General features: G+C 38.9%; 6 protein-coding genes and 4 pseudogenes across 13 annotated transcripts; 5 read left to right on the top strand and 5 right to left on the bottom strand.

The window, feature by feature from the left end:
* Positions 1-9,009: 9,009 nt before the first annotated feature.
* On the bottom strand, positions 9,010-148,940 carry ANTXR2 (ANTXR cell adhesion molecule 2). 2 transcript variants are annotated; one of them, XM_079771032.1, is made up of 17 exons: positions 148,027-148,933; positions 147,326-147,397; positions 145,184-145,255; positions 130,393-130,474; positions 129,815-129,922; positions 129,628-129,696; positions 128,800-128,880; positions 114,314-114,374; positions 112,283-112,381; positions 109,190-109,259; positions 96,526-96,604; positions 86,980-87,075; positions 73,975-74,019; positions 72,502-72,594; positions 65,659-65,826; positions 65,266-65,346; positions 9,010-12,286 (listed from the first exon to the last, which is right to left on the bottom strand). In XM_079771032.1, exons 1-17 carry the CDS (start codon positions 148,176-148,178, stop codon positions 12,248-12,250), a joined length of 1,467 nt encoding a protein of 488 aa, XP_079627158.1. In that variant the 5' UTR covers positions 148,179-148,933; the 3' UTR covers positions 9,010-12,247. The 2 variants fall into 2 exon arrangements, with proteins under 2 accessions (XP_079627158.1, XP_079627157.1); XM_079771031.1 differs by lacking the exon at positions 9,010-12,286 and having other exon boundaries at positions 64,783-65,346; positions 148,027-148,940.
* A 113,619-nt stretch (positions 148,941-262,559) lies between these two features.
* Positions 262,560-268,522, top strand: PRDM8 (PR/SET domain 8). The gene is made up of 4 exons (XM_079769877.1): positions 262,560-262,680; positions 264,960-265,180; positions 266,292-266,523; positions 266,925-268,522. Exons 2-4 carry the CDS (start codon positions 264,962-264,964, stop codon positions 268,511-268,513), a joined length of 2,040 nt encoding a protein of 679 aa, XP_079626003.1. The 5' UTR covers positions 262,560-262,680; positions 264,960-264,961; the 3' UTR covers positions 268,514-268,522.
* A 68,186-nt stretch (positions 268,523-336,708) lies between these two features.
* On the top strand, positions 336,709-357,808 carry FGF5 (fibroblast growth factor 5; the record flags this gene model as incomplete). The annotated part of the gene is made up of 3 exons (XM_079776317.1): positions 336,709-337,054; positions 344,684-344,787; positions 357,458-357,808. The coding sequence occupies 3 exons, from the start codon at positions 336,709-336,711 to the stop codon at positions 357,806-357,808; spliced, it is 801 nt and encodes a 266-aa protein (XP_079632443.1).
* LOC307102209 (large ribosomal subunit protein uL23-like) lies at positions 351,199-351,719 on the bottom strand (annotated as a pseudogene). Its single transcript has 2 exons — positions 351,619-351,719; positions 351,199-351,574 (listed from the first exon to the last, which is right to left on the bottom strand). The product of its transcript is annotated as a large ribosomal subunit protein uL23-like (transcript).
* A 40,316-nt stretch (positions 357,809-398,124) lies between the features above and the next one.
* Positions 398,125-945,464, top strand: CFAP299 (cilia and flagella associated protein 299; the record flags this gene model as incomplete). Of its 2 annotated transcripts, XM_079774104.1 has the most annotated exons (7): positions 398,125-398,235; positions 415,287-415,417; positions 609,515-609,605; positions 639,057-639,107; positions 873,789-873,931; positions 929,648-929,777; positions 945,369-945,464. In XM_079774104.1, the coding sequence occupies 7 exons, from the start codon at positions 398,125-398,127 to the stop codon at positions 945,462-945,464; spliced, it is 753 nt and encodes a 250-aa protein (XP_079630230.1). The 2 variants fall into 2 exon arrangements, with proteins under 2 accessions (XP_079630230.1, XP_079630231.1); XM_079774105.1 differs by lacking the exon at positions 639,057-639,107.
* On the top strand, positions 429,525-455,468 carry LOC307102200 (prostaglandin E synthase 3-like; annotated as a pseudogene). The gene is made up of 3 exons: positions 429,525-429,540; positions 454,989-455,269; positions 455,360-455,468. The product of its transcript is annotated as a prostaglandin E synthase 3-like (transcript).
* LOC307103351 (small ribosomal subunit protein eS26-like) lies at positions 468,459-468,806 on the bottom strand (annotated as a pseudogene). Its single transcript has one exon. The product of its transcript is annotated as a small ribosomal subunit protein eS26-like (transcript).
* Positions 945,465-1,002,416: 56,952 nt separating the features above from the next.
* Positions 1,002,417-1,031,957, top strand: BMP3 (bone morphogenetic protein 3). Its single transcript, XM_079769086.1, has 3 exons — positions 1,002,417-1,003,049; positions 1,020,227-1,021,137; positions 1,027,747-1,031,957. Exons 1-3 carry the CDS (start codon positions 1,002,728-1,002,730, stop codon positions 1,027,936-1,027,938), a joined length of 1,425 nt encoding a protein of 474 aa, XP_079625212.1. The 5' UTR covers positions 1,002,417-1,002,727; the 3' UTR covers positions 1,027,939-1,031,957.
* Positions 1,031,958-1,037,437: 5,480 nt separating this feature from the next.
* LOC307104318 (pre-B-cell leukemia transcription factor 2-like) lies at positions 1,037,438-1,038,730 on the bottom strand (annotated as a pseudogene). Its single transcript has one exon. The product of its transcript is annotated as a pre-B-cell leukemia transcription factor 2-like (transcript).
* Positions 1,038,731-1,057,493: 18,763 nt separating this feature from the next.
* On the bottom strand, positions 1,057,494-1,149,039 carry PRKG2 (protein kinase cGMP-dependent 2). Of its 2 annotated transcripts, XM_079776301.1 has the most exons (19): positions 1,148,751-1,149,039; positions 1,138,354-1,138,827; positions 1,121,979-1,122,145; positions 1,117,472-1,117,585; positions 1,115,956-1,116,061; positions 1,112,425-1,112,488; positions 1,103,548-1,103,625; positions 1,101,894-1,101,988; positions 1,098,982-1,099,050; positions 1,097,269-1,097,367; positions 1,095,787-1,095,940; positions 1,093,794-1,093,930; positions 1,091,521-1,091,610; positions 1,088,651-1,088,792; positions 1,076,146-1,076,309; positions 1,072,768-1,072,890; positions 1,067,042-1,067,104; positions 1,061,421-1,061,487; positions 1,057,494-1,059,595 (listed from the first exon to the last, which is right to left on the bottom strand). In XM_079776301.1, the coding sequence occupies exons 2-19, from the start codon at positions 1,138,812-1,138,814 to the stop codon at positions 1,059,500-1,059,502; spliced, it is 2,289 nt and encodes a 762-aa protein (XP_079632427.1). In that variant the 5' UTR covers positions 1,138,815-1,138,827; positions 1,148,751-1,149,039; the 3' UTR covers positions 1,057,494-1,059,499. The 2 variants fall into 2 exon arrangements, with proteins under 2 accessions (XP_079632427.1, XP_079632428.1); XM_079776302.1 differs by lacking the exons at positions 1,097,269-1,097,367; positions 1,098,982-1,099,050; positions 1,101,894-1,101,988; ... (5 more) ...; positions 1,138,354-1,138,827; positions 1,148,751-1,149,039 and having other exon boundaries at positions 1,095,810-1,095,931.
* Positions 1,149,040-1,153,433: the final 4,394 nt, after the last annotated feature.

The following is a 1,153,433-nucleotide window of genomic DNA, read 5'->3' as shown; positions in this document are numbered from 1 at the left end:
TCACCTCTGTCATATGTCCTTCAGCTGGCCCTGAAAACAATCTCCTCCAGAAGCCCCCCTTTTCCCTAGGAATCCTGTCAAACGTCTTAACCTCATCATTTTTATGGCACTCTGTTTTGTTTTGTTTTATTTTCCCTTAGGGAACACTACATTTTTATGCGCTTAACTGACCTGTGAGTTAGATCAAAGTAATGTTTTGCAACAAATAGAATGATTTAAAAGTATTTTGCTTCCTCGGAAAGGCTGTTAATATACATGGAAAATGATGTGGCAGCAAAATGAGGTACTCTCAGCAGTAGAGTTTATCTAGGGTTGCCCATATAAAACAGGCCTCATTTAGCATTAAATCTCATTTTATGTGATCAGGGTTATTTCCAAATGAGCCACTCAGGATTCATGCTGTACAACTTTTTTTTATTTTATTTTTTTCTGAGTAAAGTAAAGGCCATGTCTTCTAACTTCCACCTACACCCTTACAGCACAATTTTATAATAGACTAGAGGCCTAGTGCATGAAATTCGTGCACAGGGGGTGCAGTGGGGGGGATGTCCCTCAGCCCAGCCTGCAATGACGACAGCATCCCTCACCCCGGCCTCTAGCCAGAGGTTCCCCGCCTCCTTCCAAGCAGCCTCTGGGAAGATGCTTGTCCTGGGGCCTCCTCAGGGACCCAGCCCAGGACACCAGCAGCTCGGGTACTCGGGGGGGGTGGGGGGGAGGCGGGCCTTGGGCTCTCAGGTCCAGCTTCCCACCTGGCTTGGTGCGCATCAGCTGCCATGGGAACCCTGCCTCAGGAGTCACCCCCTTGGACCATACTACTTGCGAGTGCGGCGGGGGGGGGGGGGGGAAGGGGAGGGTGCGTGGCCATGGCAGCAGTGATTTGATGTCTGTAGCGTGCCCGCCAGATACCCCCTCGCTGTGGTGCCATGCTGGCCGCATCTGCACTGCGGGCAGGGGGCTTCCAGTCTGCAACTGGGGCTGCCGGGTTGCAGCTGGGGGCTGCAGGCTGAGGACCCCGGCACCCATAGGGCTCTGTCAGCATCAGGAACTGGAAAGATCCATTTTTCTGGGTCCTCCCCTCCCTCCATGCAGAGCAGCCGGGGCGGGGACACCAGGCTCGCATCCCCAGAGGCCCCTCCCCTCCCTCCACGGCCAAGGAGCAGACGCTGGGCTCTCATTGCCGGAGAGACACCACCAGAGTCTGCTTTGAGCGCCGCCATTTTTGTCGCAGAGTGATGGTTAATTTGCATATTACTCTTTTATTAGATTGGATTTGCCTAGGTTTGGGTCAAATTAGCACTGCATACATAATATGTAGCCAGTACATGTTTATTAAATAAAAATAATAAATAATACATGTGGAAGTACTTTGAAAAGTTATAAAATGATATATATAGTAAATGCAAGTTATTAATGTTAGCAGATTATTTTTATATGTCAAATTGCTTCAGGGATATCCTTGGGCCTGTTAAATGCATAAAAGTTCATATTATGAGTCATTCATAGCATTTTTGAAATAATTATACATCCTAGAAAGAAGTGTGTGTGTGTGTAGCTATATAAAGTAACAAAAGATATGACAGACATAAACACTATTCTTATTGCATGTATAGAATTTAATAATTTGTTCCCAAGAACTCAAGGACCATTGGCATAAGGCATTATATTTTAGGGGAAATTTAACGGGAGAACGTTATCCCTTTTTTTTATTATTTTAGAGTTTATTAATTTTATTTTTTATTTATTTATTTTTAAAAATACATACTGATTTTTTACAGAGAGGAAGGGGGAGGGATAGAGAGTTAGAAACATTGATGAGAGAGAAACATCGATCAGCTGCCTCCTGCACACCTCCTACTGGGGATGTGCCCGCAACCAAGGTACATGCCCTTGACCTGAATCAAACCTGGGACCCTTCAGTCCATAGGTCAATGCTCTATCCACTGAGCCAAACCAGTTAGGGCATGTTTATTTATTTTTAAAAGTTAATTAAGTTTATTAATGTCTTGCTTAAGATTATTACTTGAACAATGTTTGAAGTAGATGTTTGTCAGACATCCTCTGAGGGGTCCCAGACTGGAGAGGGTGCAGGCCGGGCTGAGGGACCCCCACCCCCGTGCACGAATTTCATGCACTGGGCCTGTAGTTATAACATAATTATAAGTAGGGTATTTTTTTTTGTCCCAGTTGCAGCAGAAGCCCCCCAAATCAAGAGTAACATAGTAAGGGTGACACTGTAATGTGCATTGTGCTAGCTCTTTTGGAAGGGACATCCCAATATTGTCAAACTGGTTGTACTAGCATGAGCAGGTCGCCCTCTGCCAATGCGAGGGCAAAGCTGGAAATTTCAGAGCAGCAATAGGACACCTGGGTAGAGGTCAGATCTAGGCACAGGGGTGAGAAATCCCATGGAGATGGGGATGGGGATAGGGGTGGGGACAAGGGGGAGGGTTGGTCCTATGGGCCCAATTATTCAAAATAGTACTCCTCCTGAGTAAGTAACAGAAAAAAATGCAATTGTGAAGCAAGAATGACTAATTCTAACTTTAAACACATGGCATCTGTTTAAAACTGAGGGGAATATGTTTTAATTGAGGTAATGGAAAATAAATGCTCCCATAATTCAAAGGGACTTTAAATTATGACAAACACAGAAATATAACATCCACATAATGCAAACTGAGACTTAGAGATCTGTTGATCTGTAATACGCCCTTTCCTCTATGGTTTCCCCTCTAACCTGTGATTGCTTCAAAATGTCAACCTGATAATATTGCTCTCCTGCGTTAGCCCTTCAAACACTTATTGAATGACTTCTTTTTAATCCTGAAGATAGTTAGAAATAGTGAAATTTCTGATCCTTGCACTTTCTGATCCCTTCTTACACTATCCTGTCCCATCTGTTTTCACTCTTCCTGGCTCTCCATTCTGTAATTCATCTCTCTCGGTCCTCAGATAACCTCAGGTTTTATTAATCCCAGGGCATGACTTCCCACTCTCTACAACATTTTTCTTTTCTCCTCCCTTTGTGTTCTTACCTTTCCAAGATTTTGCATCTAATACTTTCTCCCTGAATCCCTAGACCTGGTTAAATCTTCTTATTATATGCAACCATAGCACTTACACATTCAGCATGCTCATTCTACTTGTTACCAATTTGCTTCAAGTCTTTTCTTCTCTGCTAGAATGTACATTCAACTTATTCATTACCATTTCCTTAGTGATCCACATATTGCCTAACCCTTACTTAGTAGGCATTTAATAATAATTTATTGAATTTTCTGTTGTGGAAATGTATGTTCTGGAATATACATCATACATGAAACTAAATATTTATATATATAGTCCCAGTTATATATGTAGTCCTAATCATATAGTTTGGCCATATATATATATACACACACACACACACACACACACACACACACTCTAGAGTGGCCCGGTGCACAAAATTTGTCCACGGGGGGGGGGGGTGTTCCTCAGCCCAGCCTGCACCCTTTCCAATCTTGGACCTCTCGAAGGATGTCCTACTGCCAGTTTACAGGGATCGGGCCTAAACCGGCATTCGGACATCCCTCTCACAATCTGGGACTGCTGGCTCCAGCTGCTCACCTGCCTGCCTGCCTGCCTAATTGCCCCTAACCACTCTACCTGCCGGCCTGCTCGCCCCTAACTGCCCCCTCTGCTGGCCTGCTCGCCCCCACCTCCCCTCCCCACTGGCCTGCTCGCCCCCAACTGCCCACCTGCTGGCCTGCTCACTCCAAACTGTCCCCCTGCTGTCCTGCTCATCCCCAACTGGCCCCTCTGCTGGTCTGCTTACCCCCAACGGCCCTGCCCCCCACCAGCCTGATCACCAATAACTGCCATCCCATCCTGGCCTGATCACCCCTCTGGCGACCCAAGTTCCCAGCCCCTCCTTTTTTCTTTTTTTTTTTCAGTGCCTCCTTGAGCAGAGGCCAGGGCCGGCTGGAAGCAAGTATCTGGGATTTATTTATCGTCTATAATTGAAACTTTGTAGTCTTGAGCAGAGGCCAGGGCCAGCCAGGGCGGGCGGGAAGCTTGGCTTCCTCCATCGCCAGGGCAACCCAAGCCTCCTGCTCACTCCAGCTCCGTGGCCACCACCATCTTGGTTGGGTTAATTTGCATACTCACTCCTGATTGGCTGGTGGGTGTGGCTTATGGGCATAGTGGAGGTATGGTCAATTTGCATGTTTCTCTTTTATTAGTGTAGATATGTATAATATCTCCTCATGAATGATTAGTAAGATGGGAATGAATGAATGAATGAGCTGGGTAAAGCACAGGGTATGCCATAGGTAAATGCCACATGATTTAGGACAAAATAGTTAATACAATAATTTAAGAAATGTTTATCAAGTTCTTTTTTATATGTCTACTAGAGGCCTGCTGCATGAAAATTCGTGCACTCGTGTGGGGTCCCTCAGCCCAGCTTGCACCCTCTCACAATGCGGGACCCCTCGGGTATGGTCCCTAGGCCTGGCCTGAGATCAGGGCCTATCGGGGCTTTTCTTCCTTGGCCTCAGGCAGCTGGCCCCACCGCCACCGCTACCACTGCTTGCCATCTGTGCAGCGCTGCCCCCCTCCCCTGCCACCAGTGGCCTCCCTCTGCAGGTGACAGGCTGGGGTGCAATGGCTTGGCTGGCCTGGGCCTCCCTCTTTCTTTGCTGGGGGGCGGGGCCAGCCCTGTGAGGGGCTGTCTGCCTACCTGATAGCCCCTAACTGCTCACCTACCTACCTTTCTGATCACCCCTAACCACTGGTCTGCCTACCTGATCACTCCTAACCCCTCTGCCTGCCTGCCTGCCTGATTGCCCCTAACCACTTGCTTGTGGGTAGGGCCAGCCCTGTGAGGGGCTGTCTGCCTACCTGATCTCGCCCAACCACTTGCCTGCCTACCTGATCACACCTAACTGCTGGTCTGCCCACCTGATCACCCCTAACCACTCTGCCTGCCTGCCTGACTGCCCCTAATGCTTGCTTGGGGGTGGGGCCAGCACTGACTTCTGGTTGGTCAGCCCTGGTCGTTAGGATCCAGGGTTTTTATATATTAGGATTGCTGATGTTAGCACTAGAACATCAATGATTTTTGTCCTTTGTCTCTAGTGATATTTCAGTACTGGCTAAACAGATTTTCAGTGTGATAGCAGAAAGTATTACAGGCACTAAATCTAGGTTAACTTCTGGGCTTCTGCGGATAGGCCAGGTAAAAACTCCAGAGGCAACAAAAGACCTGCCCATATGCTTCTCAGCCTTGTTCAAGGTTTATCATCTGGCAAAAATCTTCCAAGAAATTATCCTCTGGCATTTTTCCTTTGCTGAGAAAAAATCTCAAGTAAAATATGCAGCAGTAGAATGGGAACAAATGGAATTCCTCCCAAACTATAATCACCTTGTGTGATGACAATATCAAAAGAATTTGGGAAAGCAAAGATTTAATGGAGTTGAACTCAACTTGTATATTCTCTTATTGAATCAGGTACAAGGAAAATATGTGGTGAAAGGAAAATTATTATAACCTATGTGGTAGGCTATGTCCTCCTTCCCAGAACCTGTGACTGTGACCTTACATAATAAAGAGACTTAGCTTAATGATTATGCCAAGGATTTGAGATGAGGACTTTGTCCAGGATTATCAGATCAGGCCCAGTGCAACCACAATGGTCCTTATAAGGAGGAAGGAGGTCATGGAGAAAATAGGTGATCTGGTGACTGAGCAGAGGATGAAGTGATGATACACTTTGAAGCTAGGAGAAGGGGCCACAAGCCAAGGAATACAGGTGTCCAATAGAAGCTGAAAAAAGGCGAGGAAACAGATTCTCATCTCAGAGCCCCCAAAAGGAACCAACCCGGTTCAAACCTTAATTTTTTCTCTCAATGAAACTGATTTTGAACATCTGACCTCCAGGTCTGTAAGGGAAAAGAGCTTCATGTTTTAAGTCACAAAGTTTGTGATAATTTATTGTAGAAGCAATAGAAAGCAAATGCAAGCCCTCTCTCCTCAATTTAATTGATGTGTCTTTTTAAAGTTAGAAATTATAAACATATGCATTAATGACCTTGGATTGAGATTTACTGGACGAATATTTAAAGGGTTGAAAAAATATTTTTTAAAACAAAGGAATGCCTTCCATTTTTCCATGATTTTAAAATAATAATTTGAGGGTATACTATTTTTACAGCTCACTAGATTTAATTTTGAAATCACCTCGGAATTGGCCACTATCATTTTGAATTAGAATATTTTAAATTATTTATATAAATACCTCATTCAGTACTTTCTGGTTGGTGACAGGAACACAGAGTTAATGAACAATTATTAATGCCATGATAATTTTCTTTTGCTTTTAGTGTTGTGTTATATTAAACTATCTATACCAATCAATATGCCTTAAGATGAGAAAAAGTACACTGAATATTCCAGGGCATATTTAGTCTTTGATATCCTTTTAAAATTATTTAAAATCCTTTCAAACATTCTGAAATATCCAGTTCCCTATAAAGAATCCCAAGATGTTAATTACAAAAGTCCTGGAATTTTCTCCCATTTTTTGTTAAACATTAAGAATTTGTTGAAGATTTTTTACACTTGAACATATTGTTTAAAATATAATCTTTCTTCCTATGTGACAGCCTCACACAAACAAAGTATTTAAAGAAGATGAAGTTCTGTCATTGCTGTTTAATTAACAGACTTTTGGAATTAGAGGTTGTTAAAAAATAACTCAAAAAAGAAAACTTTAGTGTGGTGATGACAATCATCTCATTTCACATCAGAATTTCAACTAGTAAAAATTCCATTCACAGGTGTCATCTTCTTGAACTAGTGGATCTTACTTTATATTGTCAGCTTTTCTTTCCCCAGTGACATATACAAATCAGATGGTGGAGTGCGAAGCATGCTGAGAGGTCAGATTTGCTTTGAATTTAGTACATGATGTAACAATTTCTTTTTTATCATCTGACTTTGGTTGCTCTCAGTTCCTTTGTTCTATATCTAAATTGTTCAAAATCACCTTGCCTTCTAGTGGATAAAGGCAGCATATATCATTTTGTTAGTCTACATTTTAGAAGATTAACTTTTGTTGTTTCTATCAAATTGAAATCTACTTAAATATACATTTTAATAACTTTTACAACTTATTTTGGATTATCCACTGACACTGATACAACCTTGCAAACCTAGTTCATCTAAGATACAAATAATTTTACAGTAATTTGGCAACAATGTTAAGGATACTTTTTTTTTTTTAATTTCTACTTTCAGGTTTTTTTTATTCCTACAGTATGATGATGGTAACTTTGTGAAAGGTTAGCAATTCCAACATATTATATGTCTGTCCTAAGCTGTATTCAAATTAATAAATACTGAATACTTCCTATGGGAAATATAGGCATAGTGCTTGTAATTAAGATCCCCCCTCAATTTTGACTAAAAAAAATAAAAATTTAATGATTTAAATTTCTGCAGGGTACAAAGCACCTCGATCAATAAAACTGGTGGCATATATATCTGTACATTGTTATATATGCCTTTGAGACACTTGTTAAGACTGTAATGTCAGATTGAAATACACAAATCTGTTTCTCAAGTTTACTCATCTTTTGAGAGATTTCATCAGATATAAACTTTATTATCAGTTGCTCTTTGACAAATTCTAGTTATAGGAAATTAACTGAGAAATTACTCTATTATGGCTAATTATCAAATTATGGATTATGAGTTCAATGTATTGTTCATAACTAAATAGCAGTTTACAAAGCTAATATTGCCATGCCCTACAAATAAACCAAGTTATTAAAAATATGAAATACATAAATACGAAAGCCTCCAATGTGACAATATTCACTGACATGCTGTCAGAGCTGGAACAGACTTTAAATGTCTCCGATGCATTTCCAGCCTATGGTTGAGAAGCTGATCTGTTCAACGTTAGCAAGCTAGCTGTGGTGAGGTCTATGGTCTAGGCCCTCCATCACTAGATTCTTCACACACACACAGTCACACACACTTTATCTTAATATAGTTCTTGCAAAGCAAGCTGAATGAGCACGTTTTAATAAATGTGCATGTTATATTGTATACTTCCTTATCAGCATTTTCTTTTGGCAGAAGAGCACAAAAATAAAAATTTGCACTGGGCTTTGTTAGTCTACATTCTTTATGAGAAAGAATTTTTTCTTTATCAAATTGACATAATTATATCCTTGTAAGTGTAGAGGTATATTAAAATTAAAGTATTCTCAGAAATATGCCATAAACATTCACTAAGAGAAATATTAATCTAACTCGGAGGCTAGAATACATGGTTACGCTCACTTTATTACCAGCAAACAGACAACGTTCTCCAACCTCACCTGCAAGTTTCTTTCCTTAAACACACAGCAGATGTACCAAGTTGTTCTATGGTTCTAGATCAGGGGTCCTCAAACTTTTTAAACAGGGGCCAGTTCACTGTCCCTCAGACCGTTGGAGGGCTGGACTATAGTTTAAAAAAAACTATGAACAAATTCCTATGCACACTGCACATATCTTATTTTGTAGTAAAAAAACAAAATGGCAAAAACACCCGCATGTGGCCCGCAGGCCGTAGTTTGAGGACGCCTGTTCTAGATTATACATTTCCATTCACATTAAAATAAAAATGTATGCATTTCTCTCCTGTGCACTTACACCCACCAAAAATTACCAGTAGCAATAAAACACTAATAAATTTCCTAACAATGTGATGCTGTACAAAATCTAGAAGTTAACCCAAGGCTTGGTGATGAAAAAATACTTGATTTACAATACTTATAAATGTGATCTAATTATATTTTGTCTTTTTAAAAATTAAATAATATATGTAAGCTGCTCAATCAAAAATATTTTAGATACCTTGTTGGCCATAATATTGTGTTTTAATTTTTAAAATAAACCAATACATTGCCTCTGAGCAGTAAACAATGGTCATTGATATTAGATAAAGTTATTAAGTTCACAGGGACACCAGATCTTATACCCAGTATAGATTTATTTGAAAAACAATTATTGAATAATTTATTATTTAAAGTGGTTAGAATAAAGTGCAAGAGAAATATAAGCAAATCATTTCTTCTCTAACAATCTGAAATACAGGAGGCTTAAACCTTATATATTTTTGTCAAAGTAGTAATTATCCATAGTGACAGATGCTGCTCCCAGTTGATGGCGGGTCTCACATTTTACTCTGCATCTCATTGGGAAGGAAATATAAAATGTTAAAATAGAAGTAACTTGGGGGAAGGCATCAGTGATGCAACTCTTAGCACCAAATGTCTTTTCTTGGAGCACCAAATGCTTTAAGGAAAACATTCCAAGTATCAAAGTTTTCAGATAGATAAATATTTATGGATCAAATCCATAAAGAACAGACATTGTTATGAAATATATATAGATGCCTTCAAAACTTTCTTTCCAGGCAGAGTAGACACATAAGTTAGGAGTCATTTCCCACCTAATTGTTTTTGCAACCTTATGCAACACAAATGGATTATGGCTAAAGGCTTACTCATTTATTCACAGAAAAGAAATCTTGACTGAACTTAAGTTCAAAAAAAATTAAACAGGAACTTTTTCTCTACATAAAATATAAAATGTTATTAAACGTATGGAAATGGCTTTTTGTTACCCTTTTATTTTCCTGGTTGAAAGGTCTAGAGGTTTTCAATGTAGTGAGAAAACAGTACTCATTAAAGCAAAGTCCTCTCATTTGCTACTTAGCCTGATTAGAGCAAGTCGTAACATAAAGCTGACTCATATCTTTCAGTGCAATGAAATTCATCTGTCTTTAAACATTATGAACGTTACTTTTTTAGAGTACATATAGACCAATGCCTCCTTGTCATCACTGAGACTTCTTCATAGTGGTATTAGAACTGCAAAGTCATTTGCATGACAATCCACTGAAAGCTACTTTGCCATTTAAAGGCAGAAGTCTACTTACAGTGCTCATGTAGCAAATGCCATATGATACTAGAGAAATTCAAAGTCACTACCAAAGCAAAAGCCTTAGCTTCTAAGCATCCTTGATACTCATAAATGCCATTTAGGAATGTGCACTGATCAGAAATGAAGTGCCAATTTAAAGAAAATAGGGATAAGCCCTGTCCCAGATGCAAATGTAGAACAAAGGTCTACAAGAACTCAATGGGTGTATATCTGGCTTCCAAGTCACACTTGCACACATGGATAATTACTGCCAATGGTATCACTTGTGAACACAGGGGACATTTGGGGACGCAATATAATTCTGCCCCCGAAACTAACCAGGACAATGATATATTCAACCAAACAAGGCTTGAGTTTATGTAGGCTTAAAGAAAATGGTAGCAGAGGCACAGGTAAAATTTTATTTATGAATATGTAGACACATGACGTTGGATCCAGCCAGCCAGTGACATAAATAAACTTGAGCAAAAGATTCAAGCTAGAAGATATACATGTACATACATATTTGTGTGTGTGAGTCAGGCTTCTCGGAGCAGCGCCACAAATCTGGATACCAACCCAGAGAATCACTCCCGTCCTTTGAAATTGCCATGAAGAGCACAATGGGGGTAATTATACTGGGTTGCTCCAGATCGCTCTTTCCATCTTGTGCACTCACATGCCCGCCAAACATGAAATGTTCGCCTTCTCCCTTCCAACGTGATGGTTGTTGAACTTATTTTTAGTGTCATTTGATAAGCCTTTGTGCTCGCAGAGAGACATCCCACTGACCCAGCCACTGGTCATTGTCTATACCAGTTCACATCAAAGCTGGCGTACTTTGTCAGGTTTCGCGTCGAATATCCATTTCGCATCTGAAATACAGTATCGAAAGTGACTAGATCATTTGAGCTTTTCTCTTCAGCTGCTGCCTTCTTCCTCCCCCACCGTGTTTCCGCTCACGCTAACATAATTTGGCATCGTCGACATGACACGATGGTGGTTTTTCTAAAAAAATTCTAATACATACATTTTCGATGTTTTGTGGTGGCCGATCCTCCTGAACATTTAATTTTCAAATTGGTGAGTGGAGGTCTTTTCTTCTCTACTGAATCACATCCAAGATAAAGTGCCCCTCAAAATCCAAGTAATGTGCATACAGTAATAGGTCATTCAATGTCAAAAGGCATAAAAAAGATGAGCAAAATCTTCACAGGCTGCTGCTTGCTGTTGCCTTTAATTATATTAATTAAACTTTGAAATTTTCATGCAAAGAGAGTTGCTGGCTTGTGACGCTGAGGAGCCCTTGGAGACTTGGAGGAAGAAAAAACCCTGAGCGGAAGCTTTGTGGTTACTGCTTCCATTAAATTAAAAGCAAACAAAACTCCTTGGTATGTTTACAGATATTGATGCTTTCCGCACTACTAAACCCTAAACATAGAAAGAGGGGTGAGTCTACCAATCACAAGGGCAAGTTCTCAAATCATGAGTCCCTCACACTCCACTCAAGACCTCTGGGTAGAGGCTGTCTTCCTGTGTAATAATGCTCTATTAATTGTCTTCTTTCCCGAGAGCATAATGAAAGAAAGGTGTCTTGAAAAACTATAGGGCAAAATCTTGCTTGCTACCAATACCCGGGGGCATACTGTCTACATTTTGTCATGCGTGTGCACTTTTCAGTGTTAGAATGACAAGATTTTCCAGGCAGAAGCTTCCCATAGGCACATTGTGGTAGGGGACGTAGAAGAATTTTGTGATCTGACAGAGCTTTAAGGCAATAGACTCCTTTATTTGCTGAGCCTGGCAGGAAATCTCATCCCCTGCCTGTGGATACACAGTCTTGCCATGTGAAAACACGAGAGACATGTTACCATGTTCAACACTCCTTTCTTCATTAAAGATCCATCACGGCCAGTAGTTTTGTGGTCTCCGTTTTGATATCATCTTCATGCTGTTTTTTTTTTTTTTATTGTTTTCCTTTTCTACACATTCATGCAAACTTTTGTGTAAGTCATGGCATGTAGGTTAATGGTCCTTTTCATTTTCAATGCCATGAATCATGAGTTACCACTGGGCTTCATCAACTCCCAGGTGGATGGCAGAACAAGTGTTTGAAAATGTCTGGTGCAAGCAAAGCAGAAGGCAGAGAAAACATTTCCCGACTGAGAGGAATAAAGCTGCTCTTCCAAAAACTTGTAAGATGCACTTATTGTTTTTCATTTGGTTGGAAATCAGCAGTGTGAAGATGTACCATCTTCATACCTTCTTGGTCTTTCTTTCTTTTTACTGAGACGAAACTCGGGAGAAGTTTATGCACCGGCCCTAGAAGAGAAACAAATCCTTATTGAAATATTAAAGCAATTATAAAAAAGCATAAGAATGCCTATTTTTTCTACCATAATATAATAAACAATCACCTAAGGTAAGGTCAATGTTAAGATAACACAGGAAACCATAATTTTTTTTTTCCCTTGAGTCAAAGCATGATGGCTCATTGAGATATTTTCCACAGCGACTTCATCTACACAATGGTATGGTAAAATTAGAGTGGAAAAATTCTATGGAAAAGGGAAATATTTTATTGCTATTTAAAGTATAGTGTTACTATCCTAGCAATAAGAATATCAAAGCCACAACTTTGTATGTTTCTTTCTATAATGAATTCAGATGAAAGTATTCCTTTATGCAATATGGTGCTTCTAAAACTGATATAAAGTTAGTGCTTCTAAAATGTATACATGAGGAGTGCATTTACGTAGTAAGAGATTGAAGATAAGGAGTCTGGGAGAAAGGGAGGAGATGCCATCTCTTTGTTATTCTCTCTTTTTTTTCTTCTCTTTTATAAAAGGCTTTTGCAGGAGATTTATTAGTGACCTTGTCTATTGTTGTTGACCAGTGCCCACAGTGCACACCACCATTATGTGTGCTCTCCAAATGGTGACTATTTATTTGTATTGCACATTTCCAAAGAGACTTTGCCATTCCGATTCCTTAGCAATTCACATGATGGCTGTGGAGACACATAGTTTCATATGTAATTGTAAACAATCTAAAATTCATTTGAAAACCAAGTTTCCAATCAGTGATAAAGGGTCCCACCACCTTCCCTCTGTTTGGTATGACACTGCTGATTCACTGTATTACATAAATCATGTACAGATTCCTCAAAAACTAGCATACTGCTCTCTACTTTAGGGTCAACATTATCACCCTGTCAAGATTTTTCTATTTTTCATAATACATGCTTTCTAATTTCAGATATTAGAACACCTTTATTCCCTCTAAGTTTGAACAATATATTCATTTATGATATTCAAAAGAAACAACAAGTGTTGGAGAAGAAAACTTGGAACATAAGACCAGGATTTTAGTCCATTTTCCTTTCAAAAAATGACTACTCAATAAATTTGGGAATTTCAGAAATGAATGAAATAGCCCAAAGCATAAAAGCAAACTTGTTTCCATTAGCTTTTTGATTAAAAGGAAAACAGTCATCAAATTATCTATTTCTAAATGTTTTTGGAAGCAACCTGTTACTGTAATTGTCAATTTTATTACTACTTTCTACAAATAATATGTGTGCAAAAGAAAGTGGGAGACAAGCATAAAGAAAAGCACTTTAGAATGAGGTCAAAATGTGTTGGTAAATTCAATGGTCATAGACTGTGCACTCAGACTGTATTTCTGTGTTATCTAGAATCTTCAAACAAGATCTATAAAACGAGTATTAAGTGAATTATATACTCTCCTGCAGATTAGCTAATAATGACACCAAATGCCAAGAAATCATTAAAGATATTATCTTCATGATATATCTTTTTTTAAACTTTTGTTTCAAGGGAGACAGGTAGGAACATTATGTAATGAATGAATATTTGATCAAAGCAATAAAGCAGTTTTTCTAAGCCACAACAATGTATGCAATGACTATGCAATTACAACAGGGATGAACATTAAAAATATTACCTTCTGGCAATTTTCCAGACTCAAACAAATGTATGAGAAATGATATTATAATGTCAATGATGTGAATTAATGACATTTTTCTTGTGTATTTATGAACCAAACAAGTTAGTTTCTCTCTTCTGCATTATTTGGAAAAGAAGATATCATGAATCTCTACTTTTACTTGAGTTTCATTGCTAATTAACTAGCTGTAGATATAAGGCTGGCCACTTCTGTTCTGACCACCTTTTTTTTTTTTTTTCATATGGAACCTGGTTTATTTGTATCTTCCCCACCTACCTCAGATACAGAAGTGAAAACTTGAAAAGTAACACATGCTTATTAAATACAATGCATTAGCCCAGCCTGCATGGCTCAGTGGTTGAGCATCAACCTATGAACCAGGAAGTCATGGTTCGATTGCTGGCCAAGACACATGCCCAGGTTACCGGCTCGATCCCCAGTGTGGGGCGGGCAGAAGGCAGCTGATCAATGACTCTCTCTCATCACTGATGTCTCTATCTCCCTCCCTCTTCATTCCTCTCTGACATGAAAATATATTAAAAAAAATAAATACAGTGCATTAGCACTACTATTACTACCACTTTCTAAGCTTACAGTTGTTCTGACCACTTCTGTTCTCATCCCAGATTAATCTTGGTGACCCTGATTCATTTACTTTAAACAATTGGATAGATTAAAAAGTGAGATTGATAGTTCACCTGAATTTTCAAAATAACTTCAACACCTAAAACATTCCAGACCTAAATTCTGTGGTTTAATTAAAGGCACAGAAGTGCGAGTGAAGAAAACCCTATTGATTTTGACCCTGAGGTCCTTACTTCAATTCTTCCAAAGTTTGGCATTAAGTATTGATTAACAGCTGCCAAATGTCTATTGATTCAAGTACCTCAAAACCCCTCCTAAATGCTGTCTACACCTTTGTGTTTTATACACCTACTAGTAGCCCTGTGCATGAATACGTGCACCAGTAGCTCTCTGCAGGGCCTGGCCGCTCTGCACCCACTGCCCAGAGGCTCTCCACAGCCCAGAGGCCCATCCTTGGCTGCGGCGACAAAGCAAACATTCCACCAGGCCGCTCACGCTGCCCACTCTCAGCGGCCACCCCTCCCCCACACACACACCAGGGACTGGGGGACTCTGGTGGGGATGAGAGGACTGGGCGCCGCCATCTTGTGGCTATGGGCACCACCATCTTTGTGATGGAGTGATGGTTAATTTGCATATTATCCTTTTATTAGATAGGATTAACAAAAACAACCAAATGTCTTCTCCCCTCCTAATCATGGACTTAGAGTGTTTCACTTTTATCAAGACCTGATAATGTCTGGGTGTACTTTCATTTTACACAAACTGAAAAGTTGGAAACTTGGAGGAGTTCTGTTAAGCACTGCCTAGTTCTCCCAGTCATGGGACTCATTTCCCCAAAGGTCCCACTGCATGTCCTCTGCAGCCAAACCTCATCATACCACTCTGACACTCATTAACTGTGTGACCATGGGCAACATTTACCTACTGTGTGGTTGTTTCTTCATAAGTAAAATGATGATTAAAAGTTGGACCTAGCCCTACTTGGTTTGGCTCAGTGGATAGAGCATCAGCCTGTGGACTAAAGGCTCCCAGGTTCGATTCCGGCCAAGGGCATATGTCTGGGTTGCAGGCTCGATCCCCCCAGTAGGGGGCGTGCAGAAGGCAGCCAATCAATGATTCTCTCTCATCATTGATGTTTCTATCTATCCCTCTCCCTTCCTCTCTGAAATCAATAAAAATATTAAAAAAATAATAATAATAAATTGGACCTATTCTTAGGACTGTTATAAGGATTAAATCTGTTAATATATATAAAGCACTTAGAGCAGTGCCTGGCATAGAGTATACTCTCAGTAAAGAAATAGGAACTTATTATCCATCTTCCCTCTAATTGCTTCTGCAAAGTGTCTAACATGGAGCAGACTTGTAATAAGTAATCACTTAGAAACAAATGCATGATGAATGTATAAAGGAATGAATACTAAATGACTAAACCTCCACTGGGGGAGAAGCCAGACCTCAAAAATGCAAATACAGAATAAGTATGAATTTGAGAGAGAAAAAGAGAATTACAAAAGAGAAGAATACAATGGTGGAAAAGGAGAGAAGAAAATGTGGAGAAACAGAAGAGGGTAGCAGTAAAGAGAAGATAGAAAAGGTATAATCAAGAAAAATAGAAGCTATTGGCCAGAAGGAAAGTTTTATTCAGTATTCTTTTAGACATCTCACTCCCAGGGGATAATTTCAGCCTAGCAGCTAACATCAATTTCCTGGAATTTTCTTAAATCAAGGTAATACACACTGGTTGTAAGTGACTGTGATTAGGTGTCTGTGGCCCTTCAAAGACTATTCAATGCTATCTTACAAAACACATCGTGATAATGCTAATTATGTTCAAGGTCACGAATGTTTGGGCTGCCACTGATAATATGGCAAGCAGTCTATGCCAGAACACTGCAGAGCAGTTTTCATTTATAGGAAATGGGATATGACAAGGTTTAAAAGAATTCATATCTTATGCTTGTAATGCCTACATAATAAAGGTATGTTATCAGGGTAACACGCAAAGCAGTATAAAATAGGTAGAACATACAACTCATTAAAGAATAGTACAGAATACAGAATAGTATTAGTTACTAGTGCTCATTTTTCTGAGACTATTTCACTTTAATGATGAATAGAAGAAATGCTGAAAATATTTTAAAGTTAATTAAATTGCTTAATTGAAGTCTATTTAATATAAACTAAATATATAGAACTACACATAGAGATATATATTTATAATTGTAATACCTTATTCTCCATGTAGAGTAATACTAGGATCAGACAGGACTATTCAGTCTTTACAATAAACAATTAAAATTTGTAATATGCTAATAGATGAACACAAGATTTCTGCTAGCAAGAGTTAAACAAATGTGTAATATAAATGCTTGTTATATTTTACAAAATAATTTTAAAAGTTTGAACTCAAGTGGCATAAGTACAAAATAATATAACGTAATATTATACTATAAATTAAAATTATTAAATGAAAAAATAACATGAAGTTAACTTTTTATTTTTTGAATTTTTAATTCAATATTTTTTTCTAAATTTTATTGATTTTGACATAAAATCATGCATCTAAATGATGGATAAAATCAGATATACTGTTTTTATGAGGCTTTAGGCAACACCCATACTTTTGCCCAATTTTTTCAATTAGGTAATCAATACAACCAATTTGAGTTTACTATATTGCTTTATAAGTCATTAGGTCATAAACTTCAACAATAACAACATATAGTCAATATAAAATCGAATTACGTTAGTATCTGAGGATTACATTTAAAAAAATGAACTATGAATGTATACCATTCTTTTGCCTTGGGAATACAACATACCTTGGATGCAATGAAATAATTACTAAATTTATTCCTTTTGCATGACATAAGAGATTACGAATAAAACTTCTTAATATTTAAAGAAATTAAGGTTTAGGCAGAACAAATAGAATTTAACTACTGACTTTAGATTATAGCCAAACACATTTAAGGAAAGTTAATTTAAAAACTGATAATTTAGATATTGACTGACTCGGTTATAGTTTATATTCTCAGTAAATAATCAGTTAGGTAACTTAACTGTAAACAAGATTACTATGGGCAAGTTTACCAACTTAAAATAAAATTTTTGTAACATGTTAGAAATGCATTTATATATTACAAATTGATGTCACTGTATTATGATCTTGATATGCAACATTTTATCTAATAAAAGTATGGTTTAAAACTGCCTCTCTTTTAAAGTATACCATCTTACATAATCTTATATTGATCACATTACCTAATTCTATGGCAAGAAAAGAACTTACACGTATTGCTAGTGAAAGCATAAATAGGTAAAAACTATATGGTAAGCAGTGTATATAGTAATAGTTTTAAAAACTTATATTCCTTGCCTAAGTGATTTCATGTTGGGATTCAGGCCAATAAAATATCTATACAAAGATTTTTTAAAGTTACCGTAAGATTTTTTATTATAACAAAAAATGTAATCAGTCCATTTATATTTATTTCTGTCTAACAATCAGAAAATAGTTAAATTATGATTAGCCTATCTAAGTAAATATTTTATAGCCATTAAAATAGAAACTTAAAGATATATGGAAATGGTAAGTAAAAAACATGTCAAGTTGTATGTATATATACATAACTGTGATTATGCAATATATGTGTAAAGAATAAAATACAACTAATGGACGGTACACCAACATGCTATGAGTAGTGGCATTGTATATTATTTCTTACATTATACTTTATACCTTTTCTGTACATTCATGTATTTGATGGTTTAAAAACAGTTTTCAAAGAGTGAACTTAATCAGGAAAATGAATCCTTTCTAGACATCTATATGTTTTCATTTATTTTTATTTTTCATTTTTATTGATTTTAGAGAGGGAGAGGGAGAGATAGAAACATCAATGATGAGAGAGAATCACCGATTAGCTGCCTCCTGCACACCCCACACTGGGAATCGATCCCGCAACCTGGCATGTGCCCTGACGTTCAACCACTGAGCCACGCCGTTCAGGCTGGACATCTGTGTTTTTAAAAGCCAGCTTAGGAACTTGATCATTACCAGAAATCACCACCAACTACCAAATATGTCACATTTTTTCAGCACTCAATGTTCTCATAGCTCAATGCCCAGCATCTAGGGCATATATTTCTCTATTTAATTAACAACTACAAATATTTATACTTCATTCACTTATCAGTAATAACTCTGGAATCTTTTATCTCCAGATCAGTTGGCAAACTATCTTTGAGAAGGAAGTTCTAAGTGAAATCTTAGCCTGTTTCTCTAGTTCAGTGTTTTGTTTATACGGCAGTCCACACAGTCCTGTGGGCTCCCCATGGTGCCTCAGGGGCATATGGCTGGAGTGGCATGCAAGGAGGGAGCCTCTCAATCTTAATTTGACCCAAGGAGCTCCACTCTCACCTACCCTTTAAGACTGCAATTGGGTATAAGATTTGTTTTTGTTTGCACTATATTCATGCCTATGGTAAGCCAGATCACCAGTAATCTGTTTACCTAGACTTGATTTCTTTACTTCTTTTTAGAAATGCCTCCCTAGGTTTATGACACCATTACAGCGTTCTCTTCATGGAATTTTGCATTTTGAAAAATTGTTATTGAGGAAGCTGATATTAAGGGATGAATTCTTAAGAGTTCAGAGCTTCCCTTTTATTATATAATGGCAACAATATAACTCAGTCTTTCTCTTTGTGCATTTGCTTTCAAAAAGCTCATATTTACATGATGTTCTAAAAGCAACGGCTACCCTCCGCGTATATTTTCTGGTGTAGCTCTATATTCACTTTGGCCCATGATTATTTCTCCATTTTTATTCTGAAGTTTTATTGTGTATTTTTCTCAGTACTTCTTTAGAAATAGACTAGGTATAAGTAAATGTAAACCGATATATATGTCTTCCTTAATTCTCAATTTTCTTAATCATAAAAACTCCAAATTCATCAAAACCTCTAAAACCCTCCAACAAATATATTGCCTCAGCCTCTACTTCAAACAAAAAGATCAGATCATGTCTATTTCCCTTCTCTGTTTCCTTTTCTAATTGTGGTAGGACTCTAATCAAGTACTTTGCAGATAGCTGATTTCAAATGATGATAAAATTGAACTTCAGTTAACATAGATGCTAACTTAACTTGAAAATATAAACTTGAAGTTTATACATGAAACCATGTTGAAACTATACTATTCTTAAAATCCCAAAGTTCTTTTATAAAAATAAATCCCTTAGATCTGAAGATGGGATGCTGAACTTCATTTTCTTTAGCTGCTAGGATAAAAATAAGCACCCTACTATTCTTTATAAACTAGACATGTATTAATTCCAGTTCATCTCCTGAAGCAGAGCTCTGTGTGGAAGCTTTACTCCATTCCCCACTTTCCCTCAGTATAGGGAGAAACAGAATGTACCAAAGGTAAATCACAAACAAAACTTTGGTCATAACAAAGGCTAAATTCACAATGAGAATATTCAGCTTTAACTTCACTTAACCGATTTTCAGGCAATAGCAAGTTTCTATTAGAATAAGAAATTTATTGCTATTTCTTTAGAAACTGTTGTCGGCAATAACCTCTCTTGGGTATCATAGTAAGTAGGATTAGAAGTTGATGCCCGAAATAAAACTGTCTGAGTCTATGTTACTGCTCTGTAGTTAACTCAACCAAAAGAACAAGACAATACTAGAAAATGACATATTATAGACTCCAGTTCTATCGCAGTATCTATAAAAAGCTGATTTCACCCGTTCCTTTTCACGGTAGCCAGTAAGAGCAGCATTAACCAGAGCAAGTGTCGAGTTTCCCATCTCTTGAGCATTAAAATTCTGCTGGCATTAACACTTCAAGCCCCTTTACTAGCTATCTGTGCAGGATATATTTCACTGCCAGAACCTTTATAGGATCATACTCACCTCATAAATATCCATGGACAAGCTGAAGCATACAACTGCACTTTAGTTTAGACTTTTCAAACAAAGATGATTTATTTATATTCTCACCTCAAAAAGAGTTTACTAAACCTTCATGTTTTGTACAACAGCAAATAGTGATTCAAATTTAAAACTGTATACAAAGCACAGGCATACATAGAAACACATACAAGATAATTTAAGAGGTCCAGGAAAACCTGAATGTCAGGGACAGGGAGGAATGCCGACTCAAGGACACAACAGGCTCTTTGAGTGGAGATTTCATGTAGCAGCCGAAGAGAGAACACATACTATCATCTGTCCCACTCCTATACATAATATAACATATATGAGAGGCCTATCAGTGTATGTGAGGTATAAAGAGATTTATGTATATATTATTATATGTAATATGAGAGAAATTGTGCCAACCTCTGCTAGAAATAAAACTGCAAGATTTTGAGCTGAAGTATAAATCCCATACACTCTTTTCTAATGGAAGTCCAATATATAAATGTCCCATTTTACAGTGGAGACCACACACCATATAGATATTCAGTAGATGTCGTGAAGGGAAATACTGAGTTTGCCTGACAAATTAGACTGGATATAGCAGGACAAAAAATCATTAAACTTGAAGGTAGGAGAACAGAAACTATTCAAATTGAAAAACAAAAAGAAAAAAATGACTAAAGAGAATCTGAGATTTGTGGGACAATATATAATAGTCTGTCATATGAGTAATTGATGTCCCAGAAGGAGAAGAGAAAGAATGGAGCAGAAGAAAAATTGAAAAAATAATCACTCAGAACTTTCCAGAATGATAAAAGGTATGAACACATAGGTCAAAAAAGTTAGTGATTCTCAAGCAGAATAAATACATAGAAAACCATATATCAGATTATATATACAGGATGTCCCCCCAGAATGTATACACACTTTAACAGCTGATGGCTCATTTTGAAAATGAAATGTATTTTAACAAACACTGCTTTTATAATTTTTCAAAATTATAAAAGCAGTGTTTGTTAAAATACATTTTTTGGACACCATAAAATAAAACATATGAAAACCAAAGACTATCATAAAAGCATACCTCTCTGTCCTTCATCACCATACCCCCAATTTATAGTGGAGTTATGTTCTAATAAACCCATTGTAAGTTGTAAATATCATAAGTGAAAAATACATTTAATATACCTAACTATTGAACATCATAGCTTACCATAGCCTATATTAAATTTGTTCAGAACACTCACATTAGCCTACAGTTAGGCAAAATTCTCTGAAACAATAAATACACTGTAAAGTGTCAGTGGTTTACCCTTATGATGATGTAGCTGACTAGGAGCTGCTGCTCACTGCCACTGCCTAGAATCATGACAGAGTTTTGTGCTGCATATCACTAGCCCAGCAAAAGAGAAAAATTCAAAGTACAGTTTCTACTGAATGCATATTGCTTTTGCATCACCACAAAGTCAAAAAATCATTAATTGAACCACTGTAAACTGGGGACTATCTGTATACAGAGAAAACATTCATAAGCATGACAGCCAACTTTTTGTCAGAAACAATGAAAAATGCAAGGCAATGGAACTCTCTAAAATGCTAAATTGGCAGGGGAAGTCAACCTATATTTCCATCCTATATAATAAAAGGCTAATATGCAAATAGACCGAATGGTGGAACAACTGAACAACCTGTCGCTATGAGGTTTGCTGACCACCAGTGGGTGCGCGTGGAACATGGCTGGCTTCGGCTGCAGCGGGATGGTGGAGCAGGTGAGCAGGTACACCAGGCCAAGGCGGGGTGCCGGTCGCTGTCATCAGGGCAAGCCTCTGGTGGTTCCTGAAAATTCTTTGCTCCTGCGCACCGAAGTCCTGCCCGGCACTTGCACCTGCTGCCGATGTTGGCCCTGCTTGCACCTGCTGCTGGTACTAGAGCCACCACTCGCACCTGCTGCCAGCACCCAGTGCTGCTCCTGATGGCTCAGCGCCATCAACGAGTGTGAGCGGCAGCTACCAGCCCTGGTCACCCCTAAGGGCTTTTCCACCCACCCCCTGCTCCTGAGGGGCGATATGGGCATCAGCCGCTGCTCCCACCCACTGACAGCACCAGCCCTGCTTGCTGTAATCCCCAAAACTTATAGGAAACTCATACAACTTAACAAAAGGAAGGTAAACAATCCAATAAAAACATGGGTAAAGGACCTAAATAGACAATTTTCAAAAAAGGACATAAGGAAGGACAAGAAACATATGAAAACATGCTCAAAGTCACTAATCATCTGGGAGATGCAAATCAAAATGACAATGAGGTACCAACTCACACCTGTCGGAATGGCTATCATCAACAAATCAACAAACGACAAGTGCTGGCTAGGATTCAAAGAAAAGGGAACCTTCTTGCACTGCTAATGGGAATGCACACTGGTGCAGCCACTGTGGAGAACAGTATGGAGTTTCCTCAAAAAACTAAAAATGGAACTTCCATTTGACCCACTAATCCCATTTCTAGGAATATATCCCAAGAAAACAGAAACACCAATCAGAAAGGATATATGCATCCCTATGATCATAGCAGCACAATTTACCATAGCTAAGATTTGGAAACAGCCTAAGTGCCTACCAGCAGATGAGTGGATTAGAAAACTGTGGCACATCTACACAATGGAATACTGTGCTGCTGTAAAAAAAAAAAAAAAAAGGAATTCTTACCATATGCAACAGCATGGATGGAACTGGAGAGCATTATGCTAAGTAAAATAAGCCAGTCAGAGAAAGATAAATATCACATGATCTCACTCATTTGTGGAATATAATGAACAACATAAACTGATGAACAAAAATAGAACCAGAGACAGAGAAGTATTGAACAGACTATCCAACCTATGAGGGGATAAGAGATCAACCAAAGGACTTGTGTGCATGCATATGAGCATAACCAATGGACACAGACAGTAGGGGGATGAGGGTATGTGCTGGGGGTGGGAGCGGCCAGGGAGAGGTCAATGGGGAAAAAGGAGACTCATGTAATACTTTAAACAATAAAGAATTTTTTAAAATGGTAATATTATATTATTGAATTCATAAAATATGTAAAAGTAAAATATCTATCTATAATGATAAAAGGGTAATATGCTAATTCCACCGCAAGTCCTTCTGGACATCATTCTGGATGAAGCCGGGCCTGGAGGGAAGCCAGCCCAGGTCCCCGGTGCCTGCCAGCAGCCAGAATGAAGCCAGTCGGGGTCCCGGGTGCCTGCCAGCGGCCAGAGGGAAGCCAGCCCGGGTCTGGGTGCCTGCCGGCGGTGGGAGGGAAGCCCAGATCTCGGGTGCCAGAGAGAAGCCAGTGCCGACAGCTGGGGGAAGGAAGGCCTACTCTTGCATGAATGTCAAGCATCGGGCCTGTAGTCTATACTAATAAAAGGGTAATATGATAATTAGACCAGGCATCTTCTGGATGACCTTCTGGATGTCCTTCCTGACAAAGTTGGGCCCAGGCGAAGCTGCCTGTGGTCCCAGGTGCCTGCAGCTGCGACCATACCGGGCGAAGCCACTCCTGGTCCCCTGCTGGTCTGGTCTCCCCCAACTGCCCTCCTCTGCTGACCCGGTCACCCCTAACTGCCCTCCTGCTGGCCTGATTGCCCACAACTGCCCTCCCCTGCAGGTTCACCCCCAACTGTCCTCCCCTGCAGACCTGGGTCCCCCCCCAATAGTCCTCCACTGCAGGCCTAGTCCCCCCCCATCTGCCCTCCCCTGCAGGCCTGGTCCCCCCCAACTACCCTCCCCTGCAGGCCTGGTCCCCCCCCAACTGCCCTCTCCTGCAGGCCTGGTCCCCCCAACTGCCCTCCCCTGCAGGCCTGGTCCTCCCCAACTGTCCTCCCCTGCAGGAGTGGGTACCCCTCAACTGCCCTCCCTTGCTGGCCTGGTCTGCCCTAACTGCCCTCTCCTGCTGGCCTGGTCACCCCTAATTGCCCTCCCCTGCAGGCCATCTTGTGGTGGCCATCTTGTGTCCACATGAGGGCAGCCATCTTTGACCACCTGGGGGCAGCCATCTTGTGTCTTGGAGTGATGGTCAATTTGCATACTACTCTTTTATTAGATAGGATAGATTTGTGTGTGTGTGTGTGTGTGTGTGCACGTGTGTGTGTCTCACACACACGTGCACACACACACTCCCATAAAATATCAGAATAAAGAACCCAAACTCCAACCATTAGGTCAAATAATGGCTAATTAAAAACTCAATCCCTATTTAAATTATGCATTTAGGAAAATGTTAGAAAAATCTAAATGAAAGGCTTATTACATTACTACTGTTTAATCAAGTGGGAAATAGAATAAATTAATTTACTCGGTATGAAAGAATGCTGCTTGAAAACACTAATTTTTTCACTAGATACTTTCTAGGCTTAAAACTTTAACCTCAAGTATTAACACCATAGAGCAAACTTTTTTTAGGCAATTCATGTATTTCCCTCTAGAAAATTAGGCATTGAGATAATTGGTCTTAACAAACTGCTTTTGGTACATTTAAGGAGAAATCCTGAAAACTTATATATCATTAGCACTGAAAAATATTTATTGAGAGATTTTCCTAATATATATGAACCTAAGGATGAAATGATTTATCCATAAGTTTCTAAGAATTAAACCCTCACTTTTAGGACCCCAAAATAGTATATGTTGTCTCAGTCAAAAAATTAATAACTATGAGTTATTAATAAAAATGTGTTGATGAATTCACTCTATACTTCATACAGATTTTCATTATCTGTCTCTACTGAAAAGTATCCATAGAAATATGGGTCATTTGTCAGATGGCTAAATTCCCAGATAACTCTACTTTTATGTGCAGATACAAGTCTAAACACTCATTTCATACTTAACCACAGGTATTTATATTGCAAGGATAGATGCCACTGTAACCCAGAGGTTATTTCACTGATCAGTGAGCATACAATGGCATTTAATGGGAATCCCTTGCTCACTGTTTGAAAAGAAACTAAACATGCATTAATTTTGTCCTGAAATCAATACAGGAATTCTTATCTAAAAAAAACATATAAACTAACAAGATTCTTAAAACAACTGTGAAAATACTAAATCATCTCTAGAAATATAATTAATCTCCCCCAATGGAAAGAATAAACTCAAAGTGTAAACATTTATACCTGTACTAGCATATAGATACATTCAAATAAGTAAACAAACATGATTGTGATAGTGTCTCAGAATACTAATTACTTACTCATGTGTACTAAGTTACTTCTATGTACAAAGGATAATTTGCTTTTTGGTCCATAGAACTCAAAAATACTAAAGACATGCACATTTAAGAGTCATATAACAAAAAGTTATTGCCTTTGGTTACTTAATCTTCATTTAATTGTCTATATGTAATTATTCAGCATAAATCCCATAACCAGAAACTGGAATTGTCTATCTGCAAGTCAAGTATTGCATCTGGTATTAGTGCAAAATAGATTATTTATAGATCGATAGGTGATGATAGATAGATAGATAGATGATAGATAGATAGAATGATAGACATGGATATAAAGAGTCCATCTTTCAGTTAGCTTAGAAAAACACATTTTGATTGTCTATAGTCAAAGACAAAATGATTTTCTAAACCGAAAATATAATAAACTTAATATTCTACTTTAAAAATATAATCAGACTCTAAATAATAAAGTTTGTTCAGCATTATAACAACTCGTCTAATTTTTTAACAAAGATATCTAAGCATCTGTTCAAACTCTGTCTTCTGTCCTAGACTATAATCTCCATGATGTTGTTTTCACTACCACTGCAAATGCAGTGCTCACTCTACAGTTCAAGTGCTTAAAAACATTCGCCAAATTAATAACTACTGGATTTGAAACATTGAATTTTACTCATGCAGCTAATATAGCTCTGAAACATATAACTGATATTTATATTGATATTTATATAAATATTGATAGTTCAATCCAATAACACAATGATTAGTAAGCTATAAAATAAAATAAGTGGTTCACTTGTCTAAACTTACAAACACAAAAGCAGGAAACTATACTTTAGTTTTTACTAACTGACCTGTAGTTCAGCAATAGTGGCAATCATTCCATGGGCAAAAGTCTTCCTGGTTTATTTTGTGATATGAATATTCAAGCACTACTAGATGTGTCATTTCTTATATGTTGGTTCAATGGCTAGGCATAATAGGTAACGGCTGACCTGCAGGATAGAAGTGTTCTAAGCTGGGAAACAAGCAGGCATCAGAGAGGAACTGAACTTGATGTCAATTTTAAATAGAGAGCAGATGGTTCGAAATGAAGTCTGTTTCGTGCTTGAAACCACCAACATTCAGAGTAGAGATAAAAGTATATAGTCTAAGTCCATTATGCTTCTTATATCTAAATACAACACATGTTTTGACAAGCAGGAAGTGATCATTATGAGCAACCTAACCACAGGTAAACATATCATGCAGTAGTGAAACATTACATCAGTGCCCAATTAATTGATTCCGTGGGTGTTTATTTTCCTTGTTGCTTCTGCTATTCCCTGTCAAAGACATCAATATTCTTTCTTCAGCTCTAACCGGTTTGGCTCAGTGGATAGAGCATCGGCCTGCAGACTGGAAGGTCCCAGGTTTGATTCCAGTCAAGGGCATGTACATTGGTTGCGGGCACATCCCCAGTGGGAGGTGTGCAGGAGGCAGCTGATCGATGTTTATCTCTCATAGATGTTTCTAACTCTCTATCCCTCTCCCTTCCTCTCTGTAAAAAATCAATAAAATATATTTTTAAAAAATATATTCTTTCTTCACACAAGTGGCATACCGCTTGCTATTCTATGTATGTCAATAAAATTCCAGAGACCAAGTTATGCATCAAGGAGGAATCATTCTACTTTTGTTCATTAATAGCATCATTAAATTTGAAAACAATATAACATAATTCATGCAGCTTTACCAAAACACATGTTCTTTAAATGCTCTCAAGATTGATGGCACTTAATGACAAGTGTGAAAGTTTAAGATTTAGTTGATACTAAGTCTGGACTCTTTATCAACAAGTAAGGATTGAGGCTTAAAAAGAATGAAAACGTTCTTTAAAAGAATAAAATATAACTTGATAAATCAATTTCTCTTAATACATATTTTTTAAATTAATGAAAAGGTCTTTAATCTGCAATGCATTGTTGTTCTTCTTTTGGTGAGAGATTATAAGATGAATTATTAATTCCAGAACATTCTTCAGAGTCAGGAACAAGAAATGAAAAGATAAGAAACTGCCTTTTTCAATTGCAAAAAATTTAATGTTCATAAAGCTTGCTTTCTTTAAAACTGCAGTAATGCAGCTTTTGGTACACTTGTTTTTTTAAATGACAACAAAAATTCCATTTCAAAACCTCATTGCCTAAAACTATCTCTTTGACGGAAACAAAAGGGAAGTGCTCACAGCCAGGCCTGGGTACAACGCCACAATAAAAGCTGTGCGGACCTGTCGTACCGTAACCCAGCAGCCAGAAAGGCTATGTGAGGTGACAGGGTACTGTGGTGTCTGAATGGCATCCCTCAGAAAAATTCAACAGCAGCAGCACCGTTTTAGATTTCAGTATCAATGATTGGTCATTCCAAATAGGTATCATTGTATTTTTTCATCAACATCAACACCTGTATGTGGAATTAGAGTAGACTAAATGAATACAATATTCTTCTACTGGCAAACCCCAAACCTGGACAATCATATCAGCATTTTTATTCAGTCTTTTCTGACCTCAGTGCACCTTGTGAAAAGAAAGCCAGATGTTCAATCTATTTGGTGCTATTAAAAGTCTGTTTTACAGACATGTTATATTCAGTGTTTGTTTTTTCCAAATGATGATGGCATTGAAGTCTTAGATAATGAAGAAAAGATATTTTAATGTGGGCTTTTCGGTACTATTAGCCTTAAATATACAACTTAACATATGTTTAAAACAGAACATATGAAAATAAGACAAAGCAAATCTGAGTTCCAGGCACAAATATTGGTTCAAAAGCTACTTTATAGTAATTTTGAATAATTCAGACTCAAATCTCTTGAGACTCAGAACTAACAGAAACAGAATCTCTTTGTTGTAATCATACTAACCTTCAGGACTTCAAGTTGCCACAGTTGATATCTCATTGTTCAGGTTTTAAAAATATTTATTCCCAGATTTTAAAAGGATTATATCAAAAGAGTCCTTCACTTTGTATGACTTGGGGTCGTTTCTCATTGAGCAATATTAAAAATAACACCTTTATAAAGCAGCCAGCGAATAAATTAATTAGCAGTTACTGATAGGGTAACAACATCCATCTATCCACTTAACTGTGTTCTTTGCCTTCGAAAGATTGTATAATAAAATTAACTCAAAAAATAATGGCTTTGGAAAACTTTCAAGAATGCCAAGGGTCAGCTGAATTACTCATGATTACTATATGTTGAAGAAAACAATATTTTTGAATGAGAGTTTGAATCTAATTTCTTTCAGAAGTAATCATCTATAAAGATTTGTTTGTTTTATGTATGTTTCTGATATAATTTCATTGAATATTAAACTTACCTAACACAGCAATACCAATCATGTCTATAAAAAAACAGTTTATTATACCATGTTTTCAGAGAGATAGGAAATATGTTTAACTCTATTTTAAAAGGTTCTAGTTCTAACCTTCCCATTTTACAAACCACAGGTCAACATCCCACCTAGAAGGTTGTGTTAGCTTATGTGTCTGGAAAGAAGACATGGTTTCCACATTGAAGCAAACAAAGACATTTGATTTTAAGTTTAGAATAAAAGCTGAGAATTTATAAAGCTCTGTAAAGACCTTCATGTTTTAAAGTAACTTATTTTTAAAATAAGTCAATTTCACCAAATGTGGAGATAGCTGAATATAACACATTTTAGATATTTTTAATGAACTAAGAAGTCCAACTATAGTTCTTATATTAGAAGGCTGCTATGAGGTTACCATAATTTATCATATAAATATTTTATCTTTCTATTCCTATGTCAAGCAACATGCCTAAGTTGTAATGCATACTATCTGTTTACAAATGGAAAAAAAAAACGTAGAAAAGTACATGCTAAAAAACCTGTCCCCATCCCACTTCACTTCCATTATGTTAGCTAGTATCAAAAATTTGATAAATAATTAAACAGCAAATAAAAAGTTTTGGAGAAACTAGAATCCTCATGCATTCCTGGGAGAATTATAAAATGGTGCAGCAACTGTGGAAGACAGTACAGTGGTTTTTCAAAAAATTAAACATAGCATTTCACATGATCCAGCAATTCCACTTTGGGTATAGTATACCCAAATTATTGAAAGCAGGGACTCAAAAGGACACTTTAAATCCATGTTGAGAGTAGCATTATTTGCAATAGCCAAAAAGTGGAAACAACCCAAATGTCCATGGGCAGAAGAATAGATAAACAAATGTGGTATAGACACATAACAGAATATTATTCAAGCTTAAAAAAACATTTTTGATGCATGCTACATTATGGATGAGCTTTGAAAACACTATGCTATCACTAAACATTCAAAGAAGAACCAAAACCTATCCTCCTCAGACTATTCCAAAAAATTCAAGAGGAAGGCACACCTCCAAGCTCTTTCTATGAAGCCAGCATTACCCTAATCCCAAAACCAGATAAAGACAACACAATGAAAGAGAATTACAGGCCAATATCCCTCATGAACATAGATGCCAACATACTCAACAAAATTCTAGCAAATCGAATCCAACATTGCATCAGAAAGATCATACACCATGACCAAGTGGGATTTATCCCAGGGATGCAAGGATGGTAAAATATCCACAAATCAATACACTTGATACATCACGTAAACAAATTGAGAGATAAAAATCACATAGTCATATCAATTGATGCAGAAAAAGCATTTGACAAAATCCAACATTTATTCTTGATAAAAATCCTCAGAAAAGTAGGAATAGAGGGATAATACCTCAACATAATAAAAGCCATATATGACAAACCTACAGACAATATCATACTCAATGGGCAAAAACTAAAACCATTTCACCTAAGAACAGGAATAAGACAGGGATGCCCACTGTCACCACTCCTGTTCGACACAGTACTGGAGGTGCTAGCCATAGCGATTAGACAAAAAGAAGAAATAAAAGGTATCCAAATTGGAAAAGAAGAAGTAAATTTGTCATTATTCTCAGATGACATGATACTATAAATAGAAAACCCTAAAGACTCCATCAAAAAATTATTAGACTTACTAAATGAATTTTGCAATGTAGCAGGATACAAAATTAATGCCCAGAAATCTATGGCTTTTTTTATACACCAATAGTGAACTTACAGAAAGAGAGATTAAAAAAAAGAATCCCATTTACCATTGCACACAAAAAAATTAAGATACCTGGTATAAGGAGGTAAAAGACCTGTACTCAGAAAACTACAGGACACTGAAAAAAGAGATAGAGTAAGACATAAACAGATGAAAGAACATACCGTGCTCCTAGATTGGTAGAATCAATATCATTAAAATGTCCATACTACCCAAAGCAATCTACAGATTCAATGCAATCCCCATTAAAATACCAACGGCATATTTCACAGACTTAGAATGAACTCTCCAAAAATTCATCTGGAATAAAAAAAGACCCCGAATAGCTTCAGCAATCCTGAGAAAGAACAGAGTATGTGGGATCTCAATACCAGATATCAAGGTATTTTACAAAGCCACTGTTCTCAAAACTGCCTGGTACTGGTACAAGAACAGACATATAGACCAGATGGTATAGAATAGAGAACCCAGAAATCAACCCAAACCACTATGCTCAACTAATATTTGACAAAGGAGGCAAGAGCATACAATGGAGTCAAGACAGTCTCTTCAATAAATGGTGTTGGGAAAATTGAACAGATACGTGCAAAAAAATGAAAGTAGGCCACCAACTTACACCATACACAAAAATAAACTCAAAATGGATAAAGGACTTAAATGTAAGAAGGGAGACCATAAAAATCTTAGAGGAGCCGAAACCGGTTTGGCTCAGTGGATGGAGCGTTGGTCTGCGGACTGAAGGGTCCCGGGTTCGATTCCGGTCAAGGGCATGTACATTGGTTGCGGGCACATCCCTGGTAGGGGGTGTGCAGGAGGTGGCTGGTCAATGTTTCTCTCTCATTGATGTTTCTAGCTCTCTATCCCTCTCCCTTCCTCTCTATAAAAAAAAAAAATCAATAAAATATTTTTTTAAAAAAATCTTAGAGGAATCCACAGGCAGCAAAATCTCAGACATATACCGAAGCAATATCTTCACCGATACAGCTCCTAGGCCAATGGAAACTAAAGAGAAAATAAACAAATGGGACTACATCAAAATAAAAAGCTTTTGTACAGCAAAAGAAACCATCAACAAAACAACAGGAAAGCCCACTGCATGGGAGAACGTATTTACCAATGTTATCTCTGATAAGGATTTAATCTCCAAAACTTACAGGGAACTCATATAACTTAACAAAAGGAAGGTAGACAATCCAATAAAAAAATGGGGAAAGGACCTAAATAGACACTTTTTGAAAGAGGATATACAGAAGGCCAAGAGACATATGAAAACATGCTCAAAGTCACTAATCTGAGAGATGCAAATCAAAACAACAAAGAGGTACCACCTCACACCTGTCAAAATGGCTATCATCAACAAATGACAAGTGCTGGCAAGGATGCGGAGGTGCAGCCACTGTGGAGAACATTATGGAGTTTTCTTAAAAAACTAAAAATGGAACTCCCATTTGACCCAGTAATCCCACTTCTAGGAATATATCCCAAGAAACTAGAAACACCAATCAGAAAGGATATATGCACCCCTATGTTCATAGCAGCACAATTTACCATAGCTAAGGTTTGGAAACAGCCTAAGTGCCCATCAGATGAGTGGATTAGAAAACTGTGGTACATCTACTAAGAAAACTGTGGAATACTAAGCTGCTGTAAAAAGGAAGGAACAGCATGGATGGAACCGGAGAGCATTATGCCCAGCGAAATAAGCCAGTCAGAGAAAGTTAAATATCACATGATCTCACTCATTGGTGGAATATAATGAACAACATAAACTGATGAACAAAAACAGATCCAGAGACAGAGAAGCATCAATCAGACCGTCAAACCTCAGAGGGAAGGCAGGGGAGGGTGGGGGTAAGGGGGAGAGATCAACCAAAGGACTTGTATGCCTGGGGGGGTGAGGAAACTAGCTGGGGGGTGGAGGGCAATGGAGGGATAAAGGCACATATGTAATACCTTAATCAATAAAGAAAAAATAAATAAAAAAAGAACACTATACTAAGTAAAATAAGCCAGACAAAAAAAGCTCAAATATTGTATGATTCCACTTTTATGTGGTACATAGAATAATCCAATTCAGAGACAGAAAATTAATGATTGCCAGGGGCTAGGAGGGAGAGGAGAATGGGGATTTATTGCTTAATGGGTGTAGAATTTCAGTCTGGGATGATCAAAACACTCTGGAGATGCATGGGGGTGATAGTTGCACACCATCAATGTACTTAATGCTCCTAAATTGTATACTTAAAATGGCTAAGATTGTAAATTTTATGTTATATATATATATATTTTACCCAATAAAATTACAATTTATAGGAGTTTAAAATCAATTCAAATATTATCATATTTTATAGAAATCACTGATAAGGTGAATATAAGACACACACAAAAAAGCAAAAAGTCCCCATATTACAGTAATTATTGTTAGAAATATTGAGAAATCATGTTTAAATAAAACATTTATTATTAATTTATTTTAATATATAATAGATTTTCTTATAAGTTACTAATATGTGGTTCTCTCTATGTATATCTTTATCGTAATTATTTTATATACCAAGCTAGTCAATCAGTTTTAATGATATAAAACTAATGATGGCACATAGCAAAAAATAATTATTATTGCTTAATATGTATTTTTTGTAAGACACATAGTAAAATATAGTTGACATTTCAAATATTAATTCAAAATTCTTTTTAGATTTATTACTATCTGAAACTCAATAGAAGGGTAACAGTCAAAATCTTAATTTATGCAATAGTTTGGAATAAGTAATTCAGAGTGAAAAAATTATCCTGATAATTGAGGGTCTCTGTTCCGTCCCCTTAGCCATTAGAGTGGCCCTCATAGAGGTCTTCTTCTCTACTGCCTACCATCTGGTGGATGTAGCTGACCACTACTGAGCTCACAGAATCAATCATCAAAGGCAAAAATGTAAAGATTCTAGCTGGTGTTAATGAAAGAATGAAGTTCTCACCAGCTGTTCTTTTTTTTTAAAGTTTTCTTTTTAAAAAATATATTTGTAATTGATTTTAGAAAGAGAAGACGGAAGAGGGAGAAAAAGAGAAACAGATTAGAAACAGAAACATCGACCAGCGACCTCTCAGTGCCTGGGACAACACTCAACCAACTGAACCACAGTGGCCAGGGCTGGGTAGCTGTTCCTAATGCTTCTGCCACATGGAGTTTCTTCAACTGAGACAGGCCCCAGGGCCCAGGGCAGGAGCAATTGCTGTGGTATTTCTTTCTTGTAGTGCTAACATGGCAGAATCACTGTGATTCTCAAGATCTGTCCAAATTGATACATAGTCAAAAAATAATAAAATGCAGGGAATCAGTTATAATCATTTTTAAAGATATACCGTATTTTCCAGTGTATAAGACGACTTTTTAACCCAGGAAAATCTTCTTTAAGCCCAGTCGTTTTATATGCCGGAAAATACGGTAATTTGAATTTGAACCACAACCAACTATAGTCCGCATGTACATAATTAATGGTTTTCTTGACAACAACAGCAATACTAATACTTACTAACCAGCCATTAAACAATTTAGTCCTTATTATATGCCAGGTGCTTTCCTAAGGGTTTTGTAAGCATTAGAATTATTTAATCATCACAGTGATCCTGTAGGGCAAGTATTAGTTTTCTGAATATACAGATGAGGAAACTGATGCTTGGAGAAGACCAAGGCATTTACTCAAAATGCCATCACAAGTAAATGGCAGCTCCAAGATTTGGAGCCAGGAGAGTCAATCTCCACCACCCATAATCATTAAATTCTGTATCTTAGGTATTTGTATAAATCTTTCAAAACCACATTAGAGATAATAAAATATTATTGGCTGGGAATACAAGGGAAAATGCCTACCTTCATTAAACAATCCAGTTGGAATACATAAATTAAATACATTATAAATTAGGTCTGAAGAACATTATAAAAGGAATATAAAACATTATTAGGGGAACATATAGAAAAGAGACCATACCTCTAAAACTATAGAAAGTGAACTTTCTCTGGATGTCTAGAACTTAAAAGCTCAATACAGGCTAGTACATAAGTTTAACTGTAGATTAAATACATTAAGTCCTACAACTGCATAGATTTTCCATTTTGAATGGGACTCCTTTCAAGAATGTATTCACATTTCCATCTTCCTTATCTGAGTTGTCTGCACATGTTCTCATATCAAAGACAAAGCTTTATAATGATGGCTATTGATCATCATGCCAGGATATAGCCCAGCAATATTCTCAGGGCCCTCTAGGGAATATGAAGTGTTTTCTTCTTACATTAAATGATCCCAGACTGCAGTGTTTGTCCAGGTCTTGTGTCTCGGTTCTCTCATTTTCTTCCTTGTAACTCTTAATTCTCAGTACTGTGCTCCATCCATCTTTCACAGTCCCTCTGCCCCAATTCTATTGAACTTCTTCTAATTAGCCATATGGAAATAAGATAAGCCCACTAAGAGTAGGTATAAAAAATATATGCAGCCCAGCTGGTGTGGCTCAATGATTGAGCATCGACCATGAGCTAAGAGATCACCAGTTCGATTCCTAGACAGGGCATACAGCCGCAGGTGGGGGCCTGATCAATGTTTCTATCTCTCTCCCTTCCTGCCTCTCTAAAGTAAATAAAAACATATTTAATAATACATATGTAGATAATAGTATAAATAAGCTGAAACTCTTCATATATATTTTTATTGATCAGAGAGTTATTTATCTTGTATTCCCAATTACTACTCTAGAGTGTATTTTAGGTATGGAAGTTGCTGATCTATTTTGCAATACCTTATAGTTTAAAACAATATAATTGCATAAAGATTCTACAGAATAAATTCAGTACTAATTATACATGTAATATAGAACCATACTTTTCCTACACATGATTGTAATATTCGTAAGTCTACATTTCAATACATTTACCAAAATAGAGTCCAATTCAAGCAGTCTACCAAATCTAAACAACGAAACCCAACTCACATTATGTATATTCACTGTCACTTAAGAAGTGCACACATATTCGAATTGTACATGATTTTTCTCAACTTGAAGATTTTGCAAATGTTTTGCTGTATTTCCTTATTTAAAGAGTTGAACTTCTTTTGCATATCCCAGGCTAAAAGTAAATAGCTATTCTAATATACATTTTTAAGAGAAGCAAATTAATAGAGCTAACTTCATAAGGGTTAAAGTCAGGGACATCAGCTGCAAATATTTTATGCTTACCGATGTGTCTCTTTCCTAAATTCCACTTGTGCCAACAATGAGTAAAATAAATTCCCTAGGATCTCTCTCATTCATATTTTCAACCTCTGTCCCCCCACCCTCTCTTTACTCAAACCTCCCCTTCTCTCTCCTCTCCCTCTCCTTCCAGATAAATGCCAGTCATTTGGCCAGGGCTAACTCACAGAAGGTACGGCGGGCACAGATGGCACTAATGCATAAATGTAATCTAGCAAAAGAATGCCCATGCCAACCCAGAAAAGGTTCCAAATAACTGCAGTGCACTTACAGGAAGTCTGTGATTGGCAAGGTTGAAGCTGCAACTGTGAACGCTCGCTGTTTCTTCCCAGATCGACAATAGGAACTCTTGAGCAAGTGAGCATATTTAATTTGTTTTATTTGCCACAAATGTATTAATTTAGATGGTGTTTAGATCAATGACATATCCTTACAAATAATACTAAATGAGGATAATCTGATTTGTGCAATGTCTGAACGCATTCACAAGTCCATATGTATCCGATGACCTGGAGACTTTTTCCCACCTGTTCTCTGTTTCCTTACCTCATCACAGTATCCTGGTGTAATTCAAATTTATGGCAAACTGCTGATATCATGTTACTTTGAGGATAGTTAATATTTTCTCTCTTCTTTTTTTTTTACCAAGTGATATCACCATACTCTAAATTCGAAATGCCCACAAAATATCCATGATGTAGGTAAATTTAGTAAGGCTTTTAATATTCATATTTAGTTCAATTTTAAATTCAAGCAAAATACTAATGAAAGTAACTATGTTTATAATCCTACCTGTATGTGCCTACCCCATAGTTAAGTTTGTTTCATGAAGAATGTCACCAAGAAGAGAAAAGGGTTAAACATTTAATGTGTGATCCAGTCTGAGCAGGAGTGGAGGAGGCAGTCCAGGAGGGGAGGGGAGAGCAGCACTGCAGAAAGGATTTCCTTGTGTAATTCTCTAAACGGCTCACCACAACTCTTAATGATTTTCCTTGGGAAAAGATATTCCTTTCTAATTCTTCATTATAAACCTATCTATTTTCTCCTCGATTAAACCCAAATTGGAATAAAAGTGATCATTGCTGCATTAGTTATAATGGTGCCCTTCCCATCAAGAAAACATATATTAAATATCCAAACACAGAGGATTCCTAAATTGACTGTAGGAAGATGCAAAGAACTCTCAGACATGGATAAACAACAGTGTGGTGATGGTAGGGAGAGGGGGTTAGGGATCGGTAGAGGAGAGTATGAGGGATAAATGGCGATAGAAAAAGATAAAAAAATAATAATTTTATGTGACTGTTATCTTGAAATTTAATTTAAAAATGATGATATAATTTTAAATAATAGAAATTAGTATTTATATAGTAAATTTCAATTACATTTTTAAAAACAGGCTCAGAAAAAACTCAGAAAACTGGTTGATGTGATATAAGAAGATACTTTTTTCTTCTTTGTCCTGAAACTTTTGCAACTTTCTTTAATAGGTACATATTTATTTTTGTAATAAGATAAATTAAAAAAACAACAACTTACCACCTTATTTATTTATTTTAGCCCACCTCTTCTACACACACACAAAAATGAAGTTACTTTTCCTCAATTATAATCTTATCATTGAATCAAATTCCTGGAAGAAACTAAATAGGTGTTAATAATTTTGAGTTTTCTCTCAAATATAAACTGTGTATGAAAAAAGCAGTAGAATAGACTTTCTGTGGTAACAGCAGCAGCAAATAACCATCAATGCAATAAAATAAGACGAAAGAGGTGGTCAGGAATGTGGGTTCTTTTTGTCTTTGAAAACAAAATCTATCATTTGAGGGTCATCTGACTTGAAGCACTGTATCTTTTCCATCTTATTTTCCTCATTTGTAAAATGTAGCACTGCCTCATAGAGATAGTGGGAGAACTGTGGAGATGTACCTACATGATAAACTCTAGTAAGTGTCATCTATTCCTATAGACATGAACTGGCAAATAGTTTGATTTACAGATTTTGTTTTCAATAAAACTGCAAAATAAATACTGAGGGGGAGAGGGTCAAGAACAAAAACAAAAACAAAAAAACCCTTCATTAATCAAGTTCCAAACCAAACAACTATCTATTCAGCAGTTCTTTTCATGACACATACATTCTAGTCGGAGTGCGATCGTGTATGCTTTCAGAGGACTGACTCTGTGCATTCTATCAAGAAAAAACTAAACAGTGCTGGCCGTTACTAAGAATGGTGAGGTTTGTAACATGCTCCTAAAATTAAAGTGTATGCCATCTACCAATGTAAAAAATTTAAAATTTTTATGTTCCCTTAAAAAAAAAAGCACCTTCTTTGCTGGTTAGAACAAGCACCCTTTCCGCCAGGCTGACTCAGCAGGACCGGCACAGAGTGAGCTGGATCCAGTGAACACCCCCACCACTCTGTTCCCACCCTATGCAGGCCACAATGTGCTCAACTAGAAACTGCGTTCCTGAAATTACACGTGACCTGGGATGGTTCATCATGGACAGCGACTGTGAAATTAAAGTAGTGATGAAGAGTTGCGGGGAGAGTAGATTGTAGGGGAAGAAATAATGAACAGAAAAAGAGAAATTCAAAGGCCAGCTGGATGGGAAAAAGGGAACCTAAACCGAGGCCCCAGGGGAAATACCAGAAGGAACAGTAACTAGGGTGAAGCCTAGATCAAAAACTAAGATGAGGAAGCAAAGTAGAAACCAAAGTGCAAGACAGTACATTACTGACTTGCGTGCCTAAGGTACATGGAATAAGAGAAGGAAGTCTTATTTCTTTTGGCTACAGTTACTGCAATGTGAAGACATCTTAAGACATGTTTAGAATTCAAGAAAAGAACTTGGAATTCGAAGGTGAAATGGAGATGAGTACCCACATGTGTGTCCGTTGGCTACTTGTTTTTGCAAGGAACCTTTGCTATTTCACATTCCCTGCAATGCTATGTAGTACATTTCTACTGCAGTCCAGTTGTTGGAGAGCCACATTAAAGAGTGACACTTAGTTAATATATGCTCAAGAGATGACTTAGCTTCCAATGGGATCTATTACTTAAACTATAATTGCCTCTTCCACAAAAAAGCACCAAGAATTTTGGTCCTATTCTAAAGTTGTAAGAAAAATGTGTTGTTTTTTTAATCCTCACCAGAGGATATTTTTCCATTGATTTTTAGAGAAGTGCAAGGAAGAGGGTAAGACAGAGAGAAATATCGATGTGAGAGAAACACATTGATTGGTTGCCTCCAGCACGTGCCCCGACCAAGGAGAAGCCTGCAACTGAGGCATGTGCTCTTGACCGGAATCGATCTGGGACCCTTTGGTCCGAAGGCTAATGCTCTATCCACAGAGCCAAACCGGCTAGGGCAGAAAATGGGATTTATCAGGATGTGCCATGTGTACAACCTGATTACAGATCACATGTTCTAATATTATTCATAGTTCTAAATGTAGGGAGTACCTCACAGCATTGCCAGTATCATTCTGATGCTACTTTTGAAAGTTCAGTTGTTTCAAACACCACTCTTCAATAAGAACTACAAATTATATCATTATCTTTTGCTGAATTTTTAAGCAATCTCTAGTCACATAAGCTTTAAATTGATATAATGCTATTCCACTATGCTATCTTCAGATCATCTCTCAGCAGAACTTGGCTATTCTCTTTCTTTTTCTTAAAATTTCTTTATTGATTAAAGTATTACATATGTGTCCCTATGCCCCCATTACTCCCCCAACCCTCCCACTCATGCCCTCACCCCCCTGTTGTCTGTGTCCATTGGTTAGGCTTATATGCATGCATTCAAGTCCTTTGGTTGATTTCAAAACTATTGCCATTCTCTTACCTAAATCAGCACTATAACTGGTAGTGCTACTTTAGAACCCTGCATTGAGGCTTCCCATACAAGAAGTTTTCTCCTTAATGTCACATCCACAATCCAAGTCAGGCGTCCTCAAACTACGGCCCACGGGCCTCATGCGGGTGTTTTTGCCGTTTTGTTTTTCTACTTCAAAATAAGATATGTGCAGTGTGCATAGGAATTTGTTCATAGTTTTTTTTAAACTATAGTCCGGCCCTCCAACGGTCTGAGGGACATTGAACTGGGCCCCCGTTTAAAAAGTTTGAGGACCCCTGATCTAAGCGAACAGCTAGAATGTTGTCACAATTTTCTAATTCTATCAAGGTTTCTCTTCCTTTTAAGATAATTTATTTTCTCATAAAAGTTCAGGTATAATCAATCGCTGAGAGAAGGAAATAGTGAAATATTTCAACACTATTCAAGTTGGTCACAGAGACTGAAGAATGATGCAAAAGAAATAAAAATCCTTTACTAAATGTAAAAGATAGTGAAGGAGAAAGAACTAACATGAAATAGTTAGAAAGCAATTAATTTTAAAATTATTGCACAACATTTAAAGTATTTCATTTCAGGCTCTGGTTATATATTGCACAATGGATTATAGTGACCTTTACACTTATAATCATTCCTACCTAGTACTACACAAAGACAACAACTATGCTTACATTTTCCATCTCTTGCACAATTTTAGACCCAAAGTCAGCAAGCAATGAAAAGTTTGCTTATGTATTCACTCAATCATTTGAAGGTATTTCTCATTTTAATCTTTGTTACAAAGAAGAAAAATAGTGTATTGCTGATAACCTTTTTGCTTTACTCTTACAAAAGTAAAAAATAAATTAGTCTTAATTTTATACAGTTTAAGAACACACCCATAAACTTAATTAAGCTTTTAATTCAGCTATAAAGAATAGGAGCCAATCACTATAGTCTCAACAGTAGCATTAAGAAAACAAGATGCCCATTTCAGTTTCTTAATGAGGCAATTACCAGTAACAAGAAAATCTCAAAAGATTCATATTTTGCTCAATTAAGTTCCTTGAAAACCAGTCTCATATAACCATCTAAAACAGCATCAAATAGGGCAGAAGAAAAAGTTTTCTGCAAGACTGTTTGCCAGATTCATAAATGTTTAGGTATCTTCCTTTAAATTCTCACTCTAATACACCCACAGAAAAGTATCTGCAAGTAATTTTTTTTTCTGGCACTCACTTGAGCTACTAACTCCCAACTCTAATTTATACCTACTCTGATAGAGATACTGACTAGATTATACCATTCTCAAAAAACAGATTTTTGTTTCATTATCTGTCCTAGAAATAAAGAAATCATAAAATGTTGTGCATCACTAACAAAGTACAACCTGAACAATTAAATATCCATTGAGCCAAATATTTATACTGAGCATCAACCATGTACCTAGCACTGTACGAGTGTTTTTAAAACCCACTAACGGTATTTTGCTTTTCAGTAAAAACAAGAAATGTATTGTGACATCTGCTTACTATTTTATCCTAGTTTTTACTAGTAAATAACTGGCTTACCCATTCCCCACTTTTAGGAATTTGTTTCAACTCTTTGCAAAAGCTTTCCTGCGGTGGATTATAAACAGTACTATTGTCCATGCAGATAGAGGAGTTCAGAAGCAAGACCACTAAACGCAGTGGCAAGTTCTCTAGCTAGGTCTGAAAGCAGACTTCATTCATTTCTGAGTTTGAATCAAGCTAATTAAACCTGCCAGAGGCTTTGCAAAGCCTAACAGCACTGGTAGTGCTCGTCATACAAATTGCAAAATATTTTACTCCAGAGGATGTCTTTGTGAGCTGCAGAAGAGTGATGGGAACGCAGGAAAAAGAAGAGAACTGCAGAATTCATGCCCATTAAATGTATCCAAAATGTGTCAGCATTTTCATGCCAACCTCTCTATAACCAATTCAGTCCCTACAGAAAAATTTAAATAATGCTGAAAAAGTAGTACATTACATTAAGTACTACTACTGTGTTATCCATGGTGGTTAATATATCGCATTATATATAGGGATAATTACTACTATCATACTCATTAAAAACCACTAAATCACAAGACCATTTTAAACTGCTGCAGTAGGAGAAAGACGGTCAGATTTTACAATATCATATTCTGGCACCACACCAAAAAAATAATGTACTGTCCTGCTTGGGATGGGGTTGGGGTGTAAACATGAGTTCTTGTCTTTAAGTGTATATTTGCATTTAAGTGACAAATAAAAGGTATTTTTTTTTTCAGCCTTCACAATAAAAAAGGCCTAATCTATGCCTGTCACAACACAAAAGCACGCCATTGGCCTAAGCTGTAGCCCATATGGTTGTTACACATGCGTTTGTGAATCTGGTGTAACATGCTTTGTGTTGGCAATTTAAATCTCAATAGCCTATTCATCTTTTAAACACATTTAAGCATGTCCACCACGGCTGCCAGGCTCTCCTGCCCCTTGCATTCTCCTTCCGTCCAGCCAGTGTTTTCTCCCTAGAGCTCAAGGTTTCAGCAGAGTGACTCCTGGCAACAGGAAGACAAAGAAATTCAATGAAAATTATAGTTCTTTTATAACTGCCTAATGACACCACACTTTTCTATTCTCCAGCTTCTTAAAATTAAGTATAAATGCTTCTCAAGCAGATAATCCTTGATTTTTAAAACATGACCTGAATTATTTAACTCATGAATCCAGGCTTAGTTTCAAGTAGCTTTAATGGAGACAGATTCGTCCCCAAGGAGCTCCTGAAGTGATGAGTGTGAGGTGCTCTCACTCTCCTGCCTTCTGAAGGAGATGATTAGAAAGCAAATATGCGGAAAGTTCTTGTCCAGTTAGAAGACAACTTACTATGTTAAGCAATATGTACAAAAGTCTAAGGTGGAAATCTCTCTTCAATAATATACCCCAAAGTATTTTTTTATATTGCAGTAATTAACCTAAATATGGAATAATCTTACTCATCAAAATTCCCATTACAATTTCAGCTTCCAGATTTCCATGTCAATCATCATTCATCTTACATCCTTTTGTTGGAAGAAATGTACTGATCTATGTATTGTTATCGATGGCTAAAAGATTTAACACTTATTCAGCATTTACTGTATGCCCAGGAAGTATTCTAAGCATTTCAGATGTATTAACTCATACAATCTTCACAAAAATGAAGCATTGTATTTATATGACATAAAATAAATATAGGGAGGCAATTTTTATGAGTTGTTTGTGTGTGTGTGTGTGTGTGTGTGTGTGTGTGTGTGTGTGTTGCATTAAAATGCCTACAATTATAGGGCCAGTGTGGCTCAATGGTTGAGCATCTACTTATGAACAAGGAGGTCACAGTTCCATTCCTGGTCAGGGCACATGCCTGGGTTGTGGGCTAAATCCCCAGTGTGGAGCATGCAGGTGGCAGCCAATCAATGATTCTCTTTCATCACTGATGTCTCTCTCTCTCTCTCTCTCTCTCTCTCTCTCTCTCTCTCTCTCTCTCCCTTCCTCTCTGAAATAAATAAAAATATATTAAGAAAAAAAGAAGCCTACAATCTACTGATCTGAGATCCCTAATATAAATTGAAACCCAAATACTCAGTTCTCATTATTTATCAGTGCACCTCAGCCATTCAAGTTCATTGTAGGTGTTCAGGTAGCATTCCTCCAGATTCAGGCCTCCCACCTCTGGTACAAGGAGAATGGATGAAGGAGCTCATGCAGTCAACAACAAGAGCTGAATTACACTATGGGGAGCCTGAATTACATTTATTTTGGGCATCACAGATAGGCCCTACTTTAATATATTTGTTCTTACATGTCAATATATATCCTAGATTTGCCCACTTCATAATGATCTAAAATTTTTAAAAATTTAATAAGCTGAAAGCAGAGAAATTGAGCTTTTTTTCCTAAGTGGAATATCCTATATAATAAAGAGCTAATATGCTAATGGTCATCACACCATCATGACCAACCAGCAGGAGGCTGTGTGCGTAGCAAGGCACGCAAGGGTGGCCGCTCGAGGAGGCAGGAGGCGGGGCGCCTCCTCGCGTGGCTGGGCCTCTAGTATAAAATGATAAAATGTAGAGTGAGCATGAAATTGAGAGATAGAGACTACCAGTGTTGGAAATATAACTTAAAATGTGGTAAAATAATAATAGCAAATATTTATTAAGAACTTTCTGAGTTACAGTCACTAAGCTATGTGTTTTACTATCTCAGTCTTCAAACAACCCTGTGTGGTAAGTGCAATTATAATACAATTTCCATTTTAAATGCTAAGAAAAAGATAATGAGTTTTAGCCTAAGAATGTACTTAAGGGCACAGAGTTAGTAAACAGTACAGTCAGGAATGGAACTGAGGTATTACAGGATAGTGAAGGGTTACTAAGTTATGTTGTATGCTCCTGTAAGCACTCTCAGGTGAACATTTTTGTGCAAAATATTTATTAGGGAGTGCTTTCAGAAACAACCTGTTTCTGTGAAGGAGTTAGGATTGGGCAAAGAAAGAATTTACACCTTGTCGAATTCTCAAGAGAGGCCTCAACCAATCCCATGGGGACCTCTGAAGCTGCAATGGCCCCTCGAGGTGTTCTGAATGGAGGCAGAGAGCCAAGCCTTGGGACCTCACATCAATCAATCATTGAATGTGGGCTGCCCTAATCCATTCCTGTGGAACCAGCAGAGGAAATACAGTTTTCCTATAGCTTTCATGAAATGCCCAGTTGAAAGGAGAAGAAAGAAAGAATAGGTGATGAGCCACAAAACCCTCCCTGTTCTGGTTAGTTAATAGAAGACATTTATTATATTAGGATGGCCAATGCTATCTGAACCTGTATGCTAGATAATTTACATTCTATAAGTCCTAATCCTAAAACCTTAGGATCTAGACACAATTCAAAATAAAAAGGATTAATGCTTTATTTCTCTTCTTACTAACATGAGTATTTATATAGTCACACAGACAGCATTCCAAATTACTATGAAGCCCTTCCTATGTAAGATGCCTGATTCTTCTGGCCAGAAGCAAATAGAAACCTACCATAGCTGAATTGTAACTCCTACCTCGCAGCCAGATGGGGTTGTTCTTTGACCACTGAGAACAGCTACCCCAAGGTTTTCAGCTCTTGCCATTAGGAATGTTTTCTTTCCTTCAGATTTCAAGCTAAGAGGATCATTTACATTTGTCTTATTTTAAACCAGCATATGTAGACAGGGAAGACAGTTCTCATTAGCAAAAGATAAGACTGGGAGAAAAAAATAATAATTATGCTACTCTGCATTGCTGCCTCTTCTTATAATCAAATCTGCCCTTGCATATTGGTTCAATTAGGTAAATCTGATTATTAGGGTAGCAAAGTCCTATTTACAACAAGGATTGGCTTGGACCATCACTCATAGATTTTTTTTGTTTTTAATCCTCACCTGATGATACTTTTTCCATTGACTGAAAGAGAGAGAAAGAGAGAGAGAGAGAGAGAGAGAGAGAGAGAGAGAGAGAGAAACATCGACATGAGAGAGACACATTGGTAGCTTCCTGCATGCTCCCCTACCAGCGCTGAGGAACCTGCAACTGATGTATATGCCCTTGACTGGAATTGAACATGCAACCCTTCAGATTGCAGGCCGACTAACCATTGAGCAACCGGCCAGGACCATCATTCATGTTTTAAGTGCTATAAAGACTAAACAAGCAATCTAAGGTCATAATATAAGCAACAATGTAAAACTGTTTATTTTGTTCCAGCAGAATATTTTCTAACCTACAACTTCTAATCAGCCTATACCGTGGTGGGCAACGTCAAAAACACTTATTGTATAAGCAGAGATCTGTGTTTCCTTTGCCACAGACAATAAATCTTTAGTGTCTTCTCCCGATACACATCACTCCATGTGCTCTCAAGAGGCCCCATATGTCTCTCTTGCCTTCCCTTCCCTATCAAGGTCACTTTTGAGTGACAATAAAACTTATGGTAAAAACATATAGTCATGCATAATTATTATCTATGGTTAAGTTTCTTGTCAGTGGATATTCAAACTCTAAAAAAGGCTGCATTCCAAATATAACATAATGTATACAGAAATTTAATATCACAAATATATAATAGAATAAGCCCATCTAAAAACAGATTTCTCTTCTCACCATTCATTGCTGTTATAAAATTATACTTTATCCAGAATGTACATATTTAAGAAATTAAATTTAGCTTCAGAGAAATCTCCTTTTTACTGAGTAATAATCTGGGAACTAAAGAAAATAAATTACTAGTTGACTGCATTCACTTTGGCTTGAAAAATCAAAGCATTATTCTCAACTAATGAGAAAAATAGTGGTAAAATATCTAAAGTGGAAATACCTTTTAAATCCTCATTGGCCTTTCACAACCAGGGTTAAATGAATACATTAAAACTGTTGAAGGCTCTATTGTATATGATAAAGTAACTTCACATGCAAGCCATATGCTAGTTGTATAACATACTTGGGAGAATGAGAAAATAGTCCCTTATATTATTTTTTTCTGTTCTGTGATTCAGATAAAAGCCTCAGCTGGAAAATTTTGCTTCAGGAAAAAAAAAGAAGTTCAGAGAGGTTATATAACTTGCTCAAGGCCAATCAGCTGATGAATGCAAAAGATTATATTGAACTTGGATTTCTGACAATAAAGCGGGGTAGATCACATACTGAATAGAAGGCATGTGTTATTCCAAATTTCAGGCATGACTTATTTTGTTTTCTTAAAGTGTCAAATTAAGATACACAGAAATTCAGTAGCACATTTTAGATTAACTCTCCTAAGTAAAATAAACCATAACAGAAGCCTATGAGTAGGGCCTTAAGCAAAACAAAGATAATACAAGTCTATTAAAAAAAATCACAATCTTCACTCTCTGGGACAGTTATTTCTAAACCCAGTTAACAGATATGCAACAACATTATGATGACTTAAAATCATGGTGGAGGTTCCGTTTCAATAATATAGTGAATCCCCTGTGTTTCTTTCCCTAAAACTAAATGAAAGAAAGAAGGAGAGAGGAAAAAGTCCTTGGGAGTCACTCAGATCTGTAAATTAAAATGAAGTGTTTAATATAGGCATAGTGCCCTCCGTACATGATTTATGTCATTTGGATGTGGTCATCATCCTTTCCTTGAGTCAGCACTACTATTCCTTTCTCTGATTTCTACTTCAGCTCACCAGTATTTTTAGCAGGACGAAGAGAGACTCTAAATCCATTGACCATGCTTTATGTTCAAAAAATATTATCCCTTAATAAATGTTTGGCTATTATCTAAAAATGAAGGAGCCTAACCCTTTCAGTATCAGCAATAAACTAAAATTGCTTCAATTTAGGTATAAAATGTATTTGAACATTGTGGGGGAAAAAAAGGAAAGAGAGGACACAGGAACCCACAAACAGGCTGAGAACACAGGAACTAGCATGGGTTTGGTACATTATCACGTGACATTTGCATGTCTGGGATGACTAAGAGCTGTCTGTTAAATAGAGGATGACAGGTCATAATTATTCTAATGCAATACATTGTACATTAAACAAGGATGGCTGGGATAAAGTGTCAAATGCAGGCCATTAATGATGACAAGGGCTGGATTCAGCTGCAGCAGCTGTCACCATCCCAGGTGGTGACCATACTGCCATAATGCTTACCTCTGTGGAGGTCTTCCTGAGAAAATGGAGGCCAATACACCCAGTTAAAATATACAAATAATAATTAATGTATAGAGAAATGCACATAAAACCTCAGGGTCCGCAATGCCCCAAGAATTTACTCATTGGTAAACTGTATCTTTACAAGTCAGTAATTCCAGTGTAATGTACTAGTAAGTGAAGCTTTGGTGACATTAAATTCTGAGTTTAAATTTCATCACTTACCAATTGTTGACCTTTGTTAACCTCCTTTGTGCATATAGTGATGCCTATGCCATTTAAATGGTTTACTAATAATTCCCATTAATTTCATTGTTTATATTCATGAGACTATAAATTACCACTAAAACCATACTAAACTGTGGTGCATTTTCTGTATATTTGTCCAATTAATTGTGAAACATAAATTAAAGTAGAATTTAAGCGGCTAACTAAAATTTCCAATAAGCTATTTAAAGCTCAAAGTTAATACATTCACTCACCATCTATCTGCAGGATCCTGGACTTTCCGAGCCTCAGTTTCCTTATCCATAAAATGGGGATAAAAGCCCTTTGCCATGAGTTGTTTTGAGAATTAGAGTAACATATGTAAGATAACCAGTACAGTGTGTGGCACATAGCTACTGCATTATAGATTATGTTGGTTTTTTATCATTAGTGATTATGTAAATAATGATTGTAATGTATGCTGACTTCCATAAACTTATATTCTAAATTTTTTAGTTAAGTATATCCCTCAGGTTTTGACTTTCTATGCTGGCTGTCACAGTTTTGGTTCCTGACACTGTCCCAACATCACTATAGTTAGCTAAAGAACAGAGTTAGCTAAGGTATATAGTTATCTTCTAAGGTATAAGGTATTTGCTAGATCCTTGTATTTCCCAATAACAGGTTTCTATTTCCATCAACATTGTATTTGTAATGAAATATTTCTCATAGACATTTGAAATATTAATGGTCTAAGAATTTGTGATTAAAATAATAATTCAAATATTTTATATTTATAAATAATAGCTAAAAGATACTTTTAACTAATTGATCAACATTAAGACAATTCTAATGTAAAATTAAAATTATGATCAGGCCATAGACCTTCAAGGTTTATGTTAAAAGCATTCAAAGGCTAGAGGTCACTGCAAGTGTTACTTGTCATCCATAGGAAAAACAAACAAACACTTAATAAAAAGAGTGTATTTAGCTGACTTACAAAGTGATTGATTTTCATTTAGCAATTGTCTACTATTTCTAGCCCAACTTGGAAAATCGATTCCAAAGTGGCCTAATGGGAGGACAGTTCCATGGAGCTATATGCACTTAATGATGGGAACACATTAGAACTCCACTGCTTACACTAGTATTAAATAAAAGAAACTGCTTTTAAATTCTTTTGCAGTTGTGACACTAGGCAGCAAGTTGCAACACATCAAAATGACAGTGGAAATAATCAAATATCACGCATTAATATCTTCTCTTTTTTTTGAAAGAAGAAAAGCAGCAAGAAGTAGATGTCTTATAAAGACAAAACTGGCATAGAATTTAAATATACTGTTCTCTTAAATCTGTATCCTCTTTATTTTCTTCCATATGCAGTATTTTCCATTTATTTTAAACTATTGGTAGCCAAATACTCATTATGGATATTTTGCATATTTGTTATAACATTCAAACATGTTCCAGAATATTGTGAGAAATATATGCCACTTTTTAATTCTTATAGTAACTTGTAAAATGTTTATATGCATTTATTAATTATTGGTGGCCTCATGAAATGTCTAATTACTAAAAAAGTGTGAATTTAAACAGACTTGTAAACAACGAACCTAACTTTCTATCTACAAAAATTCTTTTACTCTTCAAAGATTATTGAAGCCTACTGGCTGGGAGGCAAAGTGCAAGGTCCTGGGTTATCCTAGTCAACATGACTGAAAAAGTTCTATCTTCATAGAGCTGGTCTGGTTGGAATGGGATGACAAACATGATTGCTAAAATTCAAAAGTATCTTTGTGATAATTTCTTCCTCTATATACAAATGAGAAAACTTAGGACCAAAGAGATGAGGAAATTTATGCTCGGTTTCAAGATGATCAATTACGGTATAGAGATGCCAAGTTTAATGACTCCAAATGTAGTGATCTTTTTTTTTGTATTTTTTCTTTTATATTTATTTTTTATTATTTTTTATTATTTTACTAGAGGCCCGGTGCACGAAATTCGTGCACTGGGGGAGGGTGTCCCTCAGCCCAACCTGCACAGTCTCCAATCTGGGACCCCTTGGGGGATGTCTGACTGCCTCTTTAGGCCCGACAGGGATCGGACCTAAAGAGGCAGTCAGACATCCCTTTCACAATCCGGGACTGCTGGCTCCCAACTGCTCGCCTGCCTGCCTGATTGCCCCTAACCACTTCTGCCTGCCAGCCTGATCACCCCCTAACCCAGTGATGGGCAACCTTTTGAGCTTAGTGTGTCAAACTTTGCCAAAAAACTGAGCATAACTCGGGTAGTGTGTCACTTTGAGGAAAAAACTAACTCCAAGACTCTAGTCGCAAATGTTTCATCCTCAGGAGCAGCAAATGTTTCATCCTCGGCATGCTGCCGCGTGTCATCAGAAATGGCTACGCGTGTCAGTGCTGACACGCGTGTCATAGGTTCACCATCACTGCCCTAACCACTCCCCTGCCAGCCTGATCGACGCCTAACTGCTCCCCTGCCAGCCAGATCATCTCCAACTGTTCTCCCCTGACAGCCCGGTCACCCCCAAATGCCCTCCCCTGCATATTCTCTCTTTATTAGATAGGGTTTTTTCTTTAACATATTGGACAGCTCTAACTGGTTTGGCTCAGTGGATGGAGTGTCGGCCTGCAGACTCAGGGTCCCGGGTTCGATTCTGGTCAAGGGCATGTACCTTGGTTGGGGGCACATACTGCAGGAGGCAGCTGATCAATGTTTCTCTCTCATAGATGTTTCTAACCTCTATCCTTTTCCCTTCCTCTCTGTAAAAAAATCAATAAAATTTATTTTAAAAAAACATATTGGACAGTGTACCTGCTGTGGTCTTGACAAAACAGTAAAAATGTAAACCCAAACTAAAAGAGTCATAAAATAAACTCCTTAAACAGGAATTTCATGAGACTTGGAAAGGTGATATCCTGTGGTTGTTTCTTCCTTTTTTTCTTCTCTTTCTTTTTCTTGATGTTTCATCTTTTGTCCTTTCTTACTTTTCTCCTTCTATTCCTTTTCTATCCTCTCTTTCTCTAAACTTTTCCTTTGGTAGAATCATCAGTACTTGACACGCTCCCTGGGGGGCGCGGGTGCCTCGCAGCCAGACACCTAGGGCTGCCTCTGGGAGGGGTTGGTGGCGTGGGGTTGAGGGCGCCTCCCATCCAGACACCCCGGGCTGCCTCTGGGAGGGGATGGCAGCGTGGGGTACTGGGCGCCTCCTATCCAGACACCCCGTGCTGCCTCTGGGAGGGGATGGCAGTGTGGGGTCGTGGGCGCCTCCAGGAGGGGATGGCAGCATGGGGTTGAGGGCGCCTCCTATCCAGACACCCCGTGCTGCCTCTGGGAGGGGATGGCAGTGTGGGGTCGTGGGCGCCTCCCATCCAGACACCCCGGGCTGCCTCTGGGAGGGGATGGCAGTGTGGGGTCCTGGGCACCTCCTATCCAGACACCCCATGCTGCCTCTGGGAGGGGATGGCGGTGTGGGGGCGCGGATGCCTCCCATCCAGACACCCCGTGCTGCCTCTGTGAGGGGTTGGCTGCGTGGGGTCGCGGGCGCCTCCCATCCAGACACCCGGGGCTGCCTCTGGGAGGGGATGGCAGTGTGGGGTCCTGGGCGCCTCCCAGCCGGACACCCTGAGCTGCCTCTGGGAGGCGTTGGCGGTGTGGGGTCGCGGGCGCCTCCCAGCCGGACACCCCGGGCTGCCTCTGGGAGGGGATGGCGGTGTGGGGGCACGGACGCCTCCAATCCAGACACCCGGGGCTGCCTCTGGGAGGAGTTGGCGGCGTGGGGGCGCGGATGCCTCCCAGCCAGACACCCCGTGGGGCCTCTGGGAGGAGTTGGCAGCGTGGGGGCGCAGATGCCTCCCAGCCAGACACCCCGGGCTGCCTCTGGGAGGGGTTGGCGGTGTGGGGTCATGGACGCCTCCCAGCCGGACACCCCGGGCTGCCTCTGGGAGGGGTTGGCGGTGTGGGGTCACGGATGCCTCCAATCCAGACACCCGGGGCTGCCTCTGGGAGGGGTTGGCGGCGTGGGGGCACGGACGCCTCCCAGCTGGACACTTGAGGCTTCCTCTGGGAGGGGTTGGCGGCGTGGGGTCGCCGGCACCTCCCAGCCGGACTTCCCCCCACCCCGGGCTGCCTCTGGGAGGGCTTGGTGGTGTGGGGTCATGGGCGCCTCCCAGATGGACACCCCGTGCTGCCTCTGGGAGGCGATGGCGGCATGGGGTACAGACGCCTCCCAGCCTGACACCGGGGGCTGCTTCTGGGAGGGGATGGTAGCATGGGGTCCCCGGCACCTCCCAGCCGGACACCCGGGCTGCCCAGCTCTCAGTGGCAGCCCTCCCTGGGACTGGGGAACTCCGGCGGGGCTGAGCATACTGGTCGCCGCCATCTTGTGGCTATGTGGCCGCCATTTTGTCGCGGAGGTACGGTTAATTTGCATACTACTCTATTATTAGATAGGATTTTTTCTTTATTGATTAAAGTATTACATATGTGTCCTTACCCCCCCCCCATTGCCCCCCACTCATGCCCTCACCCCCCTGGTTGACTGTGTCCATTGGTTAGGCTTATATGCATGCATACAAGTCCTTTGGTTGTGATCTTACCAATATGCAACCAAGGACTTTAGGAATATCTGTAATTCTGCCTTCTTCCCATAACTTACTTCCCAACTACCAGACTCGTACTCCAGCCTAGAAAAGTACTTGTAATTCCTGGAATGTACAAGTTACATCACCCTTCTTATTCCTTCAAATCTGCTTTTCCTTCTGAGGCACAGAGTTAAAGAAAGGGTGGAAGTTTACAGTATAGCAAGGGGTTGAATTATGCTACTTTTAAGATGCAAATGAATTTTCTGCGGAATTTATTGCCATTTCTAAATATTGCCTTTTACTTATATATGCATGCAGAATTAAATATATATCATATGAAATTAATATTATATATAAAATTAAATGTTATATATAACAGAGTAATATGCATACATTCTGAAGACCTGCTGAAATGATTTATTGGTATGTTGGTACAGACATAGACACAAAATTGATCATTTCATCACAGAAGAATCAAATTCAAAACTGAAATTTTAAAAGTACTTCTCTACCTTTATAATAGCCTCAATTCAATCAGTTATTGACTGAATGGGGAGCGGAATACAGTGTCACACTGTAAAATGACAGCATTCACTGAACTGGGAATTTAAACAACTTGAGTTTGAATCTAGGCTCAGTTACTTTTTAGCAATGTAACCTTGCTAAATTCACAAAACATCTCGGTCTCACATTCTTCATCTGCAAAATGGGAGGAATATCACACCTAACTTTTAATACTGTTAAGAACTGAACATACCTAAATAATAGTAGATACTCAATAACTGTTATCTGAATTTGAGTTCTAAATCATCCCTATAAATTGTTTGCTTTTTTCCTGAAATTATGAGTGCCTTTAACAAGTACAATGCTCTGTCCCCCACATTAGACACATAAACAACCCCCACATATACATGCATGCACACACATGTAAACACACACATGCATCCACATGCATCTGTATAGTAAGCCTGAGCTTGTTGTCTATCTAAATATCTCTAAGAAGCAAAAAGACGACCCCTGACAAATCAAGAAAATATATCTGAAGCCATACATTTCTGACTGTTCTTAAAAAAAAAAAAAAAAAAAAGAAAAAGAAGAAGAAGAAGAGGGGGTGGGATGGGATTTCTACTGGAAAAAAAAATTGCTTTATCCAAGAAATGACTTGACAACATGATAATCCACCAGACCTGCTACATCATAATTTTATGTGATTTTTTGTGTGACTCATGATAAGAGACTACTTACAAAGATAAACACATTGATACTGGGCTAGGATATACAGAAAACCACATATTCTCTCCACTCCTGTCACAAATTTATTTGCAAGCTTTCCAAGAGCCTAATTCTAATTTCACTTGATCATATTGTTGCTCAACTCCAAAACTTTACTGTCTCCCCTGCCTATAAATTAAAATCCAAACTTTTGACATCTGCAGACTGGATTTTTTTTAGTCTCTCCAATAATCAGTTACTATATGAAAAAATAAAGAGGTGGATAAGTAAAATAAATGAACACTATTTCATGCTTTTTCTATTTACATTTAAAGTTGACCATAAAAGAAACAAAAAATTGCTGTAAAAAAGAAATATATATCTCAGAGTCAAAGCTATAATTTTAAATTTGTAGACAATACTATTCAAGCCACTGACTCTGACTACTGAAATTCAGGTTACAGTAATCAGATATAAGATATACATGTAAAAACTAAATTTGAAATTCAGTAAAACCTAAATTAATTTACTGTGCTGTATGTTTTCATTACAGACCTTTTCTTTTTAGTTTGTCCAAATGTATGGAGAACATGGGACAATCCTGAAATCATATTTCTGAAATTTGAGCTTTATCTGTTTTTAAAAGATTTCTCCATGAAGAATTACAAGACATTTTTCCATAGCCAAAATGGTTATAATTAACACAGTTAGGTGCAACTGCACATTGAAAAGTATCTCAGAATAATAACAGAGTCAATGGTGAAAGGAGTTTAACCCCAAAAATACATTCATGGAACAGTTACCAGGGGAGAGAGGGGAAAAGAGATTTTAAGAAGAGATTTCGTAGTCATTTCAAGGTTCCGTTTGTTTAACTCCAAATGATTAGGGTATCAGCAGCAGTGAAATATGAACCTTACAGATATAAGAATAATATCTTTTCCCCATTTTTCATTTCGTTCTCTTTGTTCCTCCCTTCATTTCTTCTTTCTAGCTCTTGATTCTCCCTCTTTCTATTTCACATTTCCTCTTCAGTGAAGTATTTTGTATTTTGGTAAACATGAAAGTAATATTACTCAGATTTACTGCTGTTGCTATGCCCAGGGATTTTATTTGGATTTATTGTTACTTGTCTATAATTCCTAACTGTTTCACAGTAACTGTTAAAGGTGAAGGCCTGAATATTAAGCCAGGGGAATCTTTGAAAGATGTAAATGAAAATATTTATGTAAAACACACATACACACATACCTCTCCCTCCTAAATCTCTTATCTCATAATACAGCATCTGATGCCAAAGCATGAACAGTATATTAATGGCTTATATTCAGTATTAATAACTCAAATTGAAAACTCTTGGCAATTAATTAAGATTAATGACAGAAGTTACCCCCTTTTCCCCAATGTAACACTTCCTGCCATCTCTTCAAGCCCCTCTCCCTCCACCCTCTCATCCTCCTTTCAGGCTATAAAAACCCGAGGTCCTGAAACTCTGATCCCGTTATCTGCTGCCTTTTGTATCAGAGATTAACGAAGTAAACATTAGCAAATTTATAACCAACAGCTCAGACAGCTGCCCTACTTTAAGTAGTTAATGAAAGAGGAACTGATCTAGTTAAGAGCATACGACTAGTCTATAAATCTGGATTCAGAGGACAGGTAAAGCCATGCCACTCCTTGTGGAGAGTAGGAACTGAACTTAAGATTCAGTCTTCTTCTCACTGTTTGTTGCGAAGAGCCAGCACTTCTATAAACTGGACTAAGCTGCTGCACAGAAAATGATGATGCAATAGGTTGACATTATAATGTATGATTTCACTGGAATAAATACAGATATCACAAGAATTTCCATCCCTGAAAACTCTTCTTCAATCGTCTATGAAACTAGTATTAAATCTGCTTTAGAAAAAAAAAAATGAGAAGAATGCAACTGCAAGCAACAAAATAAACATATCCTGATAAAGGGAATTAAAAAGTATGAGCCTTCATCTACTCAGAATTCAACCTAAGGGAAAAGAATTGTGTCACGCATTTATAACTCTGAAAATTTTAATAGATTTAATTATAAATTTAAAATTAATCATCATCCAAAATTGATAAATCGTCACCCAATATAAATAACACTTTTATGCAGCAGCATCCTCAGCTATCCTATATAATAAAAGGCTAATATGCAAATCGACCAAACGGCAGAACGACTGGTTGCTATGATGTGCACTGACCACCAGGGGCAGATGCTAACGCAGGAGCTGCCCCCTGGTGGTCAGTGCACTCCCACAGGGGGAGCATTGCTCAGCCAGAAGCCGGGCTCACAGGCTGGCGAGTGCAGCGGCAGTGGCGGGAGCCTCTCCCGCCTCTGCAGCAGTGTTAACCTTTTGCACTCGGATGTCGAGTGTGACTCAACATGGTTAGCATTAGAATAAAGGAATCGAGAAAAAAGCAAGCAAGTGCAAAGGGTTAAGGATGTACAATTGACGGCTTAGCTGTCAGTTGGACATCCCCCAAGGGCTCCCGGACTGCAAGAGGGCGCAGGCCGGACTGAAGGACCTTCTTCCCCCATCCCACCGAGTATACAAATTTCATGCACCGGGCCTCTAGTATCTTTATAAGAAATAATTCAAATTTGTCCACTTGAGAATTGCACTGATATCTTAATTTTCTCAAGTAGCTTAGTTTCAGGGTAGAATCATGAAGGTAAAATTATAAGTCCTGATAACAAAAGCATTTAAATCCTACAATGTTAAAATGATGTCTCTCTTAAGAATCAGTAGAGTCTAATGCATATATTTATCAATAGCTCATTTTTATTCAATTATAATAAAATGAAGAGGGGCATTAATAGACACAATTCTTTTCATTGAATCAATATCTTGTGATCATTATAGGGAAATATTGTGACTTGTTGACATAGGACATCATACTCTGAATTAGGAAGTTAAAGTCTTTACTCCCCTCATTGAGTGTGTGAACCATAAGGGCTGCTGGGCCTTAGCTTAGATACATCAGGTGAAGGACAGAGAGAACAACAGAGAAAAGTTAAAATTTGAAAGCTATACACAGGGAATATGGTAGGTCCAGGTAAACACAGATAATGTTGTGACAATAGACTATCCAAGAGGAAAATTCATATAAGCTCACAGAGACATGCAAGCAAAATTCAGGAGGGAGGATAGATTTTCAAAAAATGACATGCCTAATGATGATAGCGACACAGCGAAAATCTGTGTGCTCTCTAGAAAAGTAGGATGAGAAAAAAACATAAGATCAAGGGTTAAATCTTAGGAATCAACCAACGTTAAGAGGTAGGAAAAAGGGGATAAACGAGGGTCAGAGAAAGATAACCAAAAAGTAAATGCTCATAACTATAGAACGTTTTATGCCATGTATATAAATGTATTATTTAAATATTTATTAAAACACTAAAGGCCTGGTGCATGAAATTTGTGCACGGGGGTGGGGGGGTGTCCCTCAGCCCGGCCTGCACCCTCTCACAATTCGGGATCCCTCTCACAATCCGGGACCGCTGGCTCCTAACCGCTCGCCTGCCTGCCTGCCTGATCTCCCCTAACTACTCTGCCTGCCTGCCTGATTGCCTCTAACCACTCTGCCTGCCTGCCTAATCACCCCTAACTGCTCACCTGCCTGATTGATCATCCCTAACTCCTCACCTGCCAGCCTGATCGCCCCTAACCACTGGCCTGCCTGCCTGATCGCCCCTAACTACCTCTGCCTCGGTTCCCACACCCAGAACCCAGGCTTCCCTCCTTCTGGCCGGCAGCAGGCACCCGGAACCTGGGCCGGCTTCGCCTGGGCTGGCCACAGGCTCCCAGGACCCCAGGCTGGCTTCGCCTGGGCAGGCACATGGGACCCTGGGTCAGCTTCGCCCAGGCCCCAGCTTTGTCAGGAAGGACGTCCAGAATGATGTCTGGAAGATGTCCAGTGTATCCAGTCTGATTAGCATATTACCCTTTTATTAGTATAGACTAGAGGCCTGGTGCATCCATGCACCGGTGGGGTCTCTCAGCCTGGCCTGCAGGGATCAGGCTCTCCGACATCCCCTGAGGGGTCCTGGATTACGAGAGAGTGATTCTTGGGTAATCGGGCTTCCTCCTTTCTGGTTCTGGGTGTGTCAACCAAGAACTGCAGCTGCCAAGTCTCAAAAGCTCCTGCGTTGAGCGTCTGCCCCCTGATGGTCACTGTGTATCATAGCTATGGCATGGTCAGATGGTTGGCAGGTTGGCCAGTTGGCCGGTCACTTAGGCTTTTATATATATAGATGTTTTACAAATTTTCTTACTAACTCTGTTAGGCAATTAAAATATTATGTGATATATTACGTATGTGTGTAATTGCAAACCCATAGAATCCTGTGTATATGTGTGTGTGCACACTGTTCTCACTGGGGTTATTAATGTTAATTGAATGAAATATACTGAATTCACTCTCCATTAAATCCTTAGTGTCAGAAAATGGCTTTAGTAGAAAAATTTATTGTAAGTAAGAAATAATGCTTCATTTAAAAAAAATGTTAGAAATCTCTTATTTTGATTCAAACTAAAATTGTGCTTCATACTGGACAAGCAGGTTGATGATCAATTTCAACCAAGAAAAATCTTTACCTATACTTATAAGTTAGTACATAAAATGTATATGATGAGACTAAATACAAATTATGTCTGGACCAGGACAGTAAAAAGACAATTCACTCTCCAAGTTCTACTTGTATTTTCTTTGAACAAATAAATTTTTTGGTAATTTAAGTATATTCTATATTTCCCATTAGGGAACCAAACTAAGTCAACACTTTTGCCAGCTAGTATGTATAATAAAGAAATGGTTTATTTAAGCTAAGAAGTTGTATGGAAAAGTACTCTAATAAATTTGTTATTTTCCATTGAAACAGACATTACTTGATGACATACACACTGAGAAAAACATGTTCTATAGAAATATATACATATATTTATGTTAATCATGTTATGCACACCCATATACAGTAGACACACATCTACCAGTCAGTGGGATTGTAATAAGAATGGCATGTTCATGATATGGGTTATTTTAGTAAAAATTTATCTTTCAAATATGTATGATCCAAAGATAATAATTACTTCTACTAATTTAAACAGGGTATTTAAGGTATCTTAACTTTGCACTCGCTTGCTTTTTTCTCGATTCCTTTATTCTAATGCTAACCATGTCGAGTCACACTCGACATCCCAGTGCAAAAGGTTAAGGATGCCAGGAAATATAAAGACAAGAAATAATAAGAATGAAAGGTACTACTGGTAGCATAAAGGATAGGAAGGTCTAGTGGTACTTTTTCTCAGTGATGAAACATCATAATTGGCCTAAAGAACCATATAAAATTTTAAATCTTACAGAAATGAAAGGTAAGCAATCACTTTATTGTTTTTTTTAATTGATATTTTTTCTCTACTATTTCATTTAAGTATACAAAAAATGGAAGGCATGCCAGGCTGGTATGGCTCAGTGGTTGAGCATCAACCTATGAACCAGGAGGTCACGGGTCAATTCCTGGTCAGAGCATATGTCTGGGTTGTGGGCTCAATCCCCAGTGTGGGGCATGCAGGAGGCAGCCAATCAATGTTTCTCTCTCATCACTGATATTACTATTTCTCTTTCCCTCTCCCTTCCTATCTGAAATCAATAAAAATATTTTTTTATGAATAGGAAAGGTATGAAAGTACTGTGGGCATTTTGTGTACAATTATACTGACTCATGCTAAAACAAAGGGTTTCCTTACAGTCCCTAAGATCTATTATGACACAACATACAAGGTGGGGCAAAAGTAGTTTCAGTTGTTCTTATGGAAAATAATACAATAATGAATAAACCCTATATAATAAAGAGGTAATAAGCAAATTGACTGTCACACCCTCACACAAGATGGCCACCCCCATGTGGTCACAAGATGGCTGCACCCATGTCATCACAAGGTGGCTGCCACAAGATGGCCAGCAGGGGAGGGCAAGGCCAGTTTGATTTGAGCATGAGAATTCAAGAGCAGGACAGTCAGAGGAGTGAACATAAATCTAGAACAAGAGATGTAAACAGGAGAACCAGTCTTAAACCCTGTGCCTCTGAGGCTATCAGTTACTCTGGTGCCTTTTCAATGAACCTGCCCTATGTTCAGATTTGTTTTGGTAGATTTTTTAAAATTGAAGACTAACATTGAGTTCTGTCAGAATGGACTGTTTGTTAAGCAGCTACCATTATTTCAGAATATTAAAATTGTATTTGCATAAATAACAAAAGTCATCTCAACAAAATAAATTTAGCTCAGCTGGAAATTCACCATGCACTTATGATGCTTATTTCACCACTAACTGATGAAAACTGCTACACACTAGCATCTGTCCCCAGACCATTGTTCCCTGGCTACTCCCACTCCAAAGGATGCCTTTAGGTCAGCACCTGTCCTTCATCTCAAATGGTCATGCAGAGGGTTCCTCAGGTGAGGGAGCTTACATTTCATTTTTTTTAAATATATTATTTTTATTGATTTCAGAGAGGAAGGGAGAGGGAGAGAGATATAGAAACATCAATGATGAGAATCATCGATTCTCTGCCTCTTGCACGCCCCACACTGAGGATCAAGCCCACACAGCTCGGGCATGTGTACTGACTGGGGATCAACTGTGATCTCCTGGTTCATAGGTCATGTTCAACCACTGAGCCACACGGGCTGGCCTAAATTTTCTTAATTATAATAATTTACATTACTATAGAGTCTTTATTATCTTACCATACCCTGGGGATTTACTTAACTATTTTAAACAATTCTTTATGTCATATATCTGTGTGTGCACAATTGTGAGTTTTGCCATATTCCCATAGAAAATTACACAATTTTTTTTTTCTGGCTGAACCTAGATGGTAGAGGGGGAAACCCCCTCAGAAAAGAAAAATGCTGCCTTTAACATGAAGTTCTTACTTTTGACTTAAAATCTTATTTTTAATATCCAAATATAGGCATGGAGCCTTTATAAAGAGGAAGAAAATTAAAGTCCAAGCAATTTTCCTAACTTCACTTTACTAAAAGAGTGCACCCATCAGAAAAAATCAAGTTATATTTCACCTCCATGTCATAAGAAGCCCCGTGATGTAAGTTTAAAAAACCAACAGTGGCCCCGCTGGCATGGCTCAGTGATGTTTCTCTCTCTCTCTCTCCCCCTCTTTGAAATCAATAAAAATATGTTGAAAAAATAAATAAAAACCATCAGTGGGTGTACATCACGGGCGTTACTATTACTAGGAGCCTTCCAGGGCAGTATACAAATTTACCTCTGCTTACTGGTGCACGAGGGGTGGCAGCCTGAAGGTGAACATAACCTCAGCTACAGCCAAGAAGCTCCGTGGGGCTTTACTGGGTTTGTGGAACAACTCCAAAAACCGGTGCTGTGCTTTCTTCTTTCTTTGCCTTTTCTGCTTCTCTAACTCTCCCTTTTCAAATTGAAGAAAAAAAGGGGGGGGGGGGGGAGAACGCGTGGTAATGCATCATTTATAAGTTACCTTGTTATTGCAAAAACAAAACACCGCTTTGAAAACCAAACAAACTCCTGCTGCGTGTTTGATGGAGGCCCTACAAAGGAGTCCCTGGCTGAGTGGCGGCTGTTTCCGCGGAGGCTGGGACCGGTACCTGCTGTCCCCCGTCACTCCCCGGGAACCGGGCGGCAGATGTTGCAGCGCGCAGTTGTCTCTGAAGTGGCTTTCGGTCCCGGCCTCCCCGCCGCCCTGGAGTCAAACTGCATTAGATCGCTTTATTTGCGCCTGAGGCGAGTGTGGGAGCGCAGCTGTGTCCACCCCTGCTCCTACCTTTGGTGTTTCGGGCCTCCAGGCAGCGGGAGAGACCAAAACGGTCCAGCCGCTCTCAGCCACCTCCGCTGGCAAGGCGGCCGCTGCCGCCGCTGCAAACAGCTGTCGGGGACAACCTGCTCGCTCGCCCCTGGCCGCGGCCCTCACCTCGCGCCGGCGCTGAAACATTCATGACTCCGAGGAGCTGCGGCCCCGATCAAAGCCCGCAGCCCGCGGACCGCCGCCTCCGCAGGAGCGGGCGGCGCGGAGAGGGAGCGGGAGCGAGGGACGCAGAGGTGGCTCGCGCCGCTTTGATACTTTGTGCCTGAACTTCAGTGACTTGATCAAGGACTTCAGTGCAGCCGTGGATTCTGCAAATGAGCCCAGGGCGGCCTCTGAGTCAGGAAAGGAGGGTATTTGACTTGCAGAGTAAGTGTGCGTGACTCTGGGTTTAGTTCTACGGTCCCTGGTTTGTTTATTAAACTAAACTCACAGGAGGCAGAATCTGCAGTCAACGATTTATAAATAAATGACACGATTGTTTTCTAAGGTAGAAAACGTGCCGCTGACTTGGCAGAGGTTCCGTTATATTGGAGCCATCAGCCGCAGCCTGAAAACAATTGCGTTTTACTGTTTCTTAAACATCATAAAATTTGTTCCTTTTCCCTTTTCAAGAAAAAAGACTACTACTTCCTTTAAAAATTCGGAAATGAAAGCATTCTCGTTTGTTTCCTGACAATATAAAACACGCTGCATTCAATTCCAACTATAATATTTTTCCAAAAGCCTACCTAATTCCTATAACACACAAATTGCTTTATATTTACACACACACACACACACACACACCCCTCCTACACCATTAAACAAATACTTCATAAGAAGTATATTCAGTAGTAAACACACACCAGCTTTTGAGTACAGGAAAATAACAAAATTATTTGCAAACGTTATTCACCAATTTATATGAAAAAAAATGCAATCAAAACAACTCCAAGACTAATCTTCTCATTCAATGATTACGTCCTGGCTACCCACACAGAGGGCCGGAGCAGAGGGCCCTGCCCCTGGGACAACCTAGCCTCCTACATTTAAACTGTTCTCTGCCCCAGGTAATCCTAAGAAACAAATACAGAAGCAAATTTGGTGAGAACCATGGAGTTCAGGCAGTTTAGTTTTTGAGGGCTTCACCAACTGGACACGGTAAGTAGGAGGTAATGGTGAACCACGGTCTCCTTCTCATGCACAGGTTAAGCCTACCAAAGCACAGCACCCCATTTTTCCCATCCAGCAAAACTAGCTGTGCCTGGCGTGCTCCACTCCCTGGGTCTCTCTGGACCTCTGGAGCCGCATTTCCTACTGGGAAAAGTACTTCGGGTTTCTCAAATCAAAAACACTCCAAAGCAAAGAGTACTGGAATATAAGAAATATTATATGCTCTTGTTTTATAAAATAAAATTTGTAAGATGTTGGAGTCTTGGTAGATTCATACCATTGCACCATGCAATTATGATCACAAATAATTAAATATTACTGTTTTGGATAATAATATTTGATGTAGTTCAGTTCTTGTAAATATTTTTAAATAAAATCCACTAAAATATTTACTATGATTACGTGTCCTCTGGTGCAGATTCGTTTTGGCACAACTATCACCAAGTCACATGGTAGGCCTCGTCAATAACAGTATTTACTGTACTCTTGAAGATAAGAATAGAGCAACTGAAAGTCTTCAGTCTCTCAAATGAAGCCAAAAAGAAAATTAGCATAGCATGTAAGAAATGCATGAACTTGTATAAGAAATTAGCAAACCTGAAGGTGAAAGTATAGTGGACATAAATGTGAGGAAGGGAAGGGGAGGGGAGGGGAAGGGAGGGGAGGGGAAGGGAGGGGAGAGGAGGGAAGGGGAGGGGAGAGGAGGGGAGGGGAGAGGAGAGGAGAGGAGGGGAGGGGAGGGGAGGGGAGGGGAGGGGAGGGGAGGGGAGGGGAGGGGAGGGGAGAGGAGAGGAGGGGAGGGGAGGGGAGAGAAGGGGAGGGGAGGGGAGGGGAGGGGAGGGAAGGGCTGAAGACCATGTAACCAAAGTAGTATGATGGCTTTCTGAAACATAATGTAAACATATTGGAACTCTTCTGTTATTCTAAATTATTAAGATACAGAACACTAATTCTGCTAAGTATTGAAATGATACTTGCTAATTTAATCACTTAATATCTGAAAAAGTACAGGTTATAGTTATGAATGTATATGGGATCAAAAGTTTACATTGGAATTAATTCTATCAAATAAAGAGGACCTGGTTGATGATGTGGAGTTGAGAGAAACATATTCTTAATAATCCTTGTGAAACATGAAAATGGGAGATGGGAAATAAGTAAAGGAGGAAGGAGGGGAAAGACTTCTCAGGTTGTCTAAAGGGAAAAGAATATATGCTGATACCTACAAACTTCATATCAAACCCAGCCTAAAAAAAATAATAAATATTATAAAAGATAACTAGCAAGAAGCAAAAGAGCAACTCATGTCAAACTTACCTGATTTCTGTGATCAAATAATTTTGCATCATTGGTTGGTTGAATGGGGGAGTATATAAATAAACATTATACCTTAAATCCAGCAAATAATTTAACAAAATTTATAAAATAACCTTGTGAATAAAATGATAATCTGAAATGGTACTGTTGGGTGATTCCCAGCTTTCCCATACTAACGTCAGTTAACTGTGGAGTGTTCCTATATGTTGTTGCAGAAGCAGAACTCCAAATCATGCGTCCATTTAAACAGAGGTACCATTAAATATAACCACAGCGGTCCGGTAATGAAAAAGTCTGCTTCAAACACTACCTCGTTCTCTCTACCTGTGGTACTAGCAAAGGGTAAGTGATCTGCTGGGAATATTCCAGGAATATTTTCTCAGATTGGATTTCCTAAATGGTTGAACTCAGATATTTCTGAAATGACCCTCATCTCATAGAAGTAAAATCATAAGATTTAGACATTTTTGTCTTTTAAATACCATGACAGAAAATAGCTTATTGCGCCTGAATGAACCCGAAGTCCTCTGAAGCTGAAGTGAATGGTGTTCACGGTCGTGCTGACACATGATGAAAACATTGTTGTTACCACTAACAGTGGTGTGTTTCTCAACAAAACTCGCTATTGTTACATATCAAAAGGCTTTAAACAATTTTTCTTACATTGATACAATAGCAAATAGTGCTAATATATTAAAGAAATTATAAAACTGGAGTATTTCTAGACAAATTTCCAAAAACAAAAAAGCTTCAAATAGGCTTACTTGGTAGAGAAAACGAATACACATGTGTATTTATATATTTCTATACATATGTGTATGTATATATATATTTCTATAATGCTTTCAAAGACACTTTCATATATTTAAGAAATTAGATTCATTAAATGTTGGAGGCAGGGAAATAACATATTTACATCAAGAAATAGAGGCTCTGAGGCGTGCTCTCCAGTCCGCATTGCTAGTCAATGCTAGAGAAAGACTTCAGTTCCTAACCCGGAGTCTGTCTCCCCATTGGGTGAAACCTCAGAACATGATGTCATCCAAGTCAAAGGCTGAAGCAAAGAGTGTGCTCATTAAAGCCAGTGTACAATGAGCCATAATTTCTTAATGTATTACTTGAAAAGGAACTTATTAAACTGCATCTTGAAGATGTATTCTAACAACAGATAATTGATTAAGCACCGTATGTAATAGGAGATGGTAATTCCTTCCTCCAGTGTACTGAGGGCTTTAAATTCTTTTTGATTATTATTTCACCTTCATTATACAGACCCAAGCAGTCAGCTCTTTCCCAACACATCCTCGCATACAAACCTCATCTCCTTCCTGAGGTCGCATCAAGGAAACCCGGTCGTACTGCCGCCGCAGCAAAGCCCAGAGCGCATCCAGCCGACCCTAAAGGGAACATGATTTGTTCATTCCTAAGGAACACACTCAACCTCTGTTGGCTGAACACGTGAGTTAAAATGAAGATGGTACAGCCTATTCTCTACTCTCACTCTTTTCATAAATTAAAACAAAGAATAAGTAAGTAATAAGAAGAGGAGGTCCTTGTTGCTGAGAAAATATTCAGTTGCTATAATGCAGACGGCTTGTCTGCTATGGGATGGACCTGGGTCCTCCTTCAGAGACTTGGGTGGGGAGGACAAAAGGAGGTACAGTGTCTGTGGGAAATTTCAGTTAAATGACACAAAACTTGGGCAGTACCTTAATTGGTGTGTACCACTTTGTCTGAGGAGACTGGTACGAGGGTCTGGGTCGAGGTGGCCTAGGCCTGATGGGTTCCTCCGTTTCTTCAGGGATTTTCACCACAGCATTTTTGGCTTTCTCTAGCCTTGCACCTTCCTCAGTAGATCCTTTATCACCCCAGCGAACCTTTCAAACAAAGGGGGAAAAATTATCTCAGACATACAGTGTCTTGGAAAAATAGGTTCTGATTTAACCAATGGTCCTTCAGTTCACCACCTCAGAGGAAAAAGGAGATGTATAGGCAGACTAACTGTAAATTTCTCCTCTTCTGAGATTTAATAGGTTTATCACCATTACTTATGTACTTAACATTAAGATCCCAGAAAAAAAAATAAAAGACCCTTTGTATAAATCTGGAGTTAATTAAAATTTGAAGCAACCATTTCTCCATTGTTTCAAATAAGGAGTTAATTGATAGTTCATAATGCATGATAGTCTGTAATCCTATTCTTTAATCAGATAGGGTCCTCTTCCAGCTAAACACATACCTCTATATACTGATGGCACTGAGGGAAATAGATGATAATAATGATAATTAGAATTTATTGAATGCTTACTATGTGCCGATCTGCATTTAGTCCATAGGAAAATGCAATGAGATACTGTATTTTGCCTTCCAGATGAGGGAACTGAGACCCAGAGAGGTTAAGTGACATACCCAAAGCCACACAGCTAGTAAGTAGCAGGGCAGGGATTTTAATGCAGATAGTCTGAAATAGGTTAATAAATTTCAAATAGGTTTGAATTTTATAAATGTATTTTACACAAAGGAGTTCATTGTTCCTTCCAAACTCTTCATAAAGTTTGATTGAGGCAAAATGTACGATTTAAACATTTAGTCTTCAGAAGTAAAATAATTATATATGTCTTTTCCTTACTTTTATAAAGCTTGATTTTATAAAGTATCTTTCGGTCTTTAGTTCCTGTTCTGATCTTCTCATCTGAGTATGGTTACTTGATATAACAGTTTTTCATTGAGGAAGACAAAGCTGATAAAAAGCCTCTGTTATGGAAAGAACATTTAAGAAACACCAGGGATTTTCACAAATTTTAGGGAATTTAATTCTCTGAAAATTCTGGACATTGAAAAACCACAGGGTCAACCAATTGTTTTCTCTGTTTTAAAATGAACAAGAAATAAGAGCTAAATCTGAGCTCAACTTTTTCATGTACAAGCATGGAACAAGATACAGCCCAAGGACATTACCAAAGACGACAGAGGTAACATCAATGAAGCTCTAAAAAGAAATAGGAAGGCCTGTCCAGGGCACACCGACTCAGCAGAGTTAAGTGATTTCTACAAAGAAAAAATTGTTAAATCCATTTAAAGCATTTTAATGACCTTAGTGTGTGGGAATACAGATAATCCCTATTTATAGAAAGAACTATTCGCAGCTTTTTGGTAAGGCTTACTTAGGTGTTTTTAGCCATTTTTTAATATAGTTTTAGAATAGGCTTTCAATTTCAATTGGGCCCTATTGACTCATTAAAAATGTATCTGTATCTCTCAGTGTGATCAGTGGTACTAGAATGTTCTTTATGAGGGTGTTAAAATTGCTTTAAACACCATTAAACCTTTAGAACTAGATAGCTGGCTCTCCTTCCAGAGAAATGACCTTCTCTTTCAAATCACAGCATCTTCACCTAGATAAACTAAGACTTCTAAAATCTTTAGATACAGCTAAATTGAACTACAAACCCTAAAATCAGGATACATATCCTTGCAGTTGTAAAGTCTCAATTTTAAGGGGAAAAACAAAAAATGGAAAAAGATGCACAGTTAAGTAAACATATAAGTATCATAACTCAGAAAATAATTCAGAATAGAAACATAAGAAGATACATTTTAGATCTATTTAGAAATGACAGATTTTAACATATACAGCTCCTCGGCCTAACCTTCACAGCTGGTATCACAAAGGTCATGGAAATCATATTTTCCCTCCAAGTTTCACTGAAAAACCATTCTCAGATAAAGAACCCAAAGCTAGTTAAACTAGAGTTCTGACCCAATGTGGCATTTCCAGGAACTCAACTATCAAGACATTACACTTATGAAATATGGTTGCTGAGTTCTAAAGGAAATTCGTTAAGTAAATCTACTAGTGTTAGTTCATGAAGTAGCTGTTTCATCATCATCACCATCCGACAAACAAAACAAACGCTCTCACTTCATCTCAAAGTCTAACTTTATAGTTTTCTTAAAACTCTTCAAAGTAGTGGAATATATACACAAGTATATGTATACATTTTAATATTTTAGTTGGACCACATTGAGATGGTCACAAATGATAAAAGAATAACAAGACTAGATCACCAAAGGGAGACTTAGCAGAGTTCATATACATGGATATTTTTTCTGTGGGGGTGTGGCGGGAGGGAGTCAGCACAAGCTAGATAATTAAGTTCTTCCAACTCTGCTTGACTTTCGTGATTAACAATAATATTCCATAATTTTCAGAGCATATTTGGATGACTAGGTGGTTATATTATAAAGGAGCAATTTCAGAATCAAGAAAAGAAACAAAAACAGTTTCACGCTGCATTGGCAGAAACACACTGGAAGTCATTAGGTATTATGGATCAGCTGTGCTAACAGCTGTTATTAACATCAGCTCAATTCCAGTTTTCTGCAAATTTCCATTACCATAGTCCTAAGTAAAATCCCTATACCGGCTTAAAATAGCATTAGTTATGAAGATTTGTTCCGTAATTCAGATGTGGTCATAATTTCTAGAATTCCTTTTACTTTCCCCAGTTCAATTTATTTTTTTAAAGAAAATGCTTTCCAGGTTTGAATAGGCAAAATTTTAAAGCAGATTATGTATTCTGTTTTCCCTCTCCAACTTTAAGTAAATTCATGTTTGAGAAAGTTTAATGATGTTTAATGATCACTTCAATTTTTATTATGTATTTTTAGGTATTGCATTTCCCCTTTGTAATGTCCACATTTAATTTTTCATTTTTTTGTCATCCTCATTCCCACTTCCATCTTCTTGATGGAATACACCATAAAATGTAGCCAGAATTATCTAAAGCTAAAATGGACCTCAATTATTAAAAGTGGGTGAGTCCTTATCATAAATTTTTCTCAACTGAATAGAAACAGGCAATGTAATTTCACGTTAAGAGAATAATGCTTAAAACTTAAAATACAAGTTATTAAAAAATGTGTGTGAATCCTTGGCTTTCTTGAGCATAAGCCAATAATATACCCTTTAACTTAGGACCCATTCAGCTCATGCCTATGCTTTTCTTTACAAAGAGATCTCAATCTTTGGGACACTGAAATATTGAACTAGCAAAAATCTGGCATAATTCCTAGAGTTTTAACAAGAACATTATTTACTCATCAAAAATATGCTAACATATTACATACTAACACATCCGTTATCTTGTTGTTATGAGGTATTTTACAAGTGTAGATTTCAAAATGGAATTAAATTTATTATTCTGAATACAGGGTTGGGAAAAAGTAGATTTATAGTTGTTTGTATAGAAAATAATACAATAACTAGTAAATAATAATACAATAATAAATTATTTCACATACTCAGAACTATAAACCTACTTTTACCTCACCCTTATAAGTTCAATGTCAAATAAATTAGGAAATAATGGAGAAATATACAGCACAAATTGAAAATCACTCCATGCAGAGAAAACTATTCTAACATTTTGTGGTATATCATGTCAAAACTTTTTTTCCCTTCGCAAACATCTTTTTACACATTCATTTTGAAATGAGGCTAACTAAACTAAAATAAGTTGTGATATCATACAAAGACTAGAAGCCCGGTGCATGAAATTCGTGCACGGCAGGGGGTTTTCCCTCAGCCCAGCCTGTACCCTCTCCAATCTGGGACTCCTGGAGGGATGTCCGACTGCCCGTTTAGGCCCGATCCTGGTGGGATCGGGCCTAAACGGGCAGTCGGACATCCCTCTCACAATCCAGGACTGCTGGCTCCCAACTGCTTGCCTGCCTGCCTTCCTGATTGCCCCTAACCACTTCTGCCTGCCAGCCTGATCACCCCCTAACCACTCTGCTGCCAGCCTGGTTGATGCTTAACTGCTCCCCTGCCAGCCTGTTTGCCCCCAACTTCCCTCCTCTGCCAGCCTGGTCACCCCTAACTGCCCTCTCCTGCAGGGTTGATCACCTCCAACTGCCCTCCCTTGCAAGCCTGGTCCCTTGCAACTGCCCTCCCTTGCAGGCCGGGTGCCTCCCAACTGCCCTCTCCTGCTGGCCATCTTGTGGTGGCCATCTTGTGTCCACATGGGGGCAGGATCTTTGACCACATGGGGGCAGCTATATTGTGTGTTGCAGTGATGATCAATATGTATATTACTCTTTTATTAGATAGGATAGAGGCCTGGTACAGGGGTGGGGGCCAGCTGGTTTGCCCTGAAGGTTGTCACAGATAAGGGTGGGGGTTCCCTTGGGGTGTGGGGCGGCCTGAGCGAGGGGCCTGTGGTGGTTTGCAGGCCGGCCACGCTCCCTGGCAACCCAAAGGGAGGCCCTGGTATTTAGAATTTATTTTCCTTCTACAATTGAAACTTTGTAGCCTGGAGCGGAGCCAAGCCTGGGGTTCCGGCAGCCATTTCTGTGGCAGTTAATTCACCTTCTACAATTGAAACTTTGTTGCCTTAAGCGGGTGGGCCCGGCCAGGGTGTGTGGAAAGCTTTGCTTCCCCTGTTGCCGCCGGCAACCCTGGCCTGCTCTCTCAAGCTCCATTCTGCCGCCATTTGTTTGAATTTGTTTACCTTCTATAATTGAAACTTTGTAGCTTGAGTGGAGGCTTAGGCCTGCAACGGCTATGGAAAGCTTGGCTTCCTCTGTTACCTGGGAAACCTTGCTCTCTGTGGCTGTAGCCATCTTGGATTGGGGTTAATTTGCATACTCGCCCTGATTGGCTGGTGGGCGTGGCTTGGCTGGTGGGTGTGGCTTATGTAGCGGAGTGATGGTTAATTTGCATATTACCATTTTATAGAGAGGATATCCAAATGTAAGACTTTTATTTATAAGTGTATTTTTTATATGCAAAGGAATATCTAATCCACTCTTTCCCACCCCTCCTAGGCTAGAATGGCATAGCAAAGTTAGGCTGAAGGAAAATGACCTTCCTTCTGTATCAAGCAACAAGAGCTAGCCCAGCTAAGCTCTTCATACTACTTGATATTCCCAATTACCCACAGGCAAACACAGATGCAATCTTCTCTCCAAAAGACAAACTTAATAGATTTTAGCACTTGCCTTTTCCATGGCTTATTGGCAATGGGGTACTTGTCTCAGAAGATATTTCAACAATACAGTGGCAAGCTTTTATGGATAATGTGCATTATTTTAACATGTAATGTGCTCAAGAAAGTGACAATCACGATCAGATGACTTGAATAACCATTTCGATAATGACAACCATGTTAAGTACGCCTAGGCTTTTTTTGAAAACTACTGAAATTTATTCTAAAGAGAGGCAACTTTTATTGGGAATCTGAAATTTATTGAAGTGTATAAAAAAGAAAATTGCAAGTTTTGAGGTTGTTAGTTAGCTAATTGACTTCTGCGGGCAGTGATGGGACAAAGCAGATATGACAGAAGACATGTGCCATGACTGCACAACATAAAAAAAATTCCTTATCAAGAAGTAAAATTAAAGGATAACCAATAAGGAGAAAAAGTGAAGATCTGTGTTTAATAATAACGGCAGTATATCAATGAAAAATTCTTTCAATTCTCGTTGGGGTGAGATGCTGGCCTATTTGAACTAGTTAAGGGCTCAGTGCTGGCAATTATTGCATATTATTAATTAACTAGAGGCCTGGTGCATGAAATTCATGTATGGGGGGTGGGGGGAGGGGTCCCTCAGCCCAGCCTGTGCCCTAATAAGCCAGCAATCAGACATCCCTCTTACAGCAGTCCGGGACCCCTCGCTCCTTACCACCCACCTGCAGCAGAGGCAGGAGAGGCTCCCGCCACCGCAGCTGCTCTAGCCAGCCATGAGCCCGGCTTCTGGCTGAGTGGCGCTCCCACAGGGGGAGCGCACTGGCCAACGGGGGCAGCTCCTGCGTTGAGCGTCTGCCCCTGGTGGTCAGTGCACATCATAGCAACTGGTCGTTCTGCCAGTTGCTCCACTGTTTGGTCAATTTGCATATTAGGGGTTTATTATATAAGATTAATCACTTTGAAGAATATTTATGTGGTGGTAAGAAGACCTCATTTAATTTTTAAAATATAATATTAAACTTCAATTCATTCCACAATTTGAGTCAGTCAAAAAGTTCAATGCATTCTAATAAAAGCTAATTGATATTATGATTGTTCATAAGTGGTAACTAAAAGCTGTATTTTAAAAATGCCTTACATGTGTTTCCTCTACATTTGTGATAAGGTCATATCCATACTATTGAATATTTTAACATTTTTCTCCTCAAATAGTACATAGCTATTAGATCTTTTCAAAGATGAGTATTGTTGCAATTTTAAGTGGCTGGCTTCTTTAAAATTGATGTTCTCTGCAGTAATTTTTTCCAAAATAGTGAGAAAAACCCTAACTTTGTTTCGCCCTTTAGAATTCAGACATGGTATCAATGCTGTTCTTTGACTAATGAAGTTAGTTCTTCTTGGAGAGTTTTGAAATGGCTAAGATGATTCCATAGAAAAAGAATATCTGCAAAAGACCCAGTGTTAAGTAAAAAATGGATGTATTGTGATATTGAATTATAAAAAGTACAGTTTCCATGGCTTAATAGTTCTAGAAATTCATATTCCAAATTAGTGGCTTCTATTTTTTTAAAGATACCAACCTCCATTCTTTTAATTCCTCCAACCCCTCGACCGCCATAATAGGAAGCATCCACAGTTGGCCATTTCTTGTTTGGCAGAGGATCCTCTTCTTCCTATTTAGATACAATTTTTAAAAATTGGTTCAATTACATTCTTAAAATATTGCTTAGTCAGTACTGGTTCACATTGAACCATTTTTCTGAATAATGCAATTCATGTGTAAGAAACACAGTACAAGTTATACTATATGAGACAAATTTCCCCTGGAGTTCCAGAGCATAGAAGGACTCCTTCCTTTCCACAACTTTAGGAATCTCCCTTATTCACTAAGTTACCAAAAGTTGCTAAGAGCATCATTTGTGTGTGTTTTTTTCTATTCATCACTTGATATTTAAAAAGATAAAACATTAAAATTTGGGATAGCATTTAAATAGTCATGTAAAGCGTCCAAGTATGTGTATGTTTGAGTTCTGTGAAGTTTGTACTAAAAAGATAGGTAGTTGAGAAGCTTTAAAAATGCACAAGGCAGTACATTCTGTATTTCATGTTTCTAACACAATTTTGGCTAGCAAACAGTTATTTATAGTGCAACAGCCCGCTTTTAGCTTTTATCCCCTCCAAAACCCCCATTGGATGCCTGAAATTGTGGATATTACCAAACCTAATATATATGATGTATTTTCTATACATACATACCTATGATATAGTTTAATTTATAAATTAGGAAAATTCATGTTGTTCTTACTGTAGATCTTAGCAACCTCGGCATTTTTTTCTTTTCTTTTCTTATTGAGAACTTTCACGTTTTCACACAAAGGAAGCACTTTGCAGCTTCTCTTTGACATTTCCAAACTGCCAGCATCACTACTCTTGCACTGTGGGGCCATTACTAAATAAAATAAGGGTTGTGTGAACACAAGCACTGCAACACTGAGACAGCAGTTTGGTAACCGAGGCGGCTACTGCGTGACTAATAGGCGGGTATACAGCAGGGATACACTGGACAAAGGCATCCGGCAGGACAGAATGGGGTGGTGTGGACTTCATCACCCTGTTCAGAATGACATGTAAACTAAAACTTTTAATTGCTTATTTCTGGAATTTTTCATTTAATATTTTCAGACCTCAGCTGACCACAGTTGACCACTGGTAACTGAAACTACATAAAGAGAAATCACGAATAAGAGAGACTACTGTATTAATCATTTTGAAGAAAGTAATAACATCTTGGAACTGCCAGTTTGTAGTTTTGAACTTTTTTAAAACAAAATAAGTGACATCAGAACTACTGATATATTTCTATAAGAAGTAAATTAAATCTCTGTACTGTTGATCTCGTTTAGCACATGCAAGAAATTGTTAGAGGACAAACAATATTTTCATGATTCAAAAGTCAATACATGGGTATCATAGTTACCTAATAATAATGTAATTGGTCAAATTTGGAGATAATATCTAAAAACACTGACATCACTTATTAAGCACTCATTTACCTCTACTGGTGCAGGGGGTGGTGGTGGAGGAGGATCCTTGATAACCTGTCCAGAAACAAAAAAATTAAATGTAAAAACTTTCGTGTCATAGAGAGGAAACAGTAAAGATGTATAAAATAATTAGATTAGTAAAATACTGTGTTAGCACCAATGATGTCCCCAGTGATCCTTAACACCTCATCCCACCCCCTCCACCCCCCCACTATCCAATATGTATGCTCCTCCCTGTGAATCTGGACTTTCCTGTAACTAGCTTTTGACTAGCATGAGGTAGAAGTGATACCATGTGACCTCTGAGGCTAGGTCAAAAGAAGTGTTTCACTTCCCCTGCCATCTTTGGAACACTCATTCTAGGGGGAGCCTGCTGTCATGTCATGTCTACCCTGAAACCATCAAGCTGTGAGGAAGCCCAGGATAACCTTATGGCATGGCTAGGTGGTGAGAGACAGGCACATGGCCAGCCCCCAGCTGTGCCAGCCTTCCCAGCTGAGGTGCCAGAATGTGAGGGAAGAACCTCTCTTGGACAGAGAGCCTCTTTAACTTTCTGATGCCTCCAGCCCAGCTGCCACCTGACCGCAATCACATGAAAGAACAAGTGAGAACCTCCTGGTTGAGCCAGTCTCCACAGAACCGTGAAGACACTAAATTATTGTCTGAGGACACAAGGTTGTGGAGTCATTTGTTAGGCAAAATAGGTAAAAAGCACCTAAAATCCACAAAACTCCTCCACACACATTCATTCATTCTATCTTTATGGTATAAATATGTTATTAGCTTCATATGCCACATGAATAACAAGAACAAAAATTGTCCAATACTTTGCACAAACCTTCACTAAGTGGTTTTTCTAATGTCAAAACACAAACTTTTTTTTCCCCCTAGGTTACAGTATGTCCCCTCAGACAGAGTAGGGACTGACTTGAAAAATCTCCCTGCTATGACTTGTTGACTTTTTCATAGGCTGGCAACACAAAACAGCTTGCTCTGGGCGAGTTGACAGGGAAATTAACATATTCTTTCCCCAGCCTTTAACCTAGAAACAAACCAACTTTTTAGCCAACATTCCTTTTTCTGTGAATAATTACTTAATATATTATTTCATGATAGTTAATTCTTTAAATGAGAGAAATAGACCCCTCCATCTAATTTAAATGACCTTTTCTGGTTGGAGTATCTGGATTTTGTACAACCATGCTAGAAAATTATTGACCAAGTGCCAGGGGCTTCTGATCATTCAGGTACATATCCAAGTCTCTATACTAACTAATAAGATATTGATGACATTGATTGATAAGTCTTTAATTACCATTGCTTTATTTTTGTCATCAATGTCTACATTCTCTTCAACTTAAATTAGACATCTAGCTTGTTTACCTATCTCTAATCCATCCCTCATTCTAACATATGTAGTCAGGTAAATATTTTTTCTAATAGAAACTTAATTGATCAAAAGTTTAAAATAATAAGTTTGAAAATTAAAACCATCAAGGAATCATTATTATTTAGGTGTATTACTATTATCTTGGATATGTTTTTCAAAGACTGCTTGCCCTTTTAAGATATATACTACAATTTTTCCAAGTTAAATAATATACTTCTGATACTTTCACCAAAATAATCTGGGTTTAGGGTCAGCCAGAAATTGAAACTGAGTGAAGGAGAAAAGGGTGATTCATTATTTTAATCTTTCTTTGTGTACATATGAAACTTTCCTTAATGAAAGGTTTTTTTAAAAAAATTAATGTTATTGTTTAGTGGTTGAGCACCAACCTATGAATCAGGAGGTCACTGTTCGATACCCAGTCAGGGCACGGGCCCAGGTTGCAGGCTCAATCCGCAGTGGGGGGCATGCAGGAGGCAACCAATCATTGATTTTCTTTCATCATTAATGTCTTTCTCTCTCTCTCTCTGTCTCTTTCTCTCTCTCTCTTTCTCTCCTCTTCCTCTCTAAAATCAATAAAAAATATTTTTTAAAAATTAATGTTATTGATAATGTGGAGAGAACTGACTCCATTTTTATGTATAATATTTTCATCATTCAAATTTTAGTTTAGATGTAAATCTCAGGAAAAAATACACAGTAATTACAACCCCACAGATATAATTGAATCTCAAACTAACTCATTATTATTATTTTTTAATGCTACAAGAAAAGCTGTTGTTTCTATTGAACCCTTTTATTTAATTCATTTTTATTTTATCAATAAAATTAAATTCCAGTTCTTTTTGGTAATTTTGAAAGATAAAAACCTGTGAGTTTTTACAGTTAGACCTGAAATAAATGCCAGCAGAGGATTAAAATTTAAAATGATGCTGTGATAAAATAAAAAAGTTAAGGTTATCAAGCTATAGGTGAATTTCCTTTATAACAAAGAAGCACTTCATAGAATTATCAACCTACATGTCCAAAAGCAACCAATGAAAACCAGATCCATTAACATTTCACATTCAAGAGTCAAAAGCAACCTAAACATTTTCATTTAAAAGCCAACTCTTCTTCCTATTTTCTGTTTCTTTCAAGTAAATCATTCTTTCTAGTTGCAGCTCCAAATTTTTCACATACTCTATAATTTCTTCTTCTCTTCTAGGTGACGTCACCAAATCATTTACCATGTCCAATAGATTCTTTGAAAAATCCGCCCCCCTTGCGAATTCCCCCAATTTTCCCAAAGCAGACAGATTCCCTTCATATTTACAGATGCCTATTTGTTTTTCCCTAGCATTTATCAGAGTTGGTAACATTTCTTAGCTCCAAAAAACTGAAACTTCCATAAGGGTGTTTGTTTGTTTTTTGTCTTCTTTGTTCCTCACTGTATTCCCAGTACTTAGTTAAGTTTCTATTTTGTAAGAGAGAAGAAAGAAAGGGCGGGGGGCGGGGGGGGGGGGGGGGCGGGGAGGGGGAGGAAGTTAGAAGGACAGGAAAGGAGAAAGGTGGGAAAGGTAGTAAAGAGGAGGGAGGAAGGGACAAAGAGAGAGAAAGGAAGTAGGAGAGGGGAGAGGAGGGGAAGGGAAGGGAAAAAAAGGGAGGAGAGGGGAAGGGAGGGATAGGAAGGGGAGGAGGGAACCAGGGAAGAAGGGCAGATTCTTTGCATTCTGTTCCCACTTTCACTACCTAAAATCATAAACTCAATATTCTCTGGACCTGACAAATATCTAGTACAATATTTTTCACAATCAACCAAAACTTCAATATTGTGAAAAATTCCCACCAAGTTGTAGCCCAACTATGTTTGAATTCCTGCAATAAAGAGAAACTCACTACCTCACAAAACAATTCATTTCATTGGCAAAAAACTCAAATCATTTGAAAGTGTGTTCCCCCAAAGGAGCCAAAGCCTCCCTCTCTGTAGATGCCACTCTTTAGTCCTGATCCTAGGATGTGGAAATATACAGGCACACAACTAATTTTTCTTCCAGAAGAGAGCAGTTCTTAATTTTGAATACTAGGATGATAACCATGTATCTATTGAACTTATTCATCTCAAAGCTAAATATCACAGCCATTTCTCATGCAATGGCTCTGAGTTATGTGCTCATCTTGGTCAGTTTCATTAGTATATATTCATTTGATCAATATGTCCAAGTGAGGTTTCCAGAACTGCTAATAGCTCTTTAAGTGTGGCATACCCATTATCAGTAAATGAATGGTGCTCAGAGGAAAGAGATGCACCCCATCAGTCCTCACTCCCATTTTATGCATTTTAACTAATAAGATATTGATGACATTGATTGATAAGTCTTTAATTACCATTGCTTTTTTTTTTTTTGTCATCAATGTCTACATTCTCTTCAACTTAAATTAGACATCTAGCTTGTTTACCTATCTCTAATCCATCCCTCATTCTAACATATGTAGTCAGGTAAATATTTTTTCTAATAGAAACTTAATTGATCATTTCTCTGGTCAAAATGGGTCAATGGTTACAATGACCACAATTGAAATCAATGAATTACTGAAATTTATTGGAACACCCTTACAAATCATGCTTCCACTCTTAATTTTGCAAATTACCATGAAGTGTTGTCTAAACTTCTTTCACTAGAAAAGGACCAAGGTACATCCTTCATTCCACTAAGTCTGAGTATAATATAGCTAAACTCATTTTCATTTCCTTGTGAGGATCTAAAATTTACTCTGCTTATTACCTGTACATCTTGCACAGGGATATAAATTTCTGAGGACATAAATGGTATCCACAACCTTGTTCTATAGACCTTCCAAGAATTACTGGACATCCCTCTCCATGATTCTGCCATTTTTAATGTCATACTCATTATCCTGCATAGTACTGATGCAAACAAAAATCCAATCCTTATATGATCACTGCTGACAAACTCACAAAAGGATAGTAAGAGGTGTCTTTGCATTCATTCACCTTACTGGAGACCCTTTATTTGGTATCATAAGCCACAATCTGGAAAACCAAAGCTCTTTCTCAATACATTTACATGAGCCCAGACTTCTATTCTCCTTGTTCAAATGCCTCAGCACAGTGTGGTTCCATCCTAATCCCCGATTTACAAATACCCCTTTACATGTCCCTCTACTCCAAGCAGACCAAAGATCCCTTTGCTTCCCCCAAATAAAATGACTGTTTCCATGTTAAATCTTATCCAGCATTCACAGACTAGTCCACCAACTTACTATTGCTTTATCTGGAAGCTTTAAAACTTTTAAAACTATATTTTGCTGTTCAGTTGAACTATTATGCTTCATTAACTTGGGTTTATATGTTTATTTTTGAATTTTTCAATTACTCTTTAAGACTGTAGATTTCTTCAGGGCAATAATCATTTCCCCTTCTTTATAAATATCTCTAGTGTCTAATAAAGTGCTCTGCAAGCAGCAGGTAATAGAAACATGAATGAAAAGTAAACTGAAGGAAATAGCTGAGAACATTCTAAAAGGCTCATAGCCAACCTCTAAATTTATGAGAAAAATAGGAAGGAAAAATAAATAAATAATAAACAGAGATGATTTCCATGAAACTAAAATATTGCTTGTTCCAAAGAAAACAGAGCATCACATTTCTTTTAACCAATAAATTCAGAGAACTAAGGAACTCAATGGTGCTCAGACGAAAGGTAGGTGGGAAGATGTAAGACTACCCTAAGTTTCTTCATCTAGAAAATTAATTCAATTAATTGTAGCCCTTTCCAAGATGAAAATTCCAATAGAATGTTAAAAAAACAAACAAACAAATCATAATGTTTCCACCATAGACTTTTGCTTCTATGCCTTTCCATAATTAAGTAGGCCATATGTCTAAAGCATTTGTATTCACCTTATTATAGAAAAGAACATTAGGGTTTGTTTTTCCAATAGCATGTAATTAATCTTACAAATGACTAAATGCATGACTTATTATAAATTTAAATTGATTCTGAAATCCTGGCAGATACGTTTTCTACATTGTTAACAATAGGCACAACAGCCTTAAAACTCTGCCTAAGTCAACTTTCGACCTAGTAAATTAAGAGACACAACCATCACCACAAAAAATAACACTACCTTCAGAAACTGAGTCAGTGCTATGGCTCATCTGTGTATTAATATTACTACCACCATTTATTGGTTCTGTCATATAACCCTATGCAGTTACTATGCTTCTCTCCATTTAAATATACGGAGACTCCAACTTCAATAACTTGCTCAAGGATATACAAAGAGAAAACATTAGTATTAGAATTCAAACCCAGGACCCAGGCCCATCTACCTTCAAACTCTGAGTTCAACTTCTTCTGCCATATGACATCCTTTCAAAATAAGTTTGGACTGCAAAGGGAAAGAGTGTAGAAGAAAAGGCTTAAGATTTGTTGAGTAATTGTTACTGGCTAGGATGCATAGAAGAATGGACAGATAGACGGATGGATGAATGGATTTAAAAAGTAGGCAGATAGATATAATTTAATTTTTATGGTAACTATGTGGAAAAAGTTTATCATCCCCATTTTATTGAGAGATAACTTGATAATTCACATACTTCACATCCCTAACCTAGACATGATGGAACTGAAAATAAAATGTTCCTTATGTGTCTGATGTTTCAAAATGCTCCCTCTCTTCACTCTACCACGTGGCCTCATAAGTAACAGAGGGGGGAAATTATATGAAGCCATTCTGCCCAAAAGCCAAAAATGGCAAAATCTGTGTCCAACTGATATCCCTACATTTCAGTCAAACTAGTGCAGGAGAACAGGAAACCTTACTGTTAGTCCAAATACATTAAAAATAACAGTCATGAGAATCTCATTCTTGTATTAAATAGTGCAAGAGCACATGCATTTCAGAAAAAGATGTATTCATATGCACCATATTTTATGAGAATTTGCAGATTTTAAAAGGCATAATATTGCCTAGTTGCCAGGATTTTTTTCCACTTAGCATCCTTTAGCTCAGTATTGAAGATTCTGGAAAACACTTTCACCACTTTATGAACCATATGCAGAGTTTGATTCTTCTCCAATTTTTTTTTTATTTGTTATTATCATCATCGGGGAGGATTACATCTCATCTACTTAGCTGCTAGAATGAAGATTTCAGTTTGGAGGAGAGCCGATTTCTTAGGGGGAAAAAAAAGTTAGCTGCTTCAGGCAACAGTCCTTTTGATCTGCTCATTAACACTTTTCAAATGCTCGAGTGATGTGGGCATTCTTTGCGCTAGAAAATGTCAGCACTGGAGCCTGCAGCCAGCTTGATGCAATCATATGTTCTGATATTCAGAAAAGAGTGAAAAGAACTGTCAACAGTGAACTGCACTGAATTAAAAAAGATACTGTACAACAACTGTAGATCAAGAACTATTTCAGAACTGATTCTTGCCAATGACAAAAACAAATGCCCAGTTTATCAGCAATGTCATCTAAGTGTCTATGAGCCCACAGACAATAGAGAAATCATTCTTACTGGCTACAAAAATTTGTTTAAAAGTATAGGTGGGTCTTCCTTTCATTCTCCCTTCTCTTTTTAATAAGATCAGAGAGCAAGTGTAGTTCCTCTCTGAAGTGCAAAAGCACAAAGTCTCTTACATTGCTGTTTGGGAAGTCCTTTTCTGAATCTCACAAAATTAGATGCTTTCAACATCCAGACCAAAATACGATCTGAGTTACCTCATCCTGCCTTTCCTTTTCTTTCCTTTCCTCTTTGACAGACTCATCAATGGTCAGAGATTGATTGGTCTGGCTCAGTTGGTTGGGCATTATCGCGTGCAATGGAAAGGTTGTTGGTTCAATTCCCAGTCAGGGCACGTGCCTGGGTTTCTGGCTCAATCCCCAGTAGGGGGCGTGAAATAGACAAGCCAATCAATGTTTGTCTCACAGTGATGTTTCTCTCTCCCTCTCTCTTTCTCTCTCTCTCTAAAAATCAATAAATATCTTTAATAAGAAAAGGATTCTTACTATTAACAAATAACTGGTAGGAAGTCTGGTCAATGAATAGTCATTTAAAAGTGCCAAATGAGGACTGGAAAGAACAGTGTGAAAGTTTATTCTGCCAGGAGTTAAGTAAAGGTACTGCTGTCAAGGCAAATAAACTAGGACCAAGAAGAGTTTGATACCCTGCTTTGCAAATGATGCTCTGTTGAAAAACATCACCATGGAAGCAATGAGTACTAACATCACACTCTATTTCAAGGAGGCAACCAAACATAAATCATTTTAATTAATGGTGCAAGGAAGGCATATTAAAATTTAAATTACTTCTACTTTATTGTGCATTCCAAAAAAAAATTATCAAGCTGCTCTCAAAGTAACTCAATAAAGGCACCAAGAGCCCTCCTCAATAATAAAAAACAAGTGAATGTGGAAGCATTATTACTATTTAGAAAAAACAGCACAGCTGTTGCTGGCTAAGAAAATGATTCCTTAGAGCTCCAGTCAGATATATCCTCGTCATGAAAGCTCAACTTACTTATAAACAAATTGGGCTTTAAAAAGATAACTTTTAAAATGGTTTTTTAAATTAAGATTTATGAAATCTTTATGTGATGTCTTAAATGCACTAAGGGAAATGAGAATTCCCTTGAGGATGGAGAACTTTGGCCAAGGAAAGTAGAGCAGAGTGAACATTGATCATTTCCAGTATATTCAGATATTTGCAGCTGTATAACACACTCTAATTGACAACACTCCAGAAAGCCTTTGTTTGCCACCTCATTAGCCTTACATCTGTAATTCTGTGGAGTGTCTGGTTATTCCAAACGATGCAACTATAGGACTGTCATTTCTGCTATCCTGATAGTACAACGAATCTGCCGTAAACCCAACATGTCTTATAAGTTAAACAATGATGAAAACATCTACATTTTCTATTATCTCACTCATGATTCAATACATAAGTTTATTTTTAATCTTTCCTGTCCCATTTTTTTTTTAATTTAAGGAAAAAGAAAGGATGCTGTTGATGTTTTTGTTAAAGAAAAGCAGTTGTAAAAGAGGATGTGAGGATACTCAATGAGCAGGATACAGACTCTTAACAGATGGTGAGAAATAACTTCATACAAAAATGAGAACTTTTCCCCTTATGGAATAGTTTGCAAACTCAACACACTCCATAATTCACTATTGGTAGTGCCCAAAAATGTCAGCTTTGCGTGAGGACTCTTTTGTTATGATTATTACTAGATAAAGTTCTCCAAATATCATTGATTTAGATTTCTGTTTGTCATGGAAAGCCCAGGCACAGAAAAGACACTATTCTGCAACATTCTAAGTGATATCACTTCTCTTTTAGTCTTGAAAATACTCATTAAAATAAACTGAAAGATTTAAAATTTTAAAATAGTCTCATATTAAAAGCACCTTGGGTGTCCAGATTCTATTGCATGTTTTGTTTCGTTTTCTTAACCTTTTTCATCCTAAGCCCCTCAGAGGCAATCTAGTGAACCTATGGAACCCCTTCTCATAATAATTAAGCTAAATTAAAATATACAGAGTTTAAAGAAACCCAATTATATTAAAATATAATTATCAGATGTGTAAAAAAAAACACCACCTAAATCTGTGATATAGACATATATGTTTCTTTATTCATCCATTAAATAATGAACTACAATGGTTGATCTAGGAACCCACCTAAGTCACTCTGGAAAAATCTCCCTATCTCAAGAACCTTAATTTAATCCCATCTACAAAGTCCCTTTCGAAAGGAAGCTAACATTCGGTGTACAGGGATTAAGACCCAGATAACTTCAGAGATCATTAGCCAGCCTCCCACACAGGGCTTTCCAAACTGCACTGATCCCCTAGTTGTCTCAGCCCCCCTTCCCCTCAGGGAGAATGGCCATGACTGAAATCTGACAGCCACTGTTCTAGGAGCCCTCAGGCATGAGAAAACAAACAAACTGAGAATCACGGTCTAAGATATAAGTAACGCTGTCATATTTCAGCCATTATTCTACATGAAACTGTAATTTTTAAACAATGAATGATCAAATCATTTCATAAGACATTTCCATAAAATATGAAACCATTGAATGAAGAAATGTGTGACAAATATTGAGGCCTTTGTTCAGGGCTTTTCCCCCAGGCTCTCTATCCTGATAAGAGTTTCTGAACATGTGACTCCCTAAGAGGTGAATCACAGACATGATCTAAACATGCCCAGAGAACAGACATACCTTTAAATCTCTACCACTGATACTTAAAACACACTCAACCAAAAAGAAAGCTGTACAACACCAAGCTGAGAGAAATGCATTTCTTTTCCCGTTAAAAAGTAATATCACTGCTAACAATAGATAATCAAAGTCAAACTGATCCCTGATAAGTTAATGCTAAGAATTATTTAAATAACCACATTCTAATTCCAGCATTGCACATATATGGTATATTCTGTAAAAGGAACAAAGTAAAATAAAGTTCCCGTAGTTATACTACACCACCTGTTACACTCAACATTTTTTTTCACAAGGTTAGTCTCCTCTGCCCCTTGTTTTCCCATCACCTCTCCCTTTTTCTCTAGCTCGCTTAGCCTCTATGTTGTTCTCCAACTCTCCACACTTCCTCAGAGATACTTTGTTCCAACCATTTCTAAGATGCACTACCTGTCACTGGCTTTCCATTTCAATTGTTGATGGAACTGCGCGGATGCAGACTTAACCCCCTGAGGACCAGACCTCTAACCAAGCAGCAAGCAAAGCTCCTTTCAGGGCATTATACTGATCAAACCTCTCCGGTGGCTTCTCCTCAAGCCCAGGGTGAGTTCAAACTTCCTAAAACACAGAGGAGGCCGCCCTAATGGGGTTCATGCCTACATCCCAAACCATCCTTCACCCCTCCCGGCCACTGGCACCCGAGGCCTCCGCCTAGGCCTTCCCAAAGCATGCCAGAATAACTAGTAATTCTGCACACACTTCATCGGAAATGTTCCCCATCAACTGCCAACAATGTATTCATTATTCAAAACTCAGTTTGGAGTCAGCAGCTTAGTCAGGTTCCTCTAAAATAGTCCCTTAACTCTAGCAAATCCCTCTTCCCTTGTGTTCTCACTATTAACACCTGTTGCTACTGAGGTACTTTAGACCCTCCATTGACATTTTACCCACAGTTTTGTGTTTTCATATTAAAATATGTTTTCATATCATATTATAATCATTTTTGTACAGACACCGGCCAGTTCCCAGCACAATGCTGGCACATACTAGATTGCTAAGAGCTGAATACAGAAATTTGCCTTTACCTTCTCTCTGCTTTTAAAACTTACTTTGGGAAATATTAGCTGTGATTCATTTATACCTAGATCTAAGTATCAGCTCATACACAGGGCTAGCTGCTCTCTAAATCTATATTTCTAAACGTAAAATAAAACCGGTTGTCCCTGTTAAATAAGCTCCAGAAAGTAGCAAGCTTTCACATCCTGAAAACATACCTTAAAGGTGCCCTAAGCCTGGCAGAAGGAAATACACCATGTGATTTGCAATCTGCAGAGTCTCAGGGTCAAAATAGACCCTATTTTCACGACCAGAATGATAGAGGAGACCTCATTTGAGCACATCCAGCAAGCTCCCAAAGAAGCCTGCTTCAGTTTTAGCAAGTGTCTTTAAAAAACATATACTTTAACACTGTTGAGCCCTCTGGCCAATAATGGATGAAATTGCAAAGTAATGAAGGAAGGAGATCCAGCATCGCAAAGTTTAAAATAAAAAAGCAAGGAGTACAAATCACTTTAGGGCACATTTTTGCTTTTTAAATTTGAGACTCAAGAATGCTAGCCACCCTACAATCGTCGTATCTAGGAAAATCAAGATTAAAACAGGAAGCCGTTTGTGCATAAATCGCTATGGCAGGAAACTGATTAGTTCAGCAAAGAGACAGGATGCTTCTTGTCTCCACTGTTGTTTAATTCTGTATCTCCTCCATGGGCCAACTGCTCTGGGATAAAGGATTGTAAAGTTGCCTCCTGAAAGCAGACTGAAGTACAATGAATAATGAATGCAGGACTAATACAAAAAGCACTGGCGGATGTTGCAAGGAAACTGAAATCAGTCAGCAGAGATGAGAGGGAAAGGCAGTCTAGTAATATTACCTAAAACAATACTGTGATCCATGGAATACCAAGTTCTAAATGATGTGCTCCTAATAAAAGGAACACTATCAAAATAAGTAGTAGGCATGCTTTGAAAAAGTGCTTTTCAGGATAATCTTTTCTATGAAGCCTGAAGAATCCAAATTGGATTGCTTAAAATCTGCCAAGATTTATCACTCAACATTCCACCCTGTGGTAGGCAGAATTTCAGCCCCACAACGATGTCCACACTCTAATTCCCTGGAACTGTGACTAAATTGCCTTACAAGGCAAAAGGAACTTTGCAGATGTGATTAAGGTTAAAGACCTTGAGATGGGAGATTATCCTGGATTATCCTAATGTCCAACCTAATCACATGGTTCCTTAACATTGGAGGTACCATCCCAGCTGGGTGTAGAGAGAGGGAGAGGTGACTACAGAAAAGATGCATCATTGCTGGCTTTGAAGATGGGGGAGGGGGATCCCTAATCAATGAATGTGGGTGGCCTCTGGAAGCTGGAAAAGGTGAGGGAACAGACTCTCCTCTGGAGCACTAAGGGAGGAATGTATCCATGCTGATACCTTTTAGCCCAGGGAGACCCATGCTGGATCTGTGATTACGTCGTGGTTAAATAATAAATATGCATTGTTTTAAGCTAAGCCACCCAATGTGAGGCAATTTAATACAGTAGCAGTAGAAAACTATTTTACATCCAGATTCTTTCAGAGGTTTTACTCAATCATAAAACACGATACAAACGAAAACCAACTGGCATAACCTCAGAAGTGACTGTCTAACAGATCCCCTAACATTTGCACATGACTTATTTCTAAACTGCTTTTCTGAGAAGCAAACAGAGAAGGTTCTGAAATAGTAGATTTTTCAAAGAGGTAATGAAAGATTCAATATGAACTTAAAAAAACACCTGACAACCCGGCCTGCATGGCTCAATGGTTGAAATCAACCTATGAACCAGGAGGTCACGGTTCGATTCCCGGTCAGGGCACATGCCTGGGTTATAGGCTTGATCCCCAGTGTGGGCCGTGTGGGAGGCAGCCAGTCAGTGATTTTCTCTCATCCTTGATGTTTCTACCTCTCTCTCCCTCTCTCTTCATCTCTAAAATCAATAAAGATAAATTAAAAAAAAAACCTGATAGATGATCAACTTCTTCCAATAAATCCAGTAAAAAATACCATTTAATGTACTTAAAATTCTTTTGTACTTAGTACAAAAGCCTTTATCTCTATGACCTCCTCTACCTTCCTCTTCCCTTCTTCCTCCACACCTGATTTTGAAATAGTTTTTAGATGAAGTTTTATAATAAATATTTATTGGCATACATGTTTTCTAGAATTTATTATAGTGATAAAAATGATTGAAGTTCAATTTGCTAATTGAAACGTTGCTGTTGGTGAACAATGTAGCACTGATTCACATTCCAAGCCTTATTTATATCTCACTGGTTAAATAAGGAGTAGCTAAAAATCCTTCTTACTCACCACTTTGCAGCAAAGGGGCCAAAACCACCACATCAAACCGATGCCCAAGAGCAGCAGTAACACCAAAATGGCAATGATGGCTGCAATCCCATTAGACTGGAGGAGGAAGAAAACAAAAACAAGATGGTCAGCGAAGCTAATGGTCAAGTCCTTGTGCATGAAATGGGGCCACATACTAAGCGCATGGGAGGCCTGCGTGATGAGCCTTGCAAACTCAGAGACTGAGAGTAACCACACAGGATGGTCTGAACATAAAAATCCTAAGTAAAAACAGGTCAAGGCCGGCAGTCACGTCCTAGGACTGTACCTTCCTTGACAAAGGCCAACCTTTATCTTAAGTGAGCCTGTCTATTCTTACTATTAATTATCGTGTGTCTCTGTTTTATCCAGTCCGAGATTTCCGTTTTGCTTTCTCCTGCCCCCTTAATCTACCAACAATGGATTTCACGGAACTGTCCTTAGGTCACCTCCTTTGATACGTTTTTGTTTGTTTGTTGTGGCATTTTTGTTTGTTGTTTGTGTGAAAAATTCTAGTGAATGTTTCCCCCCCCCCCTTTTTTTTTTTCAGAGAGAGGAAGGGAGAGAAATGTGAATTTGCTGTTCCACTTATTTACGCATTCATTGGTTAATTCTTATATGTGCCCTGACTGGGGACCAAACCCAAAACCTTGGTGTATCAGAACAATGCTCTAAGCTACCTGGCAGGGCCTTTGATTCTAATGTATAAAATACACTGCGAAACAGGCATTCTCTCAATCTGTTGAGATTTTGCTTCCCATCAATGTCAGTTTGGCTCAAATAAACTCTTAAAAATTCTCAACAGCTTTGCCCTGGTCAGGTGGCTCAGTTGGGTGGAGAGTCATCCCACCAAAAAGGCTGCAGGCTTGATTCCAGGTCAGGGCACAGACCTAGGTTGCGAGTTTGATCCCCAGTCAGGGGGCATACTAGAGGCAATCGATTGATGTTTCTCACATCCATGCTTCTCAATATCTTTCTCTCCCTTCCTCTCTCTCTAAAAATCAATAAAAACATATGCTCGGGTGAGGATTAAAAATATTCTCAGCAGGTATGAATAATTCTTGTCTACACCCAATCCACATTTTTTTAGGAAATGCCAGAAACCAATACAGGAAGCATAATAATGTCAAAGCAGATTTCTATTCCTTTAAATTCTTTAAGGTATATAAATTGCTTTATATTCTATTTCATATATGTTATTATAAGGCAAGTAATAATAAATATAAAATCTTCCAACGTGCTAGAGATTGTTTTAAATGATGCCTTAAAGGAATTGTAGAAAAGAATCACTATTTGGGTTACAGAATGGTCCCTATGATCCTTATCTTTCGTCTCTGGGAAAGGATTGTTACAAGCATGATTACCTCCAGGCAGAATGTATGCAGAATTTCCCCAGACTTCTTGAGGATGGAATACTATTTACTTTATATATTTAATGATAGAAGAGATGAATATCAAAAATCACCAAGGTGAAAAGTTAACAACAGCGGTTCTTGTTGGCAAATGGTAACACCAAACTCAAGAATGCACCAACTCAAGAATGCAATCTCGTGCATTCATGTATCAGACAATCTCACACGGCAGCTGGAACGCTCTCCCCACAAAAGCCACAGCAGTGTTCTTTTACTTTCTAGGGTAGCGTTCCTCCAGGCCAAAGGCCCTTCGCTGGGCTCTGCCTCTAACCCCCTTCCTCTAGCAACCACCTGTTCATCCTTCACAGCGAAACTGAAGCCACGACCCCAGGAAGCCTTCACTGTGAACGCTAGGAAGCAGGGGCTGGGTCCAGCCCACTTACCAGTGGATACCCCATGCTCGGCTATTTACTGAGAGAATGGCCTCCAAAGAAATAAGATTGCACAATCCACAAACACAGAGAATACTGTTGACTGAATTTTTAGTGTAAAGCTAAAGATTCCAAGGGGGCAAGGTGTCTCTACCTAACCCATTCTGTGGGATCCCCAGTAATAATGTTTCTTTTTTTTTTTTAAGGGAAAGAACTCAGGGAGGAAGAAGAATAAATCCATACACTGTCTGGAGGAAAACATTATAAGGCACTTTATAAGACAGGTTTTCAGAGATACATTTTCTGGCATTCCAAACAAAGCAGTAGAAGCTCAGAAGTCAGGGTGAGAGCCACATTTATCCCAACAGCTGATAGACCGAGAGGTTGGGGGGTAGGGCAGAGAACCTACCAGTATGGGTCTTAGGGTGTCATTGTATTAAAAGAACTGAAAAATAGAGGCCCAGAGAAATTAAAGTTTGCTTAAAATTAGACCTTTATACTAATCCATCAATTAAGAAAGCCAGTTGTTCCTGAAGCAAGAAACTCTGTGGAAAAGCCAGACTATTATATCTCTCTTAGAAAATTACTTTGCCCATTAACATGTATAAGCTCTGAATGGGTTTGCAGTAAAAAAAAAAAAAAAAGTCCAATTTAATATCAGCACAGAAGCCTTTGTTTTTTCTCATAAGGTTTTCACTACCTACAGGTCCAGGAATTCCTAGAATCCACTTTGGAAAATGTTAGCATTGATCAAATAGAGACTTTCTGATGTTTAAGCGAGAATGGTAGTAGCATTTAATTAGAACACTTTATAATGGAATTGGAAGTGTATTACATAGTGACCTATGCACAAAAAGAGATAATAATCTTTATGCGAACAGTTATTTGCAAATAACTGGAAAAAAAGAAGAAAAGGTAGTTTTCAAAAGTATTAGCAAGGAAGTGCTAGTACAATATACTTGGTTCAGTTAACCTGAAAAATCTTGAAACGTGTCATTTCCTGATCATCTGTTAATATCACAGTGAAAAGCAAAGCAAACAAGATTCTAGATAGTGGCTTGGAAACCATTCCAAAACAAATCAATTTTCAAAGGTATTTATTATTAGCAGGCTTTCAGTTTCAATAAATCCACTACAAAATAACTTTTAAAACAATTCTCTGGGGAGCTGGGTGAAAAACGTGAAATGGTTAAGAAATACAAATCGGTAGCTGCAAAACAGTCACAGGGATGTCAAGTATGGCATAGGGAATAGAGTCAATAATATTGTAATAACTATGTATGGGGTCAGGTGGGTACTGGAAATAACAGTAGGATCATTTTGTAAAGAATATGATTGTCTAACCACTATGCTGTACATTGAAACTAATAATACAAAACAATGTTTAATGTAAACTGCAATTAAAAATAATTTTTAAAACAATTGTCAGCATACACCATAAACCATTAATTAACTTCAGAAATTTTCAGAAAAAGATTTAGAATCAAGTACGGGTGAACTTTTAAAGCTGTCATTTGTTTTCTAATTTTTTCATCTGGATGGAAGAGGGAATAACCATGGAAGCTACTTCTATAACTGATATTAGGTTACAAATGAACCAAAACAGACACCATCAAAGTATCACTTAGAATCCCTGATCATTTCATTTAATTTCTCTTTCAGAAAACAAAAATAACTAGAAAAATGTCACACCCACACTGTCTTCACAGAGCTTTTCCATCTACTATCAAAGCATTCTTAAGGCACTCAAAAATGTTGTTACATGATATTTACCATAAAAATAATTTAGCATAATAAATAAAAAGGCATCTACACATCTAGCAACTTATTCATGTAGAGTTAGGGAGAATGAAAATATAAGCTCCACATTTGGCCATTGATGTATCCTAAACATCTAAATAAGCATCTTGCACATAGAAAGAGGTGTGTGTGGGGGGGGGAGTTTGGGGGGGAAGATAAGTACGTTATAGAAATTTTCCAGGCAAATATTGAAGTTCTTTTTAAACCAAATAAAATAATTCAAATATACATCAGGCTATTTAGGAAAATACTCAAAGTACATCTTTATACACAGAATTCTAAACATTCATGAAAAATCATGCAACTCTTTACAGGTTTGATTATGCTCAGCTCGAAAATCTAGCAAACAGAAAAACAATGTCAAAGAAATACATAAAAACTGTGACACCCTATGGAAGAAGTGCTATACAGCTTTCAAAAGTATTCTCTGAACATCTGGCTTCCTTTCTTAGAATTCAAACCTTGTGTTCAGAAATAAGGATATGCAACCAGAGGGTATGGACCTGCTAAAAGTTTAGTGGTTAGTTTTTTCTTTCTATGAATGTGTTATGAGTAGGAAATTTGGAAAATGATGCTGACAGAATCTGAAGTAGATGGGCTGGGCATGATAGGCAATTAAAATTCTTGATTTTTCCTAAAAATAAATGTCCCTATAAGGAACAATTGACAAAACACTATGCATGTCTAGATGCAATATACATTTAGTATGACAGTATTATCTCAACTGATTCCAAAGATTTGTCTACAATAAATTAAAACAAAAATACACTCTTTCTAAAGATCTGCAGACCTATCCTTTTTTCATATTTAAGCTAAGCATGATAGAACATTGGTCAGAGAAAGTACAGAATTTAAGACAACCTGGACTTGCTGTAAATGTATGAAACCCAGCTCTGGATGCCTGGTCCCAGACATTAGCTCAGTTAACTGTATACAAGTTCAGACGTTCCCAGTTCCTTTGTTTTGATTTTCCAGAGCCACTATCAGTGCATAAAAGACTTCAATCATGAAAGGGAAATCATTTCATTGTTCACATACTTTATAAACAAATTAAGGAGAGGTCAAATACATAGACTTCAGTCCTATGAGCAGATAACATGCTGCAAACTGAAGAGTTAGAGTCAGATGGAACTAGATATGATAACACAGATTTATATCATACACAGAACCTAAACGCCTTTCACTTCTGGTTAGGCATGCTTCTGTTTCAATGGTACGTGGCTAAACAGGTACCAAAGTTATAAAGTTAGACAAGTCTTCATGAAGCCCACAGGTTAGTTGGAGAGACAGACCTTGAAAAAAAATCATTACAATTGTGAGTAGTATATAAGGAAACTACAATAGAAACATGTCAAACTGGGAGCTAACCTGGTCTAAGGTTCTGAGAGGACCTCCTTGAGGAATTATAAGAAAGCCCAGGGAGGGAGTGAGGGAAGAATTAATGGATTTTTGCAAAAACAAGATAAAGACAACTTTGGCTAAAGCACAGAGTTTGAGGGACCTGCTAGCACCTGAAAAAGCTGAAGAAGAGATATGAAACACAAATTTCTAAAAAGTAGTAATTCCTTTTATTACAGAAGGAATTGGTCATTTGTTCAATGACCTTTCAATTGGCCATTTGTTAGAACAATTCTTTCTAACTACTAGTATAGTTTTGAACAAGTAGAATTTTCAGATGTCTAAAAAGATTAGGGTATACAAGTTAACTGAGGAGTCCAGTCAGCAACTTAGTACCCAGATGTTGGTCAAGGCCATGAGGCTAAAACTCTTTTACTGGTTAACTGGAACTATATCAGAATATTGAACTTGATCTTAGGGTAGAAGAAATAGGTTTTCTAGTCATCCAGGATACATTACGTTTTTTTAACTTTCTCTGCATCGAATTTCCTTTACTTCATTAAAAGCAAGTTATAATGTACAAGTCAAAAACTTTGCCAAATATAACTGAAATTCTAGCTAAGAGAATCACAGAAACATAAAAACAAACCGGAGTCACTACTACACCTTCAAAATAACTATGGGAAAGAGGAATCAGTCAAAAAATTCAAAATTGCATGAATAGCATGTTTTAATCTATCTAGAAAATAATCACAGCAACCTTTTTAAAAATAAAACAGACACAGAAAGGGGGAAATGGGTCTCCACAATTTTATTTCCATGAACTTAGAATTTGGGGGTGTGGGGGAATCATGGAGTAGGTGAAAATTTCATTTACTTATTCTTTTGGAATATTCCATATGAGGAATTAGCAAACTGTGACCCAAAGGTTAAATCAACTCATCTATTTCATAAGATCTCTGACAAACTAGAATTATTTTTACATTATTACATAGCTGAAAAAATCAAAAGAATGTTTCATGAAATTCAAATTTCAATGTGCATATTTGTATTGAACACAGCAATGCCCATTTGTTTATAGAAGTCTATAGCTGCTTTTGCACAACATGGCAGAGTTGAGTAGAAGTGACAAAAACAGTTACAGCCCCAAAACCTGAAATGCTAACTATCTGACTTTACACACACACACACACACACACACACACACACACACACACACACTCATTACCAACCTGTTTTATAAAAATCCATTTGGGACCTGGCTACAAATGGCAGGTAGTGCAGGTGTTCAGCCTGGGAGGAAGACAGACTTGGGTTCAAGTCTCACTTCTAGCCTTTACTCAACTGGGAAACTGACCAAGTAATTTAATCTCCAGAGCCTCTAGGTTCCAAGCCCGCCCTCTCTCGGCACAGTGGGGGCAGAAATCAGCACATGTTCTGTGCATCAAACTATGTACCCTTGCTGAGGGTTGGGTCCACCTAACAGAAAAAGTACCTTCTAACATGTTTATGTAAATGTGCACTAACAGTTGAAGGTGGCTCTTTGTTCCTCAGTTTTCTCATCTGTAAAATTAAAGTAATAACCAATAGCCTCTTCTTGAATTTTGAGTATCACATGAAGTCATGAAGGGATTAACTCATATATAGTGCTGAGCACAATGTCTTGCATTTAATACATGCTCAGAAAACTCATTCTTGGTATTGTTATTCCAAGTGATTCAGAAAAAGAGCAGTGGTCCAAGGAGGATGTGGGGAGAAGGGAAGGAAGAAAACTTTAACTGTATTTTTTCAAATAGAGACACATTAAGGAGATCTTCTGAGATAGAAGAGAAATGACTGCCCAAATACCCTCCTCAGGCTCTAATCTTCAATCTTTTCCATCTAAACCTTAGATTTCCCACATTTAAACTAGATATACGGCTCCTTTCATTCATTCGTTGAACAAATAATTTTGGAGAATGAGTCCTGTGCAAGGGAGGGGGCAATAAGCAAGGCACAAGCTCTGCCATCAACATCTCAAGACTGCTGAGAAAGGCCAGGCGTAAACAGGAAATGACAGTTCAGTGACATAAGTGCCTTAACAGGATTAAGCCCGGATGTTCTTGGAACGCAGAGAGAGGCTTCTGTGTGTGTGGGGTTGCCACAAGAACTAATCAGTTGCTAAAGTAATGGTGTTTTCTTCTGTTTGGTTTTCAAATGCCTGTAAAACCCACAGTATCACCTTATAATGAGTAACATCACTAAGTGCATCTCACCTAATTATCACATCTGAATATGCTGGAAAGACTGGATATCAATTAAATACAATGCCCGGGTATTTTTCATAATACTACCCACTGTCCTCTTCCAAAAATTACTCAACCTGAAGACAACTCACCCTAGTTGCTCAGATGAAAAAGCGCGAAAGTATTCTTAATGTCTTTTTCTCATACCCACATCTAATCTGTCTAGGCATCCATTCCATGAGCATCACCTTTAAAATATACTTAAATCCAACGCAACAACTTCTCACCATCTCCATCGCCATCTCCATTGTGCAGCCACACTCCCTTTGCCTAGAATTGAATTACTGAAACAGCCACAGAATGGGTCTCCATGTTTCCACTTTGGACCCTCCCTGCAAAGTATATTTTTACGTAAGAGCTGGAATGATCCTTTGAAAACATTGCCATAACAAGTCACCTTTCAATGGCTCCCTGTTTCACTCAGAAGAAAAACTCAAGTCTTTACAATGACTTACAAAACCGTACATAATCTGCCTCCTTCCCTCCACTCCCTCCTACTCATCTCAAGACTCCTACTCCCCGCAACTGCCTCCGCTCCAGGAAACCGGCCACCTTGCTCTTCTTTAACTTGCCAGGCCCAGTCCCACCGCAGGCTTTGTTCTAGCTGCTCCCTCTGCATGAAACACTTGAGTGATTTTCAGGGCTCGCTCCCTTACCTTCTTTAAGTATTTTCTCAACTCTCTTTTCCATGAAAATCACTTTGATCCTTTATGTAATATTACAGCTTGTGCCTTCACTCTCCATCTATGACACAACCAATGTCCCTTTTTCTGAAATCACCTCACTCTTAAACCACTTTAAGTCACATTATGTTTTCCTGAGAACTAGCAAGATATAGAAAGACTGCCTTAAGACATCTAACTTATAAATTCCAGATGAGTCATTTAGCCTCAGCATCCATGCACACTGCAATCATGCCTGGTTACAGGATACAGAAAAGATTTGTTTTCCTGCTTGTGTGGAAAAGAGGTGAAAAAAAGACGGCTGGAGATGCAGAATAGGAAGAAGGATGGAGAAAGAATGTCATTTCAGTGAGCTTAACAGTGAGCTATACCACAAGTGTTTGTAATCTCAACCACATCCGGAGGGACCAGAAGACTTACAAATTGCAACATCCACCAAACCTACAAATTACAACATGAATTATAGGTAAAAAGGGGAATAAAACTAGCTATTTTCAAAATAGAAACAGGTACTTATAGAGCTATTCAGAGACCTTCATAGCGACCAAGAGCCCATATGGATGCTTGTTTTCCCTTTTGCTTTAATTTACATGTTTTTAGGAAAAAAATATACTTGTAAAAATAATAGCCATGTGATCAGTCCATTTTTGTGTTCTGTTTCCATGTACAACAATCTAATACAAAATTTTCCATTATTATCAAGCTATCAAAATCAAATTCCTTACTCATATGAGAAAGCACCAACAGTAAAATGGATAAAATAATAGCTCATTCTATTAAGATGCATAAATAATTTCAAAAACAGGATAAATGTCTTAGATGCTATATCGCAACCTTCATTACAAAAAAGCTTTCTTTTCATGTGTTTAATATTTCAAGAAGAAATGCTTCATTTGGAAATCATTCTCATAGCTTATTTTTATTTTAAATATGAATTGAATTTTATAAATATCAAAATAAAATGTATACTACCTGAAAATTCCCTTTAAACGCAGCCACAGGGAAAAAAAATAACTTAAACTCTATACAAATTTTTCCTTGTAATGATCTCATTTATTACATACTAGAGGCCCAGTGAATGAAAATTCATGCACTGGAGGGGGGTCCCTCAGCCCGGCCTGCCCCCGCTCACAGTCCAGAAGCCCTCAGGGGCAGGAGGTGACCCAGCGATCAGGGGAAGGCAACGCCCACATCACACCTCTGCTGCTGCCACTGCCGGTAACGCAAGCCTCCACCGGCCCTGGTTACCTGAGCCTCTGGCGGCCCTGGGCAGCTGAGGGGCTGAGGGGACTGGGGGACTCCAGAGGCAGGCTCACAGAGCAGCCGGATCCGCCTGGGGGCGGGCCCAGCTGTGCCATGTGCCTGCTGCCCTGGCGGGGCTGAGGGTACTGGGCACCACCGTCTTGTGGCTGTGGGTGCCGCCATCTTTGAAGGTGTGACAGTCAATTAGCATATTCCCTCCTTATTGGCCGTGGTGCCACCAGCCATCTTTGTGAGGGTGTGACAGTCAATTAACATATTCCCTCTTTATTAGATAGGATACCTTCTTTACTATAGTATGCTCAACACCGAGGACCCGGAAGTTACTTCTGGTTAGAACTATTTTTAAAAGGCAACTTTATGCAAACTTTGTACTTACACATTCTGTGGCTGTGACTACTAATGAGCTCGAGATGACAGATTTTCCTCCGTTAAAACTCACTGAAACATCAAGAGTTCTGAAACAAAATGAAGAAACAAAAATTAAAAATAAATTTAAAGCTAGAATATTGTGGGATATTTTTACTTCCTTACATAATTCAAAACTGACCGGAAAGTCTACTTAAAAAGTCCAAGCTTTTGATCAGCTATTCCAGCTTTTTTATTTCTTAGTTCCAGTTCCTACTGGACTAGCCAGAGGCAAATTCTGTAAGTGATCTAATTGTTCCTAAAAGTATTAACATAAGTAGAAACATTTAGAAATCCCTGTTATTTTTTACAATAATCCTCTCTTTATCTGAGTTTTTACTTAGATAAGTCTATAGTCAACTATGGTCTGAAAATATTAAATGGAGAATTCCAGAAATTTAAAAAAAATGATAAATTTTAAATTGTATGCTGTTTTGAGTAGCATGATGAATTTCTTACCATCCTGCTCTGTCCTACCCAGGAGGACCCAGTCATCCCTTTGCCCACCTTATCCATGCTATAAATGCTCTCTGCCCTTTAGTCACTTAGCCCTCTCCATTATCAGATTGACTATCAACGTAGCTCAGTGCTTGTGTTCATGTAACCCTTACTTTATATAATAATGGCCCCAAAGTGCAAAAGTAGTGTTTTGGATATGCCAAAAGATAAGTGGCAAAGTGCTCCTTTAGGTGAAAGGTATGTATGTACAGAAAAAACGGATTATATATAGGTTTTGGTACTATCCCTGGTTTTATGCAGCCACTGGGAATCTTGGAATGTATTCCCCATGGATAAGGAGAAACTACTGTAGTTTAAATAAATTAGAAAAAAATTCCTTAATCTGCAAAAATGATGATATTCAGGTTCAAAAAATCTAAAAAGAGATAAAATATCCTTAATCTCCATTTAGCTTATTTCCCCTATCTCTAAACATTACTATCATCATGAGATTCATGAAAACAAATGTACTAGGTAACATTTTGTTAATCTGGCTCCTATAAAGTGCTATGCTCCAATCCTCATAAAATATTCTAAATTCCAAAAAGTAATAGCCAGAAACTATGCCTTAATTACTCTGAATTAGTAGAATTTTGCTAGATTTAAAAGATTTCTTCTCTACACCTTGAATCAAGTGACAAATATGTTAGTTAAGGAGAGTGAGGATTAAACAGAAACAACCTCAAGGTACTGGTAAAATTTTAGTAAGATGCCAGAGAGGAGAGATAAGAGGTATTATTTAGTGCCAGCTATGTGCCAGATGCTATCATGGGCATTTTACAGACATTATCTCATTTAATCCTTACAATAACTCTTCAAGTAAGAAGTAGTTCCACAGTTTACAGATGGGGTACATGAGGCCCAGAAATGTTCATTACCATGCTGAAAGTGGTAAAACTAAGACTCTAACAAATTTTGAACTCTTTCCATTATACTACACATGCTTGATGAAACAAAAGTTCTTAATGTGTTTCTTTTCTCAATGTGAACTTAGTTTGGATTTGTACAGAGAAAAGAATCACCAGGAAAGTGACTACTAGCAAACTTCTTCAAAATTTGCCTTCAAAATTCAGGAATACTCCTATTAATAATATTTCTTGTAAAATATTCTCTTCAAAACATTTTGTGTTTAAAACAAAGCTTAGTTAAATCCACAAGAGAATGAGAACTTAGGGTGTTTATATCAACTTAAGTGAACTTCTGAACTATTCCAACATAGAACGCCAAGTGGCTTACTTAAAAAAGAAAACTTAAACCTAATTGCTTATTCTGCAAAACTGAATGCCATTTTTTATTTTGTTGAAGACTAAGCACAGTTGAATCCAAAAATAATCTTTCCTAGTTCTTAATTTCTCTACTTTAAAGCACGTACCAGGAAGCATGTGACATGACATGGTTTTAGTTTGGGGGAAGATTATTTGATTTATAATAAAGTATGATTATTGCAGGTAATCTTATTGATTCAGTTTTTGAGGGGTCAGTAGAACAGTTTTTGTTTTACAAGAAAGTTCACTCTTTCCTATGGTAGAAATGTATGCTGATGAGATCTTGTAGGCAACCAAAATAACTGCACATTATCCTCCAAATCTCAGTCTAGTATAATGTGGCTGCTGTCAAATAAAACTGACCTAAGACTCCACAGACCTGGAGGCCTTGCTGGTATGGCTCAGAGGGTTGGAACATAGTCCTTTACACCAAAAGCTTTTGGGTTAGACTCCTAGTCTGGGCATGTATAGAAAGTGACCAATCAATGTTCTCCCTCACCTCTCTTGGACATTTATTGGTTGTAGGTGAGGAAGAAGGACTAAAGATGACTTCATAGGTTCCATCTTGCACAAGTGGGTGGATAAATTTACACAGAAAACATAGGAAAAGAAGCAGGTTTGAACAGAAATACATGAGTTTAACTTGGGAACTTTAAGTGTAAGGTGACTATGGGAAATCTAAGTGAGTTAGTAGACATCTGGATAGTGGACATTTGAATAGTGGGTTTTGCGCTAAGGAAAAGATCTTGTCTGGAGATGTGGAGCTCATCAGCAAGAAAAGGAAGCAGGAAAGATGTGTTTGTGGGTCAGAAATGCAATCATGATGAAAACTGAGAGTTAAAGGACTGCAAGAAGAAGAGCCTGAGGTGGCGTCTGAGAAGAAACAGCCAGGCAGGTGAGAGAGTGAAGTCATGAAACACAAGGAAGAACCTTCTGAGACAGGACCGGCCCATAGGACAGATAACACATGGTGGTCTGGGAAGATAAGGCTGAGAGCTAACAGCTCTTTCAAGTTCCTTTTCTATAAATTGGTTCTACATTGTTTAGAATTGCTTCCACTCTTTGCTCCATACTTAAAAAAAATTTTCCCACGTAGATGGATAGAAGAAGCCCAAACAATCTAACATAACAAAAAGATTGTTTGAAGTGCATTTTAACATCAATTGGTACTCAATTAATTGTGATAAAACTAAACTTATTCCATATGAGAAAATATTAAATAGTATTGTGATATATAATTAATTAAATAAAATTTAATAAGGCCTAATGGTCAAAGTGCTTTTATTTAATTTTTAAAGATGTATGACAATTCCAAAACAGGGGAATAGTTCAGTGCCATATGTCAGAGCTACTCTGATCTGAGAAATTTCATACTCCATGAAATATGATTGACATTTCAATCCATAGTAACCTATCTGCAAGGTATTCATTTGCTACTGACTTTATGCATATCCAATAAAAGACTGCCATTTTATGATCCATTAAAAAGGGTGAAAAAATTAAATAAAATTGTGAAAGACATTTGCTGGAAGTAATAAATAATTTACCTCCAATTTGCACATACTGAAAATTAAACTGGCAACTACTCAAAAAGTTATTAAAATTAAGGTGACTTAAGGTATTTTGAAATTAAGTGCTACTATTAAATACTCTGCAGAGCTTTTTAAAAGTTAGCTTTATGCATAATAAAGATTACAAGTTGAAAAATGAAGTTTCATATTTGTGAATACTTTGAAGAATTTATATAAATTAATGTTTTGTCTAAAATATTTTCTTCAATATGATTAAAACATTCTTAAATAAAGTAATTTCTTTTTGACTTATCTCAAAATATAACTAAAACAAAGATTACAGTCAGGAAGATTGCTAGATTTCAGAAGAAAAACAAAGCTATATTCAGAGATGTATGGCACATAACAGCTATGTTGTATAGTAAATGTTTTCAGTATTACACTGAAAATAACCTCTTTTTTAACTGATTTGTATCCTATATAATAAAAGGGTAATATGCAAATTCACCCAAACAGCAGAAGGACCAGAACAACCACTAGACCAGTTATTATGAGGGGCATTGACACCTCTCGGTCCCTTTCCCTGGCCAGTGGGTTCCGATCACCTGATGACAAACAGGGAACTGGGGGTGGGTGGTGACCACACACAGGTCAACCACAGTGGGGGCGGGGCCAGTGAGCAGGCAAGAACAGCCGACCTCTCGGTCCCTTCCCCTGGCCATCAGGCACCGATCACTGATGGCGAACAGGGAACCGGGGGTGGGTGGCGGCGGGAGGCGTGGCCAGCTGCGGGCAGCCGAGGAAGATGGCCCTGATCACAGGCCAGGCCTAGGGTCCGTACCTGAGCACAAATTTCGTGCACCAGGCCTCTAGTATTTTAATAAAATACAAAAAAAAGGCACTTAGAAATAATCACTCAATTTTAGTGCCTTTCGTCTAAAATATGTCAAATGTCTTAGTAATAGCAAAAGCTTCAATAATATAAAACTTAGAAGCAGATACATAAGAGGTTTTGCATACATATTTAAGGATATCTTCTACCTCATTACATAGCTGTCCCTCTTTGAACACTTTAGTTACCAACACTCTCTAAATAATTCTAATTGTTAGAAAGATTTCCCAATATTGAACTGAAATGTGCCTCCTTTTACCTTCCACTCTTCCTTTCTCCTTTACTTGGGGCAATAAAGAATAAGTCAAATCTATCTCTTACATGACAGACCAGACCTGATGTTTGCACAGAGCTGATGTGTCACTCCTAAATCCAACTTTGCCAGAATTTTAAAGTTCATCCTATTTAATATTTCCATACTTGGCAACATCTTGTTGGCCACCCATAGATTGGCTTAAATTGTTATCCCTCTTAAAAGACAATTTCCAGAATGGAACATAATATTTAAAATAGAAATACAATGCAGATTAGGTAAACTTATCACATTTTTATATGTAATGAGAAAGGAATACACCATGTAGAAGAAAAGATAGAAGTTCCACCACTGAAGGGCAGGTAGCGAAATAAAGAAACAGAGAGGGTCCTCAGCCTTAATGCATCAATGTCTATATCCAAAATAAAGACAAAGAATGTCCTGGTATCCATGATAAAAATAAATAAATCGAAGTCTCATTCATCAGAGAAAACAGAAGAATCTAGTTGGTACTGTATCACCGCCTACTGAGACAATGGAGTGAGAGATTATATAGATATACATACAAAGGTATATTGAAAAGAAGTGTTCATGTAAGAAGGTAGGTTAAAGGCTGAATTTGTCCAACCAAGAAAGAGTAATGAAATTAATCAATTTATTCCAAGAAAATTGATTATATTAGAAACATAACAATGTGGAGGAAAATACAAAAAAACAAAAAAAGATTCTATTATCAACTCAGGCTCTAATCCCAAGTCTACCACACCATTCATCTCAATGACTCAAAGTCTCATTCATCAGAGAAAACAGAAGAATCTAGTTGGTACTGTATCACCGCCTACTGAGACAATGGAGTGAGAGATTATATAGATATACATACAAAGGTATATTGAAAAGAAGTGTTCATGTAAGAAGGTAGGTTAAAGGCTGAATTTGTCCAACCAAGAAAGAGTAATGAAATTAATCAATTTATTCCAAGAAAATTGATTATATTAGAAACATAACAATGTGGAGGAAAATACAAAAAAACAAAAAAAGATTCTATTATCAACTCAGGCTCTAATCCCAAGTCTACCACACCATTCATCTCAATGACTCATCAGCACCAGATGATTAAAATTTTCCACATCCACTGATATTCCTCCACTTCTTACTAAAAACACTCTGTCAAGTGTCTTCCCACACTGCCTTTTAAGAGAACTAATACTATCAGTTTCATCTGATTTCGATATTTATTTCATATTTGCCAGAAGATTCTGGCCAACATTTTTGAAAGCACATTTAACTATACCATATGCCTCCTTAAATAATCTCTATCAAACAAGCTGTAGGATAAGGCTCCAGTTCATTCTGTTCTGTTTTTCTTTCTTCACAATGTGTTTATGTATATTTACCCAATTTGCTCTGTTCTTCTTGCCAAATTACAGGTTTGAGATCTCAACTATTGCAGAGCAGCTGTGTTATTGCTGGTGTCTCACTAAACAAGGGTCAGAGAATAAGCCCATCGTGAAAATACTGCTAACACCTGCACTGTACACCACAAGGCGCCTGCCCTGGAATGGGGAGGATTCAAAGACCTTCACAGAGTCCTTTCTATTCAAACATAAGACATTTTGGTGCAAATGAACCATTGGCAGAAAAAAGCTTCCAAACTATCTACAGTGTTTTCTTGGTAAGACAATTTGTTTAATCATGTGACATTTTAAAATTAAACAGTGTCCAATGAAAGAAATCAAAAAGAACAACCTCACTATTAACACCTTCACATACCTTCTGTTTAAATATTGAGAATTTCTTCAACTCAGTCTAAAAATTTCTATCAAATAAAGACATTTAATAAAAGATTTTTCTCAAAGAAAGTACTTCAAAGAACCACTTCAACAAGGCTAACTGGTGATATACCTGCATAAGATTTGCCCAGGTGGTTTTAACTTTTGTTCACTCCACATCAAATTCGGAATGCAAATATATGTCCTAACTACTCTGCTACATCCTTCGTTCTCATCTCCAAGTCAACAATTTCATGTTAACCCTCTTTCAACCCAAAATTCATGAGCCCTGGGTTTTCAATAAATAATCCTCAAACAAATGTAATTCAGGAAATATAACATAAAGATGAGAAAGGAACTGTTAGAGTAGGCTAATGAGATGAGGCACATGCCCATGATCCAGCTCTAAGACTACACATCTGGCTCTGAGACTGTCTGTCTAAGGTTACTTCACCAGCCTGTTGTTAATTATTTAAGTGAGGGAACAGAGGGAACCATCACCACATCTGTCACCCTCACACAGGAAAAACTTTCATTCATTGCTGGGCCAGATGTGTTCATTTGAAATATAGACTAACTAGCTACTTAATGGGTTTGAAACCTTAGCCAAAAGATAATTAAGCAAGCATATTAAGCATCCGTCACCTTACAGGGCTAAAGTGTTTCAGCTGTGTTGATTTTAATCCAATCTCAGAAGAGAGCTACAAAAGCATTTGAAGAAAAGTCCAGGCAAAGGAAAGCTCCAAATTACTTGCAACATACTTAGTAGAAAAAATAATGATGTCCCTAAATACCTAATACACTCACAAAACATCTTCTCAAGTTTTGCCTCAGTGGCATCATGTACTTGATTTCAAAAAAAGGAAAAGAAGATCAAAAGTAATTATTTTAGACAAAGCTTCTTCCCAAAACAATCTCAGTTTGCTTGTAGGTGAAATATTAGTGTCACAAGCCAAACAGAGGATGGCCTGTCATGTCTGATATATATTATACTCTACATGATCTTTAAAAATCACATCTCCTACCACGAGAACACCTGAGAATGTCTTTCCTACCATGCTAGCAGTCATCAGCTGTACGGTAATATTAACTGGGGCTAAAGGGGAAGTATTTTGGACTTAGGTTCTTGACCCTTCATGGGTTGTAGCCATTAGATGGGCTGACCCCCCGCCTAATGTTGTCACCAATAATACCAAATACCTTGGTAATCAAGGGGGACCATGGGTGGGGCAAGGAAGTATAATTACACAGGGGTCACCACCCAGCTTCCCTTTTGTATGACACAAAATCAAACCACTGCTCCTTTGTGTGTAAAATTAAAGAGAGGTTTCTGGCTTGCGTGGACACCAAAGGAAGGGACTATCACTACTTGCTCCTGGGAGAGGTGCAGAAAATATAACTAAGACCTTGTCTATAGAAAAAGAAACTGACAGCCAGTTTGAAATGGAATTGCCATGCCCTAGAGCAAAGAATATCCTTACATGATATTATTTTACAATGTCATTATAATTTGCCCCAGATTTGTGTTAGCCCCATTACCTATAATAGTACCTCGCACCCTTGGGAATCAATAAAAAATCATCTTTTTGGTGATTGGAGACAAAGGTAACACATCTCTTGATAATTTAGAATTACAACAGCATAATGTACAATTATCCCAAACAAACTTACAAACCAATTCTTTGAATGTCTGGCAGCAATTTAAAAACGACGTGAAAGGATTTAATCCCTTCCACTGTGCAGAGGGCCACCTGGGAAGGCACCTGAGCATTCTATATTGGCACCTCTTGCCCTTTTGGCCAAGAGGGACCCTCTTCTTGTGGTCCAGTTGCCCACAGCTGTTGCCTGAGCTTTCAGTTCATGCCGAAGTTGAAGCATCATGGTAGCTGGTACCATGGATCTGTTTCTCGCCTAGTGGGGTGAGCTGGGCCCTCCCTGGAAAAGAAACCTGGGTTCCCCAAGATATGTGATCAATGCCAGGGCCTCGCCAGCAGGCGAGGGGATCCCAAGGCAGGTGCTGGGCGTGGAAGCCACGGGGGCATAAGATACCAAGGAGACAGAACTGAACCTCACATCACCCTGCTTGGCCCAGAGGATGGCTGGTTAGCCAGAGACGGGTAAGATTCCTCAGGGAAGGAACAACCTAAGACAAGCACAGTCACAGAGGGGCCATCAGGAGAGAACTTGGGGGTCAACAAAGGTGGGGCACAGACCCTTGCCCCTCCCCCAACTTTGCAGAGCCTGAACCTTCACCCCTTCTGAGGGAGGTCTCCTGCCCCCATGGCTGCTTCGCTTCCCATGCACAGCTCAAATCGGGACCCAGGTAACAAACAGAGACTTGGCCAACAGCAGATGCCCTCTCACTGCAACAAGACTTGTTTGAGATGCCTTGTAGCCATGGTGTGGGGAAGTGGGGTTTTTGATATCCAAATCCAGCCTAGAACCAGGAATGCTCAGGGCCTACTCAAGAAGGCAAATAATCCTTTCCACTAATATACACAGGGTAAAATAAGATTGTTGTTAAGAGTGTTGAATTTGACAGTAGAATAGTAGTCAAGTTTTCAGAGTAATTTAAATTGGCTAATTGAAACAAGCGAATATTCTAGAAAAATTGAATGTACCGTACAAAAACCTGTTCTTAAAGTGTTAACAAAAATTTTGATTGGCAATTCATCTCATGGTAAAACTGTGTAACATGTAATGAACCTAAAGCAGTCATATTTTAGTGCAAAAAATTAAAATGTAAAAGCTATTAAGACTACATTATAAAATTCCCAAAAGCCTCCTAATATTTAAATTTAAAAAAGGGGGTGATAGTAGAAGAATATCATGTAAGGAAAAATATCCTGTAAGTAAATTACATCTAGAAAATTTTTACTTTAGAAAATTAAGTTTCATTTGTAATGCTAACAGCAAGAAACCCATGAAAAACACGCATGGTGTCAAAACAAGCCAGAGGAAAAACATTTGGGCAAAAAATGAAAAAGGACCCCAAGTCAAATTTATAGAAAATATTCCTTTACTAACTTTTGGTCAAGAATATGTTTGTATATTTTCAGAAAATAACATTCAGAGGGCACATCTGGGGGTACTGCATCCATTCTCCTGGCAGGAGGGAGAAGGGATTCGCACACAGAAAGCACAGATTAGAAAATGTACTGATGGTCATTTGGTTCAGGTGAGTCAAGGGTCCTGCACTGTCCAGAGGGATGACAGTTTCTCCAGAGCGTATCCATGGCATACAGAGTGTGCTCCATTCATATTTAATAGTCTGTCTGCAATCAGCTTAATTGTCAGGCCACGCCACCAAGAGGAAACTTGACCTATATGGTAATCTCAGGGTGTCTGAACACAAAATGCATCGCAGAAATCACCATGCACTTGAACTGTACACAGTCATTCTAAGCAGTTTGTCAGCTTCTTTCCCGTGGTTTATGGACGAGGTAGGTCATCCGCAAAAAGGAACAGAAGAAACACCTGTCACTACAGCCTATCGCTTTGCAAAAGAGGCACTCTGGACAAGGACAGTCGGCATCCTCTCCCGAGGCAGCTCTGGGCTTGGCAAGAGGCAAATAAATACAACAAACTATTCTGAGCTCCTTGTTACTCAATGAAATATAAACAGGGTTTTTTTTCTTGTGTGTGTTTCAATTATCTGTAGCTGTCGTTGCTTCCTAGAGCAGCAGTATTGAGCTGGCACAGACCTGGTTTCATACTTTCAAGGACAGAAGCACCTTGGCTCCTAAACTGACCAACTCTGGGATCCTGTACCCAACAGGAGTAACTCATCATTTCTCACCAGAACTGTTGCCTTTGTGCATGATCTGCTGGGTTTTTTATTTGGCTTGGCCAAGAATCTTGCCAAGGTTTTAATCTAGGCCACCTGTTCTACATGAATTCTTGAGAATGAATTCCCAAGCATTGTTTTTTGGACTCGTATGATTAAAAATAATACACAAAACAAAAACAGAAGAACTTAATTTTTAAAGTTGTGTTGCTTTAAAAGAAGCTTGATAACAAGGGTGGGGGTGAAGAGGAGGCCACCTGGACTCTGAAACCTGTGGCTCTTTGCTCCTGAAGTCAGGGGAGGGAGGAAGAATAAGGAAGTTTTCTTACTTTGTCCTTTACCAGGATCCTCATATTGGTCTCTCTCCCTCAGCCCCCATGATCTTGCAACAATGTGCTTTATCAGTTGTGAGTTTACAGGCAAAGCAAGCTCCCAAATAAATGGATATAAATGTTCAAAAGAAATCCAAGATAGTTTTCTGCTTTCTTAAATGGCATTCCTTCCAAAATAGGAATCTGATCATTTTTCTCTGACCCGATAGAGGCCCTGCCCCCAGCAACCAAATGCGCTCTTTTAACTGTTTATATAAGTAGTAAATCAAAGTATTGGAGAAAAATGAATTCATCCTTCAGGTAACAAACATTTAGCGAATCTACTGTAGGTTAGGCATGTGTAAGGTGCTAGAGATACAGCGAGAAACAAGGCAAACAAAATTCACCCTAGCAAGGAGACACAATAAGACTGTATAATTACATGAGGTGACCAAGAAGAGCTTACTAAGAAGAAGGCCTCTGAATAAGACGAAGAAGGTGAGAGAGTGAACCATGTGGGGAAGAGCATTTCGAGCTGAGGGAACAGCAAGTGTAAAAGTACTGGTATGGGAGTAAGCTGACGTGGTTAAGTAATAGCAAAGAGGCCAGTGTGACCATAATGGAAAGGGCAAAAGGAAAATGAAGTCTGAGACATAGGAGGGGCCAGATCCTGTAGAACCTTGTAAAACATTGCAGTGACTCGACTTTCACTGTGAGTGGAATGGGGAACTCATTATGGACGATTTTAAGTGCTTTAACAGGATCACTCCTGCCAAGAACAGAAGCAGAAAAGCCAGTGGAGAGGCTAATAAACCAAGAAAGAGATGAAAGTAGCTAGGTCTAGGATGGTATCAGTAGAGGAGGTGGGGAAGGATTGGACTCCGAACATATTTTGGAATTAGAGCTAATGAGCTTCTTTAATGGCCTGCATGTACGAGACATCATTAATGAATCAAAGGTTTCTGACCTGAACCACAAAAAAGGTGGAGCTGCCAATGACTAAGACAGAAAAGACAGCTACGGTAGCAGATGGAGGAGAATGATCAGGAGAATCAATATGGAATTACAGATTTGTTAAAATAGATCCAAACATAAAGTCCATACATGTATCACTGCTAACACAGATATGATTACTCAGAAAGTTGTGGAGTCTCACTGTGAACTTGGGGATAAGCTGGCTCTAGGAAAAATGGATCTGCTTCAAATTCCAAGACACAGTCTGATACAACCATGAGCATGTTATCCATAAAACTAGATTATTACATAACGAAAATATAACTATTTTTTATAGAAAGAAAAAATGAGTCTGATAGTCTTGCACTCCTTCAATCAATTTAAAAGAGACAGCTGATACTGCCCAAATTTATTTAGGTGACCCAAAGTGATGTTCAATAGATATCTTGAATAGTTATACATCCACAGAAGATAAGTGCTCAAGTAAACTTCAAACTACTAGCATGGTTCTCTTGGGTTCCATAGAGAAAAATATAATCTTCATTATTTGAACACTAATCCAGAATTTGGGTTGGGGCCTTGTATATTTTACTTTCCTCTACTCTAGGTTCAAGATCTGTTGAAAGTGATCCTAAAAAATACAAAAAACAAAACAAAACTGTATCCTATTCATTATCATAAGCATATTGTACCCAGTACTATTGGGCTAGGGAATATTTGAAATGTTTCCAATCATTTCCTTCTTAATAGAGAGGATATAAAAAATCATAAGTGGAAATAATAAATTACTAGTAAAATTACTTGTGTATAGGTGATTCAAATAAAGGTCTTCTCCCAAATTAAGTATCCCTTCTTTTAACTGAAGAATGTAAGAATATAGACTTTCACAGGACGGAGAAACAAATTAAAGCAAAAGTATTTCCTAGTCTGAGGTGTGCCTTATTAAGCCATTTTCATTTTTATCTGTAATCTTAATATTTAAAAACTGTAACAATTAGTTAAAATCTCACTTTGGAACTTGTGTGTCTGTGTGTGTGTGTGTCTGTGTGTGTGTGTGTGTGTGTGTGTGTGCGCGCGCGCACATGCACATGGGTAAATTAAATACTCTGAAGTTCAAAATAATGGCTGTGGATCTGATTTTTTTAAAGGCTCTAACAATAGTTCTCAAAACCACCCAGATAAATATTTATAGAGTTTTTTAATCAATAGTTAAGAAATAAGATATAACAGACTTTATTAAACTAAGAGTATAGGTGAAGTACTAATCAGAGTGGTTTGTTTAGGGTTTACTATTTCATCTTCAAACTATACATAAAATAACCAATGCACATCTGTCACCATTCCCTAATAATTGGTAGCTTAAATGTTTTAAAATGTTTTTAATGAAGTACTTACTCTCCAACTTTATTCAGGCTAGGTGCAGGACAAAGCACAGAATTACCCTCCACGCTTACTGGCTTTACACCTGGAAAATAAAATGCCATAGCCTTGGTAAAGGGCTTTATGAATCTCAGTTTTATTAATAATATGAAGGGCAAAGACAATTAGAGTTCAAGTATGGAACGTTAGACATACTAGTATGAAAAAACAAACAGACACTCATCTATAGAAAGAGGAGAAGAAAAAAGGAATTAAAAATAGAGGTTATATACTTCATTGATACATAGCATCAGTAAATTATAAATCATGACATTCTTACTTAGACTAAGTTCACATACATTTGTAGACCCCATGAAATTATCATCTACCCCCCAATTTGTCAAATACCTTAGATTTTTTAAATAAATGGTATATATATTTAAAAACAGAATTTAGAAATGATGGGAAAACAAAGATGAATGTTCAAAAGAAAATGAATTTAAGAGTTTAATAAAACAGTTGTGTCTATAATATAAAACCTATATTTTATAAAGCTGCATGCTTAAGTTTCCCTTGTAATTTTAACAATATGTGAGGAAATGACCTAGACCCGTGGTGGGCAAACTGCGGCTTGTGAGTCACATGCGGCTCTTTGGCCCCTTGAGTGTGGCTCTTCCACAAATACCATGGCCTGGATGAGTCTATTTTGAAGAAGTGGCATTAGAAGAAGTTTAAGTTTAAAAAATTTGGCTCTCAAAAGAAATTTCAATCGTTGTACTGTCGATATTTGGCTCTGTTGACTAATGAGTTTGCCAACCACTGACCTAGACTATAAATATCCACACATTACATGATCAAATGGATAATCCTAGAATGGGAATGATGAAAATACAATATATCTCTACTTATTTGTTTGAATACTTACTTTAATACATGTAATCTTATGTAGCTAAGTATCCTATCTAATAAAAGAGTAATATGCAAATTGACTGTCACTCCAACACACAATATGGCCGCCCTCATGTGGTCAAAGATGGTTGCCCCCACGTGGACACAAGATGGCCACCACAAGATAGCTGGCACGGGAGAGCAGTTGTGGGCAATCAGGCCAGCAGGGGAGGGCAGTTGGGAGGGACCAGGCCTGCAAGGGAGGGCAGTTGAGGGCAATCAGGCCTGCAGGGCAGGGCAGTAAGGGGTGACCGGGTTAGCAGAGGAGGGCAGTTAGGGGTGACCGGGCCGGCAGAAGAGGGCAGTTGGGGGTGACCAGGCCTGCAGGAGAGGACAGTTGGGGAGGACCAGGCCTGCAGGAGAGGATAGTTGGAGACCAGGCCTACAGGAGAGGGGATTTGGGGGGGACCAGGCCTACAGGGGAGGGCAGTTAGGGGCGACCAGGCCTGCAGGGGAGGGCAGTTGGGGGCGACCAGGCCTGCAGGGGAGGGCAGTTGGGGGCGACCAGGCTGTCAAGGGAGGGCAGTTAGGGGTGACTGGGCCAGCAGGAAGGGCAGTTGGGGGCAATAGGGACAGCAGGGGAGCAGTTATGTGTCAATCAGGCTGGCAGGGGAGTGGTTAGGGGGTGATCGGGCTGGCAGGCAGGAGAGCAGTTGGGAGCCAGCAGGGATCAGGCCTAAACGGGCAGTCAAACATCCCTCGAGGGGTCCCAGATTGGAGAGGGTGCAGGCTGGGCTGAGGGACACATCCCCCCTCCCATGCATGAATTTCATGCACCGGGCCTCTAGTAAAATATGTTTATAGTAAAATCAATTCAGGTATGTAATCAAAAGGAGTTAGATAAAGCTAATGCTTAGGTTTAGAAGACTACTGAATAAAAATAAAATCATTTGTCCTCCTCAATTTTGGGACCTACTACAAAGAGAATTTGTTAAAAAATGTTATTGTCTTGCCTTACCAAAATGATGATCATAATAGAAAAGAAAGTAATTCATTATGACATTTATCATGCTGAGATCATCACCACTTTAATTCAACAAACACATATTGAACAGTTAGTTACTGTGTGTGCAGCCAAAGCTGTGCTAATTGAAGTGTTTAGTACCATCAGATAAACTGCAAAATTGCAGATGAACCTCTCAAGAAATAATTCTACCAGTGTTCAGAGTTGTAGCATATGCCTTCCAGTATAAATTTTAGAAGAATCTATAATCATCAAAGAGGAAAAAATGTCTTAACAGAAACCCAAAATGCTCAGAATACTAAGATCATGTAAGTGGAGTATTTATCAGAATGAAGATAAAAACATTATACTCATCTGCTTTTTTAAAAGCCAAGCTAGGAAAAATAAGACTTATTCCATAAATACGATAATTATCAATAAACACTATGCTGGGTGGGCACTACAGATATAAAATATCTATAAGACAAAAAGCCTATCTCAAAAACCTAATTGACAAATTATTGGGAAATTGGAAAAAGAAAACAAGTGACAGCCCTAACTGGTTTGGCTCAGTGGATAGAGCGTTGGCCTGCAGACTGAAGGGTCCCAGGTTCGATTCCGGTCAAGGGCATGTACCTTGGTTGCGGGAACATCCCCAGTAGGGGGTGTGCAGGAGGTAGCTGATCGATGTTTCTCTCTCATCGATGTTTCTAACTCTCTATCCCTCTCTTCCTCTCTGTAAAAAATCAATAAAATATATTCCAAAAAAAAAAAAAAAAAAAAGAAAACAAGTGACAATAAGTAGTAGAGTAGTCCAAGTGAGTTAGATTTTCAAGCAAGAGTGATAAGAAATAAATCTAGAAAAAGAGGCATTTAAATCAGGCAGTTGATGTAGTCACTACAGAGCACAGACAGGAAAACTGGGTTGAACTCTCAGCTCTGCCCATTATTGACTGTGTCACCAGAGGCAAGTTATTTGACTCTTTCAGCCACAAGTCCATCGTCTGTATAATGAGGCTACTCAGAATGGCATCCAACATTTATGAAGCTATGAACAAACATTGCCTTCATTAAATAACAATTAAATAATTATTACTATTTCTATTATCATGGGACTTCATTTCTCTTTCCTTTGTTAAAAAATATAGGACTGTTGGTTTCAGTTGGGGAAAAGAGGAAAACATCTGATGCTGACTTGCTCAGCAGATATTAAAGCAACACAGGTGATGGGAACCTACTCTTGGTGTAGGTGTCATTTACTGTGTAAGTACAGAGAACACTGCCATTGCGACTGCCCAAGTTGAATCCTCTTCCATTCAAAACGATTTGAAATTCCTCTAGAAGTAAAAAAAAATAAATAAACATTTTAATCACTGCTTTATAAAAAGAAAAGACATAATTTGAAAATATCAAGGTAGAAAGAATGAATTTCTTCACACTATTCAGCCAACTAATAACAAAGAAGACATGGCTCTATTTCCAACTCTCCTTGCTTTCTTAGACCCTTTAGGGAAGAAGTGGAGATATTATATACCATACAAACTTCCCCAAATTCTCTGCTTAGGAAAATATGAGAAGAAATAAACCTCTGCCGAAACCGGTTTGGCTCAGTGGATAGAGTGTTGGCCTGCGGACTCAAGAGTCCCAGGTTCGATTCTGGTCAAGGGCATGTACCTTGGTTGCGGGCACATCCCCAGTGGGGGGTGTGCAAGAGGCAGCTGATCGATGTTTCTCTCTCATCGATGTTTCTAACTCTCTATCCCTCTCTCTTCCTCTCTGTAAAAAATCAATAAAATAAAATAAAATAAAATAAAAAAGAAATAAACCTCTGTTTTTCTCTATTTTCAGGTATGGGAATGTAAAGAACATTAATGATTCCTGTGCTTTGGCTCTTAGAACTATCACATGTTGTGTTTTCTTTAATCTATGTATGACACACCATACAGAGTTCTTGAACAGCTTCGTCACATTACTAAACCCACATTCATTTTTTTGTTGCATACAAATTTATAACTCACTGGAGGTAAAGTATTTTGGACTACAGAGAATCCATGGCCAGTCACTAAATTAAGTTGACTTAACTTATTGTACTCTATGTATATGACAGGAGCAGTCACTCAATGTTAGAGAGTGAAATAACATGCTAGAAAAAAAGTTAACATCTAAAATCTTGATTGGCAAATAAATGTGTGCTGCTTAGCTGCAAGATGATATATTATAACTGTTTTAATAGTGTTTGGCTCTCAATCCCCTCAGACACCTCCTATCTAACACATAATCTAACACATACATAATAAGTAACTATGGAAGAAAATACTGCCATCTCACAGGCCATTAAATATGTTATAAAAAGAATTTTACTCATAAGTTAAAATAAAATGCAGGTAATAATTAAAATATGACTCAGTAAAAAGAGGACATGGGTTTTAGAGTCAGTCAGACAAAGGGGTCTAATAAGACAATTAGTAATAGCAAATACAAAACCTGTCTCTGCCTGTTTCCCCATCTGTGAATCAGGAATTATAAAACTGCTGGGATGGTCCAATGCACTATTCCTCGTAAACATCTCAGAAATCGTTAGTTAAGGAGACTAGAAGGTGCAAAAGTCAACACCATGTCCTGCTGTTGGGAGGCCGATGGTCAACGTCACAGCACATTTCCTCCCCCACCAAATTATTTTTCCTTTTCTAAGTAAAGTCAGGTTAAAATGAACTCCAGGCCAGATGTGAATGAGAAATAGAATAGGCCAAAGAGACTCATGCTCTGGGTAAGGATGGCTTTGATGTGTTAAAACCTGAGTCTGTACTTAGCACCAGCTAAAGAAGCCACCTGCTTCCTTCCTGCCATCAAGAACTAAGTCACTTCCTTATGTGCCCTGAGCTGGTGGAATACTGGCCTTTGGCCTGGTTATCAAAGCATGGAGCTAAAAATCTACAGATCCGTGACAGTCTGTATAATCAGATAAAAGACAAAATTTCATATTTTATTTTACTTGTCATAGGAAAGGTCTCAAACATGAACTAAATATACAGAAGACTCCAAAAGCCTGTCACACAATATGTTCATTATTTAAAATAACACTCCAGTCTTAAAAATTTGAATTTAAAATAGAAATATTTCAAGGAATTATTTAAAAATTCTTACAGACAAAGATGCCAAAAAAGTTAATTTTGCTATTCTCTTTCCAACATGAGTTTCAAATCATATATTTTAACTAGGGAAAAAAAATACATTTTCTTACATGATATTTTTAAATTCTAACCACTTACCCCCCACACATACACTTGAGGGATGCAATTCCAGGATTTCAGTGCATGACCGAGCTAGTATCTAAAAAGGAAACAGAGAAGACCAAGATATAGAACTAAATTATAACATGTGAAGTGAATTATAAGACTACTAATAAGCTTGAGTCCTCCCCTTAATTTCACCAGATGGCAGAGAAAAATCTATTAACTATCACATACACAGTTACCAAGCTCTTAGGAAATTTGTATTGTTTTTCAGTACATATTCTAAGACTTTATTTTGTAAAGCTTCAATTCCTATGAATACTGATACTGCTTATATGTATCAGACATGACACTTGCAGAACACTGGCCCCTTGTATGAGCCAAATATTATTCTCAGAAACACAGACTCTGTGCACCCGCATTCCCGGAGCAAAGACACAGAATGGCTCTTCTTAGCTTGCTCTGAAAAATAGAAACCTCCATACAAGGCACAAGGCTACAAGTGAAAAACAACAATGATGAAATAGGCTGCTCTTAATGGACACAACAATCCTGTCTTTATTTTTAGAACTGCTCTGCACTACATTATCAAAGTCAGACAAACTCCAGATGATCTTTGCACAACATTCCTTTCGTGACGGGAGTTGAAAACAGATAATGCATGTACAGTGGTTTCTAGCATCTCCTGTTCATAACTAGAACAGGAAGGAAGGACTGTAGCAGGAAATAACATTTTCAGTGCTTTCTTTAACAACAGTGAAAATATAAACTGTCAGACTCTAAAAATCAGCTGGTTCAACTGAGGGAATTTTTGTTGCTGACTATGCATCTCTGAATGTGGGCAACTGTTTTTAGACAGTTTCCCAGTGAATCCATTTTTCACCTAGTGATTAGGAAACATATGTAGTAAAATTTAATATCTGAGAAATTCTAGATGAAGTCTATTTAAATGCAGAAATGACCAAAGAGATTCCATAGCACCCCAAAAAACTTTCCATACCCAAATACCTCCTCTGGGTCTGCTATTTTATCTTATCCACTGAGGAGGGAGTACCATTGTTCGATTAAGAATTGAGTTAAGCCCGGCTAGCATGGTTCAGTGGTTGAGCATTGACCTATGAACCAGGAGGTCATGGTTCAATTCCTGGTCAGGGCACATGCCCAGATTGCAGGGTCGATCCTCAGTGTGGGGCAGGCAGAAGGCAGCCAATCAATGATTCTCTCCCATCTTTGATGTTTCTATTTCTCTCTTCCTCTCCCTTCCTCTCTGAAGTCAATAAAAATATATTTTCTTTAAAAAGAATTAAGAATTGAAGACTTCTGTCAAAGGTTAAAGTGTACTCTAGTATGGGAAGTATCTTAAATCACTAATATCTTTACATATTTTGACATAATCCAGATAACAAGACTATAAAGGAAAAAAATATAAACTTTTGCTAAAGGAATACAGAGCTAAAAATGTTCCAACTTAAAAAACAACAATGCATTATAGCTCTAGCTTTGGTGGATCTGAAATGAAAGTGAGAACAGTGAGCCACCAAAATGGAAGGTCAAAGAAAAACACAAAGCCCTCAAATCTGTTTTCTCTGCCAGCAGTTCTGTAAGAACTTATTTTAAAACAGATCTTATTACGGACTTCACCAAGTGTACAATCTCTTTATTGGTTTTTAGCCACACCTCTGTTAGAATCACTGAAAAACGATTCAATCATCAAGGAGAAGTATGAGAGTAGTTTAAAGATTTAGTCTATTGAAAATAGAAATTTGTTAAAAAAATATTTCTTAGAACAAGGTAAATCAAAAAGTTATAAAGAGATTTTACAAAGGCCATGTCAAAGAATATGTATCCCAGAGTGACCTGTGTGAATTTCTGAAATTATGTTGGTTTTCTCTCTCCTACCAAATTGACCATAATTAAATCAGATCTTGTAATATTTAAGACAAATGTGCATGTTGACTTCCACCTTTATTTGATGTAATTTATCAAAGCATTTTTAAAATGATAATTTCAATAACAAGATTAAATGAACAATTCTTAAAGAGCTCTCTGAAGATTAAATACCTTCAAGTACCACTGATGGTCTATATCTCTGAAACTAGACTCTATTAATGCCCTGTAAAGTATTTGATTTTAAACAATAAGTTCAGGATCATTTAGCAATTTATGTTACACTCAGATCTGAAATTTTTTAAAAAAATCAAGTTACATTAAGCTGGGATGAATAGTTAAAGGTTGGTTATATCTTGCAATAATTTGTAAAATATATATTTATACACAAGAATACACAATGCATTTGAATTTCCCACAGACCAACCTGCCTTTCTCTAAAGTTTATTTTCATTTTTTAAAATTTCTTGGGACTTTATATCATATTATTTGAGTGGATGAATCACTTCCTTGTTCAGAAGACAAACTCTGAGTATAGAAACAGAATCACACTACACTGCTCAACCCTTTCTGGACTGGCACATTGTTTTTTACATTCAGTACAACCAATAAACACTTATGGAACACAGACTGAATGCATGAAGTAATGAGACTATGTATTAAGAACGTCTATCTAGTAAGCAAAGCAACAATCATATTAGGACTGAGATAAAGCAAAATAAAGTTAATTTATATGAAAAAGCATCTCCCCTTCCAATCAATTGTGAATGTTGGAAAGCCAGGAACCCATAATTTGTAGCTAAGTTCACCAAAACCATTTCCAAATAAAAAATAACCAAAGACAAAGAGAGAATGTGGTAGGGAAGAAAAGAGAAAGATGAAAATATATAAATACTTAGAAAATAATACTTATCCTAACTGTGATTTTTCTATCTGGAGTTTACCATATTCCTATTTATAAGAAAACAACCAGAAATTGAACTAATTTAACGTTTGTGTGCAAAAGTTTACATCATTACATTTTTTAAAATAATCAGTTAGATAAATACAAAATAGTTCATAACCTATTCTCACTAAGTAATTGCACAAGATCAAATGTTCAAGATTTCAAAATGAATCTACTATTAAAATTGTCATCACTAAATGATAATGGGCAGAGAGTGACAAATACTTTAAACACTCTGGTTAATTTTTATCAAATTAAATACTGTTATTGATTGATTGAACATTGGATTAGGTGTCTCAATTGTCATAACTGATGCATTATCTTTCATACTCTTTACTTCCATGATTTGTACAACAGAGGATCTTGTAAGAATATTTCTTCAAATATGTGTTTCTATTTGTCTTCATTATATCTCAATAGAAACAGAAAATAGTTTCAAATAAAGGAGGTTGACTTTACTTGACTTTACAGAGAGAGCCAATAGCACCATCAACCAAATTTAAAAACAAGCCAAATACCATTAATAAAATCAGGGCACTTGAAGTCTTGCACATACTACATGCAAAATTGCATATTTAAGATTTTGGAATATAAAATATATATAAATTGACAATGAACATAAAGCTCACCATGAAAAGTATACTACTGGAGCACCTGTTCACTCAAAAGCATCAGTTCACTTAAAAAGTGATATTAGTATTAAGGAATATTTACAAATGCATGTAATATTTGTATCATTACCTAATCCTTACTTTTAAATCCTCAAATATTAATATGGATGACAACAGTCAACTTTCTAAATTAAATACAAATATAACTAGTCAAAAATTCAAACAAATTACTAACAATGATAATCATAATTATCACTTTTTTTTGGTTGTGCAGTCATTATGTTCCAGAAACTGTGTTAGGCACTTTATCTGAATTTCTTCAGTTAATCCTCCCAAGTCTTATGAATACATACTCTTTTTATAATAATTTTACAGATGAGAAAACTGGGGCTTACAGAGATTTTTTAAAAGCTGCCCTTGAATAACTAATTTTGAAAGAGTAGAGCCAGATGCATGTCTGATTGAGTCCAAAGCCCATTCTTCTAACCAGTGCACTCTACCACCCATTTTGATGGTCTAATCATTATAAATCCTAATATCTAACAAACTAGTGAAATTTAGTTGCCTGTTTTCCTGGACTCCTTTTATATTACCAAAAGCAATCTAAAATCTGGTTTCTTTCCTATCTTCAAATGAATGTCACTAAACTTTGACTTTCATTTGTTGAGGATTTTATAGGTTTGTTTTAAAATTCCCAATACCACTGACTTTGAATAAATTAAAATTTTAGATCATTCTCTGAATAATATAGAGAACTAGAGGCCCAGTACACAAAATTCGTGCACTGGGGGAGAGTGTTCCTCAGCCCAGTCTGCACCCTCTCCAATTTGGGACCCCCTCAGGGGATGTCCGACTGCCTGTTTAGGCCCGATCCCCTGTGGGATCGGGCCTAAACGGGCAGTCGGACATCCCTCTCACAATCCAGGACTGCTGGCTCCCAACTGTTAGCCTGCCTGCCTTCCCTCCCTGTGGGATCGGGCCTAAATGGGCAGTCGGACATCCCTCTCACAATCTCAGGACTGCTGGCTCCCAACTGCTCGCCTGCCTGCCTTCCTGATTGCCCCTAACTGCTTCTGCCTGCCAGCCTGATCACCCCCTAACCACTCCCCTGCCAGCCTGATTGATGCCTAACTGCTCCCCTGCCAGCCTGATTGCCCCTAACTACCCTCCCCTGCAGGCCTGGTCACCCCTAACTGCTCTCCCCTGCAGGCCTGGTCCCTCTCAACTGCCCTCCCCTGCTAGCCTGATCACCCACAACTGCCCTTCCTTGGAGACCTGGTCCCTCCCAACTTCCCTCCCCTGCTGGCCATCTTGTGGCAGCCATCTTGTGTCCACATGGGGGCAGCCATCTTTGACCAAAAGGGGGGCAGCCATCTTGTATGTTGGAGTGATGGTCAATTTGCATATTACAATTTGCATATTTTATTAGATAGGATTAGAGGCCTGGTGCACGGGTGGGGGCCGAATGGTTTGCCCTGAAGGGTGCCCCGGATCAGGTTGGGGGTTCCCTTGGGGCATGGAGTGGTCTGGGTGAGGGGCCTGTGGTGGTTTGCAGGCTGGCCACGCCCCCCGGCAACCCAAGCGGAAACCCTGGTATCTGGGATTTATTTATCTTCTATAATTGAAACTGTATAGCCTTTAGCAGAGGCCAGGGCAGGCCAGGGGGGTAGGAAAGCTTGGCTTCCTCCATTGTCGGAGAAACCCAAGCCTCCTACTCACTCCATGGCTGCAGCCATTTTTGTTGGGATTTATTTATCTTCTATAATTGAAACTTTGTAGCCTTGAGTGGAGTTCAGGGCCGGGCAGGGTGTGCGGGAAGCTTGGCTTCCTCCATTGCCAGGGAAACCCAAGCCTCCTGCTCACTCCGTGGCCGCAGCCATCTTGGTTGGGTTAATTTGCATACTTGCTCCTGATTGGCTGTTGGACATGGCTTGTGAGTGTAGCAGAGGTATGGTCAATTTGCATATCACTCTTTTATTAGATAGGATTATTAGAGTAAGGTGACCAGATCGTCCCGCTTTTGGTGGGACAGTCCCGATTTTTAACAATTTGTCCCGTGTCCCACGGCGTTTTAAAAAAGTCCCTATTCAAATTGTTAAAAATCGGGACTGTCCCACCAAAAGCGGGACGATCTGGTCACCTTATACTAGAGGCCCAGTGAATGAATTTTCCTCAGCCCAGCCTGCCCCCTCACAGTCCAGGAGCCCTCAGGGGTGGGAGGCGACCCGGCAATCAGGGGAAGGCAAAACCCCATCACACCTCTGCTGCTGCCACTGCCAGCAGTGCAAGCCTGAGTGGGCCCTGGTTACCTGAGCCTCAGGCAGCCCTGGGCGGCTGGGCAGCCACCATCTGAGGCTTGCCTGTGCCTTGTGCCGGCCCTGGGCAGTTGGGGGCTGAGAGGACTGGGCACCACCATCTTGTACCTGTGGGCACCATCATCTTTGAGGGCGGGGCAGTCAATTAGCATATTCCCTCCTTATTGACTGTGGGCACTGCCATCTTTGAGGGTGGGGCAGTCAATTAGCATATTCCCTCCTTATTGACTGTGGGCACTGCTATCTTTGAGGGCGGGGCAGTCAATTAGCATATTCCCTCCTTATTGGCTGTGGGCGCCACCATCTTTGAGGGTGGGGCGGTCAATTAGCATATTCCCTCCTTATTGGCTGTGGGCGCCGCCATCTTTGCAATGGCATGAGGGTCATTTAGTATACTCCCTCTTTATTAGATAGGATTTTCCATACAAACAGTAAACCTCCTTTTCCCACCCTATATGTACATCTGAATATGTGAACTGATTATCCTTCAAACAACTAGATAGGATTACACCTAGGAAAAATGAAGAGGATGTTTTTAGCCATAAAAATCCTAAACATGGAAATCCAGGCAGCAGAACCAAGAGTAAGGCAAGAAATGCAAGCAGCGTGAGGGAAAATGTTTTCTGAAACAGAATGCCAACATTGGAAAACAAGGTCTGCCTACATGTGTGCCCGAAGAAGGTCTGTCCTCTGTTGTTCTTTTTCTTAGTTTCTCTCCCTCCTATGTGTTTGAACCACAGGGTCTTAAACCTTTTTCACCTGCAGTTGCACACATAGGGCACAGGTTGGGTAGAAGCTAAAGGTGTGGACTTCCAAGAGAAAGAGGTCTAGACAGAGTAGCTATTGGTATACACAAGACCATCTGCAAAATTTGTGTTTATAAGCGAGTAAAAATAAATCTATAATAGAAAAGATGTTAAAATACATAGAATTCTAAGTTCTGGTACTTCGTGTAAAAATTCTACATTCCAGCATGTTGTTGCAAACTGTGAATAAAATGCATAAAGATGGTTTTATATGTTTACTCTCTGTAATAACAGTCACTGTCCTCCTCATCAAAACTTTCTGTCCTATTTAAAATGTATTTGTCTTGAAAGCTTCCTTTAAAATGTACGATGAAAAGCCTGCCACATATTAACACAAGAAAGTTAAAAGCCAAATATTTTCTTGTACTTAAATTCAATACCTAAACATCTCCAACACTTTAAAAACTTTATTAAAATTCAAAATATTCACCATAGCAATCATTTTCTAACATTGACTCTGGGCATATAACACCACTTACAACAGAACATTGCAGGTAGTGTACAAGCACCGTAGGTGTGCCCTTAACAGATAGAAATTGCTAATTTCTATGACATGTAGCATGTCAGAAACTGTCAGTAAAGATAATAATAAAGTCTAAAAGGCAGACTTTTTTTCTGACTTACTGGGCAGCTTTAAGCACTATAGAAGCTCATCTCAAATATAAAGGATTCCAATTTTAAATCTTATAAGAAAAAAGTCACCAAACAGCATTAGTTCTAAAGCTCCCAACAGAATGAAGCTTTAGTAATTAGTCATATATGTGCATAAAATAAGCAGCTAAGACAACTGGAAAGATGTTTCTCACAATCTTTCCTTGTTTGCCTTTTACCTTTCAATATACAGATTTATACTTTTTATTTCCTCTCTGGCTACCGAATATATTTTTATCTAAGAGGTAATAGTTCAACGAAAAGCAATTGTAATTTGTAATCACATGTTTTGGTTGAGTTCATTTAAAAAAAATGCTTGAAGATTCAAAACACCAGTTGCTCAATACAGCGTGTTCTGCACCGACCATTTCTAAATATGGAGTCTCCCTTCCTCTGCACGTGAGCCAGTAGTACAAGCACAAGTGACAAATTTCTAAACACACTTTTACCCGAAGAAAACTAGGAAGGAATGTAAGTTGTAATCATTGCCTTTTACTCTTCTCAGCTCCAAACACAACAAATGCAGAGTGCTGATTATACTGTTGGTGAAAATATGTCTGTATCATAGAAATATGCCAAAAATGAACTGATTTGAAACAAGAGTTTATCTGCCTCTACTTTCTGTTTTTCTTTTCTTTTGATCAGCACAAACTCAGAACAATCATTTAATGTTTTCTTACAGCGTGAAGACTTTCCACAAAAAGCACATGGAAATTATGGGATAAAGTAATAATAAATGTACTATCTGTTTAAGAATCTAAAGAAATTGCATCCCAGCATGTTTCTCACTCTGCTGCATATATTATTTCATATTAGTCCTATTTGCCCATTCTCTTGTTTTATTAATTGAAACATGAAATAGATCTGCCAAGCATTCTAACTTTACACTTGTTCCAATTTGATTTTTCAAAATCTAGAGTGACAAATAAAACATTTCTTGTCCAACAAGAATAGAAAAAAAGCTTTATCAGTTTTTCTATTAATTTTACAATCAAACACATATGCCTAAAAACTGTTAGCTCAGAAAAGTCAGGGGTACCATATCCATGTTTGTAACCCAACACCCAGAAAAGTACCTTGAACATAGTAGATATTCAATAAGTGCTTCTGAATGAATTAGGAATTACAACATTGGGGGAAAATAAGATCTAAATGAGAAATCATGCATTTTACCCATTACAATTTACACTGATGATACAGTTAGTCATAAATCGTAACCATTATTTCCTCTTTTTCAATGGCCTCCTACTTTAACAGATAGAAATTAGCAATTTCTATCTGTTAAAGGCACACCTACGGTGCTTGTACACTACCTGCAATGTTCTGTTGTAGGTGGTGTTATATGCCCAGAGTCAATGTTAGAAAATGATTGCTCTGGTGAATATTTTGAATTTTAATAAAGTTTTAAAGTTTTATTCTTGAATCTGCTTTTTCAAGAATAGGAAAGCCTCTAGCTATCATCTCCTTTTGCAGCCCAACAGATAAATGCTAAGAAATAAACACTGGACACTAATTTTGGCTATGTAAACCCATGTTACCGGTTTAGTTTACTCACAAAGCTGTAATTATTTATTCAAAGTAATTTGATTTCCTTAACCTATGATCCCAACCAACTAAAAGAAAAGAAATGACTAATGTTAGTATTAAGTAAAATGATTGTGCAAATGCAAATAGGGCACTGGACAATGAACGTCAAGATAACATTGTAAAATTTCAGTAAATAAAATGTATAATTTAAAGCAAATTTTCTATTTTTATTTTTTATTAATTGGAATTTAGAAGAAACGGAATACCTTATTAGAATATATGTCAAAAAAATTTAAATTTAGTTGAATATATTGGACTGGACTGAAATAGCTATTGACTTTTTTTTCCTACCCAAGTACACTTTCTCATCTTTAACATGTCTATGAACGGAGTTCCTGTTTCTATTGGGGAAACTGTTCTCCATGCATGTGTCCTAGTGAGGCTATGGATCAGGATGCCTTCTCCCTCTCCACCTAACTCCCAACCTCTACGGAAACAGGCAGGCTACCCGGGCTAGTCCACATACCGTCCACAAGGTAATCAGTACAGAATGAGCACTTGACCCAACTGAGTCCATCAGAGTCTTTATCTGCAGCCAAATAGACTGATGCCCAGATGCTCTTTCTTTTCAACAGATTTGCTAACTGAAGACCCTGTAAGCCTGACAATTTCCTCCTCGGGACCACCCTATAATATTCCAATAACTTCCTTTATTTCCCTTAAGCTATTATGAACTTGGATTTTATCAGTTGTAACCAAAAATCTTAATAGAGTGGAGTATATATAAGAGGATGAAATCTAAGTTATATAGAACCAGAATAAAGCATTTTCTGGCAACAACAATAAAAAAAGTTTTCGCTTTTCTTAATGCTTAAATACACCATAACTATGTTATGAAAATACAAAAATAATTTCAGGAGGCATGGATTTTATTGACTTGTTCATTTATAAATTTTAATTAAGCAATGACTGCTTACTCAATGCTAATTAGACACTAGGCATAAAAAGGAGGAGGAAAATATAGTCCCAACCTTCCTACGAATAATATGAAAGATGTCCTGATGAGACTCCTCATCTCTATTCAGTACTGAAGATCCTTGGATAAACAGAAGCCCAGAAGAATCTGATTTATAGTGAGCCTTACACTATAGCCAGTCCTTTTTAAAAAGAGTCGTAGACACTGATTTCCAATTTTGAGTAAGTCCTGACAGTTTTGTTTTTTCCCCTGTGCACATATCTTTATAGTTAGCTCAGACTTTAGGCTTTTTATGCAACCACAATTTTATGAATAAAGATTTCCACAACTAACCAGTCAACCTTCGTAGTAGAACCTGCTAAAATCACTTAAGCTAAGGTCTTATCAGAATGTTTATTATGTACCCTCTTCTATGGAAATGTTTTACCTGAAGAGGAAATGATTTTGCAATGTTTTATCATTCCATTAAAACATAGTTTAGACACCTTTCTTAGATACTTTTAAATAAAAAAACAAAACACCTAACAACAACAATAGACATTACTGAAATAATTTAGCTCTAAAGGTCCAAGGAAGCTTCTATTTTCAGCACTAGGAATGAAGTTACTTTTTAAATGTATGTTGCACTTTTTTCCCTTTATAAAGAATGTATTAGAGTTTTATTTAAATTTCCTACACGTGTGAGCAATCATTCCCTTCCTATTTACCTTCCTGTGCCTCCCCATTAGGTACTTAGGAACTGGGACAGTAGCTGCCATTACCCGGGATGCAGAGCTCTTAATTCTTCTTGATGAGGGCTATTTATACAACCAGCTTCACAAGTGATTCATCTCTTCTGTTTACTACTTTCTGAGGTACTCTATCAAAAAAATTATGGAAATAATTGCAAAGAGAAAAACATCCCATGGTCTTGTTTTTAGGGGGGGGGGGGAGTAAAAAGGAGGGGGGTTTTCCACAGAGCATTTTGATTTTTATTCTTTCCATATTTTTTCAGCAATCCTAGATTTTCAAAAGTTTTAATGTGTTCTTCCACAGCACTGCATTATGAAACACTAAACTAGAAACCACGTGGTACTCACATGTCAGTCTGACTTATACTGGTTTAAATATTTCACTTTTAAATAAAAGTCTTGCCCTCACTTTTCCAAGAAACCAAAAATAAATGTCACTCTAAAGTGGAAAATAGAAAAGAATTATACCCTTGTGTTTGTGGGCGATGGGAGAGAAGAAAGAACAAGAGAAGGAGCAATGACTAAAATTCTGAAGTTTTCCCACTTGAACATTTCACTGGACCTCCACTTCCTGAAGGAACATCTCCCACCAGGATTTCTCCTGAGGCCCAATTCAACATCTCTCTCTGCCCTTCTACCCAACTCCACCTTGTCTTCTAACACTCTCTAAAAAGAGCTTTCCTTCTCACTGTTTCTAGTTAGTTGTCTTAGTTAGGACAAGAATGCCCAAGGGAGCATGTGAGTCCCTCTCTGTCCTTTGCATCATATATCCAATGAGCTCTCAAGTCCTACTAACTTTTTAAAGCTTACCACATTTACCTTTTTATTTCTGCCATGACAGTAACAACAGCAATTAACAGCTGCCAGCTAATATTTGCCAGAGCCTGACTCAAGCAAGAAAAACGTTTCATACCTAGAGTTCAGTCTGACCCTGTCTACTGATAAGATTCTGACAGGGCAGAGTTTATTAGTCATTTCCCTTGAGGTTCTCCACCTAGGTTTATTGCAAAAGACCTAGCATCCCAGTGCCTGAAATAAGCCCTGAGGAAATGTGGTCCATCAGGGATCCTGTTTCCTCCTTAAAAACGAGGCTTCTGCTCTGCATCACTAATTCGCACTACAGGGTCCCCCACAAGAATGGTGGCTCTTTTCCGAATGCAGGGTCCTGAAATTCCACATAGTTTTTGTCTTGGGAAGACTGAATCCCCTTCCCCAGTTATTGACTGGTTCCCTCGTCCCATGGCCTAAGGATTTAGAACTAAGGCATGGCCAAATACTTGACTATGGGTAACAACATCATCTAGCACTCTTCGTTATTATGACCCACTTGCTAGATTTGATCCTCTCACCTATCAATACCGTGCCCTTTTAGGCCTAAATCGTTGATTGTTTAGAATGCTGGCTTCTCTCTCAGGGGACTCCTCTCCTACACAGTCCCAGCTTCACACCATTCCTCGCTTCCTACCAGCCCTTCTGAGCTAGATCATCCTTAATCATCATCTCATTTAATTCACAAAACAACCCAATGAAACAGATGTTAATATCCCCATTGGGCTGATGAGAATTTTAAAACTCAGGTTACATTAGAGAACATATACAGGCCACTTGGCAGTGGTATGGTTGGAATTCAGTCAGGTCATTCTATTTCCAACCATAGTGTCTCCACTATATTAAGTTTCCTTTCTCCATGTCTCACAAAAATTATTACAAGAGACTTATAATACACCTTTCCACCTTCCAAATCATCCTCTACATTATCATAAAAGTATTCTTTCTAAACATTCACTGCTATCATATACATTTCATACTCTAAATTAATCTTTCATGATTCCCCAATTATTTATGAGATAAGTGCAAATTCTCCATCCAAGCATTTGAAGGCCTCCATAATCTGGACCCAGCCTACAGGTCAATGTTTATCCCCCATATCCCTCCATGATCCAGGCCAAGCCACACTCCCTCCTACGCCTCAGCCACTATGCCCAGGCTGTTCCTAAAAGTCTATGTTCTTTGTTTCTAATTCAATCTACTCCAATTATCACAGTACAATCCAATCTCTACCACAAAAAGCTTCCACGACTTCACATATCAAACTTAACCCATACTTCTGGCAACTTTACCCTAGCCATATTGTCATTTTAACATAAATTACATTATAGGATTCTTTTTATCACATAGGGTGGCTCACTGAAATTTCCCACCTCTAAATCCCCACACTTCATAATTCTTGCAGGGGATCACCATATTCCAAAACTCAACTTATCATTATTTTCAAGCCCCTTCAGAGAAGATAAGTTGTCTTACTTAAGTAGATACCTAGAAGAAAGATTTGCCTACCCACTAGAAGTACTAATATATGATAAGGCCAAATCACATGTCTTCTCTGAAAAGAGATGGAGGCTCTATTCTCAATTTTTTGAGGCATCTCCATACTGCTTTCCACAGTGGCTGTTTACATTCCCACCAGCAGTGAATGAGGGTTCCTTTTTCTCCACTTCTGCTCCAACATATGCTAAGTCTTTCAACACAATTTACTCAAGCTAAAGTCCATCAAGAACTTCAGGAAAGAAAGACTATAGTTAGAAATTCCATTCTAAAGTTTCCCAAATACAAATTTTAAAAAATGAAATTTAACAAATAAACATAACTAGGCAATAACAATAATATTATCTCCTCTGGTAGTTAACTATTAATTTCTTGAAGGAGAAATCTGTAATCATAACCCATAAAGTTTTGAAAAGGAAATTAGTCATGTGGAGAATTTTGAATTAAGTTTTTTATATACAGAATAAAATATTCCAAAGGGAATAACTCAGTATGGTCTTTTCTCTCTGCCAGTATAATTATTAAAAATAATTATAAATTCCCAAGCACAATAAAATTTTATTTAAAATACAATCCATTGATTGATTGATTTATAGGGTCAAATTATCCTCTATTTTGCAATGTCCACCCATATTCCTATATTTTAAAGCAAATCACAGTTGTAGAGTATTTATCTTATATCCAGCTATAAAAATATTGCAATTTTTCATAAAACTAATAATGTATGTAAACTCCTAAAATATTTAAATCTCTGTTCTATTCTGCATCTACATTTTGCCTGTCCACTAGAAGTACTAATATGTGATAAGGCCAAATTACATGTCTTCTCTGAAAAGCTCATTAAATAAGAAAAAGACCTTACATGATACTAAAACCAAATTCAATAAATATCACTCTGTGTTTCTGAAAAACATGATCTTTAAAGAAAAAATTTAAATGCCAGAGCCCAATGTCAGAAGAAACTACAATATTTCCCCCTTCAATAAATACCTAAAGATTAAAGGAAAGCTTTGACTTAGAGAATATTATATTATCCACTTCCATTTTAGGATGATGTTTACCAAAATATCATAAATACTTAATAGCAACTGTTCCTAGTGCTTCTAGCAAAAGGCAGTAAAACGAAACATAAACCTCAGCTGTGAAAGCCCAGGAGTTTTGCTTTGCATTTCATCACTCCACTTCCCCATACCCTGTTTAGGATAGCCCAGATTCTAATGATCACCAGAGACAGCTCCGCTGAATTCGAAACAGAAATATTATGAGTTCCAGTGAAACTATTAATCATTAAAATGGAAAGAACAAGAGCAGTCAAATATTCAGCCGGTGGTTCAAGTTGCCTGACTGATAGCTAGGAAATACCATATTGGAAAGAGAGTAATCACACATTCCAATCCAAATTTTTATTTAACATTGCTTCTATAAAGCCTATAAAACTCTCCAGCTATCAAGATGCTGAGGAACGCCATGCTCAAAGGGTAGAAGTGTCTAAGATTGTTTATGAAAATCTTAAACTTGAAATCACAAACCCAATCTCACAGAGCTCAATTTGCAAAAAATTAATACCAAATCTGACAAACAAAATCTAGATCTTTAGAATTACATGGTGTTTGCAATGCCGAACAAACTTCCTCCTTAATCTCTTTCTTCAAGATAATGACCACCTGATCTGGATATCACGTTACTTCTTACAGTTTAAAATGTATCTAAAATTATGAGCCTTTCCTGCCCCCAGAGAAATACTCACAGAATTAATTATTCCTTTAAGAGCTTGAAATCCACCTTTGACAGGAAAAACTTGTTCCTTGGAATCAGCAATTCTTTCGAGCTTTAGAAAGAGGAGAAAAATTTAATTAAGAGGTGGCTGAGACATATAACATTTTATAAACTTCATTACATTTTAATTATGTTCTTCTGAAGAATTACACCACAAGATTTATCCCCTCCTGTAGCCTGTCAGAAACTGCGCTAGGGATACTCTAAATGCATCACAATGAAATGAACTGAGATCAGCTTTACGTTGGCCTCAAGTTTCAATTTCAAAACAGTACAGAAATCTACTAGCTGTAAATGTCCTGAGACAGGAGTCCTAATTAGTCATACTCAACCAAAAATTTAAATGCAAAATCACTTTGTGAGCGTAAAAAAAATTTTAAATATATAAAGCCTTAAAACTTCATGGAAAAAAAATTTTTTTAAAGAAAATTATTAAAGATTTCTCATAAGCAAATTTCCTAAATCCCTGAACTCCTATGGGTCTAGTTTTAAATCAAAATAAAACACTTAAATAAGGCTGTAATAATAATCTTGTCAGTTGAGTTAAAGAACAGAAGTACTTATATTATTTTAACCCAAATGTTTGTCCTTAGTTCTTCTAAAACAAATAAATGTTCAATAAATTTTGAGTTCTGTTTTTCAGTAATGAAACCTATTAAGATCAGACATTATTAATCAAGATATACAAGAATATGCTCATTTTTATAGATTATCTTTAGCATCAGTGAAAGGAATTTAAAAACTATCCTTAAGACAATTATATGATTTAGGTTAAAGTTTACATATCTGCTCTACTCACCTGAGCTGGTACAAAGTCAAGGACACCAACACAATAAACTCTAGCCCCAAATGACCTGGCTAATTTTGCCTATGGAGAGAAATAGAGATAGAGGCAGAGGGAGATAGAGAGAGAGGTTAATTACTCAAATATCAGACTATCGATGAATACACTGGGGTGTAAAGAACAGTTTTAGTTCAATACTCACCTCTTTCTCTGCATATGATGGCACCAGACCTTCCAACTTACCATCTGTCAGAGCAATTATGATACTGGAGGTTTTTAAGCCTCCTGCTTTCTCAATTTGTTCATTTGCCTGAAAATGAAGAATAATTATCCAACTCACAATTTAATCTTAACTTTGAACTGGCATGTTCTATTCAAGCTGAATTTATAAGTGTGACAAAATCAAGATATTAGGGACTGGCTTTTAAAATAGAGTATTTGTGTTAAATATTTTATTGAAATATACATATATTTACTTTATAAAGTAGTTACTATTGGGTTTAAATGACATAGATTTTTAGCTTTGGTTGGCTACTCCGAATATAACAATAGAGAAAATAAAATAAAAAATTCTTAAAAGGCAAAATACTATCCAAATTTTTCTTAATACCATGATAAGTAATGTTTTCTATCAGCCTCATTCCTAAAACAACTAAACAAATTTAATTTTTTCTGATACATATGTAATGGGATCTTTTAGTTTGACTAGAGAGCTACAAATTATTTCATCACAGCATAAGAAAACATCTCTCCCGTATGCATAAATGTCAAAAAACTTACTTTCTTTAGTCCTTCATGGATGAATGTCTCTCCTACTGGAATGACAGCTTTTAAGTCCTTCAAGCCTTGATTGATTTTGCCTCTGAAAATAATGTTTTATAATATTAAAGTAAACAAAAATGAGCAGAGATCACAATAAGCACTTCTCAAAACACATGGCAGCATTGCAACTAAGCTTTCTTCAGTAAGAAAAGGAAAGAGCATGAGCTTTGAGGGCAGATAGCTCTTCATACTTTTTGTCATTTTAATGAGTATATAATAATATTTGTGTTTTAACTACAAAAAAATTAACAACGTGAAATATCTTGAAAATCTAAGCATAAACTAATTTTGAGTTGAGAAATTCTACCTTCAATCATATTTAATTTTGAGTTGAAAACATCTATCTTCAATCATATTTATTTTACTAAATGCTAAGGAGTAAAATAAGTTACTTCATAAAAAAAGAAAAACCACCAAGGACTGAGTAGGTCAGCTTAACTGAAAGAATATTTCTGAAGCACTTAACCCACCTCCCTACAAGTTGGAAATTTTCCTTGTTATCTGCAAATTCCTAAAATGTGTTACTTAGTGATGTTACTTATGAAAATTAACATTTTCTACTTTTGTCTCCCAGAGTCATAAGTCTCGTGATGTAGGCAATTTTATAGCACCTTCTCACCCATCCAGACACCAGTTCATTCTCTTGAATGTTGTGGATATTTAATATGTATTTGGTGAACAAATAAAAGAATAAATGGAGATGAACAAATAAAAAATAAATGGATGGATGGGTGGATGGATGGATGGATGGATGGATGACAATGGATTATTCAGAATAGTATGAATTAAAAAGAGAAAGAGCCATAGGATATTTTTTCATAATGACTAATTAGTTGTCCCAATGGAGTACGTTGAAATAAAGTATGACTATAATAGTAAGAGGTATTTTGTGTGTATGAGTAAGAGAAGACACATTTTTCAGTTGTTGTTTGTTTTTTTTTATTATAGATTCCCAAGACTCTTTTAAAAAGAAAAAGAAGAAAAAAAAAAAACACTTCAAGAATCTTAAGAGATAAATACTTTAATGTTGCAAAATAACCCGAAATAAACTCAAAACTAATTTTAAAAATTTTAAACTTAAAAGATCAGAAGAGAGATCTTAATATACTGCTTTGGGAATTTTAGTTTTTAAACAGAAGCAAAGAAAAATACCTTTTTAAATAAAAGTCTTGAAATATTAAACTTAAGTATAATGCTTTCAATAAGCATGAAGAGCAGTTACACTACTGAGGATGATAGATAACTGATGAGAGAACTGAAATTCAAGTTTTCAGATTATCTGAAAATCAAGGAATTTACTGGGGTCATACACAATATGTATATATACTATATTACCTCATATACTATTAAAACACATGACAAAAATAATTAAAAATTTATTATTTTGTCATGCTGCAATGTTGTGTTTCAAATACTTTCAATAAATGAGTCATTCATAAGAGCCTCATTCACATTTTAAAAGTAAGTTATTGATTACATTTTAATATTGTAATGAAAGTTATTATCAGATAAGTTCTCTCTCTCAAGAAGTTTCCCCAAAAGAGAAGACAACTTTCAAAATATGATCTTAATCTTTCTCCTTCCTGATTTAGTTATCTCTAATAACATATGCTGTCTTTTTTGATACTTGGTTTAAAATCTACCTATTCTGAACCTATCTCTAACTTCATTACATTCTCTTTCTATGGTACCCCAAAATTATGAATGTTTAGTTTTCACTACAATAAATAACTGTCTCTTAAAAACATTCTACTTTAAAATAATTTAAAATATTAATTTCACTTAATATTTTCACTTCTCAACAAGACTGGAAGTTTACAGTGGGCTACCCCGATGTGTGGTATGTATAATGTATCCCCCTACTCTGCACTTATTACTCATTGTAATGTCTTTTACAAAGTAAGTGTTCAATAAATTTTTCAACCTACCCTAGGAAAAAAATTCATAATTCCACAGATGATAGAGTAAATTACATAATTTATAAACGTGTTTAATCTAAATATTTATGTGTAGTATCTACAGAAACAACTTGAAACTGATTCTGTCTGAGTCTCACAGATAAAAAACAAATATTTGGTGCTTTCCAGAAATGAGTGGCAGAGTGTCCTCAAGCATTAATGTTTGCTGTCAAAAAGAAAATGAAAAAGACAACTGAAATTCAAGTTTACCCAAACAGATTCTGATTGGCAAAAATTGCTTTCTCCATTCAGTTCAGATTCAGCTCCCCATCACCCCCGAGGACCAGACAACACCAGCAGAAGACTCTAAGCTAAAATAAATAAAACTCGCCAAATGTGGAATTCAGAGTCTTTGGGGAAGGTAGGTCTCTGCTAGTTTATTTCATTGGAAGAAGCAGAGGATCTCTCGCTTTTCTACCCACACTCATGCCTGCCACCGTAATATTCTAGGTGGCACTAAACCCCCCATTACTTTTGCAGCTGCATAGTCATCCGAGGAAAGGTGTTCCTTGCCCATTGCCAATACCCTAAACACAGGTGAGTCCTGGTCTCACTACCTTCTAGACAGACAACACAGTCTAGTCTGCCAGCCTCTCCTTCATCAATAAATGTCACTTTAAGGAAAAAGAAAGCCAAAACAAGGTAGGGCAGATCTCAAGCCTTTGAAGAATCCCAAGCAACCAAATATAGGTAATAAATTTATTGGTAAACAGATAACTGGGGAAAAGCAAAATTACATAGCGGACTAAAAACAGAAGTCATTCATCTATACTTTGACTTAAAGAAATCTCTAATGAAAAGCAAGGAGGAAATGATAAAGGTCAACATAGAAAAAAATGGATACATTGTAAAGATCAGCTAAAATCCAACATCTCAACCTTAGAAGATCAACCTTACTGAGCTGGGCTTTAACATTATGTCTTCAACTACAAGGAACAGCAATATTGAAACTACTTGCTATGAAGCTGTAGTCAAGGGCGTGTGCTGCTTTCCTGACACACAATGTCACCTATAAGGTCCCAAAGCGGAAGTTTCTTGTCATCCCTGAGTAATCGCTACACACTTCCTCCTTTTTGCTAACTACATCATGTCAACTTTCTTCTCCTCTTACTGGGAAGCCCACGTAAATTTCTTACTCATTCACAAAATTATGCAAAGCTCCTACGGTTATCATAATGCTGCATCCTCTTTTCCAAGATCTTTACTTTTATTTTATTTTTATGGTTTTTTTTTTATTGCTTTCAGAGAGGGAGAGGGAGAGAGGGATAGAAACATCAATGATGAGAGTCATTGGCTGCCTCCTGCACACCCCCCACCAGGGACCTAGCCCGCAACCCAGGCATGTGGCCTTGACCAGAATCAAACCTGGGACCCTTCAGTCCACAGGCAGACACTCTATCCACTGAGCCAAACAGGTTAGGGCTACTTTTATTTTTACATGTTGTTAATTTTCTGCAATGTTCTGTGCAGCTTCAGATACTTTTTGGAAAGAGGAAAAATTTAAACAAATGGTATATTTAACCGGTGTTTTTTTTGTTTTTGTTTTTATGAGAACTGGAGACCAAACTCTATAATCAACTATAAGGATTGACCCTTTTTTAATCTATAAAATTAACATATCCATCTCTATTAGTACTTCTCAAATTTCTCTGCTGAGTAGGGAAAGGAAGAGATTAAAAAGGGATGAGGCCGTAGCCGGTTTGGCTCAGTGGATAGAGCATCGATCTGCGGACCGAAGGGTCCCAAGTTTGATTCCTTGTCAAGGGCACATGCCCGGGTTGTGGCTCAATCCCCAGTAGGGGGCAAGCAGGAGGCAGCCGATCAATTATTCTCTCTCATCATTGACGTTTCTATCTCTCCCTCCCTCTCCCTTCCTCTCTGCAGTCAATAAAAATATATTAAAAAATAAAAAGGGAAGGGGAGAATAAAAAGACAAGAGAAGGAATGGAAGGGAAGGAAACACAGCAACGACAGCTGCCAGGCACTGTGTCACGTCCACGGCTTTCCTCCATCCCTATCACACTTTGAACTGTGGAAGGTGTTCGTGGTGTCATAACTAAAATAAAGATGCACTTTTACAAATAGTGCCATAAAAAAAGGGTTGGCAGAGAATTCTAAATTTCCCAACTAACAGAATTAAGGCACAATTTTAAGTACCTCTACTTATGCTGAAGGATGTGCATTGACTAGTATACAATTTATCTCTATAGAACTTGAACTTTTCAATGCACATTATCTTAACGTTCCAGATCTCAAAGCTTTTTCCAGGTTTCAATCAACCAACCTACACACATCTGTTGCACACACACCCCACATTAACACTGTGATTCCGATGTGAGAACAGCTCACACATGGACCATGGCTATTCCCACATACCTCTCCACAGGTGCAGCATAGTTCTCCACCCAGGCTGTGCCCTGTAATCACCTAACGGGCTTTTTAAAATATCGCTTCTGTGCCTTCATTAAAAGATTCTAATTTACCTTATTTACCTAAAATTCTATTTCTAATTGCTTTGTAATAGGGACGGGGTATTTTTTGGAAATAATAACCAAGAACCTCGGGTCTAATTTCATTTAAAAACCTTTCCATGTTGTTGGAATGCTCTTTTCCTTACCTGTTTTGCCAGTCAGTCCTACTGAAGGGATTTGGGAGTGACTAGGATATTCTTTTAAACTAAAAAGTACAGTTTCTGACATAGTATGGCATATAGCCACAGAGAAGAGAGGTTTATTCTAAGCCCTATCTTGTTTCCTCATCTATAAAATAGGGATGAAAATATCCACCCTGTGGGGGCATTGTGAGGATTAGATGGCCCATAATAGTAAGTGCAGAGTAAGTTGCAGCTACTATTGTTATTTGTTGACATCAGTCACTCCCCTGCTGGTAGGATTTTGTTCACTCGGTTAACATAAAATGGTCATCTCTGCGTCAGCCTCCAATAACAATTTGCCACTGCTCTTCCAGTTTTACTCTCAGTCTCCTCAAGGTCCCTCAGCTTCCCACAATTTCTATTGTGGTTATCTATTGCTGTATAATAAACTACCCAGAAATTGGTGGTATAAACACATTTTATTGTTTCTCATAATACTGTGCATTGAATGGGCAGCTATGCTTCACAGGTTGTGAGCTGGGAAGCTGGAATGGCTAGGAGAGCAGAAATGATCTCCATCACGCGGTTGGCAAGTTGATGCTGGTGCTGATGCTGGCTATTGCCTTTAAGCCCAGCTAGGACTGCTGACCAGAGTCTTTATTTTCTACATGTGACTTGTGCATGTGGCTCAGCGAGGTTTCCTCCTACCATGGGGGTCTCATGGTTGTCAAAGTTTTCATATGGCAGCTGGCTACCAAGACCACAAGAAAAGGAAACGCCCATGCCTTATTAAGTCTTAGACCTGAAACTGGTACAGTTTCATGTTTCATGTGTATGTCTGTCACAATCTTGACTAAAGTAAGCAATAGGGTCAGCCCAGATTTTTTAAATTACATAGTTAAATGAATATATTTATTTTATATATACATGTACTTTATATATTACACATATATATGTACGTATGTAGTCTGTGCTTCATTGGAGGTCACAAAAGAACAATCTACCACAAAAGCTAAAAGCTACAAGCATCTATGCTACACAATGCCAATTTGGATAACGGCATAAGCATAAATGTATAGGTGTTTATATCATAGGTTGATTCTGTTATGTATCCTTAAGATGTTATTAATCAGGGGCATTAGTCTTTAAAATAAATGGTAACTGCAAACAAAACGTGGCAAAACCTGAGAATTTTATCATAATAACCCATTTATATAATATAATAAAATGTTTAATTTATAAGTAAACCTTAGTAGATTGAGTAGAATATGAAATAAAACAATGTTCTCAAATTTTATTTTTTTCTGTATAAAATTATTAATTATCCACTTAGCATTGTACTTTACCTGAACTCTCTATAATAAAATAATAAAAGAGTAATATGTTAATTAGATCCACGTCTTCCGGATGTCATTTTGGACATCCTTCCTGACAAAGCTGGGGCCAGAGGGAAGCCAGCCTGGGTCCCGGGTGCCTTCAGGCGGCCCGGGGGAAGCCAGCCTTGGTCCCGGGTACCAGAGGGAAGCCAGTGCTGTCAGCTGGGGGAAGGAAGGCCTACTCTTGCATGAATTTTCATGCATCGGGCCTCTACTCCATAATAATAAAAGCGTAATATGCTAATTAGACCAGATGTCCTTCTGGACGACCTTCTGATGAAGCAGGGGCTGTGAGGGAAGCCCGGGTCCCAGGTGCCAGAGGGAATCCAGTGACAGCAGCCAGGGGAAGGCCTACTCTTGCACAAATTTTGTGCATCAGGCCTCTAGTTATATATAAAGCATTTAACAAAATGTCTGATACATAGTAAGTGCTCAATGAACCTTATCTATTTTTATTGTCTCCTTCCATTAATAAGCCACAATATTCACCAGACTGACAGAAATAAAATAAAAAATATGAGGGGAAATCTGTTCATTCATTCACACATACTCCTCCAATTATCTACTTAATTGTGTTATTATATTCTGCTATACTACATACTGCATGAATGATAAATTGCAGAAAATTATTTTCTTATTTGCTCTTCAACTTAAAAAAATGTTTTAAGGTTTCCAAACAGTGAAAGATTATTTTCTAAACACAAACATTGCTAATATATTCTATTATCTAAGTTTAGCTATTTCTTTATATACAAACATGATTATTATTTATTTAACATGTCACTCTAAGGCCTACATATGCCCAAGTCTCTGTGCTCCAGTCCAAACCAGTGACCCCAAGGTAGCAGTCCTGACTCAAACGTCTCTGCTTACAAAATGCTCCACACAATCCGGGTTTTGTGAAAGATTGTTCTCCAACTTATTCTACACTAACCAACGTGTGGTGCACAGATCACACCTGAAGTCCATCACTGCACTTTGTACATTTTTATTCCATTTCCCCGTTCGATGCCTTCCTGGGCCATGAGAAGTGGACCTCTGCATTCTACCTCTTCAGGGGGCCAGGGCTGCCTCACGGGCATGAGTAACAGTGCATTTAATTATCTAGAACACACTCACAAAACAGATGTATAATTTCACTGAAAGTAAGTACTAACATATCCAGGACCAGGATCTGAGCTGCTGCCATGCCCAGAGCCCTCAGGATTAGTACAGTGTGTGGCCAAAACTGGCTTTTCTAAACAGGAGTCACGACTTCCCTATTAGAGTTTTTTTTAAACCCTAGAGTCACTTCCTTTCATCACATCACTGGTTTTCAACATAACAGAATGAATTCAGAGGATGACTATGTCTTTGAATTATGACAAATTCTGACTAATTGTGAAAGCTGGTGAAGGGGGAACACAGAGTCTCAGGCAGTGCGGCAGGTAAGGGTTCACGTTTGGGGTCAGACCTGAGAGGGAATTCTGGGTCTAGCTACTCAGCGGTGTCACCCTGACCAAATCACTTCAGTTATAATCCTGACACAGCACGTTGAAAATGATAATAATGGTGTACACTGATAACCCCCAAATCTCATTTCCACATTAGCCTCCTTCCCACCCAGTCATCAAGGAGGCCTTCTCACACATTATATGTGTTTATTGTCCCAACGTCACTATATGGTAGGGATGCTAAGCTCCTTCTAACAGGCAAGGGGCTTGGGCAACAAGAGGCGGAGTAACTTGTCCAAGGTCACACAGCTCCCGTGTAGCTCCTGTGTCTGTTTACCAAGGTGTAGTCCTGGTGCTGTCATTTTAACAAGAAGACTTCAGGACCCTCCAGTACAAGAGCTAATATGCTCTATTCCTAGTGCTCACTCTTTCAAACCCCTGGCTTCATTCTGATTTCAAGAGAGCTATCTCTAGCTGCAGAAAAAGTCAGTAACAATTCTTTTTAATTTAAGCATTTGCTTAATTTTTACATGATACATTATTGTCGAAATAAAGTTGAATAGCCTACGTGCATGGAAATTAAAACACAAAGACTTTCCCCGCATTGAATCTCACAGTAACATTGTTAACAGTTTGTTGCAGATCTTCCAGCCTTTTTTCTATAATCACACACACACACACACACACACACACACACACACACACTCACAAAACAAAAACTATAAAAACAGATTTAAAGATTTTGTTTTTATTTTAAAAAATAAAATCATACGTAACAGAGTGTTTGGCAACTTTCCTTTCTCAATTAATGTATCTTAGATATATTTTCATGTCAATATATAGGAATTTTCCAATTCTTTCAATGGCTGCATAGTATCTGTTCTATGTATATAGTCTAAGTACAGTATCAATTTATAGGCATTTATATTGAATACAGTTTTTCACTATTATGGACAAAGCTGCAATGTCTAATTTTGCACATGCCTATCTTTGCACTCTGGTGCTAGTATTTCAGTGAGACATAGCCCCTAAAAAGGAGAACTGCTAATTGGAACCTTCTAAACATTTAGAGACTGTCATATGTCCCTACAAAATGAATGAGTCAATTGTAAGTGAACAACTCTTAAAAGGACTATCTTGTCACAAGTACATTTTTAATTCAGATTATAAGGAATTAGAATAAATTCTCTCAAATAATAGAAATGCATATATTATCTACACTTAATGACTTCTCTTCAATTTCCAACAAGTCAGGCCAAGGAATATTTTTTTCCTAATTGTGTTCAGATCAAATAAATACAACTTTTTAAATCTTGGGACAAGTATATTGAAAACAGAATTGAAAATATGTATAACTGATCTATACGAATAGGAATGAGAACACTGGCAAATATGTCATCCTTTATCATTTTTCAAAGAGAGAGAAAACATTAGGACAATTAATAACTAAGGTTCTAGAGTCAGGCAAACAACCATTCACTCAACAAATATTTATTGAGCATCCACTGTGTGCCATGCTCTGTTCTGGGTGTTGGATATATGGGTGAACAAGACAAAGAAGACCCCTCTGCTCTCATGTACTTTACATTAGAGTCATGGAGATAAAAATAAATTGATTAGTTAATAGAATAATTTCAAAAAGTGATAACCAAATAGAGTATTGTGAGAAATTACTGAGGAGGCAGGTCAGGGTTCCCTCAGACTTGATGGCCAAGCAAGGCCTCTCAGAGGAAGTGACACATGAGATAAGGACAAAATGACAAAAATGACCTGTCCTGGACAAGATCTGGGGCAGAGAAAGAGCGAACTTCCTAATGTGGAAACAAGCTTGGCCTTTTTAGGGAATGGAAAGGTGGCTAGTGGGCTCGCCTATGGCATCCAATGTTGTAACAGAGGACTGGGTGAGGCAATCAGGTAGGAGTTTTAGGCCTCTGGGAGACGTGTTCTTCTATACCACGCCATTAGACTGTGTTTGGCATGAGAGTAGCACGATCTACTTTATACATTAAGGTACCATTCTGGCTGATATACTGATCACCACTTATTAACTAAGTATCCTTGGACAAGCTTCATTACTTTTCTTAGCTTCAGTTCCCTCATTTGTAAAGATGAGATAATAATAGTATGTATCACATGGAGTTGATATGAGGATTAAATGAGGTAATGAATGGAAAGCATTTTGCACACTGCCTAGCACCTAGTAATTGTTCACTAAATGATTTCAACTAAATCACTTTTATATCATTAAGACCATACTAAACACAACTGAGCATAATTCACTCTCCCCAATTATATACCATAAAAACTAAAAATATCCTTTAAAATCAGTCCTCTTTTAAATTCTCTAATATTAAAAGGCTGGATATTTCCATATTGAAAAACACTCAGCACTTTCTTCTTACCTGATGCTGTAATACTGCCCTGAACTATTGATGTATATGTGCACACCCCTTATTTTCACACACACTAGATTACACATCTTTGTGTTACTCCCAGAGCCCACAATGCTCAATAAATCTTATAAGGAAGGCATGCAGGTAGGTGGAAAAAATGGACTAACAGATATATGGAGGATAAAAATCATGAGGACAAGAGAACAGAAGGGAGTGTTTTGAATTGAAATATGTAAAAGAATAAAGTTTCTAAGTGATGAGTCTATGAAATGTATAACTGGTCATTTCTTGCCATGTGTATGATTCTATTCGTGCATTTGCATAGCACCAGATGTTATGCTGAAACCCTAACAGAAGACACTGCCCTACCGTAAGGACGTACTGCCTTCCAATCTTGCTTCATCTCTACTGAAAATATTTAGCAACACTCTGAGAAACATGAAAGAGGTACTTCTCATATTCACCACAGTACTGAAGAATTATGAGTGATAGAACCAAAATTGTGAAACCTGCTGTACTTAACTTTTGTGTTGCTCATGCATGCAGATCTGTTTGTCAGTCTGATATACGCCATCAAGAAAGTTGATACATAGAATACCCATTTCTAGGCTTTGACACAAAGATCCACAATAGTTGTGGAAACATTTGTTCAGTGATCTTGCATCTAAATATGCAAATTGTTTCTACACACTTGAAAGTATGTGATGGATGAAAAATGATCTTATAATATCCAAATGTAGAGGACCATAGAAATTTAAAAAGTTACTGACTTAATTAAATAAAATTAGTATAAAAATAACTAGAAGCAGAAAACAATATCCTTTACTGGAGACTATTCTGTGATATACAAAGTACTTTTCTATGCACTGCCTTATTTTGATCTTCGTAACATCTCTCTTAAGAAAACTTGATAGTTTATTTCTGTAATTTATACATATAAAAAGTAACGCACTGAGTATATACTTGGTCCAAGTCTCCAAGTCAGGAAATAGCAAAACCAGAACTCTAACCCAGACCTTCTTAGTGTTCTTTCTGCCATCCCAAACTAATTCAACATGCCACAAATAGTTAAATTCAATAAAAATAAATGTATATTCATTTCCAAGAGACAGACAAGCAAAATAAGTTGCAAGTAGCATTATTAAAATCTGCCTGGAGTATTATAAAATCCTTTCAAAAGGGCAATAATCTCTTTATATAAACACAATTCTTCCCTGATCATTAAATACTACATATTCCCTAGCTCCAGGTAACAACAACAAAGCTTTCACCTCTTGAATACGTATGTGCCAGATTCTGTCGTATATTCTCCTCACTCACTGACTTCAATTCTTACAACAATCTCATGAGGTAGTTATTGTTATCATCATCATCACTGTCGTCAGTATGTAGATGGGAAAAAAAGGAGGCATAAAGAGGTGAAGTGTCCTGGCCAATGTGGCTCAGTTGGTTGGGCGTCATCCCTTGCACTGAACGTTTGCAGTTTTGATTCCTGGCCAGGGCACATGCCCGGTTGCAGGCTTGATTCCCAGGCAGGAGGCAGCCTGTCTATGTTTGGCTCTCACATCAATGATTCTGTCTCTCTCCCTCTCCCTTCCTCTTTCTCTAAAAATCAATTTAAAAAAATTTTTTTTAAAAAAAAAAGAGGTTAAGTAACTCGTCCATGACCATTTTGCTAGATACCGGTTCAGTGGCTCTTAACAACAATGTTATGCTGTCTCTTCAAGTAGAAGCCTCTTTAATCCATTCCAATCTCTCCCTTATTAGATCCAACCAAGAGAAGGGAAGAACCTCTAATTCAAATTAATGACTTAAACTCTGCATGCGCATATCTAAGCAATATCAACTTGGAGACCACTGATTACACTTCATCTTCAAAGTGCTGGAGGACCCATATGTAAATGTCTGACAGAGCACCTGGCACAACATACGCAGGTGACAATTACTGAGAGTCTACTATATGTCTGACATTATGCTAAGTGCTTTTCTACATATATGCCATTATTCTTTTATTTTCTCCTAGAGAATAGACTAGATCCAAATCCGTTTATTTGGAAATTAAGCTGGGCAGTGAAGAAAATTTATTCCCATGAAGGCAAGGACTATCACATCACTGAGTGTAGAAAGATGTTGCATATCCTACCTAATAAAATGGTAATATCTAAATTACCATCACTCCGCTACGCCCACGATTGGGCCAGAGGGAGTCGCAGGGGGCAGGACTCGGGGTGGCCGGGGTAGCTGATTGGGCCGGCAGGACGCTGAGCCATGGCTGTGCTGTGGAACAGAAGGGGCCTCTGGGGCAGCGAGCTCACGTCCCGCCACGGACCATCAAAAGTGGGGAAGCTGGGTGCCTGTCTGCTCCAGCACCAGGCCTTTCAGAAGCCAGACAGGCACCCAGCTCCCCCGCGATCGAAAGCAAAAGCGTGTAGGGGACCCTACACGTGCATGATTCAATCATGCACTGGGCCTCTAGTGGGTTATAAGGGACTGCTATTGCTCTGGCCCTTGAAGAAACCCAGGTGCACGTAAAAAAGTATGGAAGGGAAGTATCGGTGAGAAGACTGAGGTTGTATGCCAGAACCCCCCTCCCCCCATCTACAGACTTCCTCTCCAGGAAAAGTAATACTTAAAGCACAAATAAATTTAAAGTTTATATAAGTTCTCTCCCTGAATCCTTTTAAATACTACGCTTTCTTGACATTTTTTAAATAAAAATAATTTATAAAAGAAACCTGTATTCACACATAACTCCTGAGAAATCAACATATTATGCAAAACAAACTCCACCAGCCTCCCCTGCTAAAACTACAGTTTGGAGAAATTTGATTTCAAAATAATGCTAACTCATTCATTAATTCAACAAGAATTGAGCAAGAGCTATCATGCATACCTTGTATTAAATGAAGTAGATAAAAAACAAAGAACTCAGAGTCTAGTAAACAAAACTGATCCCATGGAAACTAGCCATTCTTTAAAATATAGTGATGACTATTTCCAACTTGCCACAGTGGGTTCAAATGATATAGAATTGGTCATATGAAATACTGTGACATCGGCTTAGAAAAAGCCATACCTTTTACAAAAGATTTCTGTATTTGTGTGTGAGTGTGTGTGTGTGTGTGTGTGTGTGTGTGTAGAGACACATACATATATATTACATATGTCTTATAAAAATGTGAGCTAGCCGAAACCGGTTTGGCTCAGTGGATAGAGCGTCGGCCTGCGGACTGAAGGGTCCCAGGTTCGATTCTGGTCAAGGGCATGTACCTTGGTTGTGGGCACATCCCCAGTGGGGGGTTTGCAAGAGGCAGCTGATCGATGTTTCTCTCTCATCGATGTTTCTAACTTTCTATCCCTCTCCCTTCCTCTCTGTAAAAAATCAATAAAATATATTTTAAAAAAGTGAGCTATATAGATGTATTTTATATGTGTGTTATATATACACCTATACATACTAATCCTATCTAATAAAAGAGTAAAATGCAAATTAACCATCACTCCGTGACAAAATGGCAGCACCCATAGCCACAAGATGGCGGCGCCCAGTCCTCTCAGCCCCACCGGAGGCCCCCACTCCCAGGGAGGGCTGCCGCTGAGAGCCGGTAGAATAAGCAGCCTGGCAGAATGCTACCCAGAGGCCCTCCTGACCCTTTATAAAAAACAAAAACAAATTCACTCCCCACAGAGTGATCCCCCCCACACACACACACTTGCAGCCTCAGGTCTTAGCCTTGGAGGCGCCCGTAACCCCATGGAGTGATCCCCTCCCAGCGGCAGCCTGGAGTCTCAGCCTGGGAGGCGCGCACACCCCCACGAAGCGATCCCCTCCCAGCGGTAGCCGGGGGTCTCAACCACTGAGTCACACCAGCCAAGCAGATATGGAGGAACCTTAAATGTTTCTTTTTTTTTTTTTAATATATTTTATTGATTTTTTACAGAGAGGAAGGGAAAAGGATAGAGAGCTAAAAACATCTATGAGAGAGAACATCGATCAGCTGCCTCCTGCACACTCCCCACTGGGTATGTGCCCCCAACTAAGGTACATGCCCTTGACCGGAATCGAACCTGGGACCCTTGTGTCTGCAGGCCGACGCTCCATCCACTGAGCCAAACCAGTTAGGGCTGTCCAATATGTTAGAGAAAAAACCCTATCTAATAAAGAGGGAATATGCAGGGGAGGGCATTTGGGGGTGATCGGGTTGTCAGGGGAGGGCAGTTGGGGATGATTGGGCCAGCAGGGGAGCAGTTAGGCGTCGATCAGGCTGGCAGGGGAGTGGTTAGGGGGTGATCAGGCTGGCAGGCAGAAGTGGTTAGGGGCAATCAGGTAGGTAGGCGAGCAGTTGGGAGCCAGCAGTCCCGGATTGTGAAAAGGATGTCCGACTGCCTGTTTAGGCCCATCCTAAACAGGCAGTAGGACATCCCCCGAGGGGTGTCAGATTGGAGAGGGTGCAGGTTGGGCTGAGGGACACCCCCCCCCCCCCGCAGTGCATGAATTTCGTGCACCGGGCCTCTAGTATAATATAAAGCAAGTTCCTTTACAAAAGTAAACATATTCGGCACCAGTGCACCTCAGAGTGCACTGAGATCCGGGATGTCTGCTGAATCTAGTGAATTATCCAAATAGATCCATAGCTTTCCCTCCCTAATGTTCTTCAAACTCCTAGTTGATTAATATATTACATCTAAACAAGAAAGATGTAGAACTACTTACAGTAACAGAGAAGGGAAAAGGTGGGAGGTAGTGAATATACAAGTAGGCAGAGTTCTGGGTTTCATTGTACATTCCCCAGCCAATATGAATGATATTGATTTTCAGATTATCCGCTCTTTTATATTACTCATACGTCCTTTCCCCTCTATTAATGAAGAGAACCCAATTGTCTGTACATTTGCTTGGTTCCAGGGAGAGGCCTGAATCACCACTTGGAATATCAATCATTCTTTTAAGATTAGTCTCTGCTAAAAGCCTGCAGTGACATGATAATGCACTAACCTGTCTCCAGTTAATGGCAAAATAGTGGTTGCTTGAGAAGAAAACACAATGAAAGATACTCTCATCTGAGGGCTGCAAAATAAGAAGAGAGGCAGTTAAAACATGTTTCAAAGAAAGATTGATACAATACAGATATATAGCTAGGGAGACTCATTTGAAATCAGTCTCACTGAATAGTCCAGGCTTCTTTTAAATGGAACCCCCTAAGTAGATACACTAACTCTGCTTAACGTTACTGCGTAAGTCATTTTGGATTCAGGCAGTGCTTCTCAGCACTCAAACACTCCTCTATGCCCTTTGGGGCAGTTTAGGAAGAGACTTACTAGAAAGATAAATTCTAGGTCCATGAAAAATTCTTTTGAGAAACTGCTTGATGTTCTACCCCATCTCCTTAAAGGAGACCAAACCCTGCAGAGAGACTATGGCTAGCAATATCGAGGGCTGGAGAGTAGCCAGTTTGACTTAATTACAACTATATTATGAATTTCATAAAAAGTTATCCTGAAGTAAGAATACTTAAAGAGTGCCATGGACAATGTGAAAGAGACCAACAAATCCCAATTTGATTAGGCATCTTCAATTTTCTAAGTCTCAAAGGTCATATTTCCAACTGTCAACAACTGCCCCAGTGAGCTGCATCTTTTAAGCTTTAGGCATTTATACCACCGAATGGTTCCTGTTTCCAAGACACTCTTTGCAACTATTACTCAGATTGCAAACTGAAGATATGAATCTAAAACCCACAGACCGGAGATCGGAGTGATGTCCCATGCATATTTTGAAAGTCATTCTCCTCAGTAGTCACGCTTTATTCACTTCCTACACTGTATCGTTGGTAACGGAGCAACCAAACTTGAGCCAGAAAACTGTGTATTACCGAAGTCCAACTTGCAAAGCAGACGGAATGAGTAAGAACCTCACTTCTTGAAAAATGTTGTATTGAAATGATCCATGGCTCTCAATCAAAACCTATGTGACACCCTGCACACGCTTTGGCTAAATCAGAAAATGTATAAACAACGTTCCTCTGCCTTTGACATTTAAGGACAGAGGGCCCTGCTTATTTTTCTTTCTTAGACGGTTTTACCTCTGACACTGTCCAGAAATGAGTGCTATACTTGATTTCTGATGCAGGAGACTGAGGATGGAACATGGACAAGCATACATTTTTATAGGGATAACTTTATGGCTGCCAATAACTGAAAGCAAGGATTGCCTAGGCCTCTACAGATTGTTGAAGTTACTTGCAACATGACTTTCAAAATGTTTTGATCATCCAAGCCTGTTTTACAGACAACATTTGGGCTAACGAGACTGAAAGAAGCAATATTTAATGATACAGCTCCTTTTTGTGTCCTTTCCATTATCTTGATAAACTTGCATTTTGCTCATTGCATATTTTTCCTTAAAAAAGAAAAATGAAAGGGGAAAAAAAGCCTCAAAAGCCGGGTGTCTGGGGGCCATTTTCAAGTAGGGATGCCACTAATTCCTAGTTACCTCTAAGTAAGAGAGTGAGCTGGATTGCATAGTAGTTCTGCTTTTTATAGGAGTCTTTCCTAGTAAGGCTTATTGCGTATATAGAACAGTTAAATTTTAAACGCACCACACACCCACCCACACATTTTGTAAACACAAGTCATTTCTTTAAACATCCACACAAGTGCCTTTTCTGGTAGTAGGTTATTAACACATGTTCATTTGAAGTTTACCAACACTTTTTTTTTTTTTAATGAGGACCTCTACAATGCTAAGAATCGTGTGGAAAGGAAAATATATTATGAAGACTATTAGCATAAAAAATTTACTGTGATAAATTATGAGAAAGCATAACTGAAATTCATAACAGATGAAAATTCAAAAAGGAAAAGACATGTGGAATAGTATTTGAAGATGCTTCCCCGGAGCCTGAGCCAAGTTTCTGGGGTCCAGATGACATAAGCCCTCAACCAGTGAAGGTCTGTCCTAATAAGAGCATGTGAGTAATAATGATCTTGGGGAGGCTCTTTAACATCCACATTTCACTGAAGGCTTTTCCTGCAAAAGGTTTCAAAAAAAAGGGGGGTGATGGGGATACCCTACATGTTGGTCTACTTCCCTCAACTTCACACTCCAGTCGCTAGAAAAGTAAAGTGGGAGAAATACCTCACAAATCGTTCTGTAAGTTGCTTGACAAAATCGTAAATTTCAAGCCAGTTATTGGCCACACTCCAAGACCTGAAAAAAAAAGACAAGGAAAGAAATAGAACGGATCAGAAAAACAAACATGCACATGGGGCCGCTTCTAGAATCAAAGTCACAATACCAGTAATGAAACTTAGGTGCTACAAGAATTGAGAAAGTCAACCCATCTTTGGGGACCACCTGCCTGCTAATAGTTTGGAGCCGGACCCCCGCTCTTTAAAACAAACACAGCCCACTTCCCAGGAAATGCAAACCGCACAGGGCTGGTTAACCCTAGGCATTTCCTGGGATAAAACCAAGCAAACTTTAGCCAGAGGGACGGGGTGAGGACAGGGAGGCTGACAAACAGTCTGGTCTGGGTTCCAGGGGCACAGAAGGCTACCCCCAGTGGCCGCATTGCCATTTCCCAGGAGGCCCTTGGACTGGCAAGCAGGGACTACCCCACTTTCCCGGAGTCCAGCGCCTCTGGACGACTCCTATCACCACCCCCGAGCCAGCAAAGATCCCAAAGCGCTGGCCCTCTGCCCGGCAATAGCAACAAGGTAGCCATCCCCGGGTTTCTCACTCCTCTCCCCAGGGCGCGCACACATCTGGGCTTCCCCAGCCACCACTCACCCCAGGCCACCCGCCCCACAAGACACTGGACCCCCTCTGGCACTCACTTGTCCAGGACAAAGTAGAGATCGAAGGCACCTCTGCAGCTGGGCTGCTCCTGGGCGCTCAGCAGCCCCCCGGGACCGCCGAGCGCCAGCAGCCACAGCCCCGGGACCAGCCAGCTCCCCGGACTGCGCGCCAGCGACCGCCGCGCCACCATCCTGCGGCGGGGGCCTGCGGCTCCGTCAGCTCACGGCCCCCTCGGCTGGGCTCCCCGGGACGCGGCGGGGGCAGGAGCCACCCAGGACCCCGGGGCGGGAGGACGACGAGCAGCGAGGGCGCCGGCGCCTGGAGCCGCGGAACCCACTCCCTGACAGAGGGAGGGAGACGGGCTGGGAGGGAGGTCCACAGAGGACAAAGGGAGACTCTGCAGCCGCAGCCGCAGCTGCTGCGGCCGCCGGAATCCAGACGAACCCCGGCGGAGAGCAATCAGTCCTTTCCCAGCGGATCCGGAGAGTTTCTGCAGACAAGGAGGGCCCGGGCGACAGCGCGCGGAAGAAGTTCCTCCCCGGCCTCCAGACCGGCCTCCAGACCGGCCTCCAGCTCCCTCCTAGGACCGGACCCCGAGTCCCATGCCTCGGGGTGGCCCGAAGCCCGGCGGCGGCAGTGCGCGGCGGGCAGCCGCCCCCCGGACGCCACGACGGCTGCACAAACTCGGAGCGGAGGTCCGGGTCCCCCGGTTCCTTCCCTTCCTCCGGCGGCCCAACTCCCCCGGGCACTGCAAACTTTCTTCCCTGTGCTCGGCGGCCCCGGCGCGGCGCAGCCGGGCGGTCCCCTTTAGGGGAGGAGGCTGAGCGGCCCCGGGCGAGAGGCTCCGAGTAGCCACTCCAACCAAAGCCAAGAGCGCGACCGGGCCAAGTCCCGGCTCCGCGTGGGCGGGGCCTGATCTGAAGCCCGCAGCCACACCAGCACACTTGTGCGTTCTTGCCTAGTTGAAAATGACTAATGCTTGCCAAATTTTGGGAAGAGGAGGAGTTTAGAAAAACAAATGTCCTGCAGACGCTGAGCATACCCATGTATCCTGCAGGCCTGGTCTATTTCAGCAGCTGGAGTCGCTGAGATCGAAGACCAAAGACTAACAATTGCAAAGGGGGGGCGATAGACTCTTCCGCCCCACCCCCACTACCACAAGCACACACACTCTTTTTACTTCCCCAGCTCTCCACCTAGGAAGGCAACTTCTTCTTTTTCTATTATAAACCTACTTTGTAGTTTCATCTCTCCAAGCCAAGGAAAGATGTGTATGTGTGTGTGTGTGGGCGGGGGGGGGGGGGGGGGAGGGGGGGTGGGATCTCTAGGAGTGAAAAATTGTACTTCAAAATATTTTTTTTCACTGTCATTTATTTACCCCAATCTCCAAATATTAAGAATTTCATCTTGGGGCAAGACAGGCTGCCTTTCCAAACTAGTGCAGGAGCTGAAGTTTGCTACATTCAAATTCTCTGGGTAGTCCATCTACACTCCCTCCGGCCCCCTCCTTTCTCCTTTCCACCACTTCCACCTAAGTCTTCTGCCTTCTCCTGGTTGAAACTGGCTTTTAGAACTTATAATGATTGACAGTAATATGATGTGTCACCTCCTCCTTTGTGTTTTAACTAAAGCAATGCTCTGTGATAAAAAGTTCACATAGTATTTAATTGCACATTGCCTTTTACTATCTCTTCTGTTTGTTGTCATGTGTACGCAACTTCTCATTGAAGTTATTTTTTTATATACAACCGGATTTGTTTATAAGCATTTTGAGAATAGAAACCAGTCACTTTAACAAAGATTTACTATCAATTATCTATTAGTACTTGCAGTTAAAGCACAGAACAAGGTGACAAGCACCTGCTTTCACCAAGCTTAAGGTCTGGTCAAGGAAGAAAAACAGACAAAAATAAATAAATACATGTCCATATTAAAAGGTGGTTTGCAGAGATTTAAAATATTTTAATATCATAGAGAATAATTGACTAGATGAGGAACCAAAAGAAGGCAGTTATTCCAGGAGCTGAAAGAGGACACATTCCCAGCTCCTGCAACTCTCCATAGGCATTAACTTAACACATTCAAGAAGCAGAAAGACAGTCATGTGGCTGGAGCTGCATGGGTAAGATGAAGTAAGAGTGGTAGGCAGAGGCCACATTATGTGATGCTTTGTAAACTGTGATAAAGATTTCAGATATTTTATATTAGGTGTGCTAAGAACCCATTAGATAATTTTAACCCAGAGGGTAGGATAGGGGGTAAAGTAATAAAATCTATGTTTTTCAAAGATTATTCGTGTTGATAGGATACAATGGACTTGGAGGAACAAGAATGAAAGGAAGGAGACCAGTTAGGAGACTATATCATCCTACAGCAGCTAAACCGAGAAAAATGAACGGATAAGAGCTTCAATAAATACAGATGGACCCTCAGTTTTGAAATATCTGCCACTTGAAGACAAAAATTCTAGTACCACCCACTCGAGCCACCACTTCTTAATTGATGGGTCGGGGAAGGTATTGATGGGGCTATGGTAGTCAGGTAGGCAGATATGAGCAGAGCATGGACAATGGGCCAAGTACAAAAGGCCACTAAGATGGGATCTCATCCGCAGTGTGACCTTTCTTCCCTAGCGGTAGCATCTAGGCCTCCATTGCATTTCAGCTCTAGGCCCAGAAAAGCAGCAAAACCAGATAAACAATGAGACTCCAGGGCTGACCTCGGGACCAGCTGCATTGAATAATGACTATCTGCCTGCGACAGATCCTCATGATGAAGTATTGTAAACTCACATTTATTGGCTTTCTTTTCCCCTAGCTTCTTGACTCTTTGCTCATCTTCTGGGACTCCACAAACTGACCTCAGAAACTATCTTCTTTTAGTCCCAAAGTAAAACAGAATACTTTAAAATTTGTCCTTTCTCCAATTCCCAGGCCCTAGTCAAGTCCTCCCACTCAGTTCCTCTTTCCTGAAGACAAAGCCAGTAGAGGTGATTGATATGCTGAAGTTTCTCACTATTCTTTTGTTTGTTCGGGTAATTAGTTCAGCCCAGTTCTGAAACTCTTTTCATGTTATTCATTGGCACATATAAGAGTCTCAGCAAAGCAGGGACGTGGCCTCTCCGGGCACAGACCAATAATTAATCGATAATTATATAATTATCAGAATCACTTTCACCTAATAAAAATCGGTGGGAAATGCATTAGTTACTGTCCTGATCTGTTCCAGATGAAGGGTGTTTAGGGTAAGGTGACCAGATTTTAACATTGGTAAAGCGGGACACTATTGACCAGGGCGGGGGGGGGGGGGGGGGGGGTTCTTTTTTTTTTTTTTTAATATATTTTATTGAGTTTTTACAGAGAGGAAGAGAGAGGGATAGAGAGTTAGAAACATCGATCAGCTGCCTCTTGCACACCCCCTACCCGGGATGTGCCCACAACCAAGGTACATGCCCTTGACCGGAATCGAACCTGGGACCCTTGAGTCCACAGGCCGACGCTCTATCCACTGAGCCAAACCGGTTTTGGCCCGGGGGGCGGGGGGGAAGAGGGTGGTTCTTGATTAAAAATTTGGTCTATATTGTAATCACTTTTGGTTTTTTTAATAAAAGGAAATTCACTTCTTAGATCATCGTTGAATTTGCATCCTCTTTTCTTACTCATTATGTTAAAAATCTGAAAAAATAATTTAAAATTGTATTATAAATTATTATATACATATTGCTTAAAAACACAGTAAGTAGGTACATAATTACATGAACATATTTTATTGTTAGTTTATAAATTAAATTAATTTGATTGTTATAAAGTAACTATATTTTAAAAATTATTTTAATCCTATATTTCTTTCTAAATAATAACAATACTAACTTGTATTATTTTTCCTCTGAATTCACCGTAAGGTAAGTCGTAAGTGTCACTTTCGTGGGGCTAGACTGAATTATTCAGATAAATAAATCTAAAATATTTTTTATCAAATTATCTAGATTTTTGCTGAAGTATTTTGTTTCACAATCCATACAAGGCCGGCGCTAGACTTTTTGCTGCCACTATAAAATATAAATAATACGAGTACTGTCTGCTAAATTCAAGAAAATTTATGTATTTATGAAATAAATAAATAAATTACTTACCTAAATTATCTGAATAGCTGATTTGTAATGACATCACTTGTTTAACTAGCTTACTAGCACGCAGTATGATCTGTATCGTCTGAGAGACAGTTACAAAATGTTTTTGTCGTTGCCAATCCCAAAAAATGCCATTGTTCATTAAGTCCAAACAATGTTGGTCGAATTCTAACAACTGATCAACAATGCGAACTTTGATAAGCAGTTCTCGATAATCATTTCTCAACAATTATTTGTTATTATTAAAGTTTAACATTATAAAATTAACAAAAATAATATAAAACTCATATCCTGGCTAAATAGCCACATGGCCACCGAAAACCGTATATTCCCTTCCCGTTCTCCCGCCGTTCCCTAGCTTGTCGTGCATTCTTTCCAAAAATCGGGACTTTTTTAAAACGCCGCGGTACGCGGGACAAATTGTTTAAAATCGGGACTGTCCCACCAAAAGAGGGACGTCTGGTCACCTTCGTCTAGGGAGAGAGGACCCTCAGTGCTAAAACTGGGGCAGTCCCTGGGATAGTCCTTGGTGAAGGAGGCTGTTGGTCTCCGAATTCCCAAACAATAATGAGGGCAGACTTGGGATCTCACCAAGCCAAGTAGGAGCAGTAACAATAGCAACACCTTCTCTTTTCCACTATCAGGTATGAGGACTGGGGCATTGCAACAGCTAGACACTAGCCAGGTTAAGGTTTCAAATTACTTTTTCACCATAGCAGACATTCTGGAACTCCGTTTAACTTTCAGTTTTAAATCAAGAATGGGATAGGGAATGCAGATTTTTAAGCAGAGAGAGAGAAAACGAAAGGGGATATTAGAGAGAGAAAGCAGAGAGGAAGAGAGAGACGTGGGGCTAGACTGAATTATTCAGATAAATAAATCTAAAATATGTTTTTATCAAATTATCTAGATTTCTGCTGAAGTATTTTGCTTCACAATCCATACAAGTCCCTACTCTTTGAAAATTATTCTTTGTATCAAACCAAACTTCAAATTCAATGTTAGAATTTATCACCTCAATATAAAAAATATGCTACTGAGTACGGAACCCTTTTAAGCCTGGTTTTACATACTTACTAGTAGAGTAGCTTGAGGTTGACACCTGATGACCAAAAGTGTTCACGAGGCCCTCTCCCACCTGCAGAGCTCCCATGGGCTTCTTGTTCAATTTTATTTAATCATTTCTCTACTAGCTTTTATTTAACAAATATTTGGTACCTACTATGTATCTGACAATCTTCTAAGCACTTATTTTATACCCACTCCTCTCAGGAATTCACCTCTCCAACATCCTATCCTTAATTTATTTCTATGTCTCCCACCCAGACAAACAATAAACAGGAGGGGCAAATAAACAACAATAATAAACATAGGAAAGTGAAATAAATGTATCCTTTCTGTGTAAAAAAAAATCATGTGATCTATATTATTTACAAGTAGATATCTTTGTGTTACATCCGCAACAACAAACACGACTCTCCTGGAAGTGAAGAACCACACTGGAAGTGAATCATCGTCACATCGCATGCAGAGTGATTCATTACACAGCTCCAGTGATTCAGAGGAAGAAAATAAATCCTCAGTGCCCATAGGTGACAAAGCTTATTTAAACTTTTATCAGGTACAGTCATTAAAGAGCTAGACTTCCCCAATGTCTGAACTAGTTCCTGAAAGGGAACAAAATGATTCTACCTCAAAATTAATATCTCCATGTATGACAACAGAGGATGTCAACCAGTGACAGAATGATTACCAACATCTGCGTTTGGGATTGAATGCGTTTTACATCTAGTTTTCCAGAAATAGACCTGCGACTCTGAGCTTGGCATGCAGGAGGTGTATTGGAGCATGCTCTCAGGAGCAAACACTATGACAGGTGCGAGAAGCAGGAATGTTCAGAGGGAAAGTTGAACATGATGAAGTTGCAAAGGAGGCCTCAGCCAACCTCAGGGGTAGCTCCTGGAGTTGAAATGGTCTTTCATAGTTGTCCTGATTTCAGTGACACAGTGAGGCCAGGGTTTTGTGTCCCCTCCTGGACCATTCATTCAATGTGGCTGCCCCTGTAGAGGGAGCATAACCAGGGACAAGGCAGCTTCCTTTGACTCAAGGCAATTTTAAGGAGGAACTCAATAGTGAGCTGACAGCAGCCAAACTCCTGGCTTTGGGGAATGAGTGCCTCAGTCTTGATGAAGGAATCTAGGTGATGCAACTATAGCATCTAGAACGCCCACGAAAATCCAAGCCACCTGGCAGCTTGTTTGATGAAAGTCACATCTCACGTGCAATGTCAGACCTTCACAAACCAGGTCAGACTCAGAATGGCATTCTGGAATGATAAAATCTATACCTGCCCTCTAACTGCATCCCTTCCTCTCATGCCCTCTATCATAGACCTGGTCCAGGTCAGTTTCTCAATTCTCAGTGGAATTATTCTAATAGTATTCTGTCTCCCATACCTTTTACACACTACAATGTGACTTATTTCTGAAGTATAAAAGCCAATCACTTACCTAATAACTGCCAAAGAAATCTCATTCCCTGACAATTTAAGTCCCTCCACAGTAGCATCACAAATTAGCTCTATTATCACCGCTAACAAGTCCCCTTATGTACTCTGTGTCCCTCGTATACATACACAATTATACCTTTGGTCTTATCTCATTTTGTACCCCCATTTCTCTGATACCACATTCCACACATCAAATCCTATCTCTGATTTATCTGCTCTTCTATTCCCTTAATGAACAATTCAGGTCAAAAGCCACTCGGTAGGGGCAAGAAATGGTGTCAGGGAAAAGAGGAGCTCAAATGGTCCTACACAGGGTGTCCAAGGCCAAGCAGATGGAGGAGTGTCCCCTGGTGCAGGGAGGGGCATCCTGGCATGGGGTATTGGAGCCAAGAAGGGTAAGAGAGATGTCCACATGCAAAGGCTGTGGCTCAACATGAAGAGTCAAAGAACAAGCCAGGCGAGGAGGTTATGTGTGCATGCGACATGTATGTGGAGGCTGCACTGCCCAATGTGTGGTTTCTGAGCCTACGGGAGGGGAGGAGGACTTCTTTATGGGGGAAGCTCATCGTGGAGGAGATGGAGCACCAGCATGGGCTTCTGTACAGGAGTGTCACCCCACTGCAGGGTGTTAGAGCACGAACAGGAAGGGAGAGAGACTAGAAGATGAGTTGTCCATAATGTGGAGCAGGAGTGGGGCAAGCAGGGGGAAAGGACTTCAGAACAAGGAGCAGCCAGGCATGGGAGATGAAAACTCATGTAATGGAGGGGAGATTCTTTTCAGGGATCACTCTCCCCCATAAGTTGTCGGAAAATCTGGGGATGGGCTGTAGAAAGTGCCCTGGCAGAGTGGCAGCCACGTGGGGAGTTTAACAGCCTGGGTGGCGGTGCAGGCTGGTGGTGGGGTCAGCTCCTGCAGGTTGAGGCTCACAGTGGTGATGAGAAATTGTTACAGACGGGAGATTGATAAATTAAGTAAGCATAGATCGTGGGAGCCATGTTTTCACCACCAGAGAAGGAAGTTACACGTAAGGAAATGGGGAAATAGTTATGTTTCTCATTGGTCTTTGATGCATGTTGACACAACTTGATTCCTAAACCAGCTTTCAAATTCGAATCATGTTGCTGTTTATCAGCATTCCACCTGGGGGAGAGGTGGAAATCAAAGAAGAGAGAAAACAAAAGTTGCCTGGCATGGTGGACCCTGTGGGTAAACCCAACACTGATCCAACTCCCCTTTAACACGTCCTTCTGCACATTAGAAAAAGCTTAAAATAGACATCTCCTAGACTCCCCTACAGGCGGGGTTCCTCAGGATTTGGAATCTGGCCGTACAGGATTAGGCCAGACTCTGAATTAGAACTGAATCCCATGGGGAGAGAGGCAGGACATGGGGTGTCCTTTTTGCTAGTACGGGTCCTGACAGAGGCAGCCTGCAGGAGGCAGCAGTTGGGGGCCCATTCGATGGATCTGGGGTTCATCTCCTCCCTGATCACAGCAGAGAGCAGCTCCCTTGCAGCTCGTGCTGGGGTGTGCTCTGGGAGTTGTTGATGGGAGCTCAGCCTTCCCTCTCCTTCTTCAGCAATCCAAATGCCTCTGGGAGCTATTTACACCCTTCGCACGCCCCTTTCGCTTAAAGGAGCTAGAGCAGATTCTGTTTTCAAAGGCATTGACAAGTCCTAACACTCTATCGTCTCTATAAACCTTAAATCAGTCATTTTGTTGGCATTTATAATTAAAAGGTTATACCTGAAAAAAAGGTAAGAAATTGTGAAGTTTTAAATTATCCATGGCACTCATTTGATATTATTCCTCCTCCAAGGGAAACATAGATACCCTAGAGGAAAAAGAGAAATAGATTTAAAAAAAGAAGATCCAATCTACTTATTTCAGAATACTGCAAGACGAGTACAAATCCTTTAAGCTACCTATGGAAACAGAGGTAGAAATTATAAATAACAAAATTCAAAGATTAGGAGTGAATATAAATAGAAGCAGACAATTCAGAAGGGAAATGAAGCAAGTTGAAGCAAGCACTTAAAACCTGTATCACTTTGTGAAACAATGTCACCCCAATAAATTCAATTTAAAAATTGCAAAGGACATAAGCAGTCTTTCAATCTGCCACTCCCAAATTATTTTAAACAAATAAATGGCATATTTATACCTACTTCTAAGAGATTACAATGTACAATAGCTTAGAAGAATTTAAATTACTATTGCAATCTTTATTTCATAGTGTGTTGTGATAACATAAAACTTAAAAATAACAATAGAAACAAATTTGAATGGCAAGTTATAGATTTTAGTGCTTCTGTCTACATTGTCTTTTTGATTAAAAAAAACACTTTTATTTTACAATCAGCTGGCTTTAAACACTGGGTGCATTAAAAATTAACAGTATTCAATCTCAATTCCTCCTTACCTATCACTTTCCTCAAAAGAAACAAACAAACCAACAACAACAACAACAACAAAAACTGGCTTATCCTGGGTCTGACACCTAAATCAGGATGTTCTCAGCCAGCACTTTCAGCTAAGAGACTTCAGATTTGGCTAGTCTCACTCTCTTGCCTGTAATCTGCTGTGGGAGAGAAAGGGGAACCCTATACCTGTGTCTCCACCATTCTCAAAAAGTAAAAAAAAAAAAAAAAAAAATAAAATATATATATATATATTGCTTTTAAGCTAAGCACTAATTTAAATACTTTGCAGGCAACACGAAAGAGAAAACTTTCTTTTGCTTGCTTCAAACTTGTTTTATAACAGTTTAAACAGCCACAGTGTTTTTGCTCCAGGATATTTAAGCTTTGGTACAAACTAGTTTTTTAGATAAAAAAAAGTTTGAAATGTAATTTTGCTATTTGGAGTGCTTACCATAAGTCCTACAATTAAAACGATTTTTCATATTTTGGAGGCCTTGCGTTTCTCATGGAAACCGCTTGATTAGTGCATATCCAACTTTATTTTAACAGCACATATGGCACATAGATTATCTATCCCAGTTTTCTTAAGAAGTTCTTTGAAAGGAGCAGTAGGAGAGTTGTCAATCCCCAAATGGCCAGTGGGTTTCATATGGAGCGAATTTGGCTAGCAAAAATGCCAACTTCCGTTCAGCAACCCTGGACCACAGTGCCTGAGGATATTTTTTAAAGATTAGTAAACCAGAGGTTTGCTTTTGACCTTGATCTTTATATGGAGTTAACACTTCTTCATCAAATAAAGGGAGCTTCAATGTGAAGAAATCCATCTTTATAAGTATTAAAAAATTATTTATCAAATAACTTTCTAATGCCTATTCTCTGCAAAGCACTGATCTGTGGTCTTTAGGATACACAGTCTATTGCCAGAGATACTCTAGGTAGATAATCTATTTATTAAACTAAAATACTTTAAAAATAACCATGATGCAGGTTTATGGTTATTTTTTAACCATATGTGATGTGATGGGGTATAATCCCAAAGAGGGAGAAATTACTGCTAGTTGGAGAGATAAGAGTTGGTAAAGGACAGAACATTCAACCTGCAACTTGAAAAAGAAAATTGAGCCCTAATCGGTTTGGCTCAGTGGATAGAGCGTCAGCCTGTGGACTGAAGGGTCCCAGGTTCGATTCCGGTCAAGGGCATGTACCTTGGTTGCGGGCACATCCCCAGTTGGGGGTGTGCAGGAGGCAACTGATCAATGTTTCCCTCTCGTTGATGTTTCTAGCTTTCTATCCCTCTCCCTTCCTCTCTGTAAAAAATAAATAAAATATATTTAAAAAAAGAAAATTGAAGAAAGAAAGGCATAGCCAGCTTCTATATCTGAGGGTAGGGTCTGGCATCATTAATTAAGATGGGGAGAAGAGCAAGCATATTAAAAAAAAAAAATGGGAGGGGGCCCTAGCCGGTTGGTTCAGTGGATAGAGCATAGGTGGGCAGACTGAAGGGTCCCTAGTTCAATTCCGGTCAAGGGCACATACCTCAGTTGCAGGTTCCCCAGCCCTGGTCAGGGTGCATGCAGTAGGCAACCAATTGATGTGCCCCTCTCACATGGATGTTTCTCTCTCTGTCTCTCACTCTCCCTTCCACTTGCTCTAAAAAATCAATGGAAAAATATCCTCGGATAAAGTGTAACCAAAAAAAAAGGCACAAATCTATGACTAGCTCTTTACCTATTTCATAGTATTACCTGTATCCTGATATTAGCACTGAGTTTTAGTCATATATTTTATCATGCTATCTTCAGAATATTGTCATCATCCTCTTAACCAGTAATAAGACTATATATTACCTTAAAGTTGATGCAAAGGCACCTCTTGTGGAAAATGGGCTTGGAGAAACAACTGTCTCCCTCTGCCCCATCCCTGCCCTCATCCTAGGGAACAGAAGCATTGAGTAGTGAGTGAACAGAGTATCTCCTGGGCACAGAAAGAAATATAATGTCAGTAGAGCCCTGAGTGTGTGAAGGGATGGAGTACAAAGCCAAGTGACAGAGCTGGCTGAGATCCAATATGAAGAAGGCTTTAGGTCAATCCCACATACGATCTGTTTTGTGGATAAGGTTTTGTCCGACACAGCCGTGCCCATTTGCTTGAATATTACCTGTGACTATTTCTGTTACCACAGCAAAGTTGAATGGTTGAGACAGAAGCTATATAGTCCACAAGCCTAAAATATTTACTATCTCACCTTTAACGACAAGGTTTGCCAGACTTTGCCTTAAAAGTCATTTTAAGTGTGAGCATTTTCGAGTAGACAAAATGGAGACAATAATAAATTTTAAACATCAGAGGGGTCCAATTCAATAGTGCTACACTTTTAGAAGGATAACCAGGTGCTGTGGCAAGATTAATTGGAGAGGAAAGATACCGAGAAGCTGAGAGCGCTTAAAACTATTTTCAAAATAAATAAAACTTACTATTATTGTATTGCTTTTTATCTTGTGTTCAATGAAATATTAAAGTCTAGATTGACTCAAAACTGTAAATTTAACAGTAAATCAGAAGAAAGGCACTCCTAGGGGTGGGAAGGTAAGGGCCTCAGAGAAATACATGTATTTTGAAGGTAAGAGATGCTGGGAAAGAAGTTGGAGATTGGGCACCTGTGCATGAGACTGTGGGTGAGAAGGCTCAAAGGAAACAGCACATGGGATATCTCATTGTTGGAACAGGGTCCCAGAAGGTTTTGACAATAATAAGCCTGCATTTACAAACTAAAGTCTTGAATCCAATCCATTGGGTTCACTCCAAGGAAGAAGTAAACTAGGTAAAGACAAAAGGAAGCATTACTAAGCTCCAGAGTGTCTCACAGAGTGTCTCAAAAATTCTACTTATACCCAAGTTCTCTGGGGGTTACCTCAACTACTATCTCCCTTGCTCCCATTCAAGTACATTCTTCCATTTCTTGTCTAGACAAACAAGCTCTTCAAGGTTTCCTCATAAAAAGAGAACAATCTGAAAAAAAATCACACTAATATATGCATCACTAATAAATATTGAATGCATTACCTTTCCTAATACTCCAACTCCACGCTGACCAGCAGTATTTGCATGTTTGCCTTAATCTCAAAGAATAAGCATCTAATGGCAGAATGCCAGGCATCTGTTGCAGGTGGCTTACTGTCAGGTGTTGTTAACCATGTAGGCTCAAAGGTCTGCAGTTAAGGGGAGGGAGTGTTGCCAGAGCTGCATTTCAAAGCTACTTTTAAAGCACCTCACTCACCTTTTACTTTGAATCTGGCTGGTGATATAAGCACCTAATAGATAAAAATTTGATAGGTAATGTTAGACAATAGTAAAAGAATGTACTCTAATGGAAAGTTCCAAAAAGCGTTTTCTATTTTGGATGCTTATATATGATCTCCAAGTCTAAGCACATGGGCAGTTTGCTTAACTGAAAAAAAAAAAAAAAAACTCAAAGAGATAATATAGTCAAATATTTTTCAATTAACGTATTTTTGTTATTCTGTGTAAATACTTATCTTCCGGTTTAATATGAATGCAAGAAGTCTTATGTACATTTCAATTAAATAAAATACAAATTTAAAAAATATAACCATTTAAAATTTTCCTATGGACTTAAAAAAAATAGACACATTGAAGAGGATTGGTAATTAGATTGTCTGTACATTATCAAATAATAACCCAAATAAAAATATGCTTCCAGACATGTACAGATGGCTGTTTTATAATCACTGGAACCTAAGAAATGATGAAATATGGCTGGCCTTTAGGTTTCCTGGATAAAGTCTATTACAGCATGATTTAGCATCTGAGGATCCAGAGGATATATAACAAGTGTTATCACCAAAATAATGTTGGATAAAGTCTTGAGCTTAGCAGGAATAAGAAAGCAGCCTGGGGCCTTGGCACCCTTCTGTCTGGCCCGTGGCACCGTTATCTGCCGCAGTATCTAGCCTGTACAGAAACCTTATTTTAATTTCACTTGGGATCCATATGTTTGCACTGACCTTTCTTTACAAAGATGATGTCTTTCCCACATTTTGCTATTTTCTGCTTTCTAAGCATGTGGGTATTTTTTTTTAAGTTCTTTTGGTTTTGTTGAAGTGACATTTCACTAGCTAAGACAAACAAAGCTTCTAACGTAAGGATAGTGATTAAAAGAGTTTAATTGCCATGACCAGCATGCTCAGTGGTTAGAGCATCAGCCTGTGCACCAAAGGGTGGAGGGCTTGATTCCAGTTGAGGGCATGTACCCGGGTTGCAGGTTCGATCCCCACCCCAGTTGGGGCACCTGCGGGAGGCAACCAATCCATGTGTCTCTCTCACATCAATGTTTCTCCCCTGCCCCTCCTCCCCCACCCTTCCCTCTCACACCTCTCTCTCTCTCTCTCTCCTTTCCACACTCTCTGAAAATCAATGGAAAACATATCCTCAGGTGAGGGTTGAAAAAAAAAAAGAGTTTGATAGTATTTTAAAGGTACACACAATATAAAGAATTTCACTGACTGTGCAGTCTATATTCTGACACTGGCACCTATGCTTCCATTAATAAATACTATATTTATTAATCCAATAGATAAATCACCTTTAGCTTCATTCTTATCAAAATGAACTCAAGTTCATTTTAGTTAATTTGGGGGGTTATTTTTAATGCACTTATAAGAATATTTTAAAAAGCCATATGGACATGTTAGTCATTGTTAATCCCTACAGAATCTGGGCTTTTTCATTGTAATTTAAAATATGTAATATTCATCAAGAAGACATGCCTGGAATGTGACTTGATATAAAAGAAGGCTCTAACCTACCCAGCTATACTGAAATACAGCCAGAGAGAAAGTATCACCAGATGATCTACATAAAGTCAAAGAATACAATTCTGTCAGCATACTCTCAGCACCACCCAGAGATGAAGGTGACTTGGCCAGCTAACATGGACATTCTGGTGGCTTGGAAAATACAGACTTACAGTATATTGGGGGACATCAGCTGCCATAATCTGATTATATCAGCCCTTAAAATAATTCCCTAAGTATGTTTTGATTGAATTTCTACCAACCAATTTGAGTTTCCATGGAACTATTTTTTATAGGGGGGAGAATGTGCAAACCAGGTGATGTCAGTATTTTGATTCACTTGGCAGTTGTACTTCTCACTGAAATTTAATAAACTAATTGTCACACTGAGTTATAACATAGGCACCTATAACAAAGTTATTCTCTCTATGTTGCTTCTATATCTATGCTAATATTTAGGCAACTTCTATAGTTTCCTTTTATTTTCACCACTCTTTCCCAATTCCTACCTCCTAAGAAAGCCAACTAGAAAGTGTTACCCTGACTATTTTACAGGGCAACTATAAAAATAAAGTGGAAGCATAAAAGCGCAAGTACTTTTACTAAATACAATGACTATACAATTTTATAACTGAAATTAGTACACGTACTTTGCACATTGTAAGTACTCAGTAAATCCTTTGGATATATTTATATGTCACCTTGTTCCACAAAGCAGAGTTAAGGTGAGTCAACAGAAGATTATTAGGAACTTTATCTCTCCACATCTTTCTAACTAGAATTGGCTGTTTCTTTTAATCTGGTTCTTTTAACTTAAACATCAAGGACAAATAGAACTGTCCCTTATAGTGTGCTTATCCCTCATTCACTCCTCCTTCTGTTTATATACTGTGTGTGTGTTTACATGTCTGTGCCTATGTGTGTGTATTCACAGTCAAATACTTATTCCTGTTCTTACTCTGAGTTGATTTTCTTCCCATCTTTCCACAAAGCATTGTCATAATAGTATTAGTTAGGCTTTATTGAGTATTATACTAAGTATTTAAATATATTATTTCATTGAATATTCAAAATAACCCTAAGATATTATTTACTGAATGCTTGCTATGTGCTTAGTCCATCCCCACACACACACACCCCGACTCATTCACTAAGGAGAGAACTGAGTTTCAGAAAATTTAAGCAACATGACCAAGGTCACAGAGCTCACAGGTAGAAAAGGTGGATTCAGATATGTTTGACTCCATGGCACTATATTGATTGTCTTTATATATTTTCTTATTTTTATAAAGTAATACATTTCTCGCTGCACTCCTAAACCTTGATAGGAGAAACAAAATGGATAAATCCATTTTCAAATACTTTAGCAGCATCTTCTGAAGTTATCTCTATATTTCTAATACTATGTAAAAACAACTAACATGCTTATTGTGATATATCTTGATTTCTCACTAAATGACTACATGCTAAAAAATTACAGGATTTAACTCCCTTATACCACTGCCTCACATGCAGACATTTCCTTCCCCCTCCCCCGCATCTTCCTAGAAGAGCTATATTACTGACAATATCTATAGGTCCTTTTTTATGGCCCACATTCCTCCAGAGAAAAATCCTACAATCTCCTGCCTGAAGAATATAACTTGGACCTGCAGTATTCCGGATATTAAGAACCCCATGGAAAAGGGTTCTCAGGGTCTCATTTTTAGATTGTAGGCTTGCACATTTTCTCATTTTTATGATGATATCTCCATAACTGCTCTTAACTGGATCTGGTATCTCCAAGAACAGAACATTTTTGGTTCAACCAGTTCACCTGCAGGCTTCTGCTTGGGGCAAAGTGAGAGTAAGGAGGAGTGGGAGATCCTCAGGCAACACTGTCAGCCTATTCTGCTCTCAGCCCTACCCTGCATTCTCACCTCTGGAAGCACCTTGTGGTTTAAACTTGAGAGCATTTCCAGGATTCAGCAGTTTTAGTTAGCTTACATTTCAACTTTCCTAGATCTTCTAAGTCAGTTACCATTCATCCATCTGCTTGGCAGCTTCTAAAACTATCCATTGTCCCAAAAATGTACTGGAACGTTGAGTAAGTAATTGAGAGGTGAGATCTTATACTTTGACTTAGCAAGCCAGATCAACCAATGAGAACTCACTTGTCCATGGTGCTCTCAGTATCCTGATATTACCAATAATTTAATTTCCACTTGAATCTATCTGATCAAATAAATTTATGTGAAAATTACTTGTAAGAACCACATTCCCATCAGCCCTATTTCACATAGAATTTTAGCTTGTCTGCTTGCATACAGTCCCTCCCCCTGGACTATGTACGCTTCTTATCAGTATATGCCCAGTGTGAGGCATGCTGCCTGACATATAATTGGTGCTCAGTCAATGTATGTTGAAAGAATAAATACAAAGGTCTATCCCTCAGGTAGAGATTTAGTTTAATTCAGTGAGAAAATTTTAGGGTTTATTGTCATTGTTTTCAAACAGAGTTATATTGTATCAATACTGGTTTTATGATTATGGAGAACAGCAGCAAACTCTTCACTGTACTTCCTTGTACTTCCTTATTCACAAGTATTGCAAGAATAAGAATCTTTCTTAAAATATTCTAAAGTCTAATTTGGATAGAAATGAGAAATTCAATTGGAAAAAATATATAATATATGTATGTTTTACATTTTAATCTCATCTGCAAACTCAGATGTTCAAGAATTTAATATTATTTCCTTTGTTCTGACAACTAAATTTCAACTTGAGTAGAAAGTCCTTGAAGTAAGTAAGCAATCTCAGCCTATCCCAGTGACTCCCACTCCCTTTTCCAGGATGCATCTCCAATCAGAGAAGCTCTTCAATACCAAAGTGGGGGAAGGAGTGGTAAAATCTGGTTCTCAGTGTTATCTGCCCACACATGTGCCAACCAAGTTCAGTCTGCAAAGGGGAAGGGGTGGAGGATAAGCTCAGGAGGAAGGATAGTGAGAATGAAAAATGTCAGGAAAAGTTGATTCATATCCCAAAAATGTTATCCCATCTTCTCCAGTTGGAATCCCATGCGATTGATCTACTCCAGTTTTTATTTTAATACTTCTCTGTCCACACTTCTTCTTTGTTCAAGCTCTCTGCACCCCCCGCTCCCACATTCCCCCAGTGGTCTATTTCACCAGGCCCAGGCTGTTGTTTCTGTCTCACAGTTGTGCGGCCTCCAATAGGGTGGGATAACCAGGCTAAGCCAAGCTATCCAGATAACGTCACTCCTGGCAGGAAGAGAGATTTGCAACATTAACGCACATTGCAACCTCCTCACATTCCGGACACTCCCAGGAATCCTGGGGCCCACTTATACAAAACTGGCTCTCGGCTTCATTCATCTGGCAGCCAAGACCCATAAACTAAATCTGGTTTCCAGCAACAGCAGTGGTAACAACAATATCAAAACTGGTTTGGGCCATTCCACAAATGTAAAAATGTGTTTTTTATTGGCTTTGACAAATATTCCTGTAATTTCTGGAGACCACCAACAACCATTATTTTTACTGAGAACTTGACTTTTTATGACTCATAACAACAATAACAACTGACATACAGTGAACCCTTTTCTAAGCTTAGGCTAAATGGTTTAAATAAACTATCTCACTAAATCATCATCATAGAATTATAGAGAGGAGCCAGATTACTTGTCTAAAGTCACAAAATTTGTAAATACTGAGTCCAGAATTAACCAAGAATCATACCAGAACCTTAACTCTTAACCACTATCATATTCAGCCAACCAAACTGACATAAGAATTTTAAACTAATCTGTAACTTAAAAGATACAACCATGGAGGGACCTGGAGAGTATCATGCTAAGTGAAATAAGTCAGTTAGAGAAAGACAAGTACCACATGATCCCACCCATATATGGAATCTAATTAACAAAATAAATTGATGAACAGAGTGGATCCAGAGATAGGGAAGCATGGAACAGTGTGGAATCTTGGAGGGAAAGTGGGGGAGGGTGGGTGGGTGGGAGGTAATCAACCAAAGACCTTATATGCATAACCCATGGGCACCGACAATAGGGTAGTGAAGTCTTGGGGCAGGGAAGAGGTGGATGGGGCCCAGACTGGAAGGGGTCAATGGGGGGGTTGGGGGGAAACATATGTAATACTTTCAACAATAAATATTTTTTTTAAAAAAGATAGTACCAGAAAGTTAAATGTCATTAGGAAAAAATAGAAATTCAGACTCGTGTTAACTGTACTAGGTTAAAACAATTTTTATTTCTCAATTAAAATACTAGCACAGATATATAATTAAAATCAAAATGTATTTTGAAGAAAGCAACAATAAATATGTCCACTTTGTAAATTTTAGAAGCACATTCATAACTATCACAATGGTGAAACCACTAACTAGAACATCAAAAACAAAACAAAATAAAGAAATTTATCCCATTCCATTTCTGCCTCTATTCCTTTTTTTAAAAAACTTTCTTCTCCTGATACTTGAATATAAAATACTATGGAAACATACACTTCTTTATCCTCATGTTATGAAAAAGCAGCTGAGATAACTGAACCATCACAAAACCAGGATCAGAAACTATATTTAGTACAAACTCCACCACTAACCAGCCATGAGAACTTAGTAAATGTGTTTCTTAATCTCTATACCTTAAAGAAACATTCTGTAAAATAAGAAGGCTGGACTGAATAAACTTGCAGATTCTTTCCAGCTAGAACATTCTATTATTTTAATGATGCAGCTCAAATAAACAATTTTTTTTAAACTAGAAGCCTCAAAGGGGGCTTTTGACAAAGAAAAAATATAACAGGAAATGAAAAATAATTAAGGATCTATCATTACAGACAAACCCAAAGTTCCATATTTCTAAAGGTAAGTAATCCTATCTTCTCAATGATTATATTATATAAATACAGTTAAAAATGACCCAATAATAGCATTTTTGTGCCATAGGAAAACTTCTATCTTAAATACTACTCCACCTCTTTGTTTCACTGCTACCTTTTTTCATTTTATTTATCTTTATTGTTGAGAGTATTATAGATGTCCCCCATGTTTCCCCCATTGCTCCCCTTAACCTGGTTCCCAACCCACTCCAGGCCTTCATCACACTATTGTCTGTCTCCATGTGCGATGCATATATAGGGTATCTCCAAAAAATGTATATACACACTTGGAATAACTATAAAGGCAGTGTTTATTAAAATATATTGCTTTTTCAAAATTAAGCCAATCAGGTGTTAAAGTGTGAATACATTTTTCGGGACACCCTGTATGTGTATAAGTTCTTTGGTTAATCTCTTCCCACCCACCCCCATCCCCCTTCCCTCTGAGATCAGTCAGTCTGTGCCATGCTTCCATACCTCTGGACCTATTTTGTTTATCAAATTATTTTGTTAATTACTGCTAATTATTATTCTAGGTTTCACCTTATACATAATTTGCTCCAAGAACTTTTCCCTGACTCCCTCTGGAGAAAAATAAATGTACCCTCTATGTATCCTAGTACTCTATGCATTTCCTAATAGAGACTTTTTATAATTTATTGTGATTGTTTAAATTGACTCTTCTTCCAATAATATCATAAGTTCCAACTGAGCATTTATCTCTCTTACTCATCAGCAGGCCTTTTTAATGTTAATTTCTTTAGGTTGAAGAAAGTCTTATGACCCAATATGACAGAAGAATTCATTGAAAAGAAGGGACTGTAATCAAACTATGTAAAGCTCACTGAAAAGTTTAAAATAAGCACTTTACACAGACAACCTCACTCAATCTAGCATTCCTATATACACATAATTAATCTCACAACTGATAGCCAATAATTCATAATCTGTAGGTATATTAATGTAAGTCAAAGTGGGAGAATTGATTAGGAGCTATCTTATATGTTCCTAGTTTGAAGCTTCTCTCTTATTTGCAAATTGTTGAAAATTTGCCTCTTTCTAATGCCTTTGGGAAGAAAAATAAACATACCGTTCCCATGTAAACCCCCCTCAATTATCTACACTAATAAAAGAGAAACATGAAAATTGACCATCCCTCCGCTACTCCCACCAGCCAATCAGGAGTGAGTATGCAAATTAACTCAACAAAGACGGTGGTGGCCATGGAGCTGGAGTGAGCAGGAGGCTTGGGTTGCCACCGGCGATGGAGGAAGCCAAGTTTCCCTCCCACCCTGGCCACCACTGAAGGAGTGGCTGGGGGCCTGGGTCGTCGCTGGGGGCGAGCCAGCCTTCCAGCCTGCCCTGGCCTCCACTCAAGGATGGGCTGGGGGCCTGGGTCACTGTGGGGTGTGGCTAGCCTGAAGATGGCCCTCAGCCCCTTACCCAGGCTGGCCACACCCCCATGGGGTGAGGGTCCCCACTGGGGGGCTTGGCCACCCTGAAAACAGCTCTCAGTCCCTCACCCAGGCTGGCAAGGCACCCCAGCAGGACCCCCCACTCTGAAAGGGGTGTGGCCAGCCTGAAAACGGCCCTGAGCCCCTTACCCAGGCTGGCCATGCCCCCATGAAGTAAGAGTCCCTGCTTGGGGCCGTGGCCAGCCTACAAACCACCACAGGCCCCTCGCCCAGGTTGCCCCACACGCCAATGAAACCCCCACCCTGATCTGGGACACCCTTCAGGGCAAACCAGCCAGCCCCCACCCATGCACCAAGATAGGCCTCCATCTATACTAATAAAAGGGTAATATGCTAATTAGACTGGGAGACCTTCCAGGAGACCTTCCAGACATTCTTCTGGACAAAGCCATGGTGGCGGGGCCAAGGTAGAGTTGGTTAGAGGCCAAGAGGGGAGGGCAATTGTGGGTGATCAGGCCAGGATGGGATGGCAGTCGTGGGTGATCAAGCTGGTGGAGGGGCCATTGGGGGTGATCAGGCCGGCGGGGGGGAGGCAGTTGTGGGTGAGCAGACCAGCAGGGGGGCCAGTTGGGGGTGAGCAGGCCATCAGTGGGGGTCAGTTGTGGTGATCAGGACAGCAGGGGGGAGGCAGTTGGAGGAAAGCAGGCTGGTGGGGGGCATTTGGGGGCAAGCAGGCTGGCAGGCAGAGTGGTTAGGGGCAATCAGGCAGGCAGGCAGGTGAGCGGTTAGAAGCCAGCAGTCTTGGATTGCGAGAGGGATGTCCGACTGCTGGTTTAGGCCTGATCCCTGTAAACCAGCAGTAGGACATCCTTTGAGGGGGTTCCAGATTGGAGAGGGTGCAGGCTGGGCTGAGGGACACCCCCCCCATGCACAAATTTCATGCACCGGGCCACTAGTTTTGTTATAAAAACATAATTACACCACCCTCGAATGTACAAATCCCAAGCTCACTAGAAATGCCAGTAAGGCTGAATCAAAGACCAAGAGCTAATAATAACATAGAACAAATATGCCTTCTGCATCGAAGAGTCCTTATACATATTCAGAATAATATAAAATACTTTACCTGTCCCAATTTAACTGCTATTAATAAAACTTATAGCCCTGGCATGTATGGCTCAGTTTGCTGGTCATTGTTCCATGCACTGAAAGGTCGCTGGTTCAATACCTGGTTAGGGCACATGCCCAGGTTGCAGGCTCAATCTCCCATAGGGGTGCCTGTAGGAGGCAACCAATCAATTTTCTTTCTCACATGGACGTTTCTCTCTCTCTCTCTTTCTCCCTCCCTTCCTCTCTCTCTAAAAATCATTAAAAACATATTTTTTAAAAATAAAAAATATCGGAAAAAAGATGGTGACCAACAAGAAGGTAGGAAGGGAGAGTGTGTGAGAGAGTGAGGGAGCAATAGAGGAGTGTGTGGATGTGTGGTGTGTGTGTGTGTGTGTGTGTGTGTGTGTGTGTGTGTGTGTGAGCTAGGGACAGTTAGATCCTGCAGGTCTTCCAAGGGGCTGCAAAAATGGGCAGTCTTAGACAGCAAAACCCCGCTGCCACCACGGACACTCCAGGGGAAGCCAACGCGGGCACAGAGACCACGCCATCTTGAAAAACAGAACTGCTTGACACTAGCCTCACCACCACCCAATCTGGTCTCAGACGCAAACCAGGACCCTACAGCCACTAGGGACAAAGACCTGCCACCACAGCTGCATATCCACAGACACCAAGAATCCAGACATCCCAGCCATGGATTTCTGTGAGTCACAGAGCCCATCACCCTCCCTGTAGCCTCGCTGCAGCACCATAGGAACTGCTGGTCCCACCCCACACAAGCAGGCCCACCCACACAGGGCAGCTCCAGCTCCGCTACCCGAATTTGAGCCTGGGCACACAAACACTGGGAACCTGCTTCCCGCAGAGACCAGACCCCACACCCACACAGGGCGGCTCTGGCCCTGCTGCTCGAATTTGAGCCTGGGTGTGTGAACACTGGGAACCTGCTTGCTGCAGAGACCAAAACCCAAGCCAACACAGGGAAGCTCCGCCCCACTGCCCAAATTTGAGCCTGGACACACGAACACTGGGAACCTGCTTGCCGAAGAGACCAGAGCCCATGCCCACACAGGGTGGCTCCAGCTCCACTGCCTGACTTTGAGCCTGGGCGTGCGAGCACTGGGAACCTGATTCCCGCAGAGTGCAAGTGCTTGCTACTGGACCCCATGCCCACACAGGGCAGCAGTGCCACCTGACTTTGATACTGGGAAAGCGCACACAGAAGTCTGTTTTTCACAGCACAGGAGTGGACCTCCTGCTGACAGGGCGGCTGTGCAACCCAGTCTCCCAAGCAGACTAGGGACCCTGATTCTATGCGTGAGAGGCAGCACTGAGGACCAGTGACTTGACTCTGTTTCTCATTGCGCACGCCTGGGATTCCTGATTCCCAGTGCATGCATACTAAGAGCCAGTGACTCCTACTCTCGGCGCATGCACACCAGGGACCCTGATTCTCAGCGCAAGGCCACACCAAGCAACAGAGACTCCAATACTTGATTCTCAGCGCGGGAACAGGGGGACTATGACTCCTGGCATGAGCTAGAGGACTCTGATTTTTGGCACACACCAGAGGGATCTCTTTATCAGCATGGCACAGGTGGGTTTCCTGATTTTAGGTGCATGCACGAGGCAGTTCTGAGTGCCAGTGACTCTGATCCTGGGCAAGTATGGTTCCCACCAACCCACGGCAGCCACATGTCTTGGTGTCAGAGCTTCTCAGTGACACTCGGGTGGCGCGAAGCTCCCACTGCACACAACCCAGGCCCCCACAACTCGATGGTTGAACCTTCTGGTGATAGTCAGAATAGGGAGACAATGAAACAATCCTTAGAGGATAGAAAAAAAGGAATCACCAAGAAAGGAAATAAGTGAAAGTGAGGCATGCAACATGACAGAAAAAGAATTCAGAGTAATGGTCATACAGTTCATACACCAGATGGACGAGAAAATCAACAACCTATGCAAAAATCAGGAAGAAATCAAAAATGATATAGCTACAATCAAAAACACTATGAAAAGTTTCAATAGTACACTAGAAGAAGCAGAGTACAGAATAAGTGAGTTAGAAGATAAGGTAGAGAAATAAGCCCAATCTAAACAGCAACTGGAGAAAATAATTAAAAAGCAAAAGGAGAGCCTAAGGGAGCTTTGGGACAACACAAAATGAAGCAAAATACATATAATAGGGCTTCCAGAAGGACAAGAAGAGCAGCAAGGATTAGAAAATCTATTTGAAGAAATTATGACAGAAAACTTCCCTGATTTGGGGAAGAAAAAAGCCACACAAGTACATAGAGTCCCAAGCAAGATGAATTCCAAAAGACCCACACCAAGACACATCATAATTACAATGGCAAATGTTAACAACAAAGAGAGAATCTTAAAGGTTGCAAGAGAGAGACATAGAGTTACCTACAAAGGATCCCCCATCAAATTATCAAATGATTTCTCAACAGAAACACATCAAACTAGAAGGGAATGGAAGGAAGTATACAAAGTGATGCAAAGCAAAGGGCTGAGTCCAAGAATACTCTATCCAGCAAGGCTATCAATCAAAATTGAAAGGGAAATCAGGAGCTTCTCAGACAAAAAAAAAGGCTAAGGGAGTTTATCACTACCAAGCCAGCAATGCAAGAATTGCTAAAGGGAATGCTGTAAAAAGAAGAAATAGAAAGGGAGGAAGGAACACAGGCATAAAGTAAAGAAAGGGCTACAAACAAGTATCTATCAATAATAACATTAAATGTAAATGGATTAAATGCTCCAATCAAAAGACATTGAGTGAATGATTGGATAAGAAAACATGACCCATATATATGTTTTCTACAGGAGACCCACCTCAGAACAGGGGACTCACACAGACTGAAAGTGAAGGGATGGAAAAATATCTACCAGGCAAATGGAAATGAAAAAAAAAGCTGGGGTAGCAATACTTATATCTGAAAAAATAGACCTCAAATTGAAGACCATAACAAGAGACAAGAAAGGTCACTTCATAATTCTAAAAGGATAGATACAACAAGAGGATATAACTCTGGTAAACATTTAGGTACCCAATGCAGGAGCACCAAATACATAAAAAAAAAAAAAAAAAAAAAAAACTTCTGGAAGATATCAGGGGAGAGATTGACAGCAACACAATCATAGTAGGAGACTTTAATACCCCATTAACATCACTGGATAAAAAATTAGACAAAAAATTACCAAAAAAAATCAATCCTAAATGACTCACTAAATCAGATGGACTTAATCAACATCTTTAGAACATTCCACCCCAAAAACTACAGAATATACATTCTTCTCAAGCACACATTTTTAAAGAAAGACCACATATTGGGACACAGGCAAAGTCTCTCCAAGTTCAAAAGGATTGAAATCATATCAAGCATCTTCTCAGATCACAATGGCATAAAATTAGAAGTCAACTAGAGTAAAAACAACCACAAAAATTCAAACACATGGAGGCTGAATAAGAAACTATTAAACAACGAGTGGGTCACCAAAGAGATCAAAGAAGAAATAAAAAAAACATCCTGGAAACAAGCGACAATGAAAACACAATAATCCAAAATTTTGGGGACACAGTGAAAGCAATCCTGAGAGGGAAATTCATAACATTACAGGCCTACCTCAAAAAAACAAGAAATACTGGTAATAAAACATCTAACTCTGTAACTTGAAGAGTTAAAAAGAGAACAACAAGGAAAGCCCAGTGTGAGCAGAAGGAAGGAAATAATAAAGGTCAGAGAGGAAATAAATGACATAGTGACAAAACAAAACAAAAACAAAATAAAACAAAACAAAACAAAAACAACAACAAAACAATACAAAAGCTCAATGAAACGAAGAGCTGGTTCTTTGAAAGGATAAACAAGATTGATGAACTTCTAGCCAGGTTCACCAAGAAGCAAAGAGAGAGGACCCAAATAAACAAAATCAGAAATGAAAGAGGTGAAATAACAGTAGACCCCACAAAAATACGAAGCACCATTAAAAAATACTATGAGCAACTCTACTCCAACAAATTGGTTAACCTAGAAGAAATGGATATATTCCTAGAAAAATATGACCTTCCAAAACTCAACCAGGAGGAATAAAAAAAATCTGAATAGGCCAATAACTATGGAGGAAATTGAAGCAATAATAAAAAACAACTTCCAACAAACAAAAGCCCTGGACCAGACAGCTTCACAGGGGAGTTTTATCAAATATTCAAAGAAGAAATAAAACCTATCCTCCTCAGACTATTCAAAAAAATTCATGAGGAAGGAGCACTTCCAAGCTCTTTCTATGAAGCCAGCATTAACCTAATCCCAAAACCAGATAAAGACAACACAATGAAAGAGAACTACAGGACAATATCCCTCATGAACATAGATGCCAAAATCCCTAACAAAATTCTAGTAAATCATATTCAGCATTACATTAGAAAGATCATACACCATGAAGTGAGATTTATTCTGTGGATGTAAGGATGGTACAATATCCACAAAGCAATAAATGTGATACACCACATAAATAAACTGAGAGATAAAAAACATAATCATATCCATTGATGCAGAAAAAGCATTTGACAAAATCCAACATTCTTTCTTGATAAAAAAAACTCTCAGCAAAATGGAATAGAAGGATCATACCTCAACATAATAAAACCCATATATGACAAACCCACAGCCAACATCATACTCAATGGGCAAAAACTAAAACCATTTCCCCTAAGAACAGGAACAAGACAGGGATGCCCACTCTCACCACTCCTGTTCGACATAGTAAGTAATGGAAGTACTAGCCATTGATCAGACAAGAAGAAGAAATAAAAGGCATCCAAATTGGAAAAGAAGTAAAACTGTCCTTATTCGCAGATGAAATGGTATTGTACATAGAAAACCCCAAAGACTCCAGCAAAAACTACTAGACTTAATAAATGAATTTGGCAATGTAGCAGGATACAAAATTAACACCCAGAAGTCTATGGCTTTTTTATAAACCAATAATGAACTCACAGAAAGAGAAATTTAAAAAGCAATCCCATTTACCATTGCAACAAAAAAATTAAGACACCTAGGAATAAACTTAACCAAGGAGACAAAGGACTTGTACTCAGAAAATGTCAGGACACTAAAAAAAAGAGATAGAAGAAGACATGAACAAATTGAAGAATATACCATGTTCATGGATTGGTAGAATCAACATCATTAAAATGTCCATACTGCCCAAAGCAATCTATAAATTCAATGCAATCCCCATTAAAATACCAATGACATACTTCGAAGACCTAGAACAAATTCTCTAAAAATTCATCTGGAATAAAAAAAGACCTCAAATAGCTGCAGCAATCTTGAGAAAGAAGAACAATGTTGGAGGGGTCATAATACCAGATATCAAGTTGTACTACAAAGCCACTGTTCTGGCACAAAAACAGACATATAGACCAGTGGAACAGAACAGAGAACCCAGAAATTGACAGAAGCCAGTATGCTCAATTAATATTTGACAAAGGAGGCAAGAGCATACAATGGAGACAAGACAGTCTCTTTAATAAATGGTGTTGGGAAAACTGGACAGATATTTGCAAAAAAAAAAAAAAATGAAACTAGACCACCAACTTACACCAAAAATACACCAAACTTACACAAAAATAAACTCAAAATGGATAAAGGACTCAAATGTAAGATGGGAAACCATAAAAATCTTAGAATAATCCATAGGCAGCAAAATAGCAGATATTTGTCATACTAATATTTTTACTGATATAGCTCCTAGGGCAATGGAAACTAAAGAGAAAATAAACAAATGGAAGTACATCAAAATATAAAGCTTCTGCACAGCAAAAAACCATCAACAAAACAACAAGAAAGCCCACTGTATGGGAGAACATATTTGCAAATGTTAACTCCAATAAGGGTTTAATCTCCAAATTTTACAGGGAGTACTATGCTGCTATAAAAAGAAGGAATCCTTACCATTTGCAGCAGCATGGATGGACCTGGAGAGCATCATGTTAAGTGAAATAAGCCAGGCAATGAAAGAAAAATACCACATGATCTCACTCATTTATGGAAAATAAAGAACATTATAACCTGATGAACAAAAAGATAGATACTGAGGCAGTAAATCACCGAACAGACTGGCAAATTACAGCGGGAAGGCTGGGAGTGTTGGGGAGTGGGGGAAAGAGATCAACCAAAGGACTTGTATGCATGCATATAAGCACAACCAGTGGACACAAGACATTGAGGGGCGGGGAGGGGGGGGAATGAGGTCATGTGACAGGGGATAGGGGAGGCTGGGGGAAGGTCAATGGGGGAAAAAGGAGACATATGTAGTACTATTTGTAATACTTTAAACAATAAAATAAAATTTAAAAAATAAAAATAAATAAAACTTACATTAATAAAAATAGGACTTGTGCACCTTGGTAAAGCAGACCAATAGGGAAAATAGAATAGATGATATAGTATATTTTTAATTGTTTTTTTAAAGTATAAAATATGGCCGAGACCGGTTTGGCTCAGTGGATAGAGTGTCGGCCTGCAGACTCAAGGGTCCCAGGTTCGATTCCGGTCAAGGGCATGTACCTTGGTTGCGGGCACATCCCTGGTGGGGGATGTGCAGGAGGCAGCTGATCGATGTTTCTCTCTCATCGATGTTTCTAGCTCTCTATCCCTCTCTCTTCCTCTCTGTAAAAAATTAATAAAATATATATTAAAAAATAAAAATAAATAAATAAAGTATAAAATATGTGTTATTTAAAATATATGTAGTTTTGGCTCAGTGGATAGAGCACCCACCTATGGACTGAAGGGTCCCAGGTTTGATTCTGGCTAAGGGCACAAGCCCAGGTTGCAGGCTTGATCCCTAGTGGGGGGGCGTGCAGGAGGCAGCCAATCAATGATTCCCTCTCATCATTGATGTTTCTATCTCTCTTTCCCTCTCTTCTTCTCTGAAATCAATAAATATATTTTTTAAAAGAAAAGTCTAAGAAAAAAAAAAGGCACATGTAGTTCCAACAATGTAAAACAAAACATCAAAACTAGAGGAGACAAAAGAGATCCTTTAGCTCATTTTAACAGAAAGGAAACTATCAGAATTATTAAATGACTAAAAGTGAAGGAACTCTTCAACCAGTGTTTCCCTAGAAGACTATTTAAACCTTAATAATTAAAAAAAATGGGTGTATGGTATGTTGCTTCTTCAAGGCTATGCTGATCTACCTCAGCTAATTTGACCTTCTGTTCTTTATTCATCTAAAACCTGGAGTGAATTCTGTCTCCAACTTCTCTCTTGTCCCTCTGCTTTGCATTCCCCACAGCTGGTTTGGGTCTAGTTCTTCTTTGTGTATGTTAAGAAAAATACACCTAATGAAAGGTACTGCTACCACTTCATTCATTTTATAAAACTCTCAGGTTCCAAGATTTTCCTCTAAACTTCTCTTAAAGAAAGAAAAATCCTTACTTAGAATAACAAGGGGTCACTCCTTCACCCGGACTAGGGATGGAAAGAAATAATAACCAAGGGAGAAAAAGTGATTTTTTTTTAAAAAAAAACTGCTTTTAGTGGTGTTTGGAGAAAATTATGTAAATATTTATGCAAAGACAGCTTTGCAGAACACATCGAGCTGCATCAGAACCGCTTGCTCCAGCGCACACAGGCAGCCGCACAGTTGGATCAACAGCCTGAAAAGCAGATGTGCCAATTTCCTGTATTTGATTATGATGATTCCTAATTATGCCAAAGCTGTGGCAATGTCCTTCCCTAGAATGACTCTTAATTTTGTTTTGCTAAACCACACACAACCTGTTTTGGATGTGTAATTCATTGTCACGTTAAGTCTATGAAATACTCATTCGCTTGCCTATAGTTCTGGGGACAATGGCTCACATGGATGCTGCTTTCTTTTTAATTTGGCATTCTCAAGCACGCAGGGGGGGAGAAAGGAAATGTGCACGGTGATGGAGCCATGCTGCTCAACATCAGCGAGGCTCAGGCTTTTCCTCCAACGTCTACAAATGAAAAGAATACTTTTATGTAGCTGTTCCTAAAAGGGCAGTTTTCTTGCTTTACTTATGTTTACATTCACAGTGTCATTATCAACAAAAAACTCAGCACTATTAACAATTAGGCAGGGACAATAAGCCACAGAAAGCTGGTAATACCTGTATCAAATTTAACAAAATTAACAAATAGCTTGGCCATCGAAGTGCTTAACCTAATTGTATGATGGTTGGAGGGGGAAAGGGGAAATACAACTGATTCAATAGTCATGGAACCTTCCATTGAGCTTTGCACTTCTCTAGCGTATACATCTAAAAGAACATGTGCTAACCTGGACTTTTATAGATACACTCTTTTGCATTTCTGACACCACAATTGATATTCATATTGGCTTTTTAATTTAAATTGTATTTTTCACTTACAGTCCTTTATTTACAATGCACAACAATTCTATGAGGTCATTATTATTATTATCCTTATTTATAGACTAGAGGCCCAGTGCATGAAATTTGTGCACGGGGGGGCGGGGGGAGGAGGGGAATTGTCCCTCAGCCCAGCCTGCACCCTCTCCAATCTGGGACCCCTCAAGGGATGTCCGACTGCCCGTTTAGGCATGATCTTACTGGGACATCCCTCTCACAATCTAGGACTGCTGGCTCCCAACTGCTCACCTGCCTGCCTTCCTGATTGCCCCTAACTGCTTCTGCCTGCCAGCCTAATCACCCCCTAACCACTCCCCTGCCAGCCTGATTGATGCCTAACTGCTCCCCTGCCAGCCTGATTGCCCCTAACTGCCCACCCCTGCAGTCCTGGGTCCCCCACAACTGCCCTTCCCTGCAGGCCCACTCGCCCCCAACTTCCCTCCTCTGCTGGCCTGGTCACCCCTAACTGCCCTCCTTTGCAGGCTTGATCGCCCCCAACTGCCCTCCCTTGCAGGCCTGTTCCCTCCCAACTGCCCTCCCTTGCAGGCCTGGTCCCTCCCAACTGCCCTTCCCTGCTGGCCATCTTGTGACAGCCATCTTGTGTCCACATGGGGGAAGCCATCTTTGACCACATGGGGGCAGCCATCTTGTGTGTTGGAATGATGGTCAATTTGCATATTACTCTTTTATTAGATAGGATAGAGGCCTGGTGCATGGGTGGGGGCCAGCTAGTTTGTCCTGAAAGGTGTCCCAGATCAGGGTGGGGGTTCTCTTGGGGTGTGGGGCGGCCTGGGCAAGGGGCCTGTGGTGGTTTGCAGACTGGCCATGCCCCCCCTCCAGTGACCCAAGCGGAGGCCCTGGTATCTGGGATTTATTTATCTTCTATAATTAAAACTTTGTAGCCTTGAATGGAGGCCAGGGCAGGCCAGGGCTGCGGGAAGTGTGGCTTCCTCCATCGCTGGGTGCAACTCAAGCCTCCTGATCTCTCCAGCTCCGTGGCTGCTGCCATTTTTGTTGGGATTTATTTATCTTCTATAATTGAAACTTTGTAGCCTTGAGTGGAGTTCAGGGCCGGGCAGAGCAGGTGGGAAGCTTGGCTTCCTCCATTGCCAGGGAAACCCAAGCCTCCTGCTCTCTCCATGGCCGCAGCCATCTTGGTTGGGTTAATTTGCATACTCGCTCCTGATTGGCTGGTGGGCGTGCCTTGTGGGCATAGCAGAGGTATGGTCAATTTGCATGTTTCTCTTTTATTAGTGTAGATGTAGAAAACAGTACAGAGAAGTTAAATTAGGTGTTCAAAGTGTGCAGTAGAATGAGCTAGTACTTAACCTTCAATTTGTACATGAATCAAAAATTATTTATTAAGCACCTATTTATTAATTAGGCTTTAACCTTTTGAAAAATAGTGACATAGGCAAAGCTTGAGTTTGGCCCTTTCCAGTCTCAAACTTTAACAAATTGTAACTATGTCTCTCTCCCTCTAAGACTCTACTGGCTTCCTGCTTCTCTGTGTATGAGGAATCAACACCAGCTCCTCTACCTCAGATTCTGGATCTTTCTCTTCAATATTCTCTCAAAACTTATCTACTGGGAGAACCAAGATGGCATAATAGGTAAACACCTGTATTTGCTGCCTCTTACAACCACATCAAAATTACAACTAAAAGACAGAACAACTAACATCCAGAATCACGGGAAAGTGGAAGTACTACAACCAGAGAGGTAAAGAAGAAAGCTCATTGAGACTGGTAGGAGGTGCATAAGCACAGAACGGGCTGGCAACCGGATGCACTGCTTTTTTAATTGGGAGGGAGATACAAGCTCCCGCTTTCTCTGAACTCCAGTTCCAGGCAAGACTCTGGGGGACCCAGACACATATAGGGAGAAACTGGACTGTCTAGCATCAGGGCAGGAATGCGAGGGTGGCTTTCTTTAAGATGGAGGTGCTCGCAGTGGTCATTGTTCCTACGCTGGGAACTCTCTGGTACAGGGCTGACTTGCAGCCATTGCTGTTTGCTCCACCTTGGTGATTCCCTGAGATCCCGCCCCACCCAATTTACAACCCCACCCAAGCTTTTGCAGTGGCTTTTGCATATGAATGGCCTGTCCTTTCTCAGCCTAAAACCTATCAAACAGGCAGCAGCTGGGTCAGGGAGCCCCAAAGCTATCAAAAGAAGTCCTAAGGCTGGCAGCAGCAGTCTTCTTTGCTTCACAGCTGGGCCTCATCTGGGCATTTCCAAATCTGATACAAAGAGGAGGAATCTGCACATCTCTCTGTAGCTCCTGCTGGGTGGCCCCAGGCAGTGGCTGACTTTGCACCTCCTTCAAGATCCAAAAGCCAGTATATCCAGTGGACAGTGTGAGACCATACCAGATTACAACTCCTCACATCCATAAGTGACACACTCAAGGGGAAGACTCAGTGAGCACCAAAGCCCCACTGAAGCAAGTCCTACCCCATAAGGGTGTCTCCTGCACAGCAGCTCTTCCATTGTAGACACAGCTGGTCTTCACAGCCAATTGGCCTGGAGGTCAATTCCTCCCAGTGATACCAACAGCAATCAAGACTTAACTACAATAAGACTGTGTACACAGCCCATAAAGGGGTGCACCAAGAGTGTCCACCTCAGGTGATTGGGGAGGCTGAGACACTGGTCCCTATAGGAAACCTACCACACAAGGCCACTCTATCAACTCAAAGAGACTTAGCAGCTCTACCCAATAGATAGAAACAAACACAGGGAAGCAGCCAAAATGCAGAGACAAAGAAACACATCACAAATGAAAGAAATGGAAGAAAGCAAAATACTGGATATAGAGTTCAAAACCACAGTTAAAAGGTTACTCAAGAATCTTCTAGAAACCTCCAGGGAATTTAGTGAGACCTTAAAGGATCTTAGTGAGAATGCCAAAAAAAAAAAAAAAAAAAAAGGAAAAGACCAGTCAGAAATTAAGCATACACTGACTTAAATAAAGAATAATATACAAAGATTCAACAGTAGATTAGAGCAGTGGTTGGCAAACTGAGGCTCGCAAGCCACATACGGCTCGTGAGCCGCAGTTTGCTGCTCTGTTTGCCGACCACTGGACTAGAGGATCCTAAGAATCAAGTCAAAGATTGAAAATACGAGGAAGCAAAAACCACCCATCCAGAAGAGCAAAAAGAAAAAAGAATCCAAAAATATGAAGATAGTGTAAGGAGCCTCTGGGACAACTTCAAGTGTATCCACATCTGAATTTTTGGAGTGCCAGAAGAAGAGAGAGAGCAAAATGTTGAAAACCTATTTGAAGAAATAATGACAGAAAACTACCCTTACCTGTCAAAAGAAATAGACTTACAAGTCCAGCAAGCACAGAGAACCCTAAACAAGAGGAATCCAAAGAGGACCACACCAAAACACATAATTAAAGTACCAAGGGCAAAAGACAAAGAGAGAATCTTAAAAGCAGCAAGAGAAAAATAGTTAGTTACCTACAAGGGAGTACCCATAAGACTGTCAGCTGATTTCTCAACAGAAACTATGCAGGCCAGAAGGGAGTGGCAAGAAATATTCAAAGTGATGAACTGCAAGAACCTACAACCAAGATTACTCTACCCAGTAAAGTTATAATTTAGAATTGAAGGTCAGATAAAGAGTTTCACAGACAAGAAAAAGCTAAAGGAGTTCATCACCACCAAACCAGTATTATATGAAATGCTGAAGGGTATTCTTTAAGAAGAGGAAGAAGAAAGAAAAGGTAAAGATAAAACATTATGAACAACAAAGTGACAATACATATCTATCAACAAGTGAATCTAAAAATCAAATGAATAAAAAATCTGATGAACAGAATAAACTGGTGAATGTAATAGAATCAGGGGCTTGGTAATGGAGCAGACTAACAATTCTCATGGGGACGAGAGTGTGGGGGTGCGGGAAGAGATTGGACAAGTATCTTACACCTATGGATGAGGACAGTTCGGGGGGCGGTAAGGGCCTGGTGGGTGGAGGGAGCTATGGGGCGGGGGGAAAGAGGAACATCTGTAATAATCTGAACAATAAAGATTAAAAAAAAACTTATCTACTTTACCTCTTTACAAAACTAATCCAGATTCACTAACTATGGAAAACCTTTGAGACTTGATTGTGATTTGCACTACAACATAAGATAGATGAAGAAAGTGTTTGTCTGTTTCCTTTGTTTTGCATTCCCAGTAAAACCCTGAAAGGTGCCAGGAACAATGTAGGTCTCAATAAATATTTGTTAAATGAATACAGTTGTAGCCCATCCTTAAACTCATAAAGGAACTACCTAACTATCTCAATTTGGATTCCCCCCAAACAGAGGATCAGACAAGGACTTAGATTGTTGTAGTTAATTTGGAACTTGAGCCCTGGAAACAGGAATGATGGAGTCAGGGTAATGAATTAGGGCAGGAGAAAAAGATAATGTAAGGTTTCATAATGAAGGATGCTTTCTAAGTAATAGGAGCCCCGAACCCCTTCACTGTGCACAGCACATTTGCAGAACTGTCCCCTTGAGAAATAGGAGGCAGAAGCATTTATCTGTGGGCTCTGTGATTGAGGGCCAGCCTGGGAGCATCAATACCCCCACACTTCCAAGAAGCGCCAATAGATTCCCATGGCTTTGGAGAAGGTTCTGAGGAAGAAAGTAGAAAGATCCAGGATAGTAGATGATATCAGCATGAGGTGAGTTGGAACTCACACATAACTAAATGTGAGAGCAACAGCTAAAATTAGTGGGCAGAGGGGATATGGAACAAAACAAAAAAACAAAAAACACAAAGCATCTGCTCCATCAACACAAATTGGGAAAAATAGATATTTATTCTATGTCAGAAACTAGAAGAATTTCTGGAATTTTAGAAATTCTGGAAGATCATCTTCTGGTGACTTTATTAATCGATATCTCAAACACTGCAATTTCTCTTTCAGTTATTCAGCAAAGTTGAAAGGCACTTAAAATGCAGTTCAAACTTATAAAGATGCCACAAGCTGAATGATAAGATTCTTAACCATATGTTCAAATAGAAAAAAGCAGTCCAGTGTATATTGTTAAGTTAACTTCCACCTGAAGATTGAAATAGCCCTTTTAGAAGGAATTCCCACATTACTTAAATATGATAAAGGTTGTTTCAGGCTAAATATGCACCCAGGATTAATGGCCTTACCAGATTTTAAGAAAACAATGCAGGCTTAAAATAGATTTGTATTATTCAAGCAACAGCTATATATATAACTATTAGATATAAAAATTTTTGGATGATGTAGATATAATGAGGTCAGATAGTCAAAGTACCTACAATAAGGAAGTCAACCTATATTATCAATGCATTATACTTGCTAAATAAAAGGTGAGGCAAACAATGCTATGAGCTTGTTGTAAAAGGTGGTTTCATAAAGAAGATAAAATCTGGAGTAGGCCCAGAAGGTGGAAAAGATAATGATTTGGAAGACAGATGTAAGCATTTCGGGCAGGAAAATGCTGGCATAGAAATGATAAAGTGGAAGAGTATATCCCTGGGGCACTAGATAAATTCGTTTCACAAAATAGAAATAAATTTTGAGGAATAATGGAAGATAAGAATGAAAAAGTAGACGGGTCATTTTTAAAAGAACTATAAATTACCAACACTGTACTTTAGACTCTTAAAATCTGAACAATGGATAGCCATTGAAAATTTGGGAAAGGTGGTAGAGTGAGGATTAAAATATTGTTTTCAGAATACTAGAGCAATGTCAATGATGGCTGAAGGGAAAATAGGTGTTTTGTAGTCCATCTTCAATATCCCAATCCCTGACTGAATTAAAGGTATAGAAGAGTGCTCCTAAAGCTGAGAACCCAGTGCAAAATCTTTCTAAAGAAAGGTGCTCTTAGGCTTCATATTTTCTTTACAGTGTTCCATATCCAAGTAAGATATGCAATCCAAATTAGAGAGGAATAGAGAATACAAAACAACCTGATCAAAACTAAGGAAAATATAAATAGAGGCCCGGTGCACCGATTCGTGCACTGGTGGGGTCCCTCTGCCTGGTCAGCGGGGATCGGGCCAAAACCGGCAGTCCAATATCCCCCGAGGGGTCCCAGATTGTGAGAGGGTGCAGGCCAGGCCAAGGGACCCCAATGGTGCATGAATCTGTGCACCTGGCCTCTAGTATGCATATAAGATCTTTGTTTAATCTCTTCCTGCCCTCCCCCTTCCCCCTTCCTTCTGAGATTCATCAGTCTGTTTCATGTTTCCATGCCTGTGCGTTGAGCGTCTGCCCCCTGGTGGTCAGTGCATATCATGGTTACCAGTCAAACAGTCAAACGGTCTCTTAGGTTTATATATATAGAGATAAGAGAGAGCCACAAGGATGTCAACAGCAACTTTAAAATAACTATGCTTGAAATGTTAAAGAATTTTTATAGAGGGCTAAATAAACTACAGTCTAGAAAGGAAAAAAATACAATAACACAAATTAGAAACTCAATGTAAGGGTTTATGAATAGATTAAGTAAGGTAAAGAGATAATTATTGAACTTGAAAGTGAGTCAGAGGAAAAGATTCAGACAAAGTATAAAGAGACAAAAGTATGGAAAATAGAAAATAAACATTAAAGATATGGAAGGTTTATTGAAGAAAAATCTAATGTGTATCTTGAGAACCAAGAAGGCAAGAAGAGAGAGACCTGAGAAGGATGAATAGAAATGACAGAAGCCAGAAGACCATGGAATAACTTCAAATTGTTAAAAGAAAATAACTGCCAACTTGGAATTTGTCACTGAGGGAAAATATCTTCCAAAAACTAAGAAGAAATAAAATTATTTTAAGACAAATATAAACAGAGAATTGGTTGGTTTCAAACCCACATTGAAGGAAATTCTAAAGCATATTCTTCAAGTTGGGGAACTATGAACCCAGATAGAAGTACAGATTCCAGAACAAAATAGAAGTTAAAAAAAACAACAACAACAACAACAACACAAAACTAGTAATTATGTGTGCAATTCTATATAAATGTTGACTGTATAAAATATATCAATGATGTCTTATAAACTTTAAGATTTACTAAGAACTAAAATACATGGCTACAATGTCGTAAAATTGAGAGGGGGATTAATGGAGTTAAAGTGTGCTAAGGTCTTTGTAGCATCAAAAAAAAGACAACAATACTAATTTACATTACTTTGAGAATTTAAGGACACATGCCTTAATCTCTAGTTCAATTACTAAAAGAATAATAAAAAAAAGTATGACTACCAAGATAATAGAGGAAATTTAAAAAAAATAAGAAATACTGACTCAACCCAAAGGAAAAAATTAAACAGGTAAAAAGAAAAATATAAATTATTTGGGATTAATAGAAAGCAGATAGAAATATGGTAGATTTAAATTCAAATATATCAGCAATAGCATTAAATATGAATGGCTTAAGTGTTCCAATTAAAAGACAAAGAGTGGTCAGAGAGGAATTAAAAAAACAAAACTCAACTATTTTCTACCTACAAGAGAAACAATTAAAAATAAAAAGATAAATGAAAAACATATATATGTACTGCAAAATATTAACCAAAAGAAAGCTAGGATAGCCATATTAATATTAAACCAAGTAGATTTTAAGGCAAAAAACATTACTAGGGTTCAACAGGTCATTTCATAATGATAAAAGGCTCAATTCACCAGGAAGATACAACAATTCTAAACAAGGAAAACAAAAATTAAGAGAACCTAAAGTAGAAACAAGTAAATCTACAACCATAGCAATATTATTATAACATATGTCTCTCAGAAACTAATAAAATAAGTAAACAAAAGATTAGCAAAGATATGTAAGATTTTATCAATATAGTTGACAAATATAACCTATCTATATATATATATAAGCCAAGTGAATGGAAAGACCAGTCGCTATGGTGTGCACTGAGGCTGGCCAACTGGCCAGATTGGGAGTGGGGCTGGCTGGCCAACCTCCCATGGCCCCTCCCCCTGGCCGGTCTGGCCCCAATAGGCCCTGATTGGGGTGGGCTGGCCCGACCCCACTAGTGCACAAATTCGTGCACCAGGCCTCTAATAGTCATATAACAGGCATTGCATCCAAAACTGTAAAATACACATTATTTTTGGATGCCCACAGGACTCTGACAAAAACTGACAATATGTTGGGACATTAATTGAAATTGCATACAAAGAATGTGCAAAGCAGAACCACAATGAAAATAAACTAAAACCAATAATTTAAAAAAGCACAAATTGTATTTGAAAATATAAATGTAATTTTAAATAATCAAAGGGTGAAAGAAAAAATGACAACCTTGAAGTTAAAAATATATTTAAATGAATAATAGTAAAAACACCACTTACCAAAATTTGTAGAATACAGCTAAAGATGAGATTATAACATTAAATGAACATACAAAAGAAAGCAAGGCTAAAATTGAATTACCTGAGCATCTATTTTAATTTTTAAAAATGGCCCAAAGAAAGTAGAAAATAAGAAGAAAAGAAAACATTTAAGAAAAATTAATGAAATGAAAAATAAACATGCAGTAAGGATAATCAACCAAGACAAAAAACTGGTTCTTTAAAAATAAGCCACAAATAAATTAGGCAAATAGCAAAAAGTAGAAAATTGGGGATAAATAAATGTTTTATGATTAAATGACCTGTAATGCTGCCAAAAAATATCTTTATCTTCACATTTTTAATCTCTACATTTTATATTCTTGTTTCTAGTCTAATATCCTTCTCTGGTCTAACTTCTATCTTTCCATCTCATTGTTGCCAATGTAAAAATGGAAATATTTGCTGGGCAAATGAATAAATGTTGCTGACACATGAGAATAACTTATCCTGAGGATATTCATACTTGTGATTCGGAGTAGTGAACCACTGCACATGCAAATCACTCTATATTGCCCAAGCTTCCTCAATCCCTCCGAGGTTACTTCTCTTGCAACAGACAGGCCTTATTTGGACCATGAAGTTTGATCTCAGACTCTTCTGCTCCAAACCCATTTTGTTTCCACTTCAAGCTTAGTATAACCTATTGTCTTTGGCTTCTAGTCCTCTGGGTCTTTGGGAGATTAAAATAGTTTAATCTTTGCACTATATAAAACCACGGAGAGCTGACTTAGGTAGAAGCCACAATCCTGCCATGACCATTTCCACTACAACTGGAGACATCAGTGTCCCTCTACCCAAAATGGACAGATGTAGCAGGAAGAAAATCAGTAAGGACATAGTTGAACTCAACAACTTCATCAACCAATTGACAGCGATAGACTACTTCATTCAGTGACAGCAGCATCACATCCTTCTCAGGCTCACATGGAACATTCACCAAGTTAGGCCAAAAATCAAATTTAACAAATCTAAAAGAATATAAATCAAACCATAGGCGGTAGAATCTTGGACATTTCTCATAGCAATATTTTTTATACATCTCCTCAGGCAAGGGAAACAAACAAACAAAATTTTTTTTTAAATGGGACTACATCAAAATGGGACTTCAGTTCAGCAAAGGAAACTACAAAATGAAAATACAACCCACTGAATGGAAGAACAGATTCACCAATAATACATCTGATAAGGAGTTAATATCCAAAATTTATAAAGAACTCAAGCAGCCGAAACCGGTTTGGCTCAGTGGATAGAGCGTTGACCTGCGGACGAAAAGGTCCCAGGTTCGATTCCGGTCAGGGGCATGTACATTGGTTGCGGGCACGTCCCCAGTGGCGGGTGTGCAGGAGGCAGCTGGTCGATGTTTCTCTCTCATCGATGTTTCTAGCTCTCTATCCCTCTCCCTTCCTCTCTGTAAAAAATCAATAAAAATATATTTAAAAAAAAAAAAAAGAACTCAAGCAATTGAACACCAAAAATCAAACAATACAAATAAAAAATGGGCAAAAGACCTGAATAGACACTTCTCCAAAGAGGACATACAGATGGCCAATAGACATATGAATAGATAGGCAATGTCATTAATTATCATAGAAATTCAAATTAAAACCACAATGAGATATCACCTCATACCTATCAGAATGGTCATCATCAATAAATCCACAAATGACAAGTATTGGCAAGGATGTGGAGAAAAGGGAATCCTTGTGCATTGTTGATGGGAATGCAGATTGGTGCAGCCACTATGAAAAAAAGCATGGAATTTCCTCACATCATTAAAATGGAACTGCCTTATGACCCACAGATTCTACTTCTGGGAATATATCTGAAGAAAACCGAAACACTGATTCAAAAGAATATATACACTTCTATGTTCATTGCAACACTATTTACAATAGCTAAGATTTGGAAGTAGCCCAAATGCCCAACAATAAATGAGTGGATAAAAAAGCTGTAGTACATTTTTTACAATGGAATACTACTCAGCTGTACAAAAGAAGGAAATCATCTTTTTTTACAACATTGGTAGACTTAGAGGGTATTATGCTAAGTGAAATAAGCCAGTCAGAAAAAGAAAAATACCATATGATTTCCTTTATGTGTGAAATCTGATGAACAAAGTAGAAACAGACTCATAGATACGGAGAACAGACTGACAGCTGTAAGGAGATACGGAGAACAGACTGACAGCTGGGAGGAAGCTAGGGGGCTGGCTGAAATAGGTGAAGGGAGTAAGCCAAAAGAAAATAAATAAATAAACTCATGGACACAGAAAATAGTATGGTAATAATTACCAGAGGAAAGGGGATGAAGGGAGTTGAAAGAGGGTAAATGGGGAATAAACGATAATGAATGGAGGCTAGATTTTGAATGGTGAGTGTACAATGCACTGTGCAGATAATATATTGCAGAATTGTACACTTGAAACCTATATAATTTTATTGACCAATGTAACCCCAATAAATTCAATTAAAAAGTACACATTTCCATTAGCCATAACATATTGAGCTCTTAGGAAATGGCATATCCATGAAAAGCAGTTTAAAAATGAGATCTTGTGTAAATTTTAAAAAGTAAAAAAATATATATTAAGTGGCAATTTGTTAGCAAGAGGAATCCTATATAATAAAGAGGTAATATGCAAATTGACCATCACTCCAACACACAAGTAGGCTGCCCCCATCTGGTCAAAGATGGCTGTTCCTATGTGGACACAAGATGGCCACCACAAGATGGCCAGCAGGGAAGGGCAGTTGTGGGTGATCAGGACAGCAGGGGAGGACAGTTAGGGGTGACCAGGCCAGCAGAGGAGGGCAGTTGGGAGTGACAATGCCTACAGGGGAGGGCAGTTGGGGGGGGACCAGGCCTGCAGGGGAGGGCAGTTGAAAGGGACAAGGCCTGTAGGGGAGGACAGTTAGGGGTGACCAGTCCAGCAGGGGAGGGCAGTTAGGGGCAATCAGGCCAGCAGGGGAGCAGTTAGGCGTCAATCAGGCTGACAGGGGTGTGGTTAGGGGGTGATCAGGCTGGCAGGCAGAAGCAATTAGGGGCAATCAGGAAGGCAGGCAGGTGAGCAGTTGGGAGCCAGAAGTCCTGGATATTGAGAGGGATCCCAGATTGGAGAGGATGCAGGCTGGGCTGAGGGACACACACCATCCCATGCATGAATTTCGTGCACCAGGCTTCTAGTCTTTTACAATAAAGTAAAATTATGGTTTTACTATTAAGTAATAATACCCTACCAAGGCAAAGTGTTGTGTTATACAGTTAATGTGGAATTAAAATGTCTGTAAGCTTTTAAAAAATAAAAATAAAAAATAAAAAGAATATAAATCATTCAATGTCTCCTCTCAGACCACAATGAAATCAATGTAGAAATCAATTATGAAAAGATAACTAGAATATCCCAAAATACATGGAGAATAAACAACATACTTCTAAATAACACATTGGTCACAGAAGAAATCCCAAGAGTAATTTTAAAATATTTTGAACTAAATAAAAATAAAACATTAAAATGTGTGGGATGTATTAAACATGGTGCGTAGATGGAAATTTATAGCACTAAATTAATATATTACAAAAGAAAAAACTCTAAATTCAATAATCTATGTTTTCACCTAGAAAACTATAAAAAAAAGAGCAAATTAAATCCAAAGTAAGCAGAAGGAAAAAGTACTGAAAGTTTAGAGCAGAAATCAATGGCATTGATAACAAGAAATCAATAAAGAAGATCAACAAACCCAAAAGGTAGTTTAGTAAAAAGATCAATAAAAACAATGAGTCTCTGTCTAGACAAAAAACAAACAAACAAACAAACAAAAACAGAGAGCAAGCAGATGCAAATTACTAATTTTGGAAATGAAAGGGGATTTCACTACAGATCCTATGGACATTCAAAGGATAATAAAGGAATACTGTAAACAATTCTATGCCCACAATTTGCCAAAATTCACACATAAAAAAACAGAAAATTTGACTGGGCTTATATCTATTAATGATATTGAATCAATAATTGATAACTTTCCAAAACAGAAAGCATCAGGTATAGCTTGGCTCAATGACAAACTCTGCCAAACATTTAAGAAAGATACCAAATCTCTAGAATCTCTTCAGAGGATAGAAGCGGAGGAAATACTTCCTAATTCATTCTATGAGGCCAGGATTATCCTAATACCCAAACTAAACAAAGACATAAGAAGAAAAGAAATCTACAGACCAATATCATTCATGAGTGTACATATAAAAATCCTCAACAAAATATTTAGAAATCAAATACAACAATGTATAAAAATAATTATGCACCACAACCAAGTAAGATTTATCCAAGGTATGCAAGGCTGGTTCAACATTTAAAAATTAATTAATGTAGTCAACATCGCATCAATAAGCTATAAAAGAAAAATCATGTGATAATAGCAATAGATGCAGCAAAAGCATTTGACAAAATTCAGTACCCATTCATGATAAAAAAAAAAAAAAAAACCACTGAGCAAACTAAGAAAGAGGGGAATTTCCTCAACTTGACAAAGAATATCTACAAAAAAACCTTTCCAGCTAACATCACAAACATCACACTTCATGATGAGAAAATCAAAGTTTTCACACTAAGATCAGGCACAAGACAAGGCTCCTTTCACTATCCTTTTTCAACATCAGACTAAGTTCTAGCTAATGCAATAGGACAAGGCAAGAAAAGGTATACAGATTAGGAAGACATAAAACTCTCTTTGGTTGCAAATGACATGGTCATCTATGTAGAAAATCTAAAAGAATCAACATTAAAAACCTCTCTAGGCCCAGAAAAGCAGCAAAACCAGACAAGCAATGTTTCCACTGACCTCAGGACCAGCTACATTGAATAATGACCCCCTACTCTGGTGCCAACCAATCATTCAGGGGAGACCCAGACCCTGAAAAGACACACCTGGAAAGTTACTGAATATTCTATTACTAGGGAACCCAGTGCACAAATTCGTGCACCTTGAAAGGAACTGTGGGCCACGAGGCTGCAGTGGACACAGGGGTGGGTCTCAGCCCATCCTGCAAGTCCCCAACCAGCCCTTCCTGCCACAGCCCCTGGTCCCCTGTCTGCTTGCAGTCCCGCTCCCGCCGCCACATGCGCTGATGGTGCCAGCCCCGCTCACACCCGCTGACAGTGCAGAGTAATTGGGGCCTGCGCCAGCAGTGGGTGTGAGTGGTGGCTGCTGCCCTGATCACCCCTCAGGAGCAGGAGGAGGTGGAGAAGCCCTCAGGGGCAATTGGGGTCAGCAGCCACTGCTTGCACCCACTGATGGCACCAAGCAATCAGGACCTGCGCCAGGCACAGGCAGTGGGTGCAAGCAGTGGCTCTGGCGCTGGCAGCAGGTGTGAGTGGGGCCAGCGACAGCAGCAAGTGCAAGTGCCCAGTGGAACTGCAGCGTGCAAGAGCAAAGAATTTTCAGTAACCACCGGAGGCTCACCCCGATGACAGAACCGGTGCTGGCGCCCCTGTTCACCTGCTCCACCATCCCGCTGCAGCCAATGCCTGTCATGTTCCATGCTCTGCCACCTGCTGCTGATGCCTGTCATGTTCCGCATGTGCCCCCTGGTGGTCAGTGCACATTATAGCGACCAGTTGTTCGGTTGTTCTGCTGTTTGGTCTATTTGTATATTAGGGTTTTATATAGATAGATGATCTTCCCCTGGTGCCTTCCCTAAGATCTCCACCCTTAAAACCCTTAGGATGGAGGACCCCATGGGCTCTTCCTCCCAGGAGAATGCCCTGAGCCTTCCTCTTCTGCCTCCTCCTTCCCCCAGGCATGTCACCTTTACCTTCCTCACTTCTAAGCTCCCAAGGGCACTCCTTTACTTATATAACTTGTTTCCTAAGCCCATTTCTTCTATGAATTACTTCTTCTACCTCTGTGATTTTTTCCAAATAAATGTTGTCTTATAGTTTGAGTTTTGGCTCTGAATTCTTTCCTTGCTAGACTCAAGCACCGAGGTTGCTAAACCCAGGTCTGGTCTGACCCCACTGGTCTAACACCTGGTGCTGTTCTCAGGGCCTCCAGTAGAACAAGCAAAACTATGAAGACTATAAAAAGTTCAGTAGTTGTCAGGGGTTGGGGAGGAAGGGGTGAACATAGGTGAAGTACAGAGGATTTTCAGGACAGTGAAAATACTCTAAATAATACCATTATGATGGATACATGCCATTATATATTTGTCCAAACCCATAGATTGTATAATATCTATGTCACCAGAAAAGGGGATTTTGTCCCCCAAGATAGAAATCAGGAGATGAAGCAAAACAGATTCCAAAATAGAGGTTTACTGAAAACGAGGTGGAGGGAAAGGAGAAAAGGGCGGGAGCTTAATGCACCAAGAAAAGATCATACTCTAAGACAACATGGCTCCCTTCCCCCGCCCCCGACCCCCCCACCCTGACTGCTGCTGGGGTCTGGCTTATTTAGGGCAAGACTATTCACACAGGCAGAGTGAAGTTCTCTGTTTTCTAGGAGCTCTTTGCTTTCCAGGTTCCCACTGTTGGCTGGTATCCACCAGCACAGACTCAGAGCTCTTAGCCTGAAGATAACTTTAAACTTATCTGGAGAGGCTTAAAATAATAATAATTGTAGAGTATTTCCATCCATTTAAGAGAGACTCAGCCTGTGTCACCATGAGCAAACCCTAATTTAAATTATGAACTTTTGGTAATTATAATGTGTCAGTATAGGTTCATCCATCGTAACAAATGTGCCACTCTGGTGAGGGATATTAATAATAGAGGCTATGAACATTGGAGATAGAGTGGGGACAGGGGTATATGGGAAATCTCTACCTTCCCTGCAATTTTTCTGTGAACCTAAAACTGATTTAAAAAAAATAAAGTCAAGCCCTAGCTGGTTTGGCTCAGTGGATAGAGCGTCAGCCTATGGACTAAAGGGTCCCAGGTTTGATTCTGGCCAAGGGCACATGCCCAGGTTGCGGGCTCAGTCCCCAGTGGGGGGCGTGCAGGAGGCAGCCGATCAATGACTCTCTCTCATCATTGATGTTTCGATCTCTCTCTCCCTCTCCCTTCCTCTCTGAAATCAATAAAAATATTTAAAAAGTATATAAAGTCAAGCCCAGCTGGCATGGCTCACTGCTTGAGCATCAACCTATGAACCAGGAGGTCACAGTTTGATTCCATGGGTTGCAAGCTCGATTCCCAGTGGGCAGCGGATCAATGATTCTCTATCATCATTGATGTTTCTATCTCTCTCTTCCTCTCCTTTCCTCAATAAAAAATCAATTAATAATATCAAAAATAAAGTCAAAAGAAGTAAAAAATAAAGTGAAATATTAGCATTGTATGGCTGGACTGACTTCACATTCCAGCTTTAACACTCACTAACTATGTAACCTAGAGCAGAGTAGTTAACCTTTTAGTGCCTCCGTTTCCTTATGTTTAAAATGAGGATAATAGTAGTACCTCCCTCATAGGATTGTTGTGATTAATAATACATAGAAAACTCTATGAACACTACCTGGAACATAAGTGCTTGATAAATATAGCTGTGGTTATTATCAGTTGGAATATTAGGGTCATCATAATATTTTTGGAATCCTTAAATTACCAGTATTTAGAGTTTCTACTATCTTCTGAATATCTACAAATACAATAATTAAAAAATTTACTAGAGATGTCCAACATATTTCTCAGTGATATTGAATGTTACTATCTCACTAAGAATGTGCTAATGAAAATTCAGCAAAACAAGTATTTTAACAACTTGTACAAATGTGCTGAAACACCCAGAAAAAAAAAATCTAACTGCATTTGGTACTGGATTTAATATATCTATTTTAGAATATCTAGGTACTATATATCCTAGAGGCAGGACCTCCAGTTTTAAATACCAGGAGAGGTCAGGGGAAACTCAAAAGCCCATGTATTAAGTACATTTCACAGAGAGCTAACCCAAAATTCCAGCAGGTGTGTCTACCTATCTCAGATACCTGAGAGTAAACAAAGAAGATAACTAGTCCTGCCTTTTGAACCAACATAAAAGTTCTGATCAAAAAGATCTCCTCATCAGATGTTCACAAATTCAAAGGTTTGCCCCATTCCATAATGTGTTGACATGTTTACCATGATTTGCTAAGAGGCAGGGGTGACTTTTTCCCACTTAACAGGAGGCTTCTACAATCAGGCTCCTGAAGGTTTTAGCAGTTCAAGCAGGTTCCTGACGAAGGGGGTTACAATCAACAGGAAATAGAAGCTAGATGTGCAACTTCTCCCACCCACCCCTCCCTTATAAAATATTGCACATTAAAATGCTAAAATGCTGAACTTCAGAAAATACTTACAGCCCAGTGACACGTTTTCAAGCTGTTATTAACAACTAGTCAAACACCCAATATTGTCTTGCTTTGTGTGACTTAAAGACTGAAGAACCTGAGCACTTTCATTTTCATTGTCATCTGATTCTGTCATCTTGTAATAGTTGGGGCAGAGGAGGAGAATTCATGAAATGGAAGACATGATATTATAGAAAGAAAATGAACTGTATTTTTGCCATTAAAAATATTAAGACAGCGTCTGGCCAGCGTGGCTCAGTGGTTGAGCGTTGAACTATGAACCAGGAGGTCATGGATCGATTTCCGGTCAGGGCACATGCCTGGGTTGCAGGCTCCATACCCAATGGGCAGCCAGTCAATGATTCTCTCTCATCATTGATGTTTCTATCCCTATCTCCCTCTCCCTCCCTCTCTGAAATCAATAAAATATTTTTTAAAAACCAAGTTGTTACTGATACCATTGTAATTAGCCAATAGGAAAGGAACAAAGGGAAGGCCAGATATTATAGGCATGTTCCCTGTAAAACATTTGGGACAGGGACTGGACAAAGGGAAGATAGATGCATGCCCAGTAAAGTTGGACATGGGAAAGGTACGTGTACAGTATGTCAGTCTCACCTAGGAACAAAGGTCATTGACCAGAATAGGTGTGGCCACTGCAAGCACTTGAAGATTTGGAATAGTTAATCCCCTGAACAAAGGAATTTGCTCTCTTGTGCTTTCGGGACCCTTGGAACTCTTGTTCTTGGGGCATGCTCTGCTGCATTCTCCCATGTGGCCCACAGCCATCCGGACCCCCCCGCACAATGGACTAATGGACTGCAGTTAGCCTGATGCTGTACTGGACTGGGCTGCAACATGGAACAGAAACTCCCAACTCTGGCTTTGCTTCTAGCTTTCCTGGAACCCCAGCTACACTTCTTCTATGACCAGAGAAAGGAAAATGGGACTTTAGAAACCCAGGAATATAATTCCTTGAAAATAAAACTTTCTACCACATCTCATCCTGTTTTCTTGAGATATTGCAAGAACTCCACCCCCAGCAGCACCCAGTGGGAAAGAGGACCTCCCATACACACTTCATCTAGTAACATTACCACTTTGAAAAACAATTTGGTAATATTAAAGTTAAACATACATGACTCAGCAATTCCACTCCTAGGTACTTGCCCAAGAGAAATTAAAACACAGAGTCTTATACACAGTATTCATAGCCTCCTTATTCTTAACAGCCAAAAACTGATAGCAGTTCCTCAACAGGTGAATAGATAAACAAAGTTATGATATATCCATACAGTGGAATACTACAGCAGACCAATAAAAAGAAATGAACTACTGATTCTCACAACATCCTGGATGAATGTCTAAAACATTATGCTGGCTGAAGCCTGGAACAAAAATGTACATACTATACAATTCCACTTTTGTAAGTCCTGTCAAAGGTAAAATTAATCTAAAGTGATAGAAATCAGATCAGTGGTTGCCTAGGAATGTGGGGGCATAGGTGGGGAAAGGAAATGTTTTATTTTTATTCTGGTGGTGAAAATATAGGTGTGTAAATGTAACACAACTCCTTAAAGTGTCCTGGTAAACCAATGGCTATATTTAACATCTTAAAAATGTGAGTCTAAATTAGAGCCTTAAATCCATGTACATTCCAAATGTTTCCACCTGATTTCCAGAAAATAAAATGGGGATGTTGCATGAACAAATATTTATCTGATAAATTGCAAGTGGTATTGTTGTGAAATGTAAGGTGATATTCAAAATATATAAAACATAAAAGAATTGCTGTTTTAAAAAGTATCTGTATTTGGATTGATGTTATTCCTTTGAGGTAGTCCTATACATGAGGTTGAATCATGTGAAATTACCCTCTGTATAGGTTAATAATAATTTTTATATCAGCAATTTCATATAATCCAATCTAATGAAAAGCCAATTTTTCAACCAGCTCTACTTCATATGCAAGTATTAAAAAAACAAAAACACTAAGATATCCACTCTTTTCTAACAAAGTAAAAAAAGTGTATCTTTGAGTAAATATTTTCTTGCTATGTATACTTTAAAAATTAGAATAGAATGATTGCTATTGTTTTAATCTCTGTCAATTGAATTTCAAATATAGAATATATTTTTAAAGTATTTTTACATAAAAAAGTGCTGTCAGTTTAAAATACTCTGCATATATTTACATTCCAAATCAGTGTCACTTTCATCATATGTTACCACAGTGGAGTGTTTCTTCTGTAAAGCATTTTTTAAAAAGAGCAAAAAACACGGTATTCTTAAGCAAACAGACTTTGACAAGCTGCTCTGCAAATCTTAAGTACATGTTTTGATTACTTCAGGTATCTATAATTATCTAAAAAGCAATATAGAAACAAGCAATTTTAATCCAATGCAGGTCATTCTTTCAAGTCTTCCTGCCTCTACTTATTGAGTAAAATAATGATCTCATTATGTTTGGAAACTACTGTCTTATGAGTGAGTTGGGGAATAGAGATAAAATGAAAACCTATTGTAAAATTAAACTTTAAAGTCAGATATCTGTGCTGTCTACTTCTATTTGGTGGTAGTAACCATAATTGACCTGGATGAGGAGAGTTCTGAGAAAAATCTCTAACTGTGTCTTCTGCTTTCTCTATCATTGAATTAAAAATAAATAAGTATAAATATATATATAATAATCCTATATAATAAAGAGATAATATGCAAATTGACCCTCACACCCTCACACAAGATGGCCACCCCCATGTGGTCAAAGATGGCTGCCACAAGATGGCCAACAGGGGAGGGTAGTTGTGGGCGATCAGGCCAGCAGGGTAGGGCAGTTGGGGGCAACTGGGCCTGCAGGGGAGGGAGGGCAGTTGGGAGTGACCAGACCTGCAGGGAAGGGCAGTTGGGGGCAACCAGGCCTGTAGGGGAGGGCAGTTGGGGGCGACCAGGCCGGCAGGAGAGGGCAGTTAGGTATGATCGGGCCAGCAGGGGAGGGCAGTTGGGGCGACCAGGCCAGCAGGGGAGGGCAGTTAGGAGTGACCAAGCCAACAGGGGAAGGCAGTTGGGGGGGACCAGGCCTGCAGGGGTGGGCAGTTGGGGGCAACCAGTCCAGCAGGGGAGGGCAGATAGGGGCAACTAGACCGGCAGGGGAGGGGAGTTAGGCGTGACCAGGCTGGCAGGGGAGGGCAATTGGGGGTGATCAGGCCAGCAGGGGAGCAGTTAGGTGTTGATCAGGTTGATGCAGGAGGTTAGGGGGTGATCAGGCAGGCAGGCAGGAGAGTGGTTGGGAGCCAGCAGTCCCAGATTGGAGAGGGGGCAGGCTGGGCTAAGGGACACCCCCACAGTGCACGAATTTTGTGCACTGGGCCTCTAGTATACACTGAGTGGCCAGATTATTATGATCTCTGAACGCGTTCAGAGATCATAATAATCTGGCCACTCAGTATATATCCTATATAATAAAAGGCTAATATGCAAATTGTCTCATTGACCAGGAGTTCGACCAGCAGGCAGGCTGGCCAACCGCCCATGTCCCCTCCCCCTTGCCAGGCTGGCCGGACTCCACCCATGCACAAATTCATGCACCAGGCCTCTAATATATATATACACACTGAGTGGTCAGATTATTATACATTCAGAGATCATAATAATCTGGCCACTCAGTGTGTATATCCTATCTAATATTAGACAAATATGCAAATTGACCATACCTCCAACACACCCACAAGCCACGCCCACCATCCAATCAGAGCGATTATGCAAATTAACCCAAACCAAGATGGCTACAGCCACAGAGAGCAAGGTTTCCTAGGTAACAGAGGAAGCCAAGCTTTCTGCCTGCCCTTGCCAGGCCTAAGCCTCCACTCAAGCTACAAAGTTTCAATTATAGAAGGTAAACAAATTCAAACAAATGGCGGCAGAATGGAGCTTGAGAGAGCAGGCTAGGGTTGCCGCCGGCAACAGGGAAAGCAAAGCTTTCCACACACCCTGGCCGGGCCCACCCGCTTAAGGCAACAAAGTTTCAATTATAACCCCAACACAAATGGCTGCCTGCCTCGGAGGGAGCCCCAGGCTTGGTTCCGCTCCAGGCTACAAAGTTTCAATTGTAGAAGGAAAATAAATCCCAGATACCAGGGCCTCGCTTGGTTTGCCAGGGGTCGTGGTCAGCCTGCAAACTACCACAGGCACCTCGCTCAGGCCGCCCCACACCCCAAGGGAACCCCCACCTGATCCGGGATGCCCTTCAGGGCAAACCAGCTGGCCCCCACCCCTGTACCAGGCCTCTATCCTATCTAATAAAAGAGTAATATGCAGATTGATCATCACTGCAACACACAATATAGCTGCCCCCATGTGGTCAAAGATCCTGCCCCCATGTGGACACAAGATGGCCACCACAAGATGGCTAGCAGGAGAGGGCAGTTGAGAGGGACCAAGCCTGCAAGGGAGGGCAGTTGGAGGTGATCAACCCTGCAGGAGAGGGCAGTTAGGGGTGACCAGGCCGGCAGAGGAGGGAAGTTGGGGGCAAACAGGCTGGCAGCAGAGTCATTAGGGGGTCATAGGCTGGCAGGCAGAAGTGGTTAGGAAGGCAGGCAGGCAAGCAGTTGGGAGCCAGCAGTCCTGGATTGTGAGAGGGATGTCCGACTGCCTGTTTAGGCCCAATCCCGGTGGGATTGGGCCTAAACAGGCAGTCGGACATCCCTCAAGGGGTCCCATATTGGAGAGGGTACAGGCTGGGCTGAGGGACAACCCCCCTCAGTGCACGAATTTCGTGCACCGGGCCTCTAATATATATATATATATATATATATATATATATATATATATATTAGAGGCCCGGTGCACGAATTCATGCACCAGTGGGGTCCCTCAGCCTGGCCTGCAGGATCGGGCCAAAACTGGCTCTCTGACATCCCCCAAGGGGTCCCGGATTGTGAGAGGGCACAGGCCAGGCCGAGGGACCCCACTGATGCACGATTGGGGCCAGGGAGGGATGCGGGAGGTTGGCCAGCTGGGGAGGGACCGCAGGAGGACTCCAGGGCATGTCCAGCCCATGTCACTCAGTCCCAATTGGCCAAACCCCAGCAGCAAGCTAACCTACTCGTTGAAGCATCTGCCCCCTGGTGGTCAGTGCACATCATAGCAAGCAGTTGAGCAGCCTTAGCATATCATTAGCATATTACGCTTTAATTGGTTGAATGGCCGACCAGCCGATCAGACACTTAGCATATTAGGCTTTTATTATATAGGATATATATACCGGTATATATATATATGGACTATTTTAGGCTTTTTGGAAGAACATTAAGGGGTTTAAGTTTGGAATCACAAAAGATGATTTATCTTATTAAGATGGAGGATTTCATGCCAGGAGAAAGGCCTTACAAAATTCTGCTTTTCCTTATTGAATAATACCTAATGTGCTAAATATGAAACAAAGAGAGGTGATACAACCACCAGAACATGCATTTCCCCCCTTGGATATTTAGGAAGTATCTAAAACACATTTTCCTCTATTCTTAAACTCAGAAAAAAAATTAAAATGCCATTAATATTTTGACCTTAATTTTTTTTCAAAAATTATTTTCATCTTTGGGAACCCTAGATAGTATTTCATAGAATTTTGAAAGTGTTTTTCCTCAAAGTAATGAGTTTCTCTCTTCAAAGTAATGCATTTCTTCCTTTCCCAGTAAGTCCAAACTTTCAACTCCACTACAATTCCAAAATAACAAAAGACACAATTCTTCAGTGTGTTTTTATATTTTTGCAGGTGTAGCCAAGTCCACATATAATCTAGTGACTGGAAAGAACTATGGGGATAAGAAGAGATATTTCAAATACTTACTTTTGAAGATGAAAATGAAAGCCTCTTGAATTGTAACAGTCATACTTTTAACCTTCTGTTTTCCAGATGGAGGAACTAAATATCTACTTAACATGAATATGCTACCTAACTAGGTTAGTTTGAGTCGTAACAGGAAGAAAAATAGAAATGTCATTTGTCTAGGCTTTCAAAAAAAAAGTATGCTTTTTATTTTCTTCTCATTTGTCTGACTCTGAGACAGTGAATACTTATTATAAAAGACACATTGGTGCACCCAACTTCAGTCCATTTCATCCATCTGGGTAGAGAAAGTATGACAGGCGTGCGTGGGTGTGGATGTGTGTTGTGAGAATGTATAAGCAGGAATACAGGCTTGAGAGAGCGAGAAAGTGAGAGCAAGAAAATGGACTGTGAAAATTTAAGTCTACCCTAAATCCTGATGAACAAGTCTGTTATTTAATCTTCATTTATCTTAACTCATTTCGTAGTCAGAGCACACGAGTGTCACTTGTTTCAAGGAAGCTTTCCCTGATTAAAAATGCAGGCCCAATAGAACTATGCGCTATTATTTGAAATGCTTGCCTGGTCCTTATCTTTGGGTGCCTGTCAGAAAATACAGATACAAATGGGAAGGTCTCAAGTGTATTAACCGAATCAAAGTGAAGACGACAAAATGGTCACACTGGTAATGAGGACAGATAAGCCCAGAGCTGCAAGTTTTCTATTTAGTGCTTTGCCTGCAGACTCTGTTATTTACTTTGAACTAGACCTACTTTCATTAACTTGGCCTTTTGAATTCTTTTCCCCACTAAATTCCCACTGTTGGCCCTATTTCAGTTTTGCCCCTTGACTTACCTTTCATCTTCCACTTCTTTTATTTCTCTATTTTCCTGCCCCTTGACAATTTTTTTTTCTTAAAGACATAGTATCATTTATATCAGCTACTATAACTTCTCTTTTTATTTTCTGATTTACAAATATTAGGGTTTATTTTCTCTTTGAGTGTACATTTCCTAAAACCTTATGATTCATGGGTAATTTAATTATTTTAGTGAAGTAGATTTGATTGCCAGATTCTCCTTGGATTAATCCACATCTCATTTAGGGACAGTACACAGATTAATTAGCCTGTGAAGATATTCAGACAAAAAAATGACACCTGTTAACCAATGACCCAAGATAATGGTAGCAGTAACTGTTACTGTAGTTAAGTGTTTATAGCTGATTTTTACAAAATCCTTCTCGTTAATATTATCTCAATTAATTCTCACAATTAAACATTCTTATGGTCTAATTTTATAAAGGAAGAACGAAGCCCTTTGCTAACGGTCACACAAGTAGTGAGGAGAAGAACAGGCCTTGAACCAAGGACCTTGGGCTGCAAATCCCATACTCTTTTCAACACAAAAGCCTGGGCAGAGCATTTGTGCTTAAAAATAAAGGCCTACGCGGTACACATATTCAACTCAAGAGGATTCCTGTGAAATATATGCTTTAATTTAATGTCTTTGGAAAGGTTGTATGAGTTATGTTTCATTAATATCAACCACCCCTTAGTTTTAATGTCAGCTGACCTACAAGTCAAACCGGGCCTGGTGCCCATTTGTGGAAGTAAAGTTTCATTGGAACAAATAGCCTCACTTCCTTATTTGTCTGTGTATTGTTTTGGTCTGTCTTTGTGCCACAATGATAGAGTTGAGTAATTGTAACACAGGCCATATGGTCCAGAGAGCCTGTAATGTTTTTCTGGATCTTTTCAAAAAATGTTTGTTGACACCTGCCTTCAATAATTTTTCCACTATTGTTCATCGTTAGAAATCTTCAGACAAATGAGAATATATTATAGCCACCAATTTATCACTTCCTTGGAAGTGCATGGCTGTCAAATAACCATTCTCGGGTTGTTTTTGAATAGCATCTAGTGCCAGTCACACTATTGTCGACTGATGCTACCTCAGGGTACTCTTAATTACTGAAAATCAACAGAACTGAAACAATTATGGTTACAGTCTAGTTACTTTATTTATTGTATATATATATATATATATATATATATATATATATATATATATATATATATTTGATTTCAGAGAGGAAGGGAAAGGGAGGGAGAGAGAGACAGAAACATCAATGATGAAAGAATAATTAATTGGCTGAGTCCTGCACGCTCCACACTGGGGACTGAGCTTCAACATGTGCCTCGACTGGGAGTCAAACCATGACCTCCTGGTTCATAGGCTGATGCTCAACCCCTGAGCCACTGGCTGGGTGGTCCAGTTACTTTAAACCAGGGGGTCCTCAAACTTTTTAAACAGGGGGCCAGTTCACTGTCCCTCAGACCATTGGAGGGCCGGACTATAGTTTAAAAAAACTATGAACAAATTCCTATGCACACTACATATATCTTATTTTGAAGTAAAAAAACAAAACGGCAAAAACACCCGCATGTAGCCCGTGGGCCGTTGTTTGAGGACGCCTGCTTTAAACCATAAACTCAAATCACAAAGAAATTCCTAAATTTTCAGATTATTTCAGCAGGGATTTTGCTCATATTGGCTAGGCTCCCCCAGGTGAGAATTCATTAATTTGCTTAAGAAATTGTTGAGAAACGTTTCTGTTTTATAAATATTAAATCTGTTAGATGTTCACTGCCTTGTCTCAATAGTAACTAAACAATATGATGTGACAGATGTTAGAGAAACTCATGTACTAATTATACAGCTCCATTTTCAACTTCTCAATTCATGAAACTACTGGTCAGGAAGAGCTGCTTTTGTTGTTTTTTTCTTGTCTCTGATGAATGCCAAAGGATAGGTGACAAGAATATTCAGCTTAAAAGCTAGAAATAAATATACAATCATTTTCCCTCCTTAAAGAACAACTTAAATGCATACTAGAAGGGTTTATTAAATTCTATTTGGAAATTCTACTTTCATGAGGAACAATCTCTCCAGGAAATGAGTTTCATAAATCTACTCTCTACTGAATCTGTCACACAGAAATGCCTTTGGATTTTGTCTTTGTTTGAGCTCTTAAAAGAGAGTTAGTCTTTACTTATAAAATAGACTCCTTAAGGACTCTGAAAGTTTTGGTTCTATTTTCTCTCAAACTCTGTTATTTTATGGAGTTTCTATCTTTTTTTATTATTTTAATTTGTTTTTTTAATCCTAACCTGAGGATATTTTTCAGTTGATTTTTAGGGAGAGTGGAAGAGAAAGGGAAAGACAGAAAAAAAACATTGATGTGAGAGAAACACATGATTGGTTTCCTCCTGCACAAGCCCTGACCAGGGCCTGGGCCAGGAAGGAGCCTGCAATCAAGGTACGTGCCCTTGACCAGAATCAAACCCAGGACCATTTGGTCTGCAAGCCAATGCTCTATCCACTGAGCCAAACCAGCTAGGGCTTGGAATTTATTTCTTAGTCTACATTTACATGACAGTATTGCCAGTCTTCATTGTTTCAGATATCCTACCCTTTAATGTTTATTTTATTTTGTTTTGTTTTGCATTATATTCTTGAATATGGGGACCAGATGTATAAATAACAGGCACATATGCACCATGATTTTCTGTAACAGGAGGCTGCAATGTTTTATTTTGTTTCTCTTCCCTTCCTGGTGATTGTAGAATTTTATCAGCCTTTAGTAGACAGGTCTCTGTCCTCAGAGAAGAGTCTACAGTGATCTCTGAGTTATAATGGATAATCCCAAGGCCATTACGTTGCAAGTATAGTTTGGGTTATTTTCTTCCTAAATGCATTGACTCATCTTTTTCTTGCCCTCTCTGAGGGTCACATATCAACTTTCTGTCCACTAATGCACCTTGATGAAGTCTTCCTGCAGTTTATCTCATATCAGCTTGGCATTTTAATAACCAGAGGAACTTGGGGTCATTGGCAAACTTGGAAATTATATTGTGAACACTTCCTTTTCCACATTGTTTTTAAAGATGTTAATAAGACCAGCCTCTGACCCAATCCTTAATGCTAAGTAGTTGAAGAGGTCACTAAAATAAAATAGTTTATGGCGAAGAATTAAACCCTATATTTGTTGTCAGTGCAAGAGACAGTTTCAAATCGATGTGTTTTAGAAATGAAGTAAATTAACTGTTGTATATGGTGAAACAATATTTAAGGAGACCCTTAACTATTCATAGTAAGACACTGTAGGAAGCAACTATCTTCTCCTTTTTTTAATTGATTTTGGAGAGAAAGTAAAGGGAGCTAGAGAAACATGGATGTGAAAGAAACATTGATCGGCTGCCTTCTGCACTCCCCCTACTGGGGATCAAGCCCACAATCCAGGCATGTGCCCTGATGGGGAACTGAACCTGTGACCTTCTGGTACATGGCATGATGCTCAGCCAACTGAGCCACATCAGCCAGAGCACATGCCTTCCCTTCTTTAACAAAAGACAAAGAAGGGAAAGTCTCCACAGTATAGATTGGACACTCTTCTTAAAGATTCCCTTTCTTACAAACCATCAACGGGACACAAGATGTGGAGCTTATTTTCCCTAACACTAAGGGCCAATTGTAAACACCAAAACTTTTACATAATAGCCATGAGCACAACAGAGAATAAACTAAGAATTTCAACAAGATTTTATTTCATAACAGAGGACAACAAAAGAAAATTACAGAAAGAGAAACTGAACCTAGAGAATCTGGATTATAAATTATGGAATTTCCCCCCCGAAACTGAAGTTGTTTATCCAATCCAGATTCTGGATGAGTTCCAAAAGAGAGGTGCTCTTCCGTACCCACCTTTACCCACCACTCAATAACCTGTTTTCAAGTTCAGTTTCCTCCCTGGGGACTGCCTTCTTTCCTTGTCAATCACATCATTAAAGAAGGAATGCACTTTGTGACCGGGAAACCCTGACTTCACTCCTATAAAGTAAGTCGTAATAGGATAACCATCATCTTGAAATCACAAGACAATCCCAACTTTTGTACCAGAGTTACACACATATAAGTGCAAGGAGGAGAGTTGGAAACCAAGATGGCGGCATAGGTAAACACCTGAAATTGCTGCCTCACACAACCACTTCAAAACTACAACTAAAAGACAAAACAGACATCATCCAGAACCACAGGAAGGCTGGCTGAGTGGAAATTCTACAACTAGAAGGGAAGAGAAAAGCACACTGAGACTCACAGGAGGTGTGGAAGTAAAGTGCAGAGGTATGGAGGTGTGCGTGAGGAAAGGGCTGGCAACTGAGTATGCAGCTGTCTTTTTCAATTGGGAGGGAGACAAGCTCCCAACTGCTCTGAACTCCAGTTCCGGGAAAGACTCTGGGGACCCAGACTCATACGGGGAGAAAATGGACTGTCTGGCTTCAGGTGGAACTCGAGGGCGGCTTTCTCTCAGAGGTGCTTGCAGCGATTACCGAGGGACACTGATACCTGGGGGCCTCTTAGGGTAGGGCTGAAGGTCAGCCATTGCTGTTTGCTCTGCCCTGAGACCCCGCCTCACCCAAGCTGTGCGCAGAGGCTTTTGCATATGAATGGCCTGGCCCTTTGCAACCTAAAATTACCTAACAAACTGCAACTGGGTCAGAGATCCCCAGAGCCGCCAAAAGAAGGCCCAAGGCCCCACAACAGCTTGCATTGCTGCATAGCTGGGCCTCATTTGGGCACTTCTAAACCCCAAACAAAGAAGAGGAATCTGCAGATTTATCTGTAGCTCCTGCTGGGTGGCCTCAGGCAGAGGCTAAATTTGCACTTCTTGGATCTCCCAGTGGTCAGAGTGGGACCATCCAGATTACAACTCCTCAGATCCATAAGGGACACACTCAGGGGGGCAGACTCAGTGAGCACCAAAGCCCCACTGAAGCAAGTCTTGTCTCATAAGGTGTCTCCAGCAAAGAAGTTCTCCCAGTGTAGACACAGCTGATCCTCACAGCCAACTGGCCTGGAGGTCAATTCCTCCCAGTGATACCAACAACAATCAAGGCTTAACTACAAAAATAATGTGCACACAGCCCACAAAGGGGTGCACCAAGAGTGTCCACCTCAGGTAGTGGGGGAGGCTGAGCCACTGGACCCTATAGGACACGTAGCACACAAAGCCACTCTATCAACACAGGGAAGCAGCCAAAATGTGGAGACAAAGAAACACATCACAAATGAAAGAAATGGAGGAAAGCAAATGACTGGATATAGAGATCAAAACCACAGTTATAAGGTTTTTTCAAGAATCTTCTAGAAACTGCAGATAAATTTAGTGAGACCCTAGAGAATATGAAAAGGGGCCAACTAGAAATTAAGCATAGACTGACTGAAATAAAGAATAATATACAGAGATCCAACAGCAGACTAGAGGATCCCAAGAATCAAGTCAAAGATTTGAAATACAAAGAAGCAAAAAACACTCAACTGGAAAAGCAAAAAGAAAAAAGAATCCAAAAATATGAAGATAGTGTAAGGAGCCTCTGGGACAACTTCAAGCATACCAACATCCGAATTATGGGGGTGCTAGAAGAAGAGAGAGAGCAAGATATTGAAAACCTATTTGAAGAAATAATGACAGAAAACTTCCCCCACCTTGTGAAAGAAATAGACTTACAAGTCGAGGAAGCTCAGAGAACCCCAAACAAAAGGAATCCAAAGAGGACCACACCAAGACACATCATAATTAAAGTGCCAAGGGCAAAAGACAAAGAGAGAATCTTAAAAGCAGCAAGAGAAAAACAGTTAGTTACCTACAAGGGAGTACCCATAAGACTGTCAGCTGATTTCTCAACAGAAACTATGCAGGCCAGACAGGAGTGGCAAGAAATATTCAAAGTGATGAATAGCAAGAACCTACAACCAAGATTACTCTACCCAGTGAAGCTATCATTTAGAATTGAAGGTCAGATAAAGAGCTTCACAGATAAGAAAAAGCTAAAGGAGTTCATCACCACCAAACCAGTATTATATGAAATGCTGAAAGATACTCTTTAAGAAGAAGAAGAAGAAGAAAAAAGTAAAGATAAAAATTATGAACAACAAATACATATCTATCAACAAGTGAATCTAAAAATCAAGTGAATAAAAAATTTGATGAACAGAATCAACTGGTGAATATAATAGAATCAGAGGCATCAAAAGGGAGTGGACTGACAATTCTCAGGGTGAAAGGGGTGTGGGAGTGCAGGAAGAGACTGGACAAAAATCGTACACCTATGGATGAGGACAGTGGGGTGGGGATAAGGGCAGAGGGTGGGTTGGGAACCGGGTGGAGGGGAGCTATGGGGGGAAAAAGAGGAACAATTGTAATAATCTGAAAAATAAAGACTTATTTTAAAAAATAAAAATATAAATGCAAGGAGGAGCAATTTCCTTAGAAAAACCAATTACTTAACTGTCAATTAATGCTATTTAAGTATTAATATCAATACATAATTATTCCAGTAATACATATCATTATCTCAAAGTCAGTGCAAGATAATGGAAGTCATGACTGGTTCAATGAAAAGATAGATGGATAGATAGATGGATAGATAGATAGATAGATAGATAGATAGATAGATAGATAGATAGATAGATATAAATATATAGATATATCTGACTGCTCTGGAATTTGGAAGGACTCAAAACAACTTAACTTGAGCCCTCGCCGGCTTGGCTCAGTGGATAGAGCGTCAGCCTGTGGACTGGAGAGTCCCAGGTTCGATTCCAGCCAAGGGCACATGCCTGGGCTGCTGGCTCAATCCCCAGTAGGGGGCGTGCAAGACGCAGCCCATCAATGATTCTCTCTCATCATTGATGTTTCTCTCTCTCCTTCTCCCTTCCTCTCTGAAATCAATAAAGAAATATATTAAAAAACAACAACAATAACAACTCAACTTGAATTTGTGAAAAAACAAACAATTGTTTAGCCATACCAGGTCCACAGTTAAAGTGCTGATTGATGGGATGAATTTATCCAATGGCTGCTCTCTTTTGAACATTTTGTGGGTAGATACTTTTCTGGGTAATACTTGAAGCAGACACTTTTAGAGCCCTGCATCACTTCCCTTCAGCTCATCTTGGCCTTAAGCTGTAGCTGTGGGGGACAGATCCTGTGCAGGCTGCTAGTTTCTCACACCTCCAAATCCCTGCTGTGTCAGTCCACCGTTCTTCATTCTGCTTGCACAGGGGGCGGCCCAGAAGCAGGAAGCGGTTAATTATCCCAAGGACAACGCCCAACCAATTGAAGAGGAGAGTAACTGGACAAATGACCTGGCGTCCGGATCTCCAGTCCTTTGGAGGGATAATTCTGAGTACATTCTACATGATTCCTCAGAGGATCCCAGCAGGATTCTGCTTCTGTTGCACATGTAGAAATCAACTCAGTACGATGCCCTCCATAGACTTGCCTTCTTTTCCTATCTCTATGCTCCTAATTTCTAACCAGAATCCTTCCCACCCACAGCCAAATAAACTAATTGCATCCAAAGTGCTTGTTTCAGTCTCTGCTTCAAGGTTACCTCAAACTAGCACAGTGTCTGTATATCAGATTTATCAACACACTTGTCATTAAACAGTCCATTTTAATACCTGAAGAAAAGACAATCTGTCATAACATGTAGCAAAGTTAACCATGGGCAGCATGGATGTTATTAACAAATAAAAGAAAAAGAACCCTGGCTGGTGTGGCTCAATTGGTTGGAGCATTGTCCAGTGCCTCAAAGGGTCTTGGGTTCCATTCCTGGTCAGGGCACATACTCAGGTTTTGGGTTCAATGCCCTGTCAGGGCACTTCTCTCACATCAATGTCTCTATCTCACTCCCTCTCCCTTTCTCTCTCTAAAATCAATTAATAAAAAAAGCCACACATACCCTCAAATAAGGATTAAAAAAGAAAAAAGAACTTTTGTCCATTAAAAGTAATTTTGTGAAGTAAAATTATAGAAGAATTACAAAAATATATCACAGTTCTAGAAAAGTTGTGGAAACATATGCCTGATTTGGTAAAAAATAATAATAATAATAATAAAAGCAAATGTAGCTGTAGATGGAAGATTTGTGGAAGAGAACTACACTCATGACAAGAAGTTGAATAACATTGCAATTGTCATTATTTGTAAGTAACTATATACAAAAAGGAAAGTCTGTTAAGAAATTTCAAATTTCCTATGACTTGAAGATAGGACAATGGTGGGGTGGAAATAATAGCACCCTTCTTTTCATGACCACATTTTGGACTGATTAAGAGAAAAACAAGGGGGAATCAAGCAGACAAATCAAAATACCACTTTTATTACCTAGACTTGTTCATAGGCCAGGGACTTTCCTCATACTTACTCACTCAATCACTGGGAACAATTTATTACCACAGGCATCCCCAAGTGGAGTGGCATGCTCTGTAAAACTTATGGCAGGAGAAGTGAAACCCTATGTGTATTTTCTCTGTACAGCTAAATGTCAAGAGAAATGGTAGATAAGAGGAATAAACTACACTTGACAAGTTTCTCAACTATCAGATGAATTGCTAAACCCAACTATCAAATAAGTTGCTCTTACCACTTTAAGTGAAGAGTAAGGGCATGGGCAGGGGGTGTGAATATTACACTAATTAAATGCCTTCCACATGGAAGAGACATCGGAGTGGGGGAAAGCAAAATATTCACCCCCAACAGATTGGGAATAAGTTTCTTTGGATCTGTCACTATCTGGACTATCACACAATCCCCTATGACCCTTGCCATTGTCTACTTCTTGTTTCTGTGAGGAAAAGAATTTATTTGGCAAAGTGAATTTGAATATAACATGGGAGATTACAAAGTAAATACAGACCACAAATATCTACCTAAAAATTACTCAAGAATGAGTTATTCTGAATTCTTTCATTTGAATTAGAGTTCTTTGCATACATTTAAACTAGAGTTACTGGGTAGCTAGAAGTGCAAGGATTTCCAAGAGCAACCTACACATGCATGTTGGTATGTAATATTTCATACATACTGGTACTTTCTGGGGCAAACATTGCTGTTTGACCAAGTCAATATCCACTTCTCTCCCCTTCTCTCTTGTTGCTTCCCATTATAGCAGGTAGGGAAACTAAATATTCACTTAGATAGTCATGAATATAATAAGGCCATGTACTGGCAATTCCAGACAATGCTAAATCTACCTGCAATTGAATCCTTGTCTTAGAATATTCTTCTAGAGGAACAGTAGTGAGAAGGTGGTAATTCCTATACTACTGTAGCAACATAATAACAGTTTTACCCATGGTGAATTGGGATGGGATCGATGTGGAAGAGGAACATTGGTTGATGCAACATCTCTGGGTTTTGAGAGGCAAGGGGCAGTGCCAATGACAACTGTGAAGATGTCTGGGTGTTGTACCCTTAAAGGGATGAAGGAAGAAAATCACATGATTATATCAAAAGGCAGACTGTGCTGAAAATCAGGCTACGGATCTTATAGGAAGTGTAGCAGTTACAAATAAAAGCTCAATTTACAATCCCCTGGCAAGTCCCTCTGCTAAATTCATGGCCCTAATAGGAACTGAAATCTGAAAAAAGAACATCTGGGTACAGGCACATAAGAATCTTGAACCGTCCAGCTGGTGTATCTCAGTGGTTGAGTGACTACCTATGAACCAGGAGGTCATGGTTTGATTCCTGATCAGGGCACATGCCTGGGTTGTGGGCTCAATCCCCAGTGTGGGTTCTGCAGGAGGCAGCCGATCAATGATACTCTCTAATCATTGATGTTTCTATCTCTCTCTCCCTTCCTCTCTAAAATCAATAAAAAAAATATTTTTTTTAAAAAGAATCTTGAATCACTAAGTCATCTAAAACTCTGTAGCAAAAGCAACTCTCTCCTTGCTAGAGGATCATAGATTCCTCTTACCATGAAAAGTCATCACTTAAGGTAGATGCCCCATAAGATGTTGTCTGCATTTCTGAGTATCTGTTGCTACTTCTGCTAATGGCTTCTAGACAAGTGTTTACTATGCATCAGCATCACCTGGAATGCTTGTTAAATCACAGATTATTGAGCCACCACCCCTAGTTTCTGATTCAGTAGGATCCAAGATGGGACTTTACAATTTTCATTTCTAAAAAATTCCATGTATTACTAATGCCACTGGTCTGGAAACCACACTTTCTGAACCAGTTTTAGAACAATAATCATAAACAACTCTCAGGCCAGTCCAGATTAAGGAAGTACAGTCTCTGTTGGGAAGAAAGATGTTATTTACTAAAAAAGCCACAGAACCTGACTAATTTGCATCAGTAGGAACCAATAAATCATCCCCAAGAATGGATCTGAGGGTAGAGGATGAGAGAGGACCAGCTATAAAGCAGCTCTGAGTTTGTTGATCTGCAGCCACACCCCCAGGACACTAGGGACCAAGAGGCTTTGAGTCCATTCAAACATGCTGCTGGGATAGCTTCTTGAAATGTAGAGATGATAGTGGTCTGCAGCAAATGAGATAGAATTGCTTTGGCAAAGTATGGATAATGGAATTCAGGGAATTCTACTGAAGCACCTCTTAGTGTTTGCATGCCTGATGACAATTATAAATATTTCTCTCTTTTCCATGACCAGCATGGCTAGAGAGTGGACAGGAGTCCTGAGTAGGGGCGATGGGAGATTGAGAAAATGAAAGAGACAGACACAAAGACAGTAGGGAATGCTGGGACTGGGTGGACAGCTATCCTCTGTTAGAGAGACAGGGACCCAGAGCTGATACAGCGTGTTTATTTTATACAGTAAGGTACCAGGAAGTTTTACTAAGGTTTAAGATAAAGAAAATATGTGCCTTCTTGTGGCTTCTTTGTAATTGTCACTTCTGGGTGGGCCCAGATAATTGTGTTTGTTCCTGGTGCCTGGCTGGATTTAGATAATGAAATCCACCCCCTGGCCTCTGAGCTAAAGGTCAAACTAACAACACACTTGCCTCTGGCAAGGTATGTTTCCAGGGCATGGCTCTGCCAGGCTCCACTGGATTCAGATGACAATCAGCTCAGGGGCCTTTCCCAGGTGCTCTATACAGACAATCAGAAATAAAAAAAAAAGTGATAACTTACAGGAATCTAAGCCAGACAAAGATATAGTAAGTAGGAGCTTAGAACTCTCTGGGTGAAGGTTTAAGATACTTGAGTGAGCAAATTAGAAGAGCAAGTGCTGTCTATGGCTGAGGAAAATCTGCAATATGTGATGGAGGAGGAAAATTAATGGATTTCAGTTATAACCACATTAACTACAGAAGTGGGATCTGTAATTTGTCCCACTATCCCTCTTGTGATAGTTTATTTGAGGTTTTAGTATTGTTTTTTTGTGGGTTTTTTTTTTTTTTTTTTTGAAGTTCTGACCAAGCACAAATTTGAAGAAGCAGTGACTGAACAGGATAAACTCATGTTGGGTCATGAGTCTAAGTGGAGCCAGGTGTGGACTATCGCAGATGCTGCTGAAGCCCAGCCATATCCCATCAGCCCTTACCATGTGTGCATGCCAGCATGAATTCCAACAGCAGCACCTTCATCTCTCTGCCTGATACTTTCTATGGGCACCAAAGCCTGCTCTGCCACCACACACAACATACAGTGTTCTTGAATATGAATGCCCCCAAGATCAACCCTCAATCCAAGACTGGTAGGGATGGTTAGAAATATCCCAACTCAGTGCTCCCTTGAACAGAATAACTCTGAGACTTATGTTCTACCCTATTTCAAACCACATCATAAGTTGCTTGATGATGCACTCTGTTAACGAAAAAACCATTGAAACCTGTGAAGAATTTTAGTGAGTTTATTTGAGCCAAACTGTCGACATATGCCGGGAAGCAGAACCTCAACGAATTGAGATTATGCTCCGAAGAATGGTGGGTTACATCTGTATTTATGCATTGCCATCAAAGGAGGGACATAGGTGGGCTACATGAAATTCATTGGATAAAGTCAAATGGTGGGAAACTCCTGGGATTGGACAAAAGTAAAATGATGGACACATGCTTAGGTGGGTACAGGAACAATTAACAGGATAATGAAGGAATTTGAGGCATCTGTCCTGGCGCCCACCACATTTGGTTGTGCCCCAGGGGCTCCAGCAAAAGAAGGAAGTTACAAGTTACCCAGACATCTCACAGATATGTTATCTTAGAGGCGAAAAGGCAAATGGGCTCAGGAAAGAAGATCTAAGTTGATCTTTGTCAGGGAAGGTATCAGCTTAGGAATGACTGCCCACTATAACCTGTTTGTAGTTAAATATTTAATTTTCAAACCATCCTTTGTGGTTATTCCAGGTCTCTGAGTTTGCAAGACTGCCACGCAGGCCTCCCCTGAGCTTGTCAGGTTAGCATGTGGCTCCTTTCGTCCACACATTCCCCTTTTGGTCATAAATCAATCCAAAGGATGCATTGATGACCAACCTTTTGGTTGGATAATGGAGTCCCACGGTGCTAGGAAGGCTCATTCCTAGGATGTCTCAGTGTCAGCATGTCTTGCTGAACAGGTGGACCACTGGGGATGGGGCAAGACCATAACCTTAGATGGCATTTAAGGTCGAATTATATATTTTAAAAAGGCAGGTAAATGGGAGGCAGTCAAATCCTATATGTCCTTGTTAAAAAGTATTCTGGATCATTTCTAATTTTGAGCCACCATGATCCGAGTCTTTTTGCTGTTTGTCTTACGTTTTGCTTTTCTGCATCTAATATAACATTTACATATCAAGAACAAAAGTAACAATAGTAAACCAATAACACTGATTAGGAACAGAAAATGTCTAATACTAGACAAGGAAAATTCTAAGGGGAACAAGCATCACAGCTAACCAAAAAACCCTTTACATGTATTATCATAATCTTTTATTAAGCTAATTATGCTTTCCTCCTTCATCCACTGTCATTTGTACCTTATGATATGTTTGGCCAAATGAATTAAGACTCTACTATTTCATTATCTAGAAGCTCTAATTTTCTTCTGGCCAAATAATTCCCATAAAAATGGCTTCATGGGGAGGAGTTCAATTTCCCAATACATTGGTTTTTCAGTATCAATATTATCACAGATTTTATGAACACCAGGCAAAGTCATTCTGACTATAATTTCAGTATTACACCATATTCTAGTATTATTTAATGTAAACTTGGTGATATTACAGTAAAGATTGCTTTTAACCCTTCCCAGCAAAAACGCCCCTTTCCTATATACTATATTGTTATTTGTTGGGGTAGATACAATAAGCCAGGACTGGGTGAATTCAGTATTCCATATGGATTGAGGGCATAACCATTCACTTTTCCAATTTTCAGACAGTGAGATGGGTTCACATTGTTTATTATTTTTTTTTTTTTTTTTTTTTTTTTTTTTTTTTTTTTAAATATATTTTATTGAATTCTTACAGAGAGGAAGGGAGAGGGATAGAGAGCTAGAAACATCGATGAGAGAGAAACATCGATCAGCTGCCTCCTGCACACCCCCTACCGGGGATGTGCCCGCAACCAATGTACATGCCCTTGACCGGAATCGAACCTGGGACCTTTCAGTCCGCAGGCTGACGCTCTATCCACTGAGCCAAACCGGTTTCGGCTGTTTATTATTTTTAAATATGGCCCATCTACTTCCCATTGGAAGTATTCTAGTATTATTGAGGATGGTCCCTATGCCGGCCAGTTGAACTACTGGGAATTTAAGCCTAGGATTTAACTCGCACCTGGGCTTTTAAAAACACAATATTGTAGATCACATTTCCCATTTAAATTTTCCAAATTCCTGGGGAACCATATGAGTCCCATAAGTGTCTGGCCTGGGCTTTTGCAGCCATTATAGTTGGCCATTGTTTCATAGCCACTTCAGATTCCATTTGCATTAGCATAGACAACAGGCCCAGTTGAATTAGGGCACAAGCACATTCCTATTGTTGGGTTTGGACATGAGTTTAGTCTGTCGAGCCTGTTCTATCCATTAAACTAAGGCTTTATTATCTTTCCATGCTGCTTCCCACTGTTTTTCCTTCTTCCAAAAACAGCATTCCCTCTATGTGACCTATTTGAGATAAAAATCTTTTTCTAATGAATGACATTCTTCATTAGCTACATACAACTTCAGCTTGTCCCGGATACCAAGGCCAGCCCCTACTGCTCCAAGTATTCCCCTTTTGCTTCTTTTAGGGGGACCAATGTTGTTGGATCCACCAGGAATGTTGTTGCCATTGGGTAGCTATGGCTTGGGAGCAGTTAGGGTATACTGAGTGGAGCCCAAAATGTTGAGTTTCCCATGCCATAGTTAAATGGGTAGAGGTGACCCCCAAATGAGCTAGAGTTTGAGTATTCATAGGGCTCCTCAAACGTCCAGGACACAAGGACAGTGGGGTAATTATAAACATATCTACCCACCAAGTGATGTCAATAATTTCTGAAATAGGGACCCATTGATTTCTTTCTTGCTTCACAGACATCCAGCCACAAGAGCATGGCTGGTGAGTCCGAGGACATGGTATGCTATGACAGATAGGACAGGCTGCTGCAAGCCTTTGGCCATCATATCCAGGTGTTTTTCTTAGTTATTCATCACCCATCTCTATAGCCATACAATATTCATCCAGATTACATCCATATACAATTCTACCAGTGGAATTATCAGGGAGATATTCTTGGAGGTATTTGCCTAAGGTGGGTCCTTTATAATAGATAGAGCTAGAAAACAACAACAACAACAACCAAAGCTTATATTGATAGCAGAAGACCAATGTGTGGCTAACAAGGCATTAATTTCACTATCATACCTGATAACCAGAACATCATTGTATAGTAGGTAGGAAAGGTTAGCAGGTATCTAAGTTAAATTTTTCATATCTAATAAAGAAAGAGGTCTGGGGGGGGGGGTAGACATTGTTTCCACTAGGGAACCATAAGGATGATAATAATATGAAAATCATTTTATGTACATTCAATCAGTATCAATCAGATGATATAAAAACAAGCAATATCAGTTTGTGAGTATACAGGCCTTGTTGACGTCATCTTGGGATAGCTGTCTGCCTCCGTGGTCAGCGACTTCTCGTCCTTGAAAAGTCTGTGATCTCCGCTGCAGACGGAAATGGTGTCAGAGATGGGAGTAGATGTCCATTCACAGTCAGATGCCTTTTTTAAATGAGAAATGTGAATCCATGAGCTAACTCCTTTAAGCTTAGCTGCACATGGGTTAGTTAGTAATACCTGGTAAGGTCCCCTCCAATGAGGTTGGAGAGTTTTTTATTTGGTGTCTTTTCCAAGACAGCAAATCTCCTGGTTGTAAGCCATGATCTTTGAACGCTTCGTCTCCCGGGACCGCACTGTGAAATGAATCTGTTACCAATTTGTTAGTTCCTATAATGCAGAATGTCTGCTCTTTACTTTTCCCTATATTCAGGAAACAAGAGATTTAAGAGTCAACAATATTTTAAATAGAATCATAAGAATAATTATCTTCAATTCATTTAGTCCCATAGTTGTTTTTGTTTATTTATTCCTTGAAGTTCTATAAATCTTCATCCAGTTCAAAATATGACCTGCTTAGAAGCCTGCAAGTTAGAGTAAATCTGAGTCCTTTTCATGGATTTTTCTAGACATATATACCTACAAATGCATCAGAATAAAGCTGTCCACAAATGACAAAAATTTAAAAGTGGCATGGTTATAGATTTGATAAAAACTTTGCTTTTCTATAAAATATAACATTCCATGACAACAACTTCTTGGTAAGTAATAATCCCTGTAAAATGACATAGAGAATAATATAAAATTTGTATACCTTTAGATTCAATTATAATTTCAACATATAAAGAATAATATGTAAGAGTTTAAAATGAGGCACATGGCTTATTGCAAGCAGTGTATTGAGCATTGAAAATAATACATAAACTCCCAATATGTGAAACGCAAATACCCAGAGTATCACTGGCAGACGCCCCCACAGGGAATCATGACTCTTGGCTTGCCAGTGTCCCTGACTGGACACATGCTACCCTCCTAAAGTTTCCTGTTTGAACTTAGCTCTGAGAATTTTTGCAAGTTTCTTTCTGAAGCAGAGTGCCTTAACAATGCACGTGACCTGTCCTTGCTCTTGATTGGAGCTCAGGCACACGGTCTTTCCCGATTGGCTAATTCAAAGGGAGGGGTTGGCCCTTGCTCTTTCAAGGGGAGCAGCAAGCCATGCGGCCAACATGGCGGCTGCCAAGTCAAAGTCCAAAATGGAGGCTGTCTAAACTATTCTTTGACAGAGAAGATGATTTGTTTATTCTCACAACAAATAAGGAAAGAGCAAACCAAATCCCTAAAAGATAGACAGCCACAATTATATTTTCAGACAAACAGACAGAAATCTCACTAGCTGTTTCTGGAGGCTGAACCCTGAGAGGGAGAGCAAGAAGAGCCCCCAAGATTAATAAGAATTCTTGGCAGCTGCTGGGACGTTCTTGCAATCTCTCTCACGCCTTCAACCCCACCACACACAACTAGGCTTCCCCAAAGCGGAAGTTGCCTCTTCTTTCAACAAATTAAACAACAACAAAGAGACACAAAAACATCAACACTCTTATACAGGCGCGCAGAAAACACACTAAGAATTTACACCAGAGAATGTCTAGCATTAAAATTACCAAAGCAGTGTCTTTTGTCCCCGGTTCGGGAACTGCCTCTCTCTAGAATTTCAGTACATTCCCAAAGGACTATTCAAAAATGGCTGTAGACATTTGTTAACTTCAAAATAGTTCTGAAACAGTCTCTGAAAATCTTTTTTATTAATTTCCATCTTATTGGAAGAAAATTTTTCTTAGAAGCTTCTAGTTTCCAAATCAAGATACGCTTCCCATATACTCATTCACTTTAATTTCAGAGCCGGCGTTTTTTTTTTTTCCTGCATGCAAAATATTAACATAGGTACCCCAAACAAACTGCATTTTTTTTCTTTCTTTTTTCTAGCCATTCCTCAGTTAATATTTTCTAGTTAAATTTTCTCATTTCTGTTAAGTACTTGCAAGTAAAGGCTTCTTATCAGGAGTATTAAATGAGGGCTGGGGTCTTGGGAGCTTCTAGCCTTGGAGGCACAATTTCCCATGTTAAATTTTTTATTTTTGGATATCTGTAGTCTGAGCAAACTTTAGATATGTTATGTAGTAGGTCAAATGTGGCCTCAGTTTCTCTCCCGGCTGTCTAAAACCACAAAAAAAGTTTTGGGGCCCGGGCAGACCAAACCTTATGGTGGCCCCCTAGAAAAGCCATTTAGCAGTTGTGTCGGAACTTCCAGATGGGGCTCCTGCATTTCTGACACTTCCACAAAATTCTTAGTCACCTAAGAACACCTCAGAATCGGACTATTCTTTAAAAATAAAGAAAATGTTGCCCCTTTATCTTCGGAGCTGAATGAGTTCAGCTCATTTATACGGCGAAAGTTACTTTTGCTCAGACTCTCAGCAATTCCAATTGAAAAGCCAAAATCAAAACCAGCCACCCATTTTTTTTTCTCCAGTCCCGCCTTAGCCTGGGTTCTGCCAACCCTTAACCTGGGGTTCTGTCAACCCTGGTTCCACCTCGAGGATTTTAAAACAGCTCAAATAAAGTCAGACCCTCTACCAAAGCGAGGGAAGGTCCTGGATCCAAGAGACGACTCACCCACGTTCACCCAATGGGCGGAGAACCGGTGGGCTCAAGGGGCCCTTTGCTGGATCCTAGCTCCAAGTCCAAGTCCATAGGATGATCCTGGGTGAGTTTTCTTTGGAATCCTGCCACGACTACGCCAAGTAATGTTAACGAAAAAACCATTGAAACCTGTAAAGAATTTTAGTGAGTTTATTTGAGCCAAACTGTCGACATATGCCGGGAAGCAGAACCTCAACGAATTGAGATTATGCTCCGAAGAATGGTGGGTTACATCTGTATTTATGCATTGCCATCAAAGGAGGGACATAGGTGGGCTACATGAAATTCATTGGATAAAGTCAAATGGTGGGAAACTCCTGGGATTGGACAAAAGTACAATGATGGACACATGCTTAGGTGGGTACAGGAACAATTAACAGGATAATGAAGGAATTTGAGGCATCTGTCCTGGCGCCCACCACATTTGGTTGTGCCCCAGGGGCTCCAGCAAAAGAAGGAAGTTACAAGTTACCCAGACATCTCACAGATATGTTATCTTAGAGGCGAAAAGGCAAATGGGCTCAGGAAAGAAGATCTAAGTTGATCTTTGTCAGGGAAGGTATCAGCTTAGGAATGACTGCCCACTATAACCTGTTTGTAGTTAAATATTTAATTTTCAAACCATCCTTTGTGGTTATTCCAGGTCTCTGAGTTTGCAAGACTGCCACGCAGGCCTCCCCTGAGCTTGTCAGGTTAGCATGTGGCTCCTTTCGTCCACAACTCTTTATTGGCTTTTTCCCTTCCTGATCTCACTTTCCCACTCCCCTAGTGGTGTTTCCACAGATCCTCTCCAAAATATACACATTCAAATATTTGTTTCTGGGCTGCTTCTGGGAAGAAATTCATAGTAAGATATACAAGTAAACAGAATGGGAAGTAAAAAGTTTCTTCCCTTTCTTATTTGGAATTCTAGAAGATCATTACCTACGTTGCCCATCATCAACATAGGATATCTGATGGATGTTAGAAACTGTCATGTGACACTTGGGGACAAAAAAAAAGGGGGCAAGAAATAATGCCTTCTCAGTCTTTCTGTGTAAGGTTTGTAAGAGATTTAGAAACTGAGGTGACATAACTGAGTCAAGAGCCAGGAGACTTGCAAAACTCTTAGGCACCTTAGACCTGAAGAACTTCAGTCAGAGGAATAAATATATATATATATATATATATATATATATATATATATATATATATATATATATATATTGTCTTAACACAGAAAACAAAAGAGAGAAAAATATGGGGATCTTAGAGAGTAACTTGTCCATACAATTGTTAGTGTAAACTTCAAATCCACATCAATATTAATCAAAATGCCTTAAATTATGACTCTATAGAATACCTATAAACAAGAGTATTATTATTGTAAATCTAAAACAGAAAAAACAATACAACTTATAAAATTTATTTTACAGACTCAATCTGCTCATTGGTATGAGAAAAAGAAAATATGAGGATGGATTAGGTCTTCCATATGTCTGAGAAGTAGGAGAGATGTCAATGATGAGGGAATGTGAGCACCACTAATGCCTCTGTTAAGGAAGCAGTGAAGTTTGGCTTTGACACCAGATGGGCTTGGATTTTAATCCCAGCTCTGCCACATGCTACCTTTAGCAATTTATTTAACCTTTCTGATAATTAACTGGACGTTGTATCAATGAACTGAGATCATAAAATGTTTCAGGAAAATCATAGATGCCCAATAACTGTTAATCTTCCCACCCTATCCAAAGCTATATTCTTTCCACATCTAAGAGAGGGAAGGAGTGAAACCTCAGGTAAATAACACCAAATTTACAAAGAAAGAAGAAAAACAGAGATCCAGACAAAAGAGCAAAAAAGAAGAGTGAATGACAAAATACTTTATGTACTTGATTTTCTAGCACATGCACCCTGATAAATCCAAGTAAATTATTATGTCTAGTCTGAGAAGCCAAGTATTCACATCATTATAACACCAACTGGGTCATCCCTGATCTCCTCAAAATCCTCTGTAATCTATCTGATATCAGTGTCCAGCTGGGGGAACTTGCTAAAATTCTGATTCCCCAGCACTATGTTCAGAGGTTTTGATTCAATATATCCTTCTGTATTTTCACAAAATAGGCTAATATTTTGAGATAACAACTGAGATTTATCTACTCACTTATTACCCCATTATTAAATTTTCTTGTTGCTCTTCCCCTATTCAGTCAGAAGCAGCATTACCTTAGTACAAAAAGTAATAACAAGAATCTAATATCACTGTTCAACAGAAAGCTTAATTCCACAGAGCCTACAACTTTGAAAGGGGAAAAAAGCTTATTTTGAACAGCAAAATACAAGGATTATACCATAGACAATGAATATGAAAAAGACTCCAACCACCCTGGCCCAAGAAGAGTTGGAACTTGCCCAACTAGAGGAAAAGGAACCTTGCAGATGGAGAGTAGAATTATGTCATGTGAAATTCTGGGACAGCAAAGATTAAAAAATCTTAGAGGACAGTTGAGACCAAATGTCTAATGCTGTGGAACCATTAAAATATAACATTTTATATTTAGATACAACCCCAGGAAAAGGGGGTACAACAGTGTGGAATCCCTTGTCACGTCCCGCGTGTTTCAGGGTTCCTGTTCAGGTCCGGTTTCTGGAGAAGGCCGCAATCAAAATGAAGAGAAGCTAGAAAAGAATCAATTTGGGTAAATGGGGGGCCAGGCCGGAGCCCACCTCTAGTGGGAGGACTACTCACTGCTCTGGCCTTTGCCATCCCTTTTATTGGGGTACTGAGATACACCCATATCCTTTAGGCAGGAAATTCCAATAATAGACAATCAGCAAAAATTTACATATGATTAACAGGTGAGAGTTGCTTTAACTACCAATGTCTCAACTAAACAATGAGTGACTAGCTCTGACCATTCAGAGCGATTAAGGTTGACCAAAGCATTCTGGATTCCCTTTTCACATTTAACTTCCAATGTCTCAATGTTTGGTTTCCGGCACAACAGAACTATGAATTTGAATTAATTTAAACCTACAATGACAGAATAATCCATAAATTCCTGGGTTTAACTGAATGTCAGTAGGTTAATGTTTCTATCATCAATTGGGAACAGTGGCTCTAGGCAAAAGTTAAATTCGGTTACATAAAAATTTTATTAAATTATAAAAATTATACTTTCCCACATATTTTGGAAATTGTGCTACCTGCTACATGTAGTTCTTCTGATGCAGCTGACCTGGAAACTACACTTGAAAAATTCAGTGAACTCTACCAAGTAATTCTAGGTCTCCTTCAATGGATCATCCTCTCCTGTAAAATGGTCCCTACTTCCTAGGGTTAAGGCAATGATTTAATGAAATAATACCTGGTACTTGGCATATAGAAGTTACCAATACCTATTACTATTATTAAGAAACAGATAATTCTGATATTTTCTTCCATATTGAGAAATCTTAGTGTAACTGCTGATGTTGTTCACACGACTTTATCTGCCCCAAGAAGTGAAATGACTTACCTGTTTGGTAGATTTGAGAAGAATAAACCGGGGCATTGTTAGCACAGCTCTTTCCTGTTTCTTCCTGGGAACATGCCACCATTACTCCTCCAGACTCAGAGCCCGTGCCTATGGTAATGTTCAGCCTGGTCCAGCATTATCTATACTTGGGCAATTCTATTCACCCTGGCTCAGTTAGCAGGCACATTTAGCTTTCACATCATATAACTTACCTTCTCTAGGCAACAAGAATCTACTTGGCCTACAGATGCATTCCTTTGTATTATGCGTCAGTTTGTCTAAAAACCAGATAGTAAAGAAGACTGTTATTTAATAAGTTGCTAAGAAATCTCAGCACTTATTTTAAATGAGATCATTGCCATACAGTTTACCCCAAAAGTCTTGGTTTTCATACCCTTTGTTCCAGAAATTTTATCTAAAAATATTTAACAAGTGTGAAAACATGAATGAATAATAATTTTCATAATATTTAGACATAATATTATTTTACAATTGGAAAAATGTAAATGTCAAACAGGTAACTAGTTAAATTGAATATTATACAGAATTAAAAATAATGTTATAGACTTCAAATTATGACCAGATGAAGTAACAGAGATAAGATATACTCTTCCACTTTAAACAATTAAAAATGCATGCAAATATCTGAAGGAACAATTTTCAGACATAGGACAACAGTAGCACAGGACTGTGATCCCTGAGAGATGGGAAACAAATCACAAGCTGAGCGCTACGTTTTCACCAGCTTATTGCTCGAAGACTGTTCCAGGCCACAGAACAGGAAGAAAGAACCCCAACAAAGATCATTAGTATTGCCTATCTGAGGAGACAGAGATGGAGTTCAAGGCAGCTATAATTTACAGGGCAAAGTAATGAAAAGGAGTGAGTTCTATAAAGAGCTCCATAGCTCTAGGTGGATCTCACTGAGTCTTTGGCTGAGTACTGATCTCCACTTGTCTGAGAAAAAAACTATGCAAGGCCAGGGGTGGCAAAGTACACAAGAGGAATAGGCAAAAACAATTCTGGATCTCTCAAGAGAAAGTTTGTCTTCCCCCTACTCAGAGTGAAAAGATCTCATAATACACTAGGGGCCCAGTGCACGAATTCGTGCACCTTGAAAGGAACTGTGGGCCGTGAAGCTGCACTGGGCACAGGGACTGGTCTCAGCCCATTCTCCATGCCCCCACCTGGCCTCTCCCACTGTAGCCCCCAGTCCCCCGTCTGCTGGCAGCTCCACTCCCACTGCCACCGCCCCCACAACTGACAGTGCCGGCCCAACTCACACCTGCTGACAGCGCAAAGCGATTGGGGCTGGCACCAGAAGCAGATGCAAGCGGAGCTGAATCCATCAGCAGGTGTGAGCAGCGGCTGCTGCCCCAATCACCCCTCAGGAGCAGGGGGAGGTGGAGAAGCCCTCAGGAGCGATTGGGGCCAGCAGCTGCCACTCACAACTGCTGACGGCACTGAGTGATCAGGGCCAGTGCCAGGCGCTGGCAGTGGGTGTGAACGGTGGCTCCAGCACCAGCTGCGGGTGTGAGTGGGGCCAGTGCTGGCAGCAGGTGCGAGCACCAGGCGGGACTGTGGTGCACAGAAGCAAAGAATTTTCAGTAACCACCAGAGGCTTGCCCCAATGACAGCGCCCAGCGCCCAGCCTTGGTCTGGTGTCCCTGCTCACCTGCTCTACCATCCCACCGTGGCACACCATGTTCTGCACTCTGCCGCCTGCTGCCGATGCCCACCATATTCCCACATGCCCCATGGTGATCAGTGCACGTCATAGTGACCAGTTGTTCAGTTGTTTCACCGTTTGGTCTATTTGCATATTAGCTTTTTATTATATAGGATGGTCATCAGATGAAATTCTCAGAAGGGCATCACCTTAGTAGTGGGGCTAAATTAGTCCCAGACTATAGGGTTTTCTATCCTTGGTCTATTTGCATATTAGCCTTTTATTATATAGGATGGTCATCAGATGAAATTCTCAGAAGGGCATCACCTTAGTAGTGGAGCTAAATTAGTCCCAGACTATAGGGTTTTCTATCCTTACAAACAAGATTAAACATTGAAAGAATGCAACTGATTCACTGTGCACCTGAACAAAATCTGACATTACTTAAAAGAATAAATCAAAATTCATCCATCAACATAAATTCACAATGTCTGGTACTAATCAAAAACTACAATACATGGACATAAATAAGAAAATATGATATATTAACCAACATAAAAGTAAAACTATAGAAACACACAGAGAAATGACATAAATGATGGAACTAGCAGATAGGAATATTAAAATAGTTAATATAAATAAGCTCCATATGTTTAAGAAGGCAAAGAAAAACATGGCCATGATTAGGAGAGAAAAGGAAAAAATTATATGTATATATTTGTACTACTAGAGATGCAAAATATCAAATCTGAAAAGGAAAACATGAAAGACATTGGAGAAGAAAATTCAATGAATTTGAAGACATGATATTAACTTTCTAAAATGAAAGACAAAAGGGAAAAATACTGAAAAGTAAGTAGGCAGAGCATTAGTAATAAAATTAAACATACAAGAGGTTAGATCCCCAAAAGGAGAGGAGAAGACAGAAAACAATATTTTTAAAAAATATGGATGAAAATTTGCCAAATTTGATTGAAATACTAAAACTATAAATCTAACAAACTCAATTAAACCAAAGCAGCAAAAACTTGAAGAAAAACATGCTAGGACACAAAATAATCAAATTGCTGAAATTATTATTTCAATAGATTTTTTTTAAATGGTTGACTAAATTCAACACTGATTTGTGATCAAACTTTCTGTACTACAAATAGAAAGGAACTTCCTCAACCTAAAAGATATTTATGAAAAATCAATTGTCAGTAGAATCCATAGTGGTGAATAATTTATTATTCAACCTATAAGATTTGGAATAAGGCAAGAACAATCACTCTCAGCACTTTCATTCAACAATGCCCTGGAGATCCTAGCCATTGAAGTGAGGCAATAAAAGTAAATAAAATTAACTCTATTGAAAAGAAATAAATTTTATTTTTTTTTTTAATTTCTTTATTGATTAAGGTGTCACATATTTGTCCTCATCCTCCCATTCCCATCCCACACCCCTCCCCACGGATGCCCCAACCCCCTGTTGAACTTAACCATTGGCTAGGCTCATATGCATGCACACAAGTCCTTTGGTTGATCTCTCCCCGCTTCCCCCACCCTCCCCTATCCTCCTTCTGAGGCCTGATAGTCCGATCGATGCCTCCTTGTTTCTGGTTCTGTTCTTGTTCATCAGTCTATGTTGTTCATCATTTCCCCTAGATGAGCGAGATCATGTGTCACTAGAGATATACTTATAAGAACTGAATGTGAGACGAGCAATAATAGTTATGCTGACAGGCAAATGAATCAGTCTGTAGTGAGTTTCCTTCTGGACCAACAGTTTTTTGAGACCCAATATCAATGTCCACCAGTTCTTTATGTGTACATGTCGGCACTGACAGCTCAGCTCTGGATGGTGGACAAATGGTGGTAATGCAGGTCCGACTCCCTCTGGTTTGGTCTCGGCCGGACCCAGGGGCACGGCTTCACCCGGACCCAGGGGCACGTGGCCTCACCTGGATCCAGGGGGTGCGTGGCCTCACCTGGACCCAGGTGTGCACGGCTTCACCCAGACCCGGGACCCAGCCTCACCCGGATCCAGGGGCATGCAGCCTCACCCGGACCCGGGATCCAGCTTCCCCAGGACCCAGGGGCACGTGGCCTCACCCGGACCCAGGGGCGCGTGGCCTCACCCGGACCCAGGGGCGCACGGCCTCACCCGGACCCGGGATCCAGCTTCACCCGGACGCAGGGGCGCGAGGCCTCACCCGGATCCAGGGGCGCGTGGCCTCACCCGGACCCAGGTGCGCGCGGCCTCACCTGGACCCGGGACCCAGCCTCACCTGGATCCAGGGGCACACGGCTTCACCTGGACCCGGGATCCAGCTTCACCCGGACCCAGGGGCGCGTGGCCTCACCCGGACCCAGGGGCGCGTGGCCTCTCCCAGACCCAGGGGCGTGTGGCCTCACCCGGATCCAGGGGCGCGTGGCCTCTTCCAGACCCAGGGGCGTGTGGCCTCACCCGGACCCGGGATACAGCTTCACCTGGACCCAGGGGCACGCGGCCTCTCCCAGACCCAGGGGCGTGGCGTCACCTGGAGCCAGGGGCGTGACCTCACCCGGGGCCCGTGACCCAGCCTCACCCGGACCCAGGGCCGTGCGGCCTCTCCCGGACCCGGGAACCAGCCTTACCCAGACCCAGGGGCGTGAGGCCTCACCTAGACCCAGGGGCGTGTGACCACACCCGAGCCCAGGGGCGCGAAGCCTCTCCCGGACCCAGGGGCGTATGGCCTCACCCGGACCGGGGATCCAGCTTCACCCGGACCCAGGGGCGTGTGGCCTCACCTGGACCCTGGACCCAGCCTCACCCTGACCCAGTTCCCAGCCTCACCCGGACCCAGGGGCACGCGGCCTCACCTGGACCCGGGACCCAGCGGGGTTTCGTCTTCTTGATCCCAATTCCTGTTGGTCAATTCCCTCACAGCAATTCCTTCAGCCATTTTCTCAGAGCTCCAGGGCGGCTGCCGCAGAACTCGTTGGGCGGCGGACTCGGCGAAGCTCCGGTGTGCCCGGTGCGCAGCGGCGGGCTGGTCCGGGGTGGCTGCATCGGCCCTTGGGTCTGCAGCGGTGGCCATTCGCCAATCGTGCGCACCTGGCCGCTTCCGGGGCGTTGATATTCTTGAAGGACTTGGAGGTCAGCAAGCGCGGAGTCTCCCACCCCATGTCTCCCAGGGGCTCGTCTGTCCGTGCTCGGCAGCGAGTGGAGCCATCCCCTCAACCAGAGACCGCCGGGGGAACTGCGCCGAGCACGTTCCAGGCCGCCATTGTGTCGCCTGAGCTGTAGTTCTTAAAGTGTGATCTTTGGGTCACCGGCATCAGCATCATCCCGCGTACCCCTCTTTTTTATTCTAGTTGTAGAGCATCTGCTCAGCCAGCCCTCCAGTGGTTCTGGATGGTGTCTGCTCTGCTCTCCCATCGTAGTCTCAAAATTGTCAAGAAATAAATTTTAAAAGTTTCTTTTTTATAGAGGACACAGAGCCCTTGTAGAAAATTCCAAGGAATCTACAAAAAAGCCCCTAATTCTAATAAGTGAATTAAGCAAAGTCATAGGATACAAGGTCAATCTACAAATATCAACTTTATTTCTGTATTCTAGCAATACACATTTGGAAATTAAAATTAGGTATTTGTCAACTTTAAATATTATTGTAATTTCTGCCCTGGCAAAGTGACTTAGTTGCTTGGAGCATCATCCCATACACCAAAAGGTTGTGGGTTTGATCCCCAGTTGGAGTGCTCACAGTAGGCAACCAATTGATGTTTTTTTTTCTCTCTCTCTCTAAAATCAATAAACATCACCCTGGCTGGTTTTGCTCAGTGGATAGAGCATCAGCCTGCGGACTGAGGAGTCCCGGGTTCTATTCCAGTCAGGGGCACATGCTTGGGTTGTGGGCTTGATCCCCAGTGTGGGACATGCAGGAGGCAGCTGATCAATGATTCTCTCTCATTATTGACTAGAGGCCCGGTGGACGAAATTTGTGCAAGGGGGGAGGGTGGGTGTCCCTCAGCCCAGCCTGCACCCTCTCCAATCTGGGACGCCTCGAGGGATGTCCGACTGCCCGTTTAGGCCCAATCCCCGGGATCGGGCCTAAACAGGCAGTCAGACATCCCTCTCATAATCCAGGACTGCTGGCTCCCAACTGCTCGCCTGCCTGCCTTCCTGATTGCCCCTAACCACTTCTGCCTGCTAGCCTGATCACCCCCTAACCACTTCCCTGCCAGCCTGATTGATGCCTAACTGCTCCCCTGCCAGTCTGTTTGCCCCTAACTGCCCTCCCCTGCAGGCCTGGTCACCCCTAACTGCCCTCCCCTGTAGGCCTGGTCACCCCTAACTGCCCTCCCCTGCAGGCCTGGGTCCCCCCAACTGCTCTCCCCTGCAGGCCTTTGTCCCCCTCAACAGCCCTTCCCTGCAGGCCCGGTCACCCACAACTTCCCTCCTCTGCCGGCCTGGTCACCCTAACTGCCCTCCCCTGTAGGCTTGATCGCCCCCAACTGCCCTCCCTTGCAGGCCTGGTCCCTCCCATCTGCCCTCCCTTGCTGGCCATCTTGTGGTGGCCATCTTGTGTCCACATGGGGGCAGGATCTTTGACCACATGGGGGACAGCCATCTTGTATGTTGGAATGATGGTCAATCTGCATATTACTCTTTTATTAGATAGGATAGAGGCCTGGTGCATGGGGGGAGGGCAGCTGGTTTGCCCTGAAGGGTGTCCCGGATGAGGGTGGGGTTTCCCTTGGGGCATGGGGTGGCCTGGGTGAGGGGCCTGTGGTGGTTTTCAGGCCAGCCACACCCCCCGGCAACCCAAGCGGAGGCCCTGGTATCTGGGATTTATTTATCTTTTACAATTGAAACTTTGTAGTCTGGAGCAGAGTCAAGCTTTCTGCTGGCTCCGTGGTGGCAGCCATTTTGTTGGGATTTATTTATGTCCTATAATTGAAACTTTGTAGCTTGGAGTGGAGGCCTGGGCTGGCCAGGGTGTGCAGAAAGCTTGGCTTCCTCCATCGCCGGCAAAACCCAAGCCTCCCTCCTGTTCTCTTCGTGGCCGCAGCCATCTTGGTTGGGTTAATTTGCATACTCGCTCCTGATTGGTTGGTGGGCATGGCTTGTGGGTGTAGCGGAGTGATGGTTCATTTGCATGTTACTCTTTTATTAGATAGGATGTTTCTATCTCTCCCTCTCTCTTACTCTATGAAATCAATAAAAATATATTTTTTAAAGAATTTAAAAATAAACAAATAAATAAATAAAATCAATAAACATCCTTGGGTAAGGATAAAAATAATAAACAAAAAAACAAATAAATAAATAAAATTATTGCAATTTCTGATTTCTTTCTAAATAAATGTTTGCTATTGTACTTAATTTTCTATTCATTTTATATTCTTGTTCTTCATGAAGTTCTTCAAAATTCTACAAGCTTCAAGCCCAACCAATCCTGGGTACTTCCATAGGGTCTACTTAAATAAAGTCTTATTATATCCCACTGTAATGTGGAGCACACTTAAGAGACAATTAAACTTACTAATGCAATATCCTGTATGCTTCCTTCCAGCAGAATAGTTCTGAATTATCAATGAGATCACTGATGGAAAGCACTCTAAAAAGTAGTAAGTGCTATACCAGTGCAAGCTATTATTTTTATTACCCTTTTAAATGCAAGCATCTGGAGCTCTCAACATTTGTTTGATCATTATTTTGTGATCTTCCAGTGGTAAGTGCATGATACTCCTAGGGCTGTGGAGGTACAAAAATGAAATACATTGAATACCTGCCTTCAGGGAGTTTTCAGTCTCCAGCGTGAAAATACTGTATACTCAAAACAAAATAAGATATAAACTCTGTTAGAGCTATAAGCTGAATTGTGTCCCCCCAGAATTCTTATGTTGAACCCCTAACCCCCAATATGATGGTATTTGGAAAAAAGGCCTGTGGGAGGTAATGAGATTTAGATGAGATCACGGGGATGGGACCCTCATGATGAGATTAGTGCCATTATAAATAGAGCTTACTCTCTACCTCCCATCACCACTCAAGGAAGGCAGCTGTCTGCAAGCCAAGGAGACGGTTCTCACCAGACTCCACCCATGCTGCACCCTGATCTCTTACTTCCAGCCTCCACAACTGAGAAAATAAATGTATGTTTTTTTAAGAACCCAGTCAACTGTATTTTGTCATGAATAGTTGGGCGGACTAATACAGTCAGCAAATTTCAACCTTTTAAAGTTACAATCCACATTACAAAGTGGAAATTATAATCCAATACACATACACACACACACTCACACAAAAACAATCTTTCCACTTACTATACCCTATATACACTCTCTCATCGTTTTCTATTCTACTTTATTTTGTAAAATCTGATCACAACTCTCTCCAAATGGATCACAACCTATCACTTGAAAATTACTGTTCTATATGACTCTTTTTTCTGAAGATGAGGACTAAAATATCCATTAATATAACCTCAGTGAAAATCTGTATTAGCGCTAATAAATTTGAACTCTAATGAGTAGGGAAAAAATAACATTGAAATGCTAACAGACCCCTTCTGCCAATTATTCACTTACAGGGATGGGCAAAATAAGTTTACAACCATAATACAAATAAATAATACAATAATCAATGAATAGTAATACAAAAATAAGCTCTGGGTTCCACGTACTCATAACTATAAACCTACTTTTGCCAATCCCTGTTTATGTCATTAGGGCAAAGACCTCAGCTGTCCCTCTATATACATACATAGACACACATGCACAATAGCATATACACACAAACACACACACACACACACACACACACACACACACACACACACACACACACATGCCTTCTCTCCCTGCATCTATATGTTAAGTTTGGTTGCTTTTTCACAGTGACAACTGCAATGAAAGCTCCCTGCAGGGAATCACAGGAGTCTGAGTGAAGGGGTTATTTCAGTGGTTCTTCGCCATCTGAGAACTGCATTGAGCCACAAGAACTTTTTGACAGGACTTGGCAAGCTTTGTATTACATTCAAGATTGTTTATTCTGTTGGGAAATTTGTCAGGAAGGAGTTTGGCACTTTTCTAAAATACATTTTATGTGTGCATGTACCTATATGTACACATAAATTTCTATAAAATACACAGCTATAGATAGATATATAGAAATATTTTCTTAATTCTCTAATGACAGTATTTATACCTGAGTTATTATAATGCCATTATAATGATAAATAATTACTAGTACTTACTTAGAAAATACATCATGTTAATAGTATAACAATGAGCTCCTACCTCCTTTGAACAGTACTTATCTCTATTTAAAATGCATTTTCCATACTGGCAATTTGTACTTCTTAATCCCTTTCACCTTTTTCACCCATCCTCCCAACCCCCCTCCCATCTGGCAATATAAATGTCTAATTACTATGTTGTACACCTAAAACTAATATAATATTGTATGTCAACTGTAATTGAAAAGTAAATAAATAAAATTCTTTTTCCTGCATTAACTCTGCATGTCTTTAGAGATGAGCCACAAGAATAGGTACAGTCATAGGGTAAACAGAAAATATGTTTTAAAGTGCAAGAATATTAATGAGCTTTTATTGTTCCAGTAGATAAACAAAAGGTTTACTTAATTCATTTCTCTCCCTTCTTCTTTGGATTTTCCCTTCATCAGAATTCACCAGCAGATTTGCTCCCTTTGGTCATTTCAAGAATGGGTAAAATCCGGCCAAAATAAGTGCATGACCAGCAATTTTGGGGAATCCAAGAAATGTCCTTGATGTAACTCCTGAGTGATACAAAACCGTCTGTGATAAAATTATTCACTCTCAAACCCCTAGCTGTTTAACCATGCCACAGTACCATAGAGATTAGCTACAGAGACATTTAGTGAGGTGAGGGCCACGGGATGGCGGGAATGAAGGGATGAGAAAATCTAGAATTACAGACATATGACTTACCTGTTATCATTTGGGAGTGTGCCCAATTTATGCCAATTTTAAACCTTATGCTTTGCACCTACTAGCATACTGATCACAATAACTGGACCATCAATAATTTCCTTATTCTGTAAATTACTAATAAAATCTAGTTACTGCATTTCCAAGCTCCCAGTCTCTATTTTTTCTTTATCTCCCTAGTTTATCCTATATAATAAAAGCCCAGTGACCAAACAGCGGAACAACCAGAATGACCAGAATGACCAGAATGTCGACCAGTTGACCAGTTGCTATAATGCACACTGACCACCAGGGGGCAGACGCTCAATGCAGGAGCTGCCCCTGGTGGTCAGTGCACTACCACAATGGGCATGCCGCTCGGCTGACCAGGATGAGTGGCTGCTCCTGCTGTGAATCCCGGGCTGACGGGCAGGAACCCGGGCTGCTGCGATTGTCGCCTCCTCACCTCAGGCACCTCCTCCTTGCTCCCTGCCACCACCTCCCAACACCTGCAGGTTGTGCAGCACTGCCGCCAGGCTCACAGAGTTGACCCTGGAGGCTGGGAGGCAGGTTCGTGGCCACCACGGGACTGAGGTCTACTCTGCCGCCTCTCAGTGCTATTGTCCCTGGACCCAGCCCGACCGGGTTCCCTGGAGAGGCAAGTGCTCCGGCTCCACTGAAGATGCCAGACCAGGGAGCAGCTGCTCAGAGGGTGGATCCACAGCCGTTCGGCTGACCAGGATGAGTGGCGCTCCCACAGCAGGCTGATCCCTGCAGGCCACGCCCCCCACCAGTGCCAGAATTCCCTGCACTGGGCCTCTATTCTTTTATATACCCCACTAGAGGCCCAGTGCACAAAACTCATGCATGGGAGAGGAAGGGGTCCCTCAGCCTGGCCTGCACCCTCTTGAAATCTGGGCCCCCTCAGGGGATGTCCAACTGCTGGTTTAGGCCCAATCCTGCAGGGATCCAGATTGGGCCTAAACCGGCAGTCAGGCATCCCTCTTGCAATCCAGGACCGCTGGCCCCTAACTGCTCACCTGCCTGCCTGATCACCCCTAACCACTTGCCTACCTGTCTGATCGCCCCTAACTGCCTCTGCCTGCCTGATTGCTCCTAACCACCTCTGCATGCCTTATCACCCCTAACCACTCTGCCTGCCTGCCTGATCGCCCCTAACTGCCTCTGCCTGCCTGATTGCTCCTAACCACTCTCCTTGCCTCCCTGATCACCCCTAACTGCTTGCCTACATGCCTGATCACACCTAACCACTTGCTGGGGGGGCAGCCGGCAGGGATAAGGGGCCATGGTCATTCTGGTCTCTGGTTGTTCTGGTCATTCTGCCGTTTCAGTCACTGGGCTTTTATTATATAGGATATTTTCAATAAATCCCAATCTTTTATTTCCTGTTCTTTCCAATATAATTCTTTCAGTCCTTCTAAATCTGCTATGTGCTATTTCCTCTGGCTGTATTGTCTTACCTCCCTTTCTGGCAGGCTCCTATTCATCTCTCAAAATCAATCTCAGCTAAATCTCCTTCTTTGAAGCCTTCTCTGGCAGATTCAAACAAAATGAATCACTTCCTGCCTCATACCACAGCAATAATGAGTCTCACATAGGTTTTTTGTTTTTTTTAATCTTTCTCTTTTTCCTCTTTATTAGACTAAAAACTGAGGGTTGAGACTACATCATACTTATATTCTAGCCTGTGTCTCATAGAATCTGGTTTTAGGGTATTAAATTGATTAATTGATTGACTGATCTATTGACTAATGTGTCTGTCCTGTGTTAATGTGTCTGCTGTTCTTGGGAGCCCTACTTTGTTACAAAGCACTTTTCTCTGTCCATTCTGAATTTCTCAAAATGTATTTGTTAGAAGTTGATGAAGGTACTCACTTTGGCAGCACATATACTAGAAATTCATGACGGTAGGTTGAGCTTCTTTTGAAGGCTGACTTCTTTACCTAAGATTTAAGCAAGTATCATGACCAAATCTCACTTGAAAAGTTATCATCAAAGGTGGATGATGCTATACTCTGGAATAAGTCTTCATTATGTTGGTTCCTTCTAATGATCAGAGGCAAGATATTTTGAGCTTTCATCACCACTTTTACTTTTTTCTGATTGAAGAAGTTCTCCAGTACAGCAGATATACCTAACAAGTTCATGGTCAATGATAAAATTAGGATAGTAGCCCTAGCTGGGTTGTCACAGTGGATAGAGCATTGGACTGTGGACTGAAGGATCCCAGGTCCAATTCCAGTCAAGGGCACATGCTCAGGTTGCATGCTCGATCCTCAGTGGAGGGCATGCAGGGGGCAGTCAATCAATGATACTCTCTCATCATTGATGTTTCTGTCTCTGTCTCTCTCTCTCCCTCTCCCTTCCTCTCTGAAATCAATAAAAATATATTTTAAAAATTTAGGATAGTAGTATGTCAAAGTTTTTGCTGAATTTGAGTATGCTATTCTTTCTAAGCCAGACATCTGTCTGAAGATAAAAAATGTTAAAAAGTGTTGGTGGTCCCAGCATTGGCATTATTTCCTCAGTAACTGGAGCCCAGTGATAGAGGGATGACTTGTTCCTAATTGCTGATTCTCTGCATGTCTGCCCAATATGTCATAACTATTATTTTTTTCAGGCAGAAATTTTGAACTATTTCACCTGTGATGGGACTCAACTGTAACTTTCTTTTGTCTTCCTTGGAATTCAGAACCAAGGTTTTTCTTATTTTATATGTGGATATATACATATCAAAATACTAATCCAGTAAAATCCCTAAGCAAAAGAAGCTTTTTAAAGGGGATATTGTTCATTTTTTTTCTTTCAATCCAGTGATGAGACTTTTCAAAAAAAAGAGCTCAGCAACCTTAAGCTACCTTGTTTAAAAAATAGCCACAATTACCAGTTTTATCTGTACCCATGGGAAGAAAAAGTTATTACTACATTATTCCAGGGACCCTAAGTCTCATTTGGGAATTGTCCTAAGGGGTTCCCTGTAACATCACTCCATCTGCTTTTCTTGTAGATAGTCTAACACAATTTTCAACCTATAGGCAAGATGAGGTTTATCCCCCAAGCTGAATGGCTGACAGTGAGACTATGGTAGTTTTAATAACTTTTCCAATACAAGTTCTCTTACTTTATCCCAGAGCTCCTTGATCCTTAATCTTATCTTCCTCTTTGGAACAGCTCTTAGCACCTATTTCTTAAGCATTTAGTTTCTCCTCTCAACTTTCAATTAATGTTCATAACAATTCTTCACAATTATATCTTGGGTCTCAGATTAAGCCTAGAGACAGTTTTCTGATCCTGCAGACGACATTCCCACTGCCTTTCCCAATGCTCTCAAATTATTATTTCTCCTGCCACAGAGAATTAATAGGTTAAATATTACATAGAAGAATATTTCAATAAGCTAAACAAATGAAGATCTGGGCTGAGGGTAAGCAGTAGAAATGAAAGGTTCATATTTGAGAGGCATTTCAGAGTTACAATCAAAATACTTGGGTGACTAATTGGAGGTGATATAAAGGAAAGAAGCTATAAAGCAGAAATGGAGATCAGAATGCTCTTCCAGTTACTAGTTACTTCTTAAAAAGAAAGGATGGAAGTGTGTGTGTGTGTGTGTGTGTGTGTGTGTGTGTGTGTGTGAGAGAGAGAGAGAGAGAGAGAGATGTGTGTATGTGTGTGTGTGTGTGTGTGTGTGTGTGTGTGTGTGTTATCACGGGGAATCCACAAAATAGCTACCAAATGCAATTTCTTATATTAGACCACTTTTGACTTATATAATGTCAATTTCTCTTGATTCAACCTAAAAGAATTCAACCCAGAAGGAGTCATTTTCATTGCTGACCATCTTACCGGCATGTTCACAATTTTCCATTTCTAATATTTCTTCTAGGTATTTTTTGTATACAGAAAAGTACTCAGTGGTAAGTAGAACAAGCATTCTTAGGTCTCTGAACCACCAGAAATTCTACACATGCTTTCTTTTTAATAATAATAATGCTAGATAAGTGCACTTCCACAAAGATTATATCCTATTATCCTCACAATAATATCCCCTGGGAAGATATTATCCTCATCCTACATATGGAAACAGGCTCAAAGAGGTAAAAATGGCTTGTGTGGTGACAAATGGAAAGTATTGACCTCTTAGTGTTCTGGCTGCTAGTCTGCTCTTCTCTCCACTTTGTGTGGATTGCCCATCTATGAAATAGAAAGCATGAGATTAGGTGTGCTTCCCATCAGCTATGTCTAAATCAACAGGAAAAAAAAGAAAGGAAAAAAAACAATGCAACAAAACAAGGTCAATTTTGATTCTCTAAATTGAGATCATTTTACATGTGCTTGAATGCTTGCAGCAGCTTAAAAGTCCTAAAATGATCATTATTTCCATTTTTGAAGTAATTATATCTACAGACCTCCTCTCACTTTATATCCTACAGAACTTCACTGTTGGGAAGACCACTGAACAGCCTCACAATACAGAAACGGTTCTGTTCTACTTTCCACATTTGCCTTTCCCAGTGTTCGCTGCTTTCCCCTAATGACTACGTGTTGTCTAGAGAACATGCCTAATGTGTTTTCTTTGTTTGAAGAAAGGCCTGCAGGAGACTTTGGATTTTAATTTTTATAAAATAAATAAATGCCCTTGAAAAAAGATGAATGTATTCCCCTAGGCCTCTTTCATTAATATCAGTTGCATGAAATGCAGAGTTCAGTGGTGGGATTCAAGGTTAGAGGCAGAAGACCACACAAACTTGGAGAAGCCTTAAAAAATAAGAGAGAAAAATGTGGCTTATTAGTTATACTAGTTACAGAATGAACAGCATATTGTATGTGCTGTGTTAGAGGTATGTTATGAATAACAAAAGCCCTGGAGCATTTACATATTTGTTTTCAGCAATCCTGGCAGTTGGATTTCACCATTCTATGCCTCTTTGCCAGAATCACTAAACACTGGTACATATGGCATCTGAAGTACCATATGCCATAGAAAATGTTAGCTGATGCCTATACTTCTATATTATATTTTTATTTCAGATTTTTGCAGTTTGAACAAAGAATAGTAGAAAAAACAAAATATTGGACAAGAAGTAAACAGTAAAGTGAAAAAAAATGCCTTCAGAGAAAGCAAATAAAGGAAATGAATCTATCATGAGTTAACATGGCTACATGGTAATGAATCAGATCAGATATGAGAAGTAATTGTTTGCATGAATAAATTTAGATAGCCTTTCATCCTATTATTTCTGAACTAAAGGCTGAAACATGAAGAGTGAGGATTGACATTTTTCTTACCTTATTCTTTCTAATATTTCTTACTAAAATATAGTCTCCATTTGATTGAACTGAATTAACATAAATCTATAGTCAGTGACATTGAAAATACAGATTAAAACAAAAATTCAAGTACCAGGAATTATTTTACAATATATGTTTACATTTTTAACTGAGATTTTCAGCTGGTATCTAGGTTTCCTGTTTTTGTGCTTAGACACAGGAAGACTCTATAATAAAAAACATCATAACTAAATATTTAACTTTCTCAAAACAAAGAAACAAACAAAAATCCCATAGCCAATGGGTTAGCAGTAAGATAAACATCAAAATAACTGGATGGTTCTGGTATGCAGCAGGTAACTGCTAGCCCACTGGGAATGACTCGGTGAATATTAATTGCAGGAGAAAACTGCTTATTTACAATTTTTGAAAGGCAGCTTACTCTCAAAAACTGGACACAAAATTCTTAGTCTGAATTTGGCCTGGAATAGGTAAAAGATCCAAAATGTAGAAACTGATAAAAGTTTGGCTACCCGACTCAGTGACTGAATAAGTGAGCCTAATGGAATAAGGAGTGGGAAGAAAGAAAAAAAAAAAACATACACACACACACAAAAAAAAAAAAAAAAACACAAAAAAAAAAAACACTGGACAATGTAAAGCATAAAGGTTGTGATCTTTTGACTTAAATTCTTCTAAGAAAATTAGTAGGTCTAAAGTAGATTTGTGTAGTGTATTTGTCAGGATTCTCCAGAGAAACAGAACTAAAACCAAGATGATAAATAGATATATAAGTAAGTAGATAGATAGATAGATAGATAATAGATAGACAGATAGATGATAGATAGACAGATAGACAGATAGATAGATAATAGATAGATAATGAAGAAATGATACACATGATATCAAGAAGTTCCACAGTCTACCATCTGCAAACTGGAGACTCTGGAAAGCTGGTGGTATAATTCCAGTCCTAGTGGGAAGGCCTAAGAACCAGAGGACCTGCTAGCGTAATCCTAGCCCAAGGGTTGGAAAAGACTGATGTCCCAGCTGAAGCAGGCAGTCAGGAAGGGAACAAATTCTCCTTTCCTCTGCTTTTTGTTCTGTTCAGGCCTTCAATGGATTGGATGCTGCCCATCCACAGTTGAGAGAGAGATCTACTTTACTGAGCCCACTGATTCAGATGCTAATCTCATCCAGAAACACTCTCACAGACATACCATGGCTCGGTCAAATGGACACAAAAAATGAACCATCCCAAGAACTGCTCGCATCTTTTAAAGCACATTCACATTCTTTCATAAATCGACGCTCAACCACTGAGCCACATCAGCCAGGCTACATTCTTTCTCATTTTAAAAAAAAAAATCAATAATTCCCCAGTTAGATAGTGTTTCCCATTTCACAGATGAGAAAACCAGCTCAGAAAGGTTGCTCTCTTGTCCTTATGGCTGAACTATATATTGGAATTACATCCTATTCTAGATGTAATTCCATCACAAACTAGAAGGAAATTGAAAACAAAATAACTTTTTTAGAGGAAATGCATATTGTTCAATAAGATGCAAAATTGTAAGTGACACAGAATCTTAAGCTATTCCTAAGAGTTTGCTCTGCACAGGGAGTATGAAGGCATCTGTGTAAACTTAGGGCTGTATTTTCCATGTTCCAATCATTCCAGAACCAAGAATCCTAGGGTCTTACAAGTTATACAAAGAAACCAAATGCATATGAGGGCTCTTAGCTAATGCTAGTAATCCTCCCTTGAAAGAGCTCTAAATCTAAAATCATTATAAGACAGGTATATTTCCTAGGGAAGCCATAACACACTAATATTAACTCTCAGTGGCTTTAAACAACAGAAATGAGTTCTCTCATAGTTCTTGAGGCTGGAAGTCCAAAATAAAAGTGTTGCTTTCTGAAACTCTGAGGAAGAAAACATCCTTCTGCACAGCAAAAGAAATCATCAACAAAATGAAAAGGGAGCCCACTATATGGGCCATTTTCAGGGATTTTAAATAAGTGGTTTCATAAACATATAGTTTTCACTAGTTTCAATGGGGAATGGGTCAACAGAGCTCCCTTTGCTGTCATGGCATAAGTTGATCTAATTCAGTTGCATTTATTTTTTAGTTGTAGGTAGCCTTTCCAAAAGTATTCATCTTTGCTTCTTCCTCCTACCTTTAACATTTCCTATAGTTAATTTACTTCTCCATTAAAACAGTGACTGCTAATTTTATATCAGTCCTCTCAAAGTTTCAAACTCTTAGTTTCTAGGAGATTCAGAAATTGGGTTTTTGTTGTGCTAATATTTAGAGTGAACACTGATATTAGTTATAATTTTTATCTAAAATGAGGAAAGAGAACATCTTTCTTTGTGATAGGCAGTTAGACAGACATGAACAGAGCAAGCATGATGGGCCAGGTACAGAGGTCACCAGGGTAGAAAGCCCCAGGTACCTAGCAAAGGACAATACTAGGGTGGGGCCTTGCCCCCAGGGTGACCTTTCCTCCCCTAGCATATCACTGGTCATGCCTTTTGGAGCCCCCCTGACCTTTCCTTCCTAAAGATAACATCTAGGCCTCAGTTGTATTTCAGCTCCTGGCCCAGAAAAGCAGCAGTGCCAGGCTGCCCTCAGGACCAGCTGCATTGAAAAATGACCCCCTGACCTGGCTCCAACCAATCAATCAGTGGAGACCCAGACCCTGAAAGGACACATCAGAAAAGCTCTGAATATTCTATTAAGATCTTCCCCTGGGACCCTTGAAACCCATAGGATGGAGGATCCAATGCATTCTTTCTCGTGGGAGCATGCCTGTGCCTTTCCCTCTCTCTCTTCCCCCTCCTTTCCCCTGCCCCCAGGGTCATTACCATTATTCCCAAGCCCCTAGCCACCCACTTTTTTTGCCTTTATAACTTGTTTCCTAAGCCCATCTCTTCTATGAATTACTCCTTCTACCTCTGTAATTTTCCAAATAAATGTTCTCTTATAGTTTAAGTGCTGGCTATGAATTCTTTCCTGGCCAGAACTCAAGTACCGAGGTTGTTGAACCCAGACCCCACAGATTTAATACTTGGTGACATTCCTGCTACCTACATCTCCACTATTTGTCATTTTGTCTATGGGTTAGTTCAAGTTCAGGAGAAAAGGATAGGTATAGCAAAGTTGAAAAGAGGAAAAATGACATTAATCTGAAGTCCACACAGACTCTAAACTCAAGGAAAGGCATTAATAGGATTTCTTGTTGCTATGAGGTTGATTTGTTATGAGGTAGTCATCTTTTGCTGAAGCTTGGCTGGCTTCCTTGAAAATAGTCAGCAAGTGACTAACTAGGCATAGTAAGACTAATCCTGACACAGGAAGCCACAGAATGATGAGAGACCTGGGGATGCCCAGAGGAAGTCAACAGGGTATACTCTCAAATTCTTCCAGGTCTGGCTTGCAGGTCTTGGCAAAGCCTGCCAAGACCTCTGGAAATCTTTCATGAGTGCTAGTAGGAACCTTTCAGCCACAAGGCTCATAGAGATCATTCTTAAAAATGTGGATGCTTAGGTTTACAATACCTATTTCCTTCCTATATTTTAACTCTTTATTGTTGAGAGTATTATAGATGCCCTCCCCCATAGTCTCCCTTCACCTGCTTCCCACCCCAACCCAGGCCTCACTACCCTATTTATTGTCTGTGTCCATGAGTAATGCATGTAGCATATAAGTTCTTTGGTGAATCTCTTCTAGCACCCGCTCCCTTTGAAATTTGTCAGTCTGTTCTGTTTCCATGCCTCTGGTTCTATTTTATTCAGTTTATTTTTGTAGATTCCTTGTTTGTTTATTTTGATTTTTAGATTCAATTGTTGATAGATATGTATATATTGTTCATATTTTTTTCTTTAAATTTTATTTTATTGTTTAAAAGTATTACAAATAGTAGTACATATGTCTCCTTTATTTTTCCCATTGTATTGGTCATCTTTTTTATCTCTTTTTTCCTCTCTTCTTTTTCTTAAGGAAGACCCTTTTGTAGAGAGCACCTGAGAAGGCACATGAGCTGATTGTCAGCTGAGTCCAGTGGCGTCGGCAGAGCCACATCCTGGAAACATACCTTGTCAGAGGTAGGTATGTTGTCAGCCTGATCTTTAGCTCAGGTGCCAGGGGATGGGTTTCATCATCTAAATTCAGCCAGGCACCAGGAATGGATACAATTATTCGGGCTCAGCCAGGAGTGACAATTACAAAGAAGCCACAAGAATAAAGAATTGCAGCTTGATCTTTAACCATGATTTCACATAATTTCCTTTGTCTTAAACTCTAGTAAAACTTCCTGGTATCATGCTATATATAACAAACACACTGCACTAGCTCTGGGTCACTGTCTCCATCCGAGAATAGTGTCCCACCTGGTCCCAGCTTTCCCTACTGTCTCTGTGTCTGTCTCTTTCCTTTTCCCAATCCCCCATCACCCTTACTCAGGACTCGTCAGCTCTCTAGCCATGTGGGTTGCAGCAAAGAGAGAACACGTATACCTTTTAATATTTCATGTAATTCTGGTTTGGTGATGATGAACTCCTTTAGCTTTTTCTTGTCTGGGAAGCTCTTTATCTGACTTTCAATTTTAAATGATAGCTTTGCTGAGTAGAATAATCTTGGTTGTAGGTCCTTGCTTTTTATCACTTTGAATATTTCTTGCCACTTCCTTCTGGCCTGCAAAGTTTCTGTTGAGAAATCAGCAACCATCTTATGAGCACTCCCTTGTAGGTAACTACCTGCTTTTCTCTTACTGTTTTCAAGATTTTCTCTTTATCTTTAACCTTTGGTATTTTAATTATGATGTGTCTTGTTTTGGTGTTCTTTGGGTTCATCTTGTTTGCCACATGTGCTTCCTGGAGTTGTATGTCTATTTCCTTCTCCTTCTTCTTCTTCTCCTTCTCCTTCTCCTTCTCCTTCTCCTTCTCCTTCTCCTTCTCCTTCTCCTTCTCCTTCTCCTTCTCCTTCTCCTTCTCCTTCTCCTTCTCCTTCTCCTTCTCCTTCTCCTTCTCCTTCTCCTTCTCCTTCTCCTTCTCCTTCTCCTTCCTTTTGTATGTCTATTTCTTTCACCAGGTAAGGGAAGTTTTCTGTCCTTATTTTTTCAAATACGTTTTCAATTTCTGGCTCCCTCTCTTCTCCTTCTGGCACCCATGATGTGAATGGTGGTACACTTGGAGTTGTCCCATAAGCTCCTTATACTATCTTCATATGTTTTATTCTTTTTTCTCTTTGCTCTTCTGATTGGATATTTTTTGCTTCCTTATATCTCAAATCGCTGATTTAATCCTCAGCCATCCTCTTCTCTACTGTTGATTCTTGTAAATTATTCTTCATTTCAGTTAGTGTATCCTTCATTACTAACTGGTCCTTTTTTATGTCATTGATGATCTCACTAAGTGCCTTGAAGTCATTAAGTTTCTTGAGCATCCTTATAATCATTGTTTTTGGTAGTTTGCTTGCTTCCATTTCATTTAGTTCTTTTTCTGGAGATTCCTTCTGTTCTTTCATATGTGACCTGTTTCTTTGTCTCTGCATTTTGGCTGCTTTACTGTGCTTGTTTATATGTATTATGTAGAGCTGCTATGTCTCCTGGAATTGGTTGAGTGGCCTTATGTAGTAGGTGGCCTGTAGAACCTAGTGGCTTAGCTTCCCCAGTCACCTGAACTGGGCATTCTAGGTGCACCTCTGTGTGGGCTGTGTGTACTGTCCTGCTATAGTTGAGCCTTGATTGCTGTTGATATCACTGGGAGGGATTGACCCCTATGCCAATTGGCTGTGAGGACCAGCTGCAACTGCAGCAGAAGAGCTGTTATGCAGGAGATGCCCCCATGGAGCAGGATTTGCTTCAGTGGGGCTGTGGTGATCACTGAATCTGCCCCTCGAATGTGTTGCTTGTGGATGTGGTAGAGTTGTAATTCTGCATAGTCTGAAGTTGACCACTGTGTGACCTGGTTCTGGGGCCTCCCAGCAGGTACAACATCAGCCACTGCCTATGCTCTGTCTAGGGCCATCCAGCACAAGCTACAAAGTGATCTGCAAGATGGCTGCTATTTGTGTTGGTCTTGGAAGTGCCCAGGAGAGGCCAACCTGTGAACCAAGGCAGGCTGCTGTTAGTGCCAGGCCTGGGGCCACTTAGCGAGAGATGGGGTACACCAATGCCAGCTGCTGCTTGTTTGAGATATTTTTAAAAAGTCTGAAGCCTGAGCCAGGACAGACCATTCATATGAAAAAGCCCCTGCAAACAGCTTGGATGCAGTTGCAAATTGGGTGGGTCTGGGTCTCAGGAAGTCACCAGGGTGGGGTGAACAGTGTGAGCCAGGCTGATGGAGACTCAGATGTGGTGACTGCCTGTAGGCACTGTGGAGAGGAGGTCCAGGCAAAGGAACAATGACCTCTGCCAGTACTTTTGTCTGGAAGAAAGCTGCCCCCTAGTTCTTGCTCTGATGCCAGACAATTTCTTTCCTCCCCTTTTGTCTGTGGAGCCTTTTAAGCTTCTGCCCCAGTGCTAGAGCTCAGAGGAAGTGAGTCCAAGTAAATCTATGCATGGGCCCTTTAACATTAACTGCCTGGGACTCCAGCAGCCCTTGTCACTCGGCCACAATTCCCGCACTGGTACCCTGGGCTGAGGGGTCTGATGTAGGGCTGGGACCCCTTGCTACTCATGGGGGAGGAGGGTCTCTCAAGCAAAGGTATCTCTCTCTGTTAAAGAAATGCCACATGTGGGTATCAGACTGTACCACCACCCCTCCTACCAATTTCAATGTGGCTTCTTCTTAAATTCTCTAGTTGTAGGGCTTCCATTCAGCCAGATTTCAGGCAGTTCTGAATGATGGTTGTTCTGTGGTTTAGTTGTAATTTTGATGTGGTTGTGGAAGGAGGTGAATACTACATTTACCTACACCACCATCTTGGTCCTCTCCTACCTGTTAACTTTTTACTTCCAGTTGGAATTGTTCCTCAAAAAGATGTTTGCAGAAAGGATTTTCTCAGAATCTTATTTGTGAATAATAGTTATGTGATATTCTCCATTTGTCACCTATCCTTCTATGCTTGGCTCTTTGTCCTCTGAAACTGACCCATGCAGATTTACTGCCATGCTCCAACACCTTGCTGACTACTTTCCAGCTGGTTTTGGCCAAGGTAAGATATCAACATGAAGTTGAAGTGTGTGAGAAGATAAAGATTGGGGTGTTTCTCCACTGCTCCCTCCTTACTATACTACTGACTCTCTGGCAGTAGCTGTGTTCCTATGACTCTCAATATTGGGCCCCTCCTCCAAGGATCCTATCCTGAAACATGAATTTCTCTCCTAAGAACTCCTTGCTATGCTGTTCAGTGTGCTCTATCATCTCACTTTTTCCCATAACCATGCCCACATCTTTTTAAGTAGTCTCTTCATCTAATCCATTTAAACTGAATTCTGTTTCCTGCTTGGTCCCTAATAATTACATTTAAAACCCACATGTGTCATGATTTCTAAGCCTCATCATAGCCCTACAAAGCATCATTAACATTATGCTAGAGGCCCAGTGCACAAATTCATGCACCAGTGGGGTCCCTCGGCCTGGCCTCTGGGATTGGGCTGAAACTGCTTTCTGACATCCCCTGAGGGGTCTCGGATTGTAAGAGGATGTAGACCAGGCTGGGAGACTCCACCGGTGCACAATTGGGGCCGGGGAGGAATGCGGGAGGGCTCCAGACCCCAGCAGCAAGCTAACCTACCGGTCGGAGCGTCTGCCCCCTGGTGGTTAGTGCATGTCATAGTGACTGGTCGACCAGTCAACTGTCTGCCCCCTGGTGGTCAGTGCACATTATAGCAAGTGGTTGAGCAGCCTTATCATATCATTAGCATATTATGCTTTGATTGGTTGAATGGACGACCAGACGACTGGACACTTAGCATATTAGGCTTTTATTATATATGACTTACAGATGAACAAATATGATTTAGATGAGTAACATCCCCCAAGTCACACATCATCTAGTGCAGGCGTCCTCAAACTATGGCCCGTGGGCCACATGCGGGTGTTTTATGTGCAGTGTGCATAGGAATTTGTTCATGGTTTTCTTTAAACTATAGTCCAGCCCTCCAACGGTCTGAGGGACAGTGAACTGGCCCCCTGTTTAAAAAGTTTGAGGACTCCTGATCTAGTGAGTCACAAAGTTGGGATTAAAACTCTTGTCCTTCTAACAAAAGCCATTTTCCTTGTTTTATTTAAATTTGTAAACAGGTTCTCCTTCCAAAGACTAATTTTATTCAAATATAAATCAGATTTTTATGTCAGCTGTCTTATGAGCATATTAATTAAGTGTAAGACCTTATTTTAAAATAGAATTATTGAAATTCACAAAGAAATTGCTAAATTCAAGTACAGGATCTCTGACTGATAAGTTTTAGTGACTATAGTGAAAACAAAAGATTTCCTTTAAAACAATGATAAAACTTGATAAACTGCTCTTGCCTGATGCTAACATTGTCTTCATTTTTTTAGCAGATACCCTTGGTTGCAACTCAACAACCATTTCCAATTCTGTATCCTATATTTTTACACTTTAATAGCTGGTTCTCCCAGACTCCTTCACAAGTGCCAATGGCCTAGGGACCAGTCTGGCTAATGAAAAGTATTTCCTTCACTGATAAAATGAAAGAATGACTTTCCTTTGCCCCATCCCTTTCTTCATGATTAGAACAATGGTATGATGCCTGGAATTATAATAGTCATCTTGTAACAATGAGCTGATATATGTATGTCCCAAATCTTTCACAAAACTATATGCCTATACTAAAAAGCTTTATACATAATATATTTGTATGAATATATTCAATAAAGAGCTGTTAGACTCAAACAGTGATCCTGCAAACCCTTAGACCTCTGAGTTTTGTTAATTGTTTTATTAAATATTGAATGGATAAAAAGAATATTTCTAAAATATGTGTATGGCATAAAAAAACAACAATACAGTGACCACCTAGGTAACCATGGCCCAGCCTAAGAAAAAGAATGCCAGAGACAACCTCTATTCTAGATTTCGTGTTTATCCATCCTTTGCCATTTTTAAAATTCCTTTGCTTTCCTCTGTTCATCTTAATCCCTTTGTAAGGCTAGGGATTGAAATAAGAATTTTACCTTTTTTTTTTTTCATTCATGTTGTTAATATATGCAACACCTTAGTCCCAATACCCTTTACCTTTTCAAAAGCAGTAAAGATTTGATGCAATAAAGCCTGACAGCTTCCCTCCCTCCTCAAATTACAAGGTGAAGAGACTGGTGCAACATTAAAAACAGTAAGGTGCTCTTTCTATTGGTAATCACAAAGCTAGGGGAGGACAGAGAAGCTCATCTTTTCAGAGCTAGAGATAAGAAGTACAGGGAGGGGGTGGGGGGTGTCTTAGAGTTAGGGAGCTTAGGTCTTGGTGTGTTTTTAGAGTTTCAACTTGAAGGTTTCTGAAGGGGTTCCCCTGCCTCTCCTTCAGCTCAGTCCTAGGCAGACAGGCCCCTGCCCCAGCCTTCCTCCTGAGATCCTGCATATGCTTTCTCGCTAAATGACTATTCGCACCGTTATCTCCTCACGGGATACATCTGCTGGGTGCCTCACATCCCCAGCTCCACGTTCATCTCTTCGAATCTCAACACATTGTTTCCCCCAGTCCCCGCGCCAGGGTGGAAGGGAGCCATCCCGCTCAGCCGCGCTCTGGGATTGGCAGCGAATGAATGATTGGCAGCGGGCATCTCTGTCAGGGCTTTGGCATGCTGCAGAGTAGAAGCCCTGTGCTAATGAATGCCATCTACACCTACCAGATGTGCCACTGGGTGACATGCCAGATCTTTTACATAATGCATTCTGCCGGACGCGAGACAGCTGAGGAGGGGGGGGGGGGCGTCTTTTAATGCCTCAGGGTGGGAGTGGGCCTGCCTTGCTTTTCTTTTTTAATTCAGACCTCCCGCCACCACCCCATACACCCAATCAGCTCCCCTGGCATTCATCTAAAACCTCGGCTGAGGACATCTCCCTTAGCTCTCCCCCTTTTTCCTTCCTTGAGTGTACTCCCCGCCTCCCACCAAACTCAAGGAAGGGGGATGATTTTCTTGAAGTTAAAGAGAGGAAAACATTGGAAGAATCTGAGATGAAAGGAGGGGCGTGGAGAAACCACACTTCTTATCCCCCTGCCCATTATTCTCTCCGTCTTTGCGCTAAATGTGCCAGGATGAGTTTCCCTCAGCCCATCTACTGCCTTTTCCACTGTCCATCGGAAACTTTAGTATTTTTCCCAAGGGTGCTCTCCTGTCGGTGCCTGTCCCGCCCGCGATCTAGCTGAAGTCGCTGTCGTAGCGTGGAGGTGTCCAAACACCCATGCCTTTGGAGAGGCATGTTTCCTGCAGTGGGATGGACCCGGTGGGAGGAGAGGGAAATGAGAAAACCACTTTAGACCGACAGTGGGTGCGTGCGCCTGTCGGGAGGGTTTTGGCCCCCACCCTCCCCGCTCTCCGCTTCTTGAGGGCTAGTGGGGGTTGGGGGAAGCGGACTCCAAAGCGGGTACCAGGCTCTTTCGCGAGACCTGCCCGTCAGGACTGCCCGGAATTCTGGGGACTTACTAGTAAGAAGGGGCGGCCTCTGCTCCTCCTCCCCGGGGGCCACACGCCCCCTCCCACACACACTCCCCCACCGCGCGCTCCACACTCCGGCCCTGGGGCCCCGCCAGGCGCGGCTCCCACGCTCAGACCCTGCCCTCCGCGCGCCGCGGGCCCCGCCGCCGGGCCCCTTCCCCAGCACCCGCTCCCCCGCCCGTCGCCGACGCTCCAGATGGCAGCTCCTCCAGCTCGGCTCGCGGCCCCCAGACGCCGCCCGCAGCAGCCGGCGGTCGCTCCCTCCCTCCCAGCTGCTGCGGCGAGCCCCGCGCCGGGCGAGGAGGGCGAGCTCCCCCGCAAACCTCGGAGGGGGCGGGAGCCGGCCCCCGGGGAGCGCGCCGAGGCCGCGGTCACGGGGAAGGAGCCCGCGGGCACCAGGTGAGAAGGCCGCGGAGGAGCTCGCCGGGAGGGGACCGTGGGACTGCTCCCTGCCACCCGCACACCCCGCTCCGACCCCCGCCCTTTCTGTCCGCGCCAGCACCACGCCCCCACGCCTGGGGCTGGGCCTCCACTGGGCTGGAGCGCCCTCGGGACCGCGGGGAACCGCTGCGCAGCCTCCAGGAGGGGGCGCCCTACACCCCGGAGCGGGCAGGAGGGCGGACTCCGCCGGGGCGTCCCGCCCCCGCCCATGGAAAGGCGGTCTCGGCCTGAAAGCTGCCCCCTACTGCCGGAGAGCGGTAATGCCCACCAGCTGCGACACCACCTTTTCTCTTTCTTCTGCCCACCCTCTCCTTTCTCACTTCCCATCGGCTTCTTTTTATTTTATTTTTTTCCCCTCTTGCTTGCTTTTCTTTTCCCCGCCTCCTCCGTGCATCCTGAAACTTTCTTCTCCAGCTCTGTCCCTTCACCCGCTCGCTTGCCGGCCCGCTGGGGTGGTGGGAAGGGGGATGTATTCGGTGCCTAGGCTCTGGCCTCTTCACGGGTGCCTCCCCCCCGGAGAAGGGCAGGCTCGCGGGCATGCGGTCTTTCTCCTCCTGGCCGGGGCCCGGAGGCTCTTTGATTTGGGGGTGAGTGGTACGTTTGGGAGCAGCGATTGCCCTGAACGCGGAACTCGGCTCTCCCCTTTCTGGGTGGGCGTCTGAAGCTCGGGGGCTTGATACTGAGCCCCTTTCTCCCACTCAAAAGTAAGGACACCTGAGGGCATCTTCCCCTAGAACACCGAAGCCCGCCCCTGGGGCAGTCCTCACTGCAGCGCTCCGAAGCAGGGGTGCTGGCGTGGGGTACAGGGAGGAAGACGCTAAAAGGCCACTGCGCCTGGCGCCCCGAGCCCCTCCTAATCCCTCCGGGATCGGCACGTGCCCACAGACCCTCTGCCTGTCCCTGCACTGCAGCCTTTGGGCATTAGACCCCCAGGAGTATGTCTCGTAAGCTCCCAGCACAAATCCCCTCGGGAAACATTAATCACAACCTCCAGGGAATGTAAAACGTGTGCCCATGCCGTGTCTGCCTTTTAATCCCGGACGTAATTCTGGAGAGCAGCCTCAGACAGGCGCTCCATTAATCCCTTGCACGGGGCAAATGCAGCCTCTGACCTACTAGACTCTTTTCTTGCAGTTTCAGGAGGAGTTAGCCTCGCTAGGGGAGTGTTCAGAGACAGACGTGCGCGTGTGAGCGCAATAATGGGGTGCGCTTCAATGCAAAGGCGCTCCTGAAGGGAGTGGAACCCCTGGCCAGGAGTCCTGAAATCCCGCGGGAGCTGTGGGGCGTGCGGTGGGAGGGCGGGGGGGGGGGGGGCGCAGGTGCCGAGTAAGGTTGGGGGGTCCTAGAGGAAGTCCAGTTCTCCCTCCTCCAAAGGCTTCCACACAAGTGACCTAATTTGGAGACTGGCCCCTTGGGATAGGAGCGGCCCACCCGCAACAGGGAGGGGTCCGGGTTGGACCCCCTGAGGTCTGTGCATCCTACTTGAGATTTCACTGTCATGTCCAGTCATATTCCCATTCTCCCATGGTATTCAAAACCGTCCTCGGGTTTCCTCGTGATCATCATTTGCACCATTGCCTGTTATCTTTGATTAATTAGGAAATCGGCAAAGATAATGAAAGGTCGGGCCAACAACTTAGGCCGAGGAACTGGCGGAAGGGAGTCTGGGGCTGCTGCGTGGGTGGGCACTGCCCCGAGGCTGCCGGGGGGGGGGGGGGGGGGGGCCCGCAGCCTGCTTCGAGCTCAGGGGCTAAGTGGGGAGATCCGCTCCTGAGCAAACCCAGGGGCGAAAGCCAAGCCTTCTCACCCTGCTAAGTGGAGAGCCTCCGGTGGGTTTTAGCTTCTCCTGTGTGAGTCTAGAAAAGAGGGGAGGAGCGGTCTGGGGTAGGGTTTCTTTCAAACAGGCCTCCCTTCTAGCGGGTGAAGAGGTTTAAAACCCTATGTTTTTAGGCCAGGGGCTTTTTCTTCAGGGGATGGGAAGTCAGGTTTACTTTTTTTTTTTTTTTCAACTTCCCACTTGCCTACCAGTATGAAGGAGGGTGGGAGGTAGAGAGAGGAAGAGGAAGAGAAGGAAAGAAATGGATTCTGTTGTGCCTATCAAATCCCCTGGTCAAGGAGGAGAAAGCTAGGGACACGGAGTTGCTCCCTCCCCTCGCAGAGGTGCGAGTGGGTTCTGGATTCTTCTTTTCTCCCCCCTCCCCCCTCCCTTCACTCCCCCACCCACCCCCACCCCCAGTGAAATCGATCAGGCCTCCCAGACGCTGAGGGAGAGCACTGGGCCACTCTTCGCCGTTTGCCCAGCCTCTTTAGCTTTCCATTGGAAACCAATTAAAGGTTCCTATAAATCTGTTCGCTCCCCTTTTATCCGGAGACCCCTGATGCATGCGATAGTGCCCTTTCGATGCCTCTTCCGTGTTTTGTTTTACAATTGTTGTACCGCTACAATGCGGCCTTTCTTCGCCCGTCTCTGTAGATGCAGAGACACAGGGGAAGCCAAAGCCATTCAGCCCCTCGTTTGTCCAGCCGTCTCGCGGCCCTGCCCTTTCTCCACCGCGGCTTTCCCCGCTTCGGAGCAGCAGTTCTGGGAGAAGCAGATGGCTGCGGACTGGGGGAGCTTTGTGGCTCTTAACACTGAATACTTTATGGAAAAGGGCTTCATCGTGCTCCGCTGGGCAGAGGAACCGGGGAGGAGATTTATGGCCAGGAAAAGGAAACCTTTCCCAAGTTGTGGCTCTTTCTCACTGGTTTTCTCCTTTGCCCGGGGCTCAAAGCATTGAGGAGTTGGCTTTATTTTATTGCACCCTCCTTGCCGTTAGCAGCACCTTTTAGTCAGGGTCTGGGAGAAGAGGAGATTAAAAGCCAGAAGTTCATGAAATACCTTAGATCGGCGATTCTTCAACCTGTATGCTACAAGAGGCACACTGGTGTGCGGCAAGATTCTTAAAACATGCAGTTCCTGACTATTTAGTCAGGGGCACTGACCTCTTTTCCCTTAGACTGTCAAATTAAAAAATGACAACAGCCAACACAACAATAGCTGTTTGGTGTGAATGAATAAAAATTATGCTTATGTTTTGGTCAGATTGGCATATGTGTGTGTGTGTGTGTGTGTGTGTGTGTGTGTGTGTGATGTGTGTGTGTGCTGCAGAATTTTAGTACGTAGTTTATATATGTATGCCATCAGATGAAAAAGGTTGGAAATTGCTGCTTTAGGTTGTTGTTGCTGCATCAGCAATCTCTGCCCTGGGGTTGGGGGGAGCAGAAGGGTAAGGTCTTGAACACTGTTTGGGTCCATGTCTTCCCGGATGTCCTGCCAGTTGCTGAGTAAAACATCATTCTCCACTATCCTATTATCTATAGAGAACAAAAGACAGATGTAAGTGCTCCCATCTGAAAAGTCAGAGGCAGACACCGGTATTGAAGGAGTGGGGCAGTGAGGAGGCACATGGTGGTGTAGGTATGGGGCCTACTCTGCAAGGGCCTGAGCTGTAAGGATGATGAAGGGGTGTCTGTGGATGTAAGTTTGGACTCCAAATTGAATTTTCATGCTTTGAGGAATATACAGATTCCAACCTTCCACTGGAGGCCTAATTCACTCCAAAAGAATTCACCCTTATATCTTTTCTTCCTCTTGCCTGAGTTTTACTTCTTTTTAAAAAATATTTTTATTGATTTCAGAGAGGAAGGGAGAGAGGGAGAGATATAGAAACATCAATGATGAGAATCATTGATTGGCTGCCTCCTACACACCCCCCACTAGGGATCAAGCCTGCAACCAGGGTGTGTACCCTGACTGGGAATTGAACCTGGGACCTCCTGGTCCATGGGACAATGCTCAATCCACTGAGCCAACACAGCCGGGCCTCAGTTTTACTTCTTGAATCAAGTATGTTCTCTGCCACAGGGATATATCTCTTCTCCATATGCAAGGGAAGGCACCCCATTGCCCCTCCTGTCCCCAAACCTGTTTCCCTAAAGCAATGCCACCCTCCCTTCATCTCTCCCCTGAGATCTTTCCCTCCCAGGGGCCATGACACAGACACATAGAAATGCTCCCAACATGCCACCCGGCAGCCAAGCACAGAAATGGAAGCCGATCCAATGCTGTGCCTTCCGTTCTACTTCACACAGACTCCCTGTCTCCTTAATATATAAAATGCCATTTTGGACAGAAGAAACGTGTTCTTCTGTCATATTCTAAGCTCCTTTGTTCTGCCTTTCCTATTCTTTTACCTTGTCCCTAGAAATTGGGAGAGGAAAGGCCAGGAGAGGCATGGAGCTTCCAGAATTGGCACCTAACTTTCTGCCCCAAGCTACTCTTCCCAATTCGGAGTGCACACATACTGACATGCATCTTTGCACTTGGTTTCTCTCTGAAGAAGAGAAAAAATGGAGCAGGAGAGGTAAGGTTTAAAAATTATATTTACCCAGCATTTCAGAGTGGCAGGCACTAAGATGCTTTAAATAATTAACGATCCCGGCTCTCACTGTGTGCTAGGCTGAGTGCACTGCCACGCTTACCCATTTAACTCTTAGGGCCTTTTGCGTTAAGTGTTATTATCCCTAGTTCACAGGTCCACTTCCTTCACAGGAAGCAGGAGCACAGAGTTGCTAACTAACCCAAGCAAGCAGCCCAGCCGAGATCTGGACCCAGGCTTGCCCTTTTATATAATCACAGCCACCCTGTGAGATCCATGTTTTTGCTATTTTCCAAATGAGGATACTGAAAAATTCAGAGACATTTGGTGATTTGCTCAAAGACACACAGCTAATAGATTGCAGACCTGGGTTCAAACGCGTTTCAGACCCCACATTTTGAGTTCTTAACCACTGCCTCTGGGATCCTTCTCAGAAGCTCAGTGAGGAGCGCACAGCTGACCTCTGCCACGAGGCTCCTGCCTGGGCGGAGGGTCACCGAGCCTGAGACTGCGGCATCTCGCTCAGGGCTGGCCTGCATCTAAGTGACTTGGAGTCTGGTCCCTGGGCACTTCCCAGACGTGGGTGTGTGGGGGGCGAGGCTGCCCACCCTGCCTCAGAGCCCTCCTGCCTGAGCCTTTTTCTGAGCCCTGGCTCGCCACGCGGAGGCCCCAGCCCGGTCAGAGCGGGCTCAGGGTCCCCCAGGTTTCTCAGCCCCCCAGGCCTCCGCTCTCTGGCCTTGGCACTTGAGTTCCCCAGCGATGCGCTCACATGCTCCTGCGCTCACCCAGTGGAGATGCCTCCGCCCTTGCCAACTTGAAGAGAGGACTCCAGGACGGGCCTGGGGGTAGAAGCTGATGCACAGTCTTGCACAGTCTCGGGGCAGGAATCGCTGGCTCTCCCATAGAGCGGGGGCGGCGGGGGGGGGGGGGGGGCGGGGTTGTGGCCTGTGGTGGGAACATTCGGGCTTCCTGGGAGCGGATTCCTCCTGCCTGCCTTCTCCTCCAGCATCTCCTAGCTCCGCGGAATCATGGCGAAATCTGCAGCCTTCACCGCGTGGCTTTGAAAGGCTTTGAAAGCGGGAGCACAATACAACTCCCACGTTTTGTAGCGGAGAAGCCAGGAAGGTGTGTAACTGCTCACAGTAACCACACCAGCGCTGAAATGCGGGTTAGGCAGTTGCTCTCTGCGCTTGCTGAACACCCACGCGGCCCTCCCAAAAGCCGCCTGGAGAGGGTTTCCCGAGGTACCGTCCGTTCACAGCGGAAGTCCAGGAGCACAGGCAGGTTCAGTCACCTGCCCAGCCTCCGGAGGCAGGATTCGAACCCCGGCCATCTACTGCTTCTGATGGGAGCTGTGGCCTGAGCCTGAGTTGTTGATCCTTTTTGGTCAGTTCTCCAGACTTCTAACGAAGGAGAATGTTTCCTAATGAAGGCAACAGACACCTCTCTGGGATGTCCAAGGCCGAAATGAAAGTAACCCCAGCTCTTGGAAGCAGTCCCTTACCATCTGCTCAGCAACTGGCTTTCTAAAGGGCGCTTGCCCTGGTTCCCCTGCTGAGTCCTCACGGGGACCAGGGAGGCAGCTCTCGCCAGCCTTAGTGTGCCTGAGGAGGAAAAGCAGGGCTGGGAGAGCTCGCTGTCTGCTCACATAGTAAGGGGTGGGAAAGCAGGCCAGTGCCCTGTGACAGGCGGCCGGGCCCTGCCCGGTGAGGCCATGCAGTGGGGGTGAGGGGTAGGGCTGGTGCAAAGGAACTTAGCTGTTCCTGAAAGCCCAGCCATGGCAGGTCGCCTTTCCTAGGGGCAAGTGGTCGCCTAGCAGGAGGCAAGTATTGGCATTAATCCCAGGGAGGAGAGAGGAGGCTGGACAACATGGCTGGCCCTTAAGTGTGCTTGGTCGCTGCTTGGGCCTTGGAGGGTCCTGGAGTGCCCGGAGCACACTACTGGGTGGTCTCTTTCTGCCCCTCGTTGATGGTTTGCACGTGCTGCTTCTGAAAGAGCTATACCCAGCTGAAGATGGCTTGTCTTGTTCTGCTCAGTGCCCCCCCCCCCGCACCCCCCCAAACCCCGCCAGGGCTCTGCACTCTTGGTGAGTCCTCCCCAATGTAGTCTGAGCAGTGTCTGTGTCTTCCTGATGCGCTGGGGTAGTGCCCTCCCTGGGTCTCTACCAGAGACCTTACTAGCCTACATGGAAGCCCTTCTTTGTCATTTGACCTTGACTGCATACTTCACGCTGTGGTCGTGCCCTTTATTAAGTCATGGACACCACAGAATTCAGACAGGAATTTTCTGGGTCTGGCAGGTACTTCCTTGCCTTGCCTTGCCACCCAAACATTGAACCCAAACGCAGCTGTGAGTGGCTTGGGGGACAGAGCACCTAATTCAGCCCCCCAGGTAAGAAATGGAACCTGCTGCACTCTCTCAGTGCACTGCTTTCCCCAGGACCTCTCCACAAGTTCAGAGGATCCCCACTTGTCTGGAAACATTAACTTCCTGGGGTCTAACTAAGGTAAACTGATTCTAGAATGTAGATAATGCTAAGAGGGATCTCACCACAGCACCAGCCCTGGCCAGTGTGGCTCAGCTGGTTGGGCATTGTCCTGTGTGCACCAACCAAAAGGTTGTAGGTTCGATTCACAGTCAAGGCACATGCCTGGGTTGTGGCTTGATCCTTGGTAGAGGGCATGCAGGAGGCAGCCATCCATCATGTTTCTCTCTCATATCAATGCTCCTCTCTCTCTCTCTCTCTCTCTCTCTCTCTCTCTCTCTCTCTCTCTCTCTCCCTCCCTCCCTCTTCCTTCCTCTCTCTCTCTCTCTCTCTAAAAATCAGTAAGAAATCTTTAGAAAAATGTTCCATAGAACTCTACTCAGTTTTGCTTCTCCAGGACCAGTTGCTCTCCTATGACTTCACACAAACTATTTTATCAAAACCATCTTACAAAAAAAAATGCAAAAGGGAGCACTGCCTACTTTATAGGCATGCAGCCAAGAAAAATGACACCGTCCAGAAAGTTTTTTTTAATTGCTACCCTTAAAAATATTCACCCAAACCTGCTTAAACACACACACACACACACACACACACACACACGACATTGTCTGATCAGATATAAACTTGTTCTGACCTAAATTCAATTCTAGGCCTTCAAAAAAAAAAAAAAAAACTCAACATGCAGGTCTTTATATTTAATATGTTTATTCTTATTACGAATTTGTGAATGATTTATTTGACAATTCTGGATATTTATTCTTAAAATATAGGTTTTCCATAAAACTTAAAGGAAATTATGACTATCTTGGTTACCTTTATATTACACTAGCGGAGTAGCTTGCCTCAGCTGGCTGCCCACCCACCGTTGCTGTAGCTTCCTCCCCCTTTCCCCCTCCCCCTCTTACTCGTAGCTCACTGCCCTGCCCTCCTGGTGATCGGTAGTTAAGCATCACAGCATAAGGACCATTTGCATATTATCTCTTTATTATATAGAATTAACAGATGACTACCAAATCCATCTGGGAATTTGCTTCTCAATCTCCAAGTTCAAAAGAACAAATATGTATGAATCCCTCTTCCTATTATTTCTGCCACATTAAAATATAGGTAAGGGCCCTGACTGGTGTAGTTCAGTTGGTTGGGCATCAACCTGTTCACAGAGAGGTTGCCAATTTGATTCCCCATCAGGGCACAAGCCTAGGTTATGTGCTTGATCCCCAGTAGGGGGCATGCAGGAGGTCACTGATCCATGTTTCACTCTCACATCAATGTTTCTCTCTCCGTCTCCCCTCCTTCTCTCTCTAAAAAGAAGTCAATAAAAATTTTAATAAAAAATAGATCATAGCTTAAATATATATATATAGGTGCAGGGTAGGGGAGGGTAAAGGGTAAAGAAGGACAAATATGTGGTGATAAAAGAAGATTTGAATTTGGGTGATAGGCACACAATGCAATATACAGATCATGTATCATAGAAATGTACACTTGAAACACATATGACCCTGTGAACCAATGTCACCCCAATAAATTTAACAAAATAAATAAAATAAAATAGAGGTACAATAGTGTTTATAGTAGTCATTCTGTTACTATTGTTTATGACAAGTTGATCTTGAAATTAAGAGACCATTTCTCCAAGTATTAGAATTGAAGAAAGACTTAATTTAAAACTTGGTAGTTTTTAATTGCTTATGAAAATCTGTTAAAAGTTATTGGCTTTCTGGACAATGTTTGGGGAGACATTCTCCCATCAATGCTAAAATAATACCTCTGGATTAAGTAAGGAAACACCTGCAATTCATTTGAATTGAAATAATGAAAGATGGTTTTCACTCAAACATTCCAATTTGCAATTGAGTAGGAGAGCACTTTGGGTATGAGAACATAGATTGTGAAGAAATAAACTATATTTCTAAGGCTCTAACAAAGCAATGTGTAGCATCACTGTTGTGGTTACTAATTGATATCTACTCCCCCAAATACTTTTCACTTCTTTTCTTTTTTGCTTCTCATTTTCCATGGAGAATATCAGATGTCTGTCTCTCCTCAGGCTTCAGGGAAGTTTGCCATGGACAGATTCCAAGCTTGAATGTCCTTGGCATGTTGTGCTCTGCCTAGACCCTCTTCCTGGGAAAGGAATGGTTTGAGCCACTCTTCCCCCAGTAGTCCAATTTACAATCTAAGTCCACATTCAGAGGGCTAGCTGGGATCAGGTGCCAGGGCATATGCTCAGTATGTACCCAATGCATGTCAATAAGCATCTCTCTTTTTAACTCAGGAATTACAGCCTAAAAGAGAGAGGAAATGAGGTGGAACTCAAATCCTGAGTGTTGGGATAATGTCCCTTTTCCTGGTTGTGCAAAGAAATTCTAGGTAGAGCTTCTCAACTTGGTGACATTCCTAAGGTCTAGAGTCCATCTTCGCAAAATCTGATGCTCTCTCCCATGTGAGATGGCTGGACACACCTTGGTCCCCAGTCTGCCTGGAAAGCCTGGCCCAGAGGATAAGGAGGCCCAGCGTGGCTGACTGTGGCCCTGCCTACACTTCCTTCCTCCAACCTTCCTCCTACTAATGAGGTCTGTGCAAGATTGCAGCCTCTGACCCTCAAAAACCTTTATAACCTGCAGATTTTGCTGGAAACTAGGATATTCCTTGTCAGCTCTGTAGATATTCATTTGGCAAGGCATATAAAAGCTGGGAGAACCCAGGTGGTCAGGATGCTGAGTACTGGATCTGAGTCACAGTTCACACACAGGTGACCATGAGGCATTGATTTCAGATCTGTGGTGGTGCCTTTATCACCTCAGTTGCTAGCCCTGCTGGAAGTCATACTCAGAAGCCATTAAGCCAGCTGACTACAACCCAGATCTAGGAGAGGAAATGAATTAATTACACAAAGTCCTCAAAGCTTATCCAGCTCACTGCTGAACTCCAACAGAATGGCAAATGGAACTTGAGATACCTTGGTTTTAAACTTGAGAAATGACAGGAGTAGTTGTAGAAGTAGCAGCAGCAGCAGCAGCAGCAGCAGCAGCAGAGGCATTAAAAACAGCTATCATTTATTGAGAAAGAGGAAATGCTGAAGAGATAAAAATGTGAGTCAGGAATTGGGAGCCTAGGGTCTATCACAGGTTACAAAATTATCCATCTTTTCCTTATGTTTTTTGCTCTGCCAGGACCAGCCTGGGAAACATTCGCTGATTTCTCACCTGTTGAACCAACTGCAATACTTAGTGTAAGGAATAGACCCAAACTGAGATTGCCATGTATACTTTAAAAAACTAAAAACAAATAATAAAAAAAGTGTCCCCCATCCAGCTCAGCAAGTCTTCCTCTTCTTGCCTCGAAGTGATTCCTTAGAAACTTCCATATTCTCCATTGTGAGGCGATGAAGTTCCTTTTCCTGCCTTCCCCAACTCTCACAGCCCCTTCCAGAGAGCTTTCTGTGGGAAAATAATAAACCAGGGAAAAAGTTTCCATTGTCTGCTTTCTTGGCATCCGTCTTGTCTTCCGGTATGTTTTTCCTTCACCATGAATTGCTATATATTTTTTGACAACTAAACCTTTGCTGGTGTAGAGCTTTGGAAATAGAATTTTAGTGGGGGATGAACCAGGACCTAGAAAAGGATAAAGAAAAACAATGTATTTTCATTCTTTTAGGGTAACAATCCTTCTAAGTGAGTTATCCTTAGAGATTTTACCTGCCTCCTATCACAGAAGTTGAGATATTTGGGGCCCCATTTCTCTACCCTGGGGAGAGAAACAACATGTACATTGTAATACTCTTTAAGAATCAGATTTCCTTTCTTACCTTTTCTCCATCCTCTCACTTGGGTTGGAAAAGGCTCCACTTCAGGAATCATTCATTCACTGGCCTCTCTCCAGCCTCCTTTCCCCAAACAATACTGCAGTTGTCTACACATGTATCTTTACCATAACTGCTGGGAGCCTTGCTGAGGTGGAGCTAGGTGAACACATCCTCACTCTTCATTGTCATCCCTCTAATTATGAAATTGGAAATAACATCCAGGGCAAAGAGCTCCAAATATATGCATAAACTCATTGTTCCATGTGAATTAGATAAAACTGTTGACCAAGATGCACTTTTTATAGCACTCTTTAAGGCTGAATAAATGCCTCAAGCCTTCATTTAGTGTCAGTGAATTCCAGGGAGTAATAATGTAGAGTGATTTCAAAGTAGTTTATGCACCACCCATGCATTTCCAGAGAAATAAACATAACTTGTAGATTTTCTTTACCTCCTTTCAATGATGGCCATGTGGACCATTTATATTACCAAGCAAATATGTACCCCTTAAAATACTGGAAAACCTTCAAAATAGGAATTTATAGCTTCATCTTACCCATATTTGCTTTTTTGTTATGTCAGTCATTTAATACATAAGACAAAGAATTGGTTGGATTTGTGAAATGTCAGAAATTATTTTCTTTGGGGTATCCCCCCCCCCCTCCTGAGATCAATAGGGGAAATCTAATTAGGGGACAGAAAGATGAAACTGAGAGGAAATATCATCTGATGGCCAGATTCTCAATACATCTCTCCCCTCCTTGATAAATCTTAGCTATTTTCTGCTTGAGATTTGGAAGGTCAAGATCCCTTACCCCCAACTTAAGTACCAGAAACATTATTTCATGCAAACTGGAATCTAGGTTTTAGTACTTCAAAGGAGTTATAGTCTAAGATATGTCCTTTTTATTTAAGAAAAGAAAGGCCAGGCAAAAGAAAAATGCCTTCCATTTAGAGTTTAAGGTTTTCCAGAATGTCCACATCCTGGAATAGATGCTTTTATATTTAGAACATGTAATAGATTTTTTTTTAATGGCTCGCATGGGCAGATGCTTTTTCTTGGGAAAGGCAAACTTCCTGTTCTCTAAATAACAGCGAAAGAAGGGTCTAAGGAATGTTCTGCTCAACAGTTTAATGGAATTAGGTTTGAGGACACTGTCCCCAAACCACTCACACACCTTCCTTCTCTTTATCTGACTATAGTTTCTAAGGGACCACAACTCTCTTGTGGCAACTTCTTCATCTTAATTTGCTCTTGTTTATACTGGTGTCTCTTTATCCTTTTAGTCTCCTCTGAATTCACGTAAATGTCTGGGGACTAGTTTTTCACGTTGTGGGTTATTTTTGAGGTGTTTAAGGCAATTCTTTTGACATTTCTAATCCCTACCCTTTCTTTAAACAAGTGATGGGGGGGCTGAGAGAGAGAGAGAGAGAGAGAGAGAGAGAGAGAGAGAGAGAGATTAATGGAGCATCCAGTCATAAGACAATTGGAGGCTATATACAGTGATTCTCATACATGGACCTGTGAGAACCCTCAGCATTGAGCCTTGGTCATTACATGAGTTGCCCTTAGCCAAAGTATTTAAAAGTGTGCACACGTGCATAAAGAGAAATGATAAGTTAAAACACGACTGCAGTTTGAGAAGCTTTCTTTGAAGAAATCAGTGGCTAAATTAGAAATTAAGGGAGAATTCCCCCCCCCTCTTTACCCCCAAATACATGGGGATTTCTCAACCCTGAACCCCAGCTTAATCCTAGGTGACAGCTCCTTCTGATGGGAAGTTATGTGGGGACTGACCAGGGCCCGGTGAAAAGAGAAGGGAACACAGAGAGAAAGACCAAGGAGAAAAGAACTCACTTTGTGGAAAATTCCTCGCACATTTTATTTTTCTCCTTCTTCTCCTCAGCAAAATCCTTTTCTGGCCTCCTTGGACCGCAGGCGCCGGGAGGAGAGGCGTTCAGAGCCTCGCTGCCTCACTGGGTTCCGGAGGGAGGGAGGTCCCAGAGCTGCGAGAGCGACTCAGACTAACACCTAGCGCACCTTTCCCCTAAAGCGGCTCTTCCCAACCCCCAACCCACCGCCTGGTTCCAACGCGGGATAAACCGGGGCTGTTTCCTCTCCTCGGGTCGCGGTTCTGCTGTGCCCACTTTGGCCGGCTACACAGCCGATGTATCTAAAGCTCACAGATTGCCCTCTTCAATGCAGTGGTGCTGGGGGAGCGGGGGCGGGGGGGAGGCCTGAGGGAGTGGGACCGTCTATCCCACTCAAATGCCTTTCTTCCCTTAGGAGCAGAGAGTTGAACTGCGAGAGAGAACCCCAGAATCCCCGGCGAAAATGCGAGGCGGCCCCTGTGGAAGGAGTCAACTTTCAGGCTGTTAAAGACCTCAAGTCATTAGCATCAGCTGCCGCCCTAAAGGGGCCAGCCAGCGCCTCTAAGTGGCTCAGCGCACAAACGAGCTCCCGCGGCCGCCGCGGCCACTCCACCCACTCTTCCGCCACCGGCTGGACGGCAACATCCCTCCGGAGCGCATCTCGGTAATAATTTTTACTTTGGCTCCCCTCTCTTCCCCCCCTCCCCCCCCACACACACCCGGAGGTCTTAGAATGAGGGCCGACCCCTACGTGGGACCCCCTCAGGGACTATGCAGAATGGAACAGCGGGAATAGCTTGAGTACTATAAGCTGGGTTCATCCCACCTATCTTCTCCTCCCCCCTCCCCCGACCCGGGGACTGGCGTCCCGGGACCCGAAGAACCCTGCAAATCCCCTTAGGCCTGGCAGCATCGCCACGCGATCTGCCTTGCCCCGTCTCCCGCTCCACAGAGAGAGTGGGCCAAATGCTCACCAAGGCGCACCCTTTCTGACGCTTGCTAGGAAGAGCTTGGTGGGGTGCGCGCTCCTGGAGAGAGCTGGGGCTGGTTTATCACCCCCAGGCAACTAGCTGCGCGAACCAGGGCCGGCTCAGTGGCCAGAGAATCCCTCGGGCTAATCCGCGACCCCCCTTCCCCGGCACAGAACTCCGACTCCAGGGAATGCGCGCGGGTCGGTGCGGCGCCGAGGGTCCCTCTTTCTGTCAGGGGTTCTCCAAGTGCCAAGGGAAACGGGGAAAGGCCCTTTCCAGTTCTGTTGGTACTTCCCTTTAGGACCCCCCCCCCCCCCAACTGATTTCCCTTCCTACCGGTCCCAGAGGGGTGATGCTTTAGGAGGAGGCGGGCCGGCCGTGCGCAGAGAGGCGCTGCCACTTGGGGAAGGCAGGCCCGAGAGATGGCTTGCAGGCAGACAGCGCCGGAGGGAGCGCCCAGCCCAGCAAAGAGTTAAAGGGAGGGGACGTGGGCTGTCACGCGTCATTGGGCAGATTATGTGCAGCAAACAAAAAGTGTGTGTCTGCGTGCCAGTCAGTCACTGCATCGGGTCCATCTGTACAACTCTCATTCTCTCTCTCTCTCTCTCTCTCTCTCTCTCTCTCTCTCTCTCTCTCTCCTCTTACTCTCCCATCATTTCACTCTCCCCACCTCTCCAGTTCTCTTCCCTCTCTTTAGGCAGAGCCTCCTAGACAGCAATACTCACACCCCTTGACATGGAAACACACTGATACAATAGGCGAAAGAAACACTCGATAGCATCTCCGGGTTCCAGGTGGCGTTTTTGGCCGTTGCATCCCGACCTTATTACTGGTAAGTCTATTCGCACGGATGTGGCAGGGGGAGGGGAGGCAGGCAGGTTTGGTGGGGAGAGTGGAAAATTTCGTCCCTCCGTTTCCTCAGTATCCAGAGGGGGGGGGGGGGACATAATTGTAGAGGGGCTCTCTGCTGCCAATAAGATTATACAAAGGGAGGAGCTGGTAGAGAGCACTTTGCCCGAGAAGCGAGCGACTGGGGAGCGCGCGGCCGCCAGACAATGCCTGCCTCCGGGGGAGGGCGAGCGGCCGGCGGCAGCGCGGGCTGCCCAGCCAGCCCAGGCGGCTCGGGAAAGGATGCTCGGGCGAGTGAGGCCCCGGGGCCTGGAGGAGGGTGCGGAGCTGGGGGAGGCTGGGTGGCAAAGCCCGCCGCGCGCGGAGGAGCCAGACCGGGCTCTCCCCTCGCCCAGCGCTGACGGTGACCCGCCGGGTGCTCCCGGCGGCGGCGCGGACCCCCATCAGCGCGGCGCCGCGAGGGTCTTTTCGCCGTATTGTTCGGGGGAACTGCATTTTAATGATTGTGCCCCTGCTGTTGCCCGACGTGACGGGGCGACCTCCAGGCACAATGAAACGCCTGTGTGAAAGAGACTTTTAAAAGGAGAAATTGGGGCATAAAACGCTGAGTTGGGAAAACTGAAAAGGAGAGAGAACACGATTTCGTTGAAAAGGGAGACGAGAGGTTCTGGAGGATTTTTAAACATATATATATATATATTTAAGTTTTCAGTTGGAGGTTAGAAAGACTACTTTGTGTGGGGTAAACATGCCCAGAGATAGATGCTGTAGCATAAAGTAAGTTTCTCCTTTATGGCAATTTCTCTTATTTCTGCCTGGCAGACACAGCCCTATACTTGACATTTGGGGGGTGCGGCAGCGTGAATGAAAAAAAAGAGGCTGGCCAAAGTTTCAAGCTCTGTTAACTGGGAAGGGGGAAAAAGCACTACCTTGTAATCACATTCGCAAGATTAATTGGTTAATAGACATTAAGATAAAAATGGACATCACCAATATCCCGAAATGAACAGCTTCTCAGGAAAAGAATTAAGTCTACACTTTCCCGCTACTTAAATTATACAAAACATACATCAATGACTGCCTATGGTGGGTGGCATTCTGAGGGAAAAACCAACTTGGGGGAAATCTTTGAATCAATCAGAAAGAGTGAACAATGCAGTTAGTTCAAAGCTAGTTTACATTTTAAACACCAGCTCTATTTATGTTTCTTAAATGATAAATCTTGTAGGCAGTGTCCAGTGGCAAAGGAAGAAAAATGTCAGATGACAGCTTAATAGAGAGCCCTCCATCCGGGCATTACTTTCTCAATTGCTGCGGATGAGACAGCTGGAGAGTCCACCCACGGCTACTCTAGCGGGGCTGCGCCCTCTTGCTCAGAAAGGGTCTATCTGGGGGAGCGAGAATTCACCAGTCATGACCCACGCGGTATTTCAAACGGGGGACACTTCTGGTCTGCCCTGTACCTTCTCACTTCATGAGGCACATGCGACTCAATCCACCCCCTTGTATAACAAGGTAACTGGGATTCGCCCTCGTCCATAAAGAAGCATGTCGAGAGAAAAATAATTACCTCTGCTTGCTGCTTTTGATTAAAGCCTCGGAGGGACAGTGCTGGATTATGGTAATGAGCAGGCACACGTCCCCCGCTCGCAGGCTGCAGAGAAAGGTTAGCTGACGCGGAATCAGTGGCCCTGACACTCTACTTGAAATCCATTCGCCATGCTCGGCTGTCTCCACCTGTTCGCTAATGCTGCTCCCCTCTTCGGAAGAAAATGAAATAAAATCAGCCCGGGAGGAAGGGAGAGGAGCTTTCTCCCCAAGAGTTAGAAGTTTCTTTCAGTCAAGAAAGTCTGTAAAAAAATACTATTATTCTCCTCTGCCTTCACCCTTCCCCAATCCTGCCCCATCCACCCCCAAGTTACTGAAAAAAATCTCTCTCTCTCTCTTTCTCTCTCCCTCTCCCTCCCTCCCTCTCTCTCTCTCTCTCTCTCTCTCTCTCTCTCTCTCTCTCTCTCTCTCTCTCTCTCTCCCCTGAGCTCCCACTATTCCAATATCTTCTTAAAAGGAAAGTATTCCTTAGTTGGCATCTTCACAATATGCAGGATTTAATATGCTATTGGCTTTATTTCTGAAATAAGAGCTATACAAAATATCAGGCAAATTCAAGAAAAATCTGTCGAGTAGTTAAAACGCTCTGTCTGGATTCATAAAGGCAAAAGGAGTAATGTAACTCCGTTTGGTGTCCTGTGTATTTGTCTCCAGTGATGGAGGATTCAGGCATCCAGCGAGGCATCTGGGATGGAGATGCCAAGGCTGTCCAACAGTGTCTGACAGATATTTTCACCAGCGTTTACACCACCTGCGACATTCCTGAGAATGCTATATTCGGTCCCTGCGTCCTGAGCCATACTTCCCTGTACGACAGCATAGCTTTCATAGCCCTCAAGTCCACCGACAAAAGAACAGTTCCTTATATCTTCCGGGTAAGTCTTGGCCAATGCTGCCTAGGGTAGGGGGGTCATGTCCTGTTGCAAGCACACTGGAATGGTTCTAATGACAAGCTCAGAGGTTCTGAAGGTAGACATTGAAGTAATGCAAGTCATTCTATTTTTCACACCAAAAAATTGAAAAGGAAACTTAAACTCAAGTTATTGTCAACTGATTTTCTGGAACAAAGGACAACATTTTATTTGAAATACCAGGTATATCTAAAGCAGTGCCTTAATTCTGGGCTTTCCTAGTGATTACCTTAGCTCTGGGAGTTTTCAGAAGATTGAGGCTATTTGCATAATAAGTACTTTCTGTAAGTATTTTTATCCTAAGTATTAGGGACATTTGCCTTCCAACATAGCAGGCCTTCTGTTCCCCTAAATAATATTACCCCTTCTGGAAAAGATAGCTAGTGCCCGGAGTTTGTATTTACATAAAAAAATGTTAAAGAAATATTTTTTAAATCCTCACCTGAGGATATTTTCCAATTGATTTTAGAGAGAGTGGAAGAGAGGAAAAGACAGAGAGAAACATCGATGTGAGAGAAACACACTGATTAGTTGCCTCCTGCACATATGGTTTGACAATAAAATTACATTTAATCCATATGTTTGTTTAGAGAAAAAAGCCCTCTTACTTCCCATTTGTTCTCTACAAATATTGTTTAAGCCCAAATTAGGAAGATGAGTGAAGCCAGACAATAATACCTGAGATCTCACCTTTTTATTTCCAAAACAAACCAAATTCCCCCACATTTTTGTAATATGGGATAATTTAGAAGTAAATTCTCAAGGGGTTAACACTAATTTGAATTGGAAGAAAATTTCCTCATTTGATATTCAAGCAATATGTGAAAAAGACTACTTAAATAACCTATGATTGGTGCAGACTTCCAAAGGACGACTCTCTTGCCTGCTGGTTACATGCATGAGGGTGGGTGCCAACTTGGGTCCAGTTTTTGGAATCTTGATCTCCGATAATTCTTGGGAAAAGAATGACATACAGGAAATGGCCCTGGTTCCTCTGGCTTCACTCTCTCACAAGAGTCTCCCTCCCCAAACCCCTTCCTTCTTGTATTCTTTCTTTTTTTTTTCTAAACTGTAGGTAGACACCTCAGCGGCAAGTGGTTCCTCGGAAGGCCTCATGTGGCTGCGTCTGGTCCAATCAGCCAGGGATAAAGAGGAGCAGAACCTGGAGGCCTATATAAAAAACGGACAGCTGTTTTACCGCTCTCTCCGCAGGATTGCCAAAGACGAGGAGTTACTAGTTTGGTACGGGAAAGAACTGACTGAGTTACTCTTGCTCTGCCCCTCTAGACCCCACAGCAAAATGAATGGTAGGTTGGCTCCAGACCTGCGTGGGGGCCCCTAGCTAACCGGGGAGCAAAGCGGGGAGCAGCGGGGGCTCACTCTGACGCCTGTGCGTCCCTCTCCTCCCTTTGGGCGTCGGAGATGTAGTTTGTAATGAAGCTGGGGCAGACAGGTGAGGGAAAGTCGGGGTGGAGGGTGGTGGTGGGTGGGTGGCACTTGGCTTAATTACTGCACTCCCCCCAAATCTGGAGGGAAAGTTAGATCAGTCGCAAAGGATCTTCTTATTTCAGGCACCCAGGCCCTGAGACATGAAGGTGGATTTGTGAAGGGGGTGATGATAAACTGGAGACGATGCTGAGTAATCATTTGGGGTGTGTGTGTGTGTGTGTGTGTGTGTGTGTGTGTGTGGTGTTTGCTCTCTAAGCAGGGTCGTCCCCTTACACATGCCTGGAATGCAGCCAACGTTTTCAGTTTGAATTTCCCTACGTGGCGCATCTGCGCTTCCGCTGCCCCAAGAGAATTCACAGCGCGGACCGGAGCCCCCAAGACGAGCAAGGCGGCGGCGTGGGCGCCAAGGACCACGGGGGCGGCGGCGGCAAGGACCAGCAGCGGCAGCAACAGGAGGCGCCCTTGGGCCCGGGCCCCAAGTTCTGCAAAGCCGGCCCCATCCACCACTACCCGGCCCCCTCCCCCGAGGGCAGTAACCCTCCCGCGCCTGGCGGCGGCGGCACCAAGCCATCCACGGACTTTCACAACCTGGCCCGGGAGCTGGAAAACTCCGGGGGCGGCGGCAGCGGCTCCCCGGTCCGGAGCCTGAGCAGCGGCGGCGGCGGCCACCAGGAGGCGGAGCTGAGTCCCGACGGCCACGCCGCCAGCGCGGGCAAAGGGAAGAGGAAATTCCCCGAGGAGGCGGCCGAGGGCGGCGGCGCGGGGCCAGTGGGGGGCCGCGGCCGCCTCGCCGAGCGGCCCCCGCCCGCCTCCAAGGAGGACCTGGTGTGCACGCCGCAGCAGTACCGCGCCGCGGGCAGCTACTTCGGCCTGGAAGAGAACGGGCGCCTCTTCGCGCCGCCCAGCCCCGAGACGGGCGAGGCGAAGCGCAGCGCCTTCGTGGAGGTGAAGAAGGCGGCCCGCGCGGCCGGACTGCAGGAGGAGGCGGCCGCGGACGGCGGGGTCACGGCCGCCGACGACCAGGATGCGGGCGGCGGCGGCGGCGGCGGCGGCTCCTCCACGCCCGTGGCCAACTCGCCGGCCGGTGCGGAGAAGCTGCTGGCCCCGCGGCCAGGGGGCCCGCTGCCCGGCCGGTTGGAGGGCGGCAGCCCGGCCCGGGGCAGCGCCTTCACCTCCGTGCCGCAGCTGGGGGGCGGCGGCGGCGCGGGCGGGGCGGGCGGTGCGGGCGGGGCGGGCGGCGGCCCGGGCGCGGCGTCGGACGAGCGCAAAAGTGCCTTCTCGCAGCCGGCGCGCTCCTTCGCGCAGCTGTCCCCGCTGGTGCTGGGCCAGAAGCTGAGCGCGCTGGAGCCGTGCCACCCCGGCGACGGCGTGGGCCCCGCCAGACTCTACCCCGCCGCCAGCGACCCCCTGGCCGTGAAGCTCCAGGGAGCCGCCGACCTGAGCGCGGGCTGCGCGGCCCTGCCGGGCGGCGGCGGCGGCGGCGGCCTCCCCAAGCAGAGCCCCTTCCTCTACGCCACCGCCTTCTGGCCCAAGAGCTCGGCGGCCGCGGCGGCGGCGGCGGCGGCGGCGGCGGGGCCCCTGCAGCTGCAGCTGCCCTCGGCGCTCACGCTGCTGCCGCCGTCCTTCACGTCGCTGTGTCTGCCCGCGCAGAACTGGTGTGCCAAGTGCAACGCCTCCTTCCGCATGACCTCTGACCTGGTGTACCACATGAGGTCGCATCACAAGAAGGAGTATGCCATGGAGCCCTTGGTGAAGCGACGGCGGGAGGAGAAACTCAAGTGCCCCATTTGCAACGAGTCCTTCAGGGAGCGCCACCACCTCTCCAGGCACATGACCTCCCATAATTGACCTGGAAGGGACCCCCCGCTTTCCACGCGGCGCGTACACGCACAGTCAAGCCACCTGTAGGAACAAGCACGTGAGGGCATCCACCACCTCCCTGTGACCTGAAACATTGCACCCAGAGAGACATCTCACACAAAACACACTCTCTCTCTCCCTCTCCCTTTCTCTCTCTCTCTCTCCCCCTCCAGTCATCTCATTCAAATGTTTACCTTCGACCTACACTTCACACACACACACACACACACACACACACACACACACACACAGGAGACAGGATGGTGGAGTTTTGATTGGGTGGGTTGTTTGAGGGGTTTTCTTTTAAATGCACGCATTTTCACTTTCCCCAAAACAAGGATACATTTTTAAAATGTCATATATTGCAGCATATTGATGCATTTGTCATACGTTTCTACTTAAATTATTAAGCACTTACAGTTTAGATGTAATAATTATATGTAAGGGCAAATTTTATTTTAGATATAAAGTAAAGGAGGAGGGTGGGATGCTTTCGGCATTTATTGATGACAGTTTGTGTTCTTATACAAAGGCCGCCACCATTCCATTTACGTTTTCAGGGGGAAGTGCATGTATCATGAAATGACTATGGACTTCAATGAAGAATGTCATCATTATGTAAATATGTATTTCCTTTTAATACAAAGTGTAACTTTTGTGCCAGTGAAATGGAGTCTGAATAGTTACGTGTTTCTTTTATCCCTGGAAAGATTTATTAAACTTTATAGATTATCCGGGTATGTTGGATGCTTTGACAATAAATGACTATTTTCTTCAGAGCAATTATTTGGAAAGTGTTTTAAAGTGTATTTTTGTAGCCAAGAGCTACACGCGGAGTAGATACCATCTATTTTTCACCGAGTCCCTGAAAGGAAGAGCTAGCAGGGGAGGGATGCTAAGCCCTGCCCCACTTGCATTTATTTACTCTAAGAGCCTAAAAGAGAAAGGACAAGGTTTGATTCTTATTTGGAAAATCTTTAGCTGGATCAAAGGACAAAGCATTTAAACAAAGATGCCTGCCATGAAGCTAACCTGTCATTAGGATGTCAGCATTCTTTTCAGCAGCAGGATAATTAGCATCTTTAAAAGGGACCACAGATAATTTTCAGGCCTGGACCAGGGAAACCAGATGAAAGGCCCATTAAGGTTCTATTGGTGATGCCTATGTGGAAGAGTATCTCGTCCTATAGACCCCGTTAGCATTCTGTCACTACCCACTAAGAGACCCTATGGAGAGTTTCTTCACAAACCAAGGTGAAAGTACCACAGGCGTCTGTATGGCAGGGCCCAGCTTTCCTTCTAAAGACTTTGAGCAGCTTCTGGAAAAACAAAACAAAAACCAAACTAGTTCTGGAGCATTACCATAACTTTCCTCCTCTCCCTGCCTTGCCTCTTATGAAAAGTCCCTCTATAATCTTCATAGACTGACAACAAATCTTAGTTAAATAGCGTGTATGTGAGTGTGTGTGGTATATCCAGCAACCATTGGATGCAAAACCAAATGGATGATGATCCTTTAGGTCTTAGGATGGCATGAACTTAGTCCATGGGCATCTTGAGAGTCCCTCTATGCATGTTTTAGTCACAGACATGACACTGGTTTATCTGTCAGAGGTGTTCCCTTCCACTCCCCCCTTCCTTCACATCTTGCCGACCCTCCCCTGTCAGAAGGAGGACACTTATGAAAAGGCCTGACATGGGAAACTTGCACATGATCTCCTTGTAGACATTCAAAGCTTTCACTGAAAGGACTGTAAAGGCTTTATCATGTTAAGGTGATTGCAGAACAAGTTAGGATTAGGGCAGGGGACAGGTAAAGTCTGGGGGTAGGGCAAACAGATGTAATGTGACTCAGATTGGTAAAAAAGATGGTTGACTTTCTTAGATCATCCAAGTACTTTCACGTTGTTGAGGCCTGCTCTCTGTTTTGCTAGGCAACGTTGGATGATCTGAAACACTAACCCCCAGCAAAGTGTGATGAGAAGAGCAGTCCCAAATTCCAGTTCCAACTGCTATTCATGACTAGGATGACCACGGGGCACTAATGGATCTCAGAAAAAAATATTTAAAAACAAACACACCCCAGGATGCTTGGGGCCTAACTTTAAAAAAATAAATAAAACTTGGACGCCCCTTCCTTATGCCCTATCCTTCCAGAATCTTTTTCACTATGATGGCTTTATGACTTGTTGGGGGTTCAGAGATGAACTTAGGTTTAAAAAAGGTAAGCAACTGCTGCTTGGAAAACGGCTTCCTCCTAGTCAGGAATCCTATTTTTTGAAGGATACATGGAGACATTCCCAGAGCTTCCCCCGCGTTTTCTTTTGTATGGTCATGAACTTAATCATACACTCAGGGAGAAAGCCCAGGGTATGAGTAGCTCTTGGCTGAGCTACTGTGCAGGCGATCCAGGTAGGTGTGTTCATGTCAGACACTTTAGGGCTGGGCAGCTATACCGATCAATCTGCCCACAAGACCTTTTTTGGCGGGAAGCAGTAAGGGAAGGGTGCCCAGAGGTAGTTTTGCCCTCAGCCAAGGCAAACTGAGAAATGTTTCATTTTAATCCTCCATTTTCCAGCTTTCGGATCTAAACTCTCTCGGTGTCTGAATTTTCTCAGATGAGAGTTTCTAAATTCCATAACCCCACCTGCCTGCCGAGTTAACTCAGGTCGCTGGCTGAGGCCATGGGCATACATGTCTGCACACAGCTGCAGAAGGAACAAGGTCACACACAGGGTCATGCAGACTTGGAGCTAGGAGGCCCTATGAAATCCAGGCAGGTGGCCTGAGCTCCCTGTGCGGAGTCCACAGGTCCTAAAGAGTGAGGAATGGGAAGACCAACCGGCTGTTGCACCAGCATTGATTGTGTCCTAGTTAGGAGCAGAATGCCTGAATGGACGTGGCGCCTCTGAGCGCGCTCTGGAGCGGATTCTCAATGCTCCTCATTTGGCGCTTGGAGTGTTGGGGAGGGGACGCCGGTATCTCCCACGAGGTGCTTGCAGGATACGGGCGTGCGGGACCCAGAGGACGCACACACATCTCTGCACAGTCCGGAGAGCCGAGACCGAAACCGGGCCCACCTGGCGAACGTTCCTACGGTCCCGGGCCCACTCCTAGGCCCTGCGGCCCTCCGGGGCCCAGAGTCGCAGCTGTTGCAGGTGCAGCCGCACGCGGGTTAGTTGCGAGCACGGATATTCCATCCGCCGCCGCCGTGGGACGCCAAGGAGGGCAGGGTAGGGTGGGGGGTGGTGACAGGTGTCCAGCCGGCGTTCGCACTTCCCCCCTCCATCCTGGCGCACCGCCTTTTGTGTCTTCTACTAGGTTTCCCCTCCACGCAGCTTCCCTCCTAAGGAGCGTGACCGATGAGTGTGACCCTGAGCGGGAAACCTTGGGAACCTGGGACCAGTCAAATCCAGTACACTTGCCAGGAAGTGCGCCCCCTCCCACCCCGGACGGATTCCGAGGGCTCGCCTCGCGGGCCCGAGGTTTCCCGTTTCGTTCTCCACCCTCTACCCACCAGACCCCGCACGGCCAGAGGACGGTGCTGCGGCTCAGGCGGAGGAGTGCGCGCCTGCAGGGCCAGGGCAAGCGAGGTGGCGAGGCGAGGGCGCCCCTCCAGGCGCAGCCCTGGGGCCCCCGCGCAGACAGGCTGGTAAGCGACCCGCCGCTGACAGACGGAGCGCGGAGCGCGGGCCACACGGGGCGAGCAAGGATTCGCCTCGAGGTTTTCGATTTTTTCTCGAGGTTTTAGATTTTCTTTCTGTATTCTCCCCTGGCCCAAACCCATGTTCTGAAATCCATTTGGCTCTTTCTGTGATATCTCCCGGTTTCTCTTCCCTGAATCCTTCTGCACTCCATGCTCTTTTCTATTTTTAAGGACTTCTGGAGATTTGAGATCCTTCCAGGAGTTTTAGGAGGACCCGCACCCCCACCCTTGATGATTCTCAGCCATCCAGGCTACTCCTATGACATTCGAACCGGCCCAGCAGGAAACTGCACTGTCAGTCACTGGGTATTGAGGACTACCCCACACCCCACCCACGATTCAAAGAGGGGGGCAAGTGCCATCCCCGCCCCCCATACGAGCACGTGTGTGTGTGTGTGTGTGTGTGTGTACGCGCATGCACACCCCACCCCCTCCCAACCCCCCATTCCCTCCCCCGCACCCCCCCACACACACACCCCACTTGAACAGTTCCTCAGAGAACAGGAAGTACCCGGTCTGGCTTTTGAACTGATGTGCTTTTGACCTTCCTTGGAAATGTCCTCTTCCCCTAGAGATGCAAAAATACCTCCAAGAGATGCAGAAGATTTAGCCTGCTCAGAAGCTGAACTGGGAATGAAGTGAGAAGCTGGGATACCTCCTTTTCCTCTTCCAAATGCACGAGGCCTAGCACGTTGAGGCAGAAACATATGTCCTACTGGTGGGCAGGGATGCCTCCTGGCAATGTAGTCTGACTGGCCAGGGAGCCGGGATGCTCTCTGCCTCTCTGCTTCACGATCATATTGCCAAGGCAATCTTTGCTTTCCTTACTCTAAATCGAGACTTAAAAGTTTTCAGATACATGTCTGTTCTTCAAAAGTAGTAGGTGAAGACACTGAAACAAAAGTTCTTTAAAAATTTTGTCTCTTTTTTAATCTCTAAGGTTAGAGGTATAGTAAAGTGTCCTACTTGATTAGCTAACCTGGTCATGGTATATAATCATTATTTCCTCATCCCTTTTCAAGTTGTGTTTGTGTGTGTGTGTGTGTGTGTGTGGCTGTGCATGCACTGGACTATATATGTACGCATGTTTGCACACAGGGCATATGTCCATATGTTTGTATGTATATATAGACATATATATGTATGTATATATACATATGGACATATATTTACATATACAAATGTACATATCTATTTTAGTACACACAAATATAGGAACACAACTGGCAGACACTATTCTAAGTATTTTTCACATGTTGACTTGGTTTAATTCTCACAACCTACCCAAGAGGAAGACTATGAAGGATTCCACTCCAACATGTTTTAGGATTATGTGTTAGTATGGCTGTCATGTTGGAACAGTAGGACGAGATTTAATGGGAGTGTAATGGAAAGACCAGTGGCTCCTAAGTCAGAAGGCATGCTCCAAACTTTATGAGTTTTCCATCTATGTGTCTCAGTTTACTGTACTTGAACTTGTGAATAATACCACCTTTGGGCTTATCACAGAGCTGTGTCTTGAAAAGCAAATAAAATCATACATGTAGAAGCTTTCATACTATTATATATGATTGCCTTTCCTGTTGGTGAAATAGATATCCTTTTAGCTGCAACTTATCTTCCTCAGGTGGTCTGGATGCTCTAGTACCTCCATAAGAAATCTTTTTGTGACCTTGACTTCCTTTAATGATCTTATCTCATTTTTAAACAGAGGTGGGAATTACAGCTGGTTTGAGTTTGTGGATGTGTATTTAACTTCTCAGAGCTTCTTCCTAATATCCCAAACTTACAGAAGGGTCACTGAAGAAAATATTTGAAAATAAAATCAAGCAAACCTATAGATCTATTCAAATAAATGCAGTTTTAATGGATTTACCTATAATAATCCTAAGTACAGTGTGTTCCCAGTGCTTAAAAATTATAAGCCAGCATAGCACTAAGAATGAAAAGGGTTAGGAGTCCTAACTATAATTTGTCCTGCTGTGGAAAAATGGTCGCTATGCCGAAGAGCAGCCCCTTTTCCTTCCTAGATGCCATGTAACAAATGACACGTTGCTTAGAAAGCTTTTCTGTGATCAGTGCTTAATGAAGACAACTCTGGGTGTACAGACCATGGTACTTCGTGAATGACACTCATCATCAGATAATGTCATTGGAAGGGACCCCTGATTCCAACTCAAGTTTTTTTTTAGTGTTTTTTCAATGGACCTTGAGCTATAAATGCATTATTTTATCATACATTTCCACTCTTACAATGGAGATTTGAAGAATACATACAATATCTTCTTCTTTTCCCCACATTCTTGAGGGAATGAATTCTTTGGGGGACTATGAAGATCCTTTGTAACCCCCAAGCAAAGGAATAAGATTTGAAAGAAAAGGATCATGGGACAAAACAATTAACTCTATCACTTCCTTGGCTCCTCACTTCTCTGCAGATGTGCAGGCATCAATTCCAATTTCCTCTCATCACTTGTTTTGCATTTTCTCTGGAGAAAAACAGGATTGTGGATGTAAGGGGAGAAATTCAGAAATCATTCCTACCCTTGACTGGGACCCCAGAGCACACCTGCTATGAGAGTTGAAATCGGGAAAACTGTAGCATGATTCCAGTTTTCTCTGGGACTGCATCTCCAGAGGGGTGTGCTGGTGTTACCCCGTGGCTTGTGGACCTTGAAGTAGCTTTTTCTGTCTTTAGTTACTTTTCTGTGAAGTGTGATACTTAAAAAAAAAAAAAAAGAATTTGATGACTTCTTTTCTCCCAAACAAATAAATGTTTCCCCCCTGGCAAGATTTCACCGGGTCTTTGAGAAAAGCAAACACAGCCAAACAGCGACACCCAGCCCAGAAAACGATGCAAGCCACCCGGTTAGAAAAATCTTAGTATCCGTACTGTTCTTTAGGCCCAGGGGTCCAGAGTAGGAGCTAACCGAGGGTGGAGGAGAGAACATAAAGGGATATTACTGCAGGGTCCTCCTGGAAAGAAGGGTAACTGTTAGAATGCTTTTGGAGGGAGTGCAAGTTTTAGCAGGGCTAGACGGAGGTAAACAGTGAATGCCAGGAACTTATCTCTGTGGGCATTCAGTCTGCTCTCAGAATTCCCCCTCGAAACCTCTCCTCTTCAGTTGCCTTTTGACCTTAGGCTTTCTTACAGCAGAGTGGTGGTTGGTATACAAAGTTGCTACTGGTATGCATATATAGCAAGAAAAAAAGTTTGAACTTGCAGGAAGGTATTTTCCCCTCCATTTGCTTCTTATTAAATCTTAATTTCTAATTTTGGAACAATCTAAGGAAAGATGAGGCATTGGTGTGCAGAGGTACTTTTCCTCCTGGGGTGATAATGCCTAAAATGGTTTTGAAATTAGAGGTCTTTGATTTTGAGGCTGCATTTGAAAAAGTGTTTATTAAGCCTCCAAACATGCCTAAACTTAAAGCCAGGGAGATATTTAGGAAACCTACCATTCAAAAATCTAATTCCGTGCATAGTAAAGATAATAGCATGGTAGAACAAGTCTCATCAAGTTATATGATTGCCAGCAGCTTACATCTGAATTTCTTAAGTCCTTTAAATATTCAGAATACATTCATTTTGGTATTTCGCCAATTTTGTAACAGCTCAGAAATAGGGACTTGAGATTTCAGAGAGCACAAATTTCTTCTCTGGAATGGTAGCTTGCCTTTGAACACATTGCAATGTGTTCAAAGGAGAAGAAATTTCGAGTTTAATATGCACAGTTTCTAAGTCCTCAGGCTTATCAATGCTTTACAACAGCCAGCTCAGGGGCCCAGGAACAAGGTCACCTTTCAAATCAGATAAATATACTGGAAAAAAAAGAAAAAGAGAGAGAACCTCTGATAATGACTTCACAATTTCATTGACTCAGTAATGGAACAACTCAAAAAGAAGGTAATTTCCCCCAAACTCCCATTCTCAGAAATCGTCACTAAAAATGATAGATATTAAGTAATCTTACAGAGGAGAAGAAAGTAATAATATCTATGGGACATTATAGGGATTTCCTGAAGTCATCCAGAAGCTGTTAAAAATGCAGATTCCCAGACATACCTACAGAGATCTTATGAGGGGCCCAGAATTTGCATCTCAAGTCATCCTCCCAGGTTATTCTAGAGCAGGAGTTTCTTTTTTATTAAATCCTCACCTGAGGATATTTTTCCATTGATTTTTAGAGAGAGTGGAAGAGAGAGGGAAAGACAAGAGAAATATTGACGTGAAAGAAACACATCAATTGGTTGCCTTCTGCATGCGCCTCCAGCCAGGGGCCTGGCCTGGGAGGAGCCTGCAACCAATGTACATGCCTTTGACCAGAATTGAACTGGGGACCCTTCGGTCCGCAGGCCAAAGCTCTATCCACTGAGCCAAACTGGGTAGGGCTAGAGCAGGAATTTCTTGATCCACATTTTGAGAAATACTGTGATGGATTTAGAACAGTATAACCAGCCCTAAGGAGACTTAAATTATCTAGTACCTCAAACTAGAAAATTGCTATATGTCTGACATGTTGAGGCTCAAATGAATTATAGTGTTATAAATTTACACAAATTGTTTTAAAATCTTCAGTAGTGCTGTATTTCACATCAATTTTCAATTTCTGATTATTTGTATCACCCCAACATTTTACTCTTCCTTTCCCACTCAAATCTGGGTCATTACTGTGAACAAAGAAACATGAATGCACAAAAAGTCCCTGTTTTAGGAAACCTTTAAGCTAAATGTTTAAGGACAAATACTAAAATGTTCATGGATCATCGCTCCCTGAGGGGTTTGCTTTTTTAGTTTTTGGAAATCGATACATTAGGTTTTCTAAAATTGTGTCACGACTTATTTGTATGTGTGTGTTCACGACCTTCTCCAACTAACTCTCTGACACTAAGCTCCCAAGAGGTCTCTTACCCATGTGTTTTTGAATGTATAAAAGCAGCAGAATTGAGAATCTCTCGGGCTGCCAGCTTGCTCTCTGTCCCAGCTCACCAGTCAATCACTGGTGCCTCTCTGCCAGTCGATGCCTACACAGAGGCTGCCATTCTCTAAGCCAACTCTGGCTGCAGAAGGTACTGGTACCAGGAAGACAGACTCCCATGGCTTCATTTCACTGAATCTGCTAACTGGTTACTACAGTCTTCTTCTGTCTACCTAAGGGCTTGGGCTCAATCTGAGGAGCCGAGGCCAGGAGAGCCTGCAGCACCAGGGGCAATGCAGTAGTTCGAAAGCCCCCAACTGTTCCCATGACCCCATTACCCTGAACACAGAGGGGCTCCTGAAATGCATTTAAAAATATTTCTATTGACTTCAGAGATGAAGAGAGAGGGAGAGAGAGAGAGAGAGAGAAACGTCAATGATGAGAGAGAATCATTGATTGGCTGCCTCCTGCATGCCCCCTGCATGCCCCCTACTGGGGATCAGGCCCACAATCTGAGCACTTGTCTTTGACTGGAACCTTACAGTCCACAGGCTGACTGATGCTCTATCCACTAAGCCAAACCGGCTAAGGCTGAAATGCATGTTTAATGTAAACATAGCTGTGATGGTTCTGCCCTACTAGGCTTTTAGAATTGTCAGGACATGTCTGAACTCAAGAGTAGATGCAATCTATATCTAGGGCCAGAACTACAAGATCATTTTAAAGTCCACAGAGTTCTTCATTAGCACAGGGAATCTGCTGAAAAATGGACTGGATGTCAGAAGTTCTAACTCTGTCTGGCTCTGCCATTTTGTAGCTGTGTGACCTTGGATGAAATAACCTCTAAACCTCGATCTTCTCACTTGTAAAATGAGAGGATTAGACTCTGTTAGGTCTTCTCATACTTTAGGGCTCATGGTAGTTACTGAGAGGCTTGATAAATAGACTCTGCTCTGTTTCCGAAGATTATAATGAAGGTGCAGTGGCCAATGTATTGGAATCCATTTTTTAAAAATTTCTTTATTGATTAAGGTATTATATATGTGTCCTCATCCCCCCATTACCTTCCCAACCCTCCCCCCCCATTCATGCCCTCACCCCTCTGATGTCTGTGTGGAATCCATTTTAATAAATCTTTGGAAAATACTTGTTTAGATCAGTGGTTTCCACTCTGGCTTCATATTAGAAACATATGGAAGGCTTCAAAAAAAATACTAATGTCTGCTCGCACTCCAGATTAAATAATCAGAATATTTGGGTGTGAGGCCAGGGCATTGATGTGCTTTAAAAGTTCTTTTTTTTTTTTTTTTCAGTAAGGAGTGATAATCAGTGGATTAGATTGTGTCTAAGATCTTTCCTTAGCTCTAGAACTCTGACTTCCAATCTAGAGTTCTTCGTTCCATACCACAATAGCTCGGTTTGGAAATATGGAGCACTCTGTGTAGACAGATTTACTAGTTGCTATGGGCTGAATTATGTTCCCCTCAAATTTATATGTTGAATTCCTAACCCCTGGTACCTCAGAATGAGCCTGTAGTTGGAGATAGACTCTTTAAAGAGGCAATGAAGGAAAAATGAGGTTGTACCAGGGGCCCTAATTCAGGATGACTGGCATCCTTGTGAGAAGAGGAGATTAGGACACATGCAGCTTGTCAGGATGAACATGTCAGTGCACAGCGAGCAGGTGGCCGCCTGCAAACCTAAGAGAGAAGCCTCACAAGGAACCCACCTCGCCAACAGATTGTGAGGAGATACGTTTCTGTTGTTTAAGCCCCCACGTCTGTGGTGTTTTGTCACAACAGTCCGAGCAAACTAGTATATTCGTCCAATTGTTTATTGAAACCTTTCTGACTTCAAAGAAAATATTATCTATCTTATTAATAGTCCAGAACCAACTTAGCTCTAAGTATGGACACTAATAAACTTAAAAAACAGCTTTAAATATATGAAAAAAAGAATATGTTTTAATGGGTATTTTTTTTCAAAGTCCTGGTTGAAGAAAGGGTATAAAAATAAGTAATGCAGTTTAAAATACTGTGACCTAATCTTGAGGATGATGTTTTAAGTCACAGGACTAAGAAAATTTTCAGTGATTTTTGCTACCAATTATAAATAAACCTAATCTCATTTTAATAAATCGTTTAAAACCACAAATGACTATCATTTTAAAAATGTGGTCATATAAATTTAATCTAAATTTTAAATGTGAGTGTACGTGAAGCAGAATTTATGACTTTTATTTTAATTCTGGGTTTTATAAGAGAACCCTGTCTCTTAACCTAATAAGTCCCTTATTGCTCATGTCCCTTTCTTAAGATTTTCTTAACCTTAATTTTCAATTAGGTCTACTCAAAGAGAAACTACTTAAAGAAGTTTTTTCATCATACCCTGGAAAAACACATTTAGATTATAAAGAAAAAAGATATATTGCCACCTAGTGGAAAACAGGCAGAATCATCTGGTGATAATTCAGTTTTTGAACCTCAAAATGTTTAGTATAAGAAATGTTTAAAATGTTTTTGGATGATAAATAATTATAATTTGTTACTTAAATGATGTTTGCCATATTTAGCTGCTATATCACTTTTGACTTTTAAGTTAAATATTCTTTATTTTTATTTAGCAACTATTTATATTCTCATATATTATTGCTACATGCTTGCTGGTGATAAATTTAACATAATTTTTCCTCAATGACATTTAGCTAAAGTGACAAAAAATGTGCAGGTAAATATGAAGTATATTAACTACCCACAGAAGGTCAGTAGTATAGTAAATACCCAATGTAAATACAGCTGACTTAGAGAAGTCACAGCTTTGGGCTTGAAAACATGGGGGTGAACTACAAGATTATAAGATACTTTCAATTCTAATTTGATCAGATTATATACCTATTTAGAGGCCCGGTGCACAAAATTCTTGTACTGGTAGGATATCTAGGCCTGACTGGTGATCAGGGCCAATCTGTGGGGTGACCAGCGGGGCAATCAGGGTCCCCCGCTGGTATCTGCCTTGTCTGGCCTGGGGCCTGCGGGCTGGGGGCAGCTCCTGTGTTGAGTGTCTGCCTCCTGGTGGTCAGTGTGCATCATAGCGACTGGTCGTTCTGCCATTTAGTCAATTTGCATATTAGGCTTTTATTGTATGGGATAATACATGCACATAGTTAGTAAGCTCAGGGTCTTTTTAATAATTAGGTGAGTGTCCAAGCTAGATTTAGGATGCAGTGTTGGTGAGTTAATAGGTGTATGTCTTTGGAATAACATTTCATCACAGAACTAAAAGAAGCTTACGAATGGGAAGGAAGTCCCTATCTATTTATCTGGTTGCCAGGATCCCAGGGATTTTTTTTCCCATCAGAGTAAGGTGACCTGGCTAATTTTAACTTCAGCAATTACATTCTATCCTTCTAAGTTATCCTTGCAGCTTCTATTTGGATATAGCATCCTTTATTGTTTCCTGTCCTAAACTTTTAGGAAGTTGCTATGAACTGATTTACTGTTGCTGACCTTTAACAAACATGACGGATGATATTCACTACTTGGAAATTCTGTAAGGCTTTCTTAGCAAAGGCGAGGGAAGGAAAGGAGAGTTTAAAGAGACTTCCCTTTTAATAGCCCTTGGTATGTCCCAAGAATGTCACAGTCCTTAATTAGTTAACCCTACTATGTGTATGCCCTGCGAAAAGATCCTATTTCAGATGATGTAATTCAGGGCGCTTAAGTTATCAAGTTGTTTTGGCTCAAATTGTTGGATACATTTTTTTTTCTCTACAGCATTAAGATAGAAGTATCTATCACCGAAAATTTTTCCCTTTCAAATAGGCTAGGCTTAATGTGAAAATATCTATATGTCTATGGAAAATAAAGAAGTATGCTAAGTTAGTAGGTGTTATGACATACTATAGGTAGGTAGTTTGCTATAATCACTCAACTTTTAAATAATTAGTTATGAGTAACTGCATTTATGTGAACATTGATAAAACAGAGGACATAGGAAAGATTGATATAGTATCAAACTTCTATTTGAGGTTTTATCTAGAGGCAAGTACTTAAGAGTGCTAATTATAATGTTTCTAATAACTTCTCTTGCTTCTCCCTTCTTCTATTCCATCTCCACACACACACACACAAAAAAAAAAAAAAAAAAAAGAGAGAGAGAGAGAGAAAGAAGAAAGGAGAATAAACAAGAAAGATAGAAGTGGTTAATTTTTTAGACTATATTTATTCTGAATAACATCTAGAAAAGTTGCTTCTAACAGCTGAGGAGAACAGAAAAGACATTGAGGGTCTCACTTTCCCCCCCTAGATTGATTATAGAGAGAAAGAAAGGAAGGAGAGAGAGAGAGAGAGAGAGAGAGAGAGAGAGAGAGAGAGAGAGAGAGAGAAACATCAAAGAAAGAGAAACATTGATTGGATCCTCCTGTACCTGCCACTTCCCACCACTGGGGATGGAGCCCACAACCTGGGCATGTGCCCTGACCTGGAATCCAACCAGCGACCTCCTGGTGCATGGGAGAATGGTCAACTAACTGAGCCACACTGGCATTGGCTGGGCTTGGGTGTTCTCTTTAGTAATAATTGATCCTTAGGTGGATTGTATGGCATTTGTTACCCATTTTACCTATTATCTTTTAAATAAGAAAAAACACACAACAAAAATGATGTTCTAAGTCCTAAATATGAAGCTGCAAGCCCTCTGCCTTTTTAGAATGCATAACTGATTCTCCTCTATTCCTCTTTCTATAGAAATAATTTAGTAACCAGATTCACCTAGTTTCAGAGTAATAATGTGAAACTCTCTTTATTCTATCAGATTATATGACTGCTTCTCATCACTTTCATTATAAATATCACCAGCCTATTCCATATATTCTAAATTCTTAATTATATAGGTAGATTCAGCAGAAAATGTGGAAGATGGGTACTGCATGCCTGAAAGAACAGTTAGATGTGACAAGGACAAATTAAAGGTCATGACATGTCATTAGGGAAGCAATTTCTTTAGGTTTGAAAAAAAAATCTCAGATGAAACTATGACTTAAATTTCAATATAATTTAATATATCACTTCCTTGAATAGAACATCTGTCAACTGATTACCATTATTATTTTGTTCAAGGTAATACTTTTCCCTGCATTGTAGTGGAGCAGTACTTAATAACATGCATTATGATGAGATGATTCCCATCTAGTAATCTATAATTAAAGTATTTCAGTTAAAGAAGACATAGTAGCCTGGCCAGTGTGGCTCAGTGGTTGAGCAGCGATCTATGAACTAGGAGGTCATGGTTCTATTTCTAGTCGGGGCACTTACCTGGTTTTCAGGCTTAATCCCCAGTAGTGGGAATGCAGGAGACAATCAATGATTTTCTCTCATCATTGACATTTCTATCTCTCTTTCCCTCTCCCTTTCTCTCTGAAATCAACAAAAACATATTCAAAACAAAAAAGAAGAAGGCATCCTAAGTGCAAATCCAAGAAATGAGGACTTTATCAGCTAATTTTGTTTTAACTGCATTTATTTATTTATTTTTTAAAATATATTTTATTGATTTTTTACAGAGAGGAAGGGAGAGGGATAGAGAGTTAGAAACATCGAAGAGAAACATCGATTCAGCTGCCTCCTGCACACCCCCCTACTGGGGATGTGCCTGTAACCAAGGTACATGCCCTTGACCGGAATCGAACCCGGGACCCTTGAGTCCACAGGCCAACGCTCTGTCCACTGAGCCAAACTGGCTAGGGCTAACTGCATTTATTTTTTATTTTTATCCTCATCTGAGGATATGTTTATTGATTTTAGAGAGAGAAGAAGAGAGAGAGAAACACCCATCAGTTGCCTCCCCAACCACGATCAAACCCACAAACTACATATGTGCCCTGACCAGAATCAAACCTGAAATCTTTTGGTGTATGGGACAATGCTCCAACCAACTGAGTCACCCAATCAAGGATAATTGCATTTATTTATTTTTATTATTCAAATACACATCATTCTAGAAAAGCTAAGTTAAGAAATTAAAGAGCCTTGGCTGGGTAGCTCAGTTGGTTAAAGCATTGTCCTGATACATCAAGGTTTTGGGTTCCATCCTGGGTCAGGCACATACAAGAATCAACTAATGAATGCATAAATAAGTGGAACAGCAAATCTCTCTTCATTTCCCTAAAATCAATAAATAAGCATAAATAAAGTTAAGGGTCTTTGTCATAATAAATGAGAAGAGATTTCTGAAGTCATACATGTCAATTTCTAGGCATTTTCCATGGCATCTTTAGAAAGATGTTGTTATATAATGAAACACAAAATTCTTGTAAGAATAGGCCTTCTTTCCCCCGGCTGCCAGCACCAGCTCCCCTCTGGCACCCGGGACCCAGGCTTCCCTCACAGCCACAGCTTTGTCTGGAAGGTTGTCTGGAAGGTCATCTGGAAGGACATTGGGTCTAATAAGCATATTACGCTTTTATTGTTATAGACTAGAGGCCCGGTGCATGAAAATACATGCACTGGAGGGGGGTACCTCAGCCCAGCCTGCCCCCTCTCAAAGTCCAGGATCCCTCAGGGGCAGGAGGTGACCCAGCGATCAGGGGAAGGCGATGCCCCATCAAACCTCTGCTGCTGCCACTGCCAGCAGCGCAAGCCTTGGCCAGCCCTGGTTACCTGAGCTTCGGGAGGCCCTGGGCAGCTGGGCAGCTGACATCTGAGGCTTGCCTGTGCCTTGGGCAGGCCCTAGGCGGCTGGGCAGCTGACATCTAAGGCTTGCCTGTGCCTCAGGCTGGTCCTGGGCGGTTGGGGGGCTGAGGGGACTGGGGGACTCCGGAGGCAGGTGTACGGAGCGGCTGGACCTGCCTGGGGGTGGGCCCAGCTGTGCCTCATGCCTGCCGCTCCAGTGGGGCTAAGAGGACTGGGTGCCGCCATCTTTGAGGGCGTGATAGTCAATTAGCATATTCCCTCCTTATTGGCTGTGGGTGCTGCCATATTTGTGAGGGTGTGATGGTCAATTAGTATATTCCCTCTTTATTAGATAGGATAATTTAGAAATACTGCTGATATTTAGAATTCAGAGTATGTTAAGATGGAAAAATGTCCTTGAAACAGACAAAACTGACAATGGTTCTTTCTAATGAAATATCATCTGCTTCGCTATAAACTATTTTATTGTACACATTTACACGTGCATGATAATAAACTTATTTATATTCAACTAAATTTTTATTTGGCAAGCAGCCTAGAATATTCTAGTGTTCTAAGCGTCAAACAAATGCCTCAGAGATTCAAAGTCTGCATTTCTTTTCAATATCTCAAATAAAAGTAATTATCTGTCCTTTTGATGCTGCACTCAAATAAGTATATTAATGGTCAGGCTACATAAGCTGCCTAACTACTTTCTATTTCTAAATTTAGAGTTAGAGCCTTCATTGTGGGATTGTATCTGATAACTTTAATACCTCTGTGTACTTGGGGGGATGTATTTGGTTTCTAAGTGGCCCGAGAAAAGTCACAAGTTTTTGTTTTATTTTGTTTTGTTATTCATTTATTTTTTTTACACTGTTAATTCAGGGTAAAGAATTATTAACTAGGCAGATAAATAGAATAATTATTCAGATATTGAGATTGCTTAAGGAATGACAACTGCCCTTTCTAGCTTTCTCACACTGTGCTGGGAGGTGGAGCAAAACCGGTATTGGAGTCAGCCCTTGGCGTTACCACTGGGTAGTATCCTGTTGCAATGTGTACTGTTGGCAAGTCAGCAAACTTTTCTGAACCTCAGCTTTCTCCCCTGAAAACTGGAATATCAGAAACCATGTGCGGTTGTTGTAAAGACTGGAGATAAAGTATGAAAGTCCAAGTCACATAGTAGGTACCAGATACGTAAAAATTAGTATTTTCATAATTCCCCTGTATGGGTCTTTGTGGATTTTTTTTTTCTTGTGTGTGTGTGTGTGTGTGTGTGTGTGTGTGTGTGTGTGTGTGTGTGGTTTCTCAACTTTAGGACTAGAAACTCTTTTCTCCCTTTAGTGAATGAAGGGAGGCATTTCCTAAACTCTTTCTCCACAAAGAGGAGGATGCTGCTGGGAACTATGAAAGGAGATGTCCCGGGATACAGACTATTCCTTTTCTTGAGAATTGTAAATGGGAAGCTAAGACATACAAAGTTGGAGTCTGAACCATGGACTCCTCTACTTCTCAGAGGTGAGTCCTTATCTCCACTAACCATCTTGGGTAAAAATCCACTCCCCCAGACTCCTTTGGAAGTTCACCACTCCAGAGAGCTCCCTTCCCCGGTGGTCTGGTGGAGCCCAGGAATGCTGGCCTTTAGGGCACACCGGCCAGACCTGTTTGCTCACTCACGCTTGGAGTGAGCAGCATGGGAGGTCTTGATAAGCTGGCTACTTAAGGACAGAAGGTGTCTTGTGAGCACCCATATACATAAGCTGGTTGCTGGTGAGACAGATTGGCAAGTGGTCACGAAGAAGTCCTTATTCAAAAAAGAAGAAGAAAAGCATGAGTGTTATTACAATTTTATCCTAATAGACCCTAAAATGATTCTTTGTAGAATATTTTCAAATATCTATACCTCTGATGTTGGAAAAGAATTATCCTCTTTATTAAATTTTTTTTAATTGATTTCAGAGGAGAAGGGAGAGGGAGAGATAGAAATATCAATAATGAGAATCATTGATCAGCTGCCTCCTGCACACCCCCCACCGGGGACTGAGCCTGCAACCTGGCCATGTAACCTGACCAGAACCGTGACCTTCTAGTTCATAGGTCAATGCTCAACCACTGAGCTACATTATTATATCTCTTTAAATAGCCTCTCACCTCCCCCCAACCCCCCCAAAAAAAACCTAGATGCTAAGAATTTAAAACAACGAAGATGAAATGTTCACGTACTGTAGTTTCTATTCTAAGAGAGTGAAGTAAAAAAGAACAAGAAACAAAACACAGGTCAGAGGGTAAAATTCAGTCCTTGTTTAATTTAGCCTCAACCCAAATTAAGTTTGAAATATGTATGAAAAATAGACAAGAGTAATAAGCTGATATACCCCATTGCATCCGCCCCCCCATTGCATTTTAATATACTTCTGAATGTGTGTGGGGTTGAGCTGTTCCCAACAGTTACTGAAGCCTCAAGATGTTGAATTATATTATATTAGTTGAAGAAGGCCTATAAAGTTCTATGTCTAAAAATCTCCTAACCATGAAATGATTACTGATTTGACAGTTTTCCTGAATTAGAAAGAGTAAAATGGTCATTCTGGGAATTTTCATAAGCGCTTTGGAACTTGCACAGAATTTTTGTTTACTTGGATATATAATTTCTGAATACATTTTCTTTTTATCCCATACATTTCAGTTTAATATTTTTTTTACCGTTTGGAAACACGGCTACCAATCCTTTTTAAAGATACATTGTATGGTGCTTTTTGAAGAGAAATTTTAACTCCACCAGGACTCCCACTTGACTATTTCGCCACACTACTGCAGACCAGTATCTTGTCTCCAAGGTGTGCTTTTTTAACAAATTCCCTTCAAGATCCGGGAGCCAGGAACTAACTGGTGCTGGTTGTGGCACTTGTTCAGCAGAGGCTCTGGGCGCCTGCAGAGGATTAGCCTTATTTTAGAAGGTGAGAAGCCAGCAAGTGCCGCGGGTCCGTGCTGTGGAGGTGTGTCATTGACGGGCAGTGTGGGCCGTAAAAGGAAGAAGCATCAGGCCCACAGGCGCCTCTGCGGATGACATCCTGTCACTCATTTGTCACGAATCTGCACTGTCTGTCCTAGCCCTGCTGGAAACGCAACTTTGGCTCATAAACACGATTCCACATGTGAACAGTGTTCTTTAAAGTTTGCATCATTTTAAATGTATTTGGTTATACCAGGAGGATTTATGAACTCATTTTGAAGTAATGATTTTAAAATTTTGAAAACAAAATAATACATTAGTTACTAAATCTGTTTTTTTATATGTTATCCAGATTCTATGTCCTCAGCAAATTATAGTCATTATGAATATTAAAAAAATGCTTTTTTTTCAAAGTAAAAGTCAGTCTTATACATGAAGCTAAGAGTCCACTAGAGGTCACTTTTCAACTTATTTCCCTTAAAAATGAAAAAAGAGCAGCCTTAATTCTTACCATTCATTGAACACTTTGTACAGACCTTTATATATACGGTGTTGGAATTTTGTTTCCTCCCAGAAAACTTTCTGCTATCTCTCAAACTTCTTTTTTAATGAAATCTTTCTGATATTGGGGTTATTTATTCTTACATTTCAACTATGTTTTTTATTGTGACCTTTTTTAAAGACTTCTTAGATACCTAATTAAGGCTGTGCTGGTTTTGATTATATAATGTTACCACTTGAATACTAACAAAATGAGTTTACCTCCTAAAGCTTTAACAGACTTTATGATGCTATGTTAGTGTGAACCAACCAGTGAGGTACAGCCTTCTTAAGGCTTAGAAGCGGCCATGCACTTTCTGCTCCTTGCCACAAGCACTAGTAATGATGAAATACATCCAGGATTAGCCGTTGAATTGAATTTCTAGATTTCAGCAGTCTTTATTTAATTTTCCTAGTGATCCATGATAACTATATTTTGAACCACTTTTTTTTTAAAAGTAATGACTCTAAAATGTGAATGCCTGATGCAATTTTATTTATCTAACTAAGACATTTTATCTTTTTTCCTTATGCTTGAGACTTTGACTAGTATGAAAATGTCCACAATTTGCTATCATTTTGTTAGTACTGCTACTTCTGCATAAAAGGTAACATTACAGTTATATATAGCGAAAGTCTTGTGGATTTTAGTCTTGTGTAATATAGTCTCATAATATTTTCTATTAAGCCACCTGGCCAATTTCCTGGCTTCCCGTTGTCCACCATATCTCTCCTATATCCATAACTATATTGATTTAAAACATTTTTTCAGTTATTCTTAAAATTTATCCCAAGTAAGCAGTTTAGAAACAGTGCAAGATCTAATTTCTCTATGAAACAGACACATTTATAGGGAAATCACATACAGAGATCTGTTCTTGCCTTCCAAAAGAATGCCTATTGCTTTACAGTATAATCCATCAATACTCACTTATCTAAATACGCTATAATAGAGGCCACTTTAATTTCTACTCCATCTGAAAAACATTTCATTGAAGAAAATATTTAATATCTGAAATAAAAGAGTTTAAACATTAAGTGTGCTTTAAAGCATTATATTTACTAATTTTAATAGTATTACTTATTAAAATTATTTTCATGCATGAATATACAAATAATTTCCCCATGTAAAATACTGAACTATTGCAGATAAGCTGCAGCCTTCATTGTTTACTAGCCCTAATCTCCAAACCTTCCCAAAGGTAAGTCCTTTGTGTATTCCTCCAGAATATACACCATACTATTTTTTATGTACGAGTGTATTTTTTAAATAAATGCTATGTAGCATTGAACAAATTGTCTTGTCATTTCTGTGTTTAATCTTTATTTAATAATAGATGTTGGAGTTATTTACATGCTGGTTTCTTTAAGTCTCAATTTTTTTTAACTACAGCATTGTGTCTTTGAGAATGGACATAATGCATAGTTTAATTACTCATTTTCCAGAGGAAGTATAGTTAGTTAGCTTCTATCTTTTCCTTCTTAGAAAAGATATGTCTGTGTATACCCTCCAACAGTATTCCACTACAGTGGATATTGTAAACAGAATGGCTCAGATCATAGGAGAGAGGCATTAAACATTTTAATATGTACTCCAAATAGCTCTTTTAGTGTCTACACCAATGTCTTCTCAACTAACAACAATTGGAGGATACACACTGGTCAGCATTTAGTATCAAACTTTACATTTTTTGTCATTTCTATGCTATATTTTTTGTCATATCTATGTTATATTTGTCTGGTTATTAGTACTATTTACCTACATCATCTTTCCATACATTTATTGGGTATTTGTCTTTCCTCTTCTGTGAATTCCTTATTCATATTTTTGCCCATCTTTTTATCACATCATTTGCTTTTTCTTACTAATTTCTAGGATATTTTATATGTTTTGAATATCAAATGCTTATTGATTATAGTCACGCAAATATTTTTTCAGTCTATCCTTTAATTTTTAACTTTGTTTATGATTTCTGTCATAAGGCATTTTTAATTTTTATATATCAATTCTTTCCCTTATGACTTTAATTTTAGTATCTTGCTTAAGAAAACTACCCCTATCCTCAAAACAAATGAGTTTCTTATAAATTTATCTTTACCTTGTATTGTCTCCTAATTCTTTTATAGTTTTATTGTTACAATTATTGTCTTCAGATTTTCTGGGGATTATTTTTATGTGTGAAGTACAAATCTCACTTTATTCTTTTCCTCAAATGGATAACAAATATTTCTAACATCATTTGATAAATATTTCATATCTTCCTACTCACTTAAGATGCTAATTTTATAATAATATAAATTTTCTTATGTTCATGGAGTTAATTCTGGGTGCTTTACTATTAATTTATTATTATTATTTGTGTATTCATATTTAACACCACATTTTAAAAACTAGCACATGATTTGCTGTCATGTCAAACCCTTTTTAAATTTTTTTGTTAAAATTATTTTTTCTGTTCTTGCTCATTTATCTTCTCATATTAACTTCAGAATTGGCTTGTGAAGTTCTATTGAAAGTGAAAACTGCACTGAATTCACATATTTATCTGGGGAGTAATGGCATATCGAGTCTTCTCATCAATGCATATATGTTATCCCTAAAATTTTTATGTCATATATGTCCTTTGGTTAACATATTTATCTAATAGATTGATCTTGCCAGGTTTATTCACAGTAATACTATTGTTATTGTTAATGGAACATCTTATTTTCCTGCTACTTGTGGTGATTGCTTGTGTAAAAGAAAGCTACAGATTTTTGAAGATTGATCTTGTGTCTATCTACTTGAATGGATTAATTCTAATTATTAGTTCTAATAGTTTATCAAGTGCTCCTCTTGGATGGCTTTTATATTAGCCATCATATCATCAAATAATCACAGTTTTGTTTCTTCCTTTCTAAGATATATGCCCCTTGTTTTCTTGGTTTATTGCAGTAACTAAAATATTTAAAATGTTGAATGGTAGGAATACTGGGTGTTTATGTCTTCTATTATCTTTAATTGAAAAAAAATTTTAATATGTCATCATTATGATTTTGCTGAAGTTTTTGACAGCCACCCTTTATTAAGTTAGGGAACACACTATTAATATTAAATTTCCATGTAACATGATAAAATAGTATTCTTGTTAAACAGGGTCATTACTATTTTGAAAGTTCTAAACTATAATGGATTATTTTGTTAGGCCATATTCTTAAAAATTACATAAAATATGCATTAGCTTATTAGACATCTGATGTGAGTGAAACTAGGGTTAATTCTAGAAAAATATTCAGAGGCAGCTAGACTAGATAACCTTTAGGTGTTCTCTTAAATTATTTTTTAAAGGCTGCTTGTCAGTGAAATCTGTAGCCAAAGATATAAAGAATATGCCACTGGTGTTGATTAAAATATCAAATGTAATGCAATTTTAAACTACATAGTGAATACTTTATTCATTTTTTTCTAAGAACACTGGTGCTTAAGATTTACCAACTAATAGTCCAATATTGGCCTTGACTTTGTTATAATAGATATTTCTGAACAAATGACAGTATAGGGAGTCTATAATTTATTCAACAAACATTTAAAGAATGTTTATTTTGTGCCGAGCATAGAAAATGAATATCAGAAGTTGGAGGAATATGATGTCTCCAAAAATCTGAGAATTTGATTCAATTGTCATTCCCATATTCTAGAAGTAGAAACAGACTTTGGAACTTAAATATGTACCAATGGTGTATAGCAGCAGTTCTGAAAGTTCGGAGAACCCCAAGATACTTTTGGGAGTCTGCAATGCAATGTCAACGCTGTCTCAGATAATCTCAATTTCTCACACTGGATTGGAGTATTTTAGAGGCTACAGGATTTGTGCTATCTCCACAAATTGCATGCAGATACGAGTCTCCAGCTCTCTTTTATTACAGATATAAAAGAGATTTACACACATGTTAAACACTGCTCTCTTTCTACTGTTATTTTTTGGTCTTGGAAAATATGATTATTCTTCATAAATGTATGCAGTTTTATTATTACAATTTCTTATGCTAAAACCATGATGTTGCCCTCAATTCTTCTATTTTTCTCCTCTTCCACATGCAATTTACCAGTAAATCCTGTTGGCTCTACATCAAAATGTATCATAATCCGATAAACATATTATCTTTGCCACTGCTAACCTGCCTGGTTCAAGTCGTGATGATCTCAAGCTTGAATTATTTTAATAACCTTCTACTACTTTGCTAAAACCCCTCTTCACCTTCAGTAACTTGATCTGACTTAAATTTTTAAATAATTACTCTAGCAGCTATGCTGAGGATAGACTGCAGAGAAGGCAAGAGTGGGATCAGCGGGATCAATTATGAGATATTCCAACAATTCAGGTGAGAGGTGGTTGTGGCTGTCTACCTGGGCTAGTGGTGGTAGAGTTAGTGGCAGTAAATGATTAAATTCTGGATGCTTTTCATTACAGGAAATTTCACACATAGAGATGTTGAAAGAATAGAATAATGAACCTATATGTAACTATTTCACAAACTTCAACAATGATTAACTCTGCTTTAATATATTATTTTAAAGAAAAATCCAGAGAGTAAACAATTTTATTTATAAATATTTCAGTATATAATAGTAAAAGGGAAGGTATCTTTTTAAAACAAAAAATCTCATTTTTAAAATTAAAAATAATGTTTAACATCATCAAATATCAACTCAGTGTTCAAATTTTCCTGATTGTCTAATACTGATTTTACAATCTGTTTGAATTGCAAATTCAATTGATTTATGTCTCTAAAACCTTTTTAAACCTACAAAGATTTTCCCCCCTGAAATTTATATCATTAAAAAAAACTTGGGCGATTTGTCATATAAAATTTTCCACATCCTAGATTTTTCTGATTGCATTATTGCAGTATCATTAAACCATATGTCTCTGTCACCTTTATTTCTCATAAGCTGGCAGAGATCAAGTTTCAAGATCTCTAGAAACTTTATCAGAATTCTTCGTAGATGGTACGGTGAACATGCATCAGGAGTCACCTGTGTGGTTGTTTTATTTAGAAATGATAATGACCATTGATGGTCAGTGGCTTGATTCATTCCTTCATTAAATGTTGGAAAAATGGTGGCATTCTAATTTTAGCATTTCCTCTTCAATTATTAACTGGAATTATTCTGTCTTATCCTAGAGACGGTGGGTTGAGAAGGTGAAAAGAAGACAACTGAGATGCTAATCAAAGGAGATAAAATAGTCAATAAATATTTTAAAATAAAATTATTTATTTCTGGATTAGTAGATTTTTTACCTATAATACAGAAAGAAAGAACAGAGTAATAAAGACTATTAGGGGACCATAAAAGATAATATAATGGAATATTTATCCAAGTTAATTTTTCTGAAAATTGTCATAAAACACCCAAATTCATTTTATTCCTCTAAATCAATTAAATATAGGAACTATAATTTCCAGCAACTTCAAAATTTCAAGTGTAACTGTAACTTTAATGACTCGATTCTTTTTCAGAATGTTACTTTGCATTGAAATGGTTATTTTGGACTTGACAAATTTCTTCCTCACATATCTCATTTAAACCTCAGAATAACAGTGAGTTAGTCTGGTTAAGTGGCATTGCTCTATATTATAAATGAGGGATGAAAAAATATTTTTCACAGTTTTACAAAGTTAACTCATAAGTATAGCTGTTTGACTTAGCCACACATAACTATTGCATTGCCAGTGTTCACAGTTGTGTTGCTGTGGACACAAGGAATGAATGAGTCAAACAATATGTGTGGGCAGCATCACATAATCATTGCTAATTTGGCTCACCTGAAAATTCTGAGTATCAACTTGTCAGGATTGGGCCACAATTTATGGCGCTGGGGTGGGAATGAGCAAGCAGAAATAATTATCAGTGTATATATAATACAAGAAGTCTAAAACCTAGAAGTGTTCCTGACTTGCTTTGAGAATTTAGGCAAGCACTCCCCTCTGCCTTCAGTTACCCACTAGACCAAATGAAGAAATTGTGAATGTATTTAAAATAAAAGTTTAGCTTTTCCAGTTATATTTTGCATTGATTATAGGATTGAGAGACTAGAAGGAAATCCAACTCATCAACACTCTAAGGAAATTAACTTAGGAAATCAATACAATTAGTTTGGACTGGTCCACAAAGGACATATTTTAGAAATATAAATGAAACAATTGTAGGATTAGAGAATTTCTTTAATATTAGAAAAGAGTATCAACCACAGTCTTGCCATTCAATACGTTCAAAATGACAACAGCTAGTATTCGAATTAATTTTAAAAGTTTCTAGGGTTACATGAATATATGCATAAAATGAATACTATAAAATATTTAAAAATATATATAGATTTCACATTTAATTTTGAATGATTTATATATATTTTCATTTTAACTGTTATTCAAAACTTTAAAATTTTGTAATTTTATCATCAAGAATGTAGTTCATTTCACCTTGTCCTTTGATTCATAATTTCTCACCTATGATGGCTAGAGTGAAATAAAAGTATGAGTTTCCTTCTCTAAAGTTACTTACAGCTTAACTTTGAACTTTTTACTTATAATTTAATTGTCTATCTAAAAATATTTTATTTTTATTTTCTGTTACAGTGGAAAGAGTATATGGTCTTTGTTGGCACCAAAACCTAGGTTCAAAACCTTACCACTTCATGAACAGTATCCCTTCAATTTGCTTAATCTAACATGACAACTTCACTTCATGAGCATTGGGTGAGATAGTATCGGAATAGAATGAAATATGCCTAGCACAGCAGGTAACGCTTTCTATCCCTTCTTCTTCCTTAATCTTCTACTAGACTCTTTTATTCATAGAGCTGGTCCTGCAGTTCATCCTTCCCATTTCAAATATCAGGGACTTTTTCTCCAGTGATCTCAAAAATCTGTACCTGTTAATTATGGGTTCCTTTGGACTTGAAGCAGCCTTGCAGATAGATAGTTTAATCCCATTTTACAGTTGAGGAAATCAAGACCCAGGAAATGTAAGTTCCCCAGATACCCATGGCGATAGTGCCAGAACTCCATCCACCTCTCTTTTTTAGTAAAATCCACTGCTCTTCTGTATTCCACTTCTTTGACCATTGTAAGCTTCTTAGTCATTGTTCAATGGTAAGTTTTGTGTGATTTTAACAGAAATTGAGGCCCTAGTAAGTGGAAGGGAATTTGAAGTGGTGGTTGGGAACTGGGAGTTCCAAACGGGTATGTCTACATAATTCCACAGCTCAGTGCAAAATGACTGTGTGGAGCCTCTTCAAAAAGCAGAAAAAGAGTGATGTTAACCCTTTGCACTCGCTTGTTTTTTTTTCGATTCCTTTATTCTACTCGGGATTTAATTTTTTAAATACCCCAGATTTTACAAAGCGCGACAGTAGAATAAAAAACTGGAGTTTCGCCGAAACTGGTTTGGCTCAGTGGATAGAGGGTCGGTCTGTGGACTGGAAGGTCCAAGGTTCGATTCCGGTCAAGGGCATGTACATTGGTTGTGGGCACGTCCCCCGGTGGGGGGTGTGCAGGAGGCAGCTGGTCGATGTCTCTCTCTCATCGATGTTTCTAGCTCTCTATCCCTCTCCCTTCCTCTCTGTGAAAAATCAATAAAATATATTAAAAAACAAACAAACAAACAAAAAACTGGAGTTTCTTTTCATACAAACTTATTTATTTGGATTTTTTTATATTTCAAATTATTGATACATTCAAAGAGTATAAAAAGAGAAGCTACCAATGCTAACCGTGTCGAGTCACACTCGACATCCGAGTGCAAAAGGTTAAAGGCACTAAATAGACAAGTTTTTTTTTCCTTTTCTTCTGCTTCTCTTTCTCAGTTTGTCATGCTGATTCTCACTAGCTATTTAAGGCTATTCTAAGTAAAGTTAAAAATTTATACTATTGCATAATGTTACTGTTTACCTTCCTATTGTGCAATGCCACTTTTAAAGCCTATCTAATAAAAGAGTAATATGCAAATTGACCATACCTCCTCTACACCACAAGCCACACCCACCAGCCAATCAGGAGTGAGTATGCAAATTAACCCAACCCAGATGGCTGCGGCCATGGAGCTGCAGCAAGCAGGAAGCTTGGGTTTCCCCGGCAATGGAGGAAGCAAAGCTTCCCTGCCACCCTGGCTGGCCCAGGCCTACACTCAAGGCTACAAAGTTTCAATTATAGAAGATAAATAAATCCCAACAAAAATGGCAGCTGCCATGGAGCTGGAGAGAGCAGGAGGCTTGAGTTGCCCCCTGTGATGGAGGAAGCCAAGCTCCTGCAGCCCTGGCCTGCCTTGGCCTCTGCTACAAAGTTTCAATTATAGAAGATAAATAAACCTCACATACCAGGGCCTCCTCTTGGGTCGCTGGGGTGTGTGGCTGGCCTGCAAACCACCACAGGCCCCTCACCCAGGCCATCCCATGCCCCAAGGGAACCCCACCCTGATCCGGGACACCCTTCAGGGCAAACCAGCTGGCCCCCACCCCTGCAACAGGCCTCTATCCTCCTATCTAATAAAAGAGTAATATGCAAATTGACCATCACTCCAACACAAGATGGCTACCCCATGTGGTCAAAGATGGCTTCCCCCATGTGGACACAAGATGGCCGTGACAAGATGACCAGCAAGGGATGGCAGTTGGGAAGGACCAGGTCTGCAAAGGAGGGCAGTTGTGGGTGATCAGGCCATCAGGGGAGAGCAGTTGGGAGAAACCAGGCCTGCAAGGGAGGGCAGTTGTGGGTGATCAAGCCTGCAGGGGAGGGCAGTTAGGAGTGACCAGGCCTGCAGAGAAGTGAAGTTGGGGGTGACCAGGCCTGCAGGGGAGGGCAGTTAGGGGCAATCAGGCTGGCAGGGGAGCAGTTAGGTGTCAATCAGGCTGTCAGGGGAGTGGTTAGGTTGTGATCAGGCTGGCAGGCAGAATCGATTAGTGGCAATCAGGAAGGCAGGCAGGCAAGCAGTTGGGAGCCAGCAGTCCTGGATTGTGAGAGGGATGTCCGACTGCCCGTTTAGGCCCGATTCTACCTGGATCAGGCCTAAACGGGCAGTCGGACATCCCTTGAGGGGTCCCAGATTGGAGAGGGTGCAGGCTGGGCTGAGGGACACACTCCCCCGCCCCCCCCCCCCCCCGTGCACGGATTTCGTGCACCAGGCCTCTAGTGTAAATATAAAAATGTTTACTAGTACGCTGAACCAGCCACTAAAATTACACCATCTAGTTTGTACCTCATATATGTGAATATATGTATTTTGTTCTTACAGGAACAGTGGCAATCTGCACAAAACTCAACTCTTTTTATTTCCTTTCTTGATAGACAAACATTCTACCAACACTCCCTATGTTTGTCTTACTTACAAGTAAGGAAGGACTGAAAGAAAAAGGAGTTGTGGAAGGTCCTATCTTTCCATTTTCTTCAATGTCATTATATTCAGCACAGGTGGGTGGCTAATGTGGGAGAGCGGCATACCATCACTGATTCTTTCTGCATCCACAGCAAGTTCTGTCACCCTGGAAGTGGGTCTCTCTCAGCATGCCAGAAAGGCCCCCTCACCCCTAGACTTACTTAGCCTTAGAGGTAACAGACTTACCTGTGCTGGCTTTGAGCCTCACTGAACTTCGAGCCATCATGGGTCCTCTGGAATTCTATGCTCATGGGGCATCACAAACACTACATGTGAATGGGGCAGACATTCATATTGGGCATATCTCCTCTGCTCTTGCTCATGCTCCATTGTCCTGCTAGACTTCATTTCCAACATAATTGCAACGATGAAATTATTAAACATTTAAAAAATTTCAAGGTGGCAAGAGCAGAGCAGTAAACCCAACAAAGTCTTTTGGAGTCCAGATATGTGACTTGTTGATGTAGTGGGACCAACTGGTTTTCTTTTGTGTCACCTCTTGCCTTCTTTCCTCTTTCTTTCAAGTAGCTTTTTATCCAGAAACTCTCCCTTCATTCCTTACACTCATCTTCTACAGAGTTTATGTTGCTTATTGGCCCTTTATTTTATACTAGCGTTCCCATTGCAGGAAGAATCCTGCAATAGGGTTTCCTGCTGCACTCTACCCCGCCCCGCCTGCTTTTCTCCCTTCTCCGCCAGCCCGCCTGCTTTTCTCCCTTTTACCCCTGCCCTGCCTTCTCTGCCGGCCTGCCTGCTCTCCTTCCTTCTCCCCAGCCCCGCCTCTGCTCCTCCCTTCTCCCCCCGCCCGGCTTGCTTGCTTCTCCACAGCTTTGCTCCCTTCTGCAGCTCTTGGCTTCTTTCTACGCTGTCTTGATATGCAAATTAACTGCCATCTTGGTTGGGGTAATTTGCATACTCATCCTGATTGGTTGGTGGGTGTGGCTTGGCTGGTGGGCGTGGCTTGGGTGTAGTGAAGGTGCGGTCAATTTGCATATTTGTCTATTATTGGGTAGGATTGTTTCGGTTGTAATTCAACTTATCTTTATATGCGAGTCAAATAAATTAATAATCTGAGTCCCTATGTCTTTTTACCAATCTTCCCCATCTTTACAAAAACATTTATTATTAACATCGCTTATTGCAACAAAACTGTTGTTTGTCTACTGATTCTTTCTGAAATGGGTCCTACAAATACAAGGTATTTCTATGCATTTTTTTGCCCATGAGTAAATCTAGTAAGTTTCCAAGCTGAGAGGGCGATTGTCTCCTTATAACAGTAACAGTAGTAAATGCTTTGCCCCTTTAAGCCTAGGTCAACATTCCTTGATTTTCTCTTTTAAATATTTGTAGTATCTTCCAAATTTATTTTCTGTAAATGTGCAGGGACTAAATTATCTTTCTTCAGATGTATTTTATTATGTAATGTTTTCACTTAGTGTAACTATCAGTAATGCACATTTACAATGACTTTCATTTCAGGAGAAATATAGATAATAGAGTGCATTCCTTTAGTATTTTATACTTACAAAAGCATTTTTGCATATATTTTTCATTTAATCTTCATGAAAACCATGGGAATGGTCCACAAATATATGTTTAGTCTTAAAAATTAATACATCATGTTTGAAATAGCATGTTAACATACTTATTTCTCCCATTCTGAGATTTAAACTTTTACAAGAACTTCTTTGGAAATTACAAATCAGCCTCCTTTGCCTTGCCCCTCCCCCAAAAAAAGTCTCCAATAGAAAATATGAGGCCATCATGGCAAACAAATAAAACAGCTATTTTGGAGTCTATTAGTTGGGCTGGTTGACTACTACAGTCGGTCACGGTCTAAAAGCACAATAGAATAACTTATAAATAATTCTTTATTCCAATACATTTTTATTTTTATTTATTTATTTGAAATATTTTTAATATATTTTTTAATTGATTTCAGAGAGGAAGGGAGAGGGAGAGAGAAATATCAATGATGAAAGAGAATCATTGATTGGCTGCCTCCTGCAAGCCCCCTACTGGGGACAGGGCCGGCAACCTGGGCATGTGCCCTTGACCAAAATTGAACCTGGGACCCTTCAGACCGCAAGCTGATGCTCTATCCACTGAGCCAAACTGGCAAGGGCCTAATACATTTTTAAATTTGTTCTCTAGGTCAGATGTATTGTATAGTAAAAGAGGAGGCTGAGAAATCATGCCTGATCCCTTGTAGCAGCCTCTGGCGTTAAACAGAACTCAGCATTTCATTGCATCAAAACATGGGTGAAAACATATCCTAAAACCACACCCAAGCCCCAATTTCCTTGAAAATATTATGTATGTTATGTTTCCTCCCTTAAAATTTAAATGACATATATTCATTCTTGAAATAGAATTGCAGCAAAATATCTTTTCATTTTTTATTTTATTTTTAATTTTTTTTTACTATAGCAACATTTAAGGGGAATTTGGAAAAATCACTCAATGTTAACTGCTGGTCAAATGAATCAACATTCCCAGTTCAGGGGCAGTATGCTTAGTAGAATTCTAACCATTCTGACTATATCCCTATTCTGACTATATCACCTGTTTAACTCTCTTGGAAATTATTTTTACATAATATATGATATTTATAATTGTGCAACATGTAATACATAATATGTAAATATAGCTCTGGAGTTATATTTATAGTTCTTTTTTAGAGTCTCTAAGCTATCTATTCTTAGGTAAGTTTTAACAAAGTTCTCATGGCTAGCTGCCTTCTTTAAATTGTGTTCTGATGACCCAGCTCTATTTTAAATTCAGATTTAATACTTGGAATACCTTTTAACACTCACACTTCCTCTCTTCATGGTGTCACTTTTCTTCCTTTTCCTTTCTCAGGTGTTCAGTTTCCCTCTTCAGGTCCTTCCATACCCTCCCCTCTGCACTCCTCCCTTCTGGTTGGCAGAGCTGACCAGGAGCTGTCCGATCCCCCAAAAGGAGAAAGCATGTTCATGTCCTATACTTTTTTGGCTACTTTCTTGCTTTTGTTCCTCCTCTACCCCACTCCCTTTTCAGTGGTTATTAACTTATTTTCTAACAGATTCTCCCCATTCTTTCCTCCTTTGGCAATTTCTTGTAACTGCTGCTTGAATTCTTTCAATCATTACTTACTTCTCTTTATCCTTCCAGGTACTAGTTATCATGTGACAACTAGTAAAGAATAAAGGTAAAAAGATACATTGAGTGTTAAAAAGAAGAAACACCAGTTATTTAAGTCACCAAGTAAGGGTCACACTGAAAGTATTAGAGTTTGTACTATCGACTGGTGTCCCCACTCCCAGGCAGTTCTGGGTTCTCGCATACTTCTTTAATATCATGATAATTATAGCGGGTTCTGGCTTGCCACTGCCAAAATCCACACCAAAGGGAGTGCCCTGCATTTGGAGAAAGGCCAGTGATATATATTTAAGATAAGTATGCATTTGTGAAAGAAACAAAATTGTAGCTATTGTCAGTGCCTTAAGAGACATGTCTGTAGGCCCTGGCTGGGTAGTTCAGTTGGTTAGAGCCTCATCCCCATACACCAAGGTTGCTGATTCAATTCCGGGTCAGGGCACATACAAGAAACAACTGATGAATGCATAAATAAATGGAGCAACAAATCATTGCTTTCTCTCTCTAAATGAATAAATTTTTAAAAAAGAGAGAGACATGTCTGTTGAGCACTTAAAGAAGCCCTAAGGATGTACTAGTATATATATTCTCGATTACAGTCACACAGAAGTGAAGACACCTTCGATATTTTTCTCCAGGGCCCCCATGAAAATGATTCACAAGAAAAATCTAGCAGCATGTAAAGTAGGATGATGGAATTTGGAATGATTACCTCAAAAAGAGGAAGAACTAGAAGGGACATGATAACTGTCTTCAAATAGCTGAAGTGTTATTAAATGGAATAGCAGTTAAATAAATAATTACATTTGTTTCCAGAGGATGATAATTAGACTAAAAGTGGCAGCACACTTTTACTGTATAAAGAAAGTGAGGGATTTTGGGGGGCCTAATTATACATTTCTCCTTTATTTGGGTTATATCCTTTTTCTATGGCTTAGCTACTCTAGGTAAAAGGAAGTATCTTCTTCATCCTACAGAAAATTCTATCATGTGAGTCCTTCAGACCTGATGATATATTAAACAGAACTAAAAGGAATTTATTAAATCTTCTCTCAGAGGGGTTCTCAACTACAGGTGTGCTTTTTTCCTCTACAAGATATTTGGCAGCATCTGGGGAAATTTTTGATGTTATACTTGAGGTGGGGTGCAGCTGGGGAGAAACCAGGGAAGTTATTAAACTTCCTACAATGCACAGGATAGTCCCCCTAACAAAGAAACATTGCTGAGGTTGAGAAAGCCTGGTCTATCAAGACAATAGACTGGTTTGCAAAGCTATCCCTATATAGTCCTGCTGTGTAATTCTAGTTAGCTTATCAGAAGTGAAATATTACTTCATTCTTTCCCTTAATGTTCTACAACAAATGCTTTTTAAAAAATTTAATAAATCTTTATTGTTCAGATTATTACAATTGTTCCTCTTTTTTCCCCCCAATAGCTCCTCTCTACCCGGTTCCCACCCCATCCTCTGCCCTTACCACCCCGTCACTGTCCTCATCTATAGGTGTACGGTTTTTGTCCAGTCTCTTCCCGCACCCCCCCAAACTCCTTTCCCCCTGAGAATTGTCAGTCCACTCCCTTTCTATGCACCTGATTCTACTATATTCACCAGATTATTCTGTTCATCAGATTTTTTTATTCACTTGATTTTTAGATTCACTTGTTGATAGATATGTATTTGTTGTTCATAATTTTTATCTTTACCTTTTTCTTCTTCTTCCTCTTCTTAAAGAATACCTTTCAGCATTTCATATAATACTGGTTTGGCAGTGATGAACTCCTTTAGCTTTTTCTTATCTGTGAAGCTCTTTATCTGACCTTCAGTTCTGAATGATAGCTTTGCTGGGTAGAGTAATCTTGGTTGTAGGTTCTTGCTATTCATCACTTTGAATATTTCTTGCCACTCCTGTCTGGCCTGCATAGTTTCTGTTGAGAAATCAGCTGACAATCGTATGGATGCTCCCTTGTAGGTAACTAAATGTTTTTCTCTTGCGGCTTTTAATATTCTCTCTTTGTCTTTTGCTCTTGTCATTTTAATTATGATGTGTCTTGGTGTGGTCCTCTTTGGATTCCTTTTTTTGGGGGTTCTGTGTGCTTCCTGGACTTGTAAGTCTATTTCTTTCACCAGGTGGGGGAAGTTTTCTGTCATTATTTCTTCAAATAGGTTTTCAGTATCTTGCTCTCTCTCTTCTTCTGTCACTCCCATAATTCGGATGTTGGTACGCTTGAAGTTGTCCCAGAGGCTCCTTACACTATCTTCATATTTTTGGATTCTTTTTTCTTTTCTGGTTGGGTGTTTTTTGCTTCTTTGTATTTCAAATCTTTGACTTGATTCTTGGGATCCTCTAGTCTGCTGTTGTATCTCTGTATATTATTTTTTATTTCAGTGAGTGTATGCTTAATTTCTAGTTGGTCCTTTTTCATATCCTTGAAGGTCTCACTAGATTTATCGGCCTTTTCTAGAATATTCTTGAAAAACCTTTTAACCGTGGTTTTGAACTCTATATCCAGTAGTTTGCTTTCCTCCATTTATTTCATTTGTTGTTTCTTTGTCTCCACATTTTGGTTGCTTCTCTGAGTTGATAGAGTGTCTTTGTGTGCTAGGTGTCTTATATGGCCCAGTGGCTCAGCCTCCCCAACTACCTGAGGTGGACACTCTTGGTGCACCCCTTTGTGGGCTGTTTACACAGTCTTGTTGTAGTTAAGCCTTGATTGTTATTGGTATCACTGGGAGTAATTGACCTCCAGGCCAATTGGCTGTGAGGATCAGCTGTGTCTACGATGGGAGAACTTCTGTGCTGGAGACACCTTATGAGGCAAGACTTGCTTCAGTGGGGCTTTGGTGTTCACTGAGTCTGCTCCCTGAGTGTGTCCCTTATGGATCTGAGGAGTTGTAATCTGGATGGTCCTACTCTGACCCCTGGGTACACTGGCTCTTGGATCTCCTAGGACACTGGTCAGCAAACCGTGGCTCATGAGCCACATGCGGCTCTTTGGCCCCTTGAGTGTTCTAATGCCACTTCATCAAAATAGACTCGCCCAGGCCAAAAACTGACTTCTGCACATGGGCCACGAATTTTCAATCGCACTGTACGTGCATGCCCGCATGTGATAGTTTGTGGAAGAGCCACACTCAAGGGGCCAAAGAGCTGCGTGTGTCTCGCGAGCTGTGGTTTGCCAACCACTGTCCTAGGAGGTGCTAATTTAGCCTCTGCCTCAGGCCACCCAGCAGGAGCTACAGAGAGATCTGCAGATTCTTCTTCTTTGTTTGGGTTTTGGAGGCACCCAGATGAGGCCCAGCTGTGAAGCAATGTAAGCTGCTCTGGGGTCTTGGGCCTTCTTTTGGATGTTCTGGGTCTCTCTGACTCAGCTGCAGTTTGTAAGGTAAGTTTAGATTTCAAAGGACCAGGCCATTCATATGCAAAAGCCTCTGCACACAGCTTGGATGGGGCGGAGTCTCAGGGCAGAGCACACAGCAATGGCTTCCTGTCAGCCCTGCCCTAAGAGGCCCCCTGGTCTCAGTATCCCTTGGTAATCGTGGCAAGCACCTCTGAGAGAAAGCTGCCCTCGAGTTCCGCCTGCTGCCAGACAGTCCAGTTTCTCCCTGTATGAGTCTGGGTCCCCAGAGACTCGCCTGGAACTGGAGTTCAGAGCAGTTGGGAGCTTGTGTTTCCCTGGGGATTGAAAAAGCCAGCCGCGTACTCAGTTGCCAGCCCGTTCCAGGCGCGCACCTCCGTACCTCTGCACTTTACTTCCACAGCTCCTCTGAGTCTCAGTGTGCTTTTCTCTTCCCTTCTAGTTGTAGAATTTCCACTCAGCCAGCCTTCCTGTGGTTCTGGATGATGTCCATTTTGTCTTTTAGTTGTAGTTTTGAAGTGATTGTGCGAGGCAGTAAGCTCAGGTGTTTATCTATGCATCCATCTTGGTTTCTTGTCATTTTTAAAAAAATATTTTATTGATTTTTTACAGAGAGGAACAGAGAGGGATAGAGAGTTAGAAACATTGATGAGAGAGAAACATTGATCAGCTGCCTCCTGCACACCCCACACTGGGGATGTGCCCACAACCAAGATGCATGCCTTTGACTGGAATCGAAGCCGGGACCCTTGAGTCCACAGGCTGATGCTCTATCCACTGAGCTAAACCAGTTAGGGCTGATAAATGTCTTATACTAAAAAAGATGAAGGAGAAAACTATATTTATAATTTTCAAAATATAACCCTTGTTAGAGGTGTCAATGAGAAGTATTCATGGATGGCTTCTTAATATGACAGGATAATATTTTGAGCTGCTAATTTTATCCTTTTATCCCCTTATCTATGTATTTTCACTTTCCATTATTTCCATTCATTGTGCCATTGGGCCAGAATTGAGGTAAATGTTTTTCCAGACCAATTATATATATGGCCTAGCTTTTAATGATTTTCATATATATATTATACATCCTTCAGTATCCTTGCCTCTCAGTCCCTTGATCTCCTTTCCTCTAATGATCTTGTCCTTCACCACAACCATAGTTTATTTAAATTCATTACCACTAGCTTTAGCATTCTCAGGCAATCAAAGAAGCACATTTCTGTAGATCATTCACCTTCCCATTCTTCCAAATGCTGCTCCTCTATCCAATTTCCAGTGCATTCTTTCCCTTCACATTCTCAGATGAAACAGAGTCAATCAGAAGTAACTCCTCATATTTGCCCTATCACATCTTGAAGATTATCTGAATCCATGACTATTTACTCTGCCTTTCCTCTTGCTACTATAGATGAACTGTCTGTACTCTTACCTAGGACCAAGTCCTTCATCAGTGGTTCTCAGTGATTTTGACCCCCAGGGGGCATTTGACAAAGTCTAGAGACATTTTTGATCATCACAACTTGACTTTGGGTGAGAGGTGCTTCTGGCATCTAATGGGTACAGACCAAGGATGCTGCTAAACTTTTTACAATATGTAAGAGAGTCCCCACAACAAGGAATTGTCTGGATCAATATGTCAGAGTTGCCAAAGTTGGGAAATCCTGGGCATCAAATCCCATACAATACCTTTCCCCTTCCTCTTTTACATCAGGTTGTTTCTCTTACTTGACCATCTCCATCTTCATACGAACACTCTCCCATCTTAAAGTATCTCTTATCTTAAAAACTTTTTTCCTCATTCCCACATTCCCTTTTATCTGCCTTCCCATTTCTATGGTCCCCTGAACAACAAAATTCATAATGGAGTGAAAGAATTTCCTCTTTTGTCATTCTCTCTTGACTTAATTGTAGTCAAGATTTTTTCTCACCATTCACAAATATAGTATTTAGCAAGGTCACTTATGAGTAGAAGGCTGTAAAATTCAATGGTCAATTCTTTTTTTTTTTAAAGAATACCATTAATTATATATATATATATAATTGATTTCAGAGAGGAAGGGAGAGGGAGAGATTGAAACATCAATAATGAGAAAGAATCATTGATTGGCTGCCTCTTGCACACCCATACTGGGGATTGAGCCTGCAATCCGGGCATGTGCCCTTGACCAGAATTGAACCCAGGACTCTTTAGTCCACAGGCCCATGCTCTACCCACTGAGCAAAACCAGCTAGGGCTAATGGTCAATTCTTAGATCTCTTCTGACTTAACTACCAACATTTAACATTATTGATCACTTCCTCCTTTTAAAAATAATTTATTCTCTTGTTTTCTGGCCACCTCTCTCAGTTTTTCTTTTGCTGCACTAAAGGTTTCAGGCCTCTTTTGTTTTCTTTTTATTCATAGCTTAATGGAGAAGTCTTTAGACCTCTTTCCTACCTACACTAATTTCCTGGGTAACCTCATCTGGTCACAGGGATTTAAATTCATCTTAAATGCCCATGGCCTTTGAATTTACATCTTGAGCTGATTTCTCCCTAACTCCAGACTTTTATAATTAATATGTATTTAATATCTTCATGTAGTTACCTAATAGATAGCCCAAACAGAACTCCTTATTTCCTCCCCAAAACTTACTCTTCCAGTAGTCTTCCCTATCTCAGTTAATGGCTATCCATTCTGCTAAGTTGTTCAGTTAAAAAATCTTGGTGCCTTTTCTGGCTTCCCCTGTTTCCCTTGTACTTGACACATTCTTTCCTGTTTCTCTATCTTCAAAAGCTATCCAGCATACAACCATTTCAATTCCTTTCAATGCAAACACAGTAGTCTAAATCACATCATCTTAGGACTGGATTGTTTCAATAGCCTCCAAACAGAACTTCCAGCTTTGACCTTTGTGTCCATTACAGTCTATTGTCTACTCAACAGGCAGAGTAATCTTTTGGAAAATTAATTCATACCATATAATTTTGCTCAGAGCCCTTCAACAGTTTCTCTTATCTCGTAGAATAAACTTCGCAATCTTTGCCTTCGTGTATAAGGTTACATATGATAAGCATCCTCCTTCTTTTTGACCTCTTCTCATTCTCTCTCACTCTGTTTCAACCACATTGGGAAAGAGGTTCTTCCTGAGTGCACCAAACATGTTTTTTCCTAGAATATTTTTCCTCTCTACAACTGCACAGCTTGCTTCCTCACTTTTTATGTCTCTGTCCAATGGCAAAAATGTCTCTCTTGACCACTCTATGTACAAAAATAACATTCTGTCTTCCAACCTAATATCTTCAACCTGCTTACTCTGTTCAATATATTGTAGTGGTTTATCACTCGCCTGCATTCACTTCATGGTTGGTTTTGTGTTGTTGTTTACTATGACATCTCTGGCACTTAAAACAACATCCAGTACAAAGTAAGCACAAAGGAAACCTTTTTGAATGAATAGACCACTTTTGTCATTGTTACAGTTGACGTTTTTGAAATCAACACTTTTAAAATTATTATGGGGTATATCAGAAAATAATGTATTCTGAGGTACTGAAATGAACTCTGCTTTGCAACTCTACTCTTCCCTGAGCAGGACTGACACTTTTGAATACTACTGTCTTCCTAGAGGAATATCTTCCTGTGTGAGACAATTTGTAAAGTAAACATAATAAAATATTGATGGAGTTCCATCACATTGAATTAAAATGTCTTCACACTGTATAGTTGCATTGTGTCAAGGCTGTATCCAAATGCAGCCGAGCAGCAGTCCTCAGTGACTCTTTTTTTTTATAGAATTTTTTATGCGGTAATCTGGCATCCGTAAATATTTACTCGATAGACTCATCTGAGGGAAGTATTTTACAACCATGTATAATTAGCCATCTTGATGCGTAGTCTCAACATGGCTATAGAGCAGATAGAATTGAGGTTATAACAAGATGTTTACTCTCTGGTTCCAACGTAAGACTTCTGGATTCTCAGAACATTTAGGGATGCGAGATGGTTCTCTAAAATCATTATTTCTTGAGTGGATACAAAGCAAAGCATCACCAATAAATGGAAAATAAAGTATCACTACGTTTCCTTTCTCTTTGTTTTTATCTCTCCACAGTGGCTGCCCGGTAGGGGCTGCCTTCTGACAAGTGAGCGCTGGGTGACTTGCGCACCTGCTGGAGGACCGCAGGCTTCCCTGCTTTCACCGTGTTATCCTCCCAAGCCACTTTGGGGCTGCAGGGCACCACTTCCCCTCTCATCATGGTCCCTGTTTGTGCTCGTTCAGGGGGTACCTGTCATCCTGCGATGACAGTCTGTTCTGCCCTGCTCCTCCATCCCGTGCCACCATCTCTGCATTTCCTCTGCTCTCAGTAGTTCCTGAACTCTGGCTACCGACAGCTTGCCAACAGCACACTCGGTGCCCTTGTCATCTCTCGCCGATCACACCTGCTGCTGCCACCTGTTCCGGTACCTTGCCAACATCTCCCCTACCGCCTTCGGTGCTGGCCATGCTCCTTCAGGGGAGAAAGGATTTTTTTTCTAATCAGTGCTGCTGGACAGTGACACAACGAAACAGTGACATCTGGGAAATATCATGTCATCTGTCCTTGAGATGGTTTACTCCTCTCATTGCTGCCAAGATATGCAACCACCCAGTTGTGAGGTGCGTGGTGTGTGGTGTTGACTGCTCTAAGAACACTTCCGTTTCCTGGCTTTCTAAGAACTGCAAGCTCTACGGAAATAAAGTCTGTTAATTCAAACGACTCCATTACGCTTGTTTTTAAAGTCTTTAATTTTCACATAAAATTTTAGTTTGTGGGAGACAAAGAGAGGGATATGTTGTAATCTGGTTCAAGCATCACTGACATTAGCTAGAGTAATAAAAATAAGTCTTAATCAAATTGTCCTATTATGTCTATAGGCAAGTTGAATTAAACTTATAGTTTTTAAAGTGAATATCATTAGTTAGTATATGATCTGTAAAAGATAAATAATTAGGATATTGATGACTATACCACATACTTCTGGATGAATGATGTGCCCCATAATATTCAGTTTTTCCAAATGCCAAAGAGAAAACTGGGGGGTGGGAGAGAGAGAGGATGGGGAATGAGAGAATATATTTGGGGTTAATATAAATTTTCAGAAAATAAGATTTTTAAAGAACTTGCATCACTATAGAAGAATAGATTAATGGAGATCCAAAGTTATGAATGGGTTATGTAAATAGTAAGCTATTTTGCAAACATAAGGATTGTTTTTAGTCAGGTCATATCCAAAGCACAGTTTCTAGAAACAGTAAACTGATTTCTCAATAATACAGTTTATTTCATTTATAAACAGCTCTTATTGCTAGAAAAATTATACCAAGTCAAAAGCTGACTTCATTTATACTAATTAGTTCTGTGCTCTAGAATGATACAAAACAGTCCAATCTCATTATCAAATAAGTAATTAAATATATTTTTACAAAAATGTAAACTCTAGAATAGCCATATTCCTATAGAAGTGGAGAGTCAGATTTCCATGCAATGTTTTTTTTTTTTTTTGGGGGGGGGTCTGTGGAGAACTATACTTTTTGAAAAGTAATCTAGAAAATTTATTCAAATAAAAATTGCACATAACTTTTGACCCAGCTATCCTAGTTTGTGCAATCTTATCTCACAGAAATAAAATCATAGGTACATTAGAATGTTTTGCATTATAAATAATCATAGTAAAAAATACTGGAAACAACTTAAATAATAATAAAAAGAATATATGTTTATTGTATATGATTCTATGAAATATAAAATATTTAATATAATAAATTTTATATATATATATATATATATATATATATATATATATATATATATATATTAATCTAGTCCAAGAGGACTCCATTTGGTATATTTTTATGTGAGGGACACACAAGCATGTGTGTCAAAAATCTCATTTCTTGCCCTAACCGGTTTGGCTCAGTGGATAGAGCATCAGCCTGCGGACTCAAGGGTCCCAGGTTTGATTCCGGTCAAGGGCATGTACCTTGGTTGCAGGCACATCCCCAGTGGGGAGTGTGTAGGATGCAGCTGATCAATGTTTCTCTCTCATTGATGTTTCTAACTCTCTATCCCTCTCCCTTCCTCTCTGTAAAAAATCAATAAAATATATTTTTTAAAAAATCTCATTTCTTAAAGCAAACAAAAACAACTCAAATATATACCAGAGGATAAATGTTGGAAATACCATAGGAAAAGGCATGGAATAATATACAACACATCAACATTGATTTTATATATATATATATATATATATATATATATATATATATATATATATTTATATTTTGTTTGAATAAATTTTTATTCCTGTTAAATTTAAATTATTTGATGTCTAAAACAAAACATATTTTTAAAAGTAAAGCTCAATCTATGCTCTTCTTATACCTGTAACATGATACTGAAGTTGCTTCTAGGATTTCTTCTGGTTTGCAAATTATACATACTTTCCCAGTCAACTTTATTCTTATGGGACCCTGGGTTTTCAAACAGGAATCATTAAAATCCTGGTCATAGTTGTTCAACTCTAATAAAGTTATGATAATAAGGCCTTTATTATTTTTAAGTACTCACTTTTATATTTGCGTTGAAATTGGGAATACATCCAAGTAATTGTCAAAAAGTTATTACTAAAAACAAGGGCATGATCTTCCCAATTCTATTTCCTACGCTAAACATTCCCAGATCTTCCTTTCAAATGATAGTATTCTCAGATATTTTACACTATATTGGTTGTAATTCTCTGGTTCTGTTTTAAGATAAGTTTTTCTGCTTTGGAAAAATTGATATTTTACTTAAAGTACCCCAATATTGCAACTGATTTTTAGAAGCCTTATCTCAACAGAGATTTACACAGAGATCATGGCAAACTAACATCCCCAGATCTTTTACTTGTGTATTGTATTTGTGAATGTTTTAGCTCAAACTGTATTGGATCCTCTATATCTTGTACTTAAGCAATATTTTTTAGCCTATGTGTAGGACTTTGTCATTATCCATGTGAAAATAAAAAGGAACTACCTTGTACATAAAGTATGATTACAACTATGTGAAAAATATACCTACTTGTTAAAAGAAATAAAAAAACAGACAAAAATTATTGATTACAAATATGTTTAGGTGTTAGAATCCTAAGTAATTTACCCTTCTCTTTTTGATAGTCTTCTAATTTCTTTTAATGATATATGAAATGTTATAGTATTTCAAACAAAAATGTTTAAAATTTTTATTGGATTTAATGCAGTGACATAGGTTAATAAAATTATATAGGTTTCATGTGTATAATTCTATAATATCTCATCTATACATTGTATTGTGTGTTCACCACCCAAAGTCAAGTCTTCTTTCATTACCATTTATCTCCCCTTTACCTTTTGCTACTCCCTGCTCTTCCCCCCTGCCCCCCCCCCCACCCCCCCACCCCCCGCCCCGCCACTTCCCTCTGGTAATCACCATACTGTTGTCTCTGTCTATGAGGTTGCTTTTGTTTGTTTGTTTACTTCCTTCACCTTTTATACCCAGCCTCCCAGTCTCCCTGCTCTCTGACAACTGTCAGTCTGTTCTCTGTATCTGAGTCTGTTTCTATTTTGTTTGTTTATTTTGTTCACTAGATTACACATATAGGTGAAATCATATGGTATTTGTCTTTCTCTGACTGGCTTATTTCACTTAATACACAGCTCCCCAGGTTCATCCATGCTGTTGAAAAAGGTAAGATTTCCTTCTTTCTTATGGCTGAGTAGTATTCCATTGTGTAAATTTATCACAGCCTTTTAATACATTCATCTACTGATGGGGACTTGGGATGCTTCCAAATCTTGGCTATTGTAAGTAATGCTGCAATGAATATTGGAGAGCATGTATTCTTTCAAATCAGTGTTGTGGGTTTCTTTAGGTATATTCCCAGAAGTGGAATTGCTGGGTCATGTGGCAGTTTTATTTTTAATTTTTTTAACGAAACTCCATACTGTTTTCCTCAATGGCTGCGCCAATCTGCATTCGTACATGAAGGTTCACTTTTCTCCACATCCTCACCAACATTCATTTGTGGACTTATTGATGCTAGAGTCATTCTGACAGGGGTGAGAAGATACCTTATTGTGGTTTTAATTTGTATTTCTCTGATGATTAGTGACTTTGAACATCTTGTCATATGTCTATTGGCCATCTGTATGCCCTTTTTGGAGAAGTATCTGTTTAGATATTTTGCCCATTTTTAAATTGAATTGTTTGGTGTGGGTTTTTTTGGTGTTGAATTTTATAAATTCTTTATAAATTTTGTATATTAACTCCTTATCAGATGTATCATGGGTGAATATGTTCTCCCATACAGTGTGTTGTCTTTTCATTTTCTTGGTGGTTTCCTTTGCTGTGCAAAAACTTTTTGATATATAGTTCCATTCGTTTATTTTTTCTTTTTGTTTCCTTTGCCCAAGGAGATTTAGTGGCAAAAATATTACTAAGAGAAATGTCCGAGATTTTACTGCCTATGTTTTCTTCTAGGATTTTTATGGTATCAAGTCTTACATTTAAATCTTTAATCCATTTTGAGTTTATTCTTGTATATGGTGTAAGAAGGCTGTCTAGCTTCATTCCTTTGTGCATATCTGTCCAATTTTCCCAACACCATTTATTGAATAGATTTTCTTTACCCCATTGTATGTTCTTGCCTTCTTTGTCAAGTATTAGCTGACTATAAAGGCGTGGGTTTATTTCTGGGCCCTCTATTCTGTTCCATAGACCTATGACTGTTTTGATTATTATGGCCTTGAAGTTTTGACTATTATGGCTTTGTAGTATAGTTTGATATCAGGCATCATGATTTCTCCAACTTTGTTTTCTTTCTCAATTTGAGGTCTTTTGTGGTTCCATATACTTTTGGATTATTTGTTCTAGTTCTGTGATATATGCCACTGGTATTTTGATAGGAATTACATTGAATCTATAGATTGCTTTGGATAGTATGGACACTTTAACAATGGTAAGTCTTTCTGCCCATGAGCACGGTATATACTTCCATTTATTTGTATCTTCTTCAATTTCTTTCTTCAGTTCTTATAATTTTCTGAGTACAGGACTTTTGTTTTAATTTTAAACAAAAAAATTAAAATGACCATCTTGTTTGTTTGAACAAACTGCTATATATCTGTTACCAGAGGAAATAGGTTCTTCTGTGGTGTCCTGGGGAAAGAATTTCATGGACAGTCACATAGGAGGAGTTTTAAATGATAGTGGCAAGGTTTTCTAAAGGGAAAGTGACAGTACACTCTCGGAGAGACAGAGAGCGGGCAGGAACAAACTGTTATATATCCAAGGATGACATAAGAAAGAGAATTTGGGTGTGAAAAGATTAACCAAAGAACTTACATGCATTTATGCATAACCCATGGATACAGACAGTAGTGTGGTAAAGTCCTGGGGGTGAGGGGCAGATGCTGGCTGGAGGGAGTCATTAATGGGAGGGGAAGGGAAACATCTGTAATACTTTCAACAATAAAGATTAAAAAAATAAAAGAAAGAGAACTTGAGAACATTTAATTGTGGAGTAGCAAGACTTACTTGTTGATAGGATCTTGGGTGCTGATATTGTTACAGAATTTACCAGGCGACAAGAACATACACACACAGGAGTACCCGGAGACACAGGAAAAACCCATCTATTTCCAGATGTACTAGTACTGTGACTCAGAGGAGCCTGTTTCCAAATCCTGAGCACCCCAATATGGAGGAAGCTTTCTCTTTATACCCTTTGGTTTCTTGGTCCCCCAAATAAGGATCAGACTTTCGGACCTTTCACAGGCTTTGCAAAAAGCCCCGTGTGTTGGGATGGGGACGTGAGACCACACCTAAAGGCCTGGCCTGGCACCAGCGCTGATAACCCCCTCCGGAGGTTGTGTATTTTCATGGTTTATGGCCTCTGTAAAATGTGAGTATTTAGGTAAATAGGTCCCACAAGACCAGATAATCAAGGAAGGGGCAGTGACCAGACCATAGGCCAACAGGAATGTTCACTAGGGATACTGATTAACTAGGCACAGAGTCAGGCCACTGGTCTCCCCCCAAAAAATGTCCTATTTTCCTCATAATATGGCCTGTTCCCCCTCTAAAGGTATAAAAGCCAAAGGGAAAAGGGAGTTGTTTAATGGGCATAAAGTTTTAGTTTTGCAAAATGAAAAATTTCTGGAAGTCTGTTTTACAACAATGTGCCTATACCTAACACTACTGAACTAATACTACTTAAAAGTGATTAAGATGGTGAAGGTATTGCCAGAGGAATTAATGATCCAGATTTCCCAGACACGAGTGGGAGTGGGGTCCTTGGGGTGTTGGGGGGCAGGAGAATGAAATGTGGTAAAAGGCTTTATTTGCATGGAGTTACATTTCTCGGGTTACAAATCCCATGCCCTTGAAACCAGTCCTGAAAGAGTGGCAGCTGGGGTTCCAGTGGAGCCAAAAGGAGGGCCAGTGTCCAGAGCTTCCGTTCATGTTGCAGGTGGGTCCAGTTCCGCATCCAAGCTAATTAAAGCCCAGTCGTCCATTGTGTGGAGTCCCACGTGACTGTGAGCACCCCCTGCAACAAGAGTCAGGAGCCCAGTGTGTGGGAGAGAGTAATAACCAAGAGAGTGTGCTCCTTTATTTAGAAGTTTAAATATTCAGGTTTCCGTGCATACAGTGGCCACATCTATTCTGGCCACTGACTTTTTCCCCAGGTGTGATTGACAGTCAGGTAGGCACCTTCCTACATCACTCAGACCTTACTGGGCATATGTTCAAACTGCCTCTGTCCAGTCCCTTCACCCATCGGCCATTGGGGAACAGATATGGACAGTATTAAATGAACAAAGCTGTATAAATGGCATGCCTATATTACCTAGTCTTTCTTATAATCGTATCAAAGGGACCAAAATTTTGCCATTCTGAAGCTGCCCTTTTGATATTGACTTTAAGCTATTTATTTAAAAAAACAAGACTCAGAGGGAGTCATTGACTCTCCCCTTTCCTGCCCAAGAGATTTAGACAGAAAAACCTGCTGTAGGAAGGAGATCTTTGGATGTTCCTCTAGCCTTCCTTTGTAAGGGTGGTAAACAGGAGGCCTTCAGGGAGGCACTTGTTAGCTGGATACCCCCTGAGTCCCATTGTTTCTGAGTTGCTTAGCAAAGATTTTCCTACAATGTATTCGCTCTTGCTCAACTACTTGTAAATCGCTCATTCTCACTTCTAAAATCAAATACTCAGCCCCTTCCCCCCCTCCCCCCCCCCCACGCCTTTCTCCTTTGTCCAAAATACCTTATGTACCCAAAGTTGCCTCACTGTCTTTGGAATGTTCATGCCTATGTGAATTCCCCATGTGCAAATATTACAAACTTGATTTTCTCCTTTAATCAGTCTTTGTTAATTTGATATTTAGCCAGAAGAACTTAGAAGATAGGAGGAAATGTATAAATTTTTAGCCCCCAGAATGGTAAGTTTTATGTTATGTGTGTTTTACCACATTTAAAAAAATGTGTAGAAAGAGCAAAACTTTTCAATATTAGATATGGTGGATGAAAATGTATTTGATCACTCAAAGCATTCTGGATTGGGCAACTTGGTAGGAGGTGATTGCATTAATGGAAAATGTGAATATATGTGAGGAGGAGCAATTTGGAGTGGAGCTATTAATAGACACTCTGATGCTTTGCACCATCTCTTCTTTTCCCAAAGAATTTCAGCACCGATGGAGTACGCACTTTCCATGTGTGTAGCCAGGGCCTCTACTGAATTGGGAACAGTTGCACCTCTCTGCTTTTCTGCCTCAAGGCTTTCTTCTAGAGCATCAGTGCCTTCAACCAGCGCATGGTTGCAGTCTGGAAATGGTAGGAAGAGGAATCCATGGATAATTGTTCCAACTTCCCCACCCTTCTGTGAGACAATTTGAGGCAGGTTCTACAGGGTGGCTACCATGTCCCCAGTCGGCCCAGTTACTGGTGCTGGTATAAGCAGTACAATAATCTATTTCCCCACTTTTTTTTTCTTTACCTGTTTCTTTAGGGGCTAAAAATATACTTTTCCTTCTACCTTCTAAATTCTATCTAAGCTAATAATGAATTAATAGAGATAGATTAACAGGAGGAAATGGATGTACATGCTGGAGGTGTCATAAGATATAAGAAAGCATTGGGCAGTTGAGGAATATATGCCATTATGGACAAAGGAGACAATGGGTAGGGTTCTGAAATTTTGAAGGAAATGGGCAATTCGCAGGTAGCTGAGGAAGCACAGAATACATATGGCATGAAAAATGGGATGGGGTGGGAGATTATAGAATCTAAGTACCAGGCCCCTGTGTGGAGTCTTCCTATCTAATGCAAAGGTGATTATATAAGATTTGCTTCCTGAAGCAGGCCTTTCCTTCTAAATCTCATAGGCAGGAAAGGGGGAAAATCAAAGATTCTTTCTGAGTCTTTTGTTTCTTAATAACCAGCTTAAAATCAATATCCTAAAAGGCACATTTTTGGGATGCAAAACTTTGGTCCACTTCAAATCCCTCTTTTCTGCTTCCTAGGATCGATCATCTTACAAAACATCTACACATATTGCTAGTCTCGGGCTCTGACCAACACTAAGATAAAGATATTGAATGATATTTAGGGCATAAAATTTTAGGATTCTTTAGGAGATTAATTGAAGATGTCCCTTAGAAAGTTAGAAATTAACTAGCATCATCTTAAAAAGAAGTATTTTTTATTGTCATTTTTCTCTTCATCTTCCAAAAAATTGTTCTTTCTGTCACTATTTACAAATATCCTTGTACTTGTATTTTACTGTTGTTGTTGTTTTTTTTTAAGCTTGAAATTTTAAGAAATTTACTCAACAAGAAGTTTGTTTAAAATGCCTCACCTCTTGCCCTAACCCATTTGGCTCAGTGGATAGAGTGTCACCCTGCAGGCTGAAAGGTCCCAGGTTCGATTCCGGTCAAGGGCATGTACCTTGGTTGCGGGCACATCCCCAGTAGGTGTGCAGGAGGCAGCTGATCAATGTTTCTAACTCTCTATCCCTCTCCCTTTCTCTCTGTAAAAATCAATAAAACATATTTAAAAAAATGAAATGCCTCACCTCTTACTTTCTGGAATGCAGGTCTAGTTTCTTTTCAGTCTGCTGTCCCTCTTAAGAATCTGGCCATAGGGCCACACCTAATTTTTTGTCAGTCTAATTGCTCCGGATACAGGCACATTCCCTACCATCTCTGTGCCTTTATTTCATCAAGTGCAATTTACTGTCCTTTTAAAAATGTGAAAGAATACAATAAAATATATTTGACCCTGCCTGATTTTATCAGTCTAAGATTTACTTTTGTAATAAAGAGTGAGTTTTCTTTTCTTTTCTTTTTTAAAATACCTCTAGGAAACGATTATGTCCATGTGTCATATCTTATTGGATACACAGTGTCAGAAATGTGGTTGAAATGTGGAGAAGTGGAGAAGTCCAGGATCTTTGGCACTTTTCCAAGGCCAAACGAAATCTTTACAGAAATGAAAGCTGTTCGTGTCCTCGGAGAAGTAAACTTTTTCTGCTTGAATCAAAATAATTGTTTCAAAGAGAACAACAATAACAATAACAACAAAAAAAAGAAAGAAAGAAAGAAAGAAAGAAAAGAAAAGTTTGGGAGATGAAATGGTGATTAATCCACTCTTGTAAACTAGAGCCCTCTTCTTTATCCCGTGGCAAGCATGCTGTGATCATGTTTCCTTATCTTATGCTTCTCCAGCACAATGGCCTCCATTGCTTAGAATGTCCTCTTTCCCCTATGCTTTGTTTCTCCCTGTTTTATACCTACTCTATATTGTCTTTTTTAGAAATAAAATTTTCCATGATATTTATTCTCTTCATAGGTTAATAGAACTTCTTGATTTGACTTCAGTTTAAAAAGAATTGGAAATTGGGCATTTAAAAGACATTCATTCAAGGATTTTCTCTCTCTCTCTCTCTCTCTCTCACACACACACACACACACACACACACACACACACACATAAAAGAGCAACTTTAAACAAAACATATGAGCTTAACTAGAAAAAGCACATATTGGTGATAATAAAGGTCAGAAATGGTCCTTTTCTTCTCCTAAGTTTATATATAAGAAAATGCAAGTCCATGCAGCTTAATGACATAACAAAGCCACATATTGACAGTCAGAACCACCAGGACCAGCACATAAACTGCCTGCCATTTAATGTAGTATAGTTAAAATATGGTTAGAAAAGATTAGGAGTAGAGATAAGTAACTTTTTCCTGTTGATCTTATATTTATAATTGTCTTGTTTTTAAAGAATCTTAGTGATTGTCTAATCTAATGACTTTTACATTTCGGAGTGCAGAAAGCCTGATACCTGGAGAAAGCAACTTCATAAATGATGTGGTTAATCAATGGCAGAGCCAGAACCAGAACCCATTCATTCATCCCTTCACTCATACAATGAATATTTTCTGGTGCATTCTCAGTTGCAGGCACCATGCTAGGGAATAGGGACTCAAGTAGTGACCACAACAGACACAGTTTCTGCTCTCATGGAGTCCATGGTAGGACATGGCTGAGCTGCTATAAATCCAATGAGGGCATAAGAAAGAGAACTTGGGAATATTTTAATTGTGGAATAGCAAGAGTTCTTAATTGGTAAGATATTGGCTGCTAATATGGCTGGTTCCCTCAGCCTTGAAGCATAAAAGGCGGTGGGCTTATGGTTTTTCTGCTCCTCTTAAGCCAATTGTTGGTTCTTTCAAGGATGGAATAAACCAATGCATTTTGCATACACTAGTGTGCACAACTGAGAAGTAATCGGTCACATATACTTCCTTGTAAACTCTTGGGGTGCATAACCTTTATTCTGCTTAATTGTTGTTGTTTTTAAAAAATATGTTTTTATTAATTTTAGAGAGAGAGAAGGGAGATGGAGAGATAGAAACATCGAGGAGAGAGAAACATTGATCGGCTGCCTCCTGCACACCCCCTATTGGGCATTGAGCCCGAAACAGGCATGTGCCCTGACTGGGAATCGAACCAGTGTCCTCTTGGTGCATTGAGCAACAATGGCTGGGCTAATTGTTGATTTTGTAATAAAGCAACATGAAAGCAATATTTGCTAGCACCTATGTTGCCCTTTTTTGTCAGTATTTGAACCCAGATCAACTTTGTGATCAGCCTGGCTTAAAGCTCATTGTCCAGGGAAAGCTACTAAAAAATATAGCTAACTCTGGAGTTTAACCCTGGGAGGAGGTCGACTGGTGGCAGGTCTTGTGCCACTTGTTGGTTGGAAACAAGTTCATACCAAAAAGCTTCCACATTTAGCTCCATTTATATACTTTATAAACCACACTGTTGATTTTCAGTTGTGCACACTGATCTTTACTTCCATACAGCTTTTTTTAAAAAAAAATCTCACCTGAGGATATGTTTTTATTGATTTTAGAGAGAGGAAGGGGGAGAGAGAGAGACATTGATGTGAGAGAAAAACATAGATCCATTGTCTCCCATACATTCCCCCACTGAGGATTGAACCCGAAACTTAGATATGTGCCCTGACTGGGAATCGAACCAGTGTCCTCTTGGTGCATGGATCCACGCTCAACCACTGAGCAACAATGGCTGGGCTAATTGTTGATTTTGTAATAAAGCAACATGAAAGCAATATTTGCTAGCTTTTGGGAATCTACTAGTAAACCTCAACCTTTTGCTGCACAAGATGATGCTCCAACCAACTGAGCCATCTGGCCAGGACTCATACAGCTTTTATCTAACCATTAGAGGCAAGTTGGTAGATGTAGTTAAGAATTTAATGAAAGAATTATGCTTAGCTAATGCCTGAAGAAGATTATTGAAACAAATGCCATTTTAGGAAAGACTATTAGGACCAATCACACACTCAACTCCTTTCTTTAGCTTAGGCTGTGCAGGGGAAGACAGACATTAAGTATTCCATAAAAATCAACATAGAAAAAAGGCTGTATAAGTATGTGATAAGTATGGATACTTTGAAAAGAACGGGATACTCTGAAAGCAAAACACATCGTGGGAAGATCTTACCTAGATTTGGGGTGGGAGATGGGTTAGGGAAAGCAGCTGTTAAGCTGAAATATTTAAAAAATAAAGAAATAACAGAGAATAAATTAGTCAAGGAGAATTATGGGAAGTGGAGGGTTCATTTTAGAAGACAGAAGCCCCTGTTCCTCTCCTCTAAAATTTTCCCCAGTTTTTCATATTTTCCATTTAAAGGACTGAATCACTTATACTTTATCATTTATATTGCACTAGAGGCCCAGTACACGAAATCGTGCATGGGGGTGGTGTGTGTGTGTGTGTGTGTGTGTGTGTGTGTGTGTGTGTGTGGTTCCTCAGCCCAGCCTGCACTCTCGACAATCAGGGACCCCTTGGGGGATGTCCGACTGCTGGTTTAGGTCCGATCCCACAGGCCTAAACCTCTCGCAATCTGGGACCACTGGCTCCTAACCACTTGCCTGCCTGCCTGATTGCCCCCTAACTGCCCTTTGGCGGCCTGCCTGGTTGCCCCCCAACTGCCCCCCAGCCAGCCTGGTTGCCCCCCAACTGTCCCCCCTGCTAGCCTGGTCATCCCCCAACTGCCCCCCTGCTGGCCTGGCTGCCCCCCAACTGCCCCCCTGGTGGCCTGGTCCCCCCCAACTGCCCCCCTGCCAGCCTGGCTGACCCCAGCTGCCCTTCGGTGGCCTGCCTGGTTGCCTCCAAACTGCCCCCCTGCCGGCCTGCCTGGCTGCCCCCCAACTGCCTCCCCCTGCTGGCCTGGTCACCACCAACTGCCCTCCTGCCAGCCTGGCCGCCCCCCAACTGCCCCCCTGCCAGCCTAGTCACCCCCTAGCTGTCCTCCTGCCGGCCTGGTTGCCCCCAACTGTCCAGAAGGAAGTCGGACGTTTGGGAGATGTCCGGTCACCTGGTCTGATTAGCATATTATGCTTTTATTAGTATATATTACACACATCTCAGAGCCAATCAACAACAAATTAAGATTTGATTGTGGTGATGGTTTCATGTCTGTGCATTTATCAAAACATAGACCAACACACACACACACACACACACACACACACACACACACACACACAAGAATTTTACTGCATGTAAAATTTAAAAGAAATACAATAAAAATAAAACAAAACACAACTTGGAGAACCAAGATAGTGGCATAGGTAAATACCTGTACCTGCTGCCTCCCACAACCATATCAAAATTACAACTAAAATACAGAACAACTATCATCCAGAACCGTGGGAAAGCAGGCTGAGTGGAAGTACTACAACTAGAGAAGTAAAGAAGAAAGCATACTGAGACTGGTAGGAGGTGTGGAGGCATGGAACGGGCTGGCACCCAGGTGTGCCACTTTTTTAATCAGGAAGGAGATACAAGCTCCTGCTTGCTCTGAGATCCAGTGCAGGATGAGACTCTGGGGGACCCAGACACATACAGGGAGAAGCTGAATTGTCTGACATTGGCGCAGGAATGCAGGGGCAGCTTTCTTCCAGACGGAGGTGCTTGCAACGGTCATTGTTCCTGTGCAGGGACCTCCGTGGTGCTGGGCTGACTGGCAGCCATTGCTATTTTCTCTGCCCTGGAGATTCCCTGAGACCCCGCCCCACCCAATTTATAACCACACCCAAGCTGTGCACAGCGGCTTTTGCATATGAATGGCCTGTCTTTTCTCCACATAAAACCTGTCAAACAAGCTGCAGCTGGGTCAGGGAGCCCCAAAGCTATCAAAAGAAGGCCCAAGGCCAACTCCAGCAGCAGCCTGCCTTGCTTCATAGCTGGTCCTCATCTGGGCACTTCCAAACCCCATACAAAGAGGAGGAATCTGCAGATCTCTCTGTAGCTTCTGCTGGGTGGTCCCATACAGTGGCTGACTTTGCACCTCCTTGGAGATCCAAGAGCCAGTGTACCCAGTGGTCAGTGTGAGAGCATACCAGATTACAACTCTTCACATCCATAAGTGACACACTTAAGGGGTAGATTCAGTGAGCACCAAAGTCCCACTGAAGCAAGTCCTGCCCTATAAGGGTGTCTTCTGCACAATAGCTCTTCCATTGTAGACACAGCTGATCCTCACAGCCAATTGGCCTGAAGGTCAATTCCTCCCAGTGATACCAACAGCAATCAAGGCTACAACAAGACTGTGCATACAGCCCACAAAGGGGTACACCAAGAGTATCCACCTCAGGTGATTGAGGAGGCTGAACCACTGGACCTAATAGGACACCTACTACACAAGGCCACTCTATCAACTCAAGGAGACTTAGCAGCTACCCAATACATAGAAACAAACAGAGGGAAGCAGCCAAAATGCAGAGACAAATAAACGTGTCACAAATGAAAGAAATGGAACAAAGCAAACTACTGGATAAAGAGTTCAAAACCATAGTTATAAGGTTACTCAATAACCTTCTAGAAACCTCTGAGGAACTTAGTGAGACCTTCAAGGATCTTAGTGAGAATGCCCCCCGCCAAAAAAAAAAAAAAAAAATGGAAAAGGACCAGTCAGAAATTAAGCATACACTGACTGAAATAAAGAATAATATATAGAGATTCAACAGTAGCCTAGAGGATCTCAAGAATCAAGTCAAAGATTTGAAATACGAGGAAGCAAAAAACACCCAACCAGAAGAGCAAAAATAATAAAAAAATATGAAGATAGTGTAAGGAGCCTCTGGGACAACTTCAAGCGTACCAAATCCGAATTATGGGGGTGCCAGAAGAAGAGAGAGAGCAAGATATTGAAAACCTATTTGAAGAAATAATGACAGAAAACTTCCCCTACCTGGTGAAAGAAATAGACTTACAAGTCCAGAAAATGCAGAGAACCCCAAACAAGAGAAATCCAAAGAGGAAAACACCAAGACACATCATAATTAAAATGCCAAGGGCAAAAGACAAAGAGAGAATCTTAAAAGCAGCAAGAGAAAAACAGTTAGTTACCTACAAGGGAGTACCCATACGACTGTCAGCTGATTTCTCAACAGAAACTATGCAGGCCAGAAGGGAGTGGCAAGAAATATTCAAAGTGATGAATAGCAAGGATCTACAACCAAGATTACTCTACCCAGTAAAGCTATCATTTAGAATTGAAGGTCAGATAAAAAGTTTCACAGACAAGAAAAAGCTAAAGGAGTTCATCACCACAAAACCAGTATAATATGAAGGGTATTCTTTAAGAAGAGGAAGAAGAAGAAAAAGGTAAAGATAAAAAATTATGAACAACAAAGTGACAACAAATACATATCTATCAACAAGTGAATCCAAAAATCAAACAAATAAAAAATCTGATAAACAGAATAAACTGGTGAATGTAATGGAATCAGGGGCATGGAAATGGAGCAGATTGACAATTCTCAGGGGGAAGCAGATGTGGGAAGAGATTGGACAAAGGTCTTATATGCATGTATGCAGTACCTATGGACGTGGACAGTGGGGTGGTGAGGGGCTGTGTTGGGGTGGGAACCAGGTGGAGGGGAGCTATGGAGGGGGAAGTGGGACATCTGTAATAATCTGAACAATTAATATTAAAAAAACACACAACTTAAATATAGCATATACCACGGTGGTCCAGTTGTACCTTTGGCCTCATGTTGAAAAGCAACAAGTAACTGCTAAGTGCACACAGAATTACATGTGCTTCCTGGGGATGGTGCTCTTCCCCACGTCAATGGAATGTTTGCTCTTGCTTTTGTCTGAGTGCTTTATGTTTCTAACACAAGAAGGACTCTTTGTTATGGCTGTGATATGTAGACAGGCTGGGAAAATCTCTAGAAGAAAAATATATTTGATAGCATAGTGATTTGACAAATGGAGTGTCATTTGAAGGCTTGATTCTGGCATTACGTGACAGGTGTCTTTGTTATCTAGAAGAGGTATGGCTGCACTCACTGATAGAACACATGCCCAAATGTCATCACTCCGTTAATGGGAAGACATGAAAGATCATTATTTCATATCCTGCAAATCTTGTGCACCATTTTGTTAAGTTGGAGGCCTGTCATTTATCTAAGTGTCGTATGATGACATAGCCTCTAATATTTATGACAATGGATATCCCAACTGATTGGTACCATTCAGGTTAAATAGTGTTTTCTTGGCCTTTCACAGATTTAAAGAAAGCTGACTTAAAAAAAAGGAAAGTCTATTTAGATACACTGTTGATTTGCATCAAAATATAAATCCCCCTCTCCTCCAACATGATTTTCTCAAAAACCCGTGAGAGGAAAAAGAGGGATTATATTTTGATGGTTATCCCAAAGTGCTGGAAAGGACAGTACTGCTTCATTTATGTGTATTAGCTCCTTAGATTTCACACCCGTAATCAAAACAACACTCAGAGGCAGAGGTTATTACTGTTCTGTTATGCAAAGGAGGAGGATGGGGCCCAGAGAGATTAAGAAGCTTGCTCCAGGTTGCAGAGCTTGGAAGTGTCCTTATCCTTGTGCCTGTGGCAGAGAACTGTGTGTTTTACGTGCCAAGGTCAGGTGTGCTGTGGAGCGGAGCAACGCTGAATAATTCACTCAGGCAGCCTCTACTGCTGATGTTGAGGTGCATGCATATTCCCTCCCCTCAGATGCCTGCATCTGTGTCAATTCCTCAGTACTTCCTAGTTCCCAGCATTTTCATAGACGGCAGTGTCCTGTGATTCCCTCTAAGAAGCTATAACCAGAGTCCTCCAAGATTCTGCTTCATTAACCATCTCATTTTCAATGGCAATAGATCAAGTGTGAAATAATTGCAAAGGAAAGTGCAAGAGTTTCCCGTCTCCTTATTAATAAATGCAAAGGCTAGATTTTAATAACAATGTTAAATGTTTCAAATGCTTTGCCATTGAAAGAGGCAATTCCTTCATTTTTTCTTAAGACATCAACCCTAAACATGTTTTCATCTTAGATGTGCACCAAATGCTGTGCTACATTAAACATAACTTTTAAAATTAGTCAAAGATGAGAAAAACTCTTACAGCTGGCAGTTTTATTTATCAGTTTTACTAATGGAGAAAACGAGGTAAGAATGGGTTAGAGCTTGTTCCAAGTGTGGGAGTTCGGATGAGTGTCTCCGGAACGTGGCACCCTGGCATGCAAACAATTACAGCCCAACAAACTCAGGAAAAGGTTTTCTTCTTCTTCTTTTTTTAACTTCTCCTTTTCCTTCTTAAAGAGATTTAGATAGAAAACAAACAAACAAGCAAACAAAAAACCCTGCTGCAAGAAGGGACCTTGGTACATTTGAATTAAGTGAGGTCGAGGGAAGGATCCAAGCAAAAATCTGTTCACTAGATTCCCTCTGTTCCATTGTTTCTGAGTTGCCTAGCACAGACTTGTCTGCCACTGTGTCTGCAACCTGTGAATGTCTATTTCCCCTTTGATATCCCAGACCTTCCCGCCCCCCTTTTTACCTTTGTTTTGTATCACTCATTTTGCCTCTGTCTTTGAAATTTTTATGCTTATGTGAATTCGCCAAGTACATATATTAAAAATGATTTTCTCCTGTTAACCTGCTGTATGTGGTTTAAATTACTCAACCAGCCAGGAGATTGGAAGGGGGAAGGGGGAAGTCTCCCGGCCCAACACAAGTGATCTTCTCTAGCACTCAGGCACTGCGAGATTATTTGATTTTAAGACACATAGTTGTAACTACCACAGCATTAGGGTGGCTGCTCTAAAGGTATTCATTCAGATGTGGAACTCTGAAGAGAAACCCCTTTCTTTTACAGAATGATCAAGTTATCTGGAAAGATTTTCATATCCTGCGAGGTCCTGGAGGCCTGAAAGTCAGAAGAGCTGACACACCAGTGACTCTGGCTGCCTTTCTAGTTCTGGCAATAAAAAAGATCTCTATTCGAAGAAGGCAGTTGAAAATGCAGATGGGCTTCTTTACTTTGACTATCTTCCTTTCCTTTAGTGTTCTTCAAAACAAGGCAGATACATCTCATTCACCCTGTAACTCACACATGTTCACTGGAGTCATCTTTCAGTGACTGAAATATCTGTAGGGAATCGTAACCCAGCCTTGTAAAAGCTGCTGGACCAGGCTCTTCTGCTATAAATTATGGCACACAAGGGCATTAATTTTATTTAGTTTACTATCTACATCTCTCCAAAGGCAAGATGAACTGATTAAAATGTTTTATACTCATACATTAGATAGACATTTTTGTATATTAAGGAAGTAGTACATTATTTTGACAAATTTAACACAAACAAGTAGAGTTTTAATTATAACTTTAATTTGTGCAACGATTTCACATTCATAGTCATGCCTATGTTCTTGTTTACTTCTCAGAACAAAGGACAGTGGAACAGAAATTATTACCCTTATTTTTACAGAGAACATAAATGAGGTCGTGCGGTTGACCAGGGCTACTGTGTGTGTGTGTGTGTGTGTGTGTGTGTGTGTGTGTGTGTTCTTTTGTGCAGGTAAGCTGTAGAATTTAGAATTCAGGTGCACTGGGTTTCATTAGGCAGGGTTTTTTGTTTTGTTATTTTTTTACCACTCCCCCAGCTGAGCGAAGTTGGGAATCATTGCAGACTTCCACTTTGCTGTGCTGCAATTTTAAGAAATCTGGATTATGAGGTTTGCTTTGTTTTGTCTTCAAGTATGGGTACCACAATGAACCAGAGGCATTTCTGCCACATAGTCCCCACTTTCTGACTCCAGAACCTGTATATTGTCTTTATTACAAATTTCTTACAGGAAATAAAGTTTAAAGGCCTACTAGTGTTTGGTTTGTGTGTAAGAACAAGAGTGAGCCATCGCTTTCTCCTTTCCTTACTTATTCTCAAATCTACCAACTCCAAATATGGGGTGGCTAGGGGTGGGTGGAGTTGTAAAGAAAACTTAAAGAGAAAACAAAACCAGAGGGAAATAATGCTGGGAGAACGTTTGTGCTGCTCACCCAAACCATGCCCTCAAACCTGGCTGGAAAGACTACAAGAATTCTTCTAGAGATCAACAACTCCGAGCTGCTGCACGTGCCAGAGTCCCCGAGTCTCCAGCTCCGAGGTGGATGAAGCTGTGGTGGTGTTACAGGCTCATCATGCCAAGAAAGAAGCTGCCCAGACGGTGGGTGCTGTTGCTGCTACTACCTCTTAGACAAGGAAAAAAATCGATTCAAAAGCCAAATAACTGCTCCTGGATTTCAGCTCAAGATTTGAAGACTTTCTAGCTTGTCCTATGGACCTCACCACCAAGAACCACAAATTGCAAACTTAATAGGTCATTTTGTATCAAAAGGTGAATTTTGAAGCACCTAGAATTATTAACTTTTTTTTTCTAATGTGGGTTTTGATCCTTCCCCCAGAAATTGGTTTTATTTGATGTACTCAAGTCAAAGTTTCTCAATAAAGAAAAAATCTCCATTAAAAAAGGGAAATAAAAGCATCAAACTAAAGGGGTCCATTTGCCTGTACTCATCAAAACTCAATAGACAGGAATAGGAGCTTGCAGCAAAGAAAATAAGGGGTTATTAGTTGAGGAAGTGGCCCACATCTGGAGTCACAGGTGAGCAATGCACAAAGACCCAGCTCTCCAATGGCTTCCAAGGGAAGGGAAAAAAATCACTAATCATGGCGACGAAGAAAGTTAGGGTCATGGTTAGGGTTGTGGTGTTTATTGATTGGTCAGTGCTAGGGCAGGGAGTAGTTGATCGCTACATCTGGTTCTGATGTCAGCCATGGCATTGTTCTGTCTGGTTTGCAAGGATTTGGTCAGTGGGATATTCCATTTTCCTGGGTCCAGAGCTGAAACATAACTGAGGCCTAGATGTTATCTTCCTCTGTGGTCACTAAACTTAAAAGCAAAAAGGTTTTGCTTTAAAGATGGTTTAATGATGAAGTGGTTGTGCAAGAGGGAAGGACGTAGGTGAGTCAGGGTGCTAGATAAGGCCAGTTTGAATAAAAAGGAAAGAAAGGAGAATAGTCCATACTAAAGAAATGAAGTTTATGCACAACTACAGCATCTCTAAAGCAGTTTCAGGCATTCAAAAATTACAGGGTGAAATAACATATATGAACCAGAATGCTGTTTCTCCTCATTCTTTGCCACATGAAGCCTCATAACAGATACACCTATGTCCCTGAGAAGTGGATGTTGTGGTAACGAGTCTAAAATTATGTATCTCAAGATGGGGTGAGAGCAGACTATCAATCATCAAGTTCATGGGTTCATACAGCAAATATTTATTGGACACCCACAATGTGCCAAGCATCATTCTTGATGCTTGGTAAATATTTGTGAACAGAGGAAAGATCCTTACCCTCATAGAGTTTACATGCTAACAGGCAAAACACACAAATAACAATAAACATAATGCAAGAAATATACCCTATAGTACAAATGCAACAAATCAGAGTTACAAGAGCATTGCTCCTGAAATCACACTTTCCGAGTTTGAACCTCAGCTCCACCACTTCCTAGCTTTGTGACTTAGGTAAGTTACTTAGCCTCTCTGTGCTTCAGTTTTCTTCTGACTTATTAAAGATGCAAGACAGCAGTACCTTCTCCATAAGGTTGCTATATGCAGTAGATGAATTAACACCTGTCTAGAATGCCTGGATTATAGTAAGGGCTATGTAACTGTTCATTAAATAAATCATTGCTGTGAAAAATAATTTAAAGCTACATGCATGCCAGGGAGTATGTGGAGCAGGTAATTTTCCATGAGGTTGGTCAGGAAACATTTGAGAAGAAAAAACATGAGCAAAGCCTTGAAGAAGAGTTAGCCAGACCAAAAATATATTGGTTAAGAGCAGTCCAGCGACCTTTTTGAATGTCCAAAGCTAAGCATGTGACTGCTGAGTTGGGAGAACTGTGGCTTGTATGGAGTGAGCCTGGGTATCAGGTGGGAGTTTGAGGACCACTGGGAGGTTGCTAGCTTTTATTTTGAGTGAAATGAGAAGTGACTGATAATTTTAAGAAGAGGAGTGGTACAAACTGGCTTTTATCTTTAAAACAATTATTTTGCTGCATTGAAAATAAATTGTAAGGCAACAAGCCAAAAGCAGGGAGACCAGTCATCCGTGTGAAAGATGATGATGGCTTAACTCTGAACGTTGCAGGGGAGATGGTAAGAACTGTTTGGATTCTGCATGTATTTGGAAGCTAAAGCCAAAAGGAGCTCCAGATGGGTTGCATAGAATGGGCACAGGAACGAGAAAAATCCAGGCTAGATGTAAAACGAAGTGTTCTCTCTCTCCTTTCGCTGCAAAAAGCTTTATTGTTTCCATTTGGTGAAATGTTCTCTTAATGATTACTCCTGTCTGCCCTCCTTCCTACGTACAATTTTATTCATCTGCCCCCATTTTATTTTTGCATGTAATGCCAAGAAAGCTCCCAAGTCTAAGAAAAATCTTAATGTAAGCCAAGGAGAGTGGATTTGTGAGAAACAGTGGGACAGAGGAGAGAAGCATGGCCCATTTGGAGGAAGCATTCAGGCCGGCAGCCCCTCCCACAGGATATCGTGGAGGACAGCTCCAACCTGAAAGAGGTGCGGATGGAAAGGCTCTGTGGCCCCATCCTGGTAGTGCCCAGCTCTGTGGGTAATCTGTCACAGGATGAGGCAGGCTCGAGAAATGTCTCTGAGCTGGCATGGATTTCTTTAAGTCTCCATTTGGGGAACAAAAAGATTAGGGAACCTAAAAATAAATATGGGTGCTATCTTTGAAAAAAGTGGGCTTTTTATCTCCCCTTCCCAGTCCTTTTTGTCATCTCATCCTCTTCCTTCTCCAGGGGTGGGAATAAGCCATATATAAATATCTAAATTGTCAAAGAATAATAGATTTTTCAGGAATTGATACTGACTTTTTCCAATGATGCCTATTAGACTAGAATAACCATTGCTACATAGAACCAGCCCAGGATCTCCAAAGCACTCAAAATGGTGATTTTCTGAAGAAGATTATCATGTGGAAAACATCTTCTTTGTCCTGTTTTCCAGGCTCTCCCAGTGTTTGTTTGCACTCTCTCTCCTTTCGTCTTGCTTCCCTTTCTCCACTCTGACCAGCTAAATATTCATCCATAAAAGCCATTTAGAGTTTAATGCCTCAAAGCCTTGTATATATTTAATCTACAATCCTCTTTAAAAAGGAATTTTTTTCCTGGAATCTGACCACATTCATTCACTCATTAACAGATGTTGCAGCCCCAGGCTGCATTTCTCTGGAGTAGGCAGAGGAAGGAAATGGATTCATGACATCTTCTGTCAGAAGTCAATAAGCTATCATTCAGCCCTCCTGGGCCCTGGGCAGGTGCTCCTTCCTATCTTTTGACAATAGCAAAGGTTCCCAAGACCCAGGATGACAGCCCCTGTGTTAGTACTTAGTGGCTCTGCTGACAGGTGTTTCTCTGTACACACAGACAACAGGTGTTTGTCTGGTGCCTCCTGCCAAAAGCCAAAGAGCCAGAGTAGAAAACAAAGCCCATTTGCGAAAATGATTGCTGTAATTAAGAGCAATGGTAATGCAAACGATGAAAACATATACATACTCACACTCACACTTTCCCAAATCCTGCGTCCCCTTGATAGAGGAAATGACAGACACATTACCAAGCATTACAATGTACTTTTTTCATGTTTTCTTCCTTTTATTAAAAAAATATAGTTGACAGACATGCAACGTACTTTTAATGGCTAAAGATATCACTTCTTTTGGGTAGAAATTTAAATAATTATTAAGCTATCTTTTGAAACCATTCTTCACAAGGACTCTCAATTAGGAATTACACTTTGTTGTGCATTTGGGGATTACAAGGCAGTGTATGCTGAAAGAAGTCTGCCTTTGAGGAGCTTCTGATTTATTAGAGACCATACATACCCATAAGAAAAGTGAAATAGCCAAGCAGTAATCAAGTCACAATACTTTTGGTGGTGACCCTCATCACAGTTCCATTGTGTGCCCACCCCTCTGGCTCCCGGCAGGAAATTGCCTCAATTACAACCAAGAAAAGTCCTGATGGTAATATGCTTTATGCTCCTCAATCCCTCCCTTAAGGATCATGCAGGAGCTTCAAAGATAGGGCACATAGCATAGTGGTTTGCATAAGACAAATTCTTCTTTTTTAAAAAAAGCTGTGAACAGGAATTAGTCACTCATTTTTCTTTTTATTCTATGAGCTAAGGATCCTCTCACTGCTCTGATATGAACCAGCTACTGGAATGAAAAGCAAAGGATGGTGTGGGCCAAAGGAGAAGACACAGATAGTTCAGAAGTCATAGACATTGTCAACATGATTTTCATATTGTGTATATAGGATCATAATATTCAAAGTAAATTCTGTGTTGGGTCCCTCTGCTCCATTTTAAATCCTCTTGTATATGTTTCATGGGAGCTGAGGGGATAGTCACATAGGTTGTTAAATTCTTTTTTATATATATTTTTATTGATTTCAGAGAGGAAAAGAGAGGGAGAGAGAGATAGAAACATCAATGATGAGAAAGAATCATTGGTTGGCTGCTTCCTGAATGCCCCCTACTGGGGATCGAGCCGGCAACCCCGGCTCGTGCCCTTAACAGAACCCAGGACCCTTCAGTCTGCTGGCGGATGCTGAGCCAAACCAGCTAGGGCGATTGTTAAATTCTTGCTGTTGTATACTGTGATTATCGAATGGTTCAGGATTTTTGAGCTAGCAAATTTGCAATGGAAGAAGGAGGAGGAGAAGGAGGAGGAGGAGGAGGAGGAGGAGGAGGAGGAGGAGGAGGAGAAGGAGGAGAAGGAGAAGGAGGAGGAGGAGGTGGAGGAGGAGGAGGAGGAGGAGGAGGAGAAGGAGGAGGAGGAAACAAAAAGGACTGTTCACAAATAATTCTCCTTTGAGGGGCCACAGGAATGGGTGCTGTTTTGTTTTGTTTTTTAATTTTTGGTTAAGCCAAAATCACTTTTTGTACTTCTCAGAAATTTTCTCATTTTAGAAAATGTATGCAAAGAGTATTTCTCTAGAAGGTGAAACCTAAACTTTTCTTGGGAAAAAAAAAATTAAATGGAAACAAAACATTCACTTGCTGTTGTTGAAGATATCTTTAAAATTTTGTATACTTGCCCACCAACAGTTGCATCTCCAATTTTGGTCCCTCTACCCTTTTAACAATGAAAGAAAATAAGCATCTTATTATGTGGAAAAGGAATACATAGTCTGTATGGACTGGCTCTCAGACTTAGTCTGAGAAACCAGCTTTGAACCAATTACTTCCTGAACAAATGGCCTTTGACTGGGTTGGTGAATGAATAGCTCAGGCACCCTGGGTTTTAGCAGCTTCCTATCTGTTTATCGCTGGTACCAGGCTTGGTCTCACTTCTGTTCTCCTCCCTCCTCTCACTTGGCACAAGACGGACGTGTTAGAAGAGGACACTGTGCTTCCTTTCTCTCTCTCTCCCCACCCTCATTTTTCTTGAGTGAGTGCCCATTTGCCTATGGCCTGCGTCTCTGATACAACCCAAACATCCAGAAGGCTAGAGCTATTCCAATAGCAGCAATTCTAATTTACCCTCTTTCTCTCTCATAGATGAGGGAAGTCTCTGATTCTCCACTCTTGTTATAAGGAATTAAGGCTGGAGGTACCACATGTTTCCACCTGTACCCAGAATGACCTCTCTAGACATTATTATATACAGACGTGCCAGGAACAGAACCCATTACAAAGGACAGAGTGGGGGAAAGGGATGATGACATGATCTTTAAAAATAACTCTTGCACTCAGTGTAACAAGCCCAAGGAACTGCACCCTCCATCTTCTTTGCCTGGCCACAGCCAGGGGAAGGGGCTTCTAGCAGCACTTTAATAGTGGTTACTTTCCCGCACTTGGATAGTGCGTGCTGGGATAACTGGGGGCCTGTAGTGCTTTGGGAATCAGTGCATGGATCTACCAGAAGCTAGTTGGCAAGCACCTGAGTTGAGCTTCATTGATGAACTTTCAGTTACTTTTTTTTTTTTTTAAGTAACTGATTTCATTGAGTCAATTCATGTCACAAAACCTTTTCTACTAGAAGACATTGCTTTGCTTTCTGACTCCAGAGATATAGAGAAGACCAGCTGACTGTGGCCATTTCAAAACACATGCCTTCTCAGAGGGAAGTAATAGAACCGGGAGAAAGAGGAAGAGATCTAACCACAGGACCTGCAGAATTTCTAATCACACCATCCTCACCCTGCATGTACATGCTTAGTCTTTGTTTCCTTCTCACAGTCGGCCCTTCCTACCCTCTCAGCCTGCTCAGTGCTTCTTTAGCCACAGGCTATTGGTTATGTGTTTGCTGCCAACTTGGCTGGTGAGCAGCCAGGCCTGGAGGAAATAGAGGGTCCTGGCAAGAACACCAACTGAAGGCCCCAAGAGGGGCAGCTCCTGATTCCTCCCACAATACAACCGTGCCTCCATGCAACAGCGATGGGACTAGAGGCCACTCTGGAGTCCCCAGGGACCTGGTTAGCAAAAAAGTGGTCCTGCTCTCTGGGTCCAGCCTCTGAGTGTGTGGCAGGAATGGACAGGGAGGGCCACAGGGTCTTTTAGGGACAGGTTCAAGCAACTCGCTTAGGAGAACATTCTAAAAACCTCTGGGCTCTTGTCTGCTTGCATCAAACAAAGAAAATCCATCCTTGTTTTCCAGGGTAACGAACCTCAGACCAGGCAAACCTCATGGACTGTGGCCGCCTCCAGGAGCTGAGATTTGGTGGGACTGACCGAGGCTCTCTGAACAAATGCGTGTGCGAGGTCCACTGGCAGCGTAGTTCCTGGCTTGGAGAGTCTCCACGGACTGTGTCTTGTCTTGCACTGTCCAGGGTTGCCCATCGTATCCTACTAGCTACCTCCTTGCCTTCCCTCAGTCCCAGCATGATGCCCCGTGGGGCGGACCAGGCCCTGGAGGCCTTGCCGTGGGAGCACAGGCCTCAGGGAGGTCTGGTGTCTGTGTGCAACCAGAGGAAGCTTGTGCATGGAGAGCTTGTCCCGTCAGTGAAGGGAGGCGTGTGCATAGACTTCTTCTCCCTCACCTCTCTCTCTCCTTAGGCTGTTGGGTGCCAGCCTGAGGAAACAGGTTTTGAGTTGATTCCTGTAGCTAGTGACTGACTGGATCATACCTATAGCTACTCACTCCCCTCCCTCTCCGTTTCTCGCGCAGAACTGGGGGAAGCAGCAGGAAAGAAGGCTCAGATGCTGGGTCTGGGAAAGGTGAGCCTGAGGTGGTGGGGCTTCCGAACTTGTCCAAAGGGTTGAGGAGCTGCGGATGGTGAGTCCCAGGGGCCTCCCGCCCGCCCGCCCGGAGCTAACGCAGGCACTCGGAGCCTGGCTCCTAGGTGGCTGGTGGGAAGCATTAACCTGTTAGTTTTTCTGTCCCCTCTCCGGTGGCGAGGGCTGAGAACTAGTCTTTGGGAACCTTTCCCTTTCTCTCTGCAGGTAGCCAGGAGCGTGCACCTTCTCCCCAACCTTGCTTCCCGGCTGGGAGAGCGTGGGAATTAAGAACACCGCCACCCACCTATCCTGGCGGCTTTGACTTAGACTCTGCGACTTGTGAATGGACCAGGGTAACGTCTACAGCCAGGGGGCTATTGATTACAACCACGGAAAACAAAACGTGGTAAAGGCTTGCACTCTCTGTCGAGTGGAGTGTATTGAATAGAGCCCGGGATAGCCCAGACGATGAAATGAAATTTTCCCCGAAGGCCGGTTTTTCCGACACCGGCTCAGCTGAGATGCAGTGCGCGGAGGCGTAGAGGGCGCGCCAGCCAGGGCGGGCGCAGCTCAGGAGCGCGCAGCGACCAGCTCCTCTCTGGCGGAGCTGCGGGGGACGGGGCTGGGGGGCTCAGCAGCAGAATGCGCCCAGTGTTGTCATCTTTCACAATTCAGTGTTTGCAGGCCTTTAAAAAAAATCCAAATACATAACACTCTTGTTACAGATTTTTCAAGTTTAGTGGCATCCACCCTATTTGCTTCCCCACACTATGCCAATGCGGTTCTAAGAGCGCACATTCTTTTTTTTTTTTAAACCCCCAGTACCCAGGAGAGTTGAGAAGGGGCCTTGGGGTCTGATTTGCTACATTCAATCACTGCCCACAAGGACCGGTCATTTCTTGCCCTTAGCAAGCGCCCAGCTCTTCCTAAAGCCTCACCCTGGGACCCCAGAGGAAGTGGGAGTGCGCCTTTGCCATCCTTCAGGTGGAAATGGACTAAAGCCCAAGCAGGTGTCTTGGCCTGCCTGGGTCACTCCTAGACAAAATTTGATCTCCAACTGGAATCTGGCAGGAAGCAGAGATACAAGAACGGCTGTTTCAGTAGAGGTGGGGCTTGAGAGCTGAAACAAAGAAGAAATAAGAGGCGGAATCTCCGCTCCAGAAGCTTGGCCCCAGAGTGGTCTCCCCCACCCCCTCCGGTTTGGGGAGGGGACTGGCAGTGTGTCAGAGGCAGGATCCACTCTCCTGCTCTTTCAGCAGATAAGGGGCCCTGGGGGAAATAGACAACTAGATTTGCGTTGGAAAATCTTTGCCACTGGAGGCACCAGCGGTAGGTAGACTGAGTGGCATGCAGGAAAACGTGCTGGTGGCATTCAGCAGCACCATCAGGCCTTAGACCATGACAGCTTTGTCACAGACCCAAGGGCATCCCTTGCAGAAGGCACAGCGTTCAGTCTCAGGATCTCACAATTAATTCACCCTGGAAAGAGGTCAAGGGAACCATTCCGGGCGACCAGGTGTCTGCTTTCAAGGTCCAGGATTGCTTTGCCTACTTACTAGTTAAGTAGTAAGCACAGAGCTCGAGCCCCCGTGGGAAGAGAAGGGGTGTTCAGCCCAGGACAGCATCTTATATAGTCTCAGGGGCATTGTGCCCAGCTATGCACATCTATGAGTGGTGTGCTCTTTTTTCTCCCCAGCGGCTTTGCTAAGTTGTCAAGGTGACTTCCTTTTACAGCTGCCTTGATATTATGCATTCTAGCCGTGGACGATTTCCAGTCCCGAAAAAATCTACATGCCTTTTATATGCTCTTCATTATGGAAATGGGAATCCTTAAGTGGGTACTCCATAACGGATAATGCCATAGCTTAGCGTCAAGCTTGGCTTATGTGAATTGGCCTTATCGGTTAAAATCACAGCCTTTTCATTAAAATGACCAATGCATAATGTATCAGAGCGTAGTTCAAAGCTTCAAATGTGTTTTCAGACAGAAATATTCCAAGAATGCAAGTCAGGTATATTTCTCAGATAAATGACAGTAGGGGCCTTGCATACACTGAAATTCTCGGTTCTCAGGTTTCCTGAAACCCAGCGCGCTCATCATTAATCATTCATTGGGGTCGGCCCTTCAAGTCAATGGCAGCTCTGAGTAAGCTGAAGCGAGCTGTTAGCTAATCCTTCCTGCCAAGAGGATCCCGGGGTGAGAGAGGACAACTGGATAGTCAGTCACATGTGCTGGTGCCCAGACGCTGCCCCTGCCGCCCGGCTCCGAGCGAGCGAGTGAGCGTGGGTGTGCGTGTGCGCTCACCCTCTCGGACACATATCCAAGACTTCCCAGAAGGAAAAACAAATTTGGCCTAATATTGAGCGCGACTAGAGTTTCCAACAGAGAGCAGCTCGAGTTGTGGCGCAATGGCTCAAGGTGGCCCTCTAAACGCTGAATAAACCCAATTCCTTAGCTCTTTCATAAAGCAGTAAGCACCACCATCACAACGAGAACGGTCTTCTCCCACCAAAGGCGCCACTCAAGTTGGGCTGCGAGTCCTGGCTAGGTTCCCCGCGGAAGCCCTGGAAGGCGTGGGATCTCCCAGCGGGACTCACTTCCCCGGGAATTCCCGGCGGCGCCGGGCGGTGAGAGCGGAGTCTGCGGGCCCTAAGGAAGGGAACCTGGACATTGGGTCCCGCCCGCGCAGGCAAGAGTGCTCGGCCGGGGCGCAGGCGTGCGGCAGCGGCGGAGAGGACGAGAACTCACTTCCACGCGTTAAGCCCCTGTTTCCGTCGCGGCCCCGGGGGACTGAGCTGCACGCGCGCAGCTGAATTCCGCGCAGCCTTGGCTCCGGTCCCGGGGTGGCCGTGGGGCGCGTGGGAACCAGCTGGGATGCGTGGCCCCGGCGCGCGCGCGCGCCCCGCGTCGGGGTGTAGCTCCTCTCCACCTGGCTTCTCCACCCCCTCACTCGGTCTCATCCCCTCCCTCCTCCACACCCCCGCCCCCGGGACCGCCCGGCGCCCTCCTCGCACCGGCCGGAGAGTCTACCCAGCGGCGGGTGAGGGGAAGCCTCGCAGGCGTGCGCCGAGCAGTGAGATCACTGGCGTTATAAATATCCCAGTGCCAGCGCCGAGATCCGTTCGGGTGGCCTCTCTCTCTCCCCTTCTCCCTCTCTCTCCCCCGAGGCTATGTCCACCCGGCGCGGCGAGGGGGGCAGCGCCAGAGGCACGCAGCCGCGCGGGGGCTACAGAGCCCGGAGCCAGCCCTACAAGATGCACTTAGGACCCCCGCGGCTGGAAGAATGAGCTTGTCCTTCCTCCTCCTCTTCCTCAGCCACCTGATCCTCAGCGCCTGGGCTCAAGGGGAGAAGCGCCTCGCCCCCAAAGGGCACCTCGGACCGGCTGCGACGGGTAAGATCCCGGGAGGCTCCAGCAGCCGCCGGAACAGCAGTAGCGCGACGTCTTCCTCCGCCTCCTCCCCCGCGACCTCTCCGGGCAGCCAAGGCAGCGGCTCGGAGCAGAGCAGTTTCCAGTGGACGCCCTCCGGACGCCGGACCGGCAGCCTCTACTGCAGAGTGGGCATCGGTTTCCATCTGCAGATCTACCCGGATGGCAAAGTCAATGGCTCCCACGAAGCCAATATGTTAAGTAAGTTGCTCGCTCTGCTCGCTCTCTAGAAAGCCCTGTCCTAAGCGGGTGGCCGGACATTGGGGAGGGACAACCGGTCATTCCCAGGGCCACCGGCTCCCCTGCCGAAGCCCCCGGGGCCGAGGACACAGCCTGGCGGGTGGGGTAGAGATGCGTTTGTAGGGCGTGCACACACGCACCCCACTCGTGGGTAAGGAATGGCGATTCCTGAAGTGGAGGCTCCCTGGAGGCTGGTGCACAGAGATAGTACCTTGTTTCCAGTTTGCCTGTGCCTGGAAAAAACCCCCAGAAATCTCCCTCTTTCTCCTCCTTCAGCTTCTCTTTACTTTCTGCGTCTGTTTACGAGGCTAGCATTTTTTCAATAGGCATCCAAGTGTGTCCCTTTTCCTTACCCAGGACTTGTTATTTTTTTAGAAGAATGAAACTGACATATCCCCTGAACCACCACCATAAACCCCCAAAGAATATCAATATCAATATATATATATATATATATATATATATATATATATATATATATAGTATTTAACATATATGCATAGGTATATCTATGGTGTATACATATGTGCACGTTATACACATAAAGAATAATGTATATGTATATTCTAGGGGAGACTAGGTATCCCTGTTTGGAAGAAGATAGTGATCTGGCAAACTGGGCACGTTTAGAAAGGGCATCGTGGTGGACATTTGCATTTTAGCTCTAGCGTTGGGTTTAGTAGCGTTTAGTATCTTGAGAGGAAGACAACACCTTTAGAAAGAGCGGCTAGTCTTTGGTCCCCAAGGACAATTAGGGTAAAGTCCTTTATTTTAAAAGAAATTCAGAGGAGGTTCAATTCGGTACAGGTGCAAATTGTGTAGGTTTTTTTTTTAAAGCCAGGTTTTACATTTTCTTTCTGAGTTTTCTCTTTAGCTCTTTCTTTCGCGAATTTCTCCTTTCTCTTGTCTTCCCCCACCATCAGCATTTCCAGATACCACCTCCCTCCTCCGCTTCCTCTCACTGCCCCAGGCAGCTGGGGGTGTGCGCTGACGGGGCGGTCCCGCGGCTTTTCCTCGCTTGGGCCAGATCGCTCTTCCCGCGGGGTTAGTCCATCAGGTTGGCCCCCAGCTCCAGCCGACGCCGCAGACAGGGGCAAGGTGGCCCGGACACAGCGCTGCTGTCACGGCTCACGAGCGTCAGCCTGGTCGCTCCCAGGTGTGCTTCAATCTCCACCCTCGGAAAGTTTCATTGTGTCGGCCACTTACTATTTTCCTTCTGCCGAGAGCAGTGCCTGGCCCTCGGAAATTGCTCCCTTCATCTGTTGAGCGTCTACATTCCTCACTGAAGGATGAGGAAACCGGCTGGTAACTTGCCCCGGCTCAAACCCAGGACCATGCAGGCCACTGAGCTTCTGGTCCTCCAGGCTCTGGAGGAGCGCGGGTGCCACAGGGGGACTGACCTCCAGAGGGGAGGTGTCCACGACGGTGGGGGGTACCGGCCGGCCAGCCTCTGGCCTGGCGCTCAGAAGGCGGGGTGAAAAAGATCTCCCCGCGGCGGAGGTTCGCTCTGGAAGGGGGGCGGGTCGACGCCCACCCCCTGCCACAGGCTGGCGGCTCCGGCTGTGCAGCTCCAGCTGGCTGTGCTGCACGTGGTGGCGGGTGGCTTGGGCACACCGGAGCGAGGCCCTCCACATGCGCCTCCCCAAGTCCCAGGGACTCCCACACGCTTCTTAGAGGAGCCCATTTCTATGTTGTAAGGTTCATGTCACCATTATAAAACAACTCACCACCTTTGGTGATAGGGTGAAGGGGAATTTTCTGAGATTTCAGGAGCAGGAAAGTTAGGTCTCTTTCAGTAATTTCATTTATCCTTATTTAAACCCTTTACTCCATCAGACATCGGGCTCATTGCCCACTGCTAGGACTCTTTCCTCCTTTATCTTACGTGAAAACCTTTTTTATTCTGTTCTTGTAGTTAACCCAAAGTTAGCATGCAACAAACAGCAGCTTGGATCCCAGCGAATTAAAGAGTGTCTGGGGTGTGTTTTGTGTGCTAGGAATCTCTGAAAAACAGACTTAGTCCCAAGACATTCACCCCCTTCTCTTGGATAGAACCATAAAAAAAAAAAAAATTCAGCTTAGGCCTTGCCCAAGGGAAGTTGTAGAAAAGTATAGGAAGGAAAAAGAGAACAGCTCAACAAAGAATATTTTCAGCTCAGAAGACATTGACCAATATTTTATTTCTAAGATCTAATTTATTTTAAAATTCACTTTGAAAAATGCCTACAAAAGAACAGGGATGTTTTCTAAACAGTGACTAAAAGAACTTTTTTTAAACTAACACTTGCCTAATTAATTCCAATTTACCATAGCCTTACAGAGTTTAGTCTGTGTGTTTCACATGGCATGTGATCATTCATTCATCCATTCATTCATGCACCCAATATAGGATACCTATTTCACCCAGCCTGATATTTTGGTTACTATTGGGCTCATTGTGGGGTATCTTTTTGTTTTTGACTTCCATAGGTTTTTGTCACAGAGGGAACAATAACTAAAGGGTTCAAATCCTGGTGACTTTTCTGCTTTGTGATGCCTGGAGTGGCCAATACTACTTCATAAGATTTCGCTACCATTGATTCATGAAGAGAAGAGTGTATGGAACATGTCATATTTACTAGAATGGCATGCAATTTGGAAATTTAAAATGAGTCTCTGCCCTTAAGTAGCTGTGAAAGAGAAACAGAAGCCTGGTCATTACAGTTGGTCACATACCCCTTTGAAGGCACAGCACTTGATGGTTTCCTGACATATGCCAACTAAGGCATTGGTCATGGACTGTTGGTTACAGTCCAAGAGGAAGCATTTGTCTAAGTCTCACAAGAGACATTGAAAGAGCTGGTATCATAGAGGACAATAGAGGATACATCAGAATTTTACCTCATCACCTAATTCTACTGTCTGTGAGTGAGCAATGACAGAAAACATTTTTGTGTGTGTGTGTGTGTCACAGCTTGCTACTTCAGAAAAGAGTCAAAACTTTGCTATGAAGCTGCAATCTAACAGGTTCTTTTAAACTCAATAATTTTCTGTGATATTTGTGAGATCAAACATATATATGTATTTCCCAACTATCATGTGACATAAAATTTTTTGCAACTGTGAATGTTTTCTAGTTTCACTGTGAGAAGTACACACTGGCCATAGATTTTTGAAATACTATTTGTTGAGCTAAAATATACCACTTAATATACTCTTAATTTCTCTTATATAATAGTTAGCCCAAGTTTTGAAGACAGAGAAAAGAATCAAGCTTATTGCCCATCTACTCTTATTATGGGGGAATACCAGGGAAGGATTAAGAAAGATGGGACAAAAATAGATGATGAAATCCAATTATTGAATAGAAACAAAGGCTTTGCTTTAATTTATATTGATTAAAGTTAGTTTCAATACAAGGCTTCTGCTGTCTTATCTTGGGCTATTAAAGCATAGGCAATTATGTACTTCTCAATTTAGGGACCAAAAGTTTAAGACTATAACCATAGAAAATCAAAGTCTTCATATAAAATATGAAAATTCCAATCATATATTTTGGTTAAACTGAACCCTTAATTTTACTGGTCTTCAGAAATCTGAATTCACTATCAATTTTGATGTCATGTAGAATCAATCTTTATATTGTCCCCAAGCCTAGATAAAGCAGAATCTGTATTTATTGCATAGAAAAACTCAATTAGTTTGTGTTACTAATCTAATCAATGAAAACAGATAAACTGGATATTTAAGACTCAGACTTTATAATGACACAGCACATCTGTTGCTGTGTGAACAAAAATAGAGAAACTTCAGTTTTAAATTATTTTTCTTTGGGATTTTCAGATGGGGTATTGAAGGCTTTATATGGAGTATCTGCGTCTTATTAGGAATAGAGAGAAAAGAAAGAAGCCTATATAATTATTTAGTTGTCTCTACTAGAGTCCTATTGTTTTAAAAAATCTGGAGCAGACTAAAAAATCTAGGTATATATTTTCTTCCTGAAATACACTTATTTTGCATTGCATGCCTATGCTTGTAAGTAAGTGGATTAAACAGTGTGTGTATAATCTGAGAGACACCAAATGTTTGCCTCCTTCAACCTAGATGTCAACCCCAAAATTCCTGTATGAAAATTCCTTCTGTGAGCACTACACTTTTCCTTTGTTCCTCTTAAATGTGACTACCCTAGGAAAGATAACACCGTGTTGCTAGCACTCTAATGTGAATTCATTTATACTGACTGCCATTCCCTTGCTCCACTCCCCAAGCAAGAGAGGGCCAAAATAGCAGGAGAGTGCTAAAATATGGATGTGTGCATGTGGGTGTCCTGAAAAGGGAAAGAGGGCCAAAGAACACAATCCAACTTAGGGAACATTCATTGACTATCTATGATCTGTGAGACACACTTTGCCTTACACACTTTTGCTTAAGGATACCATCCCGGCATCCACAATATACATTGCAAATTTCCATCAAATTTATTATTACTGACTCACAATAAGAGTCAGGAAATTACTGAAATTAAAAAAGAATCCATTTTTGAGAAATGTTTCTTGGGATTTATATATGTATGATTTAAAATACATAGATTTATTATATAGTATATTATGCAAAAAAAACACACAAACCTTTAGTGAGTTACTGAGATTTAGCATAGTAAAATCATAGTAATCTCTTGGGGTGGCAGGAAGTTGAATTATAGGGCTTATAGAATCTGCTCTGATATTTTAGAAAAAGAGACTGAAATTACTTTTGAATTTCTGATTTTAACAACATTCACAATATTATGCCACAATTACATTAGGACTTAGAAGGTGATATCAAAGTTGCCTATGTGAAAAAACTATTATTTTATTGAATCTCATGTCTCCCCCTATAGTCCTCATAATTTTAAGTAGAATGATATATGTAAAAGTATTTTTTAAGCTTTCAATTAGATATAATTTTCTTAAAATGATAAAAATCCTTTCATTCTCAGACAATCTATAATTTCAGTACTGGAACTTACAAGAAAAGAAACCATGCACTATGTAATAAAATAATAACAATTCACATATATTATGAACTTCATCTTCCTCATATATAAAATTCATTATAATGAAAATTTTACATAACATATATCCACACAGAATGTACAGTTGTAGAAAAGAAGTTAAATGTGTAAAAATGGGTCTTTCTTAAAAAATAGAACATGTTAGTTGTTGAAACCAATAGTTTACATAGTCAATGTTTCCACTAAACAAATGTTTTTGGAGCCCTTTTATTTTGACCTCTTAAATGTTAGCCTGCAAATACTTAGTGACATTTTTATCTTTTATGCTACCATGTATTTTTTTCACTAGTACACAATACATTTGCATTTACAAAACCAGGTAATTTTCCAGAGAATGGAATAAAACACCTCTAACAATGCAGAACCGTGGATAAATTGGGGGAAAACATGCAACCAGTCTCTTCTATGCACTCCATATTGTCTCCTTTGCAGCTATCATTCACACCTAGAGACAGTTTCTCATGGTCTCTCTGTCTCACTTTGTAACATATTTACACAGTATTCACAATTCCATTCCCCATCTCTCAGATATCTAAAATTACTAATACCCTTTGCAAGATCATCCTGTAATTTTGATAGAAATATAACTTTGCATCAGATATCTATTTATGCTTTATTAAACCTGCTACATCCTATAGTGTTTTTAACTTTACAAAATATTCTGTGTACTTTGTTACTATTTGATAAAATGATAATGCTTCTAAATCTTTGGATGTGCATCAAAGTCAATTTATATAGCAAAATCTATTAGAAATAGCATTTTGAACACATTTTGCAATAAAGAATTTGAGATAGCAGTTTCTTTCTAAAAGCAAAAGAAGTTTCTTTTAAATAGTTTTTGGGTGTTTTTTTTTTTCCTTCTAAAGAAACATCTACTACAAAATTGGTAGCTGCAGTTTTCTTGAGATGTGTTTTTTTTTATTCTGGGTTAAGAACATTTATAACAAAAATAATAGTTCTGCTACTCCTCCCCCCCCCCATAAGCTTTCTGATCAAGTATTATTCAGCAGTTGAGTTTAATAAATAAGCAGCTGTATTTGCTGCAATTCTAAGTATTAGCTCACATTGTGCAACATAAGTGCTCAATAAAGATATTCATATGTATTTATAAATATGTATGCATATCCACAATATACCACTTTTTTGTAAATTGAATAAATTTGTATGTATTTAAAATACTCCAGGGGGAGATTATTTCGAGAAAATCAGGTGAATTTTTCTATTCAGCAGAGTCTTATTGAGATCTTAATCAGTTATATGCTCAAAATATTAAATATTGAAAAGTTGAAATTTTTTCCCTTGTCATTCCCATCTTGTTTCCTTCATTTCTTCCTAAGACAGGTCCCTTTGTTGCACCAATGAACTATATTATTATTTTATTTTATTTATTTTTTTATTTTTACAATTTGATGTAGGCAATTAACAAAAAGCACCATGCTTTTCTTGTGTTCATATAACACAGAAAAACAGGCAGGAATTCCAATTACATAGAGATTGAGTCTCATTTTTTAAAATGCTCTGTGAACTGTGGTGTGTGATTTTCTTGACCAAGTAGATGTGGGCTTTCAAATTATTATAGGAGACAGAGGGACTTTGACTTGATAATATTAACTATGAAATAGCAAATATAAGCATTAACAAAATAAAATACCTCATTAAATTTTTTTCCAGAAAAATCATTCAAAATACAAGTTGTCTCAAACCATAATCCATTAAACACCTCATTGAGCCAATAATCCCGTGAGTTACACTGCCTTTAGTATCTTGTTATGTGTAATCTTTAAATAAGCTGCTCACTAAATGATCGAGTTGGTATATATGGATTTGTACTTTTATAATTATGGTGGTTTGAGAGGATGGTTTTCTTTTATGTAAAAAAGTATTGTTTTTATGTTTTTAAGACTTTCACGAGTTTATGCTCATCTTCAGTACAGACGTTATGTGCTTTAATTTTAAATAGTTCATTGTCTGATAGAAAAACAATGCATGAGAATCATTTTGAAAAATAGTTTTCGAAGTCCTTCAATTTCTTTTTTTTTTTTTAAATATATTTTATTGATTTTTTACAGAGAGGAAGGGAGAAGGATAGAGAGCTAGAAACATCGATGAGAGAGAATCATCGACCAGCTGCCTCCTGCACACCCCCTACCAGGGATGTGCCCGCAGCCAATGTACATGCCCTGGACCGGAATCGAACCTGGGACCTTTCAGTCCGCAGACCGACGCTCTATCCAGAGAGCCAAACCGGTTTCTGCCTTCAATTTCTTTAGAACTTGAAAAGATTATATTGTCAACCATTATTTACTAAAAGTGACTGTAGGAAAAAAAAAAGAATTACTAAGGAAGTTGAACTACACTTTTGAATCTTGAAATCTATCATTTTAAATGAACATTTGATTGCTAGCCTCTTTTTAAATAATGAGTATAACAAAAACTGTTAAATACTTTTTCAAAAAATCACATTAATAAAGAATGGAAAGGATTTATGTAGAAATTTAATTCTTCACAATGGTATATGGAGGACTCTGTGTTTTATTTTGGGATTTCTGTCATCCTAGGTATTTTGGAAATATTTGCTGTGTCTCAGGGGATTGTAGGAATACGAGGAGTTTTCAGCAACAAATTTTTAGCGATGTCAAAAAAAGGAAAACTCCATGCAAGTGTAAGTAGAACCACTTTATATTTGTCGAAGGTGTTACAGAGATTTTACATTTGTACAATGGAATGAAGTGACTTTCTAAATTAATAAGTAGGTAGGAAAATTTGCCCCAAGAACTTAATGTATATTGTTTTTGTAAAATTATATGTACATTTAACCAAAACATTGTATGTGTTTTTGTAAGTGCTCATGTAAATATTTTATTTACTTGAAAAGATAGAGTCCTCAAAAATTTTAAGGATAATTGCATTTAAAAATTACATTCTCCAAGTGATTGCCATTATTTATTGTTTAAATGTTGTCCATGTGAGATAAATATTATGAAAATAACATATTATATAACATTTTAAATTTATATATTTATGATGATTATGTGTGTTTAGTTGATCAGGTTCTTTTTTAATTTTACAAGTTATTCATGATGTCAAAAATCGGGTCACGGTAATATAACATATTTTTATTTTAATAAGTATGGAGGGGAAAAAGCAATAATTAGACCACTTTGACCTTATATAGAGAAATTTTATTTGATCCATTTGTGAAATACTCATCTTACATTTTTGTTGCATCAAAAACAATTTTTAAAACTATAAAGACTTAATTTTGCACTCATAAACATTTCTTCAGGCCATATACATTTTGTAAGCAATTTATAAGTTATAAATTGCTTTGCTTTGTTCTGAAAATGTTGATTACTTGAGAAGCATTAACACATTTTAAAGGTGATAAAATATGTTTAGCTTAGTTTTCCTACACAAAGATTCTGTTAATTTCTATTAGTATATATGCACAGCACTTAAAAGTGATTTGTGCTTTTTCTATAGTATACTAAGTTTTGTCACATTTAAGTCATTTGAAAAAGCAAGTCTTTAATGATAGTCCTTTAATCCTTATTCCCTTTCATTTGTATTACATGAATTAGAGAAAGATCACTTTTCCAGTTTTCAAAATATATAGGAAGTTTTAATTGAGTGCAATCAATTGAAATTTACTATTTATGATTTCTACTTTACAGACCTTTAAAAAACTCAACGAGAACTCCATTTGATTCAGTGTGTAAGACTTCCCCTACCATCTAAATGTGATTTGTTAAATACCACTTGGAGGAGGCAATAGAATTCAAGAGATTTCTACAGTTATTTGAGGATTAAAGGAGATAACACATGTAAAGCTTTTAGATCAGTGTTTGGTACATTGTAAGTGCTCAACAAATATTACTTATTAGTATATGATGTTCTAAATATAATAATCTACTGAAACTTCAGTTTATTAAGATAAATGAAAAACCTTTATTACCTTTTTAATCACCCAACACCAGAATTATAAAATGATTTACCTAGTTTGTTTTCTGAGCTGGTTATTATATTCTAGCAAGCTATAATATAGTATTCATAAAATAATTGCTTTTTGATTTTCTAAATTATTTTAAGGGGCAGATTTCTGCTTGCTTTGGAAATGCCACTTTATTTTTAAAATTTTGATTTTGAAAAATCCACATATAGAATAGAAAACAATGACCAAACATCTGCATGGAATAACTTCTCCTCATTCAACTTCAAGCTTATAAAAGATTGAAACACCTTCAAAATCCATCAGAACAATATGCAGTGCATGTATAAAAACTTTCTCTTACTAGTTTGTTTTGGGTGAAAATATTGATTTTTTTTCATATTCATGCTCTAGTACATGAAAAAAAAATAGGCTAAACTTAGGCCAGCTTAAGGATAATTGCCACAGAAAGCAAAGTATTACAAATGGATGCCAATTAGAAAGGTCAAACTGAGAGGTTAGGATACATGATTCCTCTGTCAAAAGCAAGTAACAAATTTCCAGAAATTTGACCCAAATGTCTAAGGATGGCTGGCTGAAATAATGCAGATAATGCAAAAACAGCATCTGTTATTCTTTCTCATTTTGGCAGGCTAAAGTTATTTCATGGAATAATGACTTTTAAACAGTACAAAGCAAGTCTTGCTCTTGTCACTCACGGAAACCCTTTGATATAAAAGTCATTCTGATGACTTTGAGCTGAATTGTAGATAAAAAATTAAGCCCCATGATTATGCGGATTCTTTTTAAACCAATTGTCTAAGCCCACTTTTTCTTATCAGAGCTTTTATTAGCACTTTTTTCCCCCCTCGCTGGAAACCTAATTAAATTATAAAGTGATTCATTTTGAAAGAAGTTGAATTTAGAAATAGTATTAATCCTAGCAATTATCCGTTTTAATCCCAGATGTTTTCTTTCCTGTTATCAATTTCTACTTAAACATGTTGAAAAATTGTTAGTGTAACTTTAATATACTTACAGTACTTGAATTAGTTGTCTTATAAAATTGTATGAAAATTAAAAAGGCAAAAAAACCTTATATTTTTAGGATTAAATGTGTAATTTGTGATTTGTTTCAAACTAATAATTGTGTAGAGGCATATAGTGAGTATCTTTATAATCATTTTGACACACACACACACACACACACACACACACACACACTAAGTCCTCACTTAATGTCATCAAGAATTTCTTGGAAACTGCAAATTTAAGCAAAACTATGTATAAGGAAACCCATTTTACCATAGGCTAATTGATATAAACACAAGTTAATTACTATGGCATATCTCATCACAAATCATCACAAAACTTCTAAATAAAGACCCCAAACATTTGTAATATTAAACATGGAAAGAAATGTGAGCTATACAGATATTTAAGAAAGATTAATAAGAACAAGTAAGATAATTCTTCTACAAGCCGCTTATTCAGTTCAGGGTCGCAACAGCTCAGGGCACCGGATGGGAACACATCATGGCCTGGACACCCTTCCATTGAGGGTGCAGTCATACACACCCACACTCACTCACACTGGAATAATTTAGACATGCCAGTTCAGTTCGTCTCAAGTGCACATGGTTGGGATGTGGGGAGACACTGTAGTCCCCAGAGAAAACTCATGCAGACATTATGAGAATGTGCAAACTCCACACAGACAGTGGACCCAGCCCAAAATAGATTTTTTTTTCTCAGCAGTGCTATAATAAAATGGTGTTGAAGGAAATAACATTATTCGAGGACCTGCTCTATGTATAAAGTCATCACGTACATCTTAAACTTACACAATGTTATATGCCAATTATGTCTCAATAAGATTGGAAACAATTTAAAAATTAATAAAGATTACGTTTAGAGTTTTACCTATAAAGTAAATTTGAAATAAACAATGTAAAGTGTTCATATAATTATGGGGAAAGTAAATCAATAGTCTGTTGAGAAACATTCATGGAAAATTGTAGATTCTCAACCTGGTTTTTATATTAACAATCAGAATATTAAATATCAGTTACTAGACAAAGATAATGTATTTTCAGAATTCTTTAAAAGCTCTTTGACTCACAGTATCTCATTACATAATTAGAGGAAGAGTCTCAGAGATATTTAAATATTTCCCTAAGTTAACACAGTTAAGTGATTGAACTAGACCTATATCCTTTTAAAATTCTGTCTTTCTCTTTTCAGGCTATAATGCTTGATAGGTAAAAGTTAGTTTACAAGAAGATATTATGTTTTATTTGGAACTAATTACATTGTTTTCACCTATTATTTTATAGAAATTAATAATTTCATGATTTAATAATACTTTTTATATTACATTTTAAAGAACAAATACTGTGGTTTATCTTTAGAATATTTTGCTTTTCCATCCCCAATTCTCCACCCCCACACCCAACTCTTTCTCTCTCTCTCTCTCCCTCTGTCTGTCTGTCTGTCTCTCTCATTCCAAGCTCTTTTTGAAATATTTTTTTTACCCCATCTACTTCTGTGTTTCCTCAATGCTTGCTTTTAAAATCTGGAAAAAGGGGGATGTGTTTGCCACAGAACTTATCACTGAGTTTGACAAATGTTGGTTATTCAATGTGATGATGACTTTCTTAGGGAACCCCCGTTAAGATGAACTTTCAAAACAGAGAAGAGATCTGTGCTGTCCACAGAAAATCTTCATTTAGAAAATGCATCATTGTCAATGGACACAAAGATGGGAAATAGAGATATCAGCCTAGAATGGTTAGACTTGGGCAACATTTACTCCGATTTCTTTTGTGTGCTAAGTTTGTTAACTCTGTTAGAAGTTTTCTTTGAACTTCAGCCATCTTAGTACACATTGCTCCTTGCACTCATTCAATGTACATACTCTAACTAATCTACATGCAGCTCTCCTTAAAACCTCTGCTACTATAATCTAAATATACAATGCAATCAAATCCTACCATGCAGTTTTTTTCAGCATTCTTTACAAGGATGAAAATGTATGGTCTTCTCAAAGTGCACTGGAAATCAGAAAGAGTAGGAGTAGAAAATTGCATCGCAAAGAGTCGTGAGGGTTAGTCAGAGCCCTCGCTGTGACCTCTTTCTGAACTCATCATTCCCAGCCTGGGATCCCTTATAGAACTGAGCTTCCTTCTCTCTCTGCCTCTATCTTTTTGTCTGTCTGTTCCTGCTCCTTCTTGACACTGTTCCTGCTCTCTCCTCAGGTTTGTTGTGTTTATCGAAAGTCCAATAGAGAGCCTTTCTGCATTTATCTGAGATGGGTCCAGATGTAAGAGGCCTTGAGCATCGTGGTTCAGAGCACAATTAGACTGTGTAATTCTACTTAACTTAAACTGTATCATTATGTTTAATTTTTCTATTCCTTGGTTTTATCAAGGTTGAAAGTAGGAAAATTCAAGTTACAATCTATTGTGATAGTTTGTGCATGTAAAACACTTAGACTAGTGTCTGGAAACTATATCAGCATTTCATGTTAAAAACAAACTTGAATTGCTCTCAGGCAGCTGTTTGATGACCCTCAATCTCCTCTCTTAGAAGACTTTCTGATTTGGGGGTCAGGCAGCTGTGACCCCTCAGATATTTAGACCATTCCCAAATCCTATTTATTATTGACTCCTTTTTTTTTCCTTGAGGTCCAAACTTTTCATGTATTGAGTAGCCCTTATCTCCTGGGTTTTTCTTTTTCCAAGGAACCTAATTTGAAAGCAAAATTCCCAGGTTCAAGCTCTTAATGAGACAAGGATTTCCAATGCTCATAGTCATAATTCTTTCAGAGTCCGATTGTGCACTTCGTTTTTCTTTTCCTTCCAAAAATGTAAATCCCAGAAAAGGTGGTTATCAGATATTCTTCAGTCTAAAGTATGCATGACAGCTCATTGCCTATTGGAGAAAAACATTTCAGTTTATTTTAAAGATCCAGAGAGAAGCATGTGGTGGTATTATTTTTGTTTCTCGGGGTTTTAGGGGATCATGTTTGGAAGGAAAGCTAATTGCAGAGTTTACGAAACAGGCCTGGAATGTGTGCTTGATCAGCCCTAAGCAAGGACGAGAACGTCCTCCTTTCCCGGTTTTGGAGGGTGCCAGCTGGCTTGCCTGGGATAAGAGTCTGAACTGGACTTCCTGTGCTGGGGGCAGAGTGAGGAGGAGTGGGCAGTCCCTAGAGCTGGGCATGTTCACTGCAAAGGTGAAATGGAGGCTTAAGCAATAGTTATCATCATTAAAACAATAACTTATTAAGCATTCTCCTCTTCCAGTCAAAACCATGAGCTTAATAAAGACACTGAATAGAAACTTCCGTTGTCTTCTAAGAGCTTTCCATTTAGAGAGTAAAGTTGAATGTGTAGTAATTCAAGCTCAAAAATGGGTTCAGGACTCTGTTTTTGCAGTAAAGATCAGTGTTCCCTCTTTTTACACTGTGTGCATCTGGTTAGAAGGCCTATTTTACTGAGAAAATTTGGTTGTGAGGATGTGACTTGTAGCTTCAGAAATCCATTTTAGCATAAGGCATGAGCTGGTGTTATATTTCTCTGATGGCTTGGGGAGTGGCATTTGGTTTTCATCAGTATTTTACCATGAAACAACTTCAGGGCAGGTGAAACTATAAAAGCCTAGGAGATGCCCGTGGGTTGTGTGGTGTTATGGAAAGAGCTTGAATCTAGGAATCAGAAGATCTGAGATTGAAGTCACAGGCCTACCCTGGCACTTGATGAATGTGGGGCTTTAGATGAATCATTTTCCTTACATCTCTGACTGGAAAATCAGATAAGAACATTCTAATAGTTATGGAATTATTGTGAGAATTAAATAATATATGTAAAACACCTCAATAGCCCAGCTTTATTGAGTGATTAAGAGCATTAGAAAGAAAAATTCTATCTTATGTTTCTCCAAGTGTGGCCTTCACTTCACCCGCATCAGAATCTCAGGGGATGCTGGTTAATGATACAAATCCAGGGTCTCACCTCAGACTTACTAAAACACCATTTCTGGACATAGCACCTGGGGAATCCACATTTGGAATCAGCTCCATGGGTAATTTTTTTTTTACAGTCTAAAATTTTTTGTATTTAGAATTAGGCAGCTGGACTCAGTTTAGATGATCCCAATTTTGTTGACAACATCCAAAGCATCATAGTCAGGAGCCAGTCTAACATATGCCTTCTTCTCTCCATCAGGCCTGATCAAGGTTTTGATCTTGGCTACTTCAATGTCAAAGAGCATTTTCACAGCTTCTTTGATCTGGTGCTTGTTGGCCTTGACATCCACAGGGTACACAAGTCTATGGTTGCCTTCTATCTTCTTCATGGCTGACTTGGTAGTCAAGGGGACTTTGATGATAGCATAGTGGTCAAGCTTGTTTCGACTTGGGGTGGTTTTCCAAGGATATTTAGGTGTTTTCTAAGCAATAGATTCTTCTGCTGTGGGAAGGTGGGTGACCTATGGTTCTTCTTTCTGCCATGGGAAGGTGTGTGTGTGTGTGTGTGTGTGTGTGTGTGTGTGTGTGTGTGTGTATGTGGCTGTGGACACCTTTTAAAATTGCTTTCTTGGCCTTCAAAGCCTTTAGCTTTGGCTTTGGGAGGGGCAGGGGCTTCCATCTTCCCTTTCAGTGCCATCTTCTTTAAAAAAAAGTCCCTGAGTAATTTTAAGTCAATTCATGAAATTTGGACTAGAAATCCTATGGTTGGCATTCTTCACTACATGACTTCAGGTTAGTTTATTATTAAACCAACTTGTATGTTCCCTTGGTTGTTGAGTAGGAAGAACTGAGATATATAATGGACAGTTGGGCAGGGCTAAGCAGGAAATGTGGCCATGTCCTGGAGAGAGCATTGTATGGCTACACAGTAAAGAGTAAAAGGCCGCCTCTCTGTGAGAATGGAGCCCTGTTCTGGGGTACTTGGCTTGGGAGCAATTGGAGCAGGGCCTGGTTTTCAGCCTTCACTCATCATCAAAAGCAGGTGCCTCTGTGCTGGGAACATCCTACACAACCATGCAAAACAGCTCAGGTTAAGGGCACCTGTCAGGGGCAGCCCACTAGTAGGAGTGGGGATGGGAACCAAGAAGCACTTCAAGGAAGCAAGGGAACGAGAAGTAGAAATGCATACAGCAAGGAAACTGCTTAGAGCACAATTGGTCTGTAATTGTTTTTTATTATAGTCTATAATAATATTTTAATTATTTAATAATATTACAGCCTATAAAACATTTTAATTACTTATATTTGGTTATTTCTTAACTTTATAAGGTTTAAGGGAAAGAGGTGAATTAAATAAAACAAAATACAATAAAGAATTAAAATTGATTAAATAACCAGCAAATATCAAGGTTTATGCAGGTGCCAGTCTGAGTTCACTTCTATACCTCTTTCACAAATTGCACATTTACTTCTACAGTTCACTTAATAAGAATAGGTATTTGTTTGAATAGCTTCACTTCATTCGTTACAAGATCCTTAATTATCATACCACATGATATTTACTAAGAAACAAAACTATCTTAAAAGGGTTTAGAAATACTTTTAAAATACAACTTCAGAAAGCATTTTGTTTGATTTAATTGACCCTCAGATTTCAATTATTATTTTTTTTGGAATATCCCAGTTAATCAAAGTTTTACCTTCTTTGAACTAAATTTGATCTTTCTTCTAACTATCCATGTATCCTTACTGTGTGCAGAGATGAGTATAATCAGTAAAGTGTTCCTCTAATCCCAAAGTTCTTGTTTTCCTTAACACCACCAGGTTTTCCTTCTGAATAATTCAGCTATTCAAGCAAAAAAATAGTTTAATAAGTTTTATTTGTTTTGTTAATTAGGACTATATTAAATTACATAGAAATTAGCTGATTTGAACATTTATTTTTAATTTTGCAATTATGGCTTATAAATGTAACTTTTTGCTAACCTAGTTACTATTTTTTAAATTTCTTTTTAATAATAGTTGACATACAGTGTTAAATTATTTTCTGGTGTACAACAGAGTAATTCAACATATATACCTTGAAAAATGACCTCTACAATAAGTCTAGTACCCCTCTGACACTGTACATGGTTATACTGATATTAATGACTCTGTTCCCTATGTTGTACGTTATATCCCCATGATTTATTTTATAACTGGGTGTTTGTAGTTCTTAATCCCTTTTTTCTTTTCTGCCCAACATCCTACCCTCTATGTCTCTGACAACCATCAGTTTGTTCTCTGTACCTATGAGTTTGCTTCTTTTTCATTTGTTTTGTTTTTCAGATTCCACATAAAAGTAACATCACATGGTATTTGTCTTTTTTTGTCCAACTTAATTCACTTAACATAATACTGTCTAGCTCCATCCTTGTCATAATCACAAGATTGTATTCCTTTTTTATGGCTAACTAATATTCCATTGAATGTAACTTGTTTTTACACTTGCAAGATCAAGGACAAATTAAAGAGAAAAACATAGATAATTTAGGTCAACAAAGAATTTGGGCAGGACAATGTGTATATTGTTTTTCCTTGTAAAAGTGGCGACTAGCACAGTGTTTGGCATGTAATATAGTCAACAACCATCTGTAGAATAAATTTGTGGGGGGAAAAAAGAATTTGAAACATAGAGGTTCTTTATGAACCCCTTAATAATTGGTTTTGTTGTAGTGGCCAATGGAGGTAGGGCAATGAGGTGATGGAGGTCTTGTTTTCAATAGCTTATTTGAAACTTGATTCACCTGTCCACTTCACAGCTTAACTGTAGAAAAAGGTCTTTGTATCAACTTCACTATTATTTCCTAGGGAAATAATACAGTTATATTATTCAAAAAGTACTATTTTGCTGAAGGACTTCTTATAATTCAAAGGAGATTTTAAAGGTAGCCCAGAAAACTTATTATCCAAAATTGTGTCATGGTAAATGTACATGCATTTAAATTCCTGTAGCTGAGACCTATGCTGCTTACTGACTCTGCTATAAGGATGCTCTGCTCAGGGTCACAATCTTGTCTGAAAAAGAACTCACAGGAGCAGTCGGTACCTCAAGAAGAAACTAGATCTCCTGATGAAAAAACTCCCTACAATGTTTGTTTCAAATGGTTCTGTTCCATCATAGCTGGATGAATTTTTCAGACAAAACATTAAATGAGAAGTCAATTAAGAAAGCCAAAACAGTCTGACCACTGTACTCCTGTCTTAATGTGGGATTTAGAAGGACTGAGTGACTGCTAGTAGTGTGTGGTCCTCAGGTTCTGAATACTTCTACCCCGGGTGACAATTAGGTGACCCTGGAAAAATCCAGAGCCCGAACAGCCATCTTTTCTCTTAAGAAAGATCTTCAGAACATGAATCTTGAGGAGGAAAAGAGAAAGTTTTTAGATGAAATAATTTTAGTGGGTGGAATCGGTGGGCTCTCACTCATGTGAAGACCTTAAGGTGGAATTGCTACAGGTTTCATTCAATGTGGTGTGTGTGTGTGTGTGTGTGTGTGTGTGTGTGTGTGTACCACACCACTAAAAATGACATGCCTTTCCTTTATTTTCTTTGACAATGTCAGGGTAAAAAATAGGTTACATAAATGCAGTACATTTAAACCTATCTGTGAAAACTGGATAAAGCAATCACAGCTATCGTTATTTTAGGAAAATGGATTTCTGTGAAACAGTAGTAGAAGTCAGGTCAAGGTATAATGTATTATTTACTTTTAAAAATGTTTTAAAAATGTATTTTGAGAAAAAAATGTTAGCCACGATAATTATACCGCTACTTTAAAAAAATGAAATCCCTCACAACTTTCTACTGCCTATCCTTTTATGTAGCAGATAACATTCCAAATGGCTGTCTATAGCTTTTATTTTGAAATAAAGCTTTGGGATTATCTAATTGAGTGAAAGAGCATTCAAGTACTTTTAAGAGCTAGGCACCTATAGACAAATGTAGATTTGATTTGTAAAAAAAGTCTTTTTAATTAAAAAAATAATAGGAGCAATAAATGAGCTCTTCTAAAGTGATGTCAGCACAGCACCCTTGGCCTAGACATAGGCTGTAGGTTATAGGATGAGAGAAAAACACCTGCTTCCGTCTACTAGAGGTCAAATCCAGAGAATCACAGTAGCCTTGCGGACGTTCCAGATATATAGCCACATGGCCCCCAAACTAAGAGCTTTATTGATTGAACTACACTTGAGTGTAAAATGTCACACATAAGGTAAATGTGCTGTTGGAGATGCTCTGGAATTATTTTTTTTCTGTTGTCCGTGTTTTGCACAAACAACATTCCATGTGGCCATATCAACAGATCTGTGTAGATGGCCTTGCAATGTTTAGACTTTCAGATTGGTGTTGTGATCTACACTGCAGAAAAAAAGTTTGGCATAATTAGAAAAATCAAGGACTTTGAATTTCAGTGTAGAACATCTTGGTCTGACATAGAAAAAGTGTATCATATACAGCAGGTCTTCAAATAACATCACTTTGTTCAATGTCATTTCATTATAACATTGACGAGGAAAAAATATTGAATCCTGGCCAGCATCACTGTCTGTGTGGTATCTGCCATTGTTCCATGTCTGTGTGGGTTTTCTCTGGGGATTCTCGTTTCCCCCTGCATCCCAAAGATACACACATGAGCTGAACTGGTGTGTCTAATTGTCCTTGGCTGCCCTTGACCCTGAACTACAATAAGGGGTTAGAAGGGAATTCTCTTACTTGTTTTCATTAATCTTTCTTAAATGTCTGTATAGCTCACATTTCTTTCCAAGCTTAGTATTAGAAGGATTTGGTTCTTTATTTAGAAGTTTGTGATGTTTTTGTGATGAGAAAATATGTCAAAGAACTTACCTTGTGCTTATAGCAATTAACCTATGGCAACATTGGTTCCTTTATATTCCCTTTCACTTAAATTCTCATTGTCCAAGAACCTATTGATAATGTTAAGTGAGGACTTACTGTACATATATATAGTGTTTTTATATATAGGCATCAACTATTGGGTATTTCCAAGCCCAGGAATTCTATACAAATGGCGCTCCCTGAAATTGTGAAACCTGGTGGTCTGGTTTAGGATAGGAATTATAATTCTTTTGGGGGTTATGGACTCATGTTTGATGAAAGGTACAGATCTTTTCCCTAGAAAAATATATTTTGATTCTCCCACTACTAGCCCTATGCGTGTAAGGATTGTGAATATAAGGACCTTAAGCTAAGACCTCATTTGACGGAATTGGTCTTTGATCACATGTTTGTCTGACTCCATGCTCAGCCTCTTCCCCCACACCATATTCCTTCTGTTTCCACTACTAAGCCATTGCCGAGCTCATGCTGGCCTACTTTGTCAGCCTCATCTCTTGCTCCTTCTCCCGTGCATCCTGAGTGGAAGTCACACTGCATTACTCACAGTAGTGTCATGCTGACCTGTGAACATGCTGTTCCCGCTGCTCCCTGAACATCCCTCATCACCTGCCTCACTACCTTAAGTCTCAGCTCAAAGGTCACCTTTTTTAAGAAGACTTTCCAGCTCTCTTTCCTGCTATCTCATTCTCTTAGATTCCCCTCCTTTACACTATCATTGTTCTCTCTGCATTTCGCTGTCATAATTCCATTTACCAAGCTGCACTGTAATAGATGCCAACTTGTCTACTTTTTCTACTATTTCAATGGCAGATAGTGTGTGTGTGTGTGTGTGTGTGTGTGTGTGTGTGTGTGTGTGTGAGAGAGAGAGAGAGAGAGAGAGAGAGAGAGAGAGAGAGAGAGATTGAGAGAGAGAGAGAGAGATTTGGCTGAAGTATTGCTAGTGATTCAAAAGAGTAATTTTTTTCTTCCCGGCATCAGATATAGCCTCTTGTATCACAGTGTGAAGATATATTTTTCTCCTAAAGAAATCTAACACATGCAATATTAATAGAGCCATATGCTAGCCCTCTCTCAGTACCATGGTTCCCACTGATAACACTGAAAAATGTATTATTGTTTCAAAGGAATAACATGACCGCATTTCTCTGATCATGAATTCATGTTTTACTATGCAATTGTTTCTTAGTAATACAGTTCTATTTTCTTGATGGCTTAAGAGGGGAACATCTTATAAGTTAATTTTTTAACTACAAATTTCAAAGTAACTTAAAAGCAGTACCAGAATTTAAATATAATAATAATTCCTGTTATCTTTTATATATATTGATATTATTTTACTAAGTACATAATAAACAGAAATCAGCATTATAGAGATGAATAAAGACTGTTAAACAAGCAAGTATTTCTTTATAAAAGAGAATGTAGTAGGAGGGCAGGGGTCGATGGAAGATTTGTTTTTTCCTTTATTGTACAAGATCTCATTTTATCACACACTGAAAATATTATTGCTACTTAAATGTCTGTTTCCTCCCCCAGGCCAAATTTACAGATGACTGCAAGTTCAGGGAGCGATTTCAAGAAAACAGCTATAACACGTATGCCTCAGCAATACATAGAACTGAAAACACGGGACGTGAGTGGTACGTGGCCCTCAACAAGAGGGGGAAAGCGAAACGAGGCTGCAGCCCCAGGGTGAAACCTCAGCACATCTCTACCCACTTCCTGCCAAGATTCAAGCAGTCTGAGCAGCCAGAACTCTCTTTCACAGTTACTGTTCCTGAGAAGAAGAAGCCACCTAATCCTGCCAAGCCAAAGGTCCCGACCCTTTCTGCACCCCGGAAAAGTCCCAACACAGTGAAATACAGACTCAAGTTTCGTTTTGGATAATGTTCATCTTGGCCTTGTGAGAAGCCACAGGCCCCCCTCAGGAGTTTCCACAGGTGTCTTTACAGCTCTGGAGAAAAATTTGGACACAGCTTCAGCTCCACTACACCGCAGTGAAGTCAGGGCATTTGTTTCAGTGGGACTGAAACAAAAATGTTTGCTGGTAGGAACTGAACTGGAATTCTTTGTACGGATACAGGGAGCACACTGCCTCAGTTCAGTAAGACATGAAGCTTTTTGCCTAATGCTTAGTGCATACTAGGACTCTGTTTTCAAGAAGTTAAACAGTGTGGACTATGTATTTTTTTGACTTTTACAGATCAACCCAAAAGAACATACATGACATGTGTTTTTTTTTGTTTGTTTGTTTCCAAAGAATATTTTGATGCAGATAAAATATTTTATTAACTTTTGTTTTTTGTGTTTTTTAAAAAAGTACCTCTGCATTGAGCATATTTTCTTACTTTTATTATTTTAATTAATATGACACAACCATTTTAATGAATTATAAGTGTGTTTATAGCCCATATGTAACATGTGAATTTCTTTTTCATTTTCCTTGTTCATTGCACTTTTTATTTTTATTATATATTTTTACCATACCTCAGATAATGTAAGTTTAGTTCTACATCTTAAAATGTTTAAATTCTCTTCAGTACACCAAAGACTCAGCTTGAATTTGTGTGTGTGTGTGTGTGTGTGTACTCGTGCGTGTGTGCATACATAAATTCATGACATGTGAAATTGTGGCGGGGCTATAATGGGTTAGAAATAAGGACATTTTGACGGGATTAATAGTTGGAGATAAGGAAGAGGATTAGAGGTACAAGTATACTAAGTTTGCAGTATTTATTGAGATCTAATTCTGCCCTGCCTTTATTTCTCCTTTCATCTACTCCCTGCCCTCATTCTTGAGCAGCTGGAGGAAAACATTTCATTCTGTCCATCAAGCATACACTATGAAACCGGAGTACTTAAAACACCTCTTCTATGACCCTCTGCCGTCCCCACTGTATAGATCCACGGGGAGCAACCCACTTACCGGAAACACAGGGAGAGCTGAAGGAGATGAATCGTGTGACAGTCACCCAGGTCCAGTCCCATTGTCAAAAACATTCTTATTACTCAGTAGAACACCCTTTGAGTTTCCTGTCCTAATGGAAATCATTCCAGTGAATAGATTTCCTCTTTTATAAGGAAAATTTCTGATGTATATTTTTAAAAAGACAGCTGTGTGATATGGGGAACTTAATTTAGGAATTTGATAAATTGAAAAATGGCATTTAATTGTCAAGCCAAATACTAAATGTTGGGCATAAATCAGAAAATTTGACTTAAGAGAGTTTACATTATTTATTTATTTTCTTAGGTAATCATTTTTATGGAGTTCTATGATATACAAGTGTTTAGCTTCCAAAATATTGCAATAAAAAGCTAATGTTTAGAAGAATGTCTTTTATAGAAAGAGCAAGAGTTCATAGGAGGTTTGTGGTTTCTATTTAAGCATGCTTCTTTTCTTTTAAAGAATACTGATAATCTTTCTAAAAAACAGAGCATACTTTATTTTGGGTGGAAATTTGTCAAAATTGAACTTACTACAATTTAAGCAGCTTGCTTTGTTTTAATAAAAACAAACTATACCCACATGTGTATAATATAAATAATTGTATACAAAATCCATCCATCAACTAAAACATCATGCATATACTCTAGTATAGTGTTTTATTATAAAGCCAATAATTTAATTTAACATTCTCTGCATTTAATGCATGATTTTAAAAAATATAAAATGAATTACCAAACTTTATATTAAAATTCTCCTGGGTTAAATGAAACAATGGAAATTTGCAAACAAAGATATGTCCAACTCTTATCCAACTTCCATATCACTTTATATCACAGTATAAAGCTAAAAATAATACTCTAGTTTATTTCAATGTATTGTCAAGAATGTGCACTGTATATCGAGTTCTTAGTACACATAAAAATTAACATTGTAGAGCAGGAGAACAGTAGACAAGATGATATTAATGATGATTAATAACCAAGTAAATTAATGCAAGCCATATATTGCATTAGGCTAATGTTGCTGATAGTTTATGTTAACTAAAAAATAATAGCTTATCTTGCACCCCTAGTTTGATTTGATTAGTAAATGAAGGTTAAAGTAAGATAGCTACCACATATATATTATGCAAGTCAGGACTCATTAATTTCAAAATTTAGCGCCAAGCTAAAAATTAAAAAAAAAAAACACCTTTAAATTATACTTACCTTTAATTTACTGGCCATACACAATTACATTTAATTAAAGCTCATTGAAGCAAAAAGTACCTAAATTAATTAATTGAATGAACTCATCATGTACAGAAAACATGTAGAAATATAATTCCTTACTAATACCTAGAACTTTCTAAGGGGATCCTTACTTATGTGGTTTTTGATAAATTTTTAAAGTAACTGGACCCATCTAATATCAAATAAAGTTGTTTAATTGTGATTATGTTCATCTAAAAATGTCAATGAATTTTACATTAAAATTTAGGTACCTAATTTGCCTAGAAGATAGATGAGAATCACTTTCACACTGATGTTTCAATTTAATTATATTATGTTTAAGTTATGATATTCTTTATTTGGAACACCAGTAGAGGCAAGTAAGATTTTTAATAAGATATATAACACTGTGGTTTTTATTTCACAAAATATACAATCACTTCCTTCTACTAATTTGAGAGTGTGGATATATAAAAATTAACTTTGTTCTTTTAGCTGAGTTTTAGAGGCCTAGCAGTTCAAAATCATGTGACAACAATAGAGGATCCTAACAAAAGTTATTTCCAGATTTAATAATTATATCATCTTAGATGCATTTATTTCATGTGATAGAAAATAAAACCATAAATCTGATTGATACATTTCTATAAAATTGATCTTGAAATAAAAACCTGAACAATTTTCTTACTTTAACATTTTTTAGTCTTCCAAAGGAGACAGTAACCAAGCTACGATGTCCCACATTTTCAATAACAAAATGAAAATATTGCACTAAACCAAAACTTGAATTCTGGCCCCATTTTTTCATCTGCAGAAAGTTGCACAGTAAATTTGAAAAATAAAAGCAATATTATAGAAATGGCTGTAATGGGAAATAAACAAAAATAACTTGTCAAAGGAATTCTCCTTTAAGATTTACTTCATTGCTACATTAAAATTTTAATCATGTAAAATCAATTTTAAGCCAATTGATCTTTTAAAATCTTTTGAAAGAAACTTTTAGATAAATGAACATGCTCCATATTTTCTTTTTTAGAAGTCAGTCCAATTGCAATGAGCAGTGTTTGAAATAAGATTATCAGATGATTAGGTGTCGAAGAAGTTACCTCCTACATCTTATTCTCTGGGAGAAAAGGGAGGAGAACCCAGCCTGAGCTGAGTCAGTGGGGGCATTTTTACATCTAAGAATCATATACAACACTCAGACATACCATCAGACAATTGAGCTACAAGTCATCCATCAGTATTTCAGCAATTTTTTGTAATAAAAATATTAAATTAGATATCAAGAGTCCTTACTTTTTATTTTATTGTGCTGTGTCCTGATTCTGCCATATAATTATCACAAGTCACTTTTTAGGTCTCGTTTTCTCCTTCACCATATGATCTCCAATGTCAATTCCAGCTTTGTCATCAGTGACAGCATGAGTCATGAGTCTCCGAATGTTGAGGTATCCAAAAATGGACATTATTTGTCTTCAGGTGAAACTGGATAACCACATGAAAAAAATTGTCAATGAAGCAATAAATATATTTGTAAAGCCTTGTCGTATATTGAAAAAATTAGGTAAGTGTGAGATTATATCAAAAGATTTTAAAAATGAGGCCCAATTCCAGGCTTAACATTTTATGAGGGACTTAATATAGTTGAGTTAATCTGGAGGGGAATGGTCAGAGTAATATCATTATTGACAACAGTTCTAGAACCTTAGTTAAACATGAAATTTTTGACCATCTCTGTTTTGACTGAGATCCCACTCTCTCCATAAGCCTCCTAGAAATTCATTAAAGAAATATCAGTAATCTCATCTTGACACACTCCAAATAAGGATAGCTATAACATAACTTTCCACCACCATTCCCTTACCTTTCCAATAATTCAGTATTTTCAGAGTTCTTGCTCTGCACAAGGCACTCAACTAGTGAAACATTCCTTTATTCACTCAGTAACTTGTTCACTCCATTCTTTGTGCATGTTAACATCAACGTACTCTCAGATTTTGAAATTCCAGAGGAAATATAGCTGTCCTCATTGCACATTGCCCAAACCAGGCTCAAGCTAATAAAAGGAACTTATGAGCCCTAACCGGTTTGGCTCAGTGGATAGAGCATCGGCCTGTGGACTGAAAGGTCCCAGGTTCGATTCCGGTCAAGGGCATGTACCTTGGTTGCGGGCACATACCCAGTAGGGAGTGTGCAGGAGGCAGCTGATTGATGTTTCTCTCTCATCGATGTTTCTAACTATCCCTTTCCCTTCCTCTCTGTAAAAAATAAATAAAATACATTTAAAAAAATTAAAAAAGACAACCTTTTTTAAAAAAAGGAACTTATGAAATGCTCTTCGCTGATAGTAATTTTGAATGTATTCCTCTGACTTAAACACTTAGTGGAGGTATTGGATATGCTCCTAATTCACAGAACTGGGTATGTAATTATATTTATAGGTCCCTAGGATATTTTAGGTGCTCCAAAATGCTTATAGTATGGCTATTGGTGTTGAATAAAACTCATTTGAAGATGATGATTAAGAGAATTTCATGTAAGATATGAAATGGCTCCTACAACAAGAATAAGAAGACCAGGTAACCTCGCCACCGTATTTGGACTTCTCAAATTCTGAGTCCAAATTAAAAATTTCAGGCACTCATATTTTTGCAAACTGCATTTAAGTATCAATAAATTAGTCATCTTATGAAACTTCAATTTCATTTTCAATCTTAAAAATAGGTGACTATGCAAATCCTGATGATTTTGTTATTTGTAAGCCAAACGAGCAGTCCAGTGGGATGTCGGTAGATCTGAATGGGAAAGTGAAGACATTTCTGTTTGGTGATATTTTTCTAGATGTGTTTTTTTCCTTTTCTTCAGATAAACTCTCTCAGGGAAGACTGCCTTTTTCTGTACCCTACAGAGAGATTAGTGAATGCATAATCACACAGTAACAGGTCCGGTTCCAAGGCGTTTCTCATTAAATTCTCTGTCATTCCCTCTGTGGGAAACTGGGAAACTTATCAGATTTTCATTTAGGGAGGTGAATTTCTGCTGAGGAGGCAACACAATGGCTTTTACTCTCCGAAGCGCAATTACAGCTGCTTTCCCAACAGTGCTTCCTTTTACCATAGGGCTCTCTCTGTAGGATGTATGTGTTCCATAACCTGACACAGCTTATATATTCACATTTTTTAAAGTTCACTAGTTGTCGTACATGCTCCTCAATAAAGAGACCCTGAGAGTAAGCAGAATTGATAATTGTACTAGAATATTAAATGTACCAGAAGAATATACAAAGATCTCCCTAACAGTCACCATGCAAATGGAGCATGGGACAGAATGGGTTTCAATTTTAAAAACAAAAAGCTGCATGAAAGTTGTACATTCTCAGTCTTTTTCTTTTTTGTATAAGTGTGCATTACAAAGGAGTAAAATGTTTTCGATTTAAGTAATGAAAGAATAAGTCATCACAATGCCAACTATAAATCCCCACGGAGGCCTGCAGTTCTTGCAAATTATGATTAGAGGGGAAAGTCATGCCCATTTATGTTGCTACCTTAGTTGTATCACTGGGTAATAAAATTGGGTCAGCCTGAGAGAGAGAGTTTGTTTTCACCTTAGAAATCATGTTGCTTAAGATCCTCAGCTTTTACCAATGATGAGCAAGAGACCAGATGAGAAAAAGACACAAATTCCAGCTTGCTGGCACAGAGCACAAACCGCAAGATCTCTCTACGAGTCAAGAGAGTTTAATGTTTAATGATTCAACACAGTGTAGCAAATTCCAAGGAGCCTACACAAACTGAAAGAATTATGATTTCTTGGTTGCTAATAATTTATGGCAGAAATCTCTAATAAATTTCTAATAAAAAACATTTAGTGTTTACTTACCCCTTACAGCAGTGATGGCGAACCTCTGACACGCATGTCAGTGCCATTTCTGATGACACGCGGCCCCTGAGGCGGCCGCATGCCAAGGATGAAACATTTATGTTATTTAAACTATAAATACCACGAAATAATGTTTTTTCCTCAAAGTGACACACTACCCGAATTATGCTCAGTTTTTTGGCGAAGTTTGACACACCTAGTTCAAAAGGTTGCCCATCACTGCCTTACAGTATAGTGGTGCTGTGCTGGGTCTTGGGAATAGAAATAAACATGGCACCTGTTTGAGGGAAAACTTACATTCTTGCTTATATTATCAGAGATGTGGATCATATCTTTTGAGTGTTATATCCAGTTCTCAGTGAAAATGACACTTAATCTTGCCAAAGGAATTTAATGTCAGGATAGTATTTGCAGCAATAGACCCAAAAGCTTAAATTAGGTTACATTATACACTGTGCAAGTGCTTCACAAATTCCTTTGGTGCTCCATTTGGGAAGTTATGGCATACTTTCCATTGGTTGACCAAATGCAAAATTATTCTAGCCTCATTAAAAGATAATTAGGGGCCCAATAGAACATAGAAAAAAAAAAAGGGATGTAGGCTATTCTAGGGAGACTTCAAATTCTGTTAACCAATACGCACTTGATAGCTGGGATTGGAAGATCAATGGCCATCTAATTTCAGAGTTGCTCAGAAATGGGAAAACTGATGTGTGCTTCTCAGTCTGATTTATTTCTCAAGACAAAGATGTCTACGGGATAGAAAGACGTGTGTGGATTGAAAAATCAAGATGTGAATTTAGCTCTTTTTCTACCTGCTTGCAGAAAGCTATAACGTTGTTAACAATTTAGCTTTTTTTAAAAAAATAAACTAAAACACAACCTCCCACTGTTGGTCTTAAACAAAAGACACTATCAGACTCCTTTGAGAACAGCTGCTGCTTTTCCGAGCAGCTAGGATTAGTGCACACACACCTCCCCCAGGAGATTTGAGGGGGTTGGCAGATGTTGCCGTGTCTACCTTGGGTGTTACAGAGGCACACTCACCATGGTTTCAGCCAGAGTTCCTGTAACATTGGCCTGCAGTCAATAAATATTTCATGTTTTTTGCCCAAGGGTGTGCTCAGAGGACCACCCTGCAAGTGTCTGCCTCTGTAGTCACAGCTTGGTGCTGTGGGCGTAAAGGTGGGTATGGAGCCAGAGGCAGGATGTGCAGGCAGGATCCGATGCGGTTAAAATTTGGGATCACTGGTCTGGCTGCAGGGGAACTGGAGATTTCTTCATGTCAACACTCATTCTGGAAGGAGAGGCATGTCCACCAGGGGATTATCATCAAGCATCAGCATGACTCACTCAAGGGTTAATGGAAACATTCATAAGAGGTGAGGTTGCAGGTTAAGAGAGAAATAGAGGCCTCTAGTACTTCTCTCCAGGCTTTCATGGCTAGGGCGAAGGAAGGGAACTTCTAAATTTCCAAATGGCAGGGACCCAAGGGTAAAAGGGCCCATGTCTCATTAACTCTTTAAAACATGTCAAGACTCGTACATCAAAACAATAATATCAATGAACTGAATGATTCGGGGTTTGATTAATGTTGTAATTGCCTAATAAAGAGACTCAAAGACCAGACGAGGTAGAACCAGTTTTGCATCCCAAAGAAAATGAAAGGAAAAGTGCAAATGATGTCTCACATTGATTTTTGGGCCTAAAATCAGCTTTGCTCCACTGCAGTGAAGGTTGGGTCTTGCTGTTGTAAATGATAACTTAGATGGCTTGCTTATTTATTTCCTACCTGTGTGTTTTTCACAGACATTGGTTGAGTGACTACTGTATGCTATGCCTAATACAGTACTAAATATTGGGTACACAGAGATAAATAAGACATGGTTTCTTCCCTCAAGAAGTTTATAGTCTAGCCGAAACCAGTTTGGCTCAGTGGATAAAGCATCGGCCTGCGGACTCAAGGGTCCCAGGTTCAATTCCGGTCAAGGGCATGTACCTTGGTTGCGGGCACATTCCCAGTAGGGGGTGTGCAAGGGGCAGCTGATCGATGTTTCTCTCTCATCGATGTTTCTAACTCTCTATCCCTCTCTGTAAAAAATCAATAAAATATATTTAAAAAAAAGAGAAGTTTATAGTCTAGATGGGAGGATGAACAATTAAATAAATAAGCCCCACCCTGGCCAGTGTGGCTCAGTTGGTTGGGCATTGTCCTGTGCACCAGGGGGTTGCTAATTGATTCCCATAGGGCACATGCCTGGATAGCAGACTTGATCCCAGGTAGGGGGCAGGCAGGAGGCAGCCAATCGATGTTTTACTCTCACATCAAAGTTTCTCTCTCCCGCTTTCCCTCCCTCTCTCTCTAAAAATAAATAAAAAATCTTAAAAAAGAAAAGGTATTATGGTCAGTAAACACTAAGGAGTACCCTGGACTGCAAAGGAAAACACAGAAGGAAACAAGAAAAGTATCTAGGAAGATCTCTTTCCACATTTTGGAGGAACGTATTTCAACATTCTTATGGGCATAAAGACCTTTACACTCATAAGCAATGCCAAAGTCATAAATTTCAATGGCTACTTAACCCTAAACTATTATTTTCCCAAAGTGTAATCTCTAGGCATTAATTCTTCACTCCACCATACAAGAAATTAGCTGTTATATTTATTACACCAATATACATGCACTGTATTTTTCTAAAATTATATAGGAAAGTTAATCAGTTTGTGACTTATTGCCAAGATATTGAAAGTCTCTTAAAATTAAAAGCTGATCACGCCCTCCTTCTTGAAATTATTATTCAAAGTTCCACATAGTCCCAATCTTCCTGGCAGCGCAGTGGCAGCTCTTTCCCCATCTCTTTGCTGAACTCCTCTTCTATCTAACCTCTAAATGGTGCAGGACTCCAGGACTTAGTTTTTGGCTTTCTATTCTCTGTCTAAACTCACTCCCTATGTGATCTCACCTCTGCTTAAATATCATCTGTATGCTGATGACTCCCAAATTTAAATCTCCAGCCCCAACCTCTCCTCGAGCTCCAGGTTCACACAATCAGCTGCCTACTCTACCTTGTTACTTGGCTGTCTAACAGGAATCACAAACCGAGCATGTCCAAAACTCACTTCTTGTTCCCAGACCGGTTAAGCTTCCTGACTTCCATAGTTTAATAAACAGTGTGATGATTTATTCAATGATGTGAGCCAAAAAACTAGGAATACTTCTGGTGCCTTCTCTTTCTCTCATAACTTTCATCCAATATTCTAGTAACTCCTTTTGCCAAACCTTCAAAATGAAACCTGCATCTTATTGCTTCTCTCTATCTTTACTCCACACCTTAGTCCAGTCTACCCTCATATGTAGTTTGATCTATCGCTTTTTCTTCAGATAATTTTTCACATTCCTTAATTATCTTGTATACTTCTGTTTCACTGGTTTCCCTAGGGGAATGTAAATACTCTGTCTCTCTCTCCCCGCCTCCTTCCCCAGTAGTATGTAAGTACCTGCAGCATGCAATATTTATTGATTGAATGAATGGATGTAGTCAGTTCTGCTACTACTTTTGTTTTGAAAACACTATGTTAAAAAACAAAATTCAACTGAGTAAATTAGAAGATATAATTGGCTTTATTCAGCAATCCATAATTTGGGCAGCATCCCAACAAGCAACTAGAAGGGTGCACCAAGGGGTTGGGCAAAATGAAAGGTTTTTATGGGAAGGAAGGTGAGGAAAAGTGGTTATTAGCAACAACAAAAAATAATAATAATACAGGAATATTTTGGGGCCCAGACATCTTTTTTGGGGGGATAGTGAGAGAAGGAAGGGGTTTTATTATGCAGATTGCCTCTTTTTTTCTATAGGGGACAAAGAGGGCCTACATGACAGATTAATTTACTGGTGCTTGACCAGAAAATTCTGGACTGGTTAATTAAAATTACATTTCTGGGAGAGGTTGAAACTGCAATTAGGTGAGATTTAAATCTAAGTTTGGTATCATGGGCTTTTAGCATAAGATCTGAGATTTTAGACCTGTGGTTTCTTTTCTTTAACAACTAATTTGTTCCAACCTAATTGATATATGAGAATAATTTGAGCATAAAGTGAATTTTGGATTTATTTTGTGCAACTTCATCTGTGAGAAACCCTAGGTATTTCAGCTCAACCAAGTTGTATAGAAATATACAATATATACTATACATAAAGTTTTTTGGAATCAATAATTCCAATGTGTGTGTGTGTGTGTGTGTGTGTGTGTGTGTGTGTGTGTGTGTGTAGGGGGTTTCCACACCAACAAGCAATTCTCTGACACCAGCTGGGGTATCCTACAATTCAAATTGCATCCATACATCTCTATCTATCTATCTGACTATCCTATCCTATCCTATCCTATCCTATCCTATCCTATCCTATCCTGGCCTTCAATGGATTGTATGATGTCCTTCCACATTAGGGAGGGTAACCTTTTTTATTCAGTCTACCTATTCAAATGCTTCTCTTTCAGAAACATCATCACAGACACAACCTAAAATTATGTTTCATCAGTTATCTAAGCATCCCTTAGCCCAGACAAGTTGACATGTAAAAGTAACCATCACAGCTGGGTTTTTTCCTGCTTATCCTCCAGCCCTGCTTCCACATTGGCTCATTTAGAGATGAACCTTGTGTTAAGACTGTAAATGGTATCATGGAGAACTCTTTATTCCTTCAGCAAAAATCTACAAACCTCTGCACGTTCCCTGTAGAAAGGCTCGAGTGGGTAGGCAGGAATAAGAAAGTCTTCTCTACAAACACATAGTGCTTGAAACTTTTGAACATGGTACACTCAGAAATGACCAATTTAACAGTTACAGGGTGGAGAGGATTCCAATAAGAGCTGATTAGTTTAATCAGGACAGTTAATTGAATGAATAAAGAAAACCACAACAGACTTTTCTTTATTTTCTTTGCTGGTGTTGGCCAGCTCTCATAGGTCTTTCAACATTATTCTATTACTTTGGAGTAGAAGGAGTTGATAAGATTCTTTTAATTTAGTGGTAACCAAAACCTTTAATTCTCCTACTAGATTTAAATCTTGTTTTCAATAACCATCCTCAAATAGATCACACTTCCTAATGTAGCTCCTATCAATCCACTGATACATAAGCTCATTTATCTTTTAAGACTCTTTTATTGTTTCTTAGAGTTAATTATCTCCAAATGAAAAGAGAGAGAGAAAATTTAACAGTTATAAACACAACCATGACAAAAAAGCAAGGCAAAGATAGAAATGTATACACTGAGATACAGAAAGCTGGACTCAATTGCTTCTAAAGCACTATCCAAATCTAAGCTTTTTAAAAATGTACAAAACTTACTAGTTAGAAACTTATTGATTGACCAGTAACTATATTAATTATAATTTAAGTCCTTTGTTCAAAATATCACTGAAGAAAAAAACTCTGGTAATAGCCCCCATAGGAACTGACCTTAAGATGTGCTTAAATATTCCAGCAATAAACCACACATTCAATAGTGATGCACTCATTTCGAAAGCTTGAGATCTTGTCTCTGAGAAGGTTGAAGAGATTATTTTTCCACATATCTTGACTGGGAGAAATGAGAACACAAATGTTACCAAGAACAACAAAAAATGAGCAGCCTGCTGAATTCTACAAAAGATGGTCTGTTTTGTCCTAAAAAATACAGTAGGGGGCAAAGGATAGGTCATTTTAATAAAAATGACATGCATATTTTTAGCAGAAGTTATGACCACTCATGTGATTCAACATAAAATATGTCACATCCACATAATAGCTTCATGCTTGCTATTGTGCTAATTGAACTATGTGCTTTTGATGCATTCCCTATTCATGTTAAAGTGTGGGGAACGAATGATGGAAGTCGACAGTCACGGCAATTGGACACAGTGAAAATCTTTCTTCTATGACTGAGTCAATCTCCTCAGTGGATTACTAAACACATTCCAGAAATCTCATAAGTTACTACTGGTCTAAAAATGGATATAATTAAATATGAGTAAACCTACCGCAGAGCTTGATGTAATCTTTTAGAGTAATTAACTCAAGCTATTTACAATGAACTTTTTTCTACTTTTCTAAAGATTGCATATATGTTACTACAAGTTCATATACCTTATCATTACAAAAAGTGACCCCCTCCCTAACGTATTTATACAAAACCAAGAGATGTCTGCCCTGTAACAGTTCTGAAAGGGATAGATCCAGTAACTATGTCTGTAACTTTTACCAAAACCAGGCTAAGATCTTGGAATTCTTCATGAATTTCATTCGTTAAGGATTTATCAGGAGATATCTTTGGGGTTGGGAATACCATGATTTGGAGCAATAACTTCCAATGCCTAAGATCTGATAGTCCCAATGAGGGACTATCCACCAGCTGCTTTTCAAGGTCAGGGGAGAGATGATTCATTCCTAAAATTCTTCTTTTCAGGTCTGACGGAGTGTTATTAAATTATAGAAAACTAGAGGCCCGATGCATGGAAATTCGTGCAAGAGCAGGCCTTCCCTCCTCCGGCCACCGGCAGGCACCTGGGACCAGGGATGGCTTCCCTCCGGCCCTGGCTTCATCAGGAAGGGCGTCTGGAATGATGTCTGGAAGATGCCCTGTCTAATTAGAATATTACCCTTTTATTATTATAGATAAGGCTCCTCTTCTTGCTGTTCCCTAGTTTTATGTTAACTCAGACACTAACTTTCCGTAGTAAGACTTTCCATCACATGTGGACTTACTAAAAGACCCATGCAAGGTAGGACATTTCTCGATAATTTGTTGTTTCTTTTCATTCATATTTGACCATTACTTCTTACACTAGATACTGTGCTGAGTGCTTGCACCTTATCTCTTTAGCCCTCACAACCACTGCATGTGAATGAGCAATTTCTCCCTTTTCAGGATGAAGAAACAAAGGCTGAAAGATTATATAAATCTCCTAGGGTCAAAAGGCAAAGCTGAGAGTCAAATTGCATTTTTACCCCTTGTTTTCCAAGGTTTAGTTTAGTTTAGTTTATGTTCATCCTTGAAACTCTGCTATATACAGTATTACATCATTCAAAACCTAAACTTTTCCTTCTCTATTGAGGCAGCCATGGAGAATGCATGAATTCGTGTGCTGGTGTGATAGATGCACCAAGCACTGAGGGATAAAAAGAGGCTGAATATGGATTCCATATATTGAATCTGATCTGCCTTAGTCACTTATACATCTAGAGGGGCCCGCTGATCTTTTGGTGTATTGAATTTCTTTTACTTGTTAATTCTTTGAAGAATAACACAAAATTTTTCTTTCTGTAAGTTACATCTAGAGTAATGCCTAGATGTGATTTGCTATCAGGAATTAAAATCACCTTTTATTTATTTTTTTACTTTTTTTTTTTTTTACATCAAAGAACCTGAAAACAAATTGCAGGACCCAATTGTCACAAAATCCAGGACCCAAACCGACCTTTGAGATATCTTAGTCTCATAATAATTTGACCTGATCATTGCTTAGGAGTAACTGAGGATATTTCCCTTTTTCTAAGCTGTCAAAATTCAGTTGATACATCACAGATCCCTAAAGCTATGTAGGGAACTCTTCCCTTAATTCCACCCACTTTAATTCTAAGCATCTGTAATAGTCACGGCTGGGTTCAGTGAGAGTTCTGCTTGCCATGAGTGTTGAGATCATGCCCTAAGTAATTACAGTGAGCGTGCAATGAAAATATGTGGTGAGTATAATGTCAGGAAATCATGCAAATTTTATTATTGGCGGTGAAGTGGTGGCTGGTGGAGAACTTGTCAGCATTTGCAACTTGAAGCCTCTAATTACCCTGATTTACTTGTAGTCCCATTCATAACCTGCTGCTGTGCTATTCCTGACAGCACTTTTGCATTTTACAAGAAAGGAATAATGCCACGTAAATAATTTAGAAACAATAAATCATTTAGAGTGGCTTTAAACCAAAACATAATGCAGTAGCTGGCTGAGTACTTGCTACGCTTGACAGGTAGCTGGCATGCAGAATTCATCTATGCATCGTAAGTATTTACTTCTAAAATCCACCAATCCTAAACAGGCAGACTGGAGCAAAATTGAGACTGAAGTCTCCTCCATTCTGAATAGTCCATTTCACCTTTTTGAGGAGAAATGGGAAGTAGAGGAATTAAGTCCTACATAGGCTCGCTCTACTTGAAACACAGATTTGCTGAGTTATGCTAGGTAAGTGACTAATTAAGAATGATTCTCCACGCAGAGCTGGCTGAGTGTTGGAGTATATAAACAAGCCTGCGGCGGCACCCCACCCCCACCCACGCAAGGGCTGGAGGGGAAAGACTGGAAAGGTTGGGGAGCAGGATGAGCAAATGAGCTGATATGTAACCAGTTCCCACCTATTCTCTGGGGAAGGACGAAGCTCTCTCTCTGGGGTCATTTCTATTCACACAAGACAAAGCAGATAATGAAAAGCAAAAACCCATAGAGAAAAGCTTCTACTTAAGAAGAAAGGTAGGACTACTTCCATAATGCCGGAGGGAGAGCTGGGTCTGCCAGCTGTCTTTGGACAATTGGGTTCCTACTGGGTGCCAAGCATGTCATTATCTCTTTTAATCCTCACAATTCTCTGAGGTAGGTATGATTATCCCCTTTTACAGATAAGGACAAAACCTGAGTTAGATTAAGTAATTTGCCTGAGATCACCAGCTAGGAAGTGACTATCAGAATTATGTAGGAATTTGTCTGACTCAGGCAGCTCTTACCTTCTATTCCTTGCTTTGTCCCCCCGCCATCTCTCCCCACAAACCTGATTCCTTTCCTAACTCTACCTATAAATTCATTAATATTTTCACTCTGTTTGTGAGGCAGTCCTGTGAACATTCAGAATAGAGGACTCCCTGGGGTGAGCGGGTGCTGTAAGCCAGGCGATTCTGAAAGCACCCTTCTCCAGAAGGCATCCTCTAGCATATATGGCCTGAGCACCCACCATAGAGTCATAGGGTGCACATGCAGCTTGCTTGAAGTGACAGCTTCATATCTTCTCTATGCATTGCTCCTGCCACCTCCCACCTCGGGGCCATTCTCTCCCCAAAGTTCCCAGCTACCTTGGTTCCCATCTAGGTATTTCTCATTCAGAGGAGACCCCACCAGACCTGGTAAAACCTTATTTTTTCCCCCTCTAAAATACCAACATTCTAATATTTCTTTTCTTAGATCAGTGGTTCTCAAATGTTAGTCTGCATGAGAATCACTTGGGGACTTGCTAAAACACAGATGGCTGTCTTACACTGTGTACTGCTCATGGTAGGGTCTCTATACATGTCAGTTCCTTTTTCACTCTAAATGTTAAATGCTCCTCGTCTTCCTGATTTAAGTGTATGCTGGCGTTTCCCAGACTTTAGGTATCAGTTTCCATTTCGTAGCAGCATGTTCCTTGAATTAAGTTGTACTGTGTGTGAAGAAGCAAAACGTAACACACTTGTGTCCGCTCATGTTTACACGGCACCGACAAAGACCTTGTAGAATAATCAGTCGGGCTGCATCTAAGCGAAAACATCATGGCTTTAGAAAATTTCTCTGTTCAAGTGTATTTGAAATGTTTCAAGGAAAAGAGGGTTGTTCTTTAAGAACTGAAAGCCGATGGTGGAGTCCAGCTGGTAAAATCAGTTAAAGGCTTACTAAAGCTACTGAGAGGGAAACCCATTTACAGAAGTCCAGGCAGGATCAGAGGGAGACTCAGGAGAGTTTTGTCAAAGAATCTTACCTTCCCTGGGAAAGATCAGTATGGAAGAAGGGTCATTAGGGTGGGCTTTTACCAAATGCTCAGAGAAGTGCTTCTCAAAGCGTGGTCCTTGGACTGGCAGCGCCAGCATCACCTGGAAATGTTCTGGTCTTATCGCAGATTCACTGAATCAGAAACCCTGGGTGGGGGGAGGGGGGCAGAAATCTGTTTTAGCAAGACTTTGGAGATTCTGACGAATAGGGAAGTTTGAGAACACTGTCCTAGAGCAATTTTCCTAAAGAAAGGAACAAAAGGGGTGGAAAGAACGTTGACCTAAGATTTTAGCTGTGACTGTCGTCTGTCACTCCCGCTGCTCAAGAGAATTGCTTGAAAGGCACTTTTTTTTTAATCCTCACCTCATGAAGGATATGTTTTTCATTGATTCTAGAGCGAGGAAAGGAGAGAGAGAGAGAGAGAGAGGGAGAGAGAGAGAGAGAGAGAGAGAGAGAGAGAGAGAGGAGAGAGAAATCAATATGAGAGAGAAACATTGATCACCCCGACCTGGGATCGAACCCATGACAACCTGGGTATGTGCTCTGACCAGGAAACAAACCTGCAACCCTCTGGTGCACGAAATGACGCTCTAGCCAGGGCTGGGAGGCACTTTTAAAAATGCCATTCCAAGGTTTTATACTACCCAAAACCCCCACCTTGGGCTACCTCCTAAGGATTCTTATTTCATTGTCCTGAGGTGGGGTCCCCAGTTTCCATCATTTTAATGGTTCCTGAGATGACTCTAATATGACGTAGGTAGAGACCCACTATTGTAGAGACTTGAAGTTTGAACAATGCAAAACTTAAAATATCATGAGAGAAAGTTAATGATAGTTTCTTAAAGCACAATTTAATTAAGTACTGGATGACAGCTACCAGTTTGCTGAGTTATCAGAGCTCCTGTCACAATTCAGAGACTGTCTAGATTGCAATGCCACTGGCTTTGCTCCTACTTTGACGCGTTAGCAGCCTTTACAGGACTGTGGGATTCATGCACAAGTAGAGTTATACACTCCTTGTTTTTTGTTAGTCCTCACCCAGGGATATTTTCCCCATTGGTATTTTTAGAGAGAGTGGAAGGGAGGGGGAGAGACAAAGAGAGAGAAACATTGATATGAGAGAGACTCATTGATTGGTTGCCTCCCACACACACCCTGACAGGGGTCAGGGACTGAGTCTGCAGCCTAGGTATGTGTCCTTGACCGGAATCAAGCCATAGACCCTTCAGTCTGAGGGCTGACGCTCTAACCACTGAGACAAACGGGCTCGTATGAGTTGCACACTCTTAAACCAAGTCCACTGCCTTTTTTTGCAAACATCCTCTATGGGAGGGGACAGCAGTAAAGCTCATGGAAAGAGCTTGGTCCCAGAGAGAGCACATCTGCATGGGAGCACCTGCCTTGCCCCCAACAATCTCTATAATGAGGTCTCATAGTTTAAATGCTCTGTACCTGTTTCTTCATCTGTGCTATTCAACATGCTTCGTCTTAGCCCTAAAATAAAAGCTTTACTCACAGTTTCTTTTTTTAAAAAAAAAATATTTTATTGATTTTTTACAGAGAGGAAGGGAGAGGGATAGAGAGTTAGAAACATCGATGAGAGAGAAACATCAGTCAGCTGCCTTCTGCACACTCCCAACTGGGTATGTGCCCGCAACTAAGGTACATGCCCTTGACTGGAATTGAACCTGGGACCCTTGAGTCCGCAGGCCGACGCTCTATCCACTGAGCCAAACTGGTAAGGGCACTCACAGTTTCTTTTGTTTCATGCAAAGTGGACATTTGTACATTTACATATTATTAAGAGACAACATAGTCTGATGCCTCAGAGACCTCAATCCTTGAGTCTGATTCCTTTGGCTTTCTTATTTATTGAAGTTAACATTTCACTTTTTAATAAAAAAATAAAAGATGGATGCTCTAAGGCAGTGGTTCTCAACCTTTCTAATACCACGACCCTTTAATACAGTTCCTCATGTTGTGGTGACCCCCAACTGTAGAGGGCCCCCTGGGAAGACACATGGACATACTTTAGATTGCTAAGCCCAAGATATTTGACAGAGTCATGTCAGTTGCACCCCGGCCCAGGAGTGCAGAGGTGTTGTCATTTCCTGGCTTACCTTTGTCTAGGTTCCGGAAGAGGGCTTTGAGATGTGGAACCAGTCTAGCACCGGAAAAGAGGAAATGAAATAGACCTAGGCCCTCCCAAGCTCCTTTAATCTTAAGTTTTCCAGTGAACCCCCCTTGTATATGGGAGTATAAATAAATGTGCTGTGTGGCTCAGGGAGTCGTCTGTCTCTCCAGCAGAAGAGGTCAGCGACCCACCCGGCACCCAGCTTGCATCTACTTCTGTGTCTCTTTAGTTCTTTATTTCTCAATCCCTGGACGCCTCTATCAAGAACCAGTTTCATCTCTCTCCGTGCTGGCCACGGAAAAGGGAGATCCCCGCCGCATCAGGCCCCCGCATAGTGACGCCCAACGAGAGGCAAGAGGCAAGGGATCGCTCCTAGAAGTGTGCGCGCACCACAGACTTAAGGTAAGGAGTGGATTGTTGAAAAATTTGAATTAGCCGGGTGTAAAACGTGGGTAATCCTTAAAAATGCTTTAAACTATGCTCATAGCTCAAAGATGCTGTTAAGCATAGTCAGATTCTTGATTTCTTTCTTAAGTTTTGTTGATGAAACCTGGGAAAAGGTTAGAAAGCAGTTGTGTGACCAATACTCAGCAAAAGTCCAAAAAAAATTCCTATTTCAATTGGTGATGGCCTTGATTCAGCACAGGAGAGCTTAAGAATGTCTATGTGGGGTGCAATGGAAGGGTGCAAGTCTCTAAGAATACCATCTGCACCTCCTCTGCCTCCATTTGTAAACTACTTGTAACCAGGTATAAAAGGATAAAAGGAACTTCTCAGCAACTGCTAATAATTCTTTTATCTTAACACTCTTTTTCTTTCCTTAAAAAATAAAAATATATAAAAATTGAAAAAGTAAAAAAAATAAAAACAGTAGATGCCAGACCATTACTGAAACTTCCCCTGAAGAAACAAGGAGGTGGGGGAAAGGCCACTTTGCGAGGCCTCATCTTCGCCATCCTTATTTATTTTCCAGCTAATGACTTAAAGCTTTTACAAATTCATAAATGCATCCGGGATTTCTGTGCACATGTAAAGGGAAAAGGCCAGTTTAGAAACAAGTGCGCATAGTTTTGAGCTGAACTTGACTTTTTGCTGTGTACAGAATAAAAACCCGAGACTGTTTTGGCCTTAAAAATGGCAAAGATGAACCGGAGAAAGAAATACAGGCCAGTTTCCCAAGACATCTAAAGTAACTCTTGAAATTTCCCACCAGAGGCAAGTAAATAGCAGGAAGAAAATAGTCAAGTTTACATATGAATGACTGAGAGTTTGCTTCTTGACTTCCCCAGCAGGAAAATTGTGACCGTTTTGAAATTTAGAGGCTGGGCCAGGCCTATTGGCTGGAAATTTTAAAAGAACTTGGAAGTTTACTAAATCAAATGATAAATTTAAATGATCTAACTGTATTGAATTGTTATAATACTGAAATGTTGATCTGAGTATGCATTGCATGAAACCTAGAGATCAGAATTGAAGCTCTTAATTGATTATGTCTTGTATTTATTCTTAGAAATATAAAGTGTTACTGTGTTATTAATCTAGGACATGCTAAAAATATTTGACTGGCCAACTCTAAAAGTTTAAATTTGATATATTAAGATAATTATAAAAAAGTATTATAATCTTTAAATCATATACGGATATATATATATATATATATATATATATATATATATATATATTTGATGGTTTTTTTACCATGTTAAAATTTCAAGGTCTTAACAGAGATGATTCTTGGAAAGCTCCAAGGGCCCGGAGTAATACAAGAAATTTATCCTCTCTTCTTAAAGGAAATCCTTTTTAAAAAAGACCTAATATACTTGAAATTGCATGGAAAGCCTTATCAAATAAAAATTAATAAATATACTTTAAATGTTATGAAGGTTTTGGCCCTCAAAATGGCAAAACGGAGTAACTAAATAATTGACAGCCAGTTTGAAATTGGATTGCCATGGCCTAGAGCAAAGGATATCCTTACATGATATTTTTCTACAATGTCATTATAATTTTTGATATTTTACAACAGCATATACCAAACAAACTTACAAACTAATTCTTTGAATGATTGGCAGCAATTTAAAAAAGGACATGAAAGGATTTAATCCCTTCCACTGTGTGGAAGGCCCCCTTGGGAAGGCAATTGAGCATTCTATATTGGTCCCTCTTGCCCTTTTTGCCAAGAGGGACCCTCCCACAGCTGTTGCCTGAGTTTTCAGTTCCTGCTGAGGTTGAAGCCTCATGATGGCTGGTACCACGGATCTGTCTCTCGCACAATGGCATGAGCTGGGCCCTCCATGGAGAAGAAACCTGGGTTCCCCAAGATATGTGGATCAATGCCAGGGCCCCGCCAGCAGGCAAGGGGATCCCAAGGCAGGTGCTGGGCATGGAGGCCATAGGGGCATAGGCTACCAAGGAGACAGAACTGAACCTCACATCGCCCTGCTTGGCCCCGGAGGATGGCTGGTTAGTCAAAGACGGGTAAGATTCCTCAAGGGAGGAACAACCTAAGACAGGCACAGTCGCAAGGGGCCATCAGGAGAGAATTTGGGGGTCAACAGAGGTGGGGCACAGAACCTCACCCCCCCAACATTACAGGGGCCTGAACACTCGCCCCTTCTGAGGGAGGGCTCCTGCCCCATGGCTGCTTTGCGCTTCCCATGCCCAGCTCAGATCGGGACCCAGGCAACATACACAGACTTGGCCCAGCTCAAATCGGAAAGAGACCCAGATAACAGAGAGACATGGCCCAGCTTGGATTGGGACCCAGGCAACAGAGAGTTGGCCCATGGCAGCTGCCCTATGTCTAAATCCAGCCTAAATCCAGGAGTGCTCAGGGCTTTATCAAGGATGCAAATAAACCTTTCCATTAACATTTACAGGATAAACTAAGATTGTTGTTAAGAGTATTAAAATTTTAACAGTAAAATAGTCAAATTATCAGATTAAATTGGCTAAATGGAATAATTGAATATTCAAGAAAATTTAATTGTGCAAAAGGCTGTTCGTAAAGTATTAACTAAAATTTCTATTGGTAGTTCATTTCATGGTAAAATTACTTAACATGTAATGAACCTAAAAGCAGTCATATTTTTGTGCAAAAAAAAAAAAATTAAAACTTAAAGTGATCAAGACTGCATTATAAAAATTTTGCAAAAGCCTCCTAATAATTAAATCAAAAACAAAGGGGGGATAGTGGAAAAATATTATGTAAGAAAAATATCCAGAAAAATTTTACTTTGAAAACTAATTTTCATTTATAATACTAAGAGCAGGACACCTATGAAAAAACACACTTGGTATCAGAATAAGCCAAAGGAAAATCATTTTGGGCAAAAAAAATGAAAAAGATCCCAAGTCAAATCTATAGAAAGGATTGCTTTATTAACTTTTGGTCGAGAATATGTTTGTATATTTTCAGAAAACAACTCCAAGACCATGTGGATTCCTGCAGGAGAGGAGTTGTCAGGTCTGCTCCAACCATGAAGACAAGAGGAGAAACAGTCGAGGGATGGAAGACGCTGATGACACCTTGCCATGCTAGCAGTCAGCAGCAGTGCGTCACTGCAGGATGCCCAGGACCAAACCAGAGATGGTCGGGCCTGCATCGCCACCATTTGTCCACCATCCAGATATCATTGCTGACATGTACACATGAGGAATTATTGGACATTGAAATTGGGACTCAAACATTTTTCATTCTTATATGTTTATTTCTGGTCTGTAAATGCAAGATTTTTATTAAAAAATTAAAAATGGGGGAGATGTAGAGGGCCCCCTGGGAAGACACATGGACATACTTTAGATTGCTAAGCCCAAGATATTTGACAGAGTCATGTCAGTTGCACCCCGGCCCAGGAGTGCAGAGGTGTTGTCATTTCCTGGCTTACCTTTGTCTAGGTTCCGGAAGAGGGCTTTGAGATGTGGAACCAGTCTAGCACCGGAAAAGAGGAAATGAAATAGACCTAGGCCCTCCCAAGCTCCTTTAATCTTAAGTTTTCCAGTGAACCCCCCTTGTATATGGGAGTATAAATAAATGTGCTGTGTGGCTCAGGGAGTCGTCTGTCTCTCCAGCAGAAGAGGTCAGCGACCCACCCGGCACCCAGCTTGCATCTACTTCTGTGTCTCTTTAGTTCTTTATTTCTCAATCCCTGGACGCCTCTATCAAGAACCAGTTTCATCTCTCTCCGTGCTGGCCACGGAAAAGGGAGATCCCCGCCGCATCAGGCCCCCGCACCCAACCATAAAGTTATTTTCGTTGCTACTTCATAACTGTAATTTTGCTACTGTTATGAATCATAATGTAAATATCTGTGTTTTCCGATGGTCTTAGGCTCTACAGCAGTGGTTTTCAACCTGTGGGTTGCTACCCACAGGTTGAGAACCGCTAGCAGGGTCACCTAAGACGATCGGAAAACACAGATATTTACATTACGATTCATAACAGTAGCAAAATTACAGTTATGAAGTAGCAACGAAAATAATTTTATGGTTGGGGGTCACCACAACATGAGGAACTGTATTAAAGGGTCGTGGTATTAGAAAGGTTGAGAACCACTGCTCTAAGGGAAACACAGATATTGCCAGAATTATATTCACACAATGAATTGAGAGTGTCCAGTTTACCTCTTCCGACTGTAAAATCATGAAAGCTGGAAAAGAGGAAGCTTCCCTGCCTTCCTTTTAGACTGCTGCTAGCGGCACTTCCATTGGATTTCATGATTCTTTTTTATTATGAAGCCAACTTAAAAGCTCAGACTGAGAAGGGTTTAGCTACAGTGCATTCCTTTCCTCTCATAAATGTTGCTCCTGATAGCATGCGATTCTGAGAGGTACCATATGAAGAATATCACTCAATTATTACGGTCCATTCATCATGCTTGGTTTCAACCGCTGGGTTTGGAAACCAGACAAGGATCAGATTCTAAATGGAGTACTTAGGAAGGAGACTGATACAACCACTCTGTTTATTGCTCTTATACTCTATCCTTCTTACATTTTAATGTTGTAAATATCCCTCTTGCTGTAGCATAAAAGATCTTTCTTTTTTCCCATTTTTCTCTCTCTCTCTGACCTTCCCTCTTTCCCTCTTACTCTAACATATCTCCAAATACTATTAAATCAGAAAAGCTCAGTTGCAAATTTCGTGTAAACTTTTGTTTTTGTTGTGGCACAAGTCAATGGATAAATGCCAATTTTCATTCACATGTTTTTAATAAGCCTCGATACACATATATGTGTACGGATACATATCTGTTGTGAAGTATTCAACATATTAAAAGTTGGACAAGTAGAACTACTTTGATGATATAATTTGTAGGTACCTATGAGATTTAGGGAATTAGATGCCTAAGAGGCTTCTCACAATCCATTTCATGCCCATTGATAATCATACCTTCTGTTGTCCTCACTTCCATCACATCTGGATGTAAAAAAAAAAAAAAAAAATTCAGGTGAGAAAAATTTCAAGCAAAAAAAAAAAAAAAAAGGGGGCTGGATCAATAGGTAGATAGATGAGAAATATTTTAGCAACCCATCTCCCCCCAAAGTTCCCATACTTTAAAAAAATCAACCCTATTAATAAAAATTATTTAAATTTTATAGATTTATAAGTTGCATAAAAGTACAATTGTACCTCCAATAAATGATCAATATGTAGTAAAACATAGTAAAACATTTTATATTGACTTAGGGTATATTGAATGGGACATTTTTCTTGTATTATTTAGCTTTTTAATCTACCTATCATCTTCCCCTATCTTTCATCAGGTGTGGGATGTAGTTTTGTTCACTGAATACTTTTTGAGCTCCTACTATTTCCTAGGTCCTATGCTAACATCTTTAGGTGATACATAGATGAAATGGGCTTGTCATATCTCATCTAGTGTTTGCCTAGTGCCTCTGAAATGGACATACTCTAGACACAATAGCAGCTATTGTATTAATGTGGATGTCTGGTTCCATGTGAGCTGTGGTTTGGTATTTGCTAGTTCCCCATCCAGAAAGTACTACCTTCCTGGAAGTAAAAGAGGTAATAAATGGAATGCTAAGATGGAAAAGTTGCAAAATTTTACTTACATATATACATACTATATACAGTATATATGTGTATATAGCATACTATATATAGCTTCATATCTGTTCTATATGTAGTTGTTGCTTCAAATCTGTGGCTTCTGCATCTGCAAATTCAATCAACCACAGATCATAAATATTCAGGGGGGAAAAGTTATGTTGTTGTTGAAGTGCACTTTGCAGTTAGGTCTATTTCAACAATACAATCCAATATAATAACTATTTACATAATGTCTACATTGTATTAGGAATTATAAGCAATTTAGAGATGATTTAAAATATATAGGAAGATGTGTGCAGATTATATGCAAACACTGACATTTTGAGGACTTGGATATCCTCAGGGTTCCCTATGAATTCCCTATGCATTCTAAGGGGGTGACTGTATATAAATATACTAGGGGCCCAGTGCACGAATTTGTGCACCTTGACAGGAACTATGGGCCTCAAGGCTGTGGTGGGCACAGGGGTGGGTCTTGGCCCATGCTCCACGCCCCCGCCTGGCCCCTCCCACCACGCCCCCCCCCCCCCCCCCGTCCCCTCTCTGCTGGCAGCCCTGCTCCCACTGCTGCTGCTCCCACAACAGTGCAGAGCGATTGGGGCCGGAGCCGGCAGCAGATGTGAGCGGTGGCTCAGGCGCTGGCTGTGGGTGTGAGTGGGGCTGGCACTGGCAGCAGATGTGAGTGCCGGGTGGGACTACGGTGTGTGGGAGCAAAGAATTTTCAGTAACCACCAGAGGCTCGCCCTGTTGACAGCTACTGGTGCCCTGCCATCACCTGCTTCACCATCCCACCATGGCGGATGCCCGCCATGTTCCGCACATGCCCCCTGGTGGTCAGCACATGTCATAGCAACTAGTTGTTTGGCTGTTCGGTTGTTCCACAGTTCAGTCTATTTGCATATCAGGGTTTATATATATAGACAGATATGCTTTACATATAGTTTATGTAGTATATATATATTTTAAAATTTAAAGTGTTTTATTAATATCTATTACAAAGAGTATCAATGCCGAGGTTATAAATGAGGAAATTATAGTCTATTGTAATTAGCTCTCAATTATAATTAAAATAAATATGAGTATAAGACATAAATTACTAGTTAAGATCTTCAGATAAGTAGGCTAAGAACAGTAATAGTATTCAAAGTCAATTTGAGAACTTATTATGTGCCAATTATTGTGCTAAATTTTTCTATGTGCATCTTCTCATTTCATCTTTTTTTTATTAAGGTATTATATGTGTACATATCTTACCATTGCCCCCCCACACCCCACTCCCATATATGCCCTCACCCCCCAGAGTTTTGCATCCATTGGTTATGCTTATATGCATGCATACAAGTCCTTTGATTGATCTCTTATCTCCCCCACCTCTCCCTAACCTTCCCCCTGTAATTTGACAGTCTGTTTGATGCTTTACTTTCTCTGTATCTATCTTTTTTGTTCAAGTTTATAATGTTCTTTATTATCCATAAATGAGTGAGATCATGTGGTATTTTTCTTTCATTGACTGACTTATTTCATCTTTTAAAATACCTTATAAGCTTTATTTTAGTTTACCAATAAAAGAATAGGCTTATGAGAAATTTTGTGACTTACCCAATATGATATAGCCACAAAAGGGTAGATCCAAGATGAAAATTCCGAACATTCTGGTTATTAGCTAAGGCTCTGGAGTCAATTCTAGATTGATTTTCCTACCTCTTCACTAATAAGGATGCTCCATTGTTTCACTGAGATGAAAATCAACAGCATTCAAATACAGTTTATGGGAGCATGTTCTGACAGGTCACTTGTATGTAAGCATTCTTGTGGGTTTGCTTTATTATGATTTAATGATAACTTGGGCTATCAACTCTGCCAAATTTTAGTATGTATTCAATAACTATTTTTATAACAGTTAAAGCTTGGTCTTAAAAAATGTCTGAGTGGGTAATGGTTAAAAACATGAAATACAACTAGCCAGACTAGAGGACTAACTTCTTAAACCTTCCCTGTGATTATATGTATTTTCTTTATCAAAGCACAAATACAAAATATCTCAGAACTGAGATGAAGTTATATCACAGGTTAATCTATTTCCTTCTGATGAGGGGTTTTAATCTCACACTACATGCAGCATTTCTGTCTCTCTTTCTCTGTGTGTCTCTCTCCTAACTTCCAGATAAAACTTCTTAAAAGAAATATTTTCTGGGAGAAACTTCATTGCCGGCCACCCTCCTTGTAATATACCTTGGTTCTGGAGGCCACATCGGGGGTCATGGAGTTGCCTCTGAACTCAGTCCCCTCTTTGGTAACACACTAACGTATCAGCTGAGTTACTTAATGAGTGCCTTAGAAACATCATTCTAATGAAGACAGCCATAGGTGGATGATAGATGGGTTTTGGACAGAGACGGAGAGACATGTTGAAGCCTCACAGTGTTCCCAGGATCAGTTATATAATTCTTGACTAATTCTTATTGCCTTGCTATCAGTCTTGTGCCAGATGCTGGTAGTTTTCCGATCCACTGTGTTGCAAAGTAATTGCAAGGGCAGTTCTATCTGTAGAGGGGAAAAGAAACCACAGTGGCAGGTATGTACATTTTGTGATGGAGACACATATATTAAACATTTAATTGGACTTTTGTGGACAGACATTCTCTTTGCCTTATTTCTATTACTACACACTTACTGCCACAGTGAGTGACGTTGCTACTCTGTACTTTCAATTAATGTGTAAAATCATTTTATAAAGAAATTTGTCTTATTTTTGTTAAGTCAAAGACGATTGACCCTGTGATTAATTTAGGCTATGCAACCCTTTAAGAGTAAAATGATAGTAACAACTTTATTTTTGCAGAAAGGTAGCAGTTTTATTCTGGGGAAGTAAAGTGGTCAGAGGAAACAATTGTCCAAGCAATTTATACTAAAGAACAGAAAACAAAAAGAGGAGAAAAGTTTTTATCTGAGATAATCAAGTATTAGTGAAAAATAGATTTTTGACAAAACTGAGAAATCCAAATAATTGTCTAAGTTCTCACTACTGGAAATAACACTGTTTCACTTAAAACTAAAATGTAAATTATTATTTGAAAAGCATTACTAAGAACTATCTTTATTTAGATTACATGATCTTACATATAGAAAATACTAAGAAAATTTCACTAAAATTATTAGAATTAATGAATAAATACAGTCAGGTTGTGGCATACAAGATTGATATATAATGTAACAATCTATATATTACTTCTACATATAAGAGTATATATTATATACTCTTGCAATGATCCAAAAATGAAATTAAAAAAACAATTTTATTCAGAATAACATAAAAAATAATCTACAAAATATTGTTGAAAGAAACTAATGACCTAAGTAAATAGGAAGACATCCTGTTCATGGATTGGAAAATTTAATTTTGTAAAGATGGCAATATTTCCCAAACTGATCTATAGGTTCAACAAAATCCCTATCAGAATCCCAGCTGGCTTCTTTGCCATGCTGATCCTAAATGCCTATAGAAACTCAAAGTACCCCAAACAGCCAAAGCAATTTGGAAAAAGAACAAAGTTGGGGGACTCACATTTCCTAATTTCAAAACTTATTACAAATCAACAGTAATTAAGACAGCATGTCTGCCCTAAGGATAGACATATATATCAATAGACTAGAACTGATATTTATGGTTGACCGATTTTCTTTTTTTCTAAGTAATTGTTTAATAAGCTATTATGAGGAGACATAATTTTATGGCAGCTACCTTACTTCTGATTTTCAGTAAGGGTGCCAGAACACTCAATGAAGAAAGAAGAGTCTTTTTGGTAAATGGCACTGTATCAACTGGATTTCCACCTTGACAAGAATAAAGTAGGCCTACTGCCCCATGTGGCATGTGAACATTAACTTGAAATGTATGTAAGGCAAATACAAAAATTAAAGCTCAATAAAGGAAATATAGGGATAAATCTTTATGACCCTGGCTTTGGCAATGTTTGCTTAGATACACACCAAAACTTTGAGCAACAAAAGAGAAAAAATAGGTTAAATGGACTTTATCATAATTAAAAACTGTTGTGCTTCAAAAGATACTATGAAAAGAGTGAAAAGACAATTCTCAGAATGGGAGCAATTATTTGCAAATCACATATCTGTTTAAGGGCATCATATCAAGGATATAGGAAGGACTACTACAACTCAATACTAAAAAGAAAAATAATCTAACTTAAAAAATAGGCAAAGGATATAAATAGACATTTCCCCAAAGAAGATATATAAATGGTCAATAGGCACATGAGAAGATGTCATATTATAAGCCATCAGGGAAATGCAAATCAAAACCACAATGAGATACCACTTTAAATCACTAGGGTGGCTGTATCAAAAAGTCAGATAATAAGTGTTGGCGAGGATGTGAAGAAACTAGAATCCTCATACACTGCTGGTGGCAATGGAAAATGGGGCAGCCACTTTGGAAAGCAGTGTGGCAGTCCCCCAAAGTTATACATGTGTTTACAATGTTTAAACCCATGGACTCAACAATTCCACTCCTAGGTATATGCAGTCAGGATAAATGAAAACATATACATAAAAAGGCATCTACACCAATTTTCATAGCAACATTATGCATAATAGCCAGGGGGTCAAAACAGTCTAAATGTATATCAACTAATAAATGGATAAACAAAATGTATTATATCCATATCGTGAAATGTTATTTAGCCAAAAATAGGTACGAAATACTGATACATGCTACAACAGATGAACCATAACATGTTATGCTAAGAGAAACAAGTCAGTCACAAAATAGCACATATTATGAGATTTATATAAAATACTCAGAATAAATAAATCTACAGAAACAGAAAATAAATTAGTGGTTGTCTAGCAGTGGGGATGGGAGTCTGGTGGTTGGAGAGTGGTAGCTAGCGGGCACAGGGTTTCTTTTGGGAGTGATAAAATGTTCTAAAACTGATTATGTCGATTGGTTGCACAATTGTGAATATACCATTTTTATATTACATTACATTAAACCACTTTTACATTCAAACACTTTAAATTAGTGAATCCTATTTGTATGTGAATTATATTTCAATAAAGCTGGTTCTAAGAAAGTATTGTTTCCTAAGCAACAATCATACACTTATAACATTAAGCATCCAGCCTTTCAGCATGAGTTTTCCAGTTATACTGGTGAAAAATAAGGAAACACTTTAGACTGTTTTCTAAACAGAACTTTGTTTGGTCTGGATGAATAAACATTGAATATACTTCCCAATACAGATTCATTTAAACTTTGGGTTGTCACTTATTAGCATTGTGAAGTTAATGGTTGAAAAGGTCAAGGGATGTGAAATAGGAGAACAAATTCTTTAGACTTTTTTTTCTTTTCTAAACAGGTGCATCCTATCCAGAGAAACAGTTGGTGTAAACCTTATATCTATTTTTTTTGTTGATATCTCAGTACAAAACACTATTTTCAGAAAGTATTATCTTGGCAATGAATTCTACATTTGCATCCTATCATTCTTGCCCAGCTATGAAAATAATCTTAGGGCCTGACACCAGAATCCTGAAGAGCTGGTGCAAGAGCCAATTCTGTTTGCCTCTTGTCTCTCTTTGGCCTCTGAGCCTTTCTTCTTAATAAATCTGAAAAAAATGTATTAGTCACAGTGGTTTTGGATTCTGCTTTCCTAAAGCTCTGTTCTAAGTGAGCTGTCTCACTTGTGAACTAAAATTTCCCTGCTCTTTGCCATCTTTCACCCTGTGCTTTTCCAGATCTAAAATGTCAAAGTATCAAGCAGATGGAATTACATTTGGAACATTGGTTTGGTGGGGGAATGACTCCATGCTTTTAGCAGATCTGTAGTTGTATTATTTTAAAAAACAATGGACTGTTAATAAAAGACTCACTGAATCCAGTTCTATGTCTTAAGAAACTAATGTATTTAGATAAAATATTTTATACTATGAAATAAAATCAGCATAGGTCATTTGCTGAGGTACCTAGGAAGTGATAGTAGGTCAGATTTTTGTTGAATTCTTTAGAGAAATAAAGGGTTTTAAGTACACTTGAATAGACATCAGTACTGTCTGTGTATATCTGTGCTAAAGCAGCTAAAACACTTCTAAAGCCATCTGAGCAGAAGGTTAGAATGGCTTCCTTTTTGCCAGAGTCTTATGCCCATGGAGCATAAGGCAAGGACATTTTGTTATAGCCCTTGAAAGAACCGGCACTATGTTCCCTTAAAGAAGTGTACAAAGACGCATTTCTGTATCTGGAAGTGCATTTTGTTGTTGTGAGATTTTTGTGTGCGTGTGGGTGTGGATGTGTGCATTTTTTTGTTTGCTTTTCCCTCTCCCTTTACATATTAGATTTTGGACATATATGACTATGATTATGTTTTTTAAATATATTTTATTAATTTTTTTACAGAGAGTTAGGGAGAGGGATAGAGAGTTAGAAACATCGATGAGAGAGAAACATCAATCAGCTGCCTCCTGCACACTCCCAACTGGGGATGTGCCCACCACCAAGGTACATGCCCTTGACTGGAATCAAACCTGGGACCCTTCAGTCCGCAGGCCGACACTCTATTCACTGAGCCAAACTGGTTAGGGCTGATTATGTTTTTAAAAATAAATTTTTATTGATTTCAGAGAGGAAGGGAGAGGGAGAGAGAGATAGAAATATCAATGATGAGAGAGAATCATTGATCAGCTGTCTCCTGCACGCCCCCACTGGGGCATGTGCACTGATGGGGAATCAAACCGTGATGTGACCTCCTGGTTCATAGGTTGGCACTCAACCATCGAGCCACACCAACCGGACTTGATTATGTCTTAATGCCTGGATGAATATGGGTAGGGAAAATGTGAAGATGAGTACTGAAGAAACAGTAGACCAAGAATCAGGAGTCCTTCTGGCTTCTAACACTGGCTCTGTCACTATTTCTGATTGGGTCATTCAACAAATATTTATAAGCATGTACCATACAGGGTACTATCTTGATTTCTAAACCTGAATTTCAGTTTTCTCATCTGTAAAATGAAATATGACCTTTAATCTGTAAACTCAACTATTCTCCTATGATCCAGAGATCAGAAGTTAACACATTTGATCTTTCTTCAAAGAAATCAAAATTTTTACCCATATTTTCACACTTAATAAAACTGATTCTCACTGAGATTTCCTTATTTTTCTACATGGTGTTGATAAAGTCTCATGCATCTTGAATTGAAAGTCACTTTAAATGAAAATTGTGTGTGTGTATGTATACCGCACTACAATAGGTTACAACTGGAAATGTGATACTGGACCACTTAAGGTGTAGTGTCATAATTCTAAAATGATTGGAAATTCCTTCCAATTTGAATAGTGAGATGATAAGATATTTTATCATAAAGAACATATGCACCCCTATGTTCATAGCTAGCTAAGATCTGGAACTAGCCCAAGTGCCCATCAGTAGAAGAGAGGATAAAAAAGCTGTGGTACATTTGTACCATGGCATGCTATGCAGGAATAATAAAGAAGGATCTCTTATCTTTTGAACAGCATTGAGAGACATGAAGAGTATTATGCTAAACGAAATAGGCCAGTCAGAGAAAGACAAGTATCACATGATCTCACTCATATGTGGAATTTAATGAACAAAATAATCTGATGAACAAAATAGATCTAGAGACATAGAAGCATAGAACAGACTTCAGAATCTCAGAGGGAAGGCAGGAGAGGGTGGGTGGGTGGGAAGAGATCAACCAAAGAACGTGTATGCATGTATGCATAACCCATGGACACAGACAATAGTGTGGTGAAGGCCTGGGGTAGGGGGTGGGAGTGGGTTAGAAGGGGTCAATGGGGGAAAATCGGGACATATTTAATACTTTCAACAATAAAGATTTAATTAAAAACACACAAAATATTTTGTCATGCTTGAGAGACTATTTGATTCTAGTCCACTTGCTCTTTTATTTTTTTTCCCCTTTTCAAGAAAAAAACAGCAACAAAACAACCAAACGTGCATGAGGAACGATGTGGTTGTAGCCCAGTAAGGTTGGCAAATGTTCTTAGTCACCTCATGAACATGGATCGTTTTAAGAACTGCTCTTTGGTGCTTCAGCCCTGCTCACTGTCAGTCTGCTTCCTCGTGGTCGGTAGGGAGGAAGAGGCTGAAGCCTGGCCCCATAATTTTAAGTGTACCCTCCTGACCCTTCCCACTTGAGGAGTTAAGTGGTCAATAGAACACATCTACCTGGACCGGGTCCATCCCTTTTAGACTAGGCTTTGGGTACCTGGGATTCCAGAATTCCCTGTTGACAAAGCCTCCACACTGCAGGAGTATGGCCTTGGCCTGAGTGGTGGTCAGTCCAGATTAATCCTTTGGGCTGTGTATATTAGGGTGAGAGGAGAAGGAAGAGTGGGCTCTAGGCCATGCAAATATTGAGGGTGGGCCTGGGGGTAGATACGAACTCTTCTTTAGAAAACATCTGTGTGTATCTTTCCATGGTTCTCTCTCTTCTGCAAGAAGCACACATTTGCAGAACAATTGAACTGTAACCCTGGGCAAGATGGTAAAGTTGGTTAAGATCTCCCTTTGTTTGCCTTTGCTCCCCCTTTATGCATCCCTCAGGCATGTTGGTGATTTCTTCCCAACACCCCATCACACCGTATTCCCATGTTGATCCCTGGCTGCTCTTAATCTCCAATCACAACAGGTTACCTCACCTGGACCAAGTTCTCTCCTTTGATTCACCTTCTCTCCCTACCCCAAATCAACATGGCTAAGTTGTCATACGTTCCAGGAAGTGCTGTCTTGTATAACTAGCTTAAATAATCAATTAAATATATCTCTGATGATCTAGTTACTAACTGATGTGTTCTTTCCCCCAGGAAACAAAAGGCTTAGTCTTGTTAAAATCTACCACTGCTCAGAAGGCATTTCGAACAACGCCCCCCACCCCAGTTAAACAAAAACTCAGAACATCCTAAGTTTTAGGAAGTAGAATCACCTGTGAGGATCAGTCTGGATACTGTTTCCTGTGTCCTCTTGGATTTTTATCATTTTTGTTGCAGTTTCATCACTCCTGTTACCATCATCCCTGGGCCAGTCTCCTCTTCTTTGCACACCAATCTCTTGTCCTTAGTGATGAGGCAAACCCCCCTTAAAATACTTTTTCCCCCTTTTAAATACTAAGTAGAATAAAAGGGAGTAAATTGATTATAAGAAACAAAAATCTTGCTTACCAAGCACCATCTGTTCTACTATAACACAATTGTTGAAATCTTAAGAAACCTTGAGTTCTCAATAATAATGTAGGAAAAACAATTATTTCAATGGGAAAAGGTAGAAGTGGGGGCTAGGAGGATTCAGATTCAAAACAACAGCCTTATTTTAAGGTGCAACACTAATGATCCTGGAATTCCAGGTAGGCTGCCAGGGAAGTTTTTGGCTGGCATGTCTGATGCCCTTCAAACTACACCATGTTATGGCCTTCATCTGGGAGTAAAGCTGTTCCTGCAGGGCACCACAGGCAGACGCAGAAGTAGCCAGAGGATCGCTTTCAGGCCGGGGAGACGCAGGCAAGAGCGCCACCCACAGGAGGTTGGGCTAAAAATGCATTACTCAGAGGAAGATGAACAAAATAGATCCAGAACATAGAAACGTGGAACAGACTAACCAGTCTCAGAGGGAAGGTGGGGTGAGGGATGTGGGGAGAGATTAACCAAAGAATTTATATGCATATATCATAACCCATGGGCACAGACAATAGTGTGGTGAAGGTGGCAGGGGGTGGTGGTGGCGGGGGCGCCATGGAGGGGGTCAGTGGGGAAAAAAAGGACATCTGTAATACTTTCAACAATAGACACTTAAAAAAAAAATCCATCTTCAGGCCAGAGCAATGGCCAAGGTCATAACTGGGAAGGAAGAGTAAAATAATAGGGCACAAAAGCAAAGTTAGATTGTAAATGGAAGAATGACAAACCCTCATCAGTAATGGAAAGAAAGGTCCGATGGTTGGAGCATGGTGTAGAGGTTCAGGGCAATAGGTTCTGGACCAAGAAACTGATTGGAAGCCAGCTGTCATCTGATTTCCTGGGTGCAGACCTCATGAATTGAAGAGCTCATGACTTAAAATGAAGAGCAGAGAAGATGGTTTTGGTTTCATGTAGCTCATTTCTCTCAATTAACCTCACTGATTAACTGTGACTTGAAGGAAGTTGTAATTTATCATCGTCTCTCAATAGAGTAAGATAAAAAGAAGTTATAGCACTTGATTATGGTTTCTAATTAAATAAACATAATTGGACCTTGATTTTTCTAAAACCTAAATTAGCACTATGTCTATTAAATGTTGGCTTCTCAGGAAAATTGTCTTAAATACTTTTTCTTAACCTTTCAGAAGGCTTAATTACTTTTTTTTGTTAGTATTTAAAGACCTACATAAAAATTACATTTGCCTAAAAAAAGCTATTAATTAAGATTGATTAACATGTGGAGGAACAAATTAGTCATGTAATCATGTATATTATAATGGTCAATAAATTTTCATAAAAATAATATAATTCTTCACTCTTGAATAATTATTCAGGCCAAACTTCCAGAAACCAGTATGAGTTTTAATTTTATATTTAATTTACTTAGCATCTTTTTAGTCTGTTTTAGATTAAAGATCAGATTTTCACTGTGTATTAATAATTATTTGAAAATTTTGGGTGGTTTAAATTAATTAGAATGATTGCCAATAGTCACATTGCTCTTGTTAGCTGCCATTGCAGTAATGCTTCAAGGCAAACACTAGATTTTTAATCAAAGTAAGGAACAGTATGCTTAAACTACATTTTTTTTTTAAATTCAGGAATTTACTGTATGCTACATGTACATATGCTCTTTCTGGAATATGTAATCTACTGGGAAACATTACGAAAGAACATGGAGTAAAAAACTATCTGCTCTCCAGATTGCTTATTCTGAAAGGTTCTCAGTGTACTTTGCATTCAATTTTTATCAGCAGCCCTTTATAAAACCCCTCAAAATCCAATAATTGACTCATAAACTAATAGTAAACGGAAAGGGAAAAATTAGAAGTATGGTGCATTGTACATGGTATCATAAACAGGACTAAATGCATTATTGATGCATTTGGTGATTGATAAGCATATGTTAGAGCCACATTTTACAGACTCGCTCACAGCTCACAGCCATTCCAGTCCCCTCGCAGGCTTCACCTCCTGTGCCTCAGTGTTTTATAATGCAAATCAGAGACACCGGCACTGATGTTAGTGACTGAGAATAGCAATAATTTGGAAAAAAGTAGATGGACGTGGGCTAGCACTTATAGATCGGAATATTCATATGACAGTAGATATTCTGAATGGACAGGGAAAATAAGTTTTCAGAGAAAGGTAAAAAGAATCTCAACAATAAAAATGCTAATGAGGTCCTGATAGAAAATGTGATAACTGGGGATTCTTTTGTTGTTGTTGTTGTTGTTGTTGTTAATCCTCACCAGAGAGTATATTTTTCTATTGATTTTTAGAGAGAGTAGAAGCCTGGCCAGGCAACAAACCTGCAACCCAGGTACATGCCTCTAATGGTGTGTGAGCCGGCCTATGCTCTACCACTGAGCCATACTGGCCGAGGCCAACAAGTACACATTTCTGTTATGTTCATTAAAATAAGTTTACATTTAAATTCTCATTGCTAAGACACAGTGGTTGCCACAAATATCCGCTCTTAGTTATTGAAATAAATATTTTTGTGCTCCTTTGGCTAATATTAATCACATAATTTTGAAAAATGTTAACAGTGTCCATTTATAAAAACTTTTGACTTTTCTTCATAAATACATTCCAAGATATTAATTTATTCTAAGCACAATGGTGGCCATCCATTCATGTGTGGTGTTTTCTGAGAGTGTTGGCCCACGCAGGGAAGTGGTGTTTTAGGGCAGAGCCTGATTTCCATGTAGGCAAGGAGGTTGAGGGAATTTTCAGTGAAACTGTAAGAAAAACAGTATTGAGCCCTGAGAGAGCCCACGATTTCCTCTGTTCAAGAGAGATGGTTGTGGCAATTAGATCCATCCTCTATAGCACAGTAATAGCTTTCAACCTTTAGCAGCTGCTGACACCTGCCAACCCCACTCCTGGGAGCCGTTCCATCTCATACTTGTCTTTCTTCTGGGTCCTTCCTGTTATACTGTCAGATAAAGGAGGAGAAAATGAATGAGTTACAACACGTGAACACAGGTGTCTCCGTGACAGAGAAGCTGTGGAACCAGAACTTCAGCAATTTAGAAGAACTGAGATGGTGGGGAAGTCCAGTGATCTCATCACAAGAAACACCTTCAATAAATTCAGTGTCATCATCATTACAAAGCGCAAAAGAGCTCTCCTTGGCTGATGATTAGGCAATAGTCCTCACCTGCAACCCACAGAAACTGAAGGAATTGGGCAACATCAGACACAAATCTCTTATCTTACTCCAGTGTGCATATGTTTTTCTTTCTTACAATATGGTAATGTATTATTAATCCATTTTAATGGAGCCTCAAGTTCTTACTCAGAGTATTTAGCATCTTATTAGCAAAATAACCAAGGCATTCCCCTTCCTATCATGTCAACAATGCCAAAAGGATGCTTGCTACTCACTTCCCCAGACATCATGGTATATTGCTGAATATTTGAAAATAAAAAAGTGCAGAGATTTGAAATTCTTTTATATACCTCCACCAGGTAAGTACAGTACCAAAGTCTATTTATTTCAGAGATGCTTATGCTTAGATTTTGCCTACATTCCTACATTGTGCCCCACCCCCCCGTTTGTTTTTTTTTACTCAGTCACATATATTTTGCTATTCTTACATAGCATGTGTTTCTTCTCTCTCACATTTTGTAGTTTTGTTGTAAATATATATAATACTTGCTGATTCTTTTGCAAAGAATAGAATTTCTTTGGGATTGGGTACTAAATTCCAGGTTTCAATCTTTTAAAAAATCCTAGACTTTAAGTAGGGATGCGTGTTATCCAAAACAAAGTATCTCCCAATCATAACAGACTTTGCAACAGGAAACATAGACTTACTGAAGCTCATTAATTTCTTTGTTGCCATCCTTTCATGTAATTTATCAGACACAGGTCTGAAAGTGAAAAGAAAAACCATTGAATTAGGCCTATTATCATTCAAGTATTTTTGTAAGCAACAAGTCTAAATTTATAAATTGTTTTGCTTTCAATATTTATGGAGAAACCGATTTGTTGAAAATCACTCAGTGTTTTTAGTTGAAAGATCTTGCTAAACTGAAAATATTTCTGTGTTTGTTTAAATTTAGACACTTTAGAGATTACTTCATCAAAAAGCTGTTGGCCAAATGGCAGATTTAATGAGATTTCCACAACCACAATGAGTCATAATAGAATGATACATAGGCTAACAATAGCCTAACCTTTTATTAACATATAGGTCCTTGTCATTGAAGTGCTACAGTTCAATGGACCCAAAGAGTCCCTAGATGCTTTGCTATTTCTTGAAAGTGATAAGATTCTGGTGGAGGAGAACTAGAAGGCAAATGTAGTAAATGCAATTAGTGCTTACATTTAGCAGTGAGATACTTTCTTTCAGGAGTGCACGATCAGCAATCAAACTCATTTTCATTGTGTCCCTCTCTCTTATTCAAGGCTATGATTACCACCTTATGCAAAGCTAGCATTTGAAGTCTTTCTACTAGTTTTCCTCCTCCAGTCAGCTTCTTTTCTTTTTCTCTCTTTACTGGGCCCCTCACAGCTGTGAAAATAATGTACACTTTTCCCTACACAGGCCCTGATCTTCCTTGCCTCCACACCTCATAATATACCATCCCTTTTGATCCTTTTGTTTGTGTCAATCCATGTTCCCATTCACAATTTGACATATATTGTTTTCTAATAAACAAAAAGCAACTTTCATAATTAGTTCCATGTGGCTCTTCAAACCTCTATTTACCTCTGCTTTCTTTTTGTGGAAAATTGGGAATAATAAACTACGTTGCTATTTTTTATCTTTAAAACTTTGGCCAGCCCTAGCTGGTTTGGCTCAGTGGATAGAGTGTCAGCCTGCGGACTGAAAGGTCCTAGGTTCGATTTGGGTCGAGGGCACATGCCCAGGTTGTGGGCTCAATCCCCAATAGGGGCACAGGTGGCAGCTAATCCATGATTCTCTGTCATCATTGATATTTCTATCTCTCCCTCTCCCTTCCTCTCTGAAATCAATAAAAATATATTTAAAAACAAAAAAACTTTGGCCAATTCATTTAGGCTCATTCTGTATTTAGAGAGTAATGCTTATGCTACTTTCTTAGTTGATTTATCATCATGATTAAATAAAATAATATATGTAAAAGTATTTAGAACAGAGTTGGCATGTGGTAAATAAATAATAAAGCAAATGTTTATGATTCCTGAACAAACTAAGTGGTTGAAACTTTTCTAAGTCCTTTCTTGTATTTAGTTAGCCCAGAATAATGCCTCTTTCAGGAGGGACTTATAAAACTGAGACATATGTCTTCTATCAGAATGTCTCAAGTAAAATGAACTTCTTCTCATTCTTGGACTACTTACATTTTCATATCTTTTAAAATATTAGATGAAGTCAAATTGTTTGTGACCAATAATTTTAGCACAAACACTAACAAGGGTTGTAATCCATTGTTGGCACTTAGGACAGTGCGTGGCATGCAGGAAGCACTCAATAAATGCTTTTGTTGTTGTTGCTGTCATGTTTGAGTGCCCAGGGTTTCTCTCTCCTTTCTTTCTCTTCACCTAAATTCAATCATTAAATTTCATTTTAAAACAATGTCCAAAATGCCCTTGAAAAATTTCAGAACATATTCATTAATTAAAAAACAAGTCATTGATATCCTAGAGATTATTGTGTCTATATTACTTAACATTTGTACATTTGTGACATCCTAATTATTGAGATGACCTTTGTAAGGGAAAGCTAACTAAAAGTGAAGTATCTTACTAGATGCTTTCATTGAAATGAAACTTTTTTTAGATCGTCTGTGAAGATCTTCAAAATCAATTCAGTGGGTACTTAACCAAATTACAACTACCACAGGCTCACCATTGTAATATGTGTTAATTCCTAAAGATGATGTGAAGAATATTAAAATCCAAAACAATAGATTCCAAAAGCCATGTTGGATTACATTAATTCATGTTTTAAATATGCAAAACTTTGTTCTAGAGGAAAAGTCTTGATTGTAAAACTTGACTTTCTAAGTTTCCACAGATCTTTCACCCTTTAAAAAAGGCAGCTTCACGCGGCAGGGGTGGCTCAGTGGCCGAGTGTGGAGCCATGAACCAAGAGGTTGCGGGTTCAAATCCTGGTCAGGGCACGGGGCAGGGGGTTGCAGGCTCCATCCCTAGTGGGGAACATGCAGGAGGCAGTGGATAAATGTTTCTCTCTCATTGATGTTTCTGTCTTTCTGTCTCTAACCCTCTTCCTCTCTCTCTAAATATCAATAAAATTATATATATATATATATATATATATATATATATATACTTAAAAGGCAGCTTCAACAAGCCAAGATCTTTCATTGTGTACTTATTGAAACTTACAAAGTAAAAAGTTTATAAAACAAGCACTTAGTGCCAAAAGAAGTCTTCAAATATATTTTCTTCAAGCTTCTTTCCTTTGGGAAATTCATAAATTCTTCCTCATACTCAAAACACTAGCAATAATTTGCTTTTAAGTTATAACTTTTCAAATAATTGGGTTCGGTCACAGACCATTACCCGAGACTTCTGTTTTGAGATAGTCTCTTTACAGAAAAATGCATAGAGAGATCTTCCGTTACCAGAGCACTAACCTCGATATTTCTGTCCTGCATAACATTGTTTTAGGGTGAGATTGGAAGCGCTGATCTATAATATTTTGTGTGATATCCTGGCAGTCTTATAATTTTTGATTTTGAATTGCACTTTGCCTCTCTCTCTGGCTCCACATTTCACCCAAGTCTGAGTCAGTTGGGGTGTCAGACCTGGACCTGGAGTGTGTGCTGTGAGGTGCTGCCAGGAATGAGGCGGAAGCCCCCACCGGCAACCACCCCCGGGGGCGGGGGCGGGGGCGGGATTAACGTCCACAGCTCCCAACTGCTGGTGGGGAACGAAGTGGGTGGAACCTTCTGCCTGCGTTGCTAGGGACGCTTCAGCCAAGGCAACCGCAATGGATCAGGAAGAGGGGCTGACGGCGGTGGACAACATAGTCACTCAGTTCAACACCTATGAAGATTTCCTCGACTCGCAGATCACGACCGTAGACTTGTTCTACCTGGAGGTAAGGGCGACAGCGCCGCGGAGGGGCCCTCGCCTGCCAGTAGTCCTTCGGTCCCTCCGAGGCCCCGCTTCGTGGGGTGCTCGCCCCCTGGCGGTGAACGTCCGGCCGCGCAGTTTCCCGGTGGCGGCGGTGGATCTCGGCGTCCTTCCTGCCCGGCGAGGCCTCGGTCAGTTCAGAACCTGGGCTCTTAGTGTCACCCACGGCAGAAACCCGCGCGTGTGCTCGGGGTGTCTTGAACCTCCGTAGCTCGGCCTCACGGGCCACCCCCCCGGGCTGCTCCCCTGTCCCCTTCATTCTCCTGCAACTGGTGCCTGCAGTCGGAGGCCTGCTGAGTCTCTGCTGTACCTCAGGTCTGACACCCTGTTTCTCTTCCCTTTGCCAATCTGTACTAAAGAATAGAAGCCGACAGAGGCAGTAAAGCACCGAACAGACCGTCAAATTACAGCGGGAAGGCTGGGGAGTGTTGGGGAGGGAGGGAAGAGATCAACCAAAGGACTTGTATGCATGCATATAAGCACATCAATGGACACAAGACACTGGGGGGTGGGGGTGGGATGAGGGCATGCGACAGGGGGTAGGGGAGGCTGGGGGGAGGTCAATGGGGGAAAAAAGGAGATATATGTACTAATATATGTAATACTTTAAACAATAAAAAAAAATTGAAGAAAAAAAAAAAGAATAGAAGCTGACAACGCTCACCTGGTGTATCTGGTGTTGTATTGGGCATTTGGACCCATAAACTTCCAGCTTAGGCTCGTTGGTTCAGAAGGCCCTTTAATTACGGGTAGGTACTCAGGTCGCTGTGCCTGCATGCTACTGACTCATGTTTATCAAATTGATGATCACAGCTAATGTTGATAGAAAAAAAGAAAAAGAAAAGAAAGCTTGCAACACAGCAAAATCGGAAGTGATGAGATTGGCTGCTGTCTTCTACCCAGCAACCATGCCCCTCCCAGTTTCTTAAAGGTGTGTGTGTGTGTGTGTGTGTGTGTGTGTGTGTGTGTGTGTGTTTGATGGGGTATTGATTGGGGGAAGGGCTGAGCGGAGATAGTTTTTGTCCCCTCAAGGAGAACCCAGATGGACAGGAAAATAATAGGCCACCGGTCCTAAGAAGCGGGAGGTGGAGGGTGGGTCCCCATAGCCCTGGCATATTCCCAAAACTGGTCAATGAAATGGTTCTGCTCTTCTGGACAAGCCCCAGAACCCCAAATTGGCCCCTTCTTCTTTAGTCAGACAGAAAGACCACCACTAACCCACACCCGAATTTGAAAAGGATTTGTATCCTGCAGCCAACTTCCCAAACTCCTTATCTGCAACAACGTAATTAAGCATTTTAGTGGATTGAAATATTTGGAATCCAAATGTCGTATTAAGCGAGATTTTGCTTAAAGTGAACTCCAACATTTGAATAGTGCTTATTCTCCAAAACATATTCATGTGCTAGATATGAACATATTTTGAATAGAAACATCGAATTTTAGTTCTAGCTCTGCCACAAACCAGTTGTGTGACCTCGGACAAGTAATTTGATCTTTCTGGAATTATGTTGAAAACTGAATCCAAGTAATATTTCCAACATGGCTTCTGGCTTGAAAAATAAGCTTTTAAATTTTTATACAGGTAATATGTTTAAAGTCATGAAATTGAGCTTTATACCTTGCATCTAAATCACTGAAATGAAGGGGGAAAATAATGGTGCTAAACAGTGTCTGCATTTAATTTTTGAATGTTTAAAAAGAATGAAATACAGACAATAAACATCCCAATAGAATAAAATTATCTTTATAGCACATGTGGAAAACTGCCAAGCATAAGCCTAGTATCGTTAAGAAGGGTTTCATTTTTTTTAAGGCAGGGTTTTTCATATGAGTAGAAAACTAAAATTATTAATGTTGATTAGGAGTGAGAAATTGATACTTTGTGTTTCATTAATCAGAACTTTAAAGGTCTTCAAAATGGAAAATGGTGATTATATTTGGGGGAATGATAAATTTACTTTTAAATTTGGAATTGATTAAGCTTATTCTTATTATCTATACTAATAAAAGGGTAATATGCTAATTAGACCAGGAGACCTTCCGGACATCCTTCCAGAAAAAGCCATGGTGGCGGGGCCGAGGCAGAGGCAGTTAGGGGTGATCAGGCCAGGAGGGGAGGGCAGTTGGGGGTGAGCAGGCCAGCAGGGGGGGCAGTTGCGGGTGATCAGGCCAGTGAGGGAGGCAGTTGTGGGCAATCAGGCTGGTGGGGGGGGCAGTTGGGAGTGAGCAGGCAGGCAGGGAGGCAGTTGGGGGTGAGCAGGCTGGCAGGGGGAGGCAGTTGGGGGTGAGAAGGCCGGCAGGGAGGCAGTTGGGGGAGAGCAGGCCGGCAGGGGGGGCAGTTGGGGGTGAGAAGGCTGGCGGGGGGCAGTTGGGGGCAAGCAGGCCAGCAGGCAGAGTGTTATGGGTGAACAGGCAGGCAGGTGAGCTGTTAGGAGCCAGCAGTCCTGGATTGTGAGAGGGATGTCCCAGATTGGAGAGGGTGCAGGCCAGGCTGAGGGACAACCCCCCCATGCACAAATTTCATGCACCAGGCCACTAGTACTTGCATAAAAAACAAGATGAAGATTTGGTTGAATGATGATATTAAGACAAATATGTATATATTATTGAGTTGTGACAATTTTTAAGTGCCATTAGATCTATGGACCTATATTCTCAAATACTTACTGAGGATGCAGGTTACTTGCCCATATAGATTGCAAAGAGACAAGTGGGCTCCTCAGAATTGTTTCAGGATATGGCTAGTGTGGCAGGCATGTGTCAGGGGTCATGGAACATTCTTTTTTTTGGGGGGGGGGGTATGATCATCAGTTATTGACTTTGGTTTGAATGGAGCATTTTTTAAATTGTAAATGAGAGATAGCATATTAAAGTTAGAAGATCCTAGAGTTATGAAATTTGGGTTTTAATTCTATATTATTGTATTTTAAGCCAGTTTGAAATTCCATTAATTTACCTGAAAAATGAAGGAGTTGGACTAGATTGTATTCAAGGGCTTTCATGTCTATAAACTTTTATGAGTCATCTATACATCCATCTGTCCATGCATGCATCCATGTATTCATCCAACTATCTGTTTAATTAATAAACCTTCACCAAGAAGCTATGGGAGTAGATATTGCCTTAATTGCTAGTAATTTCAGTAAGAATCAGTTCTAGACTTGATCTCAGTCACCTAACTTTAGTATAGGGCTTATAGTCCAACCTAAGTTTTATTTAATCGGCAAACATTTTGCAAGTATATCTTTCAGGTACTCTTTTATTGTGACATATACTAAGTGACCAGATTATTATGATCTCGGAACGCATAATAATCTGGCCACTCAGTGTATATCCTATATAATAAAAGGCTAATATGCAAATTGTCCCCTCGACCAGGAGTTCGACCAGCAGGCAGGCCAGCCAACCACCCATGTCCCCTCCCCCTGGCCAGGCTGGCCAGAGCCCACCCATGTATGAATTTATGCACCAGGCCTTATATATATATATATATATATATATATATATATATATATATATATATATATACTGAGTGGCCAGATTATTTATTATGCGCTCAGAGGTCATAATAATCTGGCCACTCAGTGTATATTGTTCTACTGCCAAACGTTTTCTATTAATTTCAATAAAAATTAGTATCAATGATTCACATACAAAATGGCCATACTACTTTAGCTGGATTCATTCTCTACCCTTCTCCACTCTATTTTTATTATTATTTTTTAATCTTTATTATTGAGATTATTACAGATGTCTCTCTTTTTTTCCCTTATAACTCCTGCCCTGCACCAGGCCTTTGCCACCCTATTATCTGTGTCCATAGATAATGCATATATGCATATAAGATCTTTGTTTAATCCCTCTGAGAATCGTCAGTCTGTTCCATTTCCATGCCTCTGATTCTATTTTATTCACCAGTTTATTCTGTTCATTAGATTTCTTATTTGTTTATTTTTATTTATTTTTATATTTCTTTATTGATTTCGGAGAGGAAAGGAGAATGAGAGAGAGATAGAAACATCAATGATGAGAGAGAATCATCGATCGGCTGCCTCCTGGGGATGAAGCCCATAACCCAGGCATGTGCCCTTGGCCAGAATTGAACCTGGGGCCCTTCAGTCCACAGGCTGATGCTCTATCCACTGAGCCAAGCCGACTAGGGCTATTTTGATTTTTAGATTCAATTGTTGATAGATATGCATTTGTTACCATTTTGTTGTTCATATTTTTGATCTTCTTCTTCTTCTTCTTCTTCTTCAAAAATACCCTTTAACATTTTATATAATACTGGTTTTGTGGTGATGAACTCCTTTAGCTTTTTCTTGTCTGTGAAGCTCTTTATCTGACCTTCAATTCTAAATGATAGCTTTGTTGAGTAGAGTCATCTTGGTTGTAGGTCCTTGCTATTCATCACTTGAAATATTTCTTGCCACTCCCTTTTGGCCTGCATAGTTTCTGTTGAGAAATCAGCTGACAGTCGTATGGACACTTTCTTGTAGGTAACTAACTGCTTTTCTCTTGCTGCTTTTAAGATTCTCTCTTTGTCTTTTGCCCTTGACATTTTAATTATGATGTGTCTTGGTGTGGTCCTCTTTGAGTTCCTTTTCTTAGGGACTCTTCGCACTTCCTGGACTTGTAAGCTATTTCTTTCACCAGGTAGGGGTAGTTTTCTGTCATTATTTCTTCAAGTAGGTTTTTAATATCTTGCTCTCTCTCTTTTTCTGGCACCCCCATAATGCAGATGTTGGTACGCTTGAAGTTGTCCCAGAGGCTCCTTATACTATCTTCATGTTTTTGGATTCTTTTTTCTTTTTGCTCTTCTGGTTGGGTGTTTTTTCCTTTCTCATATTTCAAATCATTGATTCAATTCTTGGGATCCTCTAGTCTTCTGTTGAATCCCTGCATATTATCCTTTATTTCAGTCAGTGTATGCTTAATTTCTGACTGTTCCTTTTCCATTGTTTTTTTTTTTTTTTTTTTTTTTTTTTTTGGCATTCTTACTAAGATCCCTGAAAGTCTCACTAAGTTCCTTGGAGGTTTCTAAAAGATTCTTGAGTAACCTTATAATGGTGATTTTGAACTCTATATCCAGTAATTTGCTTTCTCCTATTTCTTTCACTTGTGACATGTTTCTTTGTCTCCGCATTTTGCCTACTTCCCTGTATGTGTTTCTATGTGTTGGGTAGAGCTGCTATGTCTCCTTGAGTTGATAGAATGGACTTGTATGGTAGGTGTCCTATGGGGCCCAGTGGCTCAACCTCCCCAATCACCTGAGGTGGACTCTCTAGGTACACTCCTTTGTGGGCTGTGTGCACAGTCTTGTTGTAGTTGAGACTTGATTGCTGTTGATGTCACTGGGAGGAATTGACTGCCAGGCCAATTGGCTGTGAGGACCAGCTGTGACTACAGTGGGAAAGCTGCTGTGCAGGAGACACCCTATGGAGAAAGACTTGCTTCGGTGGGGTTTTGGTGCTCACTGAGTCTGCCCCTTGAGTGTGTCACTTGTGGATGTGTAAAGTTGTAATCTGGTATGGTCTGACACTGACCACTGGGTACACTGGTCTTGGGTCTCCAAGGAGGAGAGATGTCAGCCACTGCCTGGGGCCACCCAGCAGGAACTATAGAGATATCTGTAGATTCCTCCTCTTTGTATCAGATTTAGAAGTGCCCAGACGAGGCCCAGCTGTGAAGCAAGGCAGGCTGGAGCTGGTGCCAGGTCTTGGGCCTTTTATTGATAGGTTTGTGGCTCGCTGACCCAGCTTCAGCTTTTTGAGAGATTTTAGCCTGAGCAAGGACAGGCCCATCATATAAAAATCAGATGCACACAGGTTGGATGGGGTTGCAAATTGGATGGGGTGGGGTCTCTGGGAATCACCAGGGTGGAGCAAACAGAAATGACAGCCAGTCAGCCCTGTGACTGGGAAGGTCCCAGCATAGGAATAATGATCCTTGTGAGCACCTCTGTCTGGGAGAAAGCTGCCCCGAGTTCCTGTCCTGATGCCAGACAATCCAGTTCCTCCTCGTATGTATCTGTGTCCCCCAGAGCCTCACCCTGGCACTGGAGCTTGGAGGAAGTGGGACCTTGTAAGTTCAGTTTGTGTGCCAGCCTTTTAAGGGGAGCAGCTGGGTCTCTAGCAGCCTCTGTGTCATTGAGCCCCAATTTTCACTGTTTTTTACAGCTCGTAGTTACAGGCACTTCTTTGCCCAGCTCTGGGACTCTGGGCTGTGACTCTGGTGTGGAGCTGGGACCCCTTGCTCCTCCGGGTGGCCTCCACAGAGACAATCTCCCTCTTAATTAAAAAGCAGCACATGTGGGTGCCAGCCCAGCCCGTTCTGTGCCTCCCCACCTCCTACCAGTCTCTGTGTGCTTTCCTCTTTACTTCTCTACTTGTAGACTTCCATTCAGCCAGCTTTCCAGCAGTTCTGGATGATGGTTGTTCTGTATTTTAGTTGTAAGTTTGATGTGGTTGTGGGAGGCGGTGAGTACAGGCATTTGCCTACGCCAACATCTTGGTCTCTCCTTCTTCACTCTTATTTGTACTCCCAGGAGTTATTCTCTGAGGTCATTAATCAGGCTTTTTTTTGGCTTTGGGTTGGTTTCAGCCAATAGGAGACCAGAGGGCTGGAAGAGAGTAGTCAGAGGATTTATTTCCTGTCATCTTCCTCCTGGTTGTGGTTTGGTTGCCACTTAATTCATTCTTAGATTTGGCCAACTTCTCATTTCATCAGCTACAGCACTCTTTTCAGGTGCTGGCTTCACTCCCTGTTGTAGGAACTGTTTCCTCTCCAATCTCCTTTTAGTTCTAATGGTATTAAGGACTTCCCACTGTTGCTAGTCCAAGGATGCTTCACCATCCCATGATGGTTTCCGTGAATCCTGCCCATATCTTTGTAAATTGTACTTTTATTCTTCTAATCATCTCTTTTGAATTTGCTTGTCATGACCCTAACCTCTATATTATCATTTAACATCTCAGATCACTATAAGTATATAGTAGTGTATGAATATAATGACCACAATACTTTTTATATGATGCTTGATTAGAAAGGAAAGGAAGTAGGAGAAAAAATGAAGTGTGACACCAGTTAACTATCTGATGAGCTGGAGAGATAAAGGTGGTTAAGGAGGATAAAAGATGCTCCTCATTCTATGTCTATCATGCTCTCATTTTACTAGATACCTATACACTATCAAAATAAATTTATAGCAGCATCAACAGTTAGATTTATATCTGCTAACCCAAATAACAATATTTGCTTTGGGAGTTGATATTATCTTACCCAATTAAACCAATCCCCTAAAGCAATACATGAATCTTTAAAAGTTTTGACAATATTTTTTTCCCCCTGTGGTTTCCCAGATTCTTTCTTGGTAATTCTTCTACATTAAATAAACACAGTACCTTCATTTCAATGGCTGTCTGTGACCACTGGACAACTAAAAGTCATACATTAATTGCTTTTCTCAGATAACAAATCAAGGGGTATTATTAGAATCATTTTAAAATTTCTCTGATGAATGGATCCCCATTATGGCTAAATTATGTATAGAGATTAGCAATGTGGAAGTTTTATTTGGAGATTATCTTTCCGTTATTTAGAAAATAAAAATAAATAAATCATACAAATTAAACATTTTGGATATAATCTTAAAATTATTTGTCAGGTATTGACTAAGATTCTAGGAAATAGCTTAGTAACATAAAGTACCATGATTAAACACTAAGTCAAGTAACAAGCAACGATTGTAGTTTTTTCCCATTATTTATTGCATCAAGGTATAGAGTAAATATGGTTCTTTATTAAATATCTTAATTAACATATTTCAGAATCAGCTATACTCTTTTGTTTAGTCAATAGAAAAATAATGGCATAAATTAGCTTCTCTCTGCCTAAGAAGAGTCATATATTTTTCTTTCAGTAAGTTCACAGAAGTATTTCTCCCCAAGTAAAAAGCTGTAGTTTCCGCAAGGACATGAATTCTGATGACCAGAGAGGGAAACTGAACCAAGAATGCCATATGCACGACACTTCAAACACTTTCTCATAATGATACCATTAGAATGCCAAGATCCTGATATCATCCCCAGTGTCTCAAACAATCCTCTAAAATATGTATTCTGTGTATATAAAGTATGTTCCATTCAATTTTTATTCATAGTGACTTCAAAAGCTGCTGCTGGGAGGAGACAAGAGTAGAGGCAGGGATATAACCCAGGAGAGTGCATAGAGTGAGACAAAACAGGGGGCTGAAGACAATATGTGGGAGAACAACCATTTCTTAAGGCATGGGCAGGGAGATGGTACTGATAAATGGAAATATGAAAGGGGGTTAGAAAGGTAGGGGGGAATAAGAGAAGAGGATGATCCAGAAGCCAAGGACACCTGGATAGAAAACCATAGCAAAACATTGACGCAAGTAGTTGAGGGTTATTCCTGTGAACCCCAACATAAAAGCAGATGGGGAGAAACCATCATAGCCATGACACTAAGGAGGTATTACTACCCATGGGTGAGAAAAGCAGAGAAAACAATGGGGCATCTAAAAGACCCCAAAAGAAGAACTGCAAAATAGTCAATAGGTAATCACTGGAAGTGGAGTGGTCCAATTTGAGAACAGCTGCTGAAATTGGGAAGGGTTTTATGGCCAGTGGTTGAGATCCCTCAGGAATGGGGGTCTGGTTCATGCCACTAGATAGGCTACCAAGACCGGCAGAGGTATTAGTTGAGAGTGAGGGGAATCTAGACTGCATGGTAGCAGTAGGGGATGATAAGTATTTGTTGTTCTGAGCCTAGATGCAACAGCAAGAAATGAGCTTCACCACAATATCTTTCCTCTTCTTGCATACATATGAGTAGTCCTCAAAAATAATATATATTTTATTATATATAAATATTTTCATTATACGTGAATATATATTATTCTTAGTTATTTTCTACATAAACGGTAATATCCATATTATTCTGTAACTGAAAAAAATCTAACATTAAATTTTGGAAACATTTTAATGTCACTCTGCAGAGCTCTCCTTATTCTTTATGTTGTTGCATTGATTCCATTGTTTGCTTAGGTTGGTTCTTTAGAAATTCATTTTCCTTATAAAGTTTTCAGAAACAACAGTCAAATGAACATCTTTGGTCCATCCTCCTTGTGTGCAGTTGTAAATATATTAAAATGTGGAATCGATGCCTGTAATAGACGAGGTCAAGTGCTCTATGGAGTAGGCATTTACTCTCCCACTAGCAGTGTATGAGACACCTTTTGTTTGCAAAAAAAATCTCATTGTTTTAATTTTAATTTCCTTGAATATTAGTAAGGTTGATCATCTACTTTAATATTTCTTGGCCATTTGCATTTCTTTTGTGAATTGCCTGTTGATGACCTTTGCTCCCCCCACCCCAGCACACACACACCCACCAACTTTTTAAAACTATCTTTACTCTCTTTACACTTCTGACTGGTTAGTAGATGACCTCACCTCCTAAAGTCAACAAAGAAAAGTTAATCCAGGCTGGAACCCTCTTCAGTTTTCTACCATGAAATTTATAAAATCACCTTAATTTCTGCCCACCCTCCTTTCCTTCCACCATCAAGCTTGTCAAAGTTATCTATTTTATTGGTTTGTTTGTTTATTTATTTATTTTTTTAATCCTCACCAGAGGATATTTTTTTCCCATTGATTTTTAGAGCGGAGAAGGGAGGAACGGGGGGGGGGGGGGGGGAAAGAGGGGGGAGAGAGAGAGAGAGAGAGAGAGAGAGAGAGAGAGAGAGAGAGAGACGTTGATTCCTTGCCTTCCACATGTGCCCTGACAGGTTGGGGATGGAACCTGCAACCCAGGCGACCTTGACTTGGAATCTAGCTTGAAATTCTTAGGTGCATGGGCCAACGCTCTAACCATTAAACACACCAGCCAGGGCTATTTTTTTTTTTTTTTAAAGAACACATTCTTGGCTTTCATATACAGAGCTTACTGGATTTGTATATTTTCATTTCTATTTTATTCATTTTCTTGTTTTAATAATTTTTTCCTTCTATATTATTTAGGTGGATTTCAGTCTTCTTTCTCTACTTTCTTTAGTTGAATGGTTAGTTTATTTTCAAACTTTATTTTTTTCTAGTAAGTGCATTGATGCAGTGTTTTCTATGTACTTTCTTAAGGTTTGATATGTAATTTCCTGGCCAAAAATTTTAATTTTTGTATGACAAAATATATCATAAATAAGTCAAAAGATAAGAAATTGCCTGAGAATACATATTTGCAAAATGTGTAATCTACTTGCTATCTAGAATACTGCCCTATAAATCAATAAGAAATAGATAAAATTCAATAGAAAAATTAGCAAATATAACAAACAAGCAATTCTTTTAAATGGGCACTAAAATAATCAGTATTTGTATGAGAAGGCTGCATATGTGTATAGCACAATAGAAATCATTTATGGAAAAAGCTCTTAAAGATTATGAAACTGTACCAAATACTTTCTCCTTTCATGACCGGAATGATCTATGTAACTAACCTGCTGCTAAGTGGCCTGCTTATACCCAAGCCCTGAGCTCCTCATTTTCTTCCTTTAAGGCTTTTGGCACACTTACATTTCTTTTTTTTTTATTAAATATATTTTATTGATTTTTTACAGAGAGGAAGGGAGAGGGATAGAGAGTCAGAAACATGGATGAGGGAGAAATATCGATCAGCTGCCTCCTGCACACCTCCCACCAGGGATGTGCCCGCAACCAAGGTACATTCCCTTGACCAGAATCGAACCTGGGAACTTTCAGTCCTCAGGCCCATGCTCTACCCACTGAGCAAAACCGGTTAGGGCTCTTACATTTCTTATTGGCCCTAAAATGTCTTCTGGCAGCCAACACTTGGGTACCCAAAGCCTTGTCTTCATTGCAGATATCTAGAGGTGATAAGTAACTTTTGCCTCTAAATTCCATGGATTACAGTGTACTCTTTACCACTGTAAACAGGGCTCTTAATGTGTTTAATAAGCTCAGAGAACTAATTCCAGGTAACCTAGGGCCAGTTTAGAGAACCCATCCTTAAATTTCTATTGCTCTAGAACCATTACCAGTAGCCAATTGTGAATCATTCAGGGTTCGATCAGAGAAGCCGAATACACCTACACACATATATGTGTGTGTCACATGTATGTATTTTTACAGAGATTTGATCTGACATAATGAGAACTGTTTAAATAGTCTAAGCAAGCTGTTTCTTTGGTGTCCGGTGTTGGAGCTGAAAGTCATAGGACAGAGAGCCAGGAGGGAAAGGTGCATGAGAAGTGGGGGAAGCAAGATCAAACTGAGATCTGCAAGGAAGAGCTAGAATTCACAGGACAAACTGGAACTTGTATCAGGCCCTCCCTCCTCCACCTCCAACTTTGATGATGTGGGTGATCTGCAGGACATGCTGCCAGGTTTAGTCACAGAGCTGGACATGCACAGGCATCTGGGCCAGGAGTAGGGGAAGCTGAAGGAGAAGGTCCTACAAGAGCTAGATTAATGTGGCTGCTTCTTCTCTTCTGCCTTCCCAATCTATTGCCAGTGTCTCTTGAGGCCCAACCTCACCTGAAACGATCTAATGAAATGTTGATGGGAAACTAAGTTCTAGCTTAGCTAAGTTGACACCATACAAATTGACTATATCTGCCATGTTTTAATTTTCACAAGCAGAATTATTTATGTCTGATTTAATTAAAAAGAAAAGGATGTAATTTTAATTTTCTTAAATCATTTTATCAGACTTGTGTAATCCTGACCTCAATTCAGAAAAGTATAGCATAAAATAAAAAGCTAAAGATGAATTTTACTTACAAACTGAATGAAAAGAAATCTAAAATGAACCCAGTAATATATTAAGAAATACTAAATTACAGTAAGAATAGTGTGATTTATCACAGGATGAGCTTATGAAATTAATAAATTAAAAAAGAAAATAACCTGATAATATCTATAGATGCAGAAAAAACATAGGATAATTTTCTAAACTTCCTAATTTAACTTGATAAAGAGTATATAGAAAACAGTTGTAGTAAACTTCTTATTTAGTGGTTAAACATTTCAGCATTTGAATCAGCATCTTATTTTTTTATTGACAATCTGACCAAAACAATGCTAGAAAAATGTCATAAATACTTGGAAGGAGTCAGAATATTGTTAGTTACTAGAGGCCTGGTGCAAGAAATTCGTGCACAGTGGGGGTGGGAGGGTGTCCCTCAGCCCAGCCTGCACCCTCTCCAATCTGGGATCCCTCTCACAATCCAGGACTGCTGGCTCCCAACCACTTGCCTGCCTGCCTGCCTGATTGCCCCTAATCGCTTCTGCCTGCCAGCCTGATCACCCACTAACCACTCCCCTGCCAGCCTGATCAACACCTAACTTCTCCCCTGCCAGCCCAATTGCCCCTAACTGCCCTTCCCTGCCCACCTGGTCACCCCTAACTGCTCTCCCCTGCTGGCCTGGTCACCCCTAACTGCCCTCCCCTGTCAGGCTGGTCCCCCCAACTGCCCTCCCCTGCAGTCCTGGTTCCCCCCAACTGCCTTCCCCTGCTGGCCCAGTCACCCCTATCTGCCCTTCCTTGCCAGCCTGGTCACCCCTAACTGCCCTCCCCTGCTGGCCATCTAGTGGTGGCCATCTTTGACCACATGGGGGCAGCCATCTTGTGTGTTGGAGTGATGGTCAATTTGCATATTACCTCTTTATTATATAGGATAGGCAGTACGATTGCCATGAAAATGCAAGAAAATTAACTGGAACCCTATTAGAACAAATCAGCAAGTTTAGTACAGAAATCCAAGACTGAGCTATAACTGTTCTCCAGCAATAAACAACATAACAAATGACACAAATAAAAACAACAACTGAACCCAGCAGCCCGTGGGGCAATGTCAAGTGTTCCAGTGGCCACAAGCATTTTCTTTTTTTCTTCTTCAGATGAGAAACACCTGGCTATCCCAGTTCCCCCCTATCCCAGACTCCTCCGTGAGCAAACCCCAATCCTGGTCTACCCTCACATTGTGTGTGTGTTTGTGTGTGTGGTACAGCCAGAAACCAGTACAAGGAGTGAACTGTACAGACATAGCCACTAATCTATAGCTTTCCAGGAATGTGTAGAGCTGGGGCAGTGACCTGCTGGCTTCTGATGAGGAACTGTCTGCCGAGGTCCAAAGTCAGAGCAACCCAAAGGCACCGTTCTATTGCACATCCTTAGGGCTAGGTGTTTCTTCCAGCAGCTGGGAGGTTTCTGAAATTGTCCCAGTAGAATATAGCCATCTATTCAGAATGAAGTCTTCCACATTTGCTGCCCACTTGGTGGGGCCTGGCATTGCCACATGTTTTACAGCTCGTATAGAGTAACGAAGCCTTCTCTTCAGGGTGTCTGTCTCTGGGTTTTGTTTTGCATGATGCCTTCCCATAGCTAAAACTCCCAAACCTCAAACATCTAAATGTTAATGACTCATGATCACATGAGAAATAAAAACACATTAACATTAGTAAAAGATTATTGCCTTGTTTACATACTTTGTCTAACAAGTAATCACTTGATTTTACTAAGATGAACTATTAGATTTAATAAAAAAAATGATATGCTTTCCTTCCAAAAAACCTCCCACAAAAACATAAGTATAACCCCAGAAAAATCAGAGGGAAGTAGGGAATAAAATATATTGGAAAAACAAATGACTAAAGGTTTCAAATTTTGTGAAAACTATAAATTCATAGGACCAAGGAGTACTAAGCATTCCAAGCAGAATAAATGAATAAACACAAAGAAATCACTTCAAGGAATATCTTAAAACTGCTGAAAATCAGTAATAAATAGAAAATCTTAAAGGATTGTAAAGTAGGACACATCCTATATAATGAAAGGGTAATATGCAAATTGACCGAATGGTGGAATAACCGGAATGCCTCCAGCCCCACCCCAGAGCAGGCACCCCACCCCGATCAGGGGCAGGGCCAGCCCACAAACTGCCTGTGGCCCCTCACCCTGGCTGACCCTGCCCATGGCCCCTCACCCCAGCCGGCCCGCCCCTGTTGACCCCCATCAGGGGTGGGCCGGCTGGACCCCACCAGTGCACAAATTCGTCACCAGGCCTCTATCCTATATAATAAAACCCTAATATGCAAATCAACCAAATGGTAGAACAACCAGTCGCTATGATGCACACTGACCACCAGGGGGCAGATGCTCAATGCAGGAGCTGCTCCCTGGTTGTCTGTGCACTCCCACAGGGGGAGTGCTGCTCAGCCAGAAGCTGGGCTCACAGCTGGCAAGCACAGCAGTGGTGGTGGGAGCCTCTCCCGCCTCCGCAGTAGCACTAAGGTAAGGAGCAGCGAGCAGGCGAGCGGTAAGGAGTAAGGGGTCCCGGACTGCAAGAGGGATGTCCGACTGCTGACTTAGGCCTCCTCCCCGGGGAGTGGACCTAAGCTGTCAGTTGGACATCCCCCAAGGGCTCCCGGACTGCGAGAGGGCACAGGCCGGGCTGAGGAACCCCCCCCGCCTCAGGGCACAATTTTCATGCACTGGGCTTCTAGTGTAGAATAAAGAAAGACAGGAGAGACTGAACACTTCTCTTCAGAAATAGCCCTGGCTAGTGTGGCTCAGTTGGTTGAGCATCGACCAGTGCACCAAAAGGTCACCAGATTGAATCCAGTCAGGGCAGATGCCCAGGCTGTGAGTCAGTGGGTGGTGAATGGACAGTTGGGGTGCATATGGAAAGCAACCCATGTTTCTCTCTCTCTTCTTCTTTTCTCTCTCTCTAAAAAATAAACACACACATATTTTTTAAAAATACCAGCCATGGGACAATGGGATGACATCTTTAAAGTGTTGAAAAATAAAAAGTCAACCTGCAGCACTAATAATCCAGCAAATATGTCTTTCAAAAATTAAGGTGAAATAAACATGTGTCTTTTTCAGTCAAACAAAAGCCAAGATAATTTGTTGTTAGCAGATCTGAACTATAAGAAATGTTAAACAAAGATTTTTAGGTGGGAGGAAAATCATATGTCATAGGAGACCTGGATCTACACAAAGGAATAAAAAGCCCCAGAAATGCTAAGTATGTAAATCAATAAAAATATTTTATTTCTCAATTTTTTTAAAGGTAGTTAAGCATTTAAACCGGAGAGATGACTCATGATTCTACCAGTTAGGGCAATTAAGTGAGGCAACCAAGTTCAACTCTACTTGTTTTCTAAGTAGATCACACCATTTGTTGCAATATACGTTAGTGGAGATGAGTGCAGAACTACCCAAATAATTTTGTGTGGCCCATGTAAAGCACCCAGGAATGCATAATTCACTACCCACAAAATTAATACAGCAACTTTCAAATGGTCTTTGCTATATAAAATACTCTATTGACCACAAGCCACTTCTATTCTGCTGGAAGACCCTCAGAGTCGCACAGAGCTGAGTTCTTCCCATAAGCTCACTTTTAGTAATATATTTAAGAATATTTGCACACAAATCATCAAAATTTTGTATTGAGGCATTCATATTTAATTGCTTTTTCTATTAAATATGAATTCCACTAGGTGGAGACATTTGCTCAGTTTTGTGGTTCACACTGAAGGGGCTAGGGAAGGCAAGTATGGAAAGCAGGGGAACAAGTCAGAAAGAAGGCAAACAGCCTGGACAAGGCCTGGTGCTTTGCGTTATATTAGCTTGGCAAATGTATCCACATTACTACACAGAGTGCAGTATTTGCTTTTAATGTTTAGCAAAGAAAAGTAGCAAGTTTTCTAGGTTGATAGTATAATTTTTTTTTTTGGTTTTGCTCCAATAATTTGAACTTTAAAATAGCCATTATGGGTTGAATAGATTATTAACCATGCATGTTATACTTTTTCATTTAATCCTATTTGATAGTTCTTACATTCAACAGTGATGTATTAAGTAAGGGTCTTTAACAATGGTATATATCCTGTTTTCACTGTATTTCAGGTATTTTATATTTAATTAAGATGATCATATAAGGACTATTATTACACTATACATATTTTTATGTAATACTTTAGTCTTTTTGATTTTTAAATCCTTATCCGAGGATATGTTTTTACTGGTTTTTGAGAAAGAAGAAGGGGTTGTGGGGGGGGTGAGGACGAAAGAGGGAGAGAGAGAGAAAGAGAGAGAAGCATCGATCGGTTGTCTCTGCCTGAACCAGGGATCGACTGAGAATCCTGGGGATTGAACCCCACAACCTGGGTATGTGCCCTGACCAAGAAAGGGACCTATGCACCGATGGGTTCCTTTCCAACTCCCACCAACTGAACCACACAGGCCAGGGCTACTTGAGTCTTTATATTAGTAACTTCAGATAAATTGACACCTCTTCAACTTATGGAAAACAATATGTTTTAATATGCTATGCAAGTGACAAATATGTGTGAGATAATTCTCAAAGTAACTAAAATATAAAGGCCCAATGTATTGTGGGAAAATTTTTTTTTTTTTTTCAGTTTGAAGCCTTTGTGGTCATCTTGTGTTTCTACTTTTCTGTTTTTATTGGTGCCAACATTATATGGAAACAATATCTTTTTACTTAAATAGGAAATTCATCTGCTCTTTATTTTGTGTTTGAAGTCATAATGCCCTGTGTCATCAGTTAATTTACTTCAAGGAAGTCTCTGAAATGTTGAATTTTCTGAAAGCAACCCAATTCTATTGTCTCTAATTTTATTGTTTTAAAGATTCTCTATTAATTATCTACAGCTGTTCTCATAAATTGATTAAAAACACAACAGACATTTGTCTTCTAATCCCTTTGAGAAAATTTAGTGATTTATTTTTCATTTTACATCTGTGGGAAAAGGATGACAAATTAGATGTTTATAAAAGTATAGTATTGTTAGAATTCTAATTTTTCATATCTAACAGATCTTATATAGTTTTGAAGTGATGCATTTGATATTTCATTTAAAACAGTCAGTCAGTGTGCACTGGATAAAATAAGCTGTCTAGTTCTCCCACAAATCTAACAATTAGTATTCTCTTTAGGATGAAGGCCTGGCCCGCCAGCTGGTGGAGCTGGGCTACCGAGGGACTGGAGAGGTGGTGAAAAGGGAAGATTTTGAATCAAGGAAGGCAGCGATAGAGATTGCAAGGCTGGCTGAGCGAACTCAGAAAAAGTAAGTGTCCATGTTCCAAATCTAGATTTTATAGTCAGTGTAGAGCCCCTGGAAAAACTCATTTTGTTGTCGTTGTAATTTGAAAGCACTAGTTGTGGCGGGTCAAAGTTGAAATATCCTAAAGTGTGTTATGAGTGACTTTTGCCTTAGAATTCGTTGTACTTCTGAGACCTGTAGAGATTTGGCATCATTATGTTCTCACATTTTTGTAAACATTGATTTATTCAACTCTATTGATGATCACTGGCTTTTGTTACTGTGACTAAGATATGGTTATATAAAACATGAGTCTAATAAAATATATTGAATGTATTATGAAAGAGAGATACACCTAAAGTGAACTGTACAAAACTGGTAAAACAATTTTATAAAGACTTGACAAAGTGTTATCTATTTCCTTTTAAAAATGAATGCTAAAGTTGTAAATGTTGGAGAGGATAATTACTTAGAAATAGGTATATTGTTCCTAGATAACATTTAAGAAATATCCAGTAATTATGAGTAGCAATCATCCATTTATTTACTATAAAAAATAGCATTTGGTAGTGGAATATAAATTGGTTCTGGGAATGTACAGTTTTAATTGATTGCTCTAGTGGTTATTGTAGTTCAGAACCATAGAATATTGGAATTTAATATACTGATATTTGGTAATATATTAAATGTTATTGCTGCCATAGCACAGTATTACAAACAGTAGCTTAAAAGAACACAACTATTTATTTATTCATAGCTCTGTAGGTCAGAATTCAGAGTATAGTGGCTCAGATGGGTTCTCTGCTCAATATATCAAGGTTGAAATCCTGATTCTGGCTGGACAGAGTTCTTGCCTGGAGGCTCTGAGAATGAGTCTGTTTCCACACCCATTCAGGTGGCTGGCCAAATTTAGCTCCTTGTGAGTATAGGATTGGGATCCAGTTTCCTTGTCAGCTGTCATTTGGGCACTGGTCTTTGCTCCTACAGGCTTCCCATTCCTTCTTATGCTTTCCACGTGGTCCCCCACCATCAAGAATGGGTCATGATTTCCTCGCCCTTCAGATCTCTCTGACTTCCCCTCTGCAGCATCTTTCCTGACTCCAGCCAGAGGAAGATCTCTCCTTGTAAAAGTTCATGTGATCACTCAGGGTCTGTCTAGATAATCCAGGATAGTCTCCCTATTTTCAAGTCTGTGATCTTCATTACATCTGCAACTCTATTGCCATGTAATGTAACATTTTAACAGGTTCTAAGGATTCACGGGCATCCTTGGAGGGGGGCAGTCTATTTACCACAGGTAATTTATTTAAAGCTTCAATAATTTATCCCACAGAATTAGACTCAACTTTTATTCTTACAAAATTGAAATGATGCAAAGTACATGTGTATAATGTAATATGTCTTACATAAAACATCAAGGAAGTCTTCTGTAAATATCAATAAATGTTTATTAGTCAGGGGAAGAAGATATTTCTGAGATTTTATGAGGAATTAGTATATATTCATATTTTATTAGAGATGTATCCTATTTCATATCAAGATGAGTTTTGTCATGTTTAAAATGTGAATTTTATCCATGTACATGTCCATTTTGTGTTTGAGGATCAAAGTGGATGTTTATGCAATAGACTCTTTAACTGGCCAGAGCTGGAAGTCATTAGAGGACTTAAGTGCCAGTCATGGGAGATTAATCCCCACCCAGAGCTGCTAGAATTGGAAGGCCCTTTCATCTGCAGATCTTCTCAGCCTCCCTCTGTAATGGGTGGGCTCCATATGTTTCCTCTTGCCCCATGTGGGAGTCACTTTGTTCCCTTCCCTGCCAGATCTATTGTATGTTATTGGCAGCCGGGCCAGTAGAGCGTGTTCTAGAGCCACACATGTCCTGTGCCTGTATTTGCTAGAGGATCACTTTGAAACTATGCAGGAACATGTGACTGCTTACCAACCGGTACCGACTTGGAAATACTTGATTCTGCTATTGGATTATCTTACATTAACTTCTCTAATGTGTAAGGAGCAGCCTCAACTAGATAACATCTGTTCTAGCACTCAGAGAGCACCCATTTCATGAAGTGCTGGCACCTAAGAGTATGTCATTACTTATAATAGTTTGATAGAGGAAAGAGTCTGGATAGATGAAAGTTAGAGATATCAAGAAGGGGTATTTTGATAATTACTTTTCTAGAAGAAAGCATAAAGCAAAGAAAATTATTCTGGGCTATTTAGTAATGCACTTCACAAATACTCATAGACAACCATACTGCATTAGGCACTATGTTAGGTGCTGGGGATACTCAAACACACGACTTAAGTCCTACTCTCAAGAAATTTGAGGGTTAGATAAATGAAAGTTACATTGCTGGTGGAATATAAAATGGAAAACAGTTTGACAGTTCTTCAAAAAGTTAGACAATAGAGTTGCCATGTGACCCCGCAATTGCACTCTTAGGTATGTACCCAAGGGAACTGAAAACATAGATTCACTTAAAAACTTAGACACCAATGATCATAGCAACATTATTCATAGTGGCCATAAAGTGAAACAATATAAGTATCAACTGATGAATGGATTAAAAAATGTGGTATATAGATCCAATGAAGTACTATTCAGCCATAAAAAGCAGTGAATTACTGCCCTAGCCAATTTGGCTCAGTGGATAGAGCGTCGGCCTGTGGACTGAAGGGTCCCAGGTTTGATTCTGGCCAAGGGCACATGCCTAGGTTGCAGGCTTGATCCCCAGTAGGGGGCATGCAGGAGGCAGCCAATCAATGATTCTCTCTCATCGTTGATGTTTCTATCTCTATCCCTCTCCCTTCCTCTTTGAAATCAATAAAAACATATTTTTAAAAAAAGCAGTGAATTACTGTTACATGCTACAACATGGATAACCTTGAACACATTAGACTAAGCAAAGGAAGCCAGACAAAAAGGCTATGTATTATATAGTTCCTTTTATATAAAATGTCCAGAATAAGTAAATTTCTATAGACAGAAAGTGGATTTGTGGTTTGAAGGAAGAGTGAACAGAGAATGACTGTTACCAGGTATGGGGATTCTTTTGGAGATGATAAAATGTTCTGGAATTAGATATTAATGATGATTTCACAACTTTGTAAATATACTAGGAACCATTGTATACCTTAAAAGTTTGAATTTTATGGTAGGTGAATTACATCTCAATAAAAAGGCAATTCCAACAGAAAATAATAGATGTTTTCATAGGTGCTGTGGTGGCCCCCTGAAGTAGTACTATATCAGGATTTGGGGTGCTGTGAAGAGCAGAGAAGGCTCGCTGTAGGGCATGCCTGCTAAATTTACTCTTCAAGAATAAGTAAGAGTTAATCAGACAGAAAGGAGTATGAAGATGGACACATCCATTTTGCCTCAATTCTATGATACTTCCCTCACAAATCATTCTCCCTATCTGTTTTAATTTGCACTTGTTCCCTTGCTGAAGTTTTTGTCTCTGTGCCAGCTAGAAGCCACTCATTTCCATAGTTACTTGGTTGTTGTTGTTCGTGGTGGTGGCCAGGTTCTTCATTCTCCTGTTCCCTCAACCTTTGCTTCATAACCATCTCTGTTTTCACTATGATGTAAACCTCATCTCTCATCTCTCCTCCACTGAGGTTCATGCCAGCTGGGTGTAGTAGCCACAAGGCAGAGGCTATAAAGGTGGAAAGAAGGGATGGGAGTAGTTTAGCTGCTGATACTTTTGTCAAGACTGTCAGTGTAGTTGCCTACTGACTGAGGATGCTTAGCATCCTTTTATGTATATAAAAGCCTAAGGAATCATCCAACCATTCAACCGTCCGACTGGTAGCTATGACATGCAATGACCACGAGGGGGCAGACACTCTGACCGGTAGCTATGATGCACACTGACCACCAAGGGGAACATGCTCAATGTAGGAGCTGCTGAGCTGTGGTGACTTGGCAGCTGCGGTTCTCAGGTGACAAATCCGGAACCAGAGAGGAGGGAGCCCAATTCTGGGGTGCGTCACCCAAGAACCGCCCTCTCACAGTCTGGGACCCCTTGGGGGATGTCACAGAGCCGGTTTTGGCCCAATCCCCACAGGCCAGGCCAAGGGACCCCGCAGCTGCACAAATCTGTGCACTGGGCCTCTAGTTTGCCATCATACTTCTTCTTTGGTGAAATGTCTTCTTATAATTATACTAGAGGCCTGGTGCATGAAATTTATGCATGGGGGGTGTCCTTCAGCCCAGCCTGCACCCTCTCCAATCTGGGACCCCTGTGGGATCGGGCCTAAACCAGCAGTCGGACATCCCTCTCACAATCTGGGACTGCTGGCTCCTAACCACTCGCCTGCCTGCTTGCCTGATTGCCCCTAACCACTCTGCTGCCAGCCTGATAGCCCCCTAACCGCTACCCTGGCAGCCTGATTGACACCTAACTGCTCCCTTGCTGGCCCAATCACCTCCAACTGCTTTCCCCTGCAGGGCTGAGGGGACTGGGGGACTGAGGCTAGATGAGGCTGGATGCTGCAGGGACTGGGTGAGACGGGGCTGAGGGGACTGGGGGACTGAGGCTGGATGAGGTGGGGCTGAGAGGACTGGGCACCGCCATCTTGTGGCTGTGGGTGCCACCATCTTATGAGGGCATGACAGTCAATTAGCATATCCCCTCTTTATTAGATAGGAAGTTCTCTCTGTATATTCTAATTACAAGTTCTTTGCCCAATACACATTTTGCAAATATTTTATTCCTCTCTGTGCAGTGTTATTTAAAAAAATTTTCTTAACACTGTATTTCAAATAGTAGAAAATTGTAATTATGATGATATTCAACTTATCAATTTTTCTTTATCATTCAGTTTTGTGTGTGTATTATAAGATTTTTTTGAATATTCCAAGATCACACATAACTTTTCTTTTTATTTTCTTCTAAGACTTTTGAGTTTTAGGTTTTATATTTAGATATATAATTCATTTGAATTATATTTTGTGTATTTTGCAAGGTAAGAGTGAAAGGTTTTTATTTTAAATTTGGATTTCCAGTTGTTGACATTTATTTGTTGAAAGACCATCTTTTCTCCATTGGATTTTGAAGTACTTTTGTCAATAACCAATTGTCCATATATGTGTGGGTCTGTGTCTTATGGATTTTCTATTTTCTATTCATTCTATTCCATTGACCTATGGGTCTATCATTTTGTGAACAACACATTGTTATTAGGTTTTAAAAATAGGTAATATGAGTCCTCCAACTTTGTTTTTCTTTTAAAAAAATGTTTTGAAGTTTAAATTTTTTTATTTTTATTTTTAATATATATTTTTGTATTAGCCTTGCATTCCTGGGATAAACTCAAATTCCATAGATAGATAGATAGATATGTATCTACATATATCTCTATCTCTATCTCTATCTCTATATCTATATCTATCTATGGATTTAATTTGCCAATATTTTCTTCAAGATATTTGCTTCCATTTTTATGAAGTGTATTTGTCTTCAGTGTTCTTTGCTTGTAATGTCTTTTTCTCATTTCATATCAGGGTGATTTTTGGTCTCATAAAATGCTTTGTGAAGTTTTAATTAATCTTTCAAACATTCTGAAAGTATTTGTGTTGAGTTAATATTATTTTTCCTTAATTGTTTGGTAGAGGTTACCAGTGAAACCTTCTAATCCTGGAGTTTTCAACCAGTGAGAAGGTTAACTACAAATTTAATTCCTTAACGATATAATAGGGAAATTCAAGTTATATTTTTTCTTTCTGAATAAGCTTTGATAGTTTGTATCTTTCAAAGAATTTGTTCATTTAATTGTTTATCAAATATATAGGCATAATAAATTCATAATATTTTGTTATATCATTTAAATATATGTAGGATCCATAAGGATATTCCCTTTTTCATACTAGTAAATTGATCTTAATCTAACTATATAAGATTTAGTAATTTTATTGACCTTTTCAAAAACCATCTTTGGGACTTAATGATTTTTCTATAGTGTTTTTCTGTTTTCTGCTCTTAACTTTATTTCCTTCAGATTGCATTTGTTTTTAGTTTTTTCTTTTTCTAGTGTCTTAAGGTAGAACCTTAGATATTGACTTTAGACATTTCCTCTTTTCTACTATAAACTTTTAATGCAGTATATTTCCCTCTCAGTACTGTTTTAGGTGATTTCAGAAATTTTGATGTTTGTTTTGTATTCAATTCAAAAGATTTAAAAAAAATTTTTGTGACCCATACATTATTTTGAAGTTGTTAATTCCCAAATATTATAGATTTTTAAAATATCTTTTTGATATTGATTTCTAGTGAAATTCTTTTTATGGAATGAGAATATGTTCTATATGATTTCATTCTTTTGACATTTGTTGAGATCTGTATTTTATCCCAGTTTATGGTCTATGTTGGTAAATGTTCTAAGTGCAATTAAAAATAATGTGTATTCTGCTGTTTTAGGTGGAATATTCTAAAAAAGTCAATTAGGTCAAGTTGCTTGATAGTGTTTCTGGGCTTTCTGCATCCTTACTGATTTTGTGTCTACTTGTTTTGTGTTACTTAGAGATGAGTGTTGCCACCTCCAATATAATTAATTTTCTGTACATCTTTTCAGTTTATCTATTTTTGCTTTATGCATTTTGATGCTCTAATGTTAGATGCATAAACTTTATAATTTATAGCTTCTTGAAGAATTGACCCCTTTATCATTTATTTAAAAAATTTTTTATCATTTATTTAACATCTTCTTTTATTCCTGGTAATAATTCATTTTTCAGAAGTTTACTTCTTTTGTTATTTAGATAGTCACTTGAGCTTTTAAATAGTATTTGCATGGTATATTTCCAAACATTTTACTTTTAGTTTACTTATATTAATATATTTATGTTGGATTTCTGTATAGACAGCATATATTTAATCTTGTTTTCCTGGCTCTACTGCGCCTGCTGCCGCTTGGTAGGCTTGCTGCCGCTCCACTGTAGTCTCCAGGCTATGGCGGCCAGCTGTGAAGCCTGCATCTGGTGCCCCTCAGTCAGCTGATTGGCGCTCCCACTGTGGGAGCCCACTGACCACCAGGGGGCAGCTCCTGCATTGACTGTCTGCCCCCTGGTGGTCAGTGCACATCATAGAGACCAGTTGACATCATTTGATCATTTGGTTGTTCGGTCATTTAGGCTTTTATATATATATAGATAAATGATTAAAAAATATTTCTTTATTGATTTCAGAGAGGAAGGGAGAGGGAGAGATAGAAACATCAATGATGAGAGAGAATCATAGATTGGCTGCCTCCTGCACGCCCCCTAGTGGGGATCGAGCCCACAACTTGGGCATGTGCCCTTGGCTGGAATTGAACCCAGGACCCCCCAGTCTGCAGGCCAATGCTCCATCTACTGAGCCAAACCACCTAGGGATAAATGATTTTTTATTGTTGAGACCATTCCCCCTTTGCCTTTCTCCACCAAGTATATATGTGATTTAAATCTACCATCTTGCTATCTGTTTTCTATTTGTCTAAATTGGCTTTTTCCTGCCTTCCTTTAAGTTTAGTTTTTTTAGAATGATTCCATTTTATCTTCATGATTGTCTTATTTATACTTCTTTAAACTATTTTTAGTGATTGCTTTTTAAAAAAAATTAGTGTTTGCTTGAGTTTGTAATATTTCTCTTTAGCTTAGAATAGTGTACTTTATAATAATATAACCTTTTCAGATAGTGTTTAAGCATTTTACCCTAGCTCCACTCACTCTTTCCATTTTATTCTATTCATGTCATACATTTATTTCGAAGTATGTTACAAATTCTAAAATGTAGTGCTAATATTTCACTTAAGACACTCATCTTTACAAGTGATTCCAAATAAAAATATATTCTTTTACATTTTTAAAAATTTCTTTATTGATTAAGGTATTACATATGTGTCCTTATCCCCCTACTACTCCCCAACCCCCCCACCCCCCGCTCATGCCCTCACCCCCCTGTTGTCTGTGTCCATTGGTTAGGCTTATATGGATTCATACAAGTCCTTTGGTTGATCTCTCCCTCTTACCCTCACCCTCCTCTACCTTCCCTCTGAGGTTTGATGGTCTGATCGATGCTTCTTTGTCTCTGGATCTGTTTTTGTTCATCAGTTTATGTTGTGCATTATATTCCACAAATGAGTGAGATCATGTGATATTTATCTTTCTCTGACTGGCTTATTTCACTTAGCATAATGCTCTCCAGTTCCATCCATGCTGTTGTAAATGGTAAGAATTCCTTCTTTTTTATCGCAGCGTAGTATTCCATTGTGTAGATGTACCACTGTTTTTTAATCCACTCATCTACTGATGGGAACTTAGGGTGATTCCAAATCTTAGCTATGGTGAATTGTGCTGCTATGAACATAGGGGTGCATATATCCTTTCTAATTGGTGTTTCTAGTTTCTTGGAATATATTCCTAGAAGTGGGATCACTGGGTCAAATGGGAGTTCCCTTTTTAGTTTTTTGAGAAAATGCTATTTTCTCATTTTTAGCATTCTTCATTTCTTTGTGTAGGAGAAATTTTCTATTTGGGAGTACAGTTCTTCTAACTGAATACTTTTTTGACTTTTTTAAAAAAATTTTTATAGTGCAGGTCCTTTAGTAATGAATTTCCTCACTTATCATTTGTTGACAAAAGTATTTTTGCTTTTATTTTTGAAAAATATTTGTGCTGGGTATAGAATTCAGGAGTCAGATCTTCCTTCAACTATCAGCAAACCCTGCACATATGTGCCTTTGTAGTGGGAGTGGGTGTCCTTTCTCTCCATGCTCTAGCTCTTTTCTAAGCTGCAGCTCATCTTTGTATCTGCCATAGGACTGCAATTCAATGTTGGTTGGCTTAGTTTTTGTTCTGACAGTTTCCATTTCCTGCTTCTTTAGCTTAATCAAGATGATCATCTTTTATGCTTTCATCTAGAAAGACGAATTATTTCTATCTCTTTGATTTATAGGCAGTAAGTACTACAAGTGATGGCCTGCTACTCTATGCATATAATGTACAGTTTATTTAGCTTACTAATTTTAAGAGCAGTATTTTCCAATCTCTTAAGTTTCTGTATCCAATTAAATAAGTATGAATAATGTCAGTTGAAATTTTCTCTTTATAAGTTCTTTTCTATTTTTTTATGATGTACTTGATTTTGTTTCATGTTTATTAGAATTATAACTCTTCTAAATAAATATTTGTGTGAAAATTATTGAGAAACATTTCAAATGCAACATTTTCCAAGTAAAATCCATGTACAAAAATACTGGATGGAGCTCTTCTTTCATGTACTTAAGGGTGTGACCAAATAAAAATATTATTTCAGATACACTCACTGAGTCTACAAATTATATATTGGTAAGTGCTCATTGGTAAATATTCAACTAGTTGAATATTGTAATATAACTGAATTTTTTTCTTCCTTCCTCCCTTTTTCCTTTCTTCTCCCTCTATTCCTTTCTCACTCTTCTTCTCTCTTTTACTCCAACAAACAAGTAATTAAATGGTATTGATATTTTCAAGGATCATCATTATCTATCTATCTATCTATCTATCTATCTATCTATCTATCATCTATCTATCATCTACCTATCAACAAATGTACAGTCAACCCTTGAATAACATAGGTTTGAACTGAGCAGAACCACTTGTATGTGGATATCTATATATATAAAAGCCTAAGTGACCATTTGACCGTTTGACCAATAGCTATGATGCACAATGACCACCAGGGGGCAGACACTCCTACTGGTAGGTTACCTTGCTGGTGGGGTCCGGTTGAATGGGACTGGGCAAGATGGGCCAGGCACACCCTGGAGCCCTCCCGCAGTCCCCCCCCCCCGGCCCCAATCATGCACTGGTGGGGTCCCTCGGCCTGGCCTGCACCCTATTGCAATCCAGGACCCCTCCAGGGGTGTCAGAGAGCCACAGGCCAGGCGCAGGGACCCCACCGGTGCACGAATTCTTGCACTGGGCCTCTAGTTTTTCAATAAATAGAGTATGTTTTGTCTTCTGTATGATTTTTCTTAATAACATTTGCTTTTCTCTAGCATATTTTATTGTAAGAATACAGTATATAATACATATAATATACAAAATATGTGTTATTAACTATTTATATCATCGCTCAGGCTTCCAGTCCTTAATAGGCTATAAGTAATTAAGGTTTTGGAGGGTCAAAAGTTATACACAGATTTTCGACTGTGTGGGGTGTTTGTACCCCTAAACCTGGTGTTGCTAAAGGGTCAACTATATATTCTTCTTCTGTTGATTACTTATTTGTATTCTTTTGTTAATACTTACAATTAATTCTAACTCAGAGAGTAAATGGACACATTGCTGAGATGAATTATTTTTTTATTTAACATATTCTTACCATTGCCACTTTTAGTTATAGACGTTAGCCTCTTTGAGCTTCAAATACATCTGGTCCTAGTCAGTTTGTCTCTGTGATTAGAGTGTTGGCCTGTAGAATGAAGGGTTGTGAGTTTGATTCCAGTCAAGGGCAGTAACTCGATTGTAGGCTCGATCCCCACCCTGGTCAGGATGCGTGTGGGAGGCAACCAACTGATGTTTCTCTCTCACATTGCTTTCTCTCTGTCTCTCCCCATCCCTTGCACTCTCTCTAAAAATCAATGGGAAAAATATCCTTGGGTGAGGATTAAGTAAAATAAATAAATAAGTAAATCTAAAAAGAGTCAAGGAGAAAACTATTTAGACAAAATTGAATATTGATGATAGTTTAGCTAATGATTAATCAAAAGGCAAATAAAATTTACATGTTTAAAACTTTTTTATCCCTTTTCTTCAGATTATGATTTAGATCCTGTTTTTTTTTTCTTTTCTTTTTTTGCTCTTAATTTAGCTTTTGCCTTAAATTTTGTTGATTGATTTAATAGTCATTCATAACCACTTTGTAGGCAGAATCAAGGATCTCCTCTCTGATTCACCTGACTTATTTTACCTGTGCTGATGTCTTTGATAGCAATCGCAGATAATCCATGTCTTGAAATACTCCCTTCTTTTGACTTTTATTGCCTTGTAACCTCTCATTTTTCTTCTATGTTTGCTATTGTCTACTATCTTTGCTGTATTTTCTTCCTTTTCCTTATTAATTTGGATCTCTCCGAAAGGACAGGTTTGTTGTTTTTTTCCCCACCTCTTTTGTATTCCACTATTTTCACATCTCAAATACTTCTATATTTGTAGTCATCCCAAGTTGGATCTCTAACCCTGACCTCTCCCCTGGGCTTTTAGTTCCATGTCTTTTTTAAAAAATATTAAGTTGTCAAACCATTAATAAAATACTCCCAAAAAAGATCTCATTATTTTTCTCTTATAGATGTGCTCCCCATACAAAAATACCATTTTTAAAAATTTTATATGCAGGTGATAATTTTTCCCCTTTACTTTATAGGCTTATATTTTAGAATATCTTCAAATCTACTTGATGAGCAATTCTAAAAGGCAATTAACAGTAGATTTCTGTTGATTCTTTTGCTAGTACTTGGTCTTTCATTCATACAGTTTTCACTCAGCTACATTGCTAATCCAGTTTTTCTTCAGATCGACTTGGTTTATTGTAATGTCTTACCTGATTGCTCAATATCAATTTTTTTCATTCTCTAACAACATGCTGCCAGAACATGCATAGCTTCCAAAACATCTCCTTCCTCCCATCTTTTCCCCTTTCCATTCCTTCCTCTATCAACTATTGAAATCTACATTCCTACAAAAGAATTTAAGGAGGTTTACAAAAAGAATATGAATACCTCATGGCAATGAAATTTTATAAGGTGGAGAGAAGGACAAGTAAAGGTTGTAGAAATGCAATGAAACTGAGATTGCGGTTAGTGTCCAAAATCCATGCCAGATTTGGGAAGATAATGCAAAGAGGAAAATATTTACATTAAATAGTTTATCATGTCCACCTGGAACAACAAAACCACTGACCAGAAGCACTAAGAGCTGAAGGGGAGGAAAACTTTTCCTTGACCCTCTTAGGGTCCCTGACTGGGTTTGAAAATTAAACTGAAATACAGATTAACAAAAAGAAAGGATATAGATTTATTTGATATACGTTTTACATGACACAGGAGCCTTCATGAGGAAATAAAGACACAACGAAACAGACCTGAGTACTTTATGCTAGGTTTATGAAGATTACACAGTCATGGAGGAATATAAGAGGTTAAGGAATATGAGGCAATTGTTGTAAACTGGAGAAAACATAGCAAGACCTGTTCATGCAGATTCTTCTTTGTGTCCTTTTGTCTTCAGAGAAAAGGATGTTCCCTTCCTCTGGGTATAGGGATGGGTCCTTCTCTGACTTGTTTCAGGGAAGAAGAATGAGTAGGGAAGAGATGAGAATGACTCTCTTGTTCTTGCTTAAAATATTCAATATGCCCCATATTTTGGGATAATGTATCCTGAGCCCCATCAGAGCTGAGATACATTTTCCTCTAAGAAGTCATGTAATGAGAGCCAACCTAGTATGGCAGAGTGAACTATATCACCATCAACATTTTATAACGATAATACCAAGTTTTACAGAAAAAAAAGTATTTAATTCTTGCCCTGTAGGATCAATAGGAAATTTTATCCCTTCCATGTAAAACCCTATCAAATTACCTAATTTTATCTACCAAAATTTATCTTTTTACTACTTATTAAGCAAATATGTTGAGCAATTGTCTTAAGTTAATATTAGCCATCATGAATGTTGCTGTTTGTTCTTCTGTTCATCCAAATTATTGTTTTTCCTGGTTTTATTTACCTCATTAGAATTCAAGAAGACATAGATTTTGTCTCAAAAAATGACATTGCTCTTGTGTTGTTTTGTATATCTACTTGGTTCTGCTCTAGTGAGACATTCAATATAATGTAGTAGATCTTAGCAAGGTTCTCATAATATAATAGGTTTCGGCCGATTTCATTCTTTAAGCCACTGTCACCTTCTAGAGGACATTTTTGGATGTTATTCCACTCAGAAGTGTCATGCATAGAAATATGAGATTGTGTCTCTCAATGTGACAATTATGTTTTTGATTCCGAAGTCACAGTCATTTTGATTTCTTCACCAATACCGGCCTCACATGCTTCAACACCTTCACCATCTACTTGTTTGCTACTCTCCTGCTTTGCAAGACTGTCCTCTGGAGTAGATGGTACTTTATTCCCAGGAGTTATTTCCAGGGATAACACAGGAGCATTATCTGGGAAGGCAGGAGTGAGGGTGGACCTCCCACAGTCCCGGGGAGACTTTGGGTTCACAGCTACCATTAGCTTAGAGCCTTCGACAGTATTTTGGTCTGTAAGAGAATCACAGGTAAATACGTTTTCCTTTTGGGAACTGTTCCCCAAACCTGATCCTTGTCCTCCATCTCTGCACAGTTCTAACCATCCTGACCACTGTGGCCGAGGCACTCGGTGAAGTATGATGGGCAAAGGCCTCCTTCTTCTCTATGGATCTTCTCGCCTTTATGTATCTTTTGGATAATTTAGACAACAGGCTTCCCAAAGAAATGACTTTGACGTTCTGAGATCTCAGCTCATTACCTTGGTTTGGCACACCAGGTCATCAGCCCTTTTAAAGTAGGGACTGATCTGCTTTTGTAAGCCCGTTCCAGCTGAGTCGCTTTGGTCAGGGGTTAAGTTTGTCTTGGATGGTGACGACCTCTCTGGTGTTACGTCTTCTAAGGCAGTATCGGTTACTTCTATGGGGGACACATTTGCATTTATGAAGCCGCAGTGCCCGGGGCCACTGGAGTGATGTCATCGTGGTTAGCACACATGTCATTGAGGTGCCGGTTTAAGTCATAGAGGGGCACCATTTTACACACCCAGCAGGCAAGTTTAGCGGGTGGCACATTGTTGGAAAACAAAACAATGGACTTCGATTCATTTTTTTTTTTTTTTTTAGTTCTGCTTCTTGACAGACTTCTATGGGGTCTTTTCCTCAAGGGCAATTTCCCTCCTGGCATCATGAGTATTGGAAAAGCTGGGTGTCTCAGGAAATAAAACAAAGGATATCCCTGAGGGAAGACAGTGATGGTTTGCTTTTTCTTCCCTGACTCGACATAAGAAAAAGTGGGCTTCTATTGGACTTCATATTACTTGTTGAATCAATTTCCGCTAACTGCAAATAAAGCACGCATGGATTCAAACAGCGGTAAAGTGAGCTCTAAAGCATGCATAGCAGCAGCATCTCGTGGCAAGAAAAATCCTGCACTTGGGACAGGAGGCCCAGTCTCCCCGTGCAACCACAGTGTGACCCCAGCCCTAAGTGACAGCTTTTAGACTTGGCTCGAATGACTTCCCAGACCTCACTTCAAGCCCTAGAATTATCAATTTTTAAAAAGGGACAATGTGACTACACCAGATCCTTTTTAAAGACCATTGCATCAGTAACTGTTTCCAGGAGAGAGAATGGCCTGGGTCACTCCTGCCTGCACAGCGCAGCAGCTGCCGCCACCGAACCCAGGGTGCGGGGTGAGCCTAGCCCTTCCCCAGGGACCGCATCCGCACACCTGGGTGCACACCTGGGTCTCCACCACCGAGCCAGGGCCTCCCGCCCTTCCGCCTCCCTCCCTCCCCCCTTTCCTTCCTCTCTCCCTCCCCCCTTTCCTCCTTCCCTCCCTCCCTCCCTCCTTCCCTCCTTCTCTCCAGTCCCAGCCGCCTCACACAGCCCGCTTCCCTCCCTCCCTGCCCTGCTGACTTATTTACATTTTTAAAAAGGGGTGACACTGGTTAAGAAAAATCTCACAGGTTTCAGGTGCACAATTCTACAACACATCATGTGTGCAATGTATTTTGTGCTCACAACCCAAAGTCAAGTCTTTATCCATCACCATTTATCCCCCCATACCCTTCTCAACTGCCAGCCCCTGCAATCACCGCACTGTTGTCTGTGTCAATGAGTTTGTTCCCTTTCTTTTTTTCTTTTATTTTTTGCTCAATAATCCCCTACCCCTAGCCCCCTCCACCCGGACAGCTGTCAGCCTGCTGTCTATTATGAGTCTGTCTCTGTTTTGCTTGTTAGTTCATTTTGTTCATTAGATTCCACATATGAGTGAAATCATATGGTACTTGTCTTTGACTGGCTTATTTCACTTAGCATAATGCTCTCCAGGTCCATTCCTTGCAATCTCTCTACCCCAGACAAACACACACACACACACACACACACACACACACACACACACACCAAACACATATATCTTTTCTATTACCCAGGACATACACCGTAAAGAATGCCTACTAGGCGTAGGGACATATGCTGTTGTTTTTTTGTTTTTTTGTTTTGTTTTTGTTGTTGTTTGTTGTTTTTTTGTTTTTCTTTCTGGTGAGGATTATGATGAAAATTAAAAGCAAAATTATTCAGTAGTTTTTATGTTACTCATAAGTTTTTGAATGATGTTGATTTTGGAAAACCAGTGTTGACTTTGTAAAGAGTCTGGCATTCAATTCGCAATGTTTTATTCACAATCTGTTGGTGCCTCAGAGCTCCTTTTGTCTGCATTTTTAACTATTGCAATCTTCTGAATGCTGGTGAGCTTGAAAGAAGTCCACTGGCTGTAGTAATCATATTAAGAGATGAGAAGAAGAACACAAATCTAGTGGTCAATCAGGACAAAAAGTTTCATACATGATTTAGGAGATGTGATGAAGGGAGGGAAGGAAATTCTTTAAAAAATTAATACATGAGCCAAGAATGTTGAAGGTATTTGTTTCAGAAAACAAACTTGATGACTTGCCTCCCACTCCCTTTTAAATCTGAAGACCTCAGGAACATAGAGTTGAGTTGATTGTACTCCTCATTGCATAGAATGCTATTGCCATCAGTGCCTTCAAGACTCCTCATTTGTTAAAAAGTTTTATAGGTTTGAGTCAAACTGACCACATATGCTGGGGAGCAAAGATCTCAAATGCTCCCTGGGCTCCTCTTTAATGAAAAACAATTTTTAGTGTTTTCCTTTTTTATTATCCCATTTTCAATCACCCTTGTCTTCTCCCTCATACACCTATCTCAGAATATTTATTTCCCTTGCTTTCTTCCTCTCATACATTTATTTAAACATACACTTTCTAGAAAAATCATTGTGTAGTAGATTATTTGGGGGTGTGGGATTTTAATGTAGATAACTCTATCATTTGAAAATAATAATAATTTATTATCTTTCAATTATTTTGATTACAATTTTTATTGTCTTTGTGAGGCACTCCAGTATATGGGTGGCTGGAAGTGCTGATAGTGAGCTTTCTTGTGTTGCTCCTCATTTTGAAAGGATAGTGTCCACTGTTTTCTCACTTACAGTAGTGTGAGTGTATGTGTGTGTGTGTGAGTGTACATGTGTGTGCATGTGTGTGTGTTTGTGCTTGACATGGAAAGAGACTATATTCAATTTACTGAGATAGATGATTATACAATCCCCCTCCCCATTAAAGTGGTGAAAGATATTTAAGGAATCTATACTAATAATAGAGGAATATGCAAATTGTCCAGGACTCTGTCACAGTAACAACCGAACAGCAGGCTGCCTGGGGTGACAAGGCCGGCAGGGGAGTTAGTGAGGGACAACCAAATGACTGAGCAGATGGCTGCATGGGGCAACCAGGCTGGCAGGGGGGACAGTTGGGGGTGACCAGTCCGGTGGGGGGGCAGTTGGGGACAACCAGGCCAGCAGGGGGGAAGTAAGGGGCAACCAGGCCGGTGGGGGGGGGCAGTTAAAGGTGACCAGGCTGGCAGTGGGGAGGAAGTTGGGGGCAACCAGGCCAGTGGTGGTGCGGGAAGTTAGGGGCAATCAGGCAGGCAGGCAAGTGAGCAGTTAGGAGCCAGCGGTCTTGGATTGTGAGAGGGATGTCCGACTGCCGGTTTAGGCCGTATCCCGTGGATCCCGGGGATCAGGCCTAAACCAGCAGTCAGACATCCACCGAGGGGTCCCGGATTGAAGAGGGTGCAGGCTGGGCTGAGGGGACCCTCCTGTGCATGAATTTCATGCACCAGGCTTCTAGTTTCTAATAATGAACTACCCATGCATTCCTGGGGTAAGCTCAACTTGGTCATGTTTATTATCTTAAGTATTCATTCTTGGATTCAGTTTGGTAACTTTTATGGGTTCTCTCTCTCTCTCTCTCTCTCTCTCTCTCTCTCTCTCTCTCTCTTTTTTTTTTTTTAACAAATATTATCTGTTAACCACTTTTACCTGATATCACCATAACAAACAACTCTGTTTAGAACTTTATGTTCTAACTACCTTCCCCATTCAAGTCTCCTACTTCACCTCAGGGGTTAAATCAGCCTCTTATAAGCCCCATTTTAAGAGTCTAAAGATTTATTAAAACACACTCCATTATCATACAGTCCATTATCATTAGGAGTGGAACTAAAACACAAGGCAAATCCCCAGCTGTTTCTAAATTTGTAGTCTAGGCATGAGACCTGTGGTTAGAGTGGCCAAAAACTAGAGCAGAAACTCAACAGTATCTCAGGAATGAAGGTAAGTGGAATACAGGTGCCAAGGTATCAGGGATGAGTAGAATAACAAGACTCTGGTGAACATGTTTATGTGAGAGCGAAGAGTTTGATTCTGTCCTTGAGAAATCAAGACCTATTGTCTGGGTAACTCATATTCTGGTACCACATTGGCTGAGTTGGTTAGAGGCAATTTTACTTTATGCCTCCATTGTTGAAATGATAACAAAAATTACTAACATTACTGAACACATATTAAATTTCAGACATTTAGTACTAAAATTTGTAGGATTTTTTTTTTTTGGTATTTACTTATTTAGTTATATTTTATATATCCTCAATCATGTAAGTCATATGACCAAGCACATAGTAAAGTGAAATCATAAGCACTGAATATTACCTGATAATATTGAGTTTGGAAAGGAAGTCTTGAAATGCAGATTTATCTTTATCAGAATCCAAATAGCTTTTTTTCTCATTCACTATAAGTACTAAATTGGGCAGTAGAACTTTTTGATGACTAAACATTCATGTCCTTAATATGTTTACTTTAACACAATATTAAATCAGTTCTGAAAAGGTGCAGGTGTGTTTGGGTAGCTTTTCTCTCTTAAGTAGTGAATTTGTAACATTAGCAAAAATGTTTTTGCACCTGGATTTAGACAGCAATAACAAACTTTCTCCACCTAAGAATAAATTTGTACTCCTTTAAATTTTTTCTGTGATTTTAAAATATTCTAATTCTAAATGGTTTTGGAAAAGCCAACAGCAATAAATAAATAAATGCAATTTATTTACATAGGCGCAACAAACCATTCCACTTTAATAGTTGTTGCTCCTTGTAACAAGTTAATAATCTTCAAACAAAAGGGGCTAGAGTAGAAGCAATGATTTGTTTGTGGAATCCAAAGCCTTTATGGATAGGTTCAAAATGATTCTACTGTTTTCAATCCTTTTCCTCTTTTTTTTTTTTCAATATTAACCAATAGTTCTGATTTTTTTCCTTTGTGAACACGAATATTGTTCTTGTCATAGACTCTGCACTGACTGTTCTTTTAGTTTGGAAAATTCTTCTGCCTGATCATTTTGTGGTTGGTGCCCTTTTTGTCATTCAGACCTCAGTGCATATGTCAACTCTCAATAGAGGTATCCCTAGACGGGCAGTCAAAACCAGCCACCAGTCACTGGCCATAACATTGCTCTATTTTTTTCCCCCACTGAGGTCTTATTTTTGTTTGTATTGATTGATTGATTGATTGATTGGTAAATATATTCAGTCTTTTTCCTCAGCTCCATGTCAGCTTCATATGAGCAGGTATCCTTTTTCTCTTGCTCACCCCTGTCTCATCAGAGTCAATCATAGTGCCTGATAAATAGTAGGTTCTCAACTACTAGTTCAATATATGGATTTTTGATTCAGGATTTAAGAGTGTTGGATGTACTGTGGACAAGGTAGTAGTAATATAATTTGTCATTCAATTTGCAACACTAATGTTTATCCAGCGTTGACAATGAACCCTAGGTATGAAACCCAGGGCCTTACCTGAGCACTGTGACTTAACTCACGCAATTTGAACCTGCATTATTTTTAAAAAATTACATCACCAAAATCTATACCTGCATGTATCTTTTAAAAACTTACTTCTATGTGTAATTATATACTTAGGCATTTAAATCAAGCAGGTATTTTTAAAAAATGTATGTTTAATGTGTATTATTATAAAGTGGACTGTAGATCAAAATTGCAAAACTCATTTAAAACGTACTAAGGACTCACCATTTTCACAAATTCATTGATAAATTCTTTTTAAAATTTAACCTTTTCATTTTTTGTTATTATTTGTTTACACAATACTGCTATAAAGTCTGTCAGATTATATCATTCTTACTTAAGAAGAAACTGAATTTCTACATACATATGAAGAAAACATGTTTTCAAAATGTCATCAAGACATAAAGGTTGCTGGTTATTTTGTGGATTGTGTGAATTTTGATATTGTTTTCACAGCTTTTCTATTTTAGTTTTATAGAAGGTAGAAAAATGTTCTGAAGCTGTTTGCTTCTAAATTTGGCCCTTACTCACAGGGATGGATTATTTGAAGCACCTGAAATCTGATATGAGCCTTGGAGAAAGGTACCACAAGATGATAGTATATATGATTACAAAGCAAAGAGGATTAGAAAGAGCAATATATTTTTGGAAAAAAAGGGCAAGCACACCACTTGGAATGTTTTATCAAGAGAGGGATACAGAAGTGAAAAGTAATCCTTCTGCTTTATTTGGCATTATTGCTGTGTTCGATTTTGGTCTTTTCATTTGGCAATGAATACATGGAGACTCTGGAGAAGGTCCAGCGAAGATCAGCAAAAGTGATGTAAGGAATGGGGACTAGCTCCTAAGAGAGGGCTCAGTGGGATCAGAACTGTTTAACTTGGAGAAGGAAAGGCCAAGGGGTGATTTAACTGTCTTCAAGTATTTGAAAGGTTATTATATGAAAGATGCAGAACAGATGTTTTTTACTTCCACAGGAGACCAAATAAAAGGAAATACTTTTAAATTGTAGCAAGAGAAATAGTTCAGTTGGTCATAAAGATGGACATAACTATAAAGTAGGGATTAAACATTGAAACAGGTAACCAAGGAACAGGGGGGAGTTTGATCCTTAGAGATATTTAACACCATCTGCCTTGAGTGGTTGTCTGTCCACCTCCGTGCAGGGACCTTCTCTATATCTCTTCTTGAAACTCTTCTAACTCTGAGATTCTATGCATGTCGTTTCCACTCTTTTGGAGTTGCCGAGAAGGTAGTCAGGAGTGTCTATCCAAGGATGGAAGTTAGGATTCAGCAGAGGCCGAGATCAAAGGGCTACCCGGTGTTCCCCTGAGTATCTCTGGTCTCCTAAATCCATAAGAATTAGTGACATGTGGTCTTTCTGTTCTGAGCTTTCTGAATCTATAATGATAATTCAGGAAATTATCCTAGCTACTGTTATATGGTTAGTCATGGAACTAAATTATCTCAATCACAGGAAGGTGGAGGGTTTCTATTTTCACAGATAAAGAAACCGAGACTTTAGTTATTAGTGTAAATTCCTTCAGTGAGTTAGTGACAAAGGCAGAAACAAACCTTGACCTTCTTGGCTCCTTTTTTGTATTGTAAGGAGAAGTTTTATACATTTAGAAGTATTTTCCATTGAGACTGGCAGATTTTGTTAATGTTAGGAATTAGAATGAGCTCCAAAAAGTAATAATCTCCACTAGGAAAACAAGGGAATATGTGTTACATGAATGAGGACCAGGTTTACGGTAAAATTTGGTGATGTTTTGGAATATGTGTCATAATTAAGTTGCTCTCCTCTGCCAGAGCAGCACAGGATAATTATTTCCTTTGGCCATTTAATCCATAATTAGGACAATTGAGTGGTGGCTTCATGAATCTTAAAAGCTTTACAATTCAAGTAAGTTTTTGAGTTTGAGCATCTAGACTAATGAAAGGCCTGTAGATATTGAAAATTTCTACAATCAAGGTAATCATAAAATGATAATATAACTATAGGAAATTTGCATAGCAACTTATATGAATAATTTGGTGCTTAATTCACTGATTCTTAACTGTTCTCAATCATTACTTATTTAATTTTATCACTGCTTAAATTTGTTTAGAGTTAACTTAATCTGAATCTTTGTCTTTTTAATAAAAATAATTCTGGGAATATCCAGATAGATAAATGGGATATAAAATATTTTAAAATTAAAATTAGCAATTAACATGCTACAGCATTTATCTGATTTTTAGGAACATGGTACATTTCTTACTTGTTTATTCAAAGAAAAGTATTTTAAGAATCTGGATTACGTACTATGCACTTTTAATTTGTCAGGGTAGTAGAAATATGACTTCTTTCACCATTTTTTTTGTTACTGTTTTGTTGCTATGAAGTCATCTGATTCTTGGAAAGCTTATCAAGCAAAGATGTGTTGAACCTTTGAGCGTTATTTTCTAGGATAAAATTTCTCTTTGCCTAGTTTCTCTTTAGCATTATATAATTTAGACTTCTTTTACTTCATAGTAAAGAGTAAGAGAGAGCAGCTATATGTTGAATTAATAATAATTCACTATCAGTTTATGGTGTATTCTGTGCAGTGGTTTGCTTTCTGTATGACAATATGACAGGTATTAAAATAAATGCTATGCAGGTATTATCTCATCTATTCTTCATAAATCATCCTGTGAGTTTTAAGGGCTGTATTAGACCCCTTATATGGAATAAGAAAGTTAGTCATAGAGAGGTTAAGCAACTCACCCAGCTGGGAAATGGAAGAGTTAGGATCCACATCCAGGCAATCTAGTGACAATGCTTTAAGTCTCATACTGAGCTGCCTCTCTATTTGAGACCACTTGCCTATGCAGAATCTCCTAATGGTCATTTCAGTTGTCCCAAGTTTTCTGCACCTTATTTCTGATTAATAGTCTGAATCAACATACAGTTCTTACTCTTTGCTTATTAAACACTAATTATAACACCTTTACAATTCAAATCCTACCTAATAAAAGAGTAAGATGCAAATTGACCCTAACTCCACTACACCCACAAGCCACTCCCACAAGCCACACCCACCAGCCAATCAGGAGCAGATATGCAAACAAACCCAACCAAGATGGCTACAGCCACAGAGAGCAAGGTTTCCCAGACAACGGAGGAAGTCAAGCTTTCCGCCTGCCCTTGCAGGCCTAAGCCTCCACTCAAGCTACAGAGTTTCAATTATAGAAGGTAAACAAATCCAAACAGAAATGGAGGCAGACATGGAGCTGGAGAGAGCAGGCCAGGGTTGCCCCCGGCAACGGAGGAAGCCAAGCTTTCAACCTGCCCTGGCTGGCCTAGGCCTCCACTCCAGGCTACAAAGTTTCAATTATAGAAGGTGAATTAACCCCAATAGAAATGGCTGCCGGCCATGGAGTGAGCAGGAGACTTGGCTCCACTCCAGGCTACAAAATTTCAATTGTAGAAGGTAAATAAATTCCAGACACCAGGGCCTCCACTTGGGTTGCCCGGGGGTGTGGCTGGCCTGCAAACCACCACAGGCCCCTTGCTCAGGCCACCCCACACCCCAAGGGAAGCCCCATCCTGATCCAGGACACCCTTCAGGGCAAACCAGCTGGCCCCCACCCCTGCACCAAGCCTCTATCCTATCTAATAAAAGTGTAATATGCAGATTGACCATCACTCCAACACACAATATGGCTGCCCCCATGTGGTCAAAGATCCTGCCCCCATGTGGACACAAGATGGCCACCACAAGATGGCCAGCAGGGGAGGGCAGTTGGGAGGCACCAGGCCTGCAAGGGAGGGCAGTTGGGGGCAATCAAGCCTTCAGGGGAGGGCAGTTAGGAGTGACCAGGCTGGCAGAGGAGGGAAGTTGGGGGTGACCGGGCCTGCAGGGAAGGGCAGTTGGGGGGCACACAGGCCTGCAGGGGAGAGCAGTTTGGGGGGACCAGGCCTGCAGTGGAGGGCAGTTAGGGGCAATAAGGCTGGCAGGGGAGCAGTTAGGCATCAATCAGGCTGGCAGGGGAGTGGTTAGGGAGTGATCAGGCTGGCAGGCAGAAGCGGTTAGGGGCAATCAGGAAGGCAGGCAGGCGAGCAGTTGGGAGCCAGCAGTCCTGGATTGTGAGAGGGATGTCTGACTGCCCGTTGAGGCCTGATCCCCTAGGATCCTGGGGGATCGGGCCTAAACGGGCAGTTGAACATCCCTCGAGGGGTCCCAGATTGGAGAGGGTACAGGCTGGGCTGAGGGACACCCCCTCTCCGTGCACGAATTTCGTGCACCTGGCCTCTAGTAAATATATGTTTGTTATAAGCTACTACTAAGTGAATGTATTTTGCATGACACGTGTTGGGATAAAAGTTAAATGTGAAAAATCCCTTTGTTAAGGAACTTACAATACAGAGAGGAGAGTAACTCATAAATTCAAATAAATCTATTGCATAAAGCAGAATGTGCCAACTGGTACAAGAGAAATATAAACAACATATTCCAGAAGCACAGAGGAGAGAGAGACTCATATTGATTTGGCAAGTATGGTGCTATGGACCTTGCTTATGGAGCGAGAGCTAAAGGATTTGTATTAAATAGAATAACTATGAGATGTGTGGGCACAGACAGTGTGCAGAATGGGAAATAGGGACTTGTTTTCCAGTAGCTGTTGCCCATGGAGATTCAGTAACATGTGGATATATAGCTCAGTTATATGGTGGATTATGAACATCAAGAAACAGCACCTTGATACATGCACTTATCCACCCATCTGTTTATTCACTCTTTTATCAAATACCTAGTTAAAGTCATCTCAGTTAATTGGGATGATGATTGTCTTCCTTAATGGATATGCATTTCCCAACCTCAAGAAGATTTAAAATGGAGTATTAAAGTGTTTAAGAGTCAAATATATATATATATATATATATATATATATATATATATATATATATATATATATATATATAAAGGCTAATATGCAAATTGTCCCATTGGGAGTTCGACCAGGAGACCAGGAGTTTGATATCTTGCTATGATGTGCAATGACTACCAGGGGGCAGCACAGAACAAAGGAAGGCCCCGGCCAGCAGCCGGCAGCTGTGGAAGAGAGGCCCCAGTCAGCAGCCAGAAGGCCCCAATCGGCCCTGATCACCAGCCAAGCCTAGGGACCCTACCCATGCAAGAATTTCGTGCACCGGGCCATTAGTAGTGTTAATATTTGTGTGTTAAAGAATACACTCTTCATATTTAGTACTTTTTTGCTTAAAATGAGTAATTTCAGCCTTTGGAATAATAGCTTAGTAACTTCAAATGAAAGTGTATAATTGAGTGATTGGTTTCAACTTGTGATTAAAAATGTTTAAAAAAATTAAATTTATTGGGGGTAACATTGGTTAATAACATCATATAATTTTCAGGTATACATTGTAATATGACATTGGTGTACTCACTACCCAAAGTCTAGTTTCCTTCAGTCACCTTTTATTTGGCCCCTTTACCCATTTATCTCTTCCCCATCACATTTCCCCTCTGGTAACCACCATTCTGTTGTCTGTATCTATGAGTTTTTTCTTTTATTAGTTTGTTTGTTACTTTTTGTTTTATAGTCCACATGAGTGAAAACATGCAGTTTTTGTCCTTTTTCTTCTGACTTACTAGGTGTACTGGGTAATAATGGCGGATTTTATAATTAAAGAAAACATGATAATTTCAAGAGAAACATCAAAAGTGCTTTATTCAAAGTAATGTCCATAGCTAGCTACACATTTCTCCCATCTTTCAGGTAAATTGTGGATACCGTTCCAATAGAACTTTTCTTCTTTTGAGGCAAACCATTCAGAGACCCAATTTTCCACTTCTACGTATGTTTTGAAGTGCTGCTCAGAAAGTGCATGTGCCATCGATTGGAACAAGTGGTAATCTGGAGCAAGGTCTGGTGAATACGGCGGGTGGGTTAATTCTTCCCAGGCAAGATCTTTTAACGTGTCTTTAACTGGTTTTGAAGTGTGATGGTGTGTTATCATGAAACAAAATTACTTTGCCGTGTCTTCTGGCACATTCTGGTTGTTTCACGATCAAAGAGCGATTCAAATTGATTGTTGTCGGTAGTAATCAGTATTAATGGTTTCACCTGGTTTTAGGAGCTCATAATACACCACACCTTCCTGATCCCACCAAACGCAGAGCATTGTCTTCTTTCCGAAGCGAATTGGCCTTGCAGTTGATGTTGATGGTTGACCTGGATCAACCCATGCTTTTGGGCATTTGGGATTCTCAAAATAAATCCACTTTTCATCACCAGTCACAATTCGATGCAAAAAAGACTTTCATGCCAATGAAGCAACATTTTACTGATGACTTTTCGGTTTTCCATTTGTCTTTCGTTCAGTTGATGTGGCACCCATTTTCTTTCTTTTAAAATCTTTCCCATTGCTTGTAGACTATCAGAAATTGTTTGCTGAGCAACGTTTAATCTTTCTGCAAGTTATTTTTGAGTTTGACATGCATCTTCATCCAATAATGCTTGTAATTGTTGGTCTTCAAACTTTTTCGATTGACCTGGACGTTCTTTGTCTTTCACATAGAAATCATCACTTTTAAAGCATTTAAGCCAGCGTTCACAAGTATCTTGAGATGGAGCATGTTCACCATAAGCTTCCCCAAGTATTTGTTAACTTTCAGCAGCACTTTTCTTCAAAATAAAGTAATGAATCAATACTTCCCACAAATGCTCTTTTTTTTGGCACAAAATTTGACATTTTTAAGTGTAAAAATATCTATGATGTTAACACCTTCAGCAAATTTGACATATGAAGTTTTGAAGCTTGCTGTCAATACAACAAGATAGCATACATATCAAATCACATATATATCAACATATGTGTAACTCCATCTATTGAAAAAAAATCCACATTATTAATTGTTATACCTAGTATTTCACTTAGCATAATACTCTATTAGGTGTGTATTTTCTGTATTCTAATAGGTGTGTAGTGGTATCCTATTGTTGTTGTAACTTGCATTTTCCTATGATATATGATGTGGAGCATCATTTCATATGTCATCTGTTTAATTTCTTTGGAGAAGTATCTGTTAAGATATCTGGATCATTTTTTAAATGCCAGGTTGTTTGTTTTCTTGTTATTTAGTTTGAAGAGTTCTCTGTATGTTTTGTAAAATAGTTCTTTATCAGATGTGCTTTTTGCAAATGTTTTCTTCAAGTCCATGGCTTCTTCTCATTCTCTCTCTATTGGCTTTTTGAAAAACATTCTTTTCTCCAAAGGTTGCTGAAAGCAAGTACAAATTATTGCTAGTATAAAGGCTAGACAACCAGTTAATATCCACATTTTAGGAAACCTGACACCCCAGAGTTATTAAAAAAGTTATATAAGAAACAGCTTAATTATGGGGTATCTTTTGACGTTCCATTTGACTTTGCCATTTAAAATTCTGGGCCCTAACCGGTTTGGCTCAGTGGATAGAGTGTCGGCCTGGGGACTGAAGGGTCCCAGGTTTGATTCTGGTCAAGGACATGTACCTTGGTTGCGGGCACATCCCCAGTAGGGGGTGTGCAGGAGGCAGCTGATCGATGTTTCTCTCTCATTGATGTTTCTAACTCTCTATCCCTCTCCCTTTCTCTCTGTAAAAAACCAATAAAAATATATTTAAAAAAATAAAATTTTGGTTGTGTTACATATGTCAAGACTCTGTGTTTTGATTATAATTTACTATATATATATATATGTATATATATATATATAATTTTCATTTTTACTTTTTTTGTTAGGTTTTGATAAAGTATGTACTATCCTTTTTTTTTTGACGATTTATAATATTGGATATATAGTTGAAAACATGTTAAAAGTAGGCATAGATATTATAGAATCTCACTGTAAGTATAAGTGGCAGGATTATTCATTTAAATGACATTTTAAATCTATACATTTTTGCCCATCTCTCTATATATAAGCCTAAATGACCAAATGACCGGTCAGTATGATGCATACTGACCACCAGGGGGCAGACGCTCAATGCAGAAGCTGCCCCCTGGTGGTCAGTGCACTCCCACAGAGGGAGTGTCGCTCAGCTGACTGACTCATTTGCGGTCCACCAGCCCGACAGCAGCCACTTACTCCCTCAGTATTCCTACAGGTCCAATCTCTAGAGAATGGGCCAGGCGCCAACAGGCCTGTGCCTCTGGCCTCCTGGAAGTCAGCCTCAGGCACCATGGCTGCTTCCCCTCCCTAGATGCTCCGCAAGGAAGAAACGATATAAAAGCAGCCACCAGGTGGCTCCCCACAACCAGCGCGAATGTCAGCAGATGGATCTGGATCCTGTGCTGGCAAGGGCATCACACACACCCCCCCCCCCCCCCCTTGGGATGGGTGCCAGATGCAGGGCTCACAGCTGGCAAGGCAAGCACTGCTGTGGTGGCACGAGCCTCTCCCAATCAGGACTGACTGGGCGCAGCAGGCGGTGTAGGACTGCTGGTTTCAGCCCAATCCCCTCAGGCCACGCCGAGGGACCCCAATCCGTGCACAATTCATGCACCAGGCCTCTAGTCAGAAATAAAAGAAATATAGCAAGTTTCTCTATGACATTTCAAGATCTTTCCATATAGTTTATCTACCAATTACTGATTTGAGTAAAATGAAGACAATTCTCAAAAGATGCTATTATAATGAGCAAACCAGATAATATGTCAAGACATTTTATAAATTGCATCATTGTGTTGTAATTATTGACTTAAAGATTAATTTATAGTGATTTCCCATGTAGAGAAGTTACAGCCTGGGGATTTGGTAGAGGCTCAAAACATTGACTTTTGGGAAAGGAAAGCATGGGGGCAGGACTTCTGTCATAGCAACAGGAAAGTAGCCCCAAACTGGGATGTGAGATCAAGGGTAAGTGCTCTGATGTCATAGTGATGGCTCTTTCCTCCAGGTGGTAGTGTGTGTCTGTGTGTGTGTGCGTGTGCGTGCGTTTCTATTTTGACACTATAGGTCATTTTTACTATTGTAGAAGGATTAGTTTCACATTTGGGTGGAAATTGGAAATCCAATTGTGTTTCATATTCTATTACATTAAAGGGTGTTTCTAGTACTTCACACCCAAAGTGCAGGGCGATGCATTGTGATGTAGGAAATGGTTATGTGCCCCACAATTCTGTGGCTCCTAACACTTGTCTCTGCCCTTAGATTTTCATGTCCTGTTTTTGTCTCACTAAAACACAGCTCTAGTGTGGCTTCTGTCTAGCTTCTCATCACCCATTGCTCCAGCCTACTTTTCTTAATTCCCCACAACCTCCCTTCGTATTCACATTCACCCACATGAACTGCTCCCTGTACCTCCCATGGGCTATGGACTGGCTTGCTTCTATGCCTTTTCATATGCCTGTTTGTTCATTTGCTGTGTAACTATGTGTTGGGACCTGCTCTGTGCCAGGCACAGCTTTGCTCTCACTAAAATGACCTCTCTCTTAATCTCCCTACATATAGTCCTGTCCATTATTCAAAGCCCATCTGAAATATTTGTTTTTTCTATTTAATTTTATTATTATTTTTAAATTTTTCAATTATAGTTTACATTCAGTGCTACTCTATATTGGTTTCAGATGTACTGCATAGTGGTTAGATAATCATATACTTTATAGAGTGGTCTCCCTGATATTTCAAGTACCCACCTGGCCCCATAAATACTTATTGCAATATTATTGACTATATTTCCAATGCTGTAATTTACATCTCTGTGACTAGTCCGTAACTACCAGTTGGTACACACAATGGAATAATACTAGGTCATAAGAAAGAATGAAATCTTGCTTTTGTGATAGTGTGGATGGACTAAAAGGTATTATGCTAAGTGAAATAAGTCTGACAAAGACAAATACCATGTGATTTCACTTGTATGTATAATCTAAAGGACAAAATAAACAAATAAAATAGAAAGAAACTCAGAGATACTGAAACACTTCTTGAAGCCTTTCTTGATATACCTTGATAGTGCTTTTCTTCTGGGATCTCAAGACATAATATTATTACTTGTTTAAAGATATATTTTTATTGACTTCAGAGAGGAAGGGAGAAGGAGAGAGATATAGAAATATCAATGACGAGAGAGAATCATTGATAGGCAGTTTCCCATACACCCCCTACTGAGGCTGGAGCCTGCAACCCAGGCTTGTGCCTTGTCCGGGAATTCAACCTTGAACTCCTGGTTCACAGGTCCACACTCAATCACTGAGCCACACCAACGGGTGACATAATATTATTTTATCTGTATTTTTTTAAATAATAAGTCACATTCAGTTTTGCATTGTCATTACTTATGTAAAGTTTTTAGAACTTTTATTAGATTACAGTCTCCTTGAGAACACAGGCTATGTTTTAGTTTCCTGTTTTAGTCCCCTCCTAATCCTTAGCATGGTACTTTATATATTGTCAAAAGCAATTGTGGAATAAATAACTAAAGTTAGATTTTAAACCAGTTTAAATTCAAACTGATTTCTATGTTGAGAAATTAGGAAACCAATATATCTAGTACCTTTATGACATTTTGTGGTCTTGGTACAGCAGCTTTCTAAATAATTAACATTTACTGATAATTTATCTAATATTTTTGAAAACATTATTTTAAGAAATATTCTATATTATAAACTAACATTTGACAAGAATACCTAGTGGAGAAAAGATAGTTTCTTTAGTAAATGATGCTGGGAAAATTGGATATTCACTTATAAAAAATGAAACTAGACTCCTATCTTATATCACTCATAAAAATGAATTCAAATGGATTAAAGAGCAGAAACCATAAAACTCCTAGTATAAAACATGGAAAAAAAACACTTCTTGAGGTTTTGGCAATGATTTTGGATATGACACCTGAAGCACAAGCAAAAATAAAAATAAAGAAGTGGGACTACATCTAACTAAAAAACTTCTGCAGAGCAGAAGAAACAATCATCAAAATAAAAAGGCAACCTACAATGGGAAAAATTATTTGCAAATCATATATCTGGTAAGGGGTTGATGTCTAAAATATATAAAGAACTCATACAACTCAATAGCAATAAAGCAAATAATCCAATTAAAACTTGAGCAAAGGATTTGAACAGACATTTTTCCACGTACGATATATGAATGGCCAACAGTACATGAAGAGGTATTCAACATTATTAATCATTGGGGAGATGCAAATCAAAACCACAATGAGATATCATCTCGTGCCTTTTGGGATGACTATCAAAAAAAAAGACAAGTGATAACAAATGTTGGTGAGGATGTGGAGAAAAGGGAATCCTGAACACTGTTGGTGCGATTGTAAATTGATACAGACACCATGCAAAGCAGTATGGCAGTTCGTAAAAAGAAAACAAAAAAAAACTAGACATAGAACTATCATATGATCCAGCAATTCTACTTTTGGGAATATATCCAAAGAAAACAAAAACACTATGTCGAAGAGATATATTTGCACCCCCATGTTCATTGCAGCATTATTTACAATAGCCACGGCATAGAAACAACCTAAGTATTTATCGACAGATGAGTGGATAAAGAAAAAAGTAGTTCATACATATTGTCAGGGAAAGGGGAGAATTTTCCCCTTCTTAAATTTTTATGGCTGAACTAATAATAAAATTGACACAAGATCAAATTAACAGGAGGAAAAAAAATATAATGTGTACACATAGGAGAATCATCAATAATGCTCCGAGAAATGAGAAACGATGAACTAGTCAGCCAGCAGTTGATACTTTTTTAGACAAAGAAACAATACTTTTGTGAAGAATTGACAGGACAAAAAAAAAATTAGTGCTCATTAGAAAGGAATCTAAGGTTTAGATATTCATTAGTGAGGAATCCAAACAAAGTTTGGCCTAAGTAGTAAATTAATAAAGAGACAAGGTTTGTTTATACAGGCTCCTGGGCCATGGATCTCTTAGCTCTAGTGAGGAGGTTGACTCTGGGCACCTTTCAGAGGGGAGATTTATTTCCTGCATTCAAAGAGACAAGGGAGGGTTAATGTACTCTTCTTATACTGCCTGTCAAATAACTTTAATTCAGGTAATGATATGTCATTGTGGGATATTTTGGTGTGGCCTGCTCTGGGCCCTGATAATATAAAATAGAATATTATTGAGCCATAAAAAGGAAGAAAATTCTGCCATTTGTGACAACATGGATGGACCTTGAGGGCATTATGCTAAGTGAAATAAATCAGACAAAGACAAATTCTGTGTGATTTCACTTATATGTGGAATCTCAATAAAAAATAAGAAAGAAAAGAAAAAAAATTATTAAAAAAAAAATAGATCACATTCGTGGTTACCAGAGGTGGGAGGGAGGGAAATTGGAGGAAGGTGATCAAAAGTACAAACTTCCAGTTATAAGATAAATAAGTACTGGGGATATAATGTACAACAAGATGATTATAGTTAGCACTGCTGTATGGTGTATTTGAAAGTTATTAAGAAAATAAATCCTAAGACTTCTTGTCATAAGGAAAAACATTTTTCCCTTTTTTGTATCTATATAAGATAATAGATATTAACTAAACTTATTGTGGTAATCATTTCACAATATGTGCAAGTCAGTCCATTATACTCTATACCTTAAACTTTTACAACACTGTTATGTCAATTGTATCTCAGTAAAATGGGGGGGGGGGTGGCGAATAAGTCAGAAAACAGTAGAAAAAGTAAAGAGCACAGTGTCAGGCAAGAAGAAATTTTCAACAAATATTTGCTGAACAAATGAATGAAAGGAAAAAAGGAAACCTGAAAAGGAACCCTGGTTCGTCTTAAGCCAGGTCGGAAGAGAGGGGGACATTCCTTGCTCCAGAGCGCTCTTCTCTCTCTCTGCCCATGGCTCTTTCCCTTATCTGCCCACTTGTGGTGGCGTGTGGAAAATGGGGTTGCAGTTTTAACATGAAAGATCACATTCTAGGAATGCAGAGATGACAGCCTGAGGAGTTGAAGAAGAGGCATTATTGGAAGATGTTTGTTCTGCATTATAAAATCCCAAAGATAGATTTCACAAGACCAGAAAGGGAATTATCATTCACACTTTCCCAGGCTCTGGGTAAGACTTGCTTTTTTGTTTATCACCAATACAGCACAATGTCATCTTTTGAGAGTCATTGTAAACTAGCATGCCTGGGTGGCACCAAGGATGAGGCAGCTTCCTAAGGAAAGATGGATTCAGCATGAAAGAATTTGTATTAGCCTGGCTGGCATGGCTCAGTGGTTGTACATCAACGTATGAACCAGGAGGTCACGGTTCAATTCCCCAACAGGGCACATGCCCATGTTGTGGACTTGATCCCCAGTAGGGGGTTGCAGGAGTGTGGGCATACAGAAGACAGATGATCAATGATTCTCTCTCATCATTGATGTTTCTATCTCTCTCTCCCTTCTTCTCTGGAATCAATAAAAATATACTTAAAAAATGTGGTTTTGAGAAACTTTAAAGTGAACTCAATTCTATAACCAAGTCCATGTAGAATATTAAGTCAAATAAGGCAGGTAAAAAATTCAGTAAGTAAATTAAATTAAATAGGGTAGGTGAAAAACATTAATGATAAGATAGTATTATATGGTAAAAAGGAATTTAATTTTGAATTGTTTTTCTTTTTCTTTTTTAAATATATTTTTATTGATTTCATAGAGGAAAGAAGAGGGAGAGAGAGATAGAAACATCAATGATGTGAGAGAATCATTGATTGGCTGCCTCTTGCACATCCCTCACTGGGGATCGAGCTTGCAACCCGGGCATGTGCCCTTGACTGGAATTGAACCCAGGACCCTTCTGTCAGCACACCGACGCTCTGGTCACTGATCCAAACCAGCTTGGGCTGAATCTGAATTGTTTTTAAGAAATTTAATATTGTAATAATTTGTTGTGTGAGAATAATATAATATGTGCACAGGTGTTCTAAGTCTTTATCTGTTAGAGATAAGTATGAAATGATATGACATGAGATTTCCTTTAACATAGGAGGGGAGGGGAAGAACGAGATGACAGATAAAATGATTGGCAGAAAACATGGATAATTGTGGAAACTGGGTGATGGTTGCTTGAGGACTTAATGTACTATTCTCACTCTTTGGGTGTTTAAATTTTTTAATTAAAAAAGAAAAGAAAAATATTCAAACAAGTGAGTTGGGATAGGCTAGTGTCAGGCATAAGGAAGACACTCTACAAGCTTTTACTGCATCAGTGTACCTCTCTTTACTTCTCTTTGAATTGTCATAGTTTTGGGGATTATTTTGGGTAGCTGGTGTTTAGTATGCCTTGTATTAGTAACTGGATTACAGGCTGTACTTAGCATTTTTATTTTCTATGTCATTTTTTTTTACATCTTGCAAGGCCTATCCCATAATTTCTCATGATTTTTTTTCATTGTATACCATATGGTAGGCTCTCAATAAATATTTGTTGAATGAATAATAGGTACTTAATACATACCTGTTGAATTGAAAAGGATAACTATATAACAAATGACACAGAGCAAATTCTTAATTCTTGCTCCTGGTAACTATTTCTCCATTAGGGGCTAATAAAAATATTTTCCCCTTATAATCTAATGCATTTATTACTACACATAAAGTTTTGAGAACACACGCATCTCTGGGGATACCTTTGCTAGATACAAGGATTTTTCTCCTTCCTTTCTTTGGGGGAAGGACTGATTTAGGCTTCTGTGAAGACAATGTTTAGTGTTATTTCTTGTTCCATTATCTGTTCCTAGGTCTTTTCATTTAGAATCTTTGTAAACACAGGTGTATAAACAGAATTGTTTTCAATGAAAGGGAACTTTGCCCTTAGCAAGCCTCTGAACAGTTGTGTTCTGCACCTGCAGTAGTAAAATGTGAAAGAGATAATGTATTGAATTTTAATCACATGTTGCCTTGTTACATATTCACTGTTTAAAAACATTTCCTTTATTGTGGAGTTGTTTGTAAAAAAAAAGCACACACACACACACACACAAGAAAAACAACAACACAGTGTTAAATGGTCTGAATAGTGATTTTACACTGGGGGATGATTATAGTCTTGTGTAAAAATAGCAGACTCTTAAGTTAAAGTGAAAATGTCTGGTAATCAAGCTGAAAGAAAGTTGCTCTCCGTAGAAATGCTGTGTGTGTGTGTGTGTGTGTGTGTGTGTGTGTGTGTGTGTAAATTTATAGATGACGTTGTATTTTTGTCCAAATACAGAGAAAAGGATCATTTAGTCAACAGCTATATATATTAAAATTTTTATAATATCAGTATGTTTAACAAAATTGACCAGTGAAGGGGAACATAATTTGCTACCCCAAATACACCTCTTTGGTATAAGGAGTATTGTGAGCTGATTATTTTTTAAGAAGCAGCAAATGCCTGAAAAGCTCTGAACAATTAGTAGAAGCTACCCTTTTGTCAGGGATATTTACATTTATAAGGGAAATCTCTTATTTGTTAAGGGTGTCTCCCTCTCCATAACAGGAAGAGGAGGAGGGTTAAATCTCCAGAAACTCTCATCAATGGAGAGGCAATGAGCTAAGTCTGAATAACATTCTTATCCTTGTTTACCTTGCTTTGTCTGATAACCTCCCATAACTGACCCCCCCCCACCACAACATCTTATTTTATCTGTAGCTGGAGATGGTATTTAAAGTGGTGGCTTGGGCATTACTCAGTTTTCTTGAGTCCAACTCTTATATATAGGAGGTATACAGAATATTGAACTTTTGTTTATTTTTCTCCTGTTAATATGTTTTTTATTACATGGGGGGGGGGGGGGGGTCTCAGCCAAGAATCTAGGAGGATAGAGGGAAAATTCTTCTTCTTCACCAACAGCATCCAGGACAGTTAACAGAGTTCCTAGAGCTTTATTATTTTTTAATTTGATTTTTTAGAAACATTAGTTTGACATTTAACATGTTAACTGTTTCCATATTTGTTTACCTAAATATATTCAATAATTATTTAATAGAGATTACTTATGTTATTTTTAAAGCAAATTATGAAAGGAAAAAATTGTTATTCTTATTAGCCTTTATTTTTCTTTCTTTATTTTTTAATTTTTAAAAAAATATGTTTTTACTGATTTCAGAGAGAGGAAGGTAGAGGCAGAGAGGGATAGAAACATCAATGATGAGAAAGAATCATTGATTGGCTGCCTCCTACACTCCTGCTACGGGGGATCAAGCCTGCAACCCTGACTGGGAATTGAACCATGACCTCCTGGTTCATGGGTTGATGCTCAGCCAGGGAGCCACACTGGCTGGGCTACTCTGTGTGTGTGTGTGTGTTTATGTTTAATATGACCATTATATTATGTTTTGCTATGTTTTTTGGAAGACTGTGGATATGGAGTTCACTAACAATTTTCTAAAAGGTGGAAAATATAAAAAGATTAAAGACTATCTGCTATTCTTCATCTTTATAAAAAAAGTAAATCTAAAAGCCATAATATATGAATTTAGGTTACATATTATATTAGCATTTAGGTTACATTTATGTTATAATTTTTAGGGATTCAGCATAGCATAGTGTGGGATTTCCCAAACTTGCCTATTCATAGTATCTTCTTGGAGGTTCCCTTGCTTAGTAGATTTTTGGGTCCTCCAGGCCTGCCGAATCGGAATCTCCAGGGGAAGGGGCCTGGAGTGTTTATTAAACATAGAAACAGTGGGTCACAAATGGTTAAGAACAGGCATTTGGGCCTAGAGTATCTGAGTTAGCATCTTGCTTTCACTTAATAACAGGATATCAATGGGGAAGCTCTAAGTGTCGATTTTCTCATATATAGAATGGGGGCAATGGGTATCTGTATGGATAAAATGAAATGGTACACTATGTTAATTAGCATAAGTGACCTTAGACATAATTTTTCATTGATGAAATAGGAACTTTCAAGATAGGTGGGTTGGGTAGAAACTGTCCAAGCACCACTACTTTGTGTGGCTGGGGTAGGAAAAGTAGGGGCATCCAACAGCTTAATCCCTTTAGATTGACACAGATCTGTAGACTTTCTTCAGTCTTTATTTTACTGCATAAAGGAGGGGGACACTGAGGTCAGCTAATCCTGCCCCCAGACTGCTGTTTGTCTCTGAATCCACCTTTAACATGAGGTTCTTGTTGGAGAGCCCAAGGGCTAGTTTACAGAACTATACATGTTTATACATCTGGCAGAAGCACTGTGAAGCTAACTTTATTTTTACATACTCCGGTAGTGAGTTGCAGGCTAGGATGCTTTTACTACTCACTGGCCTTTAATCATTAGAGGCAATGAAACAAGAAATACTGAGAAAAAGACATTGACCAATTTTGAGGGACTACTGTTAAGAGATAAACTGAGGCATATTAAAAATTTTAACAGTTTATTTGAGCAAAAAAAATTGATTTGAATTGGGCAGTGCCAAACCAGAAGTGGTTAGCATTTTTACCTTAGCCTATTTGAAGTATGGTAGACAAAGAAGGATCCCTGTGAAAACCTGTCCTGCTGCAGGCTGCTCTGTCGCATTGTCGTTTTCATGTCTACCTGTGACTTGCCTACTTCCCCTTTGAAATCCCAGATCTCCATTCCTTCCTTTTCCTTTGTCCAAAATGGCATATAAACCTCAACTTCCAATGTGTTTGGGGGTCTCATATCTTGTGGCACCCCTGGCGTATACATCCATAATAAACGTTATATAGTTTTTCCTGTTAATGTATCTCTGTTAATTTTATTATTAGCCCAGCCAGAAGAACTTACAAGGTGGGAGGAAAAATTATTCTTTTAGCCCCTCCAACAGCATATAATTAGTCCATGGTGTTTAATTCACTTTGCCATTCTTTGTCTTTTAACTGGTATATTTAGGTCATATATATATATTTACTGCTCCAGTCAATGAAAGGACAACTTTATTGAAGCCCCAGGACCACGGGGTTCATGCACGGGACCTCCCTGTGGGCCAAGGAGGTGATAGAGGGGCCTTATTTGACCTATAAAGTGATGTGGGCAGGATTTAGGCCATAGGGTGTAATTTTAATAATTTAAGTGATCTGCATGGGAATGGGTATAGAATCAGAAACCTTGACCTTAGTAGCATCATGTCTTAACCATCTGAATTAATTACTCTAAGAAAATAATGTTCAAATGTAGTAATATATGAAGACAATGTTTCCTTGGGAGAGAAACGAACTAATTATGGTAAAAATATTTCAGCAGAAACAACACTGCATTCTTTTAAAGTGAAGTCATGAATTGAGGTAAACTAATATTTCCAAAATTATTGACACTCTATACACAAAGTGTGTATTTTTCTTGGCCTTAAACACTTTTTTTCCACTAAATCAGATTCATTGCATTTGGCAAGATTTTCAGAAAGAGCATGAGGTTATTTGTGGGCTGAGTATTTGACAAGTTCACACAATGTACAGTTCAGAGTTCAAAGTTGAAATCACAGTACTGTTTTTCTTGACAAGAATTCTCTCTGGCAAAGAGCCTAGGAAAATTCTGGTAGATTTCCATGCATCCCACCCAAAATTCAACTAATATTATAAAATCAGTCATCAGCTGGGACTAACTAATTGCTCTAGAGTTATTTATCTGAACAAGATGACTCTTTATTAGCTTTGCTGAAACAATAGGGCATATTTCATTGAAAGACTCACAGACTCTTTTGCCTAAAATTTGGTGAGAAAGTAGAAATGTATCTTTGAGAATATAAAAATCTTAGACAACTATATTAATGGTAAAATATTGTAAAGGAAACACCTAATCTATATATCTCAGTATAAAATCTAAGTAGGAACTTCCTAGAAATGTTTCTGCTTTAAATTTATTTAATGATATGTTATGGTTGTATTCTTACCAGGCCATCAGCATTCTTCACTTGTTAATTTATTTTGCTGACTGTGGTGCTGAAATTTTATGTAATTTTCAACTATAAACTCTTCTTTATGAAAACTTACACCACATTCACATAGTACAAACTTATATTGAGCGTAAAATTTGATTTTTAAGAGTAGGACCATGCTATGAAATGTTGCATAACTAATGTGAATCCAGTGGACTTCATCAATGCTTTTTAATATAATTAAATATTATTTTTAAATGAGTTGATTTGGGATTAAGAGCTGTAATTTATAACGTGTCATTGCAAAACTTTATGTAAAATGGCCATATTTGTAAATCAATAAAGGAAGGAATATCTGAATCTCACTTATAAATATATATATAGAAAAATCTAAAAGCAAATAAAGATGGAAACTATTTTATGATGATAAAATATTGGGAATCAGCACTTAGTTTTCTTTCATTCATTTCATTTATGTTATTTCTAAAGGAAAGTCTACTTTTTGGCATGAGGTTTCCAGTATTCATATAATGTTTAACCTATCTTTTATGTACTTTTGTTCATGTTAATGTGAATCTGGAGTTGGACGGAGGGGAATAAGATACCTAACTTGATATCTTTCCCAGATTATTTTCAGCAACATGTATTTTTTTTGACATATAAACACATACTTTATTTTTTTCTTTCATCTTTTTGTCTTCTTTCTTTATTGATTAAGGTATTACATATGTGTCCTTATCCCCCCATTGCCATCTCCCCCTCCCCCGTGCTCATGCCCTCACCCCCCTGGTGTCTGTGTCCATTGGTTATGCTTATATGCATGCATACAAGTCCTTTGGTTGATCTCTCCCCTTTACCCCCACCCTCCCATATTTCTCATCTTTGTTACTTATTTTGTATGCCCAGTAGAGCACTAAATGACTGCTCTCAAAGAACAAAAAATTTACTCTCATCAAAGAGGCTTTAAAAAATGGTGTGGCATAGCAGATAATGAGCAATTGTTTTTCTGTGCCTATTGTCCTTAATTTATTTTGTTCCAAATCTGTTAATTCCCAAATATCCAAAACTGTGGAGAGAAAAGGGATATGAAAAGCTTTATAAAGATGTGTAATTTCTCCTAAGGTGTTATTTTGTGGAAACAATATGGCTGTGTCATGTACCTGAGTGATTAAACCAAGCATTTTACTACAGCCATGTATTCCTAAAAAAGGGCTGTGGTGAAAGCTAAATTCTGCTTCTCAGATGGAAGGATAGAAGAGAGAAACATTTGTGGGAAAATGAGAACACTTTACCTTAAAAAAGTACTGCTTCAAGTTTGCTTTCCTCAAAACTATAAACACATTATTTTATTCTTCATACGAATGCACAAATGGCTTCGATGCTTGTAAACAAATAGTTCACTTCTTTCTTATTGATTAAATTACTTGAAAACATTTTAACTTTAATTATTTGTCACAATTTTGTTCTAAATGTTTCATTACTTTTCATTAAAAGTTTAAGTATAGAGTATTTATTTGCTATAATGTAAAAATTACATAAAAATACCAGTTAAGTTCACCAGCCCCAGCTCCCACGCACACCTCATTCCCACGCTCACACACAGTTCATTTTCTGTCCTCATTACCTATTTATACACTTCCTCTTCCCCTTGACATGAGTGGCGCTCTCCCTGGGCCCCAGTGCTGAGGGAGGTGAGAAGGGGCCAACGCCGAGTCACCATGTGAGTGGAGTCACTGCCCACCCACACACTCACCACAAACCCAGGCCCTGTTCACAGTGCAGCCTGCTTTTGCAAAGTGGTACAATCACCCGAAGGAACTATGTCTTCATTGAATTTTGTGTTGAAGACAGTAAAGATGTTAATGTAAATTTGGAAAAATCCCAACTATATTCAATTGTCTTGGAGAAAGTGATAATTTTAATGAAATTGATATTTTTTTTTACCGTATTTATCCAAGTGATTCCAAGCACAAAAGAACTGAGAGATCAAGTTTATGTTGTTTAGGAAAAGGAGAAGCTGCCCAATCATGGCCAAGGTTAACAAAAAAAAGGGCAAAGCTTAATTGGCTTAGTGTGGTCTTGAATAATTGGAAAGACTGGTAAGATGATTCAGATGAAGACATGTCTAATTTTTATTGTTTCTCTGAGATGAGGGACAACATGTGTGGTGATAAAGATGTAGATTTACCAGAAGTAGATGGAGCAGATAATGATTCACAAGATAGGGATGATGAGAAAAATGCCAGAGCTAAAGTAAGGAATGTTGTCCTCACCGGAACTTGAGATAGAAAAATAACTTCCCTGCAAGATTTCCTAATTGAGAGGATTCCTGAGTTAATAGCTCTGAAGGGAGATGCTGCATTTGCCTCCTTTAACCTATTTTTCAACCTGTTTGTTTTCTTAAAGAATTCATTAAGGGTTGATATTTACCACTGTAAGGGACAGTTTTAAGTCAGCTAAAGCAATAATCTTATGCATGAAACATTTCTCTGACTTTCATGACACTGCCAAGGTCTTAGGCATTTGTGATATAAAAAAAAAACATGTCACCTAAGTCTCATTTTCTTCATAACATACATACTGACATGCTAGGAAGCTCTTGAACTACAGAATGATAACTAAGTTTTACATTTTAGAACATGGATTCAAACTGGCTGAAACCAATTGGTTGATAACTTAACTAGTAACATATTGTTCCTCTGGTATATTCTTCAGGATTGTTTCACTAAAGTTTTATTTTTCAAAAAATTTACTTCATGTTAGTGTACGTAAGTGATCACTTGTCATTGTTCCAAATGCATCTTGGCTAAAACTAGTAAATGCTGTAGGATGGTTTTTAAAGCCTGTACATTTGATATTGTTTGATCCTTAAACTTTTATACCTCTTAGCATGGAGAACAAAGAAAGGCTGTACATTGTTGCTTGAGAATCTGTATGTTTTGGCTAAATTTGTATTGGCACTTTCAATATGGCAAATGAGTGAAAAAATGTTAATATACTATTAGATTTTGTATTTCTTCTCCTCCTCCTTCTCCTCCTCCTCCTTCTCCTCCTCCTCCTTTTTCTTTCCTTCCTTCTTTCCTTCCTTCCTTCCTTCTTTCCTTCTTTCCTTCCTTCCTTCCTTCCTTCCTTCCTTCCTTCCTTCCTTCCTTCCTTCCTTCCTTCCTTCCTTCCTTCCTTCCTTCCTTCCTTCTTTCTTTCTTTCTTTCTTTCTTTCTTTCTTTCTTTCTTTCTTTCTTTCTTTCTTTTTCTTTTTTTGATCCACCTTGTACAAGGGCTGAAAACCTCAATTTATGTTCATGACCATGGGGATTTTTTTTTAATGCCTACAATTCTTTCTAATAAACTATTGGAAGACTTAAAAAAAGTACCAATTAATTCATTTGCCCTTTGAGTAACTGTCACTATTCAGAGAAAGTTAAAAAGAGGATATCTAAGTGTTGTATTTTATTTGAAATTTTAAAGTTATTTTAAGAACATTTTTCAAATTTAGAAAAGCATTATTTTCTAGACAGGCATTGGATATTTAAAAAAAGTATTGATTATTATATTTATTATTTATACACTATTATTATTATATTGATTATTTGTATATTATTATTTTATACTTTTATTAGATGTATTTAACACTTTCACCAGTATCATCAAGTAAAATGCTGCCAAATTCTTCTATTATGGGAACATATGTCATACTTTTTTAAAAACATCTCTTTGGTGTCTAACAGTTATTATGGTCTCAGCAAGTTCTCAGTAAGTATTTGTTAATTGGTCAGTTCATTCTTTCATTCAACAACTATCTATCAAATGCCTAGCATGTAAAAAGTAAACTGTAAATTTGTATCTATTTATATCAAAATTTATATTTTGGATGTTATACCTTGTAAAATTTTTTGTAATTATTATTAGGCCAACAGCTGTTCTTAAAATAATTTCTAGTCAACTTCATTTTTATTGTTATAAATATTGGTTCACAAGACCCTTGATATCTTAGATCTAAATAAATGATGCCACTTGTTTTGAGTTTGTAGCCAGGACTATTTTTTGTCCCCTGATCACCATGCTCTTCCTGTTCTCCTATAATGAACGGACTCTTGTTTTGTAGAGGACATGTGACTAAAATGTAAAGACTACATTTCCCAAGTTCCCTTGGAGGTGAAGCTTCCAGACCTTTCTTAAAGAGAGGAAGGGATGCCCCTCTGCCATCTTTCCCCAGCCTGCTGCTTTGAAAAGTGTGGTGATAAGTTACGAAGCACCATGTGGATAAGAGCAATATCTGACAGATGACAGGGCCATATGATAGAAAGGCCTGGGTGCCCTGGACCTCCAAGGACTTCAATGTGACAGGACTAAACCTCTAATTCCTTTATGTATTACATTTGAGTCTCTGTTACACATTCCAAACCAACATCCTAATTAAAATAGAATTTGATACCAGAAGTGGGGTGCATGAAGTGGCATGACCTACATATGTGGCTTTATATGTTTAGCAGTTGGGAAGCAGGAGGCAGGAAGCAGAGGCATAGATATTGGAGGTTAAAGCTGATTGAACTCTGATATGCTGAGACAAAGCGTTGATACAATAGTTGCTTGCTTTATTTTAGAAGACAGGCCACATGGTAACTGAGACCCTAAATAACATTAGGGGAAATCATAGGAAGGCTGATGTGTGTTGGCTGCTTCATGCTCTCCCAGCAAAATCCTTTGACAGAGATGAACTCAGGCTAGAGTTAGCCAGTCTGCAAGCAGAGGCGGAAAGGAATACAATTCTGTTAAGAGAGGCTCTTTGTGTCAGGTTAGCAAAATAATTTCTCTGTGAGTCCTATAATTTGAGGCCTTTAAGGTTTGAAAAAGTCAACTCATTCTGTACTCCAAACCAAAGCAATTATAATTGGTAGCTTCAAAGCCACTGCCTTAGTAGGAGATAAGCTCAATGCCTTGCCAAATTTGGGAGCCAGACCAGAGGCAAAATCAAATTAAGGGTATTGATTTTCCACCCAAACAAAATTATTCCGATAGCCTGGATGTACCTTCCATCCAGAAAGGGGGTAAGCAAGCCACACAGGGTAATAAGGAAAAGACAAGCATCTTCAGTCTTAAAGACTACATCTAGATTAGATCTTTGGCTATAGTTACTTACATATGGAGTTAATCCAAAACAAATTGCCTGGAAGCTTGCTAAGGTTTTGAGGGAATTGTATGGGTAAAGAACAACAGCATAGCCTGGAAAAGCCTGTAATTATTTAACCCCCTAGGAAATTCCTGGGCTGCCAAATCCAGACCAGCAAAAACATTGCAGTCTCTAAGAAGAGCAGTCCCTGTAATACCTACCGGATTCATTGCAAGCGAGGACAAAAGATAGTAAAGCACCTTTCATGGGGTAGAAATAAGGGTTTTGGAGAAAAATGCATATTTCTTTCCAGAAAGCAGAATCAAGGGCTTCCAATGAGGCCAACCCAAAGGAATTACCTTATTGTTGGGTCAGGGAATATTTGTAACTCCTACTAATAGGATTTGGTTATTGCCATGACCCAGTGACTATTGTATGCTTCCCAATCCTCCTTGCTCAGTAGGGTCAGTGTAGTTTGCTATATTCACCTTTTTCACACGCCTTGATTATTGAGAGTGTTGGGGACGCATAAACATGTTTTGTGTGTAGGGTGCCAAACCATGAGGCTCCACATCCATGTTTAATGGAATGCGTCATACATCCAGAAGGGAGAGACTTTTAGTTGGGTACAGTAACCAGTAGGGTTTCGGAATTTTCTCCCTTGTGGAGGTGATCAAAATATCTTATGAGAAGGAGAGAGGTTCTCAGAATATTAGGGTTTCCATATGAATGAATGGCTAATGCTAGTTGTACTAGTTTTTATTCTCTCCTTTAAGAGAGATATAGCTACTGATTTTTAACTATATAAGGAACTTTTCTTATCTTCCTTTCAGTTAGGTGTGACCACATGACTAATATCTGGCCAATGGCATATAAGGAGGCCAGGTGGGTACAAAACCTGGGATGTATTTAAAAGGAAAGTATATTGCATTGATCACCCTTTCTCTATTCCATTTTTTGGGACACAAGTGAGATAGTGAGCCATTTTGGAATGATAAGAATGGTTTTAGGGGGAAGGTAGAACAATGAGATGGCAGGAGCTTTTGTCCTTGGGTAATATTGTGTAACTGAGCCACAACACTAGCCCTATATTGCCTCCCTCAAGAATATTGCACAAGGGAGAAATAATCTTTTATGACATGGACAGTGGTGATAGTCTGGGTCTTGTATCAGCCAACTATTGCTACACAACAATATAAAAACTTCAGTGGCATAAAAAATAAGCACTTATTTTTCTTTTTGCTCATGTTTTAATGGGTTAGTTGGAACAGCTATGTTTTGTATTTCAGGTAATATGGTAAATTCTGCTTTCCATATCTCTCATTCTTCTGCTGAGATCATATGCCTAGCCAGAGTAAGTCTATTGCTTGCAGCTAGGAGTTGTGATAGCCAGGTAAATGACTATAGTGGACTTCCCTACATAAATGTTATGCATTTATGAATATCGTTTAGGTGAAAGAAGTTGAATGATGTTTTAAGATGTAATTTAGTATTGTATTGAGTGGAAATAAATGACTATTATTGCTAATGCTAGTGTATCTGTACAAAATCATGTTATTTTGGCATTTCTCAATCTAGAATTGTAAAAAGGTATTGGATTTTACCATACCTGCACACTAATAAATTAGCCTGCTATAGTTTTATAGATGCTGACAGGAGACTAAGACTCCTGGGTCAGAGATAAAGGAAAATGTATTATTCACAGTATTTGCAGCAACCAGAGCATCAACATTTTTTACACCTGTTCCCCAAGCCCCAATTCTCAAGAACACAAAGAGGGGCCCTGTTGTTATCTGTACACTGAGTGGATGGCATCACAAGAGAAAACTTCAGAGCACAGAGAGCCCAATCCTATATAATAAAAGGGTAATATGCAAATAGACCAAACAGCAGAAAGAGGGTAGCTATGATGTGTACTGACCACCAGGGTGCAGATGCTCAATGCAGGAGCTGGCCCCTGGAGTTGGTGTGCTCCCAGAGGGGGAGCACTGCTCAGCCAGAAGCCCTGAACCCTGAACTGGGCTCCCGGCTGGCGAGCATAGCGGTGGTGGCAGGAGTCTCTCCTGCAGGGCTAAGGATGTCCCACTGCCACTTAGACCTGCTCCCCATGGGGCATCCCCTGAGGGCTCCCAGACTGCTAAAGGGCGCAGGCCAGGCTGAGGGACCCACATCCCCTCGAGTGCACGAATGTCGTGCACTGGGCCTCTAGTTTTTTTGTTTTGTTTTGTTTTTTTGTTTTGTTTTTTGTTTTGTTTTTATAATGGGCAGTAAGCATGCCTGCATGTTTCTCCAGATGAGAGTCACTATCTTGATCTTCCAAAGTTGTAAGCAAACCTGTCTTTTGCTCCAGAGTTAAATACTCTATCTGCTAAGTCTGTTCACTATACAGGTACACTTGGTTACATTTTGGAATAAAGGACTGTTAGTATCTCTGCTAGTAAAACATGTAGAAATGAGAGAACCATGGAGAATTGTCTCCCAAACTATTCTGCCAAAAAGTCATTAATGATGACATTCTGATTTTTATCTGTTTGTCTAACTTGGTCTCTTACAGCTTACAGCACTATTGTCATTTTCCCCATTCTGACTTTTTAATTACAACTTTTTTCTCTAGGCTTTTTATCCCTTAGACCTTTTAAAAAACTATATATTTTTATTGATTTTTAGAGAGGAAGGGAGAGGGAGAGAGAGAGAGAGAGAAACATCAATGATGAGAGAGAATCATTGATCGGCTGCCTCTTGCACTCCCCACACTGGGGATCAAGCCTGCAGTTTGAGCATGTGCCCTCGTAGAGGGCCTCCTGGGAAGGCACATGGACATTTTTTAAATTTTCAGCTGAGCCCAGGCACTGGCAGAGTCCGTGTCTGGGTCACACCCACCCTCCCCCCACCCCCAAAGAAGGCAGGGGGTGTGGTCAGTTCTGACTTACCTTTGTCCAGGTGTCAGCAGGGGCGGGATTAGATATGTAAATCTAGGCCTATAAAATAAACGCGCTGCGTGGCTTGAGTCATCGTTGTTGCAGCCTCTCCATCAGAGAGGAAAGATGGCGTCCCACCCAGTTCCCAGCTTCAAATCTATCTCTGTGTCTTCTCTCTTTATTTCTAATATTTCTCAATCCCTGGCCGCCTCCATTTAGAACCGGTTCGTTCATCTCTCTTTCTGCGAGGGACTCGGAAAAGGGAGATCCCTGCCATGTTTGGCCCCCGCCGCATCAGGCCCTGGCATTCTGGCGACCAACGCAGGCCCCGAAATGTTACAAAAGTCTATTCTCTCTTAAAAGAAATATATTTTGTAATTAAACCAATTGATACTTGAAATCGTATGGAAAGCTTTATCAAATAAAAATTAATTAATATATTTTACTTATATACATATATATTAAATGTTATGAAGGTTTTCGCCTGTAAGAAGGGCAAAAACAATATATTTCTTAAATATAGCCAAAATTTTCAACAGCAGTAAAATTTCAAGAAAAACAAGCCCCAAGCAGCCTCCATTTCTAATGGGCTGGGGGTAGGACACTGTTTATGCTTTTAAATCAGACCAATAAAGTATCAAACCTATAAGTTTTACTGAATAAGTTTCTTTGCTTTTTAATTAAAGATACTTATTTAAGTTACCTTATAAATTAGATTTTTAAAATATAATCAAGGTCTTATATAAATTAAGTTACATGAGAAGCCAATGTTTTTATAAGTAATTGAATCCAAGTAAAATCTAAGAACAGATTAGAAGCCACCATTTACTGTCTGACATGATAGCTTCCTGCATTCTTAATTAAGCTAGAGGCGGGGCAACATTTGCGGCTTGTGGATTAGACAGCCACCATCTTGCCTGCCCCTCTGGCCGAGTGGCTTGGGGGCTGCCATCTTGAAATAAAGGCCAACCCCCTTCCTTTAAATAAGCCAATGTCTTTGTAAGCAATTTAAATAAGTCTTCTAAGAAAGTTACTGAAGGCTTCCCATGATCCCTCTGTATATGCAAATTAGCTAACAGGAATACTCTTAAAAAATAAATTTCTAGCTTAATAAAAAAGGAGAAATTTTAAAATTTTGAAATCTCTTTCACTGGTATTACAGGATAAACTGAGGATTGTTATTAAAATATTAAATCTAATCCATACTAGTGGTCACCATAACCTTAAGAGAAATTGTTTCATGTGGCAAAGATTTTTAAATGAAACTCTGTAGCCTGAGAATTATTTTGGAAGGAAATAAAGAGAGGTTTCCTTCAAATATAATAGGGATTATAATTGATAACCAATGCATTAGGCCTCAGAAGATGGAGATAAGAAAACATTGTCTTAACACTTTAAATGACTTTCAGAAATTATTAGGGGACATTAACTGGTTAAGACCTTGTCTATACAAAAAGAAATTGACAGCCAATTTGAAATTGAATTGCCATGGCCTAGAGCAAAGAATATCCTTACATGATATTATTCTATAATTTCATTATAATTTTTGATATTTTACAACAGCATATTGTACAATTATCCCAAACAAACTTAAAAATCTAATTTTTTGAATGTTTGGCAGCAATTTAAAAAGGACATGAAAGAATTTAATCCTTTCCACGGTGTGGAAGGCCCCCTGGGGAGGCACTAGAGCATTCTATATTGGCCCTTCTTGCCCTTTTTGCCAAGAGGGACCCTCCCACAGCTGTTGCCTGAGCTTTCTGTTCATGCTGAGGTTGAAGCCTCATGGTGGCTGGTACCATGGATCTGTCTCTCACCCAGTGGTGTGAACTGGGCCCTCCTTGGAGAAGAAACCTGGGTTCCCCAAGATATGTGATCAGTGCCGGGGTCCAGCCAGCCAGCGAGGGGATACCAAGGCACATGCTGGGCATGGAGGCCACGGGGGCATAGGCTACCAAGGAGACAAAACTGAACCTCACATCACCCTGCTTGGCCCCAGAGGATGGCTGGTTAGCCAGAGACGGGTAAGATTCCTCAAGGAAGGAACAACCTAAGACAGGCACAGTCGCATAGGGGCCATCAGGAGAGAACTTGGGGGTCAACAGAGGTGGGGCATAGATCCTCACCCCCCCAACATTGCAGGGGCTTGAACCTTCGCCCCTTCTATGGAGGTCTCCTGCCCCATGGCTGCTTCGCTTCCCACGCCCAGCTCAGATCGGGACCCAGGCAACAGACAGAGACTTGGCCCAGCTCAAATCGGGACCGAGGCAACAGAGACATGGCCGACAGCAGCTGCTCTATATCTAAATCCAGCCTAGCACCAGGAATGCTCAGGGCCTACCCAAGAATGAAAATAATCCTTTCCACTAATATTTACATGGTAAACTAAGATTGTTGTTAGAGTATTAAATTTGACAGTAAAATAGTAATTAAGTTTTCAGATTAATTTAATTGGCTAATTGAAATAAGTAAATATTCAAGAAAATTTAATTGTACTGGACAAAAAGCTGTTCCTAAAGTATTAACTAAAATTTCTATTGCTAGTTCATCTCATGGTAAAATTGCTTAACATGCGATGAACCTATTTTTGTGCAAAAAAAATAAAATTTAAAGTTATCAAGACTGCATTAAAAATGTTTTTTTACAAAAGTCTCATAATAATTAAATCAAAAAAGGATAGTAGAATAATATCTTGTAAGAAATATCCTGGAATTAAATTACATCATGCCTTAATTGCTTTAAAAATTTTTACTCTAAAATTAATTTTCATTTATAATGCTGATAACTAGGCACCCATAAAAAATCTTATGGTGTCAAAATAAGCCAAAGGAAAATTATTTGGACAAAAATCAAAAGGATCCCAAGTCTAATTTATAGAAAAGATTTCTTTATTAACCTTTGGTCGAGAATATGTTTATATTTCCAGAAAACTCCAAGACCATATGGATTCCTGCAACAACGGATCCCAGAGAGGACCTGATAGAACTAAATGTTCCAGCCACAGAATAAGCAGTGGCCCACAAGAACAGAGGAGAAATATTCCATAAATAAAAATAGTGAAGACACCTTGCCATGCTAGCAGTCAGCACCTGTGCATTGCTTCAGGTTGCCCAGGACCAAAGGCAAGGAAGGTCGGTGTGCGCACTTCCAGACAATGTGTGCACACCTTCTGCATAGAAGTCAAAATGTTTGATGTTTTGTGTTCTACCAGGACCCCTGACTGAGGCGCTTGCCTTATTTCTAACACAGGGAATGGTATTAACTGCCACATTAAAAAAGATCTTATACCTCAGGCATTAACCATTTTACAGATGGATCTAGTTATGGAAAGGCTTGATCTACTGCAGCAGGGAGGTAAAGGTCCTTCAAACCCCTTATATTTCAGTAAAAATACAAGCTCTTATTTATGCCTTAACAGATTTTGCTACGGAACCCATCAACCTATAGTAATAGTGCTTATGTGGTAAGTATGGCCAAAATCATTGTAACAGCTACTATAGGGCACACAATTCAGAGGAACTTTTCATTTAATTTTCAGCCTTTAAATTTTATTAGAGAAGGACAATGTCCATGTTTTATTGGAAGCAATGTCCTCAGTGTGATATCCACCTCCCTGTGCCAACTTTAGGGGTAAATCCCCAAGGACTTAAACCTAATCAATCTGGTAAAATGGATGTCACTCAATAGTGGATAGAGCCAATCGTACTCTTAAAATCATTTATTAAAACAAAAAGGGGGAGACAGATGTTATGTGTCACTTCAAGAGAGGCTCAGTCATGCTCTTTATATTTTAAAATTTTTGAATTGTGATGCAGAGGTTCCTACAGCAGGTGAAAGGCATCAGGCCTCCTGTATAATAGCCTCCACTGAGTTAGCTAGGTGAAAGGAAGCACAAACCAGACAAGAGTTTTATCAGATTCAGTAATAATGTGGGGAAGAGGTTGTGTTTTATATCTTTCCAGAAGGAGCAATGCACCAATTCGGGTGCCAGAGCGTTACGTGTGTCACCACAATGGACCCAGAGAAGCTCCTGTGTCTCTTCACTCAAAAGGACTGAGATGCCCCATGACAGCAAAGCGGAAGAAGAAGAAAACTGAAAGCTACGCAAGGGACTGAGGTGCCAACATGGAGTCATCTGAAGAAGTTAGTGACTGAAGCACAGCGGATTGTGGAAAAGCAAGAAGTTGAAGCTACTTCTTCAACCATGTTCCTGCTTATGCTAGCATCTATTAGCTGCCAGACTTCTGCAAAGTCTTCTGCAAAGTCTTGCGCAGCCAAGTCCAAGGACTCTGAGTAAATATACACCAGCAGCAAAAGAGACTTTCTTTCATTTAGTAGCTAAAAATGTTAACATGTCCATAGTTCTGATTTCTCATATTGTTGTTTTGCATTGGCACTGCTTTGTTATTATTTAATAGCCAGAGTTTTGCTCTTGACATTCAAGTTTTGAAAATGATAACATGTATGTAGTTTAGTTTTTGCATTGGCACTGTTTGCAATTGTTTTAATTTAGAGTTTTATCATTAATGTTTAAATTTTTACTTTTATTATAGTAGCTTAAAAAACAAAAAAGGGGGGGAGATGTAGAGGGCCTCCTGGGAAGGCACATGGACATTCTTTAAATTGTCAGCTGAGCCCCAGGCACTGGCAGAGTCCGTGTCTGGGTCACACACCCCCCTCCCCACCCCCCACCTCGCGCCCAAGAAGGCAGGGGGTGTGGTCAGTTCTGACTTATCTTTGTCCAGGTGTCAGCAGGGGCAGGACTAGATATGTAAATCTAGGCCTATAAAATAAACGCGCTGCGTGGCTTGGGTCTTCGTCGTCGTCGTCGTTGCAGCCTCTCTATCAGAGAGGAAAGATGGCATCCCACCCAGTTCCCAGCTTCAAATCTATCTCTGTGTCTTCTCTCTTTATTTCTAATATTTCTCAATCCCTGGTGGCCTCCATTTAGAACAGGTTCGTTCATCTCTCTTTCCGCGAGGGATGCGGAAAAGGGAGATCCCCGCAATGTTTGGCCCCCGCCGCATCAGGCCCCCGCATGCCCTGACTGGGAATTATTGAACTGTAACCTCCTAGTTTATAGGTTGATGCTCAACTACTGAGCCATACCAGCTGGGCTACTCCTTTGATCTTTTAAAAAAATTCATTCTTTCCTTCCTTCATGCTCCAGGTAGTTTTGTAGGTGCTGACAAGTGAAACACACAGAAAAAGTGTTGTTGCTTTTATAAAGCTTACAGGTTAGTTGGGGAAGTTAGACAATAAGTAAGACAAATAAATAAAATACTATATGTTAGATGATGACAAGTGCTAAGAAAAAAAATTACTGCAGGAAAAAGGAATAGGGAAAAAGGGAGATTAGAGTGTATTGCAATTTTAGAACTAAGAAGATAACATTTGAATGAAAATATGAATGACATGGAAAACCTTGAGGCTACTTGGGGCAGGGTGGGTAGGAGAAGTCTAGGAAAAGCCAAGGGAAATGCAAGGTTTTGAAGTTGGAGTGGGCCTCCTGTGTCTGAGGAATAGTCAGAAGGCTGCTGTTACTTATCTGTTTTATGTCCAATTTCCAAAGGTCATCTCAACTCTGACAATATAAATTTCATTATTTTTCTGATACAAATTTATGGTTTGATGTGATGTGTGTGTGTGTGTGTGTGTGTGTGTGTGTGTGTGTGTGTGTAAGTGTTCCATGCTTTATTCATTTGTAAGCGTTAAGGTAGATAATTTTCCAAAAGTTTATGTAGTTTTCTAAGATAATTTTGTTGAGTAATATCTTTTTTCTCCACTGATTTGAAATGTTACCTCTGTCATAAAATAAATTCTTATCTGACTTAGGTTTTTATTTACTTATTTATTTTACTTTTTTCTGTTCTATTCATATTTGTCTTTTTAATTGATTTTTAAATTTATTAATGAGCTATTATGAGTTCTCTTTAGAAATTCTAGACTCTCCCCCTTATTTTTTCAATCAAAATGTACAGTTCTCATGCCTAATTTCATATCTCCTAGGTATTTTAATTTATATGGCACTCCATGCATGATAGGTACATACATGTGGCAAGTCATTCTATACATAAGTATGGTTTGTTTATTAATTTATTTAAATATTATTTTCTGTTCTTCAATAAATAAGGTATAATAATGTGTACTTTTGGTTATTGGGTTTATATTAGGTCTTTTTTTTCTTTTCAATTTCTATTTTAAATGAAATTATTTTTTTATTTTATAATGCTTTAATGTTAGTTTTGTGTATTAATTTTGTAATTTACTACCATGTAAGATAGATTTCAGGCAGTTTTTCTGGGTCACCTTGGTAAAGAACTATACTATTTGCAATTTAAAATTTGTCTTTTCCCTTCCAATATTTATATGACTTACGTTTTTCTATCATCTACCTCTGTTTTGATTAGTACATTGATAACAATATCAAATTATGGTGATGATCTTGATCTTTTTCCTTACTCTAAAGAGAATGTTTTTGCATAATGAGGATATTTTTATAAAGTTAAGAAAATATTTACTCTGCTACTATTACTGAACCAAACCAAACTAGGACCTGCTCGCCTGATGCACAGCAAAGATGAACACTGAGCATCAGGGTTTGCAATGGAGGAAGTAAAACCTTTTTATTTGCAGGGTACCAATCAAGGAGAACAGGAAGTTACCCCTTAAATCCAGAACTTTCCGATGGATTTCAATCAAGAATTTTTAAAGGCAAAGATTGAAGATTAGAGGTTAGGAGAACAGAATGGTATGTGGAAGCATGGGCAGTGCAGGTTTCGAGTGGGGAACGTTGGGACTTGGCTGTTTATGGTAAGACATGGTAAGGAGCTTCAGCACCACATCTTCCTGCACAGCAGACACTTGTCGTGTCCAGGTCCTTTGGTTCCAGGAAAGGGCAAGGCTTTGGTTCCAGGTGCAGCTGGTGGTCAAATTTCTCTCCTTTGCACATGCTTTAGCTGCGTGACTTGTGGTTTTGGTCTGTAGTCTCTAAAAAGGCAACTCTTATCCTCCCTTCCTTCCTCCCTCCCTTCCTTCCTCCCTTCCTTCCTTCCTCCCTTCCTTCCTCTTTCCCTCCCTCCCTCCCTTCCTTCCTTCCTTCCTTCCTTCCTTCCTTCCTTCCTTCCTTCCTTCCTTCCTTCCTTCCTTCCTTCCTTGAAGTACAATTTCCATTTATTTTCCCTCCAGAGAACTTTTCTTCACTCTTTAAAGTCTTAGCTCCTTACATGGACTTTGGTGCAGGTCGTGGGGCAGCACCCACAAGTCTAAATCAGGGTGGGGGTGTTTGGTCCTTCCGGGCTTCACCAGAATGATTCCTGACTACCTTGCTGTGAATGGCCCAGCTCACACAGTAATGCAGCTTCACATACAGCTTGGGAAGCACATAGGCATTAAAGACACTTGCTTCGGAGATGTCCCTAACGGTTGTGGCCTCTACTATGTTTCAAATGACAAACTTCTTAATGGCCTTGTCCTTGGGAACGCACCGGGTGCAGTTGGTGAAACGAATAGGCTGCACATGGCCTTGGACTTTTTTGGCACGACTGTTATTCCTTCTTTTCTTGGTCATCTTGGAAACGAGGACCTGAGAGAGAGAGAGAGAGAACTCAGATTCTTGTTAAAAACAGGACAGGACCAATTTTGAGCTGGTTTTGGCCCGGTGCATGAATTTGTGCATGGATGGGGCCCGGCCAGCCTGGCCAGGGGGAGGGGACATGGGCGGTTGGCTGGCCTGCCAGCTGGTCGAACTCCTGGTTCAGGGGACAATATGCATATTGGCCTTTTATTATATAGGATATACACTGAGTGGCCAGATTATTATGATATCTGAACGCATAATAATCTGGCCACTCAGTGTATACTACTAAGAGTTTGAAGATTCAATAATAGAAGTTGTATTTTGTTAAACATGCTTGTGGGCATCTCTTGAGATTATATGATTTCTTGGATATAGTTAATAATGTTTATTACACTAATATAGTTGCCATTACTGAGCCATCATTGTATTCCAAACTTGAGTTTTTGTGAGTATGGTGTTAAGTTGGCATCTTTAAAAATGTTCAAGTCTTTTGTTCTTCAACTCTGCTGGATGTTTTAAATGGCATGACTCCCTTCAATGTCTGTGTTGCAGGTTGGAGTTCTCAGGAGAGACTTTGAGATAGAGATTAGCATGCTGGGCATGTATTAGGGAGGGAATCACTTGGGAACAGTACTGTGGAAGGGGGGATAAGGAAGCAAATGGGAATGGACAAAGAGTGGATGAAGATGTGATGTAGATCAGTGAAGGGTTCAGCCTACCCTTTGTAGGTCTCTGAAGTTGTCCATGGTCATGTGTTTTGTGGGGATGACCATGTACTTTCATATTTGCAAAGGGTTTTGTGATCCAGAGAAAGGATTAAGCATCATGGTGCAGAAATGTCTCCTTTTATATAGCCTCACCAAGTTCTATTAATTCTACAGTAGGGGTTCAGAACAAGCCACCCCAAGATGTGCCTCATTGTTATACAGAAGAATATTTTGAGCCACAGGCAACCCTGTGGGCTCAAGAGAAAGTTCTGTTCCTCTCTAACTATCTAGAAGAATTTAACTTAGGAGCCTGGCCCATGATAAGAAATAACACTTACCTATGTATGTGACAAGCAGGGTAAACTAATGATTACTGAACATGTGCTTTTTTCTGCAATTACCTTCTGAAGGCCCAAGGTGCATTACCTCATCCCTAGCTCTGTTACAGAATTTACCAGGCGACCGAAAAATATGCAGGAGTACCGGAGGCACAGGAAAAACCCATTTATTTTCAGATGTTTCACATGTACCAGTACAGTGACTCAGGGGAGTCTGTCTCTCTCCAAATCCTGAGCAAGCCAATATGGAGGAAGCTTTCCATTTATACCCTTTGGTTTCTTTGTCCCCCAGATAAGGATGATACTTCTGGACCTTTTGCGGGCTTCGCAAAAAGCCCCATGTGCTGGGAGGGGGCGGTGAGACCACATCTCAAGGCCGGGTCTGGTGCCAGCACTGATCTGGGGGTTGTGTATTGTTCATGGTTTATGGCCTCTCTAAAATGGAAGTGGTACTTAAGTAAACAAGTCTTGCAGGACCAGATAGTTAAAGGGGCAGTGACTAGACCAGGCGTCCTCAAACTATGGCCCGCGGGCCACATGCGGGTGTTTTAGCCGTTTTGTTTTTTTTTACTTCAAAATAAGATATGTGCAGTGTGCATAGGAATTTGTTCATAGTTTTTTTTTTAAACTATAGTCCGGCCCTCCAACGGTCTGAGGGACAGTGAACTGGCCCCCTGTTTAAAAAGTTTGAGGACCCCTGGACTAGACTATAGGCTAACAAGAATGTGCATTATTAGGTTACTGGCACAGATTCAGATTGCTAGCCCCCCCCCCCCCCAAAAAAAAATGTCTCATTTTCCCCATCAACTCAAAATGTCTTATGTACCTCATAAGTTTCCCTTTCTGTTTCCGAACCTCTCATGTATGTGGAGTCTCTGACTCCCTCATGTGTGTGGGGTTTCTATACATATGTATGTAATTAAATTTCATCATTTTCTCTTGCCAGTCAATTTTATGTCTATTTGATTATTAGAGCAGCCAAAAGAACCATAAGGGTAGAGAAAAGTTTCTTCCCCCACACTATCTGCTATTTTTTTTTTCTATGAAAAACTTCACCTCCTTTTTAATTAGGCACTTACCCTCTCTTATGTTGGTTAGTGACCAGTTTCATTAAGATCAGTTAATAAGCTCCTTTTAGTTTTAACATTATCCTCCCAGTGCATACCCTTCCCCACTTTCCTGGTCTTTACATTCTACACTCTTGCCAATGTCAATTAAAAAAAAGTTTAGTCGCAATAAAGAATAAAGGGCATTTATTTGAGCAAGGGATTGCAACCTGGGAGGCACAGATTTAGGTAGCAGACCAAATTGTGCCCCAGGGAAGACAAAGTCAGAGCTTATAAAGGCAAAATACTACATATTGTAACAAAATAAACTTTTCCTATTGGCTATCCAGCATGGTGTGATGACTCTTCAAACAAGATCGGTCAGGTCTGCCTGGTGAGGCTCTGAGCTAAGCAAGTTCTAGGATGTGCTTTAGTGGCAAGCATGGAAGTCCAAGAGTTCCAACCTCTTTTAGGTCCTCCAAGCAAATGAAGGATGCTGACTGGTGAAATGGATTGCCTCCTTTCAGGTAAACAGTGCAGATGATCTGGTTGCCATGGTGAGAAGTAAGGTAAAGTTCAGGATGTGAACCAAGGCTGGTTCAAAATTTCTTAAGGGGGGCGGGGTGGGCGGAGCATAAGACAAACTTTTTCATGGTCTCCCAGCTCCAATTTAGTTCTCTTGACATAAATGACTATCGTGGCAATTTCCATTCATACCAGTTTAATTTTTTTTAGAGTGCAAATTATACTAGGATGTTTCCCTAATTTAATTAAATCAATGGTTTATCTGGATAAGTTCTAGCTCCTTAATCTGGCATACATGACCTAATCTTCATGACCTAATATTTACTGATCTTTGATTCACATGCTATTACTTAATCCTCATATTTTAGGTATATGTAGGGTGTATCTATATACTTGCTGTGTGTCTGTAGTTTTGGCCATGCTATTCTCTCAGTCTGCACCACCTTGTCCATGATCATGCTCAGGTAATATTTGTTGAGTAAATGGGGTTGTATTATTTTGCTGGGGCTACCAAAACAAAATACCACAGACTGGGTGGCTTCAAAAACAGAAGTTTATTTTCTCATAGTTCTGGGGACTAGAAGTCCAAGATCAACGAGTCAGCAGGTTTATTTTCTTCTAAGACGTCTCTCCTTGGCTTGTGGATGGTGGCCTTCTACTGTGCAGGCATCCCTGGTGTCACTGTGTGTGTCCAAACTTTCTCTTATTAGAAGGATACCCATATAACCTTATTTTACCTTAATTATCTGTTTAAAAGTCCTATCTCCAAGTACAGTTACATCCTGAAGTACTGTGGGGTTAGGACCTCAACATATGAATTTGTGGGGGGCATAATCAGCTCATAATAGGGGTCTAACAGTATAATTGATTGAGTTTATATTTTTCAAGGTAGGAATGAGTTTCATGTTATTCAGTAATGATAAGTGAAACATAGTTCTGTCTGGGACACAATGCAGTATCTACAGAAATAACTACTTTAATTTAAATAACTTTCTTTTTAATACTTGATTTAGAGTTTCTTTTAAATTTTTGACAACATAATTGATTCATTTCCTTCCCTCTATTGACTGTGTTATATAGCTGAAATTAATTTAGTTGCTTTCATACCTTTACTCATTACTTTAAAATTATATGATATAGAGAAGATGAAGACTAATTTAAAATTGATCTGATCATTACTCAGTCACACCAGTAGTCTACTAATATTTAAAGCTCATGTCTGTTATCTGGAAAATTGTTCCTAGGAAACTGACAAGGTCCTGAGGCCAACACTCAGAAATGTGCTAGGGTTAACTTAGGTCTATGGACACAAGAATAGCTGATGAGGATAGAAAGTATAAATCCACTAGAATAAATATAAATGCACTTTCTAGAAGGCCTCAGTAGATCTTCACCCCAAAGAGACATTATCCTGGTGATAGATGTTTTGTGGGGCCTTAACACAGGAAAAACTGCCCTCTACTTGGCAGTGTTGTCACATTGTGATTGATGTATCTAGTAAGCTGTATGTAGTGACCTGAATTCTTTCCTTACATTAAAAGAACATGTAGCCTTTTCATGGCTCTGTGAGTATATTTTAGTCAGTTACATCATCCTGTTGGGCCAATCATGTGCTCAGCTATTTATTTATTTCTCATTTGTTCCTCTTGATACCCAGGAAACCCCAACAGAATAATTCCTAGACATGTGAATCCAAATTAGTTTTCTCTGGCTACTGCCATTTCTGCAAGGGAGAAGAAGATAAGATTACTTTTAGAATTTCTTCTGAGAATTTGTTGGTCTCTTAGGTTTGTAAAGGCCATGGGTATCCTGTATGGAACTAGCTAAGTTATGTTAACATGCTGCTGTTTGGGTAAAGACTATTGTAAAATACATCTGATGGTTGGTTTATTGTAAGTGACAGAAATTTAATGCCTTTGGAGCTAAAGCTATTATTGTTAATATTTTTAACATTAAAAAATTGTCAAAGCTGAATGAGAACAATGTGTTAAAACAATAAGTTTGTAAAACAATGCAATTAAATGATTATATTTTACTTGATTACTTGTTAAGCAGAAGTTGTGGGGGTAGATTATGGGATTTGTTTGAAGGGATGTAACACATTTCCCCAAATGAAAACATCTGTCCACATTGGTGTTTTCCATTAGTCATCTTCAGAGATGTTCATTTAACTTAAAAAAATTCACACTACTCTGTTGATGATTAATTTTAAAATGATGTTTGCATTATTAGTTGAAGTCAGCAATACCCTGAGAAATGGTAGTAAGAACAGATGGCCATGATGATGCATTTGGTACTTAGAATGTTGACATGAAATCAGCCCCCAGTGTTTGTATAGAGACTGAGAGCAGAGGAGAAACTAAAATTGGCACGGTTTATTCACATGCCTGGCTCAGGCAGTTAATGTAAACCCTGAGTAGGTCTCATAGAAACTGCGGTCTTATCAAGTTTCATGTGAATGACAAAACATGCACTCACCTATTATTCTATAGGGCTGTATAGTAAACAGTGAGAGCATACTTCCTTTTCTTTATTTAAATTTAAGAAAATGTTTTAAAATCATAAAATCTATTAGAAGAGACCATTCTTTTGTCTTCTGAACCTTGCATGTCCCAAACATTTCAATTATTAATAGGCAACAGAGTTTTCTGACAGAGACAGTATTCGGGAAGTGGAATTTAAACTCAGTTAAGAGAATTCAAACTGCAAGATGAACACTCATATCTCATCCTTTTAATTCATTTGTTCTCAAATTTTTGTGTGCATGTATCCTGTTCTATAAATCTTAATTTAATTAGTCTGTGGTGTGACCCAGTAATCTAAGTTTTAAACAAGCTTTCTAAATGCTCTAAAAATAGTCTTAAATTTTTCTTATACATCCATACTTCAAATTATCCTGTAAAATAATTCCACAAGCCTCATGTTTATTTTTATATACCTAGCTATTTTTCTAGCATTTAGCTGTAGGGCAGTTTAAAAGGGCAGAGAAGATTTTTGGTTCACAATGGCACGCTGATCATTGGGTGACCCTGTGTCCTTTCCATCTCAGACCGCTCAGTTAAAGAGATGTAAACATTCAAACATATCACGGCGAAAGTAACAGGAGATGACAATCAGTGGGTGACAATCTTCAACAATTTTCTGGCAAACAGGAAGCAGTTGGGGGAGAGGTATTGAAAGAAGCCAGGCCCTGAAAAGGGAGTAGATCTTCCCTGCTGAATGCTGAAGAGGCTCAACACTCAGGAATGCCAGGTCTGATGAAACACTGGAATGAGGAGTGAGTTGAAAAACAAGAGCTTTAGAGATCTACATATGGAAGGTCACAACAATCTTATACTTCACATGGTGGACAGAATACCTAACAATGAGCATTAACCCATGTAGGCAAAATATTGGAGGGCTCTTCCCTATAGAAATAAGTGACTGACTGGGTTTCATGAGGACAGCTGGTGCAGGAGTTGGTACCCAGAGCAAAGATGTCAGCATTTTGGGACATAGGAAGTCTTAAGCATAGGGCCAACTCATCACCAAAAAAATTCCACCAACACCCACACACACATTCCCAGATAATGAAGTTATTTATTGCCTCATTCCTGAATGTGAAAAGACAACTAATGTTCGAAAGACATTTGAGGAATCTTGAAAAATAAGAAAGAAAAATGAAGATAAAGATATTTTTTTAAATCCTCATAAATGTACACATGGGCATAAATGAAACAAATACTTGTTCAAATTATGTGAAAATGTTAGTGAACTCTCCCACTACTCACTCATATATACTTTAATATTCTGTTCAGTATTTTTTTTAAAAAAAAAAACAGCAACAAGAATATAATGCTATGCAAAAACAATACTTGGAGAATAAGAACGATTAAAAATAAGATAGATGAAAAAAAATTTCAAAAGTAGGATGAGTAGCCCAGCCGGTGTGGCTCATTGGTTGAATGTTGACCTATGAACCAGAATGTCATGGTCCAATTCCCAGTCAGGGTACTTGACCGGGTTGCAGGCTTGATCCCCACTTGGGGGTGTTCAGGAGGCATCTGATCAATGATTTTCTCTCATCGATGTTTTTCTCTCCCTCTGTGAAATCAATAAAAATATATACTTAAAAATAGTAGGATGTGTAAAGTTGAGGAAAATTCCTAGAGATTAAAAAAAATATATACTGAGTGACCTATTTCATTTTGTAACATGTAACCCAAAGAAATAAACACCTCCTTGAAATACCTTTAACCTTTTGCACTCGGATGTCGAGTGTGACTCGACACGGTTAGCATCGGTAGCAGCTTGATGAAAAAAAGCAAGCGAGTGCAAAGGGTTAAAATTTTAAAGTTAATATTTTCAGATATAAATTTTGGTAGTTATAAGTATATAATATTCAGTTTTCACATATTAATGAAGTATGCTTTATTCATTTATTAGCTGATATTGATTGAGCATCTACTATGTATGTCATTACTTCAAGCCCCAACTAGTCACCAATACAATGATTAAAACATACAAAAATATCTGTTTCCACAAAATTTATGATTTAGTTGGGGAAGAAAGATAATAAACAAAAAACAAAAATATGTGATAAGTGGATGTGAGTGCTTTGGAAAATATAAAGCAGGAAAAGGAGATAGGAAGGTGCTAAGTGTGAGATTAGAGTTTTAAAAAGGATGATTAAGAAAGACCTCATTTAGAAGATGATGCAAACAAAACACTGAAGGAAACAAGGTAGCAAGCTAAGGGTAGATAGGGAAAGATACTTCCATACATAGGTAGAACCAAGTCAATAACCTAAGACTAGCAAAGTAGGCGTGCTTGGGCATAGCAAAGAGGCCAGGGTGGCTGGAGTGGAGTGATTTAAAGGTAAATGAGGTCAGAGAAGAAAATGGGGGTGGGGCAGACTGATGACAGGCAATAATGTAGACTGGCTTTCACTTTTGTGATATGAAACCATTGGAGGGCTTTGTTCGCAGGAACGATAAAATCTGGTATGAAGGCTCTCTCTCTAGTTGGAATAAGAATAGAGTAGTAGGAAAAAGAGTAGAAGCAGAGATAGCAGGTAAGACTATTGTAATAAGCCAAGCAGGAGATAATGCCATTTGGACCAGGATGGTAATGGTAGAGTTGGTGAGTTGTCTCTTTTGGATGTATTTTGAAGATAGGAAAAAAATAGACTTTTCTGATGATTGGTTATAAGGTGTGATGAAAAGGACAATTTCAAGTGTCTTGCATGAATATATAGAAGGATGACACAGCCTTTCAATTAGATAGAAAAGATGGTGGGAGGAGGCTTTTCTGGAGGGTTGGATTCTGTAGTTTGTGTTTTAGACACATTGAGTCAGAGATGCCATGTAGAAATCCAAGTGGAGATGGAGAGGGCAGCTGCATAAGCATTTTGGAGTTCAATGGAGAGATCTGGGTTGGAAATATTAATTTGTGAGTCCTGCAAATATAGTGATATTTAAAACCATGCAAATTGATAAGCTAGAGAAGAGTTATTTACAGCGAAGGAGATCTGCAGCACTCCAACATGTAGTGGTTTGGCTGGTGAGGAAGAGCACATTAGTAGAGGCAGAGAAGGGTTAGTCAGAAAGAGAACAAAGGGAGTATGTTGTTCTGGATAGCAAGAGAGGAAACTATTTTGAGGAGAAGGCAGTGATCAATCATTCCAAATGCTTTCATAAAAATGTTTTCATGTACAAATGGATAGTGTTAGTGCTCTTATTATTATTTTATGAGGCTACAAGAGTATGTAAGAATGGAAGAGTTATACTGCACAAGTACCAGTTTGCATTATACCAAAATGTAGCCACTTCAAATACAACTTTGAAGTAAGCAGAGTAGAAAGAAATTACTCAGTTCACCACTGAATTAAAAGGCCAGGGTCGTACTATTTGATGATCCCCAGGCAGCATTTTTCCTACCATCACTAGTAAATCACATGGGCGATTGAGTAATTGTCTTTGTTATTTGCCTGTGTCCAAATTGCATCCGTGAAACCTAAAATCATTATGGGAGCATGTTGGCAAGTTGTTTTTGGTAGTTTCCAGAGTTTAGGGAAGAGAGTCAAAGAGGCTGCCATGTTGGTGGCATATTCTTTTCAGTTTTCACACTTATGCAAAATTAAATGTGGTGACAGATGTTTATCCACTGAATCCCTTTGGCTTGGATGGATTGGCAGAGTAGCAGGAAATATTCTTGCGTTCAATATAGTCTTTGAGTACCTAGAGTGATGTTAATACTTCATTTATTAGAAACATATCATTATGTGGTAAATGAACATGTTGAGATATTTTTTGTTGGTCCTTTGCATTTCCTTACCACATTTATTTTGCTAAGGCTTCTGCTTGGAGTCGTGAATGAGAAGAGCCCAGCCTTTACAGATTCCTTCCTGATTCAGTAGGATAGAGGTGGTCCGATCTTCTAAATGGCAAGGGATCCATCTCCGCCTCAGAGCAGTACCCTGCAAATGGAGGGTCTCAGCCACACGATATCCTGTGCTTCAGGTTTGACATGGGACAGCCTTCAGCTTCCAGGGCCTATGTGGCAAGAAGCAACAAATGCCATTCTTCTGTGCCCTTCAGGAGGCACAGGAACAAATTTATGTTCCATGTAATACCATCATCCTTCTCATTCTTGATCTTGATTCCTGTGCTACTGCTCAAAACTTGCAGGTTTTGTAGCCACAGTTTTTCTCCTGAGCACCACTATTTTGCTGTTTTCCCCCTGCCCCGTGGTGCATTTTCAGATGTCTTCCAGCCCTTCTCTAACCACATTCTGCAGTAGCACTTATTGTTCATAGAATGCTTTGTGCAACATCTTGTCCTAACTGACAGTAAGCCCTCTTGCTGCAGACATGGTTTCCCTGGCAACCATCTTCATAGAGACTACTTATTTGTCCCATGTTTCACTGGGCTTGTAGCTCCTTGTTGATTTTCTGGACTATTTCCTGCATCTTCCAGTAAAATATCCTCCTTCTATTTTGAGGCTTATTCCTGACACCCATTTCCATGCTCTGTGGCATATTAATTCATCTCTTGTGTTTGTCAAGGACTTTGGCACCTAGGTTCAATTTTACTTGTCCCTGAAAATGCTGTTATTTTTCCACCATTACTTCCTGTGGTTCATGCAGTTCTGAAAATTCAGTTTTTTTTCAGTAACCCGCTTTTAGTAACATGCTGGACTCTCTTGTTCCCAGGATTTCTCTCTGTCTTTGGACTTAAAATTTCTACTATCCTAACTCTGGTCACAATATCCAATATTTCTAGCTTTCTCACTCCTGCTTTTCAATCTTAATCTCCAGTCCCTTACCTGCTTATACTTCAAGTTTCTGCTTCCCCTCTGGCTTAACTTCATCTTCTATTACTACTAAAATCTTCCTTTGCCTGTGTTCTCAACTTCTTAGTCTGTCTATCTTTTCCTCTTTCAGATTTTTCTTCCTCCCTCCCTCCTTCCTTTCCTCCCTCAACTGTCATCTATCTATCTATCTATCATCTATCTATCTATCTATCTATCTATCTATCTATCTATCTATCATCTATCTATCTTCTATCATTTATCTAATCTACCTGTCTGTCTCTTCATCCACCTATTGTCAACCCATCTATCCATCAATTCATCCTAACTTCTTGAAACCTTCACCCGACCCCATGTCAGAAACTAGCTATCTGTTCACCAAAACCTTTCTTCTTCTTAGCATATAGGCTTGCAGTTAAGTTTGGGCACATGCCTAAGATTTGACTGATGGGCTGTGAGTGAGTGGAAATGATGTATACCAGTGGTCGGCAAACTGCGGCTCTCGAGCCACATGCGGCTCTTTGGCCCCTTGAGTGTGGCTCTTCCACAAAATACCACGTGCAGGTGTGCACGTACAGTGCGATTGAAACTTCGCGGCCCATGCGCACAAGTCAGTTTTTGGCTCTCAAAAGAAATTTCAATCATTGTACTGTTGATATTTGGCTCTGTTGACTAATGAGTTTGCTGACCACTGACGTATACCAGTTCTAGATCTGGCCTGGTTTTACCTCTGGCATGACTCTCCTCCTTTTCTCTTGCCCCCATCTGCTGGTTGGATGACAATGCCTAAGGTATTCTGGGAAGTTGCATGCTGAAAATTGAATGTGTCTTCACTACCTTGACTCCCTAAATAACTTTATGAATAAACCCTCACTTCTATTCTGAAGAATTTTAAATGAAAGAGAAATAAGCTTTTATTGTGTTAAACCATTGAAATTTCTAAATTATAATTACAGCAGCTAGTATTATCATAACCAAAGATAAATCCATACTTCTGCCTTTTCTCTCTCCATATTTGGTCTGCCACTTACTGAGTGCTACTGGAGAAAGTCACACCACCATGTGGATTTATGCCGAAATCTACCACCTTCAATTTAGCTGGATTATCTTCTGCTCTGTGATAATCCTGTGTAACAAGTTGCTTCTTTTTCTCATTTCCTTCAATAATTATTTTAAGTCTTTACTATGAATATCCCTATTTGGATATACGATTTGCACACTATGTTATAGAAATAAGAAAGACCTTGAAATATGAACTTCAAACTCTTATTCTGTTCCCTCCATCTACAAATATGTCTGCATTCATCAAGCCCACTTTACTCCACTTCTATGAAATAATTGATTCTTCTTTCTGAGGCTAATGGCTCTCCTTGGATTCTAATATTATTTACCTTTTTAGAATCTTTGGTGCATCTTAGATTCACAACAGGGAAGCAGCCATGCTTCTTTAACCCATGCCTGGATCCCCCATAGGAAGCACAGTATGTGGCACATATGGGTGTTCAAAACAAACTTCTTGACTGAGAAAATAAATGTTCTTTCTTGTGTTTTCAACATCATTCTCTTTACTGACACTTTTAATTCACAAATAGTCAATTCTGTCCCTATGAAAAATAAAAGAAGTAAAGAAAACTTTATCAACCTTTAAATTCCTCTAGCAACTGCTCTATTTCTCGTCTCTTCTTGAGCAGCCTTTCTGGAGGGTCATCTATATCTACTCTCCTCCTCAACTCACTCTAGCTACACTTCTGTCTCCATTGCCCACTAAGCTGTTTTTGCTAAGGTCAACAAAGACTTTGTAGTGTTTTTTTTTTTTAATTAAAAGCAAATCAACACTCTTCAGGATGTAGTTTCCTTGATTTCTGTGCTGAATTTCCCATTATTGTCAATCTCCAACTTTCACTCAGCATGCTTCTCTGACACACAATTTTGGTTTACGTCTTATCTCTCTGCCCTTGGCCTCCCACCATCAAGTTATCTATTAAATGCTGGTGGTACTTATTTACTCTCTTCTCTCTTTACAGACTTGATGTGATCCCAATGCCATCCACGCTCTCCCAATTTCCAATAGCCCCAGTCTCCAGAGTATTTATTGAAGGTCTCTGACTGGATGATCCATAGATGCTTCAGACTCAACATGTCCCAGAGTGCACTCATCAGCCTAACCCCCCACAGAACATCCTCCTCTTCCTAAATCCCTCCTCAGTGGATAACAAAGTCCTAATAGCAGTGGGTACTGGAAGTTTTAAGTTTTTTTTTCTTTTTTTTTTTCAATATACTACTTCACCCTGGAGCATTGGAGAATGAGGTAGTGAGAGCAGAAGTTGACTCCTAGGGACAACAGAATAGAACTAGGTTAGCATCTGGGCAAAACCAGAAACAGAATAGGAGCTGCATACATCAGGTTGTTCTGAAGTTGGAGAGCTGAGGAAAGCTGTTCTCCCAGCTTTCCTCAACGGTGAGTGGGACAGGGACCATCTTCAAAACCTATTTCTAGGCAACACTAAGTTTGAATAAAATGATGGAAACTTTAAAAAAAGTATTAATACAACATTTATTAAAACTTTTATAAAACAAAGGAAGAGAAACATCAGACTAAACACTCAGAAGAAAACCAAGTCTGAAAATTTCTTATAGCAAATTCTATTTTAAAAACACTATCACCAGAATGAATTAATTAGGAATGAGTGCTAGAAAATTATATACAGAGAGAACATAAGATACCATCAAAGGAACTTCAGTAAAGAATTTTAGGAATAAAAGGAAATGACCTTAAGGAGATGAAATACAAATATTTAGTTTAAATCATTCTAGGTCCTTCCAGTTTTTCATCTATTATATGTATTAGCCTGCTTGAGCTGCCATAAAAAAATACCACAGGCTGGGTGACATAAACAACAGAAATTATTTTCTCACAGTTCTAGAGGCTGAAAAGTCCAAGATCAAGGTGCCATCAGGATTGGCTTCTGTTAAGGCCTCTCTTCTGGCTTCTATCTGTGTCCTCATGAGGCCTCTCTTCAGTGCACATGCTGAGAGTTCAGGTGTCTCTTTCCCTTCTCCTAAGTACACCAGTTTTATCAGATTTGGGCCCCACCCTTGTGGCCTCCTTTAACCTTAATTACCTTCCTAAGGACCTTATCACCAAACACAGTCCCCTGGGCTTTAAAGCTTTAACATATGAATTTGGAGGGTGCACAATTCAGTTCAAACATTATACTACATAGAGTAGAGGTTCACTGAATGGATGTTTTGCTTACTTGGTCATATTATTACTCTATGCACAGGTTCACGTGCACAAACATTAATGCTCTGCCAATCAGACCTGGTCTCCATTACCCACAAATGTCTGCAATGTTTCATATTTAAAGTTAAAACTGATTTTACATAAAAGGATCTACATTCAGCCAAGTTTTTGTTATTTTTGGCCAACTTTGACCAAATAACAAGAAAACTAATTTTGAATATTTTGTAAGTTAAAAAAAAATTACACAAACCAATCAAGAACATGCATGCCAAGTTTAAGCCTGGAGCCAATGTTAAGACCAAATTATAACTCCCCCCAAATGTGGGAGGTTGCTAGGTCCTTACCATCATTGTGCTGCCAATTGCTCACCATAATATTTACTTACATTACTAGTACTTAAGCTAAAGGAACTGAATGCAGCTGCATAATTCAAGACATGTGAAACTATGTGCTGTATTTTCTGTGCATTTTAATCTTTTCAGCATTCACTAAGAAAATGGATGGTTTTAACTGAGAAGTGAAAAAAAGGTGACATTCATTGGCCACTCAAAACATTGCTATGCTAAATGCTACACCCATGGTGTGTGATGCAGAACTTTAAAAACAATGAGTGTCTTTCAATTTTCCAATATTTAAAATTGACTTCCCAACATTTTAGAGCTTTACAGATGAGGTTTATCATCCAGATTCCTAACTTTAAAGGCTTAAGAAATAAACTGCAAACTAGCAAACTTTTTGTTTTTGTTTTACTTCTGTTATTTTTCTAACCTTTCCCTTTAAACACACTTTTTCTTGAATTTGCCATTTGCAGATAAAGTTGGTGGCACCAAAATAATTCATTTTAAATAAATTATAGGTGTGTTAAGCTTTCTCTGAGTTGGACAAAAATGACATAAAAACTGTAAACTCCAGAAATTTTATAGCTTCTTCTACCTTGTCATAATATTTTGACACCTTCTAATGAGTGTCATATTAAAAAGGTACCTGAAATATTATTGGTTAATAAGAAAACAAGGATCCCTTAAACTGCAGAGAATACTGTTATGTCTTTTACTTTTTCATTTATTTAATTTTCTACTCTGGAAAGATTAAACGGACAAGTATTTTTTCCTCTTCTATGTTGAGCATAAATATTTTACTAAGAATGGTATTCAAATTATTACATCATTCCAGTTAAAATTTATTTCCCCATGGCTGAGTTGTTTAAGGTATCGATCAAGATTTATTTATAATCAAGAGGAATAATGGGTGTGTGTGGAACCTAAATGATCCAGATTATTTTGTTAAATTACTACTCATTGTATGTACTAGACCTTACTTTGCAGCCCACAAAAGTCAAGAAAAGACAAAAATACCATTTGACATTTCTATTTTGTATGATACTCCAATTTAGAGAATTCAAGTGAAAACGCTAGAAAACCCGTAAGTAAAAAAAACAACACAAAAACAAAATAAAATCCTGGTTAAGTTGACAGGAGAGGAAGGAGATGATGTTGAGGGGTCTTAGTTCCCTGTAACAGGAGGAAAAGGAAGGGGCAAAGTTTACACTGAATTAGAAAAGAGGTGGTAGAGGGTTGCAGAGGCCCACAGATGCTGGGGGTGACCTGTGGTTGGTTATATGGGCTTATGAGGAGGGAACCAATTGCCTCAACTTTCTGTATCCTTCACTGGCCCTGCATTTTTTCCACATTCTAAAAGCTGTTGCTATATGATGAGGAAATTAAAACAGATCCCTGCCCACTGACTCTCCCTACCTTGGGAGAGTGAAAAGGAAGGAGAACCCAGAGAAGAAATAGAGTGACACAGAATAAAAACCAAACCAAACCAAACCAGCAACAAACATAAATCACAGCCTTCCAACACATTTTGGAGCTTTTCCTCAAAGTCTTCACCCTCTTCGGCTGTTCTTTCCTTGAACATACATGAGCAGGGCTTCTGAGACAGGCAGTCCCAAAGAAAACAAAAAGGGAACACCTAATGAATAAACACTTCGTGTGATTAACATTCACAACCTTGAGGACTGCCGCCAGGCAGCGCAAGCTGTATTTCACACAGCGAGGGCAGTAAGCTCCTCTTTCATTCAGCAGCCATCACTTCTGGGAAAAGACGGATCCTCCCTGAGGTGCAGAGGAGAGCAACAATTTCCAGGTTTTGAGGTCCCCAGTTGCAATTTTTTTTTTTTAATTTTATGAGGATGCCTGAAAATAATTTAGGGTACCTTAAAAATCCCAGATTATTTTTGATCATTTAAAATGCATATGAGCTAACAATAGAGGAAATAATATCTAGTTTTTATGTAATGTCATCTCAGACCTAGATAACATCTACTTAAATCTTAAAGAAAAAAGAAAAGAAAAGAAAAGAAAAAACAAGAAATGACACAAAGTATTCATCAGAAGCCCCTTTTGAGCCAAAATCTTTCTAGAATCTTTCTGAGAAAATGAATAATAAGTGTAAATAATGGAAATACCACCACAAATATTTGTTACATTCTTTCAAACCAAAGGAACCAAGTATTTTAAGGTTCTAAAAATTCTATGTGAATTGCTGATAAATGTTTGAAGAAAGGACTTATATGAAGGTTTCTCTCAAAGTATTTAAAAGAAAATAGGCATAGCTATCTAAAATAGGTCAAAATATCTAGAACCAGGTTTCAAAATGTGTAACTAGAGGGCTCAGCTTTGAGGGAAGGTCCTTTTCTGGGTGGTTTGTCAGCACTAGAACTATGTACGAGTATGGTAAGCAGTCATTGGGCCTTCTGTTCCTGGGGCAACTGCTTTCCTTCTAGTTCCCTTGAAACCAACTGTGGTAGAGAGGCTTACTCACCTCGCCAGCCCGCCCCAAGCCACAGGAGTCAGCTGAAGGCAGCGTTTTTCATTCCTCAGACCCTGCATTCTGTTGTCACTGATCTGGCCCCCTGTAACTAACTTACACCCATCAAATGCTCTCTTACCCCAGGCTGCTGCAGTTTTGCATCATCTCAGACTCTTGCACTGCAGTGTATATGTAGCGATGAGAGCAGCCATGTATGAGAAATGCATGACAGTACCAAAAGATGAAATAACTACATGCTAAGGCTTTGTTCAGATCCTTGAAAGAGGGTAATCCTGTGTCTCTCTATCAAGTACAGTGAAAGTATGGTTCTTATTCTGCCTAGGAGGTTTTTAAGTTTAACATTCTAGCTGAAGGCTATGGAGAAGACTGTAGAGCTATTTTCTTGAAGCTGTGTTTGAATAGCAAGTCCAACATTTTTCTCTTAGATTGTGTTTCATCAAGGTGGGTTTAGTGTTGAAGTCAGCTTTCATAAGCTAGCAAGTCAGTGGGCACTTCTCTTCCCAGGTAGGCCAACTGTTGGGTACATATGGGTAATGACTGCCAAATGATATCAACCAGGGCCTTTTCCTTCCCCTAAGAGTGGGGGAGGGGATATTGATGGTGATTGAAGCAGAGCAGCTGGAACCATTCTATGCCAATACCTCGGTACCACTTTCTTATTTTCTCTCATCTTCCATTTTGTTCAAGATTTCCTCTCCAGACTATTCCACCCTCTCACTCTCCAACTTTCCCCCCTCTACCTTCATTGTAAATTCATCTGTCTCCTGAGTCTCTTACCCCTCAAAGTTCCCCAATCCCTTGCCTTATCTCAAGCTGGCAGGCTTCTGAGTCCACAACTTTACCTGTCACTGCATCCCTCTTGTTCACCACGTGGGAGAATATTTTCTGCTCATGTGCCTTCTAACTCTAGAACAGGCGTCCTCAAACTACGGCCCGCGGGCCACATGCGGGTGTTTTTGCCGTTTTGTTTTTTTACTTCAAAATAAGATATGTGCAGTGTGCATAGGAATTTGTTCATAGTTTTTTTTAAACTATAGTCCGGCTCTCCAACGGTCTGAGGACAGTGAACTGGACCCTGCTTAAAAAGTTTGAGGTCCCCTGCTGTAGAATATGTAACGCAGACTAAGTAATATAGAGCCAAGTGATATAAGTGCGGATGAGAGTCAACTCACAGAGAGAAAAAATTAATACCACGTAGGCATAAAGTTACATGGTTTGTTTTTTTAGCTGTTATATGTAATCTAGATATTTCAGTTATGAAATAAGATTGAACAAAGGAAATAATGTGAACATTGTAGATGTCTTTAATAAATGAAGGCAGTGAGAACTAAAGTGAGCATAGGTTCATTGGTTGGCTTTAGAGATCCCATTGGTAAACATAGTTTAAAAATAGTTTAGGAAGGGATCATGTTTCTAGATATCACCTGGGAAATCTCTCCCACTATTCTTTATCTCAGTGATGAACCTACATTGCCAAATAAATATGAATGACTGTGAAAGAGCAATCAGCAAAAATACTCTATTAAGTGTGGTATATATTTAGAAGCGTTAAAATCCTAGCCCAGCAATTCTCAATCTGTGGTTCCTGACCTGCAGCATCAGTCTCCTGTGGGAGCTTGTTAGAAATGCAAATTACGAGGCTGTCCCTCAGATCTACGGAATCAGAAACTCAGAGGGAGGGGCCCTGTAACCTGAGTTCTCACGAGCACTCCAGGACTCTGATTGCTGCTGGCATTTAGAGAACCACTGTTCTAAGCCTTGGCCATGGTGCTGTCTGCCATTCCAATGCCATCTTTTTATCTGAAAAGAAAATGTGGGATTTTGATTAACAAGATCTGTATGAGTATTGATGAGTAAGCTGCATGAGTATTTACTAGTTATGTGAGGAAGGGAAGCCATTAAGTTTTTTATTTGTACAAATGTTTTCTCATCTGTTAAGCAGGGATAACAGTACCTAATTCACAAGATAGTCTGTGTGAAAACACATAAAATTGGTATTATTATACACAATAGAGACCTGGTGCACAAAATATGTGCACGGGTAGGGTCCCTACGCCTAGCCGGTGATCAGGGCTGATCTGCGGGGCCACTGGTGGGGCAATCGGGGGGCCCCTGCTGGCACCTGCCTTGGCTGGCCTGGCGCTGCCCGCTAGCCAGCCTCGCTCTCTGCCATACCCAGTCGGGGCCTGTGGGCTGGGGGCAGCTCCTGCATTGAGTGTCTGCCCCCTGGTGGCCAGTGCATGTCATAGCAAACGGTCATTCCCCCATTTGGTTGATTTGCATATTAGCCTCTTATTATATAGGATAATATTAATAATAGTATTGACAACAGCTAACAATATATAAAAGGATGCTGGGTTAGGATGTTAGGAGAGAGCATCATTTTTTAAAAATATATTTTATTGATTTTTTACAGAGAGGAAGGGAGAGGGAGAGAGTTAGAAACATGGATGAAAGAGAAACATCAATCAGCTGCCTCCTGCACACCCCCTACTGGAGATGTGCCCACAACCAAGGTACATGCCCTTGACCGGAATCAAACCTGGGACCCTTGAGTCCGCAGGCCGATGCTCTATCCACTGAGCCAAACTGGTTAGGGCGAGGGCATCATTTAATATATTATCCATGAGTATCCAATCAAAGAGACCAAGCAAGAAATTTCCTTTAAAAGTGTAATACCAAGAAAGAAAATCTTTTTTTCCTTAAAAATAAGTCTTTATTTTTGTTTCTGCTAACCTATACTAGTAAGAGCCTAGGTGGCCCTCATGCCCTCGCACGATGCTCTCATGTCATCATAAGATGACCACCCCCACGTTGTCACAAGATGGCCTCCCCCACGTCATCACAAGATGGCCACCACAAGATGGCTGCCACAAGATGGCCAGCAGGGGAGGGCAGTTGTGGGAGATCATGCTGGCAGGGGAGCAGTTAGGCATCAGCAGGGGAGCGGTTAGGGGGTGATCAGGTTGGCAGGCAGAAGCGGTTAGGGGCAATCAGGCAGTCAGTCACGCGAGCGGTTAGGAGCCAGCAGTCCTGGATTGTGAGAAGGATGTCCGACTGCCGGTTGAGGCCCCCCAAACTGGTGGTCGGACATCCCCCAAGGGGTCCCAGATTGGAGAGGGTGCAGGCCAGGCTGAGGGACACCCCCCCCCCATACACAAATTTCGTGCACCAGGCCTCTAGTCTATATATATAAAAGCCTAAGCGACCGGAATGACCGGAATGACTGGAGCCAACCTCCCACGGTCCCTCCCCAGAGCTGGCAGGCCCTGATCGCTTGATCGAGGCTGGCCCCTGGGCTGGGATAAGGAACCGGGGTGGGTGGCAGCAGATGCAGCCCCTTTCCCAGTGGGGCCAGGGGCTGGCTCCCTTCTTGGGCCAGTGGCCAACCTCCCATGTCCTGTACCGCCCCCCCCTGCCAGCAGGCCCCGATTGGCCCACTGCCTGCCTGTCATGGTGGCAGCGCAGTGGCGAGGGAAGGAGGAGGGGGGAAGGAAGGGAACGGCGCAGTGGCAGAGCACCAACGATGGCAGTGTTGGTGTCCAGTATCCGTTCCTTCCACGCCCGGCCCAGCAACTGTCGCCTCCTCTCCAGCCTGGCCCTGATCTGCCTGGCCCCAATGGGCCCTGATTGCTGGCCAGGCCTAGGGACCCCACCTGTGCACAAAATTTCTGCACTGGGCCTCTAGTGGGAATTATAGAGTGTTTCATGTGTTCATTTTTACTTTGGCTGCTAGGATACTCAGGGCCAAATTTGATACTCAGTTGCATCAATTATGTAAGGCTTTTGTGTAACATATTTCTTCCTCTTTTCCCTGGTTCTCGTCATTTAAAAAAAAATTACCTTATGTAAGTCTCTAATTATAAACTGCCTCACACCTTTTTTTGTGTGTGTGTGGGTAAAAAGTAAATGAGAGAAAGAAGACAAAAGCCAGGAGTATCATTTGATTTAGCCAAAGAACTTTGCTTAAGACTTTTAGGAACACCAGGGAAGGTTCCATCCTGAAGGCAGGCCTCTCTGTTCTTTCCTTAGTCATGAGCTTTCTCAAGCTCAGCCTCTTCTTTGCATAATGAAAACTGCTTCTCTAGTATCACACAGTGAAGAGAGCACTAGACAGTATTCAGGAAAACCAGTCCCAAACTTATGCCACCTTAAACATGTCACATGTTCAGTTCCCTCATCTCTTAAATGGGTTATGATAACCAAATAAGAAAATGTATGTAAACGTGCTTGGTAAATAATGAAACACAATACAAGTTGAAGAAGTTATATATAAAATTTTGGTCACATAGATACTATTTGTTAAATATGTGAATGAACAATGAATGAATGGATTCTCAGTCTACCTTCTCTTTCTCTCTTACTAGTGTTTTACCTGAGTATATTGGCTTCCAGAACAAAGTTTAGGGCAATGTTTGAATTAATCTAATTATTGCTATAATTAAGAATATGGTATTCATTTCATGTAGATATCAACTCATATGGAAATATGATACTTTCAAATACCTCACACACATGTAATTGTTATTTACATGTATCATTACTGAGTCACTTGATGTCATTTAATGGTTCATACTTGTTTTTGTTTTCTTCAGCTTCAATTGGGGATATGAAATCATCTCTTAAATTTTGTCAGTTATTTTGTGATTCAGGCATGTTAGTAATGATATCCTAGGATGCATTCTCATAGTTTTTACCAGAGTGTCATCCTTCATCCAGCAGAACATGGCCTCAGGAGAAATGTTTATATATGAGGAAATAGAGTAAGATAGGGGAGAGTGACTATATTGTAGGAGAGAAACTAATAATACATACTAGTATATTTAGTTGCATTTTGCAGTCAATCATGTCATATAATTAAGCAGTTTGGAAACCATATCAAATGAAGTTGAATTTGAAACGGAATAAGCTGATACTAATAACAAAGTGGCGATAATGACAGTAACAATTAATTTTTACTATTACTAGGCATTGTTCTAAGGGCTTTCTGTGTATTGACTCATTTAAGTCACAATATAACTTTCCACAGGGAGATATCACAATTATCTCTATGTTACAAAGGAAGACCTGAGGCTTGAGAATTTACAATCATCCGCTCAAGCCTGATAGAAGTAGGTTGTTCAGCTGAAATATGAACCCGGAGTGTCTGCCTTCAAAACCCATGTTCATAACCGTTGCCTACCCTAAGGTTATTGTACACTATTTTAACACTATCTATATATATAAAAGCCTAAGCAACTGGCCAACTGGTCAGCAGCTATGATGCGCACTGACCACCAGGGGCCAGACGCTCAACCCTGGAGCTGCCAAGCTGTGGTGACTTGGCAGCTGCGGTTCTTGGGTGTCGCACCTGGAACCAGAGAGGAGGGAGTCTGATTCTGGAGTGCATCACCCAAGAACCGCCCTCTCGCAATCCAGGACCCCTCGGGGAATGTCAGAGAGCTGGTTTTGGCCTGATCCCCACAGGCCAGGCTGAGGGACTTGGCCACTGCATGAATCCATGCACCAGGCCTCTAGTTTTTTATAAGAATAGACAGATATATCAGTAAACTAAACCAACCCCTCCTCTCACAAAACCAAAAATAAAACAACTACAAAAAACCAAAACCCTAAAAATGAAAACAAATTCTCCCAAATCTACTAACAAATGTTATTATTATTGATCAATTTATTAATAATGTATAGCATATTCATGATATATCTAAAAAGCCCTGCTATGCCATTTAACAGACTTTGGCAGGAAAATTCCTCTTGTGGCATTAATTCCATGCAACCATAAAAAGAATCGTTGGTAAATGCCAGCAAATGAGGTGGTAATAACTTCGGACTACTTTACTCAGCAGGGAGAAGCTCGGCAGGCAGGGGGCGGGGGGGGAGGTCTGCTTTCCAATCGCTTAGTTTTTCAATATAAAACAACGATATGAGGGTCAGGTGTGCTTCACGAACCATTTAAGTTGAGGATGTATTAACATGCAAAATTAGATGTTTCAATTTCACAAAAACAATCCATTTCCAAAATTGAGCATCCAGACTCCACGGTGTGACTGCCAGTGTTTCCTTAGCTGCTGGATGGGAGAGCCCTTGCGTGGCTTCCCACACACCTGTGTTTACATTGAGGCCTTGGCAGCACACGACCCCCCACAGCCATCCTTCACTCACAGCTTTTGGTCTGCTTTCAGCCATGGCAGGCCACACTGTCCCTGCACTTTCACTAGCTAGCACTGTTAGAGTGTTGACTTAGGAGTCCTAAGCTTGGAATTTAATATAAATCAGTTTGTCGAATCTCACTCATTTTAGAATGTTACATAGACATTTTCTTAAGTCCTACACTGGAATCAGGTCTTGTAAATACTGTTGAACTTTAAAAAGGTGCAGGGGTGAGGGAGGGAGTTGTTTTCCTGTAACTTTGCTTTTATATGGATTTAAGATATCCCTCCCCCTCCCCCGCCAAGGCATCGCTTGGGAAATAGGAATCATGAACTAAAAATGCTTTATTTAGTAACGTAGGTAGCAAGGGGGGAGGGGCATAATGTGTTTCTGAGGCTTCTTCAGGTATATTATATTAAAGCAAAAGAAGTCTATAGTAGCATACCTTTGCAGGGACAGTTAAATGTTGTGGACGCTATCTTTTAAATGAAAAATTGATGCATAATCAATAGTTTCATCAAAATAGATGCCATTGAGGTTAGAACCTGATGAATGAATCAATAGGAGAGTGCATTGACCTCTGGGTTTCTTGGGAAATAATGGGTACTCTGGCTATATTAAAGTGTGAGTGTGACTGAAGTGATTAATTGGTACTCAATTCATTGATTCATAAAACTCTCTCTCTCACACACACGCACACACACACACACACACACACACACACAAACACACACACACCTACAATGCTTTGTGACAGATACTTGGCAAAAGAAGGTAATCAGCTCCTGCCGACAGAGCTTAAAATTGATTAGGGGCTAGAGTCAAGCAAATAGACCATTATAATCCTATATTATAAGGAGGTAATATGCAAATTGACCATCACACCATCACAAGATGCCGGCGCCCACAGTGGGCACAGGGCCGGCTGCACTGTGCGCCTGCTGCCGGAGTCCCCTCGGCCCCGCCGGAGGCCTCGGGTCCTTCTGCACCTCCCACTGACTGACAGCTTGCCCAGGTTCCTCCAACGATCTGCCCGTTCCTCTCTTCCTCCCTCCCCCGAAGCTGAAGCCTGACTGTGGTGTCCAACAAATTGGAAGTTATAACTCATGTTGTTGAGAGTATCCTCCATTCTGCGCGTTGGCCGCCAGAGTCCCCTCAGCCCCACCGGGTGCCTCAGGTTCTCCTGTACCCCTCACTGACTGAGGCTCAGGCAAGCAGGGCCGGCCCAAAGCTCAGGTAACCAGGGCCGGTCGAGGCCTGTGCTGCTGGCCATGGCAGCAGCAGAGGTGTGATAGGGGTGTCACCTTCCCCTGATCGTCAGATCGCCTCCCACTCCTGAGGGCTCCCGGACTGTGAGAGGGGGCAGGCCGGGCTGAGGGACACCCCCCTCCAGTGCATGAATTTTCATGTACCGGGCCTCTAGTCTATAATAATCTATAATAATAAAAGGGTAATATGCTAATTAGACCGGACAGTCAAACGACCTTCTGGACGTCCTTCCGGACGACCTTCGGGACGAAGCTGGGGCTGTGAGGGCCAAGGCAGCCGCCGCAGCTGCGAGGGGCTGTGAGGGCCGGCCAAGGCTGCGAGGAGCTGCAAGAGCCGAATTTCGTGCATCGGGCTTCTAGTATGATATAAATACAAAAGGGAAGTGCAGAGTGCCCTGGGAATCCACAGGAGGGATCCCTAACCCAGGTGCTGTGGGGCCAGGAAGGCCCAGCATAGAGGGAGACACAGCCAAGCTGAGACCTAACAGGTGCCAGCCAGGTAAGGACAGGGTTAAGAGTATCCTAGGCACAAGGCAGAGCATGTGTGAATTTCCCAAACCCAAATCACAGTTCTACAAAAAAATTGAGTAAAATGAGTGTGAGGGCCAGTATCATTAATGCTTCAAAAGTGGTTCTAATGTTTAAAATATTATACCTTTTGATATGTTCAAATGGCCCAGTGCTTTAAAAAAATTCAATGTGTAACTTTTTTAGATAGGTGGCCCATCCCCCCTGGACTATCTGTTCTATTTAGAGAATCTTTGCCCTTTTTGAGTAAAACAAAAAGAGCACAACCTGTTTAAAAATAATTGAAATTTCATTTTAGTCAAAAAAACTACCAAAAGAGGTTGATTATAAACTGCATTGAATCTAAAGATCTCTATGCCAGTTAAAAATTTCTATAATTAAACATTTTATTATCAATAATACTTTTTAGTATTTAAACTCTATTTTAACCATTTGAAATCATGATTTTATAATTGAAATTAAAGTAATTTAATGAATAAATTTAATTATAAGTAAATTTAATTTAATGGATTGATTTAATGAATGATTTTAAATTTAATTAATGAGTAAGTTCTGAACTCTAAGGTACACATAGTAATTATAGTTAGTAAGACTATATTGTATACTGCAATGTTGCTATGAGAGTAAATCTTAAATGTTTTCATCACCAAAAAGAAATGAAAATTACATGAGTGCCTGTGTTAGTTAATGCTATCATGGAAATAATTTTACAATATATAATTGTATCAAATCAACATGTTATACACCTTAAACTTGTCCAATGTTATACTCAATTATCTATACTAATAAAGGAGTAGTATTCTAATTAGACTGGGAGACCTTCCGGATGACCATCCTGACATCCTTCCTGACAAAGCCAGCTGGGTGAAGCTCCCTGGAAGCAGTCCCAGGCACCAGTGCTTGCAGCTGGCTGTGGCCTGGGAGACAAAGAAGCCACCTGCCCTGTGGTCCTGGGCCACAGCCAGCTGGAGAAGCCGACCGTCCTGTGGTCCTGGGTGCCAGCATCTGCGGCCCAGGCAAAGCCACTTGCCCACCATCCCCTGTGGCTGCAGCTGGCCCAGGCAAAGATGGCCTGGGTCCTGGTGGCTGTGGCTGGCCAGAGGGAGGGAAGCCCAGGTCCCGGGTGCAGGCCTAAACTGACAGTCGGACATCCCTCAAGGGGTCCCAGATTGGAGAGGGTGCAGGCCAGGCTGAGGGACACCCCCCATGCACAAATTTCGTGCACTGGGCCACTAGTATGTATATGTATGTGTGTGTGTGTGTGTGTGTGTGTGTGTGTGTGTGTGTATATATATATATATAAAAGCCTAAGTAACTGGACGACCGAATAACCAAATGACCAGTCAACTGGTCGCTATGATGCGCACTGACCACCAGGGGGCATATGCTCAATGTAGGAGCTGCTCCCTGGTGGTCAGTGCACTCCCACAGCCAACCTCCCGTGGCCCCTTCCCCTGGCCAGCCAACCTCTCGTGGCCTCTCCCCCTGCCCCGGCCGGCCGGCCCAATGGCCCCAATCAGGGTGGCCAACCTCTTGAGGCCCCTCTCCCCAGACAACCTCCTATTGCCCTGATCAGCCCTGATTGCTGGCCAGGCCGAGGGACCCCACCCATGCACGAATTTGTGCACCAGGCCTCTAGTATTTCAATAAAGCTGGAGAAAAATAAATTTAATTTTTATTATGTTATATTTGTGTCTCGGGTTTCTTTAATTTTGTATTATAGTGTTTTCATTAAATACAGTAATATGCTAAGTAATAAGGACAAAAAATAATGTGTTTATTTGAACAATAATGTTTGGGTACATGTTTTATCTGATAAATATTATTTTATACTAGAGGTCCTATGCACGAAATTAGTGCAAGAGTAGGCTTCCTAAAAGAAAAAAAAAAGAAAAAAAAAAGGTCTATGGGGGCGAAAAAAAAAAGGAGATATATGTACTACTATATGTAATACTTTAAACAATAAAATAAAATTTTTTAAAAAAAGAGTAGGCCTTCCTTCCCCCAGCTGCTGGTACTGGCTTCCCTTGGGCACCCAGGACCCAGGCTTCCCTCCAGCCACTGGCAGGCACCCGGGACCCGGGCTTCCCTCCAGCCCCGGCGTCATCTGGAAGGACGTCTGGAATGACATCCAGTCTAATTAGCATATTATACTTTTATTATTATAGATGTATTCTTATTGAATATGAATTTTTTGAAAAAGCTGAGAAGTGAGGTTACTGACATGACAAATAATACTCCTAATTTTAAAAATGGAAATAAGAAAATGAATATACAAGGTAGGGCAAAAAAAGTAGGTCTACAGTTGTGATTATGCAAAACTTTATTCTTGTATTATTATTTACTGTATTATTTTTCATACAAATCACTGTAAAACTACTTTTGCCAATCCTGTAATTAGAACTTAGCTTTTCTACATGGAAATTTCTTGGGTGGGAGAATAAATTTAAAGTCAGTAAATTTGAACACCAAAAGGTTAATAACATCTGTATATATAAAGCCTAAGCAACCTTTATGACGGGTCGATCGAACGACCGGTGGACAGGTTGCTATGATGTGCACTGACCTCCAGGAGGCAGACACTCAATGCAGGAGCTGCCCCCTGGTGGTCAGTGCACTCCCACAGCCAACCTCCCATGGTCCCTCCCCCAGGCCGGCTGGCCCCGATCGACCCCAATCGGCTGCAATCACCGGCCAGGCCCAGGGATCCCACCCGTGCATGAATTCATGCACTGGGCCTCTAGTATTAAATAATTGCCTTCTTCATTTATTAAAAATAATTTAAAACAATTTAATTTTCCTTATTTGACATAGTGGGGTGGGATGGAGAATACATACATATATTTGAATTTGACTTTAAAATAATTTTCTGCATCTCACCATCTCTATATTATGACAACTATTTAAAAATGATTTTAGAAAGAAAGGGAAGATTGGCAGAAGATGGCAGCCGGCAGGATGGCAGTGAGGGAGAGAGTATGAGTGAGTGAGGGAGTGAAAAGGGAGTGTGTGTATGTGTGTGGTGTGTGTGGATGTGAGTGAGGGGCAGTTAGATCCTGCAGGACGTTTGGCGGCTGGCGGACCAGGCTCTCCTAGATGGAGAGCCTCTGCTACCACTGAAATCATTCCTGGGCAGCAGGCTATAACAGAAACCATGGATCTTGAAGGGGAAAGCTGCTGTGACTAGGAGCCCAGTCTTTCCACCATCCAGACTGGCCTCAGATGCCATCCCAGACCCTATAGTCACTCAGCCAAACACCTGTACCTCAGCTGCAGACCCACAGACACTAGGACTCTAGCCTCCCTGTAGCAGGCTCCTGTGGGTCCCAGAGTGCGCCACCCCTCCCACGTCATTCCTGGGCATCCCTCTTGTGAGTCTCGAACTGTGCCCCCACCCGCCAAGCCCCCTTGCCCCGCGCATCCTGCAAGCGAACTTCTGACTGCTGCATTCCCTGCCTGCCAAGCCCCTGGCATGGGCCCCCACTGGTGAGCCAATCAAAAGACATCAAGTTGCTGAATGGATGAGAAAACAAGACCCATATATATGCTGTCTACAAGAGACCCACCTCAGAACAAGGGACTCACACAGACTGACAGTGAAGGGATGGAAAAATACCTTTCAGGCAAATGGAAATGAAAAAAAAGGTGGATCGATGCTTCCTTGTGCATAGATCAGACTGTCGGACCTCAGAGGGAAGGTAGGGGAGGGTGGGGATAAGGGGGAGAGATCAACCAAAGGACTTGTGTGCATCCATATGAGCCTAACCAGTGGTCACAGACAACAGGGGGGTGGGGGCATACGTGGGGAGGTGTTTGGGATGGAAATGGGTGGATGAGGACAAATATGTTATACCTTAATCAATAAAGAAATTTTTTTAAAAAAGAGAAAAAAGCTGGATAGCAATACTTATATCTGACAAAATAGACCTCAAAGTGCAGGCCATAACAAGAGATAAGGAGGGCCACTTCATAATACTAAAGGGATCGATACAAAAGAGGATATAAACCTGGTAAACATATATGCACACAATGCAGGAGCACCTAAATACATCAAAAAACTTCTGGAAGACATCAAAGAAGAGATCAACAGCAATACAATCAAGTAGGGGAATTTAATATCCCATTGACATTACTGGATAAATCCTCTAGACAAAAAATCAGCAAAGAAATAGCAATCCTAAATGACTCACTAGATCGATGAATTTAATTGACATCTTCAGAACATTCCACCCCCAAGCTACAGAATATATATTTTTCTCAAGTGCACATGGGACATTTTCAAAGATAGACCACATATCAGGACACAAGCAGAGTCTCTCCAAATTCAAGATTGAAATCATATCAAGCATCTTCTCAGACCACAATGGCATAATATTAGAAATCAACTACAATAAAAACAATCAAAATATTCAAACACTTTGGAGGCTAAATAGCATGCTATTAAACAATGATTGGGTGACCAAAGAGATCAAAGAAGAAATTAAAAACATCCTGGAAACAAATGACAATGAAAACACAACAATCCAAAATCTATGGGACACAGTGGAAGCAGTTCTGAGAGGGTAGCACTACAGGTCTACCTCAAAAAACAAGAAAAACTTGTAATAAATTATCTAACCCTACAACTTAAAGTATTAGAAAGAGAGCAGCAAGAAAAGCCCAGAGTGAGCAGAAGGAAGGAAATAATAAAGATCAGAGCAGAAATAAATGACATAGAGACCAAAAAAACACACAAAACAAAAGATCAATAAAACCAAAAGCTGGTTCTTTGAAAGGATAAACAAGATTGATGAACCTCTAGCCAGGCTCACCAAGAAGCAAAGAGAGAGGACCCAAATAAACAAAATGAGAAATGCAAGGGGCAAAATAACAACAAGCCCCACAGAAATACAAAGGATTGTAAAAAAAAATACTATGAACAACTCTATTCCAACAAACTGGTCAACCTAGAAGAAATGGACATATTCCTAGAAAAATACAACCTTCCAAAACTCAATCAGGAAGAATAAAAAGATCTGAATAGGCCAATAACTATGGAGGAAATTGAAGCAGTCATCAAAAAGCTTCCAGCAAACAAAAGCCCTGGGAGAGACAGCTTCACAGGAGAGTTTTACCAAGCATTCAAAGAAGAACTAAAACCTATCCTCCTCAGACTATTCCAAAAAATCCAAGAGGAAGGAACACTTCCAAGCTCATTCTATGAAGCCAGCATTACCCTAATCCCAAAACCAGGTAAAGACACCGCAAAGAAAGAGAATTACAGGCCAATATCTCTGATGAATATAGATGCTAAAATCCTCAACAAAATCCTAGCAAATCAGATCCAGCATTACATTAGAAAGTTCATACACCATGACCAAGTGGGATTTATTCTGGTGATGCAAGGATGGTACAATATCCTCAAATCAATGAATGTGATACATCACATAAACAAATTGAGAGATAAAAATCACATAGTCATATCAATTGTTGCAGAAAAGACAAAATCCAACATCCTTTCTTCATAAAACCCTCAGCAAAGTGGGAATAGAGAGGTCATACCTCAACATAATAAAAGCCTTATATGACAACCTACAGCCAACATCATACTCAATGGGCAAAAACTAAAACCATTTCTCATAACAACAGGAACAAGACAAGGTTGCCCACTCTCACCACTCCTGTTTGACATAGTACTGGAAGTGCTAGCCACAGTAATTATACAAGAAGAAGAAATAAAGGAATACAAATTGGAAAAGAAGTAAAACTGTCATTATTCGCAGATGACAGGATATTGTACATAGAAAACCCTAAAGACTCTATAAAAATACTACTAGAATTAATAAATGAATTCGGCAATGTAGCAGGATAAAAAATTAACACCCAGAAATCTATGGCTTTTTTTATACAGCAATAATGTACCCACAGAAAGAGAAAATTAAAAAAAATCCCATTTACCATTGCACCAAAAAAAAAATTAAGATACCTAGGAATAAACTTAACTAAGGAGGTAAAAGACCTGTATTTGGAAAACTATAGGACATTTAAAAAAGAGATAGAGGAAGACATAAATAAATGGAAGAATATACCGTGTTCATGGGTTGGTAGAATCAACATCATTAAAATGTCCATACTACCCAAAGCAATCTATAGATTCAATGCAATCCCCATTGAAATACCAACGGCATATTTCACAGACCTAAAACGAACTTTCCAAAAATTCATCTGGAATAAAAAAAGACCCCGAATAGGTGCAGCAATCCTGAGAAAGAAGAACAAAGTAGGAGGGATCCAATACCAGATATCAAGCTATATTATAAGGCCACTGTCCTCAAAACTGCCTTGTACTGGCACAAAAACAGACATGTAAACCAAAGGAACAGAACAGAGAACCCAGAAATTGACCCAAGCCAGTATGCTCAGTTAATATTTGACAAAGGAGGCAAGAGCATACAATGGAGTCAAGACAGTCTCTTCAATAAATTATGTTGGGAAAATTGGACAGATATATGCAAAAAAATGAAACCTGACCACCAACTTACACCATACACAAAAATAAACTCAAAATGGATAAAGGACTTAAATGTTAAGGTGAGAAACCATAAAAATCTTAGAGGAAACCATAGGCAGCAAAATATCAGACATATGTCAGAGCAATATCTTTACTGATACAGCTCCTAGAGCAATGGAAATGAAGGAGAAAATAAAAAAAAATGGGACTACATCAAAATAAAAATCTTCTGCACAGCAAAAGAAATCATCAGCAAAACAACAAGAAAAACCAGTGCAAGGGAGGACATATATGCCAATGTTATATCCAATAAGGGTTCAATCTTCAAAATTTACAGGGAACTTATACAACTTAACAAAAGGAAGATAAACAATTCAATCAAAAAATGGGCAAAGGACCTAAATAGATACCATTCAAAAGAGGACATACAGAAGGCCACAAACATATTAAAACATGCTCAAAGTCACTAATCATCTGAGAGATGCAAGTCAAATCCACAGTGAGGTACCATCTCAAACCTGTCAGAATGACGATCATTAACAAATCAACAAATGACAAGTGCTGGTGAGGATGTGGAGAAAAAGGAACCCTTGTGCCCTGATGGTGGGAATGCAGACTGGTGCAGCCATTGTGGAGAACAGTATGGAGTTTCCTCAAAAAATTAAAAATGAAACTCCATTTGACCCAGTAATCCCACTTCTAGGAATATATCCCAAGAAATGAGAAACACCAATCAGAAAGGATATATGCACCCCTATGTTTATAGCAGCACAATTTACACTAGCTCAGATTTGGAAACAGCCTAAGTGCCCAACAGCTGATGAATGGATTAGAAAACTGTGGTACATCTACACAGTGGAATACTATGCTGGTATAAAAAAGAAGGAATTCTTACCATTTGCAACAGCATGGATGGAACTGGAGAGCGTTATGTTAAGCAAAATATACCAGCCAGAGAAAGATAAATATCACATTAAGTCACTCATTTGTGGAATATAATGAACAACATAAACTTAGGAACCAAAATAGAACCAGAGTCATAGAAGCATCGAATAGACTGTCCAACCTATGAGGGAAGGCGAGGGGTGAGGGGGTAAGAGATCAACCAAAGGACTTGTATGCATGCATATAAGAAAAACCAATGGACACAGATGGGGGTGTGGTGAGGGCACGTGCTGGGGGTGGGAGTGGCCAGGGAGAGATCAATGGGGGAAATAAATAATATTGTAGTAGCTATGTACGGGCGGGGGGGTGTTCCTTGAAATATCAGGGGGACCACTCTGTAGGGTATATGATTGTCTAACCACTATGTTGCACACCTGAAACTAATATAGAATAATGTTGGACAAAATGATTTTATGTCATATAATAGGCTGTAGGAGATAGGTCAGTTTAGAAATATATTGTAGGATGCAAAGAAGAATCTAACTGAGTTGTGTAAGTCCATAGATGTTGAGTTTAGTATTTAAAGCAACAAGAAAATAATGAGAGTGTAAATACTATATTTATAAATTGGCCATTAATTCATTCATCAATTAATTCAGCAATATTATTTGTTGATGGAACTATTCTAGGTTTGGGGGATACAGGGATGAAAAAGATAGACATGGTCCCTGTGGTTCATAGGGCTTATATTCTAGTGAGGAAGACAGGTATTAAGTAAACCAATCCATTAGAAATGCAGTTTCAAGTTGTATTAGATACTATGAAAAAATGCAGTAGAATAAGGTGATGGGGTTGACTTAATGTGATACAGGCTATTTTCTCATTGTGTGTTCAGAGGTGTCCCATCAGAGGCTTGAAACTGAGATCAGGCCCTGCAAGGATGTTGGAGGGTCCCTGCAAAGGACCCTGGGGGTGTTGGTTAGCAAATGTAGGGAACAGTAAGAAGGCCTGCAGGCTGGAGTGAGGGCCAGAGGAGTGGAAGCTAAAGAGGTAAGCAGGTGCCTGTGTAGCCTGGAACTTGGAAGCCTTATGGACTATGGGAAGCACTTAGCTCAGAACTAAAACATGGTTGTAGAGGTGAACACATTTGCCTTTTTAAAAAAATCGCTGTTTTGGCTGTTGTGTTGAGGGCAGATTATAGTAGTAAACAGATGCAGGCAGACACCAGTTAATAGGTACTGTAATAGCCCACCCAAGAAATTATTGAGGCTTGTTGTGGGGAGGTGATAGAGTATAACAGGATTAGGAATCATTTGTTTGTTTGTTTTAATAGAGTGGCAGGATATACTGATGGATTTGATATGCAGAGTGCATATCAAATGAAAGAGAAGAATCAAATGAAACTCCTAAATTATGTTTGGCCTGAGCAACTGGGTAAATTGTTCTTATCACCACAAGAAATGAAAATTGCATTTTACCAATTATTCAAATTAGTAAAGCAATAAAGAACAAAGCAGTAGAGAATATATGAAGGAAAACAGTATCAATCCTGGGCAGACATTTGAAGAGGTAGCAAATAGCATATTGTTTTCAATAATCTAACCATCTTAGCTAGTGTTTTTGAAGGACTTACAATACTGAGTTCCACTCTTTTATACAATTGCCTAATTGTGTCCACTAGTTACCTTTATCATCACAATCATGTGAAGTAATTTTCTTTGCATTTCTTAGGTGAGGAAAGCATTACTTTGATAATTTCAAAAGATGCTCAATAGCCACTATGTGCTGAAGCTGAAATTTGAATAAATTCTTTCTCTGAACACTAGCTCAGTAAAAATAATGTCACTTCAACTTCTGTCTTTTAAGTATATTTAGTAGTGTACACTGAATGGCCAGATTATTATGATCTCTGAACGCATAATAATCTGGCCACTCAGTGTATTTGTATCTCAAATGGGTACCAAAAGTATTCTAGACTTTTGCTGGAGATCAACCACCTATTTGCCCTGAGCTTTTTATCAGCCAGTGCAAAGGGGAAAACTGATCAGGTGCACGATTTATAGTATCTTTGATATCAAATGAATGAGGTACTCAAGAGATGTACACTGAGTGGCCAGATTATTATGCGTTCAGAGATCATAATAATCTGGCCACTCAGTGTGTATGTAAATTCCAAAGCAGGGACTTCAAAGCAAACTGAAGTGCAGTAAGCAAAATAAAGGGCCCCCAAGATGTCCTAATCCCTGGGACCTGTGAATATGTTACTGTGGAGCAAAGGGCAAATAAAGCTGTAGATGGAAGTGACATTGCTAATCAGCTGGCATTAAAGGAATAAGGTTATCCTAGATTATTCCAGTGGGCCCAATGTAAATCACAGGGTCTTTGAAATTGGAAGAGGGAGGCAGCAAAGGAGGTCTTGTATTTGCCTAGATATGTATTATCTCCTATGTAGTATACCATTCTAGTAAACAGAGCATACTTCTTTAATGCCAAGTCCCAAGTATGTTTTGGCATTTTCTATGGATTGGCCTCTTTCCCGCCCCCCCCCCCCCACATTTCTAACTGCTGCTATTGGGTAGTGTTATTTCAATTATATCAATTGTCTGGAAAAATGTACAGAACTTTTATTGCGAGTACCCCACGTTGGGCTGCCAGTTGCGGGTGTGCCCCCTCACGTCCCACGTGGGATTCAGGTCCAGGGTTCGGGCTCTGGAGGAGGTCGCACACAAATGAAAGAGACAAGACAAGAAAATATTAATTTGGGAATTGGGGGCCAGGCAGAAGCCCAAGAGAGGACTACACTTTGCTCTGGCCTTGTGATCCCTTTTATTCAGGTTTGGGACACACCCACAGCCCTTAGGCAGGCAGTAACAGCTGGATGATAGCCCATCAGCAAGGATTTACATGAGACTTAAAGGTGGAAGCTGCTTCAGCTCCCTTTGTCTCCATCAGACAGTGGGTGCATGGCTTTGACCTTTCAGAGCTCAAGGTTGACCAGCCTTAAGGGTTCCTTGTCCATACCTCTCTGCTAGTGAAGGCAATGGGCAGCTTCCAACATTTTATCACCAAAGAACCTGCAAAATAATTGAGTAATATCAAGCTATTATTTACTGTACTATTTTAGCAATAATGGAAGGTGCATTCAATGTTTAAAAAACTTTATTAACAATGACCTTTGTGAACTATGATAATTTAGATCTAAAAAATAATATAAATTCTATTTTAGTTTTTCCTGACATTTCTCTTTTTGTTCTACTTAACATCTCTATGTGAAATTTCAATGTAATCTACCCAGCTCAGGGATTTCTGGGGAAAGTCCTAAGGGTCTCTTCATCCTCTTAGTATTTCTTACATTTGAGTGTGTGGCTATCTTTCTGGGTTGGGCAGATGAGAGGCCCTATCACCAGAGGGTTTTAGAATCCTTAATTCTCATTTGGACTCTTCTAAACTTTAGCCTGTTTGGCACTTGGTCTTTCTGTTTCAGCCTGCTGATATTGCCTTAAAGAGCCTCCTGACTGGTTTCCAAGTCACCACCCACTTTTGTTCTGCTTTATCAACCCTCATACCATCTATACTAATCTATACTAATAAAAGAGAAACATGCAAATTAACCATCACTCCACTACATCCACAAGCCATGCCCACCAGCCAATCAGGAGCGAATATGCAAATTAACCCAAACAAGATGGTGGCTGGCCACGGAACTGGAGCAAGCAGGAGGCTTGGGTTGCCCCTGGCGACGGAGGAAGCCAAGCTCTCGACCTGGCCAGCCCTGGCCTCCGCTCAAGGCTACAAAGTTTCAATTATAGAAGATAAATAAATCCTAGATACTTGCTGCCAGCCGGCCCTGGCCTCCACTCAAGGAGGCACTGAAAAAAAAAAAGAAAAAGAAAAAAAAAGGAGGGGCTGGGACCTTGGGTCTCTGGGGAGTGATCAGGCCAGGATGGGACAGCAGGGGCTGTTGGGAGTAAGCAGACCAGCAGGGGGGCCAGTTGGGGGTGAGCAGGCCATCAGTGGGGGTCAGTTGGAGGTGATCAGGACAGTGGGGGGGGGCAGTTTGGAGTGAGCAGGCCAGCAGGGGGGCAATTGGGGGTGAGCAGGCCAGTGGGGAGGAAAGGTGAGGGCAAGCAAGCCAGCATGGGGTCAGTTGGGGGTGATCTGGCTGGTGGGGGGGAATTTGGGGGTGAGCAGGCCGGCAGTGGGGGGCAGTTGCGGGCGAGCAGGCCAGGAGGCAGAGTGGTTAGGGGCAATCAGGCAGGCAGGCAAGCAGGTGAGCGGCTGGAGCCAGCAGTCCTGGATTGTGAGAGGGATGTCCGAATGCCGGTTTAGGCCCAATGCCTGTAAACCGGCTGTAGGACATCCTTCAAGGGGTCCCAGATTGGAGAGGGTGCAGGCCAGGCTGAGGAACACGCCCCCTCCCCCATGTACGAATTTTGTGCACCGGGCCACTAGTCTTATATAATAAAAGCCTAATATGCAAATTGACAATACGGCGGAACAACCGGTGGAACGACCAGTTGCTATGATGCTCACTGACCACCAGGGGGCAGATGCTCAATGCAGGAGCTGCCCCCAGCCCGCAGGCCCCAGGCCAGCCAAGGCAGGTGCCAGCAGGGACCCCCCCAATCACCCCGCTGGTTACCCCACAGATCAGCCTTGATTGCCAGCCAGGCCTAAGGATCCTACCCATGCATGAATTTCGTGCACTGGGTCTCTAGTAGAGTGTAAGATCCATATGTGAAGAAACCTCCTGTTTTGTTCATTATGAAATTCTAGTGTCCACAAGAATTGCTAGATAATAAAGATGTTACATATTGAATAAAAGCTGAACCAAGTAGGTTTATTATCCTATTCTTCTTCTAGAAATAGTATAATTTTTATATTTTGTGAATTCCCAATTTATATTCTTCATGCTTACCAAAACTTTTCTAAATTTTTTTTTTGTTTAAATTAGCACTTTAAAAAAACCAAATACAAATATTTGTATTGCGATCCCATGGTTTGAAATTCAGTGCATTAAATAGTCATCATATATGAAATTTAAACCATTATAACTATCCAATAACACTAAAATGTTCTGTAGGAGGAATTTATTGCCCTTTTAAAGATATAATTTCATCTATAACTTTGTATTTTCTGTAGTATTTCTATAAAGAGGTGGGGTTTTTTTAGTTAATCAATCTTATTTATCTCTCTATTTTAGGAAAGGCAAATGTTTTAGTTTTAACAGTGCCTGCATAGCTTGTCAATCTCCTAGCAAAAAGTTCAATTTAGTGTTTTACAATATTTGCCAAGAGTAAAAATATTCTGACATGAAATGCTCTGTTTAATATGTTTAATTTTGTCTACTATGAATGCATTAAGCTGTGAATCAAAATTATTTAACTATAATAAAATAATTGTAATATGTTTTTCATGAAGGACCACATGTTTTATGTAATGATTGTTTTAATGAGCAAGATTTTAAAAAATTCTAAGGATAATTCCATGGTTTAAAAATAGAATAAATATAGGCTGGACACCAGGTTTTCTGTAAATTTAATATGTTCACATAAAAATGGAGGTAATAAATTGGACTTAGAATTCTGAATGCCAATTGATAAAAACACTTAAACACATAATAAACTTAGTTCAGGTTTTAAGAAAGAACTCATCTAGAAAATATTGTATGTAGGATAACACACATAATATGGAGACAGATAGTGAACATTCATAAACAGGACATAAGAGTGATCTAACCATTTTCTTTCTCTATTTGAGGAACTGTTTTGTCATCTTTAGGGTAAATAGTATTACACATCCCATAACTATAATAATAAAAGTGTAATATGCTAATTAGGCTGGACAGCCAAAAGACCTTCCAGATGTAATTCTGGATGAAGCCGCGGCAGTGGGGGCCGAGGCAGAGATGGTTAGGGGCAATCAGACAGGCAGGTGAGCAGTTAGGGGTGGTCACGCAGGCAGGCACAATTGTTAGAGGTGATCAGGGAGGCAGGCAGAGTAGTTAGGGGTGATCAGGCAGGCAGGCAGGCAAGTTGTTAGGGGCAATCAGGCAGGTAGGTAGGTGAGAGGTTAGGAGCCAGTGGTCCCAGATTGCAAGAAGGTGCAGGCCGGGCTGAGGGAACCCCCTCCCACACACGAATTTCATGCACCAGGCCTCTAGTATGTGTATAATAACTTTGAGAAACTTACTTTTCTGTTCCTTCTCACCAAATTTTATAGGTTAATATATTTTACAGTCCAGTATCAAGAAAAATTAATGACAAGGGTGTTTGTGAAAAGTAAATAAACATACAGTGGCTCATAAAAAACTAGATGTTTGGTAGATCCAGGGAAAGTAGTTGTGACCAGTAGGGGTCAAAGGCAGAGAGTTGTATCTGTGTGTGTGTGTGTGTGTTTTCATTTACCCTTATTATTGAAAGTATTTCAAATGTTTTCCCCTTCTTTTCCCCCATTAACATCCTCCTTCCTGCTCCTACCCCCTCCACACTATTGTCTGTGTCCATAAAGCTATTATGGAGGAGAAAGTGGAGGAACTTGAAAGTACATATGTGTAGTCCATCCAGCATGGCTCAGTCGTTGAGCATTGACCTATGAACTAAGAGGACATGGTTCTATTCCAAGGTCAGCACACATGCCCACGGTTGTGGGCTCAATCCCCAGTGAGCAGTTAGAGGGCGATCAGGCTATCAGGGAAGGGCAGTTAGGGGACAATCAGGCCAGGAGGGGAGCAGTTAGGGCGTGATCAGGTCGACAGGCAGAGGTGGTTAGGGGCAATCAGGCAGGCAGGCAGGCAGGCAGGCAAGCAGTTAGGAGCCAGTGGTACAGGTTGCGAGATGGATATCTGACTGCCAGTTTAGGCCTCCAAAACCAGCAGTTGGACATTCCCTGAGGGATCCCGAATTGGAGAGGGTGCAGGAAGGGCTAAGGGATCCCGAATTGGAGAGGGTGCAGGAAGGGCTCTCAAAAGAAATTTCAATCGTTGTACTGTTGATATTTGGCTCTGTTGACTAATGAGTTTGCCGACCACTGGGCTAGTCCAAGGAGGGGGCTGCCTCTCCACATGTTTGGCCAGGCCCCAGAGTCCTAACATCAGAATAAAGTTATGCTTAATACAATTTCTTGCCCAGCCTTTAGGTGAATATAGTATATACTAGAGGCCCGATGCATTAAATTTGTGCAGGAGTAGGCCTTCGCAGCCACTGTGGCTGCCTAGATCCTTCCCTCGCAGCCATGGCGGCTGCCTTGATCCTGCGGCTGCAGCCCTGGTTTTCTCCTGGAAGGATGTCTGGTCTAATTAGCATATTATGCTTTTATTATTATAGATAACTAGAGGCCTGGTGCACGAAATTTGTGCACTGGGTGAGTGTCCCTCAGCCCAACCTGCACCCTCTTCAATCCGGGACATCCCTCTCATAATCCTGGACTGCTGGCTCCCAACTGCTTGCCTGCCTGCCAGCCTGATTACCCCCTAACCACTCCCCTGCCAGTCTGATCAATTTCTAACTGCTCCCTTGCCAGCCCGATTGCCCCCAACTGCCCTCCCCTGCTGGCCATCTTGTGCCGGCCATCTTTGACCACATGGGAGTGGCCATCTTAACACATGGGGGCGGCCATCTTGTGCGAGGGTGTGAGGGTCAATTTGCATATTACCTCTTTATTATATAAGATTATTTTCTCTACTGCTTGCATTATACACTCCCATAGCTTTAAAACTTATGATATGCTGATGACTGTTTTATGTAAATCCAGCTCTGATCTCTCTATGAGCTTGAGGCTGGTATATCTAACAGTCTCTTCTACATCTCATACATGGTTGCATAATATTCTTGAAGTTAACAACTTGCTTGATACCATTTTCATCTAAATATGCCCCTTTTCCTTTATCCCCTGCTCCACTATCCTAGACCAAGTCATCATCAAAGTCCCTAACTATGCCTACTTTTTGCTCTCCTACAATACGATTTAAAAAACAACACACATATTTTTGATCAGATGACTTCCTTACTTAAAACCTCTGCTTTACACATAAAATCCCTATATGTAAAATCCAAAGTCCTGACTTATCAGTCCCCACATGATCTGACAGTTGCCCAGCTTTCTAGCTGTAGCTCATAGCACTCTACCTGTGCTCTAATACTCATGACCCTCTGGCTATCCTAGTTTCCTTCCTGTGCCTCACACCCCAAGTGCATTCCCATTGTGCTAACCTGCTTTTCCATTTGCTTGGATTGCTCTGCTGCATGTTCTGCATTTGTGACTCCTTCTCCTCCTTCCTGTTTAGCTCAAGTGTCAATTGGGTTGAGCAGTCTTCCTTGACCACTTGAGTTCACTAAGTCATCCTCTGATCCTTAACTCTATGTCAGTTTTATTTCCTTCACAGGTTTTTTAAACCACCCTTTAGAATTATCTTTAGTTATCCATGTTCTTGTTATTGTCTTTCATGCCACTGAGATAAAACCCTCAAGAGGGCTGGGACCTAGTTTGCCTGTCTCTCTCTTTCTCATTACTTTAATTTCACTCCTATATTCTAGTGACTAGTATATGTACATTGTCAATATTTGTGGAATAAATCAATATATTAATGAATGTGGCCAATGCAGAAAATTTAAAGTGACCATCTATGGCAATTAAAAGTCTTAATTCCAGTGTATCTGACTCTAAGTCCAGTACTTTCTCACATTATGTTTAAAAAAAACAATCATAGTTTATGTGTTAAATTTTATTTCATTTTGTTAAAGTATATAAAGCAGGCTTGATTTTATGGATTAGGTGTTCCTCCACAATGCTAAAATTCAGTATTAATTTATGTTTTACAATGAAGGTAGCAAGAGGAGGGAGAAGAAAAAACTATTTAATTTGGCTGAAACTATAATTTCCTTCCTGAAATGTATACTTATATGGCTTACTTTCCTAGCAAAAAGGATCTGCAGCAAGAACAAATTTTACCTATATAGTTAAAATAACATTTTAAGAAATTATATAAAAAATTTTACAGACACATATGCTGCACCAATTCTTGGTCATTGTGACATTTTTAATGTGGGTAAAAGAACTGAATTATAGTTAATTTATCTTCATTTTGAAGAAAATTTTCATTTCCTACTCAAGTAATTATATAATTCATATCAATTTTTTTCTTTTGTTAAAATTTCTCAAAGCATTAGGCAGTTTTGTTAATTAACAAGTGGCTTTTGTCTTTTTTTTTTAAATTAATCTTCACCTGAGGATATTTTTCCATTGATTTTTTTAGAGAGAGTGGAAGGGAGAGGGAGAGACAGAGAGAGAGAGAAACATCAATGACAGGAAGTCACATAAATTGGTTACATACACCCCGACCAGGGCCAGGGGAGCCTGCAACCAAGGTACATGCCTTTGACTGGAATTGAACCCAGGACCCTTCAGTCCATGGTCAGCACTTAATCCACTAAGCCAAACTGGATAGGGCTTGTCTTTTGTTTTGATGTAGATTTCCTTATTTGGCTTTGATAAATGAGATTCTTGAAATAAAATAGAAATGTGATTATTTTAAAGTTAAGGAATAGAGTATCAAGATAATGTTAATACTCATTAGGTAACCTTTTATAAAAGTGATATACATTTGCTATAAAAATAAATAAGTGATTCTGCTAACTGGGTTTGGTATTTTGATATACTTCTTTCCCTTCATTGTTTTCATGTGTGAATCTATAACTTATACTACTTAAATTTTTTATTATACCATACTTTCTATTTGAAACTTGCTTTTTAACCTAATATAATCTTATATAATAAAAGCCTAATATGCAAATCGACTGAGTGGCAGAACGACTGGTGGAACGACCCATTGCTATGGTGCGCACTGACCACTAAGGGCAGACGCTCAATGCAGGAACTGCCCCAAGCTCACAGGCCCCGACTGGCAGCAGTGGCCCAAGCGAGTGCCAGTGGAGGCCCCCTGATCGCCCCGCCAGCCGCCCACAGATTGGCCCTGATCGCCGGCCAGGCTTAGAGACCCTATCTGTGCACAAATTTCATGTACCAGGCCTCTAGTCTATATGTAAAAGGCTAAGCAACTGTCTGACTGGTATCTATGATGCGCACTGACCACTAGGGGACAGATGCTCAACATAGGAGCTGCCAAGCTGCATTGACTTGGCAGGGTTGGCTCTCGGGTAATGCACCACTGAATCAGAGAGGAGGGAGCCCGATTATGGGGTGTGTCATCTGAGAACAGCCCTCTCACAATCTGGGACCCCTCGGGGGATGTCAGAGAGCTTGTTTTGGCACAATCCCCACAGGCCAGGCTGAGGGACCCCACCTGCTGGAGGTATCCTGCTCACTCCGCAGACACTCTTCAAGCCTCGGAGCTGCCCCAGGTGTGGCCGGCTGGGGAGGGACCATGGGAGGTTGGCTCCACGGCATGTCTGGCCCATCTCATCCATTCCTGCCCTGCCAGCCACTTTCTAATTAATTTTCTTTCAATGTGCATGAGTCCATGCACTGGGGCACTAGTATCCTATCTAATAAAGAGAGAATATGCTAATTGACCCTCACACTGTTGCAAAGATGGTGGCACCCACAGCCAATAAGGAGGGAATATGATAATTGACTTCCCCGCCCTCAAAGATGGCAGTGCCCACAGCCACAAAATGGTGGCACCCAGTCCCTTTAGCCCCACCAGGGCGGCAGGTACGTGGAAAAGCCGGGCCCGCCTCCGGCCGCTCCGAGTGCCTGCCTCTGGAGTCCCCTAGTCCCCTCAGCACCCCAGCCACCCAGGGCCAGCCCAAGGTGCACACAAGCCTTGGATGGTGGCTGCCCAGCCGCCCAGGGCTGCCGAGGCTCAGTTAAGCAGGGCTGGTGGAGGTTTGCGCTGCCAGCAGTGGCAGCAGAAGAGGTGTGATGGGGATGTCGCCTTCCCCTGATTGCCGGGTTGCCTCCCAACCCTGAGGGCTCCTGGACTGTGAGAGGGGGCAGGCTGGGCTGAGGGATCCCCCTCCAGTACATGAATTTTCATGCACTGGGCCTCTAGTTATACACTGAGTGGCCAGATTATTATGATCTCTGAATGCATAATAATCTGGCCTCTCAGTGTATATCTTATATAATAAAAGGCTAATATGCAAATTGTACCCTCAACCAGGAGTTCGACGAGCAGGCAGGCCGGCCAACCGCTCATGTACCCTCCCCCTGGCCAGGCTGGGCCTCTAGTGTATGTATATATATATATATATATATATATATATATATATATATATTAGAGGCCGAGTGCATGAATTCGTGCATGGGGTGGAGGGGGGTGTCCCTCAGCCCAGCCTGTACCCTCTCCAATCTGGGACCCCTCAAGGAATGTCCCGGGATCGGGCCTAAACAGGCAGTCGGACATTCCTCTCACAATCCAGGACTGCTGGCTCCCAACTGCTCACCTGCCTGCCTTCCTGATTGCCCCTAACTTCTTCTGCCTGCCTGCCTAATAACTCCCTAACCACTCCCCTGCCAGCCTGATTGATGTCTAACTGCTCCCTGCCAGCCTGTTTGCCCCCAACTTCCCTCCTCTGCCGGCCTGGTCACCCCTAACTGCCCTCCCCTGCAGGCTTGATCGCCCCCAACTGCCCTCCCTTGCAGGCCTGGTCCCTCAAAACTGCCCTCCCCTGCTGGCCATCTTGTGCTGGCCATCTTGTGTCCACATGGGGGCAGGATCTTTGACCACATGGGGGCAGCCATCTTGTGTGTTGGAGTGATGGTCAATTTACATATTACTCTTTTATTAGATAGGATAGAGGCCTGGTGCATGGGTGGGGGCCAGCTGGTTTGCCCTGAAGGGTGTCCCGGATCAGGGTGGGGGTTCCCTTGGGGCATGGGGTGGCCTGGGCGAGGGGCCTGAGGTAGTTTGCAGGCTGGCCACGACCCCTGACAACCCAAGTGGAGGCCCTGGTATCTGGGATTTATTTATCTTCTACAATTGAAACTTTGTAGCCTGGAGTGGAGCCAAGCCTTCTGCTCCCTCCATGGAGGCAGCCATTTCTGTTGGGATTTATTTATCTTCTATAATTGAAACTTTGTAGCCTTAAGCGGAGGCCTGGGCTGGCCAGGGTGTGCGGAAAGCTTGGCTTCCTCCATCGCCAGGGCAACCCTAGCCTCCTGCTCTCTCGAGCTCTGTGGCTGCCGTCATTTTTGTTGGGATTTATTTATCTTCTATAATTGAAACTTTGTAGCCTTAAGTGGAGGCTTGGACTGGCCAGGGTGTGCGGAAAGCTTGGCTTCCTCCATTGCCAGGGAAACCCAATCCTCCCTCCTGCTCTCTCCGTGGCCGCAGCCATCTTGGTTGGGGTTAATTTGCATACTCGCTCCTTATTGGCTAATGGGCATGGCTTGTTGGTGTAGTGGAGTGATGGTTAATTTGCATATTACTCTTTTATTAGATTATATATATATATATATATATATATATATATACACACACACACACACACACACACACACACACACACACTGAGTGGCCAGATTATTATGCATTCAGAGATTATAATAATCTTGCCACTCAGTGTATGTATTGTCCAAAGTCATTGAATATTTTTCTGTTACTTAATTGTTTATTTATAAAATATATATTTAATAAGAAATTGTATATATTTAAGTTATAATACATGATGATTTGATATATCTAATGCATTGTGAAAGGATCCCCACCGTCAAGTTAACTAACACATCTATCTTTTTGTGTGAGAATACTTAAGTTCTGCTCTCTTAGCAAATTCAATTATTTAGTAGAGTATTACCAACTGTAGTCTCTATGTTACACATTTATCTTATAATAGAAAGGTTTTATCCTTTTACCAGCCTCTATTTCCTCCACACCTTAGCCATTGGCAACCACTAATTCTACTCTGTTTCTATGAGTTTGACTTCTTTTATTTTTATTCCATATATAAGTGACACCATTTGTATTTGTTTTTCTCTGTTCGACTTATTTCATTTAGCATATTGCCCTTCAGGTTCATCTATGTTGTTGTAAATATCAGGATTTCAATAGTTTTTTTTTTTAAATTAAGACTGAGTAATTGTCCATTGTATATATAAACCACATTTTCTTTATCCATTCATCTGCTGAAGGACACTAAGGATGTTTTCATATTTTGGTTATTGTGAGTAATGCTTCAGTGAACACAGAAGTATAGATAACTCTTTAGGGTAGGGACTTTACGTAACATAACTTAAAAAATATATATATATTTTATTGATTTCAGAGAGGAAGAAGAGGGAGAGAGAGAGATCAAAACGTCAATGATGAGAGAGAATCATTGATTGGCTGCCTCTTATACTCCCCACACTGGGGATGGAGCCTGCAACCTGGGCATGTGCCCTGACCAGGAATTGAACTATGACCTCCTAGTTCATAGATCAGTGCTCAACCACTGAGTCATGCCAGCCTGGCTGTAACATAACTTTTAATGATATCCCATTGTATCCCATTGTATGCATGTGTATATACCACAATTCCTTTATGCATCTATCATTGGACACTTAGGTTGTTTTCTCTATCTCCTCTTGATAGCTTTCTTTTTAAGATAAATAATAAGCACAAAATCAGTATTTCTCTGATTAAAACCTCCATTCTAGGGGATGGTGACAAAATATCATTAATAGATAGATAAGCTCTAAGGAATTTAGAAACACTTATTTTCTTGACTTCATTAATTTTTGTGTTTTAATGACAGCCCTATGCATATGTGTTTTGCAATAAGTTCATCTTTTGGGAGGGAACTCTTATCTAAACTTCCATCTAATCTTCAGACCACTGCAGTCTGGACTGAACTCCCATCTCAACAAAAATTGCCCTTGCAGCATCGCCAGTGACTTCTAATTAACCAATCAATTTGGTCATCTCTTTGAAACATTTGGCATTAGTGAAAAAGGATTCCCAGAATATAGTGGGAAACCATGAGAGAATAGTGTCCTAAGGGCAGTCTCCCTTGGGTGGCCTTCTTCCATTGCATGGAAAGTAGTTTCATTCAGGGTTCAATCTTTGACTCGGTTCTCTTCTGACTTAATAATTTCTCCTTGGGAGAGCTCATTTAAAAGCTGTTTCCTAATTTTTCATGTATAGAGTCTGATGTATTTTACTACAATAAAATCCTTACATTTAAATTTTTGGAGGTTATACTATACTTATAAAATTAAACTGTATCAAACTATCATATTTTAAATTGCAATAATTTCAGTAGTTCGGTATACTCAATCTTCTCATTTATTGGAATAGCCAGCTATTTTGTTGAAACTGTTGTCAAAGCAATAGTAAATTTATTCTAAAAACGGTTTAATATTTGTAGTATTTGGCAGTATATTTCATAAGCCTTTAATTACATCTGATAAAAATACAAATTCCATCTGTCCCACATGTGCGTCCTACTCAAAGCATGGCATCCGTGCAAGTCTGTTTCCGATGCTCATAAATAAGATACCAACAAACCCACAATATTGGTACAGACTATTCTGGACTAGGTTCTAAAACTTTAACCACAGGAAGTGATTTTAGATCTTTTTTTAAAACCTTTTTTCCCCCCCTTCCACCAGGCCGCCTACGTGCTCATTGTGGCACTTTTGATTTCCTGGATCTTCTAAGTACTCAAAATTACTGGAATAACCAAATGAAAGGTGATATTATTTACTTAAATAACATGTGGATAAACAAATAAAATGAATCTGTGCCTGATTGCTGTGTAGCAGGGGGTTTTAATAACATCCATTGACGCTTGTGAAATATGTGACCCCAGCAAAAACAGATCAGGGTTTTAATGGTAAAACATCCTGAAAATTTGTAAGATCACCTGAGTCGTCATTACTCTAGGTTATCTTATCACTGTTCTTGAACATTTGTATTTTAAATATGTTATTGCTTATTGAATTTTAAATTATTTTGAATGGGAACAAAAGCATTAAAAATGGAATTGGTGCATTGTGCTTAATATTACACTCAATTTTTCTCAGTACGTGCTTACTTTTATAATTAAAATAATGCAGTCATCACTAATTTCAATTTATATGCAATATAAATAAATATAAGTATATAAAAATTGCAACTAATTTATTAAAATTAACAATTTAAAAATATTCATATAACATTGACTAGGGTTCTAAGAGTTTTCTTAACAGTTTGAACTTGTGTCAACATTATTAAACACAGAGAAAAGTATCTACAGTGTCCAATATGGCACTGTTTTTGATGTAATATTTATCACCTTTATTTTTTTATTTATAACATAACAGAGAAAACAAAGCATATAAAGTATAGTAGTTTGGAAAATATTGTTTTTCATTTTTTCAGGATGAATTTTAAGTATTCTGAATATTTTGCTAAGGTTATAATTCAGTGAGTGGTTCTGCTTACTTCTGCCCAACTGCCCAATATTTTACAACATGGTAAATAATTTAAAATACTTTCATGTTGTGGGTAGTTCATTTTAATTATTCTTTATCAAGGATAACTGATTTTAGAAAAGACTATGATATAATTATATTATTAAATGCTTAGGTGTATGAATAAAATTTGTATGGTGTGGGCAGATCACAATTGTATTCTAGTCCATTGTGAATCAGAATTTAATTTTGTCAGCATTTGGAACTTGTTTTGAAAATATCAGTTCAAAAAGTGATTTGTTAAATAAAATAAGGGAAAATAAAATAGTAATGCTTCATATTTTAATTGATGATCTGAGATAGAAATCACCCACCTCCATGATTTTTATCTCATATTGAAAACCAAAGCTGTAGGCAGGGCCACATTGTCCATTAAATACTTTACATTAATGCTATAAAAGGCAAGTCAATTTTAAACTGATACTTTCTTTTCTTTTCTTTTTCCTGATACTTTCTTTAAGTTTTGCACCACATACTTACTTATAAGATGACTAAAAATTGCAAATTTCCTTCACTCAGGTGGTTCTTCTCTTTTCTAGATAGAAGCAGGCAAATAAGAGATGCTGACTAAATGCTCTTCATATACTGAGAATTTCATCTGGTGCACAATTGATAAAGCTTTAGTGCGAAGCATGAGTTTAGGGAGTGAAGTGAACAATGGAGAGGGGGGGAAGCATAAATAAGTATTGTTAACTTCCTGAAGGGGGTATGTATGAGAGAAAATGTGAGGTCAAAGATCTTTCTGTAGGGGCTGGCTGGCATGGCTCCATGATTGAGCATTGAACTATGAACCAGGTCAAGGTTCAATTCCCAGTCAGGGCATATACCTGGGTTGTGGGCTTGTTCCCCAGTAGGGGTCCTGCAGGAGGCAGCCAATCAACGATTCTCTTTTGTCATTGATGTTTCTATCTCTTTCTCCCTCTCCCTTCCTCTGAGATCAACCAAAGGACTTGTATACATGCAAATAAGCATAACCAATGGACACAGACACCAGTGGGGTGAGGGCATGAGTGGGGGGGTGTCAATGGAGGGATAAGGACACATATGTAATACCTTAATCAAGAAAGAAAGAAAGAAAGAAAGAAAGAAAGAAAGAAAGAAAGAAAGAAAGAAAGAAAGAAGAAGGAAGGAAGGAAGGAAGGAAGGAAGGAAGGAAGGAAGGAAGGAAGGAAGGAAGGAAGGAAGGAAGAAAGAAAGAAAAAAGAAAGAGAGAGAGAGAGAGAGAGAGAGAGAGAGAGAGAGAGAGAGAGAAAGGAAGGAAGGAAGGAAGGAAGGAAGGAAGGAAGGAAGGAAGGAAGGAAGGAAGGAAGGAAGGAAGGAAGGAAGGAAGAAAAAAGATCTTTCTGTAGGATTTTGAAAGACTCCCTCCCTCCCACCCATGGTAGGAAATATTACACTGAATTATCACAGAAAACCTGAGGAATCACCCAATGGGGCACTGAGCTTGTTCTCCCTTAGTGTCTGAGCAAGCGTACTCTCCACTGATCGAACGCTGATGGTGCTCTTTTCCACGGAGTTATCTTTAAGATGTACTCTGCATTTGGTGATTTTCCTTCTCAATCTGTAAATATCTATCTGATTTCCTTGTGCCATTTTATTGGAGTTCTGGAAAAGGCCAAATCCACTGCTGTTTTTATCTTCATCTTACCTGATCTTTGCTTAGCATTTGTCACTCAAGACTAACACCTGCTTGATATCATCTGAATTCTTGCCTGCCATGTGGCACCTCTCTCCTAGTTTACCTTCTGCCTCCATGGATCCTTTTGGGGGCTATTTCTCCTGGATCTACTACTTCTGCCTAAGCTTACTATGGTGGTATCATACTAATACTTCATGTCCTCTTCTTTGTTCTCCATTTTGGCCTTTCTTTGTCCATCTCATTTATTCTTATGGCTTTAATCACTGAGGACTCCTAGTTTTATATGCGTATAAACCCTTACATAGCTCATGACCTTGGATCACCTATGAAACATATGTACAAGCTGTAGTAGGTGTTAGGATAAAACTCCACAGAAGCTGTGAGAATCAATAAATAATATAAAAAGGAGAATATGACCTCACTGGAGAAAGGTGGTTAGGGAAGGCTTCCCGGAGGAACTAACTGATAGTTAAGGTGGAATATGAAGGCAATGGTGGACATGATGTCATGAAGAGGCAGAAAAACAAGTAAGATTCTTGCATCCTCTCTAAAACTAAATTTGTCAAACATCATTCTCATAATAGTAATACCTGATTAAAATCATTCACTACTATATTATCACCTATAAAATACATTAAAAATCCTTTAGCTTAGCGCTCAAAGTCTTTCATATCCTTGCCTCAAGCTGATTTTCATCTGATTTCTACCACTCCCTCTCACCTCTCAGTTGGTCCCTAAATATAAGTGCACATTTAAGGCTTTGTCATTTGTTTTTTAGTATTCTCTTTACCTGAATTGTCCTCCTCCTCCCATATTTTTTTTTTCTCCTGGAGATCATATGTTACTCATTCAGAGCCCAATGAAATATTTTCTTCTGCAAGTTTCCTAACTAACGGGATTTTGTAGAACTTTTTACAGGACTTTATTTTGCTCTTATATCATTCTAACAAAAGGCAGCATTATATTGATGCTAAGGGCAATAGCTCTGGACACAGACCACCTGGAGTCAGGATCAGATGCCTCCATTTATTATCTGTGTGATCCTGTGAAAGTTAATGATAGTGCCTCCCTCACAGGGTTGTTGTAAGGGTCATATGTATTTATTTTTTAGAACAGTGGCTGCCTTGTATTAAGCAGTCAGATTCTTTGTTGTCAATTTTTTATTATACATCATTCAGCACTTTCAGGCTCCAAGCTCCTTGGGAGTAGAAGCCATCTTATTCACCTTTGTACTGGCCACAAAATAAAATAAAATAAAATAAAATAAAATAAAATAAAATAAAATAAAATAAAATAAATTGTTAGATTGAGTTGAAAGAGATACCAAAGCATTAAAGCTAGTTAGTTAGTTGATGTGGTGGTATTTATGATTATGCATCTGAACCATTTATTCATTCAACAAATACTTATGGAGCACCTATTTGGTGTCAGGCACAATGCTAGAAACTAGGGATGACTTGCTGAGCAAAGGAACAAGTTTTTTTGCCCTTGTGAATTTGCAGAATATCAGTTAAAAATGTATTATCAAGTAATTAGGTAAATAGATGTATATTTCATACTGAGTCTAGTGCTATGGCGGGGTGAAGAGAAAGATGAAGAAGGGTTATATCTATCTATGTGACATTTCTTGTGCTTACCATGTGGAGGAGGACTTGGTTTGGGAGGTAATGAATGGCTTCCCAGAGGAAGTGGTAGATGTTCTGAGATGAAGTAGATGAGGAAATATTAAGTTGGTGGTAGGGATGCTCTGGAAAGATGCTAGTGTGGCTGGGACAGAGGGAGTAAGGGAGGGCATGGTGGGAGAGGGGGACTGGAGGTAGGTCTTTGTAGGGTAGGAGTATGTTTTGTATTGTGAGAATAATGGAAAACCATTTTATGTACTGGTTGTTATTAGTTTAGCACTTGGAGAAAAACTAATTTTCTGCATGCAATGTGGAGAGCAGATGGAATGGCCTAGGAAGGATATAAACTGGTATCTTAGGAAGCCGATGATCTGTTTCTATTAGTTTGATGATGGTTATATAAGGTTGGGTAAATGGAGAGACTTGGATGGATTTGAAATAAAATGAAAGTATCACATAGGATATAGGAAAAGGTCCTTCCCAGAGCGTTCCCTTCCAGGGAAAGCCTTAAAAACATACAAAGTAGACAAGCATTTATTACTTAAATTTTGTACGTTTTAAAACTTACATTTAATTTTCACTTCAATATTTGCTTAAATTACACTTAAAATCCCACTATTATAGATTTTCCTTTCTTTTGGAAGAATGGAATGAACCATCTCTTCTTCAAATTTCATTGGGAGAATAAAATTAAGCTTTCCTTTTTAAACATGTACTACTAGGGTGGCAAGAACATTAAACTATTTTAGTTTTAGTTTACTAAGATCTCAGTTTTTTAGATTTTTGGGGAGTTTGTGGAGAATAGGAGACAAAAAGTCACTGTAGAAGTGAAAGATTATGTCGTGTTGTTTAGCAAGGTCAAGGTAAGTGGGCTCTGAGAAAAACGCAGCATGTGGTTACCAAGGCCTAAAAGGGACAGGAGTGAAGAGAAAGATGAAGAAGGGTTATATCTATCTATCTACCTGTCTTTTTATCTATCTATCTATCTATCTATCTATCTATCTATCTATCTATCATCTATCTATCTATCATCTATCTATCTAGACACTACACACACACACACACACACACACACACACACACACACACACACACTAGAGGCCCGGTGCATGAAATGTGTGCACTGGGCGGAGGGTGGGGGTGGGAGAGGGGGCCCTCAGCCCGGCCTGTGCCCTCTTGCAGTCCGGGACCCCTTGGGAGATGTCCGACTACCGATTTAGGCCCAATCCCCCAGGGATCCGGGATCCCTCTCGCAGTTCGGGATCCCTCTTGCAGTCTGGGACCCCTCACTCCTTACCGCCCGCCTGCTCACTAATCCTTACTGCTCGGCTTGCTGCTCCTTAGCGCTGCCGCAGAGGTGGGAGAGGCTCCCACCACCACCCCTGCCACTGTGCTCACCAGCCCTGAGCCCAGCTTCTGGCTGAGCGGCACTCCCCCTGTGGTAGCACACTGACCACCAGGGGGCAGCTCCTGCATTGAGCGTCTGCCCTCTGGTGGTCAGTGCACATCATAGTGACCAGTCATTTCTCCAGTCATTCTGCTGTTCAGTCAATTTGCATATTAGGATTTTATTATATAGGATATGAAATATATATGAAGGATATATATCAAGCATGTGAAACTCGTGGCCCACAGGCCACATGTGGCCCACAACGAATATTTTTGTAGCTCAGCCAATATAACGGTATATAAGAAACGTTTTAATAAAAATTCCGTAACTTAATTTTTACAATATCCTGTTATATGTAATTATTAATAATGCACTACAACATTCGCTAATGACTGATTACTATAATCATGTTGCATTCATTTCCCTTATGGCCCTTATGCGCAGGCACACCATTTCTCTCCACTAATACTAGCAGCGAATATTTTAGCAGCTGATTGCCACGTCATTAGTCTTGGACTGACTTGTTTGCTGTACGCAACAGGAAATATTTCACTTTTGGAGAACAAGAAAAATAGGTTTATTGCATTATTCTTATTAATTTGTGCAGTTATTCAATGTCTGGTAAGTTAATGTTCAAGAAAAAATATTAATTTTTATTAAAATGTTCTATTAATTTATGTTAACAATTATTCATTTATTTCAGCCCTTTGTATTCAGCATGTTTCTATCAAAAGAAACCTATGTTTCTATGAAAATTGAAGCTTTTGTTTTTTGTGTGGCCCACATAAATTTAAACCTTGTTTATTTGGCCCATGTTAGCCTTTGAGTTTGACATGCTTGATATATATGATGAAGAAGGGAGATATATATAATGATATGTATGTATATAGGATATGTATCTGATGTAGAAGGGATATATATGTATATATGTGTGTTCATATGTATATAAAAGGAAGGGAGGTACATCTTAACTTTTACACAATGTTTTCTAGAGCAGTAATTGATTAAGAACTTAGAACTTGCAACTTTTATTTCTTTTATACTTCTTGAGAAATATTGAAATGTACTACTAAGATATATGTGTAGAGACCACAATTTAATCGAGCTCTTTCCTGAATGACGGAACTGACTTAGTGCATTTTAAATGTTTTCCTCTTTAATTTACATGTGTAGGTGCTAATGGATTTATGAAATGTATCCTATTCTTACAGGGGAGTGACATAAGCTTTCATCACCTTCCGTCATGTGCACTTGTATTTGTTTTGACCAAGGCTAGGAATGATACAATAAAACTGTTAAAGCTAGTAATGCAAAAATGACTGTTACCTTAAAAAAATTAAAAGTGAAAGCCATTTTATATAATATTAACACCATTATGAATGACAACAAAAAAAGTTCAACCATCCTCTCCTTTTTCCAGCCAAGACACTTGGATACTAAGCAATACAAGAAGGCTGCCTATATAAGCATGTATAGATATACAAATGTATATAAAGGCAATGAATGTATATAAATGTAATGCATGTATATAAATATTTGAACTGAAAATAGTTTCTTTTTTGTTGTTGTTAATCCTCACTTGAGGATATTTTTCCATTGATTTTTAGAGAGAGTGGGAATGAGGTAGGGAGGGTGGGAGGGAGGGAAGGAGGCGGAAGAAGAGGAGAAGAGAAACATCAATATGACAGAGACATCAATTGGTTGCCTCTTGCACACACCCCGATCAGGGATCGAACCCACAACCTAGGCATGTGCCCTGACTGGGAATTAGCACAAAACCTATGGGTGACCTTCCAGTGCATGGGACGATGCTCCAACCAACTGAGTCGCAGCGGCCAGGGCTATTTCTTAAATAATTTTAAGGCCAATTTCATGTCGTTCTATTATTTCCTGCTATAGAGATTTCAATTCTTCAGTACCTTATATATGTTTACATACTTTCATGGAGGTTTATTTTTTTATGTTTATGGTAAGCATATACTAGTATGTATTTGTTGTGGGTAATTTGGGAAGGAGCTGTCCATATGGCTCAGGTCATCATGCTGCTACAGATGCAGAAGGCATTGCTAATAGCAAAATTCAGAAAACAACCCTTGGGCAGTGTGATAGGAGGGACATTTTTTGGGATATCACATGGTCTTCCTACTCCAACTGCTACTAAGGTGATCCTGATTATACTTATTTGAAAATAGTATTAGTAAATTTGAGAGCCTTTAGGAACTGTATCCTATAAAAAGAATTGAGGAGATTTTTTTCAAGTAGTGCTTTCAGAGTGTTGCATTAATTTTTATAATACTAGATTTAGAAGCATTGCTTTCTTGAATCTTTTACAAGTCTTCTTTTGGAAGATTCAAATTTCATTGAAATCTCATCTATCAAATCATGTTGATTCCACTTTAAACCAAGATCTTCAATCATTGACACCTGCCCGTTTTCAGGGCCATGACTCCGGTCACATCACATAATTTCCTCCATAGACAGCCCCCATGTTGGCCTTCTACCTGTCTGGGTGCTCACACATCTGCTCTTTTTCTCCAAAGGCCACCTGTGTGTTTCCACAACAGACACACACACCATGAGTACCAAACTTCAAACCTCAGCACCTTGGTTCCTTAAGAGGTGAACTCTTAGGTTCCAGAAGCTCCACTGATTGGGGATTTATGTTGTATTTCCTTGATTCAAAAGAAATCAGATACAACTGAATTCTATGGAAAGACAGATGACACTTTAAAAATAACAGTTTTTGTCTTCATAGCATACACTATAATTAGACCAAAATAACTTTAATTATACTAGCTAGATACATTTTTTTTAAATTGGTCTCAGCTGGTGTACAAGAATAATACATAATTGAGACCTTAAAAATTATGCCATGTCTGTAGCATCCTATGAAACAACAACATAAAAAAATAACCCCACCTATATTTAGATTGTACTGAGAAAGGAACAGTTAGTATGAATTTGATTGAATCCCACTCATCCTATCTAATAAAAGAGTAATATGCAAATTAACCATCACTCCATCACAAAGATGGCGGCATCCATAGCCACAAGATGGCAGTGCCTAGTCCTCTCAGCCCCGCCAGAGTCCCCCAGTCCCAGGGGGGCGGTCACTGAGAGTGGGCAGCATAAGCAGCCTGGCAGAATGCTTGCTTCGTTGCCGTGGCAACAAGGCAAGAGTTCCACCCCTGCCCCGGAGGGCCCTGGGCAGCGGGCATGGAGTGACCTGGGGGGAGGGGAATGCTTGCGTTGTCACCCTGGCAATAAGGCAAGCGTTCCACGTCCGGCCGTGGATGGGCCTCTAGGCTGTGGAGAGCCTCTGGGCAGTGGGCATGGAGCGGCCAGGCCCCGCAGAGAGCTACTGGAGCACAGACTCGTGCGCAGGGCTACTAGTTTACTTATATTCTGAAATTTGCCACAGTTTTTCTGTTTTCATATTAATATCCAAATAAATCGACCATTCATGCAATAAATTGCTTCACAGAGGATTGTGTAATGAGACTATTCTGTGATATGCTTCTGTATATCACAATTGTTTTTCTATCATGTGGTAAAAAGAGATAAATTCTTTTACTACAACCAATTATGTGGAATAGATGGTTCCATACAAGAAATTTTCCTGTTTTGATTTGTTTTATGCCCAATATTTTATATAATAAAAGGCTAATATGCAAATCAGCAGGATGACTGGTTGCTATGACGTGCACTGGCCACCAGGGGGCAGACGCTCAATGCAGAAGCTGCCCCCCCATAATCAGTGCACTCCCACAGGAGGAAGTGCCGCCATCCAGAAACCGGGCTCACAGCTGGTGCGCGCTTGTAGCAGCAGCGGGAGCCTCTCCCGCTTCCACGGCAGTGCTAAGGATGTCTGACTGCTGGCTTAGGCATGGGGAGCAAGCCTAAGCCATCAGTTGGACATGCCCGGAGGGCTCCTGGACTGTATGAGGGTGCAGGCCAGGCTGAGGGACCCCGTCCCCGAGTTCACAAATTTCGTGCACTGGGCCTCTAGTAATAAAATAAGGAAGGAAATTTTGGAAGAACTTAGTTGTGTAAATCTTGTAATGCCTCTGATCTGCTATCAAGTGTATTTTGTCTTCAGAGTCTTTTTATCTTTTCAATTTTAATCAATTCAATTGACTACCCAAAGTAAATGGGAATTACAATACTGAGAGAGAGAGAGAGGGAGAGAGAGAGAGAGAGAGAGAGAGAGAGAGAGAGAGAGAGAGAGAGAGAAGAAAGAAAGGGACTAAGAAACTAGAACTAGGGAGTGAGAGTAAGAGTGATGTGAATTATCATTAAACTAGAGGCCCGGTGCACGAAATTCGTGCACGGGGTTGGGGTGTCCCTCAGCCCAGCCTGCACCCTCTCCAATCTGGGACCCCTCAAGGGATGTCCGACTGCCCGTTTAGGCCCGATCCTAGGATCGGGCCTAAACGGGCAGTCGGACATCCCTCTCACAATCCAGGATTGCTGGCTCCGAACTGCTTGCCTGCCTGCCAGCCTGATCACCCCCTAACCACTCTCCTGCCAGCCTGATCAATGCCTAACTGTTCCCCTGCCAGCCCAGTCATCCCCAACTGCCTTCCCCTGACAGTCCGGTCACCCCCAAATGCTCTCCCCTCCTATTACCTCTTTAGTAGATAGGGTTTTTTTCTTTAACATATTGGACTGTGTACCTGCCGTGGTCTTCACAAACCAGTAAAAAATGTAAACCCAAACTAAAAGTGTCATAAAATAAACTTAAACAGGAATTTCATGAGACCTTAGAAAGGTGATATGATGTGGTTGTTTCTTTCTTTTTTCTTTCTTTCTTTTTCTTGATGTTTCAACTTTTGTCCTTTCTTTCTTTTTTCCTTTTATTCCTTTTCTGTCCTCTCTTTCTCTTAACTTTTCCGTTGGTAGAATTGTCAGTACTTGAATCTGTCTTGCTTCCAGAAGACAAAGAAGAGGGAAACACACAGTCATCTGAAGAAAAAGATGATCTATGATGGGATTGGTGGTGTTTCTGGTTTTGCTCTTTTCCCGGTTTGATTGTCATTTCTGCCGGCCCCGGCATCTTCAGGACTTGTGCATGGGCACTTCTTATTCATGTCTACAAAACCTCCCTGCCTTGGTGAAAACTGTAGGGGAAAAGGCCTTCCTGGGTGGGCTCAAGCCCTGCCCAAGGTGCTGAGGAACCAGGGTGGGGAGCACTCTGCACCACCTCTGCAGAGCCAACCTCCGGACCTCGGGGTACTCTCCAGTAATGTAACTGTAATGTCCAGGTTTGCCTTCAGAAATTAGTTGTAAGTTACTTCTGATGTGAAACCCTATCTCAGACATTTCCATGTGGTTCCTAAAGATTTTAAACAAAACCCATTTACCTCCCTAACCTGGTCAGAACTTTCTACCCAATGGGAGAGGTTTGCTGGGCAGCATCGCCCAGATTACTAACCCCCTCCCTCTCCAATCACTCGGCTGGCGGCAAGGGAAGTTCCAAGGCTATAGTGTGTGTGGGGGATCACTCCATGGGGGTGCACCCTGACACCCCAGGCTGCCTCTTGGAGGGAATAGCTCTGGGGGGCACGGCTGCCTCCCAGGCCTACACCCCCCAGCTGCAGATGGGAGCTGATCTCAGAGGGGGCAGGGTGGGGGGGGGTGGGAGGGAGGTGTATAGGCAGCCTGGGTCTCCCAGGCCCACAGCCCAGGCTGGGACAGGCAGCAGACGGCTCCTGCCATGCACTGGAACCTCACAGGCCCAATGCCCAGGCCACTGTGGGCAGCTGATCGCGCCGGCCTTGTGCAGTCGCCTCCCAGACCCACGGCCCGGGTCGCGGAGGGCAGCTGATCAAGGCAGCTGGTCTCGGAGGGCAGATGATGGAGGCAGCCGGTCTAGGAGGGCAGCCTATGGAGGCGGCCCAGCGCGGGCGCCTACCAGACCCACGGCCCAGGTCTGGGCAGGCAGCTGATGGAGGCTGGCGTGCGCAGGCGCCTCCCAGACCCACGGCCCGGGTCACGGAGGGCAGCTGATCCAGGCAGCCTGTCTCTGAGGTCAGCCGATGGAGGCGGCCGTGCGCGGGCTCCTCCCGGACCCACGGCCCGGGTCCGGGAGGGCAGCCGATGGAGGCGGCCGTGCGCGGGCGCCTCCCGGACCCACGGACCGGGTCCGGGAGGGCAGCCGATGGAGGCGGCCGTGCGCGGGCTCCTCCCGGACCCAGGGCCCGGGTCGCGGAGGTCAGCCGATGGAGGCGGCCGTGCGCGGGCTCCTCCCGGACCCACGGACCGGGTCCGGGAGGGCAGCCGATGGAGGCGGCCGTGCGCGGGCGCCTCCCGGACCCACGGCCCGGGTCTGGGAGGGCAGCCGATGGAGGCGGCCGTGCGCGGGCTCCTCCCGGACCCAGGGCCCGGGTCCGGGAGGGCAGCCGATGGAGGCGGCCGTGCGCGGGCGCCTCCCGGACCCACGGCCCGGGTCCGGGAGGGCAGCCGATGGAGGCGGCCGTGCGCGGGCGCCTCCAGGACCCACGGCCCGGGTCGCGGAGGGCAGCCGATGGAGGCGGCCGTGCGCGGGCTCCTCCCAGACCCACGGACCGGGTCCGGGAGGGCAGCCGATGGAGGCGGCCGTGCGCGGGCTCCTCTCAGACCCACGGACCGGGTCCGGGAGGGCAGCCGATGGAGGCGGCCGTGCGCGGGCTCCTCCCGGACCCAGGGCCCGGGTCGCGGAGGGCAGCCGATGGAGGCGGCCGTGCGCGGGCGCCTCCCGGACCCACGGACCGGGTCCGGGAGGGCAGCCGATGGAGGCGGCCGTGCGCCGGCGCCTCCAGACCCACGGCCCGGGTTGGGCATGAAGCTGATCATGGCGGCCGAGCGTGGGCGCCTCCCCGACCCACGGCCAGTTTCAGGGCTAGAAGAGGATCTGGCTGGAGGGCAAAGCCGCCTCCTAGGCCAACAGGCTGGGCTGCTCGCTGCCTTCTCTCAGCGGCAGCCTTCCCTGGGACTGGGGGACTCCTGCGGGCCTGGGCGCCGCCATCTTGTGTCTATGGGCGCCGCCATTTTTGTCGCGGAGTGATGGTTAATTTGCATACTACTCTATTATTAGATAGGATTTCAAGCTTTTTTGTATAATAAAATATCATTTTACATATTAATTCAACAGATTGCAGCTGGAAATCATCTATACTTTGATAGACAGTGGTTCCAGACAGAAGATTGTGGTTTATATGAGTTTCTATAAAACATTTCTAGGTGATTTTGGTATTTTTCTCTAACCCAATGTATCATATCTTTAGTTGGCTTTTTCTCTTCAAATTATGTCATCTTCCACTCTACCACTGTCCCTCAATCTGAATGTCACAATCTAGACCCAATCATTATTGGTAACTTCAACCTATCTTTAATCTTACTTTCAAGGAGACCACTCTTCAACTACCATGTATGTCTTCAGTTCACTTCCACAAGGACACCAATTCCAAAGATTCCTCAAACTCACCAGAACTCCAATTTCCTCATTTTTGCCTTGTCACTTTCTACTCGTTTTCTCACGTTTTAACTCATGTTCTCAGTTGCCAGTAATCCACTCAAATTCCATGGCCCATCACTATAACCACTCATTGGCAGACTCAACTGTTTATTCCCTTACCCCTTTCTCACTCTCATATTCACCCAGACTTGGTAAAGTGCAATCTTCTGCTTAATATGTATTTGTATCTGTGGAGCTGAACATGTCTGGAAAACAATGCATGCTATGTTGAAATTCACTCTAAATTCATGATCACTAAACCAGGTGTCTTGTTAGTGCTTCCAGGCAATCCTATTACATTTACCTAATCCATTTGCTCTCCTACTCTCCTAGATGACTTTTTCATACTTTCCATCTGTTCAAAACCCCCACCCCACCCCCATTATCCTCACTCTAAGGAGAAAATAGAAATATTCAAAGCAAATTAGAAAAGCTACTATCACTGCAGCAACTCATCCACTGATTCTGTATCTGTATATTTTGACTTGCCTCCTGTTTTTATCAATGAACGGACTGTACTTCAATTAAAAGCTAATCATTCCACTGATAGACTAAATCCCATCCCCTTTTGCCAACTGAAAGATATGCTTCAGCCACTCTCTCTACTTTCAACATAATCTTTTTTACTCACTATTAGATTATTCACATCGGTGGAAAAATATGCTATAGTTTTTCTCATTTTATAAATCCCTATCTTGAGACCATATTTAACTGTAGGTATTATCTCATTTCTTTCTTCCCTTTTACAACAGAACTACTTGAGATAGTTATGCTTTTTGAACCTAAGTTCTTTCCTCTTATTTTATTTTTCACTTTAGGGAAAATTCTATTCAAATGTATTGATCAGCACCATGTAGTATAAAATAATATGTTTTATTTTTTTCATGGTTTCTGAACTAATGAGTTTCATCTAATTTTTTCATTTAACATATTAAACACTTTTTTTTTGCTTTCTATAATTTTTAAAAACATGGTTACTAATAAAGTATCCCTTTACTAAATTCCCAATGAAAGATACTTAAATGTGACATTTCACTCTAAAAAATCCATGAGACATTTTGTAGCTACTTTTACAATGAGAATTTGCATTTTATCTTGGAGTTGACTGTAATTCGCTAGCAAGAAAAGTAGGTCATTAGCAGTGCTCTCTGGCAGGTAATGCAGGATGCTATGACTAGAAACACATGCCATTGCTTTTCCTATCATAAAGCTTCAATGCCTTATTGAATCCACTCTAATCAGGCTTCCTTCCATCTCCACTTCTCCACTGAATCTGCTCTTTCAGGCCACCATTTATTTGATGAATAAGTGAATTACATTTGTCATTCATTTAATATTTTCTTGAGGATTATCTTCATTGTAAACTAAGATGATTTCAAAGCTCTTCTTAAATGTGAACCATATAACAGTATGCTAGTTCCCTTTGAATTAAATTTAAAAACATTTGTTGTCAATCTTGACAACTTGATTATTATAAAGTAATTAGTAAATATTTTTAATAATTAAAAAAACTATATTTTCTATATCTCAGGGAATTAAGTACTGATTGATTGCCCATTGTCAGATTGAAGTTTTAGGTGAAATACAAGTTCAATGCTTTCCGTAATCTCTATTAGTGTTATGATCTGTATTTTGACATCTTGTTTCTCTTTGGAGGAAGGAATTCAAGTAAGTTACTTTAGATGATCCTAACTTCTTATAACACTTCCTTAGGTACCAACTGGCTTCGTATAACTTTGGTATAAAGATGAAAACCAAATGCTGACTGCCTTATGGTAAAGTTAAAGCGAAGTAAAAATTAATTTTCATTTCATTCCTGAAACCATATACAACATAATATCATTTTAACATAGTGCAGTTGTTTAACATTCTTTTGGATATTTTAAAAGTCTCATAATGTCTCCAAACAGACCACCGAACATTGCATACATTTATTGGAATTTTGCTGGTCTGGAATAAGAATGTCAGTTCTGCAATCCATATCATATTTATTGTTCACAGATTAAACTTTATAATAAATTATCAAGATCTAAACATTTTTGAATCACCATGGGTATTTTGAAAACATTTTAGAAGACATCTTTATGCATACTAATTTCTTTATTTAAAAAGGAGTAAAATATATAAATGTATGTTAGAAGACCTTTATAAAATTGTTAAAAACTTGATTTGTAAATGTTTACAGTCACTTTGGCTATCTGAAAAATGTGTATAAATAGTGCTATTATTTCTTGATAATGTTGCGTATAGGAAGTATCATTTCACACTTTTATTCTAGTTAAATATACAATACAGAATAATAAATATTTTTTGTTAATCCTTACCCGAGGATATTTTTCATTGATTTTTAGGAAGAGTAGAAGAGAGAGGGAAAGACAGAGAGAAACATCAGTGTGAGAGAAACACATTGATTGGTTGCCTCCTGCATGAGCCCTGACCAAGGCCCGGGCTGGGGAGGAGCCTACAACCAAGGAATGTGCCCTTGACTGGAATTGAACCCAGGACCCTTTGGCCCGAAGGCTGACACTCTATCCACTGAGCCAAACCGGCTAGGGCGAAATGGCTATGTATCATCTCTAAGCAGACTGTCCTGTGGCAGAACCATAACTTTCCCATAGATCACCATACTCTGCAGTGACTAAAAATCCTCAGGCACCAAAAGGGTTATGAAAATGGCAGAGAGAGTTGCTGATAGGACCTAATGAATGAGAATTAGGATTGACAGAGTTGTAAACTTCTGTAGATTAACTTCCACAGATGAGATAAGATTCAGAGGGTATGAGCATGGACAGATGACCCCAAGGAGCAACCCCAACCCTGTGTTTTAACACTACGTAAGGCCCTTAGAACCTAGACTCAGTCCTGAGCAAAATCACCTGGAGTTGGAATGAGTTTAGAAATTAAATTGTTATAGAAAAATAAAGTTTCCACCCCCCAGCCCCACACTGAATTTTTGGATGGAGATTCTTACCTGCTTCACACATTTCTTTTTTCAAACATATTGAATGCTTAAACTAGCATCTATAATAATCTATAATAATAAAAGCGTAATATGCTAATTAGACTGAACAGCCGAATGACCTTCCGGACATCCTTCTGGACGAAGCCAGGGCTGCAAGGGCTGAGCCCCTTGCATGAATTTCATGCATCGAGCCTCTAGTCAATAGATAACCACAATCACATGATGACAGCTACCAATTGCTTACTTAGTTATATTCCTTACAAAGCATGGCTGGCACATGCCATGCTTTGTAAGGCCCTAATTGACAAAGATAATTTCTACAGAGACTCTAAAATTGAGATTAGCCTGACTTTGAGGACATTTGAGATCTGTACAAGAGGAGAATCCACACAGTCTCTATCATATATACAAAGGCACCATGAGTAAATAAGTTCCCATCTGTGGCATCCTAAGAATAAGCTGATAAAGGCCACACTCAGAGATTTTCAGGCTTCCAGATCAATGTTGAGTGATTCCCAAATTCATGGTAGAATTGCCTCTTCCCCTCATTGTTTTTGGGTTTATTCTGGAACACAATCTCCAGACACCAGAACAAGCCAAATGACAAGTTTCCAACAGAGAAATATGGAGAACAGCTCTAGAAACTTAGCGTTTCTTGGATATAAATCCTGAAGATAATTTCATGACCTCAGATGTCTCCATGCTGATCTTGGTGACTAGTGAGGGGAATGAGGGAAGAATATTTTTTATAAGGGGGGGGGGGAAGAGAGAGAGAGAGAGAGAGAGAGAAAGAGAGAGAGAGAGAGAGAGAGAAACATCAGTGATGAGAATCATTGATTGGCTGCCTGCCTCCTGCATGCCCCCTACTGGGAATTGAGCCCACAACCTGGGCATGTGCCCTTGATCAGAATTGAACCGGGGACCCTTCAGTCTGCAGACTGATGCTCTATCCATGGAATCAAACCAGATAAGGCGAGGGAAGAAGATTTTTAAATCACATGATATAGTGTTTGGCATAGATGCCTAAGTATGACTGATGGAAATTAAATATTAAACATACTTTCCCACATACTCTACATATGTGAAATATGTAATTTAAGTTTTAAACACCTTATAAAATTAACAATGTGGCACTATATTTTATTAGCTTATAACATGCTAAAATTAATTGTTAAATCTTTAATTTATGTGAAAGGATTCTAGAACAAGCTTGAGTAGAGAAGGTGGAATTAAACGTATTCAGAGACAATAGTACTCTGCATACAGAGTAAACAATGCTTTAAGATGTATTTGCTTTTACATGAAGAAGACTTCATTAAAATGAAATGAAAGCTGAATGTAGTTTATAGTAAAAAATAGATTGTTATATTCACTCAGTAGTTTTTCAAGGCCAAGTCTTCCATCTTGACTTCTGAGTGTGAATATTGGAACTCCATATTGTGCACTTATAAAGTTGCCTATTTCCGAAAAAATAGTAACTAGCAACAGGATTTATCAGGAGATAAATAATTTGAAGAACATTATGCATTAGAACATTATCCATTAGAGACATACAATTATTATTTCTCCATGTAGAATTGACTATTACAGATGTTAGAATTAATTAATCAGCAACAGATAATCTGACATGTTGAAAATTAAACATTTTGCTTATTAAGATAAATGATGAGGCAACTAAATTGACTAGAAAACACCATGGATTTATCACAACACTGACTCTCTTCCTCTCTGCTTCCAGAAATTACTTTTAAAAATACAGATTAGAGCTCATAACTCATCTCCTTCGAGTCCTGTTGGTTCCCTATTGTTCAGATTCCTCACCATCAGAGCCAGCTTCATGGGTGAGCAACTTTTGCAATTGTGGAGCCTCACATTTAGAGAGGCCCTGTGCTTGGTTATTAATCATGTTGAACAAGGTGCCCACATTTCACTTTCCACTGGGTCCCACAAGTTATGTGGGAAGCCTTCTTCAGCTTCCCCAGTCAGAATTTATTCTTTTCTCCTCTTTGTTCTTATACTTTTTTTTTGGTACCTGTTTCAACTATGATAGCAGTTTACACTATAATTTGATTATCATTTACTTTCTTTCCCAGAGAGCTATAGTAGACACTGTTGGTACCCACCCAGATGTCTTTTACCAGCCAGTTCACCCATCTCCTAGTTGCTGTAAGCGCTGGCTGCTAATGGCCGCCATTAGCTTTCTTCAGAGAATTCTGCTATTACAGAGATACAAACAGTCTATCCTTTGCCTTAAGGTGGGAGCACTCTGTCATGTCATTCATATTGCAGAGCTCCCACTAGTCTCCCTTAGGACCAGACTACAGGAGACTATAGCTGAGCCCACATCGTCGCCTAGCTTCATCCTCTAACCTATTTTGGTCCCCTCACTGCTTTTCTCCTTTGAGCATTCTCTCAACAGTACACAAGTACTTGCAACCTTGTGCCAGGCTCTGCTTCTAGGTACTCCTGTCTTAGCCAGTCATGAATCAGGACACGGAAGTTTGCCAGTCATGTCGGCATTCCATCCCCTAGCACAGATCTTGGCACACTGTAGGTGCCCTACATTATTTGAATAAAAGGCCTTTGAGGATGGTTCACTTGAGTAATGTATTTCTTTCAATTTAGTATTGTTCAAGATGTAATTGTAGAGGTTACTAATTTTGCTTTATTATTCCTCTATAGATACACACTTCCCTCTATCTTCCTAGTGTGGTGTTTCCTGGCAGGACCCCAGCTCTGGATCGTCACCTCTGTCTTCTCTCTCAGATCTCTTTAAATATATATTTTACTACTTCTTTGGAATGTTTTGAATTCATAGAATATGAAAATTAGAGGATATTTAGAGACTATCCAGAAGTAAATAATAAAAGAAAAAATTGTGGAGGCTGAGGAACCAAGAAGAAACAATGGAAAGATCAGAAATACGGGTACCTATCATGGACTATCCTCTTCCTCATGAGTTTAATAAATCATATTATGATGATTGTAACAAAATTATAATATCATCTATAACACAAGATAATGATATTTAAAAGTGAGGAAGATTAAAGGACTTAAATAGCAGTTATGTATCCTGACTTAACTAGAAGTGGTAAAATTGTTGATACCAGTAGTCACATATGTATACTGTAAAACTCAAAGCATCACTACAAAAACCATACAAAGAGATACATTCAAAAACGTTATAAATAAGTCAAGATGGAATCCAAAAAATGTTCAAGTATTGCATGAGGCAATGAAAGAGAAACAAAAGAATGAATTTTAAGGGAACAAACACAAAGAAAAACAAAATGGCAGACTTTAGTTCTAACATAACAATAATATTGATATCAGTGATACCAATAAAAATGTACCAATCAAAAGACAAATTGGTAGAGTGGATAAAAAATAACAAAACCATATGTTCCATATAAGAAACTCACTTCAAATTCAGTGACATAGGTAGGTTGAAAGTAAACAATGGGAAAAGAATATATATGAAAACATTAATTTAAATGAGAAGCAGGAGTAACTATGTTACTATCTGATAAAGTAGACATCTGAGCCAAAATAATTACTAGAGGCAGAAAGCATTGTAAAAAGATAAATTTACCAAAAAGATAAAATTATCCTAAATGTACGCACAACAAAAAATGAAGTTTCAAAATTCAAGAAAACAACAATATAGAGATAAAGTATAAATAGACAAATTTACAATAATAGTGGGTGACTTTAACACCACCCTCTTATCAACAGAAATATTAGACAAAAAATCAGCTAGCATTAAAAAAATCTGAACAACATACTTAAATCACCAGAATCTAATTGACACATACAGAACACTACACCTAACAATAACAACAAAATAATACTACTTTTATTCCATTTATAGAGCATTTTTGAAATGACAACATTTTAGAAATGGAGGACAGATTAGTGGATGTTCCAGGTTAGGGACAAGGAAGGGAAGGGTTGGGGATGGAAATGAGATAGGTATGTCTACAAAAGGGCAACAGAAACCCTGGCCAGGTAGTTCAGTTGGCTAGAGAATCGTTCTGATACAACTAAAGTTGTGGGTTTGATCCTGGTCAGGGCACATACAAGAATCAACCAATGAATGCATAAATTGGTTGGAACAACAAATCTCTCTCTCTCTCTGTCTCTCTCTCTCTCTCTCTTTCTCTCTCTCCCCTCTCTCCTTTCTTCTCTCACTCTAAATTTTTATTTTAAAAATAAACAAATACATAAATGTAAAAGGGGCAATAGGAACTATTCAGTGCCTTGACTAGATGGAGCATACAGGAACCTACATATGTGATAAAATTGTATAGAACTAAATACACACACAAATGAACACAAGTAAACAGGAAAAACTGAATAATATTGGTGGGTTGTATCCATGTTAATATTCTGATTGTGATATTATACTATAGTTGTACACAATGTTACTATTGGGAGAAACTGGATAAAGTGAACACAGGATCTTTCTGTACTGTTTCCTACAACTGCATGTGAATCTATACTTTCCTCAATAAAAAATCAATTAAAAAGTTATCTCAGTGATATACCAGAAGAAATTCAAAGTATAGTACTCTCATTATAAATTTAAATATTTTTTGTTTACAGTCCTATTGGATATATAAGGTAGCATTAACATTTAATTTATTAACTTCTACAGAGTTTATTTTTTCCTTTGGGAACTGGATGTTGATGCTTCCTTATAAGATATTCCTTTTTCTTTAATCCTCACCTGAGGATATGTTTTGTTTATTGATTCTAAAGAAAAGGAAAGGAGATGGAGGGAGAGAGAGAGGGAGAATGTGAGTGAGAAACATCATTCAGTTGCCTCCTATACTCACTCCAACCAGGGATTGAACTGTAACTTGAGTATATGCTCTGGACTGGGAATCAAACCCTTGACCTTTTTGTGCATGGGACAACAATCTAACCACTGAGCAATCAGCCAGGGCATAAGAAATTTCTTCATGTTCATCTCATTATAAGATATAAAATATATTTAATATTTTTGTAATTGGTGATTTTTCCTTCCAACACAAACCAATTCTGACAATGAGTGTCCTCCAACTCAATTTAATTCTGACACTAACTACCTGGAGTTAGAGTCAGACTTCTCAGGTTTAAGGTACCACATATTTCCCTCACCTCAGACATTAGTCATAAATGGGGTACCCAGGTTTACCCACATTTATTGCCTGTTTGAGTATGAATTTTGGAATTCCAGTGAACCCTCCCAAGGTTTAATAATTCACTAGAACAATTCACAGAACTCAGGAAAGTGCGTTACCTACTATTGCCAGCTTATTAGAAAGAATACAACTTGAGATATAAGGAATTTCTATAGGAGCAAATAAGCTAACATAGTGATGCTCATCCTATTTAATAAAGAGGTAATATGCAAATTGACCCACACACCCTCACAAGATGGCTGCCTATGACCAGGCCAGCAGGAGGGTTAGTGAGGGATGACCAAATGACTGAACAAGCAGACTGCATGGGTGACAAGGCCAGCAGTGGGGGTTAGAGAGGGATGACCAAATAAATGAACAAGCAGGTTGCGTGGGGTGACCAGGCTGGCGGGGGGGGGGGGGGGGGGGACAGTGAGAGGCAACTAGGCCAGCAGGGGGGCAGTTGGGGGTGACCAGGCTGGCGGGGGGGCAGTTAGGGGTGACCAGGCCGGCGGGGGGTGGGGGGGGAAGTTGGGGGCAACCTGGCTGGCAGGGGAGGCAGTAAGGGGTGATCCTGCCAGCAGGGGTGGGGAAGTTAGGATTGACCAGGCCGGCAGGGAGGGGGCAGTTGGGGGCAACCTGGCCGGTAGCGGGGGGCAGTTAGGGGTGACCAGGCACGCAGGAAGGTGAGCAATTAGGAGCCAGCAGTCCAGGATTGTGAGAGATATGTCTGACTGCCGGTTTAGGCCTGGTTCCTGGGTTTGGGCCTAAACAGTCAGTCAGACATCCCCCAAGGGGTCCCGGATTGGAGAAAGTGCAGGCTGGGCTGAGGGGACACCCCCTATGCATGAATTTCTTGAATCGGGCCTCTAGTATTACCTAAAATCTTCAATTTTTAGTCCTGTAGTTATGTCTATTTTCCTGTTAGCTTTGCCAACAGTAGTTTTCTATACAATGCTATTTTAGGCCCAGTCCAAAGGTTATTTTTCATAGGAGAAATGTGTACAAGGCAGTCCCTCTGGGATGGATGTTCTGACATTGTTTTTTTTTGTTTTGTTTTGTTTTTTACTTTGTTTTGAAGTAGCTCTATTTATATATATTTCACAATTACCTTGTATAATCTAATTAACCTCTGTGTGCCCCTTATCTATAGTAAAAGTCACTACCTACTTCATGGATGAACTAAATTAATATACAAACAGATTAGAACAGGGAACACATAGGAAGCATTATATTAATTTGGTGATGGTTACTATTTTTTTATTTTTAAGTATTTTTTTGTTGTTGATAGTATTACAGATATCTCCCACTTCCTACCTCCCTTTTACCCTTCTACTCCCAGCCACTACCCACCCTCCCAGATCTTCACTACCCTATTGCCCATGTCCATTGGTGATGATTACCTTACTATTGACAAGATATACAGGAGATGCCAGTAGCATCTAATAATTTCTGTAATAATTCCAGGTCACCTATTTGCTGGCTGTAGCTATAGTCAATGATGATAGGCAAATGAAATTTACTGAACATATAAAATGATTATATGTCTTAATTTGGCTAACCTTTCCTATGAGGAAATAAAACCATGGTTTAATATAACTAATATATTGAAATATTAAAAACTACTTGTTTATATTTTTCACTAAAAATATATGATTGCTATTTAATTATTGTCAATACTAGCAATGAAGGTAGCGGCTGTGGAAGTGATAATGAAGTTGGTCGTTGTGCAGCACTTAGGGTGTGGTTAGTTTCCTTGAATGTTATTAAGGACCAGAATCTTCAAACAGACCCTATTGCAGCATTCATAAAGCTACTGACCCCAGGCCCATTACATGACCTAAAGGATGATTAAAGAGAATCTCTATATATTGTAATGGCATGTTCAATAACTATGGTCAAACCAAGCATAAAATGACAGGTTCTTTTCTCTTTAAAGTTATATTAACTCGGGAATTGCCTTAAAGCTAATTTCTCTTAGGATTATTGTAGAAATCACCAAGTTAAGACTAAGATTTCATATGAAATACTGATTCATAGAGGCCTAAAAGTTGATATTTTAAAATTCTTCAGTTGGGTAAATTATTGATCTCTGAATGCATAATAATCTGGCCACTCAGTATATATATATATATATATATATATATATATATATATATATATATATATATATATATTAGAGGATTAGAGGCCCGGTGCATGAATTCGTGCATGGGTGGGGTCCAGCCTGCCTGGCCAGGGGGAGGACACATGGGCGGCTGGCTGGCATGCCTGCTGGTTAAACTCCTGGTCGAGGGGACAATTTGCATATTAGCCTTTTATTATATAGGATATACACTGAGTGGCCAGATTATTATACATTCAGAGATCATAATAATCTGGCCACTCAGTATATATCTATCTACATCTATCTATCTATCTATCTATCTATCTATCTATCTATCTATCTATTCTTTTTTTAAATAAGAGAGGGTCCCCTTTTAGTGTTTTCACCAACTGAGACAAATCAAATTGTTCAACTCTAACTCCTAACACTTTTATATGTATGAAATAATATTAAAATGAAGATTAAGTGCAACCATCAAAGAGGAAAATAATGAAAAGGTCAATTCTATATGCTAATACCTTAGGAATAGATCGGAGCTCCATCTTTACCCGTCAGACATCTGAAAACATCTCTATTGGTAGTACTCAGTATAGGGACACCTATTTTGGGTCCAGATGAGGATGCAGTCCTCAGGGAATTTAGTGAATAAGTTACATCTGTGAGCTGCCTAATAAGACAACTAGAGCCATTTATTATTGAGGTTGTATAGTAAAGGAGCTGCCCGTGAAGCTCAAGAAGTCACACTGCCTGGATTCAAATCCCCGCTCTACAATTTTCCAGCTGTGGAGTCTTGTGTGAGTTCATTGAATTGTCACTACCTGTGTATTATCATCTGAAACATGGGAATAATTCTAATTACCTGCTGGGCTGTTATAGGGATTAAGTGAATTATTATACTTAGAACAATGCCTACCACTCAGTAAATGATATTTTTAAATTGGATAATTTAGTAATAAACTCTCTATAGGATTCAAGAAAAACATTTTCCTATTTTGATTTCTACTTTGTGAGTGATTAGTATTGTTAAAATGTTTAAGGATCCCTTGCCTTTTGGTAACTCTTTTCTTCATTTATTATTACAGTATTTTAAAATGGGGAATTTTAAATGTTTTGTAATCTCTATTATTTTTAGATATAATTTTGTCTGTGTACCTATATCAGGTAGAAAATATATTAATAAGCACAACTGTAAAAATCTAATTTAGCTCATTTTGTCATTAATGTATCTTTGAAGACTGAAGAATTATAAACAGGAATCAGATTTTATGAATATTTAACATACAGTTTTATCACCAAGGCTAACCTAAATGTAATCACAAATTACATTTTCTAACCTAAATGTAATCACAAATATTTAATATGGTTTAATTAAAAAGGTGCATGCTTAAGTAAAGTAAAATACTCAGTGTAATTACACATTTGAAGTTATCTATAATAATAAAAGCCTAGGCGACCATCGCAACCAAACGGACGACTGAACAGCCTGCGTGGGGCGACTAGGCCGGCAGGGAGTTAGTGAGGGGCGACCAAACGACTAAGCAGCAGGCTGTGTGGGGTGACCTGGCCAGCAGGGGGTTTAGTGAAGGGTGACCAAATGACTGAGCAGCAGGCTGCATGGGGCAACCAGGCCGGCAGGGGGGTTAGTGAGGGGCGACCAAATGACCGAACAGCAGGCTGTGTGGGGTGACTAGGCCGGTGTGTGTGTGTGGGGCAGTTAAGGGCGACCAGACCAGTGGGTGGGGGGGGAGGGGCAGTTAGGGGCGATCAGGCAGGCAGGCAGGTGAGCAGTTAGGAGCCAGTGGTCCCTGATTGTGAGAGGGATGCAGGCTGGGCTGTGGGGGACAGCCCCCCACCCCTGTGCACAAATTTTATGCACCGGGCCTCTAGTAGTTTATAAAGCACAAAATTGAAAATTAAAATTTGGATTTAAATGCTAATAGCTTGCACATATCTGTACCTTTCTCACAGCCCCTACCACCACTCCTATAGATTATCATAGTGGTCAGGAGCCCAGACACCAAGGCCAGACTGTAAGGCAGGGGTCCTCAAACTTTTTAAACAGGGGGCCGATTTACTGTCCCTCAGACCGTTGGAGGGCTGGACTATAGTTTAAAAAAAACTATGAACAAATTCCTATGCACACTGCACATATCTTATTTTGAAGTAAAAAACCAAAACGGCAAAAACACCCGCATGTGGCCCGCAGGCCATAGTTTGAGGACGCCTGCTGTAAGGGTTCAAATCCCAGGTCATCTATTTGCTGACTGTGTGACTTTGACTTTGGGGAAATTATTTATTACTTCTGTGCCGCAGTTTCATCATCTCTGAAACAAATTATGCTAGTACCAACTTCATTGGGTTTATGTGAGTATTAAAGATATATAGATATAGATACATGTACACAGGTATATGAATACACACACACACATACATATATATTTGGACCCAGTTGTCTATATGATAGACACATGTTCATATATATGTTGTGTCAATATGTGTGTTTATATGTATACACATACTCACACACCAAGTGCATATCTGAAGAATCTTTATGCCCCCATATCTGGTTTCTTCCTAAACCACTAATACTCTTGAGCCTTTCTTTATATATAGAAGCTAGATTGTTCAATGACGCCTTTACTGACATGGCCTGGGAAAAATACTGAAGTTGTTTAAATTTATTTTACATCACCCCTTGTCCTTTTCTGTGCTCTTGTTTCTTTTCCAGCACTTGATACTCTCCTTTCAGCCACTCATAAATATAATGCCTTTCAGCTGCCTACACTGGTTGTCTGAAGCCCTTCTCTCTAGTACTTTCCTCATGTCTTTCCTTTTACAAAGTGTTAAAATAATAACTGCTTAGCCTCTTGGTTCCTCCTACCTGTCCCATCAATTCCAAGCTCTTTATTTCTTCTGTCATCAGCACTTGGGACCATATTCCATAAACAAATGCACACTTAGGTGTGATTGACCAGTAGCCTTAACTGAGACTGGTGCAGCCACTGTGGAGAACAGTATGGAGTTTCCTCAAAAAACTGAAAATGGAACTCCCATTTGACCCAGTAATCCCACTCGTGGGAATATATCCGAAGAAACTAGAAACACCAATCAGAAAGGATATATGCACCCCTATGTTCATAGCAGCACAATTTACAATAGCTAAGATTTGGAAACAACCTAGGTGCCCATCAGCAGATGACTGGATCAGAAAACTGTGGTACATCTACACAATGGAATACTATGCTGCCATAAAAAAGAAGGAATTCTCATAATTTGCAGCAACCTGGATGGAATTGGAGAACATTATGCTAAGTGAAATAAGCCAGTCAATGAAAGAAAATACCACATAATCTCACTCATTTATGGATAATAAAGAACATTATAAACTGATGAACAAAAAGATACAGAGACAGTAAAGCATCAAACAGACTGTCAAATTACAGGGGGAAGGTTAGGGAGAGGTGGGGGAGATAAGAGATCAACCGAAGGACTTGTATGCATGCATATAAGCATAACCAATGGACACAAAACTCTGGGGGGTGAGGGCATGTATGGGTGTGGGGTGGGGGGGGGACAATGGTAAGATATGTACACATATAATACCTAAATAAAAAAAAGTGGAAAAAAAACACACACACAAAAAACCTGTGTACCTTCACAGCAGTAGTGAAATTGGAATTGTGTTTGATTTACATTAGTGGGTGTGAATAATTAAAGAGGGACTTGACACCTTTTTGGGGTGAAGCTTACGTTAAAGAGAAGGTGATAGCCTTGGTGATAATATTTAGTAAAGTGAGTGTCATTAAAAGGTATTGAGAAACTAAGATAGGGAAACATTATTGGTTTTTATTTAGAGTCACTATCTCTCACTAAGAGTTACTGTTTATTCCCTAAGCCACTATCTAAAATTACTTTGTGTATTTGAATACAAAATTGAGGAGAGGAGAGGAGAAATGAGAACAGACCTTGTGGGTTTTGTTTACCCTCTGTGTCTCCCAGGGTAGGTGCTAAATAAATGTATGGAGAATATAAGAAATAGAAATGGGCCTGTTTAATTTTACTTTTCCCCCCTACTTGCTTCAATGGAGGTTGTTGGGTGGTGTTTTTCTTTTAATATAAAAGTTGAATTTTTGGTGATTTTTAAATGGCAATTGATAATGAATAAGACAGGTTTTCAAAATCTGCTCAAACACAACTTCTGTATTTTCAAAACTACGAAAATACACATGTGAGCAATTGTAGCTGCATTATTCCTGAGGCCAATGATGCTAACACCTCTGTGTCTGATAGCAAAGCCAGAACAATTCTTATCCTTTTCCACCAGCTTTCCTCTCCCTCTCCCAGAGGAGTTTCATTGGCCTTTTATTGGGGGATAGCCAGGCCAAGGAAGTACTTACAGCTCCTTTGAAGAGTCCTCAGAATACAGCCTGGTCTGTGTGGCTGAGTGGTTGAGCATCGACCAGGGTTCAATTCCCAGTCAGGGCACAAGTCCGGGTTGCTGGCTCGATCCCCAGTATATTACTATATATATTTAAAAAGAGTCCTCAGAATATAACCTCATTACAAGAACTATTTTGGGAGGAGATAATTGGGCTATAATATTTCAATAAATAAACAAATTCAAGCAAGTGTTGTAATGTAACTTTCTAACAAGTGCCTTTAGTCAATTCTCAACTGTATATGTTAACTAACTCCTCATTATCCAGTTGCAAAGAAATTAGAGCCTTTGTACAAAAAAAAAAAGATATCAAGACTAAGGAAGTTTAGTAAAATGTATTTGGTGGTTAAGTAATAATAATATTCAGGAAAACAATACATTGTACTTACCTCTATAGGATTATCTTCAATTAGATATAGTCCCATAGTTGCCATTTTTAGAATTATTTTTTAATCTTATTTTCTCGCTATAGAGACACATAAATGATTAATAATAATGATTAAAATAAATTATATGTAACATGTTTTTAAAGTAATTTTGTTAAAGGTATAAAGTAACTAGTAGATCAAGAATATTTCCAATTATAACCTAAGCTGAGTTCAAATTGTAAGATAGCTGAATTTTCATTTAAATGAAAATATATCTTCTTTTTTTCCTTTATGGTAAGGAAACCATATTCATGTGACTTTGGATAGTCTCAAATTATGTCAGTTGTCCCAGCATAATAATTCATAACAGTCTCTTTGACTGTGAAAAATATTGTGCTTTAGTTAATAAAGCATAGGCATATCCTACCTAGTGCAAAGAATTTGCTTGTGAAGTACTATTAAAACCTAAAACAATTCTGGAACTATAATCAATCCTATATAATAAAAGGCTAATATGCAAATCAACCAAACAGAATAATCACTATGATGCACACTGACCACCAGGAGGCAAACGCTTAATGCAGGAGCTGCCCCTGGTGGTCAGTGCGCTCCCACAGGGGTGGGGGGTGCTTCTCAGCCAGAAGCCAGGCTAAGGGCTGGCGAGCACAGTGGCGGTGGTGGGACCCTCTCCCACCTCTGCGGCAGTGCTAAGGATGTCCGACTGCAAGGCTTCCAGACTGGGAGAGGGCGCTGGCTGGGCTGAGAGACACCCTCCTCCTCGAGTGCACAAATTTCGTGCACTGAGCCTCTAGTAATATAAAAACTTTGTATGGTGACAGATTGTTATTAGAAATGGTGTGGTGATCACCTTGTTAGTTATATAAAAGTCAAATCACTATGTTGTACACTTGAAACTAATAATAATATCATATGCTAACTATACTTTGATACACTTTTTTAAAAAAATTGTGGAACTTTTCCAGCAACAGGTGAGTCACAAGTAGTGGCAAAAATTATATCCAGTCATAGCAAAGGTCATTTCTGCCTGCTCATTCTTGCTGCTCATTCTTGATACATTGCTCCAAATATTTTTCAGTACATATTCTTTAAAGTTAAAAATGTTTTACTTCTTTCTAGCACATTTTACTGGAACAATAGTATAAAATGCAAGTTCACTTTTTTTCACGACATTTTATTTCTGTTGGTTTTAATTTGTGCAGTACTCAAGCGTTTGTTTTATTATTTAGTAGAGAAAGAATTTTTGGAAAGCTATACCTTTGTAATTCCATCCCTATATAAATTCTTGGCTTCTGGAAGGGCCTCCCCTAGATGTAGCATAATGTCCACTATGTAGTAGTCATCTAGCTAATAGATATGTATTAAATGAGTGAATGGGGCCCTAACTGGTTTGGCTCGGTGGATAGAGCATCGGCCTGCAGACTCAAGGGTCCCGGGTTCGATTCTGGTCAAGGGCATGTACCTTGGTTTTGGGCATATCCCCAGTAGGGGGTGTGCAGGAGGCAGCTGATTGATGTTTCTCTCTCATCGATGTTTCTAACTCTCTCTCTCCCTTCCTCTCTGTAAAAAATCAATAAAATGTTTGTTTGTTTTTAAATGAGTGAATGGGTAGCAATGATAGTTTTTTTTAACTTTTTAAAAAATATTAATTTATATTAAGTTAACAGCATTTTTTAAGTCATCCAAGCTACAGTAAAATAATAAAATTATTACTTGAATAGTATCCGAGCATTATTATGTACATTTATTAGGTTAAATACATGCACACTAAAGGATAATTAATCAAATTATCCCATGTAAGATATTAAATTAGAAACTCTAACTCATATATGTTTAAAGATGAAGGAGGAAAAGAGACAATATGCAAGAGAGAGTACCATGAAATAATTGAATTTCTTGTCGTGATGAATTGTTGCATTGAATTTCTACTATAAAATTACTGTTGAAAGCCTATAAATCATTGTGGATCCCTTAAACATATATTTTATGTTATGTTACAAATTTCTTTTAGGTCAGAGATATGGCTTGTGATTTCAGCCTAATGCATTATCTTATAGAGAAGGAGAGCTTGGGACACCTGGAGGCCATGAACTTTTCAGACGTAACTTGAAACCAAAATTTGAGAATTGAATTTTAAGGGATGGGCTTTGCTCTTTGATCATGTTATTAATCTTTCAGGAATTTAATAACACTTAAGCTAATTTGATAATTTAACTTAGAGGTAGCCAATAATTACAATAAACTTTAAGTGTTCATAATAGCACAATGGGGAAAAAGAAGGCCAATGATAGAGTAGATCAGAATTTTAGAAGTCTTAAATTCTTCAAGTCAATAAGAAGAGAACTAATGGCATAAAAATGGGCTAATTCAGGCAAATCACTAAAAGATGACTACCAAAGTAAGATGATTGTATAAAGCCCACTGGTCCCTTGATGCTTCAATGGAAGTACATCAAAACCTTAAGCTGATAGCTTCTTGTTATTGTAACCACAACTGGTGATTCTTTCCCTACCTTCCCACTTCTTCCTCTTGATTTCACCTATCTATATGAATAGATTCTATATGTTAAAAAGCATATCATTTGATGTCCTTTTGAAAAAAAACAACTAACGGAGATAAAAGGATGTCCACTTTAACATTTAATAATTACATATTGAAATTTCTGGACTAAGTAAAAAAATAGAAATTTAATATCTCACATTACTGTATTGAAAACTAATTTGTCTTATTTCCAAATTTAATTCCATGAGAATCATTTTCTTAATACAAAGGCTACAAAATATTAATAAATTGCCTCAACCCCCCCCTCCGTGGACTATTTCTATTCTAATAGGACAAGACCTGCAAAGCAAATTCCCTAGATTCAATGTTTCTTAATGTAAAACTCAAATATCAAAAACTTTAAGCAGTAATTTTAGTATCTTATTCCACAGAGAAAGAAAAATGACCTAAATTTATTTCTTTAGAACCATTTATTTCAACTTTAACACCCAAAGAAATGATTTTAATCAGACATCAGTTGTTGTGATGTCCCCAGCAAGTTCCTCCCTATTAAACAAGATTTTTTAAAGATGCAAATATTAGGAAATTAAATGTTTCATGCAAATATTAAAAATGAAATTATGGTAAAAGCTGAGATGATTGTTGAAATAAATGGTCCTTCACATTGTATTGTTGTGGAAAGGCCCAACATTATTATCGAAGTTGTCTGTCTTAATTGATCTTAAATTCCTAGATAATTGCTATACTCTCCATTTCACTTTGTCTATAATAGGCACAATCTTTCTCTTAAAGCCAAAAACTTAGCATCATTTAGAATACCCTGCCTAAGTCTTTGAAAAGTTTCATATTTCCATACTCTTTTCTTGATCAGAAAGCTTATGATTAGTGTATGTGCCAGCAATTAAGACACACAAACTTTAACTTTATTTTTTTAACTTTCTAATTAGAACTAAAAGAAAATATGATGTCTCAGGGAGTTAGGAGAACAAGCTGTGATAACTTAAATCATATAAATGGTTCTTTTTGCCTCATGGAATCGATAGAATTTTTCTTTCTTTTTGGGTGGGGTAATTGTGAACTTAGTGCAAAATCATTATTCTTGTGCTGACACACGTATCCATTTATCTGATTATCTGTTCACTTAACAATATTTTAGAAATCTTGTGTGTGTAAGGCTCTGGGATATAGTCAGAGAACAAAAGGAGAATTTAATATAAAGCCTGGCCTGAAGGAACTTATTATGGCTAAGTGTGAGTGACAGATAATTTACATGAACATAGTACAAGTAAGAAGGTAAAGATAAAAGTATGTGTATTACTATAGGGGAGCAAGGTATGATTTCTAGTGCACAAATAGGGGATTTCTGATATTCAAGAAAATAGTTACCATCTTAAAGCTAGTAAGGTACTCTGGTTACAAGTTTTAAAAGTCACTTGGAAAGTTTGTGTAAAGAAATTCTTTCAGGAAGTGTAGCTCTCAGTATGTAGTTAGCATATTATCAGAGTGAGCAATTAGAATTCATATTCAAAAGGGAAGCACCTGTGTTTATTTCTTAGAACTCTATCTTCAGCACTTAGTTCATGGTCTTGATGTGAGGGCTCAATAAATATTTATTGAATGAATGAGTGGATTGAGACAAAGAGTTTTCATTGGATTTGGCAACAAAAAATTATTTGTGATTTTGGTGAGATCTGATTTGTTTTTAGTGACATGTCTAGTTTCCTATTTTGTTGAGTAAATGAGAGGTGTCTGAATGTAAGCCTGCATGCAGCTACACTTAAAAAATTTTGATAGTGGAGTAGGAAGAAAACAAATTTGAGTAAAGATTTCTGTTGTTTTATATCAGAAATATCTATGTTGAAATGCTTGTGAAAAACCTCCTGAAGAAAGACAACATAATCCACAGAACTAGGTCCACCAGAAGCTGTTAAAGATATGATCTACACCATGGGAAGTGAACTTACCCTCATCTGGGTGGCCAAACCCCTCTCCCACTGTAACAGATGCATGTATATGCGGCTAAGTTTGTAGATCTGATGGCAGTACACTGAGGGAATTCTGTTGACTTTAATTGTTGTGTAATGTTTAGTTATTATTTTACGTTGAACAAGGTTGTATTCAGAGCTTTGCGATGAGTGGAGACACTGTGAAATGGCTGCAAGGGGAATGGGAAGAGCATTCTTAGACAGCAGTGAATGAGCTGATGTTGGAGGCCACAGACCTATAGTACTGACATGCACGTCTTGTTTTCTTTGGCAAGGTTCAGCTGTGGGCATATAGGGCCTGTGAGGTGGGCTCTGATGGCTTTCTCAATTTAAACCATGGGTTGTGAAAGAATTCACAAGAGAAGAGTAACTGAGCAAAAAAAGGTTTATTCTAGATATGGTCGCATCCTGCCAGAGGAACAGATCATGCTGTACATCTGGATCCAGCTGATGCTGGACCACCCCAGAGCCCCCTCCTTAGCCTACCTTGGTCAGGCGAGCCAGAGGCAGCTATGGGCTCCATCCCAGAGCCCCTCACCTTAAACTTTAAACAGTCCTTAAAAACGGCAGTCCCTCACAGAAATAGGGTCGTTAGCTCTCTATAGCTCTCAGCCCCTTTCCTCTGGCAGGATGCGGCCATATCTAGAATAGACTTAAAGTTGGATGGTATGAGTGGTGGAAATTTACTGTGGGTTAAGTAAAAGTTTTCTATGAGTTCTATATGAATAGATTTTTACTTGTGAGTTCTATATGGAAAAACCTTGTGAATTAAGGCAAAGACATAAGGCAAGTGAGGATTTTCAGAATGCAGAACAGTTTATTTCTCATAAATTGTTTTGCTTTAAATTAAAAAAAAATATTTATTTCAGAGAGACAGAAGGGGGAGGGGGAAAAAGATAGAAACATCAGTGATGAGAGAGAATCATTGATCAGCTGCCTCTTGCACACTGGGGATTCAGCCCGAAACCCAGACATGTGCCCTGACCAGGAATCAAACCATGACCTCCTGGTTCATAGGTCAATACTCCACCAGTGAGCCACACCAGTCAGGATGCTTTAATGATTTAAGAGACAGGAAGACACTGAAATGCTGGGTCAGATGAGAGAAATTACAGAACAGTATGGTGATATTAATTGTAGAGAGATAATATGACTGAAGAAGCTTAACCTTGGGTGGTGACCAAGGAAAGATAACAGGATTGTGTGAGACATGCTGGCTTAACCTGGCCATCATGTTTCCTTGCCTTGGTGAATGGAAGTCTGATACCCCCAGGCTGCTCCGAATTAGTTAACTATGGCTGAAGTTGGCATTTAAGGTAGGTCTCGATAAAATGACAAAATTGCTTAGAGAAGAGGTATGGGCGGGGGTGGCAGGGGTGGTATAACAGGCAGAAGGAATAGCACACATTAAGAAATACAAGTTTGAAAGTACCTGTCAAGTAAAGTGAGCTGAAAAGTTCAGTATGGAGAGAGCAACGAGATATGTGGGCTGGAGTAGTAAATCATCAGGCTTGATTTTAAAGGAGTAAAAAATTTTTTTTTACCAGTACTGGTGATTAAATAAAATTCAATTTTGTCTTTTTCATCTCTGTAACCCCACTCCCTACCATCGTTACTAGCACATGGAAAGCGCTCTGATAATATTTGTTGAACAAATACATTTGCAGTGACCTAAAGCCCTGAGGAATATTTAACACATTTGTATTAGAATTCAAAAAATTTGAGGACAGACTGGAATGGGCCAAAAACAATGAGATACAATTTAATATAGGCATCAATGTACAATCTTAGCCTCATGTTCAAGAAGTCAACCACCTAAGTGTAGAATAGAAATGGTGTGTGGTGGTAAGCCAGGCTGAAGAGCAGTTCAAGACTAGAAAATATAGGCGTTTTAGTTGACCATAGCCAAATATATGTCAACACTATCACACACTGCCAAAAATTGTGGGCCCACAAATGTATGTCGCATAGTGGAAGTTACAAAAGCAAAGTGCATAAGAGCCCTGTAACCTACACGTCAGTTCACACCTGGAGCCTCATTTGAGTTCTGGGCACATAACTTTGTAATTCATATAGTGTCAGGACTGCAGTTAGAGTGTTGGGATGGGCCAGGACAGAGAGCTACCCCTCCCTGGGCCCCTCCCCTTCCCCATCTCCATTCTAAGCAACCACTAGTTTGGGGTCTCTGGATAGCCGGAAACAGATATTTGGAGACAGCATGAAAGAAACACATGTTGACTTTTAAAGTTCTTTAAAACTCTTTATTTAGATTTCTATGTGTTTACACTGTTTTGAGTACTTAATATGTTTAATTGTCTAATTGTATCATGTAGCACATCCAGACAGAAATAACCCTAGCTAAAACACTCTTCTGGGAGGGGCATTTCTGAACTAATTTTATCTCCTCGGAGCACCAAAATATTGACTGTACCAGCTAGGTGGGGTATATCCTGTTCTCTATCAGCATTCTTTTTGTGATAACCTTCTCTGACAAGCTAGAAAGGGTTATATTGACAAGCTAGAAAGGGTTATATTTTACTGTAGTGGTCCAAAAGAATCTACTTATTAAGATTCTTGTTTTCCTTAAAGTCCCCTCCTTTATCTTTAATACGGAAGTGTCAAAACATTCTCTAAGGAGGTAGTGACATCAGCATCATGGCAGCATAAGATGTCCCTCGATTTTGTCCCCTCCCCAACAACAAATATTTAGCATTTATTCATGAATAAAGTGACTCTGTGTGAGTTGGGGGATTTAGTACCATATGCAAAGGACCCAGAAAGAGTCTTGCCCACCCATGTAACGAGTAATAGGCTGACAGAATTCAATACCAGCTGTGGAACCTGCAGTAGCCTGTGAACCAGTTCCAGCCCCTCTTGGCAGTGGTCCGGAGCACCTGGTGAACACTGACTTGGGCAGTCACCCACGGAGGGACAAGAGAGCTTTTGTGGAAGTCCAGGTTTCCAGAGGAGAAGTTCCAGCACTCTGATGGAGGGGAAAAAAAAATGAATTTGGAGAAATTGGAGTGGGTTAAAGAACAGTTTAATGTTGCCTGCATTACTTCTCCCCTAAGGTAGCACAGCGTAGAGCTAAGTGAGACCTGTTTGGCCTGAGATTTTTTTCCATGGAGGAAAGGGAGATCTGGTGAATGAGCCCCTGGCTTCTCCAGTTGTATGGGACACTGCCAGAGACTCATTTCTCACTCATGGCATTCAAAGTCCTAAATTAGAAGCTCCATGAATCAAGGGAGGAAGGAGATTGGGAAAATAGCTGATAAAATTATAAGAAAACAGCATAAAAGGGATGTTGTTATTGCTGATTGCCTCATGGACTCCATTAGAAAGCCTGCTCAGGTGTGTCTCAGGAAGGCTCGGCAAGCCTCATGCGTGTATTCCCCCACTGGCCCATGGGCATTTCCAGCACCTGCATGCCTTACCTACACCTTTTGCTGCTAGCTCCCCATGCTTGCTCCGGAGAGTTAGCTTTGGTAGAAAGCTAGTGAGCATATGCAGAAAGCAGCCAGGGTGTGCAGGCCAGGAGGAAACCACATACTTGAGCTGTAGGGTTACCTTTAAGAAAACAAAGGAGAGGCTATTAGTGCATTGTAGGATTGAAAGAAGACATACAGGCTTAAGAATTGTGTCACAAGTGGGAACAAGAAGTGTGGAGTAGGTATATTCATACAAGATCTGAGAAAGCCCAAACAGGATTGATGTGAGGTATTTCTACCCTACAGGCAGTTAGTAAAGATTAATGGAGGTGAATGCTATCTTAAATGTGAAGACAAAAACACAGAACTCCAAGGAACAAAAAATAGCCAAAAGTTATATGAAAAGGTACTCAACATCTCCAATCAACAGGGAAATGCAAATCAAAATCACAATGAGATATCATATGAAACCTTTTAGAATGGCTATTAACAAAAACACAATAAATAAGTGTTGGTGAGATGTAGAGCAAATGGAAACTTTGTGAACTATTGATGGGAATGTAAATTGGTGCAGCCACTATGGAAAATAGTGGAGAGCTTCATCACAAAATGAAAAATAGAAATTCATATGATCTAGCCATTCCACTTCTGGGTATGTATTCAAAGGAAATGAAAACATGATCTCAATGAGATATCTGTACTCCCATGTTCACTGCAGCATTATTCACAATAGTCAAGATATGGGAACAATTCATGTGTCCATCAACCAATCTATACTAATAAAAGGCTAATATGCAAATTGGTCAGTACGCCCTCATAGTAATGACTGAACAGCAGGCTGCATGGGGCAACAAGGCCGGCAGGGGGGTTAGTGAGGGATGACCAAATGACCGAACAGCAGGCTGCGTGGGGTGACCAGGCCAGCAGGGGGGGCAGTGAGGGGTGACCAGGTCAGCAGAGGAGGACAGTGAGGGGCCACCAGACTAGCAGAAGAGAGAGTGAGGGGCAACCAGGCTGACAGGGGGCAATTGGCAGTGACCAGGCCAGCAGGGGGGCAGGGAGGGGTAATCAGGCCAGTGGGGGGGCAGTTAGGGGTGACCAGGCCAGTAGAGGGGGGCAGTTGGGGGCAACCAGGCCAGCGGGGGGGGGGGGGGCAGTTAGGGGTGATCAGGCTGGCAGGCAGAGGCAGTTAGGGGTGATCAGACTGGCAGGGGGGACAGTTAGGGGCAATCAGGCAGGCAGGCAGGTGAGCAGTTAGGAGCCAGCAGTCCCAGATTCTGAGAGTGATGTCTGACTGCCGGTTTAGGCCCGATCCCACAGGGGTCGGACATCCCCCAAGGGGTCCCAGATTGGAGAGGGTGCAGGCTGGGCTGAGGGGACCCCCCCTCCCATGCATGAATTTCGTGCACTGGGCCTCTAGTGAATGGATAAAGATGTTATGGTATACAATGGACACAGACACTAGGGGGGGGTGAGGGCATGTGCTGGGGGATGGGAATGGCCAGGTAGAGGTCAATAGGGGAAAAAGGAGACATGTAATACTTTAACCAATAAAGAATTTTAAAAAATAGTGTAATAGCTGTGTATGGGCTGGGGGAGGGGGTACTTGAAATATCAGGGGGACCACTCTGTAAAGTATGCAATTGTCTAACCACTATGTTGTATACCTGAAACTAATACAGAATAATATTGAATGTGAACTATAATTGAAAAAAGATGGCAAATTTGTATGTTATGTTTTTCATCACAATAAAAAATTTAAAAAAAGATATACACAACAGGGAAAGAGAAACCCAGACAGGGGACTGATCAAAGAAAGTGAGATCAGGTTTGCAGTAAAATGGCTCTTGTCCAAGGCTGCTGGAGCTCTGGACCATCGCCTCTATCTGACAGAGGGATTACCTCTCCCGTGGTTTAAAAAAAAATGCTTTCCATAACTAAACAGGCTCATTTTATTTTTCAAATTCTCATGTTTACTTTTTAATAAAAGTTGAAGTTTGAAAACAAAAAGATGTTAGGGTATATATGTAAACAATGGAATATTATTCAGCCACGAGAAAGAAGGAAATTCTGCTATTCCAGACACTATTGATGGGTCTTGAGGGTAATATATGAGGTGAAATAAGTCAGACATAAAAAATAAATACTGTGTGATATCACTTATATGTGGAATTTTAAAATGCCAAACTTGTAGAAACGGAGAATAGAATAGTTACCAGGAACTGGGAGATGGGGAAAATGGGAAGATGTAACCAAAGGGTACAAACTTTCAATTGAAGATGAATAAGTTCTGGGTATCTAATATATAGCATGGTGACTATAGTTAATAGTACTGTGTTGTGTACTTGAAAGTTGCTAAGAGATTAGTTCTTAAATGATTTTATAACAAAAAAAAAATAGTAATCATATGACATGGTAGAAGTGTTAACACTACAGTGGTAATCATTTTACACTATATTGGCATATCAAATCACATGCTGTACATTGTACATCTAAACTTACACAATGTTATATGTCAACTTTATCCCAGTAAAGGTAGAAAAATATTTCCCAGGTGTCATCATTAAGCATTCTCCACAATTAATAGCTCAACTACCAGTATAATAGAGCTTCACCAAATTATGCCTCAATAACATGCAAGTTCACAAGGTACTGAGGTCAGCCTTGGATGTTGGAAGATGAGACCTTTATTATCTCCGTCTAATCAGGCATAAATGGTTGGGCTAGCATAAAACTCCAAATCATACATGCTTCTAAAAAAGTAAGTTTAAAAAAGATAGTAACATTAAGAACAAGTTTCATAAAATTTAAACTACAGATATATTTATGCACATTTAAGAAGACTTCCTGCTGGTTTTAGAAATTACAAATAAATTATATTCTAACTTATTCCACAAGTGATTTAAGGTACCTTATAGCAAGCAATATAAATTAGAAACATGAATAAAAAATGAAGTTAAATTAAGCTAGAACTGTGACTCCTATGAAAACACATAACACAGAGTTCTATGCATGTGAATAGCAAACCACCAGTTTAAGTTTTTTGTTGGGCAATGAAAAAAAGAATTCTGTAAGTAAAGAAACAAATAGAAAAAAAATTGCCATTAAAGCAATGAAATGAATTACGTAGATAAAAGAAAAACTTAGGATCACTGGAAAACTTACAAATAATACAAAAAAGTTCAATATTAAGACCTGAAATGATAGAGATTTTAGGTTAATTCCTGAAGAGTTAAATTGATTTAAAACAAAAGTCTCTTCTATATTTTGTTCTAAGTAACACCCACACCAACTGATATCAGATTGGGTACGGATCTTCCCTAGGCACAATAAAAGATAAATTTTATTAAGTTCTTACATGACTATCACACATGTGATGTTCACTGGTAAATATTTTTCTATTTGATTTGAATTGCAGTGGTTTCTATTTCTGTTATATGAAACTAATGTTTTATACTTTAAATTAATTGTATGACATACAGCCTTTGGCTATGACAAAGGTAAGAGAATGGTCTTAAGATGAATATAATTTCTGGTTCTATGCCAAATGTTTAAAAATTTTTCTGAAAATGGTGTTACTTAAATAAAATATTCAAGAGTTATTTTACCACTTTCAGAACTTTTCCTGACTAAAAGGTAAATACTTAACAAGTAAGCGATGTAATAAATTTAGGGAAAAGTTTCACAAATAGTCTAGTGTTTGCAGAACAGGACCCTAAAAATTTGAATCTTATGCCCATTTGTTTTTTTATCACAGTATCCTCTTGAACAAATTCATACTACATGGGCTATAATTTATGCTCATACAATGGAAATCCATCTTGCCTATCATGATATTTTCAAAGGAGAGAATGAGAAAAACACCAATTATGCTAATGAAGCTAGAGACTATTCATCATTTTAAATAAACTACAAGGAATTCTCTGTCATTGTAGAAGCAGCTGAAATTCATCCAAAATGAATAAGACAGCAGATAATTTGCTGACCCAGTCCTTTATTAGACAGTGTAACCTTGAAAACAAAGCCATTCATTTAACAAACGTTTAATAAATGTCTGCTTGTCCAAAGCACTGTGCTATTTTTGGTGCCAAAAATAAAATTACAGGTGACAGAGTCAGCCCTCAGGGAGGTTACGATCTAATAGTAGAAATTAGACTAATATAAATGCATTAAATAAGATTAAAGTAAGCACAGGAAGTAATAGGAGTTGGAGAAGGCAGAATATTAGTATGAAGAGCTTTTTAAACAGACAAACTGAGTTTTAACATCTAGTATATGAGCTGAAGACTGCCAATAGATACCACTTAACCCAAAATGACTCCTTCACTAAAACTTTAGGTCTTAAAGGCCTTTATGTTATTAACACTTAAATGCCAGTTTAATAAACACTAATGTCTCAGACATTGAACATCTTAAGAGCTAATGATTTTTATAGTTTTATTTTTGGCCCCTAGTAAGTGAAGAACCTTGGGGTGATGGGAGGAAGGATATAACATTGAAGAACAGAAGAGCACATAAAACAGACTCTAAGAGCTAAATTCCTATGCTGATATTCTTCTCAGTACACATTTTTCCCAACCTGAGGTCCTGCTTTCTGGGCCAAAGATAGGATGCCAGCACTGGAACCTGAATCTTAAGGCATTGCTTTCCAGAACACATTAAGCTCTCCCACTAGAGATCGCTGCCTGCCTGTCTGCCAGCACTATGGTGATATTATTGTTAAGACCCTCATTCAATCGCCCCAAAATGGTGACTCCACTGGACACTCACCACCTTTCCAGTGTTCCCAGAATTTATTTTCGGAATCTCCTAACTTTACCTTAACAATACTTAAATGCATTGAAAATTTAACACATGTCCCCCTTGAAATAGATTCTTTAACATAATAATAAATAATTCTTATATTATTTGGGTTCACCTTTATCTCCCATGAAAGCTGGGAGTCACCCTGGACTTGTCCCATAGCCTCACTACCAATTTCCGGCCAATTGCCAATATCTGCAATTTTATCTCAGAAATATTTCCAGAATGCAATTTCTCCTGTCCATCTTTAATGTTATTTTCCTAATTCTGTTCTTCTATACCACTGCTCTGACCTACTTTATTTGCTTACTTATTGCTGTCTTAATAAGGACCATAAATTGAGTGGCTTAAAACCACAGAAATTTATTCTCTCCCAGTTCTGTAGGCCAGGATTCTTGAAATTAAAGTATCCATGGGGTTAGTTCCTTCTGAGGGTTCCACACCTGCTCCCTGGCTTCTGGTGATGGCTAGCAGTTTGGCATTCCTTGGTTTGTAGTTGCATTACTCTAATCCCTGTCTTCACCTGGTGTTCTCTCTCTTTTACAAGGACACCAGTCACACTAGAGTAAGAGCCTATCTCACTCCAGTATGACCTCATTTTATTTTTATATATGCCTCGAATATACTAGAGGCCTGGTGCACAAATTCATGCATGGGTGGGGTCCCTCGGCCTGGCCAGAGATCAGGGTCCATTGGGGCTGTCTCGCCCAGTCCTGATTAGGGCCGATCGAGGCCGGCCAGCCAGGGGGAGGGACCACGGGAGGTTGGCCGGCCAAGGGAGTTTGGCTGTGGAAGCACACTGACCACCAGGGTGCAGCTCTTGTGTTGAGCATCTGCCCCCTGGTGGTCAGTGTGTGTCATAGCTACCAGCCGGTTGTCCGGTTGTCCGGTCGTAATGGTTAATTAGGCTTTTATATATATGTATATATATAGATTGATTTCAGAGCAGAAGGAAGAGAGAGTGAGAGACAGAAACATCAATGATGAGAGAGAATCATTGATTGGCTGCCTCCTGCATGCCCTGCACTAGGGATCCAGCTTGCAACCTGGGCATGTGCCCTGACCAGGAATTGAACTGTGATCTCCTGGTTCATAGGTTGACACACAACCACTGAGCCACACTGGCTGGGCCAGTAAGACCTCATCTTAATTTAACTAATTAAATTTATAAAGACACTATTTCCAAATAAGGCCACATTCTGAGGCACTGGTGGTTAGGACCTCATCATATGCTTTGGAGGGACACAATCCAACCCATCCAGCTCCTAACTGAAATTCCTGCCTCCAGGCTTGCTGTCTTTAGGTAGAACTTCTGTGTAACTGCCAAAATAGCTTTCTAAACGGAAACTATGCCCTGTCAGTTTGTTTCTTAATGATATTTTAAACATCTCTGTCAGATATATAGTAAAATTCAAATTTCTTTAATGGGGCCTAAAAGTGTTCCCTAGTCTCTCCAATTCAACTCTTATTTTCTTAAACTTTAGAAATTCCCAACTGCCGTGTTTCCTTGGATATATTATATTTTTCTTGTCTCTGTTATTGTGTGCTATCACCTGTATTCAGAAGTTCCTTTTTCCTGGTTCCTGTTTACTTGGTTTTAAGAAAATCTCAGGTATCACATCTCCAGCAAGTCTTTTTGAGCCCTTTCCCTTCCCCCCATTCAAGTTTAGAGTTCTCATTATAATTGATCCCATATTTCTCAGTATTTCTGTCACTGATGGAGGAAGTCTTTAAACAAAGTAAGAGCCAAGCATGGGCAAGAATTTTACAGACCTAGAGCAATATGGTTCCATAAATTTTATTTAACTCTAGTTTATATTATAAAGCTCAAGCTCATATATGATTATAGCAAATTGGATCTTGGCTTTTTGTTTAGTCCATATGGTCTGTGTTCCTTGAGTCTCAGAGCCATTATTTATTGCTTTGATTTGGTCAATTTCTCCATGTGAGCTCCTAGAAACACTGGTAAAACTGGGTGGGAAGAAAGAAACATTCAGTCGGCACCTGAAGGGTTCTGTTTATTATGGATGGGTGCTGTATCTGCAAGCGAGGACTGAGTTTACACATTTCCTCTTCGCTACAATAATGTGGCACTTATTTGACATGCCTCCATATTTTACATTTTGAACTTTAATGTGTGACAATGTAATGTAACTGCTGTGGATATGGTTGACTGCAATGATATTTGCTTGACTAACATAATGAAAATAAACATGACATTTTATTAAAATATTCCCATATTATTGAAAAAGAAAATACCAATTAAAAATGTAACTCATAAATTTCTCTTAGTTTCACTTAGGGAGAAATCTGCTTTTGCCCCAGGCATGTGTTGAAAACTCTACTCCACTACAGATTTTTTTTTTTTGGCGTTATGTCTACAATTCAGGCCCCCAAGATCCTGCTTTGCAAACTACCTCATAAGCATCTCTTTACTTAAAAAACAAACAAATAAAAAAACACATTGTATTTTTCTAATACTCCTTTCTTTGTTCTGGTTTCTATTTTGCCCTACAACCATATTTGAGTCCTTTTAAAGAAAATTATTTTAAAATTCATTAAATTTACTATATTATTTTCCATGTGTCATTCATATTAGAAAGTTTATGTTGTTAAATTTTTTGAGGAAAGTTTTATTAGATATGCATATCTATAGAGATAATAGGATTAATCTGTTTTGGAAACTAGCACTATTTACTGGAATTTTTCAGGTTGAAGTTATTGCCATTTTTTATTAAAGGTTTTGATAAATAACATATCTGATAAGGGATTAATATCCAAAATATATAAAGAAGTTATACAACTTGTCCTAACCAGTTTGGCTCAGTGGATAGAGCATTGGCCTGTGGACTGAAGGGTCCCTGGTTCCATTCTGGTCAAGGGCATGTACCTTGGTTGCAGGCAAATCACATCCCCAGTAGGGGGTGTGCAGGAGGCAGCTGATGGATGTTTCTCTCTCATCGGTGTTTCTAGCTCTCTATCCCTCTCCCTTCCTCTCTGTAAAAAATCAATAAAATATATTAAAAAAATAAAGAAGTTATACAACTTAACATAAAAAAAAAACAATTGGATTAAAAAAGGGCAGAGGGCCTGTACAGACACTTCTCAAAAGAGGACATACAGATGGCCAACAGACACATGAAAAGGTGCTCAATGCTGCTAATCATCAGGGTAACGCAAATCAGAATCACAGTGAGATATCACCTCACATCTGTTTGAATGGCTATCATCAAAAAATCAAACTGATGGTGGACAGGGGTTGGGAGAAGGATGGGTGAAAAACAGTGAAGGGGAATAAGAGTTACAAACTTACAGTTATAAAATACACAGCACAGGGAATCCTATCTAATAAAGAGGGAATATGCTAATCGACTCTCACGCCATTGCAAAGATGGTGGCTCCCACAGCCAATAAGGAGGGAATATGCTAATTGACTGCCCCACCCTCAAAGATGGCAGCAGCCACAGCCAATAAGGAGATAATATGCTAATTGACTGCCCCGCCCTCAAAGATGGCGGAGCCCACAGCCACAAGATGGCAGCGCCCAGTCACCTCAGCCTCACCGGGGCGGCAGGTGTGCGGCAAGGCACTCTGCACACCTGACTCCAAAGTCCCCCAGTCCCCTCAGCCCCCCAGCCACCCAGGGCCAGCCCAAGGCGCAGGCAAGCCTTGGATGGCGGCTGCCCAGCCTCCCAGGGCCGCCTGAGGCTCAGGTAACCAGGGCCAGCTGAGGCTTGCACTGCCAGCAGTGGCAGCAGCAGAGATGTGATGGGGTGTCGCCTTCCCCTGATCGCCAGGTTGCCTCCTGCCCCTGAGAGCTTCTGGACTGTGAGAGGGGGCAGGCTGGGCTGAGGGACACCCCCCTCCAGTGCATGAATTTTCATGCACCGGGCCTCTAGTATACTCAATAATATTACAATAACTGTACAATGACAGATGATTTCTAGGCTTACAGTGGTTATCACAGTATAAGGCATATAAAAGTAGAATCACTATGCTGTAATACTGACACTAATATATTGTGTGTAAATTACCCTTTAATAAAAGAAAAAAAGTTTTTGTGGCATAGTTTTTCTAAATTGTTATTACAAAAATAATATATTTATATAAAAATTTAGAATATAAAATTGTGCAAAATAAAAAGTAAAATACCCTCTGTTAACACCCCTAATCCACTCCTGGGATTACGCTACTGAAAATATTATGATATATCCAACATTCTTTCAGACATTTTCTTTTTATAGAAAATGTATATAGTTTTTATATGTATTTTTAAAGTATTGTGGCCTTTTAAAATTATTTACCAATATATTTTGAATATTACTTTGTGTTGATAGATATAGATTTACCTCATTACTTTTATATATGGACTAGAGGCCCAGTGCACCGGCAGTCGGACATCCCTTTCACAATCCGGGACCGCTGGCTTTTAATCACTCACCTGCCTGCTTGCCTGATTGCCCCTAACTCTGCCTGTCGGCCTGATGCCCCTAACTGCTCCCCTGCTGGCATGATAACCCCTACCTGCCTCTGCCTGCTGGCCTATTCACCCCTAACTGCACCCCTGCTGGCCTGATCGCCCCTAACTTCCTCTGCCTGCCTGCCTGATCTCACCACTAACTGCTTACTCCCCCATGCCAGCCTGATCTCATCCCAACTGCTTGCTCCCCCACACGGCCTGATCTTGCCCCTAATTGCTTGCTCCCCCATGCTGGCCTGATGGCCCCTAACTGCTCTCCCCTGCCAGCCTGATCACCCCTATCTGCCTCTGCCTGCCTGCCTGATCTCACCCCTAAGTGCTTGCTCCCCCACCAGCCTGATCGCCCCCTAACTGCTTGCTCCCCTGTGCAGGCCTGATGGCCCCTAACCACCTCTGCCTCAGCCCCGCCATCGTGGCTTTGTTCGGAAGGACGTCGGACGTCCGTCCAGAAGATGTCTAGTTGATCTGGTCTAATTAGCATGTTACCCTTTTATTAGTATAGATCCGTGGTCAGCAAACTGCGGCTCGCGAGCCACATGCGGCTCTTTGGCCCCTTGAGTGTGGCTCTTCCACAAAATACCACGGCCTGGGCGAGTCTATTTTGAAGAAGTAGTGTTAGAAGAAGTTTAAGTTTAAAAAATTTGGCTCTCAAAAGAAATTTCAATCATTGTACTGTTGATATTTGGCTCTGTTGACTAATGAGTTTGCCGACCACTGGTATAGATGATCTATGACTTATTTAACCAGATTTTATTGGTAGACTTTTAGATTTTTTTCTAATTATTTACCTTTATCAAAATATTCTATTGAGCCCTAGCCAGTTTGACTCTTGGGTTTGATTCTAGTCAAGGGCACATGCCTGGGTTAAGACTCCTTCCCTAGTGGGGGGGCATGCAGGAGGCAGCCGATCAATGAGTCTCTCTCATCATTGATATTTCTATCTCTATCTCTCTTTCCCTTCCTCTCTGAAATCATTAAAAATATATTTAGAAAATATTCCATTGAATATCCTTATATAATATCTCTGCTCTCTTCTATTAATATACTTGTTTGGTAAACTCCAAGAAGTAGATTCCTGGGCTAAACTATATATATATTTTTTATTTTAATAGATGTTTCCAAATAGTCCTGTAAAAAATTTTACCAATATATGTTCCTATTAAAGGGCTATGAGATTTACTATACTTAACCACCATGGGATATTATTAATCTTCTTTTTTTTAATTTTATTTTTTTATTGATTTCAGAGAGGAAGGGAGAGGGAGGGAAAGATAGAAACATCAATGATAAGAGAAAATCATTGATTGTTTACCTCCTGCACACCTCACACTGGGATTGAGCCAGAAACCTGGGTATGTGCCCTGATGGGGAATCGAACCATACCTCCTGGTTCATAGGTTGATGCTCAACCAATGAGCCATGCCAGTTGGGCTATCTATCTTTTTATAATAAATATTTTCAAATTCTCAATGAAAAATTGGTATCTCACTATATTTTTACTTGTATTTAGTTAATTTTGAGTGAGACTGAGCACCTTTTCACATATTTACTCATGGAAAGAAACTTGATCAACTCGTTAGAATTACTGCAGTCATTAAGACCACTAAAATTCAAGGATATCTTTAGATCTCCAGGAGACTTTCTTTTTATTTTTGCCTGGAAAATTTTGTTTGAGCACCCTTTAAGATATGAAAGAAGAATGATATTTATGCCATTTGAGAACAGATGAATTACTTTACATTTATATTGGACAAGCAAAGACTGAGAGCAGAATTAATATACATTTCTAAGACCATGGACACTATGATAAATTGAGCTTAAACTTATTCACTAATGATGAAATGCTATAATGTGTTCATTATTGAGTGAATGCTTTTATTGGCCAACCCATGGATTGAAATAAACTGGGGTGATTTTTAAAATATAATCCACAGATATCTGAGAATACAGCAATAGGAATCAAATCATGCACCATTGAGTTTTACAACAGCCAAGCCTTGGGAATAACCTGGGAACACTCACTGCTCTTGAAACTCAATAGTGGATGAGATCACTAAAGGAGAATAAAGCCTAGACAAGAAAATACCTAGGACAAACTCTGGAAGAACTCAAAGCTTTATGTAATGCAGTATTTACTCTCTCTTCTACCTTTCTTGCAACTCCAACTTTGTTTCCTTTGCAGGTTAATCTTTCTCTATCCATGCATAAAATTTTGACCTTTCTGAAGGCTTAATCCTAGGTTGTCTTGACTTTTCATGTTCTGCTTTTTCTAGACACTTTAATCCATGGCCATTGACTCATACATCATCTACACAAAAATGCATATATTTATATCTCTAGACCAAAGTTTCTCATTGTTAGCATTATTGACATTTTTTGGGGGGTGGGGTGGGGGAGGAAAGAAGCCTGGAGATCTATTCTGTGCATTATAGGATTTATGGCAGAATTCTTGGCTTTTTCCACTAGATGCCAGTAGTAACCCCAAGTTGTGACAATTAAAATGTGTTCGAGGGGCAAAATTAACATTTATCTAGCCTAAGGCTTCTCTTGAGATCCAGCCCCATATTTACATGCCCCTTGGGTGTTGTAAGAAATCTCCCAAATTTAACATGCCCAAAACCAAACTCATGGAACTGCTGCCTCTAAACCTGGGTGTTTACCATAGTTTGCTCACTCATTGAAAATAACTACACCCTCTGGCTATGCAAGCCAGAGCCTAGCTATCATCTTCTTTATTCTGTATATATTAGTTTTTATTGACCTGTAAAAAAGTATCAGCTTGAAACAGCATACATTTATTAGCATACATTTATTAGAAAAAATAAATGTATGCTGTTTCATTTATTGAAACAGCATACATTTATTTTTCTGTGGGTCAGGAGTCTGGCACAGCTTATCTGGTTTCTTTGCTGACATTTTCACAAGGCTGCAATCAGGGGTCAGCAGGACTTGATTCACATCTGAGGGTTTCACTGGGATAAAATTTACTTCGGGCACATTTTGGTTGTTGGTAAAGTTGATTTCCTTGTGACTGTATGACTTAGGGCCCTGGCTGTTTGCTGGCTATTGGTAGGAGGCTATCCTCAGGTCCTAGAGGCCTTCCCCAGTTTCCTGCAGCCCTCTCTGTGGCATTTGCTTCTTCAAGGGCAGCTCAAGCATCTCTCTCTCTCTCTCTCTCTCTCTCTCAATGTCTCTTTAAGATAGAGTCATCTTTGATATAATGTAATCAAGACAATGAAATTCCCATATCTTTGTGGTATTCTGTTGGTTAGAAGCAAGTTAGGTCCCATCTGTAGAGGAGATTATACAAGAGCATAAATCTCTGGGGATCACTTTAGTGTGTTATTGCCCCACTGCAAAAATCAATCTATCACCAAAACCTTTAAATTTCACCTTAACATATTCTTAAAAATATTTTTTATTGATTTCAGATAGGAAGAGAGAGGGAGAGAGAAGTAGAAATATCAATGATGAGAGAAAATCATTAATGGGCTGCCTCCTGCATGCCTTCTACTTGAGACAAAGCCTGAAACCAGGGCATGTGCCCTGACTGGGAATCAAACTGTGACCTCCTGCTTCATAAGTTGAAGCTCAATGGAGCAACACTGGCTGGGCTCACCTTAACATATATATCTATATCTATCAGCATCTATTTCTCTCCTCTTCTACCTTTATCATGAATCTATTTCAACTTGTCATCATATATCTGGATGGTTGCAGTATCTCTTTTAATGAGTTTGTCTAGATCTACCTTGGCTCTCTCAAATCTATTCTCCACCATAGGGGGAAGGTGATCTCTTTGGAATGCAAATATGTTTATGTCTCCTGCTTCCTTAAATCTTTCCAGAGGCTTTCCAGAGCTCTTGGGAATGTCATTAAACTTTTTGTCAAAATTTACAAGGCCCCCTGCATAACCTGTTCATTAAATCACCAATTTCTTCCCTCACTGCTCCCCTTCACTGTCTCTGCTGCAGTCACTTTGGCTTCTTTCAGATCCTTTGCTTCCCCTGCCACAGGGTCTGGATGCACCTAGAAAGACATTACCTCTCTATGAATATAAATTCTAATTATGCCAAGTTTCTCCTCTTAGAATTTATAGCAATACCAATGTTATAAGTGAACGTATGATACATTGAATAATCTCTGTCCTCCACTAGACAACAAGCTTTATGAAGGCAGGGACTATTTGGTTTTGCTCACTGTTCAGCGTGAAGCACTATGCTTGGCATATAGTACACATTTAATATTTTTTTGTCTTTATAGATGAATAATTAATCAGAGATTAAATCCAGGGAATTGTAGTCATATAGAACATTAAGATTGGATTTTAATATAAAAAAATGACTCTATCCCTAGCCAGTTTGGATCAATGGATAGATAGAGCCATGGCCTGCAGCCTGAAGGGTCACAGGTTTGATTCCTGTCAACGGCACGTACCCAGGTTGCAGGCTCCATCCCCAGTAAGGGCATGCAGGAAGCAGCCAGTCAATGATTCTCTGTCATCGTTGATGTGTCTATCTCTATCTCCCTCTCCTTTTCTCTCTGAAATCAATAAAAAATGTATTGGGGAAAAAAGGATTCTGAAATGAGGAACCACGTCTATAGGCACTACTTGGCAGTTAGGTATCCTAGTTTCTGTAGGTTAGTGGTCTGGGCTTAGTTTAGCTTGGTTCTCTGCTTGGGGTCTGCTATGGTTTGAATGTTTTCTGTTCCTCAAAATTCATATGTTGAAATCCTAACCCCGAAAGATGATGGTATTAGGAGGTGGGGCCTTTGGGAACTGCTTATGTCATGAGGGTGGAGCCCTCATGAATGGGATTTGTATCTGATAAAAGAGGCTTCAGAGAGATCCCTAGTCCCTCCCACCAGGTAGGACACAGTGAGAAGGCACAGGCTGTGACCCAGGAAGGGGATCCTCACCAGAGAACGCTACCATACTGGCACCTTGATCTTGGACTTTGAGGACCCAGATCTATGAGAAATACATTTCTGTTGTGTATAAACTACCCAGGGTACCACAGACCTCTGTTTATATTTTTATAGCTGTTCAAATAGATTAAAACCGGCTGCAATTAGTACTCAGAATACTAACTAAGATGAATCGCTCAGCAATTTTGACCAAGAAATTAAGAAAATATATTCACTTGGAAAGTAGCTTGAAAGACTACATAGTGGCATAGAAAGCAGAAAATTCATTATATAAAAGAAAAAGAAGTTCAAATGGAAAATAATTCTCTATTCCCTTAGGGCCCCAAATCTTTCATGCAAATTCTACTAATACATACTAATTATAGTCATAAACCTCTAGAGACCAGTGACACAGTTTTTACTATTTATGCTAATGTGTGTTTATTAAAGAGTAAATTTCAATTTAAAAATCTACGTTTTATCTTCAATATCATGTTGTCTTAAAATTTAAAAGGGAAGTAAAACCTACATATTCTGATGATTTTTAATGACATTGATTTTCATATTTGTACAACCTTACATTTTTAAATTATAACATTAAAATCAAGGACGTTTTCCCACTATTTAATTGGAATTTTTACCTGTGTTTTTCAGTAAATAAGGTTATTCTACAGTTTGTAAGGCATATGCCATGATTCTACTTAAAATAACCAATAATCATAAACAACTTGCCATATAGGCATAGAAAAATGGATTCACTTAGCTCCTTATCATGTCTTATATCCTTTTAATTTTCCTTTGTAACACTTTATGATGAGAGCCTAATGTCTAGTTTTTAAATAAAGATATATATAATAGGGATTTTATTTTAAGATGTTATAATTAACTAGAGGCCCGGTGCACAGATTCATGTGCCAGTGGGGTTCCTTGGCCTGGCCTGCAATCTGGGACCCCTCTGTGGATGTCGGACTGCTGGTTTCAATACTGTCCCTGCAGGCCAGGCTGACGGACCCCACAGATGCACAAATCCATGCACTGGGCCTCTAGTATGCATATAAAATCTTTGGTTAATCTCTTTCCACCCTCCCCTTTCCCCCATTCCCTCTGAGATTCATCAGTCTTTTCCATGTTTCCATGCCTGTGCATTGAGCATCTGCCCCCTGGTGGTCAGTGCACATCATAGTTACCGGTTGAACAGTTGAATGATCAAACGGTTGCTTAGGCTTTTATATATATAGATTAGGCCCAACATATAATTTGATCTTTTCCCATCTCTTTGTAAGGTGTAGTTTATGAGAACAAGACACCAACTGTGTGACCTGGGGCAGTTACTAAATTTTTCAAGCTACAGTTTGCTTACTCAGTACCTACTTCATCTACTATTTTGAAGATAAAATGAGATAATGCACACAGTGTTTAATAAAAGGCCTAAATCATACTAAGCATATTCAGACAACATTAGCAATTATTATTTACTCTTTATGTAAAGTTATAATCATCTTTCAGAAATGTGTTCTTTAGTGTCATGTCATGTTTGCTGGGGACCTGCTTGTAAGAATTTTTAATCTTAACAGTAACATTTTTTTCTGTTAAAGGTATTATTCTACTCATATGGAAGCAGTTTTCATAAAAATGTGGGTGGATAGAAACAGGAAATTAATATAATAATTTGTTATCTTTTTTTGTCTACTGCATCTTCCCCTCACCATGTTTGTGTGTCAGTGTTGGCAATGAAAAAGCCAAAGAAGGGCCTAGGACCTTACTATTCATCCTAAAATACCAGTTTCATCATTCATCTACCCTTTACCAAAGCTCTTAATGATGTTTTGTTGTTAAGAGGGCAGTATGCAAAACCAGAACCAGCAAGTTAAGGTGCCTCTATAATCAGGCCTTTCCCCACCTTTTATCAAATGTACTGCCCCAGAAGGAGTGGTCTGCTCTCAATTTCACTAAAGCTGCATGGCCATTCTCACCTCTGCACCTCCATTTATGCCTTCCTCCTTGCCTGGTGTGACTCTTGTGTTTCAGAATGTTTTAGGCCTTTGTGGCTTCTTTTGATTGCTTTGCCAAAATTGTGTATGATTGAAAATAAGGCATACTCTATGATGTTGCTATATAAAGAAAATAATTGATTGATGAAAGGTTATAATGGGCTTAGCCACCTCAGACCCCGAAGAAGAGAATGATTGCTGTTTTCCTGGTTGGTAAATCATGTAATCTCTACATTAAACTTATAAGTGGTAGTAGATGGGTATCACCCCAAACTTCTTGGTCCTGTTTGGTCCTGTTTCCTGATTCAGAGCCACCCATTTACATTTTGATTAGTGGGAAGTTCTTTGAGTTTGGTAGGTTATTGATCAAGATTCTTAGTTTTAAGTGTAGTTGCTTTTTCTACTCGTTTGTTATTCTCATAAGTTAATGGAAGAGGATAAAGCAGAAGTTGCTGGGTGGTTTTTATCTTAATGGAAGACCTTCCATCTTTGCATTTAATTCTAACCCTTAGAATTCTTCTAACCCTCTTTTGAGTCCATTTGACCATTTCTTCTATATTTTTGATATCATTCTGTTTGATGGATCTTTCGCTACACATGCTAACGCCACTATGAGGAGAAAAATGCAATTTGTTTCCTATATCTCCCTTTAGCCCTATTCTTTTTTGTTTGTTTGTTTCTTCTAGATTTTTTTAAAAAAAATACATCTTTATTGATTCAGAGAGGAAGGAAAAGGGAAAGAGAGATAGAAACATCAATGATGAGAGAGAATCATTGATTTGCTCTCTCCTGCACATCCCCTACTTGGGATCAAGCCTGCAACCCAGGCATGTGCCCTTGACCAAAATCAAACTAGGACCCTTCCGTCCACAGGCTGACACTCTATCCACTGAGCCAAACCAGCTAGGGCTACTTCTAGATTTTTATTAAATTTCTCAAGAGAATAAACATTTTGTGTGTGAGAACACCTAAGTACCACTTTCTCTAGGAAACAAAATGGAGGAAGGATACTTGCTGCTCTTTGTACAATATTACATATTGCATGGTTAAATTTACGCTGAAAACAAAATGATAAAAAGGCATTAATTGAAAGACATACAATAAATAGGTAGTCTAAGGTGCCCAATAAAATGAAAGCTTTTTTAGAATACTGTTGTTTTCTCTTAAAATATTTAATTTTACAAGGCCTAAAGACATCTGATGAGATTAAAATATAAAAGTCATGTATTTGTAATGTACTATTTATTTATTTATTTATTTAAGTTTCTATGAAAATGTTCCATTTTTTTTTTATAATTCTTTATTGTTGAAAGTATTACATATGTCTGTCCTTTTCCCGCATTGACCTCCTCCAGCCTGCCCTTACCCCCAGGCCCTCACTGCCCCATTGTCTGTATCCATGGGCCATGCATATATGCATACAATGTCCTTGTCCTTGGTTGATTACCTCCCTCCTACCCTCCACCCTCTCTCGACATTAGCCTTTATTCTTTATAGTCATGGTTGATGGACCATGTTATGCCTAATGTCTTGGTGCCTTGATTTGTAGTAGACATCATGAGGAGATTGTTAGATCCTTGTCTTAGTCTTTTTGGGCTACTATAACAAAAATACCATCAACTGGGTGGCTTATTAAAATACATATTTAGTTCTCACAGTTCTGGAGGCTGGGAAGCCCAAGCTCAAGGCAATGGAAGATTTGGTGTCTGTTGAGAACCTGCTTCATGGTTCATGGAAGGCTGTCTTCTACTTTGTCCTTACTTGGTGGAAGGAGTAGGGATCTCTCCAGAATCGCTTTTGTAAAGCACTAGTACCATTCATGAGGCCCTTACCATTATGTCCTAATCACCTCACAAGGCCTCACTTCCAACTACTATAACATTTGGCATTATATTTGAACATATGAACTTGGGGGGACACAAACATTTAGCTTAAAGCCTATCAAGGCCCCTTTTCTCCAGCTGCCAGGAGAGTATTGGTTGCCATAGCCTCACAGTTGAGTTCCTCTTCTGAAATTGTCTTGAAGAAGGAAGATGCCTATCTCAAGGTTAACACTTACCTCCCAGCCCTACCACCCAGGCCTCAGGAGCAGCCCACATCTAATAATAATAACATTAGGATATACACATCAATTCTTGCCTCAAACTAAACAATTTTGAAGAGCTAAACCAGCTCTGTGAGACCCCTGTTACACCCACACTGTATTTAAACTTTTCCTTTTTGCCCAATCCTGCTTTGCTCATTGCTTTACAGGAGTTCTGAGACTACTCACTAGTAAGCCTCTTGCATATAAATCTCAGAAGCTCAAAGTCTGATTTTTAGAGAATTCAACCTACTACTCTTGACAGTATTTCTTTAGAAAAACTCTCTCTTGTTTTCAGCTGATAATTATTAAGTTCTGCTGTTCCTGCCACTCTGCTCCCTTATACCATATTTTAGAGCCATACCTAGTTATTTCTACTTCCAGAAACACAACATGCTGTTCCCTGCCTCCCATTCCCTGTCTTTGAACATGTTCTTTTTCTTCCCTCTGAAATGCCACATCTCTCCATATTATGTTGAAGTTCTTACTATTTTTCAGTTTTCAAATCACTACCAACTCCTATCTCTAAAAATTTGAATTTATATCCTCTCTTGTGTAATATTGTGTTTTTAAATCACAGTGCACCATATTGTATTATAATTATTTCCATTTCTGTCTTTTTCACTATAGTGTGTTTGTTGATTTATCTTGGCATTCCCAGTTCCTATTATGGTATCTGGCATGTAGTAGAGTTAATGAAAGCTTGTTGAATGAGTGAATCATTGAGTGCAGTGGCAGAGAGTGGCTGAGGGGAGGAGATAAAATCAAGAGATAATTTAGGTCCTAGATTTGATGAAATTTCTTAACTACACAGGTGTAAGAGAGGAGCCATCTATCAAGGATACTTGTGTGATAGTCAGGTAGAGATATCTAGAAAAATAAAAGAATTATGGGAATAAAACCTGTAAGAGAAATGTTGAACCCCAACATATAGATTTGAGAGACTTTTATGTATTAACCCCTTTCTCCTGTGATTTCCTGACACTTAGATGCTAGAGTTCCTTTCTTCTTAGGCTCTCATGACCTTAATTGCTGTAACCAAGAACCACCAAATCTATATTTTGAGTATACTCACATCTCCAACTGTCTATTGGATATCTCCTCTCAAATTCATTCAAAAATATTGATTGAGCACCTTCTATATACCAGAAAGTTTTCTAAGTGATCAAAACAGATCAACTTTTTTTTTTCATTTTTTCATTCCATAGAAGGGTACAGACAATTGACACATAAATAAACACATAATATAATTTCAGATAATGGATAAGTATTATGAAAAAAAGTAAGGATGATTAAACAGATAGAAGAAGTCAGGGCGATACTTAAGGTTCATCAGGGAAGACCGACCTCCCTAATAAGGTGACTCAGTACAGGTGAGAGCTATGCAGATATCTGGCAGCAGAATGTTCCAGGCAGAAGGAGGAACACTTACAGAGCCCAGGAGATGGGAGCATGTTTGTATTGTTTGAGGAATGGCAAGGAGGACACCGGGGGGAGCATAGTCAGAGATCCAGACAGACAGTCAGGAGTGGAGAGCAAGACCTTGAAGGCCATGCTAAGCACTGGATTTTATTCTGTGAGTTATGGGAGATCTTGGAGGGTTTTGAGCCAAGTAATGACACAATCTGACTTAAGTTTAAAAATATCATTCTGGCTCCTACATTGAAAATTCTATTGTAAAGGGACAAGGGAGAAATCAAGGAGGCCATTTAGGAGACTGTTGCAATAATCTCAGAGAGAGATGGGAGTAGCTTGGACTAGGATAAGAGCAGAGGGAATTGTGAGAAATGGTCAGTTCAGATTCTGGATATATTTTGAATTTAAAAGCAATAGGATTTTATCATGGGTGAAAAGAAACAAAGATTCTTCTTTGGTTTTGGCCTTCAATTTCCTATAGTAACCTCTAAGTCAACAGATCCTAAGCTAACCTCATCCTATTCTCTTCATATCCCACTCTTCCCTTGGTGTGTCAGTGAATGACATCACCACATCTGTCCAGTGTCCCAAGGAAAAGGCCATTATCTCTCCCTATTCTTAACATTTTTCCCTTTCTGGGACTACCAAGACTATTCCTAAGCCCTCCTACGTTTACCATATCATTGATCCCAAATGTATTCACTTCTATTCAACTATAGTATTTCAGGCCATAGAACTATCTTGACTGGATTATTACTATAACCTTCTTTACTTGCCTTCATAATATCTCCATTTCAATTTACTCTCCACCTGTAGTAAAAAGAATCTTCGAAAAAAACTCAGTGAAACATTTTAGACCATTCTAGACCCTTTTTGACCTGGCAGCAGCTTGCTTTCTCTGTTGCTGAATTCATCAAGCCCCAGGCACTCACTTGCACCTTGACCTGCATCATAGTCTATGTCCAGTCCTTTGCATGTGCTGCTTCCTCTGCCCCATGGGCTCTCTTACCTGGGAATAAATATGACATATCTCAGGTCTCCGTTTAGCCATGTAAATAGTTTGAGAAGCCTTAGTTCGTTCATTTTTAGACTATATAGAATATAGTGCATTATATAAGACCAGTTATGTCCTTATTTTCTAAACATCAACTAGTACAGTATGGATTTTCCAAAAAAGTACTAAAGTTAGATTGTTTATTTCTTCTCAATCTGTGCTGATAGTTTTACTCATTTATGGTAGACTTAATTGGCATTTGAATCTCACTAATGAGGTTTAATCATTGCTAAAATACAGTCCCATCTTATTTAGAAAACAGTAGTTGAAGACAGTGAAGGAAAAATAAATGTTACCTGAGGGAAGAAACTGTATAAATCACCAAGCTGAAATATTTTTCCTTACAGACTATAAATACTAATTTTTTAAATATATGTGAGTTATCAAAGCAGGTCACACATTCACCAGTTTGGTGAAAATATTTACATGAAGTACACAAGGGATTTGAACTTTTAGATGGATGCTTTGGAATGTGATTGTAATGGCATCACAGAAATATTTGAAAATATATCTGAAACTATGATCCTAGTGTTTCAAAATTTGAAATGCTAAGATTTGCAAAATATCTGATATTAACATTGGAGATTTCTTTTAGAAATAATATGTATTTTATTTGTAAGGTACAAATACTTTCTGAAACAGTCACGTGAAATGATTTTAAGGTACTTTAAAATAATATGGGTACTCGACTACCAAGAAGATATTTTCTGGTGAATATCAGTTGTAGAAATTTTAGACAAAAAAGAAAGACAAGTCATAATCCACTTTTTTCCTATTTCTGAACTATAAGGCTTTTTATCTCTTTATATTAAAATGGTGATTAAGCCAATCAAGAAATATTTAATGAGTATCTCCCATTGGCCAACAATGTTCCAGGCACAAGGTTTCAGTAGTTAACAAAGTAAAGTCCCTGCTTTCATGTAGATGACTCTAGAGGAGAGAGACAGACAATCAACAAGTAACAAGACAGTGTGTTGTATGTGACATGATAAGTAGTGAAGAGAAAGAAAGCAAAAGAGGGAAATGAGTGTTAGAAAAGAGGCCATGTGTTCTCGCTTTCCACAGTATTGCCAGGCAATGCCTCCTCATCCATAGGATAGTTAAGAAGAGATGAAAGGAAAATGCAGAAGAAAGGAAAGCAAATTTGGGAGAGAAAGTACTACAAGTAGAGTGAGAGCATGTACAAAGAGCCTGTGATGGACAAGTGCTTCAAGGAGTGGCTAGAGTGGATAAGTGAGAGCTGATGGGAAGAGATTCAGGATCTGTGGTGTGTGGGGTAGATGATGGCATGGAACACAGCCTTGTGTGCTAATATACAAACTTGGAGTTTTGTTCTGAAAAAAATTGGAATTTTATAGATGGTTTACAGCAGTGGCAAATATACATTTTAAAAATATGGCTGTGGCTGCTGTGTTGAGAGGTAAAAGAGGAAGTGGGGATACTGTTTAAAAGACTAATTTTATAATCTAAGCAAGAGATGAGGATGACTCAGACCATGATGTTCAGAGGCCTAAACAGGAAGTATCACCATACTGCAAACATATTTTGAAGGTAACTTTGAAAGAATTACTGATATATTGGATCTAAAATGTTAGTGAAATAAAGAAATCATGAATTATTTAAAATGCTTACCTTTATATTTTAGCTTACACATTTCTTTTTAATGTTTAAAATATAATTTCAAATGTTCTTAATGTATGAAACAAAGTGTTTGTTCATTTTTTTAGTTCTTAATATTTTTGCTGTGATTTGAAGATTAGTTTCTATCTGTCTCTCTAGAATACCAGGAACCACCTGCAGCTGATATAATTTTTTAGTTTAGATTATAATTTTAATTATAATGTTAAATTATAGCCTTTTATCATCTATCCAAATCTACAAAGAAAAGAGACAGAAAGACTGTTCTAGTCTATAAGAAGCAACTGGTAGTGACTTATTGAATATTCATTCTCTTCTTCATTAAAAATAGATCTCTGATTTGGTTTAAGAAGGCAATGTGCACAATTAAAAATTCTGACTTCTTCAGCCTTCATGCAACTAGATGTGGCCATGTGACAATTCTGACCATTAAGATGTAAGAGGCAAGCATAGGCACACAGATTCAATTAAAGACTTTTTAAAGAGACATAGATATGATGCTTTAAAGATCTATCAACCTTTTCCTCTTCTTGCTACTTAGACTTGAGCCATCTTAAAATCTCAATTGAGTACTTAACACCTTGGGTGTATGGCTATTTGTGAATATCTTTTCTCAGTTTAATACTTCTATTTTTAAATATGAGACATCATCATAAGGAAGAACATGTCACTAAGTGTTGGGAAGAGGTCTGTCAGAAGGGAACATGATATTAAAAAGTAATAATGAGTTCATATCAACTCCTTGACTTTTTGCTCATTTCTTTGCAACGTTCTGGCATGTAGGATTGAAGAGCCATAATTTATCCTGCTTCTTCTCTGAAGTGTCAAGCAGAGTTAGGATTGTCTCCTGCTCTGTCCCTTAATCATGATGGGGCCTTGGGCCAGCACAGCTCAGTTTGCTCATTTGCAAAATAACATTAGTTGTTGTTTTCTCATTATTGGTTGTGAGGATTAAGTGGCATACTATAGGTAAATTGTACGAATCCCCTGAAATTCCGTCACTTAATGCGCGCAGTAAGAGCCAATTAATTACATGATAACTGCCATATTGTTGCTGTTATCATTTCCATTGATATTCAGAGATCTATCTGTTACTTTCAATGAATATTTTTGCAAATAAAGTTTAAGTTGAACACAGGATTTATAAAGCAGGAAGAAACTCCACAGCTAGAGGGACCACAGATCTGAAAGAGCTGCACTCAGGGTGGCTGCCGAGAGGGCACAAAGGACCTCCCAGAGGGAGAAGCCCTGTGGACAGCTAAGCACTGTTCTTTACCCTTTTCTCCTCATTACGTTAATGTCACTGGACAAAGCATCTCAATACTAACAAACATCTTCATAATTTATTATACTTTTGTTGTGTCTATTTCGCATCTGACAATGTCTAAACCTTATGTATACTAGGCCTTATTGAATTCCTTGAATGCATTGTCTCCATTTGAAAAGCTTTTCACCTGCTCTACTGTAATCTGAGTGGAGCAATCTCACATGCTTGTCTGTAGAACAGGATTTAAGAACTCATTAGAAATATTAAATCCAGAGGCAAGCACAGGTGCACAACTTCTGGCTTCAGTTTCATTTGCATAATAGTAGCTGGGTAATTGAAGCTGCCAGTGGTTACCTGGCTAAACACAAAAGCTAAAAACATTGTTTTCAAGCATGGTTCCTTAAATCTGTCTACCTTTTACTCTTTACAAAGTTGAGTGAATGTTGTTAACTTTTATTAGTATGCACAGGTGTGGAATTTTAGGATTCCTATTTATAAATTCTTTTACAGGAATGTCCCAGTCTCCTCTTTAAAACTTATTTTTGACTCCTTTAGCTAAGAAAGGAAGTTTTTTGCCACTAAATACTTTTTCTTTTCAGCGTGGGTGCCTTTTGCAATTTTTAATTATACAAGAGCCTTAACTGTTGGCAAAACAAAGGTACTGGGGTTTCTTGCTCAGAGAAACATTAAAAAAGGGTCAGAGAAGATTCTATAGGCTAAATATGTAAGATACAGTCATTTCTCACAGAATTTCAATATTTAAAACAAAATAAAATATTTCAAAAGCCATCTAACAGCAACTTAGCAATATGTATCAGAAGCGTTTTAATGCAAATGAATCCCACACCATATGCACACAGGATTCCAGGATGTTTTGTCATAGAGTTATTTATATGACAAACTACCTGGGAAGCTTCCACAGTAAAATATAGAGCATACATATGATTGAATACTAACCTGTCCTTTAAGGTGATATTGTAAAAAGCACTTCATGACCTGGGAATATGTTCTTGACTTCTTAAGAAAGAAAAACAGCAAATATGTTGTGTAGTATTATATACAAATAATGGAAATGTACATAAGGTTGAGTGATTCAGTACTGTGCTCAGAAGAACTGTGAAGCAAACATTATGTTCACTGGGATAGAATACCATGGTTAATTATTGATATCTGCCCTGGGTAAAGGGAAGGATACTAACATCCTGAATGGTATGTATTTAAAATTCTTGCCCAAAACAGTAAAGGTAATAATTTCTGGGAGGTTGGATTAAAGAGGATTTTCTTTTTCTATTTTGTTTATCTCTGGATTTCAAACCTTTGAGGAAATACATTTTTAATTTTTATAAATTGAAAGAAAACAGCAAAATATATTTTCAGAATCTGTCTTTAAGCACATAAATTATCCACAAATTAAATAGAAAACTTATTTTATAAATAAGTCAACCAAAGTTTTCTTTTAAAAAAATTTTATATGTATTTATTGATTTCAGAGAGAGGAAAGGAGAGGGAGAGATAGAAACATCAATGATGAGAGAGAATCATCAATCAGCTGTCCCCTACTGGGGATCAAGCCCACATCCCAGGCATGTGCCCTGACCAGGAATTGAACTCAATCTCCTTGTTCATAGATCAACTTTCAACCACTGAGTCACACTGGCCGGGCACCAAAGTTTTCTTGTTATAGTTTGTTAAGGTTTAGAAAATTGAGATAACTTTAATAAAATTTCTGTATGAGGTAATTCCATCCCAACTAGCTTCTGGCAATTTAAACTGGTTTGCTTTTAGTAGTTAAATGTACTTAAATACAATGCACCATTAGTCTTGATAATTAGAAACAGAAAATTATCTCTGAAAATTTTGATGATTTTCTTAAAGTTTAACAAATTTACTTTTGTTCTCTTTACTTAAAAAGCTGACTTAGTATAGTGTTAAGGGAAAAATCTCCATAGACAATTTACTGATCCAGTTGGCTTTTATTTAATGCTTCATGAATCAAGAAGGATGTAGTTTAGGAAATAGAAAAGAATTTTAAAAAGTTGTACTAGGTGAGATAGTTTTACAGACTAAAGTGAGCAGTAACTATAGAGTTATATTAGGCATTTGCTGTTTGGATAAAGCAGAGTTAGTTTTTGTATAGGGAGCAAAGGAAAGTCTTGTAGCTGGTTCAGGTAACTTGTGCTGAGCAGGAAAGTTTTGAATGGTTGACTTAATCCTTCCTTTTCTGTGAGAACCGAGCATAGAAACCTTAGTAAGTTTTGGTTTGCTGACACAGGGTTTAGTGTGAATGACTCCATTTGGGGGCTAACCTAGTATGTTAGTAGCAACAAACAGTTGAATATAAAAAATAAGATTTTCAATTTTATAGTTTTATTTCTGTAAAGACATGTTCTTCTTGTTTCAAAAAGGAAAGCATGAATTCATGTAAAAATATCACTAAAGTATTTTCTTTTACCAACACATTTATAGGAAAAAGATATTTTTAGTCACACTGGAAAATTTATGAAAGACATTCTCCAATTTACAAAAAATAAATCAATTTTCTTATTCATTAATATTTTTAATTGAACATGTATTGTTTAAATGTAAGAATGATTGGAGCCATTGTGAAACCATTGTAGTAATCCTGTTAATATTTAACAGAAAAGGAGTAAAGTGGAAACTAGATAATGTAGACATGCCATTTATATAGCTTTGACAGGAAGCTGTGATTAACATTTTCCAAGTCTATTCCCTGCTGATCAATGGGGGAAGGGACTGGACAAAGGCAGTATAGACACATGCGCAGTAAGGTCTCAGTGACATGGGAAGGTGTTTACCTGTTAGTCACACATGGGAACAAGTCAATGGCAGAATAGTGGCCACTACAAGGGCGCAAAACCTGAATATTTAAACTCCTAGACAAAGGGAATTCTCTCTCTTTGGCTCTTAGCTGTTAGCTTTCTAGCTCTCTTGGGACTCCTGTTGCAGGGGGCACATTGCCATGCATTTGCACACATACCCAGGGCCATGTAGACTTCACACAATGGATTAATGGACTTTAGCCTGATGCTGAACTGGCCCAGGCTGCAACATAGACCAGAAGCTCTGGGCACTGGCCCTGCTTTGGGCTCTGTTGGAACTCCAGCTGTACCTCTTTCAAGACTGGTTTAAGGGACATGGAACTTTGGAACCCGAGGAATGTAACGCCACACAAATAAAGTCTTTTACCACATCTCATTCTCCTGTGGGGGCTTATTTCAGTGGTGCCCCAAGAACCCCACTCCCACAAATGACAGGGAAATCTGGTCCACTAATTTCTCCAGCAACAATTGGACAATACAAATAATCAGAAGTGAATATATAAGCATATAAAGAAATCTTTTTTTAAAATTATAGATTCATCAGAGTTTTATATTTAATTTCTGAACAATAAAAATAATAAGCATTAAAAGAGAAGTTCCACCTCGTCCCTGTGCCAGTCATGGATGAGATGATGTGATATACCTACATGGCAGAGGAAAGAAACTCATAGTTTAGCTAATTTGTGTGTGTGTGCCTATTCTATTAAAGAAAGCCATCTTCAGCCTGTATAGAGCAAAGCACACATCATAAAAATATAAGAGTGAAACATATGTTCTAATTCCCACTTCTTGGCTCCACAACTCACATGTTAGGAGGCTCAAAAGAATAGTCATTTTCAGAGTCATCTCTAAGAATGAGAGACCTAAAAGGGGAACAACGCTTCCCAAGGTATTTTCCCCCTAAATATGTTTTTATTAATTTTTTAGAGAGAGAGGGATAGAGAGATAGAAACATCGTTGAGAAACATCATCTTTTGGCTGCCTCTTGCACTGACCCATATTGGAGATCAAGCCTGCAACTGGGGCATGTGCCCTGACCGGGAACTGAACCAGTAACATCTTGGTTCCTGGGTTGATGCTCAACCACTGAGCCACACTGGCTGGGCATTCCCCAGTTTTATTTCAAGTGAGGAAAAGGGTTCAGTTTTAGACAATCTAGACTTAGGAACTTTATGTCAACCCCTAACCATGTTTTGGAATAAACAACTGATTGGTGAACACTTAGTGGAGACAATAACAGTAGATAGAAGAGAACTTTGATTCCTAGGAACAGGAATCTTAACAAACTCTTTTCCTATTTTTGATAAATTTATTAGCTTGGCAGTCAGTTATTTAGCCTTGAGCTTAATGGGGCATGACTGAACCTTGCAAATATCTTGGTCAATTGGTTAAAAGTGACTCCAGGGTTTGTGAAGATCAGTATGTGTCAAAAGCATGATGTAAGTCAAGCATGTCAAACTCACAGCCCGTGGGCCTCATGCCTGAGTATGACATACTTGATGTAAGTGCTTACAAGTGCAGAGTGCAACTGGTCTCCTGATGTACCCTCTGTTAGCCACCTGGAGAGCAGAGTTCTGAATTGTGGGACTTGATTTTGCAGGAAATACTTATAAATTGGAGGTCATCCATAGAAGGGTCAGCCATCAAGCTAATACGAGCTCTAGAACTATTTTGTATGTTGAAGGTGTTAAGGAATTGGTGATATTTAGCATAAAGAAGTAAGATCTAAGGTAGTCTCATAAAAGTTTTCCTCAAATAGTTGTAGATATGCCTGATGAATAGACATAATTGTGAGGCTGAGGAAAACAAAACTGAAGCAGTGGGTGGTAGTTACAGGCAGGAAACTTTCATCTCAGTGTAAGGAACCATTTTCCAATCATTAGAACTGCTCAATAGTGGGATAAATTGCCTTTTCAGAATTTCTTGCCTTTGAAAATATTGCAGCAGAATCTGAATTTCTGCCTTTCAAGGATGTCACTAAATGGATTCCTACACTGGGTGGGAACCCTTGGATTCTATGATTTTATGATACTGTAGTTTTGTTCTATATATACAAACCTGCATAATTATTCTATCAGGTAACTCTAAATCATGACATATATTTATCATTTAAAATTTTTGTTTGTTTACATTTATTTACTAATAATTCTGTATTGTTGAAAGTATTACATATACCCCCATTCCCCCCCCATTGACCCCCTTCAGCTTGCTCCCATACCCCCCCACCCCAGGTCTTCACCACCCTATTGTCTGTGCCCATGGATTATGCATATATGCATAAAGGGTCTTTGATTGATTACTTCCCTCCCACCCATCCTCCCACAATTTCCTCTGAGATTGTTTTTAAATATTTTTCTCTCATTTTTCCTTTTTCTTTTCTTTATTCATTAAGGTATTACATATGTATCCTTATCCCCCCTGGTCCCCCCCCACTCATGTCCTCACCCCCCTGGTGTCTGTGTCCATTGGTTATGCTTATATGCATGCATACAAGTCCTTTGGTTGATCTCCCCCACTTACCCCACCCTCCCCTACCTTCCCTCTGAGGTTTGAGCATCTGATTGACGTTTCTCTGTCTCTGGATTTGTTTTTGTTCATCGGTTTATGTTGTTCATTATATTCCACAAATGAGTGAGATCATGTGATATTTATCTTTCTCTGACTGACTTATTTCGGTTAGCATAATGCTCTCCAGATCCATTCATGCTGTTGCAAATGGTAAGAGTTCCTTCTTCATTTTTACAGCAGCACAATATTCCATTTTGTAGATGAACCACAGTTTTTTAATCTGATGATGGGCACTTAGACTGTTTCCAAATCTTAGCTATTGTAAATTGTGCTGCTATGAACATAGGGGTGCATATATCTTTTCTGATTGGTGTTTCTAGATTCTTAGGATATATTCCTAGAAGTGGGATCACTGGGTCAAATGGGAGTTCCATTTTTAGTTTTTTGAGGAAACTCCATACTGTCTTCCACAATGGCTGCACCAGTCTGCATTCCCACAAGGGTTGCTTTTTCTCCACATCCTCACCAGTACTTGTCATTTGTTGATTTGTTGATGATAGCCATTCTGACAGGTGTGAGATGGTACCTCATTGTCGTTTTGATTTGCATCTCTTGGATGATTAGTGACTGTGAGCATGTTTTCCTATGTCTTTTGGCCTTCTGTATGTCCTCTTTTAAAAAGTGTCTATTTAGGTCCATAGCCCATTTTTTGATTGAGTTATCTTCTCTTTGTTAAATTATATGAGTTCCCTATAAATGTTGGAGATTAAACCTTTATCAGAGATAACACTAGCAAATATGTTCTCCCACGCAGTAGGCTTTCTTATTGTTTTGTTGATGGTTTTTTTTTGCTGTGCAGAAGCTTTTTATTTTGATGTAGTCCCATTTGTTTATTTTCTCTTTAGTTTCTATTGCCATAGGAGCTGTATTGGTGAAGATATTGCTTTGGCATATGTCTGAGATTTTGCTGCCTGTGGATTCCTCTAAGATTTTTTATGGTTTCCTGTCTTACGTTTAAGTCCTTTATCCATTTTGAGTTTATTTTTGTGTATGGTATAAATTGGTGTTCTAGTTTCATTTTTTTTTTTGCATGTATCTGTCCAATTTTCCCAACACCATTTATTGAAGAGTCTGTCATGCCTCCTTTGTCAAATATTAATTAAGCATAGTGGTTTGGGTCAATATATGGGATCCCTATTCTATTCCATTGGTGTATATGTCTGTTCTTGTGCCAGTACCAGGCAGTTTTGAGAACAGTGGCTTTGTAATACAGCTTGATATCTGGTATTGAGATCCCTCCTACTTTGTTCTTCTTTCTCAGGATTGCTGCAGCTATTCGGGGTCTTTTTTTTTTTTATTCCAGATGAATTTTTGGAGAGTTCATTCTAGGTATATGAAGTATGCTGTTGGTATTTTAATGGGGAGCATATTGAATCTATAGATTGCTTTGGGTAGTATGGACATTTTAATGATGCTGATTCTACCAATCCATGTACATGAAATGTTCTTCCATCTGTTTATGTCTTCCTCTATCTCTTTTTTCAGTGTCTTGTAGTTTTCCAAGTACAGGTCTTTTACTTCCTTAGTTAAGTTTATTCCTAGGTATCTTAATTTTTTTGGTGCAATGGCAAATGGAATTGTTTTTTAAATATCTCTTTCTGTAAGTTCACTATTGGTGTATAAAAATGCCATAGATTTCTTGGCATTAATTTTATATCTTGCTACATAGCCGAATTTATTTATTAAGTTTAGTAGTTTTTTGATGGAGTCTTTAGGGTATTCTATGTACAATATCATGTCATCTGCAAATATTGACAGTTTTACATCTTCTTTTCCAATTTGGATACCTTTTACTTCTTCTTCTTGTCTAATTGCTATAGCTAGCACTTCCAGTACTATGTTGAACAGGAGTGGTGAAAGTGGGCATCCCTGTCTTGTTCCTGTTCTTAGGTGAAAGAGTTTTAGTTTTTTCCCTTTGAGTATGATGTTAGAAGTAGGTTTGTCATATAAGGCTTTTATTATGTTGTGGTATTATGCCTCTATTACCACTTTGCTGAGGGTTTTTATCAAGAAAGGGTGTTGGATTTTGTCAAATGATTTTTCTGTATCAATTGATATGATTATGTGATTTTTATCTCTCAATTTGTTTATGGGATATATCACATTTATTGATTTGCAGATATTATACCATCCTTGCATCCCTGGGATAAATCCTACTTGGTCATGATGTATGATCTTTCTGATGTAATGCTGGATCCAATTTGCTAGAATTTTGTTGAGGATTTTGGCATCTATGTTCATGAAGGATGATGGCCTGTAATTCTCTTTCTTTGTGTTGTCTTTATCTAGTTTTGGTATTAGGGTGATGCTGGCTTCATAGAAGGATCTTGGAAGTGTTCCTTCCTCTTGAAATTTTTTGGAATAGTCTGAGGAGAATAGGTTTTAGTTCTTCTTTAAATGTTTGGTAAAACTACCCTATGAAGCCATCTGGCCCTGGGATTTTGTTTGCTGGAAGCTTTTTGATGACTGCTTCAATTTCCTCCATAGTTATTGGCCTATTGAGATTTTTAGATTCTTCCTAGTTGAGTTTTGGGAGGTTGTATTTTTCTAGGAATATGTCCATTTCCTCTAGGTTGTCTAGTTGGAATAGAGTTTTTCATAGTATTTTTTAACAATCCTTTGTATTTCTGTGGGGTCCGTTGATATTTTGCCTCTTTCATTTCTGATTTTGTTTATTTGGGTATTCTCTCTTTGCTTCTTGGTGAGCCTGACTAGAGGTTCATCAATCTTATTTATCCTTTCAAAGAACCAGCTCTTGGTTTCATTGATCTTTTGTATTGTATTGTTGTTTTTTTTTGTTTTGTTTTTTTCTTTGGTCTCTATGTCATTTATTTCTGCTCTGATCTTTATTATCTCCTTCCTTCTGCTCACTCTGGGCTTTTCTTGTTGCTCTCTTTCTAATTCTTTAAATTGTAGAGTTAGATGATTTATTACCATTTTTTCTTTTTTTTAGGTAGGCCTGTAGAGCTATAAACTTCCCTCTCAAAACTGCTTTCACTGTGTCCCATAGATTTTTGGATTGTTGTGTTTTCATTGTCATTTGTTTCCAGGATGTTTTTAATTTCTTCTTTGATCTCTTTGGTAACTCAATCATTGTTTAATAACATGCTATTCAGCTTCCAAGTGTTTGAATTTTTTTCTATTGTTTTTATTGTAGTTGATTTCTAATATTTTGCCATTGTGGTCTGAGAAGATGCTTGATATGATTTCAATCTTCTTGAATTTGGAGAGACTTTGCTTGTGACTCAACATGTGGTCTATCTTTGAAAATGTCCCATGTGCACTTGAGACAAATGTATATTCCATGGCTTTGGAGTGAAATGCTCTGAGGATATCAATTAAGGCCATCTGTTCTAGTGAGTCATTTAGGATTGCTGTTTCATTGCTGATTTTTTTGTCTAAAGAATTTATCCAGTGATGCCAGTGGGGTATTAAAGTCCCTACTATGATTGTATTGTTATAGATCTCTCCCTTGATATCTTCCAGGAGTGTTTTTTTATGTATATGGATGCTCCTGCATTGGGTGCATATATGTTTACATGGGTTGTATCCTCTTGTTGTATCAATCCCTTTAGTATTATGAAGTGGCCTTCCTTATCTCTTGTTGTGGCCTTCACTTTGAGGTCTATTTTGTCAGATATAAGTATTGCTACCCGTTTTTTTTTTTATTTCCATTTGCCTGGAAGATATTTTTCCATCCCTTCACTTTCAGTCTGTGTGAGTCCCTTGTTCTGAGGTGGGTCTCTTGTAGAAAGCACATATATGAGTCATATTTTCTTATCCATTCAGCCACTGATGTCTTTTGATTGGAGCATTTAGTCCATTTACATTTAAAGTTATTACTGAAAGGTACACATTTGTAGCCATTTTTATTTTTTGTGTCTGTGTTCCTTCTTCCTTTTTTATTTCTTCTTTTTACACCAGTCTCTTTAGCATTTCTTGCATTGCTCGCTTGGTGGTGATAAACTCCCTTATCCTTTTTTAAAAATCTATGTAAGCTCCTTATTTCCCCTTCAATTTTGAATGATAATCTTGCTGCATAGAGTATTCTTGGATTCAGTCCCTTGCTTTGCATCACTTTGTAAATTTCCTTCCATTCCTTTCTGGCCTGATATGTTTCTGTTCAGAAATCATTTGATAATCTAATGGGAGATCCCCTGTATGTAACTTTCTGTCTCTCCCTTGCAGCCTTTAAGATTCTCTCTTTGTCCTGAATGTTTGCCATCATAATTATGACTTGTCTTGGTGTGGGTCTTTTCAGGTTAATATTGTTTGGGATTTTCTGTGCTTGTGTGACTTTTTTCCCCCCACTTCAGGGAAGTTTTCTGACATTATTTCTTCAAATATGTTTTCTAACCCTTGTTGCTCTTCTGTCATTCTGGAACCCCTATTATTCATATGTTGCCTCATTTCATTTTGTTCCAAAGCTCCCTTAGGCTCTCCTCCTCTCTTTTAATTGTTTTCTCCAATTGCAGTTCAGTTTGGGTGTGTTTTGCTTCCCTGTCTTCTAATTTGCTAATTCGGTCCTCCACTCTTGCTAGTCTACTGTTGAAACTTTCCATAGTGCTTTTTATTGCAGCTATATCACTCCTTATTTCTTCTTGAGTCTTACATAAGTTGTTGATTTTTTCATCCATTCGGTTTACGAACTGTATCACCCTTATTTTGAATTATTTTTCTGACATATTGCATGCCTCCATTTCACTTAGCTCCTTTTTCTGGTGATTCCTCCTTTTGTTTCCTTTGGGAGTTTCTTTGTCTCCCCATTTTTGCTTTCACCGAAGGATCTAAGTGTCAAGTTGTGAAGAGGCTGCTCCTTAGGGTTAGCAGCAGCTCCTCTGGTGGGCGCTGCTCATGTGGCTGCTCACAGTAGTGGTGGCTCCTCTGACTGGTGGGGGTGGGCTGCTCATGCGGCTGCTGCTCCTGGGATGGGGGCGGGCTGCTCACCAGGCTGCTGTTCCTCAGACAGGGGTGGGCTGCATGTGGCTGCTGCTTGTTGAATGGGGGCAGGCAGCTCATGTAGCTGCTGCTCCTCAGGGCGCAGTGAGGCGGTGGACTGCTTGTGTGGCTGCTGCTCCTTGGATGGGACAGGCTGCGCATAACTACTGCTCCTCAGGTGGGTGGGTGCAAGCTGCTTACATGGCTTCTGCTCCTTGGAAGGGAGCAGGCTGCTCACATGGCTGCTTTTCCTTGGACGGGGTGGGCTGCTCACAAGGCTACTGCTCTTCAGATGGGGGCGGGCTGCATGCGGCTGTCCCTCTGATATTTTGCACTCTGTTCTTTGCTTTCATGTAGAACTGTGAGAGTCATCAAATTAATATTTTATTAACAGAAACTAATAAAAGAGTGCTAGATCTCCCACTAATCTTAGATTAAGGTACTTTAAAATGTGTTGTGTGAAAAGTAGAGTTCACATTTTCCTATTGTGAATTGTATAATAGGTTTTCAGTCAATATCACCTTCAAATCAAGGACAAATTTAAAGGATATATTGGTGGTTTTCCAGGGAAATATCCTAAATTGAAATTTGTCCATGGTTTCTGTCACTAAATTTAATTAACTGAAAAACTTTCTACTACTAAAATAATCTCATTTACCAATTAGATATGCTGGTCATTTATCTTACTTGTGCCTATACAACATCTTTGGAACTCCTGTTCCTTATTTTGGACAGTTCCCTGGATTATATGCTTTGGACTCCTGTTCTAAAATTTGTAAACTGGATTTTGTTTTAATTAGGTCTGGTAAAGTGACAGACATGAAGACAACTGCCTTTGAAAGAAGAAATTATTGCTTGTATTTCCTAAGAGAAAGGAGCATGACATGCCATGCAGGGCCACATGGAGAAGCACCTGGTTTTGACAAGAGGCAGAAGCCAAGTGAGGAGGAGATCATGAACCACAGTCTATTATTGTCCTTGAGAAAGGCAAATCAGGCCAAAGGAAACAATTTAGGATTGGCTAATTTGAATAATGTCAGCAGGTTGCTAAGCAATAGGAGCATTCTCTAGTTGTTTGTTACCTGGCTCTGAGTGATTTAGGGTAGGATAAATACTGGCTTGGCATGTGAGAGTTAAGGTGATGGTTGGGAGTATGGAGTCACAATTGGTTGGGCATATGATCTTCATATGCCTTTGACAGCTGGATTACAGGAGAGATGTAAACAATTTTGATTTTTAATTTGACCCTCTGATTAATGGGTAACAAATAGACAAACACAGAATTTAAGAAAACAAAAAAATTCCCCAAAGTAGAAGCCAGAAATCCCTTTCCTTGCTTTCTTGCTGATGGGGTATAAATGTATGATTTCAGCTTGGCTAATTAGTTCATTTGCAAGTGATTTGGATTTGCAGTGGTCCAAGGTGAGGAGAGTAAGAACATAGGGAATATGCCTTTTGGTGAGTAAAGCATCTAGTTCTTTGGGCAGCAAAGAATCTTTAGTGAAGAATCTTCTCTTAGTAATTTTATAAAAGCTATAGAGTCTGCAAAAGCTGTAATTTCTTGGCCAACTTCAGAGGCAACGGTATTTGTGCCAAACCTATCATTTCAGTGTGATTGGGCATTTTCCAATAGCGTCTGAGTCTGGATTTCTGATCTTATTTAAAGGTCTGCGAACTCCTTAAGATCCTTTGATAAAGTTCATTTGTGCTTAACCCAATCAGAGTGGATTCTGTTGTTTGCAACTAAGGACAATCAGATATAAGGTGCATTTCTAGGACCCTATGATTTCCTGAATTTCTCTGAGTAAATAGAGAACACAAACAGAAATAGTTGGAAATTTGTTTAACTATTTTAATTACATATGATTACTAATAAAATAATTCTGGTTTGAAGGATAAGTAGCTACTGTACCATATGATAAAATGGAGAAATTGTAGGCAGGTCAAGTAAATAACATGTTAAAAGATGATATAATTCCAACTCCAAATAAAGACAGAAAAAAAGAAAGCAAATTAACCTGTAAACTTCAATTATAAATATGTACTTTTATAAGTATTTTGATGATACAAAGAGGTTTAGAGGAAAGTGACTCTTTATAATCAGCAACTTTAGCTAGAAACCAAAACAAAGTCTGTTTGTGTATAACAGAGAGGAAAGACCGAATTGATGATCACACTTTGGAATATCCATCACACCCCTAGACATGGATACAAGCTAAAAACCCCTGATTCAAATAAGAAGGGTAAAGTGTATATTTTATCTGTAAGTCATTGTTTTTTATTTCCATGATGTAAATATTGTATACTTGAAACTCAGAAATAATGAGTTCTTAATATGCCACAAATGGCCCCAAGTAAATTTTTTTTTCCTATGCCATGTAAGAAACCTTTGTAGTTATTAGCAGGGATCTATTGAACAAACCCTTTCAACTTTTGCAAAACTCTCATATGTTCCTTTGATGGGGATTTTTATTCTTGATAATTATCAGAGCTGCTCACCACAGAGAAGGATCAGAGAAGCAGATGATTCAGTTCTTGCTCTGATCTTTGTGCCCCAATCAAATTAAAAGCTTGTTATAAAAGAAATTTGCTCTCTCTAAGACATTTAGAAATATATTTTGCTTTTTCCAAGAAACATGATGGAGATAGTATGTGATTTAAACATAATATGAACAGAAAGTAAATGTTTCATATGACATGAAGGATAATTGTGAGAAATAATATACATGTAGTTTTTCTAACTCCCTTTAGATATTGCAGCAATATAATTTTTCTGTTTATGTATATTCCATATAAACATGGTTAAGTTTACTTGTTGCTTTGTTTCCATGCAGCTTCATTGTGGTTAGTAGTTCTGACCAGTATAAGAATTAAATATTTCTTCAAAGAAACAGATGGGTTAGTTCAATCAACATTATAAATGTATTAAAGATATATATGAGGATTTTCCTTCTTAACATTATATGTTAGTAAAGAGAACTTTAGAATATTTTTGATGTAGTATTATATTCTATTGCCATATGCTTATTTGGTGCTCATTATATCACACAGCTTTTATCAAACTCTTTTAATTATTTGTTTAATGTTCTATCTTTCTTTACTGCATTTATAACTGTTTAAGGGAAGGGACTATATGTTATCACATTTCTTTTTCTAGTTCTTTCTTTAACTATATTTTTATTGATTTCAGAGAGGAAGGGAGAGGGAGAGATAGAAACATTAATGATGAGAGAGAATCACATCCTTCACGTCCCCCACTGGGGATCAAGCCTGCAACCCACGAAAGTACCCTGACCAGGAATCGAACTGTGACCACCTGGTTCATAGGTCGATGCTCAACCACTAAGCCATGCAGACTGGGCATCTTCTTCTAGTTCTTATCAGAGTAACCTAACTGATGCAGTAGGTAATTCATATAATAATTCATTCAGTTTATAGACATTTATTGAAGCATTCTGCTACTTATTGGATATGCTGAATTAAGCAAAATGGGTAAGGTTCTTGGTCTCGCTAGATTCAGCTCAATGAGGGAAATAACCATCTGACAGTTAAACACATAAATAACTGTTACCAGTGCTATAGAGAAAAATAAAAGGATTCTAAGTTGATTTATGGGAACATAATGTGGTAGGAATTTCAAGGAGTTTACTTATTACCATGGTACTAGGTCACTTTGAGACACAGGCCAAGATGAATAAGGGATCAAGGATAAAAGGTGCATTCATAAGAGAAAGCTATTGTAATGCATGAGAGCTAGGCTCTAAAAATATCCATTTACATAATTAATTATGGAAAGTCTAAGCTATGAGGCTCAGGCTGTATGGCTGCAGTGTGTTTTGTCTTATCGCCATGAGAGGAACTGAGGCTCTATCATCTCCTCTCACTTTGTGAGTTTGTGTGAATTAGAACTCTGATCAAGATATGATGATTTGCTTAACTCATTCTCTACCTAGTATTAATATCTTATGTCATATAATTTTAACTTTTATCTGCTGCATTTTTAAGTGCTGTAATGATCTTCCACTGAAACTGTGTAATAGTACACTATGTGACCTAAATTAGAATGGAGGTCAGGGAGGGCTCTCTGAGGATACGACATTTAAGCTGATCTGTTATAGATAAGCAGGAATTAAAGAGACAAAAACAATCCTAGCTACTATTTTCAGTAAAGGAAACATTGTATAGGGAGACCTGAGGTAGGGAACAGCATCCTGTTTCAAGAACTATACATATGGCCAGTGTGGTCAGAGAGCAGTGAGAGGAGGAGAATGGCAAGAGAAATCTTGCAAAGTCTTTCAGAACAGATTTATGATTTTTACATTTTATTCTAAGTTCTACAGGAAACACAGATGCTTAATCAAGCAATAAACATATACACATACATTTTTTAGGGTACTCTGGCCTCTCTAAGGAAAATGGTTTGGAGAGTAAAATTGGAAACGCCAGCTCAGAAGCTATTGCAATGAACATAGATGATGATGATGAGTTGGGTTTTGGGTAACGTCAAAGAAGGTAAAGGAAATTGAATGGATTCTAGACATGTTACAGAAGGAGACTTAACAAGACTTGGTGAAGAGAGATGGAGTTAAGCTACTGAAATGTTTACAACAGCATTTCCAAGAACATGTTAAATATGTTTGTGTGTATACTTGTTACATATATGCTAATAGATGTTCTTTGAAATTACAAAAAGAGATTCTGTGGTCAAATAAATTTGGAAACACTGAGTTTAGGCCAAGTTAAAGAGGATTCTTTCTTATAAGTCTTTTCAGTGCCTTTAATATGCTAATGTGCATTGTGTATTTTCAGCAGAGTGACAATGGAAACTTGTTTTTGATGAAATTCTTGTAGGCTTAGTCTTACCGAACACACCATTTGATTTGCTACTTAAAGGAGTCAATAAACTCTCATAGAAATTTATATAATTATTCATAATTTTTAGGTTTACAATTTTATTTTTAATTCTTCAATTAAACTGTATTTTAATGAAGTATTTTAGTTAATTGAAAGTACTTATGTGTTCTAGGAATTGAGAGGAAAAGGTATTTTGGAAAACAGTTATTGGAAGCAGAATGTAATTTTTGATAAGTTTATCAAACTGAAAGAAGTTTGTATGTTATAAAATCCACTTTCTTATTGCTACAAGGTCAAAGGAAAAATATGAACATTTATCTACACAAATTATTCATTGCCAAACTCTTTAAGCTTTACCAGTTTATTAAATAACATCTTCATTTTTATGTTATACAGAGTTATAACATAACATTTTTATTTTATGCTGTTATAATTTTATTATTATGTATGAATATAGGAGTAAAAAATACAGCTACTTAAAGTTTCACACAATATTGCATTAATCTGCCCATCACAATTTTATTTATCAATTCAACTATCATTGATTGAGCTCAAACCTATGCTAATCACGTGTGGCTTGTAATATTATGGATAAGACTTGACAATTATGTTATATCCAGGAAACATTTAGTCCATATTAATGTAATCAGTGAATCCTACTCTTTCTTTCCTACATTTCAATATACATTTATCTACATATGCTTGGCTGATCTGCTATAGATAAATTCTACTTTTTTTTGGAGCCAATTTAATGCACAAATGTCTTTAGATCCTTGGTTGGATAATAATATATTCTTGTTTAAGAGGTTAAAAATAGATTCCATTTTATTGTTTACTATTACTAATTATTTACTATTATTAATTGAAAATGATGTCAGAGTTTGACCCTGATACCTCATCTTTTAATTCCTATTCTTTTTATCCTAATCTTAACATTGTCTGTAACTTAACGTCTTATATGACTCAGGGTGTAGCAATGTCTATAACTTATAATAATATTTTCTAAATATTTGAAAGTATCACTCAACACAAACAATACACACAGACACACGTACTTCTAAATTTGAAATTTGGAGTAAAAAAAATTACCTCTTCCTACATACTGAACTATGCTATTACCACATAAGGAGAGCGTCTCAGTTACATTTTTTTTTCTCTCTGGAAAAAAGGTTTTACAAACTTAGCAGAAAGCTGATAAAGTAACTTTAAAATATATACATTGTTAATGCTGGATAAGTGACATGGGCCATGCCGCTGGTAGCTCTGTTAACTGTTTGAGACATTAGTGCCAATATTTGGTCAGGTGTGGACTTCCAGTGTAAGCCAAAACCCTGATAACCATGGAAACTGTTCAACTGAAGTATGTGAGCAATAATAATATTAAAAAAATCATTCACTCTGTGGAGTTTAATATCATATAGTAAGTGTAGTTTTTACAATTACTTGTTCATTTTATTAAACAATAAAATATGTGGTATTAAGGTTGTTACAAAGGCATTTCCTGTACATTAGATTATGTAAGTAGCAATCAAATTTTTATAGTAGATTTTTCAGCTGACAATATGCCAACAAAGTCAAAATGAATAACAGTCTAAAATGACTTCCTAATCCAATTATTTTTTGTAAAGGACAGCACAGTTTTAAAGTATCTTTAACTTAGAAATAAAATACATGATAGAAAGATAGGGTCTACATAAATAAAATATATTTATTCTTATAACATATAAATTGTTATTTCTAATTCATATATATATTCTAAGTCCAGATATCAACTAAACATGCTATAAATAATATCTTGTGTTAAAATCATTTTTTTCTTAGAATGGGTTTTAGTTTTATACATAAAAATTTATGTGTACAATTAATCCACTATTAAACCTACTATTTCTTCACATGACTAATATCTGAATTTTGTGTATGAAAGCTTTTAATATGAAATATATCTACTAATATTTTTAAAGAAGCTGAAACCATTTATTTATGATAAAAACATGGCATTTTGTGTCTTTCTTGGAAGTATGCAGGTATCATTAGAATGATAGGATCAGTTTTGTTTAATTGTGGCAACATAAATGCTGTCTGGGACATCAATTAACAAGAGGTATTAAAATATTGCTGCTTTAAATTGGAAATATGGTGCTAGTTAACTCAGGTTACCACACTCAATAACTTTTATAATTGGGAAAATATAAATAGATTCTACTTTGCTGAAGTAGAGAGTGCCCTCAAATGGAAATGAAAAGAAAAATATCTTTTCCCTGAGCCTGACCTGTTAAATGTTTTCATAGCACATATATAATTGTGCCACCAACTCTGAGCCAGCCATGTGAATTTTCAACCAGAATATCATGGGTCATAATGCTTTTTATTGGAAATGAGTGGTTTATTTTATTATCTACACTTTAAAGTCTTCTAATATGTCTTCTAAGTATTTGTATGGTCCAGCGTATTACAAAGGAAACTATAGAGAGCAAAAGAATTATAGAAAAAGGGAACTATTTTGCTAACTTGAAAGCTGACTTTATGAAGATTTAAATATATTTGAACAAGAGTTTATTACTACATCCAGTGGTTTGATTCTTCAAGTATGTATGAATGAATAGCTAGTTATGAATGATGGACAATTTTATGAAATAAAAGGTAAAATGTGGCTTTCCATTCATTGCACGTGAAAATTCTTCATTTTGAGCATAAAGATAAAGGCTTATAATATTTTTTCTCATAGGAAATAAATTTCATTCCACATCTTCTAAGTGATTTTTTTTTCTGGCTATCTATTTCTACAGAACATACCACAGCTTCATTTATTTATAATTGTTTAAGTTTTTATTTTATTTTTCCCCATCACCATTTATACCTTCTCTATTTTGTTTTGCTTACATTTCTGTGGGTCAAGACTTCAGGGAGGCCTTGGCTGGGCAGCTGGTCCCTATTCAGTGGGTGACGTCTGAGGGGCTGCAGGTGGAGGGTCCACTAACAAGCTGCTTCCTCGCTCCCTTGTTTAGGGCCTCAGTGCTTTCTCCTAGTGTCTCTGTCTCCCTTCTTCCCCACGTGGCAGCTCATTCTCCAGGGTTTCTCCGTATGGCTTGGGCTTTTCACAGCATGGTGGTCTCAGTCTTGTCAGTTTTCCTTAGATTGCAGATGGCTTCTAAGACTGCGCATTCCAAAAAAGAGAGAGAAAAGATGCCGGTTTAACTGCAAGCCTGGGCCAGAACTGGCACTGTGTTATTTCCCTGTATCCTAATCTTCAAAGTCATCTGATTCAAGGAGGAAGAGAGAGAAAAAAAGACTACTCCTCTTGCTGGGAGGATGGCAAGGGCACAGTGCATAAGAGCATGTAGGATGGGAGACATTACTGCTGCCATTTTGGAAAACATGATCTAGCTCAATGTCAAATAAAGCTGGTAAAGCAGTGGTCTAGACCCGTGGTCGGCAAACTGTGGCTCGCGAGCCACATGGGGCTCTTTGGCCCCTTGAGTGTGGCTCTTCCACAAAATACCATGGCCTGGGCGAGTCTATTTTGAAGAAGTGGCATTAGAAGAAGTTTAAGTTTAAAAAATTTGGCTCTCAAAAGAAATTTCAATCGTTGTATTGTTGATATTTGGCTCTGTTAACTAATGAGTTTGCCGACCACTGGTCTAAATGGACAGTTTAAGATTAGCCTATTTGGGTCGCCCATACATCTCCTCAAAAGGGACTCAATATTTAAATGTCAAAGTATATAACCCAAAATTTTGTTATACCAGCTATCTCTGTTTCTCTGTTTGATTTTCCATCAGACGATGGTAATGATAATCATAATGATAACAAAAAGAGTTTTATCTGCTGAGCACCTTTTATGTGCCAGATGATGTGCTAACGGCCTCCTTGCATGAATTATCTCAAATCCCACAACAACCCTATGGATTATGTACTATTGTTATTGATGGTATTTTAAAAATTCTAGATTTCTTCTGGGATGCCAAGAATTACTAAAAGGCAGTGATCAGACATTTTTGTTAATGTTGCATTTGCCCAATGTTTTTTACTTTTTTTTTTTTTAACTTGGATGTGACATCAATGAAAGTGAGTTCACCTTGTACATAGTTCAGTCTTATAGACAAAGATAATTAAAAAACTTGGATTCTTCTTGTTATTAAATTAAGAAAGCTAACAAAACATAGGAACAGTTAGAAAGAAAAATACATTTGTTAAATGAAGAATAAACTGGAAAGAACATAGGTGTGACTAAAAGCCATGCACAATGCTTTAGGAGGAATAGGAGATAAAAAGAAGAAAAACATTAAAAATTACATAGAATGAAGTGTTCAAAAGGACGTGAAAGTAATGTTATATATATACATGAGCCCAGCAACTGAATGGCAGAATGACCACAATGGCCGGTCGACCAGTCACTATGACACACACTGACCACCGGGGGGCAGGCACTCAATGCAGGTCAGTGTGCTCCCACAGTGGGAGCACCACTCGACTGACCGGCATGAGTGGTGCTCCCGCAGCGGCCAATCCCTGCAGGCCACACCCTCCCACTAGTGCACGAATCCGTGTACCAGGCCTCTAGTAGAAGATAAAGACTGTATGACAGGATAAAGAACATGGATATCATACATATACAATACTGTACTATTCACTGGGGAAGAAAAAACAAAGCAATAACACAAAATGAAAATTAAGCATTAAACTCCAAGGAAACTGAAATAAAAGGCTTGAAATTATACATTAGAAAGTCATAGTAACTATCTGGGAAAAAATATAGAATAGCCAACAATAAGACATGGATTAGAAAAATGAAATTTAAGGGTGGGGGAAAGGATTCTGGGAACATAGGCAAAAAGGCCAGATTTATAAGGGAAAGAAACTTGATTGTCATGAGATTTTTCAGTGTTTTATGCCAGCAAATAATAGAGTAATATTTAAGGGACTCAAAGAAAATATAGCCCAAGGATTTTATATCAAGCCAAACTAAACTTTGTGAATAAAGGCTGCAAACACACCATCACGAGTACGCAAGAACTCAGGGAATATTGTTCCCATGAGCCTTTCTGAGGAATTAACTAGAGAACACACTTCAGAACACCAAAATGACCAGGAAGACATAAACCAAAGGACTTGTGGTAAACACCAAATATATATTTATCTGTAACACTAAGAATAAATGGAACATGAGGGAGACAACATAGTATGAAATTATTATATGCACTGACAACACAGATAAAGTGACTATCAAAAAAGGGAAAGTATAGGAAAATAGAGTAAGTTCAGTAAAAGGTATGTTGTTTTAAGTTAAATGTTTAGGTATAAGAAAGAGTGGGAGGGAAAATGCTGCTAGTTAATTTCAATATATTTCTTAGTAGGAACAAGGAATATTAACTTACAAAAGGGAGAGAACAAGAGTTTTATATAAAGGTCTTCATATAAAGATCTTCATATATTGCCGAAACCGGTTTGTCTCAGTGGATAGAGCGTCGGCCTGCGGACTAAAAGGTCCCAGGTTCGATTCCGGTCAAGGGCACGTATCTTGGTTGCGGGCACATCCCCAATAGGGGGTGTGCAAGAGGCAGCTGATAGATGTCTCTCTCTCATCGATGTTTCTAACTCTCTATCCCTCTCCCTACCTCTCTGTAAAAAATCAATAAAATATAAAGATCTTCATATAAAGGTAATAATTTGAATAAAATACTAACCTTCCTTAATGCCAGAAAATATATAAAGAAAGAGATTTGACAGAGTAGTAACTCTGTAATTTCATAGTAAAAAACTGTGTGTGTTTGTGTGTGTGTGTGCGCATGAGGCAATATGAATTAATATGTCACATAAAGCCATATGATAAAAACTAAGGCCAAATTTATTAATCACATCAATATATGTAAATGAACACTCATAAAAACAAAATGTTCCATATTTCATATAAAGTCATCTAAATTAAAGAAATACAGAAATGTAAAAATAAATAAATAAAAGAACATAAGTATTCTAGACAAGAGAGGAAGAGTTAACAATTTTGATATTTAACAAATTAGTATTCAAAAAAGCATTAATGGACAACAAAGGACAAATTTTAATTATTTTTTAAAATATATTTTATTGATTTTTTTTTTACAGAGAGGAAGGAAGAGGGAGAGTTAGAAACATCGATGAGAGAGAAACATCAATCAGCTGCCTCCTGCACACCCCCTATTGGGGATGTGCCTGCAACCAAGGTACATGCCCTTGACCGGAATCGAACCTGGGACCCTTCAGTCCGCAGGCCGACGCTCTATCCACTGAGCCAAACTGGTTAGGGCAATATATGAGGTATTACTTAGAGTATTTCAGAACACTGAAAAAGAAGGAAAGATTCCAAATTCATTTCATGAAGTGTTTAACATCTGTTTTCAAATCTTATAAAGTTTATACCTAAATAAGACATATGACTAGTCTTGCTTTTGAATATGCTACAAAAATATTAAATAAAATCCAACAATACATTGAAAATAATACATCATGATAAAGTGCAGTTCATCTTAAGAATTCAAGGGTGATTCAACAGAGGGAGACAAGAAACAATATAATCCATCATGTAAGTAGCGCTAAAGAGAAAAATCTTGATAATTTCTCTTGTGGTTATTTTATTGTTACAAATCAAATCACCCTAAAACTCAGTGGTTGAAAATAATAATCATCCTTTATTTATTTGCTCATGATTTTTCAGTTTGAGCAGTTCTTGCTGGGGATAAGTTATTATTTTATGTGGTATCTTTTGGGGCTAGAATATCCAAGAAGGCTTCTTCAGTTGCATGTATTTTCTGTTGGGATGGCTGAAATAATTGGGGGCTGGCCCAACACCCCTCTTTCTTCATGAGAACTTTCCATGTAGCTAGCTTCGGCTTCCACATAACATTACAGATTCAGGATAGCTGTGTTTCTTACATGGTAGGTGGCTTCCCCAAAGACCAAAAGTAGAAGCCTTCAGGCTTTTTAAATGTCACCCTTTAATGTCACTTCTGCCATATAATATAGGTCAAAGAGAGGAGAAGTCAATCCCACCTCTTAAAGAGGAGAGCAAAACTCACTTTACAAAATAACATGTGAGATGGAAGATATTGTTAAAATCATCTTTAGAAACATAAGCCATGACATTTAGAAATAATCCTGGTAAATGATGATCAGTGTTTTGTTTTGTTTTTTTGTTTTTTATGTGTGTGTGTGTGTGTATGTTTTGGAACTAGACAACTTAATTATAAAATTTATTTGGAAAAAGCAAACAAGTATATCCACAAAAAATCTTGGAACTAATTTGACCAGATATTAAAACATATAACTTCTATAGTCAAGATAGATTGGTACTGATACATGAACAGACAAAGCAGAAAATAGAAAACAGAAATAGACTCAAGTATATAAGGAAATTCACTATGAAGAATTATAAAGACATCTCCTCAAATCAGTGTCGAAAACAAAAATGGAGTTTTAAATAATTACTGTTGGGACAGCTGAATAGCCAAGTAGAAATGTTAAATTGCATCAATTTATCAGACAGAACATCAGGGTAAATTCCAAGGAATTCAAGATATAAATGTTAAAACAAATAAAAAAAGGAACCTTTAAAGTTCTAGAAGAAAATGTGCATGAATTCCTTTATAATTTTTAAATGATTCAAAGTCCATAGTTAGTAAGTGTAAGATTGGTCATTTTAATAACATAAAAATGAAACAGTGTCTTGGTAAAATGGCCTATAAGCAATGTATAGTGCCAAATGAAAATCTGCTAAAAAAATTTACAACATGTATCACTTCTCTATATTAGGAAGGAGCTAAATTTTTTCATGTTTAAAGAAGAAAATATAAAAGAGGCCAGCAATATTATTTTAAAATAGGTATTAGTGTTCACAGAAAAAGAAATGTAAATAGTCTGAACATATGAAAATATGTTCACTTTTGTTTTTAATATGATAAATACAAAAGTACACTGAGCTACAGTTTCTCACCTATCAGATCAGCAAAAATGGAATAGCTTTGTACCATACTTTGTTGATGAGACTGTGGAGAAACTAGCATGCTTATAAACTGTGGGGAGGACTGCAAAATGGCCCAAACTCACTGAAGGGGAATTTGATAATATTTAACAAATATTCCTGCACTCATTGACCAAGAATTCAATATCTAGGAATTTATTTTAAAAATATATTGGCAAAAATATGAAATGACCTATACACAAAGCTATATACTAAAACTAATATATGTGATAGCAAACAACAGGGAACAACTGAAATGACCATTAGTAGCTAAGTGACTAAATTATGATATATTTCTACTATGCAACACAAAAGTAGTGAAAATGTCTCTTACTACTATGGCATAATTCCCTGAATATAATGCTAAGTGAAAAAGCAAGTTTGAGATAAATGTGTATAGGATGCTACTATTTCCATAAATAAGTGCATAACTAACTAGCTAGATGATGGATAGGTAGATATGCTTATACTAAATATAATAGTTTAAAAAAGCAATATAAGGCAAATTCTTTTTATAAATGGCCTATATTAAAGGGAAGGAATCTATACTAATAAAGGGTAATATGCAAATTGGTCAGGACACCCTCACAGTAACCATCAAACATAAGGCTGCGTGGGGCGACCAGGCCAGTAGAGGGGGGCAGTGAAGGGTGGCCAGGTCGGCAGGGGGGTAGTTGGGGGCTACCAGGCTGGTGGGGGGGGCAGTTAGGGGCAATCAGGCAGGCAGGCAGGTAAGCAGTTAGGAGCCAGCGGTCCTGGATTGTGAGAGGGAAGTCCATCTGCTGGTTTAGGCCTGATCCCTGGGGTCAGGCCTAAACCAAATGTCGGACATCCCCCGAGGGGTCCTGGATTGGAGAGGGTGCAGGCTGGGCTAAGGGGACCCCCCATACATGAATTTCATGCACCGGGCCTCTAGTCTATAATAATCTAAATAATAAAAGCATAATATGCTAATTAGACCGGACGTCCTTCCAGACTACCTTCTGGATGAAGCCGGGGCTGCGAGGGAAGCCTGGGTCCTGAGTGCCTGCCTGCGGCTGGAGGGAATCTGGTGTTGGCAGCCAGGGGAAGGAAGGCCTACTTTTGCACAAATTTCATGCATCGGGCCTCTAGTAGAATAGAGAAGAGGGAACTGAGGGAGATAAAAGCTAGACTTCTTTAAATCTCTAAATCATAGATTTGATTTTAGAATTCTATAAATATTTTATATAATTATACATTGAAATTTAAAATATATCAAAAATTGGAATAAAATCAACAAATGAGCCTAATTGTTCATATAGCTGGTATCCTATCTATAAAGAAAGGTCCTTTTCCAGATTTAGTGACTTTAAAACAGAGTAACTTGGCCATACATCCTAAGGGGAAAAAAAAAATCTGCAAAGAGTCTTAAAGTGTTTCCAATAAATTTATTGTTGATGATAATATTGGCAATTTTATTTTGAGAGTATATTTGTGATAAAGCAAGGGATTTATGATCTTGGTGTTTTTGAACCTCAGGATTTTTTTTTTTGATGAAGGGAGATTGTGGTTGTCAGGAGAATGCATCTCCTGTAGGAATTGTGATTAAGTGAGGGCCCCGTCAGATGCTCTTTGAAACCTATTGTAAGTTTGTCCCCAGGCCACACCTCCCATGGGCTTCTTTTCCCCCGTGACTGAATGTGGCAGGGATATTAAGATGGATCCATTTCAGGGAGCCATAACTCTATTGGCTAGCTTTGTTTCAAGGGCCTTCCAAACAGTCTTCTTTAGGCATCTTTCTGCCCAAAGTCCCACAACAATACGCCTCTTCCTCCATGTAGTCCCTCCCCTCATCTGCCTACTCTTCTGCTCTGAGCACTCAGGTGCCCATCATTCCTGATGCATGACAATCCCCACAGTTACTGAGAAATGCAGTGTGCTTCTGCTTTGACTGCTTTTCTCTGGTGAGGAGTTGCTCCCTGGAATTTCATGGTATCACATTCTCTTCCTCCTTATATAGATCCTTTCAAAAGTTAACTGAAAATACACACATAGAGACGAGGTGGATAGAGACTTTGAGCCTGGATACCCTCACCTTTCTAAAGCCACATCTGCTTGCAGTGGTTCTCCACCTTTCTAATGCCGCGGCCCTTTAATACAGTTCCTCATGTTGTGGTGACCCCCAGCCATAAAATTATTTTCGTTGCTACTTCATAACTGTAATTTTGCTACTGTTAATGAATCATAATGTAAATATCTGTGTTTTCCGATGGTCTTAGGCTCTACAGCAGCGGTTCTCAACCTGTGTGTCGCTGCTAGCAGGGTTGCCTAAGACCATTGGAAAACACAGATATTTAAGTTACGAAGTAGCAACGAAAATAATTTTATGGTTGGGGGTCACCACAACATGAGGAACTGTATTAAAGGGTCGCGGCATTAGAAAGGTTGAGAACCACTGGCTTAGGGTGTTAGGCATGACCCACCTCAATGTGCTGTGGAGCAGTAAGGCTGGTTCCCACAGACAGAGAGAACTTTGGAGGCAAGCATATCAAACCCACAGTTCCTTTCCTTGCTTTTTATTTTCTTATTGGCTTGCACTGTATAAATATAAACCAGAAGATCAGGAAGTATATTTCAAATCAGATAAAAGACTTAGCTGCCTTCCAGAAGAGAGTAAAAGTTACATTTTAATGTGTTTTCAGAATAAAATCGAACACATTCAGAGATTAAGAACATTTATTTCCTCTCTAAGCAACCTTTTTCACCCCTCAAAATGTGAGAACATCTTAACCTACGATATTTAAGAATCAACTGAAAATATATGCCAAATGAACACAAAAACTCAGAGTTCAGAGACATCTTCTCACACAGAAGCCAACCCATTTTGTCCCCTCAAAGTTCTCCTCCAGGGGGGAGGGGGGTGGAATTTGCCTGATGGGAGAGACCACAGTTTCCAGGACTCCCACGTGGGTTTCCTTTAAAATAGAAAAGAAAAGAAACAGCTGTCCAGTGTGCATGTTAGCACTCTGAGTCTTTCTTGTGTGTGCTTCTGACAGTTGAAGTTTTTTCCCAGAGATGCTGATAGCTTTCCTGAACATTTGATAATTTAAACACTATTTCACATAGAAAAGGGTGGGGAAAGTGGGGCCATTTATCTTCTCAATGGAAATTTGATCCTCATTCCTTCTTACCAACAAATGAATCTAATTTCTCAAGTAGTGTTCTTTTCTGAGAGTTATTAGAATATAAATTGATGACCTCCTGGAAATTCCATGGAAATCACAGTATGTAGTGTGAGAGTTTCTAAACCATAAATCTCTCTAAAAGTAATCCTGATGGACCTGACTCCTAAGGAACATTGTTTCAATCACTTTTTTTTTTAAAGGAAAAAAAGAAAGGCCACCTAGAATAGCTTACAAGACAAAACATGAGACTCAAATACCACACATTGGATTTACCTTCATGATTTTCTCCTCTTAGATTTTTAAAATATCCCCCAGATATTTAAGGTAGATTCTCCTACTGAATTTATGCTCAGGGAAAAAACAAAACAAAACTTGAAATTGTTCTCTGATTGCTTTTTTTCATCTATCCAATTTCTGATATTCATCGAGCTTTCAGAGGACAGGCAATTCAGACATAAAAAGGATGTACATTCAAAACATAAAAATAATTGGTACTGCAAATTAAAAACATGTTGACAGATTAATACACACACACTGAGCTGCTTGATATTAAGAAGCTCTAAAATATAATGTATTGGAAATGTGAGGAGCAAAAGGAACTTCCATGTTCTGATAGTGGGGGTGTAATTGGTTCAACCATTTTGGAAACAAGTTGGCATTATTTTGTAAAGTTGAAGTTACAAATATCCTATAACACAGCTATCCCATTGCTAGCTACAGACCTTCGAGAAATTTATTCTGAGGATACATGTAATGGAAATTCTAGCAGCATGTTTATAATAGACCCAGATGAGAAACAATCAGAGGTCTATAACAATAGAAAGGAGAAATACAAGAGAATACAGTGAAAATGAGGTACAGCCATTTGAGGCAAATCCTTATGGTCTAAGTCATTTGGGTATTTCTGTCAGCTGGCTTGAAATCATTTGCACCTTGCTAAGAGCTGGGGAGAAACAAATAGATGACCTCGGTACCATAATAGTCTATCTCAAGAGGTGAAAACTTGTTAATTTTCTCAAATGTGAAATTGCTCAAAGTTGTACAAAAGAGTTGATAAGGCAAGCGAGACAGAATATGGCAAGAAAAATAAAATGTGAGAAATGAGTTCTGAAGGGAGGAGCATGCTATAGGCAGAATTGTGTCCCCCACCCCCAAATTCATATGTTGAAACTCATAATCCCCAGTGTGATGTTATTTGAAAATGGGCCTTTGGAAGGTAATTTTGTTTAGGTGAGATTATGATGCTGGGGCCCTCACAATAGGATTAGTGCCATATGAGAAGAGACACCAGAAAGCTTGTTCTTGCTCTCTCTCTGCCCTGTGAGGACACAGTGAGAAGATCGCCATCTGCAAGCCAAGAAGAGAGTTCTCACTAGAAACAGACTGTGCTGATACCCAGCTTTGGACTTACAGTCTCCAGAACTGTTGTGTAAAGCCATACAATCTTCAGTATTTTTTTTTAATGGTAGGTTAACCTGACTAATACAGAGCAAATATACAAGAATACATTAAGAAAAGCTTTACCTGCCTTTTTGAAAGGAGGGACAGGCTCTGCTTTGTAAACTATATGTGTAGAGTCAGCAACTGTTTCCAACTGTCATAATTGATGCAATGTATTCTTATGGTCCAAGGCAGGTATAAAATCTGAATTGTAATAAACTATTCTTAATGATTTTAAATATACAAGAATACATTAAGAACATCCAGGCTGATGTTCTTCCATGAATGTGAATATTTCAATGCCTGTTTTATTATGTGTGTATTGTTCTTATTTCTGTAGCTAAAGAACTCTAGAAAGCAAAAGGAAAAGAAAAGTGCAGACTTACCAGTGTCAGAGATATTTATAAAACATTTTATTTGGGGGAAAATAAGATTATTTTCTTTCTAATTTATGGAAAGGACAAAACAAAAAAGGTACTGTGTTGTCCTGGAGAAAATCATTATACAAGATCATCTCTCTCTGACAAACCATCAGGTGTTCTACATCAAAGTACTATAAGAACATATCTTCCATAGTTAACGCTCAAATTAATTGTTTAAACATACATACATTGTTTTATATAAAATTATATTTTTATCAAACTTGCAAACAATTTTCCAATTGGGCCTCTAAAAACTCAAATTTATATTATTTGAGACCAAATAAATACAGATACATATAAATTGTTTTGTCAGTAAACTTATCATAGGACATAAGGCCATTTCTGTCTGAAAACTGATTTCTCATAGATAAGTGTGCTTGTATCTTAAGAAGATAACACCATAGAGTTTTTATAATAAACTTTTACTCATCAAGTATTTATTACTTTACTCTCCACTAAATTTTTTCAAACTGAGTAGATAAAAACATCACTTTATCTGAGGCACAAAGAGGTTGAAGTATATATTCAAACAAGTGCTAATGAGTAGAATGTAAACTCTAGAACTGTGAATTTTAGGCTACATCTGAGTTCACTGGCTTTAAAAGAAATCAACATTCACTCTGAACAGACCAGCTGATCAGAATTTCAGTCTAGACTTGAATGGTGATTTGAACAGTGATTATGGCTGATTAGCTTTCCATAGAGGTCTCAAGACCAGACTCTGATAACTCCCAGGAGCACTCCCAAGGTGAAGATTGCATACCTATCCTCACCCCTGATCCTGCCACCAGGTTTCTTCTCCCCAGTGCATTCTCATTGCTTTCCTGATGTGAAAATATGTTATATAGATATGATGTTTTGATATATTGTGAGGCTTCACTATGGAAGAATAAAGCCTTGGGAATGATGATGTCTAGATTAAAGACTGAATTCCTGCTGATTACAATAATCTTTAAAGTAAAAATAAACATATCCTCCTTTAGGGCTTGATTTGAGGATAATTGAAATTGTTTCAAAATACAGCATAGAGACTAGTACATAGACTTCCAAATAGATAAAAAAGTATTGTGTTAAAATAGATATAATCTCAGATTTGATGTAGTGATTATTCAGAAATTGCTTATTGGAATACATCACAATGATGAATCAAACCTTCCTATTAGAATACTCACAATCATACATTTAAAATACTAAGGTGATTAATGTCCTAAGTATTTAATGACAGACTTTATTATATTTAAAATAAGTGAACTCTTATGAAAATAATTCTTGATAATAAGCTTCTATCTTAACAGTTTTCCTTTTTTTTTTTTCTGAGAGCATGATCATTTTAAATCTTTCCCCTTAAATGTTAGTCTGGTAAAGAAACTATGTGTGGGACACAAACAATGTAATTAAATCATAAAACCAGTAGCCTAGTTGTTGAGGATTGGAAATATATTTATAGTCTCTCATGTAGGATTATATAAACATGTTTAGCTAATGATTAAGCAAGGTTGTTAAAAATTAACTCATCCATGTAACTTTTACCCCATTTTGAAAGTGGTGGAGTGTGAACAACAAAGCTGAGTATTTGTCTTTATAAAATGTATAACCCTAAGATTTTGTAACAGACCTACTTCACTTCATGAGGAAGTAACTCTTTTCGTAATATTTATTTAGGCAAGGTTTCTCAAGTCAGTGTTAAATAAATCTAGTTAAGTAAGAGTAATGCATGTTAAAGATTTAAGAATTCCTAACCACACACTCTACATTAACTTTATTTTCTAATATTTCCCCTTGCTGAAAAGTTTCAGGTTCTCAGATGCAGAATGGTATAATAATTGATTACTTATATAACTTTTTTACTATGCTGCAAATAGTTAAGGGGTTATAGATTTAACCTTTTTATTTCCAATGTATGTAACAAAATACTTTTATCTTCCTCATCGATGTTATATGGAATAATGTAAGTCTGTGTATGTAAGACTTGAGTAGTAGTAAAAGAGGAACAGTATATTCTTAAAGTATTGTCAGTATAATGTCACATTTCTTAGACTGGTTATAAATTAATATGATTGGCGATTGATGATAGAGCATGATCATTTTCAATTACAAGTTTTACTGCTGCTAGGGACTTAGAAATTGTTGAGCCCATCAGAAGAATGTAGTGAGTTGGTAAATAAACAGGTATTAAAGACGGATGTCCCATCTTATATTTCAGTTTAATTCCCATTATTTCATGTTTCCATTTAAAATTTTTAACTTTATGGCTATTTTAAAAATAACTAATTTTAGTTATGTAAGTAATATAGTCTCCTGGGGAATCCTTACAATATTACAGATAAGGTTCAAGTCCACTTTGATTACCAAGTCAATTCCACAACAGCACCATTTTTTGAAGGGTGAGCAAATTTCACATGGTGAATGTACCTGCTTAGATTAGATTTAGTTAAAAATACTAGAAATAAACAAAAGCACAGTAGCTGAAACAAAATTTAAACTCTTTTCAGTCCTGTATTCCAGAAATGCATATGGTGTCAATCAAGGACTGGTTGATGCTTCGAGGTGTCGGGAATCCACTATTATCCATAATAGCGACCTCCAATTTAAGTCAAGGTGGCAGCTGGAGCAACAGTCATTATATTGCATTCTAACTCTAGGAAGAAGGGTACCCTTCCCTTTTAAGTACACTTCCTAGAAGTTATAAATCATTTTCACTAAGATACCATTGTGGAAAAGTTAGTCATATGGACATAAATAGCTGCAAGGCAGGATAGGAAATGTAGTCTTTATTCCAGAAAGCTACATGTCCAGATAAAAAAAATGGAACTTCCATTTTCATGAAAGAAAGAAAAACAGGGTCTGTTGTAGTCCAGAGGCAGCAAGAATTCTACTGCTTTTACTTCCTTTTCCTCTTTTGCCAGATATTTCTTAAAAACCTCAGCCATTGGTGAGTGAGCCAGGCCTGGCAGCATAGTAGGAGTTTCTTCCCTATTAGTGAATGGTACTTAGAAATCTGTTCGTTTGGCTTTTCATGTCTAATATCCCTGGGGATGATTTTGACCTTCCCCTAATAAATGATTCCCAGGAACAATAACAACAATGCAATGAAACAGTAAGCTACAAATTATGTAATGAAGTGAAGAACCAAATAATGCTATATATGTTTTTATGGGTACACAAACATATATATGTAAACTGTAGAAAATAACCTTGGTGGATGCATGCAAAGCTGATATTGATGGTTACCTTTGGTGTTATGGGATTGTGGTTGGTGATAAAATTGGACTTTAACTTATCTGCAACGTTCTAAAGATTTACAATAAAACAAGGTGTGTTTGGAGGTGGGGTGGGTAAGGGATTGATTTGCTCTATGGAAACCTTTAAGAACTCTGAAGTATCTTAACTGAATAACCACTGTATCAGTTTTGGTTTTGTTTGTGAGCAGTAGAAGCCAATTCTTATGAACTGAATAAAAAAAGGAATTTATTGGAGGAGCACCGATTATCACAGGTTTGAAGAAAAAGTTGGATGGGAAGGCTGTGTAGTAGGAATGAAGGCCAGTAGCTTTTTATCCTGAGTCTCTGAAGCTGTATATTCTCATAAAGTAAAGTAACATTGGTCAAGCTGAGTCATATTCATTAGCTGAGGTTTAGGGATTAAGAGCTGTGAGTAAGCAGTTACCTTGATTGACTGTTCTACTAAGTTATAGAATGTGGGAAGGAGCATTGCCCAAATAAATATAAGGGTTCTATTACCAATAAAAATGGAGGGATGTTGGGGTGGCAAAAAACAACAGGTGTCTACCACTGTCAGAGAAGACCACATACCAAAGTATATTTTATTCTTCCAACCATAATTTTAGATTGTTTTAGGTCTTTAAGGGAACATTGTGTTTGAGGGGTATAATTAGTTATTTTTATTTTCACACGGGTCTTTATTTGGTTATATTGCAATGAACCACATTATTTAACAAGTTTCTGTACTTTTAAATTTCACTCAAGAAGTGTTTTCCTTATTCATCTTGTTTACTTAGCTAACTACTATCAAGTAAGGGGTACATAGACTATATATAAATATTGCTACTCTGCCTTGAGCAGGATTATGCTTTCCCATCCCATTGATTTCAGGCTTGGCTATGGCACTTACTTTGGGCAATACAATTTGAGTGGGAGTGACTGACATGTTTCTATCTTTTTTTTTAAATATATTTTATTGATTTTTTACAGAGAGGAAGGGAGAGGGATAGAGAGCTAGAAACATCGATGAGAGAGAAACATCGACCAGCTGCCTCCTGCACACCCCCTACCGGGGATGTGCCCGCAACCAATGTACATGCCCTTGACCGGAATCGAACCGGGGACCTTTCAGTCCGCAGACCGACGCTCTATCCTCTGAGCCAAACCGGTTTCGGCTGACATGTTTCTCTTACAAGCAATTGTTCTAAGGGCCAGTGTGTGGCCAGATCCTCTTTTTCCCTCCACACACTAATCATAGATGTGTCAGATAAAGGCTATTTTATTAGCCTATCTGAACATTCCTCCAAGTTAAAGAGCCACAGTCAACCTGCTATTGATGCAGAGCATTATTGAGAAACAAGTCTTTGTAACTGTCAACCAGTGAGGTTTGGACCATTTGTTACTATAGCATAACCTAACCAGTCCTGACTGATGCACTTGTAAAACTAATTCTCTGTACAAACTTCACAGAGAATTTCTAACTGATTCTGGTTTGAAATGTAGACCATAAGCAGAAAATCAGGTAGAAACTGACCAAGTGATGAGGTTATCCTGTGAGCAATGAAGACACAATATGTTTTTTTGGCGCCAAGTAACTGACAACATAAATTTGATATCTTAGAGATTTAATATCAAAACAGTGTATGGGTATATTGTAATATGGATGACTCACTTTTGCACAGAACAATGAGTTGAAAAACGTCTCAAATATCTGATTCTCTTCATTGGTACCGATTTTTATGTGTAGTCAGAGGTTTGGGTTATTAGTTGGTATTAACACCAAACTAAGGCATGTAAAGCTAAAAACAAAACAAACTAAAGCTGACAAGTTATGATCAATGTAAAGTGTTGCATTTCTAGATCAACAAAATAATTAGTAAGTTACATATTGTACATGTCTATATTGAGTTAATGAAAGCTGATAGCCATTTCTCTTTAATTCTTCACAAAAAGAAATAACCAGGTCCATTTTAGCTCTTAAATATTTTTCACACACCTATCCCTTCCTATCCTTACCACCACCACCACTTTCAATCAGGTCTGCATCTCAGTAAGGCTTAGTAACAGCCCCCTAACTAATCCTTCTAGTGTAACTGTCCTCCAGGCTATATTTCTCATAGCTACTGAATATTCTTTCTAAAACACAAACTTGACATTTTAAATTCCTTGCATAAGATCTTCGTGGTTCAGCATCTTCTGGAAGACAAGGTTCACTGTCCTTAAAGTAGCTTCCAGGCCTTTGTGGAAGGGCAGCATACCCTGTGGTTATGAGAATGAGCTCTAGAACCAGACCGCCTAGGTTTGAATACAGGTTCTGCTCCTGCCAGCTGTGTGGCCTTAACTAAATGCTTACAGCAGTATGTCTTTCAAAATGTTAGCTTTCATTAATATTACGTAGTTTCTCCCTCACTTCCCTCACTTACTTTCTGACTGCTTTGTGATTACTTAGGGGCTCCCTGCAGTTTTGTGTGTCTATTTTTTCTTTCCTTTGTAGTTACTGATACCACTCTTTCTCTGCTACCCCCCTTCCTGCCCCAACCTGGCTAATTTTGTCTCATCTTTTTTAAAAAAAATACATTTTCATTGATTTCAGAGAGGAAGGGAGAGGAAGAGACAGATAGAAACATCAATGATGAAAGAGAATCATCAATTGGCTGCCTCTTGCATGCCTCACATTGGGGATCGAGCCTGAAACCCAGGCATGTGTCCTGACCAGGAATCAAACCGTGATCTCCTGGTTCACAGGTCTACGCTCAGTCACTGAGCCACACTGGCTTGGTGTGTCTCATCTTTTAGCATTTAGTTTAATAGTTACTTTAAAGTTTAAGATTAAGTGACTTTTGCTTGAATAGGTAGTATATATCTCTTAACTCCTCTGATACATATGCATATCTCTATTATAGTTATCTCATAGTGTGACATTATAATGTTTATGTATCCGGCACCTCTATGAGACCACAGGCACTGTGAGCACAGGAATTATGAATTATATTTCTCTCATTCATCTTAGTGTCTGTCATAATTCCTGGTACATAGTAGTCAAATAACAAAAAGATTTGTTGAATATCTGGGAACCTGCGATATAAGGGAAGGATTGTTATGTTGTAAATCACTCTTGGACTCACTCTTCATTATGTGGTTCAGTGCTGCTGGATTCAGACTTTTGTGATAAATTTCCTTTAAAATTTACTTCTAGAGAAAGACATTTCTATCTTACATTCTTAATGCTTCTGTTTATATGACAGAGATAATTCAACCTAGTTTTCTTTCTTGCCTTGATTATCTTTATCATAGAGCTAAACTTAATACTCAGTTCCAGTGACTGAATTGGCTTAGGTGTGTAGTATTTTAATTTTCTTATAGTGAATAAATAAAGTGTACTTACATTATAATAAATATAAAATTACTGTAGTTAAAAATAAAATTATTGTGGTTACCATGTGAAGTGTAAATGTATTGCCTTTTCATGTTGTGACAAAAAAAAATGAAAAGAGCATATAAATGAAATTCACTGTATCTGGCATGAGTAATGATGAGAGAGAATCATGCCCATAATATACATGATATGGGCATGTATATTACTTGTAGACTTCATTGCAATTACTCATAAATGAAGGCTATAACTGTATGAAATTAAATTGAGAAATCTAGATTATAATAATTGTGTCTGGGTTATAATGACTATATATAACATGTTTATATAGTATTAGTATTATAAGAAAATTCTCATTTGAATGAAGAAGCATAATTTTTGTCCCCAGAGTGTTCTAAATATATTTGTTATCTAATATATTATAATCGGAGACCTGCTTTTTCTAGGACATTAACAAGTGCTGGTAAAAACCTGCAAGAAAATTTTCTGAAAGCTCTGGCAGTGAGAGAAGAAGACAATCGCAATGGGAAAGTGAGCGTGAGTACATTCATCCAACAAGTAAAAAATGTGTACACGAATGGCATAGTTAGTATATAACATACAGTTAGTTAATAAGAGAACTTTTAATATCTTCCCCAAAGGTAATCCATGAGGGCTATAATATGGCTTTTTATTATTTATGTATTATAGGCATATATGTAGAACATTTTTATTCTAATTTATATCTGTCCAAGTAGCCAAATTGTGAAAAAAAAAAGATTCTATACATCTATTGCAGATAAAATACCTATACTTGGCAGACGGTTGTCACCCCCAACTCTGTGTTAATCCTTCATTGAAATTCCCTACTGCTTTTCTGCTCAACCACCTAGTAGGCTTCTCCAAGTCATATCATCCACTGGTTCCCATGTTGTGCCCCCACCTACTTGATTTCATGTTACCTCTAGAAGATAGTCCTAGAGTCTGCCCCATAGTCCCACCTTGGGGGCTGTGATAGAAACCATGTAATGAGTGACATGATTTTGAATAATTCAAGGAGAACATGCTCTTGCTTTATTAAAACATTTGCCAGTTTCAAATATGTCAAGTTGCTAATATTATTTAGAATATGTATTTACTTTTATTCATTGTTAATATATTAATGATAAGTCTTCTAAGAGTCTTAAAATGCTCTAAGTCAAGAATATGGTTGTATGCTGAAACTGTTATAAGTGACTTACAGAAAAATAATCATAGTAGCATGATGAAACATTTAGAGCAACGGGAAAAATATATGTGAATATGGAGGTCTGGTTTACCAAAGTGTTCCCACTAAAAAAGTTGGAATTTTTCTTAGGACCCTTGAAAATATTACATACAGAAAAAATTGTCAAGCTACTTTACAAAGAAAAACATTGTGTCTTAGCTATATAATTGTATAGAATTAATCTGGACTTGAAATCTGGGAAAGCTTCTTGAAAGAAGAGGGCTGAGTGAGGTTTAAACATGTGAAGTTGGAAATATAGTCAGAGACTGGACTCTGGAGAGCCTTGTAATCACAATAGAAAAATTTGGAATTTATCTAACTCTAAATAGTAAGATAAGCCAGAAAGATGAGAAGAAAGGCAGAAAAATGTAGTGTCACAGGAATCCATGATAATGACTATCAAGAGGGAGCAAATGATCATTAATGATTAAGCAGGATAAGGACTGAAAAAAAATCTATGGTGTTTGGCAATATATATATATATATATATATATATATATATATATATATATATATATATATTTTTTTTTTTTTTTGAAAATCTAGTCAGGGATGTAAAGTACAGCATAGGGAATATAGCAAAAAATATTATAACAACTATGTATGCTATCAGGTGGGTACTAGAAATGTTGGAGTGTTCCCCTCATAAGTTATATAAATGTCTAATCACTATATTATACATCTGAAACTGATTCAATATTGTATATCAACTGTAATTGAAAAGTTAAAATAATTTTTAAAAATTATTATTATTTTTTTATTTTTGTTAATCCTCACCTGAGGATATTTTTTTCCCATTGCTTTTCAGAGAAAGTAGAAGGAAGGGAGGGGCAGAGAGAGAGGGAGAAACAGGATGAAAGAAAGAAACATCAGTGTGAGAGAGACATATCGACTGGTTGCCTTTCACACACGTCCCAACCATGGGTGGGGAGTGAATCTGCAACCCAATGCATGCCTTTGACCAAGAACTGAACCCGCTAACCTTAAGTGGGAAGGCCGGCACTCTAACCATGGGGCAACACTGGCCAGGGCAGTTAAAATAATTTTTAAAAAGTATTTGACAAGTACAAATTCCATTCATAATAAGGATGGAAATCAGATTCTATAGGTTTGAAAAAAAAAATGGTTCATGTTAGACACTAGTACCAACAAGTGCAAACAGCTTTAGCGAGTGTAAACCCGTGGGGGTTTTTTTTGTTGTTGTTTGTTTGTTTGTTTTACCACAATAGTATACTTCCTATCTAGTTCTCCTAAATATAAGTCAAATCACTTCACTTTTCACCATTTCAACTATAATTTAATTGATTAAAATCCCTATTATATCTTAAATAAATTACTATAACAGCCTCCTAAATGATATACTTATGCATTTTCTTGCTCAACTTTCACCCATTTTTCAATCACTCAACAGATATTTCTTGTGCACCTGCTGGAGCACTGCAGATTTTATGACCTTAAAGAGTTTATATTCTAGAAAGGAAGACAGAAAACAAGTAAGCGAAATAAACGTGGAACAATTGATTTCAGCTCTGAAAAGATGCTTTGGAGAACATTAAATTAGAAAATGAAATAGAGAGTCATTGAATTGTGTATTTCGTTGCTTTAACTACTGTATACAGAAAAATCACTTTGAGGAGGTAACATCTGATAGGACTTGAATGGAGAAGATAGCCATGGAATTTGAAGGGAGAAACACCTTACACTGATAAATATTTTAGAGGAATGGTGTATTAAACTCTCCTAAGATAAAAGAAATCATGGCATATTCAAGAGATGGTAAGAAGACCAGAATGGCCGAAACCGGTTTGGCTCAGTGGATAGAGCATCAGCCTGCGGACTCAAGGGTCCCGGGTTCGATTCCGGTCAAGGGCATGTACCTTGGTTGCGGGCACATCCCCAGTGGGGAGTGTGCAGGAGGCAGCTGATCGATGTTTCTCTCTCATTGATGTTTCTAACTCTCTATCCCTCTCTCTTCCTCTCTGTAAAAAATCAATAAAATATATGTAAAAAAAAGAAGACCAGAATGGCTGGAATATAGTTATTGAAGGGAATGATAAAGACAGATGCAATCAGAGAGGGGTCAGCAGCCAGATCTTATAGGTTCTAAGAAATTTTGATTCTGTTATTTAAATTTAATTTTTATATTTATTATTTTATTATTGTAATAGAGAGTCAATGGATGGTCTTAAGTGAAGAAGTGACCTGATCTTGTTTACACTGCCAAAAGATTGATCTCCCAGCTGCCAGGTGGGACTGAGATGTAGGAAAGAGAATTAGAGCAGAGGCAGGAGAAGTTAGAAAGCTCTTGTAATCAGCCAGCAAGAGATGATGTTTAAAACAGGATGGTAATGGTTGAAATAGAAGGAAACATCATGTCTATGTTTTGGAAGAAGATCAGACAGGACTCACTGATGGATTGCATATGAAATATTAAAGAGGACATCAGGATGATTTTTAGGTTTTGGCTTGAACAAGCAGGTGGATGGATGATGGTGACACTTTGGCAGGGGAACTCTGGAGGAGTGCTGATTTTAGGAATCAATAATGAAATACTTCTGCTTTGGCTATATTATTTTTTGATGCCTATTTGATATCCAAGTGAAGAAGTTGATTGGTCATTTACATATATTGGTCTGGACCCTAGGGGAGAAGTCTTGGTTGGAATATAAATCTAAATAGAAAGTTCTCATTGTCTAAATGGTAAAGTCATGGACTTGCAAAAGTTTACTAGGCAGAGAATATAGGTAAAAAGGTTGAAGTCCTATGAAAAATCTTTAGGACATTCCAACATTTCGAGATCTGGAATGTGTGGAAGAGACAGACAACGATACTGGGAAGTAGTAGGTATGAGGAAAATCAAATGAGAGTGATGCTACAAATATGGGAAAAGAAAAAAATTCAAAAGAATGAATGCTCAGCATCTCAAATGCTGCCGACAGGTTAAGTATGATGATATGCAGTTTCCCATGGCTGCCATAACCACTTACCACAAACTGGGTGGTTTAAAACAAAGGAAATTTATTGTCTCACAGTTCTGGAGTCTAGAAGTGGGAAATCAATGTGTCAGCAGAACCATGCTCTCTCCGAAGGACCTAGGAGAGAATCGGTCCTATGCTTTTGCCTTAGCTTTGCCAGCAATCACTGGGATTTTTTGGTTTATAGAAACATCATTCTCATCTCTGCCTCCATCATTACATGGCATTCTCCCTGTGCATTTGGGTGTCAGTCTTCTGCTCTTAAAAAGAAGAGCATATTGGATGACCGCCCCCCCCCCAAAATTTTTGAATAAGAATCAATCTTAATTTTATTACATGTACAAAGAGCTATTTCCAAATAAGTTTATATTCACAGGTTCCAGGAGTTAAGACCTCAACATCTCTTTTGGGGTTACACAATTCAACCCACCAAAATTGATTTGCTATTGTTTATGGCTCGATAAACCATGGTGAGTGGATGGATGTGGTTAAATGTTCCATTGGAGTAGGTAGAGAAAACAAAAAAAATGTTTAAATGAAGATAAGGAGAAGCAATTATTTTTGAGGAATTTTGCAATGAAGTGTAGCTTAAACACTGTGCAACAGCTGGTGTAGGGCTTGGACTCCAGGAAGTTGTTTTGTTGTGTTTTAAGAAGGACTCATATTAGCCTGTGTCTTCCATTAATGAGAATGATCAAGTAGACAGAGAGGTATTGATGGTATAGGAGAGAAAGGGAAAGCTTTATGGAGAGAATTCCTTAAAAGGAGGGTGGGATCCAGAGCACTGTGAAAGGGTTTGCCTTTGAGGGAAAGAGAAGCTTCTAGTGTGATTGCAGCTGGAGAGAAGAAGGTGATAGGCACTTCTGCTAAGTAGGCTGGTGGATCTGGATTTGGAAAGATGAGATAGCTCAGTGGCAAGTTTATATCTATTTTCAATGCATTGTCCCTTCAAATGTTTAAATACATCCTCATGATTTTTTTTTAACCCCCAGAGAAGGCCCTAAATTTAACTTTTATTCAGAATGCTAAATAGTTACCATCTAATGTTGGGTGTATAGTCACTGATTGGGAAACTGGAATCTTGTCCGTCTCATAGCTTGCTAATTTTAAATATAATATACTAGAGGCCCGGTGCATGAAATTTGTGCACAGGGGCAGGAGGGTGTTTCTCAGCCCAGCCTGTACCCTCTTCAATCTGGAACCCCTCGAGGGATGTCCGACTGCCCGTTTAGGCCCAATTCATGAGATCAGGCCTAAACGGGCAGTCGGACATCCCTCTCGCAATCCAGGACTGATGGCTCCCAACTGTTCACCTGCCTGATTGCCCCTAACTGCCCTTCCCTGCAGGCCTGGTCCCCCCCAACTGCTCTCCCCTGCAGGCTGGTTGCTCCTAACTGCCCTCGCCTGCTGGCCTTATCACCCACAACTGCCCTCCCCTACCAGCCATCTTGTGGTGGCCATCTTGTATTCACCTGGGGGCAACCATCTTTGACCACTTGGGGGTGGCCATCTTGTGTATTGGAGTGATGGTCAATTTGCATATTACTCTTTTATTAGATAGGATAGCCATTTTAATGGCCTTTGAATTTGGTGTATTATTATAATCAGCAGAATACACATCTTTGTATCAAAGGCAGCATTTCAAGCTTAATTTTCTATTTCCTACTCTTGTATCAAAACCGACCCCAAGTGGTTTTATAGTAAACTATAACACAATACAACATATTTTAGAAAGATCTAATTATTAGGATCATAATCTTACATAAAAGCCATTTACTAAATGGATATGCCTTTTTTAAAGCAGTCCTATCAAATATGCAATATTCATGAAATTTGAATTTATATTAATTTGCTGTCAGCAAAAATTATATGTGAAATTTATGAGGTCCAAACTCTCCAAGGGAAGTGACTATTTCCTAAGCACTAGGGCTTCTCTACATAATGTGTGAGTGCCAAATAAGTGGAGAACTTCTACCCAGAGGCACATTCGCTGCTCTTTTTAATTCATCTCATTAAGAATACATGCTAAAAAGATTATGATATGGTTTCAGAACTGACGTAGTTGACCTGCGTGACCAATAAGGCTTGAAGGACTAATTCAATAATATTCCCAGGTAATGTTCTTTAAATGTAGCTAGGAAATTAGAAGATTAGATTTAGTCTCCCGCACATAGTGTTTTTAATTTTATATTTTAAGTGAAGTTGCAAATGCTATTTTGTGTAATTGAATCTTGTTCTAGATGTCCTCTTTCTCCCTAATTGCAAAATTAATTTATTAGTTTTCTCCATTAGCCTTAAATTTATTCTGCTATGGAGCCTGACACTCTAGAAAATAGTACTCCTCTCTGTTCCCATCCCCTCTGGTCCCTCCCCATATTTTAACTGGCTAAGCTATAGGATTATTTGCTTATTAATATGATTCCCACAAAGCTACTGCTTGGACATGTAGTCTCAGGCTATGCCCTGGGAGGGAACAGGGTTTCATAAAAATTTTAAAAGCTTACATAACTGCTACTCAAAGAATAAACATTCTTGAAAATGTACTTCCTTAAAACTTTCAGTGGTTCAAAGGGTCAGTTGTCATAGATAGTGTTTAGATTAAATTATGTTTTAAAAGAACTTGTAACTAATTCAGAGTTAACCCAATTTAATATAAGAATCAGTATTACTTAATGAATACCTCTGAATTTCATATACAGGGTGAGGCAAACGTAGGTTCATAGTTGTGGGTACATGAAATAGTTTATTCTTGTATTATTATTTATTAATCATTGTATTATTTTTCATGTTAACAACTATAAAACTACTTTTGCCCAACCCTATATAATAAATAGTATATATAAGTATGTATTCATATATGTCTATGTATTAATATACACTGAGTGGCTAGATTATTATGATCTCTGAACACATAATAATCTGGCCACTCAGTGTATATCCTATATAATAAAAGGCTAATATGCAAATTGTCCCCTTGACCAGGAGTTCGACCAGCAGGCAGGCCGGCCAACACCCATGTCCCCTCCCCCTGGCCAGGCTGGCCGGACCCCACCCATGCACCAATTGATGCACCGGGCCTCTAATACACTCACACACACACACACACACACACACACACACACTGAGTGGCCAGATTATTATGCGTTCAGAGATCATAATAATCTGGCCACTCAGTGTATGTACTTATTAATACATACATATATAAGCATTATATATACACACATCTACATTTCTTTCTTTACATCCTTTTGGAAATACTGTTTTAAATGACTATGATGTTCTATGCATTCAGTTCAGACAAAATATTGAGCCTTCAGTGCAATGCATGTACAAAAATATTTAAAAGGATTATGTAGTACTTCAAATGATAGGCATGATGAGTTTTTTCCTAATAATATAACTACTTAATTTTATTTTAAGTGTTAATCATTCATGTATGAATGCATTTCTATCTCATGACTCATGTATTTCATATTTTAAAATTCTTTAAATACTAAAATGATTAGCCATTTTCTTCTCATTTGCAAGCAGATTTATTGTTTTCTGACTGTTCATGCCATGAAGTTTTCAACACTACCACCACAGTTAGGCATTCATTAAGTGTATGTTTGTGACAAGTGCTTGGAAAAGCACATTAAACAGGTCTGGTTCTAGATATCCAGAAATTCATCCAGGAAGTAGATTTTCAAAAATTTTTATTCTTTGAGTAGCAGCTATGTGAGCTTATAAAATATCAGTGTTGCAAATCACAGCACTGCAGGTATATATCAGAAAATTCACAGAGAACTGAGTGCATTGTGTTAATAAATGAGATATTGCAAAATGCATTTTCTCGTGAAAATGTCAAAAAGATTGAGTATTTAAATGAAGCTGAGGTTAAGAATATTTTTTTTCTTGCAACTTCCAGAAATGTCTTAATAGAAATGGTACAAAGGATGCTTGAATGAAGATGTAACATCTTGAGAACATTTCATGTCTATGATAGAGACTAAGGAAAATTTTAGAGGCCAATATGTGGTGACTGTATGATGAAAAGACTACATAGAAGATTATTCTTAACCTCAGCTTCATTTAAATACTTCATTTAAATACCAGTAGGTGGGCAGTGAGGGGTGACCAGGCCAGCAGCAGGGGGGGGGGCAGTTGGGGTGACCAGGCCAGTAGCGGGGGGGGGGGCAGTTGGAGGTGACCAGGCCTGCAGGGGGTAAGTTGTGGTTGACCAGGCCAGCAGGGGGGACAGTGGGGGTGACCAGGCCAGGAGGGGGGCAGTTGGATGCAACCAGGCCAGCAGGGGGGCAGTGAGGGGGACCAGGTCAGCGGGGGAGCAGTTAAGGGCAACCAGGCCAGTGGGGGGGGGTCTGTTGGGGCAACCAGGCCGGAAGCTGGGGGCAGATGGGGTCGATCAGGCTGGCAGGGAGGGGGCAGTTAGGGGTGTTCAGGCAGGTAGGTGAGCAGTTAGGAGCCAGCAGTCCTGGATTGTGAGAGGGATGTCCGACTGCCGGTTTCGGGCCTAAACTGGCAGTCAGACATCCCCCGAGGGGTTCTGGATTGGAGAGGATGCAGCCTGGGCAGAACCCCCCTCCCCGCCCCATGCATGAATTTCATGCATTGGGCCTCTAGTAGATAATAAAAGGCTGGATAAAGAAATGATTGAATGAATAGTGGGGAAAAGATGGATTTGAGTAATTGAGGAGATAATTGCAAACTGTATTCTTGTTTTGATGTAGGAAATGGAGAGAAGGAATATTTGGGGGATTCAATATTATAATTTAATTAATGGGAAGAGAAGTGTGATTTTGGCTTTAGAAGATTTAGTGTGGTTCAGTAGTTAAGAGCATAGAAGTTGGAGGTAAATGGTAACTAGGCTCAAGTTCCAGATTCACAATTTAGCCCATATTACAGATCACAAGAAGACTATACAAGTTTTGTAAGCCATAATGTCCTGCTCTGTAATGTAGGGATTAAGAGTACTCTCATGTTAATATTGAGTATTTAATAGAAAATGTAGATTAAACACTTGACATACTACATGATGCATGACAAGTATTTAATAAATAATATGATTTCTGCACTAAAATAATTATAACATTAATAGAGCTGTAATTGTGAATAAAGTAGAAGTTTAGAAAATATGCAATACTTTTATTGATAACTTTTTAAAAATATGTTTTTATTAATTTTAGAGAGATAGGAAGGGAGGGGGAGAGAGAGAGAGAGGTGAGACATTTATCTGCTGCCTCCTGCACACCCCATACTGGGGATTAAGCCCAAAACCCAGGCATGTGCCCTGTTCTGGAAAGGAACTGGCAAACTTTTGGTATATGAGACAATGCTTAACCACACAAGCCAGGGCTTTTATTGATAATTTTTAAGTGGAGCATTGAATAGTTTTGAGTCTTCCTTTAGAAAAGATGGCTGAATGGGTTCCCTGAGACAATGAGATACTTATAGATTTTATTAGGGATCTAAAAATTATTGGTCATTGGCAAGAAATCATAGCAACTAGAATATTAAGGAAAAAAAACACTTTATGTTATGAAATTTTTATGTTATGGGAAACCACATTCCATTTTACTAATGTTCTGCTCTGTGCAAACCACTTTGTTATTGCCATAAACAAAGATGGAAAAGACATGGGCCCTTCCCATAGTGTTTCTAAGGTAGTATGATTATGTAACTCTTTTGAGTGGTAGGGTGGGGTGGGTGAAGTTGTTATTTTTCAGATGGTAGCAAACTAAGAGTCCAGATTTATTGAATGGAAAAAAACAAAAATAAAATATTCCCTTCCTAATCAGAGACTCATGAGGATTGTAATGAAAGGTCACATGCTGTTCTGGGCTGGGAAAGTGGAACCTGTTGACACTTATTTTCCCACTGAATGTTGACTATGTAAACAGTTACATGGCTGACTACTTTGGGCTTTGAAATATGCATTATTGAAGCTGGTATAAAAGCACTGCTTAGGCTTTTTCTTCAGTCATTCAAAGAAACCACTGTGCGTGGGTCAGGAAAACCTATGAATTAGGCAGTTCCTAATATACCCATTTCCTGTGTTGAAATCTCTATGAAACATAAGATTGCGTTGTATATGACCAGCAACATTGTGCTGACATGATCATTTCCCTCCTTGCTATTTTTCAACTTCTATAAAATGTTCCCTTTTAAGAAAATGAAGGTATTATACAGATGTTTGTTTCCTTTTTAATGGAATCCATGCTTGTCCACTAATAAACCCTTATGGAAATGATATGACTCATACAATCTTACCTTCATTTTAAACAAATTACATCAATGTTTGTGGAAAATAAAATGTACATCAACTTCCATTTCGCTAAAAACATATATTTGAGTAGATCTTTATTTTTTTTTACTTCCTGGTTAAAAATATGATACAGAGGCAGTGAGAAATTCTGTAGAGGGGAGTTTATGGAATCATATTAATCTGAGTTTGATTCTTGGATTTTCCACTTACAACGAGCTAACTACAAGTTCCTCAACTCTGCAGAGTCTGAGTTTCCCTATCCACAATATGGGGTTAATAGCCATCATACAGCTAAGATATTTTTAGGATAAAATTATGTCATGTTTAAAGCACAGATAAGCCTAATTCCTAGTAGGTGTTCAATAACTTATAAATATGCTCTGCTAGGTCCGGTTTTCTAGAAGCATAGCCTAAGATGCAGATTTTAGGGCAAGTGATTTAGTGAGAAAGTCCTCCCATGTGAAAGAAATCTGCTCTGGGCATGAGGGACGCATAATAGTATAGAAGACAGACTGATTCCGTTCATGCTTCAGAGCTCCCTGTGTGAGCAGGTGGTTTCAGTGGAAAGCTAGCCTCAGCCCGATCACCCAGGGAGCTTTGGAGCATGAATTGTATCAGTTTGTTCTGCCTTGAGGCAAGGGGGATGTGCTTATACACACTCTTCTGCACCTTTCCCGCCTCCATCAATTAATCATCAGCTGCCACAGGGGTTGAGGGAACAGGGAGTACAGTGACTCCTGTCAGCTAAGGGCAGTCCTTTCTGAGGAGAGTGCAGGTGTGAACCATTAGCCTTTAGCACCTGCAGCACCTGGAGTCGCATACCAGCCTGGGAAAGGGGATCTAGGAGGGATACCACCACCATGCACCGAAGATACAAAAGCTTAGTTTTTGCCATCTTTGAAAGATATGAGTGTCACACTTTCAATAATGTATTCTTATGTAGACAGAAGTATTTTTAAGATATTTAAATGAATCAATCATTTTTGTCTGAAGTTTAATTATTTCTTTAGTATCTTGTTTTATCAGTCATTTCTATATGAAAGTTTATTTCTTTAGTGTCCCGTTTTCATGGTCACTTGAAGTAATGTATTACACTGCAAAGACAGCTTCATTTACAAATAATCAGAAGCCCAAGCATGTTTTTCGGGTCCAGAAATTTTGCATGTATTTAAGCTTTCCCATTTAAATCTTATACACATTAGTACATGTTCTTATATGAAAAAGGCGCTGTTTTGTGTGAATTGACAGAATCAAGCCCATGAATCTACTTATAAGTGACCAACCAGCATCATGACTGAGTGCATTCACAAAAGACATATTTGTGATTATAATGAGTAATAATTACCATCATAACGAATGGAGATACAGTTTATTACTTTCTGAATACTATGTATTTTCTAATATAGTGCACATTTTTGGGTTGCTTTTGGCTATTTGTGGACTATAAAAAGAGTAAAGTTGATATAAGGTCACCAAAATTTCAAAAATGAATCCCTTTGCTATATTATGGAGTTATTTTATTCCCAATGTTCTATGCAAACAAGTTACCTTGGATATTTGTCTAATAGTGAAATGTAGTAGGTTTGTTTAGACATTAATAGAGGTGTGAATATCCTAAGATAGTTTAGACTGCTCCTCTTCATAAATGAAAATAGAACTAAAAATGATAAAAAGCCCATTACTCACAGCAAGTGCACTGATAAGAAAAGTTTATGTGAACCTTCAAGTCCACAGTCCCTAACCAGCAATCTAAAATCCACAAAGTTCTAAAAACCAGACTTTTTTAAATTCTGAAAAAAGTAGTTTGTCAATGAATCTGACTTGACATGAGATTATTTATAGACTTTATTTCATTTATTGTGACTATCCTTTTTGTTCACTGCAGAAAAATTAATGTGTTTGGTTATTGGGTGCTGTCCTAGGCTTGCCTGGGAATGTAGATTAATATATGTTTATCTACCATATTACCTTACCAATATCCAAATATTCTGAGTTCTAAAACAATTCTAGCGCCAAAGATTTCACATAATGGATTATGAACCTGTATACATATAAATAGATGAAATACTATGTTAATTATTCTAAACTGAGCTTTATAAGAAAGCAAAACAAATATTCATGGTTTAATAATAAAACTGTATTGCTCTCTCACTTCTTGTTCAGATGCTTGTCCATGTTAAACACACAGTAGGGCTTTTTCTGTTTCATGTACTCATTCAGGGAACTATATTGATAGAAAAGCTCTATTATCTTTATTACACAACTTCTGAAAATTTTCTGGATATTGAAAATGAGCTCAGGGAAGTGAGAGAGGAGAATCATGCAGAAGGTCCTTTATGGGTCAGGCCTGGAAGTGTGGTTACAATACTCTCTTCCAATTTTGGGACTCATTCATGTGGCTACATCTACTTGGAAGACTGGGAAATGTCGTCTAGTTGAGTGCCAGGAGGAAAGGGAAATGTGACTGACAAACTACCAGTTGATTCTTTCATCTCCCACATATGCATATTTATATTATCACTGTGCCATATTCCCAAAGCAAAATAGTTGTTCACAGAAAAATTATTTCTTAATTAAGACCCTTAGTAATCTTATTAAATGAGTGACATTTAAATTTCAAAAAATAGTGGGAAGACTGAAAAAGAAGAAGAATGGTGTGGGTAACCAGTCCTACCAGATAACATATATTAAAAAATATCCTATATAATAAAGAGCTAATATGCTAATTAGACTGAACAGCAGAATGACTGTCTGAACGGGGCTGCCAGGGTCAGCCGAGGCTGCGAGGCTGCAAGGGGCTGCCAGGGCCGGCTGAGGCTGCGAGGGGCTGTGAAAGCCAGGTGAGGCAGCCGGGGCGGCAAGGGCTGAGCCACTTGCATGAATTTCGTGCATCGGGCCTCTAGTGTGTATATATATACATATATATATATATATATATATATATATATATATATATATATATAACTGAGACAATATGGTACTGGATCATGGATAGATGTTCAACTTTACTAGTAATTAGAGAAGTGAAAATTGAAATGAGTTATATTTCACACTCATAAGATCAGCAAACATTAAAAAGATAAATCTTTCCAAATGCAGGTGAGGATATGAAGAGGTAAGAAACCATGTTCAGAGATGGCAAGAGAGTACTGATATTCACAAACTTTAAACTAGTAGATAAATCTGAGAGAAGCTATTAATCATATATATATAAAATATGTGTGTTGTAGCATTGCTTAAAATGGAAAATAAATGAAATGTTCATAAACTTTAGAACAATTTGTGATTCATATATAGAATGGGATATTGCACAGCAATCAATGTGAAAAACTAAGTGTATTCTGTATATCAACATGGAATCATCCTTAAAGCATCATGTTACATTAAAAGGAAAAATGTATGTTTCGGAATGATATGTATAAGATGACCTTCCCTTAGTCAGCAACAAGCTCTATTCCTTTCTATGTCTCAGTTTCCTTATCTTTCTATAGGGTTAATAACAGTAACAAGCTAGGAGAACAGACATGATGATTAAAGAAACTAACACAGGCAAAGTGCTTGAAACATCATTTTTGGAACATAGTAAAGTCTCAACTAATATAATTATTAAAATATTTACATGTCTTTAAAACATACAAAATAATTCATAATTTTTTAATGGATACACTCATGTTTTAGTAAAAATTACATGGGGATAGTACACATCAAAAGTAAGAAAGTGGTTACATTGTGCAAGGTAGAAGGAAGTTGGGAATGAAAGAAGGGAGAAGAATTGAATTGAAGAATAGGTTTTTATGTAATGTTTTCTTTCTTTAAAATTGATGATTCCATTGTGGGAGCATGTGAATATTTGAGTAAGCTGTTACCTGGATATTGGCAAATGGGCATTACTTTTGATAATTATATCAATAATATAGTTATGTTAATCTCTTTTGTAATTTTCTTTATGTTTGAAATATTTCAGAGTCATAAATGAAAGCAAAAACCAGATTATATTTGGGAAAATTTTTAAAATAATTGAGTTTATTTATTTAATTATTTTTAATTTTTTATTGTTTAAAGTATTACATGAGTCTCCTTTTTTCCCCCATTGACCTCTCCCCCACCATCCCCTTTCCCAAATACAAGCCCACACCCCACCCCTACTGTCTGTGTCCATTGGTTTTGCTCATATGCATGCATCCAAGTCCTTTGGTTGATCTCTTACCTTCTCACCCTCCGCCTTCCCTCATAGGTTGGACAGTCTGTTCAATGCTTCCATGTCTCTGGTTCTATTTTTGTTCATCAGTTTATGTTGTTCATTATATTCCACAAATGAGTGAGATCATGTGATATCTTTCTCTGACTGGCTTATTTCACTTAGCATAATGGTCTCTAGTTATATCTAGTAAAATATTTATAAAGAAATAAAGAGCCCTGGCCGGTTTGGCTCAATGGATAGAGCATTGGCCTGCAGACTGAAGGGTCCCAGGTTCGATTCCGGTCAAGGGCATGTACCTTGGTTGCGGGCACATCCTCAGTGGGGGTGTGTGCAGGAGGCAGCTGATCGATGTTTCTCTCTCATCGATGTTTCTGGCTCTCTATTCCTCTCCCGTCCTCTCTGTAAAAAAAAAAAATAAAATATATTTTTTAAAAAAGAAATAAAGAAAAAATGCAGCCAAGAGATCAAACACGTGGGGCAAACTTTGGAGTGGCTGCTCGCCACAATTCTTAGTGCTCTGGGAATGGAACCCAGATCCAGAAGCACTGCCAGAGGCCACAGGTATCCTGCCCTTTCCTATCCACCTAGCCCAGTGGTCGGGGCAAACTCATTAGTCAACAGAGCCCAATATCAACAGTACAACGATGGAAATTTCTTTTGACAGCCAATTTTTTTAAACTTAAACTTCTTCTAACGCCATTTCTTCAAAATAGACTTGCCCAGGCCGTGGTGTTTTGTGGAAGAGCCACACTCCAGGGGCCAAAGAGCCGCATGTGGCTCATGAGCCACAGTTTGCCGACCACAGACCTAGATGACTGAATCATGTTGGGCCAACAGGATTCTCTCTGCTGGGAAGTGACCTCAGAAATGGACCATGAACCCCAGCTGATGAGGCCCCTGAGCTGCCTACAAATCTGTTATCATTAAATCTGAGAGATACTGTAAAACCATTCCAATAAATTCTCCATTTTTCTTAAGAGTCCAATTCTTGGCTTACAGCAAGGAAACCTTAACTACAATCTTAAAATTAGTATAGTTTACCTCTAATGCAGAGAGGATAATCATTTAGCAGAATCCTTTTGTGGGAACAGACTATTTCCAGTTCCATTAGAATAACCCTCCCAAAGCATTGGTAGAGTTGGAGTCTAGGGATACATGTTCTGTGTGCTTCTAAGAAAGCCATTACTTCCTCTAAATCAGTTCTGTGTACTTACGTGTCACACAGCAATTCAAGGGTTTATTCAGAACTATTGAAAAATGGCTACAAATTTTTGAGAGATGTAATGTAAACTGCAGTAAGTCCAGTAAAATATTAAATTAGTGGGTGTGTGGAATGTGATGACGTACCTAAGCGCTTTTATTTTTTTAAATATTTGCGTTAATGAAGCTGCTCCTCTCCATAACTGAGGAAAACATTACAGATTGTTTTTGATTTGGACATGTGCAATGAGGGCCAAGTATATTCATGAGACTATTTAACTTTTCTGTAACATTATAGTAATATTTCTTTCTTCAAATTCACAAATTTTAAGAAAAAAACTTCTGTCTGCCTAATGTTAACAAACACAATGGCTTTCATATAGTGAATGATATATAACCAGCAAGGGAAAATAAATATTCTCGATACATGAACTATATTATTAGAAATGAATGAATTAAATGACTCTTCTGTCAACAAATAGTTTCAACTCATACTATTAACAGAAAATCTCATAAAGAAGATTCTAGTGAAAAGTAACTGTCAGGAAAGATGTTGACTATACTGTAATAAATTACACAGCTGACCTTCAGAAAAATAAGAGGGAAGAAACAATTAGTACTTTTTGGAATTTATGAACATTATTGCTCAACCTAATTTTCAAAATGTGATGAATTTGGGAGAATGTTGTAATATCTAACAGTTGTAATTGAATGTTTGTGCTATTATGTTGCATCATATTTAAAAGATTAAAAATTTTTCCAATTGAATATAATTTAGTACTTTAAGAGGTTGGTATTTATGCTCTCAACAAGGTTTAGCTCACAAACAGAAATTTAGCAATCCTATCAAATTTTCTTTTAACTCTCCTTAACTCAGGTATGTGATGAATTAATTAAGTGCTCTTGACAGCCAAGCTTTTGAAGCAGTATTCTGTTTATTTAGATGCTGTAACCAAAAAGGAAACACATCTTTCTCATTTTTATTGAGTTTATTGGGGTGACTCTAGCTAACAAAATTATGCAGGCTTCAGGTGCACAATTCCACAACACATCATCTGTACACTGTATTGTGTGTTCAACTCCACAAGTCAAGTCTCCTTGCATCACCATTTATCAGCCCATATCCCCCTTTCCCATCCTTCCCCCTCTCCCCTGCCCCAACTGAGAGTCCCAGGGGAAAGATCTATTTTACAACTGGGTCAACACAGGGTTATGTTACTTTAGATGAGAAAAACAGTGCATATGTTGTTAGGTATGTTGCCAGGTGCTCTTTGGACCAATTCTGCATGTCTGACCATTGCTGGTTTCTATATTCACAGGTAGAGAGGCTTAAGGGGAGGGCCCAGATCTCAACCAATGTCTTCAAACACAGTGTCAAGATTGCAAGATTACCAGCTTGCTTTGGCATGTGGGCCAAATACATTATTTTACTTTAGTTCTTGAGAGATGGAAGAAATCTCAAAAGGATCAATTAATGTCATTGTTTTTTTAGAAAACCTTTACTTCTCTTTGTATTTGACCAATGTAGAGCCTTTACAATGTTAACGATTATAAAATAGTCATCTTTTATTGAATTCCTATTTTGTATTGGGGCTTATAATTTATTAAATTTATTAGTATAAATTTATTTATAATAGTCCCTTATAATTTTTATCTGTAAGATCTATAGCGATCTATACTCTCACTCATGATGTTGGTAATTTGTGTCTTCTCTTTTTCCTGAGCTGACTGGCCCTTTTCTTCCTTTACTGAGAAACAAATTCTCAGTGAAAATAATTTGAGAGAATTACATAAGGATTCATTCAAAGGCCTGCTGTCCCTCCAGTATTTAAATCTTGGTTGATATTTAATCACAAAACTGAGTTTTGGGACGTTTCAGGCCTGGCATAGAAGGCAGTTTTTACACAAGTTAATTCTCAGTTGTAATCCTCTGGCCACTGTTGAAGATCCATATCTTCCTAATGCGCATCATTTAAATATTCAGACATGGGAACAATGCTAGTGTCACTAAACAGTTGAGAGCATCCTCACGATGACCCTTGAATTGGAAAAACTGATCATACCTAGCCATTTGGCCTGCTGCCTCTGCCAAGTTAAAAATAACGTTAAAACTGTGGGCAGGAGCCACATGACATCTGACTGCATTGCCACACTGACTGCCTGACAAACACGCACTGTGGCCTCCTGGTGAAACTTCTCAGTGCACAGCAAGAAGTAAAGGTCTCCAAGTCAGAGTGGGATATGGGTCAATGGGAAAATGAGAGGCCAGAAGTTCAAGGTGAAGAGGAAGGGGAGAAGTCAAAGGAGCTCACAAAAGAAGCTCCAGAATAGGAATATAACAACAAACTCATTGTGGCAGTACCTGTGATTATAGTGGTAACACTTTTATTGTCATTTGCTGTCTCATTGCAATTTGTCATAAAAGACCATCAAAGGAAGGTAAAGAAGGAAGCTCAAGGTGCCCTTTTCCAATTATCCAGCAGAAGAGATGCTCACCGGAACCTGAGAGATAGGAGGGTGGTTTCTGGAGAAGGCGGTCGCTTTGGCTAAGGGACAGGCATGGACTTTCAGTGCCATCTTACGCAAGAAAAACATGGAGTAGGAGCTGGTGAGGGTGAGCTTTTCGACAAGTTGGAGCAGCTTGAAGCCTCAGCCTCAACAACCAGGATTAATGCATCAGATTCTGCAGCTGAAGAGACAGGTGAAGAAAGTGGAACATGACCCCGCCACCAAGTGAACCCCATCCTCAGGCCACCTGCAAGTGGTATTTGGAAGTGTTGGCTCAGCCTTGCTGATAAAACACTTATTTTCCTCCTAAAGAATCCTATATAATAAAACCCTAATATGCAAATCGACCAAACTGCAGAGCTACCTGTTGCTATGATGCACACTGACCACCAGGGGGCAGATGCTCAACGCAGGAGCTGTCCCCTGGTGGTCGTGCTCTCTCCCAGGGGGAGCACCGCTCAGCCAGAAGCTGGGCTCATGGCTGGCGAGTGCAGTGGCAGTGGCAGGAGCCTCTCCTGCCTTCACTGCAGTGCTAAGGACCCCAAGGGGGATGTCTGCCTGCCGGCTTGGACTGTGAGAGGGCGCAGGCCAGGCTGAGGAACACTCCCCCAGTGCACTAATGTCATGCACCAGGCCTCTAGTAAATAATAAATATAAAAAGAAAGGATACTGCATACCACTTTGGCATCTGTAATCATATTTGAAATATTTATTATCTTGCAAGGGCAATTATGCACATATTTTCTTGTATGCTTTCTGAGATAGTGGAGTTCTCCAAGATTCTTGGAAAAATATTTGGGGAGGAGGACCATCCAGTTCCAAAATACTTTCTCTTTTGGGGGAAATGGAGTTGGCAGGGCATGAAATATATAGCCCTCAACATCGGGCCTCTGATGAGTGGCCCCATCACACTTGTAGGTCTTTGTGTGACTAGCTTGAAAAAAAAAAAAAAGAGCTCATTTTCTATTATTATCTTTTTGGAGTCAGGGGAGAGAACTGGATTGTGGAGAGAGGGAGAGGGAAAGAAAAGGAGGAAGGAGACAGGGACAGATACATTTGATACTAATTTTATCATGAATCATAGCATAGAAATGCAGAGAGCCGAATGTATCTTGTTCAGCCACTTGTCCAATAAAGGAATCCTTTTTTTAGCTTCTCTGAAAGAATCGTTTAAATTTTTCCACTGATAGGTAACTCATTTCTTTGTAGGTTATTATTTACTTATTAGAGAGTTATACCAATTAGTGCTGGGAAAAACCTCGCCTTCTTTTAGTTACTTGCTGTCTGGAACAATCTAAAATAATGCTGCTGTCGCTCTGATTTAAAAAAAAATTATTGTTGAAAGTATTACATATGTCCCCCCTTCCCCCCTATTGGTCCCTTCTAAACAGTTATTCCCCCTGCCCCAGGCCTACACACACCATTGTCTGTGTCCATGTGTTATGCATATATGCATACAAGTTCTTTGGTTGATCACACCCCCCATGTCCCCTCCCCCGCACACTGTGATTTTGTAAGATAGCTTTCATTTGCTTTTCTTTTAAATTTTCTGTGGCTCTTAAAGTTCCTTTTAATTCCTTCAATCATTATTTAAACTTCCAATATTTTTATTGATTTATTCTTGATACTTCCTAATTTTAAATGACCCTTAAAACTTCTTAAAATTAAAGAATAGCATACATATAAAGTACACAACTCCTAAATGTACAGCTCCATAAATTACCAAAGATGAACAACTCATTGATCAGTACCCAGAGTAAGAAAAAGAACATTACAGATATCAAGTAATTCCCTTATGTGCCCATTTAATCACTACTGTCCTGCCTGCCCCCCAAATATAACCACTATTCTGATTTTCAACATCATAGAATATTTTTGCCATTTTTGAAATTTTATATAAGTAGAACCATATTGTCTGAGTTCCTTTACTCAATATTTGGTTCATGAGAGTCACCCATGTTGTTGTGTATAATTGAAGTATATACTTGTCATTTCTGTGGATTTCTGTTGCATGATAGCACAATTTTCATATTACTATTTATGGACAGTGGACTGTTTATAATTTGGCCTGTTATGAATAATAGTGCTGTGAAAGTTCTTATAGATGTCTTTGTGTACAAATGTGCATGAGTTTCTATTGGGTTTGTACTTACAAGCTAAATTATTAGATCATCGGGTATATGGATGTTCAGCTTTAGTAGATAATGCTAAATATATTCCAAAGTGATTGGGCCAATTGACATTCCCAGCAACCCTTTATGAGAGTTTCTATTGCTTCAATCTCATTAATTTTTGGTATTTTAATTTTTTATTTTAGATATTTTAATAAGTGTGTGATGTTATCTTCCTGTGATTTAAATTTGCAGTTTTCTGATTGTTGAGAAGGTCTTCCTCATGTTCATCAGTGGTTTGGGTATGCTCTTCTAAGAAGTGTCTGTTCAGGACTCTTCCATTTTTCTACTGTATTTTTTGCCATTTTCTTATTGATTTAAGGTATTTTCCATACATTCAAGATAAGAACTTTTTGTTGATTATGTGTTCTGGGAATATCTTCTCCCACTCTGTACCTTGACTCTTTGCTCTCTTGAGAGTTCCTAATTTAAAGTGGTCTAATTTGTTATGCTTTTCCTTCATGGCTAAAGCTTTTTCTATCCTGTACGAGATATGCTAGCTATTCCAAGGTCATAAAAGTATATACTCCATGTTATTGTCCAGGAGTTGTGTTTTTTTGTTTGTTTGTTTGTTTGTTTCCATTTAGATGTATGTTTTACCTGCAACTATTTTTTCACATATATTTTAAAATATGAATTGTTGTTAAGCCAATCCTTCATCTGTACTAATAGAATTGATTAGTTTGCATATAAAAGCAGAAATTTTCCTTTTTTCTTGAACATTTTATAAGGTTTACATATTATTCAAGTCATTTGTCCCAACTACCAGGATATTTTGGATTTGCTAGCTGTCTCTCAGACATCTGTGCAGACAGCATTGGTAGATTTGATAAGAAAGTGATTGATAGTGAAACCATCTTTTTTGTGTGTCACCATTTCATAGAGTCCTGAGTGGAGTACCTAACACTGGGATCTTGCCCACATTTTTGTCGGCAAAATTACTTCACGGTAATTCATTAGGTCTCTGTGAAAAGAAATAGCCACAAATGGTATCATGCATGCCCAAATGTCATACTTGGCCTCTAGCCACCTCCAACTATGTGAAAGTAAAATCTTTGTGCAGAGTAGTTCTTTTTATTCAACCAAATTGAAGAAGAAATAGTCCCTGAGTGTGCATTCATTTCAGTTGCCACATTTACAAAGTGCCTATTATATGCAACAGACTGTTTTGGATGCTAGGAAGGATATAAAATGAATTACAGATCTCTGCCATCAGACCCATCACACCTTACATATAATCTCTAGATCTGTCTCATATATTACTGTTGAATAGACACTGTAATTTTCTTCATTTTATGTATAATTTATTCCCAAATTATTCCCTGAGATTTCACTGTTCCTTAAGACACCTCCATAACTTGTTGCAAGGTCCTTTAATGTTCTTACTAGCAGTGACAATAAGGCTCTTTAAAGGCACATGCCTCACATCCATATGCTGTGAGCCAGTTTGATTCTCTACTGTCACCCACAGAGGTAGTAATGAGATAAGAACATTGAATCTTTTCGAGGTTAAGCCATATAGTTAGTAGCCCAGTTGGGTCTAGAGAACAAATTCCCTCATCTCCAGTACTATTCTTTTTTCACTAGTCCACAAAATATAACTTCAACACTGCAGAGGTTTTGATTGAAAGACCCCTGTTAGCAATGAGTACAGACTCAAAACTTACTTAGGGATTCCTCATGATTGCATTGTTTCATGAGTTTCATGTAAAATGAGGTCCTTCTGCTTCTGATCTTACAGGCTACTACTGTTACACTCCCAGGAAAGCTTTGAGGTCTGAAACTTGTGTTTAAGTTGTAAGAGGTCATTTATTCCTGAAACATTTACAGTAGTGCTTTTATAAGGCATGTGACCAAATCATAATATGTGCTTTTAGCAATGAAGGAATGACGGTTGTTGATTATCAGTAGGAAACTTGGATGTTGTATGCTAGAAATGGGGATACAAAACAAAACAAAAAGCTAAAGATTACCAGATCTCAAAGGGAAAAATTAGTAATCCATGAATAATAAGTAGGGAAAATATTTTTAAAAGGTAAAGTGTCAGAATACCTCTGAGATCAGTTTAACACATATGATCCGCACTTATATATAGCAGATTACCTAAATTCAAACTGACCTTGGCCACTGTGTGAGGGTAATATTTTTGAAAGTATGAGCTCTACTAAAACAGTTTCTGCAATGTATTAGGCCCAAGTATGCTTTCCTTTCACGTTAGGCATGCAGAACTCCTTCCCACCTGTTTATTTTTCCTTAAACAAACATATTATCTGATATAAGTAGTCCAAAGAAAATTTTCTCTTCCTCTACGTGAATGAACTTCCCTCTTACCCTTTTGCTAAATCCTGTAGTTCTGATGTAGTTCAGAATCTTACATTATATCCATGTCACTTCTTGGAACCACTTCAAGGGTATAGTGCCTTGAATTATTTTCAAGCATTTAATCGGCTTCTGTTTAAGTCAGTTTTCTCCTTTGACAGTGTAAATTTATTTTCAATTGCAAATGTATGATAATATAGACTGGACTCCCTATGCCTGTTATGAGGTTTGAAACAAAGAAGAAAAGCTTTGTCTGTCTTATATAGCTGTAAAAAGTCACAAAATTAAGAATGTTTCATCAAGTTGTACTGTAGCTCTCATGACAATGTTTATCTTCTTTTTAAAAATTTCAGGAAAAATTTTATTTTCTCCTGGAAATGGATAGTTCCTAAAAGCAGGGTTTGAGTGTCCAAATATAAGGGAGGAGGTTTCTTTTAAATGGATTTAGACTTATTCTGTGCTAAAAATATAAGGTGCTGGAGTCACAGTTTTAGATTCATAGTTGAGCTTTGATATTTAGTAGTTGGAACACTTAAGAAAAATGGCATGCTGTTTCTGTGCCTCAGTTTCCTATGTGTGGGATGAGGGTAAAAGTGGCTCCCTCTCATTGGCTTATGGAATACTTTAAATGAGATAGAGTATATGATGTGCTTAGTATGGTGTTCATAGTTAGTGAATGCTTAATAAATATTAGTTATCATTAATACTTTCACAGGTGATTGCTATATAAAGTTGTGACCTTCCCATATGGCAGAAGAGAGGAAACACTAGGAAAAACTTAAAGGTTCTAATTACTTTTAGTTTATAGATGATGGAATTGGACTCAAAGAGATGACAGCTTATTGTATCTATCTTAATTACCTAACAAGGTAAAGGGATTAAACTTCTAATCTCACCGTTTTACCAGATGGTTATTTAAATAGGAAAATTTGTGCTACTATAGCTTATTTTTGCTTAAATTTTGAGTTCATCTTATTTGGATACTGCTTAAAATTTTTTATTTGAAGAATTTACCTTGACAAAAAATACACCAGGTTGTGCATTTTGTGAAAAGTAAATGGTATGGATAAATATACTAAAAATACTCTGTGAGTTTGAGGACTTGATGTATGACTTCTCTATTCCTCCCTCAAATTTGGAATCAATTGAGAGATCCAAAAGTCAGATAGGATGAGAAAATGATATTGACTTTCAAACAGGTGAATCTATACTGAAAGGATGGCGGAGGATAAAAGCAAATGGCCTTGCCATGGCTATCCTTGTTCCCAGCCTAGATTTTGGAACAGCTGGCCTAAGGGAAGGTTTGTTTTATAGAGTCTGTGGTTGCCTAGGATCACTCCCCACTTCAAAGGTACAGTTTTTCCTTGAGTGGCTCCACCTATTTGAGAAAAGCAAGAATCACTAACTTTTCTATTTATGTGGGGAGGAATAAGGAATAGAACAATTCAGTTGTTGTTTTTTAATGAAGAGGTTGCAAGTAAATGTAAATGACGAAAAGGCAGAGATGCAACCTTAGTTGTATACCTATTAAAGTTAGACGACTTGGCAAGAATGTTGACAATCACTGAAAGTGTGTGAGGCTATCCTAGAGGCTCTAGCCTAAGAAATTAGATAAAGTAAATAAAATATATATAAACATGGAAAGGAAGAATTGAAAGAATCAAAAGTGAACAATGGTATTTTTTCTGAAATTCAAAATAATTAATTTTTTTTAAAATCACAAAAATTACTAAGTAATGAGACCAAATAGCAAATCTTTGTCTTATGCCAGAGAAGAATTCCAAGATAAAATATATATAGTTAGCCATTAGATTTAGGTTGATGAGAGACAAATCCAGTGATCCTCATGGTGAATCACCTTTCCACTCAGTCACTTAGCAGAGAGTTGGCTCGGCAGGTGTGAGTTCAATAGAACAGTCCCTGGGGCCTAGAGGCTCCCTCTTTCTAACAAGGTCATCCCTGATGCGGAGGTTTCCAATGGATTCCTCTGCCACTACTGCTTCTGAATATGTGGGCTGTTGTTGACCCAAGTTCTCTCTGTGCTGTAACACTGGCCATGGGCACATAGACCTGAGCAGTGAGTTGAGGGCTGGGCATGCTGTGTGCTGTTCTGCTGCTTTGCTTATCAGGTTTCTCTTGATAACCCCATCTTTGATCTGCACTGTGAAGTGCTGGTGGTGTGTGCTCATGACTGACAACTAGAAAGGAAAAAGGGACACCCATGCTTCAAAGTTAATGCAAGAGACAGAAATTTTGAAAAGTAATGAATTGTGCAAAAGTATGAATTGCACATCACATCAAAAAGGTAGGATGACCCTAGCTGGATAGAGCATCAGCCTGCTGACTGAAGGGTCTCGGGTTTGATTCTGGTCGAGGGTGTGTGCCCGGGTGGTGGGCTTAATCTTCAATGGGGGCATGCAGGAGGCAGCTGATAGATGATTCTCTCTCATCATTGATGTTTCTATCTCTCTCTCCCTCTCCCTCTCTGGAAAAAAACAAAAAAAATTAAAGGTAGGATGGATAGATGTCAATGACCTTGGCTTGGACCTCTGTCCCCCGAGGCCTGTGTGATACCAGAAGAAAAAATTTAAACCTAGGAAGGGATTAAAAGGAGAATGGGGAAGAGGAGCATTCTGAGCCAACCAAATACTTTCCTCAAAGAAAGTGTGTTTAACTAGAAAGAAGGTAGCTGAGTTTATTTTATGTTTTGCCACCAGTGACAATGGAGGCTCAAAAGGTAAGTTTAGTTGTAGAGAAAAAATTGTAAAGCTACATTTTTCATGGCTGAGTTATGTAAATTTATACCTAATTAAAAGAGAAATGGTTATTTTTAATTTTACTTGAAGTCAGGTTCAGATAATTTATTCAGATTTTAGAAAGTGGGAACTAGATGATTTTCATTAAAGAGATACTTCTGTGCAAATACATTTTCTTTTGAATAATGTTTATTTTTCAACCAAGTGCTTAATAAACATGCCTATGACTTTTTATTTCCCAAAGGTAAGAAGTGACCTAATGGGAGGAGAGAAAAAATGCCAAAATGATTTTTCATAATAATCAAAGTGTTTCCATAATAACCACTTTTTAAAATTAATTTATTTTTTATTGATTAAGGTATTACATATGTGTCCTTATCTACCCATTGCTCCCCAAACTCCCACACACTTAAGCCCTCACCCCCCTGTTGTCTGTGTCCATTGGTTAGGCTCATAACCACTGTTCTTTAAATATAAAAGAAGCTATACTAATACATTTTACTCTATAGACTGGGAAATTGAGAAACTAGATCATATAACCAAGAGGATAACATTATGAAATACTCTTACTGACTTGACTACCTCTCCTTTTAAACATAAGGAATAGAAAAACATGTCAGGAATATATTTTCAAGAATGAGCTTTTTGCTGGAGGTATTTCATTCTTGCTGTACATGTAATCTGTGAATAAAATGAAAAGAGGACATTTATTTGTGTTTATTAACAAACAGACAGTTATGTCACCTACTTGATAACATATCATTATGTCAGCTTTTTTTCTTTTTAAAAATTTTTCTTTACAAGTAATTCTCAACTGTCAAAAAGGTAAAGAATAACAGAGAGAACACCTATCTACTTGTTACCCATATTCACCCATTGTTACATATGTTTTTTGTCATTGGGAAATTTTTTTTTTTTTGAGAAAAGAAAGTTAATGATAATTTCCCAACAATTTGCAAAGATTGTGCCAAATCTGCTTTTCATGTGGCAAATCATTCAACTGAGTGATGATAGTTTGAGGAATGATAACTACACTGTATGTAGAACACAGTCACTTGAAAGCAAAAAACAGGGGAGAGGTCAATGGGGGGAAAAGGAGACATATTAATACTTTAATCAAATAAAGAATAAAAAAAAAGAAAGCAAAAAAACAAACAAAAACTTCAGCTTGTTTCTCACCCTTTTGTTCTATACCTTGGAAAGTGGTTGAATGTGTCTTTTTTCTATTTTTCCTGTTTATTTTAGCACTGTGTAGATCAAGCAGGTTACTTTTATATTTTAAAATATGTTTTTATTGATTTTAGAGAGGAAGGGGAGAGAGAGAGAGAGAGAGAGAGAGAGAGAGAGAGAGAGAGAGAGAGAGAGAAACATTGATGTGAGAGAGACATGTATGTTGATCAGTTGCCTCCTGCATGCATCCCAGCCGGGGGTCAAACCCACAACTTGGGCATGTGCTCTGACTGGGAATTGAATCCATACATGGGGACAATGCTCAACCAACTGAGCAACACCAGCCATGACAAGCTTGAAACATTCTGAGATTACTTTCAACTGCCTCAAGCACATCTTTATCATCAGTTGTGTAGTGTTGTTTTTTTTTACTTTAACCTTTTGCACTTGGATGTCGAGATTAAAATTACTCTTTGAATGTATCAATAATTTGAAATATAAAAAAATCCAAATAAATAAGTTTGTATGAAAAGAAACTCCAGTTTTTTATTCTACTGCCGTGCTTTGTAAAATCTGGCGTATTTAAAAAATTAAATTCCGAGTAGAATAAAAGAATCGAGAAAAAAGCAAGCAAGCGAGTGCAAAGGGTTAAATCATTTTTATTTATTAATTACACCTGACATAGAATATTATATTAGTTTCAGGTATACAACTCAGTGATTAGACATTATATAAGTTACTAAATGATTATCCCAATAAATCTTGTACCCATTAATTTTTAATAGCACCTTACAGAATCTGAATGTATTGAGTACTTAAAAGTCATACTGCATTGTTTTGTGTGTTGCATGGGCAGAATCCCTATTTCCCATGGTTTCTGGGAAGGAAAGCTTTGGTGAGTTCCCCCAAGTTCTCTAAGGGCAATGGGGGCCAAATTTCCTTTCTTTTGTAATTCTAAGAGTGGCCACTTCACTTGTCAAAAGGAGAGTCAACAAAGCTTTCAACTGTTCTAGCTAATGAATAAATTAAAAAACAATAAATAAAAGAATGTGTAAACAAGTAAATGTCTTAATAATAGATATGAATTTAAAAAGCGAGAATCCCATTTTCCAACCTCAAGGTCCCTTTTGAAACTAATAGTATCTTAACAAGTCTTCCCAGAAATATCCTATGTATGTGCAAATATATATATAGTCATCACTGTAGTGGTATATATATATATATATATATATATATATATATATATATATATATATATATACCTCTAAATAGAATTACAGACATAAATTTAGAAATCTTTTGTCATATTTCATCTAATGGGATTAGACTATATATACTCTTTTGCAGCTTGCTCTTTTCACATAACAATGTACCTCAACTAACGTGTGATGTTAGGTCATGTAGATCAGCCTCAGTCTTTTTCAAGGCTGCATAATATGTTATTATGTGGACATGCTATAATTTTTAATTCTATACCCCAAATGATAAACACTTACTTTTTTTCCTTTTTCCATTTTGCTGTTACAAAACCAACACTTGCTGTGTATATCTTTCTCTTATCTGAGATTTTCTGTAAAATAAATTCCCAGCAGGGTATTTTAGTTGTGATAGTATTTGTTAAATAATTTTGTGTCTTTGGCACATAGTATGCATTCAGAAAATGTTTGTAGAAGGAAGGAAAGTGGGAAGGAAGGTATGAGGCAAGTATTTTGGGGACAGTTTTCTTTACCTAAAAGAAAGAGAACAGGGCTCGCTCAGTCAAGATTATGGTTACCTTACCAGTTTCCTATTACACTGTTATATATTTTTATTTGTATACTTTTTATATTGTATACTTGGTATATCTTTCAGAGGCCAACTTCAATGTTACTTCCTTAGGAAGAATATAATAAGCAGAATGTTAAATATTTTTGTTGTATGGTTCTGTCATATTCTAAACTTCACCACACTTGCAATTTTTTTCAACATCTGTCTCCTTAGATAGACAAGAAGCAAGAAGCATTATAAGGATAGAGACCATGTCTGTCTTATTTGTCAATATATTCTCTACTTCACAAGGATATCTAGGTGCCCAACATTTTTTAAAAGCAAAAAGGGAGGAGGAGATAATTAGAGAGAGTAAGAGAGAGATAGAAAGAAATAGAAAGAGATACATAGATAGAAAGATAGACAGTTGGAGATAGAAAGTAAGGAAGAATGGAGAGAGGGAGGGATGGAGGTTGATGATGCCAAGGCTTAGAGCTGTAAATATGGGAGAAATATGTGAAGTGATTGGTAAGAAAAACAGACACTGAAATACAAGAATCTCTGTCTTTTCTGACTACAGAATCAGAGAAACTTTGGGTCATTTTTTTAGATTACCAAAGGAGTTGACCACAGCTTGATTTCTGAAATTAGGATGAAAGCTATGAGTGTTGGAAGGGCATGGGTCCAGAAAAAGAAGAATTGTTTTGAGGGCTTGTTTTGCAATTTAAATGTTGAAAAGACAACTGGGAAAATTTCACTGTGAAGGTGAAATAACTGTCTTCTATTACCTAGTGCTATGGGAATAGAAATGTAATAACAGTCATGACTCTATCATAGTGGGGGCAGCTTGGAAATTGCACTGGAATAGGAGCCCATATAGTGTAACAATCGGAAGGTTATATGAGATAGTTTTGCTTATTTTCATTTTAGATTAGAATGTAATGTAGTGGAGGCATTGATAAAACATTTCCTAGCTAAAATTTCTTTTGGATTCTAATATAGACATATAGAATAATATAGACATACATATACCTATCTAATTCTACTGTATGGAGATGTTCATATTAAAGACATGAACTATCTTAAGTTTTAAACCATTCAAAAGTATTGTTAAACCTAAATAATTAGGAAACAGATTACTCAGTTTATAAGCTTCTTGCTTCTTCTAGCTCACTCCCTCCTTTTTGGGCCATGTGTCTCTTTCCACCAACATTGGAAAGTGGGTTTATGAAAGGAAAGTATAAGCAAATAATAATTAATAGCAGGTTTCATCTTTTTTGTGTATTTTACTTATCAATATTCTCATCGTTATCACTGTGCCTGACTGATGACTAATTCCAATAATACCAGTGGGTGGGATGCAAATTATGCATTAATAGGAGGATCTAACTTATGGAACATGCCTCACTTGGATTTCCTCTCAATTCATTGGAGTTAAATCAACAGGAGGCTGATGCTGCTCATACCTTGAAGAAGCAACTGGCCGACCACAGTACTCACGGAAAAGTTTCCTTTACAAGTTAGAAAAACATTTTGGCTTCATCCTACATATACTACACTCCAAGGTCTATTGCTACTGTTTTCCGAATTACTCACTGGCTGGATGAATGGCAGGTACAAGTAGTGCTTTTATTGCAATACACAGATGTTGATATTTTCCACGATTTTCTTGGAGTAAATGGAGAGCTTTCAGATTTTAAAAAACAGCCTAATTTTGGATGTAATAAAGAACTCAGATTTCCACTTTTTAAAGATCTATAACTTCCACATTTTTATTTTTATTTTTTAAAGTTTATTTAAAGAACTTGTCTTTTTTGGCATTGATAGAAAGCAGATGTTACCTAATGGGATGAAGCCAGGAGTTTTAATGAGTAATAATAGTGAGTTGGGGATAGAATAATCATATGGAGGGTCAAAAATGGGTTAGAATTCTTATATAAAACTAGATAAAGCTAACAGTGTGTGTGTGTGTGTGTGTGTGTGTGTGTGTGTGTGTGTGTGTGTGTGTGTGATTGAGCCATAAAAATATTATTGTAGAATGTGACTTGACCATAAAAAGAAGGGTATCCTGCTATTTGCAACAATGTAGATGAACCTTAAAGACATTATGCTAAGTGAAATAAGCCAGACACAAAGGAAAGTACTGTATGATCTTACTTATATGTGAAATCTTAAAATAGTCACTCACAGAAGCAGAGGAGAATGGTGGTTGCCAGGGGCTGTGGGTGGGGAAGATGGGGAGATACTAGCCAAAGAGAACAAACCCAGATATAAGATGAATAGCTTCTTGGGTCTAATGTACAGCTTGATAACTGTAGGTAATAATAGTATCTAGTAGATGTGAAATTTGCTATGAGAGTAGATCTTGTATTCTCACACACACACACACAAAGGTTTAAGTATGCAAGGAGATGGACTTGCTAATTAGCTTGATTGTGGTAATCATTCCACAATGTATACCAAACCATCACATTGCACACCTCAAATATGTACAATTTTTACTTGTCATTTATGCCTTAATAAGGCTGAAAAAAAACATTGTCTTTTTCTTAATTGTACATCTTTTTACTATACTATGTCCATTTGGAGGGGACTGGAGGTTCAGAGAGGTTCAGATATATTCACTCCAGGAAATCAGTGTAACGTGTTCTATGAACATAGAGAACAGACACTCATTTCTCTCTGCACCTTACTGTTGTTATTTATTTTTATTAGAGCTTTATTGGTCAATTGTTAGTGGAGATTTAGGTTGTTTCCATATCTTGGCTATTGTGAATAATGCAATAAATATGGAAGTGCAAATATCTCTTTGAGATTCAGATTTCATTTCCTTTGGATATCTGCCCTGAAGTAGAAATCCTGGGTCTTATGGTAGTTCTGTTTTTCATTTTTTGAGGAACCTCCATACAGTGGTCAAGGCTTTTCTTTTCTCTGCATTCTTTCCAACACTTATTTCTTGATTCTTTTATAATAAATAGCCATCCTAACAGATATAAGGTGATCTCTCATCATGGCTTTGATTTGTATTTCCCTAATGATTAGCAATGTTGGGCACCTTTTCATATACTAGTACTTGTTGGCAATTTGTGTTTGTTTTGTAAAAATGTTTATTCTGGTCATTTGCCCATTTTAAAATCAGATTATTTGTGTTTTTTAGTTTTTACTATTGAGATGTATGAGTTCTTCATATAATTTGCATATGAACTTCTTATCAGATACCTGGTTTGCAAATATTTTCTCCCAAAAGAGAGGAAATTCTAACAAAATGGTATACTAATTTAATGGAGAAAGAGAAATAACAATTTTTTATCTTATCTCCCTTTCCATCTTGTGTCTTTCCTATGACTCTCATCACATTCTTTCTTACATTAAAGTAATTCATAGATCTTTTCTTCTTGACATTTTTTACTTTTCTTAAACAGTTTCTAAGTCCCGTGCCTTAATAATAGAATGTAAGTTGTTTAATTAACTAATATAACTTAGATAACTTTTATCTTAAGGTTTTATCAGAATGAACCTAAAGCTAAAAACGTTCTTTGGGGGTTTATGTCCCATACTATAGAATCTACAAAGTGATATAAGCCTGTTTCTAAATGTAAACCTGCGGTTCATGTTCAGTGATAATTATGAAGGCTTTTTATAACCATAACACTATCTGAAATCTCGTTATTAGCCTAGAGACTTTCTGGCAAGAGGGTTTCATCAGTCATGGTTAAGTTGCTCTGGGTGGCCTATAACCATTATGTCATTATCAGTTGCGGGATGAGCTGGTCACACTGTTTGTAGTTTCACTGAGTTGTTCTATCAGCCCTCCAGAAGTAAATGCAAATAAAAGGGTTCCAAACCCCTTCAGAACACACTGTAAATCTTTGTAACTTCATGGCCAAATGGTAAACCACAGGACTGCATGACTCAAGTCCCTTGAGACAGTTGTGTTATTCCTGTCAGACTTCTCTTCCCCCATTCGTCAGCTGGAGGCTTTCATCTCCTTTGAAAGTCATGGCCTTTCAAGTAGGGGTGAAATTACACCTGTCAGTAATAAAGGTAACCAGTACACTCTATCACTCCATCATTTCACAAAAGAAATTAAAAGGAAGCATAACCTATTCCATATTCACTTAGCAACACTTATTTTTCCTTTCGCTTTGGTACTTTTAAATACCTTCCAAGTGAATGTAATTTTTGTTGAGAGAACTTTTAAAATATTCACCTACACTGGGGGATGATATGGGAACCTTGGGGAAATCGGCCTCCATGTGAGCTGTACATTATATTCGGCAACTGCATTAAACACATTTGACAGAAAGATTGAACTGTGTACATAATCTACAATGGCAATCTCCATGTGCCCCTTAGCACACTTGTTCTGTTTATTTTTTCTGTGTTACACTCTGATAACTTTGTGGTTGCCTGTAATACCATACAGCAGGTGCACCTGGACGGCCACCATTTTATTTACATAGAGAACAAAGTTAATGTTTATCAAAAGCAGGCCACACCTGGGTTGGGAAGCAGTGTTCAAATCAAAACTGCAACTTGCTTTTAGCCTGATATTTGAACTCCATTGAACAAACTCTCTTGAAAGTTTTGAAGACTTGGTCTCTTAACTCCCCATTAACCAGAGGATGAAAAGGAGCCAGAGTCTGAATACATTAGCAGTAGTGCTACCACTCACTGTGGAAGGTCTTGATTTAAGTAGTAAGAATACCTGAATTTGTTATTACTGCTCACACTATCTACTGTGCCAGGCAGAGGATTCTTTAAATACAAATGTATTTGGCCTGATGTACCTGGTATGTGGGAGAAGGTTTTGATTAATGTCCTAAAACTGAACTAGATGAATGAGTGAATGAATATTGTTTGAACTGCAGAAATCATTGGTGATGGTGATGCTCTAAAGATTTTCTTGTTGTTATTCCTCAAGAACATATATGCCAATTGTTTTTAGTGATAACAACTAAGAATATATGAATACAATTAGCCACCTACAATTGTTAGCAAACGATTAGATTTTATTATTTCTAGAATACAAAGGAAATGTGTAATTCCTCTATTTCTATATTTTATTTCTTACACTCGGCCTTCCCTTTTTTTCTTTACACTAAGGAGAAAAATAACACAGTAAACTAAAAAAACAGAATCTAAAGCTTAGTGAGAAGGATTAACTCAGTGTTGCTAAACTAAAGAATTTATCTCAAAAACACAATGTGATTTTAATTTCCCCAGAAATGGTTACATTAGTTTGATGAGTAAAAATCCTAAAGTATATATTTCTAGTCTAACGAATATCCTTATGTATAAAAACAATGTCATCCATATATAAGGCTGGAAATGAATTACTATTATTTAATATCATGTTTTATGAAACCTCTATATGTAAATTATTTGTGTAAACTGAACTATCCCTATTTGTGTACCCCAATCATTCTTATACCCAATAATCTTCTGTGGTTTAATTTAAAGTGTTCCAATACAGTGTCCACTTAAATAGCAGTTGAACTTAATACTCTCAATCCTCTGAATTCAGTATGAAATGCCTCTGAATATCCCAACCCCTAACATTGTTGCCTGGGGCTCTCACTCCAACTCATTTTTTCCCCATTTAATGCATGCTTCTTAACAAGCTTTTTATCTATTGTACCAGAGGCCCGGTGCACAAAATTCGTGCAAGGGGAGGTGTCTCCCTCAGCCCAGCCTGCCCCCTCTGCAATCTGGGACCCTCTTGAGGGATGTCCAACTGCCCGTTTAGGCTGGATCTCACAATCCAGGACTGCTGGCTCCCAACCGCTCGCCTGCCTGCCTGCCTGATTGCCCCTAACCGCTTCTGCCTGCCAGCCTGATCACCCCCTAACCACTCCCCTGCCAGTCTGATTGATGCCTAACTGCTCCCTTGCTGGCCTGGTCACCCCTAACTATCCTCCCCTGCACACCGGGTTACCCCCAACTGCCCTTACCTGCTGGCCCGATCACCCCTAACTATCCTCCCCTGCACACCGGGTCACCCCCAACTGCCCTTCCCTGCTGGCCCTGTCACCCCTAACTGCCCTCCCTTGCCAGCCTGGTCACCCCCAACTGCCCTCCCCTGCAGGGTTGGTCACCCCAACTCTCCTCCCCTGCAGGCCTGGTCCCCCCAACTGCCCTCCCTTGCCAGCCCCAACTTCTCTCCCCTGCAGGCCTGATCACCCCCAACTGCCCTCCTCTGCCTGCCTGTCACCCCTAACTGCCCCCCCTGCCGGCCTCATTGCCCCCCAACTGCCCTCCCTTGCAGGCCTAGTCCCTCCCAACTACCCTCCCCTGCTGGCCTGATCGCCCACAACTGCCCTCCCCTGCTGCCATCTTGTGGTGGCCATCTTGTGTTCACATGTGGGCGACCATCTTGTATGTTGGAGTGATGATCAATTTGCATATTACCTCTTTATTATATAGGATTCACTTTTATAAAAGAAGAAGCAAGGAATAAAATAATTGAATACAATAGTGAGAATTGTACAGCCGAGGAGAGAGAAGTAACAGTGTTGTGCTGGACATGTTAGAGAGGCTCTTTCACATGCATTCCCACATTTAATCCCCACAATCCAACATGAGGTATGTCACTTACTTCACAAATAAGTACTCTAAGACATAGGACACAGCACATGAAATTTCTCCAGGGCTAGTTGAACAGGGATATTTACTCAGGATATTTTACCTTAAGTCAGTGTTGCATGTTCACCAGGACAATGTAAGTCACCTGTCCAAGTTAAGTGTAGTCTAGCATATTTGTTGGAGCAAGAAGTAGAGAAATCATTTTAGGAAGACCCATAGAAACAGTTAAAACACACAGAGCTTTGAAGTTATTGGCATCATGTCTTTTGTAGAACCTCTCATTTTCTAAAAAAATAATTAATACATTATTTTACATACTTTTATTGTTGTTGCCTGAATCACTTAACTCTAAAATGGTTGTAATAACTATGGGGTGTCAGAAAAATTTAAATAATTCATTAGAAACCTAAATTATATGGTTTATTTTATTCTCTTTCCAAAACTAGGTCATACATATAATATCAATCAGGACAAATAGAAGCACTTATTTTCCTCCTTCCCAAATGTCAGCTGGCTTGTATAGTGTACTGATATGCATACATACCACGTAGGAGTATTCTACAAAATGCAATCCACATATCACCTACATGATAATTACCTGTATTGCCTTTGTGGAAAGATGAGTTATGTCATCTGGGATTGGGGCTTATGTGCATAAAGTCTGAGACCCCACTGCCTTTCAGTTCAGTATCATTTCCCTTTGCACTTTAAGATAATGATATTTTGCAAATAACTTCATTTCACAACCAATTCTTACCTACAGACTAATGCTTGACCAAAAAAATACTGTTGACTGACACAAAAATGATAGAAAGAAAAGTCTCTCTTCAGTTTATAACTCTGATCACTGTTGGCTATGCTCTTCCCTCTTCCTTTGCTACAGAAAAGCAGGCAGGCACATGTTTTATTTATTCTTTCCAGTTATTTTAAGTATTAGAGTTATTTCCGAATTTGTATGGAGTTGGGTTTTGTTCATTGATGCTATTGTTTGTAGGCCCTGCCCTGTTAAGTAAATTTGTATTCCATTTTCCCTCTCTGTATATATAACATATCATCCATTTACACATTAAACTCACCCCCATGAAATGTTAATGTTAGTTTGCACTGAAATGATGCTCTTCTTTCTATCTTAATGGAAAGAGTTCTGATTAAAATTAACTACACTAGAATATTTTAAGTCTCGAGGGGTGATTCAAAACAAATAGAAGGTATGTTCCTGACAGAAAGTATCCTAAGAGGTGCCTTTGTGTGACTAATGATGACGTGATCCTAGGAGCTCCTGATTTAATAGAGATGACAGGCAGTCCATGCCTGTGGTGAGGCGCTGACTCTAAATGAATGCTCTTCCATTGAAGAGGAGACCTGGATGTAACAGACAATGCAAATACTCTATTTAAGGAGGCTGATTCTGCATTGATGTGGGTAATGGGGAAACACTGGGGCCAGGACTTCTGCTGGAGAAGTATGTGTTGTGTGTGTATTTGGAAGCCTGGCTGCACTATTGAAATATTAGGAGGAAAAGTTAATGTAATTTGTTGGCCAAGAAGTTAGAAGATATGAGACAGTATTTTCTGTTGTTTTTGTTTCATTTTGCTTTCAACTTGGAAGATTAAATGTTGACAATTGCTAGCAATGTGGCTCTTTCTAAATATGGTTAGAAGTCTTCAATTTCAATGAGTTAGTCCCATTTATCAAAAATTTCATATACTTATTATAAAATGTTGTTTGAAGTTGAAATGTTTTGAAATGGCTTCTTATCAGAAGAGGAAAAACATCATTTTAGTGTCAACACACCTGTGGTTGCATTTATACCATTTTTTAAAATTCTCACCCCAGGATATTTTTCCATTGATTTTTATTTAGAGTGTGTGGAAGACAGAGGGAAAGGCAGAGAGAAATAGCGATGTGAGAGAAACACATCAATTGGTTGCCTCCTGCACGAGCCCTGACCAGGGCCCTGGCCGGGGAGGAACCTATAATTAAGGTACATGCCCTTGATGGGAATCAAACCTGGGACCCTTCAGTCCACAGGCAGATGCTCTATCCACTGAGCCAAACCAGCTAAGGCTATATTAAATCTTTATGAATCCATATATTTAGTTATAACCTCAAGTTTCCCATTCTTCATTGATATATTTAAATGCTTAGCAACTGATTATATTTTAAATAACATAATATATTATGGATTTCCTCAGTGGTAAAGGGTATTAAAACTTCATTTGTATTTTAATAAAATCTTTTATTTTAAAATATCTATATTTTTATTGCATTAACTCTTATCTCTTTGCCCTCTGTGTAGGCAATAATAGAACTGAAGCTGTTAATAATTAGTAATATGAGCAAATTAGTTTTCTAGACTTTGGGAACCTTGATTTGAGCTTAAGTAATTGCAAACAGAGTGCAGCATTTAGAAATCACTGGCTATTTACTGGTAAAGCATTGTTCATTGGCTAGGTAAATAGTGATATGGAAGCAAACTTGTACAAGTGCAAAGTAAACAACAATGAGTTTACTTTTTAAAAATATTTCCATGTATTTATAGCAAAAGCATTATGGGTTATTGGAAGTAATAGTTCTTTAAAAAGTAAACCTTAAGGAATATTTTAATACCTAACTGCAATATTTCTACTTTGGAATAGGAAACTGACATCACTGCTTCACCCTAAGGTAAGCAGGCATCTTGATACTACTAGCAACAATAGTTTAGATTCTAAACTTTAGAAGTAATTTATGTCTTCCCTTTTACACTCAGCAACCTCTGCAAGAACTGTAGGACATTATTGAAAGAAACCACATTATTGCTTGTGGGCACAAAGTGGGGTAAGTTTAGCTGGGTGTGTATCTGGTCCATCAATACCTCCTTCAAAGTATAACTCCCTGGGGGTTACCCACAACTCCATTCTTTCAGCTGTTAAGGGGCTGTTAATTAACCTTAATTATCTAGTGCTTTGTTACTAGCCTTCTCCAGGAAAGGAGAGCTATTTCCTCTGACTGGTCAATATAACCTCAAATACCTAAGAGAGATTAACCTCACACAAAATTACAATAAATGTGCCCGGCCCAGTGTGGCTCAGTGGTTGAGCATCAACCTATGAACCAGGAGGTCATGGTTCCATTCCTGGTCAGGGCACATGCCCAGGTTGTGGGCTTGATCCCCAGTTGGGGGCGTGCAGGAGGCAATCAATCAGTGATTCTCTCTCATCATTGATGTTTCTATCACTCTCTTCTTCTCCCTTCTTCTCTGAAATCAATAAAAACATATTTTTAAAAATTACAACAAATATCACATTGTATTTTATAAAATCCTACTTCCATGTAAGTTTTTTGTTTGTTTGTGTGTGTGTGTGTGTGTGTGTGTGTGTGTGTGTCTTCCCAAGTAAACTGCAACTTTTGTCTGCATATTTCAAGTATCAACCCTGGAACCAATCAAAGAAGTTCTTCTTCTATTTAAAATTGTCTTTAAAGATGTATCTTTATTGTTGAAAATATTAAAGAATGTCCGCTCCATACCCCCATTGACCCCCTCCACACCGCCGCCTCCCTCTCCAGGCCTTCACCATACTATTATCATGGCGGGCCTTCTGGCTGTCCCCAATATATAAAATGACAATGAATGATTAAGACTCCCTGAAGGTCATAGGTGAGAGCCAAGTCTAGCAGGAATAAATTTTATTCCTTGAGGTACTTGAAGAAAAAAAACAGAGGTAGAATTAAGTGGTAAGAGGTATTGCATAAAGTGAAGATTTTTTCAAAAAATACCTGCAATATGTAAAATTTTTATTTTATGATCATGTAAGTAAAGAGAGTAAAGAGTTTTTCTCAGAGGCATAAGATTTCAGAACAACCAATCAAGAAAGTAATGTGATAATAATTCAACATAATTCTCCCAAGTTTATAGTCAAGTATTCCTATATTTAAACATGTACCATAGATACAAAAAAAAAAGTTGAGGATTTATACTATGTTTGGAAAAACATTAGGGATATATAAAAGTAATTTCAAAATGAAATGATATGAAGCAAATATCAATGACATCTTAGAAGGTAAAATGGAAGAAAAAATCAAAATCATATAAAAATAATTAAATCAGGGAGTTCTTTCTGTAAGCTTGAAACCAAATCAGCCACATGAACTCTGATTACTTCTATAATTTTTGTTACCAAGGTACTAAGAAATGAATTAAAAAAAATTCCAGTTCAATCAAGGATAAGAAGGCTAATAACAAGTTGATTTTTACTTAGTGTAATAAGTGTAGGGTATACTATATTATAAATAAAACAAACTATTGGTTAATTTTTATTTGAAGTACATGTGAAACCCATATTAAAGTTATGAATTAACAAATAGAGAAATGTAATATACATATGTATTTATTATGCTTTTGGGTTCTTGACACAATTCCAACCTGTGTGTGTGTGTGTGTGTGTGTGTGTGTGTGTATGCTTCCCCACACCAACAAGTGATTCTCAGACACCAGCAGGGTATCTGAGAATTCAACTAAATTCTTTTTATTGAATTCACTGGGGTGGCACTGGTTTACAAAATTATACAAGTTTCAGGTACACAATTCTACAGCACATCATCTGTACACTGTATTGTGTGTTCACTCAAAGTTAAGTCTTTGTCCATCACATTTATCCCCCCCCCCACCACCCTCTTACATCTTCCCACTCCCCCCATTCATCACATTGTTGTCTGGATCCATGAGTATTTTTTCTCTATTTTTAATCTTTTTTGCTCAATCCCTCTACTCTCCCAGCCCCACCACCCTGACAGCTGTCAGCCTGTTCTCTATCTATGAGTCTACCCCTCTTTTGTTATTTAATTCATTTTGTTCATTAGATTCCACATATAAGTGAATTCATATGGTACTTGTCTTTTCAACTGGCTTATTTCACTTAGCGTAATGCTCTCTAGGTCCTTCCCTGTTGTCGAAAAGAGTAAGATTTTCTTCTTTTTAATGGCCAAGTAGTATTCCATTGTGTAAATGTACCACAGCTTTTTTATCCAATCATCTACTGATGGAAGTTTGGCTATTGTAAATTCTGACACTATCTGCAAGGATATAGAATCATATAACACAGGTAAAAGGTACAGTCCAACAAGACCACCATCCATTTCAGATGCCAGTTGCAAGCCCAGGTGGTTACCTGTGCTTCTGACCTACTATATATAAATCAGAGGTTCCCACCAACCTCTCCTTGGGATCAATTAATTTGTATAACAGCTTGCAGAACTCAGGAAAACCCATTTACTCATTGATTACCAATTTATTACAGAAATATTAAAAGATACAAATCAAAAGCAAGATAAAGGGAGCTTCAGTCCTCATAGAGCTGGTGGAAGCATTCTGGTTCCCCAACCGGAAGCTATCCAATCACCCTCCCTTTGGGTTTTTATGGAGATTTTATTACGTAGGTGTGACTGGTTAACTCTTGGCCGTTAGTGATGGATTCAAACCCTTTCCCTCCCTGGTAATCAAGGGTGGGACTGAAAGAGCCAACCCTCTATTGGTTGGTTCCCCTGGCAACCAGCCCCCATCCTTAGGTGCTTCCCCAAAGTCATATTTATTAAGATAAACCCACCTATGGTGGGAAGGGCTTGTTATGAATAACAAGACACCCACTTCACCTTTGTGGCTCTGAAGCATTTTCAGGAACTGAGGACCTGAAACTAAATATTATACAAAAGATATTCCCTTTGGTCTTCATATCTCAGGACATTCCAAAGGTTTGGGACCTTGAGCCAGGAATTTTAAAGACTAAATAGATATGAGAAATATATTTTGGTCATATTTTTTTAAATAAATGGCAATATCACAATTGCTAATGTGATATTTGGTTACCTATCACTTTTTCAAGTCATTTAGAAATCAGAGACACTTTAAAGTAGTTGACTATTTTATTTTATTAGAAGGTAATTAATGGACCTGTCTGAACATGTGAAAATACAAACTAAGACATGAAAATAATTACCTCTACGGCATTACAATGTAGCTAGAATCAGTTTAGTCCCATAGTAAATATTTGGAAAAGATTCCCACTCCAGTTCACACCTTATTCTGTTATATTAGGAATGGATCACATAGCAAAACTCATAGAATAAAAATACCACAAGGTGGCAGTGGCCTGCTCAAGGTGGAGTCCTTTCAGAGGGCATGGAAAGTCCTCGCCTTTAGAGCTGACATTCTATTTCCTTCTTATATTTCTTGATAATTAAACTTTCTGCTTAAGACATAGGGAATTTTCTGAATGCATTTAGTGTTGAAAAACATTTAAAGACTCATTTTCTTGACCTTTATTACACTCTTGAATTCTAAAAGTAGGAAAGAAGAAACCAACAAGGGAAGAAAATATTTATTATATATATGTTTAAGCCACCTAACCAGATGCCTTACATATGTATGTATCTAGACTGCAGTTAAGTATTCAGTAGATACTTAATACTTTTCAGAGACTGAATACAGTAGTATATTTCCCCTCAACTCAAAACCTTGTGCAGCCCTAGACAGTTTGGCTCAGTGGCTAGAGTGTCAACTTGCAGACTGAAGGGTCCCATGTTCGAGTCTGGCCAAGGGCACATGCCCAGGTTGCAGACTCGATCCCCAGTGTGGGGCATGCAGGAGGCAGCCGATCAATGATTCTCTCTCATCATTGATGTTTCTATCTCTCTCTCCCTCTTCCTTCCTCTCTAAATCAATAAAGAAATATATATATATTTTTTAAAAAAAAAACGTTGTGCAAATAGATAATACTAAGCACCTATTGAAACTCTAACTCTCCAGGCTTCTATCACTGAGTGTGAGACTTTATTTGATTTACCTATGTAAAATATCTGCCCACACATACATTTTAGATGTAGGCATATATTCCAGGGTGATTGTGTCTAATATAATGACATCTTAGTATCTCTTTATTACAATGGGTTAAGCTGTGGTTGAAGTTGTCATGACACTGCTAAGTGTCCATTTTCCACTATGAAAATGACTAAATGATCTTTAAAAGTGTGATTTTCTAATTTCCTTAGAAACATATTGATTAATAAAAGTACTATCAACAATCAAAAGCATTGAGGGATTGAGATAGTATAGAGTTTTAGAACCAATTTTAAATAAGTAATATAAAATATAAAGGATTGTATCATTGTTATTGTTCTTAAATTGAATGCTATATATTTTCATAAGTTACCCTTATGAAAAGTGATTCAAAAATACCAACCATCCCATTGGTACACACTTGTCTCCACACCTACAGACAAAGCACAATGGTTAAAGCTATGCAGTGAATTTATGGGCAAGAATCTTCAGGGTTGAATGCTTGCTGTCACCCTTGCTTGTTCGTCGAGCAGTAGAACAATGTATGGTTCATCAGTGGATGGCGCCAGAGAAAAATGAAAAGAACAATTTGCTGAAAAGGGGATGACCGCAGAGGTGCCAGGCATATCATGGCAATGAAGGAGATGTTGTTCTACCCAGGGACAGAAGACAAAGATTTCTGAAGAGGCTTTATGATTGAGAGCCACTATGATTCCCTCCAATGATGTTCCTATCTCAGTTTTGAAATGACTTTAATAAATCTTTCATTTGTATTTTGTATTTTGGGTTTGATCTACAATTGAGTGAACTTAAACTATGTTACTCTTGCTTCAGGGTGATGGCTAGATTCCTGATTGCCATACTGATAAATTCAATTTGCTCTCCTTATTTCTGTCATCATTCTCATTACTAGCCTTAATTAGTTCTTGAGGTCATGTTTAATCAACTTTACATTGACTGACTAACCATTTCTCCTGCCTCTTTTGTCTTCTTAAATCTGTTCCCTGTAGAAAGTCAGAGCACTGACTTTGGAATAAAGTGATCTGGGTTCAAATTTTGGCCTAGTCGCTTTCTTTTTTCTTTTAAAGTAAATTTTTAAATATTTTTAACATTTATTTGAGAAAGAGAGAGGAAGAGGGAGAGGGAAATATTGATGAGAGAAAAACATTGATCAGCTGCTTCTTGCACATCCCCTGCAGATTGAGGCCTGCAACCCGGGCATGTGCCCTGATGGGTAATCAAACCAGTGACCTTTTGGTGCATGGGATTATGCTCAATCCACTGAGCCACACAAGCTTGACTGGTCTAGACACTTTCTATGAGATTTTTTCCTCATTTTTCCTTTATAAACCTATTTTCCTGCCCAATGAAATGAGAAAAATAATAATTGCCTTTGGGGGTTGGTTTGCGATGACGACTAAATAACATAAGTATGTAGAGGATTGGCCTACAATGAGTATTTAAATAAGTTGAAGCTGCTATTTTTGTGACTGCTACTTCTAGCTCTGCACTCTCTCAACATCTCTGTCTACTTCATCATCAAATGAGTGACCTTTAGCAAAGTCACCGACACTCTTTTCTAGTGGTCCCCAGTGGAAATTTCTAGTGGAGTTCTTCCCTCTTTCAATTATTGTCTTGAATATTTGGTGAATCATGAATAATATTTTTCTGTAGGATCCAGTTATAGGTGTATGGCCCCACGCAATTTTATCTAAATGTTTTGAAACGTGTGCTGTGTATATTGAAGATTATTTCTTCTCTTTTCCCATGGAGTAGGCTTGGACTACTGAACATTCTTAAGAGAGTATTTTGGAAAACTTATCAAATATTAAATATCAGTTTATTTTAAAATTGTTTTTGTATTCACTGAGTAAAAAGCTCAACTAATGCTTTAAGGCAAACATTAAGGACCTTGGGGTGATTAAGACAAGGACTTCCTGGAAAATCTTAGTTGTAATTATTTGTTTATAAATAACTAATACAACATGATAAGTGCTTCAAATAAAATGTAAACCTAGTGTTGGGGCATGCATAAAAGAAAGCTATTTGGGTCTTTAGGAATAAGAGTTTTCTAAGCCATTGGGGGAGGGAGGGACTGTTGAGGAGAATGTATTAGGGGGAAAAAGGAAATATTTCAGGTAGAGGAGCTGGTAGGGAGAAATGCCTATAGTCTTAGAGTGAAGCATTTTATTAGGAACTAGAGGCCTGGTGCATGAAATTTGTGCATGGGGTTGGGGTCCCCTCAGTCCAGCCTGCACCCTCTCCAATTCTGGACCCCTCTGGGGATGTCCGACTGCTGGTTTAGGCCCGATACTGGGGATTGGGCCTAAACCGGCAGTCGGACATCCCTCTCACAATCCTGGACCACTGGCTCTTAATCACTCACCTGCCTGCCTGCCTGGTCACCCCTCACTGCCCCCCCCACCAGCCTAATCGCCCCCAACTGCCCCCCCCTGCTGGCCTGGTCATCCCAACTGTGCCCCCTGATGGCCTAGTCGCCCCTCACTGCCCCCCCCACCACCAGACTAATCACTCCCAACTGTCCCCCTCTGCCAGCCTGGTTCCCCTAACTGCCCCTCCTTGCTGGCCTGGTCACCCCCAGCATCCCCCCCTGCTGACCTGGTCACCCCTCACGGCCTCCCTGCTGCCTGGTTGCCCCATGTAGCCTGCTGTTCAGTTGTTTGGTCATCCCTCACTAACCCCCCTGCCAGAATGTTTTGGCTGACAAAGCAAGCACTTAAGATTCAGTACTACAGGCTTAGACTGTAGAAGTAAGTTGGGGGTCAGATTGTAAAGGCCTTGAGTGTCATACTTAGAAAGTTAGACTCTTTTGTAAGTTCAGGGAACAATTAGATTCTTTAAAGCAAAAGGTCTGCAAGGAACTTTTTATTAGAATAACTCTTCTGTTCATGGAAGAGGAAAAACTGATAAAGTGAGACTAACTGGGAGGCTGTTGTAATAGTCCAGGTGAGAGAAGATGTAAGATGAAGTTAGAAGGCTGTTAGCATTGAATAGGAATTCAACAGTCCAGGTGTCATCTGAAGTATACAGAGAGCTTCTGTTTTCAAAATGACTTTGCCTGTACTATGCCCCTGCTGGCAGTATCAGGCCATCCCCTGATTAGAGAATATTGATCAGCACTCTGTTTCAAATCACAGTTTGCCAAAATTTTATTTCTTAGATAAGAAAATTTTTATAGGCATCTTTTCTAAAACCATGTTATCTCATAATATATTAACTATATTGGCCTTTATACTTTTTATTATCAATATATTTCTAATAATAACTTGCATTCTGGTTGGGATAGCACACTGAGTTCATATTTCAAGCACTACCTCTATTCCCAACAATGGCAGTGAAATATGAAGAGAAAGAAAATCTAAAAGATATAGCTGGACTCAATAGCATGATCAATATCTTTGTAGATCAAAACATAAAATTGTGGGTAAGTCTAAAGCTACAGTCTACTAGGGTCCAGTTGCAGACTGGTCTAAAAAAAATCTCTGCTCAATATTCAAAATGAGAGAGAGTGTGCTTACTATCTAGGATCAGAATGACTCTTGCCTAATTCAAGAAAGCAGGATTGGATTATGGTGGTGATCAAGAGCCTGGCTTTGTAAGGCACTATAGGCCAAAGTAGATGAGATCACCAATATATCCATTTTTTAAAAATTGGAAATAAACTAAGTTGCCCATTGGTTTAATAACTGAATCTGTGTTATCACTGATATCACCATAAAGAAGGGTCTATTTTATGGTTTAGTTTTGAACATAACTCATTAGGAGGCTAAGTGGAAACAACTGAAATACAGAGTAATAAAAATATAATAGGAAAGAGACAAAGAGAGAAAGGAGGGAGGAAAAGGGGATTCCTTTCATTTATGAGTTTGCAAGCCAAGATTCCAAAGTACATAAGCAATTTAATGCATAGAAACACAGCCCACAAACTAGGAAAATGTACACAAAAAAGCATCTAAGATGAAATTAATTTTAAGGAATAATCTGATAATAATATTCATGAATAAGGAACAAAAGTTATGAAAAAAAGCAGGACAGAAACAAAAATAATTTGACATTAATAGAACCAAGTGAAATACATACATTTTTATTGAAATTAATGAAACTTCTAGATGGCATAAATTCTAAACTGAAGCTAATTTAAGAGAAAATTAAAGAAGTGGATGGTAGAACTGAGAAATTATCAAGAATGCAACACAGAGAGGCAGAGAAATGGGGACTATGATAAAAACAGACATTTGATATGGAGGAAAGATTGAGAGACTCCAAAATACTTTGAATAGGACTTCCAGAAGCACGTGGAAATAATGGCACAAAAGTAAATGTATGTATGTGACTGTTCCTTTCATTCACCTTTTTATTTTTGTAGAAAGGGTAAACACTGATTAAGGATAGAAAAAAATATTTTAAATTCAACCTCATCACTCTTCATTCCTGTAATTTGCATATTCCAGACTTATTTCAGCTATTATCAGAGAAGTCCTATGTTTAAATATGTCTTAAAAGGAAAATTAAAAAAAAAAAAAAAAGGAAAATTCACAATCTTTTCTAAATTTTTCTTCTACAGATAAATTGGTAACTATCATAAAAAAATTATAAAGCCCTAGGATGAGTGATGATTATATTAAGAATACTAGAAGCCCAGTGCATGATTTAATCATGCACGTGTAAGCTGTCTGTCCGCTGGTCGGCAGCTCCGAAGTCCCTGGGCCCCTAGGGCGAGGCGGGGCGGGAGCGTGGTCCTCCTGCGGCTGGAGCCCAGGCCAGGGTCTTGCCTTTGCCTCCCGCCCAGGAAGGCTGGGGCCGCCGCCACGTGCTCCTGCGGCCCAACTGCCGCCAGACTCCTCCCCGGGGAGCCGTGCCGCCCGCCCACCGCCCGCTGCCTCCAAACCTCCAAAACGCTGGCTTGGCTCGCTGCCCCAGAGGCCTGTCTGTGCCGCAGCACAGCCATGGCGCAGAGGCTGAGCTCGCGTCGCCGCTGGCAACGCGAGCTCAGCGTCCTGCTGGCCCAATCACCACCCCAGCCATCCTGAGTCCCGCCCCCTGTGTCACCCGCTGGCCCAATCATGGGCATAGCGGAGTGATGGTAATTTAAATATTACCTTTTTATTATGTAAGATTACAGTCTTTAAGTAAATTCTGAAATAGTGAGTTTCAGAAATACTATGTTTTATAATGACTTAGAAAATGCCTAAATAGCAAATATATGCTCATATTATTTATCTAATCATATTTATCTAATCATATGCTCATATTATTTATCTAATCAAGGCAAATAAAAAATAAGCTTATTTTTAATAGCAAAAGCTCTGATAACTATCACTTCAATATCTATAGTTAAATGATAGTAGTTATTAATAATTCAGACTGTAAATACATTGCAAATTATATAATTTCTTAGGAAATTTTTTAAAAACTCTACCAAATTAGGTGATGCAATATGTTGAAATTTGGGGTATATTTTAATAATTCAATTGTAGAAGTACTAGATTTGCTAAGATATATGATATACAAACACACTACACTGCAACTGTAAGTCAATCTTTCTAAGAATTTTTATTTTCTTTTAAGGGCTTACTTAGATATGTACCTTGTACAGTTTTCTCAAACCTTAAACATATAAAATAGTTTCCTTGATATAGTATTTGAAAATATCATTTTCTTTATATTTTAGAAACAGAAATAGTTCTATATTTTGCTTTTCCTCCTTTGAGGTCTTTGTTTTTTTCTACTTGGATACTTGTCAAATGTCTGAAATAGCCCAGGAGCCTGGAAAATGAATTTATTTAAGGCCATGGGACTCATTCAAAGGACAAAGACATAATGATGACGTTTTCAGCATATACATTTAATTATTTAGTACATGGAATTTAAATTATTTATTATTTAGTATTGTTGTAGGAGGAAATTAACGATTTGTCTATTATTAAGTAATATGTTAACCATAGCTGCATGATATTGTTATAAGTACTTAAATTAAATTACTTGGTTAATGTTAGATTTTCTATGAAATAAATGCCAAGAATAGGTAGACTTGTAAATAATTTTTTTTTGTCCAAAGATACTACAGAATTATATTAACTTATTACTTTAGCACAAAATGTTTTAGATATTAATTATGTTTAAAATAAGATAGACCCTCATCACATCCATTAATAACAGGGAGATATTATTTAGACTATTAAAATATTAAAATTAGAAAGCTTAAAAGAAGCATAATCCATAAAATATAGTTGCTTCTTGCATTAGAGTAGTGTTGTTTAAATCAATTATAAAATAACATTATTTCCACATCTATTGGTCCACTGTTTGACATGTCAAACTGTTATAGTCACTAGGATTATCTTTTTAACTTTAATTTCTAAGTACAAAAAAGGGGTTAATTGTGTCCTTGTTAAAACTTGTCAGATTAGCTGGTTTTGCTCAGTGGATAGAGCATTGGCCCTTGGACTGAAGGGTCCTGGGTTTGATTCCTATCAAGAGCATGTACCTGGGTTGCAGGCTTGATTCCCAGGGTGCTTGTAGGAGGCAACCAACCAATCAATGTCTCTCTCTCATAGCATTGTTTCTCTCTCTCTGTTTCTCCCCCTCCCTTCTATTCTCTCTAAAAATCAATGGAAAAATATCCTTGGGTGGAAATTAACATTAAAGAAATGTTTTTTAAAAGTTGTCAGAATAGTAACCACTATTGTTATTTTATAATTTACTAGAGGCCTGGTGCATGGATTCATACATGAATCCATGCACCAGGCTGGTTTCAGCCCAGTCCCTGCAGGCCAGATGGAGGAACCCCACCGGTGCATGAATCCATGCACTGGGCCTCTAGTATGCATATAAGATCTTTGATTAATCTCTTCCTGCCCTTCCCTCTGAGATTCATTAGTGTGTTCCATGTTTCCATGCCTGTGGTTTCTGCTGCTGCACTGAGCATCTTCCCCCTGGTGGTCAGTGTGCATCATAGCTACCTGCCAGTTGGCCGGTCGCTTAGGCTTATATATATGTAAACTAGAGGCCCGGTGCAGGGAATCGTGCACCAGTGGGGTCCCTCACCCTGGCCTGTGGGGATCCAGCTGACACTGGCTCTCCAACATCCCCTGAGGGGTCCCAGATTGTGAGAGGGTGCTGGCCAGGCTGAGGGACCCCACAGGTGCATGATCAGGGACAGGGAGGGGTCATGGGAGGCCTCCAGGGCTTGTCCGGCCCATCTCGCCCAGTCCTGATTGGCTGGACCCTAGCAGCAAGCTAACCTACTGGTCAGAGCATCTGCCCTCTGGTGGTCAGTATGCATCATAGCAACTGGTCGAACAGTAAAATGAATGGTTTGACACTTAGCATATTAGGCCTTTATTATATAGGGTTATATATGAAGTAGTTGTTGATGTAGTGTTATATAATACTAGAGGCCTGGCTCATGAAATTCATGCATAGGTATGGTCCCTAGGCCTGGCCTGTGATCAGGGCCATCTTCCCCAGCTGTCCACAGTGGGCCACACCCCCTGCCACTACCCACTCCGGGTTCCTCGTTCTCCATCAGGTGATTGATGCCTCACAGCTGGGGGAAGGGACCAAGAGGTCGGCTGTTCCCACTCGCTTGCTGGCCCCACTCCCATTGTGGGTGGCCATCAGGCAATCGGAACCTGTTGGCCAGGGAAAGGGACCAAGAGGTGGTCAGTTCACCTGATAGTGACTGGTCTAGTGGTTGTTCTGGTCATTCTGCCATTAGGGTCAATTTGCATATTCCCCTTTTATTATATAAGATATGTCTTACTAATTGTATTTAAGTCTATTATTGGCTAATAAATTATGTAAATTTCACAAGATTCTATGTAAATATTTCAATTAGACACATAAATAAATATAAAGCACAAATTATGAATTAAAGAATAGGTCTAGAAATTAGTAGTTGATAAAATTAAATATTAAAAAGAAATATATGGTGAGATTCCTAGCTGTATACATTTCCTCCATTTTAATAATTTGCCACTAAGCAAGCATCTTTTTCTTTATTCATTTTAGTACATCATAATCCTTGTAGCTCAGATGTTCAAATATGTATATTTCATTTTAAAATGAGGAGGTACTTTACTTTGATTCTTGCAATATTCAAGTACTCATAATTCTGTCTGTAGGAGCATTGTTTGCAAGTTAGTCAATTTACATACAATTTTTTCAACAACTTTTTTTTCTTTTTAATTTATATCATGGATTATGGTTGCTTTAGTCACATTAATAATAGTAATAGCATTTTGGAAAATTAGTTATTCATACCATTTACTCTTCAGTTTCATGTTGTAGTTCATTTTATTGATTTATTGAACTATGGCAAACATATTGTGATAGTTACTTTATTGTATCCAAATTATTTTTAAACAGTGTGGTTTTATTTTCAAAAAAGCCAAATATGCCTGAAATTACTATTAAAATTTAATTATTCATTTCCTCCTTTCTTCATGTTAGCTTATTCTCTTATTTATTTAATGAATTAACATTTATTCAGCATCTATTATGTGCCTAGCATGTGCTAGCTGCTGGTAATGAAACTTGGGATAGTATTGACAAGTCTCTGGACATCCTGGAAATTAGTGCTCCAGAGGGAGAGATAGACCATAAGGAAGTGAAGAGATAAATAAAATATAGTGATAATTACACTACTGTGAAAGAAGCAAATATCAAGAATAATGGCTTATGTTGTTTTTGTTTGCAAGTTTTAATTAATGGGTAACTGAGAAAATATTATAAGACTATACATATGCATGTAAAAGCTAATGTGTAAATCAAGGACAATAATACAGTTTTATACCAAAGGCATTGATGCCATGTACTCCTAACAATCCTAACAATAAATAAAATTTTTGAAATACTTTATAAAAAGAATAATGGCTTGTGGGCAGACTAACTTTCATATATATACATATGAACATATATGTACTTGTCACTTTTATGCATATTAAAGATATTAAATATTTGCATATATTCAACACAATAATAATAAAGCTAAAAGCAAATGTATTTTGAAGTAAATATAAATTTAAATATTTCTTAAGATATTGATGGAATTTTTAAAATCCACTTATCAGATTTATAAAAAAAAAGAGAGAAAAGAGCTTGATTTTATATGAATAATATAATTTTAATAAACACAATTCATATTGTATTGAAAATTTATGTAGTAAATGGACAATTTTATGAGTGATGTATATGATACCACTATTAATGCATTATACAATTTTATTGAAAAGGCATATATTAAATATAATCTTCTCTTTAAAATGCCATTTTTGAAAAAAAAGTTCAAATGTCTATCTTTATACTATCATTTCTTCTTAAAATGGAGAAACATAAATCATAGGCATTATGTTAGTTGAGTCCTCTTTCCTCCTTAAAATGTGAAAATTACTGCTTAACTTTTTAAATTATAGTTTAACAATTACCATGCTTATTTTAATAGACCTTATGATTTTGTTTAATTTTCCATTATTAGGACATATTTTGTGAGGCTATGCCATGGTTTTAGGGTTTTATATATGGCAAGATACCATCAGTAATTTAGATGCTTTTCTTTCTGAGTTTTCATTGCATTTAATTATGATTACAACCAAACTGACCATTAACAAGTAAAATCTTGCAATTTTTCTTGCTTCTTAATTTCATGCAAGAATAATTATATATATATGTATATTATTGATTTCAGAGAGGAAGGGAGAGAGATAGAGAGATAGAAACATCAATGATGAGAGAGGATCATTGATTGGCTGCCTCCTGCACGTCGACTACTGGCGGGGGAATAGAGCCTGCAACCCGGGTATGTGCCCTTGGCCAAAATCGAACCTGGGACCCTTTTGTCCACAGGCCGATGCTCTATCCACTGAGCCAAACTGGCTAGAGCAAGAGAATAATTTATTTTTAACTGTACTGATCTATGCTTTGCTCAGAGACCAAATTCCTATAATAATGCCAACAATATTATTGTATAAGAAGCAATGTTTCCTAAAAATAGTCTTAATTATAGTTTTTTTCTTCATGGTTTGATTGTTTCCTCTTTAAACATGCTTAATAATGTAGAGACCAGAATGAAAAACCATGAAACTATTAAAACAAAAACATCAATGTGAACTCTTGCTCACTGAGAGGAAACTCTTAAGACAACATAACACAATGGTTAAGAGTAGAGGGATAGCTGCTAGAGCGAGATCAAGCTCTGTTCAGATCAAGCTCTGCTTCCAAACTTGGGTGTGTTACTTAATCTCTCTGGTCCTCATTTCCCTCCTAAAACAGAGGAGATAATACCTATCTCAGAGTGTCATTTTATATAAATACTAGAGGCCCAATGCACGAAATTCATGCAAGAGTAGGCCTTCCTTCCCCCAGGTGCCAGCACAGGTTTCCCTCTGGCACCTGCCTAGGCTTCCCTCCTGCCACCAGCAGGCACCCAGGACCTGGGCTTCCCTCATAGCCCTGGCTTCATCTGGAAGGTCATTCGGTCTAATTAGCATATTACAGTTTTATTATACATACATATATATATATATGCATTTTATAAACATAATAGTAATGCAAGCTATTATTTTTAACATTTTTCATTTAGCTGTTAAAACATTTTATCCAGATTGCAATGATCATAAAATAGTATGACCTTAGGTTTAATATGTGTGACAAAACACATTTTAATTTTGTTTTAGTAGTTTACTATAATTGAGTCATTACATTGCACTCCAAAGTACAACCACATCAGATCTCCTAATTAATATTTCTAAGCCTTCTAAAAGCATTCAGGGATTTTTTTTAGTTCTTTGAAGACATCATTATGAACATTTACTATTATTTAGTTGTAGTTGTATTAAAGTTATGGTTGGCAAAGAGTTTTATTTAATGAATGCAGTAGGATCTCCTTTGTCTAACTTGAAATGAACAAAATGTGAATAGTGAAATACAGTTGACATTATGTATTCCACTGGGGCCATTGTAATTCATTTCTTATTATGCTATCTCCCAATGGATTTTAGTATATAAAATGATTAATTATACAAAGATTGTACTGTTCTTAATATAGGCATCCTTAGAGTAATCTAGCTTAATGAAATTCTGTAATCTTTAGAATTATAAAGTAGGAGTTGAATGTTGTACATGTTTACAGAACAACTTTCATTTCTGTCATTCCAGCTCATCTTGAGTTTCATATAAGTAGAACTCAGCTGCAAACAGCTGAAACATTGATTGTCATATGCAGCTGTGCCCACAGAGAGTGTGCTTCAGGGGAAAACGCTACCCCAAAGAATATTGAATCTGGAATGAAATCTCCCTTCCATAAGGAACTAAAATCTGCTTTTCCTCTCTCTTGTTTTCTCCCTGCTACACATAGCCATCCTATGACTAACAGCCACCTTCTCTCTTCTACTTTACCTCTTTGCATGTAGCCAATATAAATAACACTCAAAATAGATTTACGTTGTTAAATTTTATTAAAATACTAGAGGCTCAGCATGCAAAATCACAAGAGACCCAGAGTCCCGCTGCACCGTGGGACTCAGAGTCCCTCCCGCCACCACCGCAGGACCCATCAATGCACCTCCTGGTGACCAGTCATTTGGTCGTTACAGCGTTATGGCCACTGGCCTTTTATATATTAGATAGCATTTTATTAAAAGTGAAGATAAATTCTCCAAAACAAAATTGATGCCAAGTTTAATACATATTAATGACTGCTATGTCCTACTTATCCCCTGTGACCTATTCTTAGAATTGAAATCAATGAGAAATGTAAAGATAAAATAAACAGTTTATTTAATTATTTTACATGCTCATTTATGTGTCCACAGCTGCCATTAGATTCCTCTCAGGTAATACAACAGTAATTTTCTAGAAAGCAGATTTTTAAGACCCATGTCAGTATTGAAAGTAGCAGCAAACATTCATTTGTCTGTTAGTAGTAGTACAACAACCATGGATCCTTACTTATTCAACTTTCCTACCTTAGGTAAATGCAGAGAATTTGGAGGTCTTAGATCTTTTGTTAAATATGGCCAAATGTTAATTGGATAGTTTTACATTCTGATAGAAATATAAATTATATTTATTGAAAGACAGTTCACATAAGTTCACTGATACAAAAAGGAAACAAATGTACCATGAAAAGCAAATCATATCAGCATTTCTGCTGGTTAATAGGAGTCCTAGATTATTAACAAAACATAAATTATTCGAGTACTTCCTTAATTGTCATGTACCATGGATGCTAATAATTCTTAGAATGTTCAGAAGAACATAATGGCCCATCATTTTCTGAAAGCTCACTCTCTTTTTCAGAGGCACAGAAGGAATCAGAGAGGGAGGAAGAGGGCAGAACAGCAGTCTTAACCTTGGCCGTTCAGGTGATAGCACAAGCCACAGCCAGACCATTCTCACGCCCCTCCTTTTCAGAATTAAAAGCTCAGCTATGGGTAGGTGAATGGAGCATTTCATTTATAGCCACTTGGAAATTTTATTTAGTGGTTCTAAAAGTTTACTCTTCAAAGGAAAACAATTTAAAATAAAGCATTTTGAAAAAAAATAATTTTAAGGTTTAAAAAACTGCTCACGAGTTTTAATATTTAGCTTATTAGTATTTGCTTTCAAGCAGTCAAGGGCATGCTCAAGTCACTATAGTAATATTAGGGTTTGAAAACATTCACCGAGACCAAACTCCTTCAGATTACAAATCAAGATCAGCTAGGTGAAGAGACATGCCCAAAGTGACATAGTTGGTGGAAAAAGTTTTTCTAAATTAACATATCATCCTATATTTGTGATTTGCACAGCATCACTTACAGAATAAGATAAAGCAGGAGTCTGTAAAGTATGGCCTGTGAGCCAATCCAGCCCGCTGTTTGTTTTGTAAATAAATTGTTATTGGAGCACAGCCATGCTCATTTACATATTGTCTGTGGCTGCTTTGTGCTAAATGACAAAGTTAACTAATTTTAATAAAATATAGAATATATATTATCTGGATCATTACAGAAAAAATTCTGGTATAAAGAATTAAAGTATGAGGATATGCTAGGAATGAGAAAAATGAAAGTTTTTTAAAAAGTGTTGTTCAATGTGCCCATCAAAAAATTAGTTTGAAACTTTACTTTCAACCTCCAATCAAAAATAAAGATTATGGCTACCCACAGATGCTGTAAAGACCAATTTTGTCATAAGTTACTTTTGTAACTTTTTTAAAGATCAAAAATCTAAGGCCCATTGTATTATGTTTAACAAAGCTAAAAAGGAGGGAAGGTCTACAAAAAGGTATGGATAATATTATCTAAATTATACTTTTCTAGATGGGAAATGAGAAAAAGTCATTGTCAGCAAGGTATAATAGCTATAATATAATGTACAGTAAAAATGAGACGTGATGGACATGCATTTTCATTCTTATGAAACTCCCTTACTTAGGAAAGAAATGGTTGTCAATGCCTGTGCATTTCCTTGACAGATTACACCATGCTGCACAATGCCAGCATTTGTCTTTGGTCTGTGGACCTAAGACATTCAGTATCGATGAGACCTTTCTCAGTACAGGTAATAATAAGGTGGTCAGTCATGCAACTGAAAGATCGAGTTTAAAGTTAAAATTAAAGAAGAATTCCCAGCACTATAGCATTTCATTTTATGTAAAGGTCTCCACTAGCCAGACTCGTTTACTTGTCATAGGTCCCCAAATGAGAATACAAGGTTGACATGAAAGATACAAACAAGTAAGGTAGTCTCATTCCGTGGAAAAGGAGCTAGCAGAAACACTATAACAAGCCTATTAGATGACTTAAAAGAATAGCAAAAAAAAGAGTAATTAACACAAGTATATAATCTCTATCATGTCCTTTAAAAAATAACATGTCCAAGCAGTAGTTCAACTAGAGGTCATGGTGCCTTACTTCCCTGGAGAAGTCACAGTTAAAAAGTCAGTACTATTTGGGTTTGTCACACATAGTCAACTATCTCACAATATTTATATTTATAATATTGTTATAAATATATAAATTATATTGTTATATGTGTATATAAATATACTATAAATATAATATTTGTAAATATTATATTTATGATATGGTTGATTTTTAGCAATAAGGAAAATTCTATTTTTATTTACTTTGTTCCTGCACTTAGCATTTAGATTGGAAGGAAGTTGGGAACTTCAGTGACTTGGGAAGTGTCCCAAGTTCAGGGAGATTCATCTCACCAAATCCTTTTGTGTTGACAGACAAGGAAACTGAGGCTCAATGTTAATTCCAGATTTACATAGTAGGTAGGAGCATGGCAGTTAGACCAGACCAAATGATTCCAACTTCCTGTCACAAGCTCTGTGCACAGTGCCACTCTCATTCCCTACTTAAGAGCTTTTATTTAGTCTACTTGTTGGGGTGTGGCAAGGAATTAAGTTATGTCAAAAGGATCCAATTTGAGGACATTTTCTTCAACATTTAAATATTATCATTCATTTTGCTAATATGTGTGTTTGTGATACTATAAACTTTGAAGCCTAGTTAGCCATCCATTTTGGGTCTAGTTTTAGGTCTCCAGATGAGGGTACAAGGTGGACATGAAAGATACAAATAAGTAATGTGGCCTCATTTCAAAGAAAAGGAGCTAGAGACTTCCAGGATCAGAAACACGAGGGCAACCTATTAGATGACTTAACACAGAGTCTAAGACTGGTCACACTGCCCTGAGAATATAAGCACTAGGTTACACTTCACAGTTTCCGTGGCTGTATCAAGAACCTGACCATAGTTTCTGAATCACCAAAACTATCACATTTGTTGGTGGTAAATTCTATTGTTTCCCCCTCAGCTAATGTTAAATTCAAAGCCCAGTAACAATGCCAAGGGTGATCCACTATGGGTGCATGCATGCATTCTTACACTTGGTGAACATTTTACAGTGCTCAGTATGTATCGGATCATCTTGGTCTTCTCAGGTTGCCATAACAAAATATCATAGAGTAGAAGGCTTACATAACAGAAATTTATTTTCTCACATTTCCCGGAGGCGGAGGTCAGAGTGTGATGACCATGTTGTGTAAGGACTCTCTTCCTGGCTCCCACGTGGCTGCCTTCTCAATGCATCTTCATTGTGGTGGAAAGAGAACAAGAGCAACCTCCCTGGTTTCCCTTCTCTCAAGATCACTAATCTCATAATGTCACCCCCCCCCCCTCAAATGACCTCATCTCAACCTAATTACCTCCCAACGCTCCCTCCCCAAATATCACACTGGGGATTAGGGCTTCAACATATGCACTTTGGGAGGACACAATTCAGTGAATAACGCAGGAGCTACACCAGGCACAAAGGATTCAAGGGAAAACTATGACACAGAACAGAAGACAGATTTGAAAAGAAAGGATCACACCCTAGTGGGTGTTGCTCAGTGGATAGAGCATTGGCCCAGGCACCAAAGGGTCTCAGGTTTGATTCCTGGTGAAGGGCACGTACCTGGGTTGCAGGTTCAACCCCAGGCTCCTGCAGGGCATGTGGGTGAGGCAATCAATCGCTGTGTCTCTCTCACATCAATGCCAGGGAATTGTACACTTAAACATGATAAAATGGTAAATTGGATGTTTTGTATATTTTACCATAATAAAAAATAATTAAATTAAGTGCAGGACCCTTCTGAGTCCAAAGCGAGGTATGAATGTTGGGAAGTACATCCACGGAGCGGCTCTGATTTGTAGCAAGCTAGGGAAATGGTAAGTCCTTTAGCTCTGGCTAGAATCCTGGAGGCATGTATGTGGGTGTGTCAGGACTGGCAGGAGAGGAGACCTGGAACAATAAGTAGTCTGAGACCAGGTTGTTTTAGCAGATGGCATTGCTTGCCTACCCAACCACGTTTACCCTTCTTTCCTCTTAATAAACCACCTGTTTTGTTCAGGTATACATCCCTTGGGCAAAGTAATCCTACCTCAAGCTCAGAGTTTAGTGCTGATTAGCCTATAAAAACAGTAATACTCAGAGTATCTCCATTGCCAGTGGTTACTTTAGCAGCAGCCTCAAATACATCTTCATATATTTTCTTCCACAGTGTTGGGAAACACATGAAATTATGTTTCAAGATTAGTCCTTGGAATTTCATAATTCCTCCAAAGTGAACTGCAGTAGGGAATGACACTAGCTATCACCTATAGTACTCATTGTATTTGTTTAAATGTAGTCTGTTTTTACTCTGTGTCTATTTTCTCGTGAATTATTATTTTCCTTCTGTGTGCACATTGCTTATATTCTGTCTCAGAGGGATACTCAAGATTAATTAGTGGCCCCCAATGTATAGAAAGTGACAACTTCTGCAGTTTATCATAGGGGAATATCATCAATTACTTTCCTCTACAAATCCAGATGAATATATTTTGAATAATAGTACAAATATTAAAGTGATATATAAACACATATGCTATGCCCATTATTTAAATTTACTGGGGTTATTTTGTCACTATGGATATAAAATTTTAATATCTGTTAAATATGATATCAGATGAATTACATAAATTTGAATAATTTTATTATGCAGAGTAGTATATTTCAAGACTTGTTTTTGTTGGATCATCAAAGCATATTGTTACAACTAATTCTTTATATCTATACAGATATAATATCTTCATATCTATAACTGAAAAGTCCTTTCTGTAAAATTAATATTCATCATAGCATATTTAGCTACATAAAATAAACAGTTTATTTTTAAAATCCAATTTAAAAATGGTATTTATCTGGAGATTGCACAACATTTTGCCCTATTTATCAATGTAGATTAACAACTTTTAAAATTAAGTATATACTCTGTACAAGGTCTTGTGCTAGATGCTGTACAGAATTTAATTATGAATTAAAAATATCTACCTAAGCTTACACTCCATACAAGAGTTCAATGATTGCAGTAGTAAGGACTTGAGAAGGCATCATATGGATGTCACTGAGCATCATATGGCACCCGGTGGAGGACACGGATGTGAGACAGGCAAACGGGATAGGGAGAAGCTGTTTGAGTTGAAATCAAGCAAAGTACCATTCAGCAGGTACTTAATGAAGGGGTCATTCTGGGTAGGGAGCAACCTGTAAATCAATGACACTACTGGATTAAAGCATGGACCCACTTAAGGAAAAAGGGACGGTTCTTTTTTTTTTTTTGTAGTATTTAAGGATAGCATAGAGTGGGACAAAACTGAATTATTTACTGACTCTTCACAGAATTATCAAGGCATATACTGATAGTTTTAGCACTATGGACTTTAAGAGTTCCTTTAATTTGAGAAATACCTAAAACAAAGCATTTTGGGGTCTGGATGCAGGGATCAGTAGATTTGATCAGGGATACATGCAGAAGTTCTGTTCTTACTACTTCAATCCCTATTCATTCCAGAAAAAAGAAGAATCAAGGAAATTAGCAGAGAATAAGTTATTTTTTGTAACTCCCATGAATAATCAGAAAAAATATCATTTTAAAATAGATTTAAAAGGAAAAAATAATTTTATGTTACAATGTGATATGACTTTTTGAAAGATATCTGTAACATTAGATAGTACAGGATGCTTTAGTATATACACAAGATATTGATTTTTGCATCACATGAATTCTAAGATAAAGTTTTAATACCTCTAATGTCCATCAATAAGAGAAGTAGTTGAATGCATTATACTATGTCAACACTTGAGAATATTATGTAACTACTAGAGGCTTGGTGATGAAATTCCTGCATGGGGGGTGGTGTTCCTCAGCCCAGCCTGCACCCTCTCCAATCTGGGACCCCTCGAGGGATGTCCGACTGCCCATTTAGGCCCCATCCTGGTAGGATCGGGCCTAAACGGGCAGTTGGACATCCCTCTCACAATCCAGGACTGCTGGCTCCCAACTGCTTGCCTGCCTGCCTTCCTGATTGCCCCTAACCGCTTCTGCCTGCCAGCCTGATCACCCCCTAACCACTCCGCTGCCAGCCTGATTGATGCCTAACTGCTCCCCAGCCAGCCTGATTGCCCCTAACTGCCCTCCCCTGCAGGCCTGGTCACCCCTAACTGCCCTCCCCTGCCAGCCTGATTGCCCCTAACTGCCCTCCCGTGCAGGCCTGGTCCCCCCAACTGCCCTTTCCTGCAGGCCTGGTCACCCCCAACTTCCCTCCTTTACCCTAACTGCCCTCCTCTGCAGGCTTGATTGCCCCAACTGCCCTCCCTTGCAGGCCTAGTCCCTCCCAACTGCCCTCCCCTGCTGGCCATCTTGTGGTGGCCATCTTGTGTCCACATGGGGGCAGCCATCTTTGACCACATAGGGGCAGCCATCTTGTGTTGGAGTGATGGTCAATTTGCATATTACTCTTTTATTAGATAGGATTACAAAATAAATTTGTTGGGTCTATAGCTATTGTACTGAGGAATTTCCAATATGTCTTTATCAAGTGAGAAAAGCCAGTTACAAGATAATATGCTTATTGTGAACCCAGATTTTATAAGATGTGTCTTGTGTACAATTTTGTGTATCATGTGATTACTATGGTAAAACAATGCAAAAGGATACATTGTAGGGTTTTAGCATTAATGGCTGGCTACAGGGTCAGGGATATCTATTCCTTTGAACATCTCTTAAATGTTCCAATAAAATCATATTTGTACAATCTATCTATATATATAAAAGCCAAGTGACCAGAACGACTGGAACAACTGGAATGACCAGAAGAAACGGAATGACCGGTTGCTATGATGTGCACTGTGGCCTTCTAACTGGCCCAATGGGGGCGGGGCCAGCCAACCAACCTCCCATGTCCCCTCCTCCTGGCCGGCCGGTGGGACTCTACCCATGCACAAATTCGTGCACCGGGCCTCTAGTAAGAGTTTATCAGAATCTATGAGTTTAGAAACACAGTTGAGTAACAGAATAAAATAAATTGGTAACTGGAGATAATTAATGTTTATATCTTCCCTGATGCACAGGCTTTTTGTGGTGGGGAATCTCCTGATGCCACACTTGGTTCAGTGTGGCTAGAGCTATGCAGATGGGAAGCAGCCCATAGAGAGTGCTCCTGGACACCAGCCTAATCACAACTTTTAATAAGCTCCCTTTCTTGGGCAAATTGCAACCTGTTTGTCCCTCTCTAGAAAATAAAAAATTCTCTTCTACCTCCAAAACCCTATGATTTTTATGATAAATACTAGCTAAAAAAATTATAATTTCAGGGCAAACTTCCCTCTCTATTGTAGATGTAGGCTGTCTTTATTTTGTCTTGAAAGAACAGATGAACTCAAATAGGTGATGTGGACATTGAGAGCAGGAGGTTTGACTTTATATAATGCAAGTAACTGTCTGAACTTAGAGCTGATTTAATATAATACTGTTCAGAAATTGAATCGATTATTTTTTAGGTCACTCTTGCAGTAATCAGGCAACCCAAGCACCTGGGAAAATAACGTAGAGCTCAGGGTGCTTGGGTTGCCTGTCATCGAACAAAAGGAATGTAAAATAACTAGGGGACAAAGAATGAGCTAACAGCCCTCTGGGTAGTTGAAATGTGTCCCCATCACTTGGATTATTTTGAGGCAGGAAGAGATAGTGGCTTCCCTTGTGTGAGATTCTCTTACTTGGCCTTTCTTCTGAGACCTTCATGACTTGAAGAGTCAAGGGCTGGTTGCTCCTTTCCTTATAAACAAGAGCATATAAAAATGAGGAAAGTACTTATTAGACATTCTCTGCAAAGAGATTTTTTTACAGAACCTGTGTTTTTACTGTAACTGAATTGTTTTCAGTTCAAAATATTTGAAGTTTAGCATCATCTCCAAACATGTGCTTCTTTCCACCCTTTGGCTTTTACGAGTTAGCTTTTAACACACTAGTCACCAACAAAACAGGGTCCTTTCCTAAATGTGGTGGTATCTCTGAACCACAAATTAATGAAAATGGATGAGTGTAACTGCCAAACCCCAACAGTGCCTCCTGTGTCTGTAATCTTGCTTTGAGCTGGCACAAATGCATGTGTTCTACATCTGTATTAGAGAGTTTAGCCTTGACATTCCTTCGTCCCATGCAATATTTGTTAAATAAGAGAAAAAGAAAGGAGCAGACATGCTTCACCCAGATGTGATGTTTAGTCAGCCTGGAAATTCTTTCACCACGGCTTTACCGTCACAGAGCTGCACCGAGCCAGTGCTGGCCTCCTGCATCCAATTTAAATTGATGATTGCTGGTGACTTATTATCCAAATTTCTAATCAGCTAATTACAGTACATGTGCTGTGCAGAACAAGAGGGCTGCAATTTATGCCAATAGAAGTTTTATTCTCAGTTTCATATTGACAGATTCTACATTTAATTAATGATCTCCTGTGTGAGCCTCTTTAAGTTTTGAGTGCCTTTAAAAAGTTAGAAAAAAAAAAAAAGAATCCAAATCATTTTGAAAGTTTTATCAAAACACCAGGTCATGTGTCACAACTTTATTATATTCATTCCTGGAAAGCAATGCACAATGATTTTGACTGGTGATCCTCGCTATTTTCTCTCAATCTGAGATGCCAGATAATGTGGATATTGTTTTTGTTCTTTCCACCTTCCCTTATCTTTCTTCTCTTGCACCTTCTTTTTCCACTCCTCTTTTTCTTTGCCCTTCCAAACTATAAGCCATGTTTAGTTATGCTAATTAGGTAACGTAAATGAAGAATGGGTTTTCCACTTTATAATATATTCTCTAATCTGACACTATGGTTTTGAAGCATATAAAGTTGTGTTTTTTTAAAGATTTGTAACTGGATTTCAAAGAGGTTTTTTAATTATTTCAATATATAAATACTTCTAAAGCACTGAATAATAAAGTGTAAGAATATAGTTTATTGTTGAAGTATAATAACAATTCTCCTTAAAATAGCATCTGTCAAGTAATACATATATATGCTACTTATCTTATTTACTATTACATTAAATATATTATTTAATTGTTCATGTGATTGAATTGATTTTTATATAAGCAGACAAAATATGGGAGCCAAGAGAAATGTTTCTAAGAAAAGTCATTTGAATACTTTGGAATTTTTGTTTAAAATTGCAGTTAAATTAGGTGTAAAAAAAACAATGATAAGGTACTGGAAAAGGAATCATTAACACCTAGATGATTTAGGTGGGAAATTTGCTTCTAAAGTATTTAGAACTTTCTGCTGTGTTTTAAAGAAATAAGTACTAAACTTCATAGATGATACATTGGAGTAATTCATGTAAAAAGATTTTAAGAATCTTCAAGGAGCAGCTACATGCATAGAAAAGACCTTATCTATAGGTGAAAAGTGGCCACTATGTGAACCTTTGTATATTTTATATAAAAAATTAAGTTTGTATCCTTTCATAATTCTTTCCTTCACTGTTTCTTTTTTTTTTTTGCACACACAGACTAATTGTGCCAGTTAAGAGGACTTATACTATAATTCAACTATGACATTGCCTACTAACCCTCTCTCATGATTCTTGTCTTGAGATTGAAAGACAAGATATTAAAAATCTATAACCATTTGAAACTTAATTGTGTAAGTCATGATTTTCTTGATATTGTAAAACCTAAAAGAAATTCAGAAATATGCGAAAAAGTACATTTGATAGACATGAAAATAAATGTTACTCAGATCCCCTTCTTTCAAATATCTCTCAAACAACCTCAGTATTTTCACTGATGAACACAAAATAAGTAAATATTATAAATGTAAACCTCAGCAAGAAATCCTAAAGCACATTTTATATAGGGAATCTATGTAGGTTTTCATCTGAAGAGATTGTATCACAAAAATGTTTCAAATGCTCTATTTTAGAGTATAAAAAAATGATGCAAACCCTGCCGGGGCTTTCAAGAAGCAAGATTAAGGAGAACATCACATTGACACAAAGGGAATAAGAGAGACTTTGCCCAGGAAGTGTGGCTTAAACTCAACCTTAAAATAATAAGCAGTTTTTTGGAAGATAGCTAGAGGGAAAGGTAATTGCAGAGAGAGGAAACTAGACTAGCAAAAGGCCATACAAGAGAAGCTGAAAGTTCTTATAGAGAAGGGAAGAAACTTTTTAAGTAAGTTGGCGTTCTTGACCCACTGATGTTGCTTGAGTCTGAAATGATGACAATAATTAATTTATGGAACATCTGTTATAATGGGTATAAAGTATTCTGGGACAACCTGTGAAACAATGAGATAACACTTCATTTTGATTTGATGGATATATATATTTTGGGTGGGAGAGGAGACCAGAGGCAGAGATACCAATACTAATGCTGCACAATACAAAATAATTCTTTCCCAGCCCTAGTGGCTCAGTGGTTGAGCGTCGACCTATGAACCAGGAAGTCATGGTTTGATTCCCAGTCAGGGCACATGCCTGGGTTGCGGGCTTGATCCCCAGTAAGGGGCATGCAGGAGGCAGCTGATCAAGAATTCTCTCTCATCATTGATGTTTCTCTCTTCCTCTCCCTTCCTCTGTGAAATCAATAAAAATATGTATTTTTTATAAATATCACAAAGTAATTCTTGAACTTAGTAAAGCAGTCTCCCCTCATTTTAAGGCAATTGCTATTAATTTTTAAAATGATTTTTAAATAAGTAAATTTTAAATTAAAAAGTTTTCATTTTCTTCTACTTTATTTGTCCTTATCCCTTATATTAAGAAAAGCCACCATTAAATTAGTGTCTTAAAAACATTTGACTAATGTAAAGTGAAGAATTAATTTAAAAAATCATTAGACAAAAACTAAATATTATTTCTAAGTACAATGAAAGGTAAAAGACACATAATTTTATTGTGAAGAAAAATAAAATATTTGCTCAAGTTGTATTATTATTAAAATGACACTAAAATTGGATTTTAAAATGTTTTTGAAAGATTTTTAATTGTTGTCATATGGTTCAGTTTCAGTTATACTTAAGAAAAAATGTCTTCTTTAGGCAGAGGAGTTTCCTTCCATAAATCACTGAAGAATATGTTCCTTACAAAATTGACATTCAGCTTTATACATGATTAATAGGTAAAAAAGTATAATTGTATCACTTTTTTGAATTCTGTACAGGCTACCAGTTGAGAGGTTAGCTTTTAAATAAGCAAAATGGTGCTTAATTTAATAATATATGATATAAGAAAATATGAATAGAGTCTATATGTGGAATAATTTTAAAATATGTTGGGAAAGTTAATATTTTTAGAATTCATAGCACTTATATATTGATAGCTGTAATTTTTGTGTATTAAGTTGCTTATTTTTATAAATAAAATTTTTAAATTAATATTTAATGAAAAAGTTTTGAAACATCAATAAGACAAAACAATTGTTTTCTATCCAAAATTCCCCAAAATACTTTGTAGAATATATCTTTTGTGTATGCATAAAACTATGTAAACTACATTTTTTTTTCTATTTTATAATAGAAATTTAATTGACAAATCAGTTTATTACTCCAGTTCTTTCTTTTTAAATATGTTTTTATTGATTTCAGACAGAGGAAGGGAGAGGGAGAGAGAGATAGAAACAATGATGAGAGAGAATCATTGCTCAAATGCATCCTGCATGCCCCCTACTGGTGATTGAGCCTGCAACCCAGGCATGTGCCCTGACTGGGAATCAAACTGTGACCTCCTGGTTTAAGAGTTGATGCTCTACCACTGAGTAACACTGGCCAGGCTACTTCAGTTCTTTACTCAGGTTGTCCTTTTAGCCCCTTTTAATATTCTCAAACATTTTTCAATAATGTGATCTTAATGCCTTACACAAAATGTTATCATATTGATGTACTATCCTACCTAATAATAGACAAATATGCAAATTGACTGCACCTTCGCTATGCCAAAGCCACGCCCACCAGCCAAACCACGCCCACCAACCAATCAGGACGAGTATGCAAATTACCCTAACAAAATGGCGGCTGATTTGCATATCAAGACAGCATAGAAAGAAGCCAAGAGATGCTTAAGGGAGCAAAGCTTCGGAGAAGCAAGCAAGCGGGGGGCGGGGCGGAGGGAGGATCGGAGGCGGGGCCGGGGGAGAAGGAAGGAGAGCGGGGCGGGCTGGCGGAGAAGGCGGACCGGGGGACAAGGGAGGAGCGGAGGCGGGGCGGGGTAGAGTACAGCAGGAAACCCTATTGCAGGATTTTTCCTGCAATGGGAACTCTAGTAGTATATGTTATTTACCCAATTATCTATGGTGGCCATTTACACTTTTTCTCATTGTCTCTAATGTAACCATGGAGATTAGTTGCCTGATACCTAAATATTCATGCCTATCTCTTGGAGGACAGTATAGGGATATAGGCAGTATATATCTTTTTATTTTTAATCATCACATGAGGTTTTTTTCCCATTGATATATATATTTTTTAATATATTTTATTGATTTTTTACAGAGAGGAAGGGAGAGGTATAGAGAGCTAGAAACATCGATGAGAGAGAAATATCAATCAGCCACCTCCTGCACACCCCCCACAGGAGATGTGCCCGCAACCAAGGTACATGCCCTTGGACCAGAATTGAACCCGGGGCCCTTCAGTCTGAAGGCCGACACTCTATCCACTGAGCCAAACCGGTTTCAGCCCCATTGATATTTTTAGAGAGAGTAAAGGGGAAAGAGGAGAGGGAAGAGAGAGAAACATCAATGTAAGAGACACACATCGATGGGTTGCCTCCCACACATGCCTCAACCTAGTATGAGGTATGAGGTACCTGCTCTTGACAGGGAATTGAACCCTCAACCCTTTGGTCCCTGGGCTGATGTGCCAAATACTGAGCCAAACTGCCCAGGGCAGGCAGTATCTTAATGCTTTTGAAATAGGTTATGAAATAGCTATCCAATTTATATGCCTACTTTCTCTAAATTCTCCCATCCTAGGTAGTATCTTTGTTTCATTTTTGTTTTTGTTATTTTTTGTAGTTTCTGCTTAGAAATAATTTTTTTATATTGAACTTTCTTTGACTATTTGTCTCTTTTGTGTAATTTTAACATTAATATACTTTTCTGTGAATTTATATGGGTGCCTTTTATCACATAGGTTGCAAGTGTTTTGTCAGTTCTTAATCTTTACTTTGATATTTTGTTTATGTGCATCTCAGAAATGCAGATATTTAGAATTTGATGAGTCTATTCTGAGGAATTTGCTTCCCTGTCTGGGCTGTTAGGTGCATGCACACTTGTTTGTGGGTGGGGGTAGATGTGTGTGTGTGTGTGTGTGTGTGTGTGTGTGTGTGTGTGTGTGGTGGGGCTGTGTTAAAGAGGAACATAAAAGGGAAAAGCACTCAGGTAAATTTTGAAATATTTCCCCACTACATATTATTCAATTTCATTCAGGACAAAGTCAAAGAGCCTCTGTAAAAAATTCATATATTTTTGAATTTGAGAATTCACTTAAGTTGCAAGTTTTGAGATCTTAAAAATGTTATGGGGCTAATGAATTCTCTCTAAAAGGAAGATATTACTTTTACAATCAGAAACCAGAATGTATGCTACCCAAAATCAATGTATTTGAGTGGTTTTGAAAATACAGAAAAGAGAATTTCTAGGAAGATGAAAAGCTACATTTATGCTAAAAAAAAAGGTAAAAATCAGTGCTGAGTCTCACAGAACACTCAAGACCAAGTAAGCTGTGATTGGCACAACAGAAACTTTATCTGATGAGAACTTAAAGCTGACTACATGGTTGCCAATAAATGTTTCCCATTAGAAGTGACACTGTACATTTTAGATGATGAAATGCTGTTGTTAGTGGATATAGAACTTTCAACGGTGCCAAAAATATTTCATCAGCTGGATTCTCTGCATGCGGTAAAATTTCACCAAGTACAAAAATTTTATGAACAATATTTTATAAAACGTGTATTTATACATTTGGCAAAACTATAGAGAAAAGCAAGAAATGAAAAACATAAATTTTAGGTTAGTAGTTACCTCTGGGAGGGAGAGAAGGGGGTGTGATTCAAGAGAGAAGGGTTAACTAGGGGACAACAATGGTACTGAGAATGTTTAAATTGGTGGTGTTACACAGGTTTTTAAAATTGTTTCTTATCCTGGCCAGTGTGGCTCAGTTGGTTGAGCATCTGTCCTGTGCACCAAAGGATCACCGGTTCGATTTCTGGTCAGGGATGTTTCTCTCTCACATTGATGTTTCTCTATCTACCTCTCTCTTCCTCTCTCTCTAAAAAATCAATTACAAATACTCTTAAAATGATTATTTATTATATGTGGATTATATATAGGCTTTGTTTGAATAAGCTGTTAAATATTTTAATAATTAATTTTTTAAATCATGAAAATATTTTTAATGATTGCAGTAATGATTGGTATTTACTGAATGTGTCCTGTGTGCCAGGCATGACCCTCACATTCTGATTCCCCTTGCCCCATCCTATTCCCACACTCTATTGACTTCTTACCATGTTGCTCTGCCTCTGGTGCTCCCTCACTCATCCCTAGTGGATGTCCCTCTTAATTGACTGTCCAGATTTTTCAGTAGAAATACCCTGAGTAAGTTCTCCCCAAACAGCATATAATGAGCTTGAGCTACTAAACCTGACTCATCTCCAATTTACTTACCTTCCCTCTGCTCCATTGCCACAGAGTCTCAGATTCATGTCTGCATGTTTTCCAGATGGAGAATCAGGGGCTCTAAAAAACTAACACAGGAAAGTTGTTAATAAAAGACATCGAACCTCTTCTCTCCTTTGTCTCACATGATCAATGAACTTCAGAGGCAATGCCTTTGCTGTCTACTTCAAACCATAAACTGATGTTTAATTTTCACCCCAAACCTCTTTTCTCAGCTCCATACCTTTATATTTAGCTGCATTCTCTACTTGTTATCTAACATACATAAAATTGAGTACATAATTCCTCACACTTACCCCAAACATCTTCCTGTGCCATCACTTGAAGAATTGCAGGGCTAGTGACAGTCATGCAGATAAGACACATAGGGGGCATCCTAAAGTCATCCCCTCCCTCACCTGTCTATTTCCAGTGACTCGCCTTTGCCATCTGTTTCCTGTTCTCTTTCCCTCTCACTGCTATAGTTTGGGGCTTCATTTTCACTCATCTAGGTTATATGTGTAGTGAAAAATAAAATAAAAATGATCTCCTTCTTGATCCATCATGTCACCTACTTAAATCATTCTCTACACGGAGTGAACATTCAAGAACACTGATCTGTCCATGCCGTGCCCCTGTTCAGAAATCATTATGTGTCCTCAATGCTCATATCAGTGGCCTCCAAAGCACAAACCTCAAAGGTGGTCAAGGCAAACCAGTGGAGGGCCTGGAAAAAGTATTAGCACTTATATTTGTCTTTTTAAATTTATTTTAATTGAGATGTAATTGACTTACATTATGTAAGATTAAGACATTCAACTTGATTAGATACATTTATATTTTGCAATAGGATTATCATTTTAGCTAATACCTTTATCATGAGATATAATAATCATTTCTTTTTATTTTTTAATGTAAAAATTAGGACTAAATATATCTTTCTTAGAATTAAAATGTGAATTGACACTGAGTGTCTTTTCATTCAATCAATATATTCTATGCCCATTGGTTTTGAAGAGTAACTAGATATATTGAGGAAAGTGTGGGAATTTGAAAACTTGAGGAGTTGGCAGTGGTACCTTGTTTACTTTCAGTATATATTGACATATTGCAGTTTACATGTGCCAAGTTAAATGGATTTACTAATTATAACATTTAGTTTTAATTGAACTAACCCTCAGAAAATGGACAAGAAACTAAGAACTAGTTCTGCAGTAAGGAGGAAGAAAGAGGAGGGAGAGAGGGGCGAAAGGACGGGAAGGGAAGGGAAGGGAAGGGAAGGGAAGGGAAGGGAAGGGAAGGGAAGGGAAGGGAAGGGAAGGGAAGGGAAGGAGGGGAAGGGAAGGGAAGGGAAGGGAAGGGAAGGGAAGGGAAGGGAAGGGAAGGGAAGGGAAGGGAAGGGAAGGGAAGGGAAGGAGGGGAAGGGAAGGGAAGGGAAGGAGGGGAAGGGAAGGGAAGGGAAGGGAAGGGAAGGGAAGGGAAGGGAAGGGAAGGGAAGGGAAGGAGGGGAAGGGAAGGGAAGGAGGGGAAAGGAAGGGAAGAAAGAAAGAAACAGGGAAAGAAGGGAAGAAAAGAGGGAGGGGAAGAAAGAAAGCCTGATTGTTAGGAATAATACTGATGGTAAAAACAAAGTAATAATTAAAAAGTGGCAGAACTGACACTTCTACATAAGTAGAAGCTCATAGCATTCACATTAGAGCTGATTCATTAATTAGAATGACAAGAAGTTGGTCAAACTAGATTTTAACAAGATGACAATGGAAATATGGATTTACAGCCACTATATTTAACAGTAAATCTTGCCAGAAGTGTATAATAAGCCTTCAGATATTAGTAGTTTCAGTTATTTACAAGTTAAGCATCTAAATCATGAAAGCAAATCATTTTTGAAGCAAACTCTTGCTTGTTATGGGAGAGAGCATTTTGAAAACTTCCCAGTATTATTTCATTGCTGAAAATAATTTTAGGGCAACTCCAAATAGTCATCTATGTATTCAAAATTGTATAAAATATATTTTTATTTTATTTTAAATGAAGAGGTTTTTGTGATTTTAGAAACTATTTGTTAAAAATTACAACTTTCTGACACATTATTGAACACATTTTCTAAACGAGGAAAAGCTATTATTGGGCACACTGCACACCTGATTAAGCAAGACATTTATTCTATATAATAAAAGGCTAATTTGCAAATAGACTGAATGGGGGAACAACTGGAACAACCGAACAACCAGTCGCTTTGACATGCGCTGACCACCAAGGGGCATGTGCGGAACATGGCGGGTGTCGGCTGCAGTGGGATGGTGGAGCAGGTGAGCAGGGGTCCAGACCAAGGTGGGGCGCTGGTTGCTGCCATTTGGGCGAGCCTCTGGTGGTTACTGAAAATCCTTGGCTCCCACACACCATAGTCTCGCCCGGCGATTGCATCTGCTGCCAGCGCCTGCACCTGGCGCCCTACACTGGCCCTGATTGCTTGGTGCAGTTAGCGGGTGCGAGCAGTGGCTGCTGGCCCCAATTGCCTTTCAGGGCTTCTTCTCCTCCCCCTACTCCTGATGGGAGATTGGGGCTGGCAGCTGCCTCTCGCACCTGCTGCAGGCAACAGCCCCACTCATTCCTGCAGCCGGTGCCAGAGCCACTGTTTGTACCCGCTGCTGGTGCCCAGTGCTGGTTCCGATAACTTGGCACCATCAGCAGATGTGAGCAGTGGCTGCTGGCCCTGATTGCCCCTGAGGGCTTCTCCACCTCCTCCTGCTCCTGAGAGGTGATCAAGGCAGCAGCCACTGCTTGCACCTGCTGATGGCACTGGCCTCAACCACTCGGCGGTGGTAGGAGTGGGGCTACTGCCAGACTGGGGACCAGGGGCACGGTAGGAGGGGCCGGGCAGGCATGTGGAGGATGGGCCGAGACCCAATCCTGTGCCTACCACAGCCTCGCCACCCACAGTTCCTTTTAAGGTGCACAAATTCATGCACTGGGCCCCAAACAAACAAATAAATAAATAAATAAAATATATAATTCATTTCAATTAATTTTCTACAAACAAAATAACAACACACTGATTAGCATTAAGGAAGATGGAAATTTGCTAATGGTATTTTAACCAAAACAATTGCATGATTTTTAGATGAAATTTAAAAATGAGTATATCTTGGGTTATAATTTTGTTACTTGCAGCTAAGTAAGTTTGTGAGCTATCTTTTTTTAGTTCTGACAGATATCAAGAGCAAGTGAGAAACAGATCCAAATTTAGAGCTAGATTTTTAAAGCACATTTTACTATTTTATGTAAATTTGGAAGGAAAATGAAACATCTTTATTTTTAAATATTCTACATTTTACCTCTAACTCATTCTTTTAAAATATATATTTTACTTGCTTTAACATAAATACAAGATCCTAATATATAAAAAGCCTGGGTCGTAACTACCAGTAACCACCAAGACTGGACCAACCGGAAGTCAGTCCTACAGTCAGTCCTGCTTCCACTGCAGTTGTGGTACCCCAGCACTGACTGCTGAGGGGGCTGCGTATCAGGGCCAGAGAGAGGCCTGAAGAGAGAAGCAGGGACTGATTCGTTGCTTCTGTGGCAGCTTTTGATCAGCACTTGCCTCTCTCTTTCTCTCCTAGTCTGGCCAGCAGCCACACCTCCATTTCTTTCCAGGCCTCCACCTGGGCTGCTGATCAGCCTCACCTTGCTGATCAGGCCCCATTTATAGGCCCAGTGATGCTGACTGGCATATGAACTGACAAATCAGAACCAAATGTGGGTGCTGTGGGGAGCAAATGGCTGCCTAGGAGGTGGAGCTTTTGATGCTGACTGGCATAGAAACCGACCAATCAGAACCAAATTGACCAGAAGAGGAGGGCAGTTGGGGCCGAGATCAGGCCGGCAGGGGAGGGCAGTTAGGGGTGATCAGGCAGGCAGGCAGGTGAGCAGTTAGGAGCCAGTGGTCCCAGATTGCAAGAGGAATGTTCCCAATTGGAGAGGGTGCAGTCTGGGCTGAGGGAACCCCCCCTCCATGCACGAATTTCGTGCCCCGGGCCTCTAGTAGTAAAATAATAAATGTAGGTATTTATTTATCTATTTAAAATAAACAAAAACTGGATAGAAACTTAAAACACTTGTTTTGTATTATATTTTTACAGCTAGTGCATCTTCTAAAAAGGAAATGATAAAATTTACATAAATTTAGGATATTTATGGAATATAGGATATTTAAGAAAGGCAGGATAAAACTATAAGTTTTAACATGATAAAAAGGCCACTCATAATCCTAACCATCTAATTTAAATAATGTGCATAATACATTTTACTATCTGGTTTCCCCATTCTCTTAGAAGAAGGTACTTACGAAGTAGGAACCGCATAAAAGTGTGATGATAGCTGACATCCTGAGAACAAAGGAAAAATTAGAGACTGTTTCAACAGTGGTTGCTCAATTATACAATGCTTTTATATAATACAAGAATAGATACTAATGATGGTATCAAAAAAGAATTTATTTTTATATTAAAACTAGAGGCCCGGTGCATGAAATTTGTGCATGGGAGGGGGGTGTCCCTCAGCCCAGCCTACACCCTGTCCAATCTGGGATCCCTCTCACAATCCAGGACTGCTTGCTCCCAACTGCTCGCCTGCTTGCCTTCCCGATTGCCCCTAACCGCTTCTGCCTGCCAGCCTGCTCACCCCCTATCCACTCCCCTACCAGCCTGATTGATGCCTAACTGCTCCCCTGCCAGCCTGTTTGCCCCTAACTGCCCTCCCCTGCAGGCCTGGTCACTCCTAACTGCCCTCCCCTGCAGGCTTGATCGCCCCCAACTGCCCTTGCTTGCAAGCCTGGTACCTCCCAACTGCCCTCCCCTGCTGGCCCGATTGCCCACAACTGCCCTCCCTTGCAGACCTTTTCCCTCCCAACTTCCCTCCCCTGCTGGCCATCTTGTGGTGGCCATCTTGTGTCCACATAGGGGCAGGATCTTTGACCACATAGGGGGAGCCATATTATGTGTTGGAGTGATGGTCAATCTGCATATTACTCTTTTATTAGATAGGATAGAGGCCTGGTGCATGGGTGGGGCCAGCTGGTTTGCCCTGAAGGGTGTCCCAGATCAGGGTGGGGATTCCCTTGGGGTGTGGCGCAGCCTGGGCGAGGGGTCTGTGGTGGTTTGCAGGCCAGCCACGCCCCCTGGCAACCCAAGGGGAGGCCCTCATATCTGGGATTTATTTATCTTCTATAATTGAAACTTTGTAGCCTGGAGCGAAGCCAAGCCTCCTGCTCGCTCCATGGCCGCAGCCATTTCTGTTGGAATTTATTTATCTTCTATAATTGAAACTTTGTAGCCTTAAGCAGAGGCCAAGGCAGGCCAGGGCTGCAGAAGCTTGGCTTCCTCCATCTCCAAAGATAACCCTAGCCTCCTGTTCTCTCCAGCTCCGTGGCTGCCACCATTTTTGTTGGGATTTATTTATCTTTTATAATTGAAACTTTGTAGCATTGAGTGGAGGCCTGGGCCAGCCAGGGTGTGCGGAAAGCTTGGCTTCCTCCATCGCTGGGGAAACCCAAACCTCCCTCCTGCTCTCTCCGTGGCCGCAGCCATCTTGGTTGGGGTTAATTTGCACACTCCTTCCTGATTGATTGGTGGGCATGGCTGGTGGGTGTGACTTGTGGGTGTAGTGGAGGTATGGTCAATTTGCATATTACTCTTTTATTAGATAGGATGTTTTTTATTTTCACTGAAATACTTCAAAGTTTATTACTTGATATATTATACTTCAATATTGAAAAAATTATAGTCTAAAATGTTTTATTTTGATAGATTATAAAATAGTGTAATGTTCTTGCTGGACTTTTCATGTGTTTTATAAAATTATTCACTGCTATCAAGTATGTGTCCAATTTGCTCACATATTGGTAATATCTGTTATGTGTATGGAGGTGTATATAGCATGCTGATTAAGAAGAATCTTTTTATATATGAATATGGTAGGTAGACATTAAGCTGACTTCACTGCAGATGCTCACTCATTGTGTTACTACATTCAGGTACAAAATTTGCTTCAAAGTATAGCTAACCTGATTATAAAGTTCCTTGATGCTGGGATACTGGGGAATGATCAGCATTTTCTGAAAGGTAATTGATCAGATCAGCAATGTCAATACACTATTAGATTCATGTTTTTTGAATGTTTGGGTATTTTTCTATTTGCTCATGTTCAAGGAAAATATACCACATTTAGTGATTCATTACACACTCAGGATAAAGGGGTGCCTGTAAAAATGAAAGGCATAAAGTTAGATGACAGGATTACGTGGTATTTATTAGTCAGTGTACGTGGCTCATTCAATTTTCATGAACTCTGCAGTGCTCCAAAATCCTGATAATTTTTATTAGATTTAACAAGACTTTACTAAATAATGTGTACATGGTCCTTGGTCTCCATTTTCAGCCTTTATGTCACTCTTTGTTTAGTTCTGATTAATCTATAATCAATTTTCTAATATAAATGAATGATTTATCTAAAGCTAAAATCTTAGTAGAAAATTAAAGTACAAAAATGTAAGAGCATTCACAGATATACCACCTATATAACACTAATTTATTAATTTGTGCAATTGTACATTCATTATTCTATTATTTTTAAATAATAATAGGTAATTTCATTTATGTAGGTAATAAATATTCCAAAATTCTGTTTTCTCATCCCTTTGGTCAGACTCCCAAAATGGAATATTTTTATAAAAGACATTAAGGCTCAATCCTAAAGCATTACCACATAATTATCAGTATTAACTGATTTTTACTCAAAAATAATGCCCCAGGAGTTTGTATTCTATACAGAATTAATGAAAGACAGTCAACATTTTTAATGAATCTGACTTACTAGACTAGACTTTGCCCATTAAATTATTGGTAACATATTGGTTGTGCATTTATCATTTCCAGTAATCTAACTTTTTGCTAAGCAATCTCTCTACCATGATGTGTAGAAAGGGTTTACTATGAAGGTGACACTAGAAAATACTAAAATAACCTCTCTCCCATTGGTGCCTGATACAATATCATTGAAATACCAATTTTAAAGATAAGTATTCTGGAATCATGGCAGGAAATATATCTCATGTGTCTTAAATTCAAATCTATAAAGGCTAGAAAATCTATACTGGGTAGACAAAATTGGTCTGGTAAATGGGTCCTGCAGCTGTGTTGGCCTCACAAATGCTTTGCATATGTTATTTCTCGAAGACCAAATAAAAAAGCAATCCTCTCTTCTTCCAAGGGCGTGAGAATATTCTTTTCTTTTAATAATAGTCCCAAACATGATCCTCATTGTATTTCCTTGAAGTGTTTGAAACAGTGAGTAGGCACTTCTTCAACTTGAAGACACAGCTGTTCAGTTGATGAGGCACAAAAGAAGCCCAACAATATTCTCAAAGTGAAATTGCAATTGTAATTATGTGAATTTTAGCTACTGGAATCATAAACATGCAGCCTCACGAGGAGAGATGGAAAGCTGCCAACTGCAGTCTAGGAAAACATTCACACAAATCACAAAGAAATTTACATTTTTGTCACCTTTAAATAATAATAGGTAATTTCATTTATTCCCTCTATTGGCAGGTAAACCATCTCCTCTCTCTCTCTCTCTCTCTCTCTCTCTCTCTCTCTCTCTCTCTCTCTCTCTCTCTCACTTTTTTATTCTTGTTGAAGGTGGAAGTCTGGTGATTGGAAGTGGCTTTAATGATTTCCTCTCATCTGTTCATAATGAACAGCTGTACTAAATTGTGCAACATTATTTTGAATATGCATAGACCACTGCTCAGCTCAGATGAAAAGAAAACTGTAACTTTATCTTCCTCACTGTTGCAGTGTTTGCATAAAACTTTTTAAAGGCACTTTAAAAAACTGGTGTGGAAAAATTATTATTACAGTTTAATACTGTACAGAATGGTCTATTATTGTTATGGGACCTTTGAGATACATTTTAAGTTACTTCCAGTATACTTTGGAAATACTTAGCAACCTCTGATGAAAGATAGAGACATTTATCCTTGTTAAACTTTCTTAAAAACTCTATTTAGTATTTTTTTTATGATTACCCCTCAAATTTATTTTCTATTGTTGATTGCCAATGATAGTCATTTGCTCTTGTCACAGCCACGTAAAATAATGTGCTTTTGCATCTATTTCTCCTCGTTAGGACAGTGCTAGAACTTTGGGACTTTCATTAGTTTTCATATTTTTATTCAATTCTTGTGTCTGTCCAGCTACATATTTGTCTTACTTTCTAATCGTTTAAAATTTTTTTTGAAATTTTTAATTTTTAGAAAATGTTATCCCTCTGAAGGTTTCTTATTATTGCCTTAAAATGTAATTTATTATTTATAATATAGCTTCTGTGTTGTTCATAAAAAATCTCCAAACAAAAAAGAACATTGCTTATCATTTGCATTTGGGGTTCAGCATCTACTATTTAAACTAATGCTAAAAAGATGCATCTTTTTCTACAGTTACCTTATTTCCTGTGGATCCTCAATGCTAAATGATGCATCAGAAGAAAAATGAATACTTAAAGTATAAAAATTGTTTTAATACCCATTATTATGAATTGTGAAGTGGCAAATGATTTTAATATAATCAGTGTTTTTAAAAATATTATCTGAATACTGATAACATAAAAATTTCACTTAAATATTTTTAAAATATACTACTTGTATGTCTCAAAATTATGAGCTATCTGGGGTTAGAATTGTTTATCATAACTAAATCTATTGTTCACGCTAAATCTTTGATTAGATTATTTTTATAGCATTTGACAGCACCAGTCATTGATGTTTTCTGCCTTTTTCAGTCTCTTGCCCTTACTTCAAGACCTGGTACTTTTTTTCATAACATCATCCCATGTTACTGCTAGTCTCTTAAATATGGGTAGGAGTTTTACTCATGTTTGTATACATTCCTTTCTCTCTAAGCTTACTTTATCCTGGGCATTGTTTTTCCAAGTTTTTACCTCCTTCTCAAGGCTCACAAATCTCTGTCTTCATCTCAGCTTTCCCCCATGAACTTCAGAACCATATCATCACCTGGTACTGGGAATCTCTGCTGAGTTGTTCTTCAGATACTTTAAACTCAGCTAATCCGAAACAGAGCTTATTATTTTTTCATTTTTCCCTGTTTCAACCTGATCCCAGGCCTACGTGTTCTCGCCATCATTTGAAAAAGTTAGGACCATGGACATTAGTCTACATATACTATCTTCCTTCTCACCCTATCTCCTACATTATTCATCAATGCTTATAAGGTTTAGCTTTTCAATACCTAGAGCAGATTATCTTATTCAACATCCATCCCAACCTTCTTCGATCTTGACTTCTCTGATTCTAGAAGCTGGAAAATAACAAAATTATTTGTTATATTCAATAATAACAATAACAATAATAATTTTGTTATTTTCCAGCTTCACTGCACTAGGTTTTTACATGTGACATAGATACCATCCAATAGGGAACTGCTAAGCAAGAAGTAGTAGTCACACTCACTGAGCATCATATCTTCTGTCAAGCCTCAATTGTACCATCTGATTTTTCTGGACAGCTGACACAGAGTTCCAAGCATCAAAGGTTCCAACAGATGAAGAGTAATTGAACATTTAATCTAATTGAATTGTCTCCAATTTCCTGAGTCTGATATTCAAGGTTCTCCACAATCAGCCTATCTATCTTTATTTTCTATTTGTCTTTTCATTACTCTGTACTACAAACAAACAGAGCTGCTTGCTATTCATACCGAAACCATAATTTCCTGTGGTCATACCTTTACTCTGCATTTTCCTCCATATAAGGTCCTCTACAGATGTAATCTTTCTGTTCTTTGACCACTCAAATTCTGTTACTTCTCTTATCATTTTATACATTGGAATTCATTTATTTACTTGAAGATGTTTTCTGTTCTATTATTTTATAATTTTCTTTAAGAAATAGTTTATATTTTTCTTTGTGCTCCCCTGCTTTTAGCATGAGTTTTTGGTCCTTTGATATTTAAATCTTTTGAAAGAATGGAAGGTTTTCATTAAGAATTACTGAGATATGGATGTAGTTATTTACCAATATTTTATATTGTGGTAAAATACACATAACTAAACAATACCTCTCCATTCTCTCCCTCTTCCAACCCCTGACCCTAGAAGTGACCATTCTACTTTTTGTCTTTGAATTTGACTACTCTAGGTACCTGAATAATATCCCATTGTAGATATTTACCACATTTTGTTCATATATTCATCCATCATTAGGTACTTGGGCTACTTCTATATTTTAACTATTGTGAATATGATAGTATGGATATTGGGTGTATACATATCTATTCAAGTCCCTGCTTTCAGTTATTTTGGGTATATAGCCAGAATTGGATTTGCTAAGTCTTATGGTAATTCTATGTTTAATTTTTAAAGGAACTGCTATACTGTTTTCAATATTGGCTATACCATTTTAAATTTCCATGTGCACTTATTTCTTCATATCCTTGCCAACAATTGTTATTATCTGTTTGTCTGTTTTTGATAGTAGCTATTCTAATGAATATGAAGTGGTATCTCATTGTTTATTTGATTAGGGATGTTGAGCATCTTTTAATATGGTTATTGACCATTTGTATGTCTTCTTTGAAAAAAAAATGTTTGTTTCAGCCCTTTGCTTTATTTCTTATTTGGGTTGTTTGTGGTTTCATTGTTGAGAAGTTTCTTTATATATATTCTCAACATTAACCCCTTAATAGATACGTAATATGAAAATATCTTCTTTTATCCTATGTGCTCTTTCATTCTGTTGATAATGTATTTTGATGCACAAAAGTTTGTCATTTTTATAAAACCCAATTTATCTAAGTTTCTTTTGTTACCTGAGCTTTTGGTGTCCTATCTAAAAATCATTGCACTCCAATGTCATAAAGCTTTTCCTCTATTGTTTCTTCTGATAGTTTTATAGTTTTAAATCTCATGTTGAGGTCTTTAATCCATTTTGAGTTTATTTTTGTATATGATATGAGGTAAGAGTCTAACTTCATTCTTGTACATATGAATATCCAGTTTTCTCAACACCACTGGTTGAAAAGATTATCCTTTCCCTCATGGAAAAGTCTTGGCACCCTTGCTGAAGATCATTTGACCATAGATGTGAGGGTTTATTTCTGGGCTCTAAATTCCATCCTATTGGTCCATATGTCTGTATTTATGCTAGTACCTCACTGTTTGGTTACTTTATAGTGAGTTTTGAAATTAGGAAATGTGAGACCTCAAACTTGGTTCTTTTTAAAGATCACTTTAGCTATTCAGGTTCCTTTGAGATGCCATATGAACTTTTGTTATTCACCACACTTTTTTGTCCTTTCATTGCTCAGCCATAAAAATGGCCATACTAATAAAAGGAATTAGTATTCCATCTTTCTTTTTTAGTGTAAGGAGTATATTGCATATTTTTTTAGTTGTAATAGTACTGGAAACATTAGATCACAAAGACAGTATTGTGTGAGGAAACAACCCTGGAATAGCAGTTGAGAAGTTGAGAGAATCTCCTCTAGCCTCTAGCTATATGGTATTAAGTGGGCTATCTAATCCTTCGGGGACTCAGTTTCCTCATTGTTATACTGAGAGTATTGAAATGGATTATCTCTAAGATGTGTTCCAACTCTAAAATTTTATGAAAAACATAATCTTTGGAAGCTGCATGCTGGTGTTTTAGTCCCTTTCCCTATCTACTCCTACCTAATGTGAGTATGAAAAGTAGCCCATCTCTCTATTGAAATATATTAGGTGTATCCCTTCCGGTGGCAGGAAGAAATCTCTCTTGTGAATTCTCTATATGAATATGTTTGTTAATGTGTTAATGTTCCATCAATCAGTAGATTGATAAGGTGGAAGCTTAACAAAGGCTGAAAGACAAGTTGTACCCAGATGTGTAGAGAGAAGGTGTAAGTCTGGTAAACAAAGAAATAATAATGAGTTAACACCAGAGGCAAAACCTTGTGAGGCCAGTGGAGGAAAGGAGGTGGAAAGCCTGTAGAATGGAACGTTAGGCAGCAGAGGACATTTCTGTGTAGCATCGAATTAGCACTACCCACTGCTTTAGTTTCCCAGGGACCTAGAGATATAGAGGTGGATAAAGAGAAAGAAATCTTTCTAAAGTGTCGGAAGGGAAGAGGGAAGAATGAAAGCAGGATAAAACTAGAGAATGTAATATAGCATAGGATTAGTCAAAAGTAATTTAACAGTTGGCAAAATGTGTAAGATGCATAATGTGATCCTAACCAGCCACTACCAAATATTCAGTAAAGTTCCCTAAGCTCATGAATGCTTGGTGTGAGACATATTTTAGTGTGGAAACTGACAAAGGGCCAATTTTCATGCCTGCATCCACGTATCCAAATGCAAAGGCAGCCCCTGAGAATTTAAGAAGCTGGAGAACGTTAGCCCACCAGAACTTCCCACACCATTGGGGAACGACCCTGGAAATTTACAACCTCAGAAACTGGTGAAGAATAGGGATAGAAAGTGACATCAGATTACACATGAAAGAGAAAAAGAAGCAATTTGCTTTTGAATGGGCTAAATTCAGTGGGATATCTAAAAAAAAGGTTAAATGTGTTTTTCACCAACTGCTTTCAAATTTGTTCTGTGGAATCTGCCTTTCTTTTCCTTAGACAATATTATAAGCATAGTTTTCTGTTTTCTTTTTTTATCCACTAAAAATACTCTCATGGCAATTGAAATTCAGTTTTTAAAAAGCCCAGTCCCACCTAATCAAATTTCTTAGTCTAATGTGCAATTATTAGTCATCTCACCTTACATTGGGGGTAGGTGAGATCTGTTTTGTTGTATATGTTATATTATTTTAAACCCACTTTCCCCTGCATCTGGTTCCTTATGTTGGAGAAAGAAGAGAGATTAGAGAAAGAGGGGACAATGATCTTATGTGATTGGTGCTGTTGTATTCAGCATCAATTTCAACCAGTCCTTTCGGTTTTGAATGGTGATATGATCCAAAATATGATCCAGTGTGCCACTGGGCTCTTTGGAGGACCTCCCCCACTAACCTCCATCATGGGAATACCCACTTAAGGAAACCTTTGGAGCAGCGGTCGCCAACCGGTAGTCCGTGAGGTCTGAAAGGTTGGCAACCGTTGCTATACAATGTCCTGATATAAATGGTGAAATTTTTAGTTATTCTCATTGCTATTCCACTTTAGTTTCTTTCGCTTACTAGACAATGTACCAGACACAAAGAAAAAAATATTATGCACCATTAACTAACTCTGCAACACTGGGAAGTTACCATGTCTCTGAAATCCCCATTTGTAAACGTGGAACTGTACCCTCCACTTCGATACAATAATTTCAGTTGTGCAGAGTACTTATAATAGTGCCTGGCATATGGTATGCGATATCATCTATTGTTATTGGGGCTGAGTTCCCCTTGTCCCAGTAAGCAGTCCTCTTATACGGGTAAGAGGAGAGAGCAGTCCTCAGACCTTCACCTGACAGCTTGACCCATCAGAACTGATGCATTCTTACCCTGCCAAGTGGAAAAATGAAATTTGCCCCACTAGTGATCACTGTCTCCTGGATGTACCTTCTAACATCACTTCAGCTAGCTCCCCATCCTAAAGGAAAGGATAAAGACAAAGCTCTCTTTAATCCTACAAACTTACTTCTCTAGCTTTTTCTTAGCAGGGTGAAGGAAAGAGAAAGTTTGAGAGCATCTGTCCAGCTATTCAGTAAATTATATTGTCTAATATTTCTCTTTAAAATGTGGGAACACTTGTCAACTGTTATCTTCAAGTGTCAAGTCTTTAGCCAAAATTCTGAGGCAACCAGATATAACATTTAATTTAATATTTATTTAATATTAATCTATTTAGGGGTAAAAGTTTCAGAATGGAATTTATAGAACAAGGAGGAAACCATGTTAATCCTTGGGTGGTAACAACTGTCCAACTAACTGGTCCCTTGCTTCTATCACAAGGAGCAGGTTGATTCTTGAAGGTTTTATTTTTTATTCTAAAGTTATAAATCTAATTACTGTGCTTAGAAATTGCTTATATTTTCATACTCAACTTCGTGAATTTGATAATTTGATTTGTTTGGGGACATTGTTGGAAAGCAGGGAGGAAAGGAAATGAGTTTATTTCCTAGACATTTCTCCCACATTCTCACAGCTACCAGGGAAATTTTTTAAAGATACCAAAATTCATTTGAAAATGAGCTTTATATATGCAGGTATGAACATTTTGGAAATGCAGAGGTTCTATTTTAATTTAAAATGTAGCAGTTTTAAATTGGAAGCAAGTTGTCGGTCTAAAGAAGGTCATATTTAAATTGTTAATGTTCAAATATTTAGGGATATTAAGCATATCCCATCTATGGAATAGGCTTATTCTAGCCAAATTTCTGATTTCCTTCTTGCCTAATTGTAAGGAAAATTAGGGTAAATGAGTATTATCACTTTTAAAGTATAATGATCCTCAAAATCCTTTCAATACTCTCAAATATCTTGCTACACTTTTACTTTGATTTTTTTTTTTTTTTTGGCTTGAAAAGTGAATATGTCATTGCCCTTGAAAATGCATTAGTTTTGACTCCCTTTTACTAACATTTTTTGTGTTGATAGAGTTATAAATAACTGTAGGATTTGGAGAGCACCATGAACAAATAACCCAGGTTGATAGATTCAATCCCTTGTTTTATGATTTCAGTTCTTGATAAAAGTGCATATATACATTAGCTAATCAGAGAATCAAAGACTTATCAGGTGTTAAGAATTTAACAGGTATAACTTTTATTTCAAATAAAAGTGAAAACGTGTGAGGGAGAACATTGTGAAATAGAAGGGATTAGCAGAAAATGAAGTATGGGGGAAGCTCAATTTTGAACTGACAATTTGTCTCCAGTTTTCAGGAGACCAACCATGACATGAAGTTAGTATTTAATAAATATCTAATGAAAGCCTCAAAGATAGGATTTTGCATAAAATAAGGTCTTAATAGTATTATTAAGACTATCAAAATGTGGAACTAATTCAATCTCTTGTCAATAAAATGTATAATATGTGCTATAAGCATGGGAATGAATTATTCTACTTAACTTTACATAGATAATGAAAGTTAACTTTATTAAATTGCTTTGTAAAGTATATTTTTTCTCACTAATTTATGGTTTGTTTTTATTTAAAACCAAGACTTATTGTGAAGACATATATAGTACTGTCAAAGACCTTTTAGTTCTCTTACAGTTAAAATTATTTAATTTACATAATAAATATACATTGTTAATGATTACATTAATTACTATTTATTGAACACTAGGGGCCTGGTGCATGAAATTCATGCACGGGAGGGGGGAAGTGGGTCCCTCAGCCCGACCTGTACCCTCTCCAATCTGGGAGCCCTCAGGGGATGTCCTACTGAGGGCTTAGACCTGCTCCCCATGGTTCTTGGCTCTCTGCGGACCTGCCTGCTTGACACCACCGCAGGCCCTGGTGTCTGCTCTCTGTGGGGAACTGCTTGCCCTCACTGCCACGGCCAGGAGCAAGCAGGGCCCCGCAGTCTGCTGTCTGCTCACTCACTGCGGGGTCGTTCCCGCCCCACCCCCGGCCGCTTGCGCACTCACCGGCTCAGAGCGCCTGGGTCCCGGGGATGTTCCCACCCTGCCCCTGGCTGCTCGGCGCCTGCTAGCGTAGGCCCAGAGTGGCCGGGGTCATTCCAGGACCCCGGCCACTCCAGGCCTACGCGCGGGCCTACAGGCTCAGAGCAGCCTTGTTCCCGAGGACACCTGCCCCTGGGATGCAGGCCACTTGGCGCCATCATGCGTGCAAGTGGCTGCCCCACCCCCCGCCACTTGGCACCTGCGTATGCAAATTAACCCGTCACCTTTGTCAGGTTAATTTGCATACTCACTCCTGATTGGCTGGTGGGAGTCGTGACATGATGGTCAATTTGCATCTTTCTCTTTTATTAGTATAGATTTCCTCTATGCCCATGTTATCCTTGTAATCCTCCCTCCTATCATTTAGTTATTCTTATTTCCATTTTACAGATGAGAAACTGAGGCACCAGTACCTAAGTAACCAGCCCAAAAGCATACTGGTAGCTAGTGACAGAGTTGGTCAGTATCATTCCAAAGTCCATGTTTCCACTTTCAAAATTGTGCCTAACTCTTTTATCTTAAAGTATCAGAAATATTACTGGTATGCTTATTCTTAAGAGTAATACAATTTTAATGATAGAAGAGAAACAGTGTGTTCTATTGAACAACACAGTTATTTGTCATTATGTTTTATTTTCATAGTTTGTTATGGGGTTAATAAGATTTTGGGCAAATTCCAATTACCTTCTACAAGATATTCAATCATAAGAACATTAGCTAAAATATATTGAGCTCTGACTAAATGCTAAGCACTGTGTATTCTTTATGTGTAGCACATTTATTCTTTGTAGCAACTTTACCATTTCCTCCATCACATACATGAGTGAATTGAGACTTAGAAGGTTAAATCTTTTTTCCAAAGGTCACATTTTCACTGCTTTTGGGCTAGATTTATCCCACCCTTTATTTTAACACTCCAAAGCAACATTTTATTCATATCACTTAAATTTCATTTATCAAGTTTCACCCTATCAATTCTGGCCCATTGAGATTCCTCCAATTGTGTTTCTGTTATCCCACATATTTTTCCTAGTTCTTGCAGCATGCTATTGGAAAATACCTCCACTGTCATCATCCCAATTGTTGATGAGAATGTTCAGTAGATTGTTACCAAGCACAGAGCCCTGAGGTCCTCCACCAAAGACCCCTCCCTATATTATATCAATTCATCCTTCAGCATTTTATGACAACTGCTGATTTACAAGTTGTGAATTACCTCTCATTTAGCCCATTTTTTCTTCATCTGGTCTACATATTTTAAAAAATTCTTTCTCCTTCACTGGAATATGTAAAATTCTTTCACCTTCACATCTATCTCAAAGATAGTATAAAAATGAATTTGCTACTATGGGCTGATGTTGTAATAATGGCAGGAAGAATCCTATATAATAAAAGGCTAATATGCAAATCGACTAAACAGTGGAATAACCAGTCTTATGACGCACAGTGACCACCAGGTGGCAGATGCTCAAGGCAGAATCTGTCCCCTGGTGGTCAGTGTGCTCCCATAGGGGAAGTGCCACACCAGAAGCCAGGCTCAAGGTTGGCGAGCACAGTGGCTGTGGCGGGAGCCTCTCCCACCTCCACAGCAGTGCTAAGGATGTCCAACTGCTCCCGGACTGCGAGAGGGGGAAGGCTGGGCTGAGGGACCCCCACCCCTGAGTGCATGAATTTCGTGTACCGGGCCTCTAGTATAATATAAATGTGAGGCCTCTATAAACTATTACTTATAGATTCAGAGAGGTGAAAAATATCTCAAAGGATCTCCCAATACATTCTCCTCCATATTGATAGATTAATCTTTTATTCAATTTTTTTTAATTTATTAGGTAACATTGGTTAATAAAATTATATAGGTTTCAAGTGTATAATTCTATGATAAAGGGGCTCAAATATATGGTGACAGAAGATTTGACTTTGGGTGGTAAGCACACATGTAATATACAGATGTTGTATCATTTAATTCTTAATCTCCATACATCCTCATGCTTCTTAGTAACCAGATCTAGTACCTGATATCTAAATTTCCATAGTCAAAAGTTCTATAGAAGTTCCTCTTGATTACACAATTTAAAACTTCTTATTCTGTGGTTTAACAAAGAAGATTGATATCCTATCTAATAAAAGAGTAATACACAAATTAACCATCACTCCACTATACCCACAAGCCACACCCACCAGCCAATCAGGAGCGAATATGCAAATAAACCCAACCAAGATGGCTGTGGCCACAGAGCGAGCAGGAGGCTTGGGTTTTCCCGGTAATGGAGGAAGCCAAGCTTTCAACATGCCCTGGCTGGCCTAGGCCTCCACTCAAGGCTACAAAGTTTCAATTATAGAGGATAAATAAATCCCAACAAAAATGGTGGCAGCCACGGAGCTGGAGAGAGCAGGAGGCTTGAGTTGCCCCCGGTGATGGAGGAAGCCAAGCTTCCTCCTCTCAAGGCTACAAAGTTTCAATTACAGAAGATAAATAAATCCCAACAAAAAAGGCTGTGGCAGATGCGGTTAGGGGCAATTAGGAAGACAGGCAGGCAAGCAGTTGGGAGCCAGCAGTCCTAGATTGTGAGAGGGATGTCCAACTGCCTGTTTAGGACCGATCCTACTGGGATGGGGCCTAAACGGGCAGTTGGACATCCCTCAGGGGTCCCAGATTGGAGAGGTTGCAGGCTGGGCTGAGGGACACACCCCCCCATGTATGAATTTCATGCACCGGGCCTCTAGTTTATTTTATAACACAAAACTTACAGTTATACTTGTTAAGTCTCTACTTTCAATTAACCTAATATGGATCTATCAACATTAAGTTAATGAAATATATCTTTAATACATTTGTATTTTACCTTAAATTTTAAAGTTAATGAATTCTAGTTTACTATTTAACTGCTTAAGGTATTTTAGATTTTTTAAATAATTTTAGTCTTACAATATAGGAATAGCAAAAAGTTTATGAGATATTTATTGAGCACATGCTCTTTACATAGTGCATTATCCACCATAAATGCTTAATAAATATTTATTTAAGTAACTTTTGTGTTATCATGGAAATCTTTTCTCTACTATAAAACTTCCTTCTTTGAGTGTCAAAGAGTACCCATTAGTTTTAGTATCTCAATATTTGGCAGGTAAATCTATTTTTATATCTTTTAGGATTTCCTAGACTTTAATTCTGCCTATTTTTAAATTTCACTTTCTAAACTGGAACTTCAGTCATTTCAAATACAATCTTATATAAGACTAGAGGCCCAGTGCACAAAATTCATGCATGGGAGGGTTCCTCAGCCTATCCTGCCCCTCTCACAGTCCGGGAGCCCTCAGGGGATGTCCTACTGACAGCTTACGCCTGCTCCCCATGGGCCTAAGCCATCAGTAGGCCTCCCTCTGCAGGAGGCAACCTGGCTGATCAGGGGAAGGTGCCGCCCCCATTACCCCACTGCTGCTGCCACTGCCAGCCACCACAGCCACCAAGGTCTTTTCATCAACATGGACTCCAGTCCCTTCACCACGAAAAAGTGACAACTTTCTTTAGGCATTTTCAAGATATCTCTTTCATAGGATATGACCTTTCTTTCTTTCTTTCTTTCTTTCTTTCTTTCTTTCTTTCTTTATTTCTTTCTCTCTCTCTCTTTCTTTCTTGCTTGCTTGCTTGCTTGCTTTCCTCACCTGAGGATATTTTTCCATTGATTTTTAGAGAGCATGGAAGAGAGAGGGAACGACAGAGAGAAACAACAATGTGAGAGGCACACTTCGATTGGTTGCCTCCTGCATGAGCCCTGACCTGGGCCCCGGCCAGGGAGGAGCCTGCAACCTAGGTACATGCCCTTGATCAGAATTGAACCTGGACCCTGTGGTCCGCAGGCCAAGGCTCTATCCACTGAGTCAAACCGGCTAGGGCAGAATATGACATTTCTTAGCCCCTCCAGCAGTGGGCCTTCATTTTTTCCTCCAGGAGTGAGGTGGAAAAACCCTAGATCACCTTCTTGGATTCTTATTACGCAAGTTATCAAGAACACTGCGAGTAGCGTATGGGGAGCTTAGCCAATGAGCAGTCAGAAAAGGTGTTTCCTCTGCAGCTCACATGCAGAGACGGGACTGCTGGCGAGGGTTTCCCCTTGGCCACGAGCGGACCTCTCCCTCTCCCTCTCCCTCTCCCTCTCCCTCTCCCTCTCCCTCTCCCTCTCCCTCTCCCTCTCCCTCTCCCTCTCCCTCTCCCTCTCCCTCTCCCTCTCCCTCTCCCTCTCCCTCTCCCTCTCCCTCTCCTCCTCCTTCTCCCTCTTTTTCTCCCTCTCCCTCTCCCTCCGGTGCACTCTCTCTAAAAAGCAGTTAAAAAAATATCCTCTGGTGAGTATTAAAAAACAAAACAAAACACAGAATAACAGGCCTTCTCCTTGGAGATGCTGAATATGTAGGCCTGAAAGAGAGAATTCTTGGCGCTGTGAAGATCTTTACATGAATTTTATTAACAATATTTGGAAAATTAGCCTAAGCCACACCAATGATTCAAGTTTGTGCTTTTCTGTGTTCAAGGGAAGAATCAAATGATCTTTTGTTTTATTGTGTCAAAACAAAATTTTGCATGTGTTGAATACATAATTCTTATTCAAATACATAATAGCAGATGCAAAAGTTCTGTTTAACTCAGTGAAGGGATTGGCAGGATGATAATGCTGTTCAAAGAAGATTGCAAAAGATGAAAGCCTGAAGTAAAACTGCTAAATTAGATACAATCTGGTTAATGTCCTATAGGACAATAAAACCATCACTTTTTGAATTGGTTTGTCTTCTAAACAGAAATTAGTTACATCTTTAAAAGCATAAAAATTCTTTTCATCTTCTCATTTTGCTGATCATTATGAGTAACTTTCCAAGGCTGTAAAATGGCAAAGTATATGAAACTTACTTAATTGTAAATAGTATGTCAGAGTTATGTGTTTCATAGAAAAGAAAATGATCATTCTGTGGGCCTCTAATGCCCCAATTATACTGAAAGGACTTGCTGTCAACGTTTTACTCCGGGCCTGTGCTCGGCCATGGAGGCTGCGGGCAGGCCCGCCCTTTCCTCTCAGGGCCTGCAATCAGCCATGGAGGCTGCAGATGGGCTCGCCCTCTCCTCTCCCAGCCTGCGCTTGGCTGCGGAGGCTGCGGGCCAGCCCCCCTGTCCCTGTCCATGTCCTCTCCGGCTCCGGGGGGCCGGCCCTTGCCACTGCACAGAGGCTTGGCTGGCCCCCGTCTCTGTCTCTTTCTCCGCTCAGGGCCTCACCTGCACATGCAACCTCCTCCTGTCCAGTCGTGACCCATTATGGTGTCCTGGCCTAATTTGCATATCACCTCTCTCTCTCTCTCTCTCTCTCTATATATATATATATATATCTATATATATTTCATTTCATGACCATTATACATTGTTTGAGTTCATCTTATGACTTCTTTGTCTGTTTTACTTGTCATTTACCCTGAGATAACTACTTTTCAATTATTATATGCTGATTTAATTCTTTAGAATGAGGAAGTCATTAATATTATCTAAACTGGACACCTGTTTTAAATGAATTTTATTTTTCTTATTCTTTACCAATGGATAAAGTTTAGCCACTCTATGCATGGACTACTAATCTCTTACATCATTGAAAACTCTTACAATCACCTTCCCACTTTTTTTTTTTTCTGAGTAAGTAAAAGTACATCTTTCTGTAGATTCTATTTTGTCTGTTTACAGTCTCAAAATGCTTCCATTGAAACCTAGGCACTTCAGACATATGTATTATATTTGTTCCAATTTAAAGTCTAGAAAACATTTAAAGTAAATAGAAATGGTAAAATGCTAAAGTTCATGTACCTGAATTTCTCCATCCCTTGTAAACACAAACTCTGCAATTAGAAAGAAGATGGTCTACGCTCACGTGAGGTCATCCAGGACTGACTGATACTCCTTCTCTGCATCCACGAGCCGGGCAGCATGGCTGGCCTCGTGGATCGCACTGTCCACCTGCTGAAGCACACCTTGCTCCAGCACATCCTGGTCATGGACGTCCACACCCAACTCCTGCAGCTCAAGGGCCTGCGCACTGGGCTCCTGCCTGGATCTGATGTCTGTCGATGAGCAGCAGGGCAGGCCTTCTCCTTGGAACTTCCCACAGACACCCCTCTGTGGAGATGGATGGCCCATTAGCAGAGGAACAAGAGGGGAGGCTTTTCTCCATCTCTGCATCACCATCATTTTCTTGCTTAACTGTCATTTTCTCACCATCACTGACACACAGACTCTGTAAACAGTCTTGCTCCTGAGTTGACTTGAGTCAGGAATTCTCTCATTCAGCATCCTTTACAGGCTTCCTAAAAGTAAAAACAACAACAACAAACTTCCAATAAGCCTTTTCGTTATATAGAATGGATAGCTACATTCTTTCTTGAATATTTTATGAAGCAGACTGATTTCTCAAAAGATCAAATAATAATCCTCCAATTACACAAACATGTTTCCAAGTATTACTTTACTTAAAAGATATATATCTTCTTGAGTTCTGATAATAAATAAGAAAAATTGACCAAAAGAAAAAAAGGAGAAGAATGCAGTGTCATTGACAAAGGACATTTGGGTAGCCAGCTAAAAAAGCTGGCAACCAAAATCCTGAGTGACACCGAGAGTCTTCTCCATATCAGCTGAAGTCATCTAACTGGCGCTTCCCACATTAGCCTCTTCACTATATTATGGCATAAATGACTTACATTATAGTGGCATGATCAACTGTGATGCATAGATTTAGATTTTGTGATGTAAGGAGAGAGCTTCTATATGAGTCTGACACTAGAAACGTTGAGATTGAATATTTATTTACTCCAATAGACAGAAACAAGAGATAATCATAACACCACTCAATCAGGATCTGAGAAAAATTAAAATATTCTAAAAACATAACTCTGTTTCAATGTGGTAATATTTCTCATGCACTGGGTTGGCAAAAACATAAAGCCAGATAATATCCAGTATATGCTGGTGAGAATATAAATTAGTAAAGCTCCTTTGGAAGGCAATTAGCAATAACTATTAAGATTTAAAATGTACACGGCTAGGTATTTATTCCAGAGAAATATATATGTGCAGGCATGTTTATTGTAGCATGTTTTAATCGTTTAATGTAGGCATTAAGCATATTCAGTGGTACTGGTATAAGTCTTATAAAGAAAAAAAGCCACATAGTATAAACACATTTATGGAAAAAAATGCATCTGCATCTGTGTGTATGGAATGCACTCAAAGTGATCTGGAGATACACACGAAACCTACAATAGTTGGGAGGGGAAGCAGAAGGGGCAGGGAGGAATACAGAGGAACTTTCACATTTCCAAGTAGTCAGGAATTCCTTGAATAAAAATATATTTTTATTCACCTGTATAACTCTAATAACTAGATTATAAAACAACACAATGACCAAGAGACAGCCTTGCTTTTCATTTAACTATAAGTAAACTAAGGTTTCTTTCAGCACTGAAACTTATTTCTATGAAATGACCACAAGTACCCCAATAAGCCCCACTCATTCCTCATTAGATAAAAAGATCCCAGAGGCCAAGCACTGGGATACAGAGATGCCAGGAACTTGGCATCACCTTGCCCTGAGAAGCTCACTCTCTAGTGGGAAAGAGTGTCAAAAACAACACAGCAGGACAGATTCATAGAAGAGACATGAACAAGAGGCCACGTGGACACAGAGGAAGAGACGATGCACTGGGTATAGTGTTGAGAAAACATGTACAAGATTGGAACACCTGGCCCAGGGTCTGATACATAGGACGTGCTCAATCTATGCTGAAAGGAAGTCAGGTTCAGAGAGGAGTCTTGAATAACAAGTCTGGTCTGGACTACTGAGTCACTGATGAATTCAGTCACAAAATGAAATCTCTGAAAGGAAGCAGACGGAAGCAGGCAGAGGGACTGGTGGGGAGCTTATAAATGCCAGGTACGGGTCAGGATGCAGTCAGAATGCAAATCTGGGCTCAAGAGAAAGAGATGTGGATACATCACCAGAAGGAACAGCCAGGCATCCCAAGGCTCTGACAGGTACCAGAGATTCTTTTAGAGGTGGAAACTTATTCGAAAAATCAGAATTAGATACTCTATGCAATACTATTGTCCCTTAAATTATTCACATAAAAGAGACTTTGGAGCTGGCCCCACATTTCTCTGGAGTTTTCATCACTTATTCGAAGAAGCTCTTGTTCAGTGAATGAATTTTCAGACTGTTATTAAATTTAGGTTGCTAGTTTCTCAGATTTGGTTTGAGATCTCTGAGGGAACAAATCCAGAGCTTCACCATTAGCTACCCAATGCATAATGTCTCCTTTCAAAACAATGAGCAGGGAAATATGACCCCATGCTTGGGAATTGAAATCTTGCCAACTGCACTGAAGTGTTACATTCATTATGTCATACCACACACATCTGATAAGGAAAGACATAATGCTGTTGGATAGGTTCTTGTATATAAGAACTCTATAGGTCAAGTAAAGAGCTGTTTTTCATTTAATAACTGAACTATGCAGGTGCTAATTTGTACCATATGTAGGACAATGCAGAAATATGTTACTCCACAGTGAAATGGTAGCATGTGTGTGAGTTGCTATTAAGGGGAAATTTTTGATTAATTAAGGTGCCTGTGCTCTGGTTAATTTAAACCATAGAAATCAATTGACATAGCTTTGTACAAAACAAAGCTTGCAGAAAACTGTCATCATGCTGAGATTTTTCCTGTTCCTTCTCTTCACACACCCTGACTTTTTGAAGCTCCCGGTGGACCAGTTCATCTGAGAGAAACATATTGGACATTGGGAAAGGCCAGATTAGAACCGAGGCAGCAATCGACTCCCTCATTAAATATGCCTGCCATGGGATCTACATAGTGTATCTGGCACAAGTAATACTGAGTGATTCAGGTTCTTAATATTTTTCATCTTCTTGTGGGAACTAAGTTAGAAAAAAGGGTTACCCCAGAGGTAACATGCTCAGAACCATTTTCACAATTTAATTGCAAATTTGCACTAACCAACCAAGTATAGCCTACGGGTTGAGGATTAACTAAATCCATGAGAACTTTGATGAAAATTTTGTTTGAATGCTATTAGAATCAATCCCTAAGAGAACTCTTTAGAATTTGTTGCCATTTCTGGTAAAATCCACATTTTGCAATCTTCTGTCCTCTAGTTACTCACATGACTCTGTTTTGTTTTGTTTTTGTCCTTTTCTCTTTTGCTTTTTAGAGGCTATGTTATAAAAATTCTTTTATTTGTGTTGCAAATATTATTCTCTTCCTAAAAAATCATTACAGCTAAGTAACTCTTTAGTTCATTATAATCCTGTAAATGTATATGAAGAAGAATTCTGTCACCCTGCTGGGTAATGCTGCCCAGTTCACTGTTTTGTGTGTTTTCCTACTAAGAGAAACTGCAGGGTTCATTGTGCAGTAGCTGCCATTTCTACTTCTGAGGAGCAACAAGATTTCCAGAAAATAAAAGTAGTAACCATTTTTTTGACACTTACCCAGGATATGGCCTTTCCTGAGCTTAGATTTCTGCTGTGATGTGAAGCATCTGCCCTACAAAATGAAAATATGTACAGATTTTCTGCAAAGATACATGCAAAATTGATCTCCATCCTACAGTGAAGTGATTTGGAGACCATGTGCATGGTATAACATTTCTGGTCCTCCTTTATACTGCCAACTGAAAACACCTGAGTGATGCTCCTTATATACCAGTTCTATAGCCCTATGGCTTTCTAATGGGACTTAACCCTCTAATACTAGTACATTTACACATGTCAATTTCATTAATCTCTATGAAATATACCTTGAAAAAATTACCCTTCTCCTTAGAAAACATGTTTGCCTCTATAATAAATTCTGAAATCTCAGCTCGATAATCAAATCATTCCACTATCTGGCCCAACCTACCAGTCAACTTCTCCTCCTACTACCCTCCAACGTGTCTCCACTTGAGCAAGTCTGTCCCATCACTAGACTTCTGATACTATTATGTCTAACCTGTGCTTCCCAATTCCATTTGCCTGGAATGTGCTTCTCCATCCTATCTATTTATTAAAGCTTCATATTTTACATTCCCATCTCAAACACTAGCTCCACCATCCATGATCTCATCGGCCTCAGAACTCTTGAAATTCGTTATTTTAGAATCACGGAATTTTCATACCTAAAAAGAGCTTTGTAAATTACCTATCTTAATATTTAATATGTAAGAAGACTTAGACCTATGGAAGATAAAATTATTAGCTTGCTACTACAGAAAGCTTTAAAGATACACAGAGGGAGATTTACTCTGAGGTGGGTCATTACTACTGTAAATTCTTTGAGATCAGAGTTTCAGACTTATATTCATCACCTAGGAAGTATATAATATGCACTTTCTAAATAATTTGATGATGGCATTCTCATTGGATTTACATGGTAGAATTGGTAACCAATTTTGGTCATCTAAAGGCTATCCAAAACATAGAGTATTAGTTTCCATTATCAGAAACCTTGCAACAAAATAATTTGTAAAATTTCTTCACTTAACTCAGTAGATTATTGCCCTTATGAGCATCATTAACAGCTAAATTTGTCACAGAGGAAATCATTCCTAGTATTCCAGTGACTATTGTTTATGCACCAAAATTATAGAAAATCTTCTATTTGAACATGTACTATGAATAAAATTGTCGTTGCTCTCACAACTGTGATGTTTCTGCCTAACCACTTAATATTGGAAATACAACAGTTGACTCCTGAAAATCACACATGGAGTACATTCTTTCGAATCTTCTTTGTTTGATCACTGCTGAACAACACGCAAAGCTTTGTATTTTTTCACCTGAATAAATAGTGCCCTGCATTTCACCCTTTGAGGTCAATACATATGTCTCACAGGAGAGGAGTTCTTCAGCTCTTTTCCTGCAGATTCCAATGAAAAGGAAAAAGCTCAGCACTCATGCCACCTGACCAAGAGTGGAGGAGTCTGTGTATTATTCTTATTCTGCAAGGCCCGATGCTGGTCACCAGTCATTTTATATATGGTAACGTTTCCTCATTAGAACAGACCAGTATATATCTATATGCTGGTCTCAGTTTTTATTGCTGGCATAGTTTCAAAGTAGACAACTTGCCAAATACATTCCATTTTTTAATTTTATTGTAACATGTAATAGGTGTCAGAATAGTTGCCAGTATCTGCATAGTGTCTGTGAATTCAGTTATTACTTGCCAGAATAAAATGGAATTTAATTGATATCTTGAATTTTAACTTGGCAATAGCTATTTCAAAAGTTTCAGCTTTCAATAGATACCCTTGTGTTTATTATTTATAAATGTCAATTGTGTGGAGAAAGCATGTTTACTATATTTACAATATTTCAGAATATTTAAAACATGTATTTAGATGACTTTTTTGTTTTGGTTGTATATTGAATTTGACATTTTAAAAAATAAAGTGAAAGAACTGTGGGTGAATTATTAAAAACAAATTCATTATAGGTTTTAGAGTCCAAAGCAGAAACAGAAACTTCATTTGCATAGCCTGACTCTCAATAACTTGACATTTTATTGGATGCAGGGACCAGATTTTGGGGCTAAAATTGTTCCACTGGTGACCAGACAATTAAGGTTTTCTAACAAACCCAATGCACTCTAATATTTGGATATGTCTTACATTAGCATCATTAAAATAAACTAAGTATATACTTAGATGTGATGAAAGCCAAGTTAATACAAATGTGCAGATGGTTTCTCATTTGGGCACAGGATGATACTTCTATAGCACATGCACACTTCATCATTCATTTAGGGAAATGTTTGATGTATTATTAACAGGCATGTTGACTATTCTGGATAATCTTAGATGTATTAGAAAATTGATTCCATTAGCATCTCTGCCAAGCAGTCTAGTGATAATCTATGAGCTGCTAGAGCCTTGTTGTTGTTGTTTTTGTTGTTGTTGTTTTTACCATTAAGCTATTTCCCACTTATCTTATTCCAGGGATAGCTTCCTCACATACAGTAAGATCCAACTTGCCATCCTCAGCAAATACTTTCGAAACCCACCAGATGGAACAAGCTGTATTCTATTCATCTACATGCTCTTTTTTCAGAATGAGAATGTGGTCCAAATAGATTGAGCATCTGTATAAATATTGCGTGTATTATTCCCCTTCACCACATCCTCAAATGACTCTTTTCTTTCAAATAGCTAGAGTTGACTGCATCAGAAATCAGCTGAGGCAGACCACACATGCTCTGCTACAGTAGAAAACAACTGTGGGTCTTATCTTTACCATATTAAATGTTATAAAACCATGGGCATAAGCAGAGCAAAAAACCCTCATATATGTAGAATTTTAAAAAGAGTTGAAAGAAATGTGATCCACTATGTCTTTATTTTTTATTTCTCAATTACAGTTGACATACAATATTATATAAGTTTCAAGCATACAGCATGGTGGTTAGACAGTCATATAACTTACAATGTGATCCCCAATAAGTCTAGTACCCACCTGGCACCATCCATAGTTATGATAATATTATTGACTATATTCTCTATGCTAATCTTTATATTCCTATGACTGGTCTTATAACTGGCAATTTGTACATCTCAATCCCTTTTACACCCATCTCCTCAACTCCCATCCCATCTGGCAGACAGTTTTTTCTTTTGTTTTTGTCTTATATTTTATTACTAGAGGCCCAGTGCACAATTTCATGCACGGGTACTTACCCACCCCGATCAGGGCCGATTGGGCCCAGCCAACCAGGGGGAGGGGACGCTGGAGATTGGCTGGCTGGCCCTGCCCCCAATCGGGGGGGGGGGGTCGTGGCTGGCCTGGGGGAGGGGCCACAGGTGATTGGTGGGCCAGCCCCACCCCCTGGTCAAACTCCCAGTCGAACTCCCAATAGAAGGGACAATTTGCATATTAGCCTTTTATTATATAGGATTTTAAAAATGTATCTTGATTGTTGAAAGTATTACAAATACTTTCCCTTTTTTCCCCCAATGACCTCCTGCATCCTTTCCCCACTCCCCCGCGCCTTCACCACATTATTGTCTGTGTCCATAGGATATGCATATATGTATATAAATTCTTTGGTTAATCTCTTCTCTCCCTCCCACCATGCCCTTCACCGTCTCCCTTCCCTCTGAGATCCATCAGTCTGCTCCATACTTCCTGGAGAGTATTATGCTAAGTGAAATAAGCCAGTCAGAGAAAGACAAGTATCATATGATCTCACTTATATGTGGAATCTAAAGAACAAAATAAACTGCTGAACATAATAGACCCAGTGATGTGGAAGCATGACCCACTGTGTCTTAAACATATTAATGTCAAATGAGTCCTTTGTTCAGTGGACATATCAGAAAGAGAAGAAGCTGTAGTTTTGAAGAATAGTGTGGTCTAACTGCACCAGTAATAGAAAAACACCCTGATAACAAGCAGTCAAAAGTAACAAATGACAATCAAATAACAAGATAAGAGACAGAAAAATAAAGAAAGCAGCACAAGCCCTGTAAAAGGTACATTGAACCTGCAATTTCATCACCCGGTCTCTAAAATTATTTTTCTTTAATAATTATTGTCTTCTATGCTCTAGATAGTAAAGCTATGAAACAGTGAATAAAGGAGATACTGAAGATGTAGTGCTGAGGATTAAACAAAGTCTTTCTTCCTACATAATTTGCATTCTATTTGGAAAGACAGACAAAAAAACTTGATAATTTCATGTGATAAATGCAAAAGGGATTAAAAACAGTGTGTGTAATAAAAAGTAGGGACAATTCCAAAGAGTGGGAATGGAAGGTTCTCTGAGACAGTGACATTTGAGGTGAGGTCTGAATGGTTAGAAGAACAATGGGAGGAATTGATGAAAGTATTCTTAGCAGAAGGAACAGTACGTATGAAGACCTAGAGACATAAATGAGCTAAATGTGTGTGAAGAATAGCAAGGAGTTTAGTTGGACTTTGATGAGCACTAGGAAAAGTAATATAAGATGAGGGTAGGGGAGTAGCCAGACATAAATCATAGTGACCATTTCTACAGAGAAGTAATTTGGTTTATATTCTATCGTACCAATGGAAAAGAATGGAAGTTCAGTATACTTAAGATATGTAAAGAACTATTGTTTTTATAAACAATTTAAGCAAAGTAGTTTAATATGTGAAAATTGGTCATTCCTTAAAGCTGTTGTTTCTAGATAATAGAAAAAATAATCTATGTGAAACAACTCAGAGCTGGTTAAATGACACCTTGAAGAGGATGAATTCCTTTATAGGATTGTCTAAGGTGTGGAAGTAATTTTAGAAGCACATATGGTTTGTATTGTTTTTGTAGTCTTCTTAATCCCTGCCACTCCTATAATAGAACCCTATAGCCTCACCTTTCCCACTCTGTTCAAATACAGGACAGCTCCATAGCTACGTCCATGTCCAAAAACACACACACATAAACAAAACAAAGGAAAAACAGCAAAATGAGCATCAAGTGGCTTCTGGTCTTTGAACTAGGTGTAATGAACCTACATAATTTAGGCTAAACCTCAATAATACTGGATGACAGCAGTGGAGACCACTCCCTGGGATGGGTCATGAACACCTCCTGCTTTTGTTGAATAGCAGCTTTGGACCATGGTGAAAGTTGAGAGTGATCTTAACTAGATTTCTCACGATGATAGATAAGAGCAATATTTATGGCTGCTACCACCTGGGTTCACTTTGGTGCTTCAGTGTCATGTGAGGTAACATCATATAGGGCAGTATGCCCCCAGATGTGTTCAAAGTGACACTCAAGATCATTTGGGATAGTATGAGCATAAACTTTTCTTTTTAAATATTTATTTTAATGCAAATCATGAAAACATAAGTAACTAACAAATCAAACCAATAATTTAACAGAAATTATTGCTCAAGAGTCTAGACAAATCCAAGCAAATATATTTAAATGAAAATCATACCTGATCTGACAGAAATTGTCAGTGTCAGAGCTGAATGATGGAAGATTGAGGAATTTACCTAAAATAGACTGTAAATTCTGGCTTGGCAAATTCCTAGCTGCGTGACTTTGGCAAATCACCTCAATCTTTGAGTGACTACTTCTTATAAAATGGGGAAAATAATACAAATCTCATCCTTATTTTGTGAGAATTAAATGAGATAATTTATTTATAGATACTAACATAGTTACTATCCTATAGTAAGTACCCCAATTTGGAGTTGCCATTGCTGTTTTATATCAAAACTAGAGGCCTGATGCACGAAGATTTGTGCAAGAATGGGCCTTCCTTCCCCTGGCTGCCAGCACCATCTTCGCTCCGGCCTGGAGCCACCTTTCCGCCTTCCCATGCTGCCCAGAGGCGCGGAGCAGCTGGGGCAGTGTGGAATGCCTGCATCCTCACCGTGGCGACAACGCAAGTGTCCCACCCCACCCCCAGCCATTCGGTGCCTGCGTATGCAAATTAACCTGCCATCTTTGTTGGGTTAATTTGCATACTCATTCCTGATGGGCTGGTGGGCATTGCAAAGGTACAGTCAATTTGCATCTTACTCTTTTATTAGTGTAGATAGGTTCCTTATGGACAAAAATATGGTTTTTGTACCATTACATTTCTAGACTCTTTCCCAGTGCTAGATTCTAGAGATGCTTTTGAATAAATAAAAGCATGGATGACTAGATCAGTGAGTCTACTGCACTTGAATTTCTTAGTAAGTTAAATTGATTGAACTTTTTTCTCAACTTACTTAATGGAGTGCAGTAAATATTTTTAGGTGGCTACTATATGCTGAACACTTTTTAAAGTTATTTTAACATTGCCTTCAAAGACTTCATAACAGCCCTGGCTGGTTTTGCTCAGTGGATAGAACATTGGACTATGGACTGAAGGGCCCCAGGTTCAATTCTGAACAAGGGCACATGCCCGGGTTGCAGGCTCAAACCCCAGTAGGAGGCATGCAGGAGGTAGCCAATCAATGATTCTCTTTCATCACTGATGTTTCTATCCCTCTTCCCCTCTCTCTTTCTCTCTAAAATCAATAAAAAAATAAAAATAAAAAAGGCTTCACAACATATGCTGTAAAATAATTCCAGCATAGATATGGGTTAGAACAGTAAGCAGGTCAAATATATTGGGAGAATTACCAAATGTTTAATAATTCTGCCATAATTTGAATTTTCTCAGTTCCCATAAGCTTATTGATATCAAAGAAGTTATTTAACACTAATATTTAAATCTGCTCCTTCTTCCTTCTTTCTAATAAGTTCACTAGGCTTCCAAAGCCTGCAAGGGTATAATTGATACCCAGCCCTAGCAACATAGTCAATATCATCTCAAATTTGTATAAAAAGCTTTGTTCCAAACAAGTCTGCACATGCTCTCTCAGGCAGGGTAGGTTCTCCAGTGAGTGTCCTATCAACATTTCAATCTACATAACTTCATTACTATACTAACAGATACCATGTTATCTATGGCTGCTTCTCCAGACTTCACAATTCCCCAACAGTTGCCACATTTCTTCCAGATGCAAAAAGCAGAATTACTCTTCTGCCAGACAGAACTAGAGACACCCTGAATCCCCATCATGCCAAAATAAGAAGCAATATGTGGCAGAATGAGCAAGAAGACGGTGACTTTCTCGCCTCTGATTTAAACTTCATTAGAGTCTCAAGAAATTCTATTAGCTAATATTTTACACTTCAATTGTTACACTTAGTCAAGTTTCTTCAATTGTTACACTTAGTCAAGTTCCAGAGAACAGTGGAAGAGATGGTCAATGTGCTATATTTGAAATAAGTCCCTACCTCTGATAACTAGTACTGTGTTACTAGTGCAAGTTTATTGTACATTGACATATGGATTTGTGACTGGCTCCTCAAATTGAATGTTTCCAGTGTTTAACTCATTATATTATCTTTCAAACTTACCTTGACACCTAACCTCTTGCCTCCTTTTGGGGGCAGGTATTACTTACTTACTTTATTTATCTTAATTTAATTTATTTTTTGGTCCCTAAATTGGAATTCTCCCAGAAAGTTCTCAAGTCCCCTGTTCTTAGACTCTGCTAGTTTATAACACATGCCTGCACTTCAGCCCTGGCCATAGCCTAGACTCAATTTGGTATCATAATTCTCCTGGGATGTTATACATGGGCATAAAAGTGACAAGAGTTAGCATTGAGGAGGTAGACTGTATCTGTATAGTGAAACTTGGTTTTTATTCACAAAGTCATTGAGAACCATTGAAGCAGGGAATTTGCTCATCAGAATTTAATATTAAATCTTTTTGGCAGGATATGACTAGATGTATTAGAAAGAACTAGTAGCAAAGAATGTAGCAATCACATAGGTAAATAAAATGAGAATTTTAAGAGATCTATTTGTTAAGTATATAGGAAATGAAATGAACAGAATTTGGTATAACCCAATAAAGAAAGGGAAGGCAATTGTGAAGTTAAAGGTGATGGTCATCTTTCTGGCTTCTGAGCTGAAGTCAATCCATAGTTAAGTGTAGGCTCTAAGAAATACCTGGTTTTACTTCTTACTGGCTGTGTGACCCTGGGCAAGTTACGTAAGCCTTTGCTTCATCAGATAATGATAGTAATTATTACATAGGATTTTTGTGAACACTGAGTTAATATTTCTAAACTAGTGGTCTGGTGCACAAAATTCATGCATGGGGGGTGTCCCTCAGCCCTGCCTGCACCCTCTACAATCTGGGACATCCCTCTCACAATCCGGGACTGCTGGCTCCTAACCGCTCACATGCCTGCCTGCCTGATTGCCCCTAACCACTCTTCCTGCCAGCCTGCTCACCCCCAACTGCACTTCCTTGCTGGCCTGATTGCCCCCAACTGCCCCCCACTGCCAGCCTGATCACCCCCAACTGCTCCCCACTGCTGGCCTGATCACCCACAACTGCCCTCCCCTCCTGGCCTGATCACCCCTAACCACCTCTGCCTCAGCCCTGCCACTATGGCTTTGTCTAGGCAGCAGCCACAGAGCTGGCTGGGGTGACCAAGGAAGCCAAGCCCCTGCCTCCTGCCTGCTCTGGCCAGCTCTGTGGCTCTGGCCGGCGCCACCATCTTTGTTGTGTCAATTTGCATATTCCCTCCTTATTGGCTGTGGGCGCCACCATCTTTATCGTGAAATGATGGTTAATTTTCATATTACTGTTTTATTAGATAGGATACTTAGAACAATGCTTGGCACACAATAAACATTCAAAGAGCTCCAGTTATTGCTGTTATACACTGAGTGGCCAGATTATTATGCGTTCAGAGATCATAATAATTTGGCCACTCAGTGTAGTTTGTATGTAATTTCACAGATACTATTGCTCTAGACAAGTCCAAGCAAATACACTGAGTGGCCAGATTATTATGATCTCTGAACGCATAATAATCTGGCCACTCAGTGTATATCCTATATAATAAATGGATAATATGCAAATTGTCCCCTCGACCAGGAGTTTGACCAGCAGGCAGGCTGGCCAACTGCCCATGTCCCCTCCCCGTGGCCAGGCTGGCCAGACCCCACCCATGCACGAATTCATGCACTGGGCATTTTTCATATATATATATATATATATATATATATATATATATATATATTCACATACACATCATAGCTGAATGATGAAAGATTGAGGAATTTACCTAAAATAGATTGTGCATTCTGGCTTGGCAAATTCCTAGCTGCGTGACATTGGCAAATCACCTCAATCTTTGAGTGACCATTTCTTATAAAATAGGGAAAATAATACAAATGTCATCCTTATTTTGTGAGAATTAAATGAAACAATTTATTTATAGACACTAACATAGTGACTATCCTATAGTAAGTACCCCAATTTAATGTAATACTTATTATTTTAATATTAGCAAGTGGACGGTAGTAGTGCCACAAACTGGAATAGGCAGTAAATGAAGCAAAACAAAATTGAAATCTAAGGTAGTGTTTTGCTTTAGACTTACTGAGTTTGAGGTGCCAGTCACATCAGGGTAGCAACATGCAGTCAGGAGGTGAGTCTGCAGTTGTAGCAAGGGCTCTGGCTAAAAAAATGTGAGTAGGTAAGATTGCCTTCTGAAAAATATGCTCAGGTTGGGGAACTGTAGAGAAACAAATGTGTTCAGGAATAAATGTAATGAAAATGTGGTGACAGGATGTCTAGCCTATTCTTTCAAGAAGTTGTAGATGAGAAGGAAAATCAGTAAGGCATTAGCCAAAGAGGAAGAATTATTTTAAATAAATTCTTTCAAAATACATTTTAAAAAAAATTTAATATATTTATAGATTACATTTATGCAAATCCAGAAGAGGGCAAGGAAAGGAAAATACTTAATAAAAATTGCAATGAAAACTAATATCAATTATTTACTAATGGAAAGGCATATTTCATATTTATTTTGTGTCAGTTACATTAATTTTCTTACTGGAATCTCAGTGGATACTAGATGAGGAAGTTTGAGGTTTGAGAAACCAAGCAGGAGTATGTGGCCTTGAACCCAGGACTGCCTGGTACCCAAGTTCATGTCTCTAAGCACTGTACTGTTTTACTTCCAATACTTAAAATAAAAGGGATGATAGACAATGACCCTAAAAGCAGTAGTAGGAATTAGAATTAAGAACACAAATGGAAAAATCAAGAGCATCAAATAGTTGAGGACACGGTTTAAGAATCTTTGGGTTGGATTAGAAAGGAAGATATTAAATGAGTAAGAGACTATAGAAAACAGATTCCTCATAACTCTGTTCCTGTGAAAGTACAAGTGACATTACTTATATTAAAAATGTCTGAATCCTAGTATTCAGTTGTCAAACACCAGTCATCAGACAAGTTTAGTTAACTTACTGCTTTCTCAAAAATACCTAAATGTATTAGTGCTCATTTAGGTATTATAGTGCTAAGACTCCTTTGGCAAGAAGGATTTGAAAATGATATTTAAAAGTAATAATTCTAGATGTGAGTCCATTTCTCTGCACCGATTTTAAGCAGGAAATACAGTGAGATTTACTGATGTGTCTATTTTTTTTCCACAGAAGTTTGAGTGTGGTTAATGGGGTAATTGTTAGCAGAAACCTGTTTCTTACAGCAGTGTTGGTGGGCTTTAAACACTCATGCACTTAAATTATCTTTTTTCCCCTTGTTTTAGCTATGCAGTATTTACTCTGGAGGAAAAAAATCCAAATTGATTCATGCCAGGCTTATAAAACTGACTGTGCGCTTCTACTTTTTATAGGCAAGTGAAATAGAATGATTATAAACAATGAAGTTGCCAACGTGATACTGCTAATCAGCTTGTTTAAACAAAACCCAAATCATGTGCCAAATACCTGCCATCTTGTTAAGGAACAGTTTGTGTTCTTTGTATGTGGCCAGATTTTATTCCCCAGAGGTTTGATGCTATGAGGCTGGAATTCAATTTGTATGTGGTTAGGAATGATATTAGGTCCTAGACACACTGCCAGGACATATCTTTCCAAACAGGTGGGAGAATGCGGTGGAGTGGAAAAACTCTAACAGTAATGCTTGAAGAGATTCATAAATATATTAATTTTTTTTATAAAATATTCTTGGCCTTTTTCAATAACTCAAGAGAAGCACAGGGTTAGGGAGTTCACATTGTACTTTTCTTTTGCTTACCACGGTGAAGAGGACATATTTCAATATTTGTAAATATTCATTATTCAGAAACTCTTTTTATATACATTTTATGAATTCTTACTTGGTTTTTAAATTTTTTTCCTCCTGTTAAAAAGACATTTACTAATCAAAGGAACTTATGGCATAGAGAATTTATCTTGGAAAAGCTGAAGAAATAAATTATTTTTCTGCTTTAATATACAGTACTGAGCTGTTTTTTAAATGGGATGAAGATAAATACCTTACCAAATGTCTGAAATGTTGGCATTAGTGCCGGCTAATCTACATGTCTGTGGTGCAGATTAGGTCATTCTAGAAAATTGTGCTCAGATAAGGCCATACAACCTTTTATTTATTTATTCCTTTTAAAGTTATTGCTACTTGGGTAAATTCTGGAATTTTATTAAATATATTTTCCTGGCCATCTTACCTCACAACATCTGCTAACCAAGAAATAAATGCACCCCTGCAAATATTTCACATTTTATATTTTTAAAAGTAAACATAGGAGATCTCAATTAAGTTTGCCTATGTTGAGTATTTTACCCTAGTTAATTGCTAGTGAGGGTTAAAATCTTGCATCATATACAAATAAGCCTCATCAAAAAAACTGGAAACTATTCCAAATGAGTCTGTATTCTGATTCATGGAGTATTTCTGTGCTAGCCTTGGAAAAAATTACATAGTGGAAGAAAAAAATGCTTAACTTTCTGGAAAGATATCATGGAAATAAACTGTGCTAATGCCATCCTTCATAGTTAGATCAACCTCTAACTCGACATATACTCAGCTGTCTTTTTCCTACTTAAGTCTATTTCTCCTCCCATGACCTGTCTTGACTCAGTGGGACTGGAGGGAATCTACACCTGCCCCTAACCATAAACATAGCATACGTCTATTTAACAAAGAAATTAATAGGTCTTGCTACAGGTTAATGCCAGAAAACATCTATGGTTTTCTTGCTTATTAAACTGAAATCTTTCTGACCAAAGATTGTCTTTGATTAGACCGGGATCTGCTGACCTACTATTGTTTATAACAAATACTCTAATACCTCTGAAAAAAAGTCAATATCTGAAAGACCTAAGAAAACAATAATCTAGCCTGCCCTCCATATATCTCCTTAAAAACAACAAAGTGCTACTATTTCCCTTAGATTATTAAAATGATACTGGTAATCAGCAATATCTTTAGACCTTTTTTTTAAAAAATATATTTTATTGATTTTTTACAGAGAGGAAGAGAGAGGGATAGAGAGTTAGAAACATCAATGATAGAGAAACATCGATCAGCTGCCTCTTGCACAGCCCCTACTGGGGATGTGCCCGCAACCAAGGTACATGCCCTTGACCGGAATCGAACCTGGGACCCTTGAGTTCGCAGGCCGACCCTCTATCCACTGAGCCAAACCAGTTTCAGCTCTTTAGACCTTCTCTGTAGAATATTAGCATCTTTCTTGTGACCAAGGATGAAAATTTTAAGAAATAAGACTGAGTTTAAATTAAACTATGGGAAAGTAAGGCCTATAAACAATAGAAATATCTAGAGAAGTCTGTTGAATCACTTCCCCTGTCTTCTCTGTTCTCTCATTCCCCTCAGGTCTCTGACATCTCTGAGAAGGCACTTATTCCCTACTAGAGGCCCGTTGCACAAAGAGATTCATGCAATAGGCCTTCCTTCCCTTGGCTTCCAGCATCAGTTTTCCTCCGGCACCCAGGACCCAGGGCTTCGCTCTAGCCAGAGTCTGCCTTCTTTGTCTTTGCTGCAGACTCCGGCCAGAGTCTGCCATGTTCATCTTTGCTGCAGACTCCGGAGTCTGCAGTCTTGTCTTTGCTGTGGCACTCTGCTGCTGTAGATCCCTTCACCCCACGCCCTCCCTCTCATAGCAGGCGTCCTGCCCCGCCTGGCCACTCCACGCCTGGAGCAGCTGGGCAGCCGCCATCTTTGCCCTTCTAATTTGCATACTCACTCTGATTGGCTGTGGGCGTAGCGGAGGTATGGTCAATTTGCATGTTGTCTGTTATTAGGTAAGATTGCTGTCCACTTGTCCTTTGTAATCACCAGTGCATAAATGATGTTGGCCCTTCCCTTCTATCTAGAAAAATAATCTAATTTCTGTTCAGTGATGGCAGAGCATGTCATCAGCTTTCTAATCCGAAGACCAAGTAAACTGACCCATGCATGTTTGTTACTGGGGGCATGGAGGAAATAACATCTCCTTTTTCAGGTTATTTTTGCCTTAAATTGTGACATTTTGTGGAAACAATTATTGTCTCTGTTGTCTGCACAAACTATTTTTACTAGAGTTAACAGAATTAAGATAGTGGTACATACAAGTGGCAGTTTTTGGTGCCCTTTTCTTAGGCTCAAATTATGTAATGGTAAGAGCATGAGCCAGGTATCTGCCTGGGAAGATCCTGCCTCTTCCATGTTAGCCCAAACCCTTGACTTCTCTGAGCCACCTTTCTTCTGTAAAGCAAATAGAACAGTGTCTAGAACATCAAAAGCAATCAATAAGTGCTATCAATCAATTCCTGTAGATAGTTATACACATATCAAGTCTGCCCATGGACTTTATACTTCAGCAAGCACTTAGAACACCATGGTAATTCTATGAGAAAGCTCAGAAGGAACAGTTACCACTATGTATATTTAATTCCCCAAAGAGGAAATCTGTTCTTAGGACTGAATTATTGGTTCAAATACCCATAGGAAACCTTGGAAGTGATAAAAACAGTTATTTCTCATTCTTTTAACCATAATGTAATTAATTAGTGGCTTATATACACACGCAGATTTCTCTTTGGTGTCTTTCATATAATACATGACATATAAAATCTGAAAATGTCAGTAGTAGTATTGGGAAAGAAATCTATAAATTGCCATAATGTAATAAGGACATTGATAATTACCTTTGGTTTAGAGGCAGAAGAATATAAAAGCAAGAAATAAGTGATAAGATGTAGCCAAAGACATGGTGGGACTGAGAAGAGTAGCTAAGTTTCCTTATTTACCAATTTTCCTGAATTTAAAGTGTATTCTCTTATTTTGCTGGGTTTGGAGGTTGTGAATTATTTATTTGCTTAAAAGTAACCACAATATGCCCGGCCAGTGTTTTTCAGTGGTTGAGCGTCAACCTATGAACCAGGAGGTCATAGTTCAATAGGGCATGCAGGAAGAAGCTGATCAAGGATTCTCTCTTTATCATTGATGTTTCAATCTCTCTCTTCTTTCTCCCTTCCTCTCTGAAACAATGAAAATATATTAATAAATAAATAACCACAATGAAACCACTGAATATGGTACATAGGCCTTGATATTCAGAGCCCTCTACATTCTATCATATTCTACTTTCCCAGCCCTTTCTCCCATTCCCACCTGTAAGTACACAATTCTACTACCAAACAAGGTAAGTATATTTAGATACTCAAGATAAGTATATTTCCCTCCATCATGTAGTCCTTTTGTTGTGACTTTGCTCTTATATTTCTATTTGTTCATCTTCAGCTGACAATATCCAGCCCAATTCCTCATAAATCTAGATTAAGAAAATATAACAAACCAGTTGCTGAAGAAGGAAAAGAAGCAGAAATGCTAGATTATTCTTTTAAAAGTAAGTTAGTAAGAAGGAGGGGAAAAACAAGTAATACTGAGAGTCTTTGAGGAAGATTTTCTTTATCTTTTTTCATCCTATAGATATTAGAATTTTACTTTAGACTGAAAAAAAATTAACAGAGAGGAAGAGACAATTGTATTTACTAGGAAAGAGGAAACTTGATAGATAAAACCTGTGAGAGTTTAAAATAAACTGAATCAAGAGCAAGGATGGGTGTGTATCTAGTGTTTAGAAGGTATATGATAAGGCTTTAAAGTGATACTGAAAAGTTATTTATGTGCTATGAGAAATAAGGAGGAACATATAGATGAAGAGATATAAAAGTCAGAGGTGAAGAATTTGAGTGACCTCATTATGATGGCCTGCATCTTCTCAGTAACATAATTGCTGAAAATGAGAAATGCAGAGTTGGAGACGGACACTTAAAAAGAGTAGAAAAATTCTGAAATAGCTATCATGGGAAATAAGATAGGTTGTCAGCCGAATTCAAGGAATGCTAAATTAAATTGAAGACCTAGTTGAGATTAGGTACATACAGAGACGATGCAGGTTGCATTTAGGAATCTCATATTTTGTTCATTTCTAAGAATGAGACATGATGCTGTATCTCATGCCAGTGTTATTATTGGCAACAGATCAAACATTCCTGAAATTGCAGAAGCAGCATGCCTTTCTTTAAGCCTTTAATTTTAATTAAATGGATAAATATTGGTTGCCAAAACAATCCCATAGCATACCAGCTCTGTCTGTCCTAGATAGAACTATATCTGCAGATGTACTAAACACTTTTGGAGGTTTCAGCCAATCCTAATTCACTCTGATTTTTAAGTTGTTGATATACATGGTTTTATATTACTGGAGTAGTCAGTTAAGAAGAAATAAGACTGTGGTATTAAATGGTTATTTTACCATTTTAGATGTGATGGACATTGGGTAAGGCTCACCTAATTTTTGTATAGATAGGAGAGCATAGAACCATTGTCTTTGGGCTTTACCACAGGCTCCGGTAGAAACAAGAGATGATGATGACAGTGAAGTCAAAAGGTGTAGCAGACATTGGAGGGACAAGAGTATCCCTCTAATTTTGTCTTGGAAAGATGTAACTCCACTTTTGTTTTGGAAACAGGTATGAGAGAAAATGCAATCTCCTTTTTGCTTATCTATATATATATAAAAGACTAAGCAACCATTACAACTGGTCGACCAGTCGCTACGACACACACTGACCACCAGGGGGCAGGTGGGTGGTAAGAAGTGAAGGGTCCCAGACTGCGGGAGGGCGCAGGCCGGGCTGCGGGACCCCCTCCCCTCAGTGCACGAATTTCGTGCACCAGGCCTCTAGTACATAATAATGGACAAGAATTTGAGCACAGCATTTATAAATTGCTTAAAAACTAGAAGTTTATTTCTTGCTCACAAAACAACCCTGTGCTATTCCAGGTTAGTGGAAAGTAGGAGATACTCCATTCTACTTAGTCATTCAGGAATCCGAGTTAATGGAGTTTCTATCATTTTTAAGACATGACTTCTAAGGTGGTATAGTTGTCTCCTTCCAATGAGAGAATGAGAAGATCATGGAAGTTGGCCTATGGAATGTTTGATGAACCAACCTAGAAGTGCTGCACTTTGATTATGCTATTGTCCATTATCCAGAACTCTGTCAGGTGGCCAAAACTAATTGAGAATGTAATCTAGTTGTCTGCCCATGAGGAAAAGGGATGTGGAACAACTCTGTTTCATAGTGAGTGTCATACTATCTGCTGAGTAAGAGATATGGCAACCGGTGTGTGGATCTAATAGGGCAAACTATCTCCTATCTAACTCCAATGTCTAGTTAGTGACTGTGAATACTTGTCTGGTTTCCCTCTAGTTAGTTCTTGCTTGAATACATTTTTAAAATTAAAAAATCAACAATTAATCTCTTACCCAACATTTGGACATTATTGAATATAAATAGAACTTATCTACTCAATGCCATTGTTATAAATGACCCTTGATGATGAGGCAACATGAAACGTTCTTATCTTTCTGAGGACATAAAGTTTTATCTCTACTATGATTGGCAACTGTAAAAATAATTAGTACATTTTGACTAGGGAACAGGAGAATATTGATTTGTTAAGGTAATGGGATTTTGCATGTTTTTTTATTTTTAAAATTTCTGCTATTACTGCAATATTATTTATGCAATAAATAAAAACTCCTGCTTTTTAAGTTATAAGTACAAGTTTCTAAAATGTTTTAAGTTCATATTTAAGGTATATTAATGTATATGTTATCTTTAAATGGCTGCTATAGTATTATTAAAATTCATATTATAATTCTCTTATAATTCTAATTTGACTTTGAATGTAGGTTCCCATAACCAGCTATATCCAAATAAATTCTTTAAAAATTGTCATCATTGTTGGCCTGTTTCTATGTGGTCTGTGCTATGTCTTAAGAAACTATTGTTTATTTTTTCTCATTTTGAGAGTTGGATTTGTATGAACATATCTTAAAAAATTAAAACTTTTAATGAAGACAAATGAGAGTATTTCAGAACCCCTGGACAGTCTAAGAATCAAATGAAAAACTATTTATATTAAGTCTTGGCCTCACAAGTTAGTACAAGCTTCAAAATTTCAAAGAATAAAAGTTTAGCCAAAGGAAAGATTTTTCTGGGGAAAATAAGAATTCAAATCAGATTTAAAATTATTTTCTTCTCTCCTAACACCTTTTCAACATAAATCATACAAATTCCTGATAATCATAGGCATCAATACATAAAACTATAGCCTGAATAATTATAAGAAGAAAGTTACAAAATTTTACAGACACATGAAATTGCTTCCTGAAGAAATAGAAGATGGTGTGTATCTATGTGTGGTCTCTGTGAATACTATTATGTATGTTTAGCACACAGGTGAGACTGAGTTTTCTAGTTCCAATTTGTTCATTTGTAGGGGGGAGGGAGGGTTGGTGTTTTTTTTTAATGTTTTTATTGATTTTTTAGAGATAGAGGAAGGGAGAGAGATAGAGAGATAGAAATATTGATGAGAGAGAAACATTGGCTGCCTCTTGCATGCCCTGTACTGAGGGTCAAGCCCACAACCTGGACATGTGCCCTGTCTGGTAATCGAACCAGTGACCTCTTGGTTCATAGATCGATGCTTAACCACTTACTAGTAGACACACCAACCAGGCCCATTTGTTAGAGTGGTATTTACTGAATGGGTTTATGCCACAGTCATATTTTACAACATTTCTATAGATAATTAGGTATACATATGGGCCCCTCCAGTTTCACACATGAGCATGAAACATTGATGTGGTCAGTTATAGCACCTACCAAAATATCTCCATCTTAAGAAGGTTGTTCTTGAACTATAGTATACATAAAAATTAACTGGATAACTTATTAAAAGTATAGATTTCTAATTAAATAATATTAGAGGAGGGGTATTAGTATGCATTTAGGATAAGGAACCCCCCCAAGGTACTTGATCCATGAATCACATGTCAAGAAACACTGCCTTAAGGAGTACATTAATGAATACTGTGATGTTTGACTCTTTAATAATGCATCTTACATCAAGGCTTAAGCAAAATGATTCTTCTTAAATAAATATTTTATGCTCTTCCAGATTCACATTTAATTCATATTTATGTGAATTCTGTAGTGACATATGGAGACCCTGATCAACAACCCACCCTGCTTTGACTTTGAGCATGAAGCATCTAAGCTTTAGAACAGGGGCTGGCAAACTGGGAAAATTATATTCAAGTTGCAGTGCCCATAAATAAAGTTTTATTAGTGCATAGCCATGCCCCTCTGTTTATGCACTGTAAAGACAAAGTCACAGAGATTGTCTACTGTGTCATCACATTGAATTGCTGCTCAGTGTACTACAATCACAATGACACTGTCATAATTCTACTAGAGGCCTAGTGCAAGGATTCATGCACCGGTGAGGTCTCTTGGCCTGGCCTGCACCCTCTCGCAATCCAGGATCCTTTGGAGGATGTTGGACTGCTGGTTTCAGCCCAATCCCTGCAGGCCAGGCAAAAGGACCCCTCCGATGCACGAATCCATGTACCGGGCCTCTAGTATGCAAATAAGATCATTGGTTGATCTCTTCCCGCCCTCCCTGCTCGCCCCTTCCCTCTGAGATTCATCAGTCTGTTCCATGTTTCCATGCCTGTGCATTGAGTGCCTGCCCCCAGGTGGTCAGTGCGCATCATAGCTACCAGTCGAATGGTCGCTTAGGCTTTTATATATTTTATAGATAATCTTTAACAAATAAACTTAAACAAACTTGTTTAAGATTATTAGCCTTTTTGTAAGAACAGTTACTAAAAGAATTGATGATGTTGGAAGCAACATTAATAGTCAATTGAAAAATGAAACAAGTGATTTTCAGTAGTTTCCTTAGTTATTGATTAGCCAACAGATTTTGCTGGTACTGCTCAGTGATGTTGTTTATTTGAGGAGTCAATGCCAAGTGTAAAGCAACCGAAGAATTAGCCCCTATGAATAGTCTGTATGGAAAAACTACAGGCAAACGTTTTTAACCCTTTGCACTTGCTTGCTTTTTTCTCGATTCCTTTATTCTACTCAGGATTTAATTTTTTAAATACCCCAGATTTTACAAAGTGCGGCAGTAGAATAAAAAACTGGAGTTTCTTTTCATACAAACTTATTTATTTGGATTTTTTTATATTTTAAATTATTGATACATTCAAAGAGTAATTTTAATCTCTATAATTTTTCATGGTGTGATATTTTTTGAAACATTCACCCACATGAAGACCTGGTTTACATTCACATGTTTTGCAAATATAAATCGTCTCTCTTCTTCCTCCTTTGATTTTTCTGTTAGAACAAACAACACAATCTTATGTGTTTTTTGTTAGGGTGAGGTGTGATTATATGGAGCTTTCCATCTAAACGTTGCTCTAAGTTAGTGGATAATAATCTGCCCCTGGAAGTTAGTGTACCATCTCTGAATCCTCCAACAAGATCATGTACTAGTTTCCTAATAAATTTCACATGCGTTATCGATTTTTCATTTTTTCTTTTTTGGCATTCCTTGTACAATATATAAGAATTTACAACACTGACCTCAAGCCCCCAGAAAACAATTTACACCACCATTTTAGAGTCTTCCTCATAAAACAGTATATGCCTGTGTAGTGATCAGCTATATCAACACCCCCCATAAACTTTGTATAGTTGGTCACGACTTTGGGTTTGAGAACTATTTCCTTCCCACCACCATGCACTCTCCTTTCCACAGACTCAGTCTCTGAAGTGTCCCATGTACTGAGCATTGTGGCTATCCTCTTGTCTTTCCACGCAAGAAGCATTACATTTTCATTCCTGAAAGCCACTATCTCTCCTTTCATTAGCTTTGGATGTTTGATAACAGGTGGATTATCTTTCCTATTGGGCATTATTGTCCCTGTCAAGTGTGTTTTTTCCTTGAACAATTCCTTTGCAAGAGTGACACTAGTGTAATACCTGTCAGTGAAGAAATGATAACCTTGAGAACCAGGTACTGAGTTCTTCAATCTTTCATGAAGCTCTAAAACTATTCTGCTAGTAAAAGGGAGATCAGGTTTCACCAACGTTTCAGATGTTATTCCTCCATAATAAGGGACAAATGAATGTACGTAACCACATTTTGAATCTGAGAGGACATATAAACGAATACCCCATTTTGTTGGCTTTTTAGGATTATATGTGATGAAGTGTATCTTTCCCTTGAAACCAACAACAGCCTCATCAACAGCAATCTCTCTTCCAGGACAGAATCTCTCCCTAAATTTCATTTCAAGGTATGACAAGAAGCAGTTTACCTTCTTGGTTCTTGTTCTCAAATCTTTACTTGACTTTTGGTCGTTTTTCAAGTGTTCAAAATATTTGCAAGAACCTTTCTCTTTTGAAAACAGATAGAAAAAATGGTATATGGGACTCAAAATCCGTGGACCAATAACTCTGCAAGTTGGGGTGATTCAATACACCCATATTTAGTATTACACCAAGAAAAGCCTTCATTTCCTCTATCGTCACATCTTTCCAATTATTCCAAGTGGATCGCTGGGATAGTTCTTTCTGGCTAATTTTATGCCTAGCATACTCATTTGTCTCATCCGTTATATTTTTTTATCAACGTCTCAGTAAAAAACAACTGAAAAAAGTCTATTGGTGTGGCACATCCAGAAGGAACTTGAGGTCCAACATGTAACTGACCAGTGGAGAAAGGGATTCTGCTAGGCTCTTTGTCATTCACAGATGTAGGTGTCCACTTTTCTTTTTCCTGTTTTCCCCTAGGAACGTAACTTTCACTGGGTCTTATACCCGAATTCTCAATGATATCACCTATATCTCCATCACTCTCACTCGAATAAACAATTGTGCGTCTTCGTTTTGCCTTTATGAATTCAATGTCACTGTCACTGTCAGTACTTTCAGCCATATCTTTGGGCAAAGCAAGGGACTTTTTCCTTTCTGTAGTTCCACTAGGACCAGCAATTTGTTTATCATCTCCACTCGCATCCTTGGAGAACTCACTTTCGTCACTATTACATTTTTCACTTTTTTCTTTGTTTTCGAAGTAAAATTCATCATGGCTGCTTTCTTTGTCTTTGCAAAACTTATCCATCTTGAGGTGGGGATATTCACTCAGAACGTGCGACTGCTAGGGAGCAAACCAATCATCCAACTAAACCCTGTGTCATGACAACATCTGAGATATGCTAATAAAAACCTAAACAAACCTAGGAGACGAAAAGATAAGGAAGGTTCTTTACCAAGGGAAGATGATGCAAGCTCAAAAAGGCCAAGGACTCATGCCTTGGACCCTCCTACTCAAGATTGCTGCCTATGCAAAAGATAAGCTTAGGTGGTGGCATCAGTTGAGAAGGCATTTACATTTTACTTGTCCTTTCATGCTAATGAAAACAAGAAAAGATACTGGAAAAATAGACAAAAAGCCCCCTTCCCCCCGCGGTGAAACTGCGTGTCGAGTTTGGCTCGACATACGAGCTGCTACCGATGTTAACCGTGTCGAGTCACACTTGACATCCGAGTGCAAAAGGTTAAAGAAGTTGAGAAAATACTAATTCACTATAACCTGAAGAATAATTTGCTAAGCTATTGTAACTAATGGTGTTATAAATCTGTATAAGGCAAAGAAAGGATTTGTTGTACAAATTTACAAAGTTTGTGAAAATGAAGGTGTTTAAAGTATTAATCACTAGGTACTTCGTGGAAAATATTTGAATCTATGGTATATTATTGAATCAAGTGTCAATGGTGAAATTCACTCACCCTTGTGGCTTTAAGCATTGTCAGTTCCATGAATTTTTATCAGAAATGAAACTGACTATCCTTAGTTGCCTCACCATGCAGCAGTTCAATAGTTTAACAGTGGTCAAGTTTTAGTATAGTGTCCTTTTTTTAACTCAAGGCTGAGAGTGAAATTTTTTCAAATAGGAAGAAAAAACTTTGAACCACTATTTTCAAATATCAAGTGATTTTTGGAAATTATCTTTGCTTAGGACTTGATATGTTTCTTAATGGACTCAACCTAAACTTACAAGCAAAACACTGCTTACATGTGAGAATTTAACTCTAGTAAAGTCATTCCAACAATAATTTACATTGTTGAATCAAATATATTACTTTTCTTGTGCTATGTAACTACAGCAATATTTAATACATACTAAATAAATTACTAAAAACAAGGCAGTTTAAAGCAAAACCCATTAATTAACTCAGAGTTCTGTATGCTGCAATGAAAGTGTCAGCCAGACTGAGTTCTCTTATGAAGACTCTAGGGAAAAACCCACTTCCAAGCTCATTCTTCTTGTTGAAATAATTCAGTTCCTTTCAGTTAATAGGATAGAAAATCAAGTTTCCTTGATGGCTTCAGCCAAGAACCCCTCTCAGCATCTAGAAATTGCCCACATTCCTTGCCGCATGGCCCTCTCCATGTTCAGGTCAGCAATGGTGCATCAAATTCTTCTCATCTTCAAAATCTCGGACTTCCTCTCTCCCTGACCTCTACACTGGGGACTTTTGTGGTCAGACCTAATCATGGGAGTAAAATCCACCCTATTTACAATCCCAGAGATTACACAGGATGTGTGCACCAGAGGGCGGGGATCTTGGGGCCATCTTAGAACTCTGCCTACCACACTTAAGTGATGTCAATGTGCTTTACACACTCCCTGTGCTGTCAAAAGGCAACATGAGCCAAAAGAAATTCTTCACTGACACTGCCCCTAGGGCAATGGAAGCTAAAGAGAAAATTAACAAATGGGACTACATCAAAATAAAAAGCTTTTTCACAGCAAAAGAAACCATCAACAAAACAACAAGAAGGCCCACTGCATGGGAGAACATATTTGCAAATGGCATCACTGATAAAGGTTTAATCTCCAACATCTACAGGCAGCTTATACAACTTAATAAAAGGAAGATAAATGATCCAATAAAAAAATGGGCAACAGACCTAAATAAAATCTTTTCAAAAGAAGACAGAAGGAAGGCCAAGAGACACATGAAAACATGCTCAAAGTCACTAATTATCCGAGAGATGCAAATCAAAACAACAATGCGGTACCATCTCACACCTGTCAGAATGGCTATCATCAACAAATCAACAAACGACAAGTGTTGGCGAGGATGCGGAGAAAAAGGAACCCTCGTACACTGCTGGTGGGATTGCAGACTGGTGCAGCCACTGTGGAGAACAGTATGGAGTTTCCTCAAAAAACTGAAAATGGAACTCCCATTTGACCCAGTAATCCCACTCCTGGGAATATATCCGAAGAAACTAGAAACACCAATTAGAAAGGATATATGCACCCCTATGTTCATAGCAGCGCAATTCACCATAGCTAAGATTTGGAAACAGCCTAGGTGCCCGTCAGCAGATGACTGGATCAGAAAACTGTGGTACATCTACACAATGGAATACTATGCTGCCATAAAAAAGAAGGAATTCTCATCATTTGCAGCAACCTGGGAGGAATTGGAGAACATTATGTTAAGTGAAATAAGTCAGTCAATGAAAGAAAAATACCACATGATCTCACTCATTTATGGATAATAAAGAACATTATAAACTTGAACAAAAAGATAGATACAGAGACAGTAAAGCATCAAACAGACTGTCAAATTACAAGGGGAAGGTTAGGGAGAGGTGGGGGAGATAAGAGATCAATCAAAGGACTTGTATGCATGCATATAAGCATAACCAATGGATGCAAAACTCTGGGGGTGGGGGCATATATGGGAGTGGGGTGTGGGGAGGGCAATGGTAAGATATGTACACATATAATACCTTAATAAAAAAATTGGAAAAAAAAAAAAGGCAACATGAAAAGCAAGAACTCAATTTCCACACACTTTTGCAGCAGATATATTTTTGAACTCAAACTATAGATCCAGTAATGTTTTTCAGACCTCTATGTAAGTACAAAGGAAATGTTTATACTTAAAACCCATTTAACTGTGCAATTGAGAAGCTTCCACCTAACTTTCAGTTGGAAGTGATTAATCTTCAATGCAATAACATGCTAAAAGGAAAATATCAAAAGGATAATGTCATACTAGTAGAATTCTATAAATGTCTTCCAAGCAATGAATATCAATGTTTTGCAATACCTGGCTGTGTGATTGATATCAGTATTTGGCAATACTGGCTGTATGAAAAGATATTTTCAAATATGAAATATGTCTTATTTCAGATCAGCATTAACAGATGAACATTTGCAATATATTTTTAAAAATATTTTAATTGATTTTTTCAGAGAGAAGAAAGGAGAGGGAGAGAGAAATAGAAACATCAATAAGAGGGGAAACAGCAATCGCCTGCCTCCTGCATGTCCCTACTGGGAATGGAGCCTGCAGCTTAGGCATGTACCATGATTGTGAATTGAACCAGCAACCTCTTGGTGCATGGGTCGATCCTCAACCACCAAGCCACAATGGCCAAGTTGCAATAGATTTTGATGATGGGTAAAAATATATTTGAACCCAATTAAACAAAATATTATTTTTTAAAAACAAAGGGATTTCATTCTTATTAACAGACCTGTTGTACAAAAATTTGAAACCTATCATTATTATTGTTTGAATTTTATCAGTACATTTTTTATTGTTATATAATTATCTACATAATTTTCTCAATTTTGTGTCTTGACCCACAAAATCCAAAATATTTACTATCTGCCCTTATAAAAGAAAAAATTGTCACTCCTTGCTTTAGAATAATGCAGTTGCTGTGAGATCGTGATGATAGTGATAGTCTCGATATTTTGGTGCTTGTTTTTGAGTGACATATGGGACTGGCTACATAGCACCCTTATTAAGAGTCTCCATGATTTCTATCTTTGCAGTTCTCTTTTCACCATTGCTCATCTGTACGTCTTTAGCTTTCAGGTTGATTAAGCTTTATTATGAGCTTTATGCCTTGGAAATTTTAACACTTATAGGATTTTATATTGATAAATTGCATATTAATCTTCTTTATATTATTCGGTAGTGGATTTAGGAATTATATAATGTTGTGTGTATACACATATGTCGGTCACAAGTGGTCTTCGAGGAGTGAAATAGGGAGTTTATTAGTGAATTTCCATTTATTAGTGAGTTAATTTTAGCCTGTTGAAAGCTTGTGGTTGAAAATGAAACCTTTGTAGAGTATTTGTAATAGTTCTGTGTTACTATAGAAATTAGCAGACTAATAACTCCCCTAAGAAAGACTCAGCCTCACAAAATATACAGCTGGGTATCATTCAATGAAATAAATCAAGCAATATTTGTTTATATTTCTATTTATTCTACATTTTGAGAAGAATATATCTCAAAATTTCCAAAGATAATCTTATTCACTCCTGTGATTTCAATTTATAACCACTGAAGACTTCACATCTATTCTTTAAGGAATTCTAAATCAAGTTTCATATTCTAAACTCGCATACAGGAGGCCTGTCAAACTTAACATGTCTAAATTGAACTCATTCCTTCATTTATCCAGAATGAAATAAAACCAACAAAATGTCCCAGCTCTTCTCCATGAATTTTCTATTTGGTATGGCTTCTTCATCCTCCAGATCTCCTTAACTCCTCCATTTCTTTTCATTTATTAATCTATCAATTGCTTATCACCTATTAGGCAGCAAGCACCGTGTTAATCATGGTGAGGAGATAATGGGCGAATAAGACAGACTTAGTTTCTGCTCTCATGAGTTTTCATTCTACTTTGCGAAGAAGAATAAAAATAAAATTAAGTAAAATAAAATAAAAACAAATATGCAAAACACTTATAAACTGTAGCTAATGCTATTTATTTGCTCATTCCAGATACTTAATGATTTCCTTCTCTGAGCCAGGCACTAAGCTAGGCACTATTGGTACAGAGCTAAACAAAACAATCAAAAAATACTTTTCTCCCATCCAAGTACTAACCAGGCCCGACCCTGATTAGCTTCCGAGATCAGACGAGATCGGACGCGTTCATGTGTGGGGAGAGGTGTGGGATGGGAATGGGGGGATGAGGACAAATATGTGATACCTTAATCAATAAAGAAATAAATAAATAAAAATACTTTTCTTCATGAGGTCTACATTCTAGTAACAACCAAACATTGAAAAAGAGTAAATGATCAGGGTCTCCATTATATCGAATGCAGAAAGAGTGCTTTCCTATGGTGAACATAGAAGTTGATACCTAAATGATAAGAGGGGCTATTCATGGAAAGAACGGAAGGAAGTGTGTCCTAATGAAGGAAACAATGTATGCAAAGATCCTGAGGCAGGGCTTGTTTTGTTCACAGCAACATCTACAGCATGTAGTAGATAGTAAATATTTACATTTAAAAAAGTGTGGCATGTAGCATAGTATGTGAGGAAAACTGTGGCACAAATGAGGAGGGAAAGACATATTATTTAAGGCATCACACACTTCAAAAGAAGTTAGATTTATTTTAAGAGAAAGGATAAGCCATAAAACGTTTTAAATAAGGGATACTATCATAGATTTCTGTTTTGAGAAGGTCATTTACTACATCATTACCACCTACAACCACTCCACGTGATCCACTCCTTCACCCAGTGGTCTAACCAATATATCTGCTGCAAAAGTGTGTGGAAATTGAGTTCTTGCTTTTCATGTTGCCTTTTGGTTCACCCAGTGGTCTAACCAAACTACACTTCCCATCATTCCCTAAATATTCCATGCCCTATCAGCATTCCATGTCTGTACTATTCTCTCTGCTTAAAAGAACTTACATACCCCTTCTCTTTGCCATCTTCTCCCATATCCTTTAAGATCCTCCTCAATTTTAACAATTATATGAAGCCATTCCTGATTCTCAGATTTAGTTGCTCCTAGGGTTCCTTCTAGGGTTGACATTATTGTATTCCACTCTATTTCATATGACATTTGTAAACACATTTCTCTACAATGACTTAAACAGGAATTTTTCAAGGCAAAAACCATGAAACATTTTATCCTCTAATGAAATATTTTGCTATTATTATTTTTAATAGTAACCATGAAATCCAGAAGGCTCTATGATGTATTTTTAAAAAGTCATCACTCACTGTTGAAAACAGAATAATTTGAATTAAATGTAATTTGGCTAGAAAAAGAAAAAAAAGTATATTGAATTTAGAATTCAACTGCTAATTCCAATTCAGAGTGCTTTTTTAAAAATTACTGAATCAGTACTGCAATTCTGCTATGAGGACATATTTCAGTTTAAGCTTAAGGCTGTGGTTCTAAATCAGGAAATCTAGACCCATATCAATAGCCTTCAGGAATAACTTAACTAGTATATCTACATGGCAGCTGTTCATCAGCAAACTCAACTCTTGCCAAGTTTTTCAGTCAAGTTGCTTTATTTGGTGTGATTTTCACAGTTTACCATTTGATGGGTACACAAGGTTTTTCCTAATAGATTCCAACCAGACTCCTTTTGAGTTGGCTAGAAAGGACTGACCAATCTATGCTTTATGCTTTTAGCATTTTTGTAGTCTTTGCAGACCCCCTGGATTAGAGTCCAATCATAGTAGAAAACAGATGTGTTCTTTGTCATTTTGCTCTTTATGTGAGTGTATTCCAGGCTCATTCTGCTTTCCTGAATGTAAGTAAAACCAAATCCAACATTCCACATGATGCCTGACATTTTCTTTATTAGATTCAATGTACTATTTACAGTTCCAATTATATTCTTCATAGAGAAATTCAATCATGAAAAACTGTCAGTTGGTATCTATCTATACTAATAAAAGGGTAATATGCTCATTAGACCAGGAGACCTTCCGGGAGACCTTCCGGACGTCCTTCCAGACAAAGTCATGGTGGTGGGCCAAGGCAGAGGTGGTTAGGGGTGATCAGGCCGGCAGGGGAAGGCAGTTGGGGGCAATCAGGCCAGCAGGGGAGGACAGTTGGCAATCAGGCTGGCGGGGGGGGGGCAATTGGGGGCAAGCAGGCTGGCAGGGGGGGAAATTAGGGTTATCAGGATGGCAGGGGGGCATACAGGGGCATGTAGAGGCAGTTGGGGGCTATCAGGCTGGCAGGGGGGCAGTTGGGGGCAATCAGGCTGGAAGGGGGGGCAGTTTGGGGCAATCAGGCCAGCTGGGGGGGCATTTGGGGGCAATTAGGCCGGTGGGAGGGGCAGTTGGGGGTGATCAGGCTGGAAGGGGGGGCAGTTGGGGCAATCAGGCAGGCAGGCAGGTGAGCGGTTAGGAGGCAGCTGTCCCAGGATCGGGCCTAAATCAGCAGTTGGACATCCCCCAAGGGGTCCCAGAGTGGAGAGGGTGCAGGCTGGGCTGAGGGACACCTTTTCCCACGTGCGTGAATTTCGTGCACCAGGCCTCTAGTATATATATAAAAGCCAAGGGACCTGAATGATGGAACAACCAGAACAATCGGAACGGCCAGTCGCTATGACGTACACTGCTGTGGCCAACTGACCAGATCAGGGCCCCAATCAGCCCCCTCAACCTCCTGTGTCCCCTCCCCTCCCCGACACTGGCCTGGCCCCAATTGGCCCTCATCAGGGCAGGTGGCCAGACCCCACCCATGCATGAATTCGTGAACTGGGCCTCTAGTTTTTCTTATAAGGTTTGATAGGATTCTATTTTAAGTGAGTGTAAAATTGTTATTAAAAATACCTTTGATTTTTGCAGGTGTTTTGTTTTGTTTTTAAAGATTCTTTGCATTTCTACACAAATTTTAGAATTTCTTTACCAATTTCTATAAAAATAAAGCCCTGCTATGGTTTTGGTTGGAATTGTATTGAGTCTTTAGATCAATTGAGGGAGACTGACATCGCAGTAATATTGAGTTTCCTAAAACAACACATTATATATCTATCTCATTTAATTAGGAATTTTTCATTTTTCTTAGTAGTGTGTTGTAGCTTTCAATGTGGAGATCCAGAGAGAAATTTTTAATCTTTTTAATATCATTGCAAATAGTATTTTAAATTTAAGTTTTCATTGTTAGTATATAGAATACAATTAATTTTTGTTTATTGGCCTTTGGCCTGTGATTTTGCCAAACTCACCTATTCTAGCAGCTGTTTTTGTAGAATATTTAGGACTTTCTATGTGCACAATTATGTTTTCTGTGAATAAACAAAATTCTACTTTTCCCTTTTCAATCTGAGTATGTCTTATTTCTCTTTCTACTGGCTAGGACCTCTAATATAGTTATGGTGATAGTGCCCATCTGTGCCTTCTTTGCTCCTGATCTTAGGGAAAATCATTCAATCTTTCACTTTTAAGTTTGTTGCTTGGTATAGGTTTTTCATAGATGCTTTTTGATCACATTGAAAAAGTTTCTTTCCACAACTGATTAACTGAGAGTTCTTGATATGAATAGATAGCAAATGTGTCAAATGTTTTGCCTACATCTATTGAGATAATAGTATTTCTTTTTCTTTTATTCTGTTAAAGTGGTGAACTCTATTGTGGTAAATACACATAACATTAAATTCACCATTTTAACCATTTTTAAATATACAAGGTTTTATATATTAAGTATGTATTAAGTATGTTTACAATGTTGTGCAACCACCACTACTATTTCCAGAACATTTTTATCGCTCAAAAAGGAAATCCCATGCTCATTAGGCAATCACTCCCCATTCACCTCTTCCCTTGATGTTTTTATTTTTATCATACTAAAAGGAGTAGATATGAATCAGTCTAAATGCCTTTCTTTCCCATCTAGTGTGGCTCAGTGATTGAGCATCAACCCATGAACCAAGAGGTTCCTGGTTTGATTCCTGGTCAAGGCTTGGGGGCTTGATCCCCAGTAGGGAGCGTGCAGGAGGCAGCCCCTCAATGTCTCTCTCATTGTTTCTATTTCTCTATACCTTTCCCTTCCTCGCTCTCTAAAATCAATAAAAACATATTGAAAAAAGAAAAAAAACACACACCTTTCTTTCAATGGAAAGAGCCGTTTAGGCAATTTTCCAGCTTTATACTATAAGCTCTCTTCTTATAATCACTCACAAATAAAAACAATCTAAATGATAATTTAGTAAAAAAATAAATAACATTTAAGGCTGTTACATCATGAGAAAATACCTTGGATTTAAACTTTTAGTTACTAATAACCAAAAGCACAACATAAAATATTAAAATGTATGACTATAAAAGTGATTTTCAAATGTAAAGAAAAATATTTAAATATTAATATAGGGAATCAAGGTATGGTTGATTAGCCATCTGATCTGTAGACTATCAGCCTTAAAACTGTAAAAGTCACACAAAATAAATGTCAGTTCTGTTTTTACTATTATAAATATTATGACCTTTAACACTTTTTCTTTTTTTCAATAGCTGGAAAAAGTATGCTAAACCAAAATGAGCCAAATAAATGTTATAACATAACTAAGGCAAATGTATTCCTATAGACAAATGCTTTTACATTTAGTTATCAGTCAGTAACTAGAAAAGTTCATTTTTCTTTTTAGAGTTTAGCTGTTTTATTCTTCCACATGTTTTACATTTGTTAAAGGATGTGGCTTTTTTGAGAAACATTTTGACTTACAGCCTCTGTTGTATGGGTAAATGAAAGCAAATGATGCTGGTGTAAAGAATAAAGACAAATGAAAATTTGCCAAGGTTGAAAACAAGTATAAGCCTGTAATACATATACATAATCTTGGTTAAATATCAGGCTTGTCAGAAGAACTGTTATATATTGCTGTTTTCCTCATTCATATTTTGATATCAATCATTATTCCTATGATTAAGAACTTTTATTGAGAAGGTTTCTTCCCAAGTTTAAGTTGCTTCTTCAATCTGAATGAATCAGTGCTTCCCCTACCCCCTAGTAGTTCAGATGCTGGACACACTGATTCAGCAAAGGCCTATGGTGTTCTGCCATCTACAAGCTAAATAAAATGTAGACAAACACAGACTAGGTCCTTGAGGTCATTAGACACAGGGCTGAACAGACTGGTTGAACAAGAAGTTTGTTTTATTAAGTCAAAACTTCATACAGTGATTCATAGTTCAGTCATGTTGGTGGCAATGTGCAAAACTCAGCATGTTGCTTCAACATTGTAGGAACTCAAGACATATCTGAGAAAGGAAGGGAGGGAGGGAGGGAGGGAGGAAGGAAGGAAGGAAGGAAGGAAGGAAGGAAGGAAGGAAGGAAGGAAGGAAGGAAGGAAGGAAGGAAGGAAGATAAGGAGGGAGTTTGGGCCAATGTAAAATGGGGATTTATTTTTTTTGAAATTCTTTTAACTTAATACAACTTTTGCTTAAATAACATAAATAAATTTTAAGAGACAGTAGAGTGAATAGCCAAGAAGATGTGCTCTGGAGCAGGCTTCCAAGTCTTATAGCAAGTTGCTTAATGTCTCTATGCCCCAACTTCATCTGTAAAGAGGGAATAATACTAGCACCTACATTCTAATGTAAGAATTACATGAATCAATACATGTTAAAGCTCCTATGACAATTAGTAAGCACTAATGAATGTTAGCAGATTTCACAGCTGTTATTCCACTGGAATAGAACCTGTCTACTTAAATTTTACAGCTACATATAAACAATAAAAATCATACACAACTGATTGACTTCTTTTTATGTCTATGAAAAGCAATACAAATTAATGGCTATTAGGCCACTATCAAATTTATCTGAATGCCAGATGGAGACACTGATCTCAGAACAATGAGAAAGATAAATTAAGATTGAATTATGTATGGCAGTGTGATTAATAGAGTAGCTGAAAGAAAATTGGTTGGATTAGAGATTGGAGATTAAAGAGGGAAGAAAGCTCTGTAATCAGCTATCTCCAGGGTTAAAAAAAATCAGAAGAATGTCAGCTGGAAGAGCATTTTATTTGAGTCTCATTACTTGAAGCCCAATGTAGAGGTCAGTGAAGTTGTTTTCTCATTGGTCAGGATTGTTGAGGGAAATTGGTCTAACTTTGTCCAAGAAGAAGGAACATGCAGAAACCAGAAAAGAAGAAATTTGATTTCTTAGGGATTTCAGAAAGAGATAAACTTGGAATAAACATTCTGGAAAAGAAGATTCTGACTCCAGCTCTGCCACTAAGCTGCTGTGAGATTAAAACAAGTAACTTTCTCTGAGCATTGATTTTCTTACTTTTAAAATAATTATGTTGGAATATCAGGCATTACAGGTTGCTGGCCTGGGATCAGATTTGAAGAACTGAAGTGAGATTTTTTTTTTTTTTGTCTATGGTATTGAAAATATTTTGCATCTAAAAGCCTTAAAGAGACTTTTATACATTCCTAAATTCCACAGAGATGCCTGCCCTACTCTACCCTTTGTTCCCCTTACTCATTAACTTGCTTTGTCCCAGACTGAATTTGAATTTTAGTCCTCTACCTCTCTTTATATGTTCATTTTTTTACTTCAAAATGCCATCAGTTTCTATGAATAGTAATAGAATTGAAATGTGGGGTTCAGGGTGCAGACTTTTCTTCTGTGGGTCCTTGTCCAACAAAATTGAAGAATAAATTATGGACTAAAAGCCTTCTTTATAAAAATGTGGTAGTTTATTGGAAGCATATACAAACTTCCCCAAGGAAGGGGTCCTCAAATTGAACCCCTTGAGGAGGGCCCCAAATAGGAAAAACCTGCTTTCTGTCTCTAATGGGAAAAATCAAAGTCCAAAAATCTGCTTAGTCTTTTTATCTCCAGGTTTATAAAGACTGTAGTACTTGGTCTCTTCATGACCCTTTCTAATTGGACTCTTCCTTAATTTGGGACCCCATGCTTTCCTCATTGGTCACTCTACTACATAGTATCAGTTTCAAAGTTCAAAGCCCACGTGGTGCCCCCTCCCTCCCTTTATCTTGCAATGTTCCTCTATCCTTTGTGAAAATATGTTTTCCTCTTCCAGGTATCTGGCAACATTTATCTATCCTCTGTGAATGTTTTCTTCTTCCCGGTATCTGATGACTTTTCCCTATCTTCTGTGAGAGTATGATAAACATTTTGGTGGCTTGGAGCTATTTCTGCCCTTCACAAATGTATTCCTCTCCCATGGACCCTCTTTATTCCCTAACTAGAGGCCTGATGCATGAGATTCATGCAAGAGTAAGCCTTCCTTCCCCAGACTGCTGGCACCGGGCTTCCCTCTGGCACCCGGGACCTGGGCTTCCCTCGGAGCCCAGGCTTCATCTGAAAGGTCGTCCAGTATAATTAGCATATTACACTTCTATTATTATAGATACTGCCTGTCCTGTCTCTACAATTCCATACAAAATGAATAATAACTGGCTAATTATTGGGCTCCTTTTATGTGCCTGAGACTAACCCTCAGAATAATCTTAAAGGGTAAGTAATATCATATTTATTTACAGATGGTAAAACTGAGGCTGAGGGATGCTAAGTGACTTGTCTAAGGTCACATACTTGGCTTGTGAGTAGTGCAACTAGGGTCCAAAGGCTCATTTATTTGGGACCAAGTTTAAAGATCTTCTCATTATACTCTACATCTTTAAACTGTTGTTTACTATTGCTATTTCTAAAATAAGGACCTAAAAAGTGGAAACACTTAGTCATCTGGGAGATGTTCTCATCTATGGTGACATATTTTCTAATTATTCTGGAAAAATGAGTTGTTTCCTTTCATCAAGTTGAGGCTACTTCAAGGTTGGACCCTCCCAGTGGTCTTGAGAGATACTTCTTCACCCAGATATTGTAAAACACAAGTTATATGGATTGATTTTATTCTGCTAAATCAGATTAAACATGAAGTTGGAGTTCCCATCCCAGTGTTTAAAGTGACATCCTTTGCTTTCATGTCTAAAATGGAGCAGTCTCTGTGGTTAGGTTCTAATATTAGTAATGAGGACACAATAGTTACCTAGTTTGGAATGTCATTCAGAAACTTCTTAAAAGTTTAACTAAGCCAAATACCTGGTGAATTCACAAGCTGAGGCTGTGGTTATGAGGTAACCACACTTCTTGAAAGCTAAGGGTACAAGTCTCTGACAACATGCCCCATTTATGTATTTAAGGAATGTGGTTATTTCTCAATAGCCATACTATCCTTGGAATCATTATCTCCCAACATCTGCTAGTTAAATACTGTCTGAATTATAACTATTTAGCATATTGAGAAAAAAATCCCCTATAGTTGTACCATGTTAATATTACAAAGCCAATACAGCTGGGTAAAGTAGATTAGCTTCATTTAATCTCATGTATCAACAAAAGCTTCAGATAAGTCCCAAGTCCAGAATCTAGTTTATGTGTGATAACATAAAATATGACAAAGACCAACTAGCAATGGAAATCTTCATTTCTTAGCTACTAGCTTGAGCTTGTAGTACTGGTTGTATGAAAAAATCTTGTTTTGACTTGAACAAATTAAATGTGTAAGTCAATAATAGTGACTAATTGTATAATCCATGCATAACAACTTCAATTATTTTCTTTACAAAGATGAATAAACCCTAAACTTGCAAATCAACAACCAAATATATTATAATGGGTCTACAGACTTTTAAAAAAGCAAATACAGAAATGATTGGGAATGATTTTATCCTCCCATAAGAACTGGATCCATTTAACAAAACAGTAAATAGTTTGTGCTGAAATGATCTGTTGACCTTTACATTTAACAAAAAAAAAATGGTGCTAAAAGTTCTGCTGTATATATATATATATAATTTTTTTTTTGCAATCTGACCAATATTGTACTTCACATCTACAAATGGAAAGTTTCCTGTGCCTCAATTTCCTCATCTCTCTTAGTGGGGTACCCTATCAGAGGGGTATCCTTTCATCCACTTATTCTTTGAGAACCTACAGTGTGCCAAGCACTCTACTGGGTGCTGAGAGATAGTGGAGAGGTAACTATTGAGTTTTGGGGTTAGAGAGGGTATAAGAACTTATTATTCAAGAATTTACAGGATTTAACCTGATAGGGAATGAGAGGGCAGGCATTCCAGCAGAGCAGAGAGACTGAAGCAAAGACATGTACATGAGAATCAGAATGATGTGTAAAGGACAAAAGGTTAATGGTGTTAATGGAACATAAAGTAAGAAGAAGAAGCTGGAGAGTTGGACAAAAACTTAGCTACAAGGACCTTATTAAGTGCTTGTGCCCCTGTAGGGGCCATTGAGGAGTTAAAGTCAGGAGAATTTCCTATCCAGCTGTGCAACAGGCAGCTGTGTACAATTTTGAGATAAGAATGGTCAGACTTTAAGACAAGAGGCCAAGCAAAAGACAATGATGGTCTGAACTAGACTGTTCTTATTCTATACAAATTAAATTGTTTTCTATAATGTGGGAGGAATTTGAGGATATAAGTAGAATCCCACAATAGCAACAATGGTAACATCAGAGGCAGCATCAGTAGCAACCAGAATTTATGTTGCTCTCCACCAGACATCCTGCCAAGACTTTTCATGCTCCAGTGCAATCCTTACTACCACGTTGTGAGTTAGGCACTCTTATTAATCCCATGTTCAGAGAAGGTCACACAGCTAGGAAAGTGAGATCTTCTTTAGAGCTATGATTTTAACTACCGTGTTATACAACCAAGCTTATTTAATTTATAGCTTCAAGTTTGTGTAAAATAATAAAGTAATGGCTTTCAGAATAAAAATTAAATGAATTTATCTCCCAAAGTAATCACATTAAATGGGCTTTGTGACTGTTTTTGTCCTTATTTCAAAAAAAGGCATTTATTTTTTATTTTTTAAAAGTATAGTTGACATAAAATATATTATTAGTTTCAGGTGTACAACATAATGCTTTGACATTTATATACCTTAAGATGTGATCAACATGATAAGTCTAGTAACCATCTGTCATCATACAAAGTTACTACTATTTTAACTGAATATATTCCCTGTGCTTTACATTATATCCCCATAACTTATTTTATAACAAAGTCTGTACCTCTTATTCCCTTTCACCTTTTTCATCCATTTCCCAACCCCCCCCCCCCCCCCCCGAATCTGGAAACCACCAGTTTGTTCTCTGACTCCATAAGTCTGTTTCTGTTTTGTTTTGTTTGTTTGTTTTAGAATCCACATATAAGTGCATTCATATGGTATTTGTTTTTCTCTATCTAACTTATTTCACTCACTATGATATCCTATCTATGTTGTTGCAAATGGCAAGATTTTATTTATTTTTATTGCTGAGTAATATTCCATATCTTGGCAATTGTAAATAATGATGCAATAAACATAGGGGTGCATATAGCTGTTTGTTTTTCTTTTCTTTGAATAAATACCCAAAAGTGAAATTGCTGAAAAGTTTGTCATCATTTTCTAAAAATATAATTTATTAATTTTTTACAGAGAGAAAGGGACAGGGATAGAGAGTTAGAAACATAGATGAGAGAGAAACATTGATCAGCTGCCTCCTGCACACCTCCTATTGGGGATGCACTTGCAACCAAGGTACATGCCCTTCACCAGAATCGAACCTGGGACCCTTCAGTCCACAGGCCGTCGCTCTATCCACTGAGCAAAACCAGTCAGGGCAAGTTTGTCTTCATTTTGATGGGTGCCTGAACTCCAGAGAAATAGGCTGCTTATACCCAAACAAAGTAAGCCACAAAGCAAACTCTATTGAACTTATGAAGTAGTAGGAGATATCATCAGCACTTCTTGTCTCTTTAACCTTATTTCTTGTTAACTTTTATCTTCTTCCCTAGAGAATCTATGATCTAATGATGTCTTCCCCACTTCTTTGTATAAAAGTTACCTGAGAAACTGATTTGAACAGCTATTTTCACAGTGACTCGATGGCATATTTCTCCTAGAGGATATTTTTGAATAAAGAGTGGGCTGTTGGAAAGGGTAGTCTCCTAAAAGGGCTAACTCTAACTTTAAAATAGTCATCTGGTATGATGAATTTAAACATTCAAAACACATACTAAAAAATCCTTATTCAAATTCTGTCTTTCAGAGCAAACTTCTTATTATAATTTGACTTTCCTTGTAGTTGGACTGCCTGGAGAGAATACTGGGTAAAGGACGAAACACCTGCACACATGGGCACTTGTAGTTCTCAATTTCAAATAGCATGTGGTTTTATCTGTTACATATCTACTAGAGGCCTGGTGCATGAAATTCGTGCTCAGGGGGAAGGGGATCCCTCAGCCCAGCCTGCACCCTCTTGCAATTTGGGACCCCTCAGGGGATGTCCAACTGCCGATTTAGGCCCGATCCTGGAGATTGGGCCTAAACTGGCAGTCAGACATCCCTCTCTCAATCCGGGACCACTGGCTACTAACTGCTGACCTGCCTGCCTGCCTGATCACCCTTAAACACTCTGCCTGCCTGCCTGATCACCCCTAATCACTTGCTTGCCTGCCTGATTGCCCCTAACTGCTAGCCTGCCTGCCTGATTGCCCCTAACCACCTCTGCCTGCTTGCCTGATCGTCCCTAACCACTTGCCTGCCTGCCTGTTCACCTCTAATCACTCACCTGCCTGCCTGATTGCCCCTAACTGCTAGCCTGCCTGCCTGATCGCCCCTAACCAGTTGCCTGCCTGCCTGATCACCCCAACCACTCCGCCTGCCTGCCTGATCACCCCTAACTGCTTGCCTGACTGCCTGATTGCCCCTAACCACCTCTGCCTTGGCCCCCGCCACCACGGCTTGGTCCAGAAGAATGTCCGGAATGACGTCCGGGAAGGTCGTTCAGCTGTCTGGTCTAATTAGCATATTATGCTTTTATTATTATAGATGAGCTTTGGTTAATCTGAGTTAGTTCCTGAGACAAAAATTCATTCCCAAAATATTCACAAATCAACTTTCTAAGTCTGAAACACTGAGGAGGATGAGCCTGGAGTCCTGGTGAATCCAAGGAAAATGCGCTCTTTTAATGCTGGTTGGCAGAAATCCCACTTGTTTTCCTGTATAACACCCTTACTTGCTATATGTCCCCTCCCTCTGGTAATTCTTAGAAGACCTGTTGAGAAAGTTCAACTCTAAGCATCCCAGGATTTGAAAGGGAAGTAGAGTTTTGAGATAGTAGACTTTCCCGTTACCTCCAGACCATACCATGTAAGAAAATTGAGCTAGTTTTGAAAATCTATTAATCATACTTCCGATATTGATGACTTTTCACATTATTCCAAGGAAGCATATCAATTCTGACAGCTGACAGTTTCTTATAATTGCATTTAATCAATGAGTTTATTTTAACGCTGCCTAGAGTTCTTACTGCATTCCATATCGTTGACTCTTGGCAAAGTTAGGAGTACTGATAGTCTTGTTAAAACCTCATAATTTTCCAGGTAGTTCCCTGTCTTAGCCAATAAATCTCATTTTCTCTTCTCAAAAGTTATTAGACTTCCTGGGCAGTGTACCAAGTTGGGCAGATGTTTTGAAGATGTTCTGATCAATCCAAATTAGGAAATAGGTGTTTGAAGTTCACTATATAAACATAATGGTACTGAAACTTGGCTGTGAAATGTGGGTGGAACACAGTAAAAGAAACCAAAGCATTTTGCTGCCCCTCTATGACCCAACCTTTAAGAGAGGAGAAAAAAATGACAAGTTGGCTTACCTCAGATATATTTTTATCTTCTTCCAAATCTTGGCAATATTTGAGTCAGTTTGTTGCTGATAATAGCAGATCAAACAATATTTTCCACACACAAATTTATTTTTTGTTTTATGATGGCATAAACATTATTTTAAATTTACTTTTATTGTTGAAAATATTACAGATGTTCTCCCTTTTCCCCCAATTGACCTCCTCCACCCTGTGCCTGCCCCTCCAAGTCTTTATGTTGTTTCTGATGTAGAAATGACAGACCTTTTAATATTCTGAGGGTTGTCATAAACAGTGCACTCTGAAAGGCAAAAATGAGTCTTCTGTGTGTTGTCAAAGAAATCTGTTCCATTGTGCATCAATTTAGTTAATATTATGCATAAGTGTTTTTCAAAAATAAAACATTGTTTTTAAAACAAATAAAAATTGATTTCAAATATCAAAATTATACATTTTCCCTTGAATAATATTGACTATGTGAGTACAAAATAAACTCTTTATAACATCACTATTTATAATTTTATTGAATTTGGTGATTTTAAGGTTTGAGTTTATTATCCCCGTTTTATAGATGAGGATTTCAAACTAAAGGGTCACAATGCTAATAAAGACAGAGCTATATTTAAAAGTCAAGTACAATGTTGTTTCCATCAAACTTTTTTGAATTTGCACCATTTTAATAGTAACCATGACATAGCAAACCTTTAATGTAAGCAGTTGATTTTTTTCCTGGGAAGCTGATTTGATTTTCATTATGTCAGAATCAGAAAGTAATTCTGCTACTTGTCACCTTAATAGGATGATGTTCATAAGACTAAAAGAATGCAAAAATGGTTACCTATAAATTTATATATCTCCAAACAATAATATGGAAGAGAATAAACCATACTCAGAAGAAAAAAATAGGAATGAAACAAGAAAAGTGAGATGATAGCTGTGTTAATAATCTCCTTAAAACACTGAAGCAGGTAAATAGATCCCAATGACTTTGTGAGAGAATCAAGACATAGCATTTTTACCTTGCAGATAAGAAAATTGAAGCTTAGAAAACTTAAAGATCTAATGTCTGACAGCAAGTGAATGCTAGTAACCGTAACTCTAATCCCTAAAATATGCTTTAAGTAAGTTAATTTAGGCTTCAGTTCAGTTCACTGATAACATGTGCAGACCTGCCTATCCCATGCCAAAACAACTGGAATATAGTCACATTACTCTGCTTTACCCTACACTACTCATTCTCAACACACAAGCTTATATCTTGAACATTCACCTGGTTCTTCTATTAACAGGCTAGATTACTTTGCTTAAGTTATGATATCTTTTATAGGCGCTTTCCCTATTTACAATAGAAATGATCATCCTGTCACATTAAAGTTTGTGCCATTGAGTGAAATTACATGATAAACCACGTAGCTCTTAGCCTGGTACATAGCTAGTTCTCTACACTAGTTGAATCTGAATATGTATATATTAAATGTATAGCTATGAGTAAAGAAGTCCTAGCTAATTCCAAAGTAATGCCAATCTTGAAGGCCTCTGAGGGTCTGCGATTATTATCAGTAAGAGAAAGATTGCCCTGGAGATGCAAATAACATTTTCTCACTCTATTGGAGATGTGTGTTTGCATGTTTTCTTGTGTCTACTTCAGACCCAGATTCTAGAGCTATCTCTGTCCAGGAATTTAAATTTGCACATTTATTAGGAATTTTATTCATTTACCCATTTGTTTATTTAATACACATTTATGGAGTTCCAATGTTATGCCAAACAGTCTATGTGGTGCCAGGGCTACCACAATGAATATGATAGACATGTCTCCTCTTCTTATGGAGTTTGTAATACATTGGAAAGAAATACAATTAAAAGCATCCATGAAAAATTTACTAATTATAATCGGGGAAGTTGGGGTTTGGGCACAAGACCTTGGAGGAGTCTAGTCTAAAGGAGATGGCCTCACTTGAGGAAGTAAGCATGTTTAAGCAGAAAAAGAAGGATGAGTTGAGTTAGCTTCGTTTAAATAAGAGAAGAGAACCAGAACGTCTGGCAATGATTTCCTCTGTGTAGCTCCAGCTTCTCTCATGACATTTGAAATATACAAAGTCATATGTGAAAGCTTTGTTGTGACCATTATGCGTTACTGGAAAGAAACTCAGGTCAGTAGAAATAACACATGACTACTACTCTTTCTTTTAAACTGACTACTGGTAGGCAAAACATCTATTTGAATTTCCCCAAAATGCATCCTGGAAATGCCTTTAAGTTATTGCATCTCAGGATTATTGTTTACATTTTTTGAAATGTCTATCTTTATGTGAATTAATAATGATCAAAATGGATAACTGTATGTCCAGTGCCTGCTCTGTGTCAAGAAAGCTCTTGCATTCATTAGTTCTGATCTTATCAACCACATCATAAAGTTGGTATTTTTATCATCATTTTTCTTCTCAAACCTTCTGATTGGTTTTCTTTCACCTCATGATACTGCATTCACCATGGCGGTGGAGCCTCCTGTTTGATTTCTAAGTTCCAGAGACCCTGTGTTTTTCAACTTCTCTAAACTTTTGTGGTGGTAAGAGAAGAAGGGACCCTTTTTCGGCTGTTAGGAAGAGATTGAGGTAGTTGTAATTGGTCCTCATACAGGCTTTGATGTAATTCTCCTTATTTCAACCCCACACCCACTGGCACCTTCATGAACCTCTGCCTCTAATTTTCTCTCCCTTCTGCAGGGAACACATGGGTATCAGCTTTTCTTGTGTACTAAGCAGTGATCAACAATCTGCTTTACATCTCCTACAGTTCTGTGGATTTCTGTCTTCTCCACTTCCTCCCTAGTTTTCATTTCCCTTATGATTTTATACAGTTTTATCCCTTCACTGTTATTTCATTGGACTTTCCAGAGGGAGCAGAGGTAAATCAGCCCATCATTTGTAACCAGAAACTTTTATACTTTCTCTATGACACAATTAGAATCATAACATTAGAACATATTTTGAACTTTCAAGTATTTTAGGGGGCTTTTCTTTGCCTACGTGATCATTAATACTTGGTAAATTTAACTTGTGTTAGTAGACAGAAGAAAAACTCTCTTAAAAAGCCTCCAGATGCATTTTTTAAATTTATACTATACTTATTTTAAATATACTTAAGTTAACAATAAAACAAATATATTTATACCACCTGTGTTCAAAGTTGAATAAGTAGCCATAAAAAAATGAGAATGGAAAGGGAAGGCAAAAGAAAATGTATCAAGAAGAGATTAACTTTTTTCTTTTTTTTTTCACACTTCACTGGTGCTGAAATGTGTTATGAGCTATCTTTCTTTGTAATGCTTTTGGCATTTCACATCCATAGCAGATCAACACTGGCATATGTTATTTCCCTGATTTTCCATTTCTTCACTAACTTAAACATTGTGGGGACTGGCTATATTACTCACCAGTGGTGGAGTAAAGTAGTTGGCTTGAAATGGATTTAAATTAAATCTGATATTTCAAAGATATGAACCATGTTTTTACAGTATTACCACAGTACCCATGAGGTATTATATAATCAGTTGGAAGCAGGTATGTGTTTATCAATTGGACTTTTCCCATCTAGAAATACTTTTCATGATCATATTGCTTTTCTTTTGGTTCAGGAATTTAGTTCAGGGGGAAAAAAAAATCAAGTTTTCCTATTTCCACACCCAACCCCAGCTTTCTCCCAAAAATAAAGTAAAAAATAAATAAAAGAAAAATAGATCATTATGAGTTAGGGTGATGTTCTATATATTCCAAGATAACATTTAGGTATTTTAATAAAAATATTTACTTTCAATGTGAAAGAACATCTATATATGCTTTCTAGAAAAATATTTTTATTTTGGCTCAGTAGTAAAATATGACATAGCTCAGAATTCCAGATCATTTAATGAAAATATCTACATGTTCTTTTTTTTCTTCTGCCCATATTCTCTACTTATCCTTTCTAGTATCATTTCTTTCAAACTTATATTTTCTAATATATTCCCATTGATTTCATCAACTACTAACCTAAACCCTTCCTTCTTTCATACACTCTACATTCAGTTAACCACTCAGTACCATGCATTTTTCTTTTAAAAAATCTCTCTATTTTATTCTCCCTTTGTCTTCTCTGCCTCAGGAGTCCCACAAATCCATTCTCTTCTCACATTGTTGTCAATGTACTCTCTATAAAATGTAATCCCTTTTAGAGGTCACACGTTGCCCACAGCATAAACCTATGCTCTTTAGTCTGAGAGACTATCTTTCCTGATTCTTGCCTACCTGCCCATTGCATTTCTTTGCCTTTTGCACCAATGGTATTCTCAGTTTTTAAAAGATGCAATGCTTAAAACCTCCCTACAGCCAGCATACAACCAAGAGAGACCAACTCCTTTTTCCTGTGAGAAGGAACAGTGAGTTTAATTCACCACAACAACGTTTCTTAGATGAAAATACTTGCAGTTTGATGTTGTTGGCTTTTCTTCAGTGGTGAGGTGGAGATTATAATAAAAAAATAGAGGTAGATGCATCTTTACCCTAAGTAAATGTCTGTGGCTCTGGGTGCTGTCAGAAAGCTTTCACAAATTCCTAGCCATCTGCTGAATTGAGGCCACCAGTTTGGTCTCACAGACAGAGCAATAGAAAGATTCTATGTGAAAAGTCACACCAATGTCACTTACCGCTCTTTTGATTGCTGATTCCTCAGCCTCAGCAATGCCCTTCGGCCATGCTTGGAAGCAAATTCACATGCCCTGATGTTTATGTACTTACATAGTCTTCTCCCTTCACGTGGGCTAGACTTTGTGACTCACTTTAACAAATAGAGTACAGCAGAAATGACAGTATCTCCCTCTTGAAATCAGGTTACAGAAAGACCTTGGCCTCCATTTGGGGCACGTTCTATTAGGTCATTCACTCTGAGGAACACAGGCTGACATGTGATCAACCCTGGGGAGAGTCCCAATTCTGTGAGCCTGGCAGTGGATCCTGCAGTCACAGTCAAGCCTTGAGATGACTGCCATCCTGGCCGAATGCTTGATGACAACCTCTGAGAGACCCTGATTCAGAGGCACCCAGTTAAGTTGGGCACAGATTCTTCACTCACAGGGATTGTGAAATAATAAATGTTTGTTTTAAGGTGCTAACTTTTAGGGGTCATTTGGGCAATAAGTAACCAATACATTGTTTTTTATAACTGTCATGCCTTCATGCAATATATTGGCTGCCATTAGCTTAATGACACTGCTAAAATATTGCACTACTTTAGACATTCCCACACATGCCAGGTTGTTTCATTTCTTCCAGCCTTTGCACATTTCTTTCTTCTCCCTAGACTGCCCTTTAACTCCACTTTTTCTCTAGTCTTACACTGAGGTGATGACCTTAAATAGACTTCTTCTGTGTTACTTCTATCCTTTGCACCTCCTGCTCAGAATCTATTGTAATGACTTGAGAGATACTCTGACTCAGAGTATCTCTGACTCACAAATATGTACAAATATGTAGCTTAGTTCTATGTGCCTCTTTTCTCTGTGTATTTAAAGATGGCACGTTTCCTCTGCAAAAAATATAAAGGAAAAACTTTATTTATTTATGTATTTTTTTTAACTTCTGAAAGCTTTAAAATGCAAACTAAATCACATATTGAAAAAGGTATAAGGTAGTTCTGAATTGCTAAAATAAATATTAACTTAGAATATGTGGGTAAACAAAAACAGCCACAGTAAAATCACCAGATCTTCTGCATTTTGAAAATGCCCTGTGGCCATTTCCCTTGAAACCTCCACTGCCAATAAAAAAGGAAGGCATGCATGAGGAAATGCACAATAATGGCTTGTAAAATAACTTTCAAATTACAAGGAGTCAAGCATTCTGGTTTCTATCAGGGCCCAGTGGCCATTACCCAGCTTTAATGGGTGCAGGTGCAGTTGTTTCTTCATATGTTTTTGTTTTCCTTTAATCCCGTTATCACTGGCTGTTACCCAGTGCCCGCTCCATCTGTTCGCCCTGGGCTCACTCATCTAGCACTGCCATGGCCAGGTCAATTTACCAGTGGAGAGAAAAAAAAAATTCCTTGATTTCAGCATGATCAAATAGTGAGTGACCTTGTATTCTTAAGTTCATTGGCCCAAAACTATAGGAGCCTTTGGCCGAGTTGATTTTCATCAGCTATTCATGCTTTTTCTCATAATGTCACAATTATTACCTGTTCATTTACTGAATATTGAATTAAAAAAAAAAATCCCGACTTTTAAAATCATCATCAACCTCAATGTAACCCTTTGTGGATTTATTTTTATAATTTTTAATTTTTAATTTATCAGATTGCCCGTGTGTCTGCGATGACATAACCCCTAATGGCCTCATGACTTCTATAACCTTTTCTCTCTAGGATAGGTGATTTCTCCTTAAAAATGCTGTGCAAAGACTTCCCTGCATTTAAAAAAAGCAATATTGTGTGTTTTGAGTGTAGATACTCTAAGCAGGGAAACGACTAATCTGATTGGAAATGTGCCAGAAAGGGTGGGATATTTGAAAGAAATGATTCAGTGTCATGGCTTTCCTTCATAAATCTTGCTGTTTACTTGGAGAAAAGCCATCCACACTCTGGGAGTTTGCTGTAAGAATCACACACGTTGAACTCTGAGTTCTGCTCACTCTTTCCAGATGCATAGAGCGACCTGCTGCCTATCCCTCCATTATGCTTTAACCTTGGTTTTCCTCAGCTTTTTAATAATTAAGAAATTGCCCTCATTTTTGACTGAAAAGAAAGAAGACAGTGAGTTCAGACACAAGGGTTAGTTTGAAAATACAATCTGAGTTTTCAACTACTTATTCAATAAAGGAAAGCAACTGGAGAGAAATTCTTTCGAACACTGAAATCATTAATTCTTCCTGTTCCAGTTTTTTAGAAGCTGAACAGCAATTGCCCCTATTGGTCATTATCTTTCTCTTCATTCCCCATGAATTCCTCTTTAACTTCAAGATCAATCAGTCTTTTTGAGGAAAGTCTTCTGACACTTTTTCCTGGTCCCACACTGAGTACTTATCACATTGCATTATTATTTTCTGTTTATATTTCTGTGTCCCTCTAGTAGACCTTGAGCTCATTCCTCTCTGTACTCCTTGTGTTATATAATAGATTCTCAACAAATTATTTGAGAAAAGAAAGCAAGAAGGAAGAACGTCAATATAAATTTTTCATCATTTGCCAAGTCATGACAGTAATTTTAGCATTGTTTTCTAATAATTTTTTTCTTGTAAATCCACTCCTGAGGATATTCTCTCCATTGCTTTTCCAAAGAGTGGAAGGGAGAGAGGGAGAGAGAGATAAACATTGATGTGAGAGTGACACATTGACTGGTTGCGGAGAACGAACTCGCAGCCCAGATATGTGTCCTTGGAATAGAACCTGCTTCCCAGTCTAATGCTCTAACACTGGCCAGGGCTTGCTTTCTAAGCCTCATTGAAGTGTTTGATATAGGTTATAATTCAAAAATCCCAGTACTATATCTGCATACTGCCAAATCATTGGGCTCACATCAGCAATGTGAGTATGGTTGCTTATCACCTATATGTGGCTATAAATTTGAGACAATATCATAATAAATTCTGCATGTAATTATTTTGAAGCCCACATAAATTTACCAGCCTGATCTATAACTGAAAATCTATGAATGTATACTGGATGTAAATTAAAACTTGTAGACTGACGAATTTCAGAGGGAAAGCAAGGGTGGGGTTTGGGGGAACTTATATGCATACTAGAGGCCCAGCATGCGAAATCGTGCGAGACCCAGACCTGCCGTGCAGGCAAGACCCAGACGCCCTCCTGCCGCACAGCAAGACCGAGACCCGCCATGCCACGAGACCCATAAATGCACCTCCTGGTGATTGGTTGTTTGGTCGTTACAGTGTTACAGCAACTGGCCTTTTATAATATAGATATGCATAGCCCATGGACACAGGCAATAGTGTGGTGAAGACCTGGGAGGGGCTGGTGTAGGGTGAGGGAGTCAATGGGAAAAAACACAAACACACACAAAAAAAACAAAGGGAACATCTGTAATACTTTCAAAACTAAAGATAACATTTTTAAAAAAATGAAAGAAATTTTTAAAAATAAGAAACTTGTAAAGGCATACAAATAAACTTTTTAAATGAACTACTAATTTACTCTTTGAACTTATGCCAATTTTAATGAACAGCTAATATTGTCTCAGTTTAACATAAGGTATTAAACAGGGAATAAAATAAGAAATATATAGAGTTCCTATAGAAGGAATAGGCATTTCCTAATGAAAGAATTACATTTATTTATTTATTTATTTATTTATTTATTTATTTATTTATTTTCTTCATTCAAGAAATAATTACTGCATTTCTAAAAAGTTCTAGCACTAGGCAGTAGCCAGAGTCAGAACAAATTCCATGCCCCCATGAAGTGAAACTCTAGTGATGAAGAGAGACCATAAACAAATCTATCACAGACTGTAGTAAACAGATAAATGATAGATGATAGATAGATAGAAAGATAGAATAATGTGAGCCTGTGATAAGTGCTATGAAAAAACAAAGGATGAGAGAATAAGTGGGCTATTTTGGTAGGTGATAATGAGAGACCTCCTTATCAAAATGATGATATCAAGATCTGAAAATGTTTTCTACAAGTGAGATAATTTAAAAAGCTATCTGACATTATCCCTAGCTGGTTTAGCTCAGTGGATAGAGTATCAGCCTGTGGACTGAAGGGTCCCAGTTTCAATTCTGGTCAAGGGCACATGCCTGGGTTGTGGGTTCGATTCCCAGTAGGGGGTGTGCAGGAGGCAGCAGATCAATGATTCTCTCTCATCATTGATGTTTCTATCTCTCTCTCCTCCCTTCCTCTCTGAAATCAATAAAAATATTTCAAATAAATAAATAAATAAATAAATAAATAAATAGCAAGCTATCTGACTTTAGGTAAGAGTGAGGATGTAAGAGACCAGCTGTGGATGCCCAAGGAAGACAAAATATACTGGTCTCAAGTCAATTTGACATGACAAAAGCCTTAATGCTCTGTGTTTAAAAGCTTAAAATAAGACAAATTCATCTCAGACACAGAGGCAGTGTTATATCTTATGAGAAATGTGAATCACTCTGGCAATTTAATTATGAAAATGTGTTTCAGATATATATGTAGATACTACTGTTTATGAAAAGAATTTAAGTATTATGAAAAAAATTCTAAAAAGTGTGAAGTCAGTTTACTTGGCTGTGTCTAACTACTTTTGTAGTTGGCTCAACCTTATTGTGTAACTTGTTATTAAATTTAATATTAATCTTACATGTCATCAAATCTATAATAATAAAAGCATAATATGCTAATTAGACAAGATGTCCTTCCGGATGACCTTCCAGATGAAGCTGGGGCTGCGAGGGAAGCCCGGGTCCCAGGTGCTGGAGGGAAGCTGGTGCCGGCAGCCGGGGGAAGGAAGGCCTACTCTTGCATGAATTTTGTGCATCAGGCCTCTAGTATTATATAAGCATATGTGTGTGTGTTTACACACACAAAGAATTAAGTTATATAAGAATGCATTTTATTCATATGGAGGTTCAGGGTACTTTTCAAACATTAGTTTGTTAATGATCATTAAAGTATCAGGGTTTCCTTGAAGAAGATTGGCAAGTAATTAGTTAATAGCAACCAGTAGGGTATTATTTTTATTTCTAGAGTAAATTTGGTTTAATTCATCAGGGCTTTTTTTTGTTTTGTTTGTTTGTTTGTTTGTTTGTTTTTATCAGGTTTAGGAAGCTGGTTATGGTTTCACACAAGAGAGAATTCTGTTCTCTTCACCAGCAGATAAGAGTTGGATTTGAGAGGACATGTTGTTATCCCTAAAACCAAATCCAACTGTTTCACTCCCATTTAGTGAAATTTTAATTTAAAAAACACAAAGAAATAGTAAATATTAGCTTTTGAAAGTATGTATTATAAAACAATTCTTGTTTCTTCCTTATAGAGGAGATCTAAATGCTTGCCCCAAGTCTCATAAAAATAACTATTAAATATGCATTTCAATTCATAAATACACTTGATTTAAAAGTGTTAATATATTGTAATGTATGGTCATAAGCCAGCTTCACTCCACATTAGTTCTCACTTTTGGTACCTAATTCCTTGAATTTCTTCCACTGTCCTTGAAACTGGCATGTAAATGCTGACAGCAATATCAAGCCAGCACAGAAACATTCAACAAAAATATTTTTAAAGCTACTACTTATAGACATATAACTTGTTGCTATAAATTATGAAAAAAGTAAGAGGAAAGAAAAATTTAAGCATCATAACCTAACTAAATTTTTTAACTAAATTTATATTTTTGCATATTATTTTTCATACACACACACATACACAGATAGATTTATCTGATACTGTGGTTAGCTTTGATCTCTGGTAAAATTGGAAATGCATTCAACAGTAGCCATTAATATATGTGGATAAATGATTATAAATACAAAGTAGTGTCAAACTGAATTTTGAGTCCACAATATATACTGATTTGGTTTTCAGGAACTAGTTTCTGGCTTAGTCTAAGGAGGGATCTTGAAAAGAAACTATTCAACTGCTCAGTGGTATTTGAGAGTGAGTAGAATTGAAATCTATAAAATATGACTTAATTTATCACATGTCAGAAGTCATACAAGCAAATGTATCTAAAGATCTTTCAGGCCTCCATGTACAATACAAGTCCTATTTTTCATCATTTATAGTAAATATGATTATTTCCAGATTGGAAATATGGACCCAGGATGTTCCTTGCGAAGTTTAGTTCAATCTGTTTGCAAGTTTTTACAGATGTGCGTTTTCCATAAAGATAATATCTTTGTATTTGCTACCAACTGTAGATTAGCTTACTTTTTTATTTCTTAAAAGTATGAGATAACATTACTTATGTGATTCATGTTAGGACTGTATATTCATGATTTTCTAGAAAAGAAGACAATAGGAGAAAAGGGTAGGAAAATAAATGGTAGATTCTTCACAAAGGAAGTATCTCATTTTAAAGACAGCCATGTAATGACCTTAACGTAAGTGCTATTGCTCTTTCCATTGTCTGGATGTTCTAGGAAGAGTTCCAGGACAGTGTGCATCATTCTGGCCATGGCTGTAATCCCTGCTGTGTTCTGTATGTTTGTGGCTGTGCTTCAACCTGACCAGTCAGCTCAGAGGTTTTTACTATGGTTCCCAGGAACTGGGCAGGAGGCAGTGGGGGTGGAAAATAGATGGATAGGCACTCATCTCCACTTTTAAAAAACTTGATGTACATATTTTACTAATGCAGGTCATCCCTAACATTTTGCATGTAGGGCACCATTTTGGCAAATAGTCTTGCTTCTCTGCCTATGAGCACCTCCACTCCCTCACCTTTCATGGTTTTCTTTTCTTTTTAAAGGCTGTTTACTTTATTAATCCATATTAACACACAATATATCCCCAGTATATATGATTCCTTAGGGGTCATTTATATCCTATATAATAAAGAGCTAATATGCAAATGGCCGTCATGCCATCATGCCATAATGGCTCAGACACTCAACACTGGGAGAGAGGAATGGGGACCAGCCAGACACAAATGAGCTCATGAGAGAGTAATGGGGACAGCCAGGCTGCAGCTCAGTAGAGGGACAAACCACCCGCCCCCTGGTTTCAGGCGCTAGCGGCTGAGGCTGCAGCCCAGGAGAGGGACAAGCCACGCACCTTGTGGTTCCAGGCACCAGTGCCTGAGCCTGCGGCCCAGAAGAGGGACAAGTCATCCACCCCATGGTCCTGGGCGCCAACACCTGTGGCTGAAGCCCTGGAGAAGCCACCTGCCACGGTCCCCTGTGGGAAGCCCAGGTCCTGGGTGCCTGCAACCAGCCGAAGGAGGGAATTATGGGTCCCGGGTGCAGGGCGAGGCAGAGGCAGTTAGGGGTGATCAGGCCAGCAGGAGAGCAGTTAAGAGTGATCAGGCAGGTAGGCAGAGGTGGTTAGGGGCCATCAGGCAAGCAGGCAGAGGGGTTTGGGACAATCAGGAAGGCAGGCAGGCAAGCGGTTAGGAGCCAGAGAAGCAGTCAGATTGTGAGAAGTAGTCGGACATCCCCCTAGGGGTCCCAGATTGGAGACGGTGCAGGCCAGACTGAGGGACTCCCCCTACCCCCCATGAATGAATTTCATGCACCAGGACTCTAGTAGTTGATAAGAAAGTACATTGATTTGTTATGAATTTAGCTATCTTTTATAATAATGATGAGCTCCAAATTTTCCCTCAACTTGAGAAACTGAATTCATGATTGAGAAGTACCCAAATTATCTCAGATGTGGGTCACTTTTTAAAAATACATTATGCTATTCTACTGGTTGTGGATTGGGGTTGGTCATATTTATGTGGCAGTGAATATTCCTGAGGGATAATAAAACATTTCTGATAAATGGATAAAGTCATTCTTAACTAAGGCTCACACTATCAAAGAAGAGTTCCAGGGCATTATTTATTTCAAACAAGACAAAGCCAAACAACTCATCTAGCTAAAAATAAATAAATAAATAAATAAAAATGAAAAAATAAATGGATAAAAACTGACTTCTAAATAAAGATCACAAGCATACTAAGGGTCTGAGCCAACTCCACAGTGCAGGCAGGCACTGAGTCACAGGAAACAGGACCTACTAGTAGAAGGGATGAGATGGCAAACCCTTAGAAATGGTGGCTGTGCATCACTGTGTTGTAACATCTCAATACTGCTTGGTGATTCACCCAGATGCTATGGGCCTTAGCCCAACTTGCAGTGAAATCTTAAAGGGCTATTTCTAATCTACTGCACATGTCCTCTGAAAGCTTTCAAATGATTACAGGCAGGGGAGCAATCTTTGATGTTATATACTCAAAAATGATGTTTGGCTAGGATAGCAAGGTACTTTAAGGGCTTGTGTATTAAAGATCTTTCACTAGACTTGATATCATTATCTTATTTTATTCTAAGCTCAGTCCTGTGAGTTTATCTGCTGTTACCCCTGGTTTACATAAAAGGAAGCAGACTGAGACTAGATAAGGAGATTGCAAAAGCTCATGTCTTGATGATAAATATGAAACTAGGAGAAACCAAGATAGCGGCATAGGTAAACACCTAAACTGCTGCCTCGCACAACAATTTCAAAACTACAACTAAAAGACAAAACGAACATCATCCAGAACCACGGGAAGGCTGGCTGAGTGGAAATTCTACAACTAGAAGGAAAGAGAAAAGCACACTGAGACTCAGAGGAGCTGCAGGAGTAAGAGGAACTGAGGTGTGCGCATGGAGAGGACTGGCAAGTGAGTGCACGGCTGGCTTTCTCAAGCAGGAGGGAGACTAAAGCTCCCGACTGTGCTGAACTCCAGTTCCAGGTGAGACTCTGGGGACCCAGACTCATACGGGGTGAAACTGGACTGTCAGAAAAGAGAAAAGCACACTGAGACTCAGAGGAACTGCAGAAGGCCGAGGTACCTATTCGCATGCGCGCAGAGGGTGGGCAACTGAGTACGTGGCTGGCTTTCTCAAGTGGGAGGGAGACAAAAGCTCCCAACAGCACTGAACTCCAGTTCTGGATGAGACTCTGGGGACCCAGACTCATTCGGGGAGAAACTGGACTGTCTGGCAGCGGGCAAAACTCAAGGGCAGCTTTCTCTCAGAGGTGCTTGCAGCGATTACCGCGGGACACTGAGACCCAGGGGCCTATTAGGGCAGGGCTGATGGGAAACCAATGCTGTCTGCTCCGCCCTGAGACTCCGCCCCATCCAAGCTGAGCACAGAAGCTTTTGCAAGTCTTGTCTCATAAGGGTGTCTCTAGCACAGAAGTTCTCCCAGTGTAGACACAGCTGACCCTCACAGCCAATTGGCCTGGAGGTCAATTCCTCCCAGTGATACCAACAACAATCAAGGCTTAACTACAACAAGACTGTGCACACAGCCCACAAAGGGGTGCACCAAGAGTGTCCACCTCAGGTAACTGGGGAGGCTGAGCCACTGGGCCCTATAGGACACCTAGCACACAAAGCCACTCTATCAACTCAGGGAAGCAGCCAAAATGTGGAGAAAAAGAAACAGATCACAAATGAAAGAAATGGAGGAAAGCAAATGACTGGATATAGAATTCAAAACCACAGTTAAAAGGTTTTTCAAAAATTTTCTAGAAAAGGCTGATAAATTTAGCGAGACCCTCGAGGATATGAAAAAGGACCAACTAGAAATTAAGCATACACTGACTGAAATAAAAAATATTATACAGAGATCTAACAGCAGACTAGAGGATCACAAGAATCAAGTCAAAGATTTGAAATACAAAGAAGCAAAAACACTCAACTGGAAAAGCAAAAAGAAAAAAGAATCCAAAAATATGAAGATAGTGTAAGGAGCCTCTGGGACAACTTCAAGCGTACCAACATCTGAATTATGGGGGTGCCAGAAGAAGAGAGAGAGCAAAATACTGAAAACCTATTTGAAGAAATAATGACAGAAAACTTCCCTCACCTGGTGAAAGAAATAGACTTACAAGTCCAGGAAGCGCAGAGAACCCCAAACAAAAGGAATCCAAAGAGGACCACACCAAGACACATCATAATTAAAATGCCAAGAGCAAAAGACAAAGAGAGAATATTAAAAGCAGCAAAATAAAAACAGTTAGTTACCTACAAGGGAGCATCCATACAACTATCAGCTGATTTCTCAACAGAAACTATGCAGGCCAGGCGGGAGTGGCAAGAAATATTCAAAGTGATGAATAGCAAGAACCTACAACCAAGATTACTCTACCCAGCAAAGCTATAATTCAGAATTGAAGGGCAGATAAAGAGCTTCACAGATAAGAAAATGCTAAAGGAGTTCATCACCATCAAACCAGTATTGTATGAAATGCTGAAAGGTATTCTTTAATAAGAGGAAGAAGAAGAAAAAGGTAAAGATAAAAATTATGAACAACAAACACATATCTATCAACAAGTAAATCTAAAAATCAAGTGAATAAAAAAATCTGATGAACAGAATAAACTGGTGAATATAATAGAATAGAAAGGGAGTGGACTGACAATTCTCAGGGGGAAAGGGGTGTGGGGGGTGCGGGAAGAGACTGGACAAAAATTGTACACCTATGGATGAGGACAGTGGGCGGGGTAAGGGCAGAGGGTGGGGTGGGAACCAGGTGGAGGGGAGCTATGGGGGAAAAAAAGAGGAACAATTGTAATAATCTGAACAATAAAGATTTATTAAATTAAAAAAATATGAAACTAATGATATAGGTGATATAAAAATAATACTTCTAAAATGACTAGCAGAACCAAACAGAACCTGAACCAAACCTTAATGAAGTTGCAGGTTGGAATATTGTCAGGGCTGGGGATGCACCAAATAAAGCTGCATTTATATGTTTCTGGTAAGTCTTCACCAAAAATGTTGCATTCAGTTTAAGAATTGTGTTTATAAGTCTGAATACTAAAAATGAATTACAAAGAAGCATTATTTTCTTTTAATTTTTGAATAAACATTTTATTTTAGAATAGATTTAAATTTACAGAAAATTTGCAAATATATTAAAGAGGGTTCCCACATTACCACATACCCAGTTTACACTATTACTTATTTCTTATATTGGGATGACACATTGGTCAGAATCAAAGAGCCAATATTGATTTATTATTATTAGATAAAGTCCCCACTTTCTTCAGATTCCTTAGATTTTACCAAAAGTCCCTATTCTTTTCCAGGACCCCATCCAGGACACCACATTATATTTAGTGATCATACTTTCTTAGGTTCCTCTTGGTTTCTCTGTTTTGGCAAACTTGACAGTTTTGAGGAGTACTGGTCTGAACACCCCTCAGTATGGATTTGTCTGATATGTATCTTGAGCTAAGGTCTCGCCTAAGGAATTCAAATTCTGTCCCAATTTTCTACAGTCTGCTGGCTGTCCAACCCATTTGGGTTGAGGTAGTCATGGTATAAAGATACCAAGGTACAAGCAATTTAGGACCTGGAGCTTTGCTGCCAGTAAAGAATTGGGACTATCACAGAAGGCACAATGGACCTATGCTTGAGTCTTGGTTTAACTACTTATTATATTTTTGTTTTGGGGCAAATATATTAATCTCCTAGAGCCAGTTTACTCATAAGTAAAAGGCCACCTTTTACTTTAAAGGGTGTCATGAGGATTAAAAGAAATGAAGTATGCTAATTTTCTGATACAGTTCCTTGGCATAGTAAGCTATTCATAAATAGTAGTTTTAAAAAATATTATTTGATACAGATATAGAGTTGGGCACAGAATAGGCCTTTATAAAAATCTCTTAAAATGAGTGAAATGATAAACAAGCCTACCTAATTTGTGAAAATATTTAAGTTTGGAAACATATATTATCCTAAGAGGTAATTTTTACATATGGTTTTACCAGAATGACACCATAGCTCTTTCTCTGAGTAAAATATCTATTCAGGTTTTTAGAGCACTAAAATGTTGTTGTTTATCAAATTGAGAGGTTGATGTCAATCAGGTTAAGATGAGTTCCTTCAGGGCAAAGCTGGGGCAGCTCCTCAGTGGCTGATCACTCTTGAGTAACTAATGATTAAAATTACATTTATAGCCCAGACAGTGTGGGTCAGTGGTGGAGCATCAACCTAAGAACCAGGAAATGACAGTTTGATTCCCAGTAAGGGCATATTTCAGGGTTGTAGGCTCGATCCCCATGTGGACATGCAGGAGACAGCCTATCGATGATTTTTCTCTCATCGTTGATGTTTCTATCTCTTTCCCCATCTCCCTTCCTCTCTAAAATCAATAAAAATATATTTTTAAAAATTACATTTATAGTCAGATAATAGTTAGTTCTATAATGGAAATAATCTAGTATTGGAGCATACATATGTTTTCACAAACTTCTATTCAAGTGGACAGTGAAAATAGCAAGAGATTGTATGTAGTCTTATTTGTAATGCATCTTTCAGGTAGCCTGGAAAAAGTAACCTGATCAACCACATTCAAAGCTTGTGTGCATAAATAAGGCCATTGGAAAAACAAACTAGAAACAAGGAAATGATCTTCAGAATATGACAAGCTAGATAAGATTGAGTGATCATGATAATAAGGACTGACTCTTGTATCCATGGCTTTAAAGAAACCAGAATGGGCTCACTGGAAATTGGGCTCTGAGCCCAAGAAGAATTAGGCAGGGAGCCTAGAGGAAATTTAATGTTCTCTGCTTCTTTCTGCTTTCTATTTAATTTGGTTTTGGAAGAAGTATGCATTTATAAGACAAGTTTAAGTTTATCTGAAGCAGGTGGATGATGGTTTTAAGTCTATTGAGATGGAGAAGCAGAGAAAGATATGGAAAGAAAGAAGTGGGCACTGCTGGTATATGTCAGAGAGACTGTGGAAATCTTTTCAGATAGAAATCGATCCTCTGTAATGTAAAGGAGATTTGTAACTTTTACCTGGATGAGCTGGATATTTGATTGCTTGTATTTGTTTCATAGTTTAGTTAATCTGGCCTCCATTAGAGTAATAGAATTATAATAATTGCAAAAAGGAACTGGAATAGTTTGATTTGCTAAACATCCTTTCCACTGAAGCAGGTTCCATTCATTATAAAGTAAATCTATATGTAAAAAGGGTTTATTTTATTTTGCTTTAAGCACAATCTTAATTTTTAAGACTGTGAATATAAAGAACAGGGTAATGATCTACAAACTCAAATGGGAACATTGTGAAAGGAAAATAAATAACTAATATAGCCAGTAAAAATAAAAATTTATTTGCTTCAAGCAATAGATAGAAGTCGCTTATACATGTATATTATGGCTAAAGTGCTCTTTAAATTTTTACAAGTAAAGTCTCATAAAATATCAGGTAAGAAAGGAACATTATAATTTAATATATACAGAATATCTAATAAAAAATTACAAATGAACTTCATCCATTTCTCTTAAATTTTTTCAATAAATGTATATACCAGCTTGATAGTGATTTTATTTATACAAAACATAGTCAAATTTTATTTTAAGCAAAAGGGCATAACAATTATCACATCAAGTGTAGACACAAATGCCTAAAATGGACTTAGATGTAAATTGATTAAAATAATTACCAGAAATGTCTGAAATCTATGGTTGACATTTGTGAATACAGTATAATTGAATAACACTAAAAGCAATTTCTCTCCAGGTTCAGGGGCTGGAGTTACCTATTTGAGTGGGTAAAATCCCACACATAGAATAAGGGGAACCAAAAAATAACAAAGAAGATACTCAATTAATAAACAGAATATTCAAGTGATGCTGAGGTGATATTTTTTATATCCTCAGTTGATTATATAATTAAGGTAGAAAGAATGCAGTTTGACACATTAAACATATTTCTATTATGTATAAAATAAAAACAAAAAATGAAGAAAAAGATATTTTACCAGAATCTTGATTTCCAGCAAGGTTGATTAAAATCTCTTATTATTTCAAATAAACATTTTCATGCGAAGACCAAAAATAAATTGGAATTGTTTCATCTATAAGTAATATTGTTGTGTAGACTAATTGAATCTAACATAGGCTCCAAATGAAAATATGTAGAAAACTGTAAAATGCCATAAAAAGCAAGTGTTATTTAGAATGTGCTCTTCTCAAGTTAGAAAATTTCACCTGAGCCTTAAACCTAAACATATTTCTAGATCATAATTATAATTACCCTACCTAATAAAATAGTAATATGCAAATTGACCGCACCTTTGCTACGCCCGAACCACACCCACCAGCCAAAGCCACGCCCACCAGCCAATCAGGGTGAGTATGCAAATTACCTAACAAAGATGGCGGTTAATTTGCATACACGGAGGGAGGGAGAAGTGAAGACTGAAGACAACCTAGAAGGAAGAGGGAGGAAAAGCGGAAAGCAAGGTGGCTGCCAGAGGGAAAGCCCGGGCGTGGTGGAGCGGGGCGGAATGGGGTGGAGCGGGGCGGAGCGGGGCGGGCGGCAGCGGCGCGTGGGTGCAGGCGCGGCGGCTGCAACAGCAGCGGCAGCAGCAGCGCACGCGGACGCAGCAGCGCTTCCAGGATTCTTCCTGCAAATGGGCTACTAGTAGAAAATATAGACTCATTTGGTGATCTCACTTTACTGCTTTGTAAGAATAAAACAATATTAAAATTAATAAATTTGGAGGCTCTCAATATAGCCAATATTTCTAAACACATACAAAGCTGGGGTAGGGGGCAGCAGAATGCCTATATGCATAAAAGATAAATATTATTGAATCCACATTTCCTTTATTTTATTTTATTTATTTTTGGGGAAAGACAGAGTGGAACTTGAAAGCCTCAGTGAATTTAATCAGTGTGCAAACAAATGGCAGCCTTGTGTTTGGAGCCCAACTTGCTTACAGATGAGTCCATTCTCTGTTTCCACTCCAGATGCCACGACATCAACATATCTATGGACAATATCCTAAGCATTCAATATGTTTTCCCTAAAGCAGCTTTCATACATACATTGCCAGAGCAATGGTTCTAAACAGCATCTGTGATTTCACTACTAATCAAATTACTTTGACAAGAACATTCATAAAAATAAAGAAAAGAAGAGAAGAGATAAGAAGAGAAAAAAAAGAAAAAGAAGGAAAGGAAAGGAAAGGAAAGGAAAGGAAAGGAAAGGAAAGGAAAGGAAAGGAAAGGAAAGGAAAGGAAAGGAAAGGAAAGGAAAGGAAAGGAAAGGAAAGGAAAGGAAAGGAAAGGAAAGGAGGGTGCAGAGACTGTTGGCACCCAACCACATGGTGGTATGCCTTCATTGCTATACAGTTATTAGCTGAAGGCTTTCTAATCTGACCATTGAGATTATCAGTGGTTTAAATCAGGTGTCCCTTGGTACCCAGCAGCTAGTAAGGGCACATTTATCACATTGATGGAATCATATTTATCACAGTGATTGGAGTTGCTGGCATTTAACTGGTACTCATTGGGATGCCTAAAAAACAAAATTTAAAAAAAAAATCAATATTCCAAGTAAAGACTTATACCTAGCATGTGTTTTCTTTTTATTTTTATTTTCTTTTCCTGCATCTCCTTGATCCCTTCTTATAATGACACTAGAAGCCCAGTGCACGAAATTCGTGCACAGCGGGGGGTTGTCCCTCAGCCCAGCCTGCACCCTCTCCAATCTGGGACTCCTGGAGGGATGTCCAACTGCCCGTTTAGGCCCGATCCTGGTGGGATCGGGCCTAAACGGGCAGTCAGACATCCCTCTCACAATCCAGGACTGCTGGCTCCCAACTGCTTGCCTGCCTGCCTTCCTGATTGCCCCTAACTGCTTCTGCCTGCCAGCCTGATCACCCCCTAACCACTCTGCTTCCAGCCTGGTTGATGCTTAACTGCTCCCCTGCCAGCCCGATTGCCCCCAACTTCCCTCCTCTGCCAGCTTGGTCACCCCTAACTGCCCTCTCCTGCAGGGTTGATCACCTCCAACTGCCCTCCCTTTCAAGCCTGGTCCCTCTCAACTGCCCTCCCTTGCAGGCTGGGTGCCTCCCAACTGCCCTCCCCTGCTGGCCATCTTGTAGTGGCCATCTTGTGTCCACATGGGGGCAGGATCTTTGACCACATGGGGGCAGCTATATTGTGTGTTGCAGTGATGATCAATTTGTATATTACTTTTATCAGATAGGATAGAGGCCTGGTGCACGGGTGGGGGCCAGCTGGTTTGCCCTGAAGGGTGTCCCGGATCAGGGTGGGGTTCCCTTGGGGCGTGGGGCATATTACCATTTTATTAGAGAGGATTGTCCAACAACTCTTTAATTAGTCCTCTTTCATTTACTCTGTGACTCCAATTTTTTCTTCATATTGAGAGTTACCTATTTAGAATGCAAATATTAACTTGTCATTCTTTGACTAATGCCTTTCAATGATTTCTCATACCTTTTGGATAATAAGAATCCTTTAATTTATTAAACAATTAGATATTATTTGGTCTTGGTGACTTCACCAGCCTCATCTCTATCACTCTCATGAAACCATACTGAGTTTTTGTTGTATTTTTTTTTTTTTTTGGCATTTAGTAGTTCAATGTATTTTTATTGAATGGATAGAATGTATCATGCTATTCTTTTCCACATTCTCATTGACCCTAGGGATCACTTTTTTGGTTTTACATGTTTGTCACCAATGTTGTTTATGAATATGCTCAAATTCATTTTAAGTATAGTGTCTCCATTTATTATATCTCTAAGGAGATCCCTTCAATATGCTCTATAAAATTTCTGCCACCTGGGATTGGTTTTGCCTCCTTGAAAGGATTTTACATTCTGATTATTAACCCAGGTGTTCAGCCTGTGTATTCTTTGCCACACTGCAACAACAGACAGGGTTATTTCTTTTGGGGGAAAAATTGGGATTCCATATTAAAAGTAAACTTCTGTGCATGTACACAATACAGCATTATGTTTACTGTTTCAACTTTCTCTGTATAATGTATTTTTCTCTTTCATTATTTAAAAAGCAGAATTTTTACAAGCATATATGCTTGAGATCTATAAATATCATAAAATAGAAAGCAAACATTTATCTATTTATTTTAAAACATTTAGTGAGTAGATATGTAATCATGAACAATAATAGTACCTGATGTTCAGTGCTTGGGAGGCAGTGCTGATTATTAGGTACAAGCCTTTGAAATCTATAGCCTGGTTTTGAATCTTCATTGCACTGCATAAAAGCTGTTCAAGCCCTAGCCAGTTGAACAAAGGGTCGCAGGTTCAATTCCAGTCAAAGGCACATATCTTGGTTGCAGGCCAAGGTCAGAGAGTGTGCAGGAAGCAATCAATGGATGTGACATGTTTCTCTCTCTCTTCCTCCCCCTTCACACCTCCTCTCTTCCTTCCACTCCATCTAAAAATCAGTGGTGGGGGGGGGTGAAGGTGGTGGGGAGAAGCTGTTCAAGCTTCTAGTTTTGGTTTCCTTGTGTATAACATAGAAATAAAAATAAATATTTCATCATATAGGGCTGTTATGAGGATTAATAAAGAAAATACTCATCATAGTACCTGGCCCTTGGTAAGCAATTAATAAATCTTAAAAATTACTAAAGTAAAACTTAGGAAAATAAATATTTCATTTGACATCATTGCTTGTACTATAAAATATATTTTAAAATATGATGTATGCCAATACTTAATATTTCTAATGTAAAATTTCTAATATTGTCAAATAGCTTATACAAATACATGATATATCATTCAAACTGTATAAAATGGTATTATAATGAAGTCTCCTACCCTTGTAGAATTACATTTTAAAATAATATTAAAAAATAAAGTATAGCACTTTAAAGTATTTATAACATGCTTGACACTAGATCATAAATTTCTAAGAACTTTGCATACTTAAATGGGAAAGGGATTCTATTCTTTTTTAAAAAATTTTTATTGATTTTTTTACAGAGAGGAAGGGAGAAGCATAGAGAGTTAGAAACATTGATGAGAGAGAAACATTGATCAGCCGCCACCTGCACACCCCCTACTGGGGATGTGCCTACAACCAAGGTACATGCCCTTGACCAGAATCGAACCTGGGACCCTTCAGTCCGCAGGCTGATACTCTATCAATGGAGCCAAACCGGTTAGGGCGGATTATATTCTTAATACTCAAGTCATTGTTGGACTTTGTAACATTCTGATATACTTTGTTATAATTGCTAAGTTTATACATGGAATAATGCCATTATCAAGCTCATTACATGCATGGTAACAATGAAATCTGTGAATAAGAATCATAAATCTTGTATAATAGTAATTCACCTGTGGCTTTATAGTTTTGGAATTCAGCCACAATTTTTCAACACCAATGAAAGTGCACCTGTCTATCAGATAGGAAAACACAGTGGTCGTTAATTATATTCCAACTTTCATTATCTTATGGGCTTGAAACCATGAGTGTGATTTACAGAACAGATTTTGTGCTTGATTTAAGTCACGTTGAAAGCTCAGCCCATGTGTGAGTTACTTTGGCAATGTCATGGTTTGATCATGTTGTGCAGGCATCAGAAACCAAATGTCCTTTGGGTTATATGAAGCTCTGCTAAAGCTATTCTTTAAGAAAGGCAAAAATCAAAATAGTGTTGCCAGTTAATACCATGTTCAAAGTTTCAGGAATTCAATGCACCTTTTACTTATCAATTTAAAATAGAGGCCTGAGAAAGGAGGGAGAAGGAGAGGAGAGCAAGGCCTTCAGGCAACGTGATGAATTTCCACACACACAGCCTATTAAGAACGAAACACGCCTTCAGAATAGTGAAAATTCTGAGATTCCCTCTCTTGAACATCTAAAATATTCCCATGTACAATTTCCGCTAGCTGAAGACAGTGTGTTATGTACAGTATGTTCATTTACTAGGGGAACCGAAACAAAGTACCTTGGACTGGGTGGCTCCAAACAACAAACATTGCTTTTTCACAATTGTGGAGGCTGGAAGTGCAAGATCAAGGTGTGAACAAAATTTTTTTCTTCTATGGCCTTCCTCAGGCTTGGCTCGTAGAAGGCCTTCTTTCTCTGGTGTCTCTACATGATCTTTCTTCTGTTTATTTGTGTCCTAATTACCTTTTCTTATAAGGACAACAATTGGATTAGGGTTCACACACAAGACTTCATTTTATCTGATTACTTCTTTGAAAGCACCATTTCAAATGCATTAATATGTTAAGTATTGGAGATTAGGAGTTCAACATATGAATTGGGGAAGGGGAACACAGGTCCAATATCTGTGGCAGAGTTTTGAGCAAATGAGGTTATGTAAGGAATAGAATAATTCTAGTCAAATAAATTTTGAAGAGGTTTATTGTAGAAGGAATATTTATTCTTAATGTCATCACATAATGACAGGTTCAAATTTTAGGTCTCTGGGCATTTTTAATCAATATTTAACATATTGAATATAATAATGTCATATATATGAATAGGATTATTTTTTTAGGAAGCAAGCTAAATGTAATGTTCTCAGTTGCTACTTATGCAGGAGAAACGTTGAAATATTCCAAGACCTCTGTATTAACATTCAATACAAAGAATATTCTGTATTAAAGATTCTTCTAATAATGAGCATATACGTGGGCTTTTCTCCCAAATTGTTTTCAAATGTATGCGTCCTAATATGGTTATCTATAGTTTTATCTCTTTGCTACCACTTTGTAATAGAAATTTGAAATGCAAAAGAGGCCCTATCCGGTTTGGCTCAGTGGATAGAGTGTCAGCCTGTGGACTGAAAGGTCCTGGGTTTGATTCTAGCCAAGGGCACATGCCCAGGTTGTGGGCTCAATCCCCAGTGTGGGGCGTGCAGGAGGCAGCCGATCAATGATTCTCTCTCATCATTGATGTTCTATCTCTCTCCTCCTCTCCCTTCCTTTCTGAAATCAATAAAAATATATAAACACACACACACACACACACACACACACACACACACACACACAAATGCAAAAGTGTTGGGTAGTTTAGTTTAACAGAAAAAAAATAGCCCATTTTTAAATCATGTTTAAGTTTTTAAAAATTAAATTGTAAATCAAGAAGTGCCAAATGATAAAATTATGCATTCTAATTTCAGTTTTCTCATTTTTGCTAAATATTAAACCTTTTTTTTTTAAAAAAAAGGGAATGCTGTTATTATTTTTATTATTACTTTTTTTTTTTTTTGTAAAACATTTCTTGTTGTATTGACTAAGACCTCCTCTTAGGCTAGTGCTTCATCAATGGGCATTGAAGTAGGGCCATCTCAGTGACCCTGTTCCAAACCCAGATTTAGGACTATCAATGTATCCTCCTCACGCCCTCTCCTCCCGCTCCTCCCCCCCCCCCCCCCCCCCCCCCCCGCCCCAGGACAGAATGAATCTTTATAGGTTTTTGTTTTTATTTTGTTTTTGGTACAGGATGATAGTGTTTGTTGCCATTTCTGCCATTCACCCACTATTTTAAGGTTCTTTTTTAAATAGGGAAAGGAGGGAAAGGATCTGGACAAGGTGTGCCTTTTCTAAAAGTGGTTACTCTTCGACTCTAACAGAACTGCAACTTATGAAGCTTTCTCATGGCCTTCATTGGTCCTTCTTTTTGCAAGAAGAGCCTTAGAGCTGGTATGAATTTCTCTTGGGTGTGTGGTTCCCAAATGTTTTATATTCTCTTGCCATCCCACAGTCAGCATTCAGTAATTTGTTAAAAAACTGTAGCTGAATTCTTCTTTCAAATGTTCTTTGGTCTCTGCTCCAGGTAAGCAAGTGCTTGTATTCTGTCTGTCTTTGGAGATGCCTTTCCTTAGATTTCATGCTAATTTCTGACTTCAACTCCCTGATGAGTTCAAGAAAAGTTGTGTGTTTATAGACGGTCAAAGCTGTTGTTATTGTTGTTGTTATAAGAGTAGCAGCAACACTCTTTCTTTCTAGATTGTGTGTGAAACCAGATATTCATTTTTTAAGTCATTAATTGTCAAGAGGAAAAAAGACTCTTAGTCTTAGATATCAAGGCAGTCCTATGTTTTTCTAGGTCAATAGTAATCAATGAGATAGTCTATAATAGTCTAAAACAGGAATAGGTAGATAAATGGGCAGTGGTGTTATTTCCCTACTAGTTTTGTCTTATTTTTTAATAGAAATAATCAAAATGTAACATTATTTGCTCTTTGAGACAAATGAGTAGAACCAATAGGCATAAGGCTAAATGAAAAAATTGTCTCTTTTGGAGGCAGATCTAACAACAGAAAAGAAACAACCAAACTAAAATCATGGGTGAGAACTGTTAAGCTCTTCATAGAACATTAAAATTTAGTACTTCCTTCCATTTCATTTGATTGATTTTGAAACCATTCTTCAATGTTTTCTCAATTACATATGACAAATTATTTTGGCAATTAAATGAAAGGGCCATAAATCATGTAAAACAAATATACTTAGAAGACTGCTTAGAAGATTCTACCATTCAGCTATTAAGTTCACTCTTTACTCTTCAGGGTGATAAAGTGGATAATGAAAGTAGAAGTGGAACTAAACGGGAGGTGGAAATCCACCATAATCCAATTAATATTAGGTCCTAAATAGGCCTTTGTCATTGATTGAGAAACTTAAAGCCTCCCTTTCTAAGCTGTAATTCTTGTGTAATGAGCATTGCAGTTTTCATTAGAACTCTGTGGCCAGCTGAAACATCCGCTTAATTCATTTACTAGCAAGTATTCTTGTACTTTTACATAAATAAATAAAAAAAGACTGGCTCAAGCAGGACTGCTACTTTCCTTTGGTGCTTTTGGTAACAAGGGGCTAGTCTAAGTTTTAGGACCATCCTCCCATACTGCCCATAGTCTCTGTCAGGAGATATATCTCAGAGCTGTACTCTGTGAACTGTGTTCTTTCTACCTTCAAGAAGATAACAGTTAGCCAAGTTTGTGGAATGAAGGGAAAAACAGGTCTCCTGTTAGGACCCTTGTTGTCCATCAAAATTTTATATTTTTAAAGGGAACCAATATGCCTCTGCTTTGTAGTTTACATAGTTTTAATAAAGAAAATAGTGTGCCTATATTGAATCAATTGTAATAGTTCTCCAACAGAAAATCAAATAGCATGATAGATTAATCTGTGTGGCTTTGTGAATTTTATTTATTTTTTTAATTTTCTGTGCCCCAAGTCCTTCTACTTTCTTTTTTCTGTAGAGAAAGTATAGTTCAGATATTTGGCAGATTGTGTTTGTTGGGGTCACTGCATCTATTTATCTTTATACAAACTCATTATGGTTAATTTTTAAGCATAAAAATGTATTTAAGCTGATTATTTTTCTGTGTCTGATCAGCATCAATGAGCTTAAGATTGTTTTCCAGAAACTAAAAACTGTTGATGGGCTCCTCTCTCCACTATGTAAGGAGTTGGCAACCATGGCCTACAGACCAAATCTGGCCTACCACTTTCTTTGTACATTCAGAAGCCAAAAATGGTTTTTACATTTTTTGATTGATTAAAAGAAATCAAAGGAAGAATAATATTTCATGACACAAAAATTATATAACATTCAAATGTTAATGTCCATAAATAATGTTTAATTTGAACACTCATTTGTTTTCAAATTATTCATGGTTGATTCTGTTACAATGATAGTGTTGAGTAATTGCTGCAGAACTATATGGCTCACAGAGCTGGGAATATTTATTATCCAGCAATTTACAGAAAATGTTTGTTGACCTCTGCTGTATGTAAAGTATCTAGATTGATCAAGATCAAGAATATGTCAAGGAGAAAGAAATGTGCCAAACAACAAATAATGCAAAGGGGTGGATATTGTAATTATGATCATAGAATTCATGACTTCTTAAAACATATTGGTATTTACAAGATAATATAGTTGACAATATAGTTGACATTATATGCCACCAATACTGATACTGCTCCAATTATGCACACACTATGCTTTGGATTTTATTCATTTATTTATTTTTAATAAGAATGATTACTCAAACCACACAGAGAAATTAATACTATTTTTCTATCCTCACAACCCATCACTGTTTGGTTTTTCTTGTGTTCTGGTAAGACAGTTTTTATCTCTCTTCATTATTTCACATGAGAATCATTGGAAAGGATTTTTAAAACAAGAAAAAACAAACAAACTTATAATTGAAAGTTTAATTTTTTTAAATATATTATTATTCAAAAGATTATTTAATATTCAAAATTTAGTAAAAAGTAATTTTAAAATTGTTTTTCTAATGACTGCAATCAATTGGATTTATCACCCATGAGAGATATCAGTGTTTCAGAATATTTTAGTAGGACATTTCAAATATTTACTGAAAACTAACTTATTTCTATAAAAATATATTCTATTATAATCCACCCAATGTAAAGACAATGCTTATTTCCTGAAAACTTCTATATTTCATAGCAGAGCTAAGATTCCATTATTCAGTTTGCTAGTCTAGTATTAGATATTAGCAAGTTAATTTGGATATTATTTCATTGTTAAATGTTAGTTCTAACTTTGTCACAAAGTCAGTTTTCTATATTCCCAATCTCAGCTGAATTAACTGATGTTTCCTCAAGGACCCATGTTACACAGCATATTTATAATGTTAAAAAAAAGATAATAAAGAATGTCTCAATGATGTGTTTGTGAACCTAAATGATATTAGTACAGATATAACAACATTTGCCATCCCAAAGTATTTATTAATTTGATTGCAAAAATGTATGTTGGTCATGTAAAGATGATATGTTGTCTAAGGCTAGCAAAACAGCGATAATTATATGTCAAATAACTGGAAAACAGAGGTAAGCTTTCTTAAATATGGGTAAAATCAGGGCAAATTGTATTGGCCAAAAAAGAATTCCTACAATCTTCTAAATATTAAAACAGCAGGAAAGCATTATTAATGTTTGTTTTTCTTTGTACTGTCCTGAGTTTTTATTCTTAAAATTAACTCTGGAAAATAAATGGTAAAGCTCACTCAAATTATTTTGAAAATATATTTATATTTTTATAAAAAATAAGTCATGACCGCAAAAAGACATAAAACTTGATTTGTGTAATAGCTGTGCCTAAAACTTTCTGTTTTTTTGTGTGTGTTTTTTTCATCATGGTTCAAATCACTTTAATTTACTAAATCTTTTCCAATGCCTCTTACGTGCCAAACACTGTGTTAGGGTCTGAAGAGAATAAAAAGTTGGTGGATATGTAGACCTGGTTCTCAAGGCACTCAACAGTCCAACCATTGATGTAGAATGTAGACAATATCTACAATGGGAAATGTATTGGGTGGGGTCATGAGGAAAGAATATTTAAAGTGGTAGTTTGAGATCTGAGTAAAGGGAAAACATTGAATAATATGATTATAGTTTGAACTTTATTCTGTACTCATTAAAAACTTTTGAGGAAATGGCAATTCTGATTATGGTTGTGCTTAAAACCCATAGGAAAGAAATTGAGCAAAGTTGTCTTTTGTTTTTATTTGTTTGGTTTTATTGTTATTTGTCTCCTTTGAACTACTATTCTCATCTATGTTCAGTAATGGGGAGGAGATTAAACTAATAATATTGACTATTGTATATTAATGACAGTTTGACACCACCATTATTCCATTCTTCCTTGAAATGTTTTATTGTTTTTGTTGTTATAGACAGACTTTCCAGTAAACATAGCAAACTGGAATATTTTTATGTCAATATTACAGGGATGTAACAAATAGAAATAATGATGATTTACTTAACTTTTACACTGAATTTATTTAGTAACTGAATTAATTTCATAACTTGAGTCCATATTTTATTCCTGAATTTCCATAGCTTTATTCACCTTAATATGAACCTTGTCACCTTAAGCTTTAATGTTTTTAAATTACAAAACCCCTCTAGATCCTATTACAGTATTTTTAAAATTTGAGATTATGTTGTGGATTAGTTTGCCCACAGCTGCAGACAACCTCTTCACAAGTCTAAGAAACATGTACACAGTGAGAGAAAAGTCATGATTTAGCTGACCCTGATTTAGTTACTTTAATGACTTCCACAAACTCTTCATAAGGATAGATGTCTTGTTAAATTTCCAAATTGGTTCAATATTTTTCTGCAATGAACACTCATAGAAAATCTCTAACCTTAATCTTGATCTTCAGCATTGTTAACAATGTGTGAAATAATCTGGAAGTGAGAGAAATAGGGGTTATTACTCTTTGCATCGATCATTCTTTTATTAGAAAAGCAGAATTACTATGAAAATTATGGGATAGTGGACTCATTGTAGGAATAAGATCTGACATAGTTGTGGAAGAAGCTGAGGAATAATTAGGAGTCTGAAAAGAAGAAGAGCTGAACTTAGAGCAAGGGAGGGCATCTACTTCTACCATGTCTAAGCACAATGACATTCAAAGTGCAATGGCTACTGTTTAATTTCCCATTTCCAAACCTTGTGCAAATTTCTTTTTTCCCTAACTTTAACTAGGAACTCTACAGCGAAGGGGACTCTGAGAATCACAGTTTCAGCTTAGCCAAGTTGACATAGTACAAAACAATCACACTGCTATTTTAAAAGTCATTTACATATTCATTTATTCAACTATTACTTAATAACCACATAATACTTGCCAGGCTCCTTGTTAGTTGTTGGAGATATAATTCTAAACAAAAATGCCCTCTCTCCTGAAAATTCAACTTTTTTTCAGAGACAAAAATATAAGAAGCAATTAAAATTAAAGTATAAGGAAATATATACTAGTAGGTAAAAATGGGAACAATTAGCTGAGCCTCTTCCAAAAGGGTTCACCAGGGAAACCTTCCTAGGCAATGAGACTTCTAAACTGATACCTGGTGGATGGGCAGATCTGATGGACAGGAGAGCAAAGTAGGGGAAGAAAAGAAAGGATCATGTGAAATCCTCTTGGTCCAAGAGCTGTATCATGGTGTCTTGGGAGAACTGAAAAAAAAAAGTTCAGAATTAATGGACTATTGAGGCCCCAGGTGGAATGAGTAACCTGTAATGAACAAAGTACTGGGTGTGTGTTTTTTGTAGGATTTTTTGGTAAATATAATTATTTTTATTCTTGCTCCCATACTCTTTATGGTCGTAATTCAGTTACAGAGGATTGTCTTTTTAAGTTTCTCTGACCCTAAATAAGAGTATGTTTCAATTGGTATCATTGTCTCACAGCAGATGTTTTAGAAATAATTAAATCAGATAAGAATGCATTTTTAAATCTCATTTTAAATGTGTCTAAAAGTATATGAATAACAAGAACACATGTTTAAGCAAACTTCTTTTCTTTCTTCATGTTCTACTAACAGCAGGTCCTTTACTTCTGGGTGGTCACTATTGTGGTCTTTGTTTTTATACAAAGGAAAATATAGGAGGATTCTCCTATAAACTAAGCCACAGTAGAAGTTTGCTTAGCAATAGACAACTAAAGAAACCACAATCGTGTATTGCTTCCTGTGTTTATTATAAGCATCTTCAGTCTCTCATTACAATGATATGCTGCACTATTCAAAACTGAAAAATTGATATATTTGTATGGAAGGGGAAAGAGAGGATGCTTCACCTTAGATTCAAATACCCTAACTATAAAAACTAAGGTATATATGCAATGAAGCACAATGTATAAAGAAATAAAGCAAAAGCTTTTCTCTATTTCTATAGTAACCAACTGGGAGTTGTGTGCATTTTTTAAAGGTGTTTAAATGTTTGTTTTAGGTATATTAGCCTATGTTAGGAGAATATAAGAGGATCTTGTATAGTAAAGTAACTGATGAATCCACAAATATCAACTCAATAAGACACTAGTACAGAAACAGATAAGCAGGTTAATGGAGATGTGCAGAAAACATAGGCACAGATTTCAGTGTTGAATGAAAGGAGAGAAGACTATCACTCCCCTTAACAAGGAAGGAAGGGGCTCTCAGGCGTAACAACACCCAAAGAGATAATTAGATTAAGAATTTAAAATTAGTATTTTTACATTAATATATTTTAAAATAAATAAATAATTAGATCCTTAGAGCAAGACACTATGAAAATGTTAAATTTTAAAACAACTAATGCCAAGTTGTAAGAGGAAATAAAAACATTTTAACTAAAGGAGAGAAAAAAGCAATGGACAGATTAACATTAAGGAAACTGAAGAGAAAATTAATAATTTGGAATATGGGATTGGAGAAATTACCCAGAGTACAGTATAAAGATATAAAACTTGGAAATTATAAATAACACACAAATAGTATAATGAGATGGTGCAACGCACATCTATTACAAGTTTCAGGACAGAATACAGAGAATGACAGTAGGCGATTCTTGAAAAAATAAGAAATATTTTTGACTAGATGAAAGTCATGAGTCTTAGGATTTGTGAAGTAAAATGAGTTAACAGGAGGATAAATAAAAATAAACTATCACCCAGACACAACTTAGTGAAAATGTATAACACTAAAGAAAAAGAGAAAATCTTCAAAACAACTGTAGAAAAAGTCTAGATCACCTAGGAAGGAAAAACAATTAGACTGACAAGTTAAAATGTTTTCAGTAGTCTAAAATATCAATAACAATAGAGATTAAAAGACAATAAGAAAATAGCTTCAACTTTCATAGGGAAAATAAATGTTATGCTATTTATAGTATTCAGTTGTATCCTTCTTATGACTTTTATAACCTGACTTATTGGTCTATTATTGGATGATTTTCCTTCTTTGGAAGAACTTAAGTTGATGTTTCCACTTATTATTTATCAAATATACTTTCCTTTATCAAAATAGACTATTTTTGTCTTACCAGTTAATTATTATGTTTTTAATTGCCCTATATACATGTTTGTCGAATTAATGTTAGCATTTCTGTTTCAAAAGCCAATGCTGTAATTTTTAGTAAAATTCAGTATTTCTGGTTGTACCCAATTTGTTTGCCTTGGATATAAAAATATATTTAGTGTATTCAGTTTTGCTGGTGAAAGCATTTTTGTAAGTGAAGTCCAAAGTGCTATCAACATTATTGGCACCCATTTTATTCCCTTTGGGAAGGATGAATCATCAGTAACCAAATGTATTTAATAATGACACCTAAGATTCTAAAACAGCTTTTGGAAAGCACAGACGGTTCCACAGATGTGCTCAAGAAGTTTTGTGGTACACCTGAGAAGTAAGAAGGCATCAACTAATAATAATGTGTACCTGTTACTGTTTGAACTATAACTAGCTTAGCCTGAAGTCAAGCAGATTGTTCAACAATAACAAGAGAAAAATCAGTAGAAATATGAAAAATTCAACCCATCTAAAGGATATTATGTTCATATATGCTAAATAAAACATTTTGATTGTTAACTGAACTTTATAAATTGTCTGGGTGCTCAATACTGTACAAAAACTAGCATAAAATTAGTAGCACCATTAAAGATAAGATTCATATTTGAAGCATGAAGATTTATTATTCACCAGGTCTATTCTATTTGCTTTGCCAAAATAGGTTAAATATTGAACCATTACAAGTACACAGAACACCTTTTTTTTTTTTGGTCATGGGAAATTGAAAGTGTTGCATTAGCTGAATACACTATGTAGCATTCCCTTCTGGTGATTCATTTCAAGTCAAGACATATTAAGTTTCTATTGTGTACCAGGCACTTAGTTAGATTCTGGGGTCAAGAGTTCAAGACACAGATACCAAAAATAAAACTGACTTAAAAAGGCCTGCCATTTAAGGAGATAACAGATATGCAAGCAGCCAGATCCAGGGTAGGATGAAATCTTGCCTTAAATAGCATTCAAATAACATATACTGTGGTCATTCGAAGCACAGGCTGATTAATGCGGTCTTAGAGCACCCAAGCAAAGCCTTAGGCAGGAGACATTTGCATTTGATCTGAGATGCGCAGGAATGCTTTCTGAAGGTGGGGAATAAGAAGGTGAGCAGAGCAGATTAGATTACCTTAAATTAAACTTTTGATAGATTCCAATATAGTCAGTTGAAAAAAAAAAACTTAAGGTTTTGCTATTTTCTTGGGAAAAATGTTATATACATGTTGTTAAGTGCTTACTAGGTGCCTGGCATTTTACTTCAGCTTAGAATTATTGCATTCAATTATTTCATTCAATATAATGTGGCATGATGTAGGTATCATGACCCTATTTTACTGATGCAGAAACTGAGGCTCAGTGAGTCTATTACAGAACTTTTACTAAAGGTGACTTACCAATCAGTGGCTATATTAGGTTTATATTGTCAGATAACAAATAATTGTAACTTAGCAGCTTAATTGGAATTGTAACAATTCCAATGCATTATCTCACAGTCTGTAGGTTTAGAAGTACAGATTCAGGTTATCTCCTGCTCAGGGTCTCACCCAACTTAAATCAAGGTTTTAGGCAAGGTTGATTCTTATCTGAAACTCAGGAACCTCTTCCAAGCTCATTTGTTGTTAGTGTGATTTATTTCTTCCTGGCTGTAACTAAGGTCCCTGTCTTGTTGCTAGCTGTTGACTGGGGATCACACTTAGCAGCTAGAGACTGCCCACAGTTCCTTGCCACCTGACTACATGTGGGCTTTTGCTTTCCTCTAAGCCAGGAGGAGCCGATCGATCTAACTTGGAAACACCTCTGTAGGCTGTTATGGTGGAGTCTTAGAAAATGTAAGGTAACCACTGAGTGACAATCCTATCACCATTTGGCATCAAATTCACCCTAAAAATTATTTACTATTCCATCATATTCACAGGTTCCACCCACATTTGAAGCGAAGTGACTACACAAGGTGTGTATACCAGCAGCAGAAATCTCGGTGGCCCCCCCCTTGAATTCTGCTTACCTTGCAAAATACACTCACCTGCTTTCCTAGATTCCCAGCATCAGCTGTATTTCAAAATCACATCACTGAAATATGAACTTCTAAATCTCATCAGGTCAAGCCACAAATTACATCTAAATCTCCTTAAAGTAAAAAAAAAAATAAAATAAAATAATCTCATCCTTTTAATCATCTTAATCAGGTGCAGCTGAGGCTCCTGCTATAATCTATAAATACAACTCCTGGGGCACAATTCCTCTTAATCTGTAAACCTAGAAAAGTAAAGAGGCAAGTTTATCTTCCCTCAACATTCCCCCCATATGTGTTGAGACAGGCATAGGATTATAGGTATAAACACTCTGCTTCATAAAAGGGAAATGGAAGTAAAAAGGAGTCACTGGTCCAAAGCAATTTCCTAATCCAGTAGGCAAATGGGAGTTTCTTGATAAGTTTGTAAAGACTGTGAATAATGACCCGGGCTCTCAGTTCCACCCTCTGGGTACTTGGTTTTACTCTCTGAGTCATCCTTCCTTTTTATGAAAAGCAGCACATGTTTGCAGTTGAGAAGTAACTCATCAGCCTGCCTCCTGCCTTATTTTTGGAGGGGTGCTGGTGGTTCTGACAACCTCCTTTTGTTTGAATTTCTTCTGTCCTTTCCAGGTCAAGCTTGAGAGTTTGTGGGCCTTCCATAGGTTTCCATGCCATTTGCCCCACAAGACAGAAGCCATACCTACAAATCTTTTTGAGATAAGCCCCTGCTTCTTTTTGGCTCCTCTTCTCAGCGGTCCTCTGCTTTCGCTGAGATCTGGAAAGTTACTCCTCATCTCTTGAAATAGCTTTTGGATGGAATCCTTTGACATTTTACTTTACTTTAAATGCACTTTCAGTGCATTGCTGGGAACTCTCCTCAACTAGATGTCCAAGTTTATAGATTCAAAAGCTCAGCTTACTACACAACTGCAGGAGACAGTTTTACTAAGCCTTCTGCCATTACAAAGATCTCGCTTCCTCTTTGTAAGAAAAGAACAAAGTACATATAAAAACTAATTAATATCTCTGCACTTCCCCTCATCCCCTCCAGATACACAGAGGTGTATTCTGTCAGACTTTTTTATCTGCTAATATAAATATATATTTACATGTATAATATTTATGTATACTAGTACATGTATACATATGTAATGTTTATTTTGTCTTTCCTATAAAAAAAAAGCACATTTCTTTGAATCAAGATGTCACCAGCTGCCTCCTCATTTGGAGGCTCAGCTAAGGAAGTTTTTGCTTCCAACCTCCCTCAGATTGTTTGCAGAACTCATCTCTTTTGGTTATGGGAGCAGTATCCCTGGTGTTCTGCCGTCTATCAGCTGGGGAAGGCTGTCAGCTCCTGGAGGCTGTTTTCAGGTCCTTACCACATGCTGTCCCTCCATAGGCCTTCTCACATGTCCAGTCTTTCTGGCTTTAGGAACGAGGAATGGTCTGGTCATTTTTTAAGGGCTCAACTAAGTAGGTCAGGCCCACCTGGGTTTTCTCCATCTTGATGAACTCAAAGTCAACTGATTAAAAACTAAAAGGAGTGGCATCCTTTTATATTCTCAGGTTCAGTCCACTTTCAAAGGGAGAAGATTAAAATAGATATGCATACCAGGAAGTGGGAATCATGTGAGCCATTTAGAATTATGCCTACCACAGCGGCATAGCTATCATCCAGTCCAGATCTCTTTTACTCTAAAGTTCTTTCTCTTAATATTGTGCTATACTTCCATCTCCTGTAGTTATTTTGAAGCATATTTCTTTGTTGTTGTTGTTGTTGACACTATTACAGACATCTCCCAATGCCCCCATCCCTTTGCCCACCTCCTCCTAGCCCCTGCCCCCTCCTCTGGCCTTCACCACACTGTTTACTGTGTCTACGTATTATGCATATATCTTCTTCGGCAAATCTCTTCACCGTCTTTTCTCCAGCCCTCCCCATCCCACTCCCTCTGACATTTGTCAGTCTGTTCCATGTACCCATGTCTCTGGTTCTATTTTGTTAGTTTATTTTTTTCCCCATTAGTTTCCACATATTAGTGAGATCATATGGTACTTGTTTTTCTCTGACTGGCTTATTTGACTTAGCATGATAATCTCCAGGTTCATCCATGCTGTTGAAAAAGGTAAGAGTTACTTCTCTTGCCGAAACCGGTTTGGCTCAGTGGATAGAGCGTCGGCCTGCGGACTCAAAGGTCCCAGGTTCGATTCCGGTCAAGGGCATGTACCTTGGTTGCGGGCACATCCCCAGTAGGGGGTGTGCAGGAGGCAGCTGATCGATGTTTCTCTCTCATCGATGTTTCTAACTCTCTATCCCTCTCTCTTCCTCTCTGTAAAAAATCAATAAAATATATTTAAAAAAAAAGAGTTACTTCTCTTTTACAGCTATGTAGTATTCTATTGTGTGAATGTACGTCATTTTTATCCACTCATCTAATGATCGGCACTTGGGCCATTTCCAGATCTTGCACCGAGTAATGATGTCACATAGCAACGCCCAGCTTCCTCTCCCTAGCGATGACTAGCCTCCTTGCAGTTTCTTCAGCCCAGGAACATGACTTGTTTTATAGCCAGATGCAAACATTTCACATTTTAACCAAATGTCTGTGAAGCGTTTTCCCATGCCTCATCTCATTTGATACTCACAGAAGTCCTGTAGTAGGTACATAGGAGACTTGGTGGAATCCTATTTTATTTTCATTAGCCAGAAAATGGAGATTTAGAAAGCTTAGAAACTTGACCCAACTGAAAAGAAGTAAGAAATGGTGGACCTTGAAAATGACTTCAGGTTTTCTCACTGCACAGACTATAGTCAACCACTGCTTCAGTTAAATATTTCACCCTTTGTTCTCCCTGCATGATCTACAATAATAATCTACTTACTGTTGATATTTACTGCTGTGTTGCTGACAGTTACCTGAAAGAGAAGTTGGGGTGCTTCACTGGGCTGGAAAAAGTCTAGCTACATCAGAAAGCAGGTCTAATTAAGCAAGTTTTTTCAATATATATAAAAGGCTAAGTTGACTCATGCATGCACGATACATATAAAGCTCTCACTGGCACCAATCACAGGTGTGTGTTTTGATCTGTCATTGTTGATAGTGAATTTGGTTGACACTTCTGTTATAGAGAAAGGGGGAATAGCGATATTAAATATTTCTTCTAATAAATTTCCCATCAATGTGCACGAATCCACGCACCGGGTGGAAGCAGACATCCCTGTCTTGTTCCTAATCTTAAGGGCAATGCTTTTAGTTTTTGCCCACTTAATATGATGTTGGCTGTATATTTTTCATATGTGGACTTTACTATGTTGAAGTATGATCCCTCCATTCCCACTTTGCTGAGAGTTTTTGTTATAAATAGGTGCTGGATTTTTTTGAATGTTTTTTTCTGCATCTGTTGATAAGATCATGTGATTTTTATATTTCATTTTCTTTATGAGATGTATCACATTTATTGATTTGTGAATATTGTATGAAATTTGCACCCATGAAATATATCTCACTTGGTCATTGGGTATGATCTTTCTAATGTATTGCTGGATCCAATTTATTAATATTTTGTTGAAGATTTTAGCCTCTATGTTCATCAGGGTTATTGGCCTATAATTTTCCTTCTTTGAGTGTCATCTAGTTTTGGAATTAGGATAATGCTGGCCTCATAAAAAGAATTTGGAAGCCATCCTCCTCTTGGAATTTTTGGAATAGTTTGAGAAAGATAGGTGTTAGATCTTTACATATTTGATAAAATTCGCCTGTGAAGCCATCTGGTTGAGAATTTTTGTTTGCTGGAATTTTTTTGATTACTGCTTCAATTTTATTAGTTGTTATCATTCTATTCATATTTTCTGATTCTTCCTGATTCAATCTGGAAGATTGTATGTTTCTAGGAATCTGTCCAATTCACCTAATTTGTTGACATATTGTTGTTCATAGTATTTTTTTACAATCCTTTGTATTTCTGTGATGTCAGTTATTCACCGTTTTCATTTCTGATTTTATTTATTTGGGTCCTCTCTCTTTTTTAATTGATAAGTCTTGTTAAATATTCATCAATCTTATTTATTTTTTCAAAGAACCAGCTCTTGGTTTTATTTATTTTTGTATTTTTTATTTACTCTCTACATCATTTATTTCCACTCTGATTTTTATTATTATTTCCTTCCTTCTGCTTATTCTGGGCACTTCATTCTTTTTCTAGTTCTTTTTAGGTGTAGATTTAGGTTGTTTTTTTATGATTTTTCTTGCTTCTTGATTTTGACCTATAATGCTATCAACTTCCCTCTCAGGGCTGCTTTTGCTATGTACCATAGATTTTGGGTTGTTGTGTATTAATTTTCATTTGTTCCAGATAATTTTTTATTTTTTTCCTAGATCTTATTGGTAACCATTTTGTTGTTTAATAACATGCTATTTAGACTCCATATATTTGAATGCTTTGGGTTTTTTTTGTGTGTGTGTTTTTGTAGTTGATTTCTAGTTTCATGCCATGTGCTCTGCAGCATTGAAGCATATTTCTTAATTTAATTTGCCAAAGTCAACATAGATGCTTTTTGTAAATGCTTTTTCAAAGTATCAGGCACAGGCCAGATTTATTTACATCCCACCACCAAAGAAATAAATACACAGTTACACAGAAATATAGGCATCTGCTGCTGGAACATTTTACATACGTAAATATTAGTTACAATACATTTGAGTTGGTACAATCAATATAACTACATCTTTCTCCTACCCAATCATTTCAATTGAATAAAATCCATTATATCTTCCAACCAATGTAAAGTAGATTGACTTATTACTGTGCATCTTCTCAGCTTGTATTCTTGTTAGAAATCTACTCAATAAGTAATACATTGTAAAGTATAAGATATGATTTTTCTTAACAATTTTGTCTTGCTGATGGAAAGTGATGTTTTGATGTATAATAAAATATACATAATTCAGAAGTAAAAAAAATTCCTAAGTTAACAGGGTGATTATAAACATCTAAATCTGATTTGGTGGCCCTGTGGTGTTAGGGACCTAAGCTTTGTCTATGCTGATGCTCAGTCATGCTAACTACATGTTTTCCATCATGTACTCTAAGGTGACTCCTCCAGCCCCTGCCATAATTCCAGCTAACATGGACAAGGGGAAGAGCAGAGAAGGAAAGGACATTTCTATTTAAGAGAATAGCTATAAGTTACTTCCCCTACATTCCATTTTTATAGAGCCTGGTCAAATGGTCATTCCTAGCTGCAAGGGACTCTAAGAAATTTCATTTTTGCTGAATAAAAATATATCCAGTTAAAACTTGTATTATTACAGGAAAAATTGAGATTGGAGGACCATTAACAATGACTGCCACATGTTTTGGAATTACTGCCCTGAGTTTTGTTGGCCAGTACTTCAGGTCCTTATGATCAGTTTTGATGTATCATTTTTGGCTAATCAAAAACAGACAAATAATAGTGCAGAAGAATCACACAGGATATGAGAAGTTTTTACTGGCTTGGGGCCAAGGAGCATCTTTAAGGTTCCAACCAAATAAACAGATGGTAAAGATCAGTAGTCAATATAAAATTAGTGGAAATTCTTTACTTTATGAAGGACATTATAAGCATCGATACGGTCTAAAGAAAAATGGCAAAATATGTCAAGAATTCCCAGAAAAAAAAGTGTAGTATCTGATTGCTTCAGGGGATATGAAGAAAAGAGGATATGACTGATCATATAAAGACATAGGAACGAAATTACATGAGAAACAGGTACTGTTAATCTGACTTAGCTCTGATTCAGAAGACACTCCCATTTCAGGAACTCATTCCCTGAGCTAAATAGAATCACTCTTTATAAATCATTAAACTAAAATCTTACACATAATTAGATTGATTTTTTTTCTATAACCACTTGAGAAAGCACATTTTTTTCTAATATGCACTATTTTTTTTATAATTGTCGGTCGCATGACTTGGATGATATAACCTCAGAATCAGTATAGCTCTGAGAGTTATAAGGAATGTAATCAGATATCATTTAAATAATCTTAAGGATTGTGGCCTGGCTACACTGTAAGATATAAAACAGATTCAGAATAGCATGAAGCAGGAAATAGATTTCATTGAATTCTAGTAAGTGGTAAAGTGGTATGAGGCTGTTGATTCAAACCAGATGGAAGATAATCACTGATAGTTTTTTGAGTTGAAAGGCATAGTAATGCTATTGGACTTGAATCCATGGTTGTTATAGTGACTAGAGAAAGTGGTCCATTTTGTCCCTCAGTGCCAAGGGAAAATTTCATCTAGATGACTGAAGTCCATATTTTAACTGTCATTCTGTAGAAATGGTGATCTCAATTTTCTTTTTTCCTTTGTGGTTAATTTTCTTTAAAACTTTGGAAGTATTAGAATTGCCAATACAAATGATAAAATGTGAATTGTTTGTGTTTTAAATATAGAAGTGGAGGGATTTTGTTGGTAATACTTTCATTAATAAGTTTTATTTGATATTTTATATCTTTTGATAAGAGAATTGGGAATAGTAGAGTTTTTTGCAGGTTAACCTTAGATTCCAATTAATATGTATATGAGTACTTTTTTTAGGACTTGCAAATTGTAGGTCAAAAGTTATAATTTTTCATGTTATTATTGAGTCTTATATGTCACTATTTCAGAGTTTAATATATAAAGATTACTAACATTATTTAAATAATCTAGCAAATTGCTTAACTTGGAGTAATTGAATTACTTTCAAAGAAAGTTAATATATATAAATGAATTGTAGTTGAAGGTGTTTCAAAGAATTTAATTAAGTTTAGTAAATGGTGTAGAGATTGTTAAAAGATTCCAGTATGTTTACCTTAGACTGATTACCCATTAAACAAAAGCTCTCTTGAAAGATGTTAATATTTACTCAATTTATGGAAAGAAATATGAAAAATATAAAACAACTTAAAATTGGAACTTAAAACCTTAAGTAAAATAGATCTGTGAATTGATGACTTTATTAAATTTAATATTAATTTTTATGTACAGAAATTATTCTCAGGACCACCAAAACTTTGCATAGACAAATAGGAAAACCATAGCAATACTTATATTTTTAAAAACAAAAGTAATACCAATGTAAACAAAACAAATAAACATAAAAAGTAAATAATCTATGTGCACCCCCTTCCAATGGCATATATCCTTTCACACTTTTTATCTGCTAATCTACACTAATAAAAGAGAAACATGCAAATTAACCATCACTCTGCTACACCCACAAGCCACGCCCACCAGCCAATCAAGGAGTGAGTATGCAAATTAACCCAACCAAGATGGCGGCTGGCCACAGAGCGAGCAGGAGGCTTGGGTTTCCCCAGTGATGAAGGAAGCCAAGCTTTCCACCTGTTCTGGCCAGCCCTGGCCTTCACTCAAGGCTACAAAGTTTCAATTATAAAAGATAAATAAATCCCAACAAAAATGGCTGCAGCCACAGAGTGAGCAGGAGGCTTGGGTTTCCCTGAAGATGGAGGAAGCCAAACTTCCTGGCCAGCCCTGGCCTCCACTCAAGGCTACAAAGCTTCAATTATAGAAGATAAATAAATCCCAGATACCAGGGCCTCTGCTTGGGTCGCCAGGGAGCGTGGCCGGCCTGTAAACCACCACAGGCCCCTCACCCAAGCCGCCCCATGCCCCAAGGAAACCCTCACCCTGATCCAGGACACCCTTCAGGGAAAACCAGCTGGCCCCCCACCCGTGCACCAGGCATCTATTCTATCTAATAAAAGAGTAATATGCAAATTGACCATCACTCTAACACACAAGATGGCTGCCCCCAAGTGGTCAAAGATCCTGCCCCCATGTGGGCACAAGATGGCCACCACAAGATGGCCAGCAGGGGAGGGCAGTTGGGACAATCAAGTCTGCAGGGGAGGGCAGTTAGGGGTGACCAGGCCTGAAGAGGAGAAAAGTTGGGGGCAACCAGGCCTGCAGGGGAGGGCAGTTAAGGGGTGACCAGGCCTGCAGGGGAGGGCAGTTAAGAGCAATCAGGCTGACAGGGGAGCAGTTAGGCATCGATCAGGCTGGCAGGGGAGTGGTTAAGGGGTGATCAGGCTGGCAGGCAGGCAAACAGTTGGGAGCCAGCAGTCCCGGATTGTGAGAGGGAAGTCTGACTGCAGGTGTGGGATCGGGCCTAAACTGGCAGTTGGACATCCCCCAAGAGGTCCCAGATTGGAGAGGGTGCAGTCTGGGCTGAGGGCCACCTCCCCCTCCCCCAGTGCACAAATTTCATGCACTGGGCCTCTAGTATAAATATATACATCTATCTGTATACATAAACTTTATTTTCTCTTTTAAAAAAAGACACTTTGGGGGGGGGCAAATATCTTAAACAGTTCACAAAGAATTACAAATGGCCAATAAATATATGAAAAAATGTTCAAACTCACCTTTAATTAAATATATATTAAGATAACTATATAATTTTCACATTTTAGCTTGGCAATTGTTTAGTGAACACTGTTGGCAGAATTAGTGATGTGAAATGAGCACTCACAAACATGGATGATGCCCCTGGAAACAATCAGGTTCTCTGGCAGGGAACTAGCTCAGAATATCTCTACATTGTGTGACCTAATTTTATCCACATGCTGTGGTCTAGGGTTTCTGTTTCTAAATATTTATGGACAATGATATTCTCACATTCATACTTATAAAAAATTAGTATAATTAGTATAAATTTAATGTCCAAAGAAAGGACTCACTAAAAAATAGTGTTTTTATTTGGTGAACTATGATGTAGCCATTAAAAACTGTGTTTAGAGTAACGGCATGAGAATATTGTTTTGTGTAAAACTAAGATGCACACCTACATATAAGTGATATAAATATAAATAAATTTATGTATAGCTTCTATGTAGACATATTTTTAGTTAAAATGAATATATAATATGGAGATATATTTATACGGTATAAAAAAAGATAGGAAGGTATAATTTTAATGTCTCAAGGTGGTAGACTTACAAATTCTTAAATATGTATTCCTTATGCATCTTTATATATCCAGGTTTTCTTCAATGAACATGTTACCTTAATAATCACAAATAAAAAAGTGATTTAAAATTTAATAATAAAAATGGATATTAATTTATCTATTCATTAGTTATATTCACTAATTCATAACTAGGACTCTCTTATCTGTAATGCACCAAATTTGTTTTCTTGCTTTTCAACTCTCTTTAGTTGTATTTTTAGTTCATCTAGTTAATTAGTTTGGGAAATGAAATCAGAACACAGTCTTCCAAATTCCAAGTATTCTTTGCCTAAGACTACACTGCAAAATAAGAAATCATTTGAAAATTAACTAAAAGAAGCATTAGAACATTGAAGGTGGGGGAGAAAAAGTTTAAATATATTTGTACTAAAGTTTAAAATCTTGGGCTTATGAGAATTTTGGAGAATATTTTTGAAAAACTGGCCATCCAAATAAAACAAGTTTGTCTGGGATGCAAATTTATAAACAAAAATGGTTGTATGAAGTGAGAAAGGCATGAGTCTTTGTTTGCTTCGATATTATTTTTAACACATTGAAATATTCCAGTAAGTGACTTGAATTGCAGTTTAGGAACCAACTGAGTCAACAAAATAAATATGACAATTTGATGCCATTTGAGGATATTGGCATTTTATAAAAGAGATTGTCTTTTAGAGTAGATGGTGGTTCTGGCTCAGGTTGCATCTCCTTTCCTCCTTTTTTTCCACCTGGATGGCGATGGTTGCCACCAGGTTCAAAGCATTCTCTTGCCAATTCTAACACCATGGAAATAATTTAAAAGGTGCAATGGATGAAATGCTTCAAGGTTACAGAAGCTTTTACAACGTTTTAGGATACAAGGATATCCTTGTACAGGTAAACAAGAGAGGGAACATACAGATATATCATACTAATTTGGCAATTTTTACAGTTAATTTAGGGCCATCGCCAAAAGTTCATCAATCCATGCTTCCATTTTCCCCACAATGTCTGGCCATAGTGGTGCTCAGCCTATACCTGAATGTTTCTAGAAAAGGAGAACTGTCAGTCTCTTCTGGGTTCTTACCTTGGGGTCATAAATGCCATGGGCATGCCTAAATGAATCTCAGGGATCAGATAACACCTTAAAATTCCATGCAAAGTTTTGGATATGTGGGTAGGTTTTCCTATTTTAATCAAATTCCCCAAAGTGTCACTGTCCTCCAAAGAATTAAGAACCACTGCAGAGGTAGCTGATTCCATTTTCAAATAGATCAAAAATTAAAAAAAACAACAACAGATAAACATAGTATTACAATAACAATTTCTACCTTTCTACTCCTCACAAACCTCCTCTGAGACATTACATAATAAATCTAGTCACTCAACTTGATTATAGTCCTAGAAATGAACTACTTTCTACAGAATCTCCCTTACCCTAACCACCCTCATTTTCTTAAACATTTCCTTTCTGATGACCGGTTGCCCAATCACCATGCCCACTCTCTTATATAGACACTGCAATATGAACATTTATTGATTATTGTTATTAAAAAGGATTACCTTTTTCTTCTATTCTTTACACTTATATTAATTGAGAAACAGTTACCTTTTGGAGAGAGCTCCAACAAATGTTTTCCTTATTTGAAAGCCAAATAAATTTTCTATAAGTTCAGATACAATATTTGCTATAGTTTCACAAAATATACTGAAAGTGTGTATCCCCCTTTCCTAGCCCAGTGCTTACACCGATTGCATCTACTCTGTTCTGTCATTAGGACATTTGATTGTTTGACCTCACCTTCTGCTGAGTCCCTTGCCCTTGCTTTTGACTTTCATTCAGGCCAGGCGAGGTTCTCTGTTTATTTGCATCAGTACTGACCTTAAACAAAACTTCCCAAATTTTCCATCATGGCATATAGAGAAATACAAGTCATCCTATCTAATAAAGAGGGAATATTCTAATTGACTGTCACACCCTCACAAAGATGGTGGTGCCCACAGCCAATAAGGAGGGAATATGCTAATTGACTGCCACACCCTCAAAGATGGCGGCACCCAGAGCCACAAGATGGTGGTGCCCAGTCCCCTCAGCCCCACTGGGGTGGCAGGTGCACGGCACGACCGGGCCCGCCCACAGGCGGGTCCACCTGCTCCTTGCACCTGCCTCCAGAGTCCCCCAGTCCCCTCAGCCCCCCAGCAGCCCAGGGCTGGCCCAACGCGCAGGCAAGCCTCGGATGGCAGCTGCACAGCTGCCCAGTGCCGCCCGAGGCTCAGGTAACCAGGGCCGGCCGAGGCTTGCACTGCCAGCAGGGGAAGCAGCAGAGGTGTGATGGAGGCGTCACCCTCCCCTGATCGCCAGGTCACCTCCCACCCCTAAGGGCTCCCAGACTGTGAGGGGGGAAGACCTGGCTGAGGGACCCCCCACTCCAGTGCATTAATTTTCATGCACTGGGCCTCTAGTATAGATATAAAGCACTGAAATTGGAATACATCACTTATTAGTTACATGAATTTGCACAGTTTAGTTAACATTTCAAAGTATCAAGTTTTTCCTCTATAAAATGGAAATATTAACCTTTTGCACTCGGATGTTGAGTGTGACTCGACACAGCATTAGAATAAAGGAATCGAGGAAAAAGCAAGCGAGTGCAAAGGGTTAATATATAATTCATAGTAGTGTAAGAATTAGAAAATATTATCTATACATAACTTTCTAATATAGTTTTATTCTTTTCCTCTTCTCTACATGCAATTTTTAAGCATTTATAGTTTTATATTATATGCATGTAGAAAACTGAGAGATGCATATGACTCTTATATCTTATGCATTCCTTCACCTTTTAAACTACTTTCCTGCTGTTCCTAAAACACCTAATACAAACTCCCATTTGAAGACTTTTGATTTGTTATTCACTTTGTCTGTAATACTCCCTCCTTCCCTCTAAGCCCTCCCAATAAAAATAAATATTTCCTCTCATCCTTCATGCCTTTATTTTTCAAGTGAAGCCAGCCTATCAATATCACAACACCTTCTCTTCCAAGGTAAATATCTAGAATACTTTGCCATGACAAAAATCAAGGGAGCTATCAAAAAATTCTGAGGTAAAGATAGTTTCATAATGAATAAGAAAAATTATATGTCAATAAAACTTCTATTTCTGACTATTATGGAGTAATCTGTATTAGTCCATCTCTTCTCCAAGGTATCATTTAAGGCAAGGTAAAACAAAAAGGTAAATAAATAAATGCAAGTTTTTATTTAACTTTGTTTTTATTGTTGACACTATTACAGATGTCCCCATTCCCCCTTCCCCCATTTGCCCATCTCCACCCAGCCCCCAACCCCTTCTTCTTCCCTCTGGCCATCACCGCATTGTTGTCTGTATATATAAACTGAGTGGTCAGATTATTATGATCTCTGAACGCATAATAATCTGACCACTCAGTGTGTATCCTATATAATAAAAGGCTAATATGCAAATTGTCCCCTCGACCAGGAGTTTGACCAGCAGGTAAGCCGGCCAACCGCCCATGTCCCCTCCCCCTGGCCAGGCTGGCTGGACCCCACCCATGCATGAATTCATACACTGAGTCTCTAATATATATATATATTGAGTGGCCAGATTATTATGAGTTCAGAGATCATAATAATCTGGCCACTCAGTGTATATATATATGTGTGTGTGTTCTTTGATTAATTCCTTCATCTTCTTCATTTAATCCCCTTTCCCCTTCCCTCTGATAACTGCCAGCCTTTTTTCTGTAAAGTTAATCAGTGAACGACCAAAGCACCAGCATTTGAGGGCCTCGTGTTTCAGAGAGGAATTTAGGTGAGCCAACTTTCTCTGCCATTTTTCCCCATGGAGTATTAGCCAATTTTTAGGCCTAACACTAAGGTGAAAAAGAGAGTGGTGACCTAAAGCAGGGGTCAGCAAACTACAGTGTGGGCCAAATCTGGCTTGCAGGGCACACCCTGCTCATTGGTTAATCTCTTTGGCCACTTCTGCAAGACAATTGCAGAGCTGAGTAGTTTTATCAGATCGTTTGGCACGTAAAGCAGAACTTACATCCACCTCACAGACCTGGAAGGACAAATATTGGATTTTAGGGATGCCAGTGAGAAAGGATCCTGGAAAACATACCAGTATTTCCGTTGAGACCTCTAAAAGGCTATGCTCTATAAGACAAACTCAAAATAGACAGGTCTCCACAAAGCCTAACATCAGCCTTGATCCATCTCAGTCCTTGCTTAGATCAAGGTCCTTGATTTATGCCAGTTCTTATTAACAACTTGAAGAAAAGTAAATCCTTTCTGAAATAACATAACTTTATTCAGAACTTCTATAATTTTTTATATTCAATGCCTGCAACTACCAGAATTGTCAGGAGGTATTGTAGGCACTGGGAACAGCACTGGTATTAGACTGATGGGGTTGGACCAGACCTGGATTCAGCAACTTCGGTACTTGAGTTATGGCTAGGAAATAATTCAGAACCAAAACGCCAACTATAAGAGAACATTTATCCTATATAATAAAAGACTAATATGTAAATCGATCAAACGGCAGAACGACTGGTCGCTATGACGCACACTGACCACCAGGGGGCAGACTCTCAATGCAGGAGCTGGTCCCTAGTGGTCAGTACGCTCCCACAGGAGGAGCGTTGCTCAGCCAGAAGCCTGGCTCACAGCTGGCGAGCCAAAGGCAGTGGCGGGAGCCTCTCCCACTTCTGCAGCAGGGCTAAGTACCCCTCGGGGGATGTCTGCCTGCCAGCTTAGGCCCCATCCCCCGAGGGGTCCCAGACTGTGAGAGGGTGCAGGCCAGGCTGAGGGACCCCCCCAGTGTACGATGTCCCTAGTTTATTTATAAAATCACAGAAGCCTCTAGTTTATTTATAAAATCACAGAGGTAGAAGAAATAATTCATAGAAGAAATGAGCTGAGGAAACAAGTTATTGAGGTGAAGGAAGGGTCCTTGGAACTTGGGAGTGAGGAAGGTAATGGTAATGTGCCTGGGGAGGTTTGTGAAGGGAAGGGGGAAGGGGGAAGGGAAAGGTGTGGTATGTTCCCAAGAGGGAGAGCACTCTGGGACCTCCCTAAGGGTTTTAAGGGTGGATATTCTAGGGGAGGTACCAGGGAAAGATATTAATAGAATATTCATCAGCTTTCCAGGTGTGCCTTTTTGGTGTTGTGGTCTCCAAAGGTTGATTGGCTGGGACCAGGACAGGGGGTCATTATTCAATGTAGCTAGTCCTAGGGCAGCCTTGGTGCTTGGTGTCACTTGTCTGGTTCGCTACTTTTCTGGGCCTGGAGCTGAAATACAACTGAGGCCTAGATGTTATCTCTAGGGAAGGAAGGTCAGGGGTCCAAACTACGTGACCAGCAATATGCTAGCAGAGGAAGGTCTCCCTGGAGGCCAGGTCTCAAATTGCAATTGTCTTTTGCTAGAGACCTGGGGCTTTCCATCCTGGTGACCTTCTGTACCTGGTCCATTGTCCCTGCTCTGCTCATGTCTGTCTAACTGTCTACCACATAGACAAGGGAGAAAAAGCAAGAGAAAAGAAGCAAAAATAAAAAGGGACTTTAAAGTGGTCACAATGTTGAAGCTACCAGGTATAGACTTTTAAAAAATATATATTGATTGATTTGAGAGAGAGAGAGAGAGAGAGAGAGAGAGAGAGAAACATTGACCATCCATGCACTCATTGGTTGCTTTCTGCACGTGCCCTGACCGAGGATCGAACCTGCAACCTTGGCATATGGGGACAATGCTCTAACCAACTGAGCTGGCTAGGGCAAACAGGTATAGATTTTTAAATAATTGTGATTAATATATTCAAGAAAATAGATGATTTATTGATAACTCACCATAGAACCATAATGTATTAAAAACCTAAAAATTCTAATGGTGAAAAATATAATTAATGAAATTAAAACACAATAGACATGTTTAGCTGCAGATTAAAAAAAACTATTAAGATTAAAACACTGAAATAAAAAAGAATGTAAAATACATATCCTATATAATACAGGGCTAATATGCAAATAGACTGAACAGTGGAACAACTGGAACAATTGAAACAACTGAACAAACAAACAACCGGTCATTACGATGTGTGCTGACCACCAAGGGGCATGTGCAGAACATGGCAGGTGTTGGCCACGGTGGGATGGTGGAGCAGATGAGCGGGGGTCGCCAGACCAAGGCGGGGCACCGGTCGCTGTCATCGGGGTGAGCCTCTGGTGGTTACTGAAAATTCTTTGCTCCTGTGCACCACAATCCCTCCTGGCACTCGCACCTGCTGCTGGCACCGACCCTGCTTACACCCGCTGTCGATGTCAGAGCCACTGCTTGCACCCACTGTCAGTGCCCACCCCGCTTGCACCCGCAGCTGGCACCGGAGCCGCCGCTCGCACCTGCTATCAGTGCCCTGCACTGGTCCCAATCACTCTGCGCCATCAGCTGGTGCGAGTAGCAGCTGCTGGCCCTAATCGCCCCTGAAGGCTTCTCCACTTCCCCATGCTCCTGAGGGGCCACTGCTTGCACCCACTGGCAGCATTGACCCTGCTCGCATCTGCTGCTGGCACTGACCCCAATCACTCCATGCCATCAGCAGGTGCAAGCGGGGCCAACACAGTCAGCGTGTGTGAGCAGTGGCGGTGGGAGCAGGGCTGCCGGCAGATCGGGGGACCAGGGGCTGCAGCAGGAGGGGCCGGGTGGGGGCACAGAGGTTGGGCCTGGACCCACTCCTGTGTCTACTGCAGCCTTGCGGCCCACAGTTCCTTTCAAGGTGCACGAATTCATGTACTGGGCCTCTAGTTGCTATATAAAAGAATGAGGGCCAATGAAAGGCCTAATATAATTTTCATAGGAGTCCTCATATGGAGGAGAGAGATAATAAGGTGGAAATGAAATTTGAAGAAATATTAATTGAAAGTACTTTTTAAATTATTACTGAAGGGGGGACTCTTCCCCCTCCCGACGTGGGAGTCAGTTCAGGGACCCTTCTCCCCCTCCCTACTTGGGAGTCCATTCTGTGGGACTCTCCCCTCTCCCCACATGGGATTCTGTACTTATTCTTCAATAAATCTCCATCTTTGCTATAAAATAAATAAATAAATAAATAAATAATTACTGAAGGGTTTCACAAATTAATGAAACCCTATGAATCCCCCCCAAAAAAGATCAATGAAAAGAAGCCATACCTATGTATCCCATAATTAATCTTCTGAAAATCTAAGACAAAGAGAAAAATTATAAAACAGCCAGACAAAAGAAAAATAAAATTCTCTCAATGAAGCTGCAGTAAGACTGACAGCTGACTATTTACTAGAAACTAAGGAAACCCAACTTCTAAATACAAATACAGAAAACACAACAGTATAGAGGAACGTGTTCTCTGTATGTTATCAGGTGTAAAATCAGCCAAATCCAGAATGTCAAAAATTTTAATGGCATATGACCTAGTTTATTCAGGAGACAGAAGAAAAAGGAGGAGGTGAAGGGGAAAAAGAGAGGCAGAGGAGAACAGAAGGTGGAGGAGGAGGACAAGGCAGAGAAGGAGGAAAAGAAGGAGGGGGGAAAAGGAAGAAGAAATTATCTTGAAATTCAAATTAATCAAATGCAATGTTGCTTGTGTCCTGATTTCAATAAATTCAAAAAAGACACTTATGAAGCAATTGAGAAATTTTAGGTGTGATAATCCTATTTTGAATATATTTTAAAGCCTTTAACTCTTAGAGAAATATACTGAACTAATCACAGATAATGTGATATCTTTAATTTACTTTAATAAAATTTAGTGGTGATGTGGCTGCATGCATAAATGAGATAAGAGGTTGATGGATATAGAAAATACATTATACACTATATCTATATTTGTGGTTTTGAACTTTTGTATAGTAATAAGGACACAATTTTGGAATGAGAAAAACTTGCTTTTAGCTATTTGAGTTGAACAAAATGGACTTACAATTCATATAAAAAAGAGGCCAGTCTTAGGTATTTTTTCAGAAATATTAAAAGTCAAAACAACAATTTTAGATTCCAAAGTTCCAGTCCCCTCATACAGATTCAGGATCTTTTAATTTCCTCTTTCTTTCTAATTTGTGCTGCAGAAACTGGTTCAACATTTCCTAGCTGAAGTGGAACAGCCATTGAGAAACCACTTGCACAGACTGTGCTTTATACAGCAATTTAGAGAGTAGCAGGACACCTTGTGTACCTGCATTAGCCCTTAGAGCTGCCCTGCAGGACTTAGAAAGAAAGGCTTTTCCACTAGAGAAGACCCTTATTTGGGGTCTGGGCTCCAGCCTTTGTGGGTCCTGCCGCTGGGTGTTATTTTGCAGTGAACAAATAAGCAAGCTCTTACCACAGCCTTAGGGATTGTGGAATCTTTTATCCATTTCCCAGTTCTACTTCCATTTTAGATGACTTCTTTTTTTTTTCATAGAAAATTACTGATTTACTGCCACCACCTCCTCCCACTGGTTTGCTATATCCTCCTTCACACACTGCTGGTGGAAACTGCTTTTAACCCCTTAATAGATGACTCTTTTCTCCACATCACTTGAAATTCTCCCCTCCACTTCAACCAGTGAACTGCAACACAGCCATTTGTTCCACATATTTATAAAGGGATAGAGGACAACCCACACCTTTTTAAAATTATACTTTGTATTTTGAGATAATTGTAGGTTCACATGCAGTTATAGGAAACTAGATGCCAGGTGCATGAAATTTGTGCACAGTGGGGTGTGTCCCTCAGCCCAGCCTGCACCCTCTCCAATCTGGGACCCCTCGATCCTACCGGGACTGCTGGCTCCCAACTGCTCGCCTGCCTGCCTTCCTGATTGCCCCTAACCACTTCTGCCTGCCAGCCTGATCACACCCCAACCACTCCCCTGCCAGCTTGATTGATGCCTAACTGCTCTGCTGCCAGCCTGATTGCCCCTAACTGCCCTCCCCTGAAGGCCTGATTGCCCCCAACTGCCCTCCCTTGCAGACCTGGTCCCTCCCAACTCCCCTCCCCTGCTGGCCATCTTGTGGTGGCCATCTTGTGTCCACATGGGGGCAGAATCTTTGACCACATGGGGGCAGCCATCTTGTGTGTTGGAGTGATGGTCAGTTTGCATATTACTCTTTTATTAGATAGGATAGATGCCTGGTGCACGGGTGGGGGCCAGCTGGTTTTCCCTGAAGGGTGTCCCGGATCAAGGTGGGGGTTCCCTTGGGGCATGGGGCAGCCTGGGTGAGGGGCCTGTGGTGGTTTGCAGGCCAGCCACGCCCCCTGGCAACCCAAGCAGAGGCCCTGGTATCTGGGATTTATTTATATTCTATAATTAAACTTTATAGCCTTGAGCGGAGGCCAGGGCAGGCCAGGATGGGTGGGAAGCTTGGCTTCCTCCATAGCTGGGGGCAACCCAAGCCTCTGGTGGCTCCAGCTCCATGGCTGCCTCCATCTTTGTTGGGATTTATTTATCTTCTATAATTGAAACTCTGTGGCCTTGAGAGGAGGCCAGGCCAACAGGAAGCTTGTCTTCCTCCATTGCCAGGGGCAACCCAAGCCTCCTGCTTGCTCCAGCTCCGTGGGAGCCATCATCTTGGTTGGGTTAATTTGCATACTCTCTCCTGATTGGCTGGTGGGCATGGTTTGTGGGTGTAGCGGAGTGATGGTTAATTTGTATGTTTCTCTTTTATTAATGTAGATGATTTTCTTTGCACCATTTTCCCCAATGCTAACCTCTTACAAACGATATGGTACAATATCACAACCAGTATCCTGACATTGATACAGCCCATCAATCCTTTCAGCTCTCCTCAATTTTACTTGCATTCTCTTCTGCATATGTATTTAGTTCAATGCAATTTTGCCACATGTACATGTTAACCCACACATTTTTACTTGTATGCTTTTGCACAGTTACTACGCTTTAGTTGAAGTATTATAAAAACAACTAGAGGCCTGATGCATGAAAATTCATGCACTGGAGGGGGTGTCCCTCAGCCCGGCCTGCCCCCTCTCACAGTCCGAGAGCCCTCAGGGGTGGGAGGTGACCCAGTGATCAGGGGAAGGCGACGCCCCCATCACACCTCTGCTCCTGCCATTGCTGGCAGCACAAGCCTCAGCCAGCCCTGGTTACCTGAGCCTCAGGCGGCCCTCAGCAGCTGGGCAGCCAACATCCAAGGCTTGCCTGTGCCTCAGGCTGGCCCTGGGAGCCTGGGGGGGCTGAGGGGCTGGGGGACTCTGGAGGCAGGCGCACAGCAAGGCCCGGCCTGCCTAGGGGTGGGCCTGGCCTTGCTGTACACCTGCCACCCCAGCAGGGCTGAGGGGACTGGGCGCTGCCATCTTGGGACTGTGGGTGCCACCATCTTTGAGAGTGGGACAATCAATTAGCATATTCCCTCCTTATTGGCTGTGAGCACTGTCATCTTTGTGACAGTATGAGGGTCAATTAGCATATTCCCTCTTTATTAGATAGGATAGCTAACACATATAGTATTTAATGTATAACCAGCAGTGTTCTAAGCATCTTATATACATTAACTCAGTACTAAAAACATGCTTAAAAAATAGATACAGCCCGGCCTCAGTGGCTCAGTGGTTGAGCATTGACCTATGAACCAGGAGGTCATGGTTCAATTCTTGGTCATGGCACATGCCAGGTTTTGGGTTTGGTTCCCAGTGTGTGTGTGGGGTGGGGAGAGGTGCAGGAGGTAGCTGATCAATGATTGTCTCATCATTGATGTTTCTGTGTCTACCTCTCCTTCCTCTCTGAAATCAATAAAAATATATTTTTAAAAATAGATACAATTTATTCTCCCCATTTTAAAGATGATAAAACTGAGGCACAGAGGGGTTAAGTATCTCATTCCCATGTCACATAGCAAACCAGGGACACACCTGAAATTCAAGCTAGGCATTCTGACCCAGTGTCTGTGCTCTTAATCTCTCCACCATATGCCCTGACAAGTTGCTTTATTTTTCAGCTTTTTCATATTTTCTAAATGAGCACTAAATGAGAGTTTGTTGAGTCAACATCTCTATTCAATATATCATCTAATTCTGCCACAGAGAAGCTATTTTTTTGTGACTCTAAACTCAGGCTGCAACCCAGCCACCACCCAGCTAGCTATAATATCCTGCTTTAGTGGAGCGGGAGTAAATAAGATCAGGCAAGTCACCTGTCCGACTCAGTGTTGGAGAGAGAATACCAGGAGTTATTTGCCTTGTCTTCTCCTTGAGTCTATTATTCCTTCTCCATTTCACCACAGGTAATTCCAAAGCCTGTCATTACACACTTGCATTCCTTTAAGATAATAAAGTCAGATGTTCAGACATTGCTCATATATATACTGCAACAGAGTGTGGTCTTTTTGTCTTCTTCTAGCCTTGCCAGCCCTGTCTCTACTCTCAACCCCTAATGACACTGCTTCTCCTTTTCCTTCACCTGGAACACCATTTCCTAAATCTCCACCTTGTCACTCTCCTACTCAGAATTATAGTGTCTTCTCCATCTTTGGCTATCAGCTTTTATGTATGTATGTATGTATGTATGTATGTACTTATTTACTTACGTATTTGTGTTCGTGCAGTAGTACTCTTATTTGAAGAAAGCATATACAAAAGTCAAGTATGTAAGAAGTATTGGCTCAGAGCTCCAGACCTCATGGGACAGAGTTTAAAAATACCTCTACTTGTGTTTATTCCACTTGTATGTATTTACTCAACTTGTTTCACCCCTCTGGACCTTCTTCTCCTCCTCCCCATATTCCCACTTTTGTTACCATGGTTTTTCATTTTTTGCTTTGATTCATACTTTTTATTCTTACCTAGAATGTTCTCCTTCCTCCTGTCCACATTTACAATGTCTTTTAATTCTTCAAACAAACTCTGAAATGATTTCTAAAACTGCCTCCGCTCACTCCTTGTTTTCCTTACAAGCATCTCTTTGGCTACTGTTGCCTGCACCAATGCATCATTTTAGCATTTATAATATTGCCTTTGGTTGGGATTCATACCGGCTGGTGGTCTCTTTGTACCATTGCAAGCTCATGAATGGCAGGGCCACTTTCTTAGAATTGCAACTTTATTATCTTAGCCAAATTACTTCTTTCTATCCCCAGTGCAATTTTCTCAGCACACCACATATATGGTCCACTCAGACATTTTTGTTAAATGAATAACTAAAATGTTCACAACATTACAGCATGGGGTATAGAAATTATATGATGTAGTCAGTGATTAAAGGAAACATCATTTAAATTCTAGGTAGCTTTAGAAACAAGCAAATGATTCTTATTGGCCTCACCGTTCTCTTAAAACCAATATTCTCCTTCTTATCTACAAACGTTTGGTAAGAAAAATGTTTGATCACATGCATGGATGTACTGCTAATGGTTTATGCTAATGGAAATTAAAAAGTTGAGCCTCTATATATGCCTATACAACTGAATTTGGAAAAGAAATACATACAAAAATAACATCTAAGCCTTTTGATGATTACACCGTTGATGACTAAAGTCTTTTATTATGTTAGAAATAGATTATGTAATTAGTATATATAAAAATCTAAAGAAAAAAGGGTTGATAAGTTGATTTTCCCCCAAGCATGTTATGCCTATGAGTTGAAACCCAAACTCATGTATTATGATGCTTATGCTGTTTCTTTGTGGTGACCTCCTGCCACAATAAATTTATGTAAAATGTGTATTACATAATTATCGGATGATAATTACATAAAGCCTCGGATGGCAGCTGCCCAGCTGCCCAGGGCCACCCAAGGCTCAGGTAACCAGGGCTGGCTGAGGCTTGCGCTGCTGGCAGTGACAGCAGCAGAGGTGTGATGGGGGTGTCGCCTTCCCCTGATCGCCGGGTTGCCTCCCGCCCATGAGGGCTCCCAGACTGTGAGAGGGGGCAGGCTAGGCTGAGGGACACCCTCCCGCCCCCCCGCCCCCCCGCCCCCCCGTCCAGTGCATGAATTTTCATGCACCGGGCTTCTAGTAGTAATATAAAGAGCAGAAAGGACAGTCAACAAAAACTTGCCTGTCACAGGCTCAATCTAGTCTGCTGGGAACTGGAATATGACTATTTGTAAAGGCTGAGGAGGATTTATTAAGACTCATTATCCATCCAGTAACTATAAGGGAAGGTTTAGTTAACAAGATTAAACATTGATTTTTCTATAACCCAGCTTATGTTAGGTATTTTATCAGACTTAAACATTTAGGTGTCACAGATGAGTAGATAGGGTAATTAAAGGAATTGACCAGATTACAAAGGTTATAATTTAGGATAAAAGGAGTGGAACAGATGTAGTGTCTGAATAACTTCAATTGCTGAGCCACAATAAAATAATCATTTGTGTAGGGTTTCTTAGGGAGGTGGTATAATAAGGTGGTACAGCATGTGGGCTCTGGACTCTGACTGCCCTTCCACAGATAGCCGTGCAATTCTGGGCAAGCCACTCATGCCCTGTGCTTTGTTATCCTCTGTGGAACGTGATAATATTATTAACTACTTCACATGATTATTATGAGGCATGGGAGATAATATCAATTTTTGCCCAGCATCCATTTTACCCTTCTTCTAATCCCAAGACCTTAGTACGCTCTCTCTCCCCTGGTAGCTTCTCCTTCCTCCACTTTCGGCCTATGTGTCCACAAGAGGAAGCCTGGCAAGTGATGCTCTCCTCCCCTGGCTCTGTGATTCATCTAAGACACTGACGTTATCCAGTCCGAGGAAAAGTGATACAATGAGAATGTTTCTGGCCTTGTTGAGAGAGAAAGGCATTTTCTTCTTCACTGGACTGGAACCTAGAAGAATGTAAGGCTGAAGCTGCTAGGAGCCATCTTGTCATGACGACCATGAGAACTAAGTAATATGGGAAGAGAGCAAAGCCCAGTGACAAAGGGGGAGCAGGGAGATACTGTTTAAGCCCCTGAATCTAGCAGCATGTAAACCAAGCTCTTCCTTGTACTTTTAGTTACTCGAACCAACGAATTCCTTACTTAGGGTGGGTGGGGAGGGTTCAGCTTAAGCCAGTTTGAGTTGGGTCTTCTGACACCTGAAACATAACAGATGCTAACTATACGAGGAATGAGACAATGTATCATATATACATAGTCTATCCCAGTTCCTGAAACATACTGGTGCTCAGGAATACAACACTCCTTGTTTATTCATTATATTCTAGAAACTATTCTATTGGCTTCACCTGGTTATATCATTTCATCTTTACAGCCTTCCCAGGCAGGGTATATCAGTTATGCATTGCTGCACAACAAATTACACCAAAGCCTACACTTATTATGTCATTGTTTCTCTAAGTTAGGACTTTGGGCGCAGCTTATTTAAATGGTTCTGGCTCATAGTCTCTCATGAGGTTTCAGTTGAAACATTTTGATTGCTGGTATCTGAAGGCTTGACTGGGGCTGGAGGATCCACTTTCTAGAGGAAGAGTGAGTGATCCAACCGAAGCTTCCGTATCTTTTATGACTGGGTATTGGAAGTGGTCCTCTGTAATGTACATAACATCCTATTGGTTTCACAAGTTACCCCTATTTGTGTAGAAGGGGACGGCACAAGGATGTGAATACCAGGAGGCAGGGATCATTGGGGGCCATCTTGGAGACTGGCTACCCACTCAAAGGATATTATTGTCTCCAGTTTGTAGATAAAGAAATTAAGACTTAGAATGCGTAAGTATTCTGTCCAGGGTCACATCACCATTAAGTTATGGAACAAGATTTTGGACCTAGTCAGACTTATTCCAGAACCTGCTCTCTTAAGCACAATGCAATGCTTTTTAGTAAACTGTTTCAGTAAAAGTTACCCACTTTTACTTAATTAAAATGTATTCAGCAACTCATTTCCCCCCCCCCCCACAAATGGATGTAAAATTATAGAATGTAAAACATATTTAATGTTGGTCTTTATCACTTTAATGCTTAAAAATGTCTTTGTTTTTAAAACTGTAACAAATTATAGTAAGGCTTAAAGCAATACATTCTCGCAAAAGACTTTCAAAAAAGGTTTTAGATACATTATGGCATTTGAAATAGCATCTCTGGTGTCTCCATTGCCCAAACCTAACCAGAAGCTGGCAGTATGGAAACCTTAAGTTCACTTCTCAGGTCGGTCTTCAGGGGATGTCAGATAAGTTCCACAGAGGCCAAATGGTCCTATATTTTAAATTAGTAAGTAACTTGTTTGGAAAGAAGCACATTGTAAGTAAAAGTGAAAAAATAACCCTATGTGGAGCACATTTTTTCTTTAAAAATATTGTCTGTTTTTTTGTTTGTTTTTTAGAAAGACAGAGAGAAAGGGAGAGGGAGAAGGGGAGGTGTAGAGAAACATTGATGAGAAAAAGAAATATGGATTGGCTGCCTCCTGAATGCCCCCTATGGGTATAGAACCAGTAACCTGGGCATGTGCCCTGATCAGGAATCAAACCTGTGACCTCTTGGTACACAGGACAATGCTCCAACCAACTGAGCAACACTGGCCAGGGAGCACATTTTTTAAGGGATCTTTCAAGAAAAGTTTAGCTCATCAAAATACCCTGAATAAATAATATTTCATTCTTGTTCATTATTCATTTTTCTTGCTTTAAATAGCCTGTTTTTCCTCATCCTTTCTTTTTTTTTTTTTTTTTTTTTTTTTTGGTGAAGGGTATCAACAGTATATTCAGAAGGCTTTGCCCAGTTCATAAAGTCAAGAGTTTAAGAACTATTTAAATGTCTGTATGCTCTGCTGTCTTCACAGCATGTTCCATAGTACAAAACTGGCAAGTACTTTGTGATTGATAAGGAAGACAGTTGTATCAAATAATTTTATTTAATAAATTATATTAATAGAATCAGGTTGGCTGATACATTCTACCAAATTTAAATATCTTTTTGTAGTGAGGAACAATGTAAAAAAACAAAAACATCTTAGTTTTCCTGTTTGTTGTAGCTGTAGCATTTCATGTTTGCTTGTTATCTGTATTTTTTGGCTTTAAAGTTAGATTCTTATTTTACATGTATTAAAAGTTCGCGCCTGAAAACATAAGGTTATATTCATGGATATCGATACATGACAGCCAATTTTCCCATCCTCACCAATGGCGTCCCACTTACCATTCACTGTCCTTGAGCGAAGATGTTCTGTTTCCCATCAAGACTAAAATCATTCTTGTAGAGCGTTTCTAGGATCCACCATTTTCTCTCCATTTCCATGGCCAAAATTTCAATCCATACTCTAATCACATCAGCAGTTCTCTGCTGAGCGCATGTGTTAAATACCCCAACTATTTTTGTTTACTGAACATAGTGAAAATATGGATTTATGGGCTCTGATGTAGACAAGCTTGTTTGACTAACAAAGAAATAGCAATGCTCTGTAGATAGTAAGAATCATTAGACTGTCTGTTGGGCAGGAGGTCAGGGTAGAAGTCTGCTATATGAAGCTTATACAGCTGCCTATTGAAGCATGTGAATAGATGTTTTACCCAGTGATTACTAGAATTAATATTTTCTGCAATGTATTTTTTTTTTAATTGGGAGAGTCTATAATTGGTTTCATCAATATACAAAAGTGTCTTGCTTCAAAACACAGTGAAAATAATTCAGGGCAGTAAAATAATATTTTTTGAGCTATCCTTCTTGAGTCTGGCAATAAAATTCAATGTCCAGGGCCAAGCAGAACAGAATAATAAAAAAATAAAATAAAAACCTCGTAAGCTTTTTTTTTTTCTTTTAATGTCAGAAAGGACCACCACATATTTTCTAGAAATCTTGCAATTTAGAATTGCTATTGTCTTTGGCCCTGATTTAACCAGTAAACTAGCTGCCCTGAATTCTAAGACACTCATGATAGACATGTGGCTAGTAAAACAGACCCTCTGTTTAGTGTCCTATGGTTTCTGCAGAAAGAACTATAGTACTCCAGGCTATTTTAATGTCATGGTTTTAAAAGGATAAACCCTACTGCAATTAAGTCATAGTTTGGAGTGGAAAGGAGGTGGTGAAGGCGATATTAAAACCAATGAAAACACTGCTGACCAAATTACTTTGGTTATTTGATAGAGTAGATACGGCAGATTAAAAAGTGGTGATTTACAATACTATGTACATAGTACAGTCCAAGAGGGTTTGACTTTCAGATTAATGAAATTGTAAAGAAAAATTGCCCCCTATGTGCTTGCTTACTTTTCAAATATGAAATACTTTAAAAACTAAAGTCTAATTATGGACTATGGTCCTCCTGTGAACATTAATAAAAGTTTGACCAAACTGAAATTATGCTTTCCACAACCTTTTTAAAGTCAAATGAAAAAAAACAAAACACACACACACAAAAAAAAAACAAACCTCAACCAATTATAGTAACAGTGCTGTGTAGGAGGTTTGCAAATATATGATACATTTTGACAGCTGTTTTTTACTGGAATCCTATCAAGACAATCACTAAAATATTTTGGAATGCTTAAAATGAGGGAATGCTAAATTTGTAGCTGTGCCTAAGCCACGGGAGGCCCCGGAGTTCGAAAGTGTTTTTTGGTTGCTACAGTGCTACCAATTCTTGAAGTCAGCCACATTCTGTAACCCAGATTCCCCAATGATTAATACAAAATATTTAAAGTAATCCCTCACTGCTCAGCACTGGTGCAAATAAGCCTGTCCTTCTGACACACTTGATCAATAAATGACAAGTATGATATTCAGAGGTTGTCCCTATAAAATGGGTTTGATGATCCTATAATAATACCCCCAAACTTGTAAATAACAGATTGCTATGAAGATACAGGAAGGAAGGAAGGAATGCAAGTGTGCAGACCTGCTCCTTTACCCCGTCACTGGCAGGAGTGTCTTAGCTAATAGTGAAGTAGAGATAATGCCCTCTCTCCTGTGCAGTGAACCGAGTATCTATAGCAACCATATAAAAGTCACATATATTCATGTGGTTACTTTTAATGTCCCCTTTGTTAGCCTGTGTGTTAATCAGAATAAAATTAAGCTAAATTTTAGTTAATGCCTTTTCCCATCCTTCCTTCCTTCTTCTTAATCTCTCTTTACTTTAACGCAGTCGACTTTGGTTAAATTGTCACAGCCCCGCTGGATCCTGGTGCCCTGCCCCTTATCTAGAAGCACCTGAGTCTGAGGCTTCCTCCTTCTGATTCTTTCTCTGTCCCAGCATTTCCTAATTGGAGAGCAAAGTATCCCCCTTGTCCTACCTAAGAGCATCCTGAGGGAGATCCAGGGAGCCATGATCAGTGACTGTCAGATGGCCAACAAGAAAATATAAATCCCAGTGACTGTCAGATGGCCAACAAGAAAATATAACTCCCTTTTCACAGTGAGTCCCTGAAGTTACTTGCTAGAGCCCTCATACCATGCACTGTGTGAGGCAAGGCCTAAAATCTCTAAGGCATAAACATAGACTCTGTCTCCAATCTAATTCGAGTTTGTCTATTACCATCCCCTGCCTCTCACCTTCAGTTACTAAGAATATCAAACACACATCATGCTTCCTTCTCTGTATTAGTTACTATTGTTCCTTCTACCTGAGGTGGTGGTGGGGTGGGGGGGGAAGGGGGAAGGGAGATAAATCTTTTCAGACCAAGGTCAAGTGTCAGTCCCTCAGGAAACCTTCTCACAAAACTTCAAGTTCAGTATGTTTCCTTACAACCTCTCTCTCTTTAGGCCACTGGTTCTCAAACTTCAGTGTGCACCAAATTAAGTAACCTGGAGGGCTTGTTAAAGTACAGATGGCTGAGTTTCTGATTCAGTGGATCTGAGATGAAGCCTGAGATGTTGCATTTCTAACAACTCTTTAGGGGACGTTAATGCTGATAATCTAAGGACTACACTTTGAGAATCACTGTTCTAGATTTTAATTAAATGTAAAAAATGCTAAGACAATATAGTTTACCCAACGCAAATGTAAACTCTTTGAAGGTAATATACTTGGCCTTTCTCTCCTTATAGGTACTTTAAGTACCTAAGCACAGTGCCTGTCAGTAAACAATCAATGCTGAAAAATAAAAGCTTATAGACTTGGGAGTTAGGCAGAAATGCATCTGTGACTTTCTTGTACCAGTAACGAGCTGAACTAGCTGTTGGGTAACTTAGGTAACTAACTTTAGTTGTCAATCTTTTAGTTTCCTCTTCTCCATTAAAAGCTTAAAACTAATACCCTCCACATCTGGTTATTTTGAGAAGATTAAATTAAATATATTGGCATGTATGCCATGTATGTTACATATACAGTATATATATAGATATATATATATATATATATATATATATATATATATATATATATTTGCTATAATCCTTTCTGTGGGTTTGGGGTGTGTGTATCTGTGTGTCTGTGTGTGTGTGTGGATGTTGATGAGTTCATTGCTTAGTACATTTTAAGTACTTAGTCATTGGTGTTTTATTAGAATTATGAATAAATTAGTTTGCAAAGTCTCTCTCTCCTGTCCCTAACCATATGAACTGCACAGTTTATACTGGCCAGTTTCAGTGGGGGTGGGGGTGGGGGTGGGGGTGGGGGTGGGGAAACAGCAGGAAGAGAAAATCCACTCTAGAGAGGACAAAAGGACACATAGGAGGCCTCTGGAAAATGATTTTCTGTGGTAACTGGAAAGTCCTTGTTTATTGAACGTGGTTTAGGGTTAGACAACATGTTCTTGAATTTTCAAAGGTTTGGTTTTCGTTGGAATGGGCAAGCCTTTAAATTAAATGTGGTTGATGAATATAAACATCTAATGCTTTCCTCATCTCCTATATCTGCTCTCCTCGGCACACTGCCCAGTCACTTGAGGGTTCTGAAATACAGCTCTTGAATAATGATTAACATATAGCATGAGGTTACTTTTCCATCTGGAGATTTTATATGATGTGCAAACTAAAATATGGAGAGATTTTGATTATGAAAACATCTAAAATTCTAGGGAAAATAGGTGAACAGCTGTCGTCTGGTAGAAAGGCACTGCTGGCTATTCTGACCAGTGTGGGACAGGAAGGAAGGTGCTGCCCTCTGTCAGGTCTTTGGGATGTCATTAGGTTGTGCCTTCCACAGGAACCCTGAAAATGGGCATGCCTTGGGAAATAGCCTACGAGAAATTGCACCGATTAGAAGGGAGCTCAGATTAGGTATTTTTTTCTTTTCTTTTCTTTTTTTTCCTTTTCTTTTTCTCTCAGGCTCCCAAAGGCCTGGGCCCCCATGAAGGCTTTAGAGTAGAGACCTCTGTCTGCCTATGTGAGGAAGGAAGGACTAGAGTGAGCCCTGGGCTGCTGTCTGCATGGGGTGGTGTCCTCCTGTGCTATTAGCACAAATAAAAGCTGAGGCAGAATCTGCTGAGGGACTGCGGTGACTTCAATACCAAGAATAAACTGATTTATTAGTATATTTAGGTAGAGGTTTAGGAAGAGAGCAGCATTAACTTTTAGGAAGGACTATTAATTTACATTAGAATCTGGCCTGTCTTACACTTTAGATAACCTCATTAACTTGGGTAAAAATTAATACTGATACAAAATTCCCTAATGTAAAGTTATTAGAAGATGATTTTGTTAATACTCTGGTAAATTATTCTGCCCTAAACATCCTTATAGAGCAGTGGTTCTCAGCTTTTTTAATGCCGCGACCCTTTAATACAGTTCCTCATGTTGTGGTGACCCCGAACCATAAAGTTATTTTCGTTGCTACTTCATAACTGTAATTTTGCTATTGTTATGAATCATAATGTAAATATCTGTGTTTTCCGATGGTCTTAGGTGTCCCTGCTAGCGGTTCTCAACTTGTGGGTCGCGACCCACAGGTTGAGAACCACTGCTGTAGAGCCTAAGTAGCAACGAAAATAATTTGATGGTTGGGGGTCACCACAACACGAGGAACTGTATTAAAGGGTCGCGACATTAAAAAGGTTGAGAACCACTGTTATAGAACAATGCTTAGTTACTTTCACTGTCTGTGAATGAATAACAACATGTTATTAGGTTTGTACTATCTTTCAGGATCTTGGACATACATTTATTCTTCACATGGCTATTCTGTATCACTACCTTTGAGATGAGTAAACAGAAGTTCTGAATAAGAGAGAGTTGCCCAAGAAAATAACAGTACTTAGTGAGCAGACTTGGGACCAATTCCTGACTTTAAATCTTCTAGTAGAACGCACTACATTTCAGCTAACTCCTTCTCATCAAGCATGAAAATATATTAACCTTTTCACATATTTATAAATGGCATATGAACTCTTTTTGTATGTTAGCCGTTTAATTAGACCACTATCTTAAGGTTTAATTAACCTTTAAAAAATGAGACTTACCCTCCACCCTTGCATATTCAACTTCTAATGGGCAGTAAAGTAAATACTAATATATCTACTAGTATTTTAGGAATCATTAGGAGACTTGCTCAAGATTATCCAACAAATAAGTCAAAGTCTAAATTACTATCTTTTCTCCTCCGCCAATATTTTTTGCTTTTCATGTGAATTCCTGTTATAGTTCTTTTGTGCATAAAGTAAAATCAAATGTTATTTTTCTTGGAACACTACTATAGTTTACTATCTAATAATTTGAAAACCACCAGGTTGCTTGCTTACTTAGTTAGTTAGTTAGTTAGTTAGTTAGTTAGTTAGTTAGTTTGTTTTATTGATTTCAGAGAGAGGAAGGGAGAGGAGGAGAGGAATAGAAACATCAATGATGAGAGCGAATCATTGATCACTGCTTCCTGCATACCCCCTACTGGGGATCAAGCCTGCAACCCTGGCATGTGCCCTGGCCATAATCTTACTGTGACCTCCTGGTTCATAGGTTGACACTCAACTACTGAGCCACATCGGCCAGGCACCACCAGGTTTCTTTTTATTTATTTTTCATTTTTCCATATAGGCTGGGCCAGGTTCCCTTTTAAATGCATAGGTTTTCTTGAAACATGAATTTACCAGTGGTAAGATGTGTGCAACTTCTCCATTGTCTTCTGGTTCACATCACCACTTTGCAATTTCATAGTTATAGTACAACACAGGTAGATTTCACAAACTCTAAAAAGTTTGGCCCATCAGTCATGGCTCAGTGGTTGAGCATCAACCTATGAACTACGAGGTCATGGTTCAATTCCTGGTCAGGGCACATGCTGGGTTGTGGACTCCATACCCAGGGTGGGGCGTGCAGGAGGCAGTTGATCAATGATTCTCTCTCATCATTGATGTTTCTATCTCTCTTTCCCTCTCCCTTCCTCTCTGAAAACAATAAAAATATATTTTTTAAAAAGAGTAGTAATGAGGGTTAAGTGAGAACATCCACATAAAGTACTTAGTACCATTCTTGCACACAGTAGTTAATACATATTAGCAATTATAGCAATTACTGAGATATAGTACATATTTTGATAAGGTAGAAGTAATCCTTCATGTACATTAGAAGCTAACACTGAAATCTGGGAGTGAGCATGTCACCATTTAAGAGGAAGTCAAAATAACATGCTTTATTACACCTTGGCAAACCTTTATATACCTGCAAGCTGACTTTAGAATGAAAACAGGTATAAGGAAAGTGGCCAAGGAATGAAGATTTTAAGGAGTTAACTGCATTATTACTTACAAAAGCAATCAATATAAAATGTAGAATCTCATTGATAAAGGAAGTTGAAACCATATTACCTCACAGAATATTGACAAATATATGTTTGAAATACATAACTCTTAGTTATTATGTTTTCTTTTTTCATTCTTTTTAAATGTTTTTTTTAATTGATTTTACAGAGAGAGGAAAGGAGAAGGAAAGAGAGAGAGAAACATTGATGTAAGAGAGAAACATCAATAGGTTGCCTCCCTTACCCCAGGGATCAAACCCACAGCCTGGGTATGTGCTCTGACCTAGAATCGAACTGGTGACCTTTTGATGCATGGGACAATGCTCAACCAACTGATCCACATTAGCCAGCGCTCCATATGTGTTCTTAGAAGCATGGAAGACAACATTGACAGGTTTATCAAAAATATAAACAACTTTGGCAAAAGCTACTAAACAAAAAATATACCACATCAGTTGAAATGAGCAACTTGATGCCTCCATAAACTTTATCTGAAAATGTAGATGTAGTCATCATTAACTATTATATAATTTTGTGAATATCTTGACATTTTTATGAGATAATTTTCCAATATGATAGTCAGTTACTACATGGGATCTTAAAGTCTAATTAAATCAAGTTAAAAATTTTGCTCCTAGTGGCACTGAGTTGGTCCTTTAATAACATTGAAAAAAAAACCCACTATGATCTCTATCCCACGCTATTTTTTATTAAAGCCTTTGCAGACATTATATCTGGGTTGCTTTGATTTCACAAGTAAGTTGGCTTTTCTAACTGAGTTTTAGTAGGATTTATTATGTGTTTTTTTTAATTAATTAAATTTATTGGGATTACATTGGTTAATAAGATTATATAGGTTTCAAGTGTACATTTCCATGATACATAATCTGTATATTGAGTTGTGTGCCCACCACCCAAAGTCAAATAATCTTCCATTACCACATAAATGGCCCCTTTTATCCTTTACTACCCCCCTCACCCCTTTCTTCTGGTAACCACCATGCTATTTTCTGTGTCTATGAGCTTCAGTTTTATGTTCCACATATGAGTGAAATAATAGGGTTCTTAGCTTTTTCTGCATGACTTTTTTTTTTCACTTAGCATAATATTCTGAAGGTCCATCCATGTTGTTGCAAATGGCAATATTTCATCTATTGTTATGGCTGAGTAGTGTTCCATTGTATATATGTTATGGCAAATTTCCAAGTGGCAAGAAGACAGACAACCAGGCACTGGGAAGATTCAGAAAATGCACTTTTTATTACAGGAAGCTCTGGTGCTGGCTCCGGTGAATCGGTACCCAAAGCTGAGCACTGAATGTGGCAGGGCTTTCCCTTTTATCCCCCTAGTTTCTTTGTCTTCCAAATATGGACTAGGTTTCCGGACTTTTTGTGGGCTTTTGCAGCCCCTGTGATGGTTATAAGGGGGGAAGTGAGATAGCAACCAAGACCCCTGTCTGGCACCAGCAGTGAGACCCCCTTGTGGGTCTGTGTATGGTTTTATGGCCCCTGTAAGATAAGCATTCAGGGAAACAGGTTTTGCAAGGCTAGCTAGGACACAAGCAGAAAGGGTGTTGGGGCTTAATTACAGACTAGCAAGCATATACATCAGAATGTAGGTTGAGGGGGGGCATGGATCCAGGCTGCCAGCCCAAGTTGCATTTATATATATGTACCACATCTTCTTTATCCAATCATCTATCAAAGGACGCTTTGATTGTTTCCATGTTTTGGCCACCGTGACTAATGCTCCCAAGAACATAGGGTGCATATATCTTTGTGAATAAATGTTTTCAAACTTTTCAGGTAGATACCTAGGAGAGGGATTGCTGGGTCATATAGTAACTCTATTCTTAATTTTTTAAATATATTTTATTGATTTTTACAGAGAGGAAGGGAGAAGGATAGAGAGTTAGAAACATTGATGAGAGAGAAACATCTATTAGCTGCCTCCTGCACACCCCGCACTGGGGATGTGCCCGCAACCAAGGTACATACCCTTGACCGGAATTGAACGTGGGACCTTTCAGTCCACAGGCCGACGCTCTATCCACTGAGCCAAACCGGTTTCGGCTCTATTCTTAATTTTTTGAGGAACCTCTAGACAGTTTTCCTTAGTGGCTGTACTAGTTTACATTCCCAGGGTTCCCTTTTCTCCCTATTCTCTCCAATGCTTGTTATTACTTGTCTTGTTGATAATAGCCATTCTAACAGGTGTGAAGTAATATCTCATTGTGGTTTTGATTTGCACTTCCCTAATGGCTAGCGAAGTTGAGCTTCCTTTTACATAGGTAATTGTATATTTTCTTGGGAGGAGTGTCTCTCTCTTCAGGTCCTCTGCCCATTTTTAAATTGTATTGTTTGCTTGATGTTGAGTTATATGAGTTATTTATATATTTTGGATGTTAACCTCTTGGCAGAGCTGTTGTTTGCAAATATATTCTCCCATTTGGTTTTGTTGTCAGTTTCTTTTGCTATCCAGAAGCTTCTTAGTTTGATATAGTTCCATTCATTTATTTTTGCCTTTACTTCTCTTGCCTTTGGGGTCAAATTCATAAAATCTTCTCTAAGACCAAGGTCTCTAAATTTAGTATCTATTTTTTCTATGTAATTTATTATGTTTTTGGATTACATTCCTAAACCATGAATGATAGACTAGACAAGTAAGTGCTAAAATATACCTCCCAGATATAAGAACCTTAAGAGGAGAGAGAAATGCATTAGAACTAAAAAAAATTGAGGGTGAAATTTTAATGTTGATATTTGATGCTGTCATTATAGTGGTTATGAATTTTAAGACTCCTTCATTTAAATGTTATTTTTACAGTGGTTGTGGGTTTGAGACAGTATTGATAGGCAAATAGTCAAAGGTTGTTAAGTAAATCATACCTGGAATTTTTCTTTTTTTTTTATATCCCTACATAAATAAGGACTATGTGGGGAAATATTTGTTCAGGTAGGTTTTCTACATTTAACCCTTCTGCAATCCAGTTTGTGCAGGCAAATTTGAATTTTACAAGATTACCATATATCCATGTACAACTCCTAGATCTTACTGAAAACTTGATCATCCAATGTTTTGTGTATGTTTAGCTGTGCATCAAAGGCAGATTTGGAGCTTGGTCCTTCCATATGTTTATGTAGAAGTAGGGATCTAATAATATCTAATTTATTTTATGATCGTGTAATTGAGGGACATCTGTTTCTTGTCTAACAACTAAAACAATTAAGTTTGAGCTTTAAAAATAATTTTCATTATGCTAAATGAGTACCTAACTTTTGAAATTATGGTTTTGAGAACTCTCTACTTGCAATGGTTATTACTTCTTTACCTCCAAAATTATAAAATGGACTCTATAAATAAAAAATGTAACATATTGATTTTATCAATAAAATGGCTATCTTTATCACTGTATTTTAAAAATTTTAATAAGAATTCAAATAAAGGAAAAATTGCATTGTTAGTCTCTATTAAAAAACTAATAAGCTGTTCTTTAAATTCACACACATAAGGGAGAATAAAGGCTGTATTTTAGATTATTTGTTCCAAGTCAGTCTTATGAATTGCTAAACCAGACTCATGGTAAGCAGAAGAAATCACAACAGGATGCCTATCTTGTTCCACTTATCACCCATAGATTGTTTGCAGATTCTTCTCAAGTTCTGTGCAGTTATGGCATCAACAAGAAGAGGGACATGGAGAGCAAATAGATTGTCAATCAAATTGGAAGAGGCAAACCTTTGTGTAAAAATAAGTGCCTCTAACTCTTCAAGCACATCTTAAGTAAAATCTCAAAACCATTCTGCCCAAAACACTCTTTGGTTTCTCACATTTAAGCTCCTGTGAAGTTCAGTAGAAATGCAATCCTTATGTTTCCAATTCATTTCCAGCTAATTTAGCACAAGAGTGTTTTGCAAGCACTTTTTGATGTCAGAGAAACATGTTGTGCTGTCTCCAGAAAGCCATCTTTTTGTTGTTGTTGTTGGAGCAGGAAGTCACAAATTAGCATAGAAAACAAAACAGTCTTTTTCAAAACATGATTTAAACTTTCAAAGTGAATTAGCCTAAAACTCATCAAAATGTGATTGACATTATCATTTGAATTAATGAGTCTGAAAACCTTATCTCCAATTCCTGGTATGTGTCACAACAGAAGGACTAGCTGCAGGATTGTAGGAATAGAAAGAGGACATAAATAACTAATTTTCAATTTATTTTGAATGCAATGGGACAGAGCTTTTAGAATGCTAGACTTCTCCATTTTGAGGCCTGGCTTTACTCAAAAGATATGTTTTTAGAAGTGGCTGGGTGCTTTGAGTTGTGATATATATGATTATGGTATTCTGTATTTTTCAATTTTCATTCTCATCTATCATATTTTATTTTAAAAGAATAATAGAATTATGGGTTCTCTAACAAATGCCTTTAACATACTCTCATTATTAGCTGTGCTATGTCGGTTTGTTAGTGGTCATCCATGAGCACTTTAGGCATTCTCTCCACCATCTCAGAAGCTCCCAGATCCACTCCACTCCCTCTGCCATCAAAAACAGCCTTTGATATTTGAAACCTCCAGTGTTTGGAAGAAATTCCGGGAAAATGATCAATATTTGAAATGAGCCCTATCATGCCTTCTTTTAATTTTTCTCCATCTCCCTCACTAAGTATAATTTGAAAAGATTATACTATCTTTCACGTGGCCTTTCCTTAATATAAGCATTTTCTGTCCATTTAACTATAATGTATTTCATAAGGTTAAAAATATTTCATAATTTGTTTAAAAACAAATATGTAAGCAGCTGACATTCTAACTTATGGCACTTGCATTATTAATTTGTATTAATTTAAGTAACTCTTTTATACTGAAATCTCTCATTAACCTTAAACCAAAAACCTGGACACATCCTTTACTAACAAAAAGTTAAATGGCAAGTAAGCTAATATAAAGGATATTACTTTTTCAGGAGTGTCAAATGGTCTGCAATAGAATAAATACAGATTTAGCTCAATCCCTTACATCAACTCCACTTTAGAGTTCAAATAAATTTTTCAAATGTGCATATCTAATTAATAATGACATAATCTAAAACAAATCTGTTTGATTCCAAATTCTATTTATGTTCACTTATCCCACAAACACTTATTAACCCCGTGTACAGTTTGTGGGAGGAGTCACTGTCTGTTTTAGGAGATAGGTATGTACCAATGATTGCAATAGAGTGCAATAAGGGAAACCATTAACATGCTCATAAATTTGAGGACATCATCAGTGAAGAAGTGATCAATGCTTCCTGGTTAGATCAGAGAAGAGCTCCATAAAAAACATAAAAAAACACACACTGAAATAAGTTTTGAAATATTACTAAGATTTCACCAAGAAAATCAAAGATGGAAAGGCTTTCCAACAAAAAGATTAGGGTGTTTAGAAGTCTGAATTGTGTAAGCTAGGTCAGAGAGTGGACCACAGGCTGATTCAATGACCAGCAAAGAGGCTGAAGAGGAAGGTGGAAACTGAGGCCAGGGGAAGTTGATCTTTATCCTGTGGATCAGTTCAATCTAATAGAAGCATAGCACTAGTTACATAATGTAATTTTAAGTTTTCTAGTAGCCATAACAAAAATAAAAAAGCTGATAAAATTAGTTCAAATAATAAAATTTAAACTTAATAATAATATGTAGAATATAACACATTGAATCTTATACATGACATGCAAAACATATTTTATTTAAGTCAATATACACATGTTATGATCTCAACATATAATCAAAATAAAATTATTAATGAGATTTAAATTTTTTTATACTAAGTTGTCAAATTTCCATGTAGTTTTACATTCATGGCATATCTTAATTAGAATTAACCACCTTTCAGGTTCTTAATATCCATATGGGTCTAGTGGCTACCATAGTGAATGATTCAGCTATAGACAATAACATTTTAAGTACGGGAATAATATGACCAATTTGTGTTACTTTGCTGGCAGTTTGGACAGTGGATTAAACATGGACAGATTGGAGGCAAAGGGATTCCAGTTGGAGTCTGAGAAGTTATTGCAGCAGTCCACATAATGATGAGGCTTGAACTAAAGCAGTGATCATGGGGGTGGCCTTGAAGAGTGGATTGGTAGCAGAGCCTAATGAACATTATTGATCAATTTGAAGTGCATGTGAGGGAGCAGAAGGTCCCAAGAATGGTGCATAGTTTCTGATCTAGAGAGTTTCATGGTTGGTTGTCTCATTAACCCAAGTGTTTTGTATTTGACTCTGTGTAGCATGGTATAGTGGTGAAGAGAACAGACTCTGGAGTCACTCCTCTTGGGTTTGAATCTTGTCTCTAACACTTTCTAGTAGTGAGTCCCTGGGCAAGTTACTTAATTTATCTGTGCTTTAGTTTCCCTTCTGTAAAATTGGGAGAATAATAACTCACCTTCCTCTCAGGGTTGTTTGGAGGGCCAATTGAGTTAATAAATGTAAAACGGTTAGAGCAGTGCATACTATTATATGAATGTTAGTTGTAACTTTAATCACTTGAAAATTGATCATTTATGTGTAACTTATGAGATAATAACACTCAAATAACAAAAATAATTCAATTAACTAGAGCACTCACAACCCATCTAGCTAAATGCAAATTTTCTGATCTGTTTTTTTTTTTTAACCTTTATACCTAATAGTGGAATTGTTAATGATATTAGGAATGTACCTTTAAAATTGTATTGTAAACCATTCTGTGAGTATAATGGAGACATGCTTATTGTGAGTATATTAGCAAACATAATTAAACTTAAGAAAATTTACTTTATTCTTATCCCTGAATTCTTTTGCAGTTTGTGAAATTTTCAAGGAGGTGATACATTAAGTTAACTGTTTAGCCATCGCCTCTTCCATGCTTCTCTGCTATCTAGATATCATTTCTATTGATTTGTTGTAATTTTAGATGTTCCTTATCTTTATTATTTCTCATAATTTATCTCTAGATAATTTTAATAAGCAATAATGCCAACAAAGAGGTATTGCTCATTGCTGGTGGAAATGACAGCCTTTCAGGCACTGGGGAAGATGGGGTGGGGGGAGAATAGGGGAGAGGGGGTGCCACATGCCACAGTATCTACTCATACACAACACGCACTACAATAGATACCACATGCCACAGTATCTACTCATACACAACACGCACTTCCTCTTAGATGGTGTGACATGAGGACATCTAAATCCTATTAGATAATAGAAAACACCAGGACATCTCTAGGGTGTATCTTGTTAATTTTTAGTGATCTGAAGATGTTAGCTCTTCTTTTAATAATTATAAAAGTATAGACTCAATTATATTAAGCATGCTTTGAAAATAAGCAAGAATTATCTTTGGGCTCATTCATAAGGTGTGGAGATTGTTAAATGAAGGATGGTGGTTTATAGATATAAAGTTGCACCAAGTGCTTCTTCTCGTAGAAGCAAATTATCCACATTGAAACAGGGTTTTGTATTTTAGAGAAGAGATTTTTTTTCTTTAAATATAAACACTTATTTGGGAAAGGAGTAGTTCATAATGAGGGTGACAAATAAATACACTAATACACTGTGGTACTCCATTTTGCCTACAGAGAAAACCAAATATTTTAAATAAAAATTATCTTTATAATGAAACATAGGATGCATGTTGTAAATGTATAAGCATCTTAAGAATCACAACATAGGAACTGTGATTTTCAGTGTTAATTTAGTTTAGATTCAAAATCCATAAATAGCTCTGCCATCTGTGAAACAGTTGATATTGCATATCCATACCATACCCAGTGTAGATTATACTCATTTGTCACAAAGAAGCACCAGAGAAAAATCAGAAATTATACAGGGGCTTTGTTTAATGATTTAAAAATTCAATGACTCAAATACAACACATAAAATGAGTCAGTTTTTAATAAAGAGGCTTCAGTAAGAAAATACACTCTTAAAAACTAGTCTTTAATAGAGTCCCTGGGTATCTACTAAGGGTTCAAGGGACTGAAAAGATGCTCTTCTTTTGCTTTAACCAGTTTATAGAAGGGTTTGCATGTTAAATAAACATGACAAAGAGCATTCATAAAAAATTCTGATAGTTATTTACTGTCTCCCCCACTCTGATGGCATTTTTCAGACATTTCAAAGCTTCCATGCTAAGGAGCCTCAGTCCAGTAATGATGTATCTTGGGGTTAAATTAGAAACATAACTTATTTCACTGTCATAATGAAAAGTTGTTGGGGGAGATCTCACCCTATGTCAAAATTTTGCATGCATATGTCATAAACAGGAAAAAACAAGAAGAAAACCTGCCATAAATTGTGAGCAACTTAAACACTGTTAATGAGGAGAACAGAAAACAAAGAGAGAAATAGCATTGTACTTTATAATATGGAATTTTAATAATCTTATACATAAAATAAAAGATTTTGTATATAAGTATTGGAAGTTCATAAAATTATATTTCAGTCTTTCCATTTTGATAGTGAAATATTATAATACTGAAAATTAATTTAGCTGCTAAATTTTTGTAAGATGTATATATTTACTATTATGACAAAACCATATTTGTCCAGAGTTCTTTGGTTACTAAACAAAATTCTATTTGAAAAAGGAACTTGGCATTTACAGATCATCATATTCTGCTACCCTGAATGACCTTCATGAAAGCATTTACGTGCAAAAGGGTGGAAGCATTAGCTTAACTCAAAATACCAAACTTAGTAATGTGTCATCAGTATAAAGTTATTTTCCTACAGAATAGCACCATAATTTTATAAAAAATGTTTAACTTAATTTTGAGTTCAAATGTATGCTCCATGACTCTCTACAATACATCCTTAATTCTGATGTGTAGGAATTTTTTTTAACTTTGTGAAGTAAAGATTTTTGATTTCAGTATATGGTACATGGTCTGCCATAATGCCTTTGCATGGAGTATATTGTGATCCTTTCTGTCTTTCCATAAAATAAGCATTTCCAAAGCCACTAACCTGCCCTTCCATGTGCTGTACATGGTAGACATTAACTGTGATTTTTCAAACATCTCCTCCATGTGACACATTTAGGACTAAATGCTTGTGAGGGTCTTGATTCTAAGAGCCCCGATTACAGGTTACAATCCATTTTCCCTTTATATTTGTGGTTCAGTTCTAATGTGGTCATGGTACATAGTCACATGATTTACAATCAGATGGATTAACCACTGACTTATGCCTCACATAAGCATTATAAATTCATATGCATACCTTCCAGATGCAGGGAAAATGCAGAGCCATCTTCATAATGGATTATTCAGACGATTTTGAGTGGGGAGAAACCAATCCAAAGCAAAAGCAGCTTTTACATATGGCATCCATAGCTGTAACATTATTTTGTAGAAAAGGCTTAGATGAAGCAAAAATGTCCTTGAGAAAGACAAAAAGAAAACCCCAACACACTATTTATAGCTATAGCTCGAGCTGTCAAATTTAGAGTAAACCTTTTGCCTCTAACCACATTTGCTGCAGAATACTTCTGGCTAATTGCAGGCTACTCCTGCTTTGGATGGAGACATCTGCGCTGTGGCACACCCTGTAATTATACGGGAAAGGATCACTCATGATTTTGTTGATAGTGTATTATAGCTAAATATTTTGGGTAGGAACAGGAGGATGGCATTGTTTTGATCCAGGTGACAAAAACAGAAACTTTTAAGGAAGTAAAATTGTCCACAAAATAAACCATGCAAGTGTTCTATGATAATGTGCCAAACTTTTTCTTAACCTCATAGAGATTCTTTAAATTCCATGAAAAAAAAAAAAAGAGGGAAAGAGGGATCGCTACACAGCCAGCATTATTTCCTCTAGCATATTTCGAAATGAGTCATAATTGCCACCACACCCTAGTTCAGGCCTTTATCACCTCTTTACTATTGGAAAAGCTTCTTAGTGCAAAAGTGTCTCCTAACAGACCACATCAAAATCCCCATTCTCCAGTCTCTCCTGAATATTAATCTTTGGCACTATCTTCCCAACTTAACTGTTTCTATTATATTACATGTTTCTATTATGTTACACATCCTCTCAAAAACAATAACTCCTACTTTGTACAGAACAGAGACCAATTTCCCTTACCTTCTTTTACAAACCTCAAAAGTTGCCCCCAAACTTCCTTCCAGCTGTTTCCTTTCCTATAGTGCCATATCATTATCGAGCTTGGAAACACCCGTGGGCTCCTGAATTCATATCCTACAAGTTTGTGGTCTAGTCATCACTAACAGCTACGTGCCTGGGGGCCAGTGGTTTACCATCTAAAGGGCTCAATATCTTCATCTATAAAGTGGGTCTAAGAATTACATCCATATCTTAGGGTTTTGATGAACATTTAATATATTAATAGAGAGGGTAAAGGGGCCTAGATGAAAAATGTGAGATTACCTAAAGAACACATATTCATAGCCCATGGACACAGACAATGGTGTGGTTAAGGCCAGAGGAAGAGGGCGGGCAGACTGGGAGTGAGTAAAGGAGGGGAAAGGGGGACATTTGTAAACAGGGTGTAAACAACAAAAAAGAAATACATAATAATACATTTGACAGTGCCTGGCACATACTAAGGGCTCAAACATTGATGGCTATTTTTTTTTGCTGTTGTTTATTGGAAGGTACACTGTGTATCCTTCAGTTTAATGTTTCCTTCAGTCATATATTACCTGTCAAGCCATGTTTTAATTATTTTTCGAGTTTTCATATTTTTTAGACTTATCTTACTCTTTACATTTCTTAATGTTACCAACTGATTCCTTGAAGGAAGTTAATCAGAGTTCTCTGCCTCTGTGAGCATTATCCTACAGTGGGTTGAGCAATGTCCACCCCAAAGTTCATGTTCATTTTGAACCTCAGAATGTGAAATTATTTGGAAATAGTGACTTTGTAGATGCAATTAGTTAAGAATCCTAAGATGAAATCATCTCGAATTTGCTGTCTAAATCCATTGACTAATATCCTTCTAAGAAAAAGAGAGGACAGAGAGAGACACCGAGAAGAAGACCGTGTGAAGACAGAGACAGAGATTTGAGGTCTGATGCATCTACAAGCCCAGGAACCTAAGGATTGCAGCAACACCAGAGGAGAGATGCATGGGATGGTCTCTCACTTAAAGTCTCCAGCAGGAGCCAATTCTGCCCACACCTTGATTTTGGACTTCTGGCCTCCAGAAATGTTAGAGAATAAATTGCTATTGTTTTAAGGCACCTAGTTTGTGGAAAATTGTTGGGGCAGCCTCAGGAAACCAATATGTGAGCATCATTCTAATCATCTTTCAAGTCGCAATTTAGTTCCCACCTACGTGGGGAAATCTTCACTGGTTAAATCAGCCAGCCTGATGTAAATGCTCTTTTCTCTGAAACATGGGCCATCTGCCCCACTCATTTGGTTTCTGTTTTGTCTGACCTTGTTGCCTTTACACATGCAAGTGTCTTTGTTCCACAGCAGAACTATAAGCTTTGAAAAGATGAACACTGAGCCATCCATACTTTTTATACCCCTTAGACTAACTTTAATTCTGTATGCCATGGTAAAGGTTAGTTGATTGATGTGAATCACCTCTGAACTCTGTGAATAATGTGATTCACTGAATGTATAAAATGTCTGCCATAAAAACAATTCACTCACATCGCAGTCATCTTTTACCAAGATATTGAAAGTATACAAATTCTATATTTACCTACCTTTTTAGTGTATACCTACCTTTTTAGTGCTATCCTATCACATTGATAGCAAGAAGTATATTAATCCAACATCAATTGCAAAAAAGTATGTATATACCCCAAACAAATATGTACATTGGTATGGCCATCATAGTATAGATATTCTTTAAAACATGACTTAATTGTATAAATTGTGACTAGCTATGATAATGATTTTTCTCATACAATTTTTAAAATGTATTTTTTATTGATTTCAGAAAGAAAGAGAAGGAGAGACAGATAGAAACATCAATGGTGAGAGAGAATCATTGATCAGCTGCCTCCTGCATGCCCCACACTGAGATCTAGCCTGCAACCCGGGCATGTGCCCTGACTGGGAATTGAGCCGTGACCTCTTGGTTCATAGGTCAACACTCAACCGTTGAGCCATGTCAGTTGGGCTGTACACATTTTTTATTCATTCGATGAAAATGTTTCCAAGCTTGAAAATGTATAACCCAGATTTGCCATCTAGTTAATATGAAGGGTGTAATGGTGACTGTTTCATTGCATTGTTAATCATTAGTGCTTCAAGGATCATGGCTAAGGCCATGGGTTTCTTCTCTTTATGGCTGGTTAGTTTGCAGCTGCAGACTGTCCCCTCTATCACAGCTGGCTAATTCACAAATCTGTGGTTACATAAGGGTAGTGACCTACCAACACTGGGTCAGTTGTGTCTGCTTTGTTTTCAAAGGGCATTGAGTTGAGAAGCTGCTTTGCTGGAGAGCCGGTTGTAAAGAACTTCAAAGATTAAAGATAAGGCATCTGGCACTTCAGACTTGAGTGGTTTACACTTGGACTGAAGGTCCAGAGCCAGAAAGGAGAGCAGATGTAAAAGCACAACAAAACACAAAAGGCAAACTTGGAATGAATCAAGGAATTGAATGAATCTGGAATAAAGCAGGATTAAGGGGGGTAATATGTAAAATTGCAATATATGAAGTAGCTGGGAAACAAAAGGGTTACATGAAAAAGTACTGCAATAGCAGCCACATAGTTTTAATAGGGGGCGATGTAATCTCTTTTTAATGAGATAGTAATGTAACTCATACATTTTAAAATTTCAAAAATGAAGCTTGTGAAATGATGCATAGTACATGTCTATTATCTGTTCTCAGTGAGATAAGTTGACCAACGAGTCACATCTGGAACTGTTTTCTGACTGCCTTGATTTTGCCACCCAACATTTATTGATCATCTTTTATGTGCCAGAAGCTTCTCTGTAGACATAGTCCCTACCTCCCATGCGACTGCAGAGGTGGCAAGTGGAAATGGCAAGTGTTTTGATAGAGGTTTTTACACATTACATAAGAAACTCCTCTCCCTTAGCCTGGGCTTGAGCAGGGAAAGCTTTCCAGATGAGATAACAATTAAACAGAAGAAGGAAGCTTTAAAAAGTGGTGGAGCCTGGCTAGTATGGCTTGGTGGTTGAGCATGGGCCCTTGAACCAGGAGGTCACGGTTGGATTCCCGGTCAGGACACATGCCTGGGGTCTGGGCTCGATCCCCGATGGGGGATGTGCAGGAGGTAGCCTATCGATGTTTCTCTCTCATTGATGTTCCTATCTCTCTATCCCTCTTCCTTCCTCTCTCTAAAAATCAATAAAAATAATAATAAAAAAGTGGTGGAAACACTAAAATTTGTCTTGAAAAGTAGCTTGCATTTATTTTATCTATTTAGTTAGTATTTTTTAAACCACCTACTTTCACCTACAAAAAAATAAAGTACTCATTTTGAAAATGAAATAGCTACAGAGAAAATACTTTAGTTGGTCATAATTTACATAAATAATTTTCACATACTTTATTGTAAAGACTGGCTAAAATATGATTGAGTTTGTTGTATTACTTATTATAATGCAAGTTGGTTTCATATTTAATATTTGAATCTAATGACATCACTAATGTATTTATGGACATACTTATTGAAGTCTGTGGAAATTGCTGTAAGAGATTATTGACATTTTCTATGAAGCATTATTTTCTATCACAGTGTTCTATTCATATTTTCAGAAAAATGTTAAATTATAGGAGAAAAAAATTTGTTGCCTTAAAACTTTAAAATATTTTAACTGAACACTTCGTAATATAAGAATAATGTGAAAAATCAATCATCAGATATTAATTACTGCATTCAGCAGAAATGTAAAATATTTTACCTGTATACACAAATGAAATACATATGTAAAAATTTATGTACTTAATTAAAATACACTTATTTGCACATAGAAATAAGTTTATATTATCAAAGTTTAGAATGTCATTAAATAAATAAGAAAAAAATGTTATCTTGGGTCTTTGGTATAATAAATTGGGAATTAATTATGTGTCACTAGATTTATGTAAGGCAGATTTCCATGAACGTCTGGAATTTAGATGTTTATTCTTTTTTTTTTAATTTCTTTATTGATTAAGGTGTCACATATTTGTCCTCATCCCCCCATTCCCATCCCACATCCCTCCCCACGGATGCCCCCACCCCCTGTTGTCCTTAACCATTGGTTAGGCTCGTATGCATGCACACAAGTCCTTTGGTTGATCTCTCCCCCCTACCCCCACCCTCCCCTACCCTCCCTCTGAGGCCCGACAGTCAGATCGATGCCTCCTTGTTTCTGGTTCTGTTCTTGTTCATCAGTCTATGTTGTTCATCATTTCCCCTAGATGAGTGAGATCATGTGTTACTAGAAATATACTTATAAGAACCGAATGTGAGACGAGCAATAATAGTTATGCTGACAGGCAAATGAATCAGTCTGTAGTGAGTTTCTTTCTGGACCAACAGTTCTTTTGAGACCCAATTTCAATGTCCACCAGTTCCTTATGTGTACATGTCGGCACTGACTTTTCAGCTCTGGATGGTGGACAAATGGTGGTAATGCAGGTCCGACTCCCTCTGGTTTGGTCTCGCCCGGACCCAGGGGTGCGGCCTCACCCAGACTCAGGGGCGCGCAGCCTCACCCCAGACCAGGGACCCAGCATCACCCGGGCCCCGGGGCGCGTGGCCTCACCCGGACCCAGGGGCACGCAGCCTCACTAGATGTTTATTCTTAATACTATATTAAATCTTTAAAGAATGCTTTGTTCAAAACAAGGAGATCTTTATATGATATAGTAGACAATGGGTCAAAGTGATTCTCTCTATATTTATAGAGAGGATATCTTCTATTTCTCCTATCAGATTTGTTGGAGGTAGGTATCTTGTCCACACAATAAGCCTTCTTCTGGGTTTGTGATAAAATTGATGACTCATCAATTATATCTGTACTAAAAGTGACAAACTTGCATGAATAAAAACCTTAATTTAATTCTCATAGAATCTAGAAGTTTAAGAAACTGGAGTTAAACATCTATTTTGAGGAAAAATATATGAGTAGCCATACATACATTATAAGACAAACAAAATAAAACAACAAAAACACAAAAAGAATAACACCATCAATGATTGCCAGAAATATAGTACAGATTTAAGACCAAGCCAGTGGTAGCCAAACATTTTATATAATTTCTTACCCAAAAAGAAAAAAAAAAAAAGAGAAAATTTAAGAGTATTTAAAAAGTTCTTAGCTTATTGTGAAATCAGTTTGATCAGTTTGCCTGAATTTATTGTTATTTCCAAATAAAGGTAGGCTGCATTTGATCTTATTTATTTGTCTAAGTTAACAAGTTATTTTTTCAAATGTTAGTAAACCTTATTTGACATACTCCAATCTTCTGTGATTGCTTATATGTTAGATACCTTTCAAAAGTACTGGAAAGCTTTATCTAGCACAATTATTTTTTTTTCTGTCTTCTGTCATTTGAAGAACACTACTGCTTAAAGCTTTGTAAAGTGTGTCTGAACAGGTTGAACTCCATTACACTTCATCACTTTCCTTAAACAAGTGAGCTAATGATGGCCTTTTCCTTTAAAATGTTTGTTCAGATGTCCACATGTGTTCCTCAGCAACCCCCCAAACTTGTTAAAAGCACGTGCCTATTTCATCAAGTACTTGATGTTGATACTTGGTATCAAACACAGATGGACACAAGTGTCATTGTGTCATTAGTAAACCCATGAGAGAGGCATTTTTCCACGTGTATAGTGGATTTTGAAGACCCATAGATAGTTTAATGAAATAGGAATACTTGAGCCAGAAGATACATTCCATAGAAAAATATGTAAGAAAGCAACTCCCCAGTGAGTTTTATGTTCATGTTATTTTTTTCTAAGTTTCTTTGTAATTTGGGAGTAATTTTAATGTCTCCAACTGGTTTAAGTGATTTAAAATACTTCCTTGGAGTATTGAGCAAAAATAGTTATTTTTACTTGCTTTCAGCTATTAATTTAAAAGTTTAAAACAATCTTTGTTCCTTTATTAACAAAGAGTTTGTCTGAGAGGAACTCCCAAGTGAATATTGATGCTAGAAAAATAAGATGGGTAAAGTATGAGGTAACCTCATATCTCCATAAGGACAATTTAGGGAGAAAAAAAAAAGGAACAAGATTTGCTCCTGGGAGAAATCTGCATTGAAAATTCTGACCCAGATATGAGGACAGTGCCCTGAGAGGTAGAAAGTCCAGGAGATATACCACCCATCATCTCAAATCCATCATCTCAAATGCATACATATTCTACACACACACACACACACACACACACACACACACACACACACACACCACAAAAAGTTGGCCAAAGCAATCAGTCCCTACATCTGCCAAAGGCAAACTGGAGTTACTGTGTACAAATATGAACAAATACACCAAACTTGCCAAACATTTGATGAAAACCAATAGTAAAGAGAAGTGCCAAGCTCAACAAACTGAAGAATTAGCAAGCAAAAAGTTAACAGTGAAAATAAAGAAAAAACTTACAATTGGCATTTAATGTACTTAGAGTTGAGAAAGTACTCAATCTATAAAATAAAGTTAGGCTACTATGAAAGAGAAATACAAAATTTAAAATTAAATATATGATGTGGCAAATACTCTAGGTTTCCTCTCCCAACTTCATTCCAACTTTTTTGCTGCATGCCCTAGTGCATGCTAGAGTCGAGAAAGCCTGCATTTCCCAGACTCCTCTACCACTTGGGTTCTGTGTGGGATTTAGCTAGCTTCTTAAAAGGAGAATGCAATGTGTGTGGTTTGGAAGACAGAAATGAACATACTGAGGTAGAGGCCACACTTGAGCTGCTTTTGTTGTGTCCGTTGGCAAGTACAATCAGGGAGGCATTTGGCTTTTCTGGGGCAGCTCTAGAAGAAGTCCAAGTGCAACTCACTCTGCACATGATTTGGAAATGGTTGTATATAAAAATCAAATCTAGAAGAGAACACATGTAAATTATAAGGAAAATAAAATAAAAATGTAGGTTGTACAATTAGTCTGGGAAATTTATGAGAAAAATAGACTTTATCGGTATATCTTCAAAAGCAAAAGAAAATCTAATATAGAGAATGGTTTAATGGAACTATCTCAATTTGAAAGCAGGTATCTATTAATACTATCATTTTTTTTGCTGACACTATACAAATAAAGAAACCTTCTGGTATCAATTGGTTTCACAAGGAGATTTTTTTTTTCCAACTTAGTAGAACATGTACTGTTAGCCAAGACAATATTTTGGTCCTCATGTAGATTATATATCTCAGTGAATATTAATAAAGTATATGTATGTATATACACATATATCACTATCTTATGAATTGTGTAAATGTGAATCCATTCCTTTTGTTCTCATGAAAAGATAAATTGATAAATTCAGGAGAAGAATTCACTATATATTTACTTATAGACTTTGGGTTGTTTGAAAAAATTTAGCCATTAAAATGATTCTTCAGAAAATATCATTGTGCATACATGCTAGGGCAGATTAATGATAGTTTCTGTAGGATACACTTCTTAGTATAAAATTCCTGGAGCAAACAACATGCAGCAATTTAAGGTTCTTATTTCTTAATTTTCCTCCAGAAAGATTTGACTCATTTGGTAAACAGACATGTTTGAGAGTTCATACTATACTTGGAAGACACTATTTATTAAGCTATGAAAATGTATCTTGTTTCAATTTGCATTTCTTCATAACAAATGAGATTGAATATTTTTTATGTTTATTGCCTATTTGTGAATTTCTTTGATGAGCTACATATACACTTGCTGGACCATTTTTTTTCTACAGGTTAAATGTAGTTTTCTTATTAAATTGAAGAATTATCTATATTTTAAGAATATAATACATAATAAGGGTTGATAAATAAATGATGATATAATTGACATGGAAATGGTATAGTCCAGCGGTTGCCAACCTTTTGGACCTCATGGACCACCAGTGGTCTGCAAACCACCGGTTGGCGACTGCTGCTCCAAAGGTTTCCTTAAACCAGCGGTCGCCAATCTTTCAGACCTCACGGACCATAGTCTATCTATTGTACAACTAGGAATATATGACCAAATTAAAATTAATTTGTTTTATGATACCAATAAGAATATGCTAAAATTACATTACAAAGGGAATTAGCTTAATGTGGTCTTCTGATCCCAAAATACAAATTAGATTCCCTTGTATTATTTCTTATACCATCATGCAATTTTTCCTCACAGATCTTATCATAGATTCTAACTGTATAGTCATCTGTGTAGATATCCTATATAATAAAAGCGTAGTATGCAAATTGTTCCCTTGACCAGAGTTCTTCTGGGAGTTCGACCAAGGAGCTTGCCTGCCGAGGGAAGGGAGGGAGGCCCTGGAGCTGGCAGGAGGCTGGGGGAAGGGAGGGAGTACCAGGCTGGCAGCCAACAGCCGCTAGGGACCCTACCAGTGCATGTTTGTTTAATAAAATAACAAATTATTTAATCCCACTAGACTGGAAACTCTATGAGAGCAAGGATAATTAATGATTCACATGACAGATCTAGTATATAATATGTAATTAGAATTATTTCTTGTTCAAAAGCATTTTTGTAGGTAGATTCATATTTGTCCCCAACTTTTCTTTATCTTTTAATTTTATCTATGTCTTAAACATCAAGGTTTAAAAGAAAACTTTTTATGATGAAATTGTTTTCCCAATTATGGCTTTAGTGTCATTCTTCGTGTTTTTTTCACCGTCCCAACTTTCTTCGGCAGTTATTATTTTCTTCTAGTGCTTTTTATAGTTTTCCTATTATATATTATTTAACTTTAATCTATATGCAATGCATTTCAATTTTAGAAGACAACCTTTTTTTAATTTTTCTTTTGTATAGGTCCTAAAAGTTATTCAAAAGCTTTTATTAAATTAAGTCTTTTCACCACTGTTTTTGAAACACTACTCTTCTATCTACTAAATTATTTTGTATGTGCTTAGGTCTATTATATTTGGTTCCATTGCTCAATCTGACAACATCTTGGCTATTAGCAGAGTAGTAAAGTTCAGCCACACATGCTTCATTATTCTTCTCTTTAACATTTCATTAGATTCTCTTACATTCTTTCAAGGGAACATAAAGAACTGTTTTATCAAATTCCCTTCACCCACCAAAAAGAAAAATAAGAAAGAAAGGAAAAGAAAATCTAGATGTTCAACAATTTGCTGAAATTGGAGGGGGAAAAAACAGATCAAAGAGAGTTGTCATGATAGACATTTAGAGAGATTTGACACAAGGAATTAAGTGGTGATTTGTCCCATTAAAGTGTTCCTAGGACCATAGAAATGTACCATTTACTTCAAAATTATTTTAGAGTTACTCCAAACAAGTAAGCATAATAAAATCAGAAACAACTAAATTATAAGATAGTCAGAGAAAGACAACTATTGTATGATCTAATTTATATATGAAATCTAAAAAAAAAAAAGTCAAATCATAGACCCAGGGACTGGAAAGGGGGGTAGTGGGGAGGTCTTGGTCAAAGGGCAGAGGTCTACTGTATAGTAGATCTGTATAAGTCTAGTGATCTACTGTACAGATGTGATGACTATAGTTAATAATACTGTACTGAATATGAATATGCTAAGAAAGTAGACTTCAGTGCTCTCCTCACCCCCCAAAAAGGTAAATATGTGAAGAGATGATATATTAATTAGCTTGACTGTGGTAATCATTTATGTAGTAATCATACATAAAATTGTTATGTTTTATACCTTAAATACATGTAACTTTATTTAATAAAAATCCATGGTTCAGGACTGGGGACTACATTACCTACAAAGAGCCTGTTCCACCAAACCAGACAGGATTATATACTATCCTGACAAGTGGTGGCTGATGAACCATCCAGGATCTCTGCCTCTCCCCCACCTCAGGCTTTACATTGCTTATTCTAAATGTGGTCCTTTTACCCACCCTTTTAAATTTAACTTATGAAGTCATCATGATATCAGTCCAATCGAATTAAATGAAAATCACTGACTAGAATTCTTAAAGGAAAGAAAAAGACCTAAACCACTGAAGTGAGGTAAGCTGAGAGGTTCTCTCTCAACAGGAAATGGCCTGTGAGAGGGAGGAAAATTCTTTAACTTCACAGTGTTTTAAGCTGGGTTTGGAAAGTGTACATGTAACTCATAGTGAGCCAGATGGCTGCTTAGGAGAATTGATGAACATGAGGGGTATGATTTTCTTTGATTTAGGTATATTAGGAAGTCATTGTTGGTGAAATTGATTTAACATGTGACAAGAGAAAGCTGAAAGTGATCACATTTGAGCAATCAATCCTCAGCTAGGAGAAGAAGCTATGTAGGATTTATGAGGGCTTTGAGTGGGCAACGAAGAATTCAAAGTTCAGAAACGAACTGTCTTTGAGCTGTAGAAAAGTCACTGGAGATTTTTGGAACAGTCACAGTATGAAAATACTGCCTAAAGGCCCAGTCTTGTCAGGGGAGTGCAGGCAGCTTAGGCGTTTTGGTTAAGAGTGTAAACAGTGTATTAGTTGAAGGAAGAGGTAGAATCAACTGGTAGGTTTTGGAGACTGTCAAAAGAATGGAATCGAACAAAAGTTATACTAATGAGTTAACCATGCCAACAAGAAATAAGTTTTTAGGTCAGGTAAGCCAGGTAGATGGTCAAGTAAAACTTCATTTCTAAACAAGTACAAAAAAATATGCTAACTGTATGACTTAATTGTGCCACTTATTTCAATAATAATAAGTATAGGAGCAATAGAATTACTCGTTTCCAGACTGCAAGAACAATCTCTGTGAACACAGACCTTAGTCATTTCTATTTACCTAAACTGAACAGTCTATTGGGAAACATCTCAACTCATAAACATAAAAATAAAAAAGCTTTTAGCTTGACTAAGTATTATGATTGTCTTACTATAAAACTAGCGAAACAAACACAACAAGGTTGTCAACATCATGTTCCTGCTATTAAAGAACTTTAAAAAGGCTCCATTCTCATGGATTCTCAAAGCCTCGGGGGATTAACTCCAAAATTCTAGAAAAAGTTCTTGAGAACCAGCTGAAAAAATTCTTAGAAAACAGTTCTTCCTCCCTTCCTTCCTTCCTTCCTTCCTTCCTTCCTTCCTTCCTTCCTTCCTTCATCCCTTCCTTTCTTCCTCTCTCTTCCCCCTTCCCTCTCTCCCTCCTTCCTTTCATCTTTCCTTCCTTTTTTCCCCTTTTATCTTTTTTGACCTCCTAGCAGTTTGAGAAGTGATAAGAGAATTACAGATGAAAGTGGCCGAAAGAAATGTAGGAAGCAGTTATAGGATTAAGCCTTGGACTGACCTGCTGGCAAAGTCTCAAACAAGTCCCAGCTTGGAGGGCACAGTCCTCTAAGCATAATTAAGCTTGATCTTGTGACTGCTCCCTAGATCTTTCCTGGGTAGCTAGTGGGCTGTGGGAGGGGCAGCAAGTGCTGCCAAAACAAGTGAAACTTACAAGAACATTGTCAATTGCCTTGTTTGTCCCTGATTATAAATAAAGCACCAGCTTTGCAGTCTGGATTGGTTCTGTGGCCTCATCAAGGCACAGAAGATCCACCTAGACCCAGCTTTTTCTCTTTGTCTATCATTTCTCCATCCTTTGTCGCCCCCGCTCAGGCTCCCCGAACCCTTGGCTGTGCTGGCACGGCACAAAGAAATATTAAAAAATATAAGAAACCTTTACACAAATAAGGCTTTCCTTGACTTCTAAACATAAAACATGTGGATCTATATTTTAGTAAATTTACATTTTCACAAATACAAAAAGGTATATGGTCACTGTAATATGTTGTACCATAACACTATAATGATATGGTGCTATAGAATGTGAATAAGTAATCCTACTATGGTGATATAGTACGATTATTCACATATCTCTCCTAATTAGACTAAAGACCAGGTATTTATGCTTTCATTCTATCACTGAATCCATATTTACTAAATGTCTATTATATAAACGGCTATTCCAGACACACAGGATACAAGAGAGAAAAATGAAACAACGAAAAGCTTTGCCCTCATAAGACTTAAAATAAATGATATCAGATTAATGAAAACAGATTCAGATCAGGAGATTAAATACCATGGAGGTAACAGAGAAATGCACAACTACAGTTTGAAGACCAGGAAGTCAGGGGCACATGCTCTGTGAGTTTGAGGAACAGCAACGAGGCCAGTATTGCTCGTTGGTTGGGTAGGACATGAGGGGAGGGCGGGAATGAGGAGCTAGCCTTAGAAGTGATCATAGCAGTTTTAAGGAGAGGGATGATGTGATATGACTCCTGTTTTCAAAGGGCTCCTCTGGTTGCTCTAGGGCAGGGTGGTGGGTGGGCAGAGGGTGGAAGGTCATCATTCTCTCTTTTTTTTTAAATATATTTTATTGATTTTTTACAGAGAGGAAGAGAGAGGGATAGAGAGTTAGAAACATCGATGAGAGAGAAACATAGATCAGCTGCCTCTTGCACACCCCCTACTGGGGATGTGCCCGCAACCAAGGTACATGCCCTTGATCGAAATCGAACCTGGGACCCTTGAGTCCGCAGGCCGATGCTCTATCCACTGAGCCAAACCGGTTTCGGCGCATCATTCTCTTTGTGCCACTGTTTTGTCTGACATGTTACTAGTACACAGTGTTGGTTCAATCAATGCTCACAGAGTCAGAGAATAAATGAATAAGTGAAGATGTTTATGACTGATTATAGATTTCATGAATATAATAAATAGCAACCTCTCAAATGGTATAAGTTGTCATTTTGAATAAGAAAGGTCATCAGGCAGAGAGAAATTCCTTAACCGCTGAGAACCAATTCAGACATTCCCCGAGTAGTTAGTGAGGTAGTTACAGGAAAGATGGCAAAGATGATCACAAAGCCGATTCACCATAAGACAATTGTGCTAAGTGACTTCTATAACTCAGCAATTCCTTCAGCAGACATTGGTTTTGAATATTATAATTAAGATGTTAAACCTGAAATACTTTACTACAAGCGAGCCTCAAACCTGTGGCCTTCTCATGTACTAAATGGTATGTGGAAGCTCATCACATAGCAATCTTGATAAGAAAGCTCCGTCCCTATTATTGGGTCACTGGAAATGGAAGCTGAGGAGGAAAAGGTTTCAAATTTTACAAGATGTTTGTTTCTTTTTACTCACCTCTAACAGACTTGAAACCCAAAATCACCCCACATTATGGGAAGGATTCCTAACGCCTTTAATAGTGCCCTCCCTTGCCCCGTTTTTGGAAAACAAACTCTGCAAACAAACTTCTAAAGAAGAGAAATGCCTCTGACCCAGGCAGAGGATGTGTTCTTCTGGGAAGCGCTCAAGTGAAAAGGCAGCGCACCTGCCTCCAGCCGGTCCCCCCCTCCGCATATCTCACACGGCCCCTCCCTGTGAAGTCCGGGCCAAGTCAAACAAGTAGCAATTTTAAAGTAGCACCTAAAGAGGACCGCGGGCAGAGTTTGCTAGCAAAACCCCAGACCCTAAAAGATCCTGCTGCACAGGCTTTATTTTCATTTCCTTGACCCGTTTGCGGAGAGTCGTTACTGATGGCCGGCTGGGCCTCCCTGTACACAGCATACCAATAATAAACAGAGGCCAGCTGACACCCAGAGACACCTGCAGAACACTCACAGTGCAGGATTGTTCATCCGAGGGGAAACGTTTTCTCTGGGGGTGGACGGGTAGCCAGCACTGGCTCAGTACACACACACACACACACACACACACACACACACCTGAAAGAAGTTTACCAAGGACCCTCCTGAGGGCCTGCTGGACTGCCAAGAGAGCTAATACAACAGAGCCGCTGGCTGTGGGGAGCAGTGTGTGAAAAGGCCTCTGTATGCAGTCATCCCCTTGTATCCCAGGCCCTTGGACTTGCTGAAATTAATTTTGCAAAGTTTGGGAGAAACTGCATGCAAGCCTTTGCACCAAGACGTTAAGGCATGGAGCTTATTATTCCAGTTCCTCGGGATCCAACTTTTTATTTATTCATAAATTACATATTTGCCAATGAAAATACTTTGTTGAAGCTCTGATCAAGCAGGTGCATTCAAGTAACCTGAAAAGCCTTCACTAACATTTGAAAACTTTTCAGAACTGGGTTTCTTGGAATTGACAACAAAGGTCTTTTTTTTTTTCTTCTTCCATGAATTCAAGTTTGAAATATTTTTTTCTAAATAATTCAGAAAATATGATTTAAGTTGGTAGTGGATCAATAGAAATATATATAATAACATTTATCATTTTATGAAAGTAACATTTCAAGTGTATTCAAATACAATAATTAAGATCTTTAAGAACCCTGCTTCGTCTTTTATTAATATTCAGTATACTCAATGTTTTTTTATTAATGGTTATTCATGACAAGAGAAATAAAGAAAAGCTGATTTTTATAACTGTGTAGCTTCAAAAACCTAAGATTCAATTCACTAAAATATTTTTGACTAAATAAGATCTATGAGAAGGGATAAGAATAGGGAAAAAAATGGAACATAACATAACCAATGGCCATGTAAGATGAGGACAGAGTTAGCATGGAAACTAGATTTCAACCTCTAATACAATGCGCTCTCTCTGGAATATTATGCAGCCTATCTTTTTATTTCATTATTGACTCTATTACAAATGTTCCCCTTCCCCCCAGCCTTGGCCTCCCTCCACCCTACCTGTGCCCCCTCTCCCCCAGACCTTCACCACATTATTGTCTGTGATTGTGGGCTATGAATATATGCATATATATTTTTGGTTGATCTCTTTCTATCTTGTGCACGTCTTCCTTCTGAATTTGTCAATGATTCAGTGATCTGCAAGAAAAAAATTAGTAAAATTTGGGTACTATATTTACAATTGTTTAGATATTCCAGCATATTGAAATCTTCTGTTTTTGTCTCATTTCTTTTTCTCATTATCAAAATGCATCTTTCAGAGAGTCTTTTAAAATCACTTACATCAAGTCCGAGGAATAGTCCAAACCATTCTTGGACAAGAGAGAACACACCAGCTGTGATTTAAGCAGCAATGCAGCTGTAGAAAGTATGTGAGCAAGACCTTAAGCTGGGAAAAAGCCAGTGTGCCATAAAAAAACTCCACCTGGATTCACTTAGCACCTCCTCCCTTGCCCTAACCCTAAACACATGCCCTTGGACTCCTCAGGGACAGGAATGGAACCTGGAGAGAGCAAGAGGCTTAGTCTTAGTTTGTGTTGGCAAGATTGTCCCAAGGCCCTTATGTTTCCTGCTTCACCTTAGTTTGGCCCTTCCCCTGCCTCCCATACCTCTCCTCTTTGCTCCAACAGACGATGGAAACTCAGTAGTCACTGCTATACATTAATAAATAAGAAACTATAGCATTTCTCCCACATTGTGTTTTTATTGTTTTTATGAAAGAAATCCAAGGGATATACTGGACACCTTTCATTACATGTAACCAGAACAATTAGAATAGTAAATATATAGGTACATTAGTTCAGCGATTTAAAAAAAAAAAAGTTTGTGTTCATATTCTTCAGAATGCTTATCCTTAAATAGAAACATTGCTAATCTACATCCAACAGCTAAAATATAGATATTAATGTTCCTTTAGAATATCCATAAATTTTATTATGCATTCACTCATTTATTCAATAAATGCTAATTGCTATAGCTTAAACTGACTGCATATATCTATCTTGTGTCTGATGATGGGTTAAGTATTCTGCATATACATTACATCCTTTAAGCTGAGCAGCAGTGCATAAAGTAAGTACTGTCATTATTCCCCCTTTTTACATAAGAAAACTGAGATTCAAAGAGATCCAGTAACTTGCCCAAGGTTACCCAGCTAAGAAGTTATAGAATTAACGTTTGAATATAATTTCTTGCAAACATATTAATTATAGGATCTAGTCCCCAAGTGTGCAAGGGTTCACTGTACAAGGGTTCACTCTAGAGGCTAGAGGGAGGAGGGAATTGGTAGTTATTGTGTAATGGATATCCAGTTTCAGTTTGTAAGACAAAAAGAATTCTGGAGATGAATGGGAATGAGGGTTGTGCACCAACAAGAATATATATAATACTACTGAACTGTACACTCAAAATGGTTTAGATGGAACATTTTATGTTATATGTATTTTACAATAAAAAAATGAACAAAAATAAAGACACTAAAATAGTCATCCAGCTATTCCAGAATATGCTTAATTTTATTTTTATGGATTTTCATCAAAATATTTTAAATGTATTAGGATTCACAGTTGTCAAGTAATGCATGTGAGGACTATAGAGACACCCACCCCCCCTCCCAGCATAAAAAATCACTCAAATTAAAACATGATCACAGTAAAATATGATGTGTATTTTGAAGGGGACACATCCATAGAAAAGCAATCAAGTTTAGCCAAAGAGGAACATAAGCTTCCAGAGGAAAGTAAAGGAGATGTGGGGAGATGGATAAGTGTTTTAGGCCGAAGGAATACATACATGTTTATAGACCCAGAAACAAAGGAGAGTCTAGCACATTCCAGGAATGAAAAATATTCAGTGTGGAATGGAGGTATAGCAAGGGACAAGCCTGGAGGCTTGGGCAGGAGCTAGAATAAGGAGGGTCTTGTAAGTCATGTTAGCAAGTTCAGACTTTATCTCAAGGTCAGAAGTTAGCCATTGAAGGAGTTGGGGAGGGATAGGCACGTTGGATGTCTCTGACTGCAGCTAGGAGGAACAAGACTGAAAACAGGGGACTCAGTTAATTGTAATCTTTTGTTAAGAGGTGAGTGGCTGTTGAGCATTGACTTATGAACCAGGAGGTCATGGTTCAATTCCTGGTCAGGACACATGCCCAGGTTGCAGGCTCAGTTCTCAGTAGGGGGCGTGCAGGAGGCATCTGATCAATGATGCTCTCTTGTCATTGATGTTTCTATCTTTCTCTCCCTCTCCAGTCCTCTCTGAAATCAATAAAAATATAGATTATATATAAAAAAGAATAGATACAAGTAGCTAATACTTGAGCTGATTAACAAGTGGAAGAGTCAGAAAATGTTGAGTAGTTATGGGAAGAGCAAAATTTAAGAATGATAATATGAGCTGACTTTTTTTGTTGATGCTAATCTTCACCCGAGGATATTTTCCCATTGATTTTTAGAGAGAGTGGAAGGGAGAGGGAGAGACAGAGAGAAGCATTGATGTGAGAGAGACACATCAATTGGTTGCCTCCCCGCATGAACCCCGATCAGGGGTGGGGGTCAAGATGTACCCGAGGTACATGCCCTTGACCATAATTAAGCCCAGGACCCTTCCCTCTAAAGGCTAACACTCTATTCACTGAGCCAAACCAGCTAGGGCAAGAGCTGACTTTTTAAAAAAGTCTCATAAAGGCCCAGGGGTTGCATTAAACACTGCATAAATCATCTCATTTCATTCTCACAATAATCTATGAGGTAATTTATTATTATAGAGGTCCTGGGTAACATGTCCAGTGTTGCATGGATAGGAAATAGTAGAAATGGGGCGGCAAACAAGGACTGTTTCCTCCAAACCCACGCGCATCACCACTCCCTCAACAGTCTCTCTTCAACAGGGGAGAAGGTGTGGCCTTTTACTGAAGAAAAATGGGAGAGAATGAATTGGAGAAGGGGGTCAAGATAATGAAGTTATTCTTAAAACATGTTAATGGAGTTGGATTGATATATAATTTATTAGTTTCATGGTCTAAATATTGAAAGACAGTTTACTATTTCTCTTAAGTTAAACTATTAGGTTGACTATTAAAAACATTTAATAATAAATAGCAAAAGCAAGTTTCTCAGCCTAGTTGTAAGTCACAATTACCAGTAGAATTTTAAAAATGTAGGCATGTCTGAACTTTACCCCATAGAGTAAATAGTATATGGAGAGGTATCTGTATTTTTCTCAAATGTCTCAGAAATACCAGTGCTGCAAGTCCTACTTGTTTACAGTTTACAGTAATGATTTTTGAAAATGGAAGAGGAAGACTGCTGGAATTAGGAATTCTGGAATAGGTACTTATTAAAATGCAAAGTCCAGGCCTCTTCCCAGCTTCTAAACCAGAATCTCTGGGAGTGTGGCTCAGAAAGCATTTTAACTGGTTTCCCAAGTGACAGTTAAATATAATAAAGTTTTACAACTATCGTTATATGGTATTTCTCTGCATTCATATTATACAGATATTTTAATAATAAAAGCTATGCCATTAGTCTTCCAAATGTATGACACTGATTCTATCCACTGAGGACATACCATTTTAGCATGTAATAATTTTCTGTTCCTTTCTGTTAACAGTTTAATAACATGATGCTCAGTTTCTCGTTTTTCATCATTCCTGAAACAGTCACTATTGTGTGAGAAAGAACACAGATCCTTGAATCAGCAGGAACTGGTACTCGTTGAGGATGTTCCAAACAATTCTGCCTGTCACAACTGTACTATGCCCACTCATTCATCTAGTTCTTGGCCAGGTTACAGGCGCTGTTTCCAAATAAGACTTCCACAGGAAACATGTCAGATTTGTTTTTCTGTGTCAGAACAATGAGCACAATATGAATGGATTTTTACTCATTTGATACTTGGAAATATTTGTTGTTCAATGTTCATGGACTTTAAGTCTCACCTGGAGCCTGCATCCCACGTGTCTACTAGTTAGAGTTGTCATGGACAGTGATGCAACCGGTGTTCTGTACAACTTCATGGGCACCATCCACATTATGGCTCTGATGTGCAACCTAGTGTCAGTTCTCAGAGCCAGTAATTATACCCCCAGGGAATTTTTAAGTTCTGAATTAAGTCTTGTTTTACTATTTCCTCTTACATCACATTGGAAAACACATCCATTACTCAAAGTGGTACATGTACATTTGTTGACTAGGATAACTTAAAAGCACTTGGGAAATAAAAGAAAAGCAAGACTAAAGATAACATCATTTAATAATTGGTTTCAGGAGAAAAATATGATAAAGATTGTGGCAGCTGGTCACAAAAAATGTTTACATAATTTCCAAAACTATTACATTTTAAAGTAAATATATTCTAATTTGGCTTTCATTTAAAATGTAAAGGGCTAAAGTTGTTCGTTTTCATCTTGATTTTTTAAACAAGAGAGTGATTTTTAATTCATTTCTAAAGCAGCGGTGTTTGCTATCATGAAAACTCAAGTCCCACTTAGAGAATGTGTTTTCTATTACAGAAATATCTGGTATGACCATTAAGTAAATGTATTTGTCAAACAGAGATTAAACATAAATACTGTCACTTTACATTTACATTGAAAATAAGAAGATAGTATATATCAAATATTTCAATAAATTGAACATAATGTTGCCAGAAAGAGACATCTAGTTTAAAAAATAATTTAAAAAAAATAAAATCTGGTGTTTCTCTTTTATTTTTGATTTGTTTTGCTTTTTTAAAATCTTCTAGTCCAAGTGTTATAAAAAAAAGAACAAATTCAAAACATGTTTAACTGGAAGATATTATTACATTTTAACTTTTGTGAGTTTACAGCAATTATGTTTTTTATCATATTTCTTAATTATATTTTACTTTGCTCAGTTGGCATTAATTATGCAAAGCAGATTTTGCAGTATTTAATGAATATAGTAACCAAAAGTGGGTCAGATATTTCAGGTAATAAAAGACACAATTTACAACCCCATAAACCTATTTTATGAAGTACTATCATTTTAATTTTAGAGTGTTGTAGTGAAATGTACTAATGTTTTTGAACCTGAAATATATGTTGCATATTGATAGTTAAAATCAATACTTGCTTACTTGGGGACTAAAAACCCATGAGATCCCCCCTAACGTTTATCATGTCCTCTTCAACTACATGCTTCATTGTACTTTATAACATTATCAATAGTTATGGGAGGATGGAGAGAAATATCATGTACTGAATTTGCTCTGAGGCACACAATGTGTGAGGCAGGTGCTTTTCTGAAATCAAGAGGGGGGAAGAGAATAGGCAAAATATAAATGAGATAATTTTGTTACCATTGGTCAGCTCTACTTAGCTTAATAAGGAAACCCATGACATTATTGATTAAAAGTAAGCTTGGGGCTTTTACTCTGCATTTCATACTTTCATTCTGATTCTCCCCCAAAGGGCCTGACTATTTGATTATTGGAGATATTTTTAATGAATATACAATTTCAAATGCAAGCAAAGAGTTGAACTACCCTGCATAGAAACCTGTCTATGCTTATTGTAATGAAGGAAAAACTTCCTTTGTAGATGTGAAATAACATTTGATCTCAAAAGCGTTGACATGACTCCTACAACAATGTACAAGACAGCCCCATCTTAACCTTCTCAATGAAACCCAGGAATTAATTTTTGGCCCAGACTAGAGTAAGAAATGGAAGTTGGCAGAGAACATCCAAAATAGGGCAAGTTACAGAGTAGATGGAAGTTCACAAGTTAGAGTCCTAGGTAGAGAGGACGAAAAAGGTAGTCTTTTAGTCATTTCATACAGGAAACGGTTGCTGTTTGCTAACTGTATGTGTATGTGTAGGAGCCAAATGCTCAGTTTCTTGATGCTTTTGTCTCTACCTTTCTTCAAAGTGCATGTATATTCCCAGTTCGTTCGCATTGCCTAGCACTCAATAAATAGATACTGAATGGGTGAACTGGTGAGGATTCCAAGACTCACTTGTGATTAAAGTACCAGATGATGCCAAGTGAGGTAGAGACGCCCCAAAAAAGAAGTGACCTGCGTCATGTGTGCAGAGAAGGCCGTGGTCTCCTCATCAGTGAAGTGCCTCCCTCCCTCTTGGCTGTGGTGAGGGTTACTTGGGATCATAAAACTCATTAGGAGAGAGTGCCTGGCATCTAATAAGGCCTTGATAGTTTCTAGGCTCACTATGTTATTGTCAGCACTACAGCTGCTAAAAATTCATGTGAGGCCAAAGTGTTTTGAAAGCTCTGAATTTTATGAGCAGAAGAATTTTCACTAAGAGTGTCCAATCTGATTTAGCTACTTTTCTGCCAAATAATTTAGTGGCTCCCTTATACTTTTTTTTTTTTTTGGTCTTATGATGATAGAGGAAGAAATACAAATACTCAGAATATAGGTATAACAATGGCATGCCCATTATATTGGACTAACAAATGATACAGATTTGGGCAGTTAATTCACAGAGCAGTCCATATCAAATTTCACACATAGCAGGAGCTGAACTTTGTGGAACATTTTGGCTGAACCTGGAGCTTGTCATCAGTGCTTGGATCAGGGAGACTCTGGGCAGTGGACAGATGCCTGCAGAGAATAGTTCCAGAGACAAGGGACAATCTATCTCCAAATATCCCTACCATTCTTCTCTTGTTCTAGAAACTTGTTCATTCGAACTAACAATTTTCGTCCCTGTGGATTAAAATTTCATTCCTTTAACATATAAAAGTTTTGATAAAGTCTTATATGCTGCCTTCCCTCTTACTGATTCCTTACTTTCCTTCACTGACAGTCACCCTATCTACTCACTCATGGACTTATGACAAGGTATGACTTTCAAATATTTCTTAAGCAGTGCTTTTCGAATTTTAGTGTACATATAAATCTCCTGGGGAATATTGTTAAAATGCAGATTCTAGTTCAGTCAGTCTGGACATAATTTTTAAACTAAATACAACTGAGAATAGCACCCAGCTTTGGAGAAAAAAAAAAGATTATTATTACCAACCCTCCAGAAATCAACTGGAGTAGGCTGAATGGTGCCCCCCCCCAAAAAAAAAAAAAAAAGAAAAATCAGGTTTAAGGTTTTTGTAGAAAAAATTATATTAGGGTCTTGAAATGAAAAGATTGTCCTGGACTATCCAGGCAGTCCCTAAATACCATCACAAGTGTTAAAGTGACACAGAGAGATTAGACATACAAAGAAAAAGGGCATATGAAGATGAAGAAAGATATTGGAGTGATGCAGCCACAAGCCAAGGAATGCTGAGCCTCTAGAGCAATGGTTCTCAACCTTTCTAATGCCGTGACCCTTTAATACAGTTTCTCATGTTGTGGTGACCCCCAACCATAAAATTATTTTCGTTGCTACTTCATAACTGTAATTTTGCTACTGTTAATGAATCGTAATGTAAATATCTGTGTTTTCCGATGGTCTTAGGCTCTACAGCAGCGGTTCTCAACCTGTGGGTCGCTAGCAGGGTTGTATTTACATTACAATTCATTAACAGTAGCAAAATTACAGTTATGAAGTAGCAACGAAAATAATTTTATGGTTGGGGGTCACCACAACACGAGGAACTGTATTAAAGGGTCGCGGCGTTAGAAAGGTTGAGAACCACTGCTCTAGAGGAAGTGTGTGCTTGCCAACATGTTGATTTTGGACTTCTAGCCTTCAGAATTGAGGGAGAATAAACTTCTGTTGTTTTCAGCCAACAAGTCTGTGGTAATTTTCAAATCAATTATAGGAAACAAATATACCAGCTTTAATTCCTATTTAAATAAAACACCCCTCATCATTCAATGTCATTAAAACTCATCCTTTTCTGAGAACACATTTAGGTCCTGAAGGAGATGGGTAAAAACTCTCTTGTATGATATATTCATATTATGAATTGACACAACTTGCTCACTTTTCTCATTTTACTTCTCAGTTTTAGATACCCTTACATATTTAGCATTGAGACATTTCTGTATCTCGATGACTGGGACTATTTACTTAATAGATCCAATTCATTAACTATTGCAGTTTTTTAATGGGCTCAATACTTTTGCACAAGCCAATATGTAATTAAATATAGCATTTGGGTTTTTTTTCTAAATAATCTCTGGTTATAATTAATATTTGAATAATCCCCTCTAATATTAAAATAAAGCAAGCATTCTAAATTTCTTGCTTTATTGTTTTCTATGCTGCTTATAACAAGTTATCACAAAGTTGAAAGCATAAACAATGTGATGTATTATCTTAAAGTTCTGTAGGTGGTTCTTATCTGAGGAAGGTATTATCATGCAAAAATCAAAGTGTCCATTCTGTAGAGGGAAGACTTTTATAGCTTCTAGAAGTTGCCCACATTCCTTGGCTCATGTCCCCCTTTCTCTTCAAAGCAGCAATGTTTCATCTCTCTGACACTTTTCAGTAATCACATCTCCTCCTTGATCACAGCCTGAAATGTTTTCCTCTCTTAAGAATCCTTGTAGTTATACAGGGATGGCCCAAACAATTCCAGACAATCTTTCCATCTCTGGGTCCTTAATCTTAATCACAAATTCAGAGTCCCTTTGCCACATAAGGTGATATAATCACAGGTTCCAGATATTAAGATGTGGACATCTTTGGGGGTGCCATTATTTGCCTATCATGCTTGCTATAGACTTTCTAGCTCTACAACCAAATTTTGATGATGTAGGTGGTTTTAATATTTCATATTACTTTTAGGAAAAAAAACAGCTTTTTAAATTTTTTATCTTACCTTTATTTTCTAAAGTCACCCAGTCTAAAAATATATATTATTTAAAGCATTGATCAACTATTTTGTCTTTGTATATTATCACTAAATAAATTCTATAATTTTGAGAATCATTGTTAGTAGTTTTTATACTGGAATTATTATGTTTCCTAAATTGGGGATAAATAATAATTTTTAAACTATAGTCACTATGCTGTAAATAACTTCCCCAGAACTCGTTTATCTTATGACTGGAAGTTTGTACCTTTTCACCACCTTCACTCACTTTGCCCACTCCCAATCCCCTGCCTCTGGCAACAACCAGTCTGTTCTCTGTTTCTATGAGCATGATTTTCTTAGATCCCACCTATTAGTCAGAGCCAACATTATTTGACTTTCTTTCTGACTTATTCCACTTAGCAGAATGCCCTCAAGTTTCGTCCATGTTGTCATAAATGGTAGGATTTCCTTTTTTGTGACTGAATATATATGTACATGTACATGTATGTGTATGTGTGTGTGTGTGTGTGTGTGTGTGTGTGTGTGTCCTATTTTCTTTATTCATCTATCTGTCGATGGACACAGGTTGTTTCTGCATCTTGGCTATGTGAGTAACACTGCAGTGAACATGGCAGTGCAAGTATCTTTTCAAGATAGTTGATTTTGTTTCCTTTAGATACATGGTCAGAAGTGGAATTGGTGGATCATATTACAGTTCTATTTTTAGGTAGAATTTTTTATTGATTTTATTAGGGTGACATTGGTTAATAAAATTACATATGCTTCAGGCATGAAATTCTATTCTGCTTCCAAATCTTGGCTATTGTAAATAATGCTGCAATGAACACAGGGGAGCATATATTCTTTCAAATTAGTGTTTCAGGTTTCTTTAGTTATATTCCCAGAAGTGTTCTATTTTTAATTTTTCAGTAAACTCCATATTGTTTTTATAGAGGCTGAAACAATTTACATTCCCACCAACAGTACACAAGGGTTCCCTTTTCTCTACATTCTTGCCAACACTTGCTATCTCTTGTCCTTTTGATAACAACCATTTTAACTGGTGCAAGATGATATTTACATTTTGATTTGCATCTCCCTACTGATTAATGATGTTGAGCAGCTTTTCAAGTAACTATTGGCCACTTGCATATCTTTGAGAAAATGTCTATTCTGTTCCTCTGAGCATTTTTAAATAGATATTTTTTCTATTGAGTTGTACAGTTTCTTTATACATTTTTAATATTAACCCCTTATCAGATATATGACTTGCAAATATTTTCTTCCATTCTGTAGATTTACTTTACATTTTGTTGATGGTTTCCTTTGATGTACTAAAGCTTTTTAGTTTGATTGTAGTCCCACTTGTTTATTTTTGCTTTTGTTGCCTTTGTTTTTATTTTTATTTTTTATTTTATTATTATTTTTTATTGTTTAAAGTATTACTTATGTCTCCTTTTCCCCCATTGACACCCTCCAGCCACTCCCACCCCGCAGGACAAGCCTCCATCGCTCCAGTGTCTGTGTCCATTGGTTATGCTAATATGCATGCATACAAGTCCTCTTACCCCCTCCCCTCCCCTGCCTTCTCTCTGAGGTTGGACTATCTGTTTAGTGTTTCTTTGTCTCTGGATCTATTTTTTTTTGTATGCTATTTTATTATTATTATTATTATTGTGTAAAGTTTTACATATGTCTTCTTTTTTCCCAATTGACCTCCACCCCCACAAGCCATTCCCACCCCGGGCAAGCCCCCACCGCCCCAGTGTCTATGTCCATTGGTTATGCTAATATGCATGCATACAAGTCCTTTGGTTGCTCTCTAACACCCCCCCTCCTTATTTGTCTCTAGATCTGTTCTTGTTCATCAAATTATGTTGATCATTATATTCCACATATGAGTGAGATCATGTGATATTTATCTTTCTCTGACTGGCTTATTTTGCTCAGCATAATGTTCTCCAGTTCCATCCATGCTGTTGCAAATGGTAAAAGTTCCTTCTTTTTTATAGCAGTGTAATTTTCCATTGTGTAGATGTACCACAGTTTTTTATTCCACTCATCTGCTGATGGGCACTTAGGCTGTTTCCAAATCTTAGCTATTATAAAGTGTGCTGCTATGAGCATAGGAGTGCATATGTCCTTTCTGATGGGTGGTTCTGGTTTCTTGGGATATATTCCCAGAAGTTGGATTACTGGGTCGAATGGGAATTCCATTTTTAATTTTTTGAGGAATCTCCATTCTGTTTTCCACAGTGGGTGCTGTACCAGTCTGCATTCCCACCAGCAGTGAAGAAGGGTTATTTTTTCTCCACATCCTTGCCAGCACTTGTTTGTTGATTTGTTGATGAGAGCCAATCTGACTGGTTTGAGATGGTACCTCTTGTTGTTTTTATTTGCATCTCTCAGATAATTAGTGACTTAGAGCATATTTTCATATGTCTCTCAGCCTTCTCTATGTCCTCTTTCAAAAAGTGTCTATTTAGGTATTTTGCCCATTTTTTGTTTGGATTGTTTCTCTTCCATTTTTTTTAAGTTGTATGAGTTCCCTATAGATTTTGGAGACTAAACCATTATCTGAGAAAGCATTTGCAAATATGTTCTCCCATGCAGTGGGCTTTCTTGTTGTTTTATTGACGATTATTTTGTTGTGCAGAAGCTTTTTATTTTGATGTAGTCCCATTTGCTTATTTTCTCCTTAGTTTTCATTGCCCTAGGAACTGTATCAGTAAACATATTGCTATAACATATGTCTGATATTTTGCTGCCTATGGAGTCTTCTAAGATTTTTAGGGTTTCCAGTCTTACATTTAAGTTCTTTATCTATTTTGAGTTTGTTTTTCTGTAGGGTATAAGTTTGTGATCTTGTTTCAAATTTTTGCATGTATCTGACCAATTTTCCCAACACCATTTATTAAAGAAACTGTCTTGACTCCATTGCATGCTCTCGCCTCCTTTGTCAAATATTAATTGAGCAGAATGGCTTGGGTCGATTTCTGGGTTCTCTGTTCTGTTCCATTGGTCTGTATGTCTGTTCTTGTGCCAGTAGTAGGCAGTTTTGCAAACAGTGGCTTTGTTATACAGCTTGATATCTGGTATTGTGATCCCTCCAATTTTGTTCTTCTTTATCAGTATTACTGTGGCTATTCGGAATCTTTTTTTATTCCAGATAAATTTTTGGAGAGTTCTTTGTAGGTCTGTGAAGTATGCCATTGGTATTTTAATAAGGAGTGCATTGAATCTATAGATTGCTTTGGGTAGGATGGACCTTTTAATGATGCTGATTCTAACAATCCATGAACATGGTATGTTCCTCCATCTGTTTATATCTTCCTCTATCTATTTTTTCAGTGTCCTGTAGTTGTCTAAGCACAGGTCTTTTACCTCCTTAGTTAAGTTTATTCCTAGGTATCTTAATTTTTTTAGTGCAATGGTAAGTGAGATTGCTTTTTTAATCTTTCTTTCTGTAAGTTCACTATTGGTACATAAAAATGCCATAGATTTCTTGGCATTAATTTTGTATCCTGCTACATTGCCAAATTCATTTATTAAATCTAGTAGTTTTTTTTATGTAGTCTTTAGGGTTTTTTTAATGTACCATATCATGTCAACTGCAAATAATAACAGTTTTACTTCTTTTCTAATTTGGATGCCTTTTATTTCTTCTTCTTGTCTAATCGCAATGGCTAGCACTTCCAGTACTATGTCAAACAGGAGTGGTGAAAGTGGGCATCCCTGTCTTGTTTTTGTTCTTAGAGGAAATGGTTTAGTTTTTGCCCATTGAGTATGATGTTGGCTGTGGTTTGTCATATAAGGCTTTTATTATGTTGAGGTATGATCCCTCTATTCCCACTTTGCTGAGATTTTTTATCAGGAAAAGGTGTTGGATTTTGTCAAATGCTTTTTCTCCATCGATTGATCTGATTATGTGATTTTTGTCTCTCAATTTGTTTGTGTATTGTATCACATTTATTGATTTGCAGTTATTGTACCATCCTGGCATCCCCAGAATAAAGCCCACTTGGTCATGGTGTATGATCTTTCTAATGTAATGCTGGATCCAATTTGCTACAATTTTGTTGATGATTTTAGCATCTATGTTAACCAGGGATATTGGTTTGTAGTTCTCTTTCTTTGTGGTGTCTTTATCTGGTTTTGGAATTAGGGTAATGCTGGCTTCATAGAAAGAGCTTGGAAGTGTGCCTTCCTCTTGAATTTTTTTGGGTAGTCTGAGGAGGATAAGTTTTAGTTCTTTGAATGTTTGGTAGAACTCCCCTGTAAAGCATCTGTACCAGGGCTTTCGTTTGCTGGAAAATTTTTGATTACTGCTTCTATTTCATTGGTAGTTATCAGCCTACTCAGGTTTTTTATTGTTCCTGATTGAGTTTCGGAAGCTTGTATTTTTCTAAGAGTATGTCCATTTCATCTATGATGTCCAGTTTGGTGGAATAGAGGAATAGAGTTGTTCATAGTACTTTTTTTTTTTACAATTCTTTGTATGTATGTGGAGTCTGTTGTTACTTTATCTCTTTCATTTCTGATTTTTTTTATTTGGGTTCTCTCTCTTTGCTTCTTGGTGAGCCTGGCTAGAGGTTCATCCATCTTGTTTAACCTTTCCAATTACCAGCTCTTGGTTTTTTATCTTTTGTATTATTATCTTTTTTTTTTAAAAAAAAATCCCTATGTCATTTATTTCCACTCTGATCTTTATTATTTCCTTCCTTCTGCTCACTTTGGGCTTTTCTTGTTGTACTCTTTCTAATTCTTCAAGTTGTAGGGTTAGATAATTTATTACCATTTTTTCTTGTTTTTTGAAATAGCCTGTAGAGCTATGAATTTCCCTCTCAGGACTACTTTCAGTGTGTCCCATAGATTTTGGATTGTTGTGTTTTCATTGTCATTTGTTACCAGGATGCTTTTTATTTCTTCTTTGATCTCTTTGGTAACCCAGTCGTTGTTTTTGTTTTTTTGTTTTTTTGTGTTTTTTTTTTAAATATATTTTATTGATTTTTTACAGAGAGGAAGAGAGAGAGGGATAGAGAGTTAGAAACATCGATGAGAGAGAAACATCGATCAGCTGCCTCCTGCACACTCCCCACTGGGGATGTGCCCGCAACCAAGGTACATGCCCTTGACCGGAATCGAACCTGGGACCCTTGAGTCCGCAGGCCGACGCTCTATCCATTGAGCCAAACCGGTCAGGGCCCAGTCGTTGTTTAATAGTATGCTATTTAGCCTCCAAATATTTGATTTTGTTTCATTGTTTTTATAGTAGTTGATTTCTAATTTTATGCCATTGTGATCTGTGAAGATGCTTGGTATGCTTTATATCTTCTTGAATTTGACTGTGTCACAATATGTGGTCTATCTTTGAAAAGGACCCATGTGCAATTGAGAAGAACGTATATTCTGTAGCTTTGGGATGAAATGTTCTGAAGATGTCAATTAAGTCCATCTGACCTAGTGAGTCATTTAGGATTGATATTTCTTTGATGATTTTTTTCTTAGAGGATTTATCCAGTGGTGTCAATGGGTTATTAAAGTCCCCTACTATGACTGTATTGCTGTCAATCTCTCCCTTGATATCTTCCAGAAGTTTTTTTTTTTAATGTATTTGGGTGCTCCTATATTGGGTGCATATATGTTTACCAGAGTTATATCCTGTTGTTGAGTTGCTCCCTTTAGTATCATGAAGTGGCCTTCCTTATCTCTTGTTATGGCCTTCACTCTGAGGTCTATTTTGTCAGAAAGGAGTATTAATACCCCAGATTTTTTTCATTTCCATTCTCCTGAAAAAAATTTTTCCCATCCCTTCACTATCAGTCTGTGTGAGGCCTTTGTTCTGAGTTGGGTCTCTTATAGACAGAAGATATATGGGTCATGTTTTCTTATCCATTCAGCTACCCTATGTCTTTTGATTGGAGCATTTAATACATTTAAATTTAAGGTTATTTTTGATAGGTACTTGTTTTTTGCCATTTTTATTCTTTATGCCTGTGTTCCTTCTTCCCTTTCTATTCCTTCTTTTTACTGCAGTCCCTTTAGCATTTCTTGCATTGCTGGCTTGGTGGTAATAAACTCCCTTACCCCTTTGTCTGTGAAGCTCCTTATTTCACCTTCAATTTTGAATGATAGCCTTGCTGTGTATAGTATTCTTAAATTATTCCCTTCCTTTGCATCACTTTGTATATTTCATTCCATTCCCTTCTGGCCTGAAGTGTTTCTGTTGAGAAATCAGTTCATGATCTAATGGGAGATCCTTATAGGTAACTTTCTGTCTCTCTCTGGCAGCCTTTAAGATTTTTACTTTGTCATTGGTGTTTGCCAATTTAATTGTGATGTGTCTTAGTGTCAGTCTTTTTGAGTTCATCTTGTTTGGGAATCCATGTGCTTCTTGAACTTGTATGAGTTTATTCTTCCCAATATCAGGAAAGTTTTCTGTCATTATTTTGTCCAACAGGTTTTCTATTCCTTGCTCATTTTCCTCTCTTTCTGGCACCACTATTATGCAGATGTTGTTTTATTTTGTGTTGTCCCAAAGTTCCCTTAGGCTCTCCTCCTTTTTTTTTTTTTTTTTTTTAGTTTTCTTTTTTCCAATTGCTGCTCTGCTTGGGTGTTTTTCCTACCTTGTCTTCTAGCTTGCTGATGCAGTCCTTGGCTTCTGCTAGTGTACTGCTGATACTTCCCATTGTGTTCTTTATTGTAGTTACGTCATTCTTTTTTTTTTTAAATATATATTTTACTGGTTTTTATTGATTTCAGAGAGGAAGGGAGAAGGAGAGAGAGATAGAAACATCAATGATGAGAGAGAATCGTTGATCAGCTGCCTCCTGCACGCCCCCTACTGGGGATCAAGCCTGCAACACAGGCATGTGCCCATGTGCCCTTGGCCGGAATCGAACCTGGGACCCTTCAGTCCGCAGGCTGATGCTCTATCCACTGAGCCAAGCCAGCCAGGGCAGTTACGTCATTCTTCATATCCTCCTGTTTCTTCTTCATTTCCTCTTGATTTTTACACTTGTTGTTGAATTTGTCTTCCACCCTTTTCAGCGTCCTTATGACCATTGCTCTAAATTCTTTCTCTGACAAATTGCTTTCCTCCATTTTGTTTATTTCTTTTTCTGGTGATCCCTCCTTTTCTTTTGTATGGGGGCTGTTTCTTTGTCTCCCCATTTTTGCTCTTCTCATGGTGTCTGGTTATGTGGCTCACTGTCTACCATATTGACCAAAAGGCACAAAATACAACTCGAAAAGACACAACACAGAAGGAACAAAACACAAATGTATTCACGACACCAATAACCCCAATAAAAGTGATCACCAGAGAAAAGAGAATTAGTGTAGAGAAAAGAGTTAAAAAATGATATTGAGAAAAGGAAAACAGGTAAGAGAGAAAAGAAAAAGAACAAAAAAGAAGGGAGGAAAAATAGACATAGTGGGGGGAAAACTCCACACACACAAAAAATAAATAAATGCAAACAACAAACACCCAGAAAAAAGAGGGTGGGGGAGGGGACTGAACATGAAGAGGCAGTAAGGTAAAGGAGTTGAATGAATGGGGGAATGGCCATGGTTCAGTATAGAGGAGGTAGAAAAAGAATGAGTGGATAAGAAGAAAAAAAAATAAATAACAAATTAAAAAAAATAAAAAGACATAAAAAATTCCCCTTTCTTTTATCTATCTATCTATCTATCTATCTATCTATCTATTCATCTATCTTTTGAAAATGAGAATAGAGTAGAGAGCAAATAGGCTTGAGTTTGGTGAGTGAAACTAATTAAGCAATTAGGAGAAGAAGAGAGCGAGAGCAGAGAGGAAAAACAAAAGCATAAAAAATAAAGAAGAAAACTAACTAAATAAAAATAATACTAAAAAATTGGCTAGTGAAGAAAGAGAAAAGAGGAGGGTGCGTGGACTTGGAGCAGGGTAGAGGAAATTATATATGGGAGTAAGCCAAGAGAGACTACTATAATAGTAACACTTCAATAAAGCAGATAAATGAGATCAATTTTTAATAAGGGGTAAAAAGAAAGGAGACAGAAAAACTGAAACAGGGACAGGAGAAAAGAAACAGGATGAAAGGGGGAGAAGTGAAGAAGAAAAGGGTGGAACAAAAGAAAAAAATGAGATGAAGTAAAATAATGATTTAAAAAATAGAATGAAGAACAGTAATCCAAAAAAATAAAAGGTTAAAAAAAAAAGAAAAAAAATTTCCTTTTCTTTCTTAACTGAAAGATAAAAAAATAAAAAAGTGAAGTAGTGAAGCGTCCTTCACTTCAGCTGAGTTTTATTGTCCCCTGGGAGCTGGTTTAAGAACCCTCTCTACTGTTCTATCTGCTACTTCTCAGTTTCCTGTTAGGTAGTCAGCACCGTGTTGAAGTTCCCAGTGATCCACCACTCCTCTGTTTCTGCCTCCACAGCCTTGGTTTCAGGCAGGCAGGGCCAATCTGCCTGCTTTGTCTGTCTGCCTGCTTTGAATCATATTTACACAAGGGTCTATTTCTGACATGAGCTCTAAGTTGGGGGTGTTACTCTATTAGTTTCTGGGACCAAATGGCCCCTCAACCCAATCCCCAAGGGTTTCATGGATGTATTCAAATTCCTTGTTTCCCAGCAGAGTTTGAGGCTGGGTGAGGCTGCACTAGTTGCCCTGCCGGTGCTGCTGTGAGGGGCTGGCTCTTCAGGAGAAAAATGGCTATTTAGTGTTGGAGGGACCAGAATATCCCAGAGCTGGATTCCTGGTCACCTCTCCCTGCTTTGCTCCCCAAAACTGCATCTCCACCTGCACCTAAGCCTCAGTGAGTGTTTGTAATTGAAAGATTCTATGTTCTGGGTTTAGCGAGTAAAAGCAAGGAAAATATAAAAGCAGAGCAACTGTGCAGCCAGTGCAGATCTTCAGGCTGCCTTTCTCATTCACTCACTGTCTTCCTCACTGCCATCCTGCCATCCGCCTTCTTCCAACCTGTTGCCTTTGTTTTTAGACTCAAATCCAATAAAATCATTACTAAGACAGATGTCAGTGAGCTTACCCCCTATTTTCTTTCTATAAGTTTTATGGCTCCAGGTCTTATATTCAACTCTTCAATTCATTTTGAATTGATTTTTGTGTATGGTGTAAAAATAGGAGTCCAGTTCCATTCTTTTGCATGTGGCTGACCATTGATGAAAGAGACTATTTTTCCCCCATTGTATATTGCTGGGTTCTGTGTCATAAATTAACTATCTATGAATGAGTTTATTTCTGGGCTCTCTATTTTGTTCACTTGCCTTTAGTTTGTTTATACTTATTTAAATTCCATTTTTGCCAAGTTATTAATTCACTTTACTTTTTTAACATATTGACTGGATGTATTGCCTGGACATTAGAGAAAATTAACAGACTCTCACCAGCTGATTCTTTTCATTACGTGGACACTTCCGCCAGTCTCAGATTCACAAATATCAAATCCCATTAAATTCCTATCTTCTAATGAACTTATTTTGATCATCCCAACCCACAGTGATGTGGCTCTTCTTCCAAAGACTTAAACTACTTACTTGGTGTGTTGTTCATGGTGCCTATGAGTTGCACTAAATTCTGCATTGCCTTTTATATAAATAAACATTTCTTTCAAAGGAATTGTAAAGTACTTGATGGCAAATGAAATAATTGTTTCTTCATATTCCTTTTGTACTTAACATATTGCTTTGCCCATTGTAGGTAATTAGAGCATATTTGTTGATTGGTCAACAGTATCACATCCTCATCTCGTTATCATTATCAGCATCATCAGTAAGCATTTACTGAGAAAATGGCAAATCATTATCTAGAACAGCAAAGAATATCCTCAAAAATGCTTAAGACATATTTTTCTTGCATCATATGCAGGAAAGAAAATACTACCTCTTGTACCAGTGAATTTGTGGGCTATTTATGAGCACAAAATGAGTCTGTGATCTACTGGAAAAGTTAAGGGATTGAAAAATCAGGACATCTGCCTCACGCTCTTCAGGTCTTCGTAGCATGCTAGCTCTAGGCAAGCCAAGTCATCTCAGCCATCATTCTCTTTCCTCATCTGCGAAATTGCCACTATAGCAATTTCTTTCCTATATACTCCAATGGGCTATACTGTGCGTAAAATAAGAAAATAAAAGATAATTCACTTTACAAAGGCAAATTCCTTATAAAAAACACATTTTGTTTTCATGGTTATCTTAAAATTACATTCTCAGATAAAAATTCTCAAGGGATAAATGTTTTACAAATATATTTTCTGTGGCACCCCCATATTAAAAATCCCCTGAATGTATTTCAAGGTAATAAAAGCTCTTCTCTGCTTTGCAGAGCTACAAGAGAGCAGCCCACTGGCCTTCCTTGCTTTTGAGATCATGAAGTTCCTGGGAAACATCCAAGAAATTATCAAGGTCCCAGCATCGGAAAACCAAGCCCTATCTGAAGTTTAGTATATCTGAACCATTACTGTTGTCCCCACTCTGCAGGTGGCAAAACTGCCTTACAGGATTGTTGTGAGTTGTAAATGAGATAATTTCTGTGAAAAACCTTATACAGGCTTGTTTTTAGGTGCCTAACTCAGGAAAATGGAAAATATTCATTTATTAATCTATTTGTTTTGTTGATGTTAGTAAGTATATTTTTGTGAAAAATTCACAAATTGGAGATCTTAGATTTTAGTAATCCACATTCAAATTGATGTTTCTCTTAATCAAAATATGTAACTTGAACTAGATATTGTATATTTTATGTTCTGTTTCATTAATTAGTAAGGTATAGCATTAACTACTTGTATAGCTATGCCTAACAAAAATCCATACCATTCTTTTTATTATTTAAATTCTTTATTGTTTAAAGTTTTACATAAGTTTTCTTTTTCCCCCATTGACCTGCTCCCAACACCCAGCACATGCCCTCACCCCCCTACTGTCTGTGTCCATTGCTTATGCTCATAATCGGTACCATATTTATAGGCTTTTAAAACGCTTAAATCATTCAAAAAGGATTGGATGACTTGGTATTTTAAATTGACATTAATATAAGTTGGCAAGTTTGTGTTTTGTCTTAAAGATAAATGCTCCTGAGTTATTTGATCATAATAATCATGGTTAAGAACAGAAGTGTTTTAAATAGGCAGATAACAAAGATAAATATACATTTATTATTTTTAAATGTTAAATCCACAATTTAATATTTCCACATTACCCTTAAACCACATCCTGCATGGTTTGGATTTCAGAGAGTTTAGAAGTTCTTTTTATCTAATGCTTATTCTCAGTTTGCTTTGATTTTTTTCTGTAGCATGATAAATAAGAGTTTTGAGTTCTTTAAAGATCCTCTAGACTTATGAGCAAAGGAAGATGAGGATTAAGGTAATCTAATTTTTATTTATTAAGTACACAAGTTGTTCCAGAATTTTTGGAAAACACCAAACTAAAACAGCCTCAAAATGTTTGCTTCTTAGATTTTTAGGTTCAGATTTCTAATCAATCCTGCCAACTTCCTTTTACAGATGAGGAAATTGAGTCACAAAGAGCTTTAGTTGTTTATCTCTAGTCATATAGCTGGCTAATGGCAGAACTGAACATAGACCCTGCTGTTTTTACTCTTCCTATTAAATCAACCTGCTAAATGTTTCCAAGAAGGATAAATATGTAATTTTACATTAGAATGCAGGAACACTGAGGGCAAGGACGGTATTTTATTTACCCATGTAGTAACAATAAATCTTTATAAATATACTAGAGGCCCAGTGCACGAAATTCTGGATGGGTAAGGTCCCTAGCAGCTGCCAGCTGCTGGCCCGGGACTCCCTTCATTCCCGCCTTGGCCTGGTGCCGCCCACTCACCTACTCCACCATCCCACCACGGTCCCCCTCTCGTCCAGATCCATTGGGGCTGGCAGTGCCTTCACTTCCACCTGCTGCCAGCACCCCTTGGCCAACGCCCACCATGTTCCGTGCCGCCTCATGGTGGTCAGCACATGTCTAACTCCCAGTCTGTGGAACTCCCGCCCATGGGGACCATTTGCATATTAGCCTTTTATTATATAGGATGTTGAGTAATTGAGCTGCTGACCAGTGTTCATTTCACTCTATAATATGGCATAGGAATTAGCACATCTTCTTTGACTGAAGTAAGCATCTTAATTGAAAGTTAGCTGTTTGATTAACCTCAATTTGTGGTCTCAGGGACAATAAAGGTCACAAATTCCTATCTAGAAGGAAATAACAACCTCTAGGGCTCTGATCTTGAAAATCCTAATGTTCAAAGTGACCATACAAAGGTTCCTGTGCAAATGTTATTTCACAACATCCCAAAGCTGGTATTTCAACACATTGCCTGACTGTATTGTTATGCTGCCAAGATGAGCAGACAAGTCTATATAGGTGCAGCAATTTCTATCACAATAGGGTCCTTTAAAAGGTTTTTAGAAACCAAGTGATTGAAAAATTACAAAATCACACTGAGTAATCTATCTAATAATAGAGTAGTATGCAAATCATCACTCCGCTACACTCACAAGCCACGCCCACCAGCCACGCCCACCATTCAATCTGAGTGAGTATGCAATTAAACTGAAAACATGGTGGCAGCCCCGCCCCCCAGCCTCTCCAGGTCTCTGGGAGTTGGAGAAGTCAGGCGCCAGCGCCTGAGGCTGGCTGCAGCCACAGAGACCAAGAAGCTGCCCGTCCCATGATCCCAGGCTGCAGCCAGCCTCAGAAGCCTTAGGTCCGCCTGCCCAACGTCCTGGGGAGACGGAGAAACTGGGCCCCAGCGCCTGAGGCTGGGTGCGGCCACGGAGACCAAGAAGCCACCTGCCCCATGATCCCAAGCTGCAGCCAGCCTCAGAAGCCTTAGGTCCGCCTGCCTCACATCCACCTGCCCCACGTCCTGGGAAGACGGAGAAACCGGGCCCTGCGCCTGAGGCTGGGTGCGGCCGGGAGACGAAGAAGCTGCCCGTCCCATGATCCCAGGCTGCAGCCAGCCTCAGAAGCCTCAGGTCCTCCCGCCCCATGTCCTGGGGAGACGGAGAAACCGGGCACCAGTACCTGAGGCTGGCTGCAGCCCAGGAGATGGAGAAGCCGCCCACCCTGCGGTCCTGGGCACCAGTACCTGTGGCTGGCTGTGGCCTGGGAGACAGAGAAGCCGCCCACCCTGCGGTCCTGGGCATCAGTAACTGCGGCTGGCTGTGGCCTGGGAGACAGAGAAGCCACCCACCCTGCGGTCCTGGGCACCAGCACCTGCGTCTGGCTGTGGCCTGGGAGACAGAGAAGCCACCCACCCTGCGGACCTGGGCACCAGTAACTGTGGCTGGCTGTGGCCTGGGAGACAGAGAAGCCGCTCACCCTGTGGTCCAGGTGCCAGCACCTGCAGCTGGCTACAGCATGGTAGATGGAGAATCCGCCCACCCTGCAGTCCCGGGCACCAGCACCTGTGGCTGGCTGTGGCCTGGGAGACAAAGAAGCCGCCCACCCTGCAGTCCTGGGCGCCAGCACTTGCAGCTGCAGCACAGGCGAAGCCCCCTGTCCACCATCCCCTAAGGCTGCAACCAGCCTGGGCGCCTATGGCTGACCAGAGGGAGAGAAGCCCGGATCCTGGGTGCCTGTGGTCAGCTGGAGGAGGGAATCCTGGGTACCAGGTGTGGGCCGAGGCAGAGGTAGTTAGGGGCAATCAAGCCAGCAGGGGAGCAGTTAGGGACAATCAGGCTGGTAGGCAGAAGCAGTTAGGGGCAATCCGGCAGGCAGGTGAGCGGTTAGGAGCCAGCAGTTCTGAATTGTGAGAGGGATGTCCAACTGCTGGTTATCCCATGAGGGGTCCCAGATTGGAGAGGGTGCAGGCCAGGCTGAGGGACACACTCCCCGCTGCCCCCCCCCCCCCCGTGCACGAATTTCGTGCACCGGGCCTCTAGTGTAAGTTATATCTATCATAGTATTACAATTATATATTTATTTAAATCCAGAAAATTATATTTGATCTCCAGACAACTAAAACCTGTGTACAACAGTCTTACCCATTAGGAAGGACCCTAATACAATAAGTAAGGCAAATGGGTACCCTCTTTTAAAATGAGGTTTTTGTCTCAAATCCCAAAGTATGCCCATGGTAAGCAAAGCAAAACCACATGAAGGGCACCTTTTTGTCTGTACCAGATTTTGTCCTAAGTAATCAAAGACACTTGATCTAGATTGAGAGGCCTTCTTGTATCCTTTTCATCCAAGCCTTCTTCTGAACCTGTGTCTGCCAGTCTAACTAGAAAGTCTTGGCAAGAAAATGAGCCAGAATTTATCTCTAAGGCCAAGAGAAAATGAGCCTAATCTATTCACCACAGAGTTAGTGTCACTCAAGTAAAAGAGACTGCATGACCCTAGCACCTTTGCTAGACACATACCCTGGAACCTGGCTTCTGGGAGTGGTCCAAGGAAGATGACTGTTGGGGGTGGGAAAGCTGGGGAACTTTGTCTGGATCTTTCTCTAGACAGAAATAACACATTACATATAGATGAGCAGAGGCCACAACACATTGTTTGGCAATATATCTGAGTTCTAATCCTGACTCCACCACCTATTATGTAAGTTATATCTATCATAGTATTACAGTTATATATTGATTTAAATCCAGAAAATTATATTTGATCTCCAGACAACTAAAATGGTAAACTTGGCTGGGGAACAGATGACACCTCTTTTCTTTCTCATAGCACCAACTGGCCCCTCCAGCCATTCCTCACTGTCAGGATGGTAGAGTGGCAGTAGAGTGTAATGGTGAAGAAAGTAGGCTCAGGAATTAGACAAATTTGGCTTCTATTTCAGCTTTGTCACATGTAGCTATAGCTTTGGAAAATTACTTTTCGTAAGTCACGGTTTCCTAATCAGTAAAATAGAGGTGGTAAGTGTGTTTGCTTAGTAAGTTCACTGTACATGTTAGATAAAATAATGATGTACAGTGTTTAGTATAGTACATGACTCAGTTTGATCATTCAATAAATATTAGATATTAATTACAATAGCCGAAGCTTGGGTGTGTGCCTAAATGGGATGTGGGAAAAAGGGGCCATTCAGCCAGCTACAATCTTAGACTTAGGGTTACCTTGGGCACCTAAATACAGGTGTCCCTTCAAATGATTCAGCCTAAGTCCTTAGGCTATGACTCCAGGTATTGCCAACAAAGCCTCCATGTAGTCATGAATGTTCACTGGGCTTAAATTTTTATTTCCTTCAGACTTTTTGCAGTAGTGTATAGCGGATAAGTTGTGAGGGTCTGGGGTATTCTTGCTAAATCCAATCACAGTACTATTTCTTTTACCAAAATGTAGGTTAAATGCCATCATACTGCCTAAAACATAAATAGAATGTATATCTATTGTGCTCATATTGGTTGCAGCAGTCCTCTTATCCTGAAGGATTAAGACAAAATCTTCACCCAATTGGTTTATTTTAGTCATCTCTTCTGTTCTATCTTCCATTCTAATCACAGCACACTCTTCTCCAGTAGACTTTTCAAATTCCCTAGTGATGTATTTAAATTAAATATATGACCATGGTACTCTTGCATAAAACTACTCAGTGACTTCCTATTATATTTAAACCAAATTGAAAGCCATTCTTAGAGCCTACAGAATTTAGCTCCTACCTAATCCCAAAATTTACTTCATGTCATTCCTTCCCTATCCTCTTCTCTGCTCTCAATATAATGCAGCCATATTGACCTTTGTTTCATTTCTTGAACAAGCCAGGCTATTTTCTATATGAAGTCTGTTATACTTGTTCCCTCTGCCTGGAATGTTCTTCCCTTGCATCTTCTCATTGCTTTCTAATTGTTCAAGTTGCAGTTAAAACATTTCTTCTCAGAGAGGCCTAATGTAACCTCCCTAACTAGTAGCCCTTTCCAAATGATGTCAACTTTCTTGTTCTCACAGCATAATAGCCTTATCTGTAATAGTTTGTTTACATATTTATGATTCTTCTTTCTCCACTGTTGAGAACAGGGACTTTATCTTATTCACCATTTATCATTAGTGTCTAGAACTGTGACTTGCTCACAGACTCTCAAAAACTCCAGTGTGGGACAAAAAGTAGGTTTATAGTCTTTTGTATGGAAAATAATACAATAATTAATAAATAATAATACAAGAATAAACTCTGTATTTTGCATACTCACATCTGTAAACCTACTTCTGCCCCACCCTGTATTTATAAATGTGGGAGGGAATGAATGGCCTGAAATCTTCCTTTAATAGTAGACAGTCTCCACCTACTCCCCTTTCCATATCTCTGAAATTTATTCAGCACTGAATAATAATGTTTAGAATTTTGTTACCTTTATATCAGTGATAGTTTACATAACCCCTTTAACTCTCCACATTGTCACCCTGAATTTCACCTTCCAGGTAATACTGCACAGTCTTCCCTTGTCCATGTCTCACTGATTTCTGGATGGGGCACCATCACTTCTCTCTTTTTTTGGCGGGGGGGAGGAGGTCTGGTACAGGGAGAGATAGAACACTTTTTAAACCCTTGGATAGACCTAGAGTTTCCACCAGTGGGTTCTTTTCCAGGAGATGTTATCTGGAGATATCTGGTCCCAGAAACATAAAGACATTCCTAAACTCTGTTTATGGTATGCCCATTGAGAAATTCCCAACTAAAACTATTTTTTACATTGCTTTTTCTGTGCATTCTTTACTCTTGTGCATTATTATGCAATTCCTCATAATCATATTTATTCTTTCCACTCTTGTTTACATTTTCTCTGCCCCTCAATACACCTCCACAATAACTCAAGCAAGAAAATATGGCAACCAACATGAATTTGAATCATGCCTAATTTCCTTAATTCAATTAGCTATTCATTTATTCATTCAACAGATATTTATTGAAAGCCTATCATGGGTCATATGCTGTGCAAACCATGGGAATATACTAGTGAACAGGTAGCATACATCCTATTATTGTTGACAGTAATATATAAATTAAAAATACATTTATTATATGTATTATGTTATACTGTATGTATTATAAACATTATAATATATTAAGACATATAATATATCTACTTTGATTATCCATCTTGACCCTTAAAGCTTAAATTGTAATTTTTTGTAAAGTAAATATATGTTTATGAATTATAAATTAATTAAATCATGGTTTACTCAATATCTTACAGTTTACTTACAAAGTAAACCAACTGTTATGTGTCCATACAAACATTGACAAGTTGTAACAAAAATAAAATGAGTTCAGCATGTCCTATCAGTTTTAATTTGAGAGTTTTATTATAAACTGTGGATTCACTTGAATTTATTGGACACGCAGAGTCTAGCTTTGCCATGGCCCTGTCTATACCCTGAGTGGAGAGACTATTAGGCTGCCTTTGTGGGAGTGAAAACTAGTGCCATAGAAGTGGGCAAGCAGGCGGTACATTTATTTTTTGCCTAAGCCTTACCAAAGTTTGTAAACCTAAACATTTTTAAAGATCTATTTAAGGCCATGGGAAAAGAGTTACTTCCTTCATGTTTACCCTAATTAGGTTGGAGGGTTTTAAAAATTTATTCCAACAGCTAAAATAAGGAGCTTGATATTTTATCTATAGGTTAAAGAAGTAGCCCTATAAGAGATCAACTAAAGGATTTGTATACATACATATCAGCATAACCAATGGACACAGACACTGGGGCAGTGGGGGCTTTTCCTGGGGGATGGGAGTGGTGGGGGGGAGTCAATTGGGGAAAAAGGAGACATATGTAATACTTTAAATAAACGAACAAAAAAGAAGTAGCCCTGAACCCGAGTGTAAGCATCCAGTGACGAAGCAGGGAAAATGAATAAGAATTTAAGTCGTCCCTTAGACCATGTACAATCTTGTATAGAAGTAGAAGTATGGCAGTGTGAGTTTTCATAAACCCAATATGTTCCTAATTTATAAATGAGTTTGAGGACATCTTTCTAGAGAATATGCTCATTATCACAGCAACAATTTACAAATAATTTGAGACATTTTTCTATGCTTACTAGAATGTATACTGGTGTGCTGTAGGGATCAAAGACTTGAGTTGATAAACCTTCAGTCAGAGCTGCAAGTGGGCCACTAACTAGCTGTAGGTCCATGAGCAGAATCCTCTATCCTCTATAATAAAATGGTAATATGCAAATTAACCATCACTCCACTACATAAGCCACGCCCACCAGCCAAGCCACGTCCACCAGCCAATCAGGGCGAGTATGCAAATTAACCCCAATCCAAGATGGCTACAGCCGCAGAGAGCAAGGTTTCCCAGGTAACAGAGCAAGCCAAGCTTTCCATAGCCATTGCAGGCCTAAACCTCCACTCAAGCTACAAAGTTTCAATTATAGAAGGTAAACAAATTCAAACAAATGGTGGCAGAATGGAGCTTGAGAGAGCAGGCCAGGGTTGCTGGCGGCAACAGGGGAAGCAAAGCTTTCCGCACACCCTGGCCGGGCTCACCCGCTTAAGGCTACAAAGTTTCAATTGTAGAAGGTGAATTAACTGCCACAGAAATGGCTGCCGCCCCGGAGGGAACAGCAGGCTTGGTTCCGCTCCAGGCTACAAAGTTTCAATTGTAGAAGGAAAATAAATTCCAGATACCAGGGCCTCCTCTTGGGTCGCCAGGGTGCGTGGCTGGCCTGCAAAACACCCTCGCTCAGGCCGCCCCATGCCCCAAGGGAACCCCACCCTGATCTGGGACACCCTTCAGGGCAAACCAGCTGGCCCCCACCCGTGCACCAGGCCTCTATCCTATCTAATAAAAGAGTAATATACAGATTGATCATCACTGCAACACACAATATAGCTGCCCCCATGTGGTCAAAGATCCTGCCCCCATGTGGACACAAGATGGCCACCACAAGATGGCCAGCAGGAGAGGGCAGTTGGGAGGCACCCGGCCTGCAAGGGAGGGCAGTTATGAGGGACCAGGCCTGCAAGGGAGGGCAGTTGAGAGGGACCAGGCTTGCAAGGGAGGGCAGTTGGAGGTGATCAACCCTGCAGGAGAGGGCAGTTAGGGGTGACCAGGCTGGCAGAGGAGGGAAGTTGGGGGCAAACAGGCTGGCAGGGGGGCAGTTAAGCATCAACCAGGCTGGCAGCGGAGTGGTTAGGGGGTGATCAGGCTGGCAGGCAGAAGCGGTTAGGGGCAATCAGGAAGGCAGGCAGGTGATCAGTTGGGAGCCAGCAGTCCTGGATTGAGGGGTCCCAGATTGGAGAGGGTGCAGGCTGGGCTGAGGGACAACCCCCCGCCATGCACGAATTTCGTGCACTGGGCTTCTAGTATTTAATATTTGTCTATGTAATTTAAAAATGGAAGTAAAAAATGCCTAACTTAGCAGAAATATAAGTAAACTCTTGTTACCTAAAAGATTGTCAATAAATTGTGACTGTTATACTTCTCACTATCAAGTATGCTGGCTCATGCCCTAACATATGGGAAATGGGTAGAACACAGTTTTCTCTTTTCTGTGCCCATTTATACATTGAATTAATGAATGTTATTGCATATCTTCTCTATGCTGGGCATGAAGCATGGCTGTGGATGAACAACAACAAAAAAGATAGCTTTCCCGATCACAAGCAGCTCACAATCTAATTGGAGGACAAAGCAGTGAAGAGACCAATGAGATACAGTGTGCTAGTTTAGGAAAGAGCTAGGAAATGGCTTCTGTGGGGACACTGCCTGGGGGAGGGGGATTGGTCTACAAAACCCAAAAAGGTGAGTTTTAAAGGATAATAGAAAATGCTCAAATGGTAAAGGAGAGGAAGTTTTTTTTCAGATTTCCAGATGAGGAAGTCATCTGTCACTTAACTATGAGCTCCATAAGGTCAGGGTCTTGATTTACTGAAAATGATATCTCTAGCACCTAGGACAGCACCCAGACACACTGGTGTCTGAAGTCTATTTAGTATATCACACTAACCATGTGAGTCCAGGCCCCAGCACCTCTTCTTTTTTCAATTTATTATCTATAAAATAGGACTAATAATGGTACCTACATGGAACTGGTGTTAGGATTTAATGAAATAAATCTTGGCACATAGTAAACACTCATTAAAAGTTCGCACTTAGCACTATTTTCTGGTGCATGGTGACACTTTCTGTGAAGCATCTATCTATCTATCTACCTATCTATATCTATCTATCTATCTATCTATATCTATCTATCTATCTATCTATCTATCTATCTATCTATCTATCATCTATCTATCTTATCTATCTTATCTTATCTATCTATCTATCTATCTATCTATCTATCTATCTATCATCTATCTATCTATCTATCAAAAAGCCTAAGTGATCGTCCAACCGACCTTTGGCCTGGTAGCTATGACACGCAATGACCACCCGGGGGCAGACACTCTGACCAATAAAGGAGGGAACCCGATTCCTCCCAGAATTGGCCATGGGTTAGGTTGCTGCTGGGGCACTGTTGGCCCCGAATCTGCTTTACCCACACCCTAGACCCAGAGAGGAGGGAGCCTGATTCCGGGGTGCATCACCTGAGAACCGCCCTCTCATAATCCAGGACCCCTCAGGAGATGTCGGAGAAGCAGTTTCGGCTTAATCCCAGGCCACGCCGAGGGACCCCACCGGTTTGCACTGGGCTTCTAGTAATTAAATAAATAGCACTCTGGCATATTATCTTGTTGGACTTTGTTTAATCACCTCAATTCCAAACCATGTTGGTTACACATCTGCCTTGAACCAAGGACCAGGAGAGAGAGTAAAGATCAAAGTTAGATAAAGATAGAGTTTCCATTCTGCAAAGACCTCAAACACTACAATATAAAGTAATAAGTGTTAAAATATTTTTAAAACTGTTATGGGAGTTCAGGTGATAAGCAGAAGAAATTCCTATGATGGGGAAGAGAATTTCAAAAAATGATAGTTAATTTTGGTGGAAACCTAGAAGGAATCAAGTACAAACAAAAGATGACAGTGATCTCCCAAGGGTACATCTCCATGAAAAATAAAAACTGACCTACTATGAATGCATTGAGATGATGGTGATAGTTCTACTGGAATTTTTGGAGTGGGTCAGTGATAGGTTCATAGAAAACTGAGGGGAGTGAAAACCCAAGGCAATTAACCGCTTAGAAAAATAAAACATTGTTGGAGAAAGACAATATAATGATAGCTAAGGGAATAAATACTTTGACTTCTCCAATTTTATAGCTCAGCTGTGGCTAATATTTGAATGACTCTAAAATTGGGGGGGGGATGGAAGGAGGAAAAGTTAAAGGAATTTTTAAAGTTAAAAATTAAGAAATATCATTATTAATATTATTTAGAAACAGCTAAAAGAATCAAATGAGGTTCTTCTGAGGAGCAGGTATCATGATTATGGGGGGATGAAGAAGGTAAAAATATTTCTTGATAAGCTTTGAGGTAGTATTTGAGTCTTAGAAAACATATTAATGCATTATTGAATAAAAATAAATAGTAATTAACTTAAACATTAACATCTTGCACAAAGGGGATTACCTAAGAGGAAGAGGTGAGATGGACCCTTGAGTGGTAGGTGCATCAGATTATGAACAATCTTGAATACTAAAGAGGTTGTGTTTCAGAACTCTAAGTAGCTAATAAAATGAGGAGAAACATTCAATTTCTGTTTTAGAGAGGACAATTTGGGATACTCTAGGAGATGGCCAAATGCATGAATGGTGTCATGGAAAGTAGTTATGATAGCTCAACAAAGAAATAATGAGGTTTGATGATGGTCATAGAAAGCAAAGGCATGGTTTGGGATAGATCTTCAATGTAAAATCAACAGTACTTTATGATAGATTGGGTGTGGGAAATAAAAGAAAAATCAAAATTAGTACAGAGACATCTACATTTTGATAGTGAAGCTATTTGCTGTTATAGTAGCATAACTGGAAAAGGATTTACAATCTTCTCAGGCAAGGGAAAGAAAATAAAAACTAAACAAAAGGGACTTTAGCACACTAAAATATTTTTGCATAGCAAACAAAAACCAACAAAATGAAAAGATAACTTACTGATTGAGAGAAAATATTCACCAATGATACATTCAACAAGGGGTTAGGTAATATCCAAAATTTATTTTTAGAAACTCATAAAACTCAACATCAAAAAACCCAAACAATCCCATTTAAAAATGGGCAGAGAACCTGAATAGACACTTTTCCAAGAGGACATACAGATGGCCAATAAAATGAAAAGATGCTTACATCACTAATCATCAGATAAATGCAAATTAAAACCACAATGAGGTATCTCCTCACACATGTCAAAATGGCTACCATCAATGAATCAACAAACAATGTGTTGATGAGGAAGTATAGCAAAGGGAATTCTTGTACACTGTTGATGGGATTGCAAATTGTTGTAGCCACTATGGAAAATACTATGGAGGTTACTAAAAAAAATAACAATAAACTACCTTATGACCCAGCAATTCCACTTCTGAGTATTTATCTGAAGAAATTCAAAACACTAATTTGAAAAGATACATGCACTTCTATATTAATTGCAGCATTATTTACAATAGCTAAGATATGGAAGAAACCCAAGTGCCATCATTAGTCAATTGGATAAAGAAGTAGTGGTACATATATGCCAGGGTTCTTGTCCCAGCATTAGGAAGGGTTCTGCAATCTGGAGAAAGAAGCTGATGCATAGATTCAAGAAGGAGTCCAAAGACAAAAGATAATCTTGAAAGGCATTGGGGGTCAGAGGACCTTCAGCTAAAGGAACTGAAGACTATCCCTTGTCTAAGGACCCCGTGCTATTTATTAACACAATTTGTCTTAAGGCAAAGTGGAGATAATACACTTCAAAGGCTAGGGCACAGAAGCATTGTCAGTTTGGGGAATAGCCTACAGCTGTTCAGGTGTTTGGCCAACAGGAAGCAATAAAATGCTCTGAGCTGTCTTGCAGCAGACAATCCTATTCAGGTTTGGGGGAGATGCTTTTTAGCCGTTCCCAGATGATTCAGCCCTGCTGACATGCTGGAATTGGCTTCTGGCACATATATACATTGGAATATTATTCAGCCATAAAAAAGAATGAAATATTACCATTTGTGACAAACTGGGTGGATACATATTTTGCAATTTTACTAAAGTTCACACTTAGAGGGTATTACACTAAGTGAAATAAGTCAGACTTGCAGAAAGACAAATACCATATTATGTCACATATGTGGAATCTAAAGAACAAAATAAAACAAACAAAGCAGAAATAGATTCACAGAAACAGAGAATGAGCCCTTGCCAGATAGGAAAGAGCTTGTTGTGTCTGGGTGAAAAGGTGGAGAAATTTTGAAGTACAAATTGGTAGTTACAAAATAGTCATGGGGATCTAAATTACAGCATAGGGAATATAGTCAATAATATTATAATAACGTTGTATGGTGCCAGACGGGCACTAAACTTATTGGGGTATCACTTTGTAAATTATAAAAATGTCTTGCCCTAGCTGGTTTGGCTCAGTGGATAGAGCATTGGCCTGTGGACTGAAGGGTCCTGGGTTTGATTCCAGTCAAGGGCACATGCCCGGGTTGTGTGCTCAATCCCCACTGTTGGGCATGCAGGATGCCACTGATCAATGATTCTCTCTCATTATTGATATTTCTATTTATCTCTCCTTCTACCTTCCTCTCTGACATCAATTAAAAATATACTTTTAAAAATGTCTAACCACTATGCTGTACACCTGAAACTAAGATAACTAGAGGCCCAGTGCACAAAATTTGTGCACTGATAGGGTCCCTAGCAGCTGCCACCTGCTGGCCCAGGCCTCCCTCCCTTCCCCCAGCCAGCCCTGCCCCCTGTTCAAACTCCCGGACAACTCCCAGTCAAGGAGACAATTTGCATACTAGCTTTTATTATATAGGATATTAAATGTGAATTATAATTGAAAAATAAGAATAAAATAAAAATAAAACTGCAACTATGATCAAGTCACTTTTCCCATCTTTTGAATCTAAGTTGGTCTGTGACCTCCTTTAACCAACAGGAAGTAAAGTAAAAGGGCTGGTTCTGAGCTTAGGCCTCCAACAGGAAGCACAAAGAACTGTCTTAAATGTAACCCTGAGAATTGAGTGAATAGTGAAAATACGTGTCTAAACACAATTGAATAAGAGGATATGGACTTTTAAAATAATTACAGCATAAAAAGTTTAAGAAAATAACTTTTTCAGGGAAATTTATACTGATTATGATTTATAATCAAAATTTCAGAGACATTTTAAAGTGTTATAAGACAATTGTTTGTCAGAACTTAGTCTCCATTAGCAAAATTGTTTCTCTTCTGAAATGAAATAAAGATTCCCCAAAATTAATGATTCATGAAAACATTGCAGAGTTTTAAAATTCCAGGAGATATTCTTGCTGTACTTGTCTCCATCAGGGTGCATGCTGATGGTCTCAGAGGGCAGCACAAGAACCTCATTTGTTTGACATCTCTCACCCCCTGAAATGAATGTCTCAGTTTTAGTGCAGCAACATGCTGCTTGGTGTGCATTTTTTAAAAATGATTTTGGCTTCACTGTTGAAAAACCCCCATTTTGATGTATCAGGTTTATGTCTCCTAGTTAGTGTTTGGCAAGAAAAATCCAGCAACACATGTACTCAACTCATAACAAGTTTATGGATTTTGTATTTTAATCCACTTCTGGGAAAAGACAAGCAGCCAAAGATCCAAATGATATATTAATGGTCTAAATTGTACTTTAATTCATCTTTTACCAACACATGAGAAGTAATGAAGACCTTACTAAGCATTCCATAAGTCTTTTCAACTGACACTGGTCTCACACTTGAGGTCACAAACCATTTCAGTAAAAATCTCAGATTCCATATGATCCTTGGCATCAAAGCCCCTACATCAATATCAGGAACACTTGTACTTGATATTATCAATAGCTTGCTCTTGTGGGTTTGTTGTTATAGTTACTTTAAAAAAAAAGTGGTGTTTTCTGCTTAGGTTTCAAATAAATGTAGACTAATATTCATGGCTTCCAGTGAGTATCATTTGATTTACAGAAATACTTGTATTGGTTATATCTTGATTTGTCTAGAGGGGATTAATGGGTCTTATCTAAGAACAATGAGCATTTTGGAAACATAACATCATCATTTAAAAGAGCCTTTAAAAATATAAAGTATGGTTTTCATGTATCTTTTGGGAAATTAACTGTGATAAAAATGGTATTAGAATGTAAAAGATCATATATTGTATGATTCCATTTATATGAAATATTCAGAGAAGGCAAATCTATAGAGACAAAAAGTAGATTAGTGGTTGCTTGGGGCTGAGGGTAAGGAACAGGAGTGACTAAAATGGGCACAAGGGATTTCTCTGGGTGATGAAAATAATCTAAAACTGGATTGTGTTGCAGAACTCTGCAAATTTACTAAAAATCACACTTAAAACTGCATAAATTTTATCTTATATAAACTAAACCTCAATATATTTTTAAATATATTTTTATTGATTTCAGAGAGAGGAATGGAGAGGGAGCAAGAGAAAGAAACATCAATGATGAGAGAGAATCATTGATCAGCTGCCTCCTGCATGCCCCCCACTGGGGATTGAGCCCCCAACTCAGGCATGTACCCTGTCTGGGAATCGAACCATGACCTCCTAGTTATAGGTCAATGCTCAACCACTGAGCCATGCTAGCTAGGCAAGCTGTTATATACACACTGAGTGGCCAGATTATTATGATCTCTGAATGCATAATAATCTGGCCACTCAGTATGTGTGTGTGTGTGTGTGTGTATAAATATATATATATATATATATATATATATATATATATATATATATGTGTGTGTGTGTGTGTGTGTGTGTGTGTGTGTGTGTGTGTGTGTGTGTATATACATATTAGAGGCCCGGTGCATGAATTCATACATGGGTGGGGTCCGGCCAGCCTGGCCAGGGGGACATGGGCGGTTGGCCAGCCTGCCTGCTGGTAAAACTCCTGGTTGAGGGGACAATTTTCATATTAGCCTTTTATTATATAGGATATACACTGAGTGGCCAGATTACTATGTGTTCAGAGATCATAATAATCTGTCCACTCAGTGTATATTTTAAAGATAATGTTATTTTAAGGAACTGATAGAACTCTACAATACAATACAATAGTACAAATAGAATAGTATCATAATGGTAAAAAAAAAATTAAAGCAATAGGTAATATTTACTGAGTGTGAAAGTGGGTACCCCGCTATTTAGCTGCATGTCCTTGGGAGGTTCCTCACACTCTCAAAGCTTGGAGCTCCTACATTTATAAAATGAGGATAATAATGCTATCTACTCACTATACATTTTGGGAATAATTAAATAAGATAATTAATGTAAAGGTTCTAATGTTTTGCTTGGAAGATAAATGATAGCTAGTAGCATTAGTAAGAGTAACTAGTATTCACTTTGGAAGAAAATATACATTTTATAAATGAATACATTAAATTAATCAATGAAAAGCATTAGTTAACATCATTCTAATTATTGGACAATTCATATGATAAAAAATAAACAAGCCCCACTGTGGTGGCTCAGTGGTTGCGCATCTACCTATGAACCAGGAGGTCATGGTTTTATTCCCAGTCAGAGTATATGCCCAGGTTGTGGGCTCAATCCCCAGTAGCTGATAAATGATTCTCTCATCAATGGTGCTTCTATCTCTCTCTCCCTCTCTCTTCCTCTCTGAAATCAATAAAAATAAAAATAATATTCTTTAAAAGTAAAGATGTTTAGGTACTCAAATAAGGTAAAAACAGAGCATTCAACTTTGAGTTTTTAATTCTTTACCATCTATATTAATTCTATAGCATTTATGTATTTGTTCTGTTTGATATAAAGCTTAATGAGAAAGATAAATTTACCACAATGATGATGACTTCTCTGTTTATACTTATTGTTCTACCTATTTTTACTATAAATATTTTGAAGCAATATTTGGTTCGTCCAAGTTTAAAATTGTTATACTTTTTTGTGAGTTGAATCTTTTATTATTATCTGGTGACTCTTGTCTCTAGTAATGCTTAAAGTCAATTTTTCCTAAATTAAAACACTGATACAACTCTTTTTTAGATATAAATATATTATGTATATTCTTTGATCATTTAACTTTCAACATTATATTTTACTAGAGGCCCCGTGCACGAAATTTGTGCACGGGGGGTGGGGGAGATCCCTCAGCCCAGCCTGCAAGACGCCAGCATCCCGCGCCCCAGCCTCTGGCCAGAGGCCCTCCCTCTGTGCAGCCGGGATGCGGTACATTGGGCTTGTCACTGGGGGTGACCGTGAGCCCAGTGTCCAGTGCCCTGGTCTCTGGCCAGACGCCCCTCCCTGTGTGCGACCAGGACGCGGGGTGCTGGGCTCACGTTGCCAGGGGTGACCGCCCCTCTCTCTGCATGGCCGGGCGTGGAACACTGGGCTCGTGGTCACTGGGGCGATGCTGCCAGTGTCCCCACCCCCCACCCCACCCCTGCCGCGATGGGTGCCGCCATCTTTGTCATGGAGTGGTGGTTAATTTGCATATTACTCTTTTATTAGATAGGATATCCTATTTTTGTGTCCACTGTAATAACCTTTGCCTTTTAAGTTAAACATTTGGTCATTTACATTTATTATAATTGCTTAACTGTTTTAATTTATTATTATCTGTATTAGTTTGCTAGAGTTGCCATAACAAATTATCACAGACTAGGTGGTTTAAATAACAGATATTTATTTTCTCATAGTTCTCAAGGCTAGAAGTCCAAGATATATCCAGGTGTCAGCAGATTTAGTTTCTTTTGAGGCCTTCCTCCTTGGCTATCAGATAGTTCCTTCTCATTGTGTCTTCACATCATCTTTCCCCTATACACACAAGCCCCTAATATATCTTTGTGTTTTTAAATTTTCTCCTCTTATGAAGTCTGATTGAATTAGGGCCTATCCTAATTGGTTAATTTTAACTTAATTACCTCTTTAAAGACCCTGTGTCTGAGATAGTGGCACGGGGGAGGTCAAGGTTTCGTCATGTGGATTCTGAGGGGATATAAATCATCCTAAAACACTATCATTATATTTATATATTTTGTTTCCTGCTTCTTCCATATTTTTCCTCTTTATTTTAACCTTCTGTTTCACTAACTGGTCACTGTTTTTCATTTTATTTTTTCTCTAATAATTTAAAAGTTTTAAATAGTTTCCTATTTATTGATGGTGATCTTAGATACATATGTACATATTTATCAAATTCTAAAAGTATTTAATATATTGATAACTTCCCTTATTATAAAAAAAATCCAAAGACATTCTAACACTTTAATTCTTATCACTCCTTCCAACCACACACTTTTAAAAACAATTTTGGACATGTTGTTCTTTTTTATTATAAAAGCATTGTTGTTCATTTAAACAGTCAAAATTTTATTTACTACTTTCTTTGATTATAATTCTATTCTTTTTTTTTGCAGCAAATAAATTCAGTTTATTTTATTTTCAGAGTAATATGTTTGTTCCTCAGGCAATTTAATCTGTTTTGTATTCAAAAGGCAAATGAGTTTCTGCTCATAAGGCAAAGTGTGGCATTTAAAAAATATTGACAATTTAGTTCTGCTGGTATCTTTTATTTTCAAAATATATAAAACTAAGAAATGGAAACTGCAATCAGTGCATCATTACTAATACTTAATTTCAACATTTTTGCAATTTGCTATCCTCTGATGTTTGCCATCTTGAAAAAGATGGAAACATCATTTCATATGTTTCTTTTTTTTCTTTTTTTAATTTTATTGTTTAAGTATTACAAATAGTAATACATATGTCTCTTTTTTTCCCCCACTGACCTCCCCCCGGCCTCCCCTCCCCCCTGGCACTTGCCCTCGTCCCCCCGCCCCCAGTGTCTTGTGTCTGTTGGCTGTGCTCATATGCATGCATACAAGTCCTTCCGTTGATCTCTTACCCCCCTAACCCTCCCCTACCTTTCCACTGTAGTTTGACAGTCTGATCAGTACCTCTTTGTCTTTGTTTATTTTTGTTCAACAGTTTGTAATGTTCTTTATTATCCATAAATGAGTGAGATCATGTGGTATTTATCTTTCACTGACTGGCTTATTTCACTTAGCACAATACTCTCCAGATCCATCCATGCTGTTGCAAATGGTAAGAATTCCTTGTTTTTTTACAGCAGCATAGTATTCCATTGTGTCGATATACCACTGTTTTCTAATCCAATCATCTGCTGATGGGCATTTAGGCTGTTTCCAAATCTTAACTATTGTAAATTGTGTTGCTATGAACATAGGGGTGCATATGTCCTTTCTGATTGGTGTTTCTGTTTTCTTGGGATATATTCCTAGAATTGATATTACTGGGTCAAATGGCAGTTCCATTTTTAATTTTTTGAGGAAACGCCATACTGTTCTCCACTGTGGCAGCACCAGTCTGCATTCCCACCAGCAGTGCAGGAGGGTTCCTTTTTCTCCACATCCTCACCAGCATTGTCATTTGTTGATTTGTTGATGATAGTCATTCTGACAGGTGTGAGATGGTACCTCGTTGTTTTGATTAGCATCTCTCCGATGATTAGTGACTTTGAGCATGTTTTCATATGCCTTCTGGCTTTCTGAATGTTCTCTTTCAAAAAGTATCTATTTAGGTCCTTTGCCCATTTTTTGATTGGATTGTTTACCTTCCTTTTGTTAAGTTGTATGAGTTCCCTGTAAATGTTGGAGATTAAACCCTTATCAGAGATAACATTGGCAAATATGTTCTACCATGCAGTGGGCTTTCTTGTTGTTTTGTTGATGGTTTCTTTTGCTGTGCAGAAGCTTTTTATTTTTATGTAGTCCCATTTGTTTATTTTCTCTTTAGTTTCCATTGCCCTAGGAGCTGTATCGGTAAAGATATTGCTACAACAAATGTCTGCTATTTTGTTGCCTATGGCTTCTTCTAAAATTTTTATGGTTTCCCATCTTACATTTAAGTCCTTTATCCATTTTGAGTTTATTTTTGTGTATGGTATAAGTTTGTGGTCTAGTTTAATTTTTTTTGCAAGTATCTGTCCACTTTTCCCAACACCATTTATTGAAGAGACTGTCTTGTCTCCATTGTATGCTCTTGCCTCCTTTGTCAAATATTAATTGAGCATACTGGCTTGTATCAATCTCTGGATTCTCTGTTCTGTTCCACTGTTCTATATGTCTGTTCTTGTGCCAGTACCAGGCAGTTTTGAGAACAGTGGCTTTGTAGTATAGCTTGATATCTGGTATTGTGATCCCTCCAACACTGTTCTGAGGCCCTGTGTGAGGGGCTGGTCTAGCAGTTTCTATGACGCTGCCGTGAGCCTGGGGGAGGGAGATGGGCTCTGTGACTCACAGAAATCTGAGGCAGGGATGTCTTTATTCTTGGTGTCTGTGGGTCTGTAGCTATGGTCACAGGTCTCTGTCCCCAGTGGCTGTAGGGTCCCGGTTTGTATCTGAGACCAGACTGGATGGTGCTGAGGCCAGGATCCTAGTTTCAAACAGTTCTGTTTTTCAAGATGGCGTGGTCTCTGGGCCCGCGTTGGCCGCCCCCGGGGTGTCCACAGTGGCGGTGGCAGTGGGGCTCTGCTGTCTAAGACTGCCCAGTTTGGCCACCCCTTGGAAGATCTGCAGGATCTAACTGTTTCTAGCTCATACACACACACACACCACACACTTCCACACACTCTTCTATCACTCCCTCACTCTCTCACACCTCTCCCTCCCTACCTTCCTGCTGGTCATCTTCAGAATCTATAATTCTATTCTTTATCTCTTACTTTTCAGCTGAACTCACTTTCTTTTGCCTGAACTATATAGAAGAATTTCTTTGAGCAAGTGTCTGGTGTTAGCCAAGTCCCTTCTATTTTTGGTCTAAATTTTTTTATATTTTGCTCACTAGAAAGATATTTCTCTGGATGTATAATTCTAGAATGGTTTTTCTTTTCTCTAGACACATTGAAGACATTTTATCTTATTTTTTCCTCAGATTTATGTTGAAGCAATAAGTCCTGTTAGTCTCTCTACCTGAAGGCTGGACTTTGTTGTCTGTCACCCACCACTCCACAAGGTCATAAAATTCTTGTGTAAATTCCTTGGGGTTGGGAAAATACCTGCAGGACAAAGATAATCAGGGCTCTACTTTCTTCTCTGGGTTCCTGTTTTCACTTAGTTTTTGGATTATGAGTAATCCTATTTTCTTGCCAGAGCATAAATGCATGTTATAAATTGCTTTTTAGATTATATCCAGAATTTGATTTGTTTTCAGCAGGAAGGTCAGTCTCAATATCTGGTATGCCAATCTGCTGGAAAAATAAGGCTGACTCATCTTTCATCTAAAAAGAGAGACAGAGATAAAGATAGGGGAGGTTTTTGTTGGTTGGTTGGTTGGTTGGTTGGTATTGTTTTTCTGTTGAGTTCCACTTTTAAAGGTTGAGGACTTATTTTGGACTTTTTTGACCTCCCTATGTCCTCGCATGACTTACCTAAGATCTGGAGAAGCCTTGATGGGATAAAGATTTCAAGCACCTTTAGGACTGCATATGAATTTTTGATAGTTACAGCTTGTGGCCTTATATAAGCAGGGATAACCATACTAGCTATTGGTTTAGCAGTGTAAGAGTCTCAAGTTGAGTTGCTATCTATTTAGAATTTGTGCTGTAAAAGCTAAAAAACAAGTGGCTGAAAGCATGCAGGAATTTATATAAATTTAACTAAATTGGAGTGACGTGGGAGAAATGAGGAGGACTAAGGATTGAATCTATATAAGATTGAATAACAATGAAAGCTAGTTCCTCCAGCCATATCTTTGGGAAATATCATTAATTCATCATAACATTTCCTCCCCTTGAGTCACAAACATGCTCCAGCATCTTTCTCAGCATAGTATTCTCAGCACCCAAACTACCAGAGAATTCAGGAAGATATTGCTTATCAGCAAAATGACAACTAATTGTGTTTCTGTTCTTCTGTTTTTCAATTGGGATATTGTTAGTAATACATTCGTTTAGGTCAGTGGGGAAAATAAGTTTTCTAACTTCACCCTTTTTGAAGCTCTGCTATATAAGGAAACCTATATTAGTGCTTCCTATAATTGACTACACTGACACAACAAGTAATATCCAGTGATTGCTGGAGAGGTAAATGAGGATTTGTTTATAGGGTCTCCCAAATGAGAACTTGCCAGGAAATTCCACACTTTGATCTAGATTTGGAAATAAGTACATTAAGAACTTTTCCAATTATTTTTTTCTCCTAGAATTATTAATATGAATGAGAAATATGTACTTGCTATATAATTTTTGCCTATGGAATTAATTTTGTAAAGTCATTTTAATTTGTAAAGAGATTTTTAAAAAAATTCTTATGGTAATGAGAAAAAGAGACCCAATTTATATTTCTATAACAGAAAATATATAGGAATTCAGATGAAAGAAGAATGTAAGGATTAGAAGGACAAGCACATGAGCCTGTATTTTACTCTCAAGTGTTTTTTTTTTTTCTTAATTTAAAAATGATGAAAAAAGAAGACAATAGGATTGAGGGAAAGTAATAAATTATGTATTACAAACACTTAAAATAAAGTCTGCACTGAGGAAGAAGACCTCTAAAAGTTATCATTTATATTGTTATATAAAAGTAATTAAATGCACATTTTTTTCATACTCAGTTAACTTGTCATAAATTTCTTTATTCATCAGGAGAAAATAATAGTACCTACCTCATAGGATTATTGTAAGTCTGGAATATAAAGCACTTTTTATACATTTACTCAAATGACTTTTATTAATTTACTATCTCCATTCTCTATTTTTCTGTACTACCAGTCTGTGATATTCATTCGTGACAAGAATTCTCATGGGCAAGAGATATCAGGATATATTGACTATGCCCACAGGCTGAAGACTGAAGATTTCGAAGTCTACTTTAATGGGAAAAAAAGACTTCTTCCAAGATCCACAGATTTGAGGTAAATATACACATTTCTCATACCTTCAATAAGAAAACAAGCTCCTCAGAGGCAGGGATAAATGACTTTTATTTCATGTTTGGCATTGTACCTAGAATACTAATGTGTACATAGTAGGAACATGGTAAGAGTGGTTTGAATGAAAAATAAATAAATAAATTTTAAAATAGAGAATGAATATAGATGCATTTTTTTCCATTAACAGCCTGAGAAAGAGAACTCTTCAGAGATGAGATAAGTAAATTCTCAGTGACATTCCTTTTAAATGATAAGTGGAGCCTAAAAATTGCTAACCTCACAAGGCCCTTGACCACTTGGGATTCGGTTTGTCTAGAAGTCACTGGAATGGTCCATCTAACACATTCTCTTCCCTCTGTTCTTTGGCCACCAACCAAAGTGTGGGTCTCTGATTGGCTTACTCTCATTTACTCTTATCACTGGCTTATTCTGGGATTCCTTCCACCCATCATTCTTTTTACTATTGACTCCTACCCTTTCCTTCCTCTGGAGCCATGACCCCATCACATAGTAACTACTCTGCACTGTCAATCTATTCACAGATCTCATTCCTCTGCCTCCTGCTCAATAGCTTTCAAGCTTAACTTCTTATACCACTATCTCTCAACTTACTGTAGAATGACACAATAGTAGCAGCATTCTGCTTTAACTCTCTACTGCTGTATCCAAGCTCATTAGTTGACACTTGTAACAATACGCTATTCCTCTGACATCCCTTCCACCTTCTATCCATACTTATTGCTATTATCTAAAAATTTCCTAGCCCATCACTACTTTCACGGACTTACTACCCCTTATCCTCTCTAACCTAGATGCACTGCATATTATTTAACTTCTCTCTTGCAATAATACCCACTGCCCATGTCTTTTTGTGCTTTGAAACCATTTGTCTTGTTAACCCCCCTAAAGTAGATTGATCCTGACATCTCTTGCTTGCACCTGGAGCCATACCTCTGAGTACTGATGAAGAAAATTTCACAAAGGTGTAGATGGCTGCTACTAATAATTTATGATTTCCAAGCTCAGCTGGAGTGGCCCTCAGTTGCCCACTCATGGGCTTTTTCTCAACTCTTAATTTCACCACCCTCCCCCCAAATACTCTAAAGTTCACTCTCTCAAAACCATTGCTCTTAACTGCTGGCCCTGACTCTTATCCACATATGATTTGCTTCACATTTCACAGAGAACATTGGGTCTAAACATAGAAACTACCACATGATCTGTCAGTCTTTCTGTCAACCAAAATTGACTCATAAACCAGCCCCCCACCCCCAGAGTGCCCTTTTGATAATTTCTAGTCACAATTTGATTCTGACAGCTGTTGGTCTCTGAGCTTGCCATCTGCATTCAGAACATGTCCTCCCCTGAGTCTAAAAAAAAAATAGTTCATTCTTACTAAGTGAAATATTCTCTCATATTTCTTTTAGATTCAGAGAAAAAAAACCTCATTGGGCTGTTTAGAGCCAATTCAACTTGTTTTTGATACTTTTCATCTGTCTTTCCAGCTATACTTCATCTATTGTTCCCTCTTTTTTTATAGATTCTCAAACTGACCCTGTCAACTGGCTACTTTATTTTGCCTCTAAACATACTGAAGTAATTTCTATAAAGAAAGGAAATACCCTTTGTACTCCAACCATTGCCCTAACTCTCTTTCAGTTTCCAGATAAACTCTTCAAAACAAGTGTCTCCAATTCTCACTTCTCATAGAGTTGCTAACCCATGGTGATTGGTTCTCTGCTACCATTATTCAAATGAAACAACTCCTGATAAATTCACCAATGACTGCCAATTTCAAAATCCTGTGTATTATTTTCAGTTCTCATCTTATTTAACTTCTTTAAGTTATTGGATTAGTGTTGATTAATCTTCATGCAGATCAATCCTTTCTTCTCAAAACTATTTGAGTACTCTAACCTCTTACTCTCAGAATCTGTCATTGAACTCTCCCTTATATATTTATACATATTGGTATTCAGCAGAATTCATCCTTGGACTTCTTTCTTATCATACAGTGTATGTTCTCTTGGGTCATTTGGTCACCTCCTTGGAATAGACTAGTCTTCACAACTACAACCTGAGCACAGATCTCTCTTCTTTATTTCAGACTCAATTATGCTACTGCTCACTTCAGAGAACTCTCAGTATCCCATTAGCACCTAATACTATTTTCAAAATTAAACTTATTTTAATCCCTGAAGCCTACTGTGTCTTTTTTATCCTCTATCTTGGCAAATGGCACCAACCCTGCAACCAGAAGCAAAATCCAGATATTAACACAGACCTCTTCCTCTTCATAACCACCCCTATCTATATATATAAAAGGCTAAGCAACCATTGCATCCAAAACAACTGAACGGATGACCAAACAGGCTATATGGGGCGACCAGGCCGGCAGGGGGGTTAGTGAGGGGTGACCAAACGACTGAGCAGCAAGGCTGCATGGGGCTACCAGGCCCACAGGGGGGGCAGTTGGGGGTGACCAGGCTGGGGGGGGACAGTTGGGGGTGACTATGCCTGCGGGGGGGGCAGTTGGGGGTTACCAGGCCAGCAGTGGGGGGGAAGTTAGATGCAATCAGGCAGGCAGGTGAGCAGTTAGGAGTCAGTGGTCCTGGATTGTTAGAGGGATGTCCTGCAGATTGGGCCTAAACCGGCAGTAAGACATCCCCCAAAGAGTCCCAGATTGGAGAGGGTGCAGGCTGGGCTGAGGAGACCCCCCATGCATGAATTTCATGCACCGGGACTCTAGTAATTAATAATTTACTAAAAATATTAGATTCTATTGCCTTAATAGCTTTGTTTATACTAAAGCATATTCAGGTGATATAATTCACTTGTTAACACTTAAGTATAAATCTTTATCTAATAACTAAAGGCCTGGTGCACAAAATTCATGCACGGGGGGAGGGGTTCCTCAGCCCAGCCTGCACCTTCTCCAATCTGGGACCCCTCAAGGGATGTCTGACTGCCTGTTTAGGCCCAATTCCAGTAGGATCGGGCCTAAATGGGCAGTGGAACATGCCTCTCAAAATCCAGGACTGCTGGCTCCCAACTGCTCCCCTGTCAGCCTGTTTGCCCCTAACTGCCCTCCCCTGCAGGCCTGGTCACCCCTAACTGCCCTCCCCTGCAGGCTTGATCACCTCTAACTGCCCTCCCTTGCAGGCCTGGTCCTTCCCAACTGCCCTCCCCTGCTGGCCATCTTGTGGTGACCATCTTGTGTCCACATGGGGGCAGCCATCATGTGTATTGGAGTGATGGTCAATTTGCATATTACTCTTTTATTAGATCGGATAAGATTTTAAAAGAAAACATGATGACATTATAACACCTAACAAAATCATTTCTTAATATTATTGAATACCTAGTTAGTCCTTATTCATATTTCATTGATTATCTTAAAGTTATCTTTTCACAGTTAGTTTGTTTCTGGGCTCACTCTTTGTTTTATTTTTCCCTCCCTGCAATAATAGAATCTTGCTCATTTGTTATTTTCATAATAATTCTTGATATAAAATAAACAATTCATTCACTTTGGTTTTCTTCTTCAGAAGTATCTTTGTTATAGTTGACCTTTTCTCTTTTGCATAAATTTTAGAGTCAACTTATAAAGTTCACATACAAAAAAAATTATGATTTTGATTGGAATTGCTTCCAAGTTGTGACATGTATAATTAATTGGCATGTTTATAATATTGTCTTTATAATATTGTCATTATAATTAAACATGTATAATTAATTGGCATGTTTATAATATTGTCTTCGATTTATTTATTTTTATTTATTTATTCCCTCTTTAATGTCTTTTAATAATATTTAATGATTTTTCTCAATTAGAGATTTTTATTATTTTGCAGGGTTTTTTCTCCTCATTTTTATATAATATTTGACTTTCTAAACAAAATGAATTCTTTTCCAATGATCTCACTGGATAATTTTTACCATGTGAATTTAATTTAAGCTATCAAAATTAAATTTCATATTTTTTCACTCAAGAGATTGCATGCAAATAGGTGACTTAAATAGTTGTTATTAGGGGAAAATATCTTTGTATACATAGTTCCATACTTAGTTCAATTAAGAACTAAAACAAAGACTTTAAAATAAAAATTTCATAAGGTCTCTTTTTATTTACTTACCGTTTGATATGCTGTTTTCTCCTGTGTAGGAAGGGACATTAGTTCTGTGATTAGAATCCTGTCTTGCATTTTTACTTGGAAAACATAATATCAACAGATAGCTGCAACTATTATGAAAAGCAGCAGTAGGGAGGGCCCTGAGTACTTGCTTGATCATCTTGTCAGTTCAGACTCCATCTTGACGTTGTGCTTAAGATTCAGTACCTTCCTCTCAGCGTGCTTGAATAACTTATAATTGCATGTTATAATTTACCAAATTCCTTTACACTTCTCTGTAACAACTTTGTGAAATAGGTTCGACAAGCATTATTCTTTCCATCTAAGAGAGGAGAAAATAAAGTAAACCACTTGCTAAAAGCTCACAAGCAAATCTGAGATGAGTGTGAACAGGTTCTTAGGAATTCTAATTCACAGCTCACCTCCAGAATACTATTCTGAGCTTAAAAGCTTTTGCATCCTGAGGACAATTGCACTATATAGGATCTTTCGGTTATAGGCTCCCCAACATTCAGCTTTTTAAGTTTCCATATTTATATATAGTTGAACAAAGATCTAAGATCTGCCTGTAGAGCTCTACCCATTCCTCCGATAGGATAGTCAGGAGGAAATAAAAAAGTTCCCTTTATGTTTCTCTTTGGAAAGTTCATGAAATATTCATGCCCTTGACCGAGGAATGCCCCTAAATCCAAAGCTTTGAGAATATTATTGTCAAATTTCCTTCCACAATCCTATTGTCTGTTTTATTAAATGTTTAACATGCCAAACCTATGAAGTTAGAATTATAAAGTTGTGCTTATCCTGTGTCCTGTGCTTAAGGGCATTCTCATAAAAGCATCTGGTAACATTGGCAGGTTCCCAAGTTTAAAATAAATAAATAAAGAGTAAATGAGTCAGTGTTTCTGCAAGTGGTATATAAAATATTGCCTGTTTTTGGTTTTTTTAATCAATGTCGTTCCACATCTAAATATGGTGAGTGGCTAACCATTAGAATATCAGATTAGGATCTTCAACAGATATTGTCTGAATTTGAAGAACAAGGGAATGCTGTAGGTGAAAGGATGATGATTGAGGAAGACTTGCCACCATGATCTGGCTTCTTGATGCTCAAAGTGTAGTCCATAGACCAGTAGCACTGATACCGCCTCTGAGCATGTAAGAAGTGAAGCACTACAGGCTCTATCCCCCAGCCACATATGGTTATTGAGCACTTTAAATGTGCCTAACCCTAAATTAAAATGTGCTGTCAGTGTAAAATACACGCTGATACCAAAAACATCATAAAAATATAAAACATTGTATTAATTAATTCACATTAATTGCATATCAAAATAATATTTTGTATATGTTGGGTCAAATGAAACATAATTATTTCCACCTTTTTATTTACTTTTTTAAGGTTGCTATTAGAAAATACAAATAACATATATGGTCAACATTCGTTTTCTCCTCTCTCTCTCTCTCTCTCTCTCTCTCTCTCTCTGTCCCACTTGTTCCCAAGCCAGAGGTTCAATCCCATTTCAATCTTTAGGACCAATACTAATCTTAGGTAGATGTGATATGAGAAGCCATAGATCAGAGATCACTAGTTAGTAGTATTTGGCTGAAGATTTGTTTCATTTGGCCTGTACAGTGTATTTTTTTCTAATCTTTTAGAAGCAGGAAATATAATATAAATATTTTGGATTTTGCAGATTCTCTTAAAAACTAATAAGGTGTTGCCTGGCCAGCGTGGTTTAGTGGTTGAGTGTCGACCTATGAACCAGGAAGTCATGGTTTGATTTCTGGTCAGGGCACATGCCCAGGTAGTGGGCTTGATCCCCAGTGTGGGATGTGCAGGAGGCAGCCAATCAATGATTCTCTCTTATCATTGATGTTTCTATCTCTCTCTCTCTCTCTCCCTTTCTCTCTGAATCAATAACATACAAAAAAAAAAAACACTAATAAGGTGTTCCCACATTGGGCTTTCATTCCATTATCCCAACCATGACATAGAATTAAATAGCAGCTGCTCCTTGAGATGGGATATGTTCTCACAAGATTAACATAGACTTGACCACTCACACGTACCAGCTACTGCACCATCACCCTTGAGTCACTCATTTATAGTACCTATGGAATTCTTCTAAGCATTTGAGTTTGTGATTTCTGGTCTAAATTACTGTCATAGATTTTAGAAGTCATATTTGCTATTAGTTCAAACATTATCTCCTTTACTCAACACTCCAGTGGGCTTAACATCAGCCCTTGGGCTAGATCAAGTTGTCTCATACCACTGTGGTTAGCAAAACTGGATTGAGTTGGAGTCTGAGATGATATTGATGCTGATGAAAATTAACTGAGCACTTCTTGTGCTCAAGACACTATACTTAGTAATTTATATATATATCGTTTACCTTACTCTTTACAAAAGCCTTATGGTTAGGGATCTTTTTCACATTTTGACAAAGTATATCACAAAGGTGTTAATTGGCTTAATTTTGCACACACAACTAGAGATACAAGATCAAGTAAAGATCTGTGGAACCCCAAATGCCATGATTTTTTTAAATCAATACATGATCTACTTTAGGACTGTGATTAAAAAAAAATTTTACTTTCCCCTTTGGTCTCATACCCAGGTTCTAGTCATTGTCAGGTCATTATTTCTTTATAAGACCTAATTTGGGATTGTTTTTCAGAACTCTAAGCAATCCTGCTATCCATAGTTAAGACTGGGGAATTTCAGCCATCCTGTACCACCCTTGCCACTTCCTTCTTCCACTGAGCTTGGCAGAAAGCAGCCCTTTGTACTTAACCAAGCTTTTATTTTCAGTCACTGTGAGTAAGAATTACAGTATCCCACAGCTTTGTGTGTGGAAGAGCTCTGGACGGAACTAAAAGTGTCCTTTAATTGTGGCTTCAGCCTAAAAGTCTTTAGGAAAAAATTGTCCCTGACTTGTTGAACCTCAGTTATGTCCCAGGATACTTTTAGAATCTATTCATATCCTCTGAACTGCGGTTGACATAATTGTTGTAATATTTACTTGGAATTCTTTTACAAATAAATTTAACTTTCCAATACTTATCTCATTTAGTTTCTTTTTATCCCAAGCAAAACATTAAGTAATATCGTTCATGGACAACTCAAGGATAAAGAAGAGGGGTCCAAAAGTTGTATTCAGATGGACCTTCTCCTGCCTCTCTATAAAACCCAAATATACTAGAGCCAATAATACCTACAGAATTTTTACTCAAAAACTGTCTGCATTATTCTATGGTAGAATTTTACGCAGGCCTTACTTGTTTTTTATTGCTTTAAAAAAAAAAGGTAATAATCCAAGAACAATTATCTGGTAGTCTTTTTAAATTCTAGAATATGTTTTCCTGAATATTATGTCTCTGGGTAAACCTTAAGTGAATAATTAGAGATCTGAGACAACCTCTACTTTATTGTCAACAGTTACTGTGGTTAAGACAGGCTTATTCCTTACGCAAGGTTTTTTCCATCATTTAAAAAGTATACATAACATAAAATTTACCATTTTAAGTGTACTATCCAGTGGCATTGAAATTGTGCAACTTTCCCAGCTTTTTCTTATAAAATTTAAAAATTTGAGGGATAGCTCAAAGAACAGTACAATAAATACCAGTAAACTTACAATGCAGACTAAACAATTGGTAATGTTTTTCCAAATTTGCTTCAACTCTATAAAGTATGTTGGTGTGTGTGTGTGCCATTTTAAATTAGCCTGCAGATTTCACCCCCAAATATTTTATTATCAATCTCATAGGAATAAGAACATTCTCCAATATAAAGTTACTATTATTATTCATAAGAAAATCAGGAATGATTTCCAATTTTCATCTAATATCCAGCTAATATTTAGATTTTCTTAATTATTGTCAAAATGTTTTATAGCTGGTTTGTAAACCATCATCTAATTTGCCTTTTACACACCCCTCTCTCACCTTTTCAACAAGATATTTTTTCTTGGGCATGATATTGACCTTTTAAAAAAGATTTATTTATTTAAATTTTATTTTTAATTATAGTTTACATTCAATATTATTTTGTATTAGTTTCAGGTGAATAGCATAGTGGTTAGACAATCATATACTTTAGAAAGTATTGCCCCTGATATTTCCAATACCCACCTGGCACCATACATAGTCATTCATTTATTATTGACTATATTCCCTATGCTGTACTTTACATTCCAAAGACTACTTTGTACCTACCAATTTGTTTTTCTTAATCACTTCACCATTTTCACCCAGTTACCCAACCCCCTCTCCTCTGGCAATCATCAATCTGTTTCTATTTTATTTATTTTGCCCTTTAGATTTCACATATAAGTGAGATAATATGGTATTTGTCTTTTTCTGACTGACTTATTTCACTTACATAATAGCCTCTAGGTCCATCTATGTTGTCTCAAATGGTAAGATTTCATTTTTTATGGCCAAGTAATATATATATCCTATCTAATAAAGAGGGGATATGCTAATTGACTTCCATGCCCTCAAAGATGGTGGCACCCACAGCCAATAAGGAGGGAATATGCTAATTGACTGTCATGCCCTCAAAGATGGTGGTCCCCACAGCCACAAGGTGACAGCTTCCAGTTCCCTCAGCCCCGCTGGGGCACCTACCTCTGGAGTCCCCCAGTCCCCTCAGCCCCCAGCCACCCAGGGCCGGCCTGAGGTGCAGGCAAGCCTCGGATGGCGGCTGCCCAGCTGCCCAGGGCCACCTGAGGCTCAGGTAACCAGGGCCGGCTGAGGCTTCCACTGCTGGCAGTGGCAGCAGCAGAGGTGTGATGGGGGTGTTGCCTTTCCCTGATCGCCGGGTTGCTTCCCGCCCCTGAGGGCTCCCGGACTGTGAGAGGGGGCAGGACGGGCTGAGGGACCCCCCTCTAGTGCATGAATTTTCATGCACCGGGCCTCTAGTATATATACATACATATATATGTATATGTATATGTACACACTGAGTGGCCAGATTATTATGATCACCTCATCAGTACTTTGTTGGGCCACCTTTTGCCTTCAATACTGTGGTGATTCTTCTTGGCATTGACTCCATGAGATGTTGAAAGGTGATGCGAGGAATCTGACAGCATGCTTGATGAATAGCACTGTCCAGTTCTGTGAGATTTGATGGTTGTGGAACCAGTTGCCTGATGGCTCTTTTAACTTCGTCCCACAAATGCTCAATTGGATTGAGATCTGGTGATTGTGGGGCCACCTAAGCAAGGTAAAGTTTCCCTCATATTTTTGAAACCACTCCTGCACAATATGAGCACCGTGGCATGGTGCATTGTTTTGTTGGAAGAAGCCATCTCCATTGGGATATGCCATCAACATGATAGAATGAACTTGATCAGCATCGATACTTAGGTATGTTGTGCTATTCAGACGTTGTTCCACACAAATTAAAGGGCCCAAATCATGCCAGGAAAACATGCCCCAAACCATAACACTGCCCCCACCAGCTTGAAGGGTTGTACTCATGCATGTGGGGTGCATGTTTTCATGCTGTTTCCATGAAATTCTCACTCTGTCATCTGCATAATGCAACTGGAAATGTGATTCATCGGACCACATAACTTTTTTCCAATCCTCAACTGTCCAATCCTTATGTTCCTGTGCGAATTGGAGATGTTTTATCTTGGTAACTGCAGACAGCAAAGGTATTCGAACATGCCTTCGGCTTCCATATCCCATACAATTCAGTATACGGCTAATTTGCCTACAAATGTCAGGTGGTCATAATAATCTGGCCACTCAGCATATATATATATATATATATATATATATATATATATATATATATATATATATATATATATTTATATCCACTTCTTTAACCACTCATCTATTGATGTACACTTGGTTTGGTTTACTTCCATATCTTGGCTATTGTAAATTATGCTGCAATGAATATAGTGGCGCATCTATTCTTTTGAATTAATGACATTGACTTTTTAAAGAGATAAGGCCAGTTGCCTTTTACATTGCCATGAATTCTGGAATTGTCTCATTGTTTCATTGTCATCTCATTTGACTTGTTTTTATGTATTTTCTTTAAGCTTGGATATGAAAATAAAGACTTCATTTTATTCAGTGAATTTTTTTCAGCAAGAATTCTCTATGTATTCCATCATATGAGTTGGTAACTAATGTCAAATTCTACCATTATTAGTGATGTTCACTTTGAGCCCTTAAAGAAGAATTGTTAAATATTGCTTGCATTAATATTCCTTCTGTATTTTCATTTTTTGGCAAGATTTTTATTGTAGCTAAACTAACATTTATATATTTGTATAAACCTATTTATATGTCTATTTTCTATTTAAATCTACATTTTTATTTATTTTTAAAAATTATTAAGGTAACATTGGTTAATATTATCATATTAATTTCAGTTATACAGTATTATAATTCAGTATCTGTATACTCTATTGCATTCTCACAAACAAAATCTAATTTCATTTTCGTACCATATATTTGACCACTTTTACCCATTTGTCCTCCCTACAAACCCTTTCCCCTCTGGTAACTACCATTCTGTTGTCTGTATCTGGGTTTATTTTTTTTGTTTTAATTTGTTGGTTTACTACTTTTTGGTTTTATATTCTACATATGAATGAAATAATATGGTTTTTGTCTTTTTTCAGTCTGACTTAATTCATTTAGCATAGTTCCCTCATAATTCATCTCTTTTGTTGCAAATGGCAATATTTCATCTTTTTATGGATGAGTAGTATTCCATTGTTGGGTGTGTGTGTGCGTGCGTGTGTGTGTGTGTGTGTGTGTGTGTACCACATCTTCTTTATCCATTCATCTGTCAATAGATCCTTAGGTTGTTTCTATATCTTGGCTCTTGTAAATAATGAATATAGGGACACATCTATCTTTTTAAATTAGTGTTTCATATTCTTCAGACAAAGAAAAAGAGTTGATGGATCATATGGTAGTTCTATTCTTAATTTTTTAGGGATCCTCCACACTGTTTACTATAGTGACTGCACCAATTTACAACCCGCCCCCGACAGAGTATGGGGATCCCCTTAAGAAAGGATATGTAGAAAATTAGTCTTGATATCCAGAATATTTTATTAAATTTTCTAAATTAAAAAAGGATGTATTTGTTATAACAAATTTAAAAAAGTTAAAATTATAGTGTAGAGCTATCAGGACTCATATGCAACTTCCAATGTGCAAATAGACATTGTGTCAAAATTGCACTTGTTTATTGTTTGGAACTCAAAACCATTTCTCTAAACCTAAAGAAACTGCCAGTTAATTTCACAGGCCATCCCACAACATGCCAAAACCCATTATTTCCCTTAAAAATTAATTTTGTTGTATGTGTCAAGAAAAAACTTTAAGACATCAAATAAATATCTCCACCTTCTTACAATTTCCCTATCTCCACTACATGGTGACCATCTCATTTGGGTTAATAAAATAAGCAGGAATGCACCAAGGTTATCTTCCTGCAGATACCCTACCTGTGGCCATCACAAAATCATAACAGTAAAGTAACATGATGCTTTAGGGAACACATCTTGCTCTCCAGAGTAGCAGGCAACATCATTTTCTATTCTTGAAATACATATTAGTCAATACATTTCAGATAGATTTTGTTCAAAAGTCCAACATTCATAATGTAAGGAACACTAAAAATTGGTGATGAGTGGAAATCTAGAAATATAAGGATGTGTGAGGGTAAATCTCACTAATGAGAAGAGTAGTAATGGCTTGCTTTAGAATGAAAGGGTAGATGCAACAGAAGTGAAACTAGGTCTTAGGGCTCCTAATCCCTAGTCCAGATTCTTAGCATTCCAGCATATTGTGTATTTTTCCATTTGTACTTATGACTTGAGGCTCTTTACTTTCATTTTAAAGATCCTATTAAAATTATATTATTTTTAAACATATTACTATTATAAACATATTACTATATGATATTCTAAGTCTTGACATTTGCCATTGATTTACAAAATTTGTTGTTATGGCAGGACAAAATTTTCATTAGATTTCTAATTATCAGATAACAATAAAACCTCTGTAAGAGTTCACCAGATCAAAATCCATCTCACCCCAGGAAAAACAACTTACAGAATAATTAAAATTTTAGTATAAGTTTTTATTGTTTTCATAAATATCCAAGCATATAGTGCATGATATGTATACTCTCTGAATTTTCTTCTTGTTTTAGTATGAAATAATTTTTCTATGTCATCAAATTCCCATTTGGCTCTAATTTGTTACATAAAAGGATTGCATTGGGCAGTAAGTGCTTAAACTTTAGAACCTCAATGGCCAAGTTACTTATAAAATTAAATTCATTCCATTTCTACTAATTAATGTAATTGAATGAAACAATATGAAACAAGTTTCTTCAAACAATATATAATTTCATTTTGAAATATTACAAAATGTTAGTCACAGAAAAGAATTTCAAAACCAGAACAACAATTTGAAACATTGAATTGATCTTAAAGATTTAGTTATAAAGAGAACAATTTGTGTGTTATTTTATATTTTTCTTATGCTTACTTTTAGGCATAAAAATGGTCATTAAAAAAACCTGAATAATTAAGTTTAATTTGATGATCTCTCAATTTGTATAATGGACAAATTTAAGGACAAATGAAACGAAACCCTGACTTAATTATGCCATACCCTTGCCTCTTTCTATAAGATGATCCAGGAAAGATTTCACACATAGTTCTAAACACACTCAACTGAAGTAGTCAAATCTATCAGCAGTTTCACTGAGCTTTTGAATTAAGGAACGAATAATGTAATTCATTGATTTTCTCACATTAGCACAATTAGATGTTATTTAGCTACAAAACAGCAGTACTATGTATATGTTCAAAGTTTTGCACACGCACACACGCACGCACACACGCACAACATATAGTAAAGCTTTGTTGACATATTAATATTATGAGTCATTTATGTTCAATCAGCAATACATTTGTAAAGACACAACTGAAGGGAAGTTAACTTGTCTGGGACATGGACCTAAAAATCCCACACAAATATTTTTATACTTTTCACATGTGCTATGGTTACTTTCTATCAATATTTACATTTAACTTTTACTTATTTTTTACATACTCATTATTTTAAGAAAGAGTGTGAACCATATAAGCCCTCAAGCTATGTAACTCTCACAAACACCCCTTACAACCCAGTAACATGTGCCTGTACCTCTGTGCCAAAATGTAATGAAATGTAATAATAGTAATTTCTTAAGTAGTTTAGCTTAAGTATAACCCAGAATTCAACCTCTCACTTCCCTCTCTCACTTTTAAATAAAGAAATCAGTAAACAAGTCCAACATGAAAAGGCAAGTCATTAGGAATGCCAACATACCTCCTCTTCAGTTCCCCAAATCTTTATCCAATTATCATCTATCTGAGTGGAAGTTGCAATACCAAATCTATGGGATTTTATTGTTTAAATTGTAGAGTATTTTGGGTGCCTTTGACTATGATGCACTGTCCAAAAAGTACAGAAAATTAACATGGAAAGGAAAGGGAAGGAAAAAGGAAAGAAAGGGAGTAAGGGAAGGAAGAAGTAAGGCAGGAAGACAGTAAGAAAGGAGAAAAGAAGGGAAGGAGAGAGGAAGGAAGGAAGAAATTGCTTGATGTTTATTGAAATATCTCTAAATTAAGAAATCTCCTTGAATCTTTTCATATGTGAATACATGAAACAAGTGTAAATAATTATTGCTTTGGTTGTTCAACTCAGGTTAATTAAAGTCATTTTAAAGTAATTTGGGTGAAATACTTGATAGAAGTTGATTAATCAACCTTTAGAAGATAAGAATGAAATTAGAAACTTTCTCAATTTTCTGGAAAAGTCTGTTTTGTTTTTTTATTTTCTGAATGCATATGTTACGTTCTTCATAAATCTAGGCCTTGACCACACTAGTTTTCAAATGATACATGTGATTTGAAGGATGCAGAACTGGATAAGGATGCTTTATGTTTTTCTATAATCAAGTTCCCTTGAATACTCCTTTTTAAAAAATGTGTAGCAATGACAACTGTCACAAAGAAATTTCAATTACTGTTTCTGTGAAAGTCATATAGGATTAGCCCATAGTTTAAACTTGTGTAAAGATGAAAATGAGCTCATTAGTTCATCTGGGAAGCAGCTGTACAGAACTGTGGATGACAGTGGTAAGGAAAAAGCACTACTAGGTAAACAAAGCAACAGAAAGATGGTAAAAAGGGTAAAGGAATAAGAAATGAGAATCCATTCAAACAAAACTTATTTGGCTGAATAAGGAAGAAAGTTTTTTCCTGCCAACTCAGTAAATGTTTAATCCGTAAAAGCATGTTTCTACATCTGGCTTAAGTTTAATATTGCAAATATTTCCTCCTTAATTTTTTTATTTTATTTTTTATGTAAATTTTGGGTTATTAACAAGAATAAATTAAAAATCAGTGGATATATATGGCATTAATATTACAACTGCTAAATGTTTCAAATAAAATATTCAAAATACAAAATATTACCTGCTTTCTAACATGTGCTAATAAAAGTGTCTAAAGAAGAAAAATCAACATATCAGAAATAATAAACATTTACATATATTGTTTGAGTTTGAGTCACCTAATATATTCCATACTGTAAAGGAAAATTCTCCAAATGAACAGAGAGATAATTGCAATATAGCATGATTTTCAAAGTGGGTTTAATTCATTTAAAAGGAAAAAAGGAAGTAAAAATAATTCACTTATGTTTATTTGTTTGAGGATAGTATTTTAATGTTTGTATCCAGGAATGAATTAGTTCCAAACTGAATTATTCATAATTTTCTGAGGAAAGACTCTGAGGGAAACTTCTACTCTTCAAGTCAACCACACAAATTAACATGTGGCTTCCTAGCGCTTCCTGGCCACTCTTTCCAGGGCTTGAAAACGTCATGTCATGTGGAAGGCAAGTAAGTCCTCAGAAAGAAGCTAAATGGAATTAATTGGAAGTCTAAGTATCAGAGAATAGAAATAAGTAAAAATAAGCAATATTTTTTCTCTATTTCTGCATCCTATATAATAAAGAGGTAATATGCAAATTGACCATCATTCCCTAACACAAGATGGCTGCCCCCATGTGGTCACAAGATGGCTGCCACAAGATGGCTGGCAGGGGAAGGCAGTTAGGGGCAACCAGGCCAGAAGGAAAGGGCAGTTGGGGGCGACCAGGCTGGCAGGGGAGGGCAGTTGGGGGCAATCGGGTTGGCAGGGGAGCAGTTAGGCATCAATCAGACTGGCAGGGGAGTGGTTAGGGGGTGATCAGGCTGGCAGGCAGAAGCAGTTAGGGGCAATCAGGCAGGCAGGCAGGTGAGTGGTTGGGAGCCAGCAGTCCTGGATTGTGAGAGGGATGTCTGACTGCCGGTTTAGGCCCAATCCAGATTGGGCCTAAACCGCCAGTCGGACATTCTCCGAGGGGTCCCAGATTGGAGAGGGTATAGGCTAGGCTGAGGGACACCCCCTCCCCCAGTGCACAAATTTTGTGCACCAGGCCTCTAGTTTAATAATAAAGATAATAACTTATACTTGTGAGTTTATAGCACATTTTCGCAAGCATTATGGCATTTTAATATTCCTCACACATACATTTTATTTCACCTAATAATTATAACACAATGACTCAGAATATTAAAATGTAATGTAATTTTCTAGAAATGCTATAATAAAGTATTTACAAAGTATTATAGGAACATAAATTAAGGTATAATTAACTAATTATTTGGGGAAGTACACGAAAGGCTGCTGCATGAAAACACTAATTCAGTCTGTCCGGAAAATGTGTAGCATAGTGGAGCACGGGGTAGTCCACATATGAGCAAAAAACAAGAAAACGTGGAAAATTTTAGGAACAGTGAGTAGCTGATACCTATTCAACAATGTCAATCTCCTAGATTTGTCATATTCTAGAACCAAACTGAAATTAAAATAATACATATACTGAAAGAGCTTAGTGGACTGGCAGGAAGTTATTAGCAGGGTATTCCAATGCAATTTCTATCATTGCAGGAGAAACTAAAAGGTTCTAAAATTTATGTCATGAAATTCATAATTACATATTAACATCTACTCTGAACTAAGCTGTAGCTGACATTGGGAATTCTGTAATTGACAGGAAAAGGTTAATTTTTCTTGGAGTGTATATATTCTAGTAATAAAACAGACACAAAAATTGCTAGATGTGCTGACCGGTGTTCTTAGTAACTGACAGCAGAGTTCACTGAAGTTGGCTTAGAACAAAGAGATTTAATCCTATATAATAAAGAGGTAATATGCAAATTGACCATCACTCTAACACACAAGATGGCTGCTCCCATGTGGATAAAGATGGCCACCCCCATGTGGACACAAGATGGCCACCACAAGATGGCCAGCAGGGGAGGGCAATTGGGGGCAATCAGGTCAGCAGGGGAGGGCAGTTAGGGGTGACTAGGCTGGCAGAGGAGGGCAGTTGGGGGTGATCAGGCCTGCAGGGGAGGGCAGTTAGAGAAACCCATGCCTGCAGAGGATAGTTGGGGGAAACCCAGGCCAGCAGGGGAGGGCAGTTGGGGACAACCAGGCCTGCAGGGGAGGGCAGTTGGGGGGACTAGGCCTGCAGGAAAGGGCAGTTAGGGCCGACCAGGCTGGCAAGGGAGGACAGTTAGGGGTAACCAGGCTGGCAGGGGAGAGCAGTTAGGGGCAATCAAGCAGGCAGGGGAGCAGTTAGGCATCAATCAGGCTGGCAGGCAGGCAGAAGCAGTTAGGGGCAATCAGGTAGCCAGGCAGGCGAGCAGTTGGGAGCCAGTAGTCCTGAATTGTGAGAGGGATGTCCGACTGCCCAATGGGATCGGGCCTAAACGGGCAGTCAGATATCCCTCGAGGGGTCCCAGATTGGAGAGGGTGCAGGCTGGGCTGAGGGACACATACCCGTGCACGAATTTCATGCACTGGGCCTCTAGTAAGCATATAAACAGCTCACAAAATCACTTGGAGGATAAAAGAAACAGACTCTAGATTGTTCCCACACTTACGCCACACGGCAGAACTGAGCTGACAAGGAAGCTGCAGAAAGGTACATCAGGAAGCCTCCACCACCTTGACAGCTCCAGAAATGTGCTGCTTCCGCAACATTCAGGGACTGCAGTGTCTGGAATCTCCTGCCACACCTGACAAGCTCTAGAACTGTGCTTTTTCTGCCGTTATTTGTTTGAGCAACATTGTTCCTCACATCCTCTATCTCTTCCCACATAACTTAGTTTCAAATTAATTTCTCTTGTGGAAGCTTTTAATTGGTAAAACTAAATTACATGGAAAACCAAGCTGTGAGGAAAACTTACAAAAGTAGGGTGCAGTACAGGAAGGCACACCACAAAGGGATTAGAGTGGGTGCTGTGCAAAATAATCCATGGGATCCGACAAAAGTGGTGAGTAAATTATCTGAGTTACAATTTCTCATAAATAATAATTTCAAGGAAATAAATAGGAAGTGAAGTCAGGATAAACAGGCAGGAGCTGCTAGACAAGATGATCAAGGGCAGCCTCTCTGAATAGGTCAAATTTAGGCTCATTTCTAAAAGATGAGAAGTGCTTCCTGACTTCCCACAGGGAGAGAAAGGAAAGGATGAGTTTGGGCAAAAAGATCATACAGAGTCTATTAGTTAAAGAATAAAATTTCTAGAACCTCTCTGACCCTTACTTTATGATCTTAGGCAAATTACTCAATTTCTAACTTATTATCTTTGTAAAAAATCTAAATTTTTGTTATTAACTTTTCTAACAGGCTAAGTTTGAATTACTTATGAGATACATCTAGAGTTGAGAATAAAATTCGTACAAATACAAATAAAAATACATAGATACAAATTAACAGATACAAATTCATAGAAAGTTGGAGCTGAAATCTCTGGGAAAGAATGTGACTAGGGCAGAAAAGACCAGAGATATAATATGGAAGTGCCACATTTAAATGTTGGGAAAAGGAAAAGAACCTAATAAATTAAACTGAGAGAGAAGGTACAATGGCACAGGAGGAAAAGCAGAACATAGTCATCACATGGAATTCAAGAGAGAAAAGTATTTCAGGAAAGAAGTGATGGAAACCAGTATGGAGGTTTCTTAAAAAATCCTATCTAATAAAGAGGGAATATGCTAATTGACCCTCACATCATCTCAAAGATGGCGGAGTCCACAGCCAATAAGGAGGAAATATGCTAATTGACTGCCACACCCTCAAAGATGGCGGCGCCCACAGCTACAAGATGGCAGCGCCCAGTCCCTTCAGCCTTGCCTTGGCAGAAGGTGTGCGGCAAGGCGCCTGCCTCCAGAGTCCCCCAGTCCCCTCAGCACCCCCAGCTGCCCAGGGCTGGCCTGAGGTGCAGGCAAGCCTTGGATGGCAGCTGCCCAGCTGCCCAGGGCTGCCTGAGGCACAGGTAACCAGGGCCGGCTGAGGCTTGCACTGCTGGCAGTGGCAGAAGCAGAGGTGTTATGGGGTGTCACCTTCCCCTGATCACTGTGTCACCTCCTGCTCCTGAGGGCTCCCGGACTGTGAGAGGGGGCAGGCCGGGCTGAGGGACCCCCACTTCCAGTGCATGAATTTTCATGCACCGGGCCTCTAGTTAAAAATAGAACTACTTCTCTGGCCAAATGTCTCAGTTGGTTGGAATGTCATCCTGTACACCAAAAATGTTTGTGGATTTGATTCCCAGTCAGGGTGTTTTCAGGAGGTAACCGATCAATGTTTCTAACTCACATCGATGTTTCTCTCTCTCTCTCTCTCTCTCTCTCTCTCTCTCTCTCTCTCTCTGTCTCTCTCTCTTTCAACTAAGTATTCAGGTAAGGATTTTTAAAAAAATATAAGTACTGCCCTAACTGGTTTGGCTGAGTGGACAGAGAATCGGCCTGTGGACTGAAAGGTCCCAGGTTCAATTCCGGTTAAGGGCATGTACCTTGGTTGTGGGCACATCCCTAGTAGGAGGTGTGCAGGAGGCAGCTGATCAATGTTTCTTTCTCATCGATGTTTCTAACTCTCTATCCCTATCCCTTCCTCTCTGTAAAAAAATCAATAAAATATTTTTAAATATATATATATATATATATATATATATATATATATATATATATATGCCATATAGTACAGCATTCCCACTTCTGGGTATATTTTCAAAGGAAATGAAAACAGGATATCAAAGAGTAATTTGTACCCACATGCAGCAATCTTTACAATAGCCAAGATATGGAAACAACCTATGTGTCCATCAATGGATGAATGGAAAAAGAAGATGTGAAACTAGAATAGACAGCTGTGGAACATGTAGCACAAATCACCACCATAGTAAGCAACAAATAAGATGGCAGGCAGCCTATTGAGGCAGGACCTCTCCCTTGGAAAGTGACAAAGAGTGGAGAAGCGATGTAAACAAAATATACCCAGTGCAGTATATTCACACACGCACATTGAACACATTACATATTAATTGATTTTAATTTTTGAAATCCATTGTTTTATCAAAGGGTTGATTTTTCTTTTTTTTTTCAGCAACTATCAGAATCTGCTAGGAACATTCTCTTCTCCTTTCACAAACCATCCAAGAAGCAGTATAATGATGTAATGAGTGTCATGATATATTTATATTAAACATTATAGGTCTTTCTGATGGAAAAAAAGAGCAAAAGTCATTTGCTCTCATGTCATCAAAGACAGTAAATACTTTTTAATAAAGATATTTGGTTTCACTTTATCAATTCTAAGATGTTTCATGACCCTTAGGTAGTGCCACAGGTATATGGCAGCCTGTTTTATCTGCTTAGAACTTTAAAACCCACTGAAACTGGGTCACTGTGCAAGTTTTCATCTAATTCCACCATCTAGAATAACAGGTTTTTGGACTAAGATTTTATAATTATTAACATTTTATCCTCTTGGCCTGATCACTGCCAGCTGTTTATCCAACTTTCTCATTTCTTTTGGATATGAATACCCAGTTTAGCTTGAATATGACTAGATTCTTCTTAAGCCTACATTTTCCAAAGAGAGCTCTAAATTAAATCTTCTTTTAAAGTTTTAGAATAGTTTTCATTTTTTCTTCTCAAGAGTTGCCAATTGAATTTTTCTCCCTTCCTTCCGAGTTAGCCAACTAGCTTTTGGCTTATCCTGATGTTTGTTCTCCCTCTCCTCATCTCTGAACCCCCCATCTCTAAAATTATACACTTTTACATATATATACTAGTATATATAAATAACCTTCTTCTACAAGGTTATATGTATAAATAACCTTCTTCAAAACAGTTAAACATTGGGAGCAGCACTTTTAAATAGTAAAACTGTAATATCTTTCATCCGAATCAGGTGCTTCCCTCTTTCTCATGTGAGATGCCCTGAACCTACAGTTCATCGGTGAGAAAAGTTTGATCATTTTCCTCTAAGGCAGGAGAATCAGCAGGTGTAATCCAGAGCCCTTTCTTCCTCTGAGGCCAGGGTGAAAATGATGCCCTGACCATCTGTGTATCTGCAGTAAGTTTTGACACAGGTTGGATGGCTCCTGCTGTTTAGCATCCTTTTTTAAAAAAAAAAAAATCTGATTTAGGGAATCTCTGGTTGGACTGCAATGTATCATCACCCTTTTATAAAAACGGGGGATGGTTGGTTTGCTAACCATAAAAGAAATTGTTCCAAGAGAATATCATACTAGAGGGAAAGAAATCCAAATATTAATAGTAATATTTTGGAGTAGTAAAACTATGGGTGATTATTTTAATTTATTTTACACTTTTGTGTACTTTCTGTATTGTTTTCAATAAAGGTAAATTATCCTTTATAATTAAACAATGAAAATAATGCAATAAAAATAATTTCCTATGAAAAAGTTCCTTACATTTGATTTCAATTGTTTACTATGTAATTTAAATAGAAGGAGAAATTTGTCCTTCTGGGAAATAAGTAGACATGAACTTTTCTCCCTTTTCCATTTCCCAATTTCTCTGTAATTTTAGGCTCTTTGTTGGACAAATAGACATTTTTGTTTGGAGCTATATAGTTAGCAATATCAAAATTGATATCAATATAGGTACAAATATATAGGTAAACATATAGATACTAATATAGATTTTCTTCAAAAATTTGAATAATGCTGTCATACAATATTGCTCTAAAAAATTCTTTTTAAGAGTAATTGTTTCAATCCCTTCAAAGAAAGAGAAAAAATCATGGATATGAGAGGATATGAGAGAGAAACATTGGTCAATTGCCTTCTGTAAGTGTTCCATCTGGGGATTGAACCCACAACCCAGGTATGTGCTCTGACCAGGAATAAAACCGGCAACCTTTCGGTGCACAGGACGATGATCAACCAACTCAGCCACTCCTTCCAGATGCATTTAATACTACTATTTAAAATTAACATTTCAACACTTTAAAATACGTTTTATACTAACGGTCCCCATTTCTTGAGCTTTGCAAAATTAGAAAAGCTTAATTAAACTAATAGAATATTCTTGAGTTGCAATGCAGACCTATATATTACTTGACTGCCAACTCTTAGTATTTTACCACTTGATCATTTCAATCCATTAAGGTAATCGTCAATACATTTTAATCTAGTCCATTCAGTGAGAGAAGTCAGGAAATTATCTCTTAGACTAATTTTAGTTTATTAAAATTAGCTTTTAAACTAATTAATTAGCTATTAAACTTAACTTACTATTGAGTTGGCCCCTAAATTGGGACTGCCATTAAATTCCTGCTCCTGACCAACCTGAGACTACTGGAATGGTTCTGTTAGTTCCCATTCCAGTGCAGAATTTCCCTGTGGCAAAGGGCTTGTCTCTGCAATTTTTATCGTATATTTTTTCTTGAAATTTAACAGGCAAATGCAAAGTGTTTTCATACTTTTCTCAGGGAGCCTAAAGTGTCTTATTCATTTGGTGTTTGAATTTCTCAACTCTCATCAACTCTTACGTGGTTCTCTCAGTGGTCCAAAATAGTCCCTAAGTTAGAGTATGTAATGAACTGTGGTGCTGCAGCTGAGACATTTTACATCTGCATCTGATGACAGCTTGCCTGCAGGTAGTGGACAAATCCCCTGGGTTACATTTATCAGAGCTGTGCAAATAGCCACAAAACACAAGTCAATAATGCTTACTTTATTTTGCTGATCAGATGTTCCATAGAGTTTAAACTTTAAAAAATTGAGTTCAGGTTTTGTTTTTCCCCACTTCTTAGCTTACTCTTTTGAGAATATGAATTTAGCATGACATTCCTACCTGCTTAAGTAACAAGGTTTAAATAAATTAGTGGAGAAGTGATCCAAGATAGAGTTGCTTCCATGCCCAAATCCTATTCTTCCACACTCTCTTTTGGAGATGCATCTGCCCCTACACCAGTGATGGGCAACCTTTTGAGCTTGGTGTGTCAAACTTCGCCAAAAAACTGAGCATAACTCGGGTAGTGTGTCACTTTGAGGAAAAAACATTATTTCGCGATATTTATAGTTTAAATAACATAAATGTATAATCCTATCTAATAATAGACAAATATGCAAATTGACCATACCTCCAACACACCCACAAGCCACACCCACAAACCACGCCCACCATCCAATCAGAGCAACTATGCAAATTAACCCAAACCAAGATGGCTACAGCCACAGAGAGCAAGGTTTCCTAGGTAATAGAGGAAGCCAAGCTTTCCGCCTGCCCTTGCCAGGCCTAAGCCTCCACTTAAGCAACAAAGTTTCAATTATAGAAGGTAAACAAATTCAAACAAATGGCGGCAGAATGGAGCTTGAGAGAGCAGGCCAGGGTTGCCGGCGGCAACAGGGGAAGCATAGCTTTCCGCAAAGCCTGATCGGGCCCACCTGCTTAAGGCAACAAAGTTTCAATTATAACCCCAACACAAATGGCTACTGGCCTCAGAGGGAGCCCCAGGCTTGGCTCCGCTCCAGGCTACAAAGTTTCAATTGTAGAAGGAAAATAAATTCCAGATACCAGGGCCTCCGCTTGGGGTGCCAGGGGGCGTGGCTGGCCTGCAAACCACCACAGGCCCCTCGCTCAGGCCGCCCTACACCCCAAGGGAACCCCCACCTGATCTGGGACACCCTTCAGGGCAAACCAGCTGGCCCCCACTCCTGTACCGGCCTCTATCCTATCTAATAAAAGAGTAATATGCAGATTGATCATCACTGCAACACACAATATAGCTGCCCCCATGTGGTCAAAGATCCTGCCCCCATGTGGACACAAGATGGCCACCACAAGATGGCCAGCTGGAGAGGGCAGTTGGGAGGCACCCAGCCTGCAAGGGAGGGCAGTTAAGAAGGACCAGGCCTGCAAGGGAAGGCAGTTGGAGGTGATCAACCCTACAGGAAAGGGCAGTTAGGGGTAACCAGGCCGGCAGAGGAGGGAAGTTGGGGGCAAACAGGCTGGCAGCAGAGTGGTTAGGGGGTGATCAGGCTGGCAGGCAGAAGCGGTTAGGGGCAATCAGGAAGGCAGGCAGGCAAGCAGTTGGGAGCCAGCAGTCCTGGATTGTGAGAGGGATGTCCGACTGCCCATTTAGGCCCGATCCCGGGGGTGGGATCGGGCCTAAACGGGCAGTCAGACATCCCTCGAGGGGTCCCAGATTGGAGAGGGTACAGGCTGGGCTGAGGGACAACCCCCCTCCATGCACGAATTTTGTGCACTGGGCCTCTAGTTGTTATATATAATTGTATTTAATAAACCTCAGCAGCCGTGTGTCATCAGAAATGGCTACGCGTGTCAGTGCTGACACGTGTGTCATAGGTTCGCCATCACTGTCCTACACAGTAGTCACCAGAAAGAAAACATTTCCTAAGTGCTGCTGCTCATGGTGTCTCTAGATCAAAACATGCTTTGCAGGGAAGTATGGAAGCCAGTTTGCTTTGTTGGTATTGATAGACCCCGCCTCTAATAATATTGCTAAGGTCATTCAAACATCAGTTGATATAGATGCAAATGAAGATTCCAGGTTTCTTGAGGCTATCCTCAGGTACTATAATGCTCACCTTTCTCGCCGCTACTTTACTCTTGTGCTTGATCTATACCCAAATCATAAGTCTGGCTTGAATCTTAATGTTTAGCAGTGCATTTTAAATATGAAAACATTCATGTGCTTATATGAACACAAACACATGCACATATTCTGTTTTAGCTCCACCTGATTTGAACCTTCCAGTAACGAGAGTCACATGCTGATGCTGACATTATGCCCCCAAATCTCTGGATAGCCTCAAAGACTTTGTACTCTACAAAATACATACACAATTTTGTTAATTCTCATGATTCTCCTCCATTTTACAAATGCAAACCTATAATCACTTACATATCTACAGTGGTGGTTGTGAATTTAAATTCGAATGTACCTTACCAGTTGCCTTTATTTTTTCCACTACTCGAATACTAACAATGAACCATATTTAGTTCAATAGTTATCCAACTTCAATAAGTGCTTGGGATAGTTCATCATTGCAGTCTTTTCTAGAAGAGTTTATTCAGATGTTTATTACAAGATTTAGTTTCTGGCTTTGGTACTAGATTAAAATTTGTAATTTAATTGTAATAATAATTGTAATAATCTATATAATAAAAGCCCAGTGACTGTTACAACAGAACGAGAACGACAGGTCACTATGATGCACACTGACCACCAGGGGGCAGATGCTCAATGCAGAAGCTGCCCTCAGTGGTCAGTGCACTCCCACAGCTGGAGTGTCGCTCAGCCAGAAGCTGGGCTCACAGCTGGCGAGCGCAGCGGAGGTGGCAGGAGCCTCTCCCGCCTCCATGGCAGCACTAAGGAGCAGCGAGCGGAGAGGTAAGGAGCAAGCAGCCGGGCAGTTAGGAGCGAGGGGTCCTAGATTGCGAGAGGGATGTCTGACTGCAGTCAGACTTCTGCCAAGGGGTCCTGGATTGCAGGCCGGGCTGAGGGACACCCATACCCCTGTGCATGAATTTCATGCATCGGGCCTCTAGTAACTTCATAATTAGCTATTTTAAACCAATATGGGAAATGAATTAATTATATAATGATTCCAAAGGAATCTATATTAATAATATGTCATTTTAGAGTCCCAGAAAACATTTAACCTATAAATTTGATATGAAATATATGTCTTACAGTTCTAAATTTTCCTTTATGAGAAAACTTTTTTCATTATGCCTTGCTTTTCTTAAACTTCAAGTGGAAAAACAATTTCCTATATTTTTAAAATTCTTATTTTCCTCTACAATTGGAAATATTTCAATATTCCAAAATTATAAGTAAATTTTTATTTTAAAGAGGAACAAATGGTCTGTGTAAAATTTAGAAAGCAGTAAGCTTTAATCTCTACTTAATTTCAGCATTTTTCTCATACAAGCTTCCTTACAACAACAGGTTTTTAATGCTTCCATTTAGTCAAATAATTGAACTTTTTGAAAAATATAAATGGAATTTGAACAACCTATTATTAACCAACTATATTTTTAATAACAATTGCTTGAATTAATTTATGCTTTAAAAAGTTTGACAACAGTGTAATGAAGACCTGGGGGAGGGGTGGTTAAAGGGGAGGTGGTGTAGGACATCTGTAATAGTGTAAACAGTAAGAAAGTTCATAAATTGATATTTACATCTAAATTCAACATGAAATGAATAGTTTCAAGATTACTAAATATGTGTTTGATCATAAAAAGTTCTGTTCGCTTAGCAGATTTGCATGCCAAAGTTTACATCTAAACGTTTTCTCCACATACATCATTTATTTTACATAAATTATTAACTTTATTAAGTAACTAGAGGCCCAGTGCACGAAAATTCGTGCACTCAGGAGGCTCCCTCAGCCTTGCCTACACCCTCTCGCAGCCCGGGACCCCTCGGGGAATGTCCACCTGCCAGCTTAAGCCTGCTCCCCACCCCCCCGGGGGTTGGGACTAAGCTGGCAGTCAGGCATCCCTCTGGCAGCCCAGGACCCCTCGGAGGATGTCCAACTGCAGCCCTGCAGCCCACCCACTAGTCATTCCGGAAGGTCGTTCCACCTTCCAGTCTAATTAGCATATTAGCTCTTTATTATATAGGATTGTCATCATCAGCTACTTTAAAAGTAGAAAAGTCTGGGAAATACACAGAGTTTTCTGCAAGGTTTGGCATCCTCTCTAGTTCTCAGGATAGATTATTGTAAGTGCTTCCAAATTGAAAAAAAGCAATTTGGATAAAGGTTCAATAACACTATCTTACTGAACTTTGCCTAATCTTTTGCTTTCAATGCCTTGACTCATGCCAAACTTAACATTTTATTCTTAAAATCAATGTTTATATTTCAAGCCTTTAAGCATATACAGTCAAGCACTTCAAAGTATTTAAATAAAATAAAACATAAGTTTTTTATCCCTTTCTATGCTCCCATGTCTATGGTCTGCTCCATTATTTCAATGTTTTTTGTTTAGTTTATTTTTGTTTTAAGTCATTTTATATATTTTTCTAGCATATTCTTTTCTCTAACCTTTCCCACCTTTTTCATTCATATACCTCTCCTATTTTATTCTGCCAAACTCATATTTAAAGACATTATTGACATAAATACAAGAAATTTCCCATCAAATATACCAATGAATGTGTTGATTAAAAAAGTAAGAAATTCAAAACATTATTTAATTTTACTGCTAACACAGGATTTTGATAGATTTGGAGCTAATTATCTATTATAAATGGCAGATATTTTTACCATTTATTTGTATGCTAAAGGAAATCTAAATTGAGTGAATCCATCATCCAAATTGATGTTAGGCTTAGGTTGTTAGGAAAAATCTTGCTGCAATAAGATTCTGGTCAATTTCATAAATCTCATGATAAATTTTATGTATTACAGTACATCACACCAAACATTAAAACCATACCACATACCATAGAAAGGAAATCGGAATTGCTCCTGTCAGGATCAACATGCCATAAGAAATAATTATTTAGCGAGAAGGATTTCCAATAAAAGGAAGAGCCACTTGTTTTACATTCAAGAAACCAGTGTCCATTTACTTTATCTTTTTTCATAACATGCAAAAATGGTTTAGTCTTTGACATCATAGCAGACTTAGAATTCAATTTCAAAGCAGAATTTGTCTGGAATTGCCCAAACAAAAGAATGTATATTTTACTTTTCTTTATTCCAGGAATGTTGACCTCAAGGCAATAAGCCAACATTATGTAATAGCTTATTTTTTTAGAGAGAAAATATTAGGCATGTGATCCCCTGAATGAAATGTTTGATTTATTGAGAAGATTGAGTTTTCTGTGGCCCTATAAAAAAAATCTGTCAGAGAAAAAACACACACACAATGAAAACATGCTAATGCCAAACAGAGCTAGATGCAGTGAAAAATGCAAAAGAAATTTAAAACACTGAGCCTCTTCTTCCAGATCCAATTCTATCTTACCAGCAAAATTAACATTCAGAGAGTACTTGATATCAAATTATCACCCCACCCCTGCCTTCCACACATTATACCAGGAGAACAGGCGAAGGGCTCATGGTCAGAAAGAATGAGGAAGGTACAACTTTGGGCCCTCAAGGCCTGCCACAGACCCAGGAAAACACAGTGTCACCATATCAATCGGAGTTAAAACAGACCATCAGTTGGAAGAAGAGCCAGTTGGCACAGCTGAGCAAGGGTGCTGAAAGCCCTTGGAGGAGATAGGCACAGCCAGTCCTAGATCACTGCCTCCCTCGCTGCATGGGGCCAGCAGAGGGCATGGGATGCTGTAGACCTGCGCAGACTGCAAGCCTATCAGGACTACAGCTGATGCATCCATCAGGATTAAACTGGTGTCCTTAACACTTTCTGTGTCTGACATAAGTAAGAATCACTTAAAATCAACCTTCAGTCCCATTCTGGCAGCACAATCTCTTATGGTCCTATGGAAGAAATGTGGCAACGGCCAGCAGGGACAATGCACTCTCCAGGCCACCCTCCTGGCCCAGCTAGAAAGTCAAGGAAGATCCTAGAGGCTTGAGTCTTGGAGCTCCTTGAGTTTTCTGTGGACCTCACAGGCAAGAGTCAGGGGTAGAGAGTCATGGGGAAGGCTAAAAGGGAAACGCAGAAACCAGAAATAACACAGGCCTGATGCAGTCTTATTCTCCACCCACACAGCCTCCCACAGCCAATCCCCATTACTAATTACACTATAAGGGTACTTAGCCATTTTTAGAAAGGCGCTCCAAAACATGGGGCTCCTGAGATGTAAGCCCTGCTTTCCTGGATCTAAGAGCAGCAGGGCTTAAAGAGATAGTAAGGATCTAGATATGAAGAAGGACTAAACAGCAAGCACGAGAGGAAGGTGTGGAGGCAGCGAGTGAGAGATCCTAAATGAGATGGAGAAAAATAAACACATTACACGTGAGAAGCAGGGAAGAGATTATCCAGTTGGTACTTGAAGGTGCGCTGAAGAACTGTTGTGGATACTTTGAAAATGCTCATTTGTTTTCAGTTCCAACTTCCATGCAGTATACCTGAATGTACAGTGGAATCTGGATAGCTCAAGGACACATTGCTCAGGATTCTGACTGAGAAATAGGTTTACTACTTCAATTTGGAAGTGTGTCGATGGAGAGAGAGGCAGGTGGTAGGCATTGAGCTGGGTGCTGTGGACCGTAGGTGAGGAGGTAGAGAGGGGCTCTGAAGCCCATAATTCCAGAAAGGATTTCCCTCATTTGGCATGCAGTTTCTTTGTTTTTCCTTTCATCAGTTTATTTTGAGATTTAATGTACATACAATAACATTCTGATTTTAAAGTGTATAATTCATGAGTTTTGGCAAATATATCAAGTCATGCAAATACCATGACAAGATACAAAATATTTTCATCACCCCTAAAATATACTTTTTACCCCTTTGTAGTCAATCCTCAATGCCTAACATGGCCCCATTGATCTCCTTATTGGTACTATAGTATGTCTTTTTCTCTAATTTCATATAAATATAAACAAACAGCATGTAATCTTTGGGGTATGGCTTCTTTTCACTTAGATTAATGTTTTTGAGATTCATCTAGTCTCTTGCATATATCAGTAGTTTATTTCTTTTTTTTATTTAAGTGTTCTATTACACAGATATGCCACAATCTGTTTAATCATTTACCAGTTGATGGACATCTGAATTCTTCCCAGTTTGTGGCTAACCTGAATAAAATACATACTGCTATGAACATAGCAATGCATGGACATACATTTTCATTTCTCTTGGGTAAATACCTACCAACAGGATGTTCAGATATGATAAGCTCACGTTTAACATTGTAAGAAACTGCCAAACTGTTTTTCAAAGACAGTGAAACACTTTTCACTTCCACCAGTGTTTTATAAGTTCCTTTTGCTCCACATCTTTGTCAACATTGATATTATAAATCCATTCATTGTAGGATGTTTAGAAGCATGCCTGTCTGCTACCCACTAGATGCAAGTAACAACCCTGAGTTGTACAACCAAAACTGTCTCCAGACATTGCCAAAAGTCCCCTGGGGGCAAATACCCTCTTCCTTATTAAGAACACTAATGTAGTTAATGTAATAGTATATTATTGTGGATTTAATTTAGATTTCTCCAATGATGAACGACAGTGAGAATCTTGCATGAGTTTATATATAAGGCCCTTCAGATGATCTATTTCCCCAACTGAGCTTGTGTCTTTCAAGCAATTTGTCAATCTCATCTAGGTTGTCAAATTTATTAACATAAAGCTGTTTATAATATTGCTTCATTACCCTTTTTATATTTCAAAGGCTATGTCCTCTCTCTTCTTCTTTTTTTTGTTTTGTTTTGATCAAACCAACTGGAAGTTTAGCAATTTTGTTCATTTCTACAAAGAACAAGCTTTTGATTTTATAAAACTTCTCTGTTGTTTTCTTTCCTCAATTTTATTGATTTATATTTTCATCTTTATTTCCTTATTTTTCTCTTAGATGGTCAATTTGAAGCCTTTTTTGTTTTCTACTATAAGCATTTATTGCTATGTTTCTGTACGCACTGCTTTAACTTCATCCCACAATTTTGGATATATTTGTTATCATTTACATTCATTTCAATGATTTTTGTAAATGCTCTTGTGATGTTTGCTCTGATCCATGGGTTATTTTTAAATGCTTGGAAAATTCAATTATTTTTGTGTCTTTATTTTGCTTTTGTTTTTGAAAGATATTTTTATTGAATATAGAGTTCTAGGTTGACAGATTTTTTAAAAGTACTTTAAAGATGTCACTCCATTTTCTCTAGCTTGTGTAGTTTCTAATGAGATATTATCTATCATTCTTACCCTTTTTTTATCTGCACATAACGTACCTTTTTTTCTAGTTTTTAAGATTTTTGTCACTGAATTTTCAGACTCGGTATATTTTCCACAATTTTTGGTGTATTTTTCTTTAAAGTTTTTTCTACTTTAGGTTTATTGAGCCTTTTACAGCTGTGGGTTTATATTTTTCATTAAATTTTGAAGCTTTTAGGTCTTTATTTTTTCAATATTTTTATGAACCTCCTCTCTATTATCCCCCTGGATTCTCCCTCTCTTTCCTCTTTCATTCAAGTACTTCAATTAAACATATGTTAGTTCATTGAATTTCTGTTAAATATCTTTGAAAGCTTCTATTTTCATGTCTTAAAGTTCATTTTTTCCTTCTGCAATGTCTAATCTCCATTAATTTTATCAAATATATATTTTTAAATTTCAGATAGTATATTTTCCTCTCTAAAATTTTATTTGACTATTTTCATATCCTTATGTTCTTTCCTTACCATGTACGTTTTTATTTTTTATAAGACATATAATAGCTGTTTATAATTATTTACTAGTCCATCATTTTTGTCACTTTTATTTCAAGTAATTAATATTTTATTTTGGCTACAGATCATATGTTCCTACTTCTTTGTGTAGCTAATATATTGATTAAATACTGGACATTGTGGATTTTACATTGTTGGTCACTGGATATTTTGTATTCCCTTAAAGAATGTAACACATTGTCATGAAATATAATTAAGTTATATGGAATCAGTAAGATCCTTCTGACACTTGCTTTTAAGCTATATTTGGGCTGGATCTGCCTCAAGTCTAGATCTGGCGTGTTCCAATGACTCTGCCCAATAACCCATGTGTTATGAGATCTACACTCTGGCTGGGGGAACATGAACTACTTGCAACCCTGTGTGAGTTCTGAGAAGTTTTCCTTTGATACTTAAAATAAATTCATTATTTATTCATATTAGCAAGATCAGGTTCCAGAAAATTCTAACTGAAAGGGGAATAATGGTGCTAGAAGCAGTAGAAAGAGAGAAAATGGTTAATATGAGCAATCTTTGGATGGAAGAAATTATTTGAATGGAAAGGCATGGCGATAAACTGGATAGAATGATGTTAGAAATGGAAACAGAAGTCAAAGATGACTCCAAGATTTCTGGCCAGGGTGATACTAACAGAAATGGGCAAGGAAAAATAACATTCAGGGGAAAAGATTAATAAGTTTTGGACTTGTATTTTATGATGAAGATGGCATATCCATGCAAAAATGTCCTGGGGACTATTGAAAGATAACATACTATTTTGTAGATAATAGATCTAGGAAGGGGAACTAAGTCTGGACAGAAACAACAAAAACACGTTATGGTTAATATGGATACTTTTAGTTTCTTCTCAAATGTATTACTATCCTCATGCCAATCTTACTTTAGTAAAGTTAAAATTAATAATAATATTTTCTCTGTTTGAGATTCTGAATGCCATTTGGGTCCTAGATTTGAAAAGAAATTAGAAATATCATAATAATGCAAGGGACGTTATTCTTCTGTGTAATTACTTACACAAGTATTGGAAGCCTCACATTGAATGTTGTGTTGGAGGGAAGTCCAGCCCATGTTCTTTACCAGAATTTTGGCTAACCTTCAGATAAACAAGCCTCCAAATAGTTCAATAGTCACCAATGGCAGTTGCCAGGCTCATGCTTTCATTTCCTTTCCATGGCATATTTCCCAAAGAACCTGAGCCTTTGTGCTTTGAGGAAAGATTTCATATGGCAGAAATAGGCCCTAAAATACAGTAAATTATTATTTTGCTCATTTCATGATACAGACAAGTTCCAGCATACGTCACATAATGTTATGTTTTTGACAATTTCCTAGGTTAGCAACTCATTCACCACTGCTACTCTAAATTAATCCTTAGACAAAAGCATAAATTACAGCATTTTGGGGACTCTCGGAATCACCTACTCCAGACGTTTTATTGTGTAGTTGTAGAAATTGTTGGTAAGAAATGGTATAGTACCTGTCCAGATTAATGTTGAAGTTAGAACTAGAATTAAGAACTACATGCTGTATTATTACTTTTGCTACTTTGAAACATTTTTAAAAGCCTCTTAAGATAATAAGGTTCCAATCAAGTATGATTTCTTTTATTTATTCATTTTAGATGTGAGTATCTTATGCTGTCCTGGTTTTCTATAACACTCATAAGCAACTGGGTAACACTGGGTAATCCCTAATTAGCCTACAGTGATTCAGTTGATTTCACAACACATCTAAAATAAGCATTTTACTTATACCTCTTTTGTTACTACATGCCTTGACTCTAATTATGAGATAAATTTCTAGTTTCCATGGCTATGAATAACAAAGTGAATTTTCTCCCCACTTTAAAATGATGGGAAAAGCTAATGAATAATAGATTTGAATTTATGACTAATCATAACTAGCTTATATTTGTAGAGCTCAATTTACAAATGATTTTTATTACAGAAGTTTGCACGATGGGTATTAGAAACATGTATGTTCCTAGCAAAGTTGCATATCACAATTAAGTGGATTCAATGATACTATTATTTCTACAGTGTTTGTGTGTGTGTGTTCATGTGTGTTAACTGTTAATGGCAAACTGATAGCTATCCTTTATTTATAATACTAATTTTATGTTTAAAAATGTTTTTAAGTTCTAAAATTTGTTGCCAATAATATATCACTTTAAAACTGAAAGGGAGACTTTCCTACCCTACGCAGGCACAGGCTGCATAATCAAAGCCCCAATAGAGAAGAGAGGCAGAGAGGGAGGGGGGAGAGGCGAATGGAATCTTAGAGTGGTGTTTGGGTTGCTTCAATGGCAGCTGCAAGATTAGGAGAAGCTATGGGTTCAGGAAGTGGTTTCTGAGGATAAATTCTATTTATAAGGTTTAGATGAAAGGAAGCTAAGCGGAAATAAAGTATCTGTAGACTATGATGGTGGCTGAGGTATCGGCATCAGTAGGAGCTCCTCTGTCAATCAGGAGGGTTAAGGAAGAGTCCTACAGAACAGCATGTATAACTGTTGGTTATAAGTATGGGCAAAATCCAGGGACTGTCTATAATTTCCACAATTTGGCAATGAACCCCAACCCCTGAGGACCTAAATTTATTTTTCTCTTTACTAGTTCAGTAAATGTACAGTTAGTGCTAAATAATAGTTTCTAAAGCATGCTGCAAGTTGAGCACAATACAAAACAGAATATTCCTAATTAGAATGATTTCCAGATTCTACAATTTAAGTTATAATCCAATGTGTGATATCAGTATTTTAGCCTTCATGTGTTTTAACAACCATGTTGAATTAACAATACAACCTAATTCAATGTATTGTACAAATGTGGTACATGATGTTCAAGAATTTAACCTTTGGTCAGAACCATGTCTGAGGTAGAAATGCAGTCATCTGTAGTTCTCAGCACATTATATTTCAAGTGGGTAGAATTTTCTATTATCATTTCAGGTTATTAAGATGTTTTCTATTTTCAACTATTAGTATGAGATCTTCAGGTAAAGTTGAATTACCCAATAGTTAAATTTAAGCAGTTGTTTCATTTTCTAAGCTACATAAGAAACTGTTTTACTTCTGAGTCCATGACTCACAAATTCAATATGTCTGGATCATTTCATAAGTAGATGGACATCGTTTTAAATTGTTTTAGTCCAAATTTATCTAGTTCACATAGAATCAGAATATTGAACTCATTCAAGGAAAACTTTTTAAGAGTCTATTAATTCCAGACCAATGTTAGATACTGCTATTGCAAACATCACCATCCAGATGGAATCAAAAGAAGCTGTAATTTTCTCACATGAAGCCAACTCCTTTCTATGTCAAAAGTTGGATGCCTACCACAGATCATTTGCTTAGGCATGATTTTGATGTGCCCCCAGTATATATGGATCCTCTAGGATACCTCATCCAGTTCCACAATATAAACCATAAACATAACTTCCTAGAGAACTATTTGACCTGCTTTTAAATATTATTGGTAAAAATTTGAACGTGTAAAACCTCCTTCTTAACAAAATACTACTCTTGTGTGATGCACTTCCCTTCCCCCAATACCACCTCAGGATCTTGTACCCTCAGGGGTTACTTTTCCACTAATATGTCACCTTTCACACTGATGAGACAAGACAAATAATCCTGGTCAAAATTCCTTCCTGACAAATAGGATTGGTAAATATCCATCAAACTAATATGGAGCTGGACTACTAGCTCCTCACTCTGAATGTGACTCACCTATCTTCTCACCCTCCATTGAATGCATGCTGGATCCTGTTGGAGACTAAAGTATCCCTGACTAAACCCAATTGAACCCAAGCAATGGGGGGTGGGGTCATGTAGAGTAGCAGCCAGATTGTAGTGTCAAGGCAACTAATCTGCTTCCTTGTACCACAGCAGGGACCCAGATTTGTGACTTAAGTCTTCACACAATGTCCTTAGATCTGGAGAAGGTATGCCACCAGGATGCCCTTTTATCCTTTAATTCTAGCCTTTCTCCTTCTTTCCCTTCCCATAATGCATCTTTCTTTTAGCTTCTTCCATGTGATGTCCCTAACCCAGATTGCTCTAAAATATCTAACCTTTTACTATAAAATAGTGATGCCTCAACTTCCAGGATTTATTGCTGTTGTTGTTTACTAATAACAGACACCCCCTGAATGTCCATGATTTCTTTCTGCAGCAGAAAGGGCTGAGCTCTGGTCTCAGTTTCTACTACTTTTGGGGAGCAGATGTGGGGATTTGGGAGAAGAAGGATTAAGGTGTGGTTAAGGTAAGGGTGAGGACTTCTATTCTGGGCTGTGGCAGATTTTCTAAAATTAAAATTAAACCCAACTTAGCAATAAAATATCATTTTCCTATTGAGAGTTACTCAACCTAATCCTTATAAAAACACAAATTACATCTATTAACCTGACTTTATTCTGTTTTTCATGAATTAATAACCATTATTTTATTTGCTAATTTGCATATTTGTCCCTTTCTAGTCTAAATTTTGTGACACTGTTTCCCCACATTAGTTGCCAAAGCCAAGGACCAAGCTCAGTTTTCACAACTTTAATGCCTAGGAGGCCTGAGGAAAGTAGTGCAGTATCCCTTCCCACACATCATTTTTTACTTTATTTTCTAAATTTTTATTTATGAACCTACTATGAGTTGGGCATAGTATTAAGTAATTTGAAAAAAAGATAAATAAGATGCAAGTTTTTTCTTCAAGGAACACATTGTTTACTAGCAAGTCAGACACAGAGAGAAAATTATGTAAAACAATTTGGAAATACAGTGATATAGACATGCCCAAGGTATCGCCAAGTGTAGAGAAGAAGATAAAAGGAATTAGTATGAGGAAAGGACAAGGCTTCCTAGCCGAGGTGCTGACTGAGCTCATTCTTAAGGAATGTGCTTGCGTTTCCAGACAGGAAAGATGGGGAAATGGCATTTAGGCAGAGGGGACAGCATCAACAAGGGCATAAAACTGAAAAACAACATGATATAAACAACATGGCTCTTGGGCAAAACTGTGTGTTCACCAGTTAGCAGTTCAGTATCGTTGCAGCATAACCTCAGACTGGGAGCAGCAAGACATGAAGGGCCATGCACACCAAATTCAGAAGGTTGGAATTTCTGCTATAGTGATGGTGAGTCACTGAGCGGATTTGCATCAGGGAGTAACATGGTTAAATCTGCGTGTGAGAAACACCCCTGGAGGCTGTGTGCAAGATGAGTTAAATAGATATAAAACACGAGGCAAAGAGACAAACAAGCTGCTGCTCAGAGCCTGTATTGGGGCAGTGGTGGAGGGAGGCATGGTGATAGGACCTGATAGGAGACATATTTATAGAGGGAAACTGGCAGGACTGAATGGAAATGGACTGTGAGGAGAGGGAAGCATTGAGACAATTTCAAGTGCAGCAATAAGCAGAGTTACCGATGAATGTAAGATAGGAAATTCAGAGTAACAGTAATTCAAGGGGAAGATCAAGGACTCAGGTCTGGCCATGAAGTATCTATTTAAAAGCAAGGCATACTCATTGTGGAAAATATGTAAATTACAGAAGAATCCTATATAATAAAAGCCTAATATGCTAAGTGTCTGGTCGTCCAGTCGTCCGTTCAACCAATCAAAGTGTAATATGCTAATGATATGCTAAGGCCACTCAACCACTCACTATGATATGCACTGACCACCAGGGGGCAGATGCTCCAACCAGTAGGTTAGTTTACTGCTGGGGTCCGGCCAATCGGGATTGAGCAAGACGGGCTGGACATGCCCTGGAGCTCTCCTGTGGTCCCTCCCCAGTTGGCCAAAATCCCAAGTCCCTCCCTGGCTCTGATCGTGCACCCGTGGGGTTCCTCAGCCTGGCCTGCACCCTTGTGCAATCCAGGACCCATCAGGGGCTGTCGGAGAGCCGGTTTCTGCCCAATCCCGCAGGCCAGGCCGAGGGACCCCACTGGTGCACAAATTCATGCACCGGGCCTCTAGTATAAAGTATAAAAGAGAAAAGTAAACTCTCTCCTAAATTCCCAACTCAAAATCTTAAAGTGTTATAAATGTTTCAACACTATAAATATAAAATTTTAGAAAAAATAAATATTTTTAATATTATAAATATAAAATGCTAGTATAAACATACATATATACATACATATATAACATGTAATAGGCATAGATATAACACATACATACATGTACACCCACATGTAATAAAAGAGAGATGGGAGATTGGCTCTTGGGCAAACCTTGTGTTCACCAGGTCAGTGACTGTAGGTCAAATGTATTCAGCTGCATGCTGCTACATGCTCAACAAAACTAAGAGCTGCAGAACATTTACATTTTTCTTAAGTAACCCATTCCAAAGGGGGGAAATTATTAGATCAAGGAGGGTTTCCTTAATAGTTGTTATGGGCTTTCCCTTAAAGGACTTCTGATGAATAAAGAGTTTGCCCCAGCCAGTTAGGGGAGGAGTTACTGACTATCAGACCTCAGCAGTTTGTGGAGCTGGAGATGAATCCATTGAATCCCAAGCTGTGAAGCTCTCACCACACATCCCATTATCCTTCCACTTTGCCACTTATTATATTCCTTGAAAATATATGTAAAACTGCATGTACACTATATATGCTGCTCTAAGTGCCAGCAAGCATTCAGGAAAGTATATGCCCATTTCCACTGTGATGTTTCTTTAAGGAGGGAGACAACTGGTGAAATTTGAGTGCTAATTGGATATGTGGTGATATTGAAGAATTACTGTAATTTTAAGGTATGATAATAAAACTTCAGTTACATTTTTGAAAAGAGCCATCTTTCAGAAATTAAAGGAAAACTGTTTCTCTGATCACAAAACTTCTGACACCAAATGTGTGTGGGATTTTCCTTACACCAATTTTCCAACTCTTAGGACGGCAACTGGGTATTCTCTAATTTAGCATGAGTCCAACACTAACTCCAGGGAGCTAGTGTGAAACTTGCATTCAATTCTGACACTAACTACCCAGAGTTTATATCAGACTACACGGCTTTAAGGTCTCAGTCCCACAAGACTGCTCACTCCAGATGCCAGTTTCAGGTAATGGATGCCCTGGGTACCCACACTTCGGTCCAACTTGGCTACAAAGTCAGGGGTTCCCATAATCTCTACCCACCCCCTGCCCCCGCCATACACAAGTCACTGCCCAAAAGCTCTCCAAACCCCACCTGCCCTGGTTAGGGATTTTATGGAGGTTCCACGGCAGTAGATAGATATAAGTCTAAAGTATCCCTCAAATTTTCTGGGTGGTATTTTAACATATGTTCTGTTCTAGTCTAGACTATCCCATAGTTTCATCTGGTGTGACCCACTAAGCTGATTCTGCAATTTAAATAGGACCACAATATCCGCTGCTTAAAAGCACTGTTCTCTTCAGATTCCACCTTCTAGCTAGCCTTTCTTGCTATTAGTTGTTTTGCTCCTACCTGTTACAGACCTAATTGAAGTCAGAATTTGGGAACCCCTTAGGCTAACTCTAACTGTTTCTATTATAAATAATCTTGTGAAGAATCTTCATGTGCATATCTCTTTGTCTCTAATTTCTAGAAGTGGAGTTGCTGGGTCGATACTTATAAGGCTTGTATGCACATCACCAAAATGTGTTCCAAAAATCTGTAGTAACTTGCACTCCCACAAGCTATCAATGAACATGTTTGTCTCACAGCACCCTAGCTGTAGGGAGTATTATACTCTTTTTAATTATTCCTCATTTTAAAAGATAAAACCATCTTATTTTACTTAAATTTCTTTTATTAGCAAAGACTATACTCATTTCAATTATTTGGTGGCTATTATTTGATTTTCTGTGACCTATCTATTCTTGTTCCCTTCCACTGTATAAAGTTAGGGTCATGACATTTTCAAAATTACTTTATAAGGGAGTTTTATAATTTAAGAACATGTATGGCACATATGTTTTTTCTGTTTGTTTGCTTTATTCTTATTTATGACTTCTCTTAATATAAAAATATCTTAAATTGTTATGAAGTGAAGTTGATTTATCTTTTTGTTTAGAATTTCTTCCATTACTTTTAGGTTTAGAAAGTCCCTTAGGATGTGCCAAACAGTAACTTACATATCCTCCCTTTTATTTCTCTAGAAGCCTTATAAAATTCATAGCGTGTTCTCTCTTAATCTTCTTCCTTTATCTTTCCTGAACAAAATATTGCTGGTTTACTTTTTTAGTTGTCATCATCCTTATCAAGGTCAAATACAGTATGTGCCAAAGGCATATCTTACCAGCTTCTTAACTGTGAAGCCAGGGATTTTTTAAATGGAGTGTATTTTATCCAACTGTAATGGCCTCTGATCTTCAGCTTCTAAGGGTGCTTGATGCTTTGGTCACACTGACAAGAGTCCCAGCTGTGAACCTCCTGTTACACCTACCACAGTCCCTTCCACTGTGCCATTCATTATAATCTTTCAATATATATATATATCAGCATATTTTAAAACAATAAACAAAAGAGGTTGCTGAGTATGTCATGTGGTTGAAGAAGAATTAGAAACTGCCTCCCCTCCCATTCAAACATATCTCTTCTTAAAACGGACTAAGCTTGCAATTAGAGGTACCTGACATCAGCAAATGAAAGAGGAGACATTTTATTTTGTACTAATGTATAAGTTTCTAATAACGTCCTAACCCCAAGCTCTTTGTGGGACAGGAGAAGACCAAAGGTGAAAGTAGACACAACACAAAAAGGAGCTAGTGCTGAGGATGAACATCAACTCACATGGCTCATGGCAGGCTCATGGTACAGAGGAATAAGCTGAACATTTATTGGAACTAACCAAGTGCCACATGCTGCAGTAAGTTTCAGGAATAGCCAAATAAAGCCTGGTTCCTGATTTCATGGGACTCAAGGGCTAGTTGAGAAGAAAAAATAGTAAATCAATTATTACAGGATAGGACTTGAATTCCTGTAGTAGAGTATCTATTCAGCCCAGAGATTTGAATATAAATTAGGCTAGCTGAGGGTTGTAGGTGCCCATAGGAGGTATTTTGTGATATGAGGTTTAAAGAATGAGTAGGACTTAGCTAGATGAAAAAAAGAAATGTGGAGAGGACAGTCCAGGCAAGGAAAATAACATGTCCACAGGTAGAGAGGCACTGCCCAGAATGGCATGTTCAAAGAGATGCACTTAGCGGAAAACATTCAAAAGAAATACGGGGTTGGGAGTACACGGAGTGGCCAAAGTGGAAGTTGCAGTTTCCCTGTTTTGGAGATTTTGTGTGCTAAGCTGCAGAGTGTGTTTAGAAAGTTATTGGTGTTAGGAGAGATTTTTGTTTTTTAAACAAGTTATTTTATTTATTTTATTTTTGAGAGAGAGAGAGAGAGAGAGAGAGAGAGAGAGAGAGAGAGAGAGAGAGAGAGATTTGAAAGTGAAACATGTCTCCTGCATGACCCCTACTGGGGATGGAGCACACACACTGGGTGTGTACCCTGACAGGGAATCAAACCGCAACCGTTTGATGCACAGGAAGACACCCAACTAACTGAGCCACTCCGGCTAGGAAGAAAACTATTTTAAGCAGTAAGTAATCTCTGATATGATATTTTAAAATATAATTGTGATTGCAAGGGGGTAATGGATGAGAGGGGATGCAGACCAAAGAGGCATGGGCACTGATTGTGAAACTCTTGTATTAATTCAAGTAAGAATTGGTGTGTATTGCAGCATTTGGAGAGAAGCAGATGGACCTGAGAGGTTAAGGAGATAGAATCTGTGAGGCTTGATGAGAGACAGGATGCAGAGTGAGGGAGAGGAACAGCCTGAGATGACCCATATTTCTACCTTGGGTGATTGGGTGGATAATGGGATCACTTACTGATGACTCATATTCATCAAACTATGACTCCTAAACATGATAAAACATCACTTTTTTATTCACTATTAACAAATGGCAAAGGAAAAAGAAGAATCAGTTGCAAAGGACATGGCTGAGTAGCATTGTGGTCTAGTAGAAAGAGTTCTGATATAGTGGTTTATGGAATGAGTATAAGGTAATGGTCTCACTGGTAAATATAAAACAGAGCACTCTTTTATTTGACTGAAGAAGGCCTTTGAGACATGTCAGATGAGAAAGCATAGCTGATGAGAAGCTTTCATCCTTTCCACGTAATGTTTTTCTTCCTCGATTCTTACTACCTTCATCGTGGAACCAGCACATCTTTCCTTGACTTAGTTCTGTACAGTTGAGGCAGACAAACGGTTTTTAAATATAGCTTTTCATATTATTTACAGAAATATAAAAATTTCCAGTGAAAACTCAAAGGTTTTGAAGTGTTTGGCTTCTCTTTCTGCCTACGGTTGTTTTTCTACTATGTAGATTCTCGCTGCTTTCGCCTGTGTTGTTTTAGTCTTATTTTTGTTATTTCTCCCTGATCGCATTCTGATTATAACTTATATTCCTGCTTCCTCAATCTCAAGTACAAAATGAGGTCACATTCCTTTTAATATTCAAAATAAATGTTGAGCCTGCAGTACATCCCAACATCTCAACTATCACAAAATGTTTATTTCCTCTTCAATAAACTTATTTAAGGTAACTCCAAAGCCCTGTGATGCAGTGCATTAGCTTTCTAGTGCTGGGTAACAAATAGCCTTACATTTAGTGGCTTAAAATAACACTCATTTTTATGTCACTGTTTGTGTGTGTGAGTGTGTGTGTGTGTGTGTGTGTGTGTGTGTGTGTGTGTGTGTTGTTGTTGTTGTTGTTGTTGTTTTAATCAGAAGTCCAGCATGGTGTGTCTGGCTTCTCAGTTCAGGGTCTCACAAGGCTGAGATTTAGGAGTTGGCAGGGCTGCATTCATTAACGGATGTACTTGGGAAGAATCCACTCTCAAGCCCATTAAATTGTTAGCAGAATTCAGTTCCTTATAGTTATAGTGCGGAGGTGCCTGTGGCCTCTCCATCTTAAAGACAGCAACAATGCATCAAGTTCTTCTCATGCTTTGATCTTTCTTTTTCTAACACCTTTTGCCTTCTTTTTCTGTTTTCAAAGGCCTTTGTGCCAATATGGATAACACAGGATTTTCTCCTCAATTTGAGGTGAAACAATTAGTAAACTTGGTTACATGAGCAAAGTCTTTTTGACAAGCAACATAACATATGGTGGATGCAACATTTGAGAGTAGAGATCACAGAAGATATTTTCAATTCTGTCTACCAGTATATCTGTCCCCATAGGGGTAAGTCTTCATTGCTGGTTTGATTTAATGAACTCACTAAACCATTTCCAATAGCCAATCAGACCCCTTTCCACAAGTTGTCCCTGTTGAAACCCAGACCCTTAGAAGCTCAGGTGTCTTCCCTTTCAGGAGGGTTGTAATTTACAAACAAACTTCAACCTTTTCAAAGTCATCTCACTTGTATTGCCAAAAGATTACATTTCCTGGACAAACATAATATCAATATTTGATAAACCATACAAGGCTCCTGTCCACTTTAATGACCTGGAGTGTCACTGCTAATCTGGTGATGCCTCTCCAGGTGTAATAGCAGAGCAGGAAGTCTCTTCCTCCAGCATTCTGCTCCTCAACACAGCTCCACGCTGCCTAAACCTCTTTTCATATTGCTCATTTGTATGTGGCTCTGTTACACATCTCTTTTACTTTACATGCATTCAGAGCCATTTCATATCAAGGCACAGCTCTAGTACCTGAGGCTGGAAAAAGGTCTAGTATCCCTCACAACATACTTACACCTAGTTTTTTCTTCCTGACTTCTCTGCCTGATCCCTAGGACCTAAGACATACCATAATTTTCTCTTCCCAATATACTGACATTAATTTCAATGAAAATACTTTCTTACCACATAGAATTATAATGGGAAATTATAATTCTATAAATTTATCCATAGATATGAAGGCGATTACAATAAATAACTTATTACTACTCATAGATTAATAAGCCTAAAGAACATCTCAGTATTCATAACATAAAAATGAGTAATGATGCTGCTGATCAAGAGTTCAAAATATTTTCATATTCACAAAATTTGAGTTGCCGAGACCTTCTAGGATAGCAATAATGTGTTGAGTCAAATAATTTTTAAAGGACAGAATTTTATTCTTATAATTCCAATAGAAGCAGCAAACATTTTTTATCTATACTATTTCCTTAACCTAAGAGAAATATACACTAGCCCCTAAGAGGATAGTTACCAATGACAGCCACCAAGTTTTGGTCTTCATATTCACATTTCTTTCTTGCATTTGACAAGGAGAGTCTTCCACTTATTTTGTCATACCCTCTATTCTCTTTGATTGTCATGGTATTGCCTTATCTTAGCACTCCTACATGTATATGCAGTTCTCTATTTCCTTCTTAAGCTCTTCTCTTATGTATATCGAATGTAAATTGTGGCATCAAAAACAAAAAAAGGGGAAATGTGTAAATGTAGAGCTTTTGTATACATTGAAGTTAAGTTGTTATCAGCTTAAAATAGGCTATTACAATATAAGATGTTTTATGTAAACCTCACAGTAACCACAAAACAAAACCCTACAATAAATATACAAATATAAGAGAAAGACATTTAATCATAAATGCATATTATTAAATCACAAAGGAGGAAAACAAGATAAGAAAGGAACAAAGGAATTGCAAACAGCCAGAAAAAAATGGCAATAGTAAGTCCACACCTATCAATAATCACTTTAAATGTAAATGGACAAAATTATTCAATCAAAAAACATAGAGTAGCTGAATAGATCTAAAAAATAAAACAAGATCCAACTATATGCTGCTTACAAGAGATTCACTTCTGCTTTAAGGACACACAAACTGAAAAAGATATTTCATGCATATGGGAATCAAAAGCAAACAACATGCAGAGGTAGCTATACTTCCATCAGACAAAACAGAATGTAAGCCAAAGACTGCAATAAAAGGCAAAGGTGGTCATTATATAATGATAAGGAAACCAATACAATAATAGGCTAAAACATTAGTAAACATTTAGGATATACCTAAGATCATAGGGTCTATTCACAGGCAAATGTTCTCATTGGCACCAAATTATCAGAGCATAAAGAAAAGATGTTTCTTCTAATAGGACAGCACTATCCATCCAATCTTCCAATCTAGAAACCTAAGAGTCATCTATAACACTTCTCACTAATGACTTCTATAATTGCTATCTGCTATATATCCTCTAATTGTATCTCTTTTTCTCCAATTCCATAATCTGTCATCCTTTTTTTAATGCTGGCCTGGATTAATGAAACAGAATTTAAACATCCCCTGGCTTCTAGCACTCTTCACTGACAGCCCTTAAATTCATTCTCCACCCACTTCAAGGATAATAATCTATCCAAATTGCATATCTGGCCATGTTACTTTCTGTTTATAGCCCTCAGATGTTCCCATTGCCTACAGGATAAATATAATGTGATTTGGTGTGGTAAATAAGGCCTTCTGTAACTTGTTCTCTGGGTATATCGCCAATCTCATTTCTCTCCCACCTGCTTGCACTTTCTGTTCTATTGATATTGAATTGTTGGCCACTTCACTTCCAGTATTCTCCATTCTGATTCTCAACAACATGCATTCCCCATGCTGTCTTATCTAGTTGAAAGGTTATTTTTCTATCCCTCAGCCTGCCTAATTCTTATAACTCATTTAAGATTTAGGTCTAGCATTACTTCCTCCAGGAAGCTATCGTTAAATTCTCCTTCCATTCCCTTAGTCTGGGTAAAGTTTCCTTCCTCTATCTTTCCCATAGAATTCCAGGCATATTTGTGTTGTTTGGATTATCTCTTTTCTCCTGTTAGACAGTAAAATCATAAGGCAGGGACTATATCTTATTCCTAATTCTATCCCAAACACATAAAATTGTGCTTGACATATAGTATATTATTTCCATTAATGTTAAAGGGTTGTTTTTTTAAATGAATGAATGAGTGAGTGAATCAATGTGATTTCACAGGCACTTTTTCCAACTTTGTGCCTTGCTCTAAGTCACGTGGCCTCTAGACAACATACAGGGTGTCCCAAAAAATGTATGCACACTTTAAATAATTATTATTTTCAATGGGTTAAATTTGAAAAGAAAAACAATCAATTGAGCTATCAGCTGTTAAAGTGTGCATACATTTTTTGGGACACCCTATATTTTTCTCTTTGCCTGCAGGAAAAAAATGCTCAAAAGGACTACTTTGAAGCAGGAATCATTCCCAAACCCTATTTACTTAAACATTTACCTTATTAGAACCTCTCAGCTGGCCTAGTTGGGGGGGGGGGGGGAGGATGGACAGGAGATAGAGCCTAATATGTGGAGCAGCCCTACAATTGGGAAAATTGCCATGAATGACACCATGGACGTGGAGATGTCCTGAACCAGATCACCATTTCCATTCATATGGGAGCGCACTGTGTCTCACTCAGTGATAATCCTGGTACTCACATAAGTAATTTTTCCAATGAGATCTACTCGTTACAATATCCACAGCATGCCAAGAACATAAAGAAGCTGCCCAGAATGGCTTTATTTCAATCATCCCCCTAGTTTTGACACATACACACACACACACCTGGCTCCAAGGTTTCTCTTCCTGTTCTAATGCCCCTGGTGAAGTAGGCCCAATATTTGAGAGGGGTCACTCTGTACACTCCCTGAGATGAAACAATTACTTCTTTGTAGCTTCTTTTTTACTATAAAAGAAAAAAGTTGCATTTGGCTTAGAATATTTTCTGTTCGGAGTTTATTCCTTGCCTTCCTCTTCCTATGGTTTTCTCTCAAAGGAGAATCTTTACTACTTTCATGGGATATAGGACTTTTGCCTAACCTGAGAAATCTGACATACAGTAGAAAAGCAATGAAATAATTACTTGAGAGTCATAGATTGAATGCTGATTTAGCTACATAATATCTAGAACATTCTGTAGCTTCATTCTTCTTTAAAGTAATAATTAATAATAACAATAAATATATGTTGTTCCCCATCTCTCTCACATGATTGTTTTGGACATTAAGCAAGAGTTTAAAGGTCAAAGCTAAATGATAAAGCACTACATCAATGCAAAATAACATTAGCAACAGTAATTTCAATAGTATCAGAAAGAGAATGAGATTAAGGTCAGACTCCCTGTGATACCCATCCCATCTCCTCAAGTTTCTGCTTTGAAAAGTGCTTCCTCTTTCGTCGCTTTTCTACAAATGGTCATATAGTCCCCCTGGTTTTGTCATCTCGAGTACATCTCGAGTTTTCTCACACACACACACACACACACACACACACACACACACACACACACGTCCTGGTGAACTCAAGAAAAGTTCCAAGGTTTCTTACATGCCCAAAAGTTAATTGCTATAGAACTAACTATATGGCATTCTTGCTTGACCTGGAGGTTCTCACTCTATGATGTGCAACTGAGATATATTCCAGGATATTTCTAATTCTTGCTCTGACTGAACAATCAGAAAGAGCTTTGTGTAACTCACAAATCTGTCTCCACAGCCATAACGTGGGGTGGGGGAGACCTGGTAATAGGTACACATGTTACTGTCACCCACTCCTTTCCTCTTGCCCCACCAGGGGTCTAGGATACCCAGTGAGGAGGCCAGTTTACAGTTTAGAAGTAGGTATGGAATCCTTCCTCAGAATTTCTGCCTATAAGAAAGTTTCCTCTGATCAAGGAGCTCCTTAGCAGTGACTTAAGAAATACCCCATTGGGTTACACTGTTCTCTACCCATGAGGACTTATTACAATTAGTCCAGTATCCCAAGCACCTTCCAACCAGTCTATCCACTTGACAACACACTTTTGGTTCAGAGCACATGACTTGGTGAACATGCCAAACAGGTGTCCATCTGTCTTTTTGCTCAAGTGAAAACCAGAAGTGATGACCAGCTGGCAATGAACTCTCCCTTCCATCCATGTGCCTAAGAGTGATAGGAGAACGAACCTTACTGGCTCTCCATGTGTCCTTCGCTCTGAGCCCACTCTAGGCCAAAGGGAAGGCACACCCAAAGTTGTTGCATTTGGGTAAGAGATAGGTAAGAATCACATTTCATATTTAATATCAACCCAAAGCAATTTACCTTCTGCCTCATCTCCCAGTATACTACTGAAAATATCTCATAATGGTTAACACTGAGATGTATGTACATTTTTCAGTTTTTATCTAATCTAACTTCTGAAATGCTTGGCCTTGATGCTTTCCACCAGGAAAATCTCATTAGATATATTTCACTAAGACATATATTCTTTTTTTTACCACTATGGCCCAAAAATGTCTTACATACATTTTCTATTGTATTATTTTCACACTGTATTGTAATCCTTTGTTTGCATTTTTGACATCCCACAAACTATGAGTTTCTTGAAGGTAAGAACTGTTTCTTTTCATTGTTAAATATTCAGGACCATTCTGGGCACAGAATAGATGCCCAAAACTGAACTGAATTGAGTGACCCTTCTGACTGTCACTAGGGTTTTTAATGTTCTCACTTATTTTAATAGTTACAGTGGGCTGTTCAACAGTTATCTATATTTTCCCAACTGGCATATGCATTTATTAAATAACTGATTTAATTTAGGTATGCAAAATATATTCACAAATAAGAGCCAAGTTAACTAACTTATGGAAACACTAAACTTTAGATTTCATATTCCTACCAACCAAAATAACTGATCAAACATATATTTTTACATGGAATATGATACTTCAGAAGATTAGTTATTATAGAATGTTTTACTGCTTTGACATTATTTGAAAAATAGAAAACTAATAGGAATATTTATTATTCTATATTAAATTTCATGTCTCTACACCACAATTGCAATTCCACATGATATAATTTTTCCATAGCAATAAAATAAAAGGATCAACCATGAGAACACATCTTAGCATTATTTCAACATCTTTATCATATTTTTGGCAAATCTATGGAAAAATTTGGAAAGATTTTACACAAACATTGGTCAAATCGACTCTAAAATAAAAGTGCTTAAATGGTTTGTAGGTGTGGAAACCACATATCTCAGTTTGCCCAGCATCATCTGAGCTTACCCTTGTTGTCTTGGCACAATTGTTACTAGCAGCCCACTTCTTTCTCAAAAAGATCCTAGTTTGGACAATAAAATTATAAGGTCATTCTACTTTCAGGCTATCTACACAGATACAAAAAAAAGACAATAATGTTTAACACTTAATTACTGTGATTGATAGAAGATCTCCTGGATTTTCATTTTCAATAAAATCTTTTTATTCCATAAAGCTATTTTTCTAAGTTTCTAAGGCTATTTGTGTTTACAGATTTCCTTTAAATATAAATATGTCTCTATCCTAAAAATTATATTTTATAAATATTTTCTTTTTCTCTCAACTAAACTGTATTTTAACTTTATACCTATATGCAAGTTTTAGGTACTTAAATGCCTACTGGTCCAACTGCATAAAACTCAAAAAGGTTCCATTATTGATGGAGTCTGAAACAAAAAAATTCTTCCTAATCATTATAAACTGTTGTTTATATTCAGAGGAACTATCTCTTACATGAAAACAACTTAATTTTCAGTGATGTGTTCTCTGTGATATCAAATTTCATGCTCACTTGGTAGGGATTTAATTTTTTTCTCTATGCTTTATATACTGGATACAGGAGTTGTTATAATCATTATTTTTGTTCTGTATGAACTCCTAAGACCTTAGCTTGCTTTTAAATATATTTTATGTTCTTATAAAAAATCTAGCTAACATTGTATTTTTGTGCTTTAACAATTTCCATAAATATGCCCTTCCCATTCTATTTGAAGGAATATACTTAGCAAAACTAGGGTAAACACGGTGTTCTGGAGAATATAAAATGGCTTTATATTTTCCCCCTGGTAATCCAAAGCTCTGTTGCCCTATGATGACATCAAAATATTTTCCCTTGTACCAGGAGTGATCATGTAAAATAGTTGACAAACAGGTAATTGTTTTCAAAAGCATACATTGAGGCCCCTTATCACATAATGAACAGACTTTCCACATATTTATTTTATTTTATTATTTGAACTTATTTGTATATATATTGTGTATAAGTATATTCTTATACCTGTGCACTAAAATGTGCAATTCCTAGGATGTGTATCATAGGAAGAAAATGGAAAGTTGTTCTTTTGTTACAAAAACCTTAAATCATTCATAAAATTATCTTTTACCTTCTTCTATGTGTTGTAGATACAATGTGTTTGAAGTTTTCTATAAGTATTTTCAAGATGTGAACAATGAGATGTAAATCAAAATAACGTGTAAGAACTTACTGAATCAAAGATGGCTTTTACAAGAGTAAAATATTAGCATTATAAAGAATATTTTCAATATATAGTTCAACCTCTGAACTTTAGATAAGAGAAAATTTAAATTATTGGGGGTTTAATTTAATATATCAGGGTTTATATTTCCTAAGTCCCAGATCAATATTTCAGGTAAGTTCTCTTAATTTCCTTTAAAAATGACTATTGCTACTTCTTTATTTTAATTCTATAATAACAGAAAATAATATAACCAATTGAATCATAAATAATAATATCAGAGATGGGTATACATCATTTATTAAATAAATGCACATTTCTTGAGTGCCATGTACTGATATAGACAGCACAGCAAGGATAAATAAATTTGGAGAGTAAGAAAGAAAAACTTAGCTTTTGATATGCTGAGACTTAGGAGTTTATGGTTAGTCCCAGTCAAGTACAGTTGAGCAGATGTTATGGAACAGCAGCTCAGGCAAGAGAACTGAGAGGAAGAAGGTAGGTTGGTATAGAGAAGAAAGGTTTAATTATGATGTCTTAGGAGAAAAATGTAACAGCCTAGAGAGAATCTAAGTTTAGGCAAGTTTTTTAATCTTCTCTTTTCTGTTCTTCCCTTTACCCTCCTTATTCCTCTCCTACTTTTTTCTCTCTTTCACCTGTCTTTACTTATTTTCTCTGTTTTTCTTTCTCTCTTTTTTTCCTGCTCTTTCTTTAGTTGGGATCATTTATAAGTATTTGCTAGTCTTGGGGAAAGGTTTTGTGGTGAGGTGAGTTTGATAATATAAAAGAAATTTTGGACAATTATTGAAAGTAATTAAAGAGGCAAAAGGAATAAAATTCAGGCCACATGGAGATGGTTTTTATCTTGGAAAGAAAGTGGGGCACTTATTCCTCTGAGTTGAAAATGGAAAAAAGTAGGGAACATTGTCGATATAAAGAATTTTGCTAGTGATGGCATAGGATGTTGATCATGTTTCCATTTAATGTACTTTATTTTCTTAATAAAGTAAGAGGTGAGATCACCTGAGAACAAGGAAGAAAGTGAAGATATTGGAGAGTGGAAACAATGTAATGAATGATAAAGGAAGATAACTAGAAACATATAAAAGTACTCTGCAATGTCTAGAATCCATCTACAGCTATATATTTTGAATTTAAAGTTATATGAATAGTATACAGTATGTTAAATTCAGCAATAATTATCACAGATCATATGCAGGAACAGTGAAATCAAACATTTGGATCGATCTAAAGCTGGTATTTTTCAGTATAAAGAAGGTCAAATAACTAAAAAATTTGTAATTGCTGGCAAGTATCTTATAAATTGTAGATAAGGAAAAAAATAAGAAAAATAAAAATAAAAAGGTTGGCTGTTGTAAATTAGTATAGAAAGGGAGAGCCAGGAACCTAAGGCCTCAGTGAAGCCAAATTAGTGGTGTACATGAACTAACAAAAGAATACCATGAGACAATAAAAGTTAAATAGAGTTATGGGTCATGACAATATCTAGAGTGAGGATCTGAATGTAGGTGGCTTAAAAGGAGTGGAATTAAGGTTGAAATATGCATTAGTTCATTCTTCATCTCTATTGGTGACATCAGCAAGTAGCAGAGTAGGAAAGTATGGACCTTCTTTCTCCCTACAAACACACATATTTGGCAATAATCCCTAGACAAATTCCCTTTGTGAGAAATCCAAAAACTAACTGAAAGGCTCCTGCACACCCCAGGCAAATACAAAACCAGCCTTACCAAAGCTAGTAGAGAGATTTGGGACACCCACTTGCTGTACTTTATGATCAAAAGGAAACCCCCTAGCAGCCAAATTCTCCCAGGAAAAGAAGGGGCTGGTTTATATATCCAGATCCCCAACATTTCTGAGGAGACTTCCCAGAGGACTGGTTTCTATTCTGCCAGTCTTGGAGCTCTGATGTGTCTTGCACAGTCTATCCACCTAGGGGAAAATGGAGACAGCGGTATGGATTGGTAGGCACCATAGATTCTACCTCCTGTTCATCACAGAGCAAGCATACAAAACCCACAGCAGCCTGTTTCTACCTGGGGAGGGAAAAGCTGGAAGAAGCCCCCAGAATATCTTGCCAAACTGATTGGTAGAGGTCTTCTGTATGAGGCCAGTCTATCAATACTGGGAGATTGGCCTGCTTTGTCTAATGTATGGGCCTCAAAACAGAGTCAAGAAAGATCAAGAATTGGGCAAAAATGTTCCCTAAAAAAGGAATGAGATAAATCTCTAGAAACTGACCCAAAAGAAATGAGTAGAATGATTTACCTGAAAGAAAATTCAAAATAACTGTCATAAAGATGATCACTGAGATAAAGAAAATAGTACAAAAAAAAGTGAGAAATTCAGCAGAGACAGAAAATATTTAAAGGTACAAAACAGAAATCATGAAGCTAAAAAACACAATAATTGAACTAAAAAAATTCACTAGAGGATTTCAATATCAGACTGGATTAAACAGAAGAGAGGATCAATAAACTCAAAGGCTTATCATTGGGAATAAGTCAGAGGAGCAAAAAGAAGACAAAATGAAAAAGAGTGAAGAAAATTTAAGGGGCATCCTCAAGGGACCAATATACATATTGTGGGATTCCCAAAGATAGAGACAAAGGACAGGGATACTTACTCAAAGAAAAAAATAATGGCTGAAAACTTCCCAAATCTGAAAAGGGAAATGGATATTCAGATCTAAGAAGTTAAAGGAATACCATTTAAATAAATCCAAAAGAAATCTACGTTAAGACACATTATAATCACATTGACAAAATCAAGGACAAATAGACAATTTTGAAAGAAAGAGAAAAGTGACTTATTATAGCCACAGGACACACTAACATGAAAATAAGCAGATTTTTAGAAGAAACCTGTAGCCTAGAAGAGAGTGGAATAATATGTTCACAGTGCTGAAAGAAAAAAAGTTGCCAACCAAGAATGCAAAATTGTCCTTCAAAAATGAAGACAAGATAAAGACTTTCCCAAAACAGAAAATCTCTGAGAGTTCATCATTACTAGACCTACCTTACAAGAAATGCTAACAGGAGTTCTTCAAGTTGAAATGAAAGGATGCTAAACAGAAATATGGCAGCATAAGGAAGTATGAAACTCACTGATAAAGGTAAATATATACCAGTAAACAAATACAGAGTATGGTATTACTATAATGATAGTGTTTAAATCACTTTCAATTATATTATAAGTTAAAAGGTAAAAGTTTAAAAATAACTATAACTAAAATATATTAAAATATACATAATATGAATATATGTAAACTGTGACAATAATAACATAAAATATATGTGGGGGAGAATTTAAAGTGTAAAGTTTGCATGTGTGATTGAACTTAAGTTATTATCAGCTTAAAATTTACTGTTAAAACTAGAAGATATTTTATGTAAACCCCAAGGTAACTACCAAAAAAATACTTTAAGCAGATACACAAAATAATAATAAATTATTCAAAACATATCAGTAAAAGAATCAACAAACAAAAAGGAAGACAGTAAGAGAGGAAAAGACAGACAAAAGAATTTCAAGACTAATGGAAAACAATAAAAAGGTAAGAGTATAGGCCTTTCCTATCAATAATTACTTTATGTGTAAATAGATTAAACTCCTTGATAAAAACACACACATAAAATGGCTAGATGAATTAAAAACAAAAACACAAAACACTCAACTCTATGTGATCTAAAAGAAATTATTCACAATAGACAAAATATGGAAATTACCTAAATGCCCAATGACAGATGAATGGATAAAGAAAATATGGCTTATAAATCCAATGGAATATTTATTCAGCCTTAAAAAAGAAGGAAATTCTAAAATATGGGACAACATAGATGAACCTTGAGGACATTATGCAAAATGAAATCGGTCAATCACCAAAAAACAAATACTGTATAATTTCACTTACATGAGGTATCTAAAATAGTCAAATTCATAGAATCAAAGAGTAGAATAGCAGTTACCTAGTGCTGGAGATAGGGGAAATTAGGGATTTAATTAATGGGCATAAAGTTTCAGTTCAGCACGATGAATAAGTTATAGAGCTCTACTATACAACATTGTACCTACAGTCAACAATAATGTATTGTACACTTCAAATTTTGTAAAAGGGTCAATCTGCTGTTGTGTTCTAACCACAATAAAATAAAAATTAAAGAGCCCTGCAAATTAGCTTTTTATATAATGAAACACACACACACACACACACACACACAGGCTACTTGGACTTTAACAAGGCTTTTAATTTTAGATCTGAGAAACAAGATAGGAATGTATGATATAAGCCATGCTACTTCCAAGCATAGCTGTGACTCAAGCATTTTACTGGGATTGCTTATATCTATACATCTCATAATAATGATTTAGAATTATATGAAAGATTTAGAATCACACCCATGTTTCCTATTCCAATTTAGCAAACTCCTAACTGAACAGTCAGTAAGATGGAGGTCAAATGATTTTCTGTTATGTATTAAATTGAATTCAAGAATCCAGCTTGGGTGCATAGTCAAACTGGCTCCTAATACCTTCACCAGTGAATTTAATTTATCACCAATACTATATATAGGCTTCTAGCTACCATCATCTTACTGGAGGCTAAGCCTGTCATGACAAATCTCACTTATGAAGGCTAGCTAGAGTGAAAACCCCACAAACCATGAATGCTCAACTCCTTTCTTCAATTCACCATCATCTTTGCCTTTTTAAATAATCATTCTTGCTCTCTCAAGGAGGACTAACTAAATAGACAAAGATGGTTACAAAACCACTTTATCTAACTCTGTGACTTAGAAAGGGCAGACACTCCTATGTCCAATGTCCTGGACATAGAAAGAGTAGTGGGGGACGAGAGAGAAACAGTTATCACTAATATGCCCTCCAAAGTTCTTTCTGAGTATGGAAAAAGTTGAGGGTAAACATTACATTTTGAATTTAATCAATAAAACCTACTCTTTCAAAATGAAGAAAGGGAGTAATAGAGGGCAAAACAACACAGAAATAGGATAATATTAGACATACTAGAGGCCTGTTGCACAAAATTCGTGCACAGAGAGGGGGTGTTCCTCAGCCCAGCCTGCACTCTCTCCAATTTGGGACCCTTTGAGGGATGTCAGACTGCCCGTTTAGGCCAATTCCTGTGGGATCGGGCTTAAACCGGCAGTCGGACATCCCTCTCACAATCCAGGACTGCTGGCTCCCAACCGCTCACCTGCCTGCCAGCCTGATCATCCCCTAACCATTCCCCTGCCAGCCTGATCGATGCCTAACTGCTCCTATGCTGGCCCGATTATCCCCAACTGCCCTCCCCTGCCAGCCCAGTCACCCCCAACTGCCCTCCCTGCTGGCCTGGTCACCCCTAACTGCCCTCCCCTGAAGGCCTGGTCGTCCCCAACTGCCCTCCCCTGCAGGCCTGATCGTCCACAACTGCCCTCCCCTGCCGGCCATCTTGTGGCAGCCATCTTGTGCAAGGGCATGAGGGTCAATTTGCATATTACCTCTTTATTATAAAGGACTAAAAATGCATTAATATTTGACCCTATTAGCATAACATTAGAAATATGTTAACAGGAATAAGACATGTAAAATAAGTATATTGAGGATTCTTCTTCCAACCCATATGACAATATTATATTCATTTTTGACAAGTAGGTATAAAATAAGACATGAAAAAATAGGAGTTTTCATAGATCAATAACAACAACAAAAGGATAAACTGATGGCAATGTTGAACAATAGAAAGAACACATATGTTTGAATAAAACACAGATCTTAGTTGCAATATTAGTTTATGGCATATTAGTTTCAGGGCCTTGACTATGCTAGTTAACCTCCCCTAGTCTGTTAGCCTTGTCTGCAAAATGAGAACTACTTCACATGGGTTGTGATCAAATACATTACCTCATGCCTGGCCTATGGGAACCTATCATATGCAAATTGTTTCCTCACTCCCCAGGAAATATATTATTGAAAAAATATAGCCTGAAAGAAATGAATTCATTTGTTTTGAATGAAAAGAGATGATAAACTTAGCCTGCCTTTCCTTTCAGTAAACAGTCTCTTAATACCCTGAATATTCTTAATACCCTGAAGAGTCCGAGCTGGAAAAAATAGCTTTAAATTGCATCAATTTTCTTCTTGACTTCCTGGGAATATAATACTATACTGGAATAGACCCTAGATGCTAGAGTATCCAAAGCAGGAAATCATGCAAAATATCCATAAATATGTATCTGATTTGAGAAATATGTAAATTATTTGAGAATAACCCAGTCTTAACTCTTCTGCAAGAATTTTAAGCACATGTGATCTACATGGTTATACAGATTATGATTTGATCCACTTATCTTGCAATTGAACTTCCCCAAATATTTTCTGAAATATATTTGTCAATTTAATATATTATACATACAAATTCCTAATAAATATTTATTTTTATAGCTTTTACAACTGGGACAGTCAAATTGCTGTTTGGAATTCAACTCCCAATTATCAAGTGATTGCTGATAATCCAGAAGGCTTGCTTTTCAAATACAAAAGAGACAGGAAAATTCTCAACGTGGATCCAAAAGTAAGTATGCTTTTATATTTATCTCCAAATTTGATTGTATTTCTACCATTATTCAAAATTTTATTAAATATTTGACAATTTTAACGTTTTAAATCTAGAATTGAAAAAATATGTTGAAATTTAGAGCAGGTACTATTCTTAAAAAAAAAAAAAAAGGCACTCCAAAACAACAAATTATCAGAAATCAATAAAGAGTTTAGGGAGATTTAAATAGAACACACATATGGGGACACTTCTCCATGCCTAGCACAGAATGATATCAGGGAGCCAATGGGCAATGAATTTGTTTGATCTGATCTTGCAGATGGCCAGTCACTTTTTGCTCTATGTGGAGATGAGTCATGTAGGGAAGAGAGACTCCCAACTCATATGTACCCAGAATTCTAATATTCCTTCTTATATGTAACTAACCTTGAAAACAGTATGGTTCTTAGTGTATTTCTAAGTGTTAACTTAGAAAATACATTTTATTTAAATATTTTAAAGATATGGCCATTGATATTTTTAATTTGTTCAAGGACAAATATTTATATCTTACATAATTCAAAGGCTGCATTTGCATCATGATTTTAATCATGACTTGTCATATGTTTGGGGGTGAAGATTAAAACTTAAAGTCATATGTGCTTGAGTTTCTTAGGCTTTTTTTTTTACTTTTGAAATATATCTTAGTCACGTGACAGCATCAGTCTAAAATTCAAGTCCAGAAAACCAGTCCTTTATAGGGAAAAAGATAAAAATTATATAATATGCCTGGGATAGGGACAAGGATGGACCAAGGAAAAGGAGGATCTGGTTCTAAAACTTTTCTAAAACATTTTAGAAATTCAAAATCAACAATAAAAGAATTTTTGTTTCATCTACTTAGTTCCTTGCTCATAGAAAGTGCTCAATATCTATGTGCTCAAAGAATGAATAAATGAAATTCTATAGCAAGAAATGGTTTATTGCCTTGTTAGATAGTCATTCTTGCTTTCACAGGAAGGACTAACTAAACAAAGATGTTGCAAAACCACTTTTCCTAACTCTGTGACAACTGCAAATATCAGAAACCCAAGACGGTGACTTAAACAGAAGAAGCTTCTTTCTTTCCCATGTGTGAGAGGAGATACTAGTACTGTCCGTCCAAAGTTGGAATGGCAGCTCCATGGTCATCTGGGCCAGGCTTGTCCTCATCCCCATGGGGCAAAATAGATCTTCAGCCAAAACAACTACATTCCAAACAGGATTCATGGAGGGAACTCAGAGAGTGCAAAGGACAAGCTCTCACTTCCTTTTAAGGACGTTTCCTGAAAGCTACCACATACGTTCCATGGCAAAAGCTTAGTCAGATGGCCATATCTAGCTACTTGGGAGACTGGAAAATGTAATCTTGATTCAGATGGCCATATGCTCAGCTGTAAACAGGAGTTCTGGAAAAGGAAGAAGAGAGGTTTGGGTACTTGTTTCTGTCACAATGCTATCTCCTTCAAAAACATTACTATTTTCTGGTCTTATATTTCTCATTAGTGAAATAAAGGACTAGACCTGAAAATCTTTAGGGCCATATTTATTATAAATGTATTAATGCCAGGGAAGTTTATCAGCACACCATCTCTATAGTGGTGCCCCTTTTCTATCATAAATGAGTGTCAAAATGTTATCAATTAAGTACAGAAAACTTAATAGCATTTACAGAGTCTTTTCCTTTTAGAAAGCTAAACTATATACATAAAAATATACAAAATTATTAATAGCTTCGTTAAGATGTGTGAAACAAATTTTTGAATCAGTTTTGAATGACATAACACTTAGAATATTTTAGGACTCTGTTTTAACTAATGGCTAATGAATACTTCAAGAATGTATGTCATGAATTATAGTTTTATGGTCTTTGTGGAATCATTATTGAATGCAAACTATTACTTGAACATGGTTCAAATAACTTTAAAACACTCACTTCCAAAATAATCAACCACAAAATTTCAAAGATTTAGTCAACAATTCATGAAATGTAACAAGTTCTTTATTTCTTGAAGATTTTGATTATAATTCAAAGATTCATGAGTCTAAATGAAAGGTATTTCTAAATTCTAGAGAAAGAAACAAGGATTTAGTTTATTAGTGATAATAGTAAAGAATTATTAGGTTGGATATATGATAAAATTTGTAAACTTTTATTTCTTTAAATTTTACCTTTTGAAGATACTAGTAAAAATTAATAGTTGACTTACTGGAAAAGAATGTTGGTCTCAGCATCAATAAATAAAATTCTAGATCTTACTTCAACTGGCAGCATGACCCTGAACAATTAATTTAATCTCTTTGGGCTTTATTGTTCACAACTTGAGGATGAGAGTGTTGTTCTTTTCTGACCTCTAGGGTTCTCCAACAGCCCCAAGCCCAAGTCACAGAGATTCAGACTCAGTTGGGCTCAAAAGCAACAAGTGTGATTTTGCTACCAATTATCCTTGAACCACAATTTGAGAAAATCTTCTCCATAAAAAAGACAATAATCTCAAGAGATTTGGTACTCTGTCCTCAAATATGTGTTCTCAAGCATTTGTTCTCAAAATATAACACAAATATTTTAATTTTCATGGTTATATATAAAATTATCGTGTACATTTTCTACATAATTTTTAATTTATTCACCTTCTTCAGGGAGCCATGATCCTTTTATATTTTATGTACCCACAAAGCATCTCATACAGACCTACAAGAAAATCAGAAATTAGCTAAAATATCAAGTTTTTAAAACTACCAATGCACAATGATAAGAATTACATTTTAAAATTCAATATTTTGCCTGGCTGGCATAGCTCAGTGGTTGAGCATCAATCTATGAGGTCACAGTTCCATTTCTGGTCAGGGCACATGCCTGGGTTGCAGGCTTAATCCCCAGTGGGGGCCATGCATAAGGCAGCTGACCAATGATTATCTCTTATTATTAATGTTTCTATCCCTCTCTCCCTTTCCCTTCCTCTCAGAAATCAATAAATATATATTAAAATAATAAAAATAATTCAATATTTTTCTCAATAATTTTCCTTGAAATACTTCCTGAGATAAATACCTTCTTATAATTCTATAGTTAAGGTGCTATAAAATATTATAAGAACAATACTGTTCAACTTTCCTTTCCTTCAACTATTCTCTTTGAAATATTTTTATGTTTAAAATTAAAGAGGACAATTACCATGTAATTTCATTTATATGTGGAATCTAATGAACAAAATAAACTAACAAGCAAAATAAAAACAGACTCATAGATACAAAGAACAGACTTACAATTGTCAGAGTAAAAGGGCATTGGCAAGGGGTGAGGTTGGGTGAAAAAGGTGAAGAGATTAAGGCAAAAACAAACCTCATAGACACAGGCAATGGTATAGTGATTACCAGAGAGAAAGGGGGAAGATAAATAAGGGTAAAAGGGCGACAAATGATGGTGGAAGGAGACTTGACTGTGATGAACACACAATACCATATACAGATGATATATTGTAGAATTATACACCTGAAACCTATATAATTTTATTAACCAATGTCATCCTAAAAATTAAAATTTAAAAATTCAAGCAAAAAGTAATAAAATGTCAGTTTCTAATTGTTTACTGCTAGTATACAGAAAAAAAATTAAAGAGGTCAAGATAAATGAAAGGTAGAAACAGTGATAAACAGGATGTGCTTCCTTGGTACAACACAGATGTAGACTCATTAATTCTGAAGTGTAGTTCCCATGAAACATAGTTGTTTGTGAATGGTAACAGTGGAAAAAAAGAAAATTATGCAGGTCTTAGAACAAGTAATGTGTATTCATTGGTTAAGAAATTCCAAATGCAATAAGAGTTTGGTTGCATTCAAAACAGGACCACTGGCTTTAACTTCCCTGCAGCTGTATAACATCTGGAACAAATAAGGCAAGTTTCTATTTTTGAGTTAAGAATGCTTGTTTGAGTGATTCACACCCACCAAAATGTTTCCAGTGTATTATCTTTAGGAGGATTGAGTGGAAGCACTTTGCACTCACTCCCGTACATTATCTGAATAATTTTTTAAAGGCTTTTGGTATTTTTATTTTAGGAAACATTAACCGTGGGAAAGTTTTCTTTGAGTCTTAAACATAACATAGGTAGTCTAAACCTTCATAATCTACTCACGAGAGAATTTGTATAGAATAGTTAAACTTGAAAAAATCTTCCTTAGTTATGCTAGATGTTCTCTATTTTCCTCTTCTATTCACTAAATGTGAGAGCCCATCACCTGGGAAAATGCCTGGTTAATAGATAATAAATATTCATGGAATAAGTGATTGAAGGAGTGATTCCCTGCTAACATACAGTAATGCTACACTAATTAAAAGTTGAGGAGTGGATTATGTCATTGATACCTAATGTAGCAGTGATAGCCAGAGAGGGTACAGCCAGACTACTATATAGTGATCCAAGTGAGTCAGAAAAAACAATTGCAAGAATTTATCAGTGGAAACAGCTAGTGCAGCTATCATTTTAAGTTTTGTAGAGGTCATGCAGAAATCTTTGTTTTGGTATGTGCTTTTAAGTCTTCCTGTGTAGTTCCAGAAATATGTAATTTAACCTATCTCAAATCAAGTCTATTGAATTAGAATGTTTTAATTTATGAATAAATTGACTCAAACAGGTTAAATGACATGCTCAAGGCCATGTACTTCATTATTAGTATAATCTAGCAATGGAATTTAAATATTATGAGACATCATAGGGGATATAAAGATGAGCAAGATTTCAACCCTTGTCCTTTCAGTACTTACAGCAGTTTTAGGAAAACAGGCATGTACAAAACATAACTACAGTATAAGGCAGGAAATAATATTTTGAAAAAAAAGGAAATGCTTTAGGAATTCAGTAGAAGAAGAGATGGTTTATGATCTGGGGCAGAAGTCAGTGGAGAGGTAATAGTGAGGGGATTGCACTGGTAATAATGTTAGATTATAATAGAGGAGGTAATCTATTAATTGGGCTTGAAGAATTATTAGAAATTGAACTCATAGAGATGAAGAGGTGGGCAATACTGGAATGAAATCTACTAAAAAGGTAATGTTGAAGAGTGTAAAAAAGAGGGTAAAACATGCCTAAATAGTTCAGTTTGACTGCTGCATTGGCTAGGGGAAGGAGAAGAGGGGGAATTAGGTGTAGAAAGGTCATAAAAAACATTGAATGCAGGACTGATGAGGATCTCAGACTGAACTTGATAGGAAGTGGAAAATATGCCTAGGCTCTTGTGCTAGGGAATAACAGGATAGAAGTTATGTTTCGAGGACATGAGAGAGTATAGATTAGAACAGACTGGGAGGAAAATCTGGAGAGGATGAGAGCATAATAATTCAAATAGAGAACAAAGAGGACTAGAACTAGGGGTCCTGTTGTAGTGAACAAGTTTCTGAGTTGATGTTTTTAATATTTTAACTCCCCAATTATTCAGGTAAAGACTAAACTTATAGAATGCATTTTTATCTAGGAAAAAAGTGGTTAAGAGATCTCACTTCACCCCAATCCTCAGAAAAGAGAGAGGATGTGGAGAATGGGAGATTTGCGCTGGATGAATATAGAGGAAGTGAGCAGGATGGAAGTCAGTATACCTGTCACTTCTCCATCCTTCCTTCCATCTCCCTCTTCCTCATTTGATATTACTGAGCACCTACTGGACAGTGTGAGATGTTAAAAGTAAATCAGAAAGGTAGGTTTCTTCTAAAAAACCTGTAGGTTAATTGGTGGGTGGGTGGGTGGGTTGGTGGATGAGTGGGTGGTTAGGTTAGGAAATATAATGTGCACAGAAATGACAATCTAGAAAGTGAAAAAAACAGAACAAGCTCTATAAGAATTCAGAGGAGACAGAATTTACATTTGACCTAAGGCATTAAAAAATGAGTTAATGGAGGAGATCAAGTCTGAACTGAATGTTGAAGGATGAATAAGTGAGGACACAGGGACTAGAGCAGAAGGGATATTCTAGTTGGAAGACACATCCCATATAAAGGAAGCACAGAGCCTGCATGGGAAGGGAGAGGACCTCCTATTGGCTAGAAAGTGGTCCTCAGCACAGGCCTGACATCAAAATCACGCAGGCAGCTTTAGAATATATGCAGTCTGGCCTCACCTGCAAAGATTCTGGTTGAATTGGTCCAGGTTGGAGGCCTGGGCATCTATATATTCCAAAAGCTCCTCAAGCGATTCTAATGTGAAACCAAGGTTGATTTCAAAGTTCAGAAGGAGAGTAATGACAGAGAAGTTTTGAGAGAAAATTGAACTCCAACTGTGGATGCCAAAATATGAGTTTTTGCCACTCTGCATAGTTCAGTGAGAATCTGTGTCATTTGTGTCAGGACTTAGAATCAAAATTTCTAAGTATGAAAATGCATAAGCCATTCTGAAATAAGGTGATGTTATTTTTCTGCTTGCTAAACTTCATTTGTACAAAAGGAAATCAACTGTATGAAAAATAAGAAATTCTACAGGACAGTCTCCTTTTTGCTACTTTGTTTAGTGTTTAACAGACTACATCTTTTTTTTCATCACCATTGATCCCCCATATACCCTCTTCCACTTCCACCCTCCTCTTCCTCTCTGCATTCACCACACTGTTGTCCATATCCATGAGTTATTTCTCTTTATTTCATTTTTGCTCAATCTCTTCACCCCTTTACAGCTCCCCCCACACCAGAGCTATCTGATATCTACAAATCTGTCTCTATTTTGCTTGTTAGTTCAATTTGTTTATTAGATTCCACATATCAGCAAAATCATATGGTACTTGTCTTTCTCTGACTGGCTTATTCCACTTAGCATAATGCTCTCCAGGTCCATCCATGCTGTCCCAAAGGGTAAAATTAGCTTTCTTTTTATGGTAGAGTAATATTCCATTGTGTAAATGTACCACAGCTGTTTTATCTACTCATCTACTAGTGGACAATTAGGCTGCTTCCAAATCTTGGCTGTTGTAAATAACTCTGCAATGAACATAGGGGTCATATATTCTTTTGAATTAGTGTTCAGGTTTTTTTGGATAAATTCCCAGAAGTGGAATTGCTGGTTCATATGGCAGTTCCATTTTTAATTTTTTGAGAAAACTCCATACTGTTTTCACAGTGGCTGCACCAGTCTGCACAAGGGTTCCCTTTTCTCCACATCCTCACCAACACTTGTAGTTTGTTGATTTATTGATGATAGCCATTTTGACAGGTGTGAGGTGATATCTCATTTTGTTTTTAATTTGCATTTGTCTGATGAGTTGTGACAGTGAGAATCTTTTCTTATGTCTCTTGGCCATCTGTATGTCCTCTTTGGAGAAGTGTCTATTCAGGTCTTTTGCCCATTTTTCCTTGAATTGTTTGATTTTTTAGTGTTGAGTTTTATCAGTTCTTTATAAATTTTGGATATTAAACCCTTATCAGATGTATCAGCAAATACCTTCTCCCATTCAGTGGGTTCTCTTTTAATTTTGTTGGTGGTTTCTTTTGCTGTGCAAAAACTTTTTAGTTTGATGTAGTCCCATTTATTTATTTTTTCTTTTGTTTCCCTTGCCCAATGAGATATATCAAAAAATACTGCCATGAAAAGTGTCTGAGATTTTACTGCCTATGTTTTGTCCTAGGATTTTTATGGTTTGGAGTCTAACATTTAAGTCTTTAATCTATATTGAGTTTATTCTTGTGTGCATTGTAAGAAGGTGGTCTAGTTTCATTTTTTTGCACATACATGTCCAATTTTCCCAGTACCGTTTATTGAATTGACTGTCTTTACCCTACTGTATGTTCTTGTCAAATATTAATTGACTATAAAGATGTGGATTTATTTCTGGGCTCTCTATTCTGTTCTGATGATCTATATGTCTGTTTTTATGCTAGTGCCATGCTGTTTGATTACTATGTCTTTGTAGTATAGTTTGATATCAGGTAGCATGATTCCTCCAAATTGGTTCTTTCTCGAGATCACTATTTGGGCTCTCTAGTGGTTCCATATAAATTTTTGGAATATTTGTTCTAGCTCTGTGAAATTGGTATCTTGATAGGAACTGCATTGAATCTGTAGATTGCTTTGGGAAGTATGAACATTTTAAAGATGTTAATTCTTCCTGTCCATGAACATAGTAAATGCTTCCACTTATTTATACCTTCTGCAATTTCTTTCTTCAGTGTCTTATAATTTTCTGAGCACAGGGTCTTTTACATCTTTGGTTAAATTTATTCCTAGGTATTTTATTCTTTTTGAAGCAATTGTGAATGAAATTCTATTGTGTGTTGTTTTTAGTTTCCCTGTCTGATAGTTCATAATTGGTATATAAAAATGCAACTGATTTCTGGATATTTATTTTGAATCTTGTATAACAAATCCATAGCCAACATCATACTCAATAGGCAAATCTGCAAGCATTCCCCTGAAGATTGAGAACAAGACACCATTCTTATTCAACATAGTACTAGAAGTCCTAGCCAGAGCAATTAGACAAGAAGAAGAAATAAAAAGCATCCAAATTGGAAAGGAAGAAGTAAAACTATCATTACTTGCAGATGACATGATATTGTATATAGAGAACCCTAAACATTCCATCAAAAAATAATAGAACTGATGAATGAATTCAGTAAAGTAGTTAGTTGTACTGCATCTTGAATATAGTTACTTGATATGTGGCTCATGACAAAACAAACAAACAAACAAAAACCACATGTTAAAAGATCTTAGACAGGCTGTGGTTTCTATCAGATGTAGGAAACTGGTGAAACAAAAGACACTATTATAACATAAAGCTGTCTGGATCTGTCCTGTCACTGAGCTTGGAAGGCATGTGCAGTGTAGGTTGTGTACCAATTTAGCAGCATGTATTATTTTTTACATACCATCACTCCTCACAGTATAACAGGAGCCAAACTATATATATATATATTTTTTTTTTTTAAATCACAATCATTCAAACATAAAAATGCATTACTTTGGAATGTAAAATGTTTTCACAAGAGTTCATTATCAAACATCCAACTCACCATGGCTTAATTAGGAGTGGTTTCTGTCAATTCACTAAAACATTTCCCGTTCTCTCTCCTCACACTAGCCAATCATGTGAGAGCCCTAGGCCCCACTCCTAGAGGTTCAAACTGAATTCAGCTGTAGTGTGGCCCAGGAATCTGTATTTTTAATATCTCCCTAAGTGATCCTAAAAATTAGCTCCATTTGTTGTCCATTTCTTTACGTAGTCATATTTTATTAGCTGTTGTTTCACCTTACTCTATGTCCATAAAATTATCAAACTTTGTTCCTCTAAAGCAACTTTTAATTCAAGAGTGTTAATTTTAGGTCATCTAAATTACACATTCCTGAGACCACACAAACGGATTAGAAAGTACAGACCATGTGCCAAAGACTTCTGGATAACTTCTATAGTAATGTGATCCACCACACTGAATGCCTCTGCTGATCAATTGCTGCTAGTTTTCCCCACTTATTTGGATCATTGTAGAGTGAGGCTGATGATACCCATTCTGATTATCATGGCCTCATCAAAAATCACTAGATCAGGTAGGTTTGTCCAGAGGCTCAAATGAAACAATATATGTGACAGAGAGTGGGGAAGCATGAACTGAAACGTGGGGCAGAAACCCTTTCTGGTCACTTTACTACTGCATCTGCAGGGCTAGCATATGGTAGGTGCTCAGTAAACATCTGCAGAATGAGTAAATTGAATATTAAATATTTGCTAAAGAAGTGAATAGGAGGGCCAAAAATAATCCTGGAAACTTTTGAGGTTAACGTGAAAATATTTTAGGATCTTAGGCACTAGAAACATATGTAGAGCTAATGCTATTTTTAGCTGAAAATTAGAGTAATTGACTCTGGTTCTTTCCTCCCTTGGTAGTTGAATTAACACTGGGGTTTCTTTGCTGAACTTTGGGTATTGACCCTGAGTGTGCAGAGCAATGGCAATGTGTTAGGTCCATGGGTAAATGAGAGAAGCAATTATTTTATTAGTTTCTAATAAATGTGGAGCCATTAGTACATATTATACAGATGCAAAAAAAAAAAAAAAAAAGCCTGCCAAATTCTACTTTCTTTTTCTATAAGCAAAAGAATATCTAGGGTGAACAAGATTTAAAAATTAAAAATAACTTCTACCAAAAAAACATATGTTTTTATTTGGGGTGGGGGTTAATTTAGAGGAAGATTCCAGCAGTACCTTCTCTCAGCTCCTCTTTCCTCTGTTCTGTTCCTCCCAAGTAACCCTCACCAGAGCACTTGTGACCATTAGTAGGGAAGGTGTTAATTGCCTCCTTAATGCTGCCTCCCAGTTCATTGACTGGTCTTAATTTCCCTTGCCATGTGGACATTAAAATCAGATGGAGCTTGTCACGGCCTTGAAATTGCTCTTCTCAAAATGGAGGCCCATAACATTCCTCCATCCTTTCCACAGATGGTTCGAATTTAATCTCCGAAAGCCCCACCCTCCCAGTGAAGGTCCTTGGTTTTACAATCTGTCTTTATACAGGCCCAGGTATAATGTCATCGGACATTAAAAAATAAAAAAACTCCCACTGAATAGAATAAGTTTAAGCAAGGCTATGATTTCTTCAAAGTATCCAATAGCATTCCCTCAAATGCCACGCAAGGGGCAGGGGACACTTACTGAGTCACCAACACCACTTTTTTGGTTGCTGGATTTTCCTCGGAGGCTCTTGTAAATGGTGCTATTTAACTGTGGCATAGTCACAGTTATTAAGAAAGCTGAGGCCTTGCCAAATTTCTGGTTTTGCTGCCCAAATTACTGAATGTTTGGTTAATTACAGCCCTAAAACACCCACATACTAAGAAGCCTTTACACATTTTCTCCCCTGGGCGATCACCTGGGATACCTGAACTGAAAATCCACCACATATAAATTAAGTATTTACTCAACTAACTGCTGCTAAAATCAATGGCCTTGAGGAATCCATCAAAAATTACATTAGCAGAGCATGGCTTTTATGAATTAAAACTCCTAACATTTAAATGCTATGCCCTCCTCTTGACCTGGAAAACTGATTTTTATTTTATATGCAATAGTATGGAACAATCCCTAGAGATAAGCACATTGTTGTTAAGTGTCCAATGTATGAATTCATATATGAAGTACAGCGCAGGAAAGGTGAGCCTGAGGAAAGAAATATTAAATATATGTTTGAATTATTAGATGTATGTCCATGTTTAGAAATAAAGATTATTAATGATAACTCTTCACCACCCACAGCAAATGTCTGCAGTAAAAAGATCTCAATAATGCCAAAACCGGTTTGGCTCAGTGGATAGAGCGTTGGTCTGCAGACTGAAAGGTCCCAGGTTCGATTCCGTTCAAGGGCATGTACATTGGTTGCGGGCACATCCCCGGTAGGGGGTGTGCAGGAGGCAGCTGGTAGATGTTTCTCTCTCATCGATGTGTCTAGCTCTCTGTCCCACTCCCTTCCTCTCTGTAAAAAATCAATAAAATATATATATAAAAAAAGAAAAAGATCTCAATAACATATTCATGACAAAGAACAATTACTGCCCTGACCAGTTTGGCTCAGTGGATAGAGCATCGACCTGCGGACTGAAGGGTCCCAGGTTCGGTTCTGATCAAGGGCATGTACCTTGGTTGCGGGCACATCCCCAGTAGGGGGTGTGCAGGAAGCAGCTGATCAATGTTTCTCTCTCATCGATGTTTCTCTCTCTATCCCTCTCCCTTCCTCTCTGTAAAAAATCAATAAAATATATATATATATTTTAAAAAGAACAATTACTGTTTTACACTTCTAATTAGAAGGGCAACTTAATCAAACATCATGCCAAAGGTAAAAGGAACCAATATAGACTAGGGAAATGATAATAAAAGAATTTGAGAAATAGAGAGTAGCCCCAATTCAAGCTCACTTTTTCATGCAATTTTTCCTCACAAATAAGGACAAGCAGTGTGAGAGACAAGGGAAGGTTAGTTTCCTAGTGTATGAAATGATTGACTAAAAACAATGGTGTATTGACTAAGATGTGTATTATAAAGCTATACACCTGAAGCTTGTATTATGTTAACATTGTTACCCCAATAAATTTAATTGAAATAAAAAATTAAAGATTAAAAAAAACAAAAATAATTGTTTCCTCCATGATTTCAAAGATGTAATAACTAATGACGAAGAAGCAGGCACTAAGAAACACAAGTCAGGCATGAAGTCACTGTGTGTGCGAGACCACAGTTAAGGGATTATTTCTAATTCAAAGAGAGCACGATTTCTCTGGTTGAATAAGCTGTCCTCTCCCATGATTCCTTCCTAACCATTCACCACCCCAGCAGGTGCTTGCAATTTCTGAGACCTGAAATCCCAAAGCAAGGGGAGGGATGTTGAAGTATACTGGAACATGGAACATAATAGCCTGATCAGTGATCAAGGCCAATGGCAAGACAGGAAAATCTCATGTTGAAAGTGTCTAAGTGGTTACTGCTGGCTGCAATATCTTCAGTCTAAACCCGGTGGCCTCAGCAATGTGTATTGCCTCAAAGAGCTACAGCAAGAATAAAAAAAAAACAAAAACACAACACACACAATAAAACAGATTGCAGCCCCAACTGGGGAGCCCAGAAAACTACCTCACAGACACACACAGCTGCTCCAGATGATAGGATCTTAACCTTTTGGGAAATGCAGCTTACTTTAAAAATCTGATGTTTTATGGATTTTCTCAAAAAAGGAAATGCATACATGGCCATACACACAGAGTAGTATAATAATGTTTTAGGATATTCAAAGACTTGCTTAAGTCTCTTAATGAATTCCATCGGAGAAATGAAGACCTAGGGACTGTCCAAAATACATGGGAGTAGCTGAAAGAGGCTAGAAGAGCAACAGGAGAAGCAGCAAATGGTGGAAATAGCCAGCAGGACTCAGGCAGGGAAAAGTGCTTAAAAGTTCTAAAAGGATATCATTTTTCACTGCAATAGTTAAAACTGGAAATTATGTATATGTCCATGAGTGGGCAATAATAAAATAAATTATGACACATTCACACAGTTAAATACTATGCAGCAGTTTTAAAAATGAGTTCAAACTATATTTACTGAAGTTGCTATACTGGTATGAATAGATGTTTAGGCTATACTATCAAGTGAAAAAGCTAGCTGTACAACAATGTAAATAACATTCAGTCCCGGAGTAATCATAGTTTATATAAGAATTTCTAATTGATGCCCATTTAGGTTGGTTTCTGTTTTTCTCCCAAAATTTAAAGAATAGTTCTCTATAACCAAGTTTCAGTGTTCTTTTTTTTTTTTCTTTAAGGTGAATTACTAAAGTGTAAATTTCTCAGTTAGAAAGTATAAACTTTGTGAAGCTTTAGAAATATATTGTCAAATTATTTTGCAGTTACACCATATCAATTTATAATTATGTATACCTGAAATAAGACTGCTCAATCACCATGCCCTATTTATTTTGCATATTTTTGAATGTTGTTCATTTTATAGTCCAAATTTATTTGAGGTCATTTAAATTTGCATTTTTAATATTGTTAGGGATGAACATTTTTTTCATATGCATGTTAGTATATTATGTTTCTTCTTCTGTAATTATTGTCATCTATACACTTTTCTATAGAGTTTTAGAAGGTGTTTGTTTCCCATTACATTTTAAGTATTCTATATATAAAAGTTAGAAAATCTTTGGCTATCATACTGGTTGTTGTACTGCAAGTAAAAGTTCTATGGGGTCCTTGGTAAGTACCAAGATTGTACAAGGATTCTGATAAACAATAAAACAAACAAACAAAAAGGCCTGAAAAATGTCCACACACATAGTCACCCAGAGAGCTTCTAGCTTCAGATCTAAACAATAGCCACTGCTCAAAAGTAAACACACAAAAATTAATACTCCATATAGCAAAAAGTTGTTCTCTTTGCTAGTGGGCACAAGAGCTCATATAGACAAGTAGACAAATAAACAAAGAAAAGAAAATACTAATAAATCATATTCTCTGTTGTCTCTCACCCAAGAAAGAATAAATCTCTATAATCTATTCATTCGTTTACAGAGATCACAAAGGTTAGACCATAAAACCAAATTCCGAATCATTGCTGTCACCAATGGGGAATAATTTATTGATTGTAAAAGTTCTAAAACAAAACAAAAATAGCAAAAAGGAAAATATGTAAAGAAACAGAGGAACAATAAAGCGAAAGTTCTGTTGCTTCTGGGAATTTATCTCTTGGAGCCAAGGAAAGAAATGCTTGGCTTGAAGTCTTCCAGGAAATACAACAATCCCCAGCAACACAGACTCCCCAACTATCAGGGAAGCCACTGGACACCACATGGAACTTCCACAATGTTTGCAAGATTATTTTTCATAAAAGGATATAATTGTGACTCTCATATAGATATAAAATGAATATGCCAAAGATTATATTTAATTCACTAATTATGAAGGGAACCAGTAACATATTACAAATATTTCAAAGGAGGATTCAAAAAGCATAACATATATGAGAAATAAAAAAAATTGAAATTGACTTACAAATAGATGCAAAGCAGGCCCCAATACGGAGCAATAATTAATTGCATTCCAGTAGGCACAATTCATTTGCATATTTGTAGACCAGAATATTTGCCCTTATCATCAGTTTTCTACAACTTAAAGAGTTGTAAAATAGAACAAAAACGATGAAAGGCAGAAAAGACTTGGATGGATGAGCCACTCAGGACACCCATTTGTTTAACCTATTTCAAAGTCTTTGCAATTTTACTGATTTATTTAATAAAAGATGGATCTAATATATTCTTTCTCAGCTACCACAAAAAAATTAGGTACTATTGGGAAAAGGCAATACTAAAGCTCCTCTCTAGTCCCAGATCATCTTATCATCTCTTCCTACAGAGAAGAAGAGAGAGCAAGTATGATTATTCTTTTGTACCTCCAATATAGCAAAGGCCCAATGACTAATAATTTTCCAATTGTCTACCTCTTTTAGTACTTCTCTCTTCTGTCTTATCAATACCACATCAGTGAATATTTGTTCCCACAGGATCTCCCTAGGAGGCTTTAAGTATGATAGGCAATCCTGAATAAACAGAGAAGGAACAAATCTTTTTTCAAAGATTATAATTTGAAGGGGGGAAAGCATAACAATTGTTTTTAAAGTGATAAGAACCTTTTCATTAAACCTACCTGGACAGGTTACTTTCACGAGTCTGAATCAATTCCAAACTTGAGACATTTGTATTACTTGAAATAAAAATAGGATTATTTTTTACTTATTAACCTGTGATCACATGTGTTTGCAAAGCCCTTCCCTGAGAATTCTGCAGAGTTAGTGACCCATGTAGTTCAGCAGAGTCTAGACAAGTATGAGCCTCGGACCCTGCTTTGATCCTAGATAGTTTCAGTAATGTCACAAACCAGGGCCTCAAAGCTCTTGAGTGGAATTATCACTGCTCCTCGGAAAATGTATCTGGGGGGAAACTGGAAAGGTCTCCATTGCCACAGCCTTTTTAGGTCTGCTTGCTACAACATTGAAGCAAGAAGAAAATGTCTTTAATACCAATTATTTGCACGGACTAGACTGATTAATAATACGATTTCTGTATTTTAGGCTCCACCAGGTGACAACTCTACTAGAATCCCTATCCAGACAGAGCTCTACATACAAGCTGTCATTTTTGACCACGTTTCCAGAAGAAAGACTTAACTGCCACATGTTAGATGGTTCCCTAATTGCTCACTGAATTTAAATGAAACCTGTAACCAGAAACAAATTAGAATAATGAACGAGTCCTATAGCTGGAAGGCAATTTAGAATATTAAAAATTAATAAAGAAATTAGAAAGGAAACTGTAATATTGACTTTTTTTATTGTACAGATAGCCTGTTAATATAATTTGAGGTTTTTCTAACTTTTTTTTCCCCCTGAGCGCTGAGGCTGATTGCAACACTTCATGGGAGGAATTCTTGTTGCGACTTCAAGGATATTGTAATTAGTGACACATTTTGTAGCTCAGATTTTCCAAAATAAAAATGTTTCAGGTCCTGCCATGCCAAATTTAGTGGACCAAACCTTATGCCATGTGGCATAAAATCATAAAATAGAATAGAATGAGGGTCACACACGGGGACAGGCATAAAGAAAATATAAATATAGGGTTTTCAATAGCAGCAAATGAGTAAATGAAATCTGAAATATCCCATGAGATGATGTATAAAATGAATGAAAGTGCTAGATATGCGTTAGTGCTGGATGATATGAACCCCAGGACAAGGAAGCTGAGAAAAGGAAGTCTAAGGGAAATCAGAAGATTGCAGAGAGATGAGGACTTCGTAAAAGAACACATTTTCCTCATGTAAGCCTACAGGTGGCTTATGTGCAGAAAAGATATTATTCAGAGTCCACCTGTGATTTAAAATTAATCTTTGGTTCTTGCTCTTCTTCCCATTCTCTCCTCTCCCCTTTCTAAACAATCCAGTGTTAAGGCAATTAGGTGAGAACAAACAAAGTGGAAGTCTGCTCTGAGTGTAGGGGAGGGAGAGCCCAAAGCAGAATGTTCAGAGTTTCAATGGGGTGAGAAGAGTGTATTTATGGGAGGATGGGGACGAGATGGTCTGGCAAGAGGTGTCAGATCCCAGTTTGGGTGAGTAGAGAGGTATTAAATTAGAATTGGATGTATTGATGTGGTCTCATCATTTTCAATATACATACACAGGACACATGTTAATGTGTGTATACATAGATATTCCCTCCCTCTGCCCATGGAGAGTGCCTAGGGGAGCAACACCCAGTATCAATCAGCACACCTAGCACCCAGATCTCAGTTTCTCAACACTTTCCACCAAAAAGGAAGCAGAGATCTTCGGGGAAATGACTGACTCCAGGTTGAGGCAGAGAAAATATGAGTCAGGAATATCGATTTTGTGCCAGAAAGCAAAGATGTTCTCAAAAAACAAAGGGATTTCAAAAAGATCCAGAACTCAGCTTGAAAGGGTTCTCACTGTCAAATCTGGGGCAGTTTGAGTATCAAAATAAATAATGATAGAACAAGCATAAAAGCAGAAACCCTGAGTCCATTCTGATCCACATAAATGAATAAATGGAAAGTTTGATGTTTAGGTAGTATTTCCCCAGAAAATGCCTATTAGTTACTGAAGGAACAATGGAAAAGCCAGGAAGACGCTGCTTTCAGTAAGTGATTGAAGACAATATGATCAATATTGAGGCGAATTAAATTTCTTCTCTAACCAATAAAATGCAGCAGAGGAATTCAGCAATCTTTTGGTAATATCCCTGCCCAAGTTGTATAACCTGAACTTAAACAAGAGTAAATGCAGATAAACCGCAATCCAGGGATATTATATAAAACAATTGGCCTGAGATCTTCCAAATTGTCAAGAACATGAAAGAAGACAGAAACCATCACAGACTGAGGGAAATTAGAAAGACATAGTAACCAAATGCAACACACGACTCCAAGTTGTATCCTCATCCTATAAAGGGAATTTGAGGACAATTGGTAAAAATTGAATGGTTTCTGAAGATTAGATTACATTAGATTAGATTAATGTAAAAATGTTTATGTCCTGATTATGCTGTGGTTATATTAGAAAATGTCCTTGATTGAATTACATTAAAGCATTTGGGGGTGGGAGGGCATCATGTCAGCAGATTATAAATATTATAGGGAAAAATTCTTTGCCTGTACTTATAACTTTTCTGTAAGTCTGAGATTATTTTAAAATATAACAAATACTTAATTTATTATATTTACAAATTGAAAACTCTAGTAACTTATACTTTAAGTATATTATAACTATTGTTCTATCTATAGATTTGATGAAATTTTAAGTCATTTTTATGATCTCTATAGTTTAATTAACTAAATTATTTTAAACATTTAAAATTTTATTTATGCCCTTCATTACATTAAATGTTCTAATGATTTCAAAATTTCAATTAATAAATAAGCTTTCATATATATTTAAATTCATAAATATAATTAAACTTATAAATAATTCATGTGCTCTTAAAGTTTCAATATGGCTTACAAATTTATAAAATTGCAATTTAAAATCGTGTCTAAATTAATTATTCAAATATCACATTTAAAATTAGAATAGAAGGTTTACCTATTAGATACTCTATCCTCCAATATGCCAGTTTTTTTAAAATGTTTTGGCTCTTTTTAATCAAAGATTCTCCCTCATCATTGATGTTTCTATCTCTCTACCCCTCTTTCTTCCTCTTTGAAATCAATAAAAATATATAAAAAATGTTTTGGCTATTTTAAATGTTTTTAAGTTTAGGTATTTGAAATATGTAATAAATTTAAAAATTATTCCTATATTTAACTCCAAGTTCAAAACACTAAAAAATTAATTATCACAAGTAATTTTTACCTTCACTTCTGAACTGAATATACTGATAGTATTGAACAGAGATTTGAGTTCTGTTATGAGGTGTATTTATTTGTTAGGGCCACCATAGCCAAATACCAGACTCAGGGGGCGGAGGGGAGTAGGGTGGCCTTAAAAAACAGAAAATTATTTTCTGACAGTTTGCTTTCTTCTGTAGCCTTTCTCTTTGATTTGCAGATGGCAGCCTTCTTGCCTTATTTTTTTTTTTTTCACATGGTCTTTCCTCTGTGCAGGCATTCCTCCAAGTGTCGAAATTTCTTTTTTTTAAGAGAACACTAATCAGATTGTATTAGAGTCTATTTTAACTTAATTATCTCTTTAAAGGCCCTATCTTAAAGTACAGTAATTCTAAGGTGCTGGTGGTTAGTGCTTAGACTATAAATTGAATTTGATGAGGACAGGGTGACACAGTTTAGCCCATAATATGGGGTGTGGACTAGAAATATCCAGGACATTTTTCTCATGATAAGATTCTCTCAGCCATTGCTAAGCCAATTCTAGACCTCTGAAGATTCCAGTAGCACACCTTTCAAATATGGGCTGCTTTGCTGTCCAAGAGCCTTGGATTCAATGTCATAGTACCCAATTTTGTGGTCTGATTTGAGTTTGCAACACCTGCCCAGGTTGATTAATATTCAATGAACCTGTTGTAAGGTTTCATTCTATTTCTGAATATTTTTTTATTCTTTCTATCAGCAACACCACAACTCCTATAAATATTTAAATGACATCTGATTGCATTGAGCATATCTCTGACGTCTTTCCTTGCTCTGTGGTCACGGTCCTAAGGTCCAACTAATGCAACTATAGGAAACTGGAAATTCCCTACATGTAAACTCATTAAGGTGACTTGCACCCAGTACAGAGGAGAGAGCAATTAGAGAACAGTTACGCCTGAGTCCAGGGTACACTAAGAAAGTAATTTTAACCTAAAGCTAATGGTTGAACACGGGGCCAAGGAAAGAGAATATGTGACATATTTGTGAGAATCAGCAGGACAGTGGGCCAAAGACAGAGTACCAAAGAATGAGCTAGCTGACCAAAAGGAAATTAAACAAGAAATTGAGCAATGCAATAAAGAGTAAAGAGCTTTAAGAACCAGACTATTTGGCAAGCTAATGTTGGTAATTGGCCAAATCACTTTATCTCTCCAGACTTTGGCTCTTGAAGGTCCCTTCAAAATCCAAAACATCTTTGATTTCCCCTTGCTGTTTTTCTAATCTATTTATAGACTCCTTCAGCTAAATAGAATAGCCTTCCAGGTTAAGTGTAATTTTCTCCAAGTGCTAGCTTAAGTGTGTTGTTCAAGACTTTGGTTGCAAGTGACAGAAATCCAATTTGAACCTTTATTATAAAAACACGGAGGTGTCTCCCATAACTAAAGAAAAGAATATGTCTGCATCCCAGAAATAAACATGATCAAACATGGGAGCACTTTCAGAATTCCTATTTTATTCATTCCTCTGTTCCTTTTCTCATTATTCTCTTCTGACAAAAGAGCCTGTTTCTCTACATACACACCCCCCTTCGTTTCTCTCCCTCTCCACCCCCACTTCGTATCTCCCCCTTTCTTTGTCTCTCTCTCCCCCTTCTTTTTTTCTTTGCTCCCTTCCCAACTATCTTTTTCCCAAGTTCAGAATCCCAGGAAAAGGACATGGCTCAGTTTTAATCAGGAGCCCAGTCCCACTAAAATTTAAAATATGAAATTATCAGGCTGTGCAGAGATACATTCCCCATAAGTATAGCAACTACAAGAACCTTGTGAATGAATGAGAAAAGGTAATTGTGCAACAAAACAATACACTCAGCTCAATGGGAGGAGGGAGAAAGTGTAGGAGAGAGGAAGGGAGAAGCTGGGATGCTCAGTCCCTGGAGCAGCAATTCGCTCTCCTTCATTTTACTGGTGGCGACAACAGAAGGAGAAGCAGACTGGATGAATATTCTCTTGTATACTTCCTATTTCTTAATTCAATTTTCTTAGATAAGCAATTATTTAATCAAAACTACCTGACATATGACTAGCCTCTTCAATTTTATTGTAGCTCCCAGAATAATGTGATTTAAACAATAGATGATAATCATAAATTATCTTAATGCCAAGGAAATTAAAAGGCAATACCTACCCATTCAATTGTGAGCCAGACACTCCTCCAGGGCACAATAGTAAGCTCTTCCTTCCAGAAATTCACCAGCTTAGAATAAAAAGGAATCTAAGGAATCTTGTGTTTGTATTGCTGTTGCTGCTGTTCCTGCTATTTTGAATTGATTTCCCTCTCATTACAGCTACCAATAGATCGTTGTAGATACTACATAAATTGCCCCAAGACTTTCCAGAACCATATTAAATCATGAGGGTGATGATGCTTGTTTGCTGGGATTACCACTAGGGAAGTATTTCCTAAAGTACGTTCTGTAGCACACTGTTTTTTGCAAATGTATTTATGACAGTACTTCCTTTGTATATAGTTTTCATTCCTCTTTGTAACTAAAACTTTATTTCTGAACACTGGATATTGAATTTTATAATATTTTAAGTTATTCAATGTTATTTTCTTAGATAATGTATAGGTTTACAGAAAAATTAAACAGAAAGTACTGTCAGTTTTCATATACCTCTTCTTCTCACACTTACACAGTTTCCCTTCTTCTTAACATCTTGCATTAGTGTACTACATGTTCTACAATTGATGCACCAGTATTGAAAAGTTATTAACTGAAGTCCATTGTTTACATTAGGTATCACTCTTTGTGTTGTTCAGTTCTATGAAGTTTGCCAAATTCATACTGTTTTGTGTCCACCATGACATTATCAAAGCAAACATCTAAATATCACACCCTAAATATCCTGTGTCCCACCTACCCATCCTCCCCTTCTACCTTTAACCTCTAGCTGTCTACCTTTAACCTTTTACTGTCGCTATAGATTTCCCTTTTCCAGAATGTCACATAGTTGAAATCATACAATATATAGCCTTTCAGATTGGCTTCATTCACTTAGCAAAATGCATTTAAGTTCCCTCCATGTCTATCATGACTTGATAGCTCATTTCTTTTTTTTGTATAGATGCACCACAGTTTATAATTGTACAGATGCACCACAGTTTATCAGTTCACCTATCTTTGACATATATAGTGTAAAAGTGCTATAAATATCGGTGTGTACGTTTTTGTGTGGACATAAGTTTTCAACTCATTTGGGTAACTACCTAGGAGTGTGATTGTTGGATCATACAGCAAGATTGTATTTAGCTTTGTAAAGCACTGACAAACTGTCTTCCAAAGTGTCTGTACCATCAGCATTGAATGACAATTTCTTTTATTCTACATCCTTGTCAGCATTTGCTTTGTCAGTGTTTTGGATTTTAGCCATTCAAGTAGATATGTAGTAGTATTATTTTAATATATAATTTCCTAATGACATGTTGAGCATCTTTTCATATGCTTATTTTCCATCTATATACCTTTTTTGTGAGGTATCTATTCACATATTTTTCCCACTTTTTAATTGGACTATTTTCTTAGTGTTGAGTTTTAAGAGTACTTTGTAAATTTTGGACATTAGTTCTTTATCTGATACATGTTTAGCATATACTTTTACCTGGAATGCAGCTCTTCTTTTCATTCTCTTAAAGTATGTGTGTGTGTGTGTGTGTGTGTGTGTGTGTGTAATATTTAACAGATTTTTTTAAATAAAAATTAAGTTAGCTTTTTCTATATTCCAGACAAGTTTTTATATATAATTTGCATTATCTTTTGTTTAAAATTTGACATAACACTCATAGAAAAAACACATGGCTTAAAATTTTTCAGAAAAGAATTTTGATTATTTTTATGAGAGAATTCATATTTTCTTTTTCTTGAGGCACTTGTGAATGTTAAATTTTTCTCTTAAAAATAATCTACTTCATTGAAATTTTCTACTCTATAATTTTTTGTGATTGTCTAATTCCTATTTTAAATATTGTACTTCTCTTAATTATATTTAAAAAGTATTTGGTTTTAAAGGGCCTACCATTTTATTTTTTAATTGATTCTGATTGTGTTTTGTTATTAATTTTATTTCTATTTTTGTTCATCTTTATGCCTCTTTAGGTATGTTTTTTTTTCAAAACTCCTTGGGATGTGATTAATCATTTATTTTTATTTCTGCTTTTAAAAAATAATAAAACCACTTAGCACAAAAATCTTTCCTTTTGAGAACAGTTTTGACCACAATCAACAAATTTTGATAATTATTGTTCTCATTTTAAAAATTTTGTCAATACTCCATACTTGTAAATTTGCATTTGCCTTTACCCCAACATTTTTTTTTTCATTTCAAAGTAACCCTAATTACTTTTATCTATGCTTGTGAACATGATTTCTTAATGTATTGCTTTTTTGCCAAAGAACCATGACTTTACAGTTCTTACTTTGGGGGTTTTCTTAATACTCTCTTCATAACTTAGCTAGCAATTTGTTTTATTTGTTAATTTAAAGTACCACAACTGTTGAAAAAAACTGCATTTTGTTTGTTTTAATAGGTATTTAAACCTATGCCATAGTTATAATGCAAAGCCTATGGAGATCCTCTGATGTTCTACCCCTGTAATTTACTTGAGTAAGTTCTCTAACTACTCTGGGCCCTTCTTCAGTTGTGCACCTTTAGCATGTCATAATTAATTCTCTGTTGTCAAACGCATTTAGAATACTGTACAGGGACCTCCCACTCGGGTTTAGGACTAGTCTGTGAGCATTCCTTGAGTTATCCCTGATGAGAGCCAGCATGAAACTCCTAGCACCTGAAGGCCTGCATCTGAAATTTGTCACATTCTGTGACATGTCTGGAAAAATGAAAACAAATACTTATTAAGCACCTACTATATGCCTGACAGTCTTCTAAGCCCTGGCACTGGGGTAGTAACCAATAGAGTCAAAGGCCCTGATCCCAGGGACTTTACCGTTCAGTGAGGAATACAGACAATAGCCAAACAAGCAGCCAAGAATAGCATTACCTTATAGTTTTGAACTGTGCTTCTAAGATTGAAAGACAATTGTATATACTATAAAAAGCAATGCCTTTGGACTCAAGAGACCTGCATCTGTGTGCCAGTTTATACACATTTCAGCTTAATTGTTTTAAGCAAATCACAATTTATTTTTCAGTTTTCCATATGAAAAATAGAAATAACAATATCTATTACTGTTAAAATTTAACTGATGTAATACCTAAAACAATTCCTTGCAATAAAATGTATTGCAGAATTCTTCTTATTACTCAATATTAAATATTGCAGAATTCTTCCTGTTGTCCAATATAAAGCATATCCTGATGTTCTAATAACTTCTGTGGAACATCAGTAGCAAAAGCAGAACAACAAAGGCAAAAGGCCAGGAAGAAGGTGGCTAAAGTCCAAAATCAAATACAGATGATCCTATCTCAACTGTCAGCATTTTTTAGAAGCAAACATTAATGCCCTTAAATTACACTGAGAAAACAATCTTTGATATTTTGAAATGTTTCTTTGAAACAAATGTAACCACATTTTAAAATGCCAAAGAAATGTATAAACATAATGAAATGTAGGAAGAAAATATTAAATGCCAAGTCATATTTTTACATTTCAGTGTGAAATCTGACAATATAAAATGAAAACATATTATAAATTAAATTTGATATGGACTACCAATTTTGCTCCATTAATTGTATTCATTTGACAAGATGAAATCTGTTTTTTATTTTTATAAAGAACATTATATAAAGATGTTTTATCTAAGTTGATATATTACTAGGGATATATATAGTCCCTTGACACAGGGGCTTATATCTTTACTGCAATTTTTCTGTCTCAATCTGTCTCTCAAAATTCAGATGCATGTTTCTAAACTGCCTGTTGGATTTTTCTGCCTGAATAATTCACTTGCACATCAAGTTCAACAAATTCAAAATAGAATTCATAATTTTTTTCTAAACCTTATTCTTCTCTAGACATTTCTATTCTTGTTGATATTATCTTTCAATATCCAGGAACTTCCACTCATTTCAAAGACTGCCTGTAAGATCTACCACCTTATATCAACCCCTTGTTTTTCTCTTTCTTCAACCCCTTTTTTACATTTTTACTGTCATTGCCCTCTCTCAATTCTGTGCTGTCCCTTCCTGAGGCCAGATCAAAAGCTTTCTCCTGGTTTCAATCCGTCTACATAGTAGAAGACAGGATACTGGCCTCCAAAACTGTCCACGTCCTAATCCCCAGAACCTGTTACATAGCAAAAGGAGGTTTTGCAGGTGTGATTAAGGTTTAAGGAATTTGAGATGGGGAGAGCATCATGGATTATTCACAAATTCTGGAAATCAAGGAAACCTTCTTCATGTTATCCAAGGACAATGTGACTAAATGAAAAGTGTCAGAAGGATATAACATTGCTGGCTTTGAAGATGGAGGGAGGTGGCCACAAGACAAGGAATGCAAGTGCCTCTAGAAGCTGAAAAAGGCAAAGGAAACATTCTCCCCTGCTGGCTCCAGAAAGGAATGCAGTACCACCAACACTTTGATTTCAGTTCAGTGAAATCTGTGTCAGACAGAATTCTGACCCACAGAAATATAAGATAATAAATTTGTGTTGTGTTAAGCCACTCAGTGTGTGGTAATTTGCTACAGCAGTAATAGAAAATGAATATTCCTGCACTACTGGATTAATCAATTTAAGATTTTCCCTACTCCCTTCTTCCAACTCAACACACTCTGTAGCAACTGTTTGTCTGCCAAGTAAAACTCAAATGACCCAATCTTACCTACAGAAGTTCTCATTTCATTGCAGGTATCTTTCTCTATGCCCTTTCATCTTTACACACCTTTGAGATGTCTATAAGCCAGTCCACAAGTCAGTCCCCTTTCTCACCCATAAGTCTTTGCATATCTTTTGTCTAGAACATACTTCCTTTCATCTCTACTTGCTGAAAGTCTAGTTGTCCTGAAATTCAAATCCCATTGCCATCTCTTTCAGGGGGTCTTCTGTGATTTCTTTAGTTAGAAATGAATCATTTTTCTCTCTGGGCTTATTTTTTTTACCATTGTTTATGTCTCTTAACTTCATTTTACTTCATTCTACCTTCTTTATACAGAATTGTTGCTTTTTCCTTATTAAATCTATGAGCTTCTCAAAAATTTTGACTTTTATCTTTAAACCCCTAATGCACTAAATTCAACTCATAAATACTCAAAATTTTTTTGTTGACTAAAAGAAACAATAAAGGAATGAATAAATAAAGAAGTATAGAAAACACACTCATTTATGTAATTTCCTCTTGAACAGTTTAAAGGATTTCTGATATAACATATCTGTCCTGCTTTAAAAGGAACACTTTAGAGTTTTAAAAATAATTTTAATGAATTATGGTACTAACGAGTAAATATCATATTATGGTCTTAAAAGGCAGTCATAATAAAAACCTGTTACAAAAATATCATCTGAGTCTCTCTGTAACATACAATAAACAGTGTAGATAATCTTTAGACTGGGGCAATCTTGTAGTCTGAACAACTTCCTTATGGTTGATATGGTTCTTTAAAGATGTCCCAATGTTTGCTTCTCCATTCTCTGATTTGCTTAATTTTCCATATTTTGAAAATGACAATTTTGTTGTCTCTAAATGTCATTCCAGTGGCCTACTCAACAGTGAGGCAAATGTGCCAAACATGTGGATGACAGGGGAATGCTATTCCCAGAAAGGATAACCACATGAAAGATCTCAGAATGTCCTCCTAGGCTTTGGAATGTCTTAGCCAAATTAAATGCAAATTATATGTGCTGAGGTGGGAGTCAAATAAAAAGAAAACAGATAAGGAAACTAGTTCAATATTTTTAGAATAGAGAATCACCATCTTCACATATAAAATGTCTTCATTATTTCTACAGAATATTGATTCTATTTCTAAAATGGCACTGTTGAAAAAAAGATAATCACTGTTGTTAAAACTAACAACATTTGGAGACATACAGTGCATAATAATTGAATTTTATTGGGGGATTATTTATGGAATGTATGCTGTACTAGGCACTAGACTACAAATTTGGGACACCAAAATTAAAAAGTGAGGCTTTCCCTTAAGAAACTTACATTCTGAGCCAATTCGCACTTGGTTAATTCACCAAGAGGCCAACTGGCTTTCAAAGATTTGTTTTCAGTGATATGATTTTTGGTAAATTGATCTGCCTCTGAGAACTTCTAAGAATTTCTGAGAACTGAGAATAAAGTAGTAGTAATAGGTAATAAACTGATTTTAATTATGTGAAATGAGGAATAGGACAAATTTTCACACAATTATTGGATAATCTAAATAAGAAGCATCTAACTTTCTAGATGAGTTGAGACCTAAAATAAGTCCTAAAGAAGGAGAAGGAAATAGGCAGACAATGGTGATACATCTACAACAAAAGAATTAGAGAGAGGGGATGGTTGAAGAACTGTAAGTAGATACAGCCTGTGGCACAAAGTATCTGAAGTAGGATGTGAATGGTGAGACATGAAGATAACAACATCTAGGTCATTAGAGGTCTCATACACTCTATGCCTGCATTTGTATTTTGTTTTGACAAACCTGGGAAAACTAGACAGAAAAAGCTGAGATATCACTAGGATTGAAGTAAGAAGAAATGTGAGAAAGGGCATTAATTTTTTAGACTAGATTACATGATGTTGGAAAGAAAAAAAGAGGCTTGGTTAGTTCTGTAGAGATGTGATTAGATTGCTCATTGTAGGAGATATTTGATTGGAGAGGTGAGAGGCAAGGGGGTCACTAAGAGGCAATTGCAATAATTCATGCAAAAATCATAAGGTAGTGACAAAGGCCTAGAAAGAAGGGAACAAATGTGAGAAATATTTTTGGAAGCAGTATTAACATGATTTAGAGACCTATTGGCAAGGGGGGAGGAAGAAATCACAGATGCGCTGAATGATTTCCAGCCTGGGAAACTGGGAAAGTGATGATGGCATTAAACAATATTAAACCTAGTAAAAGTGGCACTCAGATCATTGTGGAGGTTCATTAGTTTATCATGTTGACTTGCACATATTAGCCCAGCATCTTCGTGGAGTAGCTTAACGTTACCCAAGAGCTAAAAATTTGCCCAAACATGTCTTAATACACAAAACAAGGTGTATGAAAGTGGCTTTTGTACCTCTCTCTTAGAGTCATTTCTGCATATTTTTACTTGGCAAAAGGAAAATAAATTAATATTTGCTAAATACCTGTTATATGCAGTCACTTGAAGTATTTTTGCATTCTGTGTCCTCTAATACTCACAAAATTAGAAGAAAATGATGTCCAGGAAAGTTTAGGAAACTTAGAGGTAGTCATCTCTGACTTCTATAACCTGATCCTTCACTTTGTTGAGTTACTATCAAATTCTCTTCATATCTAAGCACAAAGGTAGGCCATAGACAGAATAAAGTTTTATTCTAGGGGGTTGGTCTTGTGGCGTGTGATAGGTCAAAACTGAAATAATATTTCATTTGGACACTGGATGGCAATACTCTAAATAGGCTAATGTCTACTTCCCTGTGTTGTTGGGACTGTCTTACATTGGGTTTGCCTAACAAAGCTTCATTTATTTCTTTTTTTTTTGGGGGGGGCATTAAAATACATACCTGGTTCTGCCATAAAACTGATGAACAAAAACAGATCCAGAGACAGAGAAGCATTGATCAGACCATCAAACCTCAGAGGGAAGGTAGGAGAGGGTGGGGATAAGGGGGAGAGATCAACCAAAGGACTTGTATGCATGACCAATGGACACAGACACCAGGGGGGTGAGGGCATGAGTGAGGGGGGGGTTTGGGGGCAATGGGGGGATATGGACACATATGTGGTACCTTAATCAATAAAGAATAATAATAATAATAATAATAATAAAGCTTCATTTCTGATATCCTATTTAGTCTCAGGCTTTGTGAGCCTTGTAGGGTACTTTTGCCAATAGAAAATAAAAAAAGGCAATTTCTAAACTTGCCAGTCAGTCCATCCAAACACTTGCAACAGGTCAATCCTATTATCCTGGATGGATAATGATGAATATAATACACATAGTAAATTAACTCCAGGAGGCCAATGGCTAAGTTAAGGTTTCTTAGGGTGAAATTAAGAATCTGAACACATTCAAGTAGTATCTGCCCCAGTGGAAAATGTGAGCATCAGTAATTCTGCAGTATCCACAGCTGATGAACACATTCTGAACTGGATGTGGTCTGGGTGTGAATATGTTTCACTGTTTCCCAAGTTGGGGAATCTGTGTAATCTTTTATTACATGGATCTGTTTGAGGCAGCATAACACCAGATTAAGGATTTAAGGGGGAAAATTTAGGAGGTCAGTGTCAGCTGGCTGGCATTTGGTATTAAGACGGAAGGGGAAAGATTGTGTGTGGAGATTAGGGAGAAAAGGATCTTTATCTGATTTGTTTCTACATGTAAAAAAACAACAATAACAAAACAAACAAACAGACTTCCCCTTATCCAAAAGAAAGGCTATAGAACCATGTGTATTTTAATTTTTTTAGTTTGCTTGCTTTCTGTTGCTGTTTTTGTGGTTGTTCATTTTTGAGAGATTCAAGGATATGCCTTTCAGCCAGTGTTGTACAGTCCACCATCCTATGGCAGGTACCTCAAAGGTTACAAAAGCTACACACTGGGAAAGCTCAAACTATTCAGAGATGAACCTTTTTAATAGATTAGAAATCAAAGCTAATGAATAAATCACTGAAGCCAGCCATGTGTCATAAAAGCACAGATCTTGGCCATTTCCCTGGGCAGTGTCTCAAAATGGTAATAAGGAAAAGTAATTTTAGGAATTACATTCCCCTAAAAGCATCTAGTGAAGCCCAGCTGTCAGAGCTGAACTGGCTTCAGCTGCAGGTACATGTACTCAGGCCAGCAGATTTATCCCCATCTATCACAACCTACTTTGCTAAAACCCCACTGCCCTTCTCATTATAGTGCACAAGATATTTTGAAATACAGGAAAAAATTACCCTTAAAACAAATAGCATCAGTAGTAAAATCTTGTTTCCATGAGACTGGTATATGACATGTGTATACCTTTCAAGTGTTATCTTCTGCTTGATAATATGAATTATACTAGTGGCCTGGTGCATTAAATTTGTCCATGGGGGGGGATGGGGAGTTCCCTCAGCCCAGCCTGCACCCTCTCCAATCGAGGACCCCTTGGGGGATGTCCGACCGCCGGTTTAGGCCCTATCCCTAAACCGGTGGTCAGACATCCCTCTCGCAATCTGGGACCGCTGGCTCCTAACAGCTCATCAGCCTGCCTGCCTGATCTCCCTAACTGCCTCTGCGTGCCTGCCTGATTGCCCCTAACCTCTCTGCCTGCCTGCCTGATTGCCCCTAACTGCCTTCCCCTGCCGGCTTGATCTTATCCCCAACTGCTCTCCCCTACTGACCTGATCTCACCCGCAACTGCCTCTGCCTGCCTGATCACCCCTAATTGCCCTCCTTTGCCGGCCTAATCTCACCCCAACTGCCCTCCCCTGCTGGCCTGGTTGCCCCCAACTGCCCTCCCCTGCTGACCTGATCTTGCCCCAACAGCCCTCCCCTGCCGGCCTGATCTCGCCCCCAACTGCCCTCCCCTGCCAGCCTGATCTTGCCCCCAACTGCCCTTCCCTGCTGGCCTGATTGCCCCTAACGGCCTCTGCCTTGGCCCCCACTATCATGCCTTTGTCCGGAAGGAAGTCAGACATCCAGAAGATGGCCGGTCGACCTGGTCTAATTAGCATATTACCCTTTTAGTAGTATAGATAAATTATATAGGATAGGATTGCTTAAATGGGGGAGGGGAGAAAGCCTCTTTCATCAGGAGGAGATGCTCTTGGCAGACAAAAATACACAATTCCTATATCTGGACTAATAGCCAGCCATATGCACTATACTGCCAAACCAGTCATTAAAAAATTGAACCACTTTCTTACACCTTACACGAAACAGCTGTTGCCCTTAAAACCCCTCCTCAGCCCCCACCTTAGGCTCTGCCTTCTCAGTTTACACAGATTAGGATCTGATTGGTTGGTTTCTATGCCAGTCAGTGTCAAAAGCTCCACCTCCTAGACAGCCATTGGCTCTTCGCACTTCACCCAGATTTGGTTCTGATTGGTCGGTTTCTATGCCAGTCAGCATCTTCGGGCCTATCAACAGGCCTGATCAGAGAGTCAGGGCTGATCAGCAGCCCCAGTGGAGGCCAGAGAGAAAGAGAGGTGAGGCTGCTGGCCAGGCCCTGAGAGAAAGAGAGAGGCAAGGGCTGATCAACAGCTGCCATGGAGGCTACGAATCAGACCCTGCTTCTCTCTCCCCGGGCCTCCCTTCGGGCCTGATGTGCATCCCCCTTGGCAGTCAGTGCTGGACCATGGTGCCTGCAGTGGCGGGGCAGTCAGTGCTGGGTCGCCACGGCAACCCAGCACTGATTTCTGGTCAGTCGAGCCTTCAGTTGTTTTGAATGTTACCACTCTGGGTTTTTATATATTAGGACTAGTAGCCCTGCTCACGAATCCATGTGCCAGTAGCTCGCTGCCGCCCTCCTGTAGCTCCCCCTGTCCCTATTCTCCCCCTTCCTTCCACTCTCTCTAAAAATCAATGGAAAATTGTCCTCAGGTAAGGATTAACAAAAAATCATTTTACAGAAAACAAGTATGTTTTATTGAATTTTAATTCTTCTAATTTCTAAAGCAGGGTAGAATTAAGAACAATTACATCTTGTCTTAATAGCTAATTTTCAGTTTCTTGGTATACATCTATGTAACAACAATATATTAAAGAGAAAGATTATATTTATAAGTAATAGAATATGCACTTGTTTGAGCAATAAGGAAAATTTTTAAAAAATAATTTCTACAATTGCATGTATATTCCCACTTGCATTTTTATATATGTGGTTTCCAAGAAGTTTGGGAGTATATTATTTCTAGATTGTTTATTATATCTGTAGAGAGGCAACATTTTGGAGGGATGCTCATAGAGGTTATCACCTAAAAATCCAGTAGCTCATAAATTTGGCTCAATATTAGACATAATTGGGAAATATTTTTAAAACACGTATTCTAAGCTACATCCTAGCTCTAGTGGATCAGAATATTTAGGCAGTGGCATGTTCAGATACTTCTGTTAGAAATTATAAGATGGACCATTTCCATTGGAGGGCCATGGCCCATAGGGCGGTTCTCTGGGGTAAGCTTCTTTTAAGATGGCTCAGACCTAGCCACCATCCTAAATTCCCCTTGATGTTCCAGAAATAACATGCTTTATTTGCCTGCCAATGGATGGCAGGGCAGCTTACCCAACTGTGGCCTTCAGTCTTCGCCGTACTAGCTTCCCACTTTCAGAATTTTTCAGGTGGGAAGCAACCACTAATCCCTATAATCATGTATACTCCCAACCCCAAGGGAACTTGCACTGAGGTCATACCTGAAGTTTTCATCAAGGCACATGGCTATACCTCAGTCCATAATTCTTTAGTTCAGTCAATATCTAGTACATGCCTGCTCAATTTCCATGTGTTTCTTGACTTAGAGATTCTCATTGGAGTAGGAGAGGAGGCACACTCTTATCTCTGGGAAGAAAAAAAGTCAAAATATTATTATTCCTACAAATTGCTTTTGAAAATTAGTCTTTCTAAACAGTAATTCTCTCTTCTATATATTCTAGAAATTAGTCCTGCCAGTGGAGAGACTAGTTTTTTCATCACGTGAAAGGAAGAGATAAATTTATAATTCTCTTTAGAATATGGGAATACTTATGTTGTTGTTTTCAGCTTTCACCTTTAGCCAACATTCAGGAAAAGTCCCTTTTAACATAATGTTCTATGGATATTTAAACTCAGTGAGTTGAGTTCAATAATAAAAATATTATGATGGTTATTTTCATCTATTAACTTAATTGGGCCAAAGGATGCCAGATATTTGGTTAAACATTATTTCTAGTGTGTCCATGACAGTGTTTCTGGATGAGATTGACATTTGAATTAGTAGGCAGAGTAAAGCAGATTGCCCTTCCCCAAGCCACTTGAAGGCCTGAAAAGAACAAATAGGTGGAGTGAGAAAAAACTATCTCGCTGTCCACCTGACTGTCTTTGAGCTGGGACATGGGTCTTCTCCCTTTTCTGGACTTGGGCTTAGATTGAAACTTACATCATTGGCTCTCCTGGTTCTCAGACTTTCAGTCTCAGACTGGAACTCTATCAGGGGCTTTCCTAGGTCTCCAGCTTGTCCAATGCTGATCTTGAGACTTCTCAACCTCCATAATTGCATGAGCCAATTTCTTATGATAGGTGGTAGGTAGGTAGATAGATATAGATGATAGATAGATAGATAGATAGATAGATAGATAGATAGATAGATAGATAGATAGAGATAGATAGATGATAGATAGATCGATAGAGATGATAGATAGATGATAGATAGATAGATAGATAGATAGATAGATAGATAGATAGATGATAGATAGAAATAGATAAAGGTAGATAGATGGTATCTCCTGTTGATTCTGTTTCTCTGGAGACCTTGATTCAGATATGTAGTCCTTTCTCACCACCCTAAACAGAATTGATTCTATGAGCCTGTTCTCTCCCTCACATGAACCCCTATCTAAGACTCCATGAGGAGAAACGCCTTTCATAGCTTTTCTCTTCCCTGCTTACTCAAACTAGCTTGCACCAACTCAGTTATATTTTAAATTTGTCTATACTTCAGAGATTGTTTAACCATAGTTTTTAAAGCTTTGGTAGTTTGATATTGGCCAAAGTGAGAGTATTTACATAAAAAAAACATTGGCAAGTGCTAAAGATGTTGGTTTTTAAGGGAAGATCCAATTTTACCAACACCTGTCAAGGGTTATAATTTAAAATTTAATTTAAAACTACTCCTTCCCTGCTCTGGCTAGTATGGCTTAGTTGGTTGGGCATCAACTGTGCACCAAAGGTTTGATTCCAGGTTAGGGAACATGCCTGGCTGTGGGGTGGATACGTGGTAGGAGGACTGCAGGAGGCAGCCCATTGATGTTTCGCTCTCACACTGATGTTTTGCTCTCACCTTGATGTTTCTCTTTCTCTCCCTCCCTCTCCCTTCCTCTCTTTCTAAGAATCAATAAAAATATTTTTAAAAGAAAATTACTTATTCCCTAAGAGTTGTGCACTGTACTATAAATATAAACGTTACATTAAAATTAATTTTAAAAATTTAAAGTTAAAATAAATAACTCCTCATTCTCCTAAACCTGAGACTAGGGCTAGCTTCAGGCTTAGGAGCTTAGAATAGGTGAGAGGAACTGAGGAACATTATTATCTTCTCTATTTTCCTTTCTTTCTTGTACAGTCCTCTTCCCCCACCTAGTAGCTGCTATGACTGATCTTTCTAGAGTCAGACTTCAAAGGATAAAAAACGGGCATTGGTCCCCCTGGACTGTAGTGGATACACAATCGCTTTTCTCTTCTCCTGTGGGTTTCATTTAAAGTTGGGGACTTCTGTCAAATTTATTACTCTGACAACAATCTTATTTTACCCTGTAAATATTAGTGGAAAGGATTATTTGCCTTCTTGAGTAGGTCCTGAGCATTCCTGGTGGTAGGCTGGATTTAGATATCATAAACCCACTTCCCCACACCATGGGTACAAGACAAATCAAACAATTCTTGTTGGAGTGAGAGAGCATCTGCTGTCGACCAAGTCTCTGTCGGTCACCTGAGTCCTCATCTCGGCTGGGCATGGGAAGCACGAAGCAGCCATGGGGGCAGGAGACCTCCCTCAGAAGGGGCTAGGGTTCAGGCCCCTGCAATGTTGGGGGGGGGGGTGAGGGTCTGTGCCCCACCTCTGTTGATCCCCAAATTCTCTCCTGATGGCCCCTCTGCGACTGTGCCTGTCTTAGGTTGTTCCTTCCTTGAGGAATCTTACCCGTCTCTGGCTAACCAGCCATCCTCTGGGGCCAAGCAGGGTGATGTGAGATTCAGTTTTGTCTCCTTGGTAACTTATGCCCCCATGGCCTCCATGCCCAGCACCTGCCTTGGGGATCCCCTCGCCTGCTGGTGGGGCCCCAGCACTGATCACATATCTTGTGGAACCCGGGTTTCTTCTCCAGGGAGGGCTCAGTTCGCCCCACTGGGTGAGAGACAGATCCATGGCACCAGTCATCACGAGACTTCAACCTCGACATGAACAGAGAGCTCATGCAACAGCTGTGAGCAATTAAATTGTGAGAAGAGGGTCTCTCTTGGCCTAAAGGGTAAGAGGGACCAATATAGAATGCTCAGGTGCCTTCCCAAGAGGCCCTCTACACAATGAAAAGGATTAAATCCTTACATGTCCTTTTTAAATTGCTGCCATTCAAAGAATTAGTTTGTAATTTTGCTTGGGATAATTGTACATTATGCTGTTGTAATTCTAAAATATCAAGAGATGTTTTAAGTTTGTCTTCAAGCACCAAACAGATGATTTATTTTTTTATCCCCAAGGGTGCGAGGAACTAAAATAGTAGTCAAGTTTTCAGGCAAATTTAAATTGGCTAGTTGAAACAAGCGAATATTCTAGAAAAACTAATTGTACTGGACAAAAAGGTGTTCCTAAAGTGTTAACTAAAATTTTTATTGGTAGTTCATCTCATGATAAAAATGCATACCATGTAATGAACCTAAAACAGTAATATTATAGTGCTAAAAATTAAAATTTAAAAGCCATTAAGATTACATTATAAAATTTTCAAAAGCATCCTAATATTTAAATCAAAAAGGGGGGGGGGGTAGTAGAAGAATATCATGTAAGGAAAAATATCCTGTAAGTAATTACATCTAGAAAATTAATACTTTAGAAAATTAATTGTAAGGCTAAAAGCAAGACACCCATGAAAAACACACAAGGTGTCAAAACAAGCCAGAGGAAAAATCATTTGGGCAAAAAATGAAATAGGATCCCAAGTCAAATTTATAGAAAATATTCCTTTATTAACTTTTGGTCGAGAATATGTTTGTATATTTTCAGAAAACAACTCTGAGACCATGTGGATTCCAGCAACAGAGAGGAATCGACAGGACTACTCCAGCCATCAAGACAGAAGAGAAGCAGTCCAGAGATGGAAGACGCTGACGTCGCCTTGCCATACTAGCAGTTAACAGCTGTGCGTCACTACAGATTGCCCAGGACCAAACCAGAGAGGGTCAGACCAGCATTACCACCATTTGTCCACCATCCAGAACTGAAATGTCATGGCTGACATGTACACATAAGGAACTGTGTGACATTGAAATTGGGTCTCAAAAGAACTGTTGGCCCAGAAAGAAACTCACTACAGACTGATTCATTTGCCTGTCAGCATAACCATTATTGCTTGTCTCATTTTCGGTTCTTATAAGTGTATTTCTAATAGCACATGATCTCACTCATCTAGGGGAAATAATGAACAACATAGACAGATAAACAAGAACAGACCCAGAAACAAGGAGGCATGGATCAGACTGTCGGGCCTCAGAGAGAGGGTGGGGAGGGTGGGGGTAAAGAGGAGAGATCAACCAAAGGACTTGTGTGCAAGCATATGAGCCTAACCAGCGATTAAGGACAACAGGGGGGTGGGGGCATGTGTGGGGAGGGGTGTGGGCTGGGAATGGGGGGATGAGGACAAATATATGATACCTTAATCAATAAAGAAATTTAAAAAAAAAAGAAAAATAAAGTTGGGGACTTCTAACTGCTGGTCCCTGCTTTTAAGATGACTTGGGGTAGGATCCCTTCACCCACATTTGCCCTCTTCCCCTTCTTCTCTCTCAGAAAATAAGTACTTGCTGCCCTGCATCACCTCTCTCTCTCAGGAATCTCTTGCTCTTGACGTTGCAAACATGAGTCTTCGTCCCTGTGCCCTCAAAACCCCAAGCAACACAGGTCAAGACCTCTAAGTAATTCTTGTGAAGCATCCTTTCCCCCATAGGCCAGTGTGAAGAGGAAAGATCTCTACACTGTCCCTCATGAAAAAGAAATCCATAAAACAGAAAAACAACTCTCCAAAATTTTTTTCTCCCTAGTTTTTTTTTTTTTTTTTAATAGTCTAGTGCTGAGTAATGGGCCAATAGCAACCACACAGGCTTTACAGCTTCTGAGTACATCCCATGTGGACAGTCTAGTATCCTGCTTCACTAGTGGGGAGAACTTGGTACCTATTTTATTGTTCTAGACTTTTGGAACCTGAAAAGAAATTCTCAAATGACAAGAAAATGCATTTTAACATCTCAATATATATTTATCTATAATTATGTTTGAATTTCTATATAAACTACCTTGAGCAATACAAATACATATTACAAATACAAACGTAACGTCTGAGGAAAAGCAATTGGGAGATATATGTGCTCTTTATTATATAGTTTTCTGTAGTATGTTTATTTTTACAGTGTGGATGTACTAACATGGTATTAAAATAACACAAAACAACAGAATGACTCTAGTGCCCACTCATGTCTGAGAGCCACTGACCTCTCAGTACTCTTTACTTTGTTTAAAAAACGTATTGCCTTTTATAACTATTCTGCTACTTTTGTGTACTCTCACTGTCTCCCTCACTCTCTAGACTCTAATGACCAAGGGATGTTTATTATTTGTTAGTAGTATATCCCTGGAACTAAGCAGTCAGTAAATGCTCTTTGTTGAAACAAAAAGGAGAGACAGGAAAACAAGAGTTGATAGAAGTGGTTACTACCTGTAGTGTTTTGGTAGGAGATGGCTAGGAATTGGAGCAACACTTTTCAGTGCATATTGGTTTATATTGTTAAATGTAGTACATTGTTCAAAAAACAAGAGGGTGTTTGGGGGAGGGAGGAGCTGAAACAAATACAGAGAAAATATTAACATCTTCACTTGACTTAGTAGTAGTACATATGTGTGTGTGTGTTATTTTCTGAACTCTTTGTATGTTTAAGTATTTCAGAATTTGTAATTTTCAAGAAACAGATTAAAATTAAAACACTGCATGATCTAACAGTTAAAATCACATTTGCTGTGAAGTCTGAACAACAACAGCAAATCTGTTCTGTCTTACCTGTCACCAGCCTGCGTCACCAAGGACTTTGGACTTTATATGATTACTATCTTCTTCATTTTACAAAGTAAATGAAGTAATGTGTGTTGAAGTGCCTTGTAAATTGTAACAGATGATACAAATATTAAAATTTTTCTCACTTAAAATTCTTTAAGTTGGAGGACCATACTTTCTTATTCTTTATAGATTCATCATCTTTTAGCTCAGTACCTGATTATGGGACTGTTATCTTCATTTCCTGAATATAAACTGAGATTTTTTTCAAAGTTAGCAAAGACAAATAATCTTCACAGGGGAAAAGTGACTAGGCATTGTAGCCTTGCCTTTTGTTTCCTTGAAATCCATCCTCCATCTGGGAAAAATGGCTGTTAATTATGGCTGCTATGGGCTCCCCATCATCCAGGGCCACTGCTTTCTCTTTACCAATGTGGCATCCTAGACTTCCCTTGCCTGCTCTTGGCCTGGCTGTAGATACGCCAGCACATTAAATAGACTTCACTAAATACTTGGGGATAGAGAAGAGGGAGAAGAGAAGAAGAAAAAGGAAAGAGGAGGGAATAAATACCACTAAACCAAATACAGATCTAAAATACTAAATAAGAGAGATAGACTAGATCAAATAATCTTATAAAATGTCTTTTCTTAAGAAGTGCAGACCTTATCCCAGCCTAGCAACTGTCCTGCCTTCATGTAGAGGGTGCCATATTAGCACACACAATCAGAAGGTGCCATTGAATGACATTTTTACCATTCAAAATGCATTGCCCAAGAATAGAACACACACATAAACACACACACACAACTGTCTTTTTAATTCAATTTTAATAGAATGAAATGACTTATTCAGTAATTAGGAACATTTTTGGACTATTTATCAAGTGGACTAGAATTGGTGTCTCAGAAACTCAGAATTTTAAAGGGGCTTTAAGCTTCAGAAAAAAAACACATCTACTTGTTTGAGTTGATGTTAATAGCAGGATTTATATTATACAATTCAGTTAAAGAAATTAACACACATAGTAAGCTGAAGAGTTGTATTTTATGATTTTCTGTGGTCTAAAAACATGTGCCTATTTTTCAGCTTAAGTAATACTTAAATAGGAAAAGAGAAAAGCCCTTAAAGAATTTTTCTAGAGTTCTATAAAGTTCAAATATTTTTTATAAGTTATAACATAAACTCAATTAAAGAAATTGCTTTTGTCCCCAAGGAGACCTTTCTTCTCACCTATTTTTAATGTAATTACTTAATACTTTAATAGATATATTCTTAAAACCCAGGAAGTGAAGCAAAAAGGAAAAGATGCATAAAGCTTCTTGAGGTATAAATGACCTCAGGCAGGTCACAAACATGAGAGCCATTATTATTATAGGAGAATAAAACACGGGCTTTCTAATCAAATTAACAGAGAAAAAGGAATAAACTTTCCACTGTCAGACAGATTCACTATTGGAAAACAAATTCATTTTCTAACTTGAGTTTAACATGAATCATGGCCAATTATGTAATTGTAAAAACTCTACCACAAAAAAGCAGAGTACACTCAGTGATCATTCAGGAAGAACAACAACAGAAAAAAACCTCCATAGAGAGGAACTTGTCCTCTCAATTCATTTAAAGTGTCCAATGTACATTACATTTTTTGAGTAATATTTAATCAGTCCAAATGGCAACTCCTAAAGATCCAACCATTTCTGATCCATGTTCAAGCAAGCATTCCAGCTTCAAGACCCCTTGCCTGCAGCATAGATGTGGGGGAAAGTGTAATGACATCCAAGTAGTCCACGGTATTATACTATGCCCTCCCTATTAATTAATGTATTCAAAATATATCTGGTAAGTACCTATTACATGCCAGTCTCAGTGGTGTGAATCATATTGCCTGCCACTGTGGAACTTACTAAATAAGGAAATGGTTCAACAAGTAATATAATATAGTGTGGTAAGAGCCATAATGACAGAGAGACAGGATTCTATGGAAGTACGTGGCAGAAGCACTTAAGGTGTCATGGGATCTGTGGGTGTGGAAGGGAGTGGACTCTAAGGAAGTGTTCTGAAAGCTGATATGGGGCTCTTTCTTCCCCCTGCGTCCTCTATTTCTCTCTTCTTCCCCTTTCTCATATCATTCCAAATTATCTTTTTTTTCTTGCCTCAACCTGCCTGTATTACTTCCTTTACTCTTTCTGCAGTTGAGATTGACACAGAACTTGAGCAACAGTCCACTTTATAACTTCAAGTCACATCCACATTCAATGACCGACAACCACACAGAAGTCCACAGCCTTGTGCAGTGTGAGTGAGCAGCGGACTTGTAGTCAGAAGTGCTGGTTTCTAATCCTGATTTTACTGCATAACAGCAGCTGTGTGGCTGAGGACAAATGGCATCTTGGAGTCTCAGTCTTCATCTTCAAAATGGACCTCCCTTACAGTGATGTTGAGAAAATAAAGGTAGTGAAAATGGGGTATAAAATGTAGACTCAGTCAAACCAAAGGGAATATTTTCATCAAAGATACAAATAAATAAATAACACTTTTTTTTTTTATTTGACTCAGTCAGGAGATGTTTTAGGAGACGATTTTGAAATACATGGAAAGTTATACTGCAATTGAGCGATCTACAAAATAACAGAGTTGAGATCGTTGGGGCTATATTGTGCAGAAGTGTATCTTGTTTTTAATAGTTTTTTTAGTAAAATGTAAGTATTTGAACATGACTGATAGTTTGGAGAATTTATGAAAAAAAACTATGTATTCATCATATATCCTACTCATTCAATTGATAGACCTTTTTTCGCCATACAATGAAAGTAAACTCAAAATGGATAAAAGACTTAAACATAAGACAGGAAACCATAAAAATACTAGAGGAATCCAAAGGCAGCAAAATCTCAGGCATATGCTGAAGCAATTTCTTCACTGATACTGCTCCTAGGGCAATGGAAAATAAAGAGAAAATAAACAAATGGGACTACATCAAAATAAAAAGCTTTTGCACAGCAAAAGAAACCATCAACAAAACAACAAGAAAGCCCACTGCATGGGAGAACATATTTGCCAATGTTATCTCCGATAAGGGTTTAATCTCCAACATTTACAGGGAACTCATACAACTTAAGAAAAGGAAGATAAACAACCCAATCAAAAAATGGGCAACGGACCTAAATAGATACTTTTCAAAAGAAGACAGAAGGAAGGCCAAGAGACATATGAAAACATGCTGAAAGTCACTAATCATCCAAGATGTGCAAATCAAAACGACAATGCCGTACCATCTCACACCTGTCAGAAAGGCTATCATCAACAAATCAACAAACGACAAGTGTTGGCAAGGATGCGGAGAAAAAGGAACCCTCGTGCACTGCTGGTGGGAATGCAGATTGGTGTAGCCACTGTGGAGAACAGTATGGAGTTTCCTCAAAAAACTAAAAATGGAGCTCCCATTTGACCCAGTAATCCCACTCTTAGGAATATATCCTAAGAAACTGGAAACACCAATAAGAAAGGATATATGCATCCCTATGTTCATAGCAGCACAATTCACCATAGCTAAGATTTGGAAACAGCCTAAGTGCCCATCAGTAGATGAGTGGATTAAAAAACTGTGGTACATCTGCACAATGGAATGCTAAGCTGCGGTAAAAAAGAAGGAGTTCTTACCATTTGCAACAGCATGGATGGAATTGGAGAGCATTATGCTAAGTGAAATAAGTCAGTCAGAGAAAGATAAATACCACGTGATCTCACTCATTTATGGAATATAATGAACAACATAAACTGATGAACAAAAACAGATCCAGAGACAGAGAAACATGGATCAGACCATCAAACCTCAGAGGGAAGGTAGGGGAGGGTGGAGGTAAGGGGGACAGATCAACCAAAGGACTTGTATGCATGCATATAAGCCTAACCAATGGACACAGACACCAGGGGGGGTGAGGGCATGAGTGGGGGGGATAGGGGGTAATGGGAGGATAAGGACACATATGTAATAACTTAATCAATAAAGAAATTAAAAAAAAAAAGAAAGTGTCCTACCCTGGGAATCCTGGAAGCTATCTTAAATATAGAATAGACTTAGTTGATCATTCAACATACTCAGACATGGATTTGCATTATTACTCACATTTTTATTTTTAAACATCTAAAGAATACTGAGCACTCTACACTTTATTTTTCAACATCTTTTTTTTTTTTTAGGACACTACAGAGTCCTCAAAAAAACCTTAATGTTAGCGTAAAAGAAAAAGGAATATAAAAGTGAATTCACCATGGTCCCTTGCATTTATAAAAGACCTTCATCCAGGACCTAGAGTGATAATACACTCTTCCTATAGGATTTCCAAACAGCGAGCTGCCTTTTAGAGAAACTTTTGGAAGAGTATATTTTAAAGTACATATATATTTGTATTCTATATAAGGATTTGTCTACTTTATTTCCTTATAAGATAATTTTTTAATTTCCCTTTCCTTGGGCAAAGCTGTGTTCAATTCAAGGCATTTCAGGGAAACTGTCTACTTCTATTTTGGTTGTTGACTGATTCAGTCACTCTTTGAACAAATATTTATTTGGGAACTAGTCTGTGTCTGGTATATTTTATTTAACTCTCAAAACAACACTGTGATGTACATATTATCCCACATTACATGGGTAAAGATACTTGGGAGATAGAAACAAACCAAGTAAGATTCAAAAGCATGTGTACATAACACAGACTGTGTCAGCCATGTCTTCATGGAATTAGCGTGCTCACCTAAGCACACTGGGCAGTAAACATCAAAACCTGTTTGAGACTGTTTTTAAGTGGTGTTCCCTTCTCTGTGGAAAGGTTCTTTGTAATCACTGTGTCTTGGCTGAGGGTGCCCAATTAGATTTCCAGTCAAACTGCCAGCCAGCATTATGTTAGAACCCGGAAGACAGAACAAGAATCACCTTACTTATATCTAGAGGATTTGCCACCTAGTGGTAAAGCTTAGGAAAAATTTTTGTTGTCTCTGAAGACGAGGAAGTTCTTTAAATGGTATTTTTCTTAGCTCTAGGTAGGGGGTCCCAGCTTTGAGCAGCCACCTGCAAAGACAAGGGCAGACACGTTTTCCTGATAATAAGTTACTAGGCAGAATTTCTAGGGGTAACAAGAAACCCTGTTGGCTCTCCCTTCTCTGAGGAAAGAACAAAAGTGCTCCCCTCAATCAAATGCTGCTGCCTTTGGAGAAAAGCATAAGGCTCTGTGTGCAATGCAAACCATGCAGGCACAATCTGCAAAAATACATTACAAAGACTGAATTAAATCCAGTAGACTGAATTAAAATATGGGTGTTTACAGATTCATAAATTATCTGCCCTTTTGTTTTTCTGGATTTCTAAAAGGGTGTTAGCAACTGTTTTACTCCTTAGTTTCCTGCTTTTTTAACTTATAAAATACAAATTTCAGTACTCCCAAGGGACAAATGTAAAGTGTTTGGAACTCTCAGAGGAATGGTGTTTTTGCTAATACATAGAATTTGCCAAGAATTCTAAAGTTGAAATCTGAAGAAGTTTGAGACTTCAATTTAATGGCCAGGCAAGAAACAGTATCATTTCTATGTCTTGTGGAGGTATATACTTTTTTTTATTTTATGTTACAACAAAATTCTGCCACAGAAACATTCATAATATTAAGGCTTGGGGCCAGGGAGAGATTTTGTTTTTGGAGCGGGAATGAATTAAGGCACTCATTCTCAGATAAAACGCACAGTCAAGGGTTCCCTGACTATCTGTGAGGCAGATGGGAAGGCCTGATGCATACCAGGCAACTGCTCTTTAGCAAAGAAAACAAAAACCCAGGTGCAGAATGTATTGGAACGGTGCAGATGGGCCTTCCAGGGTGTTCACTGTTTACAAGAAAAGGAACGGAGCTCTGATCAGAGTGACCACTCTTCCTGGAGATCTATTTCCCCCAGCTGGTCTCAAGCAGAATATCCCTCCAAAGGCCCCAGCAGCAGCTGTCAATGACCTCTGCCCCTTCACAAGGAGAGGCTGGGTGGCCACCTTCACCCTGTCAAGATGTGCTAATTACTTGAAGGCTGAGAATCAGAGCCTACACACTAGAACACTATTTCTATAGCCTGTCTGCCTCCCACACATCTTTTTCTTGTCTTTTGAAGGAAAACAATTTCCATCTGGTTCTGTACAGGTTACTGGCATCTTTTCCATCCAGTTGTAGGTTATGAGCTCGCAGTTATGTCTGAAATAGGCTTCCATTTTACGAATTGAAAGCCAACTATAGGAAGAGGAATTTGGAAGGAGAGGAGTGTCCTCTGGATATGGACCTTTGGCCAGGTTCACGGCCATCATTTGTAGACGTGGCCTCATCCGATCATCACAATGTCCCTTAGAAGAGAACATTGTTGTTCGCGCTTGGCAGACCAGGAAGCTGAGACAAGGGGAGACTGATACTCTCTACTGCTCTCCAATCCCCCCACTCTCCATTTCATCTTTCACATGCCTAATTAATCTTCCTAAAATGGAATCCTGATTATTTCCTATTCCAGTGCTCTGCCCTTGTCTAGTCAAGGAAACACAAACTCCTCTTTTAAGATAGAGTCACAGCCTGACCTTCCAACCATATCTCAACTCCTTACTGACACACATCTCTGCAGCTCCACCCCAGGTTTCTGCCCCTCCTCCTGCAGTTAATTAAGTCTTCTCTGACCCATCTATCTTACCTTTTATTCTTGCCCTTTTCCCAAGGAAATCCTAACATATTTTGCACATCAGCACAAAGGTTATCTCCTTCATGAAACTTGTTCCTGCCTTTGCCATGTGTTAAATCATTACAACTCTTATCATGTTAAACTTGTAACTCTTTTTTTTTAAAAGTATTGTTGACAGTATTACAGATGTTCCCCCATTCCCCTTCTTTGCTCCCCAATACTGGGTGGAGGGGAGCAAAGTGGGGCCTGGAGTGGGTAGGCCCCACTTTGTGTAACTCGTATTCCCTCATAAATGTGTAACTCTTACCACAATCCATTAAAGATGCTGTTGAAGTGTCTATGCTCACATTTAAAATCATCACCAAAATAAAATATTACAGTGACCTTCATAGGACACTATTAAGTATCACGTAAGGAAAATTGGAGAAAGGAGGCCAAATTTCTGGTATCTACTGAGCTGTGTTGAAAGAGAGGGAGCGAGAAGCAGAGAGAACTGAATTACATAAAAGACCATAAACTAAGTCTGGAGATAATAATATGAAATGGATGTTCCCAGTAGAAATCTATTGTCACACTGTTTTATCTAAATGTATTGCAATCAAAAGTTTTCTGACACGTATATTCTACAGGAAGGTGGAGGGAAATTACTATTATATCTCTATAATTGCTATGAACCTATTTATTATTTTATACATAAGCAGAGATGTACTAATAAATATTTAACAATGGGATCTCTATAAAAAGGGGGGCCTTGTTTGTAGTCTTTACCAATTTACTAATAATATTTCATTTTCAAGCTACTAATGGGACATCTCTGGTCATGGAATTAGAAGAGAAGTGCACACTGGGCTCTTAGAAGCTGACACAGCCCTGTCCAGCACACCACTCTGGAAGTCAAATGTGATCCTTGTTTAGCAGATGAGGAAACTGAGAATCAGAGAGGTTCCATGATTTGTCAATATCACATTGTAGATGTATAGAGGAGATGTGTTTTTAGTCTGATATGAAAGGTTACAAATTCCACTTCTTTTGCTAGAGCACACTATCTGGACAGTGTCAGTGACTGAATTAATGAATTGAACATAGACACTCCTCAGCCCCATGATGCTTCTATCAGGTATAGAGAAGCAAGCACAGAAGATTCACATGGTGGATGGGTCCTCAGTAAAGTACTGCAACTGGGGAGAGATGTCTGGCAGCATCTAGTGATTATTCTCAGAAAGATAAGCAGATGAGCCAGAATAGAGCTTTTGCTTTTGCACATAATCTTACCTCTTTTTATGAAAGCCCCTCACTTTCATAGAAGGAAACCACTGTGCTTTAGCCCTTAACCTAGCCACATAATGAATTTCTCTTTGTAGTTTGTATTTTTTCTCCCTCTCCTTACCCCTCACTTGCTTTCTTCCTTCCTTCTTCCTTCTTTCCCTTCTTTCTATTTATTTCTCCCAATACTATTTTATTGTTGTTCTTTAATTATCAAGCATCTAAAATAATACATGGCACTGTTTCCCAATGTTGTACATCACATGTAATTTATCCTGCATCGTCAGGAAAGTAATTTGGTCAAATGGACTATTAGAAAGTAGTCACAGCATCAGGATCTGTTAATGGAGTGAAAAAAAAAGTGTGTTGTGAGGGCCAAATAGACTTACCTGAAAACATATAAATCATTCCCATTAAAATTTTGGAGTTAAAAATTAATTTCTTGGATATTGAGCTGAATTTTGTTTCTTCTCAGAATGTATAAATCAAAAGTAAGGCCTAAATATTTATGCATATAATGCTCAGATTCCAATATCTCACTGAGAAAAAAGATTATAGTACTATAAGGAATGAACAAAGTACACTTCCTCTTACTCCTATAATGAACTTGTCTGATATACTGTTTAACACTAAAATGAATTTTCAACTTAGCCTTTAAAATAAAAAAGGACCAATTTTCTCATCATTGGCATTGCACATAAAATGAAATATAAAACAAAACAAAACAACAACAACAAAAAACTCATGACAAAAAGAAGCATTCCAATGAAATAAAATGAAGCTTTTAGAAAGTCACATACTTGGGAATCTCTCTGTAGCCCTTAGCTTCTTGTCTAAGCTATTCTCAGAGTGAAATAGCCCCCTCACCCACCCACCCGCACCCTCTTCGCATCTCCCATTTGTCAAGGCATTTGTCAGCACACAGCAGTATCCAAAGTGCCTGGACTTTGTCAGATTCTCATCTGGGAAGCGAAGCAAAGCTGTCTAAAGTCACTCACACAGCCACCTCCTTACAATGAACAGAACCCAGCCTACATGACACTCGCCACTCCCGAACCATGTTCACGGCGCAGAGCACTCTGAAGAGCTGTGACACATCTATCGAGAGGACCATTAAGAAAATGGAACAACAGAGGGACAAGAAACAGGAACTGAGACCTGGCTCTGAGTGTCTACAGGCCTCAGTTTCTTCATCTTCACATCAGACAGGATCTGGGCCAGATGGTTGCAAGGTCATTTCCAGCTTAAGAATCACTGGAACATAAATAAAAGCTTCTCCAGGCTCTGTGATTCACTTTTTTTTCACTGCATAGATAAAATTCAGGGATTCTAAACGGTTTAAAAAAAGGGGGAGGGGGAGAGGTTAACTTTTGGGCTGTTTGTCCTAAATAGCAAAAATGTGTGTGTTTGGAACTTTGCTTGATCATCTTGGAAATTCGGAAACAATGGATACATAAGTAGAACATCTCAGGAAAGGATGCTACCTGCCTATGTCGGAGAGGAGAGACTTGATTTCCCTTAAGCACCCACTGGGGATTAGATGCTTGAAATAAGTACACAGACAAAGCAGGCCCTTCGAAAGTGGCTGCATCTTGGTGGGGTGACTATCTTCTATGGACTCATTGTGAGCCTTCATGGTTTGGAGCAAATTCATAGATGCCTCACTTCTCTCTGAGATGACTAGGTTCCACGATCCTGCCTCTCACTGACCCGCTGATGAGATCATAACTGCCACACAAGGACCTGTCAGGCACTTTGCCTACGTTGAGTATTTCAGTATGTGCTCTAGAGCCTCATCAGTCCCACCTACAAGATGAAGAAACGGAAGTTCAGAAATGTTGAGTAACTTGCCCCAAATCACACAGATTTTAGAAGGAGGTAGAGCTTAGTTTTAAACTCTGGTCTCTCTAATTATAAAGTTACTTTTCTCCAGTATTTCTGGACAAAGTGTGGTCTAAAGACTACCTGCATCAGAATCCCTTGCGATGTCTATTAATAACTTAGGTTCCTGGAACCCATGCCAGACTTTCCAAATCAACGTGTGTGCACGCGCACGCTGTGGGACAAAAAAAGCCAGGAATCTAGATTTTTTTAAAAAAAAAATGTTTCTCAAGTGATTGTTTTACACAGTCCAATTTGAGATCTTCTGCACAGTACTATATAGGCTTTCTAAGTAAAACTCACAAAAATGACCCTGATATTACTCAAAGTGCAATTATAGAAAGAATTGTACCAAGAAATACAGATGCCAAGAACATTGTAATACTCAGGTGGTCTGGCCAGTCCCCAGCACATGAAAAACTAAACTACTCTCAGAAGGGGCCTGGTGAGCTAGTTTGGAGTAAGTGCAAAGGGGTTTGAATGAACTCAAGAGTAACGTCCTCATGACTTTCTCCATGATGGGCCTGAACAGGAGGGCCAGTGAGCACAGCACCCTCTGTGTCGGCCTGTTCTAATTTTGCACTGATGAATTCTCATTCGTTGTCTCCCTTGGCTGACTCCGATACCCCATGGAGAACACTTTTCACCAGTCAGGGTGCAATAATATTGACTACGCTACGCTTCTTGTTTACAGCTTCTGAAGAAACAGCTTAGATACCTCCGACAGAATAGGCTCCTCTGAATAGTTTTGCAGATAATTTGAATAGCTAGCACTCATACATACTGTCCTAAGAACTTGACTTGTGTTATTTTCATTCATCTTCACAGCAGCCCTATGCAAGAAGTGCTGCTGATTGTCCTTATTTCACAGATGCAGAAACTGAGGCATGAATGGGGTTAGGTAAATTTCTGAGGGTCACACAGCTGTAAGCAGCAGAGCTGGGACTTGAATGTTCACAGTCTTAGCTACCCTGCTCTATTGTGTTTAAGACTATTTCATATGCTATTTTTGCCAATTTTATTCTTTGATGATGACAAACATCTCTACATTCAAGTGATGTTTTAAAGAAGAGATTGTGAATGTAACAATTAAAGGTACAAGTGACTCAGCATATATGTATCACACATATAGGAGACTAACCTGAAATAAACAAGTTTTCTTGTCATACTTCCATAAGTATAACACCCCCCCCATTCAGTGATTACCTTCAAATTACATAACATAAATTCTATACATAAATTGTCACTGGGAATATAAAATCAACTAGATAAAACAGTTTGATTTAAATGCAGGGTGTCCCCCCAAAAAAAATGTATGCACACTGTCACAGCTGAAAGCTCAATTTTAAAAATTAAATGAATTTTAATAAACACTTCCTTTATAATTATTCAAAGTGTGTATATACATTTTCACTTCTCTCCTCCAATGTCATCTCTCCTGTGTGAGTTTGGATGTTTTTACTAATAAATCATTTCCAGATCACCAGAACTCAAGTCAATTTAGACTTCTTATTTTATAATCATTGCTGGTGCTGAGGATGGCTTCCAAGTAAGCTGAACTAATTTATACATTTTACATCTACTTTTGAAATATTTCCTTGAAGATCAATGACATCAGGAGATACGGGTTTGTAAGAAAGATAGCAGGCCAGATACAAGCTGTGTTTCTACTGTTTCTTCTTTTTCGTGTGAGGCCCTGACTTATACAACATCCTGAAACTCCCACTCTGTACTCACCAATATCGCTTCTGGGCCTATGTCATGTAGAGACAGGATAATTTGAATTTTCCAAAGAAGTGATTTAGGAAGCTATAACCTCCATGGGAGTTTAGAACTGGACAGTGTTTCTTCTTGAAATGTTTGTTTTATTTTTATAAACAAAAGAGCAAGAATTTCTCTCTCTTCTTTCTCCTTCCCATTGCTTTGATCTTATGTTGGGTTGCTAAATAGCAACCAGTCCACAATATTTCATTTTAAGAAAAAACTCAGCAAACTTATCCCGATTGAACAGGCAAAATATACTATAATGCTGTATCAAGCCCAAATTAAAGTGAAAAGATAAATAATACAAAGATCATTGTAGACTTCCTGCTCTACCAGAAAAGTCAAGCATTCAAGCAGTCCATGCATTACCAAGAGATTAAATATTACAACCAAGTCAACAAAAGATTAAAGGATTCAGTTCTAGATGAATGATTAGATGGACAATAAGAGCCCTTGAAAAGCAATACCAAATAGTCTTTCATTGTAGAGGAAGAATATAAAAAATGCAACTTATGCACAAGATTTATGGTTAGCACCTTAAAGAGCATGCATTCAATACAAAACCTCCCAGGGGTTTCCAAATCAACCTTGATTTCAAACATCTGTCCTCTTAACCCCTATTACTGGGTGGCTGCTATGTGTCTATTACTGTTTGTGAAATTATGTGTATTAATTTCAGAATAGACTTTTACTTCCTCTACCATCAATGGGCTTTATGAGAATGACCTTTCAAATGTGTATGATAGAACTTGGGCTTGAAAGAATCAATTTCAGGAGTTAATATTTCTGAAAGCAGACTGGGTTCTTAATACAGTCCCTACTGTGTGACCTAGGGAATGTAATTCAGCCCCATGGTACCTTAGTTTTCTCATCTACAAAATGAATTATAACAATACATATTCCATTGGGTTGTTAAAATAACTTAGTAAGATAATAAATATAAAGTTCTTAGAATAGTCCATAGCACATACTAGCTTCTCAATAAAGTAACTAAGTATTTTATCTAAGCTAAATATTAATCAACATAATTGACCATTAGATAAGGCCAATACAGAGATATTGCCATTTTACCTCAAAAATGGCTCTGTAGCATTATGCTAAATGAAATAAGCCAGTCAGAGAAAGATAAATATCATATGATCTCACTCATTTGTGGAATATAATGAATAACATAAACTGATGAATGAAAACAGAACCAGAGTCATAGAAGCATCGAACAGACTGTCCAACCTATGAGGGAAGGTGGGGGTGAGGGGGTAAGAGATCAACCAAAGGACCTATATGCATACATATGAGCATAACCAACGGATACAGACAGGGGTAGGGGGGGTGAAGGCAATGTGCTGGGGGGTGGGGGCAGCTGGGGAGAGGTCAATAGGGAAAAAAGATACTTATGTAATACTTTAAACAATAAAGAATTTAAATTTTAAAAAATGGCTCTGTAAAATAAGAAGGGTATACAAATTCATGGAGCTATGAACTTGTTGATATAATTTTACCCATTCCTGTCTTTCTACCTTACTTTTAATTTATAATACATAACTAATATATTGTTGTATAAGTACTTTTACAATGTGAGAAAATATTCTTGTTAATTTCTAAGTTAGTGCAAAAATATTACAACTTTAATTGCTCACTAATGGAAAACCCTTCAGGATGGCAATATCCTATCATCCTCATTATCTGTCTTCACATATTTTCAAATGAATGGAACTGCCTGTTACACTAGGAAAAATTATTTCAAGTATTGCATCAAAGATATATTTGTTTGCTATTCTCTCTTTTGGTTTATCTATAATTAAGTATTGATACATATTTTAATGTCTAATAAGAGGTTGTCAAATGAAATGTCTAGGTGTCATTTTCTTTTTTTACTTCTGATAGGAAATATTTATATACTAGTATGACATCTTTTGCCCTTCAAAGACAACCTAAATAGAAGGAATAATCTCGAAAAGTATGTAAGTAGGAAAATCTGAGTCCAACAAATAAAAGTGCATTAATTCTTGAAAAATAAATGTTATAATAAATAGTTAGAAAGGTCCTAATGATGGTTGCAGTAAACCAATTCTCATAGGTCCTTTATGGGAGGAACATATGTCACAAGGTGCATGAATCAATTGTGCAATGCTGAAGTAGAGTCAAAGCACTGGGGGTGGGGAGGGTCATTAAAACATCTGTAGAACAACTTTAAACCACATCATTCAGAACATTTACAGCTCAGTCATGCAGTTAACAATATGCCTCACTCATAGTAGAAATTCAAGAAATGTTAGCTGGATAAATGAAAAAATTAATGAGTTTGATCCTGGACTATTAGAGGATAAAAAAATGTAGAATAATATGTGTGAGGTTTTTTATTATTATTTGTCAGAATGACAATTAGCTTGCCTCCCTGACCCTCTGCTTTTTCTTTAGGAAAATGGATATAGTAATATTATAATTTAACTAGAGACCCGGTGCACAAAATTCATGCCGGGGGGGGGGGGGGGGAGGGGGGGGTGTCCCCTCAGCCCAGCCTGCACCGTCTCCAATCTGGGACCCCTTGAGGGATGCCCGACTGCCCTAAATGGGCAGTCGGACATCCCTCTCACAATCCAGGACTGCTGGCTCCCAACCGCTTGCCTACCTGCCTGCCTGATTGCCCCTAACCGCTTCTGCCTGCCAGTCTGATCACCCCGTAACCACTACCCTGCCAACCTGATCGACGCCTAACTGCTCCCCTGCCGGCCCGATTGCCACTAACCGCCCTCCCCTGATAGCCTTGTCACCCCTAACTGCCCTCCCCTGCTGCCCTGGTCACCACTAACTGCTCTCCTATGCTGGGCTGGTCACCCCCAACCGCCCTCCCCTGCTGCCCTGGTCCCCCCTAACTGCCCTCCCCTGCAGGCCTGGTCACCCCCAACTGCCTTCCCCTGCTGGCCATCTTGTGGCAGCCATATTGTGGTCACATGGGGGTGGCCATCTTTGATCACATAGGGGCGGCCATCTTGTGTGTTGGAGTGATGGTCAATTTGCATATTACCCTTTTATTAGATTAGGTATAGATAACCCTTCCTATCCTAAAGTGCTATTGAGACTTTCAAATGAGAGTACTTTGGAATTTACAAATGCTATACACAAATAAGTGATTTTTATTTCACTTCCTTGTCCTCTCAATCTACCTTTACATATGTACAGGTGTGGGGATGATGTTAAGTGTAGGATGGAAAAAGAATAATGAGCATCTGTACAGAAGAAAATTGAAGTCTTCAATCATCTTTTTCTGTGATCCTTAGAGGGATTATCTGCATAAGGTGTGACTTAAGAGAATGGAGTCCTCATTGATTCACTCTGTAGGTCAAGACTGGATGGTTTATTGGAACAAGGTGTGGTGAGTCCCTGAGGAAAAGGTAAGAGATAGCAATCACAACCATAAGTTGAAGAACATACATCACAGGTTCAAAGTGTGAAATGCATAATTAGTCAAGCATGGCCATTTTAAGCTTCACTTACACTCTTAGCAAGCAATATGTGAGAAATGTAGTCTCCCTTCTGAAAGCAGGGGGGAGACAGGTCAGAAAGGAGAACCAGAGTTTCCAGTTAAAATATTTATTATTTGTGGGTGGCGTTTTTTAAACATAGCCAGGAGTTACTATTGAGATGCAAATGTGTGTTTATTGCCCTGGGGAGAAGTTGTAAAAAAAAAAAGTAGACAATACCCAGAGCTGGAAATTGTCCCCTGGGCCAAGGGCAGATGTTGGGCAAGAACACAATTTGCAAAGAGGACTAGAAGGAGGGAGGAGGGGAGGGAAAAGAAAGAAGTAAAAAAAGGCCAGCATAGACATCCTTCAAGAGCTGATTAAAAAGTCACAGTGGAACCCAGACTTTGTCATAATTCAAGAAAAGATTGGCAAGATTTAAGGCATGGAATGGGCAACTAGTGGGGATTGAAAGCAAATATAGCAAAGATGAACTATAGGGCCTAATAATATGAAATGATACTGCACCTAGTGGGATAAAGACAGGTAGATATTTCTTCTCTTTATAGTAAAAGTTGGCTTAGACATAAAGCAGCTTTAAAGAATCTAAGTACAGAGCAGAATATCAGTATTACTAGTTGCAATAGAGAATAGACAGAAAAAGCTGAATTTATGTAATATTAATTGGAGAGATTTCCCACTAACCTTTTCTACCCACTGAATGGCAGCAGAAGAAAAAACTGAAGACTTACTAGGAATGGATCTCAAAGAAATAGGAAAAAACCTATTAATAAACTCTCATTGTTTTGTCACTTCCCCACTTTAAGTCACACTGGAATATTGAATGAATAAAAACAATAACTAGATATGCTCATGGACTTAGACAAACTTGATCATCCATGAATCATTGCTATTTCTGGATAATTTAACATGTAAAGACTAATGCTAAGGAAACTTGAATTTGTATAGGTTGTCTGGCAAGCAGAGCCAGAACTAAATTTATACCTTCATGTCTCTTATAGACTCAAAGTGTCTTTGTATGTGACACCATGTACATGGATATGAAATTTCATAGAACTATTATGTCCAAGTCAAATGGAATTTAAAAATCAGTTTTCTTAATTGATTTGTTCAATCAAAAATATATATGAGTGCTTCCTCTATTCCACACACCCTACTGGGTCCTGGGACAGAACAATGAGCAAAGATGCACATAGAATATAAACTTTATGGCCGGATCATAGAAATGTGAGAGTATTGATGAGACTTCCCTAAAGTTCTCACCCTAACTTAGCCAGACCTTTTATCCTTGATTATATGGACAATAAGGAACTATAAAATGTATGTTATCAGAGGAAAGGCAGAATCAATTTATATTGCAGAAAAATGATGCATTTGTTCTATGAAAAGTGGATGCATGGAAAGGAGAATAAAAAAATTGGAATGTTAGGAAACTGTTTTATGAGGTTGCTGGATTAACATAGTTCAAAGGACATGGAAAGTGAATTAGAGTGGTGTCCATCCAAATATTTAAAAAAGGATCAGATCTTTGCTAAGAAGAACTGGCCAAACGGGGACAAGTAGATAATAGAAAAGGAATGAAAGATTACAAATTAATGAGAAGTTTTTAGTTAAGAAAGTACACATGACAGAGAATAATTTCAAAATATAAATGACCTAAGTCATTCTAAGAACCACAGAAAACCAAGAAATCAATAAGTTTTCTTCAAACTGTGGTAACTGATAAGACATGTCAGAATGCTCACAGTTCTCCAGGCACTGGGGTCAAGAGTGGTTCTTAGACTTCCAGGTTACTTATCTTAAATTCATCAGTAAGATCCTTAATGTTAACATATGCTACATTAGAGCTAACAGTTTGTTTTACAATTGGTGGAGATATCCTTCATTATGCCAAAAAAGGGTAAGTGTTGGAGGAAGAAAAACACATTTGAGAATGACCCTTTATTTACTCTTAAGCAAGTGGACTTGCTGACCTACCTCTTTTCACAGACCAAAAAATCTCAGAACATGCTAGGTCTCAAGGGTCCAAAATTTATGGTTAGGGGATAAAGATTAAGGATAAAATATAAAGAACATTGGATCAGAAAGATGTTTTGTTTTGTTTTTTTCTTAACCCTTAACCCTCTGCCACTTTCTAGATATGTGACTGGAATAAGAAAGGCAATATGCTATAGCTAAATACACACACACACATATATAAACCTGGAAATTTTAGTGGAATTCATTCATTCATTTATTCAACAAGCTTTATTGAACATCCTCTTTGTGCTGGGTACTGTTCTTCACAACCCTTTGGGGATGACAGGAAAGAAAACATAAGGTGCTAATAGTGAAACACAATAAAACACAGTGTGATGACTGTACTACCAAAGAAGACAGGAAAATTCCCAAAGGAAGTATATCTGAACTCTCTCAAGGGTGAGCAGGAGTTTACTACATGTATCTGCTGAGGGTGACGTTCCTGGTACAAAGAATTAACTAGTCATCAGCACACTAAAACCCACTGGGTTGACATTTAAATGTTATATTTTGAAACCAATCTTGTAAATGTTAAATATGAAAGTATTTCTTTCCAGAGAATAATACATGTTCTTTGGAGAAGAAGTTACTAGTAAAAGAGTAAGAGGGTGTGAAGAAATTAACTTCTTTGGGAGAAATTATTAAGAATTTTATGAAAGCCTCAAACAGAGCTGAGAAAAGCTACATTTCCATATTGTCTGAGTAACAGATAAAGGAAAGTTTTAAAATAGTGATTTATTAAGTCAATCTATACTAATAAAAGGGTAATATGCTAATTAGACTGGATAGACTGGACAAATCTTCTGGACATCCTTCCAGACAAAGCCAAGGCGGCTATGAGGGCCGAGGACCAGGGGCACGGGAGAGGCGGCAACATGGGAGAGGCAGCAGCGAGAGCCAGTCCAGTGTCGTGGCCCCTTCAGCAGAGGCACCAGATGAGAGGGCTGCATGGTCCCAGTCCCAGTGCTGCCCCTTCTGCAGAAGCAGCCACAGAGGCAGCAGCACAGGTCCTGGCGCCACACCTCTGCAGAGGCTGGACCGGGTGCAACCTGCTGTGCCTCAGCCTCCCACAGCCCCTCCCCTAGCCGGCCTGGCCCCAGATCTCCCCCCACCCACCAGTGGGTGGGGGGTGGGGCCAGTGCTAAGAAGTAAGGGCCGAGAGCCAGCAGCCATGGTGGCCGGCAGTGGCAGCAGCAATGGGGTGATGGGGGCGATGCCTTCCCCTATCGGCCCGGTTGCCTCCCACAGAGGGAGGCCACACTGCCTCCATGAGGAGTGGGCCTAAGCCATCAGTAGAACATCCCCTGAGGGCTCCCGGACTGTGAGAGGGGGCAGGCCGGGCTGAGGGACCCTCCCGCCCCAGTGCACGAATTTTTGTGCACCAGGCCTCTAGTATTTTTATAAAACACATGAGCTCTTACAAGTTTTTTTCAATGTGTTTTCTTCTTTTTCATTCTACTGAAAAGACTTATAAATACACCTCCCCCACCCCCTTTTTAAAGATTCTGTTCAATTGTATGAGTAGCTTCTTGATTTTTTTAAGTTAATGTTTCCTTCTTATGATTGGGAGAATTGAAGCAATAAGAGTTCCAGTGCCAGGAAGACAAGTCCCCATAATGTCTGGCTATAGAAGCCAGTGGGGATTGAGGCTAAGGGAGATGGAGGGCTGCTGGAGCCCCAGAAAATTCCTCTTAAAGGGCTATACACAGATGTACTCAAACTCACTCCACTTGAGCTCCACCACTGGTACAGCAGCTTGGAAATCACTGAGACATATGTAGAGGAACTAAATTGTCCAGCATCAGGGTGAGTGCTAGGGGAAAGATTTCTCCCAAACGGAAGTGCTGGCAGGGGCCATTGTTCCTTTGAAGAACCCTCCTCCCAGATAGCCTGCAGGCACCATATCTGAGATTCCATCAACCTGGCTCAATGCTGCTTGCCCTGCTGGCCCACTTCACCAAACTTCCATGCCCAATCAAGCTGCTGCCAATGGATTTTTTTTGTACAAATGGTCTGTTGTGGCTCATGCCTCAAATTTTCCTAAAATCTCTCAAACAAGCAGCTTCTACACTCAGTGATCCCCATATTCTCACTAAGTAGCCCCAGACCTGGCACTAGCAGCAGGTTTACCTCTCCTGGGTACTTACAAGCCTAGCACAAGAAGCAGCAAATTGCTCTATGGCTCATGCAGAGTGGCTCTGGGCAGAAAACAGGTGGCAACTGACCTTGGCCTGAAAACTCCCTGGATTCACCAAAGCCAGTGCACCCAGTGGACAGCTTTAGATCACATTTAAGCACCATCCAATCACCTCCATAAGTGATGCACTCAAGGGGTGGCCTCAGCAAGTACCAGAGGCCCACTGAAGTAAGTTCTGTTCCATGGAGTGGGCCCCTGCACAGCTGATCTTCTACAATGGTTGCAGCCAGTCCTTGCTGCTGATTGACCTGGGGTAAATTCCTCCCATTGATGTTCCAAAGAAATCAAGGCTCAACTACAATAGGAAGGTGTACACAGTTCAGACAGGAGGGGAAGTGAGGGGGTTGCACCTGGCCTGCCCAACTCTGGTATATAGGGTGGCCGTGCCACTGGACCTTATAGGTCACTCTACCAAGCCTGGGAGACACAGCAGCTCTACCTAGTACATAGAAACAAACACAGGGAGGCTGCCAAAATGAGGACAAAAAGAAACATGTTCCAAATGAAAGAACAGGACAAAACTCCATAAAAAGAACTAAACAAAATGGAGACAAGCAATTTACTAGATGTAGAGTTCAAAACACTTGTTATAAGGATGCTCAATACACTTAAGAGAAAAGTAGATGAACTTACTGAGAACTTCAACAAAGAGACAGGAAATATAAAATGGAGATAGAAAACATAAAAAAGAACCATTCATAAATAAAGAATACATGAACTGAAATGAAAAATACATTACAAGGAATTAACAGTGGAGTAGATAAAGCTGATGATCAAATCAGAGATTTAGAAGATTTGGAAGCAAAAAACAGCCAATCAGAATAGTGGAAAGAAAAAATAAAAAAGAAAAGAGGATAGTGTAAGGAGCCTCTAGGACAACTTCAAGCACATCAACATTTGAATCATGGGGTGTCAGGAGAAGAGAGAGATCAAGAAATTGAAAACCTATTTGAAAAAATAATAAAAGAAAACTTCCCTGACTTGGTCAAGGAAATAAACATACAAAGTCCAGGAAGCACAGAAAGCCCCAAACAAGATGCACTCAAAGAGGCCCACACCAAGACACATCATAATTAAAATGCAAAAGGTTAAAGAAAAAGAGTGAATTTTAAAAAAAGAAAGAGAATAACAGTTAATTTACCTACTGCTGATTTCTCAACATAAACCTTGCAGGCCAGAAAGGATTGTCAAGAAATATTCAAAGTGATAAAAAGCAAGGACCTATAACCAAGATTACTCTATCTAGCAATGCTATCATTTAGAATTGAAGGAAAGATAAAGAGCTTCCCAGACAAGAAAAAGCTAAAGGAGTTCATCACTACCAAACCAGTATTATATGAAATGTTAAAGGGTCTTCTTTAAGAAGAAGAATAAAAAATAGATAAAAAGTATGAATAAAATGGCAATAAATAGATATGTATCAATAGCTGAATCTAGAAAACAAAATAAATAAGCATAACAGAAACAGACTCAAAGATACAGAGAACATTTTGATAGTTGCCAGATGGGAGAGGAGTTGGGGGGGGGGGGGGGGCAGGGTGTCAGTGAAAGAAGTGAAGATTATGAAGTATAAATGGGTTGTTATAGAATAGTCATGGAGATCTAAAGTAGAACATAGGGAATATCCTTTCCCATATAATAAAAGCCCAGCCACCGAAACAGTGGAACAACCAGAAAGACCAGAGACCAGAACGACCACAGCCCTTCCCCCGACTGGCCTGGGCCCCCAGGGAGAGGTTAAGGGCAATCAGGCAGGCAGGCAAGCAGTTAGGGGTGATCAGGCAGGCAGGCAGAGGAGGTTAGGGGTGATCAGGCATTCAGGTGAGTGGTTAGGGAAGATCAGGCAGGCAGGCGAGTGGTTAGGGAAGATCAGGCAGGCAGGTGAGTGGTTAGGGGCAATCAGGCAGGCAAGAGAGCAGTTAGAGACCAGTGTTCCTGGATTGTGAGAGGGATCTCCAACTGCCCGTTTAGGCCCGATCTACCCGGCAGTCAGACATCCTCCAAAAGGTCCTAGATTGAGAGAGGGTGCAGGCCGGGCTGAGGGATGCCCCCCTCCACACCCATGCACAAAAAGTGCACCAGGCCTCTAGTAGTCAATAATATTCTTAGAACTACAAATGGTATCAGATGGGTGTGAGATTTATTGGGATGATCACTTAGTAAGTTACATAATGTCCAATTGCTGGGATGTACACCTGAAACTAATATAATAATGTATGTCAACTCTAATTGAAAAATAAAAAATAAAGATCATGGCATTAAGCATATAGTGTATGCCCAATGATGTAGCACATTGAACGAAAAGGTTGTCTAAAGGAATTGAGTTTTAAGCCCCTTTGACCACTCAAGGAACAGATTATGAGAGAGAATGAGGAAAAGTGTTCTAGGTTTTAAACCATTTGTTCATGCATCAGACACTCTTTATTGAAGAGCTACTATAAACCAATTGCTTTTCATAGTACTGAGAGTGTTGGAGTCTACTCAGAGGCTATTAGTGGTAAAATAATTAGATGAATTTATAGAAAAGTGGAAATGAAAAGAGATAGGAAACATAAATGGAGATAGAAAACATAAAAAAGAACCAGTCATAAATGAAGAATACATGAACTAAAATGAAAAATAGAAGCCCTTGAATTCTGAAGTGAGGAGTTCAAATGTTAAGTAAGTTAAGTCCTGGAGAGTCACTATAGATTTCTTAAGCCTTTAGTGACCAAGCTGTCCTTGGTTGGCTATTCCTGTCCTATTACTGATTGTGGAAGGAGATAAAGATGCAAATGTTCTAAAGTGGCATGAATATGAGTGTGGCCTGCCATTAAAGAGTAAAATAATAGTAATGATTGTGGAAATGAAAAAGATGGCCTTTCTGATTTTTCAAGGGTTAAAAAAATAAAAATCCTACTCAGACTGACTTTGAGCAAGGCTTATGCATTCGGCTATTACACTGTGATAAGAAATAATATAAAACACCTGTGTTAGGTAATAAACGCCAACAACATCTCCTTTATATCAGGACTCAATCTATATTCATCAATATTTAGTAGGACTTCTGCCAAAGCCTGGTAAATAGATACAAATAGGTCCACCTCTTTGCAGAGCTGGAGATAAGTACTTCCACAGAATGTTACTATTATGATGCTACTTAGACCACATTTACAATCCTATAATAAAACCAGTAATAACACTTTGTACTTAGGAACTACCTCACACTGACAATCTCAAATGTTTTATTGGCCATAAATTCTCCCAACACCCTCCATAAGATAAAGAATAATTACTCTCCCCAATTAGCAGGTAAACTAGGAACTAGCTTAGCTGAATGACTTACCCAAGGCCACTGAGACAAGAAAGAAGTCCACTTGTTTTGGAGACTTAAGCAGAACTGATCCTGGACCAAATGTAAGGTAGGCACTGCTTTATCCCCTAAATTTCTACTTCTCCTTTCTTTTCTCTATCAACTTCTGGCAACCCTTGCGTTTCCCTTAAGGTGTTAAGTGATACCAGTTGATAATGCTCAAGGTGTTAGCTTTCTCAGGGATATCTACCTTTTATTAGGGGGCTCTTGAAGGCTGGCTGAATTTCAAGAACCAAAGAAAGGAGCTCTTTGACTCCCTAATGGAGAGTTTGCCCCCTTCTTACAGCTCACAGGTGTGCTAACTAGGGGCCATTCACCCCTGTACTCTGCCACCCTGGAGTCCATCTCCAGGGAGAAACCTCCTCTCCTACTGCATTGACCAATACATTGAGGTTTCACTTTGTCTTCAGGACAGAAGTGGAGACCAAAGAGTCATTTTTGTGCCCAGAACCAGCTCACATCGGGACCTGTCTGGTTCTGTCTGAGCCATCTCTGTATTAGGCAGCAGGATCCCTAAAAACATGTTGTAACTCCATTCTTTGTACCCAGGTATTGATAGTGAGTGGCTTGCTTCTTGACATTTGCTGGGAATACATTCTAAACACTGCCACCAGGTGGGATTTCTCTCACCTAGCAGGTCAGACATTTTTATTTTTAAATATATTTTTATTGATTTCAGAGAGAGAAAGGGAGGGGGAGAGAGAGATAGAAACATCAATGATGAGAGAGAATCATTGATGGGCTGCCTCCTGCACACCCCCCCCCCCACACACACACACACACACTGGGGATCAAGCCCACAACCCAGGCACATGCCCTTGACAGAAATCGAACCTGGGACCCTTCAGTCCGCAGGCTGATGCTCTACCCACTTAGCCAGACCAGCTAGGGCTCACCTAGCAGGTGAGACTTTTTATAGCATCTCCAAGATGAGCAACATTTAAGATCTCTTGCTACCTGGAGGGGGATGGAGAATAAACAATTTGAAACCATGGGGAACATATCTGGTTGCCCTTTGTGAGAACTTATACCTGATTTCCTGAACTAATTCTATATAGCCAGTCTATTACACATGATTCAAGAGGAGAGTGGGAACTAGGAACTTAGGGGCTGAGGTGTACTGCACAATCCCTTGCATATCTTGATGACGTGTGTAATTTAAAAGATTTGGAGAAGACAGTCACACTTACATTCTGTACAAGTGCTGAATGCACAGAGAAAATATTGAAAATGTTTGTTTTTAATCCAAATCTTTTCATCACTGGAAGAAAAATAGTACTACCTTTACCTGAAAAGGAAACACATTTCTGCTATCAACATGAAGTTCCTCTGCACAGCTGCATGGAGGCTGCAGAGACATAATAAACAAGGCCCAGGTTTAAAAAAAAAATTAAGCATCTCTTCTATTTCTCTGCTATCTAGGTGACATATTTAGGATATTTCTGATTCTGCCTCAGTGTTCTTTTAGCTTCTCTTCTAAAGGGTTCTTATGAATACTGACTGTCGGCAAACCGAGCTCCCAGGCATTATGCATGACCCCTGTCTTACAAAGCTGCATTCTAAATAGAGGCAAATGTAACCAAATGCCCATTTTATATGGTCAGTTAACTTCTCATATGTTTATGCATCAAATAAAAATGGCCTTGAGTCATCCAGGAAGGCTTTCTGAAAAGAACAAAATCTGGAATTTGCTGATGTGGGGAGGATTAACATTTTGGTCTGGGTCCTGTGTCATTAGGAGGAAACTTGCACCAAAGTGTTTTAAAGCAGGAACTGCCACAGAACAGCACCAGATTCCTTGAGGCTATGCCTTATCAATTCCTTAGCATTCAAAACTATGTAAGTGAACTAGCTACAAAGATAATCACAAATCTCTTTTAAATTATTTATACTTCCTGCAAACAAAGTATGTCCTTTAATAAAAGTGTGTTGCATACTTAGTATAGTTATGGGGATTATGAAAATGAAAAAGCAGCAACTTCTGGTCTTGGGAAGATTAGGGTCTGTCAGCTTCCATTCCGCTTTAATTCCCATCCAGCCAAATTTCACGCAGCTCACCCAGCACTATCCAGACACTCCTGCTCTGTTTATAGCTCAGCAGTAGTTACTAGGATTGACAACATGGATACTTGAAATATTTATGTAGCGTTTATGCAATCGCTTTTCACTGCCCAGTTTTTTAAAAAAAAAATTATTTGCAGGGCCTGGCTCCTTGCCAGAGTTATCTAGATCTTAATTTTATAAGGCAAGAATTTAACCCAGAGTTCAAAAATTGAAAAAGAGGGTGGAGGAGTTGTTGTTGGTGATCACTTGTGGTCAAAGAAAGCTGTTTGCTTTTCTGTGGGCAGATATCCAGGGGCAGTTTAAAATGACTTCCCTCAAGGAAGAAACGACAAGAAAAGCACCTAGAAATCCTGAAGCAGAAGTAAAGAATGAAATTGGTTCCCAGTGGTGATATTTACCATTTCTCTACGCCCATCTGTCCATATTTTTGAAGCATTCATGAAATACCTAAGTAACTTTAATTGATCCTGTTAAGGTTTTACGTGGGTCATCTGAGCAGCTACACCTGGAAATTTGCAGGGTGAAAAGGCAGATGCTTGAAAACAGGCCAATGACTGAATCCCTGGGTTGCCCAGGTGACAAATGACATCACCTTCCTCCAGCCCCTTTCCGCTCCAGACACTGAAGGGTCAATAACCTCTTCAGTCCACAATCCTATTGCCAACCATCTCCTAGACTGCATTAGGGGTAGGGTTGGTGAGCAGGAAGAGGCACAAGGTAGGATTGTAAAAATGGGAGAAGCAGAGAGTGGGTTCTGAGCCTGAGAGCAGAAGGAAGATAGAGGAAAGAGGGATCTACATGTATTTCAGCTTCGCTGCTAATCCTTGTTTATGGAGGCTTTGGTGGCTTGACTCCCTGGGACAATACTATGCAAATATGAATGGAAGAGCTCATGGAGTTGTGTGTGGCACAATTATTAGGGCACAACACAATTTAAGTGTCGTGCTTTTAGAAATTCAACTCAAGAAACAATTACAAAAGAGAGGTGACTTCTAAGAAGGTTTTTTAAAGTAACAACTTTTCCCAAAAGATAAGAATTGGACTCAATAAACTGTCCTGGACAGAAATGGCTAGGACCCAGAGAGAGACATCTGCTGGTAAAAGGTTTTAGAAGGCCATCAGAATTGAAACACAAATTACAGAGGAAGGACACCACCTGAACTGCCTGCAGGAAGAAACTGGTTAAGCTGGTGGGTAGAGTTCCACCCACAGATCCGACAGACAACACGGAAAACAAGAGAAAAGCACCCAGGAGACACTCCAGTGATCGAATCACAGGTGGGCTTGCAAGTTGCTCGTGCTGTGATTCAAGCACGACACTAAACATTCTACCAAGGAGAAAAACATCAGTTGTGAGAAGTAAAATCCTTTCATTTTTGGGTGGTGGGGTGGTGTAAGTTCTCACAGCATTATTATCAACACAAATTTACAGTAAAGTGGAATTGAATAAAACAAGGGAAAATATGAGGCATGTTTTTTATAAAACATTAGTGTGCATGTGGTTCTGATGTGTTAACTGTGAAGCATAATATAAAATAGCACAAAGGATCCAGTCCTCTCACAATGTAATTTCTTTATTTTTTAATTAAACAGGAAAAAAAGTCAAAATACTCTGTGATTATAAAGGTTTAATTAATACCAAAAAAAAAAATAGTCTAGGCCCTAGGCATAGGAAAAAGGAGACTTGGAAGATATATCCCAAGATGCTAATTTTAGTTTTGTTTGGGTCCTATGACTACGGGTGATGAAAAAATATATAAAATACAGTTTCTGCCCTCAAGGAGCTGACTAATTCTTATTACTTATTATATTTGTTTAGTCATCCTTAATTTTTATATTATTCAAATTTTAAGGAATATCTTAGTTGAAATGATTTTTAAAAAAAAGAAGGAACTAAGCAAAGACTAAAATAAAATTATTTTGTGCTATTGGAAGATAAACACTTTTTATTCTTTATATTTATACTAGAGGCCCAATGCATGAAATTCATTTATGGGGGGAGAGGGTGGCGGGGGGGGGGGGGGAGGGTGTCCTGCACCCTCTTCAATCTGGGATCCCTCTCACAATCCAGGACTGCTGGCTCCCAACTGCTCAACTGCCTACCTGCCTGATTGCCCCTAACCGCTTCTGCCTGCCACCCTACTCACCCCCTAACCACTCCCCTGCCAGCCTGATCGATGCCTAACTGCTCCCCTGCTGGCCTGATTGCCCCTAACTGCCCTCCCTTGCCAGCCTGGTTGCCCAGAACTGCCCTCCCCTGAAGGCCTGGTTGCCCCTAACTGTCCTCCCCAGTAGGCCTGGTTGCCCCCAACTGCTCTCCCCTGCTGGCCCAGTCACCCCTAACTGCCCTCCCCTGCCAGCTTGATTGCCCCTAACTGCCCTCCTTGCAGGCCTGGTTGCACCCAACTGCCCTCCCCTGCAGGCCGGATAGCCCCCAACTGCCCTCCCTTGCAGGCCTGGTCCCTCCCAACTGCCCTCCCCTGCTGGCCATCTTGTGTTGGCCATCTTGTGTCCACATGGGGGCAGCCATCTTGTGTGTTGGAGTGATGATCAATTTGCATATTACCTCTTTATTATATAAGATAGGAAAGAAATGTGTTTGGCGGGAGATATCTGATGTAACACCCCTTCAGCTTGTCATTATTCAATTGGATTTAGCTTGAAAATATTTGTTGAGCATGTAACCATGTGTAAGGCAATTAGGGGAAGCCAGTGGGGGAAAAGATGAATAACTTTCTGCCTTCTAGGTCTATACATCTATTAAGAAGTAAGATCAAAGTTAACATCACTTCCTCCTCTCCCTAACCCCAACTGTATGCCTTGGATTCTTGTCTGACTTTCCTATTTAGGACAAAGAACAGCACCAAGCCTTTGGGTAAAATCCTCTTAGTGACTGATTGTTGTCAATGTAAATTCTTAAGAAAGTGGTAAATCCTCAGTCACTGGTCAGTGCTCAGCAGGCTATCCTTTCCATTTGTTTCCTATTGTCTGGTATATTTTCCTTACAGACTTTCTCTTGCTATCTTTCCCATCTCTAAGGTCTCAATTCAAATTCTGGGTCCTCAGAGAAGCCTTTCTCAACTATACATCACATCCTAGAATACTGCCCCCTCCCCCACTCAACATCCCTTCACATACAACACACTATTGTTGATCCTCTTACTTTGTTAGATGGTACTTCTGCGAAATTCCTGTTTTGTGTTGTTGTTGTTTGGGTTTATTATTCATTTCTCTTAGAATATGAACTTCATGAGGGTAGGGATTTCAAAAGATATTTTTATGGCAATATTACCAACTTCTAGAATAACATATGGCTCATAATATACACTCAGTGGTTAAGAACAGCCTCTCTGGGTCTTACTGTCTTGACTCTAGATTTAAAAAAAAAAAAAAATACAAATATTCACTTTTTTTCTCAGTTGTATCTCCATGAGAGGTTCAGTAAAAATAGTTAACAAAAATGATAAAGGTTCAGTAAAAATAGTTAACAAAAATGATAACAGTACCGGAGTGAGAAAGAGAAAGCCCCAAAAGGCAGAAAATCAAAAGCAAAAATATTATGTAATTATAGAGTTGTCTGTTGATCTCTGTGTGGTTATTTCCATGAGCCTTTAGTCAAGTATTGTTTCAAAATTCCAGGCTTGCCTCAACTAGGTGACAAAAATTAGGAATGAACTGTGTTTTCGAGCCTAACCAGAATGAATGAGAAGGAGTAGTGGAATCCCTTAGTGCACTGCAGTAGTAAAAGCAGGAACCAGCGAGAGAAAGATCCAGCAGATGGCAAATCTCTGGGGAGGAAGAGTCAGACAAGAGTCCAGCCACTTCTTCCCCAGGTGGATGATTTCCCATTACTGCCAACCCCAAGGAGCTGGGTTTTATTAGAGAAGCAGCCACTTCTTTATAAAAGCAAACAAAAGCAGCATATGACAGAATCACTTAAGTGCTATGAGAAGGACTAAATGCTATGAGGATTTAGAGGATTAAGAGCTCACAAGCTGATTAGAAATCACTTCATGGAAAACAGCATTTTTCAGATGGGTCTCGAGTAGCACAAACCAAGCAAAGGCAAATAGCAAGTGAGAGAAATAGAAAAGAACCATCTACTATGGCTACAGCAGAGGGTATATGTGGAAAAGAATAGAGATACAGTGGGAAATTCTTGGGGACAAATAATGGAAGGCTATGAATACAACACTGAGGTTTTGTTTAAATTTAATCGGTAATGAGCAACTACTTATTGTTTTTTGAGAAAGTTTATAACATTACTGAATTAATTTTTAGGAGGACAAATCTACTGGCAGTATTTATATGATTACTATGGTAGGCAGGATTCTAAAGTGTATAATCCCCTGCATCTTCAGTGTAAGAGAGCGCTATGGATAAGATGATATATCACTTTGGTGATTAGCTTCTGTTATATAACAAAATTGAGTTTAAAAAAGAGAGGTTATACTTGCTGGGCTTGACCTCTGGCAAGCCCTTTAAAGGGATGTGAACCCTTTCTGGAGAAAGAGATTAGAAGTACTACATTTAACATGCAAGAAGTTCTCCAATGCTACTTTGAAATGGAGGAGACCACCTGGCAGAAATATCAGGTGGCTTCTGGACGCTGATAACAAGACTTGGTAATAGCCAGAAAAGAAAGTAAGACCTCAGTACTTAAGTGTTGTGTAAGCCAACACATGAATTAGCTTAGAAGAGGATTCTTACTCAGAGTGTTCAGATAGAAACATCACCTACCAACACCTTGAGTGTAAGACCCAGATGATCCCAACTGGACTTCTGACCTACAGAACTGTGAGATAATAAATGGATACTGTTTTAAGCCTCTAAATTCATGCTAATTTTTATGCAGCAACAGAAATCAAATCAGTTGGAGTGAGAGAGAAAGAACTGGAAGCCATTTGGAAAACCATAAAACTAGTCTAAATTAGGATAAATTAGTAACTAAATGAAAGAGATTGCAATAAAAATAAAAGATGTTAAAGAGACAGTCTGTACATGACTTAGAAGCACTGGATTAGATATGGTGGTCAGAGAGAGGGAGAAGGGGAATGTGAGTCTAAGACTAGGAACCTGGATGGCTGAAAGAATCATGGTGTCATTCATAGAAGAATGGGAACCAAAAATAATATAGGGGGAGATGGTCAGTTTCATTTCATATGCACACAATTTATAATGCCAACAAGATATCCACAAGTTTATAAAAAATGGGAATCTGAAATATTGTAGAGAAGGTTAGGTTAGGCATGTGATTTCTGGAGTTCCTGATAAATAAATAGAAGTATGTAGCTAAAATGAGTTTGCTGAGGAAATAATTGGAAAGAAAGATTGGTATGAAATTCCAAGATCCCAGAAGAAAATCCTCTACCACCTCTGTGTTCTTGACACATCCTCTGCCTGGAATATCCTATCTGAAATAGCCCTGGAAAACCACATAGTTATGCTTCAAATCTCAGTTTAAGTCATCTCCCCCATGCAGCACTTTCTAAGCCTTACTTAACCACTCCAAATTATCTTACGGTTTCTTAAGTGGCAATATTCCTATCTCCCTAGTTGACTAAGTTATCAGAGGACAGGGACCTTTTCAACTTGTAGTCTCAACACCAAATTAAGGGTCAAGAACATAAAAGACACTGAATATTTGTTGAGTGAAATGAATTGAGGATTCATTGTCTCTTCGTGGAAGGATCCTCATATAAGACCCTATTAGTTACTTCACATTTTCTATCGCCCCTTCTTTCTTGACAACTGACCTTGGATTCTATGTGCAGTGGCAATTTTCCTGGGCCCAGACAAGATATTTGAACTCTCAGACCCCCATGCAGGTAGAGGTGACCATGTCATAAAATGTTGACCAGTGAGATATGAAAGATACTTGCCAGGGCTCTGAGAGAGCCTGTGCTTTTCCTGATGAAAAGAAGATATAGAGGGTGCCTACCCTTTCCTCCTTCTTTCTACCTTGAGCAAAAACTTAATGGCTGGAGTTGCAGGAACCATCTGGTTACTCTGAGGCAACAAGACAGAAGGAAATGATATGTGAGTCACATAAACACCAGTAATGACATTGTCAAGCCACGGAACAAATACCAACAGCTCCTTAACTGCAGACTTCTTACAACAGGAAGACAAATAATCCCCTATATGTTTAACCTGCTATGAATCAGATACATAGACTATATGTATGTAGTTTTTATTTGCAGCCAAGTAACTTTGCAATTAATAAGGTTTTAAATATCTTCCATCAACCTTCTTATATTTGAATCAGCTCTAAAATTCCTCTCTAGCATAAAATATACTTCCCGAGGCAGGAAATTGATTAGCTATTAAGACTTTCCAGACCATTTGGAGAGTTTAAGACCATGAGAAAGCCTTCTCTTATCAAAAACTTTCTGTGATCCCCTATGTTCCCCTGATCTAGCTTTCAAGATCCCCCATAAACTCACTCTACCCTATATTCCATTTCTATTTTCCTGTGGCTTCCAAGACACATACTCTATTCAAATCAGGTTAGTCTTTTGTCTCAACAGACACTGCCTTATTAACATGGAAAGCTCATTCTTATGTCTGCAACTTATTGCTTACTGTTATTCTTTCCTAAACGACCAGTCCTTTAAGTTTGACTCGTTTAAAGTTCTACCCACTTTCAAGGCTACTGAAAGCCCCACCTTTTCCAATGAATTTTCCATGGCTACTCCTTCTCTCACTGACCTCCTTTCCACTGACACAGCAAACTGTGACATAGTCTATAAAACATGGTTGACCATCCTATTAATACTTCTCTCTTTATTTGCTAATTGTCCTGTGTGGGTTTCTTTTGTTCACCTACTAGAAGGTAAACTCCTCCAAACCTGAGGCACACTCTCCTTATATATTTTTACCACAACTGCTAATGCAGCCTTACATACATATTTAATAATAATTGCTAATGGGAAGATTTTAGAAAAGAAATGTATGTAGTGCTTAAGAGAGCTAATAAAGACATGCATAACACACACCAAACATACACATGATTTTGGTAGTCAAAAGAAGCTCAACTCAACAGAATGCACTAATTACCCAAATTGATTTTATGAACCTTTTGTTTATTAACTGGCAATGACTTATACAGGGCAAATGAATAATGGGGATTTGCAGCATGAAACACCTGCTGAATAGGACACAGAAGGAGGGGGACACACTGTTAGTGGGGAAATGCAGGTGGGAGATGCTTACAGTGGCACTCGGTGCATCTGAGTGTGTGTGTGTGTGTGTGTGTGTGTGTGTGTGTGTGTGTGTGTAAATGCAGAGAAAAACATCTGGAATCAGACCCCTAGAACTACCCTCAGTAGTCACATCTGGGGAAATGGAGGGGGGAAATGTCTTCCTTTAACTCTCCTGTGTTTAGGAAAAGAGATTGTCCTCTGATTCGGTAGTTGGCTGTAACAGTAACACTCACTGTCTAGCATAAAATAAGAAATTGCTGTTATTAAAGTGTAAAACAAACTTTAATTAAGCATACTAATAAGAAACCAAAACACAAGGCATTTGTACTAACATCTTATTGAATTCTGAAGTTCCTTTTTCTGAATAGCTGCAAATCCTCCATACATCAAGTAGGCCAGATGTTCAGCCAGAATTATGATTCTAATAATTTATTCCTTGTGGGGGAAGGCATGTAAAGATGCCAGCATTCTAAGACAATTTAATCTATCCAGATCTGAGATTCTGTGGCCTTTGATAAAAGAAACACTGTGCAGTGGTTGTGAAGTATCCCAGGATGGTATCTCCAGGTGTTCTGATGACGGAACTATTACTTCCAATTCAATGTGCTTTCAATTCCATTCCCCAGGAGGTCACTCAGAGGGTACGGCATGGGTGCCATTTATTTGTCAGTTCTAGAAATGATGCTGCTGGCTTCATCTGTTTCAGCCCTTGCTCCATCTTCTTGGGAGTAAGTTAGTTGTAAATGAGACACTTTCTGTCCAGGATTTGCTGGCTTCTATCCACACATTATTTTCTAGTCCTGCAATTAGAGCTGAGAGTCCCAGCTAGGGATCATGCTACCAGCTTAACATCTCCTTGTTACTCTGTTTATTCTGATTGCAATGGTATCTCACTAAAATATAAAGATGGGTATGGCTTGACCACTGCTTTAGACCAAAAACATACAAGTGTCTCTCTTAGCTTATAACTGACTCTACTTTAGCACTCGCTATGTGCTAGGCACTATACTGGTATCTTGACATGGACTATCTTTTATAACAACCCTGTGAGACAGGAACTATTTTCTACTCATGGCTCAAATAAGAAAATGGAAGTGCGAAGAAGGGGGAGTAGATATACCTAGGAAGAAATGAAAGTAGGCATTGAGGACATATGCCCAGAGTCCAGTTTCTACAAATGAAGAATCATGCTGAGTACAGAGGGGCAAAGATTTGCACTAGAGCTAAAGGAAGAGAAGTCTCAGGGATGATTTCAAAGAGGAAGAAGATAAAATTTGGGCAATGCAGTCTGGGGCTGGGGAAGACCCACAACTATACATTTAAAGGTCAGAGGTGACCACCAAAGCAGAATATCTTTCTTCTCAATTTGGCATCCTCCCAGGGCAGAGTATAAAATTGTGAGGAACACGGGAGACAGGCCCAGGAAGAGGAGACGGCTCACAGAACTGACAGAGCGCAGCAAGGAGAGGGAAAGAACCAAAGATTCACAGGGGAAACACAAAGAGGAAGAGGTCCCCAGGGCCTATGGAACTTTGCAATTCCGTCTTCATTCTTAATCATAAAAAGCTCTTATGTTCTTTATGCCAAGCAAAGATCACACGTGACCTCATTTAACCCTCACAACCACGCTGGAAGTATGTGTTATTATCTGCAGAACTGTTCCAAGGGGGGGGGGGGGGGGGCGGCGTAAAGGCAAACGAAACTGCAATGGGTTGAGAAGTGACTGAGCAGGCGGAACATAGTCTGCATTTGGGATAAATTCTGGGTAATAAGGAACTGGCCCCAACCAAAAGCTGATCAGTATGCCAGTCACTTTAGCACTGTTTTCTAATTTCATCCAAACAAAACTCTAAAAGGGATGTGGTTTTATTCACCTTCGAAGAAGAAACTGAGATTTGGAAGCTCAGCGTGGTCCCGTGTCCTATCTTCTTTTCAATAAACCCTGTTCCGCTCCCATAAAGGGACCAGATAGCTCCAACAGACATCTACGGAGAGCTTTCGTGCACCAGGACGGGCACTATGGAAAGAGCACCTGCCTCAACTGTCACGTTTCTAATTAGTCACAATGTGACAATTAAGCGCCTGAGCCCAGGGTTTCAAGCTCAGCTCTGCCATCTACAAGTGTCCTTGTGTCTGATTCCTCATCTGTAAAATGGGATTCCTTGTGAAATTATTTAAAGATAATTGCACATGAAACATAAACAACAAGTGCCTGGGGCATGGTACTTGTCGGGTGAAAGGTTAGCGAGTAGCTTAATCGCCATTTTACAGCCAAGAAAAGAGAGGAGGAGGAGAGAGCTCAGACTGGGCAGCTCTAAGAGCCCGCTCTGGATTCGGGATCTGCCAGAGCCCTTATTTCACCAGCAGACACCATCCTGCAGAAATCCTCTTGAGGGGGCCAGGGAGTGGGGCGGGCGTTGGTGTTTGCTTACTTGTTTACTTATGTGTCTCTAAGTTGGGATGGACCCGCAAGCTTTTTCTCCTGGGGGGGGCGGGGGGGGGCGGTGCCAGGGGCAAGGCGCGAAGAGAAGGAGCTCTGATGGTCACTTCTGGGAAGACCGGAGAGGAGGGCTACACAGCACAGGCACAGGTGCAGGCCCGAACCCCCCACCGGCAGAGGCCGGGCAGGAGGCCAGGCTGGTGTTCCCATCTTGATCTCTCCTTTGGAATCGGGAGAGAGAAGCCAAGAAGTTTCTTTTCCTTTTGCCCTCTTCCTGGCCAGGGCACAGCCACTGCTCTGGGAGGGCAGTGAAAAACAAACAAAGAGACAAACAAACACAGGTCTCTCCTGCCCTCCCTTTCTTCCTAGGTCTTCTCCTTTCCCCCTCCTCTCTCCAAGCAGCACCACTCCTACTTCCTTTTCTTTCCCTCCCTCTGCTGGCTGCTGGTTACTTCCCGACCCTCCTGTCCCTGCTACAGTCGGGTCCAAGCAGCCAGGAGGGAGAGGGCGAGACTGGGTGCGGGCTGTACAGAGCAGCCAGAGAAAGAAGCCAGAGCCAGTCAATCTCTCTCTCTCTCTCTCTCTCTCTCTCTCTCTCTCTCTCTCTCTCACACACACACACACACACACACACACACACACACACTCAAAATTCGCCTGCCGCACCGCGTCTGCTCCAATCCGCGGAACTGGCGAGAGAGCGCCCTCAGGCCGGCCGCGCGCACCCCGCTCCGTGCCCCACGCAGCGCTAGTCCGGGTCCCCAGCGCCGCGCTTCCGACGGGTGTGCCCGAAAATAAAGCGGGGAGTGCGGGTAGAGGCAGATCCTGAGATCACCCTGGGCCACACACGCCGCGACTTAAGCTCTCTCAGCGCCAGAGGGAAGAGGGCGCCCGCAGCGCCCCGCGCCTGGGAGAACCGCGCCGCTGCCAGGGAAGCGCCCACCTGCCGGCCCGCGACCCGCCGGCGGCGCACAAAGTGGGGCTTGCGGCTGTCCCGCTCCCGCGCCGTCCGGGCTCCGGGCGCTCTCGCCCCACCTCGTTTGGCATTCAAACCTTGCTCGGCCCGGCCCCTCGCGCCTCCGGGGTGTCCCCCCGCGACGCGACGCGACGCGAGGAGTGGACGCGCGGCCGGGACCTCGCTATGGCCGGGGCGCGCAGGCTGCTGTGTCTGTGGCTGGGCTGCTTCTGCGTGAGCCTGGCGCGGGGAGAGCGGCTGAGGCAGCATCTGCCTGAGCTCAGCAACACCCTGCCCAGCGACCGCTCAGCAGGTGGGGGCCCGGGCCCCGCGCTGCGGCCGCACGACAAGGTGTCGGAGCACATGCTGCGGCTCTACGACAGGTACAGCGGCGGCAGGACCCGGGCGGCGCGGACACCAGGGTCCCCTGAGCGGAGCGCGCAGCCCCTGCGCCCCCGGGCCCTGCGCGAAGGCAACACGGTTCGCAGCTTTCGAGCCGGAGCAGCAGGTGAGTGCCCCCGCTTTCTGCGGTCCCTTCCCAGGTCTCCCCCGGACCCATCACAGCCCCTTCTGTTCCCCTAGAGACCTTCCCTCACCCTCCGCAACTGCCCTCCAAGCCCTCCTTCCCACCACACCCCTCATTTCGCCAGCGAGGAAGCCCAGGTTTAGAGTCTCAGTTGGGAGGAAGGAGTGGAGAGAAGAGGGGCTGGGAGCAGCGGAGGGGGTAGGCTGGAGGAACTGCGTGGGGATAGAAAGGGGCTACCCCGTGCCCAGGGGAGCCCCCGTGCCCTAGGTGGCTGGATCACCTCTGGGGTACTTATGTTGATGTTTCTTAAGTCGGTCAGCGGAAATTCCCTTGGACTGGGCTTTAGCCATGTTTACCTAGAGGCAGAGGTCATTTTATGCCAACCGCGAGGCACCAGAGAGAAAAGTCACACTTGAACTAGACGCCTTCCTACTTCTTTCAGACAGCCGCCTCTCCAGACCTGGCCCCCTCTTCCCTCCAGTCCTCTGTATTACTGTAGTTGACACTTCTTACTTGATAGTCCCTTGGTGGCAAACACACAAACTAAGCCAGGTGCTCGGGTGTTTCTATTACTTAAAACCCATCTGGGCAAATAGGGCTGTACCATCCACCCTGGGAGAAGTGGGGGTGGGAGAAGCAGCCGTGGATGTAAACACCTCTTGGAATCTGCTGATGAAAGTCTGCTCATCCCATTTTTCAGCACACAGATCGCTGTGGACTGAAATGCGTGGCTTAACAGGGTTTCGCCTGGCCCCCGTGGTGAAGGGAATAACTTATGCTAACAGCCTGCCTCTCCCGTGCTAACAGCTTGAGGGAAAGTTTCCTGGACATTAACTGGGTGTACAGGCTTTGAGGATGCACCAGGCTTTTTTGTTCACTGCATTCGCATTCACGATAAAGGGAGACATAACTGCAAAGCCTGTCTTCAGTGAACCTTGAAAAATAGCCAAGAATCTTCAAGTAAGGAGGCAATGCCTCATGCTATATCAGGTCTGTCAGAATCACTAGAAAGAACTCTCCCAAAGCTTTGATATGTAGGACTCCTGGAAAAAGGGAAAACCAAAGCATCCATCAAGGGAAGCCCTCAGCTGACACTGTAAATACACTCTGGAGCTCGTAGGCATGATGACATTTACAATAAATGTGAATTATGCTTTCTAATGCAGAAGTCTTTAGCTAGAGTCTGAGCTGAACCAGATTTCACTTTCTTCTTCAAGCCATGAGCATAATCCGTAAGGAGCTGGCCTCTGCTAAGGAAACAGAAACCCGCTCTGGGTTATCCACAGTACACCCGCCACAGGACAGCTGACCACACCAGTGAAGGCTGTTTACTTGAGTGCAGGTCTGAGGGCAGAGCTCAGTGAAGGAGCTATGTGGGAGCAACAAGAATTGGAAGGGTATTAGGTGGGCAAGGCAGGTGGATTCATGAAGATACGAAGATTACTCTTACCTTGATAATCATTTTCTTTGGTAATATTCCCAGGGAGTAGCTGAAGCACCCAAGAGATGAATAGCATTTTTTTGTATCAAGTTTGATTTTTAGTATGAATCACAAGATTTGGAGGTGGAATGTGAGTTTGTATCATTCACACATATTGCATACTTTTTGCATGCTTGTTTCAGGCTGAGTGAACTTTGAGTGGGAGATGGATAAGGATTTGAACAACTCAGGCTCCGTATGTTTTTTGGCTTCAACTCTTTTCGTGCATTATAATTTCCAAGTGTCCCTTATCAGCCTCACTGTAGTCTTACACCATCAAATGATAAACTCTGATACGGAGGCCAGAAGTTCTCTTGAAATGATGAATTGCAGCGTGGCGCATATATACAAGGCTGTGTGCCCTGATAAGAAAAGTAATCCCTTTAGCATCCTAGAGACTGTCTTAATGACTTATTCATCAAATGTGGACACTGGTTTTTGTGGAAGCTCAAGTGTCATATTACCACATTGGAAACTCCTGGAGAGGTGGTTCATGTTGGACCCCTTCCAAGAGTGTTTAGTTACTAACACAGTAAAAGGACCTTATTATAAGGCAGTTCTGGCTCTAATAAGGCAAGACTCCAGGAAGGTGCTAAGGTTTTCATGTGCGTCCCTCTCCTTTATCCACATCAGCATTTCCATAACACCCTTCATCTTGTAACCCTTCGTCATACATTCTGATGTAAGTGAAAAGTGCTGTCTGCGTTAATAAATTAGATATGTTTTCTAGTCCATGATGTTTAGATTTCACAACACATGGGCTTCTCTGTACCAACCGTGTTCCAGATTTTAATGGGAGGTCAGGTGGTATGCTGTTTATATGGAATAGCTGCTGATCCGGCAGACTTTCCGAGTGCTTATTCAGGCTGAGTTATAGCCTTAGAGCCCTATTTGCTACTTGGAACATACCTGATTACAATTATTTATTGTTCTAAACCTAGAATATCTTTGGTTGAAATTTAGCTGCTGTGGTCTCCCTCTGATTACTTTCTACTTAAACCATTACTTGATGGTGGGTGGCATTCATCCTAAGTACACTTTCTGCCAACCCCTTTCTTCTGCCTCAATGCTATGCAGTTGGTGTGCCAAAACCGTTAAGTCTGACACACTCATAAGTCTTTTTGTGATGTGTAAGGGTTTACAGAAAGATAGGCTTTATCTTTCCTTTGTAAAAGGTAATTCACAAAATTATTGATGACAGAGAAGTTCAGCTTAAAAAAACACACCATCTTGAAGGAAGACAAGAGGGATCTAAAATCAGCTCTTATTTTAATATTAGCTTAAGTTGTCCTTGGCTACTATATAATAAAAGAAGAATAGTTTACACTGGGTTTGCTCCTGGCTTGATCTTTAAAGATACATACTCTGTGTCCATTAGTTTCTCATCATTCCACAGTCACTTAATCTTATTTTCTCTTCGTCATAAATTTAACCGCTTTGGGAATAGCAATTAAAGCACGAGCATTATTATTAGGAAACTGTCATTATTTTAATTTATGACATGTAAGTACAAAAAATTTGTATTTCAGGGATATGTGTCATCTTTTTTTTAAAAAATCACACCAACTTCAATAGATAAAAGAAAATTGAGGTATTCCAGACCCAAAAATGAGTAAGGGGAGTCTTTCTTACTATGACCAAAGATATTTAAAAATAAAAAATATAATTTGATGTGTTTCTGAAGTGCCAGACTAAAATATAAGGCTTTAGGAAAGACATAATTAAGGGCTGAACAATCACTCCAATAAGAGCCATTCCTGTAAAACACATGGGCCCATGGGAAAGCACCGTTTTTTATGGGTTTCATGGCAAGGAGACATAATAACTTTATTAAAACATAGTTACCTTGAAATTCCTGGCACCTCAAAACTAGGCTTAAAATTAAAGAGTACTTAGATTATCTGACGTTTTTATTCAAAAGACAATAGTACATCTGGAGACGGGGAGGTGGATGTGCAGCTGCTTTGAATTACACATCACTTGGAATACATGATAGCCCTTAATGAAGTTTTTACTGTAATAGGCAAGACAGCTTTACAATCTCTGACATTTAAAAATCCATAATGCCATGAATTCTTGATTATCCATGCTAATGGAAAGGAGGAGAATGGGTTACATATAAAATAATTTAAATTTAGCTTTTTAGTATAATTAGACACACTGAAAGAGACCAAGAGACCATGGGGGTCAATAAAAAAAAATCCCTAAGCAGATAATTCACTCAGGGAATATTTGTACATTAAAAATATATACATAATTAAGAATATATTAAGAGGGTTACAAACATTTTATCTAAGCAGTAAAAGTTCATAAGCACTTGATTGACCCAGTTCAGATTTTTCTAAAAATAAATTAGGGACATGAATGTCAAATATTCTCTTAAGCATTTTGAAATTATATAATTTTGTATTTGAAAGAGGCTTTGAAGAAAGCAAGTCCAACTCCTGATATGGAAGAAGAAATGGGTGTCATGATGTATTTGCCAGAGAACTTGCAAACATAACTGAGCTTGTCTCCAAACATATGATTTCTAATAATCTGATCTAATTTTCTAGGAAAAATTTTTATGAAAAGAGGATCTGTAGAAAATATTAACAGGTGATACATAAAATTAGGTTCCAGGTTCAAATAAATTTCTAAAAATATGATATTTTCATTCATATTAGGACCTTTCTGGGCCTTTAAATGCTAAAGGGTTCCCTTAAGATTGGATCACTTTCTCTCTGAGAGAGCATTTTTGAGAATTGTGGTTCTAAAATATCTAGTTAGGAAAACACTGGGTCAGAGCCTTCTAATTTCTCAAGAACGAACATATGCAAAATTCAAGAAAAAGCTGTCTAATTTCCCATCAGTACCTATCTCAGGATTTCCCATCAGCATCTACCTCAGGATGTGTACTTATATTGTTACTTTTGGACTTGGGTCCAACTTGCATGGTATCATCTTCCTGCTCTCATGTTTTAAACGTTGTGAATGTAATTTTTAAACTTCATTTCCCTTGCTTCTCTATAAATTCTTCTTCATTGTTCTCTATAGGATTGATATTCTATTATTTTACAACTCGTATTATTCTTTTGAAAGAAAAGCTGCTCTATTTGTGAAAAATTTACTAGAGATCATACATGTCATTTGGTTTTATAACCATTAATTCCTTGTTTAAATACACATTTGTTAAAGACACCAATTAAATTTCTTATATAATCTCCATTGTTTGTTGTATTTATTAGGTATTATAAAATCACACCTATCCAAAAAGCCTAGTCACAATTAATGAGCAACTTTGCATATACTTTCTATTCACTTTTCAGGATTTGGGGACTGCAACATCAGAACTTTTCTCCTCAAATTTTGATGGCTTCCCCATCTATTCAGTTTGTATATCCTAGTAATCAGTATCTTAATAACTTTATTTTGGTGCTAGTGGTGGAAAGAAGTTTGGCATCACAAAATAGTCTCAGCTTGAACTTCCCTATGCCAAGTTTCAATTCAGAGTGAATTTGTAAGATTATGTTATGAACCCATGAAAATAGAATTTTGTAATGGAAACATTGACATAATACTAATCAAGTGTCACAAGTACACCAGGATAATGTCTATTTTGGACTGTGGTAAATGATGACAATGGAGCTGAAGAGCCCTCATATGTGGAATACATTTAGAAATCCATAAAATTTCTAGGCTATGCACATGTTAGGAGTAGTTGTGTCCTAGCATACTTCCACAAAAAGCAATACTCTTGGTAACAGTTTCAGTGACAATATTTTTAAAAGCGTGGATGCCTCTCTATCTAAAACATCCACACGTAGGTCATAGAATCAAGTGATCATGGTAGGTTTATTGACTCCTTCAATGTTCTACCTCCCTTTAAGATCCATCTTTTCTTGGCAAACCACAGTAAATGCAGTGCCTTACTTTTATTTGGGCACACTCTGAAACAAAAGTGTTTGGACAAACTGATCCTACTGTATGACCAGGTTCAGGAAGTTCTTACTTTACTGAGCGAGGTTCTGTTAAGTAATTATTTTACAAAATCATTGCACCCAATAGTTTTAGACATGCAAAGTTCTTTGTCCAGTCCTCTGATTTTATAGTTAAAACAACTGAGGGCCAACATGATCTTATTTGCTTTTCCTTCAAAGAATATTTTAATTTAATTGCATGGAATTAATCTAAAATTATTGAATTGAGTGTAATTGCTACTCTTAGGCATGGGTTAAGAAAAATGGTTTTCAATAGAGAAGAGATTCCTAGAGTTGCAATTTTTCAATTACCTTAGGCTAAGAGTTAAGAGATCTCAATGCTAATTTGGGCTGACCTGCTAATTAGTAAAGTCATATAATATTTCTAGGGCTAAGCCATACCTACTGTGCCACTCAATTGGGATGGTGAAACTCAATTGAGAAAATGAATGTGAAAATGCACTAAAAGTTTAGAAGCCTAAGTGCGGTAGTCTTAATATTTTGAGAGATTGTTGTTTCCCACAAAACCTTAAACATGTCTAAAATATTGCTAATGTGCAATTGTTTGGAGCCCAAAAGATATACCGGAGTGGCAATGTAAATAGGAAGAGATGGCAGTACTCTTGTAATACAATTTATGCCATCCCAAACCTACATTCAAGAAGTTATTCTTTCTGCCCTGATCTTGGTGGCTGAGTGGAGCAGGGTTGCACTTTTTTATGGAGACTTCTTGAAGTTAAGTTGCTCTAAAAGTATGGTCTCTAGATTAGCAACATCAGCATCACCTGGGAACTTGGTAGAAATTTCCCAGCCCACCCAGGACCAACTGATGAAACTTGGGAGGTGGGGCACAGAAGTCTCTGTTTGAATAAGCCATCAAAGTGATTCTGATGCATGTTTAAGATACACTGCTCTAAGCTTATGTTCCTAGAGTTTTGAGTATCCTATCATAACTAGCGTCTGAACGTTAAGATTGGTGAACATGTGAGTCCTGGCCCTTTTAGTGGGTCTTCCCATGAACAAATGGTTTATGAATTTACATGATGGTAAGCATCTTTCACTTTGGAAGGTGTATTACTGTACTTAGGACAGTTTGGGTCCTGGGGAGGCTTTAGAGTAAGTCAATCAACATTTCTTGCCCTGCTTTCACAGCTGCGGAGAGTTTGGAGTCTAATCCATTTGCTAGAGAGAGGGTGATGGGAACAGGGGCCTATAAAGCAAGTCTCGTTCTTGTATTCTGAGGACCTGGCATCGTTTGCTACATAACAGGTTCTCTGTAAATATTGCAGTTGAGCTGAGTTAGCTGTTGAAGGGACTAGATAAGAAGAAACTATAGAAAAGCTATCAGCCAGGCAAAGGTGTTTGTTTTTTTTTAATAAAATTTGCCATGAGAGAATTTCTCATGAGGCATTTTACCATATATAGTTGAATGGAAATACTATTCTACTTTGTATACACAGTTCTAATAATCCTTCTTTTTTAATGGACGGAAAGAAAATTCCACATTGTACTTATACCCAAGAAGGGCTTTTGCTGACTTTTGGAACTTGAAGCTACTTGAAAGTGTTTTCACTTTGGTGCTAAGTAGGAAACACTTTTGAACCAAGTAAGTTTACACATTTGTTCATTCAACAAGTTTAACAAATATTTTTCAGGGTATAAATGCTCCATTCTGTGCAAAAAAAAAATAATTTAGAAGTTCAGAGATTTATAGGACATAGGTCTGCCCTCTGAGAGCTCACAGTCTAGGAATGCCCTTGGATGGAGGCTTAGAGAAGATAAACTGATTGATGAATATTTTGCCATTTTAGAAAAACATACATTATATCATCTTTGGCCATGGTTTACTTAGGACATAGAGAATGGTTGTTTTGAGGTCCCATAAAACTCAGTCATTTGACTGGGACTCTGCAGGAAAAACAGAAATCTATGACTTGGTGTTCTATTTAGAAACACTCCACCTTGCCTTTGCCCAAAAGCTGAGGGTGGCAGAAAGAAACTGTAGTCTTGACCCAGTAACCTGCAGCAGGTATTTTGCCCGTGATGGTGGTTGTATATGGCCCTGTCCTAGGTACCCCTGGCCTTTCTGGCATCTATACTTAGTTTAGAGAAAGTAGTAGGGGAAAAGTTGTTCTTCATAACATATTTTCTGAATGACTGAAATGTTTTCCCTGCTCCCTGGGGATTTAAGTAATCATCAAGATTTCATTTAGTCTATTTGTTTTAAAATCAAACTTTACATAGAAAGCTTTCCATTGTATGTCCTAATTCCTTTTGAAAACGTCCTGTGTGGGCCAGCACGAAGGTGGACTTCCACTTACCACTCCCTGGGCTCCGCCTAAGCTGCCTCCCCAACCCCACCCCAGAGGAGCCAAACTGTTGCAAGGGTATGACTGGCTGGTCCTAAGTCAGTTTCCTCGATGAGGCCTGTGTCATTTGCTGCAGGTGTTTTGTTTTCAGATGAAAAATAAATCTTCTGTTTTGATTCAGTAATCAAACTCCTTAAAAAAAAATCCATATAGGTAACAGAAGACCTGGGTTCCTCTCCAAAATCCATTGCTAGCTAACTGGCTAACTTCTGTGTTCCTTTTATTTTGCCTCTCTATAATGAGAAATTGTTTATTCATGAAAGAAGCACTTACTGAGCACAGTTTAAGAGTTAAGCCCTATGCTAGGGGCTGAAGAGTCTGGTGTTAATTACTACAGGGCCTTGTCTTTAAGGAGTTTATGGTCTTGGGAAGGAGCAACACTATGATGAAAATGGTAATGAGGCAGGGTCTGAACGGAAGGCTTGGGTTGTCATGTCAAGCTTGCTTTAAGAGATTGAGCCTGTGCTTTGTCTTACAAGACAAATCTGGAATTCAAGGAGAGCAAAGGTGGATGAAGGCATGTCAGGGAGAAGCGGCAGCAGGTACAGAGTCCTAACAGGTGTGCAAAGGGGAGTAGGGCTTGTTCAGAAACTCGCCTGACTTCTAAACCCCTTTTCAATTCAAAGATATTACAACTATAGAAAATTCAAAATAAGATTGTAATGCCATGGTAAATCCTAAATAGATTGCAGTAGATGTATCCCCAACAAGGAAAATCCAAGCTTGTGTCCATGCCAGCAAACTGAGAAAACAGCACCACCTATTGGTAGTTATATTTTGGCGTCAAAAATATTTCTTTGGGAGGAACTGGAAATCAAGCCTGTTGTAGTTCCTTGCAAGGGATCTGTGAGGTTCACCTCTCACACCCTCCTTACCATAAGGAGATCTTCCTGTAATAGTCCTGAATTATGACCATCTATCTCCGAGTCCCACAGAAAGGTCTCAATATCAAGCTAGACACTTAGAAAATCATGACTTGTATTGGCTTAGATTTTTCCTCCATTCAACTATCACCATTATATCTCATTCTCATCTTTGACACTAGAAAGGGGAACCCTGATCTCTTGGCAGGAAGCCCCTCAAGTATTTGCAAACTATTCTCATGTCATTGTTAAATCTTTCTTTCCTCTAGTCCATGATTTTCTATTTTGGCAACTCAAACTTGTACAGACATTTCTAGACTCTTCAGTATCTTGATAACTTGCCTAGTTAGTCTCTTCTATAATAACCTCGTTAAAATGAGAGCACCCAGAATAAAGTATGTAACTCTAGATATCATTGGATTGTTGTGGTGTACAGTTAATGTTTCCTAGTACCCAAAGACTATAAACAGCTTAAAAATGCATAAGCTATTATTTTGTAACCTGATAAAAACCACTTGTTTATATTATTAACATGTCACTTTGTTCTTATTAATCAAAAATTATACCTCAGGTTTAAGATTCAATAATTCCAAATTGATATATATCAGAAGAATAGAAAAAGTGAACACTGAAGCATTTTTAATTCACTGTTTGAACATAGATATCTATGCTACAACTCATGGGGAAGAGAGAAGCCTATGGCAAAACTCTACTTACTGAGTATGGGAAGATACTCATTTGAAAAGTTAAAATGATATCATATCTAAAAAATAAAAAATAATGAGAATATTTGAATAGATATTATTGCATTTTTTTCTGGCAGGGAGGTATGATCTCACTCTTATTTATACCTCCATACTTATTTGCTCAAATCCATGCAACTCTCACAGTAATGTTTTTGTCCATTGTAAATACTAAGTATTTGTTGGGTTGTTTTGAGGGAAAGAACGTTGACCTGCACAGAACTTAAGTGCTTTAAAGTTAGAGAAAGCAAAAATAAAATGTGGGTTAGAAAAAATCAAGGAATGTTTTGTGGAATGGTTGAGATTTCAAGCTTCTTGTTTTAAAAAGTGGGGAGGAGGGAATCTAGAACAGGCAGAGAGAGTGAGCCCCCTATCTTGGGTGGAAATGGGGGGGGCGAGCAAAGGCATCAAGTGCTGGGCATAGGACACCTTCTTTTAGGAGCTAAATGTTTATTGACCATTCCTTTTCTGAATGTAGGCAGCTTAGATGTCTGTTATGACTTCAAGTAACTAGGTTAATACAGAATATTTTTATAAGTTCCTATTCTAAACATGGGAAATATTGCTTATTCAAGAGCTCCCAGATATCCAGCATACTGTTAGAATGTGCTCCTCCCATTCCCCCCTGCCCCCAACACTCCCTTTTTCCTTCATTTTTAAAAGTTTGGTTCAGAATTACCTCCTCCCTGGGTATGATCATAATTCTTCTTCTCCTTAATGGGCAAAGTTCATTGCTCCCTCCTCTGTGCTGTAAGAGCATAGTTAACACCTTTGACAGCAAGTAACATCATCATGGCATAGCTACCTGCATATTGTTTATCAATTCACAATGTGGGTAGCAGCTGGCATTTGTGCAGTCCCGAGACCCCCGAGACCCAGCCCAGGTTCCAGCACCTAGTAGTACAAAATTCATATTTGTTAAGTAAAACATTTGTTTTGCTTTGGTTCCTGTTGTTGGTTGTAGTGGATGTTTGTGTGTAATACACAGATAACACAAAGCTGGGTATATAATCTCTATGCCATGACAGTACTATTGCTAAATGACCCATTTAACTTCATTTTAGAACAGTTTGTTGGTCTTAGACTTTCGGTTGCAGATGGAACCAATTAGGTGTTACTGGAATAAAAATTAAAAAGTAATCGCCAATATTATCTTTATCTAATAAGTCTTTGATAAGGAAAGTATGGTGCATTCCAAGAAGGGAATTTTTTTGTCCAATTTACTTCTTGGTTTACATATTCATGGTTAGCAAAATCCCAATTTTTCTCTATCTGTGGGGGAAAAAATATGACCTTTTTTCCCCTTTGGACTATATGACTACTAAAACTGGTGGTTATTCTAGACAACCACTGTCCAATGGAAATTTAATTTAAGCCACAAATGCAAGCCACATATGTAATTTTAAAATTTTAGTGGCCACATTTAAAAATATGAAAAGCGACAGAAGAAATTAATTTGAATAATATATTTAAAATGTTCTGCACCCAATTCTGAAGGGGGAAGGGTTCCCCACACCAATAAGCAGGGCCTCTGAGAAATCAACTCAATTCTGATGTTGTGTACCTGGACACAGCATCCGAGTCCACGGAAAGGGCTCTGTCGCACAAGACCACCCTCCACTTCAGACACTAACTGCAAGTCCAGGTTGTTACCTATATTTCTGACCAATTGGCTACATAATTGGAGGCTTTTATAACCCCTTCTCCCCAAATATTCACGTGTTCACCAATCTGGAAGCTCTCCAAACCCTATTTTTTGGGAGGGTTTATGGAGACTTCATTATATAGGCATGATTAATGAAATCATCAGCCATTGGTGATAACTTAAACCTCCAGGTCCTTTCTCCTCCCCAGATAGGCCAGGGAGTAGGACTAGAAGTTCTAATCCTTTAACCAATGGGTTGGTTCCCCTGGCAACCAGACTAGAGCTTTATCTGACCTCCTAAAGTCACCTCATTCGCATAACAAAAGACAACTTATGGTTCTCAACACTGAGGAAATTCTAGGGGTTTTAGGAGCTCTGTGCCAGAAAAGGGAGACCAAGTATATATATATTCTATATATATACTAGAGGACTGGTGCACAAATTCATGCATGGGTGGGGGTCCGGCCAGCACCCCCCACATGGGGGCTGATCGGGCCAGGCTGGTAGGGGGAGGGGAAGGTTGGCCAGCTGGCCCCACCCTCGATCAGGGTGGAGGGGCCAATTGGGGGCTAATCGGGGACAGGACTGGCTGGGAGGAGGGGCCACAGGCAGTTGGCCAGCTGGCCCCACCCCCAATTCAGCTGGGGCCAGCCTGGGGGAGGAGCTGCCCCCTGATCGGGCCCATTGGCCGGCCGCAGTGTGCGTCATAGCAACCGGTTGTCCCGCTTGTTCTGGTGTTCCAGTTGCTTGGCTTTTATATATCAACTAGGAGCCCAGCGTGTGAAATCACGTGGCTCCGCCCACCCACCTGCCACACTGCCTTGACACCTGAACCTCTCCACGCAGAGCTTCAGCACGCCTGGCCTAGCCCCCGACCCCTCTGGCCTTCTCTGGCTGCTTCAAGCCCTGCCCTCAGTCCCTTGCGTCACCTTGGGCTGGTCCCGCCTTCTCCAGGCACCTCCCCACTTCCACCCCATCTCTGGAGCAACACAACAGCTCCGCCCCGTCATGGCGCCAGAAGAGAGCGTAGAAGCCTCCCACCTGCTGGGCTGTGCTCCTTCCCCTGGCAGATGGGCAGCGGGGCGCTTTGAGTGCGAGTGGTGGGTGGTGAAGGCCTGGTGAGGGGGTACTATGGGCTCTCATCCCCGCCCTCCCCAGCACAGGATGGTCCCACCTCCTCTGGGCCCCTCCCTGCTTCTGCCCTGTCTCCAGGCCCCACCGTGCATGTGCAGGCAGCCTCCTGTGATCAGTTGTTACACGTTACGGCATCCTGACCATTAACATATTAGCTCTTTATTATTATGATAATAATAAAAGCATAATATGCTAATTAGACCGGATATCCTTCCAGATGAAGCTGCGATGGTGGGGGCTGAGCCCCTTGCACGAAGTTCATGCATAGGGCCTCTAGTATAAATAATAAAAGGGTAATATGCAAATCAACCGAACAGTGGAATGACCGGTAGCTATGAAGAGCACTGACCACCAGGGGGCAGATGCACAATTCAGGAGCTGCCCCCTGGTGGTCAGTGTGCTCCCACAAGGGGAGTGCCGCTCAGCCACAAGCCAGGCTGATGGCTGGTGAGTGCAGCAGCGGTGGTGGGAGCCTCTCCCAACTCCGTGGCAGTACCAAGGATGTCTGGTGCAGCTTAGGCCCACTCCCCTAAGCCATCAGTTGGATATCCCCCAAGGGCTCCCAGACTGCTAAAGGGCGCAGGACGGGCTGAGGGACCACCCTCCTCGCCCCCGCCATGTGCATGAATGTCATGCACCGGGCCTCTAGTCTTATTATAAATGAACATAATCACAATATTGAACTCAGTACATCCAAATATCATTTCAACATCTAATCAATATGAAATAGATTCATGTGATATTTTACATTCAATTTGAACTAAGTCTTCTGAATCCAGTGTGTATTTTATACTTACAAAACCTCTCAATTTGAATTTAAGTGGTTAATCACTGATACTGGGCAGTACAGTTCTGGCTAGCTAACACTAGTTGTATTTTTTTCTACGTGCTATGTGCTATACCTGCATTCTTTCAATTTCTTCTCACAACTCTGCAGTTGATACTACTGTACTGATTTTACAGGTGAGCAAACTGAGACTTCAAGAGCTTAGGTTATTTGCCTGGTGACAGATATTGGGCGAGGTGGAGTTGGGACTGGGCTATAGGGCTTTAACTTCAAAACAATGTTCTACATTAAAATGAAAACCATCAGAAGAGGCCATGTCTCAGATTTTGGAGACATTTATGGGAAAATACTGAAGATTAGACACAGGGGTGGAGGCGGGTTAACAGCCGGTCACGAGGTGTCTGGAAACATGTTTGAAAGAAGAAAACATTTTGAAGCAAAATGTGGGGGAAAAGATCACCATTAATTTACCCATGAAGACACTACCATCCATACCCCCTCAGAGTTCATTTCTTCCCTGTCCTGGTGTTTGTTTGGCAACCATTCAATTGCCACATTCTTAGACTGAATTCTCTTCCTTCCACTTTAAATGTCCATCTGCTACACAAAGTTTGGATAAAACTATATGCTATGGTGACTGGTCTGAATTAAGACCAGAGTCTCTGAACAACCCCAATGCCATGGAGGTCTGTAAAATATTATCCTGGTGTCATGGCGTATGCACATGTGCACAAATGGCAGTTTCCTCCTTCTTCCTTCACACAAGGTTAAAAATGAGTAAAATAGATTTCTCATTGCACTTCCCTTGTGCTTGGGGACTCAATGAACTCATTTTAAGCTTCCACGTCTTTATAAAAATATTTTGTTTTTACTGAAATATGTTTTTGATCAAGAACATAATTTCGTGGTTGCGTGTATGTTTCTGAAACAAATATGTATATGAAACAAGTGCACAGAGGAGGGGCTCTGTGACCCAGACCAGGACTGGATTCTTGAGTCTAACCTCTAGACTGTCTTAAGAGAAGGAACCAACTTCTGTCCACACTAATCAATCTCCTATTCTGTTACATGCTCTCATTTTTGGATTTGAAGAATTGGAAATGCAATTGACCAGTTTAATTATCTTACATTCATGGAATGTCATAATCTTCAGACAAACCCTAAGCAGCATTAATTCTTTATGACACTTTTGAATGTTTAGCTTATTTTTTCAGATATATTATCTAAATATTGATATATATGGTCTTGCTTACCTGCTGTTATCCTGCAGACTAAAGTTTATGAGGCAGGTAGAAGATATCCCTGTAATACAGTTAAACCAGCACTAATAACAACAATAATTTATATTTAAGAAACACTTATTAGACTTTTTATAAACTGCTTTACACACATCTCATTTAATTCTAATGACAGGAGAGGTAGGCATTGTCTTCATTTTATAAATGAGCACTCCAGCTTGTCTAAAGTGCCTAACCAGGACTTGAATTAAGGTGAGTCTCATTCCACCACTGCTTGTAATGAGACTGCCTCAGATAATTAGAATACTGTGCTATTACAATACTGTGCCAAACTTATAGGAAGAGTTCTTGGTAGCCTCATAATTAATGGTGGTATATACACAATAGAAGATCACTTAGCAATAAAAAAGAATGATATCTTGCCATTTATAACAACATGGATGGACCTAGAGAGTATTATGCTATGAAATAAGTCAGACAGAAAAAGACAAATACCATATGATTTCGCTTATATATATGGAATCTATAAAATCAAAACAAATGAATAAACAAAACAAAACAGAAACAGACCCATAGATATAGAGAATAAGGTGGTGGTTGCCAAAGGGGAGGGTAGTGGGTGATGAGTAAAATAAAAAATAAATAATAAATAAAAAAATAAAAATTTTAAAGGGGAAATGATCATGGCAAATGTCTCCACTGAGGGAGGGCAGGAGCAATATCTTCCTATATAATAAAAGGCTAATATGCAAATAGACTGAACGGTGGAACAACCAAACAACTGAACAACCGGTTGCTATGATGTGCACTAACCACCAGGGGGCATGCATGGAACATGGTGGGCGTCGGCTGTGGCGAGATGGTGAAGCAGGTGAACCGGGGGGGCCACCAGAACAAGGTAGGGTGCTGGTAGCTGTCATCATGGCAATCCTCTGGTGGTTACTAAAAATTACTTGCTCATGTGCACCGCAGTCCCACATGGTGCTTGCACCTGCTGCCAGCACTGGAGCTGCTGCTTGCACCTGCTGCTGGCGCCAGCCCCAATTTCTCCGCAACATCAGCAGGTGCAAGCGGGGTCGGCACCATCAGCACGTGGGAGCAGCGGCAGCAGGAGCAGCAGCAGTGGGAGCAGTGGGAGCGGGGCGGCCAGCAGACAGGGGACCAGGGGCTGTGGCAGGAGGGGCCAGGCGGGGTGCAGAGGGTGAGCTGAGACCCATGCCTATGCCCACTGCAGCCTCGCAGCCCACAGTTCCTTTCAAGTTGCACAAATTCGTGCACTGGGCCCCTAGTTATAATAATAATGATGATGTTAAACCAAGTTGTTTAAGTATAAAAAAGATAGTTGATAAAACACAATTCAATGGCATTTGATACTTTCACAAAGTTGTGCAATCACCAAGTCTATCTAATTTCCAAATGTTTCTATTATTCCAAAGCAAAACCCTACACCCATTAAGCAATTTCTCCCCATTCTTCCACACCTCCAGCCTCTAGCAAACACCAATCTGCATTCTGTCTTATGGACTTACCCATTCTGGATAAGTCCATTTCATATAAATATAACCAGACACCACCTTTTATTTCTGGCTTCTTTCATTTAACATAATGTTTTCAATGTTCACCTACACAGTAGCATGTATCATTCCTTTATATGGCTAAATAATATTCCATTGTATGGATATATTCATCAGAAACAGTTGAGCTGTTTCTGTCCTTGCCATTCTCCTATTATAAACATGCATGTACATGTACTTGTTTTGAGTACCTGTTTTCAATTATTTTGGCTATATACCTAGAAGAGGAATCATGGGGGTACATGATATTTGTATGATTAACTTTTTGAAGACCTGCCAAACCATTTTCCACAGCAGGTGAAGCGTTTTACATTCCAACCAGCAATGTAAACGAATTCCAGCTTCTCCACATCCTTGCTAACACTTGTTATTTTGTTTTTCATTATTATAACCAGCCTAGTATGTGTCAAATGGTACCACATTGTGGTTTTGATTTACATTTTCCTAATAACTACTACTGATGTTGAGCATCTTTTCATGTGCTTGTTGGCCCGCCTATAGATCTTCTGAATAGAAATGTCTATCCAATTCCTTTGTCCATTTTTATTGTTCTGTTTGAATTTTTTTTTAAATTTAAAACAACACAAATGTATTGTTTCACAGCTGCAGAGGTCCGAAGTCTAAAATGGGTAAGACAGGGTGCATGCCTTCTGGATGGTCCAGAGGAGTGTTACTGGAAAGGGGACCTGGCCCTTAGCAGATCTTTCTAGGGTGGACCAGGATTGTGTGGGTTCTTGACTTTGAGCAGGAAAAAATTCACCAAAGGAGTCCAGGTGAATTTTAGAGGACATTTACTAAAGCTGGGGACAGTGAAACAAGGAAGGGCCCACGGTAACAGGAGAGGGATTAGGTGGGGCTGCTTTGGCTCCCTAAGAAGTGAGAGAAAAGGGGGCTCTGGGAACAGGTTCAGAGGGTTTACCTGGGATGAACTGCCACTTCTCACTGCTTCCCTGGTCCCTTCTTGTTTGCCTTTTTGTTGTTGAGTTGTAATTTATATATTCTGATACTAGATTTAATCAGTTATATGATTTGAAAACATTTTCTCCATTCTTTAGGTCGTACAGACTTTCTTGATAATGTCCTACGACACACAAAAGTTTTTAATTTAATTTTGATGAAGTCTAGTTTAGCTATTTTATCAATTTATCTATTTTTTTTTCCTTTTGGTTCTTGCCCTTTCGGTGTCATATCTAAGAATCCATCTCCAAATCCAAGGCCATGAAGATTTTACCCCTTTGTCTTCTTCTAAGAATTTCATGATTATAGCTCTTATATTTAGGTCATTAATTCATTTTGAGTGAATTTTTATACCTGGTGTGAGGTAAGGGTCCTGTTTGCTCCTGTTTACTCTCTTTTTTTCCCCCTAGGAAACCTTGAAAACAAGGGACTGCATATTTTTAACCTGACTTCTCTAACCAAGTCTGAAAACATTTTATCTGCCGCACTATATTTCTATATTGGAGAGCTGATTAACATCAGCCTGAGTTGTCCAGGATCAAGAGGATGCTCACATCATGCTCAGAGGAAACATATTCAGATCGATATCACTGCATGGATCCTCAAATCCAATAGAGACCAAAGTCAACTCCTGGGTCATCTTTCGGCAGACGTGGGCAGACCTCATCGAGACCTTGTGTCTTGGCTGTCTAAAGACATCACTCAACTCTTGAGGAAGGCTAAGGAAAGTGAGGAGTTCCTCTTAGGATTTAACATAACCTCCAAAGGTCACCAGCCGCCAAAGGAGATGGTATCCTTTCCTGACCCTTATATCTTGGTGTATGCCAACGATGCTGCCATTTCTGAGCCAGAGAGTGTGGTATCAAGCTTACAAGGTCACCGAAATTTTCCCACCGGAGCTGTGCCCAAATTGGATAGCCATATTAGGGCTGCCCTTTCTATGAAACGGAGGAAGAAGCGTTCTACTGGGGTCCTGCTCCCTCTGCAGAACAATGAGCTTCCTGGGGCAGAATATCAGTATAAGGAGGATGGGGTCTGGGAGGAGAGAAAGCCATACAAGACCCTTCAGACTCAGCCCCCTGAGAAGAGTAAGAACAAGAAGAAACAGAGAAAGGGACCTCACCAGAAGAGCCAGACACTCCAGTTTGATGAACAGACGCTGAAGAAGGCAAGAAGAAAGCAATGGATTGAACCTCGGAATTGTGCCAGGCGATACCTTAAGGTGGACTTTGCGGATATTGGCTGGAGTGAATGGATTATCTCCCCCAAGTCCTTTGATGCCTATTATTGCTCGGGAGCATGCCAATTCCCCATGCCAAAGGTAGCCATTGTTCTTTGTCCTGTTCTTCCTATTTCCATAGAATCAGCAAGACACACTGACTAAGTTGTGTGTTTTCATTTACATATCCACCTGGGTGCTTATTTATTGCATTCTAAAGTATAATGGGTAATATGGTTATGCTTTGTTTTTCTTTAATGTTTGTTAAAGTAATAAGTCAGTATTGGTACAAAGAGGGATATGAGAAAAATATGTGTGAAATATGTATTTTTTTGTGTGTATGTATGTTGCTTCCAAACACAGTGCATATTCAGCTACATGGCCTATTCATCTATGTGATTCTATACCTGCCTACAATTAACAAATCCCAAATGGTGGAAGGCTGATCTTGGAGGGGGTATTCGAGAATGAGTGCTTGTCATGGGAACATAGGGAAGGACTAACTGGATTGATGTCCTGATGCAGAATATTTTTTGATAAATAGTCTCTTCTGAGATGAATTGTCCCCACGGGGGTCAGGATCAGGGTTGGGCCAGGTAAACTCACCTCATGAAATCCACCAGATGGTTATTGCATTTGCTTCCCTGATACACATCAAAAAGAAAGGAAGAATAGGATACAGTGACTCTGGGATCTTCTCCCAAGACTCATTTCAACCAATCAGAGTTTAACTGTGTCTCTTTCAAAATCAATGGGGACTGTAGTTCATCATATTAGTCTTCAGTATTCTGACAAATATATTTTCAGAAGCCTCCCCAGCCCCACCCCCACCCCCATCTTGCACACAAGTTCACGTGATTGTTCTTTTTTGAATTTATAGCCTGTAAAATACAGTGGTTCCCTCTGGCTTTCAGGTAAGCTTGTTGCTGCAATTCCATTCTTAGCTTATCACAGTTTGAATTTCTGTTTTACAATGGAAAGTGGTTCTAGGAATAGAATTCAGAAGAAGAATAGAGGTGTTGTTTTTGTTTTTCTAAACTTAAAGTGAATCAACTTTCGCTGTTGGATAAAAATGCAGAAAAAAATCCTTTACCTCAAAGAGTAACCAACTTCTGTTTATTGACTGTTGAAGTAGCATGTTCATATTCCAGTCCTGTGATCATTGAGATGCTAAACCTACACACACTTAAAGCAAAAGACCCACAGACTGAACGAAGCCATGTCAGCCTCAGGGCCAGGAACTTGCTTGAAATTCCATTTTCATGGTAGAATGTGTCAGAAGGACAAGCTTACTACATCTTCTAAGACTTTCCCAAAGAAATTTTTTTTTGCAGATTCCATATTTTGTAAACCCAAACACAAAGTAAATATTATATATCTTTACAATTATAGAAAAGCCTTATCTTCCCTAATATTCATAAAGGACATTTCACTGATCAAACAAAAGTTGTTGGAACTGGGAAAGCATTTAAAACACACAATGAAAGTGCCAAATGTAACAGGCAGCACTGAGTATTCTACAGAGTGCTCTGCTCTGTGGTGTTGAGAGACGAAATGGATTCAAGATCTGTCTCTAAACCCAGGGTGACTGATTCTAAGTGGGCCTCCGAGTCTTCAAAATAACCGCTCTCACCCTCATAGATGTGATTTCTTGGGTAGCCTGGAGAAGAAGTTTTCCCCTGCCCTCCTGACTCCAGGTTTCAGGGTGTAGGGAGCCATGATAATGTGGAGTTGGTTAACTTTTCAACCCCTAACTCTGGAGACCTGGCCTGGTCTCCATCCCCCCAAACCACCCCATTTCTTCTTGGCTCTGCCTGCTTTAACTGTTCAAACACTTTGCTATTGCTTCAGCAGAAGTCTACCAGGGTTCTCAGTGACCAAAAGGATAATAATTTAAACACTTAGGAGGGCTAAGTTAAGCATAGCAGGGACATGTTTAAGGAGAGAAGTATGTTAGTGCAGCAGAATGATTAAATGTACATGCTTGGTCATAGCTGGGCTTCCTAACCTTAATGTGCCTGAAGCTCACCTGGGGATCATGTTAACATGCAGGACCTGTTCCAGTGGCTCTGGGGTAGAGCCTATGATTCTGCATTTCTAACAAGCTCGTAGACGTTGCTAATGCTGATGGCCCAGAAGTCATGCTCTGAGAAGTAAATTTGAGAGTCAAATCCTTGGTTCCCCCTCTTACCAGATGTGTTAGTATGTTAGTTTTCTCATTTGTGAAATGGATACAATAAATAATAATAATAATGGTGTCTACATAATAAACACAGTGAAAAAAAAAGATGCTAGAGTACCTTGCACATAGTAGGTGCTCTATGAATATTTGCTACTGATATTATTATTAATGGCCACTGCTGAGACTGAGGGGAACAGAGAATCACATGTAGGGGCTGAAGAAAGACCCCACAGGGAAAGGGATCAAGAGAGTAAAAGATGTTAGACAAGAGAAAGTTTTGTAAATGTTTCTAGTCCCTTTTTAAACACCACAAAGCCAAAAATAGGATCCCTCTCTGTGGGTTCAACAGCCTGTGAGCTCTTCCAGTAATGTTTCTTTGGAGAATAATAGAATCAGGAGAGCATCGATTGCAGCAACTGAACCCATCATAATATTTGTCAAAACTTGGAATGGCATCAGAACTCCAGGGAGACATAACAGGGATAAGTGCGGAGTTTTCTCCTTGAGCTTGAGCCTCCCTTTGCCAAGTGGAGAGTGGAAGTTTGGCTGTTACATGGAGTTCTCAAGTCTCTCATCACCTAGCGTGGATCTGCTGAACTTGTAAAGCATTCTGGTGGCTCCCTTTAAGGCTTTGTGGCTTTCAAGCGGTACAGTCACCGAAAGGATGGGAAACATAAAGCAATGTGAAGCTGCTCCATTAGGGGTAATTAATCAGCATCGCTGTTATCAGCACAGTGTCCAACACGGTCACCAGAGTGAGCTGTTTAAATAGAAATATAGTCCAAGCAACAGAGGAAAATAAGGTCTCTGACCAGATCAGTGCAAACACATGTGGAATAACTGAAGCGCCAAAAAACTTTCAGACTTCAGATATACATTTTGCCCCAGAGAGAAGTCCTCCCAGGCCAGACTCCTCTGCTGGCCCTCCTTCTTTGTGGCCTCCCGAGCGAAAGCCTGCTCTATACGGCGGGGCTCTGTGTCTGCAAAAGTCGACAACCTGTTCTGTAATTCAGAACAGCTGTGTTCTGCCTTTCCCAAATTCCAGGCTTTGCCCTTTCACTGATTCCAATTAGATAGTTTCTGGGCTATCACACCCATGTGGGCTGGACTGGAAGAGTGTGGAGCAAAACCCCATGGCCCGGGTCAGGAATGAAGGCTCGTAGCTGATGACATACTCTCCCCTGCTAATGCATTTATAATCAAATTCAACTCCAGGACATCATACACAGCTTGGCAGGTGCGAGCGGGCCTGACCACTGCAGATTTCATTCACAGGCATGGCAGTTTGGATTTTTCTGATTTCTAGCCCCTCCAGCCAATCTGTTCTCCCAGGGAGAGACCCCTGGAATTCTGCCATGAGATGAAAAATACCCGTGTAGCTAAAGCCAAGCCGTATGCCTTTGCTTCTCTTCTCACCACCTTCCCAAAGATGGAAAACAGAGATTTCAAATGAAAATGATTGAACTGTTGTTGCTGACAGAGATCCCAGAGAACCAACAAGGATTAGAGGAATGAAGCTATTTTTGCATGGAATGGTGCAAAAGCTAGGAATAGCAAAGACACAGAATTAGGCAGCAAAGAATCTAGATACTTTGAACCAAACATCCTATACACTCTAAAAAAAGAAATTCACATTTAATGAGTTCAAAATGACACACCATCAATTAATTTTCGGAGTTTTCCAATTCCAATTGCTGTTCATAATTATGAATTCTAAAAATCCTAACTTTGATGTACTGAGTTACCTAAGCAAAAAAAAAAAAAAAAAAAATCACATAAACTGATGAAGTCATATTTCATCCTCATTACATAGGGAGACTGGAGACTGGAGCCTGGCTGGTATGGTTCAGTTGGTTGGAGCATCATCCTGTGCACCAAAAAGTGGCAGGATCAATTTCCAGTCAGGGCACACACCCACATTGCCGGTTCGATCCTGGATGGGAGGCAACCAGTTGATGTTTCTCTCTCACATGGATGCTTTCTCTCTCTCTCTCCCTTCCTCTCTCTAAAATCAATTAAAAAGGGGGAGGTGAGGGAGACTGGGGAGGGAAATAACACAGATTTGCATTTGGGATTGATATATTTCCCCAACTACATAAGGAGTTATGAGAAATATGATCAGAACTCAAAAACAAACAAAAATGATAGAATAGCCATATGCTTCAGATGAGCAAATTACTGCATGGATCTTTTTTGGGTGACATAATCATTCCAATGGCAGCTTGATAAGAGGATTCCACAGTGAGAAAAAAAAAGGGGGGTAAACTCCCAGGAAAACTGAGTGGTTCCTGATAAGCCTAGAATCATGTGTTAGTGCTGAATTCTGTGAGCCCACCAAAGACTGCTCACTGTTTCTGACTCTATCTTTTGTGAGTTAGTTTTTAAAAGGATAGGAATGTTCCTAGGGAACACCCGTGAATATTTTCCATATCTACTCCGGGTCATTTGAACCTTTTGTTTTTGTTGTTGGGAATTATTTCCATAGAAATAGATAAAATGGAGGGTATGCTATTTCTTATAAGTTTTTCATTCACTTTGTAAGTATTTATTCAGCCTGAAGCATGCCCGGTCCCAGGCACCAAGGAATAATGATGCAGAGCAGTGTTTATCCCACAAGGCCTCATCTACTTAAGTAGACCCACTTCCTATGAAATGTAAATATTATAAAAGCCATTAAAACACTAATAATAACAGAATAATGTTGGGAAAACCTATCCATTAAAAAAACTCTTTAGAGGCATTATCATAAGCTGTTTGGATGACGGAGGGGTGATAGAGCAATGGAGAAAAGTAAATGACTGCAAACATATTCTTTGGGAATGACCAATACTGGTGAAATAAACAGTGGCCTATTGACCTCTATTGTACAATACCCACTGCAGTTTGTGTCAGTTACACAGGTTTTATTGTTGTTGGAGAGCACATGACATGCCAAATAGGACAACATGAACTTCCTCTCTTTAAAGGGGAAATACCTTTCTTTGCAAAGCTAATTCATTGAAAGGTAGCCTTCTTTTTAACACACACTTAAAATGTCTAGAAAGAGAGAGTAAGAAACAGTTGCCCATCAAGACTAATTTTTTAAAAATGTATGCCCATTCACAATAAAGTTGAAGTCTAACATATGGTTAATTGTTTTCATTAGAATTGAAAGATGGCATGAGACCAATCAGACTTCTTTCTCTGACAAAAGAATTATTTTAGAAAATATATGGTATGCCATCTTTCTATATGATTTGTTTTTCTCTAGACTTGTATATTTCCTTAACCTTTTAACTTTTTCCAGTTTCCCATACTAGGAGTTTTAGGAGCATGAAATTGAAAAATACCAATTCTTGGGGGCAGAGGTGCCTCTGAGCCATGAGAAACATGGTTCAAAATCCTGAAATTAAGAAGCCAGAGTTTTGGCCTAAATCCTCCTCCTGAATTCACACGTGATCTCTGGCAAGTTACCAAATTTCTGTTTCAAAATATGCTTAAAACCATACTGGATTCACCTGCATAAAAAAGACATTGGGGAGAACTAACATTGAAAAGCGTGGCATTTCTCATGAAGTTCCCACCACTCTGGCAGTACTTAAACACCCAGGGCTTGGAAAAGTGACTGCCTTTCAGTACCAAGCAGAGCTGTATGGCACTCTCTAAACAAAACCACATGTTTCACATGGATGATAATGGTCTAACTTGGCATTTTCTCAGGAATAGATTTTACCCAGGCTTCGTTGGTCAAACTTCTGACATCCCTGGGAAAACCATAGGTCCCCTAAATTATTCCCCTAGGATATGACCCACTCTTAAAATATTAACCCTACCACATTGAAGTGTGAACCCATGGAGCAACAGTGACCCCCAGTGGCCAATGGTGTGGTCTTCTTAACCCCAGTTTGTGCTTCTAAGGAGAGGTGAACAATTACATAGTGCAGTAATTGACATATCATTAATCCTGGTGGCAACTATTAAATAAATCAATGTCCCCTGACATGGTTATTTTATTTTAACAACAAAGTGTAAATATCACTATAGTAGTAGCAGTAATGCATCAATATTAAATAGGGTGCTTTTTGGGTTCTTTAAGATTAGCATAAGATTTAGAACAAGTGGTTTTTGTTGCAAGCCTATTATTGAAAACATCCTAGTATATATTAATCCCATTTGGGGACTAAGTTTTTTTTTAATTAAAAGATTCTTGCTTAGATAACTGGATTCAAATCCTCACTCTACCACTTACTATCTACTTGACTTTAGACAAGTCAGTTAAGCTTCTTGAGTCTATTTCTTTACCTGTAAAAAGTAAGAAATGTTAGTTTTGTTGTGGGAATATACTACGTATAACATGCCTGATACATAGCAGGCACTTAAGAAATGATAACCACTTTGGTGATGGTGGTGGTGATGGGCTGAATGAGTAACGATGCCAGGGCTATATTAAATTGTCAAAAGAAATTCATAATGTATGCATTTTAGTGATGAGGGGTGGAGTGGAAAAAGTTTCATTTAACTTATGTGTTCTTCTCCCATTTACTTTCTAGTCTTTGAAGCCTTCAAACCATGCTACCATCCAGAGCATAGTGAGAGCTGTGGGGGTCGTTCCTGGAATACCTGAGCCTTGCTGTGTGCCAGAAAAGATGTCCTCGCTCAGTATCTTATTCTTTGATGAAAATAAGAATGTGGTACTTAAAGTATATCCTAACATGACAGTAGAGTCTTGTGCTTGCAGATAACCTTTCAAAGAACTCATTTGAATGCTTAAATTCAATCAGTTTATTTTTATGGACTTTTTTTTCTTTTGCACTGCCAACTCATTTAATTCTACAAGATTTATTAATAGTCAAAGGAGAATGAGCAAATAGACTGACAATTTCCACCAAGGAGAACTGGACTGTATTTGTTTCTGAGAATAACTAAAAGCAAAAATTTAGTAAATATGGACATCTATTTCTTATTTTTTAATCACATGAGAAAATTGATATTTCAAACTGTTTTTAGAAATGTTAGAGAGCATGGTGATTTATTTTTGTAATGGGCTTTGAGAATAGATTGGAAAAACAATGATAGCTTATCATGTATCTCTACTCACAGAGAATAAAATAATTTCGTATTTTGAAGTAGGCTTATCGCCTTACATTCCTGAGCAACTCAGTAAGTGCTAAATAATCCAACCAGCTTTGATGTTTATCGTAAGGATTTCTGAGACTCTTGTTTACCTGTGGCACCCACCATGTGACGAGTTGTGTGTGTGCTGAGTGTTCGTGTATACGTATGTGTGTGTGCACACTGCCAGGTGCCTATGCCCTCTGTGGGAAGGTTCGCCTAACATGGTTTTATAATTCAGTCTATACAGGATTCTTTGTGGGTTGTTTTTTTTTAATGTTCTGGCAAGCACCATTCAATTATGAGAACTTTACCAAAAAAGGATAGAGTGATCCAAGAGCATATGCAGAGAGTTACCACTTGGCCCAGCCATTTAATTGGAAATACAGTTGTTTTCATTTCATTGCCTCCCAGAAAAGGAAAGCAGCAACCCAATTTTCCAAAACCCAGATGTAATTCCTCTTCTATACCCCTTTTTCACAAGTGCTTTCATTTGTTCTTTTAAATTGAATTCAAAAATCCTTCCTGAAGTCATTAAATTTTTTAGTTCTCTTGCTATGCTTTTACTTTCTATAAAGTAATCAATAGATACTGAGGCTCAAAAACTTATGGGATATTGGAGATTTTCTTAAGTGAACAACTTAATTGCAATCACACATTCATTATCATTCTTTGGCCCCATTCAGGTCCAGGCACTTTTTCACATGGACCAGGGCTTTTGACTCAGAAGTGGAAGTTATTCTTTAGCAAAAGTCACTAAAAATTATCCATCAAGAAAGGGAGTCAAATATATAAGCACTTTTTTCCCCCATTTCCATTTGTCAAAAACATTCTCTTTTATACTTTTGCCCTTGTTTATTGTCTCAAAAATCTTTCACTGGCTATATTTACAAATGTTAAAACATTTAGAAATGGTTACACACCATGGATTGTTGTTGATGTTATATCTGTGGTTAAATTAATACTCATCGTAGTTCAATCTCACCTGATGAGAGACAACTAAGCTATTTCAGAGGCTGTGAAGTATTAGATGACAAGGAGTTTTGTTCTGTCTCTGACTATAGCTGTCTATGGTGGTTCATCATTTAATAAATGTTTATTAAGCATCTACTTTGTAAAAGACACTGTGTTAGCCATGTGTCTTTAGTGTCTAAAATGAAGAGGCTGTCTAGCTGAGCTGCAAAGCCCTTCTGGTACTGAAAAGTCAGGTTTATAATATTAGCTATTTCATTTAATGGATGACCATGAGATCTTAAAACACTGCAAATATCTCTGTTCATAAACCAGACACAAAGCATTCTCTGCCTCACTGCTGGGAGTGTGGGATTCCCTGCATAAGTGGAGCTTCTATCTTATTGGAAATCCATTTAAAGAAGAGTACCATGAAAAGCAGCTCTCTGATACTTTGGGAATTCACAGAGGTTGGTGCCCATGTGTGTTAACTCCGTGAAGGAGACACGCCAGTTCTAAATAATAAATTAAGTTCTGGTGCTTGAGTTACTATGTTTCTTACAGTTCATTTGTTTGTTCTGGTAGCATAACGTTTAAAGATTCAAAATGAGCTAGGTGATGAAATTACTTTTTAAAAAATTTTATCAAAAAATTGAAAGCAAAATTATATATAGAAGCAAGCCAGCATGTGGCCACCATATCCCTGTCACACCATTTTTCAATAAAGAAAACTTCTGTTTCATTGGTAGAGTTGATGAAGTTTTTAATTAGTTTTTTCTAGATGTAGTTCAACCAAATCTCTAGTAACTCCCAGTATTACGTCTCCATCTTCTTCTATCCAGATGTTTCTTTATTGCCTTTCTTAATTGGAATTAGTGCCTACTTACTACTAATGAAGCCCTAAAATGGCCAATTTATATGACAAATCGCAGCATAGTGAAAGAGTTTGTGTAGTCTCTTGGCAATCAAAATAGTTTTTGACTAGTAGTTATTTTTGGGTGGCCATGTAACCATCATTTTACTACTACATTGAGGACATATTGTGGTATCAATAGGAAACCTTTTAATCCCAAAGAATAAAGGAAGATTACTTTCCAGTAGTGGGGGTTGAAATAAATGAGTTAATATTTTAATTAATAAAAATTTACTTGAAATAGTTTGAAAATTAACTGACTATTTCACAATTGGTTAGGTACTAGTGTCTGTATAACTACTACATAGACTTTTTATAAATCTCCAGATATAAAAGCGGGAGTGGTGAAAAGAGAAATTACAGGTATAATGCCATTTCCTAAGTCATACATCTGTCTGTCTCTCCCTCTACCCCTCCTCTCACTCCCGATATCTGTTTGTCTCTGTCTGGTCCCTGTCTGTCTGTCTGTCTCTCTCTCCCAACTCCCAACCACCCCCACTTCTAGATGTGAGACACGCAGGCACAAACAGTCACTTAAAAATGATTTTTTTTTCAAAAATCACTCTCTTGAATTCAAATTCAGGGGCTGCCAGTGTCAATATAGTATTTTCAATGTATTTTTTTAATCATAACCTGTGTAAATAATATACAATTACAGGATTTGGGGATAATAGAATTGAAACTGGAAGATTGGGTTCCCCAGATCACAGAACTATAATATTCCAGATGCATTTTTACATTTACCTAGCTACATATTAACTGGTGATCATTTATCCAATAAGATAAGATTTTTACCTTAATATTTCTGAAAAAGCTCTTCTTGCCCATTTAATATTTTCATAGATAATCATATGTGTATAATACCATTATCAGTCTGACAAAAATTTTATATAATCACATTATTCAGTTTAGTCTTTCTGCTTTCACTGTTCTCTGTGCTAACAAGTAACTAATGTCTGGATGTTGACTTCTTGTTGGGTTAAAGAACAGCTATGCACACCTGATATGTAAGATTAAATATGAGATTAAATAAGAAATCGTGGGTAGGTCTGACTTCTCTGTGTAGCCGTTTTTCCCCTTGAGAATTGTATTTTAATGTAGTTTGTAGGTAACTAAATGGTCTCCCTTTTCTAAAAACCAAGCCTTCCTCTCAGCTTTCCACTTAGTTTCTGTAAATGTTTTAGTTGAGAATTTAATGCTTGTACAGTGAGTGGCAATTTAAAAATATATATATTATATATGTATATGGAAAAACTTTAAAGATGCTTTTAATTTATTTAATGATTGTTGCCTTCCTATAATGGTAATAATTTTCATCCTTAGATGGTGAGAACAAGCTCTTTTACTCTGGTTATTACATGCAAAATAAAATTTGTTTTTGTGGGTTTTTTTTTTTCACCAAATCCACTAAAGGGGCGCATTGCAGTGAAACTGTGAAGGACGCTTCACTACTGATGTATAAGCTTTGCTGATCTGTATCCTTTCCTCCAGTAATGGAGAGTTTTTTATTATACAGTAAGAAAATAAAGACTGCTTAACTGAACATTTCCCCAGAGTTGAACATTTTTAAATTCAAATGATATCATGAATGGGTCATCATAATCTACTCTCAACATAACATGATTAACACAGTGGGATAACATTGAAATACACACAGACGGGGAAATCATTATGTCTTCCAAATTTCAGAAATCCAACTTTAATCATTCTTTTCTCTCTCTCTCTCTCTCTCTCTCTCTCTCTCTCTCTCTCTCTCTCTCCAGTATTTCTTGTTGAACCACAAACTCCACATTTCCTACTTGGAGATATTTTGTGTTTTGTTTTGTTTTCTGGATACCTGACTCACTATTTTAAATATAACATTATTTAATCAGTCATTGTTACTATTTTTTAAATGATAAGCATTTAAATTTAATAAATATGATCATTGAGATATCTTTGGCCTTTTTTTTTTGCCTATGGCTTTCACTTTCAAAAAATTACCTGAGGTTAAGAAATAAAATATGCTTTTATATTATTTTCATTCATTGAATCTATCCCTGTTAGATTTATTTATATTGTGATGCTTAATTAAAAAACATCGCATTTAGGAACTACAAGGCACTTAAGAGATCATTTTGAGCATATTCCTTAACCTCTCCATGCCCCATTTATCTTGCCTGTAAATTGGGGCAATCAACTTCCTGCTTTATAGGCTGGTTACAAGGTTTAATAAAATAATCCATGTAAATTACTTTGCCAATTTCCTGAAACAGAGTAACAACTTCATTACCATCAATTATTATTAGTGTCTAATCTAGTCTTTCTATTTTCCAAGTAAGGACATTTAGACATGCTGTGGTTTATTCCTATTTAGATGTCTACACATCAAATCCTCCTCTAAAAACTGGCTCCAACAGGGATGGGTTCCTTCACACAGAACAGTGATGAGTATCTGACAGAGGTGGCAAAGCTGGGAGGTTACTCAGCAGCAAAGCTGGGGGAGGGCTGTAACTACTTTCCACCGGGCATGTGAAAAGTAAAACCCAGAGTTCAGAGAGAGAAGAATGAATCAGACACCATAGAGCATTGGGCCTTACAGAGTAAGAAGAACTGCCCTGATTCCTGATGGTATTTCAGTTTCTGTTCCTGACTTTTGGAAGAGAATAAAGAGCCATCAATAGAAGGTGAAACAGGATGTGTCTTCTACTACTCTTCCCTCTAGCAAGCTGGGCAGAAGTTGAGCCCATTTACGGAAAAGTAAGGAATGGGGTAAAAGTGACGCCCCTAACATAAATTGTGATATGAATTGTCTTTTATCACTTTAAAAAAATTTTTTTTTGGTGTGTGTTGTTGTTTTGTTTTGTTTTGTTTTGTTTTTTTAGAGAGAGAAAAGAAGGGAGAGGGAGAGAGAGAGAAACCTCTGATGAGAGAGAAACATCAATGAGCTGTCTTCTGCACACCCCCTACTGGTAATCAAGCAGCAACCCTGGCATGTGCCCTGACAGGGAATCAAACTGTGACCTCCTGGTTCATGGGTCATCGTTCAACCACTGAACATAACACTGGCCAGATCTCCTATCACTTTTTAAACTATAATGAACATTTATTATGAATCTAAAAGAAGCAAACACAATATACAGCAATCATTTCATGTAGCTGTTGGAATTTGTTTTTGTAAGAATTTCCCTGCCCTGCTTACTATGCCCATTTTTTCCAGGCTCATCAGAGGATGTGGAAAGAAAATTCACCTTTGGTTTCTCTTAAGTCCATAGCCACAGTTATCTGGGTATCTAAGCTGCAGTCTGTATGGAGTGAAGAGTCTATTCTGTGAAACAATCGGACTGATATTTAACAAGGTTAGAATATGAAGCACACCCCTCCCACACTCTTAATGTTGTCAGTTTTAGTTTTGGACAACTTGGTTTTTACATTTTGTCCTCATTTCCTTCTGGGGCATTGAAATACTGCTCTGAGGGCAATAAGAAATCCAGTTCTAGAAAAAGTTAAATCACGGAGTAGCAGGAGCAGGTATTTTCTTATACATTTCCTTCATCCCAGCACCATACACAATCTCTCTCTCTCTCTCTCTCTCTCTCTCTCTCTCTCTCTCTCTCTCACACACACACACACACACACACACACACACACACACACACACACATACACAGATGCTGCCACCCCTGCCATGTCCCTGGAGCAGGGGGAGAGGTATGGTTATATTCCAACCCATTGACTCAAAATATGAGCCAACTGCATTTGCCGACTAAAAAACATGGGCAAATTGCCATCAGGTTACAGTAAAAACCAGTCCCCACCTCATGAGGGCTCAGGCCAGATGTGAATGCAGCAGTCCAGAGGTAATTATGTGTAAGAACCATGTGACAGAGCTTTTCCCAAAATGGACTTATTTAAGAGAAACATTTTGGTGTTTATAGGACTTCAGCCCAGCTTTCTGGATATTTTCCATCACTATAAACACTGATATACATACCCATTAACATAAGTGGACTTTTAATATTGGGTCCAGCATATGTAATTTCATTAAGTCATCTTATTTGTTAGAAATGGGAGAAATTAATGATTCAATATCAAAATGTTGGCAGTTAAAATATTCACATAGACAAATGCTGTATGGAAGCTGGAGTCCATACTCTGGCATCAATAACATGAATTAGGAAACTCTGAACTATTAGTAATGTTTGCATGATTTAATAACACAGAGGTAGATGGCTGGCCTGGCTAGAGGGCGTGCATCCACATCAAGAAATACCTGAGTTTGGAGCTGTGCTTTCTACTTCCTTTGATCTGAAGCTCACTTTGTAACACTTCCAAGGGATAACAACATATTACAAAGAAAAGTTTCAGGTTTGATGGGTTGGGCTGAGAACCTCTTAAAATTACAGTTGCCTCTTATGTCATCATTTCCTCTAGCAGGGTGTTATAGGAGTTGTTTTAAAATTTTACCCACTCCAATTAATTACAGAATTGAGATTTAGAATTCACTATAAAGATGAGACATTTCTGACTTAGAGCAGGCAGACTCCTTTTCTGCATTCTGCTTTGAACTACCTATTAGAGACGAGAAAATGACCCCATGCTTTGAGAACAAGGGAGAAATCACCTGGACAAGAGTATATTAATTCAAATTAAAATTTCATATTTTATTTATATTTAAAAATCTTAAAGAATCTGGGACCTTGTTACTATATTTTCTCAGTTCTCTTGCAGCTCCCTGGAATAAAATCTGAATTTGTAAGAACGCTTAGTGGCCTTGAGAGTGGTTATCAGGTACATATAGATGATGGTCTACAAACCCGAAGTAGGATACAAAGGAAAAATAAGTGGAGAGTAGAACAATTAAATCTACACTTTGAGCACTTACTTATTAAAATGACTTTTTTAAAGTTTATTTAATTTCTGGGAAAAATGACAAAGCCAAGTCCTAGACACATAACTGATGAAAAATAATTAACTTGATTATAAAGACTCTTACTCAAAAAGTAAAAAGAGAGAGAGATAAAGGAAAAAAAATGTTTTGAACCACTGGAAATTTGAAGTGTTATTATGACCACCATTAGAGATAAGAGGTCCTGAATAGTAATTTATTTATTAATCAACATAAACAGTAGAGGACAAAAGTGGAGGGACCCTAAGTAAGAGGTTCTTCAGTAGTTTGAGTGACAGGAGCATGGGTTTAATACTGGCTTAGACTTTAAAGATCTGGTACCTGATAATCCTAAAACATTCAGAAAAATACCCTCAGAGGAGAAAGTTAAGAGCTTGAATCCAAGGCTGCACAAATGCCATAGCCACTAACTATATGTGACTATTCAACTTTAAATTAAAACGGAATAAGATGAAAAATCCTGTTCCTCAGTCCATGAGACCATATTTCAAGTGCTCAGTAGCCACATGTGGCTAGTGGCTACCTTGCTAAATAACACAGATACAGAACATTTCCATCGTCGCAGATAGATATATTGGACAAAGCTGTCATAGGGGATAAATAGGAAGTAGTTTCACTTTGACTCTGCAGAAAAAGCTTGTCTGTCTTATGTCCCTCACCTGAACTGTGCACTATCAACGGAGAGATCTCTGGCCAACATGCAGGCTCTGGAAAGTGGTAAAAGATGCAGCACCCTCATGGCAGACTAAAATTGAAAAACTATTACATATGTCATTTATAACCCATATTATTTAAGATTAGAGGCCTGGTGCATGAAATTCGTCTCCAATCTGGGAGTCCTCGGGGGATGTCCAACTGGCAGTTGGGCATCCCTCTCCCAAACCTGGACCTCTGGCTCCTAACCGCTCACCTGCCTGCCTGCCTGCCCTAACCACTCTGCCTGCCTGCCTGCCTGATCCCCCTAACTGCCCTCCCCTGCCAGCCTGATCCCCCTAGCTGCCATTCCCTGCCAGCCTGGTCGCCCCTATTAACTTTCTTTTTTAATCTTATCCCCTTCACACACAATTGTATTTGACTTCCTTATTGGCTTCTCCCTCTCACACAATTTTTCTCCCTCCTTTATGTAACACTTTTTCCTACTGACTCATCATTTATAAACTTTTCTTTCCTCTATTTCCTACTTCTGTTCCATCATCCTTCTTCCCATCTTTCTCCTACCCTCCCTCCCTCCCCACATTCCTTCTTTCCTTTTTCTTTACCCCTACCCTCCCTCCCCTTTTCCTTCCTTCCCACCTTAATTTTTTTCTTCACTTCCTCCCTCGGACCTGCTTTGCTCCCTCCCCCATTTCTTCCTTCTTCCCATTCTCCTTTTAAGCTCTACCGGCTCCCCTTTAAAACTTTTCTTTTCTCCCTCTTTCTCTCTCATCCTACCTTTCCCATACATTCTTCTCTACTTACTTCCACTGTTTTAATATCTATCTATCTACCTGCCTAATTACTCACTATCATTTATCTTTTTTTTTTCTGACTCCTACTTTTAAAATCTGTCCCCAGTACACAACTATACTTGATTTTCATTACAGCTCCCACAGTTCACTCATACATCCACATCCTCTTTCCTTCTTTAACTCTGCTCTCTACTGACTCCTTTATAAAGTTCTTCCCTCCCTCCCTCCCTCCTTCCTATTTTTTTTTTTTTTTTTTTTTTTTACTGAGCAATTCTATTGGTTTAAAATGAGCTGCATATGGGGTAATAAAGCCATCTGGAGGGGGAGGAGTGGGAGGCCCAGGGACATGGCCAGGTCATCTGTCCAGAAGTTGTGTCCCCATTTTTGGCATCTCTGGTAGGTAGGGCAAGGCTGGTGTTTCCACAGATCCCAGAGAAGATAAGGGGTGAGGGAGAGAGAATGGGTGAAACCAGAGAAAGAGAGAGAGAGAAAGAGAGAGAGAGAGAGAGAGAGAGAGAGAGAGAAACAGAATAGTTGTATATGTGTCTGAGAGAATGTATATGTGTCTATAGAAAAACAATAGTTGTGTATGTATCTATGAGAGAGAGAAACCGAATAGTTGTGTATGTGTCCATGAGAGAGAGAGGGGATTTGAAAGATAGGGTTCTGAGTGTGTTTCTGCGTAAGAAATGGGGAGAGAAAAAGAAGGAAAAAAGGGGAGACAGACCCTACCTTCCCCTTAGGGGACCCCCTTCCCCTTGTCATGTAGTCAGCAACCCCAGCACTGAGTTAGCTGGGGTAGGGGCGACCCCATTTGCCCTTCTCCATCTTGTGCTTCTCCTGTGCCTGGGGCTTGTCCTCTGGATGCCTTTGTCCTCTCGTCAAGAGTCACCTCGTGAGCCCCCACCCTGTGGCCGTGAGGGGTGAGATCAGTTGGAAGTGTCAGAATGAACGCTCCCTGGTCCTTCTGTTGGGGACGTCACTGAGGACAGGGTCACAGCCTCCTGCCAGCTGCCGTTTGCCCTCGTTTCCCGAGGGCTGCACATCTGGCCTCCCCTGAGGTTATCTCCGTAGCCCCGTGGGCCCATGGAGTGTTGGAGTGATTCCACCTGGGAAGCAGGGTAGGCATCTCCGTTGAGCCCGGGCATCCCCAGAAACATGTCTCTGGATCCTGAAAGACTGAAAGAGCTGCCAGAGCCTGCGGAGGAAGGGAGTGTCGGGGAGCTGGTGCGGCTGTGGCCCCCCCTGGGTGACAGACACGATGGTTTTGATGGCATAGATGTTTGCCTCCTCTTGAAACTTTCCGATATTTTTCTTATAGCAAATCTGCTTGTTGCCAAACCAGTTGGAGACCTGAGAGACGGTGATGCCACACTTCTTGGAGAGATCCTCCTTAGCCTCCTCACTGGGAGAGGGGTTACTCAGGTGGGAATAGAAATACTCATTTAGGACCTCGGTGGCCTGTTTGCTGAAGTTCCGGCGTTTCCATCTGGCATCCAGGAACCGGGAGCACAGGATCATGACAGCCTCGCAGGTGCTCTGCTTGAGCTGCCTCTGGATGGCGCTGGACTTACGGTGGATGACACTCACCATCCGCTCCATCTCCTTGGGTGCCACGGGCCTGGTGCGGCTCTGCTCCCTCAGCAGGTTCATGACGTGGGTCGTGAACTCTTTACATGCCTGCTCATACTTCTCCAGCTCCAAGTGCTGGATATGGCGGATCTGGGCAGGTGTGCTGCGATAGTCCGAGTGTTCGATGGAGTTGTCAGGGGACACCCCGCCCCTGGAAGCTGCTGTGGCTGCAGCTGCTGCTGCTGAGCCCACCCCCCCCCCACCACCCCCCTTCCACCCCCCTCTTTCTCAGGCCCAGCCACACCTTCTGCCAGAAGCATGTTGTCCAAGCGCATAAGCTGGGGGTCCTCCGGCTGCTCCTCCTGGGAGCTTCGGACGCTGAGGCCGGTCTTCTCCTTGATCTCACACAGGACGCTAAAGAGCGCGGGCTTCATTCGGTGGCGTTTTGGGCATGTTTCTTGGCCTGGGCCTAGTCCAGGCTCTGGTCCATGATGGTCATTATCTGCTGCAGAATGTCCCGATGTCTTGCTTCCCTTGGCCTCCCAGGACCGCCTCCCCCCTGCCACCCCCACCGGGAGGCTCCCCACCCACCAGCCCCAGGCCCCCCAGCCCCCGCCTGGAGGGGGCGGCCCCAGCAGCAGCTTGTCCATAGTGGGAGGGCGCCTCCTACCGAGGTCCTAAATGAGTATTTCTATTCTGCCCCTCCCCCACCTGGTTACTTCCCCCCAAACTCGCCGGGGCCACAGCTCCCTCCACCCCCACCCCTGCCCGTCTCTCATCTCCTGGCTCCCCCGGGGGTTCACCCTGGTTCTGAAGGGAGACCTGGGGTACCAGCTGGGCCCCCCACAGGAGACCCCGGCCCCTGGCGGTGGAGAAAATGGAGCCGGAGAGAGAGGAGGCCCAGGCAGGGGTGTGTGTGAGCAAGAGGAAGGAGCCCTCCTTCCCTCCTTAAAGCTTCTATTGGGGGGTGGTGTCAACCCCCAGCCCAGGGCTCAGCCCTGGCCAGGTGTTTGCTGCCCCCCTTCCCCGGCCTCCCCACCGCTGTCCTGCTCCCATTCCCTGCCCGGACGCCCGGCCCAGCGAGGGTGGCCAAGGCCAGCACAGCCTGGGCGCTGCTGCTGCAAAGCAGGAGCACCTCCGCCTGAAAGGCCTCAGACCGTCCACCCTCCTTCTGGGGACCCGCCAATGGCCTCCCTGGGCATTTGGGCAGAGCTCCCGGCTCCACGCCGCCTGTGTCCTGCCCTTTGCCTGATTGTTCCCTTTCTGGATTTCTGTTTCTCCTCTAGGCCTGTCTGCATGCAGGCCTGCCTTCCTCTCCCTCTCCATTCTTATCCCCTCCTATTGCATCCTGTCCTACCCTGGGCCTTGAGCTGCCTGAGCAGAGGGCGGGGATTCAGCCTGCTGATCCAGTAGTGATGTTACGGGAGTAATGGATAATAAGCATATTCCTCTCTTATTATATAGGTTTATGTTAATCACTCTTTAACCTAAAAGCTGCCTCAGGTCATTTCTCCTGGCACTGGGTCCAGGTTTTACTCACCTGCTACTTATAGTACAGGTGTTAATTACCAAACCCAGCTGTGTTACTCTTTCCAGCACTACTTTACATGGAGCAGAAAGCCCCCAACACCTTTCCTTTCAGCCTAAACAACTGTGTGTGATAACATTAAATTGTCCACAGTTATTCCTAATTCATTCAGTCCATTTTTGCAAGAAAAGGGTCTTTTGGCCTTTCTGAACATTTGGAATATGAGTAGATGACAGATAGGTAGATAAGTAGATAGATAGATAGATAGATAGATAGATAGATAGATAGATAGATAGAGTTAAATACTGATAAACCATTTTATCCTGTTTCTCATCAACATTCACTTCAATTCCTATTTGACAATAATTGTTCATTATTTTTTTCTACAAGTGGATGGTTTGACAAATGCATTAGTTACAATCATGTAAGTGTTATGCCGATATCACAATATTATTACAATTACATATTTATACCTTACAAAAAGATACAATGTTTTTCCAAACTTCTCATCAGTCCTTCTTTTGAGATAGAGTGCTATCAAAATAAGTCATAAATGCTTAAGAGATAATTATGTCAGAAAGGTAGCTATTTTCAAGGGTAAAATAGAAAGTTGTGGGTATAAACTAGACACAAGCTGCCAACTGCAGACCTTCCAATTGCTTCACTGTGTGATGTTGAGCGTTTGCCCAGAGAAGCCACAGTTTCAGGCGGGAAATCTTCAGTCTATAATCCAGAGAATGTACTTACTTGCTTTCTGAAAGACTTCTGTCCCTCTAAAACCCTTAACATTTTTTTTAACTTTCTAGGATACAAAAGTCTGTGTCAGCTGACTGGACGTGTTCATGCCTCTGGACTAAGAATGGGATTATGAGTGTGAAATATAGCTTACTCGTGTTTTCAAAATGTGTATGTAGCTCTAGAATTTTTTCTCAGTATCCCATCTACAGAGATGAATGGATACATGAAAATGAGCCCTGAATTATTTATTCGTGCTTAAAGACCAGTTCTGAGTAAACTCTGAATAATTGGAGTGAGATTTTTGAAATAGAAACTGTGAGCTAAGAAAAGTAATCAAGATCATAATACAGTAGCATGTGGACATATGAAGCGTTATGGTTGAGAAGGGTTCATAAATTCTGAGAATGAGTGGACCTATTTACTTAGTAGGCTTAGCAAATAAGAGACTTCTAAAGACTGGAGAGAAAACAGTTCGAAGCACCTGCTTTGAAATTCTTCCATGGCTCAGAATAAATGGTCATGCTTCACTTTGTCAGTTTCTCTCTCACTGAATTCAGGAAGCGCTTCCCTCATGCCATTACCTTTCTCATGTTTGGTATATAGACAGAGATGCCTGTGTACACACGCACGCACGCGCGCACACACACACACACACACACACACACACACACAAACAGAGATTTATAGCAAGTGTTTCTCCAAATATTCTCCCCCACCCAACAAATCTACATTAAACTCCCTCCAGTCTCTCTGATGCACCTGCATTCCGATTTTCTGGCTAGGAAAGAGAGTGGAAACTTTTGGAAGCTATCAAACTCCTCTTAAATCAGCCAGGTAAATGAGTTACACATGGCTTTGCGTGTTCATGGGAACTCCCAAGTAATATGGTGAGGAATAAATGCAATCCACAGCAATGCATGGAAACCTACCAACAGCCCATAGTTTATTCCAGCATTGTGAATCTTGTGGTTGTAGAAGTACTTTGTGCACCATAAAGAATTACACAACCTTTAGTTATTATTGGTTTCTATGCACAGTATCTATCAATTCATTCTCAATTCCTAATAATCAAAACCTAATAAATTTTGCTAGTTTTCTAATGGAGAATACGAATGTTAGTAGTACTCTTATCTTACAGGTTTTTGTAGATAATAGGAACAAAATCATAAAATTCTAAGACCTCAAAGTAATGAGAAGTGAATAATAATAACATATTTTATTCATTAAACAATAGACAATACCAACTTATTTTCATAACTGCTAGCTTAATCTTCATAGCAGACTTATAGAAGCTAAGTAGATGTTCAATATCTAACAGTTAATAAAAGGTAGATAGACTCCATTTGAACTCTGATTCACCTGTATCCAAAGTCAATAGCATATCCACTATGACTGACAGACTTACTCTACTAATAATGCTCACAACTTTAATATGATGATTGGCATACATGATGCCGCACTGTGAGGCATTATTATTCCCATCCTATAGATAGTGAAAATGAAGCCCAAAGATGATAAGTGAATTTTCTAAAGTCATATGGCAAGTTACAATACTCTTCCCATTTATTTTGATTCTTTTAAAATATTTTATTACCATTTTTATTTATTCAGTCCACAAATACTGAATGAGCTCTGTGCTGGGCACAGCTCTGTAAGAGCTGGGAATACAAGCATAGATAAGATAATGTTGGTTGGTGCTTTCTCTCAAAGAGCTCAGGGTCTGGCGGACAACACGTGATCTGGCAGCAAAGAAGAGTGATACAACAGGATGCCCAGAAGGCCAAGTAGTATCCTACCCACCTCAGAAATTCCCAGTATACCCTATGGGGAACAGCAGTCGGCAACCTCTATTCTTTACCCAACAGGCAGTAGAGATGATTGTTGCTGCCTTGGGCTGACCATCCGAGTGCAATTATCCAACTCCTCGAAAGCTGGGCTCACTGCCAGGAACCACCCTGAAAGTGCAGGAGCCATTTCCTGGCATCTGAGACTAATAGCTCCAGGGCATCTGCTCATAAATTCAATAAACATTTATAGAGCATGTACAATATGCTAGGCACCAGGGATGTAAAGTCACATAACACACATGGGAACACTGACATGCAAGTAAATAATAGTAATGCCACATCCGTACACTACGGATGTGTAGTCAGAGAATGGTCAGATTCTCCCAACCCATGTTCCATTAGAAAGTCATCCAGATTCCGTGCTGATAGAAAAGGATCAACCATTGTGAACCTTGTACAGTGCAAGAGGATCAAATTAAGAACCTGAAAACCAGAACAATCATCCATCTCAATTTGCCCAGGTCAGTTCCCAGATTGTATCTTGCATCTGCATATATAAAGGTCCTCCCCACCCTCTCACCCCCGGACCCCTGCCCTTCACTCTCAAAAGCGATCTCATTTGCTTGGTAAATAATATGGTCAACCAACTTAATGTTCAATGGAGGATAATACCTGCTTTGCTTTAATATACAGGGAACGGCTTAATTTTCATTTCTGGAATGCTATGTGCCAAGCATACTGCTAGGTGCTCTGCTTATGCCACCTCACTCTTCTTGAGAATAGTATAATCCCTGCTCAGCAGATGAGGAAATCAAAATTTTAGAGAATTCAGTTCCTTGTCCAACAATTACATAGATATTAAGTGGTAATGCTAGGCTTCAAGCACGTGTTTCTGGTTCCTTGTAGCAGCAGTTGAAGTACGTTTGACAGCAATATTAAGGACTAAAGAAGACTATCCCAGAGAAAGCTGCAGACAGTGCACTACTTGCTCCACAGGAGATAATCAGGACCTGGACCATAAGTGTAGAGACAGAGGTTTGTGGTCATCACTTAGCCCATGAAAGGCCTATATCTTCTCAGCCTGCTCACCCCCTCCTTCCCTGTCTGCGCTTAGCCACAGTGACCATTTCTTTAGCTCTGACACCCTATTCTGACCACAGCAAATGCACCAGCATGTGGGGGTTAGGTTGAGGGGGGAGTAATACAAGCAAAAAAGGATGCATTGGCCTACCTCCTTCAGAGACTGTGCCTTTGCAAGGTTCCTTTTTACCTGCTTCCATATGGACCCTTAATATGGTGCCTAAGGGATAGGAGAAGAGAGAATTTTTCACCAGTGAAATGGAACTTTTACGGTTTGTAAAAAGATACATCTCTTTTGTTAGTCCCTTTATTTACCTCTGCAGTACTATAAACTGAAGCAGGAAATTATACTTTCAGATTAGGAAACACTGTGGAAGGGGTGGTTCGAGATTTTCATGGAAATTTACCCCAGTTGCTCAGGCTTTATTTCCATCATCAATAAAAATTGCTTCGTTGATTTATTGGAAAATACAAACAACACAGAAAGGTATAAAAAGCAAGTGGAAATTGTCTGTAATTTCATCACCAAGAGACAACCATTAGTAATGTTTTAATTTATATCTTTCTGGATATTTTTCCATGGTAATTCATGTACACACAATTTACTATTTTAATAAAATTGCAGCATACTCTATATATGCTTTTGCAAGCTATTTTCAGCTTAACATAAATATTTTTATGGGAGAAATGTGGATCTATACAATTTTTCATTAGAGTATAATAGTCTCTTACATGGCTATACTCCAGTTATTTCACCACTCCCAAATAGCGAAACATTTAGAGTTGGTGGTTTGTTGTCTTTTGCTGTTTCTTTTGCTATTACATAAAATACTACAATGAAGATTATTACAAATAGATTGCTGTGTAGTTGTCCATCCAGTTGTTTCTTTTAGATATACCCATTAAAACGGAATCTTTTCCATTTTAGCTCATATTGCCAAGGTTTACTCAGATATGGTAGCAATATACACTCCCCTTATCAGTGTATAAAAGCCGATTTTCTGTATGGCCCATTCATACTGGTGATTATCAACCTTTTTAAACTTGGCTGCTCTACCGAGAAAATTTTAATTTATTGTACTTAACAATTCACTTTAGTTGATTGGATAGTAATGAAATAGTAATTAGAACTAATTACTTAATCAAGGACCTGGGGGCTCTGTGTTTTGTTGTTGTCAATTTGTTTAGTCATCTGCAGACTTTCTAACAGCAGCAAATTTCAAGAAGAGTACTGGTCTACTCGCTTTGGTTTAAAGCTTCTATGTAAGAGGCCAGACCCCAGTTTGTTATTCTGACCACTAGGTGGAGTCCAGTTACTAGCCTGAAGAGACAGGGCTGCAGCTTTAAGTGAATCCTAGCTTCCACATGTACCCAGTGACCTCCAGTTAACCCTGTTTCCAATAGAGATGATACTAGATAAGGCTGGAGATCCAAGCGTCTGTCTTTCTCTCTTTTGTAAACTCATTATCTATTATGAGGCTCTTCAGTGGAACTTTAAAATTGCATCTAGGTGTTCCTCGGCTCCCCTCCCTCTGCCATACCCCACCCCTCTCTCTCTTTGATCATGATTGTTTTTAAAGACAAAGGGTATTCTGGGCACCCCTGTCCTTAGTCCGATAGTCCTGTCCAAAAAGCATTCTGAGCTGTTAGATTCCGGTGAGAGAATGTTGCTACACTGAAAAAGGGGGGGAGGGGGAATCAAGAAATATTTTCACCTTAAATTAATCTGAAGGATTGAATGCCAAATGACTCTAGAATGAAATTCTTCTTGATCTCATGTTCAATTACATTGTTTTCAGGAAATAATACTCAGGAGTGCCTGTTGCGACAGTTTCAAAGGAGACATGACAAACTTTGTAGTTGCCATCCTTTTCTATGCTTTGAATATTTCTTAAATTTGCAGTTTTCAGCGGTCGCCTGCATTTTCCTGACCCATCAAATATAAACACAATTGAGGAAGACAAATGGAATAAGAAATGTCAATTATAACGCTGAGCACTCCCACTTTTAAAATTTAAGATTATTTGCTTCATTTGTACAAAAATGAATTAAGCTTTCTCCCGCATTCCTTCATAAATTTGAAAATTCTTGGGCAAAAATGTATTAGGACAGATTGGGTCTTACAGTTATTAAGAAGGTCAGAATGTTGGATAATGTTGATGGTCTCATTAAAATTTAAAGATTGCACTCCCTAAATTTGTCTATAGTAAGGATCTAAGGTTTGTTTTTTATTAAGTAATGCTTTAATCAATAAAATAATTTCTTATAACTCCTTTGGATTTATTTTTTTTCCACCTTCTTGAAGCGAACTGCAGTTCTCAGCAATCACCTGTGTTTCCCTTACCCATCCTATATAATAAAAGGCTAATATGCAAATAGACAGAACAGCAAAACAACCAAACAACCATTTGCTATGACATGTGCTGACCACTAGGGGGCATGCGCGAAACATGGTGGGTGTCGGCCACAGCGGGTGGTGGAGCAGGTGAGTGGGGGTGCCAGACCAAGGTGGGGCACCAGTCACTGTCATCGGGGCAAGCCTCTGGTGGTTACTGAAAATTATTTCCTCCCACACACCGCAGTCCCACCTGGTGCTCACACCTGCTGTCAGCACTGGCCCTGCTTGTACCCGCTGCTGGCAACAGAGCCTCCATTCACACCCACTGCCAATGCCTGGCACCAGCCTTGATCACTAGGCGGGATCAGAGGGTATGAGCGGCGGCTACTGGCCCTGATTGCCCCTCAGGGCTTCTCCATGCCCCTCTGCTCCTGAGGGTAGATCAGGGCAGCAGCTGCCACTCGCACCACTGATGGTGCCAGCCCCCACTCGCACCCACCGCTGGAGCCAGCCCCAATTGCTCTGCACTGTCAGCTGGTACGAGCAGGGTGGCGCCATCAGCGTGTGGGAGCGGCAGTGGGAGCAGGGTTGCCGGCAGACAGGAGACTTGGGGCTGTGGTGGGAGGGACCAGATGGTGGTACGGAGGATGGGCCAAGGCCCGCCCCTGTGCCCACTGCAGCCTCGCAGCCCACATTTCCTTTCAAGGTGCATGAATTCGTGCACTGGGCCCCTAGTCAAATATAGACACAATTGAGGGCTTCAAACACATGTTTCTGGCTCCTTGTAGTATATTCGAAATGGATTTCTACTATGACCTTTTGAAATGGATTTCTACCATAACCCTTTTATTTTAAAATCATCTTTAAAACTCAGAGTCAATTTGAAAAAAAAAAATCTAATTTCATACTCAACAGTTGTTTTGGAGTTATCCTATTATTGGTCTAGTTTTATTGCATTGTGTGTATAGTGGTTTTTCCCCAATCTACTTTTGAACACAAAAAAAGTACCTCTGTGATGAATCTAAAGACCCTTTCTCCAAAATTTAATTTATTATAAAACGTAATTTTAATTTGGTTGAAGTATTTTTAAGCAAAATGAATTTAGACAAACTGCTTTCCTATCCTTAAATGTGTGTTTTGGAAAAAAACACTCCAACAAAAATACAAATGGTAACTGACAGAAATTTGGGCTGGAGGCAAAGAGAACAATTCTAAAAGAGTTCAAATAATCCAAGCAAGAGATGGTGTTAGGCTGAACAGAGATGGGAGATGCAGAAGGAGGAGTTAAGTTTTGAACTGAGCTCATGGTAAGTAGAAAACTGAGGTGCACACTTCCAGAGGCATATTGGCCTGGAGCTCAGCAGGAAGGTCTGGTCTGTAGGTAGGGACTTGGAGTTACAGTTAGTTACATGAGTGATATTAAACATAAAGTAGGCAGTGGAGTCATTTGTAAGGAGTGATGGGCCAAGGTAATTGAAGAAACTGGTGAAGGTTTGATTTAAAACACAGGAGTTATAAAGAACAAAAAGAGAGAGAAGGCTAGAGTCCTGAATAAAGTATTAAATTAAAAGTGTTGAGTTTATAGTTGTGTCTTTATATAGGCTAATTGGCCATAGAAGTGGAATTTGACAACTCGTTGGCCTTCTCCATAGAGAAGTGGGAAGAGCAGCAGGACTTGGGGGATGAAAGATGAGGAATTGTGTTTTAGACATGTTTAGCAACAAGTACAAAAGCTTCCAACACAGTGGAAGTTGAAAATATAAATGCCCAGAGTTTGATGAAAGATTATTTGTAGCAGTGAACTTTAATTCATGTATTTAAAAAAAAAGAGATGAATAAAATCTAGTAAGTGCTAGAAGAAGAAGGTATGAGTAGGGTTCCATAATCCCATATTTAGCAAGCATAGTAGAACTTACTCTTTTAATGTCTTTTAATGTCCTCATGCCTACAGTAATCTCCTGGGAAGCTACACACTTACTCCACAATTTTGACATCTCCCCAGTTTACCAAAAAATTATACTTTTCTCTTGATAGCAGCACATTATTTTGAACCAAAATAATTGCTTATTATTCCTACTAGTCTATATTTTCTGACTTGGCTTGTACGGATTTATTATTTATTTCCATATAATGTTAGGTTGCCCTTTTCATCTAGAGAGAAGTTGGAGTAAAGAATAAATTGTTTCATTACATGATTCTGTAGGTGACTTCCCTGAGTAGCCAACAATCTTTTGAATATATACTTATTACCCTTATTACATTAAAATAATCTTGTTCATTTATTTTCATTCTTGTATTCCATGAATGCAAGCCATAGAAGCAAAAAAGTCAATAAGTCCTATGTCAAAATTAGAAGATTCTTTTGGTGGCCCAAACCTGCTGGGGTTAACAAGAATTGAGGTTGAGTTTGAAAAAAAAAAAGTGCAGAAAGGCTAACCAAGGAGGGTTATGAAAACTACATTGGAGTCTGTGAATTGAGCCTATTCCATGGAAGAGTACTGTAGACTCCCATGTGTAGATAATGTAATTAGCAACTGAAGACTAGTGTTAAAGTAGTTGCATAAAAAAGCTGGTATCCCCAATCCTGCTTTGTTCCAATGAAAACTAAAAAGGTAGCAGAAGTTGAACTTAACATGGAGAGAATAAACGTTAAGTTTAAAACATTCCCACCCTTGTCACACTCCATCATCTAAAACAAGCATCCTCAAACTATGGCCCACGGGCCACATGCGGGTGCTTTTGCTGTTTTGTTTTTTTTACTTCAAAATAAGATATGTGCAGTGTGCATAGGAATTTGTTCATAGTTTTTTTTTTAAACTATAGTCCGGCCCTCCAACGGTCTGAGGGACAGTGAACTGGCCCCCTGTTTAAAAAGTCTGAGGACCCCTGATCTAAAACCATTTTAATATTACATGTAGACAAATATGTATTTTGACTGACACCCTGGTACAGTGTCTGCTTGAGAAAATGCTTGATCACAGCCTTTGTGTCTGGTTTAAGTTAGTGCATGAAATGCAAGTTCTTTCATTTGAACTAGTTTTACATCCAGAAAATATACCACATCACAAGGAAGATTTCAAACTCTTCTTTTACCCCCAGTAAAGAGTCTTGATACTGGTAATAATGTTACCTACTTGGACCATCGACTATGAATATAATGCATTTAGTAGGTCCTTTAAAAATGTTGGTTGAATAAATATTTGAAGTGTGTTACTTATTTTTCCTTTCAGGGTCAAGTGTCCTCATCTATTAAATAATAGATACAAGAACTTCATAAGCTAAGGCATAAATTTCAAGTGGGATAACATTTGTAAAGTACTTAGCACACTGCCTGTCACTTAGCATGTAAGTACTTAAAATGTTGGTCCTTTTCCTATTTTTTTTTTTTACCTTGTGCATTGTAATCACCACTATCTGGCAATACTCCCTAAAAAATAACTCAGATCACAGTTATTAGAGGAAGAAAATACATTTTTAAATTAAATATGTACACACATACATATGCATATATTCCCACACATACACCTGTATACATATATTTGCTCCCCTAGAAGGTTGAAAACCCCAAGAACCATCCTTGCTTGCTTCCTCTCTTTGTCTCACTCCTGTTACCTCTTCAAAACACAGTCCCAATTTACTCATCACTCCTAGACCCATTTGACATTCTAGTCTGAGTCAACTCCCATTAGTTTTCCCCTGAATTAAATAATGCAACTGCTTTCTTTCTTTTTAAAAATGTTATCATTATTGTTGAAGGTATTACAGATGTCCCCCTTTATCCCCCCATTGACTCCCTCCATCCTGCATATTCATCCCCCTTCCTTGCTGGCCTTCACCACATTCTTTTCTGTGTTCAGGGTTATGCAAATATTCATATACATTCTTTGGTTAATCTCTTCCCACCTCCACCCCCCCCCCCCACACCTTCCCTCTGAGATTCATCAGTCTACTTACTTTCTTTATTCCCTGGTTTATGCTCCATTACAGATAGCACAGGCACCAGAGTGATCTTTTGAAAATATAAATCAGATCAAATCACTTCCCAGCTCGAAAAGCAAAACAAAACAAAAAAAATCAAATGGCTTCATATTTCATTTGGGATAAAAATCAAACTCTTTACCATGGGTTCTGAGGTTCTTGTCATCTGGCCCCACTTTCTCTCTGAGCTCTCACATTTTTTTGGAAATCTACAAGACTTCTTTTTCTCAAACATGCCAAATTCATTAATATCCTACAGCTTTTGCATTTGATTTCTCTGCCTGGAACACTTTTTCATAGACTGTCTCAAGGCTGTTTCCATCTTGCCATTCAGGTCTCAGCTCAAATGTCACAAGGGGCCTGGAAGCACTTCTTGCCATTTATTCAAAGCCAGTCTCACTTCTCCTCAGCCCCATTCCAAAACATTATCCTGTTTAATTGCATGAAAAGTGTTTGTCACTGTGATGAAAACTTCTTGTTTATTTATTTATGCAAATGGAAAGTAATCCTTTTACATTATTAATATGATCTGATTTTTTTGCCTTCCTGAGAAAAAAATCTTGGTTCTTTTCTAGAATCATCCACCTGCTGATTAGGATTAGTTCCAGTAGGGTTGTACTGAGAAAGTCTTAGGTAACATTAAGATTTTGAAATTCAAAAGCCAAGCTTTTGTCCAGAGAAAGGTTTATCTAAATTCTTCTATCTCCTTTAACTTATAAAGGAACAGGCTTTGTGGAAGAGAGCAGAGAACTTAAGGTGTGGAAGGGGAGTCCAGATAGAAGAGGAAAAGGAGGAAGCCAGATCTTTCTTCTACCTTCAGGAAACCGTGGGAGGAGAGGGAAGTGGTAAAGGCCCTGCTTCCCATGTTTGGGATTCATCACAAGCTGCCCTAGAGCAAAGCAGCACAGTAACCACGGGGCACAGCACAGTCCCCAGTAGAGGCCCTGAGCTATCCTAATCCTGAGTCCCTGGCTTCCTCATTGTAAAAACAGGAAGCGGGGTGGGAAGAGATTAACCAAAGAACTTATATGCATATGTGCATAACCCATGGACACATGGGCACAGAAAATAGTGCCAGACCATAGTGCATAGGCAGTGGGGATAGGTTGGAGAAAGGGTTGGAGGGGGCCAATGGGGGGTAGGAAAAGACAACTGTAATACTTTCAACAATAAAGATAAATTAAACAACAACAAAAGGATCTATAACTCCCTAAAGGTCTGGCTAGGGAGCTTATGAGAGGGGATTCCCTTAGTAGGGAACAGGTGACTATGTAGTAAGTTCTGCAAAGCAGGTCTCAGCTAGAGCTGAAAGGGACCATAGTCAGACCATGAAAGTCTATATATACCGTAGTAATCATCAAGGGGAAGCAGAGTAATCCAGGGTTGCCTTGAGTATGTCTCAGCCCACAGAGGACTGATGACAAGCTTCTCTGGTCATAAACTTCTGCCATAAACATTAGTCAAACAAACAGCAAACAAGTACCAGGTAAATACCTGGCTTTGGAGACTTGACTCATCCTCCATCTTGTTCCGGGGTGTAATTAGAAGAGAGGCGAAATGAAAATCAGAGCAGGTTTATCTAAGGGAGACTAAATGTTTTATACAGCAATGGTTCTCACACTTGCGGTTTATCAGAACCTCCTGGAGAGCTAATAAAGCCCACAGCAGCCCACGCTCCTCAAAATGGGATGAGGAGATGGGTATCAAACTTTGAGAGCACCAAAATTTGAGAACACCTGCCTTAGGCTGTTTAACTCATTTGATTGGATTAAGCTTAAATTGGGTGAGACTTAATTCTCTGCCTCACTATCCACTAAGTAAAAGCTCAAAGGAGACAAGATAAGCTACAGATAGTTATTTTTTTTATTTTTTTAAATATATTTTATTGATTTTTTACAGAGAGGAAGGGAGAGGGATAGAGAGCCAGAAACATCGATGAGAGAGAAACATCGATCAGCTGCCTCCTGGACACCTCCTACTGGGGATGTGCCCGCAACCAAGGTACATGCCCTCGACCGGAATCGAACCCGGGACCCTTCAGTCCGCAGGCCGACGCTCTATCCACTGAGCCAAACCTGTCAGGGCCAGATAGTTATTTTTTAACTTATATTTTTTTCTATGCATATCACTATTTTATTTTTTAAATGTATTTTTATTTATTTCAGAGAGGAATGGAGAGGGAGAGATAGAAACATCAATGATGAGAGAGAAAAATTGATTGGCTGCCTCCTGCATGGGGATCGATCCTGCAACCTTGGCATGTGCCCTTGACCAGAATCGAACCTGGGACTCTTCAGTCTGCAGGCCAATGCTCTATCCACTGAGCCAAACCAGCTAGAGCCACATTTTATTTTGTGTGTTTTTTTTTTTATTATGCTTTTCATTTAACTACTATAGTCATCGTCTTGCAATTACAGTTGACCTTTGAACAATGTTAGGTTAGGGGTACTGACTCCTGTACAGTTTAAAAATCCCCAAATAACTTTTGACTCCCTCACAACTTAACTACCTTTGCTATTGGCAGGGACTTGGTTCCAGGATCCCCATTAATAACAAAATTTGATCAATGCATACAGTTGGACTTCCACATCCTTGGACTCCCAATGGCAAATCAAAAATTAAAATTATTTATTTTAAAAATTTGAGAATAAGTGGATTCACTTAGTTCAAATCCACATTACTCAAGGGTCAACTGTATATTATATGCTTCACGATTGGGATCTTGTCTTTGTTGTTCGTTGCTGAACAACAATGCCTGGCACAAGGAGTTGCACAGATATTTATTAAGAGAATCATTCAAACAGTTAATTAATCAATTATGCATATTCATGTAGCAGAGATAATTTGGTGTCTGGAGACACTCTGCATTGTGCCTGGGGTGAAGGAGAAGGTGGGGAAAAAGGGAGAAAGTGAAGGAAGTCTGGCAGAAGCAGAACTAAACGTTTCTCAGAAACAGCTAAAAATACCTAAAGAAGTAAATTGCCTGTTGCTATCAAGTAGAAGGCTTCCTTTGATCGTGTGAAAATACATCAGAGTTGAGAGGGAAGGAACAAAGAGAGTCTCTAAAAGTTTGACTCAAGGAGTTAAGTCCATTGGCTTAATGTTGGAGAGGCCTGAGAGTTGTCAGTCTGCTGCCTATAAAGTGATTTGACGGAATGAAATTTGCAGTTGATGTTCAACAGTCCTTTTGTTAATGATCTTTCTGGCAAATAGCTTATCTCTCTGATTCAGATTTATTTCTTAAAGTAAATTTTGTTCCTTATTATGAAATATAAATTCAATGTCTAAAACTTAGAAAATGTAGACAAACCATACTATCCATGATCACACACCGTGGAGATCATCACTGTTAACCTGGTTGCCTAATAAACATGGGTATATTTAGGACCCTGATCTCTGTTCCTTTGCTGGATCCTCAGCACATACTATAGTGCCAGGAACAGTGCTCAATAAATAATTATTGAATGAATCAATAAAGACGTGTATTAAATATTTTTCTTCACATTCACTATTCTCTAGAATAAGAGTATTCTCCTCCCTTTGATCCTTATGGAGCCTTAAAAATAAAAATATGTATTTTAAAATTTTTATTATACTTTCTTGACTGATGGTCTGAATTGCTAAGTATTTCTTAGATATACTTTAATTTTTGACTATCCTTCCTAAATGCGAAACTGAACACAGACTTTATAAGGGGCTGACCAAGCAGAATATAGAAGAGGGCAACTTTCCAGATCATACTTCTTACATTTAGCAATCTGAGCATCTTCCTGAATTTTAAATTAGCAGGACTGGGTAGCTGTTGTTTTTCTTTTCTCACATCATTTTTTTTTTTTTTTTTGCCTTTTTTGTTGTTGTTCTTGGTGTATGTCTATTTGTTTTTTCCTCACTGAGAAGTTTATACTTATCAAAACAAATTGCATGTTACTTTCCATTATACCATTTCTAATTTAGTAACCAACAATTAAACAGAAGTACCTTGGTTTTATATCTTCCAAAATTGAAAATACTTCAGCTCTAATTCAATTTAGAGCCGGCCTATAAATCACCTGAGACAGATTGTTATGCTGCTTTCAACTGAGTCACGTAGCTTGTGCTCTGTGTACACATTGATAAGTTTTGGGTAGAAAGAAAAGAAGCAAATCTCATTACTTAAAAATCAAAACTAAATAAATTACATAAGAATAATTATATGTTTTAGTAATTTTGAAATTGAGTGACTTTGTACTGTGCCAACTTAGCTAAGCCAGAAATAAGTCTTCCAGAATTCCCTTCTCTGTATGGTTCTGAGTTCAGCTTTGCTACACAGAAGTTTGCATTAAGACCTGAAATGCAGAAGTGAGGAGCAGCCGTAATTATACTCTGGAGGTCAAGTGAAAGACCAAGCACTATTACAGCTCATGCATGTGGTTGCTGATCTGCTGGCTCATCTTGTTGGTGAAGGGCAGCAGCTGGGTCTGTGGTTCCTCCAGCTCCAGCCAGATTGCTCTTTCAGCATCTACAAATCCCAAGCTAGGAATATGTGAAAGGTGCGAACTTATTCTGCAAGCTGCCCATCTGACCAAGGTCGGAAACCAAGATAGGCAGACCTGGGTTCCAGTTTGTCCTCATGGGTTCTGGTTTGCCATAACAAATCCGATTTTCCTCAAGAATTCCAGTTTGTCCTCTTGTGTCCATTTGACCCTTGCTTCCCCCACTTCATGTCTGCCTTTCCTTCCCAACTGGGTAACAACAAAGATTTATTATCTCACAGTTTCTGTGAGTCAGGAACCTGGGAGTTGTTTATCTGGCTCCTCTGGCTCATGGCCTCTCACAAGGTGTTGGCCAGGGCTCCAGTTTTATCTGGAGGCCCACCTGGTGGAGGATTGAAGCTCCCTCCTATGGTTGTTGGCAGGATCCAGCTCATCATGTGTTATGGGACAGAGGGCCTCAGTTCCTCACGGGCTGTCAGCCAGAGGTTCCCTCAGATATTTGCCACATGGGCCTCTCCATAGAAAAGTCACATGATGGCAACTGGCTTCCATCAGAGCAAGCAAATGAGAGACCAAGAGAGGGTAAGTAGTACAGAAGCAGTAGGACAGAACCTAGTTTCAGCAGTGATATCCGATCACTTTTATGTTCCACTAGAGGCCTGGTGCACAAAATTCGTGCACAGGGGGGGGGGTCACTCAGCCTGGCCTGCACCCTCTCACAGTCCGGGACTGCTGGCTCCTAACTGCTTGCCTGCCTGCCTGCCTGATCGCCCCTAACGACTCTGCCTGCCTGCCTGATCGCCCCTAACCACTCGTCTGCCTGTCTGATTGCCCCTACTTTGCCTGCCTGCCTGATGCCCCTAACTGCTTGCCTGCCTGCCTAATTGCCCCTAACCGCCTCTGCCTCAGCCCCTGCCGCCGCAGCTTCATCCGGAAGGACATCTGGAATGATGTCCAGAAGGTCATTCGGCTGTCCACTCTAATTAGCATATTATGCTTTTATTATAATAGGTTTCTTAGAGGGTAGTCATTAGGGTCAGTCAACACTCAAGGAGAGGAGATTATAAAAGGGCATGAATACCATAAGCAGGGATCCTGGAAGCCTACCACATCCTTTCAAACAGGCAGAGCCCTTCTTGAGTATCTTAAGCATGTACTATGCATACCCTTTTAAAAAAAAAAATTAAGGCAACTAAGAATTGTTTTTCCCACAGCATCTTCACAGAAAAGATTTGTGAGTGTAGTTTTTTACTAATGAAGTGAATCATGAATCCATACACAGGAAACTCACAAAGTTTTTAAAGGAAATGTATCAGCTTGGAATTAAGGGGCAGAATTAGAAAAGGCATCTCTACCACCAAATATTTATAAGCAGAAAACAGGCTAAGAGGTCTATTCAATTATAAATACCAACCATATCTTATTTTAAAAAAAAGTAACAATGATCCAGAGGGCAGAACCAAGATTCTACAAGGTGGAGTTCAGAGCTATGGAGAATAACTCACAGGGCATAGGACTGAGCCCCAAGCGAGAAATGGTAACATGTATCAGACCAAATTTTAGAATTCTATGGACCAATGACCACTTTGTGCCTCTCATCTTCCCCTTCACAAATGCAAGGATTTGTTGTGGTTATCCTTTGATTGCCTCTCCATTCAATGTTGTGTGAAGTTAGATGACTTTACTTAGTTCACAGCCTTTCAGATTTAAAGGAATGTACACAGGGAATTATACCTTTGAAGCCTCATCCACACCTGAATGGATTTATATGACAAGTTCCTGGACCCTGATGTATAATGAGATATTTTTAAGGAGGCTCTATGGAGGGAATGAATTTATTTTGCATATGGCAGTAATACAAATAATTGGTGGCCAGAAAGTGGGACTTGCTTGCTAATTCTTTGAAACTCTCATTAACAAAAGGAGTCTCTGTTCCCTTCCCTCAAATCTGGGTGGGCTTGTGTTTCCACAACAGAATATGACAGATGTGATGTTAGGCGACTCCAAGGCTGGGTCATAAAGGATAATACAGCTTCTCCCTTTTATGGTTTGAATACTTGCTCTTGGAGCTCTAAGCTACCACAAAAGGAGTCTAATTTAAGGACAGCATGCTGTGAGAAATCTTAGCCATGGAGAGAACATATAATAGGCAACCTGGTCAGCTGTTCCAGGCTTTGACTAGTCCCAGCCTGGGTCCCAGATATAGAGGTAAACAAGCCTTCAGGTGATTCTAGCTCCCAGCCATCGAGTTACTCATCTTTGAGTCTTTCTACCCAATGCCCCAATTACTCTGGCAGAGAGTAATCCTTGCCATGTGCTGTCCAAATTTCTGACCCAGAGAATCTAGAATAATTAAATTATTGTTCTAGGAGACTAAGTTGTGGGGTAATTTGCTACACAGCCATAGTAACTGGAATGGAGCCATGTAAAAGCATCACAGCTAAAGTGTGAATGAAATGCACATTTGAGGTCTATTTTTAGCTTTGAGAGTAGTCAACAGTCAGTGTGTTTATAATTATTTAAGAATCTTATGCAAATGAGATAATAGATAATATTCTTAGTACAATGCCTGGCAATAAAATGTATGGATTTATTATTATGCCAAAAAAATTAAATATATTTATTTCTAAATGGTTATTTTTAATGACCTATAAGTACGTAGATGCTGGCCAATGTTTCAAAGCTTTCCATGTACATCTCCAAGTTACAGATGAATAAAGATGTGGTTTGCTTTTCAAAGTCACACAAATCTGAACAAAGCTAGAATTCAAACTCAGATTTTTCTGATACCAGATCTCTTACTTTTCACCACTACATTCTCCTCCCTCTAGACATTTTAAATTTAGATAAAATTATGAAAAACTGACCCCACAGAGGAGAAGCTTAAGAATAAAAAATTGACTTTGCACCTAGAAAAGAGAGATTAAGAGTGATTTAACCATTAGGAATATAATGAGTTGTATATAGAAGGATCATTTTCTGTACGTCCTAAGAAAAAAAAAAGAAATATATATCCTTAATTCATAAACAAATAAAATTTAAATATTTAGCGAGCTCTTAATCAAGCACTTCATTTGAGTAAGGGTTAACTCTTCATGTTATGCACTAGAGTTTGATCAGCCATCTTTACTTCATGCTTTGAAAGAAAAAGAAAAGGTTGATATTGGATTTAATTGATATAATTGTGTACAAAGATAACTATGATATCTAAGGTTCAGGATTAAATGATTAAGACCCCTTTAATTCTATTAGAGATAGTAAATAGTATCAGTAGCTCCCATCTACGTAGCATTGATTATTTCACAGGTATCAGCAAAGCACTCTCTAGATATGTTATTTAACCCCCCAAACAAGCCTCTAGTGTAGGTATTACTTTATTGTGCCTTTTTCTACAGGTTAGAAAGCTAGTACTCAAAGAAATGAAGTCATTTCCCCCCAAGGATGCCCAGCTAGAAAATAGTGGAATGGGGATTATATGATGGTTCAATCTCTCATTTCTTCATCTTTCTAAAACACAATAAAATCACATATGAATATTACATATTGATATGGCCAGTCACAGGCAAAATACCTGTAGTAGTCTAAGTCGGTTTTTATTTGTATATATGTAGGTCTTTCTTGAATTACAACTCTTTATCTCCTTTGAGAATATCATTGCTATTATAACTGTACAATTTTAATATCCATCCAATACATAAATTACCTACATTTAGGTGGGTAATTTAAAAATATATACACAGTAAAACATACAGTGCTTACAAACCAAATGCAAATAAAAATCTTTTAAAAATCTTAGAAATTCATTTAAGCAGGTTATGTCAATCCTATTAAAAATGGTTTTTCTATGTACAATACATAGTTTTTAAAAATACTATTCCAGGAAACAAAACTTCTTTGGTTCAGCAAAAGGATTCTAAATGTGGAAATTCAATTTGTTAAGAATGCACCTTCGTGGATTGGACCTCTCTTATCTGGTTTATTTCTTCAGGAAGCATGTAGCTGACTTTCTTTGAATGAAGAAAATATGGGTGGGGTGTGGGTAGAGGCTGCTTTTCCCTTAGGACATTTGCATATAAAAATATAATCAGAAGCTTGAATAATGCAATAACTTAGCCCATATTTTTGCTCTGCCAGATCAAAAAGATACGGAGACAGTCTGCTTCCTATCCATTTTGGAAGGAGGGCGAGGAAGTGATCATGGTTGATACATAGACACTTTTACTAGTAAAGAACTTAGGTACTGGCGTCCAATGCTATTGAAACTACTCTCTTCACTATTTGGAAGACTGCATGGAAGAGGCGAGAGGAGGGCAGAAGCTAGATTACGCTCCCGCTTTTACAGTCCCATCACTTCCTCAGCAGCTTGTCTGCCTTAATAATCTAAAATTATAAACACATCATGACTCAAACGTCTTTACAAAGAGTTAACGCAGCAATGATTACAGTGCATCAACTATTACTAATGGCATCTTCATTAAAAATTAACTCTGGTTAGTCTATACTCTTGGTTTATTAATAGCAACAATCACAGAACTGCCCAAAATATCTCAGAGTTTCAAAGAGTCAGCAACCTTACCTATCTGACTTTATTCTCCTCCATATTTAATGGGAAGGAAAAGCCTTCACAATTTTGTTCCTGCATGATTTCTACTTTGATTATAAAACAACTTAGTCTGTAAGATAAAAACCTTTCCAAAAGCCCATCATTAACTGCACATTAAAACCACCTTTAACAAGGTTTTGGAAAGTCTCTGAGGTATCACAGCTGGTCACAGGAGAATGGAAAATATTTTTGGCTTTGTTTATTTTTCTAAGTTTCCCCAATGAAATATAATTACCTTGTTGGAATAATTAACTCATTTATTTTAGGGAGTGGTACCACTGACTAAATACTCAAACTTGCCTTTCCCTAGATTAATATCAGAAGCACCTTAATACATTTCTAGGTTGAACACAAGTAAAAATCAAGAGCCTTTTTTGACTACCAAGATTCCTGCAAACCGCCACTTCAAGATGCCATAATGCTTACATGGAGTTGTTGAGAGCAGGGTAAATCTTCCAAAATTAACCCTTGTTCTTGATGCTATTTGGATAACTTAGTTGCTCAAAGGCAAGACTCTTTTTAAACCTTATTAGGACTCAAAGGAGATGAGTATGGATCAGGATGGAGCAATAGATTGCAGAGAACACTATGCCCCTTCAACAAAAATGGTTCTGACTGTGGAGAGAATAAGATAGTCTTCAACATTTGAGAAAAGCAAAGAATAGAATACATGAATAATTCACAGCATCTAAATAAGACATTATAATTCAGAACCACCTCCATACCCACTAGCATCCACCCACAATCCCTGTGTGGGCAGGGATTTCTTTTCCCCAATGGTCTTCCAAAAGATATCATAATACACCAAAGAGAAAAATAATCAGTATTGGATTATTGGTGCTCATAGTTCTCATCTTAGTAGATAGGCAGTAATCATCTGTTTTTCGTTTTTCTTTCAGAAGTCTTTATCCCAGCCTGACAGCTCATCTGGAGGCACTCCCTTTTCAGGTGGATACTTGTCAAAGTAGCTGTGATCTGTGGGTCCACTGAGCTAATAGAGAAAGGATTAGAGCAAAGATGAGGGTGATGTTGACTAAGTATGCATTTACATATGGGTAATGCTTTCATACCTGAACACAGATTTTAAACTGCAACTACTGGTAAGTTACATGTAAGATCTCAGCCTCATGAGATCTCTCCTTTGCATCAAATGGATCTGCTCACTGGATTACACATACAATGGAAGCTAACTGTCCTTATGAGTTATTTCTAACAGAAAAAGTGACAGAAATTATGTCTATTTTTTTTCCAAAATAAAAAAAAATCTTAAAATCAGAAACTTTAAAAAATCAAAATCTTTCTACTTTTTAAAGATTCTCAAATTCATCAACTTTGAATTTTTATATGGTTTACTGGCCATAAAACATTTCCAGAATGCCAAACAAAGAAACAATTCAAAATATTATTGATCCCGTTGAAAGAGTGAAATGGCTTTTTTGAAAATTAGGTGGTTTCCAATTCTTTGCTTTCTAACAAATGTAAGTACCTAATTGAATTATCAGCTTATAGATCATTAAGAATACTATTTATAATAGAGCATAACATGTTTCGGGGAGGGTGTCATGTATTAATTTATGGGAACACAACTCTTAGCACTTGCATCTACATAATTTTAAAAAGGAATAAAATTGATGTGGAGTCTGAGTCCATTTTTTAAATAAATAAAATGTATACATAGGCACATCAAATATTTTATTTATCAAAATAGTTTAATAATTATTTTATTTTTTATAATATATTTATGTTGTTTGATACTGCATGCTATAAAATGTATTAATAACTGAATCCAGAAGAAATATCTGTTGTTACAGAAATTTTGGTGGTCACAGGAATTTAAAAATTTTTAAAACTATAATGGAAAGGCATTGAAAGAATGATTGATTAAAGGTTGCCAACCATAAAACTATTTTACATTAGAATGAAATTTTGAAGGGAAAATTAAATGGAAATGTGGAAATATGAATTCAGAGAGAATAATATTTCTGTCTGTATTTTGTAATGGCTGGTATCAAATCTCAATGATATAGTAGATATATTTAAAGGGATACAGTAACAGTAGAGCTGTATTTTAAAATGTCAATGTTTTCAACATACTAAAAATTATATTCTCCATAACAATTTAAATATACAATACAAAATTCAGATGTCAATCTAAAAATATACAAGAGGAGACGTAGATCTTCAAAATTCCTCAGAGAGAACATAGTTTGTAGGGTGCTGATCCAGGTCATTTTTGAGTCATTGTTTCCCCTAAGTTAGTAAATGTCCTGCTTTTTCTAGAGCTAAGCTGTCCAATCAGTCACCTGTAGTGACTGAGCACTTGAAATGTAGCTAGTCCGAATTGACATGTGTTGAAAGTATAAAATCCACTTGGGATTACAAAAACTTAGTATGAAAAAAAAATAACTGTAACATCTCATTGATATTTTATGTTGATTACATATTGAAGTGATAATAATTTGAATATTAATTAAAATTAATTTCACTTATTTATTTTTACCTCTTTTAATGTGGCTATTCAAAAATTTCAAATTACTTATATGATTCATACTCTATTTCTAGAGCCATCTGTCAGTCTAACACTGACAACTTGGGTCTTAGATTTATATGCAATTGATTCCTGAGAGCTGAGCTAATGCTCATCAAATAGGTAATACTATCTAGTCCCTATAATCACAACAGTTATGACATTTTAACTTAAATTTTAAAAAACTATTTAAAAAATCTAAAATCTGTTACACACAATGCACCTAACATCTGTTTACAAAATCAAATGCCTACAAAAAATTATGAGAGCAATACAGTGGATACCATACCTCTCTTCGTAAAGGTGAAGGAAGGTTCCGTGCTTTTAGTCCCTCCCAATTAAAACCACTTAACCACCTGAGAAATGAGAAAAGTACAGAGAAATATTACTTGCCTGAAAACTATTAGCATGTCAGTTATCTATCAAGCCATTTCATTGTCTGCTCCCTGCCAGCAATGTGGTCAGAGGGAAACACTGGACCATGCTGGTTGTCTGGTCTCACATTAAATCGGGGTGGGGAACATCCCACCCTTGGGCCATATTGTCCTGCAAAATCATCTGGTCTGAGCTTGCCAAGGCAACCACAGGCAGAATTCAAAATTCCATTAATCTAGGAGCTTTTTTCATAGCAACATAAATTTATATTAAGGAAATTATAGTAAGTGAATGATGTTATAAATATCCAAACGGCCCATGGAAGAAAAAGGTTCCCTACCCCTGCATTGAATCCATGCCCACTAACCCCAAAGAGCAGTTAATGCTGCCTCATAATCAGTCTAGCGTGAAAGGCCAAGTCTTTACAATGCCTTTGCTATAAGCCATAAGTCCTTACAAAACCACCCTTTCCACCACCACCTGTCTCTCACCTTACCACTGTCCTGTGTTTCTCTTCTCTCTTCCTTGCTCATTTATTGCCTCACCATTGTTCCAATAAGCTAAGGATGCTCCTACTTTAACCTTTGCACTTAAGACCCTCTAGCTAGATTGCCTTTTTCCCCAAATTTCCACATGGTTTGTTCCCTCAACACCTTCAGGTCTTTTCTCAGAGATTATCTTCTTAGCAAGATCTTTTTTAGCCATAAGTGTAATATTGCAAGCCTTTTCCTATCCCAACCTCCACATACTTTCTATCCCCCTTCTCTGCTTTATTCCTCCTCTGTAGCACTTACTGCTATCTAATGATCCGCTATACACTATCCTATATAATAAAAGCCTAATATGCTAAGTGTCTGGTCATCCAGTCGTCCATTCAACCAATCAAAGCCTAATATGCTAATGATATGCTAAGGCCACTCAACTGCTCACTATGATGTGCACTGACCACCAGGGGGAAGACAGTCGACTGGTCGCCAGTCACTATGATGTGCACTGACCACCAGGGGGCAGATGCTCCAACTGGTAGGAGAGCTTGCTGCTGGGGTCTGGCCAATCGGGACTGAGCGAGATGCGCCAGACATGCCCTGGAGCCCTCCCTCGGTCCCACCCCAGCTGGCAAACCTCCTGTGTCCCTCTCTGGCCTGGATCATGCACCGGTGGTGTCCCTCGGCCTGGCCTGCACCCTCTTGCAATTCGGGACCCCTTGGGGGATGTCAGAGAGCCAGTTTTGGCCCAATCCCACTCAACACAGGAGCTGTCCTCTGGTGGTCAGTGTGCTTCAGCCAGAAGCCGGGCTTAGGCCATCAGTTGGACATCCCCCAAGGGCTCCCGGACTGCAAGAGGGCATAGGCCAGGCTGAGGGACCCCTCTAGTGCACTAATTTCGCGCACCGGGCCTCTAGTTTAATCATATTGTTCATTTTCTGTCTTTCTCACTAGAATGAAGCTCCAGGAGGCAGTGGTTTTTGCCTGTTTCTTTTCCTCTGTGTCCCTAACAACTGACACAGAACAGGGCCTCAATATATGTCTTCTGAGTAACTGAATCACTCTGCAAGAGGACACACTTACACAGGACCTCTTACTACAGTGTCTTGTGATGTCACACTGTGGTGGCAATGCTCCTAGTCACATGGATCTAAGAGGCTCCAAGATTGGAAAGTACTTTACAGTAATCTGTAATGGAATCAAGCTGATAGCCAGATGAAGTTTTTTTTAATTTATTGCCTCCACATCACTAATCTAAAAAGGCTGATTGACTTTTCAGGATACATGTAAAGCATGGTGTGCTGGAAACACAGCACTCGGACACAATGTACTCGGTCTCTTGGAATCTGATAAGGAACATGGAATAATACTGTTCTAGATCCACTGATCTTTTCTATTGGGACACTGATGTCAGGTCAGGCATCAGTTATGAAACAAAATGTTATGAAAAGTCAGTTTTCTCCCAGACGTCAAACAAACAAACAAACAAACAAACAAACAAACAAAGAAAAACAAAGGCCCTGCTTTTAAGATGTTTTGATTTTGGTGGAAGGTGACAGAAACACACACACACACACATACACACACACACACACACACACACACACGGAAACAATATAAATACTTGAGTGAATTTTAGATACTAATAATACTAGGAAAATTAAAGAGAAAAAAGTGATAATGATGGGGATGGGGATGGGGATGGGTTAGAGGAGGCTGTTTTAGTGAGAGTGGTGTTTGAAGAAAGGATATTTGAAATAAGGCCAGAATGAAAAGAAGAGGCAAGCCACAGGAAGATCTGCGGCAAGAGTCTTCGAAGTGGATGGAATGAGCTTCAGTGTGGTGAATTCAGGGAAAACTAGGAAAAAAATGATGTCTGAAAAATGGCTAGAGGCCAAATCATGTAAGGGCTTGTAGGAATAGTAAGGAACTAGAGTTTTATGCATAACAGGAAGCCAATAGAAAGTTCTAAGTAAATTATACAATCTAGATGTATTTTCAAAAAATAATTCTGGCCACTATGTGGAGAGTGGCCACAGGGGAGAGCATGGGACTGGGGTTGTGGGGGTGGGAGGCTTAAGGAGGCTGTCAGATTTCTCTGTCTATTGGCCACACCAGAAATTATACTCTTTTACCCTTCTCAGTCTCTCTCATCCCTGGCGTGGGTTTTGGTTCAATCCTTGACTGGATTTCCCATTCCAAGTCTAAACTTAGGAAGAGAAAAAGTACAAAAAAATACCAGAGAGGACAGGTCCTAGAACATTCCATTTCAGGTGCCATTCTTACCCCAAAGTGCCATTTTGGCAATAGCTACTGAGACACTAGTCAAAGGGTGGGAGTCAGACAGCAATCCCAGCTGTACGGCTTCCCTTGTTCTCGCTACCAAACCACAGAAGTCCTCTCCTTGATCCACCCATCAGCTTCTTTGCACAGACTGATGGTCCATTTTAGGGACTTCCAGGCTCTCAGTTCTGTAGATTCTTTCCATTTGACACTAAACACTGCCACAATTCCTCTTACCATATTTTACAATGCTCTCTTCCCAGAGGCTACTCGATAAATATTAACAAAAATCATTACTGTTAACTCTACTGAATCAAAGAGCCTATGCATTTCTTGCTGAGTACTTGTTACAATTTGACTTATGGCAATATTTACTGGACCTGAGTGGCTATTCACTTAACACTTGGCCTTTTGACACTAACCAAATTTTAAGCAGTGCACGTGCCAGCATGTACTCATGTGTGAAAAATATTCACCAAAGAAATATTAGCAGCAACAGCACATAAATTGCTTCTTCATTTTTAGGAGACTTGTTGACGCTATTCTTGAGAGTAATTTTAAAGACTAGAAATAATAAAGGTAATGAGAAGACACTCGAAACAAATTATTCCTCTACCATCAGGAAAGATTTAATTGTACCCTACAAGTATATTATCTCTTTTCTCAGAGAAGTGTTGGGAGACATAATTGGTGCCTCATTTAATAAGTTAGCTCATAAACAGGGAAGGGAGGAACTCTATTTTTAAGAAAGATGATTAAAGACAATGGGCAAACATACTGTATTGTTTTTAAATACAAAGTGAAAATGAATAGTTCTCTAAGAAAACAATAAAAGTTTTACTTTGGAGAATGGGAAAATCTGATGGCAAATTTTAGAAAGATATTTTTTTAAAAAATATTGAGAATAAACTGGGTAGAGAAGCTATATACTTTGGGGACTTGTGGAAGATTTTAGACTACTACTCCTATTTGAAGGCAGAGAGAGATCTATTTTTCAGGCCTCCCTCCCCCAACTTTATATCTTAAGAGGAAAAAAAAACCACTATGAAAGTAGAATAAAATAAGGTGGAGTGTGTGTGTGGTGTTTTGTGAGTTTTTTTGCCCCTCTGGGCTTACCATAAGGCACTGTGTAAATCTGACACATCTTACTAGTGAACTCTACCCTACATATTGTACTCTGACTCTACAGATATGTGGCAGAAAAACATCCTGCCTGTTAAAAAGAGAGCAAATTAATCCGTACAATGAAAAAAATTCAAAACCCTTCATTACTACTCTAAGGTGAGAAAATGCTCTGGCATCAATTTGCATGTGTGTTCAATCACAATTTGACAGCTACATTTAAATGAGCCTCAGGTAAATAAAAAATAAAAAAAATCTGGAGCCTATTAACAATTCTTTCACTCTATTCCCCAATTATCCCAAAGAAAAACATGAAGATGCTTTTCTAATCAAATAATGAGGGATAATAAATTGAAAGGATAACTTTAATTGGCAGAACACTTGTTTGTTCCATATGAATGGTGTGTTCCATGTGTCATGTTATAATGAGATAGAAAGTTGTGATCATAGCTTGTATGAAAAAGGTACATTGGAATCTAATACAAGTAATAAACTTTACACTGAAGGTAATCCAAAGGATGCCAAAGAACAACAAAATCCTCTAAACATTTTAATGTCTATAAAATCCACAGGTGTCCCTCCCTCCCTCCTTCCATCCTCCCTCCCTCTCTCCCTCCTTCCCTCCCTCCTTACAATGTTGAATACATGGCATTATTTCAAGAAAGTTCATGAATAGATAGAGCAGGGTTGGCAGCTGCATCACCAATGTTAAGAAAAATGAATAGTGTTTTTATCCAGCAGCATTTCTCCCTTTATTTTCACACAGTGTTGATGTGCCCTTAATTCTTCAGTAAAAATATCCAGAGAGGAATGTAATATTGAGAGGTGTTTTCGTTTCTGAAAGTGAACACATCAGTGTGTTCAAAGGTTTTCAATAATGAAATTCTCAAATTTATTTTTTGTACTAGCAATAGGTGATGTATTATATCTGTAAATCATAAGCAAAATTAAAACATCTTGAGGACTAGAGAATTTAGCAAGGCATGGATTTGAAAAGAAAATCTTAAAGGCTTCAACTTCCACATATGTAATCAGTTAAGAAAGGCTATCTCACTGAAGTTTTCTAGGGTTCTAAAGGACAGATTTAGAAATTCACAGAACTGAAAAGGTCCGTGTGAGATTACTACATAAGGTCAAAACATTGTTTTTGGGAAATCAATGTACTTTACCCAAAAAGTAAAACACAACATGAGGCTTCAGAATTTGGAAAGATAGTCAAAGGAAAATGACATTTAAAATAAATGTATAATATAAATAAAAACTGAAATGCAGTACTGCTTAATGGTTAATTTAGCTGACCCATTCTCTTGAATATCGACAATAACTATATTCTATTTTAATTACAAATCAAATGTGAAAATTAGAACAATTCATTTGCAGAATCCAAGCTGATATTTTAAAATTAAAATAAAGATTGCAGTGGATAAAAAACTAAGTTGCTATAACTTGAGGATGTGACTTTATAACTTGTTTTAAGCTTATGATATGAATTTCCAGCATTAGAGAAATCATTTTGAGAGTGATTATTGTGACTGCATCTGGTAAAACACAAATTAAAGTGCCAAAAAAGAAAGACTGAGAGTCTGTAAAGGAACCCTTACTGAGAGAAGCTTCAAGATTAGCACAGTTTTCTGTAAATTTGTACCTGTGTTTCTTAATGTCATTGATTCCATTCTTCAGATTTCCCAGCCTTTCTGTTGGATTTTGCCTAAAATAATAATTGTTAAAAGACAGTTTATAAAAATTATGATTGAGTAAATTTTAAAATTTAACATTTCTTTATTCTTTCATTAATTATGCAACAATATTCATAGACAGGCATCTGGGTAGAGGGGGATAAAAGACACATGCTCTAGGGGAGCTACTGTCAAATTAGAGTTAGGAATATATCTACATCTATATCTATAATATATATACATAAATATATATCTATACTCATATCTTTATGTACATATCTATATTTCTATCTATATCTATAGATCTACTAGTGCTTTAAATGCACTATAAATGAATATGTAAAAGAACAGGAGGGGGCTATTTTACAAACTCTGCTGAGAAAATCAGATAAAGCTTTAGAGAATCATTTACACCTCAGCTGGAAGCATGCAGAAATTTCTGTTGGCAACCCACAGCTAGGTTTCATGTTCTGTATTTATTAATTTTCATGGTTTTTAAAAAGTTCAACTGTGTGTGTGTGGGGGGGGGAACAGCAACCAAATAAAATTCAAACAAAATTATATAACTCTTCTGTTCCCCAATAATTTATTTTGAATGGTAGATAGAAATTTGGGAGTAACTGAAAATAAGGCCAGGGCCGCGGTCCAAGTTGGTGGTGCAGGAAGAACCTAAATTCAACTCTTCCCATGAACACACCGAATCTACAACTACATATGGAACAATTCTCCCTGAAAAAGACCTAAAAGCTAGGGGAACGGTTCCCTCACAATAAATTGTAAATGTGCCCCAGGAAAGCAGGTAGGAGAGGAAGAGACAGTCTCGCCAAAAACTCCACCAATCAGAAGGGATTTCACAAATCTGAATCTTCTCCCTGAGGAGCAAGGGGTTCATGGTCCACATCAGTCACCCCAATCCTTTGGACCCTTAGTGGGGAGATGAGCCCCTAAAATGCCTACCTTTGAAAACCAAAAAGGCTCACATTTAGGAGACTTACAGGTCTGCAGGGAACTGAGATACTTAGCTAGGGCTGAAACACAGACTCATTTGTCCCAGAAACCAGCACAAAAGTATTAGTTTGAAAAGTGTGTAGAATATATGTAAAGGAGAGTCATTGCTAATCTTGAAGTGTCTGTTAGAGAGGGAAGGACCAGCTAAGACTCTCTCAGGGATGGAGGTGCTGTACCATTTTTGCCCTTTCCTTGTACCTGGGCTGTGTCAGCAAGCACACCCCACCCCAGAGCTCTCTGCAGTTTCTCAGAAGCCAGCAGGTGCACTCTAACCCCACCCTCTCCCACCACCTTGCTAAAGCCAGCAGTTCACACCAAGGACATATTAGACCAGATAGTCCTAATAGATATTTACAGAAAACTCCATACAAAAGCAACAGGATACACATTCTTCTCAAGTACAGGAATTCTATAGATCATATGTTAGGGCACATAACAAATCTCAATAAATTTAGAGAAGACTGAAATTATATCAAGTATCTTTTCCAGCCACAATGGTATGAAACTAATAATGAAGAAGGAGAAGAAAACTGGAAAAATCGTAAGTATGTGGAAAGTAAATAATATACTACCGAACAACCAATGGGTCAATAAAGAAATTAAAGCAGAAATAAATAAAAAAAACTTGAGACAAATGAAAATGGAAATACAACTTAACAAAATCTATAGGATGCAGGAAAATCAGTTCTAAGAGGGAGGATCAAAGTAATACAGGCCTACCTCAAGAAACAAAAATACCCCAAACAATTTAACTTTACACCTATAGGAACTATCAAAAGAAGAACAAAGCCAAAAGTTTATAGAAGGAAGGAAAAAATAAAGATCAGAGAAAAAAATAAAAATAAAATAGAGACTAAAAAGACAATAGAAAAGATCAACAAAACTAAGCTTTGGTTCTATGAAAAGATAAAATTGACAATCTTTAGCTAGATTCACCAAGTAATAAAGAAAAAGAGCTCAGATAAATAACATCAGAAATGAAAGAGAAGCTACAACTGATACCACAAAAATGCAAAGGATTTTAAAAGACTGCTGTGGACAATTACAAGCCAACAAATTGGATACCTAGAAGAAACAGAAAAATTCATAGAAACATAATATTCTAAGACTGAATCATGAAAAAATAGAAAATCTGAATAAACTGATTATTAAAAAGGAGATTGAATCAGTAATCAAAAATCTCCCAACAAACAAAAGTCCAGGGCAAGATGGCTTCAAAGGTGAATTCTACCAAATGTTTAAAAAGAAGATTTAGACCTAGCTGGTTTGGCTCAGTGGATAGAGCGTCGGCCAGTGGACTGAAGGGTCCCAGGTTTGAGACCAGACAAGGGCACATGTCCAGATTGTGGGCTCAATCCCCAGTAGGGGTCATGCAGCAGGCAGCTGATCAATGATTCTCTCATCACTGATGTTTCTATCTTTCTCTCCCTCTCCCTTCCTCTCTGAAATCAATAAAAATATATTTAAAAATAAAATAAAAAGAAGATTTAATACTTATACTTCTCAAAGTCTTTCAAAAAATTGAAATGAAATGAATGCTCCCAAGCTCATTTTATGAGGCCAAACCAGACAAGGGCACACATACACAGAAATTGCAGGCCAATATAGATGAACATAGATGCAAAAATCCTTAACAAAATATTAGCAAACAATATATGCACCATGATCAAGTAGGATTTATTCCAGTGATGCAAAAGATCTGCAAACCAATCAATGTGAAACACATCAACAAAATAAGGGGTAAAATTATATAATCATCTTAACAGATTAAAAAAAAAAAGCTTCTGACAAAATTCAACATCCATTTATAATAAAATCTCTCAAAAGAAGTATAGAGATAATGTATCTCAACATAATAAAGATCATATGTAACAACCTACAGATAACATCATACTCAATGGCAAAAAGGTCAAACTTTTTTCTCTAAGATCAGGAACAAGAAGAGGATATCCACTCTCACCACTTTCATTCAACATAGCATTAGAAGTACTAGTTAGAGCAATTAGGCAAGAAAAAAAAAAACAACCTCCACACTGGTAAGGAAGAAGTCTAACAGTTACTATTCACAGATTATATAATTTTATATATAGAAAACGACTCCACCAAACTATATTACAAAGCTATATTAATCAAAACAGTGTGATAGTGGCATAAAAACAGACACATAGATCAATGGAACAGAATAGAGAGCCAAGAAATAGGCACATGTATATATGAACAATTAATTTATGACAAAGGAGGCAAGAATATACTATGGGGAAAGGATAGTCTCTTTAATAATAATGTTGGGAAAACTGGAAAGCCACATGCAAAAGCATACTATCTTCCACCACACACACACACACACACACACACACACACACACACACACACAAATAACTCTAAATGGATTAAAGATTTGAATGTACGATCTGTAATCCTAAAACTCCTTAAAAAACCACATAGGCAGTAAGTTCTCTGACATTAGTCTTGGTGATGATTTTTTGGACCTGACTCCAAAAGCAAAGGCAACAAAAGCAAAAATAAATAAATGGAATTACATAAAAATAAAAAGTGTTTGCATAGCAAAGGAAACCATCAACAAAATGAAAAGACAACCTACAGAATGAAAGAAAATATTTACAAATCACATATCTGATAAGGAGTTAATATCCAAAATGTATAAAGTAATCATATAACTTGATAGCAAAAAAAAAAATCCAATTAAAAATGGGCAGAAAATCTAAATAGATGTTTTTCCAAAAAAGACCTACAGATGGCCAACAGGTACATGAAAAGGTGTTCAACATAATTACCCATCAGAGATATGCAAATCAAAACCACAACGTAATTTCATTTTACACCTGTTAGAATGCCTATTCTCAAAAAGTCAACAAATAAAGTGTTGGCAAGGATATAGAGAAAAGAGAACCCTTGCACATTGTTGTTAGAAATATAAATTGGTGTAACCACTATGGAAACAGTATGGTGGTTCCTCAAAAATTAAAAATAGAATGTCAATATGATCCAGCAACTCTAGTTCTAGGTATGTATCCAAAGAAAATAAAAACACTCATTCAAAATCACAGATTCACCCTATGTTCACTGCAATATTATTTACTAGTGGCCTGGTGCATAGATTCAAGCACATTGAAAGGAAATTAATTAGAAGAAAAATTTGTGCAGAAATTACATTACTGCAAAAAATTACATGTCAAAATAGTATATATAATATAGTATTATAAAATTAAAACACACGTGCGATTGGCACCAGCGAGAGCTTTATATGCATCACACATGCACGAGTCAACATTTATTTTTAAATTGCTAGTGCACATCATATGTACCAGTCGGTTGGTTGGTTGGATGGATGGAAGGACAGTCACTTAACCTTTTATACATTATAGATAATAACCAAGCTATAAAATCAACCTAAGTGTCCATCAGTGGATGAGTGGACAAAGAAGATATATGTAATGGAAGACTACTTAGGCACAAAAAATGAAATTGTGCCATTTACAACATGGATGGACCTTGAAGTTATTATGCTAAGTGAAATAAGTACTGTAGGATGTAACTAATATGTGGAATCTAAAAATAAAACGAATAAACCAACAAAACAAAATTCATAGATTTAGAGAACAAATAGTGGTTGCCAGCAAGGGGGGGGTTTTGACAAAATGGGTGAATGAGATCAAAAGGTCCAAACTTCCAGTTATAAAATAAGTAAGTCATGGTGATGTAATTTACAGCATGGTGATTATAGTTAATAATATTGTAGCGAATATTTAAAAGTTGACAAGAGAGTAAATCTTAAAAGTTCTCATTATAAGAAAGAAAAATTTTTTTATAACTGTATGGTGACAGATGGTAACTAAGCTTATTGTGGTAATCATTCTGCAGTGTTTACAAATATCAAATCATTGCATTGTACATGCAAAACCAATATAATATTATATGCCCATTATACCTCAATAAAAAAAATCCTACATAATAAAAGGCTAATACGCAAATCAACTGAATGGCAGCACAATCAGTCGCCATGATGTGCACTGACCACCAGAGGGCAGACACTCAACGTAGGAGCTTCCCCCTGGTGGTCAGTGCTGGGCTCATGGCTGGCAAGCGCAGTGGCAGTGGCAGTGGCAGGAGCCTCTCCCACCTCCATGGGGAGTGGGCCTAAGCTGTCAGTTGGACATCCTCTGAGGGTTCTGGTACTGCGAGAGGGCGCAGGCCAGGCTGAGGGACCCCCCCACACACACAAGTGCACGAATTTTGTGCACTGGGCCTCTAGTAATAAAATAAAATAAGGCTAGAAGAGTGCTTTTAAAAAAAAATGAAAATAGAAAGAGGGCATATAGTAACCCTTAAAAATCACCATTGGTTTTCTCTCAAAATAACAATATTATAAATTAATTACTCCTTTATTATGCTAAGGTTAGTGGTTCCATTTTGCTCTAACAGATAAGGATGACTCCTGAAGTAACCTGAAAATTTTAAATCTCTGTGATTCTTTAACATAAGGTAAACTTAAACTCCCAGTATAGACTGCAACACAGAAAAGGATTATCTTTAATTATAATTTAACTACAGAGAAAAGTACAGAAAGCAAATATATACCTAACTTAAAATGTGCAGAGACAGAAATAAGAAACCTTCACACTTTCCCCAGGAACAAGAGGTTTCTACTAGTAAGTGTCATTCTCACCTGCAAAGCCTCCTAATCAAATCCTCAGGTTTTCTTGTTATTTTTCTGGGAAAATCCATTTTTTCAATTCCTTTGAGAATCAAATTGTAGGTCATCATTTGGTCAGTCCCAGAAAAGGGTGGGCTAGAGAAAAGACAAAATAGGACACTAGAACCAGGTTCTGAGATACATGTACAACTAAGACTTTCTTCCCTCCCACCCAACATTATTTCCTTCCTCCCTCCCTCCCTCCCTCCCTCCCTCCCTCCCTCCCTCCCTCCCTCCCTCCCTCCTCCTCTCTCTTGCATTAGTTGCCCTATGACAAGTCTGGAGAAATGGTAGAAAATAATTTCATCAATTTCACATCACTTAAAAAATTACACATAAACCCATACAAGTAATTGCTCAGGTATTGATAATCGCTAAAAAGAAAAATTAAGTGGGGGGGTGACAGAAAATGACAGAGAGGTGTGATTTTTTTTTTTTTTTAGACAGAGTAGATACAAGAAACTTCTCTCATAAGTTGACAGTGGAGCAGAGGTATGAATGAAGAGAAGGAGTGAATGAACCACACCTTTAGCGGTGGTCAGAGGATTCTAAGACAGCAATACAAAGGCCATGAGTCAGGATGGGTATGGGTTCTTCTTGGAGCAGTGAGGAGGGCAGTGTTGCCAGTGGAGAGAGTAAGCAGGAGAAAGGGATACAGGAAACTGTCACAATGTTATATAGATCTATTGGGCTATGGTAAGAACCTGGGATATGTTGTGAGTCAAATGATCTAATTTATAGCAGCCATGGTAAGCTTTTTTAAAATTTTTATTTAATATGTGGAGCATAAACTGTGATTGTGATAGTGGTGGAGGAAGGCAGGCCTGGCAGCCTGGACTAGGATGGTAGTGGCGAAGGTGATGAGATGTGGCTGGATTCTGGATTTATTTAGACAGCAAAGCAAACAGGATTGGCTGATAGGTGAATATTGTGTAAGGTAGAAAGAATTCGAGAATGATGGCCAAGTGTTCTGACGTACTGAATGAAGCGACATTGACTCAGAAAAGAATGACTGGGATGGGGTGTGTGTGCAGGGGTGCAGAGCACATTATGAGGAATGAAGAGTTATGTTTCGACATAAAATAGAGATGCTAAGCAGGCAGCTGAATTTCTGAGTCTGACATTCATGGGAGAGGTTAGAGTTGGAGGTATGATTCTGAGAAGTCACCAGGCAGTATTTAGGATTGTGGAGCTTGATGATCACCCAGGCCGTGAGTAGATGGAAGAGAGATCAAGACCAGAAGTGACCCAATACTTAGAAGTCAGGATGATGAAGGGGACCCAGTAATGGAGACTGAGATGGAGCCACCAGTATGGGAAAAGAAATGGGAGAGAGAGAGGTCCTGTGAAGAGAGTACTTCAAGGAAAGGGCTGCTAAGATGAGAAAGAAAGAACTGGAATTGAATTTGAATACCATTTTAATGCATACACTTCGCTTTTAAAAACACTTCATAATCTATTCTACTGTGCCCTTTAATATTTGAAAATAAAGATGACTTTCATGAACTGCTTGCTATTTCTCAGTCATGCTTGAGAATTTTTTGATGTTGAGAGTCCCCACTCTGGATAATAAACTTGTAATAAGGTCAGTGTGCTAACTTTCAACAATCTGCTGCACTCATAAAGAAAATGAGGTAGGAAACAAAAACATGGCTATAATATTTTCAACTCGTTTATATATTTACAACTATATTGCATTTTGTTTTTTAGTTATTTTCTCATTTTCATTTACCTCCTGACTTTAGAGTTCAGGGCATAAAAAATTAATTTTTCTTGTGCTCTACCCTGAAAACCTTTACCAACTTTTTTTTTTTATGATAGCTCAAACCACTTTAGCAACTCCATTACTGGGGTTTCCTCCCCCCTTCTTTATTCCTTCATTTGTTTTTCCTTCACCTTTAACAATTTATCCCAGTTTGTGAAGATTGAAATGTTTATTCTTTAGTGACGTAAGGGAAATATCATGTGTCTCTTAGAAATGCAGCTAACAAATTTTTCAGGGATGAGAAAACAAATTCATGAAATAGAATTCCTTGTGTTTCAAGACATTAAGCAACTTTCTCTCTGAATGACTATCTGGATATTCTTCACTTCTTTCCTTCAAAATGTATTACAGATAATATAATCTTTCATATCTGTTTGCTCAATGCATGTTGACAAGGACATGGAATATAGTCACAGGTAACTGAACATTAAAATTTGTAGGGTAAAAAGTTCAAGAAGATTCTGTAAAACTCTTTTTGTAAAATATGTGTTGAGACTTGAATTCCCATCAATGGGCTCATTCTGGTATTTTCTTATGCCATTCCACATGCAAATCCTCCCTGAAATTAAGACTGAGAATGTTTGGTTATAAAGGTTTATAAGGATGATCAAATCAGTAAATGAAAAGTGGAGGTAAAGAATTGGAAAGATAACTGATCCGAATCTGGTGGGTATGTCCATGCACTATGCTACATGTCATGTATGTAATGAAAAATGCATCACATTTAGTCAGAAGATCTGGGATGAAATCCCCAATCTTAGGCAGATAGCTCACTGCCCTGGTATTCTAATCTATAATATCTAAATCTCAAAATAATCAAAATTTAAATTGTAAAAAGGTGATAAAGATTGCTGCTTTAGCTTCCATGCAAGTTTTCACTCAGGTAAGTGCTCTGTAAACTAAATTATTTTGCAAATATGAGTTGATATTACATATAGCCTATATATATGTATGTGGGTGCGCACGTGTGGATATAAATGTGTGCGCATGTTGAATATTTGGAATCTTGGATTCATTAATATACCCCCTTAATCTCTTTGGGAATGACAATTCAATTTTAACTGCTAAGACCCCTGCTGTGTCATATCTCTGTTAATTAGCACCTCTAGAAAGCAGATGACAAGGGGAATGAAATTTAATTCCAGCAATGTTGCTTTCTCTTAGCATTTCTGGTTAATGATTTATTGGTAAGATAGAAGAACATGGCTAAATTTAGTTTAATTGATCAATGAATTCAATTGAAACATGATTACTATTTTATCAATTATAAAAATATACAAAATGAAACAACATAGCCTGCAATTTCAATTCTTTTTCTTATTCTTATGCTGAATTATCAAAACCTTCACACACTTAATGTTATCTATACTAACAGGGCTTGCCATTCTAGATAAACCATAGCATTCTGTGCTCCTTTCTTTTACCTTCCTGCATCTTTTCTCTATATTATAAACTAGCAAGCATACTATGTGTGAAATAATGTAGACACGAAAAGGCATCACATTCCAAAATGTTAAGCTCTTAAATCATTAGTTATTTTGGCAATTCTCCGAAGAAGAGGCAGACCACAACTTGAAAGGACTCACTTGCCAGTCAGGAGCTCATACACTAGAATTCCCAGGGACCAGAAATCCACACTGAAGTCGTGGCCTTTGTTGAGAATGACTTCAGGGGCTACATACTCTGGGGTCCCACAGAATGTCCATGTTTTCTGTCCAGATCCTATTTTCTTAGCAAATCCAAAGTCAACCTGGAAAAGAATGTCAAGGAAATTTTCAGAGACCATAAAACTCACATTCCTCTTTAAGACTCCCCTTAAATTCCCCAATCTTCTACACTCTCATCCTTCCCTACACACACACACACACACACACACACACACACACACACAAACACACACACACACACACACTCACCCTTCCCCTCCACACACACACACACACACACACACACACACACACACACACACACTGACCCTGCTGTTTATTCTGTTGTAGGGCCAAGTGTAAATCTAATTACACTGGAGTGCGTTTCATGAACACACCTCTGCACTCATAGTCCCTAGAGGAAAGCTTTAGCAAGGGGAGATCAGAACAACACATGTACAGCTCAGAGCAAGCAGGACTAAAGTCATTTTCAAATCAATGGTGGCATTCATTGGGAAGAGGCGAGAAGGGGGAAGCAATGGACTTGAAAGTCCATCATAGAGGAAAAAATAATAGCAGAATTGAGAGTTTGGGAAAGGACCACTGTTGAAAAGAAGGGGGTTCAAAATGCTTTTTTTTTCTTTCCAAAATTCTTGACAGTCTTTAAAAACCATTATGCACAATGTCTGCACCCTCTCAATTTTGACAATCCAAAGAAAAAGCAAGGATCATCCCATCTGACCCTTGGCTGTATTCTGTACCCTTTCAGCCCCTCTCAGGGTGGTGGTGGTGGTGAGTAGCACCTGCATTAACTTATTTATTCTGAATATAATATTAATCCAGCCAGCACCCACTATAGACCAGACTCTGGGATACGCATACAGATACAGAGTTGACTAGGAGAAGCTCAGTGTGTTGGGAATACTTACCTATATGTGATTAATATTATACCATGTAATACATGATACAGTAGAAGATTATGCAAACACAGGAGGGCTAAGAGAATATATATCTGGAGCATGAGGCAGAAGGTTGGGGAAGATGCCAGGAGGTGGCACCGGAGCTTGGCCCTGACTGATGATTAGGAACTTTCCCAGGCTAATGAATGGCTGCTACCCTCCTCTGCCTTTTCAGAATAGCCCCTCCACTTCTCTGAGACTCTATTCAATGGACTTGATGCACAGAATAGAGACAGGAAAGGAGGCTGGGGTGACAGAAGTCCCACTCACTGAATCAGGGCAGTGTCCACGACTGACACCCTGCCCTGCAAAGCAAACAGTCGGTTTCCTTCCACAGGGGTTATTTAGCACACACTTTTCATCTCCAATACGTACAGATATTATTTTAATAAAACTGCCCTCCACCTCCCTCAAGTAAACAGACACACAAATTATACCTGGGCTTCAACATGCACATTTTAATAGCTTCATTACCCACACTATCTCAATAATATGGCAATAACCTTGGCTAAGAACCTAAATAAATAAGGTCAGCATATCAAAATAGGTCTTCACTTAGCAAAGTCTGAGTCAGTGAACTATAAAACTCAGCCCTCATTTATTCATCCAAATAGTAACGTTTAAAATCTTCATGTTTACCTTACATAAATCTTAGAAATTTACCTTCCTACTAACACTTTTTAGTATTTATCACACAATAGCAAGGATTTCCTTATTAGAAAAAGGGAATTTAAACAACCTAATTAGAAGTGGGCTTTTGCTGTGTTCTTCAGCTACATAGAGTGATTCACAGGATTGTAAGAGATGGCTGGGGATATTATGAAATTAAAATTTGTAACCAGCTGAGATTAGCATATCTATTTATTCCTCAGAGAAAGAGCCATTATGAAAATCCTAGGTAATTTTATAAAGACTCAACTTTAAGAGCCAAGAAAGTAATTGCATTTTTAATGAATGCATATGTGGAAATATTATATTTTCTTGTTTTATAACAGCTTTTCAACTCATTTCCTCATTGCTATTTTTTCCCTTTTATGGAGATTGGAAGTTTATTAGATATTTAGGAGAATTTTTCTAGCTCTAAAAGTTGTAGATTTTAATTTGAATAGCTGGTTTTGCTTTTGTAATATCTGTATGTTGGCCCAAAGAGATGGCAATAGTTCCATTAAGATTTAAAGACTTGCCCTAGCTGGTTTGGCTCAATGGATAGAACGTCGGCTTGCGGACTGAAGGGTCCCTGGTTGGATTCCGGGTCCCAGGTTTGATTCCTGTCAAGGGCACATGCCCAGGTTGCGGGCTTGATCCCCAATAGGGGGCGTGCAAGAGCCAATCAATGATTCTCTCTCATCATTGATGTTTCTATCTCTCTCCTTTCCTCTCTGAAATAAATAAAAATGTTTTTTTAAAAAAAAGATTTAAAGACTTGCCGGCCAGCATGGCTCAGTGGTTGAGTGTCAACCTAAGAATCAGGAGGTCATGGTTCGACTTCTGGTCAAGGCATATGCCTGGGTTGCAGGCTCGATCCCCAGTGTGGGATGTGCAGGAGGCAGCCGATCAATGATTCTCTCTCATCTTTGATGTTTCTCTCTCTCTCTCCCCCTCTCCCTTCCTCTCTGAAATCAATAAAAATATATTTTAAAGAAGATTTAAAGATTTATGAAAAGTTACCTCTTTTTTTATATCCTTTGAGCTTATCAAATTTAATATATTTAGTCAGAGGAAACTGACATGCAGACCTATTTATATTAGATTTGCCTAATATGCCCAGATCTTCTGATGTCCAGTTCTGTATAGTTTCTACAAAAATTCACACTACCTCTGTCTTGTACAACCATGGATACCACCACAAAGCTTCAGTCTTTTTTTTTTAAACCTCCCCCTTCTGGGCAACAGAAATGTACGATCTCTACTTTATTCATTCAACACACATTTATTGAATACCACTATGTAGCAAGCGTCAGGATATACACAAGGTCCCAGTCCTCCTTGAGCATACATTGAAGAGAAAGAGAACAAACATAAAAATGTAACACCATACATAATAATGTCAGATAGTAGTGACATATGCTATGAAGAAACCTATAGCAGTGTTAGCTACAGAACGCAATCTGAACTATACTTTAAATAGGGCGATCGGTAAATACTTCTCTGAGGAGGTAGCATTTGAGTAGATTTGAGCAAAAATATGAGAGAACTAGGAAAGAGCTCAGTGAAAATCTGAGCAACAGTGATTCTGCCAGAGGAAGAGCTAGCAAATAGCCCTTAGCCTTTGGGAACACTCATGGCAAGTTCAAGGACAGACAAGACCAGTGTGGCTGGGCCAGACGTAGTAAACTGGTAAGCCACAGGAAGAGCTTTAGATTATTTTCCCTAGGAGGTCTTTACAGTATTAAGAGAAGGGGTATGAAAGGCAGGGCTAATGTTTTAAAGGGATCATTCCAGAAGACAAGAAAAACCATACCCCTTTGAAAAATTCTACTAGCAAAACTGAGCTCTCAGGAGGAATGTCTGGAGAAGCTGCACACAGGTTTTTTTTCTTGTCTCTATTAAATCCCCATTATTAAAGATAGTTTATATTATGCTGGAAAAACATGAAGTCGCCAAAGATTTTAAGAAACTAGGAGGTTTTAAGATATTTCTAAATCTGCAGTGATGACTGCATCCTTCCGAAATAGAAAAATTAGCATGTGGCTTCCTGGAGCTGGTGTCCAGTATTAGCTTTTTCCCAGAAGTTTCTCTCTGGGTCAGTAAATTTGTCAGATATTGGTTCTCCTGGTCACTTAAAAAAATGGAATCAAAATGACCAGTCTAATGCAGCCCGATGATTCATGGAGACATAACATTCCCAAAAAATATATTTATGTGGCATTTTGAGGGCACTTACTTTGCCCAAGTCTAGACAAGGGTAAAATGGAATCTGTTCATCCCGTCCGCCAACAGGCAACAGTGGATGGCTTCCCCTGGATGGAAGTGAGAGCGAGGGAGGCTAAGGGATGGGATGGGTGAGTCCTTCAGGAATCGGTGTGGGGGCATGGTGACTCATCTGAAATACTTGGAGTGTTTAGTAGAATGTGGGCAAGATGAAGAGAAACTTGGCGTGCACATGAACAAACTGGGGAAAAAAATATCGGAGGCTCATCTGATATACCACCACCTCTTTGAGCAAGATTTATAGAACCAATTTCTTTCTCCCATGAGGTTCTTTAACACTGTTTATATTCCACAATCACACCCTTAGGGCAGCATCCTCTAGTTGCGTGACCAGCTCCTTCCTTGAGAGGAGGCATTATATCTTACTCGTTTTGTACCCCCTACAGAGTATGTAACACAGCAGATGTTCAACATATGTTTGGTGAAGAAAATATGAATAAAAAGATTGCTATTAACATCAGTTTCAATAATATATTTATACTCTTTAAAAACAGTGTTACAATTTTGTGAGCTAGGAACTATTATCCTAATATTAAAGGTGGGAAAATTAAAATTTAGGAAGGTCATGGGTATCTGAGGTGACACCGGAACAGGTTTCAAAGGGAACATTCCCATAATAAGTGAATTGATGATGAAGTAGAAGATATTTAAGGGAAAAGAACCAACATATGTTAAACACTTTGGTGGGAAAAGCTTGATATAATAAGCTTTTATCATTGAACTAGAGGCCCGGTGCATGAAATTCGTGCACGGGTAGGGTCCCTAGGCCTGGCTGGCAATCAGGGACGATCTGTGGAGCAAACCGCAGGGCGATTGGTGACCCCCACTGGCACCCGCCTCGGCTGGCCTGGGGCCTTTGGACTGGGGGCAGCTCCTGCATTAAGCATCTGCCCTCTGGTGGTCAGTGCACATCATAGTGACCAGTCGTTCCACCATTCAGCCGATTTGCATATTAGGCTTTTATTATATAGGATAAGAACAGCTTATAATGGCCTGGGAAAATAATATAGATGGAGTCTATGACTACTTTTATTTTTAAGTAAGGAAATCCTTGCTACATATAAAATACTGGGACATGTATGTAAATTATAAAGCATAAGAATAAAAACACCCTGTACCCTCTACCAGTTAAATAATTAGAGCAGAACCAGTGTGGAAACCCTATGTGCTCCTCCCACAGTGTCTTCCTGCCCATTGCCAAGAGGTCACCATTACCCTGAGTTTTGTATTTATCATTTGCTTGCATTCATTTCTGACTTTACCAGATAGCTAACATCCTTAGATAATTCACAGTTCTCATATTTAAAATTTTTAGATAAACCTTATATCTATTCTTGGTCAAATTGCCTCTTTTCACTTAAAATTATATCTGTGAATTTAATAAAATAAATGTTATAGTACATTTATTTTTACTCTGTATCATACACCATTGAATTGACACAGCATGATTACGCTTGTCTATCATGCTATTGTTAGACATTTGGATTATGTCTAATTATGTACTACTACAAAAATGCTTCTATTAACATCATTTTCCATGTTACCTAGTGGACATGTGTAAGACAGTGAAATTGCTGGGTCAAAGATGTGGTATCTTCAATTTTATTAGATATTGTCAAATACTCTACAATGTCTAGAAATAAACCTAACAAAAATGTAAGAGCTTTGAGAAACTTATACAAATTTATAGAAAGGCATTAAAAATAATGTAAATCAATAGGCTCATTTTCCTTTCTTCTGGGCACAGAGCTAAACAACATACCCCAGCCTTCTTTGTGCTGCTTGTGACCACGTGGCTCACTTCTACCTAGTGAAATGTGAGCCCACTTTTGTGTACCTCCCTCAGACCTGGGCCGATAATGATCTATGCAGCTGATCTCCATGCCTGTGGTCAACAAAGAGCAGATTTGAAGTTGGCAGAGACATAAGATGTAAGGAGCCTGGGTTCCCTGAACCACTGTTTGGAGAAGAGCTCCCTGCTGCTCAGGAAAACCCATTATGTGAGGAAGAAGAAATTTAATGTAGAGGTAGAGTTTAAGCAGAGCTTTTCATGAAGCCTGGAAAGCTGACTCGAACATTTATGTAGATTAACCAAGAGCCAAGAATAGCCAAGACATTTCTGAAGACAAGAAGAGGAGGTTGGGAGGACACTCTCTCAGATATCACAGCTAATTATAATGCCACTAGAGGCCCGGTGCACGAAAATTGTACACTTGGTGGAGGGCTCTTATCCTGGCCTGTGCCCTCTCACAGTCCAGGAGCCCTCGGGGGATGTCCGACTGCCTGCTTAGGCCCATGGAGAGCAGGCTTAAGCCAGCAGCTGGACATCCTTAGCGTTGCCGCCACTACTGCTGTGCTCGCCAGCCATGAGCCTGGCTTCTGGCTGAGTGGCGCTCCCCTGTGGGAGTGTACTGACCATCAGGGGGCAGCTCCTGCATTGAGCGTCTGCCCCCTGGTGGTCAGTGCACATCATAGTGAACGGTCATTCTGCCATTCTGTCGATTTGCATATTAGCCTTTTTATTACATAGGATAGGCTTAAACTAATTACTAATGAGCAGGGATGTAAATTAAAACCATAATGATTTTATAGTTACAGAAGGGAAAAAGTAAAAGTTAATATCACTAAATGAAGGTGAGGATTTAAAACAATGGAAACTCAAACATACTGCTGCTGGTGAAGTGATTGATAATATAACACAGTCCCAAAGGAAAAATATATATATTCTTAGTTCACTAAGTGATTTTTATCATAACTAAATGTAAACATTTATGAAAAATTCCCCTGCAGATATTGAGGTGATTATATAATGTTTTTATTTTTTAATCTATTAAGACAGTGAATTGTTTTAATGGAATCTTTAATGTTAATTGCTTGCATTCCTGAGATATATCCAACTATGTTATGCTGGATTATCACAATTTGGATTATCACGTTCTTTGTAGTATTCAGTTTGCTAATATTTGGCTTATGATTTTTGGATTAAATTCATGAGTAATATTTATTTGCCTTTTCTAAGGAGTTTTCTTTGGAAAATCAAGTTTACATTAGCCTCACAGAATAAGATAGTGTAAAGATGCCCAAATACTCTCTACTCCACATAAATCTTTGCTTTAACTGTTATGATGTTCACTTATGATAGCATATATCTGTGCCTCTTCTCTTTTACTTTTGATTGAAATTTCCACAGATTTTTAAATTTTATTAATTTTTTTAAAAACACCAACCTTGCTTCCATATCCCTTTTAATTTATATTTTACTAGAGGCCTGGTGCATGAATTTGTGCATGGGTGGGGTCTGGCCAGAGGGTCCCATCAGCCGGGGGAGGGGCTGCAGGCGGTTGGCCACCAGCTGACCCCCAATCAGGGTGATGAACTCCTTTAGCTTTCTCTTGTCTGTGAAGCTCTTTACCTGGCTTTCAATTCCAAATGAGCTTTGCTGGGTAGAGAAGGGCATGGCAAGAAATAGTCAAAGTGACAAAGCGCAAGGACCTGCAGTCAGGATGACCTTCCTTTTGAAAGGACATGTCTGCTCCAGGCCGAGGGCTCAGTCTCCGTGAAACCCAGGTCAGTCTTTGCATCGGGCAAGTGGAATCGCTGAGGCCAATTTGAGAGTCGCCAAGGCCGGGAGCCTGATCTCAGGACAGTTAAAAACACATTCATGAAGGGATGTTATGGGTTCTCATCAGAAAGCCCACACGTGTCTGTGCTACACCAACAGGGTCGCTCTAACACGGAAGCCTCCATCCCCAGCCCACCCAACTCCAGGAGCCGGCGGGAGGTGGGAAGTGGCCGTGGGTAGATGAGGCCGGTGCCAGGCGACCTGGCAGGTGTCGCAGCTGGGCAGTCTGAGGCCCAGGCGTGGGGAGACAGGCTCTGACGTCACCACCACAAGGAGGATTTGACGGCAGCGGCAGCGGCTTCAGAGCTTGTTGCTATTGTGTTTTATTTTTATCTCCTTTTCCCTTTAAACCTCTCCAGGTTGCGTTTATTCGAGAGAGGAGCAGCCTTTGCAGCCTCCTCAGTGGAGGGCAGGCCTTCAATCTGGGTTCCCATGCAGCCAAAGTCCTGTTTGGAAACACGTGTGGGTCTTGCATTATTTGCTCTATTACCGATAAAGAGGGTTTCAGATTCCGGCTCGTTAATATGTTTCCTGCTTATCCACGAGGGCAGGAGGCCGAGCAGCCACAGGCACAGCCACAGTGCTTCACTCCTTCACAGGCCTCCGTCCAGGGCAGCGATGCAGGCGCTTCACACATGGAGGGGGGCGGGGAGCAGGGTCATGCAGCCCTGCTCTTCCCAGACCTTCTGTCTCAGTCCCTCTTCCCGCTCTGGTTCTGTAGGGTCTGTAGTGTCTTCCTTTTGAGGCGGATTCAGGCGTCTGGGGGACCTGATGTTTATCACACGCTGTTTTCCGTGTGGGTGGTCAGCATGGGGTGTTCCTGAATCAGGCTTCCTTCAGCATTGCGGTGGGGGGTGGGGGGGAGCAGCATGAAGGTGCAAACACAACCCGTGGGGACTCCTCGCTGAGCGCCTTCTGTGTACCTTCTGTATACCTGCTGGGTGTCTCCCCTCAGAAGGGGTGCTCCCTGTGTCTGCGACCAGCAGGTGGGGGTGGGGGGGGGGTGGGAGGGGGGGCGGATCAGGCTGGTTGGCTGCCGCAGGGCCCTCATAGCCGTAGTGTCAGCGGGTGGGGCAGAGTACCTGGGACCCTGGATTCCCTCCTCTGGGGTTTGCAGAACCGCCCTCTCCCTTTGTTCTGCCATTCTCCTCAGAGGCGGCTGTTGGCAGACAGCAGGAGGGATGGATCCGCAATCAGATCTACGGCCCAGCCTCCAGGGAGATTTCCTGACCCCTCTGCATCCCCTGCTCACCTGAAGCCCCTAAAATAGTCGGGGAGCCCAGTGCTCCGAGGCTCCCATGAGCTCGTGTATGCGGGCCCTTGGTCATTGGTTTTCATTTTTTTACTACATTTCTTCTGTGTGCAGTGATCACACTTCCCCTGGAGCGGGGCGGGCTCGAGTGACCTTGTGGAGCATCTAGGCAGGGGAAGCGGCCACAGTGCACGAGGCCAAGTTCCAGGAGGCCAGCAGCGCTGTTGGGATCATGCCGGCAGCTCTAGCCCATTGGTGCTTGGCCTGTCCTCTTGAGATTGAACCTAGAGGACTACTAAGGGAGCCAGTCCCCAGTTCCACCCTGCCTCCGCCACCGATTGATTGGAGTCTGAGGGCGGGGAGGAGGGACCAAGAGGTCTGCCTTTCTGAGGGCCGGGAGGAGGGACTAAGAGGTCTGCCTTTCTGAGGGCTGGGAGGAGGGACCAAGAGGTCTGCCTTTCAGCTGCTCGCCAGTCACCGCTGCCACTGATTGATCAGCTCCCGTTCCCTCAGCTCCCTAGCCTGCGTTCTGTCTAGCCTCAGTCGTTATGAACCCTGGGTTTTTATATATTAGGATTAATTCATTTTTATTTTTAAACTAGTGGCCCGGTGCACAAAATTCGTGCATGGGGGGGGTGTTCCTCAGCCCGGCCTGCACCCTCTCCAATCTGGGACCCCTCGAAGGATGTCCTACTGCCGGTTTACAGGGATCAGGCCTAAACCAGCAGTTGGACATCCCTCTCACAATCCGGGACTGCTAACTCGTAACTGCTCACTTTCCTGCCTGCCTGCCTGATTGCCCCTAACCACTCTGCCTGCTGACCTGCTCGCCCCAACTGCCCCCCGCCGCCGGCCTGCTTGCCCCCAAATGCCCCCCTGCCAGCCAGATCACTCCCAAATGCCCCCTGTGCCAGCCTGCTCACCCCCAACTGCCCCCCCTGCTGGCCTGCTCACTCCAAACTGCGGCCCCCCGCTGTCCTGATCACCTCCAACTGACCCCCACTGATGGCCTGCTCACCCCCAAGTGGCCCCCCTGCTGGTCTGCTTACCCCTAATGGCCCCTGCCATCCCATCCTGGCCTGATCACTCCCCGGCAACCCAAGGTCCCAGCCCCTCCTTTTTTTATTTTTCTATTTTTTTCAGCGCCTCCTTGAGCAGAGGCCAGGACCAGCTGGAAGCAAGTATCTAGGATTTATTTATCTTCTATAATTGAAACTTTGTAGCCTTGAGCAGAGGCCAGGGTGGGTGGGAAGCTTGGCTTCCCCCATTGCCGGGGCAACCCAAGCCTCCAGCTCGCTCCAGCTCCGTGGCTGGCCACCATCTTGGTTGGGTTAATTTACATAGTCGCTCCTTTTTGGCTGGTGGGTGTAGCAGAGTGATGGTTAATTTGCATGTTTCTCTTTTATTAGTGTAGATGTGAACTCATGTTCTCTAGAACTTTATCTCTGAAAGTTCTTTGTGTCCTGAGTTTGACAGTATATTCTTCCAGAAAGAATATACATTGATTCTTGGAAACTTGGGCATGCTACCAACATGGATCAATTTTCACTTATTCTTTCTTGGGTTTTTCCATCCTTGAAGACTAGGTACCCAACCTCCACGTGGCCAAGATTTCTTAGAAAAGATTCTTCTATTCCTCTACCAAAGGCCCAATAACTAGAAAAGCATGTTTTCTTATATTTACTCTGTCTTTATACATCAGATTTCTTTTTCTTGTTTTCTATTTCCCTGAGGGTGTAATCTGTGTGATTCTTGACTCTGTGCAATGTTCTGTTTCAACTTCCCACACTGCCCAGGTACAAAACTTGGTCTCCTGTTCCCAGAGGGTGAAACTAATAAAATCAAACCTCCAGGCCACCTATGATTGCTGGGTGCCCACAAGATAGCAGCTTCAATGTTTGAGCTCCATCTTATGCCACTGCTCAAGCTTGGCTCCCAGCCTCAGGAGAACCCTAGTGCTGTCTCATAAACAGCCATGCATGCAGTACTGCTTTTCATGTTTCATCCAGTAATTTTAGACATTTTGTGGTGAGAGGATTTCAGGATATCTAGTTTGATATATAGCTAGAAATGGAAATGTCCAACATATACTTTTTAATCTCAGCGTCAGCCTGCAGACTGAAGGGTCCCAGGTTCGATTCTGGCCAAGGGTACATGCCTTGGTTGCGGGCTTGATCCCCAGTAGGGGGCGTGCAGGAGGCAGTCGATCAACGATTCTCTCTCATCATTGATGTTTCTATCTCTCTCTCCTTCTCCCTTCCTCTCTGAAATCAATAAAGAAGTATATAAAAAAAAAACCAACAAAATAAATAAAATAAAAAGAGCTATGAAAAAATGAATTGAACAGATATCTGCATCCCTCGTGGTAGTTTTACTTCTAGAATATTCCAAAGGATTACCCTAAAGAGCTGTGAGAGACATAGCCAATGAAGGGATTGTGAAGAAGAGGAGTGATTGAGGCCTTGTGTTAGAACCTCACCAATTCTCAAAGCTGTCTTTCATGGATAAGATAAACCTTGAATGGATTCAAATGTTTCTTGGAAGGTAGCCAGATTTCACATGAAAGGACTTTTATTTTACTCCTTCACTAAGGAGAGAAACTGTTTAGCAATTACAGATAACAAATGTAATTCCTAAGACTAAATTATACACTGCAATATGTAGATGAGAAAACCTATGTCATCAAGTGTTAAATATATTAATTGCAAAATGTTTAGCACACAGTAGCTTTACACATAGTCAACTACTCATTAAATAATAGTGCCCATATGTAAGAGTTCTGATGTGAGAAACTTTTAATATCTCTGTAAATGCTAAGTTCAGAAATGGGTTCATGTCCTTGTGGTACTGACAAAATGGACTCAGGAAAACTCAGCCTGGGTCCCTCATCCTGACAGGGTCACCTGCTAAGGCACCAAGTGCCTTAACTTCTCTTAAATGATGATTGCCCGGTTCTAATATAGTTTCTTATTGCAAACAGTTTTTGTGACTGCAGCATTTTTTCTTTAGTGTGACATGCAAGGGGATTTATGGTAGGCATTAGAGGATTACAAAGATGGATAGCAAGAAAAGTCTCTGTCCCCAAGGAGCCATCATCTAATGCTGTGATCCTCAACCCTGGGTGTACTTTAGAATCCTCTAGAAAGATTAAAAAAAAAAAAAAAAGCCTACCCAGATTCATACATGTATCTTTTCTCCCTATACAGACAGTGGATATCCTAGGGCAGGATTCATTCTATTTTCTTTCCTTATCTCTTATAGCCACTCCCTGTATACAGCAAGAATCTATTAAAACTTAGTTACAATTATTTTTTAAAAATACTAACAAAATCCAATCAACCAAAGGACTTGTATGCATGCATATAAGCCTAACCAATGGACACAGGCACCAGGGGAGTGAGGACATGAGTGGGGGGTGGGGGAGGTAATGGGGGGATAAGGACACATATGTAATACCTTAATCAATAAAGAAAAAATTTAAAAATATATATATATGGTTGAAACATTAATTCCTAGGCCAAAAAGAGTGTGCTTATAACACTGCTCCCAGGATTTCAAAGGCCCAATACACCAAAGTGGAAACAACAGGTGTATCAACATTAAAGGGAAATTGCAACTATCACACAACTCTGTGTTTGGAAATATTTCGCATGATACTGTAAGTCAGAGAATTTGTCTTACCAATTTCAGATAGCCCTCAGCATCCAGAATTAAGTTTTCTGGCTTCAGGTCTCTGTAGATAATACCTAGTCGATGCAGGTAATCAAATGCTTCAGTCACACAAGCCACACAGAACTTGGAGGTGGGTTCATCAAAGCTGCCTCTGCAATGAAATCATGTTCTTTCTTAATGATCTCGGAATACATCTCTGTTGTCTGTTCTAGGTGTCGATTTCTGTTTTGGTAAGTTGATGCAACATTAAAGGCTTTGTAGGACAGCAAGACTAAAAAGTACTTTACACTGCCCTAGCTGGTTTGGATCAGTGGATAGAGCGTTGGCCTGTAGACTGAAGGGTTCCGGGTTCCATTCTGGTCAAGGGCACATACCTTGGTTGCAGGCTCCATCCCTGGCCCTGGTTGGGGCACATGTGGGAGGCAACCAATTGATGTGTCTCTCTCACATCAATGTTTCTCTCTCTCTATCTCTCCCCCTCCTTTCCACTCTCTCTAAGAATACGTGGAAAAATATCCTCTGGCGAGGATTAACAAAACAAAACAGAAAAAAGTACTTTCATGCCCTAACCTGTTTGGCTTAATGGATAGAGCGCCAGCCTTTGGACTGAAGGGCCCCAGGTTCGATTCCAGTCAAGGGCATGTATCTTGGTTGTGGGCACACCCCCAGTAGGGAATGTGCAGGAGGCAGCTGATTGATGGTTCTCTCTCATTGATGTTTCTAACTCTCTATCCCTCTCCATTCCTCTCTGTAAAAAATCAATAAAATTGCCGAAACCGGTTTGGCTCAGTGGATAGAGCGTCGGTCTGCGGACTGAAGGGTCCCGGGTTCGATTCCGGTCAAGGGCATGTAAATTGGTTGCAGGCACATCCCCGGTGGGGGGTGTGCACGAGGCAGCTGGTCGATGTTTCTCTCTCATCGATGTTTCTAGCTCTCTGTCCCTCTCCCTTCCTCTCTGTAAAAAATCAATAAAATATATATTTTTTAAAAAATCAATAAAATATATTTTAAAAAAGTACTTTCACTGCCAATAAATTAAACTGCTGATCATAAAGAAATTTAGGGTGATACGAGATGCAAATAAGAACTACTTCGCTAAAATCAAAACATCCACATCCAAACAATTGTTTCTGGTAATTACATATGAACATATAAAACTGAAAAATTTTAAAAAGTTTTTTTAGACATTTATGGAGAAATGCAACACTGGACAAAATGCAACTGTCAAGCTTGAACCAGATGTCTGTAATTGATTGCTTGACTAAAAAATGACTCAGGTGATCATGTTCATTTCCTGTTTGTAAAGCATGTAACCACAACTTCTTCCTATTTGGGGCACCTTGATGATATTTGAGTTGCCCACTGCCAGCACTATGTGTGTATGTTTACATACTGAATTGTTAAAATGTGGTGGTGATTTGCTGCATGGTATAATCGAAGGAGGAGACTGTCTTTGACTCCTGCTGTTTCCACTCACTGCGTCCTTGTGCAAGTTGTTTAGCTGTTCTGAGCTTCAGATCCCTATCTATAAAATGGGTTTACTACTTACTTAACAGTGTTGTTTTGAGTATCAGGTGCAGTGCCTAACAGGAGGTACAAATTCCCTTTTTAAAATAGATTTAGATTTTCTAAATCTATTTGCCTGCTGAAGCAAGGATGGAAGATGCAAATGCTTTTGCAGGTGTTTTGCAAGCCTCCTCATACTTCCATGTTCTCCCCATTCAGATCCATCCAACAATACATTCCTAACACAACATGTTCTTCTTCTACTCAGATGCTCAAATGGTCTCTTATTGCCTAGGTGTGATGCTCAGCCTTACTGGACCCTATCCCATATGAACTGAATCCTAATCTTTGGTGTTAGGGCCCAGCATTTTACTCTGTAAACGATCTCCATCTCCATGTGACTGTAATGTGTAGCCAGGGTTGAGAACCACTGGCCAGGTAATTCTCAAAATGCCTGGCATTAAACCCTCCCCGCTAAAACCCAACATAGTGAAAACCTACCACCCATCTCCTCTGCTGCTGCCCTTGTTTTTTACTCAAAGTCTGCTGTTCATCATCCAGAAAGAGACCCAATCCTATCCCAACGCCCCTGCTGTATCTTACATTAATTACCTTTCCTCTCTGCCTTTCCACATTTGGTCATCTTCAGAGTTTGGTTCAAGTCCTTCTTTTACCATCACGTTTTTCTCTCTCTCCTCTTCTCTTAGCTTACTGTCTACCATGCTGAACTTGCCTTCAATTAGAAACTGCCAATTTCTTTGTCATATTTAGTTTTCACACGCAACGAAATGTTTTTTAATTTTATATACTATTTTCCCCCAATAAACGCAGAACTCATTGGAGGCAAAGTTTATACTTTCTACTCTTTTGGTTAGAAAAGTCTGCATTGTCTAGAAAATCGGGTGAGGCTCAGAAAAAAAAAATGGTGGTTTTGATTGTATGAAAACCATCCCTTTTATAGAGCTGAATCTTTACAGATATCTGACTCTGTCTTTCAGAAAAGGCTTCACCACTGCTTCATCCTTCTTTCACCTCCATTCTAGAGACTCGCAGTCAGAAGCCTCTGGGCTTGTATCTACTCTGTCTCGTACCAAACATGTCACTGGGGATATAGTTCACACTGTCCCCAAGCCTGGGATAATTTCATCCCTAATGTGGGAATGACAATACCAACTTTACAGGGTTCCTATGACACGATTATAATATTGACTGAGAAAATATCACTATTAGTACCTTATTTTAACAAGTGATAATATTTTCTTAGAATCATATATTAACTACTTTCTTCGTGTCTCTTTAAATGATCATAAATATAACATCCTTTAGACCATTTGTGAGTAGACAAAGTTATTTGTAAAATCTTTGTTCATTACCTGTCCCTTAATATACTCCATAGCTCCCCACCTAAGCAGGCTTCCAGAAGCATGTATACATACTTATTGTCCTTGAAAGTACGATACAATCTGTGAAGACATAAAAACATGGTTATTAGAAGTCTGGTTTTAAGACCTTTCTCAAGTTGCTTAAGAGTATCATCAGTAACAGTTTGAACGATGGTCCTCTTCTCCTTCCAAGCGTCCTACAGCTACACTGGCTGTACTCTGTAGTCTTTCCTGCTGCCTTGCTTTTGCTCATGTTGGCTCCTTTACGTAGACTGTCCTCCCTCTACACACAGACAACTTCTTAATCTCAGTTTCACTGTAAAAGTATTTATCCATTCCTCAAGACCAAGCTCAAAGGACATCTTCCTGATAAAGCAGCTCGTTATCCCACCTACCAAATATGGCTTCTTCTTCTTCCCCACACCCAGAGACCTCTGCATATACCTCCTTTAAGATCTGTCTTGCATAAGACTCATTCATACTCATGTCTTACATCCTCTAGTTGGTCTCAGGAAATAGTCTCTGAGATAGAGGTTTGCAAGAAGTTTCGTGGGAGTATACTTGGGAACAGGACCTTCAGGGAGGGAGAAACAGATTTGGAAAGAGGGAGAGTTGGGCTATCATCTAGTTTCAACAAAAGCCCTCGCTTCAAGGAGATCTGCCATCACAGATGCTGGCTGTGCCTGGAGAGAGAGTATGACCGTGGGCAAGAGGGTTCTCTTTGCCGAGAGCAATGGCCAGAGAGGGGCTGAGTCACAGTCCTCAGAATGTGGGGGGATGACAGCCTCAATCCTGATGTGAGGCCTGAGCAGGGACTGTATTTCCACATTAGTGAAAGTAGTTTCTGGGTCTTAATCAAAAGACCCCCTTTTCTCCCTAGCACCATGCCCAGGCTACAGCAGATAGTAGAGCAGCCATATCATGCATAGACAGCAAAAACAATCTGGTACAGTGGTTCAGTGTGGGCTCTGGAACCAGCTGCCTAGGCTTGAATCCCTAATCAGCCATTTATTAGCTATGCAATCTCACTTTCCTTATTGTTCTTCTTCAATGAGGACAATCATAACATGTATCTCATTCTTCTATACAATCATAACATGTATCTCAATCATAACATGTATCTCATTCTTCTATCATAACATGTATCTCAATTAGAACATGTATCTCATTCTTCTTCTAACATGTATCTCATTCTTCTAATTGATTAGATATTATTGATTACATATTAATTCAATATATATTTATGTCTATATATTGCATATAAAAATATAACTCTTTAAATGTTTCATTTTATATGTATATTAAATATATATTGCTTAGAAGAGTGCCTGACATATGTTAATTTTCAATAAATGGCATTAATATTTATTCTTAATATCATTACTATCCTATTGTATGCCAAGAACTTTGTAAAGAGCTGGAAATGAGTAAATAATAAAACCTAATCTATGCAATAAAGCTGTTCATCATAGTTTGTTAATGAATTATTTTGGGAATATAGTGAATATAAAGATAATTGGATGACCCTATTACCAGCATTGTCTGGTTTCATGTTTTTTTTTAATACTGAAATAAAAGGGGGGAATATGGGTTGGCAGGAAGATTCTTGCAAGGCATTTGATCAAAAAGTTTAAATTCTATTCTTGAAGGGGCACTTTATATCACCCAGAAATCACCAAAGCTACACTAAAGCCATATATGAAAAGACAAACTGGCTTACACCAATAACCTATGATTTCACAAGTAAAGATGGCTGTGGCCTAGAATAACACATTTCTCTTTCAAGCTCTGGCGATAGCTACAGACAAAACAGTAACTATCAGGAGGTGGAACTTTCGGCATCTAGGCATCATGAGAGCCACGGTCTGTTGCTCCTTGGCAGCCTAGATGTGCCCAAATGCCACTTCTAGCAGAAATTCAACAGCAGCACGCTCCCTGAGGGAAGCAATGAATTCTTCCCAAATTCTGAAGTAGGTCTGGAATGAATAATTAATTCAAATTATTTCACTTAATTTTACACACACACACACACACACACACACACACACACACACACACATTTTCCTGACATTTACTCAAGAATAAAAGGACCCGGGTGTTTGACTCCAGATCTCAAACTTGAAACATTTTATGTATTGCTGTTGAGACTGGGATGGAGAATTCAGAGTGGGACCTCCGTTTCCTCCTCTGTCCACCCTCCTGCATAGAAACACTCATGAAAAGGGCCTCACACCCTCAGTTCTGGGAGCCGAATGCCAACTTACTTCACAACGAAGGGAGAGCACAGCTCCTCCAGGATCCTCTTCTCGGAGTAGACATGCTCCTGTTGCTTAGTATCCACTATGTGCTTCTTCCTTATGCACTTCATAGCAAAAGCAACATCCTCATTTTTTACTTTAACCTATGTAAGAAGAGAAAGATCCTTCAACACTTATGAGGAAAGATTGACAACATCTATATAAAACATGTTCAGTAAGGAGAGTTAAAATTCTCAGTCTATGTAAAAACAGTATGGAAGTTGTAACCACTTAGCCCTCTGGGAACTGAGTTTTATTCAGGGGTACACACTTCCCCTTCATTGTAATTTCCAAGAGTCCACATAGTTGGAACATGGCTCTAAAATGTTTGTATTGAAACAAGAAAAGAAAAACTGTAGTTAGATTTAATGTTTAGAAATCTATTCAATTTTGAATTTTTAATGTTTAGAAGTCTTTTCATGAAAATCTTTAATGAGAATTGTTCTTTGATTTTCAAAACAAAACATACTAAATCAAGTTCTACATCTGCACTATCCAATTTAACAGCCCCTAGTAACATGAGGTTAATTCATTAAAAATCCAAATTCAGTTCCTCAGTTGCACTAACCCATTGCAAAAGCTCAGCAGCCACCGTAGCTAGTGGCTGCCCTATGGGGCAGCACAGATACAGAACATCTCCATCAGCACACAAAGCTCTAGTGCAGAGCACTGCTCTACATAGACAAATAGCATTTTCCCTTAAAAGGAAATAAAAAAATTAATAGGTATTTTTTTAGATGAGCTTAAAACTCCATAAACAGACTCTATTTGACATGTAATAAAATTGTAAAGAAATGGTTGCCTCCCATATTGTTCTCATATTTGCCATTAGTACTGCCTATGATTTTAAATTAATAGTGAAATTATTGTTTCAATTATAATTATCTAACTATAGAAAAGACAGACCTCAGCATTGTTAATGCAATCCCTTTGCCAAGGTCTTTGGCGAACAGTATCACTGCAGATGGGCCTGGCCCTCCTCGCTCCATATGGCAGAGGAACGCTACAAATATTCTTTGGCCTATTAGGAGATTGTTTCTCCCTCCTCACCCATCAGAGATGAAGTACTGACTGGGTGTGAAGTGTGCTATCCAGTCCCCTGGCAGCAGTGCAGATCTGCTCGTGCCCAGGGCTATCCAGCAGACGGATGTGTCAGCATAGTTCCCGGAGGCTAATGTACAGAGAATGGTAAAAAATCTGCTGGGCAGAGAAGGGCTTGGTAATTGCCAAGAGTTCAGAGCCATATGCATCTAATAAGGCCTCAGATCTCCATTCTACAGTTTCCTCAGGGCACTTGACGTGACAGTACCACTCTGCTACTGCTTGGAAGCTTGGAGAGGTGGTGATGTGGAAGATGCAGCCAAAATCAGATCATAGGTTCCCAGCCATCCTGATCAACACTACAGAAGGCTGCTCTTCAAGCACCCCCTTGCATTCATCTTCTTTTCTTTTTTTTCTGATAGAAAAGTTTGAGCAAACCAAAAATAAAGTAATAAAAGCCAAAGACAGACATGGTAGTGAAGTTGTTTAAGGGACATAACTATAACCATGAATTTGTTTCTCTGGCACCTGCTCAGGAGACATTCTTTTCTTTAATATATAGACAGTACATGTATCATGAGTGTATATACACACACATTTTCCTGTTAGGAAATACACTTTTTAAGGTTTTATAATTTTTGGGAATGCTTACTTGGTACATTCTCCAATGACTACCATCATCAAAAAAATTCACAAAAGGATGTGATGTAAGAAGCTTGAAATAGCAGCTCTTAAGTTACTTACTAGCATGGACCTGCTACTATACAACATACAGACTGAAAAGTGTACTTTCTCAATTCAAAGCAACATTTAAGATAGCAGTAACAATTTATTCATTCCTCCAAGATACACTGGAATATAAAACAGAACAAAAAGTCAAAGGCTTTTCTCTCAGATGCTTGAAACGTAAACCCCTTACAAGCTCAACTCTTCCGAACCCACCAACGCCCAGTGTTGCGATAATCTCAAGGTTCTGGAATGGGGACGATGAGGAAAATCTGGCCACCTTCTCCTTCAGCTGAATCATCTCCAGAGAGAGCGTTTTGGACAGGTTCTGGTGAGACATGGATCTCCTGCTCAAGAGAAGTGACATGTTACACACTCCGCCTTGGGCCAGCAGGGGTCCTGCCACACTGAACTTTCACTCCCACAACAGTCTCATGTCTAAGTCATTCCTGCCTACAGGCTATTCCAACTTCTATAGGATCAGATTCTATCACAGGGGCGGGGGGGGGGGGGGGGGGGACAATAGAATATGCAAACAAAAAACTGACACACACACAATAAAAAATAGACAACCGTCAAATTGGATCAATGAGAGGTAAAAATGAGTGAATTGTGTGGTATTTAAAATGTATGTCAATAAAGCTGTTAAAAAGAGAAGAGTCAGAGGAAATAAAACCTGAGAGCCATTTTCTTTGTTGCATACATACCAGAGAATGTCACACTGAGAATCACGGCATGTTTTGCTATTTTTGTCAGATCTCAAAGCTTTCTATGACTGAACAAGAATAACTACTTTGTGAAACATAAAAAATCTATTTCCTACTTTATATCTGACTATTTTGACTTGGGAATACTCTTTTTTTTTCTTTTATTTAAGGTTTACTGCTCTGGATTAAATATTCGTAAATTATTGTTACTATAAAAGGCCTTTAGCATAAAAGTTGCAAATACATCTCTTGAAAAAAATAAAAAACCTTATGAGGTCCTGACTGAATGCTCTGATTTAACTCAAATGTCAGTTTTCTGCAACTGTTGACCCTTCTGCTTCAATTGTACTATCCGGTGAATATGTGCTTAAGTATTCATTCCACAAAATGTTTTAGCAAAGGATTTTCAAATAAATGTAGTTTTACAAAGTAGATTTTCCTATTAAACAGAAAATTCCCCACCAGTATTACTACATTTAGAGCCCTACCCTATTCCTTCACACACGCAGGCATGCACGCACCGCACGCACGCCCCGAGGCAATAGCTCCCTTGTATTTTGAACTAATTCTGACTATACTGCTAGTTTTTAACCTAAATCACAAAGGGCTGATTGCTTTGGCATTCCTGCTTCATTTCAATGGGCAACAGAGGCATTGATTCTGAATTAAGGACTTTTGAGTTAAGTCACCAGATAATGTAAAGAATCCCTTTTCCAAGGCCCCCTATCAGGAAATTTCTCCCTATCATTACTGCTAATCATCCCAAATAAGGAGCTGACTACTTATAGATTAAAATAATCATACCAGTGGTAAGTGGTATCCTCTTTGTGGAAGACAACTTAAAAGAATCCCCCCAAATTTTCTAGTGAAGGCACACTAAAAGTTACTACAATAGCAAACACACCCTTTTGTCCCCTTCGTCAACTGCTATAACCATATCCAGCTTGGGAAAATATTCATCCACTTACTTCGCATGTCTTTTTTCATCATCACGGTTCAGGTTTGCCACATACCCTTCAAGGTATTTTTGGAGTTCTTCAAAAGTCCCAACTGTTTGGTTGAATGTTCTAAATGAAAATTAAATTAAATGAAATTAAATTAAAACCTCTGTGTTGCTAGTTACCATTGCAACTTGACATTCTTCTTAAGCTCATAAAAGACTGTTTCTGTGGTTATTCAAGGCTTTGTAAATTGTTTTTCAGTAATTAATGTAGGTTAGTGTCACCATAATATGTAGAATAGTTATTATAAGTTGTATAGTGGATCCTTTGAGTTTAGGAAGCAAAGAACTTATCAGTGAGAAGAGAAAATGTCTGTAGTTTTCTGCCTTGTGTAGTTTTCGGCATGGTGCAAAGAAGGATGAAAGAAATGGGGAGATGTGGGGAGGAGTCCCAACTCCATCACAGATGGCACTGTTGGGGCAATTCTTCAACTGATCTGGGACTCACTTATCTTATCTGTAAGGGTGAGACTGTTCTATCTGTGGATGTTAATATATGTCTATATTGCAGTATATGTCATTTTGCAATATAGACATATATTGAAACATTATGTTGTATATCTGAAACTAATGTAATCTTAATATGTCAATGATATATCAATTAAAAATAAAAATTAGTATTGTTAACTTTTTAGGCATACTAATGTTATTGTAGTCATGCATTATAAATAATACTTAGTTCTTAGAGATGCTACTAAATTTACAGGTGAAATAACAGTATGTGTGTAATTTGCTTGAAAATAGTGTGGAGAAAGCAGGGAGGGATGGTGAAGTGGTATAAATAAGGCATTAATAAATCATTGTTGAACTTGTATTATGAGGTTCATAATACCATTTTGTCTGTTTTTTAAAATGTCCTAAAATTCTTTCCAGCTCTAAATCTCTATCATTTTATGTTTAATAAATGTTGTATTCGATTAGCAATCAATTACAACATATTCCCCTGTGATACCTCTTGTTATTTTACTATTTTTTGTTGATATTTCACATGAGTATTCCCTATTTCTTTGACTACACTGTGACTTTTCTTAGAGAATGACCTAGCTTTGGTATGTTTGAATTTCCTTTATTATAACTAAATAATAAACATTCAACTGATTAATGAGACACAAGGGGCCAGATTCAAATATGATTTGAAGGAAGTTAAGGACACAAAATGAGACTTCTTCTGAAAAATAACCTAAGACATTTAGAGATTAATATTGACACACATCACTTGCAAATTACTGCAATTGTTAAAGAAAGTTATCTGGAAATATATATATAGCTAATGAATATTTTATATTTTGTCTGAGATACATTTTGCTTAAAATATTTTTAACTCTTTAGAGCATTTTAGAAATAAATTATGAAGTTGTTTACTATGTGATGTGGGGAAAATTCCATGAGCACTAATAAGCTTATTTCTCTGGAAGATGCAGAATTTAAATCTATTGCTGATATTTATGTACAAACTTTGCACACAAAATATTTAGTCTGCCAGCATCTGCCACTGCCACAGACAGATTCAGATCAGAAGGCACATTCCTTCCCATGAATTTTAATAGAATGTACTTGCAGCTGAAGATTGGCCAGCATTTCCAAGGGATGATGAATGAGAAGACAGATGGGCCCTTGGAGTAACAGAAGGCCACGTCTTCAAAGGTGACAGTAGCCTGCCTTCTCCAACCAGTATACTCACTCTCGATCTATAACCAGGCATGCGACATCATTTTCCTCAGCAACGATGTTCGCTGATCTGACATCTTCACTGCAGACAAAAACAGGAAAGGCAGTTAGAAATTAAACGCCTATTTTTATTAGAGAATCTGTCACTTTGTATAAAACACCATTACTTAAACCTTCCAAAGACTATGCTTTTTTTTAACATCATCAGCTATACTCTATACTTTTAAAAAAGATTAGAAATATATTCCAGTAAAGGTTACGTATACAAGAAATTCAGGCGACAAGACGATAACCACAGGGGGTGCACAGAGGAATCAGTGACCACAACTAGGTATAGAATATCATTCTGCTCTCATGTCTGCCAAATAAACAGCTCTTCTCTGATCAGATGGGAACTGCTGCAAATAAGCAGGCAGAACCAAAACTGACTGATTGGAGAAATGTATTGGAAAAACATTTAAGTAATTAACATAAAACAAACCAATCAATAATAAAACCCAAAGGAAGTGTTTTAATGCAATTGCCCAATGAATTAAATAATAGCAAAACACTTTTTCATTTTATAGAATCTATTATTTACACCTTCCATTAATATCTCTAAAATCAGAGTATGTCTTACAATTAATGATGAGTCATACTGTAATTAACAGCAAGGTCTTTCTTTCTCAGGAGTGTATAATATATAATGGTGAATCTTATAATTGATAGCTTAAATACAATGAATTACCGGCATGTAATCTAATGAGGGTAAATTTAGTTACCTAATGAAGATCAATGGGTCAAGCATTGGGTAACGTATTTAGAGACTTTTATTCAATTAGTTTCCTCCCTCTATTAGTTATAGGCTAAAGACAGTGAAGAAAAGGCACACCCATACGGTACCCAGTGTTCTGCAAATCATTGAAGTAGCCTGGAGTAGCAAGTATACTGAGACTGCGCTAAGCGACTTCATTAAAAGGGGCATCACATGAAGTATAGTTCTTTCATCTTCCTTTAACGGTGGGACAGAAGCTTGGCATCCCATTTCTACCGTACATTCCAAAGAAGTCCACTACCTGGATAGCTGGCATCAAGAGATTTTCTGACATGACCCACAGTCCCTTCCTAGTTTACAGGGTCCTTGCTAGAAGACATCAGTGAAAGCAGCTCAGTTAGCTTTTGAATTGGGAGCTGGGGAGTTTGTACTCAACTTGCATGTACATATCTGTAGATATGTAGATCTTGGATGTGGGCCAACTACTTGATTTGTGAGTTCCAAGAAGAGAAGAGGTATGGCATCCTTTTTACTTGTCAGTGTCATCGTTTTGACTAGAAACTCTCTGCAAACTCTTTACAAGTATCAGATGTCTGTAAATACACGATTCTCTCACAGTAACTGTGTAAGTGCCGTGGATTAACTTTGGCACATAAAATTCTGAAAGACCTCCTAGGGCTATTTAGTGTCGAGTCATGGAAATACACAGAATGTAAGGAATGTTGTGTCACAGTCAGTGGCCCTAAGAAGCGACAGCATAAAAATGCACAAAAATGCAAAAAAAAATTTGTATCCAACTCTCCTCACTGATTTTAGCTTTATGGTTTCAAATGCGTTTGGGGAGTTGGGTGTTTATATTAAATATAAAGTCCCATGTTTCTCATGGAAAAACACTGTAATTGGCTAGAAGCAACATACAGCATAAATTATTTCAGGTCCAGCAAAACAAGACAGCTATTTCCTTTCAAAAGCTGTTTTGACTCTAGTACATTTATGAAGTTCTCTGCATTTTTAAACTATAATTGTTCTGGTTTGAGGTATGAGAAGAATAAGAATCTTAAGAACAAATAGATTGAAGTCTTGGATTATGACATTACATAATTATATTACATGAGTACAGCCTATTCTGTCACAAATAAAAGAATGCAAAACGAACGATTTCCCTATTATTGAAACACTAGAGGCCTGGTGCATGGAATTCGTGCACTGGTGGAGGGCATGGCCCGTGGGGATCGCCCGCTGTGGGAGCACTGCTCAACCTGGTCAGCCGAGCGGCTGTGGACCCACCCTCTGAGCTGCTGCTTTGCAGGAGCAGCTACTCATCCCAGTCAGTCAAGCAGTGCGACTACTGTGAGAGTGCATTGACCACCAGGGGGAAGCTCCTGCATTGAGTGTCTGCCTCCTGGTGGTCAGTGCGCGTCATAGCGACTGGTTGACTGGTCATTCTGGTTGTTCCGCAATTCAGTCTCTGGGCTTTTATTATATGGGATTTACATTTACACAAATGCAATTCTCCAGACTTGAGGTTGTTTTCTGGGTTCCAGGAAGTACAAAGTATCCCCTGAGCCACTTGATTAACCTTTACAAATATTTCTTCCATAAATTAGATCAACCCAATGAATTCATACTTCAAAGGCCTGAGGTTTAGGTAGCAATTCCAAATACACTATTTGATGTTGTTTCTAAAACTTGCAAAATGAGCCGATAAAAATTCTTACAAATATAGAACTTTTGTCATGATGATTAAAAAGCACACAAAACAGGGAAGGGGGTCAAAGGGGGGATAAGGACACATATGTAATACCTTAATCAATAAAGAAAAAAAGTACACAAAATATGTAAAGTCATTTTCTAATTTTTTTTAAAAAAAGGGGAAAACAGCAATATTTCAAACCCAGGAAATATAAAAACTTGTTCTTAAGAGAAAATTATAATATTGACTTCTTTAATCTCTTTCTCTGACTCCTTTTTAAATTAAAAATTCTAATGGAAAGCCTTGTTTTCACTAGCAAACATAACTTTCTAACCTATTTCCTGGTCAAAAGTATTTTATAATTTTTAATTCCTGGACATTGGCTGCCATTATTTTGGTAGCTCAATTTGACATGTAGTTGCACATACAAAACAATCAAAGAAATATTATAGTATGGTATACAAATTCATGCATTCACCTGATAAGAGCTTTTTCTCCAAAGTATTCTCCTTTCTGCAGTGTTTTTATCACTTGTGGCTGATCGTGGCCCTCTGTACTCTGGGTGACTTTTACCTAAATTATGTCAAACAATGAAAAAGAGAGAGAAGAAAGAAAGGAGAATCTGAACACATATCTACTCAACCAGACCATCCAGCTCTGATTAAACTTGACTGAACAAGGAATAATCTTGCAGTAGTTATGACAATCCCATGGACTGAGAAATCCCATGATTTAACATGATCACACTCCTCCACCCCCTGTTAGACCAAGAGTCTCCATTCAAACCCCACCTCCCAAAGTGAAAAGACTTTTATGTGAATCTAGTGACTCCTTCCTAGAGATATCAAAGCAAATAATAATGGTCCCATGGGAACTTTGTTTCAAAATGCCAAATACAGTTGACAATTTACTCAAGAATAAAGCTGAGAATCAGGAATTCTTAATCAGGTGTTTATAATAGACTCGCTGAATCCTGTGAACCCTCCAAAACTGGACAACAAATGTGATGTGGAGAAAAGTCCGCAAACTTGCATGGGTCATTGTGTTCTACAGTCCCGGCAAGTTTAAGAACCCCCATGGCAGAGCCTAACAAAACAATATGCTTTGGTTGTGAATAGTATTATTCCAATTCAAGATAGTAATTAGGGTTGATTAGCAATTCAAATGAGCATTTATCTAAATCACCACGAATTAAAAAACATTTTTTAAAAAAATGAAATTTGTTTATTAGCCAGAATTCTTTCCAAGCATGATGTCCAGATTGGGGAGAAATGACAAAAGTGGTTCTGAGTGTAGAAGTGGTTCGGAGTGTTGAAGAGTTTCTGAGGTTTAAAACTATTTTGTTAATTTTTTTCCACGGGGGCCCAGTTCAAAGTTCAATCACAAACCAATTTACAAAGGGCAGTGCCTGAATCTAATGATGAACCTTTCCCATGAAAGAAAGAGCATTTGTAAAACTCCAACAGTTTATAGAAACAGGTCCTCAAGATTTTCCTCTTTCCTTCCGTATCTGACAAACGATTTTTATCTGTGAGGACCATTGTAAAGAGTCAACATAGGAGCAACTGGCAATATGTTAGCCACTCAATATCTAGGTAAAGAAAAAGATCTCTTATATATGTATATATTACTATCTAATTTTCATCAGCATCTAAATTGAACTGAAACTATTGTGTATGAATTGAAGTCCTGAGCCAAACTGTTCTATAGCTTGAGGTCTGACCATAGCTGTCCTCAATTGCCAAGTTCACTACCTGCTGATTGTCAGGGAAACTGTTCCAGCCCTGATCTTGGCCCCTCCAGCTGATGGACAATCACACATCCATAGCTGAAAGGAACATTAGAAATAATCCAGTCATTTTATACACAACGAAATGAGGTCCAAAAATATCAAGTGACGTGCCAAGGTCACCAGGTAGTTACTGTCTCAGCTGGAACACATCACAAGTTCCTGTGCCCCCAACCCAGTGCTCGGATGGAGCCCCCCAGGACTCTGAGCAGAAAAACACCTTTACCCATTCAAAGCAGAGGGCTTCTTATATTGCAATGCAGGGCAGAGCTGCATTTGTGGCAAAGTGATTTAAAGAGACTTTTTCCATTTACTTTTTAAGTAAGCTATAATTAATATTTACCGTTCCTTTGGCTAAAATGAAAAAGGTATTTCCTTCCTCGCCTTCTCGAATAATGTGATCTCCTTTGTCATAGTATTCCTGTTGGGACGAGAGGAAAAGAACAGGTTAGATCCAGGGGAGATGTATCAATGAAGACATAAATGAAATAGAACTCCTAGTGTCTTTAGAATGAGCATTCCACACCTGTTTCTTTTTTTTTTTTCTTTTTGCTATTGTAACTAAATGTTTTTTAAAAGATTGCAGTCATAAACTGTGGAGAAGTAAAGAGATTTTTGCTTTATTATCTGCAAGCATGTTTATCTTTCACAGAAAACAATCACCGGGAGGACTGTATTTCAGGCATGGAGCCTGCAGACTAGGAGATAAATGAGAGCAGAACAATAATCACTGATACACAGGTGGCTTTCACCCAAGTCATCTAAATATAAACTGTTTAGTGATCTGCAATAGTCTGAAACTAGGTCTAGTGTTTAGAAAAAGAACAAATGATTATCTAATAAATTGAAAATATTATCCCCAATGGATATTAGGACTATCAGTCTCCATTTCTAATTCCTTGAAGAGCAAAGGCTGGTAAAACTCTATATGCACATTAAGTAGCTCTTTCATATGAATTCTTTCCACAGATTTATCATTATAAAAGACCAACATTAGAATCTTTTACATGTAAATTCTGTTCTCCAAAGAAGGATATCCTCATGAAATCTCAAACTGTCACTTATGTCTTTGTTTCCCTCCTATATGTGCATATAATCAAAGAGTTCTTGAGCAGGGAAAAGTAATTCATTCACCTGCCAGACAAAAAGAGCAATTTGGTCTCTTAGAGAAGATTAAAGATGGATTAAACTGTCCACCCATACTTTGCTTTAATGTGATTTGTTTCAAAGTCAGAGAACTAAAATGGATCGCTTAATCATTTATACAAGCATAAATGGGCTTGTTTAATTTTTTAAAAAGGCATAATTAACCACATAAGAGCTGTCTCTCATTTAAAATTCAAACAAAACTATTGTATCTACTGTATTTCAATATCTTTTTTGGTCATTTACTCTTAAAACCTATTTACAGTTACAGAATCAATATCACTCCTAATACCCATAAACATTCCTTTTTATTTACTACTAGAGGCCTGATGCATGAAGATTCATGCAAGAATAGGCCTTCCTTCCCCTGGCTGCTGGCACCGCCTTCGCTCCGGCAGGAGCCATCTTTCTGCCTTCCCTCCGGCCCAGAGCCACCTTTCCACCTTCCCACGCTGCCCAGAGGCCCAGAGCTGCTGGGGCAGTTTGGAACACCTGTGTCATCGCCATGGCGATGATGCAAGCGTCCCACCCTACCCCCGGCCGCTTGGTGCCTGCATATGCAAATTAACCCACCATCTTTGTTGGGTTAATTTGCATACTCATTCCTGATTGGTTGGTGGACGTCATGAAGGTACAGTCAATTTGTATCTTTCTCTTTTATTAGTGTAGATGTACATTTTACAATATATTTCAACCTCTCATAGAAGGAAGAATAACATCTTAGGGGGGACAGTATTTGAAGTCAAACGGCTAGATTCAAATCCCAGTTCTGCTGTGCATTTCACTTCCATCAATCCATAAAGTTCAAATAAGAACATTTACCTTCAAATATTTAGAAAAGAGAAACACCTTAGTTTTCTATCGCTGCTGAAATAACCAAAAAACACCCATTTATTGTGTCTGCGTGTCAGAGGATTCAGGTACAGTGTGGCTCAATCGGGTTTCTCTGCATTGTGTCTCTCAAGACTGAACTCAACTGACTTATTCCACTTAGCATGATACTCTCCAGGTCCCTCCATGCTGTCTCAAAGGATAAAAGATTCTTCTTTTTACTGCTGCATATTATTCCATGGTGTAAATGTACCACAGCTTTTTTATCCACTCATCTACTGCTGGGCTCTTGGGCTATTTAGCTATTGTAAATAAATGCTGCTATGAACATAGGGTGCATATACTCTAATTGGTGTTTCAGGCTTCTAAGGATATATTCCTAGAAGTGGGTCGAATGGCAGTTCCATTTTTAATTTTTTGAGGAAACTCCACACTGTTTTCCACAGTGGCTGCATCAGTCTGCATTCCAACCAGCAGTGCATGAGGGTTCCTTTTTCTCCACATCCTCACCAGCAATTGTCCTTTGTTGATTTGTTGATGGTAGCCATTCTGGCAGATATGAGGTGGTACCTCATTGTTGTTTTAATTTGCATTTCTTTGATGATTAGTGAAGTTGAGCATTTTTCTATATGTCTCTTGGCCATTTGTATGCCCTCTTTGGAGAAGTGTCTTTTTAGGTATTCTGCCCATTTTTTTTTATTGGGTTATCTTCCTTTTTTTGAGTTGTATAAGTACTGTATATATTTTGGATATTAACCCCTTATCAGATACATCATTGGCAAATGTGTTCTCCCATACAGTGGGTTCCCTTTTCATTTTGTTGTTAATTTCTTTTGCTGTGCAGAAGCTTTTCACATGATCTCACTTATATGTGAAATCTAATGAACAAAATAAGCTGACAAACAAAATAGATCCAATGACATGGAAGCATGTAATAGACTGAGGATCCTCAGAGGGTAAGGGGTGGCAGGAAGAGATCAATCAAAGACCTTACATGCATATACGCATAACCAATGGACACAGACAAGAGCGGGGTGAAGGCCTGGGGAGGGGTTGGGAGTGGGGAGGAAGGGGGTTAAGTCTTCCACAGTAAGCTGTGCTTCTCAGCCTCCTGGTTGTGGTCACGTGATTAATCCCTGGCTAAAAGCATCTGCGCAGAAGTGATGCGTGCCTCCTCCATCCATGGCCCACGAACCACCGGTAATACTTTCAACAATAAAAATACATTTTTTTAAAAGGACTGAACCATGGTGTCAGCAGGGCTGTATTCCATTCTAGAGGCTCCGGGGGAAAGTCTGCTTTCAAGCTTAATCAGGTTGTTGGCAGAATTCAGTTCCTTGTGGTTGCAGGATAAGGTCCCCACATCCATGCTGGCTGCCATCCCAGAGGCCTCTCTCCATCCAGCCCTTGCACAAAACCCCTACAATTCAGAGCCAGCAACAGCACGTGGGATTCTTCCACCTGCAACCTGACTTCCACTTCTGTTGCACCTCTCTGACTCTGGCCAGAGAAAGTTCTCGGCTTTTAAGGGCTCATGTAATGATATCTGGCCCATCTAGATAACCCAGGGTAATCTTCCTATTTAAAGGTCCAGAACCTTAATTACATCAAGCAAAGTCCCTTTCACCATGAAACATAACATGCTCCCAGGTTCCAAGGATCTAGGTCTGGACATGTTTGGGGCACATCCTGTCTACTACAATAAGCCAATTAAAGACAATGTTTTTATTTTGAAGTGTTAAAAGCATCTGAAACTTCAGTAGTGAAATTGAGTAGTGAAAACGCAATGTTTGCCATATTTAGGAGGAAGATAATGGTTTGCTGAGCTGTTACTTAATTCTTCTGGATCTGTTTCCTTTTCTGTAAAATTAAGATTTCATTACTTACCACATTTAATGCTGTCTGAGAACTAGGTGAGATGTTGTATCTAAAGCACCTGGTGGCACATTGGGTACATGCCAGGCACCTGATGACTATTAATTCCTGTGAAAGAGGCAGTGAGCTGGTCCTCAAAATCTTTCACAGTAAACTGTACTCCCCAGGTGTGGCCATGTGATTAACCCCTGGCTAAAAGCATCCTCCCAGAAGTGACCGTGCCTCCTCTCTAAAGCCCGCGAACCATTCCAGGCATGTGTCTTCATCCTTTCCCCTCAATCATAATGGCACGGCCCAGCGAGAGCTTGGCAGAGACCAGCTTGGATTCCTGAATACCTCTTTGGATCCAACAGAGATCATTATCCTTGGACTGCTATGTACGCAAGTAACAAACTTCTAGTTTAGTTGGAAAATAATATTTTGAGTTTTTGGCATCACAGTTCGCTTACTCCAATTCTTTAATCTTTCTCATTCTAGCTTCAAAACAAGCCTTTGCTACGTTCGAGCTAGATTTCACAGTTGAGAGGATTATGACCCTTGGCGGTTAAGGGAGGGACCCAGCACTGCAGCCCGGCATCTTCATTACACAGCTGATATTCAGTGCTCTTTCCTAAACCTACTGGGGTCATGGTCGATATGCCGGGCTTTTCAGCCTCACCATTACCCACACGGAGCAGAGGACCTTGGAGAATCTCTGAAGTGCTGTTGGGCTGTTCTTCAATTATTATAAGACTTTTCGGTGTGTGAGGATCCACAACTTAATTCCTCTCAGCCTCATTAGTTAAAAGGGAGCAGCTTGAAAGGAATCACTGAGAAAGAGCATTGTTGTTCCTTAAGGGGCAACCTTCCTCGTGGTATTTTCCCCAGGGTTGGTTCTTTGTCACCCAAAACCATGGGAGGAAGATAAATAATACCTCCCAGTGTGTTGACAGTAACTTCATAGATCAGAAAAGGTTGTGGATGTAGGTCAGACCAAAAATATACTAGTATAGTAGTAAGTACTGGCTATGATGCCAGACTGGCCAGTGTTTGTCAAGTGGGGAGAGCAGCCAGTCTAGCCAGGGTGGTCACCAAGACCCAAAAGAGAAATGCAAACAGTGTGGTTACTGTCCTGTGGTTACGTTGGAAAGGGGTCCATAGAGGACCAAGAAGCCATAGACCTTGTCCTATGCACCAATGGTTTTCAAACGTTTTTCACTCTGACCTACAGTAAGAAATACATTATATGCACACACCCAAATACACACACACACACACACAGACATTTGTATGAAATTGAAACATATTATTCAAAACAGCATTTATACTCATTACTCTGATATGAAACATGTTCCTCTAAATTGGTTTTATGACCTACTGTGTCCCATAGTCCGAAAAAGATGTTTTAAAAGAAGGTGCTAGAAATCCAGAGAGTACCTATTGAGTGTATGACAAGAGGAAAAAATAAGGAAATAATTCAAGGGCAGACTGAGAGGTCAAAGTCAGAAGAAAACTATACAAACAGCAACAGCAAAAGATAAAAATATTTTTTCACTGTAAAAAAATGCTCATTCATGATAGTCTAGCAAAATGCCTAAGCTCCTGTAAATAAATAAATAAACAAATAAATAAATAAATCCAGAAGAAAAATCCAAGGTGATAAAGGACAACAACAAAAAAGCAAGCCTATGACTTCCTTAGAATCTTTAGGGTGTGGCTAGAAACTAGGGTGTAGAATTGATGATATACAATCAGATGTAGGACACACACACACATACCCTCCATGCACCATGTGACTATGCACCCAAGTCGGTTGCTTAAGAAACTGTATGCAGTTATTTGGGTTGTTACCAGCAATTTCTTGTTTGCACAAGGACACTAGTTAAAACACCTGAGATATTTTAAAGCAAATCCACCAGGATCAGTGGACCCTACCAATCCTAATTTAGTACCTGATTGCTTAATTCCAGGGGAACAGAGCCTAAAAAATGAAAACCAACAGAAATCCCTCTGACTTGGGTAAGCCAACTGAATAGAATTCTGTAATTAAAAGATTGACAGAGCCTGTAGATTTGTGGCCCCCCACCACCTTACTTTTGTAGATGAGAAGACCCTAATGCCCACCACGATGAACTGACAGCTGCTAGTGACAAACCCTAATCTCAGGACCTTGGACTAGTAAGCTTTCTACAACACCTAGCTGCCCCACCCTTAACTAACTGGATCATAAACTGTGGCAAAATCCAGTTTCTCAGCTTTTTTTTATGGCTCTGGGTGTAATCATTAAAGTGAGAAAAACTTCTGGCTTATACATGTGTTAACGGAAACTATAAGGAAGATGAGACTTTTTAAAAAATTATTAGAAAATAAAAAGGAAAATCCTGAATGAAGAGGCAGATGGTGGCAAAGTCTAAATACATGTATTCTATTCATAATTCTAAGCTAGTGCCTCTCAAACTTTAATACTAGTAAACAAGCATAAGACTTGCATAGTTAAAATGTGGATTTCTGGGCCCTTACTCCGCCAGAATTTTTGATTCATTAAGTGTGAGGTGGTACCTGGGAGTCTGTCTTTTAAGCAGTGCCGTGGGTGATCTGAGTAAGGACTAGGACATTCCTCATACCCCAACCCACCCCACCCCTCACCACACCTCCAGTTTCCTGAAAGATGGCATGTCAGAGTCACAGTGCAGAGGGTCACTGGGTCAAATACCAAAGGTCTGTAACGAAGAGATAGCTGACTTTTCCATCAACCACAGTCAAGTCCCATGCTCCCTGGATTGATCACCGTGTGTGGGAGCAGAAACTCCTTCCACTCTTGTCTTCCGTGCTGCACAACCGCCAGGTACAGAAGTCGCGTTATCATTTTTATTATCATTAACAGTGACACTGCTTACTGAATCTGTATCGTGTTTTATGATGTTCGTTAATTAACGCTTAGAGCACACCAGTGAGTATACTGGTACTATTCCCACTCTCCTTTTCCCATCAGAACATGACAGGAAGCTTAAAGGTGATGTCTACCTCTGGGGCTGAATGTTCTGGGTGATTTAAGCTGAAGCAAGAGATGCTATTGGAACTACACAACAGGGGCCATTTGGTTTAGGAGTTCAACCAAGCCTGAACAAACACATCAGATCAACTGCTCGGTGATGGGAAGTCCTGATCCTCCTTCCTGGTCCCTGCACAACAATCTAAAAACTCCCAAACCAACCCCTAAACAGCACGCCAGATTCAGCCTGTCTTTCTCAAAGGTTATGGACAGTTTGTGGGACAGCTGGTCCTGGGGCTCAGGGGGCGCTCTGTCATAACGTCGATGCCTTAGTGATCGGCTGTCGTCTCTGTTGGCTATGCTGGTAAATCATGTACTTTTCTTAGAGCTACGTAGATCCCACTGCTCCCTTGTTAATCACTTTTCGCATTTGAGAATTTTCACACGCTACAGGGTCCCATTTGCTTGCCAGGTATGAATAAAGAGCTCTTTATAAACTATGCTGATGTCTGCAAATGATGACATATAATAGAGCTTTTCTAGAGTGTTTCAAAAGATGAGACGTTCAAACTCGAACTGTGTGTTAATTAAGACTGGATTTGAGCCCCTCATCTATATTTTCTGTACTATTGCCTGTGGCTGCTATAAATATGTCTAATTTACTATTTATTTTTAATGATACTAAATTTTAATATTTGCTGTCAGCATGGAATTCCCCTCTGGTGAATTGACTCTATTAGTATTATATTAAAACCAGATTTTCCTGGGTTAACAAAAAATATAGGGCCTCCCTAGCTTAAAAAAAAAACCCACAACAACACTCTCAGAAATTAGGATGAATTATTAATTTGTAACATCTGTGATTGGGTTATGTTACACTGGGAAAATCCCAAAAGATACAGGGCAAGCAGTCCTCTGGAAAATGACTTCATAACTGAACGCCCCGAGGACACAAGGCCGGGCACTGTGTCATCACGGCCTGTCCTTGATAAACTGCTGGATGGGGTCCATGAATTGTAAATGGAAACATTACTAGTGTCACTTACATTTAAGGATGCAACGATCAGTGCTCCCTTCTCGGCAGATATTAGTTTACACTGTGTATTGCGATTGACAGAGGCATGAATCTGTCAACAATCAGGCTTGCAGGCTGTGTTTTGTTTGTGTCTCCAACTGAAAACAGCTTTATAATCGCTTAGAGCAGTGGTTCTCAACCTTTCTAATATCTGTGTTTTCCAATGGTCTTAGGCGACCCTGCTAATTGTAATGTAAATACAGATATTTACATTACGATTCATTAACAGTAGCAAAATTACAGTTATGAAGTAGCAACGAAAATAGTTTTATGGTTGGAGGTCACCGCAACATGAGGAACTGTATTAAAGGGTCGCGGCATTAGAAAGGTTGAGAACCACGGGCTTAGAGTCTGCGTGTAACTCCTTAATTATTCCTTACCTTCTTTTAAATTCCTGGTAAACCATTTTGGTTTCAATGAAATTGACCCCCACTCCCCCCCCCCCCCCCCCCGTTAAGGAGAGATTGTTTGCTTTGAAGTTTTCATATAATGCATATAATTAGATTCTAAGGTACGTGTCACAAAAGCATTAGTCACAAGAAGACTTGGCTAGTCTTGGTCTAGAACCAACCATATGTGTGAGGCTTAATATGAGTGTTTGAACCCATTCCAACATGCCATGTTTTCCCCCCTAGATGTTAAAATAGATAAAGTGCTTCTTAAGTGCAGTTTTTTTTTCCTAAAGTATTTTTCTGGCCTAGAGTATGCAAGCATGGAGATTTCATGGCCTGATTCAGGAGCGATCACTAAACACCCCAGTACCCTCTTTCTCTGCACTATTTCCTAATTTGCACCACCAACTCCTTTATACCATGAAAACTCTGTACGGGCTGTGAAGTGAACTGCAGAAAATCAAATGCCTCTTGACCCTTTGTACGCCATAAGCGTCTACAGATGCAAGCGGCGGACCTTCCCACAAGCCACGCGTGTCTACAGCCACAAACCTCCCGTATCAACTCTGGTCACCCAATTTTAAAATCAGACTTGTTAGTGACATCTCTGGGTTTGCCACCATTTTGAACGCGTGCAGTTAACTGGTTGAGTAATGCAGATTAGTTTTATAAAATATACTAAAAAGATTAAAATATACTTTACACGTGCAAGTCCAATGTTTTATACATTTCAGAAGAGTCACCTAAAGCTATCCCAGCCCCAGAATTCAGTGAGAATGGGTCTCATGGTTTTTCACAATAGAAAATGGCCCCTGGTCACTGTAGACTGCGGATCCACCATCTTTTCCTTTTTATTTATTTATAGTGCTAATAAGGACTACATTATACAATCTCTTAATAAAATGTATTTTTTGCTTTAAAGTTTCTTACCACTTCCAAGCAGTCAATGATCTTGGTTAACTTGTCTTCAGGTAAGTTCTTCAGCAAGGATACACTTCAAAATTAAAAAGAGACATTAATTTCTTCATCTTCCTAAATTAAACTATAAATTTACACCTTTATGTAGATTCAAAAATCTTTACATGCATCTAAAAATGCACCTTAATTTTTCCAAAGTAAACCTCCAAATATGTCACAGATAAACTAAATTTCAAATATTTTAAAATTACATAAATACATATAATCATAGAAATTTATCACAGGCAAATAAAAATAAGATATCATGAAGGGAAAAATCAAATTTTGTCTGGTTGGGTGGGGGGGGCGGGGGGACCAACATTTTACATGTGTTGTTGGTTTTCAAAGTGAATCACTTCTGAAAAATGTGTTTTTCTCCATATCTCAGTCTCTTTTATTAGCATGCGTGAGAAGCTCTGCTTCCAGAGGAGGATCAGATTTTCATCCAAATCCTTGCAATCAGGTAAAGACTGAATCTGGGTGGGTAGGGGGTGGGCGTAGGAATTAGCATGAAAATGATCTCTGATTAGTTATATTATATTGTCTTAAAATTCATGATAGCCAGAGGCATGTAATAGAAACATTTTTACAAAAAATAATAATACACAGAAAGTGAAATAGAATACAGAAACTTATTTGGAAAAAAAAATAAGAAATTCCACTTGTGTGATTAACCAATCAAGATGATTAAATTGCTCTATTAGAGAAATTTCTCCTCTACTTTACCCATTTTTACTCAGGACTGTTGATAAAATTTCTACAAGATAAATATGTCTTTCTTACCATATAAAATTTGACACGCCTAAGAAAAAAATGATGCTACTCAAAAGTACACGATTAGATCTGATTTTTTCAAAAAGAGCTCTAGACTGACTCTGCACATGTGCAGGGAGAGGCACATGGCCAGGAGACACGTATAAGAATGTTTGCATCAGAATAATTTGTAATTGCCAAACACTGGAACACCCCCCAATAGGAGAGGAGATCCGTGTACTGCAGTGGAGTCAGATATCAGAACTCTACTATAAGAGAAATGATTGCACTAATCAAATGGATGAATCTTAGAAAAAAATATTGAGTAGCCTGGCCTGCGTGGCTCAGTGGTTGAGCGTTGACCTATGAACCAGAAATTCACGGTTGGATTCCCAGTCAGGTCACATGCCCAGGTTGTGGGCTCAATACCCAGCGGGGGCGTGCAGGAGGCAGATAATCAGTGTTTCTCTCTCATCATTGATGTTTCTGTCTCTCTCTCTCCCTTTCCCTTCCTCTCTGAAATTAATGAAATTATATCTTAAAAAAGTATTGAGTAAAACATTGAGTTGCAAAAATAACATCATTTTTATGAAGTTCAAAAATAGGCTAAATCAAGCTATAGGAAAACTAATAAAGACTGCCAAGGGAATGATTAGTACTAAACTTCAGAACATATACTACACCAAGGAGAGGAGGGGTGTGGGAAGCTAGGAAATGACATGGTGGCACACGAGAATAACAACATGACTAACTTTGTACTTCTTGGGTCAGACAGCGGCTTGATGGTGCTCATTTTGTTATTTTTTATAAATTACATATATATTATGTATCTTTTATATACATTCCATACTTCATAATTAAAATATATAAATGAAAAAAGAAAGAGCTTGCTGTGTATTATGAAATAAATGTATTTCTCTAATGTCTCCTTATTGATGAAAAGGTAAAAGGGTAACGAAAACATGTCATCAATTAACACATGCCCATCGTGAAAGTTCTACTTCTGCTCCACACTGGGATCTACAACGTTAGTGAAAATTCTCTCCTGTAAACCAATACCTTTGGGGAGAGGTGAGGAAATCTGTTGTCTGTCTCCCCTCTATGAAGGCAAAGATCAGGTTTACCTTGATCACCACTGAATCCACCATGTTTAGGGCTCAGCAATAAGTATTTGTTGAATGAATGCATGAATAAGACAACAAAAGGAAGGAAGGAAAGAAAGAAAAAATAGAAAAGAAAGGAATATGTACTAGTAAATTCTCTGAGCTCCTTTCACTAGGCCAGAACATGCTAGACTCCAAAGGAATGAATTGCTATGCCTAGTGGTTCAGGTTTTATCTTAGATATTCAAGTGCAACCCACAAGCACTGGTTTATCTATTTATTCCCCCCTTTTTTGCCCTTGCATAAGTGTGGTTCATTACCTTCAAGTGCTAACCTGTGTTGGTCAGTTGTTGAATTTTGAGGTCACCTACACTAAGGCATTGGTTTGCATAAAGCACCTACTTGTCATTACTGCAGCTCTCTTCCAGGGGTCATTATTGACTCTGGGAGAGTAAATCAGCAAGATTCTATACAAGAAACCTTAATGCCTGCAATGTTCTACTGATCAGCAATGCATTCATTCAATATTTACTGAGTCCTCACTATACTTGAGGCACTGGAGAGCCCTAAAATCATTGATTCTGCAGGCCAGTTATGTAAGACAAAAGCACCATACTTAAAAAGAACTTAGTATTTCCTTTTTGGAAACTACTAGACATTTTATTATAATGACCAATTATCACAGGTAACAATTCATTACAGTATGCATTGCAGATTCAGAGGCTGTCAAAACTCCCACAAAAGACACAAAAATAGTTTAAATGAGGAACTTACACTTTCAAAAACATTTTTTAATGTATAACTGACTTTTTCTGACTCAGAAGTATTTCTTTCTCTATAAGTTTACCTATCCAATTAGTTTGGCATATAGAACAGCTCACAAAATGAGTATGTTTCAAGGATCCATGCCATCATGGCAAGCATTGTAACATTTTGGCATGTTAATTTGCTACAAATATAGTAATCTGGAAGATGGTGTGGCTATGCAAATGAGAAAAAATGTCTCTAGTAGCCCAGCCAGCATGGCTTAGTGGTTGAGTGTCGACCTATGAACGAGGAGGTCACGGTTCGATCCTTGGTCAGGGCACAGGCCATGGTTGCCGGCTTAATCCCCAGTAGGGGGCGTGTAGGAGGCAACTGATCAATGATTCTCTCTCATTATTGATGTTTCTATCTCTCTCTCCCTCTCCCTTCCTCTCTGAAATAAATAAAAAAAATGTATTTTTAAATGTCTCTAGTAAATCAAGTAAGAATAGTAAAATACATTAATTTCAAGATTATTCTAAGCAAAGCCATTATTAGAAATACTATCTTTTGTTATCTTCTTCTAAATTATAGAATATCTTTCAAAGTCAACTGAGCAACCCAGGTGAGTATTTTAGGATTTTTCTGCACAGTTTTCTATACAATATACAATGGATCCATATATACAAGGGCAAATTAGTAGGAGAAATAAATCAAAAGTCCGCACATGAAGCTAATGGGAATTAAATATACAGAGTGGCATTTACTGCACAGGAATACTTCTGGTTGCATCATGTGGAAAACAGTAGTAAGAGAAGCTACAGTGAAATAATTATTGTGGTAAAACCAACAGACCCGCAAAATGGCTACACAATCTTTGGCTCTTTCCACCTGTTAGCCTTACCTTCTGAGGAAGTTTCTGTACTGTTCATCTCTAGCTTGAGCTGTCCTTCTCATTATATTCTGGAATACCTCTCGATCTAGTGCCCAAGTTTTAACATTGGTAATAGCTTTAGAAAAAAATCAAGAAAGTAATAAAAAAATTATTTAGCCCCATATTAAGGAAACATTACAAAATGTTAATCAATAAATATTTTATATATTCTCATAAAATGGTATTTCTTGGAAAATGCATTATTTCAACATGCAATTGGAAGGCGGCAGGGATATAAATAGTGGGCAATTTTATAAAATCATTTTTGGCTTTCCTGTGAACCAGGTTTGGAAGTGAGTAGCAAAAGATTTCCTTTCTAATTATGTTTTGCTTAGGATGATATTAAAATTAGTTTGAAATTCCCAATTAAGCACTGCATCATCAGGATGTATTTCAGATTTGTGCTGTGATAGAAGAGAAGCCAGCTAGTCTGTAGCTACTCCAATGAGTTAATTGAAAGTTTAAAATCTCTGGGTGTAGGAGTGTGTTTTTGTCTTTTTATGGTGTTCAGACATTGTTGGTTAAGAGAGCCAATATATTTTAAGGATCACTATGGTTACTATTATATAAAATGTATACAAATAATTTTCAAAGAGATTATGGAAGATAGTTTTTGAGACTTTTTTTTATAGGAAAGACATTAAAAGCAAGAATAAAATCTAAAAAGGAAGAGGAACAGAAGTACCAGCTCTAAAAATTCTATATGAAATTATGGTTGTGAGATTTTTTTAAAGGAGTAATGAGAGTCTACAAAATAGATCAAAACCCAAAGCTCTGATTTACTAAACTTAAGAATCATCTTGACATTCTAAACCTGAATTGCCAGAGATTCTGATTCAAGTTTGGAACAAAGCCCTGAATCTGTATTTTTATCAAATACTGCAGCAATGCTGAGACATGTAACCCAGTCCCAAGCACTGAGAAACACCACATCCAAGTAATTCAGAAGAAAACTCAAAATTGAATACATTCAAAACAAGAACTTTAAAGAGAAGCAATTAAACTAATCTCAAATCATTCATGAAAAGTCTCATTAATTAATACACATCCTTTTATACACACACACACACACACACACACACACACACACACACACACATTTTCATTAGTTTAATTAAATTTTATGGTTTAAAATATGGTCAGAATCTCATAGAGAATGGAAAGTAAACATTCTAGAGGAGCCAAAGGCAGATGTCTTCATGGCCAAAAAAAGTAAAGTGGCAAATAAAGCAAATATTGTATCATTCAGCTGAAAGCCTTGTTCATATTTTACATACAGGTATCTACTGGGAAAGTACTTTTAAATTTGAGTTATTTAGACAAGTGCTTCAAAATAAATGTTCTTAAGAGCATAGCATTTCTATTAATAAGAGCATATGGGTCACAATGGAAGGCAAAAGACTAAACCAGATGCAATAGTGACTCAACCAGATTACCTTTAACATTGTATAACAATTCAAAACTACAGCATTTCAACTACTATTACCTTTCACGGAGGCAGTCCTTGTACAGTTGTATAGAATGGCTAGTTCCCCAAACGTGGTCCACATAGGGATGCATGATATCAATTTCTCCCCTTGAAACACCTCTACTCGGCCCTCTATCAAGTAGAATTAAAACAAAAACAAAAACCACAAATAATAAAAATCTGCCTGGATTCCAAAAATTTTTAAAAAGTACATAAAGCATACAGTTATTATGTCTATGATTCTCATTTTAATAAAGTGGTTAAGAATGTAGACTGAAACCAGCTCTGTCACTTACCATTAACTGTTCACCTTGAGAGTGTTACCCTCTTTCCTTGAGGTTCCTTGTCCAAAATGGGAAAAATAATATTTACTTCATGCACTTGTTGAGATATAAACAACTTAATGTAGGTAGGCTAGCATATAGTAAATGCCATATGAGTGTTAGCTATTGTGAATATTATCATTGTTACAATGTTCTTTCTCTGAAGCAGTGGATGGCAAGTGTTTTATTTAAATTCATTCTAATCTATGAAGCAATTTCTCTTGTACAAGAAACACAAATTACTGTATGTCTTGGAAACACACCACAGCTGTCCACACTATCGTGACTGAGAAGTACACTGGCCCCAGAGTCAGACTACCTGGCTCTGACTAGTCATCGGCTGTGTCCTTGAGTAAGTTACTTAACTATGCCTCGGTAGTTGTCTAGCCCCTCATTCAGTGAAATGAATTAATAAATGGAAGTCACTAAGAAGAGTGCTTGAAAAAGACCACAGGCTGGAAAAAGAATATTTTTGCAAAAGACACATCTTATAAAGGACTATTGTAAAAAATATGAAAGAACTTAAAATTCAGCATTAAGAAAACAAATAAAATGGGCCAAAGACCTTGACACTCACCAAAGAAGATATATAGATTGCACACAAGCATATGAACAGCTGATCCACATCAAATGTTATCAGGGAAATGTAAATTAAAACGACAATGAGGTATCACTACATACATATTAGAATGGCCAAATTCCAGAAAAAATGACAACATCAAATGCTGACAAGGATGTGGAGCAACAGGAACTCTCATTCATTGTTGGTGAGATTGCAAAAGGGTTAAGCCCCTTTGGAAGACAGTTGGGTGGTTTCTTAACAAAACTAGATATACTTTTACCATGCAATCCAACAATCATGCTCCTTGGTATTTTTATCCAAAAGAACTGAAAACTTATGACCACACAAAAACCTGCACACAGATTTTTACGGCAGCTTTATTCTTAATTGCCAAAACTTGGAAGCAACCCAGATACCCTTCCATGGGTGAATGAATAACTGAACTGTGGTGCATCCAGACAATAGCATGTTATTCAGTGCTAAAACAAAATGAGCTATTAAGCCATGAAAAAACATGGAGGAATCTTAAATGCATATTACCAAGTGAAAGCCACCAATTCCAACTGTATCACATTCTGGAAAAGGGAAAACTATGGAGAAAATGAGAAGATCAGTGGTTGTCAGGGCTGGGTGAGGGGAAATGAATGAGCAGAGAACAGAGGATCGTTAGGGCAATGAAAATGTTCTCTAAATTATTATAATGAACAATACATGTCATTATACATTTGTCTAAACCTATAGAATGAACAACAAAAAGAGTAAATCTTAAGGTAAACTATGAAATTGGGTGATTAAGATATGTCAATATAGGTCCATTCTTGGGAAAAAAGTAAAAATAATTTTTAAAAATATGTACCACTCTGGTTAGTAATATGGATAATAGGGGAGGCTATGGATGTGAGGGGGCAGAGGACAAATGGGAAATATCCCCTCTCAATTTTGTTATAAAACAAAAATGACTCTAAAAATGATGTCTTATAAAGAAAAAGTGTAGAAGAAAAGTGTTTGAAACTCATCTTTATTTAGACAAAGGTTGGAGGAAGGGAGAGGCAGTACTTCAGGTACCTCCTCACCATTTTTTTTTTAACCCTGGAAATTCTATGCTCCTTTCCCTTTGAAGAAATGCAAATAAAACCTAACATAACTAAAATAATTTGCAAAAGAACCTATATTCTTAGTGGGGTTATTCTACTTGAAGAATTCCCTTCTCCTAATTCATCACTAAGTAGATTTGGTGGTCTCTGTTCATCTACTCATTCAACAAATCCTATGTTGGCACTTATGTACTACCAGGAACTGGTCCAGGTGCCAGAAACAGAGTGGACAAAACAGAAAAGATACTGATTCTGATAGAACTTATATTCTAGTAACAAATAAACTCTGCTTAGGCTCCAAAGCCTACAAATTAGATATAAAAAATTTAATAAGTTCTCATTACAACTAAATTCCATTCCACTGAAACCACTTAATGGTACTGCCAAATTGGTATCGTAGATTTTAACGCATTTCATTTTTATACTAAGGTTATGTCTCATTGGACTTGAGCAATACTGACAATATATGGACTATCAAAAGTTTAAGCTAAACATCATTTATTATTTGCTATTCATGCTGTATCTTATAAAGGGCAGATTTTTAATTAACAAATTAATTTGCTCAATCAATTGAATCAGGCAATTGAGTCCTTAGATAACATGTAATTAATTCAAATAAGAAACTGTTTCATTTTCATTTCCATGTGTGCTATAGCCCTGATTTGAATGACTGTATGGATGCTGCCTTCTGTTCAAACTCCGCTCTCCCCGAGCCTTTCATCAGAGTTACTGGCAAGGAACAAGATGGGCAGACATGAGTTTCTCATCCTTTTCTAGCAGGTTCCATAAATACTTATTGACTTAATGACCTAATTTTTCTCTCCAGAATGTTTTAGTGTTGCTAAAGTAGAAGCAAAATGGCCAAGAAAAAAATGGAAAGAGGGGAAAATTGCTCTGGATCACCTGTCCCCCAAAACATGAAGGGTGCATAAATTAAGACTATAATTTACTTCTTGCGTAAAATAATTACTTGGGAGTGACTGTAGAATTTTAAGGGTACCTACAAAATTGTAGATGGCAAATAATAAATCAATAGTTATGAGACTGGGTTTTTTAAAGAATCAAAGTATATGAAACCAATCTTTCACATACTATAAATAGAATAATACATGATTATTAATTTGTTTGGATAGGCAACATCTGCCCCACACTTAAGACTCCAAGTAAACAAGAATTATAAAAGCATAGCTGAAGAAGTGGCAAGATCACTGAGTTAGCGCTTGTTCATTAGAACATGCCAAACTTAGAGACTATGAAAAGTGACTTAGTCAACTAAACATCATTCATCATATTACTATTAACTCAAATTTTATTGGTCTGTAATTTTAGCTAATATTCAGCCTATACCTTTATTCTGGTATTTTTGTTGAGATGTGTCTAAATGTGCTTATATTGTGTTTGTATAACCTTATATTATGTTCATATAAGTTTAAGTGAGTTTTAATAAAAGTAATTTAAAAATAAGAAAATTTTAAAAGCATTGCTTGGATTGTCATGAACTGTAATCAAAAATAGAAGGCCACGGCACATCCCAGGTTACCATTCTGTCTGGGTAAACCAATTTAGCTTCCCCCTCTAAAACTGAAAAAGTTGGGGCAATTCAGAATTTGACAGAGTGTTCAATATCCATAAACCCTACTCAAATAATTTCTTGCTTCTATATCTAAAAAAAAGTTTTCGTATACCACTATAAGACACGCATTTAATATGCATTTGAGAAATGAATCCTTTAATGTTCAAGTAATCATATATGAAGGAAACCATTAAATGGCTCTAAAACTACCCATTGTAATTTCCCCCTAAAACTGAAAAAGTTGGGGCAATTCAGAATTTGACAGAGTGTTCAATATCCATAAACCCTACTCAAATAATTTCTTGCTTCTATATCTAAAAAAAAGTTTTCGTATACCACTATAAGACACGCATTTAATATGCATTTGAGAAATGAATCCTTTAATGTTCAAGTAATCATATATGAAGGAAACCATTAAATGGCTCTAAAACTACCAGTTGTAATTTCAAGGCATTCCATTTGATTCGTTGACAAACTAATTGTGTGTTTTCCTGGTACACCTAAAAAAATGTCAACAATAGTATTTTTAATGGAAACAGCTTTTTGTAGTTATTGAATGAGTGACACTGTGATTAAAATATAGACTTGAATCAGATCACCTAAGTTTGCATCCTACCTCCACCACTTAGGAGCTGTGTGACCTTGGATAAGTTACTCAACCTCTCTGTGACAGAATCAAAATTAGTAACATGGAGATACGGGCAACATCAGTAACCAGTAACAGAACTGATGAGAAGATGAATGAGATTTCTCTATTCAGTGCTCAACAGGATGATTGACATACAGAAAGCATTCAGTAAATATTCTTATCATCACAATAGATCAACAATGTTACTATTTCATGATCTCAATCTGTTACATTTTCTGCAAACACAGCAAACTGTTTTTGCATTTTTATAAATGTTTGCAAAAATCAAAAGACAATAGGCAAAATATTTGTTATACAATAACTGGAAAAATCTGTGAAACCCACCTGCCAACACAAAGATGTGGTTTCCTGGTTCTCCTTGCTTAATAATGTAACTCCCCTGCTGGTAGTTTCTTCCATACATGCATTCCACCATGTCTTTGATCTGCTGAGGATCCAGTCTCTTCAAAAACTGATTTTTATTGAGAGCATCTGTAATGAGCTTCTTCTCACTGGTGTAAAGAAAAAGAGATGTTAGTTACAATGAAGGAAAACCATGTTTTGCTGTTTAGATTCATTTCATTTTGAATGTGGATATAACTCTCTAAGTACTTACAACTTTTCCAGCAGGACAAATTTGTTTTCTAGCCCAACCAACACTTGACCCTTATAACTGCTATTCTTTACATGTAAAATCTTTAAATTTTTTTGAATATTTTTCTGGTAATCATGATCACACCAAATTTATTATCACTCCTAATTATCTTCATCACAAATGTAGCACCTCTCAAGATCACTAGATGCATTACTAATGGGCACCTGACTTTTGGGATGGAAAGCAAATCTGGTTGGTAGATAGATGGTATATTTAAAATACAACAACACAGCTGAAACCGGTTTGGCTCAGTGGATAGAGCGTCAGTCTGCGGACTGAAAGGTCCCAGGTTCGATTCCGGTCAGGGGCATGTACATTGGTTGCGGGCACGTCCCTGGTGGGGGGTGTGCAGCAGGCAGCTGGTCGATGTTTCTAGATCTCTATCCCTCTCCCTTCCTCTCTGTAAAAAATCAATAAAATATATTTAAAAAATTAATAAGATAAAAATAAAATACAACAACACAGTTCATTCATTGATGAACTGTGTACAGGTATGCATACTGCCTATGGTACTAGTTATTTTACATCTTATTTAACCCTCACCACTATCCTGCGAGATAATTACTATTCCTATTTTATTAAAATAATAGACTAAGAGGTAAGAAGCAACTTATTCGCTCTAGGATTTAAATCTAAGTCTGTGGGTCTGAAGTCTGTGCTGATTTCATTCCATCCACTGCCTCTTCTGAGCTGGAGAAGTCAGCTCCCTTGGGACTTGTTAGGTTTGAGCAGATATAAAGGGTGGTAGTAGTAGTCTGGGTTTGCCTAAGTTTTGCCTCTTAGCATGTCTAGACTAGACAACCTACATTTTAAATCTCACAGCCTTTTCATATCCAAAATCCAAGGCCCACTAGTTGATAATCCTAGAATGCTCTTTCTTTTAGAAAAGAGTAGCTACAAATAAATTATCCAACCGTCATTACCAAAATTTAAAATGTTTTAATTAGCATACTTTATATGTATATGTAGATATCATAGAATTTATGAACTAGAAAAAAAAAAAGTTGGCTTGTGGACTAAGTCAGAATCTTTGTACAAAACATTTGTTCTCACTCAACCTCAGTGTGATTTTTTTAAATAGGGGAGGGCTTTTTTCAGTATTTTTCATTCAAACTCTCTCCCATCACTAGTTTTACTGTTTAAAAACTTGCAATCATTTTCTACACAGAAAGTTCTCAAACATACGGTAAACTGTCATAGAATTAGACACTTCCTTCACGACTACATCCATCAGCTCGGCAGGCTGCCTGAAGGAAACACAATAGAAGTGGCTTCTTCCCCACAGTGACTCCACCATCCTCAACCATCCAAACTCTTTGAGTACCTTGAGAACTTCTTTCTTCCTTCATCTAATCAATCAGCAAATCTTGTCAATTCTCTCTAAAACACCCCTTTTATCAATTTTTGTTTCTATTTTCAAGGATGTCACCACAGTACAAAAAAAAAATCTTTAACAGCTTCATTTTGGGTATTTCATTCCTAGCCTCATTCCCCTACAGTCCATCTTATACCATGATATCAGATTAATCCTGCCAAAAAACTGACTTCACCCTGATCTAATTCTTCCTTCATCCACTAAAACCAACAATTCATTCAATTAATAAACATTGAGAAAATACCCCCAAAGCCCCAGCTTTCATGGGCCTTTCATGCCAGAGTACCATTCCAGCAAATGTTTCGTCAATGCTAACATATCCCACTTTCCAAAATATGTTCCAAGAAGTACTGGTCCTTTATAAGCAAATGTATGCTGAGTTTAAACAATTTTTGGATTTCATAATGCATGACTTTAAAGGTTCAAATGAATCTTGCAGTAAACAAGTCTGTTTAATGTTTCCCAAAGCTCAGTGTCTTTTTTATTTATGTTTCTTTCTTTTCTTTTCTTATTTGGAGGGGGTTGCTTAACTTCCATTAACATACCATAGAAGTATAGTTGGCCTGTGAACAACATGGGTTTGAACTGTATGGGTCCACTTACATGCAAATTTCCCCCCATAAACATTATAAATATAAGTATTTTCTCTTCCTTATGGTTTTTCTTAATAACATTTTCTTTTCCCTAGCTTACTTTATAGCAATAATACAGTATGTAATGCATATGCCAAATATGTTTTGTTATCAAGAAGGCTTCCAATCAACAGCAGCCTCCTAGTAGTTAAGTTTTCGGGGAGTCACACATTTTATCCTGGCTTTTTACAATTCAGGGGAGTCGGTGTCCCTAACCCCTGTGTCGTTCAAGTGATTTTTAACCATCTCACTAAATACAAGGTCAATAAGAAAATTCAATTGTGTTTCTATATCCCAGCATCAAACAATTAAAAATGAAATTTTAGAAATGGTTATCATTTTATAAAATATTAAAGACATCAATTATATCAGATTATATCTACCAAAACATGTAAGATCTCTATACTGGAAAGTAGAACATATTAATAAAATCTAACTAAATGGAGACATCTGCTCCAGTTATGAATGAGAAGACTAAATTTTTTATGATGTGAATCTATTCCAATTGATCAGGTTCAATGATATCCTAATCAATATTTTTTTAATTTATAAAAATTGACAAGCTGATTCTAGAATTCTTACAGTTATAAGGATGCCCAAGAACAGGCATAACGATTTGAAAAACAATAACAAAATTGGAAGATATAAAGTAGTAGATATCAAAAATTATTAATCAAAATAAGAGAATATACTCTTAGCATAAGGATGGATAAAAATACTTTTGGAATTGAACAGAAAGTTCAGAAACTCAAACAAATATACATATATATGGGGGAAAGCACACATCAGTGTAAAATACATACTTTAAAAAGTGCTCACCCTTGTTAATTATTCAGGAAAAGTAAAGCAAAGCTAAAATAAGATACCACAATATACCCACCAGAATGGCTAAAATGAGAAAGATTGACAATGCCAAATGCCAGCAAGAATGTAGAGTAACTTAATACTCATACATTGCTGGTGATAGTATATATTTGTTTGACCATTTTGGAAAACAATTTGCCAATTTATATTAAATGTGAACTCAGATAAAGTGTACCAGCCACCATTTCCACCCTAGGTATATATCCATCATAAATCATAATAATGTACCAAAAGACATGTGCAAAAATGGTCATGGCAGCTTTATTCAAAATTGCTACATGTGACAAACAACCAAATGCCCATCAATAGCAAATTAATAAATTGTGGTATAGTCATGAAACACACACTACATAACGAAGATAATTAATGAACCACTGCTATGTACAAAATGTAAGTGAATCTCGTAAACAACGGAAGCCAAACTCTGTAGAGTACATACTTCCTAGTTCCATTAAAATAGAATTCTAAAATAGGCAAAAGGTAATCTCTGATCACACTGGCACAGATAGTGACTCGCCTTGTGGAGATAATGGGTAGGGGTTGGGAGGGAGCAAAAGGGGCTTTTGACAGCTGGCAATGTTCTATTTCCTGACCTGTCGGTGGTTACATGGGTGTATTCACTCTATGATTTATGTTCTTCAATAAAAATTTCACTAAGAAATAAAATATGCGTATGGCTTTGGAGTCAGAAAGTCCCAGGTTAAAACCCCGCTGGCTGCCCCACACTTCTTAGCTATAATATTGGTCAGGTCACTTAACCTTTCTTTGTTGTTGTTGTTGTTAATTCTTACCAAAGGATATTTTTCCTTTGATTTTTAGAGAGTGGATGGGAAGGGGAGAGACACAGAGAGAGAAACATCAAGGTGAGAGAGACACATTGATTGGCGAACTGGCACCCCGACCGGGGCCGGGATCATGCCTGCCACCGAGGTACATGCCCTTGACTGGAATAAAATCAAACCCGAGACCCTTCAGCTTTATTCAAAATTGCTAAACATTTTGGCTCTATCCACTGAGCCAAACCGGCGAGGGCTCACTTAACCTTTCTGAATCTCAGATTTCTCCTACGTGAATAGAGCATGGTGATCATAATTATAGAAATATTATGCACATTAACTAAGGTCAGGTGCCAGTAAGTAATTAATAAATGGCAGCGATAATAATAGTTGATGGTGGTGGTAGTAGTAATTTCCTGTGGGACGGGAAATGTTCTGAAACCATGGAGAAACAAAGAGGCACTGTCAAGCCCCTCTGCTCAGTTCAAAGTTCCTCCAATAGGACTGGATCTCCAATGCGTGCCCATTACTGGCAGCAAAGGTAATCCTTTTACAATCCTTTTATACCCCCGATGTACGTAATCGACATTCTTTGAAGCCATAAATGCTTGTCCTCTAAATTGCTTCAGGAAGTTTAATTTATCAAAGTCCACTGACAGTTCTCGTTATGCTGGGCCCTCCATCTTCCTTCTCAGGCCCTGAGTGTTAGAGGCCTGTGTTCTCGTTATTTGTTTTTGTTGGGTCATGGCATGCAGCTTGCAGACTTCTTTGCATAAGGCTTAGTGCAAAGCAGGGTTCAACACCTCTTATCTACCTGGGATTCCTTGTGAGCACAGAGGCCAAGGTAACTTGACTTGGGTGACATTTCATAGCTTTATTACATATGCCCCAGAAATCATATTGTAAATCATACTTGTCAAGGGCACAACACCTGGAACTGAACTACTGGGGTCTGATTCCTAATTCTGCCATTACTAATGGTGGAACCCCGTGCAAGTCACTTAATCTTGAGTTTTCTCAGCTGTAAAATGATAATAACAGTCCATGAGTCACTGGATTTCTATGGGAATTAGATTAGTTAACAATATGAAGCACTAAGAATGGCGCCTGGCATGTAAAATATGTTACATAAAGGACAGCTATTCTTGATTAGGTCAGCAAGTTACCAGCAATTTAAAAACCTTCCAGTTAGAACAGCTCTAAAAACTCTATTCTTGCCCTAGCCGGTTTGGGTCAATGGATAGAGTGCGGGCCTGCGGACCAAAGGGTCCTGGGTTCGATTCCAGTCAGGGGCACATACCTTGGTTGCAGGCTCCTCCCTGGGCCAGGCCCTGGTCTGGGCTCATGCAGGATGCAACCGTGTGTTTCTCTCGCATTGATGATTCTCTGTGACTTTCCCTCTCTCTTCCACTCTCGATAAAAATCAGTGGAAAAATATCCTTAGATGAGGATTAACAAAAAACAAACAACAAATAAAAAACCCTATTCTTGACACCTGCCTTTATTTACGGAGACTCCTTCACAGTGTTGGTAAAACTCCTGACAGTCCAGCCCACTGCCCGGCCAGCGCCCCTCTATGCCCAAGGTACCCCAGGCCCACAACTGTGCCAGGCTACTTTGACTCCCTGCCATCCATTCCTCCTTCAAAACCCAGCTCAAGGTCATCTCTTCGATGGAGGTTTCTCTGATCCCACTAAACCAAGGATGCTCCCTCCTTCCTTTGTACACCTTAGAAGATTCATCACACAAGACTGCAATAAATTTTAATTTCCCCCAAAAAAACGGTGATCTTTAAGAGCATGACCATGCTTTCTTCATCCTCTTAATACCAAAAATCTAGAATTGTCTGGCATGTAGTAGGAACTCAACAAAATTAATGCTGAAGGACCTGCAAATTTTTTCTCCTAGTTTAAAAATCATGGGTACAGAGACAAGAGTGGAGGTGGGACTGTCGGTCACCTAGGAAACAAGGCACAGATAATAAGCAGGATAAGCATCTATTTCCTTCTCCCAAAAAACGTGTTGAGTGATAAACAAACAAGAAAAACACACACCTAATGAATGCACAAGTTTATAATTTGAGAAACTAGCAGAGAAAGATGAGGTCATTCCCTGGGTAATCAGAAAATGAGCATGACATTCTCCTGTCAACTCTCTTGCCCTATTGCCCATTAATTAAGTGTGGTTGTAATTTAATCATGTTTACTGTTCCTTCGTGCTTACAACAAACATTTCTCTTCCCCTTTCATAAATGTATGCAGATGATACTATTCCCATGAGCACCGACAAGCAGAGTTTAATAATAAAATGCTGAAAACCACCAAAACATAAAAGGAAGTTAATCTGACACACACAATGATATGCATAACCATCATTGTGCTGTATGGTAATTAGACAGAAATGGCAAATAGTTTCCTTAAATGTCTGTAAGGAGTATTGCTCTCCAACCCTCAAACTGGATATTTCTGGATTCAACTGCAGGGAAACCTGTTCCTCTAACAAAATGCTTCTCAATGGTCGCTGCACATTAGACTCATCAAGAGGCTTCTATAAATCCTGATGTCCAGGGCCCTGACCGCAACCCAAATTAATCAGACTCCCTGGGGGCTGGACCCAAAAATCAGAATTTTTTTTAATACTGGTCAGGTGCCCATAGTGTCCACTTGAGGTTAAGAATTACAGCTGTTGCCCTGACTGGTTTGGCTCAGTGGATAGAGCATCGGCCTGTGGACTGAAGGGTCCCAGGTTCGATTCCAGTCAAGGGCATGTACCTTGGTTTCGGGTACAACTCCAGTAGGGGGTGTGTAGAAGACAGCTGATTGATGTTTCTAACTCCCTATCCCTCTCCCTTCCTCTCTGTAAAAAATCAATAAAATATTTTTTTTAAAGAATTACAGCTGTAAACAATAAAATACGAGGGAGTTTGAAGCTGTCCTTTCCCTCCGTATTTCTACAGCACTGGGAAGGAACATACCTCTACTGAAGACTCATCAAGAAATCAACTACTATTAAGTAATTAGCAATAACTTATTAATTAACAATAATCAATGTTTGTCACAAGACTTTGTCATATCTCATTCTTCTTTGAAGATTACTAATAAATACAGAAAAGAGAAAAATATTACTGTCCTCTCTCTCCTCCCAGCATCCTGTATGAACAGGCTAGCACTTGGGGGTGTGCTATCCAGTCCGGCCCAGGACTCTGGGCTTTTATTTTAATTGTGGTAAAATATACATACCAGCAACTATATCATTTTAATCATTTTTAAGTGCACAGTTCAGTTGCATTGAGTATATTCTCATTTTGCAACTATTGCCCTCATCCATCTCCAGAACTTCTTCATCTTCCCAAACTAAAAGTCCATACCCATTAAATGATAACTCCCTGCTCCCCTCTGCCTCCCAGCCCCTGGAAACCTCCATTCTACTTCATATGTCTATAAATTTGACTGTTCCGGGTACCTCATCTAAGTGGAAAAATACAATATTTGTCTTTTTGAGTCTGGCTTGTTTCACTTAGCATAATGTCTTCAAAGTTCATTAATGTTGTAGCATGAAACAGGAAGGAATTGCCTTCCTTTTTAAGGCTAAATCATATCTCACTGTATGTATATACTGTATTTTGTTCATCCATTCTTTTACCTTTTGGTTATTGTAAATGATACTGCTATAAACCTGTGTGTTTAAGACTCTGGACTTTTTATGTATGGCATGACCAAGAATCTTAGCCAGCAATCTCACAACAGAGAAGCCAAAGGGCATGGTGTACAGAATTCTCAGAAAGCCCCTCTGATGTCATGTCCTTCTATCATTCCCTCCCCTTGAGTGGGGATGGAATCTGTGACTTGCTTCTCATCAATAGAATATAGAAATGATATTGGGAGGCTCACTCAGTGTATGCTACATAAGACTTCATCTTAGCCAACTGTAAATTGATTCTCTAGCTGGCCGTAAAAAATTAAGCACCATATTGTGAGAGGGCCTGCAAGAGGGACCAGAGTAGGAAACTGAGCAGTCTCTAGGAGCCAAGGGTAGCCCTAGCTGACAATCGGCAAGAAACTGGTGACCTTAGTCCTACAACCACAAGGAACTGAATATTGCCAACAATCATGTGAGCTTAGAGAACAATCTCTTCTAGAAAGCTCTAGAAAGGAACACAGTTAATTAACACCTTCACTGCAGTCTTGTGAAATCCTGAGCAGATGACCTAAATAGACATGCCTAGACTCTGGACCCATGGAAATGCTGAGATAACAAATATGTATCATTGTAAGCTGCTAAATTTGTAGTAACTTATTATGAAGCAATAGAAAACTAATACGCTTAGGTTTTTCTGAATTTCTATTCCTAAGAAAGAACTGTAAATACTATTGCCTTAACCTGGGTCTCATCTGGAGAAAAATAACTGGAAACTATGCAGGTCTTTTTTTCTTATTTCCCTGAGCTTGATCTATAAACCCCCAAAAAACCATCAAAACTGATCCTTGAAATTTACCAATTAAAATTAGTTTGGCATGACAAATAAATATTCCTAGAAGGATTAAAAGGAATTTGGGAATTCCTTATCACTCGCACTTTAGAATGAATTATATATAAGATGTATAATTCCCAGCTGTAGATCTCAAAAAAACTGACAAGCAAGACTATGCTGAAAGTTCTACAACAAATACTTCTAAGGGGGAGTCAGCATAAAGGAAAGGATTAATTTAAAACTAGAGGCCTGGTGCACAAAATTCATGCAGTGAAGTGGGGGGGGGGGGCGGTCCCTCAGCTCGGCCTGCACCTTCTCGTAGTCCGGGACCCCTCGAGAGATGTCCACCTGCTGGCTTAGGCCTGCTCCTCATTAGAATCGGGCCTAAGCTAGCAGTCAGACATACCTCACTCCTTGCTGCCCACCTGCTCCCTACTCCTTACTGCTCAGCTCGCTGCTCTTTAGCGCTGCCGTAGAGGTGGGAGAGGCTCCTAACACAGCCGCTGCGCTCGCCAGCTGTGAGCCAGGCTTCTGGCTGAGCGGCGCTGTCCCTGTGGGAGCGCACTGACCACCAGGGGGAAGCTCCTGAGTTGAGCGTCTGCTCCCTGGTGGTCAGTGCGCATCATAGTGACCGGTCATTCTGCCATAACAGTCACTTAGGCTTTGATTATATAGATGAGACTTTAAAGAAAGGAAATAGCTTTGGTCAAAGGATAAAAATTTCAAGAAATGTATCTTTCACATAGGAGGTACTTTCAGAGTCTAAAAACTGAAAAGCATTATTCCTGGCTTCAGATCTTTTCCCCCTTCTTGAGAATTTCATTGCAGGTTAAACCCTAGAAAAGTCAGGTGACATGAGCTGAGCTGCCTAGGCTTCCAGAACCCTGGAAACACTGCACCACTTACTAGGAGGCAAAGGCCAGTGACAATGCTTCCTTCTGATTGGACAAGCAAAGAGGAAAAGGCCACTGTCTTCCCAACTACACTGTTTCGACGGCACTCTTTCCTGGAATCTAGCAGGGAACTGGCATGAAATGCTTGTGAGCATGTAGACTGTTGACTACTCAAAACAACAGGTCTTCGCATCCCCAGTGTTTTCTGAGGCTTAATAATTAAACATTTTCCTAACACCTGACAACTGGCCGGCTGGAAGATTTGAGGATAAAGTGAGGAGCAAAGGGTGGCTGTAAACCGAGCAGAAGGTAATCTGAGAGGCTGAGAGGGGGCTAGGGTGAGGGCGCAGAATGAGGGGAGCCCAGGGGCCTTTGGGTCCTAGTGAGAAAGAAGAAAAGACAGGGCAGGAAGTGAGAGGGGCTGGGTGCCAGGACTCAGAAAGTCTAGACAAAGCCTATTTCACTTCAAGATGTCAAGGCAGCTGCCACTGAATTTCAGTCAGGGTCTTCAACTTCTCCTTGCTCCCTACCTCTCCCCCAACTCCAAGGGGGAGCTAGTCACACTATAGGCAGCACCACCCATAAGAGTTGTGTACACTGTGGTAGAGAACACACTTTGACATCAGCCTACTCAGATTGGAAACGTGGTTCAAGAAACAACCACAGCCCTAGCCGGCTTGGCTCAGTGGATAGAGCGTCAGCCTGCGGACTGAAGGGTCCCGAGTTCGATTCCGGCCAAGGGCACATGCCTGGGTTGCGGGCTCAATCCGCAGTTGGGGGTGTGTGTAGGAGGCAGCCGATCAATGATTCTCTCTCATCATTGATGTTTCTATCTTTCTCTCCTTCTCCCTTCCTCTCTGAAATCAATAAAGAAATATATTTTTTTAAAAAAGAAAAACTACCACAGCATGACCGTGAGCAAGCTGTTTGACTCTAAGCTCTCATTTCACCTTTGATACAACAGAAAAGCAACACCCTCTTCATTAGACAATGAGCCAGTTCCCAGCCTCCATGAGATGATGTAATGAAAACAACAGACATCTAGCAGTTAACCCCGAACTTGATTTTCTCACCCCATCCCGCAGTAGCTAGCTAGTTCTGACCTTGATGTCTACATGCACATTATTGCTATGAAACATAACTGTCAATTTTCAAACACGCGGACCACTTCCCTCAGATACTCAGCTACCTTCACCCACAGTTTCTGGCTATCGAATCACCACACAATTGAACTTTTCTCTTCTTCCGTCCTTATGTATCTTCATTTCTTTGCTTTGCTGAAGACTCAGGTTAAGGCAATAGTATCAATAAGCATATGTATGAATTTTTTAACTGTCCAACTGATAACTAAGTGTTTGTCTATGCACTTTTAAAGTTTTCACTAACCTATCTATGTAAAACCTACATCTAGAACCTCTCAGATAGCCACATCTAAGTCACTATTTCATGGAAGGAAAAAAAAGTTTATTTCTCTCTTGCCCCCAGCAAAAGTTTTCCCTATTGCAAACTTATACCAGGGCAACACTTTCTGGAAGCATAATTTTCAGGGAGAAATAACAACAGCAGGAAGATGTTTGTAATCACACCAAAAAAAAAAAATTACAAATATATCTATTTCCAATTATATATTTAATTTTTCCAAGGCTTTCCAGCTAAAATGTGAAGAGTTCTCTACTTTTCATCTTGGAAAAGTGGTATACAGGAGTTGTTAGAAAAGACTTTAGATAGCAACCTTTAATTCTGGTTCCAACATTAAAAATATCAAAATATAAAAGTGTCACCTTAGGCAAGTTAATCAATTCTGCATGCCTCAGTTTCTCACATATAAAATGGGGGTGGTAATAATATCTACCTTATAGGTTTGTTGTAAGGATGATACGATCCAATATTTATGAAGTGTTCAGAGTGGTGCCTGGCACAGAACTAGTGATAAATAAATATTATTATTATAACTACTACTATTTTCCATAACACTCCTGTTCAATAAAGGAGCTACCTTTCTATAATGCACATTCAAATGCTCAGCACCACTTTAGAAAGGAAGCACAAATAATAACAAACACACTCTTCCACACTCTGCTTCTGTGACTTATTTAAAAAGATGACTCACTGGCATTTTCTGCTCTTACCTATTCCGTTCCTGGGGTGGGAGCGACAAAGGAAAAGCATTGCCCTTCTGAAACAGAGTCAGCATCTGAAGTCAGATGGCAAGTCTTCATTTTAACTTTCCTTTCCCAAAGAACAATAGTTTCAAATGATAATTCAAGTGTTCTCAGGGAAAAGGCAGACCAGCAACTTGCCAGATGTCTCTGATTAATTTGCCTGTGTTCCAGCAGACAGTCAACATAAGCTCCTAATTTTGCTCTGCTGGTGGTGGAGCTTGCTAAACGATGTCTACATAAACAGAAAATGTCATTTCAGTAAAACGGCTGACCTCTGGATACATGGTTGTCTTGGCCTCAAGGCAGACTCAGACATGAACAAAAATGCTACCCGAACTTTCTCCCCTTCCTCTGCCATGGCTGGTCAGTTCTCAGACCCTCCATATGTATCACAGTGTGTGCTCTCCGATGGATCAAACCCATTCTCTGTGTTCTTTTCACAACATTCTGAGCTTTGAGGACCCAACACTCGGTGAACATTGATGCACTGTTAGGGTTAGGGTTAGGGTAAGCTCTGTTCAGCTCTGCTTGGAAGAAGCCAGGAAGCATGATCATCCTTCCTACCAAGCCATAGAGCATGTCAAAATAAAGCAGACTGGTGCCCAGACTGGCCTGACTTGAGGCCTTAGAGCTTTGTGGGAAGTCTAGGAACACTGGGATTGTAAAGGGGAAGACCTGGTTTCAAAGTCAAGAATCTTGGATTCTAATCTTAGCTCTGCAATTCCCCTGCACCTGCTTCCTCACTTCTCCCGTAAGTGGGGTAGCCTGAAACAATCTCTAAGGTTCTAGCTCTAAAGTCCCCTATGTTCACCACAATAAATTTCAGTCAGAGATCACACTGGTAAACTGTAGTGCTCTGACTCATCATGGGTTTATGATACTTCGGGAAGGCGGAGTACCTGTCATAGAAATGGGCCTCATGCCCACATAGTTGCACCTTTTTGAAGATCTGCCATGGTCAGTGGGAACAAAGCCAAAGCACTACAAACTCCTATCACACTGAAGGTTTAATGCAGCTTAAGAGTGATTCCACCTTGTGCCCACCTCGGTCTGACAGGCACGCACTCATTTTCTGTGGCTTTGTCCTAAAACCAAACACAGGTCTTATTTTGTCTATAAAGTTTTCCCAGACTTCACTAGGTCATTGTTTTCATCTCAGGGAATAGTGGTTATGGTAAAAAATAAAAATAAAAAATAAACAAAAACCAACAACAACAACAAAAAACACACATAATATAAAACTGCAATATCCAATACAGTAGCCATTAGACACATGTGGCTATTTACTGGTAATCTTTAAATTAATTAAAATTAAAAATTGGATTCCTCAGTGACCCTGGCCACATACTTCCAGTGCTCAACAGCCACATTTTGCCATTGGCTTCCATACTGGACAATATAGGTTACAGAACATTTCCAGCACTTCCAAAGTTCTACTGGACAACACTGAGTAATTCTAGAACCTGCTCTTAAAAAGTTGACCGTTGAATTTTGCAAGAGACAGATTTCAAGGGTTGCCTAATGGCAGTAGAGGACACAAATTCCTCCATATAAAGAAAGCAAGGAGAAGTAACTATGTATACAGTTTGAGCGACCCCTTCGGGACCTACAAGTATACTGGATGGGTAGAGGACAACACAGCTGGCGTGAGCAGGCTGCCTGGCAGTTGGTGAGATTGACTGGCCATTTATAATACAGTTGAGCAGGGGCTCAGCAGTCTTACAGACCGCCGTGGCATGGGTTGTAGGGTTTCTGGTGAATTACTGAATCTGAATCCTCAAATTGCAAGTCTACCATTTCCCCAAAGGTTATTCTCTGGTTTCTGTCAGTACTTCCTATCTCCCTACTCTTGTGGGTTGCAGGAGGGCTGAGTCTCCCCTCTCTTTCTTGTTCACAGTTAAGTATTCATCAGAGACATCCTTTTTGAGAAAAAGACTGGAAAGCCTCTCTAGCTTTCAGATGCAGAGGGGAGGAGAGACTTTATCCAAAACGTAGTGGAGCTCAGGCAGCCGTGGCTCAGAGATTGAGCATCGAATTATGAACTAGGAAGACATGGTTGTCCCTTCAAGAAGGACATAAGTCAGGGTGCATGCCCGGGGTTGTGGGCTGGATCTCCAGTGTGGGGCATGCAGGAGGCAGCCGATCAACGATTCTCTCTCATCACTGATGTTTCTATCTCTCTCTCCCTCTCCCTTCCTCTCTGAAATCAATAAAAATATATATAGTTTTAAAATGTAGTGGACACATATTAGTAGAAATGAATTTTGTCATAAATTCAGCCAGGAAAGTTTATAAAAGTTGAACAAATAAAGCATGTGAACCTAACAATAACTGAAGGAACAATTTTGATGGATATCTTAAATACTCTATTATCTAACAGCACTGCTGGGACACGTAGCCAAACCAATGGATACTGACATCATCCCTTTATCAGTGAATGATGCGCCCATCTTTTTAAATGATCTAACTTCTAGAAAATCGTTTCTCATACAATTAATTGTTCATAGGCTGTATAAAAGATATATAAAAATATCCAAAGTTTACTCTAAAACTGAAACTGTTTGAAAATGGAAAATGAATTTCAATATTAAGCACTTAAAAAAAAATGGAAAATTTGATGATGTCACCTGTGTTTAGTCAGTTATTCCAGAGGTAGAGAGATATTTTGTAAGAAAAACTGAGGCGCAAACTTCACACATGAGATACAAATCAGTCAACAAAAAAAGAGTGGCTCCCATATCCTAATTAATTTCCAATTTAGAACCACAAGGCTCTATAAAAGCACATGGGGAATATTAGGGCATGAATGATCTAGTTTGGTTTCCTGAGGACTTAATCATTAAATAATCAATGAGCCTGTTTCTTCATCATGACCTCAACACAGATTTATACCCATCTGGCTTGCTTTGATGATGAGGAGAATCATTGCTAAACCTTATTTAAGAGGTATAATGTCTTCGCTCTTCTGTGTCCCACTCACTATATAGACAGGTGGTTTGGCCCAGAAATAGACTGTGTATAACTGCTGATTTTCTTTGCCTGGTTATAACAAAGAATTACAAAGAAATATATTTATCCCGAATTGTTCAGTTGCCTAACACCAGGAGAATGGTGTTTTGCTTCAAGAAGGACATAAGTCTTTGGAACAAAATAATTGAACATAATCTTTGTTCAAGAGAAGAAATCTGGTGGAATATGTAGGGAGAGGGTGAAAGAAGACGAATTGCTTCAAATTCTCCCACACTTCTCCCAGATATACAACTCATTGCTATCTGAAAGATTTCTTTGTGTGTGGGTAAATAATATATTGTGCTTATGTACTAGTATATATATATATAGTAATAGTAATAATACATAATATTTAATATTGCCAAATGTGCATATATCTCTGACATATCAGAAGAGAATACTGGATGATATTTGATTTTTGAAAAACAAGCATAAGTTTGTAAAATTTATAATTTCTGAATTTGCACCATTAAAATTAAGTAATTATTAAAGGGAATAAATAAGACCTTTCTAAACTAACTATAATTAAAGATCTTGGCTTAAAAACACTGCTGAACTATCAGATTTCTTTCAGCCTTAGAATAATATAACTAATAATCCAGCATGATTTGTTTCATTAGCAAATATTTATCAATCATTCACTATGTGTCAAGTAGAGTCAATAAATTGATGAATTTAACCTGCCTTTATATCTGTTGTCAAAATTAATCATTTATTCATTTAAGTCAGATGTTTTATCTTGATTTATATTACTTGTGTCAGTGAATAAATTAAAATTTGTTTTAATACCACAAATCTTGCATTTTTCAAGAGAGATCCAGGCTCAGCCAAGACATTATCAAGGCAAAAGATCTAATTTCAACTAATAAATACTCACTTAAAAATAATTCAGAAAGAAGACCCTAACTCATGATGTTTCTAGTCAATCTTTCCTGGTTAGGAAACTCAACCTTGAACCAGAAAAGAAATGTATACACACACACACACACACACACACACACACACACACACACCTATACACATACAAAATACAAATACAAGAATGATGTGGTACATAGTTACATGTTCCTTTAAAAAAATCCTTATCTTTAAAATTAATTCTAGCTTTTAATTGTTCCCTCTGCCTGAAACGTCCTTTCCACCTTGATTATGTTTCTTTTTCTCCTTTGGGTCTCAGTTAAAGGTCACCTCCTCAGCCAGGCCAACAGGGAAATCCCAATTCTGTTGCCCCTTTACCCTTCCCTTCCCCTAACCCCAGATATCACCGACTATACCCATCATATCATTTATCCCAATTAATCATTAGACAATGTTTACTTGTTTCCATGTATACTATCTCTTGCTGAGAAAGGCTCTATGTCTATTTATTCACTGATGTCTATTTAGCATCTAACAGTGGCTGGATGAAAGTAGCATAGTGCTCAATCTGAACTACGGGTGAATGAATGAATTCATCCAGTTCTGAAGCTCCAGCTTATTCCATTTTCATAACATTTGCATACTAAGTGCTAGTTAGTGGTTTTGCTATACATATTCATAATTCATTGTAATTTGTGTACACTTTTAAAGAGAGAAGGGTAGATGTCCTAAAACTACCTTTTCACTCCCATAGGGTTTGTCAAGATAATGGAAATGAGTTTTGTAAACTCAGTTTTTCAGTTGTACATATCACGAATCAACGTCCAAGCACAATTCACTCTTTAAAGAAAAGTTCACCTTAAAGAGAGACCCTATTGCAAAGCAAGACCATTTTAGAAGTCTCTTTATCCCCAAATCTGAAAGGGTAATAATGCTCTTTAACACTGACAAGGCTTAACGAATATCACTCTAGTGTTTCATAATATTAAGGCTATCCGAGTCACAGGAGTGTGGGAACTTCTTACCTGGAGTCCTTTCTGACTCTTGCTTTCTCAAAGGAAAATTCAGGGGGTTTGTTGAGGTCATAGGTTCGGGTTGTTGGCTCGGCAGACACCCCAGCCTTTGCTCCCCTCCTGCTGTGGAGAGAGACCAGCCCCGAGGTCTTCCGGTGCACCTCCAGAGGCACCCTGTCTGGAGAGGCCTGCAGCAGGCTGCCGCCCTGGATGTGCACCACATCCTGCAGCTTGTTCAGCTGGATGCACTTGTTCTGCAGCTCCTCCGTGAGCTCCGCAATGGCCACGGTCTGCTTCGACAGCTGCTCCCGCAGTTCCTTCAGATGGTACTCCCGCTCCTGGATCTCGGCATCCTTCCTCCTCAGCTCTCTCTCCAGCTCTGTCACCTTGCTCCGCAGGGCATTGTAGGTGAGGTTCCCGGAGTGGCCATCTGGATGCTTGGGATGTTTGGGTTTCACTGAACCATTTCCCATTTTGCTCAGGGACCTGAGAGAGGGCACAGAATTGGGAATTACCCAGTGGAGTTTTACATCCTAACAGCCCCCTCACCACTCCTCTTATTCCCATCTGTTTCATAAATAGAAGCATAGATGCCATCATTGTTTGATAAATACTGAATTCCCCCATGCTTCCAGAAGGAAAGTCATTGATCCATTCCTTTTATCCCTCCAGGAGGAGGAGTGGGCATTTGGTTTCATTGTACCCTGTCCGTTTGCTGGCACAAGTATCACACCTGAGCCTTTTGCACAAATGGCCTGTGCTACCTGCTGTTCTCTTTGGTCATTCTCTCCGGACAGCTGTCAAAGGCATCACAACAGAGCTGCGATTTGGATGTAAGCATGGCAGAGATAAAACACGCAGGAGCAGCTACAGCAGCGGAGGCTGGGAAATGTCACAAGTCTCACAGCTCCCTGCAAGGCTACACTAAGGAACCCTCCCTGCATTTAGAAGATAGCACATCTGAATTCCAGGGCAGGAAGAGGCAGAGCTGGTGTGGCTTTATTAGCACTTTTCTCCTGCCCTGGGTACCTGTTAAGTTTTGCATGAAGAAGAAGAAAAAGAGGAGGGGGAGGAGGAAGAGGACGAGGAGGAGGAGGAGGAGGAGGGAGAAACAAAATCTTCTGGATTGTGATTACTAGAAGGTAAAAGAGAGGTACGAAGATTCTTCTACATCCTTTACTTTTTATCCTGAAGCCAAGGTTGTCCATAAATGACGACGACCTATGGTACAAGGCTCCTTTTTTTTCCTGTTAAGAATATCCTCAGTGTAGGCCCCAAAGTGGCCCCATATCCAGTGAGTGAAAAGCAGATCAGAAGTATGAGGAATGATTTTAGTTGGTTCAGAAGTATTTTGTAGTTCAACAGCTATGCATTTATTTTAACATTATTAGAAATACAGATGATGGGCACCACAAAGTTGGGATCTCATTGATATTATTGCTTAAGTGGAGGCTAAATTGGGTAACAGGCTTATTGAGTCAATTCAGTGAAAACAGAAAATAAATCATCTGCAGATAATAAGCACAAGTGAGCAAACTCAAAAAGAACTCTAAAGGGTGAAACTGGGAAAATACTGCTTTGATTAATTAGGATACGTTTAAGTCATTTTAGGCTACCTATTTAAACTTCACACTTTTGCTGGTGCAGTTTTTGATAGCCATAACCAAAGCAGCATTATAACACTTGTAAACTAAGTTTAATTTCCTCTCATTATCTAATCAGAATAGATGAAATTTTGAAGTTATATAACCCACACATTCTTGCCCCTCTCTCCCTCCAAATTTCAAATTCAGAGAGAAATGAAATTCTTACACTGATTTCCCTGGCTTTACTAGAATAATCATGACCTCCACAACAATAAAGTCAGAGAGACATAAAGATGTAAAACAGCCTCTAAGTTTTAAACAGATGCAGCCAAATGGCCAATGTAGGTTGCCTACGATGGATGGTACAGACAGAAAATAAAAGTACTTATAAAAGTAATCTTGCAGTACTAGATATTCTTCATAGAAGTCAAGTTCCAAGCAGTCATTAATGAATATTAGTCTCCAGAGAATTGCCTATATATGTTGCAACCTTTAAATATCTGTTGACTTGGCAGCATTTTCTGTTCTTAGTAATTCAGAATACATAAAAAGGTTGAGGAGACTAGAATTCAGAGAGGATACTACTAGAATTCAAAGAAGTAGCCCTGGATACCCTTGTCTCCTGAAGAAGCAATTCAAAAGACATCAGACTGGGACCTAAGAATAACCTTGAATGAGATCCTGAATGACAGGCATGAGAAGGGTGCTCCCAAAGGCATCCAAAATTAATGTGTGCACGTTTTTAGCATGCAGCTATGAGCGATCTTCTATATGCACATTTCTGGTACATGGACAAGCATTACTAAACCAAGGCAGGATGGAAGGAAGGGAGTTGGGGGAAAAGGAATTGCCCTATAAAAAGAAAACAAAACCAAAGTGAACACAAAAACTTTTAAATCTAACAGTAAACTAACAACTAATTTTTTTTTAACTAAGACCTGCCATGTACTATATCAGGGGCATAGTTCCATGAATTTGCCTTCAAATTTGACACAGAAAACAGTTCTAGAATTCTAAATATGAAAAGATGTAGAATCATTTTTGCTAATGGCATTCAAAACATTCTGTCCAATCCAACAATAATTTTACAAACCTGAAGTACGATTAAGTAGATGTTAAATTCTCCCAAAACATCAACTATTATCTGGTCTTAATGGAATAAGTTTGAAAGCTGTATAAATCTTTCAAGTTATTTACAATTCCAAAGAGGGGTGAAATGAGAGCAACTCATCTTTCAAGTCACTAATTTAGGATATGTAAGTTACCAAATGGCTCAATACTATGTCTGATTTCTTAGTGAGTTCACCCATTTCAATTTTTTTGTCCCTCAAGCCAAGGCTTCGGGTGTCTGGCTTCATAAAACCTAATTGGATTCACTCTGTTTCCTGTATCAGTCACTAAGACAGATAAGCTACTTCTCAAATATGTATTGCTAGCCACCAAGAGAAATGAACCACAGGATGTTGCTCCATCAATCTAGCAACTATAGGTTATTAGACTCATTCTTCTAATCAGAAGGCAGCACCTACAGTAATAAGAAATGAGCTTGGAGATAAAGACCAGGATTTAAGATGAGCAATGAAGAGTGGCTATCCAGGGTAGAAAAACAATTTGCCTTCCCCAGCTATGCAACCTTCTATGAATTACTTAGATAGAATTATTGGTTTTCTAATCTAGAAAATAAATATAGTTATATCCATCCCGTATGGGTTACTATGAAGAGTATGTTAGTAAGGCATCAGGAGTAATATCTGACATGTAATAAGCACCAGGCAGCTCTTTGGCTAAGTGAAGAGACAAGGCCCCTAGTGTCTCCTTTGAGGAAATGCCCAGAGGGGATCACCACTGGGTGGGACAATAGCCTAGTAAACTAGGGTCTTCCAGACAGGAGGTCTTTAAAAATGCAAATTACTCTCTTGAGGGGATCTTACTCTGCCTGAATCATATCTTCCATTAAGAAAAGAAATCATTGGGATGGGCTCTACATTTTCACTCCAAATAAAATTCTCTAAAAAAAGGAAAAAGAAAGAAGTCATTCTGAAACAAACAGGCTGAGAAACCTTCTCTGTTAAGGGAAGCCCACCAAAAGATGGAGACCAGAAAGCTTCAGGAATGGCCTAGCCCAGGTTGCAGGACCGCGGGGACTCCTCCTCTGTAATGCCCTCACGGGGCCTCTATCTATTTACACATACTCCTTATTCCAAAATGAACCACCTAATTATCTTTGAAGGCAACACAAAAAGACATGGTTCACTGTGAAAGCAGCATTCTGCAGTCTGGGACAGGAGAGAGGAACAGAATGAGAAGTGGCATTAAGCAAGAAGAGAGGAAAACTATACAAAATTATCCATTATGATTACGTTACTTTACTATTTAGGAAATGTCATGCATAAAAGGTAACTAGAAAAGACTCAGGAAAAGCAACACTTTCTTGTGAGGTTCCTGCAGGCAGATTGACACCTGGCAGCCAATGTGGGAGGAATCAGGATTTGTTGTCTGTTTTTCCTCCTGTCCTAAAGTAGCTAGAAACCAACATCTTGGCTTTGATCTAGAAAATATCTATTTCTCGCTCTACCCATCTGGAGTCTGATATAAAAATACACACACACACACACATTTTTGCATATCTGTAAATATGAGACATGGTATAGTGCTGGCTAAGGTTACAGAGCCAGAGTCCCAATCCAAGCACTTGCACTTAATATTTATATGACCTTGGGCATGATTTTGGGGTTGAGTGTCAATAATAGAAGAGAGAGATAAACACATAGATTGATCAATAGGCAGACAGATAAAATATTGTTGCATACACTGAGTGGCCAGATTATTATGATCTCTGAACGCATAATAATCTGGCCACTCAGTGTATATCCTATATAATAAAAGGCTAATATGCAAATTGTCCCCTCGACCAGGAGTTCGACACACACACACACACACACACACACACACACACTGAGTGGCCAGATTATTATGCGTTCAGAGATCATAATAATCTGTCCACTCAGTGTATTATTTAGAGCTGTTAGAGGGTTAAATTAGATAAGCCATGATAAGAATTTAGCACAGTGCCTGACATATAGTATGTGTTTAATAAATATTAAATATAACTATTATTATTGTAACATTATTTATCCAACAAAATAATTCATCTTAGTAGAAAATCATATTACTCAAAAATATGTACTAAGCCAAGGCAATATTATAAAAGAACACAGTCAGAGTACTGGTACTACCAGATTTCATGACTTACTATAAAGCTGCAATAATCAAGACAGTGGTATTGGTGAAATAATAGACAAATAGAACAATGGAACAAAATAGAGAACCCTGAAAATGGACCCAAACAAATGCAGTCAACTGACCTTTGACAAAGGAACAAAGGCAATTCAATGGAGAAAAGATGGTTCTTTTAACAAATTGTTTTGGAACAACTAGACATCCTACATGTAAAAAAAAAAAAAAATGAATCTAGACACAGACCTTAAATCTCTCACAAAAATTAGCTCAAAATGGATCAAAGACCTAAATATAAAATACAAAACTATAAAATGCAGAAGAAAATCTAAGTGATTTGGGTTTAATGATGTTTTTATTTTTATTTATTTAAAATATATTTTTATTGATTCAGAGAGGAAGGGAGAACGAGAGAGATAGAAACATCAATTATGAGAGAGAATCATTGATTGGCTGCCTCCTGCACGCCCCCTACTGGGGATCGAGCCTGCAACCAGGCATATGCCCTTGACCGGAATCAAACCCCAGACCCTTCAGTCCACAGGCCTACGCTTTACCTACTGAGCCAAACCAGCTAGAGCTAATGATGTTTTTAGATAAAACACCAAAGGCACAGACCATGAAAAATGGATAGGTTGGACTTAATTAAAATTAAAAATGTCTCCTCTGCAAAAGACTCTATTCAGAGAATGGAACAACAGTCATAGACTGAAGAAAGTATTTGCAAGACATATATCAAATAAAGGACTGGTATCCACAATATACACAGAACTCTTAACACTCAACATGGTGAATACATGTCTTTCTTTATACATTTGTCCAATCCCATAGGAAACAAATAACTGCTGAATAATGGGCAAAAATAGAAACAGACACCTCACCATAGAAGATACACATGTGGTAAATAAGGATATGAAAAGATACTCAACATCATATGTAGTTAGATAATCTCAAATTAAAACAACAGTGAGATAACACTACACACCTATTAGGAACACTGACAGCACCTAACAATTGAGAGGATGTGGAGCAGCAGGAATTCTCATTCATTGCTAGTGGGAATGTGAAATGACACAGCCACTTGGGATAACAGTTGGCAGTTTCTCACCAAGTTAAATAATCATACAATCCAGCAATCATGTTCTTTGGTATTTATGCAACTGATATGAAAACACACCAAAATCTGTACATGGATGTTTATAGCAGCTTTTTCATCATTGCCACAACTTAGAAGCAACCAAGATGTCCTTCAAATGGATAGATGGATAAGCAAACTGGTAGATCCAGACAAGTAAATACTATTCAGTATGCAAAGCAATAACTATCAAGCCATAAAAAAAAACATGGAGGAACTTTACATGATTATTACTAAGTGAAAGAAGTCAACCTGAGAAACCTACATACTGTGTGATTACAACTATATGACATTCTGGAAATGAAAATTCTTGGAGACAGTAAAAAGAGCAGCGGTTGCCAAGAACTTGGGGAGAGGAAGGAAGGAATGAATAGGTGAGCACAGGGCAATTGTAGGGCAGTGCCGCTATTCTGTTGGATATGGTAATGGTGGATACATGTCTTCGTACATTTGTCCAAACCCATAGAATATACAGCACAAAGAATGAATCCTACCGTAAAATATGTACTTTAGTTAATAATAATATATCAATCAATATTGGTTCATCGATTATAACAAATGTACCACAGTAACACAAGATGTTAAGAATAGGGGAAAGGGTGGCACACAGGGAGTATATGAGAACTCTGTACTTTTTACCTAATTTTTCTATAAACTTAAAACTGCTCTAAAAATTAAAGGCTATTATTAAAAACACACACACACACAAAAAAAATATACTAAGGAGTGAATGCAAGGAATTTAATAGCATAGTCAGGAAAAGGCGGAAATACATGAGGCGTAGAGAGAGAGAAGAGAAATGAAGCTGAAAAAGATACTGAAAAACTTCATCATATCCCATGTTATGGTATGAGAATTTTCGTGTAGGTCAAGTTTATTTCAAGTGATATGGTCATATATGGCCTTTAGAAAAATAACTTTCTTGGCAACAAATATGGAATGAAGTGAAAAGAGTTTAGAGGAAGAAAATGTAAAAGGCTATTGCATCAATCTAAGTAGGATGTGATGGGACCAGATTATGGCCAGAGTTCCAATCTTATTCTAATGCCTGGAACTTTTTGAACTAAAGAAAAAATGAATCATCTCCATGGTAGCCAGAAGAGAAAAACATTATCATAAGAAATTGGTAAAATGCTACGGCTATAGATAACTTTGAAATTTCCTTCCCTTCACTAAATCATGAAAAGTAGAATAGATTCTTTTTCATGATATGGGCATTGTAGCCTGGAAGGAGAGGAGTGATTATACAGGCTTTTATAGACAGTGTCCTAAGAACATATGAAACATACATTTGGTGTTATCCTTAACTTGGTTTCACCAGAGTTCTTTTAGAAAATAATTAACTATCATTGAATATATAAACCCCTAATTCTCCTCCCTGAAGCAAACCACAGTTTTCCTTATGTGAAATAATGCAATTCCATTATCACTGCCACAATGAAAACACCTGTCTATCTGATCTTGTATGCAAAGCAATAACTATCAAGTCCCACTGACCTGGGACTCAGGTTAGAATCTACTGTGTGTTTTCTCTGTCCACAGCATCTAATTTGGAGAGTAATTTTCTCTTGTTAGGCAGTCATACAAGCTTCTCATTGAACCAGTTCCAGCTACTCCAGAGGTTGACTATCTTTTTGAAGTGCCCCTTTCCCCAGCAGAATGTTCACAGTGAATTTTAGAACTGCCACATATCCTATATTCTCACTGCCAAATTTGGTGGCATTCTATTCACCTACTTTTCGGTGATACAGTATCAGATAAACAGGCAAACACAGAGAAGTGTAATTTCATAGATGTAGGTCAGGAGATTGTAGCTTATAGAATCTGAGTAGTGATAAGAAGAAACAATAAAGATCTGGAAGTTTCCATCGTGGCAAATGGGTAAGAGGTGTTGTCATTAACTCAAATGAGGGGCAGACTTTAAAGGATAAGTTTAATTTTGGACACCCTCAGTTTGAAGGACCTGTGGAAACTTTCGGATTGAGGAGTTCAGTAGGCAGTAAGAAATTAAGGACTAGAAAATGAGAAGAGGGGAAGTGAAAATATGTAGCAATCACTGAGACAGAAGTAGAGACTGAAGAAGTAAATGAAAGTGCCCAGGAGATTGGCAATGAGGAGAGGAAGTGTGTCTAGGTTTATATGAAGTTTGAAAGAGAAACTACAGATAGGGTAAAAAAGAAGCTATTATTTTGGTAAAAGTGAGAGAGGATCTGGAGGGATTAATAGGAAAGAATGAAAATGGTGGGGGGAATACTGCAGGGGCAGAATCTCTAAACGTGGTAATTCAATGGGGAGTCAAAAATGATTCCAATGTTTTGATCTAACAAGCCTCGGAGGAAGGTAGTACTACGAACTCATTCATTCATTAAAAAACATGAATAGAGTACAATGTATGAGCTAGATACTGTGACATGGACCAAAGTCCAGGGAATGAGCATGACTTATGAAAAGTAATGAATCTTCCTATGTTGAGTTCGAGTGTCTCTGAGTCATGAAGGTGAAAATGTCTAGCAGATAGTAACCAAGAAGAAAGGTCAAGGCAAGAGCCCTCTTCACAGAGGTAAGAACTGAAGTCCCACTCAAAAATGAGATGACTCAGGGAGAGAAGAAAGGAACACTTCTATCGTTATGTACACACACTTAGACAATTATCTATAGATAAATAGGACAAGGAGGAGAAACAACAAAGATGGAGAAGGTATAGTTGTACAATTAAGAGATCTAGGAAGAAGTATCATGGAGGCAATGAAGATAACATTTTCAAGAGGTGAGCAGGCTGCAATTCATACCCCACAGACATATTTAAAAAAAAAAATTGAGATAAGAGAGGGAAAACACTGAATTTAGCCCTCATGAAAGAGTTAGGACAAAGGACTATGGGAAGAGCCGGTGCTCAGAGTAGGGATTTTTCGGATAATGGAAATGAGAGTTCTTTGTAAGGCCACAATAATGAACCAGTGAAGATAGAGAAAATGAAAACATAGGGGGAAAGGGGATAATTAATAGGAAAATGGTCTAGATCAGCAATTCTCAACCTTTTTCATCTCAAGGCATACATAAACTAATTACTAAAATTCTTCGGCACACCCAAAATCATATATATTTTAGTGATCTGACAAAAAAAAATAAGTATAATTGTGATTCATTCACACAGAATGGCTATTGTTGTGTTGGCTGTTGTCATTTTTTTGAATTTTACAATCTAAGGGGAAAGAGGTAAGTGCCCCTGACTAAACACACCGTTTAAAAAAATACTGCATGTTTTTAAATATCCTCGCGGCACAGGGGTTGAAAATAACTGGCCTAAGGAAGCAAGACAATAAGGATCAAAAGATTTGGGCAATAATCAGGCAGCAAAATGCCTTCACTCTGAGGTGAATTAGCTTCACTTGTAAGGACTTCAGAACTCTGAAGTGGAGTATTTCCCATAAAAGAGAAAGATCTCTTTGCACTATCTTTTTTATGACTTTTATTCTTAGGTGCACAATGTTCCAATGGAGAGGATGGCCTCCAGTTCCCCAAAGAGAACTCTCCAGTTATAGTAGCTCCTCCTGTAGAAAATTAGGCAACAGATGCTGTATGTATGTGGGATGATCACCTTGCAAAGAAGAAACTTGCAAAAAAGAGACAATAATTTCTAAGGGACTGTGGGGGAGGGGCAGGCGCGTATGTTGCTCTCTTAAAAAAAAAAAAAAATCTCCGGGAACTTCAGGGACAAGATGAAAATAAGGAAACCAAGGAATTTGTCAGACCTTTCTACCTGTTAATTCTGCCTGCATTGTTTCTATTCTCAAATGTACCCTAGTTTTTTTTGGGGGGGTGGGGTTTTTTTGTTTGTTTTTTTTTTCAAAATCGAACCCCCTTGCTGTTTTCTCTCTCATTCCCAAGTGGCTGATTTATTGTCTTTATGTGTTTGCTCTTGTTTCTTCATCACCTGGAAATACAGAGCAAGAAATGTGAAAGCGCCTCACGGTGCTGGGAGTGCCCCAGGACACCCACACAAGTTTACAAGGACTCCTGAAGTCCTTGCCCAAGTGCTGTCCTCCAGCAGCTACCCAGAGCCCCAAGCAGCAGGGCCCCCAAGAAGTGGAGCCCGGAGCGCACGCCTTGACAGCAGCGCAAGCCCCCAGCCCACAGCAGGGCGCCAGGGCTGCTCCGGGCTAAAGGCTAGAAACCGGAGAAACCCCCACGGGGGCTGAGCTCCCCCCTCCCGCCCCTAGCCGAAATGAAGTAGCCTTCCCTGCCTCCCGAAGCTCACCAAAGGCTGCCACTCCAAGCTAACGCAACGCCTGCACGCGTCCACACGCAAACAGCACAGGCACGAGACCGGCTGGGTGTGGAACGGAGGCGCGGGGCGTGCAAGGCGCGCACAGCAGGCACACGCGCGCGTCCCCGACCCCGTCCCTCCCCGGCGCTCCCCGGCGCCCGAACCCCCGGCCCGCGAACCTCACCAGGCGGCCGGGTAACTTTCCAGGTGCGCAGCGGGTCACCCCGAGCGGCCGCCCCTGCGTCTCGGCGTCCTCTCCCACGCCGCCCTCCCCAGCAGCCTCCAGCGCCCGATCCGAGGGCAGGTCGGCTCAGCCCGCCCGGGCCGTGCGCAGGACGCGCCGCGCGGGCCCGGGGCTGCGGGCACCGCCGCTAGGGCTACTCGGAGCCGGGGCAGCGCGGGCGGGCGGGCGGGCGGGCGAGCGCGCTGCGGGCAGGAGCTGCGGCGGCGTCGGTGCTGCCGCCAGGCGCCTCCGCGGGGGCCGGTGCAGAGGAGTCGCGCTCCAGGAGGGAGGGGAGGGAAAGAGGGAGGAGTGGAGAAAAAGGAGGGGGCAGGGGTCAGCCCGGGCTTTGGCGTGGAAGAGCAAGGAGCCCGCCTCCCTAATAGTGGGGTCACTCGCACGCGTACCCACACCAGCTTGAACCTTTACTCCGGAGCCCAGCCGGCTGCGATAGCCGCAATCTGCACTTTATACCCTATACCTTCCAGAGCGAGGCAACTTAAGTACAGAGATAACATCGTGGTTGTAAGCATTTTTCCCCATGTTGTTATTATTTCTATTTCAAGTGTGTGGGACCAGGGGAGAGGAAAGTTCTGGGAGGTGTACCTCTTTCCGCCCCCTCCCTTTCACCCCACCCCACCCTTCCAGTCTGTTTTCCCTGCAGGCGCTCTCCCACCTCGCCTTCCCTCCCAGAGCGCAAACAGGCACACACATCCCGGGTGTGCCCTCCGCTGTCACACCAGTGCCCTTCTGGAAGATAATGTGACCCCAGGAGCAGCTTGGCGGCGCGCTCTTCCCTGACTCTGAAGCCATAGCTTGATCCAGGTCGCCAATTCACGTGATGAAATTATACCTTCCTTCTGAATCTGAAGGTTTTTTTGGCAGGGAGTTTTCTTGATCACCCAAGCTCTCCCCGTCGCCTTTTGATTACATGTTTTTTTCCTGAGGCTTGCACTACGGTTTTCTAAATATATGTATACTCCACCGCATTATTTGCTGTGCTCTGGAGCTGTGAGACCTTCGTGTGGCTTTCTCCCTTTCCTCTTGCCCCCCGAGGAATTTCACTGGCAAATCCAGGAGGACAAGGGCAGTTTAGTGTTGAGGAATGGGAAGTACAGTGAGGGTCTATTCTGCACTGTGCTGGAGAATGTTAGAACCCGACTCTCTTGGGTTTTAAGCCACGTGGTGGCAGTGGGGCTAATGTAACACCAGCTGGCACTGGTATATACAAAAACATATAGAAAGGAGGCCCACGTAAACATGTCGAATGGGGCCATTACATTTCAGAGGAGGAAGAACGTAGTCCTGTTTGTTTTTGTGCTAACTGGAAAAAAATACAAAAAAAAATTACAAGGTACTTTTCATAAACATGTGCCATTTTATATAGGCCTTCAAAATAGCCCAACCAGAACAGATGGGGATAGGGAAGAATTCCACAGGAAACGGGAAAGTAGTTAAGTCATTGTTAAGTCACTGTAACAATGGACTTTTTAAGTCAGCGAACTAGATGTTTATATACAATTTAACAGCAAAGAAGATAAAATCAAGAGATTTTCAAAGTCCATCCATTTCATTTAGTCCAGTTTCTCTGGAGTTAGAAAGAACTGTGGGTTGCTTGCTAATTAATGGGTCCCAAAATTTGATGTATTGGGTCAAAGCTTCTATTTTTTTTAATGAAATAAAATAAAAATACCAGAGTCCATTTCACATAGTAAGAGCATGCTCTATAAATCTTTCATTTCAGTTAAATATGTATGTACTGGGTCAGCCATGTAATATGTATTTTTCTTACTGTTCCTTAAGGTAAAAACTTGAAAGCCATTGATGTAGTGCAGGCTGCTGCCCAGGGCCACCCAACTAGTTAGCGTTTGAGAGGGAACATAGCTTCTTTCCCACCAATCCTGTGCTTGGTCAGCACCACCACGCTGAATTGTAGAGAACAAGGAGGAGGTCTCAGGGGAGGAGGAGGAGAAAAATGTGCCTGAGCAGCTCCTAGGCCTCAGGTATGGTGCTAAATGTGGGGGTGTAATGGTGAACAAAATCAACCTGTGGTCTCTGCAGTTTAGAACCTACAGTCCAGTGGGGGGAAGAGACATCAAGCAAATAAATACAAAAGAAACTGTGTATGTGATAAATGCTATGAAGGAAAATATGAGAGTTAGAAATATGTGGTCATCATTTAGAGGTGGGAGGCTGCAATTAATAATTAACCCGATTTAAAGTTTCTTGAATGATAAGGACATTTATAGTTTCATATGACTAGAAGTTCCAAGGTCGAGAGGCTTTAGCTGGTGAACTCAGCAACTCAGTGATGTCAGGGAAGGCCCAGGCTGTTTCCGTTTTCCCCCTCCCATCTCCCAGGTTCCCAGGATGGCTGGAACAGCCCCCCTTATGACAGCCAGTCCTGCCAATGCCCAATGGTAGCAGAGTGTGTCTCTTTTCAAGAGTGAGGAAATCTATCTCATATGCTCCCGGTAGATGTCTTCTCACCTACCATTAGTCCAAACCAAGTCCCATGCCCAGGCCTAAATGCTAGGAATGGATGGAGGATTACTGTAATTGCCTTAAGTTCTTCAGCATTTATCCCTGAAGTCTTCAAGAGTTCCTTGAGGAGCTGATACCCAAACAAAAGGAGACGGTGGGAATGGATGTTGGGTAGGCAATCCAGAGTTTGTTATGGAGGCCAAGGGATGGTTCCTCCTGAAATATGACATTTAGATTTAAGATGAGTAAGATTCAGCAAGGAGTGACGAGGAAGCACCTTCAGGCAGAAATGGAATGTTGTGTGTGTGTGTGTGTGTGTGTGTGTGTGTGTGTGGTCTGACTCTGCCATATGCTAAAGATATACATTCAATTTCTCATCTACTCTGTGGACCTGAGGTGGTAAAGGTACTACTGGAAGCAAGCTCAAAGAGTTAAACAACCTGATAAAGTTCACAGAGCTAATACATGACAAATCCAATCTACATAATTCTAGAGCCGAAAATTTTGACCTGCCTCTACAGAGACAGTGAGGAGCCCAAAATCCACTGGTCTTTCCTGGCCATTGACTGAGGAACCAGCCTTCCTCCAGGCCCGCTTTACAAGGTTTCTCTGGGCCCACGGGTAGGTATGAACCTGTGTACATGAACAAACGCCCTCTGGATGCGCCTCAGCTCCACCGGGTGCCATGGTCTCTGCCAAGCACTGTCATTAGAGCACTAGGGTTCTTATGATATCCAAGCTCAGACGTAGCTTGTGGAAAACAGGAGAGTAAAATGCCCATCTTCATGCTGCACAGACAACTCCCCAGGCAACCTCAGTGTTCTATAGATATCACTCAGCTTTTCCTACTTTCTCTTTCTTGCATGGACCCGCATCCAAGGGATTGAGCAGGTTACAGTTATGCTTCTATGCTGAATTCAGACTCTCAAGCCCCTGGATGACCAAGTTCTAGTTCAAGTTCATCCAGCATGAATTCTGTTTGCTTGGGATGAATTCTCTCACAGAGGACTGCCCTCACACACAGACTTCTGTTCAGCCACCTCCTCACACCTGGCTTTGTGCTCACACTTGAACCCCAGATCAGAGTTTCCCAAGGGATAAGATGAGCTCTCCCCCATGTGTCACCAGAAGATTTCTGAGGCCATGAAAGGGACAAAACCACCCACTGGTGGTTCTCACTCCAATTTCTCACCAAACTCTTTGTTTTTGCTTCCTTCCCTCCTTTCTTCTTTCATTTGTCTTCTGACTTGCTTATCGTACCACACTGACCCCGTGGGCAGCCATTTCAATTGCTAGGGCTAGAACCTTAGGTCACTCTGCCCTTCTTTCATATACATTATTTTGCCATAACCCTAACCCAGGATAAATACCAGCATTTGCCTTTGGTGTTCCTGCCCTCCAGCTGCTGGCATCACTGGATATGGCTATGAAACTGGGCCAATTGATTCCACCACAGTTATTCTGCTATCTAACCTCATTGAAGCCAACAATCCTTTTATTCACCTCAAAACCACTTATTTCTTTCATGAAGTCTCGCTGATTCTGCAGGACAGTGGTTCTCCTCTGTGATCCCACAGCAGTGTGCCACTCCACGTCACAAATGCTTATTAAATTCTCTATCTCCCTTATTGCACTTCAGAGCAGGGACTTTGTACTAATTCTTATATCTTCAGAACATACATAGCTCAACTCTTCAAAAAACAAATAACCAAAAAATTCTGCTCTTCAATCTACTGTCTTTATTTTCTTTAAAATAAAACAAAACAAAAATCCTATTTACCGAAATACTAGAAACTTGATAGAGAACCCTATACTCAATGTCTCTACTTCCTCTTAAGGGAGTTCATTACTAACATCACACAATTCTTCAGGCCTAGCTCTGGGAGCATCATTTTCTATTTTCCTGTCTCTCTAAGGGGATAATGGCCTCTCATTTGCCAAATCTCTCCATGTTGATCCCTGGTGGGAAGGAAAATGAGCCATGGGCATTGACTCACAACACATGTGGGGGATTTTCATAGCCCCTCCAGGTAGTACCCAGAGCCTGCATGTGTCCCCATTTTGAATTCACCAGTCTCTTGCCCATGCTCTCCTTGAGTGTCCTCCTTCCTCTACCCCCACTCTTACTCATTCTAAATTTTCCTAGGATTTTCTCCCTCCCTT

This window comes from Cnephaeus nilssonii (assembly GCF_951640355.1).
Source record: "Cnephaeus nilssonii genome assembly, chromosome: 1".
In the NCBI taxonomy this organism is placed as follows: domain Eukaryota; kingdom Metazoa; phylum Chordata; class Mammalia; order Chiroptera; family Vespertilionidae; genus Cnephaeus; species Cnephaeus nilssonii.
Note: the sequence above shows the minus strand (reverse complement) of the source record. Positions and strands in the feature narration are given on the sequence as shown.

Excerpts from the sequence above, each read along its gene's own strand:
- PRKG2 (XM_079776301.1), bottom strand. The coding sequence starts at position 1,138,814 with ATGGGAAATGGTTCAGTGAAACCCAAACATCCCAAGCATCCAGATGGC. Across the intron at positions 1,122,146-1,138,353 it reads AGAGTCAGAAAGGACTCCAG|TGAGAAGAAGCTCATTACAG; the intron begins GTAAGAAGTTCC and ends TCTTTACACCAG. Across the intron at positions 1,117,586-1,121,978 it reads CCACATCTTTGTGTTGGCAG|AGGGCCGAGTAGAGGTGTTT; the intron begins GTGGGTTTCACA and ends TCTACTTGATAG.
- ANTXR2 (XM_079771031.1), bottom strand. The coding sequence starts at position 148,178 with ATGGTGGCGCGGCGGTCGCTGGCGCGCAGTCCGGGGAGCTGGCTGGTC. Across the intron at positions 114,375-128,799 it reads TTAAAGGAATAATTAATTCT|ATACTAGCTCGGTCATGCAC; the intron begins GTGAGTATTTCT and ends TTTCCTTTTTAG. Across the intron at positions 109,260-112,282 it reads AAATGACACCTACACCAAGA|GTGTAAAGCCAGTAAGCGTG; the intron begins GTAGGTTCCCAT and ends TTTATTTTCCAG.
- PRDM8 (XM_079769877.1), top strand. The coding sequence starts at position 264,962 with ATGGAGGATTCAGGCATCCAGCGAGGCATCTGGGATGGAGATGCCAAG. Across the intron at positions 265,181-266,291 it reads CAGTTCCTTATATCTTCCGG|GTAGACACCTCAGCGGCAAG; the intron begins GTAAGTCTTGGC and ends TCTAAACTGTAG. Across the intron at positions 266,524-266,924 it reads ACCCCACAGCAAAATGAATG|GGTCGTCCCCTTACACATGC; the intron begins GTAGGTTGGCTC and ends CTCTCTAAGCAG.
- BMP3 (XM_079769086.1), top strand. The coding sequence starts at position 1,002,728 with ATGGCCGGGGCGCGCAGGCTGCTGTGTCTGTGGCTGGGCTGCTTCTGC. Across the intron at positions 1,003,050-1,020,226 it reads CTTTCGAGCCGGAGCAGCAG|GAAACCTTGAAAACAAGGGA; the intron begins GTGAGTGCCCCC and ends TTTTCCCCCTAG. Across the intron at positions 1,021,138-1,027,746 it reads GCCAATTCCCCATGCCAAAG|TCTTTGAAGCCTTCAAACCA; the intron begins GTAGCCATTGTT and ends TTTACTTTCTAG.